Genomic DNA, 1,104,397 nt, shown 5'->3' with positions numbered 1-1,104,397 from the left:
ATGAGGAAGCAGGCTCCCTGCTGAGCAGAAAGCCCGACGCGGGGCTCGAACCCAGGACCCGGGATCATGACCTGAGCCGAAGGCAGCGGCTTAACCCACTGAGCCACCCAGGCGCCCCCAGTTTTGCTTCTTGAATTCCACATATTAGTGAAATCATATGGTATATGTCTCTCTGACTGACTTATTTCACTTAGCATAATACACTCTAGTTCTAGTTATCTGCATCATTGCAAATGGCAAGATTTCGTTCTTTTTGATGGTTGAGTAATAGTCCATTATATAAAAATTATTAAAAATAATATCATATCATTAATATCATTAAAATAATATTATATCAATATTATATCCTTAGTAACTACTAGATCACACCATAAAAACTTTCATCTATATGAGTCTATATTTTTCTATGAAAGTATCATAAAAAGTAGTCATGATTGAATTATACTTATTTCATAAATATTGTATGTATTGTATTACAACATTAAAGGAATAAAGAACTAAAAACACTTTGCTATAATCCTATCAGTATAAGCACACTGTCTAATGAATGGAAATTTGAGAAAGGAAAACTTGTTTACCATGTATGTTTCAGAATACACAACCTGTGGAAAAAAACCTTTCACTAGAAAGCTTACTAAAACAAAATTCACAGGTTCATGGTAGTATAAATGGGACACAAGTCTAGAATATCCAATGGGAATACATTCCTGAAACACATACTCCTAGAAATCAATTTTTTTTAAGACTTTATTTATTCATTTGACAGAGAGAGATCACAAGTAGGCAGAGAGGCAGGCAGAGAGAGAGGAAGGGAAGCAGGCTCCCTGCTGAGCAGAGAGCTCGACGTGGGACTCGATCCCAGGACCCTGAGATCATGACCCGAGCCGAAGGCAGCGGCCTAACTCACTGAGCCACCCAGGTGCCCCCTAGAAATCAATTTTAACATATTACTCTCAGTCTCTTGATCTCAGAAATATCAAACAAATCAGAAATATCAAACAAATAAACTAATCAGGGAGATGTTAGTATAGTAGAGGTACATACAGGTACTAACATTTTGACTTAGTGAAAAATAGGTTTAAGTCTTACCTCTGTGACCAAGAATTGCAAAGAATATATAAAATAAAATTTTAACATGCATTTGAATGTTGGAGAACTGATAATGTCTATACGACAAATACTGAAATATCAAGTTGGATATTAAGCAAATTCTGTAAAGGGTCTTCCAAATGTAATATCCAAAATGACAATTAAAACATTTCTATCATAGAACATGTTATTATATATACTTATGTACGCTATACAACGTATGGTATATTTTTACACTTTATTTTTTTTCATTTTATTTTATTTCTTTTCAGTATTCCAACATTCATTGTTTATGAACCACACCCAGTGCTCCATGCAATACGTGCCCACCTTAATACCCACCACCAGGCTCACCCCACCCCCCACACTCCCCCCAAAACCCTCAGTTTGTTTCTCAGAGTCCACAGTCTCTCATGGTTTGTCACCCTCTCCAATTTTCCCCAACTCACTTCTCCACTCCATCTCTCAATGTCCTCTGTGTTATTCCTTATGCTCCACAAGTAAGTGAAACCATATGATAATTGACTCTCTCTGCTTGACTTATTTCACTCAGCATAATCTTTTCCAGTCCCATCCATGTTGATATAAAAGTTGGGTATTCATCCTTTCTGATGGAGGCACAATACTCCATTGTATATATGGACCATACATTCTTTATCCATTCATCCATTGAAGGGAATCTAGGGTCTTTGCAGTTTGGTGACTGTGGCCATTGTTGCTATGAACATTTTAAATGCAGCATTGCATACTGTTTTTTAATATTACTTATTATATTATTATAACTTATTATAATTAGATATTTCATAATGTTTTATATTAAATATATGTGTGTATAAACAGAAAATGGTAAGAAAAATTCAGGGGGAGAGAGGAATAATTACAATTGCATGACACGTGAGAAGTAAACATGAAAATTTGGAACCAAGAATTATGAACATTTCAGTATTTTGTAAATTTTTTGAACCATTATTCCTTTGAAATTTGATTTTTTAAATGTTTAGACTGTATATATTTGCAGAAAAATGTTTCTTATTTAATATATGCAGAGCTCAGGGATAATTATAACAGAAAAATCATGGGCTTAATTTTCCATATGTTTGAATGCATGAAAGTTAAAAGCATTAAAATTAAATTAAATTTAAGTTAATTTAAAAGCATTAAAATTTAATTAAATTAAAATTTAAAAAATTAAGAGTTAAAAGTTAAATAAGAATACAGTAAAATAGAAACAAATGTTACAGTGAGTTTATTTACAGCACTTTGCCATTTTACTCCCTTCATGTTATATAACTTATAAAGTTGAGCTGAAATAATTATATTCATTAAAATAATTTAGATAATATGAAACAGTTTATCTTTGCTTTGGCATCCTCTTTGTCATTTGCTTTAGCAACTAACAGCATAAATCGGAGAACCAAAGATATTCTTAGAGGAAATTGACCCTTCCATTTGGGCACATTAGACTTTAAGAGCCTATCATAGGTACTGGAATATCACAGAGGAACACATTTCCTATAAGATCATCTCCACGTCTTCCTGCATGACTGGACATCTAAAGAGATGATCACATAAATTTTAAATAATTTCATGTCTTATCTCTTTAACTGGTTGATGTCTAACTTATCTCTATCACATGGAATACTAAACTTTCAAAAATCTTGAAAGAGTTTTTTGTTGGTTGGTATGCTAATTTTAGCAAAGTTTAAAATATTTTGTTTTACAAATATATTATTAAAATTTGGTTGCTCTTTTAGTAATACCTGTTCAAAGATCATGATTTTTAAGCAAGACAATTTTCATCTTATTTATTTATTTATTTCTAGAAACCAGTCTGAACTGAACATTGTAGACAGTCCATTTATTTATTTATTTATTTTAAAGATTTTATTTATTTATTTGACAAAGAGAAACACAGTGAGAGAAGGAACACAAGCAGAGGGAGTGGGAGAGGGAGAAGCAGGTTTCCCTCTGAGCAAGGAACCGGAAGCGTGGCTTGATCCCAGGACCCTGAGATCATGACGAGTTGAAGGCAGATGCTTAACTGACTGAGCTGCCCAGGCACCCATAGACAGTCCTTTTATACTCACTGGTGCCTAGAACCAATCGAGTACTCCAAAGATGTGGTTATCTCTCCTTCATACTACTTTTGTTCAAGTTCAATATTTACCAAAGCAAGAATATTCTAAAGGAAACTAATCTGTTTAGCCACTCAATGATTGCTTAAAACATCTTTTTTTTAATTATGTTCAGTTAGCCACCATATAGTACATTAGTCTTTTATGTAGTGTTCAATGATTCATTAGTTACATATAGTTATAGATATAGATATAGATATATAAGACATGAAAATGATGTAGCTACCATTTTATATTGTGCTTTCTATTTGTGCTTTAAATCTTTTTGTCTGCTTTCTTGATTACTTTTTGATTGATTTAGATGTTTATCATGCTATTTATTTTTCCTTCTGCAGTTTGGATATTATACATTCAAATTCTGTTCTCTTGGTGGGTACTGACAAAATTACATAATCTGTATTTATCTTATAAAAGTAAAAAACTAGGATGCCTGGGTGGTTCAGTTGGTTAAGTACCCCAGTCTTTGTTTTGGCTCAGGTCCTGATCTCATGGGTCATGACACTGAGCCCTGAGTCAGGCTCTGTGCTCAGCATGGAATCTGCTTGAGTTTCTCTCTCCCTCTCCCTCTGTTCCTCCCCACAACCCCTGCTCTCTCTCTCTCTCTGAAATAAATAAATAAGTCTTTAAAAGAAAAAAGTCCAAAATTGATCAATAATTTATTTTTTCTTTGAACATTACTTCAAACAACTCCCATTTCTGAAACATACACTACTGTAACATATTTTATCTATTTATTTTGATGTTATTTTAAATTTTTTTATTTAGATAATAATAGTTTTAATTTATCTCCACTTACCATTTTCTAGACTCTTTCTTTTCTGTATGTTTGACCAACTTTTATTTTCCTGAAATCATCTTTATTTTGCCTGAATTGTTTAGAGTTTTATTTTGGTAAACAGGTGAGATGACGAACTCTCTCAGTTTTTATTAGTTCAAAATTTTCCACTTGCCCTCATTCTTGAAGGACAGCTTTGCTTTGTATAAAAATCTAAGTGGACAATTACTTTCTTCCAGTTTTTATGGATAAATTTTTACTTATATCTGAATTTAATTTTTCTTTTCAGGAAGTCAGATGTCACTCTGTTTCAGTAATCTATTTTTCTCAGGGAGCTTTCAATGTTTTGTCCCTAAGGCTATATCCTTATACAATATAATTTATGTTAAAACATAAACTAAAACTGACAGAACTACAAAAGGAAATAGAAAAATTTATAGTAAGAATGAGAGATTTTAAAACTTTCTATTCTCAATGATTCTACTCTCAGTAACTGATAGAAGACTATATATATATATATATATATATATATATATATATATATATATATGACTAAAACAGATTTAAATTAAGAACCCTGATAGGACACTACAGCCAGTACGTGTAGAACACATCTTTTAATTCATGTATGGAACACATTTCTAAATAAACTCTACTTTTAGAACCTTTTTAGATTTACAAAGATAGCACAAAGTTCCTAAATACTCTGTATCCAGTTTCCCCTATTACTAACATTTTAAATTTGTACTTATATTTGTTACAATTAATGAAAACTATTGGATTATTAACTAAAGTCCATACATTTTTCCCAATTATCATAGTTTTTACGTAATGTCCTTTCCCTGGATCCATCCAGATATCACTTTACATTTAGTACATATTGGTCACTAGGCTCTTCTCAATTGTAACAGTTTCTCAGACTTGCCTTAAAAAAAAAAATCAGGTCTCTTCGGAAAAATGACCAATTCTAAGACTGGGACAAGAAATATACAAGGTGAGCTTGCAACATTTTATTTTGCTAGAAAGTAAGAAATTGTTCAACAACAATGACAACAACAACACACAATAATGGAAACATGCTGAAGAAATGCAGTATGCAGGTGAAAGGGCTCCTGATGGTCAAAATTGGAGTAATTTGAGCAATATAAACAGTAAAATAGCACTGAACTATAATCCAAAGCATAAAATAAATACCTATATGTCCATACTGATATAAATAAATGTTGGATACATAAATAAATGGAGGAGAAAAGAAATATCACTTATACAAAGGAATTCCAAACAATTTATTTGGATACTCCAACTATAAAGAGGTAAAACCACCTACTCCTTAAGTGGGGGCTACACAGAGTGACTTCCTTTCAAAGAAGAAAGTATGGAAAGCCGGAATAAAAGGTAACTTTATAGTGGAAAAATACAACAAATATTATCTTTGCCAGGTGCCCAAAATTAACATCAATAGTGGTAAGTCACATCAGTCGTCTTATTCTTGATTTGATATGGTAAGAGTGGGACATTACCCCTGTGGTCTTCCCATAAGAAATATGTAACCTTAGCCTAATGCTGAGAAAAATACCAGAGAAATTCCAATTGAGGCATGTTCTACAAAACACCTAGCCATTAATCCTTAAAACCACCAAGATCTTCAAGAACAAGGCAAATCTGAAAAAGTGTCTCAGCCAAGAGGCACCAAGGGGATCCAACAACTAAATGTAATGTGGTATCCTGGATGGGATCTTGGAACTTTCAGAAAAAAGACATTAGGGGGAATAACTTAGGAAATATGAATAAAGAATGAACTTCAGTTAATCATAAATAACCTGTATTATTCATTAATTGTAGTGAATGTACCCATACTAATGTAAGATATTTATAATATGGGAAATTGGGTATGTGTTATATAGGATACTCTCTGTATTATAAATACAACTCCACTTTTTAACCATAATACTCAAAATTTGTCAAGGTGAAGTAAACAGTCATTCTGGAAAGCCATTTGGCAATATATTCTCAGAGACTTAAACTTACTTTTGCCCTCTGAAGTGTTACTTCACTTTTCAGAATCAATTGATTTTTAAGTCCAAAATCAGAAATGCTGATATATGTTTATAGTTTCAACTTTAGCAGAATGTTTAAGTAAATTTTATATGTGTATATTTTAATGCAATCCTAAAATGTTTACTATGTAATGCCAATTAAAAATATTGTTAGTTATTTACTATTGGGCAACTAGACAGTATACCAAATTGTACACACATTACATATTAAGTATGTATAAATGTATTTAAAAGAATGGAATAAAATATACTAAAACCTTACCAAAGCATCCCTCTAAGTGGAAGGATTATGGAGAAGGTAGATAGGATGACTTTCCTATAAGCCACCAGGGTACATTTCTTTCCCCTACTTAGTCCAAAGGAATGAAAGCAGTGCTTTTAGGACAATGATCAACAAACTTTACCAACCTTGATGTGTCTCAGTCTGGAAAGCATCTCTACAATTTATTTTGTTTATATTCCATTGATCTCTGATGATATCCAATGTTTCATTGTAACAGACAATGTAATTTGTAGCATTGTCTTATTCCTCTAAGTCTACTAAGATCTTCCTTAAAGTCTGAAATACCCAGAGAGTACACAATATCAAATTAAAGCATTTATTCTTCAACTTAACAATTGTGTCATATGGTAGGGATGGGGTAATTGGGTGATGGCATTAAAGAGGGCACTTGAAGTAATGAATGAGAACTGAGTATACTATGCAACTGATGAATCACTAAATTCTAACTCAGAAACTAATAATACAGGATGTGATAATTCAATTGAATTTAAATACAAAATTTTTAAGAATAATGTTTAGAAATCAGTACAGAATTAAACACACTTCTAAAAAGAGTAATTGTGTTTTGGGCTAGAACCCAAAGCCTATTTTTTTTTAATTTCTTTTCAGCATAACTATTCATTGTTTTTGCACCACACCCAGTGCTCCATGCAATCCATGCCCACTCTAATACCCACCACCTGGTTCCCCCAACCTCCCACTCCCTGCCCCTTCAAAACCCTCAGATTGTTTTTCAGAGTCCACAGTCTCTCATGGTTCACCACCCCTTCCAATTTCCCTCAACTCCCTTCTCTTCTCCATCTCCCCTTGTCCTCCATGCTATTTGTTATGCTCCACAAATAAGTGGAACCATATGATAATTGACTCTCTTTGCTTGACTTATTTCACTCAGCATAATCTCTTCCAACCCCGTCCATGTTGCTATAAAAGTTGGGTATTCGTCCTTTCTGATGAAGGCATAATACTCCATAGTGTATATGGACCACATCTTCCTTATCCATTCATCCGTTGAAGGGCATCTTGGTTCTTTCCACAGTTTGGCGACCATGGCCATTGCTGCTATAAACATTGGGGTACAGATGGCCCTTCTTTTCACTACATCTGTATCTTTGGGCTAAATACCCAGTAGTGCAATTGCAGGGTCATAGGGAAGCTCTATTTTTAATTTCTTGAGGAATCTCCACACTGTTCTCCAAAGTGGCTAAACCAACTTGCATTCCCACCAACAGTGTAAGAGGGTTCCCCTTTCTCCACATCCTCTCCAACACATGTTGTTTCCTGTCTTGCTAATTTTGGTCATTCTAACTGGTGTAAGATGGAATCTCAATGTGATTTTAATTTGAATCTCTCTGATGGCTAGTGATGATGAACATTTTTTCATGTGTCTGATAGCCATTTGTATGTCTTCATTGGAGAAGTGTCTGTTCATATGTTCTGCCCATTTTTTTATATGATTGTCTGTTTTGTGTGTGTTGAGTTTGAGGACTTCTTTATAGATCCTGAATATCAACCTTTTGTCTGTACTGTCATTTGCAAATATCTTCTCTCATTCCGTGGGTTGCTTCTTTGTTTTGTTGTCTGTTTCCTTTGCTGTGCAGAAGCTTTTGATCTTGATGAAGTCCCAAAATTTCATCTTCGCTTTTGTTTCCTTTGCCTTTGGAGACATATCTTGAAAGAAGTTGCTGTGGCTGATATCGAAGAGGTTACTGCCTATGTTCTCCTCTAGGATTCTGATGGATTCCAGTCTTACTTGAGGTCTTTTATCCATTTCGAGTTTATCTTTGTGTACGGTGTAAGAGAATGGTCGAGTTTCATTCTTCTACATATAGCTGTCCAGTTTTCCCAGCACCATTTATTGAAGAGACTGTCTTTTTTCCACTGTATATTTTTTCCTGTTTTGTCGAAGATTATTTGCCCATAGAGTTGAAGGTCCATATCTGGGCTCTCTACTCTGTTCCACTGGTCTATGTGTCTGTTTTTATGCCAGTACCATGCTGTCTTGATGATCACAGCTTTGTGGTAAAGCTTGAAATCAGGTAACGTGATGCCCCGTTTTATTTTTGTTTTTCAACATTCCCAAAGCCTATTTAACCTATAAAATATCTGATACATGGTATTTAAGTAGAACAGTTCTATAGTACCCCACATTCAAGCTTGAAATCTGATACCAGTGAACAGACACAGATACAAAAAGGGAGTGATGTGAAGATAGAGAAAAAAGACAGCCACCTATAAGCCAAGAAAAGAGAAATGGAATAGAATCTTCTTTTATGACTCTCAGAAGGCACCAACCCTGCTGAGAGATTCATCTCAGAATTCTACCCTGCAGAACTAAGAGAAAATAAATTTCTGTTGTTGAAGCCCTTGGTCTGTGGTACTTGTCTCAACAGTGTTAGCAAACCAAATGTATCCCCATTTCTTTTCTCTTACCTGATTATCCACAACTGCACAGTAAGTATGAATATAGTGCAGAGAAATTTCACAATGCTTCTTAAGGTTTTTCTTCATTTCCTTTATTTCAGCCACCTATGAAATTATTCGTTGAATTCAAATCACTGAAACTGATTTTAAAAACTGAATATGAAATTATGTTCAGAAAAAATAGTAGACATATTGATTATAATATGTCCCTTTATTTTTAAACTTTAAGGTTCTGTCTACATATCCCAGGTCAAAAGAATGCCAGATAATTAAAGCCCAAAACATAACCGCCCCTATTAAAAGATATTAATCAGGCATTACCTATGTTGTCTGTTTATCACTTTACCATTTAATTAATTTGCATTAATTTGTATTAATATATATTTAACAAGGAATTTAAAAACCTCTGCACATCTCTCACTTCTCCTATCTACCAAATTTTTGTTTATTTTCTATATCCAGTGGAATTACATTTTTAACAATAAATTTGATGAAAATTATTAATTTTCTTAACAATTACATACAAATTCAAATGCTTTATAGCTGGATAAGTATAGAAAAATTTTATCTGCCAGAATTTCTTCTTTCCAACTTGCACTGTAATTGATTTTCTATAGGTGCCAAAATTAGCCTTGAGATATGTTGGGGTATTTCTCAATCAAAATTCATTGTTTGGGTGGAATGATATACAGAAGAAGGGAGAAGAGCCTACTGAGTTATTAGAACAAGACTGTATCAGCCATCCTGTAAAAGATCAACTGGCCTCTGAGTCACTGAAACCTGGGTGCACAGATGTGTGCCATCTCACTCTTTCCAGACCCAAGTCCATTCTATACGAATATCCCCTTTTTAGAAATACACCCAAAAGAGTCAGAAGAGAATAATTTATTTATGGTCATTTCTTTCAACAGTAGGTAAGGACAACTACCAGGAAAGAAGGTGGGTTTGGGGAGGTGGAGAGGGAGGAACAGGCTCCCCATTGAGCAGGCTCCATCCCAGGACCCTGAGATCATGACCGGAGCTGAAAGCAGACATTTCACTGACTGAGACATCCAGGCACTGCTGTCTGCCCTCTTAAATCATGTTATCCTGGCACAGACATCAGATGGTTTCCTTTAGCAAAATTCTCAAAAGTGTCAAATCCGGTCTTTTTTTTGTTTTTAATTTTTAATTTTTAATTTTTTTAAACATATATTTTTATCCCCAGGGGTACAGGTATGTGAATCACCAGGTTTACACACTTCACAGCACTCACCATAGCACATACCCTCCCCAGTGTCCATAACCCCACCCCCTTCCCAACCCCCCTCCTCCCAGCAACCCTCAGTTTGTTTTGTGAGATTAAGAGTCACTTATGGTTTGTCTCCCTCCCAATCCCATCTTGTTTCATTTACTCTTCTCCTACCCCCTTAACCCCCATGTTGCATCTCCACTCCCTCATATTAGGGAGATCATATGATAGTTGTCTTTCTCCAATTGACTTATTTCGCTAAGCATGATACCCTCTAGAACCATCCACGTCGTCGCAAATGGCAAGATTTCATTTCTTTTGATGGCTGCATAGTTTTCCATTGTGTATATATACCACATCTTCTTTATCCATTCGTCTGTTGATGGACATCTAGGTTCTTTCCATAGTTTGGCTATTGTAGACATTGCTGCTATAAACATTCGGGTTCATGTGCCCCTTCGGATCACTACGTTTGTACCTTTAGGGTAAATACCCAGTAGTGCAATTTCTGGGTCATAGGGTAGCTCTATTTTCAACATTTTGAGGAACCTCATGCTGTTTTCCAGAGTGGTTGCACCAGCTTGCATTCCCACCAACAGTGTAGGAGGGTTCCCCTTTCTCCGCATCCTCGCCAGCATCTGTCATTTCCTGACTTGTTAATTTTGGCCATTCTGACTGGTGTGAGGTGATATCTCATTGTGGTTTTGATTTGTATTTCCCTGATGCCGAGTGATATGGAGCACTTTTTCATGTGTCTGTTGGCCATCTGGATGTCTTCTTTGCAGAAATGTCTGTTCATGTCCTCTGCCCATTTCTTGATTGGATTATTTGTTCTTTGGGTGTTGAGTTTGCTAAGTTCTTTATAGATTTTGGACACTAGCCCTTTATCTGATATGTCATATGCAAATATCTTCTCCCATTCAGTCAGTTGTCTTTTGGTTTTGTTAATGGTTTCCTTTGCTGTGCAAAAGCTTTTGATCTTGATGAAATCCCAATAGTTCATTTTTGCCCTTGCTTCCCTTGCCTTTGGTGATGTTCCTAGGAAGATGTTGCTGCGGCTGAGGTCGAAGAGGTTGCTGCCTGTGTTCTCCTCAAGGATTTTGATGGATTCCTTTCTCACATTGAGGTCCTTCATCCATTTTGAGTCTATTTTCGTGTGTGGTGTAAGGAAATGATCCAATTTCATTTTTCTGCATGTGGCTGTCCAATTTTCCCAACACCATTTATTGAAGAGGCTGTCTTTTTTCCATTGGACATTCTTTCCTGCTTTGTCGAAGATGAGTTGACCATAGAGTTGAGGGTCTATTTCTGGGCTCTCTATTCTGTTCCATTGATCTATGTGTCTGTTTTTGTGCCAGTACCATGCTGTCTTGATGATGACAGCTTTGTAATAGAGCTTGAAGTCCGGAATTGTGATGCCACCAACTTTGGCTTTCTTTTTCAATATTCCTTTGGCTATTCGAGGTCTTTTCTGGTTCCATATAAATTTTAGGATTATTTGTTCCATTTCTCTGAAAAAAATGGATGGTACTTTGATAGGAATTGCATTAAATGTGTAGATTGCTTTAGGTAGCATAGACATTTTCACAATATTTATTTTTCCTATCCAGGAGCATGGAACATTTTTCCATTTTTTTGTGTCTTCCTCAATTTCTTTCATCAGTACTTTATAGTTTTCTGTGTATAGATTTTTAGTCTCTTTGGTTAGGCTTATTCCTAGGTATCTTATAGTTCTGGGTGCAATTGTAAATGGGATGGACTCCTTAATTTCTCTTTCTTCTGTCTTGTTGTTGGTGTAGAGAAATGCAACTGATTTCTATGCATTGATTTTATATCCTGACACTTTACTGAATTCCTGTACAAGTTCTAGCAGTTTTGGAGTGGAGTCTTTTGGGTTTTCCACATATAGTATCATATCATCTGCAAAGAGTGATAGTTTGACTTCTTCTTTGCCAATTTGGATGCCTTTAATTTCCTTTTGTTGTCTGATTGCTGAGGCTAGGACTTCTAGTACTATGTTGAATAGCAGTGGTGATAATGGACATCCCTGCCGTGTTCCTGACCTTAGCAGAAAAGCTTTTAGTTTTTCTCCATTGAGAATGATATTTGTGGTGGGTTTTTCATAGATGGCTTTGATAATATTGAGGTATGTGCCATCTATCCCTACACTTTGAAGAGTTTTGATCAGGAAGGGATGCTGTACTTTGTCAAATGCTTTTTCAGCATCTATGGAGAATATCATATGGTTCTTATTCTTTCTCTTATTAATGTGTTGTATCACATTGATTGATTTGTGGATGTTGAACCAAACTTGCAGCCCTGCAATAAATCCCACTTGGTCGTGGTGAATAATCCTTTTAATGTACTGTTGAATCCTATTGGCTAGTATTTTGGTGAGAATTTTTCCATCTGTGTTCATCAAAGATATTTGTCTGTAGTTCTCTTTTTTGATGGGATCCTTGTCTGGTTTTGGGATCAAGGTGATGCTGGCCTCATAAAATGAGTTTGGAAGTTTTCCTTCCATTTCTATTTTTTGGAACAGTTTCAGGAGAATAGGAATTAGTTCTTCTTTAAATGTTTGGTAGAAATCCCCCGGGAAGCCGTCTGGTTCTGGGCTTTTGTTTGTTTGGAGATTTTTGATGACTGTTTCATCTCCTTACTGGTTATGGGTCTGTCAGGTTTTCTACTTCCTGGTTCAGTTGTGGTAGTTTATATGTCTCTAGGAATGCATCCATTTCTTCCAGATTGTCCAATTTGTTGGCGTAGAGTTGCTCATAGTATGTTCTTATAATTGTCTGTATTTCTTTGGTGTTCGTTGTGATCTCTCCTCTTTCATTCATGATTTTATTTATTTGAGTCTTTTCTCTTTTCTTCTTGATAAGTCTGGCCAGGGGTTTATCTATCTTATTAATTCTTTCAAAGAAACAGCTCCTAGATTCGTTGATTTGTTCTATTTTTTTTTTTGGTTTCTATTTCATTGATTTCTACTCTGATATTTATGATTTCTCTTCTCCTGCTGGGTTTAGGCTTTTCTTTCTTTCTTTCTTTCTTTTTTTTTTTTTTTTTTTTTTTTTTTTTTTGGCTTTCTTTCTTGTTCTTTCTCCAGCTCCTTTAGGTGTAGGGTTAGGTTGTGTACCTGAGACCTTTCTTGTTTCTTGAGAAAGGCTTGTACCGCTATATATTTTCCTCTCAGGACTGCCTTTGTTGTGTCCCACAGATTTTGAACCGTTGTGTTTTCATTATCATTTGTTTCCATGAATTTTTTCAATTCTTCTTTAATTTCCTGGTTGACCCATTCATTCTTTAGAAGGATGCTGTTTAGTCTCCATGTATTTGGGTTCTTTCCAAATTTCCTCTTGTGATTGCGTTCTAGCTTCAGAGCATTGTGGTCTGAAAATATGCAGGGAATGATTCCAATCTTTTGATAACAGTTGAGACCTGATTTGGGACCGAGGATGTGATCTATTCTGGAGAATGTTCCATGTGCACTAGAGAAGAATGTGTATTCTGTTGCTTTGGGATGAAATGTTCTGAATATATCTGTGATGTCCATCTGGTCCAGTGTGTCATTTAAGGCCTTGATTTCCTTGTTGATCTTTTGCTTGGATGATCTGTCCATTTCAGTGAGGGGAGTGTTAAAGTCCCCTACTATTATTGTATTATTGTCGATATGTTTCTTTGATTTTGTTATTAATTGGTTTATATAGTTGGCTGCTCCCACGTTAGGGGCATAGATATTTAAAATTGCTAGATCTTCTAGTTGGACAGTTCCTTTGAGTATGATATAGTGTCCTTCCTCATCTCTTATTATAGTCTTTGGCTTAAAATCTAATTGATCTGATATAAGGATTGCCACTCCTGCTTTCTTCTGATGTCCATTAGCATGGTAAATTCTTTTCCACCCCCTCACTTTAAATCTGGAGGTGTCTTCGGGTTTAAGATGAGTTTCTTGTAGGCAACATATAGATGGGTTTTGTTTTTTTATCCATTCTGATACCCTGTGTCTTTTGATTGGGGCATTTAGCCCATTAACATTCAGGGTAAGTATTGAGAGATATGAATTTAGTGCCATTGTATTGCCTGTAAGGTGACTGTTATTGTATATTGTCTCTGTTTCTTTCTGATCTACTACTTTTAGGGTCTCTCTTTGCTTAGAGGACCCCTTTCAATATTTCCTGTAGAGCTGGTTTGGTATTTGCAAATTCTTTCAGTTTTTGTTTGTCCTGGAAGCTTTTAATCTCTCCTTCTATTTTCAATGATAGCCTAGCTGGATATAGTATTCTTGGCTGCATGTTTTTCTCGTTTAGTACTCTGAATATATCATGCCAGCTCTTTCTGGCCTGCCAGGTCTCTGTGGATAAGTCTGCTGCCAACCTAATATTTTTACCATTGTACGTTACAGACTTCTTTTCCTGGGCTGCTTTCAGGATCTTCTCTTTGTCATTAAGACTTGTAAATTTTACTCTTAGGTGACGAGGTGTGGACCTATTCTTATTGATTTTGAGAGGGGTTCTCTGAACCTCCTGGATTTTGATGCTTGTCCCCTTTGCCATATTGGGGAAATTCTCTCCAATAATTCTCTCCAATATACCTTCTGCTCCCCTCTCTGTTTCTTCTTCTTCTGGAATCCCAATTATTCTAATGTTGTTTCATCTTATGGTGTCACTTATCTCTCGAATTTTCCCCTCTTGGTCCAGTACCTGTTTGTCCCTCTTTTGCTCAGCTTCTTTATTCTTTGTCATTTTGTCTTCTATATCACTAATTCTTTCTTCTGCCTCATTTATCCTAGCAGTGAGAGCCTCCATTTTTTATTGCACCTCATTAATAGCTTTTTTTATTTCAACTTGGTTAGATTTTAGTTCTTTTATTTCTCCAGAAAGGGCTTTTATCTCTCCAGAGAGGGTTTCTCTAATATCTTCCATGCCTTTTTCAAGCCTGGCTAGAACCTTGAGAATCATCATTCTGAACTCTAGATCTGACATATTACCAATGTCTGTATTGATTAGGTCCCTAGCCTTCAGTACTGCCTCTTGTTCTTTTTTATGTGGTGAATTTTTCCACCTTGTCATTTTGTCCAGATAAGAGTATATGAAGGAGCAAGTAAAATACTAAAAGGGTGGCAACAACACCAGGAAAATATGCTTTAGCCAAATCAGAAGAGATCCCAAATCGTGATGGGGGAGAAAGGGGACAAAAAGAGGTTCAGAAAGAAAAAGAAAAAAGAGAAAAAAGAAAAGAAACAATTAAAAAAGAAAACGAATAAAGAAAAAATATAAAAAAGAAAAAAAAATAAATATATATTAGATAAACTAGTTAAAAAACGTTAAAAAATAAAGGGGTGAAAGTTTATAAAAAATAGCAGAAGAAGAGAAAAAAATTGAAAACGAAAAAAAAATTAAATTAACCGCAAGGCTAAAAGAATCATGGGGAGAAAGCCATGAGTTCTGTGCTTTGCTTTCTCCTCCTCTGGAATTCCGCTGCTCTCCTTGGGATTGAAACTCCACTCCTTGGTAGGTGAACTTAGTCCTGGCTGAATTTCTTGTTGTTCTTCTGGGGGAGGGGCCTGTTGTACTGATTTTCAAGTGTCTTTGCTCCAGGCGGAATTGCACAGCCGTTACCAGGGGACAGGCTGATTAATCCGCTCGCTCGGGTTTGCTTTTGGGAGCTTTTGTTCCCTGAACGCTTTCCGTAGATTTCCGGAGGACGGGAATGAAGATGGCGGCTTCCCAGTCTCCGGCCCACAGGAGCTGAGAGCCCAGGGCCCCACTCTTCAGTGCGCCCTCAAAGAACAGCGCCCAATTACTCCCGTCTGCCTGGCCTCCGGGCGAGCTCCGAGCTCACTGAGCCTGTGACCGGTTCAAGGTAACCCCGAGCTGTGAGCTCACTCCTCGGCTCCGTCTCTGTAGCCAGCTTCCCCGTTCTAATACCTGTAAGCTCTGCGACCCTCAGACACCCCCGATCCTTCTGTGACCCTGCGGGACCTGAGGCCACGCTGACCCCACGTGGGCTTCACCCCAGTTAAGCCTCTGGAGCGATGTCCCTCAGCAGAACAGACTTTTAAAAGTCCTGATTTTGTGCTCCGTTGCTCCGCCGCTTGCCGGGAGCCGGCCCCTCCCCCCGCGGTCTATCTTCCCGTCGCTTTGGATTCACTTCTCTGCCAGTCCTACCTTTCAGAAAGTGGTTGATTTTCTGTTTCTAGAATTACTCTTCTTCTCTTTGATCTCCTGTTGGATTTGTAGGTGTTTGCAATCTTTAGATAAGCTATCTAGCTGATCTCCTGCTACCTGAAGTAGTCTCAGCCTGCTACTTCTCCGCCATCTTGACTCCTCCCCCTCAAATCCTGTCTTTTAATAACTGCTGGAGCTCGAGAGTTTTAAGCAATAAGACGAATAAAAAATCAAGTGTGAATGGTTCCAATTATTGATCATTGTTTATATCCAGACAATATATGAGATGTTTTACATATATCATTTCACTTAATACTTAGAACAACAGTAGCAGTTAAGAGAGTGGGCTCCTGAGTTAGAGATGTAATGCCAGCTTTTGCATCAAAATATAGAAGACCCAGTTTGGGATATATATTATTGGATGACAAAAACCTACATTTAAAAAATTCACTGTTTATCTGAAATTCAAATTTAACTTGCCTGTGCTTGATTTAGGAAGTTCAAAAGTTACATCTCCAAGCCCTATTTTCTTTATGCATATAGTGAAGATATTAATCATAGGTCTCACCTCATGTGGCTATTATACAATTTAAGCAAATTAATCCACATGAAATGATATAATGACAGTAGTTATTATTAATTATAAGGATTAATATAGAGTATGGACTGAATTAACATTTTCTTTAAGAAGATGGTCTTTCCATGTTTCACTCTTTTAATATTTACCTTCTTGTGACCATAATTAAGGGATAAATATATTTCATCTTCCCTCCAATTAAAAATGAACATTTTTAATGAACATTAGAAATGTTCATTTTTAATTGGAACATCCATTTAAATGTTTTAATTTCATTTAAAAATGAACATTATCTAGCCCTAATCTACAACCCAGTTGTGCCCCATTTTGCCAATTATTTAATTTGTGCATATCCTTGGAGTGAGAGTATTATATTAAAATCCTTGCTCTTCTACTGACATTTGGGCATAATTTGTTCTCCTAGAAACTTGATTTCTTATATATAATATCAGGGTAATGGAAGCTACTGTAAGTAATTATGAGAAATAAATAAGAATGTATACATTTATAATATATTGCTAAAATATCAAATATTATTTTATACTATAAATGATAATGTATATAAACAATGAATTGTATATAATAAAATTCTTTATAATTTATATATAAATTATTATGTTTTTATAAATGCATAAAAATTAAATACATATAAATATATACATATGGTTGTGGTTACTGCATTACATTGTGGTTAGTTAAGCATGTGCCTGAGTCCCTTGAGAGACTGATCATGAACCACCTTCAGAGCAGAGCAAGTGCTCTTCTCTTCAGAAGCCCCATGGTCACTTAACAAGATACTCAGCTCATGATTGATCTTGAAGAACTGTTTCCTGAATTGAATTTCAAGCTGAATCCATCCACCAACACTTATACACAAATAGCCATGCTGTTATTATTGGATTAAACAAGAGAAAATCTTATTCTTTAGACATCAAAAAGTTTCCCAAAGTCATACAAGACTGATGAATGAGAATGATGTGGCCAGTACCAATTCTTTTGACCTTTTATTTCAAAAACATTTCTAAAATTAACATACTTATATACCTGGTTTTGAACAGTGTTCTATCCATAATTTGAAGCAGGCATCCGATCCTACCACTTCTGCAGTAAATTTTGTAGATTTAACAGAGCATGTCTGGAGAAAATCTTCTAGTCTTTTTATTCCAGAACTATGATTTTCTTTAATTTATTTTTCAAAATATAGGGACAAATTATTCCATCTTTCTTCTCTTTTCTCTAGTTTAGCTGTCTCTTGATTTTCTTCAATAACTCCTTCTGCATTTGCCTTCTAAAACACAAAGAAATAGAACAAAAATTACCAGAAAAATAAATGTTTTGGGGATAATACATTTGATATTTTTGAGACAAATCTTTAATATCTCAGGCCATTAGTTTACCATTTAGGACATTCAAGTAGTACATCAAATTGGATGTTGGGGTTCCCAAATAAAGCGCAAACATCTACACATTATATAAGCATGATAATTTGCCATTCCCTTCTCTGTCTCCTCAGCTATTATTTCCTTAATCCATTATGCTGAAAATCAGTGGTCTGGCATTTCAAGTCTTTGGGGTTGAGTTTTAAGAAAAAAGTCTATTTCAAAATAACATTCAATTGACATAGATATCATTTTTAAGACTAGAAAAATTGTGGTATAATCACAAAAACTGCCCAGCCATGTTGCATGCTGCACTTCATAAAAGAAGAAATAGAACTTTTGCCCAGTGATTCCCAGAAGAAATCTAATGAGTCTGAATGTGGTACAATAGAAGCAGACATACAGTCTAATATTTTAATATCTAGACTACCATATGCAATAGAGAATGCTGTCAGAGCTAATCTCTGTGACAAACTTTCCTTTCCAGAACTCAGGGCATGTCCTTCTTTAGTTCTCCTTCACCATCTACCTCCTCAGTATGGAAACAATGGACGCAAGGACTCCTGAGTTACCAATGAAGTAATGTTAGCTCCTGGGAAGGAGCACAGACTTAACCAGGGGTAAAAAGATATCCTTGAAGAGTGTGGTAGCAACTAGAAACATGATCTTCCTTAAGCACAAAATAGAGAATGGAGAGAAAGAAAATATGTTCATCCTATACAACAAGGAATATTAAGTTTTAAATATGTATAGCTGCAAGTAATGAATAAGCAAAAAGAAAATACTGCAGCAATAGCGGATAAAGGACGTGCAAGAGAAATTAATAAGGAAGAGACACAAACGAACTCTAAATTTTGAAAAGATACCCATGTCACTGGTGTTCAAAGAATCGAGATTAAAAACCCTTGTTGGAGAGGAATTCAGGAAGAAAAAGCAGGAACTCTCATACACTTGTGATGGTAATTAGAGCTGACTGGTCAAAAGGCAGGTTCAAGAGTCAAGCCTGGGTCAGCGACTCACTAAGTAACTTAGCATAGTGTTCTTCACATAAGAGTTAGATAAACTGGTAACATGTTACTATTATTACATGTATTAGTAATAAAATAAGGACAGAAATTGTTAAGTCTTTGAAATAAGAATGTATCAGCATACATGAAAAAAAATCTTAAAATTTTTGATCCAGCAATTACTTCTTTAAGTAATTAGAAAATGTAGGAAGATTCATAGCACAAGCTATCATAGTAAAACAATGAAAACATAATATTATTATTGGATTAAACAAGAGAACATCTTATTTTTCAGGTATCAAAAAGTTTCCCTAATATAAATATACAATAAATAAATAAATATTTATTTTTTATAAATATAAATTATATAAATAAATACATCATAGAATATAATGCAAATACTAAAAGGAAAATTTTATTTCTAGTTCATTGAAACAGAAGGTTCTTCAAAATACATTGTGTAATGGGGAAAATAATAAAACCACATATACATTTTAAAATTTTGTATATATTTATAAATATGTACAGATTGAAATATTGGAAGGACAATCACCAGAAAGTTGATAGACATAACTTTAGGGGGGTAAAATTTTAGTGATTTCTCATTTTTTGATAGGTCTCCAGATAATCTAAATTTACTAGATGTGTTTGGCTTGTATAATCTTTTTTTTTTTTAAAGCTATCTAAAATTTGGGAAACAATGTGCTATTATGGAAGTATATTTAATAACAGAAAAATGTCCATTATATGTTGATAGGTGGGGGAATATGTTAAAAATATGTAGGGGGTTTTCTTGTAAAAAAATAAACCATATGAATAAAAATGACTGAACACTTATATGTCAAAATGTTAATAATGATTATCTGTGAGATGGGAGCATGGACTGTTCCTTTTTGTTCTTACTATTTTTCCATATTTCAAAAGGAAATAAGCAAATAGTAGCATGGCCATATTATAAATTATACACTACAAAATTGTGTTTCAAAAGATTTTTAATAATATGAAAGGGAAAATGACCACAAAGAAATGCACCAAAATGTTAACAGCATTTAACTCTGAGGGAGATCCTATTAGGATGTTTCTCTTCACTATGTTTCTTCATTTTAAAATTATTCTAAAAGGAGAATAAATTATTTTATCTTTTGTAATTCATGGTTAGTATTTAGAGTATACTTGATTTGCAGCTATTACTTTTTTTTAGAAAAATGATTTTTTTCTTCTCTAATAACCCAAGATTATCAATGTTACAGTCCTGGATATTGTTTGTTTGTTTTTTTAAGATTTTATTTATTTATTTGACAGAGATCACAAGTAGTCAGAGAGGAGGCAGAGAGGAGGGGAAGCAGGCTCCCTGCTGAGGAGGGGAAGCAAGCTCCCTGCTGAGCAGGGAGCCCGATGTGGGGCTCAACCTCAGCTCTCCGAGATCATGACCTGAGCTGAAGGCAGAGGCCTAACCCACTGAGCCACCCAGGTGCCCCAGTCCTGGATATTGTTAAGGAGGATCTCACATGTCAAGAGTAGAGCCTGAGGACCCCCGCATGACTAAGTCCCGCTAGTCAAGAATGTACCTGGTATTTTCTTTCCTTCTGCACAAAATTTTCTGGAGGTGGCAGAGATATTTCTCTTAAAATCCTTACTGATCTGTTACCTCGTACCAAAGAGTTTCCAAAGATGTGATAAAATGATGTAATTTCTGTACTTCTTTTCTTTCTTTGGCATCATTGGATTTAGCTGTAGGAAATAAAGCAATTATTAAAATATGCTGACAATGCTATTTATGAGCCTCATTAATGAGAAAGACTTTGACAGATACCCTTACAACTCACATTAATCTAATTATAAACCTCTTAGAGACAAAGATATAGAAACTCAAATTATTTGAGCCATATTTAAGTATCTTGGAGGGATCCAAATCAACATCTGGTATTTGCATTATCACTTTATTACAATCTACTAAGCATTATGGGTATACCCCATAGAAAAGTTGATGTGTGTTTATGCCCTTCTTTTCTTCCAGGCCATCAAAAACATGAGAGAAAACACCGGCTCTTTGGCATTGTTGATGGCAATAGCACAAGCTCAAGAACAAAGCATGTGAACACTCTGTAAGAGTACTATATATGGAAACAAGAGTCTCTGAAAACTACCCCAGAATTAAGTCAGAAATAACTGGTTAAAACAATTAAATCAGATTCCAGGTGATATCATAGAATAGACTTTGGAAACCAGGTATTATCAATTTTCAGACTTCCCTTAGTCCTCAGGAGTACTGCACACAACTAAAATAGATATCCCTTTTCCATATGATGCCAAAGCAAATCTTTTAAAATGTAAACTTGATCATGTCTCTCATGTGGTTTGAACATTTCAGTGGCTTCCTGTTGCTCTGATGTTATTCAAAATCTTTGTTAAGGCCTACAGAAGTCTGCATGATCCAGACTCCTCTCACATCACTCTCTACTCTGAACTCATTGGCCACTTCCTGTCATGGCGTCCCTCTACTGACTGCATCACACCATGCCCCTACTACCCAGGCCCAGATAATTACCCTCATCTTTCAGATTTGGTTTAAAAATTTCCCAACCCTTCTAGCTTACCCTCTTCAAACCCTTTACACCTAATTGTAGTTATCTTTAATTTTAAAGAAGTATCTCTGTAATGGTTTGCCTACTATCTGCTCTGCTAGACTGTGAGCACTGCAAGATCAGAAACATCTTTCACATTCCCAGTTCTATTCCCAGAACCTGACACAAAGCTGTGCACATAGTAGGTCTCAGTTCATAGGACAGATGTTGACTGAGTGTGTCAGAGATCTGCAATACCAATCTGGCTGCCTCTTCCCAAGCTGTAAGAAATCCTAATTGTGTGCAACTGATTTTTAATTTTTCCTACACTGATTTTCCTGTACCAGTTTGAAATCCAAGAAGACAACAAGATTACCAAACTATACTGGCCCATAATATCTTATTGCCAAAATAATTACTAGGTTATTTGAACATTTAAACCTTATTTCACTTAATAAATACAATTATTAAACAATATTTTAGAGCAAATAACTAATGTAGTTAGTAATTTGGGAAATAATGACAATATAACATGATTAATGAGGACGAAGTCCTTGGATCTTACGAGATAATGCAACAGGAATTTTTAACCAAGAAAAAAGAACTAAAGAAATTTCAATAATAACATGTAAATTTATGGTAGCAACCTAAGACTAATAAAAGGTTAAAAATCCTGTCTAGACAAAACAGCTTTTTACCCCAATAGATCAATCGAAATCTCATTTTTCATATTATGGAAACTAGCTTCTTCCCAGTTCTACTATGAAACACTGGGAATTTGCATGGTGGCAGAGAGAAAGGAGAGCATAGACTTCATTCATCTCAGAGGAGTCATTTTTTTTTCTTATATGTATGATATAATTCTTTAATAAATAAGAATGTTGAAAATGTTCACTAGATATTAGTTATATTTTCATTACTGTTGCACCTAGTCCTTTCAAAATCATCACTGAGGGGTCTGAAAGAATGCCATTGTGTGAGTTCATCAGATTCTTTCATCTCAAAAAGAGATAAAATAGCTCGATCATCACTGGGAAAAAAAGGCATACAGTATAATATGCGCATATATATATATATTTTTAGTTTCTACTTTAAAAAGTTCTAGCCATGAACTTATGTAATGATTTTATATTTTATAACTATGAATAAGCAAAATAGGTTTTAATAAACAATATATTTCCTGAAGAAATAGTCAAGAATGGGACAGGAATATCTGTAAAATTGTCTCTATGGTGATGAAGAGGACATACTAAGAATTTATTTGTATGTGGGATTGAATTAGTACCAAATAATGTTGAAGGATATATAACCTCACTGATATAGATTGATATTTATGAAACTGAGATCCCTTCTGGATTATTTTAGCTTGTTTATTTGTGTGTATTTATAAATTATTTCAAACACAGAGAAAAGATTAGAGAATAGAAGATACCTACAAACGTACTATTCATTGATTCCAAGCTATTCATTGAATGTCTGCTATGTCCAGGTTCTCTTCCAGATTCTGAGGCTATGTGAGTGAATAACGCAGACTTAAAAAATTCAAAAAACTATCTCTTTGAGTTATATACTAAAAGAAGTTTACAGAAAACAAAGAAATATAAAGATAAAATATACACTATGCCTGATGATAAAAAGGGCATAAAGGAAAAAAATAAGGCAGAGATGGTCTCATTCTAAGCAAGATGGTCAGGAAGAGCCTGCTGAGAAGGTATTTGAGCAATAGGTTAAAGGTTGTTTGAGTCAGAACATTCTGAACAAATAGAACAGCAAGAAGAAAAGTTGAGTAGTGGGAGAGCAACTATTGTTTAAAAGAAACACAATGGCCAAGACATGGAAAAAACTTAGGTGCCCATCAATAAGATCAATGAATAAAGAAAATATGGGGCATATATATAGTAGAATATTACTCAGTCATAAAAAGCAAAGGAAAGTCTACCATTTATGACAACATGGCTAGACCTTGAGGGTATTGTGCTAAGTTAAATAAGCCAGACAAAGAAAGGACACCCCAAAAAAAACAAAAACAAACAAACAAAAAGCAAGCTCATAGAAACAGGGTAGTTTGGTGGTTACCAGGAGCTAAGGGATGGAGAAAGTGGAAAGATGTTGGTCAAAGAATACAAACATCCAGTTTTAAGATGAGTAAGTTCTAGAGATCTAATATACACTATGCTAACTACAGTTAACAGTATATACTTGAAAGTTCCTAAAATAATAGGTCTTTTTTTTTTTGGAAGATTTTATTTATTTATTTGTGAGAGAGAGAATGGGAGAGAGAGAGAGCACATAACGGGGGAGGGTCAGAGTGAGAAGCAGACTGCTGGGAGCCCAATGCTGGCCTCAATCCCAGGACTGCCAGCATAATGACCTAAGCCGAAAGGAGCCCTTCAACCAAATGAGCCACCGAGGCACCCCAAAAGAGTAGGTCTTAGATGTTCTTACCACAAAAGGCAATTATGTAAGGTGATGGGTGTGTTCATTAACCTTACTATTGTGATCATTTTGCAATATATACATGTATCACAACATCATGTTTTATATCTAAAATTTATACAATGTTATATGTCAATTATACCTTAAGATGCTGGGGGAGGGGGGTTTGTGGGTAGAAACAGAAAGGAGGCCAACATGGGCAGAGCAGGAGACCTTGGGAGAGATTAGTACGGAATGAGGTCAAAGAGGAAAGAGAGAGGGATGCCTGTCTGGCTCAGGCAGTTAAGGGTCTGCCTTCGGCTCAGGTCATGAGGGGTTCTACATCAGTTTCCTTGCTCAGAAGGAAGTCTGCTTCTCCCTCTCCCACTCCCCATGCTTGCACTCTCTCTCTGACAAAAAATAAAGTCTTCAAAAAAAAAAAAAGTGAGGTAGTAGTTTTTGGAAGATAGAAAGCAGTAAATCCCAATAGTTCTTTTAATCTGAGTGAGTTGAAACTCCTTAGAAGGCTTTGAGCAAAGAAGAGAAATTATCTGATTTTCCCCCCACAATATCACTCTGGCTGCTATGTTGAAAACATAGTGAAGGAGGCAAAGGCAAAAGTAAGAGAGCAGTAAGGGGCTACTGCAATAATGAAGAGGTGATGGTAGGTTGGCCAGGATATGCACGGTATACAGAAGCAAGAAAAGGAAATATTCTCCATGTATTTTGGAGGAGGAGAAATGAAGTTGACTAAAAGGATGTGATATGAGAAATACAAAAAGAAGTCAAGGATGATTCCAAGAATTTTGACCTGAGAAACTAGAAGAAAAGAGAAGTAGAGGTAGAGGGAAGACCAGGTTCCCATGAGATCAGGAGCTGTCAATTCCACAGAGTTTAGAATGTATATGAAACATCCAATTAGAATCAGAAGTTTAGAGACTTGAATCAAGGTACAATTTTGGGAATTTATGGCAAAAATGCTGGAGATATTAATTCAAGACTTGATATTATAGAAAAAAAAAAAGATTTAAAACCATGACACTAGGTGATCAAAGGAATGACCACTTAGTCAAATGTTAATGGTTTTCTAGGTTTGCTTCATTTGTTAAAAAAAAAAAAGTGGACAAAAATTAAAAAATTTTTTAAAAAAAGTAGAGCACTGCAGATAGATTTTAAGCCTCCTAGTTAACTCTGAGAAACCTTTTCTTCTCTCTTGGGAAAGTAACTGCTACTTTGTATTCATCATGCCCAGGCATATTTATATACTATTGCTAAACAGACTGCACATAAATGACCTCATAATAGTTATATCATTTTCTAACTTTCTGTGTTACATTAACAATATGCTTTTGAGATTCATACATGTTGATGTGTGTGTGTTTGTGTGCAGTTACTTCTTTTTACTGAGAAGTGTTACATTATTTTAATTTCCCAAAATTTACTTCTCATTATCCTACAGCTGGATATTTAGCATACTACAACAAACAATGCTACTACAATGATCATTAATGCAATTTTTCCTTGTGCAAATATACAAGAGTTTCTCTACTTAAACTGCAGTTTCAGTTTCTAGAGAAAGCATACCTTGAATTTCACTAGGTTTTTACCAATTTCTATTTCCAGGTCAATGTTTAAACAATGTTTCCATTGCTTCCCTAGATTTTTTTCCATTGCCACACATCTCTGGCATGGTTCAGTCTTGTAAATTTTACCAAAATGAAGGGTGTGGAATAATGGCCAATTGTAGTTTTAATCCTAATTAAATCTTCATTTCCTTGAGTAACAGCAAAGTTAAACATCTTTTCACAGTTTTATTGGCAATTACCACACTTGCTCATCTATAATTAATTGCTTCTATTCTTTTGCTCTTTTTATTCTGTCTCATTCATCATTTTCTTATGAATTTTAGGAATTCTTTATACTAAATTTTTTATACTAATTCTCTGCTGGTTATATACATTTTAAACATGTCCACAATTTTTCTCTTACAGCACTTAAATTTAATATTGTCTAATGTATCACATGTTTCTTAAAGACATAAATTTTATATAGCAATTGAATGCTCTAAGTCATAAAACCCTGAGGTTTATGACCCTGAGGTCATAAAAATATTTTCCTATATTTTTTTCTGTGAGTGCAACAGTTGTCTTTCACATTTAGATCTCTACCAATTTAAAACTTATTTTGGTGCATTGTGTCATCTAGAGATAGACTTTCATTTTTTTTTAAATGTAATATTCGCAGAATAATTTGTTATTTTCATAATGATCTGTTTTGTCACATCGGCCATATATGCAATTGGTAGGATCACCTTTGCTTCCAAATTCACCAATCTTCTTGTGAGACCACTATAATTCACATTCTCCCCACCACACACATTTCAGCATTCCTTGTCTCATCACCATTAACTGCCTAAAAGACCCATCCCTAAAATGATGGTTAGTATTTGGACTACTTAAACCATCTTTAGAACTAGTTTCTTCAAGCCAGACTCCTCTGGTTATCTCATTCTTCTATCCAACTTCTATACTTACAAGGTCACTATCCATTATTACCAGACTCTAATGTTCCTTTGAATCTACTTCTATAACCTCACTAAACCCTTTCACTGTATCTTCTAGACCTTAGGGACTGTCATCAATAATTCCCTATATCTATAAACCCTGAATATTCCTTTTACCCAACTGCTCTTCCCTGAGGATTTTTCTCCTTCCTTTGCTTCTTCTTCAAGTCTGGCTAATTTTTCTTCATTTTCTTTATCCCTTACGATCGGCCCAGAAACAATTTAATACACTCCTTGCTCCTTTTTGCTGTTTTAAGACCTCTTTTTCCCTTTCTACTCCATTGAAATACATGCTTCTGATATAAAACTAATAGACTTGGAAAATAAAAATGTAAGATATATTTGAATTTCAGATAAACAGTGGATACATTTCAACATTAATATCCTTCATGTAGCCTTACTTCAGTGTCAGTTCCAAAAATGCTCCCCTGCTGAATTATCCTCCTTGCTATTCCATTTCATTGAAGATATAAAAATGTCTTTCCCTTAATTATTTTCTTCTCTCATTGCTTCTGATGATTTCAAAATCCACACTGTTGATTCATTCCACATTTGCCCTTTAAAATTCTGTACCTTGGCTACCACCACACACTTACTGTCTTTAATTATACCCTTAATTTATCATGCCCATTATAGAGAATAAAGGTGAAAGAGACAACTCTACATGCAAGGGATGAAGGAAAGTTGTTTGAAGAAATTTTTTAATGTTTTTAAAATCATAATAGTCAATTATGTATAAAGTAAAATCACCAAAATTCTCATTAAAATTTATCATCCAGTATGAATTTTAATTATGCATGTACAACATATACAATAATAAATCCAGCTCATTATACCTGATACAGAAAATAAATACCACAAACAACACAATGTTTTTCTATAAATATTTCCTTAGAAAAAGTAGTTTTGACAAAATATCTCCAGCATAATATCTATAATCTCAGTTTTCAGGGGAATGAGTACCAATTTATGATTTTCTTGATTTGATTCTGGTAGTATTTAGGAATACACTTAATATTTGAACACAAAACTCTAAAGAATTTACCATTGTGTGGACGCCTGGGTGGTTCGGTCGGTTAAGTGTCTGCCTTCAGCTCAGGTCATGATCTCAGGGTCCTGGGATAAAGCCCCACTTCAGGCTCTCCACTCAGCCGCAAGTCTGCTTCTCCCTCTGCCTCTGTGATCCCTCTCCCTCTGTTACTGCTTTTGCTTTCTATAAAATAAATAAAATCTTTTAAAAAAAAAGTCATGAATGTTGTCTTAAAAAAAAAAAAAGGAATTTACCATCATGATGCAAGTGTTTCTAAAAGAGCAAAGCTAAACATTTTCAGTTTTTATTGCAAAATAAACAATACTTCAATAGAATTGTTACAAATCAGAATGTTTTAATAAAATTTGTATCACACCTATTAAATCACAATGTAAAAATATATTGAGTGAACTGATGTAGAAATTTCCTTTCAGGGCACCTTGTTGGCTCAGTGGGTTAAACCTCGCCTTCAGCTTAGGTCATGATCTCAGGGTCCTGGGATCGAGTACCTCATCGGGCTCTCTGCTCAGCAGGGAGCCTGTTTCCCTCTCTCTCTCTCTGCCTGCCTCTCTGCCTGCTTGTGATCTCTCTCTGTCAAATAAACAAATAAAATCTTTAAAAAAAAAAAAAAGAAATTTCCTTTCAACTACAGTTGAACACATTTGAGAAATATCAAAAGGTCAATATGCAACCTGGAAAAGACAAGTATTTATTCTGAACCACAGTAAGAAATATACCTATTTTTCCATAGACCAAAGGAAGCAAGCTGTAAAGTTTATAAATTTTTTCTGAATTTAATCATCAGTACTAAAAAATGAAATAGTAACAAAGTTAATTCTATATCTCTGAATAGTTGAAGCTTAAAGAACCTTTATATATTTCCTTTAAATCCCAAATTAAGTTTTCCTGCATAAATAGGCTGGTCTAATCTGTCAACCACAATCCCCTAAGACCTACTTAAATATAAGCTGGTTTCTGTAAATATGCTTTAGTAAAACTATTACATTTTGTAGAAAAACACTAAAGATATTACTATAAGGTATCTTCTCTGCCTGGCTACGAAGACAGACAGACATGAATTCCAATCTTCTCTCTACCATGAATTTGCTCTGCGATTTAAGACAACTTCCCAAGATCTTATCTGTAAATAGAGAATGACACTAATATGAGTAGGGCTGTTTTGAAAACCCAATTCAACAATCATGTGAAGGGCAAAGAACAATACCTGACAGAATGGGTGCTTATTAAATGTTAGCTTCCTGGGGCACCTGGGTGGCTCAGTAGGTTAAGCCTCTGCCTTTGGCTCAGGTCGTGATCTCTGGGTCCTGGCATTGAGCCCCTCATCAGGCTCTCTGCTCAGAGGGGAGCCTGCTTCTCCCCCCACCCACCTGCCTCTCTGCCTACTTGTGATCTCTGTCAAATAAATAAATAAAAATCTTAAAAAAAAATGTTAGCCTCCCTTCTCATGTTCTCAAACAAATAAAACAGGAAGGCAAAGAAGGTGCTATAGGTATGGCAGCTAATCAGCAGGACCAGTGCTGCAAAATGACAAAACTTCAAAGGGCAAGATCTATTTTCTACACAAGGATTATACTGCTAATCTTTTTCTGTCCTGAATGAGATCAACTTGAAAACATTGTCAGCACTTCTTGGTGACATGGGTCTTCCTGTGTAAGAAATGGTCTGGATGTTGTCCTCAAGGGCATGGGTCTTCCAAAGTTATCATTCCCTGATAGTGTTAAGATTGTGTTCCCCAGCTTCAGATATTCCTGCATCAAACTGTCACTCAATCCTAAATTTAGCCCTGTAGGGAGGAAGAAAATATATTCAAAGTCTGAGTGATAGTCACCATGTTTTATGTTTTATGAGTATATAAATTATTTCACAAGTTTATGTCCATATCTCATTTTGGATGCTTAAAATAAAATGGAATCGGTACTTGCATATTTTTCATGTTGGAACTAGTGTTATAAGACAGTAAAATATCTTTGAAGTTAGTTACTGGTGTTGCTCTATTTTTCTCTCACTCAGAAAACAAAATCAGATGGGACAATGAGAAGGCAACCCATGGTTCCAATATGGTAGGTGATGGAGTCAGGAATCAATCTAATTCTGAAGGTCATGCTGGATGAAGTATGGCAAGGCTCTTGAACTGTCCATCTCTTCCTTTAGATAATCGTCCTTCAGATAATACTCCAACCTGACACTCCTCTTCAATTTTCAAGAAACAACACCTTTTCTAAGATGATCAACAGCAAATTTTAATTTTATATGCAAAATATCTGATTTAGGAAAGGCAACACGATGAATGGTAACACCTGTCTGGTATTCTAGGGCTAGCCCTTATAGTAGCCCTTATAGCCCTTTTCCTCCAATTTAACCTCCTATGTCTTTTTTCTCAAATAGCTGGCATTACTCATAGTTACTAGACCTTCAATAGAACCATTTATCCCCTGTAAGAATACAGATTTTCCACAGAAAATATCTGTGAAGAAAGCTTCTTACCAACTTCTAACCAACCAACTGAAGTTAAGTTATTCATAGTCCACTATAATTATTTGCCAAATACAATCCTGACCCACTCACCAAAAAAAGAATAAAAGGCTTCATTATACAGTCATCTAAAACATACTTCCATAGTATTAAATTTAATAATAATAAGCAATATATTTTCCACAAAATGTTATCAGTTAAGTCAGGCAGGCCAGTGAAATTCACATTCCAATTATGTCTAGCCTCTCCTTATTTTAAGATGAAAAATTTACATTTCTTTAACTGAGAAAAATAAAACAAAAATGTAACCTGCTAAATGGGAGAAGGCATTTGAAAATGATATATTAGATAGAGGTTAATACCCCAAATATATAAAGAACTTATTCAACTCAACACTAAAGAAACAAATCTGCTTTTAAAAAATGGAAAATGAGAAGTGAACCTGAATAGACATTTATCCAAAGAAGATACACAGATATAAAGAAGATATACAAGCCAACAGACACATGAAAAGATGCTCAACATCACTAATCACCAAGGATATGCATATCAAAACCAAAATAAGATATCACCTCATACCAGTTAGCATGACTAGTATTGAAAAGACAAGAAAAAACAAGTGTTGGACAAGATAAAGAGAAAATGAAACAGTCAGTGCACTGTTGGTGGGAATGTAAAGTGGTGCAGCCACTTGGAAAACAGAATGGAGGTTCCTCAAAAAATTAAAAATAGAAAAACCATACAATTCAGTAATTCTATTGCTGAATATTTACCCCAAGAATATCAAAACACTAATTCAAAAAGGTATAGACCCTTATGTTTACTTCAGCATTATTTGCAGCAGCCAAGATATAGAAGCAGCCCAAGCATTCACCAACTGATGAATGGATAAAGAAGATGTGGTATACATCTACAACAAAGTATTACTCAGCCATAGAAAAGAATGAAATCTTGCCATGTGCAATGACGTGGATGGAGTTAGAGTATTGTGCTAAGCAAAATAAGTCAGTTGGAGAAAGACAAATAACATGTGATTTCACTCATATGTGGAATTTAAGAATCAAAACAAATGAATATTGGGAGGTGGGGAGAGAGGAAAATCAAGAAGCAGATTCTTTTTTTTTTTTTAAAGATTTTATTTATTTATTTGACAGAGAGAGATCACAAGTAGATGGAGAGGCAGGCAGAGAGAGAGAGAGAGAGGGAAGCAGGCTCCCTGCTGAGCAGAGAGCCCGATGCAGGACCCGATCCCAGGACCCTGAGATCATGACCTGAGCCAAAGGCAGTGGCTTAACCCACTGAGCCACCCAGGCACCCCAAGAAGCAGGTTCTTAATATTGAACAATAAACATGGTTACCAGAGAGGAGGTGGGTGGGGGATGGGTTAAACAGGTGATGGGGATTAAGGAAGGCACTTGTAATGAGCACCAGGTGTTGTATAAAAGTGATGAATCACTAAATTCTAACCCTGTGACTAAAATCGCACTGCATATTAACTAACAGGAATTTAAATAAATTGGAAAGGAAAAAAAGAAGTCAGACAAAGACAAATGCCATATGATTTCACTTACTTGTGAAATTGAAAAAACAAAACAGAAGCAGTCAAATATAGAGAACAAACTAGTGATTGTTATGCCCGAGTTTTCGCATCTGAGAGGCCACCAAGGAGCCAACACCAATGTAATCACACGAGGGTTTATTTGACAAGCTTAAGCTTGGGCCCAAGTATACCCGACACAGCGGAGTAGGGACTTGGACCCCGAACCAAATTACAGTCAGAGTTTTTAAAGGCAGAGTAGGGGTGGACTCGGTGGTGGGTGAGGACAAAGGGGATCGGGGATGATGTAAGTCTCTAAGGAATTTTGGAAGCAAGGTCTCCAGGACCTTGAGGGGCTAGCTATTGTTGGGAGAAAGTTTATTTATTACCAGTAGTAAAAATCTTCTTGTGTGACCCTTTAGATATATATCAGTGGGGCATATGCTTGGGAATGATTCTCATTCTTGGAGGTTTAGAGATGAAGTTTCCTAAAGGAATTGTTAAAGTAGACACAGGATCCTGGTTGGACCTGTCGGACTAGGGGGTTGGTCAGGCTAGGATTGTCCTTAGCAAAACCTCAAGGTGAGGGCAGTTAAGTCCCTAGAGGAGAGCCACTCTGCCTGTTTCAAGAGCTTGTCAGTAGGTAAGGAATTTTAATGATTTTCTTCTGCCTCTGTGTCCCACATCAGTGATGGCTGGAATGGGATAGGAGAATAGGCAAAATAGGTAAAGGGAAATAAGAGGTACAAACTTCCAGTTATAAAGTGACTAAGTCATGGGGATGAAAAGTACAGCATAGGGAATATTGCCAATAGTATTGTAATAACATGTGATGACAGATGGTAACTACACTTTTCCTGATAAGCACTGAGCGATGTACAGAATTGTTGCTTCATTATGGCATACACCTAAAACTCACACTGTTGTGGAAAAAATAAAAGTGAGACCTTCAAGAGGTGAAGTGACACTCGGAGAAATAGGAGAATGCACATTTATTTTATGACCACGGACCCAGATGAGCTCATGCTGGAAGGTCTGGGCCCTGGGCAACACAGTTATAGGGCTTTTACAAGGGACTGTAGGCAGTCAAGTTCCAAAGGCTTTGAGGACTTTGGTAGGTGGGTTTAAACAGGGGGAGCAGAGGCTGCTTTAGGCAGGAAGGGTACAGCAGGAAGCCTGTGTCACGAAGCCTGTTTACAGAAGCAGAAACAGCTGGTTATCTCTTGTTCCCAGTAGGGCTTCTGGTTATCTCTAGCTTATTGTTAGTAATTTTCCATCTTCTGGGGCCTCCTGGCCTGGGCCTGCTCTGGGTAGTTTTCCCCTTCAACATAACATTGTATGTCAACTATATATAAAGAAAAAAATAGTAAAATTTTAAAAATAAATGAATTTTTAAAATGTTGTTTATGGCATCAATTCATTAGTTAGGACTTAAATAAAACACAAGTAAATATCAGATGGGATTTCTTAAGTATACAGTGGAATGTCCTCTGCATGCAGAGTGATACTGTACTGACAGAAACAATGTAGTTTTACAACTACACCACTTTAATGTATTGTATTATGTGGGTTTCTCAACATTTCACAAAGGCATTGCTTTAGTTTCATGTAACTTAGTGTCCTTTTATACTGTGCTAAGGCAATGGGAATAATTCTCTTACCAGGCTTCAGTCATTATAAAACGTATTATGCTATGTTTGAGGAAGGGACAGGCAGGGAGGGGTGCTAGGTAGAGAGAGGTAGCTGTGGGATCAGGCTCACAAAAATTCAAAAAATGTGGAGGTGTAAGGAAACCAGGGAAAAGGAAATAAACCAGACCATCTGGGTCTAGGTGTCAGAGGTGGGGGGACTTGTTATAACAGCTATTTGTGACCAACCAAGAATTACTGGACCCTAAAAAGGAAGTAAGCCATTGAAGGTGTTATCACTAGTCCTTACTCCAAGGTGTTATCAATAGAGATGTTAAAAGGATTTAGGTTCCCCTGTCAGCTTTCTATAAAAGACCAACATTAAAAGCCCTCCCTGGCAACCCTGTTGGGACCCCTCTCCCTCCTGAAAGCTTTTTCTGTATCTTCCCTTAATAAAACTCTATTGCTTTACTCACTCTCCTTTGTCCATGAGATCCAAGATTTATTCTTTGACCCCATGAGAAAACAACCTCTCTCTCTCACTTCATATTCCCTTTGGTTGAAGTCAGCTCCAAAATGTATCCTTTTTTTTCAGCTAAGGTGTCAATCCAAAATGAGATTGCAATGAACTACACAAAAATAATAGCAAACTGGGAAGCACTATGCTAAATATAGAAACTAAGTTTCTTCAGTTTCACAATAGCTGACAAATGACTTTGACATTCCTTTTTCTGTTTTAATTAATAAAGTATAAACACAAAATTTATGTAAATTATTACTTTAATGTAAATATATATCAATAGTATTGTTTCTTCAAAGAAATTATATGATTATCTAGAATTCTTGGGAATATGTATCATTTTATATGTGCTTAAAATAGTTTCTCTTGTTGAGTACATTTATATATGATGGAACTATTTTTCCTAGAAACATGCATTGTTTGCTGGTAGCAATTTTTAAGATGCATAATAAAAAAAAAGTAGTATCTGGAAAACCAAAGTATTATGCCTTTAAATTTTTGCCTTATTGAATTTAAAATGTTTGCAAATATCCATGTGGTTGACCTGCCATTTTTAGAAATGGTGTAAGTGTTCTGTACCAAATAGAAGTAGTAATTTTATTCTTAGCTCTTTGAAACAGAGGTTAAGTATTGAAGGATAATCACACTAAGGCAGTACATTCTGCAAAGATCTACTACCTCATTTAGTGTTGGTGATTCCTAAGTCCTAGAAAAACATAAATTTAAGGAAGTATCAACCTACAGATAGACAATGTAAAAATTCAGATATGCAAAGTTTTCCCATATGACAGATGTATTTTTTTCAGAGTCATTTTAAGAAAAAATTTAACAAGTGTATAATTTATTTTTCTAAGCAGTATAACTAGTCATTTTGCCTGAGTGAAGATTTTTCAGAATAAGTAGAGCCTCAGCATTCACTGTATCTAATACTTGCATTTTTTTAAAATGGTAGAGGATGGTCACACATTGAAGGTATGTCTGCTATGTATTTATTTACAATCTCAAAGCAGCAATACAAGGAAGCTGATAAAGTTTCATATTGTTATACCTGTTCCTATGTGGAAGACCAGGGCTGAGTAGGAGATATGCTCTGTATACCAGCAGAAACAAACAAAAACTTGGATTTGTATCCCAACCCTGCCTATCACTCTTATTCACCTATAAAGCAGGATAACAAGAATATCTAATGTGCCAAATGGCTGTGAAGATTAATGATAATGTGAATAATGTACCTGGTATGAGCACATAATAAAGACGCACTAAAACTTAACTGCTATTAATAGAATATCACCATTATTATTGGTCTTAACAGAACACATGGGTTCTAAGCAACAGAGGAGACAGCTAGATATCTTGATCACCACCATAATCACTGCCACCAGTAACACCATTCCTAAGAGCTTTTATAAAAGCTAAATCTCCTGTGTGATATTGCCACCTAGGCCTTGAAATTGGCCCATGAAATTTCAGCAGCAGTGATGAACAGCTGAGTCAAGAATAAAATAGTTATTTATTCTTTGGTCAGGGAAGAAAGAGGTGACAAGCTCACCATAAGAGGAAAAAAAAATCTCAACTTGTTTTGAAAAGAATCCTATATGCTTTCGTAAAAATATGATCAATACACTTATATTAATGTTTATTGAGCAAACACATAACAAATACATATTTTCTGTTTGATGCTGAGGTTACACCTTTGGCTACTACTCATAAGCAGTGTCGCAGGTTTAAAAGTAAAATTAAATATTAATTTTTGAAGGAATCTCACCTGTGTGTTATGATTTTTGGTGCATGTATTTAGGCTTTCACAGTCTTATGCATCATGTAACTTTTTTTTAGAGTTTTAGTATCACAGAGCATGAAACAGAGCAAAGGACACTTCTGCTATCAGCTCCTAGCCACGGATTCTGAAGCAAACAAGGTTTGATGTACCTACAGTAAAGTTTTTTTTATAAAAAGTCTAGTGATTACTAGAGTTGATATTCAAAGCCTAGGTGACATTTAACCCTAGAAAAAGGAGTTTCTTTTTTCCCATTAACAATATTTATATTAAAATTTAATCTTTCGGGGCGCCTGGGTGGCTCAGTGGGTTAAGCCGCTGCCTTCGGCTCAGGTCATGATCTCAGGGTCCTGGGATCGAGCCCCGCATCGGGCTCTCTGCTCAGCGGGGAGCCTGCTTCCTCCTCTCTCTGTATCTGCCTGCCTCTCTGCCTACTTGTGATCTCTGTCTGTCAAATAAATAAATAAAATCTTAAAAAAAAATAAAATAAAATAAAATAAAATAAAATAAAATTTAATCTTTCAAAAAATTAAAGAAGAATGTCAAAGAAATGCCTAAGAAGTGAAAAGAACAGTTAGAATATGTCTAGTGAAAAATAAGAATGCACTGTATCTCATTAAGTTCAAAGTATATTGAGGAATTTATGATATATTATCATATATATAGTACATATATATCATATATATAATATATTTAGGAATTATGATTAACAGACTACTCTTCAAGCAGAATCATTTTGGACCTGCTTTTAAATTTATAGTCCTATAATCAGAATTGTGTGTGAACCTTGTTAAATTTTTGATTGCCAGTCCCTATCCTGAAAGAATTACTGATTCAATAGGACTGATGAAAAGTCTAAGAATCTATGCTAGAATGGAATTTAACAGATCCATATTTAGCTTAAATAAAATCAACACATACTCTCATAAAATTTCTAAACACTTTTTTTGTTTTGTTTTTTTGTTTTGTTTTTCACAATATAGATTCCAGTAAAAGCAAACTATTCAAACCAGCAAGTCAACTAAAGAATAACAAGAAAAAAATCTTGTCTAATATTAGAGGGGAAAATGATGGAAGGCATCAGTGTTTTTGAGAGAGAGAAAGATAGAGGGCAGACAGGAAGAAGAGGGAGAATGAGAGGAGGAGGGGGAGGAGGAAGGGGGGAGAAAAATTTATCTATAGGTAATGCTTCATCTGATCTTTCTGAATCACAATGTTAACCTCTGTAGCTTCAGCTTTTGAAAGTTTCTCTTCATTGATTTCAAATTCACGTGTCAGTTGCCCAGAAGCTGGTTCCCCCAGTATGTCTTCTAAGATTAGATGTTTTCTTCTTCAGACACATCAAATGATGACAAACTCTCTGTGGTCTCACTGACATTACAGCTATCACTTCCAGTATCAATGCCGTTGTCACTGTTACTAGATCTTGATTTCTCATCTGACATACTAGGTGTAGAAGCCATGATCTATGAAAACAAAGCCACTTTGGTAACTTTATTTAAAATAACATATCCCAATGTAGTTTACTCCTTCCAAAGGTAAAATGTGTTTGATTTCTTTTCTCTCTCTAAATCTCTTCAATCCCTAGTTTCCTAATGAGGACAACTTTTCACAATCTTCTCCCCAAACACTTTTTTTTTTTTTAAGATTTTATTTATTTATTTGACAGAGAGAAATCACAAGTAGGCAGAGAGGCAGGCAGAGAGAGAGGAGGAAGCAGGCTCCCTGCTGAGCAGAAAGCCCGATGTGGGGCTCGAACCCAGGACCTGGGATCATGACCTGAGCCGAAGGCAGCGGCTTAACCCACTGAGCCACCCAGGCGCCCCTCCCCAAACACTTTTGCAGTGAGGTCACTCAAAAGGGAAGATAAAATATCACAGTTGTACAAAACATATTCCTGAAAAAAAATAAATCTGAAAGTCACATTTCCAAAGACAAAAAGAATGTATATGTTTAAAGGAGGAATTGATCCAAGAAAAGTAAGAAAACAGTAAAAATTTCTATGACGCCTTAACTTTGGAAGTCTTCATGGGTAACTTTCCCACATTTCAAATATTATTTCAATTTTATGCCTTTCTTTCCCAGTTGAGCACATAGTTAATCAGATTACATTGAATTAGCACCAAGTTAAAGCTAAAAATCTGCTGGTTTCTAGGTGCCCAATGACATCCATCATTTCCTTATGTGAGTTTACAAACTATATGTTCTATCAATGTATCAATATGCATACTCTTTATTTGTTCTTTTTCCAATAGTAAAATATTTAAGTGGTTCACCAAGAAATATCCCAACAACTGAGGACAGTGTCTTGTTGGTTGGCAGAGAGCATAACTTCATATTACATCAAAATGTTTATTCTTCAGCTTGTGGAGGAAAAGGTCACTGTGGTTCCTCAGAAATCAAACTCATAAAGGGCCACTGTAAACCTAAGGGAAGTAGATACAACCATAAGTACTATAGGTACTTAGATTCATAGCACAGTTACACACAGATCTCTCTAAATAAACTCTAATCAACAGTAGCATTATTAGTGTCACCAAGATATTTTAACAGTGTCTCTTTAGGAGAAATCACATTATATCAAATTATATGAAAAGAAACTATACAGATGTCACAAAATTGAATGATTTATTTTTGCAAAAAGAGCATCTGAGAGTCATTTGACTATAGTATCTCTCAAGTCCCTAGATAATAAAATTGTTAGAAGGGTTAAAATGTGCACTTTTTACTTTTTACATATTTTATATTGATTAATAAATTGCTTACCTTAATTGTGTCAGAAAACTCTTACATAGCACTTCAGATCTTTCTTAGCCTCATCCATCTCCAGGGCCCTTGGCCCTTGTTTTGTTCCAGCCACCACTGCGGCAAACATTTCTGCATGAGCATCAGTCAGATTCAGGAAGGCAAAATTCAACAGCATTTTGCCTCTTGGCCACATCATATGTCTCTTGCTCCTTGTTTGGGGATTGTCCTGCTGCCATTGAGGCATGAACACTACATCCATACGAACACTTTATATCCAATAGTATGATGCCCTATGTGGCAAATATTTGACAAATGATTGTAGCAATCAGAGCCTAGGTCCTCCCATCCTTCCCTGTATGGATTGTCCTGGAATGCATTACTGTAAGTGGTCTCTTAGAAGATTGCGCCAAGGGAATGAATCATTAGTTGTATGATACTAAGCCGTAGACAACTCACCAACGTACTCTTATATTGGCTCTTCTTCTTTCTCTTCTTCATTCCTCCTCTTTTCTTTTACCTTTGACTTCCTCAGTTTGCATGCCTTAATAACTTATTAGCACATACTTTTTACTTTTTTTGTCTTGAGCTCTGCTTTGTTATAACTCAAAAAAGAGTTGATAATCAGAGTGGTGCTTGGAAGAATATTCTCAAGATAGGATTTTGCAGTTGGATTATTCCTTAGTGTGATGTCAACAGTGATTCCATTGCTGGTAAAAAGAGAGGCACTAATAACCCTGGCACATAGAGAACGACAATTACTAAGGCTTTCCTCTATGCTTCATTCTAATGAAGTGGTGGTAGTTAAGACATTGAGAATACTTATTAGACTTGGCACTTGAAAATAGGGGAGCAATGTTAATTTTAAGAGTGGGGTGAACTGGGGCACCTGGGTAGCTCAGAGGGTTAAGCCTCTGCCTTTGGCTCAGGTCATGATCTCAGGGTCCTGAGATCAAGCCCCATGTCAGGCTCTCTGCTCAGCAGGGAGCGTGCTTCCCCCCTCTCTCTGCCTGCCTCTCTGCCTACTTGTGATCTCTCTCTCTGTCAAATAAATAAATAAAATCTTTAAAAAAAAAAAAAAAGAGTGGGGTGACTTATATTCTCCTAAGCACTAAAAACACTCTCATACAGAAAATGATAGATTGAACCATTGAAACTAAGTAAAATTAAAGCATGCTATGGAAATCAGAATGTCTCAGCGACAGTTTTTAAAGCGATGCTCATCTCCTATTGTCTTGGGGCAAACTGTGCTGAAGATCTTACTTAAATCTCATTGTAAAAACAGCATCACTGAAAGGAGAATACACAATCTTGACAGGTCTTCATGTCAAAAACCCTAATAGGAGAAAACCCTGGTGTAGGATGTTTGGGTGGATAAGCTTAAGAATCTTAAATCCCCAGCTCCCCTAAATCTTTTAGGCATGGAAAGCAGTGCTTTACCCCTTGCTAGAGGAAAACAGCCTCTGCTTGTTTAGACACTACACAAAAACTTCACCTGAAGTACATATGTCACAAAATGTTTATTTTCCTCAAGATCGATCCCTACCCCTTTATTGACTCAAGGCAGTTAACCAGAGCCCATGAGTAAGAAGCCCATGTGCTCAGGGAGGAATAGTGTTATGCCAAAAGAACTGAAGAGTTAGCTAAAATGTATATTCAGGGATGGAGGGAATATGTATGGAAATGGATTTTGAAGTTATTAAAGTCTCTTGAAGAATCAAATAAAAAGCTGAAGAGTAGAATTTATTGACACGAGAAAAGAGAAGGATGACCTACCAAGAAACTTAACCAAGTGGTCTCCCCATTTAATCATACCTATTTTCCCAACTGAGTATCTTTACTGAGAGAGATGATTATAGTCTCTGGCACTTGCATGGTGCTATTACACTCATAAATGCATTTGTTTTCAATCTCTATCAATAAAGAAGATCAAAAGCAGATCACATTTTCCTAAGAATACCATTTTGTCTCAGATTTCTGTTAAATTTCCTGCCATCTATCATAATATAGTCTGTACTCTAATCAACATGACATTCCAAAGATTATCACACTGATTTTCTATACTGTTAAGATGCCAGTCTTTAGGCTCAATTTCCTGCCACTGCCCTCATATATAACTATTTGTGCTCCAGCCACCTCTTCTTTCTTCTGTATCTAAAACTGAATTATAGTTATATATATATAAATTATTTTATCTATAAATTATATATAAAATATATATATTATTTATACTTTTATTTATATATAAATTATTTTATCGGTGCTCCAATCCACTCCCATTCTCTCCTGGACCCTCTAAATGTTACTTCCCTTTAGCCCATTTTCTCCTCCCTCATCTCTCTCTCCTGGCTTTTCTCCTTCAGTGTATAAACATAGCCATGTCTTTTGTATCCTAAAATAATCATACTGCTATCTCTGTTATACTCTTCATTCAATTTCAGGTCTTTTTTTAAAACTTTCTTCTAACTATTTTGATCCATTATCACATTCCTCAAAATATCTAAACAACTCTTCCTTTTTCTACACATAATCATGCATCATCAAACTTCCAAGAAGAGTATTCTTAAATCTTTATGATTCATCACCTATCACTACTATCATCAGCAAAATACAATAACTACATAGTTATAATTGTATATTAATTTGATTTCAGTTCCATTTATTTAAAATGGGAGTAAAGGGGCACCTGGGTGGCTTAGTCGGTTAAGTGTCTGCCTTTGGCCGGGGTCGTGATCCTGGGGTTCTAAAGGATTGAGCTCTGCATCAACCTCCCTGCTCAGCAGGGAGCCGTTTCTCCCTCTGCTTGCCACTCCCCCACTTGTACTCTCTCTCTGACAAATAATTAAATAAAATCTTCGAAAAAAATAAAATAAGGGTGCCTGGGTGGCTCAGGGAGTTAAACCTCTGCCTTCGGCTCAGGTCATAATCCCAGGGTCCGGGGATCGAGTCCCACATCAGGCTCTCTGCTTGGCAGGGAGCCTGCTTCCCCCCCTCTCTCTGCCTGCCTCTCTGCCTACTTGTGATCTCTCTCTGTCAAATGAATAAATAAAATCTTTTTTTTTTTAACATGTAGGCAGAGAGGCAGGCAGAGAGAGAGAGGAGGAAGCAGGCTCCCCACCAAGGAAGAACCGGATGCGGGGCTCGATCCCAAGACCCCGGGACCATGACCCCAGCCAAAGGCAGAGGCGTTAACCCACTAAGCCACCCAGGTGCCAAAATAAATAAAATATTTTAAAAAATGAAATAAAATATGAGTAAAAAAGTACTTCCTTTAAAAAGCATAAAAGTATAAAAAGAGAAATAGAAAATCTGAACAAATTATTAGTAGTGAAATTATATTCAGATTCAAAAAGTAAGTCTAGAAATAGAAGGACTCACAAGTGAATTTTAGTGAACATTTAAAGAAGAGTTAATACCTATTCTACTCAAACTATTTCAAAAAATAGAAGAGGAAGGAAACTTTCAAAATGCATTCTTTGAGGACAGCATTATCCTGATACCAAAACCAGACAAAGATACCACAAAAAAAAAGAAAATTATAGGCCAATATCACTGATAAACATAGATGCAAAAATCCTCAAAAAAAATTAGAAAACTGCATTCAACAATACACTAGGAGAAGAATTCATTATAATTAACTGGAACTTATACCTAGGAGGCAAGGGTGGTTCAATATTCACAAATCAATCAGGGTGATATAACACATCAATAAAACAAAGAATAAAAATCACATGGTAATCTTAATAGGTGAAAGAAAAGCATTTGAGAAAGTGCAACATCCATTCATGATAAATAGCCTCAACCAAGTAGGTTTAGAGAGAACAAACCTCAACATAATAAAGGCCATATATGAAAAACCTACAGCTAACATCATCCTTAATAGGGAAAACCTGAGAACTTTTCCTCTAGATAAGGAACAAGACAAGGATGTCCACCATCACCACATTTATTCAACATAGTAGTGGAAGTCCTAGTCACAGGAACCAGACAAGAAAAAGAAACATGAGGCATTCATATTGGGAAAGAAGAAGTTAAACGGTCACTATTTGCAGATGAAATGATACTGTACATAGAAACCTAAAGGCTACATCAAAAAACTAGAAGCAACAAATCAGTGAAGTTGCAAAATATAAAATGAATACCTGGAAATCAGTAGTGTTTTTATACACTAATAATGAAATAGTAGCAAGAGAAATTGAGAAAATAACTCCACTTACAATTATACCAAAAAGAATATAATACCTAGGGATAAACTTAAACAAAGAGGTCAAAGATCTATACTCTGAAAACTGTAATAGACTGAGGAAGGAAATTGAGGGTGACACAAATCAATGGAAAGATTTTCCAACCTCATGGATTGGAAGAATTATTATTGTTAAAATGTCCATACTACCCAAAGCAATCCACAGATTTAATGCATTCCCTATCAAAATACTAATAACATTTTCCACAGAACTATAATAAATAATACTAAAATGTGTATGGAATCACCAAACAAACAAACAAACAAAAAACCCCAAATAACCAAAAAAAAAAATCTTGAGACAGAAAAACAAAGCTGGAAATATCACAATTCCAGATTTAAGATTTACTACAAAGCTGTAGTAATCAAAACAGTAGGGTAGTAGCAAAAATAGACCAGAGATCAATAGAACAGAAAAGAAAGCCCACAAATAAACCCACACTTATATGGTCAATTAATCTATGACATAGCAGGCAGAAATATACAATGGGGTAAAGATAGTCTCAAAATGGTGTTGGAAAAACTGGACAGCTACGTGCAAAAAAATGAGACTGGACAACTTTCTTATATCATACACAAAAATAAATTCAAAATGGATTAAAGACCTAAATGTGAGACCTGAAACCACAAAAATTCTAGAAGGGAGCACAAGTTGTAATTTCTTTGGCATTGCTCTGTTGTAGCAACATTTTTCTAGGTATGTCTCCTAAGACAAGGGGGAAAAAAACCAAAATTTATTATTGGGACTATATCAAAATAAAAAACTTTTGCACATCAAAGGAAACCATTGGTATAACAAAAAGGCAACCTACTAAATGAGAGAAGATATTTTCAATTGATATCTCTAATAAGGGGTTAATATCCAAAATACATAAAGAATGTATACAAACCAATACAAAAAAAAAAAAAATAATCTGACTAAAATAGGCAGAGGACCTGAATAGACATTTTCCCGAAGAAGATATACAGATGGCCAACAGACACATGAAAAGACATTTGACATCATTAATCATCAAGGAAATGCAAATCACAACCACAACGACATACCACCTTATACCTGTCCAAATGGCTAAAATTTTAAAAAGTAAAAAGAAATAACAAGTGTTGGTGAGGACGTGAAGAAAAAGGAGCCCCTGTACACTATTGGTGGGAGTGTAAATTGGTACAGCCACTGTAGAGGTTCCTTAAAAATTTTAAAAATATATATATACCATATGATCCAATAATCCTACTGGTGGGTATTTACCCAAAGAATGCAAAAACACTAATTTCAAAAGGTATATACACCCCTGTGTTTATTGCAGCATTATTTATAGTAGCTAATAGAAGCAAACAAAGTATCCATCAATAGATTAGTGAATACGGAGGATAATATTCCATTATGTATTATATACATAATGGAATATTATTAACTATAAAAAGGATGAGGTTGTGCCATTTACAATAACACTGATGGACCTAGAGGGTATTTGCTAAGCAAAATAAGTCATACTGAACAAAAATACCATATTATTTTGCTCATATGTGGAATCTAAAAAAAACAAATGAATAAACATAAAGCAGAATGAGACTTATAAACTCAGAGAAGAAACTGATGGTTGCCAGAGGGAATGGGGGTGGAGGAATAACCAAAATGCATGAAGGGCAGTGGGAGATACAGGCTTCCAGTTATGGAATGAATAAATCATGGGAATAAAAGGCACACTGTAAGGAATATAGTCAATGACATCATAATAATGTTGTGTGGTGACAAATGGTACTTACGTTTGTGGTGAACATAGCATAATATATAAACTTGCCTAATAACTATGTGTACACCTGAAACTACTATAATAGTATGTGTCAACTATGCTTAAAAAAAAAGAAGAAAAGAAAATAAGTGTAAGTATAAAATGAAATGATGTAAAAATGTTGACCACTCTGCGGCACCTGCGTGACTCAGTAGGGTAAGTATCTGACCCTTGATTTTGGCTCGGGTCATGATCTCAGGGTCCTGGGACAGAGCCCCACCTCAGGCTCAACACTCAGGAGGGCATCTGCTTGAGGATTCTCTCTCTCTCTCTCTATGCCTTGGACCTCCCCCTGCTTGCACACTCTCTCTTCTCTCTAAAATAAATAAACATGTCTTAAAAAAATAAATGTTGACCACTCTGCCGCAAATTCTCACGTTTTCAACACTTCCTGGTTCTGGATTTTTTCAGCAAATAAAATTTCCCACAAATATAACTTAATTTTGATAAATATGTAACTAATTAATCCAGTCAATCATCTTTTCTGGGGAATTTACTATAGTATTAGACACTATTTTAGACAGTATCCCCAAGACAATTAGCCTCAAGAAGCACACAGGCTAGAGAAAGAGAGAGATAAGTTAGCAGGTTAAAGGTGATGTGCTGAAGGTGGTATTATAGTTAGTAAATAAATTCAGCAGGATAAAACACAAAGGAGTGCCTAGGAGAACTGAAAATGCTTCTCAAATGAGATAATATTTGAACTTGGTTTTGATGGATTATCAGGAGTTTGTCAGATAAAGAAAAGGTAAGAGCATTCTAGAAAAACAAAACAGCATGTTCAGTGGCCAACAGCAGGTCTGAGAAAGCAAAGTTCAAATGGATCTCTTCCACAAATTTGCTCAGAGTGTACCTCTTAAAGAAAGTATCTTCCTGGGGAGCATGGGTGGCTCAGTCAACTAGGCATCTGCCTTCCACTCAGGCCATGATCCCAGGGTCCTAGAACTGAGTCCTGTGTTGGGCTCCCTGCTCAGCTGGGAGTCTGCTTCTCTTTCTGCCTTTCCCCCTGCTTGTGCTCATGCTCTCTCTCTCTAATAAATAAGTAAAATCTTTTTTTTTTTTCTAAAAAGAGAGAATATTTTTCCTAGTCTACAGATAGAATATGTATAAATCTTATTTGATTAAGCCCACTGGTCAAATGTATCACAAAATAATTGGAATCATATCCAAGACAATCATGCTTGTCTTAATGATTGACACAATACCATTTTTCCACAAACATTTCCCCTGAAATACCCAACAAAGACCCAGAGAATTATCTAAATAGCAACCCTGGAAAGACACAATTTCATTGATGTCTCATTCTTTTTTTTTTCTTCAGTTCTAGTAGATTTTTGGTGGCATTTTGGGTCTTCTATATATATTATCATGTCATTCTTTGCTTTCTTTTGTAAAAATTATGTATTCTACCACATGTAATATAAAAATACATGGGTTTTTTTTAAATCCTATACATTCTTCTATAGCCTTCTGAATAATTCCATATTGTTGGAATTATTATCTCTAATTTTACAGATGAGTAATCAGAGGATCAGAGAGGGTTCAAAAAGTCATGTAGCTAATAGATTGAAAAATTTGAATTTATCTGATTCAAGTCCTCTGTCTTTTTCAGTAGACCAACAATACTATTGGGGTCATTAAAAAGCAAGTGGGTACTCCTGTGAGTGTCATAATTAAGTTTAGAAATAACCTTCGAGATAATAACTTTCCCTTTGATTTTCAGTTTTATTGAAATATTGCAGAAACTTAGCCTTAATAGTTCAGAAAAACTCAACTTAGTCGATTCATATATCACCTCCATCCTAAAGTAAAATGCAATTCCCAACCATTAAACTTACAGATATATTCAAGACTTAACTATGTTAATAGTATTTTAAAATCTAAGATTACAAACCACCATTTAAGGTAGATTTCTCACTTATTAGCACTACTGTTTCTCTACAATCCTGCTAAGTTCCTTACTTCCCAGCATTTGACTTAACAAAACAGAAATATTCACTTATATATATAAGTGTGTGTGTGTGTGTGTGTGTGTGTGTGTGTGTGGCTGTGGCTGTGCCCTTTGTATGCTTCTTTTATCAATTACATTAAGCCTAAAGCTTACTGTAAATTTTTATATCACATTCTTTTTAAATAATGGAGCTGGTACTGAGAAGTCTTATCATATTTAAAAAATATAAATTTAATATAAAAGGACCATTTTAACATTAATCTCAAATGGATCTTAGAGTTAAATTTTTTTCACTTGTATGTCTTCTTTGGAGAAATGTCTGCAAATGGCTAACAGACACATGAAAAAATGTTCATCATCATTAGCCATCAGGGAAATTCCAGTCAAAGCCACATTGAGATACTACCTTACACCAGTTAGAATGACCAAAATTAACAAGACAAGAAACAACAAGTGTTGGAGAGGATGTGGAGAAAGGGGAACCCTCTTACACTGTTGGTGGAATGCAAGTTGGTGCAGCCACTTTGGAAAACAGTATGGAGATTTCTCAAAAAATTAAAAACAGCTACCCTGTGATCCTGCAATTGCACTACTGGGTATTTACCCCAAAGGTACAGATGGAGTGAAAAGAAGGGCCATCTGTACCCCAATGTTCATAGCAGAAATGGCCACAATTGCCAAACTGTGGAAAGAGCCAAGATGGACGAATGGATAGAGAAGATGTGGTCCATATATATAATGGAGTATTATGCCTCCATCAGAAAGGATGAATACCCAACTATTGTATCAACACAGACAGGACTGGAGATGATGCTGAGTGAAATAAGTCAAGCAGAGAAAGTTAATTATCATATGGTTTCACTTACCTGGGGAACATAAGGGATGACATGGAGGACATTAGGAGAAGGAAAGTAAAAGTGAATTGGGGAAAATCAGAGGGGGAGATGAACCATGAGAGACTGTGGACTTGGAGAAACAAACTGAGGGTTTTAGAAGTGGGGGAATGGGTAAGGCTGGTGGTGGGTATTAAGGAGGGCACATATTGTATGGAGCACTGGGTGTGATGCATAAACAATGAATCTTGGAACACTGAAAAAATAAAATTAAATTAAAAAAATAAGATATTTATTTTCAAATCAGATATTTTGTCTTGGGACACAAACCACCACCACTATTCTGTCCTCTGTAGAACATTCAAGTTTAACTCAACTCTTTGTAGTCAGTTTTTTTTTTCTTAAACGGTCCCTACACATATCCACTCTTTTTTTTTTTCCTCACCACTTCATCTATACACAAGGCATCAAACCCTCTTCTACCTGTGGTCTGTAATTTCCTTCTTACGGACCAACCACCAGCAGCAGGCACAAGATGGTAGAGTGAGTTCCCAAGCGTTTCATGAGAAGACCTAGAAAGGAAGACAGAGCTACCGTACTCCTCCAACTGCATCAATGGCAGCACCTTCAGCACCATCTAAGTCCCCCAGCATTCAGTTTCACTTCTTTCAGATGTTGAGAAAAGAGGAAAGCACAATAGCTTATTACAGATTCTCAGTGTTATATTCCACTTCTTCAGGCCACATCCTCTAGGAAAATATATATAGAGAACACTAAAGGCAAAGGTTGAAAGTGTACACATACCTGCCTCACTTCCTCACTGCCCTGGCATAGCCCCAGCTACCAACTATTCCAAGAAATAAGCTCAACTCACACTTACAACCTCCTTCTTCTCTTATTTGCTTCTTTAATTCTACAGAATTCAAAGCAATGAGAAAGGAAGTCATGGGATAATTAACTGGGGTCTTGAGAGTCACTAAAAATTTTTATCACCTCAAAAGCCAGAACCAAGGGGGGAGGAGGCAAGATGGTGGAGAAGTAGCATGCTGAAACTACTTCAGGTAGCGGGAGATCAGCTAGATAGCTTATCTAAAGATTGCAAACACCTACAAATCCAATGGGAGATTGAAAAGAAGAACAGCAATTCTAGAAACAGAAAATCAACCACTTTCTGAAAGGTAGGATTGGCAGAGCAGTGAATCCAAAGCGACGGGAAGATAGACCACGGGGGGAAGGGGCCGGCTCCCGGCAAGCAGCGGAGCAACGGAGCACAAAATCAGGACTTTTAAAAGTCTGTTCCGCTGAGGGACATCGCTCCAGAGGCTTAACCAGGGTGAAGCCCACACGGGGTCAGCGTGGCCTCAGGTCCCGCAGGGTCACAGAAGGATCAGGGGTGTCTGAGTGTCGCAGAGGTTACAGGTATTAGAATGGGGAAGCCGGCTACAGAGACAGAGCCGAGGAGTGAGCTCTAAGTTCGGGGTTACCTTGAACCGGTCGCAGGCTCAGTCAGCTCGGAACGCGGCCGGAGGCAGGGTGACGGGAGTAATTGGGTGATGTTTTCTGAGGGCGCACTGAGGAGTGGGGCCCTGGGCTCTCGGCTCCTCTGGGCCGGAGACCGGGAGGCCGCCATCTTCATTCCCGCCCTCCAGAACTCTACGGAAAGCGCTCAGGGAACAAGAGCTCCCGAAAGCAAACCCGATCAGATTACTCAGACCGGCCCAGGTAAGGGCGGTGCAACTCCACCTGGGGCAAAGACACTTGAGAATCACTACAACAGGCCCCTCCCCCAGAAGATCAACAAGAAACCCAGCCAGGACCAAGTTTACCTACCAAGGAGTGCAGTTTCAATACTAAGGAGAGCAGTGGAATTCCAGAGAAGGAGAAAGCACAGCACGGAACTCATGGCTTTCTCCCCATGATTCTTTAGACTTGCAGATAATTTAATTTTTTTTTCTTTTTCAATTTTTTTTCTTCTGCTAAACTTTTTTAACTTTTACCCTTTTCTTTTTTAACGTTTTTTAACTAGTTTATCTAATATATATATTTTTTTTTCCTTTTTATATTTTTCTTCATTGGTTTTCTTTTTTTAATTGTCTTTCTCTTTTTTTTTTCTTTCTGAACCTCTTTTTAATCCCATTTTTCCCCCCTCACGATTTGGGATCTCTTCTGATTTGGCTAAAGCATATTTTCCTGGGGTTGTTGCCACACTTTTAGTATTTTACTTGCTCCTTCATATACACTTATCTGGACAAAATGACAAGGCGGAAAAATTCACCACAAAAAAAAAGAACAAGAGGCAGTACCAAAGGCTAGGGACCTAATCAATACAGACATTGGTAATATGTCAGATCTAGAGTTCAGAATGACGATTCTCAAGGTTCTAGCCGGGCTCGAAAAAGGCATGGAAGATATTAGAGAAACCCTCTCGGGAGCTATAAAAGCCCATTCTGGAGACATAAAAGAACTAAAAATCTAACCAAGTTGAAATAAAAAAAGCTATTAATGAGGTGCAATCAAAAATGGAGGCTCTCACTGCTAGGATAAATGAGGCAGAAGAAAGAATTAGTGATATAGAAGACCAAATGACAGAGAATAAAGAAGCTGAACAAAAGAGGGGCAAACAGCTACTGGACCACGAGGGGAGAATTCGAGAGATAAGTGACACCATAAGACGAAACAACATTAGAATAATTGGGATCCCAGAAGAAGAAGAAACAGAGAGGGGAGCAGAAGGTATATTGGAGAGAATTATTGGAGAGAATTTCCCCAATATGGCAAAGGGAATCAAACGCATCAAAATCCAGGAGGTTCAGAGAACCCCCCTCAAAATCAATAAGAATAGGTCCACACCCCGTGACCTAAGAGTAAAATTTACAAGTCTTAATGACAAAGAGAAGATCCTGAAAGCAGCCCAGGAAAAGAAGTCTGTAACGTAAAATGGTAAAAATGTTAGGTTGGCAGCAGACTTATCCACAGAGACCTGGCAGGCCAGAAAGAGCTGGCATGATATATTCAGAGTACTAATCGAGAAAAGCATGCAGCCAAGAATACTATATCCAGCTAGGCTATCATTGAAAATAGAAGGAGAGATTAAAAGCTTCCAGGACAAACAAAAACTGAAAGAATTTGCAAATACCAAACCAGCTCTACAGGAAATATTGAAAGGGGTCCTCTAAGCAAAGAGAGACCCTAAAAGTAGTAGATCAGAAAGAAACAGAGACAATATACAATAACAGTCACCTTACAGGCAATACAATGGCACTAAATTCATATCTCTCAATACTTACCCTGAATGTTAATGGGCTAATGCCCCAATCAAAAGACACAGGGTATCAGAATGGATAAAAAAACAAAACCCATCTATATGTTGCCTACAAGAAACTCAGCTTAAACCCGAAGACACCTCCAGATTTAAAGTGAGGGGGTGGAAAAGAATTTACCATGCTAATGGACATCAGAAGAAAGCAGGAGTGGCAATCCTTATATCAGATCAATTAGATTTTAAGCCAAAGACTATAATAAGAGATGAGGAAGGACACTATATCATACTCAAAGGAACTGTCCAACTAGAAGATCTAGCAATTTTAAATATCTATGCCCCTAACGTGGGAGCAGCCAACTATATAAACCAATTAATAACAAAATCAAAGAAACATATCGACAATAATACAATAATAGTAGGGGACTTTAACACTCCCCTCACTGAAATGGACAGATCATCCAAGCAAAAGATCAACAAGGAAATCAAGGCCTTAAATGACACATTGGACCAGATGGACATCACAGATATATTCAGAACATTTCATCCCAAAGCAACAGAATACACATTCTTCTCTAGTGCACATGGAACATTCTCCAGAATAGATCACATCCTCGGTCCCAAATCAGGTCTCAACTGTTATCAAAAGATTGGAATCATTCCCTGCATATTTTCAGGCCACAATGCTCTGAAGCTAGAACGCAATCACAAGAGGAAATTTGGAAAGAACCCAAATACATGGAGACTAAACAGCATCCTTCTAAAGAATGAATGGGTCAACCAGGAAATTAAAGAAGAATTGAAAAAATTCATGGAAACAAATGATAATGAAAACACAACGGTTCAAAATCTGTGGGACACAACAAAGGCAGTCCTGAGAGGAAAATATATAGCGGTACAAGCCTTTCTCAAGAAACAAGAAAGGTCTCAGGTACACAACCTAACCCTACACCTAAAGGAGCTGGAGAAAGAACAAGAAAGAAACCCTAAACCCAGCAGGAAAAGAGAAATCATAAAGATCAGAGTAGAAATCAATGAAATAGACACCAAAAAAACAATAGAACAAATCAACAAAACTAGGAGCTGGTTCTTTGAAAGAATTAATAAGATCGATAAACCCCTGGCCAGACTTATCAAAAAGAAAAGAGAAAGGACCCAAATAAATAAAATCATGAATGAAAGAGGAGAGATCACAACGAACACCAAAGAAATACAGACAATTATAAGAACATACTATGAGGAACTCTACACCAACAAATTTGACTATCTGGAAGAAATGGATGCATTCCTAGAGACATATAAACTACCACAACTGAACCAGGAAGAAATAGAAAGCCTCAACAGACCCATAAGCAGTAAGGAGATTGAAACAGTCATCAAAAATCTCCAAACAAACAAAAGCCCAGGGCCAGATGGCTTCCCGGGGGAATTCTACCAAACATTTAAAGAAGAACTAATTCCTATTCTCCTGAAACTGTTCCGAAAAATAGAAATGGAAGGAAAACTTCCAAACTCATTTTATGAGGCCAGCATCACCTTGATCCCAAAACCAGACAAGGATCCCATCAAAAAAGAGAACTACAGACCAATATCCTTGATGAACACAGATGCAAAAATTCTCACCAAAATACTAGCCAATAGGATTCAACAGTACATTAAAAGGATTATTCACCACGACCAAGTGGGATTTATTGCAGGGCTGCAAGATTGGTTCAACATCCGCAAATCAATGTGATACAACACATTAATAAAAGAACGAACAAGAACCATATGATACTCTCCATAGATGCTGAAAAAGCATTTGACAAAGTACAGCATCCCTTCCTGATCAAAACTCTTCAAAGTGTAGGGATAGACGGCACATACCTCAATATTATCAAAGCCATCTATGAAAAACCCACCGCAAATATCATTCTCAATGGAGAAAAACTGAAAGCTTTTCCGCGAAGGTGAGGAACATGGCAGGGATGTCCGTTATCACCACTGCTATTCAACATAGTACTAGAAGTCCTAGCCTCAGCAATCAGACAACAAAAGGAAATTAAAGGCATCCAAATCGGCAAAGAAGAAGTCAAACTATCACTCTTCGCAGATGATATGATATATATGTGGAAAACCCAAAAGACTCCACTCCAAAACTGCTAGAACTTGTACAGGAATTCAGTAAAGTGTCAGGATATAAAATCAATGCACAGAAATCAGTTGCATTTCTCTACACCAACAACAAGACAGAAGAAAGAGAAATTAAGGAGTCCATCCCATTTACAATTGCACCCAAAACTATAAGATACCTAGGAATAAACCTAACCAAAGAGACTAAGAATCTATACACAGAAAACTATAAAGTACTCATGAAAGAAATTGAGGAAGACACAAAGAAATGGAAAACTGTTCCATGCTCCTGGATTGGAAGAATAAATATTGTGAAAATGTCTATGCTACCTAAAGCAATCTACACATTTAATGCAATTCCTATCAAAGTACCATCCATTTTTTTCAAAGAAATGGAACAAATAATCCTAAAATTTATATGGAACCAGAAAAGACCTCGAATAGTCAAAGGAATATTGAAAAAGAAAGCCAAAGTTGGTGGCATCACAATTCTGGACTTCAAGCTCTATTACAAAGCTGTCATCATCAAGACAGCATGGTACTGGCACAAAAACAGACACATAGATCAATGGAACAGAATAGAGAGCCCAGAAATAGACCCTCAACTCTATGGTCAACTCATCTTCGACAAAGCAGGTAAGAATGTCCAATGGAAAAAAGACAGCCTCTTCAATAAATGGTGTTGGGAAAATTGGACAGCCACATGCAGAAAAATGAAATTGGATCATTTCCTTACACCACACACGAAAATAGACTCAAAGTGGATGAAGGATCTCAATGTGAGAAAGGAATCCATCAAAATCCTTGAGGAGAACACAGGCAGCAACCTCTTCGACCTCAGCCGCAGCAATATCTTCCTAGGAACATCGCCAAAGGCAAGGGAAGCAAGGGTAAAAATGAACTATTGGGATTTCATCAAGATCAAAAGCTTTTGCACAGCAAAGGAAACAGTTAACAAAACCAAAAGACAACCAACAGAATGGGAGAAGATATTTGCAAACGACATATCAGATAAAGGGCTAGTGTCCAAAATCTATAAAGAACTTAGCAAACTCAACACCCAAAGAACAAATAATCCAATCAAGAAATGGGCAGAGGACATGAACAGACATTTCTGCAAAGAAGACATCCAGATGGCCAACAGACACATGAAAAAGTGCTCCATATCACTCGGCATCAGGGAAATACAAATCAAAACCACAATGAGATATCACCTCACACCAGTCAGAATGGCTAAAATGAACAAGTCAGGAAATGACAGATGCTGGCGAGGATGCGGAGAAAGGGGAACCCTCCTACACTGTTGGTGGGAATGCAAGCTGGTGCAACCACTCTGGAAAACAGCATGGAGGTTCCTCAAAATGTTGAAAATAGAACTACCCTATGACCCAGCAATTGCACTGCTGGGTATTTACCCTAAAGATACAAACGTAGTGATCCGAAGGGGCACGCGCACCCGAATGTTTATAGCAGCAATGTCTACAATAGCCAAACTATGGAAAGAACCTAGATGTCCATCAACAGACGAATGGATAAAGAAGATGTGGTATATATACACAATGGAATACTATGCAGCCATCAAAAGAAATGAAATCTTGCCATTTGCGACGACGTGGATGGAACTAGAGGGTATCATGCTTAGCGAAATAAGTCAATCGGAGAAAGACAACTATCATATGATCTCCCTGATATGAGGGAGAGGAGATGCAACATGGGGGGTTAAGGGGGTAGGAGAAGAGTAAATGAAACAAGATGGAATTGGGAGGGAGACAAACCATAAGTGACTCTTAATCTCACAAAACAAACTGAGGGTTGATGGGGGGAGGGTGGTTGGGAGGGAGGGGTGGGGTTATGGATATTGGGGAGGGTATGTGCTATGGTGAGTGCTGTGAAGTGTGTAAACCTGGCGATTCGCAGACCTGTATCCCTGGGGATAAAAATATATGTTTATAAAAAATAAAATTAAAAAAAAAAGGCAGAATCAGTGTGCACTAGAACCTAACACTTGATATATGCTCAAAACTGATCTGCTGAACGGAGTTTAATATCCAATGCAAGATAAAACCACACAGTGGGGAATATTTTTTCTGCAACAGTGCTATGTGAAGAGCTAGCACAATGAATCTCTCTCAATGTTTCTTTTTTTTTTTTTTTAATTTAAATAAAGTTGACATAGAATATATTAGGTCCAGGTGTACAACAATAGTGATTTGAAATTCATATACATTTCAAATTGCTTCCATGATTAAAGCTTAGTTATCATCTGTCATCATACAAATACTGCAATATTTTAAGACTATTAACTATGTGCCTATGCTTTACTTTTCAATCCTGTGACTTATTTTATAGCTGGAAATTTGTACCACTTAATCCTCTTCTCCTATTTTACCCATTCCCTTACCTCTTTCCTTTGGCAACCATCAGAACAGAAGCCTCCAAATCCAGTTACCCTTTCTGGTGCCCTCTTTTTTCACAAATGATCTGCATATTATCTTTCATGTGTGTTCTCTTTCTCTCTCTCTTTTTAAGTTTTATTTATTTTAGAGTGGGCAGGGGAAAGGGCAGAGAGAGATACAGAGAATCTCCAGAAGACTCCTTGCTGAGTGTGACCTGATGCAGGGCTCAATCCCAGGACCTGAGAACACCTGAGCCAAAATCAAGAGCAGGAGGCTCAACTGACCAAGCCACTCGGTCTCCCCTCATATGCTCTTTTTAACTAGGTTTTTAGCATTTGCTTCACAGCAGCTTTAGACACTATCTCAGTGAAGAGTTTTGCTTGCGCATTCTACAGAAAAGATTTTGACTCTTTTTTTTTTTAAAGATTTTATTTATTTGACAGAGAGAGATCACAAGTAGACAGAGAGGCAGGCAGAGAGAGAGAGAGAGGGAAGCAGGCTTCCTGCTGAGCAGAGAGCCCGATGTGGGACTCGATCCCAGGACCCTGAGATCATGACCTGAGCCGAAGGCAGCGGCTTAACCCCCTGAGCCACCCAGGCACCCCAGATTTTGACTCTTGATATAACTTTGGTGAATGTATCTAATTACAGACATTAGATTTTGAGTTAACTGGTAAAGACTCAGAGTTAAATATTGGAAGAGGTACTTTTATGTTTCACCATTCTAATAGATCTAAAAAGGAGAAAAAAAATCATCTGGTAGGGAAGCTGCACAGAGAGGATGATATTTGAGGAGAGTTGTAAAGTACGGTTAAGACTTAGATAAAAAGGGAGAAATTCAGGGCCAAAGAATTGGTCTTAAAAAGAGAAAAATACAATTTTTTGTATTACATTAAATGTAGTGATATATTATCATATGTTACATGGTCATTAAAGATATAACATGTTGACAAAAAGTACACAATATAACTTGAAGGACAGGTTAATGCCAGATTAAAGAGGTCTTAAACAACATTCCAAAGAGTTTGGATTTTACCTTTGATAAAGTCAACTTACGATTTTATGATTAAATGTCATGAGGTTTTGAGCATAAGATATGCCTCTAAGACTCCAAATATTAAATATTCACTGATGACTATTGTATTCCTAACTTTTACCTTCAACTTGACTATCTCTCCTGAACCTCAGATCCTTATCAGAAATGTTAATGAGGAAATTCAGTCTCAATATCTTCCAAATTAAATCATTATGTTTAGTTCCTAAAATGTTTGCCCTATATACCTGGCTTAGTTTAATGGCATCCTAAATTCTTCCTTTTTTTTTTTTATCATGTCCAGTTATCCAGCATATAGTACATCATTAGTTTTTGATGGAGTGTTCAAGGATTCATTAGTTGAGTATAACACCCAGTGCTCATCATATCGTGTGCCCTCCTTAATGCCTTCACCCTATTACCCCTCCCCAACCCTCCCCTTTTGTAACCCTTAGTTTGTTTCCCAGAGTCCAGATTCTCTTTTGGTTTGTCTCCCTTTCCGATTTCTTCCCATTTGATTTTCCCTCCCTTCCCCTGTGGTCCTCCACACCATTCCTTATGTTCCATTCTTTCATCCAAATGAGAAGCCTATCTCCTCTCCTACAAGACCCATACTGAAGTCATGATCAGATCTTGTCAGTTGTATTTCCCCTAAATATCTTTCATATCCATCCCTTCTTTCTATGCCTAGCATCACTGCCTTTGATAAGGTAAGGATCTTGTTTTATAACTTCTCACTTGACTATTTTAAAGGGATCCTAACTGGTCTATGTCTCCAGTATTACTGTTTATTTCAGCCACTACACAGCTGCTAGAGTTTCATCCCAAAAGAGAAATCTGAACTTTTTACCCACTTGCTTTACTGCCTCCAATGTATCTCCACTAAGTGTTTAATAAAGTCTAACTTTCTATGTGATGTCTTCCTCAATAATTCCAAGTACCTATAACTGTGCTCACAAAAAGTATGGTATTATAGATATTTCTCTCCCAAAGATGCTTTAATTAAATGATATATTACCTGTAAGACATTTAGCACAGTACCTAGAATATTGTCAGTTCTCAATAAAAATTAATTGTTATTATCATTATTGTCAGCTGGGAGTATACTATGGCAGCTAAGAGAGTACCTTTTCAGGCCAGACTACTTCAGTTCAAATTCCCCCAAAAGAAGTGAGCTTTACATTTAATAGCTGCATGATCTTGGACAAGTTATCTGACTGCTCTGCATCTAATTTCTGCATCTATCCAATGCAAATTACAATTAGATCTATCTCAAGGCTTATTTTAAGGATTAAAGGAAATAATTTCTGTAAATTACTTAGCACATACCAATTATAAAATTATGACTACATTTTATTGCACCCTTCCTTTAATGTAAATATCTACTTACTTCAGTCTTCCTACTTGATCAGTGTCTCCTGCTGTGCATGACATACAGTAAGCATGTAACCAAGATGTACTGAATTCAAGTATGAATATATAAAAGAATATATAGGAAGGAAGAAAGGAAAGTTGTATTCAGGAAGCTCAACTGGGCAGTGATATATACATTTGTTCATTAGACAAGAACTTGAAATGTAAATTAATAAATGTATCCTAATAATTTAATAGCATAGACCTGTGCAGACATGATAAATAGAAATAGAAATTTGAGAGACCCTATGAAGGCTACATCAATAATACATTGGTACTAATTGCATCAAGAGTTAGAAAATTCACTCACAGATAACAACTCTTTTATAACAAAGACATATAAAAGTTTTACAGAAAATATCATGCTTTCATTTCCTTCTATTATTATATCATACATGAATTATCTTGAAAACAGTGGGACAGCTCAGGCCTTTCAGTACTATGCTCTAGAAACACTAGTGGCAGTTTACTTATAAAACTCCTATTTTCCAATGAAGGAAGAATTGTTACATAGTGCAGAGCCAACACACCTTATGCACGCACACAGACATACACACATCATATACTCTCTCTCTCTCCTTGCAATGTACCAAGGAAATACTCCCACATATCTTCTTTTTTTCTTCAGCTTTATATTTTTTATTTTACTTCATAACAAACCCTAAAAATAGTGTGGCAATTTCTTTCATGGGAAAATATTGGAAGCTGTGGAGGCTAAGGAGAAAAGAAGCCAGCGTTGATGACTATAGCAACTTGTGGTTCAGAGGCTATAAGAAAAACCATAAAAATCTGAAATATTTGTTATAGGAACCTTGCATTAAAAAAAGTGCTAACTAAATATACCATTTGTTAAACTGAGTTTTATTTTAGTTTAAGTGTTAACTAACCTCATATCCAACCAGCATAAAATATGCTAAGGTCAGGGTACAATCATACATTCTTTCAGAGGGGACTAAATATCTGTGTAGAATTGTGTCAACCAGCAAATCATTGCAATTAAAAGAGTCTGCCTTCTTTGGTTTCTAGGACATTGTTCAGCAGCCGTAGCTACACTAAAGGCTTGTTATCAAATCCAGGATCACAAGGATGTGTGGTACAAGCATTTTTGACCTATTTATTAAGTAGGAAGTTAGTTTTGGTTTTATATTGGCACATCCACATAACAAGGGCTAATTTGTCTTTACATTGATAAGATATCACTTCCCCTAATAAGTTCTGGAGCTAGTAAGTACTTTGACTCTCTGCAATATCATGAAGATGATAGAATGGGCCTTCATTCAAAGGGAAGATGTAAAACAGGATCAAAAGGGATATTGAGAAAAGCAAAAATTGGCTTTCAGAAAATTCTCAGGCCATGGAAGCATTGCCCGCCTACTGTAAGATTTCCTGAACCACACACAAATTACTGCTGAAATCATAACATTAAGTTATAAAGAGGTGAAGCTTTCCCTTGATTCAGTTATTGATTCATGTAAAAAATAGAGACTCATGGGGCGCCTGGGTGGCTCAGTGGTTTAGGCCTCTGCCTTTTGCTCGGGTCGTGATCTCGGGGTCCTGGGATCGAGCCCCACATTGGGCTCTCTGATCAGCGGGGAGCCTGCTTCCTCCTCTCTCTCTGCCTGCCTCTCTGCCTACTTGTGATCTCTGCCTGTCAAATAAATAAATAAAATCTTTAAAAAAAAATAGAGACTCAAACTTTTTCCAACAAGTCCTTTCAACACCTTCCTTTCTTTCAATAAAAATGTAAGAGTAATCTCATTCCTCCTAGGTCTTCCTTTTTGGAGCAAAATTTACCTAGACATAACACAAAAACAATAGGAACCTTGAGACTTGAGAAACAACATGATAATGAGTTCTCTGAGTTTTCTGTCTCTTGTATATCCAAAGCAGTACGAAGAGGGACTAATCACCACTACACTTCACCCTCTCCAGATGTCATTGGAGCCATCTAGCCATCCCCTGACCTAGCATCAATGAGATTAAACAAGACAGTGTGAGGTGGAATTAATCAGAAACCTGCTTTTACCCCCTCCCCTGGTGTGTGTGTATTGGGGTGGGAGGGTGCTGAACCTCTACCTTCAACTAATATTAGTAAGAAAGAATGAGTTGGTGCAAAGCCAGACTAATCAATACTGTCCTACATATATTCCCTGCGACAGCTGAGCTTCCATCCGCACCCTAAAACAACAGAGCAGTGTGAATCAGCCCTGTTTCCCTCTTCCCTGGTGTCAGCAAGGGCCAAAGAGAAGCTCTATATATATTCCAGAAGAAACATAAATATTAATAGCAGCTTTACTTGTAAACAAATAACAGCCAAAAGTTAGAAACAACCCAATGTCCTTCACTGTGTTGAATGGTTAAACAAACTGTGGTACAACCATACTGTGGCATATTATTCAACAATAAAAAGGGACACACTACTGGTACATGTAACAACCTGGATCAATCTTGATGGAATTATGCTGAGTGAAAGGAAAAATTTCAGAAGGTTATGTACTGTATAATTCCATTTATTTAGGTCTTGAAATGACAATATTACAGAAATAGAGAATATCTAGAGGTTGGTGGAGGTTAAAGTTGGGGGTAGGGGTATAAAAGGGTTTACTCTGAAAAAACTAGACTCCCCTAACATGGTACATGCAATAATGGGTCAGTTCCAGATAACAGAATATTCTTTTATCTCCAGACAAAATGAACCATGGGTGTTTTTCTAAGCCAATGTAATATTATGTATAAATAATGTCATACAAAAGATCACCTTCAGTAAGACATCTAGATAGAAGGAGAGAGATTTCTCTGAGGATAAAATGTTCTACTCAATTTTAGGGTCTAAAATAGATTCCAAAACTGTGATCTGAGGCTTAGACTAGGAAGGGAAAGCGATTAGACATAAACTATTTATTACATATAAAATGCATAAGTATGTGCAAATGCAGAGAGATGTATAGACTTTACACAAAGAGACAAATGGAAAATTGTTTATACCCATTTATTTCTTTGTGTTTTTTCAATCATTTACATACAATTAAAATCAAGCCAAATCACCAGCTATATGTTACCTTAGAGCATCATAGGATTTATGCCAAAACTCTCATTTATATTTTTTTAAAAAGTAATTCAAGTTTACTAGAAGTTGTCATTTTTAAAAACCATTTATCAAAATCAGATAATCACATTTAGGTTAATAGAGAAAACATATTTCAACTTCAGGATATTGAGTATATTCTACCCTTGATAGACTTTTACAAATTATAACATCCAGGAGAAAAGTGCTGAGAATGTAATATTTGTTTAGGCTTCACAGAGTAAAAATTGTTCTTTAATTACATAAAAAAATCTTTGCATTTTTTTCAATCAGTCCACAAACCAGCTGAAACATAGGCATTATTATTCAATTATATACAGAACCTAAGACTCCAAAGATATTAAAAAACTTGTCCAAGGGTACTCATGAGAGAACATGGCAGGTTTGATCACAATTCAGACTCCCAAGTTGTTTGCCCTTTCCACTTCATCATGTATATATTTCTGATTAGTATGCAGATCACAAAATATGACTTAAAAATGCCAGTGGCAATATTTTAAGTGGTCTGGATAGTCTTTATTTTTAAACTCCTTCAAGTTTTTCATAAAAGGTGTTACTCAATTGTTCAAATGCTAAGACCACGTTGTCATCTTCATTTTCACAGAGTTCACGCAAGGAAACACTGTAAATGGAAATACACACACACACACACACACACACACACACACACACAGAGAACACATATATTAGTGAGAGTCAGCATTATAAGAAGTACTTTCCCCCAGGCAGGAAGAATTAAGTAAATCCTACTAGATGATGAAATGTTAGCAAAATATGAAGAATACTGATAAGAAATATTTTGATCTAAAAAAAAGTGTGTAAAAAAACAAAATAAAGATAACAAAACAATCCCCATGAAGCTCTTCTTCATGTCAGTTACCAAGAGAATTTTTTTTTAATTTTTAAGATTTTATTTATTTATTTGACAGACAGAAATCACAAGTAGGCAGAGAGGCTGGCAGAGAGAGAGAGAGGAGGAAGCAGGCTCCCTGCCGAGCAGAGATCCCGATGCCGGGCTTGATCCCAGGACCCTGGGGCTTGATCCCAGGACCCTGGGATCATGACCCGAGCTGAAGGCAGAGGCTTTAACCCGCTGAGCCACCCAGGCACCCCAGTTACCAAGAGAATTTTAAAGGCCACCAAATTCCATGTAAACTTATCACTTCTCCCTTCAACAAGAGCAAAACAAAGTCCCTTCCTTCTTGCCACACATGTCTTTGGAGGCTATTTTGTGTTTTTTGTTTTGTTTGTTTTTGGTTTTTTTGGCTATCATGTCTAGTATATACTGAACTCCACAAGCAAGTACCTCTATGAAGAGCAAAATATTACTTCCTTTACCTAGATATGTGAGAAAATTTTAAAAAACAGGAGTAATAAACAGAATAGTGACCTTTATTTGTGTTCTAATCCTCAGAAATCTAGGACTATGTTAGTTTACACGGCAAAGAGAATTAAGGTTGCAGATGGAATTCAAGCTGCTGATCAGCTAACTTTGTGATAGAAAAATTATTCTGTATTATCTGGGTGGGCCCAATATAGTCTAAAAGATTTTTGTGAGGGAGTCAGGAGAGAGTTCATCTCAGAGTAATGCAATGTAAGACTTTCCCCACCATTGCTGGCCTTGAAGATGAAAGGGGACCATAAGCAAAATAATGCCAGCAGCATCTAAAAGCTAGAAAAGACAATAAAATAGATGGCCCTCAAGTCTCCAGAAAGAAATGAGCTTTGCCAACATCTTGATTTTAATGCAGTTAGACTTATTTGGGACACCAGGCTTCCAGAACTGTAAGATAATAAATTTGTGTTGGTTTAAACCACTAAGTTTGTGGTAATTTGTTACAGCAGCAACAAGAAATGCATAAGCAAGTGAAAAGAAAGGAGAGAGGAAATCCAAGAATGAACAGTGCAGATGGGCTGATAAAAGTACTGACCACAATCAGCATCTGACATTTTATCAGCCTTTTGTAATTCCTTATCTACCTTGGTTGCACTAGAGTTCCAGAATTTTTCCTAGTGTCTTCATTGACCTACCACAAAGAATGACCAGATCTGTATCTATAACACTGAATATACTCCTAATCATAGACTTATAATTATAACACTGACCATTTCCTCTTGAATTATACCCCACAGATATTATGGGACATGTATAAATTCTAACTCATTATTTTTGGTTCTTAGTCCTCCTCAAACTTCATCCTCACTTCTATATTTCTTAGGTATCCTTAACTAAGATAGGAACTTATTATCATCACCAACCACATGAACTTTATTGAAACTTTCTCTGAATTCTATCCTATAAGTATTTCTCTAACCACTCCTTTACATCATTACTTCTCTTTCCTTAATTCAGACTCACACTCACTCTCACTTGCATGGCTCTTATAGTCTTTGAGTCTCTGTCACATATATAAACATATATAAACCTTATACATCTCTGTCAGATATATAAACCACAGATCCATATCATACCCATGCCTATACACTATCTACACATTATTCGTAATATTAAGCCCACTCCATAATATGAGACTTAAGACCCTTTCCAATACATATCCTAATTGCCTTTAAAGCTGCTTTAAGCAACTCAGTATCTTCCCCATCTCTATCACATCTCCCATATTCCCCATGCCACTAGAGTGAGATTGAAGCCTATCCCTGACATATCAGACCCTTTTTCATTCCTGTACTTTAAAAACACTATTTCCTCTGCCCTAACCCTTAAGATCCTTTAAGACTTAGTGAAAAAATTACTTCATTTGAAAATCCTTCTCTGAATCCAAGGTTGCCTCATTATCTATCATCCTAGCACTTACTGCCTTTTTAGTAGCTACAAGTCAGTTTCCTCACACTACACTGTAAGATTACATTTAAAGCAGGAAAAGATTTACTGATTCTCTATATATCAAATACTTAGAAGTATGTCTCAAACCAATAATATTCAATACTTTTCAGATGAATGAATGATATTTCTAGGATGAGATTTTGAGATGGTTCCAAAGTCTCAGGGGTTTCCTGGGATACTCTTGAATAACCATGAACCACTCAAGAAATACACTGTCTGGATACACTCAAGAAAATATCTAGAGCAGTTTCCTCTGTTCTAGAATCCCCAAAGTTTCATTCTTTGTATAAAACATCCAAACAGGTCTAATTAATCTCAAATCAAAAAATTAAAAACCAGTGACCTGATTAGCAAGAAATTCATGAAGAGATTCATGGCTAATTGCATGTATACATATATGTGAAGATATGTAATTTTTTAAAGTACGTGATATAAAAGGGAAAACCCATAAAATATTGAAGTGCACACAAACAGGAGGCTTTAAGAAGATGTTTATTTAACCAGGCAACACTAGATGGGCCTAAGGGTGGACCTTGTAATAAACCCTTAGGCTGGGTATATCCATAGAAAGTTTAGAGTTGTTTGAATCCCCACTGTACTCTGCTAAAGATGGAAACAGAAAGCCAACATGAGAGACCAGAGTCAGATAAAACCTGGAAAAAAACACTATATAAAATAAAGCAAGAAAATCCAGAATATGTAAGTTGATATAAACCAGGGACTCCATGGAGCCCTAAGGGATCTTCTGAAGTATCATGTATCTGACAAACACTGGTTGTGAAAACTGAGAATACTAGGATCTAGGAATTCTTGAGGCTTTTGAATATTGTCCTGTTGTTATGCAGTGCTTGAGGCTGAGGTTCTGGTCTGAATAAAACCTTATGTCAAATGGGCTTTGGAATTAATTCTATTATAGAACCAATGCAACAGGGTGTTGAAAAGAAACTCTGTAAAGTGTTTGGGGAGTTGAAATGTGTGACATCTCAGAAGCTCAAGGGCATTTTTAAGTATAAGGTCAACATTTTTCAAATTACCATTAAATTTTTGGAAAATTTGAAATCAATATTTAAAATACATAACATACCTGATAGATTTAATGGTGAGTGCAAAATCTTTCAATAACTGATAAGCAGCTCCTTCATGTATCCTAAACAAAAATATTTGAAATTTAATAGTATAAAAACATTAAAGAACTTATGTCATACTGAAATGCTGGATTTGTCAATAATAAATTACTTTTGTCTGTCATGACATATTTACTAGAAACTTTTTGTCACACATCTTAGATGATGATTCAATCAACAGCAATGATGATTCTGAATTCAAAAATGTCATAAGTATTACAACCACACATAATCAATACACATAGAAGACTGACCATCTCAGAAGAAATCCAAAATAGGAAAGTTAAGCTCAGGAGAGTGAATAGGAGCTGGAGAATCAAAATGGAAGAATCAAATGAATTATTTACTAATGCCACAACTTAATTCACAATAATGAGTTATATTTTTAAAAATGATCAGAAATACCTACGAAGACCCTAGGTTTGCTTCATCCCATGAACACATCTATATAACTATCAAAATATCCTAAATACCCCAGAAATCAACCTGAAGACTGACAGAACAAAGTCCACAACTGAAGGTAGATAAAAAACTGCATTGAAGAAAGTAGGAAGTTCAGAGATGTGGTTTGGGAGAGAACTGCCCATTGCAGTGGGATGGGAGCCATAGAGGTGGAGCAGGGTAAAGACAGACTAGAACACAGTGGAGCATAAAGGGAAGATGATTCACCATAGCAACTGGCTTGGAAAATGAGAGGGGCTGAATATCATGAGTTCTTGCAACCAATGAGGCTTAAAGGCTAGAATTTTAAAGGTCAGTGGGCTTGGCTTGGATATAGCCCAGGGGTATCGGGACTGCTTTTGGAGAAAAGGCAGGGCAAACAACCCATGGATGTATAGTGTGGAAACAGCAATTGAAGGGTGCCTGTGGCATACAGGGCTCCAGGTGGTTATTTGTTCTTCTCAGAAAATGTCCCAGAGAGGTAGTGTTCACAAAAGACCTCTCTGTGAACAAAGAAACTGACCAGCACCACTTCCCTCCCCCACCACAACTAGCACAGGGCTAGTTGTAGGAACCAGTACCATGCCAACTGTCAGTACCTAACTTGTTTATGCCAAGCTTGGTACCTGCCATGCTCTGGTGTATCCACCCTTCCAAGTTATGCTTGCCTCAGTCCCAGCACTGTGAAAACTCCCGCCTGAGGACAGACCAGCTCAAACCCCTCCCAGACAGCAACTCCCAACAAGGAGTTCTTTTTTTTTTTTTTAAAGATTTTATTTATTTGACAGACAGAGATGACAAGTAGGCAGAGAGGCAGGCAGAGAGAGAGGGGGAAGCGGGCTCCCTGCCGAGCAGAGAGCCCGATATGGGGCTGGATCCCAGGACCCTGGGATCATGACCCAAGCTGAAGGCAGAGGCTTTAACCCACTGAGCCACCCAGGCGCCCCCCAACAAGGAGTTCTATGTAAGACCATTACCCTCAAAAACAGCAGAGGTACCTGACTTTCCTAATACACAGTAGCTGACACAGAGACAGACAAAATGAGAAGACAGAGGAATTTGTCCCAAATGAAAGAACAGGATAAGGCCATGTCCAGGGATCTCAGTGAAACAGAATTTAAAGTAATGATTATAAAGACACTCACTGGACTTAAGAATGGAAGACCTGAGTGAGAACCTTAACACAGAGATAAGGAATAACATACCAGGAATAAAGGGCTCAGTAAATGAAATGACAAACACACTTGATGGAATGAACAGCAGGATGGAAAATCAGTTGAACAAATTAATGACCTAGAACTCATGGTAATAGAAAGTAACCAAACTAAACAAAAGTAAAAAAGGAATTATGCAAAATAAGAAAAGACTTAGGGAATTCAGTGACTCTATCAAACGTAATAACATTTACATTATAGAGGCACCTGGGTGGGTCAGTCAGCTAAGTGTCTGTCTTCAGCTCAGATCACAATCTCAGGGTCCTGGGATTAAGCCCCACATCAGGTTCCCTGATCAGTGGGGAGGCTGCTTCTTCCTCTCCCCATCCCCTCCACTTGTGCACATTCTCTCTCTCACTGTCTCAAATAAGTAAATAAAATCTTTATTTAAAAATTCACATTATTTAAAAATTCACATTATAAAAGTCCTAGAGGAAGAAGGGTAAGAAAAGGGGACAGAAAACTTATTTGAAGAATAATAGATGAAAACTTTCCTAACAGGGGAAGGAAAAAGATATCCATATCCAGGGGGCACAGAAAACTCCCAACAAAATCAACAAAAGCAGATCCACACCAAGACATAATTAAAATGGCAAAATATAGTGATAAAGAAAAAAAATTAAGAGCAGCAAGACAAAATAAGGCAGTTACCTACAAGGGAAACTCCATAAGGCTATCAGGGGCTTTTTCAGCAGAAACTCTCCAAGCAAAAGAAAAAGGCATGACATATTTAAAGTGCTGAATGGGAAAAATATACAGCCAAGAATACTCTATCCAGCAATTCTATCATTCAGAATAGAAGAAGAGATAAAGAGTTTCCCAGGCAAAAAAAAAAAAAAAAAAATTAGAGCAGTTCATCACCAACACACTAGCCCTCCAAGAAATATTAAAGGGGATTCTTTGAGTGGAAATGAAAGACCAAAAGTGACAGTATGAAGGTAGGAAACACAAAAACAGTAAAAATGAATTCTTTTTGTAAAAGACCACCCAAGGTACTCACAAAATAGAAATATGTAAAAGAAGGTATCTTATATCTAAAACATGGGGAGAAGAGGAGTAAAGAATGGTTCAAACCTAAATGACCACTAGCTTAATATAGACCAACAGCTAAATATGCAGAGGATGTAACCTAATGGTAACCAAAAATCAAAAACAACTAATAAACTGCAAAAATAAAGAAAAGAAATCCAAATATATCACTAAAGAAAACCAGCAAACCATGAAAGAGAGAAAGACAAGAAAGGATCAGAGAAAATCTTTAGGAACAACCACAAAACAAGTAATGAAACAGCAATAAATGTATATATCCACCAATAATTACATTGTATGAAAATGGATGAGACACTTGAATCAAAAGATACAGGGTGACAGAATGGATTAAAAGAAAAAAAAAAAGATTCATCTATATGCTGCCTATAAGAGCATTGTAGCCCTGAAGACACCTACAGATTGAAAGTGAGGGGATGAAGAAACATTTATCATGCAAATGGTTGTCAAAAGAAAGCCAACTAGCAATACTTATATTGGACAAATTAGATTTTAAAGCAGACGGTAACAAAAGACAAAGAAGAGCACTTTATAATCATAAAGGGGAGAATCCAACCAGAAGATATAACAATTGTAAATATTTATGCACCCAAAATGAGAGCACCTAAATATGTAAAACAGTTAACAACAAGCATAAAGGAACTAACGGATAATAACACAATGATAGTGGGGACTTTAACATTACACTTACATCAATGGCCAGATCATCTAAACAGAAAATCAACAAGGAAACAGTGACTTTGAATGACACACTGGACCAGACGAATTTAACAGATATATTCAGAACATTCCACCTTAAAACAGTAGAATACACATTATTTTCAAGTACACATGATACATTCTCCAGAATAGATGACATATTAGGCCACGAAACAAGCCTCAAGAATTCAGAAAAATCAAAACCACACCATACATCCTTTCTGACCACAACCTCAAGAAACTAGAAGTCAGGGGCACCTGGGTGAGTCAGTGGGTTAAACCTCTACCTTCTGCTCAGGTTGTGATCTCAGCATCCTGGGATCGAGCCCCACATCGGACTCTCTGTTCAGCAGAGACCCTGCTTCCCCCTCTCTCTGCCTGCCTCTCTGCCTACTTGTGATATCTCTCTCTTTCTGCCAGATAAATAAATAAATAATCTTAAAAAAAAAAAAAGAAAAAAGAAAGAAACTAGAAGTCAATCACAAGAAAAAATCTGGAAGAACCACAAATACATGAAGGTTAAATAACATGCTACAACACAATGAATGGGTAAATGAGGAACTCAAAGAATAAATTAAAAAGATATATGGGGGCACCTGGGTGGCTCAGTGGGTTAAGCCTCTGCCTTCAGCTCAGGTCAATATCTCAGGGTCCTGGGATCTAGTCCCGCATTGGGCTCTCTGCTCAGCAGGGAGCCTGCTTCCCCCTCTCTCTCTGCCTACTTGTGATCTCTCTGTCAAATAAATAAATAAATAAAATCTTTAAAAATATATATATGTACATGGAAACAAATGAAAATGAAAACACAATGGTCCACAATCTTTGGGATGCAGCAAAAGTGGTTCTAAGAGGAATATTTATAGCAATACAGTCCCACTTCAATAAGTAAGAAGACTCTCAAATAAAAAAAACCCAACCTTACACCCAAAAGAGTTAAAAATAACAAACAAAACCTAAAACCAGCAGAAGGAAAGAAATAAATGAAGATTAGAGCAGAAATAAGTGATATAAGAACTAAACAAACAAACAATAGAACAGATCAATGTACCCAGAAGGTGGCTTTTTGAAAAAAATCAATAAAACTGATAAACCTCTAATCATAAATTAGAGGGGAGAAATAACTACCAACACCAACAGAAATACAAACAATTATAAGAGGATATTATGAAAACTATATGTCAACAAATTAGACAACCTGGAAGAAAAAACTAAATTCCTAGAAACATAAAACCTACCAAAACTGAAACAGGAAGAAATAGAAAATTTGAACAGACTGAATACCAGTAAAGAAATTAAATTGCTAATCAAAAAACTCCCCCAAAACAAAAGTCTAAGACCAGATGGCTTCATAGGAAAATTGTCCCAAACACTTACCAAAGAGTTAATTACTATTCTTCTCAAACTATTCCGAAACATAGAAGAGGAAGGAAAACTTCCAAATTCATTCTGTGAGGCCAGCATTACCCTGATACCAAAACCAGATAAAGACACTACAAAAAAGAGACCTACAGGCCAATATCTCTGATGAATGTAGATGCAAATATCTTCAACAAAATACTGGCAAACTAAATCCAACAATACATTTAAAAACTCATTTATCTTAGTCAACTGGGATTTATTCCTGAGTTGCATGGTTGTTCAATATTCACAAAGTAACCAATGTGATATATCACATAAATACAAGAAAGGCTAAGAACCATATGATCATTTCAATAGATGCAGAAAAAAAGCATTTGATAAAGTACAACATGCATTCATGATTAAAAAAACCCTCAACAAAACAGGCTTAGAGGGAACATACCTCAATATAATAAAGGCCATACATGAAAAACCCACAACTAATAAATCATCCTCATTGTGGACAAACTGAGAGTTTTCCCCTAAGGTCATAGCCACAGTAATCGGACAACGAAAACAAATAAAAGGCATCTAAATGTGTAAAGAAGAAGTAAATTTCACTATTTGCGGATGACATGATGCTATGTATAGAAAACCAGAAAGACCACTAAAAATCTGCTAGCACTGAAATATGAATTCAGTACAGTCACAGGATACAAAATCACTGTACAGAAATCTGTTGCATTTCTATACATCAATAATGAAGCAGCAGAAAGAGAAATTAAGGAATCAATCCCATTTACAATTGCATCAAAAACAAAAGATACCTAGGAATAAATCTAACCAAAAAGGTGAAAGATCTGCACCCTGAAAACTATAAAATGCTGATGAAAGAAATGAAAGACGACACCAAGAAATGGAAAGACATTCCATACTCATGGAATGGTAGAACAAATATTGTTAAAATGTTTATACTACACAGAGCAATCTACAGATTCAATGAAATCCCTATCAAAATACAACCAGCATTTTTCACAGAGCTATAACAATCCTAAAATTTGTATGAACCACAAGAGACCCTGAATAGCCAAAGCAACTAGAAGAAGAAGAAGAAAAAAAAAAAGAAGTAAAGCTGGAGGCATCACAATTCCAAACTTCAAGTTATATTACAAAGCTGTAATGATCAAGATGGTATGGTACTGGCAGAAAAGAGACCCATAGATCAATAGAACAGAACAGAAAACCCAGCAAAGGACCCACGATTATATGACCAATTAATCCTTGACAAAGCTAGGAAGAATATCCAATAGAAAAAAGACCCATCACTTCAACAAATGATTTTGGGAAAACTGGACAACAACATGCAAAAAGAATGAAACTGGAAGTGGTGCCTGGGAGGCTCCTTCAGATAAGCCGCTGCCTTGGGCTCAGATCATGATCCCAGAGTCCTGGAATAGAGCCCCATGTCAGGCTTCCTGCTCAGTGGAGAGTCTGCTTCTCCCTCTCCCTCTGCCCCTCTCCCTCCTCCTCTCTCTCTCTCTCACTTTCCCTCTCTCTCTAAATGAATAAATAAAATCTTTAAAAAAAAAAAGAAAAGTATGAAACTGGACAACCTTTTTTATACCTTATATAAAAATAAATTAAAAATGGATTAAAGACCTAAATGTGAGACCTGAAACCACAAAAATGCCAGAAGAGAACACAAGCAATAACTTCTTTGACATTGAATATAGTAACTACTTTCTAGATAGATCCCGAGGCAAGGAAAACAAAAGCAAACAAACTATTTGGACTATGAAATAAGTAGCTTCAGGGGCACCTGGCTGGCTCAGTTGGTAGGATGCAGGACTCTTAATCTCAGGGTTGTGAGTTTAAGCCTCATGTTGGGTGTGGAGCCTACTTAAAAAATAATAATAATAACTTCTGCAGTGAAGGAAACAGTCAACAAAACTAAAAGACAACCTAGGGAATAGAAGAAGATATTTCCAAATGACATATCTGATAAAGGACTCTATGCACAATATATAAAGAATTTATAAATCTCAACACCCAAAAAGCAGATAGTCCAATTAAAAAATGGCAGAAAACCTGAATGGACATTTCTCCAAGAAGGACATACAGATGGCCCACAGACACATGAGGAGATGATCATCATTACTTTCCATCAGGGAAATGCAAATCAAAACTACAATGAGATATCACCTCATCCCTGTCAGAATGACTAAAATAAAAAAACACAAGAACACCAGTAGGTGTTCATGAGGACATGGATAAAGGGTAACCTTCCTGCACTGTTAGTAGAGTGCAGACTGGTTCAGCCACTATGAAAAACTGTATGGAGGTTCCTCAAAAAGTTACAATTAGAACTACCCTACTATCTAGCAATCACACTACTGGATATTTATCCAAAGAATACAAAAACATTAATTCAAAGAGCTATATGCACCCTTTTGTTATAGAAGGATTATTTACAATAGCCAAGATATGGAAGCAGCCCATTATCAAGTGTCCATCAACTGACAAATGTGTATATATATATATATATATATGTGTGTGTGTGTGTGTGTGTGTATATATATTTCAGCCATAAAAAAAGAATGAAATCTCGCTATTTGCAATAACAAGGATGGAGCAGGAGAGTATAATGCTAAGTGAAATAAGTCGTCCAAAGAAAGATAAATACTGAAGGATTTCACTCACCTGTGTAATTTAAGAATAAAACAAACAAGCAAAGAGAAAGAGAGAGAGGGAAACCAAGAAATGGACTCTTAACTATAGAGGACAAGCAGATGTTTACCAGAGGGGATGGGGGAGGGAGATGGGTGAAATATATGATGGAGATTAAGGAGTGCACTTGTCATAATGAACACAAGGTGATTAAAATAAAAAACTTTAAAAAGGAATAAAATACATCTGCATCAGTGAGCTATGAAATTTTTAAAAAATCAATATTTATCTAGTGTCCCAAGTTTTAAATCCTTTAACTCAATAAAAACTGCTCAAAATTTTATGCAAATTTTCTACTGAATTACTTATTAGTGTGACAGAATGCCCCTATCACATCTATGTGCTCAGTGCCTGGACCAATTTCTCTACTTTCAGTGCCTGGACGAATTTCTCTACTTTCAGTAAATCCAAGAGGGTTTACCCTTCCTTACTGTTTTTGAAAATGATTTCCTTGCCAAAGAGCTAAAACAATTGTACTATGCTCAGTCTTCAGAAGTGTGAGTTATATACCTTTTTATATACTTCTTGCAGATAATGGTGAGTTTTTAAAATAAGTTATCAATAAATAGGATAGTAATAAATAAAAACACATCTGTGAAAGTATGCAAATATATCTGCAGGGTACATCTTTAGGTCAAGTGAGTCACCTTAAATTCCAAGATTTTGCTGGTAAACCACAGGTAGAAGTAGAAATGAAAGAGAAAGATGGAGACACAGACATGAATACAGAAAGGTAGAAGTTGAAAAATTAGGGGGGGTGGATAGGTGAAGATAGATAAAACATACCTGTTGTCCTGGACTAGTCCTGTCAAGGAACCATGTTTATAGAAATCAAGTGCATAAGCATTAAGTGGCATTCTTCTTCCTTGGTTATCAAATACCTGTGACCACAACACAGGAGCCTGATTGTGATTGATACCAATTGTGCGTAGAATGACCTAAAGAAACACAAATCTTTTTGTTATTTATGTGTAAAGAAAGTTTATGATTTCTTACATTGTGCTTTATATAGTTCCTTTCTTTATCCAACTTTTTTGAAGCACACTGCTCATGATGAAGTAAGAGGGTGTCTTTCATACACACTGGGTTGGTGCTATCCTAAGCAAGTCTAGAAAATGACTTGGTACCACCTACGAACATTATTGCCTCACAGCGTACTCGGCAATTTCAACTATCCAGCCATGAGAATAACAAGAGTCACTAGGAAAGAAAAGCTAATTTTAATTTTTTTTCATTATCCTCATTGGTATAAGAGATATCTTGTAAACTGAGTATCAGAGATCTGGTGCCTTCTTTGTCTCAAGAGAAGAATTCAACTCTAACAACTGCAAGAACCCAATCACCAGAATAAAAAGGAAGGGGAGAGAGATATACAAGGAAAGAGAAGAAAAGTAAGAATAGCAAGTTAACAAGTCAATAGCCTTTCATGTCTGGTCATTTTATGAAAACTATACAGGGTCAATAGGAACTACTCTAATACACTAATCAGTTCAACTACTTTCTCAAATGATTTGGTGGTAGCATGGAAAGTTCTTTTATCACTATAAGTTCTTGGAATATTCTTATTCCATTATGATCCAGAAACCTGTTTGACCTCAAAAATCCAGAATATTTACATTCCAGGGAAACTATTATACATGGGCACTAGATATTTGTAGCAGCCCTTTTTGTAACAGTAAAGAATAAAAACAAACACAAACAGTTTTTAAGAGGAAACTAGATCAATGGCTTGTTTTATATCCACACTCTGAAATATTATGAAGCAGTGAAAATAAAATAGAGTTTCAACTGATAATATGAATCTTGTGCAAAGAGCAAAACAAAACAAAATAAAAAAACAACATCCAGAAGACTAGAGTAAGTATTCTTTTACTTTCTATAAAAATCAAAAGCAGCAAATATAAAAAGGAACTTTGGAATATGATGTTTTTTAAAGGAGAATTAAAAACACAAAATTCAGGATAATTTATATCCTAGGGAAAGAGGAGAGATAAGGGAGTAAGATAGAGGAGGAGTACATGGGTCCTGAGTCCATGGGTTTTCATTTTAGTTTAATGCTTTACAGCTTATCTATATGTTATTTAAAGATTATATGAATATCTATGTAGCATTACATTAAAATGTAACAAACAATAAAAGCAAAATAAGATTTGATAGGTTATAACTTATATTAGTAAAGTAAAATTGCATAAAGTGAGTTGGGTAAGGCAAAGGACATGTTGCCATCAAGGCGTACTCTAGAAATACTCATCCGTGCAGGATGCTTCAAAATAAATGATATAGAACCTGCTTCTTCTAACACACCAGCAGGAACAATGAATAGTCTGTATTAGTTCCTGCTTTATACCTTAAAGATCTCTTCTAATTGATGGTGACTAGGTGGCAATAAGACACAGACACTATATCATATTATAACTGTATTAGTGTTCCTCAAAAACTTCACGGAAAGATGTGCACATGGAAGGGAAACAAAAGTTAATGGTACCTACTAACCATAAGTTGAATTAATTGTGAAATAGAAAAAAAAGGTAAATTATAATACTTAATAATTAATGTCTTGTTTTCAACGTGATCAGCTACAAACTTCTTACATAAGGAATTAATTATAATTATAGAAATAAAATACAGGAAAAAAGCTTCATAAAAATTTTTTTAAAGATTTTATTTATTTGACAGAGATCACAAGTAGGCAGAGAAGCAGGCAGAGAGAGAGGAGGAAGCAGGCTCCCCACTGAGCAGAGAGCGCAATGCAGGGCTCGATCCCAGAACCCTGGGATCATGACCTGAGCCTAAGGCAGAGGCTTTAACCCACCGAGCCACCCAGGCGCCCCAAGCTTCATAAAATTATTGATCTTATAAGCTAATTTCAGTCCTCTATTATTTCTATGCCAGAATTCCACACTCTCCCACATTCTGTTAACATACAACTCACATGAGAGTAAAGACCTGGAGCAGTGGTCTCTAAGTAATTTTTAAACCATGTACATTATCAATTTTTTTTAAAGATTTTATTTATTTATTTGACAGAGAGAGATCACAAGTAGACGGAGAGGCAGGCAGAGAGAGAGAGAGAGAGAGAGGGAAGCAGGCTCCCTGCTGAGCAGAGAGCCCGATGCGGGACTCGATCCCAGGACCCTGAGATCATGACCTGAGCCGAAGGCAGCGGCTTAACCCACTGAGCCACCCAGGCGCCCCTACATTATCAATTTTTTTAAAAAGTCCTTTCTCATCTCTTTTTTCATGAATGCTTTTTTCTCATCTTATAAAACAAAAAGCTTCCTCAAATTTACTTGGGGTTTAAAAATATACAGAGTAGCAACAAAGAGCCATATTGTTTTCCTATTAAGAAAATGGGTGACTTAAGGACTAAGCAAAAAAATAACTTTTTTTCTTTTAAATTAGGTTGTTTCCAATTACTTGAATTCAACAAAATTACAGTGGATCTAATTAAGTTGTTAATTAAGAGATCATTAAAAAATGTTTGTGATAATAGACTGGTAAGTGATTTGGGGCAAACCCTCAGAAAGAATTAGAATTACATATCACTGTCATAAAAGTTGTTCCATTCTGAGCTACTTCTCTATTTGAATAAGGCTTCTCAACATTCAAATTAAAATTTGAAGCTGGAACTGTCTCATTCTAAAAATAAGTAAATATTCATTCTTAGTTATTGTACTAATTTAAAAAGAAATAGTTTCATCCATTCCATTAATACATTTCTAATATAACATTAATTTTATTTTTGGTAATTACTTCTCAAAATTTGTATTATATTTAAGTTTCTGCAATTAACAGGAAATAACCTGTTGTATACTATTGAAATTGCATTCTTGTTTAAATTGAAATTGCATACTATTTAAGCTAAGAAATGTGATAGACAGGGTAGCTTAATGTTTAAAAATATATTACATTAAGGTAAAATTATGTGGCGGAATGTATAATCTAAATACAAGAGAAAAAAACTTTACCAAATTTTAAATCATTAGAAATTTTATTCTTGACTGTTTTTAACTTCATAATTATGAGTATTCAAATGCCTCAGCATTCAGATTCCATTTTATACATTAAAATGATATGGTGGCTTTATTTTAACATATCAAAGTTTATCTGAAGCTGGAAATTATATCATCAGAAATTAATAGATTTTGTGATAAAAATGTAAGTGTCCATTTAAAATGCACAAAGCGGGGCACCTGGGTGGCTCAGTGGGTTGAAGGCTCTGCATTCAGCTCAGGTCATGATCCCAGGGTCCTGGGATCGAGCCCTGCATCCCGCTCTCTGCTCAGCAGGGAGCCTGCTTCCCTTCCTCTCTCTCTGCCTGCCTCTCTGCCTACTTGTTATCTCTGTCTGTTAAATAAATAAATTTAAAAAAAAATGCACAAAGGTCTATTTAGTTTTTCAAAATTCTTCTAAGTGATACTGGACTAAAATATTTAACATAATAGAGGACTGTCTAGGATTTTGGGCTAGAATAGAGTTGAAACCCTAGTGTCAAACCATAACATCAAATATATTTTGAAATTTATTTTCTTTCTCAAACTTTGTGTTAAAATATAAATTAAATTTCTGTAAGTTTATTCCAACATTCAGTGAATTATCCAACATATTCCCAATGTGTCTAGTTCTTTGTACATCATTTTGGACATCAGTGATCCAGAATACATATGGAATTTACAACATCTATTGCAAAACCAGGAAGGCCTCAAGATAGTTTTATGTGCTCTTTTCACAGCAAACTTGCATCAGCCTACAAAGACAGAAGAAAAGTGGTGATACTTGGGAATTCTGTATAATGGAGCAGGGTCCCTCATGTCAACACTGAAAAACTGAAATCATATTGGCCTCAAGAGTACCATTTCCTGGATATTTCTGTTCATACACCTGGATTTTTTTTTCAATTTGGGAAATTTGAACTCTTTCTAAACAGCATAGAAGTATGCATTCAATTCTTTCTTAAAGATCTTTAATGTATAAACCCCATTTCCACTTACATGGTTTGGAGTATTTGGTTGAAGCAAATCACCATCAGAGTTCCCAGAGAGACAAACAAATGGAGAAATAGCTACTCTTCCTTCTTTGCAGTTCATCAAGTGAGACACAAGTTCAGAGTCCTCACATTCTTTCCCTGTGAAATCTGGCCACAATAAGTTGGAATAGTTAAGCTTTTAAAATATTGGCCAAATTGTTATAATTTATGCACATTCTCTAGACCATGCTACAATGGAGTAATTCAACTTTCCAGGACCTATGACAGACTGGATGAGTATATCACATAGCATGAGTAGCATGGGGCACCTGGGTGGCTCAGTCAGTTAAGCCTCTGCCTTTGGCTCAGGTCATGATCCCGGGGACCTGGGATCAAGGCCCACATTGGACTCCTGGCCTAGTGGGGAGCCTGCTTCTCCCTCTGCCTCCAGCTCCCCCTGCTTGTGCTCTCTCTCTCTCTCTCTGAAAAATAAATAAAATATTTTTTTAAGTGAGTTGCACATCTTGGCACAGCATATATTCAATAAATGTTAGCTGTTAATGTTATCAATATTATGAAATTTGGTATTATGTTTTAGTTCCTTGATCAACAGGTAATAAAAGACTACCTTTAAATTGCATGCTCTTTTAACACAGAATTATTGTTATTACCTTGAAGCTTTTCCCACCAAACTTAGATCTGGCCTCACAATCATTCCAGCGAGGGTATCCCAAGAGGCCACTGTCAAAGGGTTTGGAAATGGCATATGAGAAGAAATATTTTTTCCATTCCCATTCTTTTTTTAAAAGATTTTATTTATGTATTAGAGAGAGAGAGAGAGTGCATGCACACAAGCAGGAGGAGGGGTAGAGGGAGAAGCAGGCTCCACACTAAGCAGGGAGCCCAACATGGGACTCCATCCCTGAACTCTAGGATCATAATCTGAGCGAAAGGCAGATACTTAACCAACTGAGCCACCCAGGCATCTCCTCTATTCCTGCTCTCAAAAAGCACCAGATTGGGCATTCAAAGGTGACTCTAATTTGTAATGAAGGCACTCCTATTTTGCCTCCTTTGGGATGCTCACAATGATCCACTATTAGTGTTTGCTTTTGTTCATGCTGCTTCTCACTTTAATAGGCCCAGGAAGTAATAGGCTCTGCTTCTTTTTTCCAACTGAAGATGTTAGGGTATAATAAAATTAGGAAATTGCTACCTGTGACTCAACCCTTTCCATTTATCCCAGTCAGCTTTTCCTGTTTATTTTCCCCTCAATTTCTATCCAATGGCTTATGAAAAATAAGAGCAAAGATTAATGTGTTTACTATGTGCTAGATACTGTTCTAAGATATTCACATATATTAACTGAATTATTTAAAGCTCACCCAAACTAGGTTTGTAATGCTATTCTCTTTTTTATATAACTTTTGAGAAAATTGAGGCATGAATATGGATTATTGAAATAATATGGAATCTTGCCCAATGTCTCCCTTCTAAGAATAGCAGAACCTGTGTTTGGGTCCAGTTAATCTTCCAAGTCTATACATATTTCCTCAAGAAAATGAGTGATAGAATGGTTTCTCATTTCTCTTCATTTCATAAATGTCCTTACTGCACTTTCCAGGCTTGCCCCAAAAGCAATCTTTAATCAAGATGGTTTATAAATGACTCTATTTATTTTTATTCTCCATTGCCCTTTTGGCTTCTAAAAATCAAGAGTTTCATTCTTTGGAAAGCAGATTTTTTTAAGGCATACTGATCCTTCCCAGGCTCTTCTCTTCCTCTGGAAAAAATATTCTTTTATTTTTTCTTTAAATTGTTCCACAGTGGAACTAAAATATACTTACTTATTTTTGACAATGGGAGTTGATATTCCTGTTTCATATCAGCCAATTTGGAAACATTTAGTAGGAAGGAGGCAAAGGCTTTTGTAACGTCCATGTTATACTCATGTAAAGCATCGTTAAAATCCTCAGGGAGATCATCAAGGAACACCTAAATCATCAGGGAGATCATTAAGAACAATGGAAAGCCAAATAGTTTTTTTAGAGAGATCTATATACTTCCTTGAAAACTAAAACTTTGGAAGAATGGCAAAGAACACTGCAATATAATTCTGTAGTCACCTATTTATTCAATAATATAATTGTTACATTCTTTCATCTGTGAAATTGAAGTAAAATTCATTTTTTGTTTCTATCTGCATTTATAAAAACTACTACGCTCACTTAAAATTTTGCTTTCACACTACTTAATCAACACCATCTTTTTCCTTTTTTAAAATTTTTTATTTAAATTCCAGTATGGTTAACATCCAGTGTAATATTAATTCCAAGTGTACAGTATAGTGATTCAACAATTCCATACAACACTGACCACATTTCTTTAATAGATACCAGACACAGGACTTTTTATATCTTCCTTGGTTAGTTTTGGAAGGTTGCATTTTCTAAGAATATGCCCATTTTGTCCAAATAACAAAATGTAATGGCATAAATTATTTGTAATACCCTCTTTTATTCTTCTCAATGTCCAAAGTAAGATCTGTAGTAATATCCCATTTTCTGTCCCGATATTTGTAAAATTTTTTTACAAATTAATTAGATTTTCTATTTGTTTTATTTTCTGAGCTTAAGCTGAAAAATTAAATCATTGATTTTTTCACCCTTTAATCTAAGATATAATTATAAGCCTATAAATTTTGCTCTAAACATTGTGAGTTACATCTTGTATTTGTATATTTATTATTGTTTAATTAAAATATTTAATGATTTCATTTTATTTTCATCCTATTTATTTTTGTCCAATGTATTTTCTTAATTTTTTACTTTATTTTTTCAGTGTTCCAAGATTCATTGTTTATGCACCACACCCAGTGCTCCATGCAATACATGCCATCCATAATACCCACCACCAAACTCACTCAGCCTCCCACCCCCCTCCCCTCCAAGACCCTCAGTTTGTTTCTCAGAGTCCACAGTCTCTCATGGTTTGTCTCCCCCTCCAATTTCCCCCAACTCACTTCTCCTCTCCATCTCCCCATGTCCTCTGTGTTATTCCTTATGCTCCACAAATAAGTGAAACCATATGATAATTGACTCTCTCTGCTTGACTTATTTCACTCAGCATAATCTCTTCCAGTCCCATCCATGTTGATACAAAAGTTGGGTATTCATCCTTTCTGATGGAGGCATAATATTCCATTGTATATATGGACTATATCTTCTTTATCCATTCATCTGTTGAAGGGCATCTTGGCTCTTTCCACAGTTTGGCAACCGTGGCCATTGCTGCTATGAACACTGGGGTATATCTGGCCCTTCTTTTCACTACATTTGTATCTTTGGGGTAAATACCCAGTAGTGCAATAGCAGGGTCATAGGGTAGCTATATTTTTAATTTTTTGAGGAATCTCTGCACTGTTTTCCAAAGTGGCTGTAGCAGCTTGCATCCCCACCAATAGTGTAAGAGGGTTCCCTTTCTTCACATCCTCTCCAACACTTGTTCCTTGCCTTGTTAATTTTGGCCATTCTAACTGGTCTCAATGTGGTTTTGTTTGAATCTCCCTGATGGCTAATGATAATAAACATTTTCTCATTTGTCTGTTAAATATTTGTATGTCTTCTTTGGAGAAATGTCTGTTCATGCCTTCTGCCCATTTTTTGATGTGATTATCTGCTTTTTGAGCGTTCAGTTGAGTAGTTCTTTATAGATCTTGGATATCAGCCCTTTGTCTGTAGTGTCATTTGTGAATATCTTCTCCCATTCCGTGAGTTGTCACTTTGCTTTATTGACTATTTCCTTTGCTGTGCAGAAGCTTTTCAGATACTTAATTGTGAAATTCACGAATCATAATTTCAGACAGAAGTTCTTAAGGGCAGCAAGGGGGAAGATATGCCTTATGTACAGAGGAAAGACCATCAGAATAACATCAGACCTGTCCATAGAGACCTGGCAAGCCAGAAAAGGCTGGCAAGACATATTCAGGATACTAAATAAGAAGAACATGGAACCAAGAATACTCTATCCAGCAAGGCTGACATTCAAAATGGTTGGAGAGATAGGACCAGCAAGGTTTAAAAGAGTAGGTGGCACTACAAGAAATATTGAGGGGGATTCTATAAAAGAAAAAAGAACCCAAGAGTGACATAGAACAGAAATTTATAGAGACAATCTATAGAAACAAGGACTTCACAGGCAACATTATGTCAATAAAAACTTATCTTTCAATAATCACTCTCATCATAAACAACCTAAATGCTCCCAAAAAATGGCCCAGGGTTGCAGACTGGATAAAAGGACAGGACCCATCCATATGCTGTCTACAAGAGACACATTTGGAACCTAAAGATACATCCAGACTGAAAGTGAAGGGATGGAGAACGATCTTACATGCCAACGGGCCTCAAAAGAAAGCTGGGGTAGTGATTCTCTTATCAGATAAATTAGATTTTAAACTAAAGATAGTAGTCAGAGATATAGAAGGACACTACATCATTATTAAAGGGTCTATCCATCAAGAAGATCTAACAGTTTATAAATATTTATGCCCCCAATATGGGAGCAGTCAACTACATAAGTCAACTGTTAACCAAAATAAAGAGTCATACTGGTATGACTACATTAATTGTAGGGGACCTTACCATGCCACTCTCAGTAATAGATCATCCAAGCAGAAAATCAATAAAGAAACAAGAGCTTTGAATGAAACATTGGACCAGATGGACCTCATAGATATATATATCCAGAACTCTCCACCCTAAAACAACAGAATACTCATCCTTCTCGAGCACACATGGAATTTTCTCCAGGATAGACCACATACTGGGTCACAAATCAGGGCTCAACCAATACCAAAAGATTGAGATTATTCCCTGCTTATTCTCACAATGCTTTGGAACTGAACCTCAACCACAAGAAAAATTTGGGGAGGAATTCAAACACCTGGAAGCTAAAGACCATCCTGCTCAAGAATGTTTGGATCAACCAGGAAATCAAAGAAGAACTTAAACAATTCATGGAAACCAATGAGAATGAAGACACATCAGTCCAAAACCTATGAGATATGGCAAAGGCAGTCCTGGGCTGGGGGAATATATAGCCATCCAAGCCTCACTCAAAAAAACTGAAAAATCCTGAATACACCAACACTCTTTACACCTAAAGAACTGGAAAAATCAACCCCAAATTAAGCCAACCCCCTACCCAAGAAGGGAAATAATCAAGATTAGAGCAGAGTCAATGAGTTAGAAACTAGAGATACAGCAGAACACATCAACGAAACTAGAAGCTGGTTCTTTAGAAGAATCAAGAAGAACAATAAACCAGGGGAGTCTGGGTGGCTCAGTGGGTTAAGCCTCTGCCTTGGGCTCAGGTCATGATCTCAGGGTCCTGGGATCGAGCCCCATATCAGGCTCTCTGCTCAGCTGTGAGCCTGCTTCCCTCTCTCTCTGCCTCTCTGCCTACTTGTGATTTTTGTCAAGTAAATAAATAAAATCTTAAAAAAAAAAGAAAAAGAAAAAAGAACAATAAACCACTGGCCAAACTAATCCAAAAAAAAAGAGAGAACACCCAAATTAATAAATTATGAATGAAAGGGGCAGAGATCACGACTAACACCAAGATAATAGAAACAATCATCAGAAATTATTATCAACATTTATATGTCAGTAAGTTAAGCAACCTAGATGAAATGGATGCATTCCTGGAAACCTATAAATTTCTAAAACTGAATCAGAAAGAAATTGACAGCCTAAATAGACCAATATCTAGTAATGAGACTGAGGCAGTGATCAAAAACCTCCCAACAAACAAGAGTCCAGGACCTGATGGATTCCGTGGAGAATTCTACCAAACATCCAAAAAACAGATAATACCTATTCTCCTGAAGCTGTTTCAAAAAATAGAAACAGAAAGAAAACTTCCAGACTCTTTCTATGAATCCAGAATTACCTTGATCCCCAAACCAGGCAAAGACCCCACCAAAAAGGAGAATTTCTGACCAATATTCCTGATGAATATGGATGCCAAGATTCTCAGCAAGATCCTAACCAATATGATCCAACAGTACATTAAAAAGATTATCCATCAAGACCAGGTGGGATTTATCCATGGCATGCAAAGGTGGTTCAACATTCGCAAATCAATGTGATAGAACAAATCAATAAGAGAAGAGAGAAGAACCACATGGTCCTCTCAATTGATGCAGAAAAAGCATTTGACAAAATACAGCATCCATTCCTGATTAAAACTCTTCAAAACATAGGGACAGAGGGAACATTCCTCAACTTCATAAAACCTATGAAAAACCCACAGTGAATATCATTCTCAATAAGGAAAAGCTGACAGCCTTCCCTTTGAGATCAGGAACATGACAAGGATGCCCACTCTCACCACTGTTGTTCAACATAGTACTAGAAGTCCTAGCAACAGCAATCAGAAAACAAAAAGAAATAAAAGGTATTCAAATTGGCAAAGAAGTCAAACTCTCTCTATTCACAGATGACATGATACTTTATATAGAAAGCCCAAAGTCTCCACCCCCCAACTACTAGAACTCATACAGCAATTCAGTAATGTGGCAGGATACAAAATCAATGCACAGAAATCAGTTGCTTTCTTATACATTCTAACAATGTATTTGTATCAATGTATATGTATCAGTGTAATTATTCTAACAATGAAAATATAAAAGGGAAATTAGAGAATCGATTCTGTTTACTCTAGCACCAAGAAGCATAAGATACCTGGGAATAAACCTAACCAAAGAGGTAAAGGATCTGTACTTGAGGAACTACAGAACACTCATGAAAGAAATTGAAGAAGACACAAAAAGATGGAAAAACATTCCATGTTCATGGATCAAAAGAATAAACACTGTTAAAATGTCTGTGCTGTCTAGAGCAATGTATACTTTCAATGCCATCCTGATCAAAATTCCACTGGCATTTTTCAGAGTGCTGGAACAAACAATCCTAAAATTTGTATGGAACCGGAAGAGACCCCGAATTGCTAAGGAAATGTTGAAAAATAAAAACAAAGCTGACGACATCACGTTGCCTGATTTCAAGCTTTACTACAAAGCTGTGATTACCAAGACATCATGGTACTGGCATAAAAACAGACACACAGACGAGTGGAACAGAGTAGAGAGTCCAGATATGGATCCGCAACTCTGTGGTCAATTAATCTTTGACAAAGCAGGAAAAAATATCCAGTGGAAAAAAGACTCTTCAATAAATGGTGCTGGGAAAATTGGACAGCTATGTATAGAAGAATGAAACTCGACCATTCTCTCACACCATACACAAAGATAAACTCAAAATGGATAAAAGACCTCAATGTGAGGCAGGAATCTATCAAAATCCTAGAGGAGAACATAGGCAGTAACCTCTTCAACATCAACCACAGCAACTTCTTTTAAGACATGTCTCCAAAGGCAAAGGAAACAAAAGTGAAAATGAACTTTTGAGACTTCATTAAGATAAGAATTTTATTTATATTCAAAAGGTATTTTATCACAGTAAGCACTACAAGTACAAATTTTTTTAAATCAGTGTTACAAGGCTTATAAGCAACTAATTAGGACTCTGTCATACCACCCACACCCTCAGTCCCAGAACCGTGTTAAACTCTCTTGCTATTTCTTTTGTTGACCTATGTATTTAGAAATGCATCTATCTAATTTTCAGGCAACTCAGGAATTTCAGATTCTTCTGGTAAGTATTTACTTGGCATATCTATTCTTCTATCATTTTACCTTCAACCTTTCTGGGACCATATAGCTAAAATGTGATTTGTATAAACAGCGTATACTTGTGGTTTTTTTCTTAATAATATCTAAAAATGTTAGTATTTTACCTGAAGTATTTAGTACATATATATCCAATGCAGCTACTTATACAGTTGAGTTTGTATATACAACTTTAATATTTAGTTTCTATCCAGACCATATATTATATAATATTTTTCTCTGTTCTTGCCTTTTTTTTAAATCAGGTTTTCTTCTATTAACACTTGTGCACTATTTTGCTAGTCTTTATCCCAGAGAATACAAAATACATTTTTAATTTTCACAACTCTTAATAGTGTAAGAACCTTAAAATATTCAAATATATTTACCCTTCCCAACACTTATGTTATGATTATCATGCATTTTAGTTTATATATATAAAATAGATTTTATAATTATTTTTAGATACAGTAGATATTTATTTATATCTACCCACACATTATCCTTTCTAGTATACTTCATGACCTGTTACATCTTCAAGTCTCCCAAGTTTAGATTTTTTGTCTGCCTAAAATATATGATATTTCTTTTAACACATAAACAAGAAACTATTAGAACTAACAAATGGTAACAGCAAAGTTGGAGGATAGAAGATCAACATAAATAGCTGTGTTTCAAAAAAAATGTATTTCTATACATTAAGTATCTGAAAAGAAAATTAGGACAATCTCATTTGTGATAGCATTCAAAAAGAATAAAATATTTAGGTATAAACTTAACCAAGGAGGTGAAAGATCTCTTCACTAAAAAGTATAAAACACTCATAGCATAGAGGACATTAGGAGAAGGAAGGGGAAAATGAAGGGCAGGAAATGAGAGGGAGAGAGGAACCATGACAGACTATGGACTCCAGGAATCAAACTGAGAGTTTTGGGGAGGGTGGGGGATGGGTGAGCCCAGTGATGAGTATTAAGGAGGGCATGTATTGCATGGAGCGCTGGGTATTATATGCAAACAATGAATCAAGGAACACTACATCAAAAACTAATGATGTACTGTATGGTGACTAGCATAACCTTAAAAAGGAAAAGAAATAAAATTTTAAATAAACATCCAAAATAAATAAATAAATAAAATGATAGTCCAGGTTAAAGTTAAAAAAAGAAAAAACATTCATGAACAAAATTACAGCAGACACAAATAATGCAAAGGAATGCCATGTTCATAGATTAAAATAATAATTACTAATAAGATATCAAAAATATCCAAAGTGATCTATAGGTTCATTGCAATTCCTATCAAAATCTCATGGCATTTTTTACAGAAACAAAAATCAATCCCAGAATTCATATGGAATCACAAAATACCCTGAATCATCAAGATAATCTGGGGGGGGGGGGGAATAAAGCCAGAGGCATCACATTTTGTAATTTTAGAACACATTATAAGGGTACAGTAATTAAAACAGTATTGTATTAGTATCGTGAAAGACATATAGACTAATGGAACAAAATAGAGTCCAGAAATAAATCCAAGTATATATGGTCAAAAGATCTTTGACAAGGGTGTCAAGAACATACAGTGGGAAAAGGATGATCTCTTCAATAAATGGTGTTGGCAAAATTTGATAAACACATGTAAAAAAATGAAATTGACCCTTACCATACACTACATAAAAACAAACTCAAATGCATTAAAGAATTAAATGTAAGACCTGAAACTATAAAATTCATAGAAGAAAATATAAGGACATTGGTCTTAGAAATGATTTTTTATATGACACTAGAAGCACAGGCAACAAAAATGAAAATAAATAAGTAGGACTAAATCAAACTAAAACATTATGCATAGCAAAGGAAATAATAAAGTGAAAAGGCATTTCCAGAATGGGAGAAAATATTTCTAAGTCAACTACCTGGTAAGGGGATAATATCCAAATATATATATAAATCTTCTACAACTCTATAGCAAAAAAGTAAAAAAAAAATGGGCAAAGGACTTGATTAGACATTTTTCCAAAGAAGTCATGCAAATGACCACTACGTGTATTAAAAGTTGCTCAACTGCACTAATCATTAGGGAAATGCAGATGAAGCCCACATTAGATATTGTCTCCTACTGTTAGTATGGATATTACCAAAAAATCAAAAAGGTAAGTGTTAAGGAGAACATAGAAAAATTAGAATCCCTGTACACTCTTGGTAAAAATGTACACTGATGCAGCCACTATGAAGAACATTTAGAGTTTTCCTCAAAAAATTAAAAATAGAACTACCATATGATCCAGCAATCCCATTGTCATGTATATAGCAAAAGAATTGAAATAAGGATCTTGAAGAGATATCTGTACCCCCTTGTTCACTTCAAAACTGTTCACAATTAGCTAGATATGGAAACAACCCAAATGTCCATCAAGAGATGAATGGATACGGTAATGTGGTATATACAAACAATAGAATATTATACTACATTTAAAAGGAAGGAAATCTTTCCATTAGCAAAAACATGGATGAACCTAGAGGATATTATGCTAAGTAAAATAAGCCAGTCACAGAAGGACAAGTAATTCATGATTTCATGTAACGGAATTTATATTTTATAAATTCTACTTATATTCCACTTATATCATAAATAGTTAAACTCATAGATGCAGACTAGAATGGTGACTCCCAGGGCCTGGGTGGAGGAAGAAAGGTGGAATTGCTTTTCATTGGATATAAAGTTTCTGTTATGCAAGATAAATAAATTCTAGAGATCTACTGTACAACAAACAGAGTACCGATAGTTAACAATACAATATTCTTAAGTTTAAAATACATGAAGAGGATAAATCTCATGTTAAGTGCTCCTACCAAAAAAAAAAAAAGAAAGAAAGAAAGAAAGCCATCCTACACACAAGGTATATGGGATATGATGAATATATGTCATACCTGGGTTGTAGTGATGATATCATGGATATATGCACATGTCCAAACTCATTAAGACGTAAATATTAAATGTGTGCAATTCCTTATATATCAGTTATACCTCAGTAATAATAAAGTTAAAAAAGTAAAGTAGATTTATGCATACCTTCCTGATGTATTATTAAATCAATTACAATATATTTAGCCTATTTTAAATTATGTTTAAAACATGCAAAATATACATACATACTTATGTATGAAAATAGAGTAGGAGGAAATTTTTGAACATTTTCTTCTAGCTTCAACTATTTTGGTTAAAAAGTCAGCTATGAATATCATTGCTTTTTTCAAGGAAATGCTTGTTTCAGCTCTAGCTGGTTTATAATTTTCTCTTTGTTTTTGACTTTCAGTAGTTTTAGTTTAACATTTATATTTATCCTTCTTTAAGTTGACTAATAAGCTTTTGGAACTATGGAGTGCTGCCTTTTATCAGCTTTAGAAAATTCCCAACTAGAAGAGTTGTGAATACTCTTCTGCCATTTTCTTCCCTTCTTTTCTTAATAGACTACCATTACATAACATTAAACCTTTTGACTGTAATCCATATTTCTCTTATGCTATCTGCCTTCAATTTTTTTCTCTCTGTGGTACAGTTTGGGTACTTTCTGTTGAGCTGTCAGCTCATTGATTCTGACTTCTGATAGGTATATTCTGATCAGATATTATATTTTTCAATTCTGACATTTCCATTTAATTATGTGGTAAAATTCTAATTATTGGGTGAAATTCTCTAACCTTCCATGAATTTTTTCTATCTATCACTATCTCCTATTTTCTAACACTTCTCCTATTTATCTATCATTTTTCCTATTTTCTTGAACATATTAATCATACTTAAATTCTTTGTCTCTTAACTCTAATATCTGAATCATCGGTGTGTCTACTACTATTGCCTGCATTTCTTTCTGCCAATTGGTCATATATTCTTGCTTATTCACTTTTTTAGTTCTGGGATTTTTTTTCCCACCATAAATTGTTTACAAAAGGACCTGATAGGCTTCAAATGATATTATCTTCCACCAGAGTGAGTTTTCCCATTTTTGTGCCTGGTTATATGATTGAAGATGTGATCACTTCAGTCCAAATAGAGATTAAAGTGGTATTGCTGGTATTGCTGGTATAGTTTTGCAGTTTTATTAAGTTTCCATCTATACCTGACTTAACTCTGTTCTTGAGTCATGATTCTCTTGGGACTTTGTGTATGAGGCTGGTGGGACTTGTTTTCTCAGTCCTAAAAGACTGCCAAAGATCTACCTCTTTCCTACAGAGCTTCCTAACCTTCCACATCTTCCAGTTCTAAAAGCCTTCAAAAATGTCTTGAGGGGCATACAAGCCTATGAATAAGTGCATAGTGGGTTTTTACTTAATAAATGCCACAAGACTGCAAAAATTTGGTGTAGTAATCCAGCATTTCATGCAGACCTGGTACTCAGTAAACATTCTCAATAAACTCATAGAAACACTATGTCTCCCACGTTTCTGTCACTCTAGCCTCATGTGGTCACTAAAAGCTTTAATAATTGTTTTAATCTCAGAAGCAGCTCTCTGTATATGCTAAGTAATATTTTTACAACATGTTCAGAATCAACAAATTCTTTGGTAGAAAGCCATGATTAAAGATTCCCATTACATCATTAGTAAGTTTTTGTCATTTTACAATTTTAGACAGTCAAATCCTCATTGTTTCCACAGCTCTCTGTTGCAACACAAGTGATAACCATCTACTACATCCTACCTGAAAGTGCACAAATTTCCAATAACCTTTAAAAAAGAGAAAAAAAAAGAGACTGGCAGACAGTGAGAAAGACAGGAGGTCTCCATGCAAAACCTTCCTTTAGTGTATATCTTTATGATGTCTTTTCTTTGTGAGAATGTAGATACTGAATTCTTAAGTTAAATATAAATTGTTTAAACAAAACAAACACTACTTCAAGAGTGTACATGTGATAAAAAAAATGTGAAGATGATAGGTCAATGACTAAAGTTATGTTCACTGGTCAAGAGAACATTCTGTGAGGGCTAAGATTTGTAATTTGACATTGTGGAGTTAGACAATATAGATTAACTCATCTCTTTTTGTTCCTTGTCACCTTTTACTAAGGTTATTAAGTATAACCCACCTATCCCACTTTCTCAGATTCCAGTGGGGTATATTAGTAACAGTATTTGATGTTGATTTAATAATAGCAAATCCTGATCAAAGAATATGTTTCAGGGGCGCCTGGGTGGCTCAGTGGGTTAAAGCCTCTGCTTTTGGCTCAGGTCATGATCCCAGGGTCCTGGGATCGAGCCCCGCATCGGGCTCTCTGCTCGGCAGGGAGCCTGCTTCCTCCTCTCTCTCTCTCTCTGCCTGCCTCTCTGCCTACTTGTGATCTCTGTCTGTCAAATGAAATGAATAAAATCTTAAAAAAAAAAAAAAGAATATGTTGCAAATAAAATTGGAAAAGAGTTTTCCTGCTTTTATTCTACATGAGTCAAGGAATTATTTCTTTAATGACTATTCTAATGTTTCTTCATTGAGGACTTTCGAGTTCACAACATACACTTCTTGCTTGTAGCCCTACCTCCCAAGGTAAAAAGACCCTAAGGGAACTACAGATTCAATGATAGGAACAATTTGTTCATTTACTGTGTAATTATCTACATTTATTTCTTTAGCCACTGAATGCTATAATTTGACAGAGTCATACAATCAAATGGAAAACACAGGCAAAATTTTTTACCTTACTTTTTCTCAAGAAATTTAGTCTTTTGATATATTGATATGGAGAGGCTTATGAATTAGAGGTTAAATATAACAGCGATTACAGAAAGAACAAACTATTATTCTATAAAACAAGTGAACCTTATATTGATAAAATCCTACTGCTGCTGAATCATTTATGGTAGGAACTACTTAATTACATTAATTATTTAATGTTACCAGAAGCATAAATTTTACCTTTGATTGATAAAACTTGACAGTAGTATCCTGGAACTTTGCCGGAAGAAGTCTTCTTCCAAACAGATTTGCCAATACTAACACTAGCTTTTCCATAACATCTTGAGAAAAATGTTTTGAATCTATACAATACAAAGCGTCTTGTTATAAAGGTAAAAAAAAAAAAGTGCCAATACCATTTTTAACATTTAAATTGGATATTATATTGCATTTCATTTCATGAAAACTGAAAATAATGTAACAAATATAGCAACCAAGGAATGATTATATCTGCTGACAGTTTACATCTGTGTCTTCTTTTTCATTCTTGCTACCCCCACACTAGTTTGTACCAAAATCATTCCAACCACAAATTGCCTCATCTCCTTACCTGGATTCTACCCATCCCCCTCCCTTAACTTCAGGCCATGATCAATTTTCCTAAAGCATTTTATGATCCTGTCTCTCACCCATTCAAAAATCCCTGTTTGCATGTCAATGCCTCATAAACAAAATCCAATCTCCTTAGCTTAGCATTTAAGGCTTTCTAAAATTCAGCTTACAAATAACCTCCCAGCCTTATCTTCCTTCTTTACCTTATTGCCATTCATATTAAGGTACAATCAACTTGACTTACTTTCTATCCTTCATAACACATGAGCAGTGATTAAAAAGGTTCTACCTTTAATAAGTTGGGGTCTAGAGTCAGACTACTTATGTTTGAATCTTGGCTCTCGCACTTATCTAAAATTGTGTGACCATGGTAATTTATTTAACTTCTCTTTATCCATTTCCTTACTTACAAAAGAGTGATAGCCATATCATATGCCTCATAAAGTTATCAAATTTTCTATCTCCATGATTATAATAGCATACACCCTCACACCCCACCCATACCCATACAGCAATGAACACAACTGTACTTCCTGTTGCAGGAAATTATTTCTTCTCTGACAGAGCTTTTGCAGGGACAGAATTCCCTGAATAAACTTGTTTCACAGAACAATGCATGTTCAGAGCATAATGAACTGGATTATTGCACAAAGTAAAATTTTGCTATCCATTTAAGACAGAAATAAAGCAATGCTGTGAAAGGCATTGCATTTGCAAAGCATTAGGAAATGTAATAAATTTAAGCACCAAAAAGAAAACATGTCTTTTAGGGACACTGTTTAAGGGTCTAGGCCTTAATTATAGAAATAAAATGTTTTTAATTTTTAAAAAAATGTATTAAATGGAATATTAGGTGGGCATAAAAATGGAATTCACAAAAAATTTATATGATACTGGCATAACTATATTTCAAGGAACATAAGATTCTAGATTGTACAATTAATACATCAGTTATTTAAATATACAGTTATATTCTATGAGAATATAATTGGAAGAGAATATTCATAAATATTAATTGTGAATATTATATTTAACATAATGCCTGCCTATATCCCTTTTCTATGATGAGCACATATTACATTTTAATTAGGAAAAATATTTATTAAAAAATCACATATTATTTAATTTGTTCTGAGTCTTAGAGTCCAGAAATCACTAAAGTTCATAAGAAACTGACATTTTAAAATAGGTGTCACAAAATATGGCTATATTCCATATGATCTATATTAGTAGGTATACAAAACTTTATCTAATTTTGTATCTCTAAATTATCTAAATATTAACTTGTGTTTTCTATGTAGAAAAAATTTTCCTGAAGTGCTAGCTTCACTATGGTCTCTGTTACTATTTCAAGATTATACACACAAACATCAAGCTTACCTTTCCTAGTTGGCTGACAGAGATTGTGGAAAAGGCCTTTTACAAGAAAACTGACAAAAACAAGATTAGAAGGCTCATGATAATGCAAATGTGATACAAGTCCAGCAAACCCCATTGGTTTACCTTCTTGATCTAAATAGCCCTAAAGAACAAAAACAATTTATTAGTTTGACTCAACGCACCACATCCATTAATTAATAACTAACATTAAGTGCTAGTTAAAACAGTATTTAATGCCAATATAAGAGAGATTAATAATCATTACCTGGGCCAAGTGTGATAATTATATTAAGCAAAGAAATATTAGTCATTGGATATAATCTTCTAAAGACCACAATTCAGCAGGATAAAAAGTAAAGATAGCACCATTCCTATTTCACAAAAAGGCAAAAAGCAATCATACCTGTTTCACAAGGAATTGCAAAGAAAACAAGAAATAAAGTTTTAACATCTCCATGACTCTGGGTTTTTTGAAGGACAGCAATGAATGCTTTAGCACTGACAGCACCTTTAAAAAAGAATATGTTAATTCACAACATGTTAGTTTTATGAAATATATTTGTAAATAATGATACAAATATATTGTAATTTAAAATTTTTTCTAATGATGTTTTGACATCTTAAAAAACCTTTCTGAAAAAAGAAACAAACAAAAAAATCTTTCTGGTCGGGGAGAGACTGTCCCTTTGTGGGCTAGCTGACTCCTAAAGATAACAACTTGCCTAAAAGCATGCCTATCATATACAAACCAACCAAACCTAAGTTTATACCCCTAACTACTTCCTTCCCTAATTCTCAGACATCTAGCCAATACTTCTGGTGTCCTAAATCATCCTAGAGGCAGGTACAAGGTGACAAGAGGTCACCTGCTCAGCCCAAAACCCAGCAGAATTATTCAAACTAGCCAGTCCTAAACTGCTTATTCTGCCGTCTTGCCTTTTCCACAGAAACTTACAAAGGCAGTCACCTAAATTTTCATGCTGCTCCTATCTCTCGCCTCCTGACCAGCTTGGTATCTTTCATATATAGTCCCACATAGTGTGCCCTAACTCCTGTCTCTGAGGCTTATATTTTATTCTCCTGAGCCTTACCTCTGTCTCCTCTTGTCACTGCACCTATCTATCACATAAAAGAATATATAACAATAGGATAGATATTACCCATATCTATTATATCACACAGATTCCTGCAATATATAAGATTCAGTTAAATTTCACATTATTTGCTTTATCATCTTCTTACATGGCACATCCTTCCTTTAACAAATAGAACATATAAAACAGAATCATCAGAAATGAAATATTGCCAAAAGACCCCGTTTACAAGCTTACAGCTCTTGGCTCATTCTGGTGGAAAACGAGATTTCCTATTATATTCACTTCAGTGTTGTGGCAAAAATAATAGAATAAGGGTGCCTGGGTGGCTCAGGGGGTTAAGCCTCTGCCTTTGGCTCAGGTCATGATCTCAGGGTCCTGGGATCGATCTCGCTCAGCAGGGAGCCTGCTTCCCCCTCTCCCTCTGCCTGTCTTTCTGCCTACTTGTGATCTCTCTCTCTCTCTCTCTCTGTCAAAAAATAAGTAAAATCTTTAAAAAAATAGAATAGGTTGATTAAAACAAAAATATTAAAAATATTGTTTTGTTTCTGGTGTAAAACAGCCCTGAGGTAGCAGTTCAGATAACTTTGAGCTGCCCACTAAAACATCTATGAGGTTCCAATAAAAGGAAAATTTCCTGACATCACCAAATTTAAGCCTGGTTACCATTAGGCCTGAGAGTTTATAGAGCCTAGGAAGAGTCTGTCCTCACTGTAAGTGCAGTGGACTATGTGAAAGGAAGCTGGGAGGATACAGATGAGAGAAAGAAGGGAGATAGGAAGGGGGATATAATGCACATCACTTTTATTTTAGGATGTCTTTTTGAGAGTTTCCCAAATGCCCTTTCCTACTTCCTCTCTCTGTTGCTTTGCATTTAGCCATAGATGGCAACAGCAAGAAAACAGCTGAGTAGTAGGAGAGTGAGCAACTCATGGTGATTCACTGTAATCTTAGAGATCTAGACACATAACTAAAGTCATACTAAGATAGTAAGGCCCCTGACAGAAATGTATACCATAGTTTGTAGTGATGAGTGGCATCCATATGATAAATGTGGCAGTGAGACTGGCAAGAGTAGATCAAGGAACTTTCAGTCCAGAAAAGCTACGTAAGTTTAAAATCTACCAAACACTAACGTTTGAGACAAAAGCTATTCAGCTACCCTCACATTTAATAGGGTATTTGAATAGCACTTAGATGGCCAGAGAGAAGCCAGAGTGAAATCATATATCGTATTTTTTGGCAGCCCATCCGACTTAAACAAATGTACCTATATCCAAGTGAGAAAATAGAAAAACCCACAAGAGATCAACTCTTTATAAGAAAACTGATCACCCTGCTAAGATACTAAAATATACTAAAAGTATTTATTAAATGTCTGTACCAGGGACTAAGACAAGCATCTTTGGCCACAGAGTGCTTATATTCCAGTGAAAAATATAGAGAAAATAAATAAAAACATGATAGATAGATAGATAGATAGATAGATAGATAGATAGATATTTGATGCTATGTAAGGAGTGATACATGTTATGTATAAATGAATACAGATCATGGTGCAGCAGACAGGAGATACATTTACAAATTTAGGAAGAGCAGTGACAGTAGGCTTCACTGAGAGTAATATTAGAGAAAAAACTTGAATGAGGTAAAGGAGTGAGGCTATGCACATATCCGAGAGAAGATATTACAAGCAAAAGAAACAGCAAAGCCATGGTCCTCAGACTGTAATGTGGAGTCCATGGAGCAGGTACTAGGCTCGTGTGGGAAATCAGGAAGAGGTTAGTTCAACAAGATGATGAGGGATCAGTTTCTGCAGAACCATCATAAGAACACTGACTCTTACTCTTAAAAAAAAAAAAAAAAGGAAGGAAGATAAGAAAGAAAGAAGAAAAAAGGGCTGGGGGAAAGCTGACCTGTAAAAATTGCTTTCTTTAGGCAGCAAAAAGATTTTTTGAAAAATTATTTGGCATCCTTAATGGATACCATAAGGTATGTCCTCTACAAGACAAGGCAAAACAGCATAAGGTAAATGGGCAATTAAAAACTGACACTAAAAAATACTTTATTAATATGTAAAAGAGTGATATAAGAAATAGTGAAGAATTTCAGGAAAATTAAAATTCCAGTAGCAGACTTAAAATCCACATGTGTATTACTAAAGAGCAGAACAAACTCTGGACAGCAGCTTCAGCAATGTGAAAGATAAACTTCACAGGTTCTCTTATAATTAAGAAAAACATAGCAATGGAGTACAGAAAAAGAATTTTTGATTTAAAAATATAACCCTTCCTGATAAGAAACTAAACAAATTAAAATAGAAGCAAATAGTAAATATCTAATTTAAGATATCTCTTCTTAGTTCTAAAACTACTTGAGCATTGTCCAATGCAAATGTATGTAACATAAATTTTATGTTATTTTTGTTTTACCACAATTTTAAAAACTGAACCTGAAGCTTCCTATGAGCATGCTTTATGTAAACATAAAGATTAAAAATTCTTAGCATATAACTAAAAGGTCAATTTAAAAAATAACCCTCAAAACAGAAAATCCTGGGGAAAAGAATTTGAAATATAAGGATTTTTTTAAAATTCATATAAATACATAGGCAGAAAAAAATCAACTACAAGAAAATAGGAATTACATGGCTCTACTAGGGGATACTAAAAGAGTCTACTCCAGGGACGCCTGGGTGGCTCAGTTGGTTAAGCAGCTGCCTTCGGCTCAGGTCATGATCCCAGCGTCCTGGGATCGAGTCCCACATCGGGCTCCTTGCTTGGCAGGGAGCCTGCTTCTCCCTCTGCCTCTGCCTGCCACTCTGTCTGCCTGTGCTCACTCTCGCTTCTCTCTCTATGACAAATAAATAAATAAAATCTTAAAAAAAAAAAAAAAGAGTCTACTCCACTGTAACAGTATATGCCAGAGGAAATGAAACTCTCTTACTTTGATGTGAAGAGTAAAGGGAATATTCTAAAAATTTTATGTCCATATTTGAGCCTTTCATGTGTGAAGATTACAGACAGATTTTCTCAAATACGCCAAGGCAAAGAAAATAAACCACTCTAATAAACTTTCTTTAAAAATCTTTGAAAGCTTGCTAAAAGATGTATTCTTCTCTCCTACACAGAAGCAAAAATTAAGAATGCAGAAATGGGGAAGTTTTGGTCTAAAATGATATGTGCCTGCTCTGTAAGACATCAGCAACATAAGAGCCAACTCATCAAGGAAGTCCTGAAAGACTTCTCACATCAACAAACAGTATCTGGTTTAATTGGACATATTAATCAATATACAAAAACAATGTATCTTCATAAGGATGAAAACCAAATTGTTTCATTATGAATTTTAAATCTTTCATTGTGAGATTAGACACAAAATATTTATCTCAGGAAAAACTTCAGGAAAAGTTTATAGTCATATCAATCAATGTCTAATCAAATATATCAGTGTTTGAAAACCAAAGGTACCCCTATGGCAAAAGATAACATGACTGTCTTTGGATGATGAGACTAGTATGATTTTGCTTTCTTTCAACCTTGTGCATTAATTAAATATTCCTTCATGAATTTGGGTTACTGTGGTTTTTTTACAAAAAATAAACTCTATTATTATGAATTGGTCACAAGAAATTGTGTTCCTTTTGAAAATAGAATCTAACCCAGATCTTTTAAAATCTATAGCCAGGGGTGCCAAGGTGGTTCAGTGGGTTGAACATCTGACTCTTGATTTCAGCTCAGGTCATGATCTCAGGGTCATGAGATCAAGTCCCACATCGGGCTCTGTGCTCATCAGGGAGTCTGCTTAAGACTGTCTCCCTCTCCCTCTGCCCCTTCTCCCACTCATGCTCTCTGCCTCTTTCTCTCCGAGTAAATAAATAAAATCTTTAAAAAATAAAATAAAATATAATCAATAGCCAGCACCCTTACCTACTATAGGACAATACCAATCACACATGAAAAAAGTAATCTTTAATTCCAAATGCCCAACTAACACAAATTCTATGATTAATAGAGGAGACAAACAAAACTAATTATTATTCTCCCACTCTGCCCCAACCCTATACTATGCAAGACATTGCAAAGCATAAAAACCCGTGAAACTTAAAAGTTATTGCTACAGACTTCTAAGAAAGAGCAAACCTAACCACAGCCAAGCCAGCAGTGAAGACTTCACCTCAGAAAATGTCAAGCTCAGTACCTTTGCTTTAGCATCCTCTGGGTCGTCTCCCTTGGAAGCCAGCAGCATGAGTCGCAGGACCAGGGTAATGCTGAGAGGGAACTGTCCTCTCAGTTCAGGAACATTGGATTTAATGAGTTTTTCTATTTTGGGCAATGGAATATCAAAAAAATATACATCTCCCAGCAGGTCTTGACCTCGTCTTCCAGCACGTCCAGACATCTGGAAACAGAAGAGAATCACAAAGTAAAACTTCCCTAGATACTTTCTCCATCACAGTATAAGAATTGAGCCTTTTACATAGGGTTGGAGCAAGTACATTGTACATATGTCCAACCATCATATGAACAGAACTTAAAATCCAACTGTGTAGCACTTGGGAAATTTACCATGGCTAAGACAGAGTTGAGAATGAGAAATTTATCATTATTATGTAATCATTTCATGCCAAAAATTATGTTATATATTTATATCATGATATACAGATGGAACAGAGCACAACAAGAAGACTAGACCCTAATTTCAAATTCACTTATAGCTGAAGCAATTACACCAATTCTCTCCTTTCCCACTTTCTCTCCCTTGTTCCTTTCTTACACACCAGTGTGTTGCATCACAAGTCACCATAAAAATTGTGCACAAATTGAGGAATACATGAATCAGATAAAATTCTGAAATTCTACTTGTAGAAAACAAACTCTTTAGAGAAGAGGTATTAGTTCTCATATATTAAGTGCTTAGAAAGTGCTAAATCCTTTGAACTGTTTTTATATAGACCTCACAACAACAACCATATGAGGTAAATATAATCATTATCTCCATTTTACAAAGTAGAAATAGGGGCATGAGGGAGAGAAGAAACTTGTCTGTAGTCAAATCCCAGAAAGTGGAAGATCCAACTCACACCCTGGCATTTTGACTCCCAAGTCTATCATCTGAAACATCATAACACATAGTGGAAAACGCTATGTCACTCCCAAAGATGGTATAGGAGAGGAGAGCTCATGCAGAACACAGCCCCAGGAGGAGAGATCAGAAAGACAGGGGTTAGTAAAGTAGTGAGAAATAAGAGGGGTGTTATATTGGATAGGAACAAAGCCTATAAGAATAAGAAGTGTTTAGAGAGAAAAGGAGGAGGGCATTTTGATAAAAACTTGAATGTTGGCCCATACCTTAAAAAATAATCCTGCTAGCAGAAATAGTCATCAAATATTCTAAGTGAAATAAGGCAAGCAGAGAAAGTCAATTATCATATGGTTTCACTTATTTGTGGAACATAAGGAATAGCATGGAGGACATTAGGAGAAGGAAAGGCAAAATCGGAGGTGGAGATGAACCATGTGAGACTATAGACTCCGAGAAACAAACTGAGAGTTTGTTAGAGGGGAGGGGATTGGGGGGGGTGGGTGAGCCTAGTGGTGGGTATTGTGGAGGGCACATATTGCATGGAGTACTGGGTGTGATGCATAAACAATGAATCTTGGAACACTACATCAAAAACTAACGATGTACTGTATGGTGACTAACAGAACATAATAAAAATATAATAAAAAAATTAGGGTGCCTGGGTGGCTCAGTGGTTTAAGCCTCTGCCTTTAGCTCAGGTCATGATCTCAGAGTCCTGGGATTGAGCCCTGCATCAGGCTCTCTGCTCAGCCGGGAGCCTGCTTCCCCCCTCCTCTCTCTGCCTGCCTCTCTGTCTAATTGTGATCTCTCTCTTTGTCAAATAAATAAAATCTTTAAAAAAAAATAAATTATTCTTGAGCAGGGAAGCCATATGAAGACAAACTAAACTGTGTATGGGACATAGAAGAGTAAGGAGAATTGAAAATCAAGAGAACTGTTTTAATAATACAAGGCCAAGAATGTATGATGAGAGATAGTGAGGACAGAAATTGCAAGGCAAAAGCCAAATACATGTAGGAGAATAACGAAGTGGGCTTGGTAATAGGCTGTGTATTGGGAGCAAAGAAGAGAGAAGTATTAACTCCAGAGTGCAAAAACACGTGCACAGGAAATGAATGAGTAAATGTTTATCTAGCACCTTTGATATGTATCTTTCTTACAAATAACTTCATTTAATTCTTGCAAATGCTGTGGGGTAGTAATTATCACCCTTATTCTGAAGACAGGAAGAAAAGGGCCAGGCGGTTAAGATCTATCTCACCCAAAGTCACATATCTGGTCAATGATGGCCACATAATTCTACACTCATGTACCTACCACTATACCACAGCTAAACCAGACAGTTAGGCATGAATGAATGTGAGGGTGTGCTAGCACATGAATTGCAATATGTTCTTAAACTAACAGCTCACATTTTTTACCATTTTATGGCCATATTTTCATAAGGCAATAGTGAGCATATGCATACTGCAATACCTGTCTGTAATTTAAAGCATCCAGATAGATCGAGTTTTGAGCAAAAACCACAGATTTGCAAGGCATGTTGATTCCTAAAGCAAGTGTCCCAGTAGCTGTCACCACCTAGAAAGAGAATAAAACAATTCTTCATGAAATAGTATTTCAGTAGAATGCCATGTACTTACTGAAACTCTCTGCTATTCAATTGAACCCCAGTGGGAGAGCCAGAGATGGCCTACTTGCTATTGTTCCTCCACACTGACAAGAGTACCTGGCACATGACAGGTGTTCAGTAACTATTTCTTAATGAATGACTAAAAAAGGGAATTTCCTCATGGCAGGGTAATAATACTTTTACAAACCCCCTTCTGGGATACTGCCCACTTCATCCACTCCAGCTTATTTGTGAAGGTTATTTCAATGGAGATAACATATGTTGTAATAAGGGCAAAAAACACAGTTTCATCGCCGCCCCCCTCAATTGCCTTGACAACTGACCAAAAAGGAGCAGGACAAACTTTAAGTTTCTTAAATGTTCCAACTTTTGCTCATTTTCTCATATAATTTTGGGTATTTCTATTGGTCCTCTCTTTCTCTTTACATTGTCATGTATTCCATGTCTTAAAGGTAATATTTAAGTATATGGAATAATTTTCTCTAACTATTCTATAACTGAGGTCTACATTTGTGAAAATGAAACACATGATTTATTAACTATTTTTCTAAAGTTCTTTAATAAAAACAAAAATGGAAAAGTAAGAACATTAAATTTATATTATAAGTAGAATAAATACCTTTTTTTAAAAATGTGTTTTCTATAACAAAGCTATCACTATTTCCATATTGCCTTTCTAGAGTGATCTAATTATTCATTCATTAAACTAATAGTAATTAAGGTACTACTACTTAGCATATACTATTTTAGACATAAGATATGCTGATCAAAATACATGTGCCTCTTTTCCTCAATTTATAAGCATGTAGAAATTTTTCTCTAGTTATTGACCTTTTTGTTTAAAGATTAAATTTATTTATTTGAGAGAGAGAGAGAGTTCAAGCAGGGAGGAGACCAGAAGGAGAGGGAGAAGCAGACTCCCTGCCAAGCAGGGTGCCTGACTCAGGGCTCAATTCCAGGATCCTGGGATCAGGACCTGAGCTGAAGGCAAAATGTTGAGGAAAGTTAAAAGGTAATTTTTTAACCTGTAAAAAACCAAAATATATTATTAACAACATTGCTTAGCTTTTCTCTTAACTAATAACAAGCTACTTATTTATTTTAAAAGTCAATAACTAGAGGGGTGCCTGGGTGGCTTAGTTGGTTAAGCGGCTGCCTTCGGCTCAGGTGCTGATCCCAGGGTCCTGGGATTGAGCACCACGTCAGGCTCTCTGCTCAGCAGGAAGTCAGCTTCCCCCACTGCCTCTCCCTCTGTGCTCGCTCTCTCTCTCTCTCTGAAACAAATAAAGTCTTAAAAAAAAATACTACATAGAGTAATATCCTCTCATTCTCTCCTCTCCTTCCCCCTGCTTTTGTACTCTCTCTCACTTTCTTTCTCTCACATACACAAATATAATATACATCATACAAAAAATCTGATACAGAAAATTTAAAAAAACTCAGAGGCTATTCTTAAATACTGCTCAAGATTTAAACTAAGAAATTATGTTAATCCTTCCTATAGATTTATCCAGACTATCCCCATGCATCCTCATGTAACATACTAAATAACACATAGTAAGGGTTGGGTTTTCAAGCTATTTAAAGTAATCTTCCTCTTGTCCATCAGTGATGGGAGAGAGAGCATTTAGTAGTGACTCATCTAAAACCTGCCAAAATATGAAGTGGGCCCTAAGGAAGTGATACATTCTTATTCTTACTTCAGCTATTACACTGAAAAAAGATTTGACCAAAACCTATTATAAGTGTCCTCTAAGCCCATGAAAGAATATCTGTAACCAAAATTATACAAACAGCTGACAACATTCCCTAGATACTATAAATGAAAAAGCAAGAGATTGTTATTCCAAGATCATAATAGTTACACTTCATTGAAGAAATATTTGAAAAAGTTATCTGTTTAGGGGAATAGTTAAATTCTTGAAAAAGAGATAAACTAAATGATAAACTTCAAACCCCCTCCCTCAATTAGATGAGATGGAAGGATATGCAATGATATCATGTGTTGTAAAAAAATAAAGGATATAATTAGATGAGAAAAAAAGTTACTATTTTTCCCTTTCGTGAACATTCACTTTCATATAGACACAGCTTCAATTTTTAAAATGAAAAAATTTACCTACCCTAATAAATCCTTTCCTAAAAAGAATCTCAACTAACTGTTTTTCTTTGAAGCTTAAAGAGCTGTGATGATAGCCAATACCCCTTTCTGCCAAAGCCTTCAGCTCTGCACCTTTTCTTGTGAATTTTACTCGATCAAACACCATCTGCAAAGTCTGAGAGAAATAAGAGTATTAGCGATTTTGATCATTTATCTAAGTTTAATTTAAATCAGAAAAAAATATTTAAAAGAAGTAACAGTCATACTTTGTCGTAGTTTTAAAGAAACACCGCTGCTTGAAATTGACTATACATGAGCAAAAAAAACATTTTACGGCAGCAACAGTAACTATAGGAAATATTCCCAAATCTTTGAACAGACGGTCTCTCACTGTTTGACCCTACTTCAGGGGTGAATAGTACGGACAAAACAGTAGATGAAATACCCCAGAGGGGGTGTGAGTGTATGACCAGCTTTTGCCTGGGGGGGGAAGTCAGTTCTCTATATGAGCCTTACAAGTTCTCCCTACGGACTGAGAGAGAGAGAGAGGGAGAGAGTGACTTCTTCAGGAAGGCAGAGCGGGCTTCTTACCCCATATAGTCTGGGAGTGCTTACTTCTCTCTGTAAATCATTCACAAATGACCTAAAAAACAACCATTCCTTAAGGGGGAAATCCACTTGTGTAGAGAGTTATATGTACAAAGATAAACACTGTTTATGAGGGGGAGATAAAAGAAAGAAAAACAAACAAACAAACCCTGAGTATCCAAAAGCAAAAGATGCTTCAGTTGTATAGTCATCCATGCAATGGAATATTGAGGAGCTATTCAAATGATGATGTAAATTCATGGTTATTAAAAAGTTTTCAAAAAAAAAGTATACAATAGAACTGTGTGTGTGTGTGTGTGTGTGCATGTGTGTGTATATGTGGTCATAAATGAAAAAGATATAAAAGGTTCATTCAGAAGGGCAGTGATTACTTCTGATTGATGGCATTGTTTTTATTGTTGCTAATTTGTATTTTCAAATTCATCTACCTTAAGCATGAATTGTTTGCATTAAAAAAAGTTTTAAGGAAAAAATGGCATAGCACTTTTATATATTTCAATGTCTTTTGGTAGAATGTTTTAACTATAATATAGACAGCTTCTGATTTTGACAAATTCTGTGTACATTGTACATTATTTAAAGAGTATTGAACCACATGTACCCAAATCTTCAAATGAGGCATGTGGAATTAAAGTTTAGAATTCAGGCTGTGAAAAAAGCCCTTCTGTGATGGAAAAAAAGTAATAAAAAGACAGACCCTCTCAAGAGTTCATTGTTAACAAGAAAGAAATAATCTCTAAAACCTCTCCTCTCCTTTTTAGACATGCTCTGCAGAGCCCTAAAGAGTTATGTGTAACTAGAAGGTCACACAGAGAGAATTCTATTCTACTAGAGATTGCATTTAGTTATACATTCAACACTGTCTATAACTGAGAAATAATGGCTGATGAGTAAAGTCATTTCCTAGAGGAGTATTTCATTCCAAGAGCTGACCTCCGTGTCTATCGCTTTTTGATTAGCATAAGTGCACTCTTGAGGGATTTCCAGGTTCTTCTCCAAAATCTTGAGTAGATTATTATGTTCAGCTTCATGTATTAGCCTTTGATCCATTTTCCTGGGATTTTTCTGGCTTTTTTCATCTCTGTTTGTAAAAATAAATTTTAAGTAATGAATAGTCAGATTTGGCTACCATAGTGAGCTGGAGACCTCCTCGATCCCCTCATCGCCCAGACATTCACTCCCATATACATCTGTACTATTTTGACTCAGACTTCCTTTTCCATGTCCTCATTAGCCTCTGGGACTTGGGGTTGTTCAGTAAACATTTTCTAGTGCACCCATATTTTCCCTGAATGTTCCCTCCCCTCCCTGCTGCAAGTAGCACTCTTACCAAAGTCAGTTCTCCCCAGATGACCTCACTTCCCCTTACTAAAGTGGTAATCATTTTCTCTTTTTCAGCCTTCATGACACCAAGCATGGAGGTAAGGTAGGTGTCCCCCTTGCTCCACATTGCCAATTTCAGGCTATTGTCCTTCTCTCCTTGTGGTAGAGGCTACAACAGCTTTGAGTTTGGTTGCTAAGGAAGGGCTCTCAGCTACCCTGTTCCCTGGAAAATTGTCCTTAACTGACAAGAGCTTCCTAGAAATGCCTGTGAGGTTACAACCTCTCTTGGGAGAGAGGAAGAGGCCTAAGGCCAGTAATTAACTAATATAAGGTACAAAATTCACCCACGTGGACCCAAGCTGGGACAATTCTGTGATGCTCCCAGATCTCCCTATTGGATGAGACTCAGGCATGCACATCCACACATATTTTCTTTACTTTCTCCCCCTCCTCTTTTATTGTTGCTTCTTTCACTTTCCTATAGGTCCCTCATGAGCACAAACTTTCAATAAATCACCTACATAGATGTCCCCATCTCAGAGTGTGCTAGTGAAGAATCTTACCTCAGGCATAGTTGGATAAACCCTGGCTATGTCATCAGACTGTATTATCCATTACCTCTCAATGTAATGGCCTTTTATAGACACCCAGATCACTTACCCCTTCTTTAATTGTTTTCACTTTGTCTCTTAGCTGTGAGTATAAGACATCTCCAAATATAAGAAGATGAGCTCACCGGTATCCCATTGCTAAGAGTTCCCTCCTCCAACTAACATTACCCTTAACTCAAGAAAGAATGATATGACTATGGAAAGGCCTGGCATTAATGCTTGCAGAGCATGGGGCAGAGTGCTAATGGAGGCCCACATATTGATGTTTAACTAAAGTTTTAAATCAAGGTAACAAACTGCCAAATAAAATATATTCTCTCCTACCTCGATAAATATACCTCCATGATAATGGGGCATTTAAAAGGGTGAGAAGGAGCTTCAGGGGGCTGTGCCTCCTAAGATCCACTGACTCATAACAGTATAGGAATAGATATAGATAGAAGAGGGCCAGAGTGGTACTCTCCAAAACACAGGGTCTCTTCCATATAATGACAATACTGAACAAGGTATTAAAACATCCTTTATATTTTTATAGTTTGAATTGCTGGTCACTAATCCAATTTGAAATGATGCTCTGAAGAAAAATTGTCTAAAGATCAGTTACTGAAAAGGATTATAATTCCTATTCTGTCCCTGTCTGGGCTCTTCACCTCCTACTACTTCCAAGGAAACAGCACAACAGGCAGAGAGAAGTTAAGAAGAAAGGTCAGCAGCAAATTATAACTTGCTCTAGAATGTGAGAAATCTGAATCAGAGAAGCTCTAAAAACTTTGTCTACTTTGAAGAAATATCTGAGTTTGATTATTCAGATTCATTTAAAAATATTTATCAAATGACTATTACCTGCCAAGCAATGTGCTGAGCACTGCAGATAAAAAGAGGAAAATATTAATAATGTAGGAAAAAGAAAGACAAGTGAAAAATAACAGTAATGCATTATAGTAACTGATCTACTAAATACTGAAAATGTAACAAGAATACTGAAAAAAAAAGAGTACTAAATTTAACAGGGGAATTCTAGCAAGATTCAGAGAAGAGATAGCAAAACTATGAGTGTAAGCTTTGGGGGCAATCCAAAAGGAGTATACTTAAGGCAGATGGGTCAGATCATGGAAGAACATAGAAGTAGAAGAGGTCATGTAAGGAGAACGATAAATGTTGAATATTATTAGAGAAGAGTGGTAGGAAGTAAAACTGGAAAAGTTAGGGCAAAGCCCAAAACTTGTTGGCATGCCAACAACATCCAAAAAATGTAGACTTTATCATTGAAGCAAGGAAGAATATCGAACATTGAATAATTTAATCAATTTGAAAGTTAACAAGAGCAATTGTTAGCTACCCTGGAGAGCAGTGAACCTGAGCCTCTGGAATCTAAAAAGAAGACCCTTGCAGTCATTCAAGAAAGACATAATGAGCATGAACACCAAGTGGCAAATAAGGTGGAGAGAATAATAGGAAGACAGTAAACATCTTGAATTAGAGTTGTCATGGATTAGGCATAAGAACAAAGAGGAGGAGTCAAAAGCAAAATTCTATCAAGCATAAAACTGGCATTTCAATCAATTTTCCAATTCATTCGACGTTCACTTATGGGACCGTGAGGATAAATCAGTGACACCTCCATGCTGTGGCCCAAGACAATGTGTCTTGACTTTGGTCGGAGGACTAATTCCTCAGAGACTGCGCTCTGAGAGTTGGAGTCACATACGCTTATTTTGAGGGATGATTATGTCAGGTACATAATCTACCAATGCTCATATGCTGTGGTCCCGCCTCTCTGAAGTCCTAAATGAGACCCATCTATGCAACTAAAGAATATATATATATAAGTATTATGACCACTTATCTTTACCCATTCTCCCACCCAAATTTACACAATTTGCAAATAAGTTCAAGCAATAACTAGAATTTCTTTGTAACACATTCAATGTATGTTTCCAATTCGACTTGTGGAGTATTTTAACCCTTAACCACTAATTTGTTTCATTAAGTACTTACATTGTCCTTTGTTTCTCAATGGATTTTTTAACTTTTCGAAGTTTGTTAGTCATATCATGGGCTTCTTTATCAGCTTTGGGAGGCCTTTGACTCTCTTGCTTTTTCTCCAGGGAACTTCTCACCCATTTAGCTGTTTCTTCTACATCTTTTAAGCTGAATCTACAAGCAAATGAAAAGACCATTTGCCCTGAAAATTGTATCATAAATAAAATTTAAATCATATTTCCATCTACTGTTAACATCCTGACATATACCTATAGAGCTTTTAATATCCATCTATAGGAGTTTTATCCTGAATATGCAAACAAGGTATTCTGGGTCAGCAGACTCCTTATTAACTACCTTATAGTAAATAGTAAGTTCCCCTCCTTGTGCAGACCTTACCCCTGAGGCAACAACAATGAGATCCCATGGAAATTTTTCCCATAAGAGTAGGTAAGATACTCCACAAGTAACGGACATAGAACAATGGATTTTCTCTATTTATACACAGAAAAGGGATTGCCCCCCCCAAAAAAAATATAAGATGAGAAAAATAAGTTTATTCATTTTTTTAAAAAAGATTTTATTGATTTATTTGACAGAGAGAAGGAGATCACAAGTTGGCAGAGAGGCAGGCAGAGCGGGAGGGGAAAGCAGGCTCCCTGCTGAGCAGAAAGCCCAATGTGGCTAGATCCCAGGACCCTGAGATCATGACCTAAGTCAAAGGCAGAGGCTTTAACCCACTGAGCCACCCAGGTACCCCACAAAAAAGAAGTTTAAAAACAGAAAACAATTATGGTCTTTATTTATTTGTATTGTTGTAGTTGCTCTTGTATTTAATTCCACTCATATTGAGATCTGCCTCCTAACAGAATCAAAGGCCCTTAGCATTATATAAATATGTGTAATTTCAGATTTCACAAATCTTTTGTGAATTTTAGAGGCTCCTTTGTTTTTTTCCAGTTTTATTGAAATATAATTGACATGTAACATGTGTAAGTTTAAGGTGTACAACGTAATGATTTGATACATCTGCATATCACAAAGTGATTACCATAAAAAGGTTAGTTAACACATCCAGCACCTCCTGTGGTTGCCTTTTGTGTGTTAGTCTGAAAAGATTTAAGATCTACTCTTTTAACAACTTTTAAGTATACAATACAGTATTGTCAGCTATAGTCACCATGCTATACATTATATGAGACCCTGAGACCCTGGTAACCACCAATCTACTCTCTGTTTCCATGAGTTTAGGTTTTTTACATCTTATATATAAGTGAGATCATACAGTAAAAATTTTGCTCTTAGGCAGGAATGGAGACAATGTTAAGTTCTCGCCCTAACTTTTTGGATTATGACTATTTCTTTCCAGAGACCAGATACGGAGTAAAAAAAAGTTGGTATACTAGTGAAGTGAGGATTAAATAAATGGCAGTCTATGCCACATGGCAAGAAATTTTATACAGTAGACAATAAAATAATAAAGTTAGTAAACACTTAAACATGTTATCTTCAGATATTACTCTAAGTATCATAAATACATTTACCCATTTGCACTCACCATCACCCTATGAGGAAAACACTATTATTATCCCTATTTCATAGATGAGAAAATGGATATATAAAGAGATTAAGTGATCTGCCCAGGATTCCACAGCTTGAATGTGACAGAGTCTGGCCTCTAAGCCCATATTCTTAGTCATGAAATCATGTTGCTTCTTTTTTTATTTTAATGTGATTTACTTTGTTTAGGTGTACATTCTGCATGAAATGGCATCATTTTCATCATCATACATCAAGTTTTAAAATCTAGATCACTTGGAAATACTTTTTCCTCTTAAATCTCTCTGATAACCTATTTAGAATGAATGTGATCAAAATTGGACTTCCATCAATATCATTTTGTCATACTGCACTAAGGGCTTTCATGATTTATTTGTATTTAATTCTCACCCCAACCCTACACATTACTATTTTTATCACCTCATTTTGCAAATAAGGAAACTAAGGCTCAAAGCCATTAAATAGCTGTCTAGAAGTACCATACTAATTGAGAGCAGAAGTAGGATACAAACTTGGGACTGACCATGAAATGTGAGTTCTTTTTTTTTTTTTTAAAGATTTTATTTATTTATTTGACAGAGAGAGATCACAAGCAGGCAGAGAGGCAGGCAGAGAGAGAGGAGGAAGCAGGCTCCCTGCTGAGCAGAGAGCCCGATGCGGGGCTCGATCCCAGGACCCTGAGATCATGACCCGAGCCGAAGGCAGCGGCTTAACCCACTGAGCCACCCAGGCGCCCCGGAATGTGAGTTCTTAAGCACACACTAATACCATCACTAAACATTAAACGTGCTCCACACATTTCTTTCTAGAGACCAAACTGGAGAAATTTGACAGGGATGACGATTACTTGATAAATTCTCAGACGTACAGATTGAACCCTAAAAAATTGTGATTTATTGATGATCTAGAGTTACTTAGGATTAAATCAAATTGTGTAAGACCAAGGATTTTCATAGTATGTTCTGCAGAGAGCCCAAAATTTCATAGACATGCCAAGATTCAATTCCTCAAGAAAATTAAATCTATGAGGCTTTTGTGAAACACTTTCCTTTTTTTAAGCATAGATGAATTTTAATACATCAAAATTAAACATAACTGTTTAACAAAAGATAGCGTAGACAAAGTTGAAGGACAGGTGCTAGACTCAGAGAAGATAACTGCCAAATTGATAACTGACAAAGAATTAGAATTCCTGAAAAAAACAACAAAATAAACAAAACAAAGCTGTGAAACCCAAAAGAAAAGTTATTTGAATAGCACATGAGGAAAAAATTAAAAGACTACTTACTTGAAAGAAATGCTCAACTTTAATACTGATCAGAGTAATGTAAATTATAACAGTAGCAAGACATGATTTTACACAATCAGAATAATAACATTTAGAAAAACCAATCCCACAAGCTTGTGATGACAGGTCAAAATGGAAACCTTATGAACTACTAATGGGACATAAGTTAAGAAACCACGTTAGAAAAAAAAGTCATGTTCCATTTATCTCATTAGCTTGCCCATACTACAAAATATAGTGATTGTGCTTCTAAGTAGTTTCCAAAGAAGCCTTTATAGGTGCACAAAATGCTATGTATTCTGTCATACTCTGCCTTTTTTTTTAATTGCAGTAAAATTAACATACAATATTATATTAATTTCAGGTATATAACATAATGATTCAATATTTGCATATGTTATGAAATGATCACAACAATCAGTCTAATTAACATGTTACTACACACAGCTACAGAATTTGTTTTCTGGGGACAAGAACTTTTAAGAACTAATCTCTTAGCAACCTTCAAATATAAAATACACCATTATTAACTAGATTATCTATGTTGTACCTTACATTCCCATGACTTATCTATTTTTTACCTGGAAGTTTAACTCTTGACTTCCTTCACACATTGGGTGAAAATATTTTACTTCTTAAATGTTTTAAGTATGTATGTGTGCATGAAAAATAAGTAGTTATTTTTGGATTTCTATATTGTAGTTAGGCTTTCAGGAATATCTCAGGTGCACAAAATTGTGTTTGTTTCTAACTAAATCTGTAGCCATGCTCTAAAGTAAAGTAGGTGAGCTTTGTAACTTCTTGGTAGTTCAGAAATTTATTTTCCTTGTCCCAACAACACAGGTAAGAGGAGCAATTATACTGCAACCTCCCAAATTCCAAACACAACCATGCATTTAATTATCATCATTATTTTAAATATATACCACCAATAAATGATTAATTACTGTATGTCTATTTATGTGTAAACAAATTTCATTAAACTTTGCCAGCTGAACAAGATTCGTAGCTTTGTTTATTTGTCTATTTGTTTATTTGTTTGTTTATATATGTGGCCTGCTTAAACTTCCATGGCTGAAAGTAGTTTGAAATTGTCAAAAGTAAAGAAAGCATTTTATTCTGATCCCAAACTATGTGATCAAAATTAATCCAGGATACAGAGTATTACCCATTTAATGAATATATTTTGGTATAACTTATACCTCACCAAAACTGGATAATTACATTCAACTTTAAGCTATTTTCATGCTATAGCATATAAACTTCAGCAAGACAGCAGTGTCTCTGTTACAGTTCTCAGAACTATAAATTAAAAACAATAAAATGCCACACCAATAAATATGCTAGTATGTTGTAAGGATACTTTAATTTTATGTGGGATGCCTGTGTGTGTAAACATTCAATTTATTTTGCAAAATACCTTGATATTTACTGGAAATTTACAAGACATAAATAAATATAATAGTTTACAGTAAAAAGACAAAAAATGGAGTAGGAGACTTCAAAGATGGTAATTTGTAATAGCACAAGTAAAAATATTTTTTTAAGAACTGGTGTTTTTAAGAACTAAATATTTGGGGCGGGTACTTTGGTGTTTCAGTTGTTAAGACTCGGCCTTCCACTCAGGTCATGATCCCAGGGTCCTGGGATCAAGCCCCCCATCGGGCTCCCTGATGGGAGCCTGCTGGGTAGGAAGCCTGCTTTTCCCTCTCCCACTCCCTCTGCTTCTGTTTCCTCTCTTGCTGGGTCTGTCTCTGTCAAGTAAATAATTAAAAAAAAAAAACAAACTAAATTTTTTTTTTTTAACTAGAAAGGTCTATTTTTTTAAAGATTTTGTTTATTTATTTGACAGAGAGAGATCACAAGTAGATGGAGAGGCAGGCAGAGAGAGAGAGAGGGAAGCAGGATCTCTGCCGAGCAGAGAACCCGATGTGGGACTCGATCCCAGGACGCTGAGATCATGACATGAGCCGAAGGCAGTGGCTTAACCCACTGAGCCACCCAGGCGCCCCGAAAGGTCTATTTTTTATATATGCCTTCTGATAACAAATGAGCACCAAAAATAGTTATGAGTACCTAATTACTACAGTAAAGTTTGTGTAATTTTCCTCAACTTAAAAGAATAAGCCTGATACAAATTACAAACAAAAACTAATTAAATTAAATGACTTACAAAAAAAATAATGCCGGTAACTTTTCCATTTTCCTTAGCTTTTCAACGAGAAGTGGAAACATTCTTATCATGTTTTCTGAACTAAAAACTGAATCAGGACTAAGATTCCTCAGAACCATTTTGGCCTGTAGCAATGAATAAAAAATTATTAGTTTTAAATTCTGCACAATAAAAAAAGGAATTACTACTTTTGGCTAAAATATTTTCATATTGTCTAATCTCTATTTCTGTGCTTCTTTAAAATAAAATATAATAAAATATTTATGAAAATATAACATTTTATAAAGAACCATCAAAGAAATACACAAATCAATACACCAAAGAACAACAACAACAAAAAGACATATATACAATTTAACATGCAATTATGTAAGACAACAAAAGTCAGTCAGAAAGAGGTTGTTAGCAAATGATGCTGGTACCACTACGGCAGAAGGTGGGGTAAATCAGTTTCTCTCCATATCCTGTACGAAAACCACTTTTAAATACCTTTTGAAAGTTTTTAAATGACAAAATGAATGGGAGAAAATATAAATTAATTATGTTTCTGAGTGGGAGGAGATTACCTGAGTTAAAATGTAATGGAAAAAACTCAAATGGGAAAAGTCTAATATAAATCACTCACCAAAAATGAGAAACCCTTAATGTATGACAATAAAACAAACTTCAAAATATAAAGACCATCAACTTATTTAATATAAATATGAAAACTTACATGACCCCAGGTGAATATTTTAATACACAATTAGTTCCTATAAATTGAAATAAAGATCATAAAAGAAAAAAAAATCCCAAGACAAAAATGATGAAAAGTATAAAGGCTTCTTCTGAGCTACTGTTACTATGATTTCAATCTCTCTGCTGCCACCGTATCAAAAACACTGACTGTAGATAGTGACACTGCTGTTCTTGTCCTATTGTAACACTGAACAGGAACCCATGGCTTCTGGGATGTGTTTAAGAAAGCACAAAGGATTAAACAAAAAGAAATGTCCTTTTCCTCTTTCTATTCTACCTCAGAATCATTAGACTTCTGTTCTGCCTAGAGTCATAAAATGAACATTGAAGACTAAAATAATAGTAATAGTAATAATAATAATAATAATAATAATGAAAACAATGTAATTCAAGAAAACAAGGAACATAGGGTTTTGCCAAAAACATGTGTGATTACCTCCTCAGCATGGCCATTTTTGATCCAGCTTGTTAATTCTGCCTTTAAGCTCTCTTCATATTTTCTAGCATCCAACTTTTTAATGACTATTTTATTTTTTAAATGGATGAATTTTTCTGGATCAAATTCCTTGAAAAGAAACAGCACAAAATTAAATAAAATTATGCAAAATAATCCAAAGATGTTTCTCAATTATGCATTTCATTTAACAGAATTATAAACTTCTTGGGAGTACAGACTATTGAATGTCTTTTTATCCCCTCAAAGTTTCCAGTATATAAACCTAATAGGATGGACTAGGAATATTTTGAAGAGTTCTCTTCAAAGAAACAATGCAGATCACAACCACATAGAACATGAAAACAGACAGCAATTAGTGTATAAAGGGAAAAGGGAAGTACAATGAGAAAATGAAGGAGTACGAATCCAAGATGTAAAAGGAGACTAAAATATCAAAAACATCCCAGAAACTGAAAGAAGAAATATCTTCTGGAATTCAATGGCATTACATACCATTAAAGTAAAAACAATATGTTAGCAGGAAGAATGTCTGAGGAGGGATGATTTGTTTTGGAAACTGTCTGTCTATAATTTTAAAAGATTAGATGCACATGATCAGATAGGGTTAGAATTTGTCTTTCTGAACATCAGTGTTACCATCCACTGTAATAAAATCAATTCAAATCAAATATGTAATTATTACTTACCTGGGCCCTGGGCCAGCTTTCCCAGAATTGAAACATGGTATCATAAAGCTGGATCGTTTCTCGAGGGGAAAGGGTAAGATCAGAAGGAAATCCATACTTTTCAATCTACATTTAAAATAAAATTAAAAATTTTAATATTCTTTCATTTTGTCTTATATTCTGTCCTTTGCCCTGTGAACCTGTGTAAAATCCCTGAACATGAGGCTGCATTTTGTCAACACAGTAACTGATTATGTTATTTTTGGAATGTAAGCATTGTGTTCTCTTATTAATACTACTTGAAAGTGGTATATTATTTTGCCTAACTAAAAAACATATATGTAAGATAAATCCAAAAGCTATCACAATTTTTAAAATATAAATCTTATTTCTGTCACTAAAATGCTTGTGATTTCTTAAGTCTCTCAGTCTTTTATAGAAGCCTGAGTTTCTCAGTTTCTAAAATGGACAATTCCGCCTGTGCCATAGATTTGTTGCAAGAATCAAGTCAGATAATGTATGTAACAAGTCCAGTGAAATATCTGACAGTTGGTGTCTCGACTGTCAATGATCAACTTACAAGTCTTAATTTTTAAAATCAGTTTAATAATTCTGTGGCTAAAAGCTGGGAATTCAATTCAGTTGTTCTCCACTACCTAGTAACTAAAGAGCGGGCAAAACCTGAGCCAGTCTTCATTGAGAAATAAAAGGAAGAGAAATAAAAGGAAGAGAAATAAAAGGTCATAAATTTGTACCATCCTACATTCGTAAACACAATAGTGTCATATGATGACGCGATTTTGCAAACCACATTGTCCCTAATGCCCCAAGTGATGGTAAGAATTGATCTGTGCTGAGCAGAAAGAGGCAACAGTTCCTTCCGACTTCCTGGGGCTGACAGCTCTCCAGGAGTGAGCAGCTACTCCTCTGTGGCATGGTAATTGGTCGCAAAGGCCAAGCTCTGTTTTTTGTTTTTTGTTTTTTCTTTTTCCAGAAATGAGCCTCATATGATTGAAGGGCAGTCCTTCACCTCAGTTGGATTAAGGCCACCCTACTCATCCTGTTTCACTCCTTCCCTTCTCAAACTATTTCTGTGACTAAGCTGAGGGGCAACAGTAGGGTGGATGGTTCTTCTCTTTAGGTTACAACAATTTATTATGCTTTTTCGTGACACTGAGTTCTTTCACATTAATCTGAAGTATACTATACAACATCAGGAATAATTTACTCATTTGGGAAGGTCTGCTTGCTTTGTATTGCTGCTACTTTAAGAAACACACTATATAAACACATGCTACACACACAGCTATCAAAACACATTTAATAATGCCCTTTGAGTTTATCCTCCATTCCTTCTGCAAACGTCCAGAAGTCTTAAGAAGACTCATACAACAGCGTGACCTTTGCAGAAGTCATATGGGGTCAGAGCATACTGTAGCAATTCTGTTGCTTTCCAGTGACTCCACTAATAGCTAGTGAAAATAGAGGAAAGGCACTTGGACTAAAATGTCAATCTTGCTAGGTACTCCAAATCACTGCACTCATTGTTACTTAAAGATAACCTGCCTGGAACCATCCTACACAAAATAAATAATTTTTTAAATACTATGCTGTTTTAGTTTTGTTAACTGTTTCCTTTGCTGTGCAAAAGCTTTTGATCTTGATAAAATCCCAATAGTTCATTTTTGCCCTTGCTTCCCTTGCCTTTGGCGATATTCCTAGGAAGATGTTGCTGCGGCTGAGGTCGAAGAGGTTGCTGCCTGTGTTCTCCTCAAGGATTTTGATGGATTCCTTTCTCACATTGAGATCCTTCATCCATTTTGAGTCTATTTTCATGTGTGGTGTAAGGAAATGATCCAATTTCATTTTTCTGCATGTGGCTGTCCAATTTTCCCAACACCATTTATTGAAGAGGCTGTCTTTTTTCCATTGGACATTCTTTCCTGCTTTGTCGAAGATGAGTTGACCATAGAGTTGAGGGTCTATTTCTGGGCTCTCTATTCTGTTCCATTGATCTATGTGTCTGTTTTTGTGCCAGTACCATGCTGTCTTGATGATGACAGCTTTGTAATAGAGCTTGAAGTCCGGAATTGTGATGCCACCAACTTTGGCTTTCTTTTTCAATATTCCTTTGGCTATTCGAGGTCTTTTCTGGTTCAATATAAATTTTAGGATTATTTGTTCCATTTCTCTGAAAAAAATGGATGGTACTTTGATAGGAATTGCATTAAATGTGTAGATTGCTTTAGGTAGCATAGACATTTTCACAATATTTATTCTTCCAATCCAGGAGCATGGAACATTTTTCCATTTCTTTGTGTCTTCCTCAATTTCTTTCATGAGTACTTTATAGTTTTCTGTGTATAGATTCTTAGTCTCTTTGGTTAGGTTTATTCCTAGGTATCTTATAGTTTTGGGTGCAATTGTTAATGGGATGGACTCCTTCATTTCTCTTTCTTCTGTCTTGTTGTTGGTGTAGAGAAATGCAACTGATTTCTGTGCATTGATTTTATATCCTGACACTTTACTGAATTCCTGTACAAGTTCTAGCAGTTTTGGAGTGGAGTCTTTTGGGTTTTCCACATAGAGTATCATATCATCTGCGAAGAGTGATAGTTTGACTTCTTCTTTGCCGATTTGGATGCCTTTAATTTCCTTTTGTTGTCTGATTGCTGAGGCTAGGACTTCTAGTACTATGTTGAATAGCAGTGGTGATAACGGACATCCCTGCCATGTTCCTGACCTTAGCAGAAAAGCTTTCAGTTTTTCTCCATTGAGAATGATATTTGCGGTGGGTTTTTCATAGATGGCTTTGATAATATTGAGGTATGTGCCGTCTATCCCTACACTTTGAAGAATTTTGATCAGGAAGGGATGCTGTACTTTGTCAAATGCTTTTTCAGCATCTATGGAGACTGACAGAATGGGAGAAGATATTTTCATACGACATATCAGATAAAGGGCTAGTGTCCAAAATCTATAAAGAACTTAGCAAACTCAACACCCAAAGAACAAATAATCCAATCAAGAAATGGGCAGAGGACATGAACAGACATTTCTGCAAAGAAGACATCCAGATGGCCAACAGACACATGAAAAAGTGCTCCATATCACTCGGCATCAGGGAAATACAAATCAAAACCACAATGAGATATCACCTCACACCAGTCAGAATGGCCAAAATTAACAAGTCAGGAAATGACAGATGCTGGCGAGGATGCGGAGAAAGGGGAACCCTCCTACACTGTTGGTGGGAATACAAGCTGATGCAACCACTCTGGAAAACAGCATGGAGGTTCCTCAAAATGTTGAAAATAGAACTACCCTATGACCCAGCAATTGCACTGCTGGGTATTTACCCTAAAGATACAAACGTAGTGATCCGAAGGGGCACGTGCACCCGAATGTTTATAGCAGCAATGCCTACAATAGCCAAACTATGGAAAGAACCTAGATGTCCATCAACAGACGAATGGATAAAGAAGATGTGGTATATATACACAATGGAACACTATGCAGCCATCAAAAGAAATGAAATCTTGCCATTTGCGACGACGTGGATGGAACTAGAGGGTATCATGCTTAGTGAAATAAGTCAATCGGAGAAAGACAACTATCATATGATCTCCCTGATATGAGGGAGAGGAGATGCAACATGGGGGGTTAAGGGGGTAGGAGAAGAGTAAATGAAACAAGATGGGATTGGGAGGGAGGCAAACCATAAGTGACTCTTAATCTCACAAAACAAACTGAGGGTTGATGGGGGGAGGGGGTTTGGGAGAGGGGCGGTGGGGTTATGGATATTGGGGAGGGTATGTGCTATGGTGAGTGCTGTGAAGTGTGTAAACCTGGCGATTCGCAGACCTGTACCCCTGGGGATAAAAATATATGTTTATAAGAAATAAAATTTAAAAAAAAACTATGCTGTTTTAAAAATGTCAGGTGACAGTGGGTAAAGAAAGGAGACAGAAAATGAAGACTTATTTATGTGTGGGTTATCATCCATATTCTAAATCTAAGGTGTGTGAGGTCACAGGGATTTTGTCCATATTTTAGTTTTATTTAGGGTTTGGATTGGGCCATTGCCAATAAATAAAATCTTATTAGAAAATTACCATGATGACATGGGGAGATGGAGAGGAGAAGGGAGTTGAGGGAAATTGGAGGGTGAGATGCACCGTAAGAGACTATGGACTCTGAAAAACAATCTGAGGGTTTTGAAGGGGTGGGGGGTGGGAGGTTGGGGGAGCCTGGTGGTGGGTATTATGGAGGCCACATATTGCATGGAGCACTGGGTGTGGTGCATAAACAATGAATTCTGTTATACTGAAAAGAAATTAAATTTAAAAAAAATTACCATGATTAAGATTCATTTGGTTGCTTTTAGAAGCCATTGCATCATAGCCCAAAGGCTATAAAGTGATTCTCATTCATTCAATCATTTAGGTATTTGTTCAATGGATCATTCAGAAAACTGTGATGATAGGGCAAACTCTGAAGTCGATCTTGGTTGCATCCTGGCCCCACCACTTACTTTTGGCTCAATAATGAGTTAGTTAAACGCTCTGTGCCTCACTGTTCTCATTTGTAAAATGGGAGTATCAACAACACATCCATCCTAAAACTGTTGTGATCATTAAAAGAGATAAAATACATAAAATTCTTAGAAATAAAGGAAATGATCAATTTAAGTTGGCTGTCTTTACTTAACATATATTTATTAAGCATCTTTTATATACACAGTTTTTAGGAACTCATAAGGACATAAAATTTGTCTTCAAGGAGTTATTCTAGTAAGATAAAGGAGACATGTATATCAACAACTTTAGCAGTAACCTGATCATGATTGGTGTCATACAAGAAATACAGACAAGGTGCTATGGAGAGATTACATCCAGCTAACAAAGTCACAGAAGGACTCTGAAGATGTTTCACATTAGAAGAGTCATACAAGGGCGCCTGTGTGGCTCAGTGGGTTAAGCCTCTACCTTCGGCTCAGGTCATAATCCCAGAGTCCTAGGATCGAGCCCCACATCGGGCTCTCTGCTCAGCAGGTAGCCTGCTTCCCTTCCTCTCTCTCTGCCTGCCTCCCTGCCTACCCGTGATCTTTGTCTGTCAAATAAATAAATAAAATCTTTAAATATATATATATATATATATATATATATATATATATAAACAGGATCTGAACAACTGGCATTTGGCATCTGCTGGTGGAGTCCAGGAGCAATATAAATCATGAGGACGTCCACATAAGATACATCCGGTTTTGGGGCCAGGTCAGAGAAGACCTAGGAAGCCAAGCCATGGAGCTATGGATTTAATCACTTCCAAAGGAAAGCCATTAAACTTGGCAAGATCATAATTATGTGTTAGGAGTTTTACCTGACAACAGAATTTAGGATATATTCTACTTGGTAGGTTTTGAAAGGAAGGCAAATAATGACTAATTATCACTTTGAGAGGCAATGAGAGCTTGAATGGGTTATTCCTAAGAATAGTATGAGAAAGGAAGAGAATTATGCCTGGAAAATTAAGAAGTCTTCCCCACAGACACCTCGATGCTCCAAATAATATCCTAAGACCTCCACTGTATTGATTCACTACCAAAAAATCATGTTACAATTGTTACCTTAGTGAAATGTCTTTTCCTTATTTAACCTAACTGACAGTGATCAGATTCTCACATGTTCTAGGAGCTGTCCACATATAGTTGTGCACTAAGGGTTAGTGTCACAAAGGTAGACAGAGAGACATGGGTACTGAGAAGGACAATGGGCAAAGATAATGTCCAAGAATAAGTAAATTAACCAAAAAAACTTCAGTCAAAAAAATGACTAAAATTTTTAGTCATTTTTAAGCCTTGTGGATCCAAACATCACTGAGGGTTCATTGAAGACTACAAAGTTATTTTTGTTACTTTTAAAAAACCGATGTTAATAAATATTCTTCAACCATGAGAAAAGACAATATTCTGCCATTTGAAACAACATAAATGTACCAAGCACACTATGCTAAGTTATACAGAGATAAGTCAGACAGAGAAATACAAGTGTCAGCATAATATCACTTATACGTGGAATCTAAAAAAGTCAAACTCGTAAAAAACACAGTAAAACGATAGTTACCAGGGGATGTGAGGTAGGGGAGTTAAGATCAGTGTTGTTTAAAGGCACAAATTTGCCTTTAAACAAATGACATAGAGATTTAATGCACATAATTTAATCCATAATTTAATCCATATAATAAATATGGACAATAATATTGTAGTATAATTATATAATGTGATAGAAGTGCTAATATTGCGATCACAATTATTTTACAATATATAAATATATCAAATTAACATGTTATACACCGTAAATTTATACTTACATGTCAAATATATTCAATAAACTAAATAAAAAATAAAACTAACGTTAAATATCTGTCACAAAGTATCTATTCTACAGTTCTCCTAGAATCAACTAGGCAGCTTTTCAATTTTAACATATATACAACTAATTTATATTAGTCAGGACAAATATGGCTAAAGTATTACTTACATGATCTGTTGTTAGTGCGGCACATGGGTGAAAATGATCGAAACAGATGTCGTGATGTTTTATTGAACATATATGCTTCTCTAAATCATTGTATCTCTCACCGTAGAGCACTAACAATGAAGAGGAAGAATTTCCAAATCAGTGGACACATAAGGACTGCAATTATTTTGAAGTAAAAGAAAAATTCCAAACATACCAAGTCTAACTTTATATGATTCCTTTATTTGGAAGTAATCTTTGGGAGAATTGGCACAACAGACAGCATTTTTTTTAAAAGCAGTATTTTTTCTCAATGTATTGTCTTCTTGTTTCCAGTAGTGCTTTACTGATTGTAACCACCTTAAAAAATAAATTTACATATTATGCAGACAGCAATATAATACTACTTCTTGTGACATTAAATATTTTAAATAAAGATGCCTTAAAAATTATAATTAAAGGAATAGGCCTTAGAGGCAGACTACCTGAGACTGAATCCCAGCCTCCTTATTGCTGTCTGTTGCTCTTGGTTGAATCACTTACATTGTTTGTACTTCATTTTCCACATTCTACATTCCATAAAAATGGAAATAATAATAGTAGTAGAAATACGAATCAATAGTAGTAATGGAAATAGTAAATCATAAGGGTTGTTGGGTATTAATAAATTATTAATGTTAATTATCAATATTAATTATTAAATTAATATTATTGAAATACTAATTATTAATATTAATAATGTGCTATTTGCAAAACACTTAGAATAGTGTATGACACACAGTAGCCTTTGCTATAATTGTTATAGCAATGAGGCAAAAATCTAGCCCAAAATGATATGGACTTTTTAACTAGTAAGGTTTTGCTATCTTTCTAAACATCTACAAAGTGGGACAACAGAAGAAATCTCAAGGTCTGTGGCAGGGGATGTCATTATACTATTTCATTTTTTCTTTCTTGCTAAAGGACAGAAAAAAAAAGGAACATAAATCTATCACTGCCGGTGGACTTTTTTTGACATAGGGAAGAAATTTTCTACTCAACAGCAGATCTGGCTGGGACAGTCCTTGATTTTCCTTTACTGAGTGTGGCCTTTCTCAGCACCTGCCAAGAAGTGTGGTAGATGCTCTGTTGCTTGAACAGCCAGAGATAAGTTAATAAACTCACCAGAAAGTTAGGAAAGTCTCCAGAACCTATATAGAAAGTATAAAATTTAAAACTGAAACGCATTTATCCAAATTGGAACATAATACCTACTCAGTGAGATGCTGAGGGTTACTTATGGTAGCTGAAAGAGCCAGAAAAGGGCATCGGATCATGACAAGGAGATGCTCCCAGACTTCTGCTCCAATTTCTCCACCAAGACAATGGACCTATTAAAAAAAAAATTATCCTTTAAAGGGCTGATTTTAAAATAGCAAATGAAAATAAGACACAGAAGCTCAAATCACCATATACAGTTTCATGTTCCTTCTATTGATGATGCCAAGTTTATATAAATATCCACAAATCAGGTAATAGAAAATCTTGACACAAATTTTCTTCAATCCCCATAACCAATCCATCAATAATTCCTATTTCTCTTACTTTCAAAAATTTTTTCAAATCTATGCATTTCTCTCCAATGTGTACTCACCCAAGTCACCATCATGTCTCAGCTACACCACTACAATATCCTCCTGACTACCACCTAGTTTTCCTTGATGTCCCCTAATTCTTCTATCACAGCCAAAACGATATGTCTTAAAGACAAATTAGATCAGTCCATGTCCCTAATTAAATTTCTTCAATATCTTCCTTTGCAAATGGAACTGAATGTTAACTCCTTAACAGGTTGTACATTATACTTAACTTGTCCCCCTCTTGCCTCTCTAGCTTCGTTATTAAGTCATTCTGTCCCATCCTGCTGCCCCTCTGCTTAGGACATATTAGACTTTCCGGTGTTCCTTGAACACACCTTTCCTACCCCAGAGCTTTTACATGTATCATTCCTTCTGCTTAACATGCTTTTACCCCTCTTTTCTGCTTGCACAGTTCAGGCTAATGTCACATCATTAGAAGGACTTTGTTGACTGCCACTCCAGAGTTGCTCTCTTATGGCCTTCCTGCCATTATCGGTCATGCCAGCGTGCTCTTTCCCTTTACAGTATGTACCAATATGGGCTTGGCATAGTCACATGTGTACTTGTTTGTGTGCTTACTTGTTTAATTCTCTTTTCTTCAATTACTCTGTGACTCTAGACCTGGGCATTCCCAACACCAACAGTGCCTGGCATGGGAGGGGCACCCCTTAAATATTTGCTAAATTAATGAATGAATGTCTTTTAATCAAATAAGGCAAACTGAACTCAATTCAGAGAAGATTCTCAAAGGTAGTCTTCTTTAAACAGATTAAATTATGAAGCCTAGCAATTAGCTGGAAAGGACCACCTGAGACAGAGATTAAAAGTTTTTTTTTTCCACTGCCCATTTGGTTTTGGCCTGGTCAGATAATATACAACTCTGCTGAACACTTTGTAAAAGCAGATAGTACTTTCCTCTGACCCTGCCAGAATTGGCATTAGCCTTCAAAACCCCTCAGCTTTATCTTATATAAAACTGGGGATGTTAAGGTACCCAATACCATACCATTTCAGAGTTTTGAAATTAGAGTACAATTCAAGTTCTTGATTACAGAGAATTGTTGAATTTTTATTTTGAACAGAAATATTCAAAGCCTTCAAGATGCAATATATACAGAGTAACTAAAAATAAGCACCAAAAAATCAGTATCAAACAAATAAAACATATAGCCTACTTAGTAGCTCCAAGTTTACAACAAGAATAGTTAAGTTAAATACAAGCTTATCATCTTTTTCCACTTCAGGTTGAAATTCCTTGGAGCAAAGGAATATATCCTTTTATAATATTTTAAATATCTTTCAATATATATCCTTAATATAAATATTAAATAAATAAATAAAAATATACATATTTTATATATTACATATAAAATTATATTTAAACATATAAATAAATATATATAGCATGTTATATATAAATGAATACATAAATATAATAAATATTTAATAAATATATATTTTATATGTATTATATAAATCATAAATATAATACATAATTTTTTTTACCTTAGGCAACAGGTATTTAATTAAGAGAATTAAATAACATTATATATATATGACAGTTCATGATTACTCAATGCTCAATGAGTGGTCTGCTTCCTTAATGTTTTGACCCCAACTTTTTTTCTTAATTTCAGCTATATTTTATGGAAAATTAGTAAGTTGATTTTTTAAATTGAATGATGCATTCAATACTACAGAAAAATCTATTTTAAGAAATCCTATAATGAAACTTTTTATTAAAAGAAAAATCCTTTTGTAAAGCAATTGAGAGCCTCCTAATTTTTATATTTTGATGTTTTGCTTAAATCGTGATATAATTTTTTTGATTAAATATTTTCAGTTAATGCTATTTGTATCTTCACCTCATAACTCAATGAAATTTTTTCATTTTCCCTCCAAACATGTAATAAAATGAATAACATAATAATTTCTTTATCTCTATAACCTTTTCTTTGTTATATGTTCTCCTAAACTACTTATACATTTTTTTAGTCTCTCACATATTTTGACTATTGCTGATTTTTAATTTTTAATTTTAATTTTTAATTAATTTTTGTCAGTCTATATGAATTTCTGGTAATCACATGAGGCTGAGGAGCTATGAGATAAAGCTGAGCATCTTCCCATATCTAAACATATATATTTTAGTCGTAGAATCTTTAAATTATTTTTATTATAGGAGACTATATTCTTCATACAGGCAATTTAAACTATAATTTTTCTCTTACAGCTTTTTTGCTTTAAACTATATTTTTTCTCTGTTATACCTTTCTTGCTTTCTATTCTTTTATTTATCTCAAGTAATCAGAAAAATTAAGTTTATTGTGATTACCTAATCAACTCTGTTATGCATCCATAGAGTCTGGTACAAGCTTTCCACTACATGTTCAGAGAAATAACACTTAAAAGGCTTCCATAATCTGAATATATACTGATTCTTATTAACCAAGATCTTTAATATATGAGTTTTTTTTATTTCTAACAATGTCAACTGCAATAAGAATAGAATTTTCTTTCAGTTAATAAATAGTACATACTTGTCTTTACCAATTTTTATATTTCTAGTTTCTAATCCTCATTCCTAAACAAGCAAAAAAATAAGAACAAGGGGACTAGTATTCTTTCTCTTTTTACATAATACTTCAGACTCTATGTCAACAGGTATCTGCTCTCCTGTTCCTCAGTGACTTGAATTATTTTTTACCCACTTAAAAGTGAATTTAGCTTTTAAATTATTTTTTAAAATGTTACCAATTTGACTGAACTGTGTTTTTAATAGGAATTCTTTTCTGTGGCTTCCTTCTTCCTCTTCATTTACCACCTCATTTCCCTGATTAAGTCTTTCTTTACTGTCTTTGACAAATCTTAGAATGTGAATGCATCCCGTGTCTAGCTACCCTTATCCTTCTTTGCAGTGTAATACATAATTATATATTATATAAATATATACTATATATAAATTAGATATTATAACATATATAATATAAATAAAATATATATAATATACACAAATAAAATATATGACTATAATAAACATTTAATAAACAGATAGCATATAATATTTAATAAATATATATTTATATATTTAATAGATAATACATTAAACATGTATTTTATATTATATAAATATATTTTAAGTATATATATAAAATATGTATTTATAAAAATAAAAAATAAAATATAAGGATAAAATGTTATAAATATTTATAAATGCTATAAAATTTTATAACATTTATAAATACTATAAAAATGCTATAAATATCTTCCATTTTCTCTATAAACTTCCATTATTTTCCATCCTAGTCTCTTTAGCCAGGGAGATCACTTCAAAGACTCCAATGCTCTCTGGTTCCCTTGGACTTGGCCAATGGAGAGCCTTGGCAAGGGATCAAGAGCAGGAAGGAAAATGGCATCTTTATTTCATTGGATCCCTTCCTGAAAGGTTATCTTGAACTAGCTATGTCCCTCAAATAAGATAAGTACTCACAATACGGCTACCTCAATCAATCTCCTTCTGCGTATCAGTAACTGCTTCTTTGACTTGTCCCTTTAAGCATAGGGGTAAGTTCCTAGCTCTGAATTAACACACTAAACTTTATAGTTTCCCTCACACACACTTTTGGAAAACTCTCTGTTGCGTTTTGACTGGACATTTGTTTTCTGTTGTGTTTGATGACTGACAAAATAATTCACATAACTGCTATCATTGTTAGAGACCAAAATGCTTTGCTCTAGAAGTCAAAGACTGGATTTTGAACTCTCTACCAGGAAAACTTATGTCATGGTGGTTAATTCTGCCTTGTTAGCATATACCAACATCCCCTATTGAGTCACAACAGCAAAATGCAGCCAAAAGACAGTATGATTCACTGAGGAAACCATTCAGAAGGAAGTACCCCCCACAACCTGAACTCTGTACAAAAGGATAAATGTCTTAAAGCACCAAATATCTTCATTATAGCACTTATGTACACTAGGAAATCAACCTAGAGAAATAATACCAAACCTACCTCATCAAATATAACATATCTGATCCTTTTCACCCACGTTTGGCGATGAGGAGCTAATAGCAGAATTTCAAAGCAGACAGGAACTGTAATAAGTACCTAAAAATAACATTGTATAAACAAAAATTTTGAGTACTTTACTATGTGCAGACTTTGTAGACAGGAACTGTAATAAGTACCTAAAAATAACATTGTATAAACAAAAATTTTGAGTACTTTACTATGTGCAGACTTTGTTATAAGAATGTGAAAAACAGAGTTAAGACTCCTGAATACACCTGCTAATAATTATGATATAATATCACTTCTGAGAATATTTCATTAAAATTATGATATATTAGGTTAAACCTTATGAAACTGTAATTCTTATGAGTCAAAGTGGTAAAATACCAGATTTGAAGTTTAAATTCTTATTTATAAGCAAAATAATACAAATAGAGTTAATTATCACAGGTTTATTTCTCCAATCTGACCCTGAGATAGTTTTGTTTAAAAAATGTCTAAATAGGATCAACAACTATGGATGTGGGGAGAAGAAGAATTGGGCTGAGGGAGAAGTTATACTTCAAAACAGGCCTGATGAAATCTTGGTGAACCTGGCACAGAATTCTGGAGTGAATACTGGTCAGAGCTATTCCACATGAGACTGACATGTCCCAGCATTTATACCCCTGCCTAGCTCAACCACAGGATAGGGACTGTGGAGGCAGAACCAGAGGAACTGACAGCTGGCATTTGTCTTGACCACTCTCCCAACATCTGGGCAGCAAGTCCATCCTTGAAAGGCAATCTGGGTAACAGATCTTCATGTTTTCCCTGCAATGTACTATAATCATCTTTTCACTTTTTGTTCAGTCTTAATTATGTATTTATGGAATTTGTTAAGGAGGAAAACTATCTATGGCTTACTTAGCATCAGGTATTCTATCAATAATACATTTTTTAAATTATGTATATTACTCATCAAGAAAAGTGAGAATATCCTGATTATCAAGAAAAAGTCATTCTGATTAGAAATTGTTTATTTATTTTTTATAGCATTGGGTTCTTCAGATCATTTTTAATCCATTTATAAACCAAGAAAATGTAATAAACTATAACTGAAATCTGAAGTTCAAACCTAAGTGTTCTTAGAGAAAGATGAGTGCTATTTCTCAACTCTTTGGAATGTAACAATATTAAATTTTCTGTAAAGCCATTTCATCTTTTGCAAATTCAAAAAATTATTTCCATGAAGCTTTGTGACAACGCTGAATTTCGTGAAAGAGAAATATATTAGTACTATTATATAATTTGATAACAAATGCATTAATTAATATAACCTACCTGACAGTTTAGGGCATCGTGACGATAGTCCCTTGTAAAAACACCACATAGAGCTTCCCCATTTGGCAGATTTTTGGTGAAACGATTCTGAACAGTTGCTGCCACTTGATTAACAAGAGCCTGATTGACAAGGGAAGAAATTCAATAATCACATAATAAAGCACAGATGAAACCTCAGAGAATGACAGGAACTGTCTAAAAATATGTACAGTTAAAAGTCAGAAAGCTTGGGGTGTCCAGGTGGCTCAGTTGGTTGAGCAACTGCCTTTGACTCAGGTCATGATCCTGGACACGTGGGACTGAGTCCTGCATCAGGCTCCCTGCTTCATGGGGAGTCTTCTTCTCGCCCTGATCTTCTCCCCTCTCCCCTCTCCCCTCTCCCTTCTCCCCTCTTGCACTCTCTCTCTCTCAAATAAAATTTTTTAAAAATCTTTAAAAAAAAGTCAGAAAGCTTAACAGAACCTTTCTTACACCCATCTACTCTAAATACACTAACATGCTCTCTTTGAGATATTTGACTAAGCATGTGAACCACATTGATAAACCTCAACTTTAAAGTAAAATGGGGGGAAATATGGCTTAATCAGAAGGAAAAAACTGGAAATGTTACTCATGTATCAGAAAAAAATAGCTGAATACCTGTATGACCAAGGCTTAGAAAGAAGCTGTGAGTCTACTATAGAAGAAAGACCAAGTGAAGGATTGTCAGATAGATATGTGGTTCTTCTATTTGGGAACTACCTTCAGACATCTGAAGTTTGAAGACATACATGAATACTTTGGATCAGGTGACTAGTGGAATCTGAGTATGTGGAATCTATGAACATCTATTTTATACTTTATGCCCGCCTCAAAGTAACACATAGATTAGAACATAAATTTTAGGGGCGCCTGGGTGGCTCAGGGGGTTAAGCCTTTGCCTTCAGTTCAGTTCATGATCTCAGGGTCTTGGGATCAAGTTCTGCATCGGGCTCTCTGCTCAGCGGGGAGCCTGCTTCCCTCTCTCTCTCTTTCTCTCTGCCTGCCTCTCTGCCTACTTGTGATCGCTGTCTCTCTGTCAAATAAATAAATAAAATCTTTAAAAAAAACCCATAAAACATAAATTTTAAAGCATAAGCATAAAGACACTAAAAAGTGAACATTTTCACATATCTGAGCACACACGGAAACATTAAATGAAAATACTGACCTGAGTACACAAAGATATTAACAAAACATTATCATTAATATGACTCAACATAGTAAAAAGACAAAATAACCAATAAAAGTATATGCTAGGCTACATAAAGATAAATGTACTTAGTATACCAAACAAATCAATGAAAAGACATTCTCACTTCCCTCAAAGTAAAAGACAAACGGGCAAATGCATCTATAAGTAGTTCATGAATAAAAAAATGTCAGTGCCCAAAACCACATAAAGATACCCAAATGACTAGTGATCACAGAAAAGCAAATTTAAATATGAGATAGCAGTTTTCACCTGTTAGTATGGCAAAACATTTTTTTTAATATTTTATTTATTTGGCAGAGAGAGATCACAAGTAGGCAGAGAGGCAGGCAGAGAGAGAAGGAAGCAGGCTCCCCGCAGAGCAGAGAGCCCAATGCGGGGCTCGATCCCAGTACCCTGGGATCATGACCTGAGTCGAAGGCAGAGGCTTAACCCACTGAGCCACCCAGGCGCCCCTGGCAAAACATTTTAATAACAAGAGAAATGTTAGAGAAGATAAGAGAATACACACTGGCATATCTGTCAGTGGGAATAAAAATGGATTTAAACTTTTAAAAGAGTAATTTGGCAAAAAGTAACCATGTTGTTACTAAAATTCTACTTCTAGCTAGGTTAATTTTTTATATATATTACTAATTTCCAGCAATGAGCACTATTAAGCCATGAAAAACAAAAAAGCTACAATAAAAAATAGAGTGCTCATTTCAACTAATCATATTGATCAATCTGGTTCTGAGGCTGACCACAATTCACTAAATTTTTCCTAGAAGCTTAAATGGAGTCTAAATTCATTTTAATCTATAGAATTAAAGTTACTTAAACTAAATGTGTCTTTTCTAAGAGTAATCACTTTACAAGGGTTATGAGTGAGGATAGGCAAACTTACACTTTCTGAAAGTCAAACTTTCTCCTTAATGACAAAGATCATATTTTCTGTTTTTAAATTTAACATTAAGCAGTAATAGACTTAAAAGAAATATGACAAAACAAATTGGCTTGAGAAACAGGCCAGTCACGAATGCCCAAGAGCAAATCAAATAAATTCCATAAACCCTGCAAAGCCAATATTAGATTCCTAAGTGACTCAATATTGCCCAGCAAAGTGTGAGTGCTTCTCTCAAAGTAAGCATAATGCTGAATGACAAAATCACAAGACCAGACCTTTTCCTCACAATGGTTCTGAGAAAAGTGTTACATTGGCCTATAAAACTGGAAGGAGAAAATATATAGGTCACAAAATAAAGTGAAAGTTATAGAAACAGAACAAATTGATGGATGCCAGAGGTAGGAGTTGGAGATAGTGGGTGAAATGGGTGAAGGTGGACAAAAGGTACAAACTTCCAGTTACAATATATATAAATAGTACATATGTAATGTACAGCATGGAAACTATAGTTAACAATACCGCATTGAATATTTGAAAGTTGCTGAGTATAGATCTTAAAAGTTCTTATCATAAGGAAAAAAGTTTGTAAGTATATGAGGTGATGGATGTTAACTAACCTTACTGTGGCAATCATTTCACAATATACATATATCAAATTATGTGTGGTACACCTTAAATAATACAATGTTATATGTCAATTATAGATCAATAAAACTAGAAAATAAACAATAAAAAGTGAAATAGATTCACTGTGTGAGTACATATATTATTTTAAAAGAGAAGTTTAGGAATGAAAGAAAATTCGAGTCACTTGAGGGCTACCTTTGTTGGTGCAACATACACAACCACCCCTTCACTGCTCTCCTTCAGCACCTTCTCCATGCAGTAGTAGGAAGCATAGGTTTTGCCTGAGGACGTTGGGGCAACAATCACTGCTGACTCATTATTATCCACAACATCAAGGAGCTCTCGCTGCAGGGTTCAGAGCACCATTCACATCAATAATATGAACAGCATGTTACCAAAGCAAATCGATGAATACACTTCTATTATAATTTTCTGAATTTCATATGGAATGATGGGGAGTTGAAAACGCATGAAGAAACGCATAGGAAAATCTGAAGAACTCATGGCATTCTCTCAGAAGACAGGATTGCTATGCTTTTGAGCATTTGGAGGTGAGTTTGTGTGTGAAAAATGGAAAATTAGCCTGAATAAAATATCTCGTCACTGAGAAGATTTCTTTTTATCTAAGTATTTGTCATTGATTCAGTAGAGTGCTTCTCTAAAGGCTTTGAGAAATTAAGTTCTAAGAAGTAGCCAGAGTGTATTTTTGTAATAGTGAAATGATAGCTAAGGAGAAAGAAAATCAATCCTTCATAATTTCACTACTTATCTTTTCTTTACATACAAAAGAATGTCAGGTACCTACTTTGGAGGACACAAGAAACTTCAAATCCTCAGTTTATGCTTTTAATCATCAAAATGATGACTAATCAAAGAATCAAAAATATCTATGATGGGCAGAAGATGGATAAATATCCCCAAACCTGTCTGCACACTCTTAATGTAGGTCGACTCTGGGCCACATCTCAAAATTAGATGGACACAGAATAATTGAAATATGTGTGGAATTAATAAAGAACACTTGACAGCTTTGTGTCCTACACTAAAGTAAGAAACAGGTCCTCCCATTCCTGAAAAGGAGGCAGGAATTTTTAAAGATCTTACACTATCATCAACATAAGAAAGATAAAGTCATATTCCGAATTTGAAGTCTAGTAGACTGAACCTATGAAATTGCATGTTTGTAGGTAAATACATTCATTTATTAGCAATTTTATATGGTTTAATCTATGCAGAAACATACCATTTTATCCCAAGTTTTATATCCATCAATTTTACATGTATGTATAGAAGAATGGCTATGATGGTGACAGGTATAGCATGTGAATATCTAAAAAAATTGCTATATTGTTTAAACTACCAAAACTGCTTTGTGTGCATTTACGTATGAAATCTCCTATTGACACAGGAAAAACATGGAGGTTGTTCCACAATGATATAACTGGATGACACAGACAGAACTTTAAAAATGTATGTGAATTCATCAAAGTACCTCCATTTATAAAAAATGAACAAAATGAAAATTTCACTTCCTTTAAACAGAAAAGACTTTCCATTTCATCATTTCCAATGATAAAATAATTTTACATAACATGACTCAATATGAAGTTCATGCCAAATATAATATGTAAAACCACAATAATGAGAAGCTCCTGCTATTACATTTAATGATAAAATACAAATAAAATAAGATTTTTGTTTCATTCAGTTCTTACCTGCCATGTGTCAGGAATAAAATCCTGAACTCTGGGATCTGGATCTTTTCTCTCATCTCGTATCAAATAATGGCCCATGTACTGTAGTTGAAACCGAACTGGCCCAATGCCAATTGAGTATTTATCTATTTTCTTCTTTATGTCATCTCTTGCAACCTACATTATTTCAAAAGTCCATTTGGAGAGTGATTTTAAACTACATTATTTAAGTAGTTAAGTAATTAATTTAATGTATTACTGAGTACTTTTTACAAGAAAAGCATTTTACCATCTTTTCAATTTCGTAGTATTTATTGATGAAGTTCTTTACCACCTCAATCACCATCTTAACTGTGAGTACATTGACAGACATCAAGATTTTCAAATATCCATTATGGTATTTGTAGCTACAGTCTAATACACTTAAAGACAACTAAACAATCACAATATAGTTTTTAAATTGTTTGCTAGAATTAAATACAGTATTAGTTTAAAGGGTCTGCAGAAATTATCTGGCATCTGTTTGTTCAGACAAGTATTGGTATCAGTTTTCTAATTCTAGTTTATTTCAAGTTTGGGCAGCTGAATTACTAGTAATGATTGAACATAGGAGTAAATATTGTCAGTTAAAAAAAGAAAAAATCTTGAAGAAGTGACTGCATTTGCAAGACACTTTATGTACACCCCATAATTATTCTATTAAAATGGAGCTATTCTGAAAATTACCTGGGTTGGATATAAAGAACTTGCCAATTCATCAAATCCTAAATACTTCAGGCATCTGGCTATGAGTTGCTGATCTGCCTCCTGCAAAAGTTCTGGGTATTTTTCCATCAAGGAATGGATCCTTTTCATCATTTGAACAGCTATATTTAAATCTTTTGTGGTTTCACCTTGGCAAATAATAAACAATATAATTTTTATAAAGACCATCAAAAATAATGTTTGATTATCCAAGATTAGTCATCCAGGCTATCAATCTGACCTAATTATTTTATTTTTTTAAAGATTTTATTTATTTATTTGACAGAGATCACAAGTAGGCAGAGAATCAGGCAGAGAGAGAGGAGGAAGCAGGCTCCCTGCTGAGCAGAGAACCTGATGCAGGACTCAATCCCAGGACTGTGGGACCATGACCTGAGCTGAAGGCAGAGGTTTAACCCACTGAGCCACCCAGGCGCCCCTGACTTAATTATTTTATTTAACATTTATAAAGTTTTTGGAATACAGATGACTAGGTAAAATATAATTAAAGTGCACCTATACCTACTTCATCATTTCTATGGATAACTGGGAAGTAGCTGTGCAAATAAAGGAGACAGAGAAAAGTCTTATAGTTCATGATAGTAATAAGATTATTAAAGCTCAAAGTTGTATTAAGTGTTCTGGGGAACAGCAAATATTTTCTTACCTATTATTTTCATGCCATCTCTACTATCATCAAAAAAAAATATTTAGATGAATTTAAATATCTGGTTAAAAACTTTGCAAAACTTATTGAGTCCTACTGTTGACCATAGATAACTATTTCATACAATCATTGGAGGTTTTCAATTAGTCTATTACAACTGACAAATACAGAGTTTGCTAATTCTTCTTCATTTCTGCATGGTTATTACATTCTTTTTATTCTTCCTAACTGCTAACCTTTCCATACTTACCATGTTAGGGCTGTTCTTAATTTCAAATTTCTTCCTATAAACCTATGTTTTAGCTATCTAACAAATATTACCAAACACCCGCTGAATACTACAAGAGACTAAAAAAAAAATTTTAATATAGAATTTTTCCCCTCAGGAGAGTAAACCATTTAATTCTGATCTTTCTTAGTAGGAGTCAGCTGCAAATTCTGATACAACATCTTGTTTGGGGAGAAATATATAAGCCAGATCTTATGCTTCTCACTGTGAAAAAATCCACAGTGAAAGGCTGATGGTTTTTGAAGTTAACACAATGAGAGTAGGGGGGGGGAAGGATCCAGTGACCATGTATTAAATGGATTCAAGTGTGGAGATGCCAGAGACAGACAGATCAACTAGGTTACTGGGAAGAATTGTCAGTTTGGAGTTCTTATGGCACATATCATTTATCTGTTACTAATTTATGCATCTTTACCGAGGTTTATTTCCCCTTATCTTCTTCTTCCTGTCTCTTCTTTTTTATTCTACTATGTGTTATAGAAATTGCAAAGAATAGCACATGGGTGTCATGGCAACATTTAGAAGAATTCAACATGGCTGGCAAACATAATCTTTAGTTTTACCCAGAAAGAAAATGTTTGCACTTCAGATTTCAAAAATGAGAGACCGATCTCCCAGAGTGCCTCACCATCTTTGCTGGTTCCTTTGACTATGCCCACAGTTTTATAAGAAGTTATTCTTAAGCCTATCTTTGACTGATTTGATTTGAATTTGCTTAGGAATGTGCTATATATTAGCTACTTTGATATTTCACTGCTCACTGATAAAAGAAGTAATCTTTAGAGGAATTCTGTGAGGATAAAATCGCATAATGAATCTAAGGCTTCTATCACAAACTTCCAGTTAATAAATGACAGCTATCATATTACATCCTTTGATTAATTCTCCAGTTCAACAAAACAAAAAACACAAAATCACATAAATTTACCTCGGCAATGTTCTTTCCATGCTTTCAAGCAGGCAGTCAATGCTACCATTTCAACTCGAAATTTCACTGAGTTACTTTTACATGATTTCAAAAAATCTTCCAGATTCTTTATTCCAGAGTTTAAGTTCTCTTTCATTTCCTCTTCAATAGAAAATGACAGAACACTCCATTTTTTCTCCTCTTTTTCCTCTTCCTTAGCAAATAATCTCTTTTTATTCTCTCTAGTAATTATTTCAGCCTTGGTCTCCTGCCCAAAAAAGGGGGAAAAGAAGAAAATCATGAAACAAGTTGGAAATATTCCAAGATTAAATTTCATGTATGAGACAATATTTTTAAGTGTATATTGGTTATTTTGACCATCATTCTGTTCTTGAATATGAACAATTTTAGGTTCAGTATTTATTTCTTAAAATTAAACCCTCTCTTAATTAAAAACTTATGACAATTAAATTTAATCACTATAAAGCCTCTCTGCAGATAACTGTGTAGATTTCTGAGTTGTATAGATTAGATTATAAATCAAAGAGTAAATTAATAAAATTGGAAATATTAGGCCACTGTTTTCTCATGTCTCCTGCATTGCTTCCTGCTGCTCTCTCTGGATTGGATTTTCCTCTTCCATTTTTCCATTGTCATTTCCCTGTCTCCTACTTGTCCTTCAAGATATTTCCTCTATGAGGCCTTTCCTAACTCCCAAGCTTAACTTATATATTTCTTCTCTGCCAGGGCATCTCTCTATCAAAGTACTCATTACATATACTGTAGTTATGATTTTACTTGTCATACTTCCTATCTAGATTAACTTTCTTGAAACAGGAATATGTCATTGTTGTCTGTATTTTTCAAGCACAAAACATTTAGCTTATAATATTTGATAAGTGAATGAGGAAAAGCGAAAGCAGATGAAGGAAAGGAGTGGATAGAAAGAAACAACATAAATACAACTGATTTGCTTTATCTGGATAAGCTTTTCCAGTTGACTTAAACTCAATATGGATCCTCTTTACTAGACTTTTACCAATCTGATTTATTAATCTACAAAAACAAATTAAAGAATTGTATTCACAAGAGAATTCTATAAATCTTCCATTATTCTGATTAGTCATAAAATTAACATATAAATTTGCCTACAATTAAGTCAATATTATTCGTCATCATTTTCTCAATAATTCTAATCAACATTATTTGAGGATTCCTAATGTTTTAATCTGCCAAATATTTGGTTCTAGGTTAACTCAGCATGATTCTTTCTCAGTACAAAAAGGGTGACCCTTGGCCCTTTGCCATGCACAATGCTTATCATATCTTGAAAATGCAGACTTATTAAATGGTTGCTAGAAGAGCACTTTATATAGTGCTGAGAGTGTTTATCTTCAATAAGATAATTTACTTAATTTCTAATAATGTAAAAGAAAAAATGTTTTATTTTCAGTCTTCATAACTTATACCATATAATGAGAATTTTTGCTGCAAACTTTCTATTTTATAACATCCCCCTTGAAAAAAAAAAAGAAAAGAAACTTCTTCGTAGCCCTAAATGAAAAAGGAAAAGTAATTGGATGATTTCACCAACAATAAAATTGGCTATGAAAATAAAAAGGGGGTTGTCACCACAAGGAGAAAAACAATGACCACATATATGGGCTTGGGAAAGGCTGCTTTTTAACTATTAAAGCAAAAGTCCCCATTTCTGCTTGGACTTTTTGAAAAATGTCAGCTTTACTGAGTTATTATGGAAAAATATAACTGTAAAATATTTAAAGTATACATCATGGTGATTTGATATATGAATATATGTAGTTGAACTTTCCCCATTGGGTTAAATAATCCATCCATTACCTCACACATTTATCTTTTTTGGGAGTGAGAACATTGAAAATCTACTCTCTTAGTAAATTTTAATGATGCATTACAGTGTTATCAACTACAGTCACTGTATTTTACATTAGGTTCTCAGACACTAATCACTGTATAGCTGAAAGTTTGCACCTTTTTACCAACCTCTACCTATTGCCCCCACCCACCCAGTCTGTGGCAACCATCTTTTTTTTTTTATTCCACATATAAATGATAACATGCAGTATTTATCTTTGTCTTGTGTACTTCACTGAGCATTGCCAGGTTATCCATGTTGTCAGAAATGGCAGGAATTCCTTCCTATAGCTAAATAATATTCCATTCTATGCATAGATACCCCATCATCTTTATTCATCCATCCACTGATAAATGTTTACACTGTTTCCATATCTTGGCTATTATAAATAATGCTGTCATGAACATGGGAGTGCAGATATATTTTCCATAGCCTATTTTCATTTCCTTGGATAAATGCCCAGAAGTGGATTGCTAGCTCCTATGGTAGTTCTGTTTTTAATTTTTTGAGTAATCTCCATATTGTTTCATAGTAGCTGCACCATTTACATTTCCATGTACGGTGCATAAGGGTTCTCTTTTCTCCAAATCCTTGCCAGCACTTGTTACCTTCTGTCTTTTTCATGACAGCCATTCTGACACCTCTGAAATAATATTTCATTGTGGTTTTGACTTATATTTCCCTGATGACTGATGATGTTGAGTACCTTTGCATATACCTGTTGGCCATTCATATATCTTCTTGAAAAAAAATTCTATTCAGTACTCAGTCCACTTTTAAAACCAGATTGTTTGGTTTGGGGGGCGTTGTTATTAAGTAACATGACTGCTTTATATATTTTAGATATTAGCCCCTAATCAGGTATACAATTCGCAAATATCTTCTCCCATAGAGTAGACTGCTTTTTCATTTCATTGATGGCTTCCTCTGCTGTACAGAGTTTTTAGTTTGATGTAGTCTCATTTATTTTTGCTTTTGTTACCTTTACTTTTGATGTCAAATTAAAAAAAATCATTGATGAGACCAATGTCAAGGTACTTACCCCCGTTTTCTTCTGGGAGTTCTATGGTTTCAGGTCTTTTATTCAAGTCTTTATTTTGAGTTGATTTTTATGTATGCTAGTTTCATTCTTTTGCAGGTGGCTGTCCAATTTTCCCAACACCACTTATAAACTGTCTTTTCCCCTCATTGCATATTCTTGCCTCCTTTTTCTTGAATTAAGCATATATGCGAGTTTGTTTCTGGGCTCTTTATTCTGTTCTATTGATTTGCATGTCTGTTTTTGTGCCAGTACCGTACTCTTTTGATTATTACAGCTTTGTATTATATCTTGAAATCTGAGATTGTGATACTTCCAGTTTTGTTCATCTTTTTCAAGATTGCTTTGACTATTCAGGGTCTTTTGTGGTTCCATACACATTTTAGAATTATTTCTTCTAATTCTGTGAAAAATGTTATTGGTAGTTTTATAGGGATTGAATTAAATTTGTAGATTGCTTTGGGTACCATGGACATTTTGAGAATAATAATTCTTCCAATCCATGAGCACAGAATATCTCTCCTTTTTTTGTGTGTCATCTTCAGTTTCTTTCATTGATGTTTTATAGTTTTCACTAAGTAAAGTACAGGTCTTTCACCTCCTTGATAAAATTTATTTTAAGTATTTTGATACAATTGTAAATAGAATTGTTATCTTAATTTCTCTTTCTGCTAGTGTGCTATTTGTGAATAGAAGCACAACAGATTTCTGTACATTAATTTTATATTCTGCAACTTTACTGAATTCATTTATTCGTTCTAATTTTTTTGGTAAAGTTTTAAGAATGTTTTTATATATAATATCATGTCATCAACAAATAGTGAAAGTTTTACTACTTCCTTACCAATTTGGAGAACTTGTATTTATTTTTCTTGCCTAATTGCTCTGACTAGGATTTCCAGACCATTCTGAATAAAAGTGGTGAGAGGGCATCATTGTCTTGTTCCTGATCTTAGAGAAAATGTTTTCAGGTTTTCACCTTTTTCATTATATAATAACTTTCCTTGTCTCTTATGACAGTCTTCGCCTTAATGTCTATTTTCTCTAATATAAATATAGCTACCCCTGCATTTTTTGGTTTCTGTTTGCATGGAATATCTTCTTCCATCCCTTTACTTTCAGTTTGTGTGTCCTTAAAGCTGAATAAAGCTGAAGTGAGTCTCTTTTAAACATTATATAGTAGGGTATTATTATTATTATTATTATTATTAATTCAGCCCCTCTATGTCTTTTGATTGGAGAATTTAGTCCATTAACATTTAAATTAATTATTAATATGTATTGGCTTACTATGACCATTAATTTTTTTCTGACTGATTTACAATTCCTTTGTTTTTCTCTTTTTTCTCTTGCTTTGTGACTTGATAGCTTTCTGTAGTGGTATGCTCAGATTCTTTTTGTTACTTTTAAAGTATGCAAATCGGTCTCTTTCTGGGAAAGACTGGGAATAAGCATTTCAGTCTGCTGCTTCTATGCCCTGGGTGGGGATAATCAAGCTACAGTCTTGTGGGTCCTGTGGATGCAAGCTTTGTTGGCATTCAAAGCTAGATGTTTTGAGAGGTCCTTTCCTCAAGTGGAACTCAAAAGTTGGGGTGCCAGACCAAAAATTTGGTCCCAATCTTTTCCTCCTGAGGGCAAAATTAGGACTTTTGAGTTTTCTCCCAATTGCATGTCTCTGTACCAGGGATGGGGTTTATAGTGAGAGTATGTCTCAGCCTCTTCTTCTACCTGTTTCATTGTGGGATTTTTCTCATTTGTTTCTCATTTTCTCACTAGTTCTCTAGTTTCTGGATTGCCTTCAGAGAAAATTTTCCTATATTTATCTGTAAATTCTGTATGTCCATGGGAGGAGATGATTTCAGGAACCTCCTATATTGCCATCTTAGACCAGAACTCAAAAGAACTATATTATTAATTTTATTTCAACATTGCTGAATCCAAGCCTTTAGTAACCTATTGTCTTATATTCTTTTTCAAATACATATACATTTTATTATGTATAGAGGACCATATATAACCTTGTATATGGAGGTTAGACTTTCTTACCAAATAAATAAAATAATCTAAGTGATCATATATAAAAAGAAAAAGCATAGAATGAAAAGAAACTACCAGAGGAATTTAACAAATAGCAACTTAAGAAAAGTCAAAAGACAGTTCTAAAATTTGATATAGATATAGATAGAATTAATAGAACTTACGTGTGCCTTTTTCTTCTTGGGTTCACTGAAATTATTCTTTGGCTTGACAGCTTGAGTTACAACCAATTTTGGAGAGACTGATTCTAATGAATTCCCATAAAATCGTTGAAAAACATGATACTTCTGCACAGACCTAAGATAACGAGGATCTCTAGATTTTTCTGAAAAATAAAAGACTTCAAATGTAAAACTACTTGATTTTTTTCAGAAGCATTCTCACTAAACCATCATACCATCCCACCCACACATGTACTTTTTAGTTTGGAATAATAGTTTAGTCTGATTTACTTTTGTTAAAGAGGGAATCAAGTCAGACAAATACTTATCTATAGAATAACTCTTTTCCTTATTTAAAAGATGGAAGTAAAAATAAATAAATAAATAAAATAAAAGATGGAAGTGACAAAACACTCTTTCACTATCTACTTCCTAAAGCAAATATCATGCCACAAAGAATGATAGATTCTGCATATTACCTCTTTATTTGCTCTATGAGTGAGTTTAAGAAGAAGAAGATAGAGGCAAAATCAAGAAGATATCCATCTCGGATATCCTGGCTTCTGGCACTGCTGAGTGAAATAAGTCAAGCAGAGAGAGTCAATTATCATATGGTTTCACTTATTTGTGGAGCATAACAAATAGCATGGAGGACAAGGGGAGATGGAGAGGAGAAGGGAGTTGAGGGAAATTGGAAGGGGAGGTGAACCATGAGAGACTATGGACTCTGAAAAACGATCTGAGAATTTTGAAGGGGTGGGGGGTGGGAGGTTGGGGGCACCAGGTGGTGGGTATTGTAGAGGGCACGGATTGCATGGAGCACTGGGTGTGGTGCAAAAATAATGAATACTGTTATGCTGAAAAAAAAAATAAAATTAAAAAAAAAAAACTATTAAAAAAAAAAAAAAAGAAAAATCCTTACTCTCAATCATAGCCACAGAGCCAAGAGCTTGGCAGCTGAAAAACACTTACACTATGGAAAAATCCAAAGACACAGGAAATTCCAACAATCAAGGTATGATTTACTTTCATACCCAAAGAAAACTACAATTAAGGGGATAATTAAGCTGGTTGATTTTTCTATGTCTGTATCTACATATATCTAATTAAATTGTTTTGAAGGATATTAATGGTTAATCTAAAAGGTCCCCTCACATCTTGCAGGGTCTTAGTAGCTATTTATGTAAACAGGCTGATAAGCATAAGCAAGCCTACTATGCATCCTCCTAGATTCTTCTGAAAGTTAAGTTTTATCATCTTGAAGAAGGGTGGAGGTAAGATAGGGGTAGACAAAGATGAGATGAAGACAAGGGATAAACCAAGGGGACAAGATACCTAATTCAATCTCTATTGATCTACTTTTCGTGGTTTCATGGGCCTCCTTTTGCAGTTCCAAACATACCAAGCTTGAAAGCACATAAAATACTGGCACTTGTTATATGTAATCAACTGGGTGGTGTGAAAGTAGCTGAAATTGCTCGAAAGACTAGGGCCTTAGTATTATGAATGTCAAGGAATACACAGATATTTTAAACTGCAAACCATATTTATTTAAAACAGCTCCAAAATTTTGTGGGGACAAATGCAGTATTGGTGCACTTCCTCCGACATCTGCATTCCTGTGTTCCTATGACTATCAGTAAACAGAGTGGGACTTTTTCTTTACCATCTTTACTGACATACATCTAAATATCTTGTAGACTATTATTATTCAAGAAATATAACTTGTGGCTCATGATATGATAATTTTTTACAAAATAAAAAGAGAATGAAATTGATTTTAATTTATTTCACCAGAGACACATAACTCACCATCAAATTGACACTTTGTCCTATCATAATCATCACTAAGGGGTCTGTGAGAATGCCAATGCACAAGTTCATCAAATTCCTTTTGTTTAACTAGTGAAGTCACAATAGGATCATCGCTATGAGACAAAAGAAATATGTGCACATTTTAAATTTCATGCCTCTAAATAGAACACAGCACAGGTTTCATTTTTTAATATTTTAAAAAATCATAGCCACCCTTCTTCTTTCTATAATACGATGTGGGTGTTAGAATCCCCAAAGCAGTTTATTAGGTGCTTAAGAACCCAGAATCTACCCCACATCTCTAGCAATCCCAACAACATCAACAAATATTCATTAATTAACCTACTAATTAAAAACATCCAACTGGAATAATTTTACTCTAAAATTAAAACCATGTTGATTTTAACCTAGCTAAAACAAAAGACATTGATAAATTTGCTATTAAACTCATTATGTGTTACAAACACATATTGCATTTAATATACTCCATTTAATTTGTTTCATTTCGTAAAATCTTTAATGAGTAAGTCATCCATTCTACCCATTTACTGAGACATTTTTTGTCTTATACCTCTTTAAGAAAGGCAAATCTTTCAAATGATCACCAACAAACTTATCAACCAGTTCACATGACATTGAAATAAATCCCAAATTAGGAATCTTTTCATTGGAGGTATCTGTAAACAATTAAAAAAAAATTAAGACAGTGTCAAAAGTGAGACTTTCACATAGGAACATTACACATCATTTTCTAAAGCCTTAAAATAAAAAACATTTTTCATTGATTTTATTTACATTTATTAATTCCAGATCTTCCCATAAAGCTATTGCCCACATTAAAACATTTTGGAACGTAGCAGAGTATGAAGAAATAGGCAGTATTTAGGCATGTAGGTATGTAGGTAGGTAGAAAAATAACTATTTACTGTTTTTAAATATCTATTTCCTTCATTATCCCTTATTACAAGGAAGTTGAACATGGAACTTGCACTCAGATTTCCCACATAAATACTTTTATGGAAATAAATATTTAAAAAATAAGGGAAAATATATAGATAATAATGAAATAACTTGCTATCATTACAGTATTTTCTTACATTCTCTTTGATATTATATATATATGTATACATATATGTATCTGCACATATACACATACATGTGATAGATACCATACATATCACACATATATCCTATCTATAATAGTTGGTTAATGAATGCCTTTTTATTTATACCTGGTTCATAATTATAGGTAAGCTGCCATTGCTCTGCCCATCTCCTTCATGTTCAGTTTCTGTTTGCCTGACACCTTCTTACTGCAGGTCTCTGCAACTCTCTGCCTGAGTACTTTTCTTCTTACAGCCATGTGAAGGCCAGAAGTGCTAAGGATCCCATGCCCTATATATAGATAGCCCTCAGCCAAAAATGTAACAGGAGTTGCAGGTAAATGCCGCAGCTATCTTGCTCTTCAGGTAAGATATCACTGAGGTGGTCTGAATGACATTCTAAGATTCCCAGTAAAATCGCCTGTACTTGTCCACAGTGGAAACCTACTCATTAACATGTCCTACACTGGTTTTGTTCTCTTCCTGATCTTACCTAACCACTCCCTTATTTGATCTTTCTGTGATCAATAAACCCCTTATTTGATCTTCCTCAAGAGTCTTTGTCTGATAGAACTCATCTGGACAAAAGAGTGTGTATATATATATATATATATATATATATATATATAATACATATATATATATGTGTGTGTATGTGTGTGTGTGTGTATATATATATATATATATACACACATAAAGAGTATATATATTCTTTCCCCATATTCTGAAAAATATATTTGTATTGATACATCCCAAATTCACATTATATTTCCTTCTCACATTCCTTAGGAGGACATTTTATTCTTCCTGAAATTCATCAAATGGAAACATCTTCTATGATGTTATGATGACAGCTAAATCATATTTCTCTTTTTTTTAAGATTTTATTTTTATTAACTTATTTGTCAGAGAGGGAGAGCACAAGGAGGAGGAATGGCTGGCAATGGGAGAAGCAGGATCCCTGCTGAGAAAGAGCCTTATGTGGGACGAGATCCCAGGACCCTGGGATCATGACCTGAGCTGAAGGCAGACGCTTAACTGACTGAGCCACCCAGGCATTCCCAGGGTTTATGATGTTTTTCATCTACAAAGAATGTACTAGATTCTTCTGATCACTTTAAGCTAATTTTCCAGCTTAGAGTTGTCTTGACACTACTAACAGAATAACTGAAACCCCAAATTCTTGGGAAGATGGACCTATAATTAGAAATCAACCTAGTAATTCATTTTGTATTAGCCAGAGATCAATCTCCCTTTATTCTTGTCTCCTGGAATTGCATTTCTATTGTTTTGAGCTTAGCTATGATAATACTAAAAGATGTTTGGTGTGTCTTACCAGCATTTCAATTGTTTCCCAAAAGAGATTTTCCCCCTAACCTATACTGCCATATTGATAGAAATGAAAGTCACATATATCTGGCTTTTTTTTAATTGGCAACAACATTAGCTATAAGCAAAACATATAACTCTTCAAAACTATAGTCATAGCATGTCATCCCAATGAAACAGCAAAAGGTTATTTTTATTTATTATTATTATTAATTTATTATTATTTATTATTTAAATGCATAGTGCCAGAAAAAAAATCAGATATACAACACTTAGTAGTGTTTTCGAAAAAAATCTTCAGAGATCTGAACTGTTACTTCAAATTAATTTGGAGATTTATTACCTTTGATTGGTGATGGATTCTTTTCAAGAAAATAAAGCTTTGTTGTTCTCAGAGGAAATGGCTTTCCAACAGCAAACTTTCCAACCAACTTTGACACAGTATCCCAAAGATATTCATAATCTTTCATAATGATATCTCCCAAATTCAAATGTAAGCCTGTATGATAGTTAAAAGTAGTAAATATTAAAAGTCATTACTATATATACAGAAGCATACACTTTGACAAAATTCATAGCGTTCTGAATTATTTGTCAAACTGTAAAATTTTCAGTGAGTTCCACACTGCACCTAAATAAATAATTTACAGCTATCATAACAGCAGATTTTGGATATCTATTTTATAAGGTAAAAAATGTTATGCCACATCTAACTTTACAACCAATAAAACTGAATATAACTTATTTTTCAGAGATAAGAACATTTGTAGAGAGCTGCTACATTTATATGTTGCTAACTCATTTCAATGTTTGCCATGTGTAGGAACCAAATTCTAGAGGTCAAAGAAGATTCAAAAATGCTCAATGAGTTATAGCTCTCTTAAAACATGTTTTCTTTTTCTTTGACTATTAAGAAATAGCAGAAAATTTATTCTAACAAAATAATTCAAAGAGAAAAACAAATTACATATAACATATAAATCAGCTTCATCTTTGGAAAAAAACTGAAATTCCATAAATATCTCATAGTAGTCGGATGATTACCTTAATTTGAATAAATATTTTGAAATATAATGCATATATTTAAGTGAAAAAAATTCAACTGTTAAAATTATCTAAAAATGCCAAATACCCAAACGTGTATTTTTTCAAGAATACTTGAGTATATTAATTTAAAAATTTTTTAAAATATAACTCACTCTGATTGCAACTAAATAAAACATATACATATATAAACAAAGATTGAAAGGAAAATAATTGCTATGTTTTATGTTGGACATATAAGAAAATGATTTTGAAGTTTTAAATTCTTTATAATGTTTATCTCTGGATGAAAGTACAATTATTAAAATATACTGAGGTGGTACCTTCAATATTTTCATTTTCATAGTAAAAAGCAATATTCTTCAACAAAAGCTCATCACTTAAGTCTGAAAGGTGAATTAAATTCAGATTCCAGAATTCACAAATGTTTATATTACTTAGGATGAAATATTCACACCACTTTTTCTGCAAATCAGAAATAAAACCAAGTTATTGATGATTGTTATATTAGCAATAAACTATAATATAACTTCAAATGCATCAGTAATCCAATGAAAGGCAAGTTGGCAAGGTTCTTCCAATTCTTATTAAGTTCTTTCAGGCTGGATAACGCTGAATGCTTTTATCTTAAAAGGTTAGATCATAAAATAAAACCAAACTGACCAAAAAATTAATTCAGCAATAGTTCTTTATTCTGAATCATAGAAATCTGTGTTTGACTCAATACAATTCTTTCCTCACACAAATTCATAGATTTGTCCCAATGCTACAGAAATACTTCGGTTTTCAAATGTGCCTCTGTTCTTTACTGAGGTTTTAATGTTTTCCAATTCTACTTTCAGGTCAAAAGAGGATTTAAGAAATAGCATTTGATTGTTAAGTGGTCTAGAAGATGATGAATCCTTCAAACTCAGATTCCCTTCCATCTACACCTGCTGAGTTTATGATAGTGAGGCCATGTTCACACCTAACACAGAGAGAATGTCTTCACTGGCCACACTTAGTTCAGAGTTGAGTAGACATGAGTAAACAACCTTAGCAAGTGAGAGCCTAGTCATTTTTTCAGTCAATAATAGTGTTTGGGGAATTAAATTCATTGGGGGAAAACCAAGCCTTCTCTGCCCCACCCTCCCTCAATAATAAAATCAAATGCTTTCCATATGTGAACAATTTACTTATCTATATTGATGTTGAAAGAGAATTCAGAATTGTCCAACAAAAATAACATGGGCATGCTGCATATTTTATCCTAAATTTCCAAAAGTCACATTAAAAAAATTATTTTAATTAACTCAACACATCCAAAGAATTATTTTCTTTTTAGGATTTTATTTATTTAGTTGAAAGAGAGAATGAGAGTGAGTGAGCATGAAAGGAGAAAGGTCAGAGGGAGAAGCAGACTGGCTGCCGAGCAGGGAGCCTGATGCGGAACTCGATCCCAGGACACCAGGATCATGACCTGAGCCATAGGCAGCCAGCCACTCAACCAACTGAGCCACCCAGGCACCCTCAAAATATTATTTCAATGTGTAATCAATATAAAAATTATAATAGAATAGTTTACATGTTTTTCATACTAAGTTTTTTTTGAAATCTGGTGTTTCCTTTAAGTTTAGAGCACATCTCATTTCAGACTACCCACATTCCACATGTTTAATATCCACTTGTGGCTATGGGCTACTGTTTTGGACAACCTAGCTCTAAACAGATATCAGGGAGATTGACCAAGTTTCAAAAGAAGTCATAAATATCAACGTAGGAACCTCCTACCTACAGTGCAGTTTTAACTACAATAAAATGCTAAAGAGATCTCCACAAAACCATAGAGCCAAGATTCTGTAGCCTCAACAGGAGCCTCACCTGAAAAGATTGTCAAATAAAACACAGATTGCTAGGCATCATACCAACATTGATTTAGTAGCTCTGGGATGGAGCCAAAGAATTTGCATTTTTAACAAGTTCCCAGGTGATGCTGATGCTGTTGTTCAAGGGAACCATACTTGGAGAACCACAGACATGTAAAGTTCTCCCCACCCAATCTTATCCCATAATACCACTGAGTAAACAAATGGTAATATGTGAATACAGTACAGCACACATTCCTCATTTTATTCACTTCACGTAAGGGCCTCCATATGGTCTCCAAGGGTCAAGATTTGAGTAAACATGAAACTCTCCCTTCAGAGTTTGCTTAGTTGCTTTTTCCACAGACCTCAGAATATGCCTTTTATTGTGAAATTTCAGAAGCTACCTGAATTACATTTCCAGCTACTGGGTGTTACCAAAATGAAGTACGGATGATAGAAAAGACCAGAGGAGTGCTTGACTCTGGAGTAATCAGCTGTTTCCCTTTATCAAGGGAGCAAAGGATGATGAAAAGGGCACAGATTTGGAAACTGGACAGAGAGGAACTTATCTCCCACCTTGATCATTTATTAGTTGCGCTAAGGGGCCACTTAGACTTTCTGAGCCCAAGTTCCTCACCTGTAAAATGATGACATAAGAAGTGTATTGTTATGTCTTAATGAGGTAATATAGGTAAAGTACACACATAAAGCTGGTGCAAAATACCTAGAAGCTATTCCTATCATGTCCTCAATCCATGCCATCCTAATTGAAGAGTGATTTTTTTTCATCAGCTAAAACCACAAAGAATGTCCTGCAGAACCATCTTAGAACATTCCATAATTTAGAAAGACTTTGTAATATCCTTGTACCTAATTACTACTGTCCATAAAAATTGTTTATAAAACTGTCTGTAAGTGAAAACTATACACACAGAGCATTTATCTAAATCTGTAAATCAATACTACAATTATTATATTCATACCCTACAGTAACTGAGTATATGTAATTCAACCTATAAAAAGTTGACAAAAAATCAATTATCTGAGAAATAACTTTAGCACAAAATTTGTAACACAATAATATTGATATAATAATGTATTATTTCAACATCTGATGCGTCATGTCAATAGATTTAATGTATTAACCTGACATGATTTTATTGAAATGTCTAAAGTAAATCAGGGGTGCCTGGGTTGCTTAGTTGGTTAAGTACCTGCCTTAGGCTCAGGTCATGATCCCAAGGTCTTGGAATGGAGCTCTCTCTCTGGCTACCCTGCTAAATGGGGAGTCTGTGTCTCCCTCTCCCTTCTCCCTCTCGTCACTCATGCATGCACTCTCTGTCTTTCTTTCTCTCTCAAATAAATAAGTAAAATATTTAAAATTAAATAAATAAACTAAAAGAAGCTGGAAATATAGTCTTCCTATTCCTTTAATTAACCATAGTCAGTCTCTTCCTAACAGACTATCAAAATGCCTAGAGGAAAGTTCCTCAATGGGAATTGGGATATAGGAAAATATTTTTGCCGCTGAGCATCAGCAGAACCACATGGTATTGTGTATACCACATCATAAAACCTTCAACACTTCTGTTAGAGCAGTTCTAAATGCTCACAAATATAAACCTAGATACACGATGTATTTTTCTGTTTCTGAACTTTGTTGATCCTACATATGCATTATGCCATTTCAGTAAATATAATGTAAGCACTACAAAGTAAAATCAGTCCGATTTAATTACTTCCTAATCACACTCAGATCAATTCTTTTCATGAGTCCCCCATGCCAGGCTTTGACAGGAGTGTTTATATATTTGTGGTAAAACAACAACAACAACAACAAAATGTGTATAAAAAAATTTATACATTTTGGTAAAAAACAGTGCCCATTACTCAGTATGGTTGTCTCCAGTTATACCTCACTCTTCAGTATTCTACATGGGCAATAGACCCAGGTCCCTTGAATAGAGATTAAATGGTCAGTGGCTGTGGAGTGGCTTCCATTTGGTCCCATGGAGTTTATAGTCTACTGAAATACAGTCCTCAGACTTAAAGATGTCTTTTCCCACTTATCCCCTCATCTGGTTTCTGAAAATTCTGTAAAGACTAGCAGATTTCCCTTCCCTTTCAATCAACTAGCATGACTCATTCAGAACCTACAAGAACTTTCAGACCCTCCCTCAGGAAGTTCAGGCACCATTTCCCATACTTTCATGGATAGACACCACACTGCATTTTCTAGTCCAGTTCCCTGGCACATATAGCCACAGGTATTCTAGGTGAGACCAGGTATCTCCCAGTCTGTGTCCCAAAAATTAATCACAGGTTCTCTCTATGCACATAACCCTGAAACTTTATGGGGATTCTATCATGCCCTTCCAACCCCACTCATGGTGACTTCATTTATTCTCCACCTCTCTGCCCTCCTCAATTCATGGACACTTTATGAGGAAGGTTCAGTACAGGCAGAAGAAGGTAATTGTATTTTTCAATAATATTTGTTATATACAGACCAATATTATTCTTTCAAAGGGCAGGAAATTTGACTATTTTCCTCCAATCCCTAAAGAGCACATGCTGGTCCAACTGGAAGGTGGGGTTGTGAGGAGAGAGGTCATGCAAAAAAGATCTTATCACGGGAGTATTTTTACCTGATAGAATTTAGGGAGTTAATGAATTTAGATCAGAAAATTATATTTTAATTTTTGCTAACTTGTAGCAAAAATGTTTATTTTCAGTTATAAACCTGGATGACATGCCATACTCCTATGCCTTAGCTGGGATTTAGCACCAGTAGAAATAACATATCTTCACATTACATTGCAAGTGCTACAAACATCTAGAGATACTGTTTATATTTACCATACATTGAAAGCATGGTAGTTATAGGACTGTCTAACGTAGTAACAAGTAAACACATATATTACTACATCACAAATGTGTGTTTTTAATATATTTTTTTATGATTTTATTTATTTATCAGATAGAGATCACATGTAGGCAGAGAGGCAGGCAGAGAGAGAGGGGAGAAGCAGGCTCCCTGCTGAACAGAAAGCCCCAGGACACTGGGATCATGACCTGAGCTGAAGGCAGAGACTTTAACCCACTGAGCCACCCAGGTGCCCCCGTTTTTAATATTTTAATAGCTATTTCAATGTAACTGATACCCTTATAATCCTAAATATCTTATTTTATGCATTTATATTATCCTGAGGAAGGGAGAATTCCCTTCATAGAATTCATCAGACAGCCATAGGAGACCCTAGAGGAAATAAAAAGGCAAGAAACCCTAAATGATTCTTCTTGGGTTGTTCTGATACCCTTGTTTGCTGAGAATGAAAAAGTGAGAAGATAGGGACTTGGATGAAATTCTGATTTCATCTGACTCAACTTCAACTAACAGAGTGATCACAAGAAACACCAGCCAGGGAATGCAGAAGTAAGACAGGAAAGAAAAGAAACCAATAAAGGATACATTATCCAGTCCATGACCACTGGGAACAACTGGAACTTAATTTCACTAGGGAATTCTAGGAGACAGTGTAGAATACATTTCACAACTTATATACAAGGAAGCTGGGGTCTTCATCCACCAATTCCTCATCTGTCATTGGTGGAGGGCGTGAGAATTAATACTTCAGCATTTCAGATCAAGCAAATAAATCCTCCAGGTGTGGAGTTGCAGGCATTTATAGGAAGATGAAAAAGTAAGTGAGTGGTAGACTCAGACAAGAAAATATTAAGTGTATGCCACACTCCCTGATGAATAATTCCTTACTCCCACCTGTTGACCCATCCATCTAACTTTGTGTAATGATCATTCACACTTCTTTATTAATCATATCAGGACCTCAGTTCTGGATAGGACCTATCCAATAGAGTTCATTTGGTTTACCTCATGCAACCTTGTTTTCTCGTCTATCATTTTTACCATCTTCTTGTGAAGATACTAAAATCTCTTTTCCTTTTTTCTTTTCCATAAAATTATGTAAATCTACTAATAGCTTTTTTAATAGCCTAAATTATCATGTCCCTTTTTTCCTTTCTTGTGCTTGTAGGCATGTTGTTGAGACTACTAGAAAAAGAAAATCATGCAATAAAACATACTGATGCCACTATAATTGTGTTGTCAAAAACTTCAAATAAACCTTCCAAAGTGCTAGGTAGGACAGAGTGATATATAGTTTACCCCCCATATATACCCCCTATATATATATAGTATAGGGGGTATATAGATATATCTATATCTATATAGATATATATCTAGATATATAGATAGATAGATGATAGATAGATATACTATAGATATATCTAGTATAGGGGGTATATAGATATATCTAGATCGATCTAGATATATCTAGTATAGGGGGTATATATATATATATCTAGTATAGGGGGTATCTAGATATATCTAGATACCCCCTATACTAGATATATATATATATCTAGTATACCCCCCTCAATATAGTTTGACCCCTAAGATCCTTGGTAAATATTTCCCAAATATTTCACCATTCTTAAACTTCTGGGCTTGTTTCCTCACCACAGCATTCAGCATTTGACTTTGATTCCTACTTCATAAAGAACCTTAAACTAGACACAGAAACAAAGTTATCTTACAATTTCCATCACAGCCAATGCCGCACCATTCTTTCTTTATTCTCTCCTATGAGAATGGCAATATCCTTTCCTCTGTATAAGAACACATGCTAGACCCCATCCCCTCTCACCTTACTTTCCCTGATTTTCATCCTATCCTCTCTTTTAATTTAAACATGCTCAGTCTTTGCCATTTTAAAAACATTCCTAATTGACCCACCTTCCTATCACATTTTATCCTGTCACTTTCTTTATTCTCAACTCCTTACATATAAACTTCTCTTCACCTTTATCTTCTCCCTTCCACTCACTACTGAATCCACTCTGCCATAGATTTTTGCTTCTAACATTTCCATTAATATTTCTCTTTTAAAAAAATATTTTTAAATATTTCTCTTAATTACAATAAGCAGTGAGTCCTATGCCATTAAACCCAAAGTACTATTTTCAGTCCTCAACCTCCTATAGTTCTCCATGGCATTTGGTAGTATTAACCCACCTTTTGAAAAGCCCAGTTCCTTTGACCTTCACAATAGTCTATTCTCTAAGCTTTCAACACTATTTATCTAAGTAGCTCCTTCTCAGTGTCCCTTGCCAGCGTCTCAATCTATTCCTAACCATTTTAAATTGGAGGATCTCAGGTCTCTGTCCTATGCCCTCTTGTCTTTCCAAAAATCATTCTATCCACTGCCTTGGCATAAATTAACATCCATTGCCTAGTGATTTCCAAATCTTGATCCCCAATTCATTCCACTCTGTTAAGCTTCAACCAGTATTTCAAATTGCCTACTAGATATCTCCATTTGAGTATTTCACTGGCACCTCAAACTCAGGTTTGAACTTGTGATCTTCCTCCACAACTATACTTCATACAATAGCATCATCCCCACAAATGCTCCAGCCAGAGATTTGAATCACTTGACTTCTCCCTTTCTCTCATGCCCATAGTTAACTTGTTAAATAATTGTTGAAATTGTCTATTGGCATTCATTCTTACTTACCATTTCCTTAGTCCCTAATATAATTAACACTTACATGAACTGAGGTAACAGTCACCTAACTGGTTTCCCTAAATCCAGTTTTGCCACTACAATGCACTCTCTGCATTGCAAGCCAAAGAAAAAAAAATTTTTTTAAATGAAAGTGTCATTCATTTGCATGAAATCATTCAGTTGGTTCTCATTGTGCTTATGATCAAGTTAAATCTCCATTCTCTTTACAGGATCAATACTGTCCTTCCTATATGATTTGTCTCTTACCCATCTCTTCAGCTTTATCACTTTCCCATATTCTTTATATTCCAGTTACACAAGTTGTGTTCCAGTTCCTTGATCATGCCATTCTCGGGGTGATCCCACATGCCGTTTCATCTCCTGTAATCCAGTATCCATCCTCTCTCCAACTTGCAAATCCTTCAAGATTTGCATTGCTTCATTTCTCTTCATCTCTTAAAAGAAGCCGTCCTTTTCTAACTGAATCGAATCTTTTTATTATCAGACTTTAAAGTATCTTATAATTCCTCCTTAATAATAATTTTAAAAATTTAACACTTGTCTTCCTGCAAAATGTAGTTTTATGAAAGTAATGGGGTGATGGGTAAATATATTATTTTTCTCACTGTATCCTCAGTGGCTCTCACAATGTACATACATTAGATAAATATTTGTGGACTAGCTTACGAATTGATTGGTTCTAAAATACTTTCCTTGAACATTTTGACTGCAAGTATCAAGATTTTTTAAAATTTTGTGTTTAAATTTATCCACTAATCCCACTTCTGAGCATGAAGTCTAAGTCAATATCCCCAAATTAAAGGAAAAGTCTTACACTCAAAGAACCTGGAAAATAGCAGCATTTATAATATAATAATTAAAATCTCTTATTATCTTATAATAGAAGATGGGGTGAGTAAACTGTGGTATACCCATTAAAAAATAGTGGCCATTAAAAAATGAGGTTAACCAAGAGTATGAAAGAAAATTTAAAAATATGTGAAAAGAAAAATATTTATATATATATGTTCATATATAATATAATATATTCCAATGTAATATATGAATTGATTTGAATAGTGGGTCACCACTATTTCTTTTGTTTTTACTATTTTCCTAAAGTCTACAAATTTTCTCTAACTAACATCTATAATGGATAAAAATAACCAATACATTTATACCTTCAATTTCTCTCAAGAGCAGAACAAAATGGTCACAAATCTCTTATAATTAATGACACATAAACCTGATCTTGACCACAATTAGAAGGAAAGTAGGTTTTTTTGGTTTTGTTTTATTCTTAGATTGGATATATATCATGCTGTTTGTTATTACTACCAGAGTTTTTGAAATCAGGAAGAAATTGACTTAGGCCCTTAAATCTTTAAGGTCTCCAAACAGTTGACAATATCCCCTTATAAATGTTTTTCTCTTTTTTTTTAATAGACTCTTTGTCCAGCATGGAGCCCAACATGAGGCTTGAACTCACAACCCTGAGATCATGACCTGAGCCAAGACCAAGTCAGATGCTTAACCAACTGAGCTACCCAGGTGCCCCCTTATGAATCTATTTTTGAAGGTGACTGTGGCTTCTTTATACAAACAATGGAAACAAAAAAATAAATAAATAAACTAATAAGGAGCATATTTACCATTTCTAAGAAAGTGTGAATGTTCTTAGTCCAATGAGAAGTGATGAATCTAGTGCAGGCTCTTTGAGAAAGAGGTAAGTGGAGTAGGAAAACCACACTGAGACAATGCAGTTTACACAAATCTTCCATCTCTTGTAGAGCTAAACAATTACTTTCCACCTGAGTAAAATAAAGAAGGTAAAATAGAGATCAGCAGACTATGAAATTGCATGATACACATGCAACACCACAAAGGTCAGCAGCCACGTTTTGCTTTGTTACATTCTTTATTCAATAAGGCTTTTGAGTTTTTTTTCTTCATACATAAATTTAACTGCATACAAAACACAGATGTCAGGTAAGGAGATGGGGAACTGCCAGCTCAATACTAGTTTACATAGAGAATATTTTTAGTATTTTTAGTTAAGCTTAACTTTACATGAGCTGATCCAACAGTTAATGAAGTTATCTGTTCCTGTGGGAACAGGACTTTGCAAGGATGGAGCCATGCTTTAAATGTCCTATTCTGTCCAAAGCATTGTATTTTAAAAGTTACACTGAATACTATTAGAGTGAAGAAACCAGGACACATCTAAAAGAACTTATCCAATTTAAAAAAAGGGTAAAGAAATGGGTATATTTAACATGATGAGACAAGGACCTCCTAGCCATCTTCAAATGTTTGCAGTGTTGTCAGTGAAACAAAACTATGATTTATTTCGGAGTGCCTCCACAGGGCCAAATAGGGTATAATGCCTAGAAGTTCCAGCAAGAAACACTTGGTTTGGTACCATTTTTGTGATAATAATTTAAAATGTCATATCTAATGACATAAAAGATGTTTTACTAAGAATGTATTCAAGTAGAACTATAATTAACAAAAAAAAAGAATATATTCAAGTAGATATTGGAAAACCAAATATAAATGAAGCTAGGTAAAAGGTAGTAAACCCTATTCATTTCTAAGAATGTACAAAAAGTTACAAAAGGCTTCATTTTACTTTAATAAAAATTCAGGCAAGAATCCCCCAGGAGTCAGATGGTATAACAAAATAGTATGTGTACATGTGTGTGTGTATGTGTGTGCATAGGAACACATATATATAGGGATGACTGTTTAGCAGGCCAGCAAACCCATACTGACCAACAGATTCTTAATGAACTCTATCAACCATAAAGAAGGTTAAGAGCTTTAGTATTTCCTCCAGCTAGGATGGCACTAAGACACTACAGCAAGAATGTTCTTTCTAAAGACAGCTTGGTGTTAACGGAATTTCAACAAGACAGATACAGGTTCAATCGTCATTCCACACCACAATTTAATTAAGGAATGTTACCTGGAGAACCATGAGTGACTGTGGACTCTGAGAAACAAACTGAGGGTTTTAGGGGGCGGGGGGTTGGATGAGTGACCCTGGTGATGGGTATTAAGGAGGGCATATATTGCATGGAGTGCTGTATTGCACTGGGTGTTATACATAAACAATGAATCTTGGAACACTACATCAAAAAGTAATGATGTACTGTATGGAGACTAACATAACACAATTAAAAAAAAATGTTACCTGGACTTTCTGAAACTCAGGTGTTTCCATATGTGAAATGCGAATAAATACCTCCCTTAAAATGCTGTTGTGAGAATATAAGACACAAGGCATATAAAGAACACAGAACATTATAATGTAAGCTCTCATCAAGAGCTAATTTCCTTTCTTATTACCCCTTCTTCTAGATGATTGGATAAATTTGACTAAATGTGTACTGGGGGAAACGTCTGTATAGTAAAACACTAAATCATATAACAGCATCATAAATATTTCTGATAAGCAAATTCCAGGTTTTCCATCTTTGGGGAGAAATTTATATAAGTTGGGGAAATAAATAAAGTACCAAATGGAAGAAAAGGTAGATGAAAATCAGTAAAATTTCAAAAGTGGAAAGCAATGGTGTTTCCCAGTAAAGCTACAACAATCACACCTCTTGGATGTTAGTTTTCTCATCAGATGTAGTCTTCTTTCTGTTTTCTAAAAAGTGATGGTACATTCTCAAAGACAATGAGCATGAAGTAACACAAAGAACACGTCGAATGTCAGATCCTTCTGGCCAGAGTTGCTTAAGCTGAGAAATAGTTTCACGTGCCTGTGACAAAAGAAAACTGTAAATGTCAGGATATTTTAAAAATATTTTTATTCATAAGTAATCTCACTAGAAGAAATCATACAAAGATAGGTATGACTACATAAAACTATAAAATTTCTGTTAAAAATGATAAAATTTTAAGATGGGAAGACACATGTTTTAGTAAAATTAAAATGTAACTATGTAAAGAGCTGTAAATTATTGTAAATTATTATAAATCAATAATAAAACATCTTGGCCTTTAATAAGACATGAGCAGATAATTCACAGAAGAAATATAAATATTAACAAAATAGAAAAAATATTTGAACTCTCTAGTAATATGTGAACAATTAAATAGCATATTTTTATTTACAAATTAATAAATATTAGAATATTCTAATGATAACAGCACTGGAAATCAAGTGATGTGTCATTTCTTTTATGCTTTGCTAGAGATAGGTATATTTAGCAACACATATGATTACTATTAAATATATTGATACATTGTGACTGTCTATTCAAGTTCTAGGTATCCAGGCTAGGTAAATAACACAAACTGTGCACCAAGATTTATGCACCAAGATGTTCATATAGAATTATTTTTAGAAATCAATTCTCAGATAATTTAGGTGTTTAGCATTAGGGAAATATTATGCATCAAGTAAAAATAAAATATGTGAAGAATTTTCAATGACTCAAATACATGTGGTGTGCAAGAAACACAACTTAAATAAAGTGACTCAGAAGGACTAAAAATAAAGGGTTGGATAAAAGTATACCAGGCAAATGGTGGGGGAGGAGAGAAGAGAGGCTAGCAATTTTTACAGCAGTATAGGGAGAATTCAAGTTCAAAAGCACTAAATGTTAAAAAAAAAAAGAAAGAAGAAAGAAAGAAAGAAAGGGGCATTAAATGTGAAAAAGAAAAGCACTCTTTTATTCTATAAGCCATCCATAATGGCGACAGAACCTTTATGAATGATTCATCTTATATGAATAATTATGCAACATATAATGTCATAACTGACTTTATGATACAAAAATTACAGGAGATTAAAGGAGCTATGTTTATAAACATATTATTAATAACAGAATTTAATACACTACTTTCATTACAAGAGAAATCAAGTAGACAAAAAATAAGATGACTTAAAAGAATAATCAATAGTGTAGATCCTATGAATTAAACTCTGGTGATACAGAATATGTATTCCTCTTAAGTGCCCCCAGCACATCCATAAAAATTGGTCATATGTTAAGTCAAAAAGAAAACATCAGTAACTTCCATAGTGTAGAAACACTACAAACAGCTCTCTGATCAAAATATAATAAAGGTAGAATTTAGTTTCTTTTAAAAAGGCACAAAGACCCTTCAATCTAAAGCCTAAAAACATTTTTTATAAAGCTACTCATAAGTGAAAAGGAAATACAAATACAATTTATAAAAATGATAATAAAAACACTACATATCATAATTTATGGGATAAATTTAAGGAAGTGACCAAAACAAAATTCATTGTATTAAACATATTTAACAATAAATATTAAAGAATAAAAAAATGAGTTTAATTCTCAGCTCCAAAAAGAAAATCTAAAAAAGAAAAACAAACTGGACTAAAGGGAAGTAAAAGAGGTGAAAAATAAAGATAAAAGTTAGCAAAATTAAGAAGAGAAAATTGGTAGATATATCTAATTAATAAATCAGAATTCCAGGGATTTTTTTAAAAACTAAAAAACAGACAATCCACCAGCAAATTTGATCAATAAATAGGAGAAATAAAAAATGAGCAGAATAAAAATGTAAAGAAAAATAACTACTAAAATAGAAACAATTTTTGGGGCGCCTGGGTGGCTCAGTGGGTTAAGCCACTGCCTTCGGCTCAGGTCATGATCTCAGGGTCCTGGGATCGAGCCCCGCATCGGGCTCTCTGCTCAGCAGGAGGCCTGCTTCTGTTCCTCTCTCTCTGCCTGCCTCTCTGCCTACTTGTGATCTCTTTCTGTCAAATAAATAAATAAAATCTTTTAAAAAAAATAGAAACAATTTTTACAAAGTCATATGCCCTACTTTGTAAACTTCTATGCAAATAAATTTGAAATGTAAATAAATGGATAACTTCATTATAAGGATTAATTATAAAAATTGATCCCACTGGAGTTACTAAGCTTAAATAAACCAATTTCTATAGGACAAATAGAGAAAATTAAGAAACTGCCCCACAAAAAATCACCAGTTCCATATGGCTTTATAGAGAAATTCTATTTTAATCTTCAAAAACCACATAATCCCAGTGATCCATAAATTATTTTGGAATACTTAAAAGAAAAAGAAAATATTCTAATCTTTTTTTATGAAGCATCAATGACACTGATACACAACCAAATAATTATAGTGCACAGAAAGAAAACTATAGAAAAGCATCACTCACGCATACTGATGTAAAAATTCTAAACAAAATATTAGCAACCAGAACCCACACCACATCAAGAGAATAATACATGATCAAATGGGATGTATTCCAGGAATAGATTTGCTTCAATATTTAAAAATCTATTATATCAAAATACCATATTAATAAAGCTAATATTTAAAAATCATAATTGTATCTATACTTTCAATACACATTCATGATAAAAACAGTTAAAAAATCCAAGTTGAGGGATACAATCTTAACATCAGAATGAATACACATATATGCCAAAACACTAGAGACATTCCCACTAAAATTAGGAAAAAGGCAAAAATGCTCACTATATCTGCTACTATCCACTACTGTACCAAGTTTGTTACCTAAAGCACCTAAACAAGAAAAGGTAATTTCAGGCATAGGAATGGATAAAGAAGATTTAATACTATCACTGTTCACAGATTATATGATAGTATATGTGGATGACCCCAAAGAATAATTAATTAAAAAATTAAAATACCAATGAGACATCAGCACATAGAATTGACACAAAAATCAATAGACTTCATATGTATAAACAACAAAGGATCAAAGAACACAATAGTAGATAAAATCTTGGAATAAGAGCAAAATTTACTTAATAACAGCAAAACATTTAATGCTTAGGAAGAAAATTTAAAAAGAAATATACAAAACATATAAGAGAAAATTTTTTGACTCACAAAAATAGATTTGAACAAACGTAAAAACACCCCTTCTTCTTGCATGAAATAAGTCAACATTATAAAAATGCCAATTCTCTCCAGTTTAACTTATAAGTTCAATATACTCCAACAAAAATAACAAGATTTTTTTTAACTTAGACAAGTTGATAACAAAAGTTCAGATAGCAAAATAAAAATGCAAAATGAATGTAAGAGAAGAACTATACCTGGAAAACCCAGCTAAACAATACATTAAAAATGTATTGCAGGTAGTATTAAATAGTATTAAATATACTATTATATATTAGTATTAGTATATATAAATATTATATATTTATATAATATATAATATATATAATATAATATAATAATATAATTTTGTTTTTGTTTTTAAGAGCACTTTATTATTGTTCTTAAGGCTACTTTTAAGTATAAAAAAAAGATGGCCTCCCAAACCGTTTTTTTTTCTTCTTCTTCTTCCAGGAAAAACAGGCCACAGAGAATGGTATATTACAGATTTACAAACATGGAGAGAGAATGGTCAGAACGCACTGCGACGGCGTGGCTCTGTGAAGAACTCACTGTGCTCCTCCCGAGGCCAGGGAGTGTGTCCTTTCCCAGTGAAATGTTTGGTTTTCTGCTTCCCTGTGTGCCCGGGGCCCCTCCAGGGGCCCACCTATCCCAAATAGGTCAGTGCCGGGCGCCGACAGGGCACTGCCGGAGGAGCCCGCCCTCCCCAGAGCCCGCCATACATTTTTAATGTATTATAAATACATTAGTATTTATAATAGTATTAAAAATATATAATATTTTATATATTTATATATATAATAAATATATAAAAATCTATATATACTGTAATATATAAAATATTATAAGATATTATAGTATATATAGTTTATATATTATATAAATAGTCTACATTTATATAGAAATAGTATTAAAAATACTATTAAGTCTTTCTAATCAAAAGAGTATAAAATTTGTAAATAAACCAGAGGAACAGAGTGGAAAGTCCAGATTTATTTCCAAAAACATATAGAAATTTAATAAATGTTGCATCTGAAATCACTGAGATAAAAATGGACTTTCTAATAAATGTTACTGAGCATCCCTTTGAAAAAATAAAAATTATATCTATACCTGACACTATCTATAAGAATGAATTACAAATAGATTAGGAATCTAAGTTTTTAAAAATTTTAAGTATAGGAAGAAACCACAGGCAAATCCTCTTTCATGTATGTATGTAGGGCAAGTCTTTCTGACTATGACTCAAAGTCTAGAGGCAACAACACAACAAAAAAATTAATAAATTTGACATTAAAAATTTTAAAAATGTACACAACAAAAAATCATAAACAAAGTAAAAACCAACTGACAAGTTGGAAGAAAATATTCATAATATATATCACAAAGTGCTAATATCTGTAATATAGAGAGAAGACTTAAAATTGAAAGATAAAAAAAGATATAATCCTTCTAGAATGAAAATTAACAAAACCTAAGTAAGCAACATATACATTTATCTTTTTTATGTTTATTATTATTTATTATTCTTAGTCATATTACTTTGCAGAGAGATTTACAACTCTCAAAATACTTTCATTGTCTCCATAAAACTCAACAATTTCAAATCCTTTTAACAAAGAAACAGTTTACAGCATAACATTTTTTTTAATTTTTTTAAAAGATTTTTATTTATTTGTTTGACACAGAAAGAGAGATCATAAGTAGGCAGAGAGGCAGGCAGAGAAAGAGGGGGAAGCAGGCTCTGGCTGAGCAGAGAGCCCGATGCAGGGCTCGATTTCAGGACCCTAGGATCATGCCCAAGCCAAAGGCAGAGGCTTAAACCACTGAGCCACCCAGATGCCCCAGCAGCATAACATTATTAAGTGATGATAATACCTTAACTTTATATATATTTATCATCCTATTTTTTTCTATTTAATTTTATTTTTTCAGTGTTCCAAGATTCATTCTTTTTTGCACCACACCCAGTGCTCCATGCAATACGTGCCCTCTTTAATACCCACCATCAGGCTCACCTAAGCCCCCACACCCCTCCCCTCCAAAACCCTCAGTTTGTTTCTCAGAGTCCAGTCTCTCATGGTTCATCTCTATCTTTTGACTCATTGATTCCATTTTTAAAATCTACTCTGAAGCTATACCTCCAATAATAAAAAAATTGCATATGTTACAAATGATTATTTATTACAGCATTGATTATAATTGCAAAATGTTAAAAGCAAGTATAAATTGCATAATAGAAAACTGGTTAAACAAATTACAGTACATCCACATGAGGGAGTGCTATGCAGCTATATAACATAATGAAGAAGATATCTATAAATTGTTTTAAAATGATTGCTAAATATGCTGTTAAGTATAAAAAGAAAGGTACTGAAAAATATCTATATATATGATCCTTTATTTAAGAAAGAAGATATAAGAAAATACACACATCTGCTTTTTTGTACAAAAAATAATAACAATAATAATACAAGAAAGATAAACCTGAAACTAAAGAGACAAATCACTTACGAAAAGTATTTAGGAAAGGGGTAACTGTAGAGGAGAATGGGATCAGAGCAGCAGGGATAAGAACAAAGTATCGCTTCTTTGAACCTATCTTTTTTTATATCTCTGATTCTTAGAATCATAAGTATGCTTCTTACACCTTTCACATACCCTCCAAAATAAACAGATAATTAAAAACAAACTGTAAATGGGTGGCAGGGACCCAAAGTGAAAAACAAACACTATCCAATGAACCTAACTGTATTAGTAATGAATAACAACCAAACTGAATGGGGCCTGCAAGAAAAGAACTAACCTAAATAACTTTGGAAAGCAGTATTTTATGTATTCTATGACTAAAGATAAAAAGAACTGCACATAAATCCTGTAACCATTTAGTAAATATGTTTCTCACAAGATATGGTTAGCAATCCTAAAACAACTTTATATACATATAGTGCATAATGAGAGCTAAATTTCTCATAAATTGAAGAAAAATTACAAATAAGGAAAGGGGAAGGGTAAAATGAAGCATAGGAAGTTGGATTAAAGTAGAAGTTACTGGTATAAATATGTGATATTTACGATAGATGATAGATTAAAAAACAGACAGGTGGGGGCGCCAGGGTGGCTCAGTGGGTTAAGGCCTTTGGCTCGGGTCATGATCCCAGGGTCCTGGGATCGAGCCCCGCATCGGGCTCTCTGCTCAGCGGGAAGCCTGCTTTCTCCTCTCTCTCTGCCTGCTTCTCTGCCTACTTATGATCGCTATCTGTCAAATGAATAAATAAAATCTTAAAAAAAAAAAAACAGACAGGTGTAGATGCATGGCTTAGCATATATACATATATTTCCTAGCTGTGTCTGCTGAAAAATCCTCATTGCAATGATACCCCAGTAGAAATGAACAAACAGGGGCACCTGGATGACTCAGTCAGTTAAGCATCTGCCTTCGGCTCAGGTCATGATCCCAGAGTTCTGGGATCAAGCACCACATCAGGCTCCCTGCTCAGTGAGGAGCCTGCTTCTCCCTCTCCCTCTCCCTCTGATGCTTCCCCTGTTTGTGCTCTGTGTCAAATAAATAAATTTAAAAATAAAAAAGAAATGAACAAACATATTTCCCAGATCATGGCTTCTAAATAGTTTTCCACAAAAGCAACCAGAACTCCTTGGAGAAGTGGTTGATTTCAAGGTTGAAGCAGAGAAATTAAGAGTTGTGGTTTCAAAAAGTAAAACAGTGCTCAAAAAGATGGGGCCTGATGAATTTGAAGATAAATATACAGCCATGTAACCATCACCACAAGGTATGTCATATGTCATCAAACCTCAATAAAGTGGTTTTAGAAGAGAAAAAGATGGGAAGGGGGGTGGGGCATGCAAAAGAACATAGGTGCAAACTTGAAGGAGTCTCTAATGTTCAAATCTAGAATTATTTGGGCACCAAAACTATTGTAATATTGGACTTTGATCCATAGTGTAAAATGTCCACTAGTCTATGCTGATATAAGTAAATAAACAAGTAAAGAGCAGAGATATAGGAGCTTTCCCTTACAGAATTCTAAGTAAGAAAAGTAGAAGGAAAGAGTGAAATACAAAATACCTATTGGGCAAACATACCTAGCAATAATTGTTGCAGACAAGATCCATTGATGGGTTCTAAAATTAATTAGCAAAAGTCTGAGAAAAAACAGGATTTACATAGTCAGGAAAGATAGCAACTTTACGGTGGAGAAGGCTAGAAGGCACCAGCTTAATCAGTGTTAAGACATATCAATATCATGAACCCTTTGACGTATTATTGTCCACAATACCAACTCATTGGCATTCTTGCCAAAAATATATAACTTCATCCCAGTCATTAGAAACACCACAGACAAACCCAAATTGAGGAATAGTAAAAAAATAAATAACTGATCAATACCTTTCAAAAACATCAAAAGCACAGAAGACAAGGAAACTACTACAGATTGAATGAGACTAGAGAGTAAAAAATAAATGGATGTGGGATGCTGGACAGAATCCTGGAACAGAAAAAGAACATTTGTGGAAAAGTAAGTGAAACTCAAATAATGTGTGAAGCTTAGTTAATAGTATTATGCTGATGTTCATTTCCTAGTTTTGAAAAATGTACCATGGTCACATCAGATGCTAATATTAGGGGAATCTGGGTGAAAAGTCTATGGGAAATCAGTACTATTTCTGCAACTTTTTCATAATCAAAAAATTAACTCAAATAAAAAGGGTTTTTTTTAAGGTTTCAGTACCTCTTTCATCATATTTTTCCATTTTAATTTTCCAAAAAGAGATTCTAGTGCTGAAATTCTATACTCTTCCAATTGTTTAATCAGGGTTTTATAAGCACTCTCAATCTTCTTTTTATTCTGTAAAAGGAAGGCAAGTCAGATAAATTGTCATAAATAAAGTATATAATCACTTTCCAACTACAGATAATCATATACTGAAGATACAATCGTTAAAATGTATTTCCCAGTTTAAAAAAAATACACTAATGTAATTACAGATCATCAATTCTTTTAAAGCCTGCCAAGCAGCACAATTTTGTTTTTGCTGAATTAATTTTTGTCTGGGAATTTAGTGCATTTTTAACAACTCTATGAAAAGTATAATTAACATAATATAAAATTCACTCACTTTTTAAGGGGACAATTCAATGGCTTTTAGTGAAGTTACAGTTGTGCAGCCACCATTACAATTTAATTTTAGAACATTTCCAATATCTCAAAGAGTGTGCCCACTTAATACACTGTATTTTATTATGAAAAATTTCACACACACACACATAAATAAGGAATAGCATAATCTTCCCCCAGGTACCTATCATCCAGCAACAAGCACTATCAACATACACCACATTTTTATTTTGAGCACATAACATCCGTAAAGAGATAAATGAAATAACCTCTTTAAAATGAGTTTTCAATAAACAAGGAAATACATTATTATACTAAAGATAAAATTTAACACTTAAAAAAAACTTCTTAAGGAGAGATTGGGAAGCATGTTTGTTAAGGCACCCCTCAAACTCAGATTCAGAAACTGCTCCACTAGAATAAAAGGAGTTCAAGTGATTATAGTACCTCTTCCCAATATAAAAATCAATCCCAGGGCTGTTCCTACTCACAGTAGGCAACTAGAGTTGGAAAGAGTTTAATGACTGGAGTCATTAAATTTTATAAAATTCTAGAAGAAATTTGTCTTTAGGTATCGGTTACCTCTTTGAAAAATTTTTGGTTTTTCTGCATGCTTGGCATAAGATATGCATAAAGTCGAAGAATATCAGATTTTTGCCCTGAGGAAAGCACAACGTTGACCTTCATCGCCCAAGACTGAGTAATTAAAAAGTTGAAAAGGTATGTTTGTAGATGGTTCAGGCCTTCATCTGCAACTATTAGGTAATATGGGTAAGTGTCTTCCAAGAAAGCCTCCCACTCCTGTGACAGGCATCCAGAAAATTTTGTTCGAACATCAATGGTGGTATTATGCTGAAGATGAAGAATTAAAGCAGTTCTCAATGGAAGAAGTTCTGGAAAGTTGAAATATGCATACTCAGCATCCTGTGGGGATGGGATAAAGTATATTCTTTTGAAATTATCATTTAATTGGTTTATATATATCATTAAAGTCACTAAAGGAATGTGTTCCATTAGTTTTGTTTTGTTCAGCTTTAGTCATGGAATAGAACCTTAAGCCTTGACAGTCATTTCTCAAATACAAGCCATAAATCACAACTTGGACTTAAATACATATGTCCCCTTTAAGCAGGCACATAATAGTCAAGGTTTATCCTACTTTCCCTTTGTGTTCTGATTCTTTTTCTCTCCAATGTCACTTCAGAAAGAAAAAGGACAGAAAAACATGCAAAAGCAAATGGTGGATATAAATTATGCAGAACAGGAAGCCAAGGTGAACCACTTTGAGAGGACTTTTCCAATTTAGAATGATCTTCCTGAAGCAGCAGAGTTTTTTCTCAACAGATCAGAATTAGTACAGTTAACCAGACTGTCAACATTAGACTAGAATCCTGGCTCTTTATTTAAAACATTGCTTGCAAGAAGTCAGCAATGTTTAAAAATCTAGCAATAATGTAGATTGCAAAGTGACTGAACAGACATACTCCAAAATCCTTAAGAGAAACACAGTGGTTACCTTTAGGGACAGAATAAGGAAGGGGTGGTAGTGGTTATACCTACCTGTATTTGAAACTCTTAATATTTTACTAATTATATTCATAATTGGAAAAGGAAGATCAAATATATTCCCTCAGAAGTATTCATTATAGGGCAAATAATAAGCAAAGCAGTATTAAAGAGTTTGACATTTTCAAGGGTCAAATAAATTGCTGAGTTCTGAAGACAGACGCAGTTTTCAGAGTTGGAAAAGTAGAATCCAGAGATCAACTGAGTTTTGGTTGAGAGGATAGCTCATCCTCCTTCATGATCCTGTGTGTCTTTACATGAAATTTAATTACTGAGAATAAAATGTACTCTTTTTTTAAAAAGATTTATTTATTTATTTGACAGAAAGAGAGAGAGTGTGTACAAGCAGAGGGAATGACAGGAAGAACAGGCAGAGAGAGAAGCAGGCTCCCTGAAGAGCAAGGGGCCAGACTCAGGCCTCAATCCCAGGACCCTAGGATCATGACCTCAGCCAGTCACTTAACCGACTGAGTCACCCAAGCATCACTAAAATATAATCTTAAATATGGTAATTTCTGAATACTGAGATTTTAAGTATTTTTTTCTGTTGTTCCCTTTAACTTTTCTGAATTGTTTTAGATATATTTAACTTTGTAATAAGGGGGAAAATTACAAAATAGTAAGGAATTTTAGTTTTAGCTCTTAAATCATAGTAAAGAACTCTACTGTCACATTACCTTGAAGAAAACTATGGCAAATTGTCCTCCTTTATTGGCAAGATCCATAAGATAGTATTCAACCAGATAAAAGAAGTGGAGCTCCTGCCCCGGTTTTAATGATTTCTCACATATGTATGTAGTAAGTAATGAATCTCCATCAATCAGAAAAAATTCAGATTCAACAAAATCATTGAATAAACTGGAATATCTGAAATGAAAAAAGTTAAAACAAAAATTACATATTGACTAAATAAAGCCCGAAAAAGGCATTAGCATTGTTATTATTATCCATTATCATTATTATCAGCAAGTGATTTGTGGAGTAATTATTTTATGTCAGGCTGTATGCTAAGACTTTTCAAATATATCCATATGCATGACTATCCTTCATAGGGAAAAGACAGGATCATTATCATTCTATAGATACAGAAACTGAGGCTCAAAGAGATAAGAGCAAATTATGTAAGATCACGTATCAAAATCTGGATTGGAATCAGAATTTAACACCTCTATTCTGCATATAGACTGGTATTAAATGCTTCCCACTTAATCAACCTTATTTCTTTATATAACAATGGGTTCATTGACAGTTGTGCACAAATAAAGCAAGAGAAAACTGTGTCCATTCAGCATCAAAAAGCTCTCAAAGTTCTATTAATCATATAAATATGTATATATATAATTATATTTAAAATATACTATGACAGATATATTGAGATAGATATGCATTACTTTTTTATTATGCTATGTTAGTTACTATACAGTACATCATTAGTTTTTGATGTGGTGTTCCATGATTCATTGTTTGCATATAACACCCAGCACTCCAAGCAATGCGTGCCCTCCTTAATACCCATCACCAGACTCACCCATTCCCCCACTCCCCTCCCTTCTAAAACCCTCAGATTTTTTCCCAGGTTCCATAGTCTTTCATGGTTCATCTCCCACTCCAATTTCTCCCCGTTCATTTTTCCCTTCCTTCTCCTAATGTCCTCCATGTTATTATGTTCCACAAGTGAAGCCATATGATAACTGACTTTCTCTGCTTGACTTATTTCACTTAGCATAATCTCTAGTCCCATCCATTTTGATGCAAAAGTTGGGTATTCATCATTTCTGATAGCTGAGTAATATTCCATTGTGTGTATGAACCACATCATCTTTATCCATTCATCTGTTGAAGGGCATCGCAGCTCTTTCCACAGTTTGGCTATTGTGGATATTGCTGCTATGAACATTGGGGTGCATATGGCCCTTCTTTTCACTACATCTGTGTCTTTGGGGTAAATACCCAGTAGTGTAATTGCTGGGTCATAGGGTTGTTCAATTTTTAATTTTTTGAGGAATCTCCACACTGTTTTCCAAAGTGGCTGCACCAACTTGCATTCCGACCAACAGTGTAAGGGGGTTCCCCTTTCTCCACAATTTCTCCAACATTTGTCCTTTCTTGCCTTATCAATTTTTGCCGTTCTAACTGGCATAAGATAGTATCTCAATGTGGTTTTGATTTAAATCTCCCTGATGGCTAATGATAATGAACTTTTTTGTGTTTCATTTAACAGACACTTTTTCATATGTCTGTTAGCCATTTGTAGTTCTTCTTAGGAGAAGTGTCTATTCATATCTTCTACCCATTTTTTGACTTGATTATTTGCTTTTTGGATGTTGAGTTTGAGAAGTTCTTTATAGATCTTGGATATCAGCCCTTTGTCTAATATGTCATTTGTAAATACCTTCTCCCATTCTTGGGGTTATCTCTTTGATTTGTTGACTGTTTCCTTTGCTGTGCAGAAGATTTTTATATTGATGAAGTCCCAAAAGTTCATATTTGCTTTTGTTTCCCTTTGCCTTTGGAGATGTGTTTTGAAAGGAGTTGCTGTGACTGCTGTAGAAGAGATTCCTGCCTATGTTCTCCTCTAGGACTCTGACGGATTCCTGTCTCACATCTTTAATCCGTTTTGAGTTTATCTTTGTGTATGGTGTAAGAGATTGGTCGGGTTTCATTCTTCTGTATATAGCTGTCCAATTTTCCCAGCACCATTTATTGAAGAGACTGTCTTTTTTCCATTGAATATTTTTTCCTGCTTTGTTGAAGATTAGTTGACCATAGAGTTGAGAGTCCATATCTGGGCTCTCTATTTTGTTCCATTGGTCTATGTGTCTGGTTTGTTTTTGTTTTGTTTTGTTTTTTTCAGTACCATGCTATTTTGTAATATAGCTGTGAATATATAGCTTGAAATCAGGCAATGTGATGGCCCCAGCTGTATTTTTCTTTTTCAACATTTCTTTGGCAACCTGGGGTCTTTTCTGGTTCCATACAAATTTTAGGATAGTTTGTTCCAGCACTTTGAAAAATGCCATTGGTATTTTGATCAGGATGGCATTGAAAGTATAGATTGCTCTGGGCAGCACAAACATTTTAACAATTTTTATTCTTTTGATCCATGAGCATGCAATGTTTCTCCATCTTTTTGTGTCTTCTTCAATTTCTTTCATGACTGTTTTATAGTTCCTAGAGTATAGACCCTTTGCCTCTTCGGTTAGGTTTATTCCAGGTATCTTATGGTTTTGGGTGCTATTGTAAATGGAAATGATTCTCTGACTTCTCTTTCCACAGTTACTTTGCTAGCGTATAAGAAGGTAACTGATTTCTATGCACTAGATTTTGTATTCTGCCACATTACTGAATTGCTGTATGAGTTCTAGTAATTTGGGGGTGGAGTCTTTGGGGTTTTCCATAGAGTATCATGTCATCTGCGAAGAGAGAGAGACTGACTTCTTTGTCAATTTGAATACCTTTTATTTCTTTTTGTTGTCTGATTGTTGTTGCTAAGACTTCTAGTACTATGTTGAACAAAGTGGTGAGAGTGGGCATCCTTGTGTTCCTGATCTCAGTGGAAAGGCTCTCAGCTTTTCCCCATTGAGAAAGATACTCACTGTGGGTTTTCATAGATGGATTTTATGAAGTTGAGGAATGTTTCTTCTATCTCTGTACTCTGAAGAGTTTTAATCAGGAACAGATGCTGTATTTTGTCAAATGCTTTTTCTGCATCAATTGAGAGGACAATGTGGTTCTTATCTCTTCTTTATATGTTCTGTCACTTTGATTGATTTGCGGATGTTGAACAAACCTTGCATTTCAGGGATAAATCCCACCTAGTCATGACAGATAATCCTTTTAAAATACTGTTGGATCCTATTAGCTAAGATCTTGTCGAGAATTTTGGTGTCCACATTCATCAGGGATATTGGTTTGGAATTCTGCTTTTTGATAGGGTCTTTGCCTGGTTTGGGGATCAAGGTAATGCTGGCTTTATAGAAATAGTCTGGAAGTTTTCCGTCTGTTTCTATTTTTTGAAACACTTTCAGGAGAATAGGTGTTATTTCTTCTTTGAAAGTTTGGTAGAATTCCCCAGGGAATCCATCAGGCCCTGGACTCTTATTTTTTTTTTTTTGGGGGGGGGGGTTAAGATTTTTATTTATTTGACAGAGAGAAATCACAAGTAAGCAGAGAGGCAGGCAGAGAGAGAGGAGGAAGCAGGTTCCCCGCTGAGCAGAAAGCCCGACATGGGGCTCGAACCCAGGACCTGGGATCATGACCTGAGCCGAAGGCAGGGGCTTAACCCACTGAGCCACCCAGGCGCCCCTGGGGAGGTTTTTTTTTAATCACTGCTTCAATCTTGTTACTGGTTATGAGTCTATTCATGTTGTTGATTCCTTCCTGTTTCAGTCTTGGTAGTTTTCTCCAGCCTGATTACATAGGCTTCATAGGCTACCCTGAAATCTAGTTCTGACAACTTGCTTAGATCCATATCCATTAGATCTGTGGGAGAGGCCATTGTCTCTGGGTCTTTTCTTTGTTGGGAGTTCCTCCTCCTAGTCATTCTGTTGAGTTGTGGTTGAGGGGGTGTACAGCCAAAAATATCAACCACTATCTAGGCAAGGTGCTTCCTGGGAAGGTTCAGAGCTATTAGTCACCACCAAAAAGAAACAAACAAACAAACAAAAAACAGCCAAAATGAGCCCCAAGAGTAAGATTTATAAAGTACAAAAACAAAGACCAACCGAAAAAGAAAGGAAGAAAGAAAGAAAGAGAAAAGGCACCCAAAATAAAACAATGGGAGTGAGGGGAAGGTGGTTATAATCCCTCTGTTAGGGATTAGGAAAGTGTGGGCTAGGAAAGGTATTTCAGTTCTTCCTGGTGTATTTTGAGTTCTCTGTTAGAGAACTCTACTTCCCAGAAATACAGGGAAATTAAAACTGGCATACACACACACACACACACACACACACACACACACACACACGGTATATATATATATATATATATATATATATATATATATATATGGTATTGAATAGGGGAGAAAAGGACTACAGTGAAGCTTATATCTATATATATTTGAAAAAGAAAAAGAAAAAAGCATATGCATGAAAAAGTTTAAGTTTTACTATGGAATATGTTGTATTAAACATGTAGTTGAAATGATAAGAAGGTTAAAACAAAACAAAACAACAACAACAAAAAACACCAAGAATCATTAGAAAGAATTAAAAAGAAAGAGAGAGAAAAAAATTGTATCTAAGCAATATACAGGCTGTGGGACAATACCAGGAGTTTGATATACTGCTTTACCCTGGTGTCCAGGTTTTACAGTTTTATGGGGACCCTGTGGTGGTTGTCCTCTTATTCTTTCAGCTTGTCTTCTGGGGGAGGGGCCTGCTGCATTGTTTTTCAGTCAATCCCGTTTGGGCAGAGTTGCCCTGCCCACTATCAAGGGGCTGGGCTCCATGGAAATCTGTTTTTCAGGCTTTTTTAAATCTGGAGGCTTTTGTTCTCTGGCAGTTTTTTGTACCTTTTTGTGGGTCAGAGCAAAGTAAACTGTCCACACCCTGACTTTGGCCTCAGAGAGAAGCCACACAGTCTGTTCCTCTCTGAATCTTCCACAACACAGACTCCCCCTCTAGAAGCACCACTGAATACCACAGCCTCCCACAGGCAATGCGCATCCCCAGCAACCCTCCCAATTGTCGACTGAGGCCCCCACTTGTCTCTACACCTCTGTGGACCAAAACTGTGAGCAATACTTGTCCAGGCAAGCCCAGCCCTGGTGACTGCTGCTCCTGGGACTGTGGCCTCCAATCCAAGCTGGGTCCTCTTAGGCACGGGTGGGCAGCCGCTGCAGCCAGTCCCAGGACCATGAGCTTAGGTACGCCCCTGTGGCCAACCAGTCCCAGCAATTATCCCTTAAGCCCCTTTGTTCTGTTTGAATACTGTTATTAGTCCCTTCCCTCTCATAGCCACCAGTCTCCAAGTTATCGCTGGTCCCCAAGTGCAGGGCACTTTTGCTTTGGGGTATTACTTTCTAATGGCTGGCTTCTGGTAGCTCCCTCCCCCTTCTGTTTATCCTCCAGTACCTGTCTATGCAATCCCAACTATGTCTTTTGTACCTCTTAACATGAGCCTCTGCCCCCATAGAGATCCAGATGTGTATAATCTTAAATCTCAGGCTGAATTCATGTGGTATTCAGAGTGTCCTGGTAGATTTCTAGCTAAATTCAGGGGGCTGGTTGAAATGGAGTCCTCTACTCCTCTGCCACTTGATGGAACCAGGCATTACTTTTTTTAGACAGACATTACTTTAATGTCAAATAGACAATAGGAAATATGTCAAATTGTACATCTCTTTATTTCTTATAATACTCACTCAGCTTTTGGTACTGCACTCAAAATTAGCTGTGACATTCTCTCTAAAAACATCATGTGTTCTTCTAAGCCTATAAAAAAAGATTGCTTATTATTTGAAAAAGAAATAACAGTTATTTTAATTCTATTAAATCCGTAAAAAAAATAAATCTGTATAGCTTAAAGAATCATTATTTTATAATTTATAAAAACTTTCAATTGAAAATTACCCATTGTTGCTGCTACCTGGGCCTTGAACTGGAAATGGAAAATATTAAATATAGCAAATATCCTTTACTTTGGTACCTCTAAGCAGCAGTTATTAATGAAAATGACAGACCTGCAAAGAAAGAAGAAAAATTAGAAATTCATTTATTCCATCAACAAATAGTATTGAATAACTACTGTATGTTAAGCAAAACATCAGGCAGTGAGAATACAAAAATGAACAAAAGACAACATGCTGTCAGTTCTCATGGAGCTTAAAGTCCATCAGGAAAGATGAATATTAATGGATAATTACATAAACAGTGGAAAATTACAAATGTGACAAAGTCAAAGAGAATAGAGGAAGCTTCCCTAAGTAATGCTTGAGCTGATTTTTGAAAAATGAACCAAGAATTAATTAAACAAATGAGTAGGGAAGAGTAGCATTCCAGGCAGAGGGCATATCCAAACACCATGTACAAAAGTCTTAGAGCATGAAGGAACGTGGGTGGTACTAGATCCAAAATAGAAGCCAGCAAGGCTGGAAATGGAGAGGGTGATGGAAAAGCTAGCTGTGCTACAGGGTTCCAGAAACAGAAGAGCATGCAGAGCCTTTGAGGTCATGTTTTCATCTTAAAATCCACTGATGGATTTTAAGCAGGTAGTGTTATGATGGCTTTACATTTTGAAAGATTACTCTGGCTATAGTAATATATAGTAATATAGAGAGAAGAGATAGGATAGGAACAAATTTCCTGTTACTGGAGCAGAGAGAAAAACCATTGTTTAGAAGGGTAATGATCATAATTTGATGTAATACAGTTTGTTGGTAGTTTGGGCACTTATAGATATTAAATATTTAGAAGATAAGTTTGCCATAATTTGGTAATGGATCTGATATGGATGGAGAAGAGGGGAGATTGAGGGCTGTCAAGGATGATTCTTAGGATTCTGCCTGATGCAGCAGGATGAAGGACTAGGACATTCCCATGGCAGGAAACCTTGGAACAAGCCCACATTTCAGGGAAAGATCATGAATTCAAATTTGTGGCAAGTCTGAGTTTGACTTGATTTCAAGACCTATTATAGGATAGGTAACAAGAGTTATTAAATATACAGGTTTATGGAACACCTGGGTGGCTCAGTCGGTTAAGCATCTGCCTTTGACTCAGTTCATGATCCCAGGGTCCTGGGATCAAGTCCCACATCGGGATCTTTGCTAAGCAGGGAACATGCTTCTCCCTCTGCCTGCTGTTCCCCCTGCTTGTGCTCTCCCCTCTTCTCTCTCTCTCCCTCTCTGGCATAATAAATAAATAAAAACTTTAAAATATATATATAGGTGGGGTGCCTGAGTGACTCAGTCATTGGGCATGTGCCTTTGACTCAGGTCATGACCCCAGGGTCATGGGATCGAGCCCCTCATTGGGCTCCCTGCTCAGCAGGAGGCCTGCTTCTCCCTCTCCCACTCCCCCTGCTTATGTTCTCTCTCTATCAAATAAATAAGTAAAATCTTAAAAAAATAAAAATAAAAAAATGAAATGTATATATAGGTCTAGAGGTCAAACACAAGGTCTGGGCTAGACCTGAATATGTGAGTAATTTTAATATTATTGCAAACAAGTCCATTGACGTAGATAAGCTTGCTTGGACAAAGAGACACAGTATCATGGAAGAAAAAAGGACTAAAAATCCAGTTATGTAGATCACTAATACATAATAAATGCCAAGAGAGAAGAGGAAGCATCTGCAAAGGTACCTGAGAACGAACTGTCAAAGAGGCAGAAGAGAATGAACTTGAGCATTCTGTCAGAAAAACCAAATAACAATAATCACTGATGAGACATGTTGGACATGTTGGACACTATACAAGTTTTCAACAAGAGCCATCGTAGCAGAATAAAACCTTTCTCAATTTGACAGTTAAGGGGCTCCACAGCCTGACTGCCTACTCTCCTGTCACACAGCCTACAGGAAACTCCTTATGAAATTTCACTCTGAATTCATGCCCCACTTAACATTTACACAGAATTTATATCACTATGTGCAGTTCTTTCTTATTTAAGGGAGAGGCACATTAGGGAAAATAAAGCCAATTACTCATCATAATAACCATTAAATATGTGTAAATTTAAAAACTAGAATCATTAGACTTTGGGGGTTATTAAGAATAAGCCAGATGAATAAACATGATTCAAGGACAGAATAGTTCAAATTAGCTTTCCAATAATTACAATATTATCTAATGCAATAATAACAAACTGCTACAGAAAAAAAAAGTGCTTGGGGCACCTGCGTGACTCAGTGGGTTAAGCCTCTGCCTCATCTCAGATCATGATCTCGGGGTACTAGGAGCAAGCCCTGCATTGGGCTCTCTGCTGAGCAGGGAGCCTGCTTCCCACTCTCTCTCTGCCTGCCTCTCTGCCTATTTGTGATCTCTCTCTCTGTCAGATAAATAAATAAAAACCTTTAAAAAATGCTCATAAAAATTTAAATGTTCATAAATGCTTATAAAAATTTTAAATATAATTTCAGGAAAAAATCATGTGCAGAACAATAAAATAGACATGTTGATATCTTTTTTTTAAAGATTTTATTTATTTATTTGACAGACAGAGATTACAAGCAGGCAGAGAGACAGTCAGAGAGAGGAGGAAGCAGGCTCCCCACTGAGCAGAGAGCCCAATGTGGGGCTTGATCCCAGGACCCTGGGATCATGACCTGAGCTGAAGGCAGAGGCTTTAACCCACTGAGCCACCCAGGCGCCCCGACATGTTGATATCTTAAGCCGGAAATATAAAATCCAGGAAATTTTTTAAAGATTTATTTATTTATTTAGAGACGTAGAGAGCACTAGTGGTAGGAGGGGCAGAGGGAGAGGGATAAGCAAACTCCCCTCTCAGTGGGGAGTCCAATGTGGGGCTCCATCCCAGGACCCTGAGATCATGATATAAGCTGAAGTCAGACACTTAACCAACTGAGGCACCCCCAGGAAATTCAGAAGACAGAAGAAAAAAACAAGGAGATGAAAAATAGAAAAAATACCAAGAAACACAAAGGATAGATTTAAAAGTTTTAAGATCATCCCATAGTAATACCAGATGGAGAAAACTAAGATTCTAAATGGAGTGCAGATAAAAATAACCAAAGATATAACTTTAAAGTCATACAATAATATGGAACCACAGTTAAAGTACACATTTTTAGACTGAAAAGTTCTTCCAAGTACTAAGAAGAAATAATGACAAAAGAGAAACACACACTTAGAAATAGCAACTTTAAATTGCAGAGCTCCAAGAGCAAAGAGAAAGATGGTGATATGCTATGAAGAAATGTAAGTCAGAGAGTCCATAAGTAAAGTGGTTAAAGGCATAAGCATTATTGGCAGAATGCCTAGGTTTTAATCCTAGTTCTGACACATACTATAGTTTTATAATATTAGACAAGTTATTTACTTTCCCTATATCAGTCTACTTATCTATGAAACTGAGACAGACAATAATGTTACTTTCCTCCGTTTGTGTTTTCTAGCTAATAAAATGTATGACCTGATGTATACAAATTGATGAATATAGCACGTGACACACAGAACTGACTAAAACAAGGAGCATCACTGGATGTTTTGGTAAAAGAAAGCAATATTTGCAAAGTTCCCAGGGGAAAATATTTTGAACTTAGAACTCCATATCTAGTCATTCAATCCATTAAGAGGGCAGAAAGAGAGTATCACCAAACATTCAAGAAGTCAGAAATTTCACCAACCACCTATCCTAAATGATAATTTTATTTAAGGAGGTAATACAGAAAATTGGGGGTGAGGGTGGACAAGCATAGGACAATCAAGAAACAGTGAAACTACACATGACCCAGAAAAATTAAAGGAAGCCATAAAGAAAAATAGGAGGATCCATAATACTTTGAATTTAGAAAAGTATCCATTTCAAACAGCAGTCTTTTTTTTAATGATATTATTTATTTATTTGACAGACAGAGATTACAAGTAGGCAGAGAAGCAGGCAGAGAGAGAGGAGGAAGCAGGCTCCCTGCCGAGCAGAGAGCCCGATGTGGGGCTTGATCCCAGGACCCTGGGATCATGACCTGAGCCGAAGGCAGAGGTTTTAACCCACTGAGCCACCCAGGTGACCCTCAAATAGCAGTCTTACTGATAACTACATTTCCAAAGCAAATATATAGATTGCTTCTACAATAAATAACATAATAAGTAATGTTGTAACTTGTTTACTTGGCCTTCCATTTGTGATTCAAATAGAAATAAATCACAAGAATTAGAGTTTTAAAATACTGTAAACTATGATAAACCCTGACAGTATAAAAATAATGTAATAACAAAATAGGGAGGTTCAGAAAGGGATGAATAGTGGAAAAAGAAGAGGATATATTAGGTTCTTTGTTTTTCATAGAAGAGAGTCCAGGGATTGTATCCAAAGATAATATACCAAAAATTAAGGGTTTCTGGAATCAAGAAGTTAAATTGCCTTTCTTATATAGGTACTGAATCAATGGGATACCAAATAATATAAATGGGAGAATTTCATTTATATTTATATTATAACTAATGAATTAATAGATCTTGCTATTTTTAGATGATAGCACAACAAAAATATAGGCAAATATTTACTTCCATATAGAACTATACCATTATTGAAATACTCTAACCAAAAAAATATTTTAACCTGAATTTGATCAAAACTACAATAGCAACAATTAATTGACAAGACATTTATAAGCTAGAAGAACCTATTAAATAGCACCAGGAAGACTAGGAGACTCTATACAAGACCAAAAAGGGTAAGGGAAAGGGAAGGAGAAAGGGATAGGGAAGGGAAGGGAAGGGAAGGGGAAAGGAAGGGAAGGAAAGGAAAGGTAAAGGGAAGGGAGAAAAGGAAAGAGAAGGGAAGGGACCCCAATTTATTAATAAATAAATTACCAGAGGATAAGAGATTAAAACAAACTTAAAAACATACCATCTAATCATAGTAGTGCCAGAACCTTATTTTGGATTCTTATTTAAACACTCTTTAATAGGAAGAAGAGAAGGGTAAAAAAGAGAAATCATAGATTATTGGAATAGATAAAAGTCCAATCCAGAGAATAAGGCCCAGGGAATGATGGAACCACTCGATGGAAAAACTCTAGTTCCTGAAACACTGTCTGGAGAAGAGCTGACCAGCAACAGACAGAATCCTAGATGGTCTTCAAGACACCAGCAAGAAAACAGGGAACTTCGACCTTCTAGGTGCAAGGAATTGGATTCTTCCAACAATCTGAATGAGCACCCAAAGCCTGGACAAAATGTCAAACTCAGCAGACACATTCATTTCAGTCTGGTGAGATGCTGAGTAAAAGGATTCAGTTAATCAGTGCCTGGATTTCTGATTCATGGAAACTTATTACACTCGTATTGACTTATGCCACTAAATTTGTGGTAACTGGGGTGCCTGGGTGGCTCAGTGGGTTAAAGCCTCTGCCTTCAGCTCAGGTCATGATCCCAGGGTCCTGGGATCGAGCCCCACATCGGGCTCTCTGCTCCGCGGGGAGCCTGCTTCGTCCTCTCTCTCTACCTGCTTCTCTGCCTACTTGTGATCTCTGTCTGTCAAATAAATAAATAAAATCTTTAATAAATAAATAAATAAATAAATTTGTGGTAACTGGTTATGCAGCAGTAGAAAACTAATGCGTGCCCCTTGACCATGAATACATTATTTTAATTGTTTTTAAGAAATAAATTATTATTGTATGAAACCACTGAAATGTAGGGATACGTAGGAATCACCTGTGAGATATTAAAATGCAGATTCTGATTCCGCAAGTTTATAATTGGGCATCAGATTCTGCGTGGAGTAGGAAGCTGCTTGCTGCTGTCCACATCTAGATTTTATTGTTCGTGCTCAGATCTGACCTCTCTTAGTTTCTCCTCAAGGCCCCAGATCCCCTGCACCCTTTCTTTCAAGAGGATCCCTTAAATGCCTGAATACTTGGCGCTCTCCTTCAGACTTTAGACCCTGGCGCTCCTAACCGGCGTCCCTTCCCACTATCTCTCCCTAGGCTTTGCCTCCCGAAGCCAACAAAAAGACCTGTCTGGCACCGTTTGGGGGTTCCTGGTGGCGCCTGCAGCGCCCTGCACCATGAGCACCGCGTGCCCAGAGTGACTCTGGACCTCCTCCCGCTCGGACCGGAGAGCTTGACCCCCTGCGGGGCATCTCCATTTCAAGTCTCTCCCTTAGTTACACCTGTCATCTAGGAGCCGGCTCCGCAGGCCCCATCACAACCCTCCCCCCACCCCCATCCCCATCCCAGCTGGGTCCTGCGTTGGAGCACCTGTCAATCCCCACACCTCCTCCCCCTGGAGTCCGGCCCCCACCTGCTGCGTCTGAGGAGCGCTGACAGGGGCTGGCCGCCCGCCGACAGGGAAGAAGTAACAGAGAGAGGACGAACCTGGAGCTGGAGTGTAAGCTGGACACATAGCCTAAACTGGGGCTTCGGTCTAGCGGAGCCTGCGCAGCCAGTCTTTTATAACCTGGAAGGGAGTTTCGGTTTCATTTCTCCTCTCAGGGATGGGTAAGTTTCATTTTCCTTCAGGAAATATGTAAGAAGACAGTTTCCAGAAAAGTGAATTTTAGCATCCTTCTCTTCAATCTGAACCTTAAGAGATAGCAAAAACAATAATAAAGGCTTTGGAATTTGGACATAAAATAGAGGAAACACGAATCTGAGAGCTCTAAACATAAATTCGAGAAGCAGCTGTTTAGAAATAGATGAATTGTAACAGTGTGGAATCTGAAGTTCTCCCGTGAGAGGTGAAGACTTGCAGTTCCATCTTTATGCAGAAACAAAAACAGAAACCGTATGGAAGAATACGTGAACTCCCGATTTCCATTATGAGAAGCGAATGATTAGTTATGTGTGAACTATATTTGGAGATTTCCTGGGCCAAAAACACCATTAAAAATTAAATGAAAATGCAACATGCTCACTTTTATTTCTGCCTTAATGTTATTTCCACAAAATTTCTGCCTAGTGATATCTGCAGTTTGGGTTTTAACACTAGCCTCTTTTTCTTTTAAGCCTTTTGGTGTGCTTAATTTCAATGTGCAAATATACTGGAATTCTAGGAGGAGGCAAGTGGAGGTGGCGGTGGATTTGGGTAATCTTAGCAACAATAGGAAGCCACAGCTGCTTTGTCTGCAAGGAGAGTTAAGAGCAGATGTGCAGGCACTGTTCCACAGAGAAAACAAAGAACGGAAAGCAGTGAATGACATATTTTCTGGTCATAAATTGGAGAGTCAAGTTGTTAAAGAAAAAGGTTGGGATAGAGAGGGTGAACATTTCTCACATCCATCAGGTGTCCATTCATTCATTCACTTATTTGCAAATTTGTGATGTGTTTGTTGATGATGAAACTGAGAAAGAAAATTTAAAAGTTTGGAACTTGATACATGACTGGTCTAAAGTTATACTATATTCGTATCTGTCCTTCACTAACATCTCTAATAATAGTAATACCCCTCTTTCCTCCTGCCAAGAAGTCAGTGTTCTAATTCCTGCAACCTGTGAACATATTAAATTCTCTAGCAAAAGTTACTCTGCGGACTAAACTAAATAAAGGATTGTGAGCTGAGGAATTACGCAGAATAACTCTGGTGGGCTCAAAGCATCCTTAAAAGAGGGAGGTATGACTTTAACTTTGTGAAGCTGATTTTGGACCTCTGACCTTCAGAACTGTAAAAGAATAAATTGTGTTGTGTCAGGCCACTGAGTTTATTGTAATCTTTTACAGTACCAATAGGAAACTGATACACTACTGTAAACTCATAAGGAACTGATAAAGAAGAAAGAAAGAAAGAGAGGGAGGGAGGGAGGGGGAGGGGGGAGGGGAGGAAAGAAGGGAAAGGAAAAAGGGAAGGGAAGGGAAGAGAAGCATGGGGAAGGGAAAGAAGGAAGGAAGGAAAGGAGGGAAAGAAAGGAAAGCATCTGATTTGCTAGGAGCAGAAATAATGGATTTTGTTTAAAGAGGCAGCATTAACTGAGGAGTCTACTGTGTGCTAAGCAATATGCTAGTATCTTTATATTTATACTTACATTAATTCTCACAATTTCATGAGCTCTGTGCTATTATTTTTGTCATTTTATAGATGAAATAAATAAGGCTTAGAGAGATAACACAGCTAGTAAATGATGCCAACATTGAAAATCTGGTCTAACCCAAAGGTCTACCCTATATTCTTCTCTATTACATGATCTCAGACTAATTCACATTCTGCAGCCGAAAGCCTTGCACTAATAGACGAATGATTTCATTTTGCTTTCTGTTTTGGTTAAATTATTGAGATAAGTTTTTTAGTGTATATAATACTTTACAATTTTTTTTATTAACTTTAAATTTATCAAGTGAGAACTCAATAAATTACGACCCAATCATTTTCAGTATTTCACCCCTGTGTATTTAAACAACACACAAAAACTCCAGTTTTCCTTTTCAACTTCAACGACCTACTGCCACCTACTCCCATGCACACCCTGGACTTTGTCCAGAATCTTAATCATCTTAATCACAAACTACATTTCTAATTTTCAGACCCCTCCCTTTTATTTCCTGCATTTAAGCTTCCTGGGACTCCTGAATTCTTGTCTTACCAGGATGACCCTGTAAGTAAACACTTCAGTTTTCCCTTAATTAACATGTACAGCTGCTTGAGCTTATTTATTTTCCCCTACACTTGTGCCTGCAACTGAGTAATCTGGAAAACTCAAAAATTTGTTTGTTTGTCTCTGGATACTGAGGAAAATGACCAAGTTTGTACCCCATCAAACTGTTCACAAACACAGCCAGTGCATTTTACTTTTACCCCCAAGGCTTTTGTATATTTTACAATGATGGTTACAATCCTACATACAATCCTATATTCTCCTCAAGTTCTTTTTAATGACAGGGTATCTCTTTTTTCAATTATCTCTCAGGGATAACTCCATACCCCCAGCTTAGAGTCTGAGAAGAATACACCAGGCACCACCCATAGCCAACAAAATTAACTCTCTATGATCTGGATTCGGTTCCCTACTCAAGCATCTCAGTCCATTTTTCTTCAGACTGATGTATCCACAACTTCACCAGGTGACTAAAATGCACCATTCATTCCACTAATAGACTCAGGTCTATTTTTAAATAACAAAAATGATCTCCTGCTCTGTCTCATACCTCCTCTTTTTGTCACAGTACCCTTTAGTGATCTACACTTTAGTGGTCTATACTTCTTCCCACTTTCCCAAATCCTCAGGCTCCTTTAGTCCAGAAAAGATGAAATTGCTCTGTCAAAGATCACCAATGATGATCCAATCATTGAGAAATCTAAACCTAAAAAATGTTTATTTAGTCCATGATCCATTTACTTCTCTCTCTCTCTCTCTGAAATACCGGAAAGATTTTTAACCAATCTCTGTTTTCCAAAGAGCCTCTTTTCTTTTAGTTTACGGTATTCTTTTTCAAATCTATTTCTCTTCCTACCTTCCCTATCAAAATCGGTGGAATTATCTCCTAACAACTGTTCAAGTGAGAAGCCTGGGAATCATTGCTGCATCTTCACCTTCCTCAAATCTTAGTGAACTGGAACGCTGCTAACATTTACAGAATCTGAGATCTCTTCTCGCTCTCATTTTCCGAAGGCTAGAGTAAGCAACACCATTTCTCATCTGGGTAACTGGAAGAGCCTATTTCCTCCCTGATTCTAGTCTGTCCCTCTGTTAAATAATTTTTTTGGCTGGGGCATCTGAGTGGCTCAGTCAGTTAAGCATCTGACTCTTGATTTTGGTTCAGGTCATGATCTCAGGGTCTTGAGCTCAAGCCCCACATCAGGTTCTGTGCTGAGCATTGAGTCTGCTTGAGACTCTCTCTCTCCCTTTCACTTTGCTCCTCTGCCATAGTCTCTCTCTCTCTCAAATTAAAAAAAATCTTTAAAAAAAATAAATAAAATAAAATTATTTTGCTGGCCGACAAGAAAATGGAACTATTAGGTAAATGTAGCTAATTTGGCTGATAGAGGAACTAGCCTCTATCAAGTGGGGAACCCTTCTCACCAGATATGGCCCAGAGAGAGGAGATATGCCTGGCTGGAGGAACTCATGTAGCCCTGGGAGGTACAAAGAAGTCAAGATAGTGATGAGGCTCAGGACATGAAACCCAAAGATATGGCACCTTGGCATACTGAATATATTAGCTGAAAGAGCTGAGAAGCACAGTTGAAACAAGATCACTCTGACCTCCCCCACAACCTTCTTCCCTGAAAGCAGGAGACAGATCTCCTGTGAAAGGTATTTCCCCCATCTCCCAGTACCAGGAAGAAAGAAGATATAGTTATTATCAAACACAAGAAATTTAGGGCCAGAAAGGCTGTATAAACTAACTTTTTACTTTTTCACCATTTCTTACCCATAGCCCAAACACCTTCAACTTGTCAATTCTTGACACATTTATTGTTGGTTTGTCTAGAAGGTATAAAAACTTCCTGCTCTGGTCACTCCTTTGAGTCTCTATTCTCTTGTGAAGGTTTCCATGTATGTAAAAATTCAGTAAGATTTGTATGCTTTTCTCGTATTAATCTGTCTTATGTCAATTTAATTCTTAAGCCCAGCCAGAGACCCAAAGAGGGTAAAAGAGAATTTTTCTTCCCCTACAAGGGCACAAGATAATCTAGGCCTTACAATAAAATGCCTTGACATCAATTTAAGCTGTGGTGATGACTGAGACTTTAAGGAAGCGAAGAAATTCCTCCCAGGAAGCAAAGTAGGTACCTGACTGACCATGAGGGAGAAAACCAAATAGAGAGGTGATCCCTGAAAACATAAATTTTAGAGGTGCCCCTCTTTATGGTCATCAAAGACAGCTGAGGACTCTGTGTGGCACTGATGGAGGAAGTGCATGTCCCCAGGAGGTATGAATTTAGTTTAATAAATGCCTGTGGCCATGGATCCCACTGGGAAATCCATTTGCCAATGTTTAATTAAATAAGAGCTCTTGGAAGAATTCATTGGACTTCTGAATGAAACCAATTAAATTGACCGCAGAGGGCACATAAGGAAGGTAGAAATTCCAACGGATGCTTTTTTTAAAGAGCCCAGCACTATGCTTTCTAATAAGTGAAATGAGTCTTCAGTCACTATCAGTAATGACTGGAACTCCAAATGTATAATGAATATTGAGGTATTGTAGTGTGGCTTTAATGTATGCAGAGATACCTGTTACATTAATTTATATTTTGGGTATCTGTGAAGCAAGAGATTTCCAGAGTTCTTTATCAAAGGGAGAAACTCTTAGGCCACAACCCAAGAATATGTAAAAATGTATAGATGGACCAATTAATGCTCTGAGCATCCATGATGAGATAACCATCTAAAGTTTGGTCAAATAGGCTAACCCTTGGGTCTTCTCCTTTAGCAGGGACAACTTAGTTAAGATATGGGAAAGCAGCAGCATTCCACTGAGCTCCATCACATACAGTGATGGAGTCCATCTGTAAAACCTACAAATTTCCAATTCTGTTTACTCAGTTTTGTTCTCCAGGTAGCCAGAGTGTCTGGGAGATAGGTGACCTCCTCCAACACAATGGCATCTGGCAAGGGACTAAGAAAAAGAGATAAGGAGGACGTGTACAAGTGGGATGTGCCAGAAAACCCATGTTTGGCTCCATCCTATAGCAGGGAGGCCTTGGTTGCAATTCCAAGTTTGCGAGGTATTGCTTCCATGACCCAAAGTATAATGGGCAATTGAGTACATAAGGTCATATGCTCTGGGTCTAAAAAAGTCTCTATTTCCAGGAGATCCCAGTGCGTGGCCAGTAAATGCCACTCTAATAGTATATAGTACAGAGCTAGGGAAGGGTAGTATTTTGTAGCAGAAGTTCATGGGCAATTCATGGACCTCATAGATGGTCCAAAGACTCTGGGAGTTATAAGAGGAGGTTGTTAAAGCATTTACAGTAGGGAGTCTCTGAAGACACTTATGGGGTGCCTCCTGATTTCAGTTTAGATAGGTTTTAAAACATTTGTTGGAGGGGACCCCATTTAAGGTGGACTGACTTGCAAGTTAAAAACAAAGTAGAATATGCTGCATCCAGACCCCCCAAAAAACTAAAAGTTTTTAGACTTGTATTAATATTGTGGGTGCTATGAGGGACAATAGCTGGGTCATGACATTGCCTGAGATAGAGCAGCCCTCAAAGCTCACAAAATAATTTTCAAGAATGTCATCTGTGTATCAGGACCTTGCACTATGTGTGGAGCAATGGCCCATCCCCATTTTTGTAAGCCACATTGCTAGTATTTGTATGTCCTGAATAAACATATAAAATGAATAAATTAATCTCCCCATAGCTGTACATAGATAAGATCTAGCCTTCAAAGACCGTGTGCAATGTCAAGGCTACTGAGGTACCCCCTGGGTACCCTGATAGAGAGTATTGTGACTAAGAGACTTTTTAAATAGGCACTGAACAGAACATAATTAACTATTTCTATAATGCCAAGTTATTTAGTGGCTGTTGATTGGATGGAAGGAGTAATTTTAACAATACTGAGTATTGATTATGAAGGCCTTAATGAGGAGGACCTTAATGCTGTGGACCTCACTAAGGTTGTGGTAATCCACTGTGAGGAGCCATTCCTTCTTTTCAAGTTTAGGAATATGCCAAACTAGGCTGTTACATGGAGAAACAGTGAGAATGATCATTCCTTCATTCCTTAAGTCACATATAATTATGTCTTATGCTTAAATTCCTGAAAATTATTTGTCAAAGGTATAACAGTTAATACTATATTGTTTTGTTTTTAATTTTTTTCTCTGATAATGATGTGATTGTTGTTTCTGAAGCTTATCTGACATGTGACATTTTAAGGAATTTCAATATTATTTTCCCAGATATAATAGATTATTTTTAACATCAATGCTTTCTTAAAATCATAATGCCAGCATCTTTCATTACAAAGAGAATTTATTCTCTACGAAATTTGTTTAGGTTTGAATTGTGTGATCATACCCTCAATATTAAATTTACAAATCATAAATAAACATATGATATTAATAAATTCATATGTATGCCTATGGAAAAGCATCATGTCAACAATAATTTATTTGCTTCTTTATCCTGCGGAAATAAAACATTCCAACAAAACCAGAGACGCAGGTATGAAATTAAAACGAGCTTACTGGGTCTGTGATATTTCTTTTTAACACCTGTTGATGAGTCAATGAGAGGAAATACTGGGGGCTAAAGATATGCCAGCTCTGTAGAAATTCTTTCCCAAAATAGTGCTGAGCAAATTGTTCGTTCTACAGAAGCAGACAATGAACAGACCTCAGGATTTTGTGTGGCAGAGCAACTGTCTTCAATGATTGGAATTTTTTTAATACTTAATTCCTTCTTTGGTCCAACAGCTGACTTCCTCCTTTACCATGCTTTTCCTTCCTTTCTGTTTTCCCAAGGAGTGACAGCCACATTCTTTTACATTAGAATTTCTTTGGTAAACAGCTCCAGAAATTGTTATACAGCTGTCCCTAGTTGTCTGGCAGAGACAATTCCACTTGTGCGTTTGACATTTCCTTACTAAGTATCTCCATGAGGCATGTACAATGCAAATTTTAAGAGAAAATGAAGCCTATCAGTTTTTATTTAGATCAGATAAGTTTGAAAGCCATTTTTAAATATCCAGTTACTGTGATAGTTGTGCCTTTCTCCTCTAGTGAAGAAAAAAAATTAAAAAGCCTCATTCAGGGGGCACCTGGGTGGCTCAGTGGGTTAAGGCCTCTGCCTTCGGCTCAGGTCATGGTCCCAGGGTCCTGGGATCGAGCCCCGCATGGGGCTCTCTGCTCAGCGGGGAGCCTGCTTCCTCCTTTCTCTCTGTCTGCCACTCTGCCTACTTGTGGTCTCTCTGTCAAATGGATAGATAAAATCTTTAAAAAAAAAAAAAAGCCTCATTCAGTCAAGTTTTTTGTTTCTCTTTATATCAACTCAATTTAAAACATTAAAATCTTCAGTCATAAAAAGGTCTACATTTTTTAATCATGTGCTCACATTGTAAGTACATGTGATTTTCTTCTATTTTCCATTAGTATTCTATGAGTTTTTTCTATGCTATTACAAACACTTCAAAAATATCACTTCCTATAACCACTTTAAAATTCCATGAGTTTATTTAGCCATTCCATAAATTAGGGATTTAGGTTGTCACCCATTTTTGCTATTATAAATAATGTTCAGATAAACATGATATCATATAGGTCCTCAAAATAGAGTAAGATGGGGTGAATCAAAAGATAAAAACTTTTTAAAGTGGGAGCACTTAAAATGTGTGAAAGCTGATCTATTTATAGAAGGACCTAAAGATTTGCAATTCCACAGACAAAGCTGGCATAGAGTAGAGGACACTTTCTTTCAGGGATTTAAAATCAATAAGGGTAATTTTTAATGTTCTAGATGAAAACATACTAAATTCACGTGAACTTATTTCCCCCTCTATAATCCAGTTCCCCCAGACTTTCTAGTGATTCATCTGCTATCTTCTGGATTTGTGTCACTAGGTGGAAGCCTTTCTGGTTTAGTTTTTATGAACAAAGTGGGGAATGGGAAGGTAGACTTTATGTGTGCCTTAGACATTCTTTCAACCCTGTTTTCAGCTTCTATCTCATTCCCACATATATCCATAGTTTGCCAAAATTAAAAGTACTTACAAAGAAGTGCCTGGTGCCTTCGATTTCTGGATTTCTCTGGGGTTCCATAGACAATTCATTTGCTTCTCATCAGCATCTCTTTGCACAGGGCTTTAAGTTTTTCCCTTCTCTTCTCTCTGATTGGTTGATTAATCAGCTGACTAATGTTCTGCTCTCTAATTTAATTAGACCACTCCTTCATCTGTTTATCATTTCCAACAATTTTGTTGGTTTCTGGAATCCTCTACTATCTCCTACTTCCAACTTTATCCTTATAGGTTTGTATTACTATATGTGGGGAGTTCAGGAGGGAAAATCATGTGTTCAACCAGCCAAGCTCACCATGAAACTACTTTACATAAGAAATTCAATCACCTAGATGTCCATCAACAGATGAATGGATAAAGAAGATGTGATACACACACACACACACACACACACACACACACACACACACACACACAAAATGAAATACTATGCAACCATAAAAAAAAAAAAAAAAACAAAATCTTGCCATTTGCAAGGAAATGGATGGACTAGAGGGTATTATGCCAAGCAAAATAAGTCAGTCAGAGAAAGACAATTATCATATGATCTCTCTGATATGAGGAATTTTTTTCCCTACCTACCCCCCTACCTACCCCCCCAAAGGGAGGTCGTGGGGGGTAGGTAGGGAAAAAAATGAAACAAGAAGGGATCATAAGAGACTCTTAATCTCAGGAAACAAACTGAGGGTTGCTGGAGGATGAGAAGTAGGGACAGGTGGCTGGGTTATGGACATTAGGGAGGGTATGTGCTATGGTGAGTGCTGTGAATTGTTTGTGTAAAACTGATGATTCACAGACCTGTACCTCTGTAGCAAATAATACAATATATGTTAATAAAAAATGTTTTTTAAAGAAATCCAATCAAATGTGAGTATGAAGTATTTAAATAAAGAAAGCCTCTGTAATTAATTCTAAGTTAACATAACAGAGTCTTTTTAACACACGACTACCTTGGAGACACTGCAGGTTCAGTTTCAGACCACTATAATAAAGCAAATATTGCAATAAAGTGAGTCAAATAATTTTTTAGTTTTCCTAGTACATAAAAAAGTTATGTTTACGCTATGCTGTAGTCTATTAAGTGTGTGAGAGCTTTATTTCTAAAAAAAATGTATATGCTTTATTTTAAAAATACATTATTGCTAAAAAAAAAAATGCTAACCATCCTCTGAGCTTCCTAGTGAGTTGTAATATTTTTGCTGGTGGAGGGTCTTCCCTAGTGTTGATGGCTATTGACTAATTGGAGTGGTGGTTGTTGAAGGCTAAGGTAGCTGTGGCAATTTCTTTAAAAAGAAACAAAAACAATGAAGTTTCCTGCATCAGCTGATTCTTCTTTTCATGGATGATTTCTTCCAAAATTGGGGTCAGTCCTCTCAAACCTTGCTGCTGCTTTATGAACTAAGTTTATGAAATATTATAAAGCCTTTGCTGTCATTTCAACAATCTTCATAGCATCTTCACCAGGAGCAGATTCCTTCTCAAGAAACTACTTTCTTTCTTCATCCATAATAAGCAACTCCTCATCTGCTTGTTTTATCATGAGATTGCAGCAATTTAGCTACATCTTCAGGCTCTATTTCAATTCTAGTTCTCTTGCTGTTTGCAGTTCCTTCCTCTATTGAAATCTTGAAACCCTCAAAGTTCAGAGTTCAAAGTTCAACTTCTTCCAAATTCCTGTGAATGTTGACATTTGACCTCTTTCCATTAATCATGAATATTCTTAATGACATCTAAAATGGTGAATCCTTTTCAGAATTTTCAATTTACTTTGTCCAGACCCATCAGAGGAATCACTGTTTATGGCAGCTATTGCCTTACCAAATGTACTTCTTAAGTAATAAGACTTGAGAGTCAGAAGGGCTCCTTGATCCATAACCTGTAGAATGAATGTTGTGTTAGCAGGCATGAAAACATTAGTCTCACTGTCCATCCCCATCAGAGCTCTTGGGTGATCAGGTGCATTATCAATAAGCATTCAAATTTTGAAAGCAATCTTTTTTCTGAATATTAGGTCTCAACAGTGGGATTAAAATATTCAGTGAATCATGCTGATAACAGATGTGCTATCATTCAGGCCTTGTTATTCCATTTATATATAATATATATCTATATATAATTATATTATATTATATTAATATTATAATATATATATTATATATATATATATATATATAGTGGCTGATTTGATCTTCTATCCAGACCACTAAAATTTTCTCCATCTCAACAATAAAGCTATTTGACTTTCTTATCATTTGTGTGTTCACTGAAGTAGAACTTTTAATTTTCTTCAATAACTTTCTTCTTTGCATTCACAACTTGGATGTTTGCTTGAAGAGGCCTAGCTTTAGGCCTATCTTGTCTTTCAACATGCCTTTCTCACTAAGCTTAATTGTTTTAGCTTCTGTTTTAATGTAAGAGACATGACCTTTCCTTTCATTTATACCTAAGGACCATTGTAGGGTTATGAACTGGCCTAATTTTGATATTGTTGTATCACAGGGAAAGGGAGAACCAAAGAGAGAGACAGGGGAATGGCTCATCAGTGGGACAGAACACACAACTTATTAAGTTTGCCATCTTATATGGGGCAGGGTACATGGTGCCCCAAAACAATTATAATAGCAACACCAAAGATCACTGGTCACAGATCACCAAAACAAATATAATAATAATGAAAAAGTTCAAAATATTACAAAGAATTACCAAAATGTGATATAGGGTACTACTGGAAAAATGGCACCAATAAACTGGCATGATCCAAGGTTGTTATTACTCTTCAATTTGCAAAAGATGCAGTGTCTTGGAAGTGCAATAAAGTTAAGTGCAATAAAACGAGGTATGCCTGTGTATTTCTGCCTCTTAGATATGGTTCTGCTACCAGATGTCAAGACAGAATTGTTTTTGTTTTTATTGCCTATATTTGCTACTTGAGGTATTAAAATATTAGACTACATTACAAGGAGATGCTACAGAATAGGTGAGATATTGGTTGTGGAGCATTTTTACAACTACAAGAAGGTTTGTACTTATCATGAACAGGTCTTACCTGACAGAATATATTTAATTGGACACCCTCTGCTGGCTTATGACCTCACATTTATTAGCTATATAAAGAGATCTTTGACCACACTAATCTTAAATTTATGTTATTTATAAGTATTTGTAATCTCATTTAAGATATTGTTAATAGATGAAGTAAAATGGAAAGATGAGTTGTTACAAACAGAATTACATCAATTAGAGAATTCCTTCAGCTTTTTATCTTGACCCTTTTTATCTAAGACAGAATCTTAGAAAGCACAAATTTAAAGAGTAAATAGTTTCCTGTAAAAAATATGCAAGTTGGGTTTATCTACTCACTCAATCATTGATTCTTTCAACAAACATTATTTGGATGCTCTTGATGTGCAGGCTACAATGTAGCAAAATGGTTTAAAAGTTCCATGCCTCTATGATTCCTGTTTCATCACCTTGTTATAGACTGTGTCCATAATAATCATCATCATTATATGATCATTTTTATGTTGATGTGAGTAAAATGGGTAGCTATTTTTAAATAGCTACAGAATTACCATTTTAAGGCAATCTGCCACTTGAGTTAAATTTATAAGCAGATAGCAGTAGATTATAAGAGCATTCCTTATAAGTGTCACTTTTTCTACTTGAAATTAGCCATTGTACTTTTAATTGTTTAAGAACAGGTTAGAAGTTTAGAAGGGCACGTTTCCTAGGAACTCAAAATAATCAACCAATTGTTTTTTGGAAAATTTGAAAAAGAAGAAATTTTCTCTGCAGAAAACTTTACTTAAAAATATTGCATCAAATACAAATTTAAATAACTACTTTATAAATTAAACAAGAATCCCTTGATTGCAAATGACAGAAGCCCACTCAAAATAAGTTAGACATGAAAGGAAAATTTGTTATTAAGATTTTGCAGTGTCTCACAAAATCCAGGGACTGGAATTTATCTGGGTTTCAAGAGCAAATAGTACCATCTTTGCACTGATAATTATATCAGACTATCAGCATCAGTACCTAAGACACTGTTACAAAGAGTAAAATATTCTCATTCCTATCCATACCTAAACTGTCTCGATGGCCAGGGATATTGCTTCTTTCACTCAGTAATATGCACTTAAGTTTCCTCCTTGTCTTTTCAAGGCTTCATAGCTCATTTCTTTTTAGTGCTAAGAATATTCAATTATCTAGATATACTGTAGTTTATTTATCCATTAATCTACTGAAGGAAGGACATCCTGGTTGTTTCCAAGTTTTGACAATCATGAACAAGCTGCTATAAACATCCATGTGTAGGTTTTTATTGTATATAAGTTTTCAGCTCCTTTGGATAAATACCAAGGAGTATGATGGTGGGGTCTTCTGCTAAGAGTATTTTTAGTTTTATAAAAAATTGCCAAACTGGGTGGCTCAGTCGGCTAAGCGACAGACTCTTGATTTTGGCTCAGTTCATGATCACAGGGTCCTGAGACTGAGATCCAGGTTGGGCTCCATGCTTAACGGGGAGTCTGGCTGAGATTCTCTCTCTCCTTTTCCCTCATTGTCCCTTCCCCCACTCATGTTCACTCAATCTCTATAAATAAACAAATAAATAGATAAAATCTAAAAAAAAAAGTTGTCAAACTGTCTTCCAAAGTGATATACCATTTTGCATTTCCACTAGAAAAGAACGAGTGTTCCTATTGCTCCACATATTTGCCAGCATTGGACATCCTTAGCATTCAAGATTTGAGCCATTCTAATATGTGTTTAGTATATCTCATTATTGTTTTAATTTGCAGTTCTTTCATGTCATATGATGTTGAGCATCTTTTCATATGCTTACTTGCCATTTGGATATCTCCTTTGGTGTGTTGTCTGTTCAGGTCTTAATTTATTTTTTAAAGATTTATTTGTCTGAGAGAGAGAGTGCACCAGTGGGGAAGGGACAGCAAGAGGAGAGGCAGAGAATCCTCAAGCAAACTCCCAGCTGAGGGCAGAGCCCAAAGCAGGGCTCCATCCCATGACCCTGAGATCACAACCTGAGCCAAATCCAGAGTTGGGCACTCAAAGAAACAAATCATCATTAAAACTACACTGGATGTTTCATTTAAAGACTGTCTATAAATACTGATTATAGTACTATAAGCAACAGAAGAAAATATAAAAGCAACATGGAAAATTGCCATTTAAACTCTTAATCTCAGAATTTGTAAATGTCAAAAATAGTTTAGGCAATATAGTATTTATAATTTATATTTAGTCTAATTAATTATTATTTAATTTAATTAATAATTAATTTATATAACATATTATGTAATTTATATATTATTATAATTTATATTTATAATTTAAACAATATATTAGGCCAGACTTAGGTTGGTAGAATTATTTATCTGATCATTATCTTTAGCAAAGCTCCCATTACTTCATTCTATTTATTTATTTTTAAAATTTATGTAACATCTTTGTAGAAAAACAATTTATAGATACTTTAGAACTTTACTGAATGTCCATGTCACTCATTTTAACACATTTTTGGCTCTCTTTGGAGGAATCAAATCTCAGAAGGAATGTATAAATCTGCTGGCAGAACTAACATTACCACTACTCAACAAATTAATATTTGCTTAATCCCTGTTTCTCTGTGTCTAGAATAACTAACATTTAATTTATATTTTATATATGAAGAAAGTTGACAATCAATTGGTATATATAATATAAATGCCAAGAAATAAGGATCAAATTTTTCCATTAATGGACATGTCTATAATATATTTATTTCTATGATTTTTGTGGCAAAAACACAAAAGATCTATATACTTAAGTTTTAAAGGCATAGTAAAGTATGTTAACTAAGCACAAAATTGTACAGAGATCTCTAGAACTCTCTCATCATTCATGACTGAAATTTGAAATCCATTTTCTATATAGCTTTTTTGCCCATTTTTTAATTGAGTTGTTTCTTATTGTTGAGTTTTAAGAGGATATTTTTTTTCTTTTTGGTGTATTTTGGGTAATAGTTTAGCAGATGCATCTTTTTGCAAAATTTTGCAAGGCTGTGGTTTGTTTGCCTTTACTTTCTCTTGCTGGTATCTTTCACAGAGCTTAAATTTTTAATTTTAATGAAGTCCAATTTGTCAAGTATTTCTTTCACAGATTGTGCTGTTAATGCCATATCTAAAAAGTCATCACAAAACCAAGGTTATCCAGATCTTCTGTTATTTTCTAGTAGTTTTATAGTTACAGGGTTTACATTTAGGTCTATAATCCATTTTGAGTCAATTTTGTGAAGGGCATAAGGTCTGTATCCAGATTCATTTTTTACATGTGGATGTCCAGTTGTTCCAGCACCACATGTTGAAAAGACTATCTTTGCTCCATTGTATTTCCTTTGCTCCTTTATCAAAAATTAGTTAACTATATTTGTGGGCATTAATTTATGGGAACTCTACTTGGTTCCACCATTCTATTTGTCTATTCTTGTCAATACCACTTCTTAATTAGAATAGTTTTATAGTAAGTCTTGAAGGTAAGTAGTGTCTGTCCTCCAATTTTATTTTTCTCCTTCAATATATTAATTCCTATTCTGGGTCTTTTACCCTCTTTATATAATCTTTAGAATCAGTTTGTCAAAATCCACAAACTTTCTGGGATTTTAATTGGGATAGTTTTAAATCTATAGATGAAGTTGGAAAGAACTGACATCTTAATAATATTGAGTCTTCTTATCCATGACCATGGACTATCTCTCTATTTATTTATTCTTTCATTTCTTTCAACTTAGTGTTGTAGTTTTTTTCATTGCAGATCTTGGGCATATTTTATTAGATTTATACCTAAGCATTTAATTTAGAGGGGCACCAATGTAAATGATATTGTGTTTTTCATTTCAAATTCCTTTTTTTTTTTTTTTTTTTTTTTTTGCAGGTATATAGGAATTAGATTGACTGGCTTTTAGATTGACTTTTTATATTAACTATATATCCTGCAGCCTTTCTATAATTGCTCATCAGTTTTCAGCTGACTCATATTTTCTACATAGAGAGTTGTCATCTGTGAACAGGTCTTCCTTCTCAATCAGTTTACATTTTATTTCCTTTTCTTGTATTATTTTATTGGATTGTACTTCCACTATGATGTTGGAAGAGAGTGGTGAGACATGCTTTCTCTGTACCTATTGAGATAATCAAGGGATTTGTCTTCTTTAGCCTGCTGATATGATGAAGTACATCAACAGATTTTCAAATGCTGAACCAGCCTTGTTTAATGGTATAAAATCCATTTGCTCATAGAATATAATTATTTTTATACATTGTTGAACTTCCTACTATTTAGTTGAGGATTCTGTCATCTATGCTCATGAGAGATATTAATTTGTAGTTTTCTTTTTTTATAAGGTTTTCCTGTTTGGTATTAGGGTAATGTTGGCCTCACAGAATGAGTCAGGAAGTATTCTCCCTGCTCTGTCTTCTGACAAGGATTTTAAAGAATTGGTATGGTTTCTTTCATAAATGTTAGAATTCACCAATGAACCCATCTGTACCTGGGGCTTTTTGTCTTGGGAAGTTATTACTTATAGATTCAATATATTTCAGAGATAAAAGCCTATCCGAGTACCTATTTCTTCTTGTGTAAATTTTTTAAAGATTTATTTATATATTTTAGAAAAAAGAGAAAAAGAATAGGGGAAGGGGCAGAAGGAGAGAGAGAGAATCTTGAGCAGACTTCCCACTGACACAGAGCCTGATGAAGGGTTCTACCTCATGACCATGAGATCATGACCTGAGCCAAAATCAAAAGTTGGACACCTAACCAAGTGAGACACTGAGGTGTCCCTCTTTCATTTCTAATGTTAGTAACTTTTCCTCTCTTTCATTTTTACTTAGCCTGGCTAGAAACTTATTGATTTCATTGGACTTTTCAAAGAACTAGTTTTTGATGTCATTGATTTTCTCCATTAATTTCCTGATTTCAGTTTCATTGGTTTCTGTTCTAATTTTTATTCTTTCTTTTCTACTGATTTCTTTGGATTTAATTTGTTCCTGCTTTTTATAGTTTCCTAAGGTAGAACATTAGAAAATTGATTTTAGAAATTTATTTTGGAAAAAAAAAGAAATTTTTTTATTTTGCAATGTAGGCATTCAATATTATAGATTTCCTTCTGAATCAATGGCTTTACCGCTGCATCTCATCATTTTTGATGATTAGTGTTTTCATTCTCATTTAGTTCAGAATATTTCTTAATTTCTCCCGAAATTTCTTTTTGGACTTTTGTATTATTTAGAAGTGTGTCACTTACACATATATTGGGATCTTTTAGGTATTTTTATTACTGATTTCTAGTTTAATTCCACTGCAATCTGAAAACAGACTTTATTTCTATTCTTTTAAATTCATTAAAGCATGTAAGTGGCCCAGAATGTAGTCTACCTTGGTGGATGTTCCATGTGAGCTCAAGAAGGGTATGTTCCATGTGAGCTGTTGTTGAATGAAGTAGTCTATAAAGATTAATTTCATTCATTTGACTGATGGCATTTTTGAGTTCACATATGTCCTTACTTATTTTCTGCCTACAGGATCTGTCCACTTTTAATAGAGGGATATTGAAGTCTCCAACTTTAAGAGTGGATTTTCTATTTCTCCTTACAGTTCTGTCAGTTTTTGCCTCACATATTTTGATTATCTGTTTTTAGACACATACACATTAAGGATTGTTATATCTCCTTGAAAAATTGACCCCTTTCTCATTATGTCATGCTCTTCCTTATTCCTGATGACTTTGCTTGCTTTAAAGTTTGCTTTATATGAAATTAATATGGCTACTCTTGCTTTCTTTTAATTAGTGTTAGTGAGATATATATTTTTTCCATTCCCTTACTTTTAATCTATGTGTCTTTATATTTAAATTGGGTTTCTTGCAGACAACATATACTTGAGTGTTATATCTTACAATATACTGTCTTTTACTATTGTATTTTGACTATTGACATTCAACATGATTATTCAAATAGCTGGATTACTATCTACCATATTTGTTACTGTTTTCTGTTTGTTCCCCTTGTTCTTTGTAGCTATTTTTGTCTTTCACTCTCTTTTTGCCTTTTGTGATTTTAATTGAGCATTTTATGATTCCATTTTTTCTCCTTTCTTTATTTTATTATTTACTATTTACTATTTACTATTATTTATTATTTACTATTATGTTTATTAGTTATATCTCTCCTTTTGCTTCTTTCATTGGTTGCCCTTGAGTTTGAAATACATATTTATAACTATTCCAAGCCCAATTCCAAATAACATTATGCAGCCTATGCATTATGAATACCTAATAATAACAAAATAATCCCAATTCCTCCCTTCTGTTCCTGTGTCATCATTGTTGTGCATCTCACTTATATATAAGCACACCTATATAGTCATACATAATTGAATACATTGTTACTATTATTATTTTAAACAAAGCATTACCTGTTAAATCAATCAGGAATAAGAAAATTTTATTTTTTAAATATATTTTGATATATTCTACTTCTAGAAAATTATTCCAAGTAAATAATCAAGTTTATGGAAACTATTGTTGTACAAGGTAAATATTAATTTATTATTTAGGATTCTCTCAATTGTGATAATAATAATTACCTCGACTTTGTTTAAGAGGAAAAGAACAAAACATTATGTTGGAAAGGACTGACAAAGATTCTCTTTTTTCGCAAACTCTAGCCAGGCTCCCTTGAGCACTCTTCTCGACTAGACTTAAGCTTGGTCTATAAACACTTGAACAAACTCTAACATAGTTCCTTTTTTTTTTTAAGGAAAATTTCATATTTTTAATTAAAATATAATGTATTATTTCAGGGGTACAGGTCTGTGATTCATCAGTCTTACATAATCACCACAACATGTTCCCTCCCCAATATCCATCACCCAGCCACCCCATCCCCCAGCCTCCTCCCCATCAGTAACCCTCAGTTTGTTTCCTAAGATTAAGAGTCTCTTATGGTTTGTCTCCCTCTCTGGTTTCATCTTGTTTCATTTTTCTCTCTCTTCCTCTATGATCCTCTGCCTTGTTTCTTAAATTCCATTTATCAGTGACATTATATAATTGTCTTTCTCTGATTGACTTATTTTGCTTAGCATAATACCCTCTAGTTCCATTCACATCATTGCAAATGGCAAGATTTCATTTATGATGGCTGCATAATATTCCTGTGTGTGTCACAAAATAATTTTATAACCTCATTTATTTCTTCCTCAAAGCTATTCCTTTTTCTATGTAGTTCTAAGGTTTTTACCTGTATTATTTTCTAAAAACTTATTTTAACACCTCTCATTGTCTACTGACAAATTACCTCAACTTTTGTTTATCTAAGAAAATCTTTATTTCTCCTTCACCTCTGAAGGATAATTTTGCAAGGAACAGAATTTTAGGTCAGTGGGTATTTTCTCTCAACAATGTAAATATTTCATATCACTCTCTTCTTGTTTGCATAGTTTCTGAGATATAATTCTTATTTTTATCCCTCTATAGACAAAATGTTGCTTTTTTTACTCCTGCTGGCTTCTTTCAGGATTTTCTATATATATTTGCTTTTCTATCATTGAAAATTATATGCCTAGGTATTGGGGTTTTTTTTTTTAAAGATTTTATTTATTTATTTGACAGAGAGAGATCACAAGTAGACGGAGAGGCAGGCAGAGAGAGAGAGAGAGAGAGGGAAGCAGGCTCCCCGCTGAGCAGAGAGCCCAATGCGGGACTCGATCCCAGGACCCTGAGATCATGACCTGAGCCGAAGGCAGCGGCTTAACCCACTGAGCCACCCAGGCGCCCCTATTGGGGTTTTTTAAAATGTTTTAGCTGCTTGCTGTTCTCAAAGCTTCCCAGATCTGGGCTTTGCCATCTGACATTAATTTGGGGAAACTCTCAGTCATTATTGTTTCATATATTCTTCTGTTCCTTTATTGCTTTCTTGACCTGGTGTTCCCATTTTGCATATGTTACAGCATTGGTAGTTGTCCCTCACTTCTTGGATATTCTGGTGGGTTTGTATATTTTTTTTCAGTGTTTGTTCTTTTCGCTTTTCAGTTCTGGAGACATCTATTGATATATCGTCAAGCTCAGAGATTCTTCCTTAGTTGTATCCAGTCTACTAATAAACAGATCAAAGTCATTCTTCATTTCTGTCACCATGTTTCTTATCTCTAGCATTTCTTAGCAGTACCTTCTTTGGATTGTCATCGCTCTGCTTACACTGCCCCTCTGCTCTTGCATGTTGTCTACTTTACAGCTTTTAGCATATTAATCATAGTTGTTTTAAATTCTCGGATTGATAATTCCAACACTGCCACCAATTTTGGTTCTGTTCCTTGCTCTGGCATGTTAATTGTTTTTGTTTGTTGTTGTTGTTGTTGTTGTTGTTGTTTGAGTTTTTTGTTTCTGTGGGGAGGTTTGTTTTATTTTGTTTTGCCTTTTAGTATGCCTTGTAATTCTTTCTTGGTAGCTGGAGTGATGTAACAGCTAAAAGGAACTATTCTAGATAGGTCTTTAGTAATGTGGTGGTAAAGTGCAAGGGGAAGAAAAGCATTGTACAGGCCGATGATTAAGTCTCAGTATTTTTGAGATCCTAGATTAGGTCTCAGTATTTTTGAGATCCTAAGCATCTGGACTGTGCTCTGCACAAGCATTTTTTTTCTTCCTCCCATAGGCAAAACAAGATGGCTTAAGTGGGCTAGAGTAAAGTATTTCCTTTCCTTCAGATAAGTTACACTCTGATAACACCCTTAGCAGGTCAGGCTATGGATAACTAATTTCTCCTGAGGGCAAACCTTGTTAAAAACTGAATGCTCTGATCTATTTCAAAAATGGTTCCTTTTCTTCACATCCTGCCAGAAACATTGGAGATTTTCCTCTAATATATACTATAAGACCCTAGTCAAGCTCCTGGATAGAAGACTTACAAAAGCATGGAGGAATCATCCTATTCCTGAGTCCCTCTGGATTTTTTTTTTTAAGAGTTTATTTATTTGACAGAGAGAGAGAGATCACAAGTAGGCAGAGAGGCAGGCAGAGAAAGGAGGAAGCAGGCTCAGTGCTGAGCAGAGAGCCCGATGCGGGGCTCGATCCCAGGACCCTGAGATCATGACCTGAGCCGAAGGCAGAGGCTTAACCCACTGAGCCACCCAGGCGCCCCCCCTCTGGATTTTAAACTCAAACTTTCTCACACCACCAGTCTTCAGCAATCTGTTGTCACAATGAAGGTTCTCTTACCCACTCTCCAGAAATTTGTAGTCACAATAAAGGTTTTCTTACCCCAGTATCATTTCCCACTGAGGTTTCTGCTTTGGTAGTTGGGTTTGTTGTAATTCTCTGTATTTGTCTGACTGTTCAGTTTGGGAGACAACACTTTTGCCTGTAGCCTTACTATTCTTAGATATCCAAAAAGAGTGGTCAATTTTTCAGTTTATTGTTTTTTATTTGTTGTTAAGATAGAGTGGAAGCTTCCAAGCTCCTTACAGGGGGGAATAGGAAACTGAAAGTTTCCATCCATTTACTCTTAATCTATATGTATTTAAAATGGGTTTCATATAGAAAATTCATATATGATTCTTGGTTTTGATCCACTCTGACAAACTCTGTCTTTTAATTGATGTATGTAGACCATTGATTGTTTATTTATTTATTGGAATGGGGGTGGGGAAAGGCAGAGAGAGGGAGACAAAGTCTTTTTTTTTTAAGATTTAATTTATTCATTTGACAGACAGAGATCACAAGTAGGCAGAGAGGCAGGCAGAGAGAGAGGGGGAAGCAGGCTCCCTGCTGAGCAGAGAGCCCGACGTGGGGCTCGATCCCAGGACTCTGGGATCATGATCTGAGCCGAAGGCAGAGGCTTTAACCCACTGAGCCACCCAGGCGCCCCAGGGAGAAAAATTCTTAAGCAGACTTCTCTGCACTGAGCAATGAACTTAATGTGGGTCTCCATCCCATGACACTGGGATCACAATCTGAGCCAAACCAAAAATCAGATGCTCAGCCAAATGCACCACCCAGGCACTCCTAGACCACGGATGTTTAAAGTGATTATAGATATAGTTGGATTGATATTTACCACATTTGTTACAAAGGGTTTATTTCAAGAAAAAAATTAAGATTAGCCAAAAGAATAGTCACAGCAAATTTTGGCAAATGCCTAATATAAACCAATTATGGATAAGTTTTTAATAATTATAGGTTTTCTACTTCTAAACAGGGTGAAACACTGGTGTTTCTCTAAGCCTATGTAATGTAAGTAATCTCATACTATAGGTGTTGTCTTGGTAAGATATCCTGGATCATAGGAGAGGTTATTTCTTTCTCCCAGAGAAACAAATGTTCTTTGTTCATGGTCTGGGTCTAAAACATATTTTGTAGTCTGTAGCTTAAGACTAAGGTGCAGACAGATCATAATGAAAACTAAATACCTAATGCATACATGTATACAAATTAGCTAACAAATTTAGCACAAAAAGCCTAAAAGTAAATAAATTAAGCATTCTTTATCCCTTTATGAGTATCCAGTCCGTTATTATATAAAGTACAATAATATCAAGTTATAATTTAATTATTTTCTTATATATAAGAATATATAGAGATATATAATAGCTATGACAGATATAATAGATACAAGCATAGAATTTGTATCAACAACCTCATTTACATAAAAAATTCACTTAATGATGGAAATTAGGGAGAGTACATGCTATGGTGAGTACCATGAATTGTCTAAGACTGATGAATCACAGGCCTATACCCTGAAACAAATAATACATCATATGTTAGTAAAAAATTTTAAAAATTAGCAAAACAAGAAATTCACTTGAAGTTTGCTACTTAAAACTGTCTTAAAACTGTTTTTTATATTTTTAAGAATCATATTTCCTAATTTATAAATCAACTGCTTATAAGGCTCACTGGAGAGATTTCTTCTCCTTCATACCTTCAGGGTACTATATTCATTTGTCACAGCCTTAGTAGTATTTAAATATTCATCTGTTTATGTTATGGTTATAATTTCCTCCTCCTCCTCCTTCTTCTTTCTTTTTATTTTTTAATTATGACACTACTGACAAAGTAAAAATCCTTTCTCAGTGGCATATAAATCCTTCACTACCAGGATATAGAAAAGTATACTTTTGTCTCTATGAGAAGAACAAATAAATGTAGAAACTAAAAAAAAAAAAAAAAAAACCTCTGTCAAAGTTATTAGAGAACCAGTTGAATCCACATGTTCTGCCTTCAATAGGAAAGGAGTTTATAATTATGCTAAGCAGCTGTTTTAGTTCAGGCTACTATAAGTGAATACAACAGATGGGTGACTTGAATAACAAATATTTATTTCTCATGATTCTGAAGGCTAGGAAGTCCAAGGTCAGGGTGATTAGGTTTGGTGAAGGCCTGCTTCCTGATTTACAGATGGCTCTCTTCTTACTGTAACTTCACATGATAGAGAACAGAAAGAAGATAGTGAGCTCTTATGTCTCCTATCCTAAAGGTACTAGTCCCATTCTGAGGACACCACTCTCATTATCTAATTAACTCCCAAGACCCACCTCCTAATAACCTCATATTGGAAGTTAAGATTTAAACATATAAAATTTGAGTGAACACAAACATTTTGTCCATAGCAGTGGCTTTCTTATAATCTCAGATGTCTTCCTACATAACTAAATTACTATTCAGAATTGATATGGGTCTTTTGTGATTTATGGATTATTAATAAAAAAATTTAGTAGGTTAGAAACATACTCAAAACTTGACATTGTGGAACTAAATTCTGCTAGACATTAAACATAAAATTCTGCTAAATGTAATATTACCATTTCCTGAGTCACTACTCTATCCCAATCATTTTTCATACATTATATGTTGTCATTTAATCTCAAAACAACTAGAGGTTGGGGCGCCTGGGTGGCTCAGTGGGTTAAAGCCTCTGCCTTCGGCTCAGGTCATGATCCCAGGGTCCTGGTATCGAGCCCCGCATCGGGCTCTCTGCTCAGCGGGGAGCCTGCTTCCTCCTCTCTCTCTGCCTGCTTCTCTGCCTACTTGTGATCTCTATCTGTCAAATAAATAAATAAAATCTTTAAAAAAAAAAAAAAAAAACAACTAGAGGTATGCATTTTTACTCCTATTTTGCCAAAAAGGAAGCTAAGTTATATTTCATAACTTAGCCAACATCTTTCAGCTGGATAGTCAAGTTAATATTGAATTCAATTCTGTTTGACTATAAAATGAAACACTTTTCCATTTTATTGTATACATTCAAATATATCTTTCTAGCAAAGGGATGAAGACCACATAATTGGGCTTAAAAATTCCCACAATGAAATTCTGAGTGATTTGGACAGATTTTAGTTTAAGCGTGTTGAAGTTTTTCACAGAAGATTTTGACTATTTAAATGCTAAGAGCACAGTGTCTTATTAATCATCACATAGTTCATTCAAGTAATCACTATACAGTAGAAAAAAATAATAAAACCCCTACATTTTGATTGACATTCATTATAAGGAGGTTGACAGAATTAATTACCCAGAAAGCCATCCAATGTAAATATGTAAGGAAAATGCATAATATGATAATAAGATGTATATTTAACCTATAAAACCCTTACAGAATACAACACAGGTGTTAAGAAAATATAGAAATTCTCTTTCATGCAGTTCCCAAGTTTACTTCCTCTAAACTTGCACTATACATTTGAAAGACCACAGAATCCATGCTGTAGCAGAAATTATTCTACTCCTATTTTTCTTTGCATACATATATCCTTCAAGTCATCTTTTGGATTTCCTAAAACTGACCACTATTTTTGAAATTCATCATCAATTAAATGAAAGAAATTTCTGTCCTTATCCATATTTTAGAACTAGGAAGTTGATGTGAACAAGAATGGAGACAGAAGTAAACAAGAATGGCTCTCTTGTCCACCTGACATTATTCAAGCATTGAAAGCAATTGTGATTTGGTTTTGTTATCATACTCTGCTTAAAACACTCTCTTACCATTCCATTTTTAACCTGTTTAATACACTCTTACTTATTCTTTAAGATCTGGTTGGAAAATTACTTCTTCTATAATGCTTTCTCTGATTCTAAGTATGAGCCTTAAAGTTATTTGTGTTAACATAGTACTTTGTGTGGTACTTATCACACATGGTTGCCTATAAGATAGTTTCTGATACTGAAGTATTTGGAAGACTGCCCCAACATAGACATACTTTAATAATTTAATGGCAAATAAAAATAATACTGACTAAACAAGTTATTCACCCTGTTCCAACTCCTAAAATATGTTTAAAGCCTTTGGAGCTTCTCAGGCTGCTCAAAGTGATTGTAGCTTTGTAAACTATGAGCCATTCAGTAATCTACTAAGGAGAAATACCCCTAGTGGGCAAAGCAAGGCCTTCCTAAGACTCTTACTCTCTATAGAGAGTTTTCCAAAGGCTCTGACTTAACTCAGGACAATGAAAGCCACAAACATATTTTCACAAGCAAGGCCTCAAAATAAAGGTTCTCAAAAAAGTTGAATTTACTCAGAGTTCCAACTCTAAGATCGTGAAAAAGGAAGATCCTGAACTCATGTCCTCCAAGGACATACCAAATCTATACCTATTTATGAAGGAACTCCTCCTATGAACTGAGGGCTGAGATAGAGCGACCACATGGAGTATGGCAAGAGAGATGGAAACATGATTATGAAGGGAACAACCCCCACTACTATTGCTGTGAATTGCAGTGGGAGAATTAATACTGAAAGACCATGAGCAGATCCGTCTGCTGTGGGACACACACACACACACAAAGATGAAGTTTAAAAAAGCAGCACGCATATAAAAGAGCCAATCCTAGAACTCCACCAAACAGCAGGAGATCCATTGGAACTCTCTCTGGGTAAGAGGGGCTGGTGAGCACCACAGTTCATTTTCCCTCCACCTTGATAGTATGAACATACCAAGGTGACAGACGCACAAAGCACCCTGGTATACTCCAGGCCCAAACCACATCAGTACCAGATAACTTGCTAGGATACCCACAGCACACACAACTCTGGGATCTCCTGGCTCATGCATGATTCAACTACAGCCAACCCTCAAGGATGTCCCCTGCACGGAGCACCCTGGGAACCCCTGGCCCATGCCCACCTCAGTTTCAGCTGTTCCACCAAGGTACACCCTGTGTAAGCAAACAAGACTGCCCCAGTCCCACACCTACTTCAGCTTCACCTGTCCTGCTAGGGTGTTTTCTGCTCAGAGAGCCCTAGGACCACCCCAGCCCATGACAACTTTGGCTACAGCCACCCCATGAGGTCAGCCCCAGCCATCCTATGAAGTCACCTCCAACATATGCCAGCCACAGCTCTAGCCAACCACCCTAAGTTAAAAGACCAACACAGTCTACACAGGGAACAACCATACATGAGACCATTCCTTCAAGTTTAGAAAAAGTAACTGTCCCACCTAATTCATACAAACAACACAAAAAGAAAGCAAACCACAAAGACAGAGGAATATGTTGCAAATGAAAAACAAAGACAAAACCTCAGAAAAAGAACTAAACAAAACAGAGATAAGCAATATGTCTAATAAAGAGTTTAAAGTATTGATCATGAAGATGCTCACTGGAAGGGAGAGAAGAGTTGAAAAATTACATGAGAACTTCAACAGAAATATAGAAAAAAATAAAAACAAACCATTCAGAGTTGAAGAATACAACAACTGCAATGAAAAATACACTAGAGGGAATCAACAGTAGTTGATGCAGAAGAACAAATCTGGAAAACAGGGTAATGGAAAGCACCCAAGCTGAATAGGATAAAGAAAAATGAATTTTAAGAACTGAGGATAGAGCAAAATGGCAGAGGAGTAGGAGACCTAAATTTTGTCTGGTCCCAGGAATTCAGCTAGATAGTTATCAAACCATTATGAACACCTACAAACTGAATAGGAAAGTAAACAAACGAATAGCAGCAATTCTATGAACAGAAAAGCAAACACTTTCTGGAAGGTATGATGTGTGGAAAAGTGAATCTGAGGTGATATTTGGGAAGATAGACCACAGGAGGAGGGAGCCTCTGTCAGCTGGCTACTGGGAAATGACAGCTACATAGCACAAAATCAGAAGTTTTAGAAGTTGGCTCCCCTGTGGAACATTGCTCCGGTGACTGAGCTTAGGGGGGAGAGTGGAATCGGCACTGCGACAGTGTGGTCTCAGGACCCTTGGGGTCACAGAAAGATCAGGGGTGCCTAAGTGTGACAGAGCTCCCAAGTATTGGAACAGGGAAGACAGAACCAAAAACAGAGCCAAAGACAGAGCCAAAGAATGGGGTCTCAGTTCAGGGTTCCCATAAACCATGATCTGTGGCAGTCAGGCTACTGCTCTTTGAGCAGGGACCCAAAAAGCAGCATATCCAGGGAGACCCCCCCCCTTGCTCCCAGGGAGGAGCAGCATGGGAGTGCACCACAGGAATCAAATGGGATTCGAAATTCCAAATGGGGTCGTGTGCCAGAGATAGAAATATTTGGTAACAGGCTGGGTGAGCAGAGAATGCAGCCAGAGACCAGGGAGATAGAAGTGACTGACAGCTTATCTCTGAGGGCTCACTGAGGAGTGGAGCCCTGAGGAGTTCTTGGCTTCTCCAGGGCCAGAGATTCGAAGGCCACCATTTTCATTCTTGTCCTCCAAAGCTGTACGGAAAGCTTTTAGGGGGAAAAAAGCTACTGAGAGCAAACCAGAGCAGATTACTTAGCCTGGCCCCAGCAAGGGCTGTGCAATTCTGCCTCAGGCAAAGACATTTGAGAATCACACAACAGGCCCCTTCCCCCAGAAGACCAGCAAGAACATCCAGCCAAGACCAAGTTTATCAATCAATGAGAACTGCAGAACGCCAGGACTAGGGGAATACAGCACATAGAATTCATGGCTTTTTCCCCATGATTCTTTAGTCTTTCAAAGTTAATTTTTTTAATTTTCTTGATTTTTTCTTTTTCTATGTTTTTAAAATTTTTTCTTCTTTCCTTTTCAACCAAAATCTTATTATCAATTCCTTTTTTAAAATCTTCTTTAATTTTCATTTTTACAGTCATATTCTAACCCTTCATTATATTTAACTTGACTTTTGTGTATATATATATAATGTTTTTCTTTCTTTAAAATTTTGGGACACAGTTTCTTCTAACAGACCAAAATATACCCTAAATGTAGTGTATGTTTTGGTTCTAGTCTCCAAACTATGATCACATTCTCTCCTCTTTTTTTTTTAATTTTTTTCTCTTTTTTCAACAAATTTCTCATCTTATCAATTCCTTTTTAAAAATCTTGTTCACTTTTCATCTTTACAGGCATAGTCCTTCCCTTCATCATATTTACCCTTATTTTTGTATCTATATAAGTTTTTCCTTTTATAAATTTTGGGAAGAAGTTTCTTCTAACAGACCAAAATACACACAAAATCTAGTGTGTGGCTTTGTTCCATTCACCAGCCTGATCATATTCCTTTTCTTTTTTCTTTTTCCTTTCTTTTCCCCCAGTTTCAGGTCTCTTCTGATTTGTTTAGCATATATTTTTCTGGAGTCGTTAGAACCCTTTTAGCATTTTGTTCTCCCATTCATCTATTCTTCACTGGACAAAAATGACAAAATGGAAAAAACTCATCTCAAAAAAAAAAAAAGAACAAGAGGTAGTAACAACTGCCAGGGACTTAATCAATATGGACATTAGTAAGTTGTCAGAAATAGAGTTCAGAATGACGATTATAAAGACACTACCTGGGCTTGAAAAAAGCATAGACGATACTAGAGAATCCCTTTCGGGAGAAATAAAAGAACTAAAACCTAACCAAGTCAAAATCAAAAAGGCTATGACTAGATGCAATAAAAAATGGAGGCTCTAACTGCTAGGATAAATGAGGCAGAAGAGAAAATTAGTGATATAGAAAACCAAATGATGGAGAATAAAGAAGCTGGAAAAAAGAGAGATAAACAACTACTGGATCAGGAGGGGAGAATTCAAAAGATAAGTGATACCATATGACAAAACAATACTAGAATAATTAGGATCCCAGAAGAAGAAGAGAGAGAGGAACAGAAGGTATTTTGAAGCAAATTATAGCATAGAACTTCCCTAACTTGGGGAAGGAAACAGGCATCAAATTCCAGGAGGCACAGCGAACCAATCTCAAAATCAGTAAAAAGGGCTCAATACCCCATCATCTAATAGTAAAACTTACAAGTCTCAGTGACAAAGAGAAAATCCTGAAAACAGCTCAGGACAAGAGGTCTGTAACCTACAATGGTAAAAACATTAGATTGGCTGCAAACCTATCCATGGAGACCTGGCAGGCCAGAAAGGACTGGCACGATATATTCAGAGCACTAAATGAGAAAAATATGCACCCAAGAATACTATATCTAGCTAGGCTGTTACTGAAAATAGAAGGAGAGATTAAAAAAAAAAAAAAAAACTTCCGGTATAAACAAAAACTAATAGAGGGACACCTGGGTGGCTCAGTTGGTTGAGCGGCTGCCTTCGGCTCAGGTCATGATCCCAGCGTCCTGGGATCGAGTCCCACATCGGGCTCCTTGCTGGGTGGGGAGCCTGCTTCTCCCTCTGCCTCTGCCTACCACTCTGTCTGCCTGTGCTCATGCGCTCTCTCTCTCTTTCTCTCTCTCACAAATAAATAAATAAAAAATCTTTAAAAAAAAAATTAGATTGGCTGCAAACCTATCCATGGAGACCTGGCAGGCCAGAAAGGACTGGCACGATATATTCAGAGCACTAAATGAGAAAAATATGCAGCCAAGAATACTATATCTAGCTAGGCTGTTACTGAAAATAGAAGGAGAGATTAAAAAAAAAAAAAAAAACTTCCGGTATAAACAAAAACTAATAGAAGGACACCTGGGTGGCTCAGTTGGTTGAGCGGCTGCCTTCAGCTCAGGTCGTGATCCCACCATCCTGGGATCGAGTCCCACATCAGGCTCCTTGCTCAACAGGGAGCCTGCTTCTCCCTCTGCCTCTGCCTGTGCTCACTCTCTCTGACAAATAAATAAAATCTTTAAAAAAAAAAAACTAATAGAATTGGTGAACACCAATCCAGTCCTACAGGAAATATTGAAAGGCGCCCTCTAAGCAAAGGGAGAGCCTAAAAGTAATAGACCAGAAAGGAACAGAGACAATATACAGGAACAGCCACCTTACAGGCAATACAATGGCACTAAATTCATATCTTTCCATAGTTACCCTCAAAGTAAATGGGCTAAATGCCCCAATCAAAAGACACAGGGTATCAGAATGGATTTAAAAAACAAAAACAAAACAAGACCCAATGATATGCTGTCTACAAGAAACTCCTTTTGGACCCAAAGACACCTCCAGAATTAAAATGAGGGGGTAGAAAAGAATTTATCATGCTAATGGACAACAAAAGAAAGCTGGGATGGCCCTATACCAGATAAATTAGATTTTAAGCCAAAGACTATAATAAGAGATGAAGAAGGAAATTATATCATACTTACAGCGTCTGTCCAACAAGAAGATCTAACAATTTTAAATATCTATGCCCCTAACATTGGAGTAGCCAGTTATATAATCCAATAAATAACAAAAGGAAAGAAACACATTGACAATAATACAATAATAGTAGAGGACGTTAACACCCCCCTCACCAAAATGGACAGATCATCTTAAGCAAAAGATCAACAAGGAAATAAAGGCTTTAAATGACACACTGGACTAGATAGACTTCACAGATACATTCAGAACATTCTATCCCAAAGCAACAGAATACACATTCTTCTCTAGTACACATGGAACATTCTCCAGAATAGATCACATCCTGGGTCACAAATCAGGTCTCAACCAGTACCAAGAGATTGGGATCATTCTCTGCATATTTTCAGACCACCCTTGAAACTCGAACTCAGTCACAAGAAGAAAGCTGCAAAGAACTCAAATACATGGAGACTAAAGAGCACCCTACTAAAGAATGAAGGGGTCAACCAGGAAATTAAAGAAAATTTTAAAAAATTCATGAAAACAAATGAAAATGAAAACACAACTATTCAAAATCTTTGAGATGCAGCACAGAGGAAATTATACAGAGGAAATTATATAGCAATACAAGCCTTTCTCCAGACACAAGAAAGGTCTCAAGTACACAACCTAACCCTACACCTAAAGGAGCTGGAGAAAGAACAGCAAAGAAAGCCTAAACCCAGCAGGAGAAGAGAAATAATAAAGATCAGAGCAGAAATCAATGAAAGAGAAACCAAAAAAAACAGTAGAACAGATCAACAAAACTAGGAGCTAGTTCTTTGAAAGCATTAAGATTGATAACACCCTGGCCAGACTTATCAGAAAGAAAAGAAAAAGGACCCAAATACATACAATCATGAATGAAAGAGGAGAGATCACACCAATACCAAAGAAAAACAATTATAAGAACATGTATGAGCAACTATACACCAGCAAATTTGACAATCTGGAAGAAATTGATCCATTCCTAGAGACACATAAACTACCACAACTGAACCAGGAAGAAATAGAAAACCTGAACAGACCCATAACCAGCAAGGAAATTGAAGCAGTCATCAAAAATCTCCCAACAAACAAGAGTCCAGGGCCAGATGGCTTCCCAGGGGAATTCTACCAAACATTTAAAGAAGAATTAATACCAATTCTTCTGAAACTGTTCCCAAAAATATAAATGGGAGGTAAACTTCCAAACTCATTTTATGAGGCCAGCATTACCTTGATCCTAAAACCAGACAAAGACCCCATCAAAAAGGAGAATTACAGACCAATATCCCTGTTGAACATGGATGCAAAAATTCTCACCAAAATACTAACCAATAGGATCCAACAGTACATTATTCACCATGACCTAGTGGGATTTATTTCTGGGCTGCAAGTTGGTTCAACATCTGTAAATTAATCAATGTGATACAATACATTAATAAAAGAAAGAACAAGAACCATGGGATGCTCTCAATAGGTGCAAAAAAAGAATTTCACAAAGTATAGCATCCTTTCTTGACCAAAACACTTCGAAGTGTAGGGATAAAAGGTACATACCTCAACATCATCAATGCCATCTATGAAAAACCCACAGTGAGTATCATTCTCAATGCGGAAAAACTGAGAGCTTTTCCCCTAAGGTCAGGAACACAGCAGAATGTCCACCAACACCATCATTATTCTACACAGTACTAGAAGTCCTAGCCTCAGCTATCAGATAATACAAAGAAATAAAAGGCATCTGAATCAGCAAAGAAGTCAAACTCTCACTCTTTGCAAATGATATGATACTTTATATAGAAAGCTTGAAAGAATCCACTCTAAAACTGCTAGAACTCATACAGAAATTCAGTGAGGTGTCAGGATATAAAATCAATTTACAGAAATTAGCTGCATTTCTATACACTAACAATGAAACAGAAGAAAGAGAAATTAAGGAGTTGATCCCATTTACAATTGTATCCAAAACCGTAAGATACTTAGGAATACTCTCTCTCACTGTCTCTCTCTCAAATAAATAAATAAAAGGAATTAACCCTACCAAAGAGGCAACGAATCTATAATCTACTGTCTATTGCTACCTGGAGAAATCTACACATTTAAAGAAATCCCTATCAAAATACCATCAACTTTTTTCACAGAAATGGAACAAATAATCCTAAAATTTGTATGGAACCAGAAAAGACCCCTAGTAGCCAGAGGAATGTTGAAAAAGAAAACCAAAGTTGGCAACATCACAATTCCAAACCTCAAGCTCTATTACAAAGCTGTAATATCAAGACACTATGGTACTGGCACAAAAACAAACACATAGATCAATGGAACAGAATAAAGAACCCAGAAATGGACCCTCAACTCTATGGTCAACTAATCTTTGACAAAGCAGTTAAGAATGTCCACCGGAAAAAAGACAGTCTCTTCAACAAATGGTGTTGGGAACATTGGACAGCAACACACAGAAGAATCAAACTGGACCATTTCCTTACACCACACACAAAAATAGACTCAACATGAATGAACAACCTCAATGTGAGAGTGGAATCCATCAAAATCCTTGAGGATGACACAGGCAGCCATCTCTTTGACCTCAACTGCAGCAACTTCTTCCTAGATACATCGCCAAAGGCAAGGGAAGCTAGGGCAAAAATGAACTATTGGGACTTCATCAAGATAAAAAGCTTTTGCCAGCAAAAGAAAGTCAGCAAAACCAAAAGACAACTGACAGAATGGGAGAAGATAATTGCAAATGACATATCAGATAAAGGTCTAGTATCCAAAATCTATAAAGAATTTATCAAACTCAATACCCAAAGAACAAATAATCCAATCAAGAAATGGGCAGAAGACATGAACAGACATTTCTGCAAATAAGACATCCAAATGGCCAATAGACACACGAAAAAGTGTTCCACATCCCTCGGCATCAGGGAAATATAAATCAAAACCATAGTGTGATACCACCAGTCAGAATGGCTAAAATTAATATGACAGGAAACAACAAATGTTGGCAAGGAGATGGAGAAAGGGGAACCCTCTTATGCTGTTGGTGGGAATGCAAGCTGGTGTAGCCACTCTGGGAAACAGTATGGAGGTTCTTCAAAAAAGTTGAAAATAGACCTACCCTACAACCCAGCAATTGCACTACTAGGTATTTATCCCAAAGACACAAATGTAGTGATCTGAAGGGTCACACGCACTGGAATGTTTATAGCAGCAATGTCCACAATACCCAAACTATAGAAAGAGCTTAGATGTCCATCAACAGATGAATGGATAAAAAAGATGTGGTATATATATACAATGGCATATTATGGAGCCATTGAAAAAATGAAATCTTGCCATCTGCAATGACGTAGATAGAACTAGAGAGTATTATACTAAGCTAAATAAGTCAATCAGAGAAAGACAATTATCATATGATCTCACTGATATGAAGAATTTGAGAAATAAGGAAGAGGAGCATAGGGAAAGGAAGGCAAAATGAAATGCGACAAAACCAGAGAGGGAAACAAACCATAAGAAGACTCTTAATCTCAGGAAATAAACTGAGGGTTGTTGTACTGGAGGGGGGTGGGAGGGATGGGGTGACTGGGTGATGGACATTGGGGAGGGTATAGCTATAGTAAGTGCTGTGAATTGTGAATTGTGTAAGATAAATCACAGACCAGTACCCTTGATATAAATAATTCATTATATGCTAATTAAAGAAAGAATTGAGGATAAGTTAAGGGATATCTTGGACAACATCAAGTAAACAAACATTCACATTATAGGGATACCAGAAGGAAAAGAGAGAAAGGGGCAGAAAACTTATTTGAAGAGTAATAGCTGAGAACTTCCCTAACTTTGGGAAGAAAAGAGATATCCAGGTTTAGGAAGTACAGAGAATTCCAAACAAGATAAATTCTAGGTGGTTAGATGCAATAAATGAATACTACTTAAGTTGCAGTTGCAGGATACAAAATTAATACACAGAAATTGATTGTTTCTATACCCTAATCACAAAGTAACAGAAAGAGAAGTCAAGAAAAACAATTCCATTTACAATTTCACCAAAAAGAATAAAATATCTAGGAATAAACTTAACCAAGGAAGTGAAAGACGCTTATTCTGAAAACTATAAAACACTGATGAAAGAAAATGAAGATGACACAAATAAATAGAAAAATATTCCATGCTCATGAATTGGAAGAATTGGTATTTTTAAAATAACTATATTAAACAAAACAATCTACAGATTCAATGCAATCCCTATCAAAATACCAACAACATTTTTCACAGAACAGAAACAAATAATACCAAAATTTATATGGAACCACAAAAGACCCCAAATACCAACAGTAGTCTTGAGAAAGAACACAGCTGGGGGTATAACAATCTCAGATTTCAAGCTATACTACAAAGCTGTAATAACCAAAAGATACTGGCACAAATACAAACACACAGACAGTGGAACAAAACAGAGAGCCCAGAAACAAATCCACACTTATATAGTCAATTAATCTCTGAGGGCAAAGGATGCAAAAATATAGAACAGGGATAAGACAGTCTCTTCTATAATGGTACTGGGAAAAGTAGAAAGCTATCCAAAAGAATGAAACTGGACTACCTTTTAGCACCACATATAAAAATGCACTAAAAATGGAATAAATGCCTTAATTTAAGACCTGAAACCATTAAATTCCTGGAAGAAAACTTAGGCAGTAGTTTCTTTGCATGAGCCTTAGCAATATTTTTTCTAGATATATCTCCTCAAGCAAGGGAAACAAAAGCAAAAATACACCAAAATAAGAAATTTTGCACAGTGAAGGAAATTATTAGCAAACAATAATGTAACATACTAAGTAGAAGATATTTGCAAATGATATATCTGATAAGGTGTTACTATCTAAATTATATAAAGAACTCATACAACTCAACATCAAAAAAGCCAACTGATTAAAAAATGGGCAGAGAAACTGAATAAACATTTTCCCAAAGACGTACAAATGACCAAAAGACACAAGAAAAGATGCTGAACATTACTAATCATCAAGAAAATGCAAATTGAAATAACAACATGCTGTCACCTTACACCTGTCAAAATGGCTAGAATCAAAAAGACAAGAAAAAACAAGTGTTGGCAAGAATGTGGAGAAAAAGGAATCCTCATGCACTGTTGATAAGAATGCAAAGTGGTGCAGCCACTGTGGGAAATCTTATGAACGTTCCTCAAAGAATTAAAAAATAGAAATATCATAGGATGCAGTAATTCCACCACTGTGTATTTGTTCAAGGAAAACAGAAACAATAATTTGGAAAGCTATATGCATCCTTTTATTCATTGTGGCATTATTTAAAATAGCCAAAATATAGAAGCAATCCACGTCCATTGATAGATGAAAGGATAAAGATGTGATATATATCTATATCTATATATATGAGAATATTAGCCTTAAAAAAGGTTAAGATTTTGCCATTTGTGCAACATGGATATACCTAGAGAGTATCATGCTAAGTGAAATAAGTCAGACAGAGAAAGACAAATGCCATATGATTTCACTTATATGTGTGAAATCTAAAAAACAAAGCAATAAACAAATACAAAGCAGATATAGAACCATAAATACAGGGAATAAACTAATGGTTGCCATGAGGGAGGAAAGTGGGAGGGATGGGCAAAATTGGTAAAAGGGAGTAGGAGATACAGGTTAAGTTACAGAATGAATAAGTAACAGAGATAAAAGGTACAGCATAGGGAATATAGTCATTGGTATAATGGCATATGGTGACACATGATAGCTACACTTGGGGTAAGCATAGCATAACATATAGATTTGTTGAATCACTATATCATACACCTGAAACTAACATAACATTGTGTGTGAACTATACTTCAACTAAAAAAAAAAATTAGACAAATTTAATTTTGGATTCAAGTGTGATGAATAAGTTATATTATCAAATTAAACAACTGTGTGCAAAAACTGTAAGAATAGTTCTAAGGGGGCGCCTGGGTGGCTCAGTGGGTTAAGCCGCTGCCTTCGGCTCAGGTCATGATCTCAGGGTCCTGGGATCGAGTCCCGCATCGGGCTCTCTGCTCAGCGGGGAGCCTGCTTCCCTCTCTCTCTGCCTGCCTCTCCGTCTACTTGTGATCTCTCTCTATCAAATAAATAAATTAAAAAATCTTAAAAAAAAAAGAATAGTTCTAAGAAGATGCTTGTTGTTGTTAAGGGTTGATTGTGTCCTCTCCTCCCCAAAATGCATTAAAGTCCTAATCCCCAGTATGTCAGAAAGTGACCCTATTTAGAAATATGGTCATTGAAGATCCATTAAAATTAAGTTGTACTCTAGTAGGTTGAATCCTTAATCCACTATGACTGGCACCTTTGTTAAGAGAAAGTCTTGCAAACACAGACATGCACAGAGAAAAAACAATGTGAAAACACAGAGGAACAGACAGCCATGCTCCTGGAGTGATGTGTCTGTAAGGCAGGGAACACCAAGGACCACCAGGAAACACTAGAAGCTAGAAGAGGAAAAAAGGATTCTTCCTTAGAGCTGTTAGAGAGAGCATCACCATACTCACATCTTGATTTTGGACTTCTAGTTTCCAGATAATAAATTTCTGTTGTTTTAAGCCACTTCAAAAATAAATAAACATTCTTTTAGATGTTACATAAGCAGACACTTGAGCATCACTGCTTTACATGAGATGTGACTATGTGCCCTAGAAATGAAATGAGAGCACAAGTGTCAATCTGTATTGTTAGATATTATCAAAATGGAATTTATTGCTCACAGTTCTGATTAACCCTAAACCCTTCTGACACTCTAACATTTTATCCAGAACCTCTCAGAGTTTCGAGTGATTTGTACTCTACCCCATAGACTCCTGTCCAGAGGACTCATTGGGGACTTGAGTGGTAGCACTATGAAGTCTATAATCAATATAGGAGAAATGTGAACTAATTCCTCTTGCTCTTCTCACAGCAAACGTGGAGTGCTCAAAATGAGAGAAAAGGGGGTGTCTGGAAATTTTCTACAAAGGAACAGCGTCCCTCAAGCCAACATAAATGAAAAAAGAACGAAATCACTCTGGCTTCCAGGCCATCATTCTCATGGACACTGCTACTAATATGCCTGAACATGTGCCATGTTTGGTGGCTGAGGTCTTACAGAGGCTAAATAGCAGAGGAACTCCATTCTCTCATAAACATGTTTTATCCATCAGATGCATTCTCCACTTACATGGTAGACAGTGTCAGGCTAAAGCAAATCACTGTTTGTATTCCCTGAGAGACAAATGGTGAAATGACCAGTCTTCCTTCTTTGCAATTCATTAAATGAGGCACAGTTGGGAGTCTTCACATCTTTTAACCTGTTAAGTCTCTCTATATTGGATGAGTCACATTAGATCTTAAAATCAAAATGGTTAATCCTGTAAAACTTACTCTAGGTCATGCCACAGTGGATGACATTCATCATGTTTTCTCTGTCATGTTCTCATTGCTCCACATAATTGACTACTTTTGTTCACGCTGTTTCTTATATCCATAACTCTTAGGGAAGTACAAGGCTCACCTTTGTCCTTTACTCCAATTAAGAATATAGTAACCCATAGGGGAATCCACGAATCATTTCCATGACTCAACTATTTACATTATTCTAGCTTTTTCTCTATATTTATTTTTCCTAGAAGATTCTGATCTAAATTTCTAGAAAAGGAAAATAATAATAGAAGAAGACAGTGATATCTGTATTAATAGAACTTCCTGCAAAAAATGTTCTACTCTGCTATGTCCAAAATATAAATCATTAGCACATATAGCTTTTGAGCACTTAAAATGTGGCTAGTGCCACTGAAGAATTTTTTTATTTATAATGAAATTTAAATAGTGACTACTATAAGAGTGACTACTATAAAATGGTCTCTTATAATGTTATACAGTATTATAGCTTAGACTTATATAGTGTTTACCATATGCCATGTACTGTTTTAAGAACTTAACACTAATACTCTCACTTAATTCTCCAGTGGGGAGAAGTAATGTTATTCCCTTTCATCTCACGGAAAATGAAATTGAAACACAAAAGTTTCAGTAACTGACAAAAGATAGCATAGCCAATAATTAGCAGAGATTTAGACCCTGTACTCTGCTTTCAGAGTCTACATTTGTAACCATAAGCTACCCTACCAGGAAAAAAAAAAAAACAGTGACAGAAATAGTATCTATTTTTTTAGGGTTTCTTTTTTTTTAATTTTTAAATTTTTTTATAAATATATATTATTAGCCCCAGGGGTACAGGTCTATGAATCACCAGGTTTACACACTTCACAGCACTCACCATAGCACATACCCTCCCCAATGTCCATAACCCTCTCCCTACCCCCCTCCCCCGGCCACCCTCACTCAGTTTGTTTTGTGACATTAAGAGTCTCTTATGGTTTGTCTCCCTCCCGTTCCCATCTTGTTTCATTTATTCTTTTCCTACCCCCTAAACCCCCCACATTGCATATCCACTTCCTCCTATCAGGGAGATCACAGTTGTCTTTTTCTGATTGACTTACTTTGCTAAGCATAATAACCTCTAGTTCCATCCACGTCATCGCAAATGGCAAGATTTCATTTCTTTTGATGGCTGCATAGTATTCCATTGTATATATATACCACATCTTCTTTTCCATTCATCTGTTGATGGACATCTAGGCTCTTCATAGTTTGGCTATTGTGGACATTGCTGCTATAAACATTTGGGCGCACATGCCCCTTCGGGTCACTACGTTTGTATCTTTAAGGTAAATACCCAGTAGTGCAATTGCTGGGTCATAACGTAGTTCTATTTTCAACTTTTTGAGGAACCTCCATGCTGTTTTCCAGAGTGGCTGCACCGCTTGCATTCCCACCAACAGTGTAGGAGGGCTCCCCTTTCTCTGCATCCTTGCCAAGAAATAGTATCTACTTTTACAGTGTCCATTTTCTCCTTCATCTCCCACATTTGCTGATCTAATTTTCTAGCCTTAATATGTAGGCAACCTTCACTCAAAATGGTTCATGAATGACTTATTTTCCTCTTCCACTATCAAGTTAATGTTTGGTAATCATAAAGTTCCTTTCTTTGGAAAACAAAAAGCATTGTCACACTCTGCAGAGGGTCTGAGCATTAAATACTCAAGGTAATAGAGCTATTCTGTAATAAGCTCCTTCTACCAGAGACTCTCTAAAGCAAAGTTATTTACTTTTTAAATTATTCCAAACTGGAACTAAATTTTCCTTACTGATTCTTGACAAAGGAAGTCTATGTTCATTTCTCATGTTCACCGACTTGGAAGCAATAGTAGGAAAAAAGCAAAGTCTTCTAACACTTTTCAGTTATACACATGCAAAGAAAGCAGCCTTAAAATCCTCCAGGAGCTCATCAAGGGTCAACTACAGGCAAAATATTTCTCAGAAAGACCTCTCCTTTTTTTTTTAATTCATTTGAGAGAGAGAGATAGAGCATGCAAGAGCACAAGCAGGGAGAAGGGTCAGAAGGAGAGGGAGAAGCAGACATCCCCCTAAGCAGGGAGGACAATGTGGACTCAATCCCAGGACCTCAGGATCACAACCTAAGCTGAAGGCAGACACTCAACCCATTGAGCTACCCAGGCGCCCCAGAAAGTTCTTGGTTTTTTTTAATTTATTTAAACAATTAACTGCTTAGTAAAATGATTGATTGCATCATTGTTTTATAGGTTAATACTCATTTACTGAAATGAGCAGTTACTTTATTCATTTGTGAAATTAAGGTAAAATTCTATTTGGTTTCAACCAACATCTATAAATACAGGTAACTTTCCTCTTAAAAATCTACCTTGATTCTATCTAATCAAAATCACCATTTAACTAGGATGCATGCCCTAAACTCATTTTAAACTTTATCTACCGCAAAAACTTGAGGGGCATATTTAGAGAACAAGTAACAAGTTATTACAGCACTAAGAGTATTACCTCATTATTTAGTTCTGATTATGCGCCAGTGCTGTGCTGCACGTTTTCAAGCACTTGTATTTTACTGCAATTAGTATTTAGAACAACCTATGGAGGTGGCATTTCATCTACATTTTATAGAAGAAAGATCTAAATCCCAGAGGTAAACTTGCTTTAAGTTAGGCAAGGAGTAGGTAAAGAAATAGATGTAGCTTGTACTGTAATCTAGATTAGCTTCCAAATTTCATACCTAAGCAAATTCTTTCAGAATCAAAAGCAGTAGTTTCTTTAATTGAAATAGCATAAATGGAAAACTATGACATTAGAAATATTGTTTTTTTCTGCTACAAGTACTGTTTTTATTATTCACTTGGTATTTTCTTTAATTTATTCACACCCTGCACTACTCCAAGAATTAAGGTATTTTATATAGGTGAAGATAACATAAGATAAAATAAATCAAAATATGGTAAAAAGAAAAAAAAAGAAAGAAAAAGAGCATAAAACAGGCCACAAATTGTACTCAAATATTCCTAGCAGCCACATGTGGAAAGAAAACCTCATCAGTTAACATACACATTTCACATTGTTTATGAAATAAACAGTTATTTCAGCAAAAAAACCACTAAGAATCTCTCAGTAAACTCACAAAAAGCACCATGTGAGGGGTGCCTGGGTGGCTCAGTGGGTTAAAGCCTCTGCCTTCAGCTCAGGTCATGATCCCAGAGTCCTGGGTTCAAGCCCCTCATAGGCTCTCTGCTCAGCAGGGAGTCTGCTTCCCCCACCACCCACCTCTGCCTCTCTGCTTACTTGTGATCTCTGTCTGTCAAATAAATAAATAAAATCTTTAAAAAATTAAAAAAAAAGAAAAGAAAACACTGTGTGAGTATGACGAATAAAGCCTCTGGCCAAATCCTTACATTGACAGTGTGACAATTTTCCTAGGGCTCTTTTTCATCTGTTTCTCTCTATCCATGCATGAACAAAGGCCAAAGAAAAGGACACTAAATTCAATTCTGCAGTAGGGCCAAAGTAATCTGTCGATGTGTAATTACTCAGTATTACACAAATATTACTGTTATACCTTCCATTTTCCTGTTTCTGTGCCAGTGCTGAGCACTGTACTAGGGGTACGTGTGCTACTTATCATGGACAACCTTGTGCTGTGAGCCATCTTCTCCCACGTGCGTGCCACACATTCCAAGCTAGGGGGTAAGCTCTTTGAAGGCAGCAATCATGTCTTCTAACTTTGATTTTTACACACAGTTTTCACATAGTCATTACTCAATAAATCTTTGTTAACTGACAGATATAAAAGTTATTCCCAAATTGTGGCACATGAAACAAATAAGTACACAAGAGGATTTAATATGACACATAAAGCATTAAATAATATTGTCAGTTTTAAAAAATAAAAATTCCCCCTTCCCAAATCTCTTTAAGGCTTTAGTATCCCATTTGTAAAGGTTATTAGTTATCAACTTACAGATATTCTTTTTCATTTTATCAACACTATCACTAAAAGAGTATCAAACGCAGTTGTTCATTAGCTATTATACTTTAAACCAACCAAAATGATATATAAGGTGATACAGAACAATGATATATAAAAGATCACTAGTTTCTACTACATCTTCATTCATAAACACATTTTCTTCATACACAATGCTCTCATTATACTTTCCAAAAATAAGATAATGAGTCAAAAGCTATAGGTGCTGGTAAAAAAATTACCTGAACTCAGTGGAAAGAGACTGACAGCAGTTCTTTCTAGGACCACCTGGTGCTAACATCCTCTGGGGGAGCCAAGAAACATCATAGTGAAGACCATTCAGCTCTTCTTTTCGCCTAGGAACAAGCAACATATGGATTGAATGCAATCCCTCACCACCGCCAGATGAAAGCTCACTGATCTTGTTCCATCTCCATGAGAAATCATCTCCATGAGATGGTAACAGAAGATCAAGGTTAGATGGCCCCCTTTCCTTCTTCTCTTGTTGCCTCAGACTATTCTACTTCCTGTCATGGTTGAGCAATTTCAGTTTCATATGATATAAGCTACACTAGAACAGAAATAAATTGTTCAATTGCACAGGTCAACTTGCTGTTGTTATTGCTACCTTAAGAGCACAAAGAAAGTCTAATGTAAATGCACAGCTCAGAAACTTAATCCTAGTCGTCTAAAAACTTTAAAAAGCCTAAGTCTTTATATCTATCCCCAGACATGAGTCAAGATTTAAGAAGATTTCAGAGGTAGAGCCTTGCAGAAGTCATATGGGGTCAGAGCACACTGTAGTGGTTATGTTGCTTTCCAGTTACTCCATTAATAGCTACTGAGAACAGAGGAAGGCATGTACCCAAAATGATACTTTTGCCAAGTACTCCTAGCCACTGTACTCACAGCCTGTTAAAGTTAACCTGTCTAGGGAGCACCTGGCTGGCTCAATCAGTAAAGGATATGACTCCTGATCTCAGGGTTGTGAGTTCAAGCCCCATGTTTGGCAAGAGGCCTTGTTTACAACAACAGCAGCAACAAAAAGATAATCTGTCTGGAACCTCCCTAAGAAGAGTAAATCATTAAAAAAAAATTTACAAAATACTATGCAATTAGAAAGTGATTGGGAAATCTATGTTGAAAACATCAGAAAATCTAGAAAGTTTTAAAAATTATGTGTCTTCATAGTGTATCTATTCTCTAGGCTTGGAGTCAGGTATGGAGAGAGGCCTGAAGGGCAGGAATGTGTACTATAACATTTAGTTTGAGTCAGTGCAAAGCACATGAAAAGTTACGTAATAAATTTCTATTTGAAAACTTCCATGAAATAGAATCACTTCAGCTAGGTTTTACACCCCCTTGATCATCACAGCTCAGAGTCTATGAAATCATTTCCATTTAGCCACTCACTCGGGCACTCAATCTACAAATTTTTCAGTGAAACACTACAGCTAAAAGCATTAAGCTTTGCAATCAGACCATCTGAATTTGTATCCTAGCCAGACAATTACTAACTATGAGTTCTTTGGCTATTTAACCTCTCTCTCCCTCTCTTTCCTCATCTATAAATTGAGGATAATCATAGTATACTTATTATCAAGATGTTATGAAAATTAAAAAAGAACTTTTTAGTAGCAAGTACTGTCTACAGTGTTAAATGCTCAGCATATAATCGTCATAGTTATTCTACAAAGGTATATATTGAGCAGCTTTTAGATCTAAGGCACTGTGAGCTAGCTATTAGATAATCCAGAGGTGAAAAAGCACAAAATTTTCCATCATAAAATTTGGAATCTAATTTTTTACAAAAAGATAAAGAAAAAACAAAACAAAACAAAACAATAACAGCAGGCTAACCATCATTGGTGTTGTTTTTTAAAACACGAGTCATATATAAGCATATATAAGATTACTTCCAGAAAGAGAGATCATAGAAAGACTTTCGAATTCCCTCATTAGCAGAGACATGGAAGATGAATAAGATCTATAAATCTATAGTTTAGCATCTGGGGTGAAGCATTCTAAGTACAACATACAATACATATTGTGAGGATGTCTTCCAGGTGAAGAAAGTGAATCTAGGCTAGATAAGACCTTGAATGCCAATGTAAGAAGTATGAAATGTATTTGTTTCCAGTAAAAACACATTGAAGGCTGTTGAATAGAAGATGGAGAGGATGAGAATTATATTTTAGGAAAATGAATGGAAGAGTAGAATCTTGAACACAGCATAATGAAAAAACCACCCATTGGCTAATGTCTTTGTACCTTTGAGAAGCAAGTTGAACCTAATCATCATCATCATCACCATCATCATCATCATCCAGTCAGGGAACAGGATGGAAAAGGAGGAGAGAAAAGCAAAAGAAATTAATAAATCCTCATACATTCACAATTCAGTGTCCCAACTAGGATATCATAAATCTTCCAACTTATCAATCAAGCATGAAAAAAAGTTATGTCAATATTTTCATGTTAGTAAGGGGTGTCTCTTCCTGGGGCGCCTGGGTGGCTCAGTCATTGAGTGTCTGCCTTTGATTCAGGTCATGATCTTGGGGTCCTGGGACTGAGCCCCGCATCAGGCTACCTGCTCAGCAGAAAGCCTGCTTCTCCCTCTCCCACTCCCCCTGCTTATGTTCCTTCTCTCGCTGTCTCTCTGTCTGTCAAATAAATAAATAAAATCTTTAAAAAAAAAAAAGAGGTGTCTCTTCCTTATTTAGACTATTTGGCAACCATTAGATTCTGACATGAACAAGGGGTGTCCATACAGTTGTAGTTGCTCTATTAGTCATGGAGAAGCTAAGAACAAGCAAAGTAGGTAAAGACAAATGTCTAGGAAAAACATAATAATTAGCTAACCAAAGAACCCAAATTAGAATTCTCCATTACTTTCTCTCTAGAGGTAATTACTAAACTTTGAATGTCACAGATAACATTGAGATTCTAATGCAATCTAGAAAAAAGTATACACTCAAAATTGTTAGGGAGAATTGCAGTCTCCCATGAATGTTTAGCATCCATGCTTAGCATGAATGATTACCATCTTCATGTCCACTGACCCAAGATTATTGTAAAAAACATATGTTGAATTCTATGAAGATTAATTGAACCACTTTCCAGTTGTGAAATACATTAATCCCTCTAATAGGTAAATATGGCTTTATACTTAAAATATGTAGTGCAGCACATGAATGAAAATGATCAAAATAAACATCATGTTTTATAGAACCCATATGCTTCTCTAAATCACTGTATCTCTCTTTGTAGAGCACTGAGAGAATGTCCAAATTAATGGACACATAACGATTGGAATATAGATAACTTTAAAGGAAAATATAAAAACCCTTATACTTCTTCTATATCAAGCTTACCAAGTCTAACTTCATATGACTGACTTGTGTGTAAGTAGTTATTAAAAAATTGGAGACACAGACTTTATTTCAGAAATAAATTTTCTTTTATAATTTTGTCTGCCTGTTTCTAATACTGTTCTACTGATTGTAGCCACCTTAAAGAATAAATATGCAGATTATTTAAGCAAAAAAATGGAGCCAGTTACCAATAATTTAGACACCTTAAGCAAAGGTAATTCCTCAGGTCTAAAAATTTATGCTTAAGCACCTGTGCTTAGGATTTAAATTATAGGAGCTTGAATTCTAGCATCGTCACTTCCTAGCCATGGACTCTGGACAAGCTTCTTAACCTATCACTAGGAGGTCTGCCTCCCCTCTCAGACTTCATCCCTAAATGAATAATCATCCATGAACTCACAAAAAATAATATAATTGTTACATCAACATTTATAACAATTACGGCCCTACTAAACCTATACTTTTACACACGACTAACATACGCAAGAGCGCTAACCATATTCCCCTCAACAAATAACATAAAAATAAAATCACAATTTGAAAACACAAAAAACATAATTCTTTTATTCCCACTCATTTCTTCATTTTAAAATGGAGGATAATAACAGTACCTTCCTCATAAGGTTGTTAAGAATTAAGGGAATTAATATATCTGCCATGAAGGAAACACTATATAAGTATTTGTTGTCATTGTTGTGATTATTGTGATTGTTATGTGCTAGGAAAAGCCAAGTCTGGTAGAAAAAAATACTTGATATCCAAATAATATAGCTTTGTTGTTCTTATGACCACCATCTATAGGGTGGAACTATGTTAAGAAGCCTCAAGGTCAATGGCTGTGTCCAGTTATTTCCCGTGGCTTTACTTCTTGGATAAGAACAAAGAAAAATGAAAACAATATCACTTCAGATGACACTTGAGAATTTTTAGAAATTTTTATACACAGTTTCAGACCTGGCTGTGTGAGATCTTGATTTTCTTTTGGGGAAGAGGTGGTCCTTCTCTCTTCCAGGAAATATATATTCAAAAAAAATTTTAGAGAAGTGATAGTTGCTGAACTTTCAAAGACAAGGTAATAAATTTATCTGAAATTTATAAATGCTATAGAAATAATCCTTAAAACCTCAGACCATATAGATAGTATATAATTTATTCAAATCATAATAACCATTCTGTCCAAAATGAAACCTACACTTACTTAATGAGAAGCTTAGGATTTCTTACAGTAGCTGAAAAAAAAACAAAGGAATACTGGATCATGATAAAGAAATGCTCCCCAAATTTTCCTCCAATCTCTCTGCCAAGAATTATGAACCTAGTAAAGAAAAAAAAAAATCTATCAGTTGAAAAGTTGATTTGCAAATGGTAAAAGGAAAAATCACAGAAGAATGAAATAGTCAGGCAGTTTCATATGATTGCTCAAGCCTAAATAAAGTGCATGGTGATTCAGGCAATACAGACCACTGATATTTAACTCTTCTTCAATCTCAACTAATATATCATTAATTCATATAAATTCCAATTCTGGAAACTGAGGAAACTGAGGCCATGTTTCCCTCTCCATTCCTACTGGCATTCAATCTACCACCACCTGGATTTCTACAATAGCCTCCTGACTGTTTTCTTTGGTTCCACTCTTCCTCTATACATGTCATATTGTAGCCATAGAGGATTTTTACCATAAAATCAGGCCATGTCATTAATTGAAGCCCTACAGTGTCTTTCTAAGCATATAGAGCAAACTGCAAACCACTTAGCTGGAATGTGTTTCACTCTGACACTCTTTGGCTTCTACTGGCTGTGGCCACTGGAAAGCCCAGGCATGACAGGGGTAGGACAGAAAACAGGTAAAGGTCTTTATTCTATTATCTCACTCCCTAGGAGGTCAAACTTGGCTGTCTATGTTCTCCCATAAAGAGCACTGCCCTTACCAAAGAGGCCATATTTACAAACCCTCTCTCTTTTTGAGTTCCATACTGCTTCCTCCTCTCTTTACTACACAGTAACAGCAAGGGGCTGGTACTATTTCTGGATTACCACATTTCCCTTGTGGTTTTCCTCACACAAACATCTGTAAACAACCTGTATAAAAACACCTCTCTAAATACTATGCAATTTGCAATATGCAATCTGTTTTCTGTTGATACACTGGCTGACACAACAAAATAGTGTTAGCAGATAGTTACTAGATAGTTTCAATCACACAGCCCCACAGTTTTCAAATTAGAAATTACTGGGCATATGAACACTAGGACATCGACCCAGAGACTTAATACTGAACCTATCTCATCAAATATAACATATCTAATTTTTTTCATTCACTTTTAGCAATGAAGAGTAAGCAGCAGAATTTCAAAGCAAGCAGGCACCATAATAAGTATCTAAAAATATAAACAATTAGGGTAGCTAACTATGCTGAGCATTTATTTTGTCAGGCACAGTAAAAAGAAACTAAAAACTACAAGCTGATGACCCACTATATATACTTATAGATAATTAGGATAGACTATTGCCACTGAGGAAAGTTTCATTTGGATCCAGTATATCTCTGATATTTATAATTTACGTCCTTCTATTTGTGAGCATTTAGATTAATGATACTGGAAAAGTGTATGCTCTATAATGGTTGCTTTACAATTTGCTTAGTCTTAATTGTTTACCTACAAGTCCAGTAAGGGGGAAAAAAAATCTCTATGATTTACCCAACAACAGAAATGCCATTATTTTTAAAACAAGTTTATTATGAATATTCTTAAATATTATTTATAAGAACAAGAATTGTAAATGGAAAAAAAGAACCTAGGTAGTGGGGAGGAGTCAAGTTGGCGGAGAAGTAGCAGGCTGAGACTACTTCAGGTAGTGGGAGATCAGCTAGATAGCTTATCTAAAGATTACAAACACCTACAAATCCAACGGGAGATCGAAGAGAAGAAGAACAGCAACTCTAGAAACAGAAAATCAACCACTTTCTGAAAGGTAGGACTGGCGGAGAAGTGAATCCAAAGCGACGGGAAGATAGACCGCAGGGGGAGGGGCTGGCTCCCGGCAAGGAGCGGAGCAACGGAGCACAAAATCGGGACTTTTAAAAGTCTGTTCCACTGAGGGACATCGCTCCAGAGGCTTAACCGGGGTGAAGCCCAGGCGGGGTCAGCGTGGCCTCAGGTCCCGCAGGGTCACAGAAGGATCGGGGGTGGCTGAGTGTCGCAGAGCTCACAGGTATCAGAACGGGGAAGCCGGCTACAGAGACAGAGCCGAGGAGTGACTCTCAGCTCGGGGTTACCTTGAACCGGTCGCAAGCTCGGTCAGCTCGGAGCGCGGCCGGAGGCCAGGGTGGCCGGAGTCATTGGGCGCTGTTCTCTGGGGGCGTGCTGAGGAGTGGGGCCCCAGGCTCTTGGCTCCTCCAGGCTGGAGACCGGGAGGCCGCCATCTTCATTCCCGCCCTCCGGAACTCTACGGAAAGCGCTCAGGGAACAAAAGCTCCCGAAAGCAAACCCGAGCGGATTACTCAGCCCGGCCCCGGGTAAGGGCGGTGCAACTCCGCCTGGGGCAAAGACGCTTGAGAATCACTACAACAGGCCCCTCCCCCAGAAGATCAGCAAGAAACCCAGCCAGGACCAAGTTCACCTACCAAGGAGTGTAGTTTCAATACCAAGGAGAGCGGCAGAATTCCAGAGGAGGAGAAAGCAAAGCACGGAACTCATGGCTTTCTCCCCATGATTCTTTACCCTTGCAGTTAAATTAATTTTTTTTCTTTTCTTTTTCAATTTTTATTCTTCTGCTGCTAAATTTTCTTAACTTTTACCCTTTTCTTTTTTAACATTTTTAACTACTTTATCTAATATATATATTTTTTTTTTCCTTTTTATACTTTTTCTTTATTGGTTTTCTTTTTTTAATTTTTTTTCTTTCTTTCTGAACCTCTTTTTATCCCCTTTCTCCCCCCCCCCCATGATTTGGGATCTCTTCTGATTTGGCTAAAGCATATTTTCCTGGGGTTCTTGCCACCCTTTTAGTATTTTACTTGCTCCTTCATATACTCTTATCTGGACAAAATGACAAGGCGGAAAAATTCACCAACAAAAAAAAAAAAAAAACAAGAGGCAGTACCAAAGGCTAGGGACCTAATCAATACAGACATTGGTAATATGTCAGATCCAGAGTTCAGAATGACGATTCTCAAGGTTCTAGCCGGGCTCGAAAAAGGCATGGAAGATATTAGAGAAACCCTCTCGGGAGACATAAAGGCCCTTTCTGGAGAAATAAAAGAACTAAAATCTAACCAAGTTGAAATGAAAAAAGCTATTAATGAGGTGCAAACAAAAATGGAGGCTCTGACGGCTAGGATAAATGAGGCAGAAGAAAGAATTAGCGATATAGAGGACCAAATGACAGAGAATAAAGAAGCTGAGCAAAAGAGGGACAAACAGCTACTGGATCACGAGGGGAGAATTCGAGAGATAAGTGATACCATAAGACGAAACAACATTAGAATAATTGGGATTCCAGAAGAAGAAGAAACAGAGAGGGGAGCAAAAGGTATATTGGAGAGAATTATTGGAGAGAATTTCCCCAATATGGCAAAGGGAACAAGCATCAAAATCCAGGAGGTTCAGAGAACCCCCCTCAAGATCAATAAGAATAGGTCCACACCCCGTCACCTAATAGTAAAATTGACAAGTCTTAGTGACAAAGAGAAGATCCTGAAAGCAGCCCAGGAAAAGAAGTCTGTAACGTACAATGGCAAAAATATTAGATTGGCAGCAGACTTATCCACAGAGACCTGGCAGGCCAGAAAGAGCTGGCATGATATATTCAGAGTACTAATCGAGAAAAGCATGCAGCGAAGAATACTATATCCAGCTAGGCTATCATTGAAAATAGAAGGAGAGATTAAAAGCTTCCAGGACAAACAAAAACTGAAAGAATTTGCAAATACCAAACCAGCTCTACAGGAAATATTGAAAGGGGTCCTCTAAGCAAAGAGAGACCCTAAAAGAAGTAGATCAGAAAGAAACAGAGACAATATACAATAACAGTCACCTTACAGGCAATACAATGGCACTAAATTCATATCTCTCAATAGTTACCCTGAATGTGAATGGGCTAAATGCCCCAATCAAAAGACACAGGGTATCAGAATGGATAAAAAAACAAAACCCATCTATATGTTGCCTACAAGAAACTCATCTTAAACCCGAAGACACCTCCAGATTTAAAGTGAGGGGGTGGAAAAGAATTTACCATGCTAATGGACATCAGAAGAAAGCAGGAGTGGCAATCCTTATATCAGATCAATTAGATTTTAAGCCAAAGACTACAATAAGAGATGAGGAAGGACACTATATCATACTCAAAGGAACTATCCAACAAGAGGATCTAACAATTTTAAATATCTATGCCCCTAACGTGGGAGCAGCCAACTATATAAACCAATTAATAACAAAATCAAAGAAACATATCGACAATAATACAATAATAGTAGGGGACTTTAACACTCCCCTCACTGAAATGGACAGATCATCCAAGCAAAAGATCAACAAGGAAATAAAGGCCTTAAATGACACACTGGACCAGATGGACATCACAGATATATTCAGAACTTTTCATCCCAAAGCAACAGAATACACATTCTTCTCTAGTGCACATGGAACATTCTCCAGAATAGATCACATTCTTGGTCCTAAATCAGGTCTCAATCGGTATCAAAAGATTGGAATCATTCCCTGCATATTTTCAGACCACAATGCTCTGAAGCTAGAACTCAATCACAAGAGGAAATTTGGAAAGAACCCAAATACATGGAGACTAAACAGCATCCTTCTAAAGAATGAATGGGTCAACCAGGAAATTAAAGAAGAATTGAAAAAATTCATGGAAACAAATGATAATGAAAACACAATGGTTCAAAATCTGTGGGACACAACAAAGGCAGTCCTGAGAGGAAAATATATAGCGGTACAAGCCTTTCTCAAGAAACAAGAAAGGTCTCAGGTACATAACCTAACCCTACACCTAAAGGAGCTGGAGAAAGAACAAGAAAGAAACCCTAAACCCAGCAGGAGAAGAGAAATCATAAAGATCAGAGCAGAAATCAATGAAATAGAAACCAAAAATCAATAGAACAAATCAACGAAACTAGGAGCTGGTTCTTTGAAAGAATTAATAAGATTGATAAACCCCTGGCCAGACTTATCAAAAAGAAAAGAGAGAGGACCCAAATAAATAAAATCATGAATGAAAGAGGAGAGATTACAACGAACACCAAAGAAATACAGACAATTATAAGAACATACTATGAGCAACTCTACGTCAACAAATTTGACAATCTGGAAGAAATGGATGCATTCCTAGAGACATATAAACTACCACAACTGAACCAGGAAGAAATAGTAAGCCTCAACAGACACATAAGCAGTAAGGAGATTGAAACAGTCATCAAAAATCTCCAAACAAACAAAAGCCCAGGGCGATGGCTTCCCGGGGGAATTCTACCAAACATTTAAAGAAGAACTAATTCCTATTCTCCTGAAACTGTTCCAAAAAATAGAAATGGAAGGAAAACTTCCAAACTCATTTTATGAGGCCAGCATCACCTTGATCCCAAAACCAGACAAGGATCCCATCAAAAAAGAGAACTACAGACCAATATCCTTGATGAACACAGATGCAAAAATTCTCACCAAAATACTAGCCAATAGGATTCAACAGTACATTAAAAGGATTATTCACCACGACCAAGTGGGATTTATTCCAGGGCTGCAAGGTTGGTTCAACATCCGCAAATCAATGTGATACAACACATTAATAAAAGAAAGAACAAGAATCATATGATACTCTCCATAGATGCTGAAAAAGCATTTGACAAAGTACAGCATCCCTTCCTGATCAAAACTCTTCAAAGTGTAGGGATAGACGGCACATACCTCAATATTATCAAAGCCATCTATGAAAAACCCACTGCAAATATCATTCTCAATGGAGAAAAACTGAAAGCTTTTCTGCTAAGGTCAGGAACACGGCAGGGATGTCCGTTATCACCACTGCTATTCAACATAGTACTAGAAGTCCTAGCCTCAGCAATCAGACAACAAAAGGAAATTAAAGGCATCCAAATCAGCAAAGAAGAAGTCAAACTATCACTCTTCGCAGATGATATGATACTATATGTGGAAAACCCAAAAGACTCCACTCCAAAACTGCTAGAACTTGTACAGGAATTCAGTAAAGTGTCAGGATATAAAATCAATGCACAGAAATCAGTTGCATTTCTCTACACCAACAACAAGACAGAAGAAAGAGAAATTAAGGAGTCCATCCCATTTGCAATTGCACCCAAAACTATAAGATACCTAGGAATAAACCTAACCAAAGAGACTAAGAATCTATACACAGAAAACTATAAAGTACTCATGAAAGAAATTGAGGAAGACACAAAGAAATGGAAAAATGTTCCATGCTCCTGGATTGGAAGAATAAATATTGTGAAAATGTCTATGCTACCTAAAGCAATCTACACATTTAATGCAATTCCTATCAAAGTACCATCCATTTTTTTCAGAGAAATGGAACAAATAATCCTAAAATTTATATGGAACCAGAAAAGACCTCGAATAGCCAAAGGAATATTGAAAAAGAAAGCCAAAGTTGGTGGCATCACAATTCCGGACTTCAAGCTCTATTACAAAGCTGTCATCCTCAAGACAGCATGGTACTGGCACAAAAACAGACACATAGATCAATGGAACAGAATAGAGAGCCCAGAAATAGACCGTCAACTCTATGGTCAACTCATCTTCGACAAAGCAGGAAAGAATGTCCAATGGAAAAAGGACAGCCTCTTCAATAAATGGTGTTGGGAAAATTGGACAGCCACATGCAGAAAAATGAAATTGGATCATTTCCTTACACCACACACGAAAATAGACTCAAAGTGGATGAAGGATCTCAATGTGAGAAAGGAATCCATCAAAATCCTTGAGGAGAACACAGGCAGCAACCTCTTCGACCTCAGCCGCAGCAACATCTTCCTAGGAACATCGCCAAAAGCAAGGGAAGCAAGGGCAAAAATGAACTATTGGGATTTTATCAAGATCAAAAGCTTTTGCACAGCAAAGGAAACAGTTAAAAAAACCAAAAGACAGCTGACAGAATGGGAGAAGATATTTGCAAATGACATTATCAGATAAAGGGCTAGTGTCCAAAATCTATAAAGAACTTAGCAAACTCAACACCCAAAGAACAAATAATCCAATCAAGAAATGGGCAGAAGACATGAACAGACATTTCTGCAAAGAAGACAACCAGATGGCCAACAGACACATGAAAAAGTGCTCCACATCACTCGGCATCAGGGAAATACAAATCAAAACCACAATGAGATATCACCTCACACCAGTCAGAATGGCTAAGATGAACAAGTCAGGAAATGACAGATGCTGGCGAGGATGCGGAGAAAGGGGAACCCTCCTACACTGTTGGTGGGAATGCAAGCTGGTGCAACCACTCTGGAAAACAGCATGGAGGTTCCTCAAAATGTTGAAAATAGAACTACCCTATGAGCCAGCAATTGCACTGCTGGGTATTTACCCTAAAGATACAAACGTAGTGATCCGAAGGGGCACGTGCACCCGAATGTTTATAGCAGCAATGCCTACAATAGCCAAACTATGGAAAGAACCTAGATGTCCATCAACAGACGAATGGATAAAGAAGATGTGGTATATATACACAATGGAATACTATGCAGCCATCAAAAGAAATGAAATCTTGCCATTTGCGACGACGTGGATGGAACTAGAGGGTATCATGCTTAGTGAAATAAGTCAATCGGAGAAAGACAACTATCATATGATCCTCCTGATATGAGGGAGAGGAGATGCAACATGGGGGGTTAAGGGGGTAGGAGAAGAGTAAATGAAACAAGATGGAATTGGGAGGGAGGCAAACCATAAGTGACTCTTAATCTCACAAAACAAACTGAGGGTTGATGGGGGGAGGGGCTTTGGGAGGGGGGTGGGATTATGGACACTGGGGAGGGTATGTGCTATGGTGAGTGCTGTGAAGTGTGTAAACCTGGTGATTCACAGACCTGTACCCCTGGGGATAAAAATATATGTTTATAAAAAATAAAATTAATAAAAAAAAATGAAGGAAAAAAAAAAAGAACCTAGGTAGTTATTGTATAATGTTTCAGGTTTATTAAATCTATTTGAATCCCTTTACAAATTAGAATGCGATATAATAACCTATCACTTGAAATTTCATGTAAGTGTCCTTAGGGAATGATGATCCTAGTTCTCACTCTTTAGAGTAGAACAACTTTAACTCTTCCCTGTAACAATTACATTTCTTATAAATTCAATGAAAGTATTTCCACAAGGATTTGTGACTCTGCAGATCCCCAATAAAAGATAGATATAGATATATGTGTGTGTGTGTGTGTGTGTGTACTGATAATAATAATTTAATTATAAATTCATTAATATGCCATACCTGACAGTTTAAGGTATTATAATGGTAATCTCTTGTGAAAATACCACATAGAGCTCTGCCACAAGGTTAACTTTTTGGTAAAATGATTCTCAACAGTGCTGCTACTTGACCAAGGGTCTGACCAACAAGAAAAAAGACCCATTAGTCACTTAAGAGGAAACAGACATAAAAACCTCAAACAACAATAGACTTTGTCTGCCAGTGTATTGTTCGATGAGTCTCAAAAGCTTAGTCCTTTTCTTGTCCCTCAGTATTAAATAGCTATATTTGAGTTACTTGACTAAACAAATAAGCTTAAGTGATAACACTCAGTGAACAGTAAAATAGAGATAAACAAGGCTTTATCCAAAGGAAAATCCAGGAAAAGATCCCCACACATCAGGAAAACCTTCCCACAAGATCAAGCATAGAAAGGTGTGAGTCAGTAAAGGCAGATGCTTCTGAATCTAAGCATAAAGCCTAATCTGAGAGGAGACATCAAGATCTGAAGACCTTTCTCTTGCCCCTAGTTCTAAGGAAAGTGATATTACAGCCTTTGAAACTGAAAAAAGAAAATGCAACTTAAAAAATAAAGTGACCTAAATCTACCACATGACCATATGAATTATTTTTAAAGGAGAGATTGAGGAATGAAAGAAAATTCAAGTCACTTCAGTGCTACCTTTAATAGTGTAACATACACAACTATCCCTTCATTGCTCTCCTTCAGTACTTTCTCCATGCAGTAGTAGGAAGCACAGGCTTTGCCTAAAGACCTTGAGCAACAATCACTGCTGCTCATTCATAATTACCCACAACATCAGGGAGCTCACTGCAGGATTCAGAGCACCATCTTTTGTCAAGAACGTGAAGAGGATTTTACCAAAACAAAGAGGATATCATTTGTATTCTTCTCTTCTTCACCTAGATTATGCTTTATCCAGAACTTTGAATCTCTGAAGATAGGTGTGGTAATCATTCAGAGAAATGATTGAGGAGAATGCCTGATTCCTGAAGTCATCACTTCAGAAAAGAAAGTTTGTTTTACATTTTGGCCTGGAGGGGGGGTTTTCTTTCTGAAAAATGGAAAGTGAGGCTGTGTGAATCATCCTTTTTAGTTTTCTAATTATTTGGTATTTCATAAGTACAGAAAAAGTTTTGCAAAATTAAATTCCAATTAGTAAGGCCATGTTAGTCTAGCTTCACATATAGATAGATATCAGTATATCTTTTCCTGATGATGGAAATAAAAAGGCCAAGAAGGAAAAAAGTCAGTGATTCATCATTCTCTAGTTACACTCTTTGGACACAGAAGAAAACCATCTTCTACCTTTGAGGACATGTGAGAATGTTTCACCAGACATTCATCACTAGGACCCATGCTTATACCATATCAAAATGATGATGACTTGTCAAAGAATCTTAATACTATCTGATTGCTGTATGATACGCAGAAGATGGAAAAACATACCTACCCATCCACCCCCTTTGCTCAGTCCCCTTCCAGAGACATGCTAGAGTGAACTGATTAGAAAAATTATAATGTATGTAGGCATAATGAAGAATGTGTGAGTGTCTTGTGATCCATAGTGAAATGAGGAACTGTTCCTCCTGCTTTAGGAAAAACAGAAAAGTAGTTTCTGACCTCCTACATGGATACATTTTATTCTCATTTGCTAATCAATATTTTTCAATTTTAAATAAATGTGTTTAAAAACAACTAAGATAGTGGGAGTCCAGCATACAACTGTCTATGGAGCCTGCACATCTTTCTCTTCGGTTTAAATGTTTTAGCCATTTTCCCACAACTCTTCTATGTAAATCCATGACAAAATTGATCACTTTAGAAAAAGTTTTCTTTCTAAAAAATGCCTAAATTGGATGATGATAGTTTGTATCACTAGCAATCAAAAAGCAAAGAATGCACAATCAGAATTATCTTTCTTATCCATTCATAGACAATATTTTTGAACCTAGATATGAACTCCCAGTTTAGACCACCCAATTTGCCTGTACATATGTACACCTACATAAAAGTTTTTCTGTTATTATCGGCAATATTTGGAAGCTCCTCTAGGCTGATGCAACTCAAAGATGTCTATGTGACTCAATCAAAGAAACCAGAGGTGGTTTTTTTTTTTCCCTTAAAGCCTTTACTTTGAGACATGATGGAAAAATCTTACATGCACACATAGAAAAGTAAGACATGATCACAGTTAAAAGTGAAGACAATGTAGGAGCACCTGGTGGCTCAGTCAGTTCAGTGGCCAACTCTTTATTTGGCTCAGTCATGATCTCAGGATCCTGGAATCAAGCCCCACGTCAGGCTCCATAATGAGCAGGGAGTCTGCTTGGGGATTCTGTCTCTCTAACCCTCTCCCTCTGTTCCTCCCCCCACTCATGCGTGATAAAGACAATCTAACCAGGGACGCCTGGGTGGCTCAGTTGGTTGGACGACTGTCTTCGGCTCAGGTCATGATCCCGGGGTTCCAGGATTGAGTCCCACATCGGGCTCCCAGCTCCATGGAGAGTATGCTTCTCCCTCTGACCTTCTCCTTGCTCATGCTCTCTCTCACTGTCTCTCTCTCAAATAAATAAATAAAATCTTTAAAAAAAAAAAAAAGACAATCTAACCAGAAAGCTTTAATGCCTGTAAGATAAAAGCTTAAGTTCTGAGTATGACGTGCTATGAGAATGAAAGGAATAGTAATTAGTATTCCTTGCCTTCTTCACTCTCTTCTCAACAGAATCCACACCAACTTCCTCATAGTCCTGCTCAAGGGTATCCATGTCCACCCAGTTCTCAGAAAACAGTTCCTCCATGCCCTCACCCACATACAAGTGAACAAGGGCATATCTGGCATATGCAGGTCAAAGTTATGAGCCAGGACAGCCCAGGCCCCAGCAATGGTGGAGGTGGTGCTCAGCATGCACCCAGCTCACTGTACTTTGGCCAGGCCTCCACCAGATACCATAGTGTGAGGCTGAAAATTAATGCCAACTTCGAAGCTAGTGGGGTACCAGTCCATAAACTGGATGCTGCACTTGGTTTTGATGGTAGCAGTGGTGGCACTAACATCTTTGAGAACGATATCACCACAATACAACATGCAGTAAGCCATGTATTTACCATGGCAAGAGTCACATTTCACCATCTGGTTGGCTGGTTCAAAGCATGCATTGGTGATCTCTGTTACAAAAAGCTGTTCATGGTAGGCTTTCTCAGCAGAGATGATGGGCATATGTGAGCAGAGGGAAGTGAATGTGGGGATAGGATACCAGGTTGATCTGGAATTTTGTCAGGGCTCCACCAAATCTGAGGGAGGCAGTAATGGTTTATATATTAGATGAAAATTCATGGGCACCTGGGTGGCTCAGTTAGTTAAGCATCAGCCGTCAGCTCAGGTCATGATCCCAGGGTCTTAAGATCAAGCCCCACATCAGACTCCCTGATCAGTGGAGTCTGCTTCTCCCTCTCCCACTGCCCCTCCCTCCCCAGTTCATGCTCTCTCTCACTCACTTTCTCTCAAGTATATAAACAAAATCTTAAAAAAAAAAAAGAAAGAAAGAAAGAAAAAGAAAGGTCATATTCCACAAGCTTGTAATTGACCTTCTTGATGAAAGTTTCAAATGACATTACACGAAATATAAAATTTTATGTAAATACAACATGTAAAGACACAGTAAAAAGAAGCTGAAAAATCACACTAATTTGAAAACACAATGATTGTTGTCATTACCTGCCACATGTCAGAAATAAAACCCAGGACCTTGGAATCTCGGTTTTTTTCTCTCGTCTCACATCAAGTAATGGCCCATATATCATAGTGTAAACCAAGCTGGTCCAGTATCACTTCAATATTTATTCTTCATCTCTTGTTATCTGCTATTATTTTAACATAGAGTTTTATCTGAAATCATCTTAAACCAAAATGGAAAAAACATTTAATATTTTCTGAGCATACCCACACATAACAAATTTTTACCATGTTGTCAAATGGTGTAATATTTAAGTAAGATGAGTTTTATCACCTAAAACATCATTTTGGGATAAATAAAAAAGCAGATATTAATGTTAAAAACAAAGTACATCTGGAATTGGAAGCTAGTAGCCTATTAAAGACTATTCTTAGTTCTCACAATTTGTAGATATAGTGCCATAATCGAGTAGAGGATTCATTCTTATTACTAAGAGGCTTCAAAGTGTCATCTTGAAATCATTTGATATTTAAACTCTGATTCCACAAAGTGTCCATACAAATTTTCTAATTCTAATATGCTTCAAATTTTGGTAAATAGGTTACCAATGAATAGTCTCAAATCTGCTATATTATAAATTAGAATCAGTAAATATGTTCAGTTGCTAACTACATATAAGATACTTCATTAACACCAATTAATTTTTCTACTGTATTAAAATTGATTAAAAATTAAAAGTAATGAGACTTTACATTTACCCTCACGGTTGGATTTAAAGAGTCAAAGCATTAAAACCTAAATTCTTTTTTTTTTTTTAAGATTTTATTTATTTACTTGACAGACAGAGATCACAAGTAGGCAGAGAGGCAGGCAGAGAGAGAGAGGGGGGAAGCAGGCTCCACACCAAGCAGAGAGCCGGATGCGGGGCTCGATCCCAAGACCCCGAGATCACGACCTGAGCGGAAGGCAGAGGCTTTAACCCACTGAGCCACCGAGGCGCCCCTAAAACCTAAATTCTTAAGGCTTTGGCTACAAATTGATTATGTTCCTCTTCTAAAATCTCTGGGTATTTCTCCAGGAGCAAATAGATCCTTTTTATCATTTGAACAGCTAGAGTTAACCTTTTCAAATTTTGTCTTGTTAAAAAAACAATAAAATTATCATAAAGAGCATCAGTAATAATTGCTTTATCACTTATGTCAATAATCTAGTCAACCAATCAACTTAATCTGATTAAATTCAATTCTGCTTGCCTTTAGCAGAGGTTTTAGAGCATTAAAAAAATAAAAAAATAAAAAAAATAAAAACAAACTTGGAGTGCTTACGTGGCTCAGTCAGTTAAGCATCCAAATCTTGATCTCAGCTCAGGTCTTGATCTGAGGGTGGTGAGTTTGGGTCTACATGGAACCCACTTTAAAAAAAAAAAAAACAACTCATGATTAAATAAAATTAATATTCAATCTACCCACACTTCCCCATCATCTTAAATAACTTTGAAATGGCTGTGTAAATGTACGCCAAAAAAAAGGAACAAATTTTGTGATTCATAGCAGAAATAAGAATCACTTGCACTCAGCTCTAAATAGGTTTCTACAGGAAAATAACATAATAACCTGCACATAACATGCATATCTTCTTTTCTACATGCACAGAAAAAAATCTTTTGACTTTAGTTATCTGATCAAAATAGAGCAACATTTTCCAAGGCCTATTCTTGGCCATATACAGTATTTGCTTTTAAGGAACAATCAGCAGAAATTCTGAATCATGGAGGGATAAGATAGAAACTCACCATATCCCAATCATTCTGTACAAACTCTCATGTTCCTATACAGCCTCTTTATTTCTATACAACTACTAAGTATTTAATATAAAGTCAGGGATGTTGTAATGCCCTCTCTCTTCAACAAGTATTCCTGGAATATCTGCTTATGCAGAAGGTGGATGTATGCTTTAAGAAGGTACAAAGGCATTTAACATAGTTCCTATGTCCAGGGACTTTCAGTCTAGTGGGTGAAACAAGGGATTGCTCTTGACCTAGATAATTATGAACTAAATTTATAATTCAAAGTCCAACAAGGGATAGAGGCAGGAGGGTTCCACAACTGAAGTAGTTGAGAAGCCTTCATGAAAAAAGATGAACCATAAACTGAATTTGGAGGATGGATAGAATTTAGGCAGCTGAAGACAAGGAAAAAGGTATCTATAAAAGAGACTGATAATTGCTACCTCCATATCTCCATATCCATTAACCCATTCTTCCCTATCACTGCCTATATTAAAGGACAGGGTAATGGGCCCAACAAAAAGCCTGTATTTTCTAACAACCCTGTGGGTATGTATGGCTTTGTAACAAGTTTGGCCATTGAGACATAAGCAGAAATGGGTGGAATTTCTAAGAAAGCTCCTTAAACAGAAAATACAACTGAAATTGTACACATTTGCCTTTTTTTTCCTCTTCTAATTTTATTCTGAAATATGGTCATAATGGCTGGAGCATCAGCAGCCAATGAAATAACCTTAAGAATGAAAATTCATCTATGGATTAGCCTTAAGAATAAAACCACACACCAGCTGTGGTGGAGCATGATAGAGGAGCCTATGTCCCTTGTGACACAAAGAGTGGCCACAGCAGCAATAAACTCCCTATCTCTAGACTTCCTTTTCCTAAGAGAGAAAAAAAAAAATTCTCTTTTTAAAGCCATTGTCAACTCTCTGTTAGTTACAGTCAATGCCAATTCCTTATATAACATTATGGATAAGTAAAAGTACATAGGGTAAGGCTTGGAGACGGAAATTAGCATGGTACACGTGGACTGAGGGACCAGCTTTGCTGGATAACAAAATGATGAGCTTCAAGGGTGAATACTGTGAAGAGTCATGTGGCCCTACATACATCCTTGAAAAAGTAGGTACTACTCAAGTAGGAACTACTCAAGACAGGATGATTAAGTAGAATTACTTGAAAAAGAATTGTCAAGTTTGGAAATGAAATGACATGTGGTAACTTCAACTACTATCAAAATTACCTCTCTATTCAGTCCCATTTTTCTCTAAATTTTCCCTTAGCTGTCACTTTCACATTTCAATCTTCAGGAAAATAAAGAATAAAAGCACAGGCTATCTGAGTCACATGAGTAAATAATACCTGAAAATAGTATGCACACACTTCTCATATATATTTCACAAAAAATGGCTCTACTACCTGTTGGACACATTGATAAAATAGGTCATGGGGAATCACAGAAACTTTAGGGAGCATGTAGAAGCAGGCCAGGACCCATTTCTGCTCAACTCTCTCTGCTAGACCATAGTTTGTAAATGTTTGTTAATAGACATCTACTGTCCAGTAGCTACAGCTCTCAAAGGGTTCTGAAAACCATTCCCTTTCCCTATTCCTATCAAGAACTATAAAAGGGCTGAGATTTCCACCTATCTGCAATCTACTCTGACTTAGTCTCATGGATGCTGGAAAAAAGACACGAGACGCTCAGGTCAGAAACAAATAACTTTATTATTCACACTATAACCAGCATAGCATAAACACTGTGTGTGTTAATTCCCTGAGTCTATGTTCCACAAGGGAGATACAGGGCCCACGTACAAGCTATATTCATAGAGTGGGTTTATGTCACAACTAAGAAAGGTACTTAAAAAAAAGCTTTAAAAAAACTCAAGTCTTTTATAATGGGCTGCAAGAAAACCTACACCTTTGCCCTGGAGGAAGACATTATTTTTATTACACTGGAGACAAAACAAACCTGGTCTTTACTCTAGAAGACAAAATTTCTATTTCTCAAGGCTGTTCACTATACAAGACCCTTAAAATCATAATCTAAAACAAAAGCTGTCAGTGCTTTTGCTCTCGGTGCATGCAGAACAATAAGAGACATATGGAGAATCACTTCTCAATAGCAAATTTCACATCTCCCAGGTAGTGATGGCTTCTGTTCATTGATGCACCCCGTTGCCATTGCTGTGCCTCACCTGCTTTGATGGTCCCCTGAATGCTGTCCACAACTTTGGAAAGAGTCCTTTTTTCACACCTTCTTCAATTTCTTTTTGAATGTGCCATTTTTTCCCCATTGAGATCCCCTCTCTTAACCTCTGTGTAATTCTATTATCCATCTGCAAAACAGGGACAATAATATCTTAGAGGTTAGTACTTTGAATAAAATGAGATGATATATGTAGTTTTAGCATAATCTTGCATTCCATAAATATACTAGAGTCATTTTTAAAAACTTTTTCCCTTTGAGTCAGACTTTGCATTTTGTTTTGTGATTTTATCTTTTTTAAATTTTAAATCCAATATAATTAACATACAGTGTTATATTATTTTCAGGTGTACAATATACTGATTCAACAAGTCTCTATATTAGTCAGTACTCATTGCAATAAGTGCACTCTTATTTCCTATACCTATTTCTCCCACCCACCTACCTACTTTCCCTCTGGTAACCACCAGTGTGTTCTCTGTATTTCAGAGTCTGTTTTCCAGTTTGTTTTTTCTTTGTCTATTTGTTTTGTTTTAAATTCTACATATGAGATGGAATCACATGGTATTTGTCTTTCTCTGTTTCACTTAACATTATCTCTACATCCATGTTGTTACAAATGGTTAAGATCTCTTTCTTTTTTATAGCTGAGTAATATTCCTTTATACATATACCACATCTTCTTTATCCTTTCATCTATTGATGGACATGGGTTGCTTCCATAATTTGGCTATTAAAAATAATGCTGAAGTAAACATAGTGTGCACAAATCTTTTCAAATTAATGTTTTTTGCTTTCTTTGAGTAAAAACCCACTAGTGGGATATAATTCTAATTTTAATTTTTTGAGAAATCTCTATACTGTTTTCCAGTGGCTGCACCAATTCACACTCCCACCAAGAGTGCATGACTGTTCCCTTTTCTCCACATCCTCACCAACACTTGTTTCTTGTGTTTTTGATTTTAGCTATTCTGACAGGTGTGAGGTGATATCTCATTGCGGTTTTGATTTGTATTTTCTCTGACAATGAGTGATGCTGAGCATCTTTTCATGTGTCTGTTGGTCTTCTGTATGTCTTCTTTGGAAAAATGTCTAGTCGTGTCTTCTGCCCATTTTTCAATTGGATTATTTGGGATTTGTGAGTGTTGATTTTTAGAAGTTCCTTATGTATTTTGGATACTAACTCTATATCAGATATGCCATTTGAAAATAATTCTCCAATTCAGTAGCTTGTCTTTTAGTTTTGTTGGTTATTTCCTTTTCTATGCAGAAACTTTTTATTTTGATGAAGTCACAATAGTTTTGCTTTTGTTTCCCCTGCCTCAGGAGACATATCTAGGGAAAAAAAAAAAAAAAAAAACCTGCTACAGCCAAAGTCAGAGAAATTACTGCTTATGCTCTCCTCTAGGATTTTTATAGATTCAAATCTTCCATTTAGGTCTTTGAGTTTATTTTTGTGTATGGTATAAAAAAAACTGGTCCGTTTTCATTCTTTTGCATGTAGCTATCCAGTTTTCCCAACACCATTGTTGAAAACACTGTCTTCTTCCCATTGCATAGTCATTCCTTTTTTGTCAAAGATTAACTGACCGTATAATCATAGAATTGTTTCTGGGCTCTCTATTTTGTTCCATTACTCTGTGTCTATTTTTGTGCCAGTACCACACTGTTTTGATTACTACAACTTTGTACTATAATTTGATATATGAGATTGGGATACCTCCAGTTTTGTTCATTTACAAGGCTGCTTGACTATTTGGGGGTCTTTTGTGGTTCCATGCAAATTTGAGGATTGTTTGTTCTAGCTCTGTGAAAAATGCTGTTGGTATTTTGATAAAGATTGCATTAAATCTGTAGAGTACTTTGGGTGGTAGCGATATTTTAACAATATGTGTACTCCCAATCCAGGAGCATGGAGTATCTTTCCATTTGCTGTTTTATAGTTTTCACATGTTAAGTCCCTTCATCTCCTTGATTAAGTTTATTCCTAGGTATTTTATTATTTTGGGTGCAACTGTAAATGGGACTGTTTTCCTGATTTCTCTTTCTGCTACTTCATTAATAGTGTATAGAAGTGTAACAGATTTCTGTACATTGATTTTGGTTTTTTTTTGTTTTTTTTTTTTTAAGATTTTATTTATTTATTTGACAGAGAGAAATCACAAGTAAGCAGAGAGGCAGGCAGAGAGAGAGGAGGAAGCAGGCTCCCTGCTGAGCAGAAAGCCCAATGTGGGGCTCGAACCCAGGACCTGGGATCATGACCTGAGCCGAAGGCAGCGGCTTAACCCACTGAGCCACCCAGGCGCCCCTGTACATTGATTTTGAATCCTGTGACCTTACTGAATTCATTCATCAGTTCTAGTATTTTTTGGTAGAGTCATTAGGATTTTCTATATATAGATCATGTCATCTGCAAATAGTGAAAGTTTTACTTCTTCCTTACCAATTTGGATGCATTTTTTTAAGATTTATTTATTTGACAGAGAGAGAGAGAGAGAGAGAGCTTAAGCAGGGGGAGTGGCAGGCAGAAGGAGAGGAGAAGGAGGCTCCTTGCTGAGCAAGAAGCCTGATACAGGCTTTCATTCCAGCACCCTGGGATCACGACCTGAGCTAAAGGCAAATGCTTAACCTACTGAGCCACCTAGGTGGCTACAATTCCAGTACTATGTTGAATAAAAGAGGTGAGAATGGACATCCTTGTCTTATTACTGATCTTAAGGGAAAAGTTCTCAGTTTTCCACCATTGAGTATGACATTTACTGTGGGTTTTCATATTTGGTCTTGATTGTGTGAGGTATATTCCCTCTAAACCTACTTTGTTGAGGGTTTTTATCATGACTGGATGTTGTACTTTGTCAAATGCTTTTTCTCTACCTATTGAAATGATCATGTTGTATTTATCCTTTCTCTTATTGATGTAATGTAACATGTTGATTGATTTGTGAATACTGAATACCATTGCATACCTGGAATAAACCCCACCTGTTCACAGTGAATTTTTTTAATGTATTGTTAGATTCAGTTTGCTAATGTTATGTTGAAGATCTTTGCATCTATATTCTTCAGAGATATTGGCCTTTGGTTCCCTTTTTTGGCAGTGTCTTTAACTGTTCTTGGTTTCAAGGTAATGCTGGCTTCATGGAATGAATTTGGAAGCTTTCCTTCCCCTTCTATTTTTTGGAATAGTTTGAGAAGAATAGGTATTAAGTTTTCTTTAAATGTTTGATAGAACTCACTGTCTGGTGACAGTCTCTCATGCCATCTGGTCCTGGACTTTTATTTGTTCTGAGTTTTTTTATTATTGATTCAAATTCATTTATGGTAATTGGTCTGTTCAAATTTTCTATTTCTTCCTGATCAGTTTTGAGAAGTTATATGTTTCTAGGTATTTTTCCATTTCTTCAAGGTTGTCCAATTTGTTAGCATACAATTTTCCATACTGTTCTCTCATATCCTTTGTATTTCTGTGGTGTCATTTATTTCTCCTCTTCCTTTTTTTTTTTAAGATTTTACTTATTTATTTGACAGAAAGGACACAATGAGAGAGGGAACACATGGAGGGGGACTGAGAGGGGGAGAAGCAAGCTTCCTGCTGAGCAGGGAGCCTGATGTGGGGCTCAATCCCAGGACCCTGGGATCGTGTCCTGAGCCAAAGGCAGACGCTTAAGGACTGAGCCCCCAGGCACCCTTATTTCTCCTCTTTCATTTGTGATTTTGTATTTGAGTCCTTTCCCTCTTCCTCTCTCTTATGAATATGGCTAAAGGTTTATCATTTTTTTTAATCTTTTCATAGAAACAGTTCCTGTTTCCTTGATTTGTTATAGTGTTTTTTTAATTTCTCTTTTATTTCTGCTCTAATCTTATTTCCTTCCTTCTACTAGTTTGTTCTTTATTTTTCTTTTTCTAGCTCCTTTAGGTGTAAGGTTAGGTTGGCTTACTAAAGTTTTTTTTGCTTTTTTCTTTTAAAGATTTTATTTATTTATTGGACAGAGAGAGATCACAAGAAGGCAGAAAGTTAGGCAGAGTGGGAAAGCAGGCTCCCCACTGAGCAGAGAGCCTGATGTGGGGCTCCATCCCAGGACCCTGAGATCATGACCCGAGCTGAAGGCAGAGACTTTAACCTACTGAGTATCCAGGTGCCCCAAGATTATTTTGCTTCTTAAGGTAAACTTGTATTGGTATAAACTTCCCTCTCAGAAGCACTTTTGCTGTATCCCAAAGATTTTGATCCATTGTGTTCTCATTTTCACTTGTCTTCACATATTTTTTTTTTTTTAATTTCCTGTTTGCTTTCTTGGTTAGCCCTTTCATTGTTTAGTAGCATGTTATGTAACCTCCATGTGTTTGTGTTCTTTCCAAACTTTTTTCCTGTGATTGATTTATATTTCCATAGCATTGTGATCAGAAAAAAATGCATGGTATGACATTGATCTTTTTGAATTCGTTGAGACTTGCTTTGTGGCCTAATATGTGATCACTTTTGGAGAACGTTCCATGTGTACTTAAAAAGAATGCGTTTTTCTGCTGTTTTAGGATGGAATGTTCCAAACATATCTGTTAGATCCATGTGGTCACAAGTGTCACTCAAGGCTACTGTTTCCTCGTTGATTACCTGTTCAGATGATCTGTCCATTGATGTAAGTAGGATGTTAAAAGTCTGCTTCTGTTCTTGAAATTCTTTCAATTACTTCGTTATCAGCTTATGTTTTTAGGTGTTCCCATGGTGGGTGCATAAATACTTACAATCATTATATCTCCTTGTTAGAGAAGTCCCTTTATGATTTAGACTTTATTATAAAGTCTATTTTGTCTGATATAAGTATCGCTACTTTCCACTTTCTATGCAATTCCATTTGCATAATAAATGCTTTCCCATCCCTTCACTTTCAATCTGCATGTGTCTTTAAATCTAAAATGATTCTCTTGTAGGCAGCACATAGTTAAGTCTTGCTTTTTTCCATTCCATCATCCTATGTCTCCTGATTTGAGTGTTTAATCTATTTACATTCAAAGTAATTATTGGGGCGGCTGGGTGGCTCAGTGGGTTAAAGCCTCTGCCTTCAGCTCAGGTCATGATCCCAGGGTCCTGGGATCGAGCCCCACATCGGGCTCTCTGCTTGGCAGGGAGCCCGCTTCCTCCTCTCTCTCTCTCTGCCTGCCTCGCTGCCTACCTGTGATCTCTATCTTTCAAATAAATTTAAAAAAAAAGTAATTATTGATGTGTACTTTTTTTTTCTTAAAGATTTTATTTATTTATTTGAGAGAGAGGCAGTGAGAGAGAGCATGAGCAAGGAGAAGGTCAGAGGGAGAAGCAGACTCCCGTGGAGCTGGGAGCCCGATGCAGGACTCAATCCCAGGACTTCGGGATCATGACCTGAGCCGAAAGCAGTCATCCAACCAACTGAGCCACCCAGGCATCCCTACTATTATATGTACTTCTTGCCACAAAGTGTTTTGAGCCCTTCATTCCCTGGTGATAGAGACTCAACACCAACAATCTCTAAGCAGACATCAGACAAAGAAGTGGGATAAAATTTTCTATTTAAAAAACAGAAATCCCTCACTAGATGTGGAATTTAAGAAATAAAACAAATAAGCAAAGGGGAAAAAAGAGAAAGAGACAAAACAAGAAACAGACTCAACTACAGAGAACAAACTGATGGTTACTAGAAGGGAAGTGGGTGGGGGATGGGTTAAATAGGTGATAGGTATTAAGGTGTGCACTTGAGATGAGCACCAGCTGATGTATGGAATGTTGAATCACTATATTGTACACCTGGAACTGATACTGCATTGTAAGTTAACTAATTGGAATTTAAATACTTAAAAATACTCAACATTCCAAAACAGAAGAGAGAAAGAAGAGAAAGGAAAGGAAAAGACAAGACAAGACAAGATCCCAATAGGCAATGGATGACCCACATACTCTTGGAGGAGTTGTAATTTATTCCATCTCCCCCAAAACTGGACCTACCATTTAATTCCCATTTTGCCTGAATTGCAGTGTATACAGCACTTCATGAGAAGGAGGAGAGGCAGGGTGGCCTGTGCCCTCAAACCACATGTCAGGAGCCAGCCTCCGGGGTAGGTGGAAGCTAAGCAAGGTCTCTAAAGATGACTGCAGATGGGGGTGACTTCTGAACACTCTTTTCACTCTGGTCCTTCTGCTTAAAGTAAAGCCTGAAACTCTGCCCCAAAACGTCCCATCTGGTCACCCTCAGCCAGGAAGAGGTGAGATCTGTGGGATGAGGTAGAGCCTCTACAGCCAAAAAAGCAGGTGTTCCGGGGAAACACAGCTTGACGGACCTTTGAAACAGTTCTAGGAGACAGACCTCACAGCAGTGCCAAGAACCTTTTAGGGTAATTGGTGGATGATTTACCAATGTTATCTAGAAAACCTTTTGCAAAAGTCCTCTATCTCTAAATGACATGCACTTCCTTGGAGTCTTTTTGCTCTTAGTTTTTTTGTTGTTGTTGTTAGATTCAGATCTGGTAAGGAAAAGGAAAAGTCCAGTGCTCCATTAAGAATTTCCTGAAATTGAGGCGCCTAGGTGGCTGAGTCAATTAAGCATCTGCCTTTGGCTCAGGTCATGACACCAGTGTCCTGGGCTTGAGTCCTGCATCAGGCTCCCTGCTAAGCATGGAGTCTGCTTCTCCCCTGCTGCTCTCTATCTCTCACTCATTCTCTCTCTCTCAAATAAATAAAATCTTAAAAAAAAAAAATTCCTGAAACTGGCAGAAAGGGGAAATATTTTCATATTGGGGGGGGGTTCCTTTCCTAATAATAAAATTTCCTTTATTTTAGACTTTATTTTTCATTCCCCAAAATATTTCCATACCCATTCAAATTTGGTAAGGCAGCTATGATAAATGCCTTTAGTCATCAGTTTGGTATGTGCTCTCTCAAATATTTAGCATTGCCGACCTCAGAAGGGAGTTTTAATGAAACAAATGTCTTTCTTTAATTCCCAACCATGAGACCAGGAAAAATGTACTGAAGCCTAATGAAATCCTGTCAGTGAATGGATTGCCAACTGGTATCTTCACAAGCAGCATCATCTAACAATTTGTTCAATTATAAACATAGTTATATTACCTGATCCTTTTCTGCATGATCTTTTTAATTTTTTTTCTAATTACAGGCATTTTATGTGTGCCCACAAGTATATCCCTGGGTAGGGGACAGAAAGAATATTCCCTTAAAAAGGAAGAAAATAGGTATAGAGGAGACTCATTCTTACAGAAAGGAGACTGTTCTTATATCTTCAATCTAAAATAAATCCCCAATAGATCAATGGTATAAATAATTTAAAAATGTTTAGACACCTTTCAAAGTTCATGCAAAATAACAAAGCTGATGAGTTCATTAGACCAATTTTTACCAACTATATGTAAAAAGACTTCCATTGAAGTAAACAAATGTTTCTTTTAACTTAAATTCAACATTTCTTATTAATTCTTTTTATATTTTCTATTTGTTTATTTGACAGAGGGAGAGGGAGAACACAAGCAGGAGGAGTGGCAGGGAGAGGGAGAGGAAGAAACAAACTGCTGAGCAGGGAGCCCGATGTAGGGCTCAATCCCAAAACCCTGGGATAATGACCTGAGCCAAAGGCAGATGCTTAACTGGCTGAGCCACCCAGGTGCCCCAAAATTCAACATTTCTATTTTTTTAATTTAAAGATTTTTATTTATTTGTCAGAGAGAGAGAGAGGGAGAGAGCGAGCACAAGCAGGGGGGACAGAAGGCAGAGGGAGAAGTAGGTTGCCTGCTGAGCAAGGAGCCCAATATGGGAGGGACTCTCTTCCAGGTCCCTGGGATCGTGACCTGAGCAGAAGGCGGCCACTTAACAGACTGAGCCACCCAGATGTCCCTCAACATTTCTATCCATGCTCCTAATCCTCTCATGCCTTAGATTCTTTATCAGATAAGTCTATCTTCTAATATCACAAGGAGGATAAAATTACTAAATTCCATATAATTTTCTCAGAATTTCTAATGTCAAATAAGTAAAATAAAAACTCATTTACGGGGCGCCTGGCTGGCTCAGTGGGTTAAAGCCTCTGCCTTCGGCTCGGGTCATGATCCCAGAGTCTTGGGATTGAGCCCCACATCGGGCTCTCTGCTCCACAGGGAGCCTGCTTCCTCCTCTCTCTCTGCCTGCCTCTCTGCCTACTTGTGATCTCTGTCAAATAAATAAATAAAATATTTTAAAAATTAGAAAATAAAAACTCATTTATAAGCAAACATAAGAAAGAAAAGCAGGGGGAAAAAAGCTCCAAGGAGACAAACATACATCAGGTTAAGGAAAGTAAAACGATTTTTAAAAATTAGGTAAAATATATAGAAACTACCTGTAATATTTCAGTTAGCTCTACTAGAGTCCTCTTTTCACTGGGTAGTTTGAGTTACAATGATTTTTGAAGAGATTGATTCTAATAATTTTCCATAAAATTGCTCATTACTCTTATTCTTTTTCACAAAATCACGAATGTATTGGTCTCTAGATTTTTCTGAAATAGAAAGACTCAAAATACAGAAAGTACTTAAAATCATTACAATTATGGATATATCTTCACTATCCCACACCAAATCACCTTCTTTTATTATTATTATTATTATTATTATTATCATCATCATCATCATTATTATAACTCCAAAACAGTAATTTAGTCTACCTTTGCTAATGAAGTCAGATTATAATATGTTAAAAAATAATTCTTTATCTAAGGAAGAGAGACATCTGCTCTGATAAAGTCCCACACCAAGAATACCAGCACATGCAAGTTCACTGAGCTGAAGGAAAAGATAAATCGTCATGCTGGATAAAAGCTGGAAGGTGGTCCCAAGTTCTTGAAATCTGGCGATGCTGCCATCATTGATATGGTTCCTGGGAAGCTTATGTGTGTTGACAGCTTCTCTGACTATCCTCCTCTGGGCCATTTTTGCTGTTCTTGATATGAGACAGATGGTTGCTGTGGGTGTCATCAAAGCAATAGACAAGAAGGCAGCTGTAACTGGCAAGGTCACCCAGTCCACCCAGAAAGCTCAGAAGGCTAAATAAATATTATGCCCCAGGACCCGCCACCCCATTCTTATCAGTGGTGGAAGAACAATCTCAGAACTGTTTGTGTCAATTGGCCATTTAAGTTAAAAGTAAAAGACTAGTTAATGATAACCAATGCATGATAAAACCTTCAGAAGGAAAGGAGAATGTTTTGTGGCCCATGTTTTGTGTTGTGTATGTTGACTGAAGTTTTATTAGTTTTTAAAATCAGCACATTTTAATGGAAACAAATTTACCAAAAATCTGTTACAGAATTTTAAGATCTATTAAAACAAAAGTTTAATGAGGAAAAAAAAAAAAAGAAACCCTGGACATTACCTCTATCATTTGGTAATGATAAGGCAGGTAGGGGCAGAATCAAATAATTTATCCATTTAGAACAAAGATCAATAAACTAAGACCCACAAGGTCAGGGTTCAAAAACACCTATATTGGTGGGGGGGGGGTTCCCCTCTTTGGCATCCTAGCTGGTTACATCTTAGATGGTTATATAAGTACCTATATCATAGTCTCAATTTTGTCTCTCGGCTTGCAAAGCCTAAAATACTAAAACAACCTTGCCCTTAGAAAAAGTTTGTCAACCTTGATCTAGAATATTCTGATTACTATCAGCATTCCCAAAAAGAAAAACCACCACTCTGGATATAGCCAGAGGTTTAGGAGCTTACAGCTAAGAGAAGCTACTATCAATTATCTTTCACCATGTAGAAATTCAAATGGCATAGAAAATTTCAGCAAGCAAGATTAAACTCACTCTAGACCTAAGGAACACTTTTTACAAACAAAAGATACAAATGAGCTTGAGTTATTGTTCCTTTGTTTTTTTTTTTTTCTGTACCTATATCTATATGATCACAAAGCAAACCTTTTTAGAAACATACAAAATCTTGATAGCTAGTTATATAAGTGGGTATTTATATATTCAATTAGTATGCTCACTATATGTATTTATAGATTTTTTTGGAAAGAGGTTGTATCAGCCCTGAGAAAAGTGAGAATAAACATGTGATTGGAAAAAGATATACTAAAAATAAAGAACAAACTAGAAAGAAAAGACTCCCTAATCTATTTTCTAAAGGCACATTTTTAACGGCTTCATAGGCTTCTCTTTTTGCAGGTTAAGTCCCTCCTTATTATTGAGTTTCGGTGGGCACAATTATGCTGGTATTTATCAGCACCCAATCAACTAGACAACCGTTAGCATGAAAACAGCTGAAATGTCTAAGAAAGCTATGGTTGTATCAGCATTATTTACTTCTGGGAATAGACAGACTCCTAAAAGCATAAATTATCTTTCTTACTTATAACAACATCTGATATTGTTAGTGGAAATACGATGTATGTGTACTTTCTAATAAAATGAATACTGTTGTATTTGAAATAATAGATAGATCTTCATGCAGACACAATACACACTAGGCAATACAGTGTGATTTTCTTCCAGATCATATACTTTCTGAAGTACTTCTATTATATATATACTAATCTCATTCAAAATATAATTTTTATTTATGATATAATACTTTTTCACTGTTCAATGAAGAGCTGAAAAGGAAATTTATTTAAGCTCGATTTTAATATGGTCACAGAACTCACCATTAAAATGACACAGTCATAGTCATGGCCAGGTCATCACTAAGGGGTCTGTAAGCAAGCCAGTTCAAAAGTCCATCGCAGTCCTTTTGTATAACCAGTAAAGTAAAAACTGGATCATCACAAAAGATGTATGTATGTATGTATGTAATAAATTTATATATTATTAACTCTATTAACTCTAACCCATTTCTCAAACAGTCCCAACAGTATTCAGTATTTATGAAACTGAATATAGGTGGAGTATTTTTATTATAAGTTTAAAAATATACAGACTTTTACCTGGTCATGTTCAAATCATATTGAAATATTAGATATTATATTCACTTCAATATATTATATATTATAGTCACATTATTGTATCTAATTTGCTATATCCAGATATATAATACACAGGCATTCTGATGAGACATTCATTGCACAAGTTTAGTTTATAGCACTAAATTCGGCACTTCGTTAACTCTCTCTCTTAAGAAAAGGGAAATCCTTCATCATGTCTCCAATAAACTTTTAACTACAGGAGACATCACTGGAATAAAACCGAAATGAGTCATCTTTCCCAAGAAGATTTTTGTAAACAATTATAAAATTAAATTAGGAGGAAATACACAACTATCCTTTAAAAAATTTTAATGTTATTTTCAAATCTCACAAACACAATATTTTACATGCATTTGATTGATGTTTACCAAGTTAGATCTTCCCAATGATGCATTCCTTACACCAAAAATTCTGGAGCAAGGCAGAATATAAAGAAGTAGGATAAAGCCATACAGATAGGTAGGTATGTAGATAGTTGCAGATGGATCAACAGATAGACAGAAAAACACATGGGTTTTTCATTTCCAAATACTTGTTTTTATTGTTTCCTATGTCATGGTAAAGAAATAATAGCACTTGAAAAGAGTTGCTCAGAACTGACCCATACACAGGCCACCAAGAAAGTAAAATGACAAAATAAATAGAAAAAGATTAATAAATTGTTTCATCCATCATAGAATACTCTTCAAGGCCTCCTTGAATTTTTAGTTTCATGTTTCCTATATATGGCTTATATGAGAATATGATGATGGATTAATGGGATTTTTTGTACATATCAAAATTATAAACACAAATTTTAATCTTTCTCCTCCCTCATTCCTAAAATTCTGGACAATACCCTTCTATCAACATATCTGAATTTTCCATTTGTTTTTCTCTTACATCTCTGATATTCCTCTGGGACCATTTACTTCCTTCTAAATTACAACCTATACAAATACCTTTAATGAGAGGGTGATGCTCATTAACTCAGTTACTGAGTTGTGGTGTCTGAAAATATCTGTTATCCCACCTTCTTAAATTGGACTTTTTCTGAGTACACTATCTGCCAAAAACGGACTTTTATTTTGTTTTGTTACTTAAAAGACATTACTTCATTTTCTTCGTTTCTACTGTTGCTGTTAAGTCAACTAACAGTTTAACTTTTTTTTTTTTTTTTTTATTTCACAGAGAGAGAGAGATCACAAGTAAGCAGAGAGGCAGGCAGAGAGGGGGCGGGAAAGCAGGCTGCCTACTGAGCAGAGAGCCCGATGCAGGGCTCAATCCCAGGACCCTGAAATCATGACCGGAGCTGAAGGCAGAGGCTTAACCCACTGAGCCACCCAGGTGCCCCAACAGTCTAACTTTTATTCCTTTATAGGTAACTGTTTTCTGATTCTTTGAAGAACTTTGTTTTGCCGCTATTGTATAAAATGTCTTATTACATGTTTGTGTATGTGTTTGCATATTTAATGTGAGATTGACTAAGCATCTTGAATTCAAATAATCATGTCTTCCAATAAGTCAAAAAAACTTTCAGTCATTATCTTTTTGAATATTGCTCACCCTAATACTGCCTCTGTCTTCTGCTTCTGAAACTCCAGTCAGACATGCGACTGACTCTAGATATCCAAAGACTTAGGGATATTAGAATGTTAGAGTTGCTTTATCACATAAGATCTGTTCACCCTCCCATGAAGATGCAGAGGACACACCTTTTACTCCAGCTGAGAAATAAAATTGTGAGGGTAGCCCCAGCTATCTTGAATAGCTGCAGTTATTCTTCTCTGAACGTCAGAAATTATTATGGAAAATGCTTACTAGAACCGGAATCCCTAAATGGAATGAGGATAATTGTATCCTGGGTGGCAGGGGCTTATTGGCAGCATTTAATCCCCACAGACAAGGTAATCATGGGTACCAAAATAGACAGTGGAGTCAAAGCAGTAATCTAAATAGTCTTATTCACAGAAACCTGTGACACAACCAGTTGATCACGGTGTTCCTAAATAAGATGGGCAGTCTACTAAATTCTAAATTGATCTGTGTAAGTTTCACCAGTTTCAGGATGCAACTTGGAACAGACTCAGCAACTGGCAGAATACCTACCATTGGTTCCCTGACCTGTGGAATGAAGTATATTATGAAGTCACTAAAAAATGCCTATACTTAGAAAAACAGTGAACCAAAAACAATACCACATTCCTACAGAGATTGCAGAGAGGAATGCCTCCATCAAAGACTTGAAAGATAAGGACGGGATTTTCATCACATTTCCATTCGGCTTGACTACCTTGCCTATACAGAAAACAGAAGAATTTTGAAGACTGATGCTGCCTTATCATAAATTTATTCACGAGGTGACTGAATGAAGCTGCTGTTCCAGATGTGGCTTTACTAGTTAAACTTATACAACCTTGGTAACTTATATGTTCCTATCGATCCGGCAAATGATTTTTGTTCTCAATCCTGTTAATAAAGACCACCAAAAGCAGTTTGCTTTCAGCTGGCAAAGCCAGCAATACTCCCTTACTGTCCTACCTCAGGGATATATCAACATTCCAGTTCTATGCCATAATTTACTCCCTAGGGAATTTGATAACTTTTCTCATCTATGAGACTTCATACTGGTCCATTACATTGATGCTATTATGCACATTGGACCTAATGAGTAAGAAATAGAAGGTATCTGACATACTGATAAGCTGTTTTCATATCAAAAGTGGAAGATAAATCCAACAAAAATCTAGGGACTTTCCATCTCCGTGAAATTTCTAGGTGTCCAACAATGCAGGGAATATCTAGGTGTCCTTTCTAAGATGAAAGGTAAGTTGTTGCATCTAGCCCCTGCTACAACCCAAAAAGAGGCACAATGCTACTGAGCCTCTTTAGATTTGGGAGGCCACATATTCTTCATTTCTGTGTGCTACACTGACCTGAAAAGCTGCTAGCTCTGATTGGGGTCCAGAATTTAAAAAGGCTCTAAAACATGTCCAAGCTGCCAAGCAAACTGCTCTACCAATGAGACCATAGGGTCCAGTAGATCTGATGGCACTTGAAATATCACTGAGACATACAGACACCATTAAAGCCTTCAGCAGGTCCCTATAGGTTAATTACAGCACAGAACCTTAATATTTTGGGAGAAAGATTTGCTACTACACCTTACTAAAAATTAAGTACTTAATTTTGGGCCACCAAGTTACCATACAACTTGAGTTTCCCATCATGAACTAGCTGACACAGGAAGCCACAAAATTGAGCATGCGCAGCAGCACTCCTTCCTCAAATTAAAGTGGTATATATAGGATTAAGTTACAAAAGGACCTGAAGGTACACGTAAAATGCATTTAAAAATGGCTGAAATGGCCACTACAAAAGCCCCTACTCTGTTGTATTTACTTGTCCCTGCCCGCCTGCAGCAGTGACCACATCGGTCATTCCCTACAACCAGCTGGCTGAGGAAGACAGAAATCAGGTTTGGTTTAGAAATGGTCCTGCATGGCACACCTGGGTGGCTCAGTGGGTTAAAGCCTCTGCCTTTGGCTTAGGTCATGATCTCAGGGTCCTGGGATCGAGCCCCACATCAGCTCTCTGCTCAGCGGGGAGCCTGCTTCCCTTCCTCATCTCTCTGCTTGCCTGCCTACTTGTGATCTGTCTGTCAAATGAATAAATAAAATCCTTTAAAAAAAAATAGAAATGGTCCTGCACAATAAGCAGGCACTACCTGAAAGTGAACAAAAAAACATGAAGATATTTGTGTCCCATGTGAATGTTCGCCAACAGGTGACCTCAGCAGAGAAGGATTTTAAAATCAAGTAGATAAAATGACCCATTTTGTAGATCCCAGTCAGCTTCTTTCTTTTGCTACTTCTGTCATTGCCCAATGAGCTCATTAACAAAGCACTGTGCTGACAGAGATGGAAGTTTATATATAAACTCATCAACATGGACTTCTACTAACCACAGCCATTTGGCTATAGCCACTGCTAAATGCCCTATCTTCCAGGAGGAGAGACCAACACTGTCTCTGATATGGCACCATTCCCTGATGGCAGGTAGCTGATTACACTGAACTGCTTCCACGATTGAAGTAGAAATCGTCTGTTCTCACTGGAATAGACACTTATTCTGGATATAGATTTACATTCCCTGCACATAAAGCTTTTTCCAAAACTACCATCCTTCAACCTAAAAAATTCCTTATCCACCATTCTGGTATTTGACACAGCATTGCTTCTGATCAAGGAACTCACTTTGCAGCAAATTAAGTGCAGCAATAAGCCCATAACATGGAATTCACTGGTCTCACCACGTTCTCCGTCATCCTGAGGCAGCTGGTTCAATAAAATGGTCAAATCGTCTTTTGAAACTCAGCTACCACACCAGCGAGGTAACAATACCTCGCAGCTCTAGGGCAAGGCTCTGCAAGAAGCTGTATAAGCTCGAAATCAGCGTCCAGTACATGGTACTATTCTCCCATAAGCAGGATTAACAAATTCAGAATTGAAGGAATAGAAAGAGAATAGCTCCTCTAACTATTACCCCTAGTAGTCCCCTAGCAAACCTTTTGCTCCCTATTGTGGCAGCCCTGTGCTCTGTTTGTCTAGAGGTCTTAGTTCCGAAGGGAGGAATTCTTCTACCAGGTTTGGTAGAAGAATTCAATGATTCCATGACTCCATTGAAATTAAGACTGCTATCCTGCCACTTTGGGTTCCTAATGCCTCTGAATCAACTGAAAAAGAAGGAATGTATTGTGCTGGGTGCTTCAACTGATTATGATTACAAAGGAAAAATTGGACTGCTACTACACAATAGAGGTAATAAAGAGTATGTCTGGAATATAGGAGATCCCTTAAAGTATCTCTTAATGCTATCCTGCCATGTGATTAAAGTCAAAGGGAAACTGTAACAACTCAAAAGATGGGTCTCTAATAATCCAAGCCCTTCAGGAATAAAGGTTTGGGTTACCCCCATGTTGTATACTGACTTGTGTTCTGGAACAAGACACATTACGTCCTAACCCCCAGTACCTGTGAACATGATGTTATTGTGAAATAGGGTCTTTGCAGATATAATCAAGTTAAGATGAGGTCAATCTGGATTGGAGTGGGCCCTAATCCAATGAGTATTGTCCTTTTAAGGAGAGAGAAATTTGGACACAGAGGAAACACACAGAAATAGGAAAAATAACATCCAAATATGGAGGCAAAGACAAGAGTGATGAATCTATAAACCAAGAAAGCCAGGGATGCTAGCAATAACTAGAAGCTAAGAGAAAGGTATAGAACAGTTTTTACTTCAGAAGCTTCAGGAAGTGGGGCGCCTGGGTGGCTCAGTGGGTTAAGCCTCTGCCTTCAGCTCAGGTCATGACCTCAGGGTCATGGGATCGAGTCCCACATCAGGCTCTCTGCTTAGCAGGGAGCCTGCTTCCTCCTCTCTCTCTTCCTGCCTCTCTGCCTACTTGTGATTTCTGTCTGTCAAATAAAAAAAATAAAATTAAATTTAAAAAAAAAAAAAGAAGCTTCAGGAAGAAACAAACCTGCAGGTGCTTTGGTTTCAGACTTTTTCCTCCAGAACTGTAGAGAATAAACTCCTCTTGATTTAAGCCACCAAGTCTGGGGTATCTTGTTTTAGTAGCCCTAGGAAACTAATACCTCCCACCTGGCAAAGAATCTTAACCAGCTGAAGCACCTTCTGAGAGCAAAGGGAACATGGATTAAGTAGTAGAAGATTATGTAGGTAGTAGAAGAATGTAGTCATAAATACCAGCTATAATCATGTCATGTCATCAGAAATGAGGACAGCAATAGTTATGAATATTTTTTCCATATTTTGTTATAAACATGTATATATATTAAGTAAATATATTTTTTTATTTTCTTATTGGTTTATATATGCTATATTAATAGTTAACTTTGTATCACAGTATTTAAGTTGCAGTATATCAAAGCAGAAGAGTGAAAATCTATCTACTATAATTAAATTTATTTCATTTTTTAGGTCTACCTATAACAGGTTCCATAAAAAAAGATGGAAAAATATTGAATTAAGTCATTTTGAGAATTAAAATGAAAAACTAAGACAAAGCAAGCTCAAGTTTTAATCTTAGGGTAATGAGTTCAGACCCCACTTTGAATGGAGCCTACTTTAAAAAAAAAAAAAAAAAGATGGTACATTCACAATCACCAAAACATGCCATATATTGGGCCATAAACAGAGTCCTAATATTTTTTTGAAGATTATTTATTTATTTATTTATTTAAGAGAAAGAGAGTGTGTGTGCACAGAAGTGGGGATGGGGGCAGAGAGGCAGGGAGAGGGAAAGAATCTCAAGCAGACTCTGCTGAGCACAGAGCCCAATGTGGGGCTTGATCCCATTACCATGAGATCATGACCTGAGCTGAAACCAAGAGTCTGATGCTGACTGAGCCACCCAAGCACCCCATAAGTCCTAATATTTTTAAATAATTGAAACTATAAAGAAATAGTTTTTCTGTCCACAAGGTAATTATATTAGATATAAGAATAACATACTTAGGAAAAAAAATATAAATTAAAATAACACACCTCAAACCTGGCGATTCACAGACCTGTACCCCTGGGGATAAAAATATATTATATGTTTATAAAAAATAAAATTAAAAAAATTAAAAAAATAACACACCTCTAAATAATTCATTGTCATGGGGCGCCTGGGTGGCTCAGTGGTTTAAAGCCTCTGCCTTTGGCTCAGGTCATGATCCCGGGGTCCTGGGATTGAACCCCGCATCAGGCTCTCTGCTTAGCGGGGAGCCTGCTTCCTCCTCCCTCCCTCTCTGCCTGCCTCTCTGCCTACTTGTGATCTCTGTCTGTCAAATAAATAAATAAAATCTTTTAAAAATAAATAAATAAATAAATAATTCATTGTCAAAGAGAAATCACAAGAGATGTTACAAAATATTTCTAATGAAGTAGTGAAGAAAAAACAGATGCAAATTTGTAGTGTGCAGCTAAAGCAATGCTTAGAAAGAAATTTTAACTATTCATAATAGTGAAGAAAACAGGACTTGACTTAAGCTTCCAATCTAATAAGTCAGGGGAAGAAAGAGTAAAGAAATTCCAAGAGAAAGAAATAATAAAGATGAGAGGAAATCAATAAAACTTTTCAAAAACCAGACAAACAATAGAGAAAACAACAAAGGCAAAATTGGGTCTTTGAAAATATCAACAAAATTAACAAACCTCTAAGTAAATAAATCAACAAGAGAGAAGCCACAAATTAGTAACACAAAGAATAATGGGGCACCTGGGTGGCTCAGTTGGTTAAGCATCAGCCTTCAGGGTTGAGCCCTGTATTAGGCTCCCTGCTCCATGGGGAGCAGACTTCTCCCTCTTCCTCTGACCATCCCCTTCCCCCTGGCTCATACTCTCTCCCTCTCTCTCACACTCTCGATCTCAAAAAAATAAATAAAATCTTAAAAACAAAAACAAAGAATGAAAAAGAGAACATCACTAAAATCTTCAAACACTAAAAGGAAAATGTGATAATATTGCAAACCAATTTTGTGCCAAAATAATAGACAATTTAGATAAGATGAACAAATTTCTTGACATGGACACAAGGTGAAAAAGAAAGTTTAAATGGCCCTGTATCTATCAAAGAAATTGACTTTGTTATCAAAAATCTTCACACAAAGGAAATTCCAAGCCCAGATGGTTTCACAGGAAATTTTATCAAATATATCTGAGAAAATAATAACAATGTTACAAAGGCTCTTTAAGAAAAAAGAGAAGGAATGACTTCCCAATATATTTTACTAGCTCAGCATGATGCTGCTACCAAAACCAAAGACAATATAAAAAAAGAAAATTACAGATCAATGTCCCTCATGAATAATATATATTAATATTAACAAAGTATTAGGGGACACCTGAGTGGCTCAGTTGGTTAAGCGACCAACTCTTGATTTGGGCTTGGGTCATGATCTCAGGGTTGTGAGATCAAGCCTTACACTGGGTAGGCAGAGAGCTTGCTTAAATTCTCTCTCTCTCTCTCTCTGCTCCTCCCTCCCCTTTAAAATATACATATACCATATATCATATATGTGTGTGTGTGTATGTATACATATATATGTGTGTGTGTATATATACACACACACAAGTATGTATATAAATAAAATATTAGGAACCCTAATGTTAACAATGAACAATTAATATATTAGGAAATCAAATCTAGCCATTATAAAAATTAAATAAAAATTTAATAATTTATTAGTTAAATAATTTTTATTTTAATTTACTATTTATTAGTTAATAATAATTTAATAATTAAATAAAATCTAATAATTAAATAAAATTCATGAACATATATACATATTAATATTTTTTAAATATTAGGAATCCGAAAATTAACAAAATATTAGGAAATCAAATCCAGCCATGTATTTTTAAAAAATTGAATGTCATAACCAGGTAGGATTTTCTCAAGAATAAAAGATTAAATCAATTCAAAAATCAGTCAATGGATTTCACCAAATTTTTAAAAAAGGAAGAAAAACAACAATTTTAATACATGTAGAGAAATCATTTGAAAAAATTTAATACTTGTTTATGAAAAAACTCATAGAAACCTAGAAATAGAAAAGGATTTCCTCCTTCTGATAAATGATATCTACAAAATAACTACAGGTAGCATAATACCTAATGGGGAAATATTGAATGCTTTACTTTTAATATCAAGAATGAAGTAAAGATGTCTACTCACTCTACGTCAGCCATTAGAGCTTCCAGCAGTGGAATAAGGCAAGAAAAAGGAAAAAAACATAAAATCAAAACAAGAAAAAATAAGAAAATATTTGTTCACTGAAAACATGTAGAAAATCCTAACAAATGTACAAATGAGTGACTAAAATTAATAAACTGGATTAACAAAATCGCAGAATATGAAGTCAATAAACAAAAATCAATTATATTTCTACATATTAACAGCAAAAGAAGGAATTATTTTTAGAAATTTAATAGATAATAATATCAAGAACATTAAATATTTATTAATACATTTAACCAAAGATTTGTAAGACTTCCTTACTAAAAACTGCAAAACAAGAAAAATTCGAGATCTAATAAATGGAAGTGTATAACCTGTTTATGAATTGAAAAACTCTATACTGACCTAAGATTTAATGAATATCAATTATAATCCTATCAACCTTTTATAAAAATAGAAATTGGCAATTTGATTGTAAAATTCATGTGAAAGTACACAGAACCTAAAATAGCCACACCTGAATAAAAAGTACAAAACTGATCTTAAGACTTTGTATAAAGTGATATTGATTAGGACACTGTAGTACTAGTAAAAAAAAAATAATATCAAATCTCTTGTTGAAACAGAGTAGGGAGGCCAGAAATGGACTCATGCATGTAGCTATTTGAATTTTGACAAAGAAACCAAAGAAATCCACTGAAGGGAGAAAAATTTTTTCATCAGTTGATGCTGCAATAACTCAACCTCAATCTCTAACTCAAACCACATTTAAAAAAAAACTAATTCATCGGGGCGCCTGGGTGGCTCAGTGGGTTAAGCCGCTGCCTTCGGCTCAGGTCATGATCTCAGGGTCCTGGGATCGAGTCCCACATTGGGTTCTCTGCTCAGCGGAGATCCTGCTTCCCTCTCTCTCTCTCTGCCTGCCTCTCCGTCTACTTGTGATCTCTCTCTGTCAAATAAATAAATAAAATCTTTAAAAAAAAAATTAATTCAAAAAAATCACAGATTCAAATACAAAGTTAAAACTATATATTTCTAGAACCAAATATAGGAGAATATTTTTAGGATTAAGATATAGGCAATGATTTCTTAAGCAGAAATACAGGAGCAATAACTATTAAAGCATGACAACTTAGATTTCATCAAAATAAAGATGTCTGATCATCTGAAGATGGCATTAAGAAAATGAAGTGGCAAGCCACAGACCAAAATGCATGAGCTTTACAGAGAAGCAGAACTAGGACTAGAATTAGAACAAAAAGTTACAGGAGCATTGAGCAGAAGTGTCATTATCACACCAGAAGCATTGGAGGGCAGGTTTGGGATGCTAATTTTTAAAGAGAAAGTTGCAATGATGAGGAAGAGCTTCAAAGAAGTATTGGGAAATTGGGAGAAGTTAGGGAATACCATAAAGGAGGAAGTTGTTGGTATTGACCTAATTACCACTGCATTTTTTTTAACCATGGCATATCAAATGACTATGCAATGAGAGACACCTATGACTGAATAGGACACCTAAGACTGAATGTCATCAGATGTTCCAAATCACAGGAAGGCACTACAGTATCCACTGAATGATGGAAATGAAACATTAAAGATCATGGCCAAACATATCTAATGGGCATAAGTTACACAAACAGATACCACATGTCACCTCTGTTGTTCTGATGCCTCTCTCTCAGCTCATACCTATGGCCTAATATGGGGTCCCCTACTCCTAATGGAAAGGGGAAGGGAAAAAGCCTGAGCTTGCTTCTTAGTTTGTCAAATCAGTATGCTGTTGTAAACCAAAATGAATGTTGCTGCATAACAGGCTCGAGTAGGAGTAACCATGACAGAGGAAAAATCCTCCTGGTGGGCATGGCTCTGGCAGTACTTCTGGTCATCAATTGAGTACGTAAGGAAAAGTGTTTGGATATAAAGATATACACATATTCTTAAGCAGCAGCAAATCATTTGGCTGGTTGGTCAGGGCCCAGAGAAAGCAAGGTTGAAAAATTGGAGAAAAAAACAATCTGGAAGAGAAGTGTGTGGCTCAAACTATGCAAGTGGATACAAACTGTGCAGCTCTTTGTGTCTCAGACACACCCTTAAAAGATCATTCCCTAGTCAGGAGCCTAAACAACTAAGTAGACAGGATGATACATCCAGTAGATAGCAGCCAGTCTCTGTCTTCTGCCTTCTCGAGATTGCAAAATGGACCATGAACAAAGTAGTTATAGTAGCAATGATGGAGCTATGCAGGTGCCCAACAGAATGAGGACACTTCCACCACAGTGATTTGGTTACTTCCACTGCTGCATATCAAACCTAATAGCAGCAGAGACCTAAGAGCCCTTGACAGCAGGGGAGTCTGCTTCTCCCTTTCCCTTTCCCTGTTCATGCTCTCTTTCTCACTCTCTCTCATTCAATAAATATATAAAATCCTTTTTTAAAAATGAGATGGGATTATTGGGAAAGATACCTCCAAGGAAATGACATTTCAGATAAGACCCGAAGAATGAAGCAGCCATGAAAAGGGCAAAGACAGAGCATTTCAGGAAGAAACTCAAAACAGCACCTAAGCAGGGATAAGGCTTGGTACACTCTAGGAAATGACAGAAGTCGGCTGTGACTGGTGCAGAGGGAAATAAGTAGAGTGACATGGCTGAAGTTGAAGAGTTAGGCCAGGGCTGACTCATCATGACAGGACATGGAGTAGGAATTTCATTCTAAGTATAATCAAAGTTCAGTGTACAATGAAAAGGGGAAGTGACATAATCTGATCGTCATCTTCAAAAGATGACTTTGGCTGTTCTTTGAAGGACCACTGTATGGAGGGCAAAAGTGACAGTAAAAGAGAGAGGTTTTAAAGAGAAAAAAAGAGAAAAGACAGAGATGGTAAACATAATCTACCATTTCAAGAAGCTTGTTCCTTTTAGGAAAGTATAGAAATAGAAAAGTAGGTAGAGGAGAGTACAAAACCCATGCCAGTCTTTTTTAACATGGAAAAGACTTGAGCATGTTTGAGGCTTGGGCAGACAGCAGAGAGAGGGAAGTTTAAGGAAGAACAGAAAATAGATGAAGACTTTCAGTTCAAGACCGTAGGATGAAGGACACTTCTGCATCTCTTCCTCCCAAGATGTCATTGAAATTTCAGAAAATGTACTCATGTTAAATATATATATCCATAATTTTATAGAAAATAAAGAATTCCTGGACTATAGAAATAAAATGGAGTAAGACTGGTAGAGAAATAGGAGGAGAGAAAATTATAGTGCCATAGTACCCAAAAGTGGAAACACTCTACCAGCGACATTCTAGAATATTCTGCAAGCGACGCTGGTATTTAATGCTGGGGAAATACTATACAAATCATAGATAGTTTCAACTGTGAAGAATTTCCCTGTACCTTGTACATGTTTTGTGTGCCTTGCTGGACATTGATGTAGATTACAAATAGACTTATAATTTTCTAAGCCTAGAATTAAAACCTGCATTACTTATAAATACAAAGTTTGTTCATACATTTTTGATATAATGGAGTTTATACAATCTTATGTACATCAAAGAATATTATCCTTTTTTTAAGATTCATTTGAAAGAGAGAGAAAGAGAGCACGTGGTGGACTGGGAGGGGCAGAGGGAGAGGGAGAGACAGAATCACAAGCAAATTCCCCTTGAGTGTGGAGCCAACAGGGGCTCTATCCCACGACCCGGAAATCATGACCTGAGCCAAAATCAAGAGTCAGACACTTAACCAACAGAGCCACCCAAGCACTCCTACTGTTTGTTTTATTCAAAACAGCAAGAGTTATTCATCATTTCAAAATATTATGGCATCCACTGTAAGAGTACCCACAGTATTTGAAACACCAATATGGTCCATTTGTAGCTGTTAAATTCATGGTGATTCTAATAGAAGTATAGCATATGAATACATACTATTCTTTTTTTTTAATCATTTTTTTATTTTTTTTTCAGCATAACAGTATTCATTGTTTTTGTACCACACCCAGTGCTCCATACAATCCGTGCCCTCTCTAATACCCACCACCTGGTTACCCCAACCTCCCACCCCCCTACCTCTTCAAACCCTTCAGATTGTTTTTCAGAGTCCATAGTCTCTCATTGTTCACCTCCCCTTCCAATTTCCACCAAATGCCTTCTCCTAACTCCCCATGTCCTCCATGCTATTTGTTATGCTCCACAAATAAGTGAAACCATATGATAATTGACTTTCTCTGCTTGACTTATTTTACTCAGCATAATCCTCCAGTCCCGTCCATGTTGCTACAAAAGTTGGGTATTCATCCTTTCTGATGGAGGCATAATACTCCATAGTGTATATGGACCACATCTTCCTTATCCATTCGTCTGCTGAAGGGCATCTTGGTTCTTTCCACAGTTTGGCAACCGTGGCCATTGCTGCTAGAATACATACTATTCTTGATTAGTCATGCTCAAAGATTTCCATTATAAAAATTTATGTTATAAATTACTTTTCAGATATTTCTGCTAATTTTTAAATTATGTATGAGGATATGGGGTCCTAAACACAATCTACCAGGAGACTTTCCCTAAAACACACATTTAAGAGTCCACAATTAGAAAACACTAATTTAAGAGTCCATAATTAGCTTTCACTCCTATTTAAGGGAGAAACAGGTTAGGGAAACCCAAATCAGTCATTTTACTAACCACTGCATTTATTTATACTATGAATATAAAAGTAAGGATCATCAGACAGAAAATAAACGCCAAATATGAAGAGAAACAAATAAGCAGACAGAAATACACCTAATTTGTAAGAAGAGAGATGATTTAGAGTCAGAAAAGAACTATAAAAAATCCCAACTAGCAGTCACATAAAGAAACAAAAAGATACTGAATTTATGAACAGAATCTTATTGCTATTGAAAAGAAAAAATACAGGAACAAAAAAGTGCTCTTGAAAATTAAAAGTATGACTACAGATATAAAATAAATTAGTTTGATGAACAATAAAATTGAGTCCCAAGACGGTAAGCTAATCTCCCAAAACAAAGAGGAAAAGACAAAGAGGTAGAAACCAGGGAAATATTCAGACTTTGAAAGGTAGATTGAAGTGTATAATCCACTTAACAGGAAATCCAGGAGGAAATAACTGGGATACCAAAACGAGTGATAAAAATAATCAAAAATATGGGGCACCTGCCTGGGTAGCTCAGTGGGTTAAAACCTCTGCCTTCGGCTCAGGTCATGATCTCAGGGTCTTGGGATCGAGTTCCACATCGGGCTTTCTGCCCAGCAGGGAGCCTGTTTCCCTCCTCCATCCTCTGCCTGCCTCTCTGCCTACTTGTGATCTGTCTGTCAAATAAATAAATAAAATCTTTTAAAAAATAAAAATAAAATAATCAAAAATATAATGAGAAAATGTAATTTTAGAAGACTGATCTAGGGCTATAGAAAGATACGAGTCCCTAGGTTTTAAAGGTTCTTCAAAAACGAAGTAAATTTGATTATGAAAAAGAAACCCACAACTAGACACATCCTGGTAAAATTTCAGTGCACCAAAGATAAAATCTAAAATCTGCCAGACATTTTAGCTACAACAGAATGGAAATAAGAAGCAGTATGCAAGGCAAATGAGCGCATGAGTCTGAAGCCAGGATGCCTGAACTGAACTGAAATCTTAATTCTCCATCTATTAGGTTGTATGAACTGAGGCAAGTTGCTTATTCTCTCTTTGCTTCAGTTCTCTCATCGGTAAATTCGGAATAATATTACTATCCTAGAGTAATTACCAAGATAAAATGTGCTAATACATAAATTGCTTAAAGTATAGTTTGAACTGATTTAAGTAAGCTCTTCTATCATCATGATCAACACTGAATGCTCTGACACATGACGAATGTCTTTTATGTTCTCTAATGCTTTGAAAAGTCTACAGTAAGCAAGATTTAATAATAGAGGATATATTTCCTACTATTCAGGTCTAATCACAACACTTAACTCCCTAATGAATATATATATATATTTAAAACTTAACAAAAAATCTATAACATTATATATAACTATATATACTATATATTACTAGTATATACACTAGTTATATATAGTATATATAGTTATATATAATGTTAATTTTTTTTGTTAAATTTTAAATTCAATATATAGGCAAATAACAATGAACTTAATTTATTCAGAGAATGCAATGTAAATATTTTAAACACTGACAATATAAAAGGACCAATATAACCAACCAATTTGGGAAAAATAAAAGAGAACATGGTAGAAAAAGAACTAAATAAGTTATTTCTATCATTTTTTTTTTTACAACAGGGAGTCCAGACATAGCATCCAAAGAGGATGTTAAAGATTGAATGCTTATATCTCCCCCAAATTCATATGTTGAAGCCCTAACCCCCACATGATGGCATTTGGAGATGGGGCTGATGGGAGAGATAACAAGGGTTAGATAAGGTCATGAGGGTGGGGTCCTCACAAAAGGATTAGTGGCCTTATAAGAAAGAGACAGCAGGGGGCGCCTGAGTGGCTTAGTGGGTTAAAGCCTCTGCCTTCCGCTCAGGTCATGATCCCAGGGTCCTGGGATCCAGCCCGCATAGTGCTCTCTGCTCAGCAGGGAACCTGCTTCCCGTTCTCTCTCTGCCTGCCTCTCTGCCTACTTGTGATCTCTGTCAAATAAATAAATAAAATCTTAAAAAAAAGAGAGAGAGAGACAGCAGAAAGCTCTCCTCATGCTACACCCCCACCTTCACCCTACCTCCTGTGAGGACACAGTGTGAAGGTAGCCATCCACAAGTCGGGAAGAGAACTTTCACCAGAAACTGAATCAGCTGGAGCCTTGATATAGACTTCTTGGACTTCTCAAGAGAAATATTTTTCTGTTGTTCAAACCCACATGGTCTATGGGATCTGTTATCGCAGCTATGGTAGACTAAGACAAATGACAAATAAAAAAAATAAAGATTTAAAGAATCAAATATCTATCCCGTATTTCCCATACAAATTGTATCTCTGATTAAGCAAATAGTATGAGGGGCAGTTTGTCTTTATAGAAATAACCCAGTTAAAAAAAAAACCTATGAAAAATGAATGAGAAATTTATATTATCCTCATTTTGAAATGCCTAATGACTAATAGATTTAGATATTGAGCACCAGGTGCTAATATCACAAAAGTAGAGAAAGCATGACACCTGTCTCTGAATGGAACAAAACTCCATCTATTAAGAACCATTGAAAAAAAAAAAACTGATCAGGCCTCCAATGACAAGAATAAGAGAAAGACAGAAAGGGAAAGAGAAGAAAGGAAACCCGCAGATTAAAAAACACTTAAGAGTCCTATCCACTAATTGCAATGGGAGAACTTTATTTAGATTCTGATTGAAGTAAAAAGAAAAAATAGAAAAAGGATCTTTTGGGTAGTGAGTCCACCAAAATTCATATTTCCCTTTTCACAATTTAGAGCTGTCACTAAGAAGTAGTTATCTGGCCAACAACTACATTTTCTGACACTTTTGTATCTGGAGGTGGCCATAAAATTATTCTCACTAACGGCATGTAAATGGAAATTATGGAAATTAGGACTCCTGAAAAGTAGATATGCCTTGTCTACTGTCATTTCCCTTCTAAAAAGCTAACTGCAGAGAACATTAAGACTTGGGAGGAAAATGGAACCACAACATGGGAGTCGAGCTACTAAATTACCATCAAAGGTTGTCCACTAACTAAGAAACTCTGCTTTGAACCCTAAGAAGAACATGATATAAGTTTCTATTATGTTTTGCCACTGAAATGTAGAGGTTCTAATTGTTACAAAAGTTAGTATTCCCTTAGCTATTACAGAAAGTGACACAGAAGTAAGGTACTGCTGTTATATAATTGTACAATATTATAGTTCTTCTAAGAAGTCATGAATTACAAGATGTAGCATTATTTTATGTACCACTAAATTGTAATACAGTTAAACTACAACATATCATAGAGTTGTATAGGCATCCTCTTTTCAGAGATGTGTTAGAAGAGATGGAGACATGGACAACAAAAATCAGTGAAACATGGTATGTAACTTGGGCCTCAATGGACAAATAATAGGCAGTGAAAAACCAGGCATCTCAGACTCTAAAGGTGAAACCCATGTGATTCAAAGCAAAATACTTGGTAAAAGCTATCTTACAAAACTGGGACAACAATCACAGTCCAACTGAGCCTAACACTCTAAGGAAAGAGATTGGAAAAGTTTATCAGTATCCATTGTCTTTTATTTTCTGAGTTTAGAAAGCTAGCACCAAAGAAGAAAGGGGGGAAAATGTCTTAGGAAAGAACTGGCAAGTTGGAAAGCAGAGTTAGAAGGAAGAGTTGAGAAGTTTGGGGTTTTTCAAAGCAACTATTTCTGTATCTCAAATAAAAAGTGATAAGACTCGGGGGCTGGGGGGCCTCACTCAACAAAGGCCATAAAGAGTGGGTTAAACAAAAGACTTAGGCTTACTACAGAGATCAGATGAAGATGTTTTCCCAGTTAAGATATCATTTCAAATAAGATAGACTCCACTAATTTGAGAGAGATGCATGGGAAATAAGAGAATAAATGTAAGACCTCTGAATATAAAGAGAACTAACTACAACAAATGAAATCAGAAGCCTGATACTTTTCTGAAAGAATTGTATTCCCAAATACAATGAAGATATATTTAGAAGATGACCTAAGAAGGGTCACGTCAGTAAAACAAACATCAGACCTCCTTACTCACAGGAGTGAGAAGTGACCATGTGGCAGCCAGGAAGGTAGACTTCAACACCTTCATCAATGTAGCCATGGAAAATAACACACACATATTGTTTGAAGTCATAAAGCTAACCATGGAAAGAATTTTTAAGATATAACTCATATTGGAAAACAGACTGGTAGCTGTGTTTGTGTGTGTGTGTGTTTTCACAGCAGTAAGTTAGTAGACTCTACCCAAAGCCAATAAACCAAGAAACAGAGTTATAAGTATATAATTGACAAGTAACAAAGCAATAGAGTTATAAATAACATCTTTATGGTGGTAGCCTTCAGAAGAATTAAAACTGTGAGACTAAATATGGTGAGGGAAGTAATAGAGAAGGGCATTTACTTTTTGTTTTATGTCCTCTTCTGCTAGAAATAAAACTAATCAGTTAGGATACAGCATAAATGAGATATCATAGAGCAATTACTAAATGAGAGTAATATGTGCCAATAAATCATTAAGTGAGAAAAGCATGTGCACAGCAGGACGACAGCCAAATATGTTTTAAAATTGTATAGGTCTAGAGATGGACAGATGGAAGAAAATGAATGGATGGATAGATGACTGATAGATAAGACAGATAGATGATAGATAGATAAAAGCTATAGAAACATAAACTTCTTTCTGATAGCTCTGGATTCCCAATAGCTTTGGATATAGGGGAGAGGCAGAGACCTTGGAGGCTGAAACCCATCCTGGAATTAATTTAGCAGGCTCAACTACCAGCATCTATATTCTTTTACTAAACTTTAAAATGCAAACCTAAGGTTCATTGAATGACAGGCTACTGCTTTCAGGAGAACTACTCAAAACCATGAAGATTTGCGTTACCTCGATGTTATCTTTTGAACCTCTAATTCTGCCTTTGAAGGAACTTCTTCCTCCTAGCAATATCCTTTGCCTGGCTACTTCTAGAAGAGATTGTTAGGAACTGTTAGGATTCTCAAGGCCCCATCGCAGCTGATGTCACATACCTTGAGAAATTAAATTTGAATTTACAAATGCAACTTGTAAACAAAAGAGAAACGAGAGAGCGAGAACACGGGATAAAAGCAGGTTTCTGCGATTAAAAGGGTCTATGTCCAGTACAGGAAGAGGAAGCGGCTTGCTGCTGTCAACGTCTAGATTTTACTGTTCATGCTCAGATCTGACCTCACTTCGTTTCTCCTCAAGACGCCAGATCCCCAGTGCCCTTTCTTTCAAGAAGACCCCTTAAATGCCTGAACACTCCACTGGGCCCTCTCCTTCAGACGTCAGACTCCTCGAATCCCCACCCCCAACCCTTCACACGCTCCTCACGGGTGTCCCTTTTCCTTGCCTCTCCCTATACCCCACCTCCTGGGGCGTCCAGTTGCCTAGTGGGCACCTTCAGCTCCCCACCTCGTGCCCTGAGGGCCCGAGAACAGCCCCAAGCACCTCCATGTTCAATCTGTCCAGATGTCAAAGAAGACCTAGAACCCGCATGGGGCATCCCTGCTCCAGCCCCATCCCTATACCTTGACCCCCTTCAGCTCCCAATCTCACCAAGATCCCCGGAGCACCTCCCACTCTTCACCTGGGAACCCGGGAACCAGGGAACCGGAGCCGAACCCAAGGCACAGCCACTGAAGTGCAGCAGCAGGGTGCTGCCTTCCCAGTGCCTTCCAGGGAGGAAGTGACGTAGGAGTCTGAAAGCAGAGCGGAAGTGGAGGCTCCAGGGTGAGCCTGAATGTGGGCTTCTGACAAGCAGAGCTGCTCAGCCACCGTTTTGTACCTAGGAAAGCGGAGCTGCTCAGCCACCCTTTTGTACCTAGGAAAGCGGTTTCTGTTTTCCGTCTCCGGGCTGGAACTTTTGGGGTTTCTTTTTTCCCAGTTTTCATGCCCAGAATAGTGGTGCAGGATTGAAAGTTCCCCCCACTCATCGGGTTACACTGAGAATTTCAAAGAGGAAATAGAGGCAATAGTGATCTTTAGGACATGGATGTAATTAGAAAAGGAATGTAGACAGAAATATCTGGAAATCTAAACAAGATTGGTCGAAGAAAATGAAGAGGCTGAGAAATTAAATGCTGGACACTGAACTGTGAAATTTCACGGTAAGATGTGGCATTCTTATGTGGGTGCTGGGCACTTAAAAATGGAGTAAAAGAGGACAAGGACTTTGAGTTTCTGTCATAAGAATTTCATTTTTATGAAAAATTTCACATAGTCTTACTGTGCACTGGGAACATTTGTAACGCCAATAATTAATCACAAAGACTTTAAATTGAGGGGGCAAATGCCTTTTATTTTTGTTATGACACTTATTCATGTTTGCTTTGGGGGTTTCAACCCCAGCCTGGTTTTGCCTTTTAGTGCTCCAGACACTTAATTCCATGATGTTGTGCATGTGCTGGGATTCAGGGTGGTAGTGAGGGCCGCCCTACCAGAGTTGGGTAGTAAATGGAAAGAATTGGAAGCCAGCAGTTTTATCTTAAAAGAAAAGGTAACTTGTCCACAATAGTAAGAGCCCAGAAAAAGGTTTCTTCTCAAAGCCTAAAGATCAAGTTAGTTTTAAAAGGCAGTGGAGGCATTGATCACTTCTGTTTGGTTTTGGGTTTTTTGATTGAAATTGTTGTTTATTTTTCAATGATGATATCGAGAAAACAAAAGAATCTGAAACTTGACCAGTGACTAAGTCATGAGTTCATCTTATGTCAGATCACTAGTATCTGGGGCTTACTGGACTTACGTATCATATGAACACATTTGCTAGTAGCAGAAAATTGGGCTTTATCGTAAAAACATTTGCTGAGCTCTTTTGAATGCTAGGCAATATGGTAAGCCCTTACTATGTATTATTATCACATTTAATCATCACAAAAATAACCATGAGGTGCACACTATTATTGTTTCCATTTAATAGATGAGGTAAATAGTCTTAAAGAGGTTAAATTATAGATGCATAGTCCTACAGCGGATTAACGGTAGCCAAGATCTTGAAATCTGATCTAACTCTAAATATCTTTGCTTAAGCACAATATTCTCTGTGTCTGTTAAATTATCTCATAAAGTGCTTTAAATGTTACAGTATTAGTGCTCCACCCCAAAGCACATAGGATTTAATTTTTATTTCTTTTCTTCACTATTATTGAAATCAGTCCCACAGGTTCTTAATGTATTTTGTGTTTTATGATACAAATTTATCAAGTGGGGATTCCATGAACGTTAGCTACTCCACCCCAAAATATGTACGCAAGACACATAAACTGAGAATTTGGACCTTTTTAAAATTTTCTTTTTATTGTAACTTAGAATGACTCATGTACCTGTATTTCTTTTGCTCTAAATTTTAAAGAAAAACCAAATGAAATTTAGTATAAAAATGATGTAACCGGGGCAGCTGGGTGGCTCAGTCAGTTAAGGGTCTGATACTCAATTTCAGCTCAGGTCCTAGGATCAAGTTCTGCACTGGACATGGAGCTTACTTACGATTCTCTCTCCCTCCCTCTCTCCCTCTCTCTACCCCTCCCCCTTCTCTCTAAAAAAAGAAAAGTTCATTCTATATCATATTTATTTAGATTTCAGGTGTATAACCATCAGTACAATATTTAATTTATAAATTATAAATACATATGGTATTAACAAATATATATGTTGTCTCTGTGCTGTAAGGGCCTATTCAGCCAGAGCGGCCCCACCCTGGTTGAACTGCCATTTTGTTGTAAAACTTAAATTGACCGCCCCCCCCCATCCAGGGGAACTTATTTAAAAGCAAGTCCGGGGAACCAGTCCCAGGTAACAAAGTCCAAATACAAGGGTGGGTCAGGCCACGTGGAGGTATTCAATCAGTGGGGACGCATACTGTCTCCTAGCTATGAAGGAGTATTGGCCCCGCCCTTTGGGCACCTTTTGGGCGCCAATTCTGAACTAGGTGATAGGCTGGTTCAAATGTCTACTAGGGTAAATTGTAATTCAATTGGTCGCCTAGCATCACTGTGGAGTTTCCTGTGTGTGTTACAATCTCATTGGCCACCTGTGTGTGGCCAGGCCCAACCACATGGCCTCTGCTCTATAAAAGTTAGTCTGGAAAGCAGGGAGGGGTCATCCTCTCTATAAGGAGCGGCCCCGACCGGTCTGTTTGATGGTCGGTCTGATTCCTGATGCTTGGCGCAAAATAAAGCTTTGCTTGACCTTCGCTTTGTATCAGTCTCGCTCCTTTAATCACGGACCCATTATTGGAGTACCCAATTTTGGGGGACCCAACAGTGGAAAAGCAATTACCTATAAATGTCATAAATAATGTGTTTAGGTTTTCTCTTATAGGAAGTCTCCTTGATTATGAAATGATAATCAAGTAAAACTATAGTCACACAGTTACAGAAGTCAAATGAGCACACTGTGTCTGTGATATTTCTGCCACAGCCTTTTTCAACACCTGTTGATCAGTCAATCAGAGGAAACCTCAGGGGCTGAAGATAGGCCAGCTCGGTGGAAATTCCTTCCCAAAATAGCAATAGCTGAGCAAATTGCTAGGCCAACAGAAGTAGACCATGGACAGGCCTCAGGATTTTGTATGATAGAACAACTGTCTTCAACGGTTGGCATTTTTTCAATGTTTAAATCCTTCTTTGGTCTAACAGCTGATTTCCTCCTTTGTCATAGTCTTCCTTCCTTTCTGTTTTCCCCAGGGAAAACAGCCACACCCTTCCACATTAGACTTTCTTTGGTAAGCAGCTCCTGAAATTGTCATACAGCTGTCCCTAGTTGTCTGGCAGTGACCACTTTCAAGTTTAATATTCCCTCATTAAATATCTCCATGAGGCATTTAAAATGCAAACTTTAAGAGAAACAGAAGGTTGCCAGTTTTTATTTAGATCAAATGAGTCTCAAAGCCAGTTTTAAATAGCCAATTATTTTGGTAGCTTTGTCTTTCCCTTCTAATGGAGGAAAAAAAACCCAAATGACTTCAGTTTAGTGAAGTCTTCTTCTTTTATTTTTTTTTAAATATCAAACCAACTCAATTTAAAACATTAAAATTTTCAACCATGCAAAGGTCCTTAAATTTTTTTAAGTTATAGTCAAACTATAAAAACTATTGGTTTTCTTTCTTTTCCCCAGCATAATATAATGAGCATTTTCTATGTTAATGTAAACATTGCAGAAAAATCAGTTTTTATGGCCACTTCAAAATTCCATGAGTTGACCAAGCTGTCCATATATTGCATTTAAGTTGCTTCAGTCTTTTGCTATTATAAACAGTGCAGAGTTTAATGTATTTTTACATAAAGCTTTTCCTGTAGTTAGGGCTACATTCTCAAAGCAGATCTAGGAAAGAGTGGGTCAAAGACTGACTTTTTTTAAAATTATAGTTGAAACTCAATATTACATTAGTTTCAGGTGTAAAATACAGTGACTCAACAAGTTTATACTTTATGCTATGCTCACCACAAGTGTAGCTACCATCTAAAGGCCATGACATTTAAAATTAGCCAGATGGGGCGCCTGGGTGGCTCAGTGGGTTAAGCTGCTGCCTTCGGCTCAGGTCATGATCTCAGGGTCCTGGGATCGAGTCCCACATCGGGCTCTCTGCTCAGCAGGGAGCTTGCTTCCCTCTCTCTCTCTCTCTGCCTGCCTCTCCATCTACTTGTGATCTCTCTCTGTCAAATAAATAAATAAAATCTTTAAAAAAAAAAATAAAAAAAAATAAAATTAGCCAGATGAAGATGAATGTTCATATATGCAGAATACAGTCCACTTATAAAGAGATCTGATGATTTGCCAATCAGCAGGCAAAAGCTAACCGAGGTTAGAAGAAACCATTTTTCTTTAAAATCAATGAAGTTTATTTGTAATTCTCTGAATTAAGATATACTGGATTCAAAATTTCTTTAATTAGTTACGCTCTATTTTATATGCAAAGATTTCAAAAACTTTTACTTTGTAGTAGATGCATCAGTCAAGAGAGGATTTTAAAAGATTAAAATGACTTTAAGCTCATTATGTGGTTAATTTTTTTTCAGCATTTTTTAATGATAAGGTAATGATAAGTTATCCTTCTATGTTGGATAAGTGTAATGGAAGCACATACAAATTTGAAATACAAAAAAGATAATTGAAGGTTTCCTTTAATTTTACCTTCCAGTTACAATACTAACGTACACTGTGCTTGTCTCGCTTAATACTATATTTAGGATCTCTTTTCCATATTACTTCTTATTATACTATATTAGAAAATACATTTTAAAAATTAGTAGTAGTAGCAAGGAAAAACATAAGATGTAAAACAGTAACCATCAAGATTATCTGATGCCATTTTTAAAAGTAACAGCACATGCACATTGGAGTAACGTCTCCCACGGAACTCTATTCACTATCCCAGTCAGAGTGCCTTTACTCCCCTGGATTAAACACTGTTAACCTTGCAGGAAAACTTTAGAATTGTTCTTTCATAGGCCAAGAAAGCAGGAGAAATTATAGACATAGATATAGTTATACAGATGTAATTACAAGTAGATATGTTTGATGATAATACACACAGATAGGTATACTGTTTTTATCCTAATTCTATCTCCAATATAGTCTCATAACTGCACACTTAATTATTCATTCCATTCTTTTTTTTCCAACTTGTGTGAGCTTTGACAATAGTTATTTTTCTTTTTTTTTTTTTAAAGATATTTATTTATTTGACAGAGAGAGAGATCACAAGTAGGCAGTGAGGCAGTCAGAGAGAGAGAGGAGGAAGCAGGCTCCCCGCTGAGCAGAGAGCCCGATGCGGGCCTCGATCCCAGGACCCTGGGACCATGACCTGAGCCGAAGGCAGAGGCTTTAACCCACTGAGCCACCCAGGCGCCCAGTTATTTTTCTGAATGAAGAAAAATAGCAGTCCAGTTTCTTAAACTATAATGAGGAACAGATCTATGGAATTGAACAAGGCCAAGAAATTGACATGTAATTATTTAATATGCGCTCCTATTTGAATGTAATGTTCTTCATATACAGGAATAAGATATATCATTCCATTTAAACCCTTGTTCCATTCCTTATTGTTCATCCATAAGGAATCTGTTAGTACTCCAGCGGTCTTGAAAGGCTCCTCCTCTAATACTGTTTCTTTTCTCACAATCATCCTGGATATTTCACCATGCTAATTCCTCTAGATAATCTCTGTATCTGCTTTTCTTTTTCCACAAAAAAAAAAAAAAATTCTGTTTTAATTGAAATTATATGACATTTGTAGATTATTTTTAAGAATTTTGTTACAAGGGCGCCTGGGTGGCTCAGTGGGTTAAGCCGCTGCCTTCGGCTCAGGTCATGATCCCAGGTCCTGGGTTCGAGCCCCACATCGGGCTTTCTGCTCCGCGCAGAGAGCCTGCTTCCTCCTCTCTCTCTGCCTGCCTCTCTGCCTACTTGTGATCTCTCTCTGTCAAATAAATAAATAAAATCTTTAAAAGAAAAAAAAGAATTTTGTTACAAAATAAATTCTTCCCATTCTTTTCCCATCCCACAAAGTTTTGGTGTTTGTTTTTTTTTTTTTTTTTTAATTGAGAGTGGTTGTTAAATTTTGTCCAAAGACCCATTAGCAATCTATGGAAATGGCCATATAGCTTTTGTCTTTTGACTTATTAATATGAGAATTAAGTGTTAGATCTTTGGATGTTAATATAAAACCTAGTTGGTCATTCTATATTCTTCTTTAATATTGACTATTGACTTCTATTTACTAATAAGTTTCCAGATTTTATATTGCTATTCAAAACATCAACCTGTATTTCCTTCTTAGTTCATTTTGATATCCATATTATTCTGTCTTTATAAAGAAATGTTAAAATTATTTTGCTTAAGTTCAACAAAAGCTGCTTTGGAATTTATGATACTGGCTTTCAAGCCCAGAAGTATAAAACTTTTATACTTAGACCCTATAAACCAAGTTGAAAATGAGATTATTTCAGATTAAGGGTCATATCTAACTGTGCCCAAATATCCTTATAGAAACATGGCTTATGGAATCTATTCCTGTACTTCAACTCTACTTTTATTACTGTTATGATAAAATTTATTTTTCTCTATTCATTTTTGTGCACATACACAAATTGGCAAATATCTCAAGTAGCAGAAGCATATGATCAAAAGACCACCCACAGGCTTGGGCTACACATGTGCAGCACATCCACAGCTTATAAAATAAAACTCATGAGGGACAAATCTGAAGTTTGCTGTTTGATAGAGGTGAAAATAATGTTTAATCAAACAAGTCTTTGGGGGCATACCTGATTCTGTGGCATGTATCCAAGTCAGATACAAAGTAAGAGAAAGAAGTAGGAAGACACCGTGGTTTGAAGCACACTTGCTCCTAAGATCACCAGGTAGGCCAACAAGTGGCTCAATAGGATAAATTTGCATTAAATTGAACATTTTCTGCCTCAATTTTTAGTTTGCTTCTTGATCAGATTTCTCAGTTACTATTTTATTTGCTGCCACATAATCTCTGTTTGCTGGTAGAGAGTGCCAGAAATGAGGGGGAGTAAAATATTCAGAAGTGGGGGTAAGTAGGCCAGCTCCTTGAGAGTTGGAGAATTTTTCAGAACTTCTGGGGCCTCCAGGAGAGAAAATTTTAAAGAAGGGTGCAGGAGCAAGTCTGCACACTCCTTTTTACACCCCTTCCATCAGAGACGTTTTGATTATCTTCACCTATTGTTTGTCTGAACAACAAAGGTCTGTGTCTTTTAAAAGGAAACTCATAAACCAGTGTACTAAAATACACTTTGTCCTTAATTAACCTGAAACGTAAGACAGACGTATAGATAACATGAAAGTAGAGTGATTTATAGCCTGGAAGTTTCAGTAAAGAAGAAAAGCCAGTATAGTCACTGAGGGATAGGTCTGGAGGATTGAAGTTTACAGTTTTGAAATTGTAGCCTGTCCAAGTATAGCTAACGGAATAAAGGTATGTTAGAGAACCTCCAAGATGACCCCCAATGATCTCATTAGCTGGTATACCCCTGTGAAGTTCATTCTATGTTGGATAGTGCTGACTTGCATAACCAAGGAATATTGCAGAAAAGATGGAATGTGATCTCCAAGGCTAGGTCATAAAAGACATTGTAGTTTACATCTTGCTCTTTGTCGAATCATTAACTCTAGAGGAATCTAGCTGTCATGACATAAGGAAACTCAAACTATGATACACAGATGTCCACAGGGCTCCTGCCAACAATAGCATTAACTTTCTAGACACATGAGTGAGCCACCCTGGAAGTAGATCATCCAGGTCTTTCTACACTTTCAGACAAAAGTAGCTATGAGCAACATCTTAATTGCAATCTCTTGATACTCTGATCCAGAATCACCCAGCTGAGACCCCACTGGTTCCTGATGCACAGAAACTGTGTGAAACAATAAATAGTTGTTGTTTTAGGACACTAGTTTTTTTCAACAATTTGTCATGAAAGAGTAGATAACTAATAATCTCTTAAACTAATGGTTTAAGAGATGGAGCAGGTCCATTTATGCCATCTGTAAGTAGAAGAACAGACCCGAAGATCGTGAAAGATAAGCAGGTCAAAGAACCAATATGCCACTTGTGGAGTAAATAAACAAATAGATGCTGACAACACCGGGAGTGATGGAAGCACTTGGAGTGCAAAGAATCAAGAGCCCAACTAGATCCAAAGTCGTAATTTAAAAAAAAAAAAAAAAGTGGGTGCAAGATGCGCTTCAAATCAAGCACTTCAAAAGAGCAGGAATTTTTATAACAAAAGAAGGTAATCATTGGAAAGCTGAACTGAGACCCACTAAAGGGGTCACTGATCCCACTGCCCAACCTTGGTACCCACAGAAATGGGCTCTAGGGGTAAATAATAAAAGTGCCTGAGAAACTGTATTACTGTGTATGAGCTAATCTCATCCATAATATTAATTAAACCTCATTATAATAACTCAAGTGCCTTTGCCAGGAGTCTTTCCTAAGCAAAAGAAGGGTTTGGTTCTCAGATTCTTACAATATGTTTAAAACAAGCGTAGTTGGAGCACCTGGGTGGCTCAGTGGGTTAAAGCCTCTGCTTTCGGCTCAGGTCATGATCCCAGGGTCCTGGGATAGAGCCCAGCATCGGGCTCTCTGCTCAGCAGGAAGCCTGCTTTCCTTCCTCTCTCTCTGCCTGCCTCTCTGCCTACCTGTGATCTCTGTCTGTCAAATAAATTTTAAAAAAAATTAAAAAAAAAAAAAAACAAGCGTGGTTTGCTACACTCCTCATGATATACAAGAAGAAATCTATTTCTGTACCTTTTTGAATAAAATCCTATCTAACTTGAAAGCCTCTCTCAGGACCATAAGCTACCTTTTTGTACTTTTTCCTTCTTATGACTTTCATCACTTCTCTGTTGGTATAGCAGTATCGAACAACCAGGCAGTCCAGCGACATGTAGAAGAGGCCCTCCCTCTGGTCGGTAGACCAATACGCTCACCACTGAGATACATCGTGAGAGTTATTGTTCTAGCTCCCATTAGAAAGAAACCTCTACCTCTTTCACTGCAGTCCCTAAGGCCGTGATGTTTAATGCTCAGTTCCTGCTGTGAACAGGTGTTTGTCCCAACCTGCATGAGGATGACCACCAACCGCAGAACCCACCACCACTCTGTCCTCCTAGGTTCTGAGAACCCAACTCTCTCTAAGTCTGGAACCTTCTTAGATTCTAAGATTCTAAGTCAGAATCTTTTCCTAGAAGCAACAACCCCCATTTCCCTGCAGATAATCCAACAGGCTTGTCTTTTTGTTTTGTTTATTTTATTTTATTTTTTTCAGTGTTCCAAAATTCATTGTTTATCACCACACTCAGTGCTCCATGCAATACGTGCCCTACACAATACCTACCACCAGGCTCTCGCCACCCACCAGCCCCCTTCCAAAACCCGTAGCTTGTCTCTCAGAGACCATAGTCTCTCATGGTTTGTCTCCCCCTCCGATTTCCCCCAACTCACTTCTATCTCCCCATGTCATCTATGTTATTCCTTATGCTCCACAAGTAAGTGAAACCATATGATAATCGACTCTCTTGCTTGACTTATTTCACTCAGCATAATCTCTTCCAGTCCCATCCATGTTGATAAAAAAGTTGGGTATTCATCCTTTCTGACGGAGGCATAATATTCCATTGTATATATGGGCCATATCTTCTTTATCCATTCATCCATTAAAGGGTGTCTTGGTTCTTTCCACAGTTTGGCGACTGTGGCCATTGCTGCTATCAACATTAGGGTACAGATGGCCCTTGTTTTCACTACATCTGTATCTTTGGGGTAAATACCCAGTAGTGCAATTGCAAGGTCATACAGTAGCTCTATTTTTAATTTCTTAAGGAATCTCCACACTGTTTTCCGAAGTGGCTGCACCAACTTGCCTTCCCACCAACAACAGTGTAAGAGGGTTCCCCTTTCTCCACATCCTCTCCAACACTTGTTGTTTACTGTCTTATTGATTTTGGCCATTCTAACTGGTATAAGGTAGTATCTCAATGTGGTTTTGATTTGAATCTCCCTGATGGCTAATGATGATGAACATTTTTTCATGTGTCTGTTAGCCATTTGTATGTCTTCTTTGGAGAAGTGTCTGTTCATGTCTTCTGCCTATTTTTTGATGTGATTATCTATTTTGCTTGTTTTAATAATACATGTAAATCAATATCACCTTAAGAGATTTTACACCTGCAACTTTTAACTTTCTATGTCTATAAAAAGTTTCCTGTGGCAAAGTAACACTAAATATAACAAAATTTGGCTATACTTCCTTGAAAAAGGGAAGGGAAACTTATATTTTCTTTTATTTGTGAATGACCCCACAACAACAAAAAAGATTGAGTCACTATAACTCATAATTTTTATTCTGGACCTTACCATTTAATGCATTGCATGCCTATCTCTTCTCTTTTTAAGAACTGCAAGAATGTTTATCTTTCTGTTATTTTTTTTAAGTTTTTATTTATTTATTTGACAGAGAGAGATCACAAGTAGGCAGAGAGGCAGGCAGAGAGAGAGGAAGGGATGCAGGCTTCCTGTTAAGCAGAGAACCCGATGCGGGCTCAATCCCAGGACCCTGAGATCATGACCTCATGAGCCGAAGGCAGAGGCTTAACCCACTGAGCCACCCAGGCACCCCTCTGGTATTTTTTTTTTTAAGATTTTGTTTATTTGACACAGAGAGAGAGAGATCACAAGTAGGCAGAGAGAGAGGCAGAGAGAGAGGAAGGGAAGCAGGCTCCCTGCCTAGCAGAGAGCCCGATGTGGGGCTCGATCCCAGGACCCTGGGATCATGACCTGAACTGAAGGCAGAGGCTTTAACCCACTGAGCCACCCAGGTGCCCCTCCTCTGGTATTTTTTAATTGAAATATAATTGACATAAAACATTATATTAATTTTTTAAGGGGTACAACCTAGTGATTTGATATATGTATATATTGTGAAATGATCACCATAACAAATCTAGTTAACATTCATCATCACACATAGTCCCAATTTTTTTCTTGTGATAAGAACTTTTAAAATCAAATTTCTTAGCAATTTTCAAATATACAGTCTTTCAATAAGAGAAAAATACTAACATGAATGTGCCTGTCCTCAGCATACTCTTTAGACGAGGTTATAAAATTAACCTGGGATATACAGAACTTATTGCTAGATACATTCTGGTGTAGAGAAGAAATATATTTGGTTACTCCTGCATAGTTTACTATTACTACAACAATAAAATCTTTTAAAACATTGAGATGAAGTGTGAGTTATATATCTAGCATCCATTTATCCTAAAATTAATAATACCATTATATATTCATTGTACATATGTCATTTTTAACAACTTGCCTAGTTAGTTTCAGCAGTTCCTTCCATAACTAAGGTAATGTCGTGAAGAGGTTACAACACTTTGATTCCTACAATCTCTTTATATTCAGTTTGCCTTAGGACACAACAGAGATTTTTGTTTAATTTTTGATTAAACACAAAAAGTACAGATATTAATGTAACTGACACCCACACTAAGATATATCAAATGTTACCATTTTTTCATATTCCCATCATTGCTATTTTTTAGAAATGTACCACTAGATACACTGGAAACCTCTGTCCCTTCTCTAATCCAACCCCCAGAAATTTCTTCAAGAGCCTCATCCTTTTCATCTGTGTTTTGTATTCCTGAGACTGGAGATTGTATGTTTTTAATTTCCCAGAGACTATTCCTCCCATCTTCTCCAGGCATAGGAAAGGCTAGTCTCTTGGCTGCCCGAAATGTAAATGAGAAAATAGGGTCTAACTGCTTCTTGGGGATTCTTTGAACCAATTACCTATTTTTAGATCCTGCCTCACTCCCAGAAATAGTTAAAATTGTCAATTAAAATTTTCAGGGAGGGGCCTGGTGCCTACAATTCCTGAGCCTTTCTGGGACTTTGTGGGGCTAATTATTGCTTCTCATAAGCATGTCCTGCAGACATTTAGGTTTTCTAATGTAATTAGATCCCTCATTTTTATGTTAACCATTTGCCAACAGTTTTTTCCATTTCCATCATCTCCTGTCTTCTTTACCAATATTTATCCTTTTGGATTTTTACTATTATCTTATGGGATTTTAGTAAAAAGAAGACAAATTCATCAGTCAGAGGGTTTTTCCCGAGAAATATAAATTTTGAAAACACTTATTAATAAATATAATGGCTGAAACAGCCCACAACAGTACCCAGTTTCAAGAATCGTTTATAAAGGACCAGTTTTGCCTGTAAAAAAAAAGCTTAAGAGCAGACCTTCATAAGTTTTCTGCCATCAGAAAAAGAAAAAAACCTATTTAGATAAGAAACTGGATCAAGTGTGATGGTATTATTTAGACATATGAAGACTCAGAGCTTCATTTCCAAATTAACTTAACTGGGAGGTTTTGTGATTATTTTTCCCCCTTAGATTTTGCTTTGCTACCTGACCTCAGAACAGAAACACGTTCTTTTCTTCTTAGTTCTATTTGTTATTTGGAAGTTCAGAATATTAGAATATGTTACAATGAGATGCTATAAAATAAGTAATAAAATGGTCATGAAACATTTTATTACAACTGTAAGAGGGTTCCTATTTGTGCTGAAAAATACTCATTCAACACTTATTTCTTCCACAAATCTTTGTTAGATACTCATAACGTGCTAGGCCTTGAGCTTAGAACTCAGTGTTGTAGTGTTTATAAGATTCAGTCCCTATATGTTTATGCCTATTTAATCCTACCATGGACTATGTCTTTAATACACATGATAGTCCTATAATAACTTTTTTTTTAAATATTTTATTTATTTGTCGGAGAGAGGGAGAGAGAGTGAGCACAGGCAGACAGAATGGCAGGCAGAGGCAGAGGGAGAAGCAGGCTCCCCGCCGAGCAAGGAGCCCTATGTAGGACTCGATCCCAGGACACTGGTATCATGACCTGAGCCGAAGGCAGCTGCTTAACCAACTGAGCCACCCAGGTGTCCCAGTCCTATAATAACTTTTTTTTTCTTTTTTTTTTTTTTAAGATTTTATTTATTTATTTGACAGAGAGAGATCACAAGTAGACGGAGAGGCAGGCAGAGAGAGAGAGAGAGAGGGAAGCAGGCTCCCTGCTGAGCAGAGAGCCCGATGCGGAACTCGATCCCAGGACCCCGAGATCATGACCTGAGCCGAAGGCAGCGGCTTAACCCACTGAACCACCCAGGTGCCCCTGTTATAACTTTTAATTAACAACTTGAAGTAAGACAATAGTGGAACTCTCCACTCAATTTGGCAGGTGGCTAAATTTTTAAATAGTTAACTGGATTTACTATTTGAGAATAATCTATCATATGACTAAAAGTTAAATATACAGAGCAGAAGTTTATAATAAAGAAGAGCATTTCTTATGAAGGTCCCTTTTTCTACTTGGAATCACGTACTGTACTTTTAATTGATTAAGAATATGTTAAAAGGACAGGTGGTGGTTTTGAGCCACAAGGTCAGAGTGTAGAGGGATATGTGTAAATCCTATGTTTATTATATCTATAAATATAGTTCTTTCTACACTTAGTGCCTTTAATTTCTAAGAACCCAGTCCTCAGACCTAGGGTTGCTTCCCAGCCCACTGCTGGAATTCCTGATCGTGGCAGTCTGCTGAAACATGAGTTCAGTTACCAAATATAGTTGAGTGGAGTAAGAGGACAGATGCAAGTCTGAGGCCACAGTTGCCTCAAAGTGACCAAGGACCAAGCTGTCTTTAATGAATAGGCAAGACCAACCTCCACTCCCCAGAAAAGAAGAAATGCTCATCTGAAACCCATCACCTTTTCAGAGTCTTCAGAGTAACCAAGGACTGAAAAAGGTTTGTAAGATAGTTCTTAATATACTAACTACTAGGGCAACATTCTTTCAACTTTTTCTTAAAGATGAAAATATAACAGTTTGCCTGAAATTGTAATAGTATTTAGAAGATGACTTAATTTTTTTTGTTGTTGTTTGGAGAGAAGAACTAATGGGGATTTTGTAGTCTTTCCAAAAGCAGATAATACGTAAGATTTACCTTTATTTCTAACTCTGCCATCAAGGAACTGAACTTTCTCTTATAATCTTAATCATGCTAAATTGTGCTATCAATTCAAAAAGGATTAAATGTAGTTATGGAGCAACATTTGTCAAGATTTTTATGTGTTATGTTTCATAGAAAATACAAGCACAGTTAATTTGAACCTCACCCATACTTAGGCTAAATCCTGAGGGCTTAAAGTCAGGTACTTTAGTTTTTAGTAACATTTTAAGTTGTTAACTATACTTCCAACTTTACTAAAAATCCAAAGATTTTTAAAATCTTTGTTGTGATCGTAATAGATATATTAAATTATAATAGATATTTTAAATTATATCTATGCATAAAGGTTACATGCTTATTTATAAAATAGAGCTTACTAAGGGAAACTACAGTCAAATTTAAATATCACAGTATGATTTTATATCGTGTTTTAAGTTACACGTGAAATTGTCTTGAATCCAATATATGAGGTTAATACAGAATGATTGGAGGCTCATATTACTTTTTTTTAACATTTGCTAAAAATACAAATCACCTTCTAATTTGAATAATGTGACTACATATCAAGTCCATTGCCTGACGATAACTATGCAAAATCTGTTTCAACATGTATGTATAGAAATTACATAATAAATATCCTTTCAAATATTTTTTCTCAAATAACTTGAAAGCTCACCTTGATTATTCAGATTTTAAATATCAGAGACTATTTGACAAATTAGTAACAATGGACAAGATGTAAGAGATTTAGTTAGCCAATAAATGCTCTCTAAATATGTAATTACATATTCCTAGAATACAAATTAGTCCTCTCACATTCTATTGTAATATGGAGTAGGGTCTATATCTTAGGGGCCTTGTCTCAGTTCTGTTTGAGCTTCTCTGTTTTATTGCTAAAACTGAACATTGAAGGGGTCCTATAGCATCCTTCATAATAGAGTATGTATCTAGATTATACTGGACATAATAACCACTTTAATTTCTTTACTTCATTGAAAAAAAATTTAGAGGGAAAACATTAGTCAAGTTTCAAAAAACATGATGTATTCCTAAAGATATACCAACTGAAATATGTAAGGACAAGACAAAAGACTCCACTTCGTTATTAATATGTGTGTGGAGGATATCAAAGGGTATTGTGATAACTGAGTTCCAGTCAGGAATTTCAGCTATCTGGAGTTAATGGCTATGCCCTAGCTAAATTCTAGCAAAGAAAACAAATATTGAGCAAAGTAACTCTGACTATAATTTGTAACTGTTACATTAGAGAATAGTGAAATAAATTTGGTAAATAATATTTGACCTGCATACATTTGATATTAAAACTCATTTTTTAAATCCATTTCAACCTAAACCAGTTTGACTACACATAATATTCCTTTCCCAAGATTTCCTTTCCACAAATCTTCTACAACTGTATATATTCATTCAGATTTTGTCCTTTTTTTCTTTCTTTCTTATTCTGAAACAATCAGTAGTTTTACTTTAGGACAAAATTATTTTTTTCCCCTTAACAATCTGTATACCTCATACCTTTTCTTACTAAATACACATCCTAGTTTGCTTGTGTAGAGATGTTTGTCTTAATATTTCTAGTGGCTTTAATGACATATGCTAATTAGAATTCTTAACCCTTAGAATTCTTATTTCTAGTAAAAACTAAGGAGTAAGCAATTGTGGACTGTCTATTATGCTAGCATTCTGTGGATTGACAAATTTATAAATAGATTTTATGATTTCCCGAAGTATATTCTTCCTCATAGTAAATTTTTCAGTGTGGCACAAAACATGTTTACTAATAGACCCAAATATTTTTAGTTTCTCTGTAAAAGGAAGCCAAAAGTGGATAAGCTTATGTTCAGTTATTCATGTTTCAGTATTTTATTTTATTTGGAAATGATTTGATATTCAGTGCATATTCATTATTTAATTTATTTCAGTGTAATTTTAAGGTTTTAAGTTACAAAAAGGTTTTTGGAAACTATCTTTTTTAAAATTTTTTAGAGGGGTGGGGAAAAGGACAGGGAGAGAGAATCTTAAACAGTCCCCACACCCAGCACTAGCCTAATGCACTGAGACAATCCTGAGATCATGACCTAAGCCAAAATCAAGAGCCAGATGCTTAACCGACGAGCCACCCAGGTACCCCTTTCGAAACTATTCTTAGGTAGACACACCATAAAGCAAAATTATTGTTTAAAATTAAATACACACTCCATAAAACATAATGATTGTTTAAAATTCATTTATAAACTTTTATCTTTTTTTTTTTTTTAAGATTTTATTTATTTGACAGAGAGAGATCACAAGTAGACGGAGAGGCAGGCAGAGAGAGAGAGGGAAGCAGGCTTCCTGCTGAGCAGAGAGCCCGATGTGGGACTCGATCCCAGGACCCTGAGATCATGACCTGAGCCGAAGGCAGCGGCTTAACCCACTGAGCCACCCAGGCGCCCCTATAAACTTTTATCTTATGTCTAATTAATTTACTTGTTGACAATTATGTTTAGATTATTCATGAAAATTTCATGAGTCATTAAGTAGGTAACCATCATGTTATCATTCTTGCTTTCAAATTATATAACAGAGATAACATGAGATTATTTGACTTTTTTGTAAATCTAGGTTAAATAAAAGTTGTATGTCCCATTACATGTAATGCTGATACTCCTAAAGACATTCCTATTTTAATTAAGCCAACGAACTTAAACTAGCTTTTTTCTTTTTTTTTCTGAAGATTGTCCTCAATCATAAGAACTTGAAAAATATTGCGGTTAGCTTATTTGTATCTGACAATATAGTTGATTTATAAAAACAGTTAATTTTCTTTAAGCCAGTTAAATAGAGCTCTTTACAAATTAATTTTGGTGGGGTGCCTGGGTGGCTCAATGGGTTAAGCCTCTGCCTTCGTCTCTGGTCATGGTCTCAGGGTCCTGGGATCAGGCCTCATCTGGCTTCCTGCTCAGCAGGGAGCCTGCTTTCCCTTCTCTCTCTGCCTGTCTCTCTGCCTATTTGTGATCTCTCCCTCTCTATGTATCAAATAAATACATAAAATCTTTTTTTAAAATTTAATTTTGGCACTGCTATCTGGAGGTAAAAAATTTCATCTGCAACATACCTACAAGAACATGCATATACACAGAGATATATGCAAACAGAGCTCTTAATAGCTTTTGCATTAAAATTCTTAGCTATGAGACAGGTACAATAATACAAAACTCACCAGTTTATAAAAGAACAATTTGGATCTAAATTGTGTTTCTAGAAGATAAAATAAGTTAAAGTTACCCGCTCAGATGGCTTAAACTTTTTACTAATATTTGTGGAGAAAGCTCTTAAGATTTTTTATTTGCCTCCTTTCCAGTTTCCCTTTTTTGTTTGTTTGTTTGTTTGTTTGTTTTTTCTCTTCTGATAAGAATTACCTCCCTGAATTTTGTGTTTCAAAGAGATGGCCTCAGTTTCTAGAGATCAGACAGAACATTTTTATCTCAAAGGTACAGAGAAAAAATACAAATTCCTCCAAGAAGGACTTTTGTTTCCTAAGTACGAATTTTTATAATATCTACAAGGGTTTTGAGATGAATAGGGGAGGTTTAGAGATTGGTAAAAAGGGTAAGTGGGCTTTTTTCTGTTCTTGCAAAGACTGAATTTGTAAGACCAGTTGTACAAGTTGCCCTCAATTGGTAGTACAGCTGTTTTCAATTCCTCAAAGAGTCTGAATTTATCAAGGCACTGATTCACCCATCCAATTTTATTGTCCTCAGTTTCCTTCTCTATAATAGGGAATCTTTAAGATACAAATCAGAAGTTTCTCATGTTCTGGATTTAGAGCTGTTTGTCTTTGGAATATTTTTCTTTCCCTCTGGGTACATAGTTTTATTTATCTTAGGAGAAAAGGCCTTTGAAAACGTTCTTATTGGGCTCTAAATATCAGCTTTCAGTTTGGCCAACTTTTCAGCATAGAACTACTTTAAAAATCCTCCCAAATATCTTGTTGGGTTTCAACTTGGACAAACAGAAAATATTGCTGGCAGTATTGAACAACTTTATGGACCCAAGAGGTGTCCTCAAAGAGGGTGCAAAAGATACGATAGATCCAAGATCCACAGCCACTCCTAAAGATAGCCCAAGGAAAGTAAGACTTACACAACAGTGTTGAGAGCTGGTTACTGTCAGTAAGGTCCCTGCTGCAAATTGAAGTACAGCCCAAATTTCTGTTGGACCATATTTTTGGTGCCCCAAAATTGACAGTTGCCAAGCCAAATTCTCAGAACACAGGAAAAAACAAACAAAAAGCAATAGTTGTCCTTGGGAGAGAAAGGGTCAATAACCAATGGGTCTGGATTTGGAAGTAAGAAACTGTACCAGTCAGAGAGGAATTTTACCTTCCTCTCTGACTGGCACTATAGAGTACCAGGGAAGCTGATTCTGGTGATAATTTTCACCCTTCACCAGCTTCTGCCAGTTTTCCCAGAATCCTTTCTGTGGCTCCAGAGTGAGTACATTTAAAGTGGAAATTGTAGCCCAGTATTTACCAGAATTTTGCAAGGTTTTCTATTGATTTTAGTTTTAGTTTCCCCTTGGTGGTTTAAGGGATAACTAGTAGCAGTTGACTGGAAAATCTCTTAGAGACCATCAACCGTGGGAGGGGCCCATATGGAAGCCCTCTTGGGGGTATTTGGGTTGGTGTCAAGAACTTGTCAAAACCTTCGGGGGCAATAATTTTTCCAGTGTCCCAGTTAATTGCATCAATTTCTAGACATCAATTTGAGACATCTGAGACATCAATTTCTAGACCAGAGTTTTGATTATGGTAAGAATACAACAGGAAAGGCCCAAAGTGCAAAGCCTTGGGTCTATTGCACTTACAAGGCCAATAATTTGGACTTTTGTTTACACTCTTGTGGTCTCTTTAGAGTAGAAAAGTGGTTCAGATGGAGGATTAATAGACTGAGTACTCAGATTAAGTAGGATAATTTTTCATCAGCCTTTTGCAATGAATCTTTCAATGAAACCATTTGGAATCCTGAACCATTTTGGAGACTTCTTCATGCCAATTACAATAGGTATCTTATTCTGTTTGTTGATTTTGGGGTCCTTGCTTTCAAGGACACTTCTTATATGAAAGATCTTGTCTAATTGGAATGTTCCCCATAATGGCCATTGTAATTCTAAGTTGTTTTAGTAAGATTTTACTTTTTTTTTTTTAAGATATCTACAGTTTCCAAGACTATAGTTCTTAGACATTAAATAAGCAGGTGTGCCAAAATGTAGTGTGTTCAATTCTTTGAATATTGATAATCCTATTTCTTTAGCTAAGTCTTGGTTCTCTCAGAGACAAATTAAAACCGAAGAGGTATATGCCACTGGGTTGGGAGTTTTGTGGTGTTTTCAAATTGCCTCATTTCACAAAATTTTCTTGAGGTTGGTGGGTGAACGAGTATCAATCTAACTCATTTCATGACCAATTTATCTTAGTCTGGGAGTCCTAGAATTAGGATCTAAGTGTCAATAACAGCTTTTAAGTGCTCTACTCCTCCCTACCACTTTCGAGACTTTGGCTTATTAGGTTGTCATTAACAATAGATATATTATTCATTACACAAACTATCTTTATAATGGCAGATACCCTGATTTTGTTCCTACTTAGATTTTGGTTTTGATGGTCTAAACAGTCTAATTTCTTAACTTATTTTCCCAAGAACCCAAGTAATTTATACTGTAGACTCACATTAGGCTTTGTGAGTCCCCTAATGACTGTCACCCATTGTAGACTCCCAATATAACTATCCCAGAACCTTTACAGGACTTCCAGAACCTTTCTGGGATTTATTTGTTTGTTTACATATGCTTTTTCTGTGTGTATGTGTGCATGTTTGTGTGTATGTGTGTGTATACTTTTTTTTTAAGATTTATTTTTATTTATTTGACAGACAGAAATCACAAGTAGGCAGAGGCAGGCAGAGAGAGAGGGGGGAAGCAGGCTCCCCGCTGAGCAGAGAGCCCGATGTGGGGCTCGATCTCAGGACCCTGAGATCATGACCTGAGCCGAAGGCAGAGGCATTAACCCACTGAGCCACCCAGGTGCCCCTGTATACTTTTTTTAAATAAACATTTTAAAAATAAAGTTTGGATCAGAGAGCTGAACACAAGGGACAACTGAACACTGTCAGAGTTCAAATCTGACAGTGACTTACCCACAGCCCTCAGTAACAATGAGAGGAACAGAGAATTCAAAGGGTTCAGAAGGCACCTATGCAGCATCTTGTTGTCCTATAGGCCATTACCTACACTTTTAGTTTCCATCCTTGTCACAAAAACTGTTAAAAAATGATTAAACTAGATAATTTAGGTAATAAAACAAGTTTTCTTTAAACACTTTAGTAAGTGGACAGTTTCCTTTTGGAGAACTGCAAAATGGGGTAGAGAGCCAGAAAACTTTTATAGGATAAAAAATGAAGAACAAGGAAGAGAAAAATAGAAAATATCTTGGCAAGAGACACTTAGTCATCCCTGTTTGAGTAAGAAAGAGTAAAGAAATACAAATAAAACACAGAGTTGGTTTGACATTTGGGGACTGACTGATCATGTTTCTAGTTAAGCAGAACATTTACAAGTCTCAAAAGTTATCTAAGTTTCAATATGCTAGTGGGGAACCCCAGGCAGGAGTGGCTCCACCTTGGGCCTAGAAAGTTATTTTAATAAAAGGAAGAAATTGGGGCACCTGGGTGGCTCAGTGGGTTAAGCTGCTGCCTTCGGCTCAGGTCAGGATCTCAGGGTCCTGGGATCGAGTCCCGCATCGGGCTCTCTGCTCAGCAGGGAGCTTGCTTCCCTCTCTCTCTCTGCCTGCCTCTCTGTCTACTTGTGATCTCTCTCTCTCTGTCAAATAAATAAATAAATAAATAAATAAATAAATAAATAAATAAAAATTTTAAAAAAATAAAATAAAAGGAAGAAATTATCAATAATAACTTTGAAAGCAAATGGACTAAATGCTCCAATCAAAAGACACTTCTTTCTGCTGGTTTCAGGTGGGTTTTTGTTTTGCTTTGTTTTGTTTTTCCTTTTCTAGCTCCTTTAGGGTAAGATGAGGTTATTTATTTGAGATTTTTTTGCTTCTTGGTAAACAGGTATTGTTATAAACTTTGCTCTTAGAACCACTCTTGCTGCATCCCAAAGATTTTGGACCATTGTGTTTTCATTTATCTCCATGTACTTTTTGATTTCTTCTTTGATTTCTTGTTTGGCCCATTCATTGTTTAGTAGCATGTTATATAACCTCCATATATTTGTGGTCTTTCCAGATTGTGTGTGTGTGTGTGTGTAGTTGTTTTCTAGTTTCATAGCACTGTGGTCATAAAAGATGGATGATATGACTTCGATCTTTTTTAATTTGTTGAGACTTGCTTTGTGGCCTAATATGTGATCTATTCTGGAAAATGTTCCTTGTGCACTTGAAAAGAATGTGTGTTCTGCTGTTTTAGAATGGAATGTTCTCAATTTATCTGTTAAATCTATCTGTTCTAGTCTGTCATTCAGAGTCACTGTTTCCTTACGGGTTTTCTGTTTGGTGATCTGTCCATCAATGTAAGTGAGGGGTTAAAGTCCCCTACTATTTGTGTTACTATCAAATAGTTCCTTTATATTTGTTAGTAGTTTATGTATTCAGGTGTTCCCATGTTGGGTGCTTAAATATTTACAATTGTTATATCTTCTTGTGGGGTTGTCCTTTTTGCTATTATATAGTGTCCTTCTTTCCTTTTTTTACAGTCTTTATTTTAAAGTCTGTTTTATCTGATGTAATTGTTGCTTCTCTGGCTTTCTTTTGACATCCACTTGAATGATAAATATTTCTCCATCCCTTCACTTTCAATCTGCAAGTGTCTTCAGGTCTGAAATGAGTCTCTTGCAGGCAACATGTGAATGGACCTTGTTTTTTATCCGTTTTATCACCCTGTGTCTTTTGATTGGAACATTTGGTCCATTTATATTCAAAGTAATATTGATAGATATTTATTGCCATTTTCTTACTGGTTTTGTGGTTGTTTATATGGTTTTTCCAAAAAACCCAGACTCTTAACTATAGAGAACAAACAGATGGTTACCAGAGGGGAGGTGGTGGGGGATGGGTAAAATAAGTGATGGGGATTAAGAGTACACTTACTGTGAATGAACACTGAAAAAGTAAGGAATTGTTGAATCACTATATTTTATACTTTAAACTAATATGACACCATATGTTCATTATATGGAATTTAAAAATAAATAAATGAAAGTTTTATAAAAATTTTTAAAAAAAATGAAAGGAAGAAGTTTGGTCTAGGAATTGCCTGTGATTCCAAAACAACAAAACAAAACAGTTTTAAGTATTTTTAACTTTTGTTTTCATAGTGTAGATTTTATTTTGAAATATCTTTAGTTTTGAACCTTTGTACCAAAGTTTTTATACTTTTTTAGAAATTGTTTAATTATGAAAATAAACAGAAATTAAAATGCTTAATTTAAATTGTAAAATCACTCAATTTAACTGGTTTTTTAAATTTTTTCAAAGAATATGGAATAAACAACAAAAAATTTTCTTAAATGTCCCACCCCTCAACCCTATTTCTGCCCAAGCCCTACCACAAGATAATCAACATTATCTGGTACATGTTCTTCCAACCTTTTCATGTATTTATTCCTAACTACATATCCATTTTTTAACAACTTTATTGAGGTATAATTGATACACAAAAAACTTCACCTATTTAATGTAAACAACTTCATGAGTTTGGACATACACATGCACCTGTGAAACCAGTACCACAATTAAGGTAACAGACATATCTATCATCTCTAAAGTTTCATTATGCCTCTTTAATAGGGTCAGATATTAGCTGACTAATACTCTACTTTAACATAAACATAAAACAGAGCTAAATGCTTATGTCAAATTTCAAGTTCAAGCACAAAAATTTCCTCCACTAGGCAGCTGCTCTCCAAATCCCTATATGATGAACTAATAAATTCTTTAATATTACATTTATGTTTTTATTTTTTTAATTATCATATACTGTATTGTTTCAGGGGTAGAGGTCTGTGATTCATCAGTCTTACACAACACACAGTGCTTACCACAATACACCCTCCCCAATGTCCATCACCCAGTCACCCCCTCCCCCCTTCCCCATCCCCTCCAACAACCTTCAGTTTGTTTCCTAAGATTAAGAGTCTCTTACGGTTTGTCTCGCTCTCTGGTTTCATCTTGTTTCATCTTTTCCTCTCTTCCCCTGTGATCCTCTGCCTTGTTTTTAAGATTCTCTGTATCAGTGAGATCATGATAATTATCTTTCTCTGATTGACTTATTTTACTTAGCATAATACCGTCTAGTTCTATCCATGTCATTGCAAATGGCAAGATTCCATTTTTTTTTGATGTCTGTGTAATATTCCATTGTTATCCATTCATCTGTTGGTGGACATCTAGGTTCTTTCCATAGTTTGGCTATTGTGGACATTGCTGCTATAAACATCGGGGTGCAGGTGCCCTTTGGATCACTACATTTGTATCTTTGAGGTAATACATAGGCATTTTTATTTTTTTTTTAAAGATTTTATTTATTTATTTGACAGAGAGATCACAAGTAGGCAGAGAGGCAGGCAGAGAGAGAGAGGAGGAAGCAGGCTCCCTGTCGAGCAGAGAGCCCGATGCGGGGCTCGATCCCAGGACTCTGAGATCATGACCTGAGCCGAAGGCAGCGGCTTAACCCACTGAGCCACCCAGACGCCCCCATAGGCATTTTTAAATGCCTGTTGAAATGTTACTACACCCAGGTGCCAGGGTGACTCAGTCAGTTAAGCATCTGACTCTTTGATTTCAACTCAGGTCATGATCTCAGGGTCGTGAGATCTAGCCCATCTCCCCAGACCTACAGCACCACCACCACCACCACCACCCACCCACCCACCCACCGTGACCCGGGTCAGGCCTCACACTGAGCATGGAGCCTGCCTAAGATTCTGTCTCTTTCTCTCCTTCTGACCTTTCCCACCTCCCCTCTCCCCCACCACACACTCTCTCCTTCTCTAAATAAATAAAGTACCTGGCTCATGTGGTATGAGATACTGACTGACCCTTAGTGCCTGTCAGCCTTTTTCTAGCATCAAACAGTTTTTCTTTCAAAATCACGGTAGCTTGTCTATGTCTCTACAAGGAATTGCATAAACAGATTGCATATGCTCTCCCCTTATCTAAATTCTTAAAGTAAATAGCCATAATATCCCCAACAGAAAAAGGAAACTTTGTGGTTAAATACAGGTTTTAACCCTAAAACTGCCATTTCCTGACAGTTCACCTTTAGCCAAATAATTGAATGTTTTTATGCTGAAGTTTTGGGTGCAGAAATAATAAAAATAAGAAGAAAAATAATGATAACCCCATCAGTTATTCTGAGGATCAGATGGTTCATTCTGTGAAAGTAGGCAATGTACAACACTCGGAAGCTGTTGTATAAGAAATTCTCGGGGCTGGCTTGTATTGTTTGTAATTGAATTCTTTCTACTAGACTCTGCTCTTTCTCATGCATATGCCAAGTCTTCCTCCTCTCTAGCCAGGGAGATCTTTACTGTCAACAACCTAGAGTGCCTTGCCTCACAGGGATCCTGCAGGGGGTATCCCACAAGAATTTTTTTGCTGGCAAAAAAGAGGATTTTCCTAGTTACCATAGATCTGGTTTTCACATAATTATCCCCAAAAGTCAGCAACTCAAAATACAAATATTATTTATAATTTCTAAATTTGTCTCTCTTTTCTCTTTTCTATTATTTATACATTCATGTATGTTGTAAATCATATATATTTATATTTATATTCAGGAACTCAACAATAAATATTTTCCCAAATACTAGGAAAGTAATTCCAAGACATTTTAATGATAAAATTGCTTGTGTTAAAATGTGTGATAGACAAATGAAATTTTAAAAGTTCAATGAAAACTCATATTTCATAGTAGATCTTGAGAGTCTGACAGAATTCAAACGATATTAACTCAGGGAAAAGCTGTAAACCATAAAATTACACTTAAAATAATCTATAAATTAAGTAGGATCAAATTCCTTAGAATGAATGAAATATGCCACAGGGGTTTAACAAAATAGGTGACCATGGACGTTTACAATAGAAAGCAATATTTGCTTGGGAAAGTCAAGATGCTGATAAGCTGTCACTGAATTTCAAGGTGGAAGGAAATCTGTAATGCCTCATAGTATTTGCTAACCTTCCTAAACCTTGCTTCACCAAATATTTCCTTAAGTTTAGCATAAATGTCATGCATAAATGTCAGAGTTCACCTGGAAGAATCTGCCTTCAGAGCACCGTGAAGAGACCTGCCGCTGCCTGCATGGTACAAATTGAAAGAACTTAAAGCACAGCAAGCCTGAGGGTATCCTCCTCCTGTGAGTGCCACCCTCCCGCCAGCAGCATGCCTTCCATGACAGGTCTGAAAAACACCAATATTAACATACAACTATGCATTTTATTGTATTTACTGGTTTATTTTGTTCTGTTTCATTTGTACCTTAACTTTCAAATATAATTTGAGACTGCATACAATAAAAGAACTATGCAGTTGTCCAAAATCAATTATAAGGTTTAAGACCAAACCAAGACCAAATTGAGAATCTGACGTTATCTCAATTTCCTACTTTTGCCTTTTCTCCTTTAGCAGGTTAACTCCTTAGGGCAGAGGAGTTTTACAGCTATGTCCCCAACCTGTAGAAGAGGAGCCTAATACAGTAGGCACTCAACAAAAAATATGTTGACTGAATAAGTAAAGAGAGAAAGAGAGCTTAAAAAAGTGGGGGGAGGACTAAAAATATTCATATTTCTATGATCCAAAATTTAACTCTGAGCTTGGTAACATCCATGCCAAGGAGCATCATCAAAGGTTACAGAATTGTGATTGTCTAATAGTAGGAATGCCAAGAAAACAAAATAAATGTTTTTCTGGTTCTGAATTTTTTCATGAGAAACTTTCTTGGCAGGAACTGAGAAACATAAAAATCGATGTCTTTATAGATAAGGTTTTTATTAATGCAGTGTCAGACCTACCACTGTCTTATATTAGTGAAATGAGCATGTAATGTGCATTTTATGTTTTCCACATTAACAGCTATTAATATGTAGCACTGATTACGTTATCAAGTTCTTACTAGAAAACAGAACCCAGGGGATGAGTAACTATTGGTAAGACAGATGAAACAGCAGGGTAAAGAGCAGAACAATGTTCCACTGAGGACAGCAGGTCCCAGAGAAATGCTGCAGTGAGGTCGGAATGGCTGAGAGCAAGCAGGGAATGAGACATTTGTGCCTCATGTCTTTGTTTGTATGGCTCTATTTCCTATCAAATCCTAGTTAGGGTTCGATCTATGTTTCAAGTACTAGGCAGTTTCTCTCCATCATGTGCCATGACCCAGACACTGTGCCAAGCATTAGCCATTCAAAGACTGTCAGTTACATCTTTTTCAAGCAGTTCACAGTCTAATGGATGAAGAGTTCTCTAACTCATATTAGTAATTCAGTAAGATGAATGTTATAGGAGAATGCTATGTAAAGTGTCATGTTTGGAAGAAAGAGAGAATTACACTGACTGAGGAATCAGAAAGCACCAAAAGAAAGTGAGATTACATAATGTTTTTAAGGATAAACTGGAGTTTGAAACAGAAAAACAGAAAGAGTAAACTATAAAATATGCAGGGCCAACAAAGAGCCATTTCTCCCATGGGGAGGAAGCTAGGCCTATGCAAATTTCAAAAAATTAGAAAATGGCTCTGGTTTATCAGAGTTTAAAGTCAAATTATTAATAATGGATGAAGAATGTACAAAAGAGAAAAAGATGAAAAGGAGAATTTCCAAGCAATTCAAATTTCTTCCGAGGACGGAGACAGGGGACAGAGAAAATTTAAAGATGTAGGAAAATACTTTATTCCTCAGAATTTCAAAAATCTTTCAATTCTACCTGCTAAATTGGAACTTGTTAATGTTTAATGGAACTTGATAATGTTTATCTCACTTCTTCATTCATTAAAGACAATATAATTGGGGCACCTGGGTGGCTCAGTGAGTTAAGCCTCTGCCTTCAGCCCAGGTCATGATCTCAGGGTCCTGAGATCAAGCCCCACATCGGGCTCTCTGCTCAGCAGGGAGCCTGCTTCCTCCTCTCTCTCTTCTGCTGCTCTGCATACTTGTGATCTCTCTCCCTCTGTCAAATAAATAAATAAAATCTTTAAAAAAAAAAAGACAGTATAATTAGTTCTTTTCACTGTATTTCACTTTCTGTGTCTATTACACCAGCATAGAATCACCAAAAGCGCTGTTTTGAAATAAAACATTAAATCTCAGGGAAATAATGGAGATGTTTGTAATTATATTTCTTTTGATTACAACATTTTAATTATGGGCTGTTGACTGACATGAAAATCTCTGAAGCATGATTTTCCCGTGAGTTGGGCCACCTGGAAACCTCCCCTGTTCATCCACGTTGAATGAGCATTTTCCCTAGACCATGTGCATGTTCTAGCAGCAATAACTGGGTTGCAGATTAAACCCAAACCATATATGCTATAGAACTATTGTTTTCTTTTTCACTGTATAAGCAGTTTTTAAGCTACACTTAATCCTCACAACTGGATCCTGTCAGATGGCGCCTCTTTAAAACCAAAATATAAGTTAATAAGCAGGTGATTTAATCTGCCTCCAGCAAACACTCCCTGTTTTAAAAAATGAACTAAAAAGTGTTTCATCATTCAGAAGTTTAGTTTAAGCTTCCTCATATAATGTTTTTTACGAAGTTTTGAAATTTATCCTATTATGTTCACTTTGCACTAAGTGTAGTTAAATTAATAGCAGAACTCTGATATTAGCAGAAATAGCAGAAAACTAATCCAAAATTTTATTAGCCTGATATATTGCTTAGGACTCTTGGTTGTGGAAACTATAATATATTGTATTTAAGTCTATGGTTAAAATAATAAGTTCTGAAGTTGTTGTCTGGATTTGAATCTCGGCTCTTCTATTCACATTTTCTGCCTCAGTTTCCTTCTTTGTAAACTGGGGCCTGTTGTGAGAATTTTAAATGAAATCATCGACTTAATGGCACTTGACACAATGCCTGCCTCAGTGAGCAGTATGTTGTTAACCATTATCATTATCAGGATTACTATTAGTAGTGCTCATGCTAGATGAAGTTATTAGGTAGCTGATGTTCTACAGCTGTCAAACTTTTCCTGTAAAAGTCTGGATAAATATTTTAGGTTTTGTCAATCATAAAGTCTCTGTTGCAGCTACTAAACTCTCTCATTGTTCTTCAGAGACAGTCGAAGACATTCACACGGCCACACTCTAAGTGTAGTTGGGAATCAAAAGGCTCTGCCTCTGAAATGATCAATTCAAACATTTCACTATCTTGATACATCCTTCCAGATTCTCATTCACCCATTCCCACTATACCTCCCCTTTAATTTCATTGAGCCGTCAGTCCCTTAAGCTCTTTATAATCAAACTCCTACCCATGAATCCAAATCCAGCATAGATTTTAGAATCCACCCCCCATCTCGCTGATATTCTCAAAAACCTTGTCCATTTCCCTTCCATCTTACCTGTGTGTCAAAACCTAAAACATCTTATCTCCACATCTTCACCTGGACGGCTGAGCTCTGGTGAAGAGAAGTGTGCAATCACACTGATTAATGATACTATAAATATATCACATTTAACTTCAACTAAGTTCTCACCTCTGCCCACAAATCTTTTTTTTCCTTTTTTTTTTTTTTTGAGATTTTATTTATTTATTTGAGAGAGAGAGAGAGCGTGCATGCCCAAGTTGGGAAGGAGGACATGACAGAGGGAGAGGGTGAAGCAGATTCCCACTGAGCAGAAGCCCAATGCAGGGCTCTATTCCAGGACCCTAAGATCATTATCTGAGCTGAAGGCAGGCGCTTAACCAACTAAGCCACCCAGGGGCCCTGCCCATAAATCCTTCTTAAGGAAATTTTTCCTTTCTCTACATCAGCTATTTCAAATTGTCTTCTGTCCTCAAAAACTTCCAAATCCTCAGAAATCTCAAGATAGGACCTCCCCTTTCTTTCAATAACAAATTTATGCAGATTCCCCCTTATCCCTTCTTTCTTACACACACACAGGCACACACACTTTAATTATTTCTCTCCTTTGACAATGGGAAAACTGTTCCTTTCCAACCGGAAGTTGTTTGTACCATAGTAACTCATTTAATCTCACATCCTGGAAGACCCAGTCTATTCATCTTCCTCACTTTTTTACATGGATCTTCTGCTTCTCCCTCTCTGCTGTCTAATTCCATTGGCACTGAAATACATTCCTGAGCCACACTGTAAACAAATAAACCCACCAGAAATTTATACTTTTGTCCACCAACTACCTCTGTCTCTCCTCCTTTCTATAAACTTCTCAAAATAGTCAATAGCATGTGCAATCTACATTTTCTTTCCTTTCATAATTTCTCAGCATATCTTGAATCTGGCTTCAATCTTTGTCACATACACCAAAATTGCTATTGGTAATGGTGCTAAATGTTCCCAGTTGTTAAATCAAAAGGATACTTCCTCCTTCATGAGACATTTCCTTGCCCAGCTTCCATAACACCCCAGTCTCCTCGTTTTCCCCCAAACCTCTAGAGGATTGTTTCCTTTTTTTCTCTCTCTCTTCCTTGATGATCTTATTCACCATCTTGTATTACATTGCCACCCATGGGTTAATAATTCCCAATCAAGTTTTGTTCTCTTTACTCATGTACTCTGGACCAGTATCTCAAATTGCCTTCAGACATCAATACCAGAGTTCCCTGTTGCAGAAGGTGTAAATCAAAATTAAGATTTTTTTCTCAAAACTTGTCCCCTCACTTGTGGCATGTGAGTTAATGGCACCTTCCATCCCACTGTTTGAATAAGAAATCTATAATCCTGTCTCTGCATCATCTCTTCGATTACTTAAAGATTTCTGTCCTAGCATCTATCTGTTGTCCACTGTTGTCCATCTCAATGTCACTTATTCAGGCTTCTGTCTTATTTTCTTAATCTACTATCAGTTGTGTTCCTTAGTGGCAAGTGACAGAAATATTCTTTGGTCAACTTGAGTGCAAAGCGAATTATTGGTAGGAGTTACAGCAATTCACAGAATGAGGCCCAGAGTGTATGCTGGAGGCAAGACCAAAAGGCCAACAAAAGGTTCATGTGTGACCACCACTGCCGTGACAGCTCAATAGCCCACGGCACAGCTTCCACCTCCCACCTCTGCACAGCCATCACTGCTGCCCCTCATACTCCATGCTGCTACATCTTTGCTACAACCAGAAACAAAAATGCTTTCTCCATGGAACCTGCCTCAAAGGCCAAAGATGGATGCATATAATTGTCATGTGCCAAGACTTGTGTCCAGGCTCCAAGGGGCTGGGAAAGCAAATCTTTGGAGATTCCACATTCTATTATGATAAGTAAGTTTAGTTTCTCACGGAGGCACATAACATGAGGAATTATCCAGAACTAATAAGGAGGCTCAGATGATGGGGATCCAAAGATAAAGCAATGATAAATATACACAACCCCAAGAATAGAACACAAGCCTTCCCACCGACTTTCTTCTTTCATCTTGCCTTTCTCTTCCTCTGACTCAGCTCCTGAGCTAGGCTACAATCAGTTATCTTTCTAAAATGCAACTCTGGAGCACCTGGCTGGCTCAGTTGGTTAAGTATCTACCTTTGGCTCAGGTCATGATCTCAGGGTCCTGGGATCAAGCCTCAAGTCCCCAGCTCAGCAGGGAGTCTCTTTGTCCCTCTCCTTCTGCCCCTCCCCCTGCTCTTGCTCGCTCTCTCACTCTCTTGCTCTCTCTCTCTCAAATAAATAAATAAAAACTTTCTTAAATAACAAAAAAATAAAACACAACTCTGGTGATGTTTCTCACATACTTAACAGTCTTCCTTGTCCTCTAGCTGCACCTAAGATAAAATTCAAGTTCTTCACATGGTTCCAGGCTCTCTGACCCCACTCCTGCTTTCTAACTTTTTCTCTGGTGATTTTCCCCGTCTCCAGATACATTTCTGTTTCACTAAACCTCTCTAAGTTACCTGAGTCTGCCAGTACTCTCCTTAGGATCCAAAACTTTGTCTGTGCTTCTGCAAGTGTCCTCTTTACCTGCCTAACTCTTCCTCCTCCTTCACATATCATCCTATAGGCTTCAACTTCCATAAATTTTTTCTTGATCCTAACCCTGTTATCCCTTCTAGGTGCTAACGTAGCACTTTGTTTTCTTACCATAGCACTCAACATACTAAATTATATATATGCTTATTCCTTTTTATATCACCCATAGACTAAGTTCCATGACGGCAGAAACCCATCTTTTTCAAAACTATACTTCCCAGGAGCCTAGGTGGCTCAGTCGGTTAAGTGGCTGCCTTTGGCTCAGGTCATGATCCCAGGGTCCTGGAATCGAGCCCCATGTCAGGCTCCCTGCTCACTGGGAAGTCTGCTTCTCCCTCTGTTTCTCCCCACCTCCCCCAACTTGTGTATTCTCTCTCTTGCTTGCTCTCTCTTTCTCTCTTGAAAAAATAAATACAATCTCATAAAATAAAGCATATTTCTCAATTTCCCTCTCACACAGAGTTCAGTGCAAAAAATTAATTTCTCTAAGGCCCACAACAAACAAACCAATAGCCTCTCTTCCAAAGAAAAATATATGTTGTAAGAAATGGAAATGCAGTCTGTTTTACCTTCAGTATACAAACATACTTTTGGCCCAAGCATCTCTCTCTTCCAGTTTTCATGTCTTCTGAATTAATGCTGCCTGGTGATTTATATCCTCACACATTTTAAGAGTTGACCTTGACCTTGACTTCTAAACCATCTACCATGTTTGCTGGCTGAAGGGTCAAATGTAATTAAGGGCTCTGTTCTGGGAGAAACCAATCTGCCTTCTCAGGACAAACTATGAAAGACTTTGAAATAAGCAATAGAGAACTGATGTTTTTCCAATGGAATACTGGGTGGGGTCTGGTAGACCTTCCAGGGTCATCTGATTCTAATGTGGTCTGTGCCTTTTACTGTCTTTTATTAGGCAATGTTATACCTTTGTAAATTGTAGAAATCTAATAGCAATGCAAATTATACTTGAGCACAGATACACAAATAAATTTTTTCCAGTAGAAATACTGTTAGTTTGTACTCCATAGAAATGACTCCAAACATTACATTTTATTGCTCTCTATATACTAACCAGTTTCAAATTTATTAGTAAATTCATTTTAGCATTCTTGATTGTCTGTATATATACTTACATAACTATATATGTACATATATATTATACTTACATATATATATATATATATATATATATTCATTGACTTTAGAATCTTCTTTGAAATAGTTGTACATCTTACCAGTTTCCTCATTAAGTAGTTAAATAAAATCTTGCATGAATGTTTATTTTGACACTTGTTATATTTGCCATGACTTTGCCTTTTTTTTTCTTCTTTTGCTGTGGCCAGAAACAAACTCCAAACTTTTGACTACCAGTCCACAGATTTGGCTTCCCACTGAGAACCACAACTACTAGAACACTAGTATGTGGTCTCTCCTTTCACGTTCATAAACTTCCAAGCTCCCACCCACATTTCTGGATTTTGAGCTTCAATAAGCTTTGATCCTGAGGGAAAATGGCACATGAGAAGTGCAGAATGTCCTACTGTAGTCTTAGTGCCTAATGCAGATATTTTCTTTTTGGATTATTCTGCGCTGGTTAGTAAAATACTTAATATTCACTCCCAGGGAAAATATTAAATTAAAATGAGATAATAAACACAAGTATACTTGATGTTTCTTCCAACTTGAAGAATAGAGAAAAATGATTTTTCCATTTGTTCATTTTAATGTTTCTCCCAAGCTGTAAATTAATAATACTGTGACAACACACACATATACACACATACCCATTACTACTAATGGCAACTCTCTCTACATTGTCTTTCAGAACACAAGAAGTAAATTGGTTTCCAGTGCCTCTGGCCTTCCTGTTGAGAGCAAACAAAAAGTATATGAAGACTATTGAACTATGTCAGAGACTTCCTCCCATGACTCGTTCTATGATTCCCTATCAGACATGCAGGAAGAAAGCAAGAATGCTGACTTCTTCCCTGAGCTATCTGCTTTTCTCAGCCAGGAAGAGATAAACAAGAGTCTTGACCTAGCCCGGAGAGCTATAGCCAGCTCTGAAACGGAAGATTTTGACTCAGAAAAGGAGATCTCACAGATTTTCAACACCTCTCCTGTAAGTGTCTGTGAAAATCCTTCCCGTAAGGAGACCAAATTTGGTGAGCCATCCTCCTTAGGAAGACCTTGTGATAACAGGCCAACACCTGTCCAACCTCTACCAGAACAAACTGACCGTATCTCTTCACCTGCTTCAAAGAGGAAACCTGCCAAATCACCCCTGCTTGCCAGCCCCAGCTATATCCGGAGCCTCCGAAAGGCTGAAAAACGTGGTGCAAAAACTCCCAACACAAGTGTGAAGCCCAAACCAGCGTATCAAGGTAAGACTGGCCCGCAGAGCCAGCTATGCGACAAGGCAGCTAATCTCATTGAGGAGCTGACATCCATATTTAAAGAAGCTGCAAAGCCGAGAAATAGAAGCCCGAATGGGGAGTCCTCATCGCCAGACAGTGGCTACTTGTCTCCTAAAAATCAGCGGTCAGCCCTGATGAGTGCCTCAGTCAGCCAGAGCCCCACTGGAGACCAACAGGAGACAGAAGCAGAGGTCAAGTTACCCGAAGCCCAGCACTGCTACCAGGCAGACCAGGACAAGGCAGTGCCATGCAGTAACATCTCTCACCCACAGCCCCAGAATGCATTCCACTTCCCCTCAGCTCCACGGTTCATCCAGAAGCTTCGGAGCCAAGAAGTGGCAGAAGGAAGTAGAGTTTACTTGGAGTGTAGAGTCACTGGAAACCCAACTCCTCGAGTCAGGTAAGAACTTTTTGTTATGAATAGCAAATGATTTGTGTTGACTTTTGGTTTTACTCTAATGTGGGACAAGAAGAGATTTCCTGTAGAGTTAGCCCTCTGGGGCCTGAAGTGGTGTTTTCAAATATCTGCAAGGCAAAAGCATCCCAGAATTGCAAATACTAATTGTGCTAGTTATTACTGGTGGGATATGTCTGTTATCATGAACCATGTGCTCCTAAGGGGAAGGCAAAGGACCAGACAGGGATAGAGGAACACAAATGGGTTATTAAATAGGACTCTGGAATTAATAGCATCTAAGGAAACTTAAAATGTGCAACTGATTCATTCAAAACACTGTGAAAATGTGTGCATCATTTGAATATGAGGTGCTGAAGGTGGTTGAAAGTATGGTTAAAACTGGACATTGTTTGGCAGTACAGAGATGAAAGGCATGAGTGCACAGAGGCCAACCACAAGATTAACCCCCAAATATATACTCTGATCTAAGGGCTGAGCTAAGTGGCCACGTAGTCACTGAAAAAAGCACACCCACACACCTTCAATGTGATGCAACCAAGGAAACACATAAAGATAAACCAAACTGAAACAATGAAGATAAAACAAACTGAAACAATATAGGTCTGTTGCTTATACAAAGGCTCTGGCCACTACAGCATGGGTATAGCAAATAAATAAATAAATAAATATAACAACAATTAGGTAAGCTTGTGATTAGTTGGAGTCAATATACATGCTGCACAACCAAGACCATTCTTATATCTAGAGTTCTCCCTCCTTAACTGCAGATTTCATACTTTCTGTACAAAAAGGTTAAGAGAAGTGACTTGGGAGTCAGACTGCAGGGTTTCCAATCATGGCTCCACCTTTTACCAATTGTGTCACCGAGGCAAGTTTCTTTGTGACTTAGTTTCTTCATCTGTGTAATGGGAATTAAAATAATGCTTACTTCATTCAGTTTTCTGATGATGAAAATAATGTGTGGAAAAATAAAACAGTGCCTTGCAGCTCGTGACTACAGCATTAGTACTACCTATTACTTTTATTATTTCTCATTTCTTAATTTTATATGCTAAAATGAAAATAACATTGCAAGCTGGATTATACTATAAAAATAAGCCATACATTTATTTATTTTTAAAGTTTTGCTTTCATTAATGAAGGATGTTTTACCTGGGTTAAATAAATATTAAAAAGTAAATTCAAAATGACATATCAGATAAAGGGCTAGTATCCAAAATCTATAAAAAACTTATAAAACTCAACACCCAAAAAACAAATAATCTAATCAAGAAATGGGAAGAAGACATGAACAGACATCTCTGCAAAGACATCCAAATGGCCAACAGACACATAAAAAAGAGTTCAGCATCACTCAGCATCAGGAAGATACAAATTAAAACCACAATGAGATACCACCACACCAGTCAGAATGGCTAAAATTAACAAGTCAGGAAACAATAGATGTTGGCGAGGATGCGGAAAAAGGGGAACCCTCCTACACTGTTGGTGGGAATGCAAGCTGATGCAGACACTCTGGAAAACAGCATGGAGGTTCCTCAAAAAGTTGAAAATAGAGCTACCCTATGACCCAGCAATCACACTACTGGGTATTTACCCTAAAGATACAAATGTAGTGATCCGAAAGGGCATGTGCACCCAAATGTTTATAGCAGCAATGTCCATAACAGCCAAACTATGGAAAGAACCTAGATTTCCATCACAGACGAATGGATAAAGAAGATGTGGTATATATATATACACAATGGAATACTATGCAGCCATCAAAAGAAATGAAATCTTGCTATTTGCGACAATGTGGATGGAACTAGAGGGTATTACGCTGAGCAAAATAAGTCAGTCAGAGAAAGAATTATCTTATGAGCTCTCTGATATGAGGAATTTGAGAGGCAGGGCAGGGGGTTTTCGGTTAGGGAAGGAAAAAATGAAACAAGATGGGATCAGGAGGGAGACAAACCATAAGAGGCTCTTAATCTTACAAAACAAACTGTAGGGGGTAGGGAGAGGGTGGTTGGGTTATGGACACTGAAGAGGGTATGTGCTATGGTGAATGCTGTGAAATGTTAAGCCTAATGATTCACAGATCTGTACCCCTGGGGTAAATAATACATTATGTTAATAAAAATAATTTAAAAAATAATAATAATAAAAAATAAAAAGCTGGAAGTATTAAAAAAGTAAATTCAAAATTGTGAAATTTGGCAAAATAGTAAGCTAGACATCATTGGCTAAAAATTGCAATGCTGGTATATTCTTATTAATACAGCATTTCACAAGCCATGAACTTGACCTCTCACCTTACATCCACCAAGACACACTTTGCTAGAGTTGGTCTCTTAGTTTGGCAGTTTATTGCTAACAAACATGAAGTAAGCATTAGCACAACTGGCTAAAAAATAGTGCAATTAAAGGCAGGGAATTTTTTTTCCTACCAATTTGTTCAACTAATTCCTCGAGTCCGTTTTTACAGTAATTTTGCTATATTTCTTTTAAGAAACTGACAGCAGGGGGCAGTCAAAAACTTCTTAATGGGTTCATTTCATTAAAGCTGTCCTAAATTCTGCATTTATGTATCTTTTCCATAAAGAACTTTTATTATTTTGCCTATGATGGAAATGAAATTACCTGATTCTTTTGTATTCTGATTAGATTGTTTTTAACCCACCAATCTTGGGAACAAATAATTCTCTATGATACTTTCACATGTCATTCAAAACAGTTCCACAGGTTCTCATATGGCATATGACTCCGCTTACATTTACCTCCAAAATAAGCCCCTTTCAAATGTATTACCGCGGCAAGTAAAAATACCATACCCTTTCAAAAATGATCCCAAAAAATCAATTTAACATCAAAGGATTAATTCAGGTGAGCAGACCGTAATTAGTACATTAAAGTTCACTTAAACATTGAATAATTTGGGGGATATCAAATTCATACTTCTGCCTCCTTTCTTTTTACTGGGGTTAAGGGGGCATTAATTTGGTTGGTAACCAAAGAATTGTTAACTCAGTTTCCTGATGTCATCTCCTGGTCTACCAAAGTTTATGACAAATGTCCATGAGACATTACAAATTATACCCTTCTAGAGTAATTAAGTCTTTGATGAAATGTTCCATTGTTTAAAGTTAGATGGTCTTTTTTTTTTTTAGTCTTTTTGGAGTTCTTGTTTGTTTTTTGTTTTGTATTTTGACAGGTGAGTGTGCTGGATTTTCTTAATTTCTGTTCCAAAGATCTTCATACTCTCTTTCATACATTTGTAGATATAACATATACCTAGGAACACTGAGTTCCTTTCCCACATGAGACATGAGAGTCTAAAGAGATCATCTTCTTTGAAGGAAATTTCATACGAAGAAGAAAACCTTTAATAAAATGTATCCTAGGGGCACCTGGGTGGCTCAGTGGGTTAAAGCCTCTGCCTTCAGCTCAGGTCATGGTCCCAGTGTCCTGGGATCGAGCCCCACATCGGGCTCTGTGCTCTGCAGGGAGCCTGCTTCCCCCTCTCTATCTGTCTGCCTCTCTGCCTACTTGTGATCTCTGTCTGTCAAATAAATAAAATCTTTGGGAAAAAAAAAAATGTATCCTACCGTGGGGCACTTTAGAGCCTGGCTTGACGCAGTCAGTCCAGGGGACTCTAAACCCAGAGATTGTATGGATCTATTGATTGTTAGGCTACCTCCTAAGGTCCCAGAAGCAGGTAACAGGATCCTCAGAGAGCAGAGGATGTCAGGGGAACCCGAAGCAAGCGATAAGCGGAGGCCTGACAGATGCTGACTAGTAAGCACAGAGACATTCATTCAGTTATTGAAAAGTCAGCAGCTATTGGACAGGGGGGTGAGATGTGGTACAATAGGCAATGGTAAGGTCCAGACTTACTTAAAAGGCCTGCATGGGGCGCCTGGGTGGCTCAGTGGGTTAAGCCGCTGCCTTTGGCTCGGGTCATGATCTCAGAGTCCTGGGATCGAGCCCCGCATCGGGCTCTCTGCTCAGCAGGGAGCCTGCTTCCTCCTCTCTCTCTGTCTGCCTCTCTGCCTGCTTGTGATCTCTCTGTCAAATAAATAAATAAAATCTTTTAAAAAAAAAAGGCCTGCATCACAGGAAAATATGGCAGCAGGTGTCAGCATCCAGGTACAGTGTCTGGAACACAGGGAGAAAGTTCGGCCCTTCAGGAGTTTAGTTAAGGAAAAAGCAATGCTGTTGCTCCAAAGGACAATAGGACAGGGACAGTTCTGAAGTAGAGACTCAGGTATGATTAAATGAGGCAGGACTTCAGTGCTGGGTCCAGAACAGGAAAATAAATTGTTAGACTGACAAGGCTGGACTACTAAGCTGCTGGCCTGGAGCTTCTTAAGTTTGGCCTCAATAGAAACCACTTTGGGGTGCCTGGGTGGCTCAGTGGGTTAAAGCCTCTGCCTTTGGCTCTGGTAATGATCCAAGGGTCCTGGGATTGAGGCCCGCATTGGGCTCTCTGCTCAGCAGGGAGCCTGCTTCCTCCTCTCTCTCTGCCTGCCTCTCTGCCTACTTGTGATCTCTGTCAAATAAATAAATAAAATATTTTTTTTAAAAAGAAAAAAGAAACCACTTGGTCTGAGAACCTGGACATAGTGAAACTTAGATAAAGTGGTCCCAGCTAAAGGGAAGATTGGTGAAAATAGTAGGATCAAAGCCAGGCTAGTCATTTCAAGGCTTTTTTACTTCATCCTTCCACAAATATAACTGGCATAGATACCAGTTACTCCACAAAGAGGACTGGGGGAAAAAATCTCTTTTCCTTCTTTATTCTTGCATAGTTCCAACAAAACCTCAACAAAAGAGAAAAAGGCTGGTGGAAGAAAGCTTATGCATAGTAACTGAGGTCATATATAATTTAGACACTACTCAAATTACACACAAATTATTTGTTAATAATTTGAATTATTACATTAAATAAAATCAAGTCAGAATTTGTTAATTTTTCTGATTATGTCCCCGTATTTCATATTTCTGATGTACTACTTTATAACAGTATAAAAACATGTTCCCTTACATCACTCACCTTTCCTGTTCCCTCCACTCTCAACTTTTGTGAGTTGGAGGAAAATTCATGAAGAATTTTAGTTCAAAGGTATCTTTAGTACTATAAAAATGAGATCTCATATTTTCACGTTATAGTTTTAAAAATATTTTATTATGGCAACCATATATTCAAACCACTTAAATATAAGGAAACCAAGAAAACTAGGAAATTATTTGCCTAGGAACAGAAAAATTATTAATTAACCATAGAGACCATATAACCATATAACTCATGTCTTCTGATTCCTAATCAGGTACTGAGTGACCCACGAGAAGATTTAGCCACTGTCACTGCTGCTTTGCTTGTTGTGCATGGCTTACTGACAAGTTCCAGAAATGGAGATGAGCAGAACTGCCATCTGGAATTCATATTTCAAATATCTTTAAAGAAAATGTTATCCTGATAATTTCCACAGTGTTTTTCTATGTTAACAATACAAAACAAAATATGGCCATTCACAGTTACTCGCTTTCTTTGCTGTAAGTTAATACTACAAAGTAAATCAATCAACATAAACCAAAAAATGTTTGGGCATGGGGGAAAGGCGATATTCTCCATCAAGTAACTACAAACAAAATAAATTATTTCCACTTTATGAGCAGAAGTCCAAACGATCCTCGTATTCACTTTGTATTGTGAGGTAAATGTGTACATACTCATAAGGGGGAAAAACAATTTTAAACATCCACTTACTGCAATAAAAGTGAATCCAACAATGGTCCAAGCATATTTAATATTCTAAGTATAATTACTCACATCTAATCATAAGATGCCTACTAGGTCATCATTATTAGCCTAGTAAAGTTTCAATCAATATATGTGATTAAAAGTAATTAAATTCGTTGCTATTAAAATCAAAACTCAGTACCTTCAGTGCTTCCAATTAGTTTACATTAGTGAGACTTTGATCATCATCAAAAGCCAAAACAAGAGAATTATCCATACCAAATCTATGCAATGCTGTCTATGGAAATTTCCATCTCCTCAAAAGAAAATAGAAACAAACCACCAATTCACTTTTCTTCCTAGGGCTATCAGTATATCCCGATTATTGACTACTTTGGTAGGAAAATGTGGCAACTGCACCACTAGCCAGTAGGTTATGACACGTAGTGCTTGTTAGGATCTAGATGGCTCGAGGCTCCTGAGTGACTCAGTCAGTTAAGCATCTGCCTTTGGCTCAGGTCATGATTCCAGGATCCAGGATCAAGCCCCATGTCATTGGGCTCCCTGCTCAGCAGAGAATCTGTTTCCCCATCTCATCTCCCTTTGCACCACCACCCCCACAACTTGTGCACTCTCTCTCTCTCTCTCTCAAATAAATGAAAACAAAAAGAAGAAAAAGATCCTGATGGCTTAGTTCCAGGAGTATTGCTTGTTTTTGTTACAGAATATTGTCACAATGCAATACCAGATAGTACCATTAGATTATCAGTATGAAAAATCAACCACACAAGTATTATTACAGCAACATGAAATGTAATTAGGTACAAATAATTTGGGAAGCAATTTTGTGATACCCAATAAAGTTAAAGGTGTACATACCCTAAACTAACCAATTGCGTACTTGACCTCTCTCCTTAGATCTAATAGGTTTATCAAATTTCATATATCCAAGACTGAACCTCTCATTCTCCACTCCTCCAAAAACCTTCTCTTTCCTAAATCTTTTCCATGTCAACAAGTGGCAATTCTCCTTCCAGCTGTTTAAGGGAAAAACCTTGGAGTCATCCTTGGCTACTCTTTTTCTCACATCTCACATCATCCAGTCCGGCCAGCAAATCCAGTTGGCTCAACCTTTAATATATCTAGAATCTGATCACTTTTTAACAGCTCCACTAATCAGGCTTTCATCATTGGCTGGACCAAGCCATCATCATCTTCCCCTGGGATATTTGCATTAAGTTCCTAATCTGTCTCTTTGTTTCCATCCTTGCTCATTACACTCTATGTTAGCACCTAGCATGATTCTTTTTAATGAAATTGTGATCACAACACAATGCAAAGCTTTCCAGTACCCTCTGTCCAATTCAGAGTAAACTCTGTAGGCCCTATAAACATTGGTAAGGCACCATCTCTCTGACGTCATCCCCTACTATGCTCCTGTTTGGTCCACTCCAGCCACAATGGTGTTCTTGCTGCACTCCTGACATGCCAGATATGTTCCTGTCTCAGGCCTGTGCACATGCTATTCCCTCTATGTAAAGTACTCTTCCTCCAGATGTATGTAGAATTAGATCCTTCATCTTCTTCATATATCTCCTCAAATGTCACCTTCAGAGTGTGGCCTTCCAAAACTACTTGATGTAAAAGAACAGGTCCTCCCCACCTTACTCTCTATTCTAGTCATTTTGTTTTTCTCCACAGAACTTACCTGATACACTCTGCATTTTACTTGTTTAATTTTTTTCATTGTCTGTCTCCCTAAGTAAAATATAAAACCCTTGAATATAGGGACTACCATCTGATTCTTATTGTTGTATCCCTAGAGCCTAGAATGGTGCCTGGCACATAGTAGGTGCTCAATGAATATGAATTAAATAAATAAATGAGTAAGTTTCACTCCTAGCTATATATCTGAAAGGATCTTTTGCTCCTGTGTACAAGGATGCATATATAAGAATGTGCATTACAGCACTGTTTCAAAATACTGTAAAGAAACTAAATACTAATCAAAAAGAAAATGGATACCACTTTGACATAGTGATTTTTTTTTTATTTTATTTTTTATAAACGTATAATATATTTTTATCCCCAGGGGTACAGGTCTGTGAATCACCAGGTTTACACACTTCACAGCACTCACCATAGCACATACCCTCCCAAGTGTCCATAATCCCACCCCCCTCCCAACCCCCCTCCCCCCATCAACCCTCAGTTTGTTTTGTGAGATTAAGAGTCACTTATGGTTTGTCTCCCTCCCAATTCCATCTTGTTTCATTTACTCTTCTCCTACCCCCTTAACCCCACATGTTGCATCTCCTCTCCCTCATATCAGGGAGATCATATGATAGTTGTCTTTCTCCGATTGACTTATTTCGCTAAGCATGATACCCTCTAGTTCCATCCACGTCGTCGCAAATGGCAAGATTTCATTTCTTTTGATGGCTGCATAGTATTCCATTGTGTATATATACCACATCTTCTTTATCCATTCGTCTGTTGATGGACATCTAGGTTCTTTCCATAGTTTGGCTATTGTAGACATTGCTGCTATAAACATTCGGGTGCGCGTGCCCCTTCGGATCACTACGTTTGTATCTTTAGGGTAAATACCCAGCAGTGCAATTGCTGGGTCATAGGGTAGTTCTATTTTCAACATTTTGAGGAACCTCCATGCTGTTTTCCAGAGTGGTTGCACCAGCTTGCATTCCCACCAACAGTGTAGGAGGGTTCCCCTTTCTCCGCATCCTCGCCAGCATCTGTCATTTCCTGACTTGTTCATCTTAGCCATTCTGACTGGTGTGAGGTGATATCTCATTGTGGTTTTGATTTGTATTTCCCTGATGCCGAGTGATGTGGAGCACTTTTTCATGTGTCTGTTGGCCATCTGGATGTCTTCTTTGCAGAAATGTCTGTTCATGTCTTCTGCCCATTTCTTGATTGGATTATTTGTTCTTTGGGTGTTGAGTTTGCTAAGTTCTTTATAGATTTTGGACACTAGCCCTTTATCTGATAATGTCATTTGCAAATATCTTCTCCCATTCTGTCAGTTGTCTTTTGGTTTTGTTAACTGTTTCCTTTGCTGTGCAAAAGCTTTTGATCTTGATAAAATCCCAATAGTTCATTTTTGCCCTTGCTTCCCTTGCTTTTGGCGATGTTCCTAGGAAGATGTTGCTGCGGCTGAGGTCGAAGAGGTTGCTGCCTGTGTTCTCCTCAAGGATTTTGATGGATTCCTTTCTCACATTGAGATCCTTCATCCACTTTGAGTCTATTTTCGTGTGTGGTGTAAGGAAATGATCCAATTTCATTTTTCTGCATGTGGCTGTCCAATTTTCCCAACACCATTTATTGAAGAGGCTGTCTTTTTTCCATTGGACATTCTTTCCTGCTTTGTCGAAGATGAGTTGACCATAGAGTTGAGGGTCTATTTCTGGGCTCTCTATTCTGTTCCATTGATCTATGTGTCTGTTTTTGTGCCAGTACCATGCTGTCTTGATGATGACAGCTTTGTAATAGAGCTTGAAGTCCGGAATTGTGATGCCACCAACTTTGGCTTTCTTTTTCAATATTCCTTTGGCTATTCGAGGTCTTTTCTGGTTCCATATAAATTTTAGGATTATTTGTTCCATTTCTCTGAAAAAAATGGATGGTACTTTGATAGGAATTGCATTAAATGTGTAGATTGCTTTAGGTAGCATAGACATTTTCACAATATTTATTCTTCCAATCCAGGAGCATGGAACATTTTTCCATTTCTTTGTGTCTTCCTCAATTTCTTTCATGAGTACTTTATAGTTTTCTGTGTATAGATTCTTAGTCTCTTTGGTTAGGTTTATTCCTAGGTATCTTATAGTTTTGGGTGCAATTGCAAATGGGATGGACTCCTTAATTTCTCTTTCTTCTGTCTTGTTGTTGGTGTAGAGAAATGCAACTGATTTCTGTGCATTGATTCTATATCCTGACACTTTACTGAATTCCTGTACAAGTTCTAGCAGTTTTGGAGTGGAGTCTTTTGGGTTTTCCACATATAGTATCATATCATCTGCGAAGAGTGATAGTTTGACTTCTTCTTTGCCGATTTGGATGCCTTTAATTTCCTTTTGTTGTCTGATTGCTGAGGCTAGGACTTCTAGTACTATGTTGAATAGCAGTGGTGATAACGGACATCCCTGCCGTGTTCCTGACCTTAGCGGAAAAGCTTTCAGTTTTTCTCCATTGAGAATGATATTTGCGGTGGGTTTTTCATAGATGGCTTTGATAATATTGAGGTATGTGCCCTCTATCCCTACACTTTGAAGAGTTTTGATCAGGAAGGGATGCTGTACTTTGACATAGTGATTTTATTGGCTTCGGATATATATCCAGAGTGGGATTGCTGGATCATATGGCAGCTCTATTTTTAATTTTTTGAGGACTCTCCATACTATTTTCCATAGCATCTCTTCCAACTTAAATTCCCACCAGTATGTACAAGGGTTCCCTTTTCTCTACATCCTCACCAGTGGTCATTATCTCTTGTCTTTTTGATAATAGCTATTTTAACACAACCTATGTGTCCATTGTCCTATGAATAAAGAATATGTGGCATGTGTATACTATGGAATATTGTTCAACTATGAAAAAGAAGGAAATCCGACCACTTACAACATGGATGGAACTTGAGGGCATTATCCTAAGTGAAATAAGCCAGAAAAAGACAAACACTGTATCATCTCAGTTATATGTTAAAACTTTAAAAGGACAAACTCACAGAAGCAGAGCATAAAATGGTGGTTGCCAGGGGCTAGAGGACAGGGGAAATGGGGAGATGTGGGTCAAAGGATACGAATTTCCAGTTATAACTGAGTAAGTTTGAGGGAACTGATTAATGAAATTGTAGCCATAATTACAGTGAGCAATACCGTATTGTATACTTCAAAACTGCTAAGAGAATAGATCTTAACTGTTCTTACTATACACATAAAAAACTTATAATCATGTAAGATGATGGATATATTAACTAATTTTATTGTGGTAATCATTTCATAGTATATAGATGTATCAAATCATCACATTGCATACTTCAAACTTACTCAGTGTTTATGTCTATGATGTCTCAATACGGCTGAAAAAAAGGAAAGGAAATGGATAAGTTGTGATTTATATTCATACAATGAATGAACTAGAGTGTCATGAATCAGTATGTCTGAAACTCAAAAACATAACAGCAATCTAAAAAAAGTTGCAAAAACATGCATACAGATTGCATTAATAAATTTATCCATATGAAGTTAAAATTGCAAAACAGTCTTATTCCAAGTTTAAGGATATGATAAAAGCATAGAAGAATGCCTGAGAATGACAAATACTGAATTCCAGACAACAATCACTGTTGAGATAAAGAAGAATGTAATTAGTAAGGAGTGCACAGAGGACATCCATTGTGCTTGCATCATTTCACATCTTAAGATGGGTACTAGAGACACAGATGCAAATAACGCTGATTTTATACTCACTGAAAAATAATGACTTTTTATTTTACTCTACTATCCCATTTATGTATCTGGTACATTCTGCAGCAATGTTTCTAGTGAATGGCATGATTTACTCTATAAATACCACCTAGAAAATGAGTGGTAAGCAATACAAATTGGCTAAGTTGGCTCTTAGGTGTTTGCCCTCATGAGTTCAATCAATTTTCTGAGTTGTTTTAGTTATGTTTTAGAGCTTTAAAACTTCTTCTCATTTTAAATTAATGGTGTTCTTAATAGAATGGTATATGTACTCAGTCTTCTGCCAAAGATTTTTTATGGTATAGTCTACCCAATTTATTGACTGCAGAGATTAGAAAAATGTATTTATGAGTCTCTCATTGCTAGGACAAAATGCCTGCATTTAGACACACACAAACATGCTCACACACATGGTACCTTTTCAGAAGTAGTGAAAAATCCGAAGATTAATAAGAGTTGCATATGCATATCTCACCAATCCAATTACCTTCCCCATATCATCACATCTGGCAAATAGGAGAAAGTAAAATGGGGCAGAATCCAAAGGAAACAATACCAGTTAATGTTATAGGTTTCTATTTTTCTTATTCTTTTATCATTTCCTTTGATTTATTTCTAAGTCTTTTAATTTTTTTTTCTTTTTCTGTACATTTGCATTGACTTGAAAAGCTAATAAGTCTTTTATATTTTACAGAGGATAAAAGTGTTCCCTAGGACTTCAAAATACCATTGAACTAGAAACCAAAGGAGATTAAACAGCATAGTAGTACCTTTATTTTCACAAAAATGAAGAAATAAACTTATCTCTGATTCCCCCTCACAGGTGCTTTTTGTGAGTTAATAAATTAAGGTGATATGACCTAGCATTGCTATTTTAGTCCTGCTTCCTATTCCTTTCCATTCTTTCTCAAAACCTATTTCTATCCAGTATCTACCCACTTGTAATTCCCACATGAAAAATGACCTCTGCCTGTACAATGCTTTAACTGCCCAAACACCATCATTAATCCAAATATTGAATCTGTTTCTTTTTTTTTTTTAAGATTTTTTTTTTATTTGTTTATTTGACAGAGAGAGATCACAAGTAGACAGAGAGGCAGGCAGAGAGAGAGGGAGAGAGAGAGAGAGGGAAGCAGGCTCCCTGCTGAGCAGAGAGCCCGATGCGGGACTCGATCCCAGGACCCTGAGATCATGACCTGAGCTGAAGGCAGCGGCTTAACCCACTGAGCCACCCAGGCGCCCCTTGAATCTGTTTCTGTAGACCAGTGAGTGAAATGGGATAACTCTGTACCAATGAGCCCAGGAAATATTGCCTCTGTTTTTTGTGGGTTTTTTTAAGGTTTTATTTATTTATTTGACAGAGAGCGAGAGAGACAGCGAGAGCAGGAACACAAGCAGGGGAGTGGGAGAGGGAAAACGGGTTTCCCACCAAGCAGGGAGCCCGATGTAGTTCGACATGGTGCTCGATCCCAGGACCCTGGGATCATGACCTGAGCCGAAAGCAGACGCTTAACAACTGAGCCACCCAGGTGCCCCAATATTGTTTCTGTTTTGTGGAGTTGTTGTTTAATGATTTGAACATTACAGAGTGACAGCAACTTCCCTATCACCTGTTCTTGGCCAAACCATGACACTGTGATGCTGTGACAGGCCACTGTGATGTTATGTGACAGTACATAATGCTACTCATAGGATAGCTCAGTAAATCAAGAAGCGGACTGATTAAAAAAAAAAAAACAACAACAACAAACTGATAATCAAGGCAAATCTAGAGTATTACTATAGTTAGGAATCTGAATTGGTTATAACAGCCTTTCGCATATAGTCATGAAATAGCAGCAGCCAAATCAGACAGTAGCATTTGTTAGAAAAATTGATTTCATCATTTTAATTTACATCTCCATGGCCAAGTTTCTGGATTTAACAAGAAAACCAATCAATAAACAAACATCAACATAAATTTCCCCAGGAAATAAAGGTGGTCAGAGAATCCCTCTAGAATTAATAAAAAAAAAAAAAAAAATGCTTGTGCAGTACCAAAAAAAAGATGCTTGCAGAACAAACAGCAAAAGTGTTTAGTAGCTGACCACATATATTCTGAAACAAGAGTGTGAATCTTGCCTCTATCACTTATCAGTCCAGTCACCGTGGCAAGTTATTTCACCTTTCTATGCCTCAGTTTCCTTGTCAGTAAAATGAAAATAATAAAACTACTTACCTCTAGTGTTACTATGAGTGTTAAGTCATTTAACACAAGAAGAGTGTTAGAACTTTGCTAGCACATAGTAATAGCTTAATAAATATTAAGGTATTATTTGGAAGTTACTTAATATTATTATAAAGTGTTTACTTTTATCATTTATTGTCATTGATTTAGTATACACTCCATATACTCTACCATCTCAAAAATCTTTGAATCTGTTCCCTTTCTTTAAAATCTTCATGCTACAGCTCTTTTTTGCATTGCTATGCATTCCCAATGCATTGGTATAAGGTTTATAGAGAAGGAACTCTTCAACTTTATAGGCTAAACACAATTTAAAAGGAATACAGTATGTGTTTCTGATCCTGTTTGGACAGTGAGTCTTAAATTTGTATCTCAAGGTCAGAATCAATACCCAGGCTGCCATGAGGTGTTGGAATATTGTCCCCTGGTCTCATTGTCATTGTCTAGTAACTTTTACCTCACTTGGCCTTCTGTTCCTTCACAGCCTCAGGGGAGGGGATCAATGCCAAAGATTTCCTTTCCATTTTCACCCCTCCCTCCTATAACTAATTATCTCCCCATCCTCTATTCCTAAACCTCAAAGCTGTGAAGGTCAGCCTTATTGTGGACTACCAACTACTTGGAAAGCCTTCTAAAAATCAAGTCTGACTATTGTTTTCTTGCTGCCTTTTAAATTGTTTAGCAATTTTCCTGAGTTAACTTCATGGCTCCTTGTTAAATATTTGCTAAAGCCAATTGAAAGTGCTTCCCCAACACTTTAACCACTCCCTGTTTTTGTATTCCAATAATTTCAGCAGGAAGAAAACTCTAAAAATAATTGGAGTAACAAATGCAGGCTTTTCCCCCAGCTAGATAAATTGGCTATGATTTTGTATTTTCTTCCTACTAAGTATTATACCATACAGCAAAGCTCTCAAAAGAAAAAGAAAAAGAATGTACTTTCTGAAAGTTAATTTACTATTATGCAAACTACTGTGAAATAGTTGTTTTGAAAGAATTTGACTCTGAAGTGGGATGGATACTTTCACAGTCAAAACTACTCAATGTCTCAAGTCTTTTCTGGGGAGTTGCTTAAAGAACTTCTTGACATGTTTCTTCATTTGCCTTGGGGCAGTGCCGCATCACGGATCACTGAACCTGCTTAGGCATAATTAAAGCAATTCAAGAACTCTGCTTCGATGGTGCATTCTTTTGACGGTTAAAAGGAGTTACTTTATAAATACAACTGTAGCAAATACAATTATAAGTCTGAAACCTGATGCAGCTTTCTATGCTGACCCAGATGTAAATATTTTCTGCTAGTTGATGTGTTCAAGGGTTGTGTAGCAATAGAACTGATTCTTTCCTGTTTAATTTTAATTTCTTTGAGCCAAGAAATAGTGTCATATTTAATATCTGCTGGAATAGGAGTAAAGTGCTAGTCACATGAGCACTGATAGTGAAACCCAATCAAAAGCCTGTCCTGGGGGCGCCTGGGTGGCTCAGTCAGTTAAGCAGCTGCCTTCAGCTCAGGTCATGATCCCAATGTCCTGGGATCGAGCCCCACTTTGGGCTCCCTGCTTGGCAGAGAGCCTGCTTCTTCCTCTCCCTCTGCCTGCTGCTCTGCCTACTTGTGCTCTATCTCTCTGTCAAATAAAATCTTAAAAAAAAAAAAAAAAAAAAAAAAAGCCTGTCCTGACAGAAACATGACTAATTCCAAGTGGAAACTTTGTTCTGTTGATCATGAGTTCTAACAGTGAAGTCTAGTTCTATATAATAGCATAGAGAAAATTAGGCCACAGAAACATTTTCCAATCAGTGGTTATATGGTCCACATGTAGGCTAGAAAACTTAAATTTTTTAGCCTTGGTTCCTGGAATTGGGTAAGTACTTCCTAATGGAAAAATAGAAAACAAGTCTGGTGGAAAGGATTTCCAAGTATTGGAGGAGAATCTTTGAAGTAGGAAAATGAGGAGGAGGGTGAGGAGATGGGGGAGGAAGGAGCAGAAAGATGAAAAAGGAAAGAAAGAAGGAAGGGAGAGAGGGAGCAAGGAAGTAGGGAAGGAGAGAAAAAAAATTTACATTTGAAGTTAATTGGTTCTTTCTTTAAAAGCCAGAGAGATCTTCAAAATCCTTTTTTGCCATCGTATTCTGTACCTGTTTAAGTTCGTGCGCACGCACACACACACACACACACACACATACATACACACATACACACACACACACATTTTTTTAAGAAGGCTCCATACCCAGCATGGTGCGCAACGCAGGACTTGGACTCATGAGCCTGAGATCAACATCAGAGCTGAGATCAAGAGTCAGATGCCTAACCAACTGAGCTATCCAGGTGCCCCAGCAAACACTTATATCTTTATGAAAGAAGATATTATTTGAAACCTTGAAAGATGGTTGATACACAATATATCAGTGAGTTAAGCATAGGAATTTTCTAATATACTTCTACATATAAGTTTACAAACATTTATATATTAATGAAACAAGATGTTACTTGAAAGACTCATTATATACAGTGTAGTTAAAAAAAAAAAAAAACGAACGTTTTTACCACCACAAGTTATCACAGGCCAATTTCATTAACAGAGAATATTCCAATTGTGCCTATGCATAGAGAGGGCAATAGATACACAGTTGATGAAGGCTAGGGAGAAGAGATAGAAAGTATTTGTTTCAGTTTTGGATCTTGAACCACCACAGGCAAAGATTAAGAATTTTCTACATCATTGGAGCACCTGGCTGGCTCAGATGGTTAAGCGTATGACTCTTGATTTCAGATCAGGTCTTGATCTCAGGGTCATGAGTTCAAGCCCCACATTAGGCTTCACGCTGGGCATGGATCCTACTTTAAAAAAAAAAAAAAAAGGTAAGACTTTTCTACATCATTATATGAATTTTATTACAATGAAGGAAACACCACGGACCAGTAAGCTTTCTAGAAAAATACTGAAAATGTATTAATCACAAATAAGAGGTTTTGGTCAAGGGTAAGCTCTTAGCTAGGCCTAGTCACTCCTATTTAGAACCTTTATCATGCCCTCATTAGGAAACTTTTAAAGTTAACACCAGAAATTTACTATAGCATTCAACTACATCAGACATGTCTGTGCAGTCATTGTGAAGAATTACATATGCCAGTATGTTGTAGGAAGTTTATGCTAGAATGTCATTTCCGTTCTTCTCAACCCTTTATTTATCATTCTTAAGTCACAATAATTTCTCTTTGTTTTCCTTAGAGCTACAGAATTGAAACCTCACTACTGTTGTTGTCATTCTCCTACTAATGATAATAGGTATTGGGCACCTGGATGGCTCAGTCAGTTGAGCATCTGACTTGATTTTGGCTCAGGTCATGGTTTTGGGGTGCTGAGATCAGGCCCTGTGTGGAGCTCCATTCTGGGCATGGAGCCTCCTTGGGATTCTCTCTTTCATTCTCCCTCTGCCCCTCCCATCCTCCCTCTTGTGCTCAATCTCTCTTCTCTTTAAAAAATAATAATAATAGTAATAATAGATATAATAATATTAATAGCCAACATTTCTTGAGTACTTAGCACATGCCAGACATTCTTACACATATAAACTCACTATTCCCACAAGGTAGATATTTTATAGGTACTAAAACATATATTTTGTCACATTTTAACATGTCTATAATCCGAGTGCATCTTGCAGAAGAGAGCATTTTACAATCATTATCAGACCATAGGCGTGATATGTTTGCCTGTACACACACAATTTTGGTCAGAACTATTTATTTTGCCATTTTAATTGAGCTATTTGCCTTTTGGGACTGCATAAACTGTTTTTTTTCCTTCCTTAATAGCGCATAAAATAATGGTGTCTTATAATGAGTAGTATATTAAGTTCAGTGAACTATAATATTATTATCTCCATTTTAAAAACAAGAAACAAAAGCCTGAACATCTTATGAAAATTGTCCAATTGCCCAGAGTCTTTACTTTTTTACTGTTACACTTTACTATCCAAAAAGTCAGAGTGAAACACAGAGTCCTTCTTACAGAATGGAGCCCCAACAAAGTTTGGGTGAACCCTAGCTTACCATTAGAAACACCTGACACAGTAGTCATTATTTCTTGAAAATATCCATGAATTGCTTCCTTCCATTGGTCTCAAAGGAAGACTTGGAAAAGAAAGGCATGACTAATGATGTCCTGGTCCTCATGAGAGAACCTTCCCTTGTGTATACTTCTCTCCAGTCTGTAGTGTCCCTGTGAGGGAGCCTCAGCATCTTGATGAGTAGAAACGCTCCACTGCTACAGTTTGGGAGGCCACGGGTTATAACTTCTATCAAAGCCAGTTAACCAAGGTCTCTCTCTCTCTCTCTCATGAACAGAGCAGTAATCCCACACGGAACATAACAGATATGATTTGTAATCCGGTGTGGTACTTTTTAATTCTTATGTGGAGTGGCCAGCATTTTAATTAAGAATGTGTTGGCATATGTTGGCCAGAATCCTGATACATGGACTCATTCCATGCTCCGAGAACAAGGACAAATTATCACTGCCTGAAATAAAGAAAGAATGGGCCCCAACAACACCAGCAACATGTTGGCTCAACTGATTTCCGATAGACTTTTTCTACAAAAGGCCATTGTAACATACAATACAATAAGGGTTTTTTATTTATTTATTTATTTATTTATTTATTTATTTATTTTTACCGAATAAATAGCTTCAACTTTAAACAGGCAGCTATTAAGAAATAAGTATCAGTATTGAAGAAATCAAATAGACGCTTGGACCGTATATAGGATGAGTGTTGTTATAGCATTAAAAGTCAAAATGACAGCTAGCCAGCTCACCATAAAATTCTTCGGGGCCATATGGTGTGGTGATTATAGAGGGGTGGGTGTTATGTGTGTTGTCAGGGAAGTTCTCTAGGAAAGCACCATTTGACCTCAGGGTAGGTTAGTTCCATTTATAGGAAATACATCTATACACTCAGTTCCACAAATATCTTGACCAATTCATTTCTATCCTGGGGCCTAATATTTGAGAAAAAAAATTTTAATTGGAGGGAATTGGGGCATATGTTTTAAGTACCCATTTGTTTAACTGTTGGCAAATGGAACTTGCCAATGTGCTACCTCAAATTAGAGATGCCATCACTCTGTTAATAGCAGATAGTCCACAGAAAAACAACAAGTAAAATCACTCTAGTATGAGACTTGTGTTTGGATTATATATTTTTTTTCCAATTCCTAACAGGCCAATGCAGGTAGAATGATGAATCCATTAACAAGGTGTGTCTATCCTACTCCAAATCAAAGTAACTTTACTACCACTGTATAATAGATAATGTATACCTGTAACTTACATTGCCAATTAAAAACTTTCATACTTACCTAGTCCCTTTCATCTGTAAATCTTAAAATCTTAACATTTATTCATCTAGGATACTATGTAAAATGGCTTTAGCTCTTTGGAATTTAAAGGTGTGTCTGTCTTCTAACATGACTTAGAAGCAGCCCATTGCCTTCCAGCAGAGTTCAGCTTCCCACACCTACCTCAAGAGCTCACAAAGGCATATTTTTCCTCAGGACACAACACTAGCTCTTAGCTTCCTCCAATTCAGAATATACTATGTGTTCTCAGTAGTTTCTTGAGGGGAGGTTCATCCTCAAGTCTTCAACTGCCTACATGTGTTTCTTCTCTTCTTTTGATGTTTTTCTGACTTTCACATTTTGACAAATCAGGAAAAGATCAAACCCAGCCAAAACCTGTCTTTCATTACAGTTTGTTATAGTTAAAATGTTCAATTTTCTCACTTGCATTGAATTAAATTATGATCCAAACTGAAAGTTGAGTTTGGTTCGTCTTCTCTCTCACTTCTATCCACATTGCAAATAACTCCTTTTTCACCTGCCTTACCTAATGTATCTTGTGCCCTCCTGCCTCACCTTCGTCCAGGCAGACTGCTCACCCCTCAGATGGATTTATTAGAGACACAACTTAGTTTGCCTTCCAGCATTCACCCAAAATGCCATCCCTGCACTAATCACTTCTAGTTAATGTCCAGGGGATAATGGGTGATGACTCTTAGAAATGACCTGAGGCTGTTGGCATGTATTTCTCAAACGCTCCCCTGCATGGCTATGTTTGGTCAGCCAAATACAGTGAGCAGATCTTAGACTATGAAAGCGGGCACCAAGCTTGAAGTTAGGGGTTAAAACACTACAGAGAGGCAAATGAAGGTTCAACAAAGAGAGCTGGAGAAAGAGGAAAGGTTGAAGGATTTGAGACAGATGATGTCTGAAACTGTTGAGGAAGAAATGAGAAAAGGCAGAGCCGGAGGTGGCTGAGTGCTAGAGACTATCAAGATAGCCATATATGAAACATGCCCAGATCAAACCTCTAGGGGAAATAAATTAGTAAGCAAGAGTCCCCCGCTTTGCTGACCAGTTGTGGCATTTGTCTCAGTTGTTTGTGAACAAATAGCTGTTTGCTCACTTTTCTGACAGCAATCCTGAAGTGACATGAGTCACTGCTGAAAAGAGTAACACTCACAGATTGCTTCCTAATGACTTAGAGTGTCAGGTATAGAAGGAAATGAAGGCAATACCTCTTTTGGGTTCCCTAGGTCTTCTTAATGGATAAGAGAAACTCAAAAATATTCCTTTGGTCCAAGCTGCCACAAAATTGTATTAAGGTTATGAATATATGAGTACTTAAATGTGAGTATCCATTAGTCTGCTCTTGCCACTTTATCCCCCCAGTATCCTCTGACTGGTTCTTTCATAGACCCCTATATTCTCTTTCCACTGTCCACCACCCCACTCTTGCCCTAGGAAGCTAACCTGAGTGGACTACAACAGATTCCTTCAAGCTCTGTTTGGGTTCAGCCTGGGGAGCACGGCAGGTCAGAGGAATTAAAGGTACTTAGTCCCCTGGCTTCCTCCCAGTGGGCTTATGTTGGCTCTCCCCATCCAAGGAAGGTCTTCACTCAAAATGGCTCTCTTCTGTGTTCAGGAATCTGCTGCCTCCCTTCTGCCTCACTTCTGCAGACTCAAGAGTGGAAACACGGCTTTACAACCCCAGGGTGATGCATCATCCTTTGTGGTTTCCTATACCTTGACACCTTTAGATCTAGTCCTTTCATGAAATCTTCCATGAGTCATCTGGGATTTAGTGTATCCTCTCTTTCTAGTTGGCACCACGACTGATAACTTCTTCTGATTCGTCTGTAGCTTTTTTATAAAACCCATAACCCTTATAATATAGATGAGAGAGCATGACCAATTCCCGAAGTCTTTTACCCTGAAATTGCTGAGGTAAATTCTAGATTACTCACTGGCAAATTATCTGCCTTGGGAATTATTTTTCCAGTTCTATCCTCCCTTTTACTCCTCATTGTTTGCTTTTAGGATTTTTTAAGTGAGCCAATTCCAAGTCTGTAAGCTTCATAAAAGAATCACATTGATGCGAAGATGCAAAAATACATTTTGTGTCATCAGTAGAATTTCCTTATTTATGCATTCTCTGTCAAAGAGAGAAATGACTGATACTTCATAGAGTGTTGTATATGGCTGGCATATTTCTAAGGATTTTATACCCATTCTCTCATCCAATCCTTGCAAGAGCTCTAAAAAATAGGACTATATTATTATTATATCACCATTTTACATGTGAGAAACTAAGGCTCATGGATGTAAGTAAAATACCCAAGGACATACCCCTGGTTAGTTGTGTATGTGTGATTACCAATTGCAAAAGCTGGCTATTTGGCAGACTTCCTAACTGTTCGTGGTTTATGTATTTGAAGTGGTGCTTTATGTATTTAATGGTGCATAACAAACCACTCCAAAACTTAGTGACTTAAAACAACAATCTATTATTTCCTTCCACACACTAGTCTATCTGATGAGTAGCTACCACAGGTGTACTCTCAGGTATTTTTTTGTGTGTCAGTTATCCTGGACTGAGTAAACTCTAAGGAGAGTACAGAACACAGGATACTGTAGGGGGAGGGGGAGGAGGGGTGGTTGGTACAACAGGGTTACAGTTTGAACTAGGACTCAAGATTGGAGGTAAGAAGAGGAGTCCAGATTAATGATAAGGAGGAAGTGTCCAGCATAAGAATCAGGAGTGCCATTAAGAATTGTTCTCTCTGTGGAGCCTCGGTGGCTCAGTGGGTTTAGCCTCTGCCTTCGGCTCAGGTCATGATCTCAGGCATTGGGCTCTCTGCTCAGCAGGGAGCCTGCTTCCCGCCCGCCCCCATCTCTGCCTGCCTCTCTGCCTCTTTGTGATCTCTCTTTCTCTAATAAAAATAAATTTTTTAAAAAATCTTTAAAAAAATGTTCTTAAAAAAAAATTGTTCTCTGCTCTTTGAGCTCAGACTCCCTTCTTCAGTCACGTAACCTGCAGCACAGTATGAACACAAGTGTGAGAGCCAGAGGAAAAAGGAGAGCAGAACATCACACAGTTAAAAAAGGCATGGCCTCCTCAGACTCTCACTGAATTCCTTACCTAGATGCAGATGGAAAAGACATAGCTACTTTTCCCCTCCAAAAAATTAAACTTGTAAATTGCTGTTTTGAAGTTGTATCTGCTTTATGAAAACTTGAGAATGATCATTTAATATAAAAAAATGTTTTGAGACATTTCATTTTTAAAACTTATCTAAGATCCAGTTCAACCACAGCTTCTCTGGTGGGAGGTCTCAGGGGACAGTAGAAGATAAAAAATTGAATAATTACATACAGAATTATTGAGTGTTGATATTTTTGTTTTTCAAAATAAACATCAGATTAAATAAGTGAAAATAATGTTTAAAGAAATATATACTTTCTTCACCTAAAATATTGCCTTAAATGTTTATTTTGGTTTAAATGAAAACTTCAAGCTGATTTTATGCTTTTCAGCCAGGTTTCCCACCTATCTAGATGGCATGCATTTTAGCAATACTTTATTTCATCAACCTGCTGTGGTCCTCAGGTTCTGTGTAAGAATAATTACATACTGCATAGAATTAGAACAAGTCCTTGATGATGATTTATTCTCTGGAATAGTGAAGGTATATAATTTGACAGAAACAGAGTAGCAACAGCTAACTCTAATTTATTCCCTGTAACTGGCAACAAAAGAAGATAGTTAATTAAGATCTCGATGACTGGAAGTCCAGTATTTTAATCAATAATCTCAACCTTCTCACTACACAAAATATTTCATTGCAAGTAGGTCCTCTGCCCTTTTATTCCCGTATTGTCATTGAATGTCTATTGCATGAATTTCACATGCATGTCAAGCTCTGTCAGGTGTCAGGGTATCACAGTTTGGTCCATCACTTCAGTAAATCCAGAATTTGGGGAGGAAGACAGACAATGCAGAGAGTAATGGGAAATTTCTGCCTCTCAAGATATGGATATAATTGTCTTCTACTCTTGCCAAGTTTATGATCTGTAAGAGTTTAAAATGTACCCTAGATATCTTCCATTTCCTTCCTTCCTCACCAGCAGGGCTCCCATTTATGCACGTGCTGCTTCCATGATGCACTGAGTGGACTCAGATATGAAAATTCAGCCTCTCTTTAAGTCCCACGTTTAAAATATTTTCATTCACATTCATTAGCATAATGAACCTCACAGAAAATGGTATGAAAGGAGACAAGTGAGAGATCACAGAAATGTCCACATTATATACAAGGGAGCTAAGGGGGGGGGGGGCAGATCATCCAGAGAGCATACTGTCATTTTAAGACGTTTATGTTCACTAGTAACCATCAGTAACCACCATGCCATTGTGAGATTTCACCACATTACTTGCCTCTTTCCATCTTGCTCTCACCTGTCTCCCTAATCACCTCCACTTCTCAACTTTCCCTTCTCTTCTACATTGCAACAGAAGCTCCAAACTATCCTCTGCTAGACAGGGCAATGTTCCCCTCCTGTGAAGTCTTGGCAACATCTGGCACCTAGATATTTTCAACAGAGAATTCTCTTCCTGGAAATTCTTGTGCAAACTATAAATCATATTTTTAAATTTTTCTTTCTCTTATCACATACCCCTAATTTAAGGCAAAGGAAAATAATACATTATAGTATTAGTGATTGCTTATAGAAGTGAAATTTATATATCTTTATGTAGATATATAGAAATGAATATGTATAATTTTGGAACTATATGATTTTTTTTTCTTTTTCTACTGTTTGTCAGAATATTGGGTAATAAGACTGTTTTGGAGTAACAAAAAACATCACTTAAAAAGACTAGATATAGGGGCTCTTGGGTGGCTGAGTCTGTTAAGGATCTGACTCTTGACTTCAGCTTAGGTCATGATCTCAGAGTCATGAGATCATTCCCCATGTCAGTCTCCCCGCTCAGCAGGGAGTCTGCTTGAGATTCTCGGATTCTCTCTCTTCCTCTCCCTAACTTTCCCCACTGCACATCTTCTTCCTCTCAAATAAATAAATCAATCTTTAAAAAAAGACTAGATAATAATTCTTAAGTTGATGACGATAAATCTGAAATCAATGATCAGAATCTTATGATTATATTGCTTGAACAAATTATAGGGACTAAAAGGCTGTCTCCAAATCTCTGGAGAAAATGTCTCAGGTATGGATGCAATTCCTCTTAAAGCAGAGGAATGATAAAGCACCAAGGTTCTAATCTGGAGCAAAGCCCCAAAATCAGAAGGAGTGAACAACTTGGTGTGATAATGGGTGATGCCACATAACACATATCTTCTGTCTCAGTTCCAGTGAACTTGGCCTAAGAAACTCAGGAAATGAAGCATATAAGTGAACCAAAAATCCAGGCCACACTTGGGAAACACCTACAAAAAAAAAAAAAAAAAAAAGATAGATAGATGAGATATAGATAGATAGATAGATAGATAGAAATCCTAATACAGTGCAGATAAAGGCAGGTATGAACACTGGTGCTGGCCGTCAGATCAACAGAAGCAGCTGTGCTACTGAAGGAATGTGTAACAGAAAAGCACTCTATCACTGGAATGAATCTTTTCCTAACTTGACAATTTGGGCATAGGGGTCGGGTGTCTTACAGGGGAATCCTCCTATTCACAAGCCATACTATTATTACAAAGAACCCATGAGGCAATAAGATCTTTACTACTCAGAAGAAACATAACACATTACTTATACCAGTCATCCTAGGTCTTTATTCATAAATAGTATCTAACAACCAAGAATCACCAGGTGTGACAGGAACATAAATAGCATGAAAGAGCTTCCCTTCTCTGTTTTCATCAAGATGAACAAATAAGACCAATCCCAAGAGGAAGCCAAGGTATCTAAAGAGAAATCTAAAATCAGATTCTATTTTTTTTACTTCTAATCAACAGTAGAAAGATACAGTACTGATAAAATAAAAATGTGTAATTTTGGAAAAAGAAAAAAGAAGACAGTGAAATTTAAAATAGAATGGCAAAGGGGTGCCTGTCTGGCTCAATTGGTAGAGCATGTGACTCTTGACCTTGGGGTTGTGAGTTTGAACCCCACGTTTGATGTAGAGATTACTTAAAAATAAAATCTTTAAATAGATCAATTGATCAGTCAATAGATAAAATGACAAAAATAAAAACTCCAGTGGATAGTCTGAAAAATCAAAAGATAGGACCAATTGTATGGGAGGAAAAGTTATGAATCTTAGAACACAGATCACAAAGAAGAAGATATAATAAATATGAGGGAAAAGATAGAGACTAGAAGGAGATTCAGAGGCCAATATCTACCCAATAGAACTACCATCAAGAGAAAGAGATAATGGAGGGGAAGGAAATTATAGAAGGAAATAATAGGAGAAAATTAGTCTTAGCTGAAGAAATACAGGCATCTTTAGATTGAAAGACACATCCAAGAAGCATTGGATAGAATATATGTTAAAAGACTTAGAGAATTCTTGATGAAATCTCAAGATGAAAGAGAAAATTCTAAAAGCTTCTAAAGAATCAAAATAGGTTACCCACAATGAAGAATCTGACCAACACCTGACATTTCACCAGAGGCACTGAACCCTTGAGGGCAATAATGTAAATCCTATTTGTGTGCATATGTTTTTTGTTTGTTTACTTGTTTGGTGGGCAGCAAAGCAAGGTATATTGAGCTATAGTACAAAGCTCCCAAGGAGGGAGGGGACCCAAGAAGGTTACCCGTGTGCATATGTTTTAGAATGATGTCTGGAAGAATATAAATCAAACCTTTGGGAATTGAGGGAAGTAGAGAGGAAGACTCGCAGTTCCTTTCTACCCTGCTGTTGTTTTGTTGTTGTTGTTTTTCCTTTTAATATTTATTTATTAATTTATTTATTAGAGAGAGAGAAAGCACAAGCAGGGGAAGGGGTTTGAAGGAAAGGGAGAGTAAAAAGCAGACTCCCTGCTGAGCAAGGAGCCTGCCCCAGGGCAGAGCTAAATTCCAGGATCAGGACCAGAGCCGGAAGGCAGACATTTAACCGACTGAGCCACCCAGGTGCCCCTGCCCTGCTGTTGTTTTAATTTTTAGAATCATATTTTATTACTTTCATAATGAAATTAATTTAAAAGAAAATATTAATTCTGTAGCAATGAATAAAATTGCCTGGGGAGAAGACTAGAAGCTATTAATTCAATTAGATGGTTGTTATGATAGTTGCCAGCAAGAAACAGGGAGAAAAAATCTACAACAAAAGAAATCAGAGGTCAGATTCAAAGAGCATTTTGAAGATATTTCTGATGATTTGGTCAGTTACTGGAAATTAAGTAGAAAGAACTGATGAAGATGATTCTTAAAATTCTTAGCCTGACTGAGTAACTGAATGACTATTCAGTTAGGAAAGACAAAGGAGGAAAGGATTTATATTGGATATTAAGGAAAAATTGATCACATGTTCGAGTTTGAGCTATAGGTAGAGCATTCATATAAAAGGTCTTGAGGCGCCTGGTTGGCTCAGTGGGTTAAAGCCTCTGCCTTCAGCTCAGGTCGTGATCCCAGGGTCCTGGGATGGAGCCCCGCATCGGGGCTCTCTGCTCAGCAGGGAGCCTGCTTCCTCCTCTTTCTCTGCCTGCTTCTCTGCTTACTTGTGACCTCTCTGTCAAATAAATAAATAAAATCTTTAAAAAAAAAAAAAAAAAAAAGGTCTTGCCTGTAGCCTGAAATAGAGGCTGGAGCTAAAGCCAACTATCTGGTGTGGAGATAGCTGGGCCATGGGATATACAAACAAGAGAAACAGAGACTGATGTCAGAGTCTTGTGGGAAGCCCTGCACTTAAGGTAGCTGAGGAAAAAAAGCCAGTGCCACCTGAGAAGGAGCACTCAGAAAGAAAGAGGAATCTGGAGAGTTTAATGTCAAAGCTAAAGAAGGACATTTTCAACAAAGAGGGAAAGGGTTCGCCACATCAGAGAATAAAGAATGAAGAATAGAAGTGCACGTTTTGGCAACTGACAATGTCATTTGAGAGATTTCAGATTAATAAATATTTGAATAGTCAAATAATCTTGTATAGAATATTAAATGCTTCATCAGGTTGTTCCCATATGGGGTATCTCTTTATTACTGAGCGGCTTTTAACATCTTAACAAGACAAAGGTAGACAGTCTCTTTCTTGGGTGCATAGTAACTAGATTTCAAGAGGAAACTTGAAATCAAAGACTACCCCTCAGAGATGGGTTTCCAGGATTTCAAGCTGAGGTCAAACTACATATCTGGGAAACCAAGTCCAAGGAAAAGGCTAGGACTGATTCTAGGGCAGAGATCAAAGCCAGTAAGAGCAAGACAAGAGCCAGAGGAAGGACAGAGAATACAAGGACACCAAAAGCAACAAAACTGTCTAAAAGTCAGTCAGAAGACATTTTATCTGTTGCCCTATGTGTTTGAGACTACCATATATCCTCTCTTCAACCACTCCTCTATTTTATTAAAGTTGACAGGCAAATTAGTTATCTGATAGTGTTTCCTATAGAAGAAAGTTTTAATCATTTCTATCCCCAAGATCTACAATCCATACAAATATCTGCATGGAAAATATCGATACTTTCTTAATGTATATTATGATGAAAAAGATCATAAGTCTCCTTATTTTAATAGAGGAGGTGGTTCCTTCACAATTTTCACATCTTTCACTGACCATATTTTCTGTCTTGTATTTCTGTCTACGTATTGTTAAATCATGCCTGGCTCTACCTTTGTATTATTATCTTTTTAACCATGTACATTCTATCTTCTCAGTGGTTTAAGAGATACACACATGACACATGCTTTATTCTCCTTTTAATTCTACATTCCCAGAACAATGTCTAAAACATTATATGTTCATTATGTAAGTTTTTTTTATCATTTATTACATTACCCAAAGATAATGACTGCTAAGGATTATTCATAATATTTCCTTATATAGGTTTTTATACTTTTAAAAGTGTTTTAATGTATATAAGATCTCTTGATTTTTATGAGAATTTATTATATAAGAAAGTTGATTACCATTTAATAGATAGGCAAACTGAGGTTCAAGGAATTCAATGATTTTCCAAAAGATTCATTATTAAAACTAAAGTCCAGATTTCTTGATGCTTAATTGGGTTTTCCTCTACTATCAGAGCTGCCATTAATTGTCTATAGTAATTGAGATTTGAAGAACTAAACCTATCCTATGTCAGTGGTTTTTACGTGGTGGTAGGTGGCAGGGAGAGTGGGGTGGGGGGTGGGGGTGGGGGCCAGGTGCTGGAGTATGTATGCATATACTACTCTTCAAGGAACAGTTGGAAATGTATGGTGTCATCACACTGTGCATTATCACATGGGTGGGAAAATGTTTGTGGCATTTAATGAAATGGAATGTTAAACATCTTGCAATACTGACTACAGCACAATGAGAATTAAGCCATCTGAATACCAATTGCTCTCCTGTTGAGAAACTCGGCAAGTTTAGGCAAACAAAGTGAATTATAATAACCTCTTCAAATTATAATCTTCCCTGATGATAGCCATATCAAAAATCTACAAAATAAAGGTCAAAACTTTTAGTCATTATTCTTAAAAGAAGGTGAATATATGAATGTCAAGTGTCCAAAAATTTGTGTTACGGGAGGTAACTAAGTAAAAGCAGGAATTCAGCACACAATCCAGGCTCATTCTTTCTACATAAAAATACAACTACTATTGCATCACATAAATAATCACATACGCAGCATGGTGTGTGATTTACAGAAAGATTTCAAGAACTCTAAGCACCAGTTAGAGGCTTCACTGAAATTGAACCTTGTCAATCACCCTTTACTTGTCTTAATAGTAAAGAGAGTTAAGTAGAACTGCCTGGAACCTTTTCTTAAAGTTAGAAGCTTTCTGCTCCTCTTCCTTTAAGCATTAGCTTTAATAATTGAATTACCTCAGACTTATGACTCTCTCCTGCTCCAGGCTTTCACAGAAGATGCCTGATTTCTGATGCTTCACAGAGCATCCCTCCCCACCTCCCTCGCCCCCACACATACATACACTCATGTGCAGGCTCTCTCTCCCTCTCTTTAAATAATAAATCTTTTAAAAATGTATTTCGTATTGAACAAAGTTTCCTATACTTTAACATTTACAGACACATTTTTTAAAAGGATATGCAGTTGGGATTTTTGTTATGGTTTTTTAGGGGGAGACTGGAACTGAAGGAACATTTTAGGTAAAAAAAAAAAAATAGCCTCACTTATAGTCTTTAAAGTGTTAATTGTGACAACAAATAAATGTTTCAGTCAATCAATAAATTAAATCTTTCTAAAGATTGGAGTGGTGCAATTACATAATTGTGGCTTAGTTCTAAGAATGTGTTAATTTGTTTTCTGTTCATCTGGTATACTGGAGCAAATTGTCTCACTGTGATGCTTTATAAACTAACATGTATCACTTTGTATTTCCAATTAAATTTCAATTAAGAAACCTTATAATTATCTTATATCAACCAGCCAAGAACAGAAATACCTCATATTGGATCATACTTACACTAATAATGAGACCCTCAAGGTTTGGCATTTATGTTTACCTCAGATAGGCGTCCAAAAATTGTGATGATTATCCAAACTCTCCAAACATCTTGAGTCTGCAAAATTTGGCTGGCAATCTTGTGGGAACAAGCTTTTCGCAAGAGCCCAGTATGTTTGTTTCAAGTCCTGGCTCAAAGTCAGACGACAAAGACAGATGGAAATGAGAGAGAAAAGTTTATCTAAATATTTCAAAGCTTCAAATGGGTGAAGGTTCATGGGAAGGAACAGTTTATTTTCTTTAAAACCAGTTTAACATAATTTATACCTATTGCCACATTCATGTTTAACTTTTTACTATAGTTGTAAATTGGACTTCTCTCCCTTAAAATGAGAATGGGAGAGAATAATCATTCAAGAAACTTTACGTGAGATATTTTATATTCTTGGATCCTTTCCCTGTTTTAACACACAAGAATGACAATACCCAAATAAGCTGTTTTTATTTGAATTGTCTAATATATAGACACAGTAAGTAAATACTTACTGAAGTATTTACTTAAGGAAATAAGGTGTCAAATAAGATAAAGAAAAAACTATGAGTCGAAAAAAATGAGAGTGAATATATTGATACTGTATATAATTATAAAATGTGCCTCATAATTGAAAGCATAGACCAGTCAATTATTCTAAGGTAAAAATCCACTCCCTTTTTTCTATCTGGAATATAATAAGATGGATTAGAGCCTTTACCTTTAAAACAAAAAGGTAAGCAAACAAATAATAAGAAGAAGAATCTAATAGAATAAGAAACTGCTAAAATCATGACATTCCAAGTTCAGGCCAGATTTGTTCTAAATTTATATATAATTATGAAATGAAATGAAATTTAGCTCTCAACACTTTTTCAAATTACCTTGTTTCATTTCTACCTGTATTCATTCTGTTACAGCCCATTCTCATTCTCCAGAACAGAGGCAATTACATAAAGTTCAACATAAAATAAAACTTGGTTTCCTAGTGAATTTCAAATTACATGGAGAATACTTTTGGAATAATGCCAGACCTTTGGGGGAAACCTTCCCAACTCTAAAGTTTCTCCTCTGTCTTCACCACAGTCTCCCAAGTTTGGGATGCTATGATTTCATGCTCACATTGTTCAGAATTTGGCCCTCCCTCCAACCCCACAAAAAAAGATTCATCTTATGTACTGTTAAAAAAAAAAGAGGGGCGCCTGGGTGGCTCAGTGGGTTAGGGCCTCTGCCTTCGGCTCAGGTCATGATCCCGGGGTCCTGGGATGGAGCCCCGCATCGGGCTCTCTGCTCCGCGGGGAGCCTGCTTCCTCCCCTCTCTCTCTGCCTGCCTCTCTGCCTGCTTGTGATCTCTCTCTCTCTGTCAAATAAATAAAATCTTAAAAAAAAAAAAAAAAAGACATTTCACAGATAGAAATAAATTTATAATGTGCAATAAAGCTAGCTTCCAGAATTATAATTTGGAATTTGTCTTTTTAAACATCTGAGTACCTATAACATGGGAGATGAGTTTTAATACTTTATTTCATTCTCACAACTGTGCTATCCCATTTTACAAATGAGGAAAACTGAAACTTAGAGAAATAAGGTAACTTTTCCACAGTTTGTCAGCTAGAAAATGAGAAAATCTGAGTTCAAATCTAAGTCTTCAGTCAAGTTGTTTCACTGTTCCAGTTTGAAATTAGGATTCACTGGGGTGCACCTGGCTGGCTCAATCATTAGAGCATGTAACCTTTGATCTCAGGTTGTACATTAGAGCTCCACGTTGGATATAGAGATTACTTTTAAAAATCAATCAATCAATAATTAAAATTTTTAAAATCAGGGTTCACTGAGAAAACTAAAGTTTCCACAAAGGCTACAGTTTCTTTTCACAGCTAATTTATGTGACATGCAGTACTCAATGTCATCCACTAATGGCTTGAAATTAACTTTGTCATCCTTGTTGATTCCCTGTTAAGTCTTCTGAATTAAAACACAGCTGCATATACTCAGATTTGTCAAACTTTTTATGAAGGAAACCATGTTGTACTCCAAGAACCTTAAAGACACCTGAAGCTTAAAAAACAACATTAATTGTGACACTGTATTATGACCAGGTCATTCCAGTCTGTGCAGAAACATGAGCCCTTACGATTTTCTCTTTAGCAGATGCTTTCGCTGGTTTCCATGAAGCCTTTCCACTGTTACTGACCTTAATAGGCTGCTGCTATCGGCAGGCGAGAATTCTACCACTGAACCACCAATGCCCAGGCTGCTGCTATCGGGTTCCTTCTCAACTTTTCACTTTCACAGGCAGAGACTCCAAGGATAAATTACAGGCGAGCTTAAAAGATCAGAAAGGCTTTCACATTATATGAGTGGGTGATTAAGTTTGATTTGTGTCTGTTACAGTAATTCTGCCTTTCTCCAGGCTTCCTTCTCTGCTTCTGAAACACAAAACTTCAGAAAGCACCCCACACCCTTCATATGCTTGAACATGACCCTAATGATGTTTTCATCCTGAAACAGGCTTTAAGAGTGAAGGGCGATGTCAAATGATGACAATTTTACTTCAGTTAGCCAAGAGCTTAGTTCTGGCCAAAGTTAAAATGCATTTAGGTTTTTACTTAGTATATGCATTTTTGACAAAAAAACAGTACAAGGTATGTTTGTGTTTGTTTTTGTATTCTTCAATCTCTTTTTGTCTTCTTGTTTGACCTTGTTATGACTCGGTAACATTGAAAGGATAAACAAATTCCTTCCTGGCCAAGAAACACTGTGGTTATCACACATTCTTCTGTATCTCTAATGCCTCTCCCTGGAAATTTCCCGCAGGTTGGAAGAGAAAATCCCTTGCTGCTGAAATGATAAAGGGTCCTTTTGTACCATAATATTATTGAATTAACCACTAGGAGCTGGAGTTTTTCTTCGGCATTTCTCCCCACCCCTCGCGCCCACCTCAGCCTTCATCTCCCAGTACATTTTTGTGAAATGTCTATAGATGTACTCTAAATTGTTGACTGCTCTTGAAGACTGTAGTTTGTTTCAGAATTCCCTAGGGACAAAGTTGATTGCATGGTCTCCACTAATGAGTACAGTTCATTTCAGTGAAAATTATACTTGAAAGAAAACAATGGACAGTGTGGTACAAACATACTGCAGTGTTTATGCAAATATGTTGACTCACTGTTACTTTAGGAGTCAATGAACTGAGCAGTTCAGTCCTGAATTCCGTAGGACTTAAGATGGGGATAATAATCAGGGAGGCAACTGTGTTCCATCTTCATCCATTTTTCTCGTATTTAGGTTTTTACTTTTTTTCTTTATTTTCGCTTTTCTCTCATATATATGAGAATTGTTCAGACTACAGCATTTCTTGCAACAAAATCCAGACTCATGTCATAGAAAAATGTCCTCTCTTCATTGTCTTATTAGTTGTGATACAAATTGTCTTATAAACCTAAAATGCCTAGGAATTGGATTTTTATTTACTTTGTTCTTTTTCTCACATGTTTAATAGGAGATACAGGTTTCGGAAAAAATATAAACTGCTTGATTACCCAATTCATTTGCTGCAAAAATCTTGAAAAGTGACCCTTACAAGCCACACATATTTACTGAGCAACTACTATGTGCAGACACTGTGCAAGAGGCCTAGAATATAGCAGTGAACAAAACAGATGAAAATTTCTGTCCCTGAAACTGACATTTTAGTTGCAGGGGTCGGTGGGGGGGGGGTAGATGGTGGTGGATAGAACTTAACGCATCTGTGTCATTACCATATGCTCAAACTCTTCAACTCATTGAATCATTCTGCACACAACTACACGTGCATACACACCTTTAAATTATACTGTAATTATCCATGTTGTACAAATGAGAAAACTGAGGCACAGAGGGTAAGTAATGTGTCCAACATCACACAGGTAGTGAGTGACAAGGCCAGGATTCCAGCCCAATGGCTTAACTCCGTAGGCTGTGTTCTTACACTAAATAAAACTGCCCTTCCCCCAATTAATCACTACTCCGGCAGATTTTTAGTGGCATAGAATTCTGAAGCAGTTTGTTAAGTGCGCTTGCCTGGGAAACTAGTCTTTTACTTACCTGGATATTTAACATCAAACACAATCCAGTAGTTTCTATAAATAAAGGAATTAAACCTGTGGCTGTGTAAAACTAATTCTTTCGGCTTATGTAAGAAAAACTTATGTAGGGGCGCCTGGGTGGCTCAGTGGTTTAAGCCTCTGCCTTCCACTCGGGTCATGGTCTCAGGGTCCTGGGATCAAGCCCCACATCGGGCTCTCTGCTCAGCAGGGTGCCTGCTTCCTTTCCTCTCTCTGCCTGCCTCTCTGCCTACTTGTGATCTCTGTCAAATAACTAAATAAAATCTTAAAAAAAAAAAAAAGAAAAGAAAAACTTACATAGACACCAACATTGGGTGAGAATCTTTCACATTTTTAGAGAAGTCTGGACCAATATAACAGCCTCCCAAATTTACATCCTTACCCTCCCCACCCCCTACACCCCCTCACCCAAGACATGACCTGGCCCAGACTCAGGCCACAACCTTGATACTTCTGGAAACAAGGGAAGCCTTCCCCACCCCCCCAATCTGGGAAACAGTAAAAAAATACCTCTGGGTGTTCTTTTGTTTATCAAATGAAATTTCAAATTTTTATTTTCATGAAAATTTTACTTCAGTGAAATGATATAGCAAAAGCAAGTTGCACTCCACATAAGGGAAGGTAAATGTCTTCAATGCCTCCTGAACACATTCAGCAAGTCGAATGGCCGAGATGCAGCTTTACCCTTCCTTCTTCAGGACAGAGAACAAGAACCATTTCCATTAAACTTCTCCACCAGCCCCCCTTGCTTCACTTATCTCCTCACACCTCTGGCTTCTTTCTCCTTTCTCTCCAATGTAATTATATGCTGTCTTTTGTTATGCTAAGACTTTGTGCCACTTCTAGTGAATAAACCTTAAAGTCCTTCTGAGCCAGCAGTACATCAACTCCCTCTAAAAGAAAGAATAACATAGTAGTTAATAGCACGGCCTCTGAAAACTGTCAGCTGGGACTCAGTTCCCAGGCCCAGCATTTACTAGCCCTGTGACACTGGAAAATCACTTGTCCTGTCTGTGCCTCATTTTCCTCATTTGTAAAATGGATACAATGTGGGGCGACCTGCTTGGGTGGAGGTCGGAGGTACCTTGCAGGCCATGAAAGAATTCCCCCCAAGGCAGAACAAAGGAGACAGAAGTTCATCAAGTACAGTGCAGGGGAGCAGCGGGCAAGACAGCAGAGGAAAGGCTGTTTTGGGGAGGCAGAGGTGGGGTGCTGTAGTTAAGGGGGGGATGTAAGGAGGTATGAGATTGAATAGAAGTTTCCTTTTTTGGTACCTGTGCCTGTTGTAAGCAGCCCCTTGGTCAGGTAGGGCTTAGGGTATTTTGAGGTGGGTCGCCTGATGGGCATGTTTGCCTTCAGCCCAGTGGGTGCTGTGGGCCCTTCTACCTTACTCAGGCTTCCAGGGCTCAAGTTGGTTGCCTGCAGGTCTCAAGTTGGTTGGGCTCAAGATGACAATATTGTTGAGAGGAATAGTGGGTTAATACATGAAAGCTTTTCAGGATGACATCTGATCATGGTATGTGCAATGTAAAATCATCTTTCTTCTTCTTCTTTTTTACGTCTTCCTTTTCCATATAGTCTTGTCTCCACTGTCCAGGGGCTGTGGTTGGACTGGGCAAGATGTGCTACTAAATGGAACATCTAGTTTAAGATATAAAATATGATTTCAGGAACTTTTCTTACTCTGCCTCTGCTCTGTTATAAGGAACAAGTATTACCGCCAACATAATGAGGTAGATGAGGTGAGCTAAAGCACTAATTGTATTAGTCATTGTATATGGTACTTATTATACTCTGTCCCAAGAGACTGAGTCATTATTTGAAGGGTGCCTTCCCACACCCAAATGAGCTGGGGAAAGTTGCCCTGCCTCACAGAACAGTTGGTTTCCTCTAATCTTTCATGTGGTCTGAACAAACACTAAATCTGCAGATCATATTTCATTGCAAATGTCTCATAAACTTTTAGTTCTCATCAGATATGCTAGCATCTTTGGGAAAAAATCCACCATCTTTAGAGAGAAAACAAAGTCCCTGAAGGCCATTAATGTTTACTCATTAAAAATGTGGTAAACTAATGAATGAACTTGGTATGTACATGTAGCTACATAGAGATATATTCATATATAGTCATATATTTGGAATTTGAACAATATTTTAGTGATAATTGCTTTATATACATAACATTCTATTTTTACTGCTTAAATAGGAAAACAAGTCCTTGATTTATTTGTATAACAAGACAGAGACTATATAATCTGCTATTCCAAATGTCTTTGACAGATATGTCCTAGATCTAATCCATCTGTACAACTACTGCACTATTCTTTTCCCAACCTAAAGCTGATATTGTCTTAACTACCATTATTCATTATAATGACAAAACAACTGAGTTTACATAATATGCATTTTCTGTGGTCAAAAAGAATAGTTTCTGTTCATATATGATTATAATGGGAAAGGGGAAGAATCCCTCAAGCAGCAATTTTAAATGAGCTAATTATTTTAAATTAGTTAAAATAAGGGCTAGGACGCTACTATTTTCATACTTTTTATTTTTCTTGATTTAACAGAGGAATAAAATGCTACTTAACTGCACAATTCTATTATAGAAAGAATGGCTTCTGTTAGGGAAGAAATCTTGCAGTGGCCCTTTTGTTTAACTGAACATCTTAGTAGTCTTTGCATATGCCCAGGTTGCCTGGAACTGAATTAAAAGTAAGAAATGGAGAAAGGTGAATTGGTGTATGTAGTAATATGGAATATGGAATCCTAGCATATGGAATTGCTGCAGGAAATCTGAGAGGAAGTGAATGAAGGACAAAAATGAGAGGGAGCGAGAGCACCCAGTAAGAACAGAGTGCTAAAAACATACAGCAGACAGTAAGAAATTTCCAGAAGCAGGATGACATAAGAGGGAGGGAGGGAGGGAAGGAAGTAGGAAGGAAGGGAAGGAGGGAGGGAGGAAGGGAAGGAGGAGGGGAGGAAGGGAAGAGAGGGAGGGAAGGACAAAGGGAGAGAGGGAGGGAAGGAAAAAGGGAGAGAGGGAGGGAAGGAGGAAGGAAGGAAGGAAGGAAAGAAAGACGGACTTTTAATAAAGGGAATATTTGCTTTTTAATCTACAGTTTTTATTGTTTCTGCTCCATAAACCTTCGTTGTCTCCCCAAATTACAAGTAAATCTCTTAGCACCCAAAAGCCTTGTGTGAGTGGGATTCTGTGGAAATGAAAAAAAGAAGATGAGCTAGCCGGGTCCACAAAGAAATAGAGAAGTATAGTCCAGGCAAAATAGTGTCATTTATATCTCAAGAATCAGGAACTTAGAACCAGAAGTTCCCAAGAGAATTTAAGCCCTTGTGAATTCATAGATGTTTCTTTCTTTCTTTCTCTCTTTATTTATTTATTTATTTATTTATTTATTTATTTTTTAAAGAGTTTAATTTATTTGTCAGAGAAAGAGAGCACAAGCAGGGGGAGCAGCAGGCAGAGGGAGAAGCAGGCTCTCCGCTAAGCAAGAAGCCCAATGCAGGTCTGGATCCTGCATACACTTAACCAACTGAGCCACCATGCTGCCCCATCAGAGAGGTTTTTAAGGTCATTAAACTGCCTCCAAATCCTGGAATGGAAGGGGGTGGTCCAGGGTGATCTGTATGTTGGGGATGCTAGCTAATGTGTGGGTGACAGTGGTCACCTTTCTCCAAACAAACATCAATTTGCCACTATTTTGCTTAAAATGTGGTGGCCAAAACAAGTACAAATTCTAAATGGTTTATTTCCAGCACAGAGAAGAACATGGGTCCTTCTCATTTTGTAGAACATACTATAATTTTGACGATGCTATAAAACTTTGTCTTATGCATTTCCGCTCACCGCAGGCTTATCTCATAATCATAGAGGTTTTTTCACATGAACAAGCTAGGTCCCCTGCTCTCCTCCCAAATCTGCACTTCAGAATTTCCTTTTATAATCTAAGCTTAAGACCTTATATCTTCCCTATTAAATTTCATCTTTTGGGTTTTCTTGGCCAGCAGTCTGACCTGTTGAAGTATTTTAAAGTTCTGATTCTGTCATCCCTTGGGCCAGCTACAGATTTGATCCATATGCCTTCACCCTGCAAGGGGTTGTAAGGTGTTATGGGAAAAGAAAAGGAATAGTAATCTCAACCTCTAAATTGTCGACCCTTATTTACCACTAGCTGGGTAAGTTACTTAACCTGTCACTGGGTTAGTTACTTAACCTTTCTGAACCTCGGTTTCCCCACTTATAAAATTTAAAAAAAAAAAACAATCTCTGGCAAATTTGCCTCAGATTATTATGAAAATCAAGTGATAGGTGCAGGAACATACACACATATTTGCAAAATCTTTTCAATTAAAATAGCTTTTCAGTTAAAATAATTGTCATGTAAACGTATGTATTCTTAACATGTTTATCATCCCTGTATTCTGTGAAGACAAGGCGACACTGTCAAAGGCTAGGAAGAATTTAGAGCCCTCTGGAATACCTATAAATATCTCCTTTCAGGGTGCCTGATTGGTTCAGTCAGAAGAGCATGTGACTCTTGATCTTGGGATCCTGGGTTAGAGCCCCACACTGCATGTAGACATTACTTAAAATAAATAAATAAAATTTTTTAAAAATTTCCTTCCAATTGAATGCTTGATATACACAATTATCCAGCATTTGCTTCTTAGATATCTACTGTATACCAAACAAAATGCACCCGGTGTTTGACATGCAAAAAGTAGCAAGACACAGGTGCTCAGCTCAAACCAGTGATAAGAAATTCTACAAGATGGGGGTGCCTGGGTGGCTCAGTCAGTTAAGTGTCTGACTCTTGGTTTAAGTTCAGGTCATTATCTCCAGGTTGTGGGATCGAACCCCATGCTGGGCTCTGTGCTCAGTGCAGAGTCTGCTTCAGATTCTCTCTCCATCTCCTTCTCCCCTGGTTTGCGCTCGCTCGCTCGTGCGCTCTCTCTCTCTCTCTCTCAAATAGATAGATGAAATCTTTAAAAAAATAAAAAAAAATCCTAAAAGATGAAAGGGGAGGGGAGAGTTCAGCCACTAAGAACTAATGTTTACTATTATTGCTGTGACTTAAAGAGGGAAAAGGTTGTTTCTCTGCTCTTATCACATAAAAAAGGGAGAAGGAATCATTTCCTTCAGACTAAAAAAAAAAAACAAACAAAAGCAAAGCGGGAAAAACTAATGCTATCAGTAGATCTTATTACTTCTAAACTATCTTTACAGTTCTTCGGGCTTTTTTGTTGTATACCAAGAAAAGAAGAAGAAAGAAAAGAAAGAAAGAAAGAAAGAAAGAAAGAAAGAAAGAAAGAAAGAAAGAAAGAAAGAAAGAAAGAAAGAAAGAAAGAGGAAGGAAAGAGGGAGGGAGGGAGGGAGGAAAAGGGAAGAAAGAAAGAAATCATTTGACATGATTTTTGAAGACTAAGTTCTTCCCACTCAGTGATTAATTTCATCTAAAGAGATTCCCTAAGGCTGGGTCTCAGAAGAGGCAAATAAAATACTGATGCAGGATTCCCATGCCTGGATACTCTGAAATGATATGGTATGGGGCCTGGGCATCAGCAGGGAAATCTAATGTGAGATCCCAGTTGAGAATCACTGCAGAAGAGCTAAAGCCCTAGCAAAAGTTTAAGTTGGAAGCTCTATGGAGGTGAGTCCGGTGATGTGAGCTAATAAAGATATAATAAAATTCTTATAAAACACAGTCTTACATATTGGTTTCTTTTAAAGGTTCTTTAAAATTATTACCCTGAATATTTTTATTATTGGAGTTAACTGTTTAAATATAATTTGAGGAAGGTGGTAAGTAAAATGAAAGTTACTATTAAAGCTTGAGAAAGTAACTATCCTGGAAAAAAACGCCCACCTGATGATTTAAACCACATGAATAATTCTTACTATCTGTTTAATTAAACTGCCATGTAGTACGCTTCTTGAGTCCTGAATTTTCCTCTTGCACAAAGATGTTACTATAATAATGAAAATTGTCAAGTGATTGCAGTGTCACACCTCTTTTAAAAAAAAGTCAGTGTGGGGCATCTGGGTGGCTCAGTGGGTTAAAGCCTCTGCCTTCAGCTCAGGTCATAATCCCAGGGTCCTGGGATCCAGCCCCGCATCGGGCTCTCTGCTCAGCGGGGAGCCTGCTTCCTCCTCTCTCTCTCTGCCTGCCTCTCAGCCTACTTGTGATCTCTGTCTGTCAAATAAATAAATAAAATCTTAAAAAAAAAAAAAGTCAGTGTTACAGCATCTTAACCAAAAGCATAAGAGCAGTCAATGGAAAACAGATGTTCATCCTGGTGGGTGTTCAAAACAATTTTTTTTAGGTCAGATGTCTGTGTAAGTGTTTGCACAGTCTCAAAACACAGACACAAACTAGCAGTTTATATATTTAATGCTCACTTGTTTGATATGAGAATGAATGTTAATTAGGTAAGCAACATATTGTTAAAATCAACTACTTAATTAATTTTGATCTTTTCCAGGATTTGTTCCTATGGATTTTTCAAAAATCTAATACCACAGAATCTTGATGTTTTTAACCCAGACCAACCAATCCCTCCCTCTTATTTAGACTTCACCCAACTATTTCCAAAAAAAAAAAAAAAAAAAAAAAGGAGTATCCTGTTTCTAGGGAAAAATATATCCCACAATTTATTCCAATAGTCTGGTAAGAGATGCAAAACTGAGATATCCATCAAATGGCTATTCAATTTTAGAGAAGGTAACTATTAGACATTTGTGGCCATTCGTTCAAGGAAAAAAACGAGACTTGGAATTTAAAAAACAACCTCTAACCCTCAGAAAACCAAGAGATTTTTAAATATCTTATTTTATAGTGGCACTTGGCAAAAGACAATGAAATTCTATCCCCTAAATGAAGTCGATGATGCTGATAATAATCCATTTATGTGAAATTATATTATTTACAAAACACTTTCATACATTTATTCCTTCCAACATCCTTGTATAATCATTTCATGAATAGAGAAAATAAATCTGAGTAATTAAATAACACATCCGTTAGCCACAAAGAATATAAATCTTTGGAGATTAAAATTCAAGTTCGTTTCTCTCAAAACACAGTACCATTTCTCTGGTATCGAGACATATTATTAAATGCCTCAGATGAATGAAGACCCAGGATTCCAGAGGGATTGGGAAAAGGGTTTAGATGAGAAAAGGGAAAGAAGAGGTCCTCCAGAGATAATCCTAATTTTAAAAGGACGACGTTCCTTTGTGTGAGACAGTATGAAACCACAAAATCTTCATCAGAATAGAAAATGAAAACAAAAACATTAAGTATGTCAATCACACCATCCAATGGGGAGAATTACCAAATCCAAATCTTGTGAGCTCCCAAAAGCCTACAAATATTTCAGTTATTGTAGTTCTATGTTCCTCTGAGATAAAGTAGAATAAAATCTTGCAAGATTCACTGGGGAAACCAAATGTGGCACTGGAGTAAAGCTGGCTTCTTTGGCAAAATGACAAAGCACAGTAAGTCCCTAGAATCAATCTTGACTTCAAGCTAGAGATTATTTATGAATTTCTGTAGAGCCGCTTAAAAAGTCTCTCTGTGTCATACACTCACTTGGACTTCTGAGTTTACATTCATCATTCATTATGTGGGTATATACTCTTTTGTAACTTTACTAATCACACTGAGCTCTCAGAATCAAATTTTGTTCTACAAACAATTTATTCTCATTTATAGGAAGAAGTCAGTATTTTGTTAGCTTAAGGGCACAAGACATGAATTCTTCAATTATTAATTTAGTTTTGTTTTTCAGTTGGATATTCTGTTTCCAGTTCATGTTCTTTCATTGCACTGTAATGTTATACCTACATGCCGCCATTATTTTGTGGGGAGAAAATGTTTTCTAACTATGTATCTTGCTACTAGTGCTAATGTGCAATTTTAAATTAATGAGCATTCCCCAACCCTGGTGTAGAGCTCTTACAAAGTTCCTGAATGCTTCAGAAGGTTTAGTAAGTCAAGTGACAAAGGTGCAGAGTTATCTATGCACTATAATTTGTGTCTTTGTAACATATTACAAATTTTTGTAACTATTGCAAACATTGTTTTCCAAAAGGTTATTCAAATGTGTTCTTACACAGGCCTAAATAAGAGAAAATGTAGTCATTGGATTTTTGTCTGAATTGGATAATCTATTTTTTCCATCTCTATTAATTTGGTAGATAAAATACAAGTCTATTTCTACTTTCATTCTTTGAATATTAATTACATTTTAAATTTGAATCAGTTTTTTGATTCTTCTCTTTTGCGCGTTACTTGTTCACATATTCTGCCCTTTACTTCAGTAATTTAAAGAAACTCAAGGCCAAAATTAGGAAGCTGTTAACCACATTTTTTTAACTTGCTTAAGAATTGGCAACATGACCTCATTCCTAAGAAGGATTCCATTAGTATACCTCATAATTGCAAACTCGGGACTCACAATGTTTTATGCTCATGTAGTAAAATCCTTGAGTACTTTGTATATGAGTTATTAAGAGAAATACAGTAAAATTTCAAAAATAGGAACTATGACTAATTTATTACCTACTCTTTGTGGGAGGAGATATGCATGTGGATGAAAGTAAAATGAAGATAAATTTATTAAGACTTTCAAAGGCCTTTGACAAGAATAAATCAATAAATGACTCAGAATAAAAATGGTTTGGTTTCTTTTTATTGCCTTTTTTCTTTTCTTTTAATTGGATGAGGTGGTTGTGAGCTACACTGTATAACTTGCTAAGAAAGAGGCAATATGAATCATGGATTTCAAGCCGCCTTTCCACAGATAACAAATTGATTAAAAGTAGGAAGCCAAGGATCACCTCTAGAAACATAGGATTTAATACTGTAATAATGATTTGGAAGAAGAAGTATGCAGTGATATTTCTAATTTACAGCTGACATTAAGGTCCCATGAGCTTTCTTTTTGAGTGGGAAAGATAAGAGAAGTTTGATTTGTTTGGTTGTTTGAGCTGGCAGAAGAGAGGCAGGTGGATATAAATGTGGGCAAATATAAGATTATGTGTTTAAGGAAGGTTAATACTGCAAAACAATGAATTCCTTAAACCCTTGAGCTATCTCACACCACCCAGTTAGGTTCATGAGCTCTGAATGCTAACTGGCCAGCAAAAATCTGTGCACTTTATTAGCTAAGTTTTCCTCTTTGGAAACCCAGGGGCACACAATATCCTAGCCAGTACAAAATCACAACACATCTGTAGTAAGAAAGCTGTGAAATCTTAAGGGAAATTTTTTAAGCTAATTAGATATTTAATATGTTTTAGGAATCATGCTAACAATCTTGCATCTGTGAGGAATTATTAAATCCATACAACATCCTTCTGAGATAAGTCTCTAGTATCATTGGTCCATTTTAAAGACGGGAAAACTGAGGCTCAAAGATATTAGGTAAGCCATCACGTTTACCCATACAGCAAGTGAGGAGTTTGGAATTGAAACCAGACTAAGTCTATCTTTTGCTGTGCTTGTGTGTGATAGAAGGAAGAACCACATTCATGAAGGGACTTGAAGGGACTATGAGGAAGGCAAGTCAATATGGAAAGAGAAAGCCTCACCAGGCCTCTTGCAAAAGACTACAAAAAGTAGAGATGGATAAAGCTCAGGCAAATAAAGTACACTAACTCCAGAAAGTGATGCCTTTATGAGAGCCATTAATGCAGGTGATACAACAATTAAATGTATTAAAATGTAAAATGTTCAGATAAACTAATAAGTGACAGGTTCGAAGTCAAGGGAATAAGGAAAACCAGATTACTTGAGAGAATATTTTATGTTTGGGCTGGCCGGGAAAGAAAGGTAACTATGTCTGCCCACAACAGAACCCTTGGTGTTGCTGTCAGGAAAAGAGGACTAGGGTGAATAAAACTAAGTTTCTGTATGGTGATTCGTAATCTATACTTTTAAAAAAATGTCACTAGGTATTTTTACCCCAATTTTTCCACCTGGCTTTGTTTCTCAGGTTTGTTTGTTTGTTTGTTTTTCCCTTTTATTTAACTTAGATTTCTATATACACGAAACTGCCTCCCACACTGGATGCCTTGGAATATGCATTTCTGTCTGCCTAAAACACCCTCCCCTCTTCCTCCTCCTCCCCCGCCCCCGCTATCATTCAGTGGAGAGGTCTTCTGGGTAGGGTAGGCCATCCTGTATTTTCATTTGTGAAATCAGGCAACCCTAAATTCTGGGAATAATCTCTGTTGAGTGTATTTCTCCTTCTGCTATTTACGACCATGGTGATTTTTAAAAACTATTCATTTCACGTGACTCCGCATATGAGTCCTCATGACAGCGCAACTCATGCCCAGCACAGCACCTGGAACACAGTATCTGTCATTAAAACCTTGCTAAGTGCACAAAACCCTTCAGCTTGCAGAAAAAGCCCATCAGCTCCATTTTATGGGGATGGGTAACATTAAGTCACTATCCTTCATGAAATATCTGATACTTGAACACCCATTATTAGGTTATTCCTTGTTCCTTGCTTTATTTTTGTGACTTCCTTCTCTATATTAAGAAAATGTTCCTTCGGGCATCTGGGTGGCTCAATGGGTTAAGCAGCTGCTTTCGGCTCAGGTCATAATCCTGGAGTCCCAGGATCAAGTCCCGCATCAGGCTCCCTGATCCACTGGGAGTCTGCTTCTCCCTCTGACCTTCTCCCCTCTCATGCTCTCACTCACTGCTCTCTCTCTCTCAAATAAATAAAATCTTAAAAAAAAAAAAAAGAAGAAGAAGAAAAGAAAACGTTGCTTCTTGTAATTCCGTATTGGCAAGAAAAGCTGGCTCACTTCTCATGTTCTCCAGGACCTTTTCAGTATCTCTTATTCGGCAAGTCACTAACAGTTAGTGGGAAAATCAACACTGCAACAAAGACCTTATTCCCAACTCCATGTGGAGAAACCCGTACTATAAATCCACAGCAAAAGACTTAAAGACCTCTGTGTCTCCCACTCCATTGTCAACACAGATATTCATGGCCTCATAGTAATGAGTGTTACCTAGGAGATACCTTTAGTATTTTTTAAAATAAAATTAATCAGAGGTGCCTGGGTGGCTCATTCGGCAAAGTGTCTGCCTTTAGTTCAGGTCATGATCCCAGGGTCCTGGGATCGAGTCCCACATCGGGCTCCCTACTCAGTGGGGAACCTGCTTCTTCCTCTGCCTGCAATCCCCTTCTTGCACTTGCTCACTCTCTCTCTCTGTCAAATAAAAAATCTTTACAATAAAATAAAATAAAAGTAACCATTATCATTTAACAAATCATAAGACAGACTCGATCTATTATTACATCTCTGTTGCAAAACATTTTCTAACTTTGCCAGGAGATGGGGAATATATAAATACATTGAAATCTTTAAGGCTAAGTAAGCCCTTAATTAATTTTTTTCAAAGATTTGTATTATGTAGCAATTTGAGTGCCTCAATATTCTACATGTAAGGAAATTTTTTTTATATTTTGCTTTTATATCTTTTTAATAATACCCTGATTCCAAAAAGTACCAGAATTTAATCCTTAAGCTTCTCAAAATAAATCAACATTCAGATTATCTCAAAAGCTTCAGTGCAATTTAAAGGACAAACTTATCAATCAATCCAACTCCTTTTTATGCAGTATGATTTCTATTAAGTAAAATATAAATGGTAAACACTGGACGAAAATACAACATGAAAATAGTGTTTGCCCCTAGGTAGCATGATTTTCAGTGATTTTTCTACAAATGTGTTTTGTTTGTTTTTGAGGAAGCTTTAGCCCACTGTGGGGCTTGAACTCACTGACCCTGAGATCAAGAGTCATGTGCTCTACTGACTGAGCTGGCTGGGCTCCCCTCTGCATAGGTTTATATATATATATAATTTATTTATTTATTTGACAGAGAGAGTTCAGAAGTAGGCAGAGAGGCAGGCAGAGAGAGAGAGAGAGGGAAGCAGGCTCCCTGCTAAGCAGAGAGCCTGATGTGGGACCCAACCCCAGGACCCTGAGATCATGACCTGAGCCGAAGGCAGAGGCTTAACCCATTGAGCCTCCCAATGAGCCCCGGTTTTTATATTTTTTAATTAATGCAATACGATACATTTATCATGAGAAACACATACAAAAATATTTAGTTCAGTTTACGGGGGTCCAGTCTTCTAATGAAGATAAGGGAGAAAATATAGATTTACCATTATTAAGGATCTCACCTGTATTTTCCCCAGTGAATTGAATTTGCTGGTAAGTTCTGAATACCTGCAGTAATTGCTAGGTGGAGATATGTCAGTGCAACTTAGGAACGGAGCATAAGGGATGGAGCCACAGAAACCAAGACTGACACCCTGCCAGAGGCCTGAGGCCTGAGAAGAGCCCTCACCTGGGTGCAGCCTTCCCCTCACTGTGCAGGAAGAAAATGCCACCATCTGCCTAGTGCGTAGGGGGATCTCCTGCTGCTTTTGGAGCCACTGTATTCAGGCCGGTGCATTGCAACCAGCCTTCTGTGGACTCTGCTTGCTCTGAAATGTTGCTGCTCTCTGGCTTTCTTCCAGAGAAGCCGCAAGGCTATGTTCAAATTTTTTTTAGATGTCTGGGTCTGAGTATTGGAAGGAAGGATTCGATGTTACCAGATCAATCATCTCTTCCTCTGCTTTCTGTTATACAATTAAACCAGGGGGTGAGGTAGATCACCACAAGAGTAAGTAGGGCAGCTGTTCCATTTCTGGTACTCCTGCCAAGTATAACAGATTTGGAAACAAAATGCAGTTCATTCCAAGGCAGTTGATTTAATCCCTCATTATCCATCTATGTATTCAGCATCATGGCCTGTCTTGACACCTTATTAATAATTTATTCAAAAGCTTAGCTCTGTATAACATAGCTGTTAAGAGCTGGGAATCCAGTCAAAAAGACAGGATCAATTCCAGGCTCAGAGGCAAACAAGTCCTGTGACTGAGGACACATGGTTTAACCTTCTTAAACCTCCATTTCCTCCTTTGTAAAATGTAGCCAGAACAACCTTAAAGATCCCATCAAAGAGAAAATGCTTAAAACCTCTTAGCACAGTTCCTAACACATATTATGTGCTTATAGATGGTAGCTTGTTTTATTAATACTTTTCAAAATAGGGAATTTCTAAGAAGGTGAAGTACTTTCCCTCTTCTATGTACATATATTTTCCATTTCTTAAAAGTGGGCTTTCTGAAAGTAAAATTCCTGGACTAGAGTGGGCAAGCAGAGCAGGATGCTTTCAATGTGTGCAAATTAGCCTCTTGGTAGCCTGAATTCAAAAAGCCAAAAATATCCACCACCACCACCCTCCTGACAAGCCTAAAACTTTTGCTCTGTATAACAGGGTCATGTAAATCATATCTAAGAGGAATGTTAATATCAGTCTTCACATCCTAATTCAAAATAACTGAGAAAAAAAGACTAAGAAAACTAAAAAGTATGAAAATTAAAAAGTATTTTTCTCCACCATACAAAAATGTATGGTGGAGAAAAAGGTGTGCAGAAAAGTTCCAAAGCATGAGGCACTCTTACTCCTAAAGTATGAGTGCTCCATACTCAATTTTGTGACTGAGGTGTGAAGTCTACAGAAATGAGCCACTCCTGCCTAAAATTTACAGCCCTATCCTATTCTGAAGGCACCTACCACTCACAGCTTGGAAGGCAGCAGGACACATGTTTCTGCAACCATCCTCCCCAGGAAGTGTCAATATTCAGCCAGCTCTCAACTCATAGTTGCACTTGCTATTTGTTTAATATATGTTGCCCTAAAGTGTTCCATGAGTCTGACGATGCTTCAATAGATCTGAGTCCATTCCAAACAAATTTGGACTCTCTATCTTTAATGTTTTTCTATGTGATGCTATCTTTGAAACCATAACCATTTAATTATATCCACATTTGTTCTAGACACAATCAGTAGGTTAAACTAGCACAACACGGGATGTAAACGTGTCACAATTTACTCTTCTCTTACACTGTCCCTTAAAGTCATTCCATTGTACGGAAGTAATCTTCCCTTGTCCCTGGATGAAAACTCCAAAGACACTGTCCACTCTTAGGTAAGACCCCTTACATTTGCTTGAAGTCACAAGCACAGTTGCCATTGCTAACAAGAAGGCCTAATCTGATGTAACTATCAAACTTCTGAGTTTGACACAGTGTGACATCTTCTCCCTTGCCCCATTTAGGACCTAGTCCAGGCCGTTAACAGGTAACAGGGAAGGAGACTCCCACCTGCTCCTTAATCTCTCCTTGTTCACCTCTTCCCTCCTACAGATCATACTTCCTGGCAGGGCGGAAGTAGAAAAGGCAGGAGCTGTGAGGGGACAGGATAGTCCTTACTTGGTTGGGCGGCTTTGCTCTTCCTGGACCTATAGATAGCTGTAAGTCAGTTTGTTTTCTCATGGGGAGTTCTGTGAGCTCCAGAGTTTTTCTGCTGAGCCTCTCTTCTCCAGTTTCAACCATCAGGCAGATGCAGCCTCATGCCCACTGGCCATATGTGACTCCTTCCTTACCCCTGCAAACCAGTTCCTCATCTCCAGCCCCTTTCTGGTGAGATTTCCACTCACCCCTCCAGGCTGAGGCGGGACCTCCTGCAGCTCCATTCTATGCGTCCCTTGTGCACACACTCCACATCTCTAGGCCCACAGACTGGGAGGAAAGAACATGAGCAGCTCTTCCCTAGCTCCTCCGTAAACAGGAACTTGGACGTCCTCTTTCCATAAAATTTTCCAGGACACAGCAGGCCCCCGTCCACAGTATACTTCAGCTTCCTCGGGCACAAGTCAGGGACCAATCCCTCTGTATCCCAAAGGTAAGGAGACATTTCAGAGTTCTAGAGGTGGCACCTTTCCCCATCACTAGGTTCGTGGTTTGGAGGTGGCATCCCTCCCTTGCCCCTTTCACAAAGGGAGACACATCTGGCAACAGTCCTATTTAAATGGATCTCTTCACTGCTCTTCTCTCTCCCCAGACCCTGAGCGCTTTTGATATCCCTGATTACTGGAAGGGCCTAAGAGTCTCAAAACTAGTTCTTAATTATTTTAAATAATAATTTAAGTAAATATAGTTATTTACTATTCATATTTATTTAAATATAATGCATGTTCATTTAAATACAATTATTTCATTTTAATTATTTTAAATAAAATTTACATATGTGGATTTATCTCATATGCACGTGAGTATCTGATATCTACCACATTTGTGCTTCAATTGAGGCAGGGGCCGGAAGAGCCCCATTCTGGACATCCTATTACATAAGTGAACATGGAATTTCTTTGGAATGGCATTTATTGTCACGGTGCCAGAAGCTCATCATAATCAGCGTTACAAAGGAAATAGCAAAGGAAGCAATAATGATCTGCCATTTATTGGAAAACATGACCTAGGTGTGCCTTCTTTCTGTGTTTATAAAATGACAAGGTTCGCATTGTAATGTAACTTTCCACAGGGCAATTGAAATCACAGGCTAAGAGGTTGCAACAGGACTAGGTTAGAGTGGAGGAGCTCTCCATGTGACTGATTTACTCTGAAATAGCTCCTCAGAGTTCCAACATGAAGCCAGAAACTCCCCCTTTAACTCATTCTCAATCGCCAATGCCTTTGACAGCAAACACAGAAATATTTTGTCCGGAAGAATGCAGTCAAGGACAAAAGGAACCCCGGATGTTTCACTATTGCAAGGTTTTCACAGCACTTTCTCTTTGCCCATAGAGTATTTGCCTTAAGGTTCTGCTCATACTGAGTTTTTAATACCTAAAACTCAAATTAGTCTGACAAGTTAACCAACCAATACCATAGCAAGACTACAAGAAAATGTTCAGGAGAGTTTTGCTGAAAAAAAGGGTTATTAAGGGAACAGAGCATGGGATATTGACCCAACCCTTCTGATAAATGACGCAAAAATCATTTGCTTTCCAACTGTGTAAACTATGCTCCTATCTTGACACTGGGTTTTTTTTTTTTTTTTTTTTATCCCTAGGAAACAGAATTATATCAAATCTCAAACATAGCTGAAATACTTTAAGATAGCATGTTTAAACATGCATGTTTCTAACAAGGAAATATTATTGCAATGGTAATAGTAGAGCCTCTTGTAAAGAACTAGTTAAGTGCCTTGAAAGTGATCTGTAAACCGGTGTATTTTATCTGACACTTATTAAAATTATATTTGAGTTCATAAAAAATTTAAATAGCATCTTTTACGAACTTCAACATACATTTCGTATATAAAAGTTGTCCTCAAATAGTGTTAAGTGGAATATGGAGGAACGTGATAATCATGTAACTTCATGATAAACATGAACTGAAACAGGTTATAGAATATTCCTTCAGAAGACCAATAACTAGATTTGTAGCCTGCTTTGTTAGGTATCCTGAAAGAAATACCTGACCTCTAAAAACTTGTCCTCTCATTCTATAAAGCCATTCACTTGCTCTCCACTATGACACCCATCACCTTATATTATCCTTTAAGAATGAAGTCCTTCTCATCCAGTAAAACTGCAGCTGGAAAGCAGGCAGACAGTAGAAAGCACTAGAACTGTACACAGTGTTGACAGTGTAATCTGAAACTACTCAGCAGTTTCTAGTATCGGGTTCACACATAATTTGAAACAGACAGATTTCTTTTGAAACTTTCTCTAAAAGGTTTTACTTGACCTGGAAGACAAAGAGTGCAATTATCAGGAAAGAAACCATTCTTACTAATCAAAATGAATTAAATGATACTAAAATGTGTTAAGGGATTCACAGTACCTCCCCAAGTAGTGTCTGTCCCCAGGTACCTGTTTCTGTGATCAAGGCATCAGGGGATCAGAGAAAGAAGCTCATTAAACCATTTAGACATCCATTCAATCACCACCACTTACCCTAGTAAGTGCCGGGTACTTTGTGAAGCACCGGGCATATTAGCGCTGTCCTAATGGAACTTGAACACTTGAATACATTTCTGCAGAAAGCTGATTTGCCATTTGGATATCCATCTAGAAATGGACAAAGATTTTCTTCTATTGAAAAAGTGTATATACACACAAAAATATTCTAGTGTAACTAGGCTGTCGGATATTATGATGATTAATTGTGTCAGCTTGACTGGGCTAAGGGACACCCAGATAGCTGGTAAAACTTTGCTTCTGGCTGCGTCTCCTGAAGGTGTTGCCAGAAGAGACTAGCATTTGAATCAGGTGACGAGTAAAGAAGATCTGCCCTGACCACTGTGGGCTGGGATCATCCAATCCGTTTAATTTTCTCATGTATCTACATATATCCTACTGGCTCTGGTTCTCAGGAGAACCCTGACTGAGGCATACAGAACGCTGTGGTCCAAACGTTTGTGTCCCCCCAAAATTCAGATGCTGAAATCCTAATGCCCAAGGTGACCGTATCAGAAGGTGGGGCTTTTAGAAAGTGATTAGGTCATGAGGGTGGAGCCCTCATGAATGGGATTTAGTGCCCTTGTAAAAGAGACCCCAGAGAGACACCCTTGCCCTTCTGCCATGTGAAGACATAGCAAGAAATCTGCAGTCTGCAACCTGGAAAAAGGCTTTCACCAGAACCTGACCACACTGGCACCCTGACCTTGGACTTCCAGCTTCTGGAACTATAAGAATAAATGTGTTTATAAGCTACCCAGTGTAGAGTAACTTCTTACAGTAGCCCAAACTGACTAAGACACTTGGGATTCGTTTGCTTTGGAAAGCAGAGTTACCTGTAATGACAGAGGAAGCATTGTCAGTAGGAAAGCAGGAAAACACATTTACCATCTAGAAGGAAGTATCTCAGGTACTTACTATTCCGTCCAGGAGCCAGGAAGATCACAGTGAGACCCATGCATGCCCTGCTGTGTGACCTGTCCTTCAGAGTCCTGTGCACCCTCTACTCCCTGGATGCAGTAGAGGGTGAGCCAATGGAGCCCAAAGCACTTCCAGGACCCTTTTTCCCAAAGTTACCACAGGCAAGTGCTGGAGTCTAAAAAACAAACAAACAAAAAAAACAAAAAAAAAAAGCTGACCACATGTTATGGGCTGATAAACAAATGACAAATTTCAAAAATCTTTTTTAAGTTAGAAAAAGGGAATTCAAAACACATTCAGAAGCTTTTTCTTAACTTATTCAAACCTTTAATTCATGCTTACAACTCAGAGATCACTCAAACTTTTATTATTTTTCCAATCCCTTAAAGGGGATTACCAAAGCTTCCCTTCGTTTGACCCAGATAAAATTCCATCCTCTGGTTTTTGGATGGACTGTTTCATCAGACACGGGATCAGTTTTGAGATTCAACATAGATACACTTAACTACTTCAGGAGAAATGTCACTAGAAGGAATAAGGGCTACCACACCTCTTTCCTTCCATTAATCTGTATACATTTCCCCATAATAATATTTAAAGTGCATGTCTTTACTCAACTCTTTACAATTTATAAACCACTTTTATAGGCACTGCCTAAGCACTTATCCTCATTAGAACTAGGTTATTATTTTACAGATGAAGAGAATGAGACTTGGAAAAGTTAACAGATTGGCTCGAAGGTCACATAGACAATAAAATAAACAGGAATTTAAACCCAATACTTATAACTCCAAGTATCTTTTCAAAATTTTTTTATTTAAATTCAATTTAATTAACATATAATGTACTGTTGGTTTCAGAGGTAGTATTTAGAGATTTATCAGTTGCATATAATACTCAGTGCTTGTTCCATCAGGTGCCCTCCTTAATGCCCATCACCCAGTTGCCCCAGCCTTTCAACCCCTTCCCCTCCAGCAACCCTTGGTTTGTTTTCTATAGTTAAGAGTGTCCTATGGTTTGTCTCCCTCTCTGTTTCCATCTTATGTATTTTTCCTTCCCTTTCCCTATGTTCGTCAGTTTTGTTTCTTAAATTCCACATATAAGTGACATCATAATACCCTCTAGTTCCATCCACATCTTTGCAAATGGCAAAATTTTATTCTTTTTGATAGCTGAGTAATATTCCATTATATATATTATATATATCTTCTTTATCTATTCATCTGTTGATGGACATCTGGGCTCTTTCCATAGTTTAGCTGTTATGGACATTGCTGCTATAAACATTGGGGTTCAGATACCCCTTTGGATCACTATGTTTATATCCTTTGGATAAATACCTATTAGTTCAATTGCTGCATCATAGGGTAATTCTATTTTCAACTTTTTGAGGAACCTCCATACTGTTTTCTAGAGTGGCTGTACCACCTGGCATTCCCACCAACAGTGTGGGACGGTTCCCCTTTCTCCGCATCCTCGCCAACACGTGTCATTTTCTGACTTGTTAATTTTAGCCATTCTGACTGGTGTGAGGTGGTATCTCATCACTGTGGTTTTGATTTGTCTTTCCCTGATGCCAGGTGATGTTGAGCACTCTTTCATGTGTCTGTTGGTCGTTTGGATGTCCTCTTGGCAGAAATGTCCGTTTCTTGTCTTCTGCCCATTTCTTGACTGGATTTTTTGTTTTTTGCATGTTGAGTTTGGTAAGTGCTTTATAGATTTATACCAGCCCTTTATCTGATAAGACATTTGCAAATATCTTCTACCATTCAATAGGTTGCCTTTTAGTTTTGTTGACTATTTCTTTTGCTGTGCAAAAGCTTTTTATCTTGATCAAGTCCCAATAGTTCCTTTTTTTCCTTTTTTTAAACTTTATTTCATTTTTTCAGTGTTCCAAGATTCAGTTTATGCATCACACCCAGTGATCCATGCAATACATGCCCTCCTTAATACCCACCACCAGGCTCACCCAAACCCCCTTGCCCTTCCCCTCCAAAGCCCTCAGTTTGTTTTTCAGAGTTCACAGTTTTTCATGGTTCATGGTTCATCCCCCTCTGATTATCTTTTGTTTCTCTTGCCTTTGAAGACATGTCTAGCAAGAAGTTGCTGCAGCCGAGGTAAGAGAGGGTGCTGCCTATGTTCTACTCTAGGATTTTGATGGATTCCTCTCTCACAGTTAGGTCTTTCATCCATTTCAAATTTATTTTTGTGTATGGTGGAAGAAAGGGTCCAGTTTCATTCTTCTGCATGTGGCTGTCCAATTTTCCCAGCATTAATTGTTGAAGAGATTATCTTTATCCCATTGGATTCTTTCCTGCTTTGTCAAAGACTAGTTTACCATAGAGTTGAGGGTCCGTTTCTGGGCTTTCTGTTCTCTTCCATTGATCTATGTGTGTGTTTTTGTGCTAGTACCACACTGTCTTGATGATTAAAGCTTGTAATATAGCTTCAAGTCTGGGATCGTGATGCCTCCAGCTTTGGTTTTCTTGTTCAACATACCTTCAGCTATTCAGGGTCTTTTCTGGTTCCATAAAAATTTTAAGATTATTTGTTCCAGCTCTGTGAAAAAATGTTGATAGTATTTTGATAGGGATTGCATTGAATGTGTAGATTAGTTTGGATAGCATAGACATTTTAACAATATTTGTTCTTCCAAACCATGAGCATAGAATGTTTTCCATTTCTTTGTGTCTTCCTCAATTTCTTTCTAAAGCATTCTATAGTTTTCAGAGTACAGATCCTTTACGTCTGATTAGGTTTATTCCTAGGTATCTTATGGGTTTGGGTGTAATTGTAAATGGGATAGATTCCTTGGTTTCTCTTTCTTCTGCCTTATTGTTAGTGTATAGAAATGCAACTGACTTCTGTGTGTTGATTTTATATCCCGTGACTGCTGAATTCCTGTATTAGTTCTAGCAATTTTGGGGTGGAGTCTTTTGGGTTTTCTACATAGAGTATCATGTCATCTGCTAAGAGTGAGAGTTTGACCTCTTCTTTGCCAATTTGGTTGCCTTTTATTTCTCTGCTGAGGCTAGGACTTCTAGTACTATGTTGAACAACAGTAGTGAGAGTGGACATCCCTGCCGTATTCCTGACCTTGGGGAAAAGCTCTCAGTCTTTCCGCATTGAGGATGATATTTGCTGTGTGTTTTTTGTATATAGCTTTTATGATACTGAGGTATGTTCCTTCTAGCCCTACACTGCAGAGTTTTTATCAAGAAAGTATGCTGTATTCTGTCAAATGGTTTTTCTGGATCTGTTGAGAGGATCATATGGTTCTTGTCCTTTCTTTTACTATGGTGGTGTATCCCACTCATTGATTTGTGGATAGTGAACTACCATCCAAGTGTCTTTTTCACCTAACAACTTATCTCCCAGTATGTGTTAAGTATTATGGGAAAAGCACTCTTACCACTACAGTCACCAAATTTCTGTTCAAGGTTTTTTATGTTCCTGGCACTATACAAGGTGATTTTTATATATTATTTCTAAAATTTACAATACTTAAAGTAGGAAACAGAGGTACAGAGGACACAAATAATGTCTGAGATTCATCCATTCATTATTAAAGAGGTTTAGGAATAAGTTGGTATTCTAGGCACTGGGGATATGGGTATTAACAAGATGAGTTAAGTTCTTGCCTTCAGGGAGCTTATGCTCTGGCAAGAGGAAGAAAGTAACAAATAAATAAATATGTAAGCACCATATTTTAAATGGTTTTAAGCTTGAGGAAAATAAAGATGTATATTAGAGAGTAACAAGGGACACAGGGTTTTTTTAGATGGTGTGGTCAGGAGAGAGCTCCCTGAGAACAATTTAGCAGGGGAAAGATTTATGGAAGAGGAAGCCAGTGGAGAAAGGTCCTGAGGTGGGAATGAGAGTGGCATGTTTGAAGAGTGGAAAGGCCAGTGCTGCTAGAGGGTAGAATGAACCCAACCATGTGGGGCCCTAAGCCATCCATGGAAAAGGAGTGGGACTCTTAATTGCAACAGGAAGCCATTAGATGATTCTAAGAAAAAAAGTGTTCTTAGTTTTGCTTACAGAAGATGCCTGTGGCTCCATACTCTGTGTATGGACTATATATAGGAGAGTATGTGAAGGAAGATAGATGAGGGAGTTCAACAGGAAAATAAAATGGCTTGTTGTAGTCACGGAGATGGTGAGCAGAAGTGGAATTTACAATATATGTAAGGTAAGTTACAGCTGAAAGAACTTTCTGGCAGGTTGATTGACAGATGAAAAAAATAAAAGTGAATTTGGAGCCTGTGCAATTGAGTGGATAGTGGATCTACTAACAGAAATGTGAACAGCTGGTGGGTGGGCAGGTATCACAGGTGAGTGACCAAGAAAAGAGTTGGTATCAAGATTTTCTGCATGTTGAACTGGAAATACAGATCAGTTTTCTGACCAGTGATCTCAGAACGGTTGAACATAAGAATCTGGAGCTCAGTGGAAAGGATAAAGCCAGAAATAAAAGATTGGGAGGTGGCATTTAAAGGCATTTAAAGTCATAGCATCCCGTGAATCTAATCTGCTAGAAAATGAAATTAGAGTTTGAGGGTCTCTATCATTTAGGGGCACAGAGAAAAAACTGAGCCATCATGAAATTATTCAGCTATCTTCCACCAACCACCTCAAGGATTAAAGCCAAATCTCAGTGTAACTGGGCATATTGAGAAACCTGCAAAGTGTTACATAAAAATCCCCCCCCCCAGCTTTTCTTTATGTTAGTAATTTTAATACATGTATCTTTTAAATGAGTGGATTGGGGCGCCTGGGTGGCTCAGTGGGTTAAAGCCTCTGCCTTCAGCTCAGGTCATGATCTCAGGGTCCTGAGATCGAGCCCCGCATTGGGCTTTCTGCTCGGCGGAGAGCCTGCTTCCCTCTCTCTCTCTCTCTGCCTGCCTCTTTGCCTACTTGTGATCTCTGTCTGTCAAATAAATAAATAAAATCTTTAAAAAAAAATAAATAAAAAATAAATGAGTGGAGATTTTGAGGTGTAACATTTTAGTAGGAAAAACCATTGTATATGTGTACAATGTACATGTACCTGTGAAGAAGGGGAGGTATTCCCTATTTATAGATACAATACATTAAAAAAAAAATTGTGTAGTGTGATGTGGATTACAAACTAAGATCTTCCAGGAACTAGGCAGCTCCCTTTATGGCATCTCTTTCAGTCTGTGTTCCATGAAAGCAAAAGATTTGTGAAACAATTCTAGAAGCACTACCAAAGAAAATTTATCTGAGCTTCACCAAAGTGGAGAGGATGAAAGCCCCATTCTAAGCCTTGTTGTCCTTTACTAGGGCATTATCATAGTTCACACTATTCAAACGTGACTCAAGGGGAATTCACTCAAGGTTTACTGAGATACCTGAATTAGCATTTCCAGGTCTCTTGTTCAAATGTTAATAAAGCCAGTGTTTCTTACTAAAGTGAGATTAGATAAGGCCTTGTAGATTCCAATATAACCAGGGTTCCAGGGGAGGAGACCTACTCCCCTTCCATCTACTGTGAGTTTTAACATTTCGTCTCCTTATATTTCTTTCTAGACAAATATAACTGCTTTTTATTCATTCATTTGTTTAGCAAGAATCTGAGGCATTTCTATAGAATAACACTGTGTTAGGCACAGACAGAAATACAAGTGAAACACACTGCTCTTCAAGAGCTTATTGAAAAGATGAAATAATCTAAAATTATGGGTAAACATAGCGAGATATTATCTATATAAGACCAAGGAGGGAATATACCTTGCCTTTAAAATTCATGACTGAGATTAATGACAGAAATCCATGGAGGAATTCAAAGTTTGAGGGGCTGACCCTAGAAATGGAAATAAATGAAAACAGCAGCCTAGATAATGATGTATATACTACATATACAACATTAATCTCCCCAAGATTCCAGGAGGACTTACACAGTTATTAACTTTAGGTCTGTAGCTGCGTGTTTTTAGAGAAAATCACTGCAGATTAAGATTTGATCCAAATGGATCAAAAGCAGATCCACCCTCATCTTTGCTCCCAATAAGAAGCCATGCATTTTCCTCAAACCAATATATTACCCTTGAGAAAACTTTAGCCCTTCACTTTTTCCCCTAACCAGTGCTACCAAAATAAGCATCCATTCCTGTTCAAACTCATGGTCATTAAACAAATATTTATTGAGTGTTGACTACTACTAGTAGTAGGATCTGAGGATATGGAAGGGGATGTTTAGAGCCAATTCCTTTGTGCAAAAGTACTTACATATGTGACCTGTGCTACAAAAAGGAATACCCGAGTGCTGTGGCAATATAGAACAAGGGGAAAATACATCACCCCACTGAGACCTTGGGAGGCTTAGAGATAAGTCAAGGAAAAAGCAGGGAAGGAAGATGTTTCAGGTCAAGAGAATCTGGTGTGAAAGCTGGAGGTGAGGAAGAATGCCACATGTTCATTCATCCAAAACCACTCCAACTTGACTGAAGCAGGGTGAGCTCCAGAGAGAGGGATAGGATAAGACTGGAAGAGATAGAGTGGCCAGTTCGAATGTCATCTAGAGGGAAAGGGAAAACCCTGGCCGCCTAGAAAAAAGCTCATGGTCAGACTTATGCCCTGAAAAGATCTTTCCTAGATGCAAGATGCTGTTGTGTCACCTCATTTCTTATTTGTTACTGAATAATGTATATTTACCTTGTCACCATCAGTCCACCTTATGGGAAAAAAACAAAAGCTCATAGAAGAGAACCTGTTTTGAATTGAAAGGAAAAGCTGTCATAATTGAAAAGCTGAATCGTCTTTATATATTTTTTATGTTCCATGAAACTTTATAGCCTTGACAAAATTTTATCTTCTAAATCTAGCCAAATAAGCTGGTGTCTATCACAGAATTAGTATGCTTTATGTTGTATAGTGCTTTTTTTTCTTCTTCCTCAAAATACCCATGGAACTTTTGACCTGTCCTATAACCAAATTGTGGACACAAAGGGAGTATTTTGATTATAATAGTGTGAAATAGATCAGAGATAATGTAAGAGAAAGGATATGGTCTCTTAGCATTTAGCTAATCTCTTTGGCCATCATCGAACAGAAAATTTCCTCTGGGAGTCCTAGAGTATCAGTTACTAAAAACTAATATATTTTTAGAGACACCAACTTCAGCTTACACTCTTCTCTGGATTTAGACCTTACTATAAAGAACAGAATTCTTTGTTTTTAGAGGAAGACTCTCACCTATAATTACCAATTCTAGGTGCCTATATTTTAGAAACTGTATTGATTTATGAGTCCATGAAAATATAAACATGTTCTGGTTCATAAACATATTGCTACTTAGCATGTTTCTTCTCACAGTGACATGAGGATTATCAATCTCGGTCATTTCTTCTAGCTTTGGTGTTCATCAGATACTGCAGTGAAATGCTAAGCAAAAGAAATCTATATATTAATATAAACATTGGGATCATTTACATGTTTGTTTTTCATGGACACAAAATGAAGGGTTTTTACATAGAGACCCTATGGATTGGCCAGTCTCAGCAGAGACCAGCAAATGCAGTGAACCCCGGGATTCACCAGATTGTTCCTTCGAAACATTTTGTCTTCACTGGGGAGCAACTCAGGAAAACAACTGGAACCGTATTCTGCAACACGCTTTCTAGCTATAAGCATATCCTCTCACTTGCCCTGTCAGTTGTCCCTAGAGCTCCATCTTAGAAATAGCTGAATTTTAGTAGTATTACATGATCTTCATAATTGAGTTCAAGAAACTTTTTTTTTTTTTTAGATGCCAGAAACGTGTTGATTTGTCCATTGAGGTTATTTTTCAGTTATTTAAATTTTTCATTTTAATTTTGAAAAATACTCAAGATGAAAATGGAAGTTCCTCAGTATTGTAGGGCAGAATTTAAAGTACTATGGTCCCTTCTAGTTCTCTGAAAAATTTTATCAGTCTCGTCTATGAACTTATTATTAGTTTTTATTTCTATTAATAATAACCAAATATATAGCAAAAAATCCATTGTGTTTTACTTACCTTATTGATAAAGAGTAAATTAGAGGGACGTAGAGAATTTCCATCATAGTTAATAATACTCTCGAGAAATTGTACAAAAGAGCACTAGAAAACATCTTCTTTTTTTTGTTTGTTTGTTTGTTTGTTTTTTAAGGGTTTTGTTTTTTAAAATAATTGCTCTACCCAACATGGGGCTTAAACTCACAACCCCGAGATCAAGAGTTGCATGCTTTACCAGCTGAGCCTACCAGGTGCCCCAAACATCTTACCTGCTAAGATAAATTATTTATTCCATTTTTCTCTTAGTATTTGGCACATGAAAATCATTACTAAAAATTGTATCTTAAGGCATATCAATACATTTCTTTTCATGAACCTCTGTTCATTACATGAAGTTAAATTCAGTCTAAATAGTCTTTACTAACTGAGGATTTTGGAGGGAAGGTGGGTCGGGGGTTAGGTGAGCCTGGTGGTGGGTATTAAGGAAGGGACGTATTGCATGGAGCACTGGGTCTGGTGCATAAACAATGAATTCTGGAACACTGAAAAGAAATTTTAAAAATAAATAAAAATTTTAAAATAAATAAATAGTCTTTACACAATCTCACAAAAAATTCACTCACATTCAATATATATTGGAAAAATAATAGGGTATTTCTTTAAATGCAAAAAGAAAATCCTCTACCTTGGAATTTTTATCTAAACCCTGCACAAATTGACATGTGCTTTACCTTAGTCCTGTGCTGTTCAAACTGGCACACATATGTGTGCATTATGTGTGCTCACAGTTCAGTGATGGGGGGTGTGTGTGCATATCTGTCAAATCCAAACTGCTTCACCTGAAATTTGGGAAATTTTCCCTAATGTAAACCTCCACTAAAAATAACAATAATTATTATATTGTATATGGGTATACACACAGACACACACACACGAAGGCAACATGGAATGCTTTAATTATATTTTAATGCATTTTACACTTGCAGTGGGTGAGTTATTCTCACATATTTCAGGTGTAGTGTCCTTTTTTCTTTTTTTTTTTTTTTAAGATTTTATTTATTTGACAGAGATTACAAGCAGGCAAAGAGGCAGGCGGGAGAGAGAGAGGAGGAAGCAGGCTCCCCGCAGAGCAGAGAGCCGGATGCGGGGCTCAATCCCAGCACCCTGGGATCACAACCCGAGCCAAAGGCAGAGGCTTTAACCTACTGAGCCACCCAGGCCCCCCTGTAGCGTCCTTTTAAAGAAAATATTTAAATGTGATCTTTTTAGATGTTCATTCCTGAAAGCGGAAAGTCTAATTAAAACACACACACACACACACACATAAATCATCTCTGATGTTGGTTTACTCTTTTGCAACAGCTGTTAGAATTCGGAGGGCAGCCGAGAAATGTCTGTAATAGTTCTGCAGTTCGCCACAAAGAAAAGTATCTCTTTTACCTTCATTGGTGAGCATCTTATCAGGAAACACATTAACTCAAACAATAACTGCTCTTATCTGCAAAGGCCAGGTTCAGGCTTATTAGTGAAGTGAATTGGCAGCCGCCCCTCTCTACATAGCAACTGGGCAAATATTGTTCCAGGCCACTGAGTGACCAATGAGAACCAAGACAGTGCCGTCGAATCTTTTCAATACAAGTAGTGTTAGTGTGAACAACTTCTCTTTCACTCTCGTTCTCCTCTCATTTAATCTCTACCATTTCAAGAGTGTGATCTCATCTACAGACTGTAAATACTTGGGGACTTTTATGAAAGGAAAATATTACAGAGTGCTGAAGTTTGCTTCAAGAACAACCTAGGTAGGCACTTCAGTTTAATTACTACCAATTTGTGTATGTTGTGGTATTTGAAAATTATTGTAGTGTTAGTGTATTCATTATGGATATAACTAAATGTTAGTATATGAATCAAGAAGAACGATGATTTTTATTATTCTAGAAAGATCTAAAATAACTGAAATTAAGCATACGGCATGTTTTCTAATCACGTAATGAATGAACCAGGCACACACAATAGTACATACTCTGGAGCAGGTTAATGGGTTAGAGTGCCATATGGTGAATCAGGATCAGACTGGATCTCTCCTGCTTTGTAATTGAAAATCTGTGTAGATTGACCACACCTTTCATTAACTCTTCTGCTGCCAAGCCTTTATATTACAGAAGAGAAAAATTAATAGCAATTATGAAGTGAGAGTCACTGCACAGATGAGCTTTTAAAAAACACAACTGGGAGCTGGCTTTTCTTTGCAATTCTAACTGAAATGTCACCGGATTTAAGTCCATACGGTATAATATGGACCATGTTTCCTGTGTCTTTCCTTCTGCTTGTGCTTTTTGCTTTGTTTTTATGACACTGGCAAGCATGGAAGCTTCTATCGCCTGTGTAAATGTATATTGTTAGACCTCAGCAGGGAATCAGGGCTTCAGATTACCTCCTCAGGGTGCAATAACCTTGGTTATTTACTGAGTGCAAAGTAAACAACTTGCTTTAATGTTGAAGTTTTAAGCAAGGAAGGTTTTAATGCAACATGTCGCAGGGTTTCCTAGTAGGGAAAAAATTCAATAATTGTCTCTCTATTCAACTCGTGAGTTTTGTTTCAACCAAACTGATACTATCTTTGTAAATGCTGAGATGTTTGGTTTTGTTTTTAGTCCAGAAGAAACTTCCCACAAATGCAAACTCATTCTGGCCACCTAAGAATTCTGTCATAGAAGCAGCATGCTTTCTTTCCCTTGTGGGTTTTGAAATTTGGCCACATGGTATTTTTTAGTATTTTGAGGCAGGGCTTTAGGATTCTGCTTAATTGAGTACAGCAGGTTAACAAAAGTGCCAATATTCCCTAAAAACAAAAACCAAAATGCTCTGTGGACCTAAAGCTAATGTTAAACATTAGATTAAATTGCCAATTGCATTTTTCCATGTTTATCTTCTTAGATAGGAATAAAATTAAAGTGTGTTACCATAGCAGCATCTGTAACATTTTATGAGACAAAAGATCCTTTTTTCCACACAAAGGTCCAAGCCAGAAGCATTATCCATTAAGGAAAGCAAATAAGGCTAGAGGGACATATTTTTTACAGTCATATTATGGAAATACTAAAGATCCAATGTCCTGAGGTCAGATTGTGGAACACAGCTGTTCACATTCATTTTTGTCCTGGATTGACACTCTCAGTTAATTCCTGAATATTGATTAGTTCTTACTCTCCAATATACCTAAAATTAAAAGTGTTTTCTCTTATCCACATTTCTTCTCAAATCACATTTTAGGGATAACAAAGAGGTGAGCATAAATGTATGCCTTGGACACATTAAATAAATGCCTCTGTTAGGCTTTTTGTCCTACTCAGTTTTGTAATCTTCATTTTTTTATTCTCTGGAGCTTATTTCTTTGGCTCTATTCTTTGAAAATGATCGCAGGATTCCTATATGAAGAAAGAAGCATAGAGATCTTAAAACATTTTGGGCCATGGATCGACTTTGCACTTCATCTTATCCACCCTTCCTGTTTTTGCCATTTCTCTCTCATTTCTCCTTCTGTTTATTACCACTGCTGTCTTTTTTTTCCTTTTACTTCATTTTCTGGTTTTGTGGGGCAGAATGCAAGATTCTTTGAGGCAGATTTCATGCCATGCACGACATCAATCTTCAGAAATTGCTTGCTGAGTGGATTGCCAAACCAAAAGATCTTTAAAGTTTCCTCTGCAGTTTTTAAACATGGAGATAAATTAGTGTTCTGAATAATTCTAGTGCCTCTTGAGAATACTGCAAACAACTAATGGAGTTACTTTCACATATAAGTATGATCAGTGCTAGCCTCGGTAAGCCTTCAGGAAATAGTTGGTGGGGGGAAAATGAGTAAATGAATTAATAAGTAACTGAGTATTTATACTGTCTCATAAAACCTTCCATATAGTACACCCATATCCATAAGAGTGTTACTCACAATAACTAAAAGGTGGAAGTAACCCAAGTGCCCACTGAAAAATGAATGGATAAACATAATGGGGTATAGGCACACAATGGAATATTATTTGGCCATGAAAAAAAAAAAGAAATTCTGACACGTGCCACAACATGGATGACCCTGGAAGATCTGATGCAAAGTGAAATAAGCCAGTCACAAAAGGACTGATGCTGTAAGACTCCATCCATACGAGTTACCTAGAGTAGTCAATTCATAGAAACACAAAGTAGTTAGTGGTTGCAGGGGGTCTGGGAGAGGCAGGAATGGGGAGTTACTACTAAATGGCTAGAGTTTCAGCTTGGGAAGATGAAATGAGCTCTGAAGACAGATGCTGGTGACAGCCGCACAACCATTTGAAGGCACATAATGCCACTGAACTATATACTTAAGTATGGTTAAGATGGTATAGTTTTTGTTAAGTATATTTCAGTAAAATTTTTTTAAATCTTGTGTACAAAAAACATTTTGTTCATGACCAGAGAACACATTATACATAGAGCGTGGTAACTAGGGGGAATCAGTGCAGTCCTCCTAAGAACTGAAATAAGAGAACCTTAAAGCTTGAGGGGAAAGGCCCTGCTGACTGACAAATACACTTCCTGTCCTTCCTGACACCAGTCGCAGTGGGGTGACCACAAGTCTCTCTCTACTTGCTGATGGAGTTCCCCACTGTGTTTGTCCCTTTAGCCAGTTCGTCCCCACCATGATTATAATCACCAGTTTGGGGTATCACTGTTGAACACTTGCTATGATCCAAACATTCCTCAAAACATTTCACATACATAATCTAATTTAATCTTCACAGCAACCCCATGAGGTACATGTTTGCCAGATATGAAAACTAAGACTCAAGTTGATTATCCAAGATGGCATATTTGATTTTTTTTTTAAGATTTTATTTATTCATTTGAGAGAGAGAGAGACCGAGAGCAAGCAGTGGGGGCAGAGAGAGAAGCAGACTCCCTGCTGAGCTGGGAGCCTGACGATATGGGATTCCATCCCAGGACCGGGAGATCATGACCTGAGCCAAAGGCAGACCATCTGAGCCCCCCAGGTGTCATGGCATATTTGATTTAATAGGAAAACTGGGGTACAGATTCAGGTCTATTTTCCTTCAAAGCTCAGGATCTTAACCACTTTTCTGTTGTGTTAAAAACTACAAAGGGGGGACGCCTGGGTGGCTCAGTTGGTTGGGCCCCTGCCTTCGGCTCAGGTCATGATCCCAGAGTCCTGGGATCGAGTCCCACATCGGGCTCCCAGCTCCATGGGGAGTCTGCTTCTCCCTCTGCCTCTGCCTGCCGCTCTGTCTGCCTGTGCTCGCTCTCTCTCTCTGACAAATAAATAAATAAAATCTTAAAAAAAAAAAAAAAAACTACAAAGGGGACTGTGCACATTTGATTTGGCTCTGGAATCCTTTCAGAAGATATGGGTATCTAACAGCTCTCTCAAACTCAGTTTGTCCAAAAACAAAAACACTCGAGTTGCCATGCACTTCCCAGTGCCTTCCTCATACAGTCTCAGTAAGTAGCACGACCCTCTCTACCTGGATGCTTAACCGAAGCCTTGGGCTCAGGCTGTCCCAAAGGCCTATAGGCATAACCTCCAAATCTAAACATTCCACTGCTCTACCCTGGTCCAAGTCATCATTTCTTCTCTGGACCTCAACAGCTACCTCCTATATTATAGCCCTCCTTTTGTCTTCCGAAAACAGCCAGAGTGTTCTTCTAAATATATAAATCTGATCATGACTTCCCCTGATTATAACCCACCAGAAACTTTTTATTGCTTTTAGCACAAAACCCACTTTCCTCAATGCCATGTACAAGTAAAGCCAGTGAGAGCCTATCCACCTCTCCAAACTCATCTAACAACACCCTTTTCCCCATCTTACTCCTATAGCTATGCTCTGAATAAATTGCCTTTCTTTTCATTTCCAAACTCAGGAAATCTCAGGAGCTGTGCATTTATACCTTCTTTTGCCAGGGAACTTCTTTAAAGTCCTTCTTTATCTTCTCGTGATCCAAAGTCTCAACTCAGAAGTCACCATCTCAGGAAGCCCTGCTCTGAACACTCTCGCTAAAGGATCCCTCTTCCACCCCATTTCTTTTCATCCTGGTTGCCTTATTCTATTAATCATGTATTACACATCATCATTTAGAATTACTTATTTACTTCCCCGTGTATGTGTTTCTCCATCTCCCTCCGCTAGACCTCTAGCTCCTTAAGAACTGGTAGTTTGTCTTTTCCTATGCTATACCCCCAGTACCTAAAACATCACCTAAAATATAGAATGAGTGAATGAATGAAAGTAAATAGAACCCAAATACCCTTCTGGGTTTTATCTGTGGGGAAAAGGACAATAGATCAGTCACTACAGTTCAGTAGGATGAGTGCTATGATGGAGGGATGGGAAGAGTCCTAAGAACAAATGGCAAATGGGGAGGAACTGCCTCAGGCTGGAATAGACAGCACTCTCTGGAGAAAGTAATGAGTGTAGGAGGCCCTTTTTCCTGAGATCTGTTTGTTTTGTAACAAGAAAGCATTAGAGTATCTTTAAAATGTATGAGGCAGCGTAACATCATTGGTGTGGAATATAAACCTTGATACTATGTTTCTAAATGCTGGAGACTAGTAACATCATCATGATCACTATGCTCAATTATCCTTGGAATATAACCTCTTATTTTTAGATCTTTTAGTTAAAGGGAAAACAATTTCTGGGAAGCGTCTCCCGTTTTTTTGTAAGGTTTATCCTTAGCTTGCCAGGGTAACTGCATTTTTGGATGGTCTGTGTTGCATCTTGCTTTCTGACTCTTTATGCTTAATTTATGCTTAATTTATGCTTAATTAAGCATAATACTGGCATAAACAATATAATCACAGAGTGCTGGAGATAATAAAAAGAGCAAGTTGAAAGTATCAGACATTTGTTGGATAGTTTAAAATATGGTTTTTATAAAACCTTCCGAAGTCAGAGATGAAAAAAAAATTTTTTTTAAATCACTTACTTCCTACCCCTCATGGATCAATACCCCTAATGGATCAATAGCTGATTGTAAGTCATCGTGTTTTAGAAAACGCTTGTATGGATTCCTTCTACATTTTGCCACTGCTCAGCCTCCTGCTTAAACTCATACAGTAGCATCTTCTGATCTCTCGCCTTGTTATAGCCACCTTCCCCGAATCCATATTCAAACTGCTGTTAGGCCAGTGCTTATAAAAAATGATCACTCCATGCCTCCATTACACCACACATCATATTAAAACAAAATGATTTAGTTGCTGTGTCTGTCTCCCTAATAGACTGTAGGCTCTTTGAAGAAAGGAATTGCCTTTTTATCTTTGAATTCTTAGTATCCAGTATCATCTGTCTTACGGTTGGTATCCAGTAATCAGTTGAATGATGAATCCTTTCCCAAAGGCTTCATATCGTCAACTTTCCCCTTTATGTAGGTTGGGAAATATTCAGTACCGGATCTTTTCCACTGAATTTGAGTAGAAGGCTTGCAGCATTTGAAAGCAGAACTCATTAGATACAACAGAGAACTTACAATATGATGTCTTTGTCAATAGACGCCCTGAATAGTCAAGGGAAAAAATGATAAAGTAAAAGATTAGAGCTAGAAAAATTTCTCGGGCTTAGAGTGTATTTATCATTCTCTGACTCATTTAAAAATGAGATACTGACATTCACCAGTATTTTATTACCTGGCTTTTCCCAATTGTTATGTCTGCTATTATTTTAACATTTGGGATTAATGGCTTACTTAGCCCTTGAGACGCTAGTTAATGTCTCTTAATCACCATGACTGCAAAACAGGTATCTGCCCCCAGCTGAAACTCTGCGCCTTGAGTTAACATAATGAGCACTTGCCTTTACCTGTGTTTAAGGAAAGAATAGGTTATAGCAGAGGTTCCCTCATTTTAGCATAGATCAGAATCACCTCTAGGCTTATTAAAACACAGATAACTTGAGTTCCACCCCACCCTATTCCCCATGTTTCTGATTGACTAAATCTGGGTTGAGGCTTCTGAATTTGCATTTTGAATAAGTTCCTAGGCGATAATGCTGCTGCTGATCCAGAAATCACACTTGGAGAAACCCCGGTGTACAATGCTTTTCTAACTTTAATGTAACAATAATGAATCACCTGGGCATATAGTCAATATGCAGATTTTGCTTCAATGGGACAGAAAGCTGGGGTGAGATTTGAGATTCTGTATTTCTAAGAAGCATTCAAGTGATGTCATTGCTATTGGCCCGGGTACCACTTTTGAGAAGTTCTCTTCTCTGTCTGCATACTAAAATCATCTGAATAGTTAAAAATATATTGCAGTCCAGGTACTGTCTCAACATTCTGTTTCAATAGACCTGACCTAGGGTCCAGTATTTTAAATGAGCAACCCCAGGTAATTCTATTATAGCAAATCTATGGTCTGTATTTGGAGGAAAACTGGTCTAGAAAGAAAAAACTCACTTGTGAAATTTTTATACAAATACAAGTCTGAAAAATAGATAAACTACTTACAGAATATATAAGGAAATACATTATATTTAATTATTTTAAGACACTTTTTTTTTTTTTTTAAGGCTGCCTGGGTGGTTCAGTCAGTTAAGTGTCTGACTCTTAATTTTAACTCAGGTCATGAACTCAGAATCTTGAGATTGAGTCCTGAATCGGGCTCTATGCTGCGTGTAGAGCCTGCTTAAGATTCTCTCCCTTTTCCTCTCCCTGCTCTCCCCCCCAAAAAGATGGTTTTTTTAAATATTTTAATATCTTTAAAATTGGAAGACCTCCTACAGTCAGTAGCGCTTACAAAACTTGGCAGCATTTTATTTCTCTGTGGTACACAAAATGGTTGGTAGATAAACTATAGGAGCTCTTTCTACAAAATTCAGTAGTTTTAAATGATCTGAAGAAACACAAATAAGCAGATCTTACACATAATACAGCAACATCTTTTAGTATAGTTAAATTCAGATTTTCCTTCTTTGAGAAAATTTAAATATATCAAAAGCATTTGCAATTCTTCTCTTTCTACGGAAGAGGGTATTTGTGGTGTTAGGGACAGGAGTGAAGGGTAAAGAAGCAGTATGGAAAATGAGAGAGAGGTGACAGGTGACGCTGATCTTTATAAAAGAATGACATTCAGTTCCAGGACCTCTTGAAGTAGCCTTGACCAAAAGAGGAGAAGGGAAGTAAACAGAGAAAGCCGGCTAGAGGCCAGGGGCAATAGGAAAGCAGCTGCCTGGGAAGTGGAACTTAGGGAAGAAGGGAGCTGTGAATGAGGAAGTTCAGGAATGCCTGTGAGGCGCTGTGAATCCCCTCCCTTCCTGGAGGATCTTTTACAAAGACCCCTGGTTTTCAAAGCTATTTGAATGTCCTGTGTACTTCCTTTAGATCTTTAGATGGAGCACACACTGAGACAAGGCGGTCTGAAATATTCACAAATGACTTGTTAACTGAACATTTAAAAACTTTTGTTGTTGTTGTTGTTGTTGTTGTTGTTCTCTGAGATCTTCTAGGGTAAGCAGTGTCCCTGGACTTATCGCTCTGTTAATTTAGGGCATCAGAAAATGCAACTCTGGATCTAATAGCCTTTATAAGGGCTTCCCAAATCAGTGTTCCAGATAGTCAGGGCATGGACAATGTTTGTGGATATGAGGAAAATTACACATGTAGCTAATAGATGATTGACAGACGACAGAGATAGATAGATAGATAGATAGGTACAGATCCCTAGTGTTAAGGGGGAAAAAAACATATATGGTAGAGAGAGTTCCTTATGTTTTCAAACCCAGAATTTTCCCAAACATTTAAGCAGAGAATATCGAGGCACACTCATTAACATTCAGTGGAGCACTGTTTACAGTTCCAGTTGGGGCTGTATGTTTATCTCGATTTCCAGTGATAACAAACTCCTAGCAGTATTCTATTTGTCAAATTAGGGAAAGGGTTTTTATTGGAAAAGAAGAACATATGGAGACCAGAGAAAGGGATAAAGGGGAAAAAAAGAATCTAAAAATAAGCTTCAGCTCTATACTTTTGCCTGAGGCAGACCTTGCTTTCAATCCCTTGGAAGTCCCATTAAATCTCCCACAGTGGGAGGTCAAAATAGTTTAACAGGATAGTTAATAACACAGCTTTGGTCATACCATGTAAAGTCCAGCTGTTTGAGAATTACTTAATCTCCTGAAAGCTCAGTTTTTATTTTCATATAATATAGGTAAGAATGATGTCTTCCCCCGAAGGGACACTGAATATTAACTGAAATGGCATATTGAAGCACAGAGTGAGTAATCATGACTGTCAGCTTTCGCTGTCAAATGCAACCAATGGCTAAGTTTCAATCTATGATAATTTGAAAAACTGAATCTGAAAAACATGGGAATACTCAGATATTACAGCAATCCCTTTTACACGAGACAATATGTATATGCACAAGCAGATTTAAATCGATGTATGTCAAGGTAAGTAGACGTGAATATAATATTGGATACTTAAAGATATAGTTCATTGTTCCTAAACTAAATACCAGAAAACAAAACAAAACAAAACAAAACAAAACACCACAACAACACATTTTTTTTAAAACACCAGAATTATGTTTATACCCCTGGTGTGAAAAAGAACATTTGGTAGCTTAACAAGGCTTTTTTTTTTTTTTACATAGAAAATTATTTCAAAATACCTTTACTTGTTTAAAACATAATGTTATACTCATTGTTGCCTCCAACCCAAGCCAGTTGCCTGTACATGGAAGATTTCCACTCTTGAGAGATTTCATTCTACTCGGTTCCAGTACTTTCCCATTCATTGAAAGCCAGAATGGACTGGAACAAACAAATGCCTAGAGTCGATAGTGAAACAGTCATCACTGGTGAACTTTCTCTTTTTTCCTCTCTGTTAGGATTTGAACCTAAGGTTGTATATTGCAACCTTAATGTACTTATCAGCTAGCCTGAGGGACAAGAGAAAAGACAGGTAGGATATGTCCAAAACTAAAATAAATATAGAGACTTGTTTCTTTGCATTCTTTTAGGAAAAAGCAGGAGGATGAGAAGCAGTGAAGCCTGAGACTTTATTCCTAGGATATTTTGCTCAGTTTATGTTGTTGATGAGTCAACTGAGGTTTCACTTAAAGTTATAAAAAAAAAAAAATGTGAAAGTACATAGATGATGCTGAAACTAAGAAATTATCTCCTAGATCTGTGTTTCTACAAATGTAGCTTGCATACAAAATCACCAAAGGTTCTTGTCGAAGCAGAATCTGACTCAGTAGGTCTGGGCTGGGGACTGAGATTCTGCATTCCTGACAAGACCCCCCATGATACCGATGCTGATGGTCTGCAGACCACACTGGGAATAGTGAGGCCCTGAACCATACAAACAGCTATCTTTTGCTGGCCGGTTATTTCCTAGACAGGTTTATCTAGTTAGATCTTCAATCTACCAATCAGTTTGACTAAGTTGAATAAAGGAGAGTCTAGATTGTACCAGCTTAGCTTAGGTAGTACCTTAAGACCATGTTTTTTTACCTCTTTTCTTCAATTTTAATGTGCAGCAATTAATATTATTAATTTCCACACACCTTATAAGCATCTCCCTGCTGAGCCACTATAATGTTATAGTCTAAGTTGATTTGAACACCAGCAGACATGGATCTAATGTCAAATAACAAAGGTGATACCTTTACTGGGCCTCTCACATTAAACAAATATAATTTTAAAGAAACATGATCATGAATCATCTTCTCGGGATCTCAACCAAAAATAATTATTTTGTATTTTGTCATCTTTTCATTTAGGTTTCAACTTAATCCTTCATTAGGATATGTGTTAACACTCTTAATTTGTATGATTTGCTTAATGAAAAGTGGGATATATAAAATAAAGTCACTTTTAAGGCATCTAAAGGATTGTTTTCTATCTTAATCACCAAAGCATGTCAGGGACATTGTTTAAGTGCCTTCTATTTCAATCTGTGATTTGTCTCTGCCATCCAAAAACGAGTAAACTTAAAGAACACCCAGCTGTGTTCTGAATATGAACATTCAAATGTGGACCATGTGTAATGGAAAATTCTCTCATAGACGAGAATATGGATAGACTTGAGGGGGGATAGTTTGATGGAAAGTTATTGTGTATTTTCATTCATTTATTTAACATTTATTCTGGCTCAGGTACTGAGAATATGGTGGTAACCAAAATATTCCCTCAACAAAGTACCACACACACTAAGTACATTTGTTTGGAATGTCTACTGGAGTCCCCCCGCCCCATTATAATTTTAAACCAGTTCCAACATAACTGTTAAGTTGTTTTTTTTTTAAGATTTTATTTATTTATTTGACAGAGAGAGATCACAAGTAGGCAGAGAGGCAGGCAGAGAGAGGGGGAAGCAGGCTCACTGCTGAGCAGAGAGACCGATGCGGGGCTCGATCCCAGGACCCTGAGATCATGATCTGAGCGGAAGGCAGAGGCTTAACCCACTGAGCCACCCAGGCGCCCCAACTGTAAAGTTTTTTATAGTGAAAATTCAAATTAGTTAATATGGTAGGAATTCTAACCAACAAGAATACAGACATTCATATTTCTAATAACAGATGTAACAGCAACCCCAGTGTGTTGAGAAGCCTCCGAAAGACATAAGGAGTGCAGGATATACCATCCATTGTGCATAATAAATATAATCCTGCGTTTATAGCCCATTGCAGTTTTCCAGGTGGTTTCATGACCAGTATCCAGTTTCATTTCTTACAATATCCTTGTGAGTGGTCTGTATTATCAGTATAAGTAGAATATGTGAGTGAGTGTGAATGTGTGAGGATGTGTTCTGTCATATGCATGCATGCAGGAGAAGAAAGGGGGAAAAATACTATTAAGGCATTTCACAGATGAGGACATGAGAGGTGTGACCAACAATACAACTTTGATAATATTGGTAAGTCCCAGAAAAAAAGATTTTGAAACCAGTCTTGCATTTCCACCCCCCAGTTTTCTCTACTAACCCAACAGCTCTAAGATTCTTTATTAGGGACTAGAGCCAGCCCACACGTCACTTCCCACTAAGGACTACATGTGCAAGTACCCCTTCCATAGAATAGGAAAGGGAGAGGAACTGGGAATCCAGTCCCGAGTGTAGGGACCACGTGTGTCCCTGACCTGGGCATTTTAACTCCAAGAGCTCAGGGCCAGTCTGATGAACAGCCTGTTGTTTTTTGAGACACCAGCTGAGGGAGCATTGTGGACACAATAACTGGTGAAAAGCTCCCCGGCAGAGGGTGGAACCAAGCAGCCTACCCACTCACTACCTATGTGAGCAGAGTTTTCAGAACAATTTCAGAGTCAACTTGGGGAATCCTCTTAGCACTCTTAGGAGACCAGATCTGTGATTTTCACACAGTGACATACTATGTATAGGCAAAATGTCAGGAAAACAACATTGGTTCGATAAACTCCTTTCCCTAAAACCCAATAAAGAAATGTTGCTAACTATTGTAGGTGTATCTGCATTAAAGCTGTGTTTAGATGTTACCAATTAGCTTATATTCTGGTCATTTTGAGGTTGGGAAGAAATGTCTGAAATTTTTTGGTTTAGCCAGAATGTTCGAGCACTTTAAGATACCAGCAGTACACTGCATCACCTCTCAGGTCCTTAAGAGACCTGAAAGAAAAGATGGCTTTCTATCCCAGCAGTGCCGATCAGGATCCAAACCCCATGAAAAAGAAAGCTGAGATTCTCCACTCCCTGATAACCAGTATATGCCGCACTCATGGCAAACCATTAAGGACTGGAAATACCCCATATTTATGTAACTACTCCCTTTTTAGAATACAGAGCCCACTTTTTGCACACCTCGCTAGACGTCTCAACTGAGCTTCAACTAGAGGTTTCTCCACCCAGCACAGCTCAGAACTGACTATTACCTAGGCACTGGCCCTGACATCTTAGCAATAGTTTATTAATTTAGGAATTGTGAAGAGGAGAGGAGAGGGACACCGCTCTATCTTTACTCCAGAACTGGTAAAACTGAGGTAGCTAGAAATTCATAGACTTAGCAAACTAAAATGTCAGTTGAGTCAATGTCCAAGTACAGATTAGAATCCAGAATTGGGTTCTAATCATAAACGTAGTTTCTGATCATTAGCCAGCTCAGTGGTCCTAACAGTGGAGTTTAGTGCTACCTGGGTTCAAAGGGGTTATGCTTCAGAGGGTAACCCAGACATCTGTGAAATGGGCCTAATGCTAAAACACCAGGAATCTTTAAAACCCTAACATACCAAATCATCAGTTCAGGTCTTTATTCTCCATTAATTCTTTTGTAAACTTTAAAGATATTTCCCCCTGGGTTTCTTTTTGAAAAATCAAATGTTTCCTCTGGGCAAGGAGACATGGCCAGGAGCACCTTGTGACAAGAGGGTAGGTGAAAAGCCCAAGCACCAGGTCCTGGATGGTATCTGTATAGAGCAGTGCTTCTTGGGGGCAGGGAGATTCTGTTTCCCAGAGATTCTGTTTCCCTGTCAACGTCAGGCGATATTCTTGGTTGTCACAACTGGGAAAGGAGGCCGCTACTGTCAGCCAGAGGGTAGAGGCTGGACATGCTGCTGACTGACAGTATACTGGGAAGTTCCCCCACAACAAAGGATTTTCCATCCCAAAATGTCAACAGTGCTAAACTTGAGAAACCCTGTTGTGTAGATAAAAACAGCAATCTGCTCATCTTTCAAGTGGTGGCAGCTGGAGCCGTCTTCGAGAATTTAGGAATTCAGAAAATTCCAGAGTGATGATAATGTATCAACAAATGAAACATTTTTTGAAGGCTGTAGAGTCAAGTGATTGGTCAAGTGATTGCATATAAATTAAAATAGTTTTCATCTTTTCCTTAGTTTTCTAGAATACACCCTTTGCCCTTGAAGAACAGGTACTGCTTACATCATCCAGTAGCAGCCCTGCTTGGCTAAAGCAGCAGACAGCTCACCACATTTCTCAGGCAAGACTGCCCAGCACAGGCTCTGCCAGCACCTCCAAAGAGCACAAAGGCTTTGGTGCTGGGGAGGGTGGAGGTGAAGATGATTGCCAGGGGCGGTTTTGCCAATTCCTCCAACTCAGGTTGCCTAGTGCGTAGCTTAGGTTAGCCCTCACTGCTGCCTTCTTCCCTATTCTCTCTTAAGTGTCCACTGAGGAGTAGGAATTTCACTGCCTCCCGCCTTTCCCTCCACGGGAGAACCTACTATTTTCAGCTGGGGGAACTCTCCTGCCATTCTCCATAGCCAAAGAACAGTCACCACTTGGCCTGATTGTATACCGAAGACTCCTTACAAGACCTTGGAGAGCACAGAGAGGGTGTGGTATGTGAGGGAAGATTCAGATGAGAGGGGGAGCTTGAAGGGGGGAGAAGATAACACTGTGAGGATTGTCATAGGCAGTTCGTTTCCTGCTGCTCATCTGCAGAGCCAAATTCATTTATTCGGAAACTTGGTTGAGTCATTCTTAAGATTAATCTGGTGCTCACTGTTGGATTTGGGTCAGTCTTGAGTATGGTCTGAAAATGCTGTAGAGTGTCCATTCCTAACAGAGGTGATCTCATACATTTGTGCAATTCTGAGTCACTGATTTGCTTTTTTCTCCCCTGACCCCATTCCCAGTTTCCTACCAGGATCATTGGTCACCCTGGGAGTTTGGGAATTTGTATTTGTGAAAAATCCCTGGAGCCAAACCCCATAAGCTATAAAACTGGCCCATTATTCTGAGACTCTTCAAAGGTTAAAGACTTATTAGACAAGGGAAGACAGGAGCTTCTTGTTTTTTTTTGTTTTTTTTTGTTTTTTTAAGATTTTATTTATTTGTCAGAGAGAGAGGAGAGCGAGCGAACACAGGCAGACAGAATGGCAGGCAGAGGCAGAGGGAGAAGCAGGCTCCCCGCCAAGCAAGGAGCCCGATGTGGGACTCGATAGACAGGAGCTTCTTAAAGTCTATTTGCCCACCTCATCAACCCCAGATGGCTTGTCTGCAGATTCTTATGGAAAAAAGGAAATTGTTTCAGACCCCCCTTTTTTTTTTTTTAGCAGACTCTGGTTAATAATCCCTCTCAGGTTATTTTACTAAATTAAAACTTTTTAATGTAGGCAGAAAAAGATATATTAAGGAAAAGCCTGTTCAATCTCTATCAAATACTCCTTCAAGTAAAATTATTTTCCTCCAGCCAATTTCTTCTTTCAAGTATTTCCTATGAAAGACCTGATTTACAATCTTACATAAAATTTATTTCTTAGCTTGTGGAACTTTCATTTTTTTTTCTTGACAGTGAGTTTTCATATTTGGATCAGAATTTGAACTTGAAACAAGGGTTTCTGTAAAACTCTAGATAATAGGACAGCTATTATAGCTAACTATTGTCGAACACAAACTTACTGAGCTCCCTAAACAAGGAAAGTTTGCATCATTTTAAAAGCACTTTAATGTGCCTTAATTTGTCATTCATGACTAAAATAGATGGTAAATTATGCCTCTAGAAAAGTTATCACTCTGATCCGTGTCTGATATAATGGGAGCAGCTGCATCGTACTGAGGAGGGTTCCTGTCAGCTCATTCCCTCAGGGCCAAACAGGTGTGGCCTAAGCCCCAGTCTAGGTACAAGACCTCCAAGGAAAGCCCAGGTGCTTTAGGAAGCTCCACGATGAGATCAGAAATTGGCCCAAACGCCTCTGAGTCAGAATTCTGAGTCATTTTTTAAAGGCGATTCCTTATTCATTTCCTCCTGCGACTACCTGTGTCCATGCTTTGCAGTCAAGTGTTCTACAGCGATGAGATCTTCTTTCCTTCTTTCCTGATCCCGCTCCCCTCACTCCCATTATCAAAAAAAAAAAAAAAAAAAGTATTGCTGAACCAATCCCTTCATATCTGAAAGCTCAAGACTGAAGAGAACAAGTTGAAAATTCTGTTCAGAACTGACACTCCATATTAAAGATAGGAAAGAGAGGTTGAGGGGGTTACTGAGGATGACAGGTTTAGTTGTTAAATTATATTGAAATCCAAACATTAGCTGAGCCTTCTTGAAACAAAAGAAAGAAATGGACTCCTTTGCCCAGTGCCATGCCTGGGAAAGACTTAAACCCCTGAAGTTCTCTAAGGATTCCTGACTGCTTTTTCTCTCATGATCTCCTTTGCTTCTGTTCTGCATACATGTGTGCTGCCTCTGTTTGAGTCCAGGTCATCCTAAGTGTAAAACTCAGTCCTTCGCCAGTTTCTACAGGGAAGTCACTTTGCACCAAATGTCCCATGGTGATAGAAATTGCTAAAGTCCCCAGGATGGCATACTTAGCCCCACGGTTTTTCCCCAGGTTGATCACAAGTCTTAAGCCCTCTGCAGAGGTCTTAATGTCAGCTAACTTCTAGTATATGTCTCAAATTTTTTCCAGCGTATAGCTCTCTTCCTCAGAGATATTTTGAGACCAGTTAGTATCACCCTGGTTACAATATCATTAGGAATTCACAAGGAGAGCACTGGGGCTTTCCATACAACAATGATACAAGTCTAATTCATGTCATCTATTTAACGATCAAATATTTAGTGCCTTCTAAGTATCAGGACATATGGCTTTGAATTTTATTTTTTTAAATAGGAGTAAGGAATGTTTCTTGATAACTACCCTAGACCACTAGGAAGAAGATGCGCAAGGGACTGGTTGGGCTTATAGGGGATGTTTATACCACATTGTAGTCTTGGTAATAACTGATCTAACTGATGACTAAGCACACCTATACTTCAGTGTGGAAGGACAGAACATCATGGAGTAAAGAGTGGGATGAAATAGGTGATGAAGAGTGTTCTCTTCACCCAGAAGGGGATCTAGAACGCATCTATTTTCCATTCTATCATTGTCTAAGCACCTTCCAGCTTCTTGCCAGCAGAGTTACTGCAACGTCTCCTCCTACGCAGGGAATGGCATTAAAGAAGTTTTAGAATACTGGGAGTCTGCATCAAGATGCGCTTCTATACAAGAAAGATGGAGCTCTATAGTCAGGTGTTGGGTTCAAAACTCAGCGAGCCAGTTGCATACCATTTAATTCTAAGTCGGTTCTTGTTCTCCCTAGGCTTGGACTTCTCAGTTTATGATGAGATTATGATATCTCCCTACAAAATTGGTGTGAGAATTAGAGATGGAGGTGTATAACAGCTTGGGGTATAGCGGACACTCCATAAAAGATTATCACAATTTTTACTACTACAGATTCTTTCTCATCAACAGTACAAATAACCTTCCTTGGAAATCTCACCTCCAACCCTAAGTGTAACCTGGGAAATTCACTCAATAAAATCAACTCTACATTTATGTGTAGTTACTGTTATTTCTATGTAATGTTAGCTTGTCTTTTTAAACAGTGTTTTGAGAAAATCCAAAATGGCATGACTTTTGGTGTAAAACTCCTGGCCAAAATTGTTATTACATCTTCCTTCCTAAAAAAATAAAAAAATAAATAATAATAATTTAAAATTCTTTTTCTGTTAGTGACAGAAAATACTATCCTTCATTTTGCCTTAAAGCTGTTGAATGTTTTCCCTCAAGAATGAGAAGGGGGTAAGAGATAAGGATTTAAAGTAATAAAAATAAAGTCCCAATATGTTATTTGTTTGAGAGATAATTTCCAAAATGTGGATGAATGAAATAAGCCACAGAAATACTACTTTTAGTAACATTATTATGGATTATTGTGAACTTGAAGAGAGGAGTCCCAAACTACCACAGGAAAAGTATATGAGACACAAGTTCACAGGAGAAGGAAATTGTACTATCTAAAAACAAAAGAAACTTTACTCAGAACCTAAAGTACCTGGAAGTGTTTTTGTTTTGACACCTCAACTGGTTGGGTCATGCTAAGATGTGCCTTAAAAACGAACTGTTAGAAAAGGAGTACACAATTGAATAAATTGATCTGTTCCAAAAATTCAGGAACTCCATTGCAAGGGTCAGGTTAAAATCTCTTATTTGATTTTGCCACTTGACACTTATTCTTCTTCTATTGTAGTTAACTCCTTAGATACCAAATCACTACTGTAGAGGTAGAGATTTGAGGTATTTCTTTTAAATTCATCTTAATCAACAACACGTCTTTACTAACTTAGTCTGATCTGGCTAGAAGCCAAGGCACAGAGAATAGTGCTATTATCCTGCATGAGGCAACGAGCCCTACAGGACCAAACTTGAAGAAGAATCTAGGTCATTGTCCTGGCAGATCTGAGCTTTAAAATTTAAAGACACCTACATGTCTAGAACTATGCCAAATAGTCACATGACTTGAGGCTTTGCTTCTGAGATTTACAGTTGAATAAAATGCAGTATAATTGACCCCTTCCTTTAAAAAACAGCCAACTATGCAAAGATGACTAGAAGAGATTTAATGAAGTATAACACACAATGAAATTATTGATTCCCAAATAATGTTCTCTGTAAGGTTTATTTTATAGATGCCTGGATTTTTTAAACCATGATATGCATTTTAAAATTGTTTATGGTTAATTTAATTTAATACCATCTTAAGATTTTCCCTCTCCACTCATAAATTCTCGTCTCTTTTTCTTAAGCTTTGTTTTCAACTAGAGTTAAAGGTTCTTGGAATCTTTCTAACATAGTGGGCCATTCACTCCAACTTTCCTCTGCTGGGTCTGCTCTAATTAAAGGGAGGAAGAGAAATCCCTCAGCTTACTCTTCCTACTCAGTATATGTCTAGGCAGCCAAGAAAAGTACTTTGTTTAATAAAGCGATTACCAATCACCAAGCAAAAGGAAGGGGAAGATGGTACAGACAAAACCATGGATAATCAAAAGTTTAGATTTGAAATGTACACCAAAAGCACATGTTCTCTTCCACGTGCAAGTTCAGCCTTTCCCAGCTTTGTCTCTTTTGCCAAAGTTACTATCTACTCAGAGACTAGGAGAGGAGAAGGCCAGAAGACAGAAGGATCATGAAAGCAATTTGGTCATCCACAGATAATCAAAATGGAAATATGCATCACTAATGAAAGAGACTACAAGGAGTCTCCGTTTGTTTGTTTTAAAGATTTTTAAAATTTATTTATTTAACAGAGAAAGGGAGACAGTGAGAGAGGGAATACAGGCAGGGGGAGTGGGAGAGGGAGAAGCAGACTTCCTACTGAGCAGGGAGCCCGATTAGAAGCTCGATCCCAGGACCCTGGGATCATGACCTGAGCCAAAGGCAGACACTGAACTGACTGGGCCACCCAGGCACCACAAGGAGTCCCCATTTTAAAAAATAACATATTACCATTTACCCTCCAGTCAGTTGTTTGGAATCAGAATATATTTTCCATCAGAAATAATGTTACAAAGCAGGCATGCCCCCAAATCCCATCTAATTTGTTTGGTTGAGTACTCTGTAGATATCCAAGTTTGAAACAAGAAGAAGAAGAAGAAGAAGAAGAAGAAGAAGAAGAAGAAGAAGAAGAAGAAGAAGAAGAAGAAGAAGAAAACAGTGCTATGGCAGTAATAGTCATTAAAAAATGTTAAGACATAAAAGTGATGTTTTTTATTCTTATTTCTCGTAAACACTGGGCTTGTGGAAAGATACTGGGTTAGAGAAGTTTCCTGGAGGCGTGCAGGAAGGGACCATCTGGGCAGTTTCAGAGCGTTGGACAGTAACAGCCCTTCTTGGTTTTAGGTGTGTTGTTATTGGCTCTCCTGTATTTGTCAGTCACAATTAGGAAAACTTGTGAAGTAACAAGTTAAATAATACAAAGTAGAGGTTACAGGAAAGGGGGTTGTTTGATTATTTTTAAAGAACTCAGCAAGCTTTGAAAAAAGAGGGACAGTAAGGACTTGTTTATTAATGATGTAAGTGGAAGTGAAAGAGACTGGGGCGGACTTCACCTATGGCTTCCTGGTGAACGGCTGAAGACAGGCACAGGAGTGTAGGCAAGGCAAGGAGCGTGAAGAGTTAGGAAAAGAGAAAGACAATTCCTTACCCAGGTTCCCAGGTGACACCATCATTCCGGACTATTGAGTTACTAGACAGAATAAGCAGGATGGTATTGAAGGAGTCACCTTTCAAAAGCAGAGGTGTGGAAGGGGAAATGGTGTCCTATACAATATTCACAAATCAGATGTTTATAGCACAGGAAGTGAATTTTTTTTCTGACAAGCTTATACAAACACAACTCAATGAAACCAGCATAGTAGAAAGGGCATGTATTTGCAGTCAGACCAGCTTGGATTTGAGTTCCAGCTCTGTTACTTGATCTTGAATGAATGGTCTGCTCTCTGTGGTCCTCAGGTGGGATATATTACAGATCAGTATCCACTGTTATGGTGAGGATTTTATGTCAGCTGGTGTCAACTAGATATTCAGTAACTGACACATAAGCTTTCTGAAATTTGCCAGTAGTCTCTGACAGGTTTTATGTTCAGTGATATACCTGTGGTGTTTGAACCTGTACCAAATTCAGTATATTTTTACCCTGTAATATACTTAAATAGATAGTAGATCAAGAACAGGATAAACAGGGGCACCTGGGTGGCTCAGTGGGTTAAAGCCTCTGCCTTCAGCTCAGGTCATGATCCCAGGGTCCTGGGATCGAGCCCCACATCCGGCTCTCTGCTCAGCAGAAAGCCTGCTCCCTGCTCTCTCTCTGCCTGCTTCTCTGCCTACTTGTGATCCCTCTTTCTGTCAAATAAATAAAATCTTTAAAAAAAAAAAGAACAGGATAAACATAATTAATGATGTGTGGAATTGTTAGAGTTGCTATGGAAACTTTGCTAGGCTTATGACTTTCAGAAGGAATCCCAATTAATAGACTCTTTTTGGAGAGTTATCTACTCCAAGTAAATCAGTTATCTCTTTTACAACTAGAGGTCAAATGCATTTGAACTTGTCATTGTGAGACTCGTTTTCCCAAGTGAATGATAAATGAGCATAAGTGTGTGGATTAGATAAATTGACTAGATATCATTAAAGACCCAAAATGAGTCTGTATCTGTCCTTGACCTCCATGAGGATGAATTCTGGTGGGGCCTGAGGTTATTTGCTCTCTTTATTGAATCAGTAATTGGGGTTTGTTAATAATACCTGTCAGTGTGCACTTCTAGAATCAATTAAATACCAGGCTGTTATAACTTTCCCAAATCTGTTGTACTTTGGCAAGTGTGGAAGAATGAATGAGAAACTTACACTTCCAAAGCACAATGATTTATTGAGAAGATCTGTACTACATAATAAACAGATGGGATGACGCCAGGAGCACATGGTATGGTGGTCCCCCAGAGACCTCCTTTCCTCCATAGATCACATCATTTACTACAAATGCTTAAAAGCCTTTGAAGTCTTTGTCCAAGATATTTATTATGTATAATTAAATAAACGCATATTTATTAAAGTAAGTGTGCCATCGTTTTCATGCCAAAATCATGCCTCTCTATAGATGTTAGCAGTTTTCTCTTAATGTAAAGTGTGGTTGTATTAGAGCAAATGTGTTAAGCCATTTATAATGAAGATCGATGGTGACTCCAGATTCCTGTGGACATGTCCTTGGAGCTTGAGACTAAGTGTAGACTTGTACTCAGGCATGAGGGTGCAGGATCTGAGAAAACTAAGAATAAAAATCTGTCCTGCAGTGCATGATTTTTGCCTACTCAACAGAGTATCCTACTTTTGCTTATCACCAGAGCAATCCACGCGACAGTTCTGTTATAAATACAGCTGCAGTAAGATTTTTTTGGCGGTTGGGAAATACATTATTTCATTCCCCATTGAAATCGTACTTGTAGATTTCGTACCTATTATGTGACAAACCCTGTTCTGGGTTCCATGAATTTAAAGATAAATGAGACACACTTCTACCTACAAACAGCTCATGGTCTGATGGTGAAAAAAATATGTGCATAATATGCATTACATTGTAACACATCTTATGTGCTGCAGGAATACTGTCAACCAAATGCTATAAAAACATCAATGAGAGAGGGATTCTTTAGTCCTTGGGGGTCCAGAAAAGTTTTATTGAGGTGAAATTTGAAGTGGGCCTTAAAGGTGAGAAGTAGCTTGCAATTCAGGAAAGCAACAAACATTTGTCATCCTGGGGTAGGTACTAAATAACAGAATGTGTTTCCATGTGGGGCACTCTTGTCTTTTCTATGAGATTGGCATTGTTCTTCATCAAAATTCATACAGAGCTAAGAGCCTGCAAAAGTGACCTCTGGACATTTCAGTCCAGGAAGAATAAAGACAGGGATACTTCCCCTGGAGGATGGCAGCATGAGTAGCTTAGGCTTGCATTTTCAGGTTCCCCTCTTAGCTGTGAAAGTGCAAGTCCTATAGGTTGGGTCTATTCTCAGAGCCATTCCACGTATAGAGTAACTTGACCTTATAGAGAAAGGAAAGGTGAAAAAATACCTGCAATCCTTGATTTCTAAGGAAGTACATTTAACCATCTCTCTGCCTGGAGAAAGTAAACCAAAGTACTGAGGTTTTTGAGGTTTCTTAAATTATACTTACCTCACTTAACATTGAAGGTGTTTAAATGAGTCAACCCCTATCTGAGCCTCAGCATATTAAATGCAGCACTTCTACTGTTTTCAAATGCTGCTGACAATTGGTATTTCTAATAAAAATTAAATGTTTTTGAATGAGAGAATAAAATTACACCATCAGCAAAGATAAAAGCCCAACATAACTGGGGAAATAGATCTGGGGAATAACTGGGGAAAGGATCTGCAGTATAATTGACAGAGTGGAGAACTGTGCTATACCCAGAGTTCTCAAAGATAACATTAAAAAAAATACAGACAAGTGATGGGCAAAGATAGTGAACAGGAAATTCTAGAGAAAATAATCATAATTTAAAAATTCTCAGTTTAACTCATAATTAAATGTAAGTTAGAACAACAACCATAATTTTGGTGTATACTATATATTACTTAGATTGGCAAGAACAAAAGTTTTAATACTACCTAATATTGGCAAGAACATGGGGAAACAGTATCTCTCAAAAACTCAGAGGCAGATCCAACATTTGTGCCTGAAGCTCATGCAATTTTGGAGGCCTCTTTAAGAAAAATAATATACTACGAAGAACAGCCTTGAAATTGAGCTTAGAATGAGAAAAATTCCAATGAACTATAACCTTCCCAAAAGATGACAACACCACAAACATTGCAAAATCTAGAAAAATGACAATGTTTGTGTTAATTAGCCTGGCATACCTCTATACCTTTTTACCTGCATTTTTTATTGCATACTTTCTGATTGTCATTTCATGTGACAATTTTATAATTTACAAAGAGAAAATAGAAATAGAAGTGATGGTTGATCAAATTTTTTTTCATTTTTGCTAGTTCAGAAAAGTTTCTTTCAGACTCACAACTTATTGAAAATGTCATATAAATTTTTAAGAGACCCAAATTTGGAAATTTGGGAAAAATCTAAAAGCTTCTTTCACACAAGATCTGTAATATTTCAGGGAATTTCAAATGTAGTTCCATAGTGACTAATCACCCTAATGACTTTTGAATTGATGGCACTCTCTTGATAGTTGATACCCTTTTCATGGTGGCATACTCTGAACTTTGTTATTGTCCATGCCATTATTTCCTGTCAAGGCAAAACAAAACTGAATCATTTTTAATGTATTTATATGATTCACTGCTCTTCATAAATCCAATCATCACATAAGTCAATAGTCTATTCACAACTCCTAATTAAAATTTATTGTATCCTCTTAATGAATTACTGCTTTGGAGTGATTTGAATGTCTCCTCCTTTTTTTTTTTTTTTTTAACAGTTCACTTATTATTTCAAAATAACTTTCATTGGTTTCACCACTCATCTATATTGCTTTGTTTTCATCTTCCATTAATTTTTAATCTGAATTTTTATATTATTTCTTTAATAAATAACTTTAAAGATGACCAAAATAAGGACTTTTCCTATCAAAATCAGGAGTCTATAATTTATCGTTTATCATATTGAAACCTTCTGAAAGGTCTTTACAACTTGCAGTTAAAATGGTGTATTCCCAGGAGTGCCTGGGTGGCTCAGTCAGTTGAGAATCTGACTCTTGATTTCAGCTCAGGTCTTGATTTCAGAGTCCATGAGTTAAAGCCCCACATTGGGCTCCAGCTGGGATGGAGGCTACTTAAAAAAAAAATCATTTAAAATGATGTATTCCCGGGGCGCCTGGGTGGCTCAGCGGGGAGCCTGCTTCCTCCTCTCTCTCTGCCTGCCTCTCTGCCTACTTGTGATTTCTCTCTGTCAAATAAATGAATAAAATCTTTAAAAAAAAAAATAAAATAAAATGATGTATTCCCAACTCAATCTTCCCTAAGCCTGATCCCCAAAATACACAAGAGTCAATCTAGCTCCACCAAGCATGGGAGGGGTATGACAGCAAAGAAGTCAAAGTAAAGAGACAGTAGTCATAAGCGATTATAGTTATAATATCTTACTTTTGCTTATTTTATAAAAATATTAGAAACATCGGTACATTTCAAGTTTCCAGTTCTTGGAAGAAGCCCATGGAAGTAAGGAATCTGAAGCTGAAGATTAATTAGCTCACTGTAAATACTCTTCAGCACACTCTTACGGTAAAAGTAGAAATTCTAATCATATATTTATAGAACAATTTAGCAGTATTGCCAAAATTTAGAATCACATATCCTTTGGTCCCACACTTCCATGTCTAATAATTCAGTCTACATAGGCTCTCATAAATGAACAAAATTTTATGTTACAAAAATATTCCTTGAAGGATTGCTTGTATCAGAGGGAAAAAATTTGAAATACTCTTAAGTATTAATTGATTAGTAAAATTAATTATAGATATCTATGCTATGATATACTGTATAGTTATTAGATGAATAAGTTAAGGATAATATATATATATATACATACTATATATTACATATATATGGATATCCAAATTATATTGTAAATGAAAAAGGTAAATTATAAAATGGTATATATAGTTCAGCCCCAAATGAGTTCCTATATAGTTATATTTATGTAGAAAAATTCTGGATAGGCACATATCCTACTATTTATAATGGCTACTTCTAGGGATTGAACTAAGGGGACAGAGAGCTTCTAATTATAAATCTTCATATATTTTAATACTATTCCCTCCCTTTTAAACAAAATGTTTTGTTTTTATAATAAAAAATATTTACAAAAGCTGCCCAAACTTCTCATGTATCAATTACTACTTTCTCTCTTTAGGGTACCTGCGTGGTTCAGTTGGTTAAGCATCTGCCTTTGGCTCAGGTCATGATCTCAGGGTCCTAAGATTGAGACCATTCTGGCTCCCTGCTCAGTGGGGAGTCTGCTTCTCCCTCTCCCTCTGTGCTTGTTCTCTCCCTCTCTCTCTTTCTCAAGTAAATAAACAAAACCTTAAAAAAAAAAAAGAAAAAAAAACTCATCTTATTTAAAACATTAAATAAAAGGGTACCCCTTGGAGAATCCTTGCTGTGGAATGACCTAATGGATTTTTAGCTATTCTCTTTTATTTTGGGTTTTGTTTCTGATTGCCTCTGTATTATTAATCTCAATCTTGCTGCCAGAACTTTAGGATAAAAGTAAACCCAGAATTTGTCAAGATTTCTTAAATAATGCCTTAGTAGAATAAAATATGATGTTTGGGTGAACAGAACTACTTAAGAATTTTGTTCTGAAACCAGAATTGTTATTATTTGGAGGAGAAGCCATCGTAGTCAAATAGAGTATAGAAAGAAATTCTAGCCTTCAAGTGGTTGCTAAGGGAGTACGAGAAACCCGAAGACGTCTAGTCATCTCGGGAAAGAGTGATGATTATATGCAAGAACATTTTCAAGAGTGTCTTCCTTAAATAGAAAAAGACAACTCCTAAAAAAGGATATAATATCTATAACACTATAACATAATGTCAGCTTTGCCTGGGGAGAGAGGGGGACGTGCAGGCTTGCCTGTGAGCTGTCTTTAGCATACTTTACTAAATGATGCCAGGATATTAAGAAATCAGTGATTTATCACTATTTCCTTATGTCTCAATGTTTTCTGTTCTGCAAGTTTGGATTTGCCATAGTCCTTTTTTTTCCCCCCCTTAATCTTAGCTAGCTACAACCTAGGTCCAAAAATTCTAGCTTTTTGACCAGTTTATTTAAATCCAATACATAATAGGTCTGTAGCTTGACAGAATAAGAGAGACTGAACAGCTCGTTTCAGAGCAGAATTGTTTGGGCATGAATGACTCTCAGGGGAACAAGACTAGTTGTTGGTCACTTTGGGGCATTAGATCAATGCATCTGTCATCAGAGAACAGTGATTCTGAAACTTCACGTGTGTAAGAATGCCACACAGAACTTGTTAGAACCACCCCCACCACCTGATTCAGAGCCACTCTGTGAAATGTGCCTTCAAGGAGCGCCTGGGTGGCTCAGTTGGTTGAGGGTCTGACTCTTGATTTCAGCTCCCGTCATGATCTCAGTGTCCTGGGGTGGAGCCCCGAGTCACCCTCTGCTCCCAGTGGCGGGAAGTTTGCTTGAGGATTCTGTCTCCCTCTCCCTCTGCCCCTCCTCCTGCTTGCATTTTTCCTCTCTCTAAAATAAACAAATAAATCTTTAAAGGAAAAAGAAGAAATGAGCCTTAGAGCTTTAGGTGTTCTTCAGGAAAAGGCAGTGCATACAAAGCTGCGTCTCATCCTTGCTCTCTGGTCTGTAAAAGTAGGAAGAACGATGCATTGCCAGGTAATATAAAGTGCTTAAGTCAGCTTAAAAGATAGAAATGTAACGCAAGGGCACAAAGGGATAGAAAAGAAAACAAAGCCTTGGAAATTGCACAACCCGGTTTGGAGAAGTGGGAATTCATTCCTTGCTGGAAAAGAACACATGGGGGTTATTGGGACCAGTGGTAGCTCTCTACTTAGTGTCCGCAACATAACTTCTGCCCTCTTTGGGAGCGTCTCCAGTTCTGCCTGTGTGCCCTCTGTACTTCTGTGTGCCTCCCACTGAATCAAACCAAAACAGGAGGGGACAAATGGATAAGAAAGTCACAATTCAGAAGACAGCATTCTTGTAGCTACTGGCAAGACTGTAGAGGTCAATGTTTGGGTCAGAGAGTTGGTCTAGCCAGTGGGGCAAGGGTGACAAGAGTCATCAGATACAAAGTATGGCACCTAAGCGTTGGAAGCCCTTGGGAATGAGGTTTCGGGAAAGATGAGTATCTGTCAAAAGAGGACAATGTGCTTTCCTGGTGGGCACGCTACAGAGCACTCACTCACTTGGCCATTTCGTCCTTACATTGAATGTTTACCGAGTGTTAAACACAGGGCCACATACTAGACATAAATGCACATTAACACACAGCCTCTGACCTCAAGTTGCTTAGCATCTAGTGATGGTGGTAAGCGGTGAATAAACAGGTATCATCCAGTGTGACAACTGCTAGAGAGAAATGTATTCAGGTTTGTGGGAACCCAGAGAACCAAGGAATCCAGATTTCAGTAGCATGGGAACGTCGAGCTACATTCCAGTAATTAGACAGAATGAAGTGGGAAGGGAACACTCATAGAAGTACTACAGGGGTGTGAAGGCATAAATACATTTACCCTGTGCTGGCTGAAATCCAGCAATTTTCTCCCCGTGTCCTCACCCCAACTATACTGTGTCCAGACTCCTTTCCAGCGATTTCAGAAGCTGTAATGAAAATAAAAATATAAACTGCCTTGAAAAATAAGGAACTATTATGATCCCTGGAACTGCCCAAAAAATGTGGTTCCTGGAGGGCAGCTTTGGGGAGAAATGTACCCAGCTGAATGTATTAAAACTCTTCAGTGATATCCCAGACATGGATTAACCCCACTCTAAATAGAAACTCTGCTCCTATCAAGTCCACATTTATTTCTTTTTTTTAATAATTTTATTTATTTATTTATTTGTTAGAGAGAGAGAGAGAGAGCATGAGCACAGGCAGACAGAGTGGTAGGCAGAGGCAGAGGGAGAAGCAGGCTCCCCGCTGAGCAAGGAGCCCGATGTGGGACTCGATCCCAGGACGCTGGGATCATGACCTGAGCCGAAGGCAGCCGCTTAACCAACTGAGCCACCCAGGCGTCCCTAGTCCACATTTATTTCTAACTTATGGACTGACTGTAGAGGATCTCTGAAAGACCTGGTGCAACCCAGTGCCATCTGGAAACTTCCAGTGTTTATCAACATTTTAATAGGCCGGTTAAACATTCTTGACCTAAGTTGCAATTCAAAATGTCTCAGAATTTATTCTCCCAAGGGAAAAAAAAAAATACAGCCGTTTTCTTCTTCATCTGAGAATATTTAATAGTAAACTTTATACCCTGAAGTATTTTTAAAGCTATTGATTTGCTTCTGACTAGACTTACAGAAGAGTAATCAAATGAAAATGCATCTTGTTAATTATGAATGTATAATTTTATCAATAACATTTTATTACATCTTATCAGTAACTACAGGAAAGAACTATTTTTCAAAACACACAAAAAAATCTTCATCTTAACTCTGCTTAAGTTTGCTCATTATGTTTTGCTCAGGCTGGTTCTTACTATTTTTATAGTAATCCTCAGGTTAGAAAGTGTTTTCACAAGCTGCTAGGGACAGATATTATTCCTTTCTTTACAAAGGAGGCAAGTAAGTTTGGAGGGATTTTAAGGTTTTGTTTTTTTTTTTCCCTAAAACTGAGGGGATAGTGTGGGTTGGCCCAATTTCAAATAATGCTACATCATTTGAATGTAGCACATACACGGGGCTCCCCGAAGAGGAAATCACTCCCTCAGTGTTTAGATAGGAGCGCCTCAGAGTGGTTCCCACCCTCAGGGGAGTGCACACACTTGGTGGGAGGGTGTGTGCCCGTAGCCTGGTGCCTTGGGTTCAGTACCTATAGGCCTCCTGGTACTGCACAGAATCAGTGAGGGCAGGCCAGTTAACTGCCTCAGAACAATGAGGGCTGGGCCAAAGTGGCAGAGTTTTACAAGATGTGCAGTGAGGACTGGAGACCATGCTCAGTCAGAGGCTTAGCTGAAAACTAGCTGACTGTGATAATGGGGGCTTACAGTGCACATGTGGGCTTCAAAGGGGTTTTCATGTGTGTGTACATGTGGATTTCCGTATGCATATATGCATACATGTGTACATACACACGCACATGTGCACACACAGCTACACACATACACACTAGACGTGAGGCAAGTAAGTTTTAAAAAGTTGAGTGACTTGCTAATGTTGTGTAGCTGGTAAAAGTTGACCTGGTCTGCTCCTTCAGGATTTCCCAAAATGTTCACAGCATGTAAAAAAAGGGGGGTGGGGTGGTAGGTTCTATGGTCAAAGCAGTTCGGGAAATGTTAGAATTAAACAAAACTAAAGAGTTTGGGGGATTGTTTTCAATTGCAGACATTTCAGAGAATGGATATAGGCTAATGTGCTTCGTAAATCTCCAAGAGGAGAGAATCTGCAGCATTTTCAAACATGCTTAAGCATGAAATCTTTGATATCCAGAAGTAGCTTATGGGATTAATCATGGAAGATAATCTGGTCATGCTACCCTACATTAGGCTCCTTATCTTATAGTAATTCAAGAAAATAACTGAAAAACCCTCTGTTAAGAAATGAGTTTGAGAGCCACGATGAGAAACAAGGAGAGAAAAGAAGGTAAGCAAGATTGACAAATACCACAGAGGCTGGGGCTCAGACAGGATCTTCAGGAGCGTCACATAAACCAAGAAGAGCAAAAAGACACTTGATCCCAAGCCAAAGTTCTCTCTCGGTCGAGGCCTGTCACAGGGACTGAGTGGAAACCATACATCCATCCCCTGAGTTCTCATTTAGTTTAAACAAGATAAGAAGCCCATCGAAGGAGGTGTCTCAGTATTCCGTGAGAAGCAACCAACACCCAGAAAAATGTCCTGAAATCTTATAAATGGAAAACTTAACATGGCCAGTTTAACAGCAAGCCCAACGAGTGGAAAAAAAATGATAAAATAGTGTCTGAATTTGAGCATCTCTAGACATAACAAATAAAGAAAGTTACATTTGCAGACTAATAATGCTTGATTAAGCACAGAGAAATTAGAGGAAATGAAGAGAATAGTTCTATGAAGTATAAGTTTATTATGTTGCAATATGAGAATTAACAGCAAAAGGGTTGAGTAAAGTGCATGTCTCTGAGAATTGCTGTTGTGAGAGACTGGAAAGGACTTTGCTGGGGAAACGCTTGCTACCTAACAATGCCATTGGTGGTGAATCATCCGAAATTCAGACACAGGCCTAATGAGTCTCTGGGAGAATGCCTGGCAGACTCAGTCCTATTTAGTGAGGCAAACAGGAGGTAAAAAACAAAAGTTCTCAACTGATACAGTTTTCTGCAATGCGGTGTTGTTCCTGCAGGTCAAGATACAGCATACATTGGTCAAATGATGATTTGACTGCCATCGACCATTTTGGTCATCGGAAGACAGAGAAACACTAACCAAGGAGGGGTTTTGTTATTTTCTTTATTATCATTATTATTAAAACCCTTCCTTTGGACACTTCTAAAAGTATGCTGTTGTTGAAAACTGCTCCTCCAGTTCAGGAGCCTGATCAAGCAGGTAATTACCCACCTTAATGGGATGTTTCCGGCAGTCACTCCAGATGATTCTCATCTGTGCTTGGACTTGGGCTGTGTTTTTAGCCCCTGTCGTGGAGGTTCTCAAGCCTGGCTGCTCATCATGTTCACTGGAGAGATTTTTTAAATTACCCATGCCTAGACCCCCCTCCTAGATCAGTAAGATAGGCTCTCTGGGGATGGAACTGTAAATCAATTAGAAGTTCTTTAGGTGATTCTAAATAAAAGTTGAAAGTCTCCAAAAACTGCTGTTACATTCATGACTAGTGACGACGTAAGCTGTCTAGTCTCCAATGAATGAGCCAAAAATTTTTGAAAGAATTAAGCCTGAAGAAAATGTGGCCAGTTAATGGTTGGTATACAGTCACTTGCTTGGGAACGGGCACCAGTGTTGAAGCAAGATAACCTGCGGGCTATGACGAATGTTAGTCACTAGAATCCAAGAAAATGATCCACAGACTAGACAACAGAGCCTGGATCAAGGAAGGGCCCCACAGAGCTTTCTGGACACTAGGCTTCACATATCCGGGGGACTGTAATGGGTATTTTTGTGCCCCTCCCCATCTCTGTAGCTGCTACCAACTATGTTTTCGTCACCATCATTACCCCCCAAGATGAAAGATAATCTTTCTTGTCTGATAAACAATTTTAGATAGCATAAAATTTTTGCAACCAGAGGAATTTACTGTTCATACTTTTGTGTTCAGACATTCTGCTGTGCAAATGTAATATAGGGTTTTATACATTTTTTTTAAAGTTTGCCTAATTATCTTCATAGAATAAATTTCCAGAAATGTAATTTTTTAAATATTTTTTAAATTTAAATTTAAATTCAATGGATTAACATATAATTTATTATTGATTTCAGAGGTAGAGGGCAGTGATTCATCAGTCTTATATAATACCCAGTGCTGATTACATCACCTGCCCTCCTTAATGTCCATCGCCCAGTTACCCCATCCTATTCTCAGAACAAATTTCTGGAAACGTAATTTTTTTAAACTACTGAGTGTATTCTAATTCCTATAGTAATGGCCAAAATGCCTTTCATAATCATTGTATCAGCCTTATATTCCTGTCAGTACTGCTATTTCTCCATGGTTTTGCCTATAGAGTAGAAGCTGTCTTAATCCTTACCAGCGAAAGAGGCAAAAATAAAAACCTGTTTTCATCTGTAGTTCTTTGATTATCAGGCAAGTTGAGCATCCTTGGATGTCATTTGGGGCCATTTCTCTGTTACTTGCCAGTAGATGTCTCTTACGAGTTCCAGTATTATTGGTGGCTATTGCTGCTCTCGGATCCCAACTAGCCAAGGTGGCCATCTCGGCTGTGCCCTATATGCTCTGGGTCAGCTGGAGTGGAAGAGGCTTCCATCATTCCAAATGTGGCCCCTCAAAGTCTCTTTTCTCACAAAAACTATTTGTTCTAAGAAAAAGATGAGAGCTTGGGGTTGAGCCTAGGTCGGGAGTATTGACTACAGACACTGGAAGGACCTGACACCCACCTGTAAAACCTATAGCGCTGAGGCCAGGGGGAAGGATTAAAGGAACGATCTTAGGGGAAAGCTGAGATTTTCCCCTTGCTTCTAACCTTCAGTTCCAAAGATATAAATCAGGCACGAGAAGATGCTGAACTAGTTGCTGCTCCCAAGTTTGTATGTTATACCATTTAAAGGATGGGCTCCTTCATGTGGGTCTTATGTCTACAACCATAGAAGACTCTGGTTGGTCCATCTCACCAGGTGCCCATCCCTCAATTAACTATCTGTGGCCTTAAAGCAGATCACGCTGCATCAGGAGCAGTGGGATCCATCACCATCACTGCAGGGTCTAGAGGAAGCCCTGGAGTGAACAACTAGGGGCCCGTCACTTACCAGTAATGGTTTATAGCCAAAGTGGTCTGCAGTTTTTCATAGGCACAAGTCTGAGGCGTGCCTGTGTCAAGCTTCACCACTCAAACTGGTAAGCCCACTTCTGCATCTCAACATGGCCTAATTTTCTCCTCTCAGACGCTCTAATGTCAACGGAAGATTACTTTGTTAATCTGCACAAGACTGAGACCTCATGGCCTGTATCAGCGTGATATTGCTTCCCAGACACAAATCCATAATCAAAAATCCTTGAAATAGAATTAATAGCTTACTGAGGTTTCTCAGCGCGGCTAAGAGGAGGAATGCCATTATATGATACACATCAAAACTTTCAAAAATCTTCATTAGATAGTTCTCTCTCTCTCTCTCTCTTTTTTTTTTCCCTCTCCCAACCTCCCTCTTTCCTCTTGGTCCTTCCATATCCAGAGCTCTTTGTTGCTGTTCTTGTTCTGGTTCCTCGTTTGTTTTTTTCTATGCCCCAATTTCTATGAATCACTCTGGCATTTTTTGGTGTCTTTCATTTCTCTCCGCCCACGGTTCTGATCAGTATAACAGGCATGGGATAGTAGAAGATGAGGAAGGGGAAAAGCTGGAAATACTTTGTGCCTTACCCAATTTTGTCTCGCTGAAATCATTGCAGTTTTCCACAAAGGGGCCATCCCCATGAGGCACCCAGGGTTTCTTCCAGTTCATGCCTCAACACCCACCCCCTCTTCCTTCCTGTCTTCTGCTGAGCTGAGTAAAATTCTTTCCAAGACACCGGGGAGTATTGTGTCTCCATAAAGCTGGGGGAGCAAGAATCATTCTGAACTTAAACACTCAGCAACAGGGTCCAGCTTCCTCCACTCAGGCCTTCGCTGTGTCTCCTGTCACATATCTAGTAGCTACCATTGTGTTCACTTGTGAATAACAGAAAACCCAGTCTACAGTGACTTAAATCATTAGGGGGTCTTGTTTTTTCAAAGAACAAGAAGTAATGCCTGAAGGAGCTACTGGTGGTGGATCCACAGCAGCTTGACTTATCAGTGACCCCAGGAAATAGGAATGGAGGACTAAGGGGCACCAGTCGCATGACCAGAGGCTCTGTCCCCAATGGGACCCCTTGAGGACATCTGAACATCTTCCTTCAGCTGTCCAGCCAGCTCTGAAGAAAGGTACATTCTTCCATCAGTCCCCGCTTACCCATCAGACAAAGGTTGTTCAGTGGGTGTGATCGGGTATTTCCAGGTGCTGAAGGGGGTCCTGCATGCCCTCAAGCCATGCATCAGAGCAACCTGGAACAGAAAGCAAGAGGTACTTAGGGCGGCTTAGGGAACATCTGTCCAGTTATACTTGCAAGGAGCTACAAGCAATGGCTGGAGTAAAAACTGGGCTGCGAGACTATGATGCGGGACCCAAGACCTGTCTCAAGCAGCTTGGAACCTTCTGAATCTGAGATTTTTACATGCTTCCCTAAATCTGGGAAATTCTCTGTTACCGTTTCTTTAAATGTGCCATCCCCTCTGTTTATCCCCTTCTCATCTTCTGGGATTGCTTCTGTATCAGTGTGGTTTATCCTCTCCTGCATAATGTTTCACTGGGGGTAGAGGGCAAGGGAGAGAGAGAATCTTAAGCAGACTCCCTGCTGAGCAGGGAGCCCGAGGCAGAGCTCAATCCTAGGACCCTGAGATCATGACCTGAGCCAAAATCAAGAGTTGACACAACCAACTGAGCCACCCAGGCATCCCTCATTTCTTTTATAGATTCTATTTCCTTATTCCTTTCCAGTTCCTTATTTTTTTTAACTATCTGCTCATTTTTTATTAATTATTTTTATTAACATAGAATGTATTATTTACCCCAGGGGTACAGGTCTGTGAATTGCCAGGTTTACACACTTCACAGCACTCACCATAGCACATACCCTCCCCAATGTCCACAACCCAACCACCCTCTCCCTACACCCCCACCCCCCAGCACCCTCAGTTTGTTTTGTGAGATTAAGAGTCTCTTATGGTTTCTCTCCCTCCCAATCCCATCTTGTTTCATTTTTTCCTTCCCTACCCCTCAAACCACCCCCGCCTCTCAAATTCCTCATGTAAGAGAGATCATATGATAATTGTCTTTCTCTGATTAACTTATTTCCCTCCGCAAATACCCTCTTATACCCTCTAGTTCCATCCACATCATTGCAAACGGCAAGATTTCATTTCTTTTGATGGCTGCATAGTATTCCATCGTGTGTGTGCATGTGTGTGTGTGTGTGTGTGTGTGTATTTATATTTATACACACCACACTCTTTATCCATTCATCTGTGATGGAAATCTAGGTTCTTTCTGTAGTTTAGTTATTGTGGACATTGCTGCTATAAACATTTGGGTGCACGTGTCTCTTTGTATCTTTAGGATAAATACCCAGTAGTGCAATTGCTGGGTCGTAGGGTAGCTCTATTTTCAACTTTTTGAGGAACCTCCATACTGTTTTCCAGAGTGGCTGCACCAGCTTGCATTCCCACCAACAGTGTGGGACAGTTCCCCTTTCTCCGCATCCTCGCCAACACCTGTCACTTCCTGACTTGTTAATTTTAGCTATTCTGACTGGTGTGAGGTGATATCTCACTGTGGTTTTGGTTTGTATTTCCCTGATACCGAGTAATGTGGAGCACCTTCCTTTGAACAAGCTCTGCACCCCAACCTCCTGTACACTGATTAATTTTTATCTATGTCCAATTTGTCAATGGATTCATTCACAATATTAACTTAAACTAGCATATTTTCCTATTTAATATCTCCAACTGGTTATGTGTAACTGCTTGTTTCTGTTTCATGTCTTAATATCTTCCTTCGCCTCTGACAATATTTGATGTGTCCTTATTCTAAACTCTTTAATTTCTCCAGTGCATCAAGTATGCTTCATCTGGGATGGTTCTCCCCCTAGAGATTTTTCTTTTTATTTTCTTCAGCAGTCTCCACATTTTTCCTAAGAGTGTTTATTCTTCTGAGGACATTAGTTTCCTTGGTGGATGAAAGTATCTCTGGGAAGAGAGGTGGAAGCCAGGGCCTCAGAGAGTTGCCTGAGGGCTGGGAATTCCTAACTGTTACTCTCTGGGCACTGTCACTTTGCGTTTAGCATTCCCTCTTTCTCAAACAGGTATGTCCCCTGGGGACTCTCCCCACACTGTGGAAACTTCCTTGTGTTGGGTGGTGGAGGAAGCAATGTCCCGGAGCAGGCCAGATGGCCTGAACATTTAGATATCAACTTCCTACCCCAGCAGGTTTCACCTCACTGACGGTTCTTTACCTGCCTGGCAGACGCAATCCCAGCTATGCACAAGACTAAAAGGGGGCAAAGATAAAATTGTTCCCTGAACCTAAACCCTCCTTAGGGGGTCCAGCCCTTCCTCCATACTGGGTCAACATTTTCACACATATATTGCAATCCAACTACCTTTAGTCTCCTCAGGGTTTTCTCCCAGTTTTTATGTTAACTTTGGGTTCATCACCTTCCCTCCCAGTTCTTTTTCTTTTTAAGATTTTATTTATTTGTTTGAGAGAGAGAGAGAATGAGTGGGGTGAGGGGCAGAGGGAGAGAGAGAAGCAGGCTCCCCACTGAGCAGGGAGCCCGACACAGGGCTCCATCCCTGGACCCCGAGAGCATGACCTGAACCTAACCAGCTGAACCACCCAGGGACCTCATCCCTCTCACTTCTATGCACTTCCAGAGTCAGGTTCCAGAGTGGCCATGAACAGCCTAGATTAGTTTCTGTTCTGACAGTCTGTAAGGAAAGGAAGACCATGTATCACAGAGTTCTTTTTTTCATGGGTACATCATGAAACCCCCTGAACACAAGTAAGGTGACTATGTGTGTGACTCTATATCCCCAAATCTTGTGCAATCACAGCTTTATTGTTCTATCTGTCTCCCACCTGCTAATGCCTAGAGTTCAGGCTCTGACCAATGGGGGATCAATCCTGGGAGCTGTCTGCGACCAGGTGCAGATGACTCTGGCTGGCTCCTTGGTTATCAGTGACCAGGCTCTTGCTGGTCTAGATCTGATACAGCAAACTGAGTTCCATTCTAGTTCTCAAGTTTACACCAGGAGCCTTAGCCAAACTCTACCATTTGACCTTGTTTCCTTAGGGCTGCCATAGTCACTTCTTTCTCTTTCTTCCCTTTCATGAGCTCCACCAACTGTGAAAATTCAGGTTGTTTTACCAGTTGGTGGTGAAGTCCGAGCTTGTCCAGAAGTTCCTTGCTATAAATCACTCCCCACTGACCTGAATTGGGTGTCTCTGATCCTATAAACTACATTCTATCATACCTTTCCAGGGGACCACCTTCCAGAGACCCTGAAATCCAAATGTGAAAGTAGGACCTTTCTCTCTCCTTCCTGTTAATCAATGACAAAATGACAGCAAAGCCAATACACCAAAAAACCTTCAACATAGGAATCTCATCAACCCTTCAACTTAATATGTATATTTTGCAGGACTATTAAATTGCCTATAACCAAAATTGAGGTCTGTGAAGTCTCATTCTATGCCCAAATCCTAATGACCAAGTTTATAGACTACACTTAATTTCTGGCATTTATCTCTTTTAAGGTTTTTGCCTTTCCAGCACCAATGCGTGATCACCTGGACTTGGTCTGATACTCTTTGCAGATTTTTCTAGTTTCTGGTAGCATATAGCCTTCACCAGTGGCTTCAAAGGCTGCTTGATTCTTTGTCTTACCAAAAGAACTCAGAAGATGCTGTCTCATTTAATGAAATTAGATAAACCAGTCTAAACACGTCTACCACAAACTTCACTTCCTGAAATGGCTCGATTTTGTTAAGAAATAAGGGGTCTATTCACAGACCTGTACCCCTGGGGATAAAAATATGTTATATGTTTATTAAAAAAATTTTTTTAAAAAGAATTCATTTTTACATGAAGACATATAAGTTTCCAAAAAAGTGATTTTAAAAGTAAAATAAATAGGTGAAACACAAAAACATGTATGTTTGTATACAAAGAGAAAAATGTTAGATGATGGGCATCGACCTATTAAAGATGACAATGTCTATGTGATAGAGTATATTTTTTGTCATTTTTGTCATTTTCTGGAATTATTTGTGATGATCACACATTACTTTTTGTAATAAACATTAAAGCTATCCCATTTGAAAGATTAAAAAAAAAAGAAAGATAAGAAATAAGGCGTCTGTGTGCTCAGGCTTGCTATAATGACTTACCACAGACTGGGTGGCTTAAACAGCAGACATTTCTTTCTTGCAGTTCTAGAGGCTGGAAGTCCACTATTAAGATGCCAATTAGCCAGTTCCTGGTAAGGGCACTCTTCCTGGTTTGTCGACAGCTGCCTTCTTGCTATGTCCCCATGTCCCATAGAGAGCATAGAGAGAAGAAGCAAGCTCTCTCCTGTCTCTTCTTATAAGAGCATGAATTCCTTCATGGAAGTTTCACCTCTGTGACCTTGTTGTCTCCCAAAGGTCGTATTGGGGATTAAGGTTTCTGTATATGAATTTTGGAAGGACCCTAGCAGAGACTTTGAAGTCTGGGGTTAAAAACAAACAAACAAACAAACCTCAGTTTGTAATTTCTAAAATTATCTCTTCAACCCCTCCTAATCAAGGGAATTCATAGTTGATAAACTACATGTGATGGTTCCCGTGATCTCTCCAGCCTCGGCACACAATTTCCCCAATAGTGATAACTGTGATCCCAGAGAAGTCTCCATCATTTTCTCTGATTTCAAAATGATACTCCAGAACCATCACAGCTTGTGTCAAGTTGACCCTCCACTCCCTTGCTCCATATTTTCAGCAGCTGAACAATGGTGAAAGTATTCTTTGGCTGCATTCTGGTGTAATGATTTTATGCAAGGTGCAGCTGTGCATTATTCTTTGGGTCCCATATGCAAAGCATTTGTTCCCAAATGTGAGCTGAATTAAAGCAGACTGCCTTGCACCTGTTTCAAAGTCTGTCTCAACATGGTGACCCATCCAAGAGAAAAAGAGGTGTGTCACCAAAAAATCTTAATGGAAAAATATTTTCCTATTTTACTGGAAGCTCTTTGGAGATGGAGCGGAGGGGTTTGCACAGTACTTCATAAAGTTGAATTTTCTAGAATTCTTCTTCTAGGACCCTTGAGATGAACAGCATAGCACAGAATCCTCCCTAAAAAGGGGAGTTCGGAGGGGCACCTGGGTGGGCGCCTGGATGGTTCCGTTGGTTAAGCGTCTGCCTTCGGCTTTCTAGGTCATGATCTCCGCGTCCTGGGATTGAGGCCAACATCAGGCTCTCTGCTCAGCGGGAAGTCTACTGCTCTCTCCCTCTGACACTCGCCCTGTTTGTGCTCTCTCTCTCTCTCTCTCTCAAATAAATAAATAAAATATTTTTTAAGAAGAGGGGTATGGAAAATATTGCTTATACTTTAGGACTGATTTCTCTGAAACCATGAAATTCAAAAAGCCCTCTGCACAATTCTCTCATAATAAACACAACTACTGGGCTTAAGTCATAAAGAAGTCCATCTTACTAGTGTAATGTCTGAAGGTTCTACTTTTTTTTTTCCTTTTAAGGTTCTACTTCTTGAATGCCCCTTTCTTGCTAGCTTCCTTCAGTAACAAGTGGAGGATAGTGAAAATATTCTGAGAAGTGACATGACAGAAATGACTAATTTCTAATTTCATTCTGAAATGCATTGTATGCACGTGCATCTCTCAAACACCTATGTCTCTATTTCTTGTCTGGTGACCAGTTGTCCCAATTTGGACTAGGACTATGATGTTTCCTAGGATGCAGAATGTTCAGAACTCAAGCCAAGAGAGTCCAGAGCGAACTCAGATGAGCTGGTCAGCCTAGTTCCAAGCAATATGAAATATTGCTAAGATAAATTCCGTGACAGAAACATCATATGTTTTTGATGGTGACACTGCATCAAAGAGCACGTACCGTAAATCTCTTCAGAACAGCCCCAGCACCGTATCCTGTCCTGGTCTTTACCTAGCCTCATCTTCTTTTCCTCATCTTTTGGATATGTGTCCATACTCTCTAGAGTTAATTGTGCTACATCCTGAATTCCAGATCACAATGCCAGAAATTGATGCAGGTTTTTGCTTTTGGCTGCAAGGGTCTGGTTGTGAAACATACATATTTATAATTGAGAGGAGAGTGGTAGAGAAAAGAATCCTACCTCCTTTGGCTGATTTGTGGAGTGAGCTCAGCCCTACACATTCAGATATGAAGTAATTAGAAATAATGAGCCCCTGGGATTACCCCCGAGTCTTCCAGGAGATACACAGCAAGCCCAAGTCAAGCTGGCTATGAAGGCTAGAACTCATTATGGATAAAAGCGGGAGAATTAGATGAAACTAATTCATGGGCATGTGTCCAGCGGTTATTTAAAAACATGGTAATGGTGCCACATAAATAAAACATGGATCCCACAAAGTCATGCCAACACTGTGCAAAGAAACCTGAGCTGTAGAGCTCCACTTCTGCCCTGAAGACCTAATAGTGTTACTCTTCTGGTTTGTAGCTGGGAATTTAGTTGGAGGCTGGAGAATTGGGTTTCGGCTGTTTTTTCTCTGCTTAAGCAATGTCATAAGTAATGTCCATCAGATGTAACTGTCTGCGTGGATGGCGCCTTTACTTTAGTGGAGAATCTCCAGTCTCATGAAGAAAATGAAAAGTCTCTTTACCTCTTGGCTTGGTTTCTGCTTCTTGATGTCTTTTGTTTTTTCTCTCTATTATCTGAGCACTGCACTGGTCTTAATCATTTTTTTTCTTAAAAGCCCTGAGCTTTACTATTATTAGAAAAGACACTGTGGACTCTGTTGCTCATATTTAAAAAGTAATAATAGCAATAAATTAACGGAAGGCATGCTGCACTGGGGAGAACCCTGAAGCCCCCCAAAACAGCCCTCAGACCAAGAGAGAAAGCAGCTTCCCTGGCTGGCTGCTAGATGGTTCTTGGCAAGGATTTCTTCTCTGGAAATTGCTCATATGTGTATCATACATGTTTGAAATAGCTTTCTCCAATTTGGAAAACCATAAAGCAGCCATAAACAAATGGAACTCTGGTGAAAAACCCTTTATAAGTATCGCGCATGCTTTTACAAGTGTTTATTAAATGGCCTCATTTCGCCTTGCCTTTGAATAGTGAATTCTCACTGCTCATCTACACTTCCAGATGTGGTTGGTCCTATTCTGTCTGCTTACTTGGGCATATTTTTCATTATTAATTATTTTTTTAAAAAAAATCATAAAAACCTAGTGCTGAAAAAGGAGCCAAAAGTACAATGAAATGAAATCAATCCTAATAACAAAGGCTTCTCTTCTTTACAAAAACATGTGTTCCTCCATAGCTCTGCAACCACATCCGCGGGGGACAGTGCTGTTTCAATGAGCTGTTTGAATTGTCCAAAACTGCATATATGAATAAAAACCAAAGCAGCAATATTGCCAATAGGCTGTGGGTCTTTAAAATACAATGGCAGCGGATACCTCAAAGTGAGAGACGGCTGGAGCCAATAAACTCTAATGCAGGAATGTTAAGAAGTTGATAGATTAGGGTTCCATGATTAAAGGAGTAGGCCAAGAGAATGAACTGTTACATATAGGGTTTGGCACATATTTCTTGCACTGTGTATTTTGGATAGCTTTGCCCTAATTCCTAAGGAAGATACTAAAAAAAAATAATAACTTTTATAGGACATTACTTTTTAAAAACTCATAAAAGACATTGATAATACAAATCATATTCATGCTTTAGTTTTACACACTTCCTGCCCAATCATCATGGAAATGAATGTATGATTTTTTTTTTTTTTTAAACTCCGTTGTGATCTATACCACAAAGGGCTTGGGTATCACACAAGGAAAAAATGATTGATCTTCACTACCACCTATCCACACATACTTTGGTAATCATGAAGACATTCTTCTTACTGCTTCACAAAGAAAATAACAGAAAATGGGGTTATAGTGTCAGTATCTGGCCTGAGTCCATTTAGTGGCAAAAAAAATTCTTAAGTACTGACATTATATTTCAACGGGGCAGGAGAAAACAGGATTTACATTCCTTCTTGGATTGGGTTTTGTTTTTTATATTCATTCTCTTTAGATAATCAAAGGCATGTGTAACCTCATCTTGCCACCCCCACCAACAACAGATTGGTGACGCACGGTGATGGTAGTGTTCAATCCTCAGGGCAGGCGAATCTCATAGATGTCTGAGGTGATATTTGAAAGACCACCTTGCTGTGTCCCCAGCCAAAGGGGTGCTTGTGATTCTTCTCACATTGTCTTTGAGGTATCCATCACCAAAGCAATCAATGTCAACTGTTCTCAGTCCCACCAGTGACTTGCTCTGAAAAACATACCAATGGGAGCCTACAGTTTCAAATAATCACTGCTTTGTGGTCAAACAAGGGAAGAATATCCCAGTCAATTTATGAGGTCTCTGCCTTCCAATTATGGATAAAAGAGTTTGTTGCTAGCTGGGGAAGGTTATTTATGATGTGATTGTAAAGGGAGGAATGATAATGTTACCATTTTTCCTCAATCTTTTTTTTTTTTTTTACGAATTCTTATGTTTTGATGACTGCCACAGTATTTTTTGCCTATTCTTTACACACTCTTTTTGGCTGTGAGTTTAAACTGGGTTGTGTTTCAAGGACTCAACCTTAATTTTGTGACCAAAGAATCTGTAACTATAGATACCCTGTCTTCTTTATAACTTGCTTTATTTTAAGTCATGTAGACTCTAATAGCCGCATTCATCTTTTGAGGTGGTTAAAGTTTTACTCACTTCAAGCCTTAAGGATAAGGCCTTATCTACCTTAGATTATTTTTAAAGAACGAATCCTAAATTTGAAAAATATCCTAAATTAATTCAGAGTAGGGTAGCTCACAGAATCAAAAGAATATTTTATTGATGTCATCCTCTTTTCCTACAAAGGAGAATTTACCGGCATTTCTTCAGTTTGGAAATGCCATTGCAGCTACTAGAGGAGCAGGTTAGATAATGTGTATCATTTTAATACAGAGACACAATGGGGTTTATTTTCTTTTTCTTTTTTTTTTTTTTTTGTGGCATGAGTTGTTTTTAATTTGTTGTACTATTACTAAAGTAAAGTTCTGAGGGGGGGGTTTATTTTCTTAACTGAGTTCACCAGATTACATCATACCCTCTACTCTCTATTTCTGGTTTCTAATTGAACCTCATGATATTTCTCAAGAGGCAGAGACAGGTGTATCCCTGACTCTCTGCATCAAGATCACCTGAATGAAGAGGTAGGCTTCTTGAGGAAAATGAGGATTACTGGGCCCCATTCCAAATCTACTGTCAGAATCTTTAACAGTGGATCCAAGAATTTGAGTTTTTAACAAGTTTCCCAGGTGATTCTGAAGACTCTAAGTTTTGGGAATGACTGCCATGGGATGTCATAGGAGACTCTAGCATGGAGACTGTGGCAGGATCCCTGGTTGCTTACCCTAGCAAGACCTCAAATAATAGAACCCCTGTGTCTTAGCCAGGTCCATTGCACCATCACCACTAGATGTGGCAATTTGAGTAAGTCCAGGCCATCACAGAGATGGAAGCGGAAGTGCTTGAAAGACAGCTCACATGTGCCCTTACCTCTTCTTCCTGGCTGGAATGGAGATATGACAATGGCACTCCGGCCACATGAGGCCACATACTAATAAGGGTGAAACAGTAAAATAGAAGGACACTTGCATCCCTGAAAATCATGAGCAAATAATAATGCACACACAAGCAGGGGGAGGGGGAAGGGCAAGGAGAGGGACAGAGGGAAAAAAAGAAGCAGACTCTGCCCTGAGCATGGAGCCCATGAGGGGCTCAATGCCAGGACCTGAGACCATGACCTGAACAAAAGTCAGGTACTTAACCGACTGAGCCACCCAGGCGCCCCTTAAATCACTCATTTTTGTGTCTAATTTTTGTTTCTAGTGGAAGGTGTGGTGGGATTGATACTGTATGCAGCTGAACCTAATCTTAAATGAAACAGACACCAAGAAAAATAGTCTTCTTTCCCTCCACAGTCCTAGAGCCTGACTAGTACTGAAAAGCTGATTTCTATTTTTTAAGAGAGGGAAGGTGGGAGGTGGCATAGAGGGAGAGAGAGGGAGAATCTTAAGCAGGCTCTATGCCCGATGTGGGGCTCAACACAGGGCTCAATCTCAGAACCCTGAGATCATGACCTAAGCCAAGTTTCAGAGTCTGACTCTTAACCAACTGAGCTACCCAGGCCCCCAGAAGCTGGTTTCTCATAAACAAGCATCTGTTGCAGGAGAATGAGTTTTGGAGATGGGTTCCCTCACTTGGGATTCACTGCTTTAGCAGCTACCGGGTCCCAGAGTGGAAGCAGGGGCTGATTAAAGGTTGGGGAAGTTCCACAACATTATACAAACCATCAGAGTCCAAGAAAGAGTATAATGAAGTGCAGGAGCAAAGCCTACGTGTCAGGTCAGATTGCCATACCCCTTGGGTCTGGATCCTGTCCCCTCAGTAATTTTCTATGGGCTCTTCAGCAAGTGATCCAACTCCTCAGACTTGAGTGTCCTGCACTATAAAATGAGAACATATATAAAAATAACCTGACAATGTTATTATGACAATTAAATGATATATATACAGTTTGGCAAATCAATAATAATTTCTCTCAATAAGTATTATGGTTCTTTTTTTTAAAACAGTAAGAAGAAAAATGAAGCATCAGGAAGTATAGTTATGAAATTATGAAGTAAAGTTCCCTCTACCACCCCACAGCTTGACTTTCTTCCAACTTGAGAAATAAATATTGTAAGGGGTTGGGTTTTGGAGGGAGAAACTGATGTTTGAATAAGATTTTGAAGTCCCTACTACTGCAACGCAAAGAAAACATTAGTCCAGTTCTGGATTGCTCTTAGGGAAGAAGAGAAAGTATTTCTAATGAGAACAGGGGAGGGAAATGAGAGGCGATACAAAAAGAGAGACGAGCACTCCACTTCTTTGATGAGCTGGATGTTCTCAACCAAGTCACTTATACTCCAAGCCTCAGTTTCCTTTTCTGTAGGATGGAGATCACTATATCTGTCTCACAGGATAATTGGGATAAGCCAATGAAATAACCATGTAAACATGCCTTGTAAATTATAAAAAATGGTAGATATGTATGGTCTTTTGACATATCCATATTCTATGCTACATTCCTAGGGTGGCAGGAACTCTTTAAAGTCTACATCTGGGGACAACTGGGTGGCTCATTTGGTTAAGGCAGGCACCTTTGGCTCAGGTCATGGTCCCAGCATCCTGGGATCAAGCCCCACATCAGGCTCCCTGCTCAGTGAGGAGCCTGCCACTCCCTCTCCTTCTGCCCCTCCCCTTACTTGTGTGTTCTCTCTCTGTGTCAAATAAATAAATAAAATCTTTCTTTAAAAAAATGAAGCGTCTGTTCTGTGCAAACTAACCTGTGCTTCTGGCATAGCTTATTAACAGAGACTTTGGTCATCTCAGCTGCTGGCTTCCCAAGACGGTACTGGCCATACTCTTACAGGTAACCTACCAGAATCTTATGTCACTGCATCTCGAAAGTCTTTCAGTGACACGGTCATCTTAGCCACTATTTTACTCCTTTCATTGCACAGGAAGAGTTTTGAAAGGCCAGCCATATTCAAATATTAGGAGGAGATGCAGAAATCTCTTCTAAATATGGTAGAAGGACATGGCAGGGTGTTCACTCCATCGTGATTGGGAGCTCTTAATGTCAGGGCTCAAAAATGCTACCTGTCACCTTTGCCCAGCTGCAAGAATGAACTCTTTCTTCCAAGGTAAATATTGGCTGCTATGAAATATGCATTTGCTTATTCATGAGCTTCCCTCCTCCTTTGTTCCTCAGTTGCCTTATCTATGAGGTCTCTATAAATTTGTGTGCACATTTTTTTTTTCACACGGATGTGTTCTTTTGGATTCATTTCCGGGTTTCTAGAAGGCAACAAAAATTTTTATCCTACTCTTAATTCAACACCCTATGTATCTGGATGTTTGGTACACTATTTGTAGTTTTTAATGAGGTGGGTGCCCAGCCATGGCCAGGCCATGACTGACCCTTCCTCTGAGCTTCTGTTATGTGCCATGTCTCCACCAGGTGCTGAGCTACGGGTATTAACATGCTCATGGAGCCCACCCTTCTGCAAGAGAGTCACTTTATACAAACAAAGTCACAAAATATCTTTGATGAGTGGAGGAAAAGCAAAGTCTAATGATGGAGGAAGACTTTCTGAATGGGTGACTTAAGAACTAAGACTTGAAGGGTGCGTAGAAACTGGAGCAAAGGCTGTTAGTGTAAAAGCCGTTGCAATGGACCAGGAGCTGAAGGGAAACCAGCAGACTGTACTGTAGACAGGACGTGGAGGATCTGGAGAAGTAGGCAGCAGCTGCAACCCGCATGTCCTCTGGAGCACTTTAAGGACTTTTGTTTTACTGGAATCAAAACAGGCAGCCACTTAGTTGTTCTAAGCAGGGAAATGACCTAACTCCGTCTGCATGTTAAGGTGATATACTGGCTGTTGTGGGGGTAACTAATTTGGAGGGTCTCCAGTTGTCTGGGCTGGGAAAAAATGTGGCTTAGACTGGACTAGCAAAGTAGAGCTGGAGAAGTTGGGGTCTGCTAGTTCTCATAGTGCAGTGGGAGATCTTCCAGTAGAACCATCTCGATCTATGGTGCTTAATAGTGAGGGATGAAAATGACTACGGAATGTGTCTTTATAACAAGCTCCAGGGTTAGCTTATACATACAATATTTGAGAAGTCTGATTGGGTTGAACAGATACTTCTGAAGCTCCTGTTGCCAATGCATTTCTTAAAAGGACAAAAACAACAAAAAAGAACAGAATCCAGGGGTCCAAGCCCACCCCAGGCCTCACCTTCTACAGGTTTTCAAGAACATCAGATGTACCTGTAACCAAAGTTAGTCTCAAACAAAAATATGGTGAAATATAGTTCTTCTAACCAACAGGCAGATGATATTGTGCAAATCCATCCACACATTTTCCTGACTCTAATTATGAATGTTCCAGAATGCCAGTGGATGAAACACACGGCCTGCTGCCCTGAAAGAGAGCAAAATTAACTGAATCTAAGACATAAACCACCCCAGCTCCCTGCTAGCAATGTAGTCAATAGACTTAACTGATACTTCTAAATTGCTTTTTTACCCTGATAGCAGTTCCAAAAAATGTCCTCCAATGGGCCAAAATTCAGGGAACCCAAACAAAAAGCTGTTTAATTATACTGCTCAATGAAAAAAGTAAACCACAGTGTAATAAAGATAGTGTAATGTTATGCCATGGCAAGATTTGCATTTGCTAGATCATGGGGGCCATGTGGAGGCCGGTTTAGGGGAGGCAGGCTGAGACAAGAAACACCACACCCAGGCTGTGTAGTCCACCCCTGCACACCCTGACTTTCTCCCAACTGTGGAAGAAGCAACCACATGCTTGCCAACAGAAGAGTCCAGACTTCAGATGCAGACCCCAACTAAATTCCTGACTAAATTGTCCTCACAGAATTTTTTTTTGTTAGAATTCAATGACATGGGGTTTCTAAAAAACCACAGCTAGGAAGAACTCAACAAATGCTATTTTACTTCTACCTCTGTTTTAATAAGGTAACACAATATTCCAAATTAGCGATTCTCAAAGTAAGTTCTGATGTTCATTTGCATCAAGTCACTGAGCATTCTGGTTTAAAATCCAAATCCTTGGCCCGGGCCCTGACCCTCTGAATCCAAGTGGTGGAGCCAGGAATCTGCATTTTATCAAGAACCATTTGATTCTGATCCACATAACTTGAGAGCCACATTCCAGACCAGCAGATTCAGGCGAAGTTTTACTGACCTTTCTCTCTTGTACTTCTGCAGATACTGCTTTTCATACAAATTGAAGTTTGTGGCAACCCTATGTTGAGCAAGTCTATGGGCACCGTTTTCCCAACGTCATTTGCCCACCACTCTGTATTTCTGTGTCACATTTTGGTAATTCTTGCCATATTTCAGATTATTCTCATTCCTATTTCACTTGAATTGCTGCAATCTCATGATAAAAGTTTAATAGATGAGTAGTTGTTTCTTATGGGTAAGCAAAGAAAGTGACTTCTTGAGATGGAAACTTCTCCATCTCAATGAAGATACTGTGGAGATTGTTAAAAGGACAACAAAGGATTCAGAATATTACAAGCACGTAGTTGATAAAGCAGTGGCAGGGGTTGAGAGGATTGACTCCAATTTCCAAAGAAGTTCTACTGTGGATAAAATGCTATCAAACAGCATTGCATGCTGCAGAGAAATCATTCATGGAAGGAAGAGTCCATCAGTGTGGCAAACTTCACTGCTGTCTTATTTTAAGAAATTGCTAGCGCCCCTGCAACCTTCAGTAACCACCACCCTGATCAGTCAGTAGCCATCAACATCAAGGCAAGATCCTCCACCAGCAAAAAGATCATAACTTGCTAAAAGCTCAGATGATGGTGAGCTCTGTTTTAGCAATAAGAATTTTTAAATTAAGGTATATCTATTGGGTTTTTAGACATAATGCCACTGCACACTTATTAGACGATAGTATAACGTAAACATAAATTTTACATACACTAGGAAACCAAACATTTCATTCGACTTGCTTTATTGTGATACACATTTTATTGCAGTGGTCTGGAACTGAACCCGAGGTATGTCTATACATACTTAATTATTCTGCAGCTGTTTCTAATGCATATGGGTTTGTTTTGTTTTGTTTTGTTTTGTTTTTCTCTTCCCCAGCCATTGATAAACCTCCTGAAAGTTTAGCTCTGGGCCTTCCCTCAGATAATCCAGGCCCAGGCTGGGTCCAATAAACACTTGATTTATCTAATGGCATGCAAATAACATTGTTCTGTGAAACTTCTCTCATCACTACCAATGTTTTTTTTTTTTTTCAAGCCTTACAGTTTATTCATTGTTGTTAATTGTCCTATAAATCCTTATCTAAAGTGTATTTCTGGGGAAAGTGAGAAAACCCCTGGCCTCCAGGTAGAGAGCCTCAGAACCTCACCTGGGGGTAATGATACTACACAAAGCAGAAGGAGGAAGGCGGGACGTCTGGCTTCATTTTCAACTCCTCAGCCTCCCAGCCTCCACCCTCCATCTCAGCTTGATGTTTTGGTACTAGACGTTTTTCTCTTGTTCACTTACTTTATCCTTTGCTGCTTACGGAAACATGCCTTTTTATCTGGAACTGAGGTCCAATTTTAGCAATTATGCAAAGACTATATTTCCATATTCCCTTGTTTTGGTGTCTAAGTCCCTATCCCAAATGTATAAGAATCCCATGACAGTCGTGAAAGGGATGGCTCTTTTGCCACTTGCCAACCTCTCTCCTGGCAAGTGTGACCCAAGAGGTCCATCATTTTGTTCGGTGGCAGATGAGCTGCCGGGGCTGTGAATTGCAGTGACCTATGACCCACCTTTGCTTCTCAGAAGCTTATCATCTTGAATTTATGCAGGGATAAGATGCTGCGTAAATCTACCATGAAAGCCCTGTGCAGGCAAGGGAGAGTGATTCTTCAGGTCTGTGAACACATGCTTTATCCGTTTGACTTATATGGGCACCCTAGGGCTTTTATTTGGGCCAAAACGTAGAAGCCAAGCTTTCATTGTAAACACATGGTGCTGCTAACAAGGAAAGTAAAAAATTCTTTCAGTCATTCTCCCACACTAGAGACCCGAAGAAGATTCTGCTTTAAAAACAAACGAAACTATCAAACACTCCCTCTCCCCGTGCCCCATAGGCTCTAGGTCAACACATACACCCATGCAAACAGACAAAAACCTGGTCTCCATTTCTCACTTTTCTCCCATCCTCTCCCCGTGCCAAATTCTACATTCCTTTGGTGTGGGTACTATAAATATAAAATGAACCAACTCAATTCCAGATCACGAGGGGGCTTTTCTTTGCATGACCACAACATAAGCATTTGTCCATCATTTTGGGATTTTTATGAAGCCTCTAAGAATGTTCAGAATTCCAGTCTTGCTCAAACAATGTCTCACTAGTCAGCATGATTCAGATGTTGAATCTTAGGACAACTTGGGAATTTCTGGTTAGAAGAAAAGGTAATCCTGAAATATCTCAATGTGAAAAGATTTTCATGTATTTTCCTCCTTTACCATGTTTCTTTCAGTCCAGAAAAGGAAATGTGGAAATTCTCATGTTTCCTTTAACATAAGGCAATTTGAAGTTGATTGTAATCTCCCTGTCCCTAACCCCCAAAGAGAAGTGGCATTATTGTGCTATCCTGGGTCCTTACTTAAATTTCTCCATTAGGTAGCCTCTTGTTACATAAATAATTTATGCTTTTAAATCTGAATATAATTGATAACAATCTCCTGACAGATCATACTTCTGGGGCTTGAAAATGAATCATCCAGGCCCCTGAGATACTCTTGGTGAGTTTTCTGGAGGAAGAGGACACCAGAGGCTTATCCAGTCACCCATGGCTTGGGGCAGGACCACACTCAAACTGCCCAAAAGAGAGAATTTTTAAAATTTCCCCAGAAAGGTACATTCCATGACCTCCCCAAGTAAACCCTCTGGTGTTTCAATAACATTAGCATTTTTAGAAGAGAATTAAACCTACCATCACTTTACTTACTATTAACTTGAAACTTTGTCCTTTGGGTGCTAGGAAACATCCCTCCCACATTAAGGTCTTTCAGTAGTGTCTCGGAAGCTGAATTGTCTACTTGGGTAAGAAATGATGAGAAAAAAAAATTTTGAGAAACCTCATCTCAGTTATCTCCTATCTTTTTAATAGAGATACCTGCTCTTCCAAACCCAGTATCACTAAGATTATCAAGAGATATCATGGGTCAGGCTGCCCAAGGAAGGTATTATTTGTATCACCACCAAAATTACCATTATAAGGCTGAATCTGAAAGTAGTTGCTTAAATTTACTCTCTTATAGAAATAAAAGGAACGGGCACCTGGGTGGCTCAGTGGGTTAAGCCGCTGCCTTCGGCTCAGGTCATGATCTCGGGGTCCTGGGATCGAGCCCCGCATCGGGCTCTCTGCTTTCTCGGGGAGCCTGCTTCCTCCTCTCTCTCTGCCTGCCTCTCTGCCTGCTTGTGATCTCTCTGTCAAATTAAAAAAAAAAAGAAAGAAAGAAAAGGAACTCCTAAGAAATTATTGTGAATATAAGCCTAAATTAGTGAATACAAACATTCTGTCCATGAACTAGCCTGTAAGCACTCACGTAAGCAAACTGGGTGTGGGGGGTCTCACAAAGCACCAAGAAATACTCTGTCCCTAAAGATGAAGGACTCACCTGAGAAGGACAGAGCCAAGCAGCTCTATCACTGTTGGGCAATGCCTGGCCCAGGTCCCGAGGGAACAAAGATAGAGGCAGCGGACTGCATCACAAAAGGGAGCCCTGTACCTAAGGTACAGAGTACACCAAAGTGATTCAGAGAGTATGAGTATCAAAGAGTAAGGAAGGACTCACCAGGCAAAGGCAACTGAAAACAAACTATGGTTATGACCCTGTTAGCAGATGACGTAGAATTTGAGCCAGCAAATAAATAAGAAAAAGGGCACTTTGCAATGCAAAGCAATAAAACTGAAAATGAAGCTGTAACAATTATGAACATAGGGTCATCAAATAACAAAAGAGCCATCATTCGAAGCAGAAATTACAGATGATGCAAGGAAAAATATACAAAATATAACCCTCTCGGTCTATGACAAAGTCAAAATACCCGAAGTTCAAAGAAGATATTAATATCAAAACTGTTAATAAAATATATTATTCAACTCTGTATCCTGAAAACATAGACACCACTATTTTTTTAGGTGACTAAGGAACAGTCATGAAAATGACTGTAAGTTAGGCCACAAAGTAAAAGTCCATTGATTCCAAAAATAGAAATATTATGGAAAATATTCTCTGATCACAATGTAATGAAACAAAAAATTGTTATAAAAATCTCACTTATGGATATCAGTGGAAAAATTATAAATAAAATATTAGCAAATAGCATCTACCTTTGCGTTAGGAAAATCACCATGACAAAGTGGGGTTTATTTATTCATTTATTTATTTATTTTTAAAGATTTTATTTATTTATTTGACAGAGAGAGAGAGAGAGAGCGAGAGAGGGAACACAAGCAGGGGGAGTGGGAGAAGGAGAAGCAGGCTCCCCGCAGAGCAGGGAGCCGATGCAGGGCTCCACCGCAGGACCCTGGGATCATGACCTGAGCCAAACGCTTAACGATTGAACCATGCAGGTGCTCCCAAAGGGGAGTTTATTACCGGAATGCAAGATAATTCATTACTAAGGAATTCATTATATTCCATTAAATTAACAGATCTAAGGAGAAAAATTATAGGATCATTTCCAAATACTAGATACTAGAAAGAAGCATATGGACAAGAGCCAATAATCATACTCAACCCCAGAAAAAGGCCTCAACGAAATAAGGATAGAGTAACAGTGCCTTAGTGTAATAAAATATATCATTCCAAGCCCAAAGTTCATACCATGCCAACTGGGAAAACACTGGTGGAGTTTCCATTAAAATCAACTATAAGACAAGGATGCCTACAATCATTACTGTTATTTAATATTGAACTAAATTTAATAGTGAATGAGAAAACAGAAGCATAAACACTGGAAAGCAGAAAGTTAATCTTTACTCTTAGGTGATATTATCGTGTAGTTAGAAATTATTATATAGTTAGAGAATTGGGAAATATTTATAAACAAGAGAATTTAGTTAGATAAAAGGGTGCAGAATGAATATACTATAACTAGTTGATTATATCCACTAAGAAGTTGTAATGAGAGAAAAGACCCCATTTACAATAATTATAAAAGGATAAAGCACCTAAGAATAATTGTAACAATAAATGTTGCAGAACACATATCAATAAAACCATAAAACATTGCTGAAGGACACAGAATGATACTTGAACAAACAAAGATCTTTTTCTTGGCTAGGAAAAGTTGACAACATAAAGATGTTGATTCTCTCTTAATAATCTAAATGCAAGTCTAGTAATAAAAATAGCAATAAGGACTTCTATCATTGTTAGTTTACTCTGAAGTTCATGTGGGAAAATAAATAAAAAAAGGAAAGAAAGGAAAATGAGAGAGAAGAACACTGAGAGGATTAGGCTCACTGGATATTAAAGTTAAAAGCCTCAGTGATTAAAACAGTGTGGTAGTGACACTGAAACTAAAAGATCAACCAAGAAAATACAATAAAATGTCCAGAAATAGACCCAACTATATATAGGAATTTAACACGTTAAAAATGTACATCTCAAAAAATAAATAAATAAAATAAAATAAAAAATGTACATCTCAAAACAGTAGGTAGAAGATTACTATTGCAAAGTGATAGTAAGGCAAAGCATAGGCAACAGAAATAAAAATAGACAAATGGGACTACCTCAGACTTAAAAACCTCTGTGCATCAAAGGATACAACCCATAGAATGAAAAGCCAGCCTATGGAATAGGAGAAATTACTTGCAAATCATATATCTGACAATGGGCTAATATCCAACATATAAAAGATTCTTTAAAATTTTTAAAAAATTTTTAAAAGATTTTATTTATTTGTCAGAGAGAGAGAGGGAGAGAGAGTGAGCCTAAGCAGGGGGACTGGCAGGCAAAGAGAGAAGAGGCTCCCCACTGAGCAGGGAGCCTGATGTGGGACTCAGTTCCAGGACCCTGGAATCATGACCTGAGCTGAAGGTAGACGCTTAACCCACTGAGCCACCCTGGCCTCCCTGTATAAAAAATTCTTACAGGTCAACAACAAAAAACCCCCACAAATAACCTGATTTAAAAATGGGCAAAGGACTTGAATAGACATTTCTCCAAAGATGATATTCAAATGGCTAATAAGCATATGAAAAGATGTTCAACACTATTAATAATTAGAGAAATTCTTGGAGGGAGGGAGGTGGGAGGATGAGCTAGATGGGTGATGGGTATCAAGGAGGACAGTTGTTGTGATGAGCACTGGGTTGATGAATCACTAAATTCTACCCCTGAAACTAATATATTATATGTTAACTAACTAGAATTTAAATAAAAATTTGAAAAAAATAATTAGAGGAATTCAAATCAAAACCATGAGATACCACCTCATACCCATTAGAGAGCCACTAAGAAGGAAACCAAGGAAGGAAGGAAAGAAGGAAGAAAGGAAAAAAGAGAGAAAGGGAGGGAGGGAGGAAGGAAGAAAATTAAAGAAAAGAAAGAAAAAAACATGTTAATAAAGTCTTGGTGAGAATGTGGAAAAATTGGAATCTGCCTACAGTATTGGTAGGAACATAAAATGGTACAGCTTCTACGGAAAACAGTATGATTCCTTAAAAAAAAAAAAGATAGATTTACTATATAATGCAACAATTCCACTTAGGGGTACATATACAAAAGAATTGAAAGCAAGACCTCAAATAGGTATTTACTCACTGATGTTCACAGCAGCATTTTTCACAATAACCAAGAGGTATAAGCAATCCAAATGTATCAACGAATGCAAGGATAAAGAAAATGTGCTTTATATATGTGGTGGAATATTATTTAGCCTTTCAAAGCAAGGAAATATTGTCACATGGCCCAACACGCATGAATTTTGAGGACATTATGCTAAGTGAAGTAAACCAGTCACATTAATGATTCCATTTATAGGAGGTGTCTAATGTACTCAAGTTCATAGAAACAGAAAGCCCAGAGGCTGGGGAGAGGGGGAAATAGGGAGTTATTGCTCATAGGGTATAGAATTTCAATGCTATAAAATGAAAAGTTCTAGAAATCTGCTCCACAACATGAGTATACTTGCTATCTCTAAACTGAACACTTAAAAATAGTCTAGATGGTCAATTTTATGTTATCTGCCTTTTATCACAATTGCATTTTTTTTTAAAGATTTTATTTATTTATTTGTCATAGAGAGAGAAGCGAGAGTGAGCACAGGCAGACAGAGTGGCAGGCAGAGGCAGAGGGAGAAGCAGGCTCCCCGCCAAGCAAGGAGCCCGATGTGGGACTCGATCCCAGGACGCTGGGATCATGACCTGAGCCGAAGGCAGCTGCTTAACCAACTGAGCCACCCAGGCGTCCTAACAATTGCATTTTTTAAAATTATTATTTTAAAAAGTGGTAGTGGAACAAACTGATCATTACTTGGAGCAAAATTAAGTAGGGTCCATACCTTAATACTTCATAAACTAAACCAAGAGAAAATACAATCTGCCAAATATCTAAAGGTCAAAAAATAAAATTATCAGAGTAGATGATATAGAAAAGACCTTCCTATATACTTTCTCCTGCTACATAAAAATTAGAAATCATTGCATGTTAAAGGATACCATAAGCTAAGTCAAAAGCCAAATGACAAGAGAAAACAGTCTCCAACTCATAACCCAAAGAGATGATCTCCTTCATATGTATGAACTTTAAATAAATCTGTCAAGAAAAGGGCCAGGAACCTCATAGAATATGGGCAAAGTATAACAGAGAGGCCACAACAAAGGAAATAGAATTGGCTCCTAAATGAAAAAGTTGCTCAACCTCACTCAAAATCAGAGAAATGCAAGTCAAACTATCTTGAGACATCATTTCCACCTATCAGATTGGCAAACACCCAGGAGTTTGATTATACACTCTGTTGGCAAGCCTGTGGGAAAACAAAAACTAGCCAACATTGTTAGTGGGAGTGCCAATTGGTTTAGGCTTTTGGAGGGCAATTTGACTATATCTTTCAAAATTAGAAATATGCAATTCAGTAATCCCACTTGTGGAAGTTAATACCATAGATATACTTGCACAAGTGTAAACTGTCATTCATGGAAGTTTATTTAGTTGCAAAATATTGGAAATAACCCAAATCTCTATCAGTTGCATCCTGATTAAATAAAATTGCAATGTATTTATCCAAGGGAATACTATACAACATTAAACATGAGCATGTTTTCTGTGTGCTGATGTATATGTAAATCATATCACTTTTCTCCTCCTCTTAAGACCCTCCAAGAGTCTTAATTTAATTTAATTTAATTAATTTTTTTTTAATGTGACAGAGAGAGATCACAAGTAGGCAGAGAGGCAGGCAGAGAGAGGGGGGAAGCAGGCTCCCAGCTGAGCAGAGAGCCCGATGTGGGGCTCGATCCCAGGACCCTGAGATCATGACCTGAGCCGAAGGCAGTGGCTTAACCCACTGAGCCACCCAGGTGCCCCAAGACCCTCCAAGAGTCTTAAGGGTAAAACCCAAAATCTTTTCACTGGCTTATAAGATCCTATGGGATCTGCTCCCCTCTTGCCTTTCTGACCCCCTATGATAGTCGGCCTCATTTTCTCTGCTCCACTTAGCACTGGCCTCTTTGCCTTAAATATGCTAGTCATACTCCCACCCCAGGGCCTTTGCACTAGTTGATCCCTGTCTGGATCACACACTCCCCACATAATTCCAAAGCTCACTCTCTCACTGACATCAAGTCTCTGCTTACATGTCATTTTCTCAATAAGGCCACCTCTGACCATTCCATTTAAAATTAAAACTGCCACCTGAAATTCCCAATCCCTACTATCCTGCTCTAGTTTTTCAACTGCTCTAATTATATTCTAACACAATATATAATTTACTTGTTATGTTTATTGTCTGCTTGATGTACCCTCCTCCAAGATATAAAGGCTATGGGGCAGAAATGTTAATTTTGTCCATTATCTGTATCCCTAGCATATACAACAGTACTTGGCATATAGTAGGTGCATAATAACTGCTTGTCTCTAAATGAATGAATAACTGAATGTATGATATAGAAAAAGGTCCTAAAGTGTCTTTAAGTGAAGGAGCAAAGTAAAAGACAGTAACAGTTCTGCATACAGTATTTTTTAGAAATAAAAGGAAAAAGTAAGAATTTATATCTGCAGGTATGGGCATAAAGAAACCCGAAATTCTCCAGAAAAAAGTAATATCAACGGTTGCTTTGGAAGAGTTGTATGGACTGGACATATGGGAAACAGCGGTAGGGAGATAGTACGGTATATACCTTTTTTCAAATTATATGAATATATTACTTATTTAAAACATTCAATTACACACACACACACACACACACAGGCACACACACAAGGTAATGTCATAGCCCCCAGACACAAAGATCTCAATTCAATAGCTCTGAGTAGGGGCCAGGAAATTTACATTTCCAACAATCTCCCCTCCCCCACTTCTGGGGCAGGTGCTCTATGGACCACACACAGTGAGAATGCTGTCACCACTCCCTCTCCTGACCCAAGAAACTCTACAGAACATTCAACACTGCAATATTTCTCACATTTGGGACATAAGCAAGTGGGCAGATCCTAGAAACAAAAAGGAATTTCCAGGAACATTTGGCACCACTAATAGGTGCAACCTCAAAGGTAGCCTCCTTTTGGATATTAGGTGAAAGGACTGCAGAAAATTCATCTTTCCTTCAGTCTCATCTGCACACACAGAGCCACGAGAAAGGGATGTTGTCTTTGAGTAAGGTATTTATGCATGTTGGATAAAGTAAATTTCAGACTTCAAAAAAGTTCAGAGTTTTCGCAAAGGCAGTTGAAAGGGATGCTCAAATCTTTGTGCTCATGGTGATCACATACTGAATCCTACCCCCACTCCCCTTTCTCCTTCCACTTTTGCCTTGGCATTGTAATCAATAAAATGTTTCCCGTAATTCACAGAGGATTGTTCTAACACCCCTGCTGGAGAGGAGAAGGGTGGTTAGGACTTGAAATGTATTTTAGAGACACCCACCCAATAAGGCCACCCTGCTTTACAGTGATGCCTTTTAGACAAACAGAAGTATTTAACTGTTATTCAGCAACTCCAGCAGAACTCAATAAATGTAGTTAACAAAAAAAGGACCTAAAGACACACAAGAAGGGACTGAACTTGCCAAATCCAAAATATTTTCAGTTTGAAAAGCAAACTCATCCTTACTAACTTTATACTGATTCTCAAAGGAAGGAGGAAACTTAATATGTGAGAGAGAAAAAATTCAGTATTTCATGATCTATCACTTCCTCAGGATAATAAAAACAAACTGAGGGTTTTGGGGGAGAGGGGGGTAGGGGGTTGGGTGAGCTTGGTGGTGTGTATTAAGGAGGGCACGTATTGCATGGAGCACTGGGTGTGGTGCATAAACAATGAATCTTGGAACACTGAAAAAAAATAAAATTACCAAAAAAAGAGATATAAACTCTCAACATTTTATTTCCATTTCAAAAAATTATTTGTTGCACTTCCTCTATTTTGGACCTCAAGATTATTCTATTTCTGGAACACACTTTCTGATGTTTTCTAATTGACTTAAAGAATCTGTCATGCCTTTGACATTTTACATGCTATGTTAAAATTAATAGTTTCATGGGTCCCTTATGAGTTTCTTCCTTAAATTTCCAAATACAATCCTGGGTTTCTGTTTCCCAGACCAATGACCAGCAGTTCTGTGATTCCAAAATGGGGAAACAATGGAAATGGTGAAACAATCTTTAAAAATGTTTAAAATTTAGGCCCTGTCTGACAATCTGTTACAGTTGGCAAGCAGGTAGGTCTTTATTAAATAGTTGGTTTTGTTTCTCCTATTGTTTCTCCATTATATCTGTCTGTGTGGTAACTGAGTCACTATGACATAATGCTGCAAAGAAAGACTGTAGAACAACCAGACACATGCACATGTTCATCTCTCAATGAGTCGGGATCTTGGGTCTGTTCCCTAGATGTTGGTGGAAAGACTTGATTAATGGCAGACTTGTTCAACATAAAAAAAGTACAAAAACCAGATTTATCCTCAGCATTCCTTTCCTAGGGGCTTCATGTGTAATGCAGTAATTAATTTACAGCTTTACAGTAAGGCAGCTTCAGAGAAGTAAATTCAATTCACCAAGATGCAGATAGAGACTAACTGAAAGATACCTCCTGAGTGAAAGGGTATATAAGGAAGAGTAAGATGGAAATTGATTTCCTTTATAGCCACTACAAATGCACTACTGGTTACCACCTAGATTTCACCCCCACCCCCACCCCCCAAAGGTGGACTCAGAGACTGGCTGCTGAGTAAATGAGCAGAGGTCTTCGGGAAATACTTCAAACCACAGCTGAAGGGGCGTTAGAAATCGTGGGTGGAACTTATTACCTTCTCCACGGGTGGTTGCAATCCCTGGCCAAAGTCAGAGCCTTCCTAAGCGGGATCAGGGCTGGGAGAGAAGGGAACTGCGTCGCCCTCCATCCCCGCTCCTGTTATTTGTGGAGGTTAGCGGCATTCCGCCCCAGGACACACCCTCTCCCCCTCCCCAGCAGCCCCTCTCTGACACACGCGCACGGCGCACACGCGGGCCCTCGGCGAGACGCGGCGCACTCGGCGCGGCTGCAGTCGGGCCGCGTCGCACGGACCCTGCTCCTGGGGGCCTGGCCGCCCCGAGGCTTCTCCGGAGCCCCAGCTCGCCAGGACCTCCTCCCCGCTGCCTGCGAGGGCCCGGGCTTTGGGGAGCTCGGCTGCGCGTTCGGCCTCTTCGTGGCACTCGTCGCACTCTGCACACCAGACTGAATGCAGAGCCCCGAAGTTGCAAGCTGGGAATAGCCGAGATCAGGAAGACCCCCGAGGGGAGCTGCTTTTTGGGGGGCAGAGCGTGTCTCCTGCTCAACTGGTAAGTGAGAGCATTAAATTCATGTAGGGGGCAGGAAATACTGCTTGGCAGCGTTTCCAGGTAGCGGCAAGCAGGTACTCCTGTGAAACGGACTGTTCCGGGTGTTTGCTGGTCGTGGGCTCGGAGCACCGTCTTCCGCCACGGTTTTCCTAATTCTTCCTCGGACCTCTCTTAGGGGGCGGGAGTGTTGGGTCCCGCTCCGCGCGACTTCTGTTGTTAGAGTTGGGGTGGGGGAGGGGCGGGAGGAGGGAGGTGGAATTCCCCTCCCCCCTACCGCCTTTTATCCATTAAAAAATGATACTTTGAGAGGAGCTTCTCTTTGGGGCGTTTATATGCCTGGAGCAGTTTGCGCCGAGTTTGGGTTCCTTCTCATGTCTTTGTAATCTGCTCCATCCCTGGTTGAAGTCGAAAGAAAACTTTCCCGGAACGAGCTATCTCGGACAGCTTCATCGCTCATCAGTTGATGAATGAATTTTAGCTGGAAACACTTTAACGGAAGGTTTCGGTGATTTTTCCCAAGAGAAATCTGGGCGTTTTCACACCTGTTGCTTTTCCGTTGCCGGAAAGTTCGTTTGTTTCTTTGTTTTCTTGGGTTTCCTTTGATTGCAGTCCTTTGTCTAACAAAATCAAATGCTGCATTTTCCTTGTTCTCCTCGAAGACCTTTGGATGGGGTCTCTGCCTTCGTTAGCATTCAGTTGGTTGTGGTTCTCCGGGAACAAGTGGCAGGCAGAATACAATAGGGAAGAATGCATTCCTGATGACTCGTCTACCATGGAAAGACTGAAGTGCAAAACTGACGTTGCCCATTAGTTATTATGGAAAACATTGCTGTTACAGTTCTATAAATATTCGGTTTGGTGAACTCTTGAAATGAGCGAATGCAGAGGTCACCAGAGTGACTTTTACAGAGATTCCCCCCAGTCCACTCGCAGCACAGACATAAAGACCCTGCCTGCCACCTGTGCTCTCCGGGGATGCTTAAGTCCCCTCTCACTTGACGGGTAGGCTACTGATGAAAGAGGGGTGATGGTGGTATGTGGCAGGGGCCCAGGAGGAGGACCACCTCAGAAGGGGGCTGAAGTTTGTTTCCAGCTTTCTGGTGATGAAGAAAATCATCACAATACTGGAATGCGGCTTAGCATCCTGGTAGGTTAAGTTGAATTCTTGCCACCTGATGAAAAAGACTTTCAGTAACCCTTCTCACACTTCCAAGTGGAGCTCAGTGGAAGGCTTATTTATTTCTGTTGCTGATAAATCCATGGGAAATCTCTGCTGAACCCAGCAATTTTGAAAAGCAAATCCTAGCTTATAATTGCCCACATAATGGCAAACAGGTTATTTTCAGTAACCCAAGAGCCTCGAATTTTCTCCGGCCATTGTTTTAGAGGTTACATGAAAATATTCGGAGCATACATTTGAGTTTTCCTCTCACCCACAACTGAAACGGGAAGTTATCCTTGGGTGTCTGATGAAAAAGATTATTGCCAGATATGTTACCAGGCTATTAAAAAGTGTGTTTCTGAAAAGATTATGGCTATTAGATGTAAGTGGTCAGTAGCTACTCTAATTTTTCATTGTTCCTTTAGGGACGAGACCTACTTTGATCACCAAAGTGTTTACATTTGTGTTTATTTGCTGTGTGGTTTTGCTGGGTCTTTTCTCTTTGCTGTTGAAAATCTCCTTTGACTTAGGTGAAATCACAGACTAGAATTAGCAGCAATGATAGCTCTCTGAGGCTAAAATTAGACAAGTCCATGGGACTTTTCAGGTATATCCCTCTTGTCTCACACAGACTCTGCAGTCTCCTTTCAAACTCCTACTTTAGTGATTATTGTAAGATGATGCTTAAGTACTCTTTTTAAAGAATTTCATTTGGACAGTTTATTTTCTCGTGAGCTTTAATCATACTTTATTGGTGCATGCTGAACTTTGTTTCTCTGAGATGCCTAAAGGCACACCCGGTGCATTTGCCATCCCTTCAAAGTCTATATACTTAACTCTTTGAACAGTTCCTTTAAAATAAATAAATAAATAAAAGTTCCATTGGCACTTGCAAAATACAAGACTGGGTCCTCTGATGTGATGGCAGATGGCAGTCGTTTGGGCTTTGTTTATGCCCAGGACAAGCTCAGTGTCTCTTAAATTAATCATGAATTGAATAATTGATTTCTCACACCTTGGGCTGCTCTTAATCTCCAGCTGTAAATTTAGAGAAAGGTTACTATTAAGGTCTCATTCACTTGGAAACCCTTTCAAAGCCTATCAAACGATTTTACAGCTGGGTCAAATCTAGTCGAAATACATAGTATGAAATGCAGTGACATAAACTTCAAGCTCTCCTGGCTTTCTCATTTTGAAGACGGGCTTCGGCGACCTTCCCATTTGTTGGTCAGCTCCAAAGATGGTGGGGTTGATGGATACAATGGGTTTCTGTAAATGTAATTAAACAGGTCTCTGCCAGCTGCCTGTGGTATTCATGAATGTTTTCATAAGAAAAGCTGTTCTTCGGCTTTATCTGCCCACTGTGGTTTGTGGCATGTTGTGCTATTCTGCAGCCGTTGCAGTTTTTTCCTGAATGATTGAGCTATGATGTCATGTGCTATCTCAGCGCGGAACCCTTTCAGGGCTTTGCTGGGGTCTGTGTGCCTGAGCAGGGGGAGTGGAAGCTCCCTCTGAGCACTCGTGGTAGCGACTCCCCGTCTACTCCAGCACATTCCATTGCCTGGAGACCAAAGCCACCAAATGATTTGCGGTCAGAGTGATTTGGGGCTGGTTAGAGATGATTTAAAAGGAAGGTTATGGGCACATGAAGCATAGGGTAAAGAAAATATATTTTACTACTTTATTGAGACCACATGGCTCCAACTTGAACTTTTTTAACATGAAAATTGTTGGCTGAAGTGGCCCACAGTATTCTCCCCGCTTTTTCCCTTTTTTTAATTGCCTAGTGCAAAGAACTATACTTTCTATTTATTATAGGCTTGATCTCACCATTAATTCTGAAGGTTTGAAACATTTTTTTTATGCCTAAGAAAAGAGTAAAAAGTAGGCTTTCTCTGTTGTGCTCTTAAAGGGCCAAAGACTATTGTCTGAGAAGAGACTCAACTCTTCAATAACTGAAAGAAAGATATCCCATGTCAAGCTAGGGGAGGTATTGGTTATGAAAGCCACAGGCCAGTCAACCCCATTGTGCCAGAGTGCTACCAGTTATCAGTACCGGCAGGGTATGCCTATCTCTTAATGAGTAAGATGATTTTTATACCTGAGGACGCCTTTTCCCCTGTGATTAATAATGCAGCCACATAAAATGTAGTCGATCTTTTCTAATGCGCTAATCATGATGACTGAGCTCAGAGCCCAGTGGCCCTTGCCATTAGTAATTCATGGAAACCCATAACCCTTGGGCCCACACTTTTTGTGAAACTAAGCTGCCATCCCCTGTCTCTTCTCTGTGGACTACACGAACTGGCACAGCACATTAGTCATTGCTTCCCACTGAACAAATTCCTGAATCTCTGTCTAGTGTGAACTTTACATATTTATTATCACTTTGCTTTGAGGCTTGCTCTCCTACTTCAGCCTTCAGGGTATGTGCTGTAGCCAGATAGTCTATTACAAACCATCCAATAGCCATCTCCAGTGTCCAATTTGGTGTTATGAAACTGGCCAGTAGAGCTACAGGGAATGGTAGCTCATGAATTTCCCCAGTCCCTCGTAAGCTATCAGTCCAGGGTCTCAGGGTTGTAACTGTGATGTCATGGAAGGCTGCTGAGGCCTCCCCAACAAGTCTTCAGAGTTGCTGGTCTGTAATCCATCTGAGCCTGTCTGGATTCCCATAGTTTGAGTCTGTGCATATCCAGGGGTTTAAAGGAAAGCATGTGGAGATCAAATTAGTGTGGTGGCTTATGAGAAAAATCTTATAACTGTAGAATTGGAAAAATGTCAAGAAGGCAGTGTTGTATGAAGGATCTTGAACTACATTGGAATCGAAGATCCTGGTTTTGCCACCTTGTGACCTTGAACAAGCTACTTAATAGTGCAACATATCGATACAGCAGTTGGCTACGTTTATCATGTCCTTCATAAGTGTGATGCCATAGGGGGCTCAGAATGACACTCGGGAGCAGATAGAGTAGGTAGTGTTCTTTCTGTTTTCAACTGTGGGAACTGAATCTCTAGAGGTTAATGACTTGCTCAAGGTCACACAGTATGTGACTGTGTAAAGACTATGTAAAGTCTGGCCTCCTATCCAAACTTCTAACTTCAAATGCGTGCTTTTTCCACCACAGCAAGCCGCCTCCACAACTCTTAACCTCTATGGACCTCTCCTTATTTGCAAAAATGAGGCCTTGGCCCAGGATATAATGGTCTAGTCCAGCTTAAAATTCTGGGTCTGATGAATCACTGGCTGGAAGGGACTTGAAGAAATTACTTAGTCATACTCCTTGCTTCCAGGAGGACACTGTATAAACGATTTTGAGAAGAAAATATCAGAACTTTGGTTTGTTTTTGTTTGTTGTTGTTTTGTTGCTGTTGGTGGTGGTATGTCTGTGTGTCTTAGACCAGGAACAGGCCCTGGAAGGTGTCTGAATGTATTCTGGGGTAAGATAGGAAAGAAGAGCTACAGCATCAATACCTGGTGGGGAGTGCCCTTCTCTCTGACTCCTTGCCTCACTAGAAGTGAATGTCTAGTCCTGGGATCAATGTCTAAAGAATAGATGAGAGTCACAGGCGTGCTTTGCTGGTTGGAAGGGAATTCTGTAAGGAGAGATCAGAGAGATGGTTACTCTACTACAAGGAAAAAAGAGCTAAGTGACTCAGTAATGATCTTAAAGTTTATTAAAAGCTCCTGGAGAGAGTGACTGCAGATCAATGGTCATGGTTCTATTTAAAGATACAAACAGAAGAATCCTCTTCATTCAGTAAGTGTGACAAACGGAAAGCTGTGTTGATCTAGTTCTGACTGGCTTGTATTGGCAGGGTTGGCAGCAGAACGGGGGTGGGAGGCTTCTCTGGAAGGTTGGTGCCCTTGAGCCTGTGAGTCCAGAACTGACTCTCAGGTCCCTCCTTTCCTCACAGCACTGCTCTCTGCAGGCTGGAGCACCAGGGAGGGTGGGACAGCCTTCCAAAGACAAAGGACTGTCAATGGACAATGACCAGCAATTAGACCAGATGGTAAGTCCGGGCTCACGTTACTCAGCTAACCTGATCATGATATTAAAACACGCGTCAATTTCTCAGTGTTCTTCCTGTTTCTTTCTCATGAAATTAGGTGTTAGGAAAAAGAGCAATGACTCTGGAGCCAGAAGACCTAAGTCACTACCACAAGTCTACAGTTTACTAATTGAGCTTAGACAGGCATGATCTACTCTAAGCCTCAATTTCTTATCTTTGAAATGGGGTAGTAATAATAATACTTAATTTAAAGTTAATGATTCCTATGTTCGATGGAGGAACATAGGTGAACATGCTATGAAAGTTAGTCTGGATCATTCGTAGCCGGCAGCCCCTTTCTGTAAATCATGAGGTCACTGAGATTTCTTTTTACTCTGCCTTGATTCCATTCCCAGGCCCAAGTCTAAATTATAGAATTTCCTCCCGACCTGCTATGTGTCAGGCATATAATCGTGTACTGAATCTTCACAAAATATTATAAAGTAGATCTCTTATTCCTGTTTTATTATCTGGCAAATTATGTTCTAACAAGAATAAGCATCTTGCCCAGGATCACATAGCTAATAAGTAGCAGAGGTAAAATGGAAGCCATGTTTGTTTGTCTCCAAAGCCTATGTGCTTTCAGACCTTTAGAACTGGGGCTTTTCCTACCCAATACAGACCCAGTGTTCTTGGTTTCAGGTTGCATTGATCTGGCAGTTGCTTGATTGGCCTCCTCAGTAGTTGACTCCAGACCAGGTCCTTGGGTTTGGCTGGGCCTGAAACCTAAGGCTTCCTCTTCATTAGCTTGTCCTGATTTGCACCCCAGTCTTCTGTCCTTTTCATGTTCTTATTCCTAGGTGGCTTATAGGTATCTCTCATGCTCTCCTGCTTCAGGCATGTTCTTCCTTAGGAGTATCCTACATTCTCTTCAGCTTTCCTTCAGAACCAGAGTACCCCATAAGGACCCTATAGCTCTCCACACTTTGCCCCATCCCAACCTGTGACATGAGCCCAGATCAAATGCCCAACTCCTTAGCACATTTATTGTTTTCACTTCACTGGAAGGAAACCTTTAACCTGTTAAAATCACCTACCACATTACTCTAGAACATCACAGAATGTGAATTGTGACCATTGAGAAAGAAAGCAACTGAGATCGCTTTATAAATGCAGAAACCGAGGTCTGGAGAATTGCATCCCTCAAATCACAGCTCTGGGCCAGAACCAGGGCTGATGCCAAATCTAGTCAGTGTTATCTTTCCTTCCAACTTATAAAAATAGTATAAATTAGGGGCACCTGAGTGGCTCAGTGGGTTAGGCCTCTGCCTTTGGCTCAGATCATGATCCCAGGGTCCTGGAATCGAGCCCTGCATTGGGCTATCTGATCAGCGGGAAGCCTGCTTCCCCCCACCCCCCTCGGCCTGCCTCTCTGCCTACTTGTGATCTTCCTCTTTCAAATAAATAATAAATAAAAATTAAAAAATTAAAAATAGTATAAATTAGCATTTTGCCACCTCCACATACCTTAGTCTGCTGGGGTCCCTTGATCAGTGTTTGGAAATGAGTCTTTGTCTTTCTGCAACACTTGTCCAGACCCTCAACATTCATCACAAGGAAGGTTTTCCTTTACTTAACAAACATCTCTTCTGCTGAACTGAAGCCTGTTTACTCCTCAACAGGATGCAAAGAACAATTGGTCACTCTCAGCCATAATTCATGGATGGGAAGAGTTAAGTCTCCCCTTAGCTTTCCTTCCCTAGGTTAAATAATACCAGATCTTTCTGCTTTTTCTCATAGTTCTTGTTCTCCAACAATTTCATCATCTTTATTTCTATCTGTTGAACTATGTCCAAGGACTCCTTGCCTCTCAAACTGTGAAGTCCAGAAATGGACAAAGACGCCTCATAAAGGTATGATAAGGTGACGATTACCTCACAGTTCCTTCAAACTGTGCTTCCGTTAGTGTGGCCAACTTTCATGCTCTTGTTTTAAGTGACAGCCAGCCCTCGCTGGATTGTTCTCAGCTTATTATCTTCATTTGGCTGGACATTGCATAGCTAGCCTGTGTTTGTGATGATAATCATTTCCTCCAAGTATCATTCGGAACTTTTCCTATTGAATGTTTTTTTCCTTTGTTCTTGACTATTTCTCCAATTCATCAACTCATTTGGGACTCTAATCCTATTCTTCTACCCTTAATTCTTAACCCAGCTACTGTCCCAAGTAGCTTAGCACATTAAATGTCCCTGGAATTCACCCATATAGAAGTAGACCCCTGAAACATCTGGCTCCTCAAAGCTCTTCTCCCTCATGACTCCAGGATCTGAAAAGCAAACGGTCTACCTCTTGACACCAGACCCTAAACTAACCATCAGACGGTGTTATAAGTGCTGGCTATAGTAAGAGATCATTGGAGAGCCTTCCAGGAAACACACAGCTAAGGCCAAAACACTGGCCAATTCACAGATAACTAACCAAGCCCAGATCTGTCTTGTGTACAATGGTGGGGATCTCCAAGATTTCACTTTGGCTCAGAAATGTGATAATTACAAACATTTGCATTTACAGACCACTTTCTTCTCATTAGCTTCAACAACTCTGGAGAAATACATTATCTGCATTTTACAGATGAAGAGACAAAGTCTCAATAGAGTCAAGTGACTCCCAAGATCATACAGCCAAAATTGGAACTTAAGTTTCCGGTCTTTAAATTCTTTATACTTTACCATATTTTAGTGTTTTAAAAACCTTAGAATTCTTAAAAATCCTATGAGTGGGTAGGGTGGAGGAATGCTTATAAAAATGCAGATTCTGGGGCCCTGGCTCCCAAGTCTTTTTGGTTTGTGAAGCCTGAGTGGGGCCTTGGAATCTGCATTTTAACCAGCACCTCACAGGTTTCTGAGGTGTCAGTACAATATATTTGAATAAACCCCTCTCTTAAACTGTACTTTCTCGAATAGACTTTTTTAAAGATTTTATTTATTTCTTTGACAAAGAGCACAAAACAGGGAGTGGCAGGAGAGGGAGAAGCAGGCTCTCCACTGAGGCAGGAGCCTGGTGCAGGGCTGAATCCCAGGACCCTGGGGTCATGACCTGAGCCAAGGGCAGACACTTAACCGAGTGAACTACCCAGGCACCCCAGAATAGACTCTCTAAATGTATCAGATCTGCCTTTGTTCTGTGACAAAGCTGGTGCATGAAAACGAACCACAGACCTCTCCTACTCTACATAGTGCCTCAAGAAGCCACCCTGTTTACCCTGAACCCATGGCTATGGCTCTCAGAACCTGCCTGCAGCCCTGGTTCAGTCCTGCTTTTGACCCCTTTATCTTGCCAACCTCTTTACCTCCCTTCTTCTGAGTAATCTGCCTTGGCTCCCCACTCAGTTTTCTATAATTTCTGGCCCCTGATTTTGTCAGTCTCTGCAGCTCCAGATCAGAAAACCTATCTCCCTGAGGTCTTTCCAGATGCAGCAATATGAAGGACCTGAGCCCTGAATCACAAGAGGGAGTCTGGTAACTCTCCAGGAGGTCTTTATCTGGGGAACCTTCTAATCACATGCACCCCAACTGGGCATCACTTACAAACTTTTCTAGGAGAAAGATTCACAGCCAGTTCTCTCAAAGAGAAACATTGTGGTTCTTGAAGACTTACCACTTAATAAAGCTCACAGTTCTTTGTTACTTGAAAACCCAGACACTCCAGTGGGTTAATAGGTGATGAGGGAATGGGTGGCTATCACTGTTTGTTGATCACCCCCATCACACCAGGCACAGTGTTGTCCCTTTTCTTTCTTTTCTTTTTTTTTTTTTTAGATTTTATTTATTTATTTAGCAGAGATAGAGCAAGAGAGCCCTACTATGTACAAGTCCCTCAAGTCTTTGAGGCTCACCAAACGTATGAGAGATCCCTGGTAGATTCTTTAATGCATGTTTTATTGAGGAAGAAGTACAGTTCTGAAGAAAAAAGTTTCTGGGGTCAAAGCAGACTAATAGTCGTTGAAAATTTAGGTGGAACCCAACTGGACTCCTATTCATGGTAGGTAAGTTCCACCCACTGCCTCTTCTGTATTCCCTTTCTCAAGTGCAGGCATCTCCAACACAATAGGCTTTACTCTCACCACCCTTCTTAAGAAATGTATCCAGATTGTGATAGTGGGACAGGAAAAAATAACCTACTGCGTGACAGCAAATAACACAGTGAGAAGAAATGTGTTTTTCCTCCAACTTGGTCTCTGCTATCTTGTGACACCCTGAAGAGAAATTTCCAAACAGAAGCCTCCTGAGTGATTGTCAGATGTATTCCTTGCCTTATCTTTAGCAGATGTGAGAACGTAGCAAAATATTTGGGTAAAGGGTTGCTTGGAGCCTTGTTGGAGCCCAGGCTTAGAGCGCTAGAATATTGACCCTCCATGAAAGCTGAGGTTTTCCTGAAATAAACCGTTACTTTTATGTCATAACCAGGCAAGTTACAGATAACACTGATGTTAAATGACTTGTTAAAGGATCTCAGCATATTATGGGAAAAATTCTACCCCCATCCTTAATTAGGTCAAGTTAAACTCAAAAGGAAAAGCAGTCTGGTTTGCTAACCACAGTGGAAGTATTGCTTTCAGGTAGAATTCATATCCAGATTGTGTTGTCTGACTCGAGGATAATGCACAGGAAACAATTGGGGATTTTTGTTTCTTTTGGTTTTGATATTTAAGCTACAAGGAACTTGCAATCCAGAAACTGGTATTTGTAGTATCAACGGTTATCACAGCACACTATGCAGAATGTCCCTGTTTAAGATCTCACTGCCGTTTGTTGTATTGTGAGTGTACAGTATGCCACATCTGATTTCCAATACACCCATGCTCGTTACTACTACCGTTATGGATCAACATGAATATCTGCTGAGCTATTGATCGAGGGGCCAGCACATCCTGCCAGTGCGCTCTGAAACCTGATCTGCTGAAAAAGCAAAATTGCCCTACACTAATGAACACTTTTAGGAAAGCAGGCTAGTTACAAGTGTCTGAAGCAACAGGATGACAACATAAGTGAACTCCCATTTCTAGATTGTGGGTGATCTCACAAAACCTGGGAGGAAAAAGCAGAGTTTTACATTGTAATTTCTCATGAAGATCTTCACTTTAACAGTAATGGGAGTTAGCCTTTACTAAGGTCTGCTTGGGGCACCTGGGTGGCTCAGTCAGTTAAGCATCTGCTTTCGGCTCAGGTCATGATACCAGGGTCCTGGGATTAAGTCCCATGTCAGCCTCCCTGCCCAGCAGGAAGCCTGTTTCTCTCTCTTCCTCTGCCTCTATCCCTACTCCTGCTCACATGCATGGGCATGCACTCTGCCTCTCTCTCTCTCTCAAATAAATAAATCTTTTTTTTTTTTTTTTAAAGAAGCAGACCTATTTCTTTTCTAATACTGGCTCTTCCAGCTGAATATCACTATTCAAATTACTTATGTCTCTCTGACCCTCAGTGTCTTGGTCTGTAAAACGGAGGCAGTTGTACCCATCTCTAACTGTTTCTATAAAGATTAAATGAGACCCACGCCTGTGGTGTGCATAGCACAGCACCCAAGGCGTAGTGTTAGTACTACCCTATAGACGTTCGCTGTGTCCCTTTCCTCAGCTCCCCACCTGGTCCTCTGTATTACTCAGTTGTGTTTGATATACTGATATGATGAGGAATTTGTGCTCTGAGTTGTGCCATCCACAGTGTCGCTTCTATAGAGGCAGTATGGAGTAATGTGGTTAAGAGTATGATCCCTGTAAGCAGACGGATGAAGTTAAAATCCCTATCCTGCCATTTCCTGTGTGACCTTGAGCAAGTTACTGATCTTCCCTAGGCCTCCGTTTCCTCTTCTTTTTTTTTTTTTTTTTAAGATTTTATTTATTTATTTGACAGAGATCACAAGTAGGCAGAGAGGCAGGCAGAGAGAGAGGAGGAAGCAGGCTCCCTGCTGAGCAGAGAGCCCGATGTGGGGCTCCATCTCAGAATCCTGAGATCATGACCTGAGCCGAAGGCAGAGGCTTTAACCCACTGAGCCACCCAGGCTCCCCCTGTTTCCTCTTCTTTAAAATGGGTCTACCAATGGGTACTTTCCTCTAGGGGTTTTTGGGAGAGCTGAATTAGTTAATATATAACAAGCACATATCACATAGAAAATCACTGGCACAGAGTGAGCACTCCTTCAATGTTGTTATTACTGTTACTTGTTATCGTTGTGGCCTCTTGTAAGCTTTTTAAAATAATTGGTTATGGTTAGTTGTGCAGTGCGAGACCATGAAACAGATTTTCTCTGTGCAAATGGGGCTGCTCACAGGGGACTCGTGAGAGACTGAGTGCTGACCTTGGCCCCATTAGCACCGTTTTCTAACCAACTCAGGCACGGGGCTATAATGAGGATTATTGAAGTAACATATGGAAAACTCTTAGAGTTAGCTCTGGGGAGAGGAAAAGGCACTAAATAAATACAAGGAATTATTAAAAACTAGGAGACGACCTCACAGGGATGCTGAGCCTTGTATGTTATTTGCTATTCTAAGAAGAAACTGGGGCAGCAAGCCAACTTCATCACCAAGTGACAGAGTAGTCTCCTGGCCGCTGTTCAAGGGATGGCAGCATGTAGCTTCACCTAAGTAGACCCTAGGTCCTGCACAACATCTCCCTGACGGTAGGCACCACAGCCTTCCTACACATACTTAGGAAGAAGGAAAAGGGCCAGGGTCCCGGGCCAGATGTTATGCCTGCACCCCTCCTGCACCCACTCGACCTCCTAGTTGCCCTGGGGCTTCCTTGCAGAGAGCTGGGAGGTGATATTCTAAGGTAGGACCCACAGACTGGAGTACTGGTGCTCAATTCCTTTTGGTACCGATGCACATGACGCCGGGGCCACCAGCAATCTGCTTCCACAGCAGGACTCCAGTCCCAGTCTGGGCCAAGCCCAGGGCTCTGTTGCCAAGCTTTGACAAGTGTGTGGAGAGCACACAGCTCTAATTTTGGAGATAGCAGTCCATCAGTCCCTATTTACGACTTTACCACCCACCCCTGACATATTATTCTCTGCAGAACCAATACTAACACCAAAATGAAATATACTTAAAGTGGTCTCCAGGTATCACTTGTGAAATGGTATATATGAGGCTTCCAAGAATGAATCAAGATCTGGCCCACCGCCACTACATAGCTTAAGGCCTCTGCTTTCCCCTTGATAGAAGTGGCATAAGATTAATTTCCATGGCTCCAAGCGAAGATTATAGAAACAGCCCATTTCCTTTTGCCACAAAATAAATAGTATGGCAGCCATGATGTCTTACCGTTAGGAAGTCTCAGAACATCAGGATACCTCTGTAAGTCTCATCATTCAAGAATTCAGAGCACTGAACAACACATAATTTTTATTTATACTTTTCTGATAACAATACCATTTAAAAATATAGGGGACTTCTCCACCTAATATAAATATGCTGGAGTCTCGGTCCTTAACGCTACTAAATCAAGGTATTTATGGTAATAACACATAAAAGAATACTTATGCATAAAATATTGTGAAAACATAGCCTGCCCTCAATTTGCAGAGCAAGAACAGCTTGAGAAAGGAAAAACAGAATGGAAAGGCCCACCACTCAAAGAAACAGTATCCATTCTATCGTGCATTCCTTCAACCAGCTTCAAAGGTGCCTCACTGATCATCCAATATGAAAAGAATTGCACTCCGTAGCCTTTTAAACCTAGAAGTCTTGAAAAGTAAAGATCAGAGTTATTTTCTCTGACATTTAAGATTTTAGAAGGATCTGGTTCACTGAGCGAAGTTCCTCAGATAAGTTTGACAGACTGTGTTGACTGCAATGCAGAAGATAATGGAAAAGGTACTCTGGCTCAGTTACTATGGTGGAATATATTTTTCTCTTTTTTTCTTCAGATCAGGATTACTTATTAAAATATTTTTTTTTTTAAAGATTTTATTTATTTATTTGACAGAGAGAAATCACAAGTAAGCATAGAGGCAGGCAGAGAGAGAGGAGGAAGCAGGCTCCCTGCTGAGCAGAGAGCCCTATGTGGGGCTCGAACCCAGGACCTGGGATCATGACCTGAGCCGAAGGCAGCGGCTTAACCCACTGAGCCACCCAGGCGCCCCTTATTAAAATATTTTTTAAAAAGATGTTCCTAAGGCTGCTGTGAGGCAAATCATAACAGCAGATCCCAATAATAATAAACCTGTGTGTGAACTGACCTCTTGAACAGGGAACAGGGGAGGGGGACACACGGCCTCAGAAGTAGCTGGGGGAAAAAAGCTCAGGCAGGTTTTTGAGTCCCTTCCCCCACTCCATGTAATCACTCTATTCCTGTGTACTCCTCAGATAAAGGAATTTCCATGCATTTAGCACTTATTTTAAAAAATGATGTATTATTTATTGAGATTGTACACTTAGAACAAGGTGTATCATTCCCCCTTTTGCTCATCTCCCTTTCTGTCCCTTCAGGTCCTTCTCTGCAGTTGTTGACAGCTTCTGAAGGTGACTGAATGTGAATGCTCTCCTGTTTTTTGGTTTGTCTGCTTCTTATAAAGAGCTCATATGCTCCAGAGAGTACCAGAGGCTATTCTTAACCAACAATCCTATAAGCTACTTCTCTTCTGCTTTTCCTATTCACCAGAGCCCCCCCCGACATTTCAGATGAAGGTGAATGCTCAACAGTTTGTAAAAACTACTCCAAAATGCTTACAATGTAATAGCCGCTTAAACTTGAAATCTGTCCATAGGCATTAGAAACAGCTGCTTTACAGCCGGAGAGAGAAAAATTAGAACTCTGTGGCATAATGGTGGGAGAAAATGGGCCATTTCACTGTAGAGAGAGACTTGAATTCTAAAGTAAGTCTTAAGTGAACATTTTGGGGGGGGGGCTCTTTATGGGTATAAAGTTAATCTGAGAGAATGTTTCAGGAAAGAAAGTATAAATTCTATTTGTCCAGAAGGTGAGAGATTTGTCAGTTAGTCCTAATAAATCCAGCATGGGGAAGGAGCCCCTTTAGAGCTAGGTGACGCAGTGCCCATTATTAGTGAATGTCTTGGCATGAACACTTTTGCATCAAGGATCTGCTTCCGAGGTCTCTTCGTGAATGTTCTTTTTAGGTACTCTACACATTCAGAGAAACTTCTCTAGTAACAAACTATAGAAATGATCCCTGAAAGTATAGTCTTGTGAATGTTCTTTTTATGTGCTATCTTTTTTCTTGCACAGTCTTGGTGAAGAACGCTGGACTGTCGTAGCATGAAATGACCTCACTCTCTTCCGGAGCTACCCTACCTAACGTAGTTCAGATCGCTCTGGCTGTGTTCTGCTGTCTTCATGGTGCCACCCTCTCTGAAATTATCTTATTTCTGTGGTAGTTTAAGTGATTATTGTCCCTCCCCCCAGTGGAGTAAACCCTGCCTGTGTGTAGGCACACTGTTTTCTCCTCCATAGGCACGTCTTCATTTTGCTTCATAAGGCCAAGATTTTTCAAGATCCAACTCAGAGGATGCTAGGGAGATGAACTTAGGTTCATTTGACCTTTGCAAGCATCACTTCATCTTTAAAAGACACTTTGTTATTGGGACACTGAATCAGCAGAGCCAAGAACTTTCCTATAAGCTATTGCTTGGTCGTTAAGGAAACACAACAGAATACAACCCTAACATGTCACTTTCTACAGATCCTCGTTTATGATACACTGTGGCATTTTTCACCCACTGTCTGAAGCAAGATGAGATAATCCCTGGCAGATGTGAATTTGGTTTTTTTGGCATCTTTTTGCATTAATCGATTGAGCTTTAGGATTAAATACTTAAGTGTAGAGGACAACATGCTAACATTTCTGTTCTTTAATCAAGTCCATTTAATTCTTAGTGTGACTATGATTTTAGATAGTGCACAGTGGCTCTCAGCCGTGGGAAGCTTTATAGATAGATTGAAGAATAAAGGCAGATGTTACAAACATTTCTAATCCAGATCGAGTGGAAGGCTCTCAAATAAGAACAAAAGGAACAAAAGTACACTGATAGCAGTTGCATACATCCAGAGACTTTTTTTTTAAGACTTTATTTATTTGAGAGAAAGCATTGGGGAGAGGGGTGTAGGGGGAGGAGGGGGGACAAGCAGACTCCACACTGAGTGCAGAGCCAGGCTTAATCTCTGGACCCTGAGATGAGGACCTGAGCCAAAAACCAAGAGTCAGAGGCTTAACGGACTGTGTGACCCAGGTGCCCCCATGCAGAGACCTCTCTTAATTTGTTTTCTGTGCCCTCACAATGTACATTTCCCTTAGCTTTTGTACGAAATAACAGCTGGCTAACCTTTTTGAGTAAAATGAATCAAGCCTTGAGCCAAATGTTAGCCATGCGTCACTGTGTTTAATCCTCCTAACAACTTTATGCAGTGGTACAAATAAAATAGGGGTAAAAAGACCCCAGTAGTTGACAAATGATAAAATAATAATGCAAGCATCTTTTAATAGAGCATAATTGTCCTAAAAGGCATATCTTTTTTTTTTCTTCAGCTTTTAAAATGCTGCCTAGATTGGGTATTCAAATATCATGTATTTCTGTAGGTTTATTTTTTGTACATTATAATAAATTTAACATCTATAGAGTAATATTTGTAGAGTAATATTTGCTTGTGGTTTTAAAAAGAATCTACAAGAAGCTCCAATATGAAAAGTGAAACTTCTTTATCTTCCCTCAGCTACTGTCCCTCCTCTTAGTATAACTTCAAAGTTGTAAGTTCCTTAAATAAGTAACTCTCCAGAGGTTTACTGTTCATCAAACACTGTGGTGGTGTTACTGGACAACATAATTTTTGACATCCTCACCCAATGTTCGTTTTAACGGCTGCGTAGTATTTCCTTTTGTGGAATACTGGAATGGAATTGTTGTTTTTATCCTCCTTGATGGATATTTAGGGCAAGATGAGTGTTTTTCTATTACTTAAAAAGTGCAGAAATGAAATCCCTATTTTTGCATGTTTCGTGTATTTTGTGCCCTCGTATGGACATAGAAAAGCATAACTTTCCAGTGGGAAACTGCTGGGTCAAATGCATGTGTATTCTAAATGTTAGTGGTGCCAGATCCTCTTCTTAAAAGATCATAACAGTTCATATTCCCTTATTAATTTCAACAGTTTTCAATATATAGGAGTCTTAGCTTGTGTTTTAAAATGTATTCATTTTCCTTTTAGATGTTCATATAGCTTGCACTTGGAAAACTCCTTCCCCCACCTCCACTAAGAAGCCTACAAACTCTGCATAATCATATGTGTAGAACAATGCTGTCTGAGTATCCTTTTCTTTCCTCCTTTATGTAAAGTATATGCATTTTGTTGGGGGTGAGTGGTGGCGGAAGGCCTTTTCGGGATCACTATTTAACTTAGCTAATTGCAATTCAAAGGTTGATGCAAGAAGGCAAAGGGTTCAAGAGTGAAGTCAGTTTTTCCTGAAGGTAGGAATAAATCTATAAATTCTGGTTCTGTGAATTGCTGAAGAATTATTGTGCAGGGATCAATAAATCACTTCTAAAGCAGTGTTAGAAGACCGTTCCTTCTCCTCAGTATACTAGTTCCAATTACATTATTAGACCCCAGGGTACTGGGCAAACTGATTCTTGTAGCTTTTAACGTTGCAGTAAATGACCTGGCAACAGATTTAAGATTTTCTTTGTAATGTCCACAATTAACTCTCTAGTTACTGGTGAGAAAATCTCTAATTCCACCAGAATCTTATGGCTATTTAATATTTCATTTCTTAGTTACTTAGAAATCCTAGTGATACTTTCTTTACAAGAAGAAGAGGTGGGGGGAGTGGGAGGAACTTCTCCTCCTCCTCGGGGACAGGAGGGTAAATTAGAAAAATGGGAGGTCATGATTATCAAGTATCTACATATTATGTATATTGACATCTTATTCAGGAGAGTTGCTTTTGGACAAACGTAAAGAGCTAAAAACAGTGATTCTGCACAACCAGTTCAAGGGCTGGTTTTCTCTCAGTGTCTGGTTTTGTTGTTCTTTCTCAACACCAAGAATAGACAATATGTGATGGGACAGAGGCAGATGAAACACCGCACAGAGGCTAGAAGGCCGGCACCCCTTCCAGAGGCTTGGGTCTGAGGGTGGCAATGTTGACGAAGCTGGTGGAGCTTGTGAAGTCTCCTACATGGCATGAGCATGGCAGGGAGCTCCTTGTTCAGAGAACAGTTTTCTCTCCCAACACATACTTTTACATGTGCCAGCCCCACACAGAAGTCATGTTTTTTCTGCCCTCTTTGGGTGGTATGTGATTCTTCCTCAAGAAGAATGTTGAAAACTACAAAAGGATATTAAAACATGGGGGGAAGTGGAGGATGTTCAGAAAACTGTCAAAATGTATTTGCAAAATTTCATGAAAATAATTCTTCAGTTAAATGGCAGGATTTAAAAGGTTTCTTTGAAAGTTCTCAAATGTGCTTTTGGAAACCTTATGGCTCATTGGATTAGAATTTTAGACATTTTTAGAGGTTCTACAATCAATAAAATAAGACTAAAATGTGAACTTGAGCAAAGAAGAAGTAGAAACTTTACTACAAAGCAAGTGAGTGATGAAGATGATTAATTTTAGAGAGTCTTTCTTTTAGAGGAAATACTCTAATGTCATCTGTTGACCCAGATTTTTGTATAAGGTATGAATCAGTTTTTAAAAATGTATTTTGTGGGGTGCCTGGCTGACACAGTTGGCTAAGTGTCCAACTCTTAGTTTGACTCAGGTCGTGATCTCAGGGTCAAAGGATCGAGCCTTGCATTGGGCTCCATGCTGAGTGTGGAGTCTGCTTGGGATTCTCTCCATCTCCCCGCTGTGCTCATGCACTCTCTCTCTCTCTCTCTCTCTCTCTAAAACAGATAAATATTTTTTAAAATATACGTAAATCTTATGACCATTTGCAAACATGAAAATGTAGCATTTTGTGTGGACATGAGTTCCATTAAAAGCTAATATATCCCCAGTAAACTATCCTAATTAAAAAGCCCTTGGAAGCCTGGAGAGTTATATTGATTAAATTAGGCTAATCTAGTAAATGCATCATAATTAAGAGGATTATGCCATTCTTTAGCTTTCAGCACACCAGGCATTAGATGTTTTGTCCCACTTTCAAGTATCAGCTGTCAGTTGCTTGCTAAAAGAAAGATCATGGCACCAGCCCTCATAGACTCTGAATCACTTATCCATCCAGTTCTTGAATTCTCCCTACAAGGTTCCTGCCTATTTTCCTCCATCTTCAATATAACTAGTGACAGGGAACTCACTCATTCCAATCTCTTCCACCTTTGGGCATAGGGAATAATTTTAGCCATAAGAATCCACAGGGGATTTTTTTTAGATCCTTCAAAATTGACTTAACACAGTACCTGGACAAGTAAGTATTTTTAAGCCTACCTTCAAATAACCTGGAGAAACTATGGACCAGTAGAACATTAAAATCTGAAGGGACACTAGGATATTCTTGCCCAAAAGAATTGAGAAAAAGCATTAAGTGTGGAACAGTGTTTATGTGTAGCATGAACTCCCTCCACCTCTTTCTAGCACAGTGATTGTTTATTTTCCCAACATCTACAAATTGCCAGAGTGATAAGGCAGTTCAGAAGGGCTTTCTCCCAGTGTACCCGGGCTGAAAGGAAAGCGTCACTTTTCCTTGTCACAAGCAATTCTTGAGGAGCCCCAAGAGAGAAGTGGCTGAGGAAGAGATCATGGTCTCTAGGTGTCCTGATATACGTGGGCTGAGCTCTGAGAATGAAAATCCTGCTCCACAAGACACATTTTGGACATACTGTTCTTTTCAGGCACAGCAAACTCACGTAGCCATTATTATGGATGACATACTAAAATGACGAAAAGATGCATTTTTATTTGCTGTGCAAGTATAAAGGAACTATTGTAAGTTCCTCTAACTAGTGAATATCCTATGCTAAAGCCTTCCCACCCCCTTTCCCTACCACAAAATAGTTTTAGAGCTTTGTTTGGTTTTGTCTTTTGCCGAGTCTCTAAGTGCCTCTGAAGCCAATTTCTGGAAGTTTTGTGTTGTGCCATCAAGGGAACTTTGGGGAATGTAGGGTATAAACACTAACTGATGAAATGTGGGCAGGTGCTGGGTGCTCGGATTCTAATCAGAAAAGAGATTTTTTTCATCACAACAAATCCCTATTTTTCAAAGAAAAATATTTACGTCTGTATGCAATCATAACATTAATTTTAATGCTTTAAAAAATCAAGTCTAATTAGAATGCAATGCCAGCCTGAGGTGATTTGCTCTGAAAAACCAACCGAAATGAAACATGCCAGTTTATTTGTTATTCAAATAGCCAAATAAAACAAGGTATAATTAGCCCAGACTTCCTGTTCTTGCTCATACACCTGAGGCCCCTCCCTGCTCCAGCTCCAGCTCCACACACCCAGGATCTCAGGGGAAGCAGTGGAGACTACTTTCTGGGGAAATGCCTCACTGTTCTACACACTTGCAAGTATGTATTTGATCCACCTTGTGGAGAGGAAGATGGATGCTGTTTAGAGAATTAACGTGTGTGAATCAGAATCAGGAAGGCGGTTTGCAAAGCAACATTTGCAGGGTGTTTGAGACTCTCTCAGGAAGTTGATTCAAGGAGCAGGTCAGATGTTTAATTCAGCTTCGTGTGTGTGGGTGAATCGTAGGCGGTGTGTGTGTGTTATGTGTAAAATGTGACTCAACATTTTGATGGAAACATTGACTTTTTAGTTGATAGGATAGTTGGCATGGGGCACACAGCCCTGCCTGCTTGCAGGAGGGTTTGACCTAATTTTTCGTTGTCTAACATGAAGAGTTCTTTCCTTCCTTCCTTACTGGGTCTTTCATTTATTATAGCTCTTCTTGGAAAGCTGGCCTCTAAGCATGGTCATCTAGAAGGAACACAGCATGAGAATGAGGGAAAAGCACTGAGAACAGGGGGTGGCTTTGACCTGAGTTAGCTGGGAAAATCTTGGAAAAAGAAAGGAAACAAGTTTCTGTATGTTGTTACTGACTGACAAGGCCTGTGGATGGTTGAACTTGGCTTGCACTCACACTCTGTTTTTCATGTTTGTTCTGCGGTTCCTAGGGGACCACACTAGCCATGCTTGAACATCGTTAGACTAGACTGGGGCCAGAACATGGTGTGAGGAGCCACCAAGCTCCCCTACGCCTCAGTCAGATGCTCCAGCAAATCTGATGGGAGGCTGAAGCAGTCACCCTTGCCTGCTGAGCTTGGTTCAGCTGATGGGACCTCGTCAACCAGCGTAGTGTTAGCTGAAGGCTCCTTTGGAGAGGAGAGAGAGAGAGAGAGAAAGAAAGAGAGAAGCAAAGCCCTTTGCATTCTGAAGTTGCTACTTTTTCAGAAAGGGGAATACTCTCCCTTCATCTTCTATCCCCACTTTCATCGGTTTTTTTCCTCCACTACCCCTCATTGTGATTAGCTGGTAGCAAAACTAAGGCAAGAAATTAAGGTTCTAATGAACTAAGAAAAATTGTAGGTGAAACCCTCTGTACTTTGATTTGGGGGAAAGATGTTCCACGATTGAGGAAAAAATGGCATTCAATGAAGTTATTTGTCAAGTGCGAGGAAATCACTACCAGCCTTGCTAGTGGTCTGTACATGACCTGTTTCACATGGGTTTCTGTATTTATGTAGTGTTGAAGACACCAAGAGGACTTTGTTCCCTTTCCCTACTTTGGTTTTAGTCCTCTTTAGTCCTCTTTGGTTTTGTAATTCTGAGGTAATCATTGTATCTCAATGGATAAGTTCCAAAAGCCTAGGAGACTGACAGCATTGTCTAATAAAACATCTCCCATTTTATTTCCTTTGGAATGCACTCCAAGTTACAACAATAGCTAGTAATTACCTGCCATAACTGTAACAACAAAGTAGCTGAATACGCACGTCTCGCTGTTTTATGTATGCAGTTTCTCTTTCTCAGGCTCTCTCTCTAATCCGTTCTTTCCCTCAACGCTTTGAAGGCTTGGAAACATGCAGTACAGATTTTCACAGTATAGGTAACTTTGAAGTGTGACTTGTCAGGTCATGCTGACTTAGTTGTGTGCCTGCATAGAGGGTTGGTAAGGATGAATCTATTTAACAGGTGTAACGAGAATCTGTGAAAGAGTGACAGGAAAGTTGGGAACCTCTTTTTCCCCTCTAGACTGTGGAATTTACTTTTGTCTGCTCCTGGGAATGAATCACACTGCAGAGAGTCAAAATACCCACTAAAGCCAAAAATCAGGTTTTTAAGGCATTCTTGCAGTTAAGTAAGACAACCATACATTCTGGCTTAACCTGGCACAGTCCCCGTGGGTTCTTGTAATTATGGTAGCCTCTTTCTTTCTCAGCAGTGACCTGACTTGAACGTCATCTTAAACATTGACACTGAGCATTCTCCAAAAGGTGGGGGCGGGGGGGGGGGATCCCAGTAATTCCATGTGCCATGGCTGCTTGTCCAAAAAAGAAAGACAAAGAGAAAATTCTCAGAGTTAACAGCCAAGGATAGATGGGAGGTTAGCAGTCAGTATTTTACATTGATTGCTGTCTAAGAAAATAGTTCATAAACATAGATAATTAAATCAAGCTTGGCAAATATGTTTCAACTCAAGGGCCAGTTTATCTAAACAATGGGGAGTGGTTCCCCAGAACACCATTGAGAAGGACTCTGAAATTAAGTCTGGAGCCAGTGGGAAAGAAGGTTTTGCCTTATTACTGACGTCTGTCATGAACGCTGGAAGAGGTAGTTGTAAAATGTAGACCAGGTATTAAATTTCACTACTGTAGAGTTAAATGGAATCCTAGTGATAATTCAACCCAGTTTTTCTCAAAATGTGTTCCATGCAACATTAACCCTTCAACATGGTTCTCAAAACATGTGTTCCATAGTCAAATAAGATTGAGAATGATGTCTGCCATTTTTCTCTCTTGGAAATTTAGTGTATATCATCATGGTCAAAGTTCTAGAAAGTTCTGTAGTAAAGGCAGATATCTAACTTTGTTTAACCCGTTGCTCCATAAACCTCTTGGACACCAAAACCCTTTATCTGTGTTATCTGTCAAGTTGCAGTGAAACTAGTTTCTTGGGGCACATTTGAGGAAACACTGGTCTAATTCTTTCCTCACATTTCACAAATAAACTCAAGCCCTGAAAGAGAGAACAACTGGATTACATTCAGTTTAACTGCTCTGTTGACCAGGTAAAACCAGAACCGTGGATACTGATTCCCAGCCCCAAGGTCCTTTCTACTACATCACCAGTGTGGACACTACTGAAAGCAATCTAAGATTTTAACAGATCCGCAGCACAAATACTTGGTTGTAGACTCGACTTGTCTACGTTTATAGTTGTTTTTTAGGCATACTGATTAAACACTACGTGCTCTTAGTGTCCAAATACGAAGCTACCCCTTATGGCCAAAACAAGATAAAGTCATTTTGGAAGTTCCATTTTATTTGGGCTGCTTTTTCTCTCCTCCCACCCTGTTTTATCTTTCTTTCTTAGGAGATAAAATGATTATGAGAAGAAAGAATTGGTAGACATGAGTCTGGTTTTGGTTCAAAGGCTATTTTATCATTTCCTGGGCTTTGAATTTCAAAAAGTCAATCTATTTATTGGTCTCTTTTTGACTAAAAGGTTAAAGTACATCTGCTGTCCTCACAAATTTAGCTATTGGCCTTCAAGCTAAGCAGTCATAAAATTATAGCCATAGTAAATTTAGACGAGGACTAATTTCACTTTGGTCTGCCTATAAATCCACATGACAGAATAAACATGGTGTGTCTTGTGGTTAACATGAACACATGTAAAAAATTAAGACATACTTGGTGACAAGACAAAAAATACTCCATAAAAATTAATTGGTGTTTAATTGAGGATGTATGAAATGCAATATTTACAGATGGCCTGACTTCAAGCTTAGGCATAAATACAATTCACCTTGGGGATAAATTCCCAATTTTGGTGATTCTCCGTTTCATGGCAGAGCACTGCTATTCCTTTGGGAGGAAGGAACACCTGGAAAATATAACCCTTGCTGAACCACTGATGTCTTTGGGTTTTTTTGTTTTTTCCTCTACCCCCTTGATTTCCATTATAACAGCAGTTAAAAAAAACTAGTTCCCTCAGTTTTCTTCGATCTTGTGCTTCTGTAAAGTCAGATGGCTGCTTGCACTTAGGAAGGGGGCAGCAGTCGGCTAAGTTTGCCTTCCTGTAATCATTGATATCCCTTTGAAGATAATTTTTCTAGGAAGTACAAATCAGTGGAGCTGGGCAGCAAACATAGAGCTTCATCTTTCAGTGTAACTTTGTTTCTCTACGAGGATAAGGAAAGTGAGGTGTAGGGAAAAATAGAAACTCAGCTGTTCTTTAAAGTTTTATTTAATAAGCACCTCATTGTGTATTAACGGACTCCCAAGATTTACCGTTTTCCTTAGAGTGGGAAAATATCAGCCAAGATTCATTGATGAAGCTTTATACATTTGATAAATTGATTTTTTTCATTTTAAAATTTTGTTCATGTTTAAAATACAGGACACAGAAAATTTCTATGATACATAGTTGTGATTCAAAAAGAGAAAGATACTGAAACCATCAGTTGTAAAATCTGTATTTCTGTTTACATGACAGTATTCAAGTAGATAGTACCAGTCAAACTTTAAACCAAGCAATGCCATACGTGATTTTTAAAAAACTTTTAAAGTATTTGTACACCATGGTGGGTAGTGTATATTCTGCTTTGTCAGTGGCTGTGTTAGCTCCTTTCATTTCGCAGTTGAATTTATTGTCCTAAAAATCAACAATCTTGCCCTGTCTTGGAGAACCAGAGTGTTCTGAGCTTTCCCAGAATTACATCCCCCTTCAAAATACAGTTACTGAGCCCCACGGCCAGTTGCCAGGGCCATAAGAGAAGGAAAAAAGTAAGGTCACATCAGGGAGGTCACTGCCTCTTACACTGCCCAAGAATGGAAACGATTGTTAGTTTTCAAAGGCAGCCACTTGTTCAAAAGCAGCTGCGATCCCTCTGATTTTAGTTAGTTACTCTCGTGACCCCTTTTGATCCACAACTCAGCTGTTGTGACTGCAGTCAGATGGAGCCTCTCTCCTCCAGCAGGGGAGCTCTGACCACATCAGAGGTTACATTTAACCTCACCTTGAAATGTAGAAAGTGAACAATTAAATATTGAACTTTTCTATGTAAAACACCTTCTTGAATTTCAATCCTACCGTATCCTGCTGGTGCCATAATATGATCCTTGAATTTTTGGCATCATCTCATTTTTAGGCTAGGATGTTTGAAAGATCCCGAGAAAAAGACATTATGCAACAGGAAGAAATACATACATTAAAGCAATGCGGATTTCAAAATCCCAGCACAGGGTAATACATAGAAATGGGCCATCTTACAGAGCTTTAAATATGACAGTCCTCTTTTTTCCCTGTTATCTTCTATGAACAAAAAAAAATTTTAAGGCTTGTGAAGTTCATCAACATTATCCCCTCTCCAACAAATTAAGTTCAACCTAAGTATTCTATCCAAAGCAAGCTTAATCTGTAAGGATAAAGGCATAACCAACCAACTCAAAAGATTTTTTTTTAAGATTATTTATTTATTTATTTGATAGAGATCACAAGTAGACAGAGAGGTAGGCAGAGAGAGAGGTGGGGAAGCAGGCTCCCCACTGAGCAGAGAGCCCAATGCGGGGCTCAATCCCAGGATCCTGAGATCATGACCTGAGCTCAAGGCAGAGGCTTAACCCACTGAGCCACCCAGGAACCCCTCAAAAGATTTTTAAAAACACTACATCCTTCCATGTGAACGAAGAGCTTCCATTCATTAAATGAAGTATATTCAGCATTTCCTAGGTCTGTAGTTGGGTTTTCCTCTCTTTGCCCCACTACTCGTCTCATGAAATAAACCCAGTTGAGCTGACATCTGTACCACCAGTCAGTTTCTGAATTCAAGTCAAAGTACAATAAGCACCATGAAGAATGAATTAAGTGATTGATTGATGAATATGACTATATCTCCTAACCCTTTTACATTTTATTTATAATTAATACAAGATTATGTTCATGCCCTGTTTATGACCTTGTAATCTGACAACCAGTCTCAACTGGCTTACTCCTATATGAGCAGCTCTTAAGTTCTTTTGAATGAGGAGGGTTTGCTACGGTAATTTTTCAGTGTTTGAGTCTCAGCTCCCCATTGCTTGGAAATCTCATAGTTGCTTACCAGCTCCACCAGATTAGAGAGGAAGAATCAGTAAACCTTATTAAAATCTGTTTATATCCATAATAAAACATTTAATAGAAGATGAAGCTAAATGTATTAAAGGAAATGAAATTGTGAAATTGTGAAAGTTATCTGGATTTAATTGTTCACGCTTTTTTTTAAATTTGTACATAAATGAGAACAGCCTATATTTAAAGGTAAAATGAAAACTATTTCATAAGGTTTTTGGGAAATAATGCCGTATTTGCAAAGTACAAGGCATATAATGGGCATTGAATATATATATTCACTCTCTTGATTTAAATTTATGTAAGTCCTTATGGTTATCATAGTTCCCAAATACTATGCCCTCGTCCTAACTATGAGATTGTAGTTATATATTTTAACCATTTTTATTGTTAAAATGAAGTATGGTCAAGGTCTCCTTGAAGTTGAATTCATTAGAAGTACAAAATGGGAATGTAGTTAATTGGATTTTGACTTTCCAATACACTGGCTGCTGTTTTACCCACTAGATCGATGGCTTCTAGGTATAATAAATGGAATGAAAAAAGTTCAGGGATGTCCTCGAGTGGAATCTTACCTATGTAGCCTTTCTCAGCTATATTATGTACTTCTACACATGTTCTCTCTCAACCAAATTCTCTCCCCACTCCTATACTAGAAAGAGCTTCCAGGATCTGGAGGAAAGGGAGAACATATCTTCCAAGAAGAGACCACATTGAGCATGGCAAATTTATTTCATTAGACTTCAACTTCATTTGCTTTGTACCCTGCCCAAACAGCCATGCTGAGAATTCTGAGACATCCGGTTTCATTAGCAAAGACTATTCAGATCAGCTAGTGATATCTGTCACAGGATATGCAAAGGGGACAATGTCATTACCTGTTCCGTGCATTTAACCAAACCTGTGTTTTGTCCTATTTTTATAGACCTAACATTGTAGCTTGTCACACCAGTATTGCTTTTCCTAAGCAGTGCTGGCAACCAGAATTTGTTATTTATTTATTTAATTTAAATTTTTTAGTTAACAGTGCAATATTAGTTTCAGGAATAGAATTCAGTGATGTGTCACTTACAGACAACACCCAGTGCTCATTACAACAAGTGCACTCTGAATATCCACCACTCATCTAGAATATCGGCCAACCACCTCTCCTCCACCAACCCTCATTTTGTTCCTATTGTTAAGCATTCCTTGTGGCTTGTTTCCCTCTCTCCTTTTTTTCTTTTCCTCCTTCCCGTATGTTCATGTTTCTTTCTTAAATTCCACGTGAGTAAGATCATAACGGTATTTTCTTCCTCTGACTTACTTCACTTAGCTTAAAACACTAATTCCATCCACATTGTTGCAGATGGCAAGATTTCTCTTTTTTGATGGCCAGGTAATATTCGTGTGTGTGTGTGTGTGTGTGTGTGTATGTTTGTGTGTATCATATCTTTATCAACGAGAATTTAATACAGGAAAAACTTCAGATCAAAATGTAATCAACAAACCTGAGGTTTACCTTTTCTTTGAAGAATAGTGAAAGTTTTGAATTCTTTCCAGGAAACTGATGGAAATACGACCTTAAAGAAATCTAGCAAAACAAACATGCCCTGAGTACATCTCATCCATCTGCTTTGCTGCATCAAAACTTTAAATCTCCGATTAGACTTTAAATCTTAGGTTAGACAAGAAAGAATGGACAAAGCTGATTTCGTCTTTTGAAGTAGATTATTTTGAGTTTAATTTTATGCTTTTTAAATGCACTTCAGTATGAGTAGGCGAGTAGATACATTTCTCTCTGTATATGCCTCAAGGCAAAAACTGTAATAGGTACTATTTCAACTATCTGTTCAATCTTTTTTTCTTCATTTGTAAGCTAATTCTTCTTGATTAGTTCAGTGCTTTAAAATGTAGGTTTTATTATTATTCAGGTATGGTGAGGCCAACAGATTAGGACTGGACTGCCATTGAAAGGTAGTTTGTTATTCACGGTTCCAAGTGTAAAGAGCTTGCTATGCCAGGTGGGACCCCAAGGGGGACCTCCAGGGGCCTCCTGCAAAGGGTTGGGGAGGTGGGAGGAGTGGGCATGGGCAAGAGCTTTATGTAGTTTCCATAGGAAGGAATGGGTGAAGCAGGGTAAGCACATTTAAGATCCACTGGTTTGATTAATTGCAGTAAACTCCGCAGCCTAGGGGCTGCTGTCCCTTGGTGTTTTGCCTCTGGTTCTGGGGTGATTAGAGCAGGACAGGAGTGGCCCTGAGTGGAGAGCCCAATACAAGAGGTAGTGGGAATGTGGCTCCAGAGTCCAGCTTTCATTTGAAAGGTATGCCCAGAGGAGCTATTTACTATATCCAAGAACTGCCTAGCCCTGGGAGAGGCAGACTTTCTGGGATCAGCAAGGCTCAGATGTCTAAAGCCTCAGAAATACAGAAGATAAAAAAGCATGGTTATTATATTCTATGTACCAAACATTGTGCTGGAACATATAGCACACTTATTAAGTTAGTGAATTAAGTCAAAAACACCAGGTCTCTACCCTGGAAAAAGTTACAAGATAGAGAGGCAGATGAAGAACGGATTTCAACAGAAGGTGGAAAGCTAAGTAGCATTGTGTAGTGATAAAGACAAGGGGCTAAGTCCACTGATGCACTTAGGGACCCAACATGGGGTCCTTACAATCTTAGAAGCTCTATCATATTTAGTATATTTCATACAAGAGAGGTCATTAATTACTTGGATCTTTCATCAAAGAAGTTTCTGTATCATTTCTAGAAATGCTTTAAGTGCAGTCCTGAATATAAAACCCTTCCATTTCACCAAGAACCTTAGAATCATGCAATTTTGATGGCTGTAGTATCTCGTGTCCTCATATATGTGAAGGACCTGAACCAGGAAAGATAGCCGACTTTCCTGAAGTCACTCACAGTTGAGCCTCATTGCTCGGCCACTGCTAGCTCCAACGTGCAAATGGTTCCAATCATAAATTACATGCACACTTATCTAAATATTGGCCAGGAACCATGCTGCCCTTTTGGTTGCTACAGGGAGTCTGCCATCTAAATATTTGCGGTTTTCCCCCGTCTTGAGTCACACCCTGTCTTACAACATTTTAACAACATAGAAATGGTCACTTGACAGGTACTTCTATCAGGAACAGTCTGATTTTCCCTAAGAGTGTCAGTGCAATAGAAATGACTCATAGTAATTGTTTGATGTATTGCTGAATATGGACAAATTTCATCTTTTCTCTGCACTATGTTTTCTGTATGTTACAATCTGAGAGGCTTTTTAAATATTATTCATGGAGCTGGAGAACAAATAGCATGAGTACTTAGAAAGCAAACACCACATCCATCTCATGGTCTGTAAGCACCAACCTGTTCCACCATATGCAGTTGTGGAAGACTGGATGAACCATATCGGAAGACAAAATAGGTATTAGACTGTCTCAGAAAATGCAGTTGTTGCCTTAGTCTTTCTGACATTTTAAAAGTCTATTTCAAGTATTTTATTGCACTTACTGATTAGTTTCTTCAACCTTTTGTGTATCATCATTGCTTAGATTATATTTGGTCTTAATTCATTTTTTAGAAAACTGCAGGTTCTGTGGGAAAAGTCTGCTAGAAAAGCATTCTGCAACATTCACATGACTGAACAAAATGTCAGTAGATGCTCAATTAGAATCTCATGGTCAAATAAGTTGAGTAAATACTAGACTAGACAGTGTTTAATTTCTTCTCTGCAGGACTTTCAGGGCCTTTAATAAGAAAATGTGAATTGCAAACATCAAGAAGTAAGACCTATAGCATCTTCCAAATCTGTCTGTCTACAGATCCTTCACTATTTGGTTTTTCATGGGAAGCATATTCTGAAGTAACAAGGAGCAGATCACATTTTTATTTTTTTTAAGATTTTATTTATGTATTTGACAGAGATCACAAGTAGGCAGAGGCAGACAGAGAGAGGGAAGCAGGCTCCCCGCTGAGCAGAGAGCCCAACGCGGGACTCGATCCCAGGGCCTGATCATGACCTGAGCCGAAGGCAGAGGCTTAACCCGCTGAACCACCCAGGCAGCCCGCAGATCACATTTTTAGAGTATCGAATATACAATACACTGGGGTTCAATTAAAAAAAAAGTTTAGAAGTTTTTTCTGCAATTAAGAAGTCTGTTTCCTAGGTGGGAAAATAAGGTGTAAATACAGTAGGCCTCAAGTAATGGTGTGAGGAAATAATACAGAAGCTGTCACAAAGGGCTGTGTGATCAATGGTCAAATGAAAGATGTTAAAATTTGTTCAGGACAGAGGTAAGAGAAACAGAACATAATTTTACATGCAGTTAGGTGCAAGGGACCAGAGGCACAATGCATAAGATCTGGTTGCTATGCTAAAGAAGTGAGTAGCTTGGAGGAAGAGCCAGGCCTCAGTGACACGGGATGGTATGGTCCACGCCTCATAGACCCAGCCAGACTGCTTACCCTTTGTGTGCCCGTGAGTCTCCTGGAGGGTCTGAACTGATTGAGCAGATTTGGGATGAGGATCAAGAATCTGCAAAACAATCTGAGGGTTTTGAAGGGGCGGGGGGTGGGAGGTTGGGTGAGCCTGGTGGAGGGTATTAAGGAGGGCACGTATTGCGTGGAGCACTGGGTGTGGTGCATAAACAATGACTTCTGGTACACTGAAACACTGAAAAGAAACTTAAACAATTAAAAATAAAAAAAAAAAAATCTGCATTTCTGGTAAACTCCCCAGTGATGCTGATGCTGCTGGTCCAAGGATTCCCACTTTGAGGAAGAGCAGGGGTTGGCAAACTTTTTCTCTGAAGTCCAGATAGAAAATATTTTAGGATTTGTGGGCCCTATACTGTGACGCAGCTGCTCACCTCTGTCACTATAATGCAAAAGGAGCCAGAAACAATATGTCAATGAATGAGCATGGCAGGGTTCCAAAAAAAAACCTTGATAGACTCTGATATTTGAACTTTATGTAACTTTCATATGTCACGAGTTCTTTTTTGATTTTTTTTTGCCAAAAAAAATATGAACACCTTTCTTGCTTGGCTCACAGGCCATATGAAAACAGGTGATGGGGCTGCAGGCCTGGGAGTTAGAGGACAGGACACCATACTCCCTTGGGTGGCTGGCAGTGGTTTCCTTACGAAGCACATCTAAGCAAAGCAATTACTCTTGCCCTCTTTGAAACCTTTCTTGTATTTGTCATGCTTTATTTTCCCACCAAATGTTACTTTGTATCTTTTCCATGGAAGATAAAGTCCATCCTTAAGTAGTTGCCCAGTTTACCAGGCTTTATTCTATTACCTGTAATATGTAATCATACCTTCTACATAGAAGGTGCCCAGCAAGCATATGTTCAGTTGGATTTAATCTGTTGAAGGAGCCTTTAGCTTGGCTATAAGGAAGAGCGGTTCCTAAGTGGCTTTAATGAAGAGGGCGGGAGAGAATACCAAGGAAGAGAAAGGATAGGCAAAGGAAGGTCAGCAAGGGCTACATCGGGACTATGTTGGAAATAATAAATCCATGCAAATATTTTATAGAAACAGAGGATTCATATAGGAAAATGATAAATAGAATCAGGGCCAGGTATATAAATGGCTTCAATGACAGATCTGAAGTTTAGAGACTGATGTATGTAGGGAAGAGCTTTAATCTGATACAGAATCAAGAAGGAATCTCTAGCTCACCGCGACGGAAACATCCATTAACTTAATCCACAGTCGGTTCTCGTGGGTGAAGATCTGGTCTATGACTATGGAAAGAGAACAGTAAAGAAGGAACTGGAAGATGATTCTAGGCTGGAATGTTCTGTGCAACTTTATGTAGATGAATGAAAAAAAAAGTGATAAAAAGGGCACCTGGGTGACTCAGTCAGTTAAGCATCTGCCTTCCGCTCAGGTCGTGATCCCAGGGTCCTGGGATCGAGTCCTGCATCGGGCGCCCTGCTCAGTGGGGAGTTGGTTTCTTCTTTTCCCTCTACTTCTCCCCCTGCTCCTTCTCCTCTCTCTTGCCCTTTCCCTCTCTCACTCTCTCACTCTCTCGCTCTCCCTCTCTCTCAAATAAATAAAATCTTAAAAAAGACAAAGGAAATTACAAAATTCCCCAGAGTTAAGAAATACTGCCCTTTTCTTCCATCTCAGAAGTAATATGTGTGTGTTGCAGAGGCCAGGTGGTGGTGGTAATTATCTTTTAATACCCAAAGTCTTACCTGTTCTTTGATGAGTAACCCATATTTAATTTTTAATACAGTTTCTCAAGTTAATACTCGGAGTGTTAGCAAACTAGTTTTATTTTCAGGTTAAATATGAATATATATTTAAACTATGCTATATAAGTACAGAAAAAAGTTAGCCTCCGATGCCATATTTTTACAAAAGGATGCAAAGTCCAGAGAATTTTATAGAATAGGGGACTCAGGAAATCCGAGTGCCGATTAAGAGGTAAATAGACAATACCATCCCAGAGACCTCAGTGCTTTAGTTGTAAGTGGCACATTCCTACATATTTCTTTAAAAATAAATCACATTCAGGGGAGGTTTTAGGGCAGCTTCATGTTTTTTTGTGAAAATCCTGTTGAGAGTCTGAGGTGCTCGGGGAATAAGGAAAGCGTGAGAGAAAGCGCGGGCTAAAACTGTCTGGCAGTTGGCAGCCTCCTACACCGCAGTCCTGGTTGTTTGGGAACGGAAAAGTGCTGACCAGCAAGAATGAATTATAGCGCAGCCTCCATCTCCCTACCTCACGGAGGCCGGGCGGGCTGCTACAAAGTATTGTAAATATCAGAAATGTGGAAATCATTACATCTGTTACTGCTCAGCTGATCAAAAGTCTCAGGGTCAACAAAAATATTGCTGCCTATGATTTTTTAACATAATGACTTGTTCCCCTTGATACGTGAGGTGTTTTGACCATAATGTTTATATTTCCTATTTTTCTTAAGGTCCGAATGATCAAGTTGTAAGGGGCATTTGCGATAAAACATTTTATAAGACACTTTGAATTTCTGTTCCTTTTGTTTTGTAACTAAAAAGGTTTTTCCACGTTTCACGATATCCCTTATTTCAAGGTTGATAAAATGTACAAGATGCTTTACAAAGAAAACCTGGGGGAATTGTCTAGTCATTAATTTCACGGTCTAAAATGTAGCATTTCCTTCAGTAACATTGACACAGATCTTTTTTTTTTTTTTTTTTTAAATCAAATGAGCATCTTATTACAGGGCATTAGCCTCTTGCTTCTGCTTTATTATTTTAAACATCACCATTTCCTTTCTTTCTCTCCTGTCCTTTGACCTCCATTTGGCCTGCAGATGGTTCTGTGAGGGGAAGGAGCTACACAACACTCCTGATATTCAGATCCGCAGTGAGGGTGGGGACCTCCACACTCTGATCATAGCCGAGGCCTTCGAGGACGACACAGGTCGTTATACCTGTCTGGCTACAAACCCCGGTGGCTCAGACACCACATCTGCGGAGGTGTTCATTGAAGGTAACGGGGGGCGGGCTGAGTGATTTAAAGGGGTAGATGGGGCCTGAGAGCTTGAGTCAGGCTTCACTGGGAATGTGCTTTTCCAATACAAGCAACATAATGGCGTTGTGACTCCAACCTCTTTTCTCCTGAAGATTTTATATGAATCGAACAGTTCTGACACTTGGGCATACATCAACTATGTCTAATGTCAATATTTGTTCCTTTTAATTGAAAACATTTCAGCTACATGAACTATGAACTTGAATTTATTGAAAATATAAAGTCTCTTATTTTGGTTTCTTTAGTGACGAAAGAAAGGGGAACATATTGAAATACGATGTCTATCAGCCAGAGAGAGTCTAATTATAAATGATTTAGGAAATCATTCATGGAAGTGCTAAATGATTGAATATTTGTAAATGTTCTCATTTGTATTCTAGAATTTTCCTCTTTATTAAGATTGTGTTTTTCCTCCTAAATGTACTATGAACTTGGAATCACTAGGTGGAAAAAACCTCAAGAATCATTGTTGTATTGAAAAGGGTTAGATAGTGGAATATTTCTTTGGTTCTTGACAAGACTCAGCCTGTGGGAAATTAGTAGGAAACTTGATGTGAAAATATCCAGTTTTAAAGTATTATTGCATTTTGATCAATACCAATAATTTGAGTTGGAAATGCTTTAAGCGCCACAGTGCACATACTGCTTCTAAATCCATAAATTGGTGAATACTCTATTAATTGCTTGCTTTTCAAAATAGTAGTTAAAATACAAAAAAATTCAAATCCTTGAGGTCTCCACTACCTTACTCTTCATCTTTTTGTTTTTTTTAACCATTTAATTCCAACAAATTTCTTTATTATTTAAGGTAGAAGAAAGCAAGGTATGAATCATAATTCATAGCTCTTTAAGAATTGACAAAAAAACGTAGTTTCAGAGGAATTACTATCACTGACTGAAAGTATGTACCTATACTTTTAATAAAAGGATCCTCTAAGTTGTCTTTGAATGTAAACCTCTGTGAGCTCCTCAAGGGACCTTGTCCTGTTAATGAAAGCAAATATTTTTTATAGAACAATAAGTAATACTTACATGGCACTTATAAGTGTATGCATACTTATGCATAATGATTTAAACTTCCCCGTACGGCTGTGAGGTGTTAATAGTATCTCCTTCTATATGTGGGTTAACTGAGGCCCAGAGGTTAAAGCAGCTCTTTCAAAGTCACCCCAGGGATTTGAGCCCAGGTCTTGCTCCAAGACCCATATTCTTAACTACTGTGTCATACATTTTAGAGTGCTAAACGAATGACTAAAAAGACTTAAAATTTAGTAAGTTAGCAGTATTAGTCATGGGGTGGGAGGCTGGGTGACAAACATCTTAAAGCATTTTAGAATACAATGAAAGGACTTAAGATGAAAGAACTTAAACTTGCATAAGAAAACTGTTTGCTAATGATGATCAGATAGGTCTCCGAAATCCAAATTCAGATAGAGCCTCTTAAAATTAAATGCTTTATTTGCTTTCAGCTTTGCTGGAAATGTGGTGAGTTTTAGTATGCATTGCTTTTATACTACAGATGTTATGTGAAATCACATTCAATTTAATAGCCTACCAAATGAGTTCAGCCTGTGTTTATTAAGGCCCTAATACGTGCCAGATAATGTAGGCACAAATCTGATTAAGAGCCATTCCTGGTATCCAGGAGTTCCCAGTCTAACAGCAGAGATGGACACATAGAAAAAAAACAAAAACAAAACAACAACCAGAATACAAGTGATGTTATAAGTGACATAATAGAAATATATAAAGTGTTACAAGATACAAATTCACTTAAAAGGTTAACTGAAATATATATATATGAGATATACCTACTTTTCACATAATAAAAGAAAATATTTCTCTACCTCTTGAAACCAGTTTCAGTATCTAACTCTGGTAAAGCCGCAACATTCAGACCACGGTCTTTAATTATTTCAGTGAGTTTGCTTCTTCTGTATAGAAGTTCCTGAACTCTCAGTGCTTTCCTGCCTTTGAAATCCTCCAGATGAGTTATCAGCCGGCAAAAACTAATTACTGGTTCCTGGTGTGCGTGGGTGGCTCAGTTGCTGAAGTGCTCAACTCTTGATTTAAGTTCAGGTCATGATCTTGGGGTTCTGGGATCCAGCCCCATGTTGGGCTCTGCGCTCAGTGGTGAGTCTGCTTAGGGATTCTCTCTCTCCCTCTCCCCTAGCTCGTGCTCTTTCCCACTCTAAAATAAATAGATCAGTAAACATATATATCTATTTTTTTAATAAACATATATTTTTATAAACATATATTTTTAATTACTGGTTTTTTATACCATACACATTTCATGCCAGAACTTCAACAAAGATAATGGATATTTCTCAGTGTACAGTTTTCCACATGACAACACTGGATTTACTTAGGTAGCCAACTAGCAATGGGGTGTCTGTGAGTTTAGAGTGAGTTTAAGAGTCCGTTTCCTGGGGTGCCTGGAAGGCTCAGTCGGTTAAGTGTCTGCCTTCTGCTCAGGGTTCTGGGACTGAGCCTGACTTTGGGTTCCCTGTTCAGCGGGGAGCCTGCTTCTCCCTCCCCTTATGCCTCTCCTTGCCAGGCACTCGTGTTCTTGCTCACTCGGCTCTCTCTCTCTCTCAAATAAATAAATAAGCTTTAAAAAAAAGAAAAGAAAGAAAGAAAAGAGTCAGTCTCCTAAGCCTGAAGTAAGTGGCTTTAGAAAACTGGCTCATTAGTCTATGAAGTATAGATCACAATTTAAAAAACAACCCCACAAATTTTAGTGTATTTTTTATCCCAAAGAATAATTACATGTAAGAAATTTTTATTTTTACTTCTGTTATTATATTTTTAGAGAGTATGTGCATGCGGGGCTTGGGGGGTTGTGGCAGAGTCAGGGAGAAAGAGAATCTATGCTCAGTGCAGGGCCTGACACAGGGCTGGATCTCACAAGGCTGAGACCATGATCTGGCTGAAATCAGGAGTCTGGCGCTCAGCTGAGCGAGCCACCCAGGTGCCCCAGGAAATTTTTATACTTACTCATTCCAGCACTGAATTAGACTCGCACAAATCTCTATGGAGTTGGATCCTAACCATGTTGCTGTTATTGTGTGAGCAGGCAGTCAACGGTGGGGTCTATCAAGGGTAGGAAGTTTTTTATAGAACTTCAAAATCTCAATAAAACCTTAGCTAAAAATGTAATCTGCTGGTTGAATCCTAGATTTCACTGTCTTATGCATCAAGTTTTAGAAGGATACTAAATAAACTGTATCTTGGGAACAGCAGCCAGCGCTTATTTAGCCTTCACTAGGAGCCAAGGGCTGTTCTTCATTCTCACATGCATTATCCTACTTAACCCTGACAAAAATCACCTCTGTTTTCTGGTTGAGGAAGCGGAAACTCAGAGAGGCTGAGGATGTCCATGACCTCTCTCACACACACCTAGGATTCAAGGATTGAAAGCCAGGAGTCTGACTCCGGAGTCTGCCCTCTTAACCACAGAGCTAAATGCACATGAACTCATGATGATGGCGGCATTGAGGAACTTGTGTGTTCAAGGAGCAGAAGGAAGTCTGGGGAGGGGATGGCTTGGAGGGTTGGGCCATGGTCAGCACACGTGTGACCTAGAGCCCTGTGGTTACTGTTAGCAGTTTGGCCTTTATGCTAAATAAAATCCCTAATGATGGAGAGTTTAAACTGAAAGGTCACATTATCTGACCTGTATTTTTCAACTGTTGCTCTGGTGTATCGTCAGACACCAGCTAGAAGCCTTCTGCAGCAGTATGGAGGAGAAGCAATGGGACTTCAGGAGTACTGTCCTAAATGGAAGGGGAGAGTCCGACTTGAGTTATGAGTTCAGAGGTAGACCCCAGAAGTCATGCGGTGGTCTAGATGTGTGTGAAAGGGATCAGGGACAACTCGGTGGACTTCAGCTTTACCATTTGTGCAGACTGTGTTGCTAGTCTCTGAAACATGGAGGACTGGCGAGGAACAGGTTTAGGGGCAGAGGAAAGTAAGAGCTTTGTTTTGAACATGCCAAGTTTGGAATCCCTATTTAGAGAAGTCAGTAAGTAGACCTAAGAATATAGCCTAGCACACAGGATGAGAAAGATATTTTAGGGAGCATCAGGATGTGGGTGGTAATGAAAGTTATGGGGCTGGGCATATTACTGGTCAGACTCATGAGGGAGAAAGATGTGATGGGAAAGAATAAGGGGGACCAAGTCAGAGCTGGGGATGATCCTTCCCACCATGTTGAATTTCCAAGAGGAGGAGATGCCAGCAGAGGAGAATAAGAAGGAGCCCCTGGGATGGGGGAGAACCAGTCAGAGTGGCATAAGAAGGGGCAGAAGACAGTGTTTTAGGAAGGATGATGATGCCAGCTCTGTCCACTGCTGCCTCAGAATCCAGTCAAAGGAAGACAAAGAGGAAACCACTGGGGTCCGCAGCTGTGGATGTTGCCCGTGATTTTAACAAGAAGGGTTTGGGGAATTTGGAGAGCACCAAGAATGACATGGGATGAATTGAGAAAAGTTTGCAAAATATGGGAGGAGAAGCAACAAATAATCATGACAGGAAAGTTTTGTTCAACCACCAGCAGAGATATGGGGTATCTAGGAAGGAGTATGAGGTTAAGAAAGATGGTTTTTTGCACTTTATTTGCTTATTTGTTTTTATACTGGAATTACTAGAGTATGTTTCTATGTTAATGCAAATAATCCTTCTGGACCATGCAGAAGGGAAGAGAGTAAGAATGAGACCAAAGTCTTGGAAAAGGAGAAAGGGAATGGAATCTGACCCACATGTTTGCTAGATGGAGGTGGGGGGGTTACTCTCCAGGACTTGATGGCGAATAATCTTAAATTCATGATAGAAAAGGTAAATGTAAGCATGTGAAATAAATACAGACATCTCAAGTTTCCATCACTGCCAACTTCTCCTGATTATAAAATGGTTTACACAGATTATGACAGCTTTAGGAGCTCCCGAGAGGGCAGGGTGATCCTGAAATGTGGGCTGAAGAGGTGGGATTAAAACTGACCTTGTAGGAATTGGATGGAGAGGAGGGCAAGGCAGCATGAAAGATGTGGGGAAGGGACAGGAATCCTTGAGCATAATTCAGGGAGGCAGACCCTGTGTGACATTTATTTGTAGGTTCTCAGTGCTTTGAATCATCAGATAAAATATGTGCCCCTTTAAGGGACATTTGGAAGCATGAAGAGATATTGTAGAGAACCCCACCAGGGGAGAGCCCCTCTGAGTATATGGTTTCTTTTACGGATTTTAAAGATACACTACGAGAAGCTAAAGGAGTCAAAACACAGCTTTGGGGGTTTCTTACCTCATTTATTTTGAAATAACTTTTATAATATTTTCTGGCTAGCTTAGTTCTTAACTCCATGACCTTGAACAGTTACTCAGTGGCTCTGTGCTTCATTTTCTCCATCTCTGCATGGAGAAAATTAGATTATTATAAGGATGGAGAGCAGTGCCTGGCATACACTATGAGCTATGATTGCTGTTCTAAAAATAGGAATTTTTTAAGCAACTTAAAACATACAGGTAGAAGGAAGGTATAAAAACCATGTGTAATGTGATACCTCTGTGACAGTTACTCTTCATATTTTGATCTTTGCAGTCTTTATCCTGTGTGTGTACATTTTACTCTGCATACTCTTTTGTACCTTGTTTTAGACTTAACTGTCACAACTACATGGCATTAACTTTTTTTTTTTTTTTTTTTTTTTTAAGAAATAGAAAGCAAGCAGGGGAGGGGGACAGGCAGAGAGAGAGAGAGAATCTTAAGCGGTCTCCATGCCAAACGTGGAGCCCCATGTAGGGCTTGATCCCACAACCCCAAGTTCATGACCTGACCTGAAACCAAGAGCTGGAGGCTCAACTAGCTGAGCTACCCAGGTGCTCTATGTTAAAACATTCTTTAAAACTCACTTTACATCCTTTTCATCCTTACAGTCATTCATCATTTATAAAATTGTATATTGTATAATTGTATAAAATTGTATAAAATCATTCATCATTTATAAAATTGTAAATTGTTGGCATTGCTTCATTAGTTTTATCTGAGTCTTAAATGATTCTTGCTGCACTGGTGGTTATAGCAACTGAGAGAGAAGGGAGGGAGAGGATGAGTAATTCGAATGGGGGCAGAGTATGTTTACTCCTTAAATTTTGAAAAGCAATGTATGTGCAAAGGATGAACTCCATGACCAGTTTCACTAAAGTCCCTCAAGGTCGCAAATACATATTTAATATATACATACATTTTAAATGGTTGATTACGGTAAAGTTGCACACATGTATCTGAAGCAGCCACTAGAATATTACAAACTACATGTCTCATGTCACGGAAAGGCATTTTACAATGTATTGAGTGAGTAGGGAAAAACAATAATTTAACAATAGGCATAATATCATCTTCTTAAAACATTTATATATGTACACAGGGATAAAATACAGAAGGATATGCTCTGAAGTTATCAGAGTTGTGGTATCCCAAATGATTTTTTTAAAAAATTTTTTACTATTGTAACATTTTCTGGGTCTTTTCCTACAAGGAAGTATTAAATGGGGTATGTATTTTAAATGAAAAGGGAACACCTTTTAAAGGCAAGATAGCAGGTGCATTTTTGTGACATTTCCACTGGTACTGCATTTCCAGAATAGAGCAGAGTTCATGGCATTTTGTTCCTTCACTGTGTGTGGGGAACAATGTAGAAATAGCATTTAGGCAGGTGAACATTGGATAAACAGTAGATGGATAGTAATTGCAAGACTGGAGCCTCCATCAAAAACTGAAAAGTGATGGGCGGTTTTTGTTTTTTTAACTTTTTCTAATTTTAATTTTTTATTAACATATAATATATTATTTGTTTCAGGGTACAGGTCTGTGATTCATCAGTCTTACACAATTCACAGCACTCACCATAGCACAGTGTCCATCACCCAGCCACCCCATCTCTCCCACCCCCTCCCCTCCGGCAACCCTCAGTTTGTTTGCTGAGATTAGAGTCTCTCATGGTTTGTGATGTTTTGATAAATACAAAAATGTTAACCAGAGACAGGAATGTCCTTTCCTGACCAGGAGGTGCCGGGCAGATGACCAAAGGGAGGAGACAGAAGGAGAGAGGGGGGGAAAGTCATCTTGAAGGGGGAGGGAACTTGCTGGCACAGATAAGGAGATTTGATCTGCTCCCTCGTCCGCAAGAGCTGCTCTGACACCTGAGACAGAAGGTGACATTGAGATTTCACAAGGGTTGAACAGCTGTGCAAAAACTAGCAAACGTGTTCTTATCCAGGGGTTACCCACCTTTTTGGCCCTTTACCTTTTTCTGAAAATCAGCTGGAAAAAAAATTGGAGGAAATTGGAGGGGAAGACGAACCAGGAGAGACTGTGGACTCTGAGAAACAAACTGAGGGTTTTGGAGGGGAGGGGGGTGAGGCAGTAGGTGAGCCTGGTGGTGGGTATTAAGGAGGGCACGTATTGCATGGAGCACTGGGGGTGTGAATAAACAATGAATCTTGGAACACTGAAAAAAAAAATAAAATTTTAAAGAATATTTTAAAAATTGGGAAAAAATTTATTTTTTTTGAAAAAAGGAAAGGTTTTCTAACTAGATAATCAGAGGGGATTTTATTTTTAAGATGTAATATGGGGCACCTGGGTGGCTCAGTGGGTTAAGCCTCTGCCTTTGGCTCAGGTCATGATCTCAGGGTCCTGGGATCGAGCCCCGCATTGGGCTCTCTGCTAGGCAGGGAGCCTGCTTCCTCCCCTCTCTGACTGCTGCTCTGCCTACTTGTGATCTCTGTCTCTCTCTGTTAAATAAATAAATTAAATCTTTAAAAAAAAAAAAAAAGATGTAATATGTTTGGAATCACATGAAAACCAGTTATTTGTCTCCCCAGTTTCTGGCCACTTTGAGAGCATCTGTGATAACTTCTGTGGGGTTTTTGTTCCCCTGCCCTTTCTCTTTAATGCTCCTGTGATTCCAGTAAAACTGAGCTGTCTCAGGTTACCCATGATTTTCTGGTAACCGAGGCTACTGAGCTTTACTCCTGTTTCCTCTGCTCACATCCCATACCTCCTCTCATGGTTAAAATTTTCTCTATCACCTATTTTTGATGGTTTGCTGGTTCTGCTGCTCTTTTATTTTGCTACTCCCCCCAGTTCATCCTGCATGGTTCATTTTCCCAGTTACAACTCTCAGTGCCTGGGCATAAAGTCCAAACACTTTGGCCCTCTCATTCTTCAACCCACACCTTTCTTGACTTGCCTGCCACTGCTGCCCCCTCCCCAGCATGCTGCTCTTCTGTGGTTGCTCAGTTCACTTTCCCCAAATAAGCATTTGCAGTCCCCAAGGTTCCATTCATTGATCCTCCCAGCAGTTGAAGGCCTGCCATTAGTGAAGCATGAAGCTGAGGCCTGGGAGGACTAGATATCCACAGCATGTGAAGGTCATACCGCATGGGGGGACGTCACAGACCGCAAGTTCAAAACTCCTCTCACTGCTGCTTTCTAGTTAGGTGACCTTATGCAAATTACTTAATCTCTTGGTTCCTCAATTTTCTAATGTGTAATTGGACATTTCACCTTTTAGTGAAGTGAGTTATTACAATAATTAAATGTTATACAGTACCTAGCAGATTACCAGGCAAAATAGTAAGTACTCAAAAATTGGTAGTTCCCTTCCTAACCCTTCCTCAATTTTCCAAAGAACTTACAGTTTTCAAGCAGATATGGTGTTATAAGTGACCTGAGTAGTATAAGCAAAAACACAGGGAGTTCAGAGAAAACAGAGCACAGAAAACACTATTGGGCTTATCTTCTTTTTTTTTTTTTAATACTTCATTTATATGATAGAGACATGGCAAGAGAATACAAGCAGGGGAAGTGGGAGAGGGAGAAGCAGGCTTCCCACCAAACACAGAGCCTGATGTAGGGCTTGATCCCAGGACCCTGGAATCATGACCTGAGCCAAAGGCAGACACTTAACCACTGCCCAGGCGCCCCTATTTGGCTTATTTTAAAAGAATATCGAGAGAAGACTAGCTAAGACTTTCCTGTGAGAGTGAATAATATAACTAAATGTACAAACATGGGAAAAGACCAAGAAAGGAAAGCCCCCACCTCCTTTGGGTCTTTACTCAAAGTCCCCAACTTGATGGAGCCTTCCTTGCCACCCCACATAACACTGCATCCCAGGCCAGTCCCCCCTCTTCCCTAGATCCCTGCTCTGATGTGCTTTCTCATTTCACCCACTGCCATCCATGTCTTCTATTTATTTAGTCTGTGGTCTCTGTCTTCAGAAGAATGTAAACTCCACGAGGGCAGGCATGTGGGGGCTGTATGTGTATAGTTCTTCACTGCTGCATTCCCCTTACCTAGTGAATGGACACCAGTGAGTATGTTCAGCTCTCTGGCTCAGGGTTATAAGACATGGAAGTTCTGGCTGATAGAGCTACAAAATCTGGCTGGAAATCACGAAAGTCACTAAATAGCAGATTTTAGATTTTTAAATTAATTGAGTTGAAACTCCTTATCTTAGTTTTTGTTTTTCATTGTTTTTTTTTTTTAAAAGGGAAAGGTGTGCTATAGTAAAAAATGACATAGGTTGAAGATTGACAAAGAGAGGAAGACAAGATAAGAATCTATTGTGGAGTCTAGGAACTAACTGAAGAAAGCCTATACTAAGCGGTACTTAGAGAAATAAATAGGAAGGGACAGTAGACATTCCAGCAGAGTTACCTAAACCTGACTGTTAAAACATTAATAAAGGATGGGAGAAATGGAGTCATGGAAAGGAACACTAGGCAGCCATCCAAGAAATTGAGGAAATGCGCATATTCTGAATGTATTTATAAGCAACAATAACTAATTGCAAAGAGTCCATATGGTGTGATTCCGTTTGTAGAGCTATGTACATAAGTATATGTTAATACATTAAATTTATCTGACAAATAGACATCAGACTATTAACATGTGCAGAATGGCATTAAGGAAGGTACCCACTGGTCTGTAGTATTATGTCACACAATTCTGTGCTGTTTGGTTGCTTTTCTATAAGCACGTATTATTTTATATTAAAGTGTCTTAAAATAATGTAACTCACTTTAAATATATCTCATAAAAGAAATGTCAAGAGTATACTTCTAATCATTATAATTATTTTAAATCTATCACTTAAATCTGTGACAAAACATATGAGCATTAAAGCATAAGTACAGTTTGCATTTTGACTAAAAACCTGATAAAGTCACCCTTAATTCAAAAACAATAATGGGGGTGCCTGGGTGGCTCAGTTGGTTAAACGACTGCCTTCAGCTCAGGTCATGATCCTGGAGTCCTAGGATCGAGTCCCACATCGGGCTCCCAGCTCCACAAGGAGTCTGCTTCTCCCTCTGACCTTCTCCTCGCTCATGCTCTCTCTGTCTCTCTCTCTCAAATAAATAAATAAAAATAAAATATTAAAAAAAAATAATGAAGCGAATGAATTTGGGAAAGCATAATCCAAAATCAGAGACCTTCTAACTCATGAGTGAAGCCACTATTTTGTTGTAATTTATCAGAGAGTCAGAAAGCATCTCCTAATTAATGAGTAATGAAGACATTAATAATCTACAGAGTGTAATCTCCCGGGAAAGGGTTAAAGTTTAAAATCATAAATGCTTTGCACACACACACACACACACACAGACACACACACACATTTATTTCATAGTTTATAAGCCATTTTAAAATATGGTTGTGAGGACCAAAGTGATAAAAATTAAACTAATAGGAAATCTGGCATTAAAAGCATATGGCTTTCAAGAAAGCTTTTTACAGTAGATCTTTGCTCTAAGTGGTTTTCCAGAAAAACAGTTCAAGGAAAAATGGTCTAAACCATTCCCTAATTGAACATAAGACTTTGTATGTTATTATTTAAAAATGAACTGTTTTGCTTTTTGAAGCAGTTATAGGTGCTTACTCAAATCTTAAATTTATCATTATTTCTCATTGTCTTAGGTGCCAGTTCAACAGATTCTGAGAGTGAAAATTTAGCTTTCAAATCAAACCCTGGAATCATGCCGCAGTAAGTGCCTACAATCCCATCAATTCTCTGCACAACAAAGAATGTGGACAGAATCATTGGGGGGAGAAGCAGAGTGCCTTGTGCTGTGAAGGAAGAGGTCAGCTGATGTCAGCTAAAGATCAAACATTTGAATGTGGAACGCAATTTTTAACTTAGGAATTTAGATTTTGAAGTCTGCATTTCATCATCGAGATTCCAAAGTCAAACCATAGACAATCTTAAGTTTCAAGGACAACTAACTGGTTATAAATATATGAGAACAACATCAGCATCGAGAGGAAGCTAGTTAAATCATAACCAAAATGTGAATGAGGACCAGTCTAATTATACCAATTGCAAAGTGTGTAATTAGCCCAGAAATACTTGGATAAAGACTATTGCTAGTTAGATCTTACCAGGAAAATTGTAAAATTTAGTTCTTCTTACAAAGACAAATGGATTATTTTCCAAAATATTATGTAAATTGATGGTAATAATTAATTGTTTGCGAAAATAAAATCAAACCTACTGGGATTTTTGTAAAAAACTCCATGAGTATTGAGACTGTGCTAATAAATTCCTTTGATCTGTTAGCAGATATGTAATAATTTTATCTACTCAGTATCAAATAATCCCTGAGTATTAATGCTAAAGGAACCTTATGAGATGATATGCTCTGGCACTCCTGATTTCAGATAAGGATCTCAAGTTTCAAGAAGCTACTCGACTCGCTTGAGATTGCACAGCCAGCCTCTTAGCAAAATGGGGCCTAGAAACCAACTCTTCTTAACCTTCCTCTACACCTCACTAACTTTTATGCAGTAAGAAAAGACTAAAAGGCCAAGACATTCTCAACAAAATTGGAAACCAGAACAAAGAACACCTGCTAGACTTAAAAGAGACCATTAAAACTTTGAATTAAATACGGAACCCTAACCCTAAAGATTTCAAGTGTCTGCTTATTGCTAAAGATTGGACCTTTTCAAGTTCAATATTTTAGGTTCTCTGATACTAGCTAAGCTATATATAGTTATTTTTCTTTTCCCTGTGTGTTTATTTTGCTATCTATAAGGTCTAGTCTATGCATATGTTGACCACAGCTATTCTAACTGTAGGTTATGACTTCCCATTTCTGAAGCACTTACAACAGAAATGGATTGAATGCACGAAAAGAAACTGAGCTCTTGTGGGGAAATCTTTCAAAGAGTAATTCCTGCTTTAAAAAAAAATTGATGGAACATACTTGTCTCCTTATTTTCTAGAGCTCAAAAGAAAACAACTTCTGTCTCCTTGACAATAGGATCATCCTCTCCAAAGACAGGAGTGACCACAGCTGTGATTCAACCATTGTCTGTCCCCGTTCAACAGGTAAGTGCACCTTGGACCAGAGACCACAGTGAGTCAAACTCATTGGCAAACTTCTTGGTTTAAAGATTACGGCTTTGATTCCAACTCGGTATACTCCCTGCAGTATTTTTTAAGTGGAAACACAACTGAGAGGAAAAAAAATGGTAGGTAAAGCTGTCCCTTTCGAGCCACTAAAAACATCTTTAATCAAAAACATATCACCGATTAGTAAGTGCTTGCATTTCCATTAGGAATGTCCCTAACAGCTCATAACCTGAGAAAATGGTATCTCTTTTAGCTATGACTATTTGATTTTTCTTCCACCTATAAATCCTCTTCTGTTTCACCACATTTATTAGCTTATTTAAAACAATTTAGAAGCAAGAAAAGCCCACATACCAACAAAAGTTTTTCCAAGAGATAAACAATTAAAAAAATACAAATTCCTTGACTTAACCAAGCATTTTTATCCTGCTTTTTTTTTTCCATTATGAGACTACCATATCCAAGAAAGAACAGCAATACAAACTACTGGAAAGTAATAGTTTACTTTGCAAACACTACAGGAAATGTTTTTAAAAACAGTAAAAACAAAAATTAGAACAGAAATGTTTTAATCAGATGTATGTTACTTTGCCTTTGTGCCGTGATGCATACGTTTAACTAGGACACTCACAAAAGGCTTCTCTACTCCTGCCCTTGAAATGTAAATGAATTCCTAACTGGTAAATCTGTTGTGTGACCATCACCAGCCGTCCATCTACTGAGCACCCAGGTATTTTAGTATTTGTAGTATGTGACATATACTCTTGGATATGTGGAATAGGGAAACAGTAAAGATATTTGAGTTTGTAAACTTGAAAAGAGCCAACCAGTATAATTCATTCAAAGGTGGCGTAGATGTTTCCTTTAAATCCCTAAACTAGAGTGGTACTTATAAAAATATTTCTGATTAAATCAGTGGATCTTTTTTGTTTAATATTTAAGTATTGATGAGTGGTGAGTGTTTATTAGCACCATGTTAGACTTTTCATTGGGGAAAAAAAAATACATCACCAGCCTCATTCCCAAACACTTTATAGAACTATGCATGGGAAACATGAAACATGTCATGAATGTAACACTTTATAGAACTATGCATGGGAAATGTGAAACATGTCATGAATGTGGCAGAATATGTTAAAGTATAACACAGAAGCCTAAGAGCAAGAAATATTTAAATACGTAAGCACCATAATAATGTAAACGGTACATTTAATTGGTTTAAATTCTCCAGGGACACTAAATGGAAGGACACACATTCCAGTTGTACAGGTAGGATGAGGGGCTCAGAGAAACTCTGTTGCTTTATTACTGTAAGCAATGTCATGTGAAGTTGAACACTGGGAGCCAGATTGCCTGGGTGCAAATCCCAGCTCTGCCACTTGATGTAACCTCTCTATGCCACGTTTCTTCATCTGTAAAATGAAGATAATACCATGCATCTCCCCGGACTATCCTGAGGATTCAGTGTGTGAGTGAATCCCCATATAACGCTTAGAACCGTGTCTGGCACAGACTAAACACTACGTAAGTGTTCCAATAGTCCTTGGACATATAAAGACAACAAAAATGAAACCCAGTCCTGAATCACAAACCAGTGAGAAGTTACATTACAAGGATAATGAATAACGCCCTTTACTATCCTAACATCTCTGCAACTCTGCCAACATTCTCGATGATAACTTGTGACATATTTAGACCCATGATATCAGATCACCATCATCTGGGGTTAAGAAGCTAACAATTGCTTACATAGAAGGGCATAAATCCAAAGTGTTGGAAAATAAATGATTGGAGAAAGAGACGTATTTTCCATTCACTACTCTGGAATCTTTATATTTCCCCGGAGATGAGTGCCATACAGTAAGTATTTTAGCATCTTTGTTTTTTGCACATCAAGAAAGAACAATATATTCCTTTTTAAGTTGTTTCCTGTAATCCCTTATATCAAGAAAGAATGCAGGTTAAACATAAGGTAGATGGTTGATAATTTACCCTGCACTGCCAGTAACTTGTGCTTTTAATTCCATGAATCCAGACTGTATTTAAAAATAAAATGTCTGTGAGAACTTTTGAAAAGATCCCTGTGGAAGTCCCACACACAGAAATCCATTTGGTAAGAGAATTTACAAGCTCATGGATCCCCAAGGAACTGAGGAACTTTTACCTTGAATATCCTTTTGAATAGAGAAGAGGAACAGCTGTGAAAGGAGGATGGGGAACAATGTCTGTACTGTACGTGAGCTTAGACCAGCAAAATGACAGATGGCACTATTTGCGTTCCCTCATTGCATTCAAGTGGAGCGATCCCAATAATGAAAGATTTCTTTAGCCCATCTTTTCAACAATTTATATATTGGGAATTTGATCCCTGTGTCTCTGCATTTTCAGGTCCACAGTCCAACCTCGTATCTCTGCCGACCAGATGGAGCTGCTCCTGCCTACTTTCCTCCTATTTTTACCAAGGTCTGACATCTCACGTCTCGTTCTCTCTGTTTGCTTTGGTCCTTAAGGTCCCTTCACATGGGCCTTCATGCAGCGGTCTTTAAAAATTAAAATGAACAGATCCACAGACTCTTATGGTTACCTTTGGGGCTAAATAGGTATTTATGCAACAACTGTTTTGTGAGTATCATCTGGTCAAGGGTCTGAATGGTGTGGGCGTGGTCCGTGACCTGGTAGAGCTTACTATAGAATGGGAAAGCCAAGACAGGTAGAAAAAAATGAGACAAAGAGCTGTGTAGGAAATTGCTTGGGAGAACCAGCACGTTTTAGAGAAAAAAAAAAAAAAAAAAGACAATATTCAATTTGTTCTCCAAGTTTGTGTTTTGCCTTGCCAAAGTAAATGACATCCATTTCGATAGTCAACTGCTCAACTCAGAAATGGCTCCATGTGGTGTATCTTTTTTTTTTTTTTTTTTTTTTTTGAGAAAATTACAAACCTTGATTGAAATACATCTAAAAAGGCCCAAATAAGTAAAGAGAGATTCCATGTGTGTGGACTGGAAAATCGTGAAGTCATGAGCCCCATATTAATCTCTAAATTTAATGGAGATCCAGCTGAAATTCTAATTGGTTCCTTGTTTTATTTGTTTAACGTAGAACTTAGTAAATTTGATTCTAAGAAAAAAAAGGTCTAAAAATAGCCAAGGTACTTCTGAAGAGGAAAATTAAATGCTGGTAAGGAAGGCAAGGGATTTGTCATCAGAGATGTTAAGACTTTGTAGAGTAGTTAGGATAGTATCATGCTGAACAAGACCAAACAAATGGGCAGGTGATCAGAATAGAACCCACAGACACTCCAGTATCTCCAGAAACCTGCAGATTGCTGGGTAAAGAATGAGTTCTTCAGTAGAGGTTTAAAAAAAAAAAATTAAATTGGACTCCTACTTCACACTTTTTACAAAAATCTAGGCAAAGTAAATGAAAGACAAACGAGAAAAAGCAAATCCATAAAATTTTGCAAGGCAGTAGGGAAGAGCATCTTGTTTTTCTTCTTGTAGGGGATGATTTTTTTTCCTTCCAAGCCAGACTGGATCCCGCTTTATTAAAGGTCATTTTGTAAGCAGGGTATTTAGTGTAAGACACTGGCAACAAATGATAACATTTGAGAACAACTTTCAAGCACCAAAAAAACCAAACCCCCAAAAAACAATAAAACCTGACAGAATGTGATACCACTGTAGTTGTCCATGAAGTTCTCCTCTAATCTGCTGAGAACAGCAGATGTCCCCACAGTGTGGGTAATTCAGCTGTTGTGTGGTTTTAGAGCTTCTCAAAGACCACTTCACCAGATCATTACCAGGAAGTCTGTGCTACGTGAAGGTGATTTGGGGGTACGGTACCAATACACCTCTTGATTTAAGCAAATCGAGAGGTCGTGAGATTTTGCTTTCCCTCCCCTCAGGGCTTCCCCACAGTGGCCTGGCAGATGGTGATATTACAGAACTCCTCCTGGGCACTAAGAGAAAGCCTCAAAACTAGACCTAAAACCTCTTTCCTCCATTGCATCCCAGCTCCTGAGGCATTGATATTCAATTAGCGGTATATCCCTTCCCCCAGAAGAAAACCGTGAAACATAGTGTGTGCAAACTCCACAGCTTAGTAAAAAGAAAAGTGAAACATAATTCTGTATTTTTATAAAGGTTGATTTAAAAAAAAAAGAATCACAAACTGTAGAGTGATGGGCAGCACAGAGCATATCTCACTGGGCATTTCCAGTGCCTTCTACCTTCTGTGTCTAGACCGTAGATCATCTCTGATCTCCGCAGAATTGCTTCCTTCCTTCCTGGCCTTGGCTTTCCCCTTTGTCCTGTGGGCCTCTTCCCTCCCTGCTTTGCTGGGTCCTTTTGGGCCTGGACTTTGGTTTTGGAGGGGCAGGTTTAGAAGATAAATCTGCTCATCTCCTTTGTAACTCAAAGTAGCCTTCACTTTGTCACCCTTAGCATCTTTTATTTGGTCTTTCTCTCGGGCATGATGGTGACAGTGAATGTCAGTCAGGTGGGCATTGCTGGTCTAATAGGTACCCTCACCTGTTTCCTCATACTACTCTGTAAAGATTTCCCGGTTTCACAGCTGGTCAGAGGCAGAGCCCGCGCCTCTGTCTGTGGGCCATGAGGCTTAGCTGGGGCAGCAGAGCTGGTATGGGACTGTGGGACTAGGGGCAGTAGGGACACATGGGAGATGAGAGAGCAACTAGTCTTATATGGCCTTTCTTTCTAAGTAGTTCAGCCCCTTAAAGGAATCACAATATCAGGTGGGCTTGATATATGGATCCTAAAACCCTCAGGGTCCCCCAGTTCTGCCCTGAGTGGATGATGTAGATTGCTAAGCGCAACTTCTGTAGGTTGGCTCTTAGTCTCCTTCAGGGTTCCGCCTTGTGTCCCTGAAGATTCTCCTAATGGCTCATTCCACTTAGCTGTGGCTTCTCTCAAGATGAAAAAGTTTGCTCTGGGTGGAGTCCTATTTTAATCCTGTGAAGTTTTGCTTCAGATCCTTGGTATCTACCCATTTTCTCTCTGACTTTCAAGCCTTTGAACAAAACACACAATCCTAAGAATAAATCAAACTTCCTGGCTTGTCTAGGAAGTGTTTAATAATTAATCTACACAACCTGGGCCCTGTGAGTGACACTTTTCCTGCTCTGATCCACTAAGTTAGCTCTTCTCTAGACCCAGTCACAAAATAAAAAAGTCAATTTAGAACCAGAGATTTTCTACATTTAAAAATAAGGAGACAATGTAATCAGAAGTAGTTAATAAATCTTAACCTTTTCACTTAAAAAAAGGCATTTTGTTAACTACCCAGCTTATTATCAAATGCCTTCTCAGACTTAACATTAGCCTTTCATAGTTCTTCCGCCAACAGCACTGACTGAGAATTTCCTTAGTGCTCTGCCACACTCACTGCAGATCATTTGCTCTGACATTTGTTTTTTCCCAGCACACGTTTGTTGTCCCTTCAGATAATCTTAAATAACTGAACAAAACCAGTAAAGACCACACACTTCTTAATGTGGATTTGTTTGCTTTTGGTTGACATGTAGGTGAATGACTCTGTCATATCTGAATTACTTTAAGAGTTCTCCATCCACCTAGGTAAGATCTCATACTCTCAAGTCAGAAGTTGAAAAAGTCAAAAAGTTGAAGTCAGCCCCATTGCTAAGTAATCCCGGAGGAGGAAGGTAGGGGGAGGATAACTGTGAGGGGACTATTAATCTTTTGATATTTAATAACAAGTATTAAAGCTTTACCTCTTTGCATCTGTGCAGACAAATTAATTTCTAATCTGTTGCCCTGTAAAAATTTACTGGTCTGGACTTGGAATAGGGTCAGGGGTAACAAGGGTAATTGCAAGGGAAGAGGAAATGAAGGTCACGAAGGGAGAAGTACTGTGGGTTTTATTATTTTACTCAGAACTTCAAAATGAGAAAGTCCCCAAGCTTCTTATCTTAATAAACCTGACATAGGAAGCTCATTGGCAGAAGTGGGGGTGAGGGAGTACATGAAAAGGTTGGGGCATGTACAAACAAATTATGCCTTTTTTCCTCTTCCTGTCTGGTTTTCCCAGGAATCTACGTTCATATGGAATATAATTGTTTTAGGAAGTCTGCATTCCACCAGCTAACTCTTCAGTGTAGATAGAGAAAGGCAACAGGCATTGCCATAAAATTCCATAAATATGAAAGTGTCAGTAAATTTGCAGACAGACCCAAAAGGTCCACAGGCCCAGTGGTAGCCCTTACTGATCTCATTACAGGGAGATTATGGAAAGCTAACGATTGATGGATTTCAAGGTGTCTATTTTTACTTGACTTAGTGGTAATTATTTTATGATGCAAGTTTTGCATTTTTTTTTTCCCTCTAAGATTTGCAAGCTTTACTTTCTGTTGTGAAATTGTGTAAGAGTGAACCAAAGTCTAATGGGGAGTGTCTTCCTTGAATTTTTAGGAACTGCAAAACATAGCAGCATCCGAGGGTCAGGTGGTGGTCCTGGAGTGCCGGGTCCGAGGAGCACCCCCTTTGCAGGTCAAGTGGTTCCGACAAGGGAGTGAAATTCAAGACTCTCCAGATTTCAGAATTCTACAGAAAAGTAAGGAGAGGTGCCCATTCTCCCACATCCATCCATTTTCTTCTCTCAAGCTTCAGGAAAACCAAGAAGGACTTAGTCTTTCAAGATGAATTGATTTTTTAAAAAAGACTTTTATTTATTTGCCAGAGAGTGAGAGAGGGAACACAAGCAGAGGGAGTGAGAGAGGGAGAAGCAGGCTTCCTACTGAGCAGGGAGCCTGACGTGGGGCTCGATCCCAGGACCTTGGGATCATAACCTGCCCCAAAGCTAGATGCTTAATGACTGAGTCACCCAGGGGCCCTTAGCAGAAATGATTTTTATTTTCGAAGAGAGGTGAGACTGGGTAATCGGCAGATAAGTGGGGTCCGGCAAATTAAAGCCATGGTGGTCACTTGTTAACCCCTTTGAAAGTTTGATAAGAGCTCTATGTTCCTTCTTCAGGAAGAAATGTTACATACATTTGAACTCAAAGTTGGCCAAATGATCTTAGGAGGTTTACAAGCCTCCTATAAGCCCTTCTATGAATCATGGTTTAAAACACTTTCCAGTGTAAGCTGTAACTGGAATTTGGGTTTCTGTATTTATAGCAATATAAATGGATCTATTATCACTCTATCTTTTGTATTATGGAGTTCCCTATATCCTGCAGACATGTCCTGGACAAAGTAAGAGAGAAAGATAGGTAGGTTTCTTATTAATGGAACCCCATTCTAATACTCCGTTTTGATTTATTTTTTTTTTTTTCTCATGTGGCAAAAAGAACCTAGATCTACAGCTGAACCTGGTAAGATACTCTTTTTTTTTCCCCCTTTGGTAGTGTATCTTTTGGGTTTCAATACTTCTTTGTTTCAATTTTAAAGCCATAAGCAGAACAATGTTTTTGCAGTTCCCTGGAAATACAAAACCCCCTTAAAGACAATATCTTCTTTATCATGGGGTCTGTACACTCCATTTTATACCAGCTTCTTTATTAGTAAAACATTAAGTTTCATTCAGACAAGAAGGTCAACCTCAGTGACTTAAGGCTTTTTTAAAATGTAGTCTTTTCTGTTCAGAAAGCAAACCAAGCTCATGATGAAAAAACATGCTCCTAAAATTCTAGTAGAAAAGAACCATCTGCCACATACTTCTGCTGACCAAAACCTACTAATGTCTCGACCCTCCAGTTTAGAAATGTGTCTTACATGAGAGCGTTCCAAAGATGTAAGCAAGGCTGACCACTGGCGTTTCTCATTTATGTCCCCTGCGCTGCAACCTTGGACTATTCTACAAGCATGAAGAAAGTCGTCTTGCCCTAGGAGCTCTCTTAATGACCAGGTCACATGGCGTCATCAAAGAGCTATGTTATCTAGGAGCCCCAGGTCTGACTGGTCCCCTGCTCCAGACTTCTTGTATACTTGTGACTCCCCATGAACTACAACAGTGTTTGCAAAAGAAACAAAAATTTTTGTCTGTGCATTTCATAGGACATCCTCCTCGAGACTCACTTCCTTTGCGTTTCTCCCATCAGGAAAATGACCAGTTTCACAGACTCCTTAGCAAAAGATAGAAAAACTGATTTGTGCCTCTGCCTCGGGGTTGAGCAGGCTCTGCCATTACGTCTCTTAGGAGCCAAGGTTCTGCTCTGTCCCTTCTTGGGGAACTTAAAGGTTCTCTGTGAGCTACTGCAGGTCTGATGACCATAGTTCGTCCTGAACTTTCATAGCTGAGCATTGGGCCATTAAAAGTAGGGTGTGATCCTTTTAGGATCCTAAGTTTAAAAGATGCTGAGTAGCATCCTCAAAGAACAATGGGGTTTGATCTACTGCCTTCTTGTCATGATTAAAACTAGAACATGTTGTCCCATCTAATGTGTTAGTCACCACATTGAATACTGTAGTCACTTTCCAAAATATGGAAATAGACAATTTCATATTTTGTCTGTGATAGGTCTTCACATAAAATTGCATAATCCTAGCTCCCTTATAACATGGAACTTCAGAAATTTCAGTCTACTGCATGAGCCCACAGGAGGGTAGCAATATAAAAGCACCTGCATATCTTAGCAATATGAAAGTTTCTCCTCCCAGTGTTTGCTGAATTTTCTTATTTTTTTCCTTTCAGTTCGATCTGAAAGCATTTAAGAAAACAGACTCTTCCTTTCCAACTATAATAGTAGAATATGCTGAAAACACATATTTCTTGGTACAGAACTATGTCAACCAAATCTGTCAATATGGGGCAGGGGCGGGGAAATTTGTATACGGGCAGGAGCTATTACAAACAAAACACAGCTAGTTTTCTCTGATCTTTGATGATTACTCTATAATTATATTTACCATAATACTAGAATTGGTTCTTTGTCTTTAATAATGGAGCATCAAAATTCTCTCTTTCAGGAAATCTACAATTGGCATGTAGTGTTAAAGTTCTAGATCATATTTCTTAAAAGTTTAAACACATGAATGGCTATTTGAGTGACTGCTTATGTGAACTGTTATGAGTGAGAATTTCAGAACAAGCCAATGTTAAAACATATTTGTATTAAAACAATGTCTTGGCATGCCTGATTATTATTATACTAGATAGGATTATGATTTCTTTTATTAGTAGCCAGATGTTTTCCTTACATTGACCTTGAAGTTGACTGTTGACATGATTGGGGGAAAAAACAAGATATATTTTGAACTGTGTACTTTCCTTAAGTGACCTGATTGACTATTTTATCCATTAGGCCACTGAACTTATTCAGCCATATAAAATGGATCTGGCTTCCCTGAAAGCTTCCCTGGTAGTTTTTTAGCCACTGTTAAGTGGAAAGGACAAAAACAGACATGACTATAATACATCGGAGGAAAGAGATAAATTTTATAAGACTAGGCCAAGTGATGTTTTCCAATGCTAAAACATAAATAGCTTTTGAAATTCAGGAACATATTTAAGCATTCGGATTTCATTACCCTCTCTTCCTACTCTCTTCTAGTCCTCTGACACTTTCACTCTTGTTCTCTCCTCACTGCCTGGTGCTCACTTGGCCGCTCTCTCCCCACCTCCTCTCTCTCTTAATCTCTCTTTTCATCTCTCCTTTCCCCTCCTTCCTTCTTTTTATCTCTTTACTCTTCTTCCTTTTTTAAAAATGTGTAAGATGTGTTGAAGCTCTAGAAATAAAGTTGAAATTCACTAGTACCTAGCTGTAGCCCCATTAGGGATTAGATATTAAGATAAAGAAGGACCTAGCTGATTCTCTCCTAATGCATTTGAGAAACTGAAACAGGTTTTTCTTGTTACTGCTGTGTTGTATCTGTCTAATGTGTTTTACACTCCCTTCTCTGTCTAGACAGAAGTCAGCTTGCATCACAAATCTTTTCAGACTGTTTTGTGAATTAATAGCTAGTCAGCTTACTTAAGACCAACATCCGTTTGTCATATTACCTGCTCTGGCCTCTTTCTTTGACGTTCTGACTTTATACTGATTGAATCCTTCAAAGACTAGTCTGGGGCGGGGGTGGTACGGAGGCACAGAACACTCATTTGACAGCTGTTAATACTCAGTCCCTTACTCAGCTGTCTGGAAGCAGCCACAAACTGTATTGAGTTACTTCTATAGCATTGTCTAATGGCGTACAAAATTAAAAATACTGTGTCTTGCTGACCGGGAAATTATACATATAAAAATACAGTGCCTTGTACTTTCAGTATGAATCTCTGCTAACCAGTGCCGCCCGTCATCTTAGATCTTAGATCCCCGAGTCAATGTTCTGATTCTTTGATTCAGAACGTGAAGTTAATTATACTTGTTAAACGCAGTAAGGTGCCAAGTTGTAGGAGAGCGATGGTAAGGATGCTTGAGATCCCAATAGACTGTCCGTAGCTCAAAGCGTAATGCAAGTCCAGGTTCAGAGGGTAGGCTAAACAAACATGGGTTGTGTGAAGCCTGCGGTTCTCGAACCTGGGGCAGCACACCAAATCGACAGACGTGCTGTCGTGTTTGATGTTTTTGATGCAAACACAGTGATACTCAACATCTGATGGATACAACTACTAACTTGGAAACAGTTCAGAGTTTCAACTTCAGAGCACTCTACATTCTTCTCTATGACATCTTATTTTGAAATTGAGTTTTTGATGTGTATGTGTTGATAAAAATCAAGTGCCATGTGAAAATCAATGTGGAACGTGACATGATGCTGGCTGGGCTCCATCTGATCTCGAGTTCTGCAGTAAGCACAGATGTGTGTGTTCATTAGTTAGTAATTGTGGTTATTTAATTTATTTTATTTATATTTATATATATAATATATATTATTATTTATTATTTAATTTATTACTTAATTTAAGAATAAAATAACTTTAATTTATATTTTTGTTTTGCAAATAGTAACTAACTTGTTAAGATCTAAAAACTTACACGTTCTTTCAAAATAACTAAATACATGAAGCTCTTGGGTCTATCTTTTGACTGAGGAGCATCACAAACTATTACTGAGATGCTTAGGGTCCCGCAGACTAAGAAACTTTGGTTTGATCTCTGGGGAGAGAGGGGACGCCTCAAGACCCATTTGAGAGTATACAAAAAAGAAAATTGAGTGACTCTTATAATTCCAAATTCTCAGTGCTCCTACTCCCAGGCATCTTCTGAACTGACCTTTTGTAGTGCAGGCCTCGGAACATTTCCTCGCCTGCCAGAGCCTGAAGGACTCCTTTCTGGGCAATCTGAACATCCTAGGAGAAAGAAAAATCGATACATGTGATACGGGAGTTTCTCCAATAAAGAGGCCATCCACATTACCATAGTGGGAAGGCCAGAGTTGGCAAGCTCCTCTGTCTTGCTCAGAGCTTCCAGTTAACTCAGAACCATGTCAGACAAAAAGAGAGAAAAGACCTCTGAAGAAACATCTGTCATGGGTGATCCAGAAGAAAAGAAGCAACTCCCTTGAAAAGCAACTTGGATAAAACAGACTTGCAGAGAGAAGAAAATGTAAAAGCAAAACAACACTCCTCACAGATAAGAGAATTAGAACATCCAAGAAGTAAAAATTAAAAAGATTTCAGAAGAGGGGAGGAATATTTGGAAAACAAAAAGTTCTTCGAATGAAAAGTTGGTAGCAGAAATAAAAGCTGAGGAACTGTCCCACAAAATAGGGCAGAAAGACAAAAAGGAATATAAGAGGACAAAGGTAAAAAAAAAATTAGACTATGCTGGAAAACCTGCTTAAGTAGACTACACATGTATAATTGGGATTCCAGGAGAGAGAACAAAGGAGGGGGAGAGATTATCAATGAAATAATATTTTTAATTCTCCAAACTGAAAGATACCCAGTTTCCAAATTGAAAGGATTCACTGCATACACAGTGGGTGAAAATAAATTCACAGCAGTGTACGTTGTGAAATTCAGAATATGCAGGACAAGGAGATGATTCTGCCAGTGTCCAAGGGAGAAAACATCAAGTCACATAAAACCACCAAGATCAGAATGACTTAGAACTTCTCAGTAGTCAGGCTAGACACAAAGAGATGGTGAAGCAAAGCCTTTAAAATTCTGAAGTGAAATTACTTCCAACTAAGAATCCTATACCCTGCTGGGCGCCTGGGTGGCTCAGTGGATTAGGCCTCTGCCTTAGGCTCAGGTCGTGATCTCCGGGTCCTGGGATCGAGTCCCTTAGGCTCAGGTCGTGATCTCTGGGTCCTGGGATCGAGTCCTGCGTCGGGCTCTCTGCTAGACAGGGAGCCTGCTTCCTCCTCTCTCTCTCTCTTTCTCTCTCTCTCTCTCTCTCTCTGCCTGCCTCTCTGCCTGCTTGTCATCTCTCTCTGTCAAATAAAGAAAATCTTAAAAAAAAAAAAGAAAGAAAATGAGAATCCTATACCCTGCTAAACCTTCCATTCTATATGAAGATGTAGTCAGTAGTTTGGTGACTTGCAAGGTCTTGGAGGTTTTCCTTCACAACTCTTTATATAGGATGTGCTCGACCACTGGTGAAGAATTCACCTAGGAAGAGCCGCATTCACCTAGAATTCACCTAGAAAGAGGTACAAGAAGCAGGAGATCCAGTACAGGCAAGAGCCAAAGGGAGCCCGCAGGAGGGTAACAGCTGTGCATCGGGGTGGAGTAGTGTGTTGCAAGAGACAGACACATGGACATTTTCATCACGAAGAGCTCATTGCCACTGCTTTGTCCTTTACCCTGATGACGGAATGGCAGTGTAGTAAGCCTGACCCAAATTCTCTTTTCTCTTGGCCTTTCATGCTCTCTGCTCCCTGCCCTGCCTCCTGACTCAGCTAAGAACTTTAATTTCATCCCCCCACCCCATTCTGACTTGATCTGGTGCTGAGATTTGGAGGCTGGCCACACTGAACTAAACAAAGCATGGGGACCTACTCCACCAGCTATTCCTGCTGCCTGTGCAGTTCCTGCCCACACTTGGCCCAGCCAGACCTCCCCACCGAGGTGAGCCCTAGGCTTCCCAGACTTGCTCATGACCCTGTCTGCTGATTACTTCTGTGGGGGCTTTTGTGAACTCACAGGGAAGCTGAAGCCCATTTATACCCCAAGATAGTTCCTGTGAACTTTCTCAAACAGTGACAAGTTTGTCTTTTCTTTATGCTTATGACTCAATTTTTTTTTTAAAAGATTTTATTTATTTATTTATTTATTTGAAAGGCAGAGATCACAAGGAGGCAGAGAGGCAGGCAGAGAGAGAGAGAGGGAAGCCGGCTCCCTGCTGAGCAGAGAACCTGATGCGGGACTCGATCCCAGGACCCCGAGATCTTGACCTGAGCTGAAGGCAGCGGCTTAACCCACTGAGCCACCCAGGCGCCCCTATGACTCAATGTTTTAAAACTAAACACATTTTTATTTTATTTTATTTTTATTTATTTGTCAGAGAGAGAGAGGGAGAGAGAGCAAGCACAGGCAGACAGAATGGCAGGCAGAGGCAGAGGGAGAAGCAGGCTCCCTGACGAGCAAGGAGCCTGATGTGGGACTCGATCCCAGGACTCTGGGATCATGACCTGAGCCGAAGGCAGCTGCTTAACCAACTGAGCCACCCAGGCGTCCCGAAACTAAACACATTTTTTTGAAGAATACATATGTAGTAAACATAATGAAAATCAGAAAACTGGTTATCTCAAAAGGAGAAGAGGAAAAAAGATTAAATTGGGGGCATTTCTAAAGCTTTGGTAATATTTTATTTCTTAGACTTGATGGCTGCACAGTAGTTTGTTTTACTCCTTTAACTGTGCATTTAAAATATCTTCTATATAAGATAGTTAGCAACTGTAAAAAAATCCTTCTGAAAATTTATGCAAACATTATATTTGCCCATACTGAATCTCATTTTATTGATTTTAATCTTTTTTTTAAAAGATTTTATTTATTTATTTGACAGAGAGAGGGATCACAAGTCGGCAGAGAGGCAAAGAGAGAGGGGGAAGCAGGCTCCCTGCTGAGCAGAGAGCCCTATCTGGGTCTCCATCCCAGGACACTGAGATCATGACCTGAGCCAAACGCAGAGGCTTTAACCCACTGAGCCACCCAGGCACCCCTCATTTTATTGATTTTAGTCCAGATTCTTTTTTTATCAGTGGTGTTAGACAAACCATGCGGTTTGGGAGGTAAAAGCTGAATTTCTTTTTAGTTAGGCTAGACCCCAAAGAGGGGAAAAAAAAATAAGGGCTGTGAAGAAAAGCATTTATAAAAATGTTCCCTTATTACCCAAAGGACCTACTAGTATTATCCTTGCTGCCTCATCATTTTATGAGGTTTGGCAAACGAAATTATTTATATTTAACCAAGTGTTAAATACATAAAAACTTTGAATGAAACTCAAGGTTGAATTCTGAGATATATTTATATGATTAAGTAATTTTTAAGTAAATATTAAAAAAACAACTTATCACCAGCAAAAATAGTTCATAATTTATTAACTTATTACATGCCATCAAAACTTTTCACTTAGGAAAAAAGTGGATTAAAATGTATCATAGAGTTATTGATAACTTTAAATATTTTCCATTTTCTAAAACGGACAGTTTTTAAATATAGATAAGTCTCTAACTGCCTTTATTTGACATAAGCAGTCATCCCTTGGTTTCCATTTCTCACCAAAATGCATTTTACAGATGTCTTAAAGGGCTTTGTTCAAATAAGATGCTACCGGATGAGAATGTATTATTACAACCTAGCTCATCTCTTTTCCTCGTGGCTGTCTTCATTTTTATAATGTCAGAACCATATGAGCCATGGTGGAAGCTACTGTCAGTTTGTGATGACATTTTCCCAGAGAAGAAGAGCTGAACAACCCTTGGGGCACTCTATCTGGAACAGATTTTATCTAGTACAAATCCCTGAGACGTAGCAGTGCATGGGGACCACTAGAACAGCCCAGTGCTTTGCTTTTCTTTTGTTGTTCTGAGAGTTTGTAGCCTTTTCTACATGTTTCGTCAGCCATAGACTCTGTACATGACTGTGCTTTTATGCAATAAGAGTATTTCTGGGGCGCCTGGGTGGCTCAGTGGGTTAAGCCGCTGCCTTCGGCTCAGGTCATGATCTCAGGGTCCTGGGATCGAGGCCCGCATCGGGCTCTCTGCTCAGCAGGGAGCCTGCTTCCCTCTCTCTCTTTCTCTGCCTGCCTCTCCATCTGCTTGTGATCTCTCTCTGTCAAATAAATAAATAAAATATTGGAAAAAAAAAAAGAGTATTTCTGAAAACTCATATAAAATGAGTTTTGCTCAATCAAATTGGAAAAATCTTTTTGTAAAGCTAATGTTTACTTTTTCCCTGCATTCTGAATTTCATCCATACATTTCTTCAAAAGTATTTATGGGGAGCCTGTGGTGTAAGAGAGGCTGACAGCATACCCATGAACAGAACAAATGCTTCCTGCTTTCACAGAGGCCAGAGTTGAGGGCCCAGAACTGAACAGACATTATACAATAAATTATTTATAGGTGTGAGTGCTGTCTCCAAGCAAAGTCTGCCATCCTAAGATTACAGTACAGGTAGTGGATCTGACCAAGTCTAACCAAAAAAGACTTCTCTGAGGAAGTCACATTCGGGTGGACATGTCAGGTGGAAGGCTTAGAGACAGAAAGGTCTGTGGCTTTGCAAGGAGCAGCCCAAGAGCCAGAGTGCCCAAAGCTCCAAATGAAAGAAGGAGAGAGGCACAAAAGGAACCTGGCAAGTAGCAGCCACCTGATCATTGGCTGTGGTTCTGTGACCATGGTGAGGATTTGTAATCTCTCCTCAGAGTCAAGGAAGGATGTGGCCATGAAAAAATTTCCATTCTCAAAGGGGCCTTCTGGTTTAGAAGGGGCAACTGTATATATAAGCTCAGGGTTTTTAAAAATGGCATAACCAGGAATCCCCAAATCATAGATAACATAAGAAGGAACTTTAAGATTGTCAAGATTATCACTCCAAAACTGCTTTACGCCATCCCTGCTACATAAGGGTTTATCCTTTTTCTGAATGTAGGTTTCAAGGCACAGAATTCGGTCTGTGTCTACAGTTAGGGCATCCTCAGGTACTGAAGTGGTGATGATTTCTCCAAGTGTCTCCAGAAACTCCATCTTTTCAGGTATGGAGGATCCAAGGTTGGGAGACCTTTCCTGAGAGAGAGCACCAGGCGCTGGGGAGAGATTGAGGGACTCAGACAGGAAGCACCTAGGTGCTGCTGAAAGCCAGGAAGGCTTCCTGGCTCCCAGCAGCATCTGCTACAGGGAACAGTGGTGACCAGCCTCTGCCTGGAGCCCATCTCTCAGAGGACAGCCAGGATATAAGGGTCTGTTTCCCCAAATCTCAAAAGATTAGGCTGTTCATTCCTTCTGATACCAATATGTCCACATTTCAAGCCCTATTCCAGGATATCTTGTATCTCTGAGGACGCACAGCACATCTCCTCTGCAGATGTATTTCCTATTAAATTACTTGGATAGTGAGAGTAATTAAAATTTTCAGATTCAGGAAACTCATTGTTTGTCATCTTAAATCTTTCTTTGCCTCATTTCACACTGAGTTCCTTGTGTCTTGAACTAGAAAAAAATACATAACAACTAGAGCGGCTTTGTCCTTTGGATGGGGGTATGGAGAAGAAAAGCTTGCTCATGGGAGGCAGGATGACTATTTCAGCATTTTGACTTTATCATTAATTATTCATGACCTTGAGAGAACCACTTTGGATCTCACCTGAAGAAAGGTGAGATTTGGGCTAGTCAGTCTCTAAAATCCCTTACAGTAGTGATGTTCTAAGTTTTGCCCTTCTCTGGTTAAATACACTTAACTCCTCCTATAACTATATGTACTCAATTAAAAAATTCCCAGTCCCTTGTCCCTTTCCAGATAATCCTCACTTTCCAATGGTTTAATCTTACGTGAAGCTCCAACATGAATTATTTCCACACTTTTATCTTCCTCTTCAGTTGGAAGGCCAAGAGCTGTGTACAGTACAGTCAAGAACACACAGGATAACCTCATGCTCTCTATTATCCTATTGTTTTCCTTCTGGTCAGTGAACTTTTTAAGCACATAATAATTGTGTACTTCAAATGTATCCGTGTCTCTCGGAAGAATAAACATTGTTAAAATGTCTATACTGCCTAGAGCAATCTATACTTTTAATGCCATTCCGATCAAAATTCCACTGGTATTTTTCAAAGAGCTGGAGCAAATAATCCTAAAATTTGTATGGAATCAGAAGAGACCCTGAATTGCTAAGGAAATGTTGAAAAACAAAAATAAAACTGGTGGCATCATGTTACCTGATTTCAAGCTTTACTACAAAGCTGTGATCACCAAGACAGCATGGTACTGGCATAAAAACAGACACATAGACCAGTGGAACAGAGTAGAAAACCCAGATATGGACCATCAACTCTATGGTCAAATCATCTTCGACAAAGCAGGGGAAAATATACAGTGGAAAAAAGTCTCTTCAATACATGGTGCTGGGAAAACTGGACAGCTATATGTAGAAGAATGAAACTCGACCATTCTCTTTCACCATACACAAAGATAAACTCGAAATGGATAAAAGACCTCAATGTGAGGCAGGAATCCATCAAAATCCTAGAGAGAACATAGGCAGTAACCTCTTTGATATCAGCTGCAGCAACTTCTTTCAAGATACGTCTCCAAAGGCAAAGGAAACAAAAGCGAAAATGAACTTTTGGGACTTCATCAAGATCAAAAGTTTCTGCACAGCAAAGGAAACAGTCAATAAAACAAAGAGGCAACCCACAGGATGGGAGAAGATATTTGCAAATGACAGCACAGACAAAAGGTTGATATCCAGGATCTATAAAGAACTTCTCAAACTCAACACACACAAAACAGATAATCATATCAAAAAAATGGGCAGAAGATATGAACAGACACTTCTCCAATGAAGACATACAAATGGCTATCAGACACATGAAAAAATGTTCATCATCACTAGCCATCAGGGAGATTCAAATTAAAACCACATTGAGATGCCATCTTACACCAGTTAGAATGGCCAAAATTAGCAAGACAGGAAACAACGTGTGTTGGAGAGGATGTGGAGAAAGGGGAACCCTCTTACACCGTTGGTGGGAATGCAAGTTGGTGCAGCCACTTTGGAGTACAGTGTGGAGATTCCTCAAGAAATTAAAAATAGAGCTTCCCTATGACCCTGCCATTGCACTACTGGGTATTTACCCCAAAGATACAGATGTAGTGAAAAGAAGGGCCATCTGTACCCCAATGTTTATAGCAGCAATGGCCACAGTCGCCAAACTGTGGAAAGAACCAAGATGCCCTTCAACGTATGAATGGATAAGGAAGATGTGGTCTGTATATACTATGGAGTATTATGCCTCCCTCAGAATGACGAATACCCAACTTTTGTAGCAACATGGACAGGACTGGAAGAGATTATGCCGAGTGAAATAAGTCAAGCAGAGAGAGTCAATTATCATATGGTTTCACTTATTTGTGGAGCGTAACAAATAACATGGAGGACATGGGGAGATGGAGAGGAGAAGGGAGTTGGGGGAAATTGGAAGGGGAGGTGAACCATAAGAGACTATGGACTCTGAAAAACAACCTGAGGGTGTTGAAGGGGCGGGGGGTGGGAGGTTGGGGGAACCAGGTAGTGGGTATTTAGGGAGGGCATGGATTGCATGGAGCACTGGGTGTGGTGCAAAAACAATGAATACTATTAACGCTGAAAAGAAAAAAAAAAGTATCCATGTCTCTCAAATCTTCACTGATTGAGATGAGGGTGAGCAGAGGTGACCATGCCCCATTACACCACAGCTCATTTTATAGGACATAGTCATAATTTGAGCATGATTTCTAAAATACATTATTGAAATGATAAAACATAGTATATAACCTATGTTTGGAATTTGAATAAATAATTTTTTCCTTGTGCTACTATTAACACTATAGCATTGGAAGTAAATATTCTGCTAATATTGAACCCAGTTGGCTTTTGTTTTTACCTGGGTAAAAACTGAGAAAGCCAGAAAACTCTGTAGTGTTATCCATATAAATCTACGTTTACACTGGGTATACCAAATGTGTCTTTTAAAGGTCTGCTTTGATTGCAAAATTTCAAAAATGTATATTACTCAGTGGTGAGACATAAAATGAGCCATCAAAGTCAGCTTGTCTTGGGTCTTAGGAGGCCAGATGTCACCATATATAAAGCTACCTGCTATAGTTTAACCAAGTGTGGTCACATTATATTACTCCCAAAAGTATTCCAGTGAATTGTGGAAAAGCTAGAGTCAAATATTAGCCAATATTTTTCACAATTTCCAGCACAGGAAGTCTTCAGGGATCCCATATATTCAAAAAGAGAAAATAATGTTATTTGAAACAAAGTGACAACATTATTAAGAACTTAAAGTAACTTGTAATTAAATAAGTGCCAATGAATGGAATTCACAAAGGGAGTATAAAGGAAGACTTTTCATTTTATACTTTATGGTGCATTTATGTTTATTACTTTTATTTGCATTTTAAAAATGAGATATTTAAAGATTCTTTTAATAAAAACTTTTTCTTTTATAAGGTAGCACTTTTAACCCACAGCTGGTACATTTTCTTCTAGTGTTTAAACCATAAAATATGCTTTGAGACAAATTTAACAATTTTGGTTACTGATAGTTGAATTGAAGGAAGAGACATTATTGTACAAATCTGGAAAGTTTGCCCTCAGCAGCTGTCAGAGAAGGAGGTTGGTAGAGAAGCATTTTCTCTTCTCCATTTGTATCAGTTTTTGCTGCACAATACAGCTCCCCCTAAATGAGTGGCAGTAGCCATTTGTTCCTGTTCTGTGGATCAGCCATTTGGTTTGGCCTCATCTGGGCAGTTCTATGGTCTGTGTCAGGTTTAGCCAACCTCAGCTGGACTAACAATGTGGCTGAGGTCAACCTCGAGGTTGGCTGGGAATGAGTTAATCTAGGCTGCTCTCTGTTGGAACCGTTGACCTCTGCTCTATGTAGCTCTTCCTCCAGTGACCAGCACAGCCTTATTCACCTTTGAGCTCAGGATCCCAAGAGGTGGACCAGGAGTGAGCAAGGTCCTTTGAGGACCCCTGACCAGCCTCATTTCTACTGCATTCTAGGTTAAAGCAACTTACAAGGCCAATGAGCTAAACTTCAGGGGATGGGGTAATAGATTGTGCCACTTGATGGAAGGAGTTGCCAAGTCACATTACACACATCCCTACTCTGTGGATGCCATTTTGCAAAAAGTCTACAATGCAAAATCCTTATGCTGTCCACATAATATGGGAGTAATCAATAGAGTGTCTTTATGGGAATCAAAAATATACATCACTTCTCTTAACATTTGCTAATATCTATTTTACTGGCAAGATATAGATAATTATTCAATGTAAAAATAGTACACTCTAGATCTAGATTTTTAATGCTAACAGTTTCTATTTACTGGCAACAAAGCATTTACTATGTGCCAGGCAGTGTCTCCAAACAGTGTCTAACCTATCACAAAAAGAGGTGGTTGTTAGGAGTGTGGAGTCGGGAGGTTGACTTGGCTTAAATTCTGCTCTTACCACTTGTTAGCTATGTCACTTGTGAAAACAATTAGCCTTATTGCACTGCAGTTTCCTGTCTATGAGATGGGCTAATAATAATACATCTAAATTTTAAGGTTAACAAAAGGATTCAGTCTATTTTCAGTGCTGGTAACTGTACTCAGTGCCTGATGAGAGCTTTCTAAGAACCAGCTATTATCACGGTCATGGCCATCGTCCCCCACTGTGACCCTGTGATGGCTAATTTTATGAGGCATGAGTAATACAAACCCTATAGGTAGGTTCTGTTATTTTCTCCATTTTACAGATAAGAACACTGATGTTCGGGGAGCTTGACTAAAGTCACAGAAGCACAATGTGGCAGGACCCTTACTCAAGCTGGTTCTGGAGACTGGGCTTTCCACGCTCTATAGCACACCATGGCTACACTGTAACGGTAGCTTCCACAATAGTGGCCTGCAGCCCCAGCACTGACGTGTTTTGTTCTTTCCCCCACCACTGTCAGCATTTCAGAGAAGGTTGCTTTTCCCTGTTCATTGCTTTTCACTTGAGCAGACATAAAAGGCAGCTGCATTGTAGTTGAACGAACTTCCACATGGGCTCAACTGAATGAGGCCAGAGGAGAAGGGAGCTGGTGTCTACTGAGCAACTTTCCCATGCCAGGTCCCAAGATACACACTTGGCAAACATCTCTTTTCATCTTCATAGATAACCCCATTAGGTACCTATTGTCGTCATTCTATAGATGAGGAAGCCAGGGTTGAGCTCACCTCAGGCGGGAAGGACAGGTCTGACGCCAAAGCTTTGGCCACTATGCTGAACTGCTAATTCAGTGTAAAGAAAGTCTATTGTGAATACTTTGTAAAGAGACTGCATAGTAATTGTTACCTGATTTGCCTGTTTTAGAAAGACAGAGGCTCTGACCTCTTCAAGGTGACCTCGTGCATGGTGTCACTCTGATGAGTTATTCTGTTCTCTTCCCTTCCAGAGGAGATCTGTACCCTAGTTATCGCTGAGACCTTCCCCGAAGATGCGGGGATCTTTACGTGCTCAGCAAGAAATGACTATGGATCAGTAACCAGCACCGCCCAGCTGATTGTCACCTCAGGTATGTGAAGAGTATAAAAATGGACTGGGTTCTGTTCCCTAGCACTCAGCGTGTGGTTCATCCCAGCACACAGAACTACCTTAGAGTAGAGCTCAGCCTTTAGGAATGCTTGCTGCCCCTCTAGGAGTTATCCTAACAACCAGCGTCTCCTCATGAAACAAAGGCTTTGGGGGAGGGAGAGTGGAAGTGGAGATGAAAAACAGCAAGATAATGACAGTGTAGCAGCGGAACACACATGGGGCTATTTTCTAAGGCATGTGACTTGGTCTTGGAAACAATGGATCCGGTTTCCTAACATCATGCTAACCCAGAATCATGCTGCCAGCAGAGAGCCCCTCTGCACCAGAGGAGCGGTCGCTGTTCTCAGCAGTGCCAGCTGAAGCACTGGGACTTGTACAAATAAGTCCTCGTTTAAGCCACGATGGAAACTTCTGAAAAAGTAATACAAGATAAACTAATGTAACTTGGAGAAGCCAAAAAAGCCTTAGAAATCAAATTTCATTGAAAATGGGATGTAGGGGCGCCTGGGTGGCTCAGTGGGTTAAGCTACTACCTTCGGCTCAGGTCATGATCTCAGGGTCCTGGGATCGAGTCCCGCATCAGGCTCTCTGCTCAGCAGGGAACCTGCTTCCCTCTCTCTCTCTCTCTCTGCCTGCCTCTCTGCCTACTTGTGATCTCTCTCTGTCAAATAAATAAATAAAATCTTTAAAAAAAAAAAAGAAAATGGGATGTAACTCTGATATGAAAAACTAAAGCAGTATAAGCAGTGTATTATACTATTAAAGCCAATATTCATAACTATTTGGATTTTTTTTAAAGATTTTTTATTTACTTGAGAGAGAGAGACAGAGCTTAATTTTGGGGGTGGGCAGAGGGAGAGAATCTCAAGCAGACTCCCCGCTGAGCAGGGAGCCTACTCTCAGGACCCTGAGATCATGACCTGAGCTGAAATCAAGAGTCAGACGTTTAACTGACTGAGCCACCCAGGCCCCACTGGATTTTTTTTTTTTTTTTTTTTTTTTTTTTAGCTCAGAAATGTACCACTAGCAAGCACAACCTGAAACAGCTTTTTCCCTTTATTTTCTTTTAACTTTAGTTGACTATTTTCTGCTATTACTAATTAGCTTTACTTGAGCTTACTTTTATTGACTCATCACTATTATTTACTTGAGAATAGTTCTTAAAATAGTGCTTGGACCATTATGTGCCTGGCACATAATGCTTACAGTGGGGAATCAAGACATGGGATGGGCCGTGGCTGCATGAGACAGTCTTGGGGAGAACAACCGAACTGTACTTTCATCTCTCTGGGAGAGTGAGAAGTTGGTGCTAGGTGGCAGCAGAGGCACAAACAAGACTGGCTTAAGGACATTAGAATGGACATTGTAAATGCTTTTTCGTCTTAATTAAGAAAAGAAAGGTAAAGTTCCCTGGATTGCTGATATGAATTAGATGCTCTGGTGCCATGACTGGAGCTGAAGGGCAGCAAGGATCCCATGTTCAATTCAGAGGTGGCTGAGACCGTCCCATCAAATGAGCATCATGGTAGTGGGGTGCTTCAACAATGCAGCCAAAACTCTGTGCTCTAAACATCGATGTGGCCAAGACTGGCATGCAGTATTTACCATTTTCATCTGCGGTACCTCTGCTGTGGGCCCGGCGTAATCAACAAGTAGTCTTTGAGTTTTCAGTTGACCTCAGTAAGCATTTTTTAGTACATTCCAGGAGCTCTGTTGGGCTCTGGGCAAGGTGAGGAATCCAGGGACGACAGGATCTTTTTTTTTTTTTTTTTTTTTTTAAAGATTTTATTTATTTGTCAGAGAGAGAGAGGAGAGCGAGCGAGCACAGGCAGACAGAATGGCAGGCAGAGGCAGAGGGAGAAGCAGGCTCCCCACCAAGCAAGGAGCCCGATGTGGGACTCGATCCCAGGACGCTGGGATCATGACCTGAGCCGAAGGGGGACGACAGGATCTTATCTCAAGATGCTTTCAGTTTGTTGAGAATTAACGAGTCAGTTTCCTTTGTACTGAATTACAGCCATGACAGTTATCTGAATTGGAAAAACATTATAGATGAGATCATAAGACATTTTACTTAAGTTCAGAATTCTTTCTTAGATTTAAATAGAATTAATATCCACTGCCTACCCCATAAAGTGTGTATCCTTTGATCAATGAGGCACAGGTAGGAGGTTCATTCGGATCCACGGGATGCAATGTGAGCAAATAAAGCAATATTGGTTGATACTATCTGTGTGGTCATTTTTTTTTTTTTAAACCAACTTCTGTGTTTAGATCTTATGTGAAATTTTTTTTTTTTTAAAGGCCAGAGCAGAATTTATTTATTTATTTGACAGACAGAGATACAAGTACGTAGAGAGGCAGACAGAGAGAAGAGGAAGCAGGCTCCCTGCTGAGCAGAGAGCCCAACATGGGGCTTGATCCCAGGACCCTGGGATCATGACCTGAGCCGAAGGCAGAGGCTTTAACCCACTGAGCCACCCAGGCACCCCTTATGTGAAATTTTTTAATGAATTGGTAGCTGGTCTCCCTGTTTGTGGGCCCAATCAGGAAATGAAATAGGTAGAAACTAGTTTGGGACAACCAGACCTTTCAGCCGGCTTTGCTTGTGCATCATATGAGAGAGCAAAGAGTTCCCTTTTCTTTAACAACTTAAACTGTGTTTAACAAGAAGAGGGCACAAGGGATTCTCAGGTAGTCTTTGGCAGCATGAAAATAACAGTTGAACTATAACATCTTATTATTTTTTCCTTTCCCCCGCCTTCCTTAGCCAACACTGAAAACTGTAACTATGACTCAGTGGGAGAATCCAACAATGATAACTTCCAGCACTTTCCACCTCCCCCTCCAATCTTGGAGGCGAACTCCTTTGAGTTGGCATCAAAGAAACCGTCTGAGGTCCAGCAGGTGAATAGCCCTGAGTTAGGGCTCAACATGGCAGCCCTTCAAATGCAGTTCAGTTCTGCTGAGCGGGAAACAAACGGAGTCCATCCCAGCCATGGAGTAAACGGACTGATTAATGGCAAAGCTAACAGTAATCAATCTCTTCCAACACCAGCTGTCCTACTTTCACCCATTAAGGAGCCACCCCCTCTGCTTGCCAAGCCAAAACTGTGAGTACTTCTGCATGGTTTTATAATACTTTCCATACCCCTGCTAAATTGCCTTTCCGGCCAGGGAAAACCTGCCTGGACTCAGCTGCATGTCAGGTTTCCTTTTCTGCGGGCAAGCCATCCCCGGTGGGTGTGACCTTGTTAACAAGGTGGGGGTGGGTGTCCTTCAAAAATATAAAAGATGCCTAGAAATAAAGAAGGAAAATGAGAAGCTTGGTTAAATCTACCCTTTGCTAAAGGCTCTAACTGGTTTCATCTGTACAAATACCTGTTCATGGTGTGGCCTTCCAATGTATAGCAAGGATGTAGCCACTCCCCAGAGGTGATGGGAAAGGAAACCAACTTTGAGCTCACTCTTAATGTTTTAAATATATGTCATATATCTAAATATTTTATATCTAAATGTTTTAAATATAAGAATAAATAAGATTTAACTGTATCTAAAGGTTTTAAATATAAGAATCAGTAGGGAAATCTGATAGAGGTAATCCTGGGAAGACGGAAAGGCTGAGGATGGAAATTCAGTGTGCACAACCTGAGGAGGGCAGTGAAACCAGAGATAACCAGGCCCCTCAGGAAGAAGAGCGCCCCTCACCACACAGCCTACTTGGCTTTGGAATTCCATAGAACTACTTATTTCCATGAATACCACCTTCGTATTTGATACCCATTATTTTCTTAGGATGATAAACCTCACATGAGCGGTTTCCGTTGGCACCACACAGCCGGGAGTTGTTATGAATGGAACCATTACAATGTCAGAGCGCGGCAGAAATCAGTTAACTCAATAGGTTCTATCATAGCACAACAGACCTTGAATTACTGCCCTGACAGAGGTCGGTGGAGATGTCAGAGTCCTATAAAATGTATACATACTCCATGAGGTCACGTTTCCATGAGCATGAATTTGCCAGAATCTAGGAGTTATTGTTTCCCCAGGATTGAACAGCCTACTCTCGTCTCTCTGTCATCAGCTTGTTTGTTAGAAATGTTAGAATGTGGAAGATATTTTCAATTAGAATATCTTGCATTTGTACGTCACTTTGTTTACTAAGGATTTCATGAGCCTGATTAGACTAATCAAATAAATCAGCCTCACGAATGTCTTCAGTTAGCGAATGGGCAGACAGTTTTAGAAGAATAAACTTTTGGACAATCTTGTGTTGTAGTTTCCAAATCTATTTCTTAATACCCTGCACTTAATTTTACTTATCAGTCAAGCTTGGTTTTCAGGCAGCGGGGTTCCTGGGTATGTATCCAGTGGTCTGAGAGATACCAGGTGAACACTGAACACCTGTGCCCAGCTCCACTGAGACACTTGGGCAGGTAAAACGAGCGAAGAAGTGGCAGCCTTACAAGACAATTATACCCTAGTAGCTCCAATTCATAAAATTAATTACCCCTGCTGACTCCTTTTAGCTTTGTATTTTGAATATGTATTTGTAGTGCTTTTATTGAAACGAGGGACCTGCTCTCCCCTCTCCCCTGGAGGACTTTTAATGATGAGGACTTGACTATGCTCTTGATTAAATGAAGTGTATCCACCGTAATGGCTGTCATAAATTGGATATAAATCACAGGAGAGCAAACACGAGGAGCTGTGAACAGGCATTTACCGCCCTTCTTATCTCGGGACTTTCAGCAGCTCGTCAGCTCATGGCTGTGCTTTGCGGAGATGCTGGTGTGTGTGTGATAGAGGCTGGGTGTGTCTGCAAAAGAGAACAGTTCTGTGTTTAATGAGGAGGAGGAGCTTCAGGGTACCTGGTGGCTGAGCCGGTTGAGCGTCTGACTCTTGATTTCGGCTGAGGTCATGATCTCAGGGCTGTGAGATCAAGCCCCCAAGTCAGCAGGCTCCTCGCTCAGCAGGAATCTGCTTGAGATTTTCTCTCTCCTCTCTTTGCATCTCCCCCAGCTTATGCTCCCACCCCACACTCTCTCACTCTCTCTCAAATAAATCAACCTTAAGAAAGAAAAAAAAGATGAGTAACTTAAGTACAAATTTAAAGAGTAACACTGTGATTTTCAATACAATATAATATAAGGTAGAGGAAAAATGGACCTTGGTGTTTAATGTCCATATAAAGGGGTTACTCCCTGCTTCATGAGAAAATTTAGGGAAAGGAAAAGCACCTAATTGCAAAATCTGATAGCTCAGAAATAACATTACTTGTACCACTGTTTTACCACTGTTTTTTTTTTTCCCAAGTCTTTATGTGCTTAAATATATCAGTAGAGCATCACTTAATTTTTTTTTATATTCTATTATTATCTGCTGTTTACTAGGTGGAAAATAAAATATGTGATGATGCTTTCAAAATACATATTTTAAAGTGTTCTTACTGGTTTGGTCTGATTTTCACTCCTTTACTCTGTTCTCATGGTCTTTTCTGAAGAGGTTTTTCATTATTTTAAAAATGGTATCCATTGATAGAGGAGTGCTCTATCATTCCATGGAATGAAATCTGCAGTAATTCAGGATGGCCTTGAAGTTACGGGCGAGGACCGCAGGCAACTGCCAGGTACAATTCTTACACGTGTCTATTTCTTTTCTGACGTTGGGGAGAAAATGAGATTTTGCCTCTTATTGTTGGCAGTGAAAAAGTATGCATCGCTCTAATCTTTCTGCATGAGCCTGTGATTTTATTCCCTTTCATGAAAGGAGAGGCTTATATTTGGGGAATTTATGATGTTTCATTCTTCTGAATCATTTGTAATCAAACAAATAGGAAACAATTAGGAGGGGGAAAATCGTGGGAATTAAAACACTTACTCCTAGAATAAATTGACCCAAAAATCATATTTGACTTGTCAGATTCCTGAGGAAAAATCTCTTTGCATTTTTTGTCTCAATAGTTCCAATACTGATTGTGAGAAGAAAAAAAAAAAAATCAAAGACTAAAGTGGAAAGATAGAAATGTCATGAATTCTTTTATTTAGCAAAGTCCCGCACTGATCCCTTGTAACCCAACTGAAGTCCTCACCAAGAGCCTTGCAGACCCTCCCAGACCTCCAGCTGAGTCTGCCCTACCTGCCTGAGGGTAGGTTTCCTGGCGTGGTGTCTTGTCCGCATCCACTTCAGTTTCTGCATCTCTGTGTCTTTGTCTCAGATCCTGTCCCTCAACTGTAAGTTTAACACGTTTCAATATAGGCCATTCAGTAAGTGCCAGATGCTAGGCACCCTGGATTTGTGGCATAACTTTACCACTTGCCGTGGGAGCAGAAGTGCGCTTAGAACACTACCCAGGAAGAAAAATTCATAAATGAGAGTTATTTGTGTGGCTTAGTGTCTGATACTCAAAATCTTTTAGCACAGTGTGAAGAAAAGAAGCAACATGGTGCTTGAGTCATATTTCTTATCAGAGAAAAAGAGAAAGGAATAAGTATAAACCTAGCTTATAAACTATTTGTAACATTATTTTCCTCGTTTGGAGTGCACCAGATAAGTCTGTTGCCTCCCACTCTCTGCAAATTATGTCTGAAGATTCAAAATAAACAGAGCTCAGTTTGTTAATAGGAAACAAAATCCCCGCTTCTCTTTATTCCTGCCAAAACACAGTCCTTCAAAGGCATGGGATATGCATGGGATCCCTGGGAATGAACCCTGGAGGGAAACGTGGGAATGCCAAATGTAGTAGGTGATTCGCAAAGCATATAGGAAAGCATGGTCATGTTTTTCCCCTGAGCTCACCTCCTGAATTAGACCAAACAATATCTAAATAACATGCTGTTTTCAGATCTCATTTACTTCTTTGTTTTTTAATGTTCTTCCAATCTTGTGGGAGGGAGGTAGAATATAAACCTGTGGAAGAAGCAGAATGAGAAGTCCAAAGGGAGTTTTCTGAAGGGTGACTCAACAGGCAAGTCCTTGCCCCCAAGAACAGGAGAAGTCGGCCGGTAAGATGAAGCATGTTTGTCTCCGCCTAGTGCTGCTAATACACACTTGAGCCTGAAAGTCACTACCCTTTGACTAGAAGGATGATAATGAAAGGTTTTCAGAATTTTTTTTTTTTTTTTTCAAACGCCTCACATTTATTACCAAACCAACCGACTGGTGCAGAGCTATAGTAACAGAAAAATCTTTCGCTGATAAGTGGTATCTATTGGCCAGGCAGAAAGGTGTTTACAGGGTGATGGAATAGAACACATGATCTTCAAGTAGCTTAATTAAATACGTGGTGCCCATTAGGTGTGACATCGCGTGATGTGGGACGCCTTAGAGACCCAGCTTGGTTCTCCTCCAGTGCCTCCTCTTGGAGTTGTACCTGATTTTATTACCAGTTTTCATCCGAATCCACTGGGGAATGGGACGATTCTGCTTTTGTTTCTTGGCCAGGAATCGCTTGATTCTGAAAGTCTTGTGAGAAGACATGGTCAATTAACAGCGAGCGGCACACAACAGGATGGCGGCGAAAAGGAGAAAGGTTTTCAGAATTTTTAACACGCTTAATCAATAGCTAAGCTAGATAGAGATTTAAGTCTCCTTGCTCCTATGCTTACTGCTTTCTCCTCCCCTGGCCTCTAAAGAGAAAACAGCATCATCATATCCTATCTGAAAAGGGTAAAACGATTTTGGGCTAAATCAGGCTTTTTGAAATAGTGGCATTTCACTACCTGTGTTTCTGTCTTTGTCCCTTTTCTCAGTCCCACCCTTAGACACCTACTTGCTCCTGCTGTTCTTGTCCCAAGAGAGCGGGGCATGTCCTATAAACTCCTTCATAGGAAGGTCCTGGGGATTCTGTGCATCCCGGCAGCGAGGTCGTGGACTGACAAAGTGAAGCCGCATCTTTGTAATAATAAGTGATGATAAGTGGTGTGTGCAGTCAGAGACCCGTCCTTTCACTGCGTGTGTGGGACTGTGGATGGTGTGTCGGAGAGATCGAAGAGGAGGAAAGAGCAGCCTGTGTTTATCAGTGATGGAACTGTGTCTGGCTTGCCATATTTGGAAGTTCCTTAAGGTTTCCTCCACACTTCAAGCACAAGTTGTTCCCTTGCTGGAATGTTCTACCCCCCAGAATGTTCTGCTACTAATAGCGGCTCCTTCTTGCTTTCGACTCCCAGCTGCATGTACCACCTCCCCTGACCATCCGACCTAAAGCTAGTTCTCCAGCTGTTCTCCAATAAATCATCCTCTTTAGTGACCGCATAACGTGGAACTCTTTCTCATAGCTTCCTATTGACTTCTTGTTAGTGTGTGCCCTGCTTTTGCCCCACTATTATAATACAAGCTTTTTTTTTTTTTTTTTTTTTAAGATTTTATTTATTTATTTGTTAGAGAGAGCGCGAGCACAGGCTGACAGAGTGGTAGGCAGAGGCAGAGGGAGAAGCAGGCTCCCGCCGAGCAAGGAGCCCCGATGTGGGACTCGATCCCAGGATGCTGGGATCATGACCTGAGCCGAAGGCAGCCACTTAACCAACTGAGCCACCCAGGCGTCCCTAATACAAGCTTTTTGAGAGGAGGGACCTTAACCATTTTTCACCAGGACCTAAATCAGGGCCTGACATGCTCAAAAACATTTTTAAGTGCATGAAGCAGGAACAGACCGACAAAAAGGAAGAGCAGGGCCTCCCATGATTAGAGCAGGCCTGTTCTGTTTAACTTCACACCTACATGTGCTGTGAGACTTTTGTTTTCAAACCTTACTAGTTCCGAGGGTTTTCCCATTTAATGATACTTTTCCAGCTGACCTTTTTCACCTTATACACAGTGATATGAAGAACTAAATAAGAATCCTCTGGGATAGAATGACATTGGAAAAGTTTGTCTAACCAAGTTACTCAGTTTGGGGACCCTTTCAGCTCCTCTTTCTTTTCTCCTGTGTTCTCATTTCATTAACATCTTTTTTTTTTTTTTTTTTTCCAATTGACATCTTGCTTTAAAACATCCTGGAGAAAGTAAGACATCTGGAAGGTCTTAGAGGATGTTTTCCCCTCTCGTACCTACTTGGCAGTGTCCCTTGGTCACAACACAATGAAACTGTTAGTTCAAGGTGTATGTACTTGACATGTTAACACCCCCATCAGATGCCAGACTTTTGATGAAAGGCTGAGAGCTTCTGTGCTACTCCCTTCCTGTCCTGTTGATGTTGGACTGCTGCTCAAACTCCAATGTGTGGCTTCGTCAGTATAACTTAGAAAGTGGAACATTTTTCCATCCTTTAACTTCTAATTGGGATACAAGAACTCACTATATCCCTGACTTTAGAATATGAATGTTTCCTAGGTTCTATTCTATTTTACATGCAGGCAAGGAGAAGATAAACACAATAGTTTGGGACAAAATAAGCCACAAAGGTCAAAGAGATGGAATAATCGAACAATTGTGAAGAGGTCCTTAAACGTACATAAATGTATTTAGGAATCTAGCACTTTTTGTTTTCTCCCTATTAATTGAGCATTTGCAAAGTGTTGGATAAAGCTGGGTGCTGAGGACACAAAGATGAGAAAGACAAAAGCATTGCCTTTGAATAATCTTTAATGATCTCGACGATCCTATTGGCAAGAACACACACACAAGAATTCTACACATCTTTTAACATTATGTAAATGTAGACAAATGACTGATTCCTAAGTAAATTTCAGTGCAATGCAATTACCTTCTCTTCCCAATTTGATGTTTAGAAGATAAGCTATTCTGCTTTTGAGGCTGAAAACTTAATAGGCACTGGCTTCTATTTCTAGTTAAATGGTTTTTGTTATCTACTGAGTCTGGTCAAATAACAAAGCAATTTAGTAGTAGCGAAAGTGCAAACTATAGAGCCGGCAGGGTCTTCAAAATAATATTAGGGGAAAAAATTGGGCAGAAAGTAGTGTTTTCAATTTGTTATAAAATCACGTGTGCACGTGTATGCGTGCCCCTACCCACCCCCCACCACACACACATTCACCAGGCACATTGGAGAATGGTGAATAAGGAATGTAGGCAAGATCATGGCCCCGATGTTGTAGCGCCTTGCTACGCATGCAGATACGGTCTCTTCATAAATACAGTGTGATGATGACTTTGCATGAACAGTGTTGGTGTTGGATCACTTTAAAACAACCCCTCCCTGAAATGGAAAACTCAATCAAGGAACTTCCTGAAGTGTGAAACTTTTAACCAAGGGATAACATTTTGATGTATTCTTCCTCGTGGTTTTTTTCATGTAAAAATTGGCTCTGACACAGTGTCACGTTCTTAGATATTAGAATAACAGTTCTTCGTCATGCTAGTGTTTTGGTGAATGTAACGTTTTAATTACATTTCCAAAAGGAGGTTGAGTCCTTAATTTTATGGCTAACAGTCTTATTTCATATCTAAAATATAGTTGGAAATACTGACAGAGACCCAATGTACAAAGCAGTACTCAGCCACCCATAAGAAATACTGTATATACATCTCAAATATTAGATGCTATCCAAGAAGGAGTAACATGAAAGTCCAATATTTCTTCAACATTTCCATCTCATCTTGCCTCAGTATGTATGAGAGCTCCTTTAGTGATTACAAAGTAAGTTGAAGAAAGTCCCTGCTGGTTAGGGACCTTTCTGAAGGGAGAGGACTTAGCTCAGAGATCAGACGGAGCCACATATGAACAGTGCGCTCAGACATGATGCCTTGGATCTATGTCAAAATAACAATGTAGTGCTAAGCACTGCCCGCCCCCCAAACTAGGAACAGTTATATATGTAGCTTAAATTTATTAGAAGGAAATACATCAAATAATGCCATTGGTTCTTTGGTGGAGTTTTGAGCAGGTTATCTTTTCTTGTTAACCATAGTTTTCTAACTTTTTTTTTTCAAAGATTTTATTTATTTGAGAGAGAGAGAGACAGAGATAGAGAGAGAGAGCAAGAGAGGGGAAGAGAGAGAGAAGCAGGCTCTCCACTGAGCAGGGAGCCTGATGCAGGGATCTGTCCTAGGACTCTGGATTCATGACCTGAGCTGAAGGCCGATGCTTAACTGACTGAGCCACCCAGGTGCCCCTGATGCTCCAGCTTTTCAACAATAAGGTTTATTACATTTGTAATTACATAGTATTCTTTTGAAGGAAATAAGCACTTCCTATTCTGCCTCCTCCATCCTCCTTTCTGCATTTAATCTCAGCTCATTCTCCTCTTCATCAGAGATGTTCCCTGCTCGTAAGAATAACCAAGCTCAATTTTGAACACAGTTGGAAACAGAATGTTCTGCCACTGAATGCTCCCACCTTCCCTTTGGAGCTTCTGTCTTCTAGAAGCTAATTCCTTCAGCATTCCATCTGGGTTTCTAGAACCCACCTTAGAAAGCCCTCCCCATAAAATGTCCTAAACTCCAAAATGACTTTGCTCTTCCATGAACACTTTCTGTAACACCCCACCCTGACCAAAAATCCCATTCTTTCGATTTCACATCTCAAAAGTGACAGGAATAAGATAATTTTCACCTTAAAGCCAAAAATAAGCCAACTGTTTTGAAGACCGACATTTAATATATTGTCCATACAAGACCTTCCACAGAAATGAGGACGAAAACTTTTCCCCAGAAGCAGCGGTGAAGGAGAAAAGATGTGGGAATGGAAAAACTGAGATTCCAAGTCAAATAACACTATTACCAGTAAGATAAGTGATGAAGGCATCTGCTAAAATAGGAAGGGTCATTGTGGTAAGCATGACATTAAGAACAGTGAAAAAGGCTGACGACAACTCTGCGAAGAGATCAGGCACACCAAGAAAGGAGTCATACATTTCCTAGCAAGAGTGAGAAACCTGTATTAGACTCTATGAGCATGTTTGTGACTTTATTTCAGTCATAATCTATACTCTGAAGGGAGAAATTGGCAAGATAGGGATGCTGTAATATTTAAGGTGATGGTCCTTGGGGTGCTTGGGTGGCTCAGTGGGTTAAGGCTCTACCTTCAGCTTGGGTCATGGTCTCAGGGTCCTGGGATCGAGCCCCACATTGGGCTCTCTGCTCGGTGGGGAGCCTGCTTCCACCTCTCTCTCTGCCTGCCTCTCTGTCTACTTGTGATCTCTCTTTCTCTGTGTCAAATAAATAAAATCTTTTAAAAAAAAAAAAGTGATGATCCTTGAGAAGTGTCATTGAAATCCTCATTCAAGCAGTATGTGGCATCAGAAAGGAAATGGTAAGCCAAATCAGGACTTAAGGGGGAAAGAGATACTAATCAAGAAAATGGAAGTAATGGCAAGAGAGAAAATGACTCAAAGAGAGGGTGAGATGGGAAGATAGTTGTGATCTGGGGAGTCCGAAGGTTCAAAAATCTTAAAGAACAAACCTCCAAGTGATGAAGGAGTTTCAGAGATTATCTGTGTGAGTGGCTAGTTGTGGTAGAGATTAAGGTCACAGCGGTAAAGGAAGTGGCCGAGGAACCGTGAAGTCAAGATGTTAGAAGGAACTGAATGTTGGGTGATGGCCAGAGGTGATGGTGGGAAATGAAAGGCTGAACGGTAAAGTCATTGAGAAAAGTGAGGAAATGTCTGAGGCTGTTGGTGACAAGCAAGGAAGAGAGAGTGATTATAGGTGGAGCATAGACTTCAAAAGAGAAGCAGATGTTGGGCGATGATGGCAAAACTGTTGTAAGAATAGCATTGGGAGGGTGCGCCTGGGTGGCTCATTTGGGTAAGCATCTGCCTTCAGCTCAGGTCATGATCCCAGGATCTTGCAATTGAGCCCCATGTCGGGCTCCCTGCTCCACAGTCTGCTTCTCCTTCTACCTGTTGCCACCCCTGCTTGTGTGTGCTTTCTCTCTCTGTCAAATAAATAAATATAAATCTTAAATAATAATAAAAAGAATAGCATTGGGAAACAGGGGGCATACAAGGCCCTCCATGCTCAAAGACAATCCTGAGGAAGTTAGTAACATCATCAAGGAAGGAGATTTCAGTTAAGACAAAAGCATTTCTGATGAGAATGGAAAATGGAGATGTTGGTTAGAAATAGTCAAAGAATCTCATAGACAATAGAAGGAATCCGGAGAAGGATCTAGAGAAGGAAGAACAAGGACAGCTCTGGGGGAGAAGTTTACATCCAAGGAGGTGAGCAAGAGAGAGTAAGAGAATAGGGATATCCTGGGGGATCACTTGCTGTTATTTCATGAGGATTATTTGTAGTTGAAAGCTGATAGAGCCATTTCCAGTATAATTCATACTTCGTTTTAGTGCCCTATGTCAGTTACATTTCAGAACCATGATCCATTTTATGGTTCCTAACCTTTTCTATCCAAGGCAGACCTTGAGTTGGGTTTTTTTGAACAGCCTATTTCCTATATTTGAATATTTCGAAACAATTGTTCTCAATTAACGAGTCTCTTATCCATATATATTGAATTTCACTTCGTGTCTTCAACTTTTACTACTAGAGAATTTATTTCTGTACACTTAGGGTCAAAATATGTTAGGTTGCCAATTTTTTACCATTGATTTATTTTTTCTGTGAATGTGTACGTTTTTCATTCAAGCTAGTACATCACCTAATGGTGAGAACATTAGTAATAGGGAAGTTTATTTTAGTTGGTTTCTATTACATGTGTAAAAGCATACGGTTCATTTTCTCAACAAACCTAAGAATGACTGCTTCCTTACTTGACTCAAGTTATGATTATACAGACCTTGTGGATAACACTGGAATCGATGTAGATTCTTAAAAACCTTTTCCATATGTGGCAAGGAATTAGATACTCTTTCATTTGGATTTAAGAATAATTCATATATTAAGCTAATTTGATAAACTATGCAGATTTCTGTGAAACAGGTTGGCTGGAGAAATCTCATTTAAGTTGAGCACATGAATTTGCTTCATTATTCAGAAGGGAACTGTAAATTAATTGTAGTCTCAAGCTTTGCTACACTAGGTTCATGTCTTCTGACCTCGGGATGTGAAGGTTCCCACTGGTATAATACCGTCTGCTCTGTTTCTGAAGGCTTCTTTAGTATGCACATTGATTGTAAAGGTTTTTAATGTTGCTCAGAGGAAATGCGCCAATAAATCCATCCATCTCCTTAATTTCCATATCCACATTCCCACTGTGTTTGCCCTACTCCACTCAACTTAACAACCTTGAAAATGTGTTTGCTCTGTGCCCTGCTTCATTTCACAGTATTCTTTAGGTCTGTTTTTTTATTTAAGTGGAATGAGGGAGGTATCTACAGTGTGTAGCATTCCAGGCACTCAGGCTGGGAGCCTCCTGATACGAAGCTAGTAAAACAATGGAAGCACTATCACGCTATTTAACTACTTTTACTTTACCATGTATGTCAGGAACCAAAAAGAGTTAGGTGCAGCTATCTGCTCTTCTTTTTTCTCAGAAGAGTTTATAAATAGGTCAAATGTGGGTAATTATATGCCTCAACTATAATTTTGAACTTGCTGCTTTCCTAGTAATTGGGACTAAATGTGAAGGTTGTGAAAGATTTCTGGAAAGACCACAAATATTTTCTTGTCCTCGTTTCTTTCTTTGTTGCAATAATTCATATGCCATCTGGTTTCAGGAATGTATCATTATATGCAATGTTTCTAGCAAAAAAAAAAAAAAAAAAAAAGCCGTAACAGATGGCCCAAGTACAATGCAGTGAGAAGTAAAGATGTCCTTTGTTCTCTGTGCTTTCTAAAATCAAGTTTATAGTTTGGACTTCCAAACAGTTCTAGCCATGGGGTAAATCCTTGCTCTGGGTGATTGTGTTTTCACGACTCACGCCCTCCACTCCTTCATGGATCTTGCTTTCTTCAAAGAGCATCCTTTAAAACAAATGTGAAATGTTCACATTTATTTGCATTCTATCACAAAGCACTTTTACCCAGAGAGGAGAGGATTATTCATAATGAAGCATTCTAGAATACCATCAAGAGTTCCACTGTTTTCATCCAATTACTCTACCATAAAGAGCAGAATCATATTTGGTTGTGTCATTATTAAAACTTCCTGATACTAAGCAGCTGCCTTACTAGAGAGAAGTATAATAAAGAATGTTTTGCTTTTACCAAAAATTGCCAGAGGGGAGTTTCTAAAACCAATTGCATGGCTCCAGAGCATCCTTTTGCTTGAAAAGCTGATTTACACTGAGGACCCTTGTCCCCATTTCACCACTGTAGCAGCTAGAGAGAAATTTGCATTTTGTTATTTTGCATTATAACCAATAGACAAAAGCTGCCTTTGTTGACTTTGAAGTTCTGCCTGGTGCTACACCATGAGCTGCAGTTCTGCTTTTGCTTTGTTATCTGGTGCTGTATTAGTCTGCTGTCTTCTCAGACTGGAAGATCTTGGGGTGGATGAAATGCAGGCAGGCAAATATACACGCTTGAACCTGGATCCAGCTCAGGCTCCAGACCTAGAAATCTGGATTTGGATGGAAGGCAGAGAATGCGAAGGGTCCATGCTAGCAGGAGGCATCTAAGACAATCTGCCGGTTTGGAGTGTTTGGGGACTACATTGGTGTCAGGGGGCTGAGCGGGAGGTTGGTTTGAGTGGACATTTTCATAAGAGCATACATAACCTCTGAAAGGTGACCAGAAGTTACCCCAACTTCGCTGATGTCTGTAGATGTATAAATGAAAGCCTTGAATTGATGTCCTCCCAGATCCGTATCAGTTGGAATTATACTGTCTGAGTAGACCAGAATGAATTAGTTTTGGATGATATGAGAAAATAACCAGGCTCCTCTGGATAACTACATTCCACCTGGTTATGAGCAAATCTGTCAGATACAATCCCAGATAGGTCTTTTTCCTCCTTGTGTCATATTTCTTCCATGATCTAGTTTCATATGAAATTTATAAACATCAACATTTCTTATTCTAGAAAGCTATTCATTTCTGGGTTCATGGTGAATTTAGCATGTACTACAGTTCACTGTTTAAAGGTAAAACAGGATTATCATGGAATTCATAAAAATTAAAAACCATTAGATACAGTGATAAGCCAAGAGACTTCCACCTTGCATCAGGCACTCCACCCCTAGTAAAGGCAAGGGAGAGTTTGGATATTTATTCTGATAGAAGCCTTGTTGTCATCCTGTACTTAGAATAAGTAGACATTTTTGTTCCTCCAGAAACTCTTCTTACTACTAGTTATGTAACCTGAACCTGTTTCATATTGATAGGACATTTCAAAACAAAGAATTATTCCACCACAAGAAAATATGTCAGTGACTTTGTACAAATATGAGCAATCAGTATTATTGAAATATTTGGAAAATGATGCTGTGGCACATTTGCACTTTGTGTTTCCAGTCTTGGTCATGGATTTTTTTTTTTTTTTTTTAAACACTGAACTATATATATATTTTTTTTGTCAGGTCTCATTGGGACCATCAGTGCAGCTAGTCAACATCTTCTTTTTGTTTTTCTCATGACATCTTTCTGCTGTAAAAGTAGTGTCCCTGAAATGCAGAAGACCTCCCTCCTGGAATTCCCCACCCTTTTCTCCATTCTTGACTAGCTCTCCAGGCCTAACCCACAGCCATTCCCCTGAAACTTCCTTCAACATCATCCTGGAAGTGCTTTTCACCTTTTTCCCTCGCTGCCTTCCTCAATTCCTAAAAGCTCTCTGTTTCACTTTCTTGTTTTATTCTCTGATTTACCAGAAGCACACCCTCTAGAAGCTTTCCAAGGAAGAGTGTAGGACAAATTGTTCCTAGACCCTACTTCTCTGATATCCTCACACTGTATTGATAAGTTCGGAGGCTGGGTTTAGAATTGTAGACTTTACCTAAGATTTTTGAAGGAATTGCTTCAGATCCTTCTGGTTTCTTGTGTTAATGTAGAGGAATCCAATGAGAATCTGCCTTTGTGTGTGACTTTTGTTTTCATTCTAGAATACATAGAATCTCCTCTTTATCCCTAGTACTCTGATACTTCTTTGATGATATACAGTATTTTTCTGACACTATAGAGGATATTTAGTGGCCTTTTTAATCTTAAAACTCATGGGTATATGTTCTGGAAAATTTTCCTGTATTATTCTTATGTCCTTTACATTTTGTCTGTTCTCTTTCTGCAACTTGTATTATCATGATGTTAGAACTCCTAAACCAATGTTCTAATTTTCTTGCCAATTTTCACTGAACTTCCTGTAGATCTCTTCACCTTTGTCTTCCAAATGTTCTGCTGAACTTATTTCTATCATATTTTTATTTCCCAAGACTTTTTTTGTTTGTTGTTCTCTAATTTTTAATGGCATCCAATTCTGTTTCATGGATGCCATGATGGCCTTTATCTCCTTACAGATATGAATCATTTTAGTTTCCGTTTTGGGGGGTAGGGTGACTGTTGTTATAATTTAGCTACCCTGAATTTTCTCTATTCCTCTATTCCTTCAAGTTCCTTTTCTTCTCTGCATTTATTGGGACTTATCTCATGTTTGAGGGTTTTGTTAAATGTCTCTTTGGCACCAACAACTTGACTGGGAACTGTGATTGGTTGGGATTTGTGAGCTGGTTGGCATTATGCTAGGATTGAGCAAGGACCCCCAGATGCCAGTATCTGTAGGTCTTTTCTTATTCGTTAGTCAGTTTTTCCAGAAAGAAGGGCACTCAGTTCCTTCCTGGGGCAAAGGTAGACAGGACTGGTATTTGGTTGGCAGACTGCATTTGGGAGCCGAACAGGGATAAGGGGATATCTTTCATCATTTAGTAGATACATTCATTTAATTCCATATCCCCATCTTCATCCTCTTGTCTTACTCCTTCATTCTGCTGTTCTAGGTGTTTCTGGATCTGTTTCATGTGGACTGTGTGTCTCAATAATGGAAGCCTCCTCTCTCCTGACGTGATGGAGGAGGAATGGTTTGACTAGCAACAGGAGCAGCAGAGTGGGGACAGCTGGTCTCCTACAGTCTTTCAACCAATCCTCTTACAGCCCCAGCCCTCTCTCCTACCTTCTGGGGATTCTAGTGGACAGGTTTTCTGTTGCTCAAATTAGCTTCCTTCTTGTTTGCTTCACCTCCTATAGCACTTAGACTTCCACTTTCCTGTCCTGCTAACTTGGTGACAACATATCCATTCACTTTTTATTTCTACAAACTTAAATTTTTTTTACTTTTCTCTGTCTTCACCTCCCTCCCCCTCTCCCTGACCTCTTCCATCTCCCTTTCCCCTTCCCTCTCTCCCTTTTTTCAGGATTTAAGGGAAGGAGCAAAACTAAATATATCCATTCATTCCATTCATTCCTGTTTAAATAAATGCCAATTTATGGCTTCAGATCTTCTTTTTTAATTTATGTTCTGGTATAGTTAACACACAGTGTTATGATGGGTTCAGGTGTACAATATAGTGATTCAACAATGCCATTTACCACCTAATGTGCATCACAACAAGTGCACACTCCTTGATCCCCATCTCCTATTTCACCCATCCCACTTCCCCTGTGGTAAGCATCAGTTTGTCCTCTCTAGTCAAGAGTGTGTTGCTTGGTTTATCTCTATCTCTGTCATTCTCCCACTCTTCCGTAGCTCATTTGTTTCTTAAATTCCACATATGAGTGAAATCATTCTGTATTTGTCTTTCTGTGACTTATTTTGCTTAATATTATACTCTCTAACCTCATCCACATCATTGCAAATGGCAAGATTTCATTCTTTTTTATGGCTGAATAATGCTGTTATAAACATAGGGGTGCATGTATCCCTTTGAATTTGTTTTTGTAATCTTTGGGTAAATAGCCAGTAGTGTGACTGCCACATCAGAAGGAAGTTCTATTATTAACTTGTTTTTTGTTTTTTTTTGTTTGTTTGTTTGTTTGTTTTTTAAGAGAGAGAGTGCAAGCGTGGGAGTGGGCAGAGGGAGAGAGAAACTTTAGCAGACTCTTTGCTGAGCTCGGAGCCCAATGCAGGGCTTGATTTCACCACCCTGAGATCATGACCTGAGCCAAAATCAAAAGTTGGACACTTAACGAACTGAGTCATCCAGGTGCCCCTAATTTTTTTAAACTTTTTGAGGAACCTCCATACTATTTACCAGAACAACTGTACCAGTTTACGTTCCCACTAACAGTGCAAGAGGGTTCCCTTTTCTCTGCATCCTAGCCAACCTGTTGTTTCTATGTTAATTTTAGCCATTCTGACAGGTGTGAGGTGTTATCTTTTTGTAGTTTTGATTTGCATTTCCCTGATGTTAAACATCTTTTCATGTGTCTGTTAGTCATCCATACATCTTGTTTGGAGAAAAGTCTGTTCCTGTCTTCTGCCCATTTTTAAATTGGATTAGATTTTTGGGTGTTGAGTTCTATAAGTTCTTTATATATTTTGGATAGTAACCCTTATGGAATATGTCATTTGCAAATATCTTCACCCATTCCATAGGTTACCTTTCAGTTTTATGGATGCTGTGCAGAATAAACCCTCTTTTTAGAGGAGGATTTTTTTTTTTTTTTCCCTAAGAAGGCAGCATAGGACAGAGACAGAAATTCCACCACTGATAAACTGGGTCACCTTGGGTAAGCATCCCACTGCCCCTAAGTCTAAGTTTCTTTTTCAGTAAAAGGGAATTCTAGTAGTACCTAACCAGTGCCACAGGATTTTGGTCACATGAAATAATGTGTTGTCACAGAACATGCCGCAGGACAAGTACTAAGCTGAAATGGCTTGTCATTGCTTTATTATTATAAGAGCATGTTAACAATGAAGCCTTTGTTACTTGACCATACATACAGAAAGTTTCTGAAATAAACAACTTATAAAACTTGTAAAAAAAAAAAACAAACTACAAGTGAGTTCTTTATTATGTTCCTTTTTTCTTCCTCTACCCTGAAAAGGTGGTGAGGAAAAAAAAATATATTAATTGAAAAGTCACTGGCCAATAAGGAGTTTTTGTTTTCATTCAAATTACCCCAGGGTTCCTAAAAATTAAACATATTATATATATCTATACAGGTAAGCATATATTCCACAGTGGGCTAAATATCAGAAATGGGGGTAGTGATGATGGAGGGCTACAGATGTTGGGCTACAAAACATTGATAGACACCTTGTTCTTTTGTAGAAGCTTAGATATATCATCATGCAGAAAACAGTGTTGACAGAACATTTTGTGCAACATATTACACATCCCTGGCTAAAAGCTAAAAATTCATACTCACCATGCTTTCTGTTTTGAAATGTTGGAGCCTTCAAATCACTGTATTTTAATAACCAGCTGAGATGTCATTAGGGAGTTGTTTCTAAATTTGGGAAACATCTTCTCCTATGAAAAAGAACTGTGCAAAATAAAATATACCTAGAACTTCCATCCGAGACTTTTGGCATCCAAGAGATCCCTGTTCTACAATGTCATGTGTACAAAATTTCCCAAGAACTTCTGACACTTTTCTTCCCCATTCTCTTAAAGTTCCCTCTTGTCCTTTTCCCATACTGTTACTATGTAATTGACTAGCTTAGAGTCAGAGATAACCAGTCAATAACTTGATAATAAAATCTAGAGATGGTTTAGAGAAGACATGAATCATTATATGCAAAAAGAAAATGGATATGTATTGTTTGGGATAAGCCCAGAACAACCTGAATTGACAAAGAAGGAATCTGATAGGCTTTTCTAAGAAAAAGCCAAGCACTCCTCTACTCTTCTCTTCTCCCAAGCCAACCAGCATCACCAGAAGTTGAGAATCATGCAGGAAAGGTTACTTTTAAGGCCAGGGAATATGACCAGAAAATTTAAAAAAAACCATAGGGTGTTTAAGAACGGTTCTAAAAGAGGGGCGCCTGGGTGGCTCAGTGGGTTAAGCCTCTGCCTTCAGCTCAGGTCATGATCCCGGGGTCCTGGGATCGAGCCCCGCATCGGGCTCTCTGCTCAGCAGGAAGCCTGCTTCCTCCTCTCTGCCAGCCTCTCTGCCTACTGTGATCTCTCTCTGTCTGTCAAATAAATAAATAAAATCTTAAAAAAAAAAAGAACGGTTCTAAAAGAAAACACGAGCACAAAGTGCAATCCTTCCCTTTCCTTAATTTTAAATGAAATCAGTTCTTAAGCAGAAACTATCTAAGACAGATCAAAGTGTTAGATGGATTTAGAATGTAATTCATCAGAACATTAAATGCATATTATATAGATTTGTTTATCCTAATCTAACAGTCCAGGCATACCCTAGAGATATTGTGGGGTCAGTTCCAGACCACTGCAATAAGGCAAATACCACAAGTAAAACAACTCAAATTAATTTTTTGGTTTCAAAGTGCATATAAAAGTTATATTTACATTATAGTCTATTAAGAGTAAAATAGCATTATGTCTAAAAAAGAAACCCAATGTATATACCTTAATTAAAAAAAAACCTTATTGCTAAAAATTGATGGATATTAAGGAGGGCATAGTATTGCAATGAGCACTAGGTGTTATTCGCAAATATGCAAATAACAAATCATGGAACACCTCAAAAATTAATGAAGTACAGTATGGTGATGAACATCACATAAAAATTTTTTTAAAAATTAACAAAAATGCTAAGCACCTTGTGAGCTTTCAGAGTCATAATCCTTTTGCTGGGGGTTTTGCCTTGATATTGATAGTGGCTGACTGATCAGGGCGGTGGTTGTTGAGGTTTGGGGTGGCAGTGGCCATTTCTTCAGAAAACATCATGAAGTTTGCCTCATGGATTGACTCCTCCTTTAATGAGCGATTTCTCTGTAGTACTTGATGCTGTTTGATAACATTTTACCCACAGTCGAACTTTTCAAAATTGGAGTTAATCTACTCAAGCCTTGCTACTGCTTTATTAAGTTTATGTAATATTCTAAGTTCTTTGTTATCATTTCAACAATCTTCACAGCATCTTCGCCAGGAGTAGATTCCACCTCAAGAACCATTTTCTTTGCTTATCCTTTAAAATCAGTTTGTTATCTGTTCAAGTTCGATCATGAGATTGCAACAATTCAGCCACATCTTCAGCCTCCAACACTAACTCTATTTCTCTTGCTTTGCCCACCACATTTATGCAATTATTTCTTGCATTGAAACCTTCAAAGTCATCCATGAGGGTTGGAATCAGCTTCTACCAAACTTCTTATTAATGTTGATATTCTGACCTCTTCCCATTTATCAAGAATGTTCCTAATAGCATCTAGAATGGTGAGTCCTTTCCAGGAGGTTTTCAGCTTACTTTGCCCAGATCCATCAGAGGATTCCTTATCTAAGGAAGGTATAGCTTTGCAAAGTGTACTTCTTGAATAACATAACTTGAAAGTAAAAAAATACTCCTTGATCTGTAAACTGCAGAATGGATATTATGTTAGCAGGCATGAAAACAATGCTGATCTCACTGTCCATCTCCACCGGAGCTCTTGGGTGACCGAGCGCATTGTTAATGAGCAGTCGTATTTTGAAAGGTGGTCCTATTTGAAAGGCCCTTTTTTTTCTAAGCAGTTCTCAAATAGATATCAACAATCGATTTAAAATATTTAGTAATCCATGTGGTAAACAGGTGTGCCATCGTCTAGGCCTTGTTGTTCCAATCCTAGCTCTCAGGCAGAATAGATTTCCTGTCATTCTTGAGAGCCCTAGGATTTTCTGAATGGTAATGAGCAGTGGCTTCAACTTCAAGTCACCAGCTGCATGAGCCGCTAACAAGAAAGTCAGCCTGTCTTTTGAAGCTTTGAAAACAGGCATTGAGTTCTCCTCTCTAGCTATGAAAGTCCTAGATGGCATCTTCTTCCTATAGAAGGCTATTTTGTCTACACTGAAACTGTTGCTTAGTGTAGCCACCTTTGTGAAGTATCTGAGCTGGCTATTCTGGAAAACTCGCTGCAGCTTCTACATCAGCACTTGCTGCTCCACCTTGCACTTCTTGATGTTAAGGAAATGGCTTCATTCCTTGAATCTTATAAACCGACATCTGCAGGCTTCACACTTTTCTTCTACAACTTCCTTACCTCTCCCAGCCTTCCTAGAATTGAAGAGAGGGAGGGCCTTGCTCTGGATCAGGCTTTGATTTAAGAGAATGTTGTTGCTGGTTTGCTCTTCAACCCAGACCACTCAAACGTTCTCCGCATCAGCAGTAAGACTGGCTTTCTTATCATTGCTGTATTCTCTGGAGTAGCACTTTTAATTTCCTTCAAGGACTTTTCCTTTGCCTTCACAGTTTAGCTAACTTTTTGGTGCAAGAGACCCATTTTTCAACCTATCTCAAGTTGATGTGCCATCCTACTAAGCTTAATCATTTCTAGCTTTTGATTTAAAGTGAGAGACGTGTGACTCTACCTTTCCCTTGAACACGTAGAGACCATTGTAGTGTTGTTTATTGATCTAATTTCAATATTGTTGTCTCTCAGAATATGGAAGCCTGAAGAGAGGGAAAGAGTTGGAGAAATGGCTGGTGGGTGAAGCAGTGGAAACACATTTATCAATTAAGCTCACTGTCTTCTATGAGTGTGGTTCGTGGCACCCTAAAATGGTTATAGTAGTAGTAACCTCAAAGATCACTGATCACAGATCACCATAACGAATATGAAAATATATGAATATGTGATGAACAAGTTTGACATATTGCAAGATTTACCAAAATGTGACACAGAGACATGAAGTGAACAGATGCCGTTGATAAAAATGGCACTGGGGCACCTGGGTGGCTCAGTGGGTTAAGGTCTCTGCCTTTGGCTCAGGTCATGATCTCAGGGTCCTGGGATCGAGTCCCACATCGGGCTCTCTGCTCAGCGGGGAGCCTTCCCCTTCTCTCTGCCTGCCTTTCTGCCTACTTGTGTTTTCTGTCAAGTAAATAAATAAAATCTTTTTTAAAAAATGGCACCAATAAGGGGGTAGGAGAAGAGTAAATGAAACAAGATGGGATTGGGTGGGAGACAAACCATAAGTGACTCTTAATCTCACAAAACAAACTGAGGGTTGATGGGGGGAGGGGGGTTGGGGGAGTGGGGTTATGGACATTGGGGAGGGTATGTGCTATGGTGAGTGCTGTGAAGTGTGTAAACCTGTGTAAACCTGGCGATTCACAGACCTGTACCCCTGGGGATAAAAATATATGTTTATTAAAAAAAAAAAGATTTTACCATTTGAAAAAAAAATGGCACCAATAGACTTGCTCAATAGGGGGTTACCACAGACCTTTAAGTTGCAAAAAATGCAGTATCTGCAAAGTGCAAGAAAGCAAAGCACAATAAAACAAGGTGTACCATATACTCTTCACAACTCATTATTTGCTTTTTTAAGCTATTTCACAAAAAAGAAAGGTCCTAACTGGAACATTGTCATATAACAAGATGCTCCCATTTCAGTGGTGGAATAGGTTAGAAAGCTTTACATAGACATTCCTTAGTCTTAGAGAAAATGGATTTTGTGCACATAAAACATATAAAATAGAAACTATGGTTAAAAGAGTTTTTAGAACCTCATATAGATATAGGTTCTTGGTCTCCTTAGTTTAACTCTTTTTTTAATTGAGGTATAATTGACATTTGACATATTTCTTTCAGATGTGCAATATAATTATTCAATATTTATATATTGCAAAATGATCACATTAAGTCTTGTTAACATCTGTCACCATAAAGTTAGAAAAAATGTTTTTCTTGTGATAAAAGCTTCTAAGTTTTATTGTCTTAGAAAATTTCAAATACGCAATAGTGTTATTATCAATAGCCATAATGCTGTATGTTACATCTTCATTTATTTTATAACCGAAAGGTTGCATCTTTTGACCACCTCCACCCATTTTGTCCACCATCCAGACTCTACATCTGGCAACTACCAATCTGTTCTCTGTATCTATAAGCTCAGTTTGCGGTCTTGGTTTTTCTTGCTTGTTTAGTTTCTATATATAACTGGGATCACGTGGCATTTGTCTTTCTTTGATACATTTCATTTACATTTCATTATGGCTGGAAAGTGTGTGTGTGTGTGTGTGTGTGTGTGACATTTTCTTTATCCATTCATTGATAGACACTTAAGTTGTTTACATATCTTGGCTATTGTAAATAATGCTACAATGAATGTGAGAGTGCATATATCTTTTTGATTTAGTGCTACCATTTTCTTCATATGAACACCCAGGAGTGGAATTGCTGCATAATGGTGATCATTCAAGTTTTAATTTGGGGGAAGAACCTCCATACTGATTTTCATGGTGGCTATAGCAATTTACATTTCCCATCAACATTGTCCAAGGATTCTCTTTTCCCCACATCCTCACCAACACTTGTTACTTCTTGCCTTTTTGATAATGACCATTCTAACAGGTGTGAGGTGCTACTCATTATGGTTGAGAGTTGCATTTCTCTGATGATTGGTATTATTGAGCACTTTTTCAGGTACCTATTGGCTATCTTTATGTCGTCCTTGAAAAATGTCTATTTAGATCTTCTGCCTGTTTTTTTTTTTCATCATATTGGTTCTTTTGCTATTGAGTTATGTAATTTCTTTATATATTTAGAGTATTAACCCCTTATCAGATACAAGATTTGAAAGCATTTAATCCCATTCAGTAGATTACCTTTTCGTTTTGTTGATAGTTTTTTTTTACTGTGCAGAAGCATTTTAGTTTGATATAGTCCCATTTGTTTATTTTCATTTCTGTTGCTTTAGCTTTTGGTGTCAAATCCGAAAAAATCATTGCCAAGATGTCAAGTAGCTTCCCACTTACATGTTCTTCTCAGAGCTTTATAGTTCTAGGTCATACAGTCACATCTTTAATCCTGAGTTAGTTTTTGTGTATGGTGTAAGACAGTGCATGTGACTGTCCAGTTTTCCCAACACCACTTATTGAAGAGCTTGTCTTGTATATTCTTGGCTCCTTTGTCATAAATTGTCTGTATATGCATGGGTTTATTTCTGGGCTCTCTATTCTGTGCCATATCTATGTGTCTTTTTTTTTTTATGCCAATACCATACTACTTTGATTACAATAGCTTTGTAGTACAATTTGAAGTTAGGGAGTATGATTCCTCCTGCTTTGTTCTTATTTCTCAAGATTGCTTTGGCTGTTTGGGGTCTTGTTTGGTTCTATAAAGTATTTTAGGGTTATTTGTTCTAATTCTGTGAAAAATGCCATTGGAATTTTGACAGTGATTACACTGAATCTGTAGATTGCTTTCAGTAACATAACATTTTTTTAAATAAATTTTTAAAATTTTTTATAAACATATAATGTATTATTAGCCCCAGGGGTACAGGTCTGTGAATCACCAGGTTTACACACTTCACAGCACTCACCATAGCACATACCCTCCCCAATGTCCATAACCCACCACCCTCTCCCTACTCCCCTACCCCCGGCCTTCCTCAGTTTGTTTTGTGAGATTAAGAGTCTCCTATGGTTTGTCTCCCGATCCCATCTTGTTTCGTTTATTCTTTTTCTATCCCCTAAACTCCCCACGTTGCATCTCCACTTCTTCATATCAGGGAGAGCATATGATAGTTGTCTTTCTCTGATCGAATTATTTTGCTAAGCATAATACCCTCTAGTTCCATCCATGTCGTCACAGATGGCTTCATAGTATTCCATTGTATATATATACCACGTCTTCTTTATCCATTCATCTGTTGGTGGACATCTAGGTTCTTTCCATAGTTTGGCTATTATGGACACGTGCCCCTTCGGATCACTACGTTTGTATCCTTAGGTTAAATACCCAGTAGTGCAATTTCTGGGTCTTAGGGTAGCTCTATTTTCAACTTTTTGAGGAACCTCCATGCTGTTTTCCAGAGTGGTTGCACTAGCTTGCATACCCACCAACAGTGTAAGAGGGTACCCCTTTCTCTGCATCCTCGCCAGCATCTGTCATTTCCTGACTTGTTCATTTTAGCCATTCTGACTGGTGTGAGGTGGTATCTCATTGTGGTTTTGATTTGTATTTCCCTGATGCCGAGTGATGTGGAGAACTTTTTCGTGTGTCTGTTGGCCATCTGGGTGTCTTCTTTGCAGAAATGTCTGTTCATGTCCTCTGCCCATTTCTTGATTGAATTATTTGTTCTTTGGGTGTTGAGTTTGATAAGCTCTTTATAGATTTTTGGATACTAGCCCTTTTATCTGATATGTCATTTGCAAATATCTTCTCCTGTTCTGTCAGTTGTCTTTTGGTTTTGTTAACAGTTTCCTTTGCTGTGCAAAAGCTTTTGATCTTGATGAAGTCCCAATCGTTCATTTTTGCCCTTGCTTCCCTTGCCTTTGGTGAAGTAACATAACAATTTTAATGATATTATTCTTCCCCTCCATGAACATAGTATATCTTTCCATTTGTTTTCTTCAATTTTTTCATCAGTGTCTTATAGTTTTCAGTGTACAAGACTTTTACATCCTTAGAAGTTTATTCCTAGGTATTTTAGTCTTTTTGATTCACTTGTAAATGGGACTGTTTTCTTAATTTCTCTTTCTGACAGTTTGTTAGTGGTGTATAGAAATGTAATGGATTTTTGTATGTTGATTTTGTATCCTTTGGCTTTAATGAATTTATTAGTTCTGACACTTTTTTTGGTGGAGTCTTTATGATTCTTTCTGTATAATAGCATTCAATCTACAAAGAGTGAAAGTTTTAGTTTTTCTTCCCCAATTTGGATGCCATTTTTTGTTTTTCTTGCCTAATTGCTGTAGCTAGGAATTCTAATAGTATGTTGGATAAAAGTGGCAAGAGTGAGAATCTTCCTTGATCCTGATTGTTCACCTGTGATTATGATGTTAGCTGTGGACTTGGCATATATGACCTTTATTATGTTAAGGTACCTCCTTCTCTACCACTCTGTTGAGAGTTTTTATCATAAATGGATGTTGAATTTTACCAAATGCTTTTCTGTATCTGTTGAGATGATCATATGAGTTTTATCCTTTATTTTGTTAATATGGTATATCACATTGATTTGTGGATGTTAAGTTATCTTGCACCCCTGGAATGAATTCCACTTGATCATAGAGTATAATCAATCCTTCTAAGATATTGTTGAATTTGGTTTGCTAATTTTGTTGAAGATTTTCACATTTATGTTTTTCAGAAATATTGGCCTGTGAAATTCTTTTCTTGGAGTGTCGTTGTCTGGTTTCAGTATGAGGGTAATGTTGGCCTCATAAAATAAGCTTGGAAGTCTTCCCTTCTTTCTGTTTTTTGGAAAAGTTTAGGAAGGATTGATACTAGTTCTTCTTTAAGTGTTTGATAGAATTCATCAGCAAAGCCATCTGGTTCTAAACTTTTGTTTATTGGGAGGTTTTGATTGCTGATTCACTTTCCTTATTAGCATTTGGTTTATTCAAATTTTCTATTTCTTTCTGATTCATTCTTAGTAGGTTGTGTGTTTCTATGATTTTATCCATCTCTGCTAGATTGTCAAATTTTGTTTGTATTTTGTGGTATCAATTTTAATGTCCCCTCTTTTATTTCCTATTTGAGTTTTCTCTTTATGTTCCTGGTGAGTCTCACTAAAAATTTATCTCTTTTTCTTTTTTTTTTTAAGATTTTGTTTACTTATTTGACAGAGAGAGCACATAAGCAGGGGGAGCAGCATGTAGAGAGAGAGGCAGAAGCAGATTCCCCACAGAGTGGGGAGCCCAACATGGGACTCAATCCCAAGACCCTGGGATCATGACCTGAGCCAAAAACAGGTGCTTAACTGACTGAGCCAACTAGGTGCCCCTATCTCTCTTTATTTTCCAAAGAAACTACTCATAGTTTCTTAAATCATTTTACTGTCATTGTATTCTCTGTATCATTTATTTCCTCCTTTTTCTTTGTTATTTCCTTCCCTCATTAACTGTGGCTTCATTTATTCTTTTTTGTTGTTGTTGTTCCTTGAGATGTAAAGTTAGGAAATTGGAGATTTTTTGTTTATTTTTTAATGTATGTATTTATCTTCTATGACCTTCTCTTAGAATTGCTTTTGCTGCAACCCATAAGTTTGGTGTGTGTTTCTTTTCACTCATCTCAAGGTATTTTTTTTATATCTCTTTTGATTTCTTCTATGATACAGTGGTTGTTCACTAGCATTATATTTAATCTCCACATATTTGTGAATTTTCAAGTTTTCTTATAATTTATTTCTAGTTTTATATCATTATGATTGGAAAAGAGGCAGTTTCAGTCTTCTTAAATTTATTAAAACTAGTTTTGTTGTCTGACATGTTTTTTATCAGTAGAGGAGAATGTTCTATGTGTGCTTGAAAAAAAATGTGTTTTCTGTTGCTTTTAAGTGGAATATTCTGTATGTGTCTATTAAGTCTATCTGGTCTAACATATCATTTGAGGCTGATATCTGCGTATTCATTTTCTGTCTAGACCTATCCATTGATGTGAGGGAGGTATTAAAGTCCCCTACTATTATTGTATTGCTACTTATTTCTCCTGTTAGATCTGTTAATATTTGTTTTATATATTAGTTCTTCCTATGTTGGATACATAAATATTTATCAATGTTATATCTTCTTGTTGGATTGGCCCCTTTATTATTATGGAATGCCCTTCTTTGTCTCTTATTACAGTCTTTGTTTAAAAGCCTACTTTTTCTTATATAAGTATAACCTCTCCAGGTATCTTTTAGTTTCCATTTTCCATGGTTTTCACTTTCAATATTTTTTTCCATCCCTTCACTTTGAGTCTGTATGTGTCCTTGGACCTGCAGTTAATCTCTTGTAGGCAGCATATAGATAGGTCTTGTTTTTTAGCTACTGTGTGTATCTTGTTTGGACAACTCAGTCCATTTATATTTAATTAATTATTGATAAGTATGGATGTATTGCCATTTTGTTAATTGTTTTCTGGCTATTTCATAGTTTCTCAGTTCCTTTCTTATTCTACTCCTTTATTATTTCAGGATTTTCTGGAGTAGTGTGCTTAGATCCCATTCTTTTTATCTTTTGTATATCTACTATAGGTTTTTGTTTTGTGATTACCATGAGGCTTACATAAAATAATTTATATTTATAATAGTCTATTTTAAGTTGATAAACTTGAATGTATTTTAAAGCTCCACATTTTTACTACCCCATGTTTTATGTTTTTGTTTTTGTTTTGTTTTTACATCTATTGTGTATTCCTTAACTAATTATTGTATACTTATTTTTACTAAATCTGTCTTTTAAAATTCATGCTAGCTTTGTACATGATTAATCTATCACCTTTGCAACAGTAGATTATCTGAATTTTACTGTATATTTACCTTTACCAACTTATATGCAAGAAGTTGTTTTTCTCTTGCTGTTTGTAAGATTCTTTACTTTAAGTTTTGACAGTTAATTATAATGTGTCTTGGTGGGTTTCTTTGGATTCTTCTTTTTTGGAACTCTCTGGTTTCTTGGAGCTGAGTATCTGTTTCCTTTCCCAGGTTAGGGAAGTTTTTAGCCATTATTTCCTCAAATAAATTTTCTTCTTTTTCTCTTCTCCTTCTGGAATCCGTATAATTTGACTATTCATCCACTTGATGTTTTTCCATTGGTCCCCTAAGCTATTTTCACTCTTTTTCATTATTTTTTTCTTTTTGCTACCCTGGTTAAGTTCTGCTGTCCTATTTTTGAGTTCACTGATCCTGTCTTCAGCTTCATCTAGTCCACTGTTGAACCTCTTTAGTGTATTTTTCGGTTCAGTTACTGTATTATTCAGCTTTGACTTTTTTGTGGTACTTTCTCTCTCTCTCTCTCTTTTTTTTTTAAGATTCCATTTATTTACTTGACAGAGAGAGATCACAAGTAGGCAGAGGGAGAGGAAGAAAGCAGGCTCCCCGCTGAACAGAGAACCTGATGTGGGGCTTGATCCCAGAACCCTGAGATCGTAACCTGAGCTGAAGGCAGAGGCTTAAACCACAGCCACCGAGGTGCCCTGTGGTACTTTCTTATATATTCTCTTTGTTGAAGTTCTCGCTGCATTCATCCATTCCTCTCCTGAGTTTGGTGAGCATCGTTATGACAGTTATCTTGAACTCTTTATCGGGTAAATCATTCATTTATCTCTATTTCATTAAGGACTTTTTCAGAGATTTTATATTGTGCTTTTGTTTAGAAGTATTCTTCTGTTTCTTCATTTTTTTTGTCTCTCTGTAGGTTTTTATTCATTAGACAAAGTAGTCACTGTTCCCATTCTTGAAGGAATGGCCTCATGTAGATGAACCTTATTATTAACCCCACCCTAGCTCTTGGTTGTCTCTTAAGCCTTTGTTTTTGTCCAAGCCTATTTTATTTTAGTGCCCCCCACCCAAGTAGTTGAGAGTATCCAAGACCTGTCAGTGTCCCAAAAGAATGGATATTCATCAGCACCCAGATTCAGGCTGATTAGAAGCCAGAACCTCAGGCAGCAACTTTTAAAATATGGAAATCTATTTACAGTACTGTGGGACTTCAAGAATAGGTCACACCGGCCATGATAACTAAGTGTTCTAGAGGTGTTTTCTGGGCAGCAGTCACAAAAAACTCAGGATGCCAGATAAGTGTATAAGCTCCTTTTCAGGAGATTCCAGTGACCTGTGTAAGACAGGGAGAGAACACAAAGAAGCATTCACCAGCCTCTGTCTCTGAGTGTTTCTCAGCAGCCCTTAGATGTATACTAAACCATAAGCCTACTCCTCGGGCCAAAGCTCCAGGGACAAGTAGATCTCTTTCACAGAAAGACTAGGGATGTTTTTAAGTCTACTGTGTGTTAGTAGCCTGGGAGTGGCAGCTGGCCAAGAACTGTCTCTCCATTTGTTACAGTTCTGTGGGACTAAGGAACGCAAACTCTGTTGGCCACCAGAACTAGGCAGTCAAGATGCATTCCCTGGTTGGCAGTCACAGAAACTGGGGCACCAGACACATATAAAAGTTCCTCTCTGGGAGATACTGGCACTTTGGAGCATGGCAGAGGGAGAATGACAAGATAGCAGCTGCCCTCTGAAGTCTCTATAGAGGATTATAGTAGGCCCTTAGTTGTGTGTTTAATTAAAAGCCTGCCCCTCAAGCTGCAGCTATAAAGATAAGCCAATCAGCCCCTTTCATGGACAGACTGAGCTTCTCAGTCTGTTGCCTGTTGTTGTGCCTTGGGGCTGGTGACCAGTTAAGAACTCTCTTTATATCATTCTGTGGGAATCACAAATGTAAGTCTCCCTGGCCAGCAGACTGGGTGATCAAGAGATCTCCCCTGGTAGCAGCCATAAAAATGAAGCACCAGAGTGTACAAGCTCCTTTTGGGGAGATCCTAGCAAGCTGGAGTGAGGCAGAGGGAGAATTCAAAGATGGCACCCACCAGCCTTCATCTCTGGAGAATATGGTAACAGGCCCCTAGAGGTGTGTCCCTGAGAGAGCCCTTTTGGTGTTGTTTCTCAGTTCACTGTAGCCTTGGAGATCTCATGGATGTGAATCCCACTGGTTTTCAAAACTAGTTTTTGTGGGGCTCTTTCTCTGAAGTACAAGTCTTAAAGTTGGGGAGCCTGACATGGGGTTGAAGCTCTTGTCTCCTCAGGGAGAAGCTCCTGGTTTTGAGTTCCTTCCCAATCATGGTCACTGGACTTGGGGCTGGGCTTTATGGTGAAATTATGTCTCATCCTCTCCTACCTGCTTCAGTGTGGGTTTTTTCTCATTTGTCTGATGTATAGGAGTTCCTGAGCTAGTTTTTGGGCTTTTCTCAGAGGAAATTGTTCCATATGTGGCTGTACATTCAGTGTGTCCATGGGAGGTTGTAAGTTCAGGATCTTCCTTTATCACCATCTTGAGCCAGACCGTGTTAATTCAACCTGTTAAATTATTTAACTCAAATACAAAATATTTTTGTTCCTGATCCTAAAACTTGATAAATTTATTACTTATTGATCATTACTATATATTTTCTCTTCCTTTTCAGTAGGCAAGTGCTGAATATTAGCTGACTGCTATTAACTATTTGACTAATTCATTTATAAAAATTTTTGAGATTTGTTGAAAAATTTGACTAATGAGATGAGTACATGTAGTCATAATTTTAACTATAAAATATTAGTGTTCTTCAGTCATTAGCAATTAAACAAAAGTGAAATATTTTAGTCAGTGATACTTTTGTTGTTAGCAAAAATCTTAAATCCTCATTCTCTGAAATACTAGTTTCATGCTTAGAAAATCATGAGCTCTGGAAACATTTCTCAAACTTGTGGCTAGGATTTGAATTCAAATCTTAATGAGGAAGACCAACATGAACTATAGCAGCTCATGTATTTCTGAAAACTATTTTAAGGTTAAATATTAAACAATAGTATAAGTCCTGGGATTTGATTTATTTTTTTAGCTGAGAAAGTTATCTGTGTTCAGTATGTGGAGGGAACCAACTGGACATCCTGCTTACACAAAGCTAATCAGTAGCTTGACAGCCCCAATCAAACATCCAACACAGAGTGTCTAGAGGTCATAATCTGCGTGTCTCCTGCATTGTTTTTGTTTTAAGAGGTTTGAGGGGATGAAGGAAGGATGGTACAGTGTTAGGTTGTACATAGTTGCCAATTTCCTTTTTTTCTAGTTAGAGCATATTACTAGTTTGACCTTCTTTCATCTCAAAGGAACCATTTTCTTATATTATTTCATCTCTGTCTTCAAGCTCATTAGCTTTAATTATGGATAAGCTAATGTGAAGGTTTTTAAAAATCAACCTCACAAAATATAATATTCTACAAAAGTGAACTTTCCAGAGAACTGACACTGTTCCTTTAAACACCAAAATAATTAGAAGAGGAAAGATGAAGTGGGCAGAAGGGGGTAGAGGGTAATCATAGTAGTAATAATGTAATTGTAATAGAAAAGTTCTGGAACACCTGAGTGGCTCCATCAATTAAAGGTCTGACTTGTGATTTCAACTCAGGTTATGATCTTAGGGTCATGAGATCGAGCCCCGTGTCAGGCTCCATACTGGGCACAGAATCTGCTTGAGATTCTTACCCCTTCCCCCTCCCTCTGCCTCTCTCCCCACTTGTGCTTGCTTGCTCTCGCTCTCACTAAAATAAATAAATAAAATCTTAAAAAATAATAATAAAAAAGTTCTGAAATGTCTACCTTTCTATGTAACTGAAACTTTTCTTGGAGGCTTGGGTTCATTTCCATGAATACCAAAGATTAATCCTGTTTTCTGTTGAAGAGCTCTGGCAATATAATATTTAGATCTGTTGGCTCCTAAACATTATGTTGCTCTTACACAATCCGCATACCCACTGAGTTCAAAAGATGGGTTGAAACAATTGTGTGCTTCTCTCATTAACAGACAAACATCCACTTCCCATCAGGAAGCCCTCTTGTCCCTCCCTTACTGTCCTGCTCCCCTGCCCTTCTTTCCAGGATCCTGGCTCTCACTTTATCAATTCCATTTAGTATGTCCCCCCAGGATGCCAGGTAAGGAAGGTATTTAGAAGAGGTCACTCACTTTCTTCTGAGAGCCAAAGAAGAGAAGACCTCTCTTAATCATACTAACCACCTATTATAGTAAAATTAAAATATGTTACTATGCTGACTGAGTCTGACTCTTTTGATCTAACCATTTCAATCATGTTCTGATGTGAGTTAGGGTGTCAGAGGTGGGGTCAGGGCAAATACCCATTCGTACTTTATTATTTTTTATTATTATTTTTTAGAAAGAGAATGTGCAAGTGGGGGGAGGGGCAGAGGGAGAGGGAAAGAATCTCAAGCAGGGTCCATGCCCAGCATGGAGCCCGATGCGGGGCTAAATCTCATGACCCTGAGATCATGACCTGAGCCAAAAATCAAGAGTTGGATGCTTCACTGACTGAGCAACCTAGGCACTCCTCTATTCATAATTTAAAACTCCTTTTCTCTAATTATTAAAAATCCTCTGTCCCTTCTTTCCACCAGGTAGTTTTGTTTTGGGTGCTTCTAGGAGACTGCCTTGCTGTATACACAGTCAAGAGTCATGTTGGTGAAAATATTTTGGAGAGGGCTAGAAGCAGTAAGTTTCAGCTTTAGGTCTTTGCTCCTGCTGGTTGTTGGAAGTATCTTCTAGAAAAGCTGGGGCTCATTGTTATCATTTTTGACTCTAATTTTCTTTCCCTGCACCTTTATCACCTACATTTGTGATTAGTTTTACTGCTACTATGTGAAAAATAGAGTTATTCCTACTAATAGCTCTTCATTTGACTAATATCCCATAGGTCAACATAAACTTTACTGAAAGGAAACAGCAGAGAATGACCCACAAATGCTCTCGCACTTTAGTATCAGTGGATGAGCTCTGCTGTGGAACGTCTGCCTCTGACTACTTTTTAATCTGGCTCTATTCATTGCTGCAATTTTTCTTTCTTTTCACCTTCCTCAAAAATAGCATCATTTTGAGAGCATGAATTTTTTGCCTTAAAAATTATATGCCTTAATTCTGCCATATATACACACTTGGGTATACATTGCAGACACACACACAGTATATACATATTGGCAGCATAGGCCCATTTTAGAAGCTCTGACTTGTCAGAGTACATTTGGATTCTTGGCCTTTCCCTCATGGTTCTAAGATGGCTGTGGCAGCTCAAGTGCCATGTCCTCACCATTCTCCAGACCAGGAAGTATGGGGAAGAGGCAAGAACTTTTGTGCATCTCTGTTTATTTTATTCCAAAGAAAATCCTTTGCAGCTAACTTTCCCTTGAGCGTCATTGACCACAACTATGTCTTGGGTCTACTTTTGGTTCCAAGAAAGGATGGAAAAGTGAGTATATGGCAAAGGGAAATGGAATCATCATGGCTGGCTAAGACTGACCCATTCTTGGGGCTATGTCCTGTCTGAAAACATCAGAATTCAACTTGGGTGGAACAGGATGGCCATTAGGGAGCTAACAAACAGGGGAACATCATCTGCCACAACATGTTTAAGAACATTCACTAAACTTGTCCTCAAGTTCATACTTCCGTTTGCCAGTGACCTTGGTGTCAATAATGTGCTGCCAGTTATGATGAAGAGACCGAGAGGGAAGAGCAGAACATTAGAAGAAATAGCAGTAGTGGGGGGGATGGAGTTGTTAGTAACATGAAGTGTGAAACATGCCAAAGTAGGAAACAGGGAATTTAATCTGACTATGTTCAGTAGAGTAAAGAGCATTTTTATGTGTTGTGTTGTTCTAAACTTCATTCTTTCAGAAGGCAGCTTTATGTGCTTTTGGGAGCACAAGTGGCTTAGGCAAATTGATGACCGAGTGTCCTGTTTGTTATATAGGATACTGTGCATGTAAACAGGAATACCAGCTTTTATTCTCTTTTCAACACTTAATCTGACCTATGAAACGAATAGGGTTACACATTGAGTGTACTTATCAGTAGTCCTCAAATAGTGGAATGGAGGCTAATTAACCAGATGCTCAACTCTCTAAGATTAATTCAAAGATTGTTGCTATGAAACATATTTGGGAATTTTTTTAAATAAAGTTGTATGTAAGAAACAGTATTTTTGAGTGCCAGATGGAGAAGACATCTGTAGAGTGAGAAACTAAAGAAAACACACTTGCAAGATTAAGGCACATTAGAAGAAAATTGTTGGCTCTGTTAGTAATGAGGAGTTTGGAAAATATTTTCTCTATGTATAGAAGGTTCACTTTACTTGATGGATCACACAAATGGCAGATGCCAATTTTTTTTTTTTTTCCCAAGGATTTTCTTCACTAACAAGGTGTTCTGTAGTAAAACAAAAGCACACTACTTGGTTTTCCCTTACCTTCTTTCTCCATTCCTCAGTGAGATTCTGGTTATTTCCACTCATGTGGGGCAGTTTTGTCAATCCCCAGATGTACTCCCAGCTTTACAAAGAACATGTTTGGTAGAAATCTTTGTTCCCTGTGTCTACAGTGACCCTCCCTTGGTCATGAAACAGACCAAGACCAAGTAAGAGAAAGAAGGAATGATTCCGCCCATAGGCCTAAACGTTCAAAAGAACATAACTTACTGGAAGTTTATTAGTCTCACTTCAAAGACCAAGGACAGCATAATTTTCTGAGATTCTGTGGCAGTGGTTTGGGGCTGAGCAAAACACGCAGAGCATGCTGACCAGAGACAGCAAGAGCTCTGGGTCTCCTCTGTTTCCCAGTGCATTTCCTGACCATGCAGTCTGCTTGGAGAGTGAACTCCAGGCATGGAAAGAATCTGACTGTTCTTTCTCATTTTTAAACCATATTACCTTTGTCCTTTTCCTCAACTTTCAAGGCCATTTCACTTGCATTTTTCATTGATATGTGGCCAGAAACTGATTAGGAAAAGGAAAACTTAGAACTCGCTATTAGTGAGGGTTTGGAATTAAGTATGCTCCAAAAGTCCCTTTCTGTAACTAAGATCTCATTCTCAAAAGACACACACACATAGAACAAAGACATGACCATGGGGGGTTGTAGTTGGCAGGGTTGCCTCAAGAACGCAAGATGACTGAGGGAGCCCCTGTGGAGGACAGAGGACATTCATGAGACTTGTAGGTGACAGTTATCATGAGCAGTCCACAGTGTTTGGTCATTTTAATTTTGCTTCTTTTTTTTTTTTTTTTTTAAAGATTTTATTTATTTATTTGACAGAGAGAAATCACAAGTAGGCAGAGAGGCAGGCAGAGAGAGAGGAGGAAGCAGGCTCCCCGCCGAGCAGAAAGCCCGATGCGGGGCTCGAACCCAGGACCTGGGATCATGACCTGAGCCGAAGGCAGCGGCTCAAGCCACTGAGCCACCCAGGCGCCCCTAATTTTGCTTCTTTAATGTATGTTTTCCAGCTATTCCATTTCTGCTGCCTTCACGTCTCATTTCCTAGTATTCCCACAATATCCAAACTGATCTTTCTGCTTCCAGTCTCTCCCCATGGGGACCCCCCCCCCTTACCCCACACGCTTGCACCTACCCCAGCTAATTGCAGAGCAGTTCCTTCAGCTTTCATCATTTACTCTTATTTTTTGGTGAATAATACTTAGGATATTGCAGGTTATTAATGGCAACAGTAATGGGTATATGGTTTATTGAACAAAAAGCTTGAATTACATAGTTTCCTTAGAAAATAAGTAGGAAGCCTTCAAGCATAAAGTCCAGGCAGGAAAAATGGCCCATTTTGAAGATAATTAATACAGAAGGCGCAGGCCTCCCCACCACACATGTGAAAGGCATCACCAGAAGCAAGCCCAAGATAAGTGTCCCCACCTGTTGTGTGAATTTTTGATTCAGGTCTACGTTATTCCTGCAGTCATTAGAATTCTTCTCTGTCCTTTTGCTTCAGATTTGTAGCATTTATTGACGTCATCTCTTCCCTGATTTAATGGAGAGCATTGTTTCAATTTAAAGCAGCTGCTGGTTTGAAGTTGCATGAAGATGCTTATATAAACAGCAAGACAGCATGATATTTCATTGCTTCCTCATAATTACCATGTCTGTAGGAACTTCAAAAACGGTGCATGCCATTTATAGTAGATGGGGCTTACTGTATAAAAAGTATTTGTAAATTTTGTCATTTTACTTGGGACATATGTCAATAATCATCAGATGGTCTCAAACTCTGGGAAACATCCCAAAAGATGTTTTAAAAGCAAAATTAGAAGAAAAATAGTGACAAGACCCTCAAGAACCCCTATTTGGTCACTCCTACATTTCTCTTTTATGAATGCACTTTTTAAGATCATAAACCTTCACTTCTTCATACTAATTTGAAATTTTGGTTATTTCGAGGGAACTTTGTAATTTTGAGTTTTGGGTGTCATGTTCTGAAGATACACTGAAAGTCTAATCGTAGATGTCTGTACTTGAGTTAACTGTGACTTTCATCTTGAAAAATTCCACCCTGCTATGTTTTTTCCTGAGCTGGAATTGACAGATATTAAGTTTCTTAGTTAACCTTGCAGGTGCTTTCAAGATAATTGAACATGAGACTACCGGAAAGGATCATAAAAAAGCGAGAGTCAGAGCTGATGGTATGGAAAGTTCTTTTGAAAGATGGAAAACATTAATTTAAGAGAGTTCAAGAGTTTAAGCCAAAAGAGCTGGTTAGGTTGTATAGGGAAAGGAAAAAAAACCAAAAACCCTCTGCAAAACTCCCCCAACTGTACTTCTCTTTGAATCGCTTCTCTACTGCCATTTATATGAAATTGATACGAATCCTCCCATTCCAGCAACTCATGAACTTAAGTATAAGGAATGATAGCAACTGCTAATGTGTTTAAGAAAACAGCCTGAATGTCATTAAAATCTTTTTAAAATGTTCTGTGACATCTGGTTTCCATTTTTGCTATGCTGTTTAATTAACTTCAGTCTTGCAGAATTGCAGAAATCTTCTTTTGCTCAAAATAGTATCTTGAAGGAAGTGACCTTTATTTAATACAGAAGAATGTTAAGTATAATATGGGCCTGATTAACTTCATCCCAAGTTTCACATTTTTCCCATTGCCTTCAAGATCTCTTCCCCTGTACAGCTCATTTCTGTATGACCCAATCCAACTTTGGGCGGTGGATAGCTCTGATCTGACTGGTGCCAGTGTCCTATTTCTAAGATAGCAAAAGTGGAAGAAACTGTAAAGGGAATAGGGATAGTTCAGAAACTGTTCTCGTCCACGTCCCTGGCTTCTGAGCTAGTGAGGGAGTCGAATTCTGAAAAAGATTCCTTCCTTATAATGATGGGGGTGTGTGATCTTTTTGATAAGAATAAATGTCTTGAGAGAGAAAGGAGGGGCAGAAAGGTCAGTACATCCTGTAAAACCCTGGAATGGGTTTTACTGAACTTTTGCCAAAGTTCAGTGGTCCTAGAAAGCTCAAATTGGCCATGTCTTAGAGGGTGGACAGGAACATTGTGGACTAGCAGCAGAATGGAGAGAACCAAACTGCATCAACAGCTGACCGTATTTTTCTGTTTGCCAGAACACACAAAAGCCCAGTGCCCTGAGAGCAGGACACAGAAGGAAATGGCTGCATTTCAACATGTCACAGCTTCACTAGAGAAAGCCTACTGGGTTTCTGGCTTCCCAAAGTGGACAGAAGCTGGCAGATCCGCTGCCTTCGTTATATTATTATACCGCAGGCCAATGTGCTGAGCTATTCTGAGTCGTTTCTGAGAAAGCATTGGGGATTGTGCTAGATGTGATTTTTCTATTCAGGGGAATTAACGGGCTTTAATTAGCCACATTTTACATGGCTTCTCTGCTTCCATCTGGCAAGTGTTGCTGGTTCCTTTATCCTCCTTGAGTTCCATAGCTTGTGTCACTTGAACAAATCTGTCTTTTCTATCGGTCTGACCTAGACTGGTTCCACTCTCCCAGCTCCTACTTAACCCTCAGATGAGGTGAGGGTTTCTTAGCTCTCTGACCTCTGGCTCAATACTGAGGCAGAATTTGTGCCAGAGTAGGAAAAAGTAAATTCAAAAGAAGTCACTTGGAGGAGAAGACAAGTGTGTTTTAAAGAAAGGTTAATGTATTACGGTAGTATTTCGATGTTCCCTTAATATCTTACAAATAAGTCCTTTGGCAAGAAGGTCACATGTGTGACGCTTGAGGACAAGAACACTTTCTGCTCAGTGAACATACCTGACCCAACATTCTCATGCTCCAGGACAGTGTTTCCCAACTATGGTTTCAAAAAAATCAGTGATGGTAGTTTTTAAATAGCTTTCAGTATTTCAGAACATCTTGTAGTTTGCACAGATCACCTGAAATGACGGATTTATTTCTATTTAGCTGTACTCCTATTAATGCGTTATGGTAACCCACATATGCTGATCGTGACCTCTGATTGGTAGTTGTATAGCCTGTTTAGCACTAAATGAGAAAACGAGTAATTTATTGAATGTAGTTCGACTTCCTTTAAACTATAAAGAATGCTTTGCCAATTTCATTCCCTCCTTTCTGTTTTCAATGATTCGTTTTCTTTTTCTGGATTCCCAACTTCCTACCTACAAATTTCTCCTCTGTTCTTCATTTGCCTGACCATTTCCTTTCATGTCAGCACTATGCTTGGCCTTTCAGGAGGCACAGACTACATTAGGTCACCCCATGTGGCCTCCCCAGGCATTGAGGACTTCCCCCATGATAACCTTCATATCATTACTCTCTAGGGGTTGTCTCCCCCACAAGAGTATAGGATCTCTGACATCAGGCTTATATCTCTCTTGTTCTTCACCTTGCTCTAGCCCCTACCCCAGTGCCTGGCACATAATAAAGACTTAATAAATATTTGTGGGTTTAATGGACAGATTATATTCATTGTCAAACTGAGTGATAATTATCTATTTGCATGCTTGGCTGAATGCATCACTAGGCTATCACATTCTGCAAGAATATGATATCTGTGGAGCTATCAGCCATTTTTTGATCCCCAACAACTGGCACTGTATCTAGGACAGAGATTTAATTCAATTCAACTACAGTTGAGATTTTTAAAAATGGGAACACTGTAGATTCTGGTAAAGATGTTAATGATCATGTTTCTTATCTTACTTACCATTAGGCATTCCTATAAAAAAGCAATCCTTTGCTCAGAATTCCACTCAACTTGTAATGAAAGATTCTCTGGTTTTAATTTCTAGTGAGTGAGTAATACCATGGTTTTAGGTATGCAAGTAGCTTAAAGTTAAACTTAGAATTTTGATTGAAGATGGTCCTCCCAATCTGCTGTAGATAAAGAGTTTGAATGAGATTGCTGACTGGACCTTTTAACTTGCTGCTCTTGTTTATTTTCTGCTTGTTTTGTTTGTTGAGGTCTGGCATGGAGCCTAAAAATAAAACCTTGCTTGCAGTTTGACTTTCGCTGTGATTCAGTTTTGCAATCTTTTCAAAATACCCTTCAGGAGACCTCCATATATCTGTGGACATCTCCTGGGTTTTCCAAAACAAACATAAATGGGGGGAATTTGGAAATTTCCAAATTGTAACAGATGGGAACTTGCTTTCTTTGTCTGAGAAGTATTTGCTCCAGATAGAGGGGAATCCCAGAGGAAAACATAAAGCTCCACAGGGTTCTCTGCCTTTGCTTTCCCTGGCCAAGGGGGTGTGGGGAGCCACCAGATGTCAGATGCCAGCAAAGACCTCTCCATCCTGATAGCTCTCCACTCAGAGAATACAACCCTGGGAGCAGCCTTAGTCACAGTATGTTTCCCTAGGAAATCAGCACTTTCCTCTTCAGAAAACCAAGGAGAAAAACTAACTTCTCAGATGAGAGAGTGGTGTCTAATGAAAGTTTGAGAGTCCTTCATGTCCAGGAAAAGAGTACTGCTATGGAATGACTCCTGGGGGTCCTCTTTCCTTTCTGGTCCTGCTTATTTACTGGGTCAGCTTATACAGGAGTATGGATCAATGAGACCAAAGTATTCCTGTCACAGCCACTTCCTTTCTCTCTTCCTCAGTCAGTCTACAGCTCCAGCACAATGGCCACAACCTTAAGGTTACGGACCTACTACCCCAATTTCTCCAGGGTATAGAACAGGACAAAACAGCCAAAATGCGACCTTGGGAAATACAGAGCTCTAATCTCATGGTCTCACAGCAGTGAATCAAAGGATTCATAACATTTTAACACCAAAGGGAACCCCAGAGGTCACTTGGTCCAGCCCCTCCATTTTTCTAGGAAACAAAAGGAGACCACCGAAGTTCACTGACTTGATAGATATAGTCCACTGGTGATAAAAAAAGGATAGTATAGACTTTGGGGTCAGGCATGAGCATGAATCCTGACTCTACCTCATTAGTCTGGCTATAACCTTGAATAAATCACTGACACTCTTTAAGTTTCAGGTTCATCATCTATAAAATGATGTAATGATGGGTTTTATAGGGTTGTTGAGATTACATTAGAGAAAAGTGATGTAAAACACTTAGCATAAGACCTAGCACTCAGTGAGTGACTATAGGTTGGAAGCAACTATTTATCTTCGTCATTGTTACCATCATTATCGACATCAGAGCCAGAGCCCAAGACCCAGGTTCCCTGGTTCACCATTTCCGTTACTACAGATCTTGAATCATCTTCCTATATTGTTAATACTGTACTGGATGACTCTACTCTGTATTGGTTGAAGCACAAATAGTGGTGATGTCATTAGTTTAGGACTCTGAAATGCTAAACAAATAATGATATACTTTTTTTTTTTAAAAGATTTTATTTATTGATTTGACAGAGAGATCACAAGTAGACAGAGAGGCAGGCAGAGAGAGAGGGAGAGAGGGAAGCAGGCTCCCCGCTGAGCAGAGAGCCCGACGCGGGACTCGATCCCAGGACCCCGAGATCACGACCTGAGCCGAAGGCAGCGGCTTAACCCACTGAGCCACCCAGGCTCCCATGATATACTTTTTTAAAAAAGGAAGTAGCACTTAAAGACCTGGGATAATAGAGTAGATAACCAGAATTTTATTTCGAATTATGTTTCCATATTGTATTCTATTTTTTTTTTTTAAGATTTTATTTGTTTATTTGTCAGAGAGAGAGAGGGAGAGAGAGCAAGCACAGGCAGACAGAATGGCAGGCAGAGGTAGAGGGAGAAGCAGGCTCCCCGATGAGCAAGGAGCCCGATGTGGGACTCGATCCCAGGACGCTGGGATCATGACCTGAGCCGAAGGCAGCTGCTTAACCAACTGAGCCACCCAGGCGTCCCTCCATATTGTATTCTAATTATAGTTTAATAATGTTTCCTTTTAAAGACATATTCTCTATTGTATTCAGAAGAGTTCTGTCCCACTTGTTGTTTTCATTCGTCTCTCATTTCGATGTTGTTTCAATAAACTTCTAAAATGGAATACATTACACTAACCAAATTCCAAGTGATTGTTTTGGTAATGAAAGCATCATTGGTGTAGGAGCTACCCATGCTGTTCTGCATGTCATCTAAACAATCCCAAGAAACTGGTTACTTTTGGGAAATGCTAAGGACTATGTGCAGGAGAGAGAAGGATAGTTGAATGAAACCTCTCCAGCTGTACATTTTTTACTGCCACATGTGCTCAGAAATGTTGAATCTTTGCCCTCAGATTATTTAATTAAGTTTTGCTTTATCATAATGACAGGTCAGGAAATCATGGGTCCAAGTAAAATTAGTTTTTGAGTTCCACCTTGTTCTAGCCTGTTACATGTTTCTGCTTTTATCCATTTTCTCTCTTTCACCAGCTTGGATTAAGTCCCGTAGTCTGACATCGCTTCTTTTTTTTCCTCTCTTCTCCTTTTAAGTATAATGTATGCATATGTGAATTCTAAAAAGTCTGCTTGGATTATCAGATTACCCTAACCAAACTGTTGCCTTCATCAAAAGGAAGGATTTCAAATTCTACCATTGGCAGTAAAACCTGAAAAGGAAAACCCCTGTAACATCAAATGTAAAACTTTAAAGGCAAGAACAGTGTTTTATTTGTTGATGTATTTCCACACTAGCACAGTGGTTGGCACATAATACATTTCAATATATATTTGAATGAATAACAAGCTGTTCTTAATTTCCAATCAGTTCATGAGTTGTGGCAATTCTCTTCCCAGGACAGAAAATAATTATGAATCTATGGATCTTGTGAAAGTTGTTTTCTTAACTGAGGGAGAGTTGACATATATTAATTTTTGATGTACAGCATAATGATGACATTTATATATTTTGCAAAATGATCACCACAGTGAGCCTAGTTAACATCATCACTGTGTGTAGTTACATTTTTCTGGTGATGAGAACTTCTAAAACACATTCTTGTAGCAGCTTTAAGATATGCAGCATAGTATTATGAACTGTAGTGACCATGCTGTACATTACATCCCCATGACTTACTTATTTTATAACTGGAAGTTTGTCCTTTTGGCCCCTACCCCATCCATTTCACATCCACTCCAATCTCCTACCTCTGGCAACCATCAGTCTCTTCTCTGTTTCTAAAAATTCAGTGTTTTTGTTTTTTTTTAAATTTCACATAAAAGTGATATATGGTATTTTTTTTTCTCTGTCTGACTTACTTCACTTAGCATAGTGCCCCCAAGTTTCATCTGTGTTGTTGCAGATGGCAAGATGTCATTCTTTCTTATGGCTGAAAAATAATCCATTCTCTCTCTCTCTCTCTCTCTCTATATATATATATATACGTATATATGTATATATATATATACATAATAATCCATTCTATATATATATATATATATATATACATATATATACACACACACATATGGGTGTGTGTGTGTATCACATTTTTTATTCATTCAGCCATCAATGGACTGTTTAGGTTGCTTCCATTTTTGGCTATTATAAATAATGCTTCAATGAATATAGGGATGCAGATATATTTTTGAATTAGTATTTTCATTTTCTTTGAGTAAATACCCAGAAGTGGAATTGCTGGATCATCTGGTGGTTCTATTTTTAATTTTTTTTTAAAGATTTTATTTATTTATTTGTCAGAGAGAGAGAGGGAGAGAGAGCAAGCACAGGCAGACAGAATGGCAGGCAGAGGCAGAGGGAGAAGCAGGCTCCCTGATGAGCAAGGAGCCCGATGTGGGACTCGATCCCAGGACGCTGGGATCATGACCTGAGCCGAAGGCAGCTGCTTAACCAACTGAGCCACCCAGGCGTCCCTCTATTTTTAATTTTTTGAGGAGCCTCCGTACTGCTTTCCACAGTGTCTGTACTAGTTTGCATTCCCAACAACAGTGCATGAAGGTCCCTTTTCTCCACATCCTCACCAACACTTTGTGACTCTTGTGTTTTTTATGATAGCCATTCTAATAGGTGTGAGATGATACCTCATTGTGGTTTGATTTGCATTTCCCTGATGACTGTTAGTGATGTTGAACACCTTTTCATGTCCCTGTTTGTTATTTGTGTTTTCTTTGAAGAAGTGCCTATTCAGTTCCTCTGCCCATTTTTTAATCAGTTTGATTTTTGCCACCACTGAGTTGTATGAGAATTTTTTAAAATTTTTAATGGCTTATACATTAACTCCCAGAATTAACAAGTTATGGTGCATCCAGGCTATAGACTATTACTCAGCACTAAGAAGAAATGAACCATCAGGCCAGGAAAGGACATACAAAAACCTTAAATGCATATTACTAAGTGAAAGAAGACAGTATGAAAAGTCTATATACCGCATGATTCCACCCATATGACGTTCTAGAAAAGGCATGGAGAAGGTAAAAAGAACAGTGGCAGTCAGGATTTGGAGAAGGGAGTGAGATGAAACAGAATTTTTACGGCAGTGGAGCTACTCCGTACAATACTATAACGGTAGATCCACATCATTATACACTTACCAAACTTATAGAATGTATACCACCAAGAGTGAACACTAGTGGAAACGATGGACTCTGGGTAATAATGATGCATTAATTCAGGTTCATCAGTTGTAACAAATGTAGCACTCTGGTGAAAGATGAGGACAGTGGAGGAAGCTATACATGTGTTGGGGTAGTGGGTGTATGGGACAGCTCTGTGCCTGCTGTTTTATTTTCCTATGAACTTAAAACTTCTCTAAAAATTGGGGTTTGTTAAGAAAAAAGAAACTAGTTGATATGTCAAGAGTCCAAACAATATGAATGATAACAACTGGAAAAGATTAAAAAGATCCTACCTACAAGAGGAAAACAGCCCAAAAATGTAGAAATGATAATTGAATACCAGGGAAGCCAGTAATGAAAGTAAGGTAGGAGAAGGATCTACAAAAAGGTACTTTCGCCATTTTTGCAAGAAATCTGCATGATCAAGTAACCATACCCAGGTTGGAGATGTCTCCAGAGAAAACAATTTACATCTGGAAGCCAGCCATTAGGTACCAAGGCTAATTAGAGTTTATCTGATAAGTAGAGACCTTAGAGCTAAGACTGAAATGAATCAGATTTTAGATCAACCTGGACTCCATTTGCTATAAATTGCAGCAGCATGTAAGTAGAGAGAGACACACAGTAGATACTCATTAACAGAGAGCTGTTATTATTACTATTTATCTTTTGAATCCTGTGGTTTCTTATATTTTCCTGTATAGTAGTGCTAGTGTTCCACTCTAACCAGCCAGACAAATGAATAAATAACAAAGGGACAAGTGGTCAGAGACCCATGGGAGAGGACATGTCAGGACCCTACCCTGAGGTTGAGGCTTTGCGTGAGAAGGCTTCACCTTCAGTTTGAGGGTTGGTTCCCATTCCTGTGTAAAAGTATGCCCAACGCTCAGCAAAGCCACGGAAATTGAAAGGGGGCTGTAAAGGCAGAGGATGTGCAGCCTAGTTTCAACCATAGTTATTATTCTTCATAGTGGAAAAGGGTACAGATGGGGGCGCCTGGGTGGCTCAGTGGGTTAAAGCCTCTGCCTTCGGCTCAGGTCATGATCCCAGGGTCCTGGGATCGAGCCCCGCTTCGGGCTCTCTGCTCAGCGGGAAGCCTGCTTCTCCCTCTCTCTCTCTGCCTGCCTCTCTGCCTACTTGTGATTTCTGTCTGTCAAATAAATAAATAAAATCTTTAAAAAAAAAAGAAAAGGGTACAGATGATGGATGACCATATTTTCAAGTTAAAAATTACTATATCTGAGGAAATTGAGGCTATATGGTCACCATATGTAGAAAAGACAGGGAAATTCAATTGTGTGTGGAAAAAGAGGCCAAAATGTCCATTTTATTAAGCCAAGGGATAAAGAGTTGCAAAGGCCTGCAGGTCATCCTATCTGTTCCCTTAATTTTAGAGACACCAAGCAACTTTCCCAAGCTAAATTTTAGCTTGCTGTTAGAGGCTTTCTAGGGAGTATTGACATCTTGCAGTTGAGATACTATAAATATCATCAAAGAAATTCCAGCATTTTGACAGATTATAACTGTTAGAATGAGAGTAACAATTTTACCACAGATATTTTGCCCCTACTTTAGTAGTAGTCTGGGTTCTTTACTACCAAGTTGCAAGTCAAATGTTGGGAAAAGTTGGATCCCTTTTCTTATCAATTCCCATTTTGTGTTCCCATTGTGTTTTGTTTTCTATTTATTTGTGATTGTTTCTTTAGAAGAAAAATATAGATGATGGATGGAGGGACAGGAGAAAATGTTAACATAATGTTGACATAGACTTCACTATTTTAGATTATATTTGAAAAGTACATATTGTAGTCTTTTTGCTTTAGAGAGGTGTGAATTGACACAAAATATTTAGAAAATAAATTGGTATAGACCAGGGTTTTGAAAATGCAGTTCCCCCAAATCAGCAATATCAGTATCAGCAAGAAACTTGTGGGAAATGCAAATTCTGAGGCTCTGAATCTCCTGAATCAGAAACTCTGGTCGGGGGGTGGGGCAGAGAGGGAAGAGGAAGCAAGCAGTCTGTAATTTAACAAGCTTACCAGATGATTTTAACCACCAGTATAGATGAATCTTTCAGACAAGCACAGCTGATTTAGAATATAGTTCTGTGGGAGACTGGAGTGAATGCATCAAATCCTTCAAAAAAAATTCCTTTTGTGCATTTCTGCAATATATTAGTTTTATATTGCTGTGTAAAAAGTTACCACAAACTTAGTGGCTTAAAATAGCATGTAGTTATTAGCCTGTGATTTCTGTGGGTCAAGTGTCCGAGTATAGGTCAACTGAGTCATCTGGTTGGGGTCTAAAAGGCTGTAATCAGGGGGGCAGTGGGTTGCATTCTCATCTGAAGGCTCACCTGTGGAAGAATTTGTTTCCAAACTCTTTCAGGTTGTTGCCATAATTCATTTCTTTTCAGTGGTAGGACTGAGGACCTTAATTTCTTATCATTGAGTGGAGGCTGCCTGAAATGTCTGCCATGCAGATGTCCTCAGAAGCACTTCACCGTATGACAGTTTGCTTCTTCAAAGTCTTCCAGGCCAGCAGTGGAGTCTCTATCTAGTCTGCTAAGACAGTGTCATATATAGGGAAACATAATCATGGGAGTAATAGCCCATCACCTTTGCCATAGACTGTAACCTAATCAAGTGGCTCTATCACCTTTCCCATATTCTGTTGGTGAGAAGCAAGTTACAGGTTCTGCCTATACTCAAGGGCAGGGATATGTGACTTGTGGTTGACCTTAGTGTATATTCATCACCTGTAGAAATTACACTTTATGTATTTGTTTGTTTATTTTTTACAAAGTTGAGCACCACTTTTTAAGTGTATTTTTTACTTAAAGCACATTTGAAAAAGTTCACCTTTTTCAAAAAAAAAAAAGGCCATCTCATAACTCACTACAGTTTTAGCAGGTTGAGGTCAAAGACTGATATTCTTCCAAGTACAAGAAAAATTTAATGTTAAAAAAAATCATCCTACTTAACTGGCTTTAATATAAACACTCTTCCCCCTATTCTCCTATACCCATCTCCTGGTGGTTCTTCAGGGCCCCATTCAAATACCTTTTCTTCATAAAGCCTTTCCTCATGCTTCCAACTGGAATTCTTCTTCATTTTTTTTTTTAAAGATTTTATTTATTTATTTGTCAGAGAGAGAGAGAGAGATCACAAGTAGGCAGAGAGGCAGGCAGAGACAGAGGGAGAAGCAGGTTCCCTGCCGAGCAAGGAGCCCGATATGGGACTCGATCCCAGGACACTGGGATCATGACCTGAGCCGAAGGCAGCTGCTTAACCAACTGAGCCACCCAGGCATCCCGAATTCTTCTTCATTTTATTTTTTTTATTTTTATTTTTTTTTAAAGATTTTATTTATTTGACAGAGAGAGATCACAAGTAGGCAGAAAGACAGGCGGAGAGAGAGGAAGGGAAGCAGGCTCCCTGCTGAGCAGAGAGCCCAATGCGGGGTTCGATCCCAGGACCCTGAGATCATGACCTGAGCCGAAGGCAGCAGCTTAACCCACTGAGCCACCCAGACGCCCCTCTTCTTCATTTTAATCCCCACCATTTTATTGTACTTCTTTGGTTGACTAAATAGTTACTTGGGTCGGTGATTTATCTCTCTCTGTTTCTTGTGTCATTGAAGCCTCACTCAGTAAGTGGGCATAAGGGAAACTTACCAAATAGATGTTAAGTTAATAAGATCATATTTTACATCTTTGGAGCTCCTCAAACAACATAATATATGCTATTAGTAAGGTTTGTTGAATTAGAAAAGCAAACAATTTTCTGTTTGACTTACTAAAATCTAGTCAGTGTAAATTACTACATTATGGGTATAGTATAATAATATGTAATAGCTGCTTTGGAGTCAAATACACCTGAGCTCCTCTCCTGGCTTCCCCAGTTAATGACTGTGTGCATGATACTTAATGTCTCTAAATCTCACTTTCTTTAATATAGTCCTTTTTAATAAATATCAACCCATTATTAATATTGAATTGGAGGCCTTAAAATTTCATAACAATATCAGCATAGTTCACGCAAGGGCAAGGACTCCAGAATTTCCGCTCAGCACCGGAAGGATAGCATGCATACGTATCATGTTCATTTGAGAGGATAGTGACTTTCTGGAAAACAGACTAAATAGACATTGTATCATTCCTATGGTTATTTATAAATATTCTCCATCTTTGGTGGTGATTTTAGTGGTTAGAATAACAGAAAAGAGTGGGTGGTGTGCTAGGACATAGGAACTCTGTTTCAGTCAAGAGCATGGGAAGCCTGGTCCTGTTCACAGAGCTGACAGAGATGAAATAAGCACTTTTTCCTAAATGGTGCTGTGAGGATTACACAGAACATTAGCAGCCGCTTCCAGTGAGTCAGGGCTGGAATGTTCCACAGATCAGTGCTCTGTTGAACGCTGAGTCTCACTGCCTTACCCAGCAGCTTTGCCAAAGGTAGGAATTCCCAAGGTCAGGCTCAGACTTAACAGTCCTTTGCTTAAGGATCATGCTGAAGTTATTTGCATTCTTTGCAGTAATCTAATCAGTTTCTGTAACTTTCTCAATGAAAAGGCGAAGGTCAGTGTGCTTTTCCCTAGAATGGAGGAATTGTTTTCCTGGCCAAATGGTATATGTGAGGGTGTGGGTACTAAAAGAACTCTGAATTTGTACCTTTTAAAAATCTGTTCTACAGTTCTGTGCTGGTAGGTTGATGAGATTGTGCTCACCACCACTCCCCCGTTTTTTTTTCTGTTTTCACAGGACAGGGCTATTTAGACCCTTATAAATGATCCCTGCTAGCTATTAAATAAATATATTAGCATCAGCATCTATATGGTTTGAAAAGAGGGATATATATATGCACATATATATGTAAATTTATATTACATATATAACATATATTACATAACATATTATGTAATATAATACAAAGTTAGATAACAAATATGTATAAAATACAATACAATATTACATAATAAATATTATGTAATTTAATATGTAGAATATATTACATACAATAATATACACATATATATGTGAATTTTTTCATCATTTGTATCTGCTGGTAACCTCCATAACACAAAAGTACTTTTTAATGACTACAAAACTTACTTAAATTCCCAGTGTATATTGACTGTCTTTGCTTCCAGTGTCTAAAATCTTCTAAGACTTACAGTGTAAATAATTATAGAATAATTCAGTGAGTGAGAAGAGAAGGAAGTGGAGAGGGGGAAAGAGAAAGTCACCTAAACTTGTTACCAAAGCTTTTGTTGTGAGGATAAAAACCCTAAAATATATTAATAATGTGGGGCACCTGGGTGGCTCAGTGGGTGAGCCTCTGCCTTCGGCTTGGGTCGTGATCTCGGGGTCCTGGGATTGAGCCCCGCATCGGACTCTCTGCTCGGTGGGGAACCTGCTTCCCCCTCTCTCTCTGCCTGCCTCTCTACTTTGTGATCTCTCTCTCTCTGTCAAATAAATAAATAAAATCTTTAAAAAAATACACACACACACACACACACACACACACATAAATAATGCAGTTATGTAACAATGGGAAAAGTGAGCAAGCAAGAGAGTTTTGATAAATCTCAGTTGAAATTAAGAATATTTTTATCGGTTATCTCTGGAAGCCATATAAGCAACCACTTGACTACTAAAAAGCAGCTAATGTTAGACTCTCCCGACTTCTCCTTTTAATATTAATAACTTAATCCTTAATTCATCATGCCATTTTGAGTGGAAGGAGAAAGTATGGATTATGCATATAGTTAATTTAGCATTTGAAGGTCCATTTTGGTCCCAAATTCAGATACCTCAGCATTTCCACCACTAAACTTCTCCCCCACCACCAACCAGAGAAAGATCTCTCTCTGTTCCTATATTCCTCACTTAGTTTCCAGTTGGAAGGAATTTGAAAGAAATGAGCTCATACGAGCTCTGTTATAGACAGCATTCAGGATGGACCCCTATCAGTTTTGCCTGTTGTTGTCTTCTGTCCTCTCCTCCCATGTTGACTCAGAGTTGGTCTATGTGACCAATAGCATGTGGTGGAAGTGACATTGCATCACTTCCTGGCTTATAAAAAGGCATCATGGCCTCTTGCTTCGCACCTCCATGTCAGCCTCACTTTGTGAGAACACTCACAGCACGGTTGGAGGAGCCCACATAGACAGGGATGGGGGCGTCCCCCCCAACAACCAGCACCAACTGACCAGCAGTGTGAGCGAACCACCTTGGGAGTGTATCCAGCAGTCCTAGCCAGGCTGACTACAACCCTGTAGAGAAGCTGAGCCCAAACCAACCAGCTAGAACACTGCCAAATTCCTGCCCCACAGAAACCGTGAGACAATATATGTTTATTGTTGTTTTAAGCTAGTACATTTTGGGGAAATGTTATACAACACATCTATATTATACGACATGTATACTCACATAAGCAGTAATAAAAATACTTTAAAGGGAAGGAAAATTCAGAAACTTAAGGATTAAAAAGTCCAAAGCTTGTTTTGTTTGACAAGAATATTATCTCCCTTGAATGTTTGGAGCCTATAGTAATTGTCTTTGTATAAATTTAAGAAGACAGCATCAGTGTTTTCCTTCAATCTTTGATGATTAGAGGAAGCTGAAATGTATACAAACCCTATTAAGAAATCACAGCTCATCTGTATCTGAGAAGCCTCTCCACTACTAACTTTTTTTTTTTTTTGGCAAGTTATCAGTGCTGATCTCTTCTGTGTTTTTGAAGTTTTAGTCATCCTTACATAGTTAAGATTATTATGAGTACACCGTTTAGCGTACTTCCTTTGTCATATTGCTTATTTCCTCTGCCTAAGTAATGACTGCATTTATGTTTATTCAAATGAGTTGATCTGAATGCAAATTCCTCCATGCTCTGAAGTAAAATGACTATTAATGTCTTCCAGAACAAATCTGAGATAAGATCATAATTGTGGTTTTCCAAATATTGCTTTCCAAATACTGTTAAATTATGCTGACTATTATTTTCCGTTCTGGTGTTTCTTAAGCTTATTACATGGTGGTGATTTTTATATGAGAACAGTCTGAAGAACAACAGTTGTATGATTTTTAGACAGGATCAAAAATCAGGATTCAACCAAAATATCATGGAGTATCTCAGAGTAATATGTGTTATAACCATCTCACTGACTCACTCCCATCATCCTAAACAATGTTTGGCTCAAAGTCATCCATGCTTTCTTTGACGTACACAGTACAAATGTTCAGTGAGGACCCAGTGTGCACGACTCACTGCTTGGCTGCACCAAGCACTGTTCCGGGCATGTTGCGTAGAACTGTGCACAAGACAGACAAAGCCTCTGCCCTAATGAAGCTTCCATTTTAGTCAGAGAGACTGTAGATAAACAACCACTATACAATATAATTTTGAGTATTGACAGGTACTAAGGAAAAAAAGGCAGAGTAGAGGGTTAGAGAGAGAATGACACAGGGGGTTTATTTGCTCCCTGAGGAAATAAATACTGAGCTAAGATTGGATGCTGTGAAAAGAGCAGACCAAGCAAGAATCTCAAGGAAGAAGATTAGCAGCAGAGAAAGACCAAGTTTAAAAGCTCTGGGGTGAAAGAGAGCTTGATGTGTGGGAGCTGAGAGTAAGAGAGATTACAGAAAGGCCCTCAGAGTGGGTAGAGCATGTCAGGAAAGAGGCATGGAGGTGGAAGATGAAATTGGCAGGCCCAGGGAAGGAGTCGCATGTTTATTCAAAGTGTGATGGGAAGCTACAGAAAAATTTTAAGCAAGGAAGGTATATGATCTAATTTAATTTTTAAGATCTCTTTCAGGCAGCTTCATGGAGAATAGGCTGGACATAGCAAGGAAGAAAAGCAAGACCACTTGATAGATCATTGTAGTTGGGACAAACAATGATGCTGGCTTGTGAGGGTGATGGTAGTCATTGGAGGGCATGGATGTGAAAGGGGTTCAGGAAATAGGCAGTAGGATTTTCTGATGGATAATGTTTGGTATGGAAGGGAAAGAAAAGAAGAATGACTCCTGGGTTTTGTTCTAAGAATAGGGTGAAAAGTTATATTTATGGATATGGTGAACAGTAAAGGGGGAACAGTTTGGGAGGTAGGAGGGAATCAAGGATTCTGTTTTGCTGTGTTAACTTTGGGGCATTATTATAAATTTTCACATAGAAATGGGAAGTAGGCAGTAGGAAATAAAAATCACAAAGACATGGAACTAGAGCTAAAAATCTGAGAGCTACCACCAGAAAGGCAGCACGTAAAGCTATGAGATCACGTGTTGTCTTATAAGGGAATGAATGTGTATGGAGAGGAAGTGTAAGAACTGAGCCTTGATACACTTCAGTTTAAAGGTCTGTAAGGAAATGTGAAGAAACACCCACTAAGACAGGAGAAATCCAGGAGAATGGGGTGTCAAGTGAGGAATTGTTTCAAGAAGAAAAGAAGTGAGTGATAACTCTTGTCAATGCACTAAATGGCTTAAAAAAACAATAGAGGACTGAGAATTATCTTTTGGATTGGGCAAGATGGAAGTCCTTATTGACATTGGCAACTGAAACTTCCAAGGAGAGTGGAGACAGAAACCTGAGTGAAGTGTGTTGAGGAAAGAAAAGGGAAGGTAAGAAGCTAGACACGGAGAGCCTATACAAGTCTCTTACAGGATGTGCTTTGAGGACACACAGGAAAATAATGTAATACGTAGCTGGAAAGGTTGAGTTCCTCAGATTTTTTATCGGCAAGGTGAGACCTTCAAACTCCAAAGTACTGTGTTTCCAAGTTAGAGAAATATCTTGGAATAAAAGCCTTAAAGGCTTAAATAGTGTTTTAGTTTACCAAGTTCTTTACTGTATCTATGATGGCCCAGATTCAATAGCATCACCATTGCCATGGGGTCGTGTTAGCCTCATTTGCATCAGATGCCCATGTAATGATTTGGAATAATAATGCAAAACTTAACAAATGATTCGAGGATCACCTGGGTGTCTCATTCAGTTAATTATCTGTCTCTTGATTTCAGCTCAGGTCATGATCTTAGGGTTACGAGATCAAGCCTCTTGTTGGACTCCAAGCTGAGCATGGAGCCTGCTTGGGATTCTCTTTCTCCCTCTCCCCCATGCGCATACACATGCGTGCTTTCTTTCTCTCTCTCTAAACAAAAAAGAAACAAGAAAAATGATTTGAATATTCTATTAGGATAACTTACATCCATTACTTGACTTATAGCCATTTCTGTGATTCAAGTAAGTATCTTGCCATTTTCTGATAAAACTAAGTCAGTCTCGGAGCACAGCCATGTATTAGCTGTCAGACCTCAAAGCCTCCGCATTCCCCCATAGCCAGATGGACCGCAGCAGGTGGATGTGTGACCAATGATCTCTGGCTTGTTGTAGCTGCTGATAACTGACCATGAAAATAATAGCAATATTAACTGCTAATACCATACCACTTTGTGAAACATTTTCACAAAATTATTTCTGCAATCATATGGACCATTTAAAATGCTTTTCCATATACATTATATTCTCTAACTCTGACACCTTTGAGCGTGGCTCTGCTATTGTGATGACTTTCCCCTGACTTTTACCTTATTGGAAATCAAGTTTGCAACTCATGTTTTCAGCCTCAAGAACTGTTGCTTCAGAGAGGATGTGAATAAGCATCTGAAATTGTTGGCCCTGAGACTGATCTCACTCTCAAATTCCTGAAGCTGCCACCAGAATGCTTTTCTCATGCAGATCAAAAGTGAATGTGAAATACTGCCCATTCTCTTGCTGTTGTCTCCCTTTCCAAAGTGACTCCACTTTCTCAACAGGGACCCCTCTTGGGTCAGGCAGCCTTTGTGAGGAACCCTGGGCTGTGGTATGTGTTCCATACGTTGCATTCAGAAGGCATATCATGCATCTCGGCGTGCAAGCTGTTCAGCATGAATCATACAAACTTGGTGAACCATAAACCTCTCCCTGTGGATATGAATTTGTTGGTATTCTAGTCTGCCTGGAAACAGTCTGAGAAACATTAAATGCAGCTTTTTTGAGGTTGGTCCAAATTATTTTTTTAGACGAGAGAAAAAAAAAATATTATGTCTCCTAAGGAAACTTGTAACCACGAACAGTAAATTTAAGAGGTTTTAGAATTTTTTTTTCCTCCCACATACCCCACTTGTGCATAGTTTAAATCCCTAGTTTCTCTCGCCAAAAAATAAATGCTAGACTGTAGATCAATGGACTAGGCCCACGCAAATGGGTTTCTTAGATTAAAAATCTAAAAACAACGTGTGCTGGTTATACTGACCCCACCAGCCTTATCCTTTCTCCAATTCTCCAATTCAGTAACCCAATAGATAATCATATGGAGTAGGTTTTAAAATCTACAACCATCCATTGGTAGAAATGTACCTTTATTTATAACATATAAATGAACTCAACTTGCTCTACTCGACAAAAAGGGGCTTAGACCAGAGCTCCCCTATTCAAAGAGTCACTTCCTGTTTCACATTTAGGCTTTTGCAGGGTAACTCCATCTCTCTGGGGTAAATACTCCATCTCACAGGACTGCACCCACCCATCCTGTCCTCTTTTCTGTGAGGAAGGAGGAACCTGCCACGAGAGGAAAGCCATGAATGTTGTGGCTGCAGGGGAAGACCCGTCTGGTCTGACCTGACTTTCACTCAGATGGCTTTTCCCTCTGTGTGTTTCCTCTGGCTGTTAGCCTCTGTCCCTGTTGGAAACCTACTTTGCCTTCTAGCCTCAAACTCTGCACATCTTTTGCCCTCCTCAGCTTGATTCCAGGATCTTCAGGATCTTTGGCCTTCTCATCTCACATCCACTGGATCATCTAGAAACTTCTGATTCTCCCTCATGCCATGCTCTGGCTCTGGGCATTGAGGGAGTTGGTGGACGGCCTAAACACACCCATCCCTTTTGCTACTCGACTGTGACTAATTCCTTTTGGCTTGAGGCTGGGTGATCTACTTCCAAGTACCAAACTGCAATGTTGGGCCTTTCTGATTTTGGATTTCCCCTCAACCTAAGATTTTTAGATCTCTTTCCCGTACCTCCTCCCCTCTCACATGAGGCCTAGGAAAAGGGGTATGGAGATTGTGAAAAGGGACCCAAGTAGCAAATTAACCTTAGTCTGATCCCCTCAAAATTTCTTCAGAAAAATATTCCCCCTGCCCAGGAGGGACTTTTACCACCTCCCTCTAAGGAGAGGAGCTACTCCCTACACCAGGTCTAACATCTGCCTCAGTCATAAGCACACTTGAAAGTTCTCAGTCCTTTGTGTCCCAAGATTGAGTCTGGATATTCATTGCCTACCTATAGGAGACCAAAAAAGACTTCTCTTCTCTCCATCAGGTGCCTTGGTTCTTGAACCTGAAATCCAGAACACTCACGCCTATTGTTTTTCTTGTAACTTTAAAAATCTCGAAAGTCAGAGCTGAGCATTTTTTATCATCCACTGAGTTCTGTCTTTCTTGAGAAGTGTGCATGGTTCAACCTCAGTAGGGCAAGAGGAATTACCAAGGAGGGGAAATATGCCAATGATCTTCAGAATAATATCTGATGCATTTTTAATGGTCAGACATTCTTTCAACCAAAGAACAAATTAGAAGTCCAAGGATTCACAAAGGTCAAGCTTGGACTTAAACATAAAGTCTCTCAGAAGTTCTTCCCTCTCATTCTTTTTTTTTTTTTTTAAAGATTTTATTTATTTATTTGACAGAGGGAGATCACAAGTAGACGGAGAGGCAGGCAGAGAGAGAGAGAGAGAGAGAGAGGGAAGCAGGCTCCCTGCTGAGCAGAGAGCCCGATGCGGGACTCGATCCCAGGACCCCGAGATCATGACCTGAGCCGAAGGCAGCGGCTTAACCCACTGAGCCACCCAGGCGCCCCTTCCCTCTCATTCTTAAGCTATTTATATGTTAGATCCTTGCTGGGTAAGAAGGAATACTTTTCCTTTTTATACAGAAAAGTTTTAGGACACATATTTCCATGGAATATGTTTTTCCCACAGTGTTTTCCAAAGACTGTGTCTTTGGCTTTCAAGCCACAGCATTTCTCCAACTGGAAGTCTTACCAACAAGTCCCCCGGGTTCTGATGCTTCTCTGTAGGGACACTCTGGAGTCTCTGCTTTATCCTCATATAAGACTGTGAGATTCTTTCTCTTCAGTTAAAATCATATTTACTTGATTTACATGAATTACAGTTTCATATGAGCCACCTTTCTTCGTAAGATAGCTTAGTAAACAGCCTAAGGAAATAGTCTGCCCTAGTGTCGGGAGAGGAATATGGTATTCTTTTTGTTTCTCTCATCATGCTGAACCTGCAAAGGATTAGAATTCTAGTCATTCTTTCTTAATGAACCATGTTTAGGGTTTATTACTTTGTAATGCTCTTTTAATCCATTCTCTAAAAGTCTTATTTTCCCCGTGATTTTTATTTAGAGAGGAGAGAGAGTGTGTGTGAGAAAAAGAGAGATAGAAAAGTCTATTTTAATGATTCAATAAAATTTTCATTTTATACTAATTGCAAGCATGGAGATAAGACTCAAATACATACACTTACAAATTTTGATGATTTAAAACTGCTTCTTAATACAATAATCACTAATATTTATTGAGAATTTAAATATAAAACACATTAAAAATGCCATTCTTCGCAGGTAGATTTTGATCTACTTTTCATCTCGGAGCTTGAAATCCATAGCTATGTTGTTTTAATATATAAAGTTGATTACTTCATTGTTTTTCCTGGGAATTTAGACCCAATCCCCAGACACTGTGGATTCCTATTATGTGTGCCAGATACTCTAAGTGGTTTCCTTCATCAGTCAAATTCTCCCTAGAACCTTGCAATCTGCACACATTCTCTCCTTTCCACATCTGAGGAGACTCGGGGTCAGAGCTATCACATGGTCCCAGGTCACACACTTTGGATGGGGGCTCACTTAAGTCTCACTACGTATAAAATATTTGAGTAAACAAGCAGTAGATGATGGACTTTATTTTTTCTTTCAACAATCACATTCTTTCAGAAAAAACACTAGTAGATGAGCTGAAGATCTTGTATCCCTCGGGGAGTTCTATTGGTACCCCATTAGTAAGCCTTGGGACAGGCCATGTTCTCCAGGGAGTCAAGACCTGAGGGCTACTCAGATTAGAATGATTGCTGGCACAGGGAGTCTTTCTATGTGCAGAGTTTTTGTTCTAGGTCAGTACGAGTTACAGAAATGCAGAACCAAAGAGAAAACAACTCAGCTCAAGTTCTTCACGTCAGGGCACTGTCATGTTCTCAAAGCTCTTTGCCTTCCCCTTTCCCTGAAGGCTAGCCCGGAGCCTCAGAGCCCTTATCAGATACACGTCTCTGTTATGCTTTGATATCCTCAGGTGACAGCTGTCCTACTGGGGGAAGGGAGGAAGGAGATGCTGCAAATTTTCCATTTAAGGAATATATTTACTACATATCTTCTTATGGATAAGAAGATATGTAGAAAGAGATATATCTGCTTTATAGATAAGACACTTTATAAATAGTAAGATTGTATTCAATAAATATCTGGGAATAAGTTAATAGAGGAGTGAGTGACTAATTCTTGTTACTTGACCCAAAACAACATGATTTATAATAGGACCAATTTTTTCTGTGTCATTTTCCCATAGGTAATTTATTTCTACAGTATATATGACAGTTAATATAAAATATATTTTATAAATAGATCATCTCTGGGCTAGAAACCTCTTTCTATATATTGACCCTTAGGAACATTTTGTGCTTTTTTTTTTCCTGCAACAAAAAATTCCCCCTCAGAATGCTACCTCAAACCCTTTCTAACTGACCTCCATGTGTCAGGCAAAAGACTCCTTCCAGACAATCCCATGTGGCCTGAATCAAACCATACCATCTCTAAACAAGTTCCCCTTTCTCTCTAACTGCTTCTGGGATCCCCACGTCTCTCCTGTCCTCCACTCTTAACAAAAAGTACCTTCTGCCATGTCTTCCACTTGCACGCATCCTGGTCAGACCAGGCTCCAACTTTACTTCCTATCAAGCCTCATTTTTGCATCAAGCCTCACTGTTCCTCATTGGAACAGGGGTTTATACAATGTCTAATATACAGTTTCCAGTAGAAATCAGAGAAAAGACTATTCATGGTTGGCAGGCTTCTCTCCAAGTCCTCTTGTGTGGGGTGGGGGTTAACAGACCTGGGAGTCAGAAAAAGCTTGCTTGAATCCCACCTCCAGCTCTTAATAATTCTGACTTGGGTGAGTAATTTCAATGATCCAAAAGATGAGGATTTTTTTTTTAAAGATTTTATTTATTTATTTGACAGACAGAGATCACAAGTAGGCAGAGAGACAGGCAGAGAGAGAGAGGAGGAAGCAGGATCTCTGCTGAGCAGAGAGCCCGATGTGGGGCTCGATCCCAGGACCCTGAGATCATGACCCGAGCCTAAGGCAGAGGCTTTAACCCACTTAAAGGCCACCCAGGTGCCCCAAAGATGAGGATTTTTAAAAAGTAATGAATTAATGAGATGAGACCTGTAGAAATACCTAGCACCCTATTTGATAACTAGAGGGTGTTCAGTACATAGAAGCAGTTGATGATGTTTGTGATGAAGATAGAGGAGAACATTGATTTCAGTCACTGGTAGCCATCGTGAAAGGCTAAGGGCATGGTCTTTATGACGTGACATTAGGAATGGCTCCATCTTAGTAGAGAACGGGAACGTACTAAAAGTCATCTCCAAAAAAGGCTCAAGGTGATGCAAATGTGAATGGTTGCTCTGGGCACACAGTGAACTCAGAGTGAAGAGGATATCTTTTTTTTTTTTTTTTTAAGATTTTATTTATTTATTTATTTGACAGAGAAAGAGATCACAAGTAGGCAGAGAGGCAGGCAGAGAGAGAGGGGGAAGAAGGCTCCCCGCTGAGCAGAGAGCCCAATGTGGGGTTCAGTCCCAGGACCTTGAGATCATGACCTGAGCCGAAGGCAGAGGCTTAACCCACTGAGCCACCCAGGCGCCTCGCGAAGAGGATATCTTATCACAAGAGCATCGATTAACAATTTCGTCTTAGATTAATTTAGGCACATGCTTATGGACATTATATTTGGAGCCAGCTTGCATTGCAGAAGTCGGTTCCGGTTTTGTAGGCCAGCTTACTCTGCGCCACAGATCTTAATCTCTTTCCCAAAGAACAGACATACCAGGAGCCAGCAAATAGCTTTTAATTAATGAATTTGTCGTCTACAGTTCACTGGTAATGAGGGAAATCCTGTACTGAACATTCTTTTAAGTATAGATTCAGGATCTGGATATGCAACTAGTGAGGTAAGCAATTCAGCCCTTTTCCTATGATTGTGAGCCAAATAAATGGCTGAGTTACTAATGGGTATGTGGATTTGTTTTAAGTGTGGTGGGTGGAGGTGGGGAGCAGAAGAGGGTGAGTCTTTTCTTGGCATAGGTCAAAATGAATGAAAATGCTTTGAGTGTTTTTATAGTCTGTTCTGTGACGATTTCCAGGTGGCATTCTGCCATCACTCAGGGCACACCCATATGGACTCAATCCCTTTCTGTAGGGATATCACGCTTTCTAGTAGGCAGGGTAGGGACCAAAGCAAAAAGATAGTTTTCTCCCCACTCACACACCCCTGGCTCCTGCCAAATGTGGGGTGTGGGAATTATGTACCAATATAATGAGAATAATAATAACCTTGGTGGGCCCTGCTAAGAAACTGGAAAACTACTAAGAAGTTTCTTCCACCTCTGTTTTCTAGCTGTTCTTCCAAAGTTTTAGACTTCTTTTTACTGAATATTAGAGCTCCTTTTCACACAACCCTAACCTTCAGGCTATTTCCCCAAATTGAAATGATAGCAGCTTAAACTGGAGAGCAGTCTTACAGATTATCCATTCCAACATCCTGCCTATCACAGACATTCCTGGAAGCAGCCTAAATAGGTGGTCGTCCAGCCTGTGCTCAGATACATGTAGCAACTGGGAGCCCACTTCCTGGGAAAGCCAAACCATTGCTGGGCCATCTGCTGTCACTGGGAGACAGCATGGTGGTTGGGGGTGGGGTTGGAGGGGAGAGTATTGAACTTGGAGGCATGAGAGATGAGTCTGGCCCTTGTTCTTCCACTGACCAGCTCAAGGGTCTTGGGAGTAAGTCACTGTGCCTCAAAATGAGTCACTTGTGTCAGCTATGAAGCTGTTGGATAGAACTCGGTCACTTCTAGCCATAATGCTGCAACTGAAATTGTTTTTTTCTATGTCCAGTCAAAACTGACCTCCCTGTAGCTTCCAGCTATTGGTATTAGTTCTGGCTTTGAGAACTCTAGGGGATGTGTTATCTCTCATTGACATGGCAGCTCATCAAGTGTTTGAAGATGGCGGCAGTGACCCTCCTCAGTTATCTCTTCTTTAGTATAAACATCTCAAGGAATCATAAATCTTTCTTTTATGACTTGGCTTTCAGACATCCCTCTCATTCTGACAGCCCTCTTCCAGATGAACTCAATTTTAGCTCTTTAAATTTGGTCCCCAGAACTGGATGTAACATTTCAGAACTGTTCTAATAAACACAGGAAGTATTAAGACTATAACAACCAGCTCATCTGTGTCCTTAATCTAGGCCCTGTGCTGCTTTTAGTTAAGTTTGCATTTAACACAGGTGTTTGAGCCACCAGAGCCATTCCTGAGCACAGACTGTGTGTGTGGTCAGCTAAAGAAAGCCACTGGGTTCTTTCCACAGGAACTACTCTTCGGCCTGTTCTTTTCTCATCTTGTACACATGCACACTGAATGATTCTCCTCCTTTTATTATACGAGTAATACGTACTCCTAGCAGTGTTAAAAAAAATTGAGACATAATCTCTGAAATTGCGATACTCAGATAACATTGTTAACTTTTCTTATGTTGATATATATAAAGTACTTTTTACAAAAATATTAGCACTTATGGTTTTCCTTAACATGCTGATGTTTCTGTCACTCCTTGTGTCTGATTTTGTCATATCATTCTGCTTCTGAATATTCCTGTATCCCAATGAAGAAGTGACCTCAATATGAAGCTGGTTTTTACCCTACTGGTGCATATTTCTAGCCTTGTTCTCCAGCCATTGCCCAGCTGTCACCCATCCCCACCATGGTTCAGACTTTCAGGTGCACTGGAATCTCCTAGAATCTTTCCCATCCTCTTCCTCCCCGCCATCAGCCCGGTCCCCATTTGTCCTTTTGGAAAATGCCTATTCATCATTTGAGACACAGCTCAAATATTACCTCCTCCGTGAAGTTTACCTGACTTCTTCTCCCATCTCCATTCCAAGAGAACTCCCTGTTCTCTTATCGGTATCTCTGTTCATCTTTGACACAACTCTTTCATAATACGTGAGGATGTATAGTTGGAGATCCCTGACTAAGATCATGTCCTACCCTGGGAGCACGTATAAGCTGTCCACACCTTAGTGTCAGAAAACTCTGTCAGAAGAGGAAGGACTAAGACAACTCCTCAGCCTGTGATGGCTGCTCTTTTGATGTTCACATTAAGGACCCTCCCTATTCCCTGGGACACTTTGTTCTCAGACGTGGCAGGTTTGATATTGGAATAGAGATCAAGGTTAAAATTAGAGGAAAGAAAGAAAGATATGTTCTATGTAATAGACTCGAGACAATGGGTTTCAAAAAATTCCTTCTTACAAATGTTTATATTCTTGTATGTTCATGATTCACATGCATACAGTCTGTTTATTAAAATTGTTTTCATTAGGAATGTGTAACATAGACTCAGTTTATTTTTGGAGAGCACAGATTAAATTAATATAAAAATAAGTTTAGCCAAGGCAGCTAATTTGAATGGTATGTGTTTTGTTTGAGTGTGCATTGGTGACTTTTCCAGTGAGGAACGTCTATTTTAACATCTATTTTAATGTAGTCAGTTATTAAAAACGAGCTGTTCTCCTTGCTTATATAAATCAGATTTTCAAGCACACTTAATCTTAGAAGAGTGTGTATGTGCATATGTCTGCCCACGAGCAGAAATCCAAAGATATTTGTTAAAACTGTCCTCATAGTGACATTTAAAAATTGGCTTTGTCTGTGTAAGTTCCCATCTTTAGGGAGAGGAAAAATGATTGGGAATCACAGGCTTGAATCCCTCAAAGGGCAAAACTTGTAAGGTGAAGATGAAGTGTGGAGTCTGGGAACGCTCCCTCCGTCTGTGAGAGACAGACTGGTCTCAAAGCTGCTGCCTAGGATTTAACTCTAGGCCGGCGTTGCCCTTTTGAACTCCCCCTGCCTGCTGCAATTCTGGTGTCTACTCTATCATGGGTCCCAAGACAGTTTCTGCTCCAGACTGTCTGAAGAGCCTGGGGAACGCTGAGAGGAAACCTTTCAAGTCTGCTTTTCTTGAGAATGTGAGATCTGCGAAACTTGGCCAGACATCGCATTGGGTCTCCCTCTGTGGTGACTCAGAAATCTCAAGGAGAGCAGGGAAATCTAGAGGAACACTAATAGCGTTAAGAGGGCCAGAGGGCAAAAGGGATGAAATTTGTGTTTCCATTGAGTGGGTGATATTTTTCATCTCAAAGCCTGATGTAAAATCTTGCTGGTTTTTGGTTATCTATAGACTGAGAACATAAACACTGCTATTAAAATATTTCATCTCTCCCAAATGAAGCCCTGCGCAAACTTCCTTCTATGTGCAAAGCTTTCAGCAACGTCCATACAAAGCCCAGGCAGGCATCCAAAATCTACTCTTGTTTTGTTTGAAGTTAAATGGCACTATCTCTGTGGGAGAGGGTGGTGGTCAGGGAGGAGGGGACCTAGAAGAAGGTCAAGGATGAGTCCAGGGAGAGCGAGATGTTAATACATTGCCAAACCAATCACAGTGTTTCCTTTCTATCACTAAGAGCGTAGTATCCTGGACGGGTTGTTTAAAGTTAGGCCCTTTCTGACAATATTCAGACTTGGGTTACCCACAAGCTTAGTTCAAGGATTTGGTATGATTTCAAACGTTTAATTGCCAGTTAGAACAGGAAAGTCTATATCCCTTCAGGTGGGACCATGCTCTGCGCTTCCTGTGAGCATTCCTCAGTGCTCATGGCTGAGCTGTAGTGGGTTCGAGATCAGTAATCATTGAGCCGCACACCCCGGCAGCTTTCCCACGTGGCCTACCGACCTGACAGGACCTTACAGAAATGCACCAGGACCCATGCACTGTGTGGATCCCCAGAGCTAATCCACTTAAGACCAAAGGTTCAGCTTGGCCTGTGAGAAAGGATCTCCGGTTTTCATGGAGCACTAAAACTTCTCTGTATTTTCATGCCTTCTCTGCCTGTTGAAACAGATCTTTCTACTGTTCCCTAAATCAGGTGGTTCTCCATGACTTTAGACAAACATCTCCAAAGTGCTACAAAAGCTCCATTTTTTATAAACTCAGATCTAGCCAGGGCATCCGCAAACAATTAAAAAGCACCTAAGAATCAAAACTTAGTCTCTGAACCCAAGAGTGCATGCAGATCAATATTCCTCCAAAGGTCTCAGAATTCTTAGCTCAAAAATACATGTTTTATTTCAAGCACATTATTTGCATATCCCTTTGGCAAACATTTTCATGAGTCTCTAGACAAAAGTTTGTAAAATACGATAGAAACACATCTGAGTACCCCCCTCCCACAGAGGTAGTTGAGCCTAACATTCAAAGCATGACAGATTCAATATTATGACATACTTTAGAGGCAGAATAAGAACGTGAAGACACGTAGAGTCTCTTGCCTGAACTTCAAAAACTTACATTTGCCCAGAGTCTGGAAGAGACCTTCAGGAGCTGGGCTCGACTCCTTGCTGTTGTGTGGTCCTGCTTACCTGATTTTTGCTCAACAGTATCTGTTCCCAGGGCAGGTAAATGGCACGAACCCATATGTTCACATCCAACATTTACTGCCCTGTTCTCCAAAGATCATCAGGCCCAGCACTGGCCTCCTGTGAGTCAATACGGTGCAGTCCAGTTCTTAGCAATGGCATCGTTCCTAACTCTGGATGCACTTGTTCTCAGCTGTCACCTGCCCCCCCCACCCCCCAACCAAAGACCCCAGCTAGGGTTCTTTACCATCTGGTGCCAGAGGCTACCATCTTTCCCTCTGCTAATTCCCCTTGTTGTAGGTTCAGTGACCTCTACCCAGAAGCACATCCCTGGACACTTTGAAGTTTCTTCTGTCATCCAATCTCTGGCATCCACTCAGCATCCTTGGGAGGCTAGGGAAGGTAGCAGCACGTCATTGTCACTTGCTGATCAAGAGCAACCCTCTGAAAAGTGGTGTTTAGGATATGTTGTGGGGGGAGGGTAGAGGCAGTATATATATATATACACACACACACACATATTTATTTTTAAAGATTTTATTTATTTATTTGACAGAGATTACAAGTAGGCAGAGAGGCAGGCAGAGAAAGAGAGAGAAGGAAGCACACTCCCTGCTGAGCAGAGAGCCCAATGCGGGGCTCAATCCCAGGACCCTGGGACCATGACCCGAGCCGAAGGGAGAGGCTTTAACCAACTGAGCCACCCAGGTGCCCCAGTATATATTTTTATAAAGAGAAATCTATTTCCCATCTATAAACATTCTGCTGAGAGCAGAAATATTGGCACAGGCATACTCTGTCAGTTTTTGGTTGACTGACATATAGAATCTCTTCTTCTTGAACTATATTACAAATCATAGTGTGTGCCTAGCATTTAGCCCTCATGGAAGCCCTAGGACTCAGGCCTATTTTTAATACCCATTTTACAGATAATGAAATAGAGATGCCCAGTTACCGAGTTAGCAGGTGACAGGGCTGGGATTTGAATGCAGGCTATGGTGCTTCCGAGTCTAGGCTCCTAACGCCACGTAGCGTTACATGCTACCAGGTCAGCACCAAAGTCATCCCCTACAAATGACACCACTTCTTCCCTCTTTCCATTTTCTTCTTATCTCTGCTCTTATTTTCATCTTTATTGTACACCTCCTCTCACGGGTCTTTTTCAAGTCTTTCATTTTGCCAAATGGACCTGATCATTATGAAATATCCTCAAAACACGAACAGTAGTAGACTGATGATGCCCAAGACCAAAAGGAGCACACGCGAAGAGTTTGGGGACTGGGGTTTGATCTTCTCTCTAGAAGCTTTTAAGTTGCAAGTATATAAATAGAGAGTTCCTGTATTCTGAGAGTGATACACGCACACGGTTCAGATTGTATTCTCCGCAGCCTGTCTGCACCCTCATTGTATAAATAGGCTTGACGCCCCAGTGGTGGCAGGCTGCTTAAAAGCAGGAAATGTGCATGCCATTCATCTTTGTCTTTCCTGGGCTTAGCACTAGAAGGTGTTCACTAAACATGCTGAATGAATGAGTAAAAGAACTAACGAAAGACCGATAGGTGTCATACCCCAACAAAAAGAGAAGAGAAAAAAAAAAAAAGGCAGGGGGAGGAGGGAATGCAGGATGGAGGGCGAGTCTCCATAGCTGGAGGGCACACTCGAGTGTGGGGACTCTCACTAGCTGCACGTGGAATGGGTTTGCATTATTCCTTAGAGGTGATTGTTTCAAAATGAGGCATCCTGTCTCTGAGGGCTCCATGCTGGTTTGGCTGACAGTCTCCTAAGAATTTTAGAGTATGAGTATTATTTGGAAATATGACAGTAACAAATGAAATTAGTATGTTTAATTTCCAAAATCCAAGTACCAGAAATTATCGCTTTGAGATGAAGAGCCGTTTAGGAAGCCATATATGATTTGGACACCTCAGCCTGCCTACTGTCTCTCAAAGTCTTGGGGTCTGAGGAATCCCAAAATGAAACATACTTTAAATGGGCTTCCTGGCAGGAGCTTCTCATAGGTTTTTATCATGGCAAGCCCTGTAAATAGCCCTAGAAAAGCTATTTTTAAAATCAAGTTCCTTTAGTTAACTACTAAGATTTGATATGTATAAGTTTAAAAATTCAGTTGTAACAATAGGTAACCTGCTTACTGAATGTCAGACACAATTTCTAAGTGCTGTGCAGGCATTATCTCCTTTAAATTTCACCACATTTCACATCCTTGTCGCTACTTTACAAATGAGGAAAGGAAGGCAGACAGCAGGCATGTTACCAGTCTCAGTGGCAGAATGAAAATAGGAATCCAACCAGCTTAACTCCAGAACCCGCACTATGGACCATGGTCCTCTACTACCCCATGGTGAGTTTCATCTAAAACATGCCAAGACCTGCTGATCTCTTGGCCCTTGCCTTTCTTTCTTACCAACGCCTGTTCCTTAGCTTCCAGGCCATGTGCTGGACCCCACCCTGCCCCCCTGCCCACCTCCCTGCCTGTTCTCCCACTCAGGTCTGAAAGGTCACAGGTACACACCCAACTCCAGATAGCATTTAGCCGGCTTCCCCTCTAACATTTAGGAAATGTTCGTTAAATGCTCCAGCCATTTAACAAGTCTATTTAACTTCATTTTCAATTTAACCACGTATCATTTCAATTTCCTTTTCCTCAGTATTGTATAGCCCTGGGAATAAAAGTTGGAAATGTGCCTATCGTCAACTGAGTCATATTTTATGGGTCCCTTCCTCTCAAGTCACTATTTCCTTAACTTTTTTTTAGGATTAAAAATTTTTTATTGTAAAATATAACAGGTATAGAATATATGGCACACAAAACGAATATGTGGCTTAGTAATTATTTAGAAAAATAGCTTATTAAATAACTTATATATGTAATGAATTCTTTTGTAATGTCTATAAAGCAAGCACCCTGATAACCCCACCCAGGTCAAGAAATCGAATTTTGCCACTTGCTCAGGAACCCCCTTCCGTGTGATCTACCCAATTTACTACCGCTCCACAAAGATTTTTGCTCTAGTCTAACTATGGTATTCACATTCCAGGTGATTTTTTCATTCCATATAATTTTTAACATTTTGTAGGCTTAACTACACATAATTAATGGGCAAAATTTGATAAATTTTGACATATGTCTATATATCCATACAACAAAGATAAGGAATATGTCCATCACTCTCAAAATTTTCTTGTTATCCCCTTGAAACTACCCTCCCTGCTCCTCACTCCTTTGAGGTAGCTACTGATCTTCCTGTCACTATGCATTTATTTGCATTTTCTTGGGATTTATGTAAATGGAATCATACAGTATGTACTCTTTTTTTTTTTTTTTTTTTGACCTGGCTTCTTTCACTCAGCATTATTAAAAACATATCCATGTTGCATTGCATGAATAATAGTTTATTTCTTTTTATTGATGAATAGGATTCCATTACATATATATGTGTATATATGCACACATATACACATATATATGACACGTATCTATAGATATGTGCACTATATATGGCATATCTATACATGTGATATAGATCACAATTTGTGCATTCAGTCAATATTTAAATTGTTTCTAGTTTTTTATCATTACAAAGCTGCTTGTGTCCAAGTCTTTGGATGGACTTATACTTTTCTCTTAAATAAAACACTAGGAATAGGACTAGATTATATGATAGATGAATGTTTAGCTTTTAAAGAAACTACCAAATTGCCTTCCAAGGTGGTGTATCATTTTACTTTCCCACCATCAGTGTACAAGTGTTCCAGTACTGCTACATCCTAGCCAGTATTTGGTATCACCAGTTTTTCTATATTTTAATCATTTTGATAGGTGTGTGGTGGTATTTATTATGATTTTAATTGGCATTTCCCTAATTACTAATGAGTAGAGCATCTTTTCCTGAGCTTATTTGCCATCAGTATATCTTCTTTAATTAACTCTCTGTTAAAATCTTTGGCCCATTTTTTTTTTAAAGATTTTATTTATTTATTTGACAGAGAGAAATCACAAGTAGGCAGAGAGGCAGGCAGAGAGAGAGGAGGAAGCAAGCTCCCTGCTGAGCAGAAAGCCCGATGTGGGGCTCGAACCCAGGACCTGGGATCATGACCTGAGCCGAAGGCAGCGGCTTAACCCACTGAGCCACCCAGGCGCCCCTCTTTGGCCCATTTTTAAAATTAGGTTTTTTTCTTATTATTTTACTATTGAGTTTATTATATTATTTATATATTCTAGCTAAAGACCCTTATCAGATATATGCTTTGCAAACATTTTCTCCTTATCTATGGATTGTCTTTTAATTCTCTCAACAGCGACAACTGAAGTTTTCAATTTTCATGAAGTCATATTTATTGGCTTCTTTAATGGATCATTCTTTTGATGTTATATGTAAGGAATTCTTGCCTAATTCAAGCTCACAAAGATTTTCTCCTATTTTCTTCTAGGCATACACATTATACTTTTATGTTATGGGTTCAGATCTATGATCTATTTTGTTTTTTTTTTAAAGAGTTTATTTTTTTTTTAATTAAGTAAGCTCTATGCCTAACATGGGGCTCGAACCCATGACCCTCAAATCAAGAGTTGCATGCTCTGGGGCACCTGGATGACTCAGTCTGTTAAGGGTGGGTTTAGGTCATGATCTTGGGGTCTTGGGGTTGAGCCCCTTGTCAGACTCTGTGCTCTGTAGGGAATCTGCTTCTACTTCTCCCTTCCCCTCTACTTGTGCATGGGTGTGTGCTCTCTTTCAAAAAAAAAAAAAAAAGAAAAGTCATATGATCTATCCGCTGAGAAAGCCAGGTGCTCCCTATGATCTATTTTGAATTAATTTTTTTAAAGATTTTATTTATTTATTTGACAGAGATCACAAGTAGGCAGAGAGGCAGGCAGAGAGAGAGAGAGAGGAGGAGGAAGCAGGTTCCCTGCTGAGCAGAGAGTCCGATGTGGGACTCGATCCCAGGACCCTGGAATCATGACCTGAGCCGAAGGCAGAGGCTTTAACCCACTGAGCCACCCAGGTGCCCTTGAATTAATGTTTATATATGGTGTAAGGTATAAATTGAGTTTCTTTCTTTTTCTTTTTCTTTTTTTTTTGGGGGGGGGGCCGCGACTTATGGCTATCCAGGTGTTTCAGCACCATTTAAGAAGATTGTCCTTTTCCCACTAAATTGCCTAAGTAACTTTGTCAAAAATTGGTTGCCTGTATATAAATAGATCTCTTTCTGAACTCATTATTCTCTTCTTTTAGTCTATTTGCCTGCCTTAATGCCTGTACTACACTGTTTTGACTACTGTAGCTTTATAGTACATCGGAAACCACATCATTTTGGTCCTTTACTTTTGTTGTTTCACCATTGTTTGGCTATTGTATAGCCAATCTTTACATTTCTATCTGAATTTTAGAATCAGCTTGTCATTTCTATCAAAAAAGCCTGCTGCGATTTGAATTGAGATTGTGTTGAATCAATAGATTAATTTCAGAGAATCAACTTCTTTAAGAAACATTGAGTCTTCTGACTGATGAGGAAAGTATATCTGTCCATTTACTAGGTCTTCTTTAATTTCTCTGAGCTGCGTTTGTAGTTTTCAGTAGATTTTGTTAGATTTATTCTTAAGTGGTTTATATTTTTATTACAAATTGCTTTTATTTTTATTTATTTTTTTAAGGATTTTATTTATTTATTTGATAGAGATCACAAGTAGGCAGAGAGGCAGCAGAGAGAAAGGAGGAAGCAGGCTCCCCACTGAGCAGAGAGCCCGATGTGGGGCTCGATCCCAGGACCCGGGGATCATGACCTGAGCTGAAGGCAGAGGCTTTAACCCACTGAGCCACCCAGGTGCCCCTACAAATTGCTTTTTTTTTTTTAAAGATTTTATTTATTTATTTGACAGAGAGAGATCACAAGCAGGCAGAGAGGCAGGCAGAGAGACAGGAGGAAGCAGGCTCCCTGCTGAGCAGAGAGCCCGATGCGGGACTCGATCCCAGGACCCCGAGATCATGACCTGAGCCGAAGGCAGTGGCTTAACCCACTGAGCCACCCAGGCGCCCCCAAATTGCTTTTAAATTTCAATTTCTGATTGTTCATTTTGATCTACAGAAATAAAATTGACTTTTGTATATTGATCCAATAAGCTGCAACCTTGCTAAACTTATTCTATAGCTTTTTTAAAATTTCATAAGATTTATTACATGCACTCTCATGTTTTTTAAAAAAAAAGACAGTTTTATTTCTCCTTACAAACTATATGCCCACTATTTTATTTTCTTGCCACATTCCAGTGGTAGAACTTTTAATAAAATGTTGAATAGAAGTGGTGAGAATGGACATTTTTGCCTTGTTCTTGATGTTAAGGAGAAGGCATTCAGTCTTTCACTGTTGGGTATGATACTAGCTGTGGTTTTTCAGAGATATCCTTTATCAGGTTGAAGAAGTTTCCTCCTTTCCTAGTTTACTGAGAATTTTTATCGGGATGTTGGATTTTGTAACTTACTATATCTGCTTCTCCTGAGATGATCATATGGTTCTAAAATACAGTACATTGCTTGATTTTCATATGTTGAACCACCCCCACTTCATCATGATATATAATCCTTTATATGTATGATTGGATTGGATTTGCTAAAAATTTTGCTCGGTGTCTTTATGTTTTAAATATTCCCATATACTGGTAATTTGGGGCCTCTACCTGGCTTATTAGATTTAGTCTCTGTGCACTAAATACCACCTAAGCCAGCCAGAGCTTATTTACTGACATAAGTAATGGTTTTTTCCTCCACTTTAAATATTTATGTGCTTCTGACTGAGGACCATTGAAAATCAAAGAGGAGACCCCCCCCCCTACACACACCCACATTGTTTCTGCAACACACACAATACACACACATTGTTTCTGCAACCTCATGTAAGAGAGTCTGATTTGAGTTTCACCAAGAAAATAGTAGAAGAGAAAGGAGACAGGCTAAGGGTCTTTTCAACCTTCCTGAGTAAAGTTAACATAAGACTAAGCTTATTGAGTAACTCTCAGTGTGGCCAAAGAAGATGGATATGGAAGAGAAGCATAAGTATTTGGGGGAGCACTGTAAATACTATGCTCTCCCATTTATTGCTCTCTATGTCAGCCTTGACACAAAGCTTCCTGCTGCCTTGCACTGAAATAGAGTCCCTGTTCGAAGATAAATGTGATGGGGGAGACTGGGCTTTGGAAAAATGTACAAATGCTACCTTGGACTAGATGGGTGCCCTCTGGCCTCCTTCTTTAGCATATCAACAAACACCAGTGTATTTCAGTATGACTTAGGCTCTATGTGTAGGAGAACTAGACTCAAGATTTATAGATTTACGTAGGGTGTGGTAAGTGATAGCAAGATATCTGTGTGACAGTAGAAGTTGGAGCGTGAAAATAAGAAGACGAGGAGGACACAAACTCAGTGGGTCCCAATAGGTTTTATGCATAGTTTCAGAGAGTATCCCTGGGAACAATGACTTTGGAGATCTTCAAGGCTACCCCACTTAGTTCACAGAAGAGATTGTTAATCCCAGAACATCCTTTTCTTTTCTCCTCTTGATGTGATCAGAATATACTCCCTCCCACCCAAGTTTAGCAAAAATTTATTTCCTTGGGAAACAATGCCTCATAACATGTGTTCAGGCCTTAGGTCAGCATACACAGTGATACTTTGCACTTCCTGGGATTTCCACCACCTTGTTCATTCAACGCTGTCTAATTTCGCCCTCACCTGTCCTTTGAATCACCAACTGGATTGAGGAAAAGAAGATACCTCTGCCAACAGCTCATAATAATCTCAGACGATTTTATAATCAGCCCCAAAGAACACAGAGCAGGTACCAGATTCACCTCAACCTGAGACTATCCCTTTGTATCCATTTTTCTCCCTCTGGATGAACTTCGTGTCTTTGAGGAAGGGCACCAGGAGGGATGAAGAAGGAAAAGGAAATGACTAGGAAAGTCATAGTCAAGAAAACTCTTCCTTCCTCTTACCTCTTTTGTATTTTTTTTTTCTCTAGAGAAATCTATAAATGCTCTGGTCTCTGCTTTTTAAGAGAATGATTAGTAGGATCTCTTTGTTTCTAACTCACAGAATCTTAACATTGGAAGACAGAGGGAGGCTGGACACATTTTAGCAGATGTTCATTACCGAGCCATCTCCTAAAGAACATCCCAGTCTCTAAGGAAGTGGTCCAAATCGTTCATATACTTATTGTTTAAAATAGATAAAGTATTCAACATATATGGCACATTTATGGGAACTAGAATATAAATTTTAAAAATCAAAATAGACACTTAAACTTATCTTTGTGTATCTTGTAACTATGATTGAGCTGTTAGTGAATCCTTTTAGGGCAGTAGATAGTCGATTAGTGTTTACACATTAAGCCTTCACATAGTACTGATTATATACTAAACATTGCTCTAAATACCTCAAAAATATGAGTTCATTTATTCCTCACTCATTATAAGAAAGATGCCATTTTTACCTTCATTTTACAGATGAGAAAATGGCATCCAGAGAGCAAGGACAATTTGAGGTCACCCAACTAGTAAAGGGAGGAGCTAGCATTTATTTGGTTCCAAGCAGACTGAGGCTCTTAACATTTGCTAAGAATATATTAATACTGAATTTTTAAGTATTTAGTATTTTTGATGCTTATGAGATTGTGATATGATTCAGCATGAAAAATGAAGATCATATGAAGTTTTCATTGATCTAAAAGAATTAAACACCAGATGTCAGAATATGTCTTCTCTTCCAAAATTACCTGCTGGCTATTGGCTCCATTTGGATTGATCCATAGTAGTTGTGTTATTGCGGTGTAACCCTTACCCCAGATTACCTTTGGAGTTAAACGAGCATCATTGCTTTTCTTGCTATAATGGAAGTAAAAGAATCCTATACCCATTTTGTCAATATACGTCTTGTATATTTCATTACAAATCTGAAATCCCTCATTTTTCTTCAGAAACTGTTAATTTTGAATTCTATGAAAAGAATACTGGAAAGGACATTCTTTTATTTTCATGGTGGAATATTGTCTAGTTTTACAGTTTGCAGGTGCAAATTCAGTTTGAATACCTTATACACACACTTCATTGCATTGAACTTATGGATTCTGGGATAGCCATGAACACACATTATTAGATTGTGTGCTTTATTTGGATTCTAATGCACCATGCAGGAAAACTTTTGCTAATCTGTCATGTTTTTCTAGTTCCTATCCACTTAATGGAGCCGCTGCAACATTCTTCACCAAGAATTCGATTCCAGTAGTTCCACATAATATTCTGTGGTAATGACTTGACTACCAGTCAATTTGTTTCTCTTTTAATACCCTTATCACTTTATGGGCGCCTGGGTGGCTCAGTGGGTTAAGCCTCTGCCTTCGGCTCAGGTCATGATCTCAGGGTCCTGGCATCCAGCCCCGCATCAGGCTCTCTGCTCAGCGGAGAGCCTGCTTCCTCCTCTCTCTCTCTCTGCCTCCCTCTCTGCCTACTTGTGATCTCTCTCTCTCTCTGTCAAATAAATAAATAAATAAATTCTTTGAAAAAAATACCCTTATCACTTTATCTTCACATTTCTTCTGTAATTATTTTGCTATACATTTTGCTGTGCCTCCTTTTCGTCATTTCTAATGTACTATAAATTCTCAATATGGTTTTGTTAGTCGATCTGTCAGAGTAGAACCTTTTCATAGTAACTGTCTCCCCGACCCACCAAGTTGTCACTGAAGAGCTGCAGTCCCTGACTAAAGCTCTTGCTCCAACTTTCCTCTTCCATATGTACCTTTAAGGACTATTAGAAACTAGATAAATACTTGCTTTCTCTTGTTAAGGTTTATATTACTCATAGTTAACCTGTTTTAGTACTCTGGAATTTTCCCTTTCACACAAAATTGTACAGCATTCTCTCCTACCCTACCTCATCCTTTTCTTTTCTGTGGCCAGTTCTTAAGCAAGGATGGGCCATGGATAAACCCAAGGCTTAGCTGTAAGAATCACCCCCAGGCTAATGCCAAAGATTATGTGTATTATGTGCTGTACACACAAATGTATATACTATTTTAAAAAGAGCCATAGACAACAGTCTGTATATGAAAACATTCAAAATGAACTATTTTAAAGATGCCAATGTAGAGACCCCTGGGTGGCTCAGTCCATTAAGTGTCTGCCTTTGGCTCAGGTTGTGATCTCAGGGACCTGGGATTGAGCCCCGCATTGGGCTCTCTACTTAGTGGGGAGTGCTCTTGTTCCTCTCCCTCTGCGTGTTCTCTCTCACTCTCAAATATATAAAATCTTTTTTTTTTTAAATGCTTAAAGATGCCAACATAATATTTACTCAAAAAAAAAACAAACAAACAAACAAAAAAAACAAACCACACATATTTATTGGCTTGTTTCTAGCTTTTGTGCTGAGAAAATTGTTGGATGTCATTTCTGAGTGGTAAGTTTGTCCTTAGGGCCTTTAATAACTGGAATAAAAAGTAGGGAAAGTACTGAACTCTGGCTATATATGCAGCAGGCTTATGACTATTGTACAGTGTGGTATTTGAGAAGACTTAGGAGGGTTTGGAATTATCTTCCTTGCCTTCGTCTCGTCCAGTCTCCAGTCAACACTGGGTGGACCCCAGCTGAGCACAGTGGGAGGGGCGGATGGGGACCTGTTGGGGGAGAACCCTGCTGTGCACTGGGCAGATATGCTGCAGGTGCTGCGCGTGGCTGGTGTGGCAGGCAGGATAAGCACAACATGGTGCAGGGCCAAAGGCAGAGGCCAGGTGGGCCATCATAGTGCACTGTGGTGACATGATGACAGGAAGTCTGGGAGCAGATGCTGCTTCAAGGTTCAAGGGAGTTGAGTAGGCTGTCAACATTGAAGAAACCTGTCAGCAGGCAGTAGAGACCCAGCCACTGGGTTGCTGGTCAGAGTCAGAACTCCCAAGGACTATGAGAATCACATAGTCAAAGGAGCAGTGGTAACTAGGCAAGCTCCTAGGAGAGAGGTTCAAAAATGAGGCACACAGGCAGGGTTCCCAGAAGCCACAAATGAGGCTAGACTAAAATTCAAGTAAAAAGTTGAAGTCATATCATCACCAGATGGAAAATATATGATTTTAATTCATCAACTGACTGCTTTGCATTATTGTTTATGAATAGTGGGAAGGCCCACTCTTGCTGTCATTGCTTTGATTTAAAAAATTTAAAAATAAGCAAAACAAATAAAAACAGACAAAAAAAAAAAAATCCTGGCATCCATTAGAGCTAGATGCTGTCTATCTCTCCCAACCTTCTGAAACCGGATAAAATTGGCTTGGGGATTGCCAAATTTTATTACCCATGTCTCATTTTTCCTCCACCGGCATGGAAAATCTAGGCAACAACAAGCAAATTTGACCAGACCGCTAACCATCACTGGGATTTCATGTTTTCCTACAACTGTGTGAAACGCTGAAAGGCGTGGATGAGAGCAGAATGCTGAGGGTCAAGAGAAACCTGGGAAAAGGGGAAGAAACTTTCCAGGGCACACTACCCCAGCAAACTCTTTTTTTAATGTACTTACAACTGTGTTGTGATGCAGAGCAAATTATGCTTACTCCGATTTTTATCCCAAACCATAAGTAGATGCTAATTTGAAAACTATACCGAGAGTGTCAAGAAAATAGGGGAAAATCAATTCAAATTAAAAACAGCAGAAGTATTTCCTATTCAGATGCTTTTGTTTAGTTTTTGTCTAAAACAAGGATCAGCAAACTTTTTTGGTAAGGAGCCAAATAATAAATATTTGGGATTTCATAGGCCATTTGATCTCTATAGAAAAATATTCAGTTATGTCCTTGAGCTGTGCAAGTAGCAACAGACAGCCCATTAAGAACATGGCATTATGCCATCAACACGTTGTCTACAGAAATAGGCAGCACGACAGATGTGGACACTGGGTCATAATTTGTTGACTCCTGTTCTAATAAAAATAAGAAAACAGCATTTCTAGCCACACAGGTGTGTGATATACTACTCTCATTGAACAGTGAAGAATGTATATTGTATAGTAACTACAAAAAGCCAAAGACACCTTTAGGTAATTTGTATTTTTCATAGAGGCAATATTTATCATTTTGATTCAGTTAAATAATAAATGCTGAGTACCAGTTATATTTTTACTCAGTACTAGAGGAACATAAAAGAATATCTTGATGGCCTCTGACCTCCAGGAACTTTTAGTGTACTTGGGAAACGAGACAGGTAATTTTGCTAAGCAACACAGACATCATACAGAGAATGAGTGGAGACCTTCAGAGGGGACAGGATGAATGTGAACTGGAACATCTGGGTCTTCAGGAGGCGGCATGGTTCTGAGTCTGGAGGCCAGCATTCATTTGCACAAAGTGGGAAGAGAAGAGCATTTTGGGGAAGAGGTATGGAGACCAGGAGGAGAATGAACAAAGTCTTTGTGTTCAGAAAATAAATATTTAAAGTAAAGCAAGGTAGCCAGGCTAGCCAAGGCAAGGAGATTGTGCTTCCCGTGCTTTCTAACCTTCATCCATAAGAAGGGAGTAACAGTCGTAGGTACCTAAGAGGGCTGCCAGGAGGATTTCAGACATGAGGGGCAAATGTTATAGTATTTGTCCAATAAATTAGTACTAGAGTGAGTGACTGGTTGCCAAGATATGATAGGACACCATATGCTCGAAAACAGAATAATTTTCCAAAAGACATTTATCATGCAGTCACACAGGCAAGCATCTGCAGTGTCCACTACTTTCTGGACATGCCCAAGCTGCTCGGCTGGGCATCGGTAATTGTTCTCTGATCCCAAATGACGATGAGTAAGGGAGGGATGTAAAGGGTAACTCAGTTTCCAGCCTCCCATGCCACTAAAGCTGAAAGGAAGCCAAGCAGGAGAGTTGCTTCATGGGAGAAAATGGGGAACGATTTTGCACACGTTGTCTTAGAAGTGCTGGTGAAAACACCCAAGTGGAGACGGCCTGGCAGCAGCAGGTTGCTTAAGCTGGGGCTGGAGACAACTGCAAGCCATCAGCCTAGGGCGACCACTGAGGTCTTGAGACAAGGAAACCAGATCAAGGGGAACACCAGGGCATTGACTCTTGAACTGACACACACCTTCATTTATTTGGGAGAAATAAACGGCTTCTGTTAACTCAGATTTGTGGGGGAGGTAAAGAGCTCTCCCCACCTCCCCTGGACTTTGTGTGAGTCAAATGTGAGTTTCATAGTAGGCTGGGGTGTGAAGTTGTAAAGTGCGCAATAGTCTATGTGAACAGATTTTTCCCATCTCGAGTGGACCCTGCAGAGCCGCAAACAATGCTGCCTTATGAGCTCTGGTCAGTCTGGTCATGGGATACCTGCGGGGATTTCTTTCCTGCCTCAGAGAAACAGCTTCCCCAGGACTTGGCAGGGAGACCGGGCTGCGGAATGCGCCTGGCTGTGGGTGCATTCCAGCTCAGGATGATGTCTCAGACGTTTTTCTTTTAATGAACCACAAGCACTTTTCTCCCTCTTATTTTTTTTTTTGTTTGTTTTGTTTTCATTTTCGTTTTTTTTAAGAAAGGTTGTTACAAGTGAAATATAATGGAGTCCAGACTGTGTTTCATTAACTTTTAATTTAAGCTGTTAGTATGGAGTTAGCAGACTTGTGAATCAATTAGCTAGCCAGTGGGATTCCATTTTAACAAGGGGAGTACTGTATGTTTTCAAATGATTGCTCTGTGTGTGAATGTGCGGGACAAGGAACTTTGTTCCTTGTCCAAAAGATGAAAGTGAATCCCAGTCCTTGCTCCTGCCTTCTGGTTCCAAGTTGGTGACTTGGCTGGAACAAACTGCCTCACCAAACCCTTATCTTCTATGCAAGTATGGGTGGGTTACTGAATAAACCTAGTAGAAACTCATTTTTTCATGCCGATGAACTCAAAAGACTTTCAGAGTCAGATCAAAAAAATTCACCATGAATGATAGTGAGCATTTTGAACATTGACTCTTTGATGCAGAGATTCCTCATATCCTGGGAAGCAGTAACCCCTTGGAAATGCTATAGGAGTCTTACCAGAGTTCCCGTGTAGCTCCAGGGATGAAACTGTTTTCCTCTCCCTTCCCAAATCCTGCCTCTAGGTTGGGAAATCTGACCTCTGATGTTCTAGATCTTGCTTACCAGACCCCTACTGGTAGGGAGAAAACCCTGTAAGCAACTGCAGTCTCAAGTCTGAAATCCTGTAATCTCACCGGAACACGGTAACCTAACAGAAATCATGGGGAAAAAGGTAGATCAATCCCAATAAATTGTAGAGAATAATGTAAAGTTTTAAAACCAGTTTGAATAGACAAAGTTGTTGAAGTAGCATCAGAAAAAAACACATAGAAAAACGCACAGAAGGAAAAGATAGGATCGTGATTCACGTTAAGATTTTGGCAGTGGACAGCCATCAGAAAGGATGAATACCCAGTTTTGGCATCAACATTGATGGGACTGGAGGAGATTATGCTAAGTGAAATAAGCCAAGAAGAGAAAGTCAATAATTGTATGGTTTCACTTATTTGTGGAACATAAGGAATAACATGGAGGACATTAGGAGAAGGAAGGGGAAAATGAAGAAGAAGGGAATTGGAGGAGGAGATGAACTATGAGAGACTGTGGACTCGGAGAAACAAACTGAGGCTTTTAGAGGGGAGGGGGGTGGGGGATGGGCTCGAAGGCTGATGGGTATTAAGGAGGGCCCAGATTGCAGTGTTATATACATAAACAATGAATCTTGGAACATCAAAAACTAATGATGTACTTTATGGTAACTAACATAACAAAATAAAATAGATTATGGCAAAGGAATACTATACAGACAATAAAATTGATTAAAATAGTATACTGACTGGCATAGAAATATGTTCACCAGTATTGGAACATTTGAAAAACAAGTTAAATATACCGTTAAGTACAGTCCAGTTTTTACTTTAGAATATTACATGCACATGTATGTATAGTCAGCAAAGAAAAAAAAACAATGGATAGGCCACAAATTATCACCACAGTTATCTCTGGGTCTTGGTAGTGTGGGTGGTTTTATTTTCCTTTTGAGGGTTTTAAAATTAACTTGTATCATTTTAAAATTGTTATATAAAATGGACTCCTTTCTCCTGAAGCAGAAAAAATAACTTAGGGGTTGAAAGAACATGAAAAAGCTTGGCTTGCAGTCTTTAATCGGGTCCGAAAGCAAGACCGAGACATCCCAGTGGGAGTTTCAACATTTAAAAATCATTTACAAGGTCCATCTATCAAACTAATTAACTGTCATTCTATCTAGCTAACTTTCCATCCATCCAACTCTATTACCATTGAACATTTAAAAAAAAAAAATGAGAGGGGCGCCTGGGTGGCTCAGTGGGTTAAAGCCGCTGCCTTCGGCTCGGGTCATGGTCCCAGGGTCCTGGGATCGAGCCCCACGTTGGACTCTCTGCTCAGCAGGGAGCCTGCTTCCTCCTCTCTCTCTCTGCCTGCCTCTCTGCCTACTTGTGATCTCTGTCTGTAAAATGAATAAATAAAAAATCTAAAAAAAAAAAATGAGAGATAATGATCCTAAATTTCAAAGAAATGCTTACCCTTTGCCATAAACTTCCCCATACCCCAATCAAGGGGGGGGGGGAGTAAGTTGCCTGCCGATTCATTCATGAACTTAGTTATTAATTTTCCCACAAAGATTCATCAAGAACTTACTCTTATACTGCATGATAATAATCCTAAAATGAAACAGCTAGAATACATCTCCTTGTTCAAGTTTTCTGTTTGGGATCATCTTTTTTGTGTTCCTCTAGAGTACAAGATGTCAAGGGAGACTACCTACAATCTTGATTTATAATACTTGTGATTTCTTCAGAAGTCATTTTAAAATGTAGTATTTTTTCAGTAGAGGAAGTTCACACCTGTGCTATCTAACACAGGAACTACTAACTACATGAGTTTATTTAAATCTAAATTAATCGGGGCACCTGGGTGGCTCAGTTGTTAAGTATCTGCCTTCAGCTCAGGTCATGATCTGGGGGCGGGGGGCTGAGATCGAGCCCCGCATCGGGCTCCCTGCTCTGCGGGAAGCCTGCTTCTCCCTCTCCCAGTCCCCCTGCTTGTGGACAGCGCTGGCTTAAATTTAGTTGGTGGGACCCTTGTGTATAGGGAGGCATTTTTCACCATTTTCCTCTTCATTGATTAAGAATTTAAATGTTTATTTGTAGTTAGCTACTTTTGTTTATTCCTTTATTCTTTATGCTCTTGGTCTAAGCGCTCTAAGCAATAAACTTTTGAGCATTTCAGCGTTTGTTAGCACTTGTTCCCGAGAGCAAGCCTCAAAAGCCAAATCAGTCATTTACACACATACGTGTGTAGATATACTTTGGATTAAATAGTAACTTGAAATGATTGCAAATGACATTTGAGGTTTAAAGGAACAACAAAAAAATCTGTATAACTTTAATTAAAAACATGTTTAGTAATGTTAAAACCGTTCAGCTGTAATCTGGCATCTTTGTTAAGTAGCTAGCTTTCGCTGGGTTTTGCTGTGTAGCAAACAGTTTTTAAAATTTCACTGACTTGCAAGAAATATTGCTCACTCCCATAGACAGAAGACGAAATGACCTAATTCCTACTTTTTCTTTGAGTAGTAGCTTAAAGATGAAATCACATTCCAGGAATTTTCACAAGTTCAGTATGATTACATTGAACTGGATCTTTCTTAGGAAAATGCCTAGAAAGGCAGAATATATGACAGTTATTACTTTCTGCTTAACCAGAGCATGATTTTTTTAAGTAGAAAATCTGTTTACTTGTTTTTTGTTTTTTTTATTTTTTATGTTTACTTGTTTTTAATGTGAAAAAAATTATGTCTGCAGTGAGTGAAATATGAATGTTCAGTTTACTGAGTCATTACAAAGTGAAGACCCATTGTGTTTTTTTAAATGTAGGTGTCAGAGGACATGGGGAGATGGAGAGGAGAAGGGAGTTGGGGGAAATTGGAGGGGGAGACAAACCATGAGAGACTGTGGACTGTGAAAAACAATCTGAGGGTTTTGGAGGGGTGGGGAGGTGAGAGGTTGGGTGAGCCTGGTGGTGGGTATTATGGAGGGCACGAATCGCATGGAGCACTGGGTGTGGTGCATAAACAATGAATTCTGGAACACTGAAAAGAAATTTTAAAAATAAATTAAAAATTTAAATAAATAAATAAATAAATAAACAAATAAATAAATGCAGGTGTTGTTATTATCCAGGTGTAGTGAGGCCAGTGGATCAGGAGATCAGAAGATGACCACTGTTTGGAAGGGAGTTTGTTACACACCATTTCCGAGAGGAGGGACTTGCCACTCCATGCACAGCCACAGTGGGCAGCACCAGGGTTGGTCGGGGGGCAGAGGGAGCCAGGGGGAAGCGTGGGCAAGAGCCTTTATCACGGTTCCACCTTAAGGAATGGACGAAGGAAAAGGTCAGACAATTTAGGGTTGTCCAGTCTGAATAATTTCAGCAGGCTCTGGGGCCTGTGTTGCTATCTGCTGTCTGACTCTGGGGTGGCTGGAGCTCGGGAACAGTGCCCTGAGTGTGAAAGCCCAGTCCAGAAGGAGGCTGTGGTTTGGACCTTGTATGGAAGGTGTGCCAGAAGGAGAGTCATCTAATATCTCTAGAAACTGGCTAGCCCTGGGGGGGCAGGGGCAATCTCTCCAGGGTCACCAAGATTCAGGTATCAAAGCTTTAGGAATACAGAAATTAAAAAGGCATGATTACCTTACCAAAAATGAGATATAGATGACAGATAAGCATAGGAAAAGAAGCTCAACATCATGGGTCATGAGGACTTGCCAATTGTGCAATAAGGACACACAGACTACACACCTATGAGAATGACCCAAATCCGGAACACCGACACCACCAAATGCTGGAGAGAATATGGATTAGCAGGAACTTTCTTCCTCTGGTGTTTTTTCCTTTCCTTTTGAGGGTTCAAAAAATTAAGCTGCATAATTTTTAAATTGTTATGTAAAAGGCACTGCCTTCTCATAAGTAAATGTTATCTGTCCTTGAAGAGGTGTGATTCTTGAAATATGTAAACTTGGATGATAAATTTAAATATTTAAATATCATATTATTGATGGGTAGCTTCTGGCTAAGGGTATAAAAAGATTTTTGGAAAATAACCCAGAGCATGGCTCTCTCCAGTTTTGGGAGGACCAGGAATGTGAAAGCCTCAAAATTATGCTACTGCTCTAAATCGAGATTTTGTGGTTTAATTTTTTTTAACGTTAAGAATTTAAACCATCTGGAATTTATGTTGTCATATAGTGTGAGGTACAGATTGAAATTTATTATTTCCTGTGGTTTATTGAATAATCCATACTTTCTCACTGATTTGAAACGGCAGCTTTATCATTCTCTAAATTCTGCGTGTTTGTGGATGTTTCTGGTTTTCTCTTCCATTCCATTGACCTGTGTCTACCCTTGAGCCAGTATCACACTGTTTTCATTACTGTGCCTTTAAAATCTGTTTGTATCTGTTAGTATGAATATATCAACATGCATACACACACACATACACTGAGTACTCCTCTCTCTCTCCTCTTTATTCCCAGATCAACTTTCGCACACACATGTCACTTTCAGAAGAGAATTTCATTACGATTCTGAGGCACTGACTTAAAATTTTAAAACTGACTTTTGTGGAGAACCGACATCTTTAGGTCGCTGAATCTTACCATCCACAAAGATGACTCTCTCCATTAATTCTAACTCCCTCTGGGGCGCCTGGGTGGCTCAGTTGCTTAAGTGTCTGCCGTCAGCTCCTGTCATGATCCCAGGGTCCTGGGATCCAGTCCCACATCGGGCTCCTTATTCAGTGGGGAGTCTGCTTCTGCCTCTGCCTGCTGATCCCCATGCTTATGCCTGCTCTCTCTCTCTCAAAAACAAATACAATCTTAAAAAAAGAGAGAGAGAGAGAAATATCTTCAGAACAGGGTTGCAAAAAAAAAATGGTAAGAATAATTTTACATGATAGCTAATGAGTTAAGGGAAACTATTAGAATAAGGAATATTTCCAAGTGAAAGAAATTTATTTTCAGTTGACAGCTCCCTCCCCTGCCCCCACCAGTATCTGAGTCTTTCTTGTGGTCCTTCTTCCTCACCCCTCCTGCCCCCAATTCTGGTATTCTTAAAGTACACCTATGTTCTCTCTACTCCAAGAAACTTTCCTTCATCCTTTAATTTAAACTTCTTGGTTATCACGTTTTCCCAGAAAAGTAACCCAAACAGAGAGGAGGGGTAAACCCTCATACCCCAGGACAGGGGACAGAGTTTAAAGGGGTCTGCCACAGTCAAGGAATTCTACTCCAAGATCTCTCCGAGTACACTGAGTGTGTGTATCCAATGGAAAAAAATATAGATTTGATCTTATTATTCCAAACTGTATAATGTGGGGGCATATTTTTTAATGTACAAAATAGTACGGTATATATATAAAATTTATATATTTATATACATTTATAATTTATATACATTATAAGTAAAAAAAATAAGTATATAGAATGGACACTAGTACTTTCACTGTATACAAATTAAAATTTTTAACTTTCCCTTCCTGCTCCTTCCCACCCCACCCATATTGCTGCAGAAAGAAGGGTCAGGGAATATTTAAGTGCCACTGCCTGGGTTTGAATCCTGGCAGAAGAATGAACCCACTACTCATTAGAAACTATGACTAGGGACGCCTGGGTGGCTCAGTTGGTTAAGCAGCTGCCTTCGGCTCAGGTCATGATCCCAGCGTCCTGGGATCGAGTCCCGCATCGGGCTCCTTGCTCATTGGGGAGCCTGCTTCTCCCTCTGCCTCTGCCTGCCATTCTGTCTGCCTGTGCTCGCTCTCTCTACCTCTCTCTCTGACAAAAAAAAAAAAAAATTAAATTAAAAAAAAAAAAGAAACTATGACTAGATTACTTCACCTTTCTGTGAGCATCAGTTTCCCTACTCACAGAAAGTGGGTGGCAGAGTACTTATGTCATGGAGTTGCTGGAAAGATTAAAAGTAGAATGTGTTTGATAAACATTGCATGTGTCGAACACAAGGAGGGTCCGTTCAGTAAGGACATAACTAACCTTTCCCTCCTCAACTGTAAGTTGTTTTTCTGTTCTTTACCTCCACTGGATGGAATCCCAGAAGATCCTGTAGCTTTTCAATGCAAGTTTTCTCATCATGAACTAGAATGTTCTCATTACAGTAATTAATTATTAATTCTTGTCTGTTACAATAATCCAAGGCTGGGTCGAGGCCTCCATAAATGTCTCCTACCCCCACCCTATCCCAAGAATGGCCCAGCTCCGCCTGGGACACCGGCAGTCCAGGAGGCGCAGGGTTGGTGTCCCTTTTCTGGGTCTCCCTCCCTTACCTGCTCCCTAACTTTCTAGCTGCTGTTGCTCCTCCAGACACTGGAGGCTCCTTTCCTCAGGCTTTATCCTCTGGGCCTCTAGCGGCCCATTCCACCCAGCTGCCATCTCAGGTTCTTTCACTCTGCCCAACAGTCCTCTTGAAGGGGGTTCTTTTTATAATGATTTAGGCAAGCTCACTTGGACCAAGGAGGGACTAGGACATGAGTTCCAGTGGTCAGTGGGAGTGCCATCCTCTTCCACCACAGTCTGAAATTCCAGGAGACTTAACTCAAGCCCTTTTAGAGAACCTCTTGAGGCCCCTCTCATTTACCTGAAGGTGAGGGGAATGTGACCCTCCCCTCTCTCAGGGTGGGAGTCTGAAGACAACACACACACACACACACACACACACACACACACACACACACAGTTCTTCCAAAGCCTCGATCCCAGTCTTTCATTGGCTGGAGGGGGCAGTCAATGAATGGCTAAGGGTGGCAGAACTGGTTTTTTTCAGTCTCCAGACATCTCCTACACTTGGCTTTTGGTTTCTTAGCTGGTGATTTAGCACTTAACTTCAGGGTGTTGGGATCTATCTGGCATCTGTTATTTAGAAGCCGTGAGGCCTCCATCAAAAGTGAGGCTCACAGGTTTGCCATCTAACATCCTGTAATAAATGTGATGGCACTTAACCCCCAGGGTTTGATATGTAGTAAATACTCAATAAATGTTAGCTGTCATTATTATTAGCAGTAGAAGAATGTTTTTCTTTTGGTCTTGTGAAATCTCTAATATATATATATGTATATAGTTTACCATAGTTTGAGAAGATCTGTGGTAGTGTTTTATATAACCAGTGTTGTGAAATCAATTTAAATGTTCTTTTTTTTTTTAAGATTTTATTTATTTATTTGACAGACAGAGATCACAAGTAGGCAGAGAGGCAGGCAGAGAGAGAGGAGGAAGCAGGCTCTCCGCGCAGAGCAGAGAGCCCAATGTGGGGCTCGATCCCAGGACCCTGGGATCATGACCTGAGCTGAAGACAGAGGCTTTAATCCACTGAGCCACCCAGGCACCCCAATTTAAATGTTCTTAAATGGCATTTTTAATTGAAAGTGTAGGAAAAAGAATAGAAAAGTCAAGACTACAGTTGTCCAAATAGGCATAATTTTGTGAAATTCTTGTTTTTACAAAAACAAATGTGTTTTATCATATGTATGTATGCATATACATGCTCATGTATGTATACATTGTAATTAAAAAAGGTATTCTTGTAGGTGTCCATCAGAAACGTTTGGAACCATCAGGCTGTAGGACAGCATCTGAAGTTTTCCTCCACAATAATTAACAAGACACTATCATTGTGGTCTTAGACAAGTTTGTGTGTTGATGAACACTAAGAATATAGAGCATTTTGTTCCTCACAGGTCTCTAGTGAGTATAGTTACTCTGTGGATAATATTGAATCGCTTTATTGTTCTAATTGCTTCTTTAAGACCAGCTGTTGTATCCCACAAAACGGGAGGAGCAAAGTCTATGTCCTATATTTCTGATGGATTCCTCACAGGGCCCAGAGAAGGAGAACATCAGTCAGTGTTGACTAATGTCTGACATTCAGTTTGGTTATTTTACCTGTCCTCTGGTAGTTTTTGGAGGAGTTAACTTATTTAGCTACTTTGGCATATGTGATTTGTGCTATTAGTAGTTACAAAGATATACTAGGTTAGAAGGGACTCTAGGGCCTGAACCATAACCTCTGCTCACTAAATATTTGCAGAGGGGGTACTGTTTTCATCAGAATGGGTACTGGTTTTGTTCTGTTTTGTTTTGTTTTGTTTTTTACTGTGAACATTTCCTTTTATTATATATTCTTTCTAAAACTTCACATTTTATTTTGAAATAATTACAGATTCACGGGGTGTTGCAAAAACAGTATGAAGTCCCATATAATTTGCACCCCATTTCCCAGACAGGGTTGCATCCTCTGGATTACAGTACATCAAAACCAAGAAACTGACATTGGGACGCATGTGTACCATTTTAGGTCACCTTATCACATGTGTAGATTCATGTAACAACCACCACAATCAAGATTAGATTTCATCAACACAAAACGTTCCCTCTCAGTACCCCTTTCCAGTCACAACCACCCCCCACCCCCACCTCATCAGCCCTAACCCTTGGTGACTGCTAATCTAACTTTGTGATAACAAAAACGTGAGTGGCCGCCTACAGTGTGTGACCTGCACAGACTGGCTTTTTTCACTCAGCATCATGCCCTTGAAATCCACACCAGTTGTTGTATGCATCCAGAGTTTGTTCCTTCTTAATTGCTGATAAAATCGTTGGTGACTGATAAGTTTTCAAATGGCATATCTTCTGTAAATTTTAAATAATTTCAATACAGTTTCGTACTTGAAGTTTCAAAATATTCATAGGCCAGGAAATGAGATCACAGAATTTCTCATAAAAATGCAATTTAACCAAGTTGAGGGGACACCCATTCACCTTTTGATAGTATATTTACTGGGGCGCCTGGGTGGCTCAGTGGGTTAAGCCTCTGCCTTCGGCTCAGGTCATGATCTCAGGGTCCTGGGATCGAGCCCCGCATCGGGCTCTCTGCTCAGAAGGGAGCCTGCTTCCTCTTCTCTCTCTGCCTGCCTCTCTGCCTACTTGTGATCTCTGTCTGTCAAATAAATAAATAAAATCTTTTTAAAAAAATAGTATATTTACTGTAGAAAATCCATTTTGCTTTCCCTGTCTTATAATTCATGGTCATGTGAAGCTGAGCCACAGACAACAAAGCGTATTTTGTTCTACGTGAGGGGTCTGTAGTGAATAAGTACAGTTAACCTGGACCTAATTACAAATACTTGGCCTATTCTATAAAATCAAAGGATACCACTTTAAGAGAAAAAACTTTACATCCCAAGAAACTCACTAGAACAAGTTTGGGTTGTCTTCACATTTCTTACCAAAATATAACTAAGTACAGTAGTAATGTCAGTTTGCTTGGGATTTTGACTTATTCAAATCTGGGGCTATTTTCAGCATTTTTATCTCTCTGAAAAAAAATCACAGGTATTAAAAAAGACAGTGGCGAATGAGCCAAGAAAAAAGAAATAATTAGATGACTTTCACATACATACTTTTTTTTTTTTAAGATTTTATTTATTTACTTGACAGAGATCGCAAGTAGGCAGAGAGGCAGGCAGAGAGAGAGGAGGAAGCAGGCTCCCCGCTGAGCAGAGAGCCTGGTGCGGGGCTCAATCCCAGAATCCTGGGATCATGACCCGAGCTGAAGGCAGAGGCTCAACCCCCTGAGCCACCCAGGCACCCCTCACATATATACTTATGAATAAGCGAACGTTTGTTTTAAAATCCCTGTGTGTGTACCATACCGATCCTGTCTCTGGGTTATAATCTTCTTTACCAAATGCTGTGTAGCAAGATTTTTTGTGACTCACCCCAAAATCGAGTATATTTAGACTGCTGGCCAATCCAGCAGGATAAACAGAACTGCTCATCGGCCTGCTCATTGTCATCCTTTCCAGGAAATTGTGTGATTCCTTATAAAGGAGTTTATCAGATCCACCCTGAATTCTGTTTCCTTGCAATAACTTCCCAACCTAAGGAGATTTGGGGCATTTTTACCTTGGGATAGAATGGGTGCCTTAAGGAGAGAAAGAATATTTGTGAGAATTGGATTGGCGCTTCAAATTTATGCTCCCAGCTTCACACTGAGGAAGTGGAAGAAACTGCAGTAATACAGATAGAATTGCCAGTTTCTGTGGTCTGGTAAAATGACTCCTCATGTTAGCTCACCCAAAAAAGGTTAATTTAGGGGCTCCTGGATGGCTCAGTGGGTTAAGCCTCTGCCTTCGGCTCAGGTCATGATCTCAGGGTCCTGGGATCGAGTCCCGCATCGGGCTCTCTGCTCCATGGGGGGCCTGCTTCCTCTCTCTCTCTCTCCTTCTCTCTCTGCCTGCCTCTCTGCCTACTTGTGATCTTTCTGTCAAATAAATAAATAAAATCTGTTTTTTTAAAAAAAGGTTAATTTAAAAGAAAACCAGAGAACATATTAACAATTGAATGTACAACCAAATTGCAGGTTTGGCTGCAATCAGATTCTCTTGTTGTTTTACTGAGAACCGTATTTAGCACCCTTCTGCCTACCACCACAGCTGCAGCCTTGTTAATTACAGAGCATATTCCCCTTGTTTGTTCATCACACATTTGGTAACTCTCTCATGGTATTTTACAGCATAACGAGTTAGTCTAGCTATTTTTCTTTAGTTCAGTGTCATAACGTCAGAACAGAGGACTTTTATTAAGAACGTCACATTTACACAGACCTGTACCCCTGGGGCTAATAATACATTGTATGTTAATTAAAAAAATTAAAATAAAAATAAAAAAGAATGTCACATTTAGACAAAAAATTTATTACACAAAAAACCTCTACCTTATTTTTATGAAAAGGCTACTCAGTTACCTACTCTGTCACTACCCTAAATAGAGTCAAAGGTGAATGATTTGAAGTTTAAGGCAATGTGGGGTATATTCCAGAATATGAAATCTGTCCTTCCTCAGGCAGGGAACCTTTTGTTGATATCTAAATAGTTCCCCCATTTAAAGATAAGGATACTATTTGGTAAACTTCTCTGAGTAAAAATGCCATTAGAAGAAATGTAACTTATTTAAAGGGATGAAAGATTGGGCGCCTGGGTGGCTCAGTGGGTTAAAGCCTCTGCCTTCGGCTCAGATCATGGTCCTGGGGTCCTGGGATCGAGCCCAGCCCCGCATCAGGCTCTCTGCTCAGCAGGGAGCCTGCTTCCCTCTCTCTCTCTTCCTGTCTCTCTGCCTACTTGTGATCTCTGTCTGTCAAATAAATAAATAAACTCTTTAAAAAAATAAAATAAAGGGATGAAAGATTAAAAATGAAGTGGTTTTAAGTTGGTTTAGAACTTATAAATTTGCAATCTTCTAAATTACCAAAATACAATAAAATTCACTCATATCTTATAAAAATATTAGAAACAAGAGCTTTTGACTATAAGGTATTTGTTAAAATTTTCATATTACTTCTACCATAATATCTATCAATAGATAAAGGTATAAATTTGCAAAAACTGAAAAGTACTAAAAAAAAAAAAAGCCAGAAAATTATAAATTTCCTGTAACCTACCTCTATAGAGGTAATCACTGTTAACTTTTTAAATGCATAATTTTACATATTTTAATGGGACCAAATTATATATACTGATTTCTTTCCTACTAAATCTTATAGTAAATATTTGCTGAAATGTTTAAAGCTTTTAAAAAGTATATATATTCTGACTATTACTACAGTTATAAAATACTTAAAGTAACTCAGTGCTTTCTATGGTTTACCAAACTTGAAGTAAAAGGGCTTATTTCTTAAAGGATGAAAAAATCATAGTTCCTGGTACAGCTAAATTTTAGTTCAGAAAATGTAGACAGAAGAAAAAGAGAAAACCCTTCTTCTTTGGTTCAGCCAGAATAGTCAGTTGATTGAAAGATAATCATAGTCCCTTAACCTTAAAACATTTCTAACAAATCCTTTAAACCGTAGTATTCCTTCTCACCGTGAACATACAAGCAAATTCCTTGTCACTTGCACTGGCCTATCTTTTTTTTTCTTTTCAGTGTAATAGAATTCATTGTTTTTGCACCACACCCAGTGCTCCATGCAATGCATGCCCTCCAAAATACCCACCACCTGGATCCCCCAACCTCCTACCCCCACCCCTTCAAAACCCTCAAGTTCTTTTTCAGAGTCCATAGTCTCTAATGGTTCATCTCCCCCTCCAATTTCCCTCAACTCCCTTCTCCTCTCCATCCTCCCATGTCCTCCGTGTTATTTGTTATGCTCCGCAAATAAGTGGAACCATATGATAATTGACTCTCTCTGCTTGACTTATTTCACTCAGCATAATCTCTTCCAGTCCCATCCATGTTGATACAAAAGTTGCGCATTCATCCTTCATCCATCCATCATCTGATGGAGGCATAATACTCCATAGTGTATATGGACCACATCTTCCTTATCCATTCGTCCGTTGAAGGGCATCTTGGTTCTTTCCACAGTTTGGTGACCGTGGCCATTGCCGCTATGAACATTGGGGTACACATGGCCCTTCTTTTCACTACATCTGTATCTTTGGGGTAAATACCCAGTGCACTGGCCTCTCTTTTATGTTGATAATGAATTTGGGAATAGTGTTTGGAATTCAGGTTCTCTCTCTTAAGGGACTCAGTGTAGTTCTGTACTTGTTAAGTAAACAGTACTTTGTGTGGTGGAAAAGGCACAAATGAAATAATTGGAAATCTGTTTGGTAGGTGAATTCCTGAAAGAGCATATGTAAATAAATTTTGCCATATCTGATGCAATTTTCCTATTATATTACCTAGGCAATTTATCTTAAATATCATATTCTTTTCCCCTAAGCACAAGATTTAAAAATACATCCCCCATAGGTAGCTGCTGTTATTGCTTCCTGTGCATCTTTCAAAAATTTGTGAATTTATAAGCATTTGTGTAGTGTGTACATGTGTGTATTAATGCATTTCTATAGAGTACCCTTGGGTATATTCCCTACATGGAGCCTAGGACACGTATATACTCCTTCTTCTTAAGGGAATTAGCAAATTGACCCTTTGTTGTCCCTAAACAAGATATATGATCTCTTTGCCTCTTAACAGAGTCAGGTTGCATGTGTGTGATAAAGGAAGAAAATATAAAGTTCCTCTTTTTATAAATATTAGCTGCTAACTTTTGTGCTTCTATTTTTAAGATGAATTTCTTCCTTATATCATATACAGAAATTAATTCCAGATTGATTAAACAAGACCTAAAAGGAAAAGTTTGATAAATTCAAATATATGAAAATAAAAAACTTGTGAACATCAAAGACATCCTAAAGGGAGTAAAAAGACAAGCCACAGCGTGGAAAATATTTCCAACTCCTGTAGACAATACTGGACCTCCCCCACAATGTGTAGATAACAAAATAAAGAACTCCTACAAAAGGAAGAGGCAGCCAATCAATTAAGCAAGCAAGCAAGCAAACAAACAAAAGGCAAAAGATGTGAGCAGCCACTTCCCCAAAGAGGGAATGGGAATTCAAATCACCAATAAACATGAAAAGATGTTCAACCTCCTGCATAATAAGGAAAATATGAACTCAAACAACAGTGATATATCATTACACTCCCACCTGATTGGCAAAAAATTCAGAAGTCTGACAATACCACGTTCTGGCAAGGATGTGAAGTAACAGGGTATTTCGTACACTGCCAGTAGGAGTATAAATTGGTAAAATCCACATCGGAAAAGAGTTTGGCATCATTTGATTAACCCAATGTTATACAAACCCTATGACCTAGCAGTTAAGCTGTTAAGTATATCCTCCAAGAAATGCTCACATGTGTGTACCCAGGGACTTGTCAAAATGCTCAGAGCAGCCCTGTGCATAACAGTCAGAAGCTGGCAGTGTCCCAGACGTCCATCAACAGCAGAACAAATAAGGTGATTGTGGTAGAGTCGTTCAGTTCAGTATTATTCGGTGATTCAAATAAATGAACTATAGCTAACAAAACAACATGGATCCATTTTACCGACATAATGTAGAACAAAAGAAGCAAGACAGTGCATACAGTATGGCTGTACTTTTAAAAAGCTCAAAACGGGGAGGGACAAAGTATATTGTTTAGAGATGCGTGTGTGGAATAGTGAAACTATAAAAATCAAGTACAAGGAAAATCTTGCAAGTCAGGATTGTAGGTACTCTGGGAGGCCAAGGATCTGACGGGATAGCACACGCAGGACATTTCTCCAGTGTCTGAGTGCCTGTCTAGTTCTATTTTTTGACTTGGGCAAAGGTTACATGAGTGTTTTGCCTTATAAATCTTTAAGCTGTAAATGATTTTTTTTAAAAGACATGTAGATAGAAAAAAAAAATTTTTTTTAATACTTAAAAGATGGCAAGAGAGAGAGAGAGAGCGAGAGCGAGTGCTAGCCTGAAATGCCCCAGGTAGATTAGGCTACGCTAAGTCTCTGCACCCGAAGGAAAATCATCAAAGGAGTTAGAATCCCTCTCCTTTTGTTACTAGTAAGTCCCAGTTGTGCTCGCAGAGGCTGGTTCTCTGGTGAACCCTCTGTTGCTGTTCCCATCACTACGCCAGTAACACCGGCTGTGAATGGGTCCAGTTGAGCAAATGAAGACTTTCTCGGGCAATGAGAGGGCAAGCACGAGCAGCGTGGCCAACATCTAGAGAATGCCTGGCACAGACTTTATTGATCTGTGGGAGATGTAACTGTAGAAGAGGCTGGGGAAAGTCATCCAGCTCTGTGCCCATGAAGAAGGAGGGAAGGTAGATTTGGCTCCTAGCCTGCAACCTCAGTGCAATCCCCTCAGTCCCCTCTGGCCGTCCCCCATCTGGGAAGTGGTGTGTAGCCTGCAGCCGTGGGGAGTCCCCTGCTAGGAATTCTCCACAAACGGAAAACTGCTTCACTTCTCTGGAGAGTGTCTGAATTCTAGAGTCTCACCTAACAAGAGTTCATTGTTCCAGCAACACAAACCAAAAAACACGACTCAACAGTTGGGATCTATAAAAAGAATTTAGCTCCCTGACCTATGAAACTGCTTTCTGGCACACCGGGTCACATGGATTTCTTTACACCAGTCAAGAACTATCTTGGGAATTTTTAAATTTTTCTTTTTGGATCCCTCATGGGTTGTCACCATGAGGGTTTTTTTTTTTTTTTCTTTTTTTAAAATTTTTTATTTTTTATAAACATATATTTTTAGCCCCAGGGGTACAGGTCTGTGAATCGCTGGGTTTACACACTTCACAGCACTCACCATAGCACATACCCTCCCCAGTGTCCATAACCCCACCCCCCTCTCCCAACCCCCCTCCCCCCATCAACCCTCTGTTTTGTGCGATTAAGAGTCACTTATGGTTTGTCTCCCTCCCGATCCCATCTTGTTTCATTTATTCTTCTCCTACCCCCTTAACCCCCCATGTTGCATCTCCACTTCCTCATATCAGGGAGATCATATGAAAGACCATGAGGGTTTAAAGAACAGCTTCAAGGCCCATGTTAGAGAGGGCACGAGCGAGCACTCTGCTGACCTTGGCTCCGTGAGGACTTTGGCGCAGAAAGGTATAAGGCGTGCGCTGTCAATGGAAGCTAATTTACACCCCTCGCAGGACTGAAGTCTGCTTGTTTGGAGTTGTTTTTCCTGTGCTTAAAGGATTCCTGGGAATGCTGTTCAGGCATGCCTCTGCTGGTGATGTGCTGTCATCTTTTTCTTGTCCATTTACAGTATGTAGCTCTTACAGTTGTAAACAGCCTTGGCTTTTTCAATTATTACTCACTGTGTGTGGGAACAGTGCATGTTAATGACATACATATTGCTCTGGTGAGGATTGCTGAAAACAGCACCAGGGAGAAAATGTATCCTTGAAGATTGTCTTTTTCTGATAGATGTAAAAGAAGGAAGCGTGTTACTTCTTAGTGAAGCCGGTTGGAAATATGTTAACTCAGAGACTAACATGCTGTACTTGACAGCTCAGTAGGGAGGTTCCTAGGATAGTTCCCCACATTTTTGCCCAGAAGTTGCAGAAACCTGTTGCTTTATCACAGATCTGGTAATATCGAGAACCAAGCTGAAGGTCAACAAAGAGATGTGTTTCAGGACAGTCTTCAGAATTTCAAAACCACTATCTTTGAGCACGCGTAGTGGCTTAAAAAATCTCTACAGTAATCATTAGAGTCCCTTCTCAGTGTAAGATTCTATGGCTCTGGGAGCATGTGATCTTTCTGGTTTACGCTGATGACAAAGGTGGGTGGAGAGCCACATCTCCAGTATCCCCACCTGGACTTAAATCGGGGCAGCATTCCCAGGCAGCCATGGGTAAATGGCCACAAATACCTGTTTTTAGAGACATATACCCACACCTGCCCTACTATTAAATAAGCATGTAAGTTAGTTTTTCTGTTGGTTGTAATTAGGTAAATATTCTATATGATGGTCCACAACATCAAATCTTTGTCGATATCTCAAATTGAGTTGTGTTTTCATTGCAAGAGTGACATAGTCAGAATAAATGTGAGTAAATATATGTTTTCTCCATGAAGAAAAAGGATCAGGAGTTGCTCCGTTCCAAAAACGAGAACATTAGCTGACAGTTTGAGGTGGGAGGCTAGCTCCACTGTGCATTTTAAGGGTTAGTGTTCTGGAGGTCACCAAGCCTGTCCTAGGCTGTAGGGAGAGTCTGAGAGAATGGGTAGCAAGTACCCTTCTCCTAAAGAACATGAGATTGGAGGAAAGCTTTGCGTGAAGGGAGGCAGGGCTTGAGAACAGGCACTGTTTGGAAGGAAACACAAAGATGAGAGTAAGAAAAATAAAAATATTTAGGGAATTTTTTTCCTCCCATTTTAGGCCTGGAGCACTCTTTCATTTCCTCGGACCAATCCAATGCTTAAACTTGCCCACATTTCCTTTGGGCTTATGTTCAAACTGATTTTCACAGTTCTAAGCATGCAGGGCTCTTGCACAACATTGTGCCTCTGTACATAGTTCTTCCACAAGTTGGAATGCCATTTCTCCCATCCACCCCCTTAACTCCTCCTTACTCATCTTTTTGGGGTAGCGCAAAAGAGGCACTTCAAAACTGGGAGCCTCCCTCTCCTTCCCCCTACAGAGGCGATTGCTTTGACCTTATCTGTTTCACCTCCTGGTGAGTTAGAGCGGTTAGCACGTTATAATTACAGGTCATAGTTTATCTCTGTTTTCCCTATTAGAATGTGAGATCTTTGAAGGCAGGATTTTATCTCCTTTATCATATTTGTACCTCTTGTATCTGGCCCAGGGTCTTAACACAACATAATAGATACTCAATAAATGTTAATTGTGTAGTGCTTTGAGATCCAATCACCTATGTTTTTGAATACAGGATCAGGCTGCTATTCACTTGATTATCACTTGCTCCTAACGGAGTAAAAATACAATGTAAATGTCTTCTTCCAGCTGGGAGAACTGGTCATTGAACATGGGTAATTTTTATCAAGAAATAAGCAGTTAGAGTTGAAGAATAAAAAAATAAAATAGTTCTCATTTTCCTGGAGCTTACAACTTATTTAAGTTTACAAGATGAGGGGTACCTGGTTGGCTCAGTTGGTTAAGTGTCTGCGTTCAGCTCAGGTCATGATCCTGGGGTCCTGGGATTGAGCCTCAAGTCAGGCCTCCCTGTTCAGCAGGGAGTCAGCTTCTCCCTCACCCCCACACCCCAACTTATGCTCTCTCTCTCAAATAAATAAATAAAATCTTTTAAAAAGAAATAAGTTGACAAGATGTGTACGTATGTATGTGGTGTGTGCAGGCATACAGACACACACATATATATACACAGTTTTACTTTTTCAACAAGGGCGTGTTGAGTGCTAACCATGAGCCTGGAGCCGTGGGTGGCCCGGGAGATCCAGGTGCTCACGCCCCAGTGCCTGACCTCAGCAGTTATACACCGGTGCTGTGCATGGTGCGATCCAGAAATAAAATAAATAAGAACGTTCTGATAGAGGGGAGGAGCTTAACAAGAGGGGAAAACAACATAAACCTTGTAAGTTAAAAAATGAGCATGGAATTTACAAAGACTAGTGAGGAATCTGATAAGATCAAAGGTTTTATAGAGATACTTGAGGGCCAATAAAAAGCTGTAAATAGCAAAATTTTACTTTGTGCTGCAAGAACTTGAGAGCCATAAGGGACTGTTTAGCAAGGCGAGTGATATTTAACTGAACATAATTCATTAAGCACGTGTCGATTTCTGACTATATAGAGAGTACTGTGCACATATGTTCTGTGGCACATTGAGAAAAAAATTGGGGGAGTCTGGGTGGCTCAGTCGGTTCAACTTTGGTCTCTTGATTTCAGCTCAGGTCATGACCTCAGGGTCATGAGATCAAGCCCCACATTGACTCTGTGCTCAGAATGGAGTCTGGTTGAAATTCTCTCTCCCCCTCTGCCTCTGCCACTTGTGTTCTCACTCTCTCTCTCTCTCAAAATAAAGTCTTTCTTAAGAGAACTTCTTGAGTAGATTTTCAAGAGCTTATAGCCCATTGAGAAAGGCAGAACATATCTGTAGTTAAGACTACAGTGTACTTCAGTAAGCCCATGAGAATATCCGGGGAATTTCTTCAGAGAAAATCTGAGAAGACTGCATGGAAGAGGTGGATTCTGAGCTGGGGGTTGAAATTTGAGTAGATGCCTAGAAGGAAGCACATCCAGACCAGTTTAACATAGAGCATTTAAGCAGGCTGAGTATTTTAAGTGTTTGTAGTGGGGAGGAACTAAAGGGCTCTTTTTTTTTTTTTTTTTTTAATGTCCAGTCAGCCAACAAAAAGGACTTTTGTATGAGGAAATAAAAGATTTGTTTCATTCCATTACACATTATTTTTATATACCCTATATCTAATGAGTCCAAAACTGGAAGTGTTTGTAGGTCTGTTATTTCTATTATTTCTGCTGGTTCTTGCACATGGTACTGTATTTCTGTGTGTCCTTAGTGATTTTATATATATATATATATATATATATACACACACACACACACACACATGTATACATATATACACACATACATATTATTTATATATATAAAGAATATAGGGGCGCCTGGGTGGCTCAGTGGGTTAAGCCTCTGCCTTCGGCTCAGGTCATGATCTCAGGGTCCTGGGATCGAGCCCCGAATCGGGCTCTCTGCTCGGCAGGGAGCCTGCTTCCTCCTCTCTCTCTGACTGCCTCTCTGCCTGCTTGTGATCTCTCTCTATCAAATAAATAAATAAAATCTTTAAAAAAAAAAGAATATTATATTATATATTATATTACATATTATATAATAATAATAATATATACATATTATTTATAAATAATATGTATATGTTTTTACTGTAAGCCACTGGTGTCCCTTAGGATACTGTGAGAATTCCTGCAGGCCTGTGATGAAGGTATCTTCTTCCAGGAAGAATTTGTTCTTCCAGGTGCCTAAAGAAATTACCAATCTGGGAATGTTTTACATGAAATCCAAGGCCTGGGGATGTTTTTTGTTTTGGGTTTTTTGTTTTTTTTTTTTAAGTCATCCTAATGATGGCAATCTGGGTTGTAAATCTTCAAGAAAAAAAAAAGTGGCCACTTGTAATTTCACTTTCTTAGGATTGTTTTTCTCCCTTGTGCTTCTGAATACCAAGGTAGCTTCCTTTGTAATGCCCTGGCCTTCTTTGTGTGGATAGGTCATTTTAACTTCTGGTATACCCTTCAACTGAGGGCCTTTTGGTGAGGGGTTTCAACTGTATGTGAAAGAATCTATGGTTATTAGGATGGATTTGGGGTTTTTTCCTTTTGTCTCTTGTTTTTCTGAGGTCATGAACACTGAAACTCGTTTTCTATCTTCTGGAAAATTCCCCCAGGGCAAAGCAGCTTTAAGTACTTTAACACTCTGTGTTCCCACCTTTATTTAAATTTCCCCTTAAAAATTCTTACTTCTTGATAGTGTTTCAGTATTTTAAGGAAATGATTTTTGTAATTTATCATGTATTTTATTGTTTGCAGTGAATACCTAGCCAGCCCTATTATATGAAACAAATTCTAAAATAAGATTTGCATTTTAGTAAATCAGCTATGTAGAGGATATATGAGGGGGGAATTAGGAGACGATCATAATAGTATAAATGACAAATAATGGGATCTGAATCAAAGTGCTTGGAATAGAATCAAGGAATGATAAGTTCAGTTTTGGATTTGAGTTTGAGGTGCTGGTGGGCATCCTGGTGGACATATCTAATATGTGGCTGGAAAGATGTTTCTGGAACTCAGAAGAGAGGTTGAGACTAAAGACATATTTTAGTCATCCACCTAGACAGGGTGATTAATAGTTATGGAACTGGGCAAATACCCTTTTAAGAGTCTGAAGGAGAAAAGAGGAAGGCTTGAGAAATGCCTATGCTTAAGGATCAGATACAGGAAAAAGTGAAGTCGGTGAACAAAACTAAGGAGTGGTCAGAGAAGTAGAAAAAGAGCACTGGGAAAACAGGGTGTTGTAGTAAACAGCGGTGGTCAGAATCTGCCCCTGAGGCGGGTAGGGCTCATTCCTAAGGTGGCTAAAGATTGAGCAGGAGAGCCCTAGGCAGAGGCTATTGGATTTGGTGACTACTGAGGACCTCCTTCAAAGGCCATTTTGAGTACAATGCAAAGGGTAGAAGCAAGATTGTGAAGGTTAAGAAGAAAATGAAAACGGGGTATGTGAAGGCAGCAAGTATAGAGATTGTGCTTTTAAAACATTTGGTGATGGACTGAAAGAGAAAGAAATGGTATCTCAGTGATCCCCAAAGGTCCCTCCAAAGTTAAAGGTTGAGGAGGGGATAATTAAGTGACCTCCTACATGGAATAGGTGTTGAGAGACTGGGGGAGATTCGGTGACTCGAGGATAATGGGAGAGGAGAACAACATATATTACAGTGAATCTTTAAAGGAATCAACTTTGTCCAAGATAAATAAAAGATTGTGAACAACCCAAAAAGACAGATTGGATTCGTGTTTCCGCTGACAAAATATAATATGACTTCCTGCATGTGTTCTCTGGGATGCCTTTCAGTTTGTCCTGCATGGTCTTTCCCCTCTATTCCCGTAACAGCCCTGTTGGGTTCAACACATTCTCATCCCTTCTCTTCTAGGTTAGCATTCATCTAAGTGGAATTGTTTGCCGGGTCTACCTGAAGAGAAGATAAATATCTTGATCCACTCTTATCATCAGTAGATAGGGAAGTATTTTTTAACTAATAGGTATTAAAAAAATGCTTATTGAAGAGAAACAGGGAATTTAGAAAGTTAGAATTTAGAATTAGAATTTATAATATCTTTTTTTTAAAGATTTTATTTATAGAATTTCTTCTTAAAGATTTTAAGGGGAAAGGGGTATTTCACCTTTGGGTGTTAGTGGTTTGGAGCAGAAGTATGAAAAACCAAATAGAAAGAGGGGATGAAGGTGATAGTACCCTAATCTACTCACTAAAGATCTGTTGAATGAGATAAGAAAGGTGGTTGCTATAGAGCTGTTTCAGGAAGTTTGTTAGACAACATGAAAAAGGCCAAAGGCATGAAGTAGGACATCAAAGAGTGGAAAAGTGTATTTTAGTAAACGGAAGGGAAGAGCATGAGGCGAACATGGCTATAATGACAGATGAGACACGTCTATGAATGACTTCCTGAAACTCTCCTCCTTCTGTTAGTTGGGTGAGACAAAGACCAGACTTAGGTTCACAGAACACTAACCTCAGACTGTGGCTTGAAACCAATTAAGAGCCAAGCAGAGAGTACTCTTGACCCTCTCTGTCCAAATCTCACCTCCTTCGAGATATATCAGCGCAGACCATTAGTACGGCGTATCCAGCATGTGCTGAGGGTCCCTGCTCTCAGCCATTTCACAAACGTGGTTAGCTTAAGTTCGTTTGTCAGGACACTGTGTCCATAACAATCTCTCTCTTGGGCCTCTTGCGGATCACAGAAAGTGTCAGATAGAGAGCTGATCTGCCTGGATAGACAAGGGCAGGGTCTGTGGAACAGAGTTTGTCAGAAACTTCAACAAGGAAGCTTCCAGGATGGCAGTGTGAGTCATGACCAGATGTAAGAGGAGACTACATTCCCAACACACTGCTGGTAACAATTTAAGTTTCACTCTGTGTCCTGCCTGCTGGTTTGCAAAGATTTTCTAACTCAGGGGAGATCTCTGCAGCTCTTCCTAGTAGTAGTTTAATGCGAAGACGTTATGTTATGAGCATGTTAAATTCACAATTAGGCCTCCTTGATGAGTATTTAGGTTCAGAGTCAAATCTGAGGAATCCGCTTCCAATTATACTCATTTGCTTGAAGTTGTATAATGAAGAGTTAGGCGTATGTTTCTTTTTGCATTTGAGACGAATGTGGGAAAGCATATGGCAACCATTTTCCTTTACCCCTATCAAAACCTGGAGTATAAATATGGGTGTGGAAATTAGAGCAGGCCTAAAAACTGCACTTATTCCCAACCCCCACATCCCCTTGTGGGCTTGAATGCCAGGCTCTCTGGGACCTCCCTAAAGGCAAATAGATGGTTAGAATGCTAGTGTGGAAAGTCTCGTTGTCTCTGGAGCTCTTTCAGTGTGGATTTCTTTTCTTTTGTGAAAGGTAATTGTTTTTTGTTGTTTTTGTTTTGTTTTTATTTATTTATTTGACAGAGATCAAAAGTAGGCAGAGAGGCAGGCGGGGGTGGGGAGGGGAACCAGGCTCCCCACTAAGCAAGGAGCCCGATGCGGGACTTGATCCCAGGACCCCGAGATCATGACCTGAGCCGAAGGCAGAGGTTTTAACCCAATGAGCCACCCAGGCACCCCCAGGTAATCGTTTTGAAGAAACTTAATGGTAATCTATTTCCTGCCTCATGGTTGAAGGTCTGAACGATGCATTTTTTTTCCCTTCAAAACAACAACTCCAAGAAAAGATTCAGGGCTGTGGGAGTTACAGAGGGGATGATATGATGCAGATATTATTGACTTTATTGGAATTCTAGAATTGTTTTCTCCCTTCCAGATTAGTGCTCTTCTTGCTACAACATGCTACCATAATGCACAGGGAACATAAAAGAAGGACAGGTTTTGAGAATCCTCCCTTGCTTTAGAGCAAAATGTACAATCAATTTAGGATGAAAACTTAAAAGCAGGGAGTGCCTGGATGGCTCAGTTCACTAAGTGTCTGCCTTCGGCTCATGTCAGGACCCTGGGATCAAGCCTCACATTGGGCTCCCTGCTCAGCTGGGAAACTGCTTCTCCCTCTGCTTATGCTCTCTCTCTCAAATAAATAAATAAAATCTTAAAAAAAAAAAAAGAAAACATAATCATATATATGTATATTTTTAAAAGATTATTTATTTGAGAGAGAGGGAGCATGAGTGGGAGGGGCAAGGGCAGAGGGAGAGGGGAAGAGCTAATCCCAAGCAGACTGCACTCAATGCAGAGCCTGGTGTGGGGCTCGACCTCATGACCCCGAGAGCACGACTTGGGCTGAAACCAAGAGGCAGCCACTAAACTGACTAGGCCATTCCAGGGGCCCCAGTGAGATAAATTTTAAATGGTAGACTTGATATATATAATATTTTGACTCCCCTATACAAAAAAAAAAAAAAAAATCACTTTCGGCTTTTTTTTTTTTTAAAGATTTTATTTTTTTGATAGAGAGAAATCACAAGTAGGCAGAGAGGCAAGCAGAGAGAGGGAGAGGAGGAAGCAGGCTCCCCGCAGAGCAGAGAGCCCGACACGGGGCTCCATCCCAGGACCCCGAGATCATGACCTGAGCTGAAGGCAGAGGCTTAACCCACTGAGCCACCCAGGCGCCCCCACTTTCGGCTTTTTAAAAGCTATTGTTATGATCAAATAATGAGTGGATCCGAAAACTTCTCTCCCACCTCTGAGTTCCCTCTCATGGTGTCCCCTGAGCCCAGCAGTAAGATGAGAGGAGGAATATAGAAAGAATCATGCTAAAGTGAACTTTGAATCCAGTAGGGAATGTGTGGGATGAAGCAACAACAAAAAAATGTATTTACAGCCTGTCAATAATAGGTTTTGCCAGCATTTTTTAGATGTTCCAAATTGGTCTCAGAAAATACATGATCCCAAGAACGTGAAGAGAAAGATCAGTCTAAGTCAGCCCAAATTTATGGCTGAATTTGGGAATCCCTAATGTGCAGACCACAAACCAAAAATGTAAGAACCAATAAGCTTTCTCCTTCTAAGAGTTCAGGGTTTAGAAATTATTTAAAATTATTTTAACCTGGTAGTTCCTGATTTTTTTTTTTTTTTTTTTACTTAGGAACTCACATTTCAAGTCTCTCAACTATGTACCAAATGTGTCTCCCAGCAAAACAGGAACAATACAGGTGGAAATTCATTAAGTCATATCTTAAATGGTCCGTCTTGAGCAAATATGCAATTTCTGCTAGTCTTTCAGGGAGGGTTGAATTCTCTCCACATTGGGAATTCTGATTTAAAATGATGTCTGCATTTTAGGGGGTGCCCAGGGGCTCAGTCTAAGTGTCCTACTCTTGATAGCTCACGTCTAGATTTCAGTGTCGTGAGTTCAAACCCCGTGCTGCGCTCTGTGTTGGGCAAGGAGCCTACTTTAAAAAATAAAAAGTAAAAATAAAAAAAAAAAGTTGTCTGCATTTTAAAGATGTGGAAAGTAAGATTCATAGGGGTGAAATGACTTACTCAAAAGTAACAGCTGCTTTGCAACAAAACTGGCAAGAGAATGCAGGCCTCCAAGCACAGTCTTGGGCTAGTTTCTGGATGCCAGTGGTTCTCCAAGATGCTTTGCAGAACATGGATGGGCCTGAAAGAGAGCAACAATGGTTTTTTCCAAATCGTGGCAGAATGTTCTCAATTTAAAAATTTTCTCCCATAAAATAATGAATTTTTTGATGTTTTAGGGACTGCTACCACTTTTCTTCTTAACGACAACAAGATGAATGTACAATGTAAACAGTAATTTTAGTATATGTGCTGCCGAAGCGAGCACTAAACAGTAATTTTAAAAACTCAGAAACAGACTGTCATAGATTCCTTTTCCATGGACAGGCACTGTGACCGTGCTTCAGTAGGGCAGGCATGCAGAGTCCTTTTGCTTTTTGCACAATCGCCAGGTGTTCCTATTAAATGTAAGAGTGTGCAGAATGTCACAGCCTCCATGTGCTGTCGCACCTGAGCCAGTCTGAATTCACAAGCCATGTTGTCAGGCACATGCAGATTCCTTAAGGTCACAACCAATGGGAACGTCTGAAAATAGGTTTCTAACTTATACCCTGCCAGTATCCAAGAAGGATTTAGGACTTCTATCGACAGGAATTCATCCAAGTCAGTCCGAAACTGTTCTAAAGAAGAGGGTAATACACTTTGGGAATTTGGTAAGCCGAATGTTATTTCCACACTGGTCACCATGGTGAACAGAAATAAGCAAAATTGACGGAATGGCAACAAGGCAGGGAGCAAATGTGCTTTCTATAGAACGTGATCTGTTCCTTGTAATGATCAGTGGTGACTATAAAAGCTGGTTGCAGCACCTAGTCCAATGCCTGATAAATAACAGGGCTTCAGTAATTAGCACAATGGATGAGGGAAAAGTACCATGTTCAGTGGCTAAATGAGAAATAATATTCAGCGATAGGATATCCTGTATGTTTATATTACTTACCTTTGGAAACAAGCTCTGATTCTTTTTCAGGGCAAGTGTTGGGAACAGACTGCTATTGAATCACTTAAGGGTACTTCTGGGAAAATAGCTCATTCTTAATTTCTCAGCCGAGTCAGACAAGAGCTAATTGCAAAAGGATTAAAACCTTGAAAACTGCTTTGTTCAGCTTATTGTTTCAGGTTTCCCTTTGGAGTGTGGATGATGTGTTTATTTGACATAATAAATACCACCATCCGCTTTGTTCCAGGAACCAAAAGGCTATGTGCTTGCCCAAGGAATTTCTCGGTTGTTTATATGTAAGGAAACACTGCTCTGTTTTATTAGATGGGGCCATTGCAACTTCTTTCTTAAATAGGGAATGCAGAGAGCTGTACTTTCCCCCACACACATCTGAGCAGAGAAACCAGAAAATCCCTTCCACACTCCAAATGCCTGGCTGTTTTCAACTCCAGAGAGCAAAGTGAATTAACAGTTACTGAAAAGGGCTATGCTCTTCACTTAGGAAACCAGAGTTTTTCTATGTGTACTTGGCGTATCCATTTGAGCCTATGTTCTATATTTTTTAAAATACTAGATTGGAGTATTTGGCATGTACTATATAGAGATTCGAGAAAGTTGAAAACAAAACAGAACCACTCTATCAGCCAAATTTAAAAGCCAGAATGCAGAGGAATAAAATAATCACAAATTAGGCAGCCTGGAGGTTTTTCTGGTGGGGAGGGAGTGGTTATTTCTTTTTAAACACATACCCTGCCATATGAGGAGGGCAGTTGTGTGAAATACATGCTTTGCGGTGACTTTGAGTGTATGCAACAGAGCAGTCTTTCCAAACAGCTGAAAGTTCTCTGTCTCTCCATGATTTCCAAAAGGTACTCCTTAAATGGGCATAACTGATGGGTGATTGGCGAGTGAACAACAGAGAAGGCTGAGTCACAGTGACCTGCTGAAGCCAGCCTCCAGTGTGTGTGTGTGTGTGTGTGTGTGTGTGTATAGGAAAGGGGGAGCAGTGGGCAAGGGGCGGGAGTGAAGGGAGGCTGCAAGCTTAGCAGAATGTTTGAACAAGACAAAGAGCAGTTCCAGCAACCAAATAAGGAAGTCAGCACTGAAGGATTTCAGAATAGAAGTGTGTCAGAGACTCAGGCAATCTGGGAGAGTAAAACTAAGCAAAGAAAAATGTCAAAGGATTTTTGCTTCACTTACACAAGATAGAGAAGCAGGGAGCAAAACACAAGTGTGTCTTTCCCCTTCTGGTGGCTTTTGGTTGACCTGTTTCTGAAGAGATGTTTAGAAACTGAGCAGCTGAAATAATAAGCATTTTCTTGTTAAACATGAAAAAAAAAAGGCAAGTTGTACATTAGGAGCGCTGTAGTATTCCTTTTATGTATGATTGATGAAACTTGTAGCCCAAGATGATGAAAGTTTCCAAGAAGCCACAAAAATATTTTGTATCCCATTTTCAGACATGCCCTGAACACTGAGTTACAATTGTATTCATTGAGAAGAAGCTTACCTCTTAATAAGTTAGTTAAATATGCGGTAGACATATTGTCTAATTAAATATGTTGACAGTTACTAAAGATGTCAGAGGAGGCAGTTATGCAGAGAAATTGTCAGTGCCTATTTTAATCTTCTCAGTCTCATCTCCCAAACTCTCCACAGTGGCAAATAGTATTTGTTACCAATAATATGAATTGACATTGATTTTATTTTGATACTTTTGTAGTGTGGGTAGAGAAGAACCCAGATTTGGAAGAATTATTCCAGCACATTGCTAAACATAGTTAGAGGCACCTTTGTGTGCCGCAAAACCAACAGAGAGAAATTGTTCCTATTTTTTTTTAAATATTTTATTTATTTATTTGACAGAGATTACAAGTAGGCAGAGAGGCAGGCAGAGAGAGAGGAGGAAGCAGGCTCCCCGCTGAGCAGAGAGCCCGATGTGGGGCTTGATCCCAGGACTCTGAGATCATGACCTGAGCTGAAGGCAGAGGCTTTAACCTACTGAGCCGCCCAGGCGCCCCTAGAAATTGTTCCTATTAACCAAGAAATTTATGTTCCTAGCCAGAAATAGATATAGGGCATTAATCTTGTATCAGAATTTGTTTAAATCTTCATTAACTTTGAATTGTTGGCAACTTTAAGGGAGACAGGTGAGTGAACCTAACCTTCTGCTCCCCAAATATACAATTGGCCAGCCCTCAGTTGAATCAGAACATATCAGAACACTTCTTAATAGGAAATAAAAGAATTTGCTTATAGAGCTGACTGGAGGGCAGAAATGGGGAACAACACAGCGCACAGATTGACCACTGTATCAAGGTGATCTTAGAACACAGTTCAACCTGGTTCCAAAAATAGCCACTCCTTTTAAATTTAGATGTAAACCCTATTTAATAAGCTGTTATTATCACCTTCTTCAGGAAGATGTGATCGTCAGGAGAAAATGTTTATCGTCACTAACAAAGAAATGAATTCTTAAAAAAAAAAAAAACAATTTAGCAACAAATGCCAAGAGTTTTACAAACAGCATTTGACCCCAAAGTTATACTTTCCAGTATTTGCCCTGAGGAAATAATTCAAAAGAGAAAAAAAGCCTGAAAATGTTCACTATAGCATTTTTTAAAAGGTGTATTTATTTATTTTAGAGAGAGAGTGTGGTGAGGAGGTACAGAGGGCTAGGGAGAGGGAGGGAGAGGGAGAGAGAGAATCTCAAGCAGATGCTCTCTGAACACAGAGCCCTACTTGGAGCTGGATCTCTCAACCCTGAGATCATGACCTGAGCTGAAACCAAGAGTTGGACACTTAGCTGAGCCACCCGGGCTCCCCCACTATAGCATATTCTTACAATTTCAAAGGAAAGAAAGAAACTGAAGAGCCAAAGAACACAAAATGTTGGTCCTCTTGTCCTAATTAATGAAATATTATGCAGCCTCTAAAAATAGTAATGATAAAACTGTGAAGACAAAAACATTAATGATAATATAATGATGCTGAAAATTTAGCTTATAAAATTGTACACTTTGATGTAGCTGTGCTTTGGAGACTGGAAGAGACCTTGGAGAAAATAATAATGCTAGTGTATTGTGATTATGGATACATTTTTTGTTGCCTTTATCAGTTGTATGTTTTCATAAGAAACACTTTATTTTTTTTTTTTGAAACACTTTAAAAAAATGATTAAAAACAACAACAACAACAACAAAACTCAGAGGCAGCTTCCAGGGTAAGGAGCTGAGGCTTCAGAGTTATCTATACAGCAGGTACAAATCACAGAGTTCAGTTTGCATAATGATATTGTACCAAAGTTGGTGATTTGGAGAACTGCTTCATTTACTGACTTGATCTGTCAGTTATTTGCAAAGGAGCAAAGCCAGCTGTAGTTCCCTGAGAGAGAAGCAGATACAATGTAACTACAGAGGCTCCTGGACCATTTCTCCCCAATCTCTCTAGCATAGCTCTGATTAATGTAAAGTAACTAAAAGCTGGCAGAGTTAGTCCAGGATCCAAAAGTGTCACCAGCGACAGCTCCATTTGAAAGAGGCAAAGACACTGGCTCCACCCATACAGGGATCTCGTTTTCAAAGCGCCCGATGGCACCTGGTAGCAAACCTTGGCATTGAGAGCTCAGAATTCTCATCTCCCCCCACAGAGCAGTTCGTTTCATCTTTCAGTGCTTCACTTTTTATCCCTCTGCTCCTGAAAATAATTATAAAGTCTTCCAAGTGTTTAGGAAGCACTTTTTATAAAGCAGCTCATTTGAATTATTGACAGGAAAAAGTTAATTGAGACTTAGAATAATGCACAAATTACTTATATACCCAGGTGTCAAAAAGTGGAGAAGCAAAGAAATCTGTCTTTATGGAGAATCCTGTGATGATTTATAATAACTGTATAATAATTATAGATGTTAGCTGTAATCTCATCCAACTCCCTATAGTGCAGATTTGAACACTGAGACACAGGACTCCAAGTAAATTGTGCAAGATCTGAGCGAGTGAATGGTGGAGCCAACTTGTTTGTGGAATATAGTATTTAAGTCCCTAATGGCTGTTTTTCTATCAAGTCTCTATTTATTGCCCTTCCCTTCTTGCTCTTTTCCTGTGGTGAACTTAAGTGGCACTTCCATCAGTCTTGTTTTGATAGTCTAAAAGTTTAACAGAGCTTTAATCTCTGTTCCTGACTTAGTCAAGGTGGTACCTTAATGGTTTGCTTCATCTAGCTACTTATTTGGAATATAAGCTCCTTGAAGGCGCCATGTGGCTCTCTTGCTCAGTAATGACAACAGAAATTGCTAAAGTGTTGGCAACAATACCACGTGCACTGGGCCACCTAATTTACAACAGCTCAGTGAACCCTCACAGCAACTCCATGAGGTCTGTAGTAGTATTTCCATTTTACAGAGGAGGAAACTTGAATAAGTTATCCAGAAACATCCACCTAGCAAGTAACAAAGTTGGAGTTCATATTTCAATGAAATCTTTTGAGGATACACTTGAAGTACCGTAAGCAGGGGACAGTTCTCTTCAAAATATCCAAAGATAAGAGGCACCTGGGTGGCCCAGTTGGTTAAGCACCTGCCTTCGACTGGCATTATGATCTTCGGGTTCTGGGATAGAACCCCACATCTGGCTCCCTGCTCGGCAGGGAGTCTGCTTCTCTCTCTGCCTCTCCACCACTCCCCTACTCCTGCTCCTGCTCTCTCTCTCTCAAATAAATAAAAATTTTAAGATTAATAAATATAAAATAAAAATAAAATAAAAAATTTTTAAAATATCCAAATGTATGAGCTGAAACTTCCACTTTAATTCAGAAAATAAAACTTTGGGCTTCCAAAAGCCAGGTATTCAAGTGGCAATTTGTCGGTTTCAATATGATAATCACAGAGCTCCCAAAATTACCAGCATGAATAAAACTTTGGAATTAGATATATAAAATTTGAAATATAAATCAATGAAGGAATCTAATGATACTGTTCTTATATATTAAGTTAGGATCTCAGTTTAAATTATTAAACAGAACTGAATGTGTCTCTGCATTTTCTTGGGTTATGGGTCCTGCCACATCAATAGGAAAAAAGACTGGGCAGGGCAGAAGCTCTGCTTGTGTACAACATTTGAACTCCCAAGTATAGCAGACATAAAGCTACACCCAGAATAATCTATTCTGTAACTTACAGGATGGGAGTCGGGGGTCCAGGTGGGGCGAGCTCCAGTCCTCTGCTGTAGCTTTCTCAAGCCTTCAACTGTCTGGAATATTTAGTTGAATCTGTTATAGAAGGAATAATTTGAAGGAATTACTTTGACTCATTCTGTAGCCCTCCACAAATTTGTGTAAAATGGACTAGAAAGCTTCATCTTTAATTAAATTTGCATGTTTGAAGCAATATATCTAGAACTATATAGTGCTAAAGGTAAAGCTGGAGAGGAAAGTCCTAAAGCAGACCCTCAGCCAGACGTGATCTGGTGAATTGAGTCGATTACCTCATTTGTTCTAGACCCCTTTCTATCTTAGCTAAAAACCATGGGATACGAAGTTTTTTGGTCATTTATCCTTGCTAGAAAGATATTTTGTATGCATGTATGTGTTTGAGTGTATGTGTTGTATATATACAGATGCATATACATATGTGTATTTCACATACACAAACATGAAATATACATGCATTATGACATATTATAAAATATAAACAAAGAGAAAAGTTTAAAGGTTAAGATAAATATAAAGAGAAGTTTTAGCACTTTTTCTTATTTCCCAGTGGATTGTCATTGAAAACCATTACTCTGTATGACAGATACCCCAGAAGATTTGCCACAAAAGTCTTACACCCCCAGGTTGGGGTAGGTTGACCTTGGGCCTGACCTTAGAACCGTCTAGCTGAAGAGAACATCAGTGATCATGCAGTTCAGCCTCTTCACTGAACAGGTGAAAAGACCATGAGACTAAGGACTTTTGCCCAAATGTCTCATTTCTGAGGACATAGGACCTGATGAGATAGTTTGTTCTATTGAAAGTCTGTTATACTTGAAATTTGTTAAAATGATAGATCTTAATGGTCTCTTCTACACAGACAAGTAGTAACTGTGTGAGGTGATGGATATGTTCATCAGTTTGAGTATGGTCATTATTACATGAGTACATGATGTATAATTACATCAAAACACTGTATTGTAATCCAATAAGGGGCTAATATCCAAAATATATAAAAAGTGTATAAAACTCAGCACCGAAAAAAAAAGAAAATCCAATTAAAAAATAGGTAGAAGACCTGAATAGATATTTTTCCAGGGAAGACATACAAAGGGCCCACAGACACATGAAAAGATGCTCAACATCACTAAACATCAGAGAAATGCAAATCAAAACCACAGTGAGATTTTGTCTACACTTGTCAGAATGGCCAAAATCAAAAAAGCAAGAAATAACAAGAATTGAGGATGTGGGGAAAAAGGATCCCTCGTGCTCTGTTGGAAGGAATGCAAACTGGTACAGCCACTGTGAGAGTATGCAGGTTCCTCAAAAAGTAAAAATAGAAATACCTTATGTTATATAATTCCAATACTGGGTATTTACCCAGAGAAAACAAAAACACTAATTCAAAAAGATATGTGTACCCCTATATGTTTATTACAATATTATTATAGTAGTTAGGATAAGGAAGCAAACCCAAGTGTTTACCAATAGACAAATGGATAAGGAGTAGATAGGGAGGACAAATTTGTGTACACACACAAACACACACACACACACACACGATGGAATATTATGGTGCCATAATAAAGATGAGATTGTGCCATTGGTGACAACATGGATGGACCTAGACGGTATTGTGTTAAGTGTAAGTCAGACAAAGAAAGACATATTCCATATGATTTCACTTATATGTGGAATCTAAAAAGCAAAACAAATAAATAAAAAGCAGAAATGGGCTCATAAATACAAAGAACAAACTAATGGTTGCCAGAGGGAAAGGGGGTGGGGGATGGGCAAAATGGGTGAAGGGGAGAGTGAGACACAGGCTCCCAGTTATGGAATGAATAAGTCATAGGAATAATAGGCACAGAATAGAGAATAGTCAGTGATATTGTAATAGCATTGTATGATGACACATGGTAGCTATACTTGTAGTGAGCATAGCATAATGTATAGAGGAGTTGAATCACTATGCTGTACACCTGGAACTAATGTAACATTGTGTGTCAACCATACAACTCAAATTTAAAAATATTTTTAAGTCACCATGTGCCATACTTTGAATATATACAATTATTTATCAGTCATAGGTCAATGAAGTTGGGGGGAAAAATCAGTTTTCAAAAAGTAAGTGTGAGTACATATGTGATAACGAACTGAGTTTTGCCATTGTTTTACCAAATAGCAGAGATTTGGGGTAGCAAAAGAACTCTTTTCTCACCATGAACAAGTTGAAAGTGAAAAAGAACACCTTGGGAAAAAGGTAGAGCATTTTGCAGAGGAGGCTGAGTGAGCCCAGATCAGCAGACGCTGTGGGCAGAGTGGCTGTGGAAATGGGGTGCAGGTGACCCAGGGAAGTGTTAGCAGCTGCTTGGGAGCTTGGAATCAACCTGATGCTAACTCATTCTTCAGACTCAAGTCCAACTTCTAAGCGCTTGTGGGATTTTTGTTAAGCCTTTTAAGGGTATCCAAATGAATTAACTATTGTGCTTCACCTACGCTCCAGTAATTCATGTTCAGTGGGCAGCTTTATTTTCCCAGATGTGCAGTTTGTTCACAGGGGAGTTATGAGTAATTAACTCGTAAAAGAAAAGTCCAAGTGAATGAACAACTGTAAAGCACCTGTTGTTAACAGCTGATTGTCTCCTCGCTTAGATTATAAAGAGCTTGAGAATGTGAGACTGTGTTTTCTTCTTTTAAAACCTTGTGATACCTACTGATTTAGATTCACACAGAAGACACGGTGAATAGAGACTAAGTGATAGAGTTTGTCTTTATAGCTTATGAAAGGAAAGAGTCAAGGGTTCAGACAAACACCAGCTACCTAAGATTAGAACTACGTTACGACCTTCGTGGGCCCTAGGAATTTTTGCCTTTGTGTGTCCCTTTCTCCATTACAAAAAAAAAGTTATAATTCTATTTTATAACTGCATTGGTACAGAGATGACTATAAGCCAGGTTAGATTCATTATTATACAGTCATCATTGTAATATTTACATTCATTTTTTTCCTTCTGAGTATAAAAATATTTAAAATAAAGGAGTGTTTGGGGCGCCTGGGTGGCTCAGTGGGTTAAGCCTCTGCCTTCACCTCAGGTCATGATCCCAGGGTCCTGGGATCAAGCCCCACATTGGGCTCTCTGCTCAGCAGGGAGCCTGCCTCCACCTCTCTCTCTGCCTGCCTCTCTGCCTACTTGTGATCTCTGTCTGTCAAATAAATAAATCTTAAAAAAATAAATAAAAGTAAAGAAGTGTTTTTCTGGGCTGTCAAAAGTGTTGTGGGCACGAGCCACTGTACCTCCAGTGCCTAGTGGATATGTTGGCCCCTCCGAAGATTATGGACATGGGCACTTCGAATCACAAATGGCCTCATCTATTTTACCCTCATTGTAATAAAGAATGTTACTAGCCCCTTTCAACTGCTGTTTCTCTTGATGCTTCTCTCTGAGAAACAGGTGGTTCAAGGATTGATAATTCCCTTCTCCTTAAGTAACACCATGGGGTCTCGAAATGCCGGTGGGGTGTGCACCCGCACCCCCAGCATGCTCTGCTAGGGCTCTTTGTGGAGGGTCTTTTGGCGATAATGTGATGACTCAGGGCAGGCAACTGAATCCAAAATTAATTCCTCTGTGATGCTGAAAGACAGGTCTTTGTTCTCCAAAATGGAGTCAACCTGAGAGGATAATTTTTGTCAGACCAGTTTATCCATGGCTGGGACACAAGGTTTCGTTAAGTGTCATATGCTGGGCAAACAAACAAGGGAACAATGACACCAGAGTTATGTCAGGCTTCTCCTTGAGCCACCCACAAGTGAGGACAGAATAATGTTCCCACCCATAAGCTGATGAACTAAATGCAACCGTGGAACTATAACGTGTACATGCCTGCTGCTAATGAATTAATCTCTAACGAAGCTTTTTAAAAATGGAGATAATGATTTGCAGAAGGTTTTCAGGAAGCAAGACTGAATTTAGTCTCTATGATGACTGTATTTCTTGAATTAAAAACGTTCCTTCCTGAATCTTAACTTTGTCAGCTTTGCATAGAAATTACACTTTTTAAACGAGGACGCTAAGCTCCGGTTTCCCTCAGTGTAGTCATCTCTCTTTGAACTGTACTCAGGTGCCATATTTAATTAAAATTTTTTACAGATAATGAAAGACATAGCCATTTGAAAACATTTGTAGGCTACTGGCTTCTCTGAATGTAACAGATTGAACAAGATTTTAATTGGAAAAGTCACTTCATTTTTCAACCCAGTCAAGTGGCCAAATTGCGTCCAGATCACCTAATTTTGTCTTAGGTTACTAAAAACAAATAGACAAATACGATAATGCTGATAGAAGAATAATGATCTCAATTCTTTAGGACAATAGGATTCTTATTCACATCTAATGAGCTCATGCATAAAAATCTTGATTTTTATCTCTTGAAATCTAGTACTTCATTGTGTCAGTGGTGACATAGTATAACTTATTTAATGAGCCCATCACAGGAGTATCAATATTACTGTCAGTTGTTTTAACTGTCAATCATATAAACTATATATCAGATAAATTAATTCTTTTAATTACTGTTACCAAATATTTCCTCTTACGAGTTTTAGGATCCACATTCAGGGAATTTTCCATTGTGAAATGCCATCTATTAAGTTTCTGTTTTAAAAGAAAATTTAGTTAGAATATTGTCTCATTCCCTTTCCATACTAGAGTCTTGGTTTGCACATTTTATTGTGTCAGAGACATATACTATAAAATAATCTCCACAATTCTCTTAGGTGGAGATCTCTGCTAGCAAACTTTTCATTGCTGCACCCAAGCAAATCCCTGTGTATTTCCCTAATGAGGAAAATTAAGTACTTTAGAGAACATAATCCTATTAATTTGAACCAGAAGATTAGTTTATTAATTCAAGGAAATGGATGCTCAAGTTTAGGATGTAAAGGATTTGGTAGAGGGAAGATTTCAGAGTTAGGGAAAATAGGCCCAAATCCCTCCTCCTTGTAAAGGCAGTCTCCTGTCTGTATCCTGTTGGAGTCCACCATTTCCTCTGCATTTAAATCATCATTCTGAGAAAGGCATTGCAAACCCATGGCCGTTTCATTACCGAGGTGGTTTCACATCCTGTATTTCTGGGCACAACAATGGGATGATGGCTGATCTGTGTGTTTTGGAAGCGTCCAGAACCGTCTATATGATGTGCAACACAAGATTCCTTATTTTGGTGTCCCCAGAAGCAATGGTACTAAGAGAACCCACTGACGAAGTTCTGTCACCTCACCCATAACCTCATGAATTGCCATTGGGATTAATCTAAAATACTGAAAATGTGTAATCCTAAACTGATGGTGTCATATTTATCTATTATCAGTCTCTGTATTTGTTAAGACATAGCTTAAGGTTTTTCTTCTGCAAGATGAAGTTGAAGGAACCAGTCAACTGATAACAGTATATCCCCATTTACTCAGGAGAGTTGCATAAAAGGCAAATTCCTCCTTTTAACTATGCCTTTTCAGCAATCCACATAGAATCTGTGGATGACTCCATCAGAGCCGGCATAACTCACTTGATTGGTAAAGGATACTCAATAATGAACCAGATTCTTCTGTGGACAAAGCGGGACATGTTTAGAAACTGCCTTAACTATTGCAGGTCAAACAAAAACGTATAGAATGAAACTTCACAATAATAAATTACTAATTTATTGATGGATCTCTTAGTGTCCAGAGATGGTCAATAGACTTAACCATAAGTATACACTTTTCAGTCCAAATTTATATTCTCTGGAGTTTGGGTTCTGGAGTTAACAATTTATGTCATTGTTCCTCCACTCACCTGTTCCGTGTCTTTGGATAAGTTACCTAACCTCTCTGTGCCCATCTTCCTCTTTCTTGAAGTAGGGGCATGGCAGTAACAACTATACTTCCCCATGAGTTGTTGAGGAAGATAAAATGTGAGAATGCGTGTGAAGTAATTGGCATAGTGTCAGCACAAAGTAAATTCAGATTGTCATTTTTTACTCTGTTCCTAACTACTGTATCATGTAAAATACATTCTGAGATACTATAAGGTTATAAATGTACACGTTAAAATAGGAAGAAAACCAGCCTCCACATTCTCCATATCCAGCACCATATGAGGCACTACATAGGCAGCCTCTCGCTTCATCTTCTCCACAGTAATCCCAGGTAAATTCCTTGACCTCCATTTTACAGATGAGAAAACAGAAGCTCTGTGAGTTTAAGGTCATGGCAACAGCCTTTGATTGACCCCAATCTGTGTAGCTCCAAAGCTCATGCCTTTTTCAGGACACCCTTCTACTAGCTGATCTCCTCAGGCCTCTGGTAGCTCTGATGCCCAATTTCTTGATTCCTCTGGAGTTGCGTGGAGGCTCAAGGCTTACTTTGCTCTCACAAATGCGATCTGTTCAGTTGTTTGCAAGTTTGTGATCTGTTTTTACATTCCACAACTGCAGACCTTCTGTTTGTCATGTTCCCTCTCATGTACTATTTGATGTCCATTGGGTTCTAGTCACATTTAACACAAGAACAAACAGTCCCGTTTCTCTCCCCCTTATCCTTTTTCCCTGCTCTTCATAAAAAGTTATGTACAAATCAAAGAGCCAGAAAGTTATCTTGGCCTGTGGAATACATTAATTTGTTTTTATGTTGAAACTATGAATTGTCTTTGGAGGTTTGCCCTGTACCTCCTCCCTAATAGTCTGTGTTCCTGATCACATAATACACAGTGTTTAGCCTCTTGAGAAGACACATGTTTTCATTTTTAAAGATTTCTTACTTAAAATAATTTGGTAGTTGTTAAGATGGAAACAAATGTGTTTCCTAGAAAATGCTGCAATTAATTAGAAAGGGTCCACAATCAAAATGGTCTAAGATTTTTTTTAAAGGGCCTCATTTTTAAAATGAAGAGGATAGAAAGTTGATCTTAAGCATTCTACTCTCAGGAACATTTTCCCAATAATATTAATTGGAACCAATATCAGATAAAGTCTATAATTGCTCTACTATTTTCCTAGTCTTGTTCTTCCTGGCTGAATGTGGTTGGGAACCCTTGCAAAAGTAGTATCTATAAGAGAAGAAATGGTCCACTTAGCCAAGATTTTGTACCTTTTAAAAATATAGCAAGAGTTATGTCAAAACATTTTTAAAAATCCTATCGAAGCACCAGAAATGAATGGAAATATTCCTTTATGCTGACTTGATACCAGAACATATTGTGCATACCATCGATCACTCTGGGAAAATGTATAACAAAAGCTGCCTTATAGAAAATGTGCCTTGGGGTGCCTCGGTGGCTCAGTGGGTTAAAGCCTCTGTCTTTGGCTTGGGTCATGATTCCAGTATGCTGGGATCGAGCCCCGCATCGGGCTCTCTCCTTGGCAGGGAGTCTGCTTCCTCCTCTCTCTCTGCCTGCCTCTCTGCCTACTTGTGATACCTGTCTGTCAAAAAAAAAAAAAAAAAATATATATATATATATATATATATGTATGTATGTATATATATGTATGTATGTATATATACATATATATATAAATATCTTAAGAAAATGTGCCAACCCCAAAGCCAAGAGTTAAGAAAATCTCAAGTTTTTGGTAATTTTCATTAAAATACTATTTTAAGTAAAATGCCCAAAGATACACTAACATTTTTTTATTGCTACATGTAAATAAAAGGAACAAAAATACAGAATTTGGCCTTAATGTATAGGTTAGACAAGCATGATCGAACCATGTAGAGTTGTGGCAGTAGTGTTTTGAATGGACATTTGGTGAGAGGATTTTGCTTTGCTAATACTATTCATTTATAAAGTATTGGTCTGTCTGCTGAGGATATCTGAGATAAGAGCTGTGTATCAGCAGTTCTATCTGTAGATCTCTATATGTATGTATGATTTGGCTGCAATGTCAAGATGTTGTTCGTTCAGTGAACACCATTTGTTTTTAGTTGTCTTTGTTGTTCTTTTACTTTTTAACCATCTATGTCTTATTTTTTTCACTGGAGAGAATATGAAAAGACTGTGTAAAGGAATGGCTTTAAGGATTACCTTCACCCAGTCCATGTGTCTTCCCAAACAACCAGACCCTTGAGCAAAGTATTCCATCTCCAATTAAATTTCCACATTGGAAGCTGTAGGTCTATCAGCCAAAGAGTGCTCAAAGTGAAGCTAGAGTCAAAAGTCTTATAACACTTTTAAAAAAAATTTTATTTATTAGAGAGAGAGGGAATGAGGGGGGAAGTTTGGAGGGAGAAGCAGAATCCCTGCTGAGCAGGGAGCCTGATGCAGGACTGGAGTCCAAGAGTCTGAGATCATGACCTGAGCCCAAAGCAGTCGCTTAACCAACTGAGCCACCCAGGCACCCTTAAAACAGGACACTTTACGTCCTAAATGCCAAAACACTCTCAGGGAGGCCAGAGGGAATCCTAAGAGTGTAGCTACCCCTGGTCAAGTAAAAGTGGATTGCATGTTTGTTCTCTACCTCTTTTGTCTCCCCTTAAAACCATAGAACTCTTAAATTTCAGCTAAGAGAGAATGAAGAAAAAAAAAAAACAATCTAAAGAGAAGGTTGTTGATCAGAATCCTCAGTGAGCATGAGGGGATGAAGTGTTCTTTTTCAGGCTTGACAGAAATTCCTATCAGTGCTTCTACTGATAATAGTTTTCACAATTCTGGAACTTGCCAAAGCAATAGCTAAGATGTATCCACGCCTCCCACACTTCATGCATAAAACTTGCAAAGTTGAAAGCATTAACATATTCAGTGTTCTGTACCAGTTCCTTAAATCCTTCTGGGTTTGATCTTGGAGAAAGGAAACCTGGTCCGCACGAATGCTGCTTTCTGGGTTCCTATAGAAGGAATAAGGCAGAGATGGCAGATCTAAGGGGGTCATCCTTCTTTTGCTACCTCTTGAGAGTGAAGGAATTGGATGTTTTCTTGCAGATAATCAACCTGTCTGTTCCACCCTACGCACCCTCCCACAGTGGGTAAACATGAACGGAGGTAGGAACCCATGCTTATCTAATTTATTCTTTCTGTGTTCATGTTGAGAATGGACTCCAAAATCATAAATTTACAAAATTTAAGAACCAAAACTTTAAAAATCATCAAATTAATCCCATTATCGTGGAAATAAGAAAATCCCAGAGTTCCATAGTTCAGGGCACAGATTCCTAAATCCTAACTCTCTTCACAGTCACACTTCAGCCTGCAAGAAAAATCCCATGACATGCCAAGTGAAGTCATTGCTGCCACCCTAATGGCCATTTGACATGGGGATGAGCAAACTAAAAAGTCAAAGAAAGGCAAAGTTTAACAGTGAAATACTGAGGTTTTTTTAGGTGTTTGTCCTCTCAAAAATTGAAAAGAGGGTTGTGCCTTTTGTAATGCCTAGAAAGATGACTACGGTGTATTATAGGTTTAAAAAAAGTAGGTTACAGAATCATATGTAAATGATGATCTAATCTCTGTTTTATTATGTGTTTAAATACACACACAAAAGTCTGGAAGCAAAGACTGTAGGCTGTTAACAATGTTTATCTCTGGTAGAGTTACAGGAAAGCATCCATTTGGGGTTTATTGGAATATTTTATAGACTTTAAATTTACAAATAAAGATATTTCAGAGAGAGGGTATCTGGCTCAGGGCTGTGAATCTAGAAACCCTATTGTTCAATATTAATGAAGGTAGGGATAAAATTACTAGATAATTTCAACCTGTGGTCCATGGCTCTTCAAATTCTGGTTGGCATCATTGGCATTTACTTGAAAGGGCCTAGGCACAACAGATGCTCAGCAAATGTTAGGTAACATTCATTCACTGATTTTATTGACAGTTTATTGTATGTAAAAGAAATTTGGTCTCAGTGGTCTAGGAACATACACCCCAGTAACGGGACAGAAATAACTGTGTTAGTATGCTAACCTAACCATTCGAGGATTGTGCACAGAGTGAAGTTGTTCTTACTTGAGTTGGTGCAAGGAAAAACTGCTGGTCTGGCTTTAAGATTAGGCCCACAATAAATCACAAATTTTACATAGGAAATTAATTCCGGAATTAAGACGTCGATTTCCTACTTTAAAACACTCTACAGACATCCCCAGGTAGTAGGTTAAAACAAGTGACTCAGAACATCATAGTTTATGACAAGAAGACAAGATAGGCACCACGTTCCTAAAATATTGCTAAATCAGAATGAGTTACACTTCTTACCCTAGGGCTCCTAAGTTTAGTTACTCATTGATAGGACGGAGTAAGCTAATTAACGGAAAACTAGAAATCATCCTCTTACTTAAAAAAGGAGTGTGCTGCAGGGTGATCTGCACTTTCTTGTTAAAATGCTGCGCACTCTGCCTGTACCTATGAGCCCGTAGCACCCCAGTTAAAGGAGAGTAACTAGCAGGAACTGGACCCTCCCCCACCCAAGCCTCAGCCCCGCAGTTTCAGGCCTTCAGGGCTGCTTCCATTCCACCACCGGCTTCTATTTCACGCCCCAAGAATGTTGCCCCGGAGTCAGAGTCATTGGACATTTCTTTTTAGTCTATAAAGGAAAAAGACAATCAAAAACTGGGGGGAAATCATCCTGCCTTGCAGCCAACATCACTACTGGCCTAGAAAAAAAATTAAATTCTTTCCATTATCAGTTCTTCCTAAAAGTTCTGAGAAAGCCCGATTCGTCGATTCATCGCTGGCTGCCCCAGGAAGGGGCCGCAGAAAGATGCCAAGGGCGGAGCGCGGCCGGGAGGAGGGGGCGGGATGCCTCCCGAACCTGGGGGCCGCGGCTTGCGGCTAGAGCCACGCCTCCTTTGCGGACTCTTATTTTGAAGGACCACAGACCGAAGCGTTTCAGGGACTCACTGAGTCACGGAGCGGAGCAGGCTGCCGGGTATATAGCGCCGGTACCTGCCTGGGGCCCCAGCCCACAGAGCCCGCAGGACCCGGAGCTAGAGAGCGGTGGGGCGCGGCCCCGAGACCCGAGGTAGGCTCAGGGGGTCGGCCCCTTGGCTGGTAGAAATGTATGAATTAAAGGGAGCGGAGGTTGTGGGGCGGTGGGCGAGCTGGGGTGGGAGGGTTTTACCAGAGGGTGAGGGGGTGGGTAGCGGGGCCGAGCAACTTGTAAACGCAGTTTCTCCCAGTGGACGGTCCTTTCGCAACGCGCCCCCACTCCCCCGGTCGGATCCGAGCAGGAACCACTGAAAACGGTTCCAGATGGGCATTTTGTTTCATCTTCACAGGGTCGGGACTGGGGATGCTTTGCTGCGGTGGATGATCCCTCCCTCTCTTAGAAACTTTTCTGACCCCATCCCTCACTTATTCGTGGCCCCACTTACACGGGGATCAAACCCGTTGTGGAAGGGCAGAAAAAATGTGGCTGACAGAGATTTAAGGGATGAGGGGATGACCTCATTCCCTGGCACTGGCAGGGGGCTAAGGGAGGAAGGGCCCATAGGGTCCATCCATCTGGAGCCAAACCAGGGCACTGCGCCCTTGCCTCTCCCCAGCTCCATACTCCTTTCCTTGGGAGTTATTTACCCCACCTTGGCGCCACTCAAAGAAAACTAACTTGTCACTTGGGGGCTTTTCCCCACCAGGGTGCCCTGGTAAGCAGTCGCTAGGCTCCTCTTGCAAGGTTTGCGGCTGTAGTGGGGGTCCGCAGCTCCGCCCCCGCGGTCCCCGGCGGTAGCTGCTTTGTTAGCCAGAGCGCGGGGCGCGGGCCCCTGGATGTAGCTGCAGAGTTAGCGGCGTGCGCCCGCCACGGCAGACCCAAGGAAAAAGGATTGTGTGAACCGTCAGGCTTGCCCTCTCTGGTGTGCTGTGTGTTCAGAAATCCCGGGCGCAGAGCTGGGGGCTGGATCCTGGAAGAAACGGAGCCCACCCTGGGACTGGGGGCTTCTCCCCTCTGTGCCTTATTTATCATTCGGGGAGGTTCTGTCCCGAATGGTAAGTTGTTCCGAGTCCAGAATGGAGAGTTTGGGCACTTGAGTCTGGAGTGTCTTGGGACTATTGCACTTGTTGGGGACTGAAGGGGGCGCACAGGCATCTTTCCACCCAGCTGAGCTGGGTCTTGCTCCGGTAGCAGGCCTGCAGGAGCCCACCCCAGCTGCTGGTGTGCTGACGAGAAACACCAGGATGGGTGTGTATTCTTGGGCGGGGGCTGCGGCGGGGGCGGGGGTCGCTAGAGCCCTGCACTAGTTGGATCTACGTTGTGATTGGCAGTCACAGAGAACGAGTATGAGGAAGGCAGAAATGGACAGACCCAAGATTTGGAGGCATGGAATAAAACACATTTCAGTTAACCAGCATTTGAAAAGCTACTGTCACCACCTCTCCTGCCCCTCCCCCATCCTCCAGGCTCAGCATTGGCCTTACCAACTTTGGAAACTGCCAAGTTTTGCCTTTGAGGACGCGTTCTTAGTTGTGTTATGAAGGCTCCTGCCAGAACTATATCAACAACTGCCACTGAGGAAAAATGGTCCAGCTAATTGTCCAGGGATTTTGGTTTGGTTTGCTTCTAGACCTCACAGTCCAAAGGCATGAGCTTTTTTACATCCTCAGGGACAGAGGATATTATTTTTTAAGATCTGGCAGACTGAATTATCGATAAGGAGTTTGTTTCTATTGATTGATATAAGAGACACCATGAAGCATATGCACCCTTATGCCTTTGAGTGATTGCCTTTTTGTACCCTGAGCAATAAATGTATGATGAGTGGGCAAGAGTTATATAACCAACACATACTTCAACTAATTCCTAAGCTTTGTTTTTTATTCTATTTCATATAAAATAAGATTTATTAGATACTTTTCTTTTTTTGTCTTTAGAATAAGGAGTGAGGTGGGTTGCCCACTGCCCACACCATATCCCTTCATAAGAAGCTAGGCAAATTAAGCAAGTAACAGCAAATAACAGAACATGCCACCATTCTAACCATCTCTCCAGCTGTGTGAAAACTTGATGACCTGAGTGAAGAACGTGGGTAGATGGTTGATAATAACGTAGCTTTATTTTGGGGGGACTGCTGGAATCCATGAATCATAGTTTTGACAACTGGTATGGTAAAGTAGCTCGTCTGCTTTAAATGGCATAATAACTACTTGTCTAGTCTGTCCCGGGTGAGGACATTGAGTAAACAACAGATAGATAAATGTCCTAGTTAGTGTATCCCTGGTATGCTTCAGTATGTCCTCGTGGGCTCTACAGTCTAGTTGACTTTTAAAACTTTTTCAGATAACAGACTAAAAATTGAATGCCACTTACCACATTGCACCAAGGTTGATCCCAAATACTTTATAGTATTGCCATCTCTATAGAAGAGCTGTTGGGTTTGTACTACTTTGACAATAGTTGCTTCTTTTTATCCCCCCAAATATTGTTTTCCCTAGACTATAGTAATTCTTATACTTTACTATATTTGAAATAAGTATATATTACTGAAATACAAAGTATTTCCTGGAAATTATCAAGGAGTCCATACTGCTCAAGGTGCTAACGGCATTATATCAAGAGGAAGTTATTAATTTGTTTGAACAATTGTTTGATTGTTAATCCCACTTTCCACAGTTTTTTCACAATCATTGGGAGCTGTACAAATGTGTATTAGATATTGTCTTCCCTTCTGTGTATATTTCAACAGAAACAATTTTGCATCAAAAGATATTATAATTTTCAGTATTTATTGCAGAAGATCCAGGTAAACATTGGGTAAGAAAAGTTCACTATGCTTCTAAAATTGTCTACTATGCAGTATCTTGCAAAATAATTCTCTTGAAGGAGATGAGGAGGGGAGTAGACAGACACTAAATATATACTTAAAAATTAAAGATATGTTAAAAAAGCACTGAATTCTTTGAAAGTGTTCCCAACGCATTAAATATATCCAAATAGGGCGCCTGGGTGGCTCAGTGGGTTAGGCCGCTGCCTTCGGCTCAGGTCATGATCTCAGGGTCCTGGGATCGAGTCCCGCGTCGGGCTCTCTGCTCGGCAGGGAGCCTGCCTCCCTCTCTCTCTCTCTCTCTCTGCCTGCCTCTCTGTCTACTTGTGATCTCTCTCTGTCAAATAAATAAATAAATCTTTTTAAAAATAAATAAATAAATAAATAAATAAATAAATAAATAAATAAATCCAAATAGTACTCTCTGAAACACAGAACAAGAAATGGAACTCTACGAGATTTTAAAACAGGGTATAGGAAAAATAGGAATTTTGACCAGGATCAAACAAACGTAAAATTCAGGCAGTCAGTTCTAACTAGTACTGTGTACCAGGTTTTGGCTTTAGAAAATCCCTGCAGGATTGCACTAATTCAAGAGTTGTTGGATTTTTTGTTGTTGTTGTTGTTGTTGATTTAAGATTTTATTTATTTTTTTGACAGGCAGAGATCACAAGTAGGCAGAGAAGCAGGCAGAGAGAGCGGAGGAAGCAGGCTCCCTGCTGAGCAGAGAGCCTGATTCGGGACTCGATCCCAGGACCCTGGGATCATTACCTGAGCCGAAGGCAGAGGCTTTAACCCACTGAGCCACCGAGGCGCCCCCCAAGAGTTTTTTTTTTTTTAAACAGGAAAGTTTTGTTTTAGACTTTGTCAAGGATAAAGAATTGGAGGTGGTAGACAAGAAAGGTTTCAGTGAAGATTTGATGACTAGAGAGCAGTAGCCCATTATCGCAGGAAAGGCATGGAGAGAAGATAGAAGGAGGGCCTGAAGGTCAGGGAGGGAGAATTGTTCTGAAACAAGAGGCCTCGACAGCCTCTGCCCAATCTTATTGACTACCGAAGGCACAGTCGTCTTCCTGAGCAATAAGTCTTAGCTGTCTTCCTGGTTAACTGTGTTAGGGTTAACTGTGATATGTAACATAAGCCAGACAGGCAAGCCTCTCTCACGTGTATATTTGGGATAACGGCTACAAGGAAACAAGCTGAAAATGTGGGATGGTTAGTTAACGTCTGTCCTCGGTCTCCCACTGAATGTGTGTTGGCCCAACTGCCAAAGCTTCACCACTATGGTAAGCGAAGATGGTGATTTTTTTAGTTTGGCATGAACTTTTGGATGGTGTGAAGGCTTATTTGATGGAAAAGATTTCCTCCTGAGGGAGAAGCCATTTGCAGACAAGGTGTGTCAGCCAGAAGAAATGAGCAAATAACCATTTTCTGGTTTCTGTTGGCAAAATGTTGCATTTTTTTCCCTATGTAAGTGTTAAAAATAGATTCATAGGAAGAGACATAAAACCAAGGAAAAAGAATAAGACACCAAAGTTTCACCAATGGGAGGGGAGAGAACTAACTTTTGTTAAGTAGCTATCACTATCCAGGCGTTCTCACAAAATCCTCTGAGCTAGACCCAACACATTTCCTGATATTCTAGAACTGGGATCAGGAATACCATCTAAACAAATGAAGTACCGCTCAACCACTGTCCTCTTTGGCTTGCTTCGACTTTTCATGACATTTGTGGCATCTTTGTGAAAGTGTCAGCCTTACTGAGAATGAGCCTCCTTCACCTTTCGGATGACTTGGATTCTGAATGTGGGTGTGTAAATTGGTTGCTGGGAACTCTGAACATACTTTTTCATTGAAATTAGGTCCCACTTTGTGGTTAAGTTCCCAGGACAGCCCAGAAATCATAGCTGAAATATTCTGCTTTATTAATAGTACCATAGAACCCAGCCACTATATATAACGTGATTTTTGTGGGAAAATGCACTCAGAGCTCCATCTTGATTTTTTTAAGGTTTTTAATCCCAGCAACAATGGCTACAAGGACTCCACATTCTCTTTTTTCCATTTAAACCCTGAAGGGAAAATAAAGGTACAGAGAGGTACATTTCCTTTCCTAGTCCCCTTATGCTGTCAGAGACCCCACACTGGAACTACAGAGTTGTCGGAAGAGGGGATCCCAGGAGTAGCTGGCTTTGTAACAGCAGAGGGGGAAGAGAAAAAAGCAAAAAGGACCTGGGTAATAGGGCAGAACTGAGATCTATTCTGGGTGGCCAGTCAGTGCAAACTACCTGTTACTTGATATTTACTTCTTTACTAAACACAATTTTTACCACAGAACCTAGATGTAGACATTAGCACTGCCTGCTTGGATCTTCATTATCATTAAAGTCAGGACAGTGTTTTGAATGGAATCTTTAATAATAGGAGGAAAGCATATTTAGAGACCTTTTATTTTTCTTCTTGATACCAGTTTACTAAATTCCCAAATAAGTACCTGTTGGAGACTAGGTAAACTTAGGGTAAACTTGAGTGCTAATTTATAATTATTATATTCTAAATAATCATATAATAAATGCCATGTGTTGGGCACTTCATACAGATAATGTGCTAAAATGTATATATTTTTTTAAAGACATTTATTTGAGAGTGAGAGAGCACATGCATGCAAGCAAGAGCAGGGGGAGAGGCAGTGGGAGAAGGGCAAGCAGACTCCACAGGGGCTCGATCCCAGGACTTTGGGATCATGACCTGAGCCGAATGCAGAAGCTTAACCCGCTGAGCCACCCAGACACCCCTTAAGTGTTTAACACACATTGTCACTTAATCCCCACCACAATCCCACATAGTAAGTACTGTCAGTACCACCACATTAAAAATGATGAAAGGGAGACTTCAAGAGGTTCATTTGCCTGTAGTCACACAGATCAGAAAAGACAGGGCTGGAACCTTGTTAATTCAGATACCATTGAGCAAGTGCCCTGGGTACTGGCTAGACTCTGGGAATAAAGCAATGGACAAATATGCAAAAATCCCTGCCGTTGTGAAGCTTATCTTCCAGGGGTTAGGAGACAAACCATGAACAAAATAAATTGAACAGCCAGGGCTTCCGGTGGAGTTATGTGTCATGGGGGGAAATAAAGCAAGGGAGGGAGGACAAGGAATGCTAGGTGGGAGTTGCAGTTCGGACAGACAGAGTAGAAGAGTGGATCAGAGTCGACAAAACGAGTCCAGGAGTACTTATGCTACTGTTTCTCACAGCAAACCATTTTATTTTGCAACAGCGAATGTTTGAGTATGTGCCATCTTTCTCAGTCACTGTAAATACCCCAGCAAGTGACTGGGGAGCCATCCAGGAACAATAGAGGGAGGCCTTGACCTTGTGTATACAAAGGCCAGTGGGATCTGGTGCACAGGCAGAGCCCTTGGCCCCAGCAGAGCATGCAGAGAGGGTGCTGCAGCTGCGCTGGGGAGGAGGCAGAATCTGTGGGTCTGGACAGCAGGAGTGAACGGAAGTGGCAGTGGGAGCTTGTGGTTGCTCTTTACCGTGTGTTTCTGTTCTCTCAGTGAAATAAGGGCAGTCATGGGCAGAGGGCCAGACGAGGGAGCTTTTAGAGGAATTGTGAGGACAGAGGAAGGTGTGAAGCGGAAACGTAGGAGAGGAGGAGCCTGAATTTGGCTGGAGAAATGGACACACAGCATCTGCCCAAGGTCGAATTCTGTCCCCAGTGTGCTGGACCTCAGAATTCCGCAATCATAAGGAAAAGGACTCTCTTTTCTTTATGTTTCACTCCCACGGACCAGTGCCCTACACTTAGTAGATGGGTGGTTAGTGTTGTTGAGTGGCTGTTAAAGTAAACCTCCTATGCACATGTCCAGAAGTTTCCTTTAAAATTTCCTCTCCTAATCATCAGGTTAATTTCACTTCATTCCGAAGTGCTCGAACACTTACAATTCCTGAAACAGCACTCGTACACTGGTTTATTCCTAATTATTTCACTGAGTTAATCTCATCTCTCTAACATTAAGACAGAGTTTTAGACTCTGAAAGAATTCTTAAGGGTATGCTTTTTTTTCTTTCTTTTTTTATGTTACTCTCCAATGGCTGCCTAAATCAAACCCATTTCTACCAGATTCTGCCTTTCTTGAGGACAATTCTGCTTTATCACTAGTGAGTGGTTAGCACACAGCTAGGGCACTTTACAGGTAGTCAGCTGGGAAAGTGACTGGAAAGGAAAACCAACCAGAATGGTTAGGATAATGCAGGAACTAGATATTGGAGGTCTAAGCTAAGTTAGTGGTAAAGCCAGGGATTGAACTAATTGGATCCGGGCATGGTTAGAAGACAGAATCGACTATACTTGGTATTGATGGCAGGTGAAAGGTAAGGGAGTGGCATGCACCAAGGATTACTCCCAAGTTCCTGCCAGGCAGTGGGTGGATAGGACTGCCATTTAGAATGGAAGGGATAAGAGGGGGTACTGCTCTGAAGGAAGGGCAAGTTTGGTTTTGAACATATCATGACATGGAGTTGTCCAGGAGGCAATGAGATACCCAGATGTGACATGCTGGGAGATCACAGTGGGCACAGTGATTAATTAAAGCCTTGGAAGAAGATGACTACTCCAAAAGAGAGTGGATATTGAGAAAATTGGACTCTCATTATTTGAAGGTGGAATAAAGATCCCACTGTTTGACGAAGCTATAGTCTGCACAGTCTGCCCAGTAACAGAATATTGAAATAAAGCTTCTCCTGGTAAAACCACAAATGAACTAATTCAACACTGGAGTTGGAAAAAGTTGTAGTTTTTCTTGGTAAAGTCTCATTTCCTATTAGCCTTCATAACTATAAATGGATGCATTTATATGGAAGGTGATATGTAGTTTTTTTTTAAAGAAATCTATTTTAGGCATTTATTAATAAAGTGAATCCACATGTGCTCCATACTTTTCTTACATATGACTTCATTGTTCTGTGTCACAGAATGTTGGAGTGCATAGTGTCCACATCAGCAACCACAGATCCAACCAGCCAAGTGACTGTGGCTACCCAGGGACGGTAGATAAGGAACTGGACCTCACCTCTCCAAGGGGAAGCTTTTATTTGTTAGAGTGGCCCATAAGAATTTGGCAGATCTCTTTGAAAGGCAGAGAAATGATCTAGGGATAATTCGGCCATTGTCCAAGTCCAGGCATTCCTTGACTTTTCTTCGTGGACAACCAACAGGGGTTGTCAGTTTGCAAACACACAGAATCATACTCCTTAATGTCAATGCCTCTTCTACTTTTCCAGAACTCTTTGGTAAGGTGGTAGATGCTCCGTGAAGCCACCAGGTGGGCGAAGCTGCCAGACCTTTTCTCAAGTTGACTTCCTTGCTGCAGGGGACAAATGAACACTAAAATCTGGCAGGTGCACTTGCAGAAGTTCCTTGGAATTCTTTTATATTGAGAGATTTAGGAAAGCCTAAATCCAGGCCCATCACAAGCATATCAAGGTTGAGACTTCTGAAATCCATTGCCATCTCTTAAGGGCCAAGTTCTCATTCATTTAAAAATACCAGGACTTTTGCTCTATCCCAGTAGCAAGCTAGGTAGGCCAGGTGTCCTTGCTTCCACTCAACAGATTAGAAATTGTATCATAGGTTGACTTTCCGAATTTGTAACCGTAGCAGGACTTGCATCTCCTGGCACCCCAGCTCTATTTTTCTTGTCAGCATACCAAGCATCCCGAGATGCGGGTGATATTACCACTAGAAAATGTGTGTTGTGGGCAACTGCAGAGTTTTCCAAAAGCTTAATTAAGCACAGATGGCAGATCTGGCAAAATCAAATTAAGAACAACGATTGTAAGTTCAGGAGGAAAGTTTTTAAGGGGAAATGCAAAACATTTAAAATCCTGAAGCCCAGTTTACTTGGGCAAGGAATCCCAGTGGAGGAATCTGGTTGGTCACCGAGGAAACCTCCCAGTGTCACTTTCTGGCCACCTGCCCTGGCCAGCAGCTGAGGAGAAAAAGTCGTGGTGGTGTTGAGTAGACAGCTCAGCATCAACTGGCAGTCAGTGTGTACTGGGCACCTGGGCCACCAGGTGTCTGTCCCTTCTCTGTCGCTCTCTATGTCCCAGGAAGGCTCTGTGACCTCCACACCTCTGCTTACAGCTCGACCTACCTCATGTTTATGCTCTCTAGCTTATCACTTTGATTTTGTCTACATACTAAGCCAAATGCAAATTTGATCATGAAACTGAAGGTTTATCAGTTTGGACTTTCAAATATTTGCTCAGTGTTATTGTGGCTCCAGTTGTTTCATTTTGCTGTAATGCTCTACTCACATCTACAATTAGGTCATATTTCAGAATTATATTGATAATGATTTCACAGTCTAGTGCAACAGTGATTGGTTTACTGTGTTTTAAGGTACCGTAGTAATTAGCATTCACAGAGCAACACAGGACATTAGTTATTTAGAAGAATTAGCAAAGAATATGATGAAGACTGAATATCTTGAAATAAAGTTTTCTGAGATAGTTGGCTCTGCTCTGAAACTTGAGTATAATTCTCTCTTGTGTGTAATGGCTTTTATGGATTCTCTTCTGACTTTGAGCTAATCAGCTCGTCCTTTCATCACTGCTTTAGGTCTGGCTTCAAATACCATATCCCTTCTGAAACTTTCATTTAAGAAAAAAATCACTTTTTTTGGTCAGAGGCATTCAACTAAAATTATGAATCAGAAAAATATGGCATTCTTGGGGCTCCTGGGTGACTCAGTCGTTAAGCGGCTACCTTCAACTCAGGTCATGATCCTAGGATCTTGGGCTTCCTGCTCAGGAGAAAGCCTGCTTCTCCCTTTCCCACTCCCCCTGCTTATGTTCTCTCTCTCACTATGTCTCTCTGTCAAATATATAAATAAAATCTTAAAAAAAAGAGAGAGAAAAATATGGCATTCTAGCTCTCGGCAGTCGGATTAAAGGTTAAAGGTTATTATGAAACCACAGGATCTGACTGAAGCTATGGGTCATATTCTGGCAAGGGTCACATACACCTGATGTTCTCCTTGACCACCCAGAGATCTCCGTCTCATATTAACGGCATAGTGAGATTTAGAAATTTGTCTGTGACTTGCAGACCTATTGCTTTCATGCCGCCTTCTTTTATTTTCTGAACTAGCTGAGGAAAAGGCTGTCATCCCAGGTCTGTCTTCTGATGTGCTGGTAGTTCTCACTCAAGCTCTTCACAGCCAGCTGTCTTTCCCCTGTTGCCTCTAGTCATCTAGAGACTAGATGAGACGAGCTTCAGTATCCTTCTCAGCTTTACCATCAACGTGTGGGTTGAGGAGAGAAACCAAAGGCATTCCCATCCAACTCTGCCTCTTTCCTCTTTGTTTTCTGTTCATGATCTTTGGTTAAAATACTTAAGAAGTTGATGGCTTTAGGTGATAACGATTCCCGAGTCGTGGAGAAGGAGAAAGATGTACCTCAGACGTCAGTAAATGCCACATTCTAGTTCAAATCATAAGCCTGAGCGATATCAGTAAAACTATATTAGATGTCAGAGCTTCACAAAAATCACAAGTGCCAATTACCCAAAAAATAATGATAGAGGTGTTGAAGCAAATGGGTGGCTGTGTATATATCATAGTATTCAAAGATGGGGGAAATCTGTAACATCACGTGACCTCGCTTTTGCCAGAAAGGAATTCTAAAGGCAGTAGGTTACCCATGAGTGGGCCATGTAGCATAAATAAAAGACTTCTTTGCAAACTTTTTTGGAATTTTCTATGCTAATTTATATTTCAGGACATAATATCCTTTGGATATACTATAATTTGGGAAAGAGAGGAGAATTAATGAGTTCAACCCCTGAGCTAGGGTATCAGAAAGTTTAGCTTGGAAAAATCACAGGTTCCACCTGGTCACTTTCTCTTCTGTTTAGCTCAAGTTAGGGACGAGTTTACATAGTTTAAAAAGAGCATTTTTTTTTTTTTTAGATTTTTTTTATTTTATTTGACAGAGAGAGATCACAAATAGGCAGAGAGGCAGGCAGAGAGAGAGGGGGAAGCAGGCTCCCTGCTGAGCAGAGAGCCCGATGCGGGGCTCGATCCCAGGACCCTGAGATCATGACCTGAGCCGAAGGCAGAGGCTTAACCCACTGAGCCACCCAGGCACCCCTAAAAAGAGCATTTTTAAAGAAAATCAAAAAGCATTTGATTTTTCAGCAATCTCAGTTCTTAGACCTCGGGATAAACAAATTTAATGTAGTACTTCTGTACTGTGTGAGTTATGCTGACCTAAGGCAGCGGTCATGGCCCATTATTCTAGGTGATAATCATGCTGTAATCACAAGGTCTTCCCATTGTAGAATGGTTTTGAAGTGTACATTAGTAAATGCTTTTGCTATTTTAATAGTCAAGTAGGTGCATCACATGAATTAGAGGTCTTCCATATTAGGCTTTTGGAGACCCATCCTGGGGATCGTATGAGGTCTTGGAGAAAAATGGAGACCAAGTGAATGCAGAGGCTTCTATGGGGCAAGCAGTAAGGAATTCAGTCAAATGATGTCATCCAAGAGAAGCAAGCCCATGCCCGAACAACTGGCAGCAGCTTACCCATACCAAGCCACCTGAGACATTTCCTGGGCTGGAAACAATGTTACGGAAATTGAACTTCCTTGCCAAATTTACCACACCTTGCCAAATCCTGGGTACTGCTCATATTGCCACAAGAATAATTACCACTTTATAGCACCTCTGCCAAGCGCGTCCATGAAAGTGAAGAAGGAATCAGGAATGCTTGTATTTTAGCAGACTAGAGAGGGACAGTGTAGGTGTGCTTCCTCTGCCCGTTAAAACTGAGGCTTTTCTAGTGTGCGTTTACTCTGAATCACTATCCAAGAGGAAAGTAATGTATCTGGCTGTGTGAATCAAGAAGCTTTGACAAAAAGCTTTGTTCTTTGTTTTGTTTCAGGCCACAGTGCTCCAGGAAACAATGACTAGATCACCTGTAAAAATTAACAGTGGTGATCGAATGTGCCCAGAAGGAAAGAAAGATTGCTTTCGATTATCTTTCTCTTCTGCCCAAATCCAAATGAATAGCTTTATTCACTTATTCAATAAATATTTAATGATACTGTTTTCAAAGTGTTTTTATATACATTCTATAGTCTTAAAGCAATCCTGTGAAATCATTTTTATCCTTTAAAAATTTCATATATATATGAAATGTATAGAGCGATTATATAGACTATATGTTAATTATATATATCTATATAATATAGATATAGATATCTATTTTCATATATAGATTCTATCTGTTTTAGCGAACGAAAAAGCAAGCCTTGAGAAGGTGAAGCATGTCTCAGAGTGGTCAGGTAGCACAGAGCTCACTCACTCTGGGCTTCTCTTGCTCTGTCCTAGTCTCCACTCAAAACCACATGCCCCTAGTGGGCAAGACCCTGGGATTGCCGTGGTATCCTTTAACCCAGAGGAGTCTAATTTTATCTAAGATTTATTAGAATATATGAGGTGAAAAAAGTTGTGCAACAGGAAATTGAATTAAAAGATCCTACAGCAAATCCTCCCTGCCAACCTCCTAATGAACACAGGATGCATTCCAAACACTAGAAAGTTACCGTTGGAGTAGGACATGCTGTAAAATCTTTCCATATGCTTTAAAAAGCTAGCAAACAAATCCAGTGCTACTCCTTCACTCAGCAAACACTGACTCAGTGTGTCTTGTGCTCGGTAGTTCCCTGAGTGAGCAGGGTCACGTTGGCCAGGTCCCCTTTTAGATAAGGAGAGAGACGAGCCCAGCAGCAGGGTGGATTGTCGAGGCCTGCAGCTGAAGTGGATCAGTAGACGCAGAGCCCTAGGGGGAAGGGGTCCACGTTCTGCCCAGGGAGGGTACGTGGGGGAAGATTCTGGAGACGGCTGAGACTTGACAGCAGTCAAGTGTGATAGAGGTTGAAGCGGCGTGGAAAAGGAGCTCGGTTCACGTCCAAAGGCTCAGAGGTGGAGAGAAGGTGGTGTGTCTGGAGGGTGGTGGGTGCTTGTGTATCAGAAGAGGATCCCGCAGGGACAGAGCTGAGGAAGGCTTGGCCAGGCTGTGAGGAGCCTTGCTTGATACGCTGAAGTGTTACGGAAAATGTGGCAATCGCTTTCTTTATGAAGGAGTCCAGATCAATCCAGATTGATTGGAATAGATCTGTGTGTCTGTATAACTGGAGAAGTCTTCCTAGATACTTTATAAAGGAATTTTAGAACGTGTTTATCACTTGTTCCTAACCCCTTTGTTCTTTTTCGAAAACGTTATCTGATTTTGCTTACCCATAAGAAAGGCAGTTATGAGTTTAAGAGACTCCAAAATCATAATTTTTTTTAAAAAAATAAAGTCTTTTTCATATAAAGGGTTCAATAAATGTTGGAAGTGGAGGCATGGTTTTAAATAGTAACATGACATGTTCTTCCGAAGGACTTGAGAGGAGCCTGCCCTAAACAGCCCTTCTGCCAGTCTTTACACCACTGATTTATTTAATAAGCCCTGTTCAGGGGTGTCAGTGAAAAACTCTCAGAGGTATCACAAAGTCCAAATTAATATAGTCTGAGTGAGTAAATCTTTCTCTTCCTGTAGTTTGAGATCGCACCTAGTTGTTCCAGGATCATGGTTCATGCTCACCTTTCTTCTTTCCCTTCCCAAAGGGCCCTTTGGCCAGTTGATTGCTAACTTATCCTCTCTAATACGAATTCAACTATTAATGCTATGACTTCACTCTTCAGACAGTCCATGAACCAGGTCTGTCACAACTGATTGGTGAAAAAGCCTCTAGTTTGCCACTGCATCCTGACAAATTCGGCTATATCTCTTCTGTAAACAGTAGTGCCTATAATTTCCCTCCTTCCCCTCTCCAACAAAATTCACATTCACTCTCCTGTCACGAATATGTAAATCTTTGCTTGTACATTTGTTCAATTCTCTACCTCTACACACTTGACTGTTTTCATTCTTAGATGTAAGATCTAGAACAGAATCTCCATTGGAAGTGCTCTGTAGATCCACCATATCCAGTCAAAGTGAAAGTTCAAGTTCACGTGCCATTGGTTTTCTCATGTTTACCTTTAAAACTCAGGTCACTCAAGAGCTAAATTTGTGTGTTTGATGTGTGTAATGTAGGTGGCAATAATCACCTGGTGATCAACTTAAACTGAAGCCTTAAATAGCACATAAGGCCTCAGTGTCCATACCAGTAACATCTGGTCAACAAAGAGTTTCCTTTGTAAGAGGGAGAAGGAGATGCGATTATTTTGTGGTTGTCTTATATGAATTTTGAGTACCAGTTCTGTGAGGAGAGTAGGTCTGGGGCAGAAGAGATAACTCTGGGGAGCAATCTGTGTGGAATTTGTAGCTTGGTCCTTGAATTTGACATGTTAAAGAGACTGTATGTCATGGTAGTAAGGTGGAACAGAAAGAAGATTTTTGTTTTAATTTTTTATTTTCTCAGCGTTCCAAGGTAGAAAGAAGATTTCTTATAGTAATTGAGGTGACTGATTGCGATTCAAACTCCTGTAAATCACAGTCTACCCAGAGTAAGGTAGTGGTTCTCTCATTGCAAGTTTATGTCTTATAATCAAAGAGCGTTCTGAAAAGAAGTGATTCTGGAAGAGTTATCTACACACTGACAGTATCAGCATCGCCTGAGAAACTGTTAGAAATTTAAATTCTTGAGCCCCATCCCAGACCTGCTGAATTAGGAACTCAGAGGGTAGAGCCCAGTAATCTGGGTTTTCAAGCTTTCAGGTAAATTCTGATGCCTACCAAAGTTTGAGAACCAGTCCTATAAAGGAGTATGTTGTCCCTTAAATAAGTATGATTTGAAAGTGGTGATACATCAAATGCCAGGACATCCATTTTTTATCCACAGCAGGACCTTCATTTATGGCTAGCAATATTACCAGGGGGAAAAACTGTCAGTTTGGCAGCTAAGTCCAAAGCAAAACAAAGTTTCAACACTTGCTGATGAAGAAAAAGCTTGAAATTAGCGGCCTAGCTAAAAGCAGACTGATCTCAGGGCTGCACCATCACCATCTTCTATTCTGGTTTTAAAAGTTTCTTCATTGAATTAAGTTGAAAGTTCAGCTGGGAAAAGATTGGAAAAGGATCATATATTCTTTCCTCCTTTTTCAGATAAAGGTATAGTCATAAGATCTTTTCGAGGGCAATTTGGCTGTAATCATTAAAATGTAAAATTCACATGCCCTTTGAGCTGATAATTTCTAGACGTTTTTCCTACAGAAAACTCAAAACAAATATGCAGGTTCAAGGATCTTCATTGCTACGCTATTTGTACTAACGGAGTACTTGAGAACATGTCTGTCATTAATAAAGAATGGCATATCTGTACTGCGGAGTACTGTGAGGCCATTAAAAAGCATGAAGTCAAACTGTGTGTGTGGACACAGAAGGAGATGCATGATAGGTTGCGGAAAGATAAAAGATACCTGAGGGAAAATGCATGTGTGTGATCTAATTTTTGTGAACAAACAAACAAAAATCCAGGCTATAAACATATATGTGTTAGATATGTATTTACATTTGCTTAGTAAAGGTTCTGGAAAGAGAGTTTTGTATTAACAGTGGTGTTCCCTGGGGAGTAAGATTATATGATGGGGAAGAATTTTCACTTTTATTTTATTATCTAAGTACTTTTACTTTCTTATACTTGGATTTCCCACAGTGAATATGTATTCTTTCTGGGGAAATAATTAGGGAGAAACGAAGTCTCCAGAATAGTTAGAGACTGCTTATTAGCCATAGAACTAACTCTGGTACCTTGATGTCCTATTTCCCAATCAGTGTTATTTGCGATTATTTTTTTACTTCCCAATGACAGAGTTGCTCAAAATGTTAGAGCAAGAATATAGCCTAATCTACTAATTTGACTTGTGAGGAAACTGAGCCCAGAAGGGCTAAGTGATGGAGAGGGGGCCCTGAGATTGTGGCTGAGGGAGAAGCAATAGAGGCCCTGGTGATGGGAAAGCAAACTGAAGTGAAATCAAGCTTCATGTTTGAAATTCAGGGTCACTTTTGTGAACATAAGCCTGCCATTTTGTCTCCTCTTAGCCTGCCATTTTGTCTCCTTTTAGCGTTGATGGGTTCCAAGACTAATAATGTAAAACTGTAAATTTGTGTAATTTAGAGATTGAACTGTACTTATTATCTTGGTGGACAGTGACTGGAAACCAGGGCTACTGAGCAAGAACCATTATTCACTGCCTTTCAACCCAACAAGTATGCATACAGAAGGACCGCACTTGCAACTTCTCTCTCCCTTTCCCTCTCATCTCAAAAGAAGGCTTCTTATATCACTACAGAAGATAAAATAATATGAAGAAAATGTATGCATACTCAGTGAATGAAAGAGACGATACTGAAAGCAAAAAGTCCGGGTCAGATTTAGAATTATGCTCATTTGAATTCCGAGTCTAAGGACTGGTAGAATTCAAACCTTTAGTGTGGAGTATGCTTTCATTCTATGCCTTCAGTAGTAGACAGGAGAGGCTCAGGTTCACAAAATGTGTTTTTGCACGGAATCATCATCCTGAATCATAGTCTTTAGCAAAGTAGTGAGAAGATTCAACTCCATGACTGTGTTTCATTTCTGAACTTTATCAGTGACAAAGCTTCTTGGAGCTCTTATTTCAGGAAAGGAATAAATAATTTCAAGATATTTGTTCTCCACACTGTTCTATAGTGTGATTAACTTCTGAGGTCACTGCAGACACAAATGACGTTTCCCTTAAAATGTAGCATGAGAGGGGCGCCTGGGTGGCTCAGGGGGTTAAGCCTCTGCCTTTGGCTCAGGTCCTGATCTCAGAGTCCTGGGATCGAGCCCCACATCTGGCTCTCTGCTAAGCAGAGAGCCTGCTTTCCCCTTCCTTTCTGCCTGCCTCTCTGCCTACTTGTGCTCTCTCTCTCTGTCAAGCCTGCTCAGCAGGGAGCCTGCTTCTGCCTCTCTCTCTGCTTGTCTCTGCCTGCTTGTGATCTCTCTGTCAAATAAATAAATAAAATCTTAAAAAAAAAAGTTTAGGGGCGCCTGGGTGGCTCAGTGGGTTAAGCCGCTGCCTTCGGCTCAGGTCATGATCTCAGGGTCCTGGGATCGAGCCCCGCATCGGGCTCTCTGCTCAGCAGGGAGCCTGCTTCCTCCTCTCTCTCTACCTGCCTCTCTGCCTGCTTGTGATCTCTCTCTGTCAAATAAATAAATAAAATCTTTAAAAAAAAAAAAAGTTTAAAAAAAATGCAACATGAGAGTACTAATTACTCTCAGTAGAGAGGGGGATAGGTTATTTTGCAACTCTTCCTGAGGGGTGTTAAGAAGCTTTTTTCCTTAAAGCAGAGTATCTGATTCAGTCCTCATAGTGAGAGCCACAAATATCTGAATGTAAATTAGTCCTAGTCTATTGCAACATTCTCTGGGCCCAGCCCCTGAGCCAGCCCAGCCCCTATTGCGATATTCCTGAACACATTCTCATTAGGACTGGGTATGGCAGTTGACTTTTGTTATCTTTCCTTGGTAACTGATAGTGTCACGGAAGGAGATAAGCACCCCTAGAGAACTGAGCTGTAATGGGTTCCAGACCTCCACATGCCCCCTGTGCAAGCATTTCTTTTGAAGACTCAAGGTTATGTTAAGTGTTTGGGATGTGTGGTGGTTTGCTTTTCAAGCAGCCATATCAAGATTTTCTTTAATGTAGAAACTCCAGCCAGAGAACAGGTGTAGATTGTTAAGGTGATCTCTGCCGCATGGGCACACTTAGCTGTGGAAGGAAAAGGAAAGAGGAAGAGACAGTATATTTTGGCAGGTGACAGTTTCTGTAGTGACAAATTCATTGACAGACGTCCCAACAACCTGATGTCTGTTCTTAAAAGTCTGAATTAAATTCTCTACTAGATTCTGAGACCTCAGAAGGGATTTCAGTACAAACCAAACTTCATATTTATATGTTTATCAATATTGAAGGAAAGCAAAAAGAAACTAAAATTCTATGAAAGCCAGGTTTGGCATTACACTTTTACATTACTTTTTTTTTTTTCTTTTCTTTCTTTCTGTATTTTTTTTAGAAAGAGTGCATACATGTGGGGAGTTTGGGAAGGGCTGAGGGGGAGGGGGAGAGGGAGAGGAAGAAAGAGAATCCCAAGCAGACTCCACGCCTAGTGTGGAGCCTGACACAGAGCTCGGTCTCACAACCCCAAGATCATGACCTATGCTGAAATCAAGAGTCAGATGCTTAACGGACAGAGCCACCCAGGCACCCCTCACTTAAACTTTATAAGAAATCTCAGGAGTAAGTATTATCGTCTCCATTCTTAAAAAAGGGAATACGAAGCATGGAGAGGTTAAATAACTGGCAGTAGTGAGGTTTAGAGCACATGTGGCTGATTGACTATGCTGCACATAGTAAGAAGCATATAGTATGAACCAAGCCCCCAGTGACCTTCCCTCTTCTCACCCCTAATCCCACCCAACTAAAAAAGAAATCCTGGGGCATATTCATTCTCTTTTATTATGTACACTTATGAATTAACTTGCTAAAATTAGGTATCATAAAATACGAGTAAACTTCTGACCAGTTGTTCAATATATTTGTTTAATTTAAAAATTTTGAAAGATTTTATTTATTAGAGAGCGAGAGAGAGAACAAGGGCAGGGATGGCAGGAGAGGGAGAAACAGCAGATCCCCGCTGAGCAGGGAGCTTGACTCAGCACTTGATCCCAGGACCCTGGGATCATGACCTGAACTGAAGGCAGATGCCTAACCGACTGAGCCACCCAGGCATCCCTATTTGCTTAATTTTTAAAAAGCAATAAACCCCCTTAGTCCTCCCTCATCCTTGAAGAATACTAAGAAATGAGGATGTGATGACAAGCAGACAAAGTTATGACTGACCACAGAGCTGGGAAACAATTTGCCTAGTTCCTGACATGTAAGTGTTTGCTGGAAGCTGAGTGTAGGGTAGCTTATGAGGCCTCCGGGCTGAGAGCTCTTCCTGCTGTCACCTGGCTCCTGGAGGGAAGGAACCCTGTCCCTTTGCGCCGCCCCCCGCCCCGCCACCAAGAATTCAACAGAGGAAAACGTTCCCCTGACCATAAAATGGTTTGTTTTTAATGTAGTGTATTTAGGCCTACAGTATTAAACTCCCTTATAAATGTCCTCTAAATGATGACAATTCTTCACGTTCCAAAGCTATTGGAAAAGCCTAGGAAATCCAGTCCACCACTGAGGAAAGACGATCTCTTTTGTCGCTTATGTGGCTTCTGTTTAATTTCAAATTCTGTCGTTTGTAATATACTGTCCTGGCTCTAGCTCAAAAGTAGCCAGGTGTTTGTTGTACAAAATCAGCACTTGTAACTTAGCATGCCCGAGACAGGATCTCTGCCCCGGCCCCCCGGGGGCTGGCAGGACGCTTGTGCTTTCTGAGGGGGCGTGGCCCGGGCCCTGAGAGGCCCGGCTGCCCGCCAGAGGCCAGGCCAGCGGCGCATGCGCCACTTCCCGCTGCGTGTGATCTCATTCCTTCCTTGTCTGCGCTGTCACACCCTCTTCCATTTCGTTCTGTGGTTTCAAGCCGAATTGCCAGTCACGCCAGCATTTCTTCTCCCCTTGGGAGACTGGCGACCTTTCTCCATCTCCGGAGTATGTCTTTCCCTCATACTCCCCTAAACTAGAAGTAACCTGCCTATGGGGGAGCCTGGCTGTCTCAATCGGTAGAGCAGGAGACTCTTGATCTCGGGTCCTGAGTTCAGGTCCCACGTTGGGCATGGAACCTACTTGAAACAAAACAAAACAGAAGGAAAACAGAAGAATGTAGCAGGGTAAAACTGTTAACAGAACAATTCTGCAGTCTTATGAATTGAATTCAAAGATTCTGAGTTTTTCGTTTTCCTCCAGAACCCATTTCTATTGAAAGGCTTATACCTTAGCACGGCAATAAGTGCTAAGGTATGTCAAAAGCCATTTATCAAAAGCCATTAATGCCAAATGTTTAAAAAAAAGAAAGAAAAAAAGAAAAAGCCAACCATGACTCCTTTATGCCCATTGGATAAATACATAGGTGACAGTGATAGAAACCTGAATGGTAGCCTTGTCTAGCAAAATAATCAGCATTGAGCCCTTCCACCACATTTCATAACCCCTGGAAATGCGCTCTGGTCTCCTGGAAGATGGGGGCAGCAAGTTGCTGTTCAGAACAGAGAAAGTGGGTGCAGTAAGGGAGATCTTCCAAAGCGGACAGCAGCTTTACGGCCAGAATCTAGCTCCTGCTGACATGGGAGGTGATTTGGAAATCACCTACTCCCCTGAGTTAGGTACACAAAAGCTCCCTGGCAAGGCTGGTAAGATGCAGGGGCCAAAAATGTAACACCACCCTCTCCTGTCTGACTGGGATTGTCTAGGGCACTTACATCAGACAGACAATACTGCACAAATTTAAAGCTAAATACGTTGTGTTGTGAGGAAATACACACTATGCCCAGCAATATGAATCACACTGCTTTAATGCAGCTGACCACTGTATTAGGCCAGGCTGTGCTTGCTGGCTTCCTGTAGCTTCAGTAAAAGCTTTTTGTCCATTATTAGTTGGTCAGCACTGAGCCTAGTGCCAGCGTGAGGCAAAAAGCTCATGGGCAAGAAGGCAGAATGAAAAATTAAAGGGCCCTCCCCAAAATTAATAGTAGGTATGCGGAGTTTGTAGTTGCTCTTTAAGCTTGAGATTAGTGTTATTTCCCAGGGGGCATTCAATTTTGCCTTGGTCCCCAATAATTCGATTTACTGTGTGTTGTGGATTTTTAGGTGAATTAAGTGGGTACTATTTTCTCTGAGTCCCCCTAGTGCTTCCCAAGTCTGGATGTTCTGTATTGTATGTGGAATATGTATGTTTGATGCACTGACAGTGGTTCTCAAAGTAAGACTTGGAATGAGTCGCCTTTTCTCTTGCCTCAGTTGTTTTTGGTAATATGAATTATTCACTCAGTGTTACACTCTGCAGAAAATGACAAGTTTACTTTTTAGGATTAATAAAATCTGTTTTCATCATTCCAGTCTTTTGAGAAAAAAGAGAAAAGACCACAGTGTTTTGTGGAGGGAGGACCGTCACAGCCAGCTAACTAATGGTAGAAAAATGAGAGCTGAGATAATGGCATCTGGGGAACGATGGAGTAGTTTTGCTTTTATGGAGAACCATTGCTAGCTTTTCCCATGTACAGAATTTTTTTTTTTTTTTGTAATAGAAATTTTGGCCTTAAAAGTCTATTATAGGTCATTTTACAGATGACCAGAATGAAGTCCAGAAAGGACCACATTGGGAGAAGGCCACATCAGATCCCAGGTGTTTTCTAGACCCAGCTGTCATTTCTTTCTGTTAGCATGCTGCCTCCTGGGCCTCATTTTACTGAAGCTGGGGGAGGCCCCAGAGGTCTGGGTGGATGGAACCATCATAGACTAGATCACAGACGTGCAGGGTATGCTAATGGGGCAGATGCAGAGAAAAATGTGCCCAGACCTCTGAGGGCAGGAGGCCGAAGCACTTGGTCCACTTTGGAGGCCTGAGGAAGGGGCGTTTCCATGGGAAGTGATGTTGGAACTGATATCTGAAGGATGAGTGGGGGATGGGATAGGCATTAAGGTGGGAGGAATGGCACCTGTTAGGGTAGGGCTGAAAGTCCAAGAATGGGGGCAGTGAGTAGAGGCTAGAGCCAGGCGACCAGACCTGGTGGGTCCAGCTAGAGAATTTAGAATTCATCCCAAGAACAAATGGAGCTACTGACTGGGGGCCCAGTAAGTAAGAAAGTCATGAGACTAGATGCACAACTTGAAAAAATCTCTGGGCCGCATGATGAGAATGCCGTGTGGGAGAGGGAAAGGCAGGACTTGGTGGTGGTTTAGACATGGTAGGTGAGAATCAGGTAGGGATGACTCCTGGGGTTCTGACTTGTGACACTGGCTCGGAGATGGGCCCATTCACTCAGGAGGAAAAGCTTATCACAACTGACAGAGCACACTCTGTGCCAAGCGCTGGTCTTATGTAATATTTACAGTAGCCTTATGACACAGGTCCTGTTATGATCCCATTACATGGATGAGAAGACTGAGGTACAGAGAGGTTGATAAAGTGGTCCCAGGTCATACAGCTAGTAGGTACTAGAGAGAAAATAAATGTATATGAGAGACAGAGGAAGCATACAGATAAGGCGGACAGTGTCTGGCATTTATTCCGTATTCACTAAGCGTTAGATACAACTGCCTCTTCCTGTTCATTGATTCATAGGTTCATTCATGGACTGTGTGCTAGACTTTAGAAAATATACCGGGGAATGTAATAGATGGGGACCCTGCCCTTACAGAGATTGCAGCCTAGTGGAAGAAACAGACAATAAATCCACCAACAGTTGTCTTACTCAGACAGCCTGGTAGGGATGGTAGAATGGTCCAGGACCCGTAGACTGAGAAGTTAGAATTCTAGCGCTGGCATAAATATTGGAGGGACATACAGGGGAAAAAAAATACACATTGTTGACTAAGCCAAAAAATGTTTCCCAGATGTTCTCTGAGGTTCCACAGGCAACCCCAGCGAATTAGGTCAGAAATAGTCCTTGTGCCAATTGTATAGGTGGGGAGCCAAAGCTCCAAGAAGGGACAGCAGCAGGACAAGAGCAGAGTCTCCAGGATCCTGGGTTTCTGTGCCCTGGCTGCTCCAGATGAACTTTAGGACCAGCGGCCCCTTTGGCACAAAGGGGGAGGAAATGGCCCAAGTCTGACTGCCTCTAAACAGGTCAAATCACAGCTCCCCATTCTCAACTATATATAGTAAAGAACTTACATAAGAGTGCTATTAAAACAAGACGACGGAGAGGAAAAGAGAATGCCAGCTGAATTTTTTCCACTGAAGCTCATATTTAACAGATGTGTTTTCTCTGTCCCTGCGATGACAGTAGACTGGGGGTACAGTTCCCCAGGTTGGGAGGGAGGCAGCCCACTTACTTGTGGAACTGCAGTTGGGTCTTTCTGTGTACCGAGCACAAACTGGATCCATGGTGAAAATGACTACATGGTTGTTTACCTTTTTACGTAATGTTACTCTCTTCCCCTGCTCCCAGATTCCCTGATGTCTATGGAAAAGGGGCTGTGAGGAGAATGAACACACTGCTGAAATGATCTAAACTCAGCTTTACAATATATTTGGAATATGGGGCACCTGCGTGGCTCAGTCCATCGAGCATCCAGCTCGTGATTTTGGCTCAGGTCATGACTGATTCCAGGGTCTTGGGATCAAGCCCTGCATCGGGCTCCACACTCAGCGGGGAGTCTGCTCGAGATTTTCTCTCTCTCTCTACCCGTCTCCTTACTATACACATTTTCTCTCTCTCCCCCCGCCCCACCCCAGCTGTGTCTCTAAAATAAATAAATCCTTGGCAGAAAAAGAGAATGCCTTAATAAAAATCACTAAATGTAATTTTTTTAAAATGTCTTTTTTTTTAAAGGATTTTATTTATTTATTTATTTGACAGAGATCACAAGCAGGCAGAGAGGCAGGCAGAGAGAGGAGGAAGCAGGCTCCCTGCTGAGCAGAGAGCCCGATGCGGGGCTCGATCCCAGGACCCTGAGATCATGACCTGAGCCGAAGGCAGCGGCCTAACCCACTGAGCCACCCAGGCGCCCCCACTAAATGTAATTTTAAAAAAATTTTTTTGGGGGCGCCTGGGTGGCTCAGTGGGTTAGGCCGCTGCCTTCGGCTCAGGTCATGATCTCAGGGTCCTGGGATCGAGCCCCGCATCGGGCTCTCTGCTCAGCAGGGAGCCTGCTTCCCTCTCTCTCTCTCTCTCTCTCTACCTGCCTCTCCGTCTACTTGTGATCTCTCTCTGTCAAATAAATAAATAAAATCTTAAAAAAAAATTTTTTTTAAGATTTTTTTTTTTTAATTAGCATGGAGAGGAGGGATGTGGGAGAGAAAGAAAGGGAGTCTTAAGGAGACTCTGCATTGAGCTCAGAGCCCAACATGGGACTCGACAAGGCCATCGGGCTTGATCTCACAACCCCTAGATCATCATGACCTGAGCCAAAACCAAGAGTCTGGCACTTAACCAACTGCACCACCCAGACCCATTTTAAGGCATTCTTATTCCTTCTAATCTTGTACTCTCTAGTACCCACTGATGCACAGATTCTTGTTAAATTTATAAATTAGTCTATCTCTAGATTATGTGACCTTAACATGATATAACAATAGTGGGATAACTACAAATTCCATTTCTCCCAAGACTATCAATTGACCTGTTGTCTCAGAGTTAAGGGTCCATATTTGGATGCTGAATTATATGGTCATCCTGAATAGTCATTACTAACAGTTACTGAAGGTTTGCTCATTCTTTGCTGTAAACACTTCATGTATAGTAAGTCATTTCATCTTTACAGGCTAGGCAGTAAATGCTGTCATAAACCCCATGGAAGGAATAAAAAACAGGTTCAGAAAGGCTAAATGATTAGGGACACTCAGCCACTAACTCAAATACGGGCGATAGACTCCAGAGTCTACACTCCTGAGAAGTAAACCACTACTTCTAATTCCTAAATCAGCAAGAAGTGTGTAGATAAAACACCCAGAAGATGGCAGGGCCTGTTAGACTGGAAAGTTCTTTGAGTTCCTAAATGGAATCAGTTTCCCAGTTTGCCAGTGCTGGGAGACAAGAAGGACAATCCCCAGTCCAATTTACATGTTATGGAGCACAACAGATTCAGGTGTACTTGTTTTTCTTTCCATTGAAAAAAATCAAAGAGAAAAGTCTATAATAGGGCTAGATTTAGGAGTGTAAACTTGGATGTGTTAGAACCATCCTCCCTTCTGTTCCAGGCCAGCCTGCCTTCTCTCCTGCCTGCCCTCCTCCGAAAGCTATTCCTAGCCCTTCACATTTCCATAAATGTGTGAGGAATTGGGATTCTGTTAGTGAACCAAGGTGAAAATGAAAAATTAGTGAGCAGTTTGTGATTTACGGCCTGCTGAACAGAGCACACTGTAAAAGAAGGCTTCGGGTTCACGTTAGCATGTTACCCTCAAGATCTGTTGTTTATATATAAACAACCTCTGGGTTGTTTATATATAAATTGATCATTTTATACTGTGATATTAGCTTTGTCAGTCCCATTGTGCCCTTATGAACTTTAGATTTAGAACTTTTTTTTTAACTCTCTCTTATTTCTCATAAAAATAATCCTTCACATCAAGATGGAAGAAAGGTCAACTGTCAGGTAGAATCAGCAAATTGATGAGCTATCCTATTTATATTCATGGAAAGGTAATTATTTAAAGAGGAGTTTGCTCTGATCAGTTTTTATTTTACATATCTTAATAAATCTTACCTTTCATACCAAGATGTCTAGATCCTTTGATGTGATCTTTGTTTTTGCAAACAGATTATTATGTAACATATTAAAATACAATTTCTTTTCCAGTTTTATTGAGATGCAATTGACATATAGCATTGTATTAGTTTAAGGTAGACAACGTAATGATTGATATGTGTTGTTCTGCAAAATGATCACTGCAGTGTGTTAACATCCATCACCTCGCATGGTTACGTCTTCTTGTGATGAAAACTTTTAAGATCTATTCTCTTAGCAACTTTTAAATATACAATACAGTACTGTTAACCAAAGGCACCATGCTGCACATTATATCCTTAGAACTTACTCCTAACTGAAGTTTGCATCCCCCCTGACTCAGCCCCGCCTCCTACCCTTAGCAACCACCAGTCTGCTGTTTCTGTGAGTTCAGTTTTTTTAGATTCCACATGTAAATGAGATCATATAGTTTTTGTCTTTTCTGTCTGGCTCATTTTGCCTAGCATAAGGCCCTCAAGGTCCATCCGTATTGTCACAAATAACACCATTTCCCTTTTTTGTGGCTGACTAATATTCATCGTATATCGTCTATATACACCACCCCTTCTTTATCCATTCCTCCATTGATGGGTACTTAGGTTGTTTCCATGTCTTGGCTACTGTAAGTAATGCTGCAGTGAACATGAGGGTATTTGTTTGAGATAGCAATTTCATTTTGTGTGGGGAAATATCCAGAAGTGGAAGTGCTGGATCATGTGGTAGTGCTATTTTTAGGATTTTGAGGAACCTCCATACTGTTTCCCATTGTATCATCGGCTGCACCAATTTACATTCCTGCCAAGAGGGCACCAGCATTCCCTTTCCTCCACATCCTGGCCAACGCTTGTCTCTTGTGGGGTTTGGGTTTTTTTTTTTTTAAATTTTTTTATAAACATATGATGTATTATTAGCCCCAGGGGTACAGGTCTGTGAATCGCCAGCTTTACACACTTCACAGCACTCCCCACAGCACACACCTTCCCCAATGTCCATAACCCCACCCCCCTCTCCCAACCCCCCTCCCCCCATCAACCCTCAGTTTGTTTTGTGAGATTAAGAGTCTCTTATGGTTTGTCTCCCTCCCGATCCCATCATGTTTCATTTATTCTTTTCCTACCCCCCAAACCCCCCACGTTGCATCTCCACTTCTCTCGTGTTTTTGATGATAGCCATCCTCACAGGTGTGAGGTGATATCTCTGTGGTTTTGATTTGCATTTACCTCACGATTAGTCAGGTTGAGCATCTTTTCATGTGCCTATTGGCCATCTGTATATCTTCTTTAGAAAAGTGTCTATTTGGTTCCTCTGTCATTTTTAATTGGATTATTTGTAATTTTTGGAATTGATTTGCATGAGTCCTTTCTTTAGTTTGGGTATTAACCCCTTAACAGATATATGATTTTGCAGATTATTTTCTCCTGTCACACCAGTTCCCTCCTTTCATCTCATTCGCAGTTTCCTCTGCTACAGAAGCTTTTTAGTTTGATAGAATCCCACTTGTTCATTTCTGCTGTTGCTGGGTTATCATGTTAATATGGTAACGTCTCGGAGCAAAAAAGGTAATCCAAAATTGTGTAACATAGTAAACATCATCCTGAGGAATGTTTCAGAAGAGGGAAAGGGACTTTCTTGGCTTCTTAACTTGGCATCATCATCGTAAGATCAATCAGATACAAACATCTTTGGTTAGAACCAATATTGCAATTGTGATAAATCCAGAATCTCAGATTTCTGACTTCTCTCTCTGTTCGCCACAACATATGCATAGATCAGAAAATACACGCAAAGCAAAAATTTGAGGAAGATTAAATGTGCTTTCTTAAATGCACCTTCTTCTGGGAACATTAAATATTCCTCTTTAATGCTTTCTATAATGGTACTACTGTTTAGAGAATTAAAATACCAATGTTAAAATGAGCCTATATGTCACCCACATTTCTCCTGACCTATAACAGCCTTCTGATTAGAGCTGTTCTCCATCTAGAGTTGCTCATTGAGAATTAAACACTGATTGTTTAGAACAAAATGTCAGGTTTGCAGAAGTTTTCCTAATAAGGAAGAATGATGTAATGTTCATGGAGGGGGGCCAGGTTCCCTCCGTTTGTTTTATTTACATTAGCTGAATTCCAGGGGAAAATGTGCTACAACGCATGAGGGCTGCTAACTATATTTAGCCAAACTCAGTAAGTAAAACCAGAAGGCTTTTTTTTTTTTTACGTTCTATACTCATCAGTTGTACCACAAGCTGTTTTTCCAGGCATCTTGTTTTTATAAAGTTTGATCAAGCATAAATAATACTTTGATTGACACTTCATCTTCTTTGAGGATGAAGACAGTATCTGTTGCAGTCTCTCTTTAACTTGGCAGGTCTTCTATGAGATGCTCTTTTTTGGGTCAAAAGATAGAAACTTAATGATAATACCATGGTTGAGGAGACTGTTAACTTGGCAGAATGGACTTTAACAAGGAGGTGACTATAGTCTTTTAGAAGTAACATAATACATGATGGACAGCCGTCTCCTGCCCACTGTCTGGCCACTTTCAATCTGGACTCCCTCCCATCTACCAAACCTACTCTAAATATGATCATTGTCTGTGCATTTTAAGACAGTAGGCTATTGTTTTTGTACTTGGGCATTAAGACTTTGATTTAAACATTTTTATAAACTGGAGGAAAAATCTGCAGCCTTGTTTAAACCTAAAACCTTGGCTCTGTCACTTGGTCATTCCCCTCTTTTGTTGACAGGTTCTATCATTTTCGCTTTTGCTCTATTACACGATCCAAGGCTTACATTGTATTTCATGGGAGAAAAAATTCAAATTCCTCTCCACCCCAAAGCCTGCTGTCTCTGCCTTTCACTGTGATCAGTCAATATCCATGCTCACTGTGGCGGGCCAGGCTGCCTGTGGCCCATAACCATGGCCCTAGAGTGTGAACGGTACCAGGATAAGGCTCTCTGTGGGACTGGAGTCTCCTCTTACTGCCTGGAGAACGCTGTCTGAGATGCTTGGGTGCTTTCATCTATCAAGACGAGTAGCACTGAGAGTGCCCCAAAAAGGCCTACCTGTGTGAATGTCTTAGAAGACTGGAATGGTTTGAGAAACACATCTTTGAAAATTTCTGATGTCACTTGCTGAGAAATCAGTAAATGTGTTAGAAAATGATTAAGAATTTGGAGGACGACTTTTTGCCACTATCGTGAACAAACCCATCACTATTCTCCCATGGCTGGTCCCGTAGAGACCAAGGCCTCAGGTTCTAAGGCTCTGTAGTAGGATTCCTGTTCAGAACCTTCTTGTAAGAAGTAGTGAGGAAACTTTTAGAACCAGTGCTGTCTAGTAGCAATACAGTGTGAACTAAGATACAAGCCAAATACACAGCTTTAGTTTATTGGTAGTCTTATTAAAAAGAAAACGGAAATAAGTGAAGTTAATTTTAATATATTTTATTAAACCCAATATATGAAAAATACTGTTTCAACATGTAAGTAATATAAACATGTTAATGAGATCATTTTTTACCCTCTTTTTGAACTAATCTTGAGAATCTGGTGTGTTTTTTAGACATACAGCTCATCCCAGTTTGGACCAGCCATATTTCAAGTGCTCGATAGCCACATGTGACTACTGGCTACCCTATTTGGACAGCGCAGGTCTAGCAGATATAAATTAGGTATACACAAACCTCTACACTCTAAATCAAGGTAGCAGAAACTGCGTTAGGTATTCTAAGGGTCATCTCCATCTTTTCACAGCTGGAGATGAATATTCAAACCATAGGACAGGAATAAGCTAATCCCAATTGTGGAAATGCAGTTCCTTCAGTGGGGAAATATCTGCTGAGGACCTAACATGAGTCAGGGCCACTTCAGACCCTGAAGCACAGCCATGTACAACTGGACAGAAATAGTCCCCTCCCTCAAGGCACTGACCTCCCAGGACTGGAGTAGGGGTGGGCCGAAGGGCTGGGCGTTTAGGCGGTTAAGTATAAAAAAAGGTACATAACTGTAGTAATTTTGTGGTAAATGCTGTGAAGAAATAAAACAGGAAAATGAATTTGAACGAGGTGGGAGTCCTCTTCTTGTTCACTTGGGTATTACATGAGTCATTTAGGAAGTGAATTGGGCTGTGTAGTGTGAAAAATGTTTTTAGTTCAGCCTAGGCAAATACTTCCTCTAATTATCAAAGTGACTCAAGAGATGCTCATTTTTCTTTAGAAGACAGTTTCATTACTGAAAAACACGAGTACCCAAAGAAATGGAAACAACTGAAGAAACTGGTTTCTATGTACTTCAAATAACATTTTAGGATCAGGCCCCAGATGACAACCTCTCTCCCCCAGGATACAACAGCTGGCATAGCTAAAATATGAAGTATGGCTAAATAATACACAGAGAGACTGATAATTTAGGAAAGATTTTTGTGTTTGCTTTAACTGAGGCAAACAAATTTTTTTTTAATCTGTTCTCTTTCCACATTTGCTCAAGTAAACTTCAAAACTAATTCCAAAGAATTTGGTCTCAACTATTCATGCATGACCCATGAATGTTGTCAACAGTACGGGACTAACTGAGTAACCTAATAAATGTGCAGAATATGAAAGTTTTGTGTTTAAAAAAAATGTTGTTATAAAAAGTGACATAACTACCATATAGCATATAACTATATGATTTTTATGTATGGCCTGCCTTGGGAGGGAACACAAAGAGTGGTTAATAGCATTTAGTTGATGCTGGGACCAGAAATTGGGTTGGGAAGAAGAAAGTATGGAATAAAGACATACTTTTCCTGGTGTCCTGTTTGCGTCTTTTGCTTTTTTTTTTTTTTTTTTTTTTTTAATTTATTTATTTATTTATTTGATAGAGATCACAAGTAGGCAGAGAAGCAGGCAGAGAGAGAGAGGAGGAAGCAGGCTCTCCGCCGAGCAGAGAGCCCGATGCGGGGCTCGATCCCAGGACTCTGGGATCATGACCTGAGCCGAAGGCAGAGGCTTTAACCCACTGAGCCACCCAGGCGCCCCTGTCTTTTGCTTTTTGAAGGGCATGAGTTTTCAATTTGAATGAAGCCCAATTTAGCAGGTTTTTTTTTCTTTTATGGAACACACTTTTGGTGTCACACCTAAGAAATCTTTGCCTTACATATGGTCACAGAGATTTTCCTGTTTTCTTCTTGTGATTTTATAGTGTAGGTTCATAATCAACTTGAACATTGATATAAGTTACTTTTTATATAAGGTATGGGTTGTGGGTCAAATTTCTTTTTTTCTTGGCATATGGAAATCAAGTAGGATTTGTTTTTGCATTTTTATCATATGCACTTTAATATAAAGAACTTAATTCCAAAAGAGATAAAAAGGAATATTTTATAGAAAGGTTACAGAAAAGTTTATAGAAAAGTTACTGGTTATAATTACAAGCTCAATTTTGGAAAAGAAAAAGTTTTGTTAAGATTACTCTACTGATTTTCAGAAGCCATCATTATCCTTGTGCTTTATCTCTAAGCCAAAAAAAGTTAAATTCTGTTAGTCAAAAAGATTATGCCTATGTCTTGTTTTTCTAACCAAATTCATAATCAAAACTTAATGGCAGTATTTTGTTATGGGTAAGAAACTAAAAATGTTACAGGCCATTTGTCAGGGTAAATTTAAACTGAGTATTACATCAGCTGAATGAAAAGGGGCTATGAAGACAAGCTTTCTATCTTCAGGAGAAGGTGGGGGTACTAAAACTTCACTGAAAATGAAAGGTTATGGATGAATTTGCAATTACCACAGTTCCTTAGGGGAGCATGATGCACAGGAGCTCATCCATATCCTCGGAAAGGAGGGACTGCTGGGAGGGGGGCATCCATTGAGTGCTTTTATTTCGTTACACTGAGTCAGTCTGAGGTCACCACACCTTCTGCCCTGTACCAGAGCTGGGGCCAGCCTCTCTAGGTAAGTGCTGAAGCAGTGATGACTCATGGTTTGAAAATACACTAATCAGCAAGGGAGCCCGTATGTCTAAGTTTCTTTCAGACCATTGAAGTGCATAAATGATTTATGTTAGAGGGTTGCCATCCCTTCTCTCTTTTCAAGTTTGGGACCATTTGAGGAATAATGAGTCAGAAAGAGAGATCCAAGCCTCACATTTGTACTGGGGAGAACCAGAGGAGAAAAGAGATGGGTGGCTGAGCCAGGTGAGGTTGCTCATACTTGACCCCGTGGTTTAGCGGGGGTGCTTGCCCATTCACAGGTAGCTAGCTTACACAGTTCACAGGGGCAGACCCCGCCTCCCAAGAGGGAGGAGAAAGCACTCTTCTTGCAAGCAGCATGTCCTAAGGAGAGGAGGAAGGGAAGGGCTGATCCAAGCCTGCCCAGAATCACCTCCTTTACCCACCAAAAGGGGAGGATACAGACAAGGCTTCTCCTCTTCCAGAAGACCATCATGTGGCAGCAGAGTAATAATTTTTTTAAAAGATTTATTTATTTATTTATTTGATAGATAGGGATCACAAGTAGGCAGAGAGGCAGGCAGAGAGAGAGAGAGCGAGGAGGAAGCAGGCTCCCTCCTGAGCAGAGAGCCCCTGACACGGGGCTGGATCCCAGGACTCTGGGATCACAACCCGAGCCGAAGGCAGAGGCCCAACCCAATGAGCCACGCAGGCATCCCAGAGTAATGATTTTTAAAAGATGATAGCATATTGCTCTTTAAAGGAATATTTGTGTATGTGTTTATGTGTGTGTGTGTGTATGAGAGAGAGAAAGATACCATAAAGGATTAATGTCCTCTGGCTCATTTTGATATTTTTGTAAATTCTGTGGATCTTTTTTTTTTTTTTTAATTATCTACTTATTTGAGATAGTGAGAAAGGGAACACACAAGCAGAGAGAAGGGCAGAGAGAGAGGGAGAAGCAGACTCCCCACTGAGCAGGGAGCCCGATGTGGGGCTCCATACCAGGACCTAGGGATCATGACCTGAGCCAAAGGCAGACACCAACTGGACTCAGCCACCCAGATGCCCCTCATTTACTCATATTTTAGAGACCAAGAAATGTCCACAGCCAGAAAAAAAAAATCACAAGTAAATTCATAATTCTTATGTTTCTATACTTATTACATTAATCCCATCTTATTTAAAAGGCATTAACAACAAAAATTCACACTAATTTTGGTTCTCTGGTATGAACTCTATGTGCTTCTGAGATTATAGATAATGCTTTTGTTTACTGGTGGCCACCATCAGGACAGAAGATCATGTATGGAAGGTCAAGTTAGGAGTGAAAGTGTAATTTTTACATAGGACTGTTGTCCTTAGACAATAACTATCATATTTAAACTTGAAAATTGAGCATCATGCTGACAGTATCTAGTCAGATATATGGGTATATGCACACATACACACATACAAGTGTTAAAATTGTTAGGACATAAAACTGTTGTATAGACAGCTCTGCGTTATTTCTAAGCAAGGGCTCACTCCTTCCCTTTCTGAGAAGAAGGACTCCTGGTTGGAACCTGACTGATATACAGCATATCTTTTCCTTTGTTCTTTGGACTATTTATCTGTACTCTTGTTAGAAATGACTTTTTTTTTTTTTTTAAGATTTTATTTATTTATTTGTCATAGAGAGAGAAGCGAGAGTGAGCACAGGCAGACAGAGTGGCAGGCAGAGGCAGAGGGAGAAGCAGGCTCCCTGCCAAGCAAGGAGCCCGATGTGGGACTCGATCCCAGGACGCCAGGATCATGACCTGAGCCGAAGGCAGCTGCTTAACCAACTGAGCCACCCAGGCATCCCAGAAATGACTTTTTGGTTTGTTAGTGAAAGCCTTTTGGTGAAAGAAGTTTGTAACTTGGTATTTTCACTTGAGAGGCTAAAAGCAAAATACCTAGTTACTAATTGAAGCTCTGTCAGTGGTCTCCTCTGGGACACCTCAATAGATTTACCTTTCATTCTGTTGTACAAGATGATCCTGTTTCCTTCCATCTATCATTCTGTGAATCTCCTGTTTACATCATTTTACAGATATTTATACTCAAGTAGCTTTTTCATTATTTGTTTTGAATTTTAAAAAGAATAATCACATCCAGGTATATATACGACTTCCCTAAAGGGAGGGCCACCTAATATAAAATTTTATAATCGTAAAACCCAGCACCATATGCAGCAAACTTCATTATTTACATGTTTTGGAAAAGATTAATGAAATGCAGTAAAACAAGCTCAATACTATGGATGACTCTACTACAAAGTTTTCTTCTTTCAAAAGGCATTTCAAGATGTTGTAGGGTTTTTTATCATATCAAGAGGTCATAAATACTGTATTATAGAACACTCCATTCAACAGAACGGTAGAAAAATGCCTCTTGACCATATAAGGGCAAATATAACCATGTGGAAACTTCATGTAGCTATGATACATTTCTCTAATTTTTTTAAAGAGTAATTACATTAAGTAACTGGGCCATTTTATCTAAGAATTATTTTGTGGTTTTAGTCATTTCTCAGGGAGGGAACCTCATGGTTCTTCCCGAGACACGTTTGGATAAACTTCATTTACTGCTGCAAGGACTGGCTCTGCCTCCGGAGCGGGAAGGTCAGTCAGCAAGCACTGCCATTACTGCTGCTCATCCTTTGGCTTCTGAGGAATGTCAAGGTCAATTGGTCGTAAGCTAAGAAAGGTCAAAGCCATTTAAAATTTAACAGCTCTTTCCCGCTGGTCACAAGTTTCTTGGTGCACACTGCTAAGCTATATCTCTTGAGCTTGCCAGCATGCATTTTTGAGTTTTTTTAAGAACCTCTGGATGAGTGGTTGGAATTGGTTCCTGGTGATCAGGCAATGTCTGCTGGCACATGTGGAACCCTTGGCTGAGATATCTTGGTCATTAACACGTAAACTAGCAGTGGTCAACCATTAAGAGAAAACCAATTACTCTTTGAGTACTCAGGTCCAGCTGTGCATTCCTCTCATTTATTTACCCTTGCGAGACTGAAATATATAGAAAATGTTATTGGCACTTTATCATTTATTCAGAAATGTTGACCTCTTCAGCGATAGGCCTGTGTTAATAGAAATCTAAAAAAAAAGTCATCTTTATAAAATTAGTGTTGTGTGGAAGATAATCATTTTTTAAAATCCCAGTGCTGCAGTCTCTCAAAAGATGCATTAACAAAACAAATTAATATTCACATGTCCAATCTTCAGAGACTAGATGGTGGATTTTATAGCTTGGAGGAACTTTAAAACATTTTAAGGAACTATTGAAAAATAGTCTGATTTTCTGTTTCACAGAAGAAACTCAGACCTGTCTTAGTCAAAGCCACACAGTTTGTGGCGTTGTCACTTCTTCTTCTTCTTTTTTTTTTAATTTATTTTCAGTGTCTCAGAATTTATTGTTTATGCACCACACCCAGTGCTTCTTGCAATACGTGCCCTCCTTAATACCCACCACCAGGCTCACCCAACCTCCCACTCCCCTCCCCTCCAAAACCTTCAGTTTGTTTCTCAGAGTCCACAGTCTCTCATGGTTCATCTCCCCCTCCGATTTCCCCCAACTCACTTGTCCTATTCCATCTCCCCATGTCCTCCATGTGATTCCTTATGCTCCACAAGTAAGCGAAACCATATGATAATTGGCTTTCTCTGCTTGACTTACTTCACTCAGCATGATCTCCTCCAGTCCCGTCCATGTTGATACAGAAGTTGGGTATTCATCCTTTCTGATGGAGGCATAATACTCCATTGTATATATGGGCCATATCTTCTTTATCCATTCGTCTGTTGAAGGGCATCTTGGTTCTTTCCACAGTTTGGCGACTGTGGCCATTGCTGCTATGAACATTGGGATACACATGGCCCTTCTTTTCACTACATCTGTATCTTTGGGGTAAATACCCAGTAGTGGCATGGTCACTTCTGCCAGAGAATAGCCTGGTGGCAGTTTTCCCAAGAAATAAAAAATTTGCAAAGTACAGCATATGAAACATAAAGCATTCCCCACCTAAAACTGTACATGTGGACCGTCTCTAGGACATAGCCAGGTTGTCTCTCTGTGTAGCTGTTTCGAAATCCATTACAATGTTGATATCCCTGGTAACAAACAAACAAAGAGACTGGAGTGAAAGCATTGGGCGGAACCCGTGTTAGAAAGGTCCCCCGGCTGAAGGGATCCTAGTGCACCAGGAAGTACTAGATAAGTCCTGCTCCTTGAGAGACATAACAATAACAATAATTATTAGCCATCTCCGTTTAAGCGCATCGCCACTACCTTCCAGCAACTTACTTTTTTTTTTTTTTAAGATTTTATTTATTTATTTGACAGAGAGAGATCACAAGTAGACAGAGAGGCAGGCAGAGAGAGAGAGAGAGAAGCAGGCTCCCCGCTGAGAAGAGAGCCCGATGCGGGGCTCGATCCCAGGACCCTGAGATCATGACCTGAGCCGAAGGCAGCGGCTTAACCCACTGAGCCACCCAGGCGCCCCAGCAACTTACTTTTTAACCTTGTGCCTCGGTTTCCTCCTATGCCAAACGGAGATAATAAAAGAGGCCTTCTCTCCTAAGGTTTTTATAAAGATTCAGTATGGGGGCGCCTGGGTGGCTCAGTGGGTTAAAGCCGCTGCCTTCGGCTCAGGTCATGATCTCAGGGTCCTGGGATCGAGCCCCGCATCGGGCTCTCTGCTCAGCGGGGAACCTGCTTCCTCCTCTCTCTCTGCCTGCTTGTGATCTCTCTCTGTCAAATAAATAAATAAAATCTTTAAAAAAAAAAAAAGATTAAGTATGGTTGGTATAGGTTAAGTACTCCTAACAGTGTCTGGTACGTAGCAAGTGCTTAGTAAGCGTTCTCTGTGATCTGTAGTAGCAGTGGTGGTGACGAAGCTGCGGGTGTCAGCAGTAGTAGTAGTCGTGATTAATCAAAGTCTTTGTTTTGAGGGTTTTTTTTTTTTTTTCTTAAGATTTTATTTATTAGAGTGCTAGTGGGGGGAGGGGCAGAAGGAGAAAGAGAGGCAGACTCCCCACTGAGCAGGCAGCTCAACATGGAACTGGATCCCAGGATCCTGGGATCATGACCTGAGCCCAAGACAGATGCTTAACCAACTGAGCCACCCAGGAGCCCTGAGTAAAGTCTTTGGAGAAGGGCCTCCCCTGGGGATTTCAGGTACCCGGAATAGATGTTCTTCTGGGAATATTTAGTTATTAAAACAAGAGCACTGTGTCTTTTGCTGTGTGACCTTTAAAATAGAAGCTTCGGGAATGTTATGTGTCTTAAGAATTAATGTGTTTATAATTTATATGTCTTAAGAATTTTATAGATTTTTTTTTTAAAGATTTTATTTATTTATTTGACAGAGAGAGATCACAAGCAGACAGAGAGGCAGGCAGAGAGACAGGAGGAAGCAGGCTCCCCGCTGAGCAGAGAGCCCGATGCGGGACTCGATCCCAGGACTCCGAGATCATGACCTGAGCTGAAGGCAGCGGCTTAACCCACTGAGCCACCCAGGCGCCCCTGAATTTTATAGATTTTAAACATATTTTTTTCTCCACAAGGTTAAAAAAAATAGTCAAAGTCCCAGGATAGGACACTATGAAATGCAAAAATAAGACTTCCTCCACCTCATTCTATTCTCGCTCTCTGGAGATCAACACTTTCAAAAGCCATTTGTTTTCAGACCTACTGATGGCTTCTTTCACAATTTTATGAACAAGATATATATTCATTACTTACTGATGCCTCAACTTTAGGTAGTGCTATCAACTTTTTTGAAGATTGTATTTATCTGAGAGAGAGAGAGTGGAGGGGGCAGAGGGAGAAGGAGGAATCTCAAGCAGACTCTGCTGAACGAGGAGCCGGCTGCACAGCTCAATCTCACGACCCTGAGATCATGACCTGAGCCAAAATCGAGAGCTGGTCACTTAACCGACTAAGCCACTCTGGTGGCCTATTAATTTTTAATATTATTCTTACCAGCAAGAAGCTGTTGTAAGGCCTTTGGCACTGACCAGCTGATAACTCTGTGTTGGTTAACCTCTCTCTGTTTCTATTTTCACATCTATAAAATAAGGAAATTGGACTGGTTGGTCTCTAAGGTTACTTCTTTCAAAGTGTTAGAGAATATTTGAACTAACGTAAGCACCCCCCCCCACCGCCCCCCGGCAAGAAAAATGGCAGAGAGGAGCAGTTATTTTGTACATGGAATTCACAGATAAAACTGATCTGCGGCCTCTCTGGATCTAGGTGCTAAAATTGATAGCGTCCCAGTTTTACCTCTCTTGGCTTTTCTCCCCAAAGTGGCTTCTTTTTATGAACTGGGTTCCTTTCTGTAGACTCTTCCATGGCAGCCAGCACCTCGGAGGGATTCTGTCCTTTTAGTTATCTGTCAAAGGACAAAGGGACACATTTCCCTCTTGTCTTAAGTCTGAAAAATCCTGATTGGCCCAGCCTGACCTGGATCATATATTCATCCTGGAATGATTTGGTGAAGCCAGCAATGACTGGCTAGACCTGGGTCACATGCTCACCCTGGTGACCAAGGGTTGGGGATTATGGCTGGCCGACCCACAAGGAATAGAGTAGAAGCTGGTCTGTAACAGAAGGGATGAACTAACTGCTTTGTACAACATGAGGGGAAGAATGGTAGATAATAAAAGCAGATGTCCACACCTCTTGGAGTTTCAGGAAACTGATTTTAGGAAGGAACTCACCCCAGGGCGCCTGGGTGGCTCAGTCAGTTAAGCATTCACCTCTTCATTTTGGCTCAGGTCATGACCTCAGAGTCATGAGATCAAGCCCCACATTGGGCTCTGTGATCAGTGTAAAGTCGGCTTGAGATTCTATCACCCTCTCCTTCTGCCCCTCCCACTCTTGCTCTCTCTCTAAAAGAAATAAATCTTAAAAAAGAAGAAGAAGAAGGAACTCATCCAGTTCTCCACCAGCTAGTGAGTCATCACTTGCTTTTATGAATGCTTACCACGGTGTCACCAACCAATGGCCTCATTCTCCTTCCAGGAAGAAAGTATGGCCTCCACCTACACATTCTTTAACTTACTATCAGCCAGTTGTAACTCCTGGCAGGGCTTCCACAACATTTGAAAAATGAGTCTGGATATCAGCGTGAAGTTGTGGGCAGACATCATCAGTGCCTTCGATTCCAGCCCTAGCACAGTTGTCCCACGCAGTTGTGCAGTTTTGTTCATACCCTGCTGTTAGGTCTTTGTGACCTGCTACACAGTGGACACACAGAGAGCCATTTCCTCTTTCTGTATGGGGACCGGCTTCATTATCTCAGGATACAATCTATGCTTTGAAAAAGAACATGGCAGCAATGGGCAGAACAGGCCCTTCTAAAGAAAAGAAATGCCTAGAGATGACTAAAGTTCTCACCAAGTTCTGAAAATATCCCCGAGACACTTTTCCTCAAGGTAAACATAAACTCAAGGCGCTTCTGACCGATAACCAAATAAAATGGAAAATGGGCACTGGTACAGGCTTCTGCTGCCTGGAACCCGGTGGGAGTGAGGCACAGATGCCAAATTGGGAACTGTGCTACCAGCTTCACAAACACTCCCTTTTGGGGGATGGGAGTTTCATGTTTTGGATACTAAAAACCAGAATGTAAGTCCTGTCATCCTTATAAGAGCTCTGGTGGTGTCACCTTTCCCATATTCCGCCTAAAACGATACCTGGCCAGCCGAACGTTGCAGTAATCACCAGGAGAGCACAGAGAACCCACACCTGGTTCTAGAAGATCTGGTTCATGGGTGTGGGTGGAGAATGTCACTGCCAAGCCCTGATAGCACTGTCCCAGCCTTGAGGAGGACCGGTGCGGCTTGCAGGAGGGAGGAAGAACTGCTAGGTATTACCAGGACGTCAAGGAAAGATAGCTGTTGAAAGGGGCGCAAAAGGGGCGCCTGGGTGGCTCAGTGGGTTAAAGCCTCTGCCTTCGGCTCAGGTCATGATCTCAGAGTCCTGGGATCGAGCCCCACATCGGGCTCTCTGCTCAGCAGGGAGCCTGCTTCCTCCTCTCTGCCTGCCTCTCTGCCTACTTGTAATCTCTGTCTGTCAAATAAATAAATAAAATCCTTAAAAAAAAAAATTAAAAAAAAAAAAAAGAAAGGGGCGCAAAAGATTGAAGACCACCTCGGTGGATGAAGAGAAATTGGTAGGGGTGGGCCTTCCCAAAGAGGGTAGGATATGCAAAAAAACTAAGAAGGAAAACCCAAATGAGTTTGGGGGGCAATGAGACTAATTTGGGAGGATGAAAATGTGGAGATAGAGCGGGAGTTAGAAGAAGTTAGGACTGCTTGGGGCCAGATTGTGGGACTCTTTGAATTATCATGCGTTATTAGGGGGAGGAAATTAAGGGAGAGGGGCATCCTGCGTTAGGTGTGATGAGTTTATGTTCTATGAACTGGGCAGCAGAACTGAATTCGGGATTGGGATCTGGGTCAGAGACAGATTAGGGGGTGATCAGGAAGTTCTTAAGTTGGGGGGACACCCACAGGAGGTGAGAGAAGCAGCTGTGAGGAAAGGGTACAGTATCAAAGGCAGGAGAATAAGGACAGTGGTGGCAGTGAGGATGATGGCAGTGAGAAGAGTGATTCGAGAAGGAGAGGGTGAGTGCTTATGTAGTCTGTGCAGAGGGAGCGAGAGTGAGGACAGAGACTGAACTGACACTCCCAGATTACAGATCCAGAGCAAGAGGTAACTGGATTTATGGTCAAGGAAACGCCTTAATTTTTAGGAGGTTTACAAAATCTGGCCAAGGGACAAAAAGGTTTTCTGGTGGAAAGAGGGTAAAGGTCTATTAACAGAATGGTGAGTGGCTCCTGCACCCCTGAACGAACCAGTTCACGTTTCTGTAAGGGAGAACATTCTAGCAGAACCGCATCCAACCCAATTCCCACGGTAGCTGTTCTGAGACACACAAAACCCCAAAGCTATTTTTCTTAACTTATGGACAGGATTGACCCGGAGAATATATGTGCATTAAGAAAAAAATGCCATTAATGTTAACTGGTGAGGTGATGATTGTTTACAGAGTAAGAGTATCCTTCCTTTGATGAGATTTTATAAGAGTCATTTGTGGCATGATTTTCGTGTCCTTCTCTAATGCCTTCAAAATCTATTTCTGTTTACCAGAAAATAACATATTCATTTTTCAAAAACAGTTTCATGGATGTGAAAACAGCAGACGCATGGGAACGATAGATATCTATGAATAAAGACGAGGCTTGGACTTGGTTAGTTGTTTATGAGTTCCTTTTACTATCAGGTTTTCCATGTTTCAATGTTACTGGACCAAAGAGGAAGGATAATAAAATCTGAAAGTTGATTAGGACCTTACAGATACTACATTATAAATTCCCACTTTCAAGCTGAGAAACTGGGCCCCTGATAGGATAAGCCAGTTATCCAAAGTCATAAACAGCTGGTGGCTGAATTGGAGTTGAACTATTTGAACATTTCTCCGCTCGACTCTGTGCTCTTAACTTGTAAACAGCCTGTGTGATGGTGGCTTTATCTGAACGCCCTCTCTGCTCCCTCAGAACAACGCAGCCGTGTGTGTGTCTGAGTGCCGCATCCCCTGATGGAATAGCTAGTTTTGTACGGTAGAGAAATCTGAGGCTTTTAGTTAAATCCAGCAAGCACTTACTGAGCTTCTTACATGTGAGCACAAGGAGACACTGAAGATAAAACATGGCAAGGGTAGAGAAGTGACAGAACTACTGTTTTGTTCTCCAAGTATATCAAGGCCGTTGGTGAGTAGATAAAGAATACAGCCACTTGGTGAGCAGATGATGGTTAGCTCTTTGGAAGGATAGGGCACTTTGCCTCTAGTGATAACACATTCTTGCAAGTACAAAATGCGCGCTGTTGTTTTTGCACGCCGTTGTTTTAGATACATTTGGTTCAGCAAACATAAACTAAAACGGAAATGACACCGAAGGGATGACACAAGCCTCCCAGTGATGACGTGGAAATTTGAGGAAATGTTAACCATGAAACCTTAAAATATGCCATGAATTCTTCATCTCATTATAAGACCTAAAATTATTTGTCCACCTTTTATTCCCCCAATTTTTTAAAATCTCGGAGAAATTTAAATGCTTAAGACCTGGAAGTTCCTCAGCATCTGTCTCACAGGGAGCTTTTTTTGGTGTTTCAATGAGAAATGAAATCATGGGTGTTGCCTCAGGTATTGACAGAAAAGGCTAGAAAGCAGATTTCTCTTCAAAAGTGTACTTTGTCTATGTTAAGAATTAATCCCAAACATTTTCCATTGGGAACAGTCCACATTAATTTCTGTTAAGTCTGCTGTATTCACAGTTTTTCTAAGAATCGGCAGCTAATATCTTCCTGCTGTTTCCACTAGGCTATGCAGCAACAGAAATGAAAATTATTTAAGGCATTTAACTGTGATGTGGAATTGATGCTTTTAGAGCCTGACCTCACATTCCTCCCTTAAAAAAGGCTGAGGCTGGGACGCCAGATTCCACCTCATTCGGATTCATCAGGCTTACTCCTTAGGACTTAGAAACACCATCAGCATCAAAGGGTACAATCCTTTTGGTAGGACTGGAAATGCTTTGGACTCATCCTGCAGCCCTCACAGAGCCAGACGACCATTTATGTACCCCACAGAGAGTTGCACCCCCACAAACCTCCTAAAGGAGACTCCTCCGCATCCAGGAAGCCAGCTGCAGGATTCCCGGTCTGAGGAACAGCTCAAGTCGGTGTTGGCCCTTGGGAGCACACCAGCCCAGCCTCTCAGTCCTTATTCCCTGAGCTATGTGAGAGACACAGCCATCCTTTGATATTCTGGAGACGTTCCCAGGAGGATTATGAATTGGTCGGCTGTCGCTCCCTCTCTTTTTCATGGTACATGGAATGACTTCAAATAGACATCAGCTTTATATATGAAGACATAAAGAGCTCCTGTTTTTCTGTAGCAGAGCCAAATGCAGTTCTTATTCTAAGTGGAAAGGACGAGTCTTTTCTAAGAGAGACTCAAGTCGTGTGCTGATTTCAGTCAGGTCACTTCTTCCCTGAACCCTCCTATGTAATTAATCATGTTCCATCCTGGCTCTATCTAGAGAGTCGGGATGATTTACAAAAGGCTCAGAATAAATTAAAGATCAAAGAACGTGGTTTTTCTAAAGAAACCTATGTCATTTTGCAGTGAATGTTAAACACACATCCCCAAGCAGTGTCAATTTTAATTTGATTTTCACATTCTCTTGTCGATGGTACTTTGTAGAAAATCCAAATCTTTTATCCCTGCCCTCTCCCCCAACCTTGGGGGGAATGTATTTAAATTCTTAGCTATTTTTGGACCTACCACCTCCCCAGAACCCAGTGTAGTACATCCTCATTTGGCTTATATTAACTCATTTTTATTGTGTAAATGATTGTTCTCAAGATTTATGTACCTTTCACCAAGGGGGCAGGAATAAGTTAGTGCTAAACAAAGCAAGTTGTTAGATATTGACCCTCACCAAGCGTACCTAGTTTATGTGATATGAAGACATAAAATCTGAGTAATAGAAGCAAGAACAAGAAGTTGAAGTACGAATATAATAAAGTAGCTGGAACTGCAGCACTCCCTGAACTGAAGGCCTTGGAGGAGTTTTATAATCAATTTTATATGTTCCGAGTTAATATATTGAGTTTTCTCATATATCTGATACTGAGCTAATCCCAGCCAGTGTTGTGGGAACACCCAGTTTATTCCCTAACTCACTTACCTACCTTCATTTGAAAATGCTTACAATTCCCCAGTCCAGTACAGGGCCCTCCTATCCTAGGCCTCCCCTCTCGAATGCACCTGATGGACTGAGGTATAGAAATTGCAACCAGAAATGAACTGGGTTTCTGTCACTGACCGTGTGCATCTGCCAATGCGCCGTTTGATTGTGTGTTCTGAGGGCGTCGGGTTAGTGTTGTGAGGATGCTAGAGGTCATTGTCTTTGCCTTCAAAGTGCCTATAAACAGCAGGACCAGCAGAGCTCTCGGTTCAGAGGGCACAGTCCTGCACCTCTTCATCATACAATGGCTTCTGTATCACACAATAAAAAAATGAAAGAAAACATAAATCAACAGCATATTTATTCTGAAAGCACAAATGTTTTCCAGCTTCAAGATCCCAAGAGTTTCTCCAGACAATTATAAATACTCGATCTTTATTAATACGAGCAGGGGATAAATTGCTTCTTACAATCCAGACATTGCTCCAGAGAGACAAACTGGGAATTTCCAATTTACATAAAAGTTGTTTTCCAGAAGTTTACTTTCACATGATTTATTTTGAGCTTGGGCTACAGTTCCCCAGAGAACAAGTGTTATGTAGTAATAATAAGCTAACATTTTAATAAACCTTTTTTTTTCTTGTTATTGAGCACTTTGGAGAGAATGATGTAGTGCAAGGCTTTCGAGCCAACCAGCCCTTCACATCCAGGTTCTGCTCTTAGACAAATTACTTGACTTCACTAATCTATGGAGAATTTTAAAAATGAGGATGAAAATACCAACCTCCCAGGATTGCTGAAAATAAGTCAGTCCAGTGCCAGTGCCTGACTCGTGCTCTCTCTCATCTCCTGCCCCTGCTGTGGTTTTATGAGTACAAGAAGGACCACCACTTGCGGTGGGAACAGATAAAAAGGAAAATCTCCTTGCAGTAAGTAGAACATTATCTCCATTTTTTCTTAGAGTCCGTTTTGTACAGTAACCCAAACTGATGTGGTGGTTCTCTCCTGCCATGTAATGTTTCTTGAGCTCGTGCTGTGCACCAGGCACTGTGCTCCCTGAACCTCACAGTGACCCTGCAGTTAGTAGCTGGTGGAGTTGGGTTCCCAGTCAGTGCCATCAAACTTGACTCCAGCCTTTTTCTCCTGTACCACACAGGTACTTGGCTGGTTACATTTTCCCAAGGCTGCTTTAATCTAGTGGCAAGAGAGATTACTGAGTTGGAAAGTGAACTGGGTTCTGCATCTCTCTCTATTTATCCCTATCAGATCTAAATCTTTGCCCCGTCCAAATGTCTGTAAAACTCTTCTAGATAAAATCTGCATCCAAACCGTTGGGGTGGGAGAGGGAAGTTCTTGATTTTCTGGAACGCAAGAGGGGAATCCACTGAGTTAGTATTTACATATTCCCTTTCTGAGATGCGAAGATTTGCTCATCTTTGCACTGTTTTACCCTAAGAAGAATCAAGTTTGAAGTCAGATATTCTTAAACATATTCTTACATGTGTAAAAATTTAAAACTTTGATGATTCCGATCCTAAGGCCCTCATGCTGTGGCTGTTTGGAGGCATGAGTGGAGAAAGTTCTTAGAAGGGAAAGATAACCACAGAATTTTCCACAGATTTTTTTTTTTTTTAAATCACATTGGAGGTGGGGGTTCTTCCATGTTGACATGCCTGGTGTGGTTAAAGAAGCCAGACACAGACATAGATCTAACCTGGCTCCACAGGTAACATGCTCTGTGACCTTGAGTATGTTACCTGAAGTTTCCCCATTTGTAAATGGGCTGTGACAGGTGCATAACAGAAGTCCAGACATCTCATTTCCTTAAATATCAAAGGCTTTTGAATTGAAGGAGGGGTAGGAGTAGGAAATTTCTTAGACTTTTGGATTGGGGTTGTGGTAGAAGGAGGGGAAAAGGCTGGGGGGAGGCGGGTGGTTGATGGAGTAGTTAGTTGTGCAGAATGAGAGACTTTTAATACACCGGTCAAATTCTCCTTGTGACTAGGGCTGTCCAGACTTCTTAACTTTTCAGCCTTGACACAGTACTTCCAAGAGGTTCAATGCAGTTTCATTTTCAGAAAAAAGACAGCAGGAAAAAATGGGGAGACCAGAAAAGTGATGAATTTTTATAACATTTAAGTAATTTCCAAAGGCTTTTTCTGGTACCTTTCATTCCCTTTGCCTCTTTATCTCTGTGAAAATCAAAGTTTATAAAAATAACTTAATGAGGACAGAGAAAATGACTTAGAATTGTGCATTTCATCATCTCAGAATCCAGGTGTCAGATCCATTTAACTCAAGTATTCTTTAAAATATTATGATTTGCCAGAAATCAAGCCAGATACTTCATGACTCAGAATAACCGTTTTACTCTCCCTTCCCACTCTCCAGTTCTCTGCATATTTCATTCTTCGCCCAGTGCAAAATGGGGGAGTAAAATCCTAGCAAAGTTCTTCACTGCAATATCTACTATTAACTAAATCACTAGAATACCTGTTCATTTCTTGTGAAATGCTACATTAAGACTTTCTTGAACTGTCACTTATTATGAAAAGTAGCATCTCAGCAGCATCAAGCCCTCAGAGGTTAACAAACTTGGTCGTGGTTCTTAATGGCCAGATGAGTAGGCTTGACCCTCGGAGAGTTAGAATATAGTGGTGGTCTGGGCTTGCCTGCCCTGGCTTCTTTGAAGACTATCTTCTCAGGAGCCACTCCCTAATCTTGGTGGAGAGGAGTCCTCACACCACATATAGGGAATGATGTGAGTCTGTAGCAGCCTTGCCAGAGCCACTAAACACAGCTCTTTGCTGATGCCAGGCCAAGCTCAAAATACCTTACAACACAGCTGAGGCCATGGTGAGCCCAGCTGGCCAGAGCGTAGGTGCAGTGTCTCTGAGGAGGGCTACCCAGACCACTCCCAACCCAGGTACACAGGTTCCTTGATGTTCATGAGGAACATTTGAGGACTAGGATGTATAGGTAGGAAATAAGGTGATAGAACAGGCGGGAAGATCAGAAAGGAGCTTTCAGGGATGCAGGGTGAGAGTGCTAGATGATGGGTTTTAGAGCTATTGGGTGGTTTTTATGAGTTCTATTCCTGGGCCAGTTCTAAATACATGAATGCAGGAGCACATGTGCTGGACAGTGTACCCAAACCGCACTGACATCTGGTACTTCAGCATCTGGTGAATCCTAGCAGTGGCATGGCTGCTTTTAGAAGGCTCCAATTGAGTTCCATAGGACTGACCCCACAAAGTTCTTTGTTGTTGAAATCTTTGATGCTCTGCACAGATTAAGCATACAGAGCCATCTATATACTTTATATACATAATAGAACCATCTAATTTATACTTTTCAGTTCCCATGAAAGCATTTCTTGTTCTTTTTGTGGATTTAAGTCTAATTCACTGGATAATTATAGAAAGAGATGGAAGACAAGATGTTCCTATATCTAATGATACTTTGCTAAAAGAGCTATGTCTTTATTTTTTATTTTTTTACTTTGATCGGCATCTTCAATTCCTTCCGTTGCTTTGTTTCTAAAAGTTTGATTTTGAAAAATTAAATACTATGGAAAAGGAGATTTGGGGGGGTTTTGTTTTTTAGTTTTAAAAGGCTTAAAGTTAGGAATATGGCTTTGCCTATTCATGGCTGTTCTAGCTGCTTGCTATATTGCCACCTTCTGTTGAAGTTTCTTTTGACAGCCTTTGGTCACTGAATAAAGGAAAATCATCTTGGATGTAAAATTCAGCTAACCTGGAAAGCTTGACAGAATAAAATAGAGTTAGACTTTAGCTAATTGCTAGCTGCTTACTAACTTTTGTAAAAATTAAAATTCAAACTATCTCTTCTTGGTGGAAAGTAATTGGGGAATTAAAACTGCATTGTTATTATTATAATTTGGTATTGCTTTTTGAACACTTACATATTAAAGATAGGTGTCATTTGTGTATTTTAGACATGGCGCAAAATATCAGTATGTATTAAGGTTTGTATAAATGGCACTTCAGGGTTTACTACTAAAATTTTGGTGACAGTAAATTCTACATACATTTTTATAGGCAACAAATGCAGAAATTATTCTCCCCTAAATCACTCTGTGATATTTACTGAATGCAGAGTTGACAGCGCTAAAGTAGGCAAACTGGACTAACCTAGATGTTCCAAAAATAACTTGTCTTTTCTTTTAACTTTCTCCTTATGATAGAATTCTCTTCCAAAAATTTGACCACAAAGGAAAGGACTGAGAACTCATGTCAAAAGTTTTTCTCTTCATATTTCTGGTTCTGTTAAAATGAAATATGGCTCCTGGAAGTCAGACAAAATTTCCATCAGCGGATTTTGTAAACTGATTTTGGATCATCTTAGGTAGGGCTTAAATTAGACCTTGAGATAACCGATTATACTTAATTTGCTTAGCGTTTTGTCCAGAACTCCTAACGGGGAACACACTTCAGGCTAAATGACTTGTGCGTTATTCGGAGCGGGGAATAGTCTGGAGCTGGCAAACGTCGGAGATTGCGTCCACAGGTTAACCTCACGGCCCCCTGTGAGCATTCCTTCTAGTTTCCTCTCTGAAGGTGTCGCTTTTCTCTCTCTTCCCCCCCCCCCGCAGGGACCCTCTGAAAATCCAGCAACTCCAGAACCAAATCCGACTGGAGCAGGAGGCCGGCACGCGGCACCCCCCGCCCGCCGGCGCCCCGCGCAGCGCGCCCCCGTCGCCGCCCTTCCCGCCGCCGCCCGCCTTCCCCGAGCTCGCGGCCTGCGTGTCGCCCGCCTGCCCGGAGCCCATGAGTGCGCTCGCCCCCCGCTGCTCCGCGCCCGCCATGCAGTCGTCCGGCTCCTTCAACTATGCGCGCCCGAAGCAGTTCATCGCCGCACAGAACCTCGGCCCCGCGTCGGGCCATGGCACGCCGGCCTCCAGCCCCAACTCCTCCAGCCTCCCGTCGCCCATGTCCCCGACCCTGAAGCAGTTCGGCCGCGCGCCGGCGCCGTCCTTCGCGCAGTCCTTCGGCGCCGCTGAGGCCGAGGCTCCGTGGTGCCAGTCCTCGCCGTCGCCCCCGCCGCCGCCGCCGCCGGTCTTCAGCCCCACGACGGCCTTCCCGGTGCCTGACGTGTTCCCGCTGCCGCCGCCACCACCACCGCTCCCCAGCGCGGCCCCGGCCGCCCTGTGCACCTCGCCCACGGCCCGCTTCGGCCACAGCCAGACGCCCGCGGCCTTCCTCAGCGCCCTGCTGCCCTCGCAGCCGCCCCCGGTGGCCGTCAACGCCCTAGGCCTGCCCAAGGGCGTCACCCCCGCGTGAGTGACAGCCGCACCCCCTCTGGCTCCCCACCCGCTTGCCCGCCCCACACACCCCTACCCTAGTGCTCCCACTAATCCACAGCCCAGGGGTAGCGCTCCTCCGTTTTCTCGTGTTTTCTTCCGTCAGGGTTTAGATTCTCATCACCGCAGCTTTGCCAACTATTCTTCCTTAGCTGTTTTACCGTTACCAAGATCAGTACTTTCTCTTCTGCGTTCAACAACTGAAGACTCTTCGTCAGAAACTACCCAAAATCTACGCCGGGCTCTTGATAATTTTGATGGCAGGGGCGTTAGCTACCACGTAGAGCATCGTGCTAAGCAATCACGTTCCTTACCTCATTTGATTCACTCCTGAGAGCTATCGCTGGCTCACTTACAGCTGAGGATTCCTGGAAAGAATTTGCTCAGGGTCACATTAGCCCCTCAACAGAGATCCAAATTCCTGACTCCAAATCTATGCTCTTACCAACGAATCACGTATCTTAGTACCTCAGATCAGGATTGTAATAACTTTGGAGAGGCTTGGTTATTAAGTATACACCTTATGTTTTTAAAATATCTACATTAACAATTAAAAAGTAAGTCTTTACATATATGTAGTAATTGAGGGGAAGGCAGACAGACACGTAAATGTCTTTGTGTCATCCATAGGGGTGAGGACGTGTGAGATCTAGTGAAGAAAGGATGTGCCAGTTCTGTTCCCTGACTAACCGTAATCTCTAGGTAGACTACATAGATCCTCCGTTTCAGTTTTTCTGTTTGCAGATAATAAGTACTTGTCTTTCCTTGTGTCACAGTGATGATGTGGCAGCCACTGGAAGTCTTTAAATAGAAAATCTACAAGGATAATTAAGATGACTTCTACAAAAGTACATGAAAGCCTTCAAAAGAAATATATCAGATACGTGTTTGGCCCATATTATTGATGACTAGCACATACTCATTTTATGAAGAGCTCAAAAGCAAGTACCATTCAGCAAAGGTCAAGCTAATTCCTACATCTCTGAAATAAACTCTGAAATCCTACTTCAGAGTCTCCTAGAATCCAAATATTGTTCAGGGGAAAAAGAAGGAAATTCTCCTGGAGAAAAAAATGAAAAGACCTTAGAATTTAGGTACTTTTCATTCTATGAAAAATTGCCCATTTGGGGATGTACTAACATGTTAGACAGCATTGCCATGTTTGCCTTTGGCAAGATGTATGGAGGAGCTTCTGTTAGCAATCTCTCGTTTCATAACTGCTTTCTAAATGTTGATTACATGAATTCTATATTTGAATCCAGCTTCTTCCCAAATCTTTATTGGAAAAAGCTCAAATGAATATATAAGTAGAATAAAGGAGAAGAGTTTGTATAGTAATGTTGTGATAATGGGATTCTACTGAAAGTTGAGTGAGTCAACCTGTCTGAGAAAATGTTTTTCTCCCCTCTTCTTGGTTTTCTTTTATTTGACTGTTAGGAAATGAAGTATTCTCTTGCCACAAAGAAGCTAACTGTTAGATTGAAAAAGTGGGAGTGTGTTGCTTGACACTGTTTTGTCCCTCTTACTAGGAAATGGTACCAAATCTTGCTTACCAGGAAGAAAAACACTTATTTGTGTAATATCTCTCCTCCTGAACAAAGACAAGACTGTCAAAGGTATTGGGTTGTCATACCTTTTATCATCTTAAGTAGAAACAGTAGTATTTTCTGATCTTTGAAATTCTCTTAAGAATATATGCAGTTCTAAGAGCTTAACTCAAGTAAAAGAAATATTTTCTCTTATCTATCATAGTAATTAATTTTATGGAGTAAAACATTTTATGAATGTTACCACTAAAGAATCTGGTACCTCCTGCCATTTCTTAAAAAAGTAATGGAGAAGTCATGCTAGCTTTGTGGATATCTATGGAAAACTGTACCCAAAGTTAGACATTGTGGCACCAAAGATAAATGGCAATACAGACTGCAGATTTTTGTCTCTATGCCAGTCCAATAACCACTATTGTATGGTTACCCTTTTGTCTCCAAGAATTTTCCTTTTGCTAAATAACACATACTTGAAGAATTCACTCTTCCGGTTTGATACATGTGACTTTTGGAACACGTTTCTCCTCTGGTATATTATGGGATCCCTCATTTGCATTCTGAATTAAAAATGAAAGGATAGCTATTTTTTCCATCATAATAATCCACATGATTTGCCAAAGATTGAATGTCCCTGTTAGGGACGCCATGACTACAAATTATGGCATCCTTGAACTTGTAGGAACTGGCAAACTGTTGCCAAATGAATCTTTTACTTTCATTTATATTTCACTGTGAATTTGTGATTATGATAGCAAATTCAGTTCCACTTATATATGTAATTTCTCTGGTGGTTTTGTCATATTTGTCAAGTCCAGTAAACAGACTGATTACACGATTTATAAGTAGAAATACAGCGTTTTTGCCTGCCTTGTTTTATCAAAATCTTAAATATAAATGTCAGTTACCTCAGTTTTCTTAATCAGTGGCATACTAGTTATTTTGTTCTGTTTGTATGTTTAGCATTGTCCTCATTTTAATCCGGAAAAGGGTAGGCTGGTCATGCACTAAGGTTTTAAATAGTCCACGAAGATAAGGTTCTATTTCTCCTATGTCTGGGTAGCAGAGGTCGGACAGGGAACAAAGGCCATGGATGCCAGGGATCCACCACAAGGTCAAGAAGGCCACTGATAGTGAGCGGTACTCAGACTCACAGCAACACTATTTGGTTGTTGGTTGATGGCAGCTTGGGGAACTTCTGCCCATCCAGTTCCTCCAGTGCCTTTCTTCAGACAGCTGCATTCTTCCCCAAGGTGACCGGGGTCACTAGCGGCTTCTTAAAGCTTTTGACAGGCACAAATGTGAACTTGACTAAATCTTTCAGCTGGGGGCAGTGAGGAGAAAACATGCCTTAGAAAGAAGCCTGTTTGCAAGTTGATAAAATTCATGTATCCTTCTCCCCTCACAATGGCTGATAGGTTTACAGCTTCCACTGCTGTCACCCTATTCCTCTACACGGTAAATCTCCTATGAGGTGGTGGGAATCCGGAGGATTTGGGAATGCTCCCTAGGAAGAGCGCAGTACTTGTCTCTGAGGGTCTCTGAGCAGCTGTACCAAGTCTCCAGGTGAATCAGATCAGAGCTATCTCCAAAAACCAAACTGGCACTGGCTGGCACTGTAGTTTTTGTCCACCTTCACATTCTTAGAATCTGTTCTCATAAGGGAGTGCCACAAAGCCACAGTGCTATAATGTTTCATACTCTTAATTGTCTCTCTTGTATAAGTAGGCCTTTGGTTTGAAATGTTATGTTATCCCATGTTTGTCAAAAGGAAAAGCATGTGTCAATAAGAGCTTTTATATGGATGTTTTTTTGAGAGCTTATACTCTGTAGGCATTCAGCTCTTTACATGATCTCATTGTCCCACTCTTTCTCCCCGATTTATAAGAAACAGGTAGGTGGGGACACTGTCATCACTGTGCATTCAAGGTGAGAGTGCCAAGAGGTGAAGGGATTTCCCAGGGTTCTGGAATAAGCCTGAGCAAAGACAGAGTCATGTGACTTAGCCTGGGTGTATTGCCCAGGTTGATCGCAGATAAATCTGATGTCTGCTATTTCTTGATCAAAGAAAACAGCTGCAAACCAACAAAACAGAAAACCCTAAGTCTTAAGGAAAAGTTTGTAAAGATTTATTTGTACTTTAGGCAGTTTCTCAAGTCAAGACAGTAGTTAGATAGTAACTAACAGGAAAAACAAAAGCTGCATTGGACTCTGCAGACATTATCTCATTATTCCTGTCTTTCTCCCATCTTGCAGGAAATAAGTAGGTCGGGGGGCTTTGTCATTCCCTATCAGAGGCAGAGGCCTGAAGGGGTTGGGGGCTTCCCTAGGGTCTTGTTACTGGGTTCACTAGTATCTTAGAAGATCACCCAGAACATTGCATCCAGTCCCAGGCAAGTATTTCCTGGCAAATTAGCAAATGAGATCTCATGGGCGGCTGTGACTGATGATGATTCTGTTGAAATGTCTGCCCCTGGAACAGATCAGAATCAGACATCCTCATCTTGGATGGCTCTGTACCAAGTAGTGGTAGAGTACACACATGTGTGTAAGTTTTTTCTTTAGAGAAGCCAAAAGATAATGTGAGGAGAACTTAATATATTTACAAAGGCATCTATTTTCCTTCAGGTATGAGCTCAGGTTATCCACTTGTACTCTAACAGCTTTGATTTCATAATAAAATTCAGTTAGAAAAAATAGAATTGATATACAAAAACTCAGTTTGTGTATCTTGGGCTCTTTTATATATTAATTCACACATTCTTGAATATGAGGGATTCCTAAATGCCAGCATGTTAATGATTCTGCTTACTATGAAATTTTGTGGACTTTAGTCACTGTTAGAGATCAGTGAATATGAGAAGAGAGTAAGAGGACTTTCAGTAATTAGAAAAGTTCTTTGGCTGCTAGATAGGTACATTACCTCTTAAATCAGTGTTGTACTCTGGAGATCTGAGTTTCTGGAATACAATGACAGAACTGACCTAGAATAGTATATCAAGAGCAGGATGCTTTCAAGATTATTCAGTAGCTAAGAAAAAAAAAGACAGAAAGAAAACCTCTTAGGATTTGGTGGTGGTTGCATCTGGAAGATTTTACCTTCCATATGCGTGTGTATATGTTTAAGATGTTTTTACCCCCCAACCACATGAATATTATTTTAAAATGGTAAGTGACTTACTCTTGAAGCTAGAGTAAACAGATCAGTAATATTTTTTTGCAGAGTTGGGCTGAACTGTATATATACTGAAGTATTTATATTCAGTGTGGTAGGCTTGTATGAATTGTTTACTGGTTAAGATCTGCTTCTGAGTATGGGTTTTTGTGAAGAGTTCTGGTTTTAGTAACAGTTTACTTTGAGTAAGCATTTAAGCATTTTTATTTTTAATTGTACAAGCCACCATGAAAGGAGATCATCTCTTTGTCACCAAGTATTTTTAAAATTTCCTAATGAGTTGTTGCTCTTCATTTATCAAAAGTGGTCCCATTTGGGAGAACCAGCCACAGTGATTTTACTTTAAATTCCAACAAAGAATTAGTTTTAGAGGAAAACAAACTCAGTTGCAAAAACTTTGCCTCAAAAACTTACAACTATTTTTCTTTTCTGTTGCCTCTACCACAAAAGAATACTCCACTTTGGTTTCTACTAGAACATTATATACTAACTCTTAGCTCTGTGCTCAGTTTTAACACAGTTGCTTGAAGTGTTTTCTGAATTATGTTAATCCAAATGAGATACTCTCTGAAAAAAAGAAAAGGTTCCATATTAAAATAAGGCTGAGAAGTACTGTATCCGGTGCCTCTTTTCTCAGGGTTCACAATGCCCTGGTGACCCTGCCAGGCCCATTCAGACCTGTGATTGACTGCATTGTGTAATACAGTCACCCACTCACACTCCGTCCCTTCCTAGCACTTGACACCTTCCTGCTGTGTCCCTCCTTCCACCCTTTTACTTCCCGACTCTGCCAGCCCCACCTTAGAATATAATTTTTCTAAATACAGTCACTTAGTTTTGTTCAACATTGTATTCTGAGCACCTAGAACAGAGTTGAACATGAGAAGCCAATCAATAAAGGTTATTTGCACCTTTTCGGAAACCAGTCAAGAGTTCTTGGTATTTTTTTAAACTCCTTTCCCTTTTTCATTCTGTTCCCCTCAGCCAGTTTCATCTCCCTGACCGACTTCCATACTGGGCAGTTTCCATTGGCCTCTCCAGAGCCACCCTTAGTTTGCCAGGCACTGATCCTAGTGCTTAATATGTAATTAGCTAGTGTCATTTTCCTACTAATCCTATGAGATATATGTTCTTACTACCTAGGTTTTACACTTCACAGAGGAGGAAACTGAGGCATGTAGCCATTAGTAAATGGCCAAACCACAATGTTTGAGGCACTAAGAAACAAGACACAGTCTCCCTTCTACACCTTTATTCCTACTGAGTCTGAATTCCTTCTCTCCCTATCTCTACTCATCTGCATCCTTATCATCTTTCAGGATTCCCTCTTTCATAGAGTCTTCTGCAGTCATGCTAGCCAGAACTCTCTTCAACTTTTTAAACTCCCATTGCACCTAGAATTACAAGACATAGTTTGTTCCTTCATTTATTCTCCAACTTGATTCTCAACCCCTCCGAGGTCAAAGACCACCCTGTAGGATTTGATCTTCTCCTTTTCGTGTAGAATGCTTTTTAGACTATAGTGATAACGCTTTTGTTGTATTATTGCTTTTCACTTTTATGCAGAGAATTTCTACTGCACAGAATTCCAAGATGTCATCAGGTGACACAGTCACTTATCTTACAAACCAACTATGCAGTTACAGGCTTAACAGAATTTGTATTGATGTATTTGCCTAGCATTGTACCTTAGTATATACTCAGTAAGTAGTTGTGCAGTGACTATTAGACATTTAAAAATCTTTCAATTGATTGATTTGATTTCAGTGTTAATTGTTCAGAATGAAGAGAATATGTACACCTTAAATTGGGTAAGAGAAAATAATGTCTTTAGCAGGAAATAGAGATGAAGTAAATGCTCTTCTAATGCTTGTGATCTTTCTGTGTTTGGGGAATCCCCTTGTTAAAAGAAATATAGAATGACCAGGGTTTTTTTGAGGGTCAAAGAGTAATTTTAATTGTACTCTTTGAAACAATAAAATGCTGGGTGGCAGGAACCCAAACCAAGGTGAATGGCTTCTCTATGAATTGTCCCAGAGCAGTCATTCTTAAGTTCCCTAAAGAGTCAAGTATACTGAGAAATGCTTTTTAAACCACGGGACTTATTCCGTCATGAATAGACAGGTGTTTACTTGTTCAAGAGGACTTGTGGCTGTCTTTTAAAAAAACAGTTCTCTCTTTCTATTGTTTAGATGATCTGTTCTGGCCTTGAGAGCCGCCCTTTGCCCTTTCTTTCTTATTTGGGCAGAGAACACAGCTCTCAGTGTATCCTGCCTGCAGAGACACTGAAGCTTCTGTCTCAATGGCTGCTCATTATCACATAGCTGTGCAACTCGTCTATGTTGTCAAGCTTAAAGTAGGAATAGGAACCTGTGTGTTCCCAATATATGTAACACAGAGCTGGCTTTCATTTTATCTTTCAGGTGACTTCAGAATACACCTCTTCTAAGTTCACAGAGGTTAAGGCTTTAGTCAAATGCAGCACAGAAATTTATTTCCAAAACTGTGTAATTTGTATGTGTTCTGAGCCTGACTTTTTACATGTGGTTTGATTATAGATGGCTTTGGGGCAATTTTTCTTGCCTGAGAGGCGAAGGCAGAGAGAGGTCAGAAGTGAAAATAGAGGGGTGCCTAGGTGGCATAGTCGGTTGAGCATCTGCCTTCGGCTCAGATCATGATTCCAGCCGGGGTCCTAGAATCACCCTGAGTTGGGCTCCCTGCTCAGCAGGGAGTCTGCTTCTCCCTCTGCCTTTGCCCCTCCCCTCCACCCTTCCCACCCCTCCTCTTCCACTCTCGAATAAATAAATAAAATATTTTTCTTAAAGATTTTATTTAGGTGTGCCTGGGTGGCTCAGTCAGCTAAGCAACTGCCTTCGGATCAGATCACGATTGTGGACTCCCTGGATCAAGTCCTACGTCGGGCTCCCTGCTCAACGGGGAGTCTGCTTCTCCTTCTCCTCTGCCCCTTTCCCTCTCCTTTGCTCTCTCTCTCTCTTTCTCCAAAATCTCTAAATATTTTATTTACCTATTTGAGAGAGAGAATGAGAGAGAGAGAGAGAGCATGAGAGGGGAGAGGTCAGAGGGAGAAGTAGACTCCCCGTGGAGCAAGGAGCCCAGTGCGGGGCTCAATCCCGGGTCTCTGGGATCATGACCTGAGCTGGAGGCAGATGTTCAACCAACTGAGCCACCTAGGTGCCCCAATAAATAAAATCTTTGGCGGGGGAGGGAACAAGAAGTGAAGATGGCTATACATACGTTTACTTACTCCATTAACGTTATTCAGGTCTGCTATTTGACAAGCATTTTGATTAACCAGAGGCAGGGTGTGAAGAAACAATTAAAAAGAGCATATATTAATAAAGTTTGATAAGTGCTATGAAGAAAACAAACACGGTACAATAACTAATGGGTAGACTTGGCCAGTGTCCTCCTTTCCAAGGGGACAATACACTGAAACCTGCAGGCTGAGGACATTGTCCTGAGAGAGTAAGGGCCAGAGGTGCCAGGCTCAGGAAAGCAGACACAGAATGCACATTTTTGCTGAAGGACTGTATGGTTCCAAAAATTGAGGTTGTAAGTCATGATTCCTATGGCTCTTAGTGGTCATGTGTCACAGCTTCACCACCCAACTCTTAAAAATCAAGATCAACTTCCAGGCAGTACGATACGACAGAGTCTGACCTGGTTTTTCATATTCAAACACAGGATATCACAATATTTTCTTTAATACCAGTGTTTAACACCTTCCATTTGAACTTCAAAGCAAATGACTAGAAAAGGAGGAACCTGGAAAAGCTATCAGGATATTTTCTGCAGTTCATATCAGAAGACTCAACTACCAGGAGATCAAATGCACCTGGTTTATTGATTTACATAACAAGTGTGGGGTCAGGTGGCTCCACCAGTAGGTCACCTGTGTCCCAAAAACATAATCAGGGCTCCGGGGTCTCTTGTCTTTCCAAGCTGTCATCATCAGTATGTTGCAGGTTCTCCCCTTGATTTCAGTGTGGACGTAGCAGTGTGGGGCATCACATTTTAACACTGTGGGAGCCAATGAAAGAAGAGGGGCACTTCTTCCTGCGTGTTGCTTTTTAGAGATGAGACATTTTTCACTAGAGCACCTCACCCTTTCCAACTTCCATTTCCCCAGTCTCAGTGGCCAGGCTCCATCACCTGCCTCTGGCCACACTAACCACTGTCCACAGGACCGGGACCATTCGACATAGGTCAGTCACGCCTGAATTTGGGGAGGCGGTCACCTTCTCTAAGCACACTGGAGGGTGAACCCCCCCAAAATCAGGGGAAGTTCAGCAAAGAACCGGGAGAATGGACAGGAGCAGCACAGGCCTCAGGACTCTCCGGTATTACTAATGAGAGCAGAGTGCTCCTCGGTCACAGGATGCCCATGTGCCTGACAAGTGACCCTAGTGCCTTGTGCTTTTGTCCTGCAGGGGATTTCCAAAGAAGGCCAACAGAACTGCTAGAATAGCTTCTGATGAGGAGATTCAAGGCACAAAGGATGCTGTCATTCAAGACCTGGAACGAAAACTTCGCTTCAAGGAGGACCTCCTGAACAATGGCCAGCCGGTACGCAGAGATGGATTTGGGGCCTGAACTTGGAATAGTAGCTACCCACATCAGAGAGCTCTTCCTTCACTTTGGTTCTTGCAGTTTGGCCGCAAAATTGATTTCATTTACCCGAAATCTCAATGTTCTTCTTAGTGTTATGCCCTGAATCTGGGGAAAAGGGAGAAAGGGGAAAGGCTTCCCTCGACTTGGCCCCCCCTCTTTCCTGCCATTCATGAAAACCATTCTTGGGAGTGAAGTTGGCAAGTTGCAGATAAAGAGGAAGGGCTGATTTTAAGATGGGGACTAAAACAAATGAGGAACTGCAGCCTACAAAGAAACAGGAATAAATCTGGGCCGGGTAGGAGGGGGAAGGTGTGCTCTGGAATGATCTGTATCTACCAAAAGGAGAATGTGGATTCTCTGACATGTACGCCTTCTACACAAAGGCTGTCTTTACTGAGGAAATGACCCCTGAAGTCCAGTACTGTTCTAGTAGACCATTACAGAGTACTGATTTGGTAATCTGAAAGAGTAACGCTTGTTTCACAGTATTGTTCTGCTATCTGTACAGTAGATCTGGTAAACAATGTATGTATATAAGATGTTTTTGCCTTTGGACTTCAGTATTTCCTCATCAGTTGTTTCTTGTTTTTTACTGACCCATCCTCTTATCACATCTGAGTATTTTTAAGGGGACAGGAAGAACAAGTCTCGTAAATAAGGTTTTCCAGGTGAAGGAAAGGAGCCTTGTTGTGTGGCTTTATTTTGGAATTATCACCAGAAAATTTGTCCGGCTCTTAAGCAGAAGAAAAAGGCCTCTTTGTGGAAAAGCTCCCTCTCAGATACCTTTTTCAGAGTAGAAAGCTCTCTATGTTAAGTATGTTTTCTAGGAATTTTAATTCTCACACATTGATAAATAAAAATGTGAGAACAAAACTTGTTTGATTGGAAAGGTGAAGGGTAGAGGAAGGGTGCTGAATGCTGCTTTTAATTATTAGGGCATCCTAATCTGAGTTCAGGAAGATTAAAATTCTAATGAGATCTTGTGTTGGTCATTCATTTCATTGAGAATAGAAGATTTTCACAAAGGGAAAATATTTTCTCCCTGAAACAAGTAATTGCATGTGTAAATGTGCATACTCTGGAAGTTTTCCCTGGCTCTGTCAACTAAAGCCTTTGAAAGATTAAAACAAATACTTATGGGAACTTACTCAAGCCAGGTAAAGGCATTTCTCCAGTTTTTTGGGTCTCTGTTTAAATATTCCTTATGGACTAAGAATCTCTTGCTCAAAGAGACTTAAGACATCTATAAGCTGTTATATTATACTATGTATATTATATGTATAGCTATCTGTTTAGCAGTGAACGACGGTCACAATGAGTTCCATAGATTGCCACATTTGAGAGTTTAAAAGGACAACTTTTTCTTAGTGCTGCATATTATTCTATTCTTTTTTTTTTGGCTTCCATAGACAGGGCTTGGATATCCACATGGCCTAGTGGTTTAGAAACAAAATTGAAGTAAATTTGGCTTTTAGTGGTAGCAGGTGCATTCTGGCAGAGGACTAGGTATCAAACTGGTATTTCTGCTTATAAGGAAAAGAGTGGAAATTACTCCAGTCCTACCTCTGATGTTCATACAGTTCTCCATGAAAACATGGAGAAGGCTTTTTAAGAGAGCAGGTATTTAAAACTCTTTTTGAAAATTGAATTCAGTGATTCTTTAACCGATGTGAGAAAATTAATTTAAATAATAACATACTTGGACTGAGACAGTCCATGCACCAAAACACATACCTCTATCCCGTCTTATCCTCCATCCCTTCTTTAGTAAATGAAATTATATGAACTTCAGGACTATTTGTCATTTGGCATGGACTTGTTTCACTTCCCGGTTTCGGCTGGGACTAGAACCAGCAATTACTGGAAATTGTAAATTTATTCAACATATTTTCCTGATTAGAGAGTTTCCAATAGAATTTGCATCTATGTTCAGAAGTTTAGAACTTTACTGAAATAACTTCTGTATTTTTTTAAGATCCTGCCTTACTAATTATTCTCTATTTTGAATCAAACACTTGTTTATGAGACAGAAGGTCTCTGAAAGTTCTTCTCAGACCTGTAATTCTAAGGCATTTTAGAACCAAAACTCAAAGGCAGGAAACAGCCAACAGACAGAACAAAAACGTTGGCATTTCTTTTGTGTAAGAATGGCCCAGCAAATATATTTTGGCCAAATCTAGAGTACTGGCTGCTAGATGCAAAAACATTACCACTTTATTAGCCTGATGGATGGGCAAGCAGTCTTCCTCCGAGCAGAATCTTGAATTATGGATACTAGCTTTGGCAAGTATCTTTCACAGTCCTTTTGCTGATTCAGCCATGTGCAATCATTCTTTGGGGACTATTATATTTGCCTACATTCACCTGCTACACAGCAGCCTGGGAGGTGAGAATCCCAAACAGAGGGGACCCTCACTGCCAGCTAGTCTAAAACTTCCCTTATCAGAGGCTTGGAGCAGATACACTGTCTCGAAGATTGTTGGGATGGCAATAAAAATAACATTTCCTTTAAAAAATATTTTGCTATTTGAGTATCTTTTTTCTCTATATGCATCCTTAAGGATTAGCATATGACAGGTATTTTCTTTGTGGTTTCTGCTTTGTTTGGTTATTATATTCACCTTAAATTTGTGCTGTATCAGTTGGTGGCTCTCAAGAGTAGTTACCTCACCTCCCAACACAGGATTAAGCCACTAAGACCGGAAGGGGAGGTGAGAGAACAACTGAACAACTGAATGAAACGGACTCCTTTTATATACAGGTATCTGAAGGTTGAGAGAAAATAGTTACAGAAAACATCAAAACTCATTTTTTTTAAGTTCCTTATGAGGCAGTATGTAATTGTGAATTTTCTAATTTTGTATTTTCTGTGACTTGCTTTGTTTAGAGGTTAACATATGAAGAGAGAATGGCTCGTCGATTACTAGGTGCTGACAGTGCAACTGTTTTTAATATTCAGGAGCCAGAAGAGGAAGCAGCTAATCAGGTACTGAGTTCCTCTGGACTAATTAGAAAAATAATAATTATTCTCACCCCTCTCCCCATCCTCTTTATGGACACTATTCTTGGGATCAATTCTGTGAGAATTCGAGGGCAAGTCAAAAAGAAAAGCAGTATTAATATCACCAATCACTCTCAGAGCTGATATTTATTGAACACATAGCATGTGCCAGACAGGTGTGTGAAGTGACTGGTAAGAGTTATTTCAGTCAGTGATACCTGTCCTTTTATCTTCTTATTGGTCAAGTTTTTTCTCCTTTCAAGTATCTTTCTGTTTTTCCTGTCCTGTGTTTTAATGCAAAACAGCTTCTGGGGAGAAACATATTTTTATTGAAATTGTATAAAATAGGTAGTGAATTATTTCCAATTATATTCTTAACATCTAGTCAAAATAAAATATGTGTATAGAAAAAATGATGTCTTTATTTTCCCTTACATATACAGTTAGACATCCCTAATCAGCAGAAAACCTGAATCACTATTTTTGTTCCCTGGCTACGCTCAAGAAAAAGTCCCTTCATCAATTTGATGTAACCTGTTTTATAATCTCCACTGCTTCTGCTTGGTTTCCAGATGTAGTCTCAAGATTAAAGAAAGCATTTTAAAACAAGTTTAAAGGATCAAGTAAACTCTCATAGATGTTGAAAAATAGATCTGCCTTCAGTATCTGAAGACTTTTCTGCATTAAATATTGCTACCACAAAAATCTCTTAAAGAAAACTAGAAATCTTGCTAGATTCTTATTTCTGTTATTAGTCTTCACTTCTTTTTTTCTACCATTACAGGACATTGGGTCTCCTCATGCTTCTGTAGGGAGTCCTCTGGATGGTCAAAAGGTTAAGCTTTCATCTTTCTTCCCTTTCTGGTCTTTCACTGTATCTGTTTTCTTGTGTTCTTCCTTACCTGTGTATCTGTCTTTACTGCCATATATTAATTACAAATAGTATGACCAGTGTCTATTTTAATATCAGATGAACAAAATTACTGTACTACTGTGCTTTTTGTCATATATTACAAACTTGAATTTGATTCTGTCACTAGTGAATACTCTGAACTGTAAATCATTAAGTTTCTCATTTGTTATACCTTTCTGGGGGAAAATATGCTAATTCTTAAACTGATTAATTTGATAGTAATTAAAACAAAAAACTCCTATATTTTTTGCAGTTTTATTTATACTGTTGTATTTCTTCCCTCGAGACAATAGTTTTTTAAAGGTGGGGCAGCTTTTTTATGAGAAGACCTAGCTAAAGAGAGTATTTTGTAATGAGCTGCCTTGTTTTCATTGTGCTTTGTAAGCAAGAGAACTGTAGGATCCCCCTTAATTGCCAAGGGATGTTGATGGCTACTCTGCTTTTGCCTTTTTAATCAAAATTTTGACTGAACTGTCAATTCTGTTTTTCTTTCAAAGAGGCTAGAGAGTAGTTCCTACTAGCTGCGAAGCCGAAGGAGGAGTTCAGAGGCTATGTGACTAAGAATTGTTAGGAGTGAAGGAAAAAAAATGCCATTTTTCCATTATCTGCTTGATAAAATGCTCTGTAACCCTGCAGCCACTAGCCACATGCACTGTCACCCTGCACAGCTTTCATGTACAGAAAGAAATCAGTGTTCCACCATGTTTTTATCTCTATGAACAGTTTAGGAACACAGAGCTGTTGCCTTTTTCTTTCTCCACAACCCCACAAGAAAAAAGAGAAAAATTCATCTTCATAGTTTTTGGGGGAAGGAGGATGATAAGACCTGAAGACAATTTGAAATATCATATATACTTACTTCCAGATGTTTTTGTTTTATATGGAATTGAGTTGGACTCAGACTCGTTTTTAAGTCTCTGGTAAAAAGATCACTGTCTTATGCATGCCTCATTGGAGAGGAGAATAAGACTCCTGAGACACGTGGGGCCACGAGGGACTGAGGTTGCTAACGTGACCTTTTTTGCCTGATATAGGAATACAAAGTCTCCAGCTGTGAACAGAGACTCATCAGTGAGATCGAGTACAGGCTAGAAAGGTCTCCTGTGGATGAATCAGGTGATGACATTCAGTATGGGGACGTATCTGTGGAAAATGCAGTGGCACCATTCTTTGAGATGAAGCTGAAACATTACAAGATCTTTGAGGGAATGCCTGTAACTTTCACATGCAGGGTGACTGGGAATCCAAAGCCAAAGGTAAGCTAAAAACATGGCTTTTTAAGAGTCCTGTTTTCTCTGGAAGTTTAGCTTCCAAAATACAGAGTGGATAACAAAAGGGAGAGATACAGACTACCTTTCTCAGTACCCATGATGTAAAATGTCTGAAGTACTGTTAAGTTCAGGGCCTTCCTTGGGAGGCATTAGAAACCAAAAAGAGTAGAAGGGTAGTTTGGGTTTGAAGACTAACAATTAGATAATCGACAAGGAGCTTTTCATACACCTACATCATTTACTCATGTGATGTTATCAATGTCACTCCCAAATTGCAGGTGACTGAACTGAGCTCAGTGAGGTTTAATTAACTTGTCCAAGGTCAGGGAGCTGGTGAGCTGCCAGGCTTAAACACGAACCCCATGCTGTGTACCATACAGAGAAGCAGTCCTTACCATGGATTATAAAAACTTCAGATCTTTAAGCTACAAAACCAAAGCTTCCTATATTTACAAAGGGCTAGAGGCCGGAATACTGTTGAGAAATGATATTCAAAGGAACTTCTGAAAACTCAGGAGGACTAGACTGACCTAGATGGGAGCCCTCTTCCGACAGACACATGGAAACGGCTGGATAAAGAGTTACCCAGTCTTTAAAGGGAGGCGAGAATAACTGCTCACTAGTCCAGAAAGCCAGAAACAGAATTATACTTTTCCCCGTAACTTGGGAGAAAAGAAGAAAAAGTGCCTGTGAGAAAGAGAAACTCCACATTCACACTTTCACATGATAGGAAGCCAAAAGCTGCAAAATTAATGTGAAATTTAGTCCAGGATGATTAAAATCCTTGTTTCTGGCAGAAACAAGCAAAAACTGCCCCAGAGAACACTCACAAATGTGGGCATATCAAACTTTTGTAGGGTAAGAGGAAGAAGAAATTCACAGTGAAAACTTATAAACTATATAAGAAACAATGATAAAAAGAATCAATAGCAAAAGAAACAAAGGGGCGCCTGGGTGGCTCAGTCGTTAAGCGTCTGCCTTCAGCTCAGGTCATGATCCTAGAGTCCTGGAATCAAGTCCGGCATTGGACTCCCTATTCAGCAGGGTGTCTGCTTCTCTCTCTGCCCTTCATCCCGTTTGTGCTCTCTCTCTCTTCCTCTCTCTCAAATAAAAAGTTTTTAAAAAATAAAAAATAAATGAAAGAAATAGAAACTTTAATGAAGAAAAAACCAGGACAGTACCAAAGACCAGGCAAATTTGTAAAATAAGCATATAGAAATGAAAATACACTCACTGAAATTAAGAAGCTTAACAGTGGTGTCAGAAAGAAAGAGTAAAGAAAATAGCCTTAAATTTTCAAATGCATATCTACCTTCTAAGATGAGACTTTTATAATAAAATGTTATTAGAAAAAACTTTATTCTTGGCATAAATTGAATAATTGCTGTGTATTCACAAACATATCAAATTCATGTACTAAAAATAAGTGTGCAGCTTATGAATGAAACTCAACCAGAAACTGTACATTAAGCTTCCAAAATCTTCACAAAGATCCCTTGTCATTTTTACGCCTTACTCAAGGCTTAAGGTCATTAATTAAGTTCTAAGATCACTAACTCTTGTTTTAAAGAACACTATGTTCACCTGAAAGATGAGCTGTTGTGTTTAACATAACTTTGCTTTTCTAGTAGGAATTTAAATGTTTCACAGCTTTATGAGGCTTAATTTTTTAAGGATTTTTATTTTTAGATTGTCTTCACTTCTTCCTCCTTCTCCTTCCTCTCTCTTGTCCTCACTGTGGTTCTTTTTCTTCTGCACATGGTATATAAATTACATTAGGCCTATCCCATACCTATACAGGTATGGGATAGTCATTGTGTTTAAAAAAAAAAAAAAATACATCCTTTTTTTTTGGCTTATGTTAAAAAAAAAAATGTATTCTGCTTCTGACATGCTTGTTCCATATGGGGACATGAGAAGATTGAAAGGAATTTCTAATGCACCCTCTTTTCTTCTCTTGTACCCTCCTCTTCCCTCTCCATTAGCAGGCTTGATAAAATTATTGGGACTATTAGTTAATTCTCATTGGAAAGTTGTATTCCAAGTATAATGGAGGTGAGAAGTATGATTAAAGGGAAGAAACAAGTCTGAAGAACTGGCATGGTGGCAAGAATGCAAAAGGAAGAAACTGTATACTAATCACAGCTTCTTTGTTCCATCAGAAAACATAAAACCACCAAGAAGAGAATGATAATTATGAAGTATCATGCTTACTCTAATTTAATTTTTAGAACTGAGGATTAGGAGTCTAGTTGATGATCCATTCTTAGGTTCTGGAGATTAATAATACAGTCTGTAAATTTAGAGCTAATTGAAAAATAGGGAGTTGGAAAATTTTCAGCAGTCAGATCCCAATTATTCATGTGCTTATTTCTAGGCATTCCCTTCTTAGAAATACAAGTTTCAAAGAGGTTTTTCAGATTCAGAGGCTTTCATATAGAGGGAATTTGAATGCCGGTTGTGGTCTCAATTTGCATATGGATTTACATTAAGGAAGAAGTTCATTTTATTTTTTTAAAGATTTTATTTGTTTATTTGACAGATGGGCTGAGAGGGAACACAGCAGGGGGAGTGGGAGAGAGCCTCCAGGCTGAGCAGGGAGCCTGATGCAGGGGCTCGATCCCAGGACTCTGAGATCATAACCTGAGTGGAAGGCAGACACTTGCCCACTGAGGCACCCACAGGAGTTCATTTTAAAAACTGAAGGTTCTAAAGTAGGTTTCTTCTCTTAGGAATTCATTAGGAATGCTTTAGGTTGCCAGGAAAAACAGCTGACAACAAAGAACTTGTTGCGGCTTTAGAAAAGGGGATTTGTTTAGTTCCCAAACCGAAAAGTCTGGAGGGGGTTGATGGAGGCATTAGTTCAGCATCTCAGTCATGTGAGGGCCCCTGGCACTGTGATTCATCATTATGGCCCCATGTCTCAGCTGTCAAAAATAATCACTAAATCATGAGGGATCCGAGGACCAGTGGCTTTATTTAAAGATGAGGGAAGGTAGGAGGACCTATGAAAGAGGTTATTTGACCATTTTAAAATGTGTTACTTAGTCCAGATTTATTTTTACTTTATTCCTCACATATACTTTTCTATCAAACCAAGTTAAAATATTATTGAAAATTATTGTAAGTTTAAATATTGCTGTTTTCTTTAACATAGCGGGGAGAGAGGACAAACTTTCAGCCTCTGAGCATGTGCTCCTTGGTCCAGAATTAAAGCAGTAGAGCTCCAGCCACCACCAACCCCTAACTGTTGCTCCTTCCTCACTGCCATTTTGTCTAACACAATTCAGGGGAATGGTTGGGCTGGGGTCTGTTATCCCCTAAAGTAACCTTCTTACCTTTGCTTTACAAGTAACACATTTTACTTCAATACATTTCATTCAGTACATGTGAAAATAGAACCAAAAAGAAAAATGCCTATAGAGCCACTCCAGAACTAACTACTGTCCATGTTCAATATAGATCCCTTCATATAAATAATATTTAAAAAATATGGACTAGGGGCACCTGGGTGGCTCAGTGGGTTGGGCCGCTGCCTTCGGCTCGGGTCATGATCCCAGGTCCTGGGTTCGAGCCCCACATCGGGCTCTCTGCTCTGCGGGGAGCCTGCTTCCTCCTCTCTCTCTGCCTGCCTCTCTGTTTACTTGTGATTTCTCTCTGTCAAATAAATAAATAAAATCTTTAAAAAAAAATATGGACTAATATATGAATACCTACTTTATGCATATTTTTAAAATAAATATATAATTTTTTAAAAACTTAAAATAGAATTAAACCTGTATGTTGCCTACTTTTTTCACTCAAAAATCAATTTCCTATTCAAATGTTCTGTTTAACATTTTAACATGAAAATGCTGATCAGCTCTGCAGGCCACACAGTATTTACCAGTCCCCCCAGATAGAGTGGTACTACACACATCCTTAATTTTTCATCACTGTTTCCTTTCACAGATCTATTGGTTTAAGGATGGAAAGCAGATCTCTCCAAAGAATGATCACTACACCATTCAAAGAGATCTTGATGGGACCTGCTCTCTCCACACCACAGCCTCCACCCTAGATGACGATGGGAATTACACAATAATGGCTGCAAACCCTCAGGTAAAGATTGGGGGTATAGGTCTGGCTTCAGTTCTGTGCATAGCCACTACAGGCATATATTTGGAGAAAGGAACTGTTTAATTCAAAGGTAGAATCATATTTCTTTGACTTGAAACTATCTCCCCAAATTCTATATCCATTTTGGTTTTGGAGGATAGAAAGTTCTTTCATTAGTATTTATTCCATCTGGTGTTTTTCACATGACTACTTGCAGTACAGATGTGTTTTCTTCCTAATCTTACTCAGGGCCTAAAAGGTACACTTCTTACACCGGTGGTGGGGTTGCAGTGGTGGACATAACAAAGTCCTGAGATAGAAAATAAGCCAGAAAACACATATATAAAAAATATCATTTCAGATAGGATTAAGTTCTATAGAAAAAAAAAGGGGGGGGGAGGAGAAAAGGACAGTGAGTGGCATACATAAATATGCCATAGTAAAAAAATCCTTAAAATAAAATATTTTTAAAAAATATATATACAGTTACTTAATTCAATGGAATTTAAGTATATAAGTATAGACAAATTATAATTTTGATAGCATCTACGTATGGCATTCAGGATTAAGTTTCCATCCAAATGTTTTCTCTTTGTTTGTCCTTTGATTTAGTGCCAAAAAACCAGCTGACTACTTAGAATTTAATAGGCAGCTACTCAGGTATCAGGTTTCCAAGTCAAGCCTACAAGTTCTTTTTTGAGTGTCAGGTATGTTTTAGGCACTGTGCTGGGTAGGGATGCAAAGATGATTAAGAAGGGATTTTGTACCTTCAGAGCTCAGTGTATGACAGGGTAATTTTACAAAGTCAGCAGAAGTCATGTAAATAGCACACTAAAAAAAAAAAAAAAGCTAAAATTAACAATTTTATTATATAATGAAGATTGTCCAGTCATGCTTTTAAAATCTCTGACCTACTTATATCATTCCATATTTCATTATTTCTTTTGAAGGAAACATGAAGTGTTAGAAAATGATAACAGATAATTTCAGCAAAGCTTACATTAAAAGGCTGTGCAATGTTTATCCTAATATTACATTGTCACATAAACATCTATTTCTGCAATAATACTGAGACAGAATGAAATTCTAATTATCCACAAATCAGGTTGTCAGAGCACACCAATCTCTTCACTGTCAACAGTTTCCATATTAAATGTGCACTTTCTTGAGGTTCTAATTTTTCAATCACTGAATATATGACCGTCACCTTGAAAAATAGTCAAAAGCATAACTTTTACTAAAAGTTATATTGTAATACTTACTTGTGTTCATGGTTGGAGGATTTGAGGGAAAAGAAGTGGAACTTGCTTTTTTCTTTCTTATTGTATTATCAGTATATACCCTTGACTATTACTAACAAATTTCAATTTTCAGTTTTCTGCCTACTAAAATAAAGTGGAGAACTCAACTTTCAAATTTTTTCTTCATGCTAGGTCCTTTATTCCCCTTTCCCCTAGAAAGTTTGTAATATATTATAAGAGATCAAATTAACTGTGTTCCTTAAGCACTTGCCAATCCTGGTCCTGATGTTAATTTTGAGGCATTTTTCCTTGTGAATGTTTTAAACTGTTATGGAGTCAGTGGTTTTCTAGAACAAAGAGCATAAATGTAAGATTACAATTTTAAGTCTGCTTGTAGTCTTCTTCAAATTATACTAATGTAGTTTTACATGTGGAAAAGTTCTAAACAGGGAGGGACTCCACTGGCCATGAGCAGAGTTGGCGACTGCATGCTAGCCCCTGAGCGTTGAAACTATTGACAGGTTATGTATGATGAAGTCATTAGATGAAGGAGAGCTGCTGAAGTTCTCGTTTTGGAAAACAGAAGATGGGGAAGGGAAAGAAAGAAAAAGAATGAAATGACACAACAAAGGCCAGAAATGCAGAACAGTACTGGTGCTAATGAAAAGCCTAAATGTACACATGTAGTTCAGGGGTTAAGAAAATGAACTTTGGCATCAGACAGATCTGAGTTGAATTTCTGCCTCTGCCACTCACCACCCATGTGACCTTTAGCAAGTCACCTAACCTCTCTGTGCCTCTTTCCCCTTCTATGAAATGAGAATAATCCTAGGGAATCAAATAATGCACTCGGTTTACCTGACATGTAATATGCTTACAGTAAAAGCTCATTATTGTCATTTAATTCAGAGACTCTAATAACCCTGTCTTAAAGCAGCAACCCTAATAGTGGGCAGAAGCCTTTGGAATCAGGATGTAAAGGATGGTTCTATTTCTAGATATTCCAGTCCTACTGTTAGAGTAAGCAAGTCAGTTCAGGATGGAGCTTCTACCCAACATGTTGCTGGTGTGTGGTCTTCTGACCTCCTGGTTTTTCCTTCTTATCACCCCCATGGGAAAGGAGTTAGTTAGGCAGCAGATGTGGCTGTGCCACAACTGCCCCAGCTGTGGGCTTGGGTGGAGGGTGAGCTGGAGAGAGGCCACACCCAAAGCACAGCTGACAGGAGCCACACAGGAAGCTGGGAAGTTGCTTTGCTCCCAGCACACCCAGGACCAAGGAAGGCCCAAAAGAGAGTTGTCAATGCCCTCATTCTAGTCCCTGGAGTTCTGCTACTTTACCAAATCCCAGGATATGTCCCAAAGTTAACCCTCTCTCATTCTTGGCCTCTACCCTTGGAAGAGAAGACAAAGAAATGAAAAGTGGACCAGTTTATATCAGGTAGCCAGGCCCTTCTCACAGAATATCCTATGTGATTTCAGCAAACAGTAATATGACCGCTTTGGGTCAGAGGTCACAGAAACCAAAGCAATGCCAAAACCTAGAATCCCAACTGTCTCTCAAGGTTAGCTGATCCAGCCAGTATTCTAATTAAAGAGGGTAAAACTATATCATGTCTCCTTTTCTACCTAAATGAGCAAAGGCAGGCATTGGAGGGGAAACTTGTGAAGAGAATCTGAGGAAATCCTAAAAGTGGGCATGCAGACCTCAGATGGAAATTGCTGCGAGAGAATTTTTATATTTATGGTACTTGATATTAATTACTATTCCAAGTTTCAGCATGTTGCCTGGTTGATTTTAGTTTCACGAACAGAACTCCTGCTCTCTCCTGGCATCTTCAGTAGCAGGTATATATCCAGATGGAGGTTTTGTGGGCTGTCACCTAAAAATTGGAACAGACTGTACTACCCATGAGAAAGATAAGAGGTATTTGAGCCATGACAAACAGACCAATTTTTTTTAACCTAATACTTGATGTAAGTTATCATTTGTGGCTTCCAGGAATACCATAATAGAAATGTTTAACAGTTTTAAACTCTATGTTACTAGATACTAAAGTATTTTGCCATTCTTGTAATTTGTGAAGTAAAACATGATTTGAGGAGCACCTGGATGGCTTAGGTCATGATCTCAGGGTCCTGGGATGGAGCTCTGCATCTGGCTTCCTGCTCAGCGGGGAATCTGCTTGTCCCTCTGTCCTTCCCTCCCCACTCATGCTCACTCATGCCCACGTGGCCCTCTCTTTCTCACGCTCATAAATAAATAAAATCTTTTTTTAAAAAAAATATGATTTAAAGAAGCATGATATAAAAGTCAAAGCTGAATTTTTTAGGATACATTAATCCCAAAAGCGTAACATACAGTAAAAAAAAACAAAAAACAAAACTTGAGTTCCTGGTCCTTGATGCCCTTTGGTTACCTTAAACTTTTTTCACATTTTAAATGTATTTGGTTTGAAAGGGAGACAACTCCATCTATTTTTTCTGGTACACTGTAGTGTACATGATGTGAAATGACCAAGGGAAAGAGGAAAAGGCTGGAGTGGAAAAATGAGTTCAGTAATGAAACACAGACGGCAGAGCTTTTCTGAGCAGTGGAAAGTAATTACAGAGAGCAGCCAAGAGAAAGGATGAGAACCAAGGAAAGAGAGAATACCAAAGTTCAGCAGAATATTTTATAGAATATTTTTCCACCTGCGTTCATCTTTTGGGAATAAGAAACACATTAGATACCGCTGACTGAATCCAAATTCGACTTGGGATGGAACACACAGCTCTAAACATGCACTGGCCACCGTGTGTCACACTCAGTGTATGCTATGAGGGCAGTTCCTGAGGGACCAAAGCAGTCACATAGCTGAGTGAAATAATGAGTGATTATGCAGTGTTTCACCACACATAATGCCAAAATGAGGATCGCAAATGTAGTTTTAGACTCTGATCCTATCTTGAAGACACAACTAAATCTAAACATGAATATTTTACTTTGTTTTGTTGTGTTGCTAAGTTACTCTGTGCTGCACTTGGAGTTTGGACTGGCTGTTTTGCAACTTGATGTTCCTCAAGTTGCATTATGTATACAAGTGGCAATCTTTTATAAAGACCTGTGTGCCACAGTTAAATTTCATAAGCTAGGAAATATAAATGTTATTTCCATATTATATAAATAATTGGCCTTGCATGAAGCATAAATAATCTTTACAAGCTGGATGTTTAAAACATAATTCTTCACTTTAAGAATTCAAACTTATTACTTGTTCTATGGCTTTAAACTCTGTGGATTTGTTTGGAAGAGAAAAGTAACACACAGCTGAATTAAATTTAAGAAGTGGGTTTGCTTGTGTTTTGTTGTAGCATTAGGAGGTTTCCTGGCTCATTTCAAACTTCAAACATTCACTTCCATTCTTCCTTCACGTGTTAATAATAAAGTAGATCGAAATGAGAAAGTTAAAAGCAAAGGCAACAGCACTAATGTGCATCAGAGCCTAGTCACAACAATTACTAGGATTAATTGGCACATTAGCATGATTAAAATTTTGTATGACCGTCATAAGATGTCCAGACTTAAAAATCTGAACTTTAAGTTGTGTATATCTTTTCAAAAGTGTTTCACTGAATTCTGGGGATCCCCCCCCAATAAAAAGTCAAAATTATACAACTTGTTAGTTTAGAAAGCTTTCTAAATGCTCCTGGTCATTTACTGGTTAGTAATGTATATTTAGCCAATATCACCGTATTATCAAACTAATAGTTCTGCCTCCCGAAGATCATGCCTTTCCCTTTTATGCTCAGAAGTGAAATGTGTAGGAGTTAAAAAGGTAACAAACAGTAACATATTCCTTTTTCTTAAATTTGAGTAAAGATATTCTGTGGCAATATTTGTGTATGTGGTTCTAGGCAGCAGCAATAAAAATGAAAACATTGTAGAAATGTGTAATCTTTGAAGAGCAGTATGCCAACCCCTTTGACCCTATTTTTTGGAGAGGGAAGAGGAGTCAGATTTATCTAAACTAAGCAGAGTCTAATGGTTAGAGTTGAGTAGGACCTTTTCTCTTGCGCGTCTATTGCAGCCATTACATAATGAACACAGTGAATATACCAGTGTGCCTGACACCTTTCAAGCAATAGCATACATTTTTCCTTTGGAGTAAATTATATCCTAATACCAAAAGAAAGAAAGAAAGAAAAAGAAAACCCCACTGCATATGAAAAAAAGAATTGTTTTTAAAACAATTGTAAGGGATGCTTCATGTCCATCTGGTTGTTACTATAATTATGTCGATATTCAGAGCTATAAGAACATTTTGAATGTTTACTATGTGCAAAACACAAGACTAAGTATTTTACACCTATTAACTCATTTAATCTTCATAAGAACCCATGCAAGATTAACTATATGATCCTATTTTATAGATAAGGAAACTCACTTAGGAGGTTAAATTACCTACCTAATGTCACTCATTAAAAGGGACGGACCTGGGCACCTGGGTGGCTCAGTGGGTTAAGCCGCTGCCTTCGGCTCAGGTTATGATCTCAGGGTCCTGGGATCGAGTTCCGTATCGGGCTCTCTGCTCAGCAGGGAGCCTGCTTCCCAATCTCTCTCTCTGCCTGCCTCTCTACTTGTGATCTCTGTCTGTCAAATAAACAAATAAAATCTTTTTAAAAAAGGGGACAGACCTGGTTTACAAACCTAGACTGACTCCAGAGCTAAGGAGGGTCATCAAAGGTAACTAGGGCTCATCCCAGCATTAAGACCACTGAGGGGCAGGGGAGACAGTCATTAAAAGAGGCATTTGAAGGAATCAAAAAAGGAGGTAAGAGCATACTCAGGCAAGGTTAACCACTTGGGTGAAATTTACTGGAGTAAATCTGACACCAACCAAGGTGTCAGGACCCCTAAAAATTATCTTGATGCATGTCTGTGCACACATGTCCAGTAAAACCATACCCATAATGAGTAGCAATAATTTATATCATCAAGATCTATTTGATATTTGGAAGATAAAGACCATCTTAGGTTGTATCATTGAAACTTTACAACATCTGTGTGAGACAGATACAGTGCCCCGGTTTTTACAGAAGAAGAAACAAAGGCTTCAACAAATTTGGTTATTTGCCCCCAAAGTCTTAGGAAAGTCAAAACTGAAATCCAGATTAGAGAAAAATTTTTTATCTGCTTCCCCAAATTCAAGGTTAAAGGCTGAATTTAACTTACATCTTTTTCTAACCACAGAAATGATTAGTTGATGTTAACTTCCCTCGTGGATCTGCTGGGTTTTAAACCACAAGGAAAAATCTTCCAAATTATATAAATCTATTTTAATCTACCTAGATTATTTAATCTATCTAGATTAAAATGATTTGCTTAAGTAGCAAAGCAAATAGTAAAGAAGCCATTTCCCATATCACTAGAATTTTGAAGCTATTTGTGTGAAACAAAACATAAGATTCCCCTCTCTTTAGCCCCCAAAAGAATCATGGATCTTACATGTTCACTTGTTAAAGCAGCTGCTATGATGCATCAGTTGGGTAATTTAACAGGGGTCTCCCAAGCAAGTCATGTCTAGATTTTTTGTAGCAAGCATTTAGACAGGCTAGATGAAATTAATTTCCAGATTTCAGGCTAGCTTAGGGGGACTTCCAAGTGTTTGCCAAGAGTTTAGCATGAGAGAATATACATCATGTGGCCTGAACTTTAGATAGAACAAATCTAAATTAGAAATATTCCCCCTCATAATGGTATAATTTGTGTGTCCTTGGAAATTTCAAGAAAGGCAGTGTTTAAATATGACCTCAGTAGCAAATACTGTGAATGCTAGAGGAGGTTACATATCTAATGGGATAAGACTACTTCGGTTTTCTTTATGACCTCCTCTTTCTATTCGACAGTTCCCAATTCTCCTGTCTGTGTTACAGCACTATGTGTCTTTGCCTTTTTGGAGTGGTTAAGGCCCCTTTTCAGAGTGGTTAAGGCCCCAAAGAAGTCCAGGCTGGGGGGAGACTGTACAGCCCTCCCGACTGGATTTCTGCCCTCCACCAAATGCTGCTATGGGGTTTCTCTGTGTCCCCTCCACCACCATGCTCCCTTACCCCAGTTCACACTCAGGTGGAACTCAGCAGTTCCTCAAAATATACAGAGCAGTTGTGCTTCTGTTACTTGTCTATACTGGAAACTTGGCAAAATGAGAGTTATTGGTAAATTTAGACTATGAGTGCACCTGAGGGCGGCTCATCTACTGTGAGCTAGAAATCCCTAAGTCTAATCATTAATAACCTGCTTTCTCAGTTTTCCTCTCTTGCTGTTCCCTCTGGCCATCAACAGAATTTAGACATACAACTGCTCACATCCTCCTGGGATATAAGAGGAGAAAGTCATCTGTTTTGCTGCTTTGCTAGTAATAGGGGAAAAAAATAAAAGAAGGGGCTAAAACAAAATGCCAGAGTAACAATGGTGATTTATTCATATCATCTGAGTACACTATTACTTTTGTCTATCCTAGGACAGCATTTATATCAGTTTTCAATTTAAGAGATAAAACCTGAAAGATAAAATATAGCTTTTCATTAGATAGGCCCACATCATATGACCCACATATTTTAAATACCTCATTACTTCTGGTTTTTAAATCATGACTATGCTCATTTCATTGGAACATGGTAACCTGTAGTCATTTACTCTCCTTGTCGTCCCCATGCGTACGTCTCACGTAATGTTCATTTCATGACGCTTGCATCTCTTTTAATATATGCTTTTTAGAAGGAATACTATTAACCTTTAATATACTAACATTTAATATATGTTAGTATATTTAATATATATGTATTACAAAAAAATGTCAGAAAACTAAAATCATCTCGTTTGATTTCAGAATTAGCTACAACCAATAGGTATTTGACCATGATAATGGGATTATTGCAAGACAATTAATGTCCTTCTGCTATGTTTTATAATTCAACTTCATGTGTTAGGGAGACCACAGCAGATTACAACTAATTCAGTAAGGGCTGTCATTTTAAAAACCATTCTAGATAGAATAGGAAGGTTTTTTTAATGGTTCAAAGAAAGACCTAGTCACCCAGTTCTTTAAATAAATATGGAGTTTACTGATGAGTTTAATTCAGAGAAAGTACATTTCTGAGAGGGATTGGTGTCATTACTAATATGGCATATCGGTTTGTTAAGAACTGATGTCTTGTAGAGAACAGGACAGTAAACATGGTGTGTAGTGGTTAGCTAGCTGTTTTGCATGGCAAGTCATGTCTTTTCCTGCTGTCTCTCTGCCAGGGCCGAATCAGTTGTACTGGACGCCTAATGGTACAGGCCGTCAACCAAAGAGGTCGCAGTCCCCGCTCTCCCTCAGGCCATCCTCATGTCAGAAGGTATGTGACACGTTCCTTCCTGTAGGTGTTACTGCTATTTTTAGTTATTACTACAGATTCAACACTATTAGAATCATGGTATGACCACAAAACAGTGAACATAGAAGACAGAAGAATGCGAATATGGTCTTAAGGTGTACACACTGCCTGGGTCCTTGATTATTCTATTCCGTTCTGATTCAGAAAAGAGAAAGGAATAAACAGTTGGTAAGGTCACTGGGCCCAGGTAGATATACTATCACTAATTTGTTACATAGGACCCAGTTTGTATATGAAGACATCAAAGCTCAACACCTTTAAATGGCAGGCACGGGAACATGAAAATACTAGTAAATGGTACACAAACATTCAAACCAAACTTCTCCAGCCAGCAGCTGTCTAGCCATGACAAATTACTGCCACTAGATTTCTTAAAATCCGCTAATTTGCTAATGTTCACTTTTTAGTCACTTAGTTCAAAACAGTTTAGATGACGATTTTGTAGCTAAGAAGTTCCCTATTTTAAATGCTCAGTAAGTACTTGCTAACAATAGTGTGTGCTTTCTATTCCGAATCGCCCTGAGCTTATGCAAGGATGCTGACGGAGTAATACTAGGCAGGGACGAGAAAAGGGTATCGCTTCCTAGTAACATATTTGCACTTAAGAAACTATGGTAAGTCACCCGGTCTGTCATCTTGGGCTCCTGTTTAGATATTTTACAGAGCCTGTTTCAGTAGCCCTGACTGTAAACTGCAGGCCACAGATGCTAAGTTAGGCTCACAGAAGGTCAGCCAGAAACACTGAGGAAGCACCAAGCCAGTGCTCGGTCTACACCTCACGTGACTGGACGCACAGCCCTTTGCTCAGCACTTTGGAAGACAGTTCTGATACGTAAACACATGGGGGCTTAATACTCTAACTTGTTTGTTCACAAGAACCAAGGATTGTGTGTATGGCTATAAACATAATGTGTTTAGTAGCAGATCCATTCTCTTGCATTATTTTCTTCTGCTTTTCTTGTGTCTTTAGTACTTTTAAGCTTTTCCATGTGTCAGTGTCTCCTAGAAAAGCATTCTGCTCAGAAATTAGATCTGTACTTGAACAGTAACCTATATAATTGGTATTATAGTTGGTATATAGTTGGTAATTATTAGCCTGTTATACTGATCTTTCATTTGTTCTACTCTTTTTCTAGTTAAATGTTTTTACACTTCTCTTCTAGTGATTAGTGACAGAATTTATGTTCGTTATCTTGTTCCTTCCTTACATCTTCCCTGCAAATTACTTTTAAATGGTGTTGCTCTGGGGGCTGCCTGGGTGGCTCAGTGGGTTAAGCCTCTGCCTTCGGCTCAGGTTCTGATCTCAGGGTTCTGGGATCGAGTCCCGCATCGGGCTCTCTGCTGGGCAGGGAGCCTGCTTCCTCCTCCTCTCTCTCTCTCTGCTTGTGATCTCTCTGTCAAATAAATAAAAAATCTAAAAAAAAAAACAAATGGTGTTGCTCTGAAAGGTGTATCTAGCAACATATTCAAAAGCAAGAGAGATGCACAAAATCTGGGAGATTTGCACAATTTTAAAGATAAAAAATAAAATTTGTTTTCTTGGTTTGTATGAAAGGAATTTTGATTAGAAAGATGAAATTTTTACAAAATAATAAATTTTAATTTCCTAAAAATTTCAAATCACAGTGGAAAGTCATACTTTTTGTTGGAAAAGATTTGGTAATAAATGAGCAACAGCTGCTGCTATTTCTCATACAGCTTTCAAAAATATTTAAGAAAAAAATAGGTAAATATAGAGTATTTCATTTTTTCCTATCTCTTTTATGATTTATATTAGCTTTAAGGATTAGGATAGAATTATTTAAGTTCTCTAAATAGCAGACTATTAATTTCATAATTAAACTTTCAAATAAAACAAGATTTTGCTGGCTTTTCTGACTTTATGTGTGAACTTTAGGAGTAGGAATCAGATAAAGAAATTGTATTATTACTCTATGTATTATTAAAAATATCAAGAACCTGATAATAATAACTTCTATCTCCCTCTCTCCCCCTGCCCCATTGTGCCTTCCTTTCCTTCCATCTTTCTGTTTATTATGTCTTGTCCTAAGGCCTCGTTCTAGATCAAGGGACAGTGGAGATGAAAATGAACCAATTCAAGAAAGATTCTTCAGACCTCACTTCTTACAGGCTCCTGGAGATCTAACAGTTCAAGAAGGAAAGCTCTGCAGAATGGATTGTAAGGTAAGAGTGTGTTAATGCCTACAAATCTCTTGTCTCTCTTTCCCCCCTTACTGTAATTTCTCTTGAGTTCCTTTTAAGGAAATTACGTAAGGTGTACATCTTTAAAATGTTTCCAGGGGCGCCTGGGTGGCTCAGTGGGTTAAAGCCTCTGCCTTCGGCTCGGGTCATGATCCCAGGGTCCTGGGATCGAGGCCCGAGTTGGGCTCTCTGCTCAACGGGGAGCCTGCTTCCCTTCCTCTCTCTCTGCCTGCCTCTCTGCCTACCTGTGATCTCTGTCTGTCAGATAAATAAATAAAATCTTTAAAAAAATAAAATGTTTTCAGCCTATAAGGAAAAAAAAAGAGTGACATATACTGGATGTTTATATACTGTTTTGTCATTCTTTTCCTTTACATTGAAATTTTTATTAAATGTATTCCTTATTTAGAACTGCACATACCATACCGTACACAGTCACTGAGAGGTTTTTTTCCCCTTTAAGTTTACCATTTTGTTGAAGTGATAAAAGTGTTAAATCTGTCATGTCCTAATAATTCATTTATTTTCTTAATTTTTTCAAATAAATTTTGTAGCCATGTATCTACTCTCTTATTCCTCCCATTTCAAAAAGCAGTTAGACATCCTCTCTTTCCCATTTCAGAGCAGGGCTGCTTAACCCAGGGCCTTTGGGTAGGCAGGTTTCACTAGGTGTTGAGTTCTGCAACTGCATATAAAATTACGTGTATGATATAGCTTTCATCAGTTTCTCAAAGGAGCTCAAGACCATAAATGTTAAATAACCACTGCTGTGAATTTTTTTTGTTTTGGTTTTTTTGCCCCATTATCTAGTGATCCTAAATTTTAGTTCTTAAATATGGGTAAGGTTTTTAAAATTTGGGCTCCCTCTCCTGGTTTTCTCTGGGATTGCAGAACACAAATATATGATGCTTGGAGGATTAAATCTGGGCTTACAGAAATTTAGATTTTAAAAACAGTACTCTTGGGGTACCTGGGTGGCTCAGTTGGTAAAGTGTCTGCCTTTGGCTTTGTCATGATCCCAGGGTCCTGGAATCGAGCCCGGGGTCATTCTGCTTACTCAGCGGTGAGCCTACTTCTCCCTCCTCCTCTGCCTGCCATTCCCCTTGCTTGTGCGCTCTAATAAAAAAAAAAAAAAAAAGAAGAAGAAGACTCTTAACAAAAGTATTTTATTTTCCAACATAATTCTTTTTATAGTATAAGCACAAAAATTGAGTTTCAGCATATGTGTATTTATTTTTGGTCTATAATTAAGAATCCATACAAACCACCTATAAAATAACATTGAGTCAACAGGGGAAATTTTATTTTAGATTATTAGATGATACCAAGGGATATTACGCTGTGTACAAAAAGCATCTTAAAAATTACATTTTTTAGGGGCACCTGGGTGGCTCAGTGGGTTAAAGCCTGTATTTTCGGCTCAGGTCATGATCCCAGGGTCCTGGATTGAGCCCCACATCGGGCTCTCTGCTTTACAGGGAGCCTGCTTCCTCCTCTCTCTGCCTACTTGTGATCTCTGTCAAATAAATAAATCTTTTTTAAAAAATTACATTTTTTAGAAAAAAATTGTCAGTATAAGCTTTAAGAAGAAAAAAAAAATCATGAAAATAAGCCTTTCACTAAAGCAACAGATTTCCCCCCAAAAAAGCACTCCCCTGCCTTTTAACCTGTTAGGTACATTCCCTTGACTGGGTACTAAGTGCTAAGCGAAAATAACTAATCCAACTTCGATAGTAACAAATCTGCTCATCTGCCTCCTCCCAATTCCATATCAGCTGAGAGCATGCTTCTGTTCAAGGTATGACCTGCTTACAATGACCTTAGATTCCTGAAACCAGGCTTGCTTTCTTTACACAATCAGAAGGGCTGGAATTCGAATCAGGGTAGAAAAACCCGGCCTTTTCCCTTTGCTTGATTGTGATTAAGTCTGTCCACTGGCATATGTGCACTGTGAATTAGGTGGGCTGAGTGCACAGCGCCTTGAGCAATTCTCCTCCTGCACACACCTTGGCTTTGGCCAGGATCTAATCTAGCAAGGTGGGAACAAACAGTGCCATTTCATTTCTAAACCTGGGAAAGGCCTAGAGCCTGACCAGAGAGAGGTGTGGATTCCCTCTTCCTCCTTACCACCTCTAGTGATCTCCAAACAGGTGAAGCAGTGAACGTGGAGAGCTGGGGGAGAGCCCGTACACAGAGGGGAGGACAGAGAGGCTGACCTTCTCAATAGCCAAGCTAACTACTGCTGTCTTTGTTTCCAACATGTCTTCATCCTTTTAACCAGTAATTTTACTTATTTTTTTCTCCCTTAAATTCTCAAGACCTTTGTTACATGTACGGAGAGAGGCATCTTGTAGGTAATATAAATGAGTATCACACAAGAATGGAATTTGGCAGAGCTGGGTTTTCAAAAGAATTACAGTCCAACTGACATCTTTTTGTATGAGATTTCCTACTAGTAAATTTGGGACTACGGGAAAAAATAAAAAAGCTTTCCTTAATGGTGTTTTTCTTCCCTTTCACAATCAAGGGCACAACTATAAAGAGCTGACAGATGGTAACCATCCCTACCCTTCACAGCACAATGTGTTATTAGCAATTAAATGTGCTTTTTAATCTGATCTCTGGTCAACACAACTGCCGTGGTCTCAGGATTTTGTTTCCATTGTGATGCTAATTTGTTGAGATGGCTTTCTGGGTAATTTCATATTGCTCTTGTTACTTAGTTTCAAGGATTATAAAATAGTAATAATAGCTCTGTGTGCTTAGGGATGCATTAACTGATGTCTCCATAGCTATGGCAACCCTCTGATAACAAGCTTTATAGCGTATACATGCCAGTTGAGTAAGCGTTGTTATTGTGGTTGGACACCTTTTCCCAGAGAGCTCAGAGCCCTGTGCTGATATCATCCCCGGAATCTTTATGACCCTGGGTGAGGTAAGACAAGAACAGAAATCTTTAAAATCCGCATTTTACTTTTCTCTGGGTTGCTCTACAAGGGATGTTTAGAAGTAACGCCATGATTGCTTAAGAAGCCATTGAAAGATTTAAGCAAAAGAACAACACAAGCTGACACTAAAAGCCATCTCTTGTACTACCAAAGGAGGAATTTATGGTGGTTTCTTAGCTATTAGTGATTCCATTTTGTTTCAGTATTACAGAAATTTGTATGTTCCTTTCTGGTTTAGGTCAGTGGGTTACCAACCCCAGATCTAAGCTGGCAACTAGATGGAAAACCTATACGCCCCGACAGTGCTCACAAGATGCTCGTGCGTGAGAATGGGGTGCACTCCCTGATCATAGAGCCAGTGACCTCACGAGATGCCGGCATCTACACGTGTATAGCCACCAATCGAGCAGGACAAAACTCATTCAGCCTGGAGCTTGTGGTTGCTGGTAAGTAAGTCTGTGAATTTTTTTCTCTCAGAATGAATTATCAGATTCAAAAATGTAAATTAATCCTACATTATTAACCAATATGGAAAATAAATCAAACTGCTAAAAAAACAGATTGTATCATCAAAACAGCCAATTAGGACATAAGGCTTATTAGCAAATCAGAAACATTAGGGTTTTTTTTCAGTGTAGCCATCATTATTTTTCCTATCTCCCATTAGCCTGGCCGAGAGAGGAATTTAGCAGCTGTTCTGAGTCATTCTGCTCATGTGTGTTGGCCTCCTAAGTTACATAAAGAGCAATGGTATCATGGATTCCATAATCAAACTTGATATATATAAAAATTTGCTCATGGGGCGGCTGGATGGCTCAGCGGGTTAAAGCCTCTGTCTTCGGCTCAGGTCATGATTCCAGGGTCCTGGGATTGAGCCCAGCATCACGCTCCCTACTCAGCGGAGCCTGCTTCCTCCTCTCTCTCTCTGCCTGCCTCTCTGCCTACTTGTGATCTCTGTCAAATAAATAAATAAATAAATCTTTAAAAAAATAATAGTAATTGGCTCATGCATAAAGTTCTGCCTACTTTTTAAAGTAATGTGCAGTGGTGTCAAAATTTAGAAATTTGCAATGTTATCTACCCCAAGTGTCATAGTCAAATTCAGATTTGCTTTTTAATTATAATTTTAGGTAAATTTTGTAAAATTATGTATAATGTATAAAATCTTACCCTTAGATAAGGAAGGTTTATAACACCCTTAGAAGCTGAGCATAAGTAAGAGTCTGTTAACTGTTCTCTTTTTAAAAAGAATGTTTATTACTTATACCTCTGTTTGCAGAGTGCTTCATTTCTATTATCTCAGCTGGTCCTCACAAAAGCCCTCCAAGATAATTGGAAGAAATTTCCCTCATTTTACAGGTGTGGAAGCTAGAGTAAGTGACTTTCCCTGGGCCCTATTCTGTAAAGTGAGGGCCAGAGGCCAGACTCACATAGTTTGTTGACTCCCAGTACTCCTCCCCACACTGAGCCACTGCTTTCTCAGGAAATAGAGTAGCCGTGAGAATAAAGCTCAGGAGGTCCTGGCTAAAATCCTAGATAACGATTCTAATAAAAGTACCAGGACATTTTTACACATAACTGTCAAACACCCAGGCTGTTGTGTTAACCATGCTTTCAAATTTTACATCAGGTATTCGATATTCCTACACAACTAGGATCAATTTCATCCAACCCACTAAACATCCCTCTTCCAGCTAAAACTGTTCCCTTTGATCCTATCTCCCCTTCAGGACTGAGACGTGAAGGTCTGAGAGACACAGGCATCTTGGTCTGTGCTCAGTCAGCACTTGCACTGGAAAGGGGGCAGAGGGCACAGTAATTAGAAGCCTCACGTCTTTGGCATCAACTCTCGGTTCCAAGCCCAGCTCTCCTGTATTAGCTATGTCTTTTGGCAAATAGAGAACATCTCTGCAGCTCGGTTCCCCCATATGTAAGATAGGGGCCATAAGGTGTCACAGTTTGTAAGGACTGTGTCATTTTATAAGGTTTAAATTGTAGGAAGCTCTGCATCACCACCAGCACAGCAGTGCTCCAAAATGGTGTGATTCAACTGGAGATTGCTTTGACATTAAGGTTCACTTTATACCCTTTATGCTCTCCTCAAAACTGGGACCCAGAAAGAATATTGAGGTCTGTTCCCACTTCCTCCAAAATAGGCTGGGTCAGGAAACCATGTGAAATACAATAGAAGTGTAATCCTCTACCTCATGCAAACTCAGAGTCTTAGGTATCTGAAATTTTCAGGTGTAGTTTTTATCCTCTTCACCTGTTTCTCCCCTGGTTGTTTTGCTTTGATATATCTGACACTCCAAAGGAGAGGTGATGGATAAAGACATCCTCAAATGCATTATTGATAGCTCAGGAGAAAGTAATTAAACTTTATTCTTTCTCTGAAATTGTTTCCACCACAGATGTATGGAAACAGTTTCCCATCAGATAGTAACATTCAGAGGGTTATTAAATAGTTCTGATTTTTTTCAGACTGAGTAATAAAGTTGTTTTTTATGGCTTCCTTCCTTCAGGGTAATAAAAAGTCATCTTTTTATAGCTTCCTTCAAAGAATACAAATTGGAATTCGTAATTTATAGGATGTACATTCCTAGTTTATAAGTAACAATTGAAAGCTGCCAAATTTAGATAAAGATGTCTCCCCACTCTTTTCCTCCTTTAACCCTATAGTATGTCTCACGTAAGCCAAGACTTAAAATCTTCAGGATCTCCATAGCAAACATTTCTGATCACAAGGAGGGAATCCGAGTGGATCAAATTCCTAGAAATACTTGTTCTCCTCAGAGTCACTAGGTGGCAGTGGTTGGTAAAGGTTGTGAGTGCTCGGTGACATCATTAGGAGTGAAGCCATCCCAGATGCTAGCAATGACTTAGGAGTGTCACGCAGCCTGTCAGACAGGCATTCTGTGGAGCAGATGGCCAGTGGACTGTGTGGGCCTGTCAGATTTGAATTAATTGATGAAATAAATGAGTGGAATGAAGCACAGGAACCTTTCTTGGTAAAAGTAATTTGGAGAAAGGACTAGCATCTTACAGCCTGAAGTGAAAAATGGTATCATAAAATAAAAGATACATTTAAACAATGTTTCTGAAAGCTTCTGAATTCTTTATAGGGCTACCTCTGTGTACCACTGATCGATAATTCATCTCCCGTTTCCTTAGCTAAAGAAGCACACAAACCCCCTGTGTTTATCGAGAAGCTGCAAAACACAGGAGTTGCTGATGGATACCCAGTGCGACTGGAATGCCGTGTCTCAGGAGTGCCACCGCCTCAGATATTTTGGAAGAAAGAAAATGAATCACTCACTCACAGCACTGACCGAGTGAGGTGAGAATACACAATGACTTAATCCACATCTGTTCAATAGGTCCTGAGGAAATATAAAGAGATGCACTTTATGTAGCACATAAATCTCTGTGAGAGTCACGCTATTGATGGTATCAAAGACAAAAATCACTCTTTACCCTCATGTATAATTAAGCTTCTGGAAGGAAGCTCTCATTGTATGTGATAAACATTCTAACTTAAATCTCAGGGGGATTTTTTTGAGTGTTTACACCTAGAAGAAAAAATGAATTCATTTGTGTCCGTGGTGATACAGAAACTATTCAGTGGGTTTTGTAAAGGCCAATCCTCCACTAGAAATTAAGTGCACACATTTATTCAACCTCTTGATGTCTGCTCTTCTCTCCCATTAACTTTAATGGGCTAGTAGCCTTTCCAGAATAAGTATGACCCTATTATCTGCTACGTGCCCAATTCTGTTTCTAATGATCTAATTAAAAGTGATGCTTCATGTCCAAAGCCACTTTTTAAAAATTTAGAACCCTAATGACTTTATCCATTTCTCCAGCATGCACCAGGATAATCATGGCTACATCTGCCTGCTCATTCAGGGAGCTACAAAAGAAGACGCTGGGTGGTACACGGTATCAGCCAAGAATGAAGCCGGGATTGTGTCCTGTACCGCCAGGCTGGATGTTTACAGTGAGTGCCACTTCATCTCCTCTCACTGCAGTTACTCATTAAATCATGAAAAAGCAGACATCTGGACAGCCAATCATATTACTTTTATATAAACTTATAAACAACTGCGGAGTTTTATTTGCCCAAAATTTCATATTGCTCTTTCTCTTTCTATTTATAGTTTCTCAACATTAATAGTGAACTACACCAGGAGAACAAATACCCAAGTATCATTCAGGAACTTTGCATTATTAGCAGAATATGCATGTTGATTTCTCTTACGTTGGCTAGTCAGTTGTGACTTCCTTACGCAAGCATCCGTAGGAGTTAACAGTAGGCGAAGGCATAACCACGTTTTTCACATTTTCTTGTTACTGTGTTCTGCAAATGACTGCCTTTTAACATTTGTTGTTATATCCTACCACAGCCGTCTTACTGCACTCTAAATGTGTGTACCATTGATCCCGGAATGCATCCTTTCTGTGGCTTAGCGCTTTTCTCTTTAATATACCTTAAGCAGCTCAGCAGTAGTTTTGTGAGTGTTTGTGTATGTATATTTGTGTACATGCATTTTAAAGAAACTTATTTCTGAATTCACAGACTAGTACAGTAGCATTATGTGATCTAGTGACATAAAGAAAACCACTAGAAAAAAATTAAGAACTGATAGCAAATTTTACCTCTTGTTGAATAGGAAATAATTTTGTGAGGTTCTTCAAGTATTGAGTGACTCAACCTTCCCTCCTGCCCACTTCTTTCCAATTGACTAGTGCTGAACCATCCATCCTGAGTACCTAACTACTGTAATTATTATTTTTTGTACATTTTGTGCTTTGAAGATGTTTTTTAAAGAGGGGGAGAGGTGAGAATTAGGAAGCTGAGCGACTGTTTTTGAATGACTTCCTGTGCTGCAGTAAGTATTAACTTTAAAAGAAACTGCACTTCTTTACTACCTAGCTGTTACAGTCCCACTATCCTGGACAGAAAGTAAATCTGCAATATATGAGGAAAATTTGCAAAACTGTGCTTACATTTTAGGATTTCTACCATGCTAAAGAATATGTGCCTGGTATATACGAAAAGACATTCTGTATTTACTTGAAACATTTAAGTGCTTTCCAGGACATCTTGAGGGTTTTTTTTTAATCTTTTTTTTTTTTTTTCCTTTTCTATTGTAGCCCAGTGGCATCAGCAGCCACAGAGCACCAAGCCAAAAAAAGTACGGCCCTCAGCCAGTCGCTATGCAGCACTTTCAGACCAGGGACTAGACATCAAAGCAGCGTTCCAACCCGAAGCCAGCCCATCTCACCTGACACTGAATACCGGCTTGGTAGAAAGTGAGGACCTGTAATCCAACATTCTTTTTAACGCTGAAACACTGAAACAGCCACCATTGCCTTGACCAACATATTCCTTTGTCACATTATGTAAAGGGCAAAACATACCTTTGACTATAAGAAATAAACACCAAAATAATACTTTTCCTACTTGATATACCAAACTTAGAGTTTCAGTAGGTGATGCTCATAGAAATGTACACATTGCACAGAAAATCTTCATTCATCATCCAGCTTAAAACTTGTGGAATCTCTGTGATGAAAGCGATCTGAAATGCCAAAATGCTAATGGGAATCAGCTGTTCAAAGGTAACCAGAATTTGTATTCTCCATAGTGCCTTAAACACTAGCTGTAGGTGCTACACAGCATGACAGTGTGGAATGCTTAACAGGAGGCAAATGTACCGCAAATAATACTAAAATGTTTCTAAGTGGGCAGTGTGTTCAGACAGCTACAGTGAACCAAGTGCAATATATAGGGATGAAAGGAAGAGGAAATGACAAATCCAAGTAAATGCCTTGTTTTTGCAAAATTGTTTTATATTAAATCATAAGGAAGGAATTACTGGCCTTAAATTTTATTAATATCAAGAGCTTTCTAAAAAGGTTAATACCTTAGTTCTTAACCACCTTTTTCTTTATGTGTATTTTCTTTTCATGCTACCTTGGTAGGAAGCTTACTTACAATCCATATTAAAAGGCTAACTTAATTATAAATAATACAAAGTATCCCAAATAAAGCAGAACTGTATTACAGTCCATTCCACAAAAGACATCCAAATCACCCAAATGACCAAGGCGTATAGTATTCAGCGGAAAGAGGGGTCTAGAAGGAGTAGGAAGAATGAAGGAAAATGCTACCAGCACACTTGTACTCATTTAAATAAAAGTAGAAGAGGCAGGAGACATGGTGAAGGCCAGGCTCTTCTTTGGTTTTCAAAAAAAAAAGTATTTTTTTTTACTTTAGGTAAATACTTTAGATAAATACTTTTACCTAAAGTATAAGTAAAAAAACACTGCCATTCAAATGTCAGGGGATCTAGGGTCAGCTGGGAGATTGGAGCACATGTGCTGTGGAAGTTTCAGTGTCTGAAGTCTGTGTAGTCGCTGAAGAGGTTAGGTGTGTTGAGTAAGTGGAAAATGGACCGAGACTGCAAGATTGGCATCAGTAAGGAAACTGCCTGTAAGAGCTAGTCTACTGGAGGAAAATGGAGACTTGGGAAAGACAAAAACAGGTTTGTGCCACAATCAATTTTTTTCCAATGGCACCATGATATGGTGAATGGAAAATATGAGTTCACTTCCATGCTGCCATGCAACCTTGCCTTAAGAAGGTGCTAGGTTCTGGGTAGTTTGTAAAGGCATCTCTGCAAAGACTGATTTTTGAATGCATATGATCCTGCAACAGCTAGACTGACATGATTCTGACCAGACTTGATGGTTTTAAGTCGGAACCAATAAACTTTAAAAAGGAGGAAAAAAACTAATTTGGCCAGATATTATAAAACACGAGGTTTTAATGGTACTTTGCTATGAAAAGAAAACACTGTATTCCTTATGCAAAACACATATATCTTTCATTATTTATAATAAAAATGAACTGTCTTAGCTCAGTTAATTCAATATATAGTATTTTTTAAAATAATTTTATATCTGTGTACCACCCCATATATTTCATATTACTGCTTCACATGTACAGCTTTCTACTACTTTGTAAGAACACCAACCAACCAAGTTTTAAATGACTAATAGGCTTGATCACTGGGTGGCAGATGTTCTTTGCAGAGTAGTGCAAGTTTCTTTGACCACACTCGTATGCGTTGCTAATATGGAATTTAAGATACCATACAAAGTCTTTCATGGACCTAGCTATATCGTAGAATTATGACTTAACATCCTATCTTACTTGCCAAATTTTTCTGAATGTGACTGTTTGCTAACTTGCTGGGTTTGGGATTGAGTAGCATTATTTGCCACCTTTTATGTTGTATTTATAAAAAAGTACTATCATACTACTATTTGGATTGTTGTGCTGGTGTAATGTGGATTTAACATCAATAAATATTTAACAAATAATAGCTGCAATTTTGTGAAGCAAAATACTCCATTGTTTTAGTTTTCTGTTGCTTATGTCATAAATTAGTATAAACTTAGAAGCTTAAAATAACATTTATTAGCTCACAGGTCTATAGGTCAGAAGGGCTGGGTTCTGCACTCTGAGTCTTACTAGGCTAACAGCACATCCATTGGACTACATTCTCATCTGGAGCTCTTCCAAGTTCAAGGAGTTGTGACAAAATTTATCTCCCTGCAGTTGTAGGCTAGAGGCCTCAATGTAATCTGTTGGCTAGGGGGCACTCTTAGCTCCTACGGGCCAATCTGCATTCCTTGCCATGTCATCCCCTCCATCTTCAAGACCAGCAAAGAGAATCCCTCAGCAAAGAGAATCTCCCTCAGAATGGATCCTTCTCATGCCTTGATCTTGTCAGAGGCCCAGCCCCTTCTAAGGGATCACATGATTAGGTCAAGCCCAAGTGAATACCCCTCTTTCTTAAAATGACCTGATTTTTTTTTTAATATAATTAAAATCTCTCCAAAGCAACACCTAAATTTGTGTTTGATTGGATAACTGAGAGAAGGTGTGTGTACACCAGGAGGTGGGAATACTGGGAGCCATCTTAGAATTCTGCCTATATGCATGTAAATAATGTTGGTTCCTGTGATGCCCTATGGGGAAAGTATACTGTGACCCCAAACCATATGCCCTCTCTTGACATCTATGAAATTAAATAGGGTTCTGGTTCAAGATGGATGACAGGATCCTGAACACACCTCCTCCCACAGACACACCAAATCAACAACATACATAACAATTTCTTCTAAAAGAAACCCCAAAACTAACCGACTGACTGCTACACATTAGGCAAATGAGACAACCCACATCAAACACATGTAAGAGGTTGTAACACAATCTTGCCCTAAATGCCGCCCCTGGCGCAGTAACCTACAATCAAGAAGGAACTCAAAATCCCAGACTTCAGCCTCAGGATCAAAGGATTTGAACCCCACATGAGTACCCCAACTTTTTAAAGATTTTATTAGTACCCCCAACTTTTAAGACCTGCACCCGAGAGACAAGCCCCAAGAAAATCTAGCTTCACAAGCTAGTGGGGCCTACAGCCACAAGACCACAAGGCTATAACAATCTGACAAATAGTCCTTAAAAGGCTCCAACAGGGTCACCCACCCTAGGGACCAGTTTTTCATGAAAGGAGCCTATTTGCTTATCCTAAAGCATCAGCCTGAGTGGTAGACACCTAATTTAATAAACATCCAGGGGTATACTGAAATAATCCAAAGACTAAGGCTGGTGAGTACCAACCATCTCTACGCTCACCCTCTGCCTCGCTCCGGGTCACTAGTATCTCCAGAAAGAAGCTTGTGCAAATGTCTGGCACCCTGGTGTTTGCAGCTGCCGCCCAGGAGATACCTCTTGATTGCCTGGCTATCGTGGCTAGTGGAGGCAGATCCCTGTAACAGTGACTGTAAGAGAAACACAGTTCTTAACCACCTACAGCCCAAGAGTGGAGCAGGGGCAGAATGAAACAGAGTCTTCCTGGGAGAGAGGACTATTTGCTTATCCTTACAGATGCAGCCTGAGCGGCAGGCTTCTAATGAAACACATATCTAAGGGCCAACTTTAATCCTCTCCAGAGACCTCCAAGGCCAGCCACTATCTTGACACTCTCCCTCTGCCTCACTCCAGGTTGCTGGCATCTCCCCAAGAGGAGCCTGTGCACATGTCTGAGGCCCTGGTTTGTGCATGCTGCCCAGCCGACATCCCTTGACAGCCTGGCTCTGGGGCCAGAGGATTTATGTTCATGAGTCCCATAAGACTAGTGAGAAACAGTTCTTAACCAGCTATTCCCAATATATAACCCCTAAGACTCCCCAGCCAAGACACAAAAGAGAGCACACTGAAAAGCACTGCCAGTCTCTCTGTGAAAGGGACAATTAGCTTGTCTTCATAGCTGTGCCTTGAGGGGAGGCTTGTAATTAAAGACACTTCCAGAGGCTGACTACAATCCCCTCCAGAGATCAGAAAGGCCACCAATGCACATCTTCAAGCTCTCCCTCTGCCCTACCTCAGTTCACCAGTTATCTTCAAGAAAGGAGCTTGTATCTACATCTGGTACCCCTGCTTTCCCAGCTTCTTTCCAGAGAGCATATCCCTTGACAGCCTGGCCCTACTGGTCAACAGGGTTTGTGTTCATGGGCTCAACAGAATGGTGGCAAACAAAGAAACAGCTCTTAACTGGCTATAACCCCAGGATTCAGCTCAGAAGCAGCAGATATGCTCTAGTCCCAGTCTTCCCCCAAAAGAGATATATCTGCATACTTTAAATGTTGCTAAGAATATGGCTTTTAAACAGCCTGAATCTAGGTGCTGACTGAGCTTCTCCAGTTAGCATAATGACAGGTCTTGGCACAGCCTCAACTACCAGGAGCCACTAAGGATGAAGTAGGCTGCTTGGACAATAACAAAGGTTTGAGCTAAGACTGGGATGGACAATAAAATTCATCTCCTACACAAGGCTACTCCTTCAGGACTGGGAGAGGTGGCTATTTTATCCAATGCATAAAAACCAGGAGTGTCAAGGAAAATGAACAAAGAAATACATTCTAAAGGAAAGAACAAGATAAAACATCAGAAAAAAGACCTTAATGTAATGGAATTAAGTGACTTACCTATTAAGAGTTCAAAATAACATTCATAAAGATGCTCACCAAGCTCAGGAGAAGAATGAATGAAAAAAGTGTAAACTTCCATAAAGAGAAAGAAAATATAAAGTCAGTACAGCAAAGAGAAGTCACAGAGCTGAAGAATACAATAACTGAGCTGAAAAATATAATAGAGAGGCTCAACAGCAGACTAGAGAGAAAAAATTGGAGAAGATGATGGGGAAAAAGAGTAGATGAAGAAAAAAGGATCAGTGAACTTGAGGCTAGAGCACTGGAACATGTTCAATTATGGCAGCAAAAAGAAAAATGAAGAGTGAAGATAGCTTATGGGACTCATGAAACAACATCAAGCTTATCAACATCTGCAGTATAGGCGTCTCAGGGGAAAAAAAGAGAGGAGTCAGAAAATTTACTTCAAGCACTAAGGGCTGAAAACTTCCCTAACTTGGAAAGGGAAATAGACATCCAGATCCAAGAAGACCATAGAGTTCCAAAAAAGATGAACTCAAAAAGACCCACACCAAAACATATTATAACTGAACTGTCAAAAGTTAAAGACAAAAAAAATCTTAAAAGCAGCAAGAGACAAAAAACTTGTTACATACAAAAGCCCCATAAGACTATCAGATTTTTCAGCAAAAAATTGGCAGGCCAGAGAACTGGCATGATATATTCAAAGTGTGGAAAGGAAAAAAAAGTCTGATCAAAACTATACTACCCAGTTACCATTCAGAATTGAAGGAGGATAAAAGAGTTTTCCAGACAAAAGTTAAAGTTTGTCACCATTAAACCAACCTTACAAGAAAGGTTAAAGGGACTTTCTTAAGGTGAAAAGAAATGGCACTAATTAGTGGCTGGAAAACATATGAAAGTATGAATTTCACTGTTAGAGGTAAATAGTAAAGGTAGTAGATTAATCACCTATAAAGCTAGAATGGAGGTTAAAAGACAAAAGGAATAAAATAACTGTAACAATAATTAGTTCAGGGACACACAAAATAAAAAGCTAACATGAAAAACAAAATGGGTGGGTAGAGTAAAAAAGTATGTGTGCAAATTTAAGTCATTATCAACTTAAAGTAGACTTATCAACATAACTTGTATTATGTAAGCTGTAAGCCTGATGGTACCCACGAAGCAGAAACCAATAGTAGACACATGAGAGCTAAAGGAATCGAAACATACTGCTATAGAAAATAATCAAATCACAAAGAAAAAGGGCAAGAGAAGGGAAAAAGCATTTCTAAACAATGAGAACAAATTAACAAAATGACAATTAGCACATGCCTATCAATAAATACTTTAAATGCAAAGAGACTAAATTATCCAATAAAAAGACACAGAGTGGCTGAAGAGATAAAAACCAAGACCTATCTTTTTTTTTTTTTAAGATTTTTTTATTTCAGACAGAGATCACAAGTAGGCAGAGAGAGGAGGAAGCAGGCTCCCCGCTGAGCAGAGAGCCCGATGCGGGGCTCGATCCCAGGACACTGGACACTGGGATCACGACCTGAGCCGAAGGCAGAGGCTTTAACCCACTGAGCCACCCACGCGCCTCAACCAAGACCTATATTATGCTTCCTGCAAAAGACTCACTTCAGATGTAAGAACACACACACTGAAAGTGAAGGAATGGAAAAAGATATTCCATGAAAATGGAAACCAAAGTAAAGGTGGGGTAGATAAAGTCTGTTTTCTCTGATATCCGTTAAGATAGTAATGAGATAAAGAAGGTCATTATAAATAATAAAGGGGTCAGGGACACCTGGGTGGCTCAGTCAGTTAAGCCACTGCCTTTAGCTCAGGTCATGATCCCAGGGTTCTGGGATCTACTCCCACATCCAGTTCCTTGCTCTGCAGGGAGCCTTCTTCTCTCTCCGGCCTCTGCCTGCCACTCTGCCTACCACTCTGCCTGCTCGTGCACTCTCACTCTCTCGCTCTCTCTCTCTCTGACAAATAAATAAATAAAATCTTTTTAAAAAGGGGGGGATCAAGCCAACAAGGGGATACAATATTTGCAAATATTTATGCATCCAACATAGAGCACCTATAGATATAAAGTAAATATTAATGCAAACATAAAAGCAAATAGAAAACACATATTTGATCAAAAAGGAGAAATATATAGCAATATAATAGCAAAGGACTCTAATACCCCACTTTCATCAATGGATAGACCATCCAGATGGAAAATTAATGAGGAAACAGTGGCCTTAAACAATACATTAGACCAGATGGACCTGACATATATACAGAACATTCTATCAAAAAGTAACAGAACACATTCTCCTCAAGCACCCAGGGAACATTTTCCAGAGTGGATCACAGTTTAGGCCACAAAGCAAGTTTTAATAAACTTAAGAAGATTAAAATAATATCAAGCATCTTTTCTGACCACAATGGTAAGAAACTAGAAACCAATTGCGAAAAGGAAATGGGAAAATTCACAAGTACATGGAGATTAAACAACAGGATACCAAACAATCAATAGGTCAAAAAGGAAATCTTAAAAGGGAAATCAAAAAATAATGTGACGAATGGAAATGGAAATATATCAAAACTTATGGAATGCAGCAAAAGCTGTTCTAAGAGAGAAATTCATAGCAATAAATGATTACATTAAGAAACAAGAACTATCTCAAGCAATGTAACTTATACATCAAGGAAATAGAAAAAGACGAACAAGTGTAGCCCAAAGTTAGTAGGAGAGAGAAAAAAAGGGGGGGGCAAGAGAAAACATCAGTGAAAAGAAGAAGAGCTTGTTTTTTTGAAAAGATAAACAAAATAGATTTACCAAGAAAGCAAGAGGACTCAAATGAATAAAATAAGAAATGAAAGAGGAGACATTAGTGCTAATACGACAGAAATACAACGGATCATAAGAAACTACTATGAATAATTATATCCTAACAAACTGGACAACCTAGAAGAAATAGGTGTATTCTTAGAAAACTAAAACATACCAAGAATGAATCAAGAAGAAATAGAAAGTCTAAACACAACAAATACTAATAAGGAGATTGAGTCAGTAATCAAAAACTTCCCAACAAACAAGAGTGCAGGACCAGCTGGCTTCACTGGTGAATATTACCAAACATTTGAAGAAAAATTAATACCAATCCTTTTAAACTCTTCCAAAAAATAGAAGGGGAGAGTATGTCTCCAAAGTCATTTTACAAGGCCTGCATGACCCAGTACCAAAACCAGACAAGGACATCACAAGAAAAGAAAATTACAGGCCTGTATTCCTAATGAACATAGATATAAAAATGCTCAACAAAATTTAGCAAACCAAATTCAACAATACATTAGAAGGATTATACAATATGATCAAGTGGGATTTATTCCAGGGATGTAAGGGTGGTTTAACATCCACAAATCAATGTGCTATACCACATTAACAAAATGAAGAACAAAAATCCTATGATTATCTCAACAAATGCAGAAAAAACATACGATAAAATTCATTATTGATTTATGATTTTAAAAATTCTCCAAAAAGTGGGTGTAGAAGGAATGTACCTCAACATAATAAAGGCGATACATAACAAGCCCATAGCTAATACTGTACTCAATGATGAAAAGCTGAAAGCTTTTCCTCTAAGATTAGAAGACAAGGATGCCAACTCTCACCACTTTTATTCAACATAATACTGGAAGACCTAGCAAGAAATTAGGCAAGAGGAAAAAAAGGCATCCAAGACACAAAAGAAGTAAAACTATCACAATATACAGATGACTGCTATATATAACAAAACCCTAAAGACTCCATAAAACTATTAGAGTAAATGAAGCTAGTAAAGTCTCAAGATACAAAATCAAGGGATGCCTGGGTGGCTCAGTTGGTTAAGCAGCTGCCTTTGGCTCAGGTCATGATCCCAGCGTCCTGGGATCAAGTCCCACATCAGGCTCCTTGCTTGTCAGGGAGCCTGCTTCTGCCTCTGCCTGCCATTCTGTCTGCCTGTGCTCGCTCTCTCTCCCTCTCTCTCTGACAAATAAATAAATAAAATCTTTAAAAAAAAAAAAAAAAAAAAAAGAATGAAGGAAACTCATTAAAAAAAAAAAAAAAAAAGATACAAAATCAATATATGCGACCAGCTGTGTCCTTTGCACTAATAAACTATATTAGAGAAATTAAGAAAACAGTCCCATTCATGATTGCATCAAACAGAATAAAATACCCAGAAATAAATTTAACCAAGTGAAAGAACTATACACTGAAAACTATTGATGAAAACACTGATGAAAGAAACTTTCATGAAAAACACACAAATGAATGGAAATGCATTCCATGCTCAGGGATTTCAAGTATTAATACTGTTAAAATGTCTATACTAACCAAAGCAATCTACAGAATCAGCACAATCTCCAGCCAAATTCCAATGGAATTTTTCACAGAAATAAAACAAATAATCCTAAAGTTTCTATGGAATCACAAAGACCATGAATAGCCAAAGCAGTCTTGAAAAAGAAGAACAAAACAGGATACATCATGGTCTTAATTTAAACCCTGTAACAAAGCTACAGTAATCAAAACAGTATAGTATTGGCATAGAAACAGACACAGAGATCAATGAAACAGAATTCAGACCCCAGAAATAAATCCACACATATAAGGTCAATTAATTTATGGCAAAAGTGACAAGAATATACCATGAGGAAAGAACAGTCTCTTCAACAAGCAGTGCTGGGAAAACTGGACCGGCACATGCAAAAAAATGAAACTGGACCACTATCTTATATCACACATTAAAAAAAATAAGTAATTCAAGATGGAATAAGACTTACATATAAGATGTAAAAACCATAAGACTCTTAGAAGAAAACACTGGCAGAAAGCTTCTTGACATCAATCTTAGTGATGATTTTTTGGATCTAACACCAAAAACAAAGGCAACAAAAGCAGAAATAAATGGGACTACATCAAATTACAAAATTTCTGCATAGCAAAGGAAACCATCAATAAAACAAAAAGCAAATCCACTGAATGGTATTAAATACTTGCAAATGTTGTATCTGATAAAGGATTAACATCTAAAACATATAAGGAAGGAACTCCTACAACTCAGCAGAAAAAAAAAAATCTTAAGAAATAGAGGATCTGAATAGACATTTTTCCAAAGAGGACACATGGCCAAAAATACATAAAAAGATGCTCAACATTATTAATCATTAAGGAAATGCAAATGAAAATGACAATGAAATATTACCTCATACCAGTCAGAATGACTATCATCAAAAAGAGTAGAAATAACGAGTGCTGGTGAGGATGTGGAGAAAAGGGAACACTTGTGCAGCTGGTGGGAATGTAAATTGATGCAGATGCTATGGAAAATAGTATGGAGGTTCCTCAAAAAAATAAAAACAGAACTATCATATGATCCAGCAATTCCACTTCTGGGTACTTAACTAAAGGAAATGAAAACACTAACTCAAAAAGATATATGCAACCCTACGTTTCTTGCAGCATTATAATAGTCAAGACATGCAAGCAACCTATGTGTGCACTAATGAATGAATGGATAAAGAAGATGTGGTATATATGGTAATGGAATATTATTCAGTCATAAAAAAGGAAATTTTGCCATCTGTAACAATACAGACAGATCTTTAGGGCATTATGCTAAGCGAAATAAGCAGACTGAGAAAGGCAAATACTGTATGATTTTATGGAATTCAAAAAATAAAACCAAAATTAGTAGCAGGGGCTGGGAGTGAGCAAAATAGTGAAGGTGGTCAAAAGGTACACACTTCCAGTTATAAAATAAATAAGTCCTGGAATGTAGTATACAGCATGGTGATACATATTTGAAAGTTGCGAAGAAACTCTCTTAGACTGTTGGGGGGAATGCAAGCTGGTACAGCCACTCTGGAAAACAGTATGGAGGTTCCTCAAGATGTTAAAAACAGAGCTACCCTATGACCCAGCAATTACACTACTGGGTATTTACCCTAAGATACAGATGTAGTGAAAAGAAGGGACACCTGCATCCTAATGTTCATAGCAGCAATGTCCGCAAGAGCCAAACTATAGAAGGAACCGAGATGCCCTTCAACAGATGAATGGATAAAGATGTGGTCCATATATACAAGGGAATACTACTCAGTCATCAGAAACGATGACTACCCACTACTTGCATCAACATGGATGGATATGGAGGGGATTACGCTAAGTCAAGTAAGTCAAGCAGAGAAAGACGATTATCATATGGTTTCACTCGTGTGGAACATAAGGAACAGCATGGAGGACCACAGGGGAAGGGAGGGAAAACTGAACGTGAAGAAATCTGAGGGAGACAAACCATGAGAGACTACTGACGCCAGGAAACAAACTGAGGGATACAGAAGGGAGTGGGGGTGGGAGGATGGGACAACCACATGATGGGTGTTAAGGAGAGCACATGTAGTGATGAGCACTGGGTGTTATATACAACTAATTAATTGTTGAACACTACATCAAAAACTGATGATGTACTATATAGTGGCTAACTGAACATAATAAAAAAATGAAAGTTGCTGAGAGAAGCAGGTCTTAAAAGCTCTCATTACAAGAAAAAAAATTTGTGTGTGGTGATGGATGTTAACTAGATCTTACTGTGAGCATTTTGCAATATACAAAGAATCATTAAGTTGTACACCAGAAACCAGTATGACACATATCAATTATGCCACAATAACAAAAGATACAAAAATAAATTAAATACACACATCAATATATTAAACATTATAATCCTGCAATGAAGAAATTTTTCAATCTAGTGGTATCCCAAAGAAATTGCCACAGGATGTTTTTCAAGAAGTCTGTCATAAAAGTCTTCTTTTTCTTCAGTCCCCATAAGACTAACAACCTGGGCAAAATGCCTGAAGAAGTGAGAGCACATAGGACAATTTTTCTTACAATAAAGCTTCTGATTCTCAGGCTAGGAATGCTCATCCTCTTAGACTTCTTCAATCCATTATAAGCACCATCAACTGACATTTCCCTAGGAAAGAATATTTATATCAATGCAGGAAAGTTCCTATCTACATGACAAGTAAAGAATAAAGAAGTTGTGGTGCTGTGTGGGCACCAAGCAGACTGCTGCTACCACTATCACTTAAGAAGCTATCACATCAGGGGCACCTGGGTGGCTCAGTGCTTAAGCCTCTGCCTTCAGCTCAGGTCATAATCTCAGGGTCCTGGGATTGAGTCCCGCATCGGGGTCTCTGCTCTGCGGGGAGCCTGCTTCCTCCTCTCTCTCTCTCTCTGCCTGCCTCTCTGCCCACTTGTGATCTCTGTCAAATAAATAAAATCTTTAAAAAAAAAAAAAAAAGCCATCACATCAGCCTGAGACATTCAATGACTCAAGTTAGTGCTCTGCCAAAAGTGCAAATCACCACATGTCATAAAGGTGACAATTCAAAGTGTAATAAGCTCTTCTGAGAAAGAAAGTACTTAGAAATAGAGCTCCAGGGGCGCCTTGGTGGCTCAGTCAAACATCTGCCTTGGTCACGGGGCATGATCCCAGCATCCTGGGACAGAGCTCCGCATTGGGCTCTCTGCTCAGCGGAGAGTCTGCTTCTCTCTCTCCCCTCCCCCTGCTTGTGCCCGCGCTCCCTCTCTCTCTCTCTCTGTCTCTCTCTGCGTCAAATAAATAAAAATAAAATCTTAAAAAGAAAGAAAGAGAGCTCTAAGGCCTGAAGCCTGGGTAATGGCTTGTTGTTACAGAAATGTGAAGGCTAAGCATTGTCCTAGGTGATAGGAAGCACAGCTACTGACGGAGCTCTGAGCTTTAGAAGGACTTCAGGTAATTTCTCAACCTCTTCAGCTCAACCAAAAGTAGGATAACAATTATTTGTACAAGGAGGTATAACTAGGGCCAAAGATTTTGAGATCTTCAGAAAAAATTTTATGTGGCCTAATACTTCAGTTTCTGACTATGGCAAAGTGGCTCATTAAAGTAAGTATGTAACTAAAATTATGACAATGGAACTCTAACACAGGTTGTATATAAAAACAATTTATGGGGAAAGGGGAATAAAAACACTCAAAGGAGTCACACAAATAAACTGACTATAATTCAGAACAAACTCCCCTCCTTGATTGAAATGAATATAAGTTGTTGACTATTTGGCTGACTGCGCATTCCTCCCTTCGATGTATAAAATAAGAAAAAAATGTGTCAGGAGGAATGTGTTCTATAGATGCAGTAAAACCTCCTTACCCATGAAATTCTTACTCTACCCAGACAACACCCATTATCCTTTCCTAAGTCATAAAGATTTTAGCTTTCATTAGAAAGATGTTAAATCACTTTTGTAAAGGATAATTACAAAAGGGGGTTTAAAATAAAAGCCTGAGTAAAAACAGAGAATTTGGCCATAGAGCCTTGTGAAAAATAAAAGAAACAGAAGAGAGCTAAACTTTAGAGCCACAAGAGGGAAGAAGTTGGAAAATGGTTGCCACCAGGTGTCAGGACTCCGCCCTTGTGGGCTCTGCATGCTGCTCTCCTAGTCCAGCTAGCTAAAGCCACACATAATTCGGTACACTCAAATGGGGCTTGAGAAAACCCAGCTTGGCCAATGGAGGCTGGCCATACAAGCCATACAGAGCAAGGTTTTAAGAGGTCACTTATAGAAGACTTTCGTTATCAAAAAAGCATCACAGTATGCTTGGAGTCAAGAACTTTGAGTTGTAACATCACAGGCAAGGTGAACATGTAAACGGGGAACTAAACCAGGCCTCTGAGAATGCAACACTATTACAATTTTGATACTCCCTTTTGAAAAACAGTCTTATTTTCTTAGTAAATTTAAAAGTATTTATAGGACCTTCATGGGTTCATTCTCAATTTTAGTCTCTCAACCTTACATTTTAAGTTCGCATAGTATTTTAAGTCCATTAAACACAAGAGAGTTTAATTATGAATTTGGACTATACATATTTTTTCACAAATTGTTAATTTTGCAAAAGAAAAAGTACACTGAAGAATTTAATAGGAAAAAAATGTTGACGATTATTCTTTTGGTGTTTATAAAATAAAGAATTGGGCAGGGTATTATTTAATGCCACTGTGCTGCTAACATGCAATGGAATTTATGTGTACTCATTTACATTCCTATATGGTGTAGTCTCAAATGTTTGCTTATTGATTCTCATAAGTAGAGCCTGTCAAGCATACAAAACCAGAAAAATCCATTATAAATAACCTGTGCTGTTCAGAGCATGCAAAACATCAGATTTCACCTACAGCATGAGATACTGTCTTTATTCATACTGATTTTTTTTTTTAAGATTTTATTTATTTATTTGACAGAGGGAGAGACAGTGAGAAAGAGAACACAAGCTGGGAGAGGCAAAGGGAGAAGGAGAAGCAGGCTTCCCACTGAGCAGGGAGCCTGATGCAGGGCTTGATACCAGGACCCCGGGATCATGACCTGAGCCGAAGGCAGACACTTGAAGTCTGAGCCACCGAGATGCTCCCATACTGATCTGTTCTTGATGTTAAATTTTTATCTAAAAATTTACTGCGCCTACTTCACAAAAAACAACTCCAATTTTATAACTGGAGTTTAAATATTTAAATTAACATGCTTTCACTAAATTCTATCTTTTGCGAAGTTTTTCTCAGAGCAGTAGTTCTCCAAGTGTGATCCACAGACCATCAGAAACTTACTGGAAATGCAAATTCTTGAACCCTCCAGCACACCCACTGAATTGGACTCTGGGCCGGGGTGAGGGTGGGGGTGTGTGTCTAGCAATCTGAGACAGAGAAAAGTCTCCTGATTTATCCTGGCACAGAAGCTATTCTTAAGAACCACAGTCTCAGGAAAATCAGAAATCCTATTTCTCTCCCTGCTCAGTAGATTCTAAGAGCTGTTCTTTGTTGCATTCTCAAAGAATCTGTGAAGTTAGTAAATAAATCATTTCCTTCAGAAAAGACAGTGGTATTTGCATGTGGTTCTTCAGAGCACCTAATGAGAACAGCAGACCAGTAAGATATCTGTTCTCTGCCAATGAGATATCTTGAAGAGAATTCAGGAACTTTATCTTAATTTGCTTAAGTAGTACTTACTGCTTCAGTAGAGGCAGACTTACATTATCTGTAAGTAACTACATTATCTGTAAGTAACCCTAACATATTATACATGTTCAGATTCTCCAGGATGCTAGATAGCAAGCACCAGAATCCTCCCCAATGTAGGAGAGAGGACTGTCTGATGAAGGATGTAAATTCTCCCCATGAATGTCCACTCACCTCATGAAAATAACGTACTATCACAAAATGTGAATAAGTTATAGAGAAACATCCATTTAAGTGGAACTGCTGGGATTTCCAATTCCAGATGGTACCTTAAACACACATTTTTAGCTCCACTATGTCCTAAAGTAACAAAAACACAACCTTCAAAAGTATGTTTGTCTGTTCCGGCATAAATCTTTGGATTTAAGTTAAATAAGACAAAGAGAAGGGAGATAAGACCAATGCAAGAACACTGTGACAGTAGAAAATAGATGGAATCTGGGCCCTAACTTACAGCAGATTCAAAACTAAATTCTGGCCAGAATGAGAAAAACTGAACAACCCAATTTCCATGGCAGATGCCCAAAAAAGACTCTATATGGTACTTTTGGAAGTCAATACTATGATGGCAAGTTTAAAAGAGCAAGACTGGTTGAAAATATGTTTTAGAAGCAACTGGACTCTCTGATCCTATCCTTTGCACACAAGACTAGATGGCAAAACACAAGCTTTCTGGACTGGTCTGAGAGACAATGAGGCACCCATAATGATAGGATACCAATTAATGAGGAATCAAGTGAAAGTTTACAGCTTTCTTCCCATCTTTCAGTTCCAGAATGCTGACAGCCAGTAGGCCAGACAAGTAAACTCTTGGAGAATCAAGAGAAAACCAGCAGATTTACTGGTTCTCTAGGTAGGGTCCAAGAACCCTGAGAATCTCTAGATCCTCTAAGAGAGTAAGCAAGGTAACATTTTCAATGTTATTTGCCATTTTCACTCTCATTCTCTCAAAAGTGTCAAGTTTTCAAAGGCTATGCTATGTGTGATATTGCAAGATATTAAAAGCAGAAATGAATGTGGGTCCAGGTGTCTTCTATTAAGCTAGGTATTGAAAAGATTTACAAAAATATAAAATAGTGTCACTTCCAATTTTTTTGGTTTTGAAAATAACATTTCTCATAAAAATATTTCTATTAACATGAAATGTGTTTACTGTTATTTTTGATGGATAAATATTTTTAAAATTCAGTTTTAATTTCTATCATGGTAAATACTAATAGATGTAAGCCACATAAACTAGTACTTTGGGGTCCTTAATCTCTTTAGCATGTAAAGGGGTCCCTAGACCAAATCATTTGAGAACACATGAGTTAAAAAAACTGACTTGGGGATTCTGCCAGTGAAAATGTCCACATCACCCCACAGTGAAGACCAGAGCCAACAGTGCCCACCAATGTACATAAAACTATTTATTTAAAAAATTTTTTTAAACACTTTATTTTAAAATAAAACACAGATACAAAAAATCCCACATAAAACAAATACATGGCTTAGTGATATTATTTTAAGGTTAACACTCTTAAAACCACCATTTAGGTAAAAAAATGGAATTTTGCCACATGTCCCAAAAGCCCTCCACATGTCCTATAGATATTATAATTTAGTCTTGCCCCTGTTGTTGTTGTTTGTGGTAAAACAGACACAGCATAAAATTTACTGTTTTAACCATTTTTAAATGCAAAATTTAATATGCTTTTAAAGTCTCTCTTAACCTACCGTTTTGAGGAAATCAGGCATTTGAGGCTATAGAGTGTTTTATAGACTGCATTTTGCCAAATGATACTCATGGTGCAATTCAATGTTTTCTTCTGTCCTTGGTATTTCCTGCAAATTAGCAAATGGATCTGGAGGTAGATCAGATGTGAGTTCAATCTATTCTGCTTTTTAATATCCCACTATTCAGTATAAGAAAACTGCCAAAAATCACGAAAGATTTGAGGACACTATCTAATATAAGGATCCAAAAAGTAAAGCAACCTGGAGAAAGAGTATCTAGAGCAGAAAATTTCTATGGTTAATAAGCTCAGGGGAAGAAGGGAAAACAATGAATCCAGGAAACAAGCACAAGATGCTATTAATAAGGAATATTCAGAAAATGAAAAGAAAATCTTAGGAACTAAAAATAAGCTGGTAAAATTAAAATGTGGTTTCAAGATAAAACTGGGGGAATGCACCCAAAAAGTAAGACAAAAAAGAGAAAGAGAGATTGAAAGGGTCCACAAACGTATAAAGAAAGACCCATACCAAACCACACCATAATAAAATCTTGCAACATTGAAGGCAAAGAGAAGGTCTTGACTTTCAGAGGGAAATATATACACCAAAGAAAGGGGTTTTATTTAAAACTTCTTAATATCAACACCGTAACACTTAGGACACTGGAGCAATTCCTTCAAAATTCTGAGGAAAAATTATTTCTAACCTAGTATACTACACTCAGTCAATTTAACAATTAGGAAAAATTAAAGACAAGCATTGAAGGTCTCAAAAATGTTATCTCCTATGCAACTTTTCTCAAGAAGTTACCTGAAGACATGTTCTACCAAAGACATTATAAACCCAAAAAAGGAAGACATGAGATCCATAGGGGATCCAACGGGTAGGGGAAGCAAAGGGAATTTATAAGATGACACTGAGAGAAGATCCTAAGAAACAGCTAAGCAGCAAATCTAAAGAACAACCAGTGAAGACTGCAGCAGATCAGGAGACTAGAAAGATTTACTGAAGACAAAAAACTGATCAATTACCAGTGTTTCAGCATATACAGTTGACCCTTGAACAACACAGGTTTCAACTGTGTGGGTTCACTTACATGCAGATTTTTTTCTGATAAATACAATATGGTACTATAAATGTATTTCTCTTTTTATGATTTTCTTAATAACATTTTCATTGCTAGCTTACTTTATTGTAAGAATACAGTATATAATACATATATGAAATATGTGTTAATCAACTGCTTGCTATCAGTAAGGCTTCTGGTCAACTGTAGACTATTAGGAGTCGAGTTTGGGGGAAGTCAAAAGTTTTACATACATTTTTGACAGCATGGGTGGTGCGGGGGGGGAGGCCAGTGCCCCTAAACCCCATGTTGTTCAAGGGTCAACTCTACTAACAGGATATTTATATAGTTGGGAAAGGTTTGGGATTAGTGATGGTTGAGAACACAGAAAACTAAACAAAAAAGGTTATTCATTCAAGGGAAAACAAAATACTGTGCAAGGAAAGAAAAGTAACCACCAAATACTAACACAGCTCAGCTAAGAATACTGTTTATGTAATTATAATAAGGTAACTGCTGATTATGATGTACTTATATTGGGAAATGGTGAAATGGGAAATGCACTTGCATGCAGCAGTGGTAGGGTGCTTGCTGCTCAAAGACAGGAAATCCTCATCTTCTTAGTGGGAAGTTAATACATAATGCCTTACTCTGTAAAAAAACAATAAACATTAATTACCAATAAAGAGGTTAATATCAAATGAATCAGAAATTAAAGTGATTCCCTCTGAGGAACAGAAAATGATTCTCAATGTGTGATACATATAAAAACTAAATTTAAATAATGAACTATAAGAATGGTATTGCTGGAGCTTTAGACGGTAGGTACTCTTTCAAAGATGACAGAATGTATTTTATGCTATTTTGGTTTTCTCTTTGATTGCTTTCAGTTTGGAGCTTAGGTCATATTTCTCACTCACAAGACTAATACACTGTGTTCCTAGTTGTAAAAACCTGGAAAGCAAAGCAGGGCCACTGTGGAAGTGTTCTGCAGGAAGATAGTCTCAGTCCTAGCCCCAGCCCACTCTCACTATGAAGTTTAAGCTCTGGGACACCCAGTTTTGGAACTGACTTCATGTGCATATGAACACTGCTGGAGACAGGCCATGGAGCCTGGGCCAAGAGCATAAGAGTGGCCAGCTATGGAACAACATGTCCACAGGGATTAATCTGAGCTCAGTACAACAGAACCACAAGGAAAGGTATGATTAAAAGGAATCAAACTCTGAGAAACCATGGGAAAGTTGCATGATGGCTTGCCAGTTCCCTGATGACCTAAAGGCATAAATATTACCTTCTAACTGACCACTTAACCAAAGGGAATAAAGTGATGTAAAGAATGCAAAAGGCACAGTAGACACTGATTTCAGAATAAGCTTTCACTGAGTTATGCTCAGGGATAGAGGTCAAGATTTACATTTTGTAAATAAACCAAAAATCATATTGCTCATAACCCATATGTTTCAGATCAAGAGGAATAGATAAATTTGAAAAACAGGACTTGAAAAATAAGGCTGAGAAGGTACATCAATAATAGTGGAAAACAGTGAAGTACAAAATATAATACTTTGGAACCGGAAGAACTCCAGATACAATACACTAGTTGCACCAGAAGCACCAGAAATCCTATCAGGAGGAATGGAAATAACACTTAGTAAGCACCTACTATGTGTCAGGCACTGCACTGGTACATTTAATGCTGCTAATCCTTACAGCAATTCTAGGAACTCTTAATATATTTTACAGGTGAGGAAACAGGCTGGAAGGAGGAATGTCATTTGCCAAAATTGGTCAACTATTTTCAGTTAGAAAGTGAACGCAGGGCTTTCTGGCCTCAAAAGCTTTATTTTTCCAATAATCTCAGTGTAAAGATAGGAAACCCTCTGCTGGGGCCACGGTTAACGCTTACGAAAAGGGACTACAAATTAGTGACATGATACCCTTTTAGCAGGTGAGAAGTTAGTATAAGATATCACTCAAAACACCTGTAAGATATCACTCAAAACACAAATGATTCCTATTACACTCCTGGTGAGCACTGTAGGTATTAATTTCCCAAAGATACTTAGATGAATATGTTAGCTAAAATAATTTAAAGAGCATAGATTTCCAACACTCTCAGGAAGGAAGAAACAGCCTCTTCAGGATATATTCTGAACACCACATCAGCACCGTTTACTTGAAGCCTTGACAGCCCAGCTTTCTGAGGACGAAATTAATACAAAACGCTTCTCTTCAAACTAAAATAAAAGAGACTTTACTGTTGAAGACAATTTAGAGGCTTTTACTTAAAAACTAACCACTTTGAGAGGGGAGTCAAGATGGCGGAGAAGTAGCAGGCTGAGACTACTTCAGGTAGCGGGAGATCAGCTAGATAGCTTATCTAAAGATTACAAACACCTACAAATCCAACGGGAGATCGAAGAGAAGAAGAATAGCAACTCTAAAAACAGAAAATCAACCACTTTCTGCAAGGTAGGACTGGCGGAGAAGTGAATCCAAAGCGACGGGAAGATAGACCGCGGGGGGAGGGGCCAGCTCCCGGCAAGCGGCGGAGCAACGGAGCACAAAATCGGGACTTTTAAAAGTCTGTTCCGCTGAGGGACATCGCTCCAGAGGCTTAACCGGGGGGAAGCCCAGGCGGGGTCAGTGTGGCCTCAGGTCCCGCAGGGTCACAGAAGGATCGGGGGTGGCTGAGTGTCGCAGAGCTCACAGGTATTAGAACGGGGAAGCCGGCTACAGAGACAGAGCCGAGGAGTGACTCTCAGCTTGGGGTTACCTTGAACCGGTCGCAGGCTCGGTCAGCTCGGAGCGCGGCCAGAGGCCAGGGTGGCGGGAGTCATTGGGCGCTGTTCTCTGGGGGTGCACTGAGGAGTGGGGCCCCGGGCTCTCGGCTCCTCCGGGCCGGAGACCAGGAGGCCGCCATCTTCATTCCCGTCCTCCGGAACTCTACGGAAAGCGCTCAGGGAACAAAAGCTCCCGAAAGCAAACCCCAGCGGATTACTCAGCCCGGCCCTGGGTAAGGGCGGTGCAACTCCGCCTGGGGCAAAGACTCTTGAGAATCACTACAACAGGCCCCTCCCCCAGAAGATCAGCAAGAAACCCAGCCAGGACCAAGTTTACCTACCAAGGAGTGTAGTTTCAATACCAAGGAGAGCGGCGGAATTCCAAGGGAGGAGAAAGCAAAGCACGGAACTCATGGCTTTCTCCCCATGATTCTTTAGCCTTGCAGTTAATTTAATTTTTTTTCTTTTCTTTTTCAATTTTCTTTTCTCTTCTTCTGCTAAATTTTAACTTTTACCCTTTTCTTTTTTAACATTTTTTAACTAGTTTATCTAATATATATATATATTTTTTCCTTTTTATACTTTTTCTTTATTGGTATTCTTTTTTTAATTTTTTTTTCTTTCTTTCTGAACCTCTTTTTATCCCCTTTCTCCCCCCCCCCCCCCACGACTTAGGATCTCTTCTGATTTGGCTAAAGCATATTTTCCTGGGGTTCTTGCCACCCTTTTAGTATTTTACTTGCTCCTTCATATACTCTTATCTGGACAAAATGACAAGGCGGAAAAATTCACCACAAAAAAAAGAACAAGAGGCAGTACCAAAGGCTAGAGACCTAATCAATACAGACATTGGTAATATGTCAGATCCAGAGTTCAGAATGACAATTCTCAAGGTTCTAGCTGGGCTCGAAAAAGGCATGGAAGATATTAGAGAAACCCTCTCGGGAGATATAAAAGCCCTTTCTGGAGAAATAAAAGAACTAAAATCTAACCAAGTTGAAATAAAAAAAGCTATTAATGAGGTGCAAACAAAAATGGAGGCTCTGACGGCTAGGATAAATGAGGCAGAAGAAAGAATTAGCGATATACAAGACCAAATGACAGAGAATAAAGAAGCTGAGCAAAAGAGGGACAAACAGCTACTGGATCACGAGGGGAGAATCCGAGAGATAAGTGACACCATAAGACGAAACAACATTAGAATAATTGGGATTCCAGTAGAAGAGGAAACAGAGAGGGGAGCAGAAGGTATATTGGAGAGAATTATTGGAGAGAATTTCCCCCATATGGCAAAGGGAACAAGCATCAAAATCCAGGAGGTTCAGAGAACCCCCCTCAAGATCAATAAGAATAGGTCAACACCCCGTCACCTAATAGTAAAATTTACAAGTCTTAGTGACAAAGAGAAGATCCTGAAAGCAGCCCGGGAAAAGAAGTCTGTAACGTACAATGGTAAAAATATTAGATTGGCAGCAGACTTATCCACAGAGACCTGGCAGGCCAGAAAGAGCTGGCATGATATATTCAGAGTACTAAATGAGAAAAACATGCAGCCAAGAATACTATATCCAGCTAGGCTATCGTTGAAAATAGAAGGAGAGATTAAAAGCTTCCAGGACAAACAAAAACTGAAAGAATTTGCAAATACCAAACCAGCTCTACAGGAAATATTGAAAGGGGTCCTCTAAGCAAAGAGAGACCCTCAAAGTAGTAGATCAGAAAGAAACAGAGACAATATACAATAACAGTCACCTTACAGGGAATACAATGGCACTAAATTCATATGTCTCAATACTTACCCTGAATGTTAATGGGCTAAATGCCCCAATCAAAAGACACAGGGTATCAGAATGGATAAAAAAAACAAAACCCATCTATATGTTGCCTACAAGAAACTCATTTTAAACCCAAAGACACCTCCAGATTTAAAGTGAGGGGGTGGAAAAGAATTTACCATGCTAATGGACATCAGAAGAAAGCAGGAGTGGCAATCCTTATATCAGATCAATTAGATTTTAAGCCAAAGACTACAATAAGAGATGAGGAAGGACACTATATCATACTCAAAGGAACTATCCAACAAGAAGATCTAACAATTTTAAATATCTATGCCCCTAACGTGGGAGCAGCCAACTATATAAACCAATTAATAACAAAATCAAAGAAACATATTGACAATAATACAATAATAGTAGGGGACTTTAACACTCCCCTCACTGAAATGGACAGATCATCCAAGCAAAAGATCAACAAGGAAATAAAGGCCTTAAATGACACACTGGACCAGATGGACATCACAGATATATTCAGAACTTTTCATCCCAAAGCAACAGAATACACATTCTTCTCTAGTGCACATGGAACATTCTCCAGAATAGATCACATCCTCGGTCCTAAATCAGGTCTCAACCGTTATCAAAAGATTGGAATCATTCCCTTTATATTTTCAGACCACAATACTCTGAAGTTAGAACTCAATCACAAGAGGAAATTTGGGAAGAACCCAAATACATGGAGACTAAACAGCATCCTTCTAAAGAATGAATGGGTCAACCAGGAAATTAAAGAAGAATTGAAAAAATTCATGGAAACAAATGATAATGAAAACACAACGGTTCAGAATCTGTGGGACACAACAAAGGCAGTCCTGAGAGGAAAATATATAGCGGTACAAGCCTTTCTCAAGAAACAAGAAAGGTCTCAGGTACACAACCTAACCCTACACCTAAAGGAGCTAGAGAAAGAACAAGAAAGAAACCCTAAACCCAGCAGGAGAAGAGAAATCATAAAGATCAGAGCAGAAATCAATGAAATAGAAACCAAAAAAATAATAGAACAAATCAACGAAACGAGGAGCTGGTTCTTTGAAAGAATTAATAAGATCGATAAACCCCTGGCCAGACTTATCAAAAAGAAAAGAGAGAGGACCCAAATAAATAAAATCATGAATGAAAGAGGAGAGATCACAACGAACACCAAAGAAATACAGACAAGTATAAGAACATACTATGAGCAACTCTACGCCAACAAATTGGACAATCTGGAAGAAATGGATGCATTCCTAGAGACATATAAACTACCACAACTGAACCAGGAAGAAATAGAAAGCCTGAACAGACCCATAACCACTAAGGAGAGTGAAACAGTCATCAAAAATCTCCAAACAAACAAAAGCCCAGGGCCAGACGGCTTCCCGGGGGAATTCTACCAAACATTTAAAGAAGAACTAATTCCTATTCTCCTGAAACTGTTCCAAAAAATAGCAATAGAAGGAAAACTTCCAAACTCATTTTATGAGGCCAGCATCACCTTGATCCCAAAACCAGACAAGGATCCCAACAAAAAAGAGAACTACAGACCAATATCCTTGATGAACACAGATGCAAAAATTCTCGCCAAAATACTAGCCAATAGGATTCAACAGTACATTAAAAGGATTATTCACCACGACCAAGTGGGATTTATTCCAGGGCTGCAAGGCTGGTTCAACATCCGCAAATCAATCAATGTGATACAACACATTAATAAAAGAAAGAACAAGAACCATATGATACTTTCCATAGATGCTGAAAAAGCATTTGACAAAGTACAGCATCCCTTCCTGATCAAAACTCTTCAAAGTGTAGGGATAGAGGGCACATACCTCAATATTATCAAAGCCATCTATGAAAAACCCACTGCAAATATCATTCTCAATGGAGAAAAACTGAAAGCTTTTCCGCTAAGGTCAGGAACACGGCAGGGATGTCCGTTATCACCACTGCTATTCAACATAGTACTAGAAGTCCTAGCCTCAGCAATCAGACAACAAAAGGAAATTAAAGGCATCCAAATCGGCAAAGAAGAAGTCAAACTATCACTCTTTGCAGATGATATGATACTATATGTGGAAAACCCAAAAGACTCCACTCCAAAACTGCTAGAACTTGTACAGGAATTCAGTAAAGTGTCAGGATATAGAATCAATGCACAGAAATCAGTTGCATTTCTCTACACCAGCAACAAGACAGAAGAAAGAGAAATTAAGGAATCCATCCCATTTACAATTGCACCCAAAACTATAAGATACCTAGGAATAAACCTAACCAAAGAGACTAAGAATCTATACACAGAAAACTATAAAGTACTCATGAAAGAAATTGAGGAAGACACAAAGAAATGGAAAAATGTTCCATGCTCCTGGATTGGAAGAATAAATATTGTGAAAATGTCTATGCTGCCTAAAGCAATCTACACATTTAATGCAATTCCTATCAAAGTACCATCCATTTTTTTCAAAGAAATGGAACAAATAATCCTAAAATTTATATGGAACCAGAAAAGACCTCGAATAGCCAAAGGAATATTGAAAAAGAAAGCCAAAGCTGGTGGCATCACAATTCCAGATTTCAAGCTCTATTACAAAGCTGTCATCATCAAGACAGCATGGTACTGGCACAAAAACAGACACATAGATCAATGGAACAGAATAGAGAGCCCAGAAATAGACCCTCAACTCTATGGTCAACTCATCTTCGACAAAGCAGGAAAGAATGTCCAATGGAAAAAAGACAGCCTCTTCAATAAATGGTGTTGGGAAAATTGGACAGCCACATGCAGAAAAATGAAATTGGATCATTTCCTTACACCACACACGAAAATAGACTCAAAATGGATGAAGGATCTCAATGTGAGAAAGGAATCCATCAAAATCCTTGAGGAGAACACAGGCAGCAACCTCTTCGACCTCAGCCGCAGCAACATCTTCCTAGGAACATCGCCAAAGGCAAGGGAAGCAAGGGCAAAAATGAACTATTGGGATTTTATCAAGATCAAAAGCTTTTGCACAGCAAAGGAAACAGTTAACAAAACCAAAAGACAACTGACAGAATGGGAGAAGATATTTGCAAATGACATATCAGATAAAGGGCTAGTGTCCAAAATCTATAAAGAACTTAGCAAACTCAACACCCAAAGAACAAATAATCCAATCAAGAAATGGGCAGAGGACATGAACAGACATTTCTGCAAAGAAGACATCCAGATGGCCAACAGACACATGAAAAAGTGCTCCACATCACTCGGCATCAGGGAAATACAAATCAAAACCACAATGAGATATCACCTCACACCAGTCAGAATGGCTAAGATGAACAAGTCAGGAAATGACAGATGCTGGCGAGGATGCGGAGAAAGGGGAACCCTCCTACACTGTTGGTGGGAATGCAAGCTGGTGCAACCTCTCTGGAAAACAGCATGGAGGTTCCTCAAAATGTTGAAAATAGAACTACCCTATGACCCAGCAATTGCACTGCTGGGTATTTACCCTAAAGAGACAAACGTAGTGATCTGAAGGGGCACGTGCACGCGAATGTTTATAGCAGCAATGTCTACAATAGCCAAACTATGGAAAGAACCTAGATGTCCATCAACAGACGAATGGATAAAGAAGATGTGGTATATATACACAATGGAATACTATGCAGCCATCAAAAGAAATGAAATCTTGCCATTTGCGACGACGTGGATGGAACTAGAGGGTATCATGCTTAGCGAAATAAGTCAATCGGAGAAAGACAACTATCATATGATCTCCCTGATATGAGGGATAGGAGATGCAACATGGGGGGTTAAGGGGATAGGAGAAGAGTAAATGAAACAAGATGGAATTGGGAGGGAGACAAACCATAAGTGACTCTTAATCTCACAAAACAAACTGAGGGTTGATGGGGGGAGGGGGGTTGGGAGGGGGGTGGGATTATGGACACTGGGGAGGGTATGTGCTATGGTGAGTGCTGTGAAGTGTGTAAACCTAGTGATTCACAGACCTGTACCCCTGGGGATAAAAATATATTATATGTTTATAAAATTAATAAAAATTAAAAAAAAAAAAAAGAATGACACTGTAAAAAAAAAAAAACTAACCACTTTGATTGTTCTGGCAAATGTCATACTAGAAGTACATGACTAGAAGTACATGACATGCTACTGCAGGACTATTAAGAGTACATCGTGCCTCTCATGAAACAGAAGTAAATTCTCTTCTCCAAAGAGTGTGCCCCAAGTTGCCCTCTCACCCAAAATTCATACATTTACTCCCCAAACTACCATCTTCCCTTTCTCTTTTATCAACTTTATTGAAGTATAAGTCATTCATTTAAAGTGTATAATTTAATTAATTCTGAAAATATATATACCCATAAAACTGTCACCATGATCAAGACACAAAATATTTCCATCACCCTTAGAAGTTTTCTGGTGCCTCTTTGTGGTCCATCCCTCCATCTACCCTCAGGCCCGGGCAATTACTCCGATGCTATCTGTCATTTGAGATGAGTTTATATTTTCTAGGATTTTATATAACTAGATTTTCTAGGATTTTATATAACTAGATGTCCTCTTTGGGCTCTATTTCACTCAGCTTATTTTGCAATTCACCCATGAGTATCAGTAGTTGATTCTTTGAGCTACTGAGCAGTATTCTGTTGTATGTATACCACTTGTTGTTTATCCATTCTCTTATTAATGTATATATAGTGCTTATAATTTGGGTACTATAAATAAGGCTGCTATGAACAATAATGTACAAATCTTTGTGTGGACATATATTTTAATTATACTGGGAAAGTATCTGGGAGTAAAATGGCTGAGTTGTAAAGTATGTGTATGTTTAACTTTTTAAGATTCTACTACTAATAGCTTTTCATGGGACACCTGAGTGGCTCAGTTGGTTAAGAGCCCAACTCTTGGTTTCAGCTCAGGTCATGGTCTCATGGTTGTGGGATCCAGCCCCCACGGAGATTCTCTCTCCCCCTCTCTCCCTTCTATCTCCCCACTCTCCCCCACTCATGCGTGCCCTCTCTCTCTCCCTAAAATAAATAAATCTTTTTTAAAAAATTAGGTAATACGGGGCACCTGGGTGGCTCAGTTGGTTAAGCAACTGCCTTCGGCTCAGGTCATGATCCTGGAGTCCTGGGATCGAGTCCCACATCGGGCTCCCAGCTCCATGGGGAGTCTGCTTCTCCCTCTGACCTCCCCTCTCATGCTCTCTCTCTGTCTCTCAAATAAATAAATTTTAAAAAAAAATTAGGTAATACTAACAGTTTTTCAACATTTAACATTCCCATTAGCCACATATGAAAGTTGTGGTTGCTCTGTATACTCTGTATTATCAGTCTTTTTCATTTTACTGTTCTAATACATATATAGTGATACCTCATTGTGCTTCAAAATGGGTTTTTCAAGATTTTATTTATTTATTTGACAGAGAGAGAGACAGCAAGAGGGAACATAAGCAGGGGGAATGGGAGAAGCAGGCTTCCCACCAAGCAGGGAGCCTGATGCAGGGCTCAATCCCAGACACTGGAACCATGACCTGAGCTGAAGGCAGAGGCTTAATCACCTGAGCCACCCAGGCACCCCTCAATATGGTTTTAATTCAGATTTCCCGGATCACTTAAGCTACTGAGCAACTTTTCAGGTACTTACAGTCATTCATATAACTTTTTTTTGAAATGTCTGATCAAATCTTTTGGCCACTTTTTATTTGGTTGTCTTCTTTTTAGTTTTAACAGCTTATTACATATTCTGAAAGTAAGTCCTTTTTCAGATATATATATATATATTGCAAATAGTTTCTCCTAGTCTCTGACCTACCTTTCATTTTCCTAACAGTATCTTCCAAGGCGCAAAAATTGATAAAACCCAATTTATTTTTTTTTCTGTATGAATTTTTGTCTTTTGTGTCCTAACCTCTGACTACCTCAAGGTCACAAAGTTTTATTTCTATATTTTCTTCTAGAAGTTTTATAATTCTAGTTTTTATATTTACATCTTGTGCATTTCAAATTAACTTCTATGTATGGTGTGAAGTCAGGGTCAAGGTTCATTTTTCTATATGACTGTAAGATGTTACAACACCATTCGCTGGAAGACTTTCCCTTCTTCATTCAAAAGATTAGGCAACTTTATCAAAAATCAACTGACCAGGGGTGTCTGGGTAGCTCAGGTCATGATTCTAGGGTCCTGGGATCAAGCCCCGCATCCAGCTCCCTGTTCAGTGTGAGGCCTGCTTCTCCCTCTCCCACTACTTGTGTCCCCTCTCTCACGGTCTCTCTGTCAAATAAATAAAATCTTAAAAAAAAAAAAAAATCAACTGACCATTCTTGAGTGGATTCACTCCTGGGTTCTTTTTCCAGTTCCACTGATCTATATTATATATCCATCTTTTCAGTAATACCACACTGTCTTGATTATGGTTGCATTGTAATTAATCTTGAAATGAGGTAGTAATTTCTCCAAATTTGCTCACCTTATATAAAACTGCTTTGACTAACTTAGGGTGTTTACATTTCCTTATAAATTTTTAAATCAGCTTATCAGTTTCTATGTTTATAAAAAAAAAACCTGTTGGAATTTTTATTGAGAGGGGGATAAGACAGGGAGGCACTAGGAAGGTACCTCAAACAACTGAAGATCATGCTATAGAGAGGAGTTTTAGAGTTCTGTTAAAAAGTTTAGGGGATAGAGGGGCGCCTGGGTGGCCCAATGGTTAAGTGTCTGCCTTCGGCTCAGGTCATGATCCCAGGATCCTGGGATCAAGTCCCCATCAGGCTCCCTGCTCAGCAGGGCACCTGCTTATCCCTCTCCCACTCCCCCTGCATGTCCTTCTCTTGCGGTCTCTCTGTCAAATAAAAAGTTTAAGGGATAGAATTTTAATGGATATATCTTAAACTAAACAAATATAAAACAAAGCAATCATTAACTCCAGAAAATCCTCCAAAAATGAGAATGGGAAAAAACACAATTATAGAATACTCCATGCCTCAACTTTGTAGCAGATAATATTCGCACATGGCCCTCAACACTATCTGGCAATTATACTACCGTCCTCTAAACATCTCACTTTCTCATTCTCCATGATGACAGATTCAAACCTCTACTCTCCTCAAATCCAATGTCCCTCTTGGAGGTGAGGGTAGAGTGTCTCACAATCTCTACAGAAAAAATAAAAACACCATCTGAGGCTGACAGTCATGAATTTCGCAAAAAGCCAATTTTTCATTTTACATGATTTCCTAATACAGCCTTTAGCTCTTCCACTATTAGCATAGAGAAAACCAAGAGCTGTTCATGTAAATTTATGATTTGCCAGACAGATGCAATAAAACTACAAAGGGGCAACGGAATGTAGGGCATTGTCAACAAACATGTTGTCCTTAATATAGTGGATCATGAAGTTCTGCTGAATTTCTAGACAATCAAGGTCCCTTTGGACAACATTGTAACTGAGGGAAGTGGAGTCAATATATCTCTAGGGCATGATCAAAAATGTGTACTTTTGTCCATTCTAAGTGTGTGTGAACTGCTTCTAATCCCCCTTCCTGATAGAGAAGGTGTTCAATCTCCATTATCAATACCTGCATATGAAGTGCCACAGACCATGTTGCTCTACTCTAGTAAGAACATCTTATCTGATATAGCAACTGTGGTCAGGAAATTGCTTGGTTAAATGTGTAACAGTTCATCATCACCTACCATCAGTCGTCTGTGGGGGAAATCTCATTAATTAAATGGGAGTATGACAGGAATCGCCACCCTCAACCATTAGGTCTTTAAGACTAACATTAACCTCTACCATTCAGTGGGGATACGTTATTGCTTCTGATTTACATTTTTGTGCAACAGTCCCAGTAGTTTCCACCTGTCCTTTCCTAATATAAGGGCTCTTCTTCCATAGGTTAAACATGATGGTGTTGCCATTTACTAAATATATCCATGCTGATTACACATTCAGGAACAGGGAAAATGACCACACAGTGAGTCTAGAGATACAGTGAGCACAGCTGCGAGACAGACTTGAGTCAGGACTCCATTTATCACCTGGCTTCCACATGCCCCCCATATTCACATGAGAATCATTATGGGGTCTCAGATCCCCTGGTAGCAATATTAGCTTGACCTAGTTTCCAATAATTCTTTAAATATCTGGAAAGATCTCTCTCTCCAGTGGACTGTTAAAATGTCCACACTACCCAAAGCAATCTGCAAATTCAATACAATCCCTATTAAAATTCCAGTGGCATTTTTTCCCCAGAAACAGAACAATCTTAAAATTAGTACAGAACCATAATAGACCCCAAGTAGCCAAAGCAATCTTGAAAAAGAAGAACAACATCGTGCTCCCTGACTACAAAGGTACAGTAATCAAAACAGTATTATATCAGTGCAAAAACAGACACAAAGTTCAATGAAACATTACTGAGAACCCAGAAAGAAACACAGAAATGAAAACACACAAATATGGTCAATTAATTTATGACAAAGGAGCCAATAAATACAACAGGGAAAGGACAATATCTTCAACAAACGGTGTTGAGAAAATCAGATAGCCACATGCAAAAAAAAAAAAAAAAAAGAAACTGGATCACTGTCTTACACCATATACAAAAATTAACTCAGGATTGGAGACCTGAATGTAAGACCTGAAATCATAAAACTGCTAGAAAAAAGCACAGGTGGTAAGCTCCTTGACATTTGTCCTTGATGATTTTTTGGATCTCACACCAAAATCAAAGGCAATAAAAGCAAAACTAAGCAAGTAGGACTACTAAAAATCTTCTGCACAGCGAAGGAAGCCATCAGCAAAATGATAAGGCAACCTACCAAATAGAAGGAAATACTTGCAAGTCATATATCTGATAATATATATATATATAATATAAAAAACTTACATTAAAGAAACCCATGCAACTCAATAGTTAGAAAAACCAAACAATCTGATTTAAAAATGGGCAGAGAACCTGAACGGATACGTTTTCAAAAAAAACATACAGATGATCAACATGTACCTGAAAAGGTGCTCAATATGACTAATCATGAGGGAAATGCAAAATCAAAACTAAAGGAGATACCATCTCATACCTGTCCAAATGGCTATTATCAAAAACAAAACAAACAAAAAACCCAAGAAATAATAAGTGTTGGTGAAGATATGGAGAAAAGGAAAGCCTGTGCACTGCTGGTGGGAATATAAATTGGTGCAGCCACTACAGTAAACAAGAGGAGGTTCTTCAAAAAACTTAAAATAGCACTACAACATGATTCAGCAATTCCACCTTTGGGTATTTATCTGAACAAAATGGAAACACTAACTCCCTAGTGGGCATTACCCTAGGAACATAAATTCCCAGGCACTTCTAACATTTTGGGCAGGCAGGCAAAGAATGTTCTGGCAGTGCTAGGACAGCCTGTCAACGAAGAGAAAAAGGTGGTGACTACTGGAAATGAAAGCATACCAGGACCAATATGCACAAATAGGGTAAAGGATTCCAAAGTGATATGGATGGAGGTCTGACAGCTTCTGCTACATATATGTGTACATATGCAACAGTTCCTTTTGGATCAACAATAGGGCTATAGAGTATGTGTGTGTGTGTTCAACTTTACTAGTAATGTCTATCTAGTTCTCAAACGGTGTACCAATTAATACTCATTTCAGCACATCATATTTAAGAGGGGCTTCTGACTTCTATCCTTTACAACTTTGCAACTGAAATTACGGTCCACAGAGCATCAGCATAGGCATCACTTAGACCTTTGTTAGAAAGCCAGTATATCAAGCCCCACTCCAGATCTGCTAACCCAGAATATACATTTTTCAAAGATCTTTAAGTGATTCAAATTAAAGTTTGAGAAGTCCTGCTCTATCACTTAGTATTATCTGACTCATTAATTTTTGCTACTCAACTGTCAAACGAAGTCTCACTTTGGTCTTGAGTTGTACATCCTTAATTAGTTTCAACATACATTCAACATACATTGACTATGTGTTTCCTCTTCCATAAAATGCCTGTTCTGTGCCTTTTGCACCTTTTCCTACTGGGTTATTCTTCCTGATTGATTATTCACTTTATATTCTGGATACTGACTGTTCTGGAAGTAATCTCTGCATTTAATGTGAAGTAAACACAAAATCTCAATTTCCTTCCCCACTTGTTTTTGGATTCTGCACCCATCAATCCAGAAAAATAATTCTAAGTAACCAATCATTTCCATATAACTAAACCATCTTTTTGCCCCTTACTTAACATGTTTATTAGCACACTGATACTCAGGACTCCCTCCTTCAAGAAAATGTTCTTTCAGTGGCTTCAGTGGCTTTCCACAATCTTCTCCTCATTTCCTATCTACCACTCTGACTAGTTCTTCTTACTATTCTCTTGCAAGCTCATCTATCTCAAACAGATGAGGAAATGTCAATGTTACTCAAGTCTTCACCCTATGTTCACACTTAGAACAGTGCCTGGCACATGGTAAGTAGTATCCACGTATCTGGAAATATCATCATCACATTCTCACCCTAAACTCTCTACATGGGCAATCTCTTCCATTCCTTTAATTACCATTTATACAGAGATGATCTATAGTGTATCTCTTGTCCACATTTCCCCTTGGAGCTCCTGATTTATGTGTACTTGATGTCTCCTTCAGCATGTTTAAAATTAAACTCGTGATTTTCCCTTCCAGACCTCCACAAAACTTGGTTTTACTCAGTAGTTTCTGTGAACACCATCACTCATCCAGGTTTATAAATCAGAAATGCATCTGTTTCCTATATTCAATCCACCGCCAAGTACGATGATTTTCAACACTGACCACTTACCTTCATTTCGATTCCCACTACCTCTAAATTCAACCGTCTATTATCTCTCACTTGGACTACCCCAAATGTAGGTCTTCTTGCACTATTTTCTTTTTCTTTCCTCCATACTAAAGCCAGCTTCAGCTTTTCAAAATGCATCACGTTTCTACTTATAATCCTTCAGTGGCTCTTAGGATAAAGTGCAAAACATTTAACATGGGCTCAAAGATCTGTACAGACTAGATTTACAGCCTCTTCTCTCACCAACCCCTCCCCTTTGCTCTGCATTCCAGGAATCATAGCCTTTCAATCCCTGACTCAACATGCTCCCTCTCACCAAAAAGATTTTTACATATGCTGTTCCTTCTGAATGGAAGGTTTAATTTTAGTTCAATCATCCCTGCCTCAGAGAAGCCATTCCTAAACTTCCACAATGGGTCAAATTCCCCAGTAGGATGGTTCAGTAGTAATAAGAACTTCTCATTCTTGCAGTGCTCCTCTCAGTTGCAACACACATCAACCCATGTGTGTGACTGTTTAAGGTGTGCTTGCCCTCCACCCTAACCCCATTAGTCTGTGAGCTCCAAGAAACCAGGACTCATTTATTTCTGTTTTTCTCACCATTGTACCTCCCATGACTAATAGGATCTGGTATATACTTAATGAAGTAATACTTCATTACTTAATGAAGTAATGAACACTGAATCACAGAAAACTTTTCTTTCTAAAGTATTTCCACATTTTCTTGACTCTATTATACACACAGCAGAATTTCCAGAAATGGGGTTCCTGACATATGTTTAAAATTTGGCGGGGGGTGGGGGGGGAGGAGCTGATACTGGTCCAAGATGGCGATGCAGGAACTCACCAAAACTCACCTCCTCCATGGGCACAACAAATCTATACCAATATACAGAGCAATTCCTCCTGAAGAACTGAGGGCTGAGTGAACAACTTCTGTGTAACAAAAGATAGAGACCACACAGAATGGCAAGAGGAGACACAGGACACAGTAATTAACTAATAAAGTAATCACCCCCTCCAACACTGCAAACTCCAGTTGGGGCCAGGGGGGTAATATTAAGGAACTGTGAACAGACTCATCTGTCCTGGGTCACAGAAAAAAGGCCACAGTTAAAAAGGGCAAGTAGAATATAAAGAACTAGGCCTAGAACCCTGCCAAATGGCAGGGGAGTTGCTGGAACTCTCTCCGGACTGAAGGGGCTGGCAGGTGCCCCAGTTTACATTCCTCCCCACCCACCCACCTTATAGCACAAGGTCCAGATGTCACAGGTGGCCTGCTGCCTGAGCAAGCCCTAGGCACAAAGCCCATACCAGCCCAAGATAACCTGGGGCACGGAGGCAGCGGGGGGTGGGGGGGGAGGAAGGGGGGAAGCTGTGGTTTAAAAGGACAACTAGAATATGGAAGAACTTCCCTGGAACTCTGCCAAGTGGCAGCAGAACTACTGCATCTCTCTCCAGGACAGAAGGCCTAGCAAGCACTACAGTTTACTTTCCCTTCCACCTCAATAACATGGACATGAACAAGAGTCTACGCACCCTAGGCAGCCTACTACCTCAGCAAGCCCTGAGCCTCTGGCCCACACTAGCCCAAACCATCCCACTAAGGTGGCCTCAGCAGCGTGCACATCAGGACACTACTGGCCAGCACACACCACAGTTCCAGCCATCTCACCTAGAAGACACAGGCCAAAGCACCCTAGAACATTCCAGGCCTGCACCACTTTGGCTCCAGACAACCTGCACAGGCAACCCTAGCACACAGCACTACCTGCATTGGCTCCAGCTGTCCCAGAGCATCATGGCCTACAACCATTTCAGCTACAGATGTCCCACAGGGACACTCTTATGCAGAGCACCTTAGGACCTTACCCATCCATGCCCCACCTCACAACCAGCCGCCCTGCCAGATCATGCCCTATCCAGAGTGCCCCAGAACTCCCCAACCCATGCCCAATTCGCTCCAGCTGCCTCACCAGGGTGTCACATAAAACAAGTGCCCTGGAACCAACGTGCACTTTGTCTTGGTTCCAGACACCTTGCCTGGGTGCCCCTGCACAGAGGACTCCAGGACACCCACTTTAGCTTCAGCTATCCTATCACAGTGCCCCCAGTGAAGAGAGCCCAGGACTCCCTGGCTTAATACTAACTTCAGTTTCAGCTTTTCTGCTACAGCATCCTCTGCACAGAGAGCCCTGGGACCACCCTGGCTCACACCAACTTCAGTTCCTGCCATCTCAGCAGGGCAGACCCAGTCCATGCCAGTCACAGCTTGCCAACCAAACTAAGTCACCAAATATACCCAGTCTACACAAAGGATGATATACACAAGACCATTCCTTAAATGTTAGAAGTAGCTATTCTGCCTAATTCACAGAAACAAACACAGAAAGTCAAGCAATACAAGGAGACAGCGGAATATGTTCCAAATGACAGAACAAGACAAAAAAGTAAAAAAACAAAACAAAACAAAACAAAAAAACCTAAATAAAAAAGAATTAAGAAATATGCCTAATAAAGACTTTAAAGAAATGATCATAAAGATCCTCACCAGACTAGACAGAAGAGTGGATGAACTCACTTATAACATCAACACAAAGAAAATATTTTTTACAATCAGAATTGAAGAATGTAAGTAAAATAAAAAATATACTAGGGGGAATCAACACTAAAATACGCAGAAGAACAGATAAGCTATCTGGCAGACTGGGTAATGTAAAGCACCCAAACTAAACAGCAAAAAAAGCAAAGAAAAGCAAAACAAAGCAAACAGAATAAGAGATCTCTTAGATAACATCAAGCAAACAAAAATATTCATATTATAGGGGTGCCAGAATAAGGAGAGAGAGAGAGACAAAGGAGCAGAAAAATTATTTGAAGAAATAATAGCTGAAAACTTCCCTAACCTAGGGAAGGAAACACACACCCAGATTCAGGAAGCACAGAGTTCCAAACAAGCTGAACCCAAGGAGAGCCACACCATGACACATAATAATTAAAATGTCAAAGATTAAAGAGGGAATTTTAAAAGCAGCAAGAGAGAAGCATATAGTTATGAACAATGGAAATCAAATAACACTTTAAGCTGATGTTTCACCAAAAATCCTGCAGCCAGAAGGGAGTGCCCTGATATACACAAAGTGATGAAAAGAAAAAACCTACAACCAAGAATACTCTATCCAGCAAGATTATCATTCAGAACTGAAGGACAGATACAGGGTTTCCCAGAAAAACAGAAATTAAAGGAATTCATCACCACTAACCCAGCCTTACAAGAAATGTTAAAGGCACTTCTTTAAATTAAAAAGAGAAGGCCATAATTCAAAGTAAGAAAATTATTAATGTCAAATATGATAACACATACATAAAACACATCGGAAATAAAAAAAATTTCTTTTAGAATGTGTTTGAACTTAAGTGACTATCAACTTACTATAGACTACTATATATATTTAGGATGTTATAATACAAACCTCATGGTAACCACAAATGCAAAGCCTGTAATAGATACACACAGAAAAAAAGAAAGCATAACACTAAGGAAAACCATCAATCACATGGAAGGAGGGTAAGAAAAGAACAGAGAACCACAAAAATAAGAAAAAAATTAATAAAACTTTAGTAAGTACATACCTATAGATAATTTCTTTATATGTACATGGTCTAAATACTTCAATCAAAAGACATAGGAAGACAGATTGAATGGGGAAAAAAATAGGAACCACATATATGCTGCCTACAAGAGACATCAGGTCTAAAGACACATACAGATTGAAAGTTAAGAGGACAGAAAAGATAGTGCATTCAAAGGGAAAAAGAAAAAAAAAAGCCAGGGTAGCAATACTTGTTACCAACAAAATAGAATTTAAACCAAAGACTGTAACATGAGACAAAGAAATGTCCCATGCCCCTAAAAGATAAAGGAATCAGTCCAACAAGAGAATATTACAATTGAAAATATCTATGAAACCAACATTGGAGTACCTAAATACATAAAGCAAATATTAACAGACATAAAGAGAAAAACTAAAAGAAATACAGTAATAGTAGAGGAATTTAACATTCCGTTTACATAAGTGAACAGATCATCCAGGCAGAAAATCAATATAGAAAAAGTGTCTCTGAACAACACATCAGACCACATGAACTTAATATAACCAACCTTCAATTCAAAAACAATAGAAAACACGTTCTCTTCAAATGCACATGGAATTCTCCAGAATCACATGTTAAGTAACAAAACTTAATAAATTTAAAAAGACTAAAGTCATATCATGCATCTTTTCTAACCACAATGGTATGAAACTAGAAACCAATCACAAGGAAAAAAAAAAAAAAAAAGAAAAGCACTAACATGCAGAAGCTAAATAACATGCCACAAAACAATGAATGAGTCAGACAACAAATCAAAGAGGAAATTAAAAAAATACATAGAGACAAATTAAAATAGAAATATTATGGTCTAAAATCTTTGGGATGCAGCAAAAGCAGTTCCAACAGTAAATTTATAGTGATAGAGGCCTACCTCAAGAAACAAGAAAAATCTTAAACAATCTAACCTTACACCAAATGAATTAGAAAAAAAGAAACAAAGCTCAAATTTAGTAGAAGGAAAGAAAAATAAAGCCCAGAGAAGAAATAAATGAAATAGAGACAAAAACAAACAAATAAAAACCCAAAAAAGATCAATGAAACCAAGAGCTGCTTCTTTGAAAAGATAAAGAAAATTGATAAACCTTAAGCCAATAAAGGGAAAAAAGAGAGAGCCTGAATACATATAATTAAAAAGGAAAGAAAAGAAATAACTACGAACACCACAGAAATACAGGAATTATAAGAGACTACTACAAAAAATTATATGCCAACAAAGTGGATAATGGAGAAGAAATGGATAAATTCCTAGAATATTCTAAAACAAAATCAGGAAGAGATAGAAAACCTGAACATTCAAATTATTAGGAACAAAAATGAACCAGTAAGCCAAAAACTCCCAAAAAACAAGAATCCATGGCCAGATGGATTCACAGGTTAATTTTATCAAACAATTTAAAAAGAGTTGGGGGGAAGGGGACTTGGGTGGCTGAGTCAGTTAAGTGGTCAACTCTTGATTTTGGCTCAGGTCATTATCTCGGGATCCTGAGATTGAGCCCCACATTGAGACTCAGCAGGGAGTCTGCATGAGGATTCTCTCTCCCTCTCCCTCGCCCCTCCCCCTGCTTGAGCTCTCCTTCCCTAAAATAAGTAAAACAAACCTTTAAAAGAAAATACAGTTAATACCTATTCTTAAACTATTCTAAAAAGCAGAAAAGGAGGTTTCCAAATGTATTCTATGAGGCCAGCATTATCCTGATGCCAAAACCAGACAAGAACACTGCAAAAAAGAAAACTACAGGCCAATATCCCTGATGAACATACATGCAAACATCCTCAACAAAATATTAGCAAATTGCATTCAAAAATACATTATAGGATCACTCACCATGATCAAGTGGGATTTACTCCAGGGATGCAAGGCTGGTTCAATATTCATATATCAATTAATGTAATATACTGCATTAACCAAATGAAGGATAAAAATCATGACCATCTCAAGTAGCTCCATGAAGTGGAAGATGGTGGCTGAGTATGAGGACTCTAGACTCACCTCATACCACAAATACAACTAGATGCTATCAAATCATCCAAAATTCCCCAGAAACTGATCTGAAGACCAGAAGAACAAACCCCACAATTAAAGACAGAGAAGAAGCCACATCGAAGAGGCCAGGAGTGCACTGATGCTGAATGGGAGAGATAAAGATAGCAGCCACAGAGGTGGGGAGGGAATTGTGGTCACAGAGGAAGGCAAGAGACAGACTAATATATAGGGGAGTGCAAAGGGAAGACAAATCCCAAGAGCAATTGGCTTAGAACTTGAGAGAGCCCAAATTCTTGAGTTCTTGCAACCAACAGGGCTTAAAGCCAGGAGTTTTAAAGGTCACCATGCTTGGCTATGGGAGAACTTACAGGCACTGGGGCTGCTCCTGGAGAAAAGCAGGGCAAACAGCCTGTGAATGTACAGCATTAAAACAGTGATCTGGAGAGTGCCTGGGGCACACAATGAGGAGGTTACTTGCTCATCTCAGAAGCTTATCCCACCAGAGACAACATTCACAGAGAGACCCCTCTGGGAATAAAGGAACTGGCAGGCACCATTTCCATTCCCCACCCCTAAGCATAAACACAGAGCAACCTGCAGGAACCAGTGAAGCACAAACACTTGCTACCTAACTTGCTTAAACCAACCCCCCCCCCCAAACCCTCTGGTGGAACTACCCTTCTGGGTCTAACTTGCCTCAGTCCCAGCACAGCAGGCCCCCAAAAGACAGGCCCAAAGCCCTGCCCACATCCTGTCTCCCAACCAGGGCATTTTGCATGGCCTTGGTCCTGAAGGAGGTGATGACAGGTCTCATTCCACAAGCAGACCAGAGAACACCTAGTTAAAGCACACCACATTCAGGCCAGGAATCAAACAAGGCCCAGAGCAGGCAAAGAGAACCTCTGCAGATGACCGGCCTGAAGGATAAAGTGGTGACAACGCAACAGCAGAGCATATGCAACACACATTGGAGACACTCCTGGAAGCGCCAGGCCCTGGGGAACAGGGGACACTACACGGCAAGTCACTCCAGAATGTCTTCTTCATAAAGCATTACATTCAAGAAAAGGAAACACCCTGACTTTCCTAACAGAAACAAGCATAGAGACTTACACAAAATGAGAAGACAGAGGAATTTCTCCCAGATGAAAAAAGGACAAGGCCATGGCCAGATATACAAGCAAAACAGATATAAATAACATGTCTAATGGAGAATTTAAAGCAGTAATCATAAGGATATTCACTGGACTTGAGAGACTGGAGAACATCACTGAGACCATTTACACAGGGATAAGGAATAACACAGAGAGGGCTCAATAAATAAAATGAGAAACACACTTGGTAGAATGATCAGCAGGCTGGAAGAAGCAAAGGAATGAATTAATGACCTAGAAGACAGAGCAGTGGAAAGTAATCAAGGTGAACAAAGAGAAAAAAGAATTATGCAAAACAAGAATAGGGAACTCAGTGAATCCATGAAATATAATAATAGTATTATAGGAGCCTCAGAAGAAGAGAGAGGAAAGAGCAGAGAATTTATTTGAAGAAATAATAGCTGAAAATTTTCCTAATCTGGAGAAGGAAACAGATATGCAGATCCAGGAGGCACAGAGAAACCTCAACAAAATCAATAAAAGCAGATCCACATCAAGACATATTATTGGGGGCACCTGGGTGGCTCAGTGGTTAAGCCTTTGCCTTCAGCTCAGGTCATGATCTCAGGGTCCTGGGATCGAGTCCCACATCGGGCTCTCTGCTCTGCAGGGAGCCTGCTTCCTCCTCTCTCTCTCTCTCTCTGCTTGCCTCTCTGCCCACTTGTGATCTCTCTCTGTCAAATAAATAAAATCTTTAAAAAAAAAATTTTAAAAATATTTTTTAAAAAAAGACATATTATTGTCTCTTTGTTTTCTTGACTGTTTCCTTTGCTGTGCAGAAGCTTTTGATTTTGATGAAGTCCCAAAAGTTTATTTTGGCTTTTGTTTCCTTTGCCTTTGGAGACATATCTTGAAAGAAGTTGCTGTGGCTGATATCAAAGAGATTACTGCCTATGTTCTCCTCTAGGATTCTGATGGATTCCTGTCTCACGTTGAGGTCTTTTATCCATTTCGAGTTTATCTTTGTGTACGGTGAAAGAGAATGGTCGAGTTTCATTCTTCTACATATAGCTGCCCAGTTTTCCCAGCACCATTTATTGAAGAGACTGTCTTTTTTCCACTGTATATATTTTCCTGTTTTGTCGAAGATTAACTGACCATAGAGTTGAGGGTCCATATCTGGGCTCTCTACTCTGTTCCACTGGTCTATGTATCTGTTTTTATGCCAGTACCATGCTGTCTTGGTGATCACAGCTTTCTGGTAAAGCTTGAAATCAGGTAATGTGATGCCACCAGTTTTATTTTTGTTTTTCAACATTTCCTTAGCAATTCGGGGTCTCTTCTGGTTCCATACAAATTCTTGGATTATTTGCTCCAGCTCTTTGAAGAATACCAGTGGAATTTTGATTGGAATGGCATTAAAAGTATAGATTGCTCTAGGCAGTATAGACATTTTAACAATGTTTATTCTTCTGATCCAAGAGCATGGAATGGTCTTCCATCTTTTGGGAGAAGATATTTGCAAATGACAGTACAGACAAAAGATTGATATCCAGGATCTATAAAGAACTCCTCAAACTCAACACACACAAAACAGAGAATCATATCAAAAAATGGGCAGAAGATATGAACAGACACTTCTCCAATGAAAACATACAAATGGCTATCAGACACATGAAAAAATGTTCATCATCACTAGCCATCAGGGAGATTCAAATTAAAACCACATTGAGATACCACCTTACGCCACTTAGAATGGCCAAAATTAGCAAGACAGGAAACAACATGTGTTGGAGGGGATGTGGAGAAAGGGGAACCCTCTGACACTGTTGGTGGGAATGTAAGTTGGTGCAGCCTCTTTGGAGAACAGTGTGGAGATTCCTCAAGAAATTAAAAATAGAGCTTCCCTATGACCCTGCAATTGCACTACTGGGTATTTACCCCAAAGATACAGATGTAGCGAAAAGAAGGGTCATCTGTAACCCAATGTTTATAGCAGCAATGGCCACGGTCGCCAAACTGTGGAAAGAACCAAGATGCCCTTCAACGGATGAATGGATAAGGAAGTTGTGGTCCATATACACTATGGAGTATTATGCCTCCCTCCATCAGAAAGAATGAATACCCAACTTTTGTAGCAACATGGATGGGACTGGAAGAGATGATGCTGAGTGAAATAAGTAAAGCAGAGAGAGTCAATTATCATATGGTTTCACTTATTTGTGGAGCATAACAAATAGCATGGAGGACATGGGGAGTTAGGAGAAGGGAGTTGGGGGAAATTGGAAGGGGAAGTGAACAAAGAGAGACTATGGACTCTGAAAAACAATCTGAAGGGTTTGAAGAGGTGGGGGGGTGGGAGGTTGGGGGAACCAGGTGGTGGGTATTAGAGAGGGCACGGATTACATGGAGCACTGGGTGTGGTACAAAAACAATGAATACTGTTATGCTGAAAATAAATTTTTAAAAATGAAGAAAAAAAAGACATAATATTGTCATTAAAATGGCAAAATATAGTGATAAAGGAAAAATATTAAAAGGAGCAAGAGAAAAGAAAACAGCTACACACAAAGGAAACCCCAATAAGTTATCAGGGGATTTTTCAGCAGAAACTTTCTGAGCTGGAAAGGAGTGGCATGATATATTCAAAGTGCAGAATGGGAAAAATCTGCAGCCATGAATATTCTTATCCAGCAAGGCTAACATTCAGAAGAGTAAGAGAGAGAAAGAGTTTCCCAGACAAAAAAAAACTAAAGGAATTTATGACCACTAAACCAGCCCTCCATGAAATATTACAGGGGGCTCTTTAAGTGGAAAGGAAAGATGAAAAATCACAGTATGAAGGTAGGAAACACAAAAGCAGTAAAAATGAGTATTTCTGAAAAACATCAATCAAGGAACTCACAGAATAAAAATATGTAAAATATGGCACCATATACCTAAAATGAGTGGAGTAAGAATGGGTTCAAACTTAAATGACCATTAAATCGATATAGACTGTGATATGCAGAAAATGTTATATACAAAACCAATGGTAACTACAAAGCAAAAACCATTAATAAATATGCAAAGGATCCAAATGTATCACCAAAGAAAACCAGCAAACCATGAAAGACAGAAAGGCAAGAAAGCATCAGGGAAGATCTTTAGAAATAACCATAAAACAAGTAATAAAATGACAATAAATATATACTATCAATAATTACTAAAAGTGTAAATGGATTAAACATTTCAATCAAAGACATGGGCTGACAGACATGGATGAAAAAACCCAATACTCATCTATATGCTGCCTACAAAAGACTCATTTCAGACCTAAAGATACTTGCCAATTAAAAGTGAGGGGATGGAGAAACACCTATCATGCAAATGGATATCAAAAGAAAGACAAAGTAGGAATACTTATATGAGACAAAAGGACACCTTAAAACAAAGACTTTAACAAGAGACAAAGGACACTATATAATAATAAAGGGAACAATCTAACAAGAAGATATAACAACTGTAAATATTTGTGCACCCAATGTGGGAGCACCCAAAAAAATAAAACAGTTAACAACAAATATAAAGGAACTAATGGGCAATAATAAAATAGTAAGGGACATTAACACCCCACTTACATTGATGGACAGATCATCTAAACAGAAAATCAACATTGAAAAAATGGTTTTGAAGAACACACGGATTTAACATTCAGAACATACGGATTTAACAGACATATACAAGAACATTCCATCCTAAAACAGCAGAAAACACATTCTTTTTCAAGTGCACATAGAACATTTTTCAGAATAGATCACATATTAGGCAACAAAACAAGCCTCAACAAATTAAAGAAGATCAAAGTCATACCATGCATTTTTTCTGACCACAATGCAATGAAACTAGAAGTCAATCACAAGAAAAAACCTGAAAAAAACACAAATAAATGAAGGTTAAGTAACATGCTACTAAACAACGAATGGACCAAACAGAAATAAGAAATAAAAAAGTACAAATAAAAATTAAAACACAAAGGTTCAGACGCCCAGGTGGCTCAGCTGGTTAAGTGTCTGCCTTTGACTCAGGTCATGCATGATCTCAGGGTCCTGGGATCAAGTGCTGCATTGGGCTCCTTGCTCAGTGGGGAGTCTGCTTCTCCCTCTGCTTCTGCCTGTCACTCCCCCTGCCTGTGCTCTCATGCTCGCTCACTCGCTCTCTCTCTCTGATAAATAAGTAAATAAAATCTTTAGAAAACTCAAAGGTTAAAAACCTTTGGGATACAGCAGAAGCAATCCTAAGAGGGAAGTTTATACCAATACATGTCTACTTCGAGAAGCAAGAAAAATCTTGAACAACCTAACCTTCCATTTAAAGGAGCTAGAAAAAAAAAAATCTAAAACCAGCAGAAAGACGAAAATAATTAAGATTAGAGCAGAAATAAATGATACAAAAAACTTTAAAAAAAAAGATTTATGAAACCAGGATTTGGGTTCTGTGGGGGTTAAAAAACATACAATAAAACTGATAAATTGTAGCCAGACTCATCAAGAAAAAAGGAGAAAAGACCCAAATAAATAAAATCACAAATGAGAGAAAGGAAATAATACCACACTAATACAATTACAAGAAAATATTGTGAAATATTATATGCCTAGAAGAAATGGATAAATTCCTAGAAATATAACCTATCAAAACTGAAACAGGACGAAATAGAAAATTTGAACAGACTGGTTACCAGGAAAAAAATTGAGTCAGTAATCAAAAAACTCCCAACAAACAAAAGTCCAATAGCAGATGACTTCGCAGAACGATTCTACCAAAATTTTACGAAAATTTAATACCTATTCCATTATTCTCAAATAATTCCAAAAAATAGAAAAGGAAGGAAAACTTCCAAATTCATTCTATGAGGCCAGCATCACCCTGATGCAAAACCAGATAAAGAAACCACACACAAAAAAGAGAACTACAGGCCAGTATCTCTAACGAACATAAACATAAAAATCCTCAACAAAACACTAGCAAACTGAATCTAACAATATATTTAAAAAATCATTTACCACAATCAAGTGGGATTTACTCCTGGGCTGCAAGGGTGGTTCACTATTTGCAAATCAATCAATCTGACAAATCACATGAATAAGAGAAAGGATAAGAACCATACGATCATTTCCATATATGCATTAAAAAACATTTCACAAAGTACAACATCCATACATAATAAAAACCCACAATAAAGTAGGTTTAAAGGGAACATACCTCAACATAATAAAGGCCACATATGATAAACCCACAAATAATATCATCCTCAATGGGGAAAAACTGAAGGTCTTTCCCCTAAGGTCAGGAACAAGACAAAGATGTTCACTCTCACCACTTTTCTTAATTTAAGTTTAATCAATTAACATATAATGTATTATTTGTTTCAGGGAGTACAGGTCTGTGATTAATCAGTCTTATATAATACCTAGTGCTCATTATGACATACACCCTCCTCAATGTCCATCACCAGTTACCCTAACCCCCCACTCCCCTCCCCTCCAGCAGCCCTCAGTTTATTTCCTAAGATTAAGAGTCTCTAATGGTTTGTATCCCTCTCTGGTTTCATCTTGTTTCATTTTTTCCTATCTTTCCTTATGATCTTCTGCCTTGTTTCTTAAATCCCACACATCAGTGAGAACATATGATAATTGTCTTTCTCTGACTGACTTATTTTGCTTAGCATAAGAACCCTCTAGTTCCATTCACATCATTGCAAATGGCAAGATTTCAAATTTTGATGGCTGCATAATATTCCATTGTAGTTATATACCACAACTTCTTAATCCATTCATCTGTTGATGGACATCTGGGAACTCTCACCGTTTTTATTCAACATAGTACTGGAAGTCCTAATCACAGCAATCAGAAAACAAAAAGAATAAAAGGCATCCAAATTGTTAAGGAAAAAGTAAAATTCTCACTTTTTGCAGATGACATGAGGCTATATACATAGAAACCTTAAAGAGTCTACCACAAACCACAAGAACTAATAAACAAATTCAGTAAAGTAGATTACAAAATTAGTATACAGAAATCTGTTGCATTTCTATACACCAGTAATGAAACAACAGAAAGACAAATTAAGAAAATAATCCCATGTACAACTATACCAAAAACAATAAGATACCTAGGAATAAACCTAACCAAAGAAGTGAAAGACCTGTCTTCTGAAAACTACAAAACAGTGATGAAAGAAATTGAAAACAGGGGCGCCTGGGTGGCTCAGTGGGTTAAGCCGCTGCCTTGGGCTCAGGTCATGATCTCGGAGTCCTGGGATCGAGTCCCGCATCGGGCTCTCTGCTCAGCAGGGAGCCTGCTTCCTCCTATCTCTCTGCCTGCCTCTCTGCCTGCTTGTGATCTCTCTCTGTCAAATAAATAAATAAAATCTTTAAAAAAAAAAAAAAAGAAATTGAAAACAATATAGAGAAACGGAAAGACATTCCATACTCATGGATTAAAAGAAGAAATACTGTTAAAATGTTTACACAACCCAAGCAATCTACACATTTAATGCAATCCCTATCAAAATACTACCAGCGGGGCGCCTGGGTGGCTCAGTGGGTTAAGCCACTGCCTTCGGCTCAGGTCATGATCTCAGAGTCCTGGGATCGAGCCCCGCATCGGGCTCTCTGCTCAGCGGGGAGCCTGCTTCCTCCTCTCTCTCTGCCTGCCTCTCTGCCTGCTTGTGATCTATCTGTCAAATAAAAAAAAAAAAAAAAACCTACCAGCATTTTTCACAGAACTAGAACAAACAATCCTAAAATTTGTATGGAACCACTAAAGAACCTGAATAACCAAAACAATCTTGAAAAAGAAAAGCAAAGCTGGAGGCATCATGATTCTGGATTTCAGGTTATTTTACAAAGCGGCAGTAATCAAAACAGTATGGTACTGGCACAAAAATAGACACGTAGATCAATAGAACAAAACAAAAAATACAGAAGTAAACACACAATTATATGATAAATTAACCTTTGACAAAGCAGGAAAGAATATTCAATGGGAAAAGAGAGTCTCTTCAACAAATGGTGTTGGGAAAACTGGACAGCTACATGCAAAAGAATGAAACTGACACACTTTTTTACACCACACACAAAAATAAATTCAAAATGGATTAAAGACCTAAATGCAAGACCTGAAACCATAAAAACTCCTAGAGGAGAGTACAAGCAGTAATTTCTCTGACACTGGCCATAACAACTATTTTCTATATAGGTTCCCTGAGGCAAGGGAAACAAAAGTAAAAATAAACTATTGGGAGGGGAAAACTGAAAGATTTTCCCCTAAGGTCAGAAACACGACAAAGATGTCTACTCTCACCACTTTTATTCAACATAGTACTGGAAGTCCTAGCCACAGCAATCAGACAACAAAAAGAAATAAAAGGCATCCAAATTGGTAAGGAAAAAGTAAAGTTTTCACTCTTTGCAACCATGAAGCTATACATAGAAAACTTGAAAGATTCTACCAAAAAACTGAAAAAACTGATAAATTCACTAAAGTAACAGGATATTCAAATCAATGTCCAGAAATTAGCTGCATTTCTATACACTAATAATGAAGCAGAAGAGAGAGAAATCAAGGAATTGATCCCATTTACAACTGCATCAAAACACGTAAGATATCTAGGAGTAAACTCAAACAAAGAGATAAAGGATCTGTACTCTGAAAACTATAGGGCACTTATGTAAGAAGCTGAGGAAGACAAAAAGAAATAGAAAAATGTTCCATGCTCATGAACTGAAGAACAAATACTGGTAAAATGGCTAGGCTACTTAGAGCAATCTATACATTCAATGCAATCCCTATCAAAATACAACCAGGATTTTTTACACAGTTGGAATAAATAATCCTAAAATTTATATGGAACCAAAAAAGACCTCGAGTAGCCAAAGGAATGTTGAAGAAGAAAAACAAAGCTGGAGGCTTCACAATTTCAGACTTCAGGCTGTATTACAAAGCTGTAATTATTAGGACAGTATGGTACTGGCACAAAAACAGACACATCGACCAATGAAACAGAATAGAACCCAGAAATGGATCCTCAACTCTACTGTCAACTAATCTTAGACAAACAAGGAAAGAATAACCAGTGGAAAAAAGACAGTCCCTTCAACAATCAGTATTGGGAAAATTGGACAGCCACATGCAGAAGAATGAAACTGGACCACTTTCTTACACCATATAAACTCAAAAAAGGGACACTTGGGTGGCACAAATTGGTACAGCCACTCTGAAAAACAGTATGGAAGTTCCTCAAAAAGTTAAAAACAGAACTAATCTAAGATCCAGCAACTGCACTCCAGCTATTTACCCAAAAATACAAAACACTAATTCAAAGGGACATGCACCTCTATGTTTAAAGCAGCATTATTTCAAATAGCCTGGATATGGAAGCAGCCCACAAGTCCACTGATGAATGGATAAAGAAGATGAGATGGACAGATAAATACCTGTAGATATAGATATACAGATATAAATGTATCTACAATGGAATATTATATACCCATAAAAAATAAAGAAATCTTGCCATTTGCAATGACATGGATAGAGCTAGAGAGTATAATACTAAGTGAAATAAGTCAAAGAAAGACAAATACCATATGATTTCACTCATATGTGGAATTTAAGAAACAAAACAAGCAAAGGTGAAAAAAAGAGAAGCAAACCAAGAAACAGACTCTTAACTATAGAGAAAAACTGATGGTTATCAGAGGGGAGTTGGATGAAGGAATGGGTGAAATAGGTGATGGGGATTAAGGAATACACTTGTGATGAGCACCAGATTATTAAAATTAAAACTTTTAAAAAAATCATATCATCTCAACAGGTGCAGAAAAAGTACTTGACAAAATTCAATCTTCATTCATAATCCACCCTGAACAAAGTGGGTTTAGAGAGAACATACCTCAACATAAGAAAGGCCATGTATGAAAAACCCACAGCTAATATCATATTCAATGGTGAAAAATTAAGGATGAAAAAGTTCTAAGATTGGGAATAAGACAAGGATACCGTTTCTCACCCCACTTATTCTACATAATACTTAAAGTCCCAGCAACAGCAATCAGACAAGAAAAAAAAACATCCACATTGAAAGGAAAAAGTTAAGCCGTCAGTATTTGCAAATGTAATATATGGAAAATCCTAAAGATCCACTAAAAAACTACAGAACTGATAAATGAATTCAGTAAAGTGGTAGGCTACAAAATTAATATGAAGAAATCGGTCACATTTCTATACACTAACACTGAAGTAGCAGAAAGAGGCAATAAGAAAACATTTCCATTTGCACCAAAAAGAATAAAACACATAAGAATAAACTTAACACAGATGTGCGAGACCTATTCTGTGAAAACTATAAAACTATAAAACACTCATGAAAGAAACTAAAGATGCCAAATAAATGGAAAGCGAGTCCATGTTAATGGGCTGGAAAATTGTTAAAATTGTCCATGTTACTGATTCACTGAAACCTATCAAAATACCAAGAGCATTTTTCACAGAACTAGAAAAAATAATACTAAAATTTGGATGGAACCACAGAAGATGCCAAATAGCCAAAATAATCTTAAGAAAGAACAAAGTTGGAGGTTATCACAATCCCAGATTTCACACTATATTACAAAGCTATGGTAATCAAAACAGAATGGCACTGGCAAAAGACACACAGATCAAGAGAACAGAATAGAGAACTCAGGTAAAAACCTGCACTTATTTGATCAATTAATCTATGGCAAAGGTGATAGAAGTATACAATGAAGAAAAGACAGTCCTCAATGAAAATGCTGGGAAAACTCAACAGCTACACTGAAAAGAATAAAACTGGACCACTTTCTAAAAATTTATTATTTCAGAGAGAGAAAGTGAGCACGTGAATGGGGGACGGAAAGGACAGAGTGAGAGAATCTTAACGCAGACTCCCTCCTGAGCAGAACTCGATATGGGGCTCAACCACTTTCTTACACAATACATAAACTCAAAATGACATAAAGGCCTACGTGGGAGATCTGAAACCATAAAACTCCTAAAAGAAAACACAGGCAATAATACCCTGGGCATCAGTCTTAGCAATATTTTTCTAGTTAAGTCTCCTCAGGCAAAGAAAACAAAAGCAAAAATAAACTATTAGGACATCAAACTAAAAAGCTTTTGCACAGGGAAAATTAAAAAATCAACAAAACCAAAGGCAACTTACTGAGTGGGAGAAAATGTCTGCAAATGATATATCCAATACAGGATTAGTATCCAATATGTATAAAGAACTTACACAACTCAACACCAAAAATACCCCCAAATAATCCCTTTAAAAATGGGCAGATGACCTGAATGAACACTTTTTCAAAGAAGACATACAGATGGTCAACAGACATATGAAAAGATGCTCAACATCACTAATTATCAGGAAAATGTAAATCAAAGCTACAATGAGATAGCAACTTACACCTTACAGAATGGCTAAAATCAAAATGACAAGAAAAAACAAGGGCTGACAAGGATGTAGAGAAAAAGAAACCCTTGTACACTGTTGGTGGGTTGTAAATTGGTGCAGCCACTGCAAATAACAGTATCGAGATTCCTCAAAAAACTGAAAACTGAAATACCGTATTATCCAGTAATTCCACTACTAGGTATTTACCCAGAGAAAATGAGAACATTAATTGAAAAAGATATATGCACCCTATGCTTACTGCAGCATTATTTGCAACAGCCAAAATATGAAAGCAACCCAAATGCCCATCAAAGAGGAATGGAAAAATAAAATGTGGTGTATATAAACACAATGGAATATTACTCAGCCATAAAAAGAATGATACCTTGCCACTGGTGACACCATGAATGGAGCTAGAGGGTATTATCCTAAGGGAGATAAGTCAGAGAAAGACAGATAATATAGGAGTTCACTTATATGTGGAATCAAAACTCACACACACATACAAAAAGCAAAAAACATGCCTAAATACAGAGGTCATATCAATGGGGGGAGGTAGGCAAAATGAGTGAAGGGGAATGGGAGGTACTGGCTTTCAATTACCAAATGAATAAATCACAGGAATGAAAGGTACAGTAGAGGGAATACAGTCAATGGTATTATAATAGTATTATATGGTAACAGATGGTAGCTGCAGTTTTGGAGAGCACAGCATAACATATAAAGTTGTTGAATTACTGTTACTATGTTGAATTACTGAAACTAATCCAATACTGTGTGTTAACCATACTTCAATTAAAAGAACTATTTTTTTTTTCAATTAAAAAAAAAGTTCTACAGGTAATACTGATAACCTCCCCTGTTTGGGTTATTAGCCCAAGAATTCTAAGCCAGATTCCTGGTAATTACTTGATTCCTGCCTAACAGAAAACAACTGATTGACTTAGGATCGCAAATTCAATTTTAAATTGAAAGTAAACATCAAAATCAGAGATAAATTACCAAAAAAGATAAATTATCAAAAAAGATTAAGTCACAGGGATTTGATAAAAAAAAAAAAAAATAGTATTCCAGGATGCATACCGAGAGAACAGATATATCTCAGTGACTATCACCAACACAGAGTAATTATGTAATTATTAATAGCACAGAGTAATGGACTATTGAATGGATCTTGAATCAAAAAATCATAGTGGTTTATCAGTTATTTATGGAGCATATCCAATGTACTCAGGGATGACTAGGCAAAGTGGGGGTATCAAAAGAAGTTCCAGATAGTTAGCAGGTATTCAACCAATATTTGAGTTCATTAGCTAAATAAATGAAAACACAGTACGGTCTCTACCCTCAGGAGCTTACAATGTAGTAGAAAGATAAAACAAATATAAAAGAAATTTAATTATTAAATAATTTGTATACAGTTTACCCTTGAACAATGCAGAAGGTTAGGGGCACTGATCACCCGCACAATCGAAAATTCACCTATAACTGATGCCCAAGAACATAATCATTAATAGCCTACTGTTGACTGGAAGCCTTACCAATAACGTAAATAGTGAACACATTTATTGTAAGATGTATATATTCTGTATTCTCACAATAAAGCTAGAGAAAATATTAAAATCATAAAATACATTTATAATAGTGTACTATAAAATATGCCCATATAAGTGGACACACACAGCTCAAAACCATGTTGTTCAAAGGTCAACTGTATGTATGTCAAGTTGTTAAGAAATCACAGAAGTTCTTGAATGGCCAAACACACACAACGGCTGCCAACTGATTTGAGCAACAGGACGTGAGTATTAAATTACAAGTTCTACCAGGTCCGTGAAAGTAAGTGAATTCACCTGGAGTGGAACAGTGAAGGCTTATTTTACTTATTTCAAAATCTTCCCATATTCTACTACTTTGATATGGCCTGGGTGAGGGAGATGTATCAGTTAAAAAGGTTATAAATATACATTCTTAAAGGTTAAACCTATCTGTAGCTTAATGTCACTAATTGAATGAAATATATTGGTTTCTTCCTAATCACCAGTCAGATCACCCTCACTGATGATTTCAGAGATGAAGTATCCGGAGAAGGAAATTCTAACCTGAAGAGGATGTTATGTGAAGAAATGCAGGTAGCTAAAGGTGTGCAGGTGAGGCAGCATTAGAAAAACGGCCTACTTTGTCTCCACAGACTCTCCTACCTTTAAAAGCATCAGCTACAGCATTTGAAACCATCCTGACTGCTCCATTTCTTTTATGTGCCTAGAACCGTTAATGCTTGATAAATCCTATATATTACCATGCTTGCATTTAGTAAACAGTTTGATTAATAGTACTCATTTTACTCACACTTAATAACTTCCTCACTCTTAAATAGACTTCTCTAAGTAAAGATTATTTTGAAGATAAATTTAAAATAATTTTTGAGTCAGGAAGCTTGATGTAGAATTTAGATCTTTTATTACCTTTTACTTTATTTTTTATTTTTATTATCTTTATCACATTGCATTTATTTAGGACAACCTCCTCACACCTTTGCACTGACTTGCAATATAAAATTAAATCTGTTTAAATAAAATAATGTTCAGCTCTAATAAAACTCTAAAAGATTACTTTTTAAAATGCAGTAAATATTTAAAACATATTTTGAAATGATAAATAATAAAAATCAATATGAATCCAGAGACATTATCCTCCACATTATTTAAAATATCATATTATTCCCCACAAAAGAATTCGATACAAGAGTTCAATGCAAAAGAAATATTGCCTGATATTTTACATTCAGTTTGTGTCTTTACTTCTATTCTCAGGCAGATATTTTCTCTTAAAAGTAATGCTTTTTTAACTGTTCCTTATGAAGACATATTATTCGTTGTTACTGCATATTTATCATTTTTTGATGATTCAGTAGTAATTAAGTAATTAAGTATTACTGTAATTAATTACATATTTCTGTAATTAAGTATTTCTGAAGTTTAAAGGTAAAAAATCATATTCAATCATACAAAATACTCTTGATTTTTAAGATGTCATTATTTGTTATACTATTTTTAAGTAGTTTGCTAAACTGAGTGTTACACAAAAAAACTACTTCTATTTCCTAAGTTGATAAGAACTCAGCTCATTCCTACACCAGATCTTAAAACCTTAAGGGTTAATCTTCATCATCTTTGAGAATTTCTAAAGAATCAGTCAACTATATCGCATCTGTATTTGTGAATTTGTATTTGTGAATTATTTTGTCCAGCTGCTTCATCAGGAATAATGCACTCAAAGAAACCAGGCTCTAAATTCATGCCAAACTGATCATTTTTTTCAACCTGTATAAAAACTATTCTTCTAAGGTATATGGAAAAGAAATACAATGTGTAACTGGCAGGACTGCTAAAGTACTGACAACTAAATAATATCCTACAAATACTCCTATCTTAGCAATGGCCCAAACGTTAACTTCTAGAGAATTTTGACTGATACAATAAAATAATTCATGCCCAATTAGATTATATAATTTTTGCACTTTTGAGACCAAAAATATAAATTAGTGTCCATTTATATCACTTGCAAATGTCTATATACTAAAATTGCTAGAGCCTATAAGGTACATACCACTTAGAAAACACAAATGGTTAGACAGTGCTCTTTTCAGATATATTCATATAAAGATGAAAATCAATACTTGTATCATCAATAGCTCTAATTAGAAAATGTCACCCGCACAGTATGACTGTCAATAGCCAAACTGTACCCTTGATTATAATCACTATTATAACTGAATAATCTGTATATCATATCATGAGTTGTAATCCCCCATCCACTACCAGAACATGCCCTGTAATATATGGTGATTCTAAAAGAAACACAACCGCATGTGCCACATCAATAGGTTCTCCAAACCTCCCAAGAGGGATACTTTTCTTTAAATGTTCTTCTTTCAAGTCTTTCGTCATATCTGTGTGAACAAATCCTAAAAGAGAAATCTTTATTTAGTTGAAAAGGGTAGGCACCAAGCCATCTGCTCAATTTTAAATAAAAATAAATTTGCTCCTGATAATTTGAGATTATTAACAAACTTGTTTAGGAAATACAGAGTTCTGTAGCAATCAAGCAATCAAGTCTACATTTTTATTCAATTTAACTCAATGAAAATTTACTGAACACCAAAACATGTGACTCCCAAATAACTGGCCCAACTCCTAGCACAATATAAGTGGGTAGATACAAACATGAAAATTCATTCCTTGGGGAACCTGTAGTTTATGGAAGAAACACGCACCTGTATCCCTAAATATAATAAAAGGTCATCTGGTGAATACCCTTATACATAAAGTACCACAAAGAAGGAACTGTCACTTGATTGGGAGTAGAGGGGTAATAGGGTTAGAGGGAAAAAAGCGGTCACATAAACTGATCAGGCACTTCTGACAAAAATTAGTTTTGTTTGCTATAGCTAAGATAGCTGATGATCAGAAAGAACAGTATTTCCAATATTCATATAAGAAAAAAATCTTATGGCATGATCCTATTGTGATGCAAGAATATACTGAAAATTCAAACTTTAACATGGCATTGGTTTTCTCAAGTATATGGTTCTGTGGTATAAAGTACCACATAATATATTAGACAACCAATTCTAAGTGATCCATATTATAGATATATACCAGAACTATAAATTTATTAAGAAAATCTTGTGAGATTAGTCTGAGATGAACACATATTACCAATACTCAACTTAAAAAAATCAGTATACTGTACACAACTCATTTAAAACTTCTGAAGAAGAGAGCAAATAATCCTCATGAAATTAAGAATTTTTAATTTTAAGGTCATGAAAAATACATGGACTAAAAGTCAGACATGTGAAGTGTAGTTCAATGTGCAACCTCAAGAAGTTTTCAAAAAAAAAAAAAACAGTTTTCAGACTGGCTTGTGTTACAATTAAATCATTTTAATTCAAACTGTAAATTAATCTAAATACACTGCCATTTAAAGTATCAGGATAAATGTGAACTAAACACTGTGCTAAGAATTAACAAAAGGTCACTGGTTTATTATGTAATACTATGTTCTTATTTAGTTTTTCTTTGCCTTAGGTTTCAAATTTTTAAAGATTTCCTTAAAAGTCTAATGAGAAACAATCACAGATTTTCCTAACATGAAGCCTACAACAGTGACAGCTTTCTTATGGAAGAACTAGAAACAAGCTGAGTAGCTTTCAAAAAGAAACTGTTTAAAGAAATCCTGGTACAGCCATACTGTAGAATAATATGCATCTATTAAAAATGAATCTATGGGGGCGCCTGGGTGGCTCAGTGGGTTAAGGCCTCTGCCTTCGGCTCAGGTCATGATCCCAGGGTCTAGGGATCGAGCCCCACATGGGGCTCTCTGCTCAGCAGGGAGCCTGCTTCCTCCTCTCTTTCTGCCTGCTTCTCTGCCTGCTTGTGATCTCTGTCTGTCAAATAAATAAATAAAAAATCTTTTAAAAAAAAATGAATCTATGAAGGACTTTTAAAGAGGAAAATAGTATTTGCCTATTAAAAATGAGGTTACAAATGCATTATAACCCCATTAAAAACAAAATATGTATATACTAATGACTAAAACAACCACCAAATATTAACAGTGATTATCACTAAATACTAGAATTACAAGTGATGATTTTTACTTTCTTCTCGGGATTTGTCTATACTTTCCAAATTGTCTACAATGTATGTATATTATCTTTGTATTCAAATAAAAAGTTATTGAAAAAGATGTACAGTATTAACTTCAGATTCTCTGAAATGAAGACCTGGAATAAAAAAATAATGTTATACTATTTGGGTGTTTCATTGTGAGATTACATTGTGAAATACAACCTTATCAGCCATTAAATCTTACCACATTTTTAATTTTTTATTCTTTTTTAAGATTTTATTTATTTAAAAAAAAAGATTTTATTTATTTATTTGACAGACAGAAATCACAAGTGGGCAGAGGCAGGCAGAGAGAGAGGGGGAGGCAGGCTCCCTGCTGAGCAGAGAGCCCGATGCGGGACTAGATCCCAGGAGCTTGGGATCATGACCTGAGCTTAAGGCAGAGGCTTTAATCCACTGAGCCACCCAGGCACCCCAAATCTTACCACATTTTTTAAAAAGTCCACCCCATTTACTTCAATCCCTTTCCTCTTTAAGGACAATGAGATGAAAAAAGAAAAAAAAAAAAAAAAGAAAGAACAATGAGATGGCCAGATGGAATGCAAGAATAAAGAGAAGTAGCTGACAGAGATAATAAGAACACTGGACAACCAGAATTTCAAGTGAACAGTAAATGAAACTTCCATCTACAGTGAAGAGTCATAATAATCAATAGGCAATCCAATTACCTTAAAAAGCACTATCATGGGACTTCCTGATATCCAGAGTTTTACATCTTTGGACACATTTATTTCCAAAAACACCTCAGAGTATATTAGGAAAAAAAAAAAAAACCCTCATCTCACACATTCAAAAAGCTGAATGAATTAAAATTATGAATGTAACATTTAAGATTACATTATCTTCTCAAGGAGTTCATGATATACCTACTTTATTCAAAGGTTGTTTTGAATTCTAGCAAAACTGGCATAAAATATTTCCCCACTAACTCTCAACACCCTCAGCAGAAAATCAATAATGTATTTTAATCTTAAATAAAAGAAAAAACTTGGGGTGCCTGGATGGCTCAGTCAGTTGAGTGCCTGACTTCATTTCAGTTCAGGTCATGATCTTGGAGTCATGGGGTCGAGCCCCGCATTAGGCTCCTCACTCAGCAAGGAGTCTTCTTGAGATTCTCTCTCCCTCTGCCCTTCCCCCAGCTCTTTCTCTCTCTCTCTCTCAAGAGTAAATAAATCTTTTTTTAAAAAAATTCATAAAAACTATAGTAAAAATGTTTTTGCAAGGAAGACCCTGTAATGATGAGTTAGCAAATTCCAGGCTCAACTTCTAGTGAGCTTTTTCTGGTTCTGGTGACTTTTTCTCAAAAGAAGCACTTTGTGATAAAAAGACCACTGGATTAGGACATATTAAACTAGATTCTGGTTCCCTGCTCTGCTAATACTATCAAAGCTAGGACCCAAGCAAAGTCATGTAGTACCTAAAACTGTATGACTGTCTCTGCATCATAAAATAAGTGAAGTAGATTGAAAATGATGGATCCTTGAGATATCTTTTAGCTCTACAAAACTATTGTTCGAGGATGAAAAGTATGCTTCATTAATGACAACTGTCCTTGAAGATTAGGAAAGTGAGCTCCCCTAAAAGAACCCTCGGTTCCTACATTGGTAGCTGGGTGGATAATTAGAATAGCTCCAATTCAGGAAGCACTGATACTAATCTAGGTTTTTATTCATTCCGGGCAGAAAAAAACAGATTTGGGTCGATATCAGTCCTTACATGTTTGTCCCTTTTGAGACAAAGAGTAAGGCCACACAATCTGTGAGAGGCCATCTGAAGGCATTTCCATTTTGGAAAAAAAGGCAGATATAGAACAGAGCATTTAGTACAGAAAGGCAAACCTTGGATAGGAAGAGAAATCCAGACAGTGAGAGAACTTTAAGAATAATTTCAGTGAGATGGAAAGAAGTCTTTTGCCTCATATATACAGGCCAGGACAACAGATTATATTCTTCCAAAAAACAATCAAATAAGCCAGATACATGAAAAAGATAAAGGCTAATATCTTGAAGCTTTTGATAAGGTCTTGTTCAACATTACAGCCTAGATTCAGCCCTACCGAAGTCTGTGTCCACGTTAGGTCAAATTTGAGAAGGAGAGGTATCATCTGAATCCAACAATGATTGCAACAAGTCCAGAAATGGAATCATGATGTTCAAACACCCACCTCACATGAATATTATCCCTCCACTGCTCAAGCCTGGAACATAAGGGTGTTATTTCACAAGGGAAAGTCTGCCACAGATTCTCCCCAGGTCTATGAATGGATAGTTAAAATGACAATCCTCATGGGACAGCTGCTAGCCAACCCTGAATGCTAGACAAAGACTAAAATAAAGTGGGCATCAGAGGCCAAGCTGAAAGGAAGGGATTAATTCACCAATATCGACTTTTCCTCTTTGATTCTGATGTCTGATACGGAGACCAAGAATATCCAAAGACCCAAGAGCCTTTCTCTCATCATTATCAGCAGCTTTCTTTTTTAAATTAATAGACTTATTTTTAGAGCAGTTTTAGGTTTACAGAAAAACTGAGCATAAAGTAGAGGGGGTTCCCATATATTTCCTTATCACATTAGCCCTATTTTCCCCAATTATTTATAGCTTGCCTTAGGGTGGTTCATTTGATGGTCCAATATTTATACATTATTAAGTAAAGTCCATACTTTACATTAACATTCACCCTTTGGATGGCATATAGTTCTTTGTTTTTACAAACATGTAACATAACATATCCACCATTACAGTATTATACAGAATAAATTTACTGCCCTAAAAATCTGTAGCTTTAAAAAAAAAATGTAAATCTTTACCAAACTTATTAGAAATCAGATTAAAAAAATGTGAAGCTAATTTCAAATGACTCCAGGCTCAACCAAATTTCAATGTCATTTTATGCTATAGCTCATAAACCATGTGATCCTCACTTATAAATACATTGACAACTCAGGTCACTGCATATAAACAGCCTATTGGTATCTCTATCATATATCATAGGACCTCAGCAGAGATATCAGCAGTCCTTAAACATTTCACATACTCATTTTTGTGCTTGTACTGCTCTCCAGTTTGTGCTCTCTCCTTGGCCCGATAGGACTCTCTTCCATAACATTCTGTTACTTTATTTATAAAGTTCTGGAAATTTTGTTCTCCTACTCTCCTTACTATGTATGTATTTATAATGCCTTTCAAGCTGGGTTATGAAAATATTAAACTACCAATAGGTGCCACTGTCCAACAAATGATGTTATTATTGATCACTTGGACAATTAGAGGTTTCCAGCTGGAAACAAAGTTATCACTCCTTAAGCCCACAAATAAATAACTAAAATGACACACCCTCCACTTAGAATAAGGATACTTCTACTTTAGTTCCACATACATGACAACACACTCAGTGTATCTTTTTTAAAAAGGTACAGATAGGAGCACCTGGGTGGCATAGTCGGTTAAGCTTTAGACTCTTGATTTTGGCTCAGGTCATGATCTCAGTGTTGTGAGATCAAGCCCTGTTTGGGCTCCATGCTGGGTGTGGAGCCTGCTTAAGATTCTCTCTCTCTCCCTTTCCTGCTGCCCCATCCCCTACATTCCCCCTCTTAAAAAAAAAAATAAATAAATAAAAATAAATTAAAAGGTACAGATATACTCTTCCACATAAAAGCAAGTACACAGTTCTTGTCCAGTGAGAATTTATATTTGATAAATAATAAAGAAAATGATTTCTTTTATCCATTTTTTGGTTAGTTATATAAATAAATAGCATCTCATTTCCATATTAGTTGATCACAATGTTAGTTTTGAAAGCTTTTATATACAACACAGACCATATATTTAAATAAGATACCAGAATTTTAGCCTATCACCAATATTAATAATCGTAGATATATACTATTTGATACATCTACTGGCTCAGGTTTTGATTCTCTGGTATATAGAAAGAATTAAAATAACCCCAGACACTTTTTTTTTTTTAAAGGAGAACAAACAAGGCTGTCGCCAAAAACTAGACCAAAATTTTAACCAGACCAAATTCAGGTATCTTGATATTATGTTAGCAGAAGTGTACAGGGAAACAGTGTGCTGTGAAAAATCAATTCCATACCAAACAGCACATAAGGGGACCTAGAATAATACCTGTTTTGGTCAGCTGCCAAGCTTACACAAACATCTGTCAACAAGATTTTCTCCAAGTAGTAAACATAAAAGCTCTTCAACTTAAGAAAGGGAGGGCTGGACATTAAAGGTACCCTACAGAAATAAATGCAATGCTGTACTATTTGCAGATTTTAAAATGCATATACCCTTTGAGTCTTGGCAGTTTTGTTCCCAGAATTATACTCATTATACTCATACACATCTAAATTACATACAAGTATTGTCACTGCATTATTAATTGTAATGACAAAAGATCAGAAGCAATCTAACTGTCCATCAAGAGGCAACAGGTTAAATCCATTATGATAGGGGCGCCTGGGTGGCTCAGTGGGTTAAAGCCTCTGTCTTCAGCTCAGGACATGATCCCAGGGTCCTGGGATCGAGCCCCGCATCAGCCTCTCTGCTCAGCGGGGAGCCTGCTTTCTCCTCTCTCTTTCTCCGCCCGTCTCTCTGCCTACTTGTGATCTCTGTCTGTCAAATAAATAAAATCTTTAAAAAAAAAAATCCATTATGATACACCCATAAGACAGACATTACTGTCTTTTAATTCAGCCATTAAGCCATTAAGCGGTGACATAAGACTGCATATTTTATGATTTGGTTTACATTAACTGTCCCAGAATAGGGAAATCTACAGAGACACAAAGTAGATTAGTGGTTGCCAGAAGCTGGGGAGACTGGAGGCAAATGAGGAGCAAATGCTAAAGGCTATAGGTTTTTTGGGGGAAGACAAAAATGTTCTAAAATGTATTCTAAAATTCTGAAACTATACTAAAACCAATGAATTGTACAATATAAATGGTTGAATTGTATGATCTGTGAAGTATTGCCATAAAGCTGTTATTTTAAAAAGTAAAGCAGTTCTATATGGAATATTATGGAATCAATTCCAAGATATATTGCGTTATGAATAAAGCAAGATACAGAATACTGGATAGTATGATACAATTTGTTTTCTTTTTACATATATATTTATATATTCATATAAATATATACAGACATATACCTATATATTATAGGTATACACACACACACATATATTTTATTGACTTGTATATGAAATACCAAAGACACTAGTTAACAGGAATTACTTTTGAAGAAGGAAACTAGATGATTAGGGGAAAGAAGACTCACTTTTTAATCTATGCCTTTTTGTACTCCTGAATTTTGTCCATGTTTGTAATATCTATTAAGAACACATTTTTTTAAAGTAATATATCCATTATAGTTTCATTTTTTTTAGGTTATTTTATTTTTTATTTTTATTTATTTATTTGAGTGAGAGAGAGAGAGAAGGAGCAGGTTAGGGGCTGAGGGAGAGAGAAAAGCAGACTCTCCGCTAAACAGAGAGCCTGAAGAGGCTCAATCCCAGGACCTTGGGATCAGACCCAACCTGAAGGCAGATGCTTAACCAATTGAGCCACCCAGGTGCCCCTATAGTTTCAATTTATCAAATATTCTGTTGCTCATATTCAATATTTTCTCATCAGTTAGATTTATTTTATATTTGAATACCAAAGCTTAGTAACTAACGGATCTTTAAAAAGTCAGTAACATTAGGCAGTGAATAAGGGCCTAATTTATTATTTTCCCTGTTTCTTGGTTTTCCTGTTTTGATTTGCTTCTTAACTGTTTTCCTTAACTGGAAACTGACATAAGAAGAAACATATTTGTTAATTCTGAGGCTTGTCAGTTCTATTAGAAGATTTGGTGATGAATCTGTCTGAAATTACTACCTAAAATAAATAATCCATACAATCAATTTAATTCTTCTATTTCGACCTGCACTTTGCCTCTAATCAATAAAGCATATTCACACTATGAATCCTGCTAAGTATATATGGCCAATAATAAAGGTCACCCTATGAAACGGTCACAATTTTAGTGACAGGTATTTTCCTGTACTACAAATTATACTGGAAAATAAGATCTTTCAGAAAGGCTATACAAACACACTTCCACAACACTCCTAAAACTTCCCTTTGTATACAAACTGGATTCCCCACTATTTAGCCTGTTGCCTTGACAACTGATTCACTCTGACAAAATTAAGCATTCCTTCTTCAGTGTTTCCATAGCATCATATATGTTCCTCTACTTTACATCTGTCATTCAGTTTTTTAATTATTTGTTTATATGTCTGTCTTTCTCACAGTACTTAGCTCCTCATAGCAGAAATACCTTATTCATTTTTTATAATTTTGGAACCCTTGCATATAGAAGAAACTCCAGAAAGTTTACTGAGTTATTATGAGTTAGAAACATGTGCATTATCCTTAAATCATCCAGCTTTTAAATGATCATGAACTAGAATTAACTCTTCCTCACCCACACTATGGCAATCCCTTAACAGAGTAAACCAAATACATGCGGCCCCAAATCACAAATAATCTATTCCATATATGGCTAAACTAGGCTAACACTAAAATCAATCAGGTTGCATAAGCATACACAAACAGAAAGCAGTGTCAAAATGAGAGTACAAGTTTTGGATTATTTTTTTTCTTTTTTCTTTTTCTTTTTTTTTTCTAAAATGGTTGTATCTATACCAGAGTCATTTATCAAATGTTCGTGGATTTGGACAATGCTTGAATTTAGCTAGTCTCTGTGACTGAACAATGGACTGAGCTGAAGGCACATAACAAAGTACAAAGGTTATCAGGAGAATTTGACATTTCCCTAAACCCTGCTAGTTTAGCATCACTGCCAAATAAAACACCAATCCCAGGGGTTCCTGGGTGGCTCAGATGATTAAGCATCTGCCTACAGCTCAGGTCATGATCCCAAGGTCCTGCGATCCAGTCCGGCATCAGGCTCCTTGCTCAGGGGAGAATCTCCTCTCCCTCTCCATCTGCCTCTCCCCCTGCTTGTCCTCTCTCTTGCACGCTCTTTCAAATAAATAAATAAACAAACAAACCAATCCAGCACACAAGCCTGAACCATTAGTGACCTGAAATGGAAAGGTGTCAAAGGTCTACATCAGCCTACTCTCTTACAACCAACCAATGAACCAAAAGGTCTATTCTGTATAGATAATCAATTCTTCAATACCTACAGTAAACTAGCACAAACATTCCATGGCAAACTGGACGACGTATATGAAAACAATCATTTCATTCAAAAGTTGAGTTAATACCCAACCCAAATTTTTATCACACCAAAGAGTAATAGTATAGATTTGAGTTTTAGCACCTTTTTATCACCCTCTTAACTAACCCAGGTAATTTGTGTATATGTTTTGGGTTTTTTAAAATATCCATTTGATCCAAGGACAGTTTATTCTTTTTATAATGGCATGGTCTAATGTCTTCGGTAAGTTAAACTTTTGTTTATACTACCCGCATTCTGCTGAACTGATGAATCACAAAGAACTCTAATATCCAGATAAATGATTTTTGATGTTGTTGTGGGACTTCTTGAAATTTTTGAAATACTGAAATATAAGATATTCTTAAAACTAGAATTACTTTGTTACATGGTCTGTTTATAAACCTGTGAAATCCCAGATACTTGAGGCAATATCCGTAATTTTCATTTTGTATTTCTAACTGGGTTAATACCAATTTTATACATGTTTAACTGATCTGCATACTTTGGAATGTCACTTAGGTAAGGTTTCTGACTAATCTTAAAGTCATCACAATTAATACTTGCATATTCGACATTTCTGGACCTCTTTTGGCTGAAGAATGATGTACAGTTACAAACATTTTGCATTTCATGTTTTGGAAAACTTAACATGTTTTTATATAGATATTTTAAGGAAATTTCAACTGCTTCTATTATTCTGTGAACTAAACACACTGCATAGCACTGAGTCTTCTGATGTCTATATGCTACATTGTTTCAGTCACTTCTGGAAGGTCCCATAATGTATGTAGATCATAACAGAGATCAGCATCTAAAACATGGTCCCTTTCTCGCCCAGAGGGCTCAGTTGGTCAAGCATCCAACTCCTGATTTTTGGCTCAGGTCGTCATCTCAGGGTCATGGGATTGAGCCCTGCACTGTACTCCACGCTTAGCAGGGAGTCGATTCTCTCCCTCTCCCACTCCTTCTCCCTCTGCACATCCTCACTCTCTCTATATAAACAAATCTCAAAAAAATTTTTTAAATAAAATAAAAAATAAAATATGGCCCCTTTCTCAAACTGAGCAACTTAACCTTTTCAAGATGAGCTTTGGCAAAAGTTTTTCCTTATAATTCTGTGTTCTTATTTCAGTTTAAGTGGAAACTGGTTTTATAACTCTGTCTTGAAGATTAAATCAACACACTCACATTTCATCCCTCTTTCTGTCTTTCAGATTACTTACAACAATGTGAAAATTTAAGGTGAAGGAGGAAATTCTAAAATGGAATTTAAGTGACTTGTAGAATGCTCTGTGTTCATGAGTACAGAAGGCTACTGAGTGGAAAAGAACTTGTTTAAAATTTAAGGCAATTAATTTGAAGACCAACAAACCAGCTGTAAGCTGCATATCTGAATTTATTTTAAAAGACTTAGCAAAGTTAAGAATTGGAAAATTTTTCTGAAGCATTTCATTTGAGAGACAGAGAGAGACCATGAGACAGAGCATGAGCCAGGGTGGGGGGGGCAGTGCGGAGAGGCAGTAGCAGACTCCTCGCTGAACAGGGAGCCCGATATGGGACTTATCTCAGGACCCTGGGATCATGATCTGAGCAGAAGGCAGATGCTTAACCAACTGAGCCACATAGGCACCCAGAAATGAAAAATTTCTTTAGACTTTAACAAGCTACACTATAATTCCAATCATTGTTTTAGTATTTTCCAATTACCTGTAACTGACAGACCAAGTTAACTGGCTTTGCATCCCATTTAATCCATCAGTATTTTCCAGCCATGAGGAATGCCCAAAGTAAGCACAATAAAAGCCACAGGTACACAATAATATTCTACTTGTCTTTTTTTTTTTAAGATTTTATTTATTCATTTGACAGACATAGTTCACAAGTAGGCAGAAAGGCAGGCAGAGAGAGAGGGAAGCAGGCTCCCCACTGAGCAGAGAGCCCGATATGGGGCTTGATCCCAGGACACTGGGATCATGACCTGAGCCGAGGGCAGAAACCCAACCCACTGAGCCACCCAAGCGCCCCTCTACTTGTCTTCTTGAGAAGTCTCTGATTTCCGTGTTCTTAGCTCAAATCAAACTTGCTTTGTATTACAAGTGAATTGCATCTCTGCTAGCTTGGTTCTTCCTACATCATTAAGAAGAAGACAAGCGTTCCTCATAGATTTCCTCTAGGAGACTAGCTCTACTATAAGCTTCCCACTGTGACTTCTATTTTGAAAATTATTAAACAGCCACATCTATTTAACAGTCATCTTCATTCTTGGCCACTCCAACATATGTCTGGTTTCTCTAAGCAGTGCCTTGGTCATATGTAATAGTATTTTTTGATGCCAGAGTATTCAGTCTCATCTCTGTTATCATGTCCTACCACTTTGTTCCTCCCATGCCATCAACAACGAGCCTCAGAGCCCCTATCCATTTATTAAAGAGACAACTACAGATAAAATCACTGTTAAAATCTTGCTACTTCATAGGCTGATTTCTAAAACCGTGTTTCTTCCTCCTGAGTCTGTGTAAATATCTTTTTATCCTTCAAATTTTTCTGTGTTAAAATTCTAACATGAATCCTGGATAGCTCTCTAGGGTACAATGAGGTCCAGTGAAAGACATTACTTTGAAAACAAACACTATGTGACCCCTGGCAATTCTTTTTCTAAATACCAACTTTCTGGAAAAATCAGTATGTCAGTTATTGTACATGACTGCTTGGTGAAATTTGCAAATGACATCACATATGATAATTTGATAATTTCCTCTGGTCTATTCTGTTATTAAAAGCATACTGTATTATAGACCTATTAAAATATTTTAAATACAGAGAAGTATTATTTCTATAAGATAAACTAAAGAAGGGCGCCTGGGTGGCTCAGTGGGTTAAGCCTCTGCCTTCAGCTCAGGTCATGATCTCAGGGTCCTGGGATCGAGGCCCGCATCGGGCTCTCTGCTCAGTGGGGAGCCTGCTTTCTCCTCTCTCTCTCTATGCCTGCGTCTCAGCATCCTTGTGATCTCTCTCTCTCTGTTTCAAATAAATAAATAAAAATAAAAAAAAAAAAAGATAAACTGAAGAAATATATTTAGGTAATATACACATTAATACTTGGAAAGCTCTGCTTTGACACTGACAAAGTCTAAATTAATTAGCAAATTTATCCCAGTGAGCAATAAATCAGTGGAACATTCCAAGAAGAGAGAAGGACACTTAAAATGCAAATAGTTCTCCAAAGTATACAATTCAACTAGTGGATACATTACCAATACCCACCGCCCCAACTTGAAATTCTCACATTCAACCCTTAAGAGTTCTTAATTTATAACTAATTTTTAATGAGAAGTTTCTCTTGTGGTTTCAGTTTAAGAGTAATCAGTTACTAGAAAATGCAATGTGGGGACCAGGGGCCCCTGGGTGGCTTAGTTGGTTAACTTGATTTTGGCAGAGGTCATGATCTCAGGGTCATGAGATCAAGCCCCATATCAGGCTCCATATTGGGCATGAAGCCTACTTAAGATTCTCTCTCTCCCTCACTCCCCCTCTCTGTAAAATTAAAAAAAAAAAAAAAAAAAAAAAAAGCAATGTGGTTTACACAAACAAAACAGCCTTGGCCTCCTCCTTGAGGGTAGGGCAGAGACTGGCAATATAAGCAGGTGTAGTCACTTAAGTCCTGTCAAGACGTAGTCATGCCATCACACATTTCACTACTCAAGAATTTAGTAACCATGAAGATTCCATGTTCCTATTCTGATAATCAGACGTACCTGATGATGCTGATGTACTTACAAACACAGGAATAATCTCTGCTATTATTGTACAAAGCCACAGTGTACATAAATTATATTTAAAAAGAAAAAAGTAAAACTATCACTCTTTGCAAATGACATTATCCCCCCATACACACACACCACCCTAAAAAGTCCACCAAAACCCTACTAGAAGTAATAAATGAATTCAGTAAAGTTGTAGGATACAAAAGCAATACAGAAATCTGTTGCATTTCTATACACTAATAAAGAACTAAAAGAAAAGAGAAATTAAAAAAAACAATCCTAAGAGTTCCTGGGTGGCTCAGTTGTTAAGTGTCTGCTTTTGGCTCAGGTCATGGTCCCAGGATCCTGGGATCAAGCCCCATATTGGGCTCCCTGCTCATTGGGAAGCCTGCTTCTCCCTCTCCCATTCCCCCTGCTTATGTTCCCTCTCTCGATGCCTCTCTCTGTTAAATAAACAAAATCTTTTTTTTTTTAATCCCATTTAAACTTACACCCAAAAGGATAAAATCCTAAGGAATAAACTTCACCAAGGAGATGAAAGACATATACTCTGAACCCTGTAAGACACTGATGAAGAAACTGAAGATGACACAAAAAAAATGAAAAGATACTCCATGCTTGTGGATTAGAAGAACTGTTAAAATATCTACACTACCTCAGTAATCCCTATCAAAATATTAATAGTAATTTTTCACAGAACTAGAACAAAGAATCCTAAAATTTATATGGACTCACAAAAGACCTCAAATAGCCAAAACAATCTATTTATTTATTTATTATTTAAGTAATCTCTGCACCCAGTGTGGAGCCTGAGCTCATGACCCCATGATCAAGAGTCACATACTCTATCAACTGAGCCAGCCAGGCACCCCTAGCCAAGAAAATCTTGAAGAACAACAAAGCTGGAGGCATCAAAATCCCAGATGTCACATTATAAAGCTACAGTAATCAAAGCAGTATGGTACTGGCACAAAAACAGACACACATATCAATGGAACAGAATGAAGAGCCCAGAAATAAACCCACTCTTACGTGGTCAATTAATCTATGACAAAGGTGACAAGAATATACAATAAAGAAAAGACAGTCTCTTCAATAAGTGGTTTTTAAAAAAACCGAACAGCAAAATAATGAAACTGGCCCATTTTCTTACATCAAACATAAAAATAAACTAAAAATAGATTAAAGATGTACATGTGATATCTGAAACCATAAAACTCCTAAAAGAAAACATAGGCAGTAATACCCTGGACATCAGTCTTAGAAATATTTTTCTGGATCTATTTCCTCAGGCAAGGAAAACAAAAGCAAAAATAAACTATTCGGATTACATCAAACTAAAAAGCTTTTGCCGGGGGGTGGGGGGTGGTGGGGGAATCAACAAAACCAAAGGCAATCTATTGAATGGGAGAAGATATTTACAAATGATATATCCAATAAGGAGTTCATATCCAAAGTATAAAAGAACGTATACAACTCAACACCAAAAAACCCCAATAATCCCATTAAAATTGGGCAGAAGACCTGAATCACCATTTTTCCAAAGAAGACATAGAGATGGCCAACAGACACGTAAAAAGATACTCAACATCAATAATCATCAAGGAAGTGCAAATTAAAACAACAATGAAATAGCCCCTACACCTGTCAGAAGGACTAGTATCAAAAAGACAAAATATAACAAGGGTTGGCAAGAATCTGAAGAAAAGGAAACCCTTGGGCATCACTGGTGGGAACACAAACTGGCACATCCACTACAGAAAACAGTACAGAGGATCCTCCATAAATTAAAAATAGAAATATCATACAACCCAGTAATTCTACTTCTAGGTATCTACAGAGAGAAAAATACTAATTCATTATATATATGCCCCCCCATGTTTAATACAGTATTATTTATAATAGCCAAGAAATGGAAACAACCTAAATGAACATCCATGATACATGAATGGATAAAGAGATGTGATATATACACACAGTGGAATATTACTCAACCATAAAAGAGAATGAAATCTTGCCATTGACAACAACATGGATGGATCTAGAGGGTATTATGCTAAGTGAGTAAGAGGGAGAAAAAGACAAATAACATGATAGGACTTATACTTGGAATCTTAAAAACAAAACGAACCACAAAAAAAACAAAACAAAAACAGAAACAGACTCATAAATACAGAGAATTGATGGTTGCCAGAGGGGTGACGGTTGGAGGGACAAGCAAAATAGGTGAAGAGGATTAAAAGATACAAGTTTCCAATTATAAAATAAATAAGTCACAGGGACGGAAAGTACAGCACAGGGGACATAGTAATATTGTAATAACTTTGTATAGTGACAGATGGTAGTTACATCTCTCATGGTAAACACTTCATAATATATGTAATTTTTTTGAATCACTATATTATATACCTGAAACAACATAATATTGTATGTCAACTATACTCCAATTTTTAAAAAAAGAAAAAAGTTTTCACTGACCTGGTGCAACTACATTCACTCTAATTTTCTTTCTTGCTACTTCTTTAGCAAGAGCACGTGAAAATCCAACTAGTCCTCCTTTACCTGCACTGTACACAGACTGGCCAGAATTGCCTTTTAAACCAATAATACTTCCTAGAAAAAAATAAAAGCAAATACAAACCAATTAATGGGTTATTTCAATATTCAGATAATTTAGAGTAAACAAAAAAGGTACAAACCAGTTTACCTTGCCCTTTGAGAAAATTAGGAATTCTTAGTACTGTCATTTGAGTAGTAAGACTTAGGGTTTAAGTCTTCTCCAGATACCAACAGAAAACAGGTTCTGAAAGAAGCTTATGTAAAACCTCAAATGTCAGGAAGGGGCCTGAGAACTGATCCATCAAGTGAAAGAAACCCACTCTCATCTGTGAGTAGGTCAGACATGGTGAAGTCCTATAGTATTTATATAAGGTGCCAGTAGGAAGAGGTTAGAACCACAAAAAATCAGATAAATGCTGATTAATTTTATGGTTCTACAACACAAAGATGAGGAGGTATTCATTTCCACCTAAAAAATAATTCATCTGAAGATAAATCTCACTAAATCTGAACTACCATCAATCTAAAATAACAAAGGTTCAATTATAAACTTTTTGTAAAACTGCAATTTAGTTACCTTCAATGATGTATCGTAACTTGTACTGACTACTAAAGATTCTTGGGTGGTCTCATTTATATGAATATGAAATAATTTATAATTTAACTATCAACTGAATGCAAATGTTTATTCTTGCAAAACAGAAACAGGGAAGTGATTTTCTGCACCAGTGACCTGTACTTACAATATAAAAATTAATCAAGAGCTTCACAAAATCTTTGAAAAAGTAATTTTATTTTAGGAAAAAACAAAACAAAACAAAACACTTTTATATATATTATCATCAACAAGCTCAAAATTAAAATATCTGCCTTATATATTCAATGCCAGGGAATGACAAAGGAAGAGAACTGTGAAGCACAGAGAGAGAAACACCAGACAGAGGAAACACAGATAGAGAGAAAAAGGGGTATCCAGGAGAAAGAGAAATCCAGAGAAACAAAAAAGAAAGAAAAATATAGGCATGGGAGAAAGGCCAAATAGGAAGCTTTGGTTTATACCACACACTACTGTCCATCTAGTCAATAACTGTTAAACTTCTGAACTAATCAATGAACTTACTAGCAGTTTAAAATAGTCCTTTCTGTAAAAAGATTCTCTGATTTTTAATTATTTTTATTTACTTTTAGCACAATTCTAAAAGTTCTGCAAGTACACAAAGGACTGATGTAGGTTTTTAAATGTATCTAAAAAGGGATATTTTAGAGTTAAATACACCTACATCAGGTGGTGTATAGGGGCCAGTACACCAGCTTCTGAGAACCCAAAATTATTACCTGGCTGTGTTAGGAGGCAAAGGTCAACTCATCTTTTACTTTTTAATCATTTACTGATCTTTTTTAAGAAAATTCATTCCTTACATTTTTAAGGGTAAATGTCAAAAATGTTCTAATTCTCATTAGCACAGTATTCTTTTCTTATTTTCAAAAGAGAAAAACCATACATTTTGGCTTGGAAAGCCATTTCCTATATTAAAAATAGGGTCATTTACTTTAACAGAGCAGGATTCCCCTTATGCGGCTTTTTAAGATATTATCACTTAAAATTAAAAGGCAGATGATATGCCGCTATTTTCAAATTACCAAACTGGAATAGAACTGTAAGTCATTTTGCATTTTAAGGTCTACAAGCACATACTACATGGTCTACCTGCCCCATGGGTCAGATGAACTGAAGACTAGGGGTTACTTACATTCATTCTAAAAAACTGAAAAGCTTATTCCCCTAAGAAAACTTCCTCCTAAATCTCTGTACTAGATTTATTAGTGACACATGCAACTGCTGTAGAGATCATTTTTTTAGTCCCCACTACCCCAAATTTTTCAATTCTTTATCCATATTTTAAAAAATCAGGTTTTACATGAAAATCACTTTCTCTTAAAAAGTCAAATGGCTGGCAAAACTGAGACCAGATCTGTGTGTAGGAATAATCAACTGGATCTAAACAGTGGCTGCCACTTGACATGGCTTCTGGACAATGAAGCCGGGCATCTTTTGTCATAGATCATATTTTCGAATACCTGGTGGTATCATTCAATTCACATCTGCTTCAGCATTACAAGAATGAATTTGTGGTTCCTAATTTACCCACTAATTGGTTAATCAAGTCCTTCTTTCCATAAATAGTAAAAAGACCCATTTCATCCAAGTTTCACACATGAATAAACTCCAAATTAGTCAATTAAATATTTTTATGGTACTATGAGATAAGTCTAATTTCACAGGTTAAGACTCACCTACATTAACAATAGACCCTCTCTGCTGTTGAATCATAGTCTTCAAGGCAACTTTACAAGTCAGCATGGAACCCAAGAGGTTAGTATGAAGCTGAGATATCATATCTTCAGTTTTTGTTCTTACTAAAAGGCTATCCCTACAAAAAACAAATAAATAAAATTTAAAAAACAGTAGCATATAAATTTAAAATGGGATAAAACCAATTTAAAAAGTCAAAAATGTATAACATTTTAACTGAAAGTAGAGTATTAGGAATATATGTGAGCTAGAATACCTACAGAGTCCCATTTTAATCTATATTTGAAGGGAATTGACATAACTGATAAATGAGAAAAGATAGACCTAGAAGTAGGGTTCAGAAGCAAATATTCCTAACTACTAAAAGTAATGCCATATAACCAAAATAGCTTGAATGAACTAAGCAACTGCCATTATAGTAAGCTCTGTTTAGCAAGAAAATATACTATTCTAAATATTATCCTAAATTCACCTTTAAAAAGAAAATATCTACTCTAATACCATTAAGTTTATGAACTTATACAATGGTGACAGAAGTCAGAATAGTGGTAACATAGTATTAGCTGAGAAGAAACTGAAGGGAGCCTTCTAGAATGCTGGAAAAGTTCTATAGTTCAATATGGGTGTGACTGCAATGTTAAAATTGATCAAACTATACCCTTATTGGTATCTCAACATAAAAGAATGTATAAAAAATACATATTTTCTTCCAGTTACAAGTAAAGCAAGTTAATATATTTACTCATACCAATCAAAGACATACTAGGGAAAAAAAAAAAACATACAGGAAATGTACTTAAATTTGGGACCAACCTGTTAATTCCAGCTGCGTTTACCAAGAAATTAACTCGACCTAAATTTTTTTCCATCTCTTCAAATGTATTTTGAACATCACGTTCTTTGGCAACATCACAGCTAAACGCTAAATGATCTCCTATAGAACAAAGTTAAATTAGCATTACTTATAAATTATAATCTCAATTTAAAAATTATTCAATACACATTTGTTGAGCATCTACTATGACCTAAGCCTGTGATTATTACAATCTAGAGATAAAAGATGATTATGTCATGGATTCCTCCTCTCAAGGAGTTCAGTCCAATAAAACTAGGATGAGGGTGGATGGGGAACAAGGAGAAGATGGGGAACAAGAAGTAAAGAATTAAATCCTAAAAATGTTTTTTTAATGAGGAAAAAAATGGAAGGAGGGCCTTTTTGTATTCATAAGGCTTTGTAAAATTCATATAGTATTTCTGGCTTTGATGGCGACCCCATGCTACCCAATTCAACAGTGTTTGTTTTTTTTATTTCTTTTTCGAAATTTATGTCTAATTCCATTACGTTTTTGTTAAATGGGTTCCCTGGTCCTGAGAATAAAACCTAGGGGTCTTCCACTTTTTTTTTTAACTATGGCACATATGTTACAGTAACTATTATTCAAGTCTGACCACTACAAAGCAGGAAGCTATTTAAAAAAAAAAAAGTCAAAACTAAAAAACACATACACACAGACTTTTTACCAAAAACAACTGTTACTTCCCCCTTTTTAAATGCTCACTTTTTGAAGATGTTTAAATACCAAAAGAATACGTGTCAAAGAAAGCATTTTCCATTCAATAATACATAATTGTAATACTCTAAAATGGAGTTTTTAAAAAACTAAACAATTGTTTATTTTCTGGCTGACCTCGCCTAGTAGTGGTCAACGCTAAAATTATACCCTCAGGTCTTTGGAAGCAGTAAGCTTTCTGGGAAGTCACACCTTGTAGGTGTTGGAACACAAATTCAAAGAAGTAAAACGCCCAAAAGCATCCTCTGTGACCCACTGCCGGCTTTCATCTGAAAACTTGTTAGGTTCACAATAACCCTTAGAAGCTCAACCAAGTTTTAATCTATTCCAGCAAACACTAATGGCTTGGGATGACACCATCAGGAAAATCACTTTCTCACTCCTTTGTGACACAGTAAATATGAGTAGCAAGAAGCATTCACTGAAATCCTCCCTGTTCTGTAACTTACGGGGTTTTCCCCCCTCTCTAAAAAGAATCTAATATTTTCCCAACCCAAGTGCACAATTAGAGTAAACCAATAGTAAACAATAGTAACGTTAAAGTAACAGCCTCCAGGTTCATCCCCAGGCCTCTTCCCAATGCCTCCCAGATAGTGAACGAAGTGCATTCATGCCTCCTACTAACTAAATTGCAGCATTCTAGCATCTTTCGTTCATCCTAATTCTCCCTTATAGTTGCAAAATAATGCAAAACAATTACTAATCCATTATTAATAAACCAAAAGATTGGATTTTAAATGCAATAAAAAGGAATCTGAATCAATTTTCCAATTGTAAAAGCCACAAAAACAATGTAATAACCTATTAAGTGGGTACGGATGTAGGAGAGCCAAAAAAAAGTTTATCTCAAAACCCGCTAGTACTCAAAAGAGTTTGTCTATAAAACACAGCCTGCAGCCTAAAAAAAAAAAAAAAAAAAAAAACAACAACAAAACAAAACCGAACCGAACACAACAAAATCACAGCCCGTAGCAAGACTACAGCGCCGCAAAAACTACAGCGAGACTTTCAGGCTTGACATGCCTACCCTTCCTGCCTCAACTCCTTTCCGCCCACCCCTGTCTCCCAGCGGCGCCCGGGACTTCGTGGCACAAGGATACCCTTTACCCTGCATAAGAAATTAACTGTTGTGAGTCTCCCTCCTTCCAGACACCAAAACAAAACAACGCAGCACGGTTAGCCCTAGACTCAGGGGGGTGGGTGCTTAATTAGTAGGGCCTCAAAGGACCGCTAAGTCTCAAAGAAAACCCCAAGTGTTCAGCCCCTGGCGACAGGCGGTGTGGGAGGAGACATTGCGGGAAACCGGGTGTTGAGGATTCTCTGCCCAAACAGGTGTCCACACTCAAGACGGGGTGCTCCTGGACGTGGGGAGCTAAACTGCTAACCCGCAGAGCCGTAAACGCCAGACCCTCTCGTTTTACAAACGAGGGAACTTTAGGCTCTCGGACTGCAGCCACACAACCTGGGCAACTCCATTTCGGTACCTACCGCCGAGCTCACCGGCGGCGGCTTTGGCCACTTCCAGATTTCTGGCGATGATTGCCAGTCGGTAGCCTTTTTGGGCCATTAACTGGGCCACTGCCCTCCCAATGCCTCTAGAGCCTCCGAACACAGCACAAACTTTGTCCATCTTGGCCCACGGAGACGCAAACTCGGAGGAAAAGAGGGCTAGGAGTGACGGCCTCTTTCCAGAATCCCCCTGGCTTTTAAACCACAGATGCTTCTTAAAAAGCCAAACTGCCGCCAAAGAAAAAAAAAATAGTTAACACCACTTTCCACCTCCCGCCGCGGGACTTCGGCAACCCAGTAGGCGGGGGAAGAGGCGCGAAGAGTACGCCGCATACGCATCTACGTCAGCGCGCACAGGCTACCAGGCCCGGAGCCCTAAGGGAGACGCAAGAGTGGAAGAGCCCAGGGGGGCCTGGGAAGGCCTGGAAGAGCTGCGCTGCATGCTGGGACTTGTAGTCTTCACGAAGGAGCGGAAGAGGCATGGGCTCACGGCTCAGTGGGAAATGTACTCAAGGCAGTGAAGGGGAGTCCGGCTGACCTTCATACCCGTTGGGACATGAGAGTCAGAATTAGAGTTCAGATGAACTACCATTCCAGTTTGCCTGGAACTAATGGGGTTAAAACGCTGGCCTTAAAGTTTTAAAATCATAACAGTCCCGTCAACCCAGATAAATTGATTATGTTAGTTAAAACCCAGGATATACATTATTCAGAGTTCCATTGTCTGCCTTTCATTCAGGAATTGTTTTTGGCTAGAGACTAAATGCTCTGCCTATTGAAGAAGTGACCCCCAAGTATCAGACTCACGCAAAACCTATCCTACCTGTACCTAATCCAAGTTGCAACGGAAATAGATCTCACCCCACATGAATATTACCATTCATCTCAAAGGGTGTTGCAAAGGCAGATGCCTATCGAGAACACCATATATAGCAGGAACTCAAGAAACGCTGAGTGATTAAATAGTCTTGCAGACCGATGAAACAAGCATGTCTGCTGCAAACAAAAACAGGTTCCTACAATTCTAAAGAGGACGTGCTGAGTGTTGAAAGTTAATAAGCTAAAACTTGAGCGTTTGTTAACAAGGATACTATTAAAAGGAAGCATTTCTCTCTTTTTTTTTTAAGATTTTATTTATTCACTTTGACAGACAGAGATCACAAATAGGCAGAGAGGCAGGCAGGGAAGCAGGCTCCCCGCGGAGCAGAGAGCCTGATGAAGGACTCAATACCAGAACCCTGAGATCATGACCTGAGCAGAAGGCAGAGGCTCAACCCACTGAGCTATCCAGGTGCCCCCAAAGAAAGCATTTCTTGATAGAGTATCATTGCATTAGAGGATTCAAAAAAGTACAAGTTTCATGGGTCTTGCTAATAAAAAATACACAACCTGGGACAACAGGACCAACACACACAAACACTAGCAAATAGTTGGAAACCCTAAAGTGAAAAATGATATTAACACAAGAGCTCAGAAATAAGAGAGGGAGGTCAACAAAACAAATACAGGAGTGCATGGAAAAGCTGGATTGGAGAACTGGATGCAGTTTAAATAAATGGAGAAGAGCAAAGAAAGAGAGAGGGAGGGAGGGAAAAGAAAATGTAAGCAAATTGGCTGTTATTTTTAAAATATTATTTTTATTTCACCTAGATCCAGAAGGGATTTGAAATGGCTGGCAAAGATACACAAGTAAAACCTCACAGTCTTTAGGATGGCTCCTATCAACAACAACAACAAAAAGAAAGACAGTAACAAGCATCAATGAGAACATGGAAAAATTGGCACCCTTCTGCACTGTTGGTGGGAATGTAAACTGGTACAGTAGCTTTGCAAAACAGAATGGTGGTTCCTAAAAAAAATTTAAAATAGAATGACTGTATAATACAGTAATTCCATTTCAGGGCATATACTCAAAAGACTGAAGGCATAAGCAGGATATCAAGTGATATTTGTATACCCAGGTTCATAGCAGCTTTATTAACAATAGCTAAAAGGTGAAGCAACCCAAAGGACCTTCAACAAATGGCAGATCAGCAAGATGTGCTACCCACATATAATGCAATATTATTCAGCCTCAATAAGGAAAGAATTTCTGCAATATGCTAAAACATAGATGAAACTTGAGGATATTATGCTAAATGAAATAAGCTACAAAAAACAAATATTGTATAATTTCACTTATATGAGGAAGTTAGAATCATAAAGACAGAAAGCCAAATGGTGATTGCCAGATGCTGGGGGAGCTGAATCTGAGAGTTATTATTTAAAGGGTAGAATGTTTCAGTTTTGTAACATGAAAAGTCCCTGAGGGGAATGGTGGTGATGGCTGCACAATACCGCTGTGCTTAATAGTAGTGAGCTGTACAGTTAAAATGGTTAAGATATGTTGTGTGTATTTTACTGCAATTTCAAAAAAACCTCAGCAATACAAATATTAACATTGACAACAAGAAAACTGAATGCAATTTAAGATTTCTTAATGGAGTTCGTCCCTAAAGTATAAAGCAATATTGTCAAAATACGGTGATTTAAGAGCTCTTTAAACAGTTCTTCTCTGAAGGGTTATATAAAACACCTGATACCAAGTTGTTTACAATTTTTAGAAATTGTTTTATTTTTATCATTTTTATATAACTTTGTCTTTTAATTATATAAAACATTTACATGGGTCTTAAGTGTAAACCACAAAACAGGTACTTCAGAGAAGTCTAACTTTCATCCTTGTCCCTGTTTCCTTCCTACCCCTATAAATTGATATTTTTGTAGAAGATTTTATTTATTCATCTGGGAGAGAGAGAGCACATGGGGGGTGGGTTGGAGAGGCAGAGGGAGAGGGAGAAGCAGACTCTTAGCTGAGGAGGGAGCCTAATGTGGGGCTCAATCCTAGGACCCTGAGATCATGACTTGAGCCAAAGACAGATGCTTAACCAACTGAGCCCAACTGAGCCACCAAGGCACCCCTGTAAACTGACATTTTTTTGTTAACTTTTTATGTATCCTCCCATTCTTTATTTTCAAAAATATTAGAAAATGCATATATCTTTCCTATTTCACTCTCTTTCTTAACAAAAGGTTATACACTATAAATATTGTTCCATACCTTGGGTTTTGGGCTTGTTGGGGTTTTTTGCGGAATAGTGGTATATCTTGGCTATCATTCCATAGTTGTGTATGAGATCCTCCTAGTTCCTTTTCACAGCTGCATAGTCCACCATTATGGTAATTGATTGATTGATCTCCCCTAAGGTCCTCCCCCTTCCACCCACTAACCTAGGAACCACTGAGAAAGGAATTTGAAAATGTAATTAAATCCCAATTCAATTAGCCTTTAAATGTGTAATTTATCCAGGTGAGCCTAATCTCATCAGGTGAAACCATTGAAAGCACAGCATTTTTTTTTTTTTTTTTTTCCTGCTGATGGCAGAAGAAAATCCAAAGCATCTGAAACGTGATGGGGATTCAGGGCATGAAAGGCCTTGCTACTGGCCTCAGATAGAAGGCAAATAGTCACACTGTGAACTGCTGGTGGGGAGGGAGAGCTTCTAGAGCGTAAGAGCAATCCACAGTTAAGAACCGGTAGAATAAAAGGACCTCAGTCCCACAGGTGCAACGAAGTGAATTCTGCCAACAATCAGTGAGCTGGAAGAACCCCAAGCCCTAGCTGAGTACTGCGGCCCAAGCCCACACCTTGACATCAAGTCTGAGCAGAGGATCTAGCTACATGGTACCCAGACTCCTGACTCATGGAAAATGTCGGATTAATATGTGTTGTCTTTTTTAAAAGCAATACATGAGTAAATGATTTTATTGTTTTTAATTTTATATTTTGGGGAGTAAATAATTTTAAAAGATAGAGGACCACCCTCATCCCCCCAATGCCAGAACAAGAACATGAAGTCAGCTGAAAAGTTATGCAAATAAAGTCATTTGTATTCAGTACTAAGAATCTATTCAGTACTAAAGAAAAGTTGTATATGTGATTCTGAGTTTCCTAGTGGTTAAAGCAACTAAGGAAACATGATTAGTTACAAGTAGTAATTTTCCAAAGGGAAATTTCCTCCTCATAGATCCACATAAAGGGCACCTTAAGCATTATAGTGGACTTTGTCACCATATATAAATATACATATATGTGTGTGTGTGTATACACACACACACACACACACACACACACACACACACTCTCTCTCTCCCTCTCGAAAACACACATATCTTTCCTATTTCAAATACTGTTCCACACCTTGGTTTGTTTTTGTTTTTGTTTCAGAATAATAACACATCATGGCTCAGTGGGTTAAAGCCTCTGCCTTCTGCTTGGGTCATGATCCCAGGGTCCTGGATGGAGCCCCGCATCAGGCTCTCTGCTCAGCGGGGAGCCTGCTTCCCCTCCTCTCTCTCTGCCTGCCTCTCCACCTACCTGTGATCTCTGTCTGTCAAATAAATAAATACAATCTTAAAAAAAAAAGAAGAATGGTACATCTTGGAGATCATTCCATTGCTGTTTACTGAGATCCTCCTTGTTCCTTTTCACAGCTATATAGTCCACCATTATGGGGATTATGGTGTGTGTCTGTATGTGGGTGTATTAAGCATATGGTAAATATAGTATATGGTAAGTCAGTATATGTGTGTGTGTGTATACATACACAGTAAGGCCATTTTTATAGTATCTATTGTTGTAAACAGAGGACAAAACACCAAGCAGAATTTTAAGAAAGTGAATACTACCGGAAGTTAAATGACATAAGCAAACATTCAAAGACACAAGAATAAGTCTTTGTATATCTGAAACAATGAGGAAATAATCCCGATTACCAGAAAATTGGGATGATGCTGGATTATAGCAGGATTTAAAGCCAGGTGTGGGCATTAAAAATAATCACTTTAAGCAGAAGTCACAAGATAAAAGCTGCACTTAATAACAAATACTCTAGCAATGATATCAGGATGGGTTGTCTGATTTGACTAAGCCCCTCTTTCACTACACACTCATCATACGCAATCTTGGAAAGGACACACTTTTTTAGGCAAATTACCAATATGTGGTTCAGCCCAAATGCCAGCTGTATTCTTGGCATTCAGCATCATAGAGCAGTCCACAGAGGTTCAACGTTTGTGGAGAGTCCTGTCAATTTCACAGGAAAAGGCTTATATTTCTTCTACACATTGTTATTTCAGCAAAAAGCATGTTTTTTAGATCTATTCCATCATTGTCAAAGATCATTAACACACAATGGGAGTTGACATTCCGAGTTCTCAAAACCTTCCAATTTTTCTCCACTGAGCATATATGGTAATAGTTAGGTGGAGCTTTTCTTTTGCCATTTACTTCTGTTTAAACCCCAAAACTATTATTAACTTTTTCCTCTCTTAATGTAATACCCCTACTATCCTGGGTGAGAAAACACTTCTTACAACATAGCCATTATCAGGTTGGTTATTGGCAAAAGTCTCTCCCTAATCCCTTGATAGTGAACTGAGAGTCTGTAAATTAAACTGGGTCTCCTCTTCCAAGCAGGACACTGAAGAAAGCCACTAGGACAGTCTGCCTTTAGTCTTTTCTTCTCACTACACCTGTCACTTTTGCAATAATATATTGACCACATCGTACACCTTTCTTTCACTTAAACCCCCATGAGAATATATTTTCTCTTGACTGCAATATTGGAAGCAGCTGAGAAAATTCCTTATGTGTAAAGACTGTTACACAAATTTTAAGTATACATACTTTGTATTCTTTCTTCTTGTTATGAAAGGAATACCACTCCATTGCAAAAATAATTTCTAAAAAACAGTATTTTTGAAAGTAATTGGTATTGTTCACATTTAATGGGAGATTTACACGGTATATCTCAACAAATCCGTTTTTTAAAAAGTTAATTGAGAGGCACTTGGGCGTCCAAACTGATTAAGTGCCCAAGTCTTGGTTTTCACTCAGGTCATGATATTATAGGCATGAGATGGAGCCCTGCATGGGGTTTAGGACTTAGTTCTGAGTCTGCTTCAGATTCTCCCTTCCTCTCCCTCTGCCCCTCCCTGACTTGGGCACACACTCTCAAATAAATAAATAACAATAAAATCTTAAAAAAAAAAAAGCTCATTGGGGACGCCTGGGTGGCTCAGTTGGTTAAGTGTCTGCCTTTGGCTCAGATCATGATCCCAGGATCTGTGTTCAAATCCCATGCCCTGCTTTCTGCTCAGCAGGGAGCCTACTTCTCCCTCTGCCTGTCACTCCCCCTGCATATGCTCTCTCCCTTTCTCTTTCTGTCTCTATCATATAAATAAATAAAAAATCTTTTTAACAAAAGTTAATTGAAAGCTCATTGTCCTACTACAGTGGCTCCTTGAGCAATGCAGAGGTTAGGGACACTGACCCCCATGCAGTAAAAAATCCACATATAGGGGCGCCTGGGTGGCTCAGTGGGTTAAAGCCTCTGCCTTTGGCTCAGGTCATGATCTCAGGTTCCTGGGAGCCTGCTTCCTCCTCTCTCTGCCTGCCTCTCTGCCTGCTTGTGATCTCTGTCAAATAAATAAATAAAATCTTTAAAAAAAAAAATCCACATATAACTTTTGATTCACCCACAACTTTACTAGTAGCCTACTCTTGGCCAGTAAGCATTTCCAATAACATAAATGGTCAATCAACACGTATTTTGTATGTTGTATGCATTACATGCTGTCTTCTCATAATAAACTAGAGAAAATAAAATGTTATTTAAAAACTCATAAAGAAAATACGTACAGTACTGTACTGTATTTAGTGGAAAAAACCCTGCATATCAATGGGCCCATGCAGTTCAAACCCGTGTTGTTCAAAGGTCAACCACATACGAAGTTTGAAACTGCAGCTAATTGCAAGTGGATTGTAACTTTCACAGGTATTTTTATTATAGGTCAAGATTTATAATACTCGAGATTCCAAATTCATAGAAAAATTATTTATAATTCAGAGTTATGATTTAATATTTGCAGGAATCCTTTTTATACCACACACCAGGCAAAGTGCCTCCCATTTAGTGGTTCCATGAATGAACAGTCACCTTTCCTCCCAGAAGTCTTCAGGCTGCGTAACTTGCCTGGGGCCAACCTGGCTTCCCAGAGCTCTTGCTCTTATCTCAAGAAGAAAGATAAGAAAGCTGCCTTAGTGTGGCTCCACAGATAGAACATTTGTGATTAAAAAGCGGGGTTAGTCTTCTCCTGACATTCTTCTATCCAATCTATTTAGGTAATCTAAGTTGTAAGGAATGTACTTTTTATCATTTACAAAGGCCTATTTCATTTTGAATGGGAAAAAAAAAAGTGTTCTGTGAGCACTTTTATTTTGTTGAAGTGGCATTCACGACAGAAAGACTGCCAGGAACCCAAGGTTGCCTATCATGCACTCAATTAAGGCAAAAACTTAAGAGTTTATTCTTACCTTCTCTCCCACAGTCCCATCTAATCAGTCACAAAATCCTGCTGATTCTCCTGCTATCACTCCACCTGCACCCTCTCACCAACCCCATTGCCCGAATGAGGAGCATAGTTTATCCACCAGCCTCAAGGACTTCAGACTTTGATCTGCCCTCAACATCACCACCAGAGGGCTCCTTCTAAACTACAAATCTGATCCTATCACTCCCTGAATAAACCTTGCAATCCCTCCCCATCAAGCACAGGATAGAGCAAAGTCCTCTCAGATCTCATGTCCTCAGATTCAGCGCCCTCTTCTCCCACCCTCCTCACCCCTTACCCACCAAACTTCTTCCCAATCACACATTCTCATCTATGCAAGGTACTTGCAATTCCCTGAAATGGTGCCTTCCTTCCCACTTCCACGATTTTCCATCTTTACAACCTCTAACACTCTCACTTTTCCCAGTAAAATCATATTATCATTCGAGACATGGCTTCAGCATCTCTTCCAATGAAAACCTTTCCTGATCCATAGCAGGACAAGCTGATATCCTCTTTAGTTCTTCTCCTTACCTTGTCTGTGTCTTTCAGTCTGTTTGTTGGAGAGACCCTGACTTTGGAATTCAGGGAATTTTAGGAAGACAGCGAAAAGACTCCCAGGAATCTGTGAATACAGCAAGATAAATACAAAGTACATTTTAAACGTGTAGTTTCTGGGCAGAGGGACAACTTCTTTCATCAGGTTCTCAAGAAGTTTTACCTACAATGGTTAAGATCTTTCTGTGCCAAATTATGAACTCTTTGCATGTAGACACTATCACATGAACTTCTGTTTCCCTCCCTGTTTTGTAGCACAGATCCTTGGGCTTGTGAAAACTCAATACATAAGCTAATGGATGAATAAATGAGTGAATGAAATAACTCACTTTAAAAGAATTTATTGTTATGGGCAAGAACCAGTGTTGGATATAGCCATGATTAAAATAGACCTGGTTCCTGCTTTCATTGGGGAAATAATCTAGCAAGGAAGACAGACATTAAACAATCATGCAATTACTATTTAATTGCAATAGTGCAAAGGTCTATAAAGGAGAAGTACTGGCTGCTAAGAAAGGGCATAACTGAGGGCTTTGATCCCATATGGGGGTCCAAGGTCAGAGAAGGCTGCTTTGAGGATGTAATGTTCATAAATTAAAGGAATAACGAAGAAATATTACAAAGAATGATAACTAGAGTTACTATCCACTAGTATATTACAAGGTAGCACAATTTACACATAAATAAAAATCCTCATTTAAAAAATTCATTTTTCATAATGAAAGAGATTGTTAGTCAGAATAGGGTTAGTAATACTCCTGGATGAGATCACTTAGCTTGGACATTTCACCAGAAAGTACCATGGAAGGGTATAATGCCTGAAACATAAAGAAACTGCTTTTCTTTGTCTGCCAAAATTTTTCTAATGGTGTAAGGCCAGCTCTAGATACTTAGGACCAAGCCCCCAATGCAGCCCATCTGCCAAGCCGCACATAAGAGGAGAACTCAGTGTTCACAAAACTAGTTCTGAGGCTGACCTCAGCCCCCTGACCCCATCGTCCTATCATGCAACTTCCATCTCTGCTTCTTTAGCACATTCCCTGCTCAGCCTTTCCCGCTGGAGAGTCTCACTTGCCTCTCAGCTCACCTGTTGTTTCCCAGGCCCAAGTGAGCCCTGCTGCTGCTCAGGCTGTATCAGAGGCCCTGGCACAACTCTGGACATCCCACCTCCTCCACGCACTCCGTCTGGCAACTCTCACTGGAGTTGGACTCAGCACATTCAGACTTGTCCAAGTTCACATGGGAAAACGTGAATCTACATTGTGTGGTTTTCCCACTTGAGGCTGACCTACAGTGTACTGGCTTCTACATTTCCAAACTGTACCTCTGAGACTGAAGGGATCTCATTTTAATGATCACTTCTTTCTGTTACTCATCTATAGGCTAGAGAGACTCACCCTCAGCTTTGATTTTGATTATAGAGGGATGCAGAATATAAAATGTGGGCCTCTCAGAAACACACACTCAAACTCTTAATTAAAATGGGTTTCTGGTTGGGATTAACATGTGTTAGCGATGGAAATGCATTTTCCCCCCACCAAGGTTCATATGTTGAAGCCCTAACTCCCAATGGAATAGGTTTTTAAAGAGGTAATTAAGGTTAAATGAGGTCAGGAGAACCGCTATAACAATATTTCACAGACTGAGTAGCTTATAAACAACAAAATTTATTTCTCACAGTTCTGGGGACTGGGAAGTCCAAGATCAAGGCAGTGGCAGATTCAGTGTCTTGTGACTGTAAGGGCCTATTTAGCCAGAGCGATGCGATCCAGTTAAACAGTGGTTTTGTTGTTTATGCAGTAAAACTTAAACTGTCCCTGTCCCCCCCTCCTCCCAGGGGACTTACTTAAAAACAAGTCCCTGAAACCAGTCCCAGGTAACAAAGTCCAAATACAAGGGTGGGTCAGGCCAAGTGGAGGTATCAATCAGTGGGGGCACATATTGTCTCCCTAGCTACCAAGGAGTATAGGCCCCGCCCTTTGGGTGTCTTTTGGGCACCAATTCTGACCAAGGTGATAGGCTAGTTCAAATGTCTACTATAGGGTAAACTGTAATTCAGTTGATTCAAGTGGTCACTTATGTGTGACCTAGCATGACTATGTAGCTTTCTCTGTGTGTTACAATCTCATTGGCCACCTGTGCGTGGCCAGGCTGAACCACATGGCCTTTGCCCTTAAAAGCTAGGCGGAGAGAGGTCGCCTCTTTGCAAGAGACGGCCCTGGCCAGTCAGTTTGATTCTCGACACTTGGCACGAAATAAAGCTTTGCTTGACCTTCGCTTTGTATCAGTCTCGCTCCTTTGACCATGGACCCAACAGTGACAACCCTCCTCCCGTTTCATAGGTGGTGGTCTCTCCATAACCTCACACAGCATTAGAGGCAAGAGAGCTCTCTGCAATCTCTTTTATAAGAACACAAATCACATCCATAAGAGCTCTGTCCTCAAAACCTGATCACCTCTCAAAGACCCTACCTCCTAATACCATCACACTGAGGGTTAGGATTTCAACACATGAAATTTGGAAGCCACAGACATTCAGTCTGTTGCAAAGGTGAGACCCTATTCCGACAGCACTGGTATCCTTTTAAGAAGAGGAAGAGATACAAGAGACTTCTCTTTTCCTTTTTCTCTCTCCCTCTGCGTGCGCACAAAGGAAAAACCATGTAAGGGCACAGCAGGAAGTCAACACTGCAACCCAGAAAGAGGCCTCACCAAGAGAGGCATCTTGATCTTAAACTTCTAGCCTCCAGTACCATGAGAAAATACCATGATGTTGTGTAAGCCACTAAGACTGGGGAATTTTGTTATCGTAGCCCCACAAACTAATGAAATGTGATCATTCACTTCTTTCATTGCTACAACCAAGCTGAAAGCAGTGATGGATAATACCACACAGCCACTGCTGATCACATAAGTTGAGCTGGAAAGAGAAGCTTTACTATGAGAACTGTTCCAGAACAAAAGAATGAAGAACACAAATCTCACATGCTTCAGTTGCCCATCACTCGCAGACATCTAGACTCCTTAAATCTCCCTCCTACTCTTTTGCCAAAGCCCACTTTCGGCAAGGACTTTGACATTCATTTCCTCTAAGTGGTAAATAATACAACAGCATGAAGTGTTAAATCACACAGGCACATGTGAATTTAACAGAGAGCCAAGTGTTGAGCTAAAGGGATGATGATCTAATAGTGAAGTATCATCTAGCATCTACCTATCCAACAGCATAAATCTGTTGCAAGCCCAAGAACATCCTCAGTACCAAGCATAAAGCTCTAGGGGATAAGAGAACAAAGAAAGTAATTGACCGGGAGGAGGGGCAAGATGGTGGAGAAGTAGGAGACCCTGTTTCAACCAGTCCCCTAAAGTGAGCTAAATATCTACCAGAACACTCTGAACACCCATGAAATCAGCCTGAGATGTAGGATTATACACTTCTGGATCTCTCTGGGGGCAGAAGACACCAGTGAAGAAGTAAAGCAGAGTGGGAATGCTCAGACTGATATCAGAGGATAAGCAGAAAGGGGAGGGAGCCACCAGAAGTGACCCACTGGAAAGTAATACCCAATATGAGAGCACCCTGTGGTTGGGGACCAGCATTAACTTGGAGTCTGGTTGAAGGCACTCAAAAAGAGCAAAAGAGCTTAAGGGGTAACTGGTGTAATCGGGCAGTCAGGGGCATGGGCCTAAGCCCATGGACCAGGGACAGCCACCACCAGTGATCACCCGTGCCAGAGAGAGTGTGGTGGAACCTCTGTGGTCCCTGAGCTCATGGCTTTTGGCTGCTTGCACCACCACTGGGCTGGGCACACTCCCACCCACACGTGGGAAAGTCTGGTGTGGGTGCCAGCTGGCGCTCTTTAGGACTCCAGCCTCCTGCCACCGGCCAAGGGTCTGGATGCTCTAGCCCTTGCCTGAGAGAACCCAGCGCGATCTCTGGTCGGGATCCCTCAGTGGAGACAGCCTTCTGCAACCTGTGCAATGGTGAAGTCTGGACCCGACAGCAGTCCTGGCAAAGGCAGCCACTGGAAGTGGGCTCCCAGGACCAATATCACTCATGGTTTTAGTGGCACGGGGGTGCAGAGAAAAACAGGTGCCTTGGGCAACCACTGAGATGGTGGCTTGGGGCACACACTGCCTGTGGGAGGTTGCACGGCTCAGTGGAGTTTGCAAAGGGGGTGTCTCTGAGTTCTGGATCATCCAGAGGGGAGCAGACTGAGGCTTCTCTCTGAGACGGAGGTCTGGGTGTAGTCTGCTTTCCACTAAACCTCCAAAAAGCTGAAAAAAACTGCCAAAGAACAAAAACCTCCAGAGAACAAAGGCCTGAAACACCGGTTTTCACAGAGCCTAGCCCCTTGATAGGGGGCAGGAGGACTCAACCCAAGCAAGACTGACTGAAAAACAATGCAGCAGGCCCCTCCCCCAGAAGGCTAGCAAAAAGAACGAGAGGACAACCACCACAGGGTCCCCATAAAACTGGAAAACCCCAACATCAGGGGAAAACAATACATTAAGCTCTCAGTATTGCCCTAAAACCTGTATATTTCATAGATACAACTTTTTTTTTAATTCATTCTCACGACTCTTGCTGTCTTTAATATTTTTAACCTGCCTACCATTATAACTAGAGGCTTAATACAACATATCCCATAATAACCTTTTAACTTGAACTTTTTTCATACATATACCTGTGTTTCATCTTTTCTATTTTTTTTAGTATACATATAGATATGAGCTTCAAGGTAATCTTCTTTCCCTAAGCTCTACTGCCCCTATATATAAAACCAGTTTTAATCTCCCTTTATCTCTCGAAAGTTGAGTCCTTTAACAAAGATATCAAGATATACCCAGGAAGAATCAAAATAACCTTCCTTGCCCACACTGAGGATTTATAACCACCCTCCCATCTTTTTCTTCTGTCAGTGTTTGTGTATTTGCTTTTGTTCTGGTATTATATAAATATTATCCTTGGGGTTCATTTGACTGGGGTTCTTTTTTTGTTCTTGTCATTTAATTTTGTTGGTCTTTTTGTTTGTCCGTTTTTGCTTATATACCGTATAAATCTTACTTTTAGGTTTCTTTTTCCTCTTTCTCTCTTTCTCTCCTTTTCTTTTTTCCTTTTTGGTGGTGACTTCCGACTTCTCTGAAACGTTCCAGGGTGCCCCTTGCCTGGATCCTGGTTGATTTATTCAGCTATACATCCCCTCAACTGCCTCTCACCAAAATAACTAAGAGGAGGAACATCCAACAGAAGAAAAATTCAGAGACTGTGCCCTCTCCATCAGAACTGTTGGAGGGGCGCCTGGGTGGCTCAGTGGGTTAAGCCGCTGCCTTCGGCTCAGGTCATGATCCCAGGTCCTGGGTTCAAGCCCCACATCGGGCTTTCTGCTCAGCAGGGAGCCTGCTTCCTCCTCTCTCTGCCTGCCTCTCTGCCTACTTGTGATTTCTCTCTGTCAAATAAATAAATAAATAAATCTTTAAAAAAAATATTAAAAAAGAACTGTTGGATATGGACATGAACAGTATTTAAGAAAGGAAATTCAGAGCAACAATGAGTTGATGTGAAATAGAAAAGTGAAATAGAAAATAATATAATATTTATATTATTTTATAATATATTATACTCCATAATATATTATATTATATATTATATTATATTATATACATTACATTATATTATACATCTTTACTTTATAATATATTATACTCATCACTCAAAGAGAGTGATGGCTAGGTTGGAGAAAACCATTTGTGACAACATAGAATTTCTAAGAGTGGAAGTGAGAGCCAACCTGGCAGAAGTTAAAAATGCTATCAATGAGATCCAATCTAATCTAAATACTCTAACAACTAGGGTAACTGAAGCAGAAGATAGAATTAGTGATCTAGAGGACAAAATGATAGAGAAAAAGGATCAGGAGGAGGCACAGAACAAACAGCTTAGAAGCCATGAAAACATAATTAGGGTAATAAATGATGCCATGAAAGGTTCTAACATCAGAATTATTGGGATCCCTGAAGGGGTGGAGAAAGAGAGAAGACCAGAAGATATACTTGACAAATTCTGGATGAAAATTTTCCCAATCTGGGGAATGTATCAAGCATTTGTGTCCTAGAGGCAGAAAGAACATCCACCGAAATCAACAAATCTAGAAAGTCGTTGAGGCACTTAATTGTGAAACTAGTGAATCATAATTTTAGACAAGAGCTTCTGAGGACAGCTAGGGGGAAGAGATTCCTTACAAACAGGGGAAGGTCCATCAGAATAACGTCAGACCTGGCAAAGAAACAAGCCAGAAAGGGCCGGCAAGACATATTCAGGGTACTAAATAAGAAGAAAATGCACTCAAGAATACTTTATCCAGTAAGGCTGACATTCAAAATGGATGGAGAGATAAAGAGCTTCCAAGACTGGCAAGGTTTAAAACAGTATGTGACCACCAAGCCAGCACTACAAGAAATATTACAAGGGGTTCTATAAAAGAAGAAACAACCAAAGAGTGACATAGATCAGAAATTTACAGAGACACGGCATCGGGGAAATACAAATCAAAACCACAATGAGATACCACCTCACACCAGTCAGAATGGCTAAAATTAACAAGTCAGGAAATGACAGATGCTGGCGAGGATGCAGAGAAAGGGGAACCCTCCTACACTGTTGGTGGGAATGCAAGCTGGTGCAACCACTCTGGAAAACAGCATGCAGGTTCCTCAAAAAGTTGAAAATAGAACTACCCTATGACCCAGCGATTGCACTACTGGGTATTTACCCTAAAGATACAAACGTAGTGATCCTAAGGGGCACGTGCACCCGAATGTTTATAGCAGCAATGTCTACAATAGCCAAACTATGGAAAGAACCTAGATGTCCATAAACAGATGAATGGATAAAGAAGAGGTGGTATATATACACAATGGAATACTATGCAGCCATCAAAAGAAATGAAATCTTGCCATTTGCGATGACATGGATGGAACTAGAGGGTATTATGCTTAATGAAATAAGTCAATTGGAGAAAGACAACTATCATATGATCTCCCTGATATGAGGAAGTTGGGCTTGGGGGGTAGGAAAAGAATAAATGAAACAAGATGGGAGCAGGAGGGAGACAAACCATAAGTGGGGGTAGGAAAAGAATAAATGAAACAAGATGGGAGCGGGAGGGAGACAAACCATAAGTGACTCTTAATCTCACAAAACAAACTGAGGGTTGCTGGGGGGAGGGGGTTCGGGAACGGGGGTGGGTGGTGGACATTGGGGAGGGTATGTGCTATGGTGAGTGCTGTGAAATGTGTAAACCTGGTGATTCACAGACCTGTACCCCTGGGGATAAAAATACATTATATATTTATAAAAAAATTAAAAATTAAAAATTAAAAAAAAAAGAAAGAAATTTACAGAGACAATCTATAGAAACAAGGACTTCACAGGCAACATGATGTCAATAAAAACATATCTTTCAATAATCACTCTCTATGGGGCCTAAATGCTCCCATAAAACATCACAGGGTTGCAGATTAGATAAAATGACAGGACCTGTCCATAGGCTGTCTACAAGAGACACATTTGGAACCTAAAGAAACATACAGACTGAAAGTGAAGGGATGGAGAAACATCTTTCATGCCACCAGGCCTCAAAAGAAAGCTGGGGTAGCAATTCTCATATCAGATAAATTAGATGTTAAACTGAAGACTATAATCAGAGATAAAGAAGGATACCACATCGTTCTTAAAGAGTCTATCCACCAAGAAGATCTAACAATTGTAAATATTTATGCCCCCAATATGGGAGCAGCCAATTACATAAGCCAACTGTTAATCAAAATAAAGAGTCATATTGATATGAATACATTAATTGTAGGGATCTTAACACGCCACTCTCAGTAATAGATCATCCAAGCAGAAAATCAATAAAGAAACAAGAGCTTTGAATGACACATTGGACCAGATGGAACTCATAGATAAACAAAGAACATTCCACCCAAAAACAACAGAATACTCATTCTTCTCAAGTGCACATGGAACTTTATCCAGAGTAGACCACATACTGGGTCACAAATCAGGGGTCAACCAATACCAAAGACTGGATTATTCCCTGCATATTCTCAGACAACAGTACTTTGAAACTGGAACTCAACCACAAGAAAGAGTTTGGAAGGAATTCAAACACATGGAAGCTAAAGACCAAGCTGCTCAAGAATGTTTGGATCAACCAGGAAATCAAAGAAGAACTTAAACAATTCATGGAAACCAATGAGAATGAAAACATATCAGTCCAAAACCTATGGGATACAGCAAAGGTGGTCCTAATTGTGAAATGCATAGCCATCCAAGCCTCACTCAAAAAAATCGAAAAATCCCGGGCACCTGGGTGGCTCAGTGGGTTAAGCCGCTGCCTTCGGCTCAGGTCATGATCTCAGGGTCCTGGGATCGAGCCCCACATCAGACGCTCTGCTCAGCAGGGAGCCTGCTTCCCTCTCTCTCTGCCTGCCTCTCTGTCTACTTGAGATCTCTCTCTGTCAAATAAATAAATAAAATCTTTAAAAAAAAATCAAAAAATCCCAAATATACCAGCTCTCTTTACACCTTAAAGAACTGGAAAACCAACAACAAATTAAGCCAAACCTATACACGAGGAGGGAAATAATCAGGATTAGAGCAGAGATCAGCGAGATAGAAATTAGAGATACAGTAGAACACATCAACGAAACTAGAAACTGATTCTTTGAAAGAATTAATGAGATCTATAAACCACTGGCCAAACTAACTCTAAAGAAAAGAGAGAACCCAAATTAATAAAATTATGAATGAAAGGGGAGAGATCACAACAAACACCAAGGAAATAGAAACAATCATCAGAAATTATTATCAACAGTTATATGTCAATAGTTAAGCAACTTAGAAGAAATGGATGCATTCCTGGAAACCTATAAACTTCCAAGACTGAATCAGGAAGAAACTGACAACCTGAATAGACCAATATCTAGTAACGAGATTGAAGCAGTGATCAAAAACCTCCTAACAAGAACCCAGAACCTGACGGATTCCCTGGGAAATTCTACCAAACATTCCAAGAAGAAATAATACCTATTCTCCCGAAGCCATTTCAAAAAATAGGAACAGAAGGAAAACTTTCAGACTCTTTCTATGAAGCCAGCATTACACTAATCCCAAACCAGGCAAATACGCCATCAAAAAGGAGAATCTCAGACCAATATCTCTGATGAATATGGATGCCAAGATTCTAGCTAGTAGGATCCTACAGTACATTAAAAAGATTATCTAACATGAACGGGTGGGATTTATCCCTCGGTTACAAGGGTGGTTCAACATTCACAAATCAATTAATGTGATAGAACAAATCAGTAAGAGAAGAGAGAAGAACCACATAGTCCTCTCAATTGATGCAGAAAAAGCATTTGACAAGATACAGCATCCGTTCCTGATTAAAATGCTTCAAAGTACAGGGATAGAGGAAACATTCCTCAACTTCATAAAATCTATGAAAAACCCACAGTGAATATCATTCTCATTGGAGAAAAGCTGACAGACTTCTTTTTGAGATCAGGAACACAACAAAGATGCCCACTCTCATCACTGTTGTTCAACATAGTACTAGAAGTCCTAGCAACAGCTAGGACTTAAAAAAAAAATCAGACAACAAAAATAAATAAAAGGTATTCAAATTGGCAAAGAAGAAGTCAAACTCTCTCTCTTCACAGATGACATGATACTTTATATGGAAAACCCAAAGACTCCACCCCCAAACTACTAGAACTCATACAGCAATTCAGTAATGTGGCAGGATACAAAATCCATGCACAGAAATCAGTTGCTTTCTTATACACTAACAATGAAAATATAGAAAGGGAAATTAGAGAATTGATCCCATTTACTATAGCACCAAGAACCCTAAGATGCCTGGGAATAAACCTAACCAAAGAGGTAAAGGATCTGTACTCGAGGAACTACAGAACACTCATGAAAGAAACTGAAGACACAAAAGGATGGAAAAACATTCCATGCTCATGGATCAGAAGAATAAACATTGTTAAAATGTCTATACTACTCAGAGCAATCTATACTTCTAATGCCATCCCAATCAAAATTCTACTGGCATTTTTCAAAGTGCTGGAACAAACAATCCTAAAATTTGTATGGAACCAGAAGAGACCCCGAATTGTTAAGGAAATGTTGAAAAAGAAAAACAAAACTGGGGGCATCATATTACCTGATTTTAAGCTTTACTACAAAGCTGTGATCACCAAGACAGAATAGTAATGGCACAAAAACAGACACATAGACCAGTGGAACAGAGTAGAGAGTCCAGATATGGGCCCGCAACTCTATGGTCAAATAATCTTCAACAAAGCAGGACAAAATATCCAGTGGAAAAAAGACAGTCTCTTCAATAAATGGTGCTGGGAAAATTGGACAGCTATGTATAGAAGAATGAAACTTGACCATTCTCTTACACCATACACAAAGATAAACTCGAAATGGACAAAAGACCTCAATGTGAGGCAGGAATCTATCAAACTTCTAGAGGAGAACATAGGCAGTAACCTCTTCAACATCAGCCACAGCAACTTCATTCAAGACATGTCCCCAAAGGCAAAGGACACAAAAGTGAAAATGAACTTTTGGGACTTCCTCAAGATCAAAAGCTTCTGCACAACAAAAGAAACAGTCAACAAAACGAAGAGGCAACCCACAGAATGGGAGAAGATATTCACAAATGACAGTACAGACAAAGGGCTGATACCCAAGATCTATAAAGAACTCCTCAAACTCAACACACGCAAAACAGATAATCACATCAAAAAATGGGCAGAAGACAAGAACAGACACTTCTCCAAAGAAGACCTACAAATGGCTAACAGACGCATGAAAAAATGTTCATCATCATTAGCCATCAGGGAGAGTCAAATCAAAACCACATTGAGATACCACCTTACACCTGTTAGAATGGCCAAAATTAACAAGACAGGAAACAAGTGTTGGAGAGGATGTGGAGAAAGGGGAACCCTCTTACACTGTTGGTGGGTATGCAAGTTGGTGCAGCCACTTTGGAAAACAGTGTGGAGATTTCTTAAGAAATTGAAAATAGAGCTACCCTATGACCCTGCCACTGCACTACTGGGTATTTACTTCAAAAATACAGATGTAGTGAAAAGAAGCGCCATCTGTATCCCAATGTTCATAGCAGCAATGGCCACGGTCGCCAAACTGTGTAAGGAACCAAGATGCCCTTCAACGGACGCATGGATAAAGAAGATATGGTCCATATATACAACGGAGTATTATGCCTCCATCAGAAAGGATGAATACCCAACTTCTGTATCAACATGGATGGGACTGGAAGAGATTATGCTGAGTGAAATTCAAGTCAAGCAGAGAGAGTCAATTATCATATCGTTTCACTTATTTGTGGAGCATAAGGAATAACACAGAGGACACTGGGTGAAGAAGAGAAGGGAGTTGGGGGAAATCGGAGGGGAGACGAACCATGAGAGACTGTGGACTCTGAGAAACAAACTGAGGGTTTTGGAGGGGAAGTGGGTGCGGGGTTGGGTGAGCCTGGTGGCGTGTATTAAGGAGGGCAGATACTGGATGGAGCACTGAGTGTGATGCATAAACGATGAATCTTGGAATGCTGAAAAAATAAAATTAAAAATAATTTTAAAAAAAGAAGGTAATTGCCTGAATTGTGAGGCTCACAGGTATTGAGAAAAATCATACATAATTAAGCTATAATGCAGGGTGTTGAAGATCATAATAGAACTATGGACAAAATGTTGTAGGAGCACAGGGCTTCAGACTTGAGCTGGATAATGTGTGTGTGTGTGTGTGTGTGTACATCTCTTATACACACAGGTACATATAAGCTGCATTTTACTCTAGGTTTGTTTATATTATAGGCATGTACACATTATTGTGTTTGTATATATGTACATATAATGCCTATGTATGAGTATGTGTGTGTAAAATCAAGGCCTCACTAAGAGAACAGCTAATGCTCATTGGACACTTAAATACTATGTGCCAAGTACGCTGTCTTCATGTGTTTCATCCTCACAACAAACTGTGGTGTAGAAAAATATCATTATCCTTGTGTTTGCAAACAAACAAGGAAACCGAAGCATCGAGAGGTTAAATTGTCCAAGATCACACAACCAGTAAGCCACAGAACTGGGATTTCTACCCAAGCAAGATAGCTAGAGAGCCTGCCCTCCCAGCTGCTATGTTTCAGTGTCTCTGCCTGATCCTCCCAGAAGCCCTGAAAATCTACCACATGCACATAATGCCAAATCTGGGAAGTCTTTAGGTAGTCGTAATTGTATTCAAGATTTTCTGTTGCAGGAAAGAGAAACCCACCAAAGCAATTCAAATATGAATTGTATGGTATGGAGTATGGTATGGGACATTCTGTCAGAAGGAAGCAAGGTGGGGCCCCATGGGAACAGGAACTGGTCACGGGGAGTCCTCAGGGACCATCGCACCTCTTCTCTCTGCCACCTCCCTGCTCTCTGTGGTCACAAGATCTTCCTTCTTAGCTCTCCCTGTTCTAAATCTCCACTTCTTCCTGCAGACCCACTTTCTCTATTTATGCCCAGAATTGAAATGGTCCATTTCAGCCCACTAGCACTTTTCAGTTCAAGTGGCCAAAGTCTGTCTCACTTTGTTGAAGACAGGAAATTTGACTGGTCATTAGCCAGGTCACAGATTAAAAGTGGTGCTAATGTGAGGGGGGTGCTCAGATACTTAAGGCACAACCTTAGCCAAACCCCCCTGCCACAGGGGCTCAGAGTGGGAGGCTGTTCTTAAAGCAGACAGGATGGGCAGTACTCCGCCCACTACAGGCCAGATAGACCCATACAAACATCCTCCTCCTAGGTGATCCTAACGAAAATTAAGCACTTTTTAATAGTACTCAACTTACTTAAACTAAAAACAAAAACAGGGGCATCTGGGTGACTCATACGACTGTCTGCCTTTGCCTCAGATTGTGATCTCCAGGTCCTGGGATCAAGCCTAGTCAAGTCGGGCTCTCTACTCAGTGGGGAGTCTTCTCCCTCTCCATGGGTCCCTTCCCCAACCACATGTGTGAATGCATTTGCTGTCTGTCTCTCTCTCAAATAAAATAAATAAATAAACAAACTAACTGAAAACAAAACCAAAAATAGTTCACCCATTTCTCCTAACCCCAACCCTGGCAACCACCAATCTGTCCTCTGTGCCTTAGTTTTACGTATGTATATACTTTTAGATTCCACATATAAGTGAGATCATATAATGCTTCTCTTTCTCTGTCTTATTTCACTTAGCATAATACCCTCAAGGTCCATCCGTGTTTTCAAATGGCAAGATTTCGTTCTTTTTTAGAGCTGAATATTATTCCACTGTGTGTGTGCATGAGTGCATGCATATGTGTGTGTATGTGCTACAATTTCTTTATCCATTTATCTATCAGTGGACATGTAGGTTGCTTCCATATCTTGGCTATAAATAACGCTGCCTCATGCTCTTGGGGGTGCATATCTTTTTTAGTTACTGTTTTTCTTTTCTTCAGATAAATACAAAGAAGTGGGATTGCTGGATCATATGGCAGCTCTATTTTTTAATTTTTTTGATACTTTCTTCCATAGTGGCTACATCAATTTCCATCCCCACCAGCAGTGCCCAAAAGTTCTCTTTTCTCCACATTCTCACCAACACTTGTTATGTCAAGTCTTTTTGATAAGAGATAGTTTAACAGATGTAAAGTGATACCTCATTGTGGTTTGGGTTTATAATCCCCTGATGGTTACTAAGGTAGAGCATCTTTTCATGTACCTACTGGCCATCTGTATTACTTCTTTGGAAAAATCTCTATTCAGATCTTCTGCCCAGTTTTTTTTTAAAGATTTTATTTATTTATTTGACAGAGAGAGATCACAAGTATGTAGAGCGGCAGGGGAGAGTGGGGGGAAGCAGGCTCCCTGCTGAACAGAGAGCCCAATGCAGGGCTCTATCCCAGGACCCTGAGATCATGACCTGAGCCAAAGACAGAGGCTTAACCCACTGAGCCACCCAGGTGCCCCTTCTGTCCAGGTTTGAATCAGAATTTTTGTGTGTATATGTGTGCTTTTTTTCTTGCTATTGAGTTGTATGAGTTCTTTACATATTTTAGATATTAGCTCCATATCACATCCATGATTTGCTAGTATTTTCTCCCATGCAGTAAGCTGCCTTTTCATTTTGTTGATGGTTTCCTTTGCTTTTAGTTTGATGTGGTCCCACACGTGTGTTTTTCCTTTGGTTGCCTTTGCTTTTAAAAAAAAATTTTTTTTTATTAACATATAATGTGTTATTTGCCCTAGGGGTACAGGTCTGTGAATCATCAGGCTTACACTTCTCATAGCACTCAACATATTACATACCCTCCCCAATGTCCATAACCTAACCACCCTATCCCTACCCCCGCTGTGCCCCGCAGCAGCCCTGTTTGTTTTGTGATATTAAGAGTCTTCTATGGTTTTTCTCCCTCCTGATCCCATCTTGTTTCATTATTTCCTTCCCTACCCCCACAACTCCCTGCCCTGCCTCTCAAATTCCTTATATCAGAGAGAACATAGGATATTTGTCTTTCTCTGATTGACTTATTTTGCTCAGCATAATACCCTCTAGTTCCATCCATGTTGTTGCAAATGGCAATATTTCATTTCTTTTGATGGCTGCATAATATTCCATTGTATGTATGTATGTATGTATGTATGTGTGTGTGTATATAAAATATAATCACATTTTCTTTTCCCATTCATCTGTTGTTGGACATCTAGGTTCTTTCCATAGTTTGGTTGCCTTTGCTTTTAGTGTCAAATCCGAACAATCATCACTGAGACCAATGTCAAAGAGCTTACATGTTTTCTTCTAAAAGTTTTATGGTTTCAGGTCTTATGTTTAAGTTCTTAAACCATTATGAGCTAGTTATGTGTATGGTTTAAGCTAGGGGTCCAGGTTCATTCTTTTGCATCTGGCTGTCCAGCTTTCCCAGCACCACTTATTGAAAAGACTGTCCTTTGCCCATTTTGTATTCCTGGGTCCTTTGTCATAAATTAATTAACCAAATATGCATGGGTTTATTTCTTGGGTCTTGATTCTATTTCATTGAACTATGTCTCTGTTTTTATGCTGATACTATACTGTTTTGATTATCTCAGCTTTGAAATATAATTTGAAATCAGGGAGCATGCTGCTTCTACATTTGTTCCTTTTCTTCAAGATTACTTGGGCTGTTTAAGTCTTCCATAATTCCATACAAATTTTAGAAGTGTTTGTGCTATTTCTGTGAAAATGTCATTGGTATTTTAATATGGATTGCAGTGAATTTGTAGATTGCTTTGGGTAGTGTGGACTTTTTAACAGTATTAATTCTTGCAGTCTGTGAGCATGGAGTATCTTTCCATTTATTTGTTTCTTCCTCAATTTCTTTCATCAATGTCATAGTTTTCAGGATACAGGTCTTGGTCTAACATACTCTTGGGTATGTTATTCTTTCTAATGCAATGGTAAACAGGACTGTTTTCTTAATTTCTCTTTCTTATAGAGACCAGATGTCCATCGACAGACGAATGGATAAAGATGATGTGGTATGCATATACAATAGAATACTACTCAGCCATCAAAAAAACCCAAAATCTTGCTATTTGCAACAACATGGATGGAACTAGAGGGTATTACCCCAAGTGAAATAAGTCAGAGAAGGATAATTATCATATGATCTCACTCATATGTGGAATTTAATAAACAAAACAGAAGATCATAGAGGGAGGGAGGGAAAATAAAACAAAATGAAATCAGAGAGGAAGACAAACTGTAAGAGACTCTTAATTAATCATAGGAAACAAATGGAGGGCTGCTGGAGGGGTGAGGGGTGGGGGATGGGGGAACTGGGTGTTGGGCATTAAGGAGAGCATGTGATGTAATGAGCACTGGGCATTATGTAAGACCGATGAATCACTGATCTCTACCTCTGAAACTAATAATATATGTTAATTAATTGAATTTAAACAACAAAAAAAAAATTTAAAAAGTGTAAAGGAACCAGCAAAAGACATTTCTCTTTCTTAAAATTTGTCATTAGTGTTTAGAAATACAAGATTTTTATGTATTGGTTTTGTATCCTGCAATTTTACTGAATTCATTTATTCATTCTAACGGTTTTTGTGTGTGTGTGTGTGTGGCATCTTTAGAGAGATATATATCACATCATCTACAAATAGTGACACCTTTACTTCTTTCTTTCCAACCTGGATGCCTTTCATTTATTTTTTGTCCTTAATTGCTCTGGCCAGGACTTCCAATATTACATTGAATAAAACTGGCAAGAGTGAGCATCTTTATCTTGTTCCTGATCTTAGGAAAAAAATAATCACTTGTTTTAAATACAAAATGTACATCATTTAGTCTCCTTAAAAAAACACAGACCAAAAAAAAAAAAAAACCCAAAAAAACAAAAGGACCGCAGACTACTGTTATTCTCTTTTTGAAGTAGCTGAACCCAATGTGCCATGAAATCTATAAATATGTTGCTCCAAGTAAGCAGTGGTGAATCTCAGAATGGCATGTAGCATATAATATGTAGAGAAATGGAAAAGGATGTGACAATATCTGAGGTGAGATATATGAATTATTTTAAAAAGTGAAACAGGTGCCAACACTATAAGGAATAATAATCAGTTCCCAAAGGGAAGCAGTACTCACAATTTGCTTAAGTTAAGACATTAAGGTACAAATATTTACAGGTCCCAACATAACCTATGAGTGGAAAACAAGTAGGCCAGAATTCATCTTCTTATTTTTAAGACTGACATAATAATTTATCTGGTTAATTTATTAGACTAACCCCTAGACTATATTAATTTAAAATAAATGAGTATAAAGTAGATGGTCCTTAACCAAAACTATAGAAAGTATCTTTTTCCTTCTGTAGAACAGAGATAAAGTAAATCAGTTGGAAAAAAATTTGCTTAGGGGGTGACAAACTAAAACATGAATATTTTTCCAAGTGAAGACTTAGTCTGCTATTTTAGGCAAGATTCTAAAAATAAGTATGAGCTTGGCAATCTAGCATCATGTTTAACTACAGTTAGACTATTCTGGCTGTACCAATAGCTGAGTGATCTTGAGTAAGTTATTAAACTCTCCAGGTTAATTTATTAGAAAAAGGGGGAAGATAACATACACATGAGGTGATTCAAAAGCATGAGAAGAGCCCATCCTACATAAAGCATATAGAACAATGCTGTCGCTTTATAATTACTAATAATTACTAGTGCTTTCTTTCAGTGGGCTCTCTGGGCATATGCACTGAGAACCATCACTCAGTCCTCACCACTCAGAGTCTCATTTAACACTATCCTCCTGGTTTCTCAGTCTAAAAAGCATTCTTTTCTTCAGCTTTTTTTCTTCTTCTGATATCTAGTATCTCTTGTATTTTACCAAAATATCAATTACATTTCTGGTTTTGAAATTCCAACCCTTTCATTCCTTTCAAGTCAATGAATTAAAAAATATGTTTGTTACCTGAGGGTTCAACTCAGACACAATTTTTTATTTATAAAGGATTATCTTCAAATACGTTTCTAATTCCAGTCCTCAGAATGCTACTGAAATACATGATAAAGTGTGCTTCCCTGTTAGCATCTATCACCTCCTCCTTTTCCTTTTTTGGCATAAGTCTGGACTAACATACAATTTTGGGAGCTGTTGTAAAGCTATTGATAAAGTGGGGGGAACCAAACAGAAATAGATAGATGCTTAAAGCAGTCTGTATCGGATAGTGAATCACCGCAGGGATGTCTCATCCACATCTCATCTGCAAAGTAGAAGTGTTAACACAAACCAGCCTCCCAGCAATAGTATAAATAGCACCTGAAAGACATGGAATTTTTGTGGAGCATCACAAAATAGCAATATATTTGATTGCATTACATAATCTCAGAACATTCTTAGTAGCAGAAAATAAATATCACATGTTATATGTATTAATATTTTTAAAAATATATCATAAACACAGGTCCACATAAGTGAGAGGAAAGCTAACTCTAAAACCATGTATGATTAGCTACTTTCAAGTTTTCTATTATTCTTTGGGTGGTACTTGTTTGTTAATTTGAGGGATGACCTAGGTATTTCTGAGGACTCGAGCTAAAGTTTTAAAATAATAATTGCAGAAAAAGTGAAATTGAGAAAAATCTATTTATTTACATAATATTTTCTAAGCATTAGGGAAAGACCTCTGTTTTCCAGGCAGCAGAATAGCTGAGTGTGGCTCACTGGAGGCCTGTGCCCAAAAGGACACAGGCAGAAGAAATTCCATCATTGCATTCCTTTCACTGTGTCAGGGCCTTGGGAAATAGTGGTAAACAACAGTTATTGCTCTTATAAAGCTTACAGTTCAATGGGGAGGGTAGACACTGGAACAAGTGTTTACAGTTGTGACAAAGGTTATGAAACAAAAGTGCAAGTGGAAGGGCCATAGAAATGGACAGTTGGGGTAACCTAGCCTGAGTAATCAAGAGAAATTCCTTAAGGAAGTAACATTTCAACTAGGTCTTGGTGAGAGAAAGTGGGAAAAAGTGAGAAAGAGCCAATAAAGTGAAGGCAGTAGGGCTGGGTTTAGTGTGGAGAAGAGAGGTCTAAGCACCTGACTATGTAATCATCTGAGATGGAAACTATTCTAGAAGTTGAACATTGGGCCAATATGTAGAAGCTTGAGAGAGGGGGGAAACAGTAAAACAAAATGACAAAAAAGAGTAAGTAGGAGCCACCATAGGCCTATTACCATCATTCCCTGGAAGGAGCACCAGCTGCCCCAGCTGCCCCAGTTACCATGACAGCAACCATGACAGGCAAGGCCAGGACCCAGGAGCCACCCACCTTCAGCACTATTGACACCAAGCTGGAACCACCAGCACAACTAGAAGAGGCAGGGGCACAGGGAGCAGGCCCAAGTGACCTCACATCCATGGTGCCTGCTCTTGGGCACAAGGTCATTGTAACAAAATGTTCGGGGAATAGTTCAGTGTAAGACATGGATAAAGAAGAGGTGTAAAAAGATTATCCACCATGACCAGGTGGGATTCATCCCTGGGCTACAAGGATAGTTCGACATTCGCAAATCAATCAATGTGATAGAACAAATTAATAAGAGAAGAGAGAAGAACCACAAGGTCCTCTCAATTGATGCAGAAAAAGCATTTGACAAAATCCAGCATCTGTTCCTGATTAAAACACTTCAAAGTATAGGGGTAGAGGGAACATTCCTGAACTTCATAAAATCTATCTATGAAAGACCCACAGCAAATATCATCCTCAATGGGAAAAAGCTTTCAGCCTTCCCATCGAGATCAGGAACACGACAAGGATGCCCACTCTCACCACTCTTGTTCAACATAGTATTAGAAGTCCTAGCAACAGCAATCAGACAACAAAGAGAAATAAAAGGTATCTAAATTGGCAATGAAGAAGTCAAACTCTCTCTCTTCACTGATGACATGATTCTGTATATGGAAAACCCAAAAGACTCCACCCCCAAACTACTAGGACTCATACAGCAATTCAGCAACATGGCAGGATACAAAGTCAACGTACAGAAATCAGTGGCTTTCTTAGACACTAACAATGAAAATACAGAAAGGGAAATTACAGAATTGATTCCATTTACTATAGCACCAAGAACATTGTTAAAATGTCTATACTACCTAGAGCAATCTATACTTTTAATGCCATTCCGATCAAAATTCTACTGGTATTTTTCAAAGAGCTGGAGCAAATAATCCTAAAATTTGTATGGAATCAGAAGATACCCCGAATCGCTAAGGAAATGTTGAAAAACAAAAATAAAACTGGGGGCATCACGTTACCTGATTTCAAGCTTTACTACAAAGCTGTGATCATCAAGACAGCATGGCACTGGCATAAAAACAGACACATAGACCAGTGGAATAGAGTAGAGAGCCCAGATATGGACCCTCAACTCTATGGTCAAATAATCTTCGACAAAACAGGAAAAAATATACAGTGGAAAAAAGACAGTCTTTTCAATAAATGGTGCTGGGAAAACTGGACAGCTATACGTAGAAGAATGAAACTCGACCATTCTCTTACACCGTACACAAATATAAACTCGAAATGGATAAAAGACCTCAACGTGAGACAGGAATCCATTAGAATCCTAGAGGAGAACATAGGCAGTAACCTCTTTGATATCAGCCACAGCAACTTCTTTCAAGATATGTCTCCAAAGGCAAAGGAAACAAAAGCAAAAATGAACTTTTGGGACTTCATCAATATCAAAAGCTTCTGCACAGCAAAGGAAACAGTTAACAAAACAAAGAGGCAACCCACAGAATGGGAGAAGATATTTGCAAATGACAGTACAGACAAAAGGTTGATATCCAGGATCTATAAAGAACTTCTCAAACTCAACACACACAAAACAGACAACCATATAAAAAAATGGGCAGAAGATATGAACAGACACTTCTCCAATGAAGACATACAAATGGCTATCAGACACATGAAAAAATGTTCATCATCACTAGCCATCAGGGAGATTCAAATTAAAACCACATTGAGATACCACCTTACACCAGTTAGAATGATCAAAATTAACAAGACAGGAAACAACATGTGTTGGAGAGGATGTGGAAAGGGGAATCCTCTTACACTGTTGGTGGGAATGCAAGTTGGTGCAGCCACTTTGGAGAAAAGTGTGGAGAGTCCTCAAGAAATTAAAAACAGAGCTTCCCTATGACTCTGCAATTGCACTACTGGGTATTTACCCCAAAGATACAGATGTAGTGAAAAGAAGGGCCGCCTGTACCTCAATGTTTATAGCAGCAATGGCCATGGTCGCCAAACTGTGGAAAGAACCAAGATGCCCTTCAACGGACGAATGGATAAAGAAGATGTAGTCCATATACACTATGGAGTATTATGCCTCCATCAGAGAGGATGAATACCCAATTTTTATAGCAACATGGACAGGACTGGAAGAGATTATGCTGAATGAAATACGTCAAGCAGAGAGAGTCAATTATCATAGGGTTTCACTTATTTGTGGAGCATAACAAATAGCATGGAGCACAAGGGGAGATGGAGAGGAGAAGGGAGTTGAGGGAAATTGGAAGGGGAGGTGGACCATGAGAGACTACGGACTCTGAAAAACAATCTGAGGGTTTTGAAGGGGCGGGGGGTGGGAGGTTGGGGGAACCAGGTGGTGGGTATTAGAGAGGGCACGGATTGCATGGAGCACTGGGTGTGGTGCAAAAACAATGAATACTGTTACGCTGAAAAGAAATTTAAAAATAAATAAATAAAATAATAAAAAAAGAAGAGGTGAAATATATCTACAATCGAATATTATTCAGCCATTAAAAAGAATGATATCTTGCTATTTGCAATGACATGGATGGACCCGGAGACTATAATGCTAAACAAAAGAAGTCAAAGAAGTACAAACACCATATGATTTCAATCATATGTAGAATTTAAGAAACAAAACAAACAAGCAAAGGGAAAAAAGAGAGGCCAACTAAGGAACAGACTCTCAACTACAGAGAACAAACTGATGCTTCCCAGAGGGGATGTGGGTGGGGAAATGGGGGAAACAGGTGATGGGGATGAAGGAGGGCACCTGTTGTGATGAGCACAGGGTGAAGTGTGGAAGTGCTGAATCACTATATTATATACCTGAAGCTAATATTACACTGTATGTTAACTAACTGGGATTTAAGTAAAAGCTTGAGAAAAAAAAAAAAAAGAAATCGGTATGATTTCATCAACACGAATGACACCAAGGAGATATATGTGTACACCAGACTGCCATAAACAAGAACAACCCCAGAAAGTCCCTTCACAGTGTTTGAGATGGAGAGACTGTGGAGTTTGATCTTGTTGAAGGAGGAAAGGGAAATGTGACAGGGCTCTGGTGGAGTTCTAGTGTGAGGCTATAAATACACAGCAGATGGTAACAATGGACCATGTTATCCACGTCACAGGGGTCCTCCACACAATTACCCACAGAACTACCAGAATAGTGAGAGTGGGGCAAGAAGGAATGCATGGATCGGTTCCCAACTTAGTGTACACGGAGACCCTATGGGCATCAACCCTCTTGTGCAGGAACAAGTGGTGGGGGGAGCTGACAAACTGGGTGCAGGAGAACAAGGTGCAGTGAGACAGAATGTATCAGGATTACAGACCACAATTCCACAGCAGTCCTCCTCGCCAAAGACAGCCTAAAGAGGACAGCAAGGAAGAAGGTAAGGAAAACAGGGGAGATGGGTCAACACCCATCTCAATGTCGTTACTATCCCAACTTCAATTACCCACACACGGACACCCCAAAAAACCCCAAGCCACATGATGGCAAAGAGACAAAAGCTGCTGATTCATCAGCTGAGAATTCATCTGCTCCTGAGACTAAACAGGGCAGAGCTGAGTAAATACTACTGGCTCACCAGCTATACTATCTCTATACTACCATCTGGTTTACTCAACCAAAAACAGGAAATGAACATGAAATTCCAGCAGTAAAAAATGCACAAAAGGATGGAGCTGGAGACTTTAAGTGCTTGTTTTTTGTCCACTGACCAGATAAACAAAACTATGCATTATCTATGCAGCATGGGGTTTTTATTATTTTTACCTAAAGTTGTTTCTTTTTAGTAATGATAAATGTGGTTTAAAAAAATAAAAGGCTGGTTTTTCTCAATACATCTCTAAAAGATTTTTAAATCATTTCATATCTGATCACCTTAAGATTTTTAAGAACCTCAGATGCCTGGTGGCTCAGTTGGTTAAGTGTTTGCCTTCAGCTCAGGTCATGATCCCAGAGTACCAGGATTGAGCCCCATATCTTCTCAGCGGGGAATCTCTTTTCCCTCTGCCCCTCATCTAGCTCATGTTCTCTCACTCTCTCAAATAAATGAAATCTGCAAACAAACAAAAAACAGATTTTTAAGAACCTTGTTTTTATTTGTAATAAACGTTTATAACTTGGGGGTGCCTGGCTGGCTCAGCATGCAACTCTTGATCTCAGGGTTGTGTGTTTTGGCTCCACATTGGGTGTAGAGATTACTTGAAAAATAAAATCTTTAAAGAAACAAAGTTTACAACTTGATTTTTACAAAAAGTTCAACAAAGAGCAAGCACCTATTAATACGAGTGTTTAAGGAAAGAGAGAAGAAAGAAAGAAAGAAAGAAAGGCAGGGAGGGAGGGAGGAAGAATGAAGGAAGGAAAGAGAAAGAAAGAGAAAAAATGTGGTCTAGATTTTACTAGGCCTCATAGGACACAATGCAGATTTTGAAGTTTATCTTAAAGAAAAGAGAAAGCCATAGAAGAGTCTTAGAAGATGACATTGGATACACTAGGGAAGATGAACTGAGAGGGAATAAAGGATGATGTATGGGAACCAAAGAGGACACCACTGTAGTAATCCAAGCATGAGATTATAGTGGATTAGACTGGGGTGGCTATAGTGAGGATAGAGAAAAGTCAGTGGGTTTAAGAGATATTCAGAGTCAAATCAACATGACATAGATTTTTAAAAAGTATTTTAACAGAACAATTTAATATAGAGACTGAAGATATGAAATGATGAGAGAGACATGTAGGATTACTAGGCTATATTGAGGGACCATCTGAGCCTGATAACTGTCATTTCTCCCTGAGGTACTCTGTAGCCAGGTGCTACTAGGCTTACCCAGAGATGTTGATTTTCCAGGCCAAGTGTGAAACATGAACAATTCAAGCAATTCAGTGATGGACTGGAGTGTTACTGGAACATTGGACCACCATGTACAAGCTGTATAAAGAAGATGATAGGAGGAGCTAATATGAGGTAACATGTATACTGAGAGTCGTTAAGAAACAAGCTAGAAGGCTTGGAGGTTGCTGGTGATCAGAAAAAAAATGATGTATATATTGGTGATTTTCTAGACAACTTTGTGAATAAATGGCTGAGGTAGAAACGGAGGATAAGGTCACTGACAATGAAGAGTTAACAAAGTGAGAGGCTACTACTGGAGAAGTGTATGACCATATGGATATGGAATTCAACCAAGCTGATGACAGGGTTCAGAGTAGAAAGGGAGACCATGAGCCACATACCAAAGTCTTCACTGAATAATGGCAAGTGTCAAGGATGAGACAGAAGACAGTCATGGGAAAGGGAAAAAAGAGTATAATAGTCTTAGCTTACCCACTATTAAAAATACCAATTGTTAGAAACCATAATATTAAAAATACACACACACATACACCCTCTCTATAAGTTTTACATGAAAGTATAAGCAGAAAGGATTTAAATGGATGATGAGGGTACCTGGGTGGCTCAGTGGGTTAAGCATTCAACTCTTGATTTCAGCTCAGGTCATGATCTCCAGGTCAGGAGACTGAGCCCTGTATCAGGCTCCACACTCAGGGCAGAGCTGCTTGAGATTCCTTCCACTCTTTCCTATTCTTCCCCACCCTTGGTGGGCCCTCTGTCTCTAGCTCTCTCTCTCTCTCTCTCTCTCTCTCTCTCAAATAAATAAATAAATAAATAAATGAAATTTTTTTTAAAAAAATGGATGACTAAAAGGAAATGAACATTAACTGAACACCTACTATGTGCTAATATAGTGGAAATCTATGTTTTGTCTTCTCCAAATACCTTCCATCTTTTCTTTCAGTAATAGTATCTCCCATTTTCTACAGAGAATGTTATTCCCACTTTCTTTATGGTTCTGGTGAGCCTGCCAATGACTTAATCCAACTCTCAGACTTCAAAAAATCAGGGGACCTAATCTAGAACAATAAGCATCTCTTTCCTGGGAATTTAAATCTTGACCAGAACTGAGACTGGTTGGAGATGATTCCATTCATCCTGAAAATGACTGTACCCAGAAAATAGTCAGAACTTCCTGCTGCTGAGATGACAAGAGTCTCCCAGTTCTGAAACTGGACCATTCATTTCTTCCTTGATTTTGTGAGGTATCCAGAATGACTCTAATAGATCTGCTTTTCTCTGTTCAATTTGGCAATGTTGGTTTCTGTTGCTTCTAACCCAAGAACTCTGACACTGCCAGGTAGGGTGCTGGGTGCTTTATATGCAAATTTAATACTCAAAACACTCTTGGGGTGCCTGGGTGGCTCAGTGGGTTGAAGCCTCTGCCTTTGGCTGGAGTCATGATCTCAGGATCCTAGGATCGAGCCCCACGTCGGGTTCTATGCTCAGCAGGGAGCCTCTCCCCCTACCCCCACCCCGCCCCACACTCTGCCTGCCTCTCTGCCTACTTGTGATCTCTGTCAAATAAACAAATAAAATCTTAAAAAAAAAATATCACAACACTCTTAAGAGGAAGATATCATAACCCCCTTTCTATGCAGAGGGAAAATGAGGCTGAATACAGTTAAAATAACTTGCCTACAGGCACCCAACCAACAAATGGTGAAGGCTGACTAGGGGCTCAAGTTTTTGTTTTGGATGCCCAAGGCTATGTTCTTCCACTTGACAAATAATCAGAGATATTAACAAGTTTTCCATTATTGCTTTATTTCCTTTATCAGGTACATTCTGCTTTAAATGAACTCTACTAAATATCAGCAGATAAACCAAATTAAAGTTCTGTATATTGTTTTATTGTATATATGTGCACTTATTCCCCTAGTTAAAATATCTCCTAATGATATAAAATCCAGATCTTTTATTTTATGTTCCAAATTCTTCTGTATTCCATAATTAAGAACAATTGCACACAATCTCATAATGGTGATAAGTATGACTCCAAGAACGTGCTTAATAACCACAGTTTTAAGCAAAGCTAAGACACAAAAATCCATAAACATATTCCACAGAGGGAAGGAAATCTACTGGATGTCAAAGGAGCAACAAAGTATGAGAATTGAAAATTCTCCTCAAGATACACACTATCTAGTTGGAAAAACAATTAATGATGTGAAAAGTAAAATAGTGGATGGAAATGGAACAAAAATGTGAAAGTAGTCTGTGAATCACTGTGAAATGGGTATTTTAAGAGAAGTGTCTGTCTGTAAAGTCTAATGAAGGACCTAGACGGTCCCTTAGATTTAGGGAACCAGGAAATGAGGAACAATATTCTTGCTTCTGCCCACAAGAAAAAATGTCTGATGCCTAAATAACAACCTAAAATAATAAAAGGTTTCCATAAGGCATGGCTGACACATCATATATCATCATCCCAGGGGAGAATTTCCAGAGATTGATTTCCCAGATTTATAGAACACAACTTCTGAGTGGTCACTGTAACAAACAGGATATTTCCCTCTATCTTCTGGCTGAACCAGTGACAAGTTACATCAGTAATCCTGAGTTTATTAACAAGTGTCATCATCTCGTGTTAGAAACCTCTCTGGAGGGTTTGGTGCTATTCTCTCACGTTGGTTATTTGAGATTTATGTCCTGGAAAGCCAAACTGCATTTCTAATCTGTCATCAAAGTGGATTATCAGAACCAGAAATGACAAAACTTAACATAATTTTTCATCCCTAAGACTAACAGCAAAAACTGCCATCTATTTCACCACACTCAAAGTAAACATGATATACTAATGAGTGGTTTTTCCTCTCTCACCAAATAATTATAGGTTCCTTCTTTCTTTTTTTTTTTTTTTAAAGACTTATTTATTTATTTGACAGACAGAGATCACAAGGAGGCAGAGAGGCAGGCAGAAGGAGAGGAGGAAGCAGGCTCCCTGCTGAGCAGAGAGCCCTATGCGGGCTCAATCCCAGGACCCCGGGATCATGAGCTGAGCTGAAGGCAGAGGCTTTAACCCACTGAGCCACCCATGCGCCCCAGGTTCCTTCTTTCTAAAAACAAATTATTTTTATTTCCCTTAAGAAGACTATGATTAATTGAACAAAATTTTACTTGTCTTTAATTGAATAGATTTCCTTCTTTCCTCTGGATTAGTGGTGTATTATATATTATTAAATAGCTTGGGAAAACCCAAAGAAGGAAATCTTGCTCTTCAGGACTAAAGACGGGTGGTTAGTGGCTGCTAGAGAGCTATGCACAACGGTGGAGAAGTTTCATTCCTTTGTTCACATGACCTCTGGCAAACTGAATGAATGGTGTCTTACAGTTTGGTCTCAGTCTATTTATGCTGCTATAACAAAATACCATGCACTGGATATCTTATTAGGAAAATAAATTGATGTCTTGCTGTTCTGGAGGCTGGAAGTTTACAATCAAAGTGCCAGTAAGGTTGGATGATGCCCTCTTCCCGGTTCCTCACATGGTGGAATGTGCAAGAGAGGTGGGTGGGGTCATTTCATGAGAGCATGAATTCTAGTCATGCTAGGGAGAATGAGTTCTCCACTTTGGCACAGAAAGCAGTCACAACTTCTCTGAGGGTTCCAGTTCTTTGGTGACAGCAAGAAAACTATGGCAGGAGTCTAAGGGAGGGAAGAGCCCTATAGACACCATTGTACCTCAGAGGGGCCTGCCAAAGCACAGTAATCCTGAGTGGGGTTGGGACTTTGCTTATAAGCACAAATGAGATACTCCTGCAATAACACCCAGAAATACTTGGGGATGGGCCATTCATCATCAGGTAAAGTCTCAGCTGGCCTAAGTTGACCATTAATGTAGACTGTCCCTGTGGCAGACAATGGTAAATGCCTGACCCTACCAGCCTTTCCAACCTCCCTTCCTGCTACATTCCAGCCATGTGGGGCTCAGGATAGTGTTCAAGGCCATGTGACCAAAACAGAAAACCTTAGTGATGTTCTTGGGAAAATACTTTCCTCCCTGGTACAAATACTGCCTTATCTCCTTCTCTCTTCCTCCCGAAGGAATGTGGTCATGATTCCTGAAGCAGCAGCTACCATTATTATTATTATCTCTGCAACTGCTGTTTTCTTGTTATGGGAGGAAAATAGCCCCATATGCTTACCTGACTACAGTCGGGTTTGCAGCCATTGCTAACTAATACATGGCTACAGGCTGATAAGGCCTGTGGAATTTATATTACAACAAATGTTGCTAGCAACCCTCCTGACAAAGTGGCCTCAGGTTCAGACACAAGCCAAGTATCTTCTTCCATGCACTTGGCTCAGTCTCTATGTGGCCTTTGTGTGACTTCTTACAATGTTTTGATATCCATTTACCTATCTAAAAAAGATTCGTGCTGGCAAGGATGTGGAAAAAATTGGATTCCTCTTATACTGCTGGTGGAAATATAAAATGGTATAGCCACTCTGGAAAACTGTTCAACGGTTTTTTTTATAAACTAAACATGCACTTTCCATATAACATAGCAATTATATACCCTTGGGCATTTATCCCAGAGAAATAAAAACTTACGTTCATACATACATACCTAAAAACCTGTACAGTTGATCCTTGAACAGCATGAGTTTGAACTGCACCAGTCCACTTACATAGGGATTTTTTACAGTACTGGGAATGTACTGGAAATGTATTTTCTCTTCCTTGTGATTTTCTTAGTAATATTCTTCCCTCTAGCTTACTTAATTGTAAGAATGCATCATATAATATATAAATATGTGGTAATTGACTATGTTATCAGCAATCAGTAGGCTATCAGTAGTTAAGTGTTGGGGGAGTCGAATGTTACATGTGGATTTTCTACTGTGGGTGCGAGGGTCAGCTCCCCTACCCACCATGTTGTTCAACTGTCAACTGTATGTGAATGTTTATAGCAGCTTTGAAGTGGCAAAAACCTAGAAACAACCCAATGCCTTTCAAAGAGTAATTGTTGAACAGACTCTGGAACATCTCTACAATGAAATACTACTCAGCAATAAAAGGGAATGAACTATTGATACATGCAACAACTTGGATGGACCTCAAGGACATGATGCTTAGTGAAAAAAGTCAATCTCTAAAGGTAATACATTGTGTGATTCCCATTATATAACAGCCCGGGAATGACAAAAGTACAGAGATGGAGAACAGGTTAGTGATTGCCCAGGGGTGTGGGAATAAGATGCAGAGGGAGGGAGGATGTGACTATAAAGGGGTAGAACAAGAGAGGTTCCTTTGTGGTGATGGAACTATTCTCTGTACCTTAATTGTGGTGGTCGTTACACAGACCCATAACTGAGATCAAACTATACAGAACTATAAGCATATACATATGTGCATGCTCAAGACTGCACATAGAAGTTGGTGAAAATGGAATATGGTCTATAGTCCAATTAATAGTTTACTGGTTTTGAGATTGTACTGCAGTTATATAAGATGTCACCCTCAGGGGAAGATAAGTAAAGAATACACAGAACTCTAGGTATTAGTTTCACAACTTTCTGTAGGTCTATGATTGTTTCAAAAGAAAAAGCTTTAAAAAAGAAAAGTCAATAGTAAAAGAGACTGGCTATCCAGAGTATCTTTCCTGGATGGAATCTATAATCATTTTCTTTAAAATTTAGCATATAGTTTTAAGCATGATAGATATTTTGCCTTATTAAAGTGAATGTGACATAACTAAAGAAAGAGAGAAAAAAGTTTGGGGTAGAGAGGAAGAAAGCAGAGAATAATACATATCCTTTAAACTTAGAGATGAATAGTAATCAAATAAAATATTTTATCATTTTTAGTTAGAAAATTGAACTTTAGAGTCTTAGTCAAGCATGAATAATAAATAAAAAATCAGACAAATACAAATACAATGCAGGAGTGAATGTTTAAGTCAATGATACTGATCTGGGAAACTTTTGATCCAGTTATCTTTTATGGGCCAAAGAATCACTGTCACTCACCATACAACTAATTATTTTTCTAACTCTCTTAGGAAAAAAGCTAAAATTAACCAATTGTGACCATTAAACAGGTTACACAAAAGCTATATGCACTTGTCTCAGAAAAATAAATTGCATATATTCACTAGTAAAATAAGAAATGCTTGGAAAGTTCTTACACCAACTCTCTGAGGAGAAAACAGAAGCCACCCATTGGGCCAACCCCTGTTGTCTCAAATGAGGAAGTGATTGAATGTACTAGTTATCCTTGAATGCTACCATGACCCTTATTTCTGTCTAGAGGTGGTAATAAAGGTGTCAAAAATTTTCCCTTTTTGAAATAGTTATCTGGTCATTCACAGAAGGAGCTATAGGAGCTGCTGGGTGGCTCTGTCAGTTGAGCATCCAACTCTTGGTTTTGGTGCAGGTCATGATCTCAGAGTCCAGGGATCAAGACCTGCATCTAGCCTCCAGTCAGGCTCTGTGCTCAGTGTGGAGTTTTCCTGGGATTCTCTTTTTCCCTCTCCCTTTACCCCTCTCCCTGCTGTGCACATGCGCGTGTACACCCTCTCTCTTCCTCAAATAAAAACATACATCTTAAAAAAAAAAAAAAAAGCAGTAGCTATAGATTAGGGACAAAACTCTCAAGATCAAGGAAAATGGGGAGTCCAGATTGCTATAACATTTGAAAAACTTACTCTCCCAAAGGGCTGAAACAGGTGTGGGTATCATGTGAACGCTGTGTAGCATTATCTTGGGTAGATCACAGAGGGGCCAGCAGAAAAATGGTTTCCATTGCCAAGTGTTCTGAAGCGAAAGATCCCTTGCTTATTAAAAAGAACTGAAGTTAGCCCTTCAGGGAAGGGGGTCATCCCTGATTTTGTCAAAGCCCCTGTATATATTCATGAGACTTCACTTTTTTTAGTTTTACCTGTGACTTTTGGTAGTTTGCAAACCTGTATGGACTTCCCCCTCTGAAACCAAATTACATAAATTGAAAAATCACATGTATCTTTCTGAACACAGTCCGGCAATGTCGGACACACAGTAAAAATGTGACAAATATTGGCTGCAGAATGAATACCTGAGCAAATGAAATTTAAAATAAACTTCTAATTTCCACTCTCATTCAAAAATATCAACTGGGGGAGGAGGCACCTATATGGTTCAGTCTGTTGGACATCCAACTCTTGGTTTTGGCTCAGGTCATTGTCTCATGGGTCATGGGATCCAGCCCCGAGTGGGGCTCCATCAACAGTGCGGAATCTGCTTGAAGATTCTCTCTCTCTGCCCCTCTGCCCCCCACCTCACATGCACACACACTCTCCCTCTCAAAATACATAAATAAATATTCCTAAAAAATAAATAAAAATAAAAATATCAACTGGGGATTCCTATATCATCAACTTAAATTTCATGGTAATTTTCAGAAATTTTAAGAAATAAAATGCTAGAAGAAATGACATGCTAGAAGAACCAACACAATTATTTGAAATTATCTATTAGGATTAAACCTTTTGGGAAAAGGAGAGCACCATTTGAAGGTTTTGTTTATTGGTATCACAGAGGTGAAAGAACCATGTTTTTAAAAAAAGCAAAAGACTGAGATACAACACCAATTTAGGGGTCCAAAATATTCAACTGTTATGAGAGACTAGATCAGAAGAAGGCTGTAATTGTGACTATAACTCACATTGTACAAACTAGTCAATTCCTTTAACAGTGGCCACAGAAAATGTCAAAGCTCATTTTTTTCCTCCCCCCACTCTTTCATATTTTGCTGTGTTATTCATGTCCTATAGTAACTCCTGGCTGACTTGAAAAGCTCCCTGGGACATCAATTCCCAGGACTCAATTTTCTCTATCAGATTGTTGCAAATAAATCTCATTTTATATCTCAGCTCATAACAGCAGTGAAAATGCTTTATTGTGTCTCTGCTTTCTATTGCTGTGTTTAATGCTACAGCTGAGGGCTTGATTGTCTCTCCATGAGACACAGAAGATGAGAATGTTATTTCCCTTCCCCCTCCCTTCAGCTCCCAGTAACAATTGAGCATTAAGGTAGTAAATCACCATCATAATTGTCTAATACATCCAGTCGACTGGCTTAATGAGACGGGAAGTAGGTTGCTAGGGAAGAGGAATGACATTTTAACAAGACAACTTGCATCAAACTGTAATTTATCCTTCACAACACATTAAATTTTTCTGGAAAGTTATCAGAACCAAAATCGCCATTCAGAAGATGCCAACCCCCGCTTAACCCTTTGGAATCACTTTATTAAATCAATATAAGTGTACAAAACAGTCTTTAAATATTTGAAAAGATATGCTAGCAAAATGCTACTACCTACCTCATTTTTGGTGGTTCTGAAGCATTTGAGATTTAAAATATTCTATTTAAAAAGACAGTAGTTAACACAGTTTTACCCCCCAACACACACACACAATCCATGGGGGGTACAGTCCAAGACTCCCAGTGGTGCCTGAAACTGAGGGTATTACCTGAACCCTACTTGTACTATTTTTCCCTGATACATACTTAGCTATAATAAAGTTTAGTTTATGAAGTATGCACAGGAGATTAACAGTAATAATAAAATAGAACAATCATAAAAATACGCTGTACTAAAAGTTACGTGAATGTGGTTCCTCTCTCAAAATATCTTACCGTACTGCACTCACCGTTCTTGTGATGATGTGTGATGACAAAATGCCTACATTTTGAGACGAAGGGAGATGAATGACAAGAGGCACTGTGACTTGTCTTTAGGCTACTATGGACTTTCTGACCGTCAGTGGTTGACGGAGGTTAAGGGGGACCGCCTTACTAAATTCTTCATTCTGCAAGACTCAGCCAATTCCACGGGCATTTCTACCTTGCCCTGACAACAAAATTGACTGGGCCTGAGCTTTCTGCTTACCATCTCCAAGCCTCATTAAATATCTCAAGCCCACAACAGCACAGCACCCCAGAGGTTTCGTGGGGCTATGTTCAGATTCAGAAACAAAACTAAAGGCTTCTCAGGGGATCATCAGTGGGGTGGTTTCCGCGGGCAGATCTGGGGTTGGGGCGATTGTCTTCACCCCGAGGGGAAGCACAGAGAGAGCCACGTAGTGTTAAAATATGGCCATGATCATGCTTGTTTCTCTATGCAGAGCAGCTTTGTGTTGCCATTATTTCTGAGCTTGATGTAGATTATGACTACATAGGAAAAGAAAGAGAAATCACAGATGCTTCTCTTAGTTCTCCGTTTTTACTTTTTTGGTTGAAATGCTTGACACATTCTCTGTTTTAACCTGAACCACTTACAGCTGAGACCTGCAATCTGCTCACCATTTCCTTCTTTTCCTTCATCCTAACCTATTCTTGTTTCTTCTTTTGTTCTTATTCCTCCTTCTCTCCCTTCCTCCCTCTTTCTTTCCTTCCTCTCTTCCTGCTTACCTGCCTCCCCCCTCTAGGTATCTCTTACCTCATGTCCTCCAAATTACCTGCTGGCCCTTCATTTAGGTGTGATTCAGATTAGGTACTTCAGAGGGGCCTGTTTGGTTGGAAATTTGTTGATGTGTCAAGCCCGCATCTTTGTTATGCTTTTGAGGACCTTTAAAGGACTGACTGCTCTTTGCCTGCACTAAAACACACATCCATCTCCCTGGAGCCTTTGCTTTAAGCAAGAGGCAACCAGTGTGGTGCAGCAGCCCTCTGCAGTGTCCCGAGTGGGGGCATTCTGGGAATGTACACTCAGCCCACCTGCTCCCTAACCTGGAAATAGGTTTATATGCTCATGGTTTCGACTAACAACAACAAAAAATTTAAACAACACAAAAATAGTTAGATTAAATGGTGGCTGTATCAGGCTTGTCCTAACTGGTTCCCTCTTCACAACTGCTCTGTGTGTGCTATTACTATCCCCAAATTACCCTTGTGGAACTGGAGGCACAGAGGCGCTAAGGTACTTGCCCAGTGATGCACAGCCCACCTGTGTTAGAGACAGAATTTGAAATGGGCAGGCTGACTCCAGGGCGCCACATATAACCACGAACTTTACACTGCTTCTATCTGTATGTGGGTACATAGGACATAGTTTGGAGGTTTTTAAAAACACAAATGAGATAAAAATGTATATACTATTCTGACATTTAAAAATCATGTCTTGCGGTAATGGAGAGTGACTGCTTAATGGGTATGGGGTCTCCTTTTGGAGAGAAGAAAATTTCTGGAATTAGAGGTGTTAGTTGTCTGACACTGTGAATGTAATAAATGCCACTGAATTGTACAGTTTATAAAGATTAATCGTTAATTTTATGTTGTGTGAATTTTACATTAATCAAAAAAATTCAGTTCTTAGTACCTTGGAGATCTTTCCATGTAACTGTACAATAATATAACCATGCCCCCCATTTATGACAATCAGGTTATTTCCTAGATTTGCTATTACAAGTTGTGCTTCAAAACAACTTCCTAAGGATACCTGGGTGGCTCAGTGGGTTAAGCATCTGCCTTCAGCTCAGGTCATGATCCCAGGGTCCGGGGATCAAGTCCTGCATTGGGCTCCCTGCTCAGCAGGGAGTTGTCTCCTCCCTCTCCCTAATCTGCCTGCTGCTAGCCCTGCTTGTGCCTCTCTCTCCAACAAATAAATAAAATCTTTAAAAAAACAACTCCCCCCCAAAAAAACTTCCTAGAGCTTACCTATTTGTGCATGTAAATTTCTATAAGACAGATTCCGTGAAGTGAAATTATTGAGGCAGAAGATATGCCTGTTTTAAGTTTTGACAGTCCAATTTTCCTCCAAAAATATGTGTGTCGGTGTATACACTTCAGTAAGAATCACCACTGGGAGTAGATTTCTATATTGCAAAGTGGTTCCGGGGTTCTCTTCTTCTGGGGGAAGTCAGATGTGCTGTGTGTTCATTTACGTATATGTATGTGTGTATATATGTATATATATATGTATATATTGCCAATTAAAGTCAATTAATTAACATATAATGTATTAGTTCCAGAGATAAAGGTCAGTGATTCATCAGTCTTATATATATAATACCCAGTACTCATTTTATCATGTCCTCCTTAATATCCATCACACTAAGTTTACCCCATCCCCCAACCCGTCACCCCTCCAGCAACCCTCAGTTTGTTTTCTATGATTAAGACTCTCTAATGGTTTGTCCCCCTCTCTGACTTTGTCTTGTTTTATTTTTTTCCTTTCTTCCCCTATGATCCTCTGTTTTATTTCTTAAATTCCATATATGAGTAAGATCATATGATAATTATCTTTCTCCAATTGACTTATTTCACTTAGCATAATACCCTCTAGTTCCATACATGTAAATGGCAAGATTTAGGGGGGTTTTTGGATGGCTGAGTAATATTCCATTGTATATATACACCACATCTTCTTTATCTGTTCATCTGTTGATGGACATCAGGGCTCTTTCCATATTTTGGCTATTGCGGACATTGCTGCAATAAACAGTGGGGTGCAGGTGCCTCTTTGGATCATGACCCAGGAGTCTGCAGCCACATATTAAAATACAATATATATCCTCTGAAAGCCCAACTGCTTTACTCTAGGGGAACTCAGATATCAAGGTCCCTACCATAAACTCCCAGTTTTAAAGGCACCTCTGCTTTCAGATCCCACGTCTACACATCTTATCTCTGTTCCACAGCTAAGTGACCACCTTCATTGGTTTCAAAAACAAAACATAACAACACAAAACAAAACAAAAACCCCTTCCCACCAAACACTTTGACAGTTGCAGCCTATTCTGAAGCCTTTCTGGGACCTTCCTTCATCTCCTTTCTCTCCCTCAGGCACCATCCTCTATTAGACAAAGTTGTCTGGTCTCTCAAAGCTGGGTCTTGGCCTGGCCAAACTCAGGAGACTCAGTGACTCCCAGAGGGGTTGTAAGAGTAATTTTTCCAAGGGTGCATTTCTTCCTAGGAGGAATTTTCATATCAGCTGCTAAAAATGTACAATATTCTAAACCTCATTCCAAAATGTGTCAAGTCTTTAACCCTGAAGAAAGAATGTGCTGACTCCCCTGTGCAGAAGAAGTATTTACCTCCCACTCTGATTTACCTTTCCCACATTGCCCTCCTCCCACACAGGGAGTTATCTTTCTTGGGCTCCTCCACTCAAGATCCCTCATTAACTCTCTGTCAGATTGTCCTCAGCAGGTTAATAACACCCACCCTGGCATAAATACAGCTAATCATTCTCAGCAGGTAAAATGAGCAAATTGCTCTCCCTTGCCATGTCATTGTTGAGTTCCCCTGACTTCTCCAAACACCTCAAAACACTGCCTTGGCTCACTCGAAGATCACAGTTCACTCTTCTCAGACACCTGCAAGATTGTGGCCTAGTCACCTTCTCCCATTGCTCTCTTGATACTGAGAGCGAAGTTAGTCAAGGGACAGAAAAAAATAGTCTCTTTTCCATCACCCACTTTAGGAAGTACAGCATCTCAGTTCTTACATTTTCTCAAAAGAAGAATTCTTTTTTATTTTGTTTTTTTTTTTTTTTTTTTTTTTTAACAGAAAACACCCCAGGAAGTACATCTGTGGCAGAGGCTCACAAAAGTAATGTCTTGCAAGAATCCAATTATTCAGACTCTCTGTGCCTCAAAATCTTTAACTCTCAAGGGTTTGGTTTACCCTGCAGGGGCAAGCATCCAAAAAATGAGAGGTTGGAAGGACTGAATGGTTTCCTAAGGGAGAGGAGACACCTGTCAAATCTGAATCCCCAGAAGCACAAAGGCTGTCCTCTAATTTTCTGAGAGCTAATTGTTCCAAGGCCCAGAGGGACCCTCCACCTAATCAATTTCTGCAGACACTTCAGTCCCTGGCAAGAATAGCCTTTTCCTTTATTATTATTTTTTTTCTGATGAGTTTAACCCATTTAATTCCATCTAATTCTTTAATGAGGCTCTGTTTTCCATATGGACTCTCAGATTTTTAAATATGTTGTCTACTTCTATAAGCATTGGCAAGACTGTCTGGTTTGCTTAAGCTGTGCCATGTAAAGGCCTGTAAAAGGCAAAACAAACAAACAGAAACAAAAAAATCCAATCAAACAAAAGTACTTAATTAGGGGATGCCTGGAGGGCTCAGTCAGTTAAGCGTCTGCCTTCAGCTCAGGTCATGATCCTGGGGTCCTGGGATGGAGCCCCACATCAGGCTCCTTGCTCAGTGGGGAGTCTGCTCTCCCTTCTCCTCTTCCCCTGCTTGTGTTCCCTTTCTCATTGTGTCTCTCTGTGTCAAATAAATAAATAAATAAAATCCTTTTTTAAAAAAGCACCTAATTGATTTATCAACTACACAATTAGTTAAGCTGATTGCATTACCGAACTAGCTAGTGATTTGGTCAATATTATTAGTTGATTCCCTTAAAACCATCAAACCATGTAGATAACCAAATTCCAGAAACTCTTCTATGTAATTTCTGTATTCTCTTCCTTTAAAAGCAGAAATAGTCTCCTCTAAATTCTTTTTGAGAAGGAGGGATTTCTGCCAACTCTTGATGAGTGTCATATGATTACGAGTTGTGCAAAAATGTGATGCAATAATATATGTCACCCAGAATCAAGAAACTCATCCAAGAAGTTCTGATAACTTAATACCACACTCAAGAATCTCTAGAAATATAAATATCCTGGATCCTAAGGAATTTTTAGTTTATCTTGTTAGGAATTCTGCAGACTCATCTCTGAATTCCAAATGGATCCAATTTTCATTTTTTTAGAAATGGTAAAGGGTAACAAGTTGATTTCTCAATATGGTCTCAGAGGGCCTCCTTGGTGGTCCACAGCATGATCCCTAAATGAAAAATTATCTATAAACTACCATTCTGGACAGCAGTTGGACTGTAACAACTAGTAACCAGGTTTTCTCTATAAATTCAAGAAGAGTTCATTCCAAGTGTTCCCTGATGTGACAGAACTGTAAGTTATATGCTTTTTCATCGGTGTCTTTCCAGCTCCAATCTCTCGCTGCCCCAACCCTCAGCTCTCATGCTACAGCTTTCTGTGAAGGGCAGGTGCTCCAGGGTCAAGGGCTGAAATAGAATGGCCTTGACTCCTGGTATCTTTCCATCCTTACTCTTGCTTGACCCCCAAATCAAAACATGCCCCAGTATGTGTATGCACACACATACCCCAACCTCCTTTGTCATAGCCTTCTGTTAATTTCTCCCTTCTGATGGATTTTCAAATACAAACAATTATTAGAAGCTTTGATTAAGACACAGAAATCTGTTGGGAGATGATAATATATGAACCTTTAGACATACTGTGAAGAACAAAAACATCTGGACCTCAGTTTCCCCTCCTATAAAATGATGGTAACTGCACCACTGTATCTGCCAGTGGTTTGAGAAAGATAAACAGGATCTTGTTTCCAAAGTCTCTTCAGGTTTCAATGTAAGATGGTGCCGACATAGAAGAAAGTATCGTTTTCCTTCGGGCAGAATAATTAAAATGAAATCTCCTGAGTCCCATCTCTATGCATGTCTCTCAAAATTGATCATGCAGTGATTTTTAAGAACAGAGCAGCTCTGTGTCATTTATTTATAATCGCTTCTCATTGTTACAGTGGGGCATTCATACATATCACCTTCGGGCTCTGGGGAACTGTTCACATTCATTAGGGAAAGCTTTCTTTCAAATAAGCAATTTGATTGCTTCAGCAATAGGTCTGTAATTACTGGAGCACTGGGATATGTTATTGTTAATAAGATGAAGAAACCAGCCTTTCTCCAAATCAGAGGGGGTCCGGCCTCTTCTTTCAGACACTGTAATTAAAAGGGGTGGCAGTGGTTCCCAGGGCCCCATGAGAGGGCTGGCACCAGACTAGAGACACCAGGTCAGAGACACTTCCTCCCACTCTTGTCCTCTGTGGAATCAGTTGGCCCAAACCTTAGAATACTGAGATGGTCATGGGGTACCTGTGTGGCTCAGTTGGTTAAGCAACATTCTTGATTTTGGCTCATAGCATGATCTTGGGGTTGTAGGATCAGGCCTCATGTCAGGCTCTATGCTGGGTGTGGAGCCTGCTTGGGATTCTCTCTCCCTCTGCCTCTCCCCACCTCTAAAAAAAAAAAAGAATTTAAAAATAAAGAAAAGTTTAAAAAGAAGACTGAGTTGGTCAGGCAGAGAGGACTTCATGTCATCCGCTCACACCTATGGCAGGAGGTGGGGGTTGTGACTGCTATTTATACTCGAAAGAGTGTAACAGCATTGACTGTGGGAGCCTGACAAGATTCTAGAATTTTACTTTTTGTATCTGGAGGCCATGTCGGATTCTAACTAGAGTAGACAAATTCAGGAAGATTTACTACTTGAAATTCAACAGAAACAAACTCATGTCCTACTAGCAGAAGGTAATCTAGTTTTCTGGCCCTCATTTTATCAAGCCTTTCAATCATTTGTTCATTCAATCAGTTAAGCCTGCACTCATCATTCAGTTCCTGTTCTACCCCAGGTGAAGCACTTGGCTCTGGACCAAGTGGTCCCTGCCTTTAAGGAACTCACTTGCAGAACTCCCGAACCTCTCCTTCTTGTTATGCTATTTTAGTTGTTGGCTTTTTTCTTTCCTTCATTCTTGCCTTTCACATTCATATTTAAAGTCGTTTGACATTTTTCTCCATATTTTTTCTTTTTGCCTGGCCTTATAAATTTACCTGCTATAAATGAGAAGAGACATTATATTGAAATAAAAAGCCTCATTTTGCCCATTTGCTAATCATTGATAATTCCAGAAATGAGGTCAGATAAAATGCAGTCTGGGAACACTGTACATAGAACCAAGTCTGGGAAAGCAGTTCTGTTTGGTTATCCTACTTGCCAGAGATAATTTCAGCCAAGGACAGTGCAAAAAGTTAGGAGGACATTTTAGCCATGATATCTGATGACAACTTTTCATTTTAGTGAAATTCCACTGCAGTTTGAGGATTTGAAATTGTTTTTCAAAGAGCAGAGTCTTCTGTTGGTACCTCAGGGAAACTATTTTCTGTTAGAAAAGTCAATTTTAGGTCTCATTGAACATGGGGTAGATCTTTGGATTGCTGTGTTCTTATCCAAGCTAAGCCAGGCCCACACAGAAGCAACCATGTCTAAGGGACCTGCAGTTGGCGTTGATCTTGGCACCACTTACTCCTGTGTGGGTATCTTCCAGCACAGAAAAGTGGAAATAATTGCCAATGATCAAAGAAACGGAACCATCCAAGTTATGTTGCCTTCATAGACACCGAACAATTGATCAGTGATGCTGCAAAGAATCAAGTTGCGATGAACCCCACCAACACGGTTTTTGATACCATATGCCTGATTGGAGGGAGATTTGATGATGCTGTTGACCAATCTGATGAGAAGCATTGGCCTTTCATGGTGGTGAATGATGCTGGCAGGCCCAAGGTCCAAATAGAATACAAGGGAGAGGGCGCCTGGGTGGCTCAGTGGGTTAAGCCGCTGCCTTCAGCTCAGGTCATGATCTCAGGGTCCTGGGATCGAGTCCCACATTGGGCTCTCTGCTGAGCAGGGAGCCTGCTTCCCTCTCTCTCTCTCTCTCTCTGCCTGCCTCTCCATCTACTTGTGATCTCTCTGTCAAATAAATAAATAAAATCTTTAAAAAAAAAAAAGAATACAAGGGAGAGACAAAAAGTTTCTATCCAGAGGAGGTGTCTTCTATGGTTTTGATGAAAATGAAGGAAATTGCAGAGGCTTATCTTGGGAAGACGGTTACCAGTGCAGTTGTCACAGTACCTCTGTACTTCAATGATTCTCAGCATCAGACTACCAAAGATGCTAGAACTATTGCTGGTCTCAATGTACTCTGAATCATCAATGAGCCATCTGCTGCTGCTATTGCTTATGGCTTAGACAAAAAAGTTGGAACTGAAAGGAATGTGCTGATCTTTGACTTACGAGATGGCACTTTTGATGTGTCAATCCTTACTACTGAAGATGGGATCTTTGAGCTTAAGTCCACAGCTGGAGACACCCACTTAGGTGGAGAAGACTTTGACAACCGAATGGTCAACCATTTTATTGCAGAGTTCAAGTGCAAACATAAGAAAGATATCAGTGAAAACAAGAGGGCAGTTCGTCATCACCATACTGCTTGTGAATGTGCGAAGTGTACACTTTCTTCCAGCACCCAGGCCAGTACTGAGACTGATTCTCTGTATGAAGGAATTGACTTCTATACCTCTATCACTTGTGTCCAGTCTGAAGAATTAAATGCTGACCTGTTCCATGGCACCCTGGGCCCTGCAGAGAAAGCCCTTCGGGATGCCAAGTTAGACAAGTCTCAGATCCATGATATTGTCCTGGTGGGTTCTACCCATATCCCCAAGATTCAGAAACTTCTCCAAAATTTCTTCAATGGGAAAGAACTGAATAAGAACATCAACCCTGATGAGGCTGTTGCTTATGGTGCAGTTGTCCAGGCAGCCATCCTTTCTGGAGACAAATCTGAAAATGTTCAAGATTTGCTGCTGTTGGTTGTCACTCCACTTTCTCTTGGCATTGAAACTGCTGGAGGAGTCATGACTGTTCTCATCAAGCGTAATACTACCATTCCTACCAAACAGACACAGACCTTCACTACCTACTCCAACAACTAGCCTGGTGTGCTTATTCAGGTGTATGAAGGTGAGTGTGCCATGACCAAGGACAACAACCTACTTGGAAAGTTTGAACTCACAGGCATACCCCCTGCCCCTTGTGGTGTCCCTCAGATTGAGGTCACTTTTGGTATTGATGCTAATGGTATCCTCAATGTCTCTGCCGTGGATAAGAGCACTGGAAAAGAGAACAAGATTACCATCACTAATGACAAGGACTGCTTGAACAAGGAAGATATTGAGAGCGTGGTCCAGGAAGCTGAGAAGTACAAAGCTGAAGATGAGAAACAGCGGGACAAGGTGTCTTCCAAGAATTTACTTGAGTCTTATGTATTCAACATGAAAGCAACTGTTGAAGATGAAAATCTTCAGGGCAAGATAAATGATGAAGACAAACAGAAGATTCTTGACAAGTGCAATGAAATCATCAACTGGCTTGGTAAGAACCAGACTGCAGAGAAGGAACAATTTGAACACCAGCAGAAAGAGCTGGAGAAAGTCTGCAACCCCACCATCACCAAGCTGTACCAGAGTCCAGGGGGCATGCCAGGAAGAATGCCTGGAGGCTTCCCTGGTGGTGAAGCTCCTCCCTCTGGTGGTGCCTCCTCTGGGCCCACCATGAAGAGGATGATTAAAGCAACTGAAGAATAAACAGGACTAGCATTGTTTCACACACAATATTCGAAGGACCCAAATTTGTAGCAAATTCCATGGCAGTTGTAACAATGAGCTGCTATAGCAAAAAACAAACAAACAAACAAAAACACTGGGCATTCTTTTTACTTGAATATGGAATATGTGCACCGGGAAAGGAAATAAACATTGCACATTATAAGCACTGTATTGTTAAGCAGAAAATGCAATGTCCTAAATCAAACTGTACTTAAAATTGGCACCATTAAAAAAAAAAGTCAATTTTAGAACAGAAAGAGAGTTTCCATGCTCTGTAGGACTGACACAACTGCCCTTTGTGTTCAAAGCTGATGCTGTTGATGCCATCCTAGAAGAGGATGCTCTTCAATTGTTTCCACTTCATTGACAACAGATTCATACTTATGCACATAGTCTTTCCTGACCCTCATAACCAATGGTAGTCTCTGGGAAGATGGCAGTCAAGGTTTGAAGGGTAGCAGAACAGGCCATCCCAAACATGCCACTTCGGTATATTGATTATTTTGAGTTTCAGGCATTTGAAAAGCAGCAGATGCAGGGAGACTTTCTCTGCAATCCCCTTTTCCTGCCAAAAAACAGATCTTCTAAAAGGAACCCATTTGTCATAAATCCCCACCCTGGGACTTTCATCACCTAGGGAGAATTGACTCTAGTCATAGGAGAGGAGACTAGAAGTTCACACCACATCCAGACAAACTTTGTCACAAACTATCATGTCTTCCATCTTATCTTCTAAGGGCCCATTTATTTTTCACAAAAATCATTTACTCTTCCCTAAAAGGCCTATATCCCCCTCTCTTTTCCCTATTAAGATGGGATTTAATCCTGAATTCCAAGTCACTTGGGGGAGCTACTCATTTTTCTCTGGGTATCTCCCATGTGTACATGAGGCAAATATAAGAATAAAGTTCTGTTTCTCTTTTGTAAATCTCTCTTATTATAGGAGATTCAGTTAAGAACTCGGAAGGATAGAAAGAAAATTTTTTTCCTCTCCTACAGTTTCAAGTTATGTTAGTTATTGGGGCACCTGGGTGGCTCAGATGGTCGAGCATCTGCCTTGAGCTCAGATCACAATTTCCGGGCCTTGGGACCAAGCCCTGGGATCGAGCTCATGTCAGGCTCCCACCTCAGCAGAGTCTGCTTCTCCCTTTCCTTCTGCCGCTTCCCCTGCTTGCACTCTGTCTCTCTTTCTCTAAGTGAATAAGTAAAAACTTCTAAAAAATAGAAAAAAAAGTTATGTTAGTTATGTTAGCTAGAATTCTGGGGGCAAGTAACAGAAACTAAATGGATTCACCTTAAGCAAAAAGACGGAACTTGGCATAAGGATACAGAAGTGTGCTAAAGAAATAAGTACAGGAGTACAGTCAGGCCTTGGGAAGGGTTGGAATTAAGAAATGCAAAGCATCCATACTCCCAAGATATACTCTCAAACCATCTCTACTCTACTTTTTCTTACACATCTGCTTCATTTTCTAACACGAGAGTCCATCTTTCCCTTCTTTCCTTTCCATAACGCCAAACATGACTGAACCACAGCTAATGATTTTATCTGTAACTGTTCCAGTCATTAGAAGAGACCAACTCGGGTGCACGTGCCCCTTTGGATCACTACGTTTGTATCTTTAGGGTAAATACCCAGCAGTGCAATTGCTGGGTCATAGGGTAGTTCTATTTTCAACATTTTGAGGAACCTCCATGCTGTTTTCCAGAGTGGTTGCACCAGCTTGCATTCCCACCAACAGTGTAGGAGGGTTCCCCTTTCTCCGCATCCTCGCCAGCATCTGTCATTTCCTGACTTGTTCATTTTAGCCATTCTGACTGGTGTGAGGTGATATCTCATTGTGGTTTGATACAATAGCCAAACTATGGAAAGAACCTAGATGTCCATCAACAGATGAATGGATAAAGAAGATGTGGTATATATATACAATGGAATACTATGCAGCCATCAAAAGAAATGAAATCTTGCCATTTGCGACGACGTGGATGGAACTAGAGGGTATCATGCTTAGCGAAATAAGTCAGTCGGAGAAAGACAACTATCATATGATCTCCCTGATATGAGGGATAGGAGATGCAACATGGGGGGTTAAGGGGGTTGGAGAAGAGTAAATGAAACAAGATGGAATTGGGAGGGAGACAAACCATAAGTGACTCTTAATCTCACAAAACAAATTGAGGGTTGATGGGGGGAGGGTTGTTGGGAGGGGGGTGGGATTATGGACACTGAGGAGGGTATGTGCTATGGTGAGAGCTGTGAAGTGTGTAAACCTGGTGATTCACAGACCTGTACCCCTGGGGATAAAAATATATTATATGTTTATAAAAAATAAAATTAATTAAAAAAAAAAAAAAAGAAGAAGAGACCAACTCTCTGTCTTTCCATTCTTACTCCTGGAAGAGAGAATCTGATTGGCCCTACTTGAATCAAGTGTCCACCACTTGTTCAATCATCTGAGGTCATCAAGTTGAGCCACACAAAAGCTATAGTCTCTAGGAGACCACCTATGTGGATCAGGGGCACTTCTCAGGGAAGGTGGGATGGGTTGAGAGCTGGAATGTTGAGTTTTGTTAAAGATACCCCCAAAAGTGTCTCCGGGGTGGCCACTAAATTCTGGAAACAGAGGAAAATACATAATAAATGGTTTATTAATATTACATGATAAAATAGTATTATTTGTGTTTCCAGACATGGTGGCCACCTTGAACTACAAAGGAAGGAGTCTATAGCCCTGGAATAGAAAGATGCTACAGGGCATGAATTCATGGTGTTGTCATGAGCCTGGACATCCATTTATCTGAACTAACCAGTCATAAATGCCCATGTGGCTCATGTAAATAGATTCATACATAATGAAGAGATAATTACCTCAGCTTTCTAGTTGCAACCAAATATCTTCCAGTTACAGAGAATACTTAACAGGCTAATTAGTAGCATTCATTATTCTTCCCCTTAGTCCCCCAAGAATGATTCATGCTAATTCCTCAGTAATCCAAATCCTAATGCTTCACATTCCAGCTATCTATCCCTAGCTCTTGTGTTTATGTATCATCCCCTTTGTTAGACTTTCAGCAGCTGTAGGATCATTCTCATGTTTAAAAAAAAAAAAAAAGTTGCCTCTGGAGAATGGCAGCTTCAGTATAGCTGGACTTCTTATGTGTCAGCTATAGGCTCCCAAGTGTTGTGGTAAGAGCAAAAGGAGGTGAATCACCTTTTTTTATTTACCTTCACCTTCATGTTTGCTGTATTCTATTTGTTAGAAGCAACAAACTAAAGCTGGACCATAATTAAGGGGAGGAGAACTTGACTTTTCCTTCTGATAAGAAATGGGTCAAAAAATTTATGAATATATTTTTAAATCACTAGAAGAAGTTTCTTTTCTTTGCACAAGAAGAAATACAAAGATAGATATCCTAAGGCTATTATAGTGACACTGTTATCAAGACTTCAGGCTCTTTCAAACTTTCCTCTTAGCATCTTTAAGGGCTTGGCTTATATTTTGTTCATATAATGACTGCTGCATCTCCCCACATCACATCTGTATTCTAGACAGGATGAAAGCAGAATGTTATTTGTCCTCCACACGCCCCCCCCCTTTTCTGCCTAAGCAGGAAAGTAATAGCTTTCTCATAAACAAGCCAGCCATCTTCCTCTTAGATTTCATTGCCCAGACTTGTGTCACATGGGCCTGTCAGGAACTCCATTCAGCTGGAAGAGAGAGCTGAGCTGTCTGATGTTGGAGTAGCCAATTAAAGCAATAAGGAGCCAAAATAAAAATAAGAGTGAAGTCTTTAATCATTTAGTGCAGGGCACCTGGGTGGCTCAGGTGAGCATCTGCCTTCAGCTCAGGTCATGATCCCAGGGTCCTAGGATCGAGTTCTGTGTCAGGCTCCTTGCTCTGCAGAGAGACTGCTTCTCCCTCTGCCCCTCTTCCTACTTGTTCTCTCAATCTCTCTCTCTCTCAAATAAATAAACAAAATCTTTTAAAAAATGAAATAAATAAAATCTTTTTATTTTTTTCAGTGTTCCAGAATTCATTGTTTATGCGCCACACCCAGTGCTCCATGCAATACATGCCCTCCTTAATACCCACCACCAAGCTCACCCAACTCCCCATCCTCCTCCCCTCCAAAACTCACAGTTTGCTTCTCAGAGTCCACAGTCTCTCATGGTTTGTCTCCCCCTCCAATTTCCCCCAATTCACTTCTCCACTCCATCTCTCCATTTCCTCCATACTATTCCTTATGTTCCACAAATGAATGAAAGCATATGATACTTGACACTCTCTGCTTGACTTATTTCACTCAGCATAATCTCTTCCAGTCCCGTCCATGTTGATACAGAAGTTGGGTATTCATCCTTACTGATGGAGGCATAATACTCCATTGTATATATGGACCATATCTTCTTTATCCATGCGTCCGTTGAAGGGCATCTTGGTTCCTTACACAGTTTGGCGACTGTGGCCATTGCTGCTATGAACATTGGGATACAGATGGCGCTTCTTTTCACTACATCTGTATTTTTTGAAGTAAATACCCAGTAGTGCAGTGGCAGGGTCATAGGGTAGCTCTATTTTCAATTTCTTAAGGAATCTTCACACTGTTTTCCAAAGTGGCTGCACCAACTTGCATACCCACCAACAGTGTAAGAGGGTTCCCCTTTCTCCACATCCTCTCCAACACTTGTTTCCTGTTTTGTTAATTTTGGCCATTCTAACAGGTGTAAGGTGGTATCTCAATGTGGTTTTGATTTGAATCTCCCTGATGGCTAATGATGATGAACATTTTTTCATGCGTCTGTTAGCCATTTGTAGGTCTTCTTTGGAGAAGTGTCTGTTCTTGTCTTCTGCCCATTTTTTGATGTGATTATCTGTTTTGCATGTGTTGAGTTTGAGGAGTTCTTTATAGATCTTGGGTATCAGCCCTTTGTCTGTACTGTCATTTGTGAATATCTTCTCCCATTCTGTGGGTTGCCTCTTTGTTTTGTTGACTGTTTCCTTTTTGTGCAGAAGCTTTTGATCTTGAGGAAGTCCCAAAAGTTCATTTTCACTTTTGTGTCCTTTGCCTTTGGGGACATGTCTTGAAAGAAGTTGCTGTGGCTGATGTTGAAGAGGTTACTGCCTATGTTCTCCTCTAGGAGTTTGAGAGATTCCTGCCTCACGTTAAAAAACCACTTAATGAAATAGTATAATCAAGAAGCTATACTGAGAAAGCACCTACTCCTCCCTGTTTCATTTCCCCCCATGAAATGATGTGCCCCCACCACTGGAGGATAGGATGGATCAACACAGATCCAGTAGGGTTGTTTTACTTTTGAATGAGTACTGGGCAAAAAGGATCCTGTCTTTTTCTGGCCCCAGGTAGAGGAAGGAGCATGAAGGAGAAGGGTTAAGAGTGGAAAAGTACTGAATCAGAGCAGAGAAAGTAGCTTCAAGGTGCCCCCAATGAGACCTCCAAATGGAGGAACCTGAGCTAGGAATGCAGCTACATATGAGTACATAGCTGGCCAAGTTCTTGACTTGAGGCTTAACTGACTGAGCCTCTGAGTCCTTGACTATAGCTCCCCTTAGAGGATGCAGTGCACTGGCTACATGCCCAGTCTGGTGGGGGAGGGCAATTTTCCCCTGGGAAGAATGCCAGGTAAAACCTTTGTAACTTCCCATGGCCAGGTCTGGAAAATCACACATAGGTTTTTAACTAGGATCTGTACTATCTCTGGTTCCACCTAGCTACAAGAGAAGCTGGAAAGTTGAAAATTGTTCTTTCTAGCCTCTACGATAAGGAAAGACAAGGGCAAGGCTGGCTGGAAATGCATGTTGAATAAACAGATCAACATTATCTGTCCAGGAGCACAAATGGCCAGAAGGAGGCTCAATTTCATTACAGATATTTGGATGTTTGAGGATTCAACTGTGAATTTTTTTTTAAGATTTTATTTATTTATTTGACAGAGAGAAATCACAAGTAGGCAGAGAGGCAGGCAGAGAGAGAGGAGGAAGCAGGCTCCCTGCTGAGCAGAAAGCCTGATGTGGGGCTTGAACCCAGGACCTGGGATCATGACCTGAGCCGAAGGCAGCGGCTTAACCCACTGAGCCACCCAGGCGCCCCATCAACTGTGAATTTTTAAACACAGTTTAATGTATGTATGTGATAGATATCAAGTAGTAGAGGAAAAGTATGAGTTTGAGGAGAATAAAGTCAGGGGGAAAAAACTGGGGAAGGAGAAAAATGAGAGAAAGGAACAGGGACAAAAAAAGAGCCTCTGAAACCCATAGGGACAGGAAGTTAGGTCAGAGACCTGGGAGTTCAGCTTCTCAAGCCAAAGGCAAGTTGGTGTTACCGTCATTTGACGTGTACCTTATGATGGGCCCTTTTATGTCCTGTTCTTTCAACCTTGTCTCACAGCATTACAAAATTGGTTTGGCCTGTTTTGGCAGTAGCAGGATAACTCCCTTGTCAGCAAAACAGATTTATAATCCAAAATGAATCTTGCAGTTTTCCAGACCCTTCATCAGGCCGAAGTTCCAAAAACGAACACACCCTAGCTCCATATGTTTATTTACCATCCCCTCCGCAAGACTTTCAGCAGCTGTGGTATCATGCTTGTGTAAAAACAAACAAACAATAAAACAAACACACAAAAAAACCAAACACAAAACAAACACAAAGCATAACTCCCTTCTAAATTCATTTCTTTAATACTTAATTTTTTTCTGCCAAAGTCAGAGATGAATTAGCAATGATTTGGCAGCCAATTAAAATTCATAGTAAGCTGTGTTGTGACCCTTGGGTCAGAAACAAATTTCCTACAAACCTTAGGAGAGTATCTCTCCTGGGTTTCTTTGGGGGAGAAAAATTCATACCCTTCTCTCCAGTTCTCATCCCTCGTGCAGGGTGATGACCAGCTGTGTTCCTGAGACATTGTAAAACCTAGAGGCAACTCAATTCCCTATTTAGTTATTTATCTGAGATGTGCAGAGAAGATCTGTGGCCACAGCTGCCAGCAAGCAATTCTCAGCCACAATTCTGTGTAAGTTGTGGATCAAGAAAGGAAACAAAGAGAGGGTGAGAACAAAGGTTGTCTATTTTCCATAGCTCTGAGATTTGATCATTCTACTGAGCTGAGATGAGAAAGGAGTAGAAGGACAGCATGACCAGGTGTTTCACAGGTGTGAAAAACCTGTGAAAGCTGAAGTGAGGCTTCTTTTCCATGAATCAGTGACAGAACTGTGTGGTGTAGGATCTGCGAGTGAAACTCGTTGGATGGAAAAGCCTATTTCACAATGTTTAGAATTTCCCATTCCAGAAGGATTAGAAAACTCCGAAATTCCCAGTAGTTGACAAATATTTTTTTGTTGATGGTCATCCCACTGAAAAAAAGCAGTCTTTGACCTTAAGTCATTAAAAGGATTTGATACATGCAACATGTCATTTCTGTCTCTGTATTTATATAAGGAGCAAATGCTTCCCAACATGGAACATCTGTGAAGATAATATTAATTTCTGATACTGTGCAAGGACAGGGGAAAAAAAAGACTTATATAAAAAGTAATGCAAATATAGCTAGCTAGTTAGCCAAGAGGGCAAAGGTAGGAAGACTTACATTAACCCAATCTTCACAGTTGCTAAAAACGTGACAAGGGGAATATGAATTTTAACTAGCTGTTAAGCAGTTGGTTATTCATGTGTGACACAAAATACAAGGGAAACCTTAATTTTCTCCTTGTCAGTTTTAAACAGAGAGGCCGTCAATTCAGCACGTGCAACTACTAAATATTATTACAGCAGGGCTCCATCCTACCAACATCCAGTCTCAATTCAGCATCAGGCACAATACCTCTGCGCCATTATCCTTCCATCAGATTTCAGCCAGCCCTGTCCCTGTTATGGGCTATTTGTTTTGGGGGTAGCGCCATGCTCCCTGGGCTCTGCCATAGTCCCCCATTCTCAGTAAAGAAAATGTGACCTGATATCTTTTAACAATCAGCCATTATGAACTCATCTTCTTGGGCCACTGTCTGGTACCATCAATGGGATTTTTTGGTCACATACATTTTTCAAGTCACTGGTCTGTTGTTAATTTAGTTCAAGTCAATTTAACACAAAACATTAAGCATTAGGTTAATACTAGGTGCTGGGGCTCTGAGTTATGTATCAAGTTTCCAATATGATTTCAAAGATGCTGTCAAACCACTCACAGTCTGGTCACAGTCAGAAACAGCCCCAGAAAACATGCAGGTGTTTAGGAAATAGGATATCTACTAATTCATTAAACATTTATTGAGTGCCACCCACTCTCCTACTCTCAAGGAACTTACATTCTAGTAGGGGGGAGTGGGTAATAATACGTAACCAAAAGTTAATAAGATTAACCACTTTAAGTCCCTGCCACGAATAGGAAATATGCTAATGGAATAAAGGGGTGATGTGCAGAAGAGGGATAGAACTACTTAAGAAAGTGTGATCAGGAAGGAGCTCTCTTAGAAGATATTTGAACAGAGACCTGAATGATGAGGAACCAGGTAAGCAGAGGTAAGATGAGAAGGAGTTTCAGGTCAAGTCTGAGGCCGGAATAGAGCAGGAGTTGAAGCAGGAGCAGATCCTTGATAGGAGATCCATATAAGGAGACTGGATTTTATTCCAGTTGCAACAGGAAGCCACTGAGGTTTATCAGCCAGGTAATGATAAAATACTTTGGCTGCTGTGTGAGAAATAGACTCTACAGAGCAAGAGGGGAAAGCAAGGACTCCAGTTAGAGGAGGTTTTGCAGTAGTCCAGGCAAGCTATGATATCATCCTTCACAAATGGGCAATCTGTCCTATCAGGCTCATTCATATGAAATTTTGGTTGAGCCTTACATGAATCAAATGCTCAGTGTCAATCGTACATTGTACGGTCATATCCTTATAATTTAGGGATCCCTAACCCATAGTTAAGAACTCCTGAAGAATGTACTCTGATCTACCTATACTCTGAATGTATCCCATTGAAAATAACAAACATCCAAGAACTATCTGTCCAGAGCTTGAATCTGAGGCCAAGAAACAGGAATTCACTGATGAAAATGGTCCTTAGTTCCTCTTCTTTTTCATGGCTGTATTCCTAGCACCCAGCACAGAGGCTGACACACAAATATTTGTTGAAAGAGTTAATATATTAGTTTAGTAAAACCCCAAGAAACACTCATATTAAACCTTAGTAGTGCAGCACCCCAATTAGTGAAGACTGTTTTTGTGGGAGGGTAGAATGAATTCACATATACACTAAGCTTGGCATGCCAGCATCCAAGGCTTATTGCTGTTCAAAGCTTCCTCAACTGCTTTGCACTTCAGACAATTCTATATCTTGCTCATTCCCTGTCCCCCAAGTCTTCGTCCTCCAGAGAGACACTGTAGACCAACATCTCACTCACACACAATGCTCTCTCTATGGGCACCAGTCCCTCATCCTGCTTCCCAGCTGCCTTCTCCTCTGGCCTACTTCCCACTCTGTACCAAAAACAGGGGAGCATTTTGTGGGAGCAATCAAGCTGTAAATCACTATTTATGTTTCTTGGAGTAAACTTAAGTCTGAGGGAAGGTTCTGGAATGACTGCCCTGGGGACTAAAGCCCATCTGGAAACATGAATAATGTGAAATTTATCCCTCCATGGATCCCTCACAAGACCAATTATAATACCATCCTTCCCGAGAATTTCTGCCAATTTATTATGGGGTCTCCAGAAAGTTATATCTTAAGTGCAAACTGCACAGATTTGTATAGGGGGTACTTACTGGGGGGAGGAGGTCTGTGGATGTAAACTACAGGAAACAAGGATACTCCACAGACCGAAATGTATGTAAATTTACCTCTTCACTTCAGGAAGTGGAACAGATCTATTCATCCATCCACAGATTATTTATTGAGTGACTACTGTGCGCCAGGCATTATTTGAAATACTGAAGAGGGAGCAATGAGCAATACTGACTTTGCCCTCATTTCAACAGCAGCAGAAGATGGCCCGTAAAGCTTGCTAAACATGATGGCAAAAGTCAGTATGTGGCAGAGACGCACTGAGCTATATGAAGAAACTACTTCATTATAGTTAAGAGTGAAATAGATGTGCTGCCCTACATCTTGAGAAAGTGGGATGGAATCATATTCATTGTTTGAAAACTCCTGGAATAATAAGAAGCTTGACATTTATGTGTTCCTTCATACTTCTCTCCTTAAGTTGCAAAGTTCGACTGTGAACTATTTGGCAAAAGGCCTCTTTTGCTGAAGCAATCACCTGACAATGCAAGTGGGGAACTGAGCCAGCCAGGTTCTAACTCAGCTGGAGCAGTCTGATTAGGTGATGAGCACACATTATCATAAAATTGCGGAGCGGTTGTAATTCACCACATCATGCCTAGAAATTATCTGCCTCCAAGGAAAAATGTCAATGAGCGGTCATCTTCTTTAGTGTCAGTAGTTCTTAAATTTTAGTTTCTGAAGAAACACTCGATGAGTCTGTAACAGAGGGATCCCAGCTTCTCCCTTAGAAATTCAGATTGAGAAAGTCTGGGAAAAGGTCCAGGAATTCATATTTTACCACCGTCCCTGCTGATTCTGCTGCAGGCGGTGCCACACTTGGAGAACCACCACACTGTGTTAACCATAACATAGAGAATAGGGACCTCCAGTTCCCCTCCCCCAAACGCAAAACAGCTTGGCCAGGATCTTTTCCTTGGAAGGGGAGGAGGAAGGGAAGACAGTTGGAACAGTCCCTTTACTGATTATAGCTTATTCCTTTCTCTCATGCATTCAGTGAATATTGTTTAACAACTACAATGGACAAGGTACAGTCTACCCACTAGAGAGAAGATGTAATGATGAATAACATCAGTCATGCTCCCTGCAGCATAAGAATATCTTTATACAGATGGAACTGTATATCTTTAGACAAAATGGAACTAATGGGGCCTGAGCTTGCTTCACACTGCACTGTGCCAGGTACTCTTGCAAACATCCTCTTATTAAGTCTTCCCAAGTTTTCTTTTCTTCATCTCCTCTAAGTCTTTACTGAACTAACTCCTTTTCAGTGCACCCTCCTTCTTAGATCATTCGAAATCAAGCTCAACCCATCGAAAGCTTAAGTTCTAATATTCTCCCCAACTCAGTCCTCCCAGGCTTTTCTCCTCCTCAATAAAGAGCAATTCCATTCTTTCAGCAGCTCACCCCAAAATGGAATCAGTTTGCTTCTACCATACTGCATATCTAATCCATCACGAGTGCTATTGGTTCTGCCTTTAAAATATATCCAGAACCTTACTGCTTCTCCCCACATCACTCTTACCCAAACCACTGTTGCCCTTTGCCTGAATTCTTATAGTATCTTCCCTACTGCTCTCCTAGCTTCTCTCCTAGCCTCCCTCATGCTATTCTTAGCACAGTAGTCAGAGTGATCATGTTAAAATATAAGTCTGACAATACTATGCAGCCATCAAAAGAAATGAAATCTTTCCATTTGTGATGATGTGGATGGAACTAGAGGGTATTATACTTAGCGGAATAAGTCAATGAGAGAAAGACAATTATCATAAGATCTCCCTGACATGAGGAAGTTAAGAGGCAACATGGGGGGGTGGGTAGGAAAAGAATAAATGAAACAAGATGGGATCAGGAGGGAGACAAACCATAAGAGACTCTTATCTCACAAAACAAACCGAGGGTTGCGGGGGCGGGGGAGGCGGGTAGGGAGCTGGTGGTGGGGTTAAGGACAATGAGGAAGGTATGTGCTATGGTGAATGCTGTGAAGTGTGTAAACCTGGCGATTCATAGACCTGTACCCCTGGGACATTATATGTTAATAAAAGAATTTAAAAGTATAAATTAAAAAAAATATATAAGTCTGACAAAGTCACTTCTCTGTTCCAATCTGGCTTTCCATGTCAGACTAATGAAAGTCAAAGTCCTCATAATAACCCACAAGTTCGGGGCACCTGGGTGGCTCAGTGGGTTAAGCCTCTGCCTTCAGCTCAGGTCATGATCTCAGGGTCCTGGGATCGAGCCCTGCATTGGGTTCTCTGCTCAGCGGGGAGCCTGCTTCCCCCCTCTCTCTCTGCCTGCCTCTCTGTCTACTTGTGATCTGTCTGTCAAATAAATAAATAAAATCTTAAAAAAAAAAAGAACCATAAGGTCTTGATCTGCCTTACCACCCTTACCTATCTACCTGTTTTCCTGCTCTCCTCCTCACTCACTCCTTTCACTCTTATTAAGATGGTCCTACTTTGAGAAGCAAGATGGTGGAGGAGTAGCAGACTGAAATGACATAGACCCCAAGAGTTCAGCTAGGTAAGTATCAAACCATTTCAAACACCTGCAAACTCAACAGGAGATAGAAGAGAAGAAGAGCAGCAATTCTAGGAACAGAAAATTGACCACTTTCTGAAAGGTAGGATGTGCGGCGAAGTGAATCAGAGGCGATGGGAAGATAGACTACGGGGGGAGGGGCCCGCTCCCAGCAAGGAGTGGAGCACAAAATCAGAACTTTTAGAAGTCTGCTCCACTGAGGTACATCGCTCCAGGGACTAAGCGGGGCTGAAGCCCTTGCAGGGACAGTGTGGTCTCAGGTCCCGCAGGGTCACAGAAAGATCAGGGGTGTCTGAGTATGGCAAAGCTGCCAGGTATCAGAGTGGGGAAGCTGACTATAGAGACAGAGTTGAAGGGTGGGCTTTCAGATCAGGGTTACATTAAACCGTGATCCAAGGCACAGTCAGGCCACTGCTCTTTGAGCAGGGATGGCACAAGTGGCAGATCTGGGGAGACTCACATTCCTCCTCTGGGAGGAGCAGCATGGCAGGAATCTGCTGGGTTTGGAGACTCCAAACAGGGCCCTGAACCAGAGATAGAAACACCTGGTCACAGGCTGAGTGAGCTCAGAGTGCAATGGGAGACCAGGGAGACAGGAGTGATTGACTGCTTATCTCTGAGGGCACACTGAGGAGTGGGGCCCCAAGATCTCAGCTCCTTAGGGCTGGAGATTGGGAGGCAGCCATTTTCATTCCCGTCCTTCAAAACAGTATGGAAAGCATTCAGGGAATAAAAGCTCCGAGAGCAAACCCGAACAGATTCCTTAGTCCGGCCCCTGGCAAGGGTGGTGCAATTCCACCTCAGGCAAAGACATTTGACAATCACTGCAACAGGCCCCTCCGCAGAAGATCAGCAAGAACATCCGGCCAAAACCAAGATCACTGATCAAGGAGAACAGCAGAACTCCAGAGCTAAAGGAAAGCAACACATAGAATTCATGGCTTTTACCCCATGATCCTTTAGTCTTGCCAAGTTACATTTTTTAAATTTTATGTTTTTTATTATTCTATTTTTTTAACTTTTCCTCTTTTAACATTTTTTAACTGGTCTATCTTAACAATACCTTTCTAAAAAAAAAAAAATCTTTATAAACCTTCATTGTTATACTCATGTTTTATGCCCTCATTGTATTTAACCTTATTTTTTATATACATATAAGTTCTTTTTTTCTAAAAAATTTTGGGATATAATTTCCTCTAATAGATCAAAATATATCCTAATCTAGCACATGGCTTTGTTTTAGTCTCCAGCCTGAGCACATTCCCTTGTTTTTTTTTTTTCTTTCTCTTTCCAACCAATTATCAATTCCTTTTTTAGAATTTTTTTTTTTTTTAATTTTCATCTTTACGGTCATATTCCATCCCTTCGTCATGTTTACCCTTATTTTTGTATGTATGTAACTTTTCTGTCTTTAAAATTTTGGGAGGTAGTTTCTTCTAAGAGACCAAAATATATCCAAAATCAAGTGGGTGGCTCTGTTTTATTCACCAGTCTAATATATATTAGACTGGTGAATAAATAAATAAATACACACACACACACACACACACACACACGTACATATGTTATTTTTTTTTTTAATTTTTATTTCTTTTTTCCCCCTTTCTTCTCCCCCTGGTTTTGGCTCTCTTCTGATTTGGTTAGCATATATTTTTCTTGGGTCTTTGCCACACTTTTAATATTTTATTCTCTCATTCATATATTCTTCTCTGGATAAAATGACAAGGTGGAAAAATTCACCACAAAAAATTAAATATGTCAGAACTAGAATTCAGAACAACGATTCTCAAGGTGCTAGCTGGGCTCGAGAAAGGCATGGAAGATATTAGAGAAACCCTGTCTGGAGAAATAAAAGAACTAAAATCTAACTAAGTTGAATAAAAAAGCTATTAATGAGGTGCAATAAAAAAAATGGAGGCTCTTACTGCTAGGATAAATGAGGCAGAAGAGAGAATTAGTGATACAGAAGAGCAAATGACAGAGAATAAAGAAGCTGAGCAAAAGAGAGACAAACAACTACTGGACCACGAAGGGAGAATTTGAGAGTTAAGTGATACCATAAGATGAAACAGTAATAGAATAATTGGGATTCCAGAAAAAGAAGAAGAAAAAGAGAGAGGGGCAGAAGGTATATGGGAGCAAATTACAGTAGGGGCAGAGGGTTTACTGGAGCAAATTATACTAGAGAATTTCCCTAATATGGCAAAGGGAACAAGTATCAAAATCCAGGAGGCACAGAGAACCCCCCCTCAAAATCAATAAAAATAGGTCCACACCCCATCATCTAATAGTAAAACTTACAAGTCTTAGTGACAAAGAGAAAATCCTGAAAGCAGCTTGGGACAAGGAGTCTGTAACATACAATGGTAGGAATATTAGATTAGCAGCAGACTTATCCACAGAGACCTGGCAGGCCAGAAAGAACCGGCATGATATATTCAGAGCACTAAATGAGAAAAATATGCAGCCAAGAATACTATATCTAGCTAGGCTATAATTGAAAATAGAAGGAGAGATAAAAAGCTTCCAGGACAAACAAAAATTAAAAGAACTTGCAAACACCAGACTAGCTCTATAGGAAATATTGAAAGGGGTCCTCTAAGTAAAGAGAGAGCCCAGAAGTAATAGACCAGAAAGGAACAGAGACAGTAAACAGTAACAGTACCCTTAAGGCAATACAGTGGCACTAAATTCATATTTTCAATAGTTACCCTGAATGTAAACAGGATAATCAAAATGGCCCAATCAAAAGACACAGAGTATCAAAAATGGATGAAAAACCAAAACCCATCAATATACTGTCTACAAGAAACTCATTTTAGACCCAAAGACACCTCCAGATTTAAAGTGAGGGGGTGGAAAACAATTTACCATGCTAATGGACATCAAAAGAAAACTGGGGTGGCGATCCTTATATCAGATCAATTAGATTTTAAGCCAAAGCCTATAATAAGAGATGAGGAAGGACACTATATTATACTCAAAGGGTCTGTCCAGCAAGAAGATCTAACAATTTTTAAATATCTATGCCCCTAACATGGAAGCAGCCAACTATATAAACCAATTAATAACAAAATCAAAGAAACACGTCGACAATAATACAGTAATAGTGGGGGACTTTAACACTCCCCTCACTGAAATGGACAGATCATCCAAGCAAAAGATCAACAAGGAAATAAAGGCCTTAAATGACACACTGGACCAGATGGACATCACAGATATATTCAGAACATTCCATCCCAAAGCAACAGAATACACATTCTTCTCTAGTGCACATGGAATATTCTCCAGAATAGATTACATCCTGGGTTACAATTCAGGTCTCAACCAGTACCAAAAGATTAGGATCATTCCCTGCATATTTTCAGACCACAATGCTCTGAAGCTAGAAATCAGTCACAAGAGGAAAGTTGGAAAGAACTCAAATACATGGAGGCTAAAGAGCATCCTACTAAAGAATGAATGGGTCAACCAGGAAATTAAAGAAGAATTGAAAAAATGAAAACATGGAAACAAATGAAAATGAAAACACAACTGTCCAAAATCTGTGGGACACAGCAAAGGTAGTCCTGAGAGGAAAGTTATATAGCGACACAAGCCTTTCTCAAGAAACAAGAAAGGTCTCAGGTATACAACCTAACCCTACACCTAAAGAAGCTGGAGAAAGACCAGCAAAGAAAGCCTAAACCCAGTAGGAGAAGAAAAATAATAAAGAGCAGAGCAGAAATCAATGAAATAGAAACCAAAAGAATAGTCAATCAATGAAACTAGGAGCTGATTCTTTGAAAGAAAGATTGATAAATCCCTGGCCAGACTTATCAAAAAGAAAATAAACAAGATCATGAATGAAAGAGGAGAGATCATAAGCAACACCAAAGAAATATAAACAATTATAAGAACATATTATGAGCAACTATACACCAGCAAATTTGACAATCTGGAAGAAATGGATGCATTCCTAGAGACACATAAACTAACCAGCATTACCTTGATCCCAAAACTAGACAAAGACCCCACCAAAAAGGAAAATTAAAGACCAATATCCTTGATGAACACAGATGTGAAAATTCTTACCAAAATACTAGCCAACAGGATCCAACAGTGTATTAAAAGGATTATTCATCACGACCAAGTAGGATTTATTCCTGGGCTGCAAGGTTGATTCAACATCCACAAATCAATCAGTGTGATACAAAACATTAAAAAAGAAAGAACAAAAACCATATGATACTCTCAATAGATGCTGAAAAAGCATTTGCTAAAGTACAGCATCCTTTCTTGATCAAAACTTTTCACAGTGTAGGCATAGAGGATACATACCTCAAAATCATCAAAGCCATCTATGAAAAACCCACAGCAAATATCATTCTCAATGGGGAAAAACTAAAAGCTTTTCTCCCAAGGTCAGGAATGGGGCAGGGCTGTCCACTATCACCACTGCTATTCAACATAGTACTAGAAGTCCTAGCCTCAGCAATCAGACAACAAAAAGAAATAAAAGGCATCTGCACCAGCAAAGAAGAAGTCAAACTCTCACTCTTTGCAGAAGATATGATACTTTATGTGGAAAACCACTCCAAAACTGCTACAACTCATACAGGAATTCAATAAAGTGTCAGGATATAAAATCAATGCACAGAAATCAGTTACATTTCTATACCCTAACAGCAAGACAGAAGAAAGAGAAATTAAGGAGTCAATCCCACTTACAATTGCACTCAAAACCATAAGATACCTGGGAATATACCTAACCAAAGAGATAAAGAATATGTAATCAGAAAACTATAAAGTACACATGAAAGAAATTGAGGAAGACACAAAGAAATGGAAAAACGTTCCATGCTCACAGATTGGAAGAACAAATATTGTGAAAATGTCTATGCTACCTGAAACAATCTACACATTGAATGCAATCTCTATCAAAATCCCATCCATTTTTTTCAAAGAAATGGAACAAGTAATCCTAAAATTTATATGGAACCAGAAAAGACCCTGAATAGCCAGAGGAATGCTGAAAAAGAAAGTCAAAGTTGGTGGAATCACAATTCCAGACTTCAAGCTCTATTACAAAGCTGTCATCATCAAGACAGTATGGTACTGGCACAAAAACAGACACATAGATCAATGGAACAGAATAGAGAGCCCAGAAATAGACCCTCAACTCTATGGTCAACTAATCTTTGACAAAGCAGGAAAGAATGTCCAGTGGAAAAAAGTCTCTTCAACAAATGGTGTTGGGAAAATTGGAAAGCCACATGCAGAAAAATGAAACTGGACCATTTCCTTACACCACACACAAAAATGGACTCAAAATGGATGAAGGACCTCAATGTGAGACAGGAATCCACCAAAATCCTTGAGGAGAACACAGGCAGCAGCCTCTTAAACCTCAGCCGCAGCAACATTTTCCTAGAAACATTGCCAAAGGCAAGGGAAGCAAGGGCAAAAATGAACTATTGGGACTTCATCAAGTTCAAAAGCTTTTGCCCAGCAAAGGAAACAGTCCATAGAACCAAAACACAACTGACAGAATGGGAGAAGATAATTGAGAAATATATGGCAAATGACATATAGATAAAGGGCAAGTATCCAAAATCTATAAAGAACTTATCAAACGCAACACCCAAAGAACAAATAATCCAATCAAGAAATGGGCAGAGGACATGAACAGACATTTCTGCAAAGAAGACATCCAGATGGCCAACAGACACATGAAAAAGTGCCCAACATCACTCGGCATCAGGGAAATACAAATCAAAACCACAATGAGATATCACCTCATGCCAGTCAAAATGGCTAAAATTAACAAGTCAGGAACCAACAGATGTTGGCGAGGATGTGGAGAAAGGGGAACCCTCCTACATTGTTGGTGGGTGGGAATGCAAGCTGGTGCAGCTACTCTGGAAAACAGCATGCAGGTTCCTCAAAAGTTGAAAACAGAGCTACCCTATGACCCAGCAATTGCACTACTGGGTATTTACCGTAAAAATACAAATGTAGTGATCCAAAGGGGCACGTGCACCCGAATGTTTATAGCAGCCATGTCCACAATAGCCAAACTATGGAAAGAACCTAGATGTCCAACAACAGATGAATGGATAAAGAAGAGGTGGTATATCTACACAATGGAATACTATACAGCCATCAAAAGAAATGAAGTCTTGCCATTTGCAATGACGTGGATGGAACTAGAGGGTATTATGCTGAGCAAAATAAGTCAATCAGAGAAAGACAATTATCATATGATCTCCCTGATATAAGAAATTTGAGAGGCAGAATGGGGGTTTTGGGAGGTAGAGCTGGAAAAAATGAAACAAGATGGGATCGGGAGGGAGAAAAACCATAAAAGACTCTTATCTCACAAAACAAACTGAGGGTTGCTGGGAAGAGGGGGTGTGTAGTGAGGGTGGTTGGGTTATGGACACTGGGGAGGATATGTGCTATGGTGAGTGCTGTGAAGTAAAAGCCTGACGATTCACAAACCTGTACCCCTGGGGAAAATAACACATTATATGTTAATAAAAATAATTAATAATAAATAATAAATAATAAAACAAAAATAAAGTATAAGAATGAACCCCATGCTTCACAATTATACAACCTTAAAAAAAAAAAAGATGGTCCAACTTTGGCACCTTTGTACTTGCTGTTTTTAGAATTCCCTTCCTCTATTTATTCACACAGCTCACTTCCTCACTTCCTCCACATCTTTAATCAACTCGTGCTTTCTCAGTAGGCTTAGCTGGCTTCCCTGCCTAATATTTGAATGCTCTACTCATTTTTTTTCCCATCCATTCTGCCTGCTTTCCACCAACATCTCCATGTTTTCCTATTTTTATCTTGTTTCTTGACTCCCTCTCCTGCCAGAACATAAATTCCATAAAGGCAGGGATTTTTGTCTGTTGCTCTCTGCTATATTCCTAGTGCCTGCCATGTGGTGGGCTTTCAATACTATTTGTGTAAATAAACTAATGTGTTAAAAAATAAATGAATGAGTAAATAAAATTAGAATCCCCCCATAATCTGTCTCTCCTATTTTCTCCATAGAATTTATCACCTTCTAATATACTGTATAATTTACATATTTATTTTATTTACTGTCTACTTTTCCTACTAGAATGTAAGTACCATATCACCAAAAAAATTCCTCTTATGCTTAAGAAATATTTATAGAATGAACTCTTGATGTAAGAGTTAGTATTTTTGCAGATTAGAAGATTGACGCTTACTAAAATTAAATTACTCTTGAGTTAAGTTAAGCAAAGTCACTTATACAACTAGTATGTAGCAGTCAGGGTTAGAATTTGAGTGTGTGTAGCTTTGAATCAGTGCTCTCTCGGTGTATCACTTATCTAGTCAAGAAGGCATTTAAGCTGAGTAGGAGTTTAGCAGAGTGATTCCCTCTCCTGAAGTGTTCCTTCCCTCATCTTCTCCTTCTTCTTCACCTAACCAACTATCATCAAGAATGAATCACAATTTGTGTGTCCCTTTCTCTGGAATCTGCTATGAATCCCCATGCCTGGGACTGGGGTCCTTGTCTTCCTCTTTCACAGTATCTCCTACATAGCCTGGAATACCAGTTGCCTATTTATCCTTTTGTTTTCTCCAGTAGGTTATAGGGTCTTCACAGGCAAGGTTTGTTTCTAACTTGTTCATTCTTGTACTTCGACTTACCACATGATCTTGTTCATAGTAGGAGACAGATGTAGATTGGTTTGTTTAATGAAGGTGGGGGGGGAATTCAGGTATAGAAAATAATTAAACAAAACCCAGTGAGTCAGAGAGTCCAAGTAGTACTGGGTGCCTGAGGCAGAGGTTTAAGTGAGGTATGATATGGGATACATATAGAAAGGTGGAATAGAAAAGATTATGAAAAACACTGAAGGTGATGGATGTAAAAAACCTGATCTTTGCTAAGCTATGGGAATTGCTGAATTAATTTGAGCAGAATGGCACAAAATGGTTCTTCAGAAGATTCATCTGATACTGATAATAGATTAAAAAGAGAAAGGGGAAAGGCAGAATCAGCAGCAATAGTCAAACCATAAAGGTGAACAATATCCCAAAAGGAATGGCAGCAGTGGCTTTGGTGTGGAATAAGCACATGCGAGAGATATATTTAGGAAGGATGCCAGATGTTAAAGACAAAGGAGGGGTGTGCAGGTGGCTCAGTGGATTAAAGCCTCTGCCTTCAGCTCAGGTCATGATCTCAGGGTCCTGGGATCAAGTGTGACTAGAATAACAGTGGCTCCTTTCTTGGGGAAAAGAAATGGGGATATTGGAAAGAAGACATTATGAGGTGGAAAGAGAATGAGTTTGGCTTCAGACATTTCAAGTTTGAAACGTTCTTGGGACATTCTGGTAGAAATGAATTGGACTGAAGATTCAGGACTAGAACTCAGGAGAGTTTTTCTATAATGCCTTACTCTAGCCTCTATAATAGTAGGTTAATTAAAGTTTAGGCTTCTAGGAGCTTAGCTAATGTGAACATACAAGAGTTTTGAACATTGCTCAAGAGGTTCATTCATTTTCTGAAACTATTTAGTAATTGTTTCTTTCTAAATGGGGCAAAACTCTGAGTAGGTTAGGATACCTTGTTTTTATACCTATAACCTCTAGAGCCAGGGGTTCTTGGCATTTGGCTGGGGTGAGGAAAGTTATGCAATGTAAGTCTGAGAAAATGTGCTTGAGTACTGAGACACTTTACTGGCAATCTTTCTGGTTGGGGCAGATCACTGCTGTACACAAATGCAGTTTCCATTATCTGAAGACTCAAAGGCAGCTGCTGTGTATAGCTGTGTATAGCCAGCAACTTACTAGAATTAAACTTGTTTATGCTTTTCTATCTACAAAAATAGATATTTGGGGTTTTAATTCTACTGCAATTTTTTTAAAAGTCTGATACAAATGGGGCAAAATTAGTATTTGTTAAATCTGGACAGTGGATACTCCGGTGTCTATTATATTACTTTCTGCACTCTTCTATATGCTTGAAACACTGTAGTTCATAATTAAAAAAAAAAAAACTTCAAAAAACAGATATGCAAAACAGAGCAGAAGCCTGAAAATCTGAGGCTAAGGCCAGCCTGGGAAGATGACCTACAGAAGCAATAGCATGACCCCCACTTTCCAAAGTTTCTATCCCTTCCAGGAACAAAAGGCCATGGTGGTGACCAGGCTGTTAGAGGTCATGGGATAGAGAGGGAGGTAGTATTTCTATTCTCAGGCTGTTGGTCCCACAATGTCTATTAATAATCCTCTTAAGGTCAGCAACCAGCTTGGGGAGTCAAAGATCCACCACCGACAAGACAGAAGTGAACATGCTCCCATGTTGACAATTACTTGTAACCCAAGTATAGCAACAAAGAAACTTCCTTTATTTGTACCCCCTCGTTGTGCCCCTAAGCTCAGGCTTGATGTCGCTTGATGCCTAGATGCCTTTCTGAGTAAACATATCAAAGCATGCTATGAGTTATAGTGGCCATCACTCTTCTCCCAGGGCTGTGTGTGAGACTGCGTGACCTGAAGAGGGTGGGGAAAGAGCTCCCAGTGACAATTCCTTCAAGTCCTCAAAGATTTCCAGCTTTCGGCTCCCTTCCTCTGAAGTCAGTGAGAGCCTCCATCTGCCAAATCAAGACAGTCTGTCTAAGGCTTACGCTTCGGAAAATTTAGCATTTCCCAAAGCTGACAAACATCTCCTCTGACCTCAGCTGCTTCTTTCAGTCAGGCCTATATGAGAAACACCGTCGTCTGATAACATCAGCCACACCAACCACATAGTAGGCCCAATGTGGTGACCGCATGTTCCAGTGAATCAGCTTTCAAACCAAATATGCTGGTAATCCCATTTGAAAGACATGTGTTCCAGGTGACAAGCTGTGAGCTTTAGACTTCTGCAAGGAGATGGAATCTTGATGAAGGAGTGATATTTCTTTCAAGTCAGAACCTAAATGAAAATCCTCTCAATAAAGTGTCTTTCAACAAACTGAAGCAAACCTATCTCTGACTTTCAAGCCTTTGAAAACAGCATCTAGTTCACAGATCATCCCCTTGGGAAGAAAGAAGCCCTTCCCACAGTTCTTGTGAAAGTTCCTCTGGGCCTCCCACCCAGCCCCCTTGAGGAAAAGGGGGAGATGTACTCCTTCTCTCTCAGGGCTCTGTGATCTGACGTGCCTACAGATTGCTGCCTCTTCTCTCGCTCACACAAGTCTACACTCTTCCTGCCAGCCCTGCTGATCACTCCCCTCTTCCAGCCAACACGCCACTCTGCCAGGCAGTAGCCTCCTTTCTCACTGCACAATTGGGAACAGTTTCAGTGTTCTCAGCTTTTCCTTCCTGTGCCTGTCATTTCCCCCACGAACACATGCTGCTTTGCAGTCCTTGTCACATGCACAACACCATTACTGAGACAGGTCGGGTGTATGGTGCTGATCAAATTTGCTGTACCGAGTTGCCAGGACTTTCTGGAACAAATAAAATTTAACATTCAGCTCTTGGAGCACCCCCGAAACCAGACTTCCTAAAGTCTGCTTCATTTCCATCAGAGCATTTGAGTCTCAAGTTTTACTGTGGGAGATGAGTTGATCAAAAATTCTAAAAGTCATACTACCTATATTCCTCATTTTTAGCTTCCTGGGACCTTTGGAGTAACAATGCCTCCTGGGGTCTTGGGCTTTGAAGGTCACCACCACTAAGTTCTCTTTCCAATTGAGGAAACCTAGAAAATCACCAGTACATCTCCATTCTTCCAGTGGCTCATATTTACTACTCTCTCCCTGTATTTTTCTTCCTGCACAATTTATAAGAACACATAGGTTCTCTTTTCTCCCTATGGCCAAGTTTGTGACCACCATAGCAGGTAGAATGATTGGGAATCTCATCACTGCTGTGGCTGGGGTCGTTAGAACACAAAATCAACTCTACACACCTCTACTGATTGTCAAGACAACAGAAATAATCTCAGAGGTGTTGCTGCTTCTTAGTTTGAAAGACAGGGTATAGGAAGAGAGCCCAGGTCAGGCCTGGGTATATGTTTGGCAGAAAAGGAAATGAGTGCCCTTTGAGAAGTTCCAGAGTCTTCCTGAGTTGAGGGAGGGTAAATGTACCTCCGGCAGTACCCAGCTCACCGAGCCCAGAGGAAAATTTGAGAGATGTGTTCTACTAGCTAAATCAAAGCATTTAAAATCTTGGGCTTTCAGGTTGAAAAATACTTAGTCTCATCATTACTGATACTGGATGAGGTTTATTAGGCCATATATACAAATGCTAGAGTGAAAAACCAAAGGTGACAGATTGGGGAATAACCTAATTCAGCTTGACCATCCAAATTGCCTCTCGTCCCCAAAATACATGTTTTGGCAAACAGCATTTGAAGGACAAAAAAAGGGAAGCCAGATCAAAATTAATATTAAAACAAAACAATATGAAGAAGCAACCACAGGTGAAATACTCAAAGATTATTATTTACAGATGTTTCATATTTTCAAAGCACCATCTTGACATCTGTCTTTCATAGACCCTCTTATAGCATATTAAAAAATGCTGGTTAAATCTTGGGGTGTCACAGGACTTGTAAACTGCATGATTTGTTTAGTATCAAATAAAAACCAGAGCCTTTCTAAATTAAACCAACATTCCTTTCCTCGAGTTTTATCTTGCTTATATGGGGCACAAAAAGTTGCAGTCTTTCCAATATAAACCTCTGCCAACACCAGCTAATATTAAGTAAATGTGTAGGATCAACAACTGACGGTTGTTCAAATTTTTAAAAGTCTCTTTCCCATGCTTGGCTCATCAGGATCCAAACCTCTCTCCCTGAGCTCCAAAATACTGTGACTCTGGTTGCTTTGGCAGCGATTCAGAGAAAAAAGAAAACAGACAGAGGGGAGGAAAAAAGAAAATTACTTAAGCATCACCCGCAAAATTCTGGCGGCACTGAACAGGAAGTGTGTTTAGAAAACAATCCAGATCACACCAGACAGACACGACACTGACAGGAGAGGCAGTGCTGAAGAACCACATGTGTTCACTGTTCCATCCTGACTCTATTGGCATCATCTGGGCCTTAGTGTTTAAACAAAGACACTTCTTTTTTTTTTTTTTTTAAAGATTTTATTTATTTATTTGACAGAGAGATCACAAGTAGGCAGAGAGGCAGGCAGAGAGAGAGGAGGAAGCAGGCTCCCTGCCGAGCAGAGAGCCCGATGCGGGGCTCGATCCCAGGACTCTGAGATCATGACCTGAGCCGAAGGCAGCGGCTTAACCCACTGAGCCACCCAGGCGCCCCAACAAAGACACTTCTTAAGTAAGAGGTCCCCCAGCCATGTTGCCTTATCTTTTCCTTTTTGAATCAAAGGGAGAAAGGGCAGACCCACAACCAGTTCTATGTATTTCTTATTATGTTCCTTAGTAGTTCCCAAGGTGGTCATAAAGTGAATGACTCTGTTACATTAAGACAGTCATTGTTGAACCAAGATCTCCCAGAGTTTGCGTCCTTTTCTGGTAGCAACCATGAAACACATTAACTTTTCCAAGCAGAATCAAATATACCCTAATGGGTAACAACTGTAATTCCTCAGTTAAATGCTGCCTTTGTGGTCTCTAAGTCAATGTGCTCCCTCACCAAATGCCAGCACACCATGATGGAAGAGTCACTACTTTTTGGATGGATAGAAGCATGTCCTTTGTCCACAGCTCTGTCTCCAAACACCAAGTTTGACCAGCCATTTGCAGCACCAACAGCACAGAAGAAAAATGGAGTGATAGCAAAAGTCACAACACTTGACTGTCCAAAAAGTTTATGTAGCCAAGGCATGGCTTGAATCTCTCCGGAAACACTGGGGAAGGGGTGTTTGGACTTCGCTGGTGGACCCTGGGGCAAGCGAACACTCAAGAACCTGCAGGAGATCCACCCTTTTTCTGAGGGGCCACTTGGTGCTTTATTTATCCCCTACCCTTCAGCTCTCCTTCAAAATGACATGGTCAGCAAGTTACTGAACTGGGCATTGTGGTTTTGTGGTCATTTGTGCTAGTCTTCTTGCAAGGAGCTGATTTCTGTCTTTGTTCAGTATCCTCCACCCCATCAGACATGGCTATGCTGTGAAACAAGTGAAACTGAAGCCCCCAAATCCCTCACCTGCACAGACTTCTTCCAATGTCTTAGGAGGGCCCCCCAGCAATGTGTTTGTTTGTTTTGAGATTTTATTTATTTATTTGAAAGAGAGAGAGAACAAGTTGGGGGAGAGGCAGAGGGTGAGAGAGAAGCAGACTCCCCACTGAGCAGAGAGTCCTATGTGGGGCTCGATCCCAAGACCCTGGACTCATGACCTGAGCTGAAGGCAGACGCTTAACCGACTGAGCCACCCAGGCGCCAGTTTGTCTGCTTTTTAATAAATGTACTGATGTGAGATATTTTAACCTCAGATGGTTAAGACCGTTCCCATCCCACCCTTTGCCCCCTTGTTTTAGACAGCATAGAAGTGGCCATGGACATTTTGGGAATCCAGCCAAGGAAAAGTTGAGTTAGTGAAATACACTTAGTTGGAGAGTTAGTTGGATTTGGTGGGATACCGTCATCTGGTTCACAGACATATCTGTGTATAGTTAAAATTACAGCTAGTCATCCTGTTGTAGGCATGGCTTCCAGGAAAACTGCCACCCACTGTGCCAACTCACCCAGCATCATGACAAGAACATGGAGGCCAGAACTTGCATTACAGTATATATGTATTCTGTGGCTTCTGGCACCCACAAGTGTGTGGATTGTGAACCTAAAACATAGTTTGAAACACATGGAGCCAGAAGCCAGTCTGGGAAAACTCTTCCAGATTTCACAGCCTATATACAAAGGGAACTTGACAGAGGTTATCCCAAATTTAACATAACTCTAGAATTTTAAATGACATTGTCAATAACTATATCTTTAAACTATCAATAAACAAATTTCAATCGATGGCAGAAGAAAGATTGAATGATTCTGTTCTCGCTAGAGAAAATGAAATTATAAAATCATTTTTTTAAAAAGGTAACCAGAGAATATACAGCCAAAGAATATAGAGAGGAAAATATACAGAAGTATAAAATTAAAAAAATATATTGTATTATTTTTCTGGGTTCTGTGATTTTGTACTACTTATTAACTTTTTAAAATATGTAATTTCTTGTGATTTCTTTATTTATTATGTCACAACTAATTTAGTATACAGAATTTTCACATAACCAGGATTGTCCTCTATCCCCCACAGCATGTAGAAAACTGTTGGAAGTGGTATACTCTAAATGTTCACTGTGTTAAATGCTAATGTTAAATCATTTCCTCCTCAGCTTTTCTTTAATTCTCTGCCTGCATGGCCAGCAAGCTCAGCTCAGCTATAACAAACTCACACATTTCTCTGGGTCCCATGGAGCTGCCTGTTGACCACTTTCTCCACCTACCATTAAGATCATTCATCAAAAGCTCAACAACTCTGCTGAGATGCCCACCAACACAAGATCCAGAAAACTGGGGATGGACTAGGTGTAGAGGAGGAGGAGAAGATGATCTTTGGAAGTGAAGGGAGGGCTGGTGATGCCTGCATTGGCAGCAACAGCTCCATGGAAGGTCCAGGGAAGTGGAAGAGGTACTCCAGTAATCACTGGTCATGGCCCTGCATGGTACCATCTTTTCTACAAGAGAAATTTACAAAACATACATTAAAGCAACATAAAACTGGTCCAAGGCAGACCTAAAGAACAAAAATTTAGTCTTACTCTAAAACAAAGTCTACAATAAGCTACAGAACAAATCATGACCACTATGCTCATTTAAAAATCAACCAGTTCTTTATAGATGAAAACAGGAATCCAGATGGTATAAGCCTCCACTAGTGAAGGTAATGTGACCTACAGGTGACTTTTTCTTTTCTTTTCTTTTCTTTTTTTTTTTTTTTTTTTTGGTGGGATAGTTTGAACAGAGAAATCCTGACAAACTTGGTGAGTTACTTTGAGCTAATAATAGGGAACACCATCCTTCCCTTCCTCAAGCTGCATCAGGAATGGAAAAAAATTAGATGTCATCTTGACTTTTATTCACATAATTTTGATCTTCACTGATTTGAAATGGAGGTATATGGGTTATCAAAGATTAAGATAATATTTTAAAAATTTAAATTGAGGTTCTTTTCCTTCCCCAAATTATTGGTCTTCCACCCATTGATTCAATGGCATTCATGACTTAAGGAAAAAGTAGAAACAGCCAGAATGAAGCAGTCAGTGGAGATGCTGAGTGGATTTATAATTCACAGCATCTGAAGTTGAAGAAACTTGAAAGAGCTTGTCCTGTGTGAAGGAGAGGTGGTCTTATTTTGAATTCCAAAAGGTCCCAGCTTGAAGATAACAGTAAAAGCTTGGGGGACCAGTGCATAGAGTTTACAGGTGTTACCTTCTTTTTTTTTTTTTTAAGATTTTTTATTTATTTATTTGAGAGAGAGACAGTGAGAGAGAGCATGAGCTAGGAGAAGGTCAGAGGGAGAAGCAGATTCCCCATGGAGCTGGGAGCCTGATGTGGGACTTGATCCCGGGATTCCGGGATCATGACCCGAGCCGAAGGCAGTCGTCCAACCAACTGAGCCACCCAGGCGTCCCCAGGTGTTACCTTCTAAAGGGTGCAGGTCATGGTATAAGGTTGCTTCTCCATCTTCTCCATCACACACACATATGCACACGCACAAACACACACACACACACACACACACACACACAAGCAATAAAAATATTTCCTGACTCAAGACAGAGGGATAGAGGCAGAGCCTAGACAGATGGGGAGAGGAGAGAGAGAGTTATGCAACAGTGCATACTGTGGCAGGGGTGGGGAGGTAAAGGTTAGCAGGGCATATACTAATGGCAGGCCTCAAACAACTACCTTACCTTCAGTCTCCCTATTTCTTTTCTGTGTGGGGAAAGCAAGAAAGGAGCGCATAGTTATTTAGGAGGAGTGAGGAAGGCAGCAGAAAATGGAGAGTTGGTGAGAGCAGCACCAGCCACTTAGAGTAGGGAGCCGCCACCACCACATGCTGCCTGACAAACATGATGAAGTGGGTCAGTGGTACAGTCAACAGGGACCAAGGCGGACACTGATGACCACGGTAGCAAGATGTGTCTAAGGAGGGCAACTGGGGCCAGAGAACAGAAAGTGAGGAACTCCAGGACTTATCCAGGAGAAGAGGATGAGAGAAAACATTTTGCCTTGCTGGAGTTAAAATCCTGAATTGACTGAGGAATTACCCAAAAGAAGATTTTAAGCCAGAATGGGGTCAATTATCCTAAAGTGCCAAGACTGAGTTTTCCACTACCTCAAAAGCAAATTGAGTGCAGTTACAGAGAAATAAAGTTTCGTTTTTGCACGTCTGAGATACCACTATAAATTTGAAATCCACTATACACATTTGAAATCCCTGCCCTCACTCTCTATGCCCCACAAATGTTCCAATCACAAAGACAGCCTTGTAAGCTGAGAATTTGCCTACATTTTGGGGTGTGATTAACAGGACCTGAACCAGACATACAGGAATACTTTGAACTTCCAGAAATCTACTACTATCAAAGCACTCTTATGAGCTTCCAGAATCTAATTTGGGAAAGTATTTGAGAGACAGAAACAACTGGTCACTTATGTAGGTCACAAAGACATGAACATGAGTAGCCCCAGTGTCATCTGAACAATCATAATTACTACCATGATGTCCTAATCTAATGTAAGTAATACAGTGTCTACTTTTTCTCCCTCCTTTAACCTATTATCTTGGAAACAGAAAATTATAATGTAAACACATGCTACAACTTTTCTCTTTAAGTGGTATCCACAGTGATTAGGAATACCTCACAGACACCACTCCTGTCTAGCTGGGTGCAATCTACCAGGTGTTCGACCAGTATAACTACCATATTTTCCTTTGTTAGACCTCTGAACTGTTTCTCTCCTGATATGGGGATGAGAGTCTCAGGCTGTTGTTCTCTCAAGTGCCCTGGAGCTAAATAAATGTGCATGTTTGCTTTGTCTGAAGTAATTTCACTCAATCCCCATCCCCTCTGTAAAAGGAAGCTATGGCCCACAGGCCTATGCGCATGTAATGATTCATGAGTAACTGAAATAAAAGCATTACAAGCCCTATAAATAAAATAAGGATGTTTGTTGAGCTCCATTATGAATGGGGTGCAGCCCAGGTATTCAATGGAAACAAAATCAGAGATTACTGGTTGTCTGCTTTGGTTGTCCTCCAGGAATAGCTTTTTGGCTTATGTGGGAAAACAGGTAGCTCTCTGTGACTGCAGTCTTGGCACTGTTCTGAAACCTTCCTTAAAAGAGGAAATGAATTCCTGGCGATTTATGTTATTGTGGCCCATGTGCACAAAGCCCAAACCAAACGAGCACAGGAAGATATTTGCCATTGGCCATTAATGAGCCCCATCATGCAGCATTTCTCCTCTCTGCCTTTGAAGCTTCCTATGTATTCTGAAGCACTCTCTGTCAGGTCATCCACAAAGCATCTTTATGCACTTTTTACATTGAAAAATCTTGTAAAATGCTCACACACACATCAGAATTTGTTATATTACTTTTGTAATGCCTTATATTTTTACAAACAATAGAATCTTCAAGTCTAGGCAAAATTAAACAAGTGGGACTATATCAAACTAAAAAGCTTCTGCACAGCAAAGGAAACCTTCAACAAAATGAAAAGACAATCCTACTGAAAGGGAGAAGATATTTGCAAATCATATCTTAGATAAAAGGTTAATATCTAAAATATATAGATAATTCACATAACTCAAGAGCAAAAAACCAAAAATCCAATTAAAAAATGAGCAGAGGAGTGAGAATGAAACAAGATGGGATTGGGAGGAAGACAAACCATAAGAGAGTCTTAATCTCACAAAACAAACTAAGGATTGCTGGGGGTGGGGGTAGGGATGGGGGGGCTGGGTGATGGACATTGGGGAGGGTATGTGCTACGGTGAGTGCTGAGAAATGTGTAAGACTGATGATTCACAGACCTGTACCCTTGGGGCAAATAATACATTATATGTTAATAAATAAATAAATAAATAAATAAATAAATAAAATGAGCAGAGGAGAAAAATTAAGAAAGAGAAATTAAGCAATTTCATTTACAACTGCTCCAAAAAGAATAAACTACCTATGAATAAACCTAACCAAGGAGGTAAAAGAGCTATACTCTAATAAATATAAGACATTAATGAAAGAAACTGAAGATGATACAAATAAAATGAAAAGATATTCCGTGCTCATGGATTGGAAGAATTAATATTTTTAAAATATCCATACTACACAAAGCAATTGATAGAGTCAAGCAATCCCTACCAAAATACCAATAGTATTTTTCACAGAACTAGAACAAATAATCCTAAAATTTTTATGGAGCTACAGAAGACCCCAAATAGGCAAAGCAATTTTCAGAAAGAAGAAAAGAAGAACAAAGCTAGAGGTATCACAATCCCAGATTTCAAGGTATACTACAAAGCCATAATCAAATATGTACTGACACAAAAACACATATAGACCAATGGAACAGAATAGAGATCTGAGAAATGAATGCATGCATCTATGGCCAATAAATCCATGTCAAAGGAGGCAGGAATATACAAAAGGAAAAGGCAGTCTCTTCAATAAATGGTGCTCGGAAAACTGGACAGCTACATGCAAAGAGTAAACGTGGACTACTTTCTTGCACCATACACAAAAATAAACTCAAAAGGGATTAAAGACCTAAATGTGAGACCTGAAACTAGGAAAAAATATAGGCTGTAATCTCTTTGACATCGACCCTGACAAAATTTTGCTAGATAAGTCTCCTCAGGCAAAGGAAACAAAAGCAAAAATAAACTATTGGGACTACACCAAAATAAAAAGCTTTTTCACAGTGAAGAAACTATCCACTAAACAAAAAAGCAACCCAGTGAATAGAAGATATTTGCAAATGATAGATCTGATAAAGGGTTAATATCCAAAAGATATAAATAATGTCTACAACTCAACACCAGAACAATAAATAATTGAGTTAAAAATTGGGCAGAGGAGGAGCGCCAGGCTGGCTCAGTCAGAAAAGCATGCGACTCTAGATCTCAGATTCATGAGTTTGAGCCCCACATTGGGTGTAGAGATTACCAAATAAATAAATAAACTTAGAAAAAAAAATGGACAGAGGACCTGAATAGACATTTTCCCAAAAAAGACATACAAATGACCAACAGACACATGAAAAGATGCTCAACATCACTCATCATCAAGGAAATACAAATCAAAAGCACAATAATAATTCTGACAGGTGTAAGGTAATAACCTTACACCTGTCAGAATGGCTCAAATAAAAAAACACAAGAAATAACAAGTGTGGGTGAGGATGTGGGAAAAAAGGAGCTCTTGCACTGTTGGTGGGGATGCAAATTAGTACAGCCACTGTAGGAAATAACATGGAGTTTCCTCAAGAAGTTAAAAATAGAATTACCACATAATCTAGGAACTCCACTACTAGGTATTTATCCAAAGAAAACAAAAACACTAATTCAGAAAGATAATATATACCCCTTTGTTTATTGCAGCATTATTTATAATAGCCAAGATTTAAAAACAACCTAAGCATCCTTCAATAGATGAATGAATAGGGGTGTCTGGGTGGCTCAGTCAGTTAAGTGTCTGACTCTTGGTTTTGACTCAGGTCATGAGCTCAGGGTGGTGAGATCAAACTCAGGACTGGGCTCCATGCTGGGCATGGGACCTGCTTAGGATTCTTTCCCTACCTTTTCCCCACTTAAAAGATAGATGAATGGAGAAAGACGATATGATATTTTATATACAGTGGAATATTACTAAGCCATAAAAATGCAGTCTTGGGGGCACCTGGGTGGCTCAGTCGTTAAGCGTCTGCCTTCGGCTCAGGTCATGATCCCGGGGTTCTGGGATCGAGCCCCGCATCGGGCTCCCGGCTTGGTGGGAAGCCTGCTTCTCCCTCTCTCACTCCCCCTGCTTGTGTTCCCTCTCTTGCTGTGTCTCTCTGTCAAATAAATAAATATTTTAAAAAAAAATGCAGTCTTGTCAGTGGTGACAACATGGATGGACCTAGAGGGTACTATGCTAACTAAAATAAGTCAGACAAAGACAACTACCATAGGATTTCACTTGTATGTGAAATCTTAAAAAAAAAAAACAAAAAAAAACAAATGAACAAACAAAAAAAAGCAGAAATAGACCCACAAATACAGAGAACAAATGGTTGGTTGCCAGAGGGGAGGAGGTGGGGGTTGGGGAAAAAAGGATGAGGGGCATGGGAGGTACGAGCTTTCATTTTTGAAATCAGTCAAGGGGATGAATATAGTCAGTAGTACTGTAATAGGGTTGTATGGTGACAGATGGTAGCTATACTTGTGGTGAGTGCAGCATAATGTACAGACCTGTGGAATTACTGTGCTGTACACCTGAAACTAATTTAACATTGTGTGTCAACTATCCTTTGATTGAAAACAAAAAAGAGAGAGGATCGGAATAGACATTTTTTCCAAAGAACATATACAGATGAACAACAGATAGGTGAAAATACACTCAACATCACTGATCATCAGGGAAATACAAATCAACCAAAACAATGATTTATCATGCCATACGTGTTAGAATGGCAATTATCAAAAAGACATAACAAATGCTGGCATCGATGTAGAGAAAAGGGAATCCTTGTGCACTGCTGGTGGAATTGTAAATTGCTATTGCCACTATGGAAAACAGTATGGAGTTTCCTCAATTTAAAATCAACTACCATATGATCTAGAAGTTACACTTCTGGGTATTTATTTAAAAAACCTGAAATGCTAACATGAAAAGCTATCTGAACTCCATGTTCATTGCAGCATTATTTACAGTAGCCAAGATATGGAAACAATCTAAGTATCCATTGTTGGATGAATCAATAAGGAAATTGTTGTATATATAGTGGAATATTATTGAACTGTAAAAAAGAAGGAAGTCCTGCCATTTGTGACAACATAAATGAAACTCGAGGGCATTATGTTAAGTGAAATAAGCCAGAGAAAGACAAATACTGATGATCTCACTTACATGTAGAATCTTAAACACACACACAGATGCACACACACACACACACACACACGCAAATGAGTTCATAGATACAGAGAACAGACTGCTAAAAGAGTAGATCTTAAAATTTCTCATCATAAGAAAAAAATTTCATAATCATGTATGGTCAAGGATGTTAACTATACCTCTTATGCTGATCATCTCACAATATATATAAATATTAATTCAACTAGGTTGTCCTAAAACATAAATGTTATGTTTATTCTATTTTAGTAGATTTTTTTAATATTAAAACTAAAAATAAAAGTTGAAAGATCTTTTGATCTAAGCATAGCTTGAGGTCCTCAATAGCACCTTTAAATGCTGGCCACCAATCTCTTACCTGAGCATCACCGGTGACAGGTAATTTCCTGCCTCCCAACACAGGCTTTTCCACCTTTGGATTACTCAGGTAGAAAGTCGTCTTGCTTGTATAAAAGACTGCCTATAATTTGCACTTTGCCCTTAGTTTCACTTCTTCCCACCCTTTGAGATAAATCTTAGCCCTCTTCCATGTGTAAGTTCTTTTGAGTAATTGGTGGCCACTCCCTTCAAGGCCTCTCTTTACAGACCAAGCTCCTTGAGTTTCTGTTGCCATTCTTCCTATACCCAGGGATCTGAGATTGCTCACCATCCTGGTGCTCACCCCGACCATCCTCCAACTTGTTGGCTCCTGGTAAAAGATTGTGCTCATAGCTTGGCACAGTGCTCAGCTGTGGTCCATTTAGCGCAGAGTGAGGAAGGCTTTGTTCTAAATACTATGCATCTATTCACGCATCCTAGGGTTTAATTAGCTTTCTTGGCAACCACAGGCCAAAAACTATGGCCTGTTTCTTAGCAGCAGCTACATATTTGAGTAGGTAGATTTTTAAAACCTTAAAAACAGAGCCTGCCATTAACTACTGATAGACTTTGTCTTGTAATACAGGTTGATTGGTTCAGACTTTTAAAGATCTTTTGCAATTCTGATTTTGCCCTTGCATGCATTAGCATTTCACTCTAGCTCTGTGTCACTGGCAAATAAAATAAGCTTCTTTTCTGGCTTCAGCCAAGCCACTCATTAAAAAAATTTTGTGTAGCACAAAAATGCAAAGTCCTGTGGTATGCCAATGAAAACCTTCTTTTAGATGAAAAAGGACTGATTAATTAACAAGCATTAGCTATGGTCCTTCAACCATTTCAACCTTCAAACATACCCAATTACCCTAGATCCTTCAGCCCTTCTTTGGCACAATTACCTACCTTATGAGTCTTTTAGAAGCCAGAGACCACCTTTCTGGGATGAAGGGTGAAAAATGTTAGCTCTTGGCTTTCTCAGCTTCCTTTGCAACTGGAGTTCAGGCATGTGATATACGCTCCACCAATCAGAGGCATCATGCTCAACTGCAGTTCAGCAGTTTTAGGAGCTAGAGATGCAAAGAATCTGGGACTTTAAGGATTCTATTCTGGCAGAAGGTGGGGACAGCTTTATACCCTTTTTGGGACACCATGGTCAGTGGTGTCAGAGTGAGAATGGTGGTTTCATGCCAGTGTTGACAAGCTGTCATGAGCTCACAAGACCAGCTCTGTGATTTTTGGATATGGTTCTGATTTGTGACTCCAAACCTTATTGTCTACCCCTTCAGGAGAGCTCCTCCTTGGATAAAATCCCTATTTTCTTACACTACTTAGAATTTGTTTCTGTGGTTTATGACCTAAAAACAGAAAACAATACCCTGCTTCTCTTTATAGCAAGAGTACTAGAGTGAATATGTCAGATTCCTTCCTGGAATGTAGACACCTTGTATCAAGCTCATTTATAAGCTTGCCAGTTGAATAAGCTTCTCAGAAAAGATGAAAACATTCTGACACAATGTGTTTTTAGCGACCCTGTGCTGGTTCTTCATGCTCACTGATTCCCTTTCTTCCCACCACCCCCTCCCCCCGCCGCGATTCCCCAAGATCTTAGATACCATCTCCTAGTATTCTTTAAGATTCTCACCAAGAATCAATACCAGCTCACTAAATTTAGTTTATAGAATTTGCTTTCTTTCTCTTTTTGAGAATTATAATTCCATTTTCCCCATCTCTTATGTCTCTGTTCTCTTTCATGATTCCTCAGAGATTATCCACAAGATTTCTCAGTCACATCTCCAAATTATCTCAACACCTGGGGATCCAATTTTTCGTAGCAGGAAAATTCTCTGTTATTTCTGAATACCACACCATCCAGTTTACACTACAGAATTTCCTCAAAGCCTTTCCACATCCTTGAAGACCAAGATGAGGTGTAGGCATCTATCTGCAATGTTAAGTATCTGAACCAAAACCCCCTGCCCTCAAGCCTATATATGTTATCTTTATACATTGTTAAGTGCCTTACGAATAGCAGAGGAACGAAGCTAATAAAATGACCTACAACCTGTCCCAGGCATACCTTCTTGTCCTTTGAACTTCACTGCTATCATTGTATACTTAGAGACCATAGAAAAATACGAATGATCATGTAAAAGGTGGTTGATATTATTCGGGCCTTAATTAACTTCATTAAACATCACCTTTTAGTTTCACTTAATTAGCTTATTTATCTTTGGCCAACAAAAGCAATGCAAGGTTATTTCAAATTGTTTCTTAGAATTATGGGTCTTAAAATCATTGTATTAAATACAATGAATTTGTGTGCAAATATCCACTATTCTGTTAATTAGATATTCAGACCATTACAAATGGGGTTGGAGGTAAAAAAGGAAAAGTTCCAGAAAAGAAAGAGGAAACTGGGGTTAATAATACATTATATGTTAATTTAAAAAAAAAAAAAAGAGGAGAATGAGGAAGGTGAGATAATAGAGTTGGCAGAGAGGTGGTTTTCAAGGAGAATGATTATATCCAGGGTTATATGATTATATATATGATTATATACTCCAAATTTCTCTTTTTTTTACATTCTCCATAATTCCTGCAAAACATGTTTAAGTGGCAAACTAGCAATCAGAACACTAAAATTCCAGGATTCTACTTAATTGCTAAAGAATAAAGTGCCCCGAGGGATTCAGGAAAGGAAGTTGAGTATTAGCACAGGGGTGGCTGAGAGGGAGGGAGGGAAAAGAAGGGGAAGGAGCAAGCAGAGGAGGGGGAGGGGAGAGGGGTGAGAAAGGTACTAGAGGGATTGGAGAGAAGAGGGAAGGGGAAGAGTAGGAGAGGAGAGGGAAGAGAAGGATAGAAAGGCGGGGGAGGGAGAAGGGAGGGAGAGAAGATGTAGGAGAGCAGAGAGAAGACAGAAAGGCATAACACCCTACCTAGCTTCTGACCTACTGACACCCTAAGAAGATAGTTCTTTTTTATTTTTAGTTTTAAAACATAAACATTCAGGGGACACCTGGGTGGCTCAGTGGTCTGAGTGTCAGACTCCTGGTTTTGGCTCAGGTCATGGTCTTAGGGTTGTGAGATCAAGCCCCAAGTCAAGCTCTGCACTCAGCAGGGAGTCTGCTGGAGATTCTCTCTCCCTCTGCCCCTCCGCCTGCTCTCTCTCCCTCTCTAAAATAAGCTTTTAGGATACATTCAACACTCCTTTTGTTGCTTTAACTCAGTGCTTTGTTTTTCTATTTACTCAAACCCATTTCTCTGAGGTGGCTACTTTACAGAGGGGCTGCTCTTTCTCTAAATCCGCTTCCCTCTCACAGGAGTGGCACCCTCACATAAAGGCTTTCTGAGAATTCAGTTGTCAGAGTTGTCCAGTGTCCTGGAAATGGTAAATGATTCAAATATGGGCAATCAGACTATTTTAAGGAATTCAAAATACCACACAGCAACCAGGGCTCTGGGTTAGAGTGACATGTTTCTTCTGTGGTAGAAGCTGGGTTCCATAAAGCACTCCAGAAAAATTCTTAATACATTTTGCCCAGGATGCCCCCTGTTCTTCAAGAAAACAGGACAGAAATACAGCTATACATACTCCTGATAGGTAAGGATAGTGCCATCCACATATTAAAACTTAGAGATATTTCTTTAATATGGATTGTGGCCAAGAGAAGAGAAAAAGGAGGATCAACCATTCAAGGGAATGCAGTCAAGGGAAAAGTCCTGCCTGAGTGAAAGAAAGGCATTCCCAATGGGAACTCACCAACTTCTCTGGTTTGGGGGAGGATAGTGGAAGGCCTGAGGTGAAGCCACTGGGCAGCTGGAACAGGGCCAACTTGTTCCATGGATACCTTTTAGAAGTTACCAGGTGCTGGATCCCATGCTAGGAACATCTCCCTATAGTACTTGGCCCTTACGTTTAGCACAGATGGGATGATGAGCAAGTCAAGTCCCTCTCCACTGTGACTCCTGAGAGGGCAGCTGTGTCGCTCAAGAAGGTCACCACCCTAGGTAACTTCAGATGGCCATGAGACACATGTGTGGTTGGTACCCCGTTAAAGTGGTGTCCTGCCAGAAATTAACTTTGTGTTATTTCCCCTATTGGGTGAGAAAGAAAGAGGAGACCCTCCCTCAGAACAGTAAGAATGCTTCAAAGACCCATATTACCTGGAGGAAAGGTGCAAACTCAAAAGACACTTTGTGCTTTGAGGTTTTCAGCTGAAATCTGTCCCATCCCTTGGAGAGAAGATGCCTGAAGAACATCTTGGTCCACAGAGTGCTGAGCTAGAAATTACCCAACCCAGGGCTTCTAGTAGGGTTCCTGAATTGTCCACCTCCAGAAGGCATCATTCATGCAGGCCACAATGATGGTGCTCTCTGCAGTTGTACAAAGCTGGGGCCCACCTTCTGAGATGTGTTTATGTTCCTGGGCTGAATGTGCATATGAGGAAAGATCTGGTCATTAAGGGCTGTAACACTCTGGGCTTTGGCACGAGATCCTTACAACCAAGCCCCGTTTTGAGTCAGTTTCCAGAACTGCTACAAAAGGGATTTGCTGTAGCCTAGATGGAACAGCAGAGGCACAGGACACAAAATTCAGGAACAGATTCAATCCCTACTCCATCCTCTTCCACTGAGTAAGTCCAACCGTTTCCAACTCCTTAGCTGCTCTGTCCACCACTACCCTCTAACACCCTATATCCACAGGCTGACAAGGAATTGAAGGGGTTTGACTCAAAGTCCCTGTCAGTTTGACACAGATCCTCCTACACGGAGATGAAGGTAATGTAGAGTATCTTTAAACTGAAGATCCTTGGCCAGTAAGACTGGAAGAGATGGGGTGCAAACTCGAATCAATTTCTACAAGGGATACTAAAGACCTGTGGCCACTAGGTGAGTTCAGGGCTTTGTCCCACTCTGGGCTCTGGACATGACTTGCCAACACCAGGCTCTGTTCAACCATCAGTTCCTTTCCATCCTAATCACTTACTGACATGGGATCAAACCCATCTGGACCCACCTCCACATAAAGCTACTACTAGAAAACTCACGGATGGATATGAAGGAAGGGGTTGAAGCATTTCAAAAAAACTGATATCTGGATTCTTTGCCATTACAGGAAGCTCTTGAACACTTGCTTTCTGGGGATAGAATAGGTCAGGTCATTTCTCCAAGGACTCTTTAGGCCCCCAAAATATTGCCTTTGGCACCAACAAACCTTCACCCACTCTCATCCTTACCTGTAAGATGTAAAAAAACAAAAACAAAAACAAAAAAAAAACTACAATAAATATGAACATTCCCCTTCTCCCAGAGGTCTGCAATTGAAATAATATCATTCTAAAAGAATTTCCATTATCAGATATATGGAGACTCCCCTCTTTAAGGATGAACAAAATCACAACAGAAAAAAAAATCACCAGACATATGGAAATACTGCACTTTGTGAAGGAGACCAACCTGATACCAGAGCATCTAGCTCCTCTCAAAGAATATTGCAAGAAACAGGAGAAATGCTTAAAGAATATTTAACTTGCATTTTTTAAAGTAATCTCTACACCCAACATGGGGCTCAAACTCATGACCCAACCTAGAGATCAAGAGTTACATGCCCTACTGACAGAGCCATCCAGGCATGACGTTTAACTTATTCTTAATGACTAATCACCAAAGTGAGAGAGTTTCCAGGTGGGCCTCTAAACTAGGTTCTGTCCCCAATTCCAAGGTAGTTAACACCAAACAATTCTCAGACACCAGTAGGACATCCAAGAATTCAACTCAATTCTGACACTATCTACTTGGAGATGATTCCACAGAGTATCAGATCCTGGAGTGTCAGATTCCACGGGTTAAGGGCTCAGTCCCACTAGACTGCCCTCCCCAGGTACCCCCCATCTCTACTCCATGACTTCACACTCAGGCTGTGACCCATGCTTCTGGCTGGCTACAGATTGAGGGTTCCAACAACCTCCCTCTCGTGTTTGATTAACTTGCTAGAGGGCCTCACAGAACTCCAAGAAACATTTTACGTAACAGATTTCCAGATTATTTTAAGAGGATATAACCTGGGAACAACCAGATGAAAGAGATGCATGGGGCAAGGTATGGGGCAGGTCCTATGGAACTTCCATCCCCCGTGCAGACATGCCACTCTCCCCCAGATAGTCACGTGTTCACCAATCTAGAAGCTCTCCTAATCTGTCCTTTTGGGTTTTTATGGAGGCTTCATTACACGATTAACTCACTGGCCATTAGTGACTAATTCAACCTCTAGCCCCTCTCCTCTCTCTGGAGGTTGGGTGGGGAGAGTGGGGTAAAATTTCCAACCTCTAAGCACCAGGTTAACTCCTCTGAGGACAGGTCCCCATCCTCAGGTGCTTTCAAAGTCACTTCATTAACATAACAAGGAATTATGAATTAGGAAATAATGAATTAGGAAATTCCAAATGTTTTAAGAGCTCTGTGCCAGAAACAGAGAAGAACACCAAATATATACTTCTTACTATAAATCACGATATCACAGCCTCCTTTGGTAGCTTTGCACACAGACAACTGGCAGGTAGTTACCTATAAGCAGAGAACAGAGGTGAGCCTGGAAAGGATCAAGTCTGTAACAAGACTGTGCTTTACAACCTTGCTCTCCAAGCTGCCCAGAACTGCAGACACTGGTATCCTGTGACACCTGCCAGTCCCTTCATCTTTTAGGCTTGTGCCTGATAACTCATCAACCCAGACAGAAGGATCAAGGCAAGTATGTACAAGCACAGGTCACTGGGGAGAATCTAGAGTATATCAGATGACACTTCCTCCAGGTCTCCCAGCCAAGCAGAAGCCAGCCCTGGGAGGGTAGCTTCGGTCCCACAGCATTAGCGAAAGGAATGCACTTTGCAGTTTGAGAAACTGGAATCCATAGCCTTTGAGGATCAGCAAAGACTTGTCCAGCTCCCAGGATGTTTCCTTTCTGCCAGGAGGAAACAAAAAATTCTGGATATTTCTCCTTCATTTTGTCTTATCACGAAGGAAACATTTTTTAAAGTCACCCCATGTTCTTGATCTTGGGAAATCACCAGCAGAGTTAACAGACATCACAAGCCTGCAGAATCAAAAACAATGTGTGTTTCTTCCTTCTCTGTGGCCATATGCCCAGAGTGAGCAGTGTAATATAAGAAGCGGAGAAAATGATTAGAGACGGAAAAAAATCACATAAAGGCAACGACCAGTCAAGATGTGAATCCAAATAGCAAATGGGAATGCTTATAAGTGTTCACAGCAGCAAGCACTTGCCAAAGTTCTTACTCATACCAGGCATGTGGGTTCTCTGCACACAATTACATGAACAGCACAGTAGGCAAGGGGGATATGTGACTTCTCATAAATGATCTGTTCTCATTTTATACAACAAAAATCAATGTAAGGAAAACATGGTCATATTTATACATCAAATATCATGCTGTGTACAATGAGATTTTTATACAATTTTAAAGATATCCTTTTTATATGTCAATCCTCATAGGATCTGCCAACAGGATTTATACATCATTGCACAATTACATTATAGTGAGGACACCAAAATTTTATCTCAACTCTGATTGGGTCAACAAGATCTTTGTATTCTTTTCCTGGAGAGCAATAGCTTTTTAAGAAAAAAAAAAAATTTTTTTTTTTTTAACAGAGGAGGGAAAAGGGTCAGGACAGCTGCCAAGAGCTTCTTGGGTTGATTCCAAGCACTCTGAGCAGAATTTCTTAGAATGTTAAATATAACATCCCATTCAGGGATTCAGTTGGATTGTCAGCAACTGGGAAATACAAAGTTCTTTCTCACTCCACTCTCTGCTACAGGAGATGCTGTTGACCTCTACTTCTGGAATCTGCTCTCCTACCTTCTGTGATGGGTGACTTACCCTGACCTTGTTACCAGAGGGAAATATTGTGCAATGTTCCTCTTCATGCAGCTACCTCCCTGTGTGCCTTTTGAAATAGCCGCCTTTGGTCGTGACCTTGTCTACCACCTACACCACTTGTCCCTGAAGGAGCTCAAAGTCATCCCATTGATAATTTGTCTCACTGTCACCCCATGAGAACCTAAATTTCATGTTTTCAGCTGCCTACATGACATTTACAGTTGAAACTCCTGACATTATTTCAACTCAACATTCCCAAAATAAAACTTACCATTTCTACCTAGAACTTCTTTTCCTATCCAACCTCCACGTCCCTTCCAAAGGCCCCTGCCAGAGTCACCATGATCTAAATCTTTGGTATTTTTTGTTTTATCTCCTCCATTTCCTATATTCAGTCAGCCATTAATTCCTGTTGGCTCTTTTTTCCCCAACCTGTCTCTCCTGGCTTTACTTTCCTCTTCATTCCTTCTGTTCTCCCCACTCAAGGTATAGCTCCCTATCTCCTCATGTTCTTTCTCCCTGACCCCCAACCCCCTGCTTATCTCCATAACCCTAATCTTACAGATAGTTGCCAGCCACATCTTTTTCCCACATCACTTTTGTATTAGGAAATCTCTAGCAGCATCAAGGTAAATACTTCTGCTTTCCTTTCACAACTTGCCAGTATTTGGCCATGAGCGAACTATAGACTACACATTATCTGTACTAGTCATGGGTTTTTCCATCTCCCCACAAACATGCCTGCCTGGTGGCTGCTCCTGTGCCATTTTGCTTAAGGTCTAGTTCCCTATCCATCCTTTGCTTTCCCTGATATCTATTCAAAAATCTCTCCATTCTTCATTGTCCAGGTCCTCTCACCCTTTTATCTAAACCTTACTCCTGCCTTCTATGGCTTCCCCCTCCTCTGAGCTCATATTGTATTTGTAATCTTATTTCAGAGTTATTATGACATACTGTCTTCTCATACTTCATACAATTTTCAGGTCATGTTTTCTCCCCAGACTATAGTCTCCTTGAGGGCAAGGACAGTATCTTTTATTTCTTCTAACTATACCCACCTCTAGATAACCTATCTGGTTTCCCTGATCATACATTTTACCTATTTTTATCTTTGTCATTTTTATTGTATATGTTTTTGTAAGCTACCTCCAAACATTTGCAGTCGAAAAAGAGTATTTCTTCTGTTTCTGTCACAATACCTATGTTTGTGCTAGCTAAACACACAGTGGGGCATGAGAACCCACTCAAAAAAATAATGTAATTGGTTTTGAAATACAGTGGGGCATAGGTGTATGAATTTCAGGCAAATCAAAAATACATTTCATCTCTTTAAGAATCTGAATCTAAATGGAATCATTTAAGTCTTCTTCACCCTCTGATTCAGCTGTGTTGACTTTCATTATATTCTAGTACCTTGAAAATGACTTAATACAACTAAAATGAAGGAGAGAGAAAAGGCAAAACAAAACAAAACAACAAAACCCCTCAGTGGATTTTCAGATGGGAATTTAAGAGGAGTCATTTAGGATATAAGCATTTCTGGATGAGGACACTCGTTTATGAAACATTCCACCAGACACCAAGCTCCATCACCCAACACCTACACTAAAGAGAGGGCAGGAGTGGGAGCTGGAGTGAGAGGGACAGGGGGGCAGAGATCGAGAGACAGTGAGATAAGAGATGAATAATCCAAACCATAGGGTTTTGGTTGTTTTTTGTTTTTGTTTTTTAAGAGAAGAAAAAAAAATGCATTCCCTGGCATAAGACATAGTTCAGTATCAAAGAGTAAGATTCTGATTTTAAAAGTTTTGAGTCTGCTTTCTGCAGGCCTAAGCCACTGGGTGAATTTAGATGGTGGGCGAGATTATTACAGCTTTGCTTATGTGAAGCATTTCTTTTGAGATACCCTCTTGGAAGCTTCCCCCACTTGAGTTTTATTACAGGGGCTGACTGATAACATGCCAATCCCACACATCTATCTCAGTGGGTAAAGAAATCACAGGAAAGAGCAGTTTAGCGTCAAGGGTAGAAATTCAAGTCCAGCTTTGATTTCTCCAACCGTCACCACATCAGAGCAATGCCACAATTGCTACCCAGTGGAAAAAGAAAAGGCAGTGCCGGCTCTATATGGAGACTGCCCTAATGCCGTGGTGGCCAGAGCAAGAGAGGGAGCATGCAGCCCGTCATGTTTCCTCATCTCTTCAGGAGCTCTGCTCTTCCATTACAGAAGGAATGGAGGAAGGGGCCCTTACTCCTTACCTTAGACTTGCGCCCTTGCAGGGGGCCATTCATGCAGGCTTGGCTGCTTGAGCACCTTGGGGCCAATATAAGCTAGGAGCCTCCTTCAAGCACCGCGTCTCTTAAATCACTCTCAAGGTCCATTCTCACTAACGGTGCTGGAGCACAGCCTTAATTCAGGAAAGGAAGGGGAGCCGTTGAGCGCCGCTGGGGCCAACGGCTCCCTCCTGGAAAGCCCCAAGGCTCTTGGGCGAATGGAGGGCACAGCTCCTGGCTGGGTTCGCGAACACTGTGCCAACCAAATGGATAAATTCATCTCAAGAAAAGCCAATAAATCAAGAGAGGAGCCCTCGGAAAAGAGAAAGGCAGAGGTTTAGTTCGCGTGCCGGCAGCTGGGCGCGGTGGCGGGCTCCAGCCGCAACAGGACCTCTCTGTGCCTGCAAGGTTGCCTCCTATTGTTTTCTCAGGAGAGACTGGGTGAGAGCTCCGACCCGAGAGCGGAAGGAGGGCATGTGAGCATGCGCGGGCGTGGGGGTGGGTCAGCGTGTGTCCAGCACGTGATCGTGGGCCTGGGAGCGGATGTGTGCGCTGTGCTCTCACAGGCCTTCCGCTGTGGTTGGAGGCCGTTTCCGATTCCAATTAGAATGTTCTAGTCTTGACAAAGCCTCGAGGAAAGTGTGGGAAGAAATGAGCACCGCGGGTTTTAGGGGAGCATGAGGTAATTGGTCTTGTCTGCCTCTGGTTTTAACTGTTGGGGTTTCTGGTTGAGCGAGAGGCCTCGCTGTGGTCTCTTTCAGTATGGAAGAGTTTAAAGCCAAAGGTTCTTTCACACCCAGGACCCATGAGGTGCAGTGGTGCTGTCATCTGGTGTCCTCTGAAACACAGCATGGTTTTTACCTACAAAATCCTCCCTCCCCCGCAACGCTAAGATTCCTGACCAGAATCCGCGTTAACAGAGCCTCTTCCTAAACCTTTGTAAGAAGGGGGAAAAGGGAGGGGGCTACCAATGAAGAGGGCAAGCAGTGGCCGAATTAGCTTGTGTGAAAGCCTGAGCTGCCAGGGAGGCCTTCCTCTTCACCTTGTCTCTGCCTTGCGGGAATTTGTTGAATGTGCTTTTGTGATATAATTTATAAGGAAATTGGTTCTACTAAAAAGGACGTTTTTGCTTTATGCCTTGTAGCACCCTTGAGTGTTTAAAAAAAGGTAAAATGTAATTCCATTAAGCTTTCAATTTTGTCTGGCAAAAGAAATGAACTAGATGTGATTGGAAAGATAAGGCGTTGGCCTTCACTTGAACTGACCTTGCTAGGGGGGCTTGGGGGAATAAGAAGCTGGCTTTTGTTCCACAGGTGTCATTTCATGTTTAATTAGAGAGCTACAGTTTCGTTTTTTTCCCCTCTATAAACCCCAACCTCAGTCTGCTGAGAAAATGTTTAGTTCCCAGTAAGCAGATCATCTGATCATCAACTTAAGGGCTTTGAGAGTCATGTGTTCAGTCTGGTGATCCTTAATGGGCTCAAGATCAAGGTGAATGTTAAAACCAAGAAACACTTAGAGGAGGTCTGCCTGTTGAAGGTTGACACTCCAGATCTCTGCTTGCATGGAAGGCACTGGTCCTCTCTACCACACCAAAAGCCATCAGTAGATCTCAAATTCTTCTTTAACTTCTTTGTCTATTTTTGGAGGGCAGAGGGAGGACAAAACTACTCAAAAACTGAAGAATCTCTATTTCTCAAAGTTAAGATGTTTTCACATGTCTTGGGGAGGTTTTCTTTGTTACAATCCAGTTCTGTGATCCTTAACTTATAAATTGGTGCCTTCAAATGAGAAACTGGGTACCGTATAGCAAGGTCACATTTTTGTTTTTACATTTTTTTGGTCTAATCATTTAAAAATAGCTCTTTTCCAAAACTGCACTTCCTCATATGGTAGCCACATGTGGCTACTTTAAATCTTGAAATTTAAATTAACTCAAATTAGAGAGATACTTCACAGTAGCCATATTTGAAGGCTTCAGTAGCCCCAAATGGCTAGTGGCTACCATATTGGACAGTGCAGATAAAAAAAAAAAACCCAAAACTCTTATCTGGTTGATGGGTATTAAAAAATAAATAAGTAAATAACATCTATAGTTTAAAAATAAAATGAAAAAAAAAATTTTAAAAAAACCCTAAAACTCTCCATCACTTTTTGGAGTATAAGCTCTATGAGACAGTGCTGAACTAGAAAATAAATTTTGATGAATTGTTTTCTCACCTATGTTCACATATGTATATTCAGAATGGCCAAACCCTTAAATAGCAGCTTGAAGGTGCTTTTTATAAGCTGCCATTAGACCACTTCAGCTACCACGTAGGTCCTCTGATTTAATGGCCAGCTGAGTGTGGCAGATGGATCTCTTTCAATAATGGGTCTTTCAGAGGCTCCACCTTCAAAAAGAATTGAATTCCTTGGAAGGTCTACTTGAAAAGCTGCAGAAAGAGCTAGAGAAAGCCAAGATAGTGATTGTGCCAGAAAGGACTCTGAATTTTACATCTTACTTGATCAAACATTTTCTGCTCTGGGAGGGAGGCCATGATGATTTTTTGTTTTGTTTTTGGTTTTGATTTTTGTGGTTTTTTTTTTTTTTTTTTTTTTTTTTTTTTGCCACTCATCCTCTTGCTTACACAGCTCCTCTGAGAGGATTAAGGCTAAACACCTCATGAATCTGTATGAGGCCTGTTGAGTTCAAATTTGCCAAGTAGATCACCATTGCTCTTGCTGTTTCATCTTCGACCACCTGGATGTTGAGCCAGATGTTGAATACCGGAATCTCTTTCCGTGCATGTTTAGATAGTACACCTGCCGAGAACCGCTAAGGATCCCTATACTGATTTTCATACCAGGATGAAACCACCAGCAGAAATCTTGCCTTGTGTCAGATTTGTCCTTAGAGAAGTTCAGAGTCTGGAAGGCTGGACCATAGCATTCATCTTTTGCTGATACTTTTCCTTTGTTTTGTACCATGGCAAGTGTCCTAGGAGTTCTGCATGTTAGAAGTATGTGCAAAGGACCTGGTCGAATCTAATCACTGAACTTGTGTATCTAATTTATTTGTAAGGTCTTTTTCATAGGATCCATTGTACTCTAAAACAAGTCCATTGGTTTTCAATTTCTCAAAATAATGACAGAGGAATAAAAGTCAGTCCTTTATGGAAAATCAACCTCTGGGCTCTCCTTGGCTCTTGAAGATAAGGTGCTCTGAACAAAGGAGTGGAAATGTGGGATGGCTCTCTCTAAATGATACCATTTTTTCTGTCTGCCCTTGAACTCAGTAGTAAAATGATGAATCATTCTAACTAAAATGGGTATTCCTTGCTTTCCAACTTATTTAAAAAAAATCTCAGTTTCTTAAAATTTTTTTTTTTAATGTTTGTCTCCCCCCTTCCTCATTCTCCCTTCCAATACACCTGACCCTTGAACAACAGTGGGTTTGGGGCACTGGTGCCTGACACAGTAAAAAAATCAATGTATAAATTTGACTCCCCCAAAACTTAAATACTAATAGCCTACTGTTGACCAGAAGCCTTATTGATAATGTAAATAACACATATTTTGTACATCATGTGTTATATACTGTATTCTTACAATAAAGTAAACTAGAGAAAATAAAATCATGAGGAAGAAAAAATATATTTATGATAGTATACTGCATTTACTGAGAAAAATCCATGTATAAATGGACCTCCACAGTTCAAACCTGTGTTGTTCAGGGTCAGCTGTATATGGCTTCCATTGAAGCTTGGGGTTTTAGTTTTTTCTATCTCATTCTGTTGAGAGACTTACTGTAAATTAGTATAGGTCCCATCTTTAATGGCGAAGGCAACCACCATTCTGATTTCTTGTACATCCTTCTACAGATGCTATATATTTAAGCTAATAGATATACTAGATATAGTTTTTCCCTTCTTTTTCCTACATGGCAGCATACTCTACCTTTTTTGTTTAACTATATATTTCAGAGATGATACCATATGCAAGAATAAAAGACATCCATTCTTTCATGGTTATGTAGTATTGATATTATAGACTTACTATAATTCAACCCAGTTTCCTACTGATGGACATTTAGGTTGTTTCCAATATTTTGCTATTATAAACAATACTTCAATGAATATGGTACTGTCATTTTACACTTGGTAAATAAGTATACCTGGAAGATAAAGTCTTAGAAGTAGAATGGGTAAATGCATTTGCAGTTTTGGTATTTTATAGATTGCTCTCCCTAGATATTTTATCAAATTATATTCTCATTAGCAAAATACTAAGTGTTCCTCACCTTGCCAACACAGTGATATCTAATATTTTATTTTCCAATTTTACAGATGAAAAATATTTCAGTTGATAATGTACATTTACATTAGGAATGAAGTAGAACATCATTTAATATATTTGAATTTCTTTTGATGAACGATTTATTTTGAGAGAGAGAGACAGAGAAAGAGGAGGGGGAGGGAGAAAGAACTACCAGCAGACTCCCTACTGAGTGTGGAGTGTGACACGGGGCTCAATTTCACAGCCCCGAGATCAGGACTTGAGCTGAAATCAAGTTGGACACTTAACTGACTGAGGCACCCAGGCACCCCTTATTTATTTATTTTTAAAGTAAGCTCTATGCTCAACATGGGACCTGAGATCAAGAGCCGCATACTCCACTGACTGAGCCAGGCACCGCTGAACTGTTAGTTTATATGGCTATCAGGTCAGTTATGGCTAAGAGATCAGACGGCAGTGGCTTACACTGAAGGACTTAGTCCCACATAAATCAGCTCCAAAGATGAGTAGTTCAGGCTGACGTGAAGGCCACAGGTGTATAAAGGTCTAAGGCTCCTTTTTTTCTCCTCTACCACATTAAAATGTGGCTGAAGTCATCTTATGGTTCAACAGTTGCTAGAGTACCAGTCCATCAAGTCTGCATTGCAGGTTGGAAGAAGGAAAAGCAAGATGGCCAAATGCCATTTTAGGAAAACTTACCAGAAGTCTCCTTTAACTCTCTAGCTTGTATTTCAAAAGCAACTTAGTAACACAGCTGCATCCAAGAAAAACTGGATGCAGTTAACTGAGCACATTGCCCAGATATCAGTTAAAAAGGGAGAATTGGGAGAACACAAGCAGCAATCTCTTCCACCTCAGCCACAGCAACTTCTTCCTAGAAACATTACCAGAGGCAAGGGAAACAAGGGCAAAAATAAACTATTGGGATTTCATCAAGATCAAAAGCTTTTGTACAGCAAAGGAAAAAGTCAACAAAACCAAAAGACAAGGGGCAAAATGGAAGAAGGAATTTGCAAATGACATTATCAGATAAAGAGCTAGTATCCAAAATCTACAAAGAACTGATCAAACTCAACACCTAAAGAACAAATAATCCAATCAAGAAATGGGCAGAAGACATGAACATAGATTTCTGTCAAGATGACATCCAAATGGCCATCAGACATATGAAAAAGTGCTCAACATCACTCAGCATCAGGGAAATACAAATAAAAGCCACAGGGAGATACCACCTCACACCAGTCATAATGGCTGAAATTAATAAGTCAGGAAATAACAGATGTTGGCGAGGATGCAGATAAAGGGGAACCCTCCTCCACTGCTGGTGGGAATGCCAGCTGGTGCAGCCACATTGGAAAACAGTATGGAGGTTCCTCAAAAAGTTAAAAATACAGCTGTCCTAAGACCCAGCAATTCCACTACTGGGTATTTATCCCAAAGATACAAATGTAGTGATCTGGAGGGGCACATGTACCCCAATGTTTATAGCAGCAATGTCCACAATAGTCAAACTATGGAAAGAGCCTAGATGTCCAACAACAGACGGATCGATAAAGAAGATGTGAGATAGATATATATATATATATATATATATATATATATATATCACGTGTTTGTGTGTATATAATGGAATATTATGCAGCCATCAAAAACTGAACTCTTCCATTTGCAACAATGTACATGGAACTAGAGGGTATTATGCTAAGGTAATTAAGTCAATCAGAGAGACAGTTATCATATGACCTCACTGGTGTGAGGAATTTGAGAAACAAGACAGAGGATCATAGGGAAAGGGAGGGAAAAATGAAACAAGACAAAACCAGAGAGGGAGGGGTGGGAGGTTGGGGGCACCAGGTGGTGGGTATTGTAGAGGGCACGGATTGCATGGAGCACTGGGTGTGGTGCAAAAATAATGAATACTGTTATGCTGAAAAAAAAAAAAATTTAAAAAAAAAAAAAAAACCAGAGAGGGAGACAAACCATAAGAGACTCTTTTTTTTTTTTTTTTTAAGATTTTATTTATTTATTTATTTGACAGAGAGAGATCACAAGTAGACGGAGAGGCAGGCAGAGAGAGGGAAGCAGGCTTCTTGCTGAGCAGAGAGCCCGATGTGGGACTCGATCCCAGGACCCTGAGATCATGACCTGAGCCGAAGGCAGCGGCTTAACCCACTGAGCCACCCAGGCACCCCCATAAGAGACTCTTAATCATAGGAAACAAACTAAGGGTTGCTGGAATGGAGGAGGGTGGGAGGGATGGGGTGGCTGGGTGCTGGACCTTGGGAGGGTATGTGCTATGGTGAGCACTGTGAATTGTGTAAACTGATTAATCACAGACTTATATCCCTAAAACAAATAATATATTATATGTTGATTTTAAAAGGGGGGAATTAGAAAATGAATATTGGGAGGCAATTAGCAGTTTCTGTCACAAACCCTTGGTCAATTTTACTTTTGGACTTTTGTTCTTATTGACTTGTGGGTGCTCTTTATAGGTAAAGGAAATTCTCTGCTACAGGAGTTAAATACCTTTTTCCCTATTATTTTCTTTTGACTTTACTGTGGTATTTTGTCATGTGGATACTTTTTCTGTAGTTGAATATTTCAATGTTTTCTTTTTTATGGCTTCTGGTTTTTGAGTCATATTTAGGAAGGTCTTCTCTGAAATCTGCCAGGTTTTTTCTATTACTATAACAAGGATTCAGACTTTGAAATATTCAACTCAAGGTCAAAGCCTTCTGGAATCAAATTTCTTATTTACATCTGAAGCAATAGCAGTGACATCTGGCTCACTGACTACTAGTAGGGATAATTCTGTTGTCTTTGGAAACTTAACAGTAACACTAAATTAGTCTTACCATATAACAGTATTGAATGGGTGGCTCAAAGATTAATATGAATTGCAGGTCCATTCAACATGATTATTGGATATCTGGATCATTATAGTGCAATAAGAATTTGCCCTGAGACCAGGGTGGTGTTTTCAAAATGGAAATTGAAACAAGGCAAGCCAGAAAGTTATTGGTAAGAAACACAAAAGGAATAAAAGAAACATTCGTTTGTCAGAGAGAGTATTTTAAAACTGTCACTGTTCACATTGGCTAATTACCATTCCAGTAGCTTCTTATTGTCTCTGATGATAATTACTCCTAGAACAGAGCAAAGTCCCATTAAATATATAACCATATATACCAGAGCATATCCCATTATAGTCTGCAGTTCACGAGTTAGTGAAGGGCAAGGCCTTGCTAAGCCTGGGCGTTGGCTAATTTCTTTTGTAAGTTATCTTTTCCATTACTATGGTAGCTTGGCACATTCTTTCTCTTGGAAAGGAATAATTTCAATAGGATGCTGCCTCATTAAGGACATAGGTTAATTGGTTCAAACAAATTTTTAAAAATTTCACATGGATACACAGCAACAGCTTAGCCTAACATCTATTAAAAGCATTTTCCGGGGCACCTGGATGGCTCAGTGGGTTAAAGCTTCTGCCTTTGGTTCAGGTCATGATCCCAGGGTCCTGGGATGGAGCCCTGCATCGGGCTCTCTGCTCAGCAGGGAAACTGCTTCCTCTTCTCTTTCTGCCTGCCTCTCTGCCTACTTGTGATCTCTGTCTGTCAAATAAATAAATAAATAATCTTAAAAAAAAAAAAGCATTTTCCAAACTTGAATTCTAATGTTATAACTTGTTGGCATTCCATGGAAGAATAAAATCATTGCGTTTAAAGATGATGTTCCCACACTTTGCTGAGACCTGGTTATCATGCAGTTGGGTTCTTTCTATGGCTAAGAAACAACCTCTAGGGGCTCCTGGGTGGCTCAGTGGGTTAAAGCCTCTGCCTTCAGCTCAGGTCACGATCCCAGGGTACTGGGATGGAGCCCTGCATCAGCAGGGAGCCTGCTTCCACCTCTCTCTCTCTCTGCCTGCCTCTCTGCCTACTTGTCATCTCTGTCTGTTAACTAACTAACTAAATAAATCTTTTTAAAAAAAGAAACAACCTCTAGTGGCCACCAGATATTTTAGTGGCCATGAAGGGGGAGAGGGGAACAGACGTAGTAAAACTCCACAGGCTCTTTTTTTTTTTTTTTAATAACATATAATGTATTATTTGCTTCAGTGGTACAGGTCTGTGAATCATCAGTCTTACACAATTCACAGCACTCACCATAGCACATACCTTCCCCAATGTCCATCACCCAGACACCCTATTGCTTCCCTTCCCCCACCGCCCAACAACCCTCAGTTTGTTTCCCCGAGATTAAGAGTCTCTTATGGTTTGTCTCCCTACCCCATCCCATCTTCCACAAGCTCTTTTAAGAAGGCTTTAAACTTCCTGAGGAAGTAACCAAAGAAGGTTTGTTAGTTGGAGAGGTAAAAATGTATCATAAACACTAAATTGATTATTGTAGACATCCTCTGAGGTATACGCAAAGAATCTTTATGAAGTAGAAATTACGTCAAATATGTCTCAGGTTAAAAAAAAAGAAAAATTTTAAGGATTAATGCAAGGGACACATAATGATTGAACATCAAATTTTAATCTTGAACCTTTTCTCCAGTCTTCAAATTATTAACACGAAAAGGAATGATAAATTGCAATTTTATCATTGCCATATCGCTGTGTAACAAGCCCTTGTTACAAAATCTCCATCTACTGTCTCCAAAAAACGAATAGAAAACCCATACATTATATTATCTAAGTGATCTATTAACAGATGAAATTTTAACCAACTTCATAGCAGGAAACTATTAACAGAGGTACTTCAATCACATAGCTTAAAATATGGAGAAAAGACGGGTAAAAAATTATCTTAAGCTGTAGTAGTCTTTTTACTTTTTAAAATTTTTATAAAATACACTAATTTCCCAAAATAAAGAATATTATGACACATTGGTGTCAACTTACACAGATGAAAGCTGATGTCAGCTTTTTTCCTAACTAAAGCTCATTTCACCAAACTTTTATATATTACATGAATATCCAAGTATTTTTTAAAAAATTCAACACACAGGAACATAATGTACAGTGTTTTATAGAAAAAAAGTTAATTTAGGAATGATTTCATTTTCAACCACATAATATCTTTTTAAGACCATGAAACCTCTTGCTATTGCAAGAAGACTTTTCAGTTCATGTTTTTATTTCCCATTTGTATTCTCAAGAGTTAAAAATGAAAAAGGTTTTTTGTATGTTTGTTTTTGTTTTCCACAAGAAAACTGTAGCAACAATTTCATTCACTACCAGGCTGTCTTCCCTCCTTTTGTTTTTAGGACTACCCAGACCCACGACTGCGTGGCACCGGAATGTAATGGGGAGAAGAGGCCAATGACATCAAAGAATGGATATAAAAAGACGGGCACAGCTGGATCCTGCCACAATTGTAAGGTGCGGGCACTTTCACTGGAGCAAGGCCTACCAGAGCCGCAAGGGAACTGTCACAGGAGCAGTCTCCTGGCTCATCCTTTATATCAGTCAGCTGGGAGGACAGAAAGGAACATTTTCACTAATGACTTGTATAATGGCTGATGGATGCATTAGCCAGGAGGGGAGGGAGTACACCCAGAGACCTTGGTCAGGAGCGAAAAGAACACTGTTTATTTTATACCTCCTGCACTGGTCACTTCTGAGCACAAACTAACCTCAACAGGAAATTGCAATGAAATATACACACCATGCACAGTCTATATTACTGTGGGAATCCAGTAACACATGCAAGACGGTGGGAAAAGAATCACAATGGATAAATGAACTTTTCACAGTGTTTCTTACAACCTTTGACTTCAGCACAAGGGCATCACTTACCACCACAATCTCACAAATGTTTTATTGTGTCCTGGGCATGCATATCACTTGGGTTAAAAATGGGCGATTACATTTCATAGCCATTCTCAGACAGGAGTACAACTTCAATTTTCCCAATGTCCAACCAATGAATTGAGCTCCTTCTGTTATAAAACTATATTTCTGACTGCATTTTTGTTCAAGGGTTGTGCTTTATTTTTCCTTATCACGTCACTGACTTCATTCTAGGGAAATTAAAAACCTACAAAATTATATTGAGGACTAGGTCTTACAGTGATTCCTGACCAAACCAGAAAGACAGGGAATCCCTAACTTCTTTTCTCTCAAGTTTCTGTCTCCCTATCCCAGGCCTTTATTGATACTGATTGAGTTACATGTTTTGATTTCCTGAAGCGGAAAACCAAATTAGAGAACTGGCATTTCTGGCTTAAAGATGCAAAAACTAACACAGGTAAGGGGAGGAGGTTCATTCTATGTCAAAAAGAATCTCTTGCTCTCAACAGGAGAGAATCCAGCTTCTCCTTAGCTATCATTTCATAAATTAATAATTTCTTAAAATCAAAATCCAAAGAATTTATCTATTACAAGAAAAATTCAAGTTTAAAAAAGCAAATAAATTAGTTAAGCCTTGTAAACAATTGTCCATTTTAGCTATATATCTTTTTAAAAAAGGTTTTTCTGTATAGTAAATCAGACAGTACAAGGCACACCTTACACACCAGAATCCGGAATGACAGGACCCACATATACACACATGCCTTCTTCACGCTGTTGGCTGGCCTAACCGTGCTGGGGTCACTGGGGTCACACACCAATCCTTTGCACATCTCCTGACCATCTGGAAGTCCACAAATGTGCTCTTTCCATTAAACTGCTTTGTGCTATTTTGTTGTGTGATGTGACTTCCAGCCTTTACAAGGTTCGTCTCCTTATATGTTTTCCACAAAGCTTCCTGGGAAAAGGCCAGTTTTCCCATTACGTTGTAACGTGCCTTTGAACCAGCCATCTTCTCGCTTTTTATGAACAAACACAATATCTCCTTCTTTAAGTTCAAGCTCTGCCTCACTCTGAGGAGGATAGGAAACCACCACTCTGTGCCTAGAAAACAAGAGATATATTTTAGTTAAAGCCACTCAAAGTAGTAAAAATAAAATTTTAAAATAGTGTACTCCTGGTCTAACACAGCTTTAAACAAACAGAATAGGAAAAGTAACATTTGTAAAACAACTCAAAATACAACTATTCTCTGTTTTGTAGAGATTGGTTTTAATAGTTTGGATGTGTTTAACAGCTCACTGTCCGTGACACAGACTGGTTTGAGTGACCTTCACAGTATTCTTGTCTCCTCCCACAGAGAAAATTATATTCCATTTCCTAGAAGGAAATGGCCTGTCCTTCCATCTTCTCCAAGAAGAAAAGAGTGAATTTATTTGATTGGTGAGACTAGAAGAAGCAGTTGAGTAGGTGGGTTCAGGCCTCTCTGAACTACCTGCCTCCAAGCTGAGTGGGCTCTGCTCTGTTTTCACACTGGAAGCATGGAACGGTCAGGGGTCAGGTCTGCCGCCTTGAAGTGGATCTGGAAGTCTCTCTCTGTGTCCCTTACACTCCGGTTTGACATAGACGAGAGGCAGCAATTCCAAGGAAGTTCATCTGCCTTATATAACCAAATGCTCCCTTGGGCAGGCTGTCCTAAGGTCTAAACAGGGAGGGGAGGACCGTAGCCACAAATTCAGTCCATCACCACCAGTAATGAGGTTGACATCCTGATGTCCATTAAGCTGATAACGGTGTCTCTTTCTCCATTGGTTTTCAATTCTGATATTAGTGAGAAAAGGTATAATTATCACTCAAGAACCCCAGGAACCTTGTTGGTTTAATACTATCTGTATCTCCCTTCTTCCTTTCTCCTTAGTCTCCTTCTGTGAAATTATGATTAACAGCCACGGAAGACAGATTAAGGTTTTTATGCCCCATGTTCTTTTATCTTTCTATTTTTCCAGCATTATTGCTCTCCTTTACTCCTCTCTTGCTTTTCCCAGTCAAAGGGGGTGGGGGAAAGGTGGCAGAGGTAGCCAGCCTCCAAGATGGCCCCAGTGACTGTTATCTCCTGGTATTCATACTCTTGTGTGATCTCCTCGCACAATCACATGGATGGTCTGTGTGACCAAAAAAATACTGTAAAAGTAACTGTGATTTCTGAGGCTAGATTATGCTAGGGGAAAATTGGCTGCCATGTTGTGAAAAAACTTTACATCCCTATGGAAAGGATCACATGGTGGGTAACTGAGGTCTCTTTCTTTCTTTCCTCCTCCTTTTTTTTTTTTAAATTTTATTTATTTGAGAGAGAGAGAGAGAGTTGGGAGGGGTAGAAAGAGAGAGAATCGGAAGCAAACTCCCCGCTGAGCATGGATCCAACTGCAAAATCATAACCTAAATCAAAACCAAGAGCTGGATGCTCAGCCTACTGAGCCACCCAGGAGCCCCTAACCAAGGTCTCTTTCTAAAAGCCAACTAAGTAGCCAATAGTGATGTGAAGGAGTCACTTAGAAGAGAGTCCCCCAGCCCTGGCCAAGCCTTTAGGTGACTACAGCTCAGGCTGATATCTGACTGCAACCTCAGGAAATATCCCAAGCTGGAACCATCCAGATAAGCCACTCCCAAGTTCCCAACCCACAGAAGCTGTGGGGTAACAAATGTTTATTGTTGCTTTAAGCCACTCAATTTTAGGAGCAATTTATCACATGGTAAAAGATAACTAAAATGTTATCTTTTTTTTATCTATGATTAAAAAAAATGTGAACATATATCTTTCTCCATTTGCTGTTATGTGGTATTCAGTCATAAAGGTGATTTTCAGTTTCTATTTTCTTTTGGTTCTTAAAGTCAGAAAACAAGCTTATAGCTGAATAGGACCCACTCTTGACCGTAAGTAAAGAATGGTATGGCTTACATATTGATAGTCACAACAAATTCTATAGAACTGCCCCTAAGCTATGAAACCCATTAGGGCCCAATCCTTTAAGAATATCATTAGCTTCACCAACCTCCATCTCATAAAAACTAGAACTAACTCTTACTAAGAAGGACCATAGCAAGAACACCAGACTATTACTCTATTTAAAAAAAAAAAAAAAAAAAAAAAAGGCATCTCTGAAAAAATAGAGTGAGTGCCCAAACAGTTCCTGAGCTATTCTGGGCACACGAACCAAATGATCCTCCATGGTCTGAAGCAAAAGTAGTAAAGCATGGAGGTTGACTTATTATTTCTAAGAAAGAATTAACGTGTTGAACCCACTGAACCCATAAAGCTCGGGGTTCAATCATGCATGAACTGAGGAGGAAGGCATGGCACTGGGTGCAAAGGCACTGTGTGTGAAGCTCTGGGCTAGGGGTTGCCATAGCCTTAAAGGTCATTTGGAGTAGCTTAACTTTGGGCTAATTATCTCTGCTCTCTCAGTCTCCGTTTCCTTATCTGTAGAAAGAGATTGTTGTAACTTAAACAGGTTGTCATGTAATGGAGTAAGATTATAAGTGTGATGCTTAGCATGGTGTCTGTTACAGAATTTATACTCCCAAATTCTAGCTCCCACTGTGATCATATGACTTAGGCAAAAGCAGGCAAGGGTCTGGTGCTTCAAGGGGGTGAAGGATGGGCCAGGAAGTCACTGGCTACTTCTACCCAGGAAGCAGACTTAGGCCACAGCCTAAAGAAGAACTGTCTGATAATGAGACTTAACACTTAAGAATGGTAAAGTTAGGTTTTGGAATTCCTTCTCTGCTATCTTTAAAAGCAGGATAAATAATTTCATCATAGACTTATCTAAAGGAAGGGATCCAGATGAGAAGATTTCTCAAGTCTGATGCCAACCTGCTAAAAATTCATGTAAAAAGCAATGTAACAAGTTGTCATTTGAGGCAAGTTAAAATTTGAGCAAAGCTTTTTATGTCTGGAAAGAAGCATACAAGTGACTCAGATCGCATTCAGAGTAGAACTCTCATGAAATGTATTCCCCATCAGTTCTCTGTGAGCTGCCTTAAAGGTGAAGTGGAATAAAAATAGTTCTTGAAAAACCTGAATTAGATTAATATTTGCATTTATAAAATGCACTAAACCAATTTCGTCAAAAATTTTTTGAACTAGAACTGCTGCTGGGCTAAGAACATAATCTTCCTGCCAAGTTCCCATTGGGAGCAAATTTTCATTGCTAAGTTATAAACCTCTGGCGGGGGGGGGGGGGGGGGTGGAACAAGAAACTATGTGCATAATGGAAACTGTGACACAGTCCTGATTGTATGAAGACTACCAGGTGCAGTGGTAACAGACTCCACTTAGCAGTCTTCCAGCTCCGATCTTGGCCTTAAGTCCTGTGAGGTAGTTTGCACACATTTCTAACATAGACTCTTAAGGCCAAATTCTGGGCACAACTGGCCAACTATCTCAGGCATGGAAAGTGGAATGTTTACAGACCACAACAGATGTAAGTCGCAGCTGCGGAGGCCCTTCACATCTGTTTCTTCCACTGCCTCACTTGGATTATGCTTGCGTTTATTTGAGTGGGGCTTTGGGGAAGTTCTGAAGCTCAGAACCTCCATGGGACCTGCTAATCCCACTTTCAAAACCTGCACCTCATCATCTACTCTTCATTGTTGCTACCACCAATCCTGGTGGACAAACTCATGACCTTCCACCTGGTTAAGTAATCGACCTATCCTCCCTGCCTCCATCTATTCTGCCCCCATTCCGTTCTACACAGAACTGACAGACTCTTTCTTACTTTCTTTCTTTTTTTTTTTTTTTAAAGATTTTATTTATTTGACAGAGAGATCACAAGCAGGGAGAGGGGCAGACAGAGAGAGAGGGGGAAGCAGACTCCCTGTTGAGCAGAGAGCCCGATGCAGGGCTCAATCCCAGGACCCTGAGACCACGACCTGAGCTGAAGGCAGAGGCTTAACCCACTGAGCCATCCAGGTGCCCCCAGACTCTTTCTTAACTGGGAACTCTACTTGTAGGGTTTTTGTTTTTGTTTTAGATTTTACTTATTTACTTAAGAGAGAGAGATAGCGAGTGAGAGAGAGAAGGAGCAGGGGTAGGAGCAGAAATAGAGGGAGAAGCAGACTCCCTACTGAGCAGGGAGCCTGATGTGGGGCTTGATCCCAGCACTCTGGGATCAGGACCTGAGCTGAAGGCAGACGCCTAACCAACTGAGCCACTCAGGTACCCCACAGCTCTACTTGTAGTTATCTATTGCTCAAAAATCATTACTGGCTTCCAATGCCTATGAATAAGGTTAATCCTCAGCCTGGTATGTGAAGCCCTCAGTGATCTGACCTTCATCTTTCTTTCTATGTATATCTACAGTGATCTCCATGAGGGTATCAAACATGCCTCTAAACTGGAGTACATGGCTTTTACCTCTCCAATCCTTGGCCCGTGTGGTTCCTTCTGTTGGGAGTTCCCTGTGATGACGCCTCTGCCCATCCACACCTGATCAGCCTCCCACAGCCTGGTTCCAATTTGCCCCTGCAAAATCTTCTCTAGCCCCATGGCTGGAAGTAAATTCATGCTCACTCAGATCCCAGAGGCCTCATGTACATTTCTTATGGCACTTAGCACAATGTACATTGCAGTGTTACCACCTGTATCCTTGTCTCGTTTATTTTCCCAGACCACAAGCTGCTTGAGGGGTGACAGGATGGTAAATTCATTTTAAACACCTCATATCACTTAGCATAGTTCATGGTAATTCCTCCCCTCTTTTTTCTAAGAGAAGAATGTAAGTGGGGGAGAGGTGCAAAAGGAGAGGGAGAAAGAGAATCTTAAGCACTCCATGCTCAGCACAGAGCCTAATGCAGGGCTTGATCTCATGAGCTGAGCCAAAACCAAGAGTCAGGCACTTAAACTACTGAGCTATCTAGGTGTCCCTTGTGATAATTCTTAATAAGCATGTTGAGTGACAAAACAAAAGGCACAACATATAGTAAAACTGTTTTTTAAGAGGTGCAAAGCTCCCTAGAAAGGAATGTAATTTGACAAACGCTAAAACATGGAAGGACCTTGAGAACATTATGCTAAGTGAAATAAGCCATATACAAAAAAGGTGAAAAAAAAAAAAAAAGAAATAAGCCATACACCAACAGGACAAATATCATATAGTTCCATGTATGAGGTACCCAGAATAGTCAAACTCATAGAGACAGCAAAGTAGAGCGGTGGTTATCAAGGGTTGCCGAGAAGGGAATGGGACTTACTGTTTAATGGGTGCAGAGTTTCAGTTTGGAATAACAAAGTTTTACAAATGTATAGTGTTGATGCTTATTCAACAATATGAATGTACTTAAGGTCACTGATTTTTACCTTAAAAATGGTAAACTTTATGTATATTTTACTATAATTTAAAAATAGGATAAATGAGTGAGTGAATAAAAAAAATAATGTAAAGATTAGGGGGAAAAAAGAAAAATGAAAAAATGTCAAAAGCTGAGTGGTCCCTTGGTTGTTGTAAAGTATGTCTTTGAACAGAGCACCTGGGGAGCAGTGGGAGGTATACAGCATGGCTCACAGCCTTGGCGCTGAATGGGCCTCTGCCTCTTGGTGTCTTTGTGACCCTCAGTTTTTGTGACAGTTACTAGGGTGGAATTCAAGAAACAGAGGCTTGCTATACAAAGAAGCTTCACTGATACCCCACTGCCAATCTTCCTGACTTGGGCTATGATGTTCAGTATTCCACCTAAATGAGCACCTACAATCTTTTATTTGTATAAATTATCGATGTCCTTTATTTTTCTGGCCTCTCTTGCACTCTCTCCAATTCATACATTTTTTGTTGTTGTTGTTTCTAATCTCTCCTGGTACAGCCCAAATTGGACCCCTTGTGGCTCTGGGAGGCACTCTGTACATCACCCTGGTCTGGGTAAATAAACTGCACTGTTTTCTGCCAGTTGCTAACAGCAATCTAATACCCATTAAGTATTTCACTGGCAAAACGATACTAGCTCACTTTGTAGCTCTGCCTGAAGTCCAAGTAAATTATATCCATTGCTTCACCCAGTGGGTTCATTGTCACTACCTCAAATTAATCATGCTGGTTAAACCCAACTGACTTTCTGTAAATCTGTCTCTATCCAATTTGTGTTTCCCAGTGTTCTAGTTTAATCCTTGATCAAAGATCATAGGTTCTTTTCCAGTTTAGGAGATGGGTTTATAGGTATGTGGTTATCAGTTTAATTCTTAATCTTCATATCACAGAGATGATATGCTGTGTCTCCTTAAGCCTTTATCTATTCTTTTTCAGTAGAGGGGGAAAAAAAGAAAAGCCTGTCACATATACTTTCTTTTACTGTCGTCCTTTCTGAAATATTTTATTTCTAGTTTCTCTTTTGCAATTTCCTAATTATTTTTTCTCCTTACCCAAAATAGAGCCCAAGATATTTATTCTATTATTTCTGCTATAATCAGTTATACATTTTTCTGCCTCCAGATGGAGCATTGCTTGCTTGTTTTCCTCAGCCTAACAAACACAAAAGGATTCTTTTGTCCTCAGAGAACTGTCTCAGCTAACACCAAGACCCGTCAATACACCTCAAGGTTCATCCTTTCTTACTGTGAAATTGCTTAAGTCTTTATGTCACGTGAATGCTTCTTTCCATTGAAGGCACTGGCTGCCCTACTCACATTCTTTTACTTTAGATTTATGGGACAGAGTCATGGTTTGAGGGGGAAATTTTATGCTCGCTCTCATTATAACTGTGCGGAATCCTATCTCATACTGTACCAATACTATGCAATCAGAACTACTTCTACAAAATTTTATCAGTAAAAACTCTACCAGAACCACCCCAGGCTTCTGTACTTTGCCAGAGCAGAAGCTGCTGCTATTTACATTGTGAATCAAGGAATCTAAGATCCTGAAAATACTCTGAAATCATACTGATGTGAAAGTTATTCTTCCCTTCATTTTATCAAGAAGTACTTTTTATTGTGTTGAAAATGTTGAAATATCAAAACAGATAATCCCTAAATGATATACTTGGTAGCTTTCTACTAACCAAAAAATTTCATTCCCAGTGGATCATAAGTTGTTTTCCTACACTACTTATTTCCACACATTTCCTCTATTGTTTTTATAGTCAGGCAGACCTAAGAATACAAGTTAAATAATACTATCACATCATTGTATGAAGGCAAAGGGGCTGTGAAAAGTTAGGCTAGCTATTATATTTAATATTCCACTGAACATAGGATTGTAAAAATATGAACTTGAGCAGAAATCTTCTCCAAAGACCCCTTTTCCCACTTGTAAAAATGAAATGGTTATATGAAAAACCTGTCAGAGAATTCAGAGTGCCCAAGCCCATCTGTTCCATCCTTAAATTCTCCATTGTTCCCTATCTGATGTGCATCCCCTTGCTTCCTGAACCACAACACCTGCCTATATTAGCATTTATCCTTTTCAGATGCACTGAACAGCAAGAGCTGCTGTAAGAAATGAGCTCCTCTAAGAGGAAAGGGCTGGAATGCAGAAGCCACAGAGACTGAGGACATCTGGCACTGAAAAGGAATGCATAATGGGGGAGGGCGGCAGCAGTGCCAGACCCAGTGCCTAGGGAGAGGCTGGGCAAAATGAACTATCACTCAGAACAGTCACACAAACACCACAAATGACAGGGAAAAGAGGAGAGAGACTCAGGGCATGAGGGAAAAACTGCAGATCAATGTCTGGGGGTGGGAAGGAAAGAAGGAGCCTTTGTGACCAAAAGAAAGTAAACAAGTCCCTGGACTAACTCCAGGGACAGAAGGCTCTATCCCTGGAAAGCGGAGTAATACTGCAGGAAAAAAAGGCTGACTCTCAGAATAAAGGATTAAGTGAATCCAGGACCAAATTTCAAAGCTTTACTAGGAGTACGACAGATGAGGGGAAAGACAGAATGATTTTATTTGTGGAGGGCGAACCCTTTTTAAGGTAATGTCTCATATCACAACTGGTTTTATAAGTATTAGAACTATAGAAAATTATTTCACCTCACTATGAAAATAAATAAACTGTGTACTTTGTACTTAGTACATGTTGGTTGGTTGATGTTTTTTTGTTTGAGTTTATTTTTTGGTAAAAAGGTATGCCCCTGAAATTATACAAATGAAGGCCTCAAATTTTGTTGGGCACAAATGTCCATCTGAAATACAGACTTGAGGTGAAGTTAAGTCTTTTTAAAGTTTAACATTTTATAGTCAGACTTCAAATCAGTAACTAAAAATGCTACCCCAAATGCAAAATTAGAAATTTGTGTTATCTATAAAATGCAGGTACAAAGGGAATAAAGCTTACAGAAATAATAAAACAGATGGCACTTTTAAAAATAAATGTTTATCTATTGATGCATTATGTATAAACTATCCACTATTTTTAGTGTACTTCATGCTTTCCTGGCCCACCAACAGAGCTTTTTAAATTCATGTAACCCTAGCAGATATTTGTCTTAATACATACATAGTTTTTCCCAGTGTAACTCCTAGAACTCCACTGGTTGTACCAAAAAGATCTGCTCCCATCTGTAATCATTACTGAACGTGAGATCACTAAGACAGGGCTCTTAGTTCCAAGCAGAACTAAACCAAGTCACTGTGTCAGGAGGGGATTCACGTCAATGAGAACCGAGCCACACTCTCCTAGCTCAGGAAGAATAAAAAGAGAATTCTCTTAGTTGGCAGAATCTCCTAGACAACTAGCAGATAATGACGTCAACGTTTAATAAAAAAGGCAAAGGATAAACGGAGGGAGCAGTTGCTGGCAATGGAAGAGTGGCAAGAAGGAAGATGCGAACCAAGTTCCAGGGGTTAACAAGTTTCATCTGGATACAATTCTGAAGTGGTTGTCTGGAGAAAATAAACACAAAGAGGGTTGGAGGCCTAACCCATAGAAGAAACACAACAAATAGTAAAAGACAGCCAGAGGTTGACTGTTACTACAAATTTAGTTTAAAAATTCGGGGGCTGTGGAAAAGTATCCTAACGTCAGAATAAGTACTCCAGCATAACGTTTGCTAGGCATTTCTCCATTTTCTCTGGAAACAACAGTGAACTCACCTCTCACAAACCACAGGCCTAGACTCATTCATGACAGGGCCCAGGGACGAACATGGCTGACGAGGCGGTGGAGCGATGGGAACAGCGGAGTCCAGAGAGCTTGTCTTCCGGTGAAGAGCATCCTGGGCCACAAGGGCGGCTGGGCCTTCCCCGTCTGTGGGGCAGGAGCCGGCCCTGCCGTGGGCACCCCCTAGCGGCAGCTCAGGACCCACTGCTCCCTGCAGAGGCAATTCGCAGCCACCAAGCTCCACTTCCAGGGTGGGGGAGGCTGGAGGAGATGCCCGCGGCTTCCGTTTGGTGGAAGCACCGGAAAGCAACTTCAACAAACCCTTTTTTTCTTTCTAGGGAAAAAAAAAAAGTACATTAATTAGAGACGGACGGTACTGTTGTTATTGTAATTGTGATAGGGTGTTACAGTTTTGACTTCTGGGTCTGATGATTTTTTTTTTTTTTTTAAGATTTTTAAGTATCTCTACACCCAACATTCACAACGCCAAGATCAACAGTCGCATGCTCTACCCACTGAAGCAGTCAGGCGCCCCTGGTTTGATCTTTTGAATTAAAATTTATTTCTGCAGATATCTGGTTATTTGTGCTCTAGCTCCCAAATTCTGTATGATGTTAACCCAATTTTTTGCCTCTCTTTCTTTTCCCCTTCTGCCTGCCTGTTTTTGCTTGTTTTGGATCCTCCAATGTTCATCACTATCTTCTACTGAGGTAGACTAAGCAGAAAAAAGAGAAGTAAAACAAAAACTCACCAAGATACATCTCAGGCTTGGTGAAGGCAGAACTGGACATTTTAGGACAAAATGGAAATTTGTGATTATCAATTTAATTTCTTAAATGACTATCTTACGTCTAATTCTTACATGCTGAATTAAACATTACAGCATTTTACTCTCCATCCAAATACTTGATTCTATTTTTCTCAGCTTTTTTTTTTTTTTTAAAGATTTTATTTATTCATTTGTCAGAGAGAGAGAGAGAGAAAGCATGCACAAACAAGGGGAGTGGCAGGCAGAGGGAGAAGCAGGCTCCTCGCTAAGTAGGGAGCCCAATGTGGGGCTGAGCCAAAGGCAGACACTTAACCAACTGAGCCAGGTCCAGGTGTCCCCACAGACCTGATTCTTATCATTACAGGTAGTGAGGTCTTGATCAGGGTTAAGGACTAAAGCAGTTCTCACATGTCACCACCTTGAGGAAATTTAGTAAGCCAATAATGACAGAAGTCAAACCATTTCGATTATGCAAGAATCTCTTGGATTAGAAAGCCAAAACGCCACAAGATTGTATATAAAGCTTCAGTACATATAATCAAAAACATTTTTATGTCTTTTTGCAAGCAAATGTAGAAAAGAATTTTTTTCCCCCAGCAATCTTATGCTACAAAAACCATCTCTTGAATCTTTATCTGACACTTTGGTTCTTTGCTCTGCTAGGAAAACCAGATCTAGAGCTAACTTTTCTTCATTTCCAAAACCTGCGTCAATGTTCCTTCTGATAACGAAGCATAGAAAATAATCATTTTACATCATTTTACTAAGGTGTCAATGACATCATAAAGTCCTCTAAATGGAAACATTGCTTGAAAATAAAACATTTCATAAAGAATTCGTTAGAAAACTCTATAGGCAAACTCAAACTGGAACCATTAAGGTCCACTAAAAGGGAAGTAGAATTCTGAGGCACCTACTCAAGACAGAACACTGAGGAATTTTTCTTGAGATTATTAGTTCATACTCAGTAAAAATCCCTTGGGGAAAAGGGTCTGAATCCATAATAACAGTTCCATTAGAGACAGAATGGCAGAAAAAAAGAACAAACTAAAGTGATGATTTAACCAGATGATGAAAAAGCATTCCAGGGAAAATGCATCCCAAGAAACTGCAGGCTCCATTTACCAAATACTGTTCACAGTACAAACTAACCTTGGGTTAGAAACAGAAGACAGGGAAGCATGGTGAGGAGCATTGAATTCATTTCTGTACAGCTCAACTCAGGCTGCAGATGAGCAGAACCAATCATCTGATCCCAATTCCCCTTCTCCCATCCCAGCCTGAGGAAGATTTTTCCACATTTTTCTTCAGGGCCTGGTCTTAACTCACCATTCTGGCTTTTGCTTCCTTCCTTTAACTTCTCATTTTCCAAGGGGCTATTAATACATTCCACTAAGTGACACTACACACTTGGACTACCTGCCTGAGTGCCTGTCTCTCATCCACCTGGTGCCTAGTGCAGAGCCGCACCTACTGAGGCTGAGAGGCCAAGACTGAAAGAGGAGACGGCTGGGAGGAAGGGAAAAGACCGAGCTAGTCCCAGGGCTAAGGGAGTAAGAGAGGACATTTTGCAATTCCTAAATTCCGTGGAGATAAAGATTTCCTTTTATACAGTGGCCAATCAAGTGGGCTGACCAAACGTCTGCCAGCCAAAGCTGCTGCCACTTCCTTAAGGGAGCCTGAGGTCTGGAGGGCCAACCAATGAGCTGAGAAAGAACAACGTCTACACTTCTAAGGGGGGCAGTCAGCCACAAATTCCAGCTCTTCCTGCCATGATGTAAGAAAGAACACTCTAATCCCTGGACCCCGACAGATCCACCGAGAACATCAAGTCCAGTGATAAATTACAATCTCAGCAAGCCACGGCTACAGATGTTTCTTAAAAGCTCAGTTCTGGGCACTCAGAAAAATTCAGTTAACTGAACGGAGCTCAGGGAACAGTCTCTAAAATGATTAAGAAGAAAGATAACCTGGTTCATCTAAAATGATTAAGCACATTAAATACAGCTTGCTTTAATGACTTCTAAGGGATGTGTTATCATCATCAGCTGATGCCGACTACCCACGAAGCAGAAGGTAGAGGATCAGATGTTGTGGCAGGGTGTGGGGGTATGAGATGGGGGTGCTAACATGGAAAAGATGCTGTCCTAGTTCCACTGAACTGTGCATTTGATATCATATTCTGATGTTTTCTACACTAGCAGAACACTGTGCCACTGGAGAGAGGATTTTGCAAACACAGACATTTATCATCTTTGTTTTTTCAAAATCCAACAGCAGAAATGAAAACTACAGATGAATCAATAGAGACTACACTCCAGCAAAGCAATTTCTTAAATGTAGTTTTAGCATGAATGAAGAAGGGACATTATCTTTTTTTTTTTTTAGATTTTATTTATTTATTTGACAGACAGAGATCACAAGTAGGCAGAGAGGCAGGCAGAGAGAGAGGGGGAAGCAGGCTCCCTGCTGAGCAGAGAGCCAGATGCAGGACTCTATTTCAGGACCCTGAGATCATGACCTGAGCCGAAGGCAGAGGCTTAACCCACTGAGCCACCCAGGCGCCTGGGACATTATCTTTTAACAGGAACCTTAACAGTTCTCCTGTTGGTTTTCTAAGAAATTATTCCTAGATGGAATAATGTTTTTATACTCATAATTTTCTCTTCAGAAGATCTGATGATTTAAAACCACACCTCATACATAAAAAGAACTATCTGGGTCAGAAAATAATTACCCGATGATAAGAGAGTGTAATTTTTATATATAAAAATAATTTCTGAACATCACCTAAATAATTTTCAATAGTCATATCACAGAAGATGAGTACAATATGGGAAACCTTAAATTCTCCTTCACAAGCAAAAATAAATTTCATTTGAGCAACTCATAAAGTTAACCACATTCAACCCACTGAGTCTTCTTTATTCCTCTCCTTGCCCTCAGATGTACAAAGAAAGGAGCAAGAGACAGTCTTCCAGGCCACTGTCATCAAAAATCTACACAGTCATATTTCCCAAAATCAGTCATTATAAGAGATCTCAAAAGCTTAATTCATATGATTGTCTAATAATAATCACTCATTCCTTGAACAAATATTTACTAAGTGCTGAATATGAACCAACAATGTGTTAGGCTCTGAAACTACAACAGTGAACAAGACAACAAGGAGTTCACATCCTCTAGCACACATAAACACTGCTGTAAAACAGGAGCTCTGCAGAAAAATAAAGCAGGGTAAGGGGAGAGTGATTGACCAGGGAGTGCGGTCTGAGATGGGAGGCTCAGAAAAGGCTTTTTTAAAGAAGTGCAGGGAACGAGGGAAAGGCCATATGAAGCACCAATAGGTTCAAGAATCTTGTTAAATGCTTTTATAAAGATTTCCATATTTTTTCCTAACACCCAGCTGATGCGACAGGAACCAGTATTATTCTCATTGCCTACACCTCTCCAAGGTTCCCTAAAATCACACTGCTAGTAAGGGGTGGAAGTGGGACTTGAACCTAGCCTTTGCTCTTCTGAGAGTTCAGCACAGGCAACATCTCTAGAAGCACATCTACTCGATGGAGTGATAAGAGCAGGTATGTTTGCCTGAGGGCTGCACATCATAAAGGTCACTCTGTATGGAACTGTGTGCACATCCACACTATCCATACCCGGATCTCAGCTGTTGGCAGGGGCAGGAATGGGATTCCAATCACTTAACATGGACAGTGGCTTCTCCTTGAGAAAATGAAGTGGCGAAGCTCACAGACCAACTTGTTTTTGACAACAAAATAAGAACTGGAAGTGAAATCACACAAGCAAAGACAGTGATCAGTAGGAACTCTGGGGTAAGTGTTCAGAACAGAAGAAAATGGCTATTTTTAAAACTATTTTTAAGTAATCTTTTATACCAACTTAAAACCCTGAGATCAAGAGTCAATGCTCTACTGAACCAACCAGGCACCCTGAAAATGGGTATTTAAAAACTAGATGAACCCTCTGCTTAAGAAAACCAAGAATTAAGAGCAAAAGTCCTCAAAGAGCAGATTGTTTGAAGAAGATCTATGGCTCCTACAGGGAGGGAGTCACTAGGACTTTGGGGTGGGACTTTGAGGCACTAAATGTTGATCTTTGGTGGGCCACTTGTAGAAATGTTATCTTTTAGAAACAAATCTAGGATATGGCAGAGGGCATGAGAATCAACACCTACTGCTGACCATTATGGGAATAAATGACAATGTCAGAGAAGAATTACACTATGAAGGTAGGGGAAGGAAATGGAAGCAGGTGAAGTAAAGTGGGGCCTCAGAGAGGGTTTCTCTTCTTTCTCTATGTGAGGGTTAAAACTGTTAAATTAATTATACCATTAGAGATTTGATTAGAGGCTATTAAGACTGAGGTGATTTTAATGTCCTAGCAGCTTCCATTAGCAAAACCAAAACCTAAACTTGTAAACACCTCCAGGTTAAGAAATCAAAAACCTGGAAGGGGAGGTGAACCATGAGAGACTATGGACTCTGAAAAATGATCTGAGAATTTTGAAGGGGTGGGGGGTGGGAGGTTGGGGGCACCAGGTGGTGGGTATTGTAGAGGGCACGGATTGCATGGAGCACTGGGTGTGGTGCAAAAATAATGAATACTGTTATGCTGAAAAAAATAAAAAAAAAATTAACACACTCTTAGATTATTTTTAATAAAGAACTAAAACAGGAAAAAAAAAATCAAAAACCTAAAGATAACCAATCACAAACAGCCACCTGGGCTTTCCCAAATAAGGCAGCCACTTAAACTCTAGCCAATCAAATAATGTCTCTGCTCTGCTTTGATGTGTCCTCTACATAATTCTTGCCCCTGGCTCCTGTTGGTAGAGTGCTCCTAAGCACTTCAGTTTGGCACTGCCTGATTTGAATATGTTTTACCCAAACAAACTCAGAATTTTTAATATGTATCAATTTGTCTTCTAATGAAACTTAGAAAACATAAGAACAGTCAACTACATAATTGGTGTGGGAAAAAAGATTTTATTTTCTGAATGAAAGCCTAACATACCAAAAATATTTACTGTATTTTGGTATATGAGGGAAAAAAGTATATATACACTATAGTATTAATGGCTGTCTTTGAAATCTTGGATCATATTTAGGTTTTCAGTTTGGATATTTAGATTTTTCTCTCACTTCTAAATAAATATGTATATTTAAAAATTTTTTATAATAAGAAAACACAATAAAACACAGGCACACACACACACGCACACGCACAGGAGTATCTCATAAGGATTGGGAAATTCATCTGGAGACTAGCTGATTAAATAATGAAGCCTTCAAACTGAATATGCAGTTAGAAAAATGTCCAGATAGAGCTGTTAAACTGATAGCTGTAGAAGACATGAGGGATCCCATAGAAAGAAGAATAACAATGGCAGAAAGATCCAGGATTTCAAATAAGAAATAACAGATAATGTTTGGAAATATATTGTAGAGTTTCAGATGCTTATCAAACCATAGAACCAAACCACAGAACGCAGTTACCAGACAAATTAGCTACAGGGACAAAAACACTTTTTTTTTTTTTTAAATCAATCAAGAACAGAAACACATTAGAGGTAAGACTTCCAAATAAAATATTGTTCAAAAGGAATAGCTTAGTTAGGCAAGGAGCCACAGTAGTCCTGTGTGCACATCAAAAAGTTATAGATCTCCATGGAATACCAGTGGTAGCTCACTGCAGACAATTTATGTAGAGAGAAAAGGACAGGGCAATTGACAAGCTATTATTTGAGAGACACACCACACACTATCTAAAGAATTTAAGTAAATGGATGATGTTGATCACAAAATGATGAAAGCAGATAGAAATAACAAGGGGACTGTCAAATACCTAGATACCTGCTGGAAGTCTCAACTAAAACTAGGTCTCTATACAATTAGAATCTCTGATGTACTTTTTCCTTGAATTGTTAATCATTTAATCTCACTTTGGATCTAAATCTGATCAACTGGGGGAATGGTGGGGACCAGCAGGGGGTGGAAAGGTTCGGTCAGTGAAGCAGAAATATTGAAAACTTCGAAGTAAGCACCCAAAGAGAAGTTGGCTATAGTCAGATTTGAACTCTGGTTTAAAAAAACTGATTTTAAAAGTCAAAGAAAATATATGCATGACCTGAAACTCAAAAGGAAAGAGACTTCAAGAGGAATGGGAGGGCTCTCCAGAATGAAATTCTAACCATACAGCTGCAAATTATCTGAGCAGATGAAAATGTGGAGGCATCTAAAGGCACTAATGTGATCCCCCAGAGAGCGGCCTAATGGGCTCAAATTTTTAAAGGACTCGGTACAAAAAGATCAAGAGAAGGGTCCATAAGAAAGAACATATCGTGGTCCATAACAGCTTAAACTTGAAATAAAGGGGTGTGGGGACAGCCTTAAAGTAATGTTTGAAACAAGAAGAACAGGAAGGATACAGACCTGCTGTTGGAGATGGATGGTGGTTCTCAGAACATATAAAGAAAGGGAAGGATAATTTTCAGACTAGAAAGAAAGAACAAACCTTGATAAGAGGGAAATGGGTGAAGAGACTGGGATTTAGAGATCCAATAATTCCTTGCCAGGATGAATTCACCCCAGCACAGAGAGAAAATTAAGGGCTAAAACGCAACAAAATAATCTTTGACTAATCCTGGTGAACCTGAAATCAGGTCAACTCAGCGGGGCAAGAAGGGCATGTGAAATCTTAACTTTCAAAAAGAAGACAATATTGTATTTGCGGACTGTCTGGAAAATTCTGGAACAGTGTATTAAATGAAGTCTCCCTGATATATCCAGAACACTCAATGAGGCATAGGAGATTTAAGAAGGAAAATTTGTAATCTGTGACAAAAGTAGTAGTGACAAAAACTTCAGGAATATAGCCTTAAAAAGGAAGATAACTCTGAAATAAGTCAAGGTATCATACAGAAAGAAGATCAACAATTTTTATGTAGCCCCTCAAAATAAAGAAAACGGCATGGGACACTCTTGAGCTAGGGCATTCATGGTCAATGAGGGTGTCCAAACAGAGGCCAGTGGCTATCTGCCAAGGATGGGGACTCAACAGGATAACCTGTTAGGTCCTGTATTAGTTGCTGCTGTAACAAATTACCACAAATTATGTGGTAAAAACATGTCCTAAAATTAAGGTGTCAGCTGGGCTACATCGCTTACAGAAGCCCTAGGGAAGAATTTGTTTCTTTGTCTTTTCCAGATTCTAGAAGCAGCTGCTTGCATTTCCTGGCTTGTGGCTCCTTCCTTGAATCACTTTGATCTCCTCTGGACCCATCCTCCTACCTCCCTTTCAGGAAGACCCATGTGATTATATGAGGCCCACCCAGATAATGTAAAACTATCCCCTCATCTCAAGACCTTTATAAAATACCTTTTGCCATGGAAGGAAACCTATTCTCCTTTCAGGGCTCAGGAATATAGACATCTTTGGAGAGCCATTATTCTCCTGGCATAGGTCCCTTTCAAGCCTGTGATTCAATGAATTCTTTCCTGGGAGGGCAGGAACTGCAGAGTCCCTGTTCTCAATGACTCACTGTCCTGAAACCTTAAATTCTGAACTACAAAACAATTCTTTAAAGATACGGACAAAGATGAACATGTCAGCTTGAGTACAAGTTTAATGTAGTTAATTATAAACATTGAACAGATACCAATCTTTTTCAAAAATGCTAAGGTTAACCCAACAATTAAATATTAACTTTTTAGTAGGCTGTAAAGTTTATTTCCTTATAAACCCCTATTTACAGGCTTATGTAACCATTTAAATAGAGTGACATACATTACCACTGAACCAGGTGGCTAAGAGTTTATGACTACCCTAGAGCTTCCCAGAATTGGACTAGAACGTTAGGAGAGAATGCACAAAATACTGAGGAAAATACAGGATTTTCCTCAGGTTGCTACTTCATTTGACTGTAATACAATTACCCAGACTTTATTGTCACTCTTCAATTTCTGTTCACAATTACTCACTATCAATTTCCCTTGCCTCCAACCACCTATCTCCAAACCCAACCATAGGTTAGTCTTTCAAACACAGCTTTCCATTAATTTTTTCTTGGAAATTTAGCCCCAAATGAGAGATTTTTGTAAAAGATCTATGAATTTAGAAAATAATTTTTCACCCATATTTCAAGTCAAGAGGAAAAGTATCCATGCTGATTATAATCAATACACTGTAGAAAAAACCCACCATCAACACTTCTGATCAACAATTTCAACCCTTTTGTATATTAAATTTTTTTTGTAGAACTGGTTGAATAGGAAGAATTAAGGACAGCACAATGATGAAAGAATGAGTAACTAAAGAGTAAAGAAAATTCTTCCATGAGATGTAAGCTGCACGAGAAGTGACTAAGCCTTATTCACTGTGGTCTCCTAAACATACAATACAAGGCCTGGCAACTAGTGGGTGTTTCAGTGCAGAGAATCATGAATCGAGCACCTGGCGTGGTGACTCACACATGGTAAGCACTTGAAGGACTGCTTAACAATGAGTCCTTTCATTAGTTAGAAAGGATGGGACACAACATAAGCAGAGGAATAGGACATTGATCTTACTTTATTATCCTTGTCTGGCTTTGTTGCTGAACTGTTCCCACAGGCCAATGAAGCACTGTCAGGAGAGGTGGGGAGTCCAGGAAGAATGGTCACCACCCGGCCACCAGGCTCACTCTCCAGAGAGGCAGTGGTGATGTTCGCAGAGGTCAGTGAAGCAGCCGCAGCACATGCCAGGGGGGCACTGACTCGACCCATGTTAACAGCAGCCACGTGGGTGGCAGGGCCTGCCATTGGAGATGGAAGTTGTGGGGAGGCCAAAGGATGATGGGGCAGGCCCACAGATGCAGCACCCAGGCAGGCGGTGTTCTGTACTTGGATGGGTGTCACCGCTGCTGTAGGGCGTTCTTGGTTATGTGCTGCAACTAATAGATGACAGGAGAGAAAACAGCAAAATTGGACTTTCTAACAAATGCTACTCACCAAAACATGAGTCATTTCACTACATCAGACCATAATGAAAGGCTACTATTGCATTTTTACAATAAATAATGGATGTATGCTGGTTTAAAAGCACTTAATTTTAGCTGGGTCCCTAGACACTGTATTTCCTTCCAGATCAGCTCTTTAGTCTGTAGAGAGCTTGGAAACTCAGCTATGACCCCAGGCTGTTCAGTTGGAGAGGTCTTTCTGCAGATTTATGGACACAGTCTGTCTTTGTGGTACTCTAGAGTGTCAGATTAGGTTGCCCCCAGGCCTTTTCAAAATGATTCTCTTTTCAATCAATCAATCAATCAATCAATAAAATTATTCTCCCTTTTCTAATTAACCATTTTTCCTTCTTTTGGTTTTTATGATAGAATTTACAAGTTTACCTCACCACTGTTACCCAAGACTCTTGGGTAGGTTTTCAATGCTATAGAAAGAAGAAAGTTATTTAAGATCCCACTGGGTCTAAAACAGACTTGAGATTAAGTTCATCAAAAATAATCAGCACACTGGTTAGCTAAATACGATGTTGTCACGTGGCTAATGGCACTGAGACCTGAGCTCCTATGGTCTTGACTGCAGAAGTCTTATTTTCAAGTCTTACTGACATTCTTAGGATCAGCCTAATTTCTTTCAGACTTTCAATCTGTAGATCGGGCTTGAATTAATGTGTGGGGCAGGCTTAGCCAAAATAAGCAGATGTGGAGTACCACTGACTAGACTGTGCTTGCCTTATTTCCTAATGTTCTTCATTACTGTAACACGACATCTGCTTTTCTCAACATCTGTTATGGAAGAGCTGGTATTAGGCAAGCAACCCCTTTCCTGGTACTTTCTGGTCTCCTCCTTACCTGTCCTCACAGCACTGCGGGCCTGGTTGACTGTCATCTGCCCAGTCATGTGCAAAAAGACCTTAGCCTGAGGACTTGTCTGGATGTGAGCTGCTGACACCACGGCTGTGGGGACAACACTGGGACTCCCGGCCATACCATTTCCCTGGAGCTTCTGGGTAGGCCCACCTGCAGTGGAAGGACTGACTATAGTCACCCCTCGACTTGTCTGACCAGCAGTAGACATAGGGACTTTAGCTTGGGAAGCATTTGTCACGGTCCTGTCAAGACAGAAACAGACAGAAAGCCCAATCCATCAGCAAAATGGAGGAGAGAACAATGAAAGGCAAGAAAAACGACTCTGGGCTTTAAGATAGAACATTTTAAAGAATGAATGGAATTATTTTTACCAAATATAAGAATGAAAATTCAAAGCAAAGATGGCCCTGAAGGAGAGGAAGGTCTGGAAATACACTGTGAGTCACAGAAAATTACATGTCATATTCTGCTCAAGAATATGTGTTTACTGGGTTCAGCTTTCCATATCAAGGCTCAACACCTCCACTCCCTTTAAGGCCTTGGATTCTTCTGCCTCAGCCATCAAAGAAGTTGATCTGTTTGTTATTGCTGCTAGTAATGTTAGCAATTTCACTCCTTTCTCATAGCTCTGCTCATATTTTTTTTTGCCCTTCTCCCTGCTTGCCTCCAGTTCGGCATCGCACAAGGGCCTGTGCGTATGCATGCATGTGCAAATACACATATGCACACACTCTTGGAATATTCTCTCTGGCTTCTCTTGGCCTATCTAATTCTCATGTATGGTATAAGGTCCAGCAAAAAACTCTTGTTTTCAAGAAGCCTTGCCTAAGGCTTAGAGCTTAAGACCTTATGAGTCTATTGTTTCATGTGAATTTCTTCCTTCTATGGTCCTTGATGACAAAATGTGTTATTTTTACCATGTAAATTCTTTATTAAATACTCCTGATTCAGTAAAAGTTCCTTGAAAGCAGGACCCCCATGAAATGGTTCTTTTACATTCCTCCAGTATAGGGATACAGTACAGGGATACAGACAGCTCTAAAACATTTACAGGTTGAATTAATTAAATTAGGTTCAATGTAGTTTTATGTCATGTATTTAATATTCTAAATTCACTTAAACAGTTCTATATATAGTAACTTTCTACTACATAGAATACTTCATTAACTCAAACATCCTTATTATTTACTATGATAAATAACAGAGAATTTATTGTAAGTAAGCATCTCTCCAGAGACTTTTAATAATTTGTTTTTAAGGTTATGAAAATGCTTTCCTTCATTAACTTAGTCTTTGTTGTGGTTTGCTTTGTTTTATTTCCCTCAGTTGTTGTGCTGGTTTTTTGTTTGTTTATTTGTTTTTTCTCACTAGGGAAGGTCTATCTGCCATTTTCTGGATCCTGAAGGTAGATTTTAATATATACAGAAAAGAAGGTTTATATTGACTAAAAATCTGCAAGTCAAATTGAAGCTAACATTCTGTCACCATCTGCAACAATAGTGATTTTCATTTGATTAGGCTGCTGGCCAACCTATAAATCAAGGCCAACAGCTGACAAACATGTCAGTTCATTAAGCCATTTATTTAAAATCAGGGTTTTGAGGAAAGATTTAACACAGCTAAACCTGGACCATTTATTAAAAGCCCAGTAGCTAAAAACTGGGGCTCCTGCAATGCCATTATAGGTCTTTCCATTCAGTTTCCAAGGCTACTTTCCTCAGTGACAAGAAGGTGGACTATCTTTAAATAAATTTTGGGTAGGGAGGAAGGAAAGAAAATCTTGTATACTTAAAGCTCCTATTATCCTATAACATGGTTTTTCAACCTCAGGGATATTTTGGGTCAGACAATTCCTTTTGGTAGGAGGCCGTGCTGTGTACTGTAGGACATTTAGCAGCATCCTTGGCTTCTATACACCATATGCCAACAAAAACACAATCAAAATTGTGTTTAGACATTGTCAGATTCCCTTGAGGAGCAAAATCACTTTTAACTGAAGGATCAAGGTCATATTTAAGGAATTTTATTTCTGACTGTTTCATAGAAATTAATTGCCAAAATTGCAAGGAAATCACCAAGCTATTGGAATAAATACAGAGCCAAACACCAAGGTTTAAGCACTTCACTGTGCGATCTCAGACAAGTCATTTAATCTCTCAGTGCCTCCGTTTTCTCATCTGTTAAGTGGGGATAATAATAGCAACTATGCCAACAAATTGCTTAAAGACTCAGGAGTTACTATGTGTCATATGCATTTTGAAATCTGCCTGCATGGCATATAGTAAATGTTATGTAAACATGTTAATAATGTAGCTTTTTGTTATACTAAACATGATATTTTTTAAGCAGAAAATGTTGAAAATGGTATAGTTGGATCTTCTCACATGTAACTTCAAGCAAATAACTTAAAACCCCAGTACATATATTGGTGGAAACCTACAATTTCACATATACCCCATGTGAAAAGTAGCTAAGAATTTTTAGAGTTAGAAGGGATTTCGCAAGTATAGATATGAATTTTTAAAATGTTGGCTACATAACAGGCAATTATAGTGTGAACAAAGCTTCTCTGTTTAGAACTTAATAAACCATTTATTCAAAACCATACCTTGTGACTGGTGCCCACATAATGCCAGGGAAAACCCCTATCTTGCTGGTATGCATCGATGTCCCTTTGAACCAGCCGTCCTGGCAACGCTCAAACACTAAAAACATTTCCCCTTTCCTCAGCTCCAGCTCATCCTCTTTCCGGGGAGTGTATGGATATATAGCAACATACCTAGAATAGAAAGAATATGTGTTTCCAGGCTGAGTAACAGAATAAACCCCAGGATGCACAAAAACTCTTCCTTGGTACAAAGTCTTGAATATTCTATACATGTGTAAACAGAAAATATAATCCTTTAAACCTGTAAGTAGCACTGGTAATCTTCCACTGAAAAAGGTTTTGCAGCCTACATTTAAAAGACAGGGGCCTTCCTGATTAAGAACTGCCAACCTGGTCCCACAGTGTGAAGGTGACTATCCCACCAAATGGTATTCGTGGGGTGTGAAAGAATTATGCAGCTTCCCAAAGTGCCTAACCTGCTGCTGGGGATTAGGGACCCAATGGGAAACTTGAGCTTTTCAAATGGCACTTGTTAGACGTGGGAAGTAGCCCCGAATGAGGACATATGGCACGAAATCCCACTGGGAGGCACAACATGCTGCCTTCCACACACAGGCTGAACCTAGAGGCTCGGGTTGCACCTGCTTTTGTAAGCTCAGCCAGAAAAAATGCTGAATTTGAAAAAGTCAAAAGGAAAAAAAGCCCAGATCATAGAGAGTACAAAACCACCCCACAATGCAAGGTGACTATGCCACCAACATATGGAAACCAGGCAGGCAACACTAACCAACAGTTTTTGTTCTTTTTTTCTTTTTCTTTTTTTTTTAAACCAGGGCTCTAACATGTTCCACATATAAAATCACACAATGTAGGAGCCACAAAAATCTTAGCTGTATTCTGCCATTGGTAAACAGTGAACAAGACAATGAGACTTTTCTGGATACTTATTTCTGGGGACTCCCAGCTTTTCACATGCACACTCTCTCTAGATCTGATCTGTGTGGAGTATCCTCCTCTTCCTTAGTATATTACTGCAAGGAATGAAATTGGAGACAAAAACCTCAAAAAGAAATCATACAAAAAGATGGCTCCATGTACATATAGTATTATGAAGAAGCGAACACTGTGTTTCCCTAAACTGTAAAAGGCCCTTACTCAGCAGGATGGCTGCCTAGCGAGCTCATGTTTGGACCCATTTTGTTTCAGCAGTTTCCTAATTATATGCATGACTGGGTGTAAGTTTGCAGAATGCAAACCACTTTGGTGAGCCATAAGCCTGTCACCAGCTCCTGTCAGAAAGGTGTTTGTCTACTTTTGCTGATTGGGCTTAGTCTGAAATGAACTTTAAAGCAGTAATAAATGTCACCCTCACTTACACACTGGGGCGAGTCTGAGGCCGTAAATGTGCAATCTGGTCAGCGGGTCCCGATGTGGGCCTAGGTCCCATTCCCGCAGCAGCAGCAGCAGCAGCAACAGCGGTAGCAGCACTGGGAGGTGTGGAGGCCAGTAAGGGGGGTGGTGGAAGAGGAGGATTCATTGTCTGGTATGAGGAAAGACAGAGAAAGAGAGAGAGGGGGACAGAGAATAATAATGAATGATTTATTTATTTATATCTTTTATGGAAGGTGGGAAGGAAGAGGAATCAGGAATCATAGGAAAAGACTTTCATGGAATCCATAAGGAGCAGAACCAGCAGGCTACCTTGTATAAAAGCCTCCTCTTAAAAAAATCTCATCCCTTGTTCTCCTTTAAGATCTTAGAGCCACCAGCAACTTTTTTCAGCAAACAGGTAAGTAAAGACACTGGGGAAGAGGGAAAGGGAAAAAATGGAACCAACAGTATGTAATTTTAAGATTAATAGTATTTTCAGTATAGACTTAGATGCGAACCCCGATGCTTTTCAAGGGGGCAGCTACAATGTCACACTGCTTGCTAGGAATTAATCTGTGATTGTTTCTGTAACTTGAAACTTAAACACAACACAAAAAAATTTAGCTATACTATATCTCAACCATTCCTTCAGAAGAAAATTTCCTTTGATGTCTGGTTTCCAAAAAGCCCAAACAATAGCAAGCCACAATCACTGGGCTATTGTTGCTACTTTTGCTTATTCTTTTCTTAACTTTGCCAGCTTTTGAAATTTAGTACTATCAAGGCTGGTAATCTTTAACAAGTACACTAGTGAAAAGCTGCTGGTTCCTTTACGGGCACAGCCTAATGGGGTTCTGCCTACAGGATTCCATGCCTTTTGAAAATCAATGGAGCAATTGTTACTTTCTGATCTATAAACCCAAGATGATTCTTTAGGGTCTGTATACCGAAACTCCTGGGAAAACAGGCACACAAAGACTTGCCTGAAACCCCACTTCGCCCTCCCCAAATCTTTGAACCAGTAGATGTAAAAACTGAATCAAAAGAGAAATAAGGAGACTAAAGAATGCACCTAGGAAAGCATAAATGGTTTCTACATATCAGTGTATAAATACGAAAACCCAATGATCTCTAAAATAGTTCCTAACAGTCACTCTGTTTCTATTTCGTGAAATAAAAATTCGTATCTCATCAACATTTGCTTCATCTGCCCGTTAATGTACATAGTTCCAGAAACACAATAAACTCAGCAGAAAAAAATTTCAGAGTTCTAGACATATGTTGCAACTGTTTCACACATTATATTTAATTTTTTGCTGAAGTGACTTTGGAGAAGGATTTTTCCCATACCAAAGCTGAAGGTGTTGTGGAACATTCAGTGCAGAAATAAATGAGTTGCAGAGCTCCTTATAGAGCCCGAACCTGGACAAGGCAGAGGTGAGTTCCAAGAGTTAGAACTGCATGAACGTTACTCACACTCTCCATATAAAACACAGCAGCCTTAAGACTTGCTACTACTCTGGAATTGCATGCACTGGGGCTTAGAATCTTCAAAACCTTTGACCAGGAAAAGGTCAAGCATTCACTCCATTCAGGCTCCCAGTGACAAGGAAGAGAAACAAAGATAATCCTGGTCAAACACTCAGCACACGTGACCTGGGCACTTCACTGGTAATAAAGACACATCAGTAGCTTGTCGGGCAAGATAACACAACACGTCTAGACTGTACCCCAGGTAATACATGGAGACTGTAAAATTACTACTCAAATGATTTTCACTGAAATTGTCCAAAGCCCAGTCTCCGAAGAGCGTGCCTTGGAAAGGAGGAAGACACACTCAACAAGGAGCCCAATGAGAACTGCTCCTGGAAATTACTTAAAATAGTGCCTAGGGCACAGAATCAAAATGCTCTATTTCACACTCTGAGTAGAATTCTATTTTCAAGAGAAAAGGAAATTAAAATTGTCTGTTATATCTTAACCTTATTAAAGCAGAGGCTGTACTAAATTAGCCCTATGAAGAAAAAGGCAAAAAAAAATATCTACGGACCTGATAACACATCACATTCTGTCAACGAAATGTAAAAAAAAGGTCAGCTCTTTCAGTTAAAACACAGAGTGAGCAAATGTTTCATGTACATCCCTTTCACAAAGAGTAAGTCAGAAGTCACTGGAGATATGGCTTAGAGGAGGATATTCTGAAAGATCCCACAGGTTGTGCTTGAGAGAAAATGCAGTTCTCTCTCTCCTTTTTGTTGTTGAAAGAGTCTTAAAAAAACTGGGCAGAATTTTTTCCCCCAATGTTGGGTTACTTATCTTTGGGGGAAATGTGTGTATGTGTATGCACGTGTATTCGGTATATAAGCACACAAAGACCAAGAGAGAAAGTCTGATTAAAATCAGATTCCTAGATGTTATTCAGCCCTGTGGGGTTGGTAAAATGATAGGGCTCTGGTGAGTCCAGGGCTGTGACAGACTAGGAAGTACTGTGGGTTGCTTTATAAACAATTTAAACTGAAATAATCTGGTGATGTGGAAGTTCAAAAGGTAATCCACTATGTGCTGTGCTTCAGGCAGTTTGCTATCCTGCAAGACCTGAAATTTCTACAGAGCAAACCACAGCCTTTCATTCACCCAGAGCTGACCTGGAGACTTGCTTATTATTTCATAGTCCAGGCCAGAGCAGGCCCCAGAGGCCAAGACTCACTCTTCACCAGCAGAAAAAACATCTATGGGCCTGCAAGAAGTATAGATCACATTTTGCTCATAATATTTTGTTAATATTGCTCAGAACCAAATACCACACTTAAATGCCATTTTCACTAAACGTTACATACTAAATTAATAGGAGCTTAAAAAGAGCTCATCCCTTGCAGTTTTATTTTATGGAAATGCAGCAGGTCTATTATTATCAAAGTTGTCTAGAACTATGGGCCAGGCCACAGAAATACTAATATAGAAAACTGGATGTTATTCTGATATTCATTAAAAATGAGCTTCCTCCTTGTGTTTCTACAGATTCACATCTTCTGTTCACGGTCTGTGGTAATGGTCTGAGACAAGAATTACTACTTCTGAATAAATAGCTTAAAAACAAGACAGTGGTCCACTAATGTGAAATGATGACACTTCACCACACTCAGGTTCTGTTACCCTGACCCACTGACCTTGAAAGCAGCATAGCTTTACACTGTAGAAGGAGGTGGGCTTTGGGGTCAGAAAAACATAGATTCTAATCTCGGCTCAGCATCTTAGGGCAGTCCTCGATTTCCTTATGTTAGAATGAACACCAGCCAACAACTGTCCTTTCCGAAAGGGCTGGATTCTAAGCCAGATATGCCACATTTGCTAGTGCACATTGTGAGTGAAAAGTTAGAGTGTGTGGGTGTAATAGCACTCCTCTCCGGTGTCCTCTCTTCTTTTTTGCTCTTTCATGGGACCAAAGAGTGGTTAGGTCTGGATCTGGCTAAAGATAAGTGATAAGATCCATTAGGTTTTAAGCACGGCCACGGGCTGCGTCCACCTTACCAGTAAAGTGCTTTGCTGGTAAAGTGCTATGGAGTTTGGGGCACAAGTTCAACCAACGATAAAGGATTTGTTTTCTTTCCAATATTCCTTTAGGTATGCATTTCCCTCACATTCATTTCTACCACCCAGGGTAAAAAAGTGACTAGCAGGATAGACTTTGCCATTTCTGGGTTCCTTGGGCAAATACCATGTAATATCCCCCAATGCCAGCATCCTTCCCCACCGCCCCCTTGGACATCTGAATTCCAGTCAACCCACTTTCAGCCCTACACTTCAACATCTCTAAACAGCCCCTCTGGGTACTGAACTCAGATGCATGTATACAGGCTGATGGAGACACGGTTCTAGCTGCTCATGCTCCCTCAAGTCAGCATGTTAGCCACTTCAGCAGTGTAGAGCAGCGTTCGTGCAATTATGTGAGTAGTCTGTTTTATTTTATGCAACGAATAAGAAGTAGAAAAGTAGAAATACTGACACTAGTGATTTAAAAAAACAAAACAAAAAAACAACAAAAACCTTAGGTGTCAGAATTCAATAAAATTAAAATAAAGATGGAAGGTTCCAAGTCTTAAGTCTCAACTGGATGCTGACTGGAATTAAGCCAGTCAGTGCTGGGTACAACTATGAAGAAAAAGAAATAAAATTAAAGAGTATTATTAAAAATACTAGAAATAGATGCTTAGATGATGTTGTCTAAAAGGCAAGATGTAATTAAGAATTTGGCACTTCTTTTTTTTTTTCTTTTTTCTTTAAAGATTTTATTTATTTATTTGACAGAGAGCACAAGTAGGCAGAGAGAGAGAGGAGGAAGCAGGCTCCCTGAAGAGCAGAGAGCCAGATGTGGGGCTCGATCCCAGGACTCTGGGATCATGACCTGAGCCGAAGGCACAGGCTTTAACCCACTGAGCCACCCAGGCGCCCCAAGAATTTGGCACTTCTTAAATATCTCTCCAAGAATGGAATTTACCTCACAATTTATAGATTTATTATTCTACATTTGATTTATAAGAAGAGATATCTATGATATTAATTGGCTTTGTATAAATTACGTAAGGTCTCTATGCCTTAATATGTCAACCTGTAAGACGGAGTTATAATTAGAAATAGTTTAGGTAAAGCTGCCTTTCCCAGTACCCTGAAGCATAGCAGAAGCCCATTAAAGAGAAGCTGTTGTTATGATTCATGAGACTATGAAGTCAGAAAACCGTCTTACTCATCTTTGTATTGCGGTCACCCAGCTTCGCAGATAGAAGTTAACAGATCCTCGGTGAGCTTTTCACAAATGAGAATGTTCTGTGCTTCTGCCTCTCTTAGGACAACACGATATGGATCAAGAGGTCTTGGTTCCTATGTGCTAGAGTCCTTTACTGTTGTTGCTGGAACGTTCTGGCCATATTCTACCCCTATTCCTGATTTTCAGAATTCTCACCAATTCCAAAGGCTCAACTTGTACCTCACAAACTACTCGACACTGGCAGTTCCACTGCCCTACTTCCAGAGCTCTTCCCTGATCCTGGTGATAGCAGTTGAGTCCTGCTGAGCCTTCTACCATGGGTTCCAATGGCTAATTCCATATTGGCTATTCTGAGAACCTACATCATTTAATTTGCTTCTCTAAATAGATACACAAGACCTATACTATGTGTGTACATGTAAAATTTTTTAAGTTAGGGTTACACATTTTTGGAATGCAATCTGTTTATAAGTTGGCCACAGGCTGTATTTGGCTTTTACTGACCTGCCTAACTCGTGACATCTTACAGGTAAACACCTCTCAGCTGGTACAGGGGATCAGGGATTATTAATCACTTATTTAAGAGTTCTTCTGCCCTTGTGCAGAAAATACAAGACCAATATAGATCCTCACCCTCCTCCCTTCACAAAATTAGTTGGGAAAAAAACCCTCACTACTATTAATAGTCTGATGTCTGAATTAGATAGCTATAATGCCAGTTTTGCTCCTAATATTAGAGATCTAATATTTTAACTGTTACATGTGAAATGTGTAGGACAATATGCTCCTAACTTCATTCTGCATAAAAGATTAGCAAGTCTCAATTCATGATAAAATGCTAGAAATAATTTTCATTTCCTATTCTACTGTTGCCATAATAAATCCACACCATGAAAAGCATGGTTTCCTCTTGACCAAGCTGCATACTATTGCTATGACAGTGCTCAAATTCTTTGAAAATATTTCCAATTTTAAATAGGATACTTGCCATGATTAATGTGAGATACAGAGGGTAGATGCTGCTGAGATCCCCCCCACTTCAACTTAACATATTAAATCCAAAACCCTGCTGCCAACCTACCAGGGACTTGGAGATCTAGACATCTCCTGGGATGACAGGCAGGTCTGTTTATAATTAGTTTTTCATTAAATTGAATTGGCACAGTACACATACTGTTTAATAAACCTTCCTCTTGCTTAACATGCAGGGTTTCTTATATAATCCTAGCATGAAATGGTTGAATATAAATTAACTTTTGTATATTCATGCTCTCTTGTGACCTGTATCACTGATTTGCCCTAGAGTGTGCCTCCAGCTAAGAGCAACTGGCCATCTACTACACTCTAAAATTTTCAGCCCACAAGGGCTGAAATTCAGCCAGCTCTGTCTTTTCCACTAATTAATTTTTCTAAGATCAGAAAATGCAGCCTTTTTCCCTTAAGAAATGATGCTAGAATTTTTCCACACGAAGTAATCATCTGGAAATGGAAATATCAACTGGTTGTGTATGTATTGGGGAGGGAAGGGAAGGAAGGAAAGGAGAGAGTCTTCTCTGGAGATGAGAGGGCAGGATGATTATGGAACTTGGCTCTGGTCAAAACACCCGGGGCTAACAGAATCTCATGGAAACCAATAAAAGTTAACTGAATTTCACCTTCTCCCTAGAAAAATCAGGACAACTTTTCCTGCACCAAACAGTTGTACTATCAAGGAAGCTGTAATCGTTCTGGGAACATTAAAAAAAAAAATACAACTTTAACCTCTAACCAGAACATTATTAACTTCCATTTAAATGCAAGAACATGCTTAACTCTATAAAAGTTTTCTAAAGTCTAAGTCAAGCTAAGTAATAACTCCATATTTATTTATATCCCACCTTGTTTCAAAGTAAAATGAGGCAAAAGGAAAATGAGGACAATAAAACTAGATGGAGCCAACATCTCTACTAATGTGCTAATACACTATGAGGTCCTAGTTGGGGCGGGGGTACAGATTTCGCTCTAAACATTCTAGTAGAAGGAAACATAATCTTTACAACATATATAAAATCCACAACTTAAAAACAAACCAGCTGCCTAGAAGACTCACTATTCCTGGTACAGAGAGCAGAGAAACCATAACACAATGAACCAGGCCCAATGAACCAAGGCATTCTGAGAGCCAACCAGTGGAATGTGTCACAGGCTCACCTTGTAACAATCTTCAACTGAGACTGATAACAAGATCAGGAGTAGTCAACCCTACTACATTCTAGGCATGGTGAGAACTCTCCAAAGTAGATAGTATTAGTTTCATTTTATAGGCAGGGAGACTAAAACTTAAAGAGGTTGAAGATTTTCATGGTCATGTAAACAAATAAGTGGCTGAGCTGGGCTTTCAGCCCCGGTCTGTGTTCCCATCCCTGGGCCGTGCTGTTTCTCTGACAGCATCACAGCCAGGTGAGACTCTGTAAACCAATTTACAGGGTTGGGGCCCACTGGGGAGATCGGATGCACAGATCTATCTTTTCTATTCTCATTCAACTTAGCACTGAAAGAAACAGTCTGAAAGCACAAGCCAAGGCATCAGCCTGGATGAGAGGTGCCTCACAATTGCTGGTTCCTTGTAGTTCATATGCCTGCAATTGCAGGAAGCAGGGATTTAAACTATTGTGTTTCTGCTATGGTTGAATTTGCTTGTTTCTTCTTCCCTTTTAATTTTCTCTCCATAGTGTTCTTCTCTGTATCTATCTCCCTTGGCTGCCCTCATTTCTCCTACTGATTTCTCCTATGAGGTATGTTGTAAAGCAATTAGTGTTCAGACTCTATAGGATGCTATGTCTTCAGGAGGAAAATCAACACAATCTGAGGGAGGCTTCCAAGGCAGCACAGCCGCAGCTACCGTCATGGAAGACGAGAAACCAAAAGGTGAATCATAAGTGGAGAGATTTGAAATCAACTCATTGTGTGACTCAAAGCAAACCGTTTAGCTTTTCGGATCCCGATTTCCTCAGTATTTCTATAAAGGTGTCTTTGAAAGAACAAGTGAAGTCTAAAAACGCAAAAGAAATGAAAAAGAAATGTTCGGTTAAGCCTTTGGGAAATCAGGCTGAATGTTAATGAAAATTAGAAGTATTCTGTAGAAGTCTTCTAATGGCTTCAGGCCACTGATCCTCACTGTTAGAAATTATGCAGGAAAAATTATGCAGGGTGTAGGCAAGAGGCTTTCTCATTTCTTCTGTGAGATGACCAGAGATAACAGATGAAAGAGACCCACCCCTACCTAACAAGTGTCAGTGTAAACTGCAGGTGTTAGGAGGTGGGCTGTGCCAGATTAATGGGACTGAACAGCTAGGAGAGAAAAACAGAGATGGAGAAGCTATACTTACTCCAAGGGCAGCTGGGTAGGGAACATCTGATGGGAAAGTGAACGAGGGACCAGTTGTCACTGGGCTGCTGGGGGGCGGGGTCACAATTAACCCGGTGGTACTTATATGAACCTGCCAAGAGAAAAAAGAAGTTAATTAAAACACAACTACATTTAATACAACAGACTATACTGGCTAGACCTTGGGGAGGCAAGTCACAATTTTTAAAAAATATATATCTGTAGTTTCTATTATGTGGGGAAGGCAGAAGCTCTCTGTTTATTCAATCCACATTTACTGATTACCTAATCTGTATTCAACACTGGGTGGTCATGTGATAAATACTGGCCACTGTCATGTTTTACATACAGAATTCAACTGCTGTTGGTTTTCGCAGTAACACACTGCCTCACCTGGAAAGCCACTGTGAACCAAACTGACCTTTCACGTGGTTAGTCTGGCGCTTGACTAGCCCACTAGCAATTTCCCTGAAGATCCTGTTAAGGTAGGTCATGGCTGAATACTCACCTGTCTATCAATATGTAAATCTATGTGAAGTGCTTAAGGTATTTTGTTATTCTCGGGATCATTTTTCATGACTCCCACTTTTCAGTGGGGATGCATAATTAAAATGCAGCTGCCTAGACATGCCTAGAGCAGGTAATTATTTATAAAACCTTTAAAGGAACAAAGTCAAGCCAAATTAGCTGTTTTCAAAGGTATCTTATCCCTGATACTATCCAAGATTAATTTACTAGAAAAAAATTGAGTTATTCAGGTCATTTCATTGCCTGTGTTCAGTTACTCGATCAATTTCACTTGCACTGCATATCAGGTCCAACTACAGAATGCCATCATTACTTGATGCTGCAGAAGTAGGTGTGTGGGTTTCTACACAAATGGGATGTTTTTCCTCCACTATTAAAGGAATATGATTGGCTGGTACCTTGTTTCTCCAAGGAAACAATGATACACCAACGCCAGACCTTTTGTAATAAAACTTAATCCCAAAAGTAGTTCCCTCAATTCCCATATATTAAGAAAAAGATTTTCAGGACAAAGAAAAACTCTGAGATTAGTTCCCAGAAACCTGAAGGAAACTCTGAGTTTCCCTGCTGGGTTAGACCTTGCCAAGGCCAGGGATAATCAGCATCACAGCATACAGTTTATTTCCACAAATGAATCTATGTTATACATGGAATCCACATACTTTTAAAATCACATCTGTACCTGTTAGCTCATACACTGATTGAACCAAAGGCTTAAACTAAGCAGATCTAAGGGATAACCTAACAACAGTTTCTCCCCAAACCCTCCTGTGAACCAAAGTGTATTTCCAATCAATTTCTAATGGGAAGCGCACTGATTTTTCATCCTAGGATAAAATCTAGTGGCCTTCAGCTGTTTCAACTAATAAATCTGTTTATATACATACCCCAAGGACATTTGTAAGTTGGCACCACATAAAAGATGGAGTTTTTCTGAGAAGATGCTATGAAGCTCACTTCAAAATGCACGCCATTATCATGGAACCTTTGGGGTAGGAAAAAAAATACCAAAATACAGCTTCCTAGACCTGACCTTACATATATCTAAGATTAAAGATCTCATACTTTACTGATGTTTCTCTAAAAGTCACAGGCTGGGAGTCAAGATAGTTAACTGCTAATGAGTTTATTGTCTTGGAGCTTGACCAGAGGCTCTCTAAGGTGTGTGCTGTCATAGACACAGGAGTGAAGCAGTGAACACTGAGATTCCTGCAGGCACCAGCCAGCACAGGGCCACTCCTAACCCTGGAGAAAAGGAAGAGATAAAAAGTCACCAAAGAGTAACTAAAAGCAGAAGCAGCAGAAGTAAATTGGCTGAGGGTGAACACGCCCAGAATAAATGCCCTGAATTGGGAAAAATTGATTTTCTACTGTTCTCTTTTCTTCATGGAACAGCAATTTAGCTTGAGCTCCCCCACAAAAAAGGGCTCTGTGGAGAGGGAAAGAGGTGGGGAAAGCAAATGGAAATGAGTGTGTGCACCTCTGGCTCCCCTGAAGCCACTGGCAATAAAAAAAATGCCACAAAAACACTGAATATTATGAAGTAATTCCTCCAGCTGGCGAGGCCAAAAAATATGACTGTGGCCAGAGACAAAATGTCTTAGTTACTTATAGCATCATATGCTTTTACAGATGTCACTTACAGACATCTGTGCGTATTTATTTTGGTGACTCACCTGGACAGTACAGTCTATAAATAATCTTCTAATTTATTCATTTGCAAGTTCAGCCTTTACTCAAGAGTCATCAAATATAATCGCAAGCAAGCCCTTTGTTCCTCTCTTCTGTCCATTTCCTCATCCTACTGCCTAGAATTTGGATGTCATGGCGAGATCTCTAAATTCTAAGGATATTCTAAGAAACATAAGGATAAGGTTCTACCCATATGATGGAAAGGCGAGCTAAAAAGTGCCATCACACCAGCACTGACTGCCTAATATAGATTCCAGTCAGGTGAGAGAAAAATGAACACTCACTTCTTTGGGCTCCTTACTGCAGACTTTCTAAGCACAACCAAACCTAATTAAGGAAAAGCAAGAGAGAAAATGGGCCAAGTCAAGATAATAAAATATCCTTTTTCTCAGCATGGAGGAAGCAAAGGAAGGAAGGAAAGGAAGGAAAGAAAAATGGGCCAGAGCAGGAGAAGTCAAATCTCTTGCGTGGTCCTTTGTGGGGCAAAGGAAAAGGACAGTCCTATTTTAAACAGTCTCACATGAGCGATCTCACATATACACCAATCTCCATGGTTAGGAGAATGTTTACCTGTCACCTATGTTACATTCACTCATTGCTTTACTATGGATTGTGGTTCCCTCCAATGTACACAGTACACTAGACAAGTAGTGTTTTCTGTAAACCTGGGCTGGAGAAGCCAGCAGCACTTGAAACATCTCCCATCAGCGTCTTGAAATAACTTCTCCCTGAGGCAACACATTACCACCTAAAACAGAATGTATTCGAATATGGGAAGAGGGGTGGAATAGTTGAAGGGGAAACTGTATTAATGGAACACAGAAAGAGCCTTGTTTCCTAAGCTACTCCAACCAAAACAAAAATAGCTCTATTTTTATAGTCTTCATTGCCAGCTCTGGTGTGGCAGCGTCAGACATGCTCACACCTGACAACTGAGTTCTCTACAAAAGATATAAATGCTAGGTTTATCCTCCTTTCTCTTTTAATTTTCTCTAATGCCCAAAGATTACCATCTATTCTTTTAAAGCTATTCCTATTCTGAGTTGCCACTGTTCTTACCAGAAACTTACCTTTTAACAAAACATCATTGTGCAAATGTTGCTAGGTCACAAAATAAAAACCTCAGTCAAATGATTCCGTTTTCTTGTAGTGAATGGCCATGGTTACTAGCCACCTCTGTCAGAACCTTATTCAAAAATCCTTTGAACCTTTCCAGAGTAACCTCACTTGGTATTTCTTACTCCAACCTATAATCCATATCTATTTTGTACATAGGTTTAATCAGTTACATGTAAAAAGTAACATAGTTCTCTCTACCCATTTTTCAAGAGACTCATTCATTCCATAAATATTTACTGAGTGTTTATCGTATATCTGACACTTGGGATATACTGGTGAACAAAAAAAGAACTTTCCCCTCACCACACTTATGTTCCAGTGGGCTATGTCTGTGTCTCCTAGTTCTCTCATAAGATCAAAAGCTTCGTTTCTCCACCACTGAAAAAACACCAACAAACCACAATCCCATTCAGAAAATGAACGCATTTAACTCACAACATGCAGGATGAATCTAAGGGAGCAGGGTCAAATAAATGAGGCCGAGAGAAAATAATGTTTAATAAAAATGGCGAGGAATACCAAACACCATGTCGTAAATGTTTATTCTACGGTCCAAAACAGGCACTTTAATTAACTGTAAACTTTCTGAGGACCAGGACTATATGTGTCTCTTTGTTTCTGTAAAGGAAAATAATTGATTTTTGTGTTTTGTTTTGAAAAAACCACAGCTATAATATAGAGTGTAAAATCTGCATGAATTTTAAAAACTAAATACAAGACTTGAAAGAAACTTCTCCCACTGTGAAAGGCGCTTTGGACAGGGCTCTTTGACCTTTGGGTTGAGGAAAAATATAGCCATCATCTAATTGGATAATTACAGCCGTCCTGTAACTTAGGCAGAGCTACTTTAGTGGGCTTACTGTGCAGTCCAGAATTAAGGCCTAACACAGGGAAGTCCTATAGTCCATTATCACAATATACATGGTGCCTAGAAGGGTCTAGTAATCAGGCACCAAATAAATGCCTGCTGACTGAATGCATGTTTCCAATCATCTTATGTGTTCTCATTAACACAAGAACAATGTGGGGCTATTTCTTAAGACAGTCCAAAGCCTTGATGAACTAATGAGATTTTAAAAAAAAAACTAGGCTTATTTCTAATTTAAATTAAATGTTTCTTCATGTCGTCTCTCTCTCTTTTTTTTTCCTATAACTCTTACTGGGAAGCCTAAAAACCAGGGTAAGTCACACACATGCAGGCAACTGTCAACTTTGAGTTTCAACTGTAGCATCTACAGTTTGGATGAAGATAAAATTTTAGTTGGCAAGCTCTCCCAAAGCATCCTTGTGACAAGGTTCTACAACACTGAGCAGTTGCCTAAAACTTAGTATTATTTAAAACATTTTGTTATTTCTGATCCTTCCTTTGAAAATGACTTGAGTAGTTTTGGGTTAGTTTTCTCTTCTCCATTTTTCTACCTACAGAATGAAGAAAGGCTTTACTTCCCAGGAAAACTACTATCCCCCCCAACCCTTTTTTAAAGGAAAACTATTCTCCTCGGAAGGCAAAAATAAATAGTATTTTTCAGCTAGTAAACAAACATGCTTGTGGGTAGATCACTTTGTGCCCAAGCTCTTCTCACACCTTTATAAGATTTACCTGAGAAGGGGCACTGCAGGAAAGCCCAGACAGCTCACTGATGCGTGCAGCAGCTGTGGGGTTACTGGAGCTGATGAGGACTGGAGGGCTGATCTCCATGGAGTGGCGGTTCTGGGATGCCTGGGAGGACTTGCTGGCCATGGTGAGAGACGTAAAGGAGTGGCGCTTTTTGGTGTTCTTCTTGGTGTCAGAGTGCTTTGGGGCATTGCTGCTCTGGGCTGCTGCCGAGGTACATTCTCCAGCATCCACTCCTAGCACAGGAGGCTTATCCCATTCTATCAGCTGCTTAGCAGCCGAGTTAAACTGCAAACCAAGAAATCGACATAGGTCAGTTACACAATTCTCAAGGACTCACTGAGATTTATTTTCAATCAGCTTTTATCTAAAATTGGAACATCACCACTTCAGAGTTTGCATGTGCAAGTATACCTTTATTTCCACATGAGATGTCTTTTCTCTCAATACTGGGATTTCATTATATTTGTCACCAATAGATGTTAAAATAAGAATAAACCATTCTAATTCAAGACCAAAAAGGTAAAGAAATTTCCCCAAGAATTTTCAGAATACCTAATGTTAAAATTTGCCCGTAACAAATGAAGATTTGTTTCAGCTCACTGGTGAAATCTAAAGAAGAACAGTTAAAAAAGGGTACATTTGTCTGACTGAATCCTTTATTGCCTGATAATGGCCGGGTATTTGCTCAGAGCATAAGTGAACATCGAAGGGGCAACTTTAGGGTCTGGTATAAATGGGCAAGACAACAAAGATGAAACCATTATAGGTTAACTCATGTACTGCCACATAAATTAACCTGCTGCTTCTATGAATTTTGAAAGAAGTTCACAAAAAAGCTGGTAGACATTCTTGATATGTTTGTCATGTCACTGCATCAGTTCTTTTCATTTGTGCTTACAGTTTAAAATCATAACGGGGTAAAACACGAAATCCAAGTCCTGTTGGCAAGCTGTCTATTTGAAAAGTTTTCTGACTATAAAGGGTCCAAGGTGTCAAAAGCTGTGCACCAGGCCGGTAATACCAGCAAGAAAGGAAGGAACACAAGATTTGTTTTCTCTGAGGTATAATAAAACGTTTCCAGAAAGCTGCAATAATAACAAACTATACAGAACTTACCTAGATACTACAGTAAAGTAGGAAATCACTGAGCACTTAGTTTAACCTCTCATAAAAAAAAATTAAGATGTAAAATTATAGACTTCTTAAAAAGGTAATATAGGTAAATATTAAGGATAATAGGGATTTCCTCATTTCAGCTTTGCACGGTCAGCACTTCACAAATGCCGATCATCAAATGCTATTTTCCACCCACCTAAATGGTTAGGACCATGTCTCCTTACCCTGTTGATGAGAACGTCCTACTCAAAGAATGGAAATCCTGTCAGTCAATATTTAACAAAGTGAACTTGCTCAGGCACAACCGGGCGCTCACAAAGCTGTACTAATTGCAGCTCCGTAGCCAGGGCTTCTACAGATGATTGCAAATTGATTAACAATTTGTTCCTGTCGCTCCGCAGGGACTTGAATTCATCTGGCCTGTTTGATCTACAATTACCAGGGAACATCTTTTTCAAACATGAGCACGCATCTCCTTCAAACTTCTAGGATTTTTTTCCACATGATAAACTTTCAAGAATAATAGGCAGTAATGCGACCATTAACACCTACCAATGCCTGAACTATCAATGGAGAAAGAGGATCATAACTATGTGTTATGTGTTTAGGAATGAAGAAATGAGGTACTATTAAAGGGTGGCCTTATTATAACATTATAATGGCCTCTGACTAAGAGACTACCTTGGTCTAGCCATCTCATCATCTGGTGGTCCCTGAGAAAATCAGATGGCCAAAGGAAGAAATGTTACTGTTTTACTATTACGGTAAGAGTGGTCCAGACTTCAGCAATGCCAGAAGAAAACGAGTCAGAAAATGCCTTCTCATATAAACTCATCTAGATCCCAAGGCACAAATCCTCAAAGCGTGACTGAATCTCTACGCTAGAATCTGACCAATTAACTGGACCCTCATGTTGAACTGAGTTAAGAAGTAAGGGAAGGAACTGAGAAGACTTCCTCCTCGTGAAGGCCAAATATAGGAATTGAAAAAACTTAATCCTGGGATCAAATCTTTGGTTCCATTAGTGATGTCTGCTTTGAAATAGTCTGAAACAAATAATGGTTTATTCTTATTTAACATAGTCTGAAATATTCAGACTATTTGAAATAGTATGAAATATTAACATAGTCTAGTCCTGTTCATATGTAGCCAAGTGTCGGTTATAGTTAATATTGTATTAAAATTTTAGGCTTCTGTATTGCTGTGCTCTGGAATAAACATAAGAAATAAAGTATTGTTCCCTATATTTCCAGTTGTATTTCTCATTATAAAAATACTGGGTGCTTCCCCCATATCTTTTTCTGTATCATGTATTTTCCATTAAAATAAATACACATTGACCACATGTTAGGTGCTACATAATGTGTTAGGTGCTAGAGATCTACACATGCAGACAAATGGCTCCTGGTCCTCAAGGAGCTTATAAACAGACATATAATTAACACATGCACTCTCAGTATTTTCCTGTCTTCCTTCTTTTATTCAGCCATACGCTTTCTGAGATTTATCCATATGGTTCTATGATTCAGTCTTTTTTTTTAAGTGCTATGTAATATTCCATTGTGCAGATACACTACAATTTATTTATGCATTCTATTGTTGATTTATATTTGGGGTCCCCTTCCTTCCCCTTCTCTCCCCTTTCCCACTCTTTCTCCTTCCTTCCTTCCTATAGATTTTGGCTCTTAAGAGCAATGCTGCTGGGGTGCCTGGGTGGCTCAGTCTATTAAGCATCTTCCTTCAGTTAAGGTCATGATCTTGGGGTCCTGGAATCGAGCCCCACGTCAGGCTCTCAACTCAGCAGTGAGTTTGCTTCTCCCTCTCCCTCTGCCCCTCCCCTTGCTTGCGTTCTCTCTCTCTATCAAATTAATAATAATAATAATTTAAAAAGTAATAAGCTGACATAAATAATCTTGTATTTTTTGGTGGACATAAGCAGTTATCTGGATACTGGATATATGCTTAGGAGTTGAACTGCTGGGCAACACAGTTGGCATGTTTATAAAAATAAATTTACATGCAGAAGTAAGTGCATACAAGTAGACACATCGTGGTATGGTAGGAACCAGTGAATAGTAGACCAAAGACAACAGTTCTGGTCCTTATCCATAAAATGAGGAAGTTGGACTCCATGATCTTTTTTGTCTCTTTTAGTTCTCCACATGCGTAACACATTATCTCACTTTAAACAGATATAATTCACTTTTCTATTTCACATCTTTCCTTTCTATTCCTCTAAATCACCTAATATATTTCCCCCGCATTTCATTTTTACACATAGGCAGTCATATTTGTTAGCAGAAAGCTGCCATAATTTAAAATTACTTTGGACTTCTGAAGCAGTAGAGGTTAGTACTAAAAAATGCTATCTTGCTGCCTTTATAAGTCCCAAAGAAAATAACAAAGTCAAGACTATTTGTTAGAGGGATTAAATAAATTGGGCAGAAACCTAAAGAGACTTTTATCGTAAGTATAACTTAACCTTCGGTAACAAGAGGAAAGCAAGGATCTGATGGCTTTTAATGGAACTTTGATAACATTCATTTATAAATGTTTGTTTGAGTGTAGGCTTTCTGTGACATTTATCTAACCATGACCTTTAAGTTTAGGAGTGCACTCATCACCTGCAAAATAATTTTGTATCCTAATATACCTTCCTCCAAGCATTTGGTAAGGAATATCTGATGAGACCCAAGTTGCCTCCAAAGTAAAATTCAGTACACTAAAGCTAAAGCAGGGCAAATGAGATTTGTTAATCTCTTAAAACTGTAATGTCCATTTTTGGTAAATTCTAAAATATAGATGGAGTATTATCAGAAGTATAAATAAGTATGAGAAAGGAAATACTGACAAAATGCTGATAATAACAACAAGGCAGCTGAAGAAATATCAAAATAATCTGTATGCACATACCTGTGTTTTAAAGAGAATATAATCTTTTTAAAAGATGGAACTTACATTTTTTAAAAAGAGAAAAAAATGTTAATGAAAACTAAGTTGAATACTCACTATTTGATACAAAGCTTTACAGATCAATCAGTCTAGTTTTTGACCTCCAGAGAACATAAACAGTAGGTCTGAGACATGAGAGACAAGTGATCAAATGAAATAATTACACAGTGGTCAGATCAGGCTTCTGAAATAGAAAATAATGGTGTATAACTGCCTTTATACAAACTGGTCAGGAAGACCTTTCTGCTGAGTTTTAGGCTGCACTCCACCATCTGCCACACACACACAAAGGGATGGAGGAAGGGAAGGTAGGGGTCACCTTGACTGGAGCACAGCAGTGAAAAGAGGAGTGTAGGGAAGGATAAGCAGATAGGGCTAGATCGTAGAGAAACTTGTCATGGGAAGGCCTCAGTTCAGGTTTTATTCTTAGGGCCAAGGGAAACCTATGAAGAGTAGGCTTGTTACTAGAATAGGAAGGAGCCTATTCTAATTCACAACCCACTAAAGTGTCCCTTGAACATAACAGGTTTTTGAAGAAAGGCAAATAAACTTTTAAAAACATATTATAAAAGTAATGTATGTTTGTTACTTTTACAAAGGAAATAGTGTAGAATAATATGAAGTAAAAAGAGAAAAGCCTCAACTAGTTTCCCACATCTGTCTCCCTTCAACTCATTTCCCAGATGTATCTAAGCTTAACAGTTTAGAACAGTCTTTCATATATTTTCTATGTAGACATTGTTAAATGTGCATCTATTTTATTAATTTTTAACACAAATGAAACCAAGTACCATATACTACTCTCTTCTGTAATCATGTCTCATGAACATCTTACTGTATCAATAGAGACAGATTGATAGCATGGTATTTCATTATACAGAGATGTCTCATTTAATATATCTTGGCATGCTTGTGCAGGCATATCCACAGAGTGAACTCCTAAAAGTGAACTTGTTAGATCAAAGTATAGGCTTAAACACTTTTGAAGGATATTGCCAAACTGTGCTCCAAAAAGGTGTCAATTTTCCTATTCAACATTGTACTAGAAGTCCTAGCCTCAGCAATCAGACAACAAAAAGAAATTAAAGGCATCCAAATTGGCAAAGAAGAAGTCAAACTATCACTCTTCGCAGATGATATGATACTATATGTGGAAAACCCAAAAGACTCCACTCCAAAACTGCTAGAACTTGTACAGGAATTCAGCAAAGTGTCAGGATATAAAGTCAATGCACAGAAATCAGTTGCATTTCTTTACACTAACAACAAGAGAGAAGAAAGAGAAATTAAGAAGTCAATCCCATTTACAATTGCACCCAAAACCATAAGATACCTAGGAATAAACCTAACCAAAGAGGCAAAGAATCTATACTCAGAAAACTATAAAGTACTCATGAAAGAAATTGAGGAGTACACAAAGAAATGGAAAAATGTTCCATGCTCCTGAATTGGAAGAGTAAATATTGTGAAAATGTCTATTCTACATAAAGCAGTCTACACATTTAATGCAATCCCTATCAAAATCCCATCCATGTTTTTCAAAGAAATAGAACAAATAATCCTAAAATTTATATGGAACCAGAAAAGACCTCGAATAGCCAAAGGAATATTGAAAAAGAAAGCCAAAGTTGGTGGCATCACAATTCCAGACTTCAAGCTCTATTCAAAGCTGTCATCATCAAGACAATATGGTACTGGCACAAAAACAGACACATAGATCAATGGAACAGAATAGAGAGCCCAGAAATAGACCCTCAACTCTATGGTCAACTAATCTTCGACAAAACAGGAAGGAATGTCCAATGGAAAAAAGACAGCCTCTTTAACAAATGGTGTTGGGAAAATTGGAAAGCCACATGCAGAAAAATGAAATTGGACCATTTCCTTACACCACACATGAAAATAGACTCAAAATGGATGAAGGACCTCAATGTGAGAAAGGAATCCATCAAAATCCTTGAGGAGAACACAGGCAGCAACCTCTTTGACCTCAACCGCAGCAATGTCTTCCTAGGAACATCGCCAAAGGCAACAGAATCAAGGGCAAAAATGAACTACTGGGATTTCATCAAGATCAAAAGCTTTTGCACCCCAAAGGAAACAGTTAACAAAACCAAAAGACAACTGACAGAATGGGAGAAGATATTTGCAAACGACATATTAGATAAAGGGCTAGTGTCCAAAATCTATAAAGAACTTAGCAAACTCAACACCCAAAGAACAAATAATCCAATCAAGAAATGGGCAGAGGACATGAACAGACACTTCTGCAAAGAAGACATCCAGATGGCCAACAGACACATGAAAAAATGCTCCACATCACTCGGCATCAGGGAAATACAAATCAAAACCACAATAAGATACCACCTCACACCAGTCAGAATGGCTAAAATTAACAAGTCAAGAAATGATAGATGCTGGTGAGGTTGCAGAGAGAGGGGAACCCTCCTACACTGTTGGTGGGAATGCAAGCTGGTGCAACCACTCTGGAAAACAGTGTGGAGGTTCCTCAAAAAACTGAAAATAGAGCTACCCTATGACCCAGCGATTGCACTACTGGGTATATATCCTAAAGGTACAAACGTGGTGCTCCGAAGGGGCATGTGCACCCGAATGTTTATAGCAGCAATGTCCACAGTAGCCAAACTATGGAAAGAATCTAGATGTCCACCAACAGATGAATAGATAAAGAAGATGTGGTGTATATATACAATGGAATACTATGCAGCCATCAAAAGAAATGAAATCTTGCCATTTGCGATGACGTGGATGGAACTAGAGGGTATTATGCTTAGTGAAAGAAGTCAGTCGGAGAAAGACAACTATCATATGATCTCCCTGATATGAGAAGTAGAGATGAAACGTGGGGTTTTGGGGGGGTAGGAAAAGAAAAAATGAAAGAAGATGGGATCGGGAGGGAGACAAACCATAAAAGACTCAATCTCAAAAAACAGATGGAGGGTTGCTGGGGGGAGTGGGGACGGTAGAGGGTGGTGGGGATATGAGCATTGGGGAGGGTATGTGCTATGATGAGTGCTGTGAAATGTGTAAAACTGGCGATTCACAGACCTGTACCCCTGGGGATAAAAATACATTAGATGTTTATTAAAAAATTTTTAAATTAAAAAAAGAATAAAAATAAAAATAATGTAATGTATGTATGTATATATATATGTACACATATGTATATATAATATATATGTATATATATCCATCAAATTAGAAATATTATTCTAATTTGCTAACTTGATATGTTACATATACCTTTTTATTTTTGTGCCAAATTTATCAATCTTTTCCATCATGTTATCTCAACTTACTGTGCTTTATTTATTTACTTTTTAAAAGATTTTATTTTTTTAAACATTTTATTTATTGATTTTTTTTAGAAAGAGTGGGGGTGCACATGTGCGTGAGGGGTGAGGGGGCAGAGGGAGAGAAAGAATCTCCAGCAGGCTCCACAACTAGCATGGAGCCCAATGCGGGGTTTGATCTTACAACCCTGAGATCATGACCTAAGCAAAAATCAAGAGTCAGATGTTGAACTGACTGAGCCACCCAGGTGCCCCTGAAGATTTCATTTTAAGTAATCTCTGAACCCAATGTGGGGCTCAGATTCACAGTCGTGAGATTAATGTCGGATACTCCACTGACTAAGCCAGGCAGGCACCCCTCAATTTACTATGCTTTAGAAATTGTATTCCATTATTTTAAGAAAGAAAATCACGCTTTCCTAGTGTTTTTATGGTTCCTTCTTTCCTTCCTTCCTTTTTTTCTCTTTCTTTTTACATCTCCATCTTCAAACCATGTGCACATTTTTGTAAAGAATAAGGTGAGGATAGCACTATGTTTTTTCCACACGGTTCAGGAGCTGGCCCATCCCTGTTATCTAACAGTGCACTTTTTCCTCATTGGTTTGAAATGCACATTCATAAAGCTATATTTTGAAAGATACTTTAGTGTTCTGCTGCATTGTTAGGTCCAGTGTTCCTTCCCCATAGAGTTAGACACTTCAAATAATACCAGTGAACCAATGCTACAGGATCTAAATTCATGCCATTTACCTCCTCTTAGCAGAAGCAAAAATATTTTGTGCCTCATGTTATAGTCCCTTGCAAAATATTTTTACATAATGGCAATGAGGAATTTGTATTTCCATTAGTTTTCTATTCTTCCCTGCATTTAGGTAACAAGATTTTTGTTTCTAGATGATCCAAATAACAAAAGCAAGCTCAGTCTTCATTTATAATAGAAGACTCCCCCACGGAAAAGGAATAATTAGACTGAAGGCATTACTCAGTATTTTAAAATTGATCTGAAATCCTCCCTTAGCCAACATCTCCTTTTAGGGCTCTGTAAATATTTGTTGAAAGAATAACAATGTCAGTCTCTTAGAACTGACATATCAAGGGAAGAAGGGACTTTCTTTAAACCAACTGTTCAACTGAAGTATAATATAAGCTGATATGTAATTTCAAAATTTTCATAGCCACATTTAAAAAGATAAGAAACAGGTAAAGTTAATTTTAATAATATATCTTATTTAATCCAATTTATCTAAGTTACTATCACTCAACAAGTAATCGACATAAAAAAATTACTGAAATAGGGATGCCTGGGTAGCTCGGTCAGTTGAGCCTCTGACTATTGATTTTGGCTCAGGTCATGATCTCAGGGTCATGGGACAGAGCCCCATGCCCACCTCTGCACTTAGCTCAGTCTGCTTGTCCCTTTCCCTCTGCTCCTCCTCACTCACTTGCACATGTATGTGCTCTCTCAATAAATAAAATAAAAATTTTAAAAATAAATTATTGAAATAGTTACATTTAAAAAAAAATCTAGTGTGTATTGTATACTTAGATCATATCCCAATGTGGATGGGCACATTTCAAGTGCTCAGCAGATACATGTAATAATAGCGCAGCCCTAGACTCTCGGAGTTTCTGAGGGGAGAGGAACTGCACCTAAGGTGGCTGTCTCTTGAGGCTCATTAAGCACAATGAATTTGCTGACCTGAGAAAGGATGACTGAAACTTCTCCCCTGACCTCCCTTGGCCCATATTCTGAAATCTCCTGAGCCCTGAAGCAGTCCTCTAGTAACACATGTTACTCCTTTATGCAACAGGGCAGTGAGGAACACACACTCAATACAACCTTCACATTGTCCTACCAAGGGAAAATGATTTTAAAGGAACTGCCCCACTACAGTAGATTAGGAAGGTGAGACATCAGTTACTTTAGCTCCTGGCTTATTTTCATTATCTTCAACTGTGCTGGCCCCACCTGTTAAAAAATAAATAAATAAACCAGAATTTTCTTTTTCAGGTTTCTGATTCTGAAATATAAAGGACAAAGGGAGTGTTCACTTCACTGGAAGTCTAAAAAGAATTTTAGCTTAGTGAGATGAATAAAGAAAGAAAACCACAGGAAAAGCTGAGAACGTAAAACTGAAAGGTCTGGGTTGGAGTCAGGTCTCTCCTCACTGGCCAAGTAATCTAAGGTTGACCACTTAAATTCTATGGCTTCAGTTTCATTGCTGTACAAAATGTGGAAGGTGAAATCACCCTGCATACCCCAGGTAAAAATGAGTACAGGCTAAAGTGCTCTGTAACCTATAGAGCTCTGTATGAATGTGAGTTACTCTCACAATTCACAGAGGGATTCCAGCTGATCCTTCACTTGCTCTGTTGCCCTGGGCAAGTCACTCCATCTTATGTGTGTCTCTTATGTGCTATACATAACATGAAGTTGGACTTAACGATCTGTAAAGTTTTATTCCTATATAAAGTACTGATACCTTTCCTCAACCCAAAACAAAAATATCCCATTCAAAATACTCAGAGGCAGAGATCTCTTCGTCAAGCTAGAGCCCTCAGATCCACGGTAGCCATAATCAAACCTAATGGAGCCTTTCACTCATTTTTTTTAATTGACTATTATAAGCATGGCATAGTACTGTTTAGGGGAAAGAGGGACACAGACACACACCCCCTCTGACTTGTGAGAAAAGAGGCCTTGGAAACAGCATGATGGATTTCTAATATTAAGGATAGGAGGTGCAAAATTCCTATGTCAGTAGAGCTAGGGCAGGTGAGGTCAATGAGTAAAGGCCAGACAGAGGCCAATAGGAAATAGTGGACTCTGTGGTGCACTGGGGAATGTGGGTCCTCTCTCAAGAGGCAGCCACTTGCTAGTGTCAGCTGATTTTTTTTTTTAAGGAAAGCTAGAAATTAAGGCCTATGTAAAATCTCCTGATTTTTCTATCTTAAGAATGAATTAAAACAAACCCACTCTGCAAGCCAAGGATGAAAGTCCTGTGGGGTCACACTAGTTGGCATTCCCTGACCTAGGGAAGAAAAAGTATGAAAGATAGCAGAGGAAGGAGGAAAGGCAAAAGGCACTCAGCATTTCAGGCTACGGGACCTTGCAGTTTCCCAGACCAACCACCCGACAAACCAACCAACCAACCAATACCCCAGAAATGAAAAAGTCAAGTAGTTTCAGGAAGATTAAGAAAGGTGGTTGTGATGGTTAATACCATGGGTGGGGGGAGAAGAAATACTGGTAGATGTCACTGGAAGGATAAAAAACAAATTAGAGCTAAGAAAAGGCAGTTAGTTGGCAGCTGGGAGGGCAGTCTCAGGGACTGAAGTAGCCAAAGGCTAAGTGCACGCGATCAGAAAACAGGCACTGAGCAGGTGTAAGTGATTCTTGTGAGAATTTTGGCAGGGAAAGGAAGGAAAAAAAGGTAGAACCATAACTTGAAGGAAATGCAGTCAAGGAAAATAGTTTTGAGGTGAGCAAAAAGCTGCTCATTTTCCTACATTAAGGGGAAGATGGGGGAAGCAAATAACTAAAATGCAAAACAAAAAATGTGCATGATGTAACCAAGGTCCTGGAGAATGAAAGGCCTGGGAAGAGGAGGCAGAGACTACAAAGGAAAAGAAACACTTCATCCACCAAGATGAAGGGGAGATTATGAGCAGCACATATGCAAAAGGATTTAGAAAAGAGGAAAGCTCTACCCTGAAGGTTAATGCCAAAGGGGCAGTCACACTTGTTATTTCTGAAGCAACAGATCTATGCTCTTATCATGAGGCAGAGGAGACAGACCAACGGATATTTTAAAAGTTGGGTTCAGTTCCATTCTCTGTGCTTATGACTCTAACAATATACTAGGTTTGTGGGTATCTCTATCTGGTATTTGTTCACCAAAAGCATACCACAAATAAGAAATGTCTATAAACTCATTTCTGCAAAGAAGACATCCAGATGGCCAACAGACACATGAAAAAGTGCAACCACTCTGGAAAACAGCATGGAGGTTCCTCAAAATGTTGAAAATAGAACTACCCTATGACCCAGCAATTGCACTGCTGGGTATTTACCCTAAAGAGACAAACGTAGTGATCCTAAGGGGCACGTGCACCCGAATGTTTATAGCAGCAATGTCTACAATAGCCAAACTATGGAAAGATCCTAGATGTCCATCAACAGACGAATGGATAAAGAAGATGTGGTATATATACACAATGGAATACTATGCAGCCATCAAAAGAAATGAAATCTTGCCATTTGTGATGACGTGGATGGAACTAGAGGGTATCATGCTTAGCGAAATAAGTCAATTGGAGAAAGACAACTATCATATGATCTCCCTGATATGAGGGAGAGGAGATGCAACATGGGGGGTTAAAGGGGTAGGAGAAGAGTAAATGAAACAAGATGGGATTGGGAGGGAGACAAACCATAAGTGACCCTCAATCTCACAAAACAAACTGAGGGTTGATGGGGGGAGGGGGGTTGGGGGGTGGGTAGGGTTATGGACATTGGGGAGGGTATGTGCTACGGTGAGTGCTGTGAAGTGTGTAAACCTGGCGATTCACAGACCTGTACCCCTGGGGATAAAAATATATGTTTATAAAAAATAAAATTAAAAAAAATACTATTAATAAAATTTATTAAAGAAAAAAAAAAAAAAAAAGAAATGTCTATAAACCAAAAGGATATATTCCAATGACACATTTTCAAGGACCTCATTACCAGATGTAGTAATACTACATCTGGAATATGTATCAGGAGGTTAAGAATATGCAATTGTCATTAAATTCTAAATAAAAATATGTCAGTGTCAAATGACACAGTGACAGAAATTCCACAGTGATATGTAATCAGTTAATTAACTAGTGAACAAATATTTCTCCTGCCTTTGTACCTAAAGTGTGTGTGTGTGTGTGTGTGTGTGTATACACACACAAATGTGTGAAGCAGTGGGAGGTCTTAAGGGGTAGGGAGGAAGGCTAATCACCAAGACAGAATCTTACACAGAAAAATACTGAGAGTATTGACCATCATGACTTTGCACTCTTAAGATCTTCCTTCTCCTCAACATATAGAGAAATTTTTGCTCCACTCACATGTGAAGCCTAATAGGTACATTGCCACTAAATACTATTTTTAAAGGAATACTGCTTTACAACACTTACAACAAATTTTCCAGGAATACATTCAATTTCATTTTAGAGAGGCTCGTTCCCTGGTGGTTTAATAATCAGGATGCTCCTGTTCATGCCACTTATATGCCACATATGCACACAAATGTGCGAATAATATAGAAGATTCATTCAATCTTCTTCAGGATACAAGAAAGGACTTAATGCCTGGTTAATTAAAATTAATCTATTTTGCTTGTTAAAGCCTTAGTTACTGCCAAATTTAGGATGTATACAGTAATACAATAAAAATTTAATAAATAATAATGAAATTTAAAGGGCCTTAAAGTACTAAGGTTTTAATTAACTTGTGGTTTTTCTTTAAAAAAGGGCTATCTCAGGAGTGCCTGGGTGGCTCAGTTGTTAAGCATCTACCTTCGGCTCAGGTCATGATTCCAAGGTCTTGGGATAGAGCCCCCGCATTGGGCTCCCTGCTTAATAGGAAACCTGCTTCCTCTCCCACTCCCACTGCTTATGTTCCCTCTCTCACTGTGTCTTTCTCTGTCAAATAAATAAATAAAATCTTGAAGAAAAAAAAAAAAGAAAAGGCAACCTCAGATATTTGAAATTGTTGAATAATGAGTCATTTCTGAAAATTAACCTTTTAGGTGTTGGAATTTTAAAAGCTGTCATTATTCTTGATGAGAAATCAAAATGTCCTAAATACTTTTTAAGCAAAGCTTGTAATAACAGTGATCCTGTACCAGTATTAGGAAAACTAGTATTACAGGTGCTGTAAGGCTACCGCAGGGCAGAAGGGTGGGGCAGCAATGGACTGCAGAATAGAGACCACAATTCACTTCTCAATTACTGGCTGTGTGTCCCTCAACAAGACATTTACCTAGTTTAAAAGAGGGGGAGAAATTAAATTATGATTTTAGCTATGAGAATGTTTATTTTGTAGTCAAAAAACCCGATGATTAGTAGCACTATAATAATGTAGAGAATGGCAAAAGCATGTGTGTAGTATCATTAAAGTATAAGGGGAAAGAATGAAAAGATATTTACCCAAATTATATGTGATGGGACTAAGAGTTATTTGTTTCCTTTCAAACTTTTCCACAATGTGATTATATTACTGAAATAAAATCATTAAAAATATTCTTTATGTAAGATGTGGCTCCCAAGGAACACAGGAAAACATTAAATCATCTACATACATAAATATACTCTTAGCATGCGCCAGATCTCTAACAGTGTAAACTGAGTATCACAGAAGTTCAAAACAAGGAGGAGGCTGTTCTGTTCCATTTTATTTCTGTGGAGGAGAATTAGAAAAGAAGGACTTCAAGAGAAATGACAGTATTCATCTGGACCTTGAAGAAAAGAGTGAACTTTCTACAGATAGTTGGACAAAGAAATATCCCAGATGAGCTGTAATGGCAGCAGTTCGTAGGTATGTTTTCCAGGAATGATTAGTAGATCAGCTTAGCTAGGGCTCTGGTATGTCTAGGGGGATATGGCCAGGTTAAGGAATTTGAGAGTTCCAAAGGGAATCACTGTGAATGTTAGACACCACTTGGTCATTATCCTCTGTCTCTGATGAAGGCACTACAGGTGACATGCATTTTTATGTTCTACTCTTGAGCTACTCACTGGAAACCGTCCATTTATGCAGTGAGAGTTCAATAAACATTAACTGATCTTTAGAATCTCAGCTCCCTGAGTGTTTTCCCGATAGAAAGCAAACGGGAAACTCAAATTAGAAAGCAGCTACCAGGGGCGCCTGGGTGGCTCAGTGGGTTAAGCCTCTGCCTTCAGCTCAGGTCATGATCCCAGGGTCCTGGGATTGAGCCCCAAATCGGGCTCTCTGCTCATCAGGGAGCCTGCTTCCCTCTCTCTCTCTCTGCCTGCCTCTCTGCCTACTTGTGATCTCTCTGTGTCAAATAAATAAATAAAATCTTAAAAAAAAAACAAGTGGCTACTGGATAACAGATGGAACACAAACTGTCTTAAATAAAGTTCTTTACCTAATTTAAAGGCCTCCTTGTCAGACTGAGTCTAGTCAAGTTGCTTCTAGCCATCTATATTAAGTAGTTCTTCCTGGAGTCCTTATGCCCTTCCTGGAGTCCTCTTATGCCCTTAGAAATTCAGAAACGTCAGAAACCAGTGCTCATTTTTTCCTCTATCACTGTGGCAGAACAAAAGGCAACAATTATCTGTATCAAATTGGTAATATTCAGAAGATAAGAACACATGCACTATGAAACAGAACCCACAGTGCTAAAAAAAAAATAAACACAAACACACACTCCAGTGTGTTCCGTTATCAGAATTAAAAATTAAAAGTGTGAAGGAAACATCAAAATGAAGCAGGTATTGCTAGGAGAGCAATTTAAAATGGAGCCAGGAGGCCATTAAGGAAGCAATGCTTACGCATGTCCCCACCTGAAAGAAAAGATGAACTTTAAAATACAGGTCACTGCCAAACTATAAGCATCCTGGAACACAGGCTGCAACTCTGCTGTTTCAAGAGAAATGAACTTTTTTCTCGTACTTACAAATGGACTTTTTGCTTAGTGATAGCTTTTAGCAACTAATCACGTGGAGATAAGAATAGCTTCAGCCTTTTACCATTGACCATAATTTTTTGACAATTTTTGTGGCTCTCCTGGAAATCCTCGCTTTGCCTTTAAAAGCCATCTTCTTTTCTCCCCATTTCAAAACACATTTTCAATTCCTGCTCAAATCTGTGTCTCTCAAATTACAATTCTCAAACGAAATAAAAGCCTCTGGTTTGCCCTTCACTCTTGCAACATTTCTCATTTGACATAGCATGGTGTCAGAAGTGGGATTCAAAGTGACTGCTGTTGCTAGGCAATTGTGGATTCATGTAAGGGTCCTACAAGAGTCCACTGTGTTCTGTTATCTCCTCAGTGTTTTTCAGTTGCAGTAGTAGTCCTCTTGGTCCAGAACCTCCCAACTCAGTTGAGGTTCAGGCTCTGGGTGTCCTGTGTTGCCAGCTTTTGTAAGATTTCCTGTTTTGTCTTTGGTGAGTACACTCTTTGTTAAAATGGGAAAATGGGTAGTTCATTCTCTAAAGAGAAGGCTACTAATCAGTCTCCTTCTGGAAGTCTTGCGGACTTTACATATAAAACTATGGGCTTTTGTTCTGCAAACGTTTGTCATGCTGACTAGTTATTACTCAGGATAACTTACAATTGAAGTGGCCCACTGGAGCTCTTCTGAAATTCCTAAATTGGGTTATCTGTGCAGCCAACTGAAAGAGGTTGTAAGACAAAACAGCTTAAGTGGAAAGCTTATTTTCATTGATATTTCAAGGCCTCTAAATGCACAAGTACTTCCAAAATTGCTTCCCTGCAGAATGCTAACTTGAAATTAATTAAGGTTAATCTGAGCTGTCTCAGAGACATACTAAACTGGAGAAGTCCTTCAAAGGCTCGTCTGTTGTCTTTGCTTGTATTCCCCCTGCTCCTCCTCCTGCTTGCCCACCACCTCTTTATCCTTTATTAGCTGAACTTCCTTGCAATAATGACTTAGATCCTGAGCCACCAGCCTTTGCCACTCCCTTTAAGGTTAAATCTAATGAAGGTGGTTCAGGGACCCCCCTCTGTGACCTCTACTCCTTAGACAAACTAGAACTCTGAGCTATTACTAAAGAGTTCCTGAATCCTAAATAGAATCCTGTAAGTTTTGTGAAGGAATTTAACCTAGTGATCCAAACTTATCAACAAGGTTACTTCAATCTTTACCAACTGATTCCCATGCTCATTGGTGAAGGCAGAGCTAAAGAATGGATGGACATAGTAAATTAGCAAAATCCTTTTGAGAATTTCAGTAAGTGGAGAGCAACTGACCAATCAAATGTTCTCAAACTAGCAAAAAAACCCACTTTATAGTAAGATTCCTAAACCTTTTCCTAAAACTAATGATTGGAAAAAGATCTAACAGTGTTCTCAAAACCCGAAGAAGATATTTATGACTAATCTCCCTGAAAGAATCTAAAAACTACATTCTTATCTAGATTCAACTAAATATGAAATATCCACCATTTTTAACTCAACCTTCCTGAACAGGTTCAATAAATAACTAAGTAAGCACACTTGTTTAACCTAAACAGCTTAACTGAGCCACTATGGATCCTCACAGGCTAGTTAACCTGCCTGAACAATTAGCCTATTAATCAAAAAAAGAAAAAAGCCATCTAAGTTTTAAGTACCCAGATTCAAGCCACCCAAATAATGAGCTTACAAACACAACCATACTTGCCTTCCAAAATCTACCAGGCAAACCATCCCTTAAAGGGGTTTGCCACTACTGAGCCCAGACACTTGGAAAAGTTTTGTTTACCATGTAAGAGGCTCCTATTAGACCAATATCCTCTGAAACCATAATTCCTCCCAGGGATTCCAACCTAAATACTCCCAACAACAGGGATGCTCCAAGGATCAAAAGGAGATTTTCCACATGTTTTTTACTAACTCCTGGGGAAAACAGACTTGACCACGATGAATGAGGTAACTAAAGCTCTAACAGACACTGGAGCTACACTCAGTCCTCAACCCCACCAGCTTCATCTTTCCCCTTTCTCAGAGTACTGAAACTATATAAATGCTGGGTGCTTCTAGTCAATCCATGACTGTTTCCAAATTCCTCCTTATTGGGGCGCCTGGGTGGCTCAGTGGGTTGAGCCGCTGCCTTCGGCTCGGGTCATGATCTCGGGGTCCTGGGATCGAGTCCCGCATTGGGCTCTCTGCTCGGCGGGGAGCCTGCTTCCCTCTCTCTCTCTCTCTCTCTCTGCCTGTGTCTCTGTCTACTTGTGATCTCTCTCTGTCAAATAAATAAATAAAATCTTTAAAAAAAAATTCCTCCCTATCTCCTTGCAACATGGGCCCATTCAAGGAACTCATCAATTCCTTTTAGTTCCCTCTGCCCCTATTCACCTACTAGGACAAGATTTCCTGAGGCATACAAAGCTCACATTTATTTTTCTCAAGAGGGTTTTTACTTTTTCAACCCCCAACTGACAATCCTCAAGCAGACTTGTCCAGAGCTATCCTAGTTTCCTTAGGCACTGTAACTGAGCCAAATCCCTTCTTAGATTCCTTCTACCTGAATTATAGTCTAAAAATGCAACTGATATTGACTGCATGCATTGTGTACTACCAATAAAAAATAAATTTATGAAAAAAGCCCCTACCTAATGTTAACCAATTAAATGCAGAGGCTATTCAAGAAATTTAAGCCCATTACTGAAGAATATATTAAGCAAAGTCTCATTGTTTGTCATACAAGTCCTTGAAACATTCCTATCCTGTCCACAAAAAGGGATTGAGGTTTATACAAGATCTGAGAGCACTAAGCAACACTGTTATACCTCCACACCCATTGTGCCTAATCCTCCCACCTTGCTCTAAGCCATACCACCAGAAAGTAAATTCTTTACAGTTATATATTTCTGTAGTACCCTTTTCAGTATTCCTATCAATTCTAGAAGCCAGTTCCTATTTGCTTCCATTTGGGAGGACAACAGTACACTTGGACAGTAATGTCTCAGGGTTACACTGAGGGTCCCACCTACTTTTCTCAAATCTTAAAGGCAGATATCACCAAAAAAGAGTTCCCATATCAGTCCTCCCTTCTACAATATGTACATGACTCCTCCTGTGTTCAACTTCTGAAGAGGCATCTTTCAAAAACAGTCTCCACCTCCTTCAAGAACTAGCAAAAAGGCGACACAAATTATCTAAAGAAAAACTTCAAGTCTGTAAATTCCAAATTAAGTATATGGGACATCTGATCACTAACCACAGCCTTCTCTGTATCCCAACAGAATTCAAGCTATCTTGACCTTTCCAAAGACAACTTAGTGGATTCTTAGGGTTGGCAGGATAACTGTAGAGATTATATCCTAAATTTCTCTGCTATGACTTAGTCTCAATATTCCCTTCATAAGCTGACCAAGCAGAGACCTATGTAAAGGTAGCAGGATCACAGAAAGCCTTTCATATGATAAAGAGCAGCCTACACAACCTTCTTGCCCTGGGGCATCCTAACTATTATTACACTTCTTCCTTTTGGTTCATAAAAGAGAGAGAAATGCAGTGGGCACTTTAATCCAATGACATGGAAGCCAGCACTGACTCACTGCGTACTATAGCCAACGATTAGACCCAGAGGCCAAAGGTTTCCTTCCATGCATGCAAGCAATTACTGCCACCACCAACCTTTTGCCACACACAGAAGAAACAGTAGTTCACCACTGACTACATATACCTCCCTGGGTGGAAGTCCTGCTTTAAGTCCCATCACACTTAACATCTATCTACAAGCCGATTAACCTCCTATGAAATTCTTTTCCTATCCTCTTCAAATGTTACTATTGCTCACTACAATACACAAAACACTGCTATTCTTCTTCCTTTGCATACACATGAACTTCCTCATGATTGATGTTGGCAGACCAACTGCTGACTCCTTGAACTGATTTACAGGAAACCCTCTTGAAAATACTGAATTATTTTGGTTTGTTGATTGATCCCACCTAAAAGATAAAACACAACAACATCAGGCTGGTTATATAATTGTTTCCTTAAATGGAACAACTGAAGCTGACTCAATGTCCCAAGCAACTTCCACCCAACAGGCAGAACTTCTAGCATTAACTTGAGCTTGTGTCTTAGTCAAAAATAAAACTGCCAGGGTACCTGGGTGGCTTAGTGGGTTAAAGCCTCTGCCTTCAGCTCAGGTCATGATCCCAGGGTCCTGGGATTGAGCCCGCATCAGGCTCTCTGCTCAGCGGGAAGCCTGATTCCTCCTCTCTCTCTGCCTGCCTCTCTGCCTACTTGTGATCTCTGTCAAATAAATAAATAAAATCTTTAAAAAAAAAACTGCCAATATTTATACTGACAGTCAATATGCCTTTGGTTTCACCAATGACTCTGCAATACTTTGGAAACAAAGAGGTTTTCTGACCTCCTCTGGCCAAATTAAAAAAAAAAAAAAAAAAGCACTTATGTTTGAAACCTTTTTAGTAGCCATTCAATTACTTAAATCTCTAGCCTATAAGAAATCCTACACACTCTACGGCAAATAAAGAAGAAAGTAAGAGAAAGCATTTGGCTGATGCAGCTGCCCAGAAAGCAGCCCTCAATTCACCCCTAATATAATCAGGACATCCTTAACCTTGGCTGAGGCCTTAATCAATATGATAGGCCATCTTCTTTCTAACAGCACACTTGGCTGTCCAACAAAATGAGAAAAAAGTGTGTTTAACAGGATGCAAATTTAAACAAAAAGCAGGGTACCTGGGTGGTTCAGTCAGTTAAGTATCTGTCTTTGGCTCGGGTCATGATCCCAGGGTCCTGGGAAGCAGGGAGCCCATTTTTCCCTCTCCCCTCTGCATGTGCTCTCTCTTGCTTTCTCTCTCTCAAATAAATAAAATCTTTTAAATAAATGAAATAAACAAACAAAAAAAACAACATATGGTTAGATCCAAATGGATGGCCAGTCCCCCCTGTATTAACAATAAATATACCCATGACTTAACTGATTGGAACACTGACAAAATGATCTTACAGGAAAACAGTACTACTAGAAGTCATATCTCAAAGCCACTTCCCAAGTATACCAGAAATGTAAAATTCGTCCAAAACATAAACTTAGAAAACCCATTCATTCCTCTATTGGACATTTTCTCTTATCCTCAGGTCCCTTTGTTTTATGGCAAATAGACCTCCTCCAGTTGCTGCCTTCTCAGGGACACAAATTTGTACTGGTAATCACCTGTATGCTTTCTCATTGGGTAGAAGTATTTCCATGTCACAGAGCCACAGCCTCATCAGTAGGCAAAATACTATTAGAAAAAAAAGCATTTTTGCTTGTGGAATTCTCTCAGAGCTTCATGACAGAGGTTTCCATTTCACTGATCAGGTAATTCAATTTAGAAAATCTGGCCCAACCTACACTTTTATTGTGAACTTACCATCCCCGGTCCTCAGGACTAGTGGAATGTACCAATAGGATTATTAAAAAATCAATGGACAAAGTCCACAGAATCCTTTAAAATACCTAGGCCCAGAGTTCTGCCCTTAGTACCACTCAATGTTAGGTCGACACCTACAGGAAAAAGCAGGTTGTCATCCTATGAAATGGTCACTGGCAGACTTATGAGGCTAGATTATGGAATGTATGAACCACTTTTGTTAAAAGAACACCTTTTAGTCTACTGCAAGGAACTCATAAAAAGCCCTCAAAATTAAAGTATAGCTCATTGAACAATCTTATCACAGCATGCTCCTGGGAGACAAAGACATACATTACTATAACCTCCGACTTGGTGATTATGTTTATTGGAAACATCATCTCCACGAAGATACCTTACAGCTCCAACAGTTAGGATCATACTGAATTATTAACCAATCCTTGTGCTGCTAAACTCAAGAGTATGGATTCATTTTAAAAGGGCGTCAATCCTGAATGGTCATCTCAAGCCTTTGGGGACCTCAAATTAAAAGTCTCCAGAGAGTGTAAGACCACCTTGAAGTCCACTCAGGCAGATTAGAAGCAAATGACACCTGATGTAGACTGCTTTCCAAGAATCTGGACCAGGCCTATATATTAAACTCTTCAGGGGCACATGGGTGGCTCAGTTAGTTAAGCATCTGCCTTCAGGTCAGGTCAGGTCATGATCACAGAGTCCTGGAATCGAGCCCAACATCCGGCTCCCTGCTCAGTGCGAAACCTGATTTTCCCTCTCCCTCTGCTGCTCCCCCGTTTGTGTTCTCTCATTCTTTCTGTCAAATAAATAAATATTTTTTTAAAAAGTAAAAAAAATAATAAAATAAAAATATTAAACTCTTTAGCCAATGAATATTAATGAAATATTGGGTATCCTACTCCCTTTTACAGCAATAATTGCACTTTGCTTAATTTCTTATTACTCCTGGTTTCAATTGTTTAACTCTGTTTAAAGAGTTCTGATTTTACTATACCCAAAGATGATCCCCTCATCCTACTCATTTTGTCCTCAGCCCACAGGGAAACTAGGCATAAAAGTACCCTTATTTGGTTATCCCACACTATGGACAAAGCCGGAAACTTATCTGATTTCTGGATATGTCATCATCAGCCCCTTACCAACCATGGTAAAATAGCTGATCCCTTTGTTACACCTGTCAGTAATTTTCCATCCCTTCTGAATTACACCATAAATCAAACAACCCCTTCAAGCTCTACTTACTGTGTCAGAATAGTTTTGCTGCCAGGCAAAACAAATCCCCCATGCTTTGAGGTTCCTCCTATCTGAAGAAGTAGTTACAATATCCATGAGCTCTGCTTTATCAATGGTTTCACTCAAAAATACATATACTCCTAGTATGACTTGTCCTGGTCCTTTATTTAATACCTTCTCCCAACTAGAAATGAGATCTACAGGCTGGGCAAACAAGCCACTCAATGCCTGAAGAAATAATTACATTAACCTACATACAGATCCCTAGTTTGATCATATGCTCTCTTCCATACCAGTAAACGAATCCATAAATAACCAGACACTTGCAGGTGTACTTTGTGTACCCTCAGGACACGTATTTGTCTGTGCATATAAAAATAAACCATAGACATTTGATTGTTTAGATAGTTGGAGACTCCCTGGACAATGTCTCCTGGGTAACTTAACAACTCCACTCACAATTCTTGAATTAATAGGTCAAGGTTCCCAGAAACCAGGAAGACAAAAGAGAGTCCTTAATATAATTGAGGATTACCCTGATGAAGATCCCTCTGTAAATGAGGACAACAGGTGTGGCCACTGCCAAGGCTGTGACCTCCCTGGAAGGGTCAAACCTTCAAAACAACCCAGTTTGGTGGACTTTTTAGCTCCTGGCTGGGATAGGAACTGCATGGAACAAACCCATGATATGACACCTATCCCAAACCACAAAAAGAATGGCCAGATCAAATGCTAGAGCCATTAGGACTCAAAAGAAATCTTTAGATTTTCCTTTCTGGGTGGTCCTTGACAACCATGTAGCTTTAGACTACTTATTGGATGCCCAAGAAGGAGTCTGTGCTATTACAAACACTTCCTGTTGCACCTGGATTTATACATCCCACCAGGTAGAATTAGAGACAAGTAAGCTTTTCAAACTCCCCAAATCCCTAAAAGGAACTCATTCCCCTGGAATAACAAGCTGGGTTAACCTTAGATTTCCATATTTATTCAGCTGGCTCCCAAGTGGGATGGGGACCATCCTAAGAAAGGGACTACAAATAATATTACTCATTGTTTTATTAATCTGTTCATTCTTAGTTTTAGTGCAACTATTAACTCTCTGCCTTTCTCAATGTTCTACCATGATTCAGGAAACCAAAATTATTGCTCAACAGCTTCTAACGGAAGGCGAAGCCTAATCACTTGGACTTCTTGATACTCCTGTCATAAATCTGATAAGCTGCTTAAGTGAGGACAATGCCTAAACCTTGTCTCCTGAAAACCTCCCTGTTGTGCGAATGGGGTCATAAGCTCTCCCCAAACATACCAATCACCCTACCTCTACTTTCCTTCCTCTGTGGGACATGACTTTCTAAGAATGAGCCTTCCTAGAGCTGAGGATGCGTACACTAATGTTGGATGACGTACTAGCTGGTCATCACATCGTTCCAAGGAAAGATCTCAATCAAAGGGGAGAAATGTGAAAGAAGCATCAAAATGGAGTCAGGCTTGCTAGGAGAGCTATTTAAAATGGAGCCAGGAGGACGTTAAGGAAGCAAGGCTTATTGCATGTCCCCACCTGAAAGAAAAGGTAAGCTTTAAAATATAGGTCACTGCCAAACCACAAGCATCCTGGGGCACCAGCTGCAACTCTGCCATTTCAAGAGAAATGAACTTTTTTCTTTTACTTACAAATGGACTTTTTGCTTAGTGATAGCACTTAGCAACCAATCATGTACAGATAAGAATAGCTTCTACCTGTCAGTACCAATCATAACTCCTGACAAACAATTTATGTGGCTTTACTGGAAATCCCCTCTTGTGTTTAAAAGCCCTCCTCTTTTCTCCCCACTGTGGAAAACATTTTCAATTCCTGCTCAACTCTGAGTCTCTTGAATTGCAGTTCTCAGACCCCAAATAAAAGCCTCTAGTTTGCCCTTCAGTCTTGCTGCATTTCTCAATTAACAAAAGTATGCTGCTAAGCAACAGAATAATTCTCCCTTATTGAATAATATCTCTAAATTTCATTTGTAAAAATTAATTTACTTCAGAATTGAAGGAAGAAGTGTGGTAAGCAACATAGCTACTCTTCCTCTCTAACTTTCCAACAACTTCTCTAAGTTTCTTTTATAGAAATTAATTTACTTCAGCATTAAGGGGGAAATCTGGATGTGAAGCAATATTGTTATTCTAACTTCCCTGAATTTTCCTACATTTCTTTTATTAAAAATGATTTCAGGGGTGCCTGAGTGGCTCAGTCAGTTAAGCATCTGCCTTCAGCTCAGGTCATGATCTCAAGGTCCTGGGACTGAGCGCTGCATTGGACTCCCTGCTGAGCCCTTCCTGCTTCTCCCTTCCCCTCTGCGTGCCACTCCCCCTGCTTGTTCTCACCCTCTCTCTCTCTGTCAAATAAATAAATAAAATCTTTTTTAAAACAAGATTTCAATTAATAGAACATTTTACTTTGCAATTTTAAAGAAAAGAATACACAGAAAAATAACAGATGATAAAATATCTTCTTATACTAGTCAATCAACTCTGATTATTAAATCAAGGTTAATAATCATGAACCACTATTTCAGGGGCACCTAAGCAGCTCAGTCTGTTAAGCATCTGACTCTTGATTTTGGTTCAGGTCATGATCTTGGGGTTGTGAGATCAAGCCCCAGGCTGGGCTCATGCACTGGTTGTGGAGACTGAAGATTCTCTCTTTCCCTCTCGCTTTGCCCCTCTCCCCACCCAATCTCTCTCCCTTCTCTCTCTTTATCTCTTTCTAAGAAAAACAACTATTATTTTGGTCTTCCTTATTATTCTCTAGAGCAAAGGCTTTACGTTAAGAAAGAAAGTTATTGCTATTCTTAACTCCTTCAAGGGTCAGTCACCTTGGCAACTTTCAACTATGTACCTAAACCTCTACTTCTTATTTCCTGGAGCACAGATGATAGCTCCCAGTTCCTTGACTCTGTAGAGGAGAAATCTAGCACTCCTACCCTTAAGGCCACTTGTGCTCTCTGAGACCTGCACATACGATTTTTCCCTGTTAGGGTTGATAACAATTCTCTTCCCTAGCCACAGAAGCATCTCCCAAGATTTGCCTGTGGGTTGCTCCTAAAAGTTGAAAACAGCAAACAACACCTCATCAAATTGTATACTTTAAATATGTGCAGTTTAATGTATATCACTTATAACTCAATAATGTTATTTTAAAGAATGAGGATCCCTGACAATAAGGTCACTCATCTCTGCTCAAAGAAGCCAAAGGAATAGTCCTTAGCGGTGAAAATTCATCTCAGAAAGTACGAGGGAGTCATCTGTACATTAGAGATAAATAATCAGTAAGGGCTTCAAGATCTAATCCATAGAATATTGTTAACCATTACTTGGTCTAGAAAAATTCTAAAGTAGGCACAACCAAATACTCACCCAACCTCAACAATTAAAAAAGAAAAAAAGATCTCACTAAGGTCACACAACAGACCTTTTAGTCTTTGAGAAACAGAGCTTCCTGAAATAACACTAAGATAAATCAGTGATGAACTAGATGCCTAGGTAGTGAATGATGGGAGTATTAGCTGAAAAATGTAAAAGTTGTCAAAATCTAAAAACCAATTTGGTTTTGGCTTAGAACCTTTCACTCTGAAGGTTGTTAGGTTGCTCATTCATTCACAGAACCAATATTTAGTGAGAGCTAAACGGGCAGGAGCTATACAAGGTATACAAGCTATACAAGGATCTCAAGGGACCAAGGTAAACCAGAAAAAAGATAGTGCTACCCTTAGTAGCTCACTTCCTAATGGGGGCCGGGAGATAGTGACCACATCAACAAGTATCTCAAAACAGTTGAAGAGAATATAAAATGCTGTAAGGGAATAATAACAATGGGAATAATAATCACAGCTATCACTTACCCAGCTCTGACTAGGCACTGGAGCACTGCTTATAAGTATTGTTGGAATTAACCCACCCTATGAAGTGGTTCTATTGTATGAATGAAGACACAAGGACCAAAGGCACTTAGACACTTAGTGGTAGAGCAAAGACTTGAATCCCACCCATCTGGGATTCCAGAGTCCAAGTTTTTCCTCACATCACACTACAGGTGTGTAAGATAAAGCAACTGCAAGAGGAGGAACTACTTTAGATAAAGGAAAAGTAAGTCAGAAGGAAAAGTCTGTCAGAAGAAGTGACAGATCTAAAAAATGAGAAACGTAGCCCTTCTTTCCGGCAGTAACTAAAGAGTAGGCATAGATAGTTGTTTATTGGGCCATACCTACTTCATGCCATCTGTGTATAAGGAATGTTTATTTTTATACTACATCTATAGCAGAGGAGCAGGTTGCTAAATAATTTTTTTGTTGCTGTTTAAAAAAACTGGGCAAGTGATATTTCAAATGAATGATTAAGAACCAAAATAAAATGATAAACTTAATAAAAATTTATAGTTCACCAGAATCTACAACGCACAATGGTTGAGAAACATCTCAATCCCGTATTTAGCATGTACTTCATTCAAACTTTTTTACTTGCTAAGAATCTTGTCATACTTGTTCACACAACCACTAAACTTGAATGAGTCAGCTCTGAATTAATGACATTGTTAAAGTCTTCTACCCTATTTTGCAGAAGAGTGGTATTTTTGAACAAATAAAGAAGAAAGCTACTGATTTCTTTTTTATACTGCATTCAGTCCTTGACAAATACACCCTTTTAGACATATCCTGGCATGGTGTCTTCAAGAATTCTCCAGATTTCCCTAAGAGACCCCTACCCCTTTCAGCTTTCCAGCTTGCTCAACTCTAGGTAGATCCTGTCTAAGCAGAATAGAATCCACAATCTCTATGGCTCAACCCCCATCTTAGGAGCTTAAACAAAGGCTCCAAGGGAAGAATTCAAAGCCATTTATACAGCTATTCTTTGCCCTACTTACTCTCCTCAGCCACAGACTCCCACTCTATTCAAACCATGAAGAATTTTTTTACTTTAATAAAGGGTCATTTATTTGTGGCTATACCACACCACAGTTCTACTCCCTTATTCTAATACAGGTACAGATTGTACTACACACTTACGGGGTCTTGAGGGAGAAGAGAAAGAGAAAGAAGATAAGAAGGGAGGGCAAACTATTCTAGAAGCAGTTCTATTTTCAGTATCTCAATCCTCCCATTCAATTCTCTTTACCCATCCCTACTGCTCAGCTCCTTTCAATTTACCCCACCCCCTAATTCCACAGCTGAACCTCTGACCCCACGATTCTACTCCAGGTCTACAATCCTATCCCTAAGCCCACCCTGTGCAGAGTTTCTGCCACAACCAAGTTCCTTGAGCATTTCCATTAGCAGAGCCAACCAGCAGGATTTGAGGGGGAGTTCTAGCTTCTGCTGACAGGCCCGTGGAAATCAAAGATGTCAGTCTGAGACTCAGAATTCAATTCTGAACTCATTTCTTTCATTATACGTACTTGTGAGATTCTTTTATTTGATCATTACTATACTCTGCCATATTCTGGATTACAGTCTAATCTGAGCTCCAAACCACTATGCATAAAACATAGCAGTGCCAGACCCTTCAAAATATGTTATACATTTGATCCTTTCAGAACATCTGGGGGCGGGGGGAAGGTAACGGTTTTTGGAGCACTGTGAAAAAAGCAAAAGCACCTAACAATCATGGAGACTTAAATACCTATTTATAAGACAAAGAAAAAGTTTTACAATTGGATTTTTATAACATAGCCTGTTTTTATACTGGGAAGAGTCTGGACCCTAAGTATTTTACAGAGCAAGAGAAAGACCATTTCAGGAAAAAGGCTCAGTTTTTGATTCCTTATAGTTGGCCTTACCCCATCTAAGATTGCCTTATAAGGCAGTCTATGTTTTATTTAAATAGTTGAATTTTGATAGGTTGCTATTGAAATCTGCCCCCCACGTTCCCCTGAGGGCTTAACCAGGTGTTACTAATCCCCAGATGCTCTGCTCCTAGCAGAAACTTCAATCTGATGGCCTGACATCAAAGAAATGTTCATGATCTCTTAGAGATAGATGATTTGTTTATCTCGTCTCAACTGGTGAAATTCTGGTTCCAATGAGAAAAATACTCATTTGAAAGAAAGGAAGCAGAAGAATGAAAATAACTTCCACTTGGGCAGAAGTTTTTCTTCCCAACTTAAATTAGAATAAATAATCCTAATGACCTGAGTGACTCAAAATGACTCTGGATTTGCCAGGGGTGGATCTTTTATGCCTATCTGCACAATTCTACACCTGCTCAACAACAAAAGTATAGCAATCCTTTTTCATGCATCACAAACCAAGTATTGGCATGTAATATTGATAATACCTAACAAGTAAAGACAAGCTTTCATTACTAATCTTGTGCTTACCCATGCTTTTCAGTGTAACTATTCATACACTTGGAAATGCTTGTAATTTTCCATGACCCACAGCTAGAATATATAAATAATATACAGAAAGGATTGCCCAAGAGTTAAGAATTTTTTTTCTGTTGTTTACTTTCAAAGGAGAAAAAAATGTTTCAATAAACAGGAACATATGGGTAAAATTCAAGGCTTATACATGGTTTGAATTATTTTTCCATGGGTATACGGTAGTCAAACTGATTTTTAACAAAAACTTTGGCAATCTTACCGTCTACGGGAAAAACTGAGTGCTAACTGCAATGGCACGATTTGTTGTTTGAGTTTTCAAAATAATACCAGAACAAATGGCTCAGATAAAAAGATGGAAAAATAAGTAATGATGGTTTCTCTTTTTTACATGCTTAAGATACATGCTTTGATATCTGAAAAATGACAGAATTACTTTTAATTACCCCAAATAACCTCTTCTCTCTTACTTTTTGGCTCTTACACATGCCAGTCTTCCTGCATGGATAGTTTCCTTGCCATAAAAATGTACCTCTTCCATTTCTCTTGGTTAACACTTATTTACCCATCACATAGATATACACTAAGAACTCACTTCTTCCAGACTTCTTCTGTGACCTTAGCTAACTTTGTGTGGTTGTTTGCACTGTGTCTCATTCTTTAAAAACGCCTTCAACTTATTTTCAGCAAGAGATTCTTATGACTAAAGGACATGAATGTTTATGACATATGATGTAATGCAGGCCTATTATAAATTGTAACATCCTATTTAATTTTTAATTTGTGTTATTCTTTAAAATAATAGAACCATGTTATACCTACTCTCTATAAAGACTTTACTGAGTCAGGCTGGCCATAACCTTTCTAAGTAAAGCTGATTAAGTTGGGGGGGCACCTAAGGTGTTGCTGGGATAACATGGGGGAATAGTCATTCCCTTACGTCATGTTTATTAGAGGCCTACTCTGCAAATCACCGTTCTAGTTCTGATGATGTGGCAGATAAGGAAAGAAATAAGTAAACAGTCATACACTCACCTGCCACCTTACTCAGAAGTTTATCAACCTTCTGATCCCAAAGCTGGCAAATGGAATAGAACACCTGGAAACAATATAGGTACTGATAGGAAGCATACAGTAATATTTAATAAGACATAGGAATGCTTTTAGCAGGGGGGACACAGTGAAAACTTTCAAACATTTCAGAGTCTTCAGTAACTGTAGGCAGGATGGAGCAATTCTTCCTAATCCATCCAGTGATCTGGAACAGGGTATTCCCAATGCTTTGTGTTGTGAAGACAATTTCTTCTTCTCCACCTTCTCTTCCTCCTCCTCCTTCTTCTGTAGGCTAGGTTTTTGTCTTTCTTTTTTTTACTCCAGTTTTATTGCGATATAATTGACATATAACATTGGATTCATTTAAGGTGTACAACCTAATGATTTGCTGTGTGTATACATTGCAAAATGATTGTGAGGCCTTCTTTTTTCTTAATTTTTAAAAATTTTTTTAATTAAAAAAAATTTTTTTTTAAAATAGGTTCCACATCCAATGACACTGAGATTAAAAGTCACATGCTCTACTGACTGAGCCAGCCAGGTGCCCCTGGAAGGACTTCTTAATACCCGAAATGCACAAATAAGATTTGTTTACTAAGCTGAGTACTGAGTATCTGCAGATTAACTTACCTCAACATATGAAATCGGAAATATTCCTATTTTGTCTGCCAGCATTCCTTCGGCCCAGTTTTCATCCACTCTACGGATCACAGTCAGAACATCATCCTGAAGAAACAGCAAAATTAGTCTATTTGATCCCACATTAAGCTTGTCATTTAATTTTCATTTTCAATAAAGGAGCTCAGGTTTTAAGAGTACATGAATTTAAATGCTATAACATATCTTTAGTACACAAATCCAGCGCTGTCACTATCAATCAAGAGCATTGGAAAACTATGAACTCTTTCTATACAGGGGTTGGCTGTTTGTTACAGCTTCAAATGCCACCCATCCCAGGCTCCTGAACTTCTGTTTTAGATCAATTCTCAGGCTCTTCTCATGTTCTCTCTGATAATATACCAAATGGCCATTTAAATGCATATCCTACTGCTTTTCTTTATAAAAAACACTATTGTGTTTATCTATACTTAAAATTCTAAAGCATTTTTATCAATTCAGTAGATACACTACTGTGTGCTTTCAGTAGAGAAATTTATGTATAAAATAAGGAAATAATGATGTTTCACTGTGTTATTCATAATTCAGTAAATTAAAATCCCTAAGTGGCAAACACACACCCTATAAAGTGGCTTAGAATTAAATTTAGGCTCTAAATATGAAAATGATACCACACAGAACATCAACCAAAATTATCTTTCATATAAGAACAGCCTATGCACAAAATTACTTTTTGTGACTTTAAGAAAATTGCTTCCAGGTATTTTTAAAAGCACAGTGAAATACTAAAGCTATTTTATCATTTTACAAAAGGAAATACAAGTCATATTCCTGCATATTCAGGTCCAGAGGAAGAGCTGGTGAACAGAAAATCTCATTCTAAATTTACCTTTGCAAATGGAAGGCAATCTTTGTCTGCTTCCTTGTCTTTCACTTCAAAGTCATAAAGTGCTTTGCACTGAGGTGGGGGCTGAGGTAACGGTTTGATAATCTGCACAAAATTTGTGGGGAAAAAGCCATGGATCCCGTTGACTTCCCCATGGTACCAATTTTCATCCACTTGTCGCCGCAAAATGATGATGTCACCTTTGCTGAATTTAAGGTCTCCAGGCTCTTTCCCTTCGTAGTTGTATAACGCTTTGGCACAAGGTAACTGAGGTATACCCTTAAGGAAAGAGATGAGTTTTAATTAAAGGATGATCAAAAACGTTTGAAAATTTAACTGTATTATTATTTTTAGACAAAGTCAACTCAACATAGCATGCAGGTCTGGAGTTTAGTGGGTGGGAAAATGAAACACGAGGAAGTCACACATGATCCAAGTTTTCAAGGATACAGAAGAGATAGCCAGGCAAAGCTGAGAGAAGAGTGAGGCATTCGAAATAGAGGGGACAGCACCAGCAAAGACATGGAGCATGCTGTGCAGAGGGACTGGAGTTTTATAGAGAACACGATGTTCCTGGAGAAGAATTATGGAATATAAAGTGTAGGAGAAGTAGGCAGAAGGTAACTCATGGAGTGTCTTGAATAATGTGTTAAAGAGGCTCAACTGCTGTGTCTGTTCAGCAATGACAAGCATTCACAGGTTTGAAATAAAGATGGCCATGGTAAGAAGCATGTGTCAGGCATTAGAGTGGGAAACGGACGAAGGAGAGAGGCAGACAGCTCTGTGCAAAGCACAGGCATAAACTACTTGAAAAATTTTTTTTTACAGCCTAATCTTTCTAATGAAGCAGAGTAATAGAAAGCATTACTCATTGTACTGCTGTCTCCCTGGGTTCCTCCGTCTCCCCACTCCCCCCTCAAAATGGATCGAAGTTTTATACTCTTGAGGCAACAGAACTTCATAATACAGTTTTTAAAATTACTTTGGTTTCTAGTCAGAGATTTAGAGTCTGGACTATTCCTAAGCCAAACTTTTTTTGCTAAATATTTTTGTTTGGCTTAAGAGGAATAGCCAGTTCTTGGCTCTCAAAATGCTATTGGCAGTCATCTTGTGTTGGCTTGATCCATGTGATGTTGCGTCTGCCTAATGAGAGCTGTTCTAGAGGCCAATATCCTGAGAAGGCAGGAGCTGAGCCTTCCAGAAGTTCTGAAACCCTCATGTCCCCTCTGACTTTTGGACCCTGCCTTAAGATCTTGCCTAGGAAGGCATAACTCCTGTTATCCAGCCATGACCTAATCTTGTAAACAATTCTGCTGTGCCCTTTGTGCCCTGCAGAAGGGAAATGCCCTCAGGAACTCTGGTGCCTCACAATCCTGTGAACTTTGGTCATATTCCCTTCAGTGTCTAACTCTGTGAAAGGATTCCAATTTTTGTCTGCTCTCATGGAGATGCCTCACTGCATGCTCTATTACATATTTCTTAAAGTCTGGTTATCATAATATAACAGTATTTCCCAAGAGAGTTTTGAGGAAATAACAGTAAACACAGAAATGAATATCACTATGAAAGAGGGTAAGAGTGATTGAGCCAGAGACAGAGAACTGACCAAGTATTGTAATAAGCTAACTCTTGGAACACAGCTGATGGGACCATGATCAGGCAGTTTCAGGTAAGGGTTAGAAACACAGACTCCAGAAGCCTGAATGTCTGAATCTGAATCCGCATTCAGCCACATACTAGCTGTGTGACCTTGAGAAGGTTAACCTCTCTGTGCCTCAATTTCCTCATCTGGGTTGTTGTGAGGATTTAGTGAGTTAACATATGTAAACCACTACAAAAAGCCTAGCAGTTAGGAAGTGCCTCATATATGAACTATGATCATCATCACCATTGCCCAGTAGGAAAAGACTTGTTCACCAGTAAAACACAGCACCTGAAAATGTATTTGTCTCTATGCAGCTGGATGCTTTTCCTTCCGGATGAATTCACATAGCAATTACATTTTTAATACATATTCACTATACAGCAATGCAAAGAATGATCCTCCTAGGAAGTACTGGGATTTCAAAATGTGCATTTCTGAAGCACACATTTGTTTTCTAAGTGGAATCCATTCATCTTCTGGTTGAACAGAAGAAATTACAATTTCACTGACATGCACGGTTTAATAGGGGATGGCATTTTAGATGTGGCTGTAGTTCATCTTGACAGAGCTAATGTAAGGCACTGGAACCCTGCATGAATTAATCGAAAATCCTATTACAAACTCAGTGACAAATAACTCTATTCACCATTATGGCCTGTTCTCTCAATTTTTTCCCCACCTCAATTAGCTCTGTTTGGCCCATTCTGTCCAAATCCATGCCAGCCAAATCCATGCACCAAGATACAGATTTAGCACTCTTAGAAACCGCTCTGAACTGCTCCTTAAAGAGACCTGTAAAATTCCCCAAAAAACACAGTATGGTTCTTTTGTGACATGGTCATGTGGGAATTGAAGGAATTTATTTCTTCACAGATCATTTCCACACACCAGTGGCCCAATGGACTTATTAACTTTTCCACTGAAGCAAATCTATTAAGTATTCCAAAAATCATCACAGATTCTTAGTACAATGAATGGCAAGGATAAAACTTATGATAACAGTGATATACATTATGGTTAGCCTAGTTACATCCTTGAGACTGCAACCTAAAATTGTTAATTCACACTGATTTGCTAAATCTTGACTGCTAAGGCTATTTCAGTGATCAATAACCACAGAGAAAGAACCATAAAGCTTATGGCAATCTAATCCATGAGCAGACATTTGTGCATCTGGCTGTGTTTTTCTATGGTGTTCTTTTTCAATTAAATTCTAAGGCTAAAAAGCCAGTTTGTGTCAAGTTTCTCAAAAGAAGGTTTCCTACATTAAATAAAATGAATTCTACTCTGATTTCAAATCAAGCGAGTTCAGTGATCTTTAAAAGACTTATTCCCACACAGACTGCAAATGATTAAGGATAAATGGTCAAACGACTTGGAAGAGAAATAAAAGAATGCATTTTCCTTTTACAACATCTGAAGAATAAAGCCAAAACAATTGGTTTGATAGCTTCGGACTACTCTTCTGGGTAAAATACGTCCGGGGCCCATGGAGGCACTGCCTTCTCATTCATCTCCTTAGAAAGGTCTGGGAGTCATGTCATCGCCCAGGCCCTTTGCCCTCTGTGCCTTCGGCAGGCTTTCCAAACTGCTGCCTTTCTTCTGTATCCTCTCATCAGCCCAAGGCCCCCGAGGATCTGTGGAGCTTACATTTCACTTGGCTACACATGAAAGGGAGGCTTAAAAGGAGAGAAAGCCAGAGAGAAACTGACTCTGCAGTCTAACCTTGGGCTTGCAGCTGTCATTCATGCTGCCCCCTTTATCAAAAACCTTGGCAATTTTAGACAGGTGAGCTATTATAATAGTTCTTAATCTGAAATACATTTCAATAAATAGTGACTACTCTGCTCATATAAAAGTGGGCCAGTTTTACTCCAAGCAATTTTGCTTCTACATTATGTATACAGATATTTAATATAACATTAAAATCCTTACGAGACCTGCACACAAATATTTTTGATTAAACACTCCACACTCCATTTTTGTATCATCAAGTATATTCCAATATATCTGGCAAAGTACTACTTGATGATGTAGCTGAGATTCTGATGGGTAAATAAAACATTCACTGCCAATTTATTTTATAGACTCTAAATGCCAATGCCCAGATATACATGCAAGACAGCCTCTTTAAATTCAAATCCCTTCATGCATTTCTTACTGCTCCATAAAGTAAAAAAGATTCAATGACCTACTAAAAAGAATATCTGGAAGATACTCTTGCCGTAGGAACAGCATCACAATGTGTATAATTTAATAATTTAGTTAGATGTAAGTGGGCACAAATTATGGCTGATTTCTACTTGACTTTCAAAAACTTTCCAGAAAGAATTGAAGCACAAAGAAATTACAATAAGAGAATTACTACACACATATTAAGTAGCAAAATGGGCTCAGAAAAGGATTTTTTTTTAGATTTTATTTATTTATTTGACAGAGAGAGATCACAAATAGGCAGAGAGGCAGGCAGAGAGAGGAAGGGAAGCAGGCTCCCTGCTGAGCAGAGAGCAAGATGGGGGGCTCGATCCCAGGACCCTGAGATCATGACCTGAGCTGAAGGCAGAGGCTTAACCCACTGAGCCACCCAGGTGCCCCAGGAAAGGATTTTTTAAAATGATCTTTGTAGAGGTGCCTCGGTGGCTCAGTCAGGTAAGCGTCTGCCTTCTGCTCAGGTCATGATCCCAAGGTCCTGGGATTGAGCCCCACATTGGGCTCCCTGCTCAGGGCGGAGTCAGCTTCTCCCTCTGACCCTCCCCCAACCTCGTGCTCTCTCTCGCTTTCTCACTCTCTCTGAAATAAACAAATAAAATCTTTAAAAAAAATACCATATCTAAAGGAAAAATAACTTAAAAGACAATTGGGTCAAGCTCACCAGCTTAAATGTATTGCACAATGTATGCAACTCCCATATTTCTGTGCCTCTGGTACTCCTCATGAATAGCAGACCGTGAACCCATCCTTGTGAAACTGTCTTCAGCGCCTCCTATGGAACACAGTATATGGTGGGCACTTGACACTAAGATATGGGAGGAGCAGGAATACGGAGGAAAGAATTTCATTCCATGTTCCCAAAGGCTGCTGGGAAATGTGGAGCACATGAAGGTGCCACAGAAAAACCTGAGGAAATGGGAGCTCATCTGCTAACTAGTGTCCACTTCAATGTGCTCTGGAAACATGATTAAAAACATGATCCATTCTGGAAATGGGCAGTTGAGTTTGTATGCTAGCATTTGAAAAATGTGAAACAAATTACACAGCAAACCACAGCAAACAAATATTTTCCTTTCAAACTTATCTGGTGGTTATGAGGAAATAGTCACGTAGTTGATAAATAGCTTTTTTTTTTTTTGGCTGGCCTTAAAAAGGGAGTATCCAACTGACAGACAAATCATTAAAGAAAACAAATCTTACTGAATTTCTCTAAGGGAAGACAGCTATTGAGAATGCAGTCACGGAAATAAAATGCAGGAAATTTATGTCACTCGTTGCCCTGAATATGAATTTTCTGTCTCATCACATGTTTGATAATTACGATAGTATTTTTGCAAAGAGGAGGAAAAGTTATTGGGAAAATTCTCTTCAGTAACTTGAGCTATATCATCTTGGGGACTCATGGCAGGATAAGGGATGTTTCCTGGTAAAAGGTCAAATTTCTACTTGAAAAGCAGTTTGATTCCTGCCAAGAATCTGCCCCTGCCCTTTCCTAAACTTACCACCTGCCTGTGGGGGCATGGGACTAGATGGAGAAGAATGACCATGTATCAAAATTTTGTGTGGCCCTTGTCTAATATTACAGAAACCCAGAAAGGTAGGGAGAGTAAAAAATACAGAGGCAGAGGGGTGTGTGGGAGCAGGTTTTTAATATTAAATAGAAAGATCATGTAAGGCCTCAATGTAATTCAACAGCCTGTTTTTAGTTTTTTTTTTTTGGCCAGTGTTTTCATTAATATCCCAGAAAGAGATGCTCATATAATTTAGACATGACATTATATATGATAGTTCATAGTTTCAGAGTTAAAATAACATCAGAATAAACCCACACATATATGGGCAATTAGACAAAAGTGCCAAGGCACTTCTTCAATGTAAGAAAAGAAAATCTTTTCAACAGATGGTTCTTGGATAATTAAAAGCCCATATGGTGAAAAATGAGTCTTGACTCCTACCTCCTATCATACACAAAAATTAATTTGAGATGAATCCCAAAACCAAATGTAAAGTTAAAATAAGTTTGCCAGAAGAAAGCACAGATTATCTTAGTGATTAGGTAGGTAAAAAAAAAAAAAAAAAAAAAACCCACAAACATAAAAATTTATAAATTGGACTTCATCAAAATCGAAAAATTCTGTCCATCAAAAGACAATTTAAAAAAAAGTCACACCAAGGGAAAATTATTTGCAATACATATAACTGACAAAGGATTTTAATCTGGAAATATAAAGAACTTCTGTAAATCAACAACAAATAATACAATTTAAAAAAACAGACAAAATTAAGATATAATTCAAAAAGGAATTTATTACATAGTCATGTAAAGGTATTCAGTGTCATTAGTCATCAGGAAAATGCAAAATAAAACCACAATGAGATATTCTTTCACAACCATTAAAATGATTAAAATTAAAAAGACAGACAATAGGACCCCCAGGTGGCTCAGTTTGTTGAGCATCAGACTCTTGGTTTTGGGTCAGCTCATGATCTCATGGGTTGTGGGATGGAGCCCTGTGACAGGCTCTGACCTCAGCACCAAGTCTGCTTGGGATTCTCCATCACCTCTCCCCTTGCCCCTCCTCCCACTCTCTCTCCCTCTCTCAAATAAATAAATAAATCTTAAAAAAAAAAAAAAAGACGACTGACAACAGAAAATGTTGTCAAAGATACAGAGCAAATAGAACTCAAATACATTGATAGCGGGAGTCTAAAATGGTACAACCACTTTGGAAAACTGTTTGACAATTTATCAAGTTACTCCTACACCTACTCTATGACCTAATAATTCTAATCCTATATTAACCAATAAATGAAGACATATATCCACATAAAGACAAGGAACAGAAACTCTCACAGCAGCAATATTCATAATACCAAAAACTGAAAACCAAAGTCCATCAACAAGAGAACAATGAAATCTTTAGTTATCAAAAAAAAAAAAAAAAAATTTACTGGGGCACCTGGGTGGCTCAGTGGGTTAAGCCTCTGCCTTCCACCGAGGTCATGATCTCCAGGTCCTGGTATGGAGCCCTGTGTCGGGCTCTCTGCTCGGCGGGGAGCCTGCTTCCCCCCCTCTCTCTGCCTGCCTCTGTGCCTACTTGTGATCTCTGTCTGTCAAATAAATATTTTAAAAAATTACTGATACACATGAATGAAAAAAAATCAAAATTAATACTATATAATTAATACTATATAATTACTTCATATGACTTTCAGAATAGGTAAAACCCATCTATTATAACAGAAATCAGAACAGTTGTGGTCTGTAGGGGTCGGGGAATGAATGGAAGGGTGTGTGATGAAAATTTCTGAGATTAGAGATAGATTCTATATTTTGAATGGGATGTTGATTAGGTATACAAATGTGTCAAAACATATTAAACTGTACGCTTAAGAACTGCAATTCACATAGGTTAATTTCAGCTCAATATTAAAATATATAAAAAAATAAACCAGTAGCAGCACTTAGAAAAAAAATGAGAAATAACCACATACACCAAATAAGTGACTATGTATGCACATGGAGGAAAAGATACAAAAGTATCACAGTGAATAACCACTTACAGCAATCAAGAAAATGGCAAGACTGGCAAAATAAGAGATCTGAAGTCCAGAGGTATGCAGATCAGTGCCTAGAAAGATGGCTACTTTTTGAAAAGGAAATCTATCACCAATGTACAGAGTATGTGTATGTAATGTAGGGTCTCTGCTACAATCTCACCCAACACTTAGCACCAGTCAGCCACTCACTAGATATCCAAGTTACATTCTGAATCCCATAAACAAAGTGAACAGAGAGCTGCATAGTGTTCCATGGGGAGTGGTACAGATGATAAAAGTGTTGGAAAATATGACAGAAAAGCTGCAGAAAGTGAGATGTATCAGTGGGTCAGTATTAAAGTGGTGTTCAAATACAATGAAATGGTGTTACACAAGGAAAGTAAGCCAGCTTCATATTCATTGAAGAAAAAATAAAGGCTTAAATTGATGCATGCATTATTTAAGTTGGATAAAAGAATTTTCTGACAGTGAGGGTTGTTAAATATTGCAGTAGATTTTGATATATCTTTCACTGGAGACTTAAAAAATAGGACAGTATCACAAGTTTGGTTCTGCCCAAAGGCAAAGGAACAAAGATTATGATGTGTGTTCTCTAGTAATGCTATGATTTCTTTGGCAATCAGACCATTTGAAAGAATAATTTTATTCTTTTTCTTTTTAAAGATTTTATTTATTTATTTGACAGAGAGAGAGAAAGAGAGAGAGAGAGAGAGATCACAAGTAGGCAGAGGCAGGCAGAGAGAGAGGGGGAAGCAGGCTCCCCACTGAGCAGAGAGCCCCATATAGGCCTCGATCCCAGGACCCTGAGACCATAACCTGAGCCGAAGGCAGAGGCTTAAACCACTGAGCCACCTAGGCGCCCCAAGAATAATTTTATTTTTGATGATTTTGTCATTTGTTTCTTTTTTAGGAATGGAATCTCAAGAATAAAGAAAGTACTAAGGTATGAGAGGGAGCTGGGAGGGACATTGGGAAAAACAAAATGAGAACATGAATTAGCTTGTAGAAATCCCATCAAGCCAGCCTCAATACTCCAAAATCTATCACAACCTGTTGCAATATTATTAACAAAAGTAGAGATAAGCTCAGCTGTGGTCAGGCACACCAGGTCATCTTTTATCTCATTATTCTTGTTTATGTCAAAAAGTAAGATATTATATTACGGTGTATTACTTTTACTACCCTCCATAGGAGTGTTCTATCAATTAATTAATATGAAGCTTACATAGCAAAGACTGAGTAATTATTGCAGGATAATATCCACTTACTTTGAAATAAATCTGTTACAAGGATATAAAACCAATCCTGTGAAATCCATAGGGTAGAATCAAGATCTTTGAAACATAATTAAGTCTTCATTAAAAGAAAAAAAAAACTCCTATCTCTATGCATATACTTTGGAATTTTGGCTATCAAAAATTTTAAAGTATTAACTGAATGTAGAGACAATTTTATAGTTCTGTCAACAAAGCTCTTTTACCTTTAAGTCTGTTGTAAAATGATACTTTAAAAATACCTGTAAATATTCTGCAATACTTAAATGAGTGCTACTAAAAATGCAAATTGCTTTTGCTATCTAATTTCTCTATTATAGGACTGCACAAGAAATGCTACTGTAAGGAAAAAATATTTGCAATGGACAATTTTATCAACAGATAATTATTTTTAGACAAGTAGTATATTGAAGCTCACCTCTAAAAAAAGTATTCCAATTTAAGTATATTGACCACTAAATATAGGAAATAAGAGGAACTTAAGGGGAAGAGACTTATTAACTAATCCAACACTGAAAAGCCCCAATCCAACTCTTCTACTTTCCCCTAAATAATTAAACAGTAGGGTATGAATTACAGGTATTTTCAACCAAAATGAACCATTATATAAAAATAATATATTGTTTTTTACATTTCTAGATTAAATATATAGCAAATAATGTAAAAATGAAGTGCAGAGTCCCATGTGTGCATCCAAGACTACTTTCAATAAGCCTGTCATACACACTACACAAATAAGATAAGAGATCATTCTAGCTATATTTTTAACAGAAAACTTGAGATAATGAGAAATTGATCATCTGAGATAGGCACTGGCAACAAATTAAATTACAGTTTTAAAATATCTACTACTATGGGGCATCTGGGTGGCTCAGTCCATTAAGCATCTGCCTTCAGTTTAGATCATAGTCCCAGGCTCCTGAGATCGAACCCCACATTGGGCTCCCTGCTTGGGGAACCTGCCTTGGGGAACCCTCTGCCTGCCACTCCCCTTGCTGTGCTTGCGCGCTCTCTCTCTCTGTCAAATATATAAATAAAATCTTTTTTAAAAGTACGTATCTACTAATATAAAATACTACATCTGTATGTTTTTAAAAAATTGTTTAACCAAATGTTTCTTTGGGTAAAGCAACTAGCTTTTCATGTGCACCAGGATGTGAGCGACTTGCGAGCAGGATCTGGATGTCATTCATCTTTGTATCCTGACAGCCCAACACATGGCCCAGAATCAGCTCACTGGTTGACTGCTTTCTGGATGCCTCTTACTTCATTCCATCCTACAGAAATCTGCCAGATTCATCTTCTTAAAATACAGCTTTTACCAAATCATCTATCTGATTAACCTTTTCCTAATTCTGTTTCTAGGAATTTTAGTTCAAACCCTTTTCTCTGGCACTTACAATGCCCACAGTCTGACCCCAAACTATCTTCTCAAATACCTCACACTCCTCTCCAACAAGTATCCAACATTCTAACCAAATTAAATGCTCTCTAGTTCCCTGAATATGGTCCTTTTTTTCCCAGCCTCTGGGACTTTTCTCTGCCATTCCTTCCACGCAAAGAGCCCTCTTCCCCAGACTGCATATCCACTTGTGAGAAGTCCTTTCAGCTTTCAAGACACAATTTAAACATTGTATTTCCCAAGTCCCTTCCTTATTGTCCAATATAGATGTATGTTTTCCTTTTCAGCCTCAAAAGATTTTGTTTACAAAAAACTTTGTTTGTTCCCTGTTGGCTTTATTGTACCTTTTATTACATATATTTGAGTACTTTACTAATAATGCTACCAGACTCAAAATAATTTGAGGGCAGGAATGGTCTCTCATCCCTTCACAGATCACTGCAGAGCCTACTGATGTATCTTATAGGTAGTAAACACATTTACTGAAATAAATTAGATCATTCCCTCCCTCTAGGCAATTCTTCTCATCAACTACATAATTCTAAGAAAGAGGAAGAAGCTCTCTACTTCTACCCTGCACCCTCTAGTCAAGTTAGCAGTCTGTGTCTGGTGCTTTACTCTAAGGAATTCTGCTTAGAAAATTAGTGGAGTGGTCAATGTGGTAACTGCCTGTATGTACCAGCCAAGCAGAAGGTCAGGCCACTGACATGCATGTCTACTTGTACTTTTGTTATTTTATCCGACCTAAGTAAAGAAGTCAAAGAAAGAGATTTACATCAAGGCAGTATTTTGCAATGGTGGGCTAAACCCATGTTTTTAATTGCTTGAATGACCTTTCCTAAGGTCATACTGAAATAACAAAAAGTATTTTTTTTTTTAAATAAAACCACAGCAGTTCTAGAAAGAGGGAAAACAACCATTAGCATACCAGAAAATTTTAGGAATTTCTAGAAGAATGAAAGCAAGTGGAATCAGAAAAATTTCTATGTCTGGATTAAAAAATATACAGGGCAGGGCTAAATACCAAGATAGCAACCATCCTCATAAAGTCAAGTACATATCCCAAAACATACAGAAAAAAGATAGAGATGAAAAAAAAATTTAAGAGATATGGAAGATAGCTCTAAAAATGTCTAATACCAATCTAAAGTAAGAATCACTTTAAAACACAGTAAGAAAAAACACAGCAAGGGGGAAGAGAATAATGAAAGAAATAACAGGAATGGAAGAAAAGTTTCATGAGCTAAAGACACTGAAGAGCTGAGTTATAGCAGTCTCATCAAATACCAAACAGGGTTAATAAGGGGAAAAATTCTTATTTCGACACATCTCATTACACTGCAAAAGTCCAAAGACAAGGGAAAAATTCTAAAAGATTTAGGGCAAAATAGTTTACCAGTGTGGAACTAGAATCTGAATTCTTGGCAGCAATACAGGATAAAAGACAATGAAAAGAGCAATGCCTTTGGATTTCTAAAGGAACATGATTTAGAAAACTTTAGCCAGCTAAACTATTAAATATGTGTGTGGACAAAGGAAAGATACTCTTGAACATACAAAATCTCAGAAAGTTTATCCCCTGTGTATTTAAAAAAAAAAAAAAAAAAGTTCAGAGGCACCTGCATGGCACAGTTGGTTAGGCCTCTACCTCTTGATTTCAGCTTAGGTCATGATCTCAGGGACATGGGATCAAGCCTCCCATCAGGCTCTATGTTTAGCATGAAGTCTGCTTGCAACTCTCTCCCCCTCTCCTTCCTTTCCCTACCCTCCCTTACTCTCTAAATAATAAATCGTTTTTTTTAAGAAGTCGAAGGAGGGATCTCCCATCTTACCCCCAGAAAAACCACAAAAGACTTGTAGAGAGAGGATATGTGATATAAGAAACATGGATGGCTAAATATGATCTAGAGGACATGAAGAAAATGGAAAAGAAATTTAAAGAGAATCTGTTGGACTAAGAAGCTGGATTCATCCTACCTACATTGAGGAAGGATCTGGTGGTACAAGTTATATCTCCTTTTTAATGGACCCAACTGCAGTGCAGTGAATAATTTTTAGATAATCACAATACCACAAACTGTTTTTATGGCATTTCAATTCATAGAATCAATCTCCAAACATAGAAAAGAAGACGTACAGCCACATAATAGAATGTTATAAACTCTGATAATATTTAAAAAAAAACAAAATCAAGAGTTAGGGAAGGAGAGATGGGAAGTAGAAGTAATCTCAATTTTATCACTTGGTATCTGAAACTGATATTGTTGAAGGCTAAGAAATCAGGAAAAGGAAAATTTATTCTTTGAGGCTGTACATGAAACCAGTAGGAGAACTAAACACCAGAAAACAGTATAAGCATTTACCTCCAGAAAGCAAGATGAAGGTATGAGAGAAGGGATGCTTTAATTTTTTATTTTAGACTCTTCTGTGTGGTTATATATTTTATAACATGAACAGGTATAACTAAAAATAAGTACATAAAAAAAGGAATGTAGTGTCTAAATTCTAATGTAGTCAATTATAAAGTTTAATTATCTTGTTTATTAAATAATTCAGACATACAAATAAGATGGATACTATTAAAAATAGCCCTGTACCCACACCTGACTTGAGAAACAAAGCATTTTAAATTCAATCAAAGCCTCCTATATATTTGTAAGCAACCACACAGTCACCTTTAAATGAAAATGAAAAGAAAAAAAGCTAGGTAGGCCCTAAATATACATCCCTTACTCCCACTCCCAGTTATTCCTATTACTGATTACGATACCCAGTTGCACTAAATAACGGACTCTGTCACTTTAATGCAATATCGATATAACATCAGTAAAATCCCCACTATCTCTTTTGTTATTCAAATTCCATCTCTTATAAAAACTCAGACTTTTTGTTTGCTGTGCTAATTTGCTTTATGGCTAGAAAAAAGGAGCAAATGTGTAAAATATGACAAACTGTTTAAAAAAAAAATAAAGACAAATTGCTCCACAATCACAGTTTCCACTTCTGTAAGACCTGGTGATTCAAATAATCAATGTGATTTCACCTTGAGAGTTTATGTCTAGGAGCTATGCCCCTGACATGCTATAGATCATGGGGCTTGGAGAGTTAAGCATGTTAGTTTTGGAGAAAATAAAATAATACATCCCCTCAGCTCCAAAGGGGTTAGTTTACTAACTATTGTGAAATACACAGAAGTCACTTGACATGTCACCTTCAAAAATACCTATTTGTCATACAAACTTACAAGTCATACAAACTTAAGAAGTCAGCATATTATCCTAACTACTAGTTATCATTCACAAGCTGCTTTTATGTGTATGGGGGGGGGGCGGTGTGAGTTGATAATATATGAATTCTTAGAACCACAGTCAAAAAAACTTGATTAATCAGAGACAAGATTTTAGAATGTTTAAAATAAAGCCATTTCTCTTTTTTTCACAAAGTGTTTTAGAAACATAAAGGCAGCTTCTACCAGGACCAACCAATCTGACTTTAAGGATATAGCATTGTACTTCATTTTAATTTCCCCTGGCTGAGAAAGAGAAATGATGAACTAGTGAATGGATTCACACTTGGTGCAAATTACAAATCAAAACAGGTGCTTTTCTAACTTTATTTATTTTCAAGCTTATAAATCATTTGGTGTTTCTGTTACATGCAATTCTGATTCAGTAGATATGGGTAGGGCTAGAGTCTGCACTTCTAACAGCTCCCAGGAGATAGCAATGGTGATGCTGTGCTGGTCCAGCAACCATTCTTTGAGCAGCACGGGAATCAGGGATCAGTCACCTTCCCCACCTTTTTGCTGATTCTTCTTCCTCAGGTGCCCAATAATTCAATCTTCTGATAGTGTCTCCCTTTTAAGTTCACTCCCAAGCTGATCACATCTATTCCCTTCTTTTAAGATCATTTATGCCAGCCATGACCAACACTGGCTGCATATTAGGGTCAACTAGGGAGTTTTCTTCTTCTTTTAAAGTTATGTAAAGCCCCCACCCCAAACCAAAAAACAAAAATTTCCAGGGTTGGGTCAGAAATACAGGTTTCTTAAAAAGCACCTCCATGGTTCTCATATAAAGGGCTAAGACCTGTTATCTACACTGTTATCTACACCTGTTATCTATGTCTCCCAGACCTGATGTCAGCTACAACCTCTCCCTTGAGTCCCAAGTGCCTACTCCACATGTCCTGTTGAATGTCTAATAGATGTTTCCAAGCTAACTTGTCTAAAATAGACCTCTTGATTTCCACCTGCACCCACCAAAACCTGATCCTCTGCTACTTTTTCCTATCTTGGTAAATGGCCCCACCATTCACATAGCTGCTCTGGCCCAACAACTGAACCTCACCATGATGTCTCTGTTTTCATTCTTTCATATTCTACATCTGATTCTTCAGTAATCCTGCTGGCTCTACCTTCAAAATATAGCCTCAACTGGTACATTTCTTACAACTTCTATTTCTACAACCAACCTAAGCCAAAATAAAAATAACACTACCTCCATCTTGCTACTCTTGAACCCCTAGAGTTTGCCATCTATACCCTCTTGTCTGTTAAGTTCCCAAGGGTTTTCTCATCTACTTACAATAAAATACAAACTCCAGGGGTGCCTAGGTGGCTCAGTGGGTTGAGCCTCTGCCTTTAGCTGGGGTCGTGATCTCATGGTCCTGGGATCGAGCCCCGTGTCAGGCTCTTTGCTCGGCAGGGAGCCTGCCTTCCCCTCTCTCTCTGCCTGATGCTGCCTACTTGTGATCTCTCTCTCTGTGTCAAATAAATAAATAAAATCTTTAAAAAAAAAAAAATACAAACTCCCTCGCATGGCCTCCAGAGCTCTGCATCATCTAGTTCCTCCCTATCTTTAACCAACTTCTTTCCCTCTAACCTCCAACTCCTGCTAACCCCTAATTCCTAACCTCATGCTGCTCATGACCACCACAGGCTCTTTTCTGCCTCAGGATCTTCCTCTTGTTCTTTCCTTATGCCTACAATATTCTTTACAGGCTTATTTCTGCACATTGCTCAGGTCTCTACTTCCATGGCACCTCAGAAAAGCCTTCTCTGACTATCCCCAAATAGCCTCACACAACCAGCACCCATCATAACGTCCTCACCCTACTCTTTCTACCGTGCTCATCTTTGTCATGACATTTCTGAAGTTACACTAGTCTTTCCTTTGTTGGCTTCTTTACTGTCTCCTCCTCCCCACCCAAAAACATTAGAACATAAGCTCTAAAAAACAGCTTATTTTATTCAAAGTAGGATCACAGGCCTGTGTCCATCCCTAGCAATTTGTAGGCACTCTAATGCCTGTTGATTGTTATGAACAGAAACTTTATGTCCTCTCCAAAATTAATATGTGGAAGCCGTAATCTCCAATGTGACAGAATTTGGAGGAGGGGCCCTTGGGAGGCAACTAGGTTTAGATGAGATCATGAGGTTAGAGCTCTCCTGGTAGGATTAGTGCTCTCAAAAGAGGAGACACCAGAGTTTCCTTCCTCTTGCTCTCTTCACGTATGTGCACCAAGGAAAAGCCTGTGAGCACACAGCAAGGTGACCATGTACAAGCCAGGAAGCAGGCCCATACCAAGAAACAAGTATGTCAGAACCTTGACCTTGGACTTCCCAACCTCCAAAATTAAGAGAAATAAATGTCTGCCGCTTAAGCCCCACAGTCTAGTATTTTGTTAAAGTAACCTGACACTGGTATAATGAATAAATGAGTCAACAGAAAGTAACCTGGTTGGAGGGTTCTATGATGTGCCCCAAAGCTTTGTAACTGTCCATCCTTTGGCATGTCCAGTATTTTTAGTAATAATTTGAATAAAGGTATTTAGGGCACGATTAATTTGCCAGTGACACAAAACTAGAAGGGAGAGCTAACCAGCTAATATGACGGATGACAGAAATAAAATTTTTGAAAGATTTTCATCAATGAGAAATATGGAACAAACAAAGCAAGTATTTCCTAGGATGAACATTCACTAGTGTATTTCATTGTTTAAACCAACTAGCACAGATACAGGAAACTACAAAACACCTGCCCTAATGACAGACTGAATGAAAAAGACTCAATGACTTGTGCTATCTACAAGTTCAATACAAGCCACAAGTAACATGGCTACATGAATACTGTCAAAAATGACTAGAATAAATGAAATGCAGAGAAAGGAACAGACCTTCTAAGTCTTGACTGATCAACAACATCTATAGAATCTTGTTCAGTTCTGTGTAACCCAATTTAAGAGGAATATTAGTAAAATGATCTTTAGAAAGGTGAATGGTCTAAAAATTAGGTTAGAGACACTTGTCTAAAGGACTTAGAAGACTTGAAAAAAACCCTAGAAAATGAAGACAGTAATAGTTGGTAGTGGCTGAGCATCCACAATGTGCCCTCATATGTTCACACACATGATACGTCTGTGGGATAGGCTTTCATTATTATTCCCATTTAACAGCTGTGGAAACCAAGGCCCAGTGAGTTTTAGTAGGTGGAGGGGTTTTACTCCAGAGCACAAACTCATCATCAGGATGTAGTCTTTAAACACTCAAAGGGTTGACATATGGAGCAATATTATACTTACTCTTTATAGTTCTAGAGCGGAAAACTAGAACAGAGGAAAGTTACAATGGGCCAAGCTAATTTTCAATGTAAAGAAGTAGTTTCCTCATAATGAGCTCCTTTCTGATCAATAGCTAGTATTCTTGTAGAAGCTGGCTAACCCGCAGTCAGCATGCTCAGCCCAGAGAACAGTCAATTTGGGTGGGGGCTCAGAGGCCCCTTTTTCTTCTCAGCACTGATCTTCAACACCATGTGTTTCCTTTTCTATCTAAATACAGCAAAGAACACTGAATGTTTACAACTCTTCAAAGCAGTATTAGGTAGTTACATTTGAGAGAATGATAAACCATCTTTAAGTACGGCACTTGCATTTAATTCAATTATTATAAAACAAGTAAGGGATGTTCTGTCTACCTTAGTCAACCCTGAACATAAGGTAGATGTAAGTATACTCACAAGTAGGGTTTTGCTTATCTCTTTGTCCTCCAATTTTAAATTCTTTCAGAAAACACAGATCTTTTCCTAAAAATTTCCTCAGCTTGTACTCTAAAGGTCTTTACTTTATAAATACCCACTTGTGCCAAAGGAAACACTCTTCATCCTCTAATAAGACATTCATCTAAGCAAAGGACAACATTTGCAAGAACAGAAACACGAAGAAGTTATAAAATTAAGCACAGAAAGATCCCCACGATGACTTAATGAACACATAATCTGTATATACAATGAAAGTTTATTAAATAAACAAGAAAGAATATTCATAATCCTTTGTATATGTCTATATCACTAAAAGTATTAGTTTAGCAAAAGCTATCTTTCATGTTAATAATTTTATAATGAGACACATTTTAATTATCAACATTTTAATGTGTTAATGGCATTATCTACCATTTTAAAAAAATACTCAAATTTTTAAAAATCTTTCCCTCCTTCTCTATGTAATTTATATGTATATATAATTTTTAAATAATTTATATATATATATATATAATTTTTTTTTAAATGCAGGCTCCATGTCCAGCATGGAGCCCAAATTGGGACTCGAACTGACGACCCTGAGATCAAGAGTCTATGCTTAACCAACTAAGCCACATAGGTACCCCTAAAATATCTCTATATTTTAAAGTTGTTTATATATATGTAAACAGGTTTTCATGGAATTAAGGGGTTAAAAGAGAAAAGATCCTATATATAGTTCATATATGCAGTTCCCTGTAAGTTCCCTATATATTTGAATGGAAAACATCACATATATATATATATACACAATGTGAACACACATTGTAAGTGAATAAATATTCACTTACAAGGCTAATATATAAAGGAGCTAAGGCCTTGATTTTCACAGACAACATCCTTGAGAGTTAAAAAAAATTAGGAATTATGAACCTAACCCTATTTTGAGGCATCAACTCAAAGGACATCAGGGCTGGAAGGGACCTTAAAGATTATTCAGTTCAAACGCCACACATTAGGACAGGAAGATGAACTGAATACCCAAAAGTCACACAGCTATTAAGTAGCAAATCCAAGACCCTAAAACCTGAGAAGATGTTACTTTAATGTTGCAAAAGACACTCTGCAAATGTGATGAGGTTAAGAACCTTGAGATGGGCAGGTTATCCTCAATTATCTAGTTGGCTAAAGTAATCATAAGGTTTTAAAATCAGAAAACATCGCAGCTGAGTTCAGAGTCAGAGGTAGACGTGACTATGGAGGAACACTGCTGGCTATGAACGCTGATGCAGAGATGCATCATGGCTGGCTAGGAAGACGCAGAAAGCTCACAGGCCATGGGTCACAGTGTAGCCTCCAGAGAGTGGAAAAGGCAAGGAAACAGATCCTAACCTAGAGCATCTAGAAAGCAAAACAGCCTTGCCTTTGCCTTGATTTCAGCCCAGTGAGACCCGTATGAGACTTTGAACATACAAAACTGTAAGATAATAAAGTTTTGTTGCTTTAAGTTCCTAAACTTACGGAAATTTGTTACAGCCAAGATAAACTAATTCACCAAGTGACTCTATGGTCAGCATTCTCAACTCTCCGGCAGACCTTGTATCTCTCTTTCAGGAACTTCCCACACTCTTCAGGTTATATATACAAGGGTAAGTCGAGGAGAATGGTGTATACTGCTTGACAACAGAAAAGAAAACTGCTGAAAGCCATATACAAAGACAACACTGCACGAACTAACTGTTTACTTTAGCTCATTTTTTGAACTACATTTGCTTCCAAGTGAAATAAAATTGACTTTGAATAAATTTTACAGTGTTCTACTTGAAACAGCTGGTTGGGACTTTTCAAAAAGCATCTTGTCAGAATTATGTATTTTTTTCCTAAGACATATTCCACCCACTAAGTCATACCAGCAGCCTTGGTAATCATAGTAGATTACAGTGTGAATGCAAATCCCTTAGATTTCCATTCCGCAATAAGCTTCTTACAGGAAGGTGTGAATATACAAAACACCTTAAATTTAATGCAAAGGAAACCTGCATAAATCTTGGCCATATCTACTACAGGGAGGGGCCAACAGAATGAAAAGGAAAACTTGTAGTTCTAGTGCTGAATTCACAACCAATGCCAGACTATCTGCATAACAGCAAAGGCAAAAGAAGCAAATGCACCAAAATGAGACCCAAACCTTAACTGATTCTTTCCTTTCCAATTCTAGCTTAATGTGGCTCGATTTGGGAAGGGATTACCCATGAAGAATAAAGCAATGTGGGAAAGAAAAAAAAGGAGTTAAACTGAAAACCTGCAGATGAGAAAAATGTGCCCAAACCAGAGAGGCTAAAGGCTCGTGTTACAAGCCCCGCTTGTGTAAATACTGATCCTCCACCTCATTGAATTGTTGACATTACATAATTAGCCAGTTACAACAATAACACTACAGCTTAACACACCGCCACAACCAGAGGAATTTTAACTAGTCTAGTGAATTGCCCGTCACCAGCTACATTTGTGCTAAGCTTCAAAGCAAAAAACAGTAAAAGAAAAGAGATGAGCGTTTAGTATGCAGACTAACACAGAGTAAACAAGAGGAGTCTAGTCCATCCAGGATCTGGTCCCTGCCACCCCATTTGTTTTTGTTTTTATTTAATTGTCTCAGCCTTTAGTTGTCACCTACTTGAGTAAGATTCAGTAAAGGCATGACATATACACTGTGATATAGGAAATAAATATTAATTTACATCATATTAGTGTACACATAAATCAAACTCAAGACACTTTTACTGTTCAATTTTATAAACTTTAACAAAACTGTCCCCCCAAAAAACCCCACAATTTAAACCCAATACTTTGTTTTATTCTTCAACTTTTTAAACTCTAACCTAAACAAACAAATACTTTTAAAAAATCTCAGATGACTCAGACACCTATTAGCATTCCCCTCACTAGCCAGAGGAAGAGTTTCACCTGCCAGTGACCCCTTCTTTTCTCTTTAATCACCCGTCTCACTAGGGAACAAAGGGTGCTGTATTCTTTCTTAGTAAAGCAAATTAAATCTGAAATGTAGCCCAACCCAGGTACTCAGGAAAATCATATACAGTATTCTGAGCGTTCTTATACATACTGTACAGAAATGCTCAATCTTTCCATCGAAACACCAAGTATTTCCTCACAATTATTTAAGACCACAGTCCTACGAATTATTAAATCTGGAAGGAAGTTTAGAAATGATCTATTCTACTCATTTTGTTTTACAGAAAAACAGAATTGCAGTTTCTTTTCTCCCCTATTGTAATGAAATCACAAAACCTTGCTGGCTGAGCATTCTATAGTGGGTCTGTTCCTCCCACCATTGCTCCAGGGTAAAGGCAAAAAGAGAGGGCTGGGGCTTGTGTTTCATCCAGAGAGCCATATTGAAAATAATGACCTTTCTGTGTAATTTATCATGTTCTTTCTTCCTTTATTTGGTTGGTACATAATCTTCATGTCATCCCTCTTTTTCGTACGTCTCCTATCCAAAATTGTTTTAGCAAACACTCACTTTGGAAAACCCGTTTAACAGAAGTCTCCTGAAGATTAATGAGATCATTTAGGTATCAAAGAAATGAAAATAATGGTGAAATCTGAGCCATTCTGATGATTTCTGAGTGTGTAAAAGTCCCCCCATACTCTTTTATCTATGTCTGTGGGTAACTATCTACTACATTCAGATAAATCTAAATCCTTATCTTGTCCAATTTCTATTTTATTTTCCATTATATTTTATTGTGGTAAGAATTCTTGATATGTGATCTACCCTCTTAACACATTTTAGAGGGTACATTACAGTATTGTTATCTGTAGGCACAATCTTAAACAGATCTTTTATTCATCTTGTGTAACTGAAACTTTCTACCCTCAAAATGCAGTGCGTCTTGCCCGCTCTGTCCTTTTGAAGCTGCTACTCTTACCCTTTCATTCTCATTTTTCTAAGACTGTGGTGCCAGAGAAGAGCAGTATGGAGACCAGCATGAGGCCACAACAGTTGAGACTTCCAACTTCTTCAACCTTTGGATCTAATAAAAATGAGGTTGTCTCCAAGCAGGCCATTCCTGCAAGCGGTCTCAGGGGCCTGAGTGAGTTCACCTCTCCTTTCAGGGTTTCACCAACCCTACTGCAAAAAGCCACTACTGATGAAATTTTTTAAACCAAAAATTAAGACACATGGTCTGACCAAAAAATGGTCTGATACTTCTGTTCCTACCACTCTCTAAATCCCCTTACTCTGCTACATTTTTCTTTATGGTGTTTACAGTCCAAATCATATCTATTCATGCATATATATATATATATATATATATATATATATATATAATCCATTAAGTATCTATTCTTTTTGCTGTATGCTGTGTCTCTTCTATTAAAGTCAGAAAAAGGATGATCAACTTGTTTTATTTACTATTTTATCCTCAGTGCCTGAAAATGTACCTGGCATGAGGTAAGTACTTACATAATTTTTGCTGGATGAATAAATGAAGTTTTTGTTGCTTATGTGGGAGAATAGAAGAGACTATCTGAAATAGAGATTATGCTGGAAAATTCAAATATGTGATTATATAACTTTCAAGTTAGTTGTATCTTACTTCAACTCTATAAATGAAAAGAATATTACAACAGATTTGTTAGAAATAGCTGATTTTTATAATCAAATCACCAATGATTGTATAAAACACCACCATTTCCAAAAGAACATGACCAAAAAGATCATTTACTGAGCAATGGCTTGTATACAAGGATATAATATAGAATGTATATATGTTTCAACACACATATAATCAAGAATGCCAAAATATTTTCTCTCTTCGAAGTATTCTTAGTATCCTAACATTACCTAAAAAATTCAAAACTCCTGAAAAATATTATTATGGAGGCTTTGAGAGTATGGAAACTAGCATAACATAAAAACTAACCTGTACAGTTTAAAATAAAAGAGATGATTTATTAGTCTCTATCATAGAGTTAATTTGGGATTTTTAAATCCAACCTTGCTCTAATGTGACTTACAAAAGGGTTACAGAAAATGTTTTTTCTGACCATGAACTAAGATTAGTTCAGCACCCTATTAATGACCATCATTCCCTTCCTGCCTCTCTTCATAGTTGGTTCTACTGCAAAAAAAGAGACAACAGGCCCAAATGGAGTCATTTGTGTTAAGCCTCATGAGAGCAAACCAAGACTTAATATCTAACCTAATTGAATCTTCAACCTCTTCCAAGAATGGACCTTTTAACCAGCCAACCTGGAATTAACTGATTAGCACCAAGAAGTAATCTGTCTAATAGACCCCTCCTATTCCCCTAGTTAGGAGGGTGACCTTGCCTGAAACAATTCACTCTTCCTATTAATTTACTTTTCTGTCCCCTTTAAAACCCTTAAAAATCTTTCCTTTTCTGTGGATCAGCAGAGTTCCCTTCTATTTGCTGGGTGGAATGCTGCCTGAATAATGAATTGAATAAAGCCAATTTGATCTTTAAATTTACTCAGCTTGGGGCACCTGGGTGGCTCAGTCAGTCAAGCGTCTACCTTCAGCTCCAGTCATGATCCTGGCATCCTGGAATCAAGCCCCACATTGGGTTCCCTGCTCTGTGGGGAGCCTGCTTCTCCTTCCCCCACTCCCCCTGCTTGTGTTCCCTCTCTCACTATGTCTCTCTCTGTCAAATAAATAAATAAAATCTTTAAAAAATTTTTTTTAAAATTTACTCAGCTGAATTATTTAAAAAATAGACTTGGTGGCAGTGGTGGGATCTAAAGTGAACTTCTGACAGAATTCAGAGACAAAGAGAAACATAAGCATGATACCCCACAAACCCTTCTGAATTCACTTTCTTGCCATTTCTGAGGGCCACTGCTGAGTTCTTAGTTCTGAGTTCTGCTCTCTTTGCTTTGAGCTCCCAATCTAATTAGCTTTCCAATCCAGGGCTTACTAGGCCAGTCTGTGCTGGCAGACAATGCCATCCAGAACCCAAGTCCTTGCTCTGGGTTCTGTCAGGGAGAAGCTAGACCTGAGCACTAGAAGGAATGCCCTGAGGCAGAGTCCCAAGTCCTTAAAGGGGAATGACCTAGACATGAGCTAGAGGCAAGAGGAGTGATAATAAGCTAACAATTAAAAGCCTGGGAACACAACAGCCTGACCCTGTGGCTTCCAAGACCTTGGGGCTAATAAATCAAGAGCTGCCTGCCCCTTCCATCTCTGCTCTAGTGTAATCCTTAGACTCATTATAATAGACTTGCATTGTGGGTACAGCCCCCTTGATGGAGAGAGGCTGCCATGCCTTGCAGGGTCAAAAATTCCCCCTCCCAACCTGTGGCAGGAGTCCCCCAAATGATTAGAAACAGCTTCCATTAGAGACCACCCCCATCGAATGGCAGAACTCCTCCCAGCCCAGAGACACAACAAATATCCAATCCCAAAACAACCATAGGGCTGGTTCCACCTCAAGGAACCTGCCCACTCTCTCACCTAGAGAGTATACTTTCACTTTAATAAATTGCTCTGCGCTTGCTACTTTCCTTCTGGCTGTCTTTATTAGAGTGGATCCCCACGTAAATTTCTCATGCAGAATCCAAGGACCAAGACCCCCATTCACACAATTCAGACTTTCCAACTGTAACAGTTCAGTCAGCAATTTACCAGTTGTTTGTAACCTTTCCCCAGTTCCAGTTCACAGTCCCCACTTACTGGAGTTGCTGATTTAATCCAGTGAGAACAGCTGGTGGTGTGCACAGCTTTCTCTTGGTCAATATGCAGTAATATCTCTTGGTTATTGCTAGTGTGTTAAAATGCACATGTTTGTCTTGTTTTGTGTAGACAAAGGCTAACTGCTATTGAGAATCTTGGAAGTCGAAAAGCCATAAAGTTGGTCAGCACAGGTCAAGCACTTAACAGATGATAGAGTCCCTAAAACTCCCATTTTAGGATAAGTTGGTTATGGAACAAGTTAGATTGACACTAAGTCACCCACAGGCTCAAGAAAATTTCCATGCAACAAGGTATACTGTAAAACATCACACCATTCCAAACCCCATAACATACACTTTTAGGTATTAATTGGCTCAGAAAGACCCAAAGGCCTAGCTAAAATAGTGGCGGCAGCAGCAGCAGCAGCAGCAGCAGTAGTAGTAGTAGTAGTTGTAACAGTAAGGAAAATGAGATCCTCAAAATCCAGTTAAGCATGACACCTTCTGGCACACCTACTTATTTTATGTCTAAGAACTGCAGTCCTAGAAGCTGTATACATCTACAAAAATGATAAAATCTTAACTAAAGTCAACCTAGAATTACAATGGCCATTATAGGAAACATTCCAAATAGACAAGATTGACTTAAGAAGTGTATCTGAAATAAAGGTTCCCATATCAAACAAACAGAATGGGATACCTATTTTCATTGGTATTAAAACTTCCAAAAAGCTTCAAGATTCTGAAATAGCTTCATTAAAAAATTCACTGCACAAAGCTAATGAAAATCTAAAGACACAAGACTGTAGATAAAAGCTTTCCATTAGCTTTATAGCCACAAACAGTTCCAAGGCCAGCCACCTAAAACACCTGTGTCGCATTCTCCTAGGAGTCCATCATGAAAACAATAATCCAGGGATTGCTGTCTCAGGTGTAATCAGCTGGGATACTGGAAAAGAAATTGTCCTCAAAGGGCCTATGCAAATTTTTCAAAACCAACTCAAATGTCCTCATATCTATCCTCAAAGGAGCCCATATGGACCCCTCCCAGACTTGATGAGACTCTGAGGGATTTTCTGGGAAACTGCTATGTTATTCTCTTAACCAGCCAAGGGAAACTAAAAATTAATGAAAAACCTTGCCAAATTCTGGATACTGAAGCTACACCCCCTTTAAACATCACTCAGAGCCTGTAGGTGGAATTCTGGGGAAACTGGCAGAAGCTGGCTAAAGGTGAGAATTCTTACCAGCCTCAGCTTTCCTGGATCTCTGCTGTAGTACCCAGTAGAAAGATGAAAATAAAATCTCTCGCGCACCCTCTTTGGAGATATGTCTTGGGTCCAAGGGGTTACTCAATACTGCCAAAAATATTTATTATTTGTCCCAGCTAAAAACTAAAGTAGTTCTGGGGTGAAAAACTGGCCAGCTGCAGAACCTGATAGAAAAAAAAATTTAAGCCTTCATCCCTAAGCTAAAATAAAACTTCGTACCCAAAGAGGAAGAAAAACCTCCCAAAGCAATTGTAAAATGATTTATGGGTGGATCAACCTATCAGGTCATTTAAGTTGCAACCCCTTGAAGAATTAAGAGCAACTGTCTTTATCTTACAAATCTTTGCAAAACTACAAATGCACCTCTAGAAGCAACTCAAATTCCACCTATTCCTTTTTACAAATTCCTAAACCTTCCCCATTTATCTTAAAATTCTTGTAACCTGCATTCTTCCCTGTGCCTTTGAGATGTAAATGTTAAAAGTACACACTTCGGAGAAGTAATTCTTATCAAAAGAAAAACAAAAGAGGGAAAAGTCATTTGGAACTTGGGCTAATGGGAAATCCTAAGTGTCCTGAATTCTGAAACTGTAAGGTCTCTGTTTGCAGCTGTCTGTATATTTATGTCTGTTTAGATATATGTGTTATTGATGTGTAATATTCTTTTTTTTTTAAAGATTTTATTTATTTATTTGAGAGAGAGACAGTGAGAGAGAGCATAAGATAGGAGAAGGTCAGAGAGAGAAGCAGACTCCCCGTGGAGCTGGGAGCCCGATGCGGGACTCGATCCCGAGACTCCAGGATCATGACCTGAGCCGAAGGCAGTCGTCCAACCAACTGAGCCACCCAGGCGTCCCTGATGTGTAATATTCTTTACCTCCAGATGGTACTGCCAAAATTATTTGTAAAAGACCTCTATTAAGTGTCTTAAAAAATTAAATGCTTATATAAATTAAGCATTCATAAAAATTCTCAAAAATACAACAGAAACGAACTCAACTACTTTTCAGTTTCACTGATTCGGGTTAATCTTTAACAAATAAAAACTAGTTTGAGTTTGGTTTAATTAAAATAGGCATGTCTTCTGAGTTACCACATAAAATATAATACAGATATGGGGCACCTGGGTGGCTCAGTGGGTTAAGCCTCTGCCTTTGGCTCGGGTCATGATCTCAGGGTCCTGGGATCGAGCCCTGCATTAGGCTCTCTGCTAGGCAGGGAGCCTGCTTCCTCCCCTCTCTGCCTGCTGCTCTGCCTACTTGTAATCTCTCTCTCTCTCTGTTAAATAAATAAATTAAATCTTTAAAAAATATATATATAATACAGATATACAACTAGTCTACCCGGATTTACTAATCAAGTAAGTTCATTCTATCTCTTACAGCATTTGTCAGCAAGAAAAACAGCTTGACATGTGGCTGATTTTGTCTAATGTCTTATTAAGTTTTTATGGGGAGTCTAAATCTAATTGTTAAGGAAAAGTAAATTAAAGACACATTAAGTGGAATAAAAGTACTTTTTAGCAAATGTTCAAATACTTTATCCCAGTTTTTTTGGTAATCTAAGACCTTAAAGTTTTGCTAAATTAAGTTAAATGATGAATTAAGTTAAATTCATTAAATATCCATATCATTTCCAAATAAAATGAAATACTCAAATGTCAATTACTGAACACAGGCTTACCTACTTTTTGTTTCCTTTCACAGGGGAACTAAAGATATTTGGGTCTATTAGTAAAGTTTTGTTGCCATGCTGAGAAATTTACTATTAGAAAACATGTATTTCTAGAAATTATAAAAGATATTTATACATTTGCCAATCCAAAGAAAGCGAATCTAAAAGACAGTTCATAGTTGTTTACTTCTTTATTTTCACTAACAGTTAAGGTTTTTAGGGTTAAAATTCTAATATATGTAATTAGAGCCACTAGAAATAAGGAAAATATCTCCAAATGCAAGGGAAGTAGAATGTGTGTTTTCAGTAAAAGAAGATAAAAGGAATGAAAATGTATTTTTGCTGGAGGGAAAAGAAAGCAATTTTGTTCTCAATAGAGGGTAATTATTCAAAATGGTAAAGAGGAAAACAGGACAAAATTGAAATGTAAAAAGTTGTAGGTTCATGGAAAAGAAATTTTAATGTGTGGTTAAGCTAAGATTAGAATAAAATTAATTAAGTTAAATGAATTTTAATATCAAAAGCCACTACAAAATTGGAATTTGGTTTTCTCTACTCTTGATAAGAGAATGTAAAAGGTTTTTCTTTACCCTTTAAGTCATCTGCCCAGAAAAACAAAGATTTTGTGTCTTGTCAAAATAATTTTCTGTCTTTATCAGGTCTTTGATTACTTAAGAAGGCTGAGTCTTGGGCGCCTGGATGGCTCAGTGGGTTAGACCTCTGCCTTCCGCTCGGGTAGTGATCTCATGGTACTGAAATCAAGCCCCACATTGGGCTCTCTGCTCAGCAGGGAGCCTGCTTCCCCGTCTCTCTCTGGCCTGCCTCTCTGCCTACTTGTAATCTCTCTCTCTGTCAAATAAATAAAAATCTTAAAAAAAAAAAAAATGCTGAGTCATCTTTATTAAAAAAATAACTAAAGTTTTTAAAAACTAATTACTTTCTATATTTGCTTTCAAACTCTCTATTGTGACTATAGTTAAATGGATAACTAAGTATTGTTTCACAGTGACCTACTATTTGACCAGGTGTTTTAAAACGTTTTGATATTTTTCACAAACTTCCCAAAAATCAAACTCATCTTTTTGACCTCAGATTAACTTCAGGATTTTCTAGAGGGTCCCTGTTATGTCTCAAAAGATTTGTTCCCTCTTATAAAAAGAGAGGTATTACACAAATTATGTTTATTTGGTTTATTAAATTACATGGGAAGCATTGTCAAATAAGTCATACTAAACTTTCTTGGATTATATTTGTGTAGATATGTTATTAACATGTGTTTCAGAAATTGTATGAAACTGGTATGTGCTGGTATGTTATCACTTGTAATTCTAGTTTATATCTTAAAATGTTACCATTCAGTGTTATCACTGAAATAACTAAACTTTATCAGCTGTACTGTAATGAACTTTCCATGAGATCTTTAATCATACCCATTTTTAAGTCTTTTGTCATTTACTGACAGTTACTGTTTCACTCTAATGCTTTTGCAAAAGTGTTTCATCTTCAAGGACACTCATAGAAAGCCTAGAAGAACATGGTTTTTGATAACTTTAAGATCATAAAACTGAAATGGATAAGAATTTCCAGAGCTAATGAAAAAACTAGATCCAAGCCAAATAAGATTAATTCCATGGCACTAAATAAATTGAGGAGGAGGATAATCATTTTTAGGACTTATTTTTGAAACATTTCTGATTCTTTAATATTTTGTTTTTTCCAGATCTTAGGAAATCTTTTCCTTTTTTTCCTTAACTATCCACAATTTGGTAAAAAACACCTTTGTGAACAAAGATGTAACATTTACTTTTTCTCCCTACCTGATCCCTCCAGAATTCAGAAAGTCTTGACTATTGCTTCCATAGAAATATAGTTATTTGCGTAAGTGCAATAAGAATTTGTTCTCCTTGTAACAAGACCCAATTGGAAATATAGCTTACATCACCAAGGCTTGACTATAATATCGTATTTGACAGCGATACGAGTAGACTCAGATATGACCAGACAGTTTTAAGGAAATAAGACTAACTTTACAGAAGTAATAAAGTCCTTTAAATAAAATTGGCATGGTACCTTGTTTACAAGGTTCTTGCCTACAAAGCAATCATAAAATGATCTTACATGGTCAATTACTACTCTTGCTGCATTTGTGTAAATAACCAGGCCAAGTCTAATGCAAACAAATTAGTTTTACCGTGATTATCCTTCAGGGAAAAAAATGGGGATTACTATAAAGAAAAAAAGTATGTATGTATCTCTGTCTATATTAGATTCTAATCCTGTTGTCTTTGAGGTTTTACTGTATACCTATAAAACAGACTAGATCCTAAATTCTAGTTTCCTCAGACACCTGGTTACAACTCACCAATTCTCTCTCAGCCTTCTGATTTAGAATCAGTAAGAACTAAGACTGCCCTTCAATCTCCTTGGGAGTAGACCAGAGCCTCCTTACTACCCAGATGGCAGCCAAACTTCAGGGACTTGAACCTTGGGTATACATTTCACAGATAAAGAAGACTCCATTTATCTTCTGGTCAAATATAAGAGCTGAAGACCTCCAAATCAAATCGACTAGGAAGAGAAGTAGCTGACAATGATGTAGACTGCCTCCTCCCAGGACATCAAATCAAAACCTTTTTTTTTTTTTTAAGATTTTATTTATTTGACACTGAGAGAGAGAGCCCACAAGCAGGGGGAGCAGCAGAGGGAGAGGGAGAAGCCAACCTGCCACTAAGCAGGGAGCCCGACGTGAGGCTCAATCCCAGGACGCTGGGATCATGGCCTGAGCCAAAGGCAGACACTTAACAGACTGAGCCACCCAGGTGTCCCAAAACTTCATAGTTTAAAAACATAAAACCCCTTTTTCTTCTCTTTCTTTCCTTTACTCTGACATTACCTGGAAAGATAATATCAACATCCATATTTCTTAGGCCACTGCTGAAACAGGGAATCTTTGCATTTCAGACTGCTGGATTTGTCATAAAAAACTCCAATATGTCCGTTAAAAGTGCCCCCTTAATGGAAGTGGTTTGTGCCCTGACAGGATATATCTGTCTGTGGTGGTTGTCATCCTCCTTGGGCCTATGAATACCTAGATAGCTGGCATATAACTGGGCAGTGCCTCGTAAGCTATCTAACTGAGCCCCTAACTATTATGGGTCACTGGTCAATTCCCCTGAATTTACATTGTCAAGGTAGAAAGAATCTACTAGAAGGCTTTTTATGATTCAGGATTCAGTTCCTTTGGTAAAGCCCTATATCCTTGGTTAGGAGTAATTATAAATGAGGCTATGATTAGAAACCTCTGCTTAACTCCTGAAAATACTGCAGAAGCTACTGCTAAGACAACAGCTGCCTGATCAAAATTATTAGACTCTGTGGCCAAAGTTTTTCTTGATAATAATAGTCCCTAACTACCCTTTAGCTAAGCAAAGAGGTGTCGGAGTTGTAGTCAACACCACCTACTACACCTGGATTAAAACTGCTGGAGAAGTTGAAACTCAGCCACACAAGATCACTGAGCAAGCCACTTGGCTTAAAAGGAGAACTCCTTCAAAGGAGTCTTTCTATGACTTACTTGATTTTGATTGGTTTGGGTCTTAGGGACCATGGATCCAAAGTATACTCCAAACACTAGGAATTACCCTGGTTATAATAATCACAGTAATCTCCCCAGTGCATTATATTCTCTCAAAATCTGTCAATGTATGTTCACAGCTGCTAACCATCAAGCAAATCATCTCCCTAAAACTGGAATGTCAAAAAACGAATGAGGAAAATCACCAACTTAAAAATTGTGAACCTAAAGGCATGGCCTATCACAGAGTTAAGTTAAGCAAAAAAAAAAAAAATGTCATGGCCTGTGAAGACCACACAAAGATCAACGAAAGTTTTAAGAACTACAGAGCAGTAGCCAGAGTGGTACTGATGCCTTAAACTTTGATCGCATCTCTCAGTTAAACTGAATCTGACCAAAAGGGTCAATTTTTTTTATAAAGAGACAACAGGCCCAAAATGGAGTCATCTGTGCTAAGCCCCATGTCAACCAAGATTTAATACCTAACCTAACTGCAGCTTCAACTTCTCCCAGGAATGTAACCTTTAATTAGCCAACCTGGGATTACCTGGTCAGCATCAGTGAGGTCATCTGCCCAAAAGACCTTTTCAATTTCCCTTAGGTGGGTGGGTGACCTTGCCTGAAACAATTATTAGCATTCTTTGCTAATAATTTCCTTTTCCACCCTCCTTCTGCCTTTAAAAACTTCTTTTCTATACCTTGGTGGCGCGTCTGTTCACTAGATGGGACGCTGCCCCATTCATGAATCATTAAATAAAGCCAATTTGATCCCCCAAAAAGCCAATTTGATCCTTAAAGTTACTCAAAGTTACTTTGTTTTTGAATAGGACTTCGAGGAGGCAAAGCAGTCGAGGGTAAAGAATAAAAATACACTGTCCAGATATTAGGATGCTTACTCTGTTTTCTTAAAGAGAGTACACTATGAAATCGTATGTAGATAATTGCTTTTTGTATCATGAAAGAAGAAAGGTGGCTGTTAGTGATTTTTTTTCCAAGACTTTTTAATAATTGCTGAAATGTACAAAAAATGTCAACAAGAAACAAATGAGTTAGGACATGCCAGGATGTTGTAAGCCTTTGCTAAGATAATAGGAAAGGGAAGAGACTCGTTATTTCCATAAAATCATGAAGTTTATAAGACTACAAAGATAAAGCTGACAGACTATCTCCATTAGCAAGGTTAACAGGAAGGTTTGTTTGTTTTTAAAAGCAGTAACAGCTTATGTCACTCTTTTTGCCTAAATCTGTCACCAGCTATGTAGTAGTTGGGAGGCTAGGGGAGCATTAACAATCCTTGGTAACTAACAGAAATTCATTCACACAAAGTTCCAGACTTCAAGGGCACCCCATCAGCAAGCTGTGAACCTCCATCCCCTACCTCTGAAATCCACTTGATATAGCAGGAAGATCTCCTGCAGGATTGTCTATATCTTCAAGGCAAATTACCTACTGAACATTTTATAGCAACACACTTTGATCAACTCTAAGGTGTTTCTAACTCTATCTGCAATACCAGAGTGCAATCACACAGGCACATATCAAAAAACTGATTTGACCTTTCATGCTGGAAGATTCTAGAAAACCAGATGGGGAGGCCATGGAGCAGCGTGTAACCAACGTGGGCTGTGAAGTCAGTCAGACCTGGGCTTGAATCCAGGCTACCTCACTTCATAACAACTTACTTCACCTTCCTGAGCCTCCCATGAGGAGAGCTATTCTTTCCAGTTTGAGCCACTCAAGTTTGACAATGTAGTAATATTCTGAAGAGAGCTAAGCCTCATGACCTTTAAATGCAATCTGCAGCTATCACTAATTACCTATGAGACACTGAAAAGAAGATGCCTGTCTCTGTATGAAGAAGGCTGGTGGAGAAAAGATTCCTAACTTCTCAATCATCTGAGGTAAGAGAGTTTTGTTGTTTCTTTCACACTGGCTGTGAGTGGAATATGTCAAGACAAAGTCTGTGCCCTGGGGTGTACAATCTAAATTATACTTGAATAGCATTACCTAAAACTAAACTGGACTCAGCAGTAGAAAAATGGACAGCAGTGGACAAGATGATACATGTGAAGGATTATCTCCAAGACAGTTTACTTTCCTCGCTCAAATTCTTTGTGCCTCACCTTAGGTTTCTAGTGATGTCACAAGACCACCAGGAAAAAAGCCTCCTTATTCTAAATGTCTTACAAGTATGTTATTTGTGTTATCTGCTTCCTAGGATGAAGTTTTAATTGAAAGGGATAAGTCTTAATGGGAATTTCAAGATTTCCTTCCGTATATATTGAGAGATTGTTCTTTTATCCCACAAATATTTATTAGGTACCTATCGCATGCCAAGCACTGGACTAGAAACAGAATAAAATGATAAACGAGGAAGACAGTCTCTGCAGGCTGGGGGCCCATAACTGAATTCAGGGACAACTACCAGGAGAGAAAGAGTGGCAGGATGAAATGGTAACTTTTGACTCTTTCTCAAACTGTTGAAATATTCTAAATATAATAGAGAGAAAGAAAAGAACTCTCAAATTTTTAAGAGTGAACTGCAGTCTCAGCTGACCTCTTCAGCTGCACAGAAAAAAATTACTATTAAGAAATGTTAAATACTTTTAAGCAAATATTTTAGTTAAGTGATTACCAACTGCTAATACCCAGCCTCAAAGCTGGTGTGGACAGGAAAGAAGAGAGATAAAGAAGAGTTGACTTATTCTGCATAATTAGGTAAGAAGAACTGGACAGCTGTCCAGGGTCTGCTCACCCAGGAGGGACCCGGAGGAGTGGGGAGAAGAAGGACAGGATAAAGCCCCAGAGTAGGGGAAAGATGGGTCAGGGGCTGGGGAGGGTGGGGATGAGCCAATGTCGCAGCCACAGCCTCAAGCGGCAGGTTTTAGGAGTAACAGGAAATTGAAGGTGTTAAGTTGTCCATTTTACTTTCTTTTTTATTTTTTTAAAGTATTTCTTTTTTTTTTTTTTTAAGATTCCATTTATTTATTTGACAGAGTGAGAGATCACAAGTAGGCAGAGAAGGCAGAGGGGGAGGGGGAAACAGGCCCCCCGCTAAGCAGAGAGCCTGATCAGGGCTCGATCCCAGGACCCTGGGATCATGACCTGAACCGAAGGCAGAGGCTTAACCCACTGAGCCACCCAGGCATCCCTAAATTGTCCATTTTATTTTTTTTTTAATTTATTTGACAGAGAGATCACAAGTAGGCAGAGAGGCAGGCAGAGAGAGAGAGGGAAGCAGGCTCCCTGCTGAGCAGAGAGCCTGATGCAGGGCTCGATCCCAGGACCCTGAGATCACAACCTTAGCCGAAGACAGAGGCTTTAACTAACCCATGAGCCACCCAGGTGCCCCTAAATTGTCCATTTTAAACCACGTTCTCATTCAGCTTCCTCTATCCACACAAGCATTCTGTAGGGTGTTATACACAACAGGTTCGGATAAATTGTGCATTGAGAATGAGGGAGGTTAAAGCAACAAGTTCTGAGAAAGGGCAATAAATCACAGGTAAGAAGTATGTATACTGAGTAATCAGAACCCAATGGGAGCAGGATTCCAAGGTTACAGGGACCAGAACAATGCATGTCACAAGCTTCCTACACATACACCTCCACCAACGTTACTCTCCACATCCCACCTCTTCAAGATCCTCCAAAACACTAGGGCAGACATTGGACTTTACAAAATGTATGAGATGCAGGCTCAAGTAATTTTATTTAACTATTAAAGTAAGAGTAATATAACAGAGCTAAAAGACTCAGAGGACTGCAAGTTATATAGAAAATTTACTGCAAGTAAAGAATTGATTCCCTCTTCCAACAAGAGTAAGATTGTCCTATTTTCTGAGTGTTTAACTTTAGAGTGGTGGCTGAAAGGTGCCCAAACTTATTGTTAGTAACTTGTTTAGGCAGTTTAGGTATCTCAGTTTATAAAACTGAAGTTATTTCTTCTCAAAGACTGATTATAAAATGATTGTTCATATCAAATCTTTTTTTTTTTTTTTCAGATTTTATTTATTCACTTGACAGAAAAAAAAGAGAGAGCACAAGCACGGGGAGCAGCAGGGAGAGGCAGGGGGAGAGGGAGAAATAGCCTCCCCTCAGAGCAGAGAGCCCAATGCAGGGCTCGATCACAGGACCCTAGGACCATGACCTGAGCTGATGGCAGACATTTAACTGACTGAGTCACCCAGGTGCCCCTCAAATCTTTTTCTTTTTTTCTGATTGCATTATAAATAATGAAAATTACACTTACTGTTTTCAAAGGATCCCTTTAACTTAACATATTCCAAAATATTCTTTAGAAAATGTCAATGTTAATAACAAAAATATGTCTATAGAAACATTTTCTTGATTATTAAAATATCCTATCAGTAAGAATCTGTCCTTCAAAGAAAGACAGTCTCTTCAACAAATGGTGTTGAGATAACATGCAAAGGAATGAAAGGGGGGAGGGTGACTGGTTCTTGATTTCAGCTCAGCTCATGATCATACGGTGTAGGGAGTCTGCTTGAGAATTCTAGCTCTCCCTTTGCCCACTGTGTGTGTGTGTGTGTGTGTGTGTGTGTGTGCGCGCGCGCACGCGCACTCTCTCTCTCTCTCTCTCAAATAAATAAATACATCTTTAAAAAGAAGAAGAGGGCACCTGGGTGGCTCAGTGGGTTAAGCCGTAGCCTTTGGCTCAGGTCATGATCTCAGGGTCCTGGGATAGAGTCCTGCATCGGGCTCTCTGCTCGGCAGGGAGCCTGCTTCCCTCTCTCTCTCTCTCTCTGCCTGCCTCTCTACTTGTGATCTCTCTCTATCAAATAAATAAATTTAAAAAATAAATAAATAAATAAATAAATAAATAAAAAGAAAAAGAAAAAGAAAACAGGAACACTTTCAAACCCTAGAAGAGAGCACAGGTAATAATTTCTTTGACATCGGCTGTAGCAGTATTTTTCTAGATATATCTCCACAGGCCAGAAAAACAAAAGCAGAAACAAACTATCGGGACTTCATCAAAATAAAAAGCTTCTGCACAGGAAAGAAAACAACCAACAAAACTAAAAGACCAACAAAACTAAAACCTACTGAATGGGAGAAGGTATTTGCAAATGACAAAGCCAATAAAGGGTTAATATCCAAAAAGTATAAAGAACTTATACAACTCAACACCCAAATAAAGAAAAAAAATTGGCAGAAGACATGATTACACATTTCTCCAAAGACATCCAGATCGTCAACAGACACATGAAAAGATGTTCCCCATATCAGGGAAATGCAAATCAAAACCACAATGAGCTATCACCTCACACCCCTCACAATGGCTAAAATAAAAGCACAAGAAACAACAAATGTTGGTGAGGTTATGGAGAAAAAGGAACCATCATGCACTGTTGGTACAAATGCAAACTGGTATAGCCACAGTGAAAAACAGTATGGAGGTTCCTCAATAAATTAAAAACAGAACTACCATATGATCCAGTAATCCTGCTACTGGGTTATTTTTATTTGCCCACAGAATATGAAAACACTAACTCAAAAAAATTTATGCACCCCTATGTTTACTGCAGCATTATTTATAATAGCAAATTATGTGCGGCTGCCCAAATGTCCACTGATAGACAAATGGATAAAGAACATGTGATAAACACAGACACACAAAGGAATATTATTCAGCCATAAAAAAGAAGCCATCTTGCCATTTTCAACAATGTGGATAGGTCCAGAGGGTCTAATATTAATAAAGTCAATCAGTCAGAAAAACTGTATGATTCACATGGAATTTAAGAAACAGATGAAAAAGAAAAAATACACAAACCTAAAACCAGACTCTTATCTACAGAGAACAAACTGATGGCTACTAGAGGGGAGGTTCATGGAGTGATGGGTGAAACAGGTGAAGGGGATTAAGAGTACACTTATCACAATGAGCACTGAGTAATGTACACAACTGCTGAATCACTATATTGTACACAACTGCTGAATCACTATATTGTACACCAGAAACTAACGTATCACTATATGTTAACTATCCGGAATTTTAAAAAATGTTTTAAGGGAAAAAAAGAGAATCTGTCCTTTAAATTCAGTTTCCAGTACCATTTCCATTCCAGGATAAATTAAGGTTTTCCATAAAACCTCAAAATCTCTGTCTTACAGAAAAGGATTCTTTTTGATATTTTTTAAACTATTAGGGCTACTAGCAACTATTTCTCTAGTCTATGGTTAAGAGCTTTAAATGAGTTGATTTCATATAGTTCTACTACAACAAATCTCTCAATCTCTCTCCTACTTGATAAGCAGCTTAAGTTTTTTCCCTTTTTCACAAGAGCAGTGTTTAGATATAACACAGTAGTCAAAGCTTATTAAAAACAGTAATTATCTAGGGGCAACTGGGTGGTACAGTCAGTTGAGCATCCAATTCTTGGTTTCAGCTCAGGTCATGATCTCAGGGTTGTGATATGGAACTCTGCATGCGGCTCCCACAGAGCCCAAGTCTGCTTGGGATTCTCTTTCTCCCCATCTCTCTACCCTTCCCACTCATGCTCTCTCTCTCAAATAAATAAATCTTTAAAAAAAAAGTACTAGTTATCTAATCAGGCATCTGTAGCTTATACTTTAAATTTTTAAGCAAGTTAATACTAGATATAAATAAGATAAATAAGGTATAATGAAGTAAATATGCTTTGGAACAAATAAGGAAGGATACCTAGAGGCACTACAGGTTTGGGTCCAGCTCACCACAACAAAGTGAGTACTGCAATAAAGCCAGTCAAATGAACTTCCTAGTTTTAGTGCATATTAAAGTTATGTTACAATACACTGTAGTCTATTAATCAAGTAATATCACTGTATCTAAAAAACAATGAACATATGTTAATTAAGAAATACTTTATTGTGGGGCGCCTGGGTGGCTCAGTGTGTTAAGCATCTGCCTTTGGTTCATCAGGGAGTCTGCTTCTCCCTCTCCCTCTGCTCCTCCCTCCCCACCCCTTCTAGTGCTTTCTCTGTCTCACTCTCTAAATAAATAAAGTCTTTATTTTTTTTTTAATTTCTAAATAAATAAAGTCTTTAAAAAATACTTTATTGCTAACTGTCATCTGAATTTTCAGCAAGTCTAATCCTTCTGCTGCTAGAGGATTTGGCCTTTGGCTGCAGATTGATCAGACTGGTGGTTGCTGAAGGCTGGATGGCTGTGGCAATTTTGTAAAATAAGACAACAATGAAGTTTTGCTGCAACAACTGACTCCTCCTTTCATGAATGATTTCTCTGTTTCATGCAACGCTATTTGATAGCATTTTACCCAGAGAACTTTCCAAATTGGAGTCAATCCTCTCAAACCCTGCAACTGCTTTATCAAGTAAATTTATGTAAGAGTCTAAATCCTTCATTGTCACAGCAACAATCTTCACAGCATCTTTACCAGGAGAAGTTTCCATCTCAAGGAAATGCTTTTGTTTGCTCATCCATATGAAGCAACTCCTTATCATTTAAAGTTTTACCATGAACTTGAAGCAATTCAAATATAATAATGAAAAAGTCTGAAATATTATGAGAATTACTAAAATGTGATACACAGATGCAAAGTGAGCAAATGCTGTTGGAAAAATGATGCCAACAGGCTTGCTCAACACAGGGTTGTCACATATTTTCCATTTATAAAAAATACAGTATCCGTGAAGTGCAATAAGATGAAATGCAAAATGAGGTATGCCTATTATTGGGTTAAACAGTCCAAAATTTGAGGCCCACCTGGAACCTCAGAAATGACCTTATTTGGAAATAGGGTCTTTGAGGATGTAATTTGTTAAAATGAGGTCATCCTGGATTCTTGTGGGCTCCAATGGCTACTTCTATGAAAGCCGTGCAAAGACACAGTGATAGATGGACAGACAGAAGGAGGCTGTGTGATATGGGCTGACTTGGGAGTGCTGAACATGCAGGCTAAAAAACACCACAGATTGCTGCCAATCATCAGAAGCTAGGAAGACAGAAAAGAAGATTCTCCCCAAGAACCTTCTGAGGGAGCATGGCCCTGCCAAAACCTTGATTTCAGACTTCTTACCTATAGAACTGTGAGAAAATAAATTTCTGTTGTTTTAAACTACCCAGTTTGTGGTAACTTGTTCCAGTAGCCTAAGGAAAAGATATAATATCTTTGGCTGAAAGGCATTCTTAGAGAAAAGTCGCTTTCCCACAACCATTCATTCTTCAAGTGAAATATTAACGCAGCAAAGATATATAACACTGGGGCAAATTCCTAGTTAGTATTGACAACACAATCTTTACACTTTCTTCATCACTCTCATTGTAAACGCCAGTGTTCATACCTTTAGGCAGTTCTTTGCCCTTAGATGACTGCAAAGGTGAGAGCAAAACCCAACTACAAAAATGAAAGGCAGTGTAGAAACTTGTTATTCTAACAGTATGACCACTGAAGAACGATACACTGTTTTACTCTAATCATTTCTGAAAACCCTTCCCTTATTTACGGTACAAAAAATAATGAAAATGTAGTTGTAATCATTATAATTCACTGAAAATCTGACAGAAAGAAAGCCCACATCTAAAAACATCAACATATTCAAAATCTTTAAAGCTTTTCTGGCTTATTTAATAATTTCAACCTGCCTGCCACCATTCAATAAATTTTAAATGAAAAGCTTTGTGCAGAAGTGGACAAAATTGGCAAAATAATTTCTTCCATATTCCCTATCTCAATTTTGTGTATGTGCTTCAAGCTTTCAGCAGGGAGTGTTAAACACATGCTCTTTTCTTCTCCAATATTTTGGTGGCTACATCACTAAGGAAATAGTTTATCAATGTACCAGTTGTAACTGACTTTTTCAATGAAATTATGTAATCACCTTGATATTTTCAAGGAGTTAGCTACAGTAGAAGAAAAAAACACACACACACACACACACACAGAAAATGAAAATTTCTTGGGATACAAATAACAGTCTCATTCTAGTAAAGACAGCTTTGGCTTATACAGTTGCTGTGAAGAGACTCTTAACCAGTTCAAGTAGAAGCTTTTCTAACCCTCTAAGATGAACACGTTGTGTTTTTTACCATTCTATTTTTCATTGATGCTACATTCAAGTACCCCCAGAACAAAGCAAACATGTACCAGTACCCTTCCCAAACTATTTATATCAATTCAGAAAGGACTCTCTGCAATTAGTCAAATAAGTCAGACATAAAGCAGTAAAGTCATCAGCCCCTAGTGTTAATATTTTGGTGCTATTTTAGTACCATTAAAACACTCTCTTTTAAAGATCTAGTAATACATCTCAATGGGTGCCATGTGGGGTCACATGGAGCAGAAGGCATGGTGAGTTAGCATAAATTTTTTCTTACTCCTCATCACAGCTCTGGACATGAAAATCCAAGAAAGTTTGGCATTAGGGCAGGGAAAGAACTGGGTGTGAAAGCAAAGTGCATTATCGCTATCGCCTTCCAAAGCTTCAAATTTTCTGTATCCAGGGTCATTAGTACAATACCCTAGGTTAAAAAGAAAATCAGTATTTCCCTACACTGTTAAAGAAAGCGGGGTGCCCCGGAAGAGAACAAGCTGTGAGGCCTGCTCCACCACGCTCAGTAGCTGTTTGCTCTTGGGCAAGCTGCTTGACTTCCCTGATGTTCACGTTCTTCATCTGATTGCTGTAGGGCTGACAGGGGTGGTGGGAGCACGCAAAGCACCAAGGTTATGTAAGTTGGCTACACGCAGTGAATGTCAGCCCCTTTTCCCTTCCTCCCCTTCCCCCAACTAAGTCTAGGTTTAAGTTTTAAGTTTCAGCAGAACACTGCAGACCTACCAGCCTCCAACAGACAAAGCGCAAGGACTCCACCCCCAGAGAGTTATTTGGGGTATATATTTTTTCTTTTAAACATAAATAAATGCCTGTACTATTCCAGGATTGTTATGTTCTACTTCAATATATACAGATATTAAGTCGGCAAGTAAAAACTGTCATTCCAAAATTGTTCCCTCTGGGACAAATAAAAAGACTCTGCCCTATTACTAAGGATGCTTGGCTCATAGCATGGTTGAGTAATTATTACAGTGTAAACCCTGTCAGGAAATGCATCACTCCATCGATACAATAAGGAAGGAGGGTCTCCCCACGTAGCCCTGCCAGTCACCTGAAGAACTGGTCCCTTGACCTAGGAACTGGAATGGAGTATGAGGTCTCTATTTAGAAGTTAACAGACTCTCTCCCAGGGATGGAAAAGGGCTGAGTCTATGAGCTTCGGGAATAAATTAGCTGTTGTTAGATTCAAAATCTGAACAAGAGAGACTGATTTTCAGGTTTATATTCCTTTGTTGTTACTCATATTTTCTCTGCCGTTTTGTCTTTGGCTATTTGGTAAAATCTTTTTTTCAGCGGTGCTAACACCAAGAAGGATTTTGTTCATATTCGGGCCAGAGTTGTAAAAGGGGACTAGCATGCTCCTGATGGCTAGCAAGAGAGCTGCTAAAAAACTGTACCCAGAGGACCTCCAAACTATTTTTTTAAAGAGAGACAAACAGTGACAAACACACGCCTAGGTAATAGGAAGTTAAAACAGTTCTTCATCTAAAATTTCTTCTATATGGCTTGAAAATAGCATAGTACACATTTTAACAGCTTTTGTTGTGAAATAGTCACAGAAACATGCACAAAACAAGATGCGCAGTTCAAAGATTTATCACAAAGGAAAAACACTCACACAACCATTACCAGAGTCAAGATACAGAACTTGCCAGAACCTAGAAGCCTCCCTCTTGATCCTACTAGTAACCAGCCCCTCCCTTTCCCAAAAGGCAACCACCATCCTTTTCCCTAAGTATGCATCCCTTGACACCATGGTTCCATTTTGTCTTTTTTAGATGACATTTAAGTGAACTGTGCAGTGCAGTCTTATATTATTTTATGCCCAGCTTCTTTTGCTCCATAGTTTGTGAAACTTACCCAGGTGGTTACATGTGGTTGTCAGTTCATTCCTTTTCATTGATGTATATTCTACTGTACAAATATACAATTTGTCCATCTAATCTTGGTGAACACTGGAGTTCTTCCCAGGTTTTAGTTATTACGAATGGCTCTGTTACAAACATTATTTAATATATCTTTTATATGCATTTCTGTTAAGCTGGATCATGGCCATGTGTGTCATAAATGTCTGCACATTATCCCACTTTCCTAAAGTGGGTGGACCAATGCATGTTCTCCACCAGTAGTTTCTGAAAGCGTCAGCCCATATCCTTGCCACACTTGCAGAGTGTAGTGGTATCTCAATGTAGTTCTATCTCCCACTTCCCTGTAGCAAATTTTGTTTTTTGTCAAAAACCTACTTATTGTGTTTTAACTCTCTGTATATTTTAAACCCAAAAAGACATTATTACTATTTTATGCAGTACAAGTTATTAGATTTCTCTACCCTTTCTAATCTAATCATAGAGGTTTAAAGTTGAATTTCTGACCATCTGGGAGAATTTTTCTCCTTCCTAAATAACACCCTTTATTATTCTCTTGGGCTAAAATCTGTCGGTAACAAAGTCAAGTTTTGTTTGTCTGAAAATGTCTTTATTTCACCCTCATACTCAAGGAATAGTTTTGTTGTGCTGAGAACTCTAAGATGGCAGTTAATTTCTTTCCACAGCTTGAAGATATCATCCCAATGCAAACCAGTGTAGCCACTCTGGAAAACAGTATGGAGGTTCCTCAAAAAGTTAAAAATAGAGCTACTCTATGACCTAGCAATTTCACTACTAGTACTTACCCAAAGGATACAAAAATACTGATTCAAAAGGATACATGTACCCAGATGTTGACAGCAGCATTATCAACAATAGCCAAACTATGGCAAGAGACCAAGTGTCCATCAAGTGATGAATGGATAAAGAAGAGGTAGTAGATATAGATATAGATATAGATGTGTAGATATATATACACAATGGTATATTATTCATCCATCAAAAAGACTGAAATCTTGCTATTTGCAACAACATGGTTGGATCTAGTGTATTATGCTAAATGAAATATGTCAGTCAGAGAAAGATAAATACCTTATGATTTCACTCATATGTAGAATTTAAGAAACAAAACAGATGAACATAGGGAAGGGAAAGAAAAAAAGAGAAGGAAACAAACCACATGAGACTCTTACTGACAGAGAACAAACTGAGGGTTGATAGAGGGAAGTGGGTGGAAGGTGAGCTGGATGGCTGATAGGTAATGGGTGGGGCACTTGCTTTGATGAAACCAATGCTGCATTGTATTTAATTAACTAGAATTTAAATAATAATAATAAAGATACCATCCCACTGCCTTCTGATTCCCACTGTCTCTGCTAAGAAATCAGCTATTGGTGTAAGTGTAGTTCCTTGGGAAGTAATATGTCTTTTTTTCTCTGGTTGCTTTTAACATCTTTTCTTTATTATCAGTTTTACAACCATATGTCTAGGTATGAGTTTTTCATTTATCCTTGAAGTTCATAGGATTTCCTTAATTTGCAGATAGGGGTTATTTATCAGTTAGAAAGTTCTGAACCCATTATCTATTCAAATATCACTGTTTTAGTTCTCTCCAATCTTCTAAGATTCCAAGTGTGTCAAAACTGCTCACCACATCCTTTATGTCTCTTAACCTCTCTTCTCTATTTTCATCCCTTTGCTCTGTGTTTTTATTTTGCACATTCTCTTTAACCTATTCAGCTAATTCTGTCTTTGGTTATATCTAATTTATTATTAAATCTATCCACTGAGTTATTCATTTTAGTTATTGTAATTTCCAGTTCTAGAATTTCCATTTGGTTCTTATTTATACTTTCCAGTTCTCTTGAATTCTTTTCTTGAAAATAGGGGCGCCTGGGTGGCTCAGTGGGTTAAGCCGCTGCCTTCGGCTCAGGTCATGATCCCAGGTCCTGGGTTCGAGCCCCGCATCGGGCTTTCTGCTCAGCGGGGAGCCTGCTTCCTCCTCTCTCTCTGCCTGCCTCTCTGCCTACTTGTGATTTCTCTCTGTCAAATAAATAAATAAAATCTTTAAAAAAAAAAAAAGAATAGACATGATAATTTTAAAATATGATTCTAGTAACACCAATATATAAAACTTCCATGCATTTTTCTAATGCTCTTGTTTTTCTAGGTTTTCTAATGTTTGTCCTTCTTTCTCAAGTGTTCATTTTTATCAGACACTGCTTTTAGAAAATTGTTAATAAAAATAACTTGAGGACTAGGATGTTATATTCTTGTAGAGGGGATTTAAAACTTGTTTCCACCAGATACTTGTGGAACTAGTACTCTGGAATCAGCTTAATCTAATTTTAGGAAATGAGATGATTAAAAGCTGGACCTTGATTCTCCCTGATCTGGCCCCATAATCTTCACTATCTAATAACCTCCCCAATGCCTCCAAGCAGATTTTTTTTTTGAAATTTAAAGACTTAATTAGAGCAGCTTTAAGTTCACAACATAACTGAGAGGAAGGTACAGCAATTTCCCATAAGCCCTCCTACTCCCAATACATGTACTGCTTCCCCCATTACGAACATCCCCCATCACAGTGGTGTATTTATTACAACTGAGAACCTACATTTGCATATCAAAATCACCCAGAGTCCACAGCTTACATTATGGTTCACTCTTGGTGTTGTACATTCCACAGGTTTGGATAAATATACAATGACATGCATCTACCATTAAAGTATGATACAGAGTATTTTTATGGCCTTAAATATCCTTAATGCTCTGCCCATTCATCCTCCCCCACCCTTCACTCTGACAACCAATAACATCTTACTGTCTCCATAGTTTTGCCTTTTCTAGAACTCATATAGTTGTAATCATGTAGCAAGTAGCCTTTTAAGACTGGAGTCTTTCACTCAGCAATATACATTTAAGATTCCTCCATGTCTTTTCATGGGTTGAGAGCCTGTTTGTTTTTAGCACTGAATAATGCTTGGATGTACCAGTGTTTATTTTTATCCATTTACCTTTTATCCATTACCATTTATCCATTTACCTACTGAAAGACATCTTAGTTGTTCCAATTAGAATTTTTTTTTAATATTTTAACTTGCTTTTGCAATCTTCCTCAGCAGGAGGGTTAACCTAAATTACCTAGTCCACTACCCTGGCCATGTGTTTTATTTTAACAAGCTGTTCCTTCACTGTATCTCCTCAAAGTCTAACCATATACTAACCCATGAATTTACTATTGCTACTAACCCATGAATCTACTATTGCTTTAGTTTTATCCAACAAGACATGTTATTCTCTACTTTTTAAGTCCTCTAAATAGTTTTGACCGTTTTACTTTAAAAATACTGAGAAAAAAACACTCAAAGTACAACAAAACAACACTCAAGTAAAAGATGACACAGAGGGAAGACCAAGTGAAGATGCCCAAAGACAGCCAGATATAAGCCAAGGAGAGAGATCCTCAGAAGAGACCAACCCTATTAAGACTTGGCCTTGTATATCTAGTTTCCAGACTGTGTGGAACTCAGTTGCCATTGTTAAGGGGAAAAAAAGTAAAATAAAATCGATCTATAATTCTATCACTTCTATTTTTTTTTCTTAGATTTTTTTATTTATTCATTTGACAGAGAGCACAAGTAGGCAGAGAGGCAAGCAGAGAGGGAGGGGAAAGCAGGCTCCCTGCTGAGCAGAGAGCCCAATGTGGGGCTGAATCCCAGGATCCTGGAACCATGACCTGAGCCGAAGGCAGAGGCCTAACCCACTGAGCCACCCAGGCGCCCCTATCACTTCTATTTTTAACTATACAAAGGCTCCCACCCTGGAATAGCTATGCTTGCTGTATTACATTTTATAAAGCAAACTACATCTGGAATGGTGGGAATGGGAATAATCCTTTCAATATAAGATTACTGACATTCTGTATTAAAATCAGAAATTAGGGGCACCTGGGTGGCTCTGTGGGTTAAAGCCTCTGCCTTCAGCTCAAGTCATGATCCCAGGGTCCTGGGATCGAGCCCCACATCGGGCTCTCTGCTCAGCGGGGAGCCTGCTTCCTCCTTTCTCTCTGCCTGCCTCTCTGCCTACTAGTGATCTCTCTGTCAAATAAATAAAATTTAAAAATCTTTTTTAAAAAAAGTAATAAATAAAATAAAAGAGAAAAAAGGTAGAACATCTAACAGAGGATGACAACTAGGCTGAAAACAGATTTCAAAAGCAGTAAAGGCCCAAGTTTACGAAAGTATCTTTGAAGTGTTTACATAAAATAGCCATCAACCTACACTTAAAAGAACAAGAGAAAAATAAAGACATATTCGAACTGGTAAAAACTAAGAGGATTTATTACCAGTAGAGTTTTATCCACTAGAACTTCTTTTTTTTTTTTTTTTAAGATTTTATTTATTTATTTGTCAGGGACAGAGGGAGAGAGAGCGAGCGAGCACAGGCAGACAGAGAGGCAGGCAGAGGCAGAGGGAGAAGCAGGTTCCCTGCCGAGCAAGGAGCCCGATGTGGGACTCGATCCCAGGACACTGGGATCACGACCTGAGCCGAAGGCAGCCGCCCAACCCAACTGAGCCACCCAGGCGTCCCTAGAACTTCTTTTTTTTTTTTTTTTTTAAGATTTTTTATTTATTTGTCAGAGAGAGAGGGAGAGAGAGCAAGCACAGGCAGACAGAATGGCAGGCAGAGGCAGAGGGAGAAGCAGGCTCCCTGATGAGCAAGGAGACCGATGTGGGACTCGATCCCAGGACACTGGGATCATGACCTGAGCCGAAGGCAGTTGCTTAACCAACTGAGCCACCCAGGTGTCCCGTCCCTAGAACTTCTAAAGAACATACTTTAAGAAGAAAAATGACTCTAGAAAATGACTCTAGAAAGAAAATGACTTTGAGTGACAAGAAAAGAAAGCAAGGAAATAAAATGGTAAAATGAAGGCAAAGCAAAACAATAATAATGTCTAGGGTTAAAAAAGAACATGTTATAGCAGCAATGTCCACAATTGTTAAACCATGTTAAGAGCCGATATGCCCTTCAACAGATGAATGGATAAAGAAGATATGGTCCATATATACAATGGAGTATCACACAACCATCAGAAAGAATGAATACCCAACTTTTGTATCCACATGGACGAGACTGGAGGAGATCATGCTGAGTGAAATAAGACAAGCAGAGAAAGTCAATTATCATATGGTTTCACTTACTTGTGGAACATAAGGAATAACATGGAGGACATTAGGAGAAGGAAAGGAAAAGTGAATTGGCGGAAATTGGAGGGGGAGACGAACCATGAGAGACTTGAGGACTCTGAGAAACAAACTGAGGGTTTTGGAGCAGAGAGGTTGGGGGGTTAGGTGAGCCTGGCGGTGGGTATTAAGGAGGGCATGTATTGCATGGAGCACTGGGTGTGGTGCATAAACAATGAATCTTGGAACATGAAAAAAATAAAATTAAATTAAGATGTTAAAAAATATGTAATTTTAGAGGAAAAAAATAAACAAAATGGATTTATTTTACTTCCAAAAAAAAGAAGAAGAAGAAGAACGTGTATAATAGGAGGAGGGAGGCAACTGGAGTTGTGTCCTAAGATCCTTGTGTTATGGGGGAGGGGTTTAAAATCAGGTTTAACTTTAAACTCTTCTAGTTACATATGGACAAGGGAATCACTAAAAGAATAAAAACAGTGTACAACTTCTACATTACTTAAGAACAACTTCTACATTACTTAAGAACATTACTTAAGAACATACTTAAGAACATACATTACTTAAGAACATACTTAAGAACATACATTACTTAAGAACATACCATAATAAACCACCCAGATCTCACTGGCTTAACACAGTATTTCTCAAAACAGTCTAATGTTTGGTTGGCAAGTGGTTTTCCTCCACACAGAGATTCAAAGTCTCAGCTCTTTCCATCTTATGGACTCCAGCAATCCTTGGAGTATCATCATCTTCTGTACCCAGAAACCAGAGGTGAAAAAGTATAGGAATGAGGTTCTTAAAAGCCTTGGCCCCAAAATGGCACACATCACTTCTGTTCAAATTCCATTGGCTAGTCCTCAATCACAAGGTAATATTTAATAGCAAGGAAAGATGAGAAATGTAGTTAAGTTGTATGCTAAAGAACAAGAAGAGGATATAAGTTTAAGATCTCAGCTGGGAGTCTTGTTATAGCTTCCAAACCAGAGATATAGCATAGTGGAAGAAGAAAACAAAATTCAACCAATTAAAGAAGGACAATAAAGCAGAGAAGAGAAAGACTAAAAAGTAAGACAAACAGAAAGTATAAGGTAAGATGGTGGTAACATCAAATGTATCTCAATCATTATAAATATAAATTAATCTGCCCATTAAACATTAGAGATTGCTATAATGCATTTTATTTTTTTAAAGATTGATTGATTGATTGACTTGGGGGGCAGAGCAGAGGAGGAGAGAGAATCCCAAGCAGACTCCATGCTAAATGCAAAGCCCCACACAAGGCTCAATCCCAAGACCCTGAGATCATGACACAACCCAAAATCTAAAGCTGAATGCCCCTGTTGTAATGCATTTTAATACAGTAATAAAATCCAGCAATACCAGAGACATACCTAAAACATAAAGACATGAAAGACTGAAAAATATACCAGGCAAATATTAACCTACAAAAATGATCTTAACATTTTAATTGAGCTTTAAAACAAAACAAAAAAATTAAAGAGAGCATCTACATAATGATAAAAATTTAACTTAAGAGGAAGGTATAACAATTCTACCTCTACAACTATTAAACTAGCCTTACATATGTATAAAGCAAAATTAAATAAACACAGGAGAAATTAATAAGCATTTCATGTAGTAGGAGACCCAAAAATGTTCAATATAGTGAACACATGCAGTGCACCAAAGAATTAGAGTATGCACTATTTTCACATACCCACTTTCAAAAATTTTATATTTCCTAAGCCACAACAGAAGTGTCAGTGGATTTTTAAGAATAGTGTTATATAGACCATGTTCCAAAAATCACAAAGCAATTAAATCAGAATCAATAATATAAAATTCAATTAAAATCTCCATATGTTGGGAAAACTTTTAAACATTTCTTTAAAAGCCATAAGTCAAAGTAAAGACTGGAAAAGAAATTCATGTGTCAAGCTTGACTGTCAGTAAGAATGAACTACACAGCTCTCAACATGGATGAATAAGAAGCACAATATTGAATGAAAAAAACAAATTGCTACAGCTTGTATGTTACTACTTCTTCAAAACTAATTGTCCTTATGTGATAAACTACAAAACTCTCTTTTTACAAGAAAAGTGACTGTTAAACACAATTGGAAGAGGAATGGGACAGTGAATGAACACACAAATAACCTTACTGGTATTGGTAATGTTCTAACTCGTCAATTGGGTTGTAGGTTCACCACTTCACATGTAAGCTTTAAAACAAACATACCTTACACAGTTTTTCACATGTGTCAAGCTTGATTGTCACCTGATACAGTAGCAAGTAACCTGTGACCAAGTCAACTCTCTCTGTGTTCCTTTCACCTTTTTAAGATTTTATTTATTTATTTGACAGAGATCACAAGTAGGCAGAGAGGCAGGCAGAGAGATAGGAAGGAGGAAGCTGGCCTCCAGCTGAGCAGAGAGGCCCGATGCGGGGCTCGATCCCAGAAACCTGGGATCATGACCTGAGCCGAAGGCAGAGGCTTAACCCACTGAGTCACCCAGGCGCCCCCCTTTCACCATTTTTAAAATCTCCTTCATTATAAAGAAAGCTCCACTGCTATTCAGTACTCTCTTCCTAATCACAGATTAGGAAAATACTTCAAATCTTAGAATAGACTGGAAAGAAAGAGGTTTTGGACCCCAAAATAATCTGTGGTACTAACTGAAGTAAGTAAACTGGCAAATTTCTAGAGCTTAAGGGGACAGAGCAACTATGAAGTTCTTTCAAAGCAAAATGATGGCAATAAGAGAACAAAAGTCTTCAGGGTGCCCTGAGCAGCTAGTCAGACACAATATTAGTTAAATAAATAAAACCACTAAAGGATTTGAAATATAAAGAAATTAAGATGATGAGCAATATTATAAAGCACTGTCACCACTTCCAATTTTCTTTGACCAAGTTTAAAGGACAGGACCAATGTTTTTGTTTTTTTTTTGTTTTTTTTTTTTAATTTTTTATTTTTTCAGCATAACAGTATTCATTATTTTTGCACCACACCCAGTGCTCCATGCAATCCGTGCCCTCTACAATACCCACCACCTGGTGCCCCCAACCTCCCACCCCCCACCCCTTCAAAATTCTCAGATCGTTTTTCAGAGTCCATAGTCTCTCATGGTTCACCTCCCCTTCCAATTAGGACCAATGTTTTTTACACAAGCATTTTTTGGAAAGGATTACATTTCTTGAACAGATATAGAAACAATGAAATTTGAAATTAAACTTGCTATTGGAAAAATAACAGTTTTTTACTACACCCCTCCATCAAACTGCCAGAGTTGGCTTTAACAATTAACAAATACCAGTGCTAACATATCCTACAGGGAATGTGTTGGTGGAAAAAGCAGGAAACGGTTTATCTCCACTGGGAATATCTTGAAGAAGGAATTGGAGGAAGCTAGGCAGGGAGGAGTCAGGAAAAAAAAAAAAACCAACAATATTTGCTAAACTAAAAACACATATGTACACATGGGAATTATTTTACTTTTAACAAGTTCCAAGAGTCGTAACAAAACCAGGGAGACTTAAAAGAATAATTTAACACTGATGTTTTGGGAATGCTGAATTCCCAAATTTAGGCATTTAGATCTCATGTTGCTAAGTTTGTTCATCTAAAACCTGAAAGGCACTGTCATGACAACAACTTTGCTATTTCTCAGCGTTCATCTCCTTAGGCAGCTTACTTCCCACTCAAGGTTATAATTCTGTATTCATAATACCATAATCATTTCCATGGTAACTTCCTGTGATGTCACAGAGAAAACACTACTGGCTTCCCCTGCAGCTCTTCTTTCCCAGTCAGAATCATAAATTGATTTTTCTTCATTCCAATGTAAATAAAAGACTTGACAATTAAAAGTTCTGGGAATAAGAACTGAAATCCCATCTATCATCATTACAGAGGCAAGCAGAGAAAGCTAGTAGCACAGGATACTGGTTAAAACTACAAGAATCAGCTTCCACCTACATGGATTCATCTAGCCTCTTCTAGTTATGAAATAAAGGTCTTTGGGCACAGTATTATTAGTTCTCAAACTTCAGTTTATACATCTGTAACATGGGAAAGTACCTCATTCAGTTGTTGTTAAGAATTAAATGAGACAATGTATACAAAACACTTGAGCATAAAATCTAGTAAATGTCAACCTAAAAGAGAAAAGATCTTGAGTTTACCAGAACCATAACCTCAGGATACAGAATTAAAGAGGAAGTTACTGCTTTAGTCATTTGGCAAATATTTACTAAGTGCCTACTTTGTGCCACATGGTGCTTGAGTGCTGGACCATAAAGAACAGTGTTTGTACTATGTCCCTAACAAAAACTGTTTCTTTACCCTGCTTCTTCAGTTTAATGCTTACCTCCCTCTCCAGGAGGCTGGTTCCTGGTATGAGATCAACCTTGAAGCTCAGCCCTCTATTTTCTCTCGTGCCCACACATCTAGGCAAATAGAGTACACATTTAACAACCTCAAACAGTGAGTCTCTGTGTAGATGAAAAATGGGAGTCCAGAGTGGCAAGTACTATTTCAATTTACCAACTCATCTGAAGGAGGGAGGTGGTTCTTTTTAAAGGGTAATTTAAAAATGAATAAAAGTCTTCATCTTACAGCCAGCTTATAATTATTATTTCAGTTAGAAGTATAGTGACAATTGTCTGAACCTCTGAAAACACAATGATAGTAAATACCTACCTTTAAAAACCAAAGTATCAGTTAATTTCAGGCCTGTGTGCCTATTTCTAAAGAAATAACATAATAATTTTACCTAGCAACTTCATGACAAGCAGAGAAGCAGTTTATGACAAATGAGTTCCTTACATACATTGTTGTCATCAGATATTTAATCTTTGCACCTAAAGATTAATATATTTACCATTAAAAATGTTGAGGTGGTCTCCAATAAAAGGAACCTTGAAAGACACAATTAGGTGCTTTTTGAGCAGGAAGGAAAAAAGAGTAAAGGAGGAAGACATAGCACTCTATATCTCGACAGTATGATAAATTCTCCTGAACACTGTTTGGGCTAGACAGCTCTTAGAAAAAAACGTCTGTAAGTTTGGGGAAATACTATTCAAGACTGACAATGCACATTAGCATATTAAGGACTCTAAGAAGTTCTGCAGTAAGAAATCTCATTATATTTAACCAAGTTAAAATGATTTAACCAAATACCCCACAGAACACATCTAAAGAAATGTTGTATTTAGTACTTTCCAATTATGTCACATATTAACATAGTTGCTATATATATAAAGTGCATCAGAGATTATTAACTCATAACTCAAAACATTTAGTTTGCAGTTCCTTCAATATGAAAATATCCTGGAGTTGTTTTAATTATTCAACAAGTCTTACCAGAAATAAGATGTATATTTTAATGTATAACTGATGTATAAATTATAGCTATTGATGTATAAATTATAGCTAAATGACATTTAAAAAATATAAGCTATTTTGCCTGTTTGGTTGAGGATATACCTAGAACAGTATCTGGCAAATAAAAGTATTTGTTAAGTGAATGACTGAATAATCTGCATCCTCCTGCCCCCCAAATTCTAGTCAAGAGATAACTCTTCTGATTTGTTCTTAAGACTCCGTGAGAGGTACCAGCAACCTGTGATTCATTTGTTTAGAAGCACATTACAGAAGAAAGAACACAGAGCTTGGTGATAAACTGACAGGGTTTAAAGTCTAGTTGCACCACTAACTAGCTATGTGATCTTGAACACCTACTTTCTGCAAAACAGGAATTAAAACTGTTTTTATCCCAAAAGACTACTGTGAAGAAAGTGCCTGGCATAATCTTGGCACTCAGAGGGATTCAAAAGTTACCAGTAATCTCTCTCTCCCTCATTCTAACTTCTCTTCCCTATTGAAACCCTGAGAAAAAAAGAAACTCAAGGGTAAGTGAAACTTCATGGTAGACTATTAAATAAGGTGAAGTAAGGCAAAACAAACCCCACACTGAATATAATAAAATAGAGAATTAGTTTCTTACAATTGTAATACTATTCTCCACCCGTTTTTCTAAAGGTCCTGAATACTGTAGTTTCTTTCAATTTTGAGGTGTACAAGTTTTTTTTTTCTTTTTTAAGATTTTATTTATTTATTTGACAGAGATCACAGGTAGGCAGAGCAGCAGGCAGAGAGAGAGAGAGAGAGAGAGAGAGGAAGGGAAGCAGGCCCCTTGCTGAGCAGAGAGCCTGATGCAGGGCTGATCCTAGGACTCTGGGATCATGACCTGAGCCGAAGGCAGAGGCTTTAACCCACTGAGCTACCCACGCACCCCCTGCCCCATACAGCTTCTTTTAATCAAACTAATTCAACAAAACTTCCCACCCATAATTTCATTAAATTACCTCATTCCCTGTCAAAGGCTTTAACATCCTCAAAATCAGCATATTCTTAGGTTCCTACATTTTCTCTATCCTCCAACAACCCTCAAACATAAAAATTTCCCAGAGTATACGAAGTTTAAGATTCCACAATGCTAAAAGCAATTAAGAGTATGAAGTTGGGTATTTAATATACATCTAATTGACACAAATAATACTGAATCTTGCCTAGTTATCACAGATAGCAACTTCTCCCCTTGAAGAGTTCGGGTTCATGTTTATCTTGTTTCTGGAATTTGAGGCAACTTATAATGTTAAAAATTTGTTCTGCTAATGTAAAGATTTTATAAGAAGGCTGAATTTCCATTCTCTGTCTCAATCAGTCATTAGTGAATGAAGGAAAGATAGGAATCATATATTAAAATGGAAATTTACTAGCCACATGGAGTTGCCACATACGCAGATACCACATATGCCGCATACACATACAGAGTAACAAGGGAGTCAAGAGAAACAGCTTCATTAAATATGCTATTTATGTTCCAGTAAATCCAGTGTTTTAGAATCTGACATTTGTTTTGAAACCAGATTCAAATTTAGTACATAGTATTTCTTTGTTGGCAAAGAGCTACAAGAAAGTTAATGCCAATAAGTCTAGCTATTTCACACACACTTTTTGTGTGTTAGGTTATCAGAGGACCTATGAATCAGGTCAAAATTAACATCACATGTAGGGCTTTGGAGAAACATACATGACTTGTCAGATTTCTTGATGAAAACCAAGTTTTATTTTTGTAATACCATTGATAAGGCAAGAATAAGCATGGCAAAGTTTCCTATGCATTATCTTTATATTAATAATCATGATTTTGTAAAAATAAGATCAAATCACCTAAAAATGCAGGCCAACTCCCAGGCATGACAAATATAATGCCCTAAACTGAGGGGCATAGTGCAGCCCTGAGCATAACCTTTTTGGGGTATTTTTAAGCCATTTGATCTCATTAAAGTGTTGACAAATACTCGCCTGTCAGAAAAATCTTCCAGCATATTTTTTTACTTAGTAATACAGGTAGTAACTCTAAGAGGAGCACTTAACCAGACATAATGATCTCCTTAACTAGACTAATAAATTTCTATCTTTCCCTTTCTTTAAATTTGCCAAAATACCATACTGACACTGAGTGAAATTTTTCTGACTCAAGGAAAGGAAATAGAACACCAAGGATATTTAAAATATTTCTTTTTTTTTTTGAGTTTTCTTCTTTTTAATTTTTTTTTTATTTTTTTCAGCATAACAGTATTCATTATTTTTGCACCACACCCAGTGCTCCATGCAATCCGTGCCCTCTACAATACCCACCACCTGGTGCCCCCAACCTCCCACCCCCCACCCCTTCAAAATTCTCAGATCGTTTTTCAGAGTCCATAGTCTCTCATGGTTCACCTCCCCTTCCAATTTCCCTCAACTCCCTTCTCCTCTCCATCTCCCCTTGTCCTCCATGCTATTCAAGGATATTTAAAATATTTCTTAACAACACACACACACAGGCACACTCAGAGGAGAAACTCATATCTTGACTTAAGAAAACAAGCAAACCATGTCCAAAGATGTTCTCAGATCCCCTTTGGCAAAACTGCCTCATTCCAGCTCATTAGGGACATTTACATTTTAACTAGGCTTAGAATCTGGAGCCTTTTATAATTGGTTCTTCCCCTATCAACTAACACAAGAGGAATATATACATTTTTTAATTAATGTCTTTATTTTTTTTTAATTTATTTAAGTAATCTCTACACCCAACGTGGGGCTAGAACTCCTGACCCCATAATCAAGAGTCTTATGCTCCTCCAGCTCAGCCAGCCAGGTGCCCCTTAATTAATGTCTTTAATAAACATTATTAATAATGTTAATATAAACAGTAATGGAATAAACAGTAATGGAATTCTGGAATGCAGCACACACAGCAACCTAAGAAGCATACACAGCACCTACAGTCTATCAGATGAGTGATTTCAAGGAACTAAGAATACTGGTTCTAAAGAACATTCTTGAAAATATCAGAACACTTCAAGAGAACATGCCACATGCAAACTCCACAAAGTCCTTATAAAGCCAGGTTATACAGGTATCCCCTACATTCTGAAAGTTCATCTTACACCACTTCGCTTTAACAAAGGACCTACATTACCACCTGTTTTTGCTAACCGAAAAAAATCCGAGGAAGATTCACTTTTACAAAATGGTAATTGCTTCTTCACAATAAGCCACTTTGACTTATGAAAGGTTTCATAAGAACTTTCTACCTTTGGACAGCAGGAGAAACCTGCACCTGTTCCAGGGAACGTGAAAGAAATCCCAAAAGGAATTTTGCTCTTATGAGAAAAGGCAAAAAGCAAAAACAGCATTCATCATTTGTTTTACAACCAGTAGTTACAAAGGCAGCATGCACCTCGTGAAGCCAGAGGGTCGTCCCCAGGCTCCTTCCCCTGGAACTACGCTCAGCATCTCAGCACCACACTCCACAGCTTTGAACGTGTCTGTGAGCAACTGTGCTTTATCTCCATTTATTCTGTACATCCGTTAGCAAGATGTGTCCTAAGGTATCAGAAAAGCCTGAGAGAGGTTATTTCTGGGACCTGGGAATGCTCAAAAACCTTCCCACATAAATTAACAGTATTTGCATCTTCACGTTGCACCATTCTGGCCTACAAACAGTTTCACAGGAACACTCTACTTTTGGATAGTGAAGGAAACTTGTACTGAGAATCTTCGGCTCAAGTGCCACAGAAGATAAAAGAAAATTACATTTAGTACTGTTGTCATTTTACCAATGGGAAACGAATAAACAAGTTAGGGACAAAGTAAATGGGGCAGCAATCTAAAAAGAAATGAGATCTGCTAACTTCTGGATACTAGGTCATCTGCTAAAACAAAATTCTTACATTTTAAAAATAACTCACCAGGGGGGCGCCTGGGTGGCTCAGTGGGTTAAAGCCTCTGCCTTCGGCTCAGGTCATGATCCCAGTTTCCTGGGATGGAGTCCAGCATCGGGCTCTCTGCTCAGCAGGGAGCCTGCTTTCCTCTCTCCCTCTCTCTCTGCCTACTTGTGCTCTCTCTCTCTGTCAAATAAATAAATAAAATATTTTTTAAAATAAATAAAGAAAGAAAGAACTCACCAGGGCGCCGGGGTGGCTCAGGGGTTAAGTCTCTGCCTTGGGCTCAGATCATGATCTCCGGGTCCTGGGAAGGAGCCCCACATCAGGCTCTCTGCTCAGCAGGGAACCTGCTTCCCCCACACCCCTGCCACCTGCCTGCCTCTCTGCCTACTTGTGATCTCTGTCAAATAAATAAATAAAATCTTTTTTAAAAATTAATTAATTAAAATAAAATAACTCACCACAGTATACTCAAGTCTTCTAGGATTAGACTCTAGCCTCTGAATCAATACTACCCCAGAAGGAAATTTTCAAAAGCTCAGAGCTCTGTCCATATATGTGGTCAGCTCCATAGTGGTGTTTTGTACTCTTGAAGCTCAGCACTCCAGCTTCTGGCTGCTGTGAGCTCGGCTGGGAAGATAAACCCAACAGGGAGACTGTGGTGGCTCGGCCAGTTCCAGTTCCAACAGATCTACCTCTATGGAGGACACTTGTTTAGAAAGCTCCCTTTTCTTTAACTGCTGGTCTACTGGGTCAAAAACCACAAGATGCAACAGAGGACAACAGGAGGTGGGGTTGTTTATACAGGTGCCACTTTCCAAAGGGCACTCACAGGAACAGCCCTCCCTATAGGGCTAGACTCTGATCACAGGCCTAATGACAACACCATGGGGGTGTCAGTGGGGGTGAGTAGATTCTGCACAAAGAGAGGAGCAGGGTCTGGGCAGAAACCCAAACAAAACTGGGTAAGTAAGTAGAGCCTCTAGTCTGCTTTGCCAAGGTTTCCTGTCTGCTGGTATGTAACAGATACAACAAAACATACTAAAATAATTTTATTTAAAAATGTAAAGATTTAGCTCAGACTTATTTAAGGCCTCCAGTTTTGTTTTGTTTTTCCTAAAAGGAAACTACATTCCTTCACTAACCCTCCATCCACATCCCTGCTGCCTGACCCCAAGTATTAGCAGTTTCTGCCCAGAGTTTAAATGACCTTTGCCCTTCTACCCACTTTATCTTCTATAGGAATTCCACTCATCCTTTTGTTACCCACTGAAATCCATTATGCTCTCATTTTCCTCTCACTTTTACTTATATTCCTACAGAAACTCTTAATAAAGGAAATAGTTATAACTAGGCAGGCAAAAGAAAAAGATGAAAAATAAATTTTAATACCATATAGCCATACTTCTTTTTATTTTTTATTTTCATTTTTTTAAAGATTTTATTTATTTATTTGAGAGAGAGAGAGATCACAAGTAGGCAGAGAGGCAGACGGGGGCGGGGGGGGAGCAGGCTCCCTGCTGAGCAGAGAGCCCGATGCGGGGCTCGATCCCAGGACCCCGAGATCATGACCTAAGCAGAAGGTGGAGGCTTTAACCCACTGAGCCACCCAGGCACGCCTAGCCATACTTCTTTTTAGTAAGACACCAAAGTCTCTAAAAACAAACAAACACACACACACACATACACACACATACACACACGTGGGTACACACACAATCTCTTTTACGTTAGTTTTTTTTTTTTAAAAACTTGAACAATTGCTCTCAAGTCAAATGTTTGTTTCCTAATGATTTAGTAAATGACTATTTTCATCCCTATTAAATGAAATACACATAACCTAGAAGACCAGTGAATGATTATGGCCATTTTAGTTATATCAATTTCACCCTGTCCTCGCACCCAAGGACAAAAGGAGATGATACAGAGTTCTGAATCAAGCATCATACATCTACCCTGAAGCTGTATCAAGCTTATCTACCTCCCTCATTTAGGTTCCACTCCTAAAAAGTTGCCCAACATTCACTCCAAGTCCTTTGTAACCCAAGGGACAAAGCCAAGAAGTAGGCTGGGAGCCTCAACCATGCATAAATCCCCAGATGTAAATAAAGATACGAAATTTTTTCTTAAAATTTGAGTTTCTATGGCTGAAAAAATAAGCAAGGGGTTGGGGGGAAAAAACAGAAATAAGTAAAAGGATGAAAAACATACCAAACAAAATAAAAAGTGGCAGTATGTTATGGGAGAGGAGAGTGGTCATTGTCAATTCATCCTTCAGTTCTCAAACAAGAATCCACTTCATCCAGGAAGCCTTCCTTCCCTGAGGTCAAGTCAGCATGAGGTGAGAACAGAATTGAGGTGAGAACTGAATTCTCCTACTGTATTCATTCCCCTACCTACAGCATTTATCACCTTCATTGAACCTGTAGAGTTACTTGTCCGCCTGTCCCACTGGAATTTAAACTGAGGACAGGGATCATATTTACCTCGTAACTGCAGTATCCTTAATATCAAGCTTGGTCTATACTGAGGGTCAGTAAATATTACTAGAAAAATTACATAATATGAGTTCAAATGCTGGTTCTACCATTAACTCACACTGTAACATAAATTACTCAAGTTTTCTTACCTGCAAAATGGACATAAAAGATAGATAATACTGTACTATAGCAGTAAATGCTAGCATAATTCAATGCGCTCAACAGACGTTAAATGTTTACCTTTTTTCATGCCTTTTCATTAGTCCTCAGATCTCTGCATTCTGATCAGTCCCTTCCTGCCTTCCTCCCTCAATAATACCTATCCCTCGCATCGTCATCTTGTAGGAGTCTTTCTGCCATTGCATCCTTTACTTCCCTCTTGCTTTCCTCTCCTCCTCCTCTTTCCGTATTTGCCTTGCTGTATATTTCCATCTCCAAACCACAAAGAATCATTTGTACTTGAAAATTGTAAACTCTGGGTGCCTGGGTGGCTCACTGAGTTAAGCCTCTGCCTTCAGCTCAGGTCCTGGTCTCAGGGTCCTGGGATGGAGCCCTGCATTGGGCTCCCTCCTCAGCAGGGAGCCTGCTTCCCCATCAACCCCCCCAACCCCCACCTGGCCTGCCTCTCTGCCCACTTGTGATCTCTCTGTCAAATAAATAAATAAAATCTTAAAAAAAAAGAAAAGAAAAGAAAATTGTAAACTCTACCTTCTAATTCACACCAAGACTAAACATTTTATGTGACTATTCGGCTCATGCTCTAGATATGTTTTAACCTATGATTATTTATAGCATGATGCAAAAATTGAAGCAAATGTTAATTTCACAAATAATGAAACAATATGCTTTAGTTTGTTACTTCCAAAAGAGGCCTAAGCCTAATGGGGCGTACAAAATAGTAATTTTTTAAATGCCACTGAAATGAAACTGCATTTACCTAGTTTATAAAAACTATCTCTTTTCATAATAGCATGTACAACTTTGCATAATTATTTTTTTGGTGATACTGCTTCAAAATTATGTGCTCAAAAAAACCCTACTTTCATTAAAACAGAATTATTTATTTTCACAGGACAATGTAAATAAGAACAAAAGACAAAATGCTTATACTCTAAAATCAAAAGTCCTATAAAAAGTCTGTAATGTATCATCCGTCAGTGAACAGGTTTTGGTATTTTGACCCTCTCTCTAAGGAACTAAATCCAAGATCACCATTCTGTAACCATTCACTGGAGAACTCAGAAAAAGCCGATTATCTCATCAGCACTGCCTATTGTGAGTGAGGAACTAGGTCAAACTGTTCTTAGTGCGTTCTTTCAATTTGAATGAAGGTCTTGTGCACTTAGTACAGTATTTTTCATAATTAAAGGAGGAAAGCTCCACAAACAATTAAGGCCTAGATAACAAATGTATGTGTGTTGGTGAATGAAAGAATTCATGGGTTTTATGTCCATGTGTATCAGGGAATTGTCAGATGTCCATGAAACTGGCACAAAATCATATGGCTGCCATCCCAAGTCGCCATCTAGATGGCCACCACTCCTGAGTCCACTCTCATAGAGAAGACTTCTCAAAGTGATACTAACTCATGATCTGTTTTATATCCTAACACCATGTACATCCTGTGCATATTTCATTAGATTTATATGTAAGTATTTAATTTTCGGAGGCCCTAATGTAAATAGTATTGTGTTTTTAATTTTGAATTCCACTTGTGCATTGCTGGTATATAGAAAAGCAACTGACTTTTGTATATTAAGCTTATAGCCTGCAACCTTGCTATACCCTCTTACTAGTTCTAGGAGTTCTTGGTCAATTCTTTAGGATTTTCTAAATAGACAATCATGTCATCTAGCGAACAAAGATGCTTTCATTCCTTCCTTCCTAATCCGTATATATTCTACTTCCTTTTCTTGTCTTACTGCATTAGCTAGGACTTCCAGTATGATGTTGAAAAGGAGTTGGGAGAGGGAATATCCTTGCCTTGTACTTGATCTTACTGGGAAGGCCTCCAGTTTCTCGCCATTAAGTATAATGTTAGCCATAAGTTTTTCGTAGATGTTACTTAACAAGTTGAGGAAGTTCCCTCTATTCCTAGTTTAATGAGAGTTTTATAATGAATGGGAACTGGATTTTGTCAAAGGTTTTTTTCTGCCTATATTGATAGTCCTGTTATTTTTCTCCTTAAGCTGGTTGGTGTGATGGATTACATTAATTCATTTTTGAATGCTGAACCAGACAGACTTGAATACCTAGGGAAAAAAATCCCACCTTGGTAATGGCATACAATTCTTTTTATACACTGTTGGATTCAGCTTGCTAATACTCTGTTGAGGATGTGTGCATCTATGTTCATGAGAGATATTAGTCTATAGTTTTATTTTCTTATAATATCTTTATTTGATCTTGGTATTAGGGTAATCCTCAACTCCTAGAATGAGTTTAGAAAGGATCTCCTCTATTTCTCTTCTTAAAGAGAATGTGGAGAATTGATATAATTTTTCCTAAATGGTTGGCAGAATTTATCAGTGAACCCACTTGAGCCTGATGCTGTTTTAGAAGGTTATTAATTATTGACTCAATTTGTTTAATAGATTTAGCCTTTTAGATTTCCTATTTGATTACATCATTTGTTTATTATGAAAGTTGCATTTTCTCTCAGAAACATGGAATTCACAGATTTAATATCTATCAATATGTGGCATACTTGTTTTCTAGCAGTCAAGTAATGTAGTATAGTGGTATATATATATGTATTTTTTTTAAAGATTTTATTTATTTATTTGACAGCCAGAGATCACAAGTAGGCAGAGAGGCAGGCAGAGAGAGAGGAAGGAAAGCAGGCTCTCCGCTGAGCAGAGAGCCCGATGCGGGGCTCGATCCCAGAACCCTGGGATCATGACCCGAGCCGAAGGCAGCGGCTTAACCCACTGAGCCACCCAGGCGCCCCTATGTGGTATATATTAACTATATGTCTAACTCATTATTTCTAAGGCAGGCAAATAATAAAGAATCTTTAAAATTCCATATTCCACAAAAGGTTTAGGACAATTTGAAATTATAATGTTTAAAATTGACATTTAATCATTTAAAAATTAATTTAGCATTTATCTTCATGATTCCTGATTTTTAAATATGCAAGTATTTCTCATTGTTTCCTACCAATATTTGATATATTTTATTTTGGGGGTAAAATTTCCTACAACTGTCCTTAGATAGTCTGCTGCTATTGTGAGTAAATAAGATCTATGCAATGACTACTATGAAGTATAAAAATGTCTGTTCAGAAACAAGAAATGCTTTCTCCTCATGTTTTTATCAAAAACTCATGTTAGGGGCACCTGGGTGGCTCAGTCAGCTGGGTGTCCAACTCTTGGTTTAGGCTCTGGCCATGGTCTTGAAGTTGTGAGATCCAGTCCCAGACTGGGTTCTGCATTGAGTGGGGAGTCTGCTTATCTTCCTCTCCTTCTACCCCTCCCCCAGCTCACACACTCTCTCTCTCCCTAAAATAAATGGATAAATCTTTAAAACAAACAAACAGGCCCATGGTACACTCTAGTATTTAAAGATTTTATTTATTTATTTGTCAGAGAGAGAGAGAAAGAGAGAGAGCACAGGCAGACAGAGTGGCAGAGGGAGAAGCAGGCTCCCTGCAGAGAAAGGAGCCCAATGTGGGACTTGATCCCAGGACGCTGGGATCATGACCTGAGCCAAAGGCAGCTGCTTAACCAACTGAGCCACCCAGGCGTCCCCACTCTAGTATTTATAAATAACTCATGAGGGAAATTCATTTGAAAATTATATCTACATGTGCAAAACAGTATAACTGCTTACTTATTCCAAGCAAAAATTCTATTCCCTAGTTTTCTAGATACACACACACACAAACAATTAATTACTTAGGTGTATTTAACTATTTATTTAAAGGAGTTAACAGTAAACTAATTAATTACTTAGGTGTATTTAACTATTTAAATGAGTTAACAGTAAACTAATTAAGTCAAGTTAGGAATAAAGTTTTAAAAACATTAGAATAAAAAGTAAAAAAAAAAAACCATGCTGGGATACTGTCACTATGAAAGGAAGCTAGACTAGCCTGAGAGACTACATAGAGAGAGAAAGGCCAAAGCAGCATCAGCTGAGGGTGAAACCATCTTGGATGTTCCAGGTCCAGCGAGGTAACCCTAGCAGATAGCACATAGAACAGAACAACTGCATGGTTAAGCCTAAGCAATCTAAGAATTATAAGAAATAATAAATTGTTGTTTTAAGACATCAGATTAAGTGACAGTTTGTTATACAGCAATAAAAAGTGACACAAAACATAGGAAAATATCTTCATAATTTGATTTAATACAGATTTCTTAAACATGTAGTCAAATTTATTAATGGGAATTCTTCTTCCATCCCTTTTGTATTATCCATTAATTGCTAACTCATAAGTTATTTCTAGAATGATAGCTAACAGTCTTCCGGATTTTCCTGCTATTTACATTTTCAGTAAACAAAATTCATTTGGTGTTTCATTTTTCAATGTTACAATATGATAAAGTAAAATACCATTTAGTACTCTGTATTGTACACTTCCAATGGTCCTTAATTTAAAAAAAAAAAAAAGGCTACTTTAGAATTTAAAATCTGCCTGTATTCTTTCTCACAAGGTCAGGCAAGGCTTGGTTCACCACTATGAGTTGGGCAGGCTGGACAGGACCAAAGCAAGTAAAGGTAGTTGTAGGAAGAACAGAATAACCTGGGAGGAAGTCTAGCTAGAAGCTAGCAGGCAAAACACCAAAGCCAACAGCTGGACAACAGAGAAATGATCCAACAAAACTACTGCTATTAGGAATTTTTTCATAAGATTCATTTGTTTGAGAGAGAGAGTGCACACAACATGTGAGCCAGGGAGGGTAAGAGGGAGAGAATCCTCAAGCAGACTCCCTGCTGAGCTTAGAGCCAGATGCAGGGCTCAACCCCAGGACTCTGAGATCATGACCTCAGCTGAAATCAAGAGCCAGTCGTTTAACCAAATGAGCCATCCAGGCACTCCATTAAGAATGTTTATTACCCAGCGGTGAATCAGAGAAAGAGAAAACAGCATAGGTAATGGCTAACAGAATCAAACAAAGTCAGTCAGCAAAAAGGCCCAAGATACTAGTCTGGAGCTCAGTGGTAGTTGGAAGGGAAAGAAGCACTAGAAGACAGAAAGGCAAAGCCCAAACCTGGAGGGCTTACTAAACCAGGGGTTCCAGACAAAGTATAAAGCCACAAGGTCTCAATGAGATGAACATTAGGTACAACTTGATGGTGAGGAATAAAACACCAGCCTGGTCATGGGAACAGGGTATAAGGAGTTACTATTTCATATGTACAGAGTTTCAGTTGGGGAAGATAAAAGTTATAAAGACAGATACACAACAGTGTAAATGTATTTAATGCCATAAAACTATATACTTTAAAATAGTAAATTTTACATTATACATATTTTACTACAATAAAAAGAAAATTTTCAGAAATGCAGGGCAAAGGGTACCTGAGTGGCTCAGGGGGTTAAGCTTCTGCCTTTGGCTCAGGTCATGATCTCAGGGTCTTGGGATCGAGCCCTGCGTCGGGCCCTCTGCTTAGCAGGGAGCCTGCTTCCCCCCCAACACCTGCCTCTCTGTCTACTTGTGATCTCTCTCTCTGTCAAATAAATAAATAAAATCTTTTTTTTTAAATGTGGGAAAAAATGTTTTCTAGCAACACTGATCAAAAATATTGGGTCTCTTCACTTTCCTAAAAAACTTCCTATGATCCTCTAAATCACCACTATACAAAGAGTAGTCTGTAGATTGAACTTCTAATAAGAAATTACAACTGATCCTTGAACAACATGGGAAATGAGGAAGTGAGCCCAAACAGTTGAAAATCTGCATATACCTTCTGACTCCCTGAAAACTTAACTATTAATAGCCTACTCTTAACCAGATTCCTTACCAATAATGTAAATGGTCAAGTAACACATATTTTGTATGTTATACATATTAAATACTGCATTTTTACAATCAAGTAAGTTAGAGAAAAAAATGCTATTAAGAAAATCATAAGGAAGACAAAATACATTTACAGTGCTATACTGTATTTTTTTTTAAATTCACATGTAAGTGGACCTGCACAGTTCAAACACACACTGTGTAAGATCAACTGTAATTCAAACATGAATGCATTCACCCACAGAGAAATAAGCAGGAGCCAGGCTTTGCATCAGAGTCAAGTCCGATAAAGCCATGTTTAACTGTGTAAATACATAAATATACATATATACATACACACACATTTGGGGGGGGCAAATATTTTATTACTTAAAATATTTAAGTAATATATTTGACCCTCCCCCATAAAAATCTCTGGCCTGAACTGAAACTCCTTTGACCCATTTTCTTGGAGCTGAGCCCAGGTGCCTGGGTATGGAGGATTAGCAGGGAGAAAAGGCTGCAGAGCAAGCACCAAAAGGGAACACTACCACCCATGACACAAAATGCTGATAAAGTCAGTCATTTATTGTGAATTTAAGAATCAGAGCCACGTTCACCACCTAGCTATAGCTGGCTGGAGGTAACCCTGAAAGGCATTTGTAGGTCTGCTAAGTAGGTAGTGTTGGTGCCTAAAAACTGAATGAATTAATTAATTTATGGAAGGAAGCTTCTATGAAAAAAACATGTTAGCTAAAGGTCATCTAGAAGTAAAATATTGCTTCAGATAATTAGGAGTTCTTTCAAGGTACTTTAAAAACATTGTAATTTATACTATTTGGAAGTCAGACTTTTGCCAGATCTACCCTCTAAAATATAGTCACTGAACACAGAAGCATCGTTACCCCATCCAAATACAACTTATCACAAAGCCTCTATACTCAAACTCCTTAATAACCCCCTTCCTTATGTAACAGAGACTTCACAGTAAATTCAGTTATCTGATTTCTCAGCTCAGAAAAAATTAGGAGTAGCTGACGGATGGGAAGCATAACAACATGGAAGAGGTGGTAACTGACAGCCTGACCTCCCCGAAAGACAGACAGACACCGGACTGTGTTGAGTCACAGTTCAACAATAAGTGTAAGGGTAACCCTAAATCCTCAGGAAAGGGTTAATCTAAACTATGTAGCCTTTGTTCAGCTGATGTAGGGAGCCCTTATGTATGAAAGGAAAGATTTAATAAAAATTATAAGAATAGAAAAAGGGTTCTGGCATCTCACATAATAAACTCCAGTCAGATTAAATATTCATCCCTGAGAACACTGTATTTCCTAACCAATGTCAAATAAAGGAGCCACTGCCTTATTTTCAAGTTTTTCTTCCTAAAAGAAACTACTTCAATGTTACTAAAGATTGTCTGCTAAAAAACTAATGTACTCTCCTCTGAAATCCCTTACCAAATATTTGAAAGATGTGTATAAGCGGCAGCTTGTGTTTGTTCTTCTTTGTCTACTGTTTTCTGTTTCCTTTAGGCCTATTTGCAGGCAAAGGGCCAGGAGACAGCTGCTCTGATTACTCAAAAGAGCCCAAACTCAAGAACACTGCTCAGGCATTCCTGCTGGTGGAACCAGGGGTCTACAAACTTTAAAGGTGAGACTATTTCTTCATTTGCACCCCTCTACCATTTTTCCTTGTCAAGCAATCAAAAGAATCAAATATTTACTTGTCATCCTATATAAAATCATTTTATTCATGTATATGTTATGCTTCTTATTCCCTGATTTGTATTTTGTCTGGGCTGACTAAAATGATCCTTGAATAGAAAGTTTGTCATTAACAATCAACATCCATGCAATCAATTCAAGTTAGCCTGTGTAACCTAACTTAGGGGAAAGACTGAAGAAAAAAGAAAAGAGAGAGGAGGAACTTTTGGTTTATGCTTCAAAGAAGTACTAAAATTACTTCAAATCAGCCAAAGTGAATCATCTGTCAACCAGCATGCCTCATATTACACGGCCTATTTATAACTAAGAGAAAAGTAACTAATACAGGAAGTAGTTTTGTGTTATAAACTACATAATTTTACTGTTTTAATAATTAAAATAAGAATTGACATAATTTGCTTTTCTATGAAACTCTTATAACTGGAAGAAAAAATCAAGTGGTGTCCACAGCTAGCTGACTCTTCACATGAAGATGGATGAAGAAAATATTTCATTTTAAACATATGTCATTTCACAAGTTCTATGATTAAATATTTAGATTAGCTTTCCTCAGTCAAAAATAAATGAAACGAATAAACTTCTGTTTGATCCTCTCTTCCACAGGATAAAGTTCCCTTTTTCTAGCACTTTTAGAGTGCATATTTTGGAAAGGGTGGGTTGAGGAGTGGGGCAGGTGTTGGGGATGGAGAACACTTGCTTTGTTCCAAGAGCAGCCATCTTCTGGCCTTTGACAATTTTAGCAATCCGCAGTCCTGCCCACCTTCCAGAAGCCTGGGCATTGGGAACCCAGCTCCAGTGGGATTAGCCTTCACTACACTGGACTCCTCAATCAAAGAACTGACCCACAACATCCTAGAGCTCACCATCTTGCAACACAAAGCTTGAATACGCTAACAACCCCCTATTATTTATTGGTAAGTAATGCACATGAAATTATATGAAAATGCAATCTGGAGTAATCCACAAATCCATACATATTATGAGGTTAGTATATACAATATTCAAGAACAAAGTCATTGCAGAGGTTCTGATCCCTGTTAAAATTAACGATCCTGAAGGTGGGTCACAGATAAAACTGGCCTTAAAGGCAGAAGTTTGGCAAATAATTCTGGTTCTGTTAAAAGTACTTTGAACATCATGTGTCAGAATAGTTGGAACACAACTTTAATACCAGAAGGTCTCAAGTGGTTAATCAGAAATGAGAGGCACACACACTACATTTTATACCGTTTTCGGTTTGCTGACACAACATGATTCCATGCTCTCTAGTGAGCAAGAGTAATCCTCAATGGCATTAAGATGAGAAGCTGAGCATGAAACCACAGGCAAGGCAAGTAATGATTTTATTCTCTTTGTCATTTTTCTTTCAAGTGGAAGATTCCTAACACTCTCTGCTTCTGACAATGTTTATCAACAGAACTCTGAGAAGCATCTGAACACACAAAAAAACAGGTCTTTCCTACAAAGTGTGACAGAGAGTCAGCCAGCTGAGTCTCCATCCTGCAGACACAGATTTGGAAGCAATTTTAAGAACTAGTGTCACAAAAACAAAACTCAAAAACTGCCCAAATTGCTACTTTGATCTCCATCAAAGAAAAACAATGTATAACTTAAGATTTACTGTAATCAGCTATACTAACAACTCCATTCTGGGAAAACTGAGAAAACATGAACACTGAAAACAGGGTTCAATTGGATACACGCATTAGGCTATAACCTTTGCCATGGTAGCATGTCATTTTAACACATAAACACTCTACTCCGTGTCACATACCTTATAATCTACAATTCAAGGCAGTATCTTTCACGGTTTATAATAAAAGAATGAAGCTGTTAGATTCAAGATGACATAACACTTCATCTTTTTTTTTTTCCTAAAGATTTTATTTATTTATCCGACAGACAGAGATCACAAGTAGGCAGAGAGGCAGGCAGAGAGGAGGAAGCAGGCTCCCTGCCGAGCAGAGAGCCCGATGTGGGGCTTGATCCAAGGACCCTGGGATCATGACCTGAGCCAAAGGCAAAGGCTTTAACCCATTGAGCCACTCAGGCGCCCCTACTTCATCTATTATTCCTTAAAATTCCCCATGAATTTTAAAATTCTTCCTTCACATAATATCTGTGTTCTACAATTCCGATAACCTTTTGAGAGGGATCCTCAGTCTCAGACAGTAAACTGCTAAGTGAAAGCATAGCCCTAGTGCTAGTGGGTGAATGGAGTTCAGCAATGGAGCTCCGTAACTCATCCTTCTAAAAGTAAGCCTTCAGGAGCGCCTGAGTGGCACAGTCGGTTGAGCGTCCAACTCTTGATTTTTGGCTCAGGTCATGATCAGGGTGGGAACAAGCGCCTTGTTGGGCTCCACACTCAGTGGGAAGTCTGCTTCTCTCCTTCTCCCTCCGCCCCACCCCCATTCTCACTCTCAAATAAATCTTAAAAAAAAAATAAAAATAGGGGCACCTGGGTGGCTCAGTGGGTTAAAGCCGCTGCCTTCGGCTCAGGTCATGATCCCAGGGTCCTGGGATCGAGCCCCGCATCGGGCTCTCTGCTCAGCGGGGAGCCTGCTTCCCTTCCTCTCTCTCTCTGCCTGCCTCTCTGCCTACTTGTGATCTCTGTCTGTCAAATAAATAAATAAAATCTTTAAAAAAATAAAAATAAAGTAAGCCTTCTCCCCTCACCCACTGAAAAAATACTGATTTTTCCTTGTAGTATTATCAAGTGTAGAGGTCCACTATGTGATAATAATATCTATTCAATGTATATGCTTGTTTTTTCAAGGTTGACATACCTTCTTCCCACAGCAAAACATAATATACTGCAAAATCAGCAATGTTGCGAATAATAAATTATAAATCATCGGCTGTCCCATACATTTTGACACCTTCCTAACAGGGATTTAAGGTAATAGACTTTAACTCCAAATTAACCACATTGCTAAATAAATGCCATAACAAAATAATAACAAACTCTGCCTCAATAAAAGTGGAATAGTAATCTAAGGTCACATTTCAGTCTGTTTAGGGCTTCCCTTGTTAATCTTTCACCTTCTAAAATGTATTTTACAACTAAAAGTGAAAAAGAACTCACATTAACAACTCTCTACTTTGTGACACTTAACTTTTATAGGACATATTTATTCCCAATACTCTGTCCTGCTCCCTACCAGACCTCTAATACAGGAGTTCAGCAGAGGAAATTCTGCCTCAAATGGAAAGCTCTGAGCAGACTATGAAGCCTGTGTGGACAGCATCCCTGTACTCCTGTTGAGTTTCTGAGAGGTGCCGTGTCATGCCTGACGCGGATTGCCCAGCTGCAGCTCTTCACAAAGATGAAGCACACACAGTACCGCCTCCACTTTTCTTCCCAAGTGGTGTCAGTCCTCCAACAGGCAGACTCCCTTATGGCACTGCTCCAGGGCTATGCAGGCATAAAATATCAAGAGGGGCCCTTTCTCCCAGGCAGACACAAAAGGATACCTATTCAACTGATGAGTAAAAGACACCCACTGCAAGATGCTGTGCTCAGCACACAGGGAGTGTAGGTTGAAATGGCACTGAGTGTGGACAAGCAAGGGACACAGAAACATAAATAACAGAAGTCAGCACACATAATAAGAGTTATAAGGTTCTAAAAGAGTTCTGAGGAACTGGCAAGAGCAGAGAAGGGATTATGAAAGAGGTGACAACTGAAAAAGATCTTCCAAGGATGGGTAGGAATCAGAGATACAAACACAATACACTCTAAAAAGAGAAGACACCACAGCATGAAGCTGGCAACTGTGTAATATCTGTTCATTCTGTCAGTCTGTATCTCAAACTTATTCTACATCATCTCCTAAAGGGATTCATATCTAAAAAGCACTTTGTCCATAAATGCTTACTGAACACTACACAGTAACAGGCACTATTCCAGGTGTTGCAGATGCACTGTAAATAAGACTGCTCTCATGGACCTTACTTTCCAGTGGAGAAGATGAACAAACAGATCCACAAATAATATAAAAGTTAATTAAAATAAAAGTTAATATAAAAGTTAAAAGTCAGATAGTGATAAGTACAAAGAAGAAAAATAAATCAGGGTAAGGGCACAGTGACTTACAGGGATTTCTGTAAGGGTGATCAATGAGGTGGTATGTGAGCAAAGACCTGAATCAAGTGAGAAAATAAACAATTCAAAGAGAGGAAAGATGCTGGGAAAGCATGTGCAAAGGCCCCGAGGCAGAACACTTTAACATTACCTAAGACTAGCAAGAAGACCTGTGTGTCTAGAGTAGAGTAAGTGAACCAGAAAAAAGGTTGGGAATACTTCTGGAAAGCTAAGTGAGGTAAGAATGACTATTCCTCAATAAGAGCACTATTGTCATTTGGGAAAGGATTATACAGTCTTGTTTCCATTCAGGATCATGGTCCTTGAGGCACCGAATGCCAATAGCACCATTCTTATAATGATAGACCAAACCATCACTTACTTCTAAACACTCCTATAGGTGACAAAAAGGGAACAGTATCTCCCACTGAGAACCACTGAGTCAGATTCTGTGTGGCTTTGTTGTCATAAATAGTTGATATGATTTTGTTAAATGTTAAGTGAGAAGCCACTAGAGAGTTGGGAACATAAGAAATTGCATGTTTTCTCTTCCTAAGAGCTATGATCTAAATTTCAACTTGAAAAGATGTCTTTCTCTACTGTATGAAAAAAGAAAGTCTAGGAGACCAAAGTAGCCCCACGGTAACCAGGTACAAGACTACTACAGTTATGCAGGAGATTATGACAGCTTGGACTGGGATCATTATAATGGAGATGCTGAAAAGTAGCAAAATCAAGGGCATTTTGTTGACAGAGCCATCAGAATCTGCCTGATGTGGCTTCATCCAGTTGAAGCAGAATACTGAAGAGCAAAAGTCAAAGATGAGGTTGGAGTGGAAAACTGAGATGAGATCACTGAGGACCTAGAGAAGTAGCACAAGTTACGTAGTCTCATTCTGTAGGCAACAGGGTGCCAAAGAAGTGCTCCATGCTTTCCACAGAGTAATCCAATAGCAGTGTAAGACTAAAATGGGAAAAGGAAAAGCTGAAAAGAGGGAGACCAATCAAAGAGTAAGGCCAGTTTCAGCATCCTTAGGGGTAAAGGGAGCAGGTTCTGCACTGGTGAATCCAAAAGACATCACAGAGACAAAGGCAGTGACAGTTAATGACTGGCTGACCCTGAGATTCCATTCTGGGTGACAGAGGGATGGATGACAGGACCTTGAACAAAGCTGGGCATCATGGAGAGAGAGGAGCAGGTTTCAGAAGAAAGAGTATGTCCAGTATCAGCTTCAGATATATTGGGTTTGAGTGCTGGCCAACCTCACAAGTAGGAAAGTCAGGTGAATATGTGGGACCAGAGCTCAAGCACCACTTAGGACTGGAGATCACTATTTGGGAGTCATCAGCATGATGGTGACGACTAAAGTCACAAGTGTGAAACAGCACCACCACCAGGAAGGTCGGCTGAGAAAACTGTGGATACAGAATGTAGCAATGAAAGAAAAGGAAGATGCAGTTTCAAGAACGCAGCTATGTGCAACAAAGTCAAATGCGTGGGTAAAGGGCAGATAAAGACTGAGAAAAAGCCAAAGGGTTTTGTGACTAAGAAGAGACAGGGAATGCCAAGAGTGCAGTTTTGTCGAGAGAGAGAAAGTGACTGCAAAGTGCTAACGGAAGTGAGTCAGTCTGGAAAACATACATGAGAGTACACTATTTGTCAAGGTGTGATTATAAAATGAAGGACATAAGAGGGGTGAAGCTTGAGCAGAGTTGAAAGGAGACTGTGTGAGTGCAAGTGTGTATACATGTCTTAGGAGAATTAAGTTAAGGAGCTTAAAGGGAAGAATTCCAGTGCAAAGGGAGACTAAAATTGCAGGATGACACCATCTACTAAGAAACAAGAGAACAAAAGATGTAGGCAGAGAGGCAACCTTGGAGAGGAGAAGGAACAGTTCTTCCTTGACAAACAAGGGACAACAGTCAGGCCAATGACCCATGGTGGCTACCATGTTGCTGACAGCCCCTCTGCACATAACAGACTGGAGTCAACAGTACGTGAAACTCTGACGTGACTGATGAGACAAGGAATAAAGCTACAGATAGCAACACACTTCCAATAATCACTCTAGAGGAATCAATATTCTGACCAATGCCATTATTCTAGTTAATATCGTGACATCAGAACAACCAGATGTTGTGACTCACAGTTTGTCTCTTCTGTTTAGTGTACTTGACGTGAATGAAAGCAGTGGGTGGTTAAGTATCTTTGGTAAATGAGTGAAGAATAACCTTCCAGACAACACTTAGTGTGCTATATATAAAACAGGATACTTTGTTTCTGAAATTCATTTAAACTCCTACTTGGTTTGTCTTTCTCAATCACTTGACATTTACAATTCAGTTTCAGATTCAAAAATCAAGAAAATTCTGCTTTTTATTGTAGTTGGTGTATACATCAAGTTTTCTCCTAGTCACCATAATATCACAATTCCATAGCATTGAAAAGCAAAATATACAGAGTGCTACAATGAGAAAAAATCTGGTGGAGCTTGATTTAAAAAAGAGCAGGAAAGAACAGGATACAAAGATAAACTAAGTAATTAAATGAGATAATCAATCATAGCGCATACTAACCTCATTTAACTACCCCTATCCCCAGCCAGGAAAGAACAAAAGCAGCACAAGCCAGAAGCAATCATCTTTAGATCAGGAGCTTTTTAAATAACTGGCCATGATGTACCATCAATTTTATAGGGAACTTCTGGAGATAATGAAAACGTATCTTTGTAAATATATTTTATGCATTTTGCCAAAATTACCAGTGAAGCTTAAGACTTATAATAACTATGAATGGATGACATCCTGAATGAATTGAAACAGCATTAGTTCTAAACCTAAGTTGTCCTATCTCATTTACCAAACTAGTTTTAAAAACACATGAAAAAGAATAGTTAATTCCAATTACCGAAAACAATAGGAAAAAATTAAAGATTCACTAGACTGTATCATCAATCAATAACTTATTTTCAAAGAATTCTTAATTTATTAAACACTAAGAAGACCTGACATGGCATATGATAAACAAACTACTCCCTATTTCACATATTTTTTAAATGTTACTGCTGAAAAAATTGTATCTGTCACCAAATATTTCATCTTTCACTGATAGGTACATGGCAAAATGATTCATGGAGACCATCCATAGCTACAAAAGTATGTGGTTTTCTTAACAGGTGTCAGGTGTTAAGTTGGAATTCAGGCCCTACAACTTGTAATGGAGCCCAGAGCAGCATAACGTTTCTTTCTAAATCTGAATTAGCATTTTATATTCCAAAACAACATTTGGCAAGGGTAGCTGGGATCCCTGGGTGTTCCATTAACATCCATGCATTATTTATTTTACTATACTCCCGTGTATTAATCTCTAATTGCTCTCTCTGTGTGCCTTTCTCCACCAGTGTCCTGGAAACAACCTGAGAGCAGAGAGACCATATCCCCAGGATGCAGAACAGTGCCACCGAGATAAACCCAGCCACTTTTAAGAAGTATGTCAAAGGGCAATGGGATAGCCACAATACCAACTCCCACTGGAAACGTACCATCTCTGGATACTTGAGCAGAATCTAATTGCATCCCCAAATACCTACATCTCAGAAAATTCTTAAGGAAAACTTTGAAAAAATAATGCCACAAGAGTGAATGAAGGGACCTCCATAAATTCTACAGTCATAAAGTGATTCTAAATCCCAAATGCCTGATCTGAACTTTACTAAGGATTTTATTTCCTATAAAAGTAACATAATACATTCCAATTTTAATATTCAATAAGTTGTTTCACTATTCTACTTTTCAAACTGTTTCCCTGGTCAGTAAGCACATCATTGTGGAATACACATACACTCTAAATGTGCATCTTCTAAAAATCTGCCCTAGAAAATACAGGCTATAAAATCAAGTGGTCTTCAAACACAGGGAGCCACCAAAACAGATTACAGTATACATATGCATTAGTTTCCTATGTTTGCTGTAACAAATTATTGCAAACTTCATAGACTAAAATAACACAAATGTATTAAGTTACAGTTCTGGATGTCCAAAGTCTAAAATGGGTCTCATTAGGCTAAAATCAAGGTGTCGGCAGGACTCCATTCCTTTCCAGAGGCCTCAGGGAAGAATCAATGTTCTTGCCTTTCCCAGCTTATAGAGGTTGCCCACGTTCTTCAGCCCGTAGGTCTTCCATCTTCTAAAGCAAGTAGCAAAGCACTGAGTCTTTCTCACCGAGCATTAACTCTACTTCCCTCCCCCACTTCTAAAGGCCCTCGAGATTACACTGGACCCATCTGGATAATCGAAGATTTTCTCATCTCAAAGTCAGCTGATTAACAATCTCAATTCCCCTCTGCCATGTAACAACATATTCACAGGTTCCAAGGATTTGGACAATGGACATCTTTGGGGGAGAAAGGTATTATCCTGCCTGCCGCAATTTATAATCATCAGTACACATACCATTTTATCTTCTTATACAGACAGACATACACTATATCCAAACACACACAAAATTCTTTAGATCTCTCTGTTCTACTTTAGAAATTCTAGACTAATCTGCTAAACATTTCCACAACCATCTATAGCTTTGCAGTGTTAAAATTTTATTTAAAAAAAAAAAAAAAATCTGTTCTTGAAAGAAATAACAGATGGTTTAAAGAGTGTAAACCAGAAAATATCTTATTTTGATTAAAAAATAGGATAGCAAAAGCACAACAGCCCCAACAAAAAACTCTTTCAGATTCACAAAGTTTAAGATCTATGATCTCATTTTAGGCTTACTCTAGAAAAGTTCCTTAGGTCCATAGTTGTAATTCATTGTGATATAGGCAGGTTGATCTATAGCTACATTTAGGTTAATTTTACTTTATCTCAAAATAGTGAGTTTTTCCAGAAATTCTCAAGGTCTCCATTCAGTTAACCAAAGATACCTAACTCTGTCTCAACCGTCAGTCCTTTCCAATAAAAATAAATCATGACATTTTAATTCCAACTTTAGTTGTGGGAAAATGAACTCATCTTTATAATTCTCCTTTTTTAATTAAGTGAAGAGACTTAAATAGAATGGTTAAAGTGTTTGAATTTAATTAAGAATGGTTCTTTTGTTATATTCAATCAACTCTCTAATACTTCTGTTGACCAAAAACCCTTTTCTGTGGTCATATACATTTAGAAAATGATGTATGCCATGGCTCCCTCAGGGAGGGTCACACAATTCACACTAACTTTTTAAAACTCTTAAGTCCCAAAACACTGAAACCTCTAACTTTGTTCAACCTGCTTTCAGAAAGTTTTCCTAACACTGCTATAAATATCCTGGACTGAGGCAGGAAAGTGAGAAGAGAATACTGACGTAGAGAATATCTCCACAGAATATTACTTATTGAGCACTCCGAGCATTCTCAACACAACTGGGAACAAAACCAACCCCAGTTTAGCTCAGGAGAGTTGATGAAATATATGTATAAATGTCAAATGTAGAGTCAGTGCCAAATTGCAACTATGATCAAGATCTACTTGGAACAACACAAATATGAGAATGTACTGCAGCCTCTAGTTGTATTTATGTGGATGGGCCATTTAAAAGAAATCATGTTTAACTCAACATGACTTTAAATGACCCAAGTCTAAACAGACCATTCCATGTTTATAAATAGTCAAAATATATCTCCTTCAAAATGCCGGCCCTCAAACAGAGCCATGGATGTCCCACCCACTACATATACACAACAGATTCAAAAAAGGCATTTCAAAGGGTTTTTTTTTTCCCTTTATTCACGGAGTTAATAAAAACTAATATTTAATTAAAATAAATTGAGGTTAATCTTAAAGGGATAAGAAATTTCCTTCAAACGGTTTTCACATTTTTCAATAAAATTTTAAATTATTTCAATCTAAAATAAAATTTCAACTATGATCTTAAAATGTTGTGTTAACTGTTCATATACTACTGACTCCCCTTTTTAAAAAATCCTATAAAAACAGGATCTACAATACACGAGGCTCAGTAGGTTAAAAAACAATGTCTTTGATTATTGAGTGTTCTGCACCTGTGAGATGATAAGATACAGCATAAAGACCACAGGCTCTGGGGCTTGGGGGTGGGCTCTGGCTCTGCCTTGTAGCAGCTAATCCCTAGGCTTTCTTACTTTCTCGGTGCCCACCCTGCTTCATTTATATAAGGGAGAGGGTAACAACAACTACCTCGTGGGGCTGTTGTGAGAATTAACTGAGTTAAAATATGCCAAGCAGTGAGAACAGTACTGGCACATGGCATTCAACACATGTGTCTTATTACTCTATTACTCTATCACTGTTGTTTTTCCTATACTCTACCTGACTGTGTTTGTTGCCCCGAATTTGTTATTCATAAATAAAAAGGAAAATAAATTTCTCAAGATTCTATCCAAATTGCCAACATTAGTTTTTGCCCAAAGCTGTGCAAGATACTTACACCTCTGCGAACTATATGTAACCACCAACTAACTACCCATTACTATTCCAATCAGAGTCCTGAACAACCAGTGCCGTTTTATACTTCTGCTTTAACCACCTCTCTTCAATTATTAACTTTTTTTTTTAGGATTTTATTTATTTATTTGACACAGAGAGAGAAATCACAAGTAGGCAGAGAGAGAGGCAGAGAGAGGGGGGAAGCAGGCTCCCCGTCAAGCAGAGAGCCCCACATGGGACTCAATCCCAGGACCCTGAGATTATGACCTGAGCTGAAGGCAGAGGCTTAACCCACTGAGCCACCCAGACGCCCTGATTCTTTCAAGTATATTCAAATATCTACTACATGTTGAGCATCAGAAATATAAAAATATATTAGTATCAGGTCCCGTCTTTAAAAACTTGTTAGTCTAGAAGAAAAATCAACAAAAAGGTTTCAACAGCTTAAAAAATTCCAGAATGGAAATATATCTACAGCATAGTACTGGCAAAAAGAAAAGCCTCATATCCTTGCTGAGGGGAGAGAGTGCCAAGCCAGGGAGCTAGTCGGGGGAAGAAAGGGAGGAAAGGTATTGCAGGTAGAGAGATGGCTTGCACAAGGGCAGACATGCAAGAACAGCTTAGAGTGGGCTATATCCCAGAGAATCAGTGAAGGCACTACTGAGGGCTTATGAGGTGAGAGTAAGTGGACAGAAAACTCAACAGGCTCATCTAGACTGTGCTAACGGTTCTGGACTGTATTCTCTGTTCAAGAGAGGGCTCTGAAGCAATTTAAACAGCTAAACAGGGGTTCAGATCCACATTTGGGAAAGATCACTGTAGCAATGTGGAGAATAAAACAAGAGAAGTAAAAACTAGAAAAAAAAAAAAAAACAAACAAAACAGGTAGACCAAGTCAACAGGCTTCCTGATTTTCCAGTGCCTTCCAAATTAGAACACTCTTACAAAAACTTTGTATGGAGTGAGCTTTATTACTCCCGTATTTAATGTTGGAAACAGCTTCATGAAGATCAAAAGGCTTGCCCAAGGTCACATGATGATAAAATAATGGTAAGAGGCTCCTTGAATCCAGGTCTTCTCATTCCATTGAACCTCTCTCCTCAACCCCATGAAATTAAAATAAAAGGCAAACTTTGGTCAAATCACAGTTGTGGTCAACCTGGTTTAGCTGGGCAAATGAACTGGACTTGACTAATCTGATACTTTTTGAATGAAACAGCATAGTAGACACACCAGAGCAGTACAAAATGAAGTTGATTCAGTAAATTTTTATAAGCTGCACTTTCATCCTGAAAATTGGCTGCTACTAGATATTTTTTACCCTTTTTCAGTCATGTGCACATACCCCCAAATAAGGTTCATGCCCATCAAACAATTAGGCAGGACTAAAGTCCTGAACTCTGAAATATAATCTATAACTCTGATCAAAGGCGGAAACTGCCTGGTTGTACATATGAAGTCTTAAAAGGCAGCAGATTTAAGACTTCATATGTACTGGTTTCCTCAGAATAGTTTCCTCAGAATAGTTGATAAATGGGATGTTCTGGTTAATTTACTATTCTGATTTTCTGGAAGGTAACGCACAGGCTATATATCACAGAAGAATTACCCATCTTCAAAGCATTATTATAATAAAATAATTTAAAATTAAAATCATATTGAATACAATGATTCATGGTCTTCATCTGAACAGCTGATGATAACTAATGGTACGGAAAAGTTACCATGGGACAGGGAATCTTCCCAGTGCTTTAAAATCTATTAACTCACTGCTTTATATTTTACCTCATCAACTTGTTGATAAACAAGAACAGTCACTGTAAGTCATGAAAAACAAATCTGGTTACTTCAGGTTCTTTTGTGGGGGGTGAATACTTTGGCTTCTGGAGAAACAAAAGTTGTATTTCACCACCATAATTCACAGACTGATCTTCTTCACAGCCTCCAGATAATGAGCAACTTAATCAGTAAACAACCTCCCTCTATCCCATTATTTCACAGAACCATCATTCTTTCTTACTCGTCAGCTCTGCCCTTACAAGCAGACATTTCATTAAGGGACATAATTGAAAATCTAGCTTTCAGGTAAGTCTGAGGGTCTTCCTTCCCCTTTGATTTCTCTATTTTGACCCCTGCCTCAGAGCTACTATAAAATATCCTCTGTCCCTGCTAGTTACCATCTGCTTCCCCACCCTGTACTCTGAAATCTTCTCCAACTTTTATTCTGATTCTCTACAGATTCCTAAAGCTGAAAAGTATTCCTGGTTTGCTGGGTTTTTGTTTTTTGGGGTTTTTTTCCCCCATTCCTACCTGACTCTGCTAAACCTGTCCCTCTAGTTGCCCTGAACACTTCTAGAAGGCAGTGTCCTCATCCCAATTACTCCAGAACAGAGGTTCCTCATTAAGTCCACCCCACCAGGGACTACTTGGTAATGCCAAATTTTTTACTGTCCCCACTGGCTAGATGGAGGATACAGGGAGGACTTTGATCCTGGCATCTAGTGGGTAGATTTCAGGGATGCTGCTAAATATCCTGCAAACAAACCCTCACGAAAAAGGATTCTGGATCCCAAAATGTCCATGGTTCACAGTAGAGAAGCTCATGATCTCAGATCAATACTACAATCTTCCAGTTCTCCCAGGAAGCAAATTAACAAAAAAAACTCTTCAAAACTATTGCCATGGTGGTTAAAGAATATCACTTTTGGTGAAGAACACTTTTTACACCTATACAGAGATATCCTGATAGCTTGTTTCATGGGGATAAATTAACACATTTCTGAAGCTAGACTTCTCATTTAATAGACATTGCTATACCTCACCACACCTTTGCTAGAATGAGCTACTTGGCAATGTTTGGAAATAGCCTCATACTATTTCCAGCAGGCCATTACAATGGTATGTACCACAAGAGGACTCTACCTGCACTCTCAGGATTCTTCCTACTAAGAGCAATCTATGGTATATCGATTTCTGTTTTCAGGTCAGGGTTTTTCAACCTTGCCACTTTCAACATCTTGGCCTGGTAATTCTTGGCTGGAGAGGATGGCTGTCCTGTGCACTGCAGGATATTTATCAGGATCTTTGGTCTTGAGGCACTAGACTGACATCTCCCCCAGTCCAATATGACGAATGTCTCCAGATATTGCCAAATAGATTAGGTTTGCTGAGCAAGGGTATTCTTAATAATCAAATCAACAGGTTCTTTATGTTGATATTCTTAAAACAGGACTCCGTATCTATAATCCTACTGTGGAAATAAGACTCAGTACAACACCGCTCTAATTCTTAATGAATACAAATGAAAATATATAAACATTAAACAGTACCCAAGCACTATGATAATCTGGCTTACATAACACTGGGATATCCTTACAGACGAACCTAGTCATTAAACTATTTTGTTTATAGTTAAGTTTTTAGAGATGCCACTTATTCTGTAGCATGACAAAAATCATAATAAAAAACTGTAGGTAGCATCTATTCAACATTTATTATGTATTTCATACTTATTATTCTAATAGCACCACACACACAAAATTTTAAAAATCCCTTTCAATGATACAATAACTACGTATGATAGGTGCTACTACTTTTTCCATTTAAATATGAAGCAATTAGGGGCACCTGGGTGGCTCAGTTATTAAGCATCTGCCTTTGGCTCAGGTCATGAGCTCAGAGTCCTGGGATCCAGCTCCGCATCTGGCTCCCTGCTCAGCAGAGAGCCTGTTTCTCCCTCTCCCCCTCCCTCTGCTTGTATCCTCCCTCACTGTCTCTCTCTGTCAAATAAAGAAATAAAATCTTTTGGGGCACCTGGGTAGCTCAGTGGGTTAAAGCCTTTGCCTTCGGCTCAGGTGATGATCCCAGGATCCTGGGATCAAGCCCCGCATCCAGCTCCCTGCTCAGTAGGGAGCCTGCTTCCCCCTCTCTCTCTGCCTGCTGCTCTGCCTACTTGTGATCTCTCTCTCTCTGAGTCAAATAAATAAATAAAATCTTAAAAAAAAAAAGCTTTTAATAAATAAATAAATATGAAGCAGTTAAACAGAAAGGTTAAGTAACTTGCCCAACATTGCAGAGCTGTCTGTGTAATCTGACAGAGCTGTCACTGTAATTCAAGCAGCCTAACTCAAAATTCACATTCTCATGTATTATGCTATACTGCTTCTCATATACTAACATGTCATATTAATAATTATAAATAATATAATAATGAGCATATTATAGGGAAATTTTACTTAATATCTTAAATGACATTTCCTCTGCATCCTAAGTGACAAAACTACCGTAGACAATATATGCCTCAGGATAACTGTCATGTATTGCCTTATAGTTATAGCTACTGTGCTATAATAATGTAACAGCCTCTACAGCCTGACTGCGTGGATTCCAGTCCTTGTTCCACCACTGTGTGTTAGGGCTGTTCACAAACACTCCAATTCTTTTCTCCCTCTGGGCACATGGCAGGACTGCACTTCCCTACCTCCTTTAAATGGAGTCATGGCAGAGTGACTTGGTTCGGACAATGAAATGTGAGCAGAAGAAAAATGTGTCAGTTCAGGTAACTTTAAGAGCCAGAGCTTGACTCCCTGTTTCTTTCCTAAAGGTATGATTTTAGACAGAGCCTTTGTCAGCTTGGGTCTCCCAGTAACTACAATGAGGAGAAGCCCCTGGGACCCCACACTGGCCATGCATCATGAGTGAATAATAAGTCTTTGCTGTGTTGAGCCTCTCAAATTTGAGGGGTGTCTATTATTGTAACAAAGCTTAATCTATTGTGTTTTGGGGGATTATTTGAGAAACAGAGCGAGGGAATGCAGGGAGCAAAGTGGGGAGGGGCAGAGAGAGACTCCCTGCTGAGCACAAGGCCTGATGCAGGGCTCCATCCCACCACCCCCAGATCATGACCCGAGCCAAAACCAAGAGTCAGATGTTTAACTGACTGAGCCACCCAAGCGCCCCAAAGCTTAACCTTGTCTAAAGTTAATAATAGTTACTTTCAGATATGTGATCTTAAACAACTTAACCTCTCTGTGTCTATCACCTCATCGGTAAGACAGAGATAATAATAGCAAATACCTTATAGTGTTGTTGTAGGAATTTCAAAAAAAAGCCCAGAACATTGCCTGGCATATAGAAGTACCCACTATTTACCCTAGATACTCTCATGCAAGCTTACTTATATTGTCACTATGGTCACAGGTCTTGACAATATGAGGAATGTATATGCAAATATAAATACTGTTTCTTATTATTCCAATAATAAAATGCTAAACATACAGACCCAAAAGCTAACAAATATCTGACTGACAGGCATAAAAACTGAGTAATAAAGCCCATGAACTGCTTCCTCCAAAATGACGAAAAAAGAAAAATTAGGAAAATAGAGGAGAGATGATTGTATTAACCAGCCCAACTTTTGCTTCTGCCCATCCTCTGCCAGAATACACATATAAACACACACACACACACACACACACACACACAGAAAGAGAGAGAAAGAGAGAGACCCGTCTCAATGAACAGATTTAATTTGCCAGCCAACTAGAAAGAGATTCATTAGAAGAAGCCAAAAATGCGGTGCCAACTGGCTGTGTGACATGCACAGTAATGTCTACTAATGAACCAGCACCTGATGTCAAGTAGCTAGGGATAGAAAAAGCAGATAGAAAAGAACTGATGTGGAAAAGCAACTTGGAATGTTCCTAGACACACAGTAAAGGTGATCTGATTAGGAAGAGGGTCACAATTAGAATTATGAAATATTTTAAAGAGCATAATCATTCAAAGATAATTTTCACCAGGTACTTTTGTATTTCCTCAGGAGATAATTAAAACTGATTTCAAGAGGGGAAATGGTTGTACCTGCCCATAAGATGGCTGCCCATATCAACAACTCGCATGCTAGAACTACAAGATACTGACATATTTATTAGACATGATTTTGGTTAAGGAAACAGAGGAAGATTTTCTTTTTTATTTTTTAAATTTAATTTTATTTTTTCAGTGTTCCAAGATTCATTGTTTATGCACCACACCCAGTGCTCCATGCAATACATGCCCTCCTTAATACCCACCACCAGGCTCACCTAACCCCCCAACCCCTCCGCTCCAAAACCCTCAGTTTGTTTCTCAGAGTCCTCAAGTCTCTCATGGTTTGTCTCCCACTCCAATTTCCCCCAATTCACTTTTCCTTTCCTTCTCCTAATGTCCTCCGTGTTATTCCTTGTGCTCCACAAGTAAATGAAACCATATGATACTTGACTCTCTCTGCTAGATTTATTTCACTCAGCATGATCTCCTCCAGTCCCGTCCATGTTGATACAAAAGTTGGGTATTCATCATTTCTGATGGAGGCATAATATTCCATTGTATAAATAGACCATACCTTCTTTATCCATTCGTCTGTTGAAGGGAATCTTGGCTCCTTCCACAGTTTGGCGACTGTGGCCATTGGTGCTATGAACATTGGGGTACATATGGCCCTTCTTTTCACTACATCTGTATCTTTGGGGTAAATACCCAGTAGTGCAATGGCAGGGTCATAAGGTAGCTCTATTTTTAATTTCTTAAGGAATCTCCACACTGTTTTCCAAAGTGGCTGCACCAACTTGTATTCCCACCAACAGTGTAAGAGGGTTCCCCTTTCTCCACATCCTCTCCAACACTTGTTTACTGAGAGGAAGACTTTCTTAAAGGTAGAGAAGAACCATATTTACATACTGAAAAAATATCCTACTCTACCAAAAAAAAAAAAAAAAAAATCTAGTCAGGGGGCTGTTATAATAAAATATGTATGTGGAGTTTTACATATTTTTTAATGCAAATATGAATTAGAAAGCCCTGAATGTGGCTAATGGAAGGAATGATACATCTAGCTAAGTCACAGGTAGAGTGATGAAATCCAGGAAGTTTGGCTGTGGCAAATTACAGAGCTTTTAAAAAATTAAGGAAGAGTGGGGCACCTGGGTAGTTCAGTCAGTTAAGTGTCTGACTCCTGATTTTGGCTCAGGTCATGATCTCAGGGTGGTGAGATCAATCCCTGCATTGGACTCCAGGCTGGGCAAGTGGTCTGCTTAAGATTCCCTCTCTCCCTCTCCTTCTCCCTTTGCCCCACCCCTCTCTCTCCTTCTCTAAGAAAAAAATAATAATTATTTTAAAAAATAATAAAATTTTTTGGGCGCCTGGGTGGCTCAGTGGGTTAAGCCGCTGCCTGAAGCTCAGGTCATGATCTCAGGGTCCTGGGATCGGGTCCCGCATCGGGCTCTCTGCTCAGCGGGGAGCCTGCTTCCCTCTCTCTCTCTCTCTGCCTGCCTCTCCGTCTACTTGTGATCTCTCTCTGTCAAATAAATAAATAAAATCTTTAAAAAAAAAATAATAATAATAATACAATTTTAAAAATTAAGGAAGAATGCCCTGAGACCAGAAAGGCCAGCAAGAGGATACAAAATAGTCAGATGGATGTATATTACTGATAAGGAATTAGTAATAAGACTGCAGAGAGAGAAAACCCTACGGCATTAGTCAGAAAATAAGAAATAAGCTTATTTGAGATCTGTGGTTCTTAACATTTGGGGTTATGGAGCCCTAGGAAAGTCTGAGTAAAGTGTCTGTAGCCTCTTTCCAGAAAAAAAGAAAAGAAAAGAAAATTCATATACACACAAAATTCTTCTTCTCACAAAGTCAGAAGAAAGAAAACAGAAAAGTGCCAGCAGCTTCTGGATACTCTACACTTATGTCAAAGGTCAAGGAGAAGAAATGCAGAAGTAGTAGAAACTTCCTCTTCTGGGAACTAGAAGATGGGAAGCTAAACAGCAGTGTGACAAGAGACTGAAGATAAGGGCATGAAGATAAGCCAACAGGACAACACAACCTCTGTAAGCTTTTGGTGGTCATTCCAGGGTGCCTCTAGGAAAATGCTTAGACACTGCAATTTTTTCAACAATGTGAATGGTAAGAAATGAAAATACTGAGGCTGGAAGTTTAAAAAAAAAAAAAGTTGAGGCTGGAGGATTATCTCCAAGCTTGTCCAGAATTGGGACAGCAGCCCAAATCCAGCCTGCACAGGTAAAACTCATCACAGCAGGGGGAAGGGAGCCCGAGGACGCTCCTGGTGCGGAAGGCCATGGGGAACTCTGGCCCAGGCCAAATGGTGCAGCCCATAATTCACCGTCACCACTGAGAAAAAGATTATTAAGCTGCCATAGATTCTCTGTTGCCTTCCGATTTTACCAACACCAAGAATCTCTGGGACACTGGGTTCCTAACATACCTCTGTCCTTTAGCTACCTGTGAGGTAGAAGAAGCTGAGAATGAGATGGACTGTTGTCTATCAGGGTGAAATGACATTCTCAAGATCAGATCTGACAATACAAAGTTTGAGAATCAGCTCTGTGCTCCTTTTGCAAGAAACAAGTCATTGCCTACCTTATTCTGGCACAAGTCAGCCAACAATGCTGCCATCATCTGACTGCTAAATAAAAATTCCTATAGGTTTGTTAGTTTAGGGAATATTCACTTCCATTCCGAAAAACATTTTGGCTGTGGTAATAGAGTGCTGTAAAGAGCTTCTTTTTTCGATACCATCTTCCTTTTATTCCCCCTTGCCTCACATTTAGTTCTGCCCCCCAACATTTACAGCTCCCCATTGCTTTTAAGTTTTTAAGCTATTTAACTATTTCAGGCATAAATACTGACAGGTCAATAATTTCCAATCTTAATCTTTCTTTCTTTTCCTCCCTTGCCCTTTTCCAGTTTCAAGATACCATATGGGTCTTGCATGCACTCTCACAAAAGACAGCTTAATTGCTCAGCACTGACCTTGGTGAATTCTTATACCAGACTATACCAGATACATTTGTAACTCAAGTAATACTTCATTGATCTTTATTCTTATTTACCTCCTTCTTCCATGTGGAATTTTGGTCTTTTCACAACCATATGTGGGGTCACTGTTTCAGACAAGATTGCACCAATAAGAAAGTTTTTAAAACTACTCACTTTGTATAAAGGGAGTATTTTTGTTACCATCACGTATCTCTGTTAAACCATGAAGGACATAATGCAGGCCAAGCATACAAGCAGCAGACAGAAAAAAAGCTGATGTTCAAGAAGTCAAGCATAGAGGGAAATAATGAGAGGTTAATGAAGTAAACGCTGAGTCACAAGTGTTGTTCAGAAAACAAAACAGACATCTGTAAGGATCAACCTTGGAACTAGTCACTGCTCCTCAATCAATGTGTATATATGTGTTTTTATTAAGTAACTGTTCAGAGACTTCTAAATAAACTAAAAGGCAGTCTATGTTTTAAAACTTTTAACCATTCAAGTTTTAAGCAGTGTCCACCTCATTAACAAACATTCCTATATGAATGAAATGAGCACATCACTTGAGAGAAATACTCAGAATAACTGCCATTATTTAACTGCAAATTATAACACAAAACGTATCAATGAAAACCTTTTCTTTAAAAACCACTGAGAGCTACAGTAAAATTTACAAAGCACACACCCAAAGTAGACATTGGAATATCCAAGAGTGGTATCCTAAAACAAGCAACTTTTCAAAGTCAATTATAATTTCTCAAGGTGGGTGCCTGAGTGGCTCAGTCAGTGAAGCAGATGCCTTTGGCTAAGGTCATGATCTCGGGGTCCTGGGATGGAGCGCCACATCGGGCTGTTTGTTGGGGGGAGGGGGTCTGCTTCTCCCTCTGCCCCTCACCCCCTGACTGTTCTCACTCTCTGTTTGTCTCTCTCAAATGAATAAATGAAATCTTTATTAAAAAAATTTCTCAAGGTGTTTTATAATAACCCACTTTAAAAAGCAGTTTAAGAAACTGTTCAACTTAGGATATTAACCTGCTTTATTCACTACCCAACTCTCTGTACACCAGCCTCTCATTCAGTACAATGATCCATGTGCTTACAAGACCTAACTGAACTTCATCTAAGCATCCTTCTCATTGCAGGGAGGCCTTCTTGAAAGAAGTGAAGCCTTCTCTTTAAAGGTTTCCTAGGGGCTAAAAAATTTAAATTAGTGCCACTGCTCAAGTCTGTGAGATGGACCAAGTTTAAATATTCAAATTAACACAGGAGATACATGCTAAATCCTGTTCAGAAAAGGGTTGAATAAATTTTCTACAACAAACTCGCCCTTCAGCAAGGAGGTAGTGAACCCTACCCCCAATCTATATAGAAATGTTGACCTGATTTGGGGGGGGTTCTGTTTGTGTTTTAAATTACCCACTACAGTAAAAGCCTTAGGTATAGAGAAAGGTTGGAATGCATCTAAGCAAATGAGCTGTGTTTTGGCACAGACTCATTGCCAATAGGGGCATACCTGAGCTCCACCTGGGCAGATCCTAAGAAAACCAGCACGTCCTGGAGTAGGGTCCATGTTCAATTCTCCAAAAGGAGAAGGTGGCTATCTTTCCAAAATTAAAAACCAAAGGCACAGGCTGAGATCCTGTTGAAATGTCATTTGGGGAACGTGACCAGGTAGTGTAGTTACTGAATGGATTATTGCACTTCCATGGATATAGGAGCTCATTTCCTCCTACAAGGCCCTCTGACTAATTGGGAAAGTCAATGTGGGCTTCTCTGCCCTTATGGCTGAAGTCCGTAAGTCCGCTAACCAGGTAGTTAAACAGCAGAGAGCACAGCATCAAAAACTGTTTTTAAAAAATACGAGATAGGGCACCTGGGTGGCTCAGTGGGTTAAAGCCTCTGCCTTCAGCTCAGGTCATGATCTCAGGGTCCTGGGATCGAGCCCCGCATCAGGCTCTCTGCTCAGCAGGGAGCCTGCTTCCCCCCCTCTCTCTGCCTGCCTCTCTGCCTGCTTGTGATCTCTCTCTCTGTGTCAAATAAATAAATAAAATCTTAAAAAAAATAAATACGAGATAAAGTATCATGTGTCATTTGAGTTTCAGTCATTCATAATTTGAATAAAATCTGAAGGGGTGCCTAGGTAGCTCAATCGGTTAAGAGTCTGCCTTCAGCTCAGGTCATGATCCCAGGGTCCTGGGATCAAGTCCCTCATCCGGCTTCCTACTCAGGTGGGAGTCTGTTTCTCTCTCTCCCTCTTCCCCTCCAGCTCATGCTCACTCACTCTCTCTCGCAAATAAATGAATAAAATCTTAAAAAAAATAAAATAAAATCTGAGATTATATATATGAGCAATAATGCTTAAATGCCAAAAAAAAAAAAATATATATATATATATATATAAACAGGACCCTTTGGTAGAAAAGGAGGGATTTGATTCTTAATCAAATATTTTTCTATTTCAATTAGAGAACCCTTTTTTAAACAGAAGAGTAAAAATTATAGTGCTAAATGATTCTGTCACTCTCCCCAAAGGGAAAATATTCTGCCTAAAACCATTTCAATCATTAATCTGATGTGTAATTTAATCATAAACATAAAACTGCTTTTCATGAAAATTTTTCTCCCCACATAAGCAACTCACTTATGCAGTGGCCCAAATTCTAGCATCTGTGTAATCTTCTCCTATTAGGCAACATTTTTAGGATGAAATATCACCTCTAAAATCATACTCAGAGGAAAGAGAGATTTGAAACATTAAATCTATGTAGCTTAATAGCTAAGATTTGCATTTACATTTTGGAAGTGATTTCCCTCAAACATTAAGTGTGCACAAGAACTTGTTCAAAATACAGATTCCTATGTCCCAGGCCCAGGAAATAAAAACCAGTGGTTCTGGGTTGGGACTAGGAATCTGCATTTTAAATAAGCACCCTGGTGTTTCTGATGCAGGTGGTCTTGAAAAATAGCACTGCAGGGAAGAGAATTCATTTCCATTACAGCTGTCCATTCTCCAAGCCCTTTCTCCCAACTCCATGACTTTTTTTTCATTTGACACTTTTTAAACAATCCCTAGTTGGATTAGTGTTTTTCAAGGAAAATCTCTGAAATGTCATTTTTCACTACAACTACAGAATAGTAATAATGCCAGAAGGCAAGTAATAGCAGAGTTGGTGTAAGAGAAAGCTGAAAAGCTCACTTGCTCTAAGGAATCGTTTAAAATTAGAACTGGATGGGATCTTGATCATTCTAGGCTAACATTCTCATTTTAATCTTTAAACAATATTTTAAGCACTCCCCTGACTATTAATTTTGTTATCTATGTTCTCCAGTTACCTCATTCATGCTACAAAGTGAGACGGTGCCTGAAATTTAAATCAGTCTCAACAGCTCTTGCACTGGATTTTCAGTAAGTCTTGCTTTCATTTGCTGTGTTTTCCTATTTGAACTTTTTAGAATCAGAATTCTTTATTTGATCTATTTATTTCATTATTTTCCATAAGATGACTTAGAACCTCCAGAAAATTCCCACCCAACCACAAATGTAATTGGTTGCACTGACTACAGTAAACTTATATTTTTAAGTCACAATTTCAGATTTTCACTTAAGTAGCTACAGACATGGCAGGCTACCCTGGAGTTGCCAAAGTCAATATGTTAAGTCTGTCTCTAGGGCAACAGACTAAAGAGTAGTAAATGAGGTTTTGAACTGCATTCCTGTTCATTTCTGATTTAGCAACAGGCTTCTACATGCTCCTATTATGCTCTGGCCATCCCTTTGTCTGATCTCGAAATTACATGGAGGGACTTTTTGGTTGTTGTTTCTACCTTTTTTTTTTTTTTTTAAGACACTCTATTTCAATTTTGCTTGCTGTTTCCACGTAACATTATTTTTTTCTAATTTTCACTATCAAATCATGACAAGCAGCTGCCCTATACATACACATGAAATACATGCGCCTCATCACCATTTTAAAATTTTTCCATGTGAATTGAGGACTGTAAGTATTCAGTGGCTTAATTGGAAATCTGCAAACCCCCTCCACACAATGGACCAGTGCTGATTCAGTAAGTACTTCCTGCTGCTTTTGTAAAAGCTCTTCCCAGTTTTTTTTGAAGGCACTACAGATGATCTCTTTCTACCCAATTCTAGAGTTTCACAATACATCTTTTTTGTGCACTCAAGAATACATTATACTGCTAATGCCAGAATGTCAATCAATCTTAATTTTCTGAGACCATAAGTTAATAACTTTAAATTCATCTAACTATAACCAGCATTACTTGAAGGAGAAAGACACATGAATTCAGTGTTCTAACTACCCAAAATGCATCTGGAAATATTTAAGATAAACTGATATATACGTGAAGGATATCAAATAAAATAATATAAAGGAAGAATGTTTTTTGAGTTGCATAAATTTAACCAAGAGACAAGGACAACCTGCAGCACTAAGCTTTTCTAAACTTAGTCAGTGGTTTTCAGTTCTGTTGTTATAACCTCCTAATCCCTGTAATATCCTTAAAATATACTATTATTTAGCATCTTGTTAATAAGAAACAAAGAGGGTGGTACATAAGACTCAGCATGAAAAGAAATACTGAAACTGTAACAAACCAAAAATGTGAGTCACCCAGTGTTTAGTAAAAGTTATGCAAAAACACAGGTAACATACTTACATAAATCACTTAAGGCACAGAGGTAAACAGACTACAGAAAACATACCCATAGTCTATAAGCAGCTGTTCCATCATAATGATAGCATGTTTAGCATCAAATATCCACTAAAATAATACATTTATCTATTTTAAACCAAATTACCTAAATTGATCTAAATTTTAAAACAACTTGTTAATGTTTACCATAAGAAGAAGAGTAGTTTGTTTCAAAGATTAAAGGAAAAATAAACTTCTCAAACACAATTTTAACTACCAAATCTCACAGGGTAACCTCAAGGGAAGAAGTAAAATGGCACAGTCCCCTTTAAACAAATCGACTTAGGTTTAACCCTGTGTCTATGCATGAAATGTGAAGAGAAGGCCCTAATGATGGCTCATACTCAAGTCAGACCACAGGCCATATTAACCAATAATCTAAATCAGAGAAGGAGACAAACCATGAGAGCCTCTGGACTCTGGGAAACAAACTGAGGGTTGGGCAGGGGAGAGGATGGGAGGATTGGGTAACAGGGTAGTGGGTATTAAGAAGGGCACGTGTTGGGATGAGCACTGGATGTTATACACAGCTAATGAATCACTAAACACTACAACAAAAACTTATGATATACTATATGCTGGCTAAGTGAACATAATAATAAATAAAAAATAAATAAATAAAAGCTATCCTAACAGATTAAAAATAATAATAATCTACATATTCAAATGTCCATGCTTCAAATTTCCATCTAAGTTTGTCTATCATTCACCTAATTGCATTATACTTTGTTTGCCATAGATGAAGTAAATTGTGTTCTCATTAACAGGCTTAGCAAAAACAGTCTAGGAGGCAAAGTTCCAACCGGCCTAACAACACTAGCTATCTATCCTCAAGATCCTGTTTTTGCCTATGTGGAGAAAAACTACACAATCTAGTTATAAATATAGCAATGATAGCAGAACTCAGTTTCTGCTACAAATAATATGGTCAGAAATACAGCAAATGCAGCTGAAAGAAATAGCAAAATCGCTGTGGTAGGTTCATAATAAAGACTGTAGTCTTGTAACTTCAGGACAGCCTATAAAATGAAAATGCAATTTATAAATCATGTTTAATGCTACCAGAAACCAAAGGGAGGGCAATAAGGGAGTACTTATACAAGACCACCTTCAAAAGATTCTTCCAATAAAACTGAATCTACTGAAGAGAAAAATGGTCACATCAGTTTGTAATGAAAGGCAGGAAAAAAACATCTCTGTTCATTCACCTGTACAGATACCAACTGCTCAAGTTGAAAAGAAAAACAGATTTGTCAGGGTGTCACATCCATTGTAAGCAGCAGCAACTGAAGACCTGAGAGGGACTTCAGAAACCTGGCCCCTCTGACTTGCCGGTAAATGAATCATGCAAGTGGTATGCAGTTAGGCAAGATGTTATTTATTCAAGTTTTACACTGAAACTCAAATTATTTCATAACACTCTGAAGAGGACTCAGCTATAGTTTACTCCAAATTGGAATAAGAAAAAGAGATTTCATAAAGAGAGCTTTCCAAAAGTAAGATTTGGCGGTGGTGAAGGGGAGCAGTTAGCTAGAGAACATAAATTTTCCCTCGGATGGTTTAATCTTTCTATCTAGGTGTGTTGTGCAGGTATTATCACTGAAGTATCAAACTCTGAGCTAGAAAAATGTGCAATCACGCTCATCTGCATTCTGTCACTCTGTTCTGCTCCACAGACACTGCTGAGGTCATGCTTAATGGCCAAAAAATTCGCTACATGCCTACAGGAGAAAGTAGAAAAAGATATGCAGGCCTGAGGGTGTGATTATCTATTTAAGCATGCAACTGTATTTTAAACATAATTAGACTAATTGCCTCCCAATCTTAGCCGATGCATCTGCACACACGATTAATTAGAACTGATTTTAAAAGCCCTGTTTGGAATCCTTTGTTCCCCACTTCCTACAAATCAAATTACCAAAGAACAAATTTAATTTTTCAACTTTCATTTTAAAAGAGACACAAACTTATGTTAACTAGGTCTGATCGACTAATGTAAGTCATTTAAACTAGCAACTATTTCACTCTGAAACTAAAATCCAATTCAAATTTTTTCATCTATAAAATAATCCCTGGTAAATACAACAATCCTATAAGACTGCTGTAGAAAAACTTGAATAATTTCACAGCTCCTCCTCTAACAAGGAAAGGTAGAAGAAGATAAAGTTACATTTTGCAGAAAAATTGAGACATATACTATTAATGCCTCTTTTTTCCCATGTGCTTTTATTCTTCACTGGTTTTCCTACCATAACTCAAATGTAGCTAAGGAATTTTAAAAAGGATATTAAGACATGATGTGCTCACTGGGAAAACAGGGATGATTATAAAACAAAGACTCAGATACTCAAATTGGAGATAAAAAGAAGCAAACAAAAAAAGCAAAGAGAAAAAAAGCAAGCTTGATAGTTTAGACAGAGACTGCAGTGGGTGAACAGGAAAGGTGGTCAAACTAGCTCAAGGATCTTCTCCCAAGTAAATATTTACTGAGTGAGTGAATGGTGGACAATCCACAGCAACATTAGGGGTGTAAGCCTGGTTCAGGGGATAGCGATTAACACAGGATACAGCCTGGGCATGTGAGGCAAGACTGCTGGTGCAAGCTAGAGCCTGGAGAATGGGCCCATGGACAGTGACCTTGCAGAACCACCCCAGAATCGTTAGCGGGGAGAGGGGACAACCTCTAATTCTACGTGGAAAGCAGACCGATTATCAATAGACGGTAAAACACAGAATTACCTATTAGTGAAAAAAAATACAAAGATCCATTCCTCTATCGGATGCACACAGGGCAACAATGGGAAACATAAATTTTCAACGAACTCTGACTCTGTGTCAATAAGCTAGAAAGAAACACATGCAGATTTAAGGACAGTAACTGGTGAAACAGAAGACTGCGATCATGTTTATAAGTGTCTGCCAGCGACGCTTACGTGACTTTTACATATAATGCACAAAGCCATGATTAGATTAGAAAAAAAGAACTCCATTTCTGATACTAATCAAAAGGCTCAGAACACTGAACAGAATCAACCCACAATTCCATAGTATTATCTTGCAAAGGAAAAAAGCAGATACCTGTAGGCTAATTTGAATCTACACAACATCCTATGAGGAAATATTCTCAAGTCACGACACAGCCAAGATTAATAGGTGTTTCCACCCACTCCTTAAACAGTTTTAGGTACAGAAAACAATGTCACTTCTCTTCTAAAGAATATGTTAAGCATAGGAGTTTGCAGAAATATATGAAAAAGCCAGTGCTCCTTTCCATGCTCTCATTATCTGGTGTTCTGTGTAGCTTTAAAAGTACAAGTACTAAAGTACACTGACACTTCAGTTATAAAGGGTGTGTATTCATTCCCACAAGCTAAAAACAGAGATAGTGCTATAGTTTGAAATCATGTGGCTTATCTCTTGGATTGGGGGTAAAAAAAAAAGGCTCATAGCAAGATTATTTTTTAAATCATTCCACATTTACCTTCATAAAACAATACAAAATGAATTACCAAATAAGCCAGTATGACACTCATCTATAAAAATTTTCAGTCTAATTTAAACATCTAAATGACCGACAATCATATTCCCATCTGCCATTATTTTTTCAACATGAAGTTTGCAGAGTTATTAAGGCCAACATACATCAAGGAAAACTCATTCACTGATTTGTTAATTAAATAAATTCCTACTGGGAGCCTACTTTGTACCAGGCAGTGTTCTGGGTGCTGGGCATACTGACAGTGGTAAACTGAAGCAAAGTTCTGGCCCTCATAGAGCTTACTGTCTATCAGGGGTAGCAGAGGGTGGCGGAGGACAAAGTAAACAAATAAATATATAATTTTAAGTGGACATAAGTGCTGTAAGGAAAAATAAATCTCTCAGACTAGAAGATTGGATATGGTGATCAGAGAAGAACCTTCCAAAGAAGTGGCATCTGAGAAGAAATCAAACTGAAGTAAAGAAGCAAGCCATCCTAAAATCTGAATAAAAGCACATCTTCCTTCCGGGTTCCATGGAGAACAGCTACAAATGGCCCCAGGTCTTGGTGATTTGATGAATAGCCAGAAAACTTGTATGGCTGAAGCAAAGTATATAAGCTTATAAGGTAAGGTGGAGAAAAAGGCATGGCTCGGTTACACTGTTTCAGTCTAATGGGCCATTACAGTTTTGAACAAGAGGGTGTCCCCTCCCACTGAGAAATCTAGGAGACACAGGTGGAAGAGAAAGATCAGTTAGACTATTTCAAGAGTTAAAGCTTAACCTGATACTCTGTAAATGCTTTAACCCTTTAGATTTTGTGGGTGTTGAGCTAATTTCTTAAACTTAATTCTGTCTAAAGAAACAGACATAAAGATGTTTATATACTTTATACCACACATCCCCCAGTGACTTTATTACTTTGAATAATTGAAAACTATTGTTTCAAATAATCTGAGTCAAGCAGCTTTAAACTCATGCACAAAACAAGATAACCATCCTCCTTTTATTATAACTACATGAAAGTCATGTAGGAGTGAATAGTTCTTTTGTCCTTAAACAGGCTATTTGAAAAACAGAAGCATACTGTCTTTTATTGTCAATTCATGGTTCACGAAGCCTCTGAGGTTGGCTTTCGTCCTTCAAAAGCTTTTAATGGACAGGTACATTTAAGGCTTATTTTATGGACTGTGAGAAATGGAATGCACTGGGAGCAGTCCACATCTCCCTTTTATGAAAGGAAAAAGATATCAGCAATGCAGAGTGACCTCACCTATAAAGAATGCATCAGTGACATGGAACAAAGGTTGCTTCCTTCGTAAGGAAACACAATCTGTTTCAGAAAATTGCTTCATTACTTTTGAATGATTTAGGGCTGCACAGTCTACTAGAAACAGTTCCAATCTTCAACCTCTATTTATTTTATTAACAAAACTGTTTGTGATACCATTCTTTGTTCAAACCTTAAGGAAAAGCCTAATGTATTCATTAATCAAGCCTGTATACTATTCAGGTCACCTTTGATCATGTGTTTGTGCCAAATAAGGGTATTTATCAATTGGAGACTATAAATGATAGGTTGTATATCTATAGAAATAAGGACTCTGATATGCTGTCCAGAGACTTTGTAAGATGTGGAAAATAAAGGCAATTAACTCCCATTTTTCATTATATAAAAGGAAGCCTGGCATTTTCACATTTTAAGGCATGCTGAACTTTCCAGCTTATGAAATTTATTACAGCTTACTTTTTCAAACACTGATATCAATGCAAAACAAGTTATTTGAGTACAGAATGAATTCATTCATTGCTAACCTAGATGTAACAAACAGAAAAGAGTTACTAAAATATTAGTTTGCTCAAGTTCATTAGTTTGCTCACTGATTAGTTCACTCAAGATCACAAAACATCTTGTTACATATTTTCCCTTAAGGTCAGGTAGTCAAGAATTTGTTTTCTTGAATCCAGATACACATTGTGCCATAAGATCAGTTCCTTCTTTTTTTTTTTTTTAAGATTTATTTATTTGTCAGAGAAGAGAGAGAGAGCAAGCACAAACAGGGAGAGCAGCTGGCAAAGGAGAAGCAGGCTGGCTCCCTGCAGAGCAAGAAGCCAGAAGCAGGACTCTATCCCAGGACACTATCCCAGGACACTAGGATCATAACCTGAGCTGAAGGCAGGCAGATGCTTAACCGAATGAGCCATCCAGGTTTTCCCAGATCAGCTCTTAAAATGATTTCACGACCATGTAAAAGTGACTTTGGGGTCAAACTAAAATTGCCACTATCTTCATCCTAAAGCTACAGATACATCATTGCAATCTAATTACTCCCCACCTATGCAGACCATATTACCCAGTACATGGCTGCCAATAATTAGCAATTCCGCACACCTATCAGATGACACTAAACTGACTAGGGAAATTGATATTATGTATCAAACTATAAATCAACTTTGGCCTCAATCTACCTTTAACCCACCTATTCTATTCTTTGGCTGAATATCCCAGGATGTCTGATAAGAGTGCCAAGAAATGGTGACCTTTCACTCCAGACACAGAGAAGAAATGTGTACCCAATGACTGATATCATGTATGCATTAAACACAATGTCTTTATACATTCTCAATTACAACATAAATCAGTAAATTAAGCCATTTTAAATAAATTCCAAGCTGGTCCCCAGTTACGTAAGGGCTGGGTGACTTAGAGCATGCCTGCATTTACAGACAAGACACTGGCTAATTGCTAATGATGGGTACGCCCTGCCCAGATACTGACCTAAACTGGAAGGAGAAAAAACCCACCAGCAGGGGCTGATTTACATATTTTACATATCAGGTTTATGTGAAAAATAAACTTTACATATCAGGTTAATGTGAAAAATAAATTTGCCTTTCAGTCCAGGAAATAAAGAAAGCTGGGATCACAGAGAAGAAACGTACATAAACCTAGCAACACACACAAATTTACATAGTAAGTATTCAAAGAGCATTTTTACCCCTTCCACACAAAGCTCTTCATTCACTGCATACCTAAAAACCACAGCGGGACACATTTCTTAAGTTACCAAGCCTTCCTAACATCCCCTTCCTCAAGACATGCCATTCTTTCTTCTGTAATGGAATGTTAGGTGCATCTAGTGTTAGTTATTTGTAGGTATTACACAGTCTCCTGAGAGAAGTAATAATAACCTGAGGTATTTCCATGCATGATAGTTAAATATTTGATACATTAGCAATCACAGAGTATCAGCCTTGCAGGTATCTGACCTAGAGAGCCTGGGGTCCTTATCATGTTTCACATCATAGCTGGCTGGCTTATAATTTGAGAATTGGAAAGAGTCACCTGGGGCTAATTTATTCTTCCAACTGCCTTTCCCCATGCCTCCCCCCCAGCCCTTTCCACTTCGTTCTCGAGAATTTTACTTTTATTTTGAATGTGCATGTTGCCTCTTATGGGAATTAGAACTATTACAAACCACATCATTACCTGTGCTTCCTACCATGCACAGGATTACCCACCACAGGAATTACTTAGTATATAGATAATCCACAGCAAAACAGAGGCCTTTATGGCATGTGATGTTTGCATTCCAAAAGTAGATATGCAAGCAGAGAAATGACAAGGTGTTTGGTAAAGATCAACATGACTGTTGGATAGCTAATTCCTATTAGATCGATTTCATTTTCCTCTATGTCAGAACGATGAGGTGCCTGGGGGAAAGGAGATAACAGATCACATATTTTAACTTTTGTAAGGCCTCTGATTCAATTCAGCAGAACATTCTTTCTAATAAACTAGGAAAACATGATTTCCAGACCACCATGGTGGGTGTAACACAAATGTTTCGAGGGCCACCCTCAAGTGAACTGTTATTCAGAATCTAATTACAGCCAAGTTTCATGAGGGTTTACCCAGCCTTTGGGTAATACTTTCATTGCTGACTTAAATAATGGAGAACTGAATATGATTAAGTGCACCAAAAATATACATGTGGTTAGACACTCTCCCTTATGAAGATGTGAATGTGTTCAAATGGACTTTGGGATTCTGGAATGCGAAGAATCTATCAATCCCATCAAGATGTACTTACTGAACTGAACACCTACTTTTCAACAGTAAAGAAAAGAAAAGAGATCTAAAACACAAAAGTTCCTGCTCTCAAGTTACTTACAACTTGGTTCAGGAGACAAAACTAAAACACAATTAATTAGAGAACAATCCAATACCAAATGGGGACAGAGGATACTAAAAATAAATATGATAAACAGGTTATATATGTGTTTAAGATCAAGCATCCATATAATTAAAAGTATCTATTAAAGAGAGAGCATTTTGGATTGACATTTTCTGTTCCCATCTGATAGCTGCAAATTGCTGACGCTACCATAAGGATTACAGAAACAACAGGAGGCAGTTTAATTAGAAAGGTAGTAAAAACTAACCGCTCATGTAAGAGATGGGGGGAAGCAAATTCACATAAAAGACACTCTGAGGGTCTAGGCCAAGTATAAATCAGCAATACAGTGAGTTATTTTTTTAAAGATACACTGCATCAGGAAGTAAAAACAAGCAGCGTGCTCAGGAGGACCATGTGATAGCCTCACATAGCTCAATGATCTATTCAGAACTTTATTACCACTCTAAGAGCTATTCTGGACCTGAACCCAAGCAGGACGAGCAGAAGTTGGAAAGCATCCAAAGGAGAATGACTAAAATGATTAAAATGTTAGGAAATGAGTCCTAAGAGGACATGGAAAGGAAATGCAGTTATTTAGGCCAGATAAAAGATGGCTATGGGAGGAGGTCTGGCTGCACAACTGCCTACAAGGTTATGAAGGAGAGTATACAAGGGAGCACTTCTCTTCCATTAAGGACAAGACTAGAGGAATGTGATTAAATTGCAGGGACAGGGATTTGTATTTGATAAAAGAAGGAACTTCCTGCCAATGTAAGTCACAGGAATAAGTTACCAACCAGCTTTTGAAATGCCCTTTCCAAGAGACTTTTTAAATGCAGTAGATGACCATCCTCATAATATGTTCACTCAGTGCCCTTTTTTACCCTTCGAATGCAGGAAGTGAATATTTTAACTATAAATAGAAGCTCCATTAAAAAAAAAAAAACACATACAAACTTGCTTAAAGTTGAAGCATAGCAAGGCTCTTCACTGTTGTAGCATTTTAAAAATTCATCAGAAAATTATCAGTTACATAAATGCATTTATTTAGTTAGAGATGGCTCTAATCACATAAAAATAGCAATCAGTTGCTCTAGATAGGAGATATAAAAATAATGAAAACATGGTTAAACTGACCAGTACTATATATTTAAGGAACATAATCTTTTTTTTTTTTAAAGATTTTATTTATTTATTTGACAGAGCGAGATCACAAATAGGCAGAGAGGCAGGCAGAGAGAGAGGAGGAAGCAGGCTCCCTGCCAAGCAGAGAGCCCGATGCGGGACTCGATCCCAGGACCCTGAGATCATGACCTGAGCTGAAGGCAGAGGCTTAACCCACTGAGCCACCCAGGCGCCCCTAAGGAACATAATCTTGATGTCTTATGGAAAAAGGGGCAGGAAAGGGTAGGATTAGTAAACAAAAATCAGCACAAAGGAATAAAACACACACACATTCTATATCCAATAGTGGCATTAAAAGTCCCATGTGAGGCATAAAAATCCCTCCTAATCCTTCCTAAAATAATTTGTAAAAATTAGTGCACTGCACAAAAGCTGCACTACAAAGCACATCTAGTTTCCCTCACAGAAGTTTTAGAGATCTATGTTTTTTAATACCACAGCAAAGAACAAAATCAGAGATCGGTATTTTAAATTATTTGAACTATTATTTTCCCCACAGCAAGAATGAAGGCAGGAAGGAAGGCAGGCAGGCGGGCAATGAAAACAGTCACAGATGGTCTGACATACAATGAATTCTGCTGGCTGGGTCTCTTATAGGATGAGAGAACAGAAGAAGTATGAGAGATAATGTTGCTCACCATCTCCTTTCACAGTTGAGGCCCTGAGAACACCCAGTGTCACACCACAGTTTGTGGCAGAAGCAGGACTTAAATCAGATATTTAGCATCATGTGCAGGCACTAACTGATGAACAGCTTGTGTACCTAAAGTCTGTCTGTTGAAAAAAGAACAAAATCTCCCATGGCATTAACATTGTAAATGTGGATTAATTAAGTGACCAGACTACACACGCCCACATGCATGTGCACACACATATACACACACACACGCACACGCACGCAGGCTATTTTACAATATAACTGATACACAGTACTAAAAGTTCTAATTTCCGGAAAGAGAAAAAACAGAAAGTACTAATATTTATTGAATGTCTAACTAGAGCCTAGGAACTTAACATTCTTTACCTCATACAATCCTCACAACCCTGGAAAGCAGATCTTCATCATTTTACAGATGAAGAAATTAAGCTAATGAAGTAATATGCCCAAGAGCCACACAGATAACAAAGAACAGAGGAAGGTCTGCCTAATGCTAAATCCCCTGCCTTTCCTACTACATCACATTTTCTCTCCAGCAAAAACCACACAGCCCATAGAAAGATCCATTCAGAGGAAGAGATCAATTCTCTTGCATTTTGCCTGAAAATGTTTGAAAGGGCTTCTGTATTCTTTGGCATCTTCCCCATACTTGATGAAACTTTCTTCTATTCCTAGGCTCGCTCACACTGCCCTCAGCTAGGATGACCATATGGCCTTGTTTGCCCCAGACAGACCCAGTTTACCCCGTTGACTCTGCAAAATTATCAAAAGCATCCTTTCATGCTCAAAAGTGTAGAGGATAAATTACATGGTCACCACACTTAAGCTCCTCACTGCATTCCCTTCATCCAGGCTTGTCTGACCTCAGAGAAGCTCAGTTACTTCCATCTCTCCCTTTCAGCATAAAGAATCGTGTCCATCAGAGCAGATGTTCTCAAGTTAGTGAGGATGGAAAAGGCAACGTATTTCTATGATTGCATACCCTTCCAAAGAGCAGGACATTTTAATACATGGACAACCTCCAACTGTCAGAATTTTAGGTGGTGTGATGACTACATGAAGGAAAATTCAGGCATAACAGAGGTAGATCATTCCAGGGAGAAGAGGCCCATCAGGCAAACGAGCCCTCCCTGGAGCAGATAGGCTCCCCACACTGTCCATGCCTCTCTGTTCTGCCTCAAATCTCAACTTCCAGACTATCCAACATTCCTCTGAAGGTTCCTGTGGCAGTCAGAAGCATGGGCTTCTTCTGGGATATTAGAGTCTGGTGTCCATGGGTGACTCTGAGAGGCACCTTTCACTTCATCAGACCAAGACCATATCAAGACATCAACCTCGGTTTATTCTTCATGTTCAATGTCAAAGTGGCCTTGCTAGCATAATTACTTCAAAAAAGTCAGAGAAGCAAAAGAACTTGAATATCAGACAAGCCCTTGTTTTACAAAACAAAACCACAGCCTATAAAAGAGAAATCACCCACATAAAGTTATACAGCCAGGTGTAGAAACCAGGTCTCCATCATTCTTGCCACCAAGTAGGTGATCCCCAACTTTTACACAGCATACATTTTCATACTCCTACACTGACACCCAATACTTTTTTGACATTGGAGTAGGACTTTCTTGGAATATATATTATATATGTGTGTGTATACACACACACACACACATACACACACACACACACACACACACACATTTAGAGGGGTCACATGATGATACCTTTCAATTAACACACTAGTTACAGCTGCATCACTGTCTTTGTATAACAGAATTCAGGTTTTTAATATCATCTAATGTTCTGGACTTGTTTTATAAAAATGAACAGAAGAGAGAAAAATGGAAGTGTTAATTCCAGCATATAGTATCATGTGAAATATGTAATGCTGAATGAAAATAATTAGGCCCACCGAAAACAGCAAAAATATTTAGCCTATAGACTTAAGCTCTTCAGCTGTGTTCAACTGAGGAGGAAAAAAGTAAAAACATATGAAATACTAGAAACAATTCATCAAAAGTGTGCTTAGGGGCCCCTGGGTGGCTCAGTGGATTAAAGCCTCTGCCTTCGGCTCGGGTCGTGATCCCGGCATCCTGGGATCAAGTCCCGCATCGGGCTCTCTGCTCAGCAGGGAGCCTGCTTCCTCCTCTCTCTGCCTACTTGCAATCTCTGTCAAATAAATAAATTTTAAAAAGAAAAAAAAAAAGTGTGCTTAAAACACACTCTTAACAGGAAAAACTGAGATTTGCTAACTACATGTCACTTTGGATAAGCTAAGTAAATAAAAATTTGTTTGAAATTTAATTTTTTACATGTAATATTTAATCTATATGTTAAAGAACTTTTAAAATTCTTTAAAAACTGAACAGTTATGTAATTAGGAGTGTACATATGTCTTTAGCTCTAGAGGAACTCTATCTCCTTATAAAAAATCAATGTTCAATTTTTATTTTTTATTTTTTTTTAAAGATTTTATTTATTTATTTGACAGAGAGATCACAAGCAGGCAGAGAGGCAGGCAGAGAGAAAGGAGGAAGCAGGCTCCCTGCTGAGCAGAGAGCCTGATGCGGGGCTCGATCCCAGGACTCTGAGATCATGACCCGAGCCAAAGGCAGCGGCTTAACCCACTGAGCCACCCAGGCGCCCCAATGTTCAATTTTTAAACATTAGTGCTCAAACACACTTCCAAGAATTTTATACAGATGCCAGAGTAGCCCACAAGACATTCTTACTCTACTTGCTATTGTTTTATGGGGGTGGGGGGAGGGACATCCCTCACATATATTAAAACTAGATATGGAGCACCCTATAATAACCTTCGATTTTATTTCTGTATAATTCCTCATGGTTTAGGACCACTCACTACATCTTAAAATAATGAAAATCCACTCCTGTTTATTCACTGCAACATTATAAACAATAAACATACACTGTTTCAAAAGGATTTTTTTCTTGCAAAAAACAAGGAATTTTTTATTTCCTTAGGCTAATAGAAAAAATCTTGACAGTCCTTGCCTTTCTGCACTATATTTAATATAACTTAAAAATTCATTGGCACATCCTCATACTGCTCCCTTTTATCCACATTTCACAACTCAAATAGTCAACCATTTGAAATGGCACCTCCACTCCCTTCCCTGCTACCCCGGAAGAGCCCACTTACACATTTATCTGTAACATGGCTGTGTTTACAGATACCCATATGTTACCATTCATGAAGCAACTGCTACCATCCTGACTAAGCACTGGCAGGAACACATACTGCAAAGGACTGCAGGACCACAGGAAGGGTGATTGGGGCTCAGAATTTTTCTTGTTAAGGTTATTACTTTCAAGGACTTTGAAATTAAAAAAAAAAAAAAGTGGAGAGACAGACACATTCTTTCTGATAAAAGCTTTGGGAGGGTGAGGAGTCCTAAGTTCCACAGTGAGGGAACCTTACTGCAAAGCTGTTTCCAAGTGTTATATTTTGGTCACAAGTACACCTCACTATGCTATATTGCTATGTAAAAGAGGCTTGCCTGACTTGACATCTGATTTGATACCTGAGTTCCTCACTACGCTATGTTGCCATACATAATTTCTATCACAAGTATTCTTACTATACTGTACTACATATACTGTGTTGCTCTACTATAGTGGATCCTCATCAAGAATCTTGCTAGAAAATGAATTACAAAGTTATTTGTCTTTTGGCCTTAAAATGAAAAAGGCTCTTCATGTATTGTCTCAGGTTTACTTAAACCATATTAATGCCAACAGACTGGAGAGGGTATGGATTAATAAAAAGAGCAAGTACCTGACTGTGGTGGGGGAAAGCAGGCATTCTTCTCAGCAGAGGAGGAGAGTTAAGGAATGGAGGTGCACAAAAAGGAGTCAGGGACTCTTGGAATGGTGAAGTGGAGGTAGGTATTAACAGACTGCCCTATCTTTTTTGTATCTATTTTTAATCTTTCTTTTCCCCAAGCCAGAGACTATGGGGCAAAATGAGCCATCTGTGAATGCAACCTGGAAAAACAACTGAAGGAAGGAAATGGAATGGCATGGGAGTCCTGCTCTCCTTCTCCCCCTTTCTGTTCCAACATTTCTTCCATTTCCCCCATCTTAACCACTTGGAAAACGCAGACCATGGCTGCAGACAGAACAATGCAAGGTGGCTAGAAGGCAGAAAAGTGACAGACTACAGAGGTTCCACACTAGCAGAGGCTGGAGCTCAGGGTGAGGGGCTGAAGAACCCGTGGCAGAGGTGGGGCTTTTCAGAGAGCAGGAAGAAGAGCAGCAAGGGCTGAGATAAAAGCAAAAGTATTCCTCTGTCCAGCCAGCAATAGCAGAATGATCTCCCCTTCCTTTCCTCTCTTTCAGTCAGCCACAGGAAAAATAAGGGCCGAGGGAATGGTAATCAAAATAGGGGAAATGGGGAAAGAACTCCGCAAGGGTAGCCAGAGAGAATGAACATTCATCAGGTTGTTTCTCACAGGAAAGGGACCAAAACAACTGAGCTGATGTCCTCATTTTGCATAGCTTTACTTCCCTTTAGTGATCTTTTGAATTTCTTCTCTAGTATTTGGTTCTTGTCACCCAATTAGAAATGATATTATATTCCTTGTGAGGAAGACTGATCATTTTTATAGTAATGATACTCATAATAACATATCCATTTACAGGGACTTTATAATTTTCAGAATATTTGCACATCAATTCTTGCATTTATCCATAAGGTAACCTATTAATCAGTACAGAAAATGTTAACCAACTTTTTTTATTAACATTTAATGTATTATTTGTTTCAGGGGTACAGGTCTATGATTCATCAGTCTTACACAATTCACAGCACTCACCATAGCACACATCCTCCCCAATGTCCATCACCCAGCCACCCCATCGCTCCCACCACTACCCCTCCAGCAACCCTCAGTTTGTTTCCTGAGATTAAGAGTCTCTTATGGTTTGTCTCCCTCCCAGATCCCATCTTGTTTCATTTCTCCCTCCCTTCCCCCACAACCCCTTGCCTTACCTCTAAATCCTAGGAAATAGAACAAAGGGGTTAAAGACAGATAAATTGTTCAGAGAATATACAGCTAAGGATCCTTAGAAGGTGATTAGAAATCACATCGCTCAATCATTCATTCCTGCACTCATTAAATCTGTTATGGGTTGAAGTGTGTCCCTAAAAAAATATGTTCAAGTTCTAACCCTCAATACCTGTGAATGCAACTTTATTTGGAAATAGAGTCAAAGTGATGTAATCAAGTTAAGATGAGGTCATATTACTTTAGCGTAAGCCCTAATCCAAAGCCTGGTATCTCATAAGATAAGGAAAATTTGGACACAGACACTGGGAAGGAATGTGAAGATGGAGGCAGAGACTGGAGTGATGTGTCTACAAGCCAGCGAACCTCAAGGACTGCCAGAACTACGAGAAGCTAGAAAGAGGCAAGGAAGGATTCTTCCCAGAGAGTTTCAGAAAGACCATGGCTCTGCCAATACCCTGATTTCAGACTCCAGAATTGTGAGAAAATAAACTTCTGTTGTTCTAAGCCACCCAGTTTGTGGTACTTTGCTATAGCAGCTCCAGGAAACTAATAAAACATTCATTCAACAAATTTCTTTTTGAGTGTGTAATATGTGCCAGATACCACAAAGGGTTCTTAGAAGTGCAAGATGAACCAAACTCAGCAATCCTTGTACCTTCTACTCCCCGCATGGAGCTGGGGGACCTAAGGTTCTACAGTTTCATGCTGACAAAGTCTGGAAAAGCCAAACAGCCAGTTGATGACAGCAATGGAACCCAAGGCCATAACCTCTCACCTCCAAACCACACTCCTGCCATGCACCAAGCTAAAGAAGGTCTGGTTTCCTGGTCTACTGTCACTACAGCTTCATCTGTCCCTTTAAAACAACAACAGTGAACACAGTAAGGGCAGTAAAGACACCAGAACCTCCACTTAAAACCTGTCCCATTTTTAAGTAGCATGAGAACCCAGGAAGAATGTCTGTCACTTAAGCAGAGCGTGGGCAAGGGGAGGAAGCTCCTGGAATCGGACAGGCTGGGGTGAAACCCTATCTCCATTACTTTCTAGCTAGGAGACCTAGAACAAGTTATTCAACCTCTTTTGGTCATCCTTTCCACAACCCTAAAATGAGAATGATACAACAGAATGCCCTCTTATACACCGGTGAGAGCAGATAGTGAAAGCTACGAAGATATATCATTAAACAGAAAACCTCAAATTGCAGAAGAACACATATAATGTCACCCTATTTCTATTAATTTTTTTTCTGGGAAAAAACACACACACACACACACAAAAACCTCTTCATAGTAGTCACTCCTGGAGATTAAGAATGGAGAGATTAGAAGTCTTCATTTTCTCCTTTACATCCTTTTCCACCATTCAGTTTCTTACTATGAGCATATATTACCTTAATTTCTAAAACAGGGAGAAAAATCCTAGTCATTTAAAATGAAGCATGATAATTCAATGAATTGTTCACTTAAACTAGGTGCATATCTCCCCATGTGTATTATCCCTCAATAAACAGGTGTGATGTTTTTAATGAGACAGATACATGTGTTCAGACACGAAAAGGTTTCCCAGATATTTTAAATGAACTATCACATCATCAGACACATAAAGCATGAAATTCCACTTACATAAAAAAAAACAAGGTATACAAATGTATATGAAGAGATGTAGAATGGTAGAATGACATACACACTTCATAATATTATACATCGATATTGTTGAATTTTTTTACCACCAGAACATTTTTAGGAACTCATTTTGAAATTCAGATTCCTTTTTAACTTTTTAAATAATAGTACTTAACCTAAGGGTTGTTGTGAGCTTTACAGGATAATGGTCACATACTTTGTATAATATAAAAAAGAGTCAAGAGGCATTTCTTTTTTTCATTACTAATCAGTACGTACCACAGACTCCTCTCCATCCCTGCCTTCTATCCCAGTCCCAAACCTGAGCCTTGAGCGCTAGCCAGGAATCGTGACTCAGGAATAAAGTCAAGTCAGGGATAGGATGAACACAGGGACTAAAGCAAGGGTCAGAAATGAAATGATAAATAAAAGAAGTCAATAATTTCTGCAACAGACATCCTTTGGCAAAAACAAAGAGTTTTCTATTTTAACTCAGCCATTCAGAAACAGCCAGATGCCTCCCTCATCCAAACCACCAAATGAAGACATCAATTCCTGTGTCGGTGCTGGACTGTCTTCCACTGAAGGGAAGCATGTCCCATCCCTCCTAATCCACACTATCTCCACACTTTGACCAGACACTTAGTCCAGGGGCCACAATACATGAACTTCACTATAGAGACTTATTCCATTTCTTATCCCATAGCTTGATGCTTCACTATATGCTGCCTTCTTTGTTGTTTCTTTTGTTCTACCTCCCCATAATGTAAACTCTTTTTCAACAGAAACATGCATTAAAGCCACCTCCGTTCTAGGATAGATCATAGCACAGAACTGAACCAGAAAAAATTTCTCCACAGGTACCTGTTCACTGACTGGAGGTTAAAGATGGCCAATGGGGCAATTCATAGCAGTAGTTTCCCACACCATACCCAGAGCCAAACTGCAGACCTGACTTTCTCCCCTACCCTTCCTTCGATTCTCTTTCTGCCACCTCTCCTTTGGGCAACGCCTCAGACCCACAATGTCCAGTAAAGCACCCTCTCCAAACTCCACTTACAGAAGAACCTGAGAGATAAACAAGTAGTAACAGTTCTCTTCTCCTGACCCTTCCTTCTTTCAACCTAAAATTTTCTGTTTCTGATCATAAACCTTGTCTATTTTGTGAAACTATGCCAGGCCACTTGGGCAGTTGAAGGGAGTAGAGGGGACCAAAGAACTGCTCGAAGTTATTGTACGTTGGGAGTAAAGAGCACAGAACTTTTGGACTACTGCAGGTCTTAGGGGGAACCAGGACGGAAGGGACTGGCAGTGGACCAAGGCCATTCAAGAGGATGACATTCGGGAGTACATCCACAGTTAGTGTTTAGTTTGCTAGGGCTGCCATAACAAAGTAATAAGGATCGACTGGCTTTAACAACAGATACTTATCTCATTAGTTCTGGAGGCTAGAAGTCTAAGATCAAGATGTCAGCAGAGTTGTATTCTTCTGGAAGCCTCTCTCCTTAGTTTGCAGATATCCATCTTTGTGTGTCTTCACATGCTCTTCCTTCTATGTCTCTCTGTGTCCTAATACCCTCTTATAAGAATACCAATCATGGGGCACCTGAGTGGTTTAGTGGGTTCACCGTCCGACTGTTGGTTTTGGTTCAGGTCATGATCTCAGGGTTGTGAGATCAAATCTCATGTTGGACTCCAGGCTGAGCATGAAGCTTGCTTAGGACTCTCTCTCCATCTGTACCCTTCCCCCCGCCCCCCCCCCATTCTTGCTCACTCGAAAACACAAAACAAATACCACTCATACCATGGATTAGGGCCTACCATATGACCTCATTTGACCTTAATCACCTCTTTAAAGTTGCTATTCCCCAAACACAGTTGCATTCTGAGGTACTAGGGGAAACGACCTCATCTTATGATGGGGGGGGGTGGGGAGGGCAGGGGCACAATTCAGCCCATAACAGTAAGCAACAGGGAAAGGGAGAGAAAGGAGCTGCGAGTGCAGCTATGGAGAGATGAAAGCATATTCTACATTTGAAGAAGGAAATTTCACCTGTTCCCCCAAATCTAGAATTCCCTTTCTCTCTCAGTCCTTTGACACAAAACTCCCATTTCCATTCTGAGCCCTGATGACTGCTGATTCCTAATGATTCATCTTTCTAATCCCAAATGCAGAGCCCTTACTAGCTCTACCACTCATCTGGCCCTTAACCCCATGTGGCCTGTGGTGGCTCTTGATACCTTGTACAGGACTCACTTGAGGTTTCCTCTCAGGTCACTATCCCATCCCACGCTCAATCCACATTCACCTTACACTGGTTCTTCACAGGATTCATACCTGTTCCACTACAGATCAAGGCCACTGGAATACTCTTCCCCTGCTCCTCGCCTGCCCAGCCCTCTCTCAACTAATTAATAGCATCTTATCCTTAAGATCTCAGCTCAAATGCCTCTTTCTCAAGAAAGCTTTTGAAGATAACCCCCACACACAAACACACATCTACCCTAAACACAGGCCTTCTCCTATCCTCTCTCCTAGCTTTCTGTCATAACACTACCAAGTTTAATTACATACTTGCATTGTTATTATGCTATTAACATGTGTCTCTCCCACAAGACTGGCATATACTCATAAGTACATAAGTGGAATCCGTATCTGGTTTATCCATCATTACCTACTGGGCCGCTAGAGCAGTGTCTGGCACCCAGTAAGTGCTCAGTAAATATTTGTTAGCTAAAGGAAAGAATAAATGAAGTGTGAGTTAGTGTAAATCAGTGATTATGTGGATTTATTTTTGCTGAATAAACTCACTTTGAGATAGAGGCAGTGTGAAATCATTAATGATTCCTAGACAACACATAGATGCACAGATATGAAGAGATCTTGAACCAATGGAACCATTCACAGAAAGCAGAAATTTAACTGTTCTCCTATGTCACTATTCTGTCAAAATTACTTAAACATGTTTCTTTTTTTTTTTTTTTTAAAGATTTTATTTATTTGACAGAGAGAGAGAGAGAGATCACAAGGAGGCAGAGAAGTAGGAAGAGGGAGAGGGAAGCAGGCTCCCCGAGGAGCAGAGAGCCCGATGTGGGGCTTGATCCCAGGACTCTGGGATCATGACCTGAGCCAAAGCCAGAGGCTTAACCCACTGAGCCACCCAGGTGCCCCCTTAAACATGTTTTCTATATGGAATTTTGCATGTGTATTTTTTTTATATATATTATCTATCTTCTTAGGTATTTTTAGTCCTTTTAATAGGTTATCTGCAGTCCCCCTCTCCCTGTGGCTCATTCCACTGCTCAGCTTTGGCCTAAAACCAACAGAATTCCTTACATGGGGTAAAGAACTGACAGATCCCCATAGTGACCCCAATTCAACACTTTTTCATTCTCTCCTTCATATAAGGCAGGAAACACTCAAATTCTAGGAACAAGATCTGTGTCACACATTGGAAATGTTCATATCTGCTGATAACACTCAATCTACGTCGGCTAAGTGCCACATGGTCACAATCTAACGGAACACAGAACATAACTAATACACTGAAGCAACATTCCATATGTTATCACTTTCAGCTTTACGCAACATGTGGTAACAGGCTCCTGCACCACTTGGTTGTGTCAGAACATCTAAGAGAGGAGAATGCATGTTTGAGATTTATTATGGTCACTCACCTCAGGAAAGTGGCCAAAGGAGTGCATTACAACCTCCACATGTCTGTATGTTACAGATTTCTTTTTTAAAAGGAGTATTTTCTGAGATGTACTTATCCTTCAGGTACTTGGACTATTTCTGCAACCCTGGTTCTTTCGAATGCTTGAAAGCAAAAGGTACCAGTAACTACTAATGAGAAATTATTTTAGAATAGAAAACAAAACTGGTCTTTTTATAAGTATTGCAGCATTTGCATGAACTCAGATTACTGAGTAATTTTGTTTCTTGTTTTGTCCTCTGCTCTCTGTGCCTCCCCACCCCTTAAAGTAACAGACACCATCTTCTGTTTTATTAACCTCAACTATTTTATCCAAGTTCACCAGGGCTTCTCAGTGAGTAATTTTCCTCAAGGTTCAAGTTCACCAGGGCTTCTCAGTAATTTTCCTCATGCTAAAGAAAAAACATGCAGCAAACAAGAACTCATATAAGCCAGAAAAATAACAGTAACATCATCAAAATCTCAAAATAATTTACCCAAGAAAAGTGAAGCTCAATTTTGAGAGCTTAGCAATTGAAATAAATGAACATTACAGCATTATACAGTCAATTTTTATGTTTGAAAGAAAACTTAAAATTCAAAAGACATTAAGTTGAATGCTTGAAACCCTTTTCTTAAATTCCTTTTTATCAGTAATCAAACATTCAATGCATTGCTCACAAGAGGTAAAGCAATGTGTCAACAACTAAGACACTTCCATTCATAGCCAGAAGCAACAAGTCTCTAGTCTAATTAACAAGGAAATAAAATCTCCAAAGAAGCAAATCTACTCCCTCATTAAGCTAAGCAGACCTGGGTCACATGTCTCAGAAATGACCAAACTGATCACTGGTTGTGAGGTTAAAATATTAATGACTCTATAAATAGTCAATGCACCAGTAAACTCCATAAAATAAAGGAAATCCTAGGAAAGTGCTATAAGCAGACCAACTTCACAATACATGGGCTTCAAATATGCAAAGAAAACTACCCTAGCCCAAAGTTCTCACTATCTTTAAAAAAATTAAAAAAATGAATACAAATCAAAGAAGCCTGATATCCTACTAAGGAACTGTTTCCTAGTAATAAAACTCTTTCCTATTTTACATCTAGTGATATAAATACTTTCTATCATTTTAAAGGATGAACTTCAGAAGGAAGTGAGAGAATGGTATAGCTTCTGATACTCACATCTGTGAATTTATACTATATAATGCCTATCCCAATGGCTATTGTAACACTAAATAAAAGAAGTCAGTTATGAGTGTTCCCCCATGAATATTTGAAAAAATTCTTATGCAAATTAACTGTTCTTCAAAAATATATTTTGTCAGTTTGGCCAATTATCAAAATTATTTCTTCCAACAAAAATGAAATTGTTTTAATTATCTGATGCTCATGACTACTTCTTATTTTTACAAAAATGAGAAAAATGTGTCTTACTAGAATACCATCACCCACAACATAATATAGATTTACTCAAAATAACTTACCTTCTAGGAATTTAAAATATGGTAACTGTCCAAATATTTAGGTTCATTTAAAATTATTTCAGCCCAAACCCAAAACCCCAGAAAAATCATTTTGATGGAAACATTTCATTTCACTCCCTACAAAACCCAACATAAAGCTAGGTTTTCTATTACACGTAGTCCTAAAAGACATTTCGTTGCTACAGCAACGAAACTCAGCTACCTGTGGCCATGATTTGTTAAGAATTCCTCCAACCAGTAAATTCTGTGCTGTGCATTCATAAAACCAAGTGAATGGCTAGAATACCTCAATGCAACATAAAAATTAAGGTTTAATTTCCAGCTTATGATTCACCCACATACATATGTGTAACTTGTATCATATATGTACACATATATACATAACTATGGTTCTCCCAACTCCATGAAAAAGGGAAAAATCATGCCAAATTTCCATTTTAAAATGGGCACCAAAAAGCTGCTTTGTTTTAGATTTCAGTGAATAATGGCTACCTCTTCCCCAAAATTTATCTTAAACGGTAATAGAGACTATCTGGAGAGAATTTTTAAAAACACAAATTTGTTATTTATATCCACTCACATTCCAAAAGAAAAAAAAAATCCTAGGCATAATTTCCTGTCTGTTCCAGTAAGTGTAGCTTCTTCAGCAATGAACTGATTTACAAAGTATCAAGCAAAAGCACAGAGAAAAAAATGGAGTTGTCACCACCTTCATTCACCAAACTGCTTCTGCAGGCTACTCACCCTCACCGGGGGGCTCCAGGCTTGCACCCGTGGCTGCTGTCCACCCTGGGAGCTCTGCAAATCTTTTGAGCTACAATTAGCCACAGTGTTACTCTGAGCCCTTAATGCATTTGTGCAGTTCGTCCCACTGCCCCCACCAGGGCCAGGTTTCCAAGGCCTCTGCTTGATGCCATCCAGAAGTCTGACCAGCAGGATGTTACTTGGAAGCTCCTCAACACCCGAGCCAACAAGAGTCCTGCACTCGGGACATCGGAGTTCATTTCGGGAACCTACAATCCCCAGCAAACATCGTTTGCAAAACGTATGCTGGCAAGGCAAGACCTTTGCCGAAGCGTCAAGCCGCTCTAGACACACAGGACACTCCAGAAGATCCAACAAGGCAGATTCATCCATCTTTATCTAGTTTACTGAGAAAAAAGCTTCAGAAATGTTCATAGTTGTGTGCATCCCTTAAAGTGATTCATGTAACATCCATTTCAGACTTTGCTCTGGAGTAATGGGAGAGGGGGAGGAGAGAAGACAGAAAATTAGTACTGTTATTTGGGGGGAAAGGTTCACAGAGGAGCCAAGAACCAAAGAATACACAAAAGTGCTTCCTCTGAATAGTGCAGCTTTGCTTTGGAATGTGGTTCCTGAACTCCAAAGTCAACAAAAACAAAATGGGCTTTTTAAACAATTCAAAATTATTCCCTAAAGATATCTAGGAGTTCACTGTGCAGAAATACCTATCAAGTACTATACAGAATTCCTGCAATAAAATGGGATTTATGAAATGCAATAAAGAACATTATTTCTTCAGCCCTCAAAGTGATATTGGCTGCCTTAATCAAGTCCTCAACTCATATGAGAAGCTGAACAGAAGCAACCGAAAGTTTCCTCTACCTGAAATTACTTTTAAAACCCAACAAACTTCCCAATCTTTAAGCTACTTTAGTGTTTAAGAAACCATGCCTCATGTGATCACTTGTGGTAAATGATCCCAATATTAAATACATATGTTTCTTCGCTGCCCTTAAAAATAGAACTGTTTAATCTTGCCCAACCAAAATGAGCGGAAGGTTGACAATTCTAAAGGACACAACTAAAGATTTGTTTGAAAGCAGCTGAAATATAAAAGCACCCTTCAGGGCAGTGGTTGACAAAACTCTGAAACGGATTTCTGAACGGCCTGTCCTAATCCCATTCAGAAAATCTGGCAAAATTATCACCAAAAAAATTTGACAATGGAATGCTGGAATGAAAACTGTGAGCATAATATGAAAATGGGACCATTCAGGGAAAAGCATTTAAAGCCGTGACTGCGCCGCTCTCCCCTACCACCAAAATAAATGTAAAGGAGAATACCTAAGAGAAAAAGGGTAAGAAGACTGTGATGGAAGCAATAACAGCTGTTCTGGACAGAGCCGGGAAGCGGCGAGCCCCAGGGCTGCGCCCCTCTCCCACGCTGCCAAGCACAGGTACTCCCAGACCCGCAGGGAGGCGCGGCGGCAACTCTCCGCAGACACACCCCGGAGGCAGGTGTTGGCGACCAGGGACAGGGAAGGTCCCGGGCTGGCACTGCAGCCTGGCCGGTGCCGAACCGGGATCCCATTCAACAGCACTCCTCTCCACCACCCTTGGGGTCAGGCTGGGCACATAAATCCCCTCCGAACGACTGCTGGAAGTTTTCAAGGACTTAAAAATAAATCCGCAGCCTTAAGTTGCGAAAGTCAGCCACACAAAGTGCCACCTTTCGGGAAGCATCTGTGACGCCGCAGAGATGAGGCGGGAGTCCCCAAAGAGAGCGAACCACCGGAGAGAAGGGAGTGCCGGACTGTGCCCGGGGAGACCGCGGCACCGAGCCCGGGCAGCTCCCTGCCGGGAATCGGCAGCCCACACCGTCCCGGCTCCGGGCCCACGGGGACCCGAGGGCGGAGGGACTTGAGGGACCGACTAGCGCGGAGGGGTGCGGGCGCCCCGACCACCTCCTCCATGGCCGCGGGTGTCTGCCCGCGTCGACTCCCCGCGCGGCCCCGCGCCCTACCTCGCGCCTCAGCTCCTCCTCTTTGTTCGCGGCCCCGCAGCGGCGGCGGAGCCCGAAGCAGATGCGGCCCCGCCGCGCCCGCCTCGCGCAGCGTCTCTGACGCCGCGGCGGCACCCGGAGACTCCTCTCTGCTGCCCCCCTCGCGCGCGCACACACACAGTCCGCCGCCGCCGCCGCCTCCCACTTTCCCAGCGGAGGAGGGCGGAGGAAGAAGAGGAGGAGGACGAGGACGCCGAGCCACTGCGGGCGCCGGGGGCGCGAGGGGGCGGCCCCGCACCACAGCGCCTCCCCCCGGAGCGGGCGCGGCACCTCCGGGAACTGCGGCCCCGGCGCGCCTTCCTCCTGGCGCTGAGGTACCTGCGCGCGGTTCCCGCCCCTTTCCCCGCCGAGGCCGAGTGGGGGCGGGGGCCTGAGGGGGCACTGGAGAGCTGAGAGTCCAGGAAGCGGGGTCCCCAGAAGGGACGGAGGTAGATGGTTTGGGGGCACACGCCTCCCCCTGAGGGAAACGCGCCTGAAAAATGAAGCAACCGGAGGGGGAGAGGGTTGAGAGAGGCGGCAGAGTGAAGAAGGACGGCGCCATGGGGCGGGGGCCGGCGGCGTCCTGCTCAGGCCCAGTAGTGCCCGGCGGCCCGGGACGGGCGACTCGGGGCGGGACCGGCTGCGGCGCGGGAGGGGCGGGGGCCGGGGAGAGGGCGGGAGCAGCCCTGGCGGGAACGGATCCCACTTTCCCTTGCATCTGTATGCCCAGGCCTGCGGAGACACTTGGTAGAGCGAGAGTTAAGTGTTGTTACCCCGAGGTCCTAGAGAGGCACGGTGGATCAGCGTGGAAACAGTCCCAGGGCAGCTGTCCACCCGCCCGTGCTCTGGCCGCCGCTGCCTGACATTGCTCCCCCGGCCTCCTGCGTCCAGGCATCACGCTGCCTCCCCGGGGCACAAACCCGAGCCCGCTGGGAGGATTGCTGACCCAGAAACTCAAAATGGGAGGGGACAGAGACGAGGAAAACAGATGCGGGGATTTACTGTTGTACCCGCCCTAAATGGGGAAAACTCAGTCTGACCCCAGGTGAGCTGGCACCGGGGAGCTAGCTGAGAGGCGCCTCTTTTATCTGAGCCTGGGAGGCAGCCATAACCATCACTGTAATCTTTGTTTCGGTTGCCGCAGGCGCACACCTGTAAACTCTGAAATGTAGTTTTGAAAAACATGTCCACAGGTTTTGAGATTTGTTTTTCAGACTCGATTCAGAGGGGGAAACAAATTAAAATTTTGTCATTATCTCAACGTTGTCATAGTTTTATTTGCATTTCCCATCAACTTACAAAAAAAGGTATCCCAAATACCCTTCCTCAAAGGTGTGCAGAAACTGAAAATAAGAGGACTTAAAGATATGCAAGAAATCCCTGCCTAGCCAGCGAGCAGGGTGACATTCTGAAGAGGAGCCAGATTATTTTCTAGTCTCCACCCAGGCCGCTGCTGAACTATTAGAGACCAATGAGATCACCTAAGAAAGAAAAACAAAAAGTTAACAGTTAATAATTATCATTCGTTGTATGTGCTAAACATTCTGCATCCACTAATTCAATCCTTACTGTAGTCTCAGACCTTATGCCTCCTTAGCTTTGTTCTGAATAGATTAATATGCTGAGAGTCATATTGTGTGAATACCAGAAATAACAGCCACTTCCCCCTCCATTAGAAGTGAGCAAATACATGTGCATTCGGGCTGAGAAAGCAAGGGAAGGAATGAACAGCTTGGAAAATTTTTAATCCAATAATCTAAAAATAAGGCACTCTGAAAGTGACTACTTAGCCTGTATACTTCTGCATCTGGACCTGTGCAGATCAAAGTGGGGCTGACTGGAAGATTATAGTAGGTAAACAGATAAATATGAGTATATGCAGCGTATAGTTCTTAAAACCGAAGTTCAAAGAGGTTCATTTCATCCCCACGCAGTCTGTTGTGCTGAACCAAGACTCAACCTCAGATCTCTGGATTCCAAGTACCCTTTCTTACAAAACGCCTCAGGCAAAACTAAGGGTGCTATATCTGCTCCCAGGGAAAAGAGGACACTGTTAATCATGTAATTACTCTGGAGAGCAAGGGACAATTTTTGTTTGTTTTGTTCTTATTTTGGTTTTTTTTTTGGTTTGTTTTTATGGAGAACAGTATATAAGGTCATGGGTGGAATGGTGCAGCTCATGAAACTAGGCAAGAAAGTCAGTAAGTCACACCCATTATCAAAGAACTAAAGACAGTGGGTCCAAGACTGAAGTGAACAAAGGAGCCCCCCAACACATCCCATGAATAGTAACTGGCACATGGCTGCCGTTCTTTGAACATCCCTGGTGCTAGTTCACTGTGTTTTGTAGAACACAACTCTTCTATTAGCCTTAATTACTCTAGCTGTAAAAGCAAGTTTTAGGCAAATTAAAATTAAATTGAGCCATCTTTCTTCTGTCAAATGGTGAAAAAATAATACCTTTCTTAGAGTGTTCTTGGAAGAGTCAATGAAATAATGTGCTGGTTCTTTGTAATCTGCACCTCTCTATTAAAGAAAGATCTCATTATCGTTATCTGCCAAAAATTACCCTGGCAGAGTTATACTGGGCAAAATCCTTCCCATGGTCTTTGAAAAGTGTGAGAAAACACTAATACTTGCAAAATCCTCTCAAGAGAATACTATAGGGGAAGGAACAGTTGGGGAAAGAGAAGCATGTTCATCTTATCATTTCTGGGAACTGAACATAAAGAATGTAAGTATACTTATGGCCCCTATGACTTTGAGTAGATACAAGAAAAATATAAACACACCCTGTACACAGTAATGATAGCTTGGGTTAATACAATTCTGATCCTCCCAAGACTTCAAAGTACTTTCATATGAATTATCTCATTTATCTTCTAGGCATCCCTCTGAAGCAGTAAAGATAGATATAATCGTCCCCATTTGCAGATGGGAAAAAATGAGGTGTAAAGCATTTATTGCTTTTAGTGATAATGTTATGACACAAATCGGGCTTTTAAATTCCCAGACCAGAGCACTCTTTTGTAAGCTTTGGGGTCATGCTTACACATGCATATACATACACGTGTCTGATCATCATTTTCCTTCAAAACTTACCTGGCGCCTAGCTGCTGCGACATTGGAAAATGCAAGCACTATTTACCCAGTTGTTTAAACTAGAAACCTAGGGGTTGTCTTCGATTTCTCCCTTTCCTCTCCATCCCTCTCCATCAAGAAGTCTGCCAGGTATCCCCAAAATATCTCCATTACACTTTTATTCAATCCACCATCACTCTTTTCCTCTGGCACTCCTAACCAGCTTCTCTTCTTCCACTCCTGTCCCCACAGTCTTACCCTGAATATAGTGACACCCAGAGCAAAATAGAAAAAATGCATAAGAGATCAAATTATACCCTTTCTCAAACCTCATCAATTTCTTTCTATCATAGTGGGAATAAAAATTAGGCACCTTTCCCATCTTATGAGCTCGTGTGTCACTTGGCCCCTACACATCATCCTGTTCTACCACAGCATTTTGTTTGTCTTCTTCATAGTACCGTCCAGCATCTCATTTTTTGATTCCTAATTTATTGCCTATCTCCCTTACCTGAATATAAGCTCCCTGAAAACATGGACCGGGTCTGTCTTCTTTACCATTGTAGCCTGGACAGCCAACTCATGGTGGATACCAGTGACTGATTCTCAAATAAAGAATTAATCAATTATAGAATTACATGTATTACAATCTTAAAGCTACATACATACTTAGTGCTTCACTGGCCCACAGATAGGAAATCAGTTAATGTTCCGAATTCCATTGACAGCCTTTCTTATAATCTATCAGTCAATAAGTTTTTATGTAGGAGATGAGGACACGATTCTCTTCTCAGTTAAGCTGCAGAAAAAGCTACGTAACACATACCAGCTATGTAACACAGAACATAAACGCAATGCCAGTTTGTCTGCATTCTAAGCCTCAGTCGCCATCTACTTCATTCTCCAAGCAAGCAGGAAAAGTCAGAGTTATCTCCAGTCCCCCCTTTTCCCTCTGGTCCCTCCCCCACAGATAAATGATCCAGACATCATCAGAAGTGCTTTTTAAATGTGCCTCCTCTCCCAATCCTTATTTCAGGAATGTTGATCTTCTACTTGAACAGTAAACACTCTCTCTGCTTTCAGTCTCTTCAGAGTACTTGATTCTGGAGAGAGCTTTAGAATCAAAGTCTTCTCCATCTACTAACTAGGTGACCTGATGGCAAGTTTCTAGTCTTCTGTGCCTAAGTTCCTCCTGTAAAATGGGCCTAAAACTACCACCTGCCCCAGGGGTCTTGTGGAGATTTTACATAAGTCAATAAAAACAGAATGTTTGGAATTATGCCCAACACATGGTAAGTGCTTAATAAATTATGGTTATTTTTATTAGAGGGGCACTGGGGTGGCTCAGTCAATTAAGTATCCTTGATTTCGGCTCAGGTCATGATCTGGGGGTCGTGAGATTGAGCCCCACAGAGGGCTCTGTTCTGGACATAGAACCTTCTTAAGATTCTATCTCCCCCAACTCATGCAGCGCATACCCACTCTCTCTCTCTCTCTCAAAAAAAAAAAAAAATTTTAATATATAGTATATACTAATACATAGTATATATATATATATGTATGTATATACATATATATTAACATCTAGATTCAATCCTGAATTCACTTGTTAACTAAATGACTTTGCAAATTTCCCTAATTTTCTGAGTTTCAACTTCCTCATCTATACAAATGCATATAATGCTATCTGCTTTGAAAGCTTATCATAAAAAATTAATGACAAAACTCATTGCAAAATCTAGCTCAGCGTTTTTATGGCACGTAGTGGGGCTCAATAAAATGTTTGCTTCCAGTCTCCTTTTCTATGTATGTCTGCACGTTTTTCCACATAACTGGATTATCTCTAAGGTTCTTTCCAGCATTAAAAGTGTATCTCCATCCTAACTGCATAAAGGACATCTCAGGGCAATGGATTCCTCTTGTGAAGAGCCAAGTGGTCCTGAAGCACCTTAGTTGTCAGGAAAAGGGGCTCTGATCAGTTAGAGTCAGGCAAACCCAAAGAAGTTATTTTGGTCTACAGTAGTGGGAAGGTGGTGCAAACTCCACTGTCTGGCAGAAAATCTGAGCAGATGGAGTATTTATAGACACTCCCCAAAGATTTCAGTTCAATCGGATGGATGCTAGGGAGAAAGACTGATGAGTGGGAGGTAACTGAACTGAATCTTCTTCCAGCCTTCTTGAAACAGGTCTGAATATTTGAGGAACAGTTTGACAGCAGAATACCTGGGGAGGGCTACAGTGCTCTAGGCTGACTCTAATTCTAAACCTCATCTTCAGGGAGTGTGTCTTGAGGTTTAGCGAAGTCAGAATCACCTACAATGCTCATTAAAAATATGGTCATCCTAGTCTTGTTGCTCAGACTCTCACTTAGTGGGTCTTGCAGGGGTTCAAGAAACAGATGATTCTAATGCAGGTGATGCTGAGACAACAATTTGAGAAATGCTAACATATAGTCACCCAGAGGCACATTAAAAGAGAGGTGTCCTGGGCATTGACCAAGGAAATTCATCTCTAAAGGGCGCTCTAGAACTCTGGTGTTATTGAGAAGGATATGGGAGCTTGAAGCCGTTCCTGGTTTTCTGGGGACAACAGAAGAGTCATTGTGTATTTCCATCTCCATTCATTCCAGTCTGTCCCCCTCTTCACTGCCCACTTCACCATGCAGTGCTGTCTCTCATCTAAAAAAAAACACTGGACAGATTTTTTTTTTTTAGTTTTCTTTTATTTTTTAAAGATTTTATTTATTTCTTTGGGAGAAAGAGAGAAAGAAAGAGCGAGGGAAAGGGGCAGAGAGAGAAGCAGACTCCCTGCTAAGCAGGGAGCCCAACAAGGGGCTCAATCCCAGGACTCTGGGATCATGACCTGAGCTTAAGGCAGATGCTTAACCAACTGAGCCACCCAGGTACCCCATACTAGACAGATTTTTAAAGAATATGAGTTTAAAGTGCAGCTAAAATATTAGTCTGCCCAAAGTAACACACACATGGCTGGCTCCAAGTTGCCTTAAGACCCCAAACATGACCAGAGTCACCCATATCAAGCCTCAGAAGTTTAACAGCTCAGTGCTGTTAAACTCCAGTGAAAACATGCCTGAAAACTAGGTGTCCCTGATATTTTCTGACCCAAGGATAAAGAAAAACTTAATCTACATGAGGAAATAATAATAGGATTTCTTCTTTTCTATTAAAAAATTCTTTCTTTTGTCAAATTCCATTATCACTCTCAAAGTTTAAGCCTTCAAGTGGTCTTTTTTGCTTCTAAGCAAACTTCACCTAACATAACTATTAGAGAAAGAGGAGATAAATATCCATCACTTTATCTAACCGTCTCTGGGAAATGAAATTCCATAATCTTTCCTGGTAATCTATCTTTATATATTAAAGATTGTTTATCAATTTTCAGACTTTTTTCTGATCAAATTTAAAGATAAAGGTTGACTTTCCTAATGCATTTAAATAGGCCAGTTTAAATACGCGCGCGCACACGCACACACACACACACACACACACACACACACACACACAGGGACATGTGCTTGAATTCACTAGAGACTCATAACATATGACCCAGGTTTCTTTCTTCATCATAATGCTGAGCAGAAGATGTGGGTCTTTCTCAATTTATCCACCCTAATTCACATGTGTACTCAAACACCAGCCTATATTCTGTGATTTCAAAATGAATAGAAATGATCCCATCATAACATTTTCTTTTGTAGCTACTGCCTCCCCTTCCCTCTTCCTTGTTCCCAAATAAAATGTGTTTATTCACATTTTTAAAAGCATAATTATCATCACACTAGGTACTGATCATATTATGCTTCAACTCATTTTTCCGAAAATTTGCCTGAATGCAGTAAATGATTTTCCTCCTTTTGTTGACATCAATGTCCTTACTGGTTTTCTGCCCCTATTCCCCTAATCCCATACCTCCAAAATGTTCACCCCAACCTTCACCTTGATCCTTAGAATTTCTATTCTTACAGCTTTTTGTACCTGTTTTCTTTCTTTAAAATTTTGTGTCTTATGTGAATCAGGCAAACATAAAGTTTAAAGGAGCAATTTGGAAACTTTGTTAAAGTGGGGCACCTGGGTGGAAATCAGTTAAGAATCCAACTCAGGTAGTGAGTTTCACCTCAGGTAGTGATCTCAGGGTCTTGATCTCAAGGTTGTGAGACTGAACCCAGCATCAAGCCCATGTCAGGCTCCATGCTCAGGGCACAGTCTTCTGGAGACACCCTTCCTTTCCCCTCCCACCCCCACCTCTGTAAAATAAATAAATAAATCTTAATTTTTAAAAAAAGAAGAAAAAAAGAAAAATTTCTTAAAGTAATAAACAAAATCTTTAAAGTTAAATTTCCATGATCAGTTTATGCCACTGAATTTAATTTGATGAAATACAATAAATTTATTACAAACCATTCCCCACGTAGATTACACATGATACAATAAAAGTATCAAATAACTCATCAAAAATGAATTAATGGTTGATGTTAATGAATTAGACCTAAGTATAGCAATATAGAAGATAATTTTTTTTGTCCCCTCCCTCAATCCCCCCACCAGATCCCATCCACCCTTCTCCCATCCCCACTCGAAGATAATGTTTTTAATCGTCTTACTCAAAACAATCTTTTTTCTCTGTAATTTAAAATGAGCTCTGATAGGGTTTTTAAAAAATAGGAAACCAAGATGGTATCAGTCCAGTTGACATTATTCTCTTCTGCAAAATTATGAAGACTAAAGATGATTTCCTTGTTTTCTATGATGCTTTTATGCAAAAATGATAATTTGCATAATTTCTTCAGTCTCAATTGAATTTCTGAAGCTATTTTTCAAGCAAACTTCCACATGTCTCCAGTGTACACCATCTGTCTCATCTCTCTCTCTCCCTCCCTCTTTTTTTAAGTATTACAATTATCTTGTAACAGGAGCTGTCAAATCTTTATTCCTCAAGGATTCTTTCTTTTGATAAATGAAAAGGAACTGTATATATTGTTATGTGTAGTTGTATGAATGTGATGGGGGTTAAGGAAAGGTTAGATGTTCAAAGCAGTTATGGCTAAATTGACATATTGGAGGAAATGTGATCAGGTAAGCTGGCTGGAGTTTTTAAAATCAGATTCTTTACCCTAGGAAAATAAAGGAATGTTTAGTCAAAAGGTCAGGGAGCCTGGAAGCAAAGAAGAATTCACAAATACTCTTACTAAGGGTTCTGTGGTTGATACTACAAGCATTAGAGAAAATATGAAAAAAAGAAGATGACCTTACTCACAAGCTGCAAATTGCATATAAAGCCTGTTGGCATTTCCAAATGGTTGATACTTTTACTGGGGAATCAAGTTTTATGTTTACATAGTAAGTTTATACTCAGCAGGAACTTCAGGAAATCGTATGGATTGCCAAGAAAAAGTCCATATTGAAGTATCTTTTAGAAAAAAAAAATCCTGCCAAAAACATTTAGAAGGCTTTAAAAAAAAATGAAGTTTGCAAGGAAATGCAATAGATAAAATGTATGTAGTACTCAAAATTTACAACCAGTATATTTTATAGCATTTCATAAAAATATTATTTGCAACTCAATTTCAATCAATTTGTAGAGCTATAATTACTGAAATCTAGTAAGAAGCTGCAAAGTACAGTTAAAGCTTCAGCTATCCAGAATCCTTGAAGAATGGGTCACTCCAAAAAACTCAGTTTTATTTGACTAAAAATATTTGAAATATAGTTTAAGTTTCCCTGGGTTTTGAAATAAAAGGCACTGGAAATTAACATTTCAGGATGACTCCAGGCTATCATTATAAATATTGGATTTGTACAAACAGAATAATTAACTGTGGTGTCTGATTGGCTTGGGTTTAAGTTCTGACTCTGGAAATTTTTACTTACGTGACTTTAAGAAAGTTATTTAATGTCGTCAGCCTTAGTTTCATCATCTGTAGAAGGGAGATAACGGTACCTATCTCTTTGGTTGTTGTGAAGCTTGATTAAAAGAGAGAATAAAAGGACCCCTGGGTGGCTCAGTTGGTTAAGTATCTTTGGCTCAGGTCATGATCCCAGGGTCCTGGGATCGAGTCCCGCATTGGCGGGGGGGGGGGGGGTCCTTGCTCAGTGGGGAGCCTGTTTCCCCCTCTGCCGGTTGCTCTCCCTATTTATGCATGTGTTCTCTCTCTGACAAATAAAATCTTTTTTAAAAAGAGAAAGAACACATTTCAAATACTTAGTGTATTTACATGGCACTTAGTAAGACCTCAGTAAATTTTAACTAGTCTTAGTATTAATATTAGTGTTAGTATTGACAGGATTATTTTACACTGAGGTATTTAAAAGCATTTTTCTAACAGCAAAATTCTATATTTTTAAATCCTTGTGTTTATCATTTTTTGTTGTTGTTGTTTTGTTTTCATCTTTCTTCTCTTTCTATTGGCACCAAGAGCTGCCCAAATATATATTTTTTAGATTTTATTTAGGGGCACCCGGGTGGCTCAGTCGGTTGAGTGGCTGCCTTTGGCTCTCAGGTCATGATCCCAGGGTCCTGGGATTGAGCCCCACATCAGGCTCCCTGCTTGGTGGAGAGCCTGCTTCTCCCTCCTCTTCTGACTGCCACTCCACGTGCTTGTTCTCTCTCTTTCTCTTTATCAAATAAACAAAATCTTTAAAAAAAAGTAAAAAAGAACATGTTCTAATCAAAAGCAAGTTTTAAATGATTGTCCCTCCTTGGTTTCTCTATCCTAATTCTCAGTGAACATAAAGCCTACAAACTTCTGGAACTCTTGAATCTTAAGAGCAGGGGAAGGTAGAGAGAGAGGGAGAGAAACAGGAGGAGGGGAGGGGCAGAGGGACAAGCAGATCTCCCCCACTACTGAGCAGAGAGCCCAATATGGCCCCATCCCAGGACCCCAAGATCATGACCTGAGCCGAAGTCAGACACTTAACCATATCAGCCACCCAGGCATCCCTAGGAGCAGCCCAGGTCTTTTACTGGTGAGGGTTTGGAAGTGCCAGGTGGGAGGAAGAGCAGATCAGGGGGCCAAACCAAATGCCCTGGCTGTCAGCAACTTCACTTTTCTGAGCTATAGCTAAGCTCCAGACCCATCTTCATCTTCCACTTGTGATTCTAACCATTAGAAGGAATCCGAAGTCTTTACATATTCTTGGCCTGCGATATGTTCTGGTGTTTGACTCTCATGTTGGGAGTCATCCTCTCCCCCTCACCACCTCCCTACCACTTTTGGTAAGTAATCGTCAGCTGTGGGTTTTAGCTTAAACTTCTCTTGGCCCTCAGTTCTCAGAGATTTTCTTCTGAGCATGTAAGTCACTTGGCCTACCTCCAACGGCTGATTTTTTCAGATTCCAGCCTTCTCAGTTGGGCCCAGCAACAGATCTACAGACTATGACTTCTTACTATTATCACAGTATCCATCTTTCTCAATTAATTTATCAAACTGCTAACATCTCAGTAATCAATTAACCCAAATGGTAAGACTTATCTGTAGAGCAAGACAAATTGGTAAAAATGCAGCAATACCATCAAAGTTCATCTTCTCCTTATCTGTATCCACCCCTTCTCCCAAACCAATATATATGGTATATATGTAGGTATGCTTCTTATCTTTCTACAAGTTCAAATAACCATATATAAAACATATATACCTATACTGGGAAGTTAACTCTGTTTAAAAAATAGAGTTATATCTTATGTATTTCTCTGCATCTTGCTTTTTGTCTCTAAAACATATAATGTAGGGCTCCCTTTTAGTCAACAAGCATAGAACTAACATTCTTTATATTGCATAGTTTTCCTTGGAAAAGGTTGTGTCCCAATCATTTTCCTATTAATAGTTGCCTATTAATTCACTCTTTTGTCTTCCATAATTAGAAACAGAGCTGCAATAAACATTCTTGTTTCTGTGTCTTATGTAGAGAATGGATTCCCTAGGATGGAATTTCTCGGTTACAGGGAATGTACTATAAAAAATGTTTTTATTGAGATAGACTCACCATATAACACTGTGTAAGTTTGAGGTGTTGGCTTGACACATTTATCTACTGCAATATGATTACTAGAGTAGCATTAGCTAACACCTTTATCATGTCACATAATTATCATTTCTTTTTTTTTTTTTAAAGATTTTATTTATTTATTTGACAGACAGAAATCACAAGTAGGCAGAGAGGCAGGCAGAGAGAGAGAGGAAGGGAAGCAGGCTCCCCGCTGAGCAGAGAGCCCGATGCGGGGCTCGATCCCAGGATCCTGGGATCATGACCTGAGCCGAAGGCAGCGGCTTTAACCCACTGAGCCACCCAGGCACCCCTATCATTTCTTTTTGTGTAAAGAACAGTTAAGATCTAGTCTCTTGGTAACTTTGAAGTTTATAATACAGTATTTCTTACTATAATCACTATGCTGTGCATTAAATCTGCAGAATTTATTTATCTACTAGTTGCAATAGAATGCCTGTTTTTAACAGATATTGCCAGATTCATTCCATGAACATTTAACAATTTAGATTTCTACCATCAAGGTATGAAAATACTCACTCCACATCCTCAAATCACCCTTTCTGGCTTCCACTTTTTAGAACTGTAACCATTTTGATAGATGCTTTATGTTATTTGATAAATATTTTAAATTGCATGTCCCTGACAACAACTGAGGAAACCTCCTTTTATTTATCATTCACATTTCGATTTTTTCTTATTTGAGTTTGTTAGTCTTTATTTTATCAGTTTAGTAAGAGCCCTTTGTATGTTAAAAACATTAGCTATTTCTCTGACATTGGCATTGCTAGTATTTTTCCCAATTGGTAGTCTTTTCACTTCTCCATAACTTTAAATTTAAAAAAAAAAAGATTTTTTTTTTTTTTTTGAGGGGCACCTGTGTGGCTCAGTTAGTTAAGCATCTGCGTTTGGCAGGGTACTGGGATAGAGTACTGCATCAGGCTCCTTGCTCAGCAGGGAGCCTGCTTCTCCCTCTGCCTGCTGCTCCCCTTGTTGGTGCGTGTGCTCTCTCTCTCCCTGTCAAATAAATAAATAAAATCTTAAAAAAAATTTTTTTTGGAAACAATCTTAGGTCACCTGGGTGACTTAGTCAGTTGAGCGTCAGCTCTTGATTCCAGCTCAGGTCATGATCTCATGGGTCGTGAAATTGAGATCCGCATCAGCTCCATGCTCAGCAGGGAGTCTGCTTGAAAATTCTCTCCCTCCCCCTTTGCCCCTCTGCCCTCAAATAAATAAATAAATCTTTTAAAATTTTTTGAAACAATCTCAAATTTACAGAAAATTTGCAAGTAAACATATCAAGAACTTCCATTTTCCTGAATGATCTGAGAGTAAGTTACCAACATGATGCCCCCATCCCCTCACCGACATTTTCCTGCATAACCACAGCACAACCATCAAAATGGGAACATTGACAATCATACAGTACCACCGGTAAGTTCTGTCAATAATAACAACAATAATAGCAATTCCCAATAGTTTCCTTTGAAGCAAAAATCCATCTAGTTCAGAATCCTGCATTGCATCTAACTATCATACCTCTTTAATCTCCTTCAACTTGGAAATAACTTCTCATTCCTGGATTCTTTTGAGGATTATAGGCTATTTTGTATAATGTGGGTTTGAAACTATTCCTTATTATTAGATTCAGGTTATGCACCTCTGGGAAAAAAAAATCTACAGAAGGGATGCTGTGTTCCTCTCAAGGCATCCTATCATGTGGCACATGATTTGCTTCTGCTGTTGTCCAATTTGATAACTTGTTTAAGATAGTGTCTTCCGGTTGAGAGGCAATGTGGGGGCTTTGGGGGGTAGGAAAAGAACAAATGAAACAAGATGGGATGGGAGGGAGACAAACCACAAGAGACTCTTAATCTCACAAAACAAACTGAGGGTTGCGGGGGGCGGGTAGGGAGAGGGTGGTGGGGTTACGGACATTGGAGAAGAAGGTATGTGCTATGGTGAGTGCTGTGAAGTGTGTAAGCCTGATGATTCACAGACCTGTACCCCTGGGGCTAATAATACATTATATGTTAATAAAAAAATAAAAAATTTATATATAAAAAAAGATAGTGTCTTCCAGTCTTCTGCACTGTAAAGTTACATATTCTCTCTGTAGTATTTTCATAGGGAGTGTTTTGAGATTAAGTTAATATTCTCTTATTAAACTTTGCGTTTACACATATACATAGAGTACATTAAACAATGTACTCTATGTATATATATACATATGTATAATATATATATTATGTTTAATAAGAGAATATTATATATGGTTTGCAGTTTCATAAAAAGAATTACTTGCATTTCCATCATTAGTTCTTTGGGTGCTTACTTTGCCCCAGATTTGTGGGCATCTCTTCAAACTGACTTCTGTACCTTTTTGCTATATCCGCAAATTCTTTGAGTATCTCCTTGATTTTGGCACTATAAAATGTTCCAGGTTCCTTTTGAACTTACTCTGCTTGGTCCTAGAATCTCATTTCTCCAAGGAGCTCTGGCTCCTTTCTGTGGAGAATGGTTCTCAGAAATTAAGATCCTAGCACTGCTGTGCTCATCACTTGTGGAGTATCTCTGCCTTAGACCTTCTCAGTGGACCGAAAATGAATATACACACACATTTGCATCCATCTTTATTTCGATAGCTATATATATATTGAAATCCATGATCTCAAGATACTTCCAATTTCCATCACTACTGCAAGGCTGATTCTATTTTCTCCCTTTCCTTATTTATAACTCCCTTTTCCCGATCCCCATTTCTCTCTGTTTGTTTACTTCTTTGATCAAGCCTCCTGTATATAATCCATCTCCTATAACCCTATGCTGCACTTCCTCCACCTGGGCTTTGCCATCCTGCTGCCCACACAGGATACCCCCCTACCTAGCCTAGGTTCTGTAGGGCCAGGCCATCCCCCTGTGAGGGCCACTTCCTCACCCAAATGTTCTGATACCCTGCACCACGATGTCCATCTGTGCAGAGGCCCCCCTCACCTTGCTCATGCCTTGACATCCTACACTGGGATATGTCCTCTGAATCCTTCCATTCAGACACTCCTTACCCTTCTTGGTCTCTGACAATTCACACCCAGCCACCCCTCCACCGAGACACCTTCTTCACCCTGCCCAGATTCTGATATTCCTTTCTGGACTATTTTCCCGAACAGCAGTCCTCCTTACCCCATTTGATCTGTTCTGTTATGGCATGAGATTAACCATTTTATTCCCTGTGGCCAGTTGTGCAGTACCGCTTACTTCAACAAACTCCTCCAGATGATAAGAGAGGAAACTAGAAACTCAAAAGTGGGATTGAAGAGAATCTGCTGGGCAGAAGTATGCTAGCCTAGATGGGAATGCCAAGGAATCTTGTTTCCTTCATTTCCCACCACAAACTAAGTGAATCAAGCTTTAAGAAATATATTTGTAGTGGGGAGTGCCTGGGTGGCTCAGTTGGTTAAGCATCTGCCTTCGGCTCAGGGTTCTGGGATCGAGCCCCACGTTGGACTCCCTGCTCAGTGGGGAGTTAGCTTCTCCCTCTCCCTCTGCCCCTGCTTGTGCTGTCTCTCTTTTACCCTCTGTCAAATAAATAAATAAAGTCTTTTAAAAAAAGAAATATATTTGTAGGAACGGATGTTTGATGGAAAGGAGGCTGGCATTTCTCTCTCTGTCTGTGGAGGTGAGGGCAGAGCCCAGGAGGAGTGTCAGGAGTGCTTGACTTGTGTCTCCTGAAGTGTGAGGCTTGCCTGTGAATATAACACTAGAGCTTTCTCCTTGGAGGGTCTGGAGGAGGCAGGTAGTCTAGAAGAGTCCCCACAACAGGGTAGGGAGACAGGCTGAAATGGTATTTCCACCATCTGACAGCAAAAGCGTGCTTAGGTTCTTTTCATAGCACCATTAGGTAGCAGGGCTTGGGTCATCTTGAACTGAATCCTAGGAAGAGGGCTGCTTGCCAGGGTGAATTTAAAAAAAAAAAAAACCATGAAAACAGAAGGCAGAGGGCAGAAGACAGGGATTAGGGACGCCTGGAGTGCTGCAGAGGTCAGCCAGCAAGTGCATCAGCTGGCTCCAGGGAAAACCAGTGCAGGTGCAGAGGTCTCCAAGGGAAATCTCCCGAGGCCATGTGCTGCACATGGAAGAAGCAGAATTTGAAAATGTGTCATGAGGGAGGGCTTATGACCAACAAAACAAATATTATAGATAGTGTGGGCTCATCGTTCCACTCCACCCACTCCTGGTCCCAACGCTGGAGGAGGCACCTGGGGAGCTGGTATAGCTAAAACGGGCACTCACACCTCATCCTCTCCGTCCTCTACAAAGCAGTGAATCAGACCTGAACTGGGAAGACTGAAAACCACTGAATGGAAAGAGATATGGAGGTTTTCAGTTAGGCTGGATCCAACTACAAAATATCTGAATGTGGGACTGTTTTTATTTCTATTTTTTTGAAAGACTATATATTTGACAGAGAGAGATCACAAGCAGGCAGGGAGGCAGGCAGAGAGAGAGGAGGAAGCAGGCTCCCCGCTGAGCAGACAGCCCATTTCAGGGCTTTGATCCCAGGACCTTGAGATCGTGACCTGAGCCAAAGGCAGAAGCTTTAACCCACCAAGCCACCCAGGTTTCCCATGTGGGACTGTTTTCAGACTCCAAAGTACGTGAAAAGGCATTGGGTCCACCAGAAATGTGACCAAGAGCAAGGAAATATTTCTGGGGAAACATTGTGTGAGGCAGCGGTGGGAGAAAACAAAGCTGTTTCCTGACTTGCACCTTCATCAGCCAGGCCAATTCAATAAGCCTGTTGTCACTCTGACGCTCGTTAGCTCTCTTTGCATTTTTCCTTCTGCAGCCTGGGACTTGATCTACTTAGGGAGTCGGTCATAAGAATCCACTTTGAAAAAAAAAATGGAAAAAAAAAGAATCCACTTTGAGGTGTATTTATCTTTTCTACTTTATTTGTTTTCATTTTTTTTAAAAGATCTATTTATTTGAGAGAGAGAGAGTGTGAGTGTGTGTGTGTGTGTGTGCGCGCGCGCACGCGCCCACGTGAGCAGGGGAAGGGGCAGTAGAAGAGGAAGAGAATCCTCAAGCCACCTTCCTACTGGGCTGCGGGCCCGTCCCAGGACACTGAGGTCATGACCTGAGCAGAAATCAAGAGTCCCACACTTAACCGATTGAGCCACCCACGCACCCTCTACCTTATTTGTTTTTTATTTATTATTTTCTATCTTTATTCACTCAAGTTTTTCTTTGGTTTATTTTGCAGTTCTTGTTCCATTTTCTTAGACTGAGTTCTAAATTTGTTTTTCCTGTTTTCTTTAATAATAAAGCACTTAAGACTATAAATTCCTTCCCAATAGGAATAGTTTGAGCTGTGTCATATATGTTTTGGTATAAAGTTTTCTCCTTGATTGCTTTCTAGATAATTTGGGTAATTTGGGTTTTATTTACATATTATTTATGTTTATATAAAGCTGTATATTTATATGCTTAATATCATTTTAGTATATTTTATTTATATTTATTTGTATTTTAAGTAGTACTTGTATTTTGAAGTGTTATTTGGGATGTTGGTTCTCAATTTCCAAGTCATTAGAGGGGCTTTTTAGGGGGGCTATTATTCCCTTTTCATTATTTATTCCCTCCCCCCTTTTAGGGGTTACAGGTCAGGGAATGTGGCCTATAAAATCTCTAGTTTTGTGAATCAGATTATTAGATAACCTAGATATTATTCTGGACCAAAGCCAAGACTAATGTTTATGAATGCTCCATTAATATACAAAAGAAACATAGTTATGAGATGTAATGTTCCATACATCTTTTAGGTCAAATTTGTTGGTTGTTTTATTCTATTTCCTCCTCCGCCCCCTTTTTTTTTTTTGGTCTGCTAGATTTGACTGATTCTGAAAAAGGTATATTAAAATCCCTATTAAAATTGTATTTTTACTAGATACTCTTAATAGTTTTTGCTTTATATATTTAGTTTCTATACTGATTGGTGAACATGGTTTATGGTTGTTACATCTAGCTATAAATTTGCCTTTTATCATTACATAATATCAATATTCATCCTGCTTATTCCAACATTGCTATTGCTAGACTTGGCTTCTTTGGATTTATATTTATCTGATGATATCTCTGTACATCATCTGAATTTCAACCTCTACCACTTTGTTTAAAGTGGGTTTCTTTAGAAATATGTGGTTGGGTTTTGTTTTTTAATCCACACAGACAGTTGTCAGTGGATATTATCCTACTGTTTTCTGATTTCAGAGTTGCAGATAGAAATCTGAAGTTGGTCTGGTTCTTTCTCGTGTCAATGACTTGTCCTTCCCATCTGGAAGACTGTAGAGCTTTGTCATTATCCTTGGAACTAGCCCATTTTACTGGAATCTGTTGTGTTTGTTCCCATTTTTATAGCTCTTTCCCTTGGAACTCAAAGATTCCTTTCTATCTGAACAGTTTCCTTAGCTCTGCATGATTTTCTTCACCTATTTGTTTAAATATCGCCTCTTCTCTATTACTATTCCTCACTCTGAAATCCCGATTTATTTATACATTGCAACTTCTGGGTCTGTCTTCTGGCTCTCAGATTTGCTCTGATGGTTTCTGTCTTTAAATTTTTGCTGTTTGGAGAGATTTTTCCACTTGTTCTTCCAGGCCCATGTTCACTTCTCAGTAGTTGCCATCCTCTTTTTCAATACATCTGCTGTATTTTTAAACTCAAAAATCATGTTCTTGAGTTCCAGTTATAGCAGTTTAATGCTGTAATTGGAGCCCCTTGATTGCATTAATTGCTTTTCTTGGTTCAAGTTGCCATGTACGCCTCCAGCCATTTGATTTTGCTGGCAGCTGCCCATCCAGGGTGCTGGGCGCATTCTTTCCCTCTCTGGCTTGGTTGTGACTTTGCCCACTTGCAGGATTATTTGCCCTGGGCCAAGTCTTAAGCAATCCCATGGGTTACTGAAGGCTCAGTTTTCTCTGCCCCTGTGGACAAAGTATCAGCTGGAAAATCCTCTGTTTCTCGTCCAGGCTTTCCTGCATCCTAGTTTCCTCAACTACGAAGGTCAATGCTCATCCCACCTCAAAGACACAGAGGCTTTAGCTCATCCATTAAGTCACCAGCACACTTGAGGGCCAGAAAGACTAGCAGGTCCTTCCAAGGGCAGCTGTGTCAGCCGTAGGGTTGCCAGATAAAATATATTACATGGGACATACTTACACGGAAATATTTATTCATTGTTTATATCAAATTTAAATTTAACTTGGTGTCCTGTATTTCCCTCTCTCCTTCGCTCTCTCTCTGTCTCTCTTTTTGGCTCAACCTGGCCACCCCAGTCAGCTAAGTTGCTTTCCCTCCCATCTTTCCACTTATCTTTTGATCTCATAAGGCAAGCTCTCTCCGATAACTTTGGAAATCTGACCCTTGCTTTCAGGTACTTTCTGAGGCCCCAGACTCTCTCTGGCCTGGAGGATGTCAAGGTTCATGTCCAGTACAGGCTCTCTCCACATTGGATCCCTATAGCCCTGCATGTCCCTTCCCACCTCAAGGGCTCCACTCAAGAAGTTGTTCACAGTTACACTTAGTTGCAAGAGCAAAGTAGCTCTCATAGAATGTATGAGGGAAATAATTTTTATCGTAGAGCTCTGCAGCCAACCAATTTATCAATTACATAGAATACAGGCAAAAATATTTTCATAACTGCAAGTGCTCAGAAAGCCTGTCTCTCAAGATTTTTCTTTTCTTTTCTTTCTACTTTTTTAAAAGATTTTATTTATTTGAGAAAGAGAGAGTGAACAAGAGAACATGGTGGGCGGGTGGATGGGCGGCAGAGAGCCTGATGCAGAGCTGGATCCTGACACTCCAGGATCATGACCTGAGCCAAAGGCAGACGTTTAATCAACTGAGCCACCCAGGCACCCCTCTCAAGTATTTTTCTAAAGAAGTAATGGGAAGATGTGCTCAAGTAAACAAGGGAATAAAATAAGGAAGAAGAAGATGTGGGATCTGAAAAGGGGTGGGTCCAACCGAGGAGTGCGAGGAAGGGAAGTTCCAGAGTACTAGTTGGCAGCTGGCCTGGAGAGGAATTAGGCCAAATTGGAGTGGAAAGACAGAATGCAAAAGGGAGATACTCACACATTAAATATTGCGTGGAAGATAATCTAAGAATGTAAGGACTTGATAAAAGACAGACAATCTAGGTCTTTCCAGTCCATTTTTTTTCTTCCAGTTAATTTTATTTGAGATGGGATCACCATTCAGAGCTGCTCGCATCAGGGATCTTACTGAGAGTTGGTCTCATTCAGATTCATACCCCCAGGGGCAGGCTGTAATCACAACAATCCCTGGAGATAAGATAGACTATATGTTAGAGGCTAAAAAATGCAATAACTTCTGCTCAGATTCAGACCTCTGAGATTTCAAAAGAATTCATCTCAAAACTTGAGTTCCTACTTGAATTCTGTCTCCACTCATTCCGGCTGACAGAAACCAAACTAAGAAATCTACTTTGGATTCTGGTCTGGCATGGAAGGAACTTGGAAGTTTCCACTTCGTTCTAACAACAAGTAAAAAGCTGAACAAACTGAAAAATGAACAACTCTCCTTAGCTCTGTAAGAGAAAGGAACAGGGCACATTGCTGCCTCCAAAACTGGAGAGACTGACAGAGAATCACAGCAAAAACTTCCACAGAAACAAGCACCAAAGTAGAAAATCCTGAACTGTACAGGCAGACCTCACTTTATTGTGCTTCACAGATAACTGTATTTAAATTTTTTTTTTTTTAATAAATGGAAGGTTTGTAGCAACCCGGTATTGAGCAAGTCTATCAGCACCATTTTTCCAACACATTTGTTCACTTCATGTCTCTTTGTCACATTTTGGTATTTCCTACAATCTTTCAAACTTTTTCATTATTACTATATTTGTTATAGTGATCTGTGATCAGGGGTCTCTCACATTACTATTGTAATTCTTTTGGGGCTCCATGAACCACTGATTAAGTATAAGATACTTAATCAGTAAATGTGTGTGTGCTCTGATGGCTCCACTGACCAGCCTTTCCCCCATCATTCTCCTACTTCTTAGGCTTCCCTATGCTCTAAGACACAACAGTATTGAAATTAGGCCAGTTAATAACCCTACAATGGCCTCCAAGTGTTCAAGTGAAAAGAAGAGTCATAGGTCCCTCACTTTAAATTAAAAGATAGAAATGATTAAGCTTAGTGAGGAAGCCACGTGGAAAGCTGACAGGTAGGCTGACAGGTAGGGCTTCTGACCAAATAGTTAGCCAAATTGTAAATGCAAAGGAAAAGTTCTTGAAGGAAATTAAATGTGCTACTCTGGTGAACACATTCTTACTGCTGATATGGAGAAAGTTTGAGGAATCTGGATAGAAGATGAAACCAGCCAGAATATTCTCTTAAGCCAAAGCCTGATCCAGAGCAAAGTCCTACTCTCTTCAATTCTAGGAAGGCTGAGGAGGTGAGGAAGCTGCAGAAGAAAAGTTGGAAGCCTGCAGATGTTGGTTGGTGAGGTTTAAGGAAAGAGGCCGGCTCCGTAACATCAAAATGCAATGTGAAGCAGCAAGTGCTGAGGCAGAGGCAAGTTTTCCAGAAGATCCAACTCAGATACTTCATGAAGATGGCTGCACTAAACAACAGATTTTCGATGTAGATGAAACAGTCTTCTATTGGAAGAAGATGCTATCTAGAACTTTTAAAACTAGAGAGAGGTCAATGCTTGCCTTCAAAGCTTCAAAGCAGAGGCTAACTCTCTTGCTAGAGGCTAATAAAGCTGATGACTTTTAAGTTAAAGCCAATGCTCATTTACCATTCTGAAAATCCTAGAGTCCTTAAGAATTATGGGAAATCTACTCTGTGCTCTGTAGATTGACCAGCAAAACCTGGATGACAGCACATCTGTTAATAACGTGGTTTACTGAATATTATAAGCCCACTGTTGAAACCCACTGCTCAAAAAAAAAAGTTTCCTTTAAAAATGTGACTCCTCATTGGCAATGTACCTGGTCACCCAAGAGCTCTGATGGAGATGGACAACAAGATTAATGTTGCTTTCATACCAACTAACACAACATCTGTTTTGTAGATCAAGGAGCTATATTGACTTTTAAATCTCATTATTTAAGAAATTTTTGCAAGGCTATTTTATTTTAAGAAATTTAAGAAATTTTAAGAAAGTTTTGTAAGGCTACAGCTGCCATGGATAGTGATTTCTCTGATGGATCTGGGAAAGTCAATTGAAAGCCTTCTGGAAAAACACACAAGGAGTTGCTTCTTATGGATGAGCAAAGAAAGTGTTTCATTGAGATGGAAACTACTGGTGAAGATGCTGTGAAGATTGTTGAAATGACAACAAAGAATTTAGAATATTACATTAACTTAGCTGATAAAGCAGCAGTAGGGTTCAAGAGGATTAACTCCAACTTTGAAAGTTCTTCTGTGGGTAAAATGTCAAACAGCATCACTTCCTACAGCAAAATCATTCATGAAAGGAAGAGTCAATCAATGCAGCAAACTTCATTAGTGTCTTATTTTAAGAAATTGCCACAGTCATCCCAGTCTTCAACAACCACCACCCTGATTAGCAGCAGCCATAAACACTGAGGCAAGACCCTCCACCAGCAAAGAGCTTATGACTTGCTTAAAGCTCAGATGATGATTAGCACTTCTTTAGCAATAAAGTATTTTTTTAAATTAAGACATTACATTGTTTTTTAAATAGAATGCTATTGCACACTTAATAGACTATGGTATAGGGTGAGCATAACTTTTATATGTACTGGGAAACCAAAAAATTCATGTGACTTGCTTTATTACAATATTTGCTTTATTTTGATGGGCTGGAACCAAAACTGCAACATCTCTGTGGTATGCCTATAATTGACAAATTGCTGAAGGCTCAGTGTGGACAAGGTGGGATGAGGTGTCAAAATTTTGTCAGCCTCACTTCCTGGAGTTCTAATAAGTTCTCATGAAATAGAGAAAATCCTCTCTGCTTCTGGTAGAAAAAGGGGGAAGAGGAAGCCTTTTGAAATATGCTAGAGCATTCTGCTCTTCTTAACAAGGTCTGCCCTCAAGGAAAACTACTTAAACACAGCCTAATCTGCTAAGTTTTATCAGAGGCTTACTGACCTGCAGGAATGGAAATGCTCAACTCCATCCCACTCTTAGCCATCCTGTCCCACCTAAGGTGGGGGCGGGGGAGGGGCAACCAAGAAGCACAGGAAGTTCACAGCTAGAGGCACAAGCTCAGGAAAGACTGAAACCTAATAATAGTACTATAGAATGCTTCCCCCTACTCCCACACCTCACCACTGCATTACTAAAAGCCCATTTACAGCAGTTTCTTTTTCCCATTATATCATGCCCACCTATCAAAAAAATTAAAAGACATACAAAAGACAACCACTTAAGGAAGAAATATCAATTCTCTGCAAAATCCTTCTGAGCACAGAACCAGAGGGAATATTTTCTAACTCATTCTATGAGGCTAGCTTTACCTTAGTACCAAAACATGTCCAGATCTATATGAGGAAAACTTCAAAGAAATCAAAGAAGATGAAAGAAATCAAAGAACTAAACAAATGGAGAGATATTCCATGTTCATGGATAGGAAGACTCAATATTGTCAAGGTGTCGTTCTTCCCAACTTGATCCATAGATACATCACCATGCCAATCAAAATCCCAGCAAATTATTTTGTGACTATTGAAAAACTGATTCTGAAGTTTGTACAGAGAAGATAAGACCCAGAATAGTTGATACAACATGAAGGAAAAGAACAAAGTCAGAGTACTGACCATATCCAACCTCAAGACTTAACGTTAAAGCTATAGTAATCAAGACAGTGAAGTATTGGTGTGAGAATAGATTCCAACAGAGCAATGGAACAGAATAAAGAGCCCAGAAATGGACCTCCCTAAATATAGTTAACTGACCTTTTCTTAAAAAGATATTTTTATTTATTCATTTGAGAGAGAGAAAGCATAAGCAGGGGGAGGTGCAGAGGGAGGGAGAGAAACAGAATCCCCACTGAGCAGGGAGCCCAATGTGGGGATCGATCCCAGGACCCCGAGATCATGACCTGAGCTGAAGGCAGATACTTAACTGACTGAGCTACCTAGTTTCCCCTAGTAAACTGATCTTTGACAAAGAAGCAAAGGCATTACGGCAGAGCACAGTAGTCTTTCCAATAAATGATGTTGAAACAAAAAAATTAAATCTTTTATCTAGACTCAGACTTTACACTTGTCACAAAAATTAACTGAAAATGAATCATAGACTTAAATGTATAATGCAAAACTACAAAAGTTCTAAAAGATAACACAGGAGAATATTCAAATGTCCTTGGGTTTGGTGAGGATTTTTAGCTACAACACCACCAAGCATGATCCATGAGAGAGAGAGAGACTTGATAAGATGGACCTCATTAAAATAAACAGTTCTTTTCTGTGAAAGATGTTGTTGAGAGAATGACAGACAAGCTACAGACTGGGAGAAAATATTTGCAAAAGACATATCTGATAAGGGACTGTTATGAAAACTATACAAGGAAATTTTTTAGCTCAACAATAAGAAAACAAACAACTCAATTAAAAAATGAGCCAAACACTTTAGCACACACTTCACTGAAGAAGATATACAGATGGCAAATAAGCATATGAAAAGATGCTTTACAACATGTGTCATCAGGGAAATGCAAATTAAACAACAATGAGATAGCACTACGCACCTATTAGAATAGCCAAAAACCAGAACACTGAAAATACCAAATGCCGTGGTGGATGTGGAACAACAGGGCCTGTCAGTCATTACTTGTGGGAACCCAAAACAGTCCAGCCACCTCAGAAGACAGTTTGGTGTTTTCTTACAACACTATACATGCCCTTTCCACATGATCCAGCAAGTGCATTCCTTGCTATTTACCCACAGGGGCTGAAAACTCTTGTCCACGCAAAAACCTGCACCTGGGATTTATAGCAGCTTTGCTCATAACTGCCAAAATTTGGAAGCAACCAAAATGTCCTTCGACAGGTAAGTACATCCAGATAATATTTTTCAGCACTAAAAAACAGATGAGTTAGGAAGGCATGAAGAACCTTAAGTGAATACCACCAGGTGAAAGCAGCTCATCCAAAAAGGTTACCTACTGTATGATTCCAGCTATGTGATATTCTAGAAAAGGCAAAACTGTGGAGACAATAAAACAGATCAGTGGTTGCCAGAGGTCAGAGGGGAACAGTGAATAGGCAGAGCATGGAGGGGGTTTAAGGCAGTGAAACTATTTTTTATGATACTACAGTAGTGGCTACATGGCATTATACACTGTCCAGACCCATAAAAATTATAACACCAAGATGAGCCCTAATGTAAATTATGACCTCTGGGTTACAATGTGTTAAAGTTGGTCCCTCAATTACAGCAAATGTACCACTCTGGTGCTGCACGGGGAGGCTGATAATGGGGAGGGAGTCTATGCACGCATGGGGTCGGGGATACCTGGGAAATAAAATCTCATATACACACACACAAATACACACACTTTTGGCTAGTGAGGAAAAGTAGACTCTGTGTGTGTGTGTGTGTGTGTGTGTGTGTGTGTGTGTGTGTTTGTGTGTAATATAGACTATAACCCCATCTCTTGATATAAACACATAATGATTTTTGAAATTTTACTTGCCTTGATTTCCTCATCTGTAAAGTGAAGCTAATAATATCAAGTACTTGAAAGGATTGTGGGGAGGATTGAATGAGTTCAGCACATTGAAAACAGTGCCTGGCCCATGGTGAGCACCATGTACACGGCAGCTAACACAATTAATGAGTGACAACGGTGTTTTGTATTATTGGAAAAGTGAGCTCAAGAATTAAATTGGCAAGAAGAACAATGTAAATTTGCAATTACTCTAGGAAATTATATCACCACATGATGGAGCACCTGGGTGGCTCAGTTGATTAAGTGACCAACTCTTGATTTCAGCTCAGGTCATGATCTCAGGGTCTTGGGATTGAGCCCTTCACTGGGCTCTACACTCAGAATGGTGTCTGCTTGAGGATTCTCTCTCTCTCTCTGCCCCTCCCTCTGCTCACACCCTCTCTCTTGTCTCTAAAAATAAATAAACACATCCTAAAAAAAAAAGAAGAAGGAAAATTATATCACCACATGAGTAAAACTAAGCAGTAAAATAACATATTTGGAGTCATTTCATACAAAATAGGACACTACTTTCCAATATAGCACTGTGTCTCACTGCCCAAACTAAGGAAATTTATGACCAAGTTGAGTATAAATTTATAGCAAATAAATACTAAGGAAAACTTGATCCTGAGAGAATTCTGTGATGTCCCCTGCTTCTAGGTAGATACTCACAAGGCCCTGAAACGCTTTGAGTCTGAAAAGTTTGCTTGGATAACAAGATTGTCACTGTGTCCTCATCTTGGCTCAAAGCTGCTTGTTTATTTCTGGTTTTCAGTTATGCTCTGGACATAGCTCAAATGCTCAAGAACATTTATCATCCCTGTTCAAGTTTCCAAAGAGGACGTGATTTGCTGTTCCCTGCCTGAGAGGGAAGCATGGAGCAAGGACACCTGTTGTCCTTCCCCTGCTGGGGGAGGGGACAACTCATATGGTCAGCAAGTGCCTGGCATTTCTGGGCCCTACCTTACTAGAAGATAGGATTATGTGTCCCAGGCCTCAGGTGCCCAGCCTGTGGCCCTCTTGGGCCTGCTGGCCATTAAGCGGCCTATAAGCTCCCTCTCACTTCCAGTTCCCAGCTGGTGAAGTGCTCCTCCTCCCCTCCTTCCATTCCTTTCTGTCCATTGGGAGGATGAGGCTAGCTTGAGGTTCTTAGCAGCTGCTCTGTAAGTGGACAGAGTGAGTCCCAAAGGTCTAGATTTAGGGAGGAAGCAGAATACCCCAACAGGCTTCAGTGCCCCATTCTCCAACATGGTTTTCTGGAAACCTTACTCAGCCATTTATTCATAGAAAACCATTTATTATATTAAAGCCATCAATTAATATAAACATTATGCTCTGATCCACATTCAACTGATGATTCTTACTTCTACCCTTTCTATTTGTGATAGCCCTGGAGGGAGAGGGAAAAAAAGGAGAGAATTCAGGCCTGAACCCCTTTACATGCCTAACACCTCATTTGATTAAACTCTTACAGAAAACATTTGTTGAGCGAGCACTAAGCATCTGTGTATCCACATACATGAAAACACAATTTTTGTATCGGAATTATTAAGGTGATCATAATTTTTGCATACTACTCCCAGCAAGACAGGCTGATGTGGTAATATGGAGACAGTCCCAGATCTGAATTCTATTTCTACCACGTCCTGGGTATATGGCCTCAGGAAAGTTGCCAACCTTCTTGGACCTCAGTTTCCTGATCAGTTTCAGAGGTTCTATCAACTGATCTAACCCATGATCTGATCCTATCATCAGGTTCAATGAACTGATATGTAAAGGACCTAGTGGCAGATATGGGGAAAAAAAAAAAGTGCCCAAGTATTTTTAATTCACATCAACATTTCCCCTTTGAGATGCAAACCTGATAGGTCTACAGGCAATCCCCATCTGTGAGGACACTGTGCCACCTTCCAGTAGCTTTCAGGAGCTCTGTCTGTTCCATAATGAATGCAGTACAATTTGGTATTTCCAAGCTTATCAAAAATCAATCCATACACATTGTGGGCTCACTATTTTGTAAAAAGGCCAGAGTTGTGCCCTATTTAAAAAGTGTTTGAGGGGCGCCTGGGTGGCCCAGTGGGTAAAAGCCTCTGCCTTCAGCTCAGGTCATGATCCCAGGGTCCTGGGATGGAGTCTCACAACGGGCTCTCGGCTCTGCAGGGAGCCTGCTTCCTCCTCTCTCTCTGCCTGCCTTTCTGCCTACTTGTGACCTCTGTCAAATAAATAAAGTATTAAAAAAAAAAAGTGTTTGAGATAGTGATGGTAACCTAGGAAAATGCTTATAGCTTTAGACCGATCCAGTATCACTTCTGCCAAGACCTACCCCTGTCAGGATGACTAGTCTCATATATGTATTGGATTATATGCCAAGAAAGATTCTGCCTTAAAACTCCCCAGTAGACTTGGGGGCCTGGGTAGCTCAGTTACTTGGGTGTCTAATTCTTGATCTCAGCTTGGGTCTTGATCTCAGGGTTGCAAGTTCAAGCCCTGCACCAATATATATATATATTTATATTTACATATAAATAAATAAAATTTATATATATAAATAAGTATTTATTTATATATGAATAAGTATATATAATATATAATATTTATATAATTTATATTTTATATATATAAATTTTAAAAAAATCAAATATAAAATTATATATACAATATATGTTATATATTTTAAATATATGATAATATATAATATAAATATAAAATATATATTTATACATAATATATAATATATAATTATATGCATAATATATAATATAAAATTATCTTTATTATATATTATATAATATATGGTTATATATTACAATTATTTATATATAATATATAATCATTCTATATATGATTATATATAATTATTTTTATATAAATAAGTATATTAAATAAGTAAATAAAGAAATAACTGCCTCAAGAGCCTTATCAGTAAAGACACAGGAGTACCTCAAAGCAGTGCCATAGAAATACAAACCACAGCCCAGCAGACTAATTTCAAATCTGAATGTATATTTTAAACCAGTAAAAATGTGCAAGCGTGAAAGCAAATTGATACCACAATCTCCTCAAATTACATGATAAAATCAGTTCCTTCTATAAGCCAAATCACAGGTAAAAGCTACTCTTTATTGTCAGAATAAGATAATGTTGCACATGGAAATTTTGTATTAAGAAGTATGAAGTAACAGAATTGTTTTATTATGGCCTAAAGTATCTTTGAGACTTACTTTCTGTCATTCAAGCTCGCTGGGGCAATGCTTTCTTGGAACTCCATTCATAGCTGATCTCCTTCAGAGGAACTGCCCGGATCTGCTGTTGAGCAAACTGAGGTCACTATGAGCGCTCAGCACTGAGAGGGAGGGCCCGAACGCAAGAACCGCTGAGGTTCAGGTGGCAGTGAGGGTGTGCCCATGAGGCCAGAACCCAGCCAGGGAATGCAGACACACAGGAGACCAAAGAGGGTCAGAAACCCAATACATTTTATGACTGCTTTATTCTTATGGCTATATGAGGTCAGTCATGCTACTCACCATCAGAGAAGCCACTCCTAAAGGTCTTCTCTCTCTATGGTGGAAACCAGTAGCATCAATTTTGAAATGTTTTCTAGACCAAAACTCTTTCTGCCTGTTTGTGGGGGAAGAACTCAGAATCTCAGGATAAAATGTATTTAAGTACTAAGGTGGGCCTGGAATTATTGCAAAAATCTATATTTGTGTGGCCACCTTCTTTGTGAGCATGGGATATCTTTCTCCTCCAGCAAAAATATAGATTAGGCGCCACGACGTTCATACTTGAACATCATCTCTACCATCTCCTCCTTTGTTTTCCTCAGGGAACTGACCTGGATCAGAAATGGAGAAGACCAGCCCAGCAGACATCAGGCAGCAAATGGTTAAACTGTTTGCCAGAAACTCTCACGAAGAGCCCTATACAAGGGCTGTATTTGGAGAATGTCATAGGGATGAAGAATCTAAAATTCAGCAATTCTGGGTGCTCTAAATTCCACCGTAAGTTAGCCCACAGAGCACTGTACTGTAAACCCCATGAACTCAGTGCTACAGTTACCTTACTTTCAGTTTGAGCACACAGATTTTATCGAAGTCAGCTGAAAGTATCATTCACATGCAATGTTGTGTTTTGTTTTTTTTTATATTTGTTGCCGGAAGGGAAAAATCCTGTTAAAGATATCATCCATTTCACATCACACATGATTTTAACTTATGTGAAGCAACCATATAGGCTTCAATAGTGAGTAGGAAAAGGGAAATTATTTAAATGGTAACTTAAAATAAGCAAAAATGGTATTTTGCACATGTTCTATTTACCACATACTGCATACATCGTGTCTGTTGTGTATATGTGTGCTTTATTTAATGAAAAATATAAGGAATTTTGAAGAGAATTTGATTAAATGTGATTTTTTCCTAACCCCTAATCTGGAAACTAATTCATGTGGAGGACCAGTCACACGAGACATCATCACTTGGGGTGCCTCTTCTGACCTGGTGGCACTGCTGCCACGCCAGGGCTCTGACTCTGTGAGCTGAGCTAGGACCCACTGGAAAAGCTCACCCTCCTGAAAGGCACAGTTTCCTGCATCTGTCCAAGTGTCCAAGCCACTGGGCACTTCCTGCTCACGGTCAGGCAAGTCTCCCATACAGTCTTGAGCTCAACTCCTTGACTTGAACTCTGCCCGCCTGTCACTGAGCTGTGGGCTCAGCTCTCAGCCTCTGGCGCTACTTGGCCATCAGCCTCTCAGGAGCAGGGCTATCTTACTCTGTTTCACCAACATTTCATACAGTATCTGGCACCTGGTAAATGGCAAATTAATATTTACTGAACAGAACTTATCTGCGTTTGGCTTTATTGCTGCGCCTGCTGCAGCATTCCTGAGAGCGGAGCCACTGGTAACAGCCTCCCTGCTGCAGATAATCCCTCTGTCCCCAGCCCTGCAAGCAGCCTGCGACTAAGCCTGGGCATCTCTTCTGTCAAGACCACATCTAAAAAATATTTTTCAGCATCTAGTATTTGAAAAACACTTTTCTCCTAAGGAAGAGTACACTTTCACCTTTCCAGTAATGAGAACCATGTAAATTATCATCTTTCTCTTTTTTTGCAAGAGTTGCTGAAGACCTCAAAATAAAGTTAAGCTGCATTAGAGACACTGCATTGACCCTTTCAGCTACCATTTTTATATGCTTTTTTCTCTTTGATCCTGATTTTCAGTTTGGGGTTTCTATTGCAATGTTTCTCAAAGTCACCCCTACCTGAGAATCACTGTAGGTGTTTGTTATAAACGCTCATTCCCGGCCCCCTCCACAGACAGACATGTTAATCAGACTCTCTCAAAGTGGGACTCCAGGGTTTACATTTTACACCAACATCCCTGGGATTCTAATGCTCAGTGAAGTTCGAGAATTACTGGCCATTTCCATATGTTATTGGTGTAAAATGCCCCATATATTTCTCGGAAGGAAAGGGAATTTCGACACGTGATAAACATGATATAAGAAAAATGTCCTAGGGGCGCCTGGGTGGCTCAGTGGGTTAAAGCCTCTGCCTTCAGTTCAGGTCATGATCTCAGGGTCCTGGGATCCAGTCCCCGCATCGGGCTCTATGCTCAGCAGGGAGCCTGCTTCCTCCTCTCTCTCTGCCTGACTCTGCCTACTTGTGATCTCTGTCTGTCAAATAAAATATGTGATCTCTGTCAAATAAAAATGTCAAATAAAATAAATAAAATCTTTAAAAAAAAGAAAAGAAAAATATCCTATATATTATGATGCAGAAGGCATTCAGGTAATGTTAACAGCATTACTTAAAATAATTTAAAAAGTAACAGAATTATTAGTGTATTACCTTAATTTTTACTTGACCTTTGTGCAATATATGAAATCACTCTCAAGATTGATGTTCACAATATTCTAAGTACTTACTACTCTTCTTGTTCAGCAATTAAAAGTTTTCAGTGAGTGTATTAAATAAAACAAAGAATCAGAGCTTAAGAGCTAGATATAAACTAATTCATTCAGTGAAGTATTGAGGGCCAAAGGCCTCCTGGAGTAGCGCTCCATCACAGAGACACTTGGACAAGACTCCGCTCCTGCGCTCAGGTTGTTTATGGGCTAGTGGGAAATGCAGACAGGTGGGAGGGGGGAGACCTTTCCATCGCCTAAGGCATCTGGCAGGTCTGCAAGGCACACACTATTGCCAAAACCAAAATAATCTATTAGCTGTATAGAGTTCAAAAAACGATGCAAAAAACACTTCTTTACTCTCCCCAGGTAAATGAATCCCTTCCAGTCCACACTGGGGCGACCAGAGGGTCCTCCAAAATCGCCTGGGGCTCTGGCCTTCCTCTCCTCTCTCCCCACCGCCCGTTTCCCTCCTACTTGGCCCTCCCTTCCCCGGACTGCTCCTTACCACCTCGTGCCCAGAGAGAATTTCCTTCTTTCTGATTCTTTCCAGACGGGCATCTAAAACAACCAGGAAACCTCCCTCCCAGGCTCAACTGACTCACCTGTAAGTCTGCTTCCACCAAGTCCATCCCACTCCTCGCCTGGCAGGGGGAGGTGTGGACCATCCCACCTGGGCGGGGGAGGAGGCTCCGCAATGGCCTGGGACTGGAGCCCAGGGCAGAAGCCAGAGGTGGGTCCCTGGGAACCAGTGTGGGAGGAGTGTTCAGAGCAGAGGGGACTCTCGGTGTAAATACCTGGGTGCCAAACAGCACTGAGCAGTGGGGGAATTTTAGCCATTCTAAATCCCCAAAAAGTAATTTTAAATCCTACTCGTATTTCAAGATTCCATATGAAACTTTCTGGGATTATGCTACTCTCATTCATCTCTTTTCTAGGCGCCTGCAAGATTGATCATCACACTGCATGATGACATTGCATTGCACTGTGACTTCTGTTGTTCCCTTGTTTCACGTGAACAAACCGGTTTTCTTAATTCGACTGTAAACCATAGGAGGACAAGGACGATGTTTTAGAGTTTAGCATTTAAATAACTGCTTTATGGAAATATAATTCTCATACCTAATAACTCACCTACTTAAAGTGTACAATTCAACAGTTTTTAGTATTTTCATACAGTTGCGCAACCATTATCACAATCAATTTTAGAACATTTTCATTATCCCCAAAAGATACATTGTACCCATCAGCTGTCACTCCCCATTTCTCCAAGCTGCAAGTTGAATTGTGTCCCCCAAGAGATATGCTCAAGTCCTAACCCCCAGATCCTATGAATGTGACCCAATTGGAAACAGCGTTTGTAGATGTAGTCAAGTGAAGAGGATGCCACATTGGATTGGGGAGGGCCCTAAATCCAGCATGACTTGGAGTCCTTATAAGGAGAGGGAAATTTGGATGCAGAGCTATGGCATCTGGGAAGAAGTCCGTATGTGAAGACAGAGACAGAGATTGGAATGCTGCTGCTACAAACCAGGAAAGGCCAAGGATTTCAGGCAACCAGAAGCTAGATGAGATAAGGACAATTTTTTCATAGGTGCCCAGGACCTTCATCCCTAGTCCTTCGGAAGGAGTATGGCCCTGCCAACACTGACTATGGACTGTGAGAGAATAAATTTCTGTTTTTCTAAGCCACCCAGTTTGTGACTCTTTGTTATGGCAAGTCTAGGAAACTAATATAGTCTCCTAAGCCTCTGTAAACCCTACCCTAGGCAAAAATAATCTACTTTCTATTTCTTTTTTTTTCTTTTTTTTTTTTTAAGATTTTATTTATTTATTTGACCGAGAGAGAGAGAGATCACAAGTAGGCAGAGAGGCAGGCAGAGAGAGAGGGGGAAGCAGGCTCCCTGCTGAGCAGATAGCCCGATATGGGACTAGATCCCAGGACCCTGAGATCATGACCTGAGCTGAAGGCAGAGCTTAACCCACTGAGCCACCCAGGCGCCCCTCTACTTTCTATTTCTATAGATCAATCTACTCCAGACATTTTATATAAATATAATTATACAATATGAAATCTTTTACTATGGATATCTTGCATTTTAATAATCTTCAGGTGTTGTCCATGTCATAGCAGGCATCAGTACTTCATTCATTTTTATTGGTAAATAATATTCCATCATATGGGTACACCATATTGGGTTTCTCCATTCATCAGCTGATGGGCATTTGGGTTGTTTCTACTTCCAGGTCTTTTGAATAATGCTGCTATGGGGATTCATGTGCAAGTTTTTGTGTGGACAATGTTTTCATTTTTCTTGGGTATATACTTAGGAATAGGATTGCTGAGTCACACCGTAACTCTATATTTAAACTTTTGAGGAAATGCCAGACTGTTTTCCAAAGTAGCCGCACCATTTTACACTCCCATCAGCAGGGTATGGGCATACCAGTTGATCTATATCCTTTCCAACACTTGTCATTATCTGTTTTTTAATGCTAATCATCCTAGATACAAAGTGGTAACTCACCATGATTATGACTTGCATTTCCCTGATGGCCAGTGAAGGTGAGCATCTTTTCTTGTGCTTATTAGTTGTCTTCTTTGGAGAAATGTCTAATCAGATCTCTTGCCCATTTCTTTTTAAGGTTTTATTTATTCATGAGAGAGAGAGTACAGGGGGAGAAGCAGAGGGAGAAGGACAAGCAGACCACACTAAGCATGAAGCCTGACAAGGGCATGGATTTCAGGACCCTGAGATCGTGACCTGAGCTGAAACCAAGAATCAGACTCCCAACTGATTGAGCCACCCAGGCACCCCTCTTGCCCATTTTTTAATTGGATTTTTTGGCTTTATGTTGTTGAGTTCTTTATATATTCTTTATATATGCTGGGTGTTCTTTATATATTCTGGGTGACTGGGTTGTCTTTTGATTATTGAGTTTTAATTATTATTGATATATTTTATAGTTTTTAAATATTCTTCACTGTACCTAACAATACCGAGCACATGATGGGGATTGTGTTTGTACATTTCTTGTGTTCAAAAAGGATCATTTGGTTTTTGTTTAATGAATGGGCTGGAAGAACATTTTTCAGAACTGTCAGGTCAAAATTGAAGGTAAGGAAAATAACCTAATATTACTGACTGCCCATGATCGGCCACGAATTGTCACTGGGAGAACCTCCCAATCACCTAAGGAAATTCTGCGTTGTTACCCCCAGCAGACCAGTGAGCACACAGGAACTGCTTACCACACATCTCACGGTTGATCAGCAGTAGAGCTGCTTTTGTCCCAATGCCTGTGTTTTTTAAATCCTGCCCCTTTGTTCCATCACGATGTGGTAAAACAAAGAGATACCAAAACCAGAGGACTTCACTTACTCCTCAGGCCTCTGATGCATGTAAAATGTCACCTCTCAACTTCATGTCTCACCCAAGGAGCTATAAACAGTTTATATGGTTTTTCAGCTCATAAATTAATGAAATCTATGCAAATACTTCTCTGGCAGTGAAGTATAGGATAGAGGAATTGTGCCAATTCTTCTGTTAAAAACTGAAGCACAAAATGGGAATATGCCTAAGTTCACTGAATAGGAAGAAACAGAGCATGTGATCCTGGACTCCCAGTAGAAGGTATGCAAGTCCTGCAGAGGTGACCTGTATATACATGCTTCAGCATCCACCGCACTTTCCAATCTGTCCAAAGTGCAAATGGCTTCTACAGCTCATGATTCTGGCTCTAGGCCAGTGACGTGCTCACTTGAATTGCAGCCAAATGGCCTCGGACTCACTGCCTGAACATGTGACTGGCCTTCTCGTGTTCTACAGAGTACTCTCCTGGAAACCCACTGACACCTAATTCTCTTGCATCCCATTCCATTTTTTTATAGACAAATGTCTTCACCCCTCAAAACCTAAAAATAGAGGTGAGATGAAGACATAGTTTGGAAGGTCTTAAAAGGCCAAAGTAAAGTCCCCAAAACATTTAAAACCCTGAGATTTAGCTCCAGGAAATAGTGCATCCGATTATCTTAATTTACAGTCTATCCTGGAAATTTCTCTTCTGGGGGGGGGGGAAGCCATCTGCAAATGATTCCTGTTTGTAAATAAATAATATATTTTTTTAAAATGTCAGAGGAAGACATCAGAAAATAGAAAAAGAAATTAAATGGGAAATAATTTGAAACTACCCAAGTAGGTTATGGACAAGAAGACCATTTATGAGGATACAATTAATATGGCCATATTAGGGGCACGTGGGTGGCTCAGTGGGTTAAAACCTCTGCCTTCGGCTCGGGTCATGATCCCAGAGTCCTGGGATCGAGCCCCGCATCGGGCTCTCTGCTCAGCGGGGAGCCTGCTTCCTCCTCTCTCTCTGCCTGCCTCTCCGCCTGCTTGTGATCTCTGCCTGTCAGGCAGATGAATAAAATCTTTAAATATATATATATATATATATGGCCGTATTAATAGATTAATTTGACTTATTTTCACGGAGCTGGCCAAGCAGAAATAGAAAAATGAATTATGGATGAGGTTAAATCATCCTCGGGAAAGGAAATCCAAAGGAACATTTCTGCTTATAAAAGAAAGATCACGTCTGTGTTGATCGATTCCTTGTGGTTTTTCTCACGTCGATTGTGCCTGTGTGGTTCTGTCCTGTTCATGGGCCCGCTTCCCGGTTGGATGTCCCCACGAGGCAGGCTGCTTGACACCTGCAGGAAATCATCGCTTGCCAGAACTCTAGGAACAACGGTCAATGGAATTTTGCCTCCCTGGTCTTAGAAAAGGGCAAAAATGTTTGTTTCCCTCAAAGGCCAGTTGAAAGTTGTCACATTGTCCCTGAAGCCCAGCCCTGGGCCTTCCCCACTGCTAAGAGTCAGTTGACACCTCCGGGTCCCTGGTCTCCCCTGGCAACTGACCGGCGCAGGGTGAGGCATCCCTGGGCCTGCCCTTGGAAGCCCTCGGCAGTTGCTACTATTGATACTTTCTTACCCAGGGAAGGAAGTAGCTTTGGAAGATTTTGAGACCCAGCTAACAGTCTGGATGTTTGAAACCTAAAGTGAATATAACTTTAAAGAAGCAGTTTAGTTATATAGTGCCTACTTCTTTTTTATTACATACTTTCCCAGGGAGCATGTTAATTGAAAGTGTACATCATCCTATGTCAGGAAGTGATGAAGTTTTTTGTTTTTTTTTTTAAGATTTTATTTTTTTTTTAAAGATTTTATTTATTTATTTGACAGAGAGATCACAAGTAGGCAGAGAGGCAGGCAGAGAGAGAGGAGGAAGCAGGCTCCCTGCCGAGCAGAGAGCCCGATGCGGGGCTCGATCCCAGGACTCTGAGATCATGACCTGAGCTGAAGGCAGCGGCTTAACCCACTGAGCCACCCAGGCGCCCCGAAGATTTTAATTTATTTATTTATTTGACAGAGATCACAAGTAGGTGGAGAAGCAGGAAGAGAGAGAGGAGGAAGCAGGCTCCCCAGTGAGCAGAGAGCCCGATGTGGGGCTTGATCCCAGGACCCTGGGATCATGACCTGAGCCGAAGGCAAAGGCTTAACCCACGGAGCCACCCAGGTGCCCCAGAAAGTGATGAAGTTTGATGGATAAATTTTCCTCTGATTCCTTCCCCCAGCTTCACTGAATTTTATGCATCACATCTAAAAACCTAGTTAGAACCACAAAATATCTTGAGAGGAGTAATGGGTGAAAGGATGAGGTTTTCCGTTGGGCAAGTTACTCTGTGGGTGCTAAAGATTCAGGAGACTTCCTATCTTGATTGGATAGTTGGCTTCACTTGAGTTAATCTGATGAATTTTTTTAAAAGATTTTATTTATTTATTTGACAGACAGAGATCACAAGTAGACAGAGAGGCAGGCAGAGAGCGGGGGGAGCAGCCTCTCTGCTGAGCAGAGACCCTGATGCGGGGCTCCATCCCAGGACCCTGAGATCATGACCTGAGCCGAAGGCAGAGGCTTAACCCACTGAGCCACCCAGGCACCCCTAATCTGATGAATTTATAAAAGAATAACATAGCTGGGGCACAGAGAATTGTACATTATGTAAAAGTATATAAAATATTATTTTAAAAATAAATGCATATCCCGGAGCACCTGGTTGAGGCAGTTGGGTGAGCCACCAACTCTTGATTTCAGCCCAGGTCATGATCTCAGGATTGTGAGATCGAGCCCTGTGTCAGGCTCAGTGCTCATCATGGAGTCTGCTTGAGATTCTCTCTCCCTCTCCCTATGCCCCTCTGCTCATGATCTCTCTTTCATTCTCTAAAATCAATCAATCAATCAATCAATCTTTAAAAAAAAATCCATATCCCTCCTTTACCAAAAAGCCGGTCATATTGATGACAATAATATGTTTTTGTTTATTTACTGAAAACAAAAAATTGTCAAACTAATTACTACAGCACCTCTGGAATAATGGTATGGATTTATTGAGCACCTACTATGTGCCAGTCACTTTGTGAATATGATTCCTAATTATTACAAGGTGGATATTCTTACTTCTAATTTACAGATGAGTAGGCTGAAGCTCAGAAAGAGATCATTTGGTCGAAGCCTGAGCCCCATGGGATCAAGTCCAAAGTCCACCAGGATTTAGCAGACCAAGGAGGTCTAAAGTTTCTAAAGCTAAGTGCAGTAAACGACACAGTTATTCAAGATAAATGTAAAGGTAAAATGCATGAGATGCCGGGACAACAGGCAGTCCAGGACATAACATTTAAACTATAAGACATCATCTTAAAAATATGTGCACCGTGCTCTTGGCAAATACTTAAATGTACAAGGAGCTGAGAACGTGAGTATAGAGTGAGTATAACAGAGTTATGGGGAGTACTGAACAGAAGAGTGAGAAGTGTGAGAAGACAGAAAGGGAGGGTTAATTTCAGGGAAGTTGATCAAGGACCTAAGTGCCAGGAAAGGTGTTTGGACTTTACCTGCAGACAGTCCCATATAACCACTAGCATCTGTATGGTGTTTGACAAGTGCCTTCACACGCATTATTACACTTGACACTGAAGGTGTGAGAGGTGGTATTTCCAGAGACTTTAGGTGACTTTTCCAAGACTACTATGCTGATAAGCAGTAGAGGTCCCTGTTTCTACAAAACTTGGGCTTTTCCCACTTTTTCAAGTTAATTGCCAACTTCCACAGCTGGCAGTCCTTCAGAATTACAAATTGCCATCAGCAACCACCAATAAAAAGCAAAATAGATTATGTGGGAGAATAGCACATGGCCAACCCATTGTTCTGTGAGTATGCATTATAATAGTTCTTCTAGAAGAGAGCTGAGTCCTAAGGATTAGATGTTAAGAACAAGAAAGTAGTTATTCATAATCTTCTCTTAATTATGAAAGGAATAAATATTTCATAGAAAACTGGGATGGGTCACCTGGGGGGCTCACTAGGTTAAGAGTTTGACTCTTGATTTTAGCTCACGTCTTTTTTCTTTTTTTTTTTTAAGATTTTATTTGTCAGAGAGTGCACAAGAACAGAAGCAGGGGGAGCGGCAGGCAGAGGGAGAAGCAGGCTTCTCACCGAGCAGGGAGCCCGATGTGGGACTCGATTTCAGGAGTCTGGGATCATGACCTGAGCCGAAGGCAGATGCCTAACCAACTGAGCCACCCAGGCATCCCCCGACCCCTGGCTTTTTTGGTTTTTTTCAGATTTTTCTTATTTATTTGAGAGAGAGAATGAGAGAGAGAGAGCATGAGCAGGGGGAAGGCAGAGGGAGAAGCAGGATCCCCGCTGAGCAGGGAGCCTGACACAGCGCTCAGTCCCAGGAACCTGAGATAATGACCTGAGCTAAAGGCAGATGCTTAACCAGCTGAGTCACCCAGGTACCCCTCAGGTCCGGACTTAATCTCAGGGTTGTGAGTTCAGGCTCTGCACTGAGCTGGAACATACATTTTAAAAAAGTATCTAAAACGAAACTAGGAAATAAAGGATGTAAAGAAGAACGCAGCAATTATCCATAAGTTTACAGCTAATCATTTGTACATTTGAGCTCATTTGTTTCCTGTCTGTGGTACACCCTAGCAAGATATTTGAATGTCTTCCTCCCTCACACGTTGCATCCGACCAGCCTTCCAGTCCTACGACCCTGTCTTCTGAATATGTTCCAAACCTATCCAGTTCCTCTCAGCCTCTACCTTGGCATAGACTACCATCATCTCTTGCCTAGATTATTGCAATTTCCTGCAAACCAGTCTCCTTAGCTTCCGTCTGGCACACCTTCTCCCACTGCACTCAGAGTTGTTTTTCTAAAATGCAAACTGCTCAAAAGCTCTGGATGGCATCCATCACCCTTAGGATAATGCTCACACCACTCACGGGTCCCTAAGGCCCTCCGCCTGACCGCCCCCACCGCCCCTCTGTCTCCCCACTTTCATTGTACAGACCTTTACCATCCTCTGCAGCTACACCTCTGAAGAACACTTTCTGCTAGAATGCTCTTTGCCTTACTGCTTTTCAGCTTTCATTTCAATTCCAGCTCACACATCGTTCTTTGGGGAAGATTTATTTGACCACTTTTCCTTTCTTTGCACAGGATTAGAGGCTCTTCCTACAAATTCTCCCCCTTATTTGACTTTATTATTATCCTCTTGTTTAACTGCCTGTCTCCTTCACTCATTGTAAGCGGTGAAGGCAGTGTCTCTTTGTCTTTTATTCTCCACTCACTATGCCATATGCAGGGCCATATGTGGCAGAGGGAAAGTATTTGACATCCACTGGACACACCTGGCCATACTGATACATCACACAAAATGTGTTGAATAAATTTGAGTAATCTTTCTATAGGTTCTCTTGGATTTTCAATGTAGGGGCTTATGTTATTTGTGAATAATGATGGTTTGTCTTCTTCCTCTCTAGGCCCTTTTGTTGTTTTCCTTGTCTTACTATGCAGCTAAGATCTCCAATGTGATGTTGAATAGATGTTGATACTTGGCATTCTTGTAATTTAGTTTTAAAAGGAAAGATTTATCATTTCAACATTAAGTATTGTGTGTGATGTAGATTTTTGTTTGGTATCTTCATTATATTAAGGAAATGCACTTCTAGTCTTAGTTGACTACATTTCTTTTTTTATAAATTATGAATGAATACTGAATTTCATCTAGTGCATTTTCTGCCTCACTGAGATGGTTTATTTTCTTGATAATGTGTTGAATTATATTTTCTAATTTTCTTGTGTTAAAACCTCCTACATCCTTGTATTGGTCATGATGTCTTACTGTTTTATAATGTTAAACCAATTGCTGGATTTTATTTACTAGCCTTTTATTGAGAATTTTAAAAATCCATGTTTATTAGAAAATTGGCTTATAATTTTGTTTTCTCTTTCTGTGATGGTCTGGTTTTGATATGAAGCAACTTTGTAGCCTCATAAGATGAGTTGGGGAAACTTTCTCTTTTTTCTATTCTCCAAGACAGTGTAGACACAGGAAAGAGTCCTTAAAAGTTTGGTACTCATTTATAAAACTATCGGGACTGAGTGCAGGTTCATATATATATATATATATATATATATATATATATATATACACATACACATATATATATATTCAATGTGTGTGAGTGGGGGAACGGGCAGAGGGAGAATCTCAAGCAGTCTCCCCGCTGAGCCAGAGCCCAGTGCAGGGCTCGATCCCACAACCCCAATTTCATGATCTGAGTTGAAACCGAGTCCAACACTTAACCAACTGAACCACCCAGACTCCTTTCTGGTATAGTCCATATGCAATTTTACTACTGGAAATTTCACATTTGCTCAAGACGTGGCAAACACAGGTCATTAATTAATTGGCCTGTGACAGCCTGTGCAAGGGTAACAAATAGGTCTCATCTCCATACCAACTCACATACAAGGAGTGACTGCCTGGACAACTTTATCAACAATGATTCTGAGGTACTTTCTGGCTCAGTGGGGAAGAATGCTTTGACTCATGAGTTATACCTGCTAGAGGCCTGGGTGTGGGGTGTGGCAGAATGAATGCCACTATTTGCTGTGCCATTCTGATGACTGTCACCAGGCTCCACAAAACAGACAGAAAGCCATAGTCCACAGTGCTTAAAGGGCCCTGGTCTCCTTGAGGCTGATAAAGGACACAGTTCCTCCCGACCTGGCATTATTTGACATTGGGTCTTGTAAAGTGCTTTCTCCAGACACTAGTAATCAGAGCTTGGCCAACAGCTCAGAGATCAGCAGACTAAACCCAGGCCAACTATGTGGCTGACTGAGTGGTGAGCTCCCCAAGCCCTCTGATGTCTAGATGGGGAAGCACCCAGCTTCTTCACAACCATGTCAGAGCTGGGCCTACATAAGCCTTTGGATGTGGGCCACTATGGTTGGATCCGGCTAGGATCTCCACCCCACCCCTTCATCCACCCACTACCCGAAAGAACAGGCCACCCTGGCCACAGAATTAGGCCTGTGAGCCAGGCTTGTCCAGTTCAGAGAGTGTCCCCAGTTGGGAATATGACCCAGACTGGAACTGAGAGTCCTTATCTTGAAGATTATATAGGAGCATTTCTAGGAAACCACTCTTTATTCCTCGAGAATTGCTGAGTAGGGATGATACTTACCTCAAAGTAAAAGGCAGAGTGTACACAACATAGAGATTTATTTCTCAACTTAGCCCATCAAAGATACAGTCTACCAGATTTGGGCAAACAGCCTTCAGTCTATAATGTTGCCTGCCTGGGTCTTCTGGGACTCTCCACGAGTGACCATACTGGAAAGTAAAGTAGGATGAATGGGGGTGCTCTTCGCTTGCAACAGGGACAATGTGGAAACTCCTAGACAGGTATGTTTGACAGTATGTTAGGGACTGGGGGAGCCCCAGAGCTTTGGCACCAAGGACGCCTGCCGGAGGCAGCTGGGAGGCAGCCGGGAGGCAGCCGAAGGTCCTGGTGAGAGGTACCACACTGAGAAAAGGAGTGGGTAGTGGTAGGGACAAGCTTCAACAGCCTCATGACTTTGTCTACAGCCTGCCCTGACCAGCTTAGGCTTGTTAGCTACAACATTCTTCCTATTCCTTTCTCTGCCTCATTTTGAATGATGACAGGATTGTTGATATGATGCATTGACAACATTTAACCACAAATGGCACCAATTAGTCATTTCATAAAGTTCAACATGCACTGATACAATTCCTTATCTCAACTCTCTGGGGTTGGTGGGGGAGGCCAGGAGTGGAAAACGTGTCTCTTGCCTGAAGAAAGGTTCTCAACGAATCAGCTCTTCATCTAATTTGAGGTGACAGGTATGGATGATATATTCTAACTAAAGCATTCTTGACTCCATATGACTTTGTAAAGATACTAAAATCCATTCATGCTCACATATGCATCAATGTCTCTCCTCCTTGACTCAGCAGATTTTCACAAGCAAGAATTTCCCTCTTTTTTACTCCCCTTTACTAACCGATGAAAATATAAAACGTTATAATAAATCATTCTCTTCACAGATTATCTGCTTCTTTGACAAATAATGTTCACATAATTTTAGAGACTTGTGAGAGGGGATAGAATTGAATGAGGCCTCCAGAGGAGGTAGGGACAGAGCTAAAGAGGTGCTCATGGCCTAATTACAGAAGATCTAAGAATAGTATCTGTCAATAACTGTGAAGACGCTGAGAAGTCACCTACATTCAGACTAACAAATTAATCTGCCAGTTTCCTGGATGCTGACAGAAGATATGAAATTCCTGGGACTGGGGACAGCAGGCAATTTATTCCACACAGTCACAGCAGTAGCCGAAGTATCAGCATCTGCATCGGTCCCCCAAGCCCCAATTCTCACAGGTGGTGAGGAACAGCCAGATGACACCTGAAAACAGGGTGGACTGCGTCCCAGGGGAAAAAGCCTAAGCTTAGGGACCCATGTTTTCTGTAAGGCAAGTAATCATACCTGCCCGTTGCTCTGAGGGAGACACCATCTCTATCTTCCAAGGCTATTCCTTCAAAAGATAATCCACGGGCACCTGGGTGGCTCCGTTGGTTGGATGTCTGCCTTTGGCTCAGGTCATGATCCCGGAGTCCCAGGTTCAAACCGCAAGCCGCACATCAGGCTCCCTGCTCAGTGGGAGTTTGCTTCTCCCTCTGTCCTTCCCCCAACTTGTGCGCTCTCTCTCTCTCTCAAATAAATTGATTAAATTAAACAGACAAACAAAAGCAAACAAACAAAAAAACCCAAAGATAATCCAGAACAAAGCTCAGTCAGTGCTTGCTTGCAAGATACACAAAAAAAGGAGACACTTCTAGAAAAATGTTTCCTGGTAATTCCTAACCCTCATTTTGACACAGTTGTATTAGTTTCCTGAGAGTACCCTAACAAAGTGCCACAAGCTGGAGCACTTAAAACAACATAAATGTATTCTCATGCAGAGGCCAGGAGTTTGAAATCCAGCTGTTAGCACAGCTGTATTTCCTCCAAAGGCTCATAGCCTTCCTCTTCTAGCTTCTGGTGGCCCCAGGTGTGCCTTAGCTGGGGCTGCATCATTCCACTGTTGGCCCCATCTTCACACAGCCTTCTCCTTTTCTCTGTAGCTCTCCATTGTGTGTTTCTGATATGGACACTTGACATTGGATTTAGAGCCTATCTGGATAATCCAGGAAGATTTCATCCTGAGATTCTTAACCTAATTAATCGGTGAAGGCTCTTCTTTAAAAAATTAACATTTACAATGTTCTAGGGGCATGTGATTTGGGCAACGGGCATTCAACCCAATTATCTTGGCTTCTGGTCAATTTTCCCATGAGTATGCCACTCTGTCAGCCATGTTCACTAGTCTCGCTGACAGAGGATAAGACCAAATCTATTCCAATTGTCTCATACAGCATTTAATTAAAGTTACTATTAACAGGACTACAAGCATCAGGATGAGGCCAACTTACAATGTCAACCTCAACCACACCCCTCAAAATCCCAGGCCCAAGGCTAACAAGTCCTATAAACCATCAGGGTTTACCCTGGAAATGCAGGTAGCTCACTCTTTTCTGTTTTGACCTTGCCACTTGGCTGAGACACGACTCAAGTACAGCAGTATGTATTAACAATTGCAACAGAGGAAGTCTTGGGCAATTCTATGATCCTTAACAGTCCTGGCCAAGGAGTTGAAGTGAACTGATACCTTCAGGGCTTTGGTTTTCTGTAAACACTTGAAGACCTTTT

The 1,104,397-nt window shown here is 38.6% G+C and overlaps 6 protein-coding genes, 3 long non-coding RNA genes and 3 pseudogenes across 18 annotated transcripts; 4 read left to right on the top strand and 8 right to left on the bottom strand.

Moving 5' to 3' along the window:
• Positions 1–17,407: 17,407 nt before the first annotated feature.
• On the bottom strand, positions 17,408–27,767 carry LOC125093061 (uncharacterized). Its single transcript, XR_007125140.1, has 3 exons — positions 27,709–27,767; positions 20,690–20,852; positions 17,408–18,023 (listed from the first exon to the last, which is right to left on the bottom strand). It is a non-coding gene; the product is annotated as an uncharacterized LOC125093061 (long non-coding RNA).
• Positions 27,768–59,246: 31,479 nt separating this feature from the next.
• DDX60 (DExD/H-box helicase 60) lies at positions 59,247–178,732 on the bottom strand. 2 transcript variants are annotated; one of them, XM_047717724.1, is made up of 38 exons: positions 178,599–178,732; positions 172,169–172,278; positions 171,961–172,030; positions 166,271–166,460; positions 164,610–164,951; positions 163,641–163,757; positions 155,610–155,771; positions 153,654–153,812; positions 144,890–145,031; positions 143,866–144,021; positions 141,662–141,767; positions 141,088–141,203; positions 139,279–139,439; positions 134,166–134,412; positions 132,264–132,430; positions 131,559–131,714; positions 130,039–130,188; positions 127,100–127,219; positions 125,777–125,872; positions 121,399–121,514; positions 120,362–120,504; positions 120,166–120,275; positions 113,642–113,746; positions 112,935–113,063; positions 111,761–111,885; positions 106,755–106,913; positions 103,756–103,903; positions 102,236–102,388; positions 99,956–100,060; positions 97,595–97,795; positions 92,704–92,808; positions 92,301–92,442; positions 90,549–90,670; positions 78,757–78,904; positions 76,935–77,077; positions 72,730–72,881; positions 64,438–64,500; positions 59,247–61,130 (listed from the first exon to the last, which is right to left on the bottom strand). In XM_047717724.1, exons 2-38 carry the CDS (start codon positions 172,170–172,172, stop codon positions 61,031–61,033), a joined length of 5,130 nt encoding a protein of 1,709 aa, XP_047573680.1. In that variant the 5' UTR covers positions 172,173–172,278; positions 178,599–178,732; the 3' UTR covers positions 59,247–61,030. The 2 variants fall into 2 exon arrangements, with proteins under 2 accessions (XP_047573680.1, XP_047573679.1); XM_047717723.1 differs by having other exon boundaries at positions 178,525–178,659.
• A 41,430-nt stretch (positions 178,733–220,162) lies between these two features.
• Positions 220,163–224,585, bottom strand: LOC125094224 (uncharacterized). The gene is made up of 3 exons (XR_007125425.1): positions 224,467–224,585; positions 222,166–222,185; positions 220,163–220,250 (listed from the first exon to the last, which is right to left on the bottom strand). It is a non-coding gene; the product is annotated as an uncharacterized LOC125094224 (long non-coding RNA).
• A 59,474-nt stretch (positions 224,586–284,059) lies between these two features.
• On the top strand, positions 284,060–700,982 carry PALLD (palladin, cytoskeletal associated protein). 4 transcript variants are annotated; one of them, XM_047717713.1, is made up of 23 exons: positions 284,060–284,215; positions 303,453–304,444; positions 456,710–456,888; positions 467,915–467,981; positions 469,223–469,328; positions 471,741–471,815; positions 475,799–475,940; positions 476,680–476,703; positions 490,913–491,032; positions 493,823–494,165; positions 660,445–661,128; positions 670,323–670,458; positions 673,391–673,489; positions 674,289–674,339; positions 675,452–675,673; positions 679,640–679,789; positions 688,310–688,404; positions 690,495–690,627; positions 693,832–694,039; positions 696,765–696,930; positions 697,457–697,590; positions 697,751–697,796; positions 698,748–698,780. In XM_047717713.1, exons 2-22 carry the CDS (start codon positions 303,534–303,536, stop codon positions 697,762–697,764), a joined length of 4,059 nt encoding a protein of 1,352 aa, XP_047573669.1. In that variant the 5' UTR covers positions 284,060–284,215; positions 303,453–303,533; the 3' UTR covers positions 697,765–697,796; positions 698,748–698,780. The 4 variants fall into 4 exon arrangements, with proteins under 4 accessions (XP_047573669.1, XP_047573666.1, XP_047573667.1 ...); XM_047717710.1 differs by lacking the exon at positions 697,751–697,796 and having other exon boundaries at positions 698,748–700,982; XM_047717711.1 differs by lacking the exons at positions 674,289–674,339; positions 697,751–697,796 and having other exon boundaries at positions 698,748–700,982.
• LOC125094444 (uncharacterized) lies at positions 438,241–438,323 on the bottom strand (annotated as a pseudogene).
• Positions 498,164–498,581, bottom strand: LOC125093058 (60S ribosomal protein L39). The gene has a single exon (XM_047717721.1). It carries the CDS (start codon positions 498,532–498,534, stop codon positions 498,379–498,381), a length of 156 nt encoding a protein of 51 aa, XP_047573677.1. The 5' UTR covers positions 498,535–498,581; the 3' UTR covers positions 498,164–498,378.
• Positions 650,436–774,085, bottom strand: CBR4 (carbonyl reductase 4). 6 transcript variants are annotated; one of them, XM_047717719.1, is made up of 5 exons: positions 773,746–774,084; positions 771,500–771,620; positions 770,668–770,804; positions 768,292–768,426; positions 650,436–650,458 (listed from the first exon to the last, which is right to left on the bottom strand). In XM_047717719.1, exons 1-5 carry the CDS (start codon positions 773,885–773,887, stop codon positions 650,451–650,453), a joined length of 543 nt encoding a protein of 180 aa, XP_047573675.1. In that variant the 5' UTR covers positions 773,888–774,084; the 3' UTR covers positions 650,436–650,450. The 6 variants fall into 6 exon arrangements, with proteins under 6 accessions (XP_047573675.1, XP_047573674.1, XP_047573672.1 ...); XM_047717718.1 differs by lacking the exon at positions 650,436–650,458 and adding an exon at positions 665,660–666,438; XM_047717716.1 differs by lacking the exon at positions 650,436–650,458 and adding an exon at positions 696,856–696,973 and having other exon boundaries at positions 773,746–774,085.
• LOC125093059 (uncharacterized) lies at positions 668,713–682,407 on the bottom strand. The gene is made up of 3 exons (XR_007125139.1): positions 682,395–682,407; positions 680,410–680,416; positions 668,713–668,822 (listed from the first exon to the last, which is right to left on the bottom strand). It is a non-coding gene; the product is annotated as an uncharacterized LOC125093059 (long non-coding RNA).
• Positions 774,086–800,651: 26,566 nt separating the features above from the next.
• Positions 800,652–804,258, top strand: LOC125094075 (Y-box-binding protein 1-like; annotated as a pseudogene).
• Positions 804,259–821,634: 17,376 nt separating this feature from the next.
• LOC125094074 (heat shock cognate 71 kDa protein-like) lies at positions 821,635–823,816 on the top strand (annotated as a pseudogene).
• Positions 823,817–876,603: 52,787 nt separating this feature from the next.
• SH3RF1 (SH3 domain containing ring finger 1) lies at positions 876,604–1,060,620 on the bottom strand. Its single transcript, XM_047717709.1, has 12 exons — positions 1,060,481–1,060,620; positions 1,058,458–1,058,945; positions 946,370–946,645; positions 945,493–945,588; positions 915,675–915,977; positions 910,737–910,847; positions 902,612–902,775; positions 901,236–901,406; positions 898,610–898,869; positions 897,333–897,694; positions 887,969–888,309; positions 876,604–878,985 (listed from the first exon to the last, which is right to left on the bottom strand). Exons 2-12 carry the CDS (start codon positions 1,058,848–1,058,850, stop codon positions 878,817–878,819), a joined length of 2,646 nt encoding a protein of 881 aa, XP_047573665.1. The 5' UTR covers positions 1,058,851–1,058,945; positions 1,060,481–1,060,620; the 3' UTR covers positions 876,604–878,816.
• LOC125094073 (collagen alpha-1(I) chain-like) lies at positions 1,059,830–1,092,854 on the top strand. Its single transcript, XM_047719818.1, has 5 exons — positions 1,059,830–1,060,083; positions 1,060,215–1,060,833; positions 1,089,124–1,089,298; positions 1,091,757–1,091,810; positions 1,092,142–1,092,854. Exons 1-4 carry the CDS (start codon positions 1,059,830–1,059,832, stop codon positions 1,091,801–1,091,803), a joined length of 1,095 nt encoding a protein of 364 aa, XP_047575774.1. The 3' UTR covers positions 1,091,804–1,091,810; positions 1,092,142–1,092,854.
• Positions 1,092,855–1,104,397: the final 11,543 nt, after the last annotated feature.

This window comes from Lutra lutra, chromosome 2, assembly GCF_902655055.1.
Source record: "Lutra lutra chromosome 2, mLutLut1.2, whole genome shotgun sequence".
NCBI classification, from domain to species: domain Eukaryota; kingdom Metazoa; phylum Chordata; class Mammalia; order Carnivora; family Mustelidae; genus Lutra; species Lutra lutra.
Note: the sequence above shows the minus strand (reverse complement) of the source record. Positions and strands in the feature narration are given on the sequence as shown.

Bases quoted from the DNA above. Each gene is read 5' to 3' on its own strand.
- DDX60 (XM_047717724.1), bottom strand. The intron at 141,204-141,661 runs GTATAAGACAAA...TTTGTCTCATAG, and splicing joins GATTTGCCTTTCTTAAAGAG to CGATGATCCTATTGTGACTT. The intron at 111,886-112,934 runs GTAATCACACAT...TCATTGCTACAG, and splicing joins AAAATGGCCATGCTGAGGAG to GCCAAAATGGTTCTGAGGAA.
- LOC125094073 (XM_047719818.1), top strand. From the start codon at position 1,059,830: ATGGAAGCAATAACAGCTGTTCTGGACAGAGCCGGGAAGCGGCGAGCC. The intron at 1,060,084-1,060,214 runs GCTGGGCACATA...GTGACGCCGCAG, and splicing joins TCCACCACCCTTGGGGTCAG to AGATGAGGCGGGAGTCCCCA. The intron at 1,089,299-1,091,756 runs GTAAGTTAGCCC...GATTCTTTCCAG, and splicing joins TGGGTGCTCTAAATTCCACC to ACGGGCATCTAAAACAACCA.
- SH3RF1 (XM_047717709.1), bottom strand. From the start codon at position 1,058,850: ATGGATGAATCTGCCTTGTTGGATCTTCTGGAGTGTCCTGTGTGTCTA. The intron at 946,646-1,058,457 runs GTGAGTAGCCTG...TCTTTCCTTAAG, and splicing joins CCTGGAGCCCCCCGGTGAGG to GGTATACCTCAGTTACCTTG. The intron at 945,589-946,369 runs GTAAATTTAGAA...CTGTTTCTTCAG, and splicing joins ATTGCCTTCCATTTGCAAAG to GATGATGTTCTGACTGTGAT.
- LOC125093058 (XM_047717721.1), bottom strand. From the start codon at position 498,534: ATGTCTTCTCACAAGACTTTCAGAATCAAGCGATTCCTGGCCAAGAAA.
- PALLD (XM_047717710.1), top strand. From the start codon at position 303,534: ATGTCAGAGACTTCCTCCCATGACTCGTTCTATGATTCCCTATCAGAC. The intron at 456,889-467,914 runs GTAACGGGGGGC...TCATTGTCTTAG, and splicing joins TGCGGAGGTGTTCATTGAAG to GTGCCAGTTCAACAGATTCT. The intron at 471,816-475,798 runs GTCTGACATCTC...TTGAATTTTTAG, and splicing joins TTCCTCCTATTTTTACCAAG to GAACTGCAAAACATAGCAGC.
- CBR4 (XM_047717715.1), bottom strand. From the start codon at position 773,887: ATGGACAAAGTTTGTGCTGTGTTCGGAGGCTCTAGAGGCATTGGGAGG. The intron at 770,805-771,499 runs GTTGGTCCCAAA...TGTTTTTTGTAG, and splicing joins AACGCAGCTGGAATTAACAG to GGATAGCCTTTTAGTAAGAA. The intron at 768,427-770,667 runs GTGAGTCTTAAC...ATTTTTTTCTAG, and splicing joins AGGGTCTATTGTTAATGTAG to GAAGTATTATTGGTTTAAAA.